The sequence below is a fragment of the Anser cygnoides genome, chromosome 1 (genome assembly GCF_040182565.1).
Source record: "Anser cygnoides isolate HZ-2024a breed goose chromosome 1, Taihu_goose_T2T_genome, whole genome shotgun sequence".
Classification (NCBI taxonomy): domain Eukaryota; kingdom Metazoa; phylum Chordata; class Aves; order Anseriformes; family Anatidae; genus Anser; species Anser cygnoides.
Genome location: NC_089873.1, coordinates 82,759,192 through 83,757,500, shown reverse-complemented (window position 1 = coordinate 83,757,500; position 998,309 = coordinate 82,759,192). Strand labels below are relative to the sequence as shown.

Below are 998,309 nucleotides of genomic sequence, written 5' to 3'. Positions count from 1 at the left end.
GTGAAATTGATACAGACCAAGCAACTGGGAAGGATCCTTTCTCAGTTAGAGTCTGGCTCTGCTTTTCAGCAGAGACAAAGCAAGAAAAACATATGCAAAGGAGCTCTGAAACATATGATCTAGACATAGAACAGTAGCTGGAGAGAAGGAGACTGCTTGCTATGGATTACAGAAGAAGCACTCGAAGACATCTCTTTTAATCTCAAAATGCAGGACCAATTTAAGAAAGTGAAGGTCTGGACAAACAAACAAACAAAGAAAAACCACAAACAACAACAATAACAACAATAAAACGTGAAGGCTGATTTCATTTGTAAAGATTTGAAACCTCAGTTTTGAAGAGATTGCAGGTTAAGGTTTGACATCCTCCTTCTGAAAACAACTTATTCGTTCTTTTCAGCCTTCTTTCTTTTCAGCCTTCTTGATGGCCAAGATAGATTTCTTTAACCAAAATAAATAAATAAACAAATAAAATAATAATAAAAAGAAGACTGCCATGGTTTATCTTTTGACAGTTCAGCTGGGATTTTCTCTATTAGGTGATGAAAGTAGGTCCGTAACATTCTAGCCTAAGTTTTAAATCTATTGGATAACCTGCATAAGAAAAAAAAAAGGTTAATAGTAAATTTCCCTGGCTTCAGTACTTGGGCAAGTGTTTTTCTCTCTATCCATAGAGATTCATTTTTGTTTGTTTTATTTATTTACTAAGTTCTTGTCCTAAAATAATTATCAAGGCAACAAAGGGTGAAAGGAGAAATCTTTAAAAATTTTTTTTTAATCTGAGTAATGCGATAGAATTAAATCCTTTGTTTCTGTTGGCACAAGCCCCAGTGGTAAAAATAACACTATGTAGTGAAGTGTCCTTTCTCCATTTTACAGAAATGTTGTGAAAGGGGAAGGAATGGAACCACACTTCTTAACAGGGAATAGCACAGTGTAAAAAAACCCACCACCACCAACAACAAATAAATAAACAAAAACAAACAAACAAAATAGATCTCCAGAGCAGCAACTTCCTCTTGCTATTTGTTAAAAAGCCTGAGCAGCTACATGAGGTCAAAATAGTGTGGTACAAAGTGATTTACTTTTTCTACACATAGAATTGGATATTTAAGTTCAAGGTCTAGATTTTTTTTCATATATATCTGCAGTACCTCCAGCAAAGAAAACAACCTGTTCTTTTTCACAGTTTATATGACCATGAACATACTGTTACATTTCAGTAAACTAGTGTTTACAAGCAGACAGTAAAATATTGAGAAAACCATGTTAATAACTGTCCAGATATTAGATTCAGTATTAAATCTTCAGTTATTACAGCTTGCTGTGGAAACACAGCAGTTTAAGTGCTAAGTATTAAACAGTTTGTGGTGTGTTATAAATTTCAGATGCATTTATGTTATATAGTACTGTGCAAATCATAATCTTAAAGTCAGTTTCATTTGTGCAATGTGTGCTTTAATAGAAAAACAGTTCAAGCATGTGTGCTTTCCATTTTTACAAGGATTTTAAAGGATTATTTAAGTTGAAGGAAAAGCAGCTTCTAATGAAAGTTGAGCTATAGCATGAAGAAAAGATCACAAGCAATACTTGAATGGGCTAAGCTCTTAGTAAAACTCTAACTTTCTCTGTTTTATGACCAATTTAAATATATTTGTTAACATTCCATTGTGGGGCAAGGGGGCAAAGTCAAAAGTACCTTATGAGATGCTTTGAGCAGTCTTATCATGCAAATCACTTAACCTGTATCTGTGTTAAGGGATTTGATTCCAGCCAGCTCTCAATGCCTGATTATTTCAATACACAACTACTTTAACAAGCGATGTAGCCTCATTTCCTTGGGCCACAAGGAAGGACTGTCTTCCTTGGTTTCATCCACAAATGAAAACCAGTGGGTAATCTGGGATGAGAAGAGAAAGAACAAAGGGAAGAAAACATTTGCTTAATTGCTTGCTCTTTGCTTCTCTAGAAATCCTGCAGTCAATAAAAATGAGAGTGGATCCAGCAAAAAACTATCACCCGCAGGAAGCACACAGAGAAAAAAATACTGTGCAGGTGTGGTTGAATGTTAAGGGAGCTCCGAAAAGCACTTTAGGAATTGCTCAGCCTCGTGCAGAGGCAGACTACAAAGTGAGGAAGGAAGGAAGGAAGGAAGGAAGGAAGGAAGGAAGGAAGGAAGGAAGGAAGGAAGGAAGGAAGGAAGGAAGGAAGGAAGGAAGGAAGGAAGGAAGGAAGGAAGGAAGGAAGGAAGGAAGGAAGGAAGGAAGGAAGGAAGGAAGGAAGGAAGGAAGTACTGGGGAAAAAGAACAGGAAACAGAGGAAAGAAGAAAAAAAAACAGGAAGAAAAAAAAAAAAAACAACCAAAAAAAAAGAAATGGGAAAAAAGGGGGAAAGGGGGAAACAGGGGGAAAAGGAGGAAAAAGGAAACAAACAAGAAACAACAACATACAGAAGAATCAGGAAAAAAAAAAAAAAAAACAAGAAAAAAAAAAAAGGAAAGAAAATACCATGTGTGATATTTTTTCTCCTTAGGGCATCAAGACACTACAAACCAGTGGTAGACGAAATAGAAATTGGCAGCTCTGCACAATTTTTTTTTTTTTTTTTTTTGTGGCATAACAGTAACTAAGTAAATTGATCAGTTTAAGTCCTTATGCAATAACCAAACTGTTGACTTAGTTTAAACATATTTATTAATCTCTTGAATTAATATTTAACAAGCTATAGGGTAAACAGGATAACAGTGCAGATCAGTGACAGTTCTGGAGTAAACTCCCCAGAGATAGCAAACTACTGGTCTGTGCAGAATGAATGTAAAATGCTCCCAGTCACAGAGATGTGAAGGAACACTTAGGTAGCTTTCAGAATAAGTGGTCAGGGAGTTGGACTTTATGATCTTTCCACATCCCTTTCAACTGGACTATTCTATTCTATTCTATTCAAATAGAACATTCTAATAATTCTAATTCTTCCTTGCGAGGGGGAGTGGAGAGGCAGGTGACCTATTCTCCGTTATCACCAGTGACAGGACCCACGGGAACGGTGTTAAACTGAGGCAGGGGAAGTTTAGGCTGGACATCAGGAAGAGGTTCTTCACCGAAAGGGTGGTTGCACTCTGGAACAGGCTCCCCAGTGAAGTAGTCACTGCACCAAGCCTGTCCGAATTTAAGAGATTGGACTGTGCACTTAGTCACATGGTCTAAACTTCTGGGCAGACCTGTGTGGTGCCAGGAGTTGGACTTGATGATCCTTATGGGTCCCTTCCAGCTGGGGATATTCTATGATTCTATGATTCTGTAATAATCCTATCCTATCCTATCCTATCCTATCCTATCCTATCCTATCCTATCCTATCCTATCCTATCCTATCCTATCCTATCCTATCCTATCCTATCCTATCCTATCCTATCCTATATCGTATTCAAGGTGGGACCAGCCAGAGATGAATAGTGTTGGAGACTGCACCAACTGAGAACTGATTTCACCCACCCTTCTCTTCTTCTCCTCTAGACCACCCTAGCACACCAGCTGGGATGCAGGGGGTGGCCAACACAAGGTTGTGCAAACCTAAGCAAGCTGGAAAAACTTAGCAGTTTGGGAGCACCTGTCAAAGTTTATGTTACTGTGTTGCTAAAGTTTACCAGAGCTATATGCTGGCAAACATATTCACTGTAACTCGATGTGACATGACTGTGCTTGAGCAATTGCAGCTGTATCTTGCAACGCTTATGCCCTTAAAGGATCACTGCCACATGTACATTTACCTAAACACAGTCTCTTTCTTCCCTGGATAATACCATTCTTGTGTGCATTTTTTGCCAAAAGCCATTTGTATCAGAAGTTCTTCAGATAGTAATTTTAAGGCAAAAGAAACTGGTTTACATGTCTCATCTTCACTATTTTGTAAAAGGACCTACTTTCACACAGATCCCAAAGGTTGCCTCAGTTAGACGATCTGGCCAAAAGAATAGGATCTTAAATAAAATATAGACTGGCAAACTTTAGAGGGAAGCTGGTTTATTTATTTTTAAGTAGTTTGCAGGCTCTTAATGAAAAGAATAACACAGCACTCATAGTAGAGACCAGCCTGACTGTTAGATCTGAAACAGAACACAGAAATATTTCTTTTATCCTGTACAAGACTTCTGATCTTTTGGGATTAACAGATAAATTCTAGCAAACCATGAAGTAGAAATTAACCCCATGTTCTTTGCCAGAGCTTATCATTATCACAAGGGACTCAGAAGAAACTATCAGTGACAGAGAATTCAAACTGAGACGATATATGTTTCCTCCTGCTAACATTGCTGAGAGACAGTATGCTCTTGGGGCAGAATGCAAATCTGGGTTTAAAAACCTAAACTACTACAGCAGAAGTTGCCAGGGGTTGTAAATAGCAGTAAGTGAACACATTGGTTCAAGTGTCATTCTGTAATAGTGCATAAGTATTAAATATATTGTTTGTTAATCCAAATATACTGCATTAATTTAATGGAGGGTTAGTTCCCATGAGACTGCAAAAAGAATGCAATGCCTTCAGATAACTACCCATCTAGCAACACTTGAGAGGCAATACAAGGGCTGACCCCTTGTTGAACTCACCAGACCAGGTTGTCAAAGAGGAAAGTCACAGAGAAAATGAGAAAGCAAGGGATTTCAAGCTGGTTAAAAAAGTAGACTTTTCTTTAGGGAATAAAAGCAGCTACTCTTCAGAAATCGCACTCAGATAAAGACCACTCCTACAGTTTATAAAGAAGTCCAGATTCCTAGGTTCCAAGAAAAGGGGGAAAGACACAAGTAAAATAATCATGAATGTGGATATTTCAGCTGTTACAAACTACCCTTTGTTAGTGTTTTGTATAGTATTTTATATAACAATAACCAAAACCAGTAAGTACCGACATTACTGGAACCCTAGCAACCTTTTCACTTTTGTTCTGGAATTCTTTTTCATTTTAGTTTATGTCTGTAAATTACACAAACCACATTCCGGTTTTAAAAAGCAGCAAGCCTCATAACCATTACGAAAAGACACAGTTAAATACTTTGAGAAGTCACCAGTCTAGTCACCATTCTTGTTGCTGGTCATGAAGCAGCTGCAGGAGTTTGAACTGATCCAGGGATTTCACATACCGAATTGCCTTAAGAATTACAAGTAGAATTGCATTCCACTTAGGGATCAGTGATAGCTCAGAGCTGATCCCTAGTGGGGTGTGATCAAAAAAACAAAAGAAAAAATAACCCTGTAGTCAAAATGACAATGCAGTAAATATTGTTTTGATAGTACTTTTCTTCCTGAAGGACCATCCTTGTTAACAATATTGTAGTTCTTATTATTAAATTAGCCCTGTTTATTTAAGGATTGCTTTTTTACCTTGTATACTTTCAGCTAGAAAATATTACTTGTCAGAATAGCCTGCGCTAGTCATGGCAAAATTATTCATCAACACCACTGACCCTCTTTGTTACCCTAATAAGACATTCTTAAGCAAGTGTGCTCTAGCCTGAAGATTAGGGCTGGTGATGGTCTTCATACTGGAGTTATAATTGCTCTGTGTACTTTGGGGGATACACAGAGTATCACATCTTTCCATTATGTACTTAGTACATTACTCGCTGAAAAGCATCTTAAAAGTGTAAAATGATTCCTGTCTTCCCAAGCAAATTTATCACTTCAGCAATGGTAGATAACAAGGGTCTCAGGGAGTCCAATTTTAGTTGGATTCAATCTTCTAATTATTTTTGTATTATTTTCTTGACAGAGAACCACTCAAAGTAGTCAAGATCCTCAAAATCTTTGCAAAGATCTTAGGTTAAAGGTCTTGTGTAGTTGTCACTAGCACAGAAAAAAAAAAAAAAGTCAAACTAAGGTATTTGATACAATACTATATTTCACCAAATCCCAAGCATATTTGTCACTACTGACCAATAAGAAATTCTACTCTAATCTCATTCAGTCTTAATTTAGTAGTCATCTTTTATTTTAGATTGTTTTTATATGGATAACAAACATTTGAAAGTAGCCACTACTTTGATTCAGACTAAGACATAGTATCTTTTGTCTGCAATAAAAGGTTATGCGATATAGTATGCCAAGGGAGGGATATCTACATTGAACATTGGATACAATAGATTTTCATATCATATAGTTAGAAATACACTGTCTCTGTTCTTAGAGAAATTCTCCTTCTGGATGCCTGTGTTTTAGAATCTTTCTGATAGCTAATACACTGTGACAGGCCAGGAAAATAAGGCCAAAGTTAAAGAAATATCATCCAAATGTTTGGTGTTTAAAATGGCTAGGCCAGACAGCAAAAAGGCTCCTTACCAGACTACAGAGGTAGCAGACAAAGCAGACTGTTAGAATTTTTTTCTTTTTCCTCTCGTCCAATGGCAATCGAATTCCCAGAACTCAGTGTACCCAGCAGAGAATCTCAAAAGCTGTTCTTTAGGGGAAGGCCTGGTCAAAAGCCCATGAAAGTTAGTGAAGATATTCCCACTGCCTCTCCTATGCATGGCTTGTTCAATAATTTAATATCAGCTAGGGTTCTTTGTTGTTGTAGTTGTTGTTGTATATTGTTATATCTATAAATATTTACATGCCTAAATATATCTGGAAACATATACACATTCTCATCACTGCCATATTAACAGGAAATGTTATGATATAGCTTACACCTTACATGCAAAGACTTGATTGCTACCAGACGTTAATGAGGGAAGATGTCTGGAAGCTGCGTCCCCTTGCAGGAGGAGGCAGAACTGTTCTGAAAGACCTGGTGGTCTCCTGAGATTACAGAACCAAGCTCACAGGAGAAGAAAACATGGCATTAAATGAGGAAGAAACCTCTCTTAGCTCTATTTCAACCATAGCTTGTCCAGCAGGAAAAATAGCCTCACCCATGAAAGTTATAAGAACTTTTCCAGTCAACACATAGAGGCTTGACTGCAGTCATGATCAGCATTATTTCTGTTTATCCACTGAGAGTTTAATGCAAAAAGCAGCATAACACAACAGGAATAGAGATATCCACCTTTCTATTTGAATTTTCCTCCTTCTAGGAGAGCACATGAAGTCCCACCCTCGGCCTAGAACTTGAGGGATCTCCTGAAAAGGGAGGAAGGGAGGAAGGGAGAGAACGTGAATGACAGCACTGAATCTGTCTTTCAGTTGCACCAGGGGAGGTTTAGGTTGGAAATGAGGAGAAATTTCTTCTCAGAGAGAGTAGTCAGGCATTGAAATGGGTTGCCCAGGGAGGTGGTGGAGTCACTGTTCCTAGGGGTGTTCAAGGAGAGGTTGGACATGGTGCTTAGGGACATGGTTTAGTGGGTGATATTGGTGGTAGGGGGATTGTTGGAACAGATGATCTTAGAGGTCTTTTCCAACCTTAATGATTGTATGAAAATACAGATGACTACAGTAAGATTATTTTATGACTTTCCTTTGTGAAGAACCCGGACATAGAGGCGTACATTTATTATTCTCTGAGCACATCTCTTGGATTGGGTCTGTTGATAGCCTTAGACAGTGATAAGCTTGCTTTCTGGATCCCAAGTACCAAGATCTCTGAAAAGTACCAAGTTCTCTGAAAAGAACCAGTATTATTGTGGAAACTTTTCAATGAAACTGAGATTTTTGATGACTTGATGAAACAGAAAGGGTTGTTCCAGCTGGCTGTAGGATACAAAAAATCCTATTGCACTTATGCTATTCATTGTAACAGTGTTGATCCAGCCTTGAACTTATAATTAAAACTAAGTCAATTTTAATTAACAGCAGTTCTTTAAAAATATTGACTCTCACCACTATATTGGTGGTTATACAGGTATTATTAAATGAACAAACACTGAAATATTAGCAAGAAATATTATTTCCCACCAGAATCTCTAGTCTAGAGATTCTCTAGGCTTACATTTGGACCTCAGCCATGTTACTAAAGACCTGTTTAGAGCAGAACAGATTTTGAGTATTTTTCCAGACAACTAAAAAGATAAACAGAGTTTCAGTCATAAATCAAACCTCATTCTTAGTAACAGAACTATAGGATAATTTTAGTGTTCAAGTTCTTAAAACTTAATGAACTCTTAAGCAAACTCCCATCTGTAAAAATACAATCAGTTTTTAACTGATTTCTAAATAATCTCCTGTCTTCAGTACCTGGTTCATATTTGTGTTTTCACTTGGGACTGAAAACACTGATGAAACAGTATAGAGCTCTAAATGAAAACAGCCACATGCCTGGGCAACAGGACTGAGTCTGCAGCTCACTGTTGGCAAAACTCAAGTGCTGTAATGCTGAATGTATGCATCCCTGACTCATCCCCTTTAAAAATAATACTCAGGGTTCTAGCAGATCTTTCATAGCAGCTTCCAGTGGTTACTACAATATAAAGGTGAGCAACTGCCTAACACAGAACCCAATTGCTGACAGCTGATAGGAATAATTGTTCGACCAAATCTTTGAATAGTGAGTCTTAGAATATAAACTGACGTGCCTGATTTCATTGACTGACAGTTTTTAGTATTTGAGTAGGTAAAGAGCTGTGAAAATTCTTCGCTTCATAAGCATTTTGAAAGTGATTTCTGACATATAAACTTTTGGCAGCAATTTTCAGGGGGGTCATCTAAAATGACTGATATAGTAGTTAGTGTGATGCGGGCGTAGCACATTTAACAGTCACTGAGCTTCGAATATGACACGGTATGATCCTAATTGTAGCACTGCAAGCAAGGCATAAAAGAGTTGCTCATGGTGCTTGACATATATTTTATGACTATGAAAAAAGAAAGACTTCAACTGGTAAAATCAGGACATGGAGCAATACCTCTGCTGCATTATACAGATAAGAAAGTGGCATTTAGTGGCAAGGCCACGACCATTAAAAAAAAAAAAAAAGGAAAATAAGATAAATCCCACTTGTGTTACTTTTTTAGATCCTAAGTTATATACATTCTATTCACAAATGTCACAAAATGATTACAGCATATTGCAGTTTAGGTTTTCCTACCTGTTAAGAAAATATGGAAGCTGAAGCAGCAAGATTTGGATTCTGGGACCAACTCCAATGCCAAAATTCAGTGGTGTGAAGAATTGTTTCTGTTACGTGTTGTTTTATTATAGCAATGCACAAGATTTATACCAGAAGAGCCCTTGGCTCTATGGTTTTAATTCAGTTCCACTGATGGTTTTTCACTTGAACTGCTCAATGCACATGAACCCAGTGAGCTATTTTTGTGAATAGTTTTGCAGCTACAGAAAGACTAATTGGATAGCACTGTAAAATTCTTCCTGGAAATATTCTTTCTGAAGGGAATCTGGTGAATCTTCTTATCATGTTTTGTATAGGTATGCAAAGTCTGAGATCCAGAAAAACTACCTTTGGCATAAAATCAATAGAAAATATTTCAGATCTGACCTTCTCTTCCCTGACAAACATATTCCAATCAGGTTTCCACACCATTTCTATATTTTTGAAAATTGATAGTGTATTTTCTGATGTGTAATTAAAATTATTAGAAGTCAAATATTTGTCCAGAACAGATTTTCATTTAGATTTTTTTTATCTCTCCCCTTCCTGTCGAATTTACTATTTAAAACTCTGGCTTCTATTGTCATTTTCTATTCTTCATCTTTTAGAGAAATCAGCACTTCACACCCTAGATTCATGAATACTTTTGAGGTCTAAAGTTGTTTTAAAGTCAGGCGTAGACCTGAAGAAATTCATGGTGATCAGCAAAGCACAGGGCTTGTATCTTTCTGTTTTACCTTAATTCTTCATGCTTATGTTTTCATTTGTTCGAGTCTCAGTGAAGCTGTAAGTAATACTCTCCTTTTCTCTGTCATCTATATTTTTATAAACTGCTTTTTTGTGCTAAACTTCCTCTCTGTTACTGGGTTGGCCCAATCATTTCATATATAGAGAGGATGTGATTACTTTAAAGCAGAAGTACTGATGTGGAAAACAGCCCCAATCTTCATTCTTTTGTATGAATATTTCTGTTTGCTTTGCCAGTAATCTCGAGGGTGCTGCCTAGTGCTTGCTATTCTGCATGAACCGCATGTAGGCAGAACGTGTATGTCCATGTAGTACATCTCCATGGGCTGGCCTAAGGGTCAGGGAGCAAGACTCTATTCACGTTGATAAAGTAGCAACAGATCACAGCAGCATTTGAGTGTTGATATGGCTTCAGTTTGCTAGTAGGGGATTAAAGTCTTGCCCAGTGAGCAACCAAATGCAGCAACAGAGCAAGGTCAAGTATGAACTGCATCATGAAGAGGCAACAGAAGAGTTTTCCAGCCTAATGAAAACCAGTAGCTCAACTGAGAAATATCTGGTACTGGTGTTGATTTCTAAATAATGTCTGAAGTCTTTGGAAAGATTCATTCATTCTAAGCCTGAAACAAATATTTACCAGTGTTCCAGTCCTACAATGTTGACACTTTTCCCAAGAATTACAGTGTATTATCTCTGACATGGTGAAGAAAAGAACCATCTTGCCTCTGTCTTACCAGCCCAGTCCTCTTCGGATCAAGTCTCCCTTCCATATAATTTGACCTGCAATAACTGCTTAATTCACATGTTTGGAGACCCATATCTGCTGCATCCTGGTGCCCTGTCAGGGCAAGAACCATTTTAGAACAAGTCACTCCATGTACACCTCAATTCCTACAAAAATAAAATAAAGAGATAAGCCAATAAAATAGACAGAGGCTGAACAAGAGATTCTAGAGAATCAGGAATCAGGACACTAAAGCATGCCCCAACAAGCTGTGGCATGAGACCAGGCTCGGGCTGTGCCCTCTATTGTCAGGAACATTTCCCACCACACCACTTCAGCAGGAGCAGTCTGTCCTGCAGTGGGTAGTGAAAGCAGAGGCTAAGGAACAGTCCCTCTTTCCCGCAGATACTAGGAAATTGTACATTGCCTTTGTTCTGGAAAGGTGACATCTACATCCTTGCTAGATGACAAGCGAACTCATCAGCCATGTAAGCAACCTCACTGCGTGTCTTAATGAAGAGCTTCCAAAAAAGTATGTGAGGTGCCAGGGGCTCTGGACTTTGCTTGGCTCTGAGGTGCCTCCTGCCTGTGGATGGGCTTCAGCAACTGAAATCTAGGCTCAGATGAATCAAAAGATGGTTTCACCTGTCAGACAATGTAAATATACTTACATGTGTTTTATCACAGTATGTGCTTCAAATTTTATTTAATTCTTTTATACATTTAGTGACCAAGGTATTAACAGATGAAAACCTGATCAGACTGGGAAACTTCGTAATAAGTATTTTTCTATTGATGATTTCAATTTCAAACCAAGCCTATTTGTGCAACAATAGCAACAAGGAGTCCCAACCAACTGTCTGGCCACTGTGCAGACCAGTGTGCAAACAAAACACAAAAAGATGGCCCTTCCCCCAAATTAAATCCCAAACGAAATTGCAGAGAGAGAAGTCAAAACTGAGTTTTAGGGAATAACATGTCAAACACAGCATACATACAGTTTTGACTTATATAGAAATGTATATAATATAGAAGTTGTTAAAGAAAAATCTTTGTCCATTTTTAAATTTCAAAAGGAAAATTTATATATTTTTTTTACACTCTAGGGTGATCCATGAGGTTAAGCTGTATTTTAATGATCTGATTTACCCAGAGTATCTGAAACATCATGAGGACATGCCGTGCATTCTATTAAGCCTGGGATCCAACATGAGCATGCAGAAGCACATGGATAAGCAAATCAAATGAAAGCCGTGCCAGTTACACAGGAGCTGCACGAATGAGATCTGTGTATCTGAAAAGCTCATGGGAAGGATAAATTATTTCAAGGTTGATTTAATGCAAAGAAACAAGCTGAACGATTTTTCTGATTTCCAGTTCTCTAAAATGAGGAACAATGCTTACCCATGATTTTTCCTGAAGTGACAGACACAGGGAGAAAAGTGAAAAAATTAACTAAGATGAATTTAAAACAAACAAACAAACAAACAAAAAAACCACTATTATGTCTACAGAGGAATTGTAGATGGATATTTTAATTTTCAGAATTTGCACTTAACTTTTGTTACTACTGGCAAGAGTAACAGCTTAGTCATAATTTAAACTTAAATAATAAAAGTGGTTTAGTTATTTGACTTTATTTTCATTTTGAAAATTATATAGATATATATATGAATTTTATGGAAGATAAGTGCAAGAAAATTAAATACATAAATTGTAACTGTTCTGGTGCCAAAAATAGTAAAAAGCGATACCATGGGACATATCACACAAATATTTCTATCGGTATGTTTATCTCACTGATCTACATGAGATTTGCAGTGTAGAGAGTCTGTAGGATTTATCAGAAGATGGCCTGAGAAGTTATCATTGACATAAGAGAAAGATGACAATTAGGCTGCAACAAACAGAATTGAATTTTGATTTTATTTGAAAACAAAGCATGAGCCTACATGAATGATAGCGTATCTGTTTCAACCTTCACAAATCTCTCAGAAAAGCCTGAAGTCTCATTTTATAACACAATTCAATAATAAAACTTTTAAAATTTTCAAATGTATTCTGATATACTATTTGGTTCATAATTTACGGATGAAAAAAGTGAGAAAGTCAGCCTTTTGCAGATTCTGGGAGAACAGAACCTGATGGGAAGGAGAACAGAATTTAATGCAGATGCAAATAAAAAGAAAAATCTTTCCAGTTCAGATTGACTTAATCAAGGTCAATCCTGTTTTCAGGTACTCATTACCACACAGATCTGCCTTCTATTTTTTTTTTCTCCTTTCATTTTTTTAATACTTGAGATCAAAAAAAAAAAAAAAAGAGAGCATCAACATCTACTTTGAATACTTTGGAAACAATCCATAAATCTCCATATAAGCACTTAATGCATATTTTTTATGCTCTTAGAATACGATTGGTGGTTCTTTCTTCATGAGAGTTCCTACTTACTCTTCTGCCCCCTCTCCCCCATTTCTTTTTTAATTTTTTTGAAACATACAACAAAAATTTTCTTTTGTGGAGATACTTCTTTCTTTCTGGATTTTTGATTGTTTCCACTGATAGACACAGAATTTTACTTAACCCAGAAGTATGCATTTATCCTACTGAAGGTAAGTTATCCATAAAAATGTAGTGTTAATTTTCAGATTGTAGTGATGTTACAGTAAATATTTTAAAACAAAAATTTGCATTTTTACACATTTTTTTCTTAATATTTAGTTAAACTAAATATAGTTTGTTGATTTTTTGTACCTACCAAAGAAAGCAATTTCAATTTAAAAACTTTAATATATACCAATTTGAAGAAATAGAACTGCTTAAACTCTTTCTCTTTAAAATAAACCCATTGTTTCAGGAGCTGTAAGAATTGCCATTATTGCAAACTGTTTTTGTATACCAACATCAACAAATCCAAGCCATCAAACCAAGCCAAAACCTCAAGACAAACACTCCTCAAGCTGGTGGCAGAATGTAGGGCTTGTGACTTCCATCTTGGAGCAAGCTGAATTCTGCTGGCTGGTTTTCTTTCCAGAACACAGCCCTGTGGGTGCAGAACCCAGGCACCAGTGGCATTGTGCCCCAAGCCACCACGCAGGGTCACTTGCTCCCTATGGGTACCATAGGGTGCCAGCAGCCAGCCACACCACCTGCCTTCTCATCAGCCCTGCTGGGGTTGTGGTGTGGGTTTACAAGTCACAGGAATGCCTAGCACACAAAGCATCAGGCCCGGTTCTACCCCACTCACTACAGAAAGGAACTGATGGCAGGTGTGGTCTTTGTAGTGAGGGCTCACATAAAGGCTCTCATCTAGAACTGCAGCCTGACAGCAGTAGGTATTTGTGCACCACTCTGTTCCAAAATTATTTAAACACTAAATGAAAAGTAGCCCTTCTCTCTTTCTCTCTCCCTCTCTTTTTTTTTTTTTTTTTTTTTTTCCTCCGGTGCCTTTAAGGTTAATGGGCTTGATTCTCCTGTCCAAAAGAAATACCTGATTAACAGTCATTAAGCTTCATTGACCAGCTAAGTTTCATTCAGAAAAACCATTGAGAAAACAAATGGAAATGGCAACTATATACAAAAGTTTCCTGGTTATTTATGGAGCTTCTTTTCAACTATGTATATTAACCAAATCATTTATTTCAAGTATTGAACATAAAAAAAAAAAAAAAGCTTGTCTTTCAATAGGCAATCTGTCAGTAAAACAAAATCTATTTTCTTGATACCTTCATTATTTTCAATTAAAATATGGCTTTAGGCTCACCTTAATTGATATGTATTGAGAATGAGAGACTTGTCATATAATCATCCTTTCTGGACCCAGTCAACCAGATATTTATTTGATTCTTTTCCTCATTTAACTGGAAAAAGATCAGTCTGAGGAGTTACGGGACTAACTTTCTGCATTACCGACTAACCTGCCAAAAAGGAAATGATGTCATATCACATCAGTACATCAGTAACAATTTCTTTAGAGAAAACCAGATTTCCAATCCCACAAAATTACCTCAGGAGAGTTCACTTACCAGATGGCACTTTTTTTCCAAGAGTTTCCACAAATGTCATAGCACAGTCCATTTTTATCTAAAGTATTTCAGCAATTTCAAAATTCCTATTGATTTAATGGATTTCTCCTTTCATAATAATGAAAGTTGTCATTAAAACAGATTTATAACACTTAGGTTGCTAGCTTATATGCTATATTAGTATTTGCATCTTTGCTGACTAAAGCAGTTGGTTTTTTTTTTCTGTTTTTGCAAAATTCCTTTCATGCACTGTGGAGGCAAGCCAATAGATAAAAGCACAGACACACAATAATTATCCAGCATTTCATCCTACTATTGATCTGTCCTCCAAACTCCCATTGATATGCAGGATCAAGCACATCTTTGCCAGATGGGATTTTTCCAGACTAACCCCTTAAAATTTCACAATGCTATATAATGGCACCATTTATCACCTTAAATGTAAAAGTAACAGTGCAATTTAACTGTACACTCAGATTTGTTGATCAAATCTTCAACAGGATTTCACAGAATCACAGAATCACAAAATCGTCTAGGTTGGAAGAGACCTCCAAGATCACCTAGTCCAACCTCTGACCTAACACTAACAAGTCCTCCACTAAACCATATCACTAAGTTCAACATCTAAACATCTCTTGAAGACCTCCAGGGATGGTGACTCAACCACTTCCCTGGGCAGCCCATGCCAATGCCTAACAACCCTTTCAGTAAAGAAGTTCTTCCTAACATCCAACCTAAACCTCCCCTGGCGCAACTTTAGCCCATTCCCCCTCGTCCTGTCACCAGGCACCAGTGGGAGAATAGACCAACCCCTACCTTGCTACAGCCTCCTTTAAGGTACCTATAGAGAGTGATAAAGTCGCCCCTGAGCCTCCTCTTCTCCAGGCTAAACAACCCCAGCTCCCTCAGCCGCTCCTTGTAAGACTTGTTCTCCAGACCCCTCACCAGCCTCGTTGCCCTTTTCTGGACTTGCTCAAGCACCTCCATGTCCTTCTTGTAGCAAGGGGCCCAAAACTGAACACAGTACTCGAGGTGCGGCCTCACCAGAGCCAAGTACAGGGGTACACTTCCCTAGACCTGCTGGCCACGCTGCTTCTTATACAAGCCAGGATGTTGTTGGCCTTCTTGGCCACCTGAGCACACTGCTGGCTCATATTCAGCTGCCTATCAACCAGTATTCCCAGGTCCTTCTCTGCCAGGCAGCTTTCCAGCCACTCATCTCCCAGCCTGTAGCTCTGCTTGGGGTTGTTGCGCCCCAGGTGCAGGACCTGGCACTTGGCCTTGTTGAACTTCATACAGTTGGCCTCAGCCCATCGGTCCAGCCTATCCAGATCCTCCTGCAGAGCCTTCCTACCCCAGATCGACACATGCACCTAACTTGGTGTCATCTGCAAACTTACTGAGGGTGCACTCAATTCCCTCATCCAGATCATCGATAAAGATGTTAAAGAGGATTGGCCCCAGCACTGAGCCTTGGGGGACTCCACTAGTGACCGGCCTCCAACTGGATTTGACTCCATTCACCACAACTCTTTGGGCCCGGCTATCCAGCCAGTTTTTAACCCAGCGAAGCGTACGTCAGTCCAAGCCACGAGCAGCCAGTTTCTTGAGGAGAATGTTGTGGGAAACGGTATCAACAGCCTTACTGAAGTCAAGGTAGACCACATCCACAGCCTTTCCCTCATCCACTAAGCGTGTCACTTTGTCATAGAAGATCAGGTTCGTCAAGCAGGACCTACCTTTCATAAACCCATGCTGACTGGGCCTGATCGCCTGGTTGCCCTGTAAGTGCCGCATGGTGACACTCAAGATAATCTGCTCCATGAGCTTCCCTGGCACTGAGGTCAAACTAACAGACCTATAGTTCCCCGGGTCTACCCTCCAACCCTTCTTGTAGATGGGCGTCACGTTTGCTAGCCGCCAGTCGACTGGGACCTCCCCCGATAGCCAGGACTGCCGATAAATGATGGAAAGCGGCTTGGCCAGCTCCTCCGCCAGTTCGCTCAGTGTCCTCGGGTGGATCCCATCCAGCCCCATCGACTTGCGTATATCCAAGTTCTGTAGCAGGTCTCCAACCATTTCCTCATGGATAGCGAGGGCCACATCCTGCTCCCATCCCCTTTCACCAGCTCAGGGTACCAGGTATCCAGAGAACAACCAGTCTTGCCGCTAAAGGCGGAAGCAAAGAAGGCATTGAGCACCTCAGCCTTTTCCTCATCTTTTGTAACTAAGTTTCCCCCCACATCCAGTAAAGGACAGAGATTCTCCTTAGTCCTCCTTTTTGTGTTGATGTATTTGTAAAGACATTTTTTGTTATCTTTAAAAGCAGTAGCCAGATTGAGCTCCAGATGAGCTTTGGCCTTTCTAATTTTGTCCCTGCACAGCCTCGCAACATCCTTATAGTCCTCCTGAGTGGCCCGCCCTCTTCTCCAAAGATTATAAACCCTCTTTTTTCTCCTAAGCTCGAACCACAACTCTCTGTTCAGTCAGGCTGGTCTTCTTCCGCGCCGGCTCGCCTTTGGGCAAGTGGGGACAGTCCGCTCCTGAGCCATTAAGATTTCCTTCTTGAAGAGTGCCCAGCCTTCCTGGACTCCTCTACACTTCAGAACCACCTCCCAAGGGACTCTGCCAACCAGTGTCCTGAACAGCTCAAAGTCAGCCCTCCGGAAGTCCAAGACAGCGGTTTTACTGGTCCCCTTCCTGACTTTGCCAAGAATAGAGAACTCTACCATTTCATGGTCACTCTGCCCAAGACAGCTCACGACCACAACATCTCCCACCAGTCCTTCTCTGTTTGTGAAGAGAAGGTCTAGCAGGGCACCTCCCCTGGCAGGCTCACTAATCAGCTGCGTCAGGAAGCTATCTTCCAAGGTCTCCAGAAACCTCCAACACTGCTTTCTCTGGGCTGTGTTGTGCTTCCAGGATATGTCTGAGAAGTTGAAGTCCCCCACGAGAACAAGCGCTGACGATTTCGCAACTTCTGCCAGCTGCCTGTAGAACTCCTCATCCGTCTCCTCATCCTGGTTTGGCGGTCTATAACAGACCCCCACCAGGATGCTTGCCTTGTTGACCTTCCCTCTGATCCTAACCCATATGGACTCAACCTTAACATTCCCAGCCTCAAGTTCCACAACATCAAGACACCCTCTAATGTAGAGAGCCACACCACCACCCGTTCTGTGCTGCCTGTCCCTTCTGAAGAGCCTATAGCCAGACATTGCAGCACTCCAGTCACGAGAGTGGTCCCACCATGTTTCTGTGATGGCAACCAAGTCATAGCCTGCCTGCTGCACGATGCTGCACGATGCAAGATTCTAGTGCATGATTATATACGCTTCTTAACTGTTTTTATTTTTTTATTTTTTAACTGCATGAGTAAGGCTAACAATAATATTTTGTGTAAAGTACAACCTTCATAGTTGGTGTAAAGTACTGACTTGTCCCAGGAAACAAAACAAACAAACAAACAAACAAAAAAATGCTCTGAAAGACATAATATAGGGATAATAAACAAACATTGAGTGTTTTTTTGTTTGTTTGTTTGTTTGTTTTTCCTGAGCCAAAGACCCTGGAAAAGCCTCTTTTTCATCAATTCTCTAAACAACAATTTTACCACCTTCCAATATTGCTCTACCTAGTTTCTAGTTTTCTGTTCCACAAAATCAGAATTGTTTTCCTGTTTTTTATGTTTTCCCTTCAAAACTGAGATTCTGTCTTGAAGAAGGCCCTAGGATCTTTCTGAGTCTGAATTGTCTTCCATATTTAAAAATGTGTTCATTCTAAAGCCAAGATTAAGGACTTAGGCAGGGAAGGATTCAGAGGATTCAGTGGCTGCATATCATTCTGGGTTGGTTTTGTACTACAGACAAAATTTTATTTGCCATGAAGGCAGCAGATTTTTGTAGGCAGAACACACAGCCAGAAAAGACAAGAGAGTAAATTGAACTTCTTAAATGGTTTTGCTAGGATAAAAAGAAAATTGACTTGGTTACGCCCATACAATATTGTGCAAAATGTATTTATAATTTAAATACATCTTTCATTAATATAGTAATAATTAAATAAAGGTTAATTTTTACAAATCTTAATCATCTTCAGGAAGTTTTCTTTCCAGAAATATCCCTGTATATAATCTGTAAGTCAAAATCATACTCATGGATACTAGTGACATATTATTTCACCCTAGTATGAAAGTTATTACCTCTCATCCATAAGAAGACCTTTTTAACCAACACGAATCATGTCTGCTCTCAGCAGTGACATGGAAACAAGAGGCTAAAAGCACTGGAGTAAGAAACAGCCTGTTTTAGCAAATAGCTGTGAAACTCATATGAGTGGAGAGTGCTCCCAAATGCAAACTACCACATCAAAACTGCATGCTACACTATTAACAGCCCTGGCCAGTGTTCACTGTGGCTCTGCTCTAAGGTGTAAACCTCAGGTGGCAAGGCAAACAGTGCCCTGAAGACTTCATAACACAAAGAGGTCAACTGGTCAGCACAGCATTAAAGGATAATGTAAGTTAGGATAATAAGGATAAAGGATAATGTAAAGTAAGTTACAAATACAGAGCAGTATTTGCGAAACACAATTGTGTGTTGTTTCCTCAATCCTGTATTTTACGAGAGGCACTTTAAAGTAATGTAAAGGCAATTGAAAGCCAAAATAATCAAGAGATCGCCCTGATAATCTTGAGGTAAGATCACTGTTTCCAATTACTTTCCTCCAGATAAATATGGGGGCAAAGGAGGGCGGAGAGGTGGGGGGGGGGGGCGTGTTGCACAGGCTTTCTTTACCAAACCTGCTGTTTAATGCAGTCCTGGTAGGGGGAGTTACTGCTTGCAAAGCCTAATACAGCCACCCAGCTAAGTATTCTTATGCCGGAAGATCAGCACATACAAAACCAAAGGCTGAAGAAGGGCCAAGTTGCCTTTTCTGATGAGCTGTTCTGTATAATCCTCAGCTGCAAACTGAAATTACAGCCCTGTAGTCTAAATTCCAGTATGTACCAATGTTATCTTTGCTTTACACCAACAGTTAATTTTCTCTCTTTTCCCTTGTCCGTGTGTTTTGACTTCACTTTCAGGTTACATTCAGCACATTGCTGAGTTTCTGGGTGTCTGAGAGGCACAAGTCTGTGTGATGCCAAATGCTGGAGAAGTTTAGAGCAGCCACGGGAGAGCTGAACCAGTGATCAGGACCAGACTGCAGCCTCTGTCTACATGATCCCCAAGGCCACTGCTCCGTCATTGCTGAACCTCAGAAGATCCATGTGATTGCCATTCCAACAGGGTTTTTTATTCCTTTTCATAGAAGAGAGTTGACTGTAACTCCATCTAAAATTTAGCTGCTTCAGGAAGAAGTACCAAAAGCAAACAAACGGCACAGGGCAGGACTTTGCACTAGAAGCAGAGGCAGACTGTAGAATGGCTTCTCAGAAAGCAGATATTGAAGGTGATGCACTATGGTTATCATGGTTATCAGTACACTTAAGGATAAGCATAGAAACACAGAAATGGCAGAAATCATTTGAAATCAAAAATTTTCTTTAAAAAGTGAAAGAAGGAACAATGAAGCAGTTTTATATCTTGCTATCACCCTATTAAATTCTGCTGAAAAAAAAAAAAAAGAAACATTAAGATGCATTTCTACTTGGAATGTATGCATATAGTTGGGTGAAATATAAGCCACACTAAAATTAATAAGAAACACTAAGATCGGTATGACCAGTATTTCAGACTGTGTGTGGTGAACAGATTACATACCCAGAGACCAAATATGTTTGTGAATTCATGATGACTTCTTCCATATTAACTTTAAGTTTTTCTTTTTTTCTTTTTTTTTCAGAAGATCACGTTGTTTCTCATTACCAGCACTTTCTGTAGTTTTATGGATTTGATTGAAACCTGATTAAAAGAAATAAATAGGATGCAGCAGGTAGCATGTGAGGGAAGCTGAAGGGTTATAGAAACCAGGCTACAAGTAAAACTGGGTTTCATTATTTCTCCTGCTTTGTATGCTGATATGGTGATTGACTGATCCAGTGCTGAAATACTATAATTGGTTGACAAAGAGAGGCAATAATTAAGGAGTATCTACCTTCCATTTACTCAGGAAGGGACAAAGAGTATGTTCTTCTGTCATATGCAACATGTCAGTGTTATATCTTTCAAATAATATTGGTTGTATCTTTTTTTTTTTGGTCAATATTTGTACCTTTCTTATCGCATTGACTTCACTAGACACCTATATTCTATTATTAACTTATTGCGGTTTCTAAAGATTTACAAACTCTCATATGCTCAGGTCCTTCAACATTATTGTGTTTCTGTTGCCACATTCCTTCTATCCAGTACACACAGGTTCAGTGTTGTTTACCTACATGTGCCATTGCAGCACCTGCAAAACAAACAAAACAAAAAGAAAGAAGCTTTGAAAAAATCTGGTAAAAATTACAGAGAAACTGCTTTATACCAAATATATTTTTGCTAGTGGGTGATTACAGTGTATGAGATATTATTTGCTGCATAAGAAAATATTTATCTTACTATTTCATATGTGTATTCACATCTTATTCTAATTTTCAAATGACAAGGCAAAAGACTTCTGTGGCTGACATTAATTATTTAGCTGTTAGTAACTGAAACACTACGATTGCTCATTCATTAGGTTACATAGGTGCAACATCTGTGTCCAGTTTGTCCACATAAATGAATTATATCTTTTAATATTATTTCACATTTTGCTTTCACTCCCACAGCTGATTGAAAGCCGGGAAAGGGCCCCAATATCTCCTTACCCTGGAGCATACAAACAGATTGAGAAGGGTATCATCTGCACGTGTTACTGCAGCAGCCTTCCCTTTGTTGTCAAACTCATCTCGGATTCATTCCAAAATATCCAAGTCCAAACCTAATTTCTGGCAGGACCTGCAGGATCAAATATGTCTCTTTGGCATTCACTTGCTGTGAGAAAGCCTCAAAAGGACAATGCATGACAGCCAAACTGATTATCAGTTTCAGTGAGTGAAGGTCAGCAAGTGTAACATCTGCCTTGCTGGTGCTTGCCTACATATTCATGCGCAACTTCCTGCTTATCCAGAGGTCACAAAAACTCACAGAATGAACAAGATCCCACAGGAACCCTCTGCTTCCATAGACATGGAGACCGACTCTTTTCTTATTCATTTGGTAACATATATATATTTTTTTGTAAATATGGAATATGACTGACTGAAGTAGCCATGGGGTCGCAACCACTCATTAGATTTTTTTTTTTTATTTGATTATACAAAGATCAGGAGGGGGGAGATGACCAACAAGACTTAGATAAGACATAGGAATATTTCTTCTGTCTTTTATAACACATGCTGATTCACTGAGCTAAGAAAAATTATTATCATTTCCATAGTGCCATTCACTTGAAAAAAAAAATAAGGGGTGGGGGGGGGGGAGGAAAAGAAAAGAAGCTGCCTCATCATGTCATATAAATTAATATAGCTCTGTCTGATTAATGTTGAGTACCCGTCCCCTTCTGCTTATAAAAAACACATCTTCAGAATGTCATCCATACAATAGAGTAATTTCCATAACAAATCTGAAATGCTGTTGAAAGAGCACTCTGCCATGATCTAGAGGAATGACCTAAACACACCATGAACAACTTTAAGAAATGCATTTGGAATGCAATTTTTAAAGTTTTATCACATATTACACTATTTGTATGAGTCCACGGCTAAATTTTACAACCTGAAAAGATAATTTTGAGTTCAGAGAGAACACCCTCTGTTACAGAGGTCAAACTCTTTGCTCTGGAAATTTGGAAACTTGGAAGCCAGTAGGCAAGAAATCATTAAGGAAAAAAAAAAAAAACAAAAAAAAAAAACAAACAGGTATTTCTGCAGCTGTCACCCATTAGATTTATGTTTTGATCATTTTAGTTTCAAAAACTAATTTTGTTTAGTCTGGGACAATATTTCTGAAGTTTACTAAATAATATTCCCTTTAATAAACCGTATGTCCAAGTAGCCTCGAGTAAATTACTTCTCAAGATTCAACAGACCAGACATGAATTTCCACACAGCAGCAGTGGAGTTGAAGTGGCTGAGAGGTACTGCTCACCAACAGGTACATTTTCCATCACACAGCTGGAAAGCCATTGGGTATTTCCACAGTCCCACCCCAACAGTGAGAAGCAGTCCTTTAACACTATGAAAGGCGGTCATTGTTAAAAACAGGAAAGACTACAGATATCTCACTATATGTAGTTTTTCTAATAGCCTTCCTCTTTCTTGAGTTATTATCACGTTCTCCTTTTTTTTTTTTTTTCTCCATGCTTCTCCAGTATTAATACTGAACAGCAAACCTACAGAAAATTTTGCTCATCAACACAGGAGATAAAATGTTTTAAGCTCTGGATGAGGATTTTAAAAGGGATGAGACAAAGTCATGTTTGTTAGCTAAAATCGAGTGTTTAGGAGCTAGAAAATTTTTGTATTTCAATTTGATGTTTTAGTGAGAATGGGGGTATGTATAAGTGCAATTGCAGTATTATAAAAACAAACTGTGAAAGGTATAAACAAAAGAAGGCATTAGTTGCTGTGTAAAGTGACTCTAGTAGGTAGGTTGGGAAAATCAGTTTCATAGAGATGAATGTAACTTAATTCAAGATGTGCCTAAGGCAACAACAAAAAAGGTTAAACTCCCATCCTCAATCAAATTTTATATTCTTGCAAGATGATAATATTTCATATTCTTGTATTATATTAGTTAAACACAATAGAACCAGGAGGCATCAAGATGAGGCACTGGGATAAGGTCACATTTCTACTTGCCGTACACAGACAGAGCACAAAACACATAGCAAGAGATGTTTGTTCCATGAAGTTAGAGTATGCAAAACAGAAAACAATACTTTTTCTTTCTTACCTAGTGTAATTTCATGTATACACCATACAGCTTGTATGTGTTCTGACTGAATTAAACTATGAACGTCATTCATTAAACACAGGTGTAGCTTTCCACTCATTAGGTTTTTATGCTCTGTGAAGTTTTATGAAAACTTTCATTGCAAGGGAAGATATTTTTGATCTTCATTTACAGGAAATTACATGAGTGGTGTGTTCCTTTAATCTTTATCCTTTGAATAAATTAGTGAGCAGTTTTTTATTAATTAATAAATACTAAGTGTTTGTTATTAATGATCATTCTCTTGTCATTGTCCTGGATTATAAAAAGTGTTTATTAGATTAAAAAAAAAAAAAAGTCATGATTAATAGTTGTGTTTATTAGGGTAAATTCTAATTAGTCTATAGATAGTGTGCTCCACTATTGTAACTGCATATATAAACACAGCAAAAGAGAAAGACACGTAACATAAATAAACTGAGGAATGCAATTGCAGGAGCTGTCATGGCTCCACAATATTTCAGGAAAGCACTATTTAACAAGGATTAGCCAGCTGGAAAAACAGCAAAAGAAAAGAGGATGACTATATCAGAGGAAAAGAGAAGAAGAAGGGGAGCAAAATTTTGTAAAGTACAGCTGAAGAAAAGTCTGGTAAGACAGGTAGGAGAGACAGCTGCAAGACACAGAAATATTTTACACAGCAGAAGAAAATGTCCAAAACTGTTGAGTACTTTGTCTTCCAGTTAACACCCACACGTCTATAGCTGGCCTGCTACACTTCGGTCTGATGACTTCTACTTTTTCCAATCCCAAATATGGTAGACTTTGGGAGCTGGAAACAAGTTGTCATAGAAAGACCACATGAGATTTACGGGTGCAGAGGAAAGATCTCACATGTGACCCATGTCGTTAGTCATTTTTAAGATAGGAAAACTATAACTTTGGCTTAATTCTACTGTACCACTTTCCTGTGTACAAAAGCACGTGCTAGCTTAGGGTGACAGCTAACCTGCTACAGAGCCAAGACAGTCTCAAACTCTAATATACATGAAAAGATATTGCACGCAAAAAATATTTCAGCACAGCTTAATCATAGGCATAGGTAACCCAGCTGGTAAGAAAGCTGGTCAGTCTTTTGCTGAAAAATTGTTTAAACCGAAAATGGCTTCTCCACAAATTCCCACAGAGAAAAAATATGCTTTCAACAAGCCTCTTAAAATGTAATCTTTTTTATATCAGTGATAGTTCACTGGGGGGGGGGGGGGGGGGGGAGACATTATACCTATTTTAATATAAATCTTCATTTTTCAATATTGTTGAAAGCATGTAACTTCTGAACAACATGAGTCAGAGCATGCAAAATGTGCTCTTGAGCAATGGTCCATTGATAAATGAAAAATTAGATGAGATCACTACTCTGTTAAATAAGGAAACACTCTCTCTCACTGCCTGAGAGAAATTGAACAGTCATAGTCATTTGGCAACTTTCAAAAAACAGCCCACTTCCATTATGTGAAATTGGATTATTAAGTATTTCTTTCCAGAATCATAACTTCAGAGACCAATCTCTTTATACATAGGATTTAAGATTTTATGTAGCACCTACTTTTCCTTTAAAGCAAGAAAACTAAAAATATGTATTTGGTCACACTTTTCTAGGATGGGAAATTTTATCTTAAAAACTTAATTTATAGCCTTTTTTTGTAGGAAGGTCTTGTGTTCTTAACTTTTTGAAGTAGGTATGCTTGCCTGCAATATGCTTGCCAAGCAAAATACCAAGTCTCATCTGAGCACAATTTTTGTTCTGATCCAGCAAGATCCTCATTCACATGCTTACTTTTAAACATTTCAGAGGACCCAGAGAGGTTACTGGAAGTATATGCTTATATGTTAACTCATGACAAATGTAGGAGATGGCGAGGGAACATTTTCATCTATCACATCAATATATGCTTCTGTGCTCTTCAGAATTGGGTTTAGTTTTCAGATTCATTTCACTGAATAACATTTTGAGAAATATAGTCTAATTTTGATCTTGAGATAATGTGGAAAGAAACACACTTTTACTTTCAACTAAATAATATATAAGGAAAAATGACTCTAAGCTAAGCTTCCTATTAAATCTACAAGTCTTTAGTTGAGTCATTTACATGCAGTTCATGAGGTCAAACAATTTACTTTTTTTTTATGGTTAATTACAACTTTTGAAGGAAACTAAAAGGCTTTCATATTGTGTGTCTGCTAATAATTACCAGTAATGTGATTAAATTCATGTTTAATGCTGATTTAAATTAGCTCATTAGCTTATATGGATGTTTGAAAACCTCCAAAGATTGAAAAATATTCAGCTTTCATTATATTCCTGATACAGATCTCTCAGACTGTGGCTACCACATTCATTACCTTCTGTATACATAGTACTGTATGGAATATCACTTGTTTCAAAACAATTATTATGCAAATCCCAAGATCTGCTTGCTTGACACTCCCCAGTGTCAATGAAATCTTGTTTAGCTTAAATAATCATTTGGGAGCCATTTACGCTGTGAATGAATATTACGGATTTTGTATAGTAGGGAACAATATTTTCTTGCATCAAAGAGTAACAGGAAAAAGAAAACATCAACAGAAAAATAATTTCAGTTCCCTGTAAGTAAATTCTGGTGACTAGATTTTTTTTCTTTTCCTGAAGTTTACATTACTGATGAAAAACAAACAAAAAGACAACAACAACAAAAAAAAATGTTTTGTCTTGTTTATGCTACCTATTTTTCTTGTACTGGGAAGCTTATCATGGACTGATTTCAATGACGTTCATCAGAGAGGTAAGCACTTCTGATAAGTACATAGCTTTGTTGTCATCATTCCTCCTCTATAGAGAGTAGAAGAAAACAGTAAATCTTTCGAAATGATAGGTGTATATATATATATATATATATATAAAAAGATAAAACAACATGTCCTATAGAAAAATAGCAAATGCTTAATTACACATTTATATTATAAAACTTTTTACAAAGATGTGCAATTATATACTTACATGACATTAAAATAATAAAGAGATAGACAAAAAATTATCTCAATGGAGCATGTTCTTTTATTAAGCAAAACTCCAAAGAAAATCTGAATTTTATAGTCAACTTTTTGGGACCAAAGTTTCATCTGCATATGAAATCTAGTTGTAATCTTGATTTCTTCAGTTAAGATTTGGCTTTATGATCATACAGTTTTTGTAACTCCATTTCTTGGAGTACTGAGTGCTGTATTTAAAAACAAACAAACAACAACAACAACCAAAAACAACAACAACAAAAAAAAACAAACCTTCATGGTATTCATTGAAGCCAAAATTTAAGATACAATTAAGTTGATTCCTTCTAACAAAGCATCACAACAAGTTAAGAGAAGAAAGCTTTTTGCTCTTACTTCTCCATACCGAAAACAGTTACTCTATTAGTAGTGCAAGATTACGATATATAGCTGTAAAAATTTTCACAATTCAGAACTGCTGGCACATGAGTTTGTTATTAGATAAGCCCCCAAACTTTTAGCTACATATTGTATTTGCTCTTTGTTTTCACTAGTTATTTCTAAGAAACATGAATTTGTTATTAGATAAGCCCCCAAACTTTTAGCTACATATTGTATTTGCTCTTTGTTTTCACTATTTATTTCTAATAAATACTTTATAAACAAATTTAGCAACTAGTAGTCACATTCTTAAGGTGAAAAGAATAGCTAAATTGCTTCCTGTCATCATTAGTTCCCAGATTTCATTATCTTTTTCTTCAGAATAGATACCATGGGTTACATTTTATTTATCATTTCAGTGCCACAAATAACCCACAAAACAATAAAAAACACAAATATAGTTAAGCAAAACATATTCTGTTGTCTAGTAACCATTACCCTTCCAGACATTATAATTCAAACATGATCTATACATTGATGAAAACAAAACAAAACAAACATCCCCCCCCAAAAAAACAAAAACAACAACAACAAAAAAAAACCTGCCAACATATTAATCATCCAACTGATGTAGGCAATTTATCTTCCATATCTGCAAATTTCAAAGCCAGGATCACTCCCTATTTATGATAAAACTCTTTCCCAAGTGGTCATCAAAAACAAGGGCTTTCTATATTTGCTGTGCAGGTCACCAGCACTTGACGTAATTGAGAATGCCTCACCTCTGGCAGTCAAGAGTAGTCTCTTCTGCTGCTTTGAAATGCTTCAATTTAGATGCAGTAGTTATTTCAAGAATTAGTAGACCTCACACCAATATCTTCTTGTTCCATCCCTTCATTTCACAAAATTCTATATTGGAATGACTGGAATCTTCTGGCACTTCCCTGAAAAGGATAATTTCTGTTATCAGAAAAATGTTCTCAAACATTACACCATTCATAGGACCCAAATCTTTCCCTGAGGATAAAGTCCATCTGTATTTTATTTCCAGGTTCAATTTTCATTGTAAGCAGCTAGTCTACAATTTTTACCTGCCCTCTTTTTGCTGTCTGTACAATGTTATCATTTATAAATTAGAAATACTGCCTATACGTTATCCCTCAAATAAATTATTCCAAGCCATTCCATTTGTATGGTTATGTAGCCAAGAAAATACATAAATAAAAATAATGTATTCTATACAGGATGTAAAGTATATTGTTCTGACTCAAGCTTACATTTATATTTGGATGCAGACAGAAAAAGATCTATGTTTCACTCATGCATCAGTAAAGTTTCATAACAGCAAGAAAAAAGCATGAAAACCCCCACACCCCAAGATGCAGGTGGGAGCCTTCCTTTGCCCTTGCCTCCAACCATTAGGGATTCTTTCCATTGTGGGCCCCCCTGCTTCAGTGGTACTGCAGTTATGTAGGTGCTACTATGTTCTCTGGCTCAGCAAGCTGCAGACTAGAGCTTCCTGCTATCTCACTCCTCCCTCCCATCTTTGGGAGAAGCAGCCTGGCAGATGCCATGTCTCGCCCAGGCCCCACTTGTGCCCACACATCTAAACTCACCACATTGGTGGGGGTCAGTGAGGATTCAGATTACTAGTTTATTATTGCAGAACAGCTGAGGTCTCTGGAAATCAGACACTCATCTCCCTCCTAGCCCTGGAGTTGTGCCTTTCACCCCAGGCACACTTCTCAACCCAAATCTTTCCATCAGCTTCTTTGGCCAGGAAATCAGGTACTGAAGTAAACATATCACACAGCTTTTCTACTAGAAAAGACTAACAAAGTATTCTGTAGGTTGGAGAAAAATTTCAGCTATAAACATTAATCTAGTTTTTCACTAATCTACCATAGCACTTTTTAAAAATTATTTTTTGGCTTCTCCTTGGCTGAAGTACATGTATCATTGAGACTGGGAGACTTTTCCTTGGTTTATGTGAGGGGAGGAAATTTACCATTATATATATGACGAAATATACTTGGATTGAGCATGGCATAGAGACAATGACATGCACAAGAGTTGCTTTTTGTATGTTGTGAAATGCCACAGAAATACATGGAGACACAGCTTAAAATTACACTGGAGAAAAATTAAATCTATTAAATCTTTTAATTCATTTTGATAAATCGGTAGACACAAAATAAATTGTGCTTATTTTAAATGCTCTTTTTTTTTTTTTTGAATTATATAAATAACCTCTACAAATCAACCTCCGCAAATACCTGAGGGAACAACGTAAAGAGGATGGGGCCCAATTCTTCTCAGTGGTGGCCAGTGATAGGACAAGCGGTAATGGGTATAAATTGAACCCCAGGATTTGTTGCCATATGAAGAAGAAGTTTACAGTTCAGGTGACAGAGCACTGAACAGGCTGCCCAGAGAGGTTGTGTAGTCTCCTTCTTTGGAGATATTCAACATCCACCTGGATGCGATCTTGTGTAGCATGCTCTAGGTGACCCTGCTTGAGCAGGGCGGTTGGACTAGATGATCTCTGGAGATCCGTTCCAACCTCAACCATTCTGTGATTCTGTAATACAGTTATAAGAGATCTTCAGATGTTGTGAGAAAAGTGAATCTTTAATTCTTGTCCTAACTGAAAACAAAATACTTTATGAAAAAATAGCATTTCTAGACCGATTATAATTTCACTATTCAAAAACATCCAACATTTTTAGATCTTAATAATGTTTAATGAAAAATTGTTCATTTTCTACGATAGTAATATAAAATTGGCTGGTTCGACTTATTAGGTCCTTTATAAAATACTATACCTCAATAGCCAAAACAAGTTGTAATGAGGCATGGATTTGAGGCTGACTCCTCTAGTTAGTTTTCAATTCTAATAATGTTCACGTAAGGATCATTTGTACTGAACTGCCAGAGAACAAATCAAAGAACATGTTCTGTTGTTACCAGCAAGAATATCTATCTTACCATAGTACTGGAGCCTAGAGTTCACCTACAGAATGGAAGATTTTGTTTTCACTTTTAAAGCTTAATCATTTACTCTGCACTTTTACTGCAAAGCCAGACCTGAACTCATCTTTAACTAATGAATACACAACAATTTATAGAAATCATTTTTTCTAACCATGTGTTACTAAGCACATATTTTTTAATAGCATAGAAAGGTTTAAATTATTTTTCAATGTAACTTAAAGTAACAAATCTAGGAATTATTATTATTATTATTACTATTATTATTGTCAGAAAATCAATATATTAAACATTAAAAGGTTAGTTATTTTATTCCAGGAAATAGATATATATTATGTATTTTTATCTAAAACACAGGTAAGTACTCAGAAAGGAGTTGAATCACTTACAAAAAGATTCATAAGAACAGGTTAACTTTAGGTTAGTAAACAGGTGTAAAATATCATTTAAAAAAAAAGGGAAAAAAAACAACACTGCTATTTTAATAGATTCTACATCTACAGATATGATTCTAGAAGAAAACAAGAGCATTCAGAAATGTCACACTATTTCTATGTAGCTAGTGGTTATTTGGCTCTGATTTTGCATGCATTAACAGATCCGAAAGATGTGCAGCTATTCATTTGCAATTCAAAATGGCTGTATAACAGTATCTCTCTCTGAGAAATACAATCTATTATAATAAACTATCATTCAATAATGACTTTGATAGTTTAGGAGTGTTGATTAATGAAACCTTCTGCTTGAAGAAAAAAACATCAAATTGTGATAATTAATCATTTACAGAAACTGTAGAAGATTGTATGCAGGCATACACAATGCTGCGAGTACAACTTCTAGTCCTTCTTTAGCAGTAACAGGAATCCATGATTTTACTTCCCCATTGTCAGGGGTAGGACTTCTATTAGCAGTTCCAATACCTTAGTATCATTCATTCATATATGTATATCAATGCCATCCGGCACAACAAGTATAATGGTCCTTTCAGTAATAGATGTGCCAAACAAAAGAGAAGCCAGTCTGCAATGATAACTTCAGGATTAATTGTTCAGTCTGCTTTTACTCTTTGGATCTCATTCCTTTGCTATTACGGGAATAGATTTTCTTTTTGATTTTCAGATTAAATAGTGGGATCTTTAACTGAGAAAGAGCACCCACTTTATTGTGTCTGTACACTCCAGAATATTCAAAACGCGTATGTGTATAGAGGACTACAAGAAAACTCCATTTAGCTGTTTATCTGAAATACACACACATGTATTTTCTTTTCCATTTGTAGGAGAGAATGTGCCATAGTCTTAGAGTGCACTTTATACGTTTTCCTGCCACAAAGAGACAACCTGCTGGGATTAATTGGAAATTCATGGGAAAGCTGCCTCAGCCTACTAGCACTGCTGAGCCTGTCTTTCTAACACTAGCAAATTTGGAGCTGCTACCATCAATCCTCCACAGTTCATGGAAAGAAAAAGAGATACAGTTAGGTTATTCACATACCAAGATATGAAACAGAATTAGAAATGAGCAATATACTTACGCAAGTTGCCAAACGTACAAGACAGTTACTTGTGAATGTGTACAGTTACACAACTAGAACATGACAAAAGGAATAAAAGGACACAACATGATATTTGCCGGGGGTTTTCGTACATCGTCTACATCTCCAAGACATTTTAGAAATTAATATCCTAATGTAAGATAGACTAACAGTCTCATTACCAAAAGTTGAATTTGATAAACATTTAGCAAAATGTTCTGCAGTCTTTGGTTGAAAACAGGGAAAAATGGTTGTTCATATTCTGGAGTAAATAAACATTAAAAAAAAGAGGGATTTGGATGGGAACTATCAGAAGAAAAAAATAAAACACATATGAGAGCTGCTGTGAAGAAATTGGAGGTAATTTTTAAAAAGAATAATCCGTGGATATGATGAATACAGGAAATGGGGAAAAAGGTAGCACCTAGTAAGCATAAGATTAGGAAGGACGGTCAAACAATACTTGAACAAAGAATGATGACAGAATGGTTTTTGTAAGACAAGGAGACTAGGTGTAAAATTTTTGAATAAAAGACTGAGATGATGAACCTTAGAAAGAAGAGTACCAGCTGAAGACCACAAAAAAGTGCTTTTTGATTTTCTGCTTGTGAATGTGGGATCACAGAAAAATTAATAGCAGAAAAAGACTTGATTGTGCTGTGAAGGCAACAGGAAAGTGGTAGAAACAGAAGGTGACTGGAATAGGCAGGGAGGTAATGGCTCTCATTTAATGAGAGCAATGAAAATAGGTGATCACAACATCACAGTCCATTTGAGAACTTGGAATGAAATCACATTTTAACTGTTTCTAATCAGAATCTGAACATTCTTACCTTTCCTTCTTATTGCAAGTCAGGGTCCACCAAGAAACAGAAACAAGTGTCTGCACTTCTTTGTGATCTCAGCTAGTATAAGCACAATATTTCAAAGGTTAAAAAATAAAAATAAAAAATAAAAGAAAAAGTTTAAGGTGTTTACAACACAAAATGCATACATGTACAGCACTCTGAATGACACCAAGTGTTTCAGTTGTGAAGTTAGGTTCCCCAACACAAGACTGGAGTCAAAGCCAGCTCAGTATGTGAGATGAATCACAAATGCCACGAAACATTATTGATGTGAATCAATACATTCAGATTTTGATACTCTCCAGATTTTACAGGTCATAGGAAATTTGGTGCTTTGGCTTACATGGCATAACTGATACACTTCTGTTTCAGAGCACTGGGACAGAAGTCTACTATTATACTTTTCCACCTAACTCTGAACATAACACTCAATCACTCATATCAAAATACTCCTTTAAAGCTATTACATCTTAAAGTATTTTCCATGGGTTTCCGTCCAACCAACTTCATGCATAAATATTTTTTTTTACTTTAAAAAAACATTTTAAATGAGTTCATTTTCTGTTCTGTTTGTTTCTATACCAAGTATCAATAAAAATTTCCAAAAGTTACATGGCTCCAGACACTGTAAATACACTAACAATATTCAGAAGAATATGAAACATCACATCAAGTGTATGTCTATAAGAAAGTTGCTTGACCAGAATAAAGAAAAACTGATTCTAAAAGACGTTTTTAATATATACCTGGAAAAAAATGCAATCAAAACTAGCCTTATTTCTTACCATTGTACTGTTTCTGATGCTGACTTTACTGCTGAATGCAGAATATTCACGGTGGTTTAGAGAGGATTTTTTTCTGAATAATCTTGTTTAAGCTCTTTCTTCTTACACAAGTTCTATCTAGCATGTTAACTACAAGACTGAATTTCATCCTTGATGTTCAGGGGTACCCAAGACAATGACTCAATGGCTTAACTTTATTTAGCATTCACCTGGAAAGAAGGAAATTTGTGCAGGAATAGTATTGGTACAAAAACAGATAGAAGAGAGATGGTGGTGGTGATCATATCTGGTAAAGAGTACCGTGTTGGAGAGAAGAATAAGTATATGAAAAATTCAAAAATTGTGATAACAACTTACACAGAAATGCAGATGTATTCTCATCAGAATATATTATTGGTCATGAAGAGAATATGATAGTTGCTGGATGTTCTTTGTTTGTTTTTGATCATTTGAATGACGGATACAAGTGTGTTTGAAGGCAGATGCTTTCTTACAAAAGTGTCCTGTAATAGCCATACTCGTATTAGTGGTCATAAATGTTGATCGGTACACATATAAAGAGAAAAGCCTGTCAGTAGCCAGGAGATATTTGCTTCACATGTGTTTATAACAGTATCTTAGCTTTACCATGAGCAAATTGTACATACACAAAGATATCCAGCAAAACAAGACAGTACAACTCAGATGTTGTCACAAAAGCAATCATGCTCATATTATGACTGAAATACCTTATTAACTTTAAAATAATATTTTTATGAATATGTGTAGAGTCATTTAAAAGCAGTTAGCCAAACATTTCATTTTCAAAATGCCTCTCAGCAGCAAAGGTTTCATTCTCTGACTATTATAATTCTCAGTCTACTTTATTATCCCAAGACAGAGAGACCATATAATTAAATTAACTGTGACTTTGCAACTAATTTTCAGATTTAAAAAAACATATGGTACCTTTCATGGGACATTTATTCTGTTCATTTATTAAAAACCTTGACCCTCCAAGAATTTTCCTCAGTTCAATTAAAATTCTAGTCTATTAGTCCATGCATCAGTGTCATGTATTTCTCGCATCTCAACAATAACTCTCTCTCTATATATATATATAAAGCATGAGAGACGGGCAAGACTTCGCTTAAGTTTCAATAGTATATAGTCTTTGTATTGAACACACTATCCTCTTTTTATTTTTTTTATTTTTAATTATTTTTTTTTTGCAAGCAGATTTCATATATTTATTGTTATTTTCTAAGCATGTACCTACCTGCTCCATGTCCTCATGAGGGGGCACTCAGGCTTCAAGCTTCACAAACATGTAAGAAAATACAGGTCAAGTGTTTGGAGCTAGACAATGTGATAGACTACAGAGGGAACAGGGATGAATGCTCCCATATGTTTTAACATTGCCAGTTAGATTTGGTCCCCATTTTGTTTTAATCCGCTTTCATACTACCAAGAGGCAGACTATACCAAGCTTGATACTCTACCCCTTTGTGCCTATCATCCATCTCATCACTCCATGCTCCTGTGCATGAATGTCACATATTCAGTGCCATTTTATAATAAGGTAACTGTAGATTTGTGAGCAGACCTCTTGTTGTTCAAGATGTATGTCAGTATCAACAACAAGATTACTGAAGGCCTCTGACCTGGGGAACGAAGAGATCCCCATCATTGGCCATGGCTAAAACAGAATTTCTCTTGGATCAGTTTTCAAGGAGGTCTTATATGTAAATGTTATAGTAGCATAATATAGCATAACCACGTCATCTTGAAAAGATTAAATCAGCCTATCTGGACACTAGAGATGTTAGCCTGATAAGTGGTGTAATTGGGAAGCATAGGTGTATACTATGCCTCACAGTACCAGACCTTTACAGATATGTATCAAGGAAGGATGTTTGCATGAAAAAGGGATGGAAAGGAGATCCAGCTGAAGCATCCAGTCTAGCACATCTACAGCTCTGATGGAGACTGTTCTTTCCTATGTCCTTGCAAGGGATAGAAAAGAGGTCAATGTTTATAGAGCACACACTGTGGGAGAGCAAGAAGTTTTGACCATCCCTGGCTCAGCTGCCAGACAATGCAGTGAGAGCTGAGCTTGTCAGTACATGTTCGTGGGTCACAATATAGGGGTCTTCATCTGAGTGAGTACAGACAAAGCTCAAATTGGTCAAGTTACTGAGCAAGGATTTGCCCTACTTCTTTCTTAAGAGGCCTAACCTTGAACCATATAGGTGAGATCTCACTCCTTATTTGCAGCCCACATGCATTCCAAACATACTCCTTGGCAAAAGCTGTCAGATGTTTAAAGACAGGTAAAATTAATTCACAAAATATGGAAATATCCACATTTTTTTGTCTGATTTCTTATTTGTAACTCAGGTTTCCTTTAATGAAGAAATTCTCCCAGGCTTTTCTTTCTTTCCTGCTTCACCGTCATATTTTAAATTATTTCCTCCCTCTTGTTGTATGTCATTAGCAGTCTTCACTGATCATCTGTGATTAGTTTTGTAATAGCCTTTCTTCCTCCTCTTTCTCCTCACTTGTCATTATTGCGGAGAACAAACTTGTAAGATCATTATCAACCTGTTTCTCCTCAAAAGAAATCACATTGTGCTGTTGCAAAAATATAAATTTCAGATTCTTTTTTTTTTTTTTGACTCTTATTTTTTCTTCATGGAAAAAGGGTGCTAACAGCCTTTTAGTTCCTTTGTTTGTGCCTGCAATGTCTCAAAATTTATCCAGAGAACTACTGAAATGTGTTTGTATTTTGACAAGCTCTAAAACTTGAAGCTTTAATATCTTACACTTAATCACATGCAAGCAAAACCACTTTTTTTTCTTTTAGATTTCTAAGATGTATTATAAAGCTATTATCCAGACTTACATTTAGATAGTGAAAGTTATTACAAGTAAATCATACCATGCCTGACAGCTTTAATAATTTGGTTAATATTTGAAATAAGTAATGAATTAAAACACATGGAAAGGGATTTTAATACTTTATGCACTTAGAAGAAAACTGTTCACTGTTTCAAAAATAACAAACAGTGGTCATCTGTGGTGATTTCCAGACCTATTATTGCAATGATTTTGTGATTATTTCTAAAGAAATTAATAAGGAATTAAAATCATTTTTAAAGTTGCTCTGCTGCTAGTTTGCATGAAAGTTTGCATGTAGTTCTTTGTTGCCATGTTCCTTTAGGTTTTCTGTATTAAATTTCAGTGCATTAATCTGATACAAGTCTCTCCTCTGGAACCACTCTAACAGGTTCACATCCTTCTTGTGCTGGGGGCCCCAGACTTGAATGCAGCACTCCAAGTGAAGCCTCACAAGGGCAGAGTAGAGGGGCACAATCGCCTTCCTCCACTTGCTGATCACTACTATGTTGATGCAGCCCAGGATGCAGTTGGCCTTGTGGGCTGCAAGCATATGCTACTGGCTCACATTGAACTTCTCATCCAGCAGAACCTCCAAGTCTCTCTCCACTCGGCTGCTCTCAGTGAGTTCTTCTCCCAGTCTGTACTCATGTCTGGGATTGCCCGGACCCAGGTGCAGCACTTTACACTTGGAATTGATGAACTTCGTTAGGTTCACATGGGCCCTTTCTCAAGCTTGTCCATGTCCCTTTGGATGGCATCCCTTCCTTCTGTTATATCAACTGCACCACTCAGCTTGGTGTCATCTGCAAACTTGTTGAGAGTGCACTTTATCTATGTCATTGATAAAGATGTAAAACAGCCCCGGTACTAAGATGGACTCCTGAGGGACACCTCTTGTCAGTGGCCTCCACCTGGACATAGAGCTGCTGATAGCAACAATCTGGCTGCAGCCATCCAGCCAATTCCTTATCCACCAAATAGTCCAGACCTCAAATCAACCTCTCTCCAAATTAGAGATAAGGATGTTGTGTGGGACCTTGTGAAAGGCCTTACAGAAGTACAGATAGTATAGATCAGTCAGTCTTCCCTTGTCAACTGATGCAGTCACTACATCACAGAAGGCCGCCAGATTGGTCAGACATGATTTTCCCTTGGTGAAGCCATGCTGTCTGTCTCAGATCACCTCCTTGTCTTGCATGTGCCTTGACACTGCTTCCAGGAGGATCTGTTCCATGATCTTCCCAGGCACAGAGGTGAGACTCACTGATCTGAAGTTCCCTCAGTCTTCCTTTCTATCCTTTTAAAAAAATGGGAATGATGTTTCCCTTTTTTCCAGTCACCTGTGAGTTTGCCTGACTGTCATGACTTGTACCTGTTCATTTTCATCAGGTGATCTCAGACCTGCTCTTTGCTTAGAGTGGGAGGAACTTTGCTCCCACAGCCACTGATTTTTAGTGTTGATATTATTACAGAGTGCTTCCATTTTTATTTATTTATTTATTTATTTATTTATTTATTTATTTATTTATTTTTAAGTACCATAGTGCAAGAAACCAAAGGGAAAATATAAGTTAAATATTAACTTCACTATGTTTTTCTTTGAGAATTCCTTGAAGGTCAGTAGAAATACAGGGATTTCAAAATTGAATTCATCATTATCAGAAAACTAATCAGAAATTCCTGACAATTCAACGTAAGTGAACTATAAAGTGGATACCTACTTGCATTGCCCATGATGCAGTGCAGCTGCATAATTTTTTGAAAAGGTACTATAGAAAAAAAAAAAGGGATTTTTAATAAAAACAGTTTTGTATTTTTTCGCTTTATGATCTTTGGTTTTTTTTTTGTTTTTTTTTTCCAGCCAGACTCTTCTAAGAGCCCATAAGAAAGGTAGAGCCATGCCAAGTAAAAATCTTATAGGGAGACTACCTGTTAGAATCCAGAACTCTAAATAAAGCAAATGGATGGCAACAGTTTTGTGGAAATGCTCTTTTTTTCGCTGTTGTACATTTAAGAAGTGACTACTATGATAGTCTGGCATTGGCCTAAGAAGACAAATTTTAACAAATTAAATTGATAAAAATCGCATAATATGAATTGATGTCTGACTTATGCAACAAAGTTATACAAATTTTCTTGTTAGCTCACTGAAAAAAAACAACACTCAAACCCATAAATTACCAAAATAACTTGCATAACCTACTTTAAAATAAATAAATAAATAAATAAATAAAATCTGTTTTTAATTGTCCATTGAACTCTTTCATGCTTTTTGTCCTCACTAATGCTAATAGGAATGTGTCCAGTATCCTGAAAGATAAAATAAATTTTGTTTAAATTACATATATAATATATCCTAAAGCATTGGTAATAGATAAATAACATATTCCAAATAATTGTAAGATAAACAGGATATTATTTAGAGGAATAGCTAACACATGTTTCAATGGAAGCTTCTTCATGAAAAGTGCACCAGAACAGAATATATAGGAAGTGCAACATGAAGTGTCAAATTTTGATCTCAGCAGTTCCTTCTCATTGTGGAATACTTATTTGGCCTCAACAATGTCTTAAAGAAAAGTGAAGTGACCTTACAGCTGCTTTACAAAGGACCAGTCAATGAAGACAGTCTTTGAAAGAGTAAATCAAATGCAGACGTAGAGGAAATTCTCTGATATGAGATGCCTTACCATGGAATGGATCACTGGTAGATGCTGGGGGAGGAAAGCGCCAAAGGAAAAGATAATTTGAGGCTAAAAGGAAAATTATTCTGAAATATTAGAAACAAAGGAAATATGAAAATAGATAGAGCACAATTGGAAAATGGGGAGAACAAAACCACATTTAGTTCTAGCAAGTATGTGCAGCCAGCTAGGAGACATTGCCAACTGGATATAGGCTGCAGTTGAAATATGTTCTAACAAATGCTCTGGATGGTTTCAGAGTTAAACAGTTTCTTCCCTTCTCTAAAAAGATGCTTATTTTAGGAAGAACCATATGTATGCATCCACAAAACTCTATCCATTTTAGGGTAACTTACATTTTAGAAAGCTTGGATTAAATGAAGAAAGCATCATGCATACTATGTGTTTACAACAAAGTTATCAGGTTTCACTTAGAGTGTTTCCAGAGAGTTTCCAAAGTTTCCTATAACATTTTACCAGAATAATATTCAACATCAATTCTAAATCTAAGCAAAGAGGAATGATTCTATATATGGTAAGATCAAGGACAATACTGTTTCCAGCATGGTTTTCAGTCAAGAGTGTGTTCAAGGAAAGTACCACTTTCAAATATGGTACATTCTTGGAAACAACAAGGAAATAAGAATATTTGTAAGTACTGAAGAATACTCAGTAAAAAGAAGGGTATTTATAAATAATCAAAAAATCACTGTTGTTTCTGAATGCAGGTAAGTTTTGTTGTTGTTGTTGTTGTTGTTGTTGTTGTTTTCATGGGCTTTACCTTAAAATTGCATGTAGTACACTGAAGGCAATTTTTTAATTTTAAAGTGCTTAAAAAAAAGCACTTTTTAAAAGTGCTTTATATATCTGTAAGTGGTAACATTCAAGTATGCATTCAGGAACAAATTTTCAAAAACATAGAAATACCTACAAACGTGCCATTTTCTGGAGTCCACTGAGATGTCTTATTCAAATCCTTTAGCGATTTTGAATATTTGTCCTTCACTGCAAGATTCAGATATCATCAGAAGTGTCTGACTGGTTGATAAAACCTCTTTGAGAAATCAGTATTCAAATCTATTCACCAGTGCATATTCATTTTTATAATTACAAGCAAAATGGATAACCAGCTAAAATATATATAACCAAAACTGAAGATTTTCAGGGCAATCATATAATTATTTCTACTTCTCAAATATCTTCAGATCTATTTATGAGCAGACAAAGGACTTAAATACCTTCCCAAGCAGACCTAAGATTTCCAGAAACATTTGTATTATTGTTCACTGCTTTCTTCAAGATATACACCAGAAATGTCCATGCTGAAGACCATGAAGACCACCACACTCCACTTGTTTGTAAGGTATGAAGTCATTGTGTTGCTAGCACACATAAGCTAAATTCCTTCCTTTATTTCCGAAAGTGTTTGGACTTATTTTTCAAGAGGGCTCAACTTCTGGTTTGGTCTTCAGAAAAAGCAGAAAGTTATAAATGAACCTGGCAGATTTCACACTGGGCATTTACAAAATTCTGGCCAATTTGGAAACACTGAATGCTTGCAAACCTGAATGTGCAGATTAAAATGAAAATCTTATTTCCCAGTGTAAGTGAGCCCACAGTTGCCATTAAGGAAAACAGCTTTTGTGTGATCATGAACTGATAATGTGTTCCCTGGGTCACGCTTTCAAACAGTAGCATCTGAAAAGGTTCTATTCCTGTCTCCCGCTCAAATCTCCCTGCTTGTCATGTAATTTCAGAAGCACCTTTGATATAAGCCAAGAGACAACCTTAAGCAATCATTGTTTCTTCTCCACAGCACCTGCTCAGGACCACCCCTGCAGGGAAAGCATAAGAAACAGGCAAATATTACTTCATTCCTTGTTTCCTTGTCTCGTTATAGGATTCCATGAAGAGCAGAGTAAGAGTTCAGTGAACTTTCCCTGTGCATACAGAACTGCTCAAGGTCTCCTACAGAACTGAGATTCTTCAATCAAATAAAATAAAAATACAGTAAGGGAAAAAAAAAGGGGGAAAGTTGCAATCAAATGACTCACTTATAATTTTCTGATCATTTGTCCCAGCCCAATGGTAATGTGTTCTATTTTGCAACCATCCCTAGAAAGCACAAAAGAGGGATGGAAATAATATCAACATATTATCCTTCCATATTTCAATAAAAGCCTGTTCCAGAAGTTACAGAAATCAAAGGTTTTGCGGTTCAACAGCTGTACGTATGTATGGCTCTCCCTATTGCAACAGGCTGCAACATTCTTTGTTCACTTTGTAACACCCAGTTTTCAGAAAAAGGGTGGAACAGAATTCAGTGAAGACAGATAATAAACTTTGATCTACTGTAAAATGATACAAAAGGGCTTTTGATACTTGCAATATAGCATGTTCCTCTCACAGTGACAGACAAGAAGTTTGGAGGTTGAGTTTCGATCATAGCACAGATTTCAAAGCTTTGGAAAGTAATAGGAAGTTCTGTATTTCCTTTTGAATTTATACTTCTAATGTGGGTATACATGCTTGCAAAGTCTACAAGACACACTCCATTGCTAAAAATGCGTCTGCGGGACAACTGCTTTCTGCATGACCTGCAGTTCTGACACACCTCTGCACTGAGACAGTCTTTCTCATTTTTTTTTTTATTTCCCTCACTGTCTGCTGACTCAGGAAAACATCATTACTGCAATTAAGTGCTGGATAATATTTTCAAGCTTCATCCCCTTTCATCCACAGTGTTAAGAATTAGAATAAAACTATTAAAAATCGAAGTTAAGTTTATGATTTTACTGTAAGTCCGGGATGTTGGCCCTGGATATATTTATGTTATAAGTCTTAGCCTGGATGTACCCTTCCATTTCTCCCAATATAAGTATTTGCTTTTTTATTTTATTTTTTATTTTTACTTTATTTTATTTTTATATTTTTTTAATACCTTGCTTGTGAGCAGGAAAGAAAATATCAGTTCTGTTAATGTGATATTATCCAAGCCATTCAAGACTTTTTTTTTTTTTTTTTTTTTTTTGGTGCATTCATCCAACTGATCTCCACTTCCCAGACAGTCCAGGTTGCTATCAACATCCTTCGTAACTCTCCTGTCTCAAAAACAAAACAAAAATGTCTTTTTCTTCCAGTTTGTCTTCTTTTTCTACTTCTTTCTTGGACGATTTCCCAGGCTCATGTATTCTCTCTATATTGCTTCAGTTAATTGCTTATATTTGATGGCCACCTCTGTGAACCTTATTACTTATTGCCACTTGTGAACCACTATAATGTAAGGTCTTTGTCACTTACACCAAGGTCATAGCTAACCCTGTTATCATTTGGTTGCATTCCCCATCTAGTATTATTGATGATAGTATCGTATGAAGCATTTGCAGCTCACACTGACCCAATATGAACAAGCAACGTGTACTCACCTTACATCTGCTGAGTAAGCCTTTAGTTCTTAGCAGCACAATGCCGCAAATGTTAACTGTAAGTCATCATGTTGAGCTGGGAAGCAACATAAAAATTCAGTTGCTGTAGCTTTTGTGGCTTGAAGGGTGACATTGGTCGTTTTTTACTAAAGCTTTTGCTGCTCACTGCTAATCTTTTTTATCCTCTGGCCCTTGCAAGTGGGAGTAAAAGTAATGCATCTCATTCTATAATGAGAAGTATGACACAAAATCCCCTTCCTTTAATTTAGAAGGACATTGCTGACTTTTACATTCTGATGATTTATCTCTTTGTATTTTTAGGAACCTGATTACCAGTATTTTACTTTATTAATAATATTAACAGCTATATTAACAGTTTATAGCTAACAGTTCTGGAGATTTTTCTCCTGATAAACTTTCATACTCACACTTGATTTCATCCTATCCTGCTGCTATGCTTTAGAAAGCTCTTATTAACCCTTCACATGTCTTTTTGCTACATCCATCAGAATTGTATACTGTCCCTAATTCCCAAGGTTGGCATTCTCCAGTTACCTGCAAGCCTTATTACTTTTACCACAAAGAGCCTCTTTCTTAAGAAGGGTTGTAAGTGCACAAGGTTACATATTTTTATTGTTCTTTAGTATCAGCAAGATGCTAAACTGGATAAGATAATTAAGAATTTGTCTGTGTGACTGAACAAAAGAAAGAAAGAAAAAAAAAAAAAAAGCAGTCAACATTCAAGCTGCAAATTTCATTTGCAGCCAAGCACATACCTTGCCTGGCTTTCAAGTATATCAGCTCTTTCAGCGCTGCTATACCAGTGGCCGGTGGCAGTATGCCAGTGACTAGATTTCCTTATACCTCAGTTTTCCTATCTGTAAAACGGAAGGATAATGACCCTGAATTCCTGTTTTGTATTCTTTCAGTTACCACCTAGAAAATAAATAAATAAAACCACAACTTCCATATTAATTTTTATCACATGATATCTGTCCTTAGATTTCTCCCTTTATCTTTGAACTGTGAAATCTTGTAACTAGATATCCATTTGCCTTGTTTAGAGAACTGCTAGTTATATCAATGCAGATATTCAAATAATATACACATATAAACACACCGTCTTGGGAAAAAAAAAAAAAAAGGATATGCAAGTAGAGAAATTATCCTCCAGCTTTAAGTGCCATTACAGGAAAAATATTGAAAACAAAGATAGATATGAAGTCAGGAGTTTCTGAATTGCAATCTTATGCACAGGCAAATATGACTTGTATACGTATGGCTTATATGGTTTTTATGTAAAAAATCGTGACTGATGTTACCCATATTCCAGCAGAGACTGAGGCACAAAAAGTTACAAAGTAAACTTAGTCAGGGATGCACAGTTCATTTAAGAAGCAAAATTGAAAAGTGGTCTGGTCTAAACCACCGTAGGCACATGAGTAAGAAGAAATGACATGTAAGGTTATTCAGAAAATCCTAGCATGTCTGAAGAATATTTGATGGTCTACAGAAAGTGCTACTAGTAATTAATAATCCACTATTAATAGCCAGTTAAAAATTTATCTAGTACAATGCTTTCCCCAAAATTCAATCATTGTTTAATTTGATTCACCACTTAATTTGATTAAAATCTCAAGAGCAAATTTATCTGTATTAAAAATAACATTTGCTCATTATCCAATAATATCTGGCTTTAGTGATCAAAATAATTTCCTCTGTAGTTGTAGAATGTGTCCATTTAATTAAGAAAGAAGGACTGGGAAAAAAAAAAAAAAAAAGGTTAGAAAACAGATATATTATTGAGCAAAGTAGGTTGGGAAGGAATACATAACCCTATCACTCAGACTAGGGTGGTACAAGTAGAGAGGATTTGGGCTCCTCTTAGAGGGACAAACTGTGGCTAGTATATACCCCTGTATCTATTCAGATGAAAAAACTTAGCCACTTCAGCTAAAATATGTCAGCTTCTTGTTTCATCAGCAAACAGAGTCCTTTGTGACAGACAGAGAATATAGGTGCATCTGTGCTGCAAGAAAAAACATCTTCCAAGCCATAGCCATTTTATTAGGTCAAGTTTCACACTATGAAATAGGATTTCATAGGATGAAATCCTATGAATAGGATGGCTTAGGAAATGTATAATGTATACTAGTCTCTTCTATTTTATTCTTGCATATATATCCAAGTAGACAAAAAGGCAAATTTTAGAACAATACAGAGCAGAGAATAATTAGAAGAGATCTCTCAATCCAGACACAACTCCAACTGTGGTTGCATGGTGACTAGAATACAGAAAGAATGATACTGTACCTAAAACAGAATGTCATGCTGGCAAATTTCATAAGAGGGAAAAAGTATAATTTACACCAACAAGGGAGAATATTAATCCTCAAATAGTTAGATGCAACTCTAAAATTTAATCACTTTGCCTTTTCCAATAAGTTTCTCTAGTTATAACTTTTGTTAAAGTAACAATGTACTAAAATATTTTCAGATATTATGCAGAAAGCAGAAATAGAGTGATGGAACTCAATCTAAAAATTAGGCAGAAGGATATATAACTCTATTTTTCTACAAAGTATAGAAAAAAAAAAAGTATTAATTATCCTTTTGTCTCATTCTAGATAGCAGTTCAGTAAAGTCCAAGAACATGCTTAATTTTAAGCCTCTAACTAATTCTACTCTTATTCACAAAAGCATTTAAACTTAGCATCTTAAATGCTTAATGTTTGTGCCTCTCCAATAAATGTTACTTTCTTATCAGCTGTGGTTAAAGAAGATACATTCTAGTCAATTGTTCCTTTTATCAGTTATTAAACAATTTAACAGTATGGAAATATTTAGAGACATGTGGAACCACATCAAGCAAACACAGAAGTATCTGTACATAATTTGGTGCTAATGTGGTTATTTCACAACCTTTCTGTTAATACACTGAGTTTTATATTGACTTAGTTATCTTAGTGTACTCGTAGTTTCCTCAAATTGTATTTATTTCCAACATAAAAATGAAGACATTCCCACAGAACTCCCAATGGTGAGTTTGAATGAAGTCTAATACATTCTTGAGGTTATACTGAATCTGCCCTTTTGTAATTTGTTTTTCAATCTTGTCAATTATGCATGCATTCTAACCTCAGTGACAGCCAAGCTTGCTTACTTATATAGTATTATTTAATGAACATTTTTAAAATGTACTTGATGGTGTATTTAACGAGACATGAGGTTATGAATTTACTCCTTGTTATTTTCCTCTTGAAAGAGGACATAACCAGAATATAATTGACCAAATCCTTTACCAATCTAAATGAGCTCCATTGAATCAAAACCAGTTTTGCACTGTTTGGTTTCATCCTACTCCTGATGAAGAACGAATGCCCACCAGCTAATGTGATATGTAGACTACTTCCCAAAGGCATGCATGAGTCATCGTCTGGAACATGTTCCTCTAAAGAAAATCATCAACACTTGCAGAGAAAGCCATCTCTGTCAGTATTTCCTTCCTGAAATTAAAGATAGCCAGTTTGGCAAATGCTGAGACTTGGCTCTCAAAAGGTTTGAGCGACAGAGTTATGAACAGACTGCCAAAACAAAAATGGCTTGGAAGATTACAGCAATTCCACTAACAGGACTGGGACCAGGCCAGTCATATTCTAGAGATACATTGTATAAATTAAAACTTCATTTAAAACAGGCAATTAACAGGTACAACCAAAAACAGTATAAATCAGGAATTTCAGAGAAAAATCTTACATCTTAGTTTTCAATTTGATCATCAAAGTCTCACCCAAGAAGGTTCTGTAGAAACTACTTCTAATTCCCTGGATTCTGTCACTTGACAAAGGTGGAAGACCAATGAATGATCAGCTTTTAACATTGATTCCACTGCTTATTTTGTTGTTGTTGTTGTTTTTTGTAATTAGTGCACTTGTTCCGAGTGGGAACGATGGGTTTCAAGGCAAATAAAACATCATATGAGAAAAGAGATCATTGTAAATAGCCTAAACTTCCTGAAAAATAAGATCGTTCTGTCTCTTGGTAAGCACCAGTGCGTAACTACTGGTTCTGCACTTTAATTGCTTTCTGACCACATGAAAGCATGCTGTTGTCAAACTCTTCTATTCCCACTTGCTTAGAAGCTATGGTAAATCTGTTCCCTTTATTTTATTTTATTTTTTTTTGATCCTATCATTTCTTCCACTACCAGTAACAGAGACACGCTATTTCTGTTGTAAATTGCTATCATCAGTAATATGTGTAACTACCTCCAGGAAAGTAAGTTGTTAATTTAGCTTATGAATAAATAAATAAATAAATAAATCTTAGAACACAGAGCTTTGTTGCCCTTATGCTCTTCCTCTCTATCTCCTGGACTACTGCTTTATAGTGACCATGACCTACTGGCAATGTAATGTACCTTACTGTTGAGAAGAGACCCCATAACCCCTTACCTCCATGATTAGGATATTTTTCTTGTTCGGAGAGGAAGACCTTCATTGTAACCTTGAATTTTTGCCATCTTCTTTTGAATGGGGTTGGCCTGAAACCTGTGCCAAAAAAAAAAAACCAAAAAACAAGTAGAAGATTGATGATGACCAGTCTGTACCTGGAATCTCTTTCAATCACTCCAATATCTAATCTAGGATAATGATCCACATTAAAAATAAATTCCCACCCAAGCAAGGACAGGATTTATGGAAGATGATAACACCCTTCTGCAGGGGGAGATGGAGTGGAGGAGAAAAAAAAAAAAAAAAAAAAAAGATACTTTTAGGTACACTAGCCTTTCTGATTTGAAACAGAAAAATTACAAAGCTGCATACAAGCTGCAAACAATAAAGTTTAACTGCATATATTAGACAATCTATGAGAAATAGATTTTCTGACTATGGAACAGAAAGTGTTTTAGAGGAGGAAAAGGTGGTTATTTTTCAGAGAGAAAATCCATACTGTCCATAACCATCAAATAGTAATTAAACTAGCAGACAAAAGGAAGAAGATAGTAATTCTGAAAGAGAAGGGCTACATCAATGGGGATGACAAGGAACTCTGAGATCACCCACTTCAACAAATTTTAAAAAGAAGCTATATATATTTTCCTCTTACATGGCAGTAGTAGTCTATATGCAAACTGTTATTCTAAAGACATAAAAAAAAGCAATTTAGGCTGAGGAGCCCTGAGCCTCCTAAGTTGTCTTCTCTAAATGGCAAACTTTAGTAGAAAAATATTAAGATTTTGCCCAGACTAATTTCTACCTCCAAAAACCCATCAAGCTTTCCAACCACATTAAAAATCAACCAATCAATCAGTGTCTGATGAACTAAGAGTTGTTATTGATATTATGATGGAAGTAGCAGTAGTAGTTGTACTAATTAATCATTATCAATTCATTTTTTGCATAAAGCAAAATAAATAATATGATACATCCCTCTAAATACCACCATATTTTCTCTGAGGTGAAGTGTCATAATATCACTGAAATACCTAAAGAAGATTTTTACCTGGATAGAGTAGTCTTCTAGGAAAATACCTCCCATGGACCACCCTCACCTCTTTTAAAATAAAAGAAACCCTTAACACCTTACAACCTGTGTTAGAAGAAATTTTGGTTTAACAATAAATAAATAAATAAATAAATAAATGAAATGCCTGAAACCTCAGCTTTTCAAACAACTGCTACTTATTAAGAAACTCCCCAATACACAATATGCACTGAATGTAACCAGCCCACATCTAGGGAAAAAAGCACAAATCTCTACAACTGACATGTGTAGCCACCCAAGCAAATGTCTCCCACAGCAGAGTAAACACTCCATATCCAATCCATGCACTTTCCAAAACGTATTGTACACATCCAGATAGTGTTCCCCAAATTGTCTGGGTGAAATTCAACAGCCTTACTGTGACCTTGCAGAGACAATTGATGAAGGGCACAGGCAACAGGGGAAGTGCATTTGTCACAGAAGACACAAGTCAACCTTGATCCCCTTCTCATCGTCTTCCAGGGAGACTCACAAAAGCCTTTGAAAGATGAAGTAATTCTCATGTGAACTGGAATTCATAACAATTATGTGCTCAGCAGAGGCATCTATTTTATAGAACATTGTGATTTCTCTCAGTTAACCAACAACATCCCGCAGACGGTAAATACACCCTTTCCCTTTCTTGAAAGTTACAAACAAAGATAAAGATATGGTTAACACCTCCACACAGACACAGATACCAATTATCTATTATCCCATGGTCTAAGTAACACAGCTAATTAAGTTAGAATAATTGTTTTAAACTTGTATTTAGTTTTAAAGAATGCTGTTTCTCTTTCAGACAGGAAGAGATTATAGCCCTCCAAGCTGCATGTTTTCTTCCAAACAGTATTAGATACTCTAATGTAAGTGTTTTGCTTACACTTGTAGACCATAACAGCTACAACAGTACTGTTACTGTAGCAAGGTACTACATAAATTTAGGAGACCAAATTGACCTGAAGACATTAAACTTGAAAACACACAAATCAGTAAGTGAAATATCTGTGAAAGCAATTTTAGACTAAAAAGGGAATGAAAGTAAATACAAACTCTGAGACTTACAGCTACTGTGCTTGTCTGCTTACAGTGAAAATGAACTATATGGAAAGGGATGAGAAGGAAAAAGAGAGAGTAATAGAATTTCTTAAAGTTGAAAATATATATCAGAAAAAAATATTCAAGCTAAGAGCTCTTATTGTGAGAAGGGAGGAAAAAAGTAAGTGATAGGAAGAAATAGCTGTGGATTAAAAAATACAATTAAAGGTCACTAACTAAAACAACACATACAAAAAATATTTCACCATATATCTACATTATGTTTCATATAGAAAATTTAAATAATCTCCAGAAGGGGGTATAAAGATTTCATTTATAAGATTTGTCTTTAGGATCACAAATATTTAAAGACCTGTTTTATTAAAGAAGAAAATTCTAGTTGTTTCCTGAAAATATGCAGGCCCCTTCAGAACATCCACCAACAATGTTTATTTTTTCTTCAGATTACTTTTTCTGTTGCTGTCATTTTCTTTTCCAAACTACCATGTACACTGCTAATGTTGTTAGTGTCATTTCTGTAGTAGTAAAAAAAAATAATGATTCTCCATACAGTAAATTTCTAAGCAGGACAGATTTAGACTAAATGAAAACAGTTACACTCCCCTCACTCAGATCACTACTCCCATTAATATCTCATTAGTCAGCCAATTGCCCCATCCTACTTAAGATATTAAAGAAATGAGTGGGTCATAAAACTCTCATAACCATTCATTTGTATCAATGTATCTTTGCAATAGCATACTTCATGCCCTCTGATGAATAACAGCTCAGACTTCTCTGAGCACATCGCTGAAAACTCCATTTAAAACAAGGTCATTTTGGTTTGAATTTGTAATTTTGGTGGCCATCAAATTGGATTATATAATATTTCAGGTTTCTTTTGGGTAGCTATCTGTATCCAAGGAAACAGAGGTGTTTAAGAGAAGGACAGGAGCAAAATGTTTCTTTAAATCCCAGCAACCTATTGCAGCCCTTTACTTAGGCATAAAGCAGGCTCATAGCTACTGATCACAAGTAGTCTTAAAGAATTAACCTAAGCCTCCAAAACCTCATAACTCATAAATAAATCTAAACATATCCTTTTTGTTTCTCCTTTGCCTCTTTCCTCATTTCTTCTCTCTTTCAGGAAAATCCTAGGTTTTAAAACCAGAAATTTCCACCTTGAGAAAAGGTCATGCTTTATCTTGCATCTCTAGTGTTGTTTTTGTTTGTTTTTCTCCTTTTCTTTTTCCTTTCCTTTCCTTTTCTTTTTCCTTTCCTTTCCTTTCCTTTCCTTTCCTTTCCTTTCCTTTCCTTTCCTTTCCTTTCCTTTCCTTTCCTTTCCTTTCCTTTCCTTTCCTTTCCTTTCCTTTCCTTTCCTTTCCTTTCCTTTCCTTTCCTTTCCTTTCCTTTCCTTTCCTTTCCTTTCCTTTCCTTTCCTTTCCTTTCCTTTCCTTTCCTTTCCTTTCCTTTCCTTTCCTTTCCTTTCCTTTCCTTTCCTTTCCTTTCCTTTCCTTTCCTTTCCTTTCCTTTCCTTTCCTTTCCTTTCCTTTCCTTTCCTTTCCTTTCCTTTTCCTTTCCTTTCCTTTCCTTTCCTTTCCTTTCCTTTCCTTTCCTTTCCTTTCCTTTCCTTTCCTTTCCTTTCCTTTCCTTTCCTTTCCTTTCCTTTCCTTTCCTTTCCTTTCCTTTCCTTTCCTTTCCTTCTTTAAACAAGGGTGTGTATATCTAATAAACTACATTGTTGCACTGCCATACAACAATGACATATTTAAAGGGACAATTTTTATCTATTTCAGATAGAATCACTGATGAACGCTAGTTCTTTGCTTGTAATTTAGGCAGAGAACAAATTCACCCACCCCAACAGTCTGACCCTAGCATTAATGTACTCCAGATGCTTCAGAGGAAGGAACAAGGGAGCCATAACACGCATGCACAATGTAAAAGGTGAAGTAGAGGTAGGATGAAAGAATGAACATTAAGGTGAGCCATGGTGTGAAAAGTTGAAAAGTAAAAAAAAATGGAGAAGTAACAAGCTTTAAAGTGAAGGTGAACCCACTCTTTTCGAACAAAAAGTAAAAGATCTTTTGGGAGCTTTTTCATACCTTTATGCAAGTACTTCAGAAAGACAACACAAACATATGCTACAATCAAAACAGTATTTTAAGGTTACTTTTTATACACATTAGAAACAAAACAACATTATTGCTGAAATTTTAAAAATACTGAAATACAATCCTACCTAAATAAACCAAGTACACTAAAATAAGAAAAGTGTAGCTGCCACATGGAAAACATTCTAGACATCAGAAGACAGGGTATTATTATTATTATTATTATTAGTTTTTCTAATAGAAAAGAATGCTAAGCAAATGTTAGACCTTTAGGGTCACTTTTAATAGAGACGACTTTTTTTGTTTATTTGTTACTCTGGACTTGCATATGGCAAGGTCATCACAATAAGCCTCCAAGAGAAAAATATTTTAAACACTACTATTTTACTTTGTGAAATTGTCACTAATATGTCATGGCTTAGCAAAGGGCATTAACACCTTTCAAAGATGTTAGCACTTGCTTCCAGAGCATTCTGATCTTCTGCTGTCCAGCAGAGCAAGAGTCTCCAAAACAGAAGTGAACCCAGCGATCCCACAGAACAAGGTAGAAGCATTCACCTTCCAGGATGATCTTGCATATCACAAATATCTCGTTTTAACCCTTAAAAAATAAAAAAATAAAAAAAATAAATTAACTGCATATCCTTAACTTTAGAAATATTTATTTCAAAATGTAAGTCCTTAGCTCACTCTTCTATTAGTTTAACTTTTAATAAAGTGGGATTTAAAGTTATCCTTTAATAATAGTTATTACAAAAGGCGAGAGATTTGCAGAGTTAACAAAGCCTGAAGGCTTTCAGCAGACATAGATTTTTCTGTTTAGATTTTTATATATCTAAATTGTTTGCACAGCCTCAGCAAATAAGTTTGAATTTATCCTTTTTTTTTTTCTTGAACTGAACTTTTTTTTTTTTTCTGATCAATAGCTATTTAAATGTCATCTTTCCAAGAATAAAAGTGTCAAGTCTGGTTGTCTACTTGTTTCATAATATAACTGCTTCTCAGTTTTAACCTGGAAAGCAATCACATTTGTTCTTTTAGATTTAAGAATCACTCAAAGATGAGAGCCGAAGTGTATGAGATAGACCAAGAAATAGAAAAGCCACAAATTTAAAGTGTATCAACTCAAGCAGAGCAAGACAAATCTGAAAGTCTGATGTTGATGTGTTTAGAAATGATTTATCATTTAAATCCATTAAGAAATTAAGTCTACAGGAAAGATGTTACCCATGGATAGATAATGCTCAGTGTGTTAAGCATTCCCTAAGACAATTGTTTTAACCAGTGGTAGAACTATTAAGAGGAGCAAAGTACTTGTAGGACACACAAGCTAGACAATACCATAAGATCCTAATAATGTCCTTTACATATTGCACCTGTAAAAGGGAGAGTTCGTAGTAAAGTATGAATTAACATTGTAATGAGAACTGAAACTCTATGACAGAATTTTATCATAATTCATATAGTGCTGTGAGCTACTGAATAGGGTCAGGGTCTCATAAATGTAAGGCTTCTCCCTGGCTCTGTCTTTGATGAATTCAGAAAAATCATTTAATCACCCTTCAATTTGGTTTCCCAGAGGAAGAAAGTGAAAATCTTTCTATACCTTTTTTATTTTTTTAAAGATTGCTTTTAAGATCTAGTTGTTATTAATTACTACAACACACAGAAAGTAAAGTAGCTGTATTAGATTGAGAAATTCATTAGTTTTTACTAGCTCTTTCAGACTGTTTCCAGTCCAACATATGGGATTACTTTTATTTCTGAGCTCCTCAAAGTAGGCCACAACTGGAACAGTATATAGGCAGACCTAGGAATTTCAGAAATGCTCAAGAACATTGATGACCCCAGAGCAAAGAGAGGACATAAAAGTTTCTTCAAAAGCATGGGCTCAATGTGCCATGTCCTGGGTTCCCAGGTCTGATGGTCCACTTAATGCTGGCACCAGCCTCAATTTCCCCAGAATTTGTAGTGTTAAACTTGCCTTGAATATGCACAGCATACAAAGAAAAGTCAGTCATCACAGATACCTCATGGCCATGAATTTCTCTAGCTCTCTTCCTTGGAACACCAAGGAGAAGAGGTCTGGACCTCACTTCTCTCTTCCTCCCACCCTTACCTTCTCTTCTCACTTCTTTGCAGTGTCTTATTCAAAAAGACAGAGAAACTGAACACCAGCCACAACACCCTTGTGCGGGCACATGCTGCCTAACATATACTACAAAAACAATGCTTGGCAGATTGGCTCTACATGTATATTTATGTGTTTGAGTGGAAGATGCAAAGTGACATGCAAAGCTAGAGAACAGTTATCGCAGGGATGGGTGGACTACAGGAATAACACAGATTCATGTTGACAATTAAGTTAACATGACAGGCAGGTGGATTGCTTTCTTAAAAGCATAATTCCTTCTATTTTACAAACAGGGAAGCAGAGCCACTAGGAGATAATTGTCCTTACCCAAATATCTCAGGGTAAAAAATAAAAATTGTTTAGATCAAATCTGATGTTTTTGAGGTTGTGTTATGGACAGTTTATCACACAGTGCTGTATATTGCTCTATTTCAAATGATGGGCTACATTAAAGTAGCCTGAAAAATTTGAATGGCTTTCACAAAGAAAAGGATGCTTTACAAACTTGCAGAGATGTCTAGATAGCAAAAATTAGTGTTCTCAATTCAACTAGTTCCAAACATTTATGCAACAACAACAAAAAGTCTTTGATAAGAGCTGATTAAACATTGTTCTCCAGGAAAAAAAAAAATAAATAAATAAAAAGTCCTGTGACAGTGTTCATATTTAAATATCACCTTTAAAGAAAAGTTTCTATTAAACTACAAAGTTCTGCAGTGATTTACTGATCACTTTTAGATTAAAATTTTATTTTTAAAAGCAGAGGAAGCTAAACACTGCAAACATTTACACACAGGTTGCATTTATGCATAGCTTATGCAAAGGCTCCTGCCTGACCATTTTCTTAAAAAACAATCTAATGTTTCAATGTACTTTTATAACCACTGCCTGATATGCCATCCATATTCATGATCCTTGTTTGAATGATTTCTCGAGGGAGGCTATGAAGGCAACGTGATTCAAACGTTATCCAGAACGCAAGCTGGCAGCATGTCCACAATAGATTGCCTAATGCTTTAAAGCCACATAGGCTAAAAGCTCCATTCTGTGTGCCTAATTTGTCTGCCCCAAAGAAGTTTATCTAAAAGAAAAGTGCTTAGCTGAGGTGTATTATATCATGTTTGCATTTTATTCATTTGCAAGTCCATGATGTCCATCAATGAAACCATTCCTTGGTTTCATTGTCCGCTTCTCCTACGTACTCCATGCTTGACAGTGACACTGGTAATCCAGATCAAGGAAGGTGCATGGCTGAAAATAACATAATTCTAAAAGCAGAGAGAGAAATAACCTTTATTCTTAGTTTATGTCTGGTGACAGCTGGATAGGTAGAGCTAAAATAAAAAAAAAAAAAAAAAAAAAAAAGCTCTACTGAGGAAGAAAGTTAGCTTGATCCCCTGATTTAAACACAAGGAATTGCAGCTGTATGTAATTTCTCCACTAATGTAAGAGACAAAACATAAGTAAAATTAATTACAATTAATCAATTGCAAAACATATGCAAAATTAATTACAATTAAAACTCAATTTTAAAACTATGTTCTTTAGAAACTACAACTTTCTTTAGAGTTGGTCGGAAGGTTACCAGAAAAGGAAGGCATACTACTTATTTTGGACCTACAAAATCTCTACTTCTGCTTTTGAGATTTTTATTATTGTTATTACTACTATTTAAATAAAAAGTAATAGCCAGGGCAATACTAGCCCAAATCCTGAGCATATTGTTGACTTATTGTATAATCTTAAGTGTTCACTTTTCCTGGCAGTATCATTTTAAAGGTAAAATTTAACCTGGTGGAGGTGGAAGGGATCATTGCAATTCAATGGATAGCATGTTCAAACTCTTAACTATTAGAGTCCATTTTAGCAACTGTAGAGTTTCTGCTTTCTTCAGTAACAACACATATTCATGAAGCAATTCACTAGCAAATATTGATATTCCAGAGTAAATGGAAACAAAACACAGATTTTCTTTAAAAGATAGAGAACCTATTAATGACCACCACCACCTTCTGCACACATTCTACCTTTATTTACTTCCTCAGCAGTAATATTCTTGCACTATTTGTTGTCTCATTCTTTTTCCTCTCTCCAGTGAAAGCAATTGATATTCCCAGTGAAAGCACTGAAGTTGCAGATATGTAGACACTTGACAGAAAAAAATCAGGAATCCTTGTTAAGCATTAAACATATCCAAAATTTTGGAACATGGGTAGTGATATACTAAAAAGTAAAGTTAGTATGAAAGATGTATGATTTGTTACAGCTCACCAAGCCCAGGATTACCGATTCACCAGAAGGAATGTTTGTATGAGCTCATTGATAGTAAAACATCTGCTGTCACAACACCTGAAATTTGTAATACTTTACAATCAGAGAATGGATATAACATCAATAACATGGCAACTTTCAAAACAATGAATTGTGCATTTGACTAAAGTTACTAGTTATTTTTAACCATGTGATTAGCAAATAGTGAAAGTATACCTCTGTAAAAAAAAAAAAAGTTTCTATAATTGTAATGATATACTGTTCTCCAACAAGCTGTTGCAAATTATGTTCCTGCTTTGATTAAATTTGCTGAAAAAGTCACCTGTTATTTTCTGTGAATAGCTTCTTCCAATCTTCACACCCTCCAAGTTTTCATAGCCACATTACAATCAGTGAAAAAAATATTTCCTAATGAAAGAATGTATGTACCCTTGTCTTGTTCTTATATTTGTTATTTCATTGTAACAGAGGTTTTCCTTCATAATTCAACTAAGACTGAAATAACCCCCTCACCCCTTCACACCCCCCCCCAATAAATGTGGTGGGGTTTTGAGGTATTATTTTAATATTTCTTTTCTCAAAGTGGACAGCAAACTATTCCTTCCTTTAAATAAGCTTATGTTGGCAATGAAAAAAAAATCAAGAAAGAGAAACCTAAATATAATGCCTGAGGGAATATTGAGTTCAGTTGTGAAAAAATAAAATTTCTTTCCTTTGAAAATCTGAGAGTAAAAGCTTGTGGCTTTTGTACAATAGCCATGAGTAATGCATACAAGTGACATTTTTTATTGCATGGGATTCTCCTCATCCACATCTCTTATTTCTTTGAGACAATTCAGGCAATCAGCAATGCACAGACAACAGATCACATTGTTCTTAGTGCTAAACAGATAATCAATAGTCCAAGGCAATAAAATTAAATGTTTTTAGCTTTATTAAACTTTGGAGACTGCTGGAGAGTAACTAGAAAATAAAAGCAACATTAAAAGTCAATTAGCACAACCATTATAGCAAAATATTTGCTTTCCATTCCACTACAAAACTGAATTATGAAACAAAGTAAGTGAGCCTGGAAGCTCATTGTTATAGCCATGTGAGGATTATATATCCATTTAGCACCAATAGGAATAAAAATTTATAATGCAAATGCAGACTGAGGCAATCTACATGACAATCCAATAGACGTTTGGTCATATCAATGAACAGAAGAAAACAAAGACCAACTCTTTATGTTGTTTTCTTTCAGTTCTTCTGATGTTGCAGAGATTCCTTGGGGATTAGAGGTTAGTACGTGCTATGCACTCATGACCCACGTAAGTTATTAAGGTATGCAAGTAGTCCATTAACATCTACTAATTGAAACTACTCAGTGTTCTCAAGTAAACTATGCAATTAAGCATTTTAATGGATTTAGCAAAAATGTTTAACACAGTTGGTGGAGCCTCAGAGCCTCCAGATCTCAGATAACTCCAGAAACATCAGTTATATTTCAGATAACATCTTTCAATAAACAACTATAAGAAGAAAGTTTAAATCATTGAAGTGATTGAGACGTTACATTTTAGATTGAAATTCAGCTTTAATTGAATCAGCACGTGTAAGTTTTTACAAAGAGCTGCAGTCAAAAGAAGCTTCCAATGTATATACTTAAAGTATACACAACTACATATTAAAGCTTTCACAAGTCACATCCTTGGCAAGTTTATTTCTGGTGTCTGTAAACTCAACAACTGAAGCTTGTGAGTGACAGAGATTAATCTGTTTTAAGCAAGATTAAACAAAGTCATTGTAACAAATATATTTCTGTCTCTTATTTGTGAATCTAGCTTTTCAAAATGTCTGGGTCTTCAAAATATTGTTTTATCCAGATACTGTGCGATGCTACGTAAGTGACAATACCAATGATCCCCAACAGAAATAGTTGTGGAGCTCTGCGGGGGGCTCTCAAGAAATGGTGGGTATAGAGGTGGGTATACCTTAGCTATCACTCAACTCTTCACAGCAGTTCTGTTATAGCTTGTGCAGCTTAAAGCCATTGGTTTCTCATTCTAGAGCACATCATTTCTGAAAAGCGGTGAGCAATATTAGCCTCTTCAGTAAAAATTAAAGCTGATTTTTTTTTCCTATATCCATTAAATGTCTCTTTTTACAGACTAAAAGGGAAGATTCCAGATTACAATTATCAAGAAAATTCACCTTACAATAATCAGAAAATTGACTGAAAGACAGACAAATAGGCTATAGTGGAGCTCAACTAGGCATTAGCAGTATAAGCATAGGTAACAGTAGTTTCAGATCATGCATCAAAATGGGCACACATTCTTTTAAAATTCAGTTAAACTCCGAACACTTGACTTTCCATAAGGGTTTGTCCTTTTCTGCCAAAATTTCTATTCAAATAGAGACTTCTAATCCTTTGAGATATTTTCAGCACATACCAAGACTCAAAGTTTTATTTTGGGCTTTGTTTAAAATTTAATTCAGGTATTTCCCAGTTGCTTTGTTCATCAGTCCTTTCATCACCTCCAGCAACATAAAACAGATTAGGTAAGGTCAATTTGAAGCTCGTAAGATAGGCAGATACGGTTTTCATGAAAGCATATTTACCTCACTGCCAAAAGCGTTGTTGCAATTCAAATTAGAAATTCTTTGAAAAAAAAAAAATACAATGTTAACATTTGCAGTATTTATACTACTCTTTTGTACTAATGGTTATGTGAATCATTTAAGGATTTTTTTTTGGTATTTGTTTTTTAAGTATATTAGTTTAGCTGCCAGTATTTACAGATTTAACTTCAAGTGTAAGTGCTGCTATCTGAAGAGCAATATTAGTTATTCGTACTTTATTTTAGACTACCTGGCTGTGTGCCAAAAAGGTAGGGAAATGAGCTTAAAAGCAGCTTTTCCCAGAGTACTCAATAAGAAAATAATAAGATATTCTTTTGACGTATCCATATGAACAGGAACTTAAAAAAAAAAAATCAGTGAGCGTGTAGGAACCATATTTGAATTACTTAAAAAAAAAAAGTCAAATGCTTTGATCAATGCGGTTTATTGGTTTTCAATTTTGGGGGAGGAGGGTTGGATTTTATTATTGCTGTAGTAGTAGTAGTTGACTGTACTAATTCAAGTCTTCAGTCACGGTCCTTTCATACTATTAAACAGTTCCTGGAAATTACCCACATATCAGGAACTGCAGTGTCATGCTTATTCCCCATTTACAAACTTGAAGTTCTGCCACAAGACACAGAAAATTGTTACTTTCCTCCCCTTCACCCTCTCTCCTGTCCCCGGGGAGAAAAAATAACAAAACAAACAAACCAAAAAAAAATGTATGTATATATAATTATTCACTGCAGAAGACATCATTAGGATCAATATTTCCATAATTTGTTGTGCCTGTGGTTTTAAAAGGAATCTTATTTTTGTTTTAGACAATACCATGGGCTTCACGTCACGCTCTAGCTTCTTCTTCGGTCTAGACATTATAATTTCTTACTGTCTCCATGCCCTTTCAACTTTACAGCATTCCTCATTGTTAGGTTTCCTGCTGAGGCCCAGAGAGATCATGTTTGACTCTCGTTTGCTAGTCATCATTCATCTGTTTCTCAACTTCAGTGTGACTTCTGAGATCAGTCAGTCCAATGGACTCCCTGCCACATCTCTCTCGCTTTTAAAGCCTGATGTTTGCCTTTCCCACCATGCCTATTACTCACTGTCTGGGACACCTCCATTTCTGTCATAAATAAATAAATATCATGTGCTGCTTTTAGTCACATTCAAAGACACCCTTAACATCTCCTCAAGTTTCAGTTCTTGACATCCAAAGAGCTTCCTTCATCTTCCCAAGTTGTCAAGTATCTTTCCTAACATAGAGTAGCTGTTGTCAGTATTAGTTGTCAGTGTATGGCAAAGCATACATCAGTTTTCTGTAGTCTCAAGGCATAGATAAATAATTGTCTTGTTTCTCTTCACTGCAATAAAGAAACTGCACCTATTTATCCAGCTCGTGAACAGATGGACCAGACTGCCTCCTTACTACTGAAAGGTTTACATGAGTGATATGCACTTTATAGAAACAGAGGACGGAAGATATTTTCACAGCTACAAAATATGCCTGCTTCTCAGTTTTAGACAGGTTTATCTCACAGATTTCCAGAAGCATTTTAGGCTGTTTGCCCTTTTAACTTTGCGTCTCCTTACTACACTAGGTGACTGTTTTTAAATTTCCACAAGACTAGGAGTGGCAGTAGAAAATTAATCTCTGCCTATTCACTTAGATCCAATCATATCTCATTCTCGTGTTGTCTTCTATCCCCACTAGAAGAAAAAAAATAATAACCAGGCTCAAACGGAGCAAAATGAAATCCAAAGCAGAAAATTATATTCATTTTCCAGAGTCTACCACAAGATGAAGGAAGAAGACGTCAGAATAAATTATTGTCTAGTGATATTTTCGAAAGATTCATCTCCCTCCACCCCCGTCTCTCCCCCCCTCCCTTTTTATATATACATATATATATATATATATATGAACACTTAGGATCGTGTTTTGCCCATCCTCAAAGACACATACACATAAAAAAACAGTTATGAAGAATTATTATCAAACATAATTCTACAAAAACAAACATAAAACCACCACACTGGTATTAATAGCTTCAAATTTTACAAAGCTGATAAAATTAAAATAAACTGCAGTACTCTAATGAGATAATAATCTTATCATAACTGGAAAATACGGAGGTTTACCAAACTCTAGGTAATCAGAGAAAGAAGGAAAAACAGCAGTAGGACAATTTACAGAAAAACGTGGAATAATCAAACACTTCTTTCCTGAAAGTCAGTTCTAACAATTTCAAAAATCATTTACCTCATTAAGAAATACAAAAGGAAAAATTGTTGGGCTGCTCCCTTCCTCTCACGTTATTCCCCAGAGCTCATGAAAAAAGAAACTCTCCTACTTTGGTGAATCCGTCCTCACCAAACTGCTACTGAGCCATCAGGAGAGCTGAACTACCTTTCATCCCACTCCAGGCTGTTCCTGTTTTTTTACTCCTCCTCGCTTCACTTCCCACTACAACTAGATGCTCTTTTTCCACTTCTTGATTTGGTTAATGACTGCAGCTCTGCCAAGAACCTGTATTCCCTGTCAAGAGCTCAAAACTTCCAGCTTCAAATACATCTCCAGCAGTCCTTTTAGTGCTCTTTCTCAGTCTGTGTGTAGCACAAGTCTGCATGCCACTGTTTAGATTTTATTTTATTTTTTTTTACAACTAACTGTACTAGTTAGGTATAGATAGTTGGCATGATTATGCTGACATTAATTGCTTTGTATGAAGACCTTTTCATATTATAGAACATATATGAAAAGGCATGAAATCCATATTAAACTTTTCAGCTCTATCACTTCTATCTCTTTCTTTCCAGTTGTCAAAAGGATGCCTTTTTCCTCTGTGGTTTTCTTCTTGCAAATACCTATAAGAAAATAAAGATTGAGTAAACAACAAATACAGATTTATTTGAAGCAATCTTACAGGACAATTATATGTTTTTTTTTTCTCATTTTGGTTTGGTTTTGTTTGTTTTCCTATTGGTATGAGAAGATGCAAAAGAAATCTTTCTTCTCCTCTTAGGCATCTGCCTAAAATTAGAGGATTTATTGAGAACAGTCTAGAGCCACCATATGGAGAAGCATGTACTTCACCATGTAAACCAAGTGAGGTCTGGGCTGTCTTTCTGGAAGTATTAATAATTATCCAATATACCCAATACAACACCCATTAATAATATTTCATACTTCAGCTACACTCATATGCACCAAGTATAGTCTCAACATTCATTCATCTGTAATTATCAGCATCAAAAGAGGAAGGAAATGGATGTGGAAAGGAGGGCAACACTTCTAATGCAATCAGATATAAAGTCTGTTTACTGATTTCAGGTTCCAATAACGTTAACTGAAACATATATATGATCTTGAGACTCCTTTAATACAAATCTTATTTGAGCTCTCCTTTCTGATGAGATTTTAAAATCATTTGGCCAATAAAGTACAAAGCTGAAGTTTGAAGGAACATCATGTGTTTGTGATACTCCTTGGAGGACTTTGTAACCACAGCAGAGCAAAGATGTGTTTGCTTTTTGGCAGCATTCGGCAGAAGAATTTCAGTGGTTCACTGGTACATTTTTTGGATAAAGTTTAAGGCTATGGTTTAGGAATGCCTTGGCTAATGTCCAAACTATGACAATTTGCTTTAAAGGTATTTCAGTAAGACATTTTGAGAGAGCTTTTTTCGCTCATTATAGCATCTTGAGAAGAACTCCATGTCATAACTTTTTAAAAAGTAAAGCAATGTGATTTTTGGCTTTGAAGGTTTCTCTTAAGTTTATTGTAAAGCGGATTTAATGTTTTCTAGAAAACATAGATTACTCCAAGGTACTTCATGGATATAAGTGCAGGAAGAATTACAAAAACAAACTGGGAGCCCTCCACCAATGTCTTCACAAAATAAATAAATAAATAAACAAACAAATAAATAAATAAATACAAAAGTAACTTAAAATCTCAACAAGCTGAATATGAGATATCAAATTGTTGCCAGATAACACGAAACTGAAGTCTCTTTAATTTCAGTGCATCTCACTTGAAGCCAACAGAGACCAATGCAATTCTATGCAAGGAAATTGAAAGTCTTTCTCATCTGTCTGCAAGTGATTAAAAAATAATAATAATAATTAAAAAATATTAATAAGCTAAATTAAGAACCGTACTGGAAAAAAAAAATCTTCTAGTAACAAAACTTGGTATGTTGATTCTGTGGTCCAACCTTTTCCTTTGGCTGCATCTGAACACCACAGGACAGTTATTTTTCATAAGTATGCATACAAGTGAGGCCTCTTTGCCTTAAAATTAGCTCCTCTCAAAAATCTCCTTTCCATGCTTGCCTTCTCTACAGGTCATGATAATTACCAACTACCTACCTGTAAAGCACAGGGGAGTATGTAGTTCTTTAAAAAAACTTTCTCCTTTCTAATGTGTGCCAACCCTGAATGCAATCTAAAATTACTTTCTATTCAAAAAATAATTTTAGTACATAAGAAATATACAAGCCACAATGAAACACAGCTGAGATCAAGACCAAAACCAAGACCAAAATGATGCAAAAGTATTGCAGCTGTATGAGGGATATACAGAGGCAGTATTTTTGGATATAAACATTCAGCTAAAAAGGTTTTGTTTTCTTAGACATCAGCTGTTCAGTAGGAAGTTAGAATTTCCCTCAAAAGATCTATCTTTTTTGTTAGTGAAATACCCTATTCGCCCCAAAATACTGCCTTAGGGAAACATTATTGGCCAACAGCTAAATACAGACATTGATGGAAAAAGAATTGACTTTCAACTTTATCAACGTCTTGATGATAAACTTCCTGTTATTTTTCTACTTCTGAGCTACAAATATGCCAGGCAAGATAGAACTTTATTTTATACCCAGCAGTAAACTTGCTGACCTAATTACTGTGTATTATAGCCCCTCAGTGAGTCCATACAATACTCGCTTCAACAACATTTTGAAGCATGTTATTGAGTTCCTGAAAAAATCTCATCTACCAAACACACTTAGAGACCTTTCAGATATGATCAAGTGTAGCTGAAATGAGTCATCCTTCACAAATCGTTGATTAATGTGGTGTATGAGTGCAAACAACACAGACTGCTTACTCTCTCAGCTAAGTTTGTCTGAAGACTGACCTACTCAACTATATCTTATCAAGTATTAAAAAATAACAGAGAGTAACTAGAGTTGCTGTCCTTTTTGTATCCCCTACCTCCCTAATAAGAGCACAGGCTGAGTTGAAGGATCATGCTTGCTTGTGCAAATCTCCAGCAGCAGGAGATTTGTACACTTCTGTAGAGGATCCAGCACTTAGAAGGGGAATGTCAGCTGTTCCGCATCTGGTCATGGTCCACACTCCCTGCCCTCATGGGAAACCTTGTCCTGAGGTTCAAAGACCTGCAGCAGTTTAGATCCTATGTACACCTGAAACGCTGTATCATTATATGAATATTGTATGTTTTCTACACTGTTATTTCCACTTACATTTAAACCTTCATTATCTACGTACCATAAGAAGATAATTCCACCATTCTCACTTCATGTTTCAACTTGACTTAGTATAATTTAAATTGGAGAATTGTCAGGGTTTTGTGTAATATTGGGAGGACTTAATGACCCAGGAAGCACCTTTCCAAGATCATGTTTCAAATGAAAATGGTGGTGCAACTGTTGTGGTCTAAGGATGGAAGTGAGATGAAAAACCTTCAAGAGCTCATATGGTCAACTGGCTCAGCTTCCCACACCCCAGCTGTATCAGTCAGTCTAGTTAAAGATATTATGTCTTTATATGTTGTCTCTTTTCAGACCAAAGGTGATGTAATCTAGAACTGATATCCTCCACAGATTCAATTTTTCAAGCATACTTTTTTACTTGTTGGTAGAAGCTCCAACAAAAAGGTTTTCACAATGACATTTAAGATTTCTTTAAGAGAAGGAACAAGAATACGGAGAATTAAGGACTTCACTGTCTGAAATTATTTTATTCAATCCACATTTTCCTCTTCATTTGCAAATAGGAAAGTTTCTATGTGTCACTTGTGTCACTTCACTTTTCTCTGATAAATTCTTCTGAAGTTCTTATTCTCTCCTGAACTCTTTGTATAGCACTAATGCATTTAGCTTTTTCTTGACATTGTCTTTTCTGTGCAGCCTTCTCTATGTGGATATATAGTCTATTTTTCACAACTTGTTCAAACTTATTTAAACCTTTATGCTTTCTGCCTTTCTGCCTGCACTACTACAACACATGGAGCAGTCTTGGTTCATATTTATTTATTTATTATTAATATTATTAATCGGGGGGGGGGGTGGGGGGGAGAGTAGACACTATCTAGGATGACTATGCAATACTCAAGTCTCCAATTCCACAGTACATTTAAAAATACACCACGTAGAGAACTACAGCAGAAAACCTTGAAACAGTGAATTTTTCCTTCACATTCAAATATTAGAAACAGTGACGCCTCACCATCACTCTTCTAAAATGTAGAAATCCCATTTTCCATTTTCCTGTGCTTCAAATCTGTGTGACTTCATATATGACAGAATGAGAATGCAGTCTTTGGACTTGCTGTGATTTGTTAATCCAGAAGCACAATGAGAAATACCTATCTTGAAATTGTGGACTTTGCTCTAGGGCCATATCAAAACATAAACTCACAGGCTCCACTGATGGATCTATCAGACCCATGGTGCACGCAGAATGATTTGTAGAATCAGACTGGTGTACATATACCAAGTGACTTTATATTGCCTGTGCAATGAGACTAGGCACACATACTACATGGGGGTGCAAATCCCCTTCAGATGCTAACATTTTGGTTACAAAAGATTTTTAAAGAGCTGAAGTTTCCTCCACTCATTTCTTTTTGCTCAATGTCCTCACGACTGAGTTTCAGCCCAAATGTTTTTGTTGCTGTTGCTGTTGTTGTTTTTCCTCCTTCATTTGCTTCCCAGACATTCTTAGACATGAACGTGACTGTACAGTATGGATGGACAAAGCAATGTTATCAGCTCACTGAGAGTATCATGTCTCTTAACTGTTTACTAACTGCAAGCTCAATAGCATCATCAGAGATTAATAGGGAAGGGAAGGGAAGGGAAGGGAAGGGAAGGGAAGGGAAGGGAAGGGAAGGGAAGGGAAGGGAAGGGAAGGGAAGGGAAGGGAAGGGAAGGGAAGGGAAGGGAAGGGGAGGGGAGGGGAGGGGAGGGGAGGGGAGGGGGGAGGGGAGGGGAGGGGAGGGGAGGGGAGGGGAGGGGAGGGGAGGGGAGGGGAGCCAGTGGAATTGCGAAGTGCAGCCATTCCTATCTGCTTACAACAGCTGTCAATCAGACTGGAAGTGTCTTAGGCTTTGAACAAAATGATTGCTTGGAGGTCTAGGCACACTAGTGCACAAGGAAATGCATGCAGGATTGCTTTCCTCTTCAATTGTATTCCTTCATACTTGGAAACAAAGATCGCTGCCAGCTTGAGTTGTATGAAATCATTATTTAATTGTATCTTTGTCTTATACTTCTATTGTAAGAAAAGCTGTTATTCTTAACTATTGTCTACTCTTACGTATGGAGCATTCTGATCAATACAGTGTAATTTCTGTATATATGTTATTTTGTACTGTTCCTATTCAGTCCTTTTTGAAGTCTCATTTTAATCCTTCTTACTTTTCCTTTCTCCATTCCCAATATTTCCTTTCTACATTTTCTGACAACTCATTACTAGATGTACTGGCAGTTGTGTAACACAGGATACTTGAGAAAAGCCCAGGACATTATTCTATTCTAACTTCAAAATCCAGTTTCACACTCAGATGTTGTTCTTCAGAGACCATTCAACTGTTTTCATTGCAGAACTGCCTGACATTCAACTTCTATCCTCATCAGTATGCTTTTTTTTTTTTTTTTCCTGATATTCAGGAGGCACCTTCTGCTTTCATAAATGGGAAAGGCAGAAAGGGAGGAATCCACATTCTTTAAAACTAATTTGATCCAGAGGCAATGAAGTGGCAGTAGTCCCTCAGACTTTTCTTCAAATAGACTACCAACCTAAGGTTGGTAGAATAAAAGGATAAAAATTATCTCCAAGTAGAAAAGTGAATCTGGGGAATTAACAGGACAGGAAAGACTTGGTTATGCTTCAAACTACTTTTGCAAATTCTGTTTCCTCCACAACAGAATGAGAAATCTGTGTTCCGTTAGTACACTGCAGCAACACTTACATATTTACAACATACAAATCGCTCATTTTAAATATGTGAAAACTTGTATGTTTTCTAATTATTCTTGCCCTGGGAAAGGCAAAACAAGTTTGTCATGTTTTGTGATCTTTCTGCATAAAACAAAGCATTATAATGTTAAAAAGAAATCCTCAACATACTTCTGTGCAATGGGGTGTAGGTGCTATTTGTCATTTATTTATGTATTTATACTTGAGAAGTTCACTGAAGCTCACCACGAGCCTATGTTTTTTTCTCAAAACTTATTGAATTTTTTAACAGACTCTGTGTTGCTGTTAGGTAACATAAATACACGTATTTTTTTCACACTGAATAGTCATTAAAAGTAGTTGTCCACTCCACATTCAAACTATACTGTGTAAATATTTCTGTAGATAAAAAAAGTGTTATATTTGAGCAGGACTTTGGATCAAAGGGACAAGTCAGCTCACTCCCATTGACTTCAGATCAGGTTATCACAGGGTGCTTGTACTACAGATAAGCAAGTTATTTGCCTTTATACACTATATTTTGTTCCATACAAACACATGCTATCACTTACCTTCCTACATAGGAAGGCATGCTTTGCTGAGTACTGGAGATCAAAAAATGTAATGATGATACATGACAGTCACTGTCAACTTTACTACCTCCCTAGAATGCCCCATGTTCACAAGTACCATGGTACATGACCATCGTTCTCCAAGGACAAGTTGGTAGCAGACATGTCATCGCATTCATTGACTTTGGAAACTATTCCAAGAAGAAGCTATTCCAAAACAGCTTTGGCTGTTAAACATGTAAAACAAGGAGACTTGTAGACATCTAGAAAACATAGAAATGTATTATATTGGTAATCTGAGCCTGTGTTAGCTATTTAACCACTGCATGCATCATCATAACCATGTGTCATTGATAGTTTTCTTGTACACTACAAATAAATAACTAAATACTCTATATACAGCCTTGCTTATATTATGCAGGATACAGATATTAGGCGCACACACACGCACACATACAAGGAACACATAGGCATAAAGATATCATTGTTATACTTTAAAGAACTTTGGTTAGTGTAATGTTTTATTTATTTGCTCATCCTCCATCAAGCTATTAGCTAGAGTGATAATTGATCAAGCAATTGCATTTTAATTGTGGTAATAGGGCAGCTTTCTGATTTATTCCTCTTTGTTTTGTTTCACTACAAAGTAATCATCCTAGCTCAGATGTTTAACCACCCACCCAATTTATCTATTAAAACAGTTTCACAGCTATATTTCATTAATCTCTGTAGGCACTACAATGGCTATGGCAATTTCTCTCATTCACACAGTAATTTTTTAATTGTGATGCTGTTGGTTATCACTTCCTTAATTTGAATTTATACTGATCTAATATTTTTGTTAAATTTGCAGGTGATAGAAATTACCAATAATTTTATTATTATTATTATTTAAATACGATAAGCCTGACCCTGTCCTTCTTAAAATTGATGTTAAGCAGCCATCTCTTTAAGGTTATTATAGAAGGTGTAAGATCCATGGAAGTGTAACAGGATACAAGAGATAAGAAGCGTATGCTGAGCTCTCAGATAAACAGAATCTGCCATAAGTAGATTGAAAGTAATAAAATAAAATAATCATAAAATTGGCCTGAAATTGTAAACAGCTACAATATCATCTGTTTTCAAAGTAACACAATTGATATTTAAATTAAAAAAAAAATGAAAAAGAAAAGTATTATTCTATGTGTATCTATAATATTATTTGAAGGGTGCATTGCTAGAAGCTTGTTAGTTGGTATATCTCCTCCGAAAACAGAAATACTACTGCTTTGGGCCATACGTGTCACATAAGAGGTAAAATACCCAAACCAAAGTAGCAACAGAACTTGGAGAACAAAGAGTTAGAACCTTCTTCCAACAAGATGCGAGATCTTAATGATGCAAGCTGTAAGGTAGGTCTGAAATTCAGTACTAGAGGCCTGGCTTTGAGCTAATACTACAATGCCTCTTTCATCAGAGGTTACTGATACATAAAAATCCTGATTGCTTTCTCCCACCTCTGCTGATCTCTCTAGACATGCTGAGTACTCCATTCAAAGAACATTTCAACTACCACTGTTGATTCTCAGACTGCAAGAGTTGTTTAAACACTATATTTTCCTCCATGCTTTGTTTTAAATTTGTCTCTTTCTGCCTACATGCCTGACAAAATCATGGGCTCATCGCAAATAACCTTATGCTGCATGTTTGACTTTTCAATAATATTTGTAAAAATGTCTTTGTAATGACATCTGTATTTATGTTGGTAGCTCCCAACTAGACTGTAAGGACGTTGACATATTAACAATACCCTATACATGGGACCCTTTGGGTAATGTCTCCTTGACTTCTATTCTTTTGTGTAGGGCAAGAGGATAATGTTTAGATCTTTAACTGTCTTATGCATTGCAATGTATTGCAGGATTTATTTCCAGATAATCTCTGTACATTATTTAAAAGACCTCATTAAAACTTGTAACGTAAAACCTACAAACGTGCATTATTTTGATATATGCTGTTTATATAATGGATATTATCTGCAAGACAGTCGTATAAGTTTAGGTCCATGTGACAATCCTGCATATGCAAGTGCTTACATTGCTTTCAGTTCTCAGTTTTGCTGACCTTTGCCATTATTGTCTCACGCTTACCCTCTGTTTAACAGTCCATACATAAATGCTGTGTCTGTTTGTTGTTCTTTTTACTGCCTGAATTTTCAAATGGGAAATCTTTCATTTGGTCCAGTGATTTTTTTTTTATTATCCAAAAAGCAACATAATTTAAATATTGTAAATTAACAGTCTCTATATTTTTAATAGAGAAAGCTTACCATGATAATTATTTTTTTTCCACGTTCTCCCTTTTAATAAGGAATAAATTGCTTAATTTTTAAGATATTTTTTATTCCACATGGGAGCCGATAGATGTTCCTTGGCAAGCCATAACCTGAGAAAGAAAGAAAGAAAGAAGCACAGGTAAGTGAAATTCAATGAATAAATGACCATGGAAGTAACTACATAATTATTAGGGAACGTGACAGATCATTTCGACAGTGCAGGAGGGAAATTAAAAAAAAAAAAAAAAGCTGTCGACAAATAACACCCTCCCCCCCCTTTATTTATTTATTTATTTTGAGTCTCTCACAGCAGCCCTCACAATAGCACCGCAAGGACAGCTAAGAAAGGGGAGATCTCACGCCAGCCGTTCAGGAGGTGGCTCTCTCTCGGTTAAACACCAGAGGAAACGAACCCACGAAACGGGGCGCGGGGCTCGGCCCCCCTCGCCTCCCCCCAGCCCGTGGCCGCTCGCAGCCGCTGCGCTTTGTAGTTTCCCGGCGCCGGAGCAGTAGGACCCAGGGGCCCTCGGCAGCCACCAATAGAGGCTGCTACCGGGATCTATTTGTATGCGATGCCTCCTGCCCCGCGAATTAATAGCAATACAGATAACGGCTCTGAAAGAATGCTCTTCTGGAGAAGGATTTGATTTTCCGGGGTCCTGATACTGGGGAGAAATCCGGTTCCATCCCCCTTTTTGATTTAAAACTCTCCTGAACAGCTTGTCGTCTTCAGCGCTCCCTCTTTCTCTCTCTCCGTATAAATACACCTCCCCGCAGCCCCGCTCTGCGCAAGGAAAGTTGGAAAAGGGCAGCCTGGGCGATGGGGCTGCCGCTGCCCTGAGAGCCTGTGGAGCCCGGCGGTGAGTCCCGCGGTGATGGGGTGGGGTGGGGTGGGCAGAGCATGGGATGGGATGGAAGGGGATGGGATGGGATGGGGGCTTCTCCCCGGGGGCTGCGGGAGGGGTCGGGGCGGGAGATGGCGGTGCGGGAGCCCCCAGAGCGCGGGGGGAGCGCTCCGACAAGTTTACCCGCAGGTACCGGCGGCGGGTTGCTTGCCCGCAAAGTTGCCTCTGCTCCGGTGCGACAAAGAAGTTTGGCCGCGGAGAACTCGGAGGGGGGACCGGGGGGGCTCCCAACTTGTGCGGGGCGAGGAGGAGAGCCGGCTTTGTTGTCGCCGCGCCGCCGGGAGCCTTTCCCCTTCCCGGGTGGCGAACGGGGGTGGGGATGTGGATGTGAGTGTAGTATGTGATGCGCGTATTTACCCACCTATGTGTAGGTGCATCGCGAAAATCGGAAAGCGGGAGGGGGCTGCGACACCGCACCCGGCGGGGGGGGGAAAAGAGAGGGGGGCACCACTGGGCGCGCAGCCCGCGGGTGTGCGGTCGCCTCCGCGCACAATGGAGGGCCCCCAGCGTGGGGGGGGAGGAGGAGGAGGAGGAGGAGGAGGAGGGGGGAGGTCTCCGCTGCAGCTGCTACTGCTGCAGTGCCGCAGCCCCCCGCCCCGAGGGGCAGCGCCCCCGGGCAGGGAGCTCGGGGGGTCGCAGGTGCCGCCCCTGGCCCGGGCACAATGCAGGGGGAGGACGGGGGGGGCCGCAGAGCGCGGCCGGAGGGGGGAATTGGGGTGCCAGAGGGGAGAACTGGGGTGCCAGACGGTTCATCTCGAACGTGATCAGCGCTCTGACTTAGTCCATGTGTTTGTAGGTGATTTTTTTATTTTCTCTATCCGTGTTCACTGGGGTGCGTTAAGGTTAATTAATGAGCGATGACGCAAAAATGAATTTAAATGAGGTGAAGTTGTTCTTAATTTTAATTTCACTTGCTGGTGTTTCGCATCTCAGTTACAAAAAGTAAACCTTTAAAGCTGCTGGCTATTGTGAGTACACTGAAGAACTTTGTGTTGGGCACTGGGGGGATGTTTTATGACATGCCTGTTTCACAGGCGTGTGAGCAGAAGGAATACTTTTCTAATCTTTGACCATTGTCCCATAGGTGCATGTACAGGCTCAAGTGAGAGGCATTTGAGCAGGCTTTTAAGAAGGTTTCTTATTAAACTGTTCATACGCTTCGCTAATACAAGGCGAAGCCTTTGCTGGATGCAGTTTGTAGGCAAAACGGGAATGTCCTGTTATATTATGAAGTAATCAGGGTAATCTCAAAACGTAATGTCTGACTCTTTTTTTTCTGTGTGCTTTTTTTCCTATATTTATTTTATATTTGTCCATCTTCTTGTTTTCTACTTGCATCTTAAACTGATATAAATTCCAGTGACATCACACTGGTGTAAACTGGCTATAAAAGTTGGAAGACCTCGTATGTGGTGATTAGAGACAAGGAAGGAAGGCAGAAAGCTAATAAAATTATTGTAGTGCTTCTCAGACTCACTTTCACTGCTTCATTCATCTTCAGAAACAACCCTCCAGCAAATGCTGCTGGACTTCCACAAATTGTTTGGCAGTTGTGTCCAGGCCCCTACAATAGTGGACTCTTACCATGACTGACACTTGACCAGAAACTGCGCTGATTTCCATAAGAATTCTCATTTAACAAAACAAAGGATGCTATTGTGACAGTGTGAAACAGAGGAAATCTCAATCCTTACCTCTTGCTTCTATCAGTAACACTGAATCCTCACCAGTTGAATATTGGGCAAATGAGGAAGAATCAACCAGCTCTGTACCTCTGTACCTCTGTAATGAGGTACCTGCAGGTATCTTCACTATGGCATAAGCAAGCAGTTCATTAGACATAGTCTCCTTTTAAAGGGAGCTAAATTCTTAACAGAAGGGAAGGCTATTTGAGTTCTGTAGCTTTTTTGTTGGTATTTCTTTTATTTCTGTGCTTTATTTTGGTTTCGCGGACTTCTCTTGTGTTGCCACAGGAAAAAAAAATCGAATTTGCTACAAATTTTGATTTTGTGCAGATGAACAAATGCTGTATACTTTCCTTATCTAGTAAGTGTTAAATGGAACTGAGAGTAGAGAAGTCTGATTTTACATCTGAGTTCTGTGACTTGATTGTTGTGGCGTATGGCTAGGTATACATTTAGCAGACTTGCGGTGTTCAAAACGTAAGTGTGAAAAAGGAGGGTCAGGGTGAGGAGTGGGTGGGAAAAGTAAGGGATTTAGGTTTTCTTGACCTTACATGTGAGAGGAATTCCAGGGGCTGTGATCCTTCTGGGGTGGATTCAGCTGTCAAGACAAAAGTGAAATGACAGGGTAATGGATTTTGTTTGTCCAAATTACAAACTTGCTCTCATAATTGTGTTCTCTGTCCTAAGAGACATCTAATAATCTCATGTTGCTTAGAATCAGATCTATACTTCCAGGTAGCAGGTAACAGAAGTTACGTGTAATGCATTAATCCTACAAACCTGTTATTGTAAAGGCAGGAGATGAAGAATTAAATGATGTGGGCTTACATTTTATTTTCTCCACCTGTGTGTCTACTCCAGATAGCCTCTTCTGTGTCTTCAGATGTAGAAAGAAATACAAGTTATCCCACTTTTTTTTTTTTTTTTAAACATAGCATATGTCCTTGTTAATTTCCTACCTACATGCTTGTTAAGGTACAAGACCAGGAATTTTTTCACATTTAGCTCTTGAGGAAAATACTAGAATCACAGTAGATCAAGACTAAAGTTTCTTGTAACAACATTTGTGAACACTTTACATTATTTTTACAAGTATTAGTCAAGACTTAGGAAATTACAGGTTCAGTGCTTGGTTCTATGTTCAAGGAGGAGTTTGTGGCCTAATGTTTTTTGCACATTTTTCTGTGTTCCCTAATGTCTAATTCAACCAGTTTGAGTGGATTTGCACAGGTTTACTTGCATCATAGGGAAAATGGCCTCCTCAAGAAAAATTTAGCCAATTTCAAGGGTCATCAAGGTGATAAATTACACAGTAGAAATATGAAGAGAAACATTGTGTTTTCCTCTGCAATTCTAATATGCATTAAAATAAATAAAAGGAATGAAACTGAATAGGCCTTTAAAGAACTGTAAGGCAAGCATAAATACCTTGAGCACATAAGTTAAACATACAGCAATACTGAGCACTCGTATAATTCTAATCCAGCACAGTGAGGGACATAATGAAATAATAATAAAAAGGGATAATATTTTATGTAATCTGCAAGAGATTTAACAATTATCTTGTGTTTCACCTGTAATATTCTACCCGTCTAAACTGCTCAGTCCATAAATCTTTCATTCCCTATCCATCTTCTAATCATCAGCCCCATGAGTTCTCTCTCAGCACCATCAGTTTATAGCCTGCCAAACACATCAATCCTTTCCCTCAATTAATTCTCTTTTCCAGACTTCTCCAATCATTAATCTGTCCTTGTCCATTTTAAGGTCCACATGTGAGCCTTCTTCCTGTCTATCCTGGTTAGCTCAGTGTAATTTTCCATACGGGAAACGTTGTTTGTTTCCAGTCCTGTATCACCTATCTTAACAATTTCTTGGTCTGTACTCCAGGCCTGCCAATTCATGAGAACTTTACATATTTTCATATTTTATTTCCCCGGGTATCCTTTAGCTTTCTCCTCTGTCAGTAGTGAGCCCATTGAGTAGATTTGTGCTTCTTTCCGTATTCAACTCACCTCTTGCTCTTCAGGGTCCCTGTAAATTCATCATTGCACCAACAGTGTGGCAGTTGTCAGGGAACATCAATAGGACTTGGTAGCTTCCTGGTTGCCTCCAACCTCAAGGAGACGTTGCTAATCCTGTTCCAACTTCTCTGTATTACAGCTGGCTTCAGACTAATACGTGATTCTAATATTCAAAATCAGCCTAAGGAGTAGCATCCAGGGCCCAGAAGATCTTCAGCTGAGTGTTTGAGTTCCTGGGCCACAGGCTTTCCTTAGATGCTCTTTTGGCTCCAAGTGTTTCCCAGTTCTCCTTGCAGCCTGGCATAGCAGGGATAGAAGATGCCATTTGCCCATTTTCTTTGAAGCTTCCTTGAACCTTTACATAGGATAGTTGAAGTTAGTGCTGATGAGGTCTCTCTACTGGGAAGACAAGAGCCATGAGATTTGAACATCTGGCAAAATTGTATCTGGAATTTAGGTCTCTTACTTATTGCATGAAGCAGTTCCTGAGCAATTCTTTATCCTCAGTGTTTTGAAGTATACTAGGTGCCATGATTTGTTTTACAGTTCATGCTGCCTGGATCTTCACCTTATTCACCACACAGGATTTCCTTCCTTCCAAGGGGAAGCAATGAGTTTTAAAGCCCTTTCATCTTGTTTCTATGTTGCAGTGGTGTAGATCTCAGTTTACTTGTTGAGGAAATTCTGCTCTGTCCCCATCTTTCATGGAGGCTGAACAAAGCAACTCCTCAAATTGGAATTGGAATGTTGATCTTTCTGTCTTGCTTTCTTGAATTTAGGATAAATGAGTCTGGATAATTTTCCTTGTATGGTACAAATTTCCATCACAGAGCCCTGGCTTGGGGGAAAGAACTGTTGGGAGAAGGGAGGGCCTGAAGAGTGAACTTGAAGTGTGTATCTTTGTTACTGACCATAAGTCTGTTCCACTCCTAAAAATAGCACAAAGAATAATTTAACTGATCTGTTAAACTAAGATTCAGTTGCCAGCAACAGTGATTCTTCACAGTACTAAGTTTGCTACGGTGATAAATACATAGTCAAAAAGTCATATTTTGGTGTGTCATCTAATATATCACACTTCAGATACTTCTAGTATTTTAACGGAGCTATCTGACCTTGGGCATGATAGTCAATTAAATATTTTGTTGTTGTTGTTGTTGATGATGTTGTCCTAGTTCTTTTCTTTAAGAGGGAAATTTGGAAAGGTAATGGAAAAAACATTGTTAATGACCATACCTGCACTGTGCTGCCGTAATCACACCTTTTATTTTCCTGCAAGTAATTCCTATAAAATCCAAGACTAAAGTAACTTCATTTAGATTTCCACACTAAAAAGTGTTAGAAAGCTCCAGAAAAACTGTGTATGGAATTTAGAGATCCTCCAAGACAACATACATCCCGGAAAAGATCATCCAACTATAGAACATTACTGCTTGTGATGTTCACTGCTGCCCATGAAAACTATGGAAATGTAAACAAATGGCAGTTTGTAACTTGCTATTACTCCAAGAACACTAAGACTTTAAAGCAGGATTTTACTATAAACAGATGGACAATGCAGTTGTAGACACACTTTGATTTCCTTATAAACCTCTCAAAATTTACTCAACAGACTTCTTTTTAACTGCCAGTCTTGCCCACACAACTTAATGTCTGAAAGTCAAATGCTTTTATTTCACTCTCATTTATCATCAGTAGTAGCTGTGACTTGGATAAATTCTTCTGCAAGTTTATTCCTCAAATCCAGCCCAACTGTGTCAAGAATTTTATTAGTGATAAATGCACTTAAGGATATGACTTGACTTTTTGAACCCACAATTGAGTTTTCATAGCTGATGAGTAGAAAAAAAAATAATTTCTGCTTTAAAAATATAACAGGAAAACTAAACAAATTGTCTGCAGACAGAGCTGCAGAGACTTCTAACTGAAATACTTGAATAAAATAAAGCCAAATTCAGTCCCCAGATAAGTCTCTCATGTAGCTAAGTACTTCTGGATAATAGTACTTAATATTTTAAAAATGAATAAAAAGGTTGCTATTGGAAACATTGCACACACAAGGTCTAAAGAAAAGTCACTCTTTCTTATATCATGGTGTTGAAACCAAGCTTGACCACCTGCAGCATTGAAACGAAGCCCTGAAAAAAAACTGTTTCCAATAATTTCTTTTAGATTGCATGTGCTTTATATGGAAGAAAGCAAGGCACACTTTTGAACATTCTACAGTACGTGTGAAGAGATAGGAGTGCTTCCTCTGAGTGTAATAGTAGACAAATGAGAGAATGGAAAGTATGGCAGAAGGAATCACAGGGCCCAAGTATGTTTCATCTTACGTGGAGACTTGCAACTGCAAGCTAACTTTATCGTTGCTGAAAATATTTTGGAGTAACTCACAGCTTACTGCCTGTGTACATCAGCAAATGTCATTACAGAAAACGGTCATGGTAAAGGGACAATCAATATATATTTAAATAATGATAATGAATAGATGACAAGAAAAACCAAGAAGTTTTACTTGGGGATGTTCTCTACTAAGGAGATTTTTTTTTTTTTTTTTCCTGAGTTTAAGAGTCATGGGCTGTCAAGACAGAACAAAGACTGTTACATCACTCAAGTTGTCTTCAAAATAGTACAAACCAGGATTTTCATTTCCTCTCTCCTGAGCAATATGTGGAACAAGTGGTATTTCTGTATCTTGAAGTATTATCTCAGTTGAAAAAGTTTTTAAAAAACAAAAACACTTCAGTCAAATTCACAGGGTTCTGCCTTTAACATTTTAACATAAAAGAAACTTTTTTTTTTTATTTTGAAATGTGCACGTAAGATATAGGGAACAAAGTATAGCTGTGGGACATGTTTTCAGATAATTGTATTTTTTAATCTTAAAATTTCTGGTAATAAATACCAAAACAAAATAAGTGAAACAGTTAAGAGAAGGATGGACATCTTCATATCGTGACATACTTAAGCACCATTTACTTTGTCTTACTTGTTGGGGGAATGGGAAGGGGAGAGTATTCCATCACTAACTTATATAATTAAAATATTTTCGATGGTGTTTGCATGTAAATTGACAATGTGTGATTTCATGCTTATTTTAATTTCTCACATTGTGCTCATAATATGAGCATCTATCCTGACTGTGAACTCTCTCCAATGAGTAAAAATCCTCCCAAAATCTTCAGCAGGAGTAGTTTGAAGCAGGTGGTCTGAATGATTTTCTCTGGGGCCGGTAGCTCTTCTATCTACTACTATTCCTTAACATCATGTGTGAGAGATCCAATGTGCAGCTGCACAATAATCCATTCACATTAACCGTGTAGTTCATTTTGGTATTTCTGTAGAGCTTTTAATTTAAACATTTCTAATTTACTGCAACCTTATTTTCAGGAATGATTATCCTAAATCTGCTAGAGTAGATTTCTACTGCCATTACAGTAAATCTCTTATTTATTACCTGAAGTCACATATATGTATTTGTATTTAAAAAGTGTCTCCTAGAGTCTCGTTTGACTGTAGAATCTAAGCAGCTCCTAATGTTTTCCCTGGTGAAGTATCTTAGCAGTCTTTCCAGCATTACTTTAGGACAGGTCATAATGGTATTTATTGGGTATGTGTTTCACTCAATAAATAAGTTTAAGTAAAAAGACGATGATTGTTTTGTACCTATTCCCATGGATGCCATGGCAATGAAATTAATTCACTTTATGAAACTGGTAGCAATAAGCAGCACTTTAAAAGATGAAACCATATGAAGCTGATCTTGATCTTACTATGTCAAGGTATGCTGAATGTTGCAAAACAAAATACCTCAATTTTAGTGTATTACTTTTCAGAAAGTTAGTTTCTAATCTGCTCTTGCTCAAGTACCTTGCATGACGCGCATCACCCAGCTCTGCCTTAATGAGAACTCAAGTTCTGTGCTAATCAACAGAGATCAAAAGAGGCAGTGGATTTAACCTTTCATTGATCCAGAAGGAGCCCACCCACAGGTGAGATGATATTACTCAGAATATTTTCTCCAGCAACAAGAACCAAGTTTGAATCCTACAGCATTTATGCTTGTTTGCTTATCATCACAGATCAAAAGTTCTAAAAAGGGAATTGGTGTACTGTAGCAATAATGAAATAATCCAGATTTCTTTTCACTGACCTCTGTGTGACTGTACAGCACATTTCTAATCACAAGCTACATGCGACTTCTTATCCTGATGTTAGGATTAACCTACAGTAAAGCTGACCACTAAATATTTCTTATAGTTTAGTACAGAAATTACTGCCCTGTTATGCGAAGATGATTGTGGATGACTAAAATCTCGTCTGGTCTTATTCTGACTATAGCATAATGTAGGAGAGTGGTTCAAACCTTCACACATCTCTGGCAAGGCAGGAAGATTTCATCTGACTTCAGTTATACAGATTTTCATTGATTCTTGGCTGAGTTACAGTAGTGAGATGTGTGAAAGTGTTCAGAAAATGCTGGCCAGTGTAAAAATCATGCAGTACATTTCCTCCTGGGGCTACCATAAGAATATTGACTCTGCTCTTTGCATCCCTTTGAATTCAAGACTTGTGCCTTAATATCCAAGGAGCTTAATTGCCTTTGGCCCAGGTAACCTAAAGTTTTTCAAGCTCTGCTCCATCAGGCAGAGATATTTTACACGTGCTAGAATGAAAGTAAAGTAGAGTCTCTGTAAGAGAGAATTTTCTAAGGGTATATGTCAAAGCATTACAAAATTGATTGCCTAAAGAATTAGGAACCAACATTTAACTCATCTTCCTTTCTGAACATGGTACTTCCCTGTTGTGGTCTTGTGTAGGTTGATTGCATAGAATACAGTATTTGTGTGTTTATTTTAAACACCATATCTCAGTCATCACAGAGAAGATTCACACTTATGATAGCTGTTAGTCCAACCCAGCTAGAAGGTAGTGCTACTGTGCTTAGCAGAGTATAAAAGTCACTTGCGTGGATGGTGGCAGAGCCCCCTGAAGGGGGAATTGATGTGGAGACCAATGTACAGTCTGTCTGCTGTTTTAGAGGTGCCGAGGAGAGGAATGCATGTGGGGTTCCAGCTCTCTCATAAACATCCTCATTTTCTGGTACAGATATTCTCTGGCAGGTGAGATGGATAGTTTGGACTGAAGCCAAGTACCCTGCATCCTTGCTTGTCTTCATGAGATACAGCTTTTCCAGAGAGTCTGTTTCCTCTACACTAACTAATCATGGGACTTGTCCCAACCACAGTTGCAAAAATAGTTTTGTTAATGAAAGATCTCTTCATTACAATGAATTGCCATACAGTTACACGTAGGTGCATGTATAGAAACTCTGACATAAGAGCTTCGTAGGTCATGAGTTTTCTTGGGAAAAATGGACCCTCTGCAATCTCAAGGTCTGTTCTGTTTCAAATATGTTTTGGGAAAAAATACTGGAATTAGAAATGTTAATATCCTTGTAATTTATAAGGTATTCATAATCTATAAGCTCTTAAATATATATGTGTTTTTTTTTCAGAAGAAGATAGTATCTTGTCATCAAACCTTACCAATAAGAGAGAACAAATAAAAAATGATCTGTGTGAAGCTCTTTATGAGAGAGGAAATAAGCTACAAATTGCTGCTTTGTTCCGGATAGATTTCTCAATCATGCTGTCCTTTGACATAGGGATAAAACTAAATATTACATGAAAGACACAATTTATAATTAAAGATACAACTCAGTTCTGGTTTAAAAAAAAAAATGGTCATAAAATTCCTCTTTCCTAATAATGTATGCAGAAATAAAATGGCCCTTGGGTGAGATCTTTTTTTTTTTTTTCTCTTTTTCTTTTTTTTTTTTTTTTCTCTTTTTCTCTTTTTTTTTTTTCTCTCTTTTTCTTTTTCTTTTTCTCTTTTTCTTTTTCTCTTTTTCTTTTTCTCTTTTTCTTTTTCTCTTTTTCTTTTTCTCTTTTTCTTTTTCTCTTTTTCTTTTTCTCTTTTTCTTTTTCTCTTTTTCTTTTTCTCTTTTTCTTTTTCTCTTTTTCTTTTTCTCTTTTTCTTTTTCTCTTTTTCTTTTTTCTCTTTTTCTCTTTTTCTTTTTCTCTTTTTCTTTTCTTTCTGTTACAAGTCAGAAATCTTTGTCGTTTCTGTTATAAAACATTTCTGCATAAATGGATCTTCATGCTCCAGTTGTGCTCTTTGTGTCAAAAGGCCATACTTCACCCAGCAATTAGGCTGTTGTTGTAGGTGGCACTAGAACATTTGCTGGAAATTCAGTTACTGAGCCTGCTCCTCCCTCTAGTGGAATTGATACTGTTCTTGTGAGTAATTCTAGAGAAAAATAATGGAAACACAAACTTGGAAATGTATGTTTCCTCTTATCCATAATTCTTAAAATGGCTCAGAAAACTGAATAGATAAGGACTACCTCTATAGGCAGGTAAACCAATTTAAATACCGCTCCATCTTCATCACCCACTGGGTAGACCTGTTGTTGGAGTGCAGGACTAAGGTTTTGCTGTGCTTTGCTTTTGAGAGTCCTCAGTGCTCAGGGAATATTCTCGGGGCATGACAGCAAATTCTATATCTGTAGCAGAGATGTGGTATCCAAGCCCAGCTTCAAATAACTTTTTTTTTTTTTAATTGTTTTGTACTAATCACCAAAGGTAAAATGATTGTAGTTCAGAAGTGAACAGCATACAAATACTATTCATTATGCTCTGTTGCAGATTGTATTTGCTTGTCTTTAGTAGTAGTATAATAAAGCAAAAACAAACTAACAAAACTTCACGCTATTGAAATGGACTTAGTGATGACTCTTAAGGAGAAAATGCTGTGTTATACAAAAATATATAAAAACAACTCAGGATAAGAATCAAAAATGACATTAATTGAAAAATTCTACATGTAATTAAAGTGTAGTATTTGTTTCCTTAGCAATAGGCCATTGATGAAGAATAAAAGAGGTTTACTATGAGAATGGATATTACACATCTGTCATGGGTTCATGTATAACATGTGATATGTATGTTTAAAAAAAGAAAGCTAGGTATATACTTTCATTATTATCCATTGGCAATTTTCAATGGTTTCCATGAAAAATGTTTGAAGAATACATAAACAATTTAGAAAGGTAATCTGAAAGCCTATTATTTGCCTGGTTCAGTAATGGCTGGAAAACACTCGTTTGTGACATTGAAGTCTTTTCCTTCCACCTCCATTACTAGTAACAATCCATTCTTAACAGCCTTCCTTAAGAAAATTAAGATACCGAAGGTTATCACAGTATTAAAAGCTTCAAAGCATCTATGTATGCCAATACAGTTCACTGATACAGCATATTTTACTAGTAGTTCATGCTTTTAAAAGCTTTTTATTATTATTATTTTTTCCCAGCTAGTTATGTATCAAGTCAAAATTTTATATTACCTTACATGGCAGTAACGTGGTAAGTAAACACCATTATCATGGCTTAAACCTGTAACTAAAGAACCTATTTGTTTATTTATTTTGGCTAAATAGGAATATATTCACCAGAAAGATATCACACAGAACACAAAGGATCTAGATCAACAGAAATAATACAAATAGGATCAAAAAGTTGGAATTTTCCAGAACTTTGCTCCTGTCTTTAAAGTCTATTGTGAGCTTTTGAACTGCAAAATGCTAAGGAATTAATGCAGTAAGAAAATAAGGATAATAAATAAGAAAGATACTGTACAGTACTTTGTGAATGTATGTTTTTCTTTAAGTGGTATATGACTTATGGAGTATGCCTCTGTGAATTGTACCTCCCACCAGTAGCTTTTCCACATAGAGAAAGAACAGCTTATTGCGGCTCTCAGCTAATGAAATGGCTCCTGCAGTTCAAGTAGTTGCAGCTTTGGGCTGAAAACTGTGGTTCTGATGTTTTTTGGCAGTGTATAGCAGTGTCCTGTGGCTAGAGGGTTGTAGGCTTTTTTGTCATGATATACAACTACTGCAGTAAGCAAGGACCACGAAGACTGGAATATCAGAAATCATTTTATACTTTAATCTGCTGTTATTTTTTTTTTGCTGAGAAGCAGAAAGTCTGCCAAATTTTGTGCAACACATGATCTTAGAGGTCAATGTAGTTTCAGCATGTATGATTAGTTTCTTTAAATGTCAGGCTTAAAAAAACTGAGAGCTGAGATTGTATTTACAGAGGGTAATCACAAATCCATGTTGGAGCCACTCTACACTGACTGGGCATAGGAAGAAATATCTTCTGTGTCATATTGGTACTTTTATTTGTGAGGTCTTTGGGTCAAGGATTATGGCATCTTGAATGTATGCTGCACGTAGGTTTCTTGAAAATTAGTAAATCCTACAAATGAATGGATAAAGTAGCTGGAAATACCCTGATTCATCACTGCAATATTTATGGCCATGCATGTAACTTGAAAAGAGATGATTGCAATGCTAGCACACCTGGTTTCTCTGAGTGTAAATGCACCTACAGACCTTTTATTACAGTCTAACTGGAGGGTTGGTGACTAATCTCAGCATGGTTGAGCAGCAAATGTTGGAGGATAATTGAATCTGCAGGCTAAGATAGTATGAACGTAGAATGTCTGGTAGAGAAGATTGATAGGCGGTTATTTTACATTGTGCTTGAAATCTGCTTTTTGTTTTTAATTTTATGTGGAAGATAGCTTACTTTAAAAGTTAAGAATTGTATGTTTTCATTCAAATGAAAGATTGAGGTTAATATTCCTTAAATAATGTCTTTGTAGTCATAAACTGGTAAGCAGAACATTCTGAAAAGTTCATTCAATAAAGCTTATCAACCTTTAATAAAATGTGAACCAAATACAGAACGGTTTAAAAGTGAATCCTTGAATGTGAACTTCACACGTTAGGTTGAGGATATTCACATATCATATGTCCTACAGAAAAAGCATACTTCTTTGTTGTTTTCTTTTTTTCTTCCCAAGTGAGAATTCAATACACTACTGTATATTAAAAGACAAACAAAAAATACCATCAAAAGTACTCTGGATCCATTCTGCCTTTCTTCATATCTTTATAATGCTGATAGTGGAGTTTTTTAGCAAGGGTGGCTTGAACAAGTGCTGCTGCAGTAAGTCTTTAATAATATTATCTCTTAGTCCTCTGCCTGTCCATTCTGTCTCTTTTTGATAAGAAATCTGTTCTTTCATTGTTTTCTTAGGACACTTAACTGCTCAGAGTAGGATGCAGTTTGCTTGCTTCTTTGCAAAGATATCTTAATGAAAACAAATTCAATAAAACCATAGTAGTTAAGATAAAACGTGTCTGAGAGAAGGGCAACACAATCCCTGTGACTGTCAGTCACATCATTGCATCCTTATGACTGTCAGGCACACAGTTATTCCTGTTAGGTTTCACAGTGGGGTTGTCCAATGTACAAGGGGTCTAATAGCTTGTGATTGGAATGATTTGACATTGTCCTCTTCTCAAAGAGAGGGGAAAAAAAAAGCCTGCCTGATTATAATTATAGTCATTCTCTGTTTATATCTGATCTTGGAATCTGCTGTCCAACTATACAGTTAAATTTGCTAAGAGTTTGAGGTCTCAAAGATATCTTACATTCCTACGAGTAGCAGATGAAAAGAGACTCAAATTAATGAGCATGTAAATAAAATAGCTATCTGTTCTTTTTGGCTTGCTGAATAACTGATCAGGATGCACTTGTTGGTTGGCTAATGAGTAGTGAGCTGCTCCAGATGAGTCCTAGCTTCTTGCCTAATTTGTCCCTCTAAGTGACTTTGGTATGTGCTGGCGGAAGATCTGGAGATGTGGGGTTCACCAAATGATGTGCACAATTTTCCACTGTGACTGGAAGGAAGGAGAGTGAATTATGATTGGGATTATTTTGGTAGAACTGGAGAAGGAGTTTAGGTTTTGAATCTGTAGGAAGGGAGGCTTTGCAGAACAAGTGATTCACTGTAGTCATCCCAGGTTTGCCCTCTTACATTTTGCATAAGAAGCTTAACTGCACAATTTTCAAAGGAGGAAGAAAAGAAGTAGCGTAGTAGTTCCTGAAAATGCCAGAACATTCCCTAGATTTACTGTGAAACCAATCCATAAATCAGCCTTTGCTCTGTATTTTGGAAATGCAGCTATTAAATCCCTCTATTCCAATCAAAGAAGATATATGAAACAATTCTACTTCAGAAGTTGATCAAATATGTGGGACTGAATAAAATGTGAAGTATTTAGCCTTTGTCACTGCAAGGAAGGAGAACTGGAATATCTTTAGCTGTTATCATTCATTGTTAATGTCTTAAATGAGTAGTGCAAAATGCTTAAAGGTGATTTTTCATTTTAATAGACATATGTAATAGCTGGCTATGAATCCTGCTATGTAACTGCAAATAAATGGTGGAAACTTTGAGCAGTCTGATGCAGAATATCATATTTCTTTTGCTAGCCATCAAACCTTTTCTTTTACGAGTGTTCTAAGAAAAATAATAATGGATAATTAAAATTTGGGGTGGAAGTATAGACTTGCACTTCTAAAATTAAGATCCACAAATTTCAATTCTATCTTGTGACTGAAAATTTTAATATTGCTCCTTCCTGTCTTCAAACTGAAATGCTCCAACTACTTCAAAGTAATGGAATTCTTTAATTCTTGTTCACAACTAACAATGACAGAGAGAAAACAAGCTTCAGCCTAATTCTTTGGCCTAACCACTGTTGCAGATATCTGGGATTTAGTCCTTTTATTCAGTCTCCCATATTACATAGTATTTGGCACCTCCAACTTTCTCCTTTCCAGGAATTGAAATAACCTTTGGATGGAGAATTTCTATTGAGAAGAAAAACAAACAAACAAACACACATAATCCATAGTTCCAAACTGCTATACAGCATGGCCATGGAAGTGGACCTAAGCAAGTTTGATAGCATTGCTCAGTGATTCACAAATCCTCTCTGCCACATTAGAAATGAAGAGATAATTCAAGAGGCCTCTATTAAATTTACTAGATTACACAGAAAATTGGCTTTCTGGTCAGATGTAAATCGCTGTTTTGCTTTCAAGCTTGTCAAGCAACAGCACCACCATTAGCACATCCCTGCTATATGTACTTCTAGTAGTCACCTGTACTACCAAGCTTTAGTAAAAATAACATCTGCATGCTTCAGACTAACTGAAAGATAGTAGATGGTTTTAAGTATCTTTTTCTAAGACTAAAAAGTAATTAAGACTGCATTAAAAAAAAATCACGTTTAACTGATGTTTTAGAACTAAATAAAGCAAGCATCTGGAGAAAAATACATGTACCTAGAAATTATAAGTGGATGGTTCAGTTCACTTGTAAGCAGAATATATCAGTGTGGGAAAATCTGCCAAATATGGGCAATTTCATAATAAGCATCCCGACCAGTAATTAGTATCTGCAAGTTTGTCTATTTTTTTTTTTTTTTTTTGAATAGCATCTTTCATGTCCCACCCATGCTGCCAAAAAATGGGGAAAACAGTATTACGAAGTCAGGTTGCTGCTAATCACACCTGACAGAAACCTATAGAACTAGGTGGTTTTAATGAACCTATACCAAAGGACAGCGTTTGCAGATCCAGCTCTTTTTCTGGAGTTTTAATTTAGCACTCCTATATGAAGTTTAACAGAGAAGGAAAATTAAAACATACCAGTGTGAGCAATTATGCCTTTGAGCATGATCAGAAGAAAAGTATGCTTCTGCAAATGTAATAGGAAGTGTTTGACAGAAGGTAAACTTTTAGATTTCATTCATTTTGGGATGAATTTTGAAAAAACTCAATGTCACCAAAAACATAACGATAGTGTATTGAATCATGTTTACTGTGATTTAAATGACCATCGATTGTACAAAGCAGACATGAATAAGTGTTCTGTTTTCCACTGGTATCTCTGGGAATAGAATATGGGTAAGGATTACCAGTTTTCATGAAAGGAAGGTGATGATTCTAATTGTATTTCTCCATGTCTGAAGAAATGGCTCTATTGTTTTTAGGAGCTGTGGTCTTGAGAACTGATTGGTGGAACTCACAGAAATAATTATAGTAAATAAGATAGTAGGTAATGAAGATGCAGAAGCTTTCTGGTAGATGTAGAAAAAAAAAAAAGTTAAAAATTAAAGTGGTGCCAGTCAGCACTGGTTATATGGAATGAATATAGTGAGTAATTTTAATGCTAAAAATCCAGAAGAACAGTATCAACTCTTTATATGCTTCTTAGTGACTGAAATTTTTACCTTTGGGAATATTTCTAATGCTAGCATACTGTAAATGGAAAAAAAAATTGACTGCAAATCTTTAATTATTAAAATACACCATTGATTTCAGTATGGAAAAATGACTAACATTGTGGCAGGAAAAAAAAAAAAGTATTTTATAATTTATCAGTTGAAAGAAGTCACTCCCGTTATATGCAAGTTAACAGCTGCTAATCAGAATACTGGGGTTTACGTAGGAGGTGTTGAAAGACATGATAGTTATTAAAATTAGTTCTGAAAGAACAAAATAAATAATTTTATTGTCTGTATTGACAGAAATGAAAAATCCTAGACTAAATTATTCTTGTTTTCCAAGTTTAAAATGAGTAAGCGTGGCAGTCGATTACTTCTTTTGCATTCCGCCTGTTGTACCACCAGCTTTATTGATTGGTTTCAATTAATGTATGCCAACAAGTAAATTAACGTAGCACCTGAGGCAGAATTCTCTGGTGGTTTGTGTACACTGACTTCTTACCATTCTTGGTGTTTTAACTCCTACTGAGCATATTGCTGGAAGCTACAATATTTTTCAGTCTGGACACGGACATTACCCGTGGCTCTAATGACAGGTCATTTACAGCGAACCCATGTTTCACTGCAGAGATGTCTCTTTAAGTGACATCTTATCAATGGCAATTCAATTAGTCAACCTTAAGACTTTGAGATATATCTCACACTGTGTCACACAACAGTCTCTGATTTGCATTTTAAATGTTAGCTTTTATCATTGCTATGCTTCTTTGGTATACATTACAAATGCATTTTCATTCCAATTCTTCATTCAAAACTCCATGGAAAATATTTTCTGCATTAAAATCAACTGCCTTCGTTTCCACCAATGCTCTCAGCTGAAAAGACCTGTGGACTTGTACTATAGACAAGAGTTTTCTTCAGTGCTGGTGCTTACCCTATCACCATATCCCACATGTAATTACCATATCAGCATCAGATGATTCTGAGCACAAATGCCTAAAATATTCAGCTACTGCAATCTAAATGGATACGTATATAAATACTATTGTGATGGACACAATCTGCATAGACAGACAGAAAAAAAAATAGCTTTTATTTTATTTTACATAGCAGAGTTGCAGAGAATTATAAGCCATGATTTTTCTGGGATACTTACACAATGAGGACATCCTAACAAGACATGGTCTCACTCTACGTTGGCCAACTGAACTCCTTAGGGATAAACCATGTTGCTTTTCTAAAAAAAATGGTTACGTACTGTAGACTTAGGGTATAAGGCATTTCATGGAGTGCGTATGGCAGCACTGTGCAACTACATCATTCATCAATGCACGGTACTATATGTACTGAACATGCACCATTCACTATGCATCGATATCAAGTAGAGAAGATGGTGACCAAATGTAAGGATATGCTCACCAGTTGTGCTGTGTAAAACCCTGAGCAACAATGCATGCTTATGAATATAATACCTATTAGTAAGTGCTATAGATGCATAAAGGAATCTGTACTTTGGGGAATAAAAAGTAAACCTGCGTTTAAAAAATAAAAATGAAAAAAAAAAGCTTGAATTTTCTATTGGAGCAGAGGATCTTCTAAACTCTTGTAGAAAACTTGAATACTGAGAATTTCATCTCCCTTCATCCTGCCACACTCCACTTTAGTAAGTGTGAATGGGTAAATAGACTAGCTCTGATTTTTTTTTTTTTTTAATCCTTATATCTGAAAAAAATATATTACTCAGTCTTTTCAGTCACATTAAAATGTTTTGTGGGTAATTCCTTGTTTTAAAAACAGTATTTTCAAACGTTCATCTTTGAGATTGTCCTTGTGGCATCAAAGAATCATGATTTAAAGCAAATTTTGCTATTGCTGATGAGAAATAGAGCACATGTTATTTACATGGCAAGAGTATTGCCAAGGCAAATCAGCTGGTGTATTTGGCAAGCTTATAAACTAAATGTACACAGACAGTTTCTCTGATAACCTATGGGTGGTATTACAGAATATGAACTTGCTTAATGTGAAACTTTTTTTTTACTACAATGTGCAACAGCTGATTCAGAATTCCATGCTAATGGACAATTTCAACTAGTTTCAAATTATTGGATTAGTATTCTGAGATCAAATTTTAATGAAGGAAAAAAAATGTATGCTAAAGCTCATTAAAAGATTTAAAAAATTAATTAGACTGAAGTTAAAAAAAAAAAGTGGGCAAATTAATCCTGATAGAGCTATATTGGCTTGTAAACAAAGAAAATGAACTCATGAAGAAGACAGATAAATGACATTCAGCATTTTGTGCTAGAACTGCTTTTTTTTTGTTAGTAATACATGTGTATTTATGTGCATATGTGAGTGGGCTGAGATATATGTAAGTATTTTCAAGGTGCATCTTTGTTAGCATGTTAGTTTGAATCAAGAGTACACTTTTGAAGTGCATATTTTCCCTTCTTATTGTGCATTAGTTCACTTCACGTGGAGCTTTTGCAGTGCCTCAACTTGATTCTGTTCAGCTGAAACTAAGATTTAGATTTGGAAGATTTAGCACACTCCAGCAGTGTAACTAATGTACTCCAGCTGCAAATGGGCTGAAGGACCAGAGTAGAGCTAATCTGAAATAAAAAGGCTTGAAAGGTGTATGTTATGGACATGAGTTGTCAGCATGAACTGTTTCCCTCTACAGGGTTGCTTCTATCCATCCATAACCCATCTGCTAACCTAGACACAGTCTCTGAATTCTTGTATGTTACTAATTTTTATTTAATGAATCTGTAAAGCATAAGACACTATTCTTACATGACTGTAGCAGGCACTTCCTATAGTACAGCACAAGATATGTATATACATGTGTTCAGTGAGATAGCCATTTATAACATCTTCATTACTGTATAATATTAATAGGTTGTAAAACCTTCAGGCATTGCATCCCTAAGCAGGAGCTTGTATCTGTGACTCGAGCCATCTCTTGCACATCACTGACTGTTAAAACCTTATCCTGAAGCTCATGTAGGTTATTATTCAAGTCACCATACAATTCTACAGTTCTTCTCGTGGAAGAATGTTGGATTTTGTATGAGCTAACAGCTCTGAAATTCATCCTGACTGATCTCAGTCCCATTCTCCAAAGTATGAATTCCGACATGAAGAATATCTCCTATACTTAACTCTGGGCAACCAGAAACAATTAAGATTTAAAGTAGCTTGTGAGTGTGAATTGCAGTTTGCAGTAACTGTTTTACAGGAATAAACTGAATTGTGGCAAGGCTTTTATATTTGTGTATGCACAAGTTTTAAAACCCATATGTATTTCATGCATACCTCTCAAAAGCAATTATTTTAGTTGCTGTGCTGCTCAACAGTGCTTCGCTTTTTTGCATTTGATTAAAACTGAATCTCAGGAGAATATTAACCCGCATGACAAAATCATCACATAATTTGGCAGAAGCATAGCACAGTTGACAGAATCTGCTTGGGGAGAGCCCCAGGACAGAGCTCGCATCGGGAATAAATTCACCTTTGACCACAAGCAAAAGCTATGTCTTTTGGACTCAGAATGAAAGCCTTGCCGTAAAACATTCCATCTGCTCTTAGACCAAGCACTCAAATACTTGCCACAAAAGCACTGAAATCTGAGCTTTTCAGAAATGTATAATAAATTATACTATCGGTTATATCCTTAAAATGAACTTATTCAGCTACTCCCATGTTCAGAAAAAGCTGATTGCACGCTTTACTTGATCTATGTAAAGGGTAACTTGGAAGTCCTCAGCAGTAGGAAAAACGATTTCTCACGACTTCATCTCATGCTCTAATTTAAGCTATAGGAGCTTCTCTAGTGTTGGATGTCCAGTTCAGGATAAGGCAACCATTTAAAATGAAAATATCACTATGTTTTCAAAGAATAAGAATTTCCAAAAGACTCTGCTTCCTATGCAGCTCTGTTTTCCTAAGGATGATGAATATATTTAACTTCAGTGATTTCTGTTTGCCATGTTGTTACATGTTGTAACCAGTATTTTGAGGTTTTAATGTAATGATTTTCTATAGTTTTTTTTTTTTTTAAATTATTATTATTTTCTGAGTCAGTTTATAGATATGCTTGCTTAGGGTGTTTGGTGCTTTATATGTTTGCTTAGGTGTGTTTGGTGTTTTTTGCTTCTCCTGTTCCAGTGAATAGGGAAAGCGAGGACCAGATAAAGGAAGGCTAAACTGCTCTTAAAAGGAAAATGGGATTCCACTTTCCTTCACTGCAGCTCTCTAGTATATATTCTGCTCACAAACTTCATTTTTGACTTTGAATTGTGTTAGCAGAGACATGATAATTTCTCTTAGCCTTTTACAAGACCACATAAAAACAAACAAACAAAAACCTTTGGCTGCAAAGCATGCCAGAATCAAAAAGCTGAATATCTGGGGGCGTTCTACTGAATGAACGAATCTAAAAATAATCCCCAGTTAATCTCTATCTATTCACAACCTAAATGGATACATCCCAGGAGAAAGCTGGTTTATGTAACAGAGCCTGAGAACTGTCCCTAGAGTATGTATATTAAGGACACGTGTGTTGTATTTCATGTTTAATTTAATCAGAATGCTAAATAGTGCAATTTAAGGTAAAAATACACCAGTTTTTTTTTTTTTTTTTTTTTTTCAGAGAAATTTTTGGAATGCCATTAATACCTCTCAATAACTCATAAATAAATTAGTTTTTCAATGTTTATTTAAAAAAATGTAATAAAATAGCAAATGAAATTTGATCATGATTTCTGAAATTCTTTTACATCCATCAATAAAATTTTGGATGATTAGTTTACTGAAACTATGGGACCATGACAAGACTAAAAGTAAGCAAAAAAAAAAAAAGTGAGGTAGCAAGATTAACTTGGCTAAATGGTTGTTCTGCAAAGTCCACTTGATGACCACATGTATTACAGTAATTATTTCCTTGTATATTATTATTCCTAACGCTTTAGCATTTCGATCTTACATCCATAACTGAAGTGTATTTGTTTCTTTTTGTGACCTTTATGGGAATTGCAAAAACTGTACTTTTCTGAAATTAATCTAAAGAAATAAGTAGCTGAGTAGCTTTAGGAAGTACTCACTGCAGTAAGAGCAATATGCATTCTCACTGAATTTTTGAAACAAGGCAGGATTTTTTTTTGGTTATAAGCAAGAACTTTTAGCAGAAAATCAGCTAGATGTTTGTTAACACTCACTTTGGAAAATAAAAATCACAAACTAATGCAAAAAATTAGTTTGAACTAGGATGTAAAAATGCAGACTACGATTTGTATTCCTGAAGAAGAGAATTTTCATATAAATGGGGAAACTTACTACTAAGTAAGCATCTAAGGTAATGTTGGGGAAAAAAATCCTTCACCACTGACTATTTTTTTTTTTTTCAAACAAATAAACAAAACCAAAGAGAATAACTGCCTTGTCTCTTAACTGCCAAGAAGTTTTAGCTTATTGTTTTTGTTTGGAAAAAATAAATAAATAGCATATATACTTTTTAATGTAAATGTTTTTACTATTTTTTACCTTGTATTTTTTTATGCAGCTAAATTGCTGACTAGTAGAAGATAAAGTTTGGTATTCAGTTTCTTCTGCTAACCTGTACTTTGTAAGTCATTCTTCCTGGGGTATACTTTGATGGACCCCAGTGTTTGAACAAAAAGAAAAACTTACATAATGAAAATTGTATCCCACATATCCCCTATGGACTCCATAGTCCAATCAAGAAGAGAACAGAGGCGTTAGTCACAGATGTTACAAAATTATCCTTATAAATAGGATTCAGGTTAAGATCTGGAGAAAAAAAAAAAAGAATAAAAAGAAAAAAAGGCTTCAGGAGGACTTGCATTTATAGCACTTTATCCCCAGTTCTGGCAAAGAGGACGAATTGTGATCATTTTCTATAGCACCACATTGTAGCCTGGATAACCCACAGCTGTATGACATCAAATAGTGCAGATGCTGTATCTAGCTGGGATAAGACAAAATTAATGTCTAAGTTAATCAATTCTTTCTTAATTTGGGTTCCAATTGACTGAAAAAACATAAACATTGTCAAAGACAATTTCATAGAAACACACTCACAATTTCATAAACCTGTTAATGAGGGAATAAGGGAAATAGAGGAAGTAATAAGGGAATGAAAGAAATGGAGAAAATTCATATTTTTCTAATTAACATTTTATATGTAAGTCTTAATTTTGAGACTAGACAAACATAAACTGTTGTTGACTAAGACAATAAATGTTAAGAAACTAAAAATATGTATATAATTTGTTCATTAAAGTTATTTCTCTACAGTCAGCATGTAATTGATCTATCTAGAGAGCAGTAATAATATTGATCGTCATGGTCATGAATTAACTGTAAACGCAGTAAAAGTGATAATTTTATAACTACATTAGGTGTTATATGCTGTTTGAAAACACAACGCAGCATCTGACAGTGACTTCTGATCCTGATCTTAATGTTTGGTAGATAGACCTAATTTCTCTTTAGTTATGAAACTGAAAAATATTTCGGGTTAAATGAGAAGACAAGAGGGTCCTAAAGATATTGATGCTTATTAGAGATTTGTTAAAATATTATAATCCTACTATTTTTAATCATAAATCTGTACAGTGTCTACATTTTTATGAAAAGATTAAAAAAAACTTTTAAAACTTTTTTTTTTTAATTTTAATATTTGTGTTTTGAAGCTGTTCTGTTCTGCATTAGCAACATGAAGTTTCATCTGCCTTGTTTCATGGAGGTTTTAAGTCCTTGTGGTGTTTGTAAGTCACACTTGTTGATGTCATCTTTTGCTCTTCATACCAGATCATATTTCCAATTCAACAACTAAAATCATATGATTCTCGTGACAGAGCATAACTTTGACATGTATCACGGGAATCATAGTTTCTCTATAATCTCAAACCACAAGAAAGAGTTCAATGCCGAGAGTTCCCTTGGGATCAGATCCCTTATAATAAGAATAGCATTCCAGCAATGTTTCAGGTTTTTGCTAAATGTAGGTGAAGATTTCGTTTATTAACATATTTCAAACATTGTTAGAGGCTATGGTCATAAAAGACACTTGAAATACGCAGTTTCATCTTCTGTGTAAAATCTGGGTTGCTTTTATCATGGTTCAGGTGCTGTCATGTCAGATAACAATGGTTTTGAAACCTGCAGTCTCTTAAGGTTGGAAAGGTTTTGCAAAGACTTCAGTACCAATAAAAAAAAAGAGCCCAAACAACCCTCCCTTCTCTTCCCAACCAAAATCTGATACTAATATGGACAATAGTATTCCGTAAATCAGTTGGCCACATCTCTAAATCCCCACTGAATTCAGTCAAAAGGCTTTGTCATCACAGTGGACCCTTTGTAGTTTGGTGACCCCCACTAAGATGAAAGCTAACCATCATTATGTGGCTCTGATTAAGGAATACATCTGCTCTGACTTAGTTCAACTGGTCAAAAATCCACTACAGGATATTTGTGTAAAGATATTTTTGCTTTGTCCCCGCTGTCATTCATAAAAAATATATTTATTTAATGTGGAATTAATGTGGAATAAAAGGACCTGGGGGTGCTTGTTGTCAGCCAGCTGAATTTGAGCCAGCAGTGTGCCCAGGTGGCCAAGAAGACCAATGGCATCTTGGGCCGCATCTAAAGTAGTGTGACCAGCAGCATTAGGGAAGTCATTGCCCCTCTGTACATGGCACTGGTGAGACCACACCTAGAATATTGAGATCAGTTTTGGGCCCCTCACTACAAGGATACTGAGTTGCTCATGTGTGTGCAAAGAAGAGCAATGGAGCTGGTGAAAGGACAAGAACACAAGACTTATGGGAAGTGGCTGAGGGAACTGGGGCGGTTCAGTCTGGAGAAGAGGAGGCTGAGGGGAGACCTCATCGCTCTCTATGTAACTATCTGAGAGGAGGTTGCAGTGAGGAGCGTGTCAGTCTCTTTGTGAGACTGTGACAAAGTGAGAGGATGCAAGGATGCAAGGAAAGATCCTCAAGTTGTGTCAGGGGAGTTCTAGATTGGATGTTAGGAAGAATTTCTTCATGGAAAGAGTTGTTAAACATTGCAGTTTGCTGCCCAGGTGGAGTTCCCACCTGCAGTGATGGAGTCCCCATTCCTGCAGGTATTAAGAGATGTGGACGTGGCATGAAGGGGCATAGTTTAGCAATGGAACTCGGTAGGTCAGGCTGATAGTTGGATTTGGTGATCTTGAAAGTCTTTTCCAACCTAGATGATTCTATAGTTAGTAGTAGAGATGTTCTTTTCAAGTATGAAACTGTGGAACAGTTTTCTGGGAAAAGTCCTGAAATTTTATCTCCAGTACAGAATATTTACAATGCTAATAGAAATGTCTGAAGCACAATTAAAGTCAGGAGTAGTTCCTCCTGGGTGTACAAACCCTAAAAAACAGATTTTTTTTTTTTTTAATATGCTAAATATTTGAACACTCTATAGTTGTATTTTTTTCTTTCTCAGCTATATTGCACTGAGAAATAGGAAAATGTAAAGACACAGTGAAACCAGTTCTAGTGGTAGTTTACCATCTTTAGTTATCCAAACATAATAATGCTGAAATTTCTTTCCCCTAGAGAGTTTACTTATATTAAGCATAGTGCGTTACTGTAATTTTAAAACAAAATTTTTCAAGGTCATACAACTTGTACTTTGCAGATATTGCTGACAGGTTGGTCTCTTGGCTTCCTGTAGTGCTGTGGCTGATGGAATGTCTCCACTTTTAGGCATGCTGGAAGAAAACAGTCTTTCAGTGGGTGGCTTAAATATGAATTGAGGGGTGAACATTAAAAATGTGTGTCTATTTATATTTCTAATTTAGCTTTGCTGCTGGAAGAATTCAACATATATATTCAAAGTCAATGTAGTGACTGAATTCTGGATGGGAAGGGTGGTTGTTTTTCACAATTGTATAAAAATACCTAGATTTTTTTTATTATTATTTTGTTATAGCTATATTTGAAGCATAATACTAGCATAATTGCTCTCAATTGTTTCAAGTTTTTGAAATGGTCTTTTTTTTTCTCTGATGGTACTAATGAAATGTTCCTTCTGTAAGGCTGACCTGAACTTTTTGTTTTGTTCTGTCTTTTATTTTGGGAAGGAGTATTCAAAAGTTTGCACTGTAATATATTCTATATGTTTGACAGACCATAAACTTCATTGCTTTCTAGAGATCTGCTTGCTCTTTCAAACTAGTTTAGTTATAGTATATGTTGTGCCTTTCTTTCCATCCAAACACGTGAACTGTGGAACATAGTAAACTCCTACAGCGCCACAGCTAGAAATTTCAGGTGAAGCATGGGTGTGAGGCTTGGAGAGAAAATGATGAAGGTATGCTGAGAAGGGACTGTCCATAATTCCAGTTCTTAGCTTTATCTGACACTTTGTATGACAAAAGGGTCTCCAAGTTGCTTTGAGACGAAACCCACTGTAGCAATAGATAGGGTGTCAGCTTGTGGATGCTAACAGCACTTCAGACTTGAGTGTCCTTTCTGCTTTGTTCCTGAATTTCCCTTACCAATTCCACTGATATGAATGTTCCCATTGTAAATAATCTATTTTTTTTCTCCATAATAAATTAAGGTTCTTGGCCCATGATAGTATTAAAAAATAAATAAATAAAATAAAAAATAAAATCACTTGGAATTTAAAATAAATCCCTGACCTCATTGTGGATTTAGGCCTTGACCCAGAAGTAGTTAACAAGTAGAAAATTCAAAGCATGCACTGATTTCAGTGAGGTCATCAAAGCTATGTATATGTTGAGTCCTGGCCTTACCATGAAGATGGAGATCATTATTAACATAGGCTTTCTGATGTTTACCTTAGGAATTTTCTCACAAGATTGCTCATTAATTTCAGTGAAATCAAATATTAATTTTATGAGTATAGGGCTCACAGTCTTGCCAGAGTGATTTAGAAATGCACATCTACTGATCTCTGTACATCAGACATCATGGGTCTGAAGTATGATATTTCTTTTCCTTGACTTCATACATAATTTAGATTAACAAATTCCAGATGGTTTAGAGATTTCAGTAGCTACAAGTTCAATAAATTATTTCTCTCTTGAAAGAAAGACTCCATGCTTTTTCAGTTCTTCTTGCATTTTACTCAGTTTACTCAGTTTAACTTCTTTTGTTCATTTAATTCCTTAAAAGACGCTTTCCCTCACATCAATGAGAGCACACCTTGAAGTAGTGAGAATGGACTTAATGAATGTCTGATGCAATTTTCAGTCCTTGCAGGAAATTCTGTGCAATATTTCCTGAAATAGCTTAATATTCTGATCATCAGTTTAAGAATCTGGAGGTTATTTAAAGGTTACACGTTATTCTTTGAAAAACAAAAGTTAATGTTTGAGCCACTGATAATATGACATTTTTATATACTGACCTCTGTAAGGCACACAGCAAATATTCTAGCTTTGCCCCCAAAATCAATCAGGCAGTTATTTTCCTTTTTTTTTTTTTCCTGAAAAATAATCTTCGATAATAAGTTAAATTCTCCAGTTCATTTTTGCAATAATGTGTATGCAGAAAGTGTCAGATTTCCTTGGGCGTTACTTTTCTCTGTTTAGCTGTGTTGCATAATCAGGAAGGAAGCAGTGGATGCATTTTTATAACAAGCTATGTCAAGGAGTGATCTGTCATTTGCACAAGCCACAGTGTTCTTAGTCTTGTTAGTAAAAATTTTGGCTTTACCATGGATGAGTATTATGTTTTGTTCATATATCATTGAATGAAGTTTATTTTAAGGTTGCTTCAATGCTAATATTATTTGATTGTAAAAATAGCATATGCTTAAAGCTCAAATACTTCAACAGATAAGGTGTACTAGGTTATCATGAGTTTGCTGCAAGTGCCAGGAAAAAGCTGAGTTAGGTTAGTGAATTTAATTGTAACATTGTAACATCTGGGTTTAAAATCCAATTATATAGATCTTTTTGTTACTTCCTTCTAATCGACTAAATAAATGTTTCCATAATATAACTTAAAAACTCATTTATGGAGCTATTAAAATCTTCTTTAAATAAATAACAGAAGCATTTTGGTAGAAAATCAGTCAGGAATATAGGTTTAGATGTCTCTAGACTGCCATAGACTGTATTTTCTCCCTGTGGTTTGCTTGCTTAGGTCTCACATTAGGCAGGAGTCTCAGGATGGAGCAACACTGCTTGCCACAGTGATTGATGAATGATTGCATAGCTCTAATGGGACAAATAGAAAGAAGAAATGAAAGGGTGGAAAGTCATCCCATCATGCCTAGTTAGAACAGTACCCTGTACACTAATGTTACACTTTATGGTTATTTATCCCCTGGCACTGTTTAACACCACCAATTTTGAAGATAAATGTAGTAAAAGCATTTTTATCCTGCTGCTATGAAAATGTGCTTTTAATAGATTTAGGTTTTCTCGGGTCATAAGAAAGAAACAAAGATTTTGCAGCTTTCTAAAGGACCGTATTACATACAGAGTTTAAAATGTCATAAAGCAGCTTGAAAGACTATGGGGAGTCTGTGCAGTAATTGGAAAAATGTTTCCTACTAATGTTTGGATTGCATTAGTGTGAGCCGTTGGCATACATTTCATGACAATAAACATGTCTGCTTAATTGTAATTATAGCTTACAAAAAGGCTTAAAGAAAAAGGAAGTGAGAAAGGTACTTTGGTGAATATGGGTAATGACATTTTAATGCACTTAAGGCACAAGACAGCACTTCTAAATACCAACTCTACCTTCCATGCACTGCTAATAGACCAGCTCTACAGTTTTATTTAATAAAATTTATCAAGGCTGGGGAATTTGTTAGGATCCCTCTGTACAACTCACTGTCAGCACAGATTAACAACTGGCATGGTTGTCATCCTGTGTCTTTTAGATTAAATTCCTGTTAACAATGAAAGCAGATTCTGATCACTATTCAGAGCTGAGCCGTACCAGATTCTTGCTTGTGTTGTTGTCTATGTGCGCCCACTCCTGTAGTAAATTTGAATTCTCACAGCAAGAGACAGAAGAATCAGAATCCCCCATCTTTTGAAATTTCACTTGACAAGAAAAATACAAGTTTAGATCTAGGAACTGTAACTCATACCTCCACTGTAGCTCACTGTGAATGCAAAGCTGAGCTTCTCTGCACAGCTTTGGACATTGTGAAAATACCTGACCTCTTCATGTATTTAGAATTCCAGTTTTAGGCAACTTTAGATCAACTGAAATTACAAAGATTAAATTCTGAATCATAAGTATTCAGGAAATCTTCTAAATATTTAGGTATTTATGATCCTGTTGTCACATGCTTACTGAAGGATTAACAAACAAATTTAGAACTGGAATTGTTTCTTGTTAGGATCAGAATAGTTTATGGCTGATTAATATTCAATCAAATGCATATATAGTTCCATATATATCAGGAGCTCTTTAATTACAGTAGTATACCAACAAAATACCTAACTTATTTCAAGTCCCATTTATTTTAAGTCCTATTGATATAGTTTTGAGATGTAGATGACTCTCTAGGGTCCTAAATGTCCTTTTGCATTGCTTTGGATACTACTGAATCCAAGCTCCAGTCTGGAGTTCGGTTGGATACCTGTTCTTTGACAGATCTCTGGAGGTGGTAATACAGTGGAATCTTTGCCAATGACTAAAGGACTTTTCAAGGAAGAGCAGCAAAACTGGACAAAGGAATTGTTTACATCTCCATCAACAGTCTTTCAGATGTTTCTTTGGTGTTTATAACACTGTACTTTCCTTTACTGTATTATGTTAAGACTTTTGCTGAAAGAGGAACTTTTTCATGATATGAAGCCCTTCTGGTCACAGCTTTCAGTGATATACCACATATCATGTTCAACCATTTGGAGAGCTATGTTCTTCAGAGTGTATCCTGTGGGGGGACCAGTAAGTTGCAGGGAGTGGTTGAATGCAACATGAATCCTTTTCTGCATCAGAAAGACACTAAGAGAACAGATCAATAAAGATATGGCTACAGATGGGACATATATCTAGCAGAGGACACCTATGGATGCCAGAAGGCAATCGCTGACTCCCCTTCAGCAGCTGGTCAACACCATGCTGTCTATCCCCTCTGAAAGAACCCCTCCAAGAGGCAAGGGACTTTGCCCTTGACCTTGGTAACCGGTGCCGTTCCTCAAAAGTGGAAATAACGCCTTAGAGACCTGATACTCCTGTACACATCTGAAGCTTAGTATTAGTGATTATATGCTGTTCAAGACACTAGGAAATAAAGGTGATAGTGGACACAGTTAAGTGGTGTGTTGTGAAACACATCAGGAACCACTACACTGTCTCTTCTATTGAATACTTGCATGTATAAATATACACGTCAGTGGCTCAAAGATTTTCACCAAAAGGAATATCAGTGTAGTACTAGCTTCAGAATAAGCATTTAATCCAAGTAGAATTTTACTCCACAAGTATCACCTTTGAATTACCAATGGCATCTTCAACGCAATTTGTGCAGGAAAGTTGTTTATGGTTTGACAGAATCATTTATTTCCCATTTAATCTTCACTTTTATCTCACTGAACATGTTAGTACTGCTCAAGACGAGTATGTTTTACTTTTTCTGGTTTTAATATTTTTGTAGATAACATTAATGGATAGAGACTGAAGTTTCTGGAAATAAGTCAGATAATTCCACTTTGTATTTGTTCTTCCTCCAACTTCTTTCTTGAACCTATTGTCAAAATCTTGGAAAAAAAGCTGAATTCCATTTATTTATCCTCTACAGGCCAAGCTCTACAGCAAATAATCACTGTCTGGCTGACTTTAGTGAGCATCCATGTCAATTCGTCCAATGCTTTTCATGTACTATAAAGTCTTTTTAAGGCATCTGGGACCTAAGTATGGGTGTACTAATACCAGTATCTGAGACAAACTACTAAGAAATCATATGAGAAAAAAACCCACTTGATATATTCCATATAAAAACCGCTTGAATCATTGAGACATGAGTTCCCAAAAGGGAGGAGAAAATCAGGAAGGGAGTTCCCACAGCAAGTCTAGGAAATAATCCCTCCCCACCCAAGAAAATCCCTTGCAATAGTCATATTTGTTTGGAAGCATTCACCAACATCATAAAACCCAGTAAACCCAACCTCCATATTTCAAGTAAATGGAAATATTTTACATCCTACATAACCACTTCAGGAAGTTTCTAGAAAACACTGTATGCATGAGTTATTAATCTACAGGATTCATAGCTTGGTTCTTTTTCCTAATATTCATTGGAAATCAGACACCATGGGGGTAGACAGGTAATACTTGAATGTAAAGAGAGGTTGCTATCCTTGTATAACTCAGGACTTCAGTTTGGTGTCATCTCTTCATGTATCATATTTCAGTTGCAGGGTAAAATGGTTAAAATGTCTTTATTGTTGGCATCAAAGGATGAATGAAACTCTTCCACAGAAACGTGCAGTAAGAACTCTGTATGCTGACATTAGCCTTCAATCAGTGCCTCCAAAACACTATCTCTATGTATGGGTTTCAGTTAAATATTCATCTTACCCCTGTTTATGTGAAGCTGAACAGACTGCACTTGAATATTTAGGCCACGCTTTTTCTGAGAACTTCATTCATAATGATTACATGTTCTTCTTGACTGGCAGTTTGTGGTAGGGCAATTCATTAAGGTTAATTGAATTCTGAAGGGAGCAAAAAATAAATAAAATAAATAAATAATTCCTTGGACATGAATGTGAATTACTGAGAACTACTGTAATGTACAGGCTTGTAATCTTCAGAGTATACAATAATATACTATTTTTTAAAACAAGAAAGGTAATTTCAAGTTTGAAATAACAAAGTTAAAAATCACTGCAGAATCAAAAATAGCACCTTTTTCTTCCTCATTAGCAGTCATGATTGTTTAATCGATAGTGGGCATGAGAAGTGACACAAAAACCTGCATCGCTACAGAAGCAGACAGGATATTGACATTTAAACAAATGCTTTAAATACTGTGTTTACTCTTCTAGTTTTAATATTAAAACCATGTAGAAGAGCTTGTCTTTATTAGTCATATTAATCCTGTATTAACAACAAACTTAGAGTGGTTATTTTTTGTTATTTTCTATATGAAAGATAATCAGTGAAACCTGTGAAATCCTCATTTTCTTTCAAAAGATTGATTGAAATCTCTGTAACATTTGGGACTCTGGGAGATGTTTCTATTGATCTCAGTTGCCATGAGCATGGATAATGGCCAAAGTAACCCAAAGATAGTCACCTGCCATGATCTCTTCATCCTAATGATTCACGTCTGAAACTTTTCAGTAGCAGTTTTGAATTTTTCAGGAAGGAGTTACATTGCATGGAAACTTGAAAGTGTAGCCTGTTGAGTTATGCCATTTAGCTTTCAGTTGTGTAGTTTGGGCTCTGTTACAGCAGCAGCTCTGGCAGAGTGAATGTCACCATGGCCTAGCTGAAAGGCAGTATACATGGCTTCCCTGATGGGTTTCTGCTGGAGCAGACCACCATAGCACCACCCAATGGAAACTGCTCCATTTTGATGAGGATGCTTTTGCAGATGATGAGCCACAGGAACAATAGTTAATCAAGTTTCTCTGTAGTTCAGGTACTTAATAATAAGGCAGCTGTGGGACACAGCTGTTAGTCATAGAGGTGATTCACAGTGTTCTCCCTATTCTGGAAGGAGTGCTGGGCTACTGTGATACAGGAGCCTGTCTTGTCTCTGTCCTTCCCTTTCTGCTTTTTCTTTCTGCTATTCCTGAGGAAGCGTACATTGGAGTACTTTCAGCTGATGAGACTGAGTGTTCTTGTTGCAAACCAGGCTCGTGAAAGATGGGATAATTCCTTCGAACAGAGAAAATGGAACATTTGTCAACGGCTATATCTATTCCCAAGGCATTGTTGGAGGCAAACCCAAGAGCAACAGTGTCCCTGCATCTGTGAGAACCTCGACGGTAGTCAGTGGCTACTCTTGTTTGTATGTGGACCCCCAACCTACAAACTTGCTTTCAAGTGAGCTCCTTGGGGCAAGCACTTTGTGCAACTGGTGTACTGGAACATCTCCTTGGTGATTCCTCACCTACTGCAGGTGGGTAAGGTGCCAAGTTTCAGTGCTGCTGAGCATTCTCAAACACCAATATTTAGGTATATGAAGGAATTTAATGTGAAATATAAGTGTTAATGGACAAGAGAGGTCAATAATTAGTTGTGCTGGTGTTTCAAGTATCTGTCTTTTTTTGATGAAGGACCTAAAGTCCCTTCATAGATTAATCATTATCAGTTTTCTCACAGGCTTTTCTTTGTTTGGCCCTAACTTTCTATTTTCCTCTTCCTTCTAATTTTTGTTTAATTTTGATTAAAACTGTGCAAGACCCTGGATTTGGAAGCACAGGAGTCATCCTGTTGATATCAGTACAGCTGATACAGACCTGAAAACTATTTAATGTGTAGCTAATAATATAATATTTTTGCAGTATAATTAGCCTTCAATGGGATTGGGCAACTACCAGTGTTGCATTTTGTGATTCTCTGTGACTTACTGAAATACTAAGGTTGCATAAGCATGTTTGTGGTGACATCAACGTGTTTTTGTCCTTTCTTTTCTGTCTCATAAAAAATATGGATTTTTGACTTATCTTTATGCTACGTTAATATCCTTGAAAGTGTGTATGGCCTTAGAGAAGGACATACTGACAAAAATTATGTTCTGCCTATGCAATCTGAGCTAAAGGTATTTTAATAGGTATGATTTATTATGAGGAGCTTTTTGGCATTGGTGGTTTGGAAGTGTGTGATTCACTGAGCATTTTATCTATTTTATGAAGATGTTGGGGGAGTATTTTTTCTTCTCTAACATCAATTGCACTGAACGTGGCTTTACCCAACTTGAGACACCTAGATTTGCAAGAGTACATGTTAATTTATGTGAATAAACAGAATGGAAGTAATTTTAAATCTCTATTTGTAAAATTGCCATGTTCAACAGAACGCATATTTTAGCTGAACACTGGAAAAATAATTAAACAGAAGGGAAAGAAAAGAAAATACTTCTAGAATCACTTCGGTCTCTCTCTTTTTTTTTTTTTCTTTAGCCATTTTCAAGTTTTTCTACATGTGACTTTTATCACTCTAAACTCTTGAGCTGCTGTAAGGCCAAGTTTTGCACTAAAGAGCTCCCTCGGTGACAAAGTAAGGGCGTGGGGGGAGGGGCGGTGAGTTGACTGGGTTGTTTCATGCGAACATGTACAGTTACTCTTTTTAGTTCTTGTTATGTTCTTGGTGTAAAGCTTGCAGAAAAGTATCAGTCCTTAAGTTATAATTAGTCTATTGGGTATGAATAGGGCCAACAATAACAACCTGAAGGCTAAAAAGGGAGTATCTTCTGTGACAGTGACCTCTCCTTCAGTGTTTAATTAGGTACTCCACCTAACATGGCGATGTGGGCAAAACAGTCTCAGTCCTGTGACATTCTGCTTACTTTACTGCTCCTTAAAGCAAACTTTTAATGATCTATCTGGGTGTTAATAGAAAAAACAAACAAACAAAAAAACAAAACAAAACCATAAACCCTTCAGCAACAAGGCAAACACCTCTCTTCCCCCTCCTGCCAGGCCCTGCCATGGGCCCCGTGGCCTGCCCAGGCCCCAGCCCTGTCAGGTGATGGGGAGCTGACTGTGGAGGTTTCCTTCCGTTGGTCCTGCTGGCTGGTAAGTGCCAGCAGCTTTCCTTTTCTTCCTTTCCATTGCTGAGCTAACTCTGATAGCGTCTTCACAAAACCTGAGTGATCATTTTGTGGTTGGGGAGAAGCATTCCTGGCAGTTGTTATTTTTGTGGGGAACGTGATAGAAAACTGAGAAGTGTACCAAACAAAGCAGGAGCAGCTTTGGAGCCCCTTTGAGATACGGTAGTGAGAGGCTGAAGGCAACAAGGCCACCACATCCACAAAGGTTTTACCAAGGCATGCAGAAGGAAAGTAGTCACAATGCACATTTAGCCATGGAAATCTCAGTGGTTGCCAGCTAATAAATATTTATAGGCAAGTGTTTCTGCCATGATTATTTTTATTTTAAAACAAAGATAGCTGTGTGAAATTGAAATTTAATGTTTCACCTGACTTGCTTGCAGTGCAGGGAAAAATGCAATTCTGACCTATTTAGATGATGAATTGCATCTACTTAAAGGATGATTATAATTAGTTGAATAAACATCTAGAAAGTAATGAGCTGTAAAGATACTACTATCCAACTTTCATGTATAGTGATGAAAGTAATGGAAATCATTGGTGTGCTGATTTACCAACTAAAATAATGGCTGTATGTGTTTGTAATGGCTGTATATCACATTAAAATGTGATAAAATACCTGTGTTTTGAAGATGCTTGTGTGTAAATTTGTGACAAGTTAGTCCAACCAATTATAAATTACAAATTGATTATTTTTTTTAAGTTCTTTGTAAACAGTGTCTTTCTTTCACTCTGAGTTTTTGAATATGCATTTCTGACTGCATCAAACATTAACTTAATCAACTTGAATTTTTCTCATCATAGTCTAATTGAGAAGCAGTGCTTACCTTCAAAAGAAATCATTTCAGTCTGTCTATAAAAGTGCTGCTCTAGGATCTGAAGGTAGCTCTGAGAGATGAAGATTAAGCCTTGTTTTCTGTAGGCCTCTGGGGTTTGGTCTTTTGAGCTGTTGATGTACTTACTGCACCTCTCTGTGGATGTGTCCTTACACCAAGATGATGATTACACTGTATTAAATGTAAGTGTAAATACTGTTTACTTGTTATTATGTGTGAAGAGGTATATTTCTTATAAAACCTCGTTATTAGGTTCATGCTGTTGTATATTCTAATTTTTATCTCATGCAAGGCTTTCTCTTACGTCTTTGATAAATGGCTTGTTCAGCACATAATTATTTAGACATTAGAAATGAAGCTGTTCAGAATTTACTGTACTTATGTCTCAGAAGAGTTTACAGATTCATGCATGTCATATACGTCCATATTTCTTAGGGAGGAATATTTAAAATATATAAAAATAGTATTGTGTAAGAAATGAAGAGACAAAAAGGGAATCATGACTTGACAAACGTGTTTCAAGAGAAGGTTTGGTTCTTGTATGAATCTAGCAATTGTTTTTGTTTCAAGTCAGGAGTTGGGCTTGTATAAAAACATTCACCAAGTGACATAAAACTGGTCTAAATAACAATTTTGTTGAATGACTAAAATGTCAGGTTTTAAACAGTTATAAGTCGTGACTGTCCATGTGCCAATACAAGCTAAATCAATACGACCTTCATCTGCATTAAATGAGAGGTACCACCTAGTGGCTCATGTTGGTCTAACAATGTGCTAGCTGATGTAACTTTTGTAAACAAGACCCATACTCTTTTGGGTCTAACATGACAAGCAATATGTGGTAAGGAAAAAAGTACAGCCATTAATTTGGAGTTTACTTTTAGCCTTCAAAATAAGGTGCTTATACTTGATTATAGTAGTGTAAATATGGTATCAGGAGTGACTACCTATGCTGTGGTGGGATGAGAGAGAAATTTTGGAGGCAATACAAGCTGAGCTCCCATCTACCTGCCGTTTCTGCGTCCTGCCAGCATAACTCTTTCTTGGGTTGCTGTGTTCCAGACTAAGAAGATATTTAAGACTTTCAAAAGTAGTGTCTTTCTAAAGTTGTTTTGAAAAATGGGAAATCCTTCATCTTCATAGCTGTCTCTAGCTTTAGAGACAATCAGTCTCAGTGAGTAATCTCAGCTTTGGTTGTTCTTAAAACCTAATGTCTTTTTATGCTCTGCCTGTCTGTGTGTCCTGTGGGCCAAGAGGCCATCCTGCTCTGGGATCAATTAAGTCTTCCCTGAATTACTTGTATTTTTTCCAAAATAGCACAGGAAGGTCCACCTGCTGTATTCCAAAGGGGCAGTTTTCTAGCCCTTGGTTAGTCTACTTCCCCTTCAACATGAGCGGATCCTGCCATTACAGTGGAGCTTCCTTTTGAACCATCTATTTAAATTTTAACTGCTTTCTAGGGTGTTCCCCTGGGTGTTGTAGAGAAAACTTTAATCTCATGGCTGTGCTGAGAGGCATGAAGGAGGCCTCATGGTAGTTCCTTTTGACAGGGAAATAGATGCTGTCTCACAAAAGAAGTTTGAATTTTACTCCCAGAGTCTCCAATCAGTTCCTTCTTAGCCTGGCTAACAGATATGAGCAATGCGTTAAAAAATGATTTAAAAATAAAAACAAGAACCTAGTAGGAACTAGATTTGAGCTGGTACCATAGATCTTTTCAAAATCTATATTTTAAATCTGCCTGATAACTTTAGACACTAAATTTTTATTTCCATCTTGAAAATGCATTCACAAACTTATTTAAAGACTTCTCACTGAAAACTTACTGGGATGTCCCGGTTGTCCTTGCTTTCAATCCATAACCACTCCTTTAATGACACGGTAGCCTGCTGACAAGAAACACACAGTGGAAATGTGTTTCTCTAAATCAGTCAAAGGGAATAAGCCCAGAAAAAGAATGGAAGCCAAGTTCCCCAGATCAATAACTACTGTTGTATATCTGTCACCTCTGCTGGACAGCAGGAAATGTGGTTAAAACAGGTGGAGTTAGGGATACTTTTCCAAGTTTCACACTTTTAGTTACTTGAAAATACTTAATGGAATTTCTTGGAGCACCTGGCTAGTGATCTTGACTTTATTTATGTACTTTGAAAGTTACAGTAGACTTTGGCATTTTATTTTTTTTCCCTGTGTACATCTGTGGATTGATTTCTTCCAAAGGAACTGAAGTGACCTGCGTAAGAGGGGACAGGAAAATCGCTGCTGCTGTAGCTTCTGGAACAGCAAGCAAGTGCCCTGAGCACCAGGTTTCTGTCCTGCAGAAGGATGCGCTCCTGGAGAGCGCTGTACTCCTGAAGCAGCTGAGCACCGGTGGTGTGGTGCTGGCTCTGAATGTATGGCCAGGGAAGGCAGCAGGGAGAGGATGAAAGACTTTCATTACTGTACTTGGTGTGGCTTACCTAACTGGGCTGGACTTTTTAATTTTAAACATGCCTGTGATTTGTGCCACTCTTCGAGGTCACAGTACTCTAACAGTTGGTGAGTAGTAGGATACTTAAACCAATTAAAAGCAATTTGGGGAAGGGGGACAGGGGACAACAAAAAGTAAAATTGAAAGGTATTCACTCTTTCACAGTTACGTTGCTTAATGCAAACTGAGAATGTGCCTCTGGCGTTCTGTACCTCTCTTCACTCAACAGGAATAATTGTTTGGGAGAGGAAGCTCACTAGCAAAGGTGGGAGGACAGCAGTAGAGCATATTGGTTACTTAAAGATGACCTGCAAATCAATTTGACATTTCTTGACAATACATGCTTAGTGGTTCCAGTAATAGCCATGCTTTCAGCACATTATTATCCAGCCCTGCCTGGATCACTGCTTCTGCTCATAGACTGACGTCACGTCAGCTCTGCTGGACCATGAAGCAGGCTAATAGGTAAGTGTCTTTCACTGAATGACAGAGTTTGACAATGCATTTACTTTTAACTGAGTGAAATATTTCTAAAAAGCTTTTTGAGCATAAAGGTACTTCATGGAAAACTCAGAGGTTTTATTTTTTGGCTATCTTGTGAAGGCTTAAATACCTGCCTCTCATGTCTGTGGCCTGCCTAACAAGGAGCAGATTAGCAGGAACTTAATTAAAGTCATATAACTTACAGCTAGAAAAGAAGATATCTTTGGAACTTGCCTGCTATTGGGATGCCTTAGAAGGGAAAGGGGAGTGAGCTTTGTGTGAAGAGGATAAGACTTTTCAGTACAGTAGGATCAATTTAAACTATTCAGAATGAGTCTGAGAATCTTCTCAGCCAGCTACATATGAAAACGTTTCCAAGAAAGATGAATTATGTAGAAGAAAACAGTAAGATGATCTCAGAAACAGGATTTTGAAGTAGAGTGAGATAGCTAGACTGTTTAATCCTGAGATGAGATATGCCAGGTGCCAGCTGTCTTTGAATATGCAGACAGACCTAAATAAACTTTTCTCTGTGACACCATGGAAGACTTCTTTAAACATCTGGAGAATCTTTCCAGTGATAGAGGTGACAAAGCAGGAGTCGGCGTAGCCTTTTTATTAATATCTTCTATCTGCTTATAGTTCACTTTCTCTATCAACACCTATTGGAATGTGCTGTGCCATGAGCAAAAACTGCTTCCACTTTCTTTGAAAGTGACTTGTCTGTCTTTTTAAACCTTTGAAATAGGACAAACTGTGCATCTGGATTATTAGCAAATACACTGTCACAAATGAAGTCTGTATTTGAAAAAGTAATATTTTAAATCCTAATGCTGGTAAGAACTATCATTTTAGACTCACACTGGGGGTTTTACATCTGCACACACAAATCCACATTCCTAGAAGAAATAATAGTCTCACTTAAAGTCACTAGTCAAGTAAACAGCGGTGAGATTGGTATAAGCCATAGGACCAGCTCTTTATGGAGAGAAATACATTATTTGGTAGAGAAGAATGTTAATATTAATTTGGATTTTTCTATTTGTCTGTAAAGCTATATTCAAACCCTGTGTATGGGTATTGAAGTTGAGAAATGCCTATTATGTGTCCTTACATAACAATTTGTTACATGTACATAGAATGATGCTTTTGTACACATACTGAGTTCCATACATAAAATATGAAACTATTACAAAAATATAGTGGCCAGCTTTACAGAGCTGAATTGCCTTATAATTCTGAAATTCAACAAAATGACCTAGGGCATGCTATAAAAAACTTAATTTAGGAAAATGTGTGTGTGAAAGTGATTTGATAGAAAATGGTAATTATTTTCTCCCATACTGCTATAACCAAATCAGTAGGAGATGGATTTAGTTTTTATTTTCAGTACAAAGTGTTTAAAAAAAATAAATCTGTTGTCAGCTGCAACCTTGTCTGCAGAGTCCCAGCCTAAAGCAAGATTTTTACAGTCAAGTTTTAAATCCCTTGATGTATCTGTGTTTGTAATGGAAATGCTAACATAACCTTAGCTGTTACAGGGCAAACAATATTGCAATAATAAATAATGAATAAAGTGGTTTAATAATTTGAAGCAAATCATGTCATAGGCTTGGCAAGATTTTATGACTAAATTATATGGACAGGAACCCATCAATGGACATGCTGCATAAATGCCATAAATAGATATAGTAAGGATGTGTGTTCATGAAGGCGAAACTACGGTTTTCATGATCTAGGGGATAAGATGCCGTATGAGACTGTACAAAACAGAAGCCTTAGGTGAATCAAAAGCCAGAACAAATGATCAATGGGGCAATTTTTAATCAATGGCTATTATCTCTAGTACTAATGATCTATACTATACAGTGGCTCGCTAAATCTGCTGGGCTTCTGAATATGGATGTTTTGGTTAATGATCCGTTGTGTGGCTTACTGGTAACACTTCTTGCATTTTAATTGCAAAATGTAATATAAATATATATAATATTTTCTTTTTAGTGCCACACATAGCCTAATTGAATGTTTTTCTCTTTATAGCCTAAAGAGCCATGGCGATTTCCCTGGCACAGCATGGGTCTGGTTCAGTTAGGCTCGTATCTTTTTCTGACAGTGCCTACTGTATGCTTCTAAAAGGATGTGACGAATCACCAAATAGGAAAGGGCCAATTAATTTATTCCATCCTGATCTCAGATACCAAGAGCTGCTCTCTGGAGTTACAGCTTTCATCAAAACTTGAAGGGCATCTGTTTCCCATCAAGTGGTCTATCCTCAGTTACTGTTATTCTTTTTTTTTTTTTTTTTTTGCTTAGGTCAAGAACAGCACAGGATGAGGGTGATGACCACAGGCGTGGGCTTTTTCTTGTGTTTTAAAGCTATGAAGGAGCGTGCTTATGACTGTCTTGAAGTTGAAGAACTGGCAAGATGCAGGAGGTGGCCCTAGCTTGGCTTACTGCAGGTGCAGCTGCTCCTGCACAAAGCAGGGGATAGGAGCAAAAGACCTGTGAACCTGTGGCACCAGCCCCATCTTTGTCAGGAAGGGTGTCTGCTTAGGAGGTTTTCTCAAAGAGGTAGAAAATAATCTAGGTGACAATTCAGTATTAGGGAGAGTTTAGATAAATGAAAGTCCTTTCTTTGTGCAACAGTGGCTGTGTGATGTAGGCAACAGCAGGTAGTGATAAGGCTAAGATTTTGGAAAGATTTTGCTGCTTCTAGGTTCTTCTGAGCAAATGCAATACTTTAGAAGGAGGAGGTTTAAAAGGTCAAAAACTTTTTTTTATTTCTGCCCATGGGGCTCAGTTTTAAGGGCTTGTGTTGTATTGGGCATTCAGAAATGCCCTGGTAGTGTTCAGCAGCTCTTCTCAAATTCCTAGCATGATTTTCTTGTGATATACATGCACAAGCAATTCATTATGCTAGTGTTAACACATTGATCTTGCAGCTATCTGACACTTCTGCTGACTGTATTGATGGCTGTAGGGTTGTCAGGCTGCTGTGCACTCAGAAATGAAGCCAGCAAGAGAACGATCAGGCAGATCTCTCTGTAAAGCTAGGGTAAGACTGCCTGAGGTCAATTTGTGAAACAGCCTTCATCTAGAAGTCTTTAAGTCCAGACCAAATTAGCTCTTCTTTTAGAGATCCTAGTTTAATCATCTGTGAGAAAAAGAGGCTGCATTGCCTTAGTATGTAAAAGGAAACAAACTTTATTGTTACTATTTTCCTATACCTATCTCAGTGCTTTTGTTGTTCTTTGAGAGATCACGCTTTGCCTGTTTTCAAGGCAGCCAAATTAGGGCACTCTAATGTGGTACCATTTAGTATTCCCCTCTTAACTCATCTACTTGCAGAAAGGCACGGCAGATGTTCTGTAAACTCTAGGGAAGGCTCTGTGAGCCTTTACCAGGAAATTTGTACTCACAGCCTGTCACACGGTAGGGAAGGAGCTCTCCTAAAGACAGCACACACAATATGAAAGGTTCTTGATATAAGAAGGTGGACTTTGCCTCAGTTTCATGTCTTGAGTTCACTGGGGGGAGAAAGGGGAGAAAAAAGCATCATCTTGCACCTTGAGAATGCTAAAATTTATGTATGCTTCAAGCTTGTGTTTAGGCAAGGTGAAGGCAGAAACATCCTCTAGTAATATACTGTACTCTGCACTGTAAATTAATTCTGGATTCAACTAAAATTTTGTCATCCTAGTTTAACTAGCTTTAATGATTTAGGATCCTATTAAACCAGCAAACAGTTTGTCTCCTGTCTTAGATCATAGCAGTTTAAATCCATTAAGTATCCATTAAGTCACGTTTGTTGTATATTGCAAGGAATGCAAGGATAGCCCCACTAGTAAGATAACTCTAATAATGGGCCATCAGTCTTACAATTCAGTGCCAAATTTGAAGACATACGCTGTTTAAACCACAATGAAGAGCTGCATTGTGTTTTTTACCAGCTCTCGGTTATTAACTGATTGTTGTTATTGGTACCCATCACTGGTTTGTAATCCAGTATTTGACAATTTAGTGTTTCTCTTTCGTGAAACCCTTGCATTGTCTAGAGCAAGATCAATTTTCTTCTGTGTTTATATTTACTTGCAATATTAGCTTTGTTTCTGTATATTTGTTGAGAGATCATTCTGTGCGTGTCAATGATTAATTCAGCTGCAGTCACTTTACCAAGGTCTTTTGCAGGAATTGGCAGTCAGATTGCAAATCCTCCACCCCTAAACCTTTCAGAAACTCCTCTCTCCCAAACTATTTTCAGTAAATGAGATTGTATTATACAGTATAGAGAGCGTGTTACAGTTAACATTTTTCAGAGTAGGAAAGTTGATAAGGTTGTTCTAAGAGAGAAAGAAAATGGAAAACAAATGCAGAGTTATTAAATTATCCCATTTTTCTTCCAGATATGAAATTTACGCTTCAAGGCTTCTCCAAGAGAAGAATTGAATAGAAAAAGCACCCCAATCTAGGCTTGCATCTACAGATACTAGCTATTACAAGCATCTGATGCCAGGTGTTATGGAAAATCCTTCTTGTCTTTCTAATGCAGGGCAGATGCTTACCCACCCTTGTAGAATTCAGCTCCTTGTACCACACACACCAGCTATGTCTCCGTGTTTTATCAAATATGCTATAAAGATACTATATACATTACTTTAATTTTAGTTATTTTATTTTGTCTCTGAATTATAACAACTCTTCTCCCATCTCCTTAAAAAAACAAAACAAAAAAAACAACAACAGAAAAACTGTTGTGGCAGAAATCTGTGATAGCTGAATTTGACACTTTGAAGCACTGTAATTGTGACAGAACAAAGACAGGCATTGGAAACAAGGTGTTATTTCCCTGTTCAGACTCAGCTTCAAGTAAAGCTTAGGAAGGGAAGATTGTTTGCGTGAGGTATACCTCACAGAAACAAGTGGTAAGAAATGTATTAATACCATGATGTTCAACTCTCGTACTGTTAACAGAGTGCCTGTGTAACACATTTCCAGTTAAAGTGCCAGGATGTGCTACATAAAACACGGTAATCTCTTTAAGAAACTTTCAGAACAGCTTATCTGTGCAGTTGGCAGCACTTGTAAATATTTGAGGCTGACAGATGTGGATCGGGAGTGCAGTGTTTTCATTGTGGAGAGGGGAAAAAGCCTGACAGCGAAGAAGAGCCAGTTGTGTTTGGAGAGGCCACTCCATCTCTCCCTGTCTCTGAGAGCCCTGCGATGTGCCCACATCCCCAGGAGGGAGAGCCCCTGCTGAGTGCTCCCTCGGTTTGGCTCCCAGCTCCCCGAGGCAGCAGAGCTGCGCTCAGAGCTCAGCAGAAGCCTGGCGCTGCAAAGCATGGCAGTCCACGTGAGGTAGTGCCAGCAGTGAGGCTCTGCCCCGTCTCAAGCCTGGGATTCATCAGCCATCCGTGGTCTCCTCTCCCCCTGGCACGTGCGCAATAGCTGCCAGTAATAAAGTTGCGAACGTCCCATGTGGATTTGATGATCAAAGCATTAACCTGGATGCCACGGGAAGGCTTCTGCTCCATGTGGGGATTCTGGGGCCGCCTGCAGGAGATCCAGCTTTGTGCCATTAGACCTGTCAGGAGAGCCTAGGGTCATTAGGCTGGAAGTTGTTACGCTCAGTGAGTTCGTACGGTGGTGGTGTTAGCATCTTTCTGCTTCCTCTTCCTTTGCTGTGACTGGTGCATGGGGGAGAAGGTGGGTGAAGCCTGTGCAGATAGGCAAGGAGTGGCAGGGGAGCAGTTTGTCCCTTCTTCCTGGTTTGCTCTGGTTTGGATATGTCCACTCCATGGTTAACTCTGTTCTCCTTTCCACCATGCTTGGCAGTTTTCAATAGGATTTAACTTGGAGTTCCCACCCGTGAGGTCTGACCTGTTTAATATCAGCTGCTTCTCTGCTTCTGCCTATCTTTCCCCTGCAGTTCCTTTCCTTCTCACCTCATGCAGTTCACAGAAATCATTTGGTTTTGTTGTAATATTTCTATCTTGTTTTATCCTGGGAAATGTGTTCTGTAGAAGGGAAAAGTGTCCTGAAAGGCTGGAATAACAAAGCTGGAAGGTAGGTGGGGGAAGGGAACAAAGGAGAAGGAAATTTAAGAGCTCTTTTACAGCAGTAAACAATAATGCCTTAACCAGCTTTTTTTTTGTATTCCTTGAACACTGTTCTCTGAAGAATATATGCTAATTTATTTTTTTTTTTAATGACAATAATGCATTTATTTCAGAAACAATTTGGGAGGTAGCTGGAATGAATATTATTTAATTGAAAACTGTTTGCCATTGAGGGGAAGGAAGACAGTTATTACTACCCAAACCTCCTCTTTTTTTTTAAGGGTAGGCACTGCAGTCTTTCTTTTTTACCTTGTCAATCAAACATAATTAGTACTTTCTGTGCACGGAGAGTTTTCACTGTCATGCAGATTGATTGGAAAAAAGCATGTTCTCTAAGCACGCAGTTCTTCTCCTGATGAATTAAATAGTCTTGCTATTCAAGTTGGTAAGAGCTGGGTTTGATACACATTATGTTATGTATACTTCCTGCAGTATTTGGAAGGCAACTTTGATTTTCATCAGATTTAGATCTGACTCATGCCTGCTATCATAAACATAAGTGATCCCTCACTGTAAAACATTTGGCAGTATTTGCCATCAGAAATGCCTCTTTGTGGAATATCTGTTATTTTCTGCCTTCTGCAGGCTATCACTCTAAATTTGTATTTAATTGGCACCTATGCCCTATTGAAACTGGCGTTCCACCTAGTGTGTGGGCTGAATGCCACTCTGACAGATGGACATCAGTGCTGGTATGCTGAAGAGCCAATATTTGCATCACGTGCAGGTACGAGTCACTAGATTTTTACTTTACAAATAATGAATTTGAAAATCTTGCAGGGCTTTCATGTTTGAGGTGAGAAGGATGCACCAGTGCTTTTCAATCTGCAGTTGAAGCAGAAGTTGTGGTGGTATGAAGCAGCTGCTTAGCTCTGGTAAACCAGGGCTGCTGTTCAGAGGGAGGATTATAATCGTCTCCACCCTTGATTAGCTCTCCACAGGGCACACTCTGACTTTTTAGTAATATTATTTCTGCGGCTAAGCCAAGTTTCTCATGGAATACCTTTGCTGAATACAGAAATCTGATCTGTCTTGCATCCCTTGTAGAAGGCTGCCTATTACTTCTGCTCAATAGAAGCTTTATAAAGACAGCTTTGGCGAAAGAGCATCACTCAAATGGCTATTTAACTCCCCAGTGAAGAAGCTAAAATGTTAAGAAAAAGAAAAGAAATCGGTAAATACGCTGCCTTATTATTCTGCAGCATTTAATATACATTTCACTACTTCCTGTTCAGTATTTCTTTTCCTTTCTTCAAGCAATTAGCTGCTCAGATATAAACATAATAAAAGCTAGACTATACAAGAGAGGGGTGTTCATCCTCATGCTAGTGCAAGTACAGACTCAATCTCGACCTGAATACTCTTTGCAGATTGACAAGGGGTGCATTATTCTAAGTCACTCTGTATTATGTGTGAAGAGTGCCCCAGCTGTGTCATTGCTGAGGTTAAAAGGTGTTAGCGGTTGCATCTTTTAAATGAGCATAGTAAATGAAAGTGAACAATTAAGTAAGAAATTTGGCTTGCTGTGTCTGCATGCTGTGTTTTATTGTGGTGTTGCCAGCTTCTCTGAATGAAAATACAAGAGCAAATTAAACAGCTTTATGAACTCGCAGGAGGAGCAGTTGTTCTAGTGGCTTTCATACAAATGTCTAATTAATTCTTGAAGTAACCCAAATTGTTCTTTTGTGGTCTGTGAATGGGAATTTGTGAGGAACCTGTGCAGATGAAACTTGGTGAAAGGAGAACTGGGATTTAATGATTAGCTGGCTGTTTGCAGTTGCTGGGTCCAGACATTTTAGTTATTTTTCTCATTAATATTACATTAGTAAGTTTAATGAAACACTTGGATGAATATGTTATAAGTAATAAGGCATTAATGTTATTTTTTTGAGTAGTCAGTTATGCTAATGGACATCTGTCATTTTTTCAACAGTGTTTATTTGAATTATTTGGGGAAATCCTAAAATAAAGGTATGTAGCAGCTAAAAAACAGACTTTGAATACAGTCTACATTGGCTAGTAGCTGTGGGCTTGAAACAAAAGAAAATGTTGTTGTACGAGAAAAGCTCACAACTTTGTAACTTTTGCTTCATTCCTCTAAGTGGACCTTTCTTTTAAAGATCCTCAGGTTAAAATTCTGAAAAGATGGTCATTTTGTTTGTTCCTAAGCCCACACAAAATAAATTCATTTAAAAATAGGTATAAAGTATTCATAGTGAAATACATACCAACTTCAAAATTTGCTGGAATTATTGAATTTAACAGATTCTCTTTTTAATGGAAATGGTATTCTTCTTTATTACACCAGTACTACCACCTTACTCCCCTGGAGAAATCCAATTTAGTATCATGTCAAACCAACAACACCTTCACAGTTAGTATGAATCCAAATTCCTTTTTTTTTTTTTTGAAATACCCTTGTTATGTTTTGAGCACGTGTACCCCAGAAATGTCCTGTTCTGTTACGTGCTGAAGCAAAGGTAACTCATTCTGGTAACAGTTGACAAGGTTGTGCTCTAAATTGTTTGAAACAAAACACTCCATAAGCTGTATGCGTACAGTTTCATTAACAGGTCTTTTTATAAAGGAAGATGGAGCTGAGCAATAAACAAAATGTAAATGTAACAGGAAGGTTTGGGCAAAGTGCATCCAAGTGTCCTCTGATGTGTGGGCAGCTTTAGGTGTGAAATGATGCCTCCACCTCTCATGTAGGGACACCAAAAGGAGCTGTGCATCTTCTTGGCGAATGGAAGAGCTTTCTTGCTTCATCCTATGTTAAATATGTATGCCTTTTGATTTCATCTCTATTGTATTTTTATTTAACTTTGGTAGCCACTAAGAATTCCTCCACTGTCTTCATATGGACCAGGCTTTACTGATTTTCAGCAAGAGAATAACATACGCCTGAGCTTGTCTGCTTAGCAGTACCTTTCCCTTTAAAACTCCCACATATGCCGGTTCTTACAATACCTTAATTGAATATCAAATTAAGCTCACCATAGCTTTAAATCAGTCTGATTTAACCTATTGTTTTCATAGTGGAGATGTAATTTAGCTCCATGTAGCCCAGTCTGCTCCACAGCTATCTAAATCACACTACATTTCCATAGATCTGCAAAGCTTTATCCAGCTGGCCTATAAAATGGAAACAATTTCTTGTAAAAGCAAATCTCACCACTTTACTGAGATTTAAAATAAGCCCCTCAACCCCTTGATTCTAGTCAGAAGCTGTAACAAATGAGGAATTAGTTTGCATTTCCAAATGTTCACTGTGGGATAATGATGTAAAATAATATCCAGCCATAATGACAATAAACAAGGAGGGTTTTTTAAAGAAAAGTTTTGGGGAGATAGAAACTCCTGCTTCCATTGTGTGTGTACAATGGAAAATGTCCTGATCCAGGAGGACTACCTAAATATTACCAGAATACGTTAGCCTAATAAATAGAGGTAACCTGCAGTACAGCTGTAATTGTAGTTCAAAAATTGCTTATTCTTTGACCCTAAGCTATTTATACTCAGTAATTCATAGAATATCATATGAATGTAAAGATTCCATGTATGTGTATTGATGTATATGATGTGTGTTAACTTGCATCCTGGCAGAGCATTTTGCTTAGTAAATCTGTAAACTTACATGGAAGGAATATGAAATCTTAACTGGAAAGAGTTATGTTAAGTCTGTAAATTATACTTTAATGCAAGACCAGACTTTGCTTTTCTTCTAAGCAGCACCTGATGGGATTGTATTGCCACCTGCCTATTGACATAGTTGTGAAAAACCTGTAGGAGAAAGAATGGAGTCTGTGTTTTCCTGGCTCATGTAAATCTGCTGTTTAAAAATATGTATGAAAAAGCGTATTTCATAATGAGTGATTCTGAGAACCCAGGATGCTGACAGCATCGGGGACACTTCAGGGGTTATAATGATACCTAATTTATTGCATCTGGCTGCATGGAAACATCTCTAAGTTTTTGAAGTGCATGTCGCAAATATAAAATAATGAATAGCACTGCTTAGCCTGCTTGTATATGCTTATAAGGCATAAGCTGTACTATTGAGGTATGCATTCATAACTCACAGGGCAGTAAATATGATTGACAGGTGCAAGTCTGAGAGCTTGGCTCAACTTCTACATAGATAAATAAAGCCAAAAGTTCATATTTATAGTGTGTGTGTATACATATACACACACACACACAAATTATTTTAATAGAGGTAATAGTTCCTTGTCAGGTTGTCACTCTAGAAATACCTTGAAGTTTCAGGAATGCCAGAGCAGAGGTAGGCTTTAACATAGCCAATGCTAGTTAGCCTTCCTTTGCCAAATAGAAGCCTACGTGGGGTGTAGCTAGTTCTATGTAGCCCCTTCAGTTTTCTGTCACATATACTGCTAACGCACTCCATTATTTTCCTGGACCCACGATTGCCTCTGCTCTCCCCTAGGCTGTAAGTGGCAGTTGGGTAAGGACATGTCACACCTTCCATGGCTGCGTGGCTCTGCACCTTTGTTGGGCAGTGCCAGTGGAGCTCTGTGGCAATGCAGTGTGGAGGCTGCCATCAGCAGGCCTTTGGGCAGCTGTGGGAGGCTGCAGAAAATCTTCAGGAAAGATGCATGGTGCAGGGCACAAGAAGGAAGGGGGGTGGAAGTGCAACTGCTGTCTATGTATGAGCACTGTAGTCATTGCGAAGCCCTCAAAAAATGCTCAGGTGTTCACCTTTTCACAAAATATTCCTTTGTATCGATTGAAGGCTAGGACAAATGTCAATTTATAATTTAATTAAAGGTATAGGCCAGAGTAGCTATCATGAATGCCAACGCTCAGATAAGAGGGAAAGATGTCTTTATGCAAAACTAAAGAATGGCATTGTGCATGCAAAGAGCTTTTGCAACGAGCCTGGACCACCTGTTCATGAAAATTCCTGCAGTAGGAGTGGAGTTCTACCATCTTCTGTTGTCTGTCAAATTTGCACCGTGTCCCAACCAAATGCAATATTTCCTAAACGAATGAAAGGTAAAATTGAGTGCAAACTTAAACTGAACGTCTGATTATCCTGAAATTGCAGCATGTAGCAGTGTGCAGTTTAAAGACAGTGCTGGGAATCAAGCCTTCAGGCATGGTTTAGCACATTGTTCACTACTGTTGTGCACAAAGCTGATGCTCCAAATTCTCATTCACAAATTTGTGCTTACCATTTCTGAAAATTTTGCAATTGGAACTTAGGTGTAATAGTAATTCAGACTTCTCAGTGTGAGTTATTCAATAATGTATTAGCACTGAGAATAGCTTTTAGGCTTTTTTTTTTTATGTTTCCAACTTTGGATGTGTCCTGATTACGTATACGTAAACTTTGCACAGAAAAACATTTGGCATTTTATCATTATGAAGCTCCCTAAACTATTGGCTTGTGCTATCTGTGTGATTTTTTTCCTAGTTCTTGTTTTGAATTAGCAAGGCTTGATGATTGATTTTTTTGTTTGTTTAAGAAAAAAAAGTGAAAACTGCCTTAAAGGTATTAGGAAATGGTACATCGTACAGCAGCCTCTAGCCAGCTTTTTGGTGATTATTGTATTCTGCATCTGCAGATTTGAAATAGGCTTCTTAACTTCAAATTTGCATTTGTGATTTCAGTTACTTTCCTTTTTTGTGCCTTTTTTTTGTTGTTGTTTCTTGATGTTAACCTTATGCTGTTTAATGTAAGGAATATTTTTTTCTTTAATTTCATGGTCATTTTGAGTTGTCCCTTTCATTGTGGGTAAACTGCAACTTGCAAAGTATTGAGATGGAATGGAGGTCGAAGACAATTACTTTTTTAATTTCCAGGATATTTCGTCTTATCTGAAGGGCTATAGCTTGTGTTAACAAATGCAAGACACGTTATTTGGAAGAAGTTGTTTTCCATGGAAACCAACAACATAATGTGATCAATATCGATGTTTTCTTCCTTCCTAGTCTGCAGCTGTGGAGACAGAGTGGTGCAGGGACACCTGCTTTAGTATTTCCATTTACAGATCTGAGGCAACATCAATAGTAAAGTACTTCAACCTTCCCTTTACATGGAAAGCAACAGGAGGGTGATTAACAAAAACTGACCATACTGTCTCTTAGATCCACCTGTTAAGGGAATAGGCTTTAGATTTGTGTTAGAAGTGCATGAACAAAGCGTTTGAAGAGATCCAAAGTGTATGCATTTCATGCTGCCCACGTGAAGCTTTGCAAAATGCCAGGAACTGCTTTGTAATGTCACTGGTCACCTCAAGCAGCATGCCCAACTACCCATGTTAGTGTACTAGCTCCTCCCTGCAACACCTGAATCAGCATTTGGGCATCAGGAATCAGTCACTAAAGATTTTTCTGCGTGTGAAGACTGCCAAAATGACTTTGTGTCAGAGTACACAAAGCAAAACCTTTTCTAAGTACTGCACTTAAGAAATGCAAAAGAATTGCTTTTTGCAGTACACAAACCGCGTTGACAAAGGATGCTGTAATGGCCAAAATGGATTAAATCATTGGTTAAATTCAGGGAAGGAAAAGTCTATCCTGAAAATAGAGAGTAAAGATGTAAGTTTGACCTCAGACTGGGGAATCTGTCCCAGCCTTTAGGAGCTCCTTGTTGAGGAATCATCCTAGAGAAGCAGCTCAGTGTACTTAATGTTGATCTTGTCCCTTTGTTGGCTGCTCAGAGAGAGTACTAAGCTAGAGAAACCACAGGGTTATGGCTGTATATGTAAAACTACCTCTAGCTCTTTCTCCCCACCTATTTTGCAATTGTATAGCTGTTGACTGTGTGGTGCAACACCATTTACAGTATTAATCTTTGATTTTATAAACTATCCCACTGGGGATGGTTTCAGTATCTGGTGGCTTTCTCCATTGTTTACTACGGTAATGAAGCAAGTCTGAATCTAGAGGATTTAAAGTTTTAATCTGAGGCAAGGAAGTTTGCTGAGTAGAAATGGCTGTATAGCACAAAATAAAATATTTTGCTGAACTGGTATCCCACTGTATATGCACACACAATTTTTTTAAGGCTATTAGAGAATAACTAACATTTTTAAAAACATAATCTAATTTCAGAATTCCAGAGCAACAGTAAATTGAGTATAATACTCCCTGTTCATGCAAAAGGCCCTGAACAATGGTTTATCCTTACTTATTGCATATACTCTGAGTGTTTTCCATTGACTTTGTGTTGTCAAGGAAAAGTTTACAGGATCAAGTCCTTATATCAGGATTTGGCCTGAAATGTTTAGTGACCTCTGCACCAGTAGTTTTGTATTGCAAGGGCTGAAATTAATTTTACTTACCTTGACATGTACAGATTAAGGTGTTCTTTGCTTCATCACCCATGAGAAGTAGCATCCTGAGCAAAGGATATTGACTCAGCAATTTTAAGAACTTTAAAGGGCTTAGTATCAAGATATATTTTGCTACCATTTTGTTGGGTAATTTAGGATGCCAGCGTCAGGGAGGGAGTAACATGAAACAGAGAGAGAACCCTTGTGGAATCATGTACTTTTGCCAAATTGCATCTGTGTCTTTCTAGATTTGGCTAACATAAAGAATACCTTATATCTATTATACCTTTCTATAGGAATATATAACATTTAAAGAGAAAAGATTCTTCATCAGATTTGATAAAAGCTTTAAAACAATATGACATCCTGATGTTTGAGAACCAAGAGCTTTGAAAGAAGCAGAATTTTTATGTAATGCTTCTTTATATACTCATACCTGTAGAGTGGTTATGGTTTCTGTGTGTGCTTTTCAATTGATTTTTTGTGCTGCTATTAAATCAGAAATCTTTTGCCTAAGCTGCCATGTAACAGTTTTTTTTAAATTATGTATAATTTGATATGACCTTATTAGTCAGCATACGGCAGTACAGATGGAGAATGAAGTCGCATATGAGTGACAATGAGGAAAAGACTGGGAATGAGCAAAGGAGCAAAGCCTTAGATAGGCAGAGGAGGGAGGAGAAAATAATCTGGTTTAACATTTGACGGACTCCCTTGCAGGTGGCATATCATATATGGCTTTGTATTCTAATTTCTTTCTATGTATAGATTGAATTTGACAAATTTATAATATCACAGCAATATGAAAAGCAGTAGCTGGAGCTCACAGATCAAGGCTGGGATTTTGAGGATGGATGAACTTGTGTTATTTTCTTGTATACCAAGGTATAATTTATTTATTTATTTTAACTGAGATTGAAGGCAATAGGATAAACTTCATCAAAAAGTTGGCATGATTTGTTTTGAATAAGTTTTGGAAGTCCAAGAGCTATAGCAAAATGAAATGTTTTTCATATTCTCTTTAGCTTTGCTTATTAGCCAAGCCTCCTCTTTTATATAAGAATACATTCTCAACTATTAGTCAGCTACTTTGTGCTACTTTTTAGAGCCTCCCAAGTACTAAATCCAAATGGCTTCTTTTACAGCTACCAAAATTTCCTGCTCTTCCCCAGCATATTCTGTGATATTTTCAAAATGCGATATTCTGCAGGTTCTTCACATCTGAAATGTAGATACACTGTAAAATTAACTTCATGTATTAATACCCTATGCAAGGACTACCTACGTGTGTTTTCTATTTAGTAAAAATATTTTCAATTTGAAACAAAGCTGAGACATCAGCTTGAGAATTCCCAGTGTGAGACACTTCTGCTGCAAAACCCATGTGCTGCCAAATCACAGCAATTTGAACTTTTTGTAGAATAAACAGGTGGTAGTTGTACCCACTGCTGAAGATGGACGTTTCTCTTGTATGTTAGTTCTATTCTTCATCAACAGTTCCTGTTAATTTTCTTATTTAGTGTTCTTCTCCTTGTTACTTTCTTCCTTCCATACTGCTGTATTCCACATAAGTTCTCTGCATGTGAGATAGTTACTGCATTTTATTTGAGGTAAGTAATGAAATATCCTCTGTGCTCCCGGAAAATAAAAGTGAAAGCTAAATGCAGTTCACTTTCTGCTAGCATCTCCCTTTTCCTAGGTATTCTAGACTCTATATCAGCCTGACCACATCAGTAGGAATGCTGCGGGAAGGAGCTGGGTATCCCACCATTCTCCAGCCACCTATGCAAGAGATGGACCCACAGTGAGAAGTGGTCGTGCAGTGGATTTCACTGCCTCCTCTTTGATGTGTTGACTAGCTCAAGCTTGATGGTACAATATATTGAAGCAAACTATTACAAGTAGTTTCACTGTAATACAAATGAAGATCTTTATCAATTTATCCTTAATCTCTGATTTTCTTTCTGGACTCTCTACTTTAATTTGCAGATGGCTTTATTTACTGAAAAAGGTAAGGCCTGAATGGCGCCAGGAAGAAGAATTAGCATGTTCTGATAGAGAGTCACAAATTGCACAGAAAGGAAGAAAAAAGGGAAGAAAGAGCAGAACTTATTTTAATGTCATCCTGCTGGCTATTCAGTACAACAGCTAATAGATCTAGTTCACATTGGTTCATACAGTATATAGAAAACTGGCAATGAATGTGAAATAAATAAAAGATTGATGGGAAATGTCATCTTAAATTCAATAGGTCAGATTCTCAGCTGGTATAAAATGAAGCATTGTAGATCTCCATTCGTTTAAGGTCAGCTCTAATATATTTGCAAAGAGCTATCCTATATTTCCATTTTATACAGACATACAACTTTCCAGTCTGCTTTTTATTCCATTCCAAATTCTTCCTCAATTGATGCACATCAAAAATCTATTAAAAATCAAATGTGAAACAACATAAAAGCTTAGCTAAAGCCACACTATGGCTTTAAATGAATTCTTCATATCATCTTTTTAAAAAAGAAGAATGTCAAAAAGATAACCTATTCAGACCTGTGATTCTACCTGAACTTCAGTCATTCAGGAAAAGTTTGCACAGAAGCTGTGTTGTCTTCCTAACTGAAAGGCCACTGATGTTTCTTTTGTTGTCTCCTCCTATGTTCATCTTAACCAAAATTATAAGCCAACCTGTTAATACTGTAGAAATCAAAATTCTGTTTTTTCCCTTTGTGACATATAAGAATTGGAAATTGTTATACAGAAAGCAATTAATCAGCCACACTTCATTAAATAATAATAAAAAAGGCATATGAGATGAAGGGCTGAATCTGTCTGCAAGCGATAACATATACAAATAAGACTGCTGTAATTTTGCTGAATAAACTGAGGGCTATTGTTTAAATGATCTTCAATGCCCTTCTAAATCTCTACTTTAGTAGCCTTCTGCTATGAATAATGGCTCTGACCTCCCTGACTTTTCTCATGGTATTAGGCACTGGCCAATATGCACAGACCCAGCAGGAGTCAGTGCTTAAAGGAGCCCCAGTGAGAAGCTTTATTTCCCACCCACACCCCTTGTTTTCTTGTTGCATTTTCAAGTGGTAACAGGCTCTTTTCTGAAGCACTGTTCCTCATGGCAGCATAGGATATTCCCCAGTGGGAATGCTGGAAATCCTATCGTGGCAGAATACCCCAAAGTTTGAAACTGAATTTGTCTGCAATATGCATTGCACTTCCATTAAAAATAATTATTTAAAACTATTTTGGTGGTCTTGTGACACACAGGTTACTGTTAGTTTTCAGAAATGAGTTGTGAGAGCTGTCTTGTAATATAGAACTTAATACTCAACTCAATTTTAGGGTGCATTTCATTGTTGTTAAAGCTTTATGTCCTCTGAAGCTAAAAGCCTTTCTCATATTTCATTGCTTTTAAAATAGAACAATAAAATTTTAGTGTAAATTTCACATAAAAAAAAAACTCAGTCATTGTTCAAGAACTTGAGGATTGCACAGGAGGTGTCTTTGCAGGCACCCTTTCAGAGAAACAGTCCTAAGAAAGCGTTTATTGGGGTGCTAAATTGTTTTTTTTCCTTTTTTTTTAAAGGTGAAGCTATTTGCGTTGCCATTATTGAATTCGTTGTGTTGCACTGATCAGCCTCAGAGTTTCAAAAGCCAACAGCAGATTTTCCTTTGTGTAGTCTGTCTGCAGCAGGGCAGCTAAAGGCATATCCTAGGCTAAGAGGTTGTTCAATAATGTCAAATGAATCCCTGGAGCCCTGCTCTCTGTCATATTATTTTCTGCAAATGCTGACACAAATGAAGTGAAGCATTTATTTATATTCACATACTTATTATTATGGTAATAGGATTGCTATTGTAGTATCAATAGGAGAATTTAAATATATGGGGTATAACTTTATGGTCCTTTTTTATGATTGCTTCACAGTTTTTTTCGTTTTTTTGTTTTTTTTTTTCCCCAAATTGCAGTTCAGATGGAGTTAAGAAATAGTGCGACTTGGTTTGTGCACGAATAAGGAAAGTAACTGTTCGAGAGATTAAACAGTTATAACATAGGTGAGGGGTTATACTTTACTGCCTTCTACATGTATATAAATGAAATATTCCCAGTAAAATATGACAAGTATGTGACTACAAAGGATACCTTAGACCTGCCAACGTGTTGTGAGGCAGAAGGAGAATACAAGTTTTCTTCATTCCCCCAGAGAAAAGTGAGTACCCATTGTGAACTCCATTTATTGAAGTGCATTATTGCACTCATAAAATGCTTTTTGGTTGTGGTTCAGAGGAGAGACTAATTTAACCCTTAGTTTACAGAAACAGCCAAGCACTTATAATTCCAATTTGAATTAAACATTGAAACATGTTATAAGGTAGCACTTTCACTTGTAAGGGAAAACAGATTTAATTTCAATTGCATAGTTGACTGAAAGGCAGGAATGATCTATGTCTCTTAATCGTAATGCTTATGCTGAGGGGTGTGTGTGAGTATGTATATATAAATACAGTTCTATATACAGCTATATATATAGTTTTTGTTGTTATGTGGTTTTGAACTTCTTTTAATCTTTAAAAAAAAATAATCTGATTATAAAAATGAAAGGCTACTGACTGGTTCTTCCTTTCAGTTGTTTCATTTATCAAAGACTAATGAAAGGTGCTGCATGCTTTAGAGGCTTTAACTTATTATTATGCTACTATTCTTACTGTTGGCTACTATTTAGTCTTCCATATCCGAGGAATTAGTTATACAAAGCCTTCTGAATATATATAACTTCGATGAATTTTCTTTCCCTTTCCACTTCCCTACCTGTCTATTATGTTAAGAAGGAGGACATGGAAAAATTATTCTGATTTGGGGTTGCTAAGTGCTTGATATGTTTTTCTATCCTTTCTTAATGAGAGTTTGTTTATATTTGTTTCTTGCTCCTGGATGTTGGCTGTCATCCGTTCTTCACTGATTCAAGGATTAAGGGGTTGCTACCTATTCATCTTCTGTGTTTTCTAGTTTTCTGCAACTCTCATGTATAAATATATAGTCATTTCCAATTTGCTATCTCTTGATGTGTTTTTTTCATTCTCTAGTATAACATTCTGTGATTTTTATTCTTCTACAACATCTAATGCCTCCGGCTAAGTTCAGTAAAATCCTGCAGGAGTTTCAGTCTTTAAGATGCATCAGTTTGTTAATAATGTTATAGGAGTTGGGAAGTAAGAAAAAAATACGCTGATTTTTAGTAGGAGGAGTTTACTTACTGGTGTTTTAGCAGATTTATTGACACTTGGTTTTCTTGAAATTTGTGTACTTCTATCAGGGTGACCTCTATGCTTTTTGTTGTTCAACCTTAACACTAGCAAGCTGTATGTGCAAGTGTGCGCATACACACATGCATATAAAAATGCAGCGTTATGATTGACATTCTTGTTTTCACTTTGAATTTTAGTCCTGAAATTATTACAATCTGTATCTCAGCTATGTGATAAAATGTATGTAGTCTTTATTGCCTTTTGCATTTTCCATGTTGTAATCAAGTGCCTAGGTAGCTAGCTATTGTTCTATCCTTGGTCGTGGGTGTCTAAAACAGATGCACCAGTCAGAGCTGTCTTACTGTATAATCAAGAAAACACATGCTTTTGACTTTCAAAAAACCTCCCACAAAACAGTAGATGTATTCACTGGGAAGTGAAAGGCTCAGGGGTCTTGTCAATGAGAGAATGAAAGATCATGAGAGAGAGAATATTTCACTCCTAGGTCACCAGTTCAAATGCAGACTAGCTTAATAGTTAGTGTAAGTTGTTACCAACTGACAGCTGCTCCATAATCCATGAGAGATGGAAAAGTCACAGTCTAGTTTCTCTGGCATCTAGATCTCTAAACATTAACATCCTACAGACAATCATAAGTTGTAGAGAATTTTAATTGTTTCACCCTTGCAGAAACTGAAGTGGAATATTATGAAACTGAATGTAAAGAACACATGAACTTCCCCGTTATTAAATATTGTTCATGTGGAGCAAAGCTGAAGGATATTTGAAAGCCACTGTGAAAAAGGAAGAGGCACCACCTCCTCCCTGCCTTTTGCAGTGCTGAATTCTTTGCATGATTGGTTGAGGATAATGAAGATGCTCAGCATCAGACACAGACACTTTATTTATGTAAGATTTACTGGAATTTTGTTGAGTAAGTGCAGAGTAATAATTCCAAAAATGGTTTTGAAAAGCATACAAATTATTACTGTTATCAGTATTTTTCCTTCAAATTTGAAACCCAGACGTGGTGGTATCTATTTCAGATAGTGGCTTATAAAATTCTTAGATTATACTGCTGTGTGTACTAATGAAAGTTAAGAAAAACTTATTTAAATTTAATATTTATATAAATGCAGTGGTCATAGTAACAAATTAATGATTTTTTACTTTGCAATGCTTGAAATAATAAACACATGCCTATACTATCTGTACATTGAACATAAATTCTGATGCTATTATTCTTCTATTGGCTATGATTTTAATTGACAGAAACTTTCAGTACGAATTTGAAAGCATCAAAGTTCTTAGGATGTGATTCTGCAAGATAGAAAAAAATTGAAGAGAAATCTGGGTCATAAAGCACTGGTATGCACATTTCCACCCCACCACCACCCAACAATGTATTGCATAAATATTTAGGTCAAATATTACTGCAAACAGAACTAATTACATCAGTAATGTTAAGTTTTATTGTTTGTTTTATTTTTTTTCTGATCTATGATTTCAAGATAAAATATCTTAATATTTGTGGGCAGGATTCCTTTTAAAATACAAAATGAAAAATAGTCATCTGTTCTTGTCATCTTCCTCATCTGTCTGTTTGAGGGATTTGGGAACATCAGTGTTTCAGATCTGTTCCTCAAACCACAGGAATGATCGATATTAAATGGGTTAGGATTTATTGTATGACTTAACATTTGTTTCAAGTTAGTGTACTTTATCAGTTTCTTAATGACCCAAGTCCACAAGCTTCATTATCAGCACTGCACAACGTCTGTATACCATTTTGACTTCAACAGCCATTACAAGTGTTCGGTGCTTTGTTAGAATAAGACTTGCACTCCAAGGAACTTCATTTTCATCAGCATAGATTCACTTTGCTCTTCGGTGCATCTTGTAAAGGCTCATAAGTTTTATGCAAACCCAACCTAGCTGCTAGGAACAGAGAAACATAATTTTGAAGAGGTTTTGGCTGTTACAAAACATAAATATTGCATAATGCTGATATATTTGTAAGGGAAAAGAGCATATCTCTCAAATGGTAGAGCACATCTGAGCAGCTGCTCTTTATATATAATTACAAGCCAGATGTGGTAGAAAACTGGTCATTTAACAGTAGTTAACAACAGACATTAAAAACTTCATTAAAATAAAAATTACGGCCAATACATTAACAGATAATGGAGATTAGTAATGACAAACCAGATTTGATTTTGCTGCACTGCTTTTCATTAACCACACTTCTGAATTAGCAATTACATGTATATACATGTAAACAGTTACAATCCATTTTGTGTACTACTATCATAAAACGTTCATTTCAAAGTAATATGTTTTTCTGAGTATAATGAGAATTTTGGCCTGTCTCTGCTCCTTAAATACCTTTTTCTGGATTTAACACTTCTGTCACTCAGTTAGCTTTTGGTAGGGACCCATACTGGGAAGGTTCTTTCTGTTACTGTCTCTGGATCAAAGAAACAGATAACTGCAGTCATTTTTAAGAAAAGTATTCAAGCTGAATATGTGTGTCAGATATTCCATGTAGGTACATATAAATGGGTTTCTTACAATTTGTTAGTGCCCCAAGGCTTCCGTTGCAATCAGGACTCTAAATGAAAATAGCTCATGATCAGCAAGTAGAAGACAGCTTCAATTGCACAGGCATTTCTGTGTGAAAACGAGACAAAAACCAACAAATAAAGACTAACTTTGCAACTGCTTATATGAAGTGGCTTCTTGTTTTTACTGTTTCTTAAACCTTCAAGGTGCAAGCTTTGTTCTTTCCAGTGTGGTTATAGTCTGTGATATACAGTCCAATGATGGAATTACTGAATTAGTGTTTCCTGTAACTTCAAAACAGCCCAACACACTATATCCACATTGAACTATGTAATTTTTAATATATATTTGTTTTTCCCATTTATATTGCCAGTGAAGTTTTTTCTCTTAAGCTTGAACTTGTAGAAGAAAGAAAATAGTAAAATAACTTATTTCAGCCCCTTACTTGCAAAGTGAAGCGGTTCACAGGGATGTCTGTTTATTTTCAATAGCTACCAGTTTGAGGAAGGTTGTTTCAGTTGTGCTGCTTTCCAGTTTGTTTAACTGAAGCTCCCTTTTGAGCAAAACTTTTGGCATGAATCTAATGGTTCAAGGTTTCAGAACTCAGAGACAATATACTTAATTTAAGGGGCTCTTATTGTCATATCACTTATCTTTATTTAGTAACAGTCTAACACAATTAAGTTAGATGTTAAGAATGAACTATTAAAAATATTAATGAAGAATTTATACTGTTCAACATCTGATATATACAGCCTTGTATATATTTATGTATATGCCTATATAGAGAGTAAATTTGTGGAAGAGAGTAATTACACATACTGCAGATACCAACTATCTAACATTAACATAATGTAGAATACAGCCTCTGAAGTCAAAGCAGGTGATGACTTTAAAATACTTGTGTGGTGGATACTGAGTAAACCTGATATTAAACACATTTTAAATAACTTTCACTAGAATTGTTCACTCCCTTGTAAATTATTTCCTGAACCAAAATCTTTTCCTGACACTAAAAATAACTAGAAATTAAGGGTAAGTCTCATAATTATTCTTTCTGAAAACCATACAACTATAAATCAAATGTAACTTTTGTAGGAAGATGTAGAGGCCTATATTTTTGAGTAAGCAAGGTTTAAGATGTAACTTAGGTTTGTTTCCTTGCATCATTTTTTTTAATATAGTCATTCAGAAAAATGAACAGTGCCATTGGGAAGAGTATAAAATACTAATGCAGGCTTAATGGAAATATATTTTTTTTTCCAGTTACATCTAGTTTACATTCACCTATCAATGTATGTTTTACTGTCATTTTTTGTGCTAGTTTACTGTTTGGTTTAAAAATTACATATGGATGCATCCGCTTCCGTGGGAGTTGGAGGCACTTCTGGTTACACGAGGGAAGGTAGGAGAGATACCAAGAAGTTGGTCTGCATGTATGTGAATGGAAAGCCAGCTACAAGTCCAGGATATAGGATTATTTTATTTCTGGGATCCTCTCTTCTTATTTTGCATATGAAAGTATCAAAACGCAGATAAAATAAGGCAAGTTTGAGAGGAATGTGTTATCTAGTACTTTGAAATCAAATTGGAATAAGCAAAGTGGGCACAGCACGGTGGACTGGAAATTCAGTATTGGGCTACACCCTCTATATAAACTTGTAAGTGAGGTGGACTCTGTACTTCTTAAAACATGCTCTTTAAGAAAAAACATACTCTTTAAGAAGTTGCGTAGGACCAAGCAGGTGCCTGTGGTGCAGCATGGTGCACACTGTTGAACGTATGTGTACTAAATGTGTTGCATTGTAGTAGCGTGCTCACTGGCTCAGTCTTTTCTAGCTTAGAATGGGGGCCTGCAAAGGCAGTGCTTTGCAAAATAGCAATGCAGTTTATGGTTTATGAATGCTTAGGCAGCAAGAACAATGTGAACAGAGGAGAAAAACTAACAACTTTTCATGCAAATGGGTATTTTTTCTGGTTGTCAGTGCCATTTGGATTGCCATAGCACTTCTTAGCAGTACAGAAAAGCCCATGTTCTGTGGAGCTCATTCAAATAACATGGCATGCACAGTATTTAAAAAAAAAAAAAGGTGAAAACTGCATAATGAAGGCATATTTGAGAAGAATGTGCGTCTATTAAGTTGCATTCAAAACTGAATGGACAAAGGCAGAGATTGCAGTATGCAGTTAAAACTACTATCTAGGATATACTGGAAATTGAAGAGAATTTTGTACCTTGAATAGTGGAAGGAATGGTCTGTAAAGGAGCAGAAATTGCAGGCTGAAAAGAAAAGCTGAAAGCAGGAAAAAAAAATTACCTTGCTCACCTACCTGAACTAAAGCATACAATGAATATTGCATTTCCTGATTAAAATTCGAGGTATTCTTTTTAATAGTTTGAGGCTTAATGTAATGGAAGCATTGGATAGTGTAGATAGGATAGTGCTTCTCTCAATCTCTTTTCCTGCATTCAACTTTCCTTCTGTAATTTATGTACATACGGATAAAACAAAGATGGGAGTTTATAGCTTGCTATTGATTAAACTCTTTTTCCAGTTGATTTAATTAGGTTCTTTGCTCATTGAAAATCCGATCTGAAGCTTAGATACAGATACATTGCTTCAGGCATTCAGGCTGAGGTGATGGAAGGAAGCAATGGGTCCATCGTGAATGGCTTGGGACTGGGGGGAACCAGAGAATGATCAATCGGGATTGCTTGCCTTTAATAGAAAACTCTAGCACTGACGTGTTGAGGGTACTATTGGGAACGGAGATGTGCAAATGAAAGCACAGATATCAGTAAAAATGCAGACTGATAAAGAGGGAGATTGAGCAAATTCTGTACACATTTGTATGTTTTAGACCTGATTAAAAAGAGAAATAATAGCAGGCTAGAAGATGGTGTTTGGGCTTTATACAGTGGCATGATGAATGAGCTTTATGTATAGTTATTCTGAATGGATGCAAGGATGTTACTAGATGCATGTGACCTATTGACCACATAGCAATAGAGTAGCACTATAAAGCAGGAGACACTGATAATGCAGTAATATTAATTAATTTATATTTGACAGTAGTTACTTTTAGAGAAATGACAAGTGATGAGACTACAGTTAATCTGACAAGTGTTTTCTAGCATCTCAGACCTTCTGTAGAGTCTGTTTTTTCCTCTACTTCAGACATTCACTTTTCAACTCACTTATATTCTTCCAGGAGCAAATATCAAACAATTTTTATATTCCCTTGGTATTTTAACATCAGTTAAGTAACAGTTCTACATATATACGGAATTTAATCCTAGCTCTAGAGTACCAAGTTATTAATGTGTATTAAAGTGAAGTCAAAATAAGAAAGCCCAAGATACATTACTGTATTTCCTAAAATCATTTCAGGAAGCTTTAGTTCTATAGTCCAGTGTACTGTCAACTTCAAATTCTAACTATCCCTATTAAAATGTTGAAGTTCATATAACAACGTATAAATCTAATTTTACTTAAGAACAGCATGTACCAAATCTGTAGGCAGGCGCAAATAAAGCAAAGTGAAGTGATCTACATGGCTTCAACAGAATTGTTTTCTAATGTTATAGCGTCTAATGCCTAGCAAGGAAAATTATCTTCCTGTCTTGAAATGTGTAGTATATAGGCATTGTCTTTTATTTCTTAGATATTACAACTTGAAATGTGAAAGATAGCAAACTTCTTTTTGGTCAGGATTAATGAACTGATATGGAGGGGGAAAAAGAGATTGTTTTCCCGTGTATTTGTAGTTGCAATATGAGTGTGTAAGATTAAGTATGTTCAAACGTTACTCTTTGGCAGCTAATTCAAGCTCCTGCTGAAAGCAAGGAGAGCCTCAAAGTTTACATTCTTGATATTCTGTTCTACTTCATGGATATTAAAATAAAGATGTTAACTTAATCCTGAGGCAAATTTTTGGAATTCAGTGGGCAAAAGAGAGATGTTTGCTTATATCTGCTACCCAGTACTATACTAGCAATGCTAGTGTAATATAAAGAAGGGGAGGGAATAGAAAGGGGGGGAGAGATGTACCATTTGTCCCAAACTTCTCCAAGCAAAACAAGAGGGATGTCTCCAACAGTTAACAGATGGAGCAAGGCTTCCTGGGGACAGTGAGGTCCAGACCTTTAGACCTTTACAACTCAGTTTCTTTGAGTCTTCTTTCCTTCCTGCACTAAGACCAGCAGGAAGGAGCTGGTAGTGCTCCCTGGAAAAGAAAACCACCACCCCTGGGCTGGAGCCCTTGGGTAGAGGCATGATGTCCAGCCCAAAGTATGGCACGGTTGTGATGGCATGTGTGAGCTTTTGTCCTCTGTCCGTCTCAGCTCTTAGCTGCCTGGCAATCTTCCCTACACACAGGAAAATCTGGGCAAATACATCAGAGGGAGAGGGGACTCTGCACAGGCATGGAACAACAGTGGTGGTGATTTTTTTTTTTCCCCCTTTTATGCCTGATTGTAAATACAAGGACCAGTGGTGTGATGCAAAGTGTGCCTTGGAAAATTTCCCTGCATGTGTCCAGTAGGTGACATTGCAAAAGATTAAATATGTAGTAATTTTGAGCTTTTAATGGTATGGTAGTATATATTTTTTTCTTTTTCACTGATTTTTGTAGAGTTGATATAAATATACAAGCAAGAGAAACTCTTACCAATAGTAGCTTTTAAGTTGTGCCTTCAAACTGGTGCTTTGCTTACTCTGTGAGTAGGCCTTAGATCTTATAAAATATTTTGAAACATTTCTGTGATTTGTTTTTCTTTTTATAGCCTTACCACCAGTTATTCAGTCTCAGTAAGGATTAACTGTTTCACTCACCTTGCAGGAGCAGGGAGGTGAGTACATAAACTTGGTGAGGGGAAAAAGAATGAATGATTCCTGCTAGGTGGCTAGGCTATCTGCAAATAGTTTAGTATTGTCAACTCCAACCATGATTGGAAAATAGGCTTTTTCTAGGGAGCTTCTAAAACTCTTTTATTTTTTTTTCCTTGAGTCAGTTGTTGTAGCCTATTACTGTTTCAAAAAATAAAATTAAAAAAAAAAAAAACAAACCAAAAGGCATTCCTTGTAGGGGCTGGATTTTGTCTCCCACTTCTGCTCTCAACACTTCAGGAATCACACCAGTTTCTGTCACTAATATTTCAGAATACCAAACTGCTTTCTGCTGATGCGGATGGGGTGGGGGAGGTTATCCTTGTGACTTGAATTTTGCCATAGGTCACAGGGAAAGCATTGCAATTCTCAGAAGATAACAGTTGTGCATCCCTCCCAGACCCCATGTGATGTGGAAGAAAACCTGATGGTGGTGATGTAGTGAGAGCAGTGCCGTGTGCACATGTACTGGAGATGCCCATGGCTGAGTATCTGGCATGGGTAGCAGGCCACAGGTTACTATGTGTGGTGTGAATGTGACTGGGCAACTCAGAGCAGAGCTTGCAAAGAGCAGCATAGATATGAGCTGCTCTGAGCCGGCTGGTGTGGGACAGCCGGGTTGATCCGAAGTGGCTCAGAAAGTCAGTGTGCATGCACATGGCACTTGAAGAACTTGCAAAGGCTGCTACTGATGTCAGTCTTCCTGCAACACCAAACTAAATGTCACAGAAACTTGATGTTTCTTCCAATGGCTTTTCCATAGAAAGATGCTTTTTAGAAGCAGGATTTTGTAATGCGGCTGTGGGCTGTTCTCTCTCCGCTTCTAATGTGACTGGCTGTTTCCCAGCCCTTGTTCCCAGGCAACCATATTCTTTTAAATGTAGAAATTCTGCTTATGTCTCTGGGGGGTTGAAGTTTAATTGTTTCCTCCATCTTCTTCCAGACTTTTAAATATGTAAGCAACTAATTGGCTGTTTTGCTCTACTCGGGAGTTTCTTGCATTATCATAAATTTGTTAGCACGGGATCTCTTTTCAGGCAAGAGGATAAATGCATTTAATTATGTTGTTTTGACTTGTCTAGAGATGTAGCCTAAAACATTCCTTTTCTCTGGTTTTAACCCCTCCTGTATCTTCAGTAACGTGTTTAGAATATGGAGGCGTACTTGGGTGTCTCCATTTTAGTTCTGACAGAGGATAATTAAATTTAGCAGAAACGCACATTCAAGGAATGCACAGAAAAGCCTATACAATTACTCCCACAGAATTCCAGCCAAAGTTTGGGAGCCAGTGGAAATAAGTTAGTGTTGTTACTGGCAGCACTTATGGTGCTGTTCATTGTGATATGCTACAAAGTATGTGAGCAATATCCAGGACAGGGTATCCAGCAGGATTTGTGAGCACCACATTCACTGGAACATAAAGGGAGAACATAAAGGAAGTCCTCTCCAATCTTCCGGAGAGGTGTAAGAAAGTATGAAGTCTAGCATGTGGAGCCATCTTTATGAATTGGTTGGCTGGGGAGACAGTGTGCCCCCGGCCATGTGGGAGAGTGCATCATGCTCGTGGTTACTGCTTCCACTATGAGACGTAAGGAAATATGTGTATTCTGTTGGTCAAAAACACTTTCATGGGAAGTGAGAAAATGCATCTTAAAATGTGAGTCATTTCAATGTCCTTTACTGTCTGTTTCTCTTGATTACATCTTCTAGCAGAAGTGGAATCTTAAGAGTAGCAGCCAAGATCTACTCAGTAGAAGACCTGGCAAAGCAGTGCTGGTTGTATATTGTCATGAGCTTAATCCTCAGGTCTCCGCTCAGCTCAAATGCTATTTCAGCTAGCAACAGTTAAAAGGAGAGGAGTACATATTGTTATATAAAAGATAATATCAGATGATTAATACATGTGCTGGCCATTTTATTCCCTCATTAAAAATGTGCTGAATTATCACTTCTGCCAGAAATTTCATAGTGCTTCATCCCTGAACATATCTCATGTGAATCATTTTTGGCTACAGTACTAGGTTTTTTATGCAGGATGCTTAATAATACATATTGAAAAGGGCAATTCATATTTCTTTGATAACTAGAGGCCTGGATTCAGTGGTTTGTTTTTCTTTAACTGCAGGCTGTAGGTAATGCATGATTTAATAAAATTACTTGAGCATTCCCTTCTGAGCACTGATCACGATAGAATAATACAAATGATTGATGTTCACTTCCTTTATGGTAAGCCAAAAAACCTGATCATGGTATCGTAAAAAAAGAAATAGCATTTTATAGCAGCAATCAAAGTTGAATGAAAGCTAATGAATTAAAGGGGGAAGTTTTAGTACCTCTTTTAAGGAAAATTCCAAGTATTTTATGGGATGCATATAAAGGTTCTAACATAGAGTTTTTTATAGAATAGATGATAGCTTTTGCTGTCACACTTAGACTTTAACAAAACCATTCTAACAGCAAAGAAGCTGTAACTGGTTTACTAATAACAGGCTCCAGTGCTTTGATTAGATTAATTAAATATTGCTTTAGTTTTTAGCTGTGGAATGGAATAAGTGGGAAAACACGCCTCTTCCATTGTGGATAGAACTTACTGAAAGACGTGCAGTTTTTCTTAGGTGACTTCACTAAGTATAAAGCCCTACTTATGCAGAGTGTTGAATATCTTCACCTTTAGGTTTTGTTTTGTTGTGCTCTTCTTTTTCGCATGTGGTCCAGCCAGAACACCCTTAACAGTCCATCCAGAAGGTAGAGGTTTACTATGGCAAATCTCTGATAAGGTAGTTGTGGTTTGGTAATGGTTTCAAGTCATGTTCATGTAGTCCCTGTATTTTGGCAAAAGTGTGAGCTGCTGCCAGCAGAGGCATTTCCTTGCTTCCTATTCTGTAGTTGTGGCTGCCTGCTTTTGCTGTGGCTGCCGTGCTCCCTGCACCATTTATGAAGCTAAGCCATAGGGTGGGTGAAAAACTGACCCAATAAAAAGAAAATGGCTAGCTTGCTGGGTGCCTCATGAATAATAATGTTGCCAGAACTGAAGAGAACTCTAGGCGGATTGTCTCTCTCTCTTTTTTTAGATTAAACAAGGATAGAAAGTTTGATGCTTACAACATTACAGTATTTCATCTTGATAGGGTCATAGGGAACAGAGAAGTGGGAATAGGGCAGCCCAGTCCATTGAACAGAGGAGGAGTTGCAGTCGTCGTTTTGATGTCATGGGTGATACAGGGCTAACTTGGAGTCCAAAGAAAAAATGTGCTGTTTATCAAAGCCTCTGAGGCGTGCCTTTCCTGGGGAGACATTCTTCTCACCCATCCCAGTGCCCCAGCCTGGAAGCAGAGCCCCATTGCCAAGGCTCATGGCTGGCTGACCACTTTTCCCATTGCTCCTTGCCATTTTAGAGCAGTGCAGGGCCAAGAGCTGTTCCCAGCCCATAAAGGTCAGCTTTCTTTTGGCATGAAGTTCTGGCTTGGTGTAGAACTGGCTGGCTGTGGGTCAACCAGTACTTCATCCTGCTCTTGGGAAAGGTTGGGGATCACTGCTGTTAATTTATGTCTGACTCCAGTTGTACCAGATGCTTCATGTGCATCACCTCTGGCTACCAACATAAAAACATTTTTCTGTAGTGCTTCCTTTGTGTTTATGTACTCTTGGAAAGCTTAAGTTTCTAACAGTTAATCCAGCAAAGTTTTACTGAGATGGGTGAGGGAGGAAAATCCTACATAGAGATGGTCAGGAGAGAATGAAACATTGCACATTTATGTTTATGTATGGCTGGATTCTAAATCTTGGTGTTTTCTGTCAGGTTTCTTATTTTCTACATAGTCTTTGTAGTTACGAGATTCATATATATATATATATATATATATTACGTGTGTATATATATATATAAAAGAAGATTTATCATTCCTGGTGAAGACACTATCTCGTAAGACACAAGTGACATAGATTTGAATGTAACATCATTGTTAAAAGAGTGACAATGTGCAGCCAGCTATGTTATTTATCTATGTGTACAGGTACATGTTTTCTATGAACAGTTACTTGCTTTGTTACTACTATAGCATTGACCATCTTAAAACTTAGCTGGCACTGATGAGCTGCTTCTCAGAATTCGGTGTACTGTTAAAGAAGGAAGTTCTCTAAGGGTGTTTTATGCCAAAGGCACGAAGTGAAATGAAATTGTAGACATTTATGGGAGAAAGTGACAAAGCTGTGTATAAAATAGATGTTAGCAGAGGAAAAGTAGTATTTAAAATGCAGAGAGTAGACAAAGAAGGACAAAGTTAAGAAATGGTCTGAAGAAATTGGTGCATGAAACAAGAGAAGGTGGTGGAAGGATTACAAGTATGGATGAATGTGTAAAATTGTCCAATTTCCAAGACACTTAAGAGACAAAGTACCATTGTCAGAGAAGCTTTTGTAGATGTTCATGTCTGTAATAATAATCTGCATCTTTAGCTGCGTGAGTGCTTACAAAAATGACCCATATCCATTTAGAATCCTAAACGGATTCAAGGATATTTGGTTTATAGGCTGTTTTATGCTTTTGGAATTTTTACCCATTGTGATCAAACCTAAATGGAGATAAAACTAAAAATTGCATTTAGAATGGGTTGAAAGGGAATGGCTGATACGATGTAATGGAGCTTGAGAATAAATGAATCAAAATGAGAACCAAGAGCTTAAGTGAGCATTTAGCTGTGCAGGCAAAAAGGAATAAAATTATATTTAATGTGTAGAAGAGGCAGCAGAAAGATTTATATGGGATCTGGATTAGGAAGGCTATGGAAAGGCGCAACAAAAATGACACTTTTATTACAGGCTTTAATGACAGGGAGGATGCTGGCGATGCAGTGCTTGGGTGGGACGACAGAGGTCAATTTTGGCCCCTGGCATGACCGCTAGGTGGGATGTCAGTGAGACAGCTGAGGGAGGAGATTAGGTAGAAGAAGAAAGGTCAGGAGTAGAGAAGTTAATGTGGGATTTGTCAGTAAAGTTGCTTACATATGTTCTGTTTAGCAAATAGTTTCATTAAGTGTATGTTAGAATCAAAAAATGAAACGGTGACTAAATATTTTTAATAAAGTGTGCGTTTTATTGCAGGTTTCATGACTTGCAGATAGATCTGGTATCAGAAGTTTCTTATCTTCTACAGTAATAACACAGAGTGTTTGATTTATGTTTGAATGGAGACAGTGATCCATTAAAATAAATTGCCTGAATGTTTGCCCAGCAGGTCAGACTGACTTTCATATGTGAAATTTAGTGTTTTAGACTGACAGGTTGCACTATATGGAAGGGCAGTAAAATTATATTGTCATTCCTGCACAGGGAAGTTTGTTACTTCCCTTCTTCTTAGATTGCGCTCTGAATCTGTGGTGTCACACTTAGCGTACAACTGGGGTTGTTCCAAATGTTCAGAGAAGACTTGTATTTTCCAGTGTAAGGCTTGCATATGACATGTAATATCATACAGTATCCTGTATTATGGAAAACTAAAGCAGATGCTTTGCTAAGTATGGAGTAAATAAACTGCTTAAAGAATATGAATATGTAGTTGGCTTAATTTATATGTAAATGGGGGCAATGCTATTTTAGATTAGTGGAGCAAATTGCCAAAAGTGGAGTCTCATAAATATCAGCTTTTGAAGACTGGAGCCTGAATATTTAAACAGGAAAAGTGTTTGTTTGTGTTTTTTCAACAAAATTTTTCAGGAAAATATTGGTTTTCTGAGTGGCAAATTTTCCAATCTGAAATAGTTTCTTTATCTTGGTTTTCAAACTGCTTTTCAGGAGTTTGGGATTTTGTGTTTCATTGTAATTAAACCTACTGTCATTTTTATTCAGGTGATACGTTTCTATTTGTCTTGGTCTTCCTTGCCAGCAGCTGTAGGGCAGCATCTATTGCCTTGAAGTATGTTAACAGCTTGTTAGTCTTGCATTATTGTGTATTTGGTTGTATTTTATCTGCGAGAATATTTTTAAGCAGATTTTACTGGGGAAGGGTAGCAGAGAGCTGTTTTTTGTAGTCATTCCTAAGTGTAGTCTTTTTCTTGGTGTCCTGATGAAGTTACTGTCTTCCAAAATACCCATTAGTGGCCCCAGAGCAAAGCAGCATATTTAGCATTTCCTCCCCATTCAGAGAAGAACTTTAAATGCTGGGAGGGGCAGTGTTCATTTTATGAAAATGAGATGTTGATTTTTCATCTGCCAGTGCTTCAGCTCATGGCTTAAGCTGTTTGCATGCTCTGCATGAGCAGTATCTTTGTGGCAGCAGGAGATACCTCAGGGGAACTGTGGAAGAGTTTCGCATGGCAGCATCACCTCAGCCTAAGAGGGAAAACCGCTTTCAGCTGTTACACATTTGCTGTGGAGGGAACAATTTATTAACAAATGGTATATGCCATTGGACAAAGACAGTAAGATAATTGAAGATTTTGTGCTTCTGAACAGATCATCCCATGGTAATGACTTGAAGTCAATTTGCTGAATCTTTACTAGTGTTAGGATAGTGGTATTGGTGAAAGAGATGTTACTAAAAGTATACATTGGGGGATATAAAGGAAATAAGAGCACAAGGGAAGAAATTAAAATATTTTGTTTCAGAGACAGAAATTCTTGAATTGCTGTGTGGTTATGTAGAAGAAGCTTTATTTTTATTAAGCATCAATTTATAAATTATGTTCATATGTAACTAGAGGCTTCAAAGTTAGTGCTCACTGTGCAAGATGGTCATACAGTATAAGCACATACAAATGTGCTAGCGCATACTCATTTCCTTGGGAAAATAAGTAGCTGTTACTTTCCTGCAGTTTAATAGTTTAGGGATGTTTTGGGCTCTGTAGAGCGTTCTCTGAGTGATATTCAGCAAAGTTACTTTTGTCTGCCGGTATGTACTAGAGATCTAGTAGACCAAAGCAAATTAAGTATACATTTTTCAGGAAATGATTGGAAAGCGGCTTGTGATGTGGGTTGGCACAGATAAGAGCAAGGACTTGAAATAAATTTATTTCCCTCTTACTAACAGGAAAAGAACTGGAGGACAGTAGCTCTGAATTAGTTGAATGTGTGCAAGGAACATGACTTTGCATGTTATGAACCTCTTAAATAATACTAATTAATTCATCTGATTTTATGATAAATTATGCTCAAGATGTGAATAAATTTACATTCTCTCCATATGAACCTACCATTTTCTTCTTACTGGTTGTAGCGTTAGATGGCTGCAAAGAACCCATTTGTGTGGATCCAGATCTTCAGAGTAATTAGGGCAGGGGAAGGTGAGGTATTGCTTTTGTTTTATAATTAAAAAGTGAGCTACAGTAAATGGCATAAAATTGTCTTGCCCCCCCCCCCCCCCCCCCCCTTTAGTGTCTTTCACTAAGTTCAGTCAATGTTGCCTTTTCTGTAGTCCTCAAGAAATATTGCCTTCCAAAAGTGGCAGTCCAACATAGTAGCCCAAGCCAGCACAAATTTTCTCGAAGTCCAATTAACAGCCTTTGCTTCTGATGCCAGTTCAGAAAGGAAGTGTGTGATATTGTCTTGCTGCACTGCTCTCTTATTTCTGGTAATGTAGAACTAGATTCTCTAGTAAGTTCTAGAGAAGGAACACCACTTTATTTCAGGTGTTTCCAAAGACATGGCTGCTTCAATGGGGGGAAACAGAAACTGTCTTTAAAGTCAGACAAATGTTTCTCATGAACCACTCTTAGCCATTTTAAAATGATACTGGCACAATGCCTGCATGGTAGTCACTCCTCTAGCAGTCCCAGACTGAGAGAAGCATGGAAATGAAATATGATAAAATACAGATTATTAAGTCATGAATACATGATTCCTGTGGATTCAGCCTTTTTTTTTTTTTTTATTTCTCTGTCCTTTGCAAAGTATTCACCAATGATGAATTTGTTTGATCATCGTGGTTTACTACCAGGAAATGGGTTGTCCATCTCTATTCCAATTGACAACTTTAGTCCAGCTCAAGAATATTTAAGCTCTAGTCTTTGAAGATTTAGGAGCTAGCAGTTTAGTTATTTAGTCCACATCTTCAAATTCCTGCTGATGTGACTAGATTCAGTGATTCAAGATGCTTTATTTTCTTGCCTACCTGAGAGTGATTATACAGGAGTTCCTGTTAGGAAAGATCACACCAGTTGTGGCAGGAACATCCATAACTTTTAAAATATGTTTATTGCTAGTGTCCCTTAAAGTTACAGGGAGCCTGGTACATGCGTGAGCATCTGATTATGCATCTAACAGATATAAAATGTGTGAGGATCCATGCTAAGAACTGGGGACCTCTTAAAATCATAGCCAGCTAATCTGAACTTTTGCTGTGTTAGATATTCTGACAGAAAGAAATCCTTTTGGTTTGAGCTGAATGTTTTCTATCAGGAGTGTTCCTTGCATGAATGAGAACTATTGCAGTGCTTTGGTTTACTGTGCAACCTGAAACTCCAGAATTCATTATTGTGAGATGTGTGGTTTTGGTTATTTACTCTTGCATGTAAACGTTATTTCAAGTTCTCCATCAGAATTTTTGGTTTGGCAGTCCTTACTGAGGCATAAAACCTTCATTCTGTTTTCCATATCCATTGTACATTCCAGGTCAGAACATTTTTAGGAGCTTTATCCCTTCTTTTTCTACAGTCATACTTGGAAACAAAACTTAAAACACACTCTAATTTACCGTGCTTCATATACTAATGTACTCTGTCAGCTTCTCTCTCAGAGATTGGAATAGTGGTCTGGGAGCCTTCTCACAGGCAAAACCTTCCAGGCTGAAAATATTTGGTCTATCACTTTAAGTTCTCTGCTATTACCAGCTCTTTAACAAATACCTTCAAAACTTAATTTGTATTCTTGAACTGATGAGATGATTAAAATTTTTATTATTATTATTTTTAATTTAACTTAAAAGGAAAAACTAAGGCTGGGGGTGGGGGGAAGGGGGATGATTTTTTAAGGAGTTATCCGTATTTTCAAATTAATGTTTAGATGATGAAGGAAACTTTTTTACATATCCTGCTCTTGCTCAAACTTAGTGCAGTTTTAAAAAACATTTCACTTGAAACTTCAAATCGATAAAAATATTGGAAGTGGGATTTTGGGTATTGCCTCAGATTTTCTCTTCCCTCCTACCTGTAGGAACAGGGAGCCTATCATACTCTGGAAGCATCTTGTTAGTGATATAGTAACTTTTTGTAGGTGGTTGACACCACATGGAGTAAATAAATCCCTTCCATAAAGCCTAATCAAGAGATATTACCAGGGTTTACAAAATAGTGCTTTCTTACATATAGTCTTTATAGTCTTTATGTACATATAGCCCTGCCTCCACTGGCCATTCTCCTTTTAGAAGGCTGAAGCAGAAATGGCAGGGCCAGAAAGACTTAGGCTGTGAAACGTACATGTCCTGTATCCACTGAAATAATCCCAGATCTCGTCTTTGACTCTCTCCCATACAATTTAAGGCCAGGCCCACCTTTGCACTACCCAGCATCTCCCTCCTGTTTAGCTGGTATGCAGCTCAGCATGGAGCCGTTAGCCAAATGGAAAGGGCAGTGGTTGTGTCCTCCCTGCATTTGTCTTGGGGAAGGGGATGGCAACTCTATCATATTTTCCTTTGACCCAAAGGCTTACAATCTTGGGAACTGTAGAAATGCAGTGCTTGTAAATCTTTGTTTCTTTTCACTTCATGCTCAACTCCTGGTTTAAACAAGGAACAAGCTTGTGGGAGCAAGTCAACTGTGAGATGAAGCCTGCTTTAGGTATGAAACATAGTCAAAAGCTACTAGCCATGGTCCCAGAAAGGCTAGGATGCAGTAGTACTTCTCTCACTTCCTGGGAGAAGTCCTCCTGCTCACTGGGGTATGGACAGGACGTGGCTACCCAGAGGCATGGACAGTCCCCAGCACCCCTGTGATGACAGCTCGGCTCCTTGCTGCCCTGTGCTGCAGCTGAAAGCTGTGGTCCCATTCAGGGAGGCAGAGGAGGGATTGCTGTTAACAGCCATCCTGACTTCATCAGAACAGTCTCCGTTTCAGAAGGGTTCTGCCACTCTTCCAGTATCTTTGTGGAAGCTGGAATCTTCTTCCTTTTCCCCAAGGAGTTAGCATTTCACACAAGTCTGTTTAACCAAGAAACAGACAAGGTTGGAAGTCCCTATATTGTTTTAGCTTCACCTTTACTGATGACCCCAGAAGGATGAATATGTTTCTGGGGTAGAGCTGAATATTCTTTGAATTCTGATGTAAATTCCTGTGTCTGAGAATGCGTGTTAGTGGGGCTGGATCCACAAATCCTTTCTAATTGCTCCCGTTCTTACTAAGGGCAAAAGCCAAGCTATTTTTCTTTTCCTTAAAGTTAAATCCTCAGAGGAAAAGAATTTTGGCAAGGCTTTTTGCTGCCTGAGACTGCACTCCACAGTCCCCAGATGCTTATTGTTTCATAACTTTGCAGTGGAGAGCATCCCCCTCTTTTGCTTTGTGCACTGAAACTTTGTCTAGTATTCCTTTTTTTATTATTTCACGGGTTTAAAATTATGAGGGGGCATTTACTGCCTCTTTGCCATGACAGATAGATGTGTAAGAAGCATGGCAGCTAGATGAGCACAAAGTTTTCCCCATGCACTGAAGTGCAGTTTGGGTTTTTCTTTGCATTGAGTGACTGTTGCTCAAAAGTCTTTTTGCCAAATTGTAGCCAGGGAGATACTTTATCTGAGAAAAATTATTTCCATGTTTAAATACACTTTCATAACACTGGTTATGCCAAAGCTATGATCTGAGTTTAAATCTTAATTTCCAGACCCACAAAGCCCTAGGGCTTGTCTGCCCCACTGTCTATGCTACCCTGCCCGCTGGAACCTAAATGCTAGCAGTGTGACAGCTCTTCTAGGCAAGCTTGGGTTTCTTTCTGTATGCAAGACAAATAAAGATGCATGTTGAAATGCTGTCACTTAATAGGTGAGAATCTGAGAGGAACAGGTTTTAAAATGGTCCCTCTGCTCTTGGAGGTATCACCACTACTGTTCCACTTGATGGTGAAATCAGCCAGCTTAGTTTAAATCTTTGTCCCCACATTGTGAATTCAACAGCATTGACTCACCTCTCTGCTACGTATAAGTAAAGCTTTTGTGTCTTTATTTTTTAAATTATGTGGCTGGGATTTACGGAAGTGCATAGATCCATCCTATTTCATTGCATTTGCAAAATTCCAATCAATTTGCTCCAGTCTGGGAGCAGAGTCAGGTCAGAAACGTGTACTTCAGAGATTACCATCCCAGATCTGTTGCATTTTTCACAAAGCAAACACATATTTCATAAAGCCTGAAGAATATATAACGTGATCAATTTAATATTGTTGAAGCATTATCAGTAATCTCCTTCCCATCTGTGATTCTGAACTCTGCAACATTATGTTGATATTTCATGCTCTCCACTCCGTTAACATTTAGGTTGTGTGGTAGGGGCCAACACTTCTCCAAGCACAAGGAACTCAGAATGATTACAGGATTGGCTTTTGAAAGTTCACACTGTAGAAGATTCACTGAAATCTGAGATGCTGTATATACTTGTGTGTTGTGTTTTGTTTTAAAGGATGAAAGTAATTCAAAAGTGAAGTGATTCTGGATTTTAAAAATAGGCTTGCTTCACAAATTGTCGATTCATTTTTTCAACAAATAGGAGAGTCATAATATTAGAATTATGATTAAATTTTATAAGCTCTTTCCAGTTCGCTGGTTAAGGCTGCTTCCATGGAAGTTTTTAAATTTATAATAATAATTCATAATTGTGTAAGAACAGAATGCTTTTTAAATTTGCAACAACATTGCAGTACAAATTACAGGTAACTTATTTTTACAGTATTATATATCAACAATAGGTCAGGTTAGACCAAGTAGTGTATGAAAGCTTTTTGGTAAAATGAGCATTGAGTACTTGAGTATTAAGCATAATGAATTTTGGAATGTAATCGTCTTGTAGTACTGAGTCCCATTTTATTTGAAAATTAATATTTTACTTCTCAGGTTAAATATTGATGCTGTTTACCATTTCAACATTTTATGAACATTTTGTTTTCTCTGGGGACTTTCTATGCATTTTACCAACCTAAGAAATGAAGTAATTCACAAACCAACTGCTTCTTGCTCTTGATGGCTTTAGGGAACCTTGTCATTCCCTGTAGCCTTCTCTCAGGCCCATCTGTGTGGCTCTGAAATCACTTGGCTGGTAATTAGGTATTTATCAGATTGTTTCTGAAAAGGGATGAGACAGTTATCTGGCACAATTATCTTTGAAAATTGAATCCCTCTTTTCTGGTCCTGCTGAGGACATTCAAAGGTACTGTGAATGTTTAAAGCTAAATGCCTTTGAAAAACCTTTGCTTTTTTAAATCAGGTATAACAGAGGAGTCCAAATGCAGTCAAATGTGTGTGCGTTTTTTTTGTTTGTTTGTTTTTTAACCTTTCAGGCACTGGATTTTCTTTCTATCAAACATTGCTTCTTTTCCATGTGAGACTGTTTGGAAGTACTTTTGACAACTACCACTTTACTGCTTCAAATGTCCCCTACTTAATATTTGAAAATTGACACCATTTCTTATTCATATTTTTTAATTGGAGATTCACAGCTTTCCCTTTGTAGATGATAGTCTTTCAATTAATAAATTGATTAGAATATGTAAATGCTTTCATCTGTCTTTTAATTCTGCATTTAAAGAAAAGATATATCTACTGATATATCAGAAGTACATCAAGGCATTACTAATCCTATTTTTGCCTGAGTTTTTATACCTGTAACCTGAGAAGCTTTAAAGAGGTTTCATGATGAAAAAGTGATGAGTATTTAGTCTAGAAAAGCAGTTTGAAAAATATGGTATTTCACACTGGGAACTTCATAACAGGACATAGCTTTTTCTAAACACTCCTTTGAAAGTCGTGATGGTCAAGATGGGGATTGCTGATTTAATATGCCAGAAGGGAGAAGGAGATAATGCATCCGTAATATAAGATATGAGTTCTTGTCTTATTTAGATCCTTGCTTGGTTGTATTTTCAAAAGGCAAAAAAAAATAATCTTGATATTTAGCCAGATCTTAAGATTTGTCTATTGAAAAATACAGGGCTGAGTCCACTGTTACTGAATTTATGATAAATTCAGATTAGAGCAGAACCATATTCTTACTATTTTTGAAGAGATACTATTGCTTTTAACAAGTTCATACCTCTTAGAATGAACCTATTTAAGTTTGAACAGAAGATTCTTAATTTTTGTATAGTTTTACTTTTCTGTAAAAAGAGTTTATACAAATGAAAGATGGAGGAACCTGATATAGTAGGAGTTGAATACCTCTCTCTTTCTGTCTTTTTTTTTTGCCTTTTTCTGCCTGTCATTCACAAGTAGTATCCTAATGGGAATTTTACTTTTGATATGCTGTTTTTCCAGACTGGGGGGGGGGGGGGGGGGGGGGGGGGGGGGGGGGGGGGGAGGTCTGTGTGTGTTACAAAACCCAAGAAAAATGCCAACCAATGGTTTTATAGCATGCAGGTTGCTTTTTTTCTGTTGTTTTCTGTTTAGTACATGTAGACTAGTACCTGATGGCTTGGCAGTCTTATGATTTGGGTTCAGAATTAAGTCAAAGAAATGCAGTTTTGTTTCACTCCTGTTGAATTGCAGTCAGGAAAGGAAAACTTCATTAAAACAGGTCAAAACACTTAAAAGACAGCAACCTTGTGGGTAGTCTATGAGTTACGTTTCAAAAGAATTGTATTTTAGAGTTGTGTGAATTAAGTCAGTTGAAGCTTCTGGAGACTGTAATTCTGCTCCTTTTTGCCTGAGTTTTTGTATCTGTAACCTCAGAAGCTTTAAAGATGTTTCATGTTCAAAATGTGATGCATCTTTAGGCATCAAAGGCATCTTTAATTATAAAGAAATAGTGATCCGCAAGTAAGAGTTATGTCAGGCAGCCTGGCAAGTATGGAGAAGAGACAAAAACATTTTCTTCTGCATTTGAAACGGGTAAATTTTAGTGGATTAGAGGTGTCTCTAAAGCTACATTGCCTCTGTCTCTCACAAAAGTGCCTGTGCACGCATTCACACAGTATCCTGCACTGTAAAAAATTTAGCTAAGACCCTTCCTTCTCACTTTCTTGTTTGGGTTCTTGACTGTGATGATTGACTGTGATGTGTCTTGACTGTGTCTTCACGTCTACACTCACTTTCCACAGCTTTTTGCTATGTAAGCAGTTTCAACAAAAAAGGCTTGTGAAAAGAATGAAATCACCTCTTGGATTTAAGGAAAATTTTATCCAGTGGATTCACTGGTGACTGTTACCAATTACTTGATTGCTCCCCTGTGAGTGACTGGATATAAAATAGAGAACATAACCTACAATACTGTAGGTCTGTGCAAGAAAATAGCTTGCAAGTTAGGATTGATTGTTGCGTTTCAGGGAAATAATCAGCCTGAATACGAGAAACACTTAGATGACAGGACACTGCATAGCATATTTTAGCATTATTTTATATGTACTTTCTGCTTGCCCATGGAATCATGAGGTTATTCCAAACAACTCTCAGCACAAACCTCCTCAACTTTCAGTTTTTGACCATGCATTGAGAACTGCCCACAGGACAAATGATTTTTCCTAGTTTTTTTTTTAACTCCAGTCAACCTCTGCCAATAACTTTTCCAGTCACTCTATACTACAGTTTCTGAGGATATTGTGACTAATTTTCTGTGAGTCTTTTCTCATTTTATATTAGAGACTTTTTTTTTTTAAATTCCTGAGACAGTCTATGGGCTGCATATTTTGGTGCTGTGGTTTCCAGACAGCGAAGCAGGAGGAAAGACACCTCTAAGGGATTGCTTAGTCCAACCCTGTTTAGATCAAGGTCAGCTAGAGCAGGTTGCCATGGTCTGTGTCCTCTCAGATTTTGTATAACTTCAAGGATGGAGACTATCTCTCAGCACAACCTGTTCTGCTCACCCTCATGGTAGAAAAGTGTTTTCTTATTTTTAAGTGTAGTTTCCTATGTTTCAGTTTGTTCCTCTTGTCTTTCTTGTCACTGAGCACCACTGAGAGGAGTTTGGTTCCCTCTTTTTTATTTCCTCCCATTAGGTATTTATATACATGGATCAGATCCCCCTAAGTCCTTTCTGCTCCAGGCTGAGCAGTCCCAGGTCTCTCAGCTTCCCTGTATATGAGATGCTCCAGTCCCTTAATTATCTTTGTTGGATTTTCTCCGCTAAGCTTGCCTCAGTTTTATACTGAGGAGCCAGTGCTGGATCCAGAGCTCCAGATGTATCCACACTTGCGCAGACCAGACAGGAACGATCACCTCCCTTGACCTGCTGATTACACTCTTTGCAGAGCAACCCAGAATGCCTTTGGTCTTCTGTGCAGCAAAGGCAGGTTGCTGACTAAACTTGTTGTCCAAGAGGACCTTCAGGGCTCCAGAATAGCTCGATTCATCACCTTCTCAGGGGTTGAGGTGGGGCTGACTGGCCTACTCTTACTTGGATTTTCCATCTTGAAGACAGGAGTGACATTTGCTTTCTTCCAGTTCTCAGGAACATCCTTCAATTGTCATGACCTCTCAGAGCTCAAGAGTGGCCTTGCACTGAGACTGCTCAGCTTCCTTGGTTCTCATGCTTTCATCGTGTCAGGTCCCAGGGACTGGTGTGTGTCCAGGTTAAGTGGTCTCCAACCTGATTCTCCTTCACAGAGAGCAAGTCGTCTTCTCCCTCTAGTCTCAGGACTGGGATCCTCAGGCCCCTGAGATTAGAGGGAAAAACTGAGGTGATAGAAGGCATTGAATACCTCAGCATTTTCTGTATCCTTTGTTGACAGGTCCTCTACCACTTTTAGCAGCAGGCTCTCTTTTTTCGTCATCATCCTCTTGGTACTCAACTATTTGTAGAAGCCCCTCTTACCCTTCACATACCTCACCAGATTGACCTCTAGGTGGATGTTGCTTTTCTGAATCCTGCACACTTGGACAGTGTCTCTGTATTCCTTCTGTCACAGCAGGCAGAAAAGACAGAACAGTGAGCACTCTAATCTAATTTCTCTCCTCGAGAGAGACCAGCAGTCTGGGGAGCAGGCAGGGACAAAATTTTGAGCCCAGGAGCATGCAGAACACAGTATCACAGTATCACAGATTTCTAGGTTGGAAGAGACCTCAAGATCATCGAGTCCAACCTCCGACCTAACACTAAGTACTCCACTAAACCATATCGCTAAGCTCTACATCTAAACGTCTTTTAAAGACCTCCAGGGATGGTGACTCCACCACCTCCCTGGGCAGCCCGTTCCAATGCTTAATAACCCTTTCGGTAAAGAAGTACTTCCTAACATCCAACCTAAAACTCCCCTGGCACAACTTTCGCCCATTCCCCCTCGTCCTGTCACCAGTCACGTGGGAGAACAGACCAACCCCCACCTCTCTACAGCCTCCTTTAAGGTAACTGTAGAGAGCGATAAGGTCGCCCCTGAGCCTCCTCTTCTCCAGGCTGAACAAGCCCAGCTCCCTCAGCCGCTCCTCATAAGACTTGTTCTCCAGACCCCTCACCAGCTTGGTCGCCCTTCTCTGGACTCGCTCGAGCACGTCCATGTCCTTCTTGTAGCGAGGGGCCCAAAACTGAACACAGTACTCAAGGTGTGGCCTCACCAGAGCCGAGTACAGGGGCACAATCACTTCCCTAGACCTGCTGGCCACACTGCTTCTTATACAAGCCAGGATGCTGTTGGCCTTCTTGGCCACCTGAGCACACTGCTGGCTCATATTCAGCCGACTATCAACCAATACTCCCAGGTCCCTCTCGGCCAGGCAGCTTTCCAGCCACTCATCTCCCAGCCTGTAGCTCTGCATGGGGTTGTTGCGCCCCAGGTGCAGGACCCGGCACTTGGCCTTGTTGAACTTCATACAGTTGACCTCAGCCCATCGCTCCAGCCTATCCAGATCCTCCTGCAGAGCCTTCCTGCCCTCGAGCAGATCGACACACGCACTTAGCTTGGTGTCATCTGCAAACTTACTGAGGGTGCACTGGACGCCCTCATCCAGATCATCGATAAAGATATTAAAGAGGACCGGCCCCAGTACCGAGCCCTGGGGGACACCACTAGTGACCGGCCTCCAACCAGATTTGACTCCATTCACCACAACTCTCTGGGCCCGGCTATCCAGCCAGTTTCTAACCCAGCGAAGCGTACGCCAGTCCAAGCCCCGAGCAGCCAGTTTCTTGAGGAGAATGTTGTGGGGAACGGTGTCAAAAGCCTTACTGAGGTCAAGGTAAACCACATCCACAGCCTTTCCCTCATCCACCAAGCGCGTCACTTGGTCATAGAAGGAGATCAGGTTCGTCAAGCAGGACCTGCCTTTCATAAACCCATGCTGACTGGGCCTGATCGCCTGCTTGCCCTGCAAGTGCCGCGTGATGACCCTCAAGATAATCTGCTCCATGAGCTTTCCTGGCACTGAGGTCAAACTGACAGGCCTATAGTTCCCCGGGTCTGCCCTCCGGCCCTTCTTATAGATGGGCGTCACATTGGCTAGCCACCAGTCAACTGGGACCTCCCCCGATAGCCAGGACTGCCAATAAATGATGGAAAGCGGCTTGGCCAGCTCCTCCGCCAGTTCTTTCAATACCCTCGGGTGGATCCCATCCGGCCCCATCGACTTGCACACATCCAAGCTCCGTAGCAGGTCGCCAACCATTTCCTCATGGATAGCGAGGGCCACGTCCTGCTCCCCATCCCCTTCCACCAGCTCAAGGCACTGGGTATCCAGAGAACAACCGGTACTGCCACTAAAGACTGAGGCAAAGGCGGCATTAAGCACCTCAGCCTTTTCCTCATCCTCAGTAACTAGGTTCCCCCTCGCATCCAGTAAAGGATGGAGATTCTCCTTAGTCCTCCGTTTCACGCTGGTATATTTGTAAAAGGATTTTTTGTTGTCTTTAACGGCAGTAGCCAGGTTGAGCTCCAGATGAGCTTTGGCCTTTCTAATTTTCTCCCTGCACAGCCTCGCTACATCCTTGTAGTCCTCCTCAGTGGCCCGCCCTTTTTTCCAAAGATTATAAACCCTCTTTTTTCTGCTAAGCACAAGCCGCAACTCTCTGTTGAGCCAGGCCGGTCTTCTTCCACGCCGGCTCGTCTTTGGGCACGTCGGGACGGACCGTTCCTGTGCCATCACGATTTCCTTCTTGAGGAGCGCCCAGCCTTCCTGGACTCCTCTGCCCTTCAGAACCGCCTCCCAAGGGACTCGGCCAACCAGCATCCTGAGCAGCTCAAAGTCAGCCCTCCGGAAGTCCAATACAGCAGTTTTACTGGTCCCCTTCCTGGTCTCACCAAGAATAGAGAACTCTACCATTTCGTGGTCACTCTGCCCAAGACAGCTTCCGACCACCACATCTCCCACCAGTCCTTCTCTGTTTGTGAAGAGAAGGTCTAGCGGGGCACCACCCCTGGTAGGTTCACTGACCAGCTGCGTCAGGAAGCTATCTCCCACGCTCAACACTGTCAGTTTTCTTGGGCGGCTCCAATGCACAAAACTATTGGAAATCACTGTTTTACACTTAATGATTTTTTTTGGTTGGTTTTTGGTGGTTATTTTTTTGCTCTTTATTTACACTCCTTCATATTCCAGGTCATGCTTTTTACTCTGCATTGCACATTTACTGAACTACGAATATATTGATTTCTTATGTAAAAATCATGTTCTGTTGCTTGCTGTCTCATTTATGGACTCCTCTGAGGAAAATGTCTTTGTTAAAGTTGCTCCTTCTACAAAGTTAATCTCAGTTTATTTAATCAGAGAAGTTAAGGAAACATTAGAGATTAGCAGACCTTATGGTAGAGAGATTGTTTATGAGGCTAGTAGGGAAAAAAAGATGTTTCTCTTTTGTCATAACTTTAGTTCCTCACACCAAGTTTTCATGTGTAGGCAGTTCAGTAGAGTGAATTTAGGATTTAGGCTACATTTTATGTCATGTACCACAGTTTGTCAGGCTGATACTGATGTTTGGGTTTCTGCTTGAGTCTCTCAGTAAGAGTGGGCAAAACATGACACAACTTTTTTTTTTCTTTTTTTTTCCCTGTTTGAATTATTCTAGGTGAACTGCTGCTGTGGTACTATTTAGGCAGTAAATATACCATACAGAGAATCAAGTAACTTAAACTCTTGGAAAAAACTATCTACGTAAGTGTGTGTCACCTGCCAGCCTAGAAATGTAAACTGAGGACATCCAATTCATTTTTTTTACCCTTGTTTTTCTCACTGGATTAAACAAAACAAAAAGCAAAACTGACCAAACAGACAAACAAAAGAAAATGCGTCTTAAAATAAGTACAAGTCTTTTATCATCAACTATAAAAACCTTCCTATAACTTATTTCTTAAAAAAATAAAAAAAAATGTTTTGGTATAGTAAAACATTAAATAAGGTAAGCTTCATGAATAAGTACCACATACCAGTTTGTATGGAGCTGTTTGCTGAAGCTGTTACGGAAAGGATCACAGTCCAGATCTGTAGTTGCTCTATACTAATGGCTATTCTGGTTTAAATAGATTTATGTTTTTGCAGTTGCTTTCATCTTAGAAGAGTTCATTTACTTTATAACAAAAAAAGGAGCTGGGCAATTTTTTTTCCCCTAGCTCATCAACTGGTTGTCATTCTTGCTCCTAAGTGGAAACAGTTGAGACAATGTATGGCCATACTTCCTTCTCATCCTCTTAGAACTCCAAATAAATTTAGTTTAACAGACAGGATGTTTAAAACAGTAGAATGAAGTTCTTCGTTTCAGTGATATGTAACTTTACTGATGATAATGCACAGGAGGAGTAAGCTCGAAAGTAGCGTCAGTCTAAACAGATGAGGAGATAACTGGATTCTAACTAATAAACACTAGGACTGTTCAACATAAGGACTGAAAATCAGGGAAGCTCCATCCACTGTCATCAGGCCTAATAGTGCATGAAAAGCTTTAAAAATAGCTTGCATTCAAAAGGAGTTAATATTGCTTCAGAAAGACCACTGTCTGGTTCTTATCCTTTTAGTAAAATTGTCATTCCACTCCAACATGGCCTTTGAGTACACGGCAAGTCAAAATTCAGTTTCATCAGTTAAACAGTCTTCTCTAGCATAGTATTTACCAAAGATTGTAGATTTTATAAAAATAGGTGTTTTTTTTTTTGAGTTAGAATCTTAATTGTTTGACCTTAGTGTCGTTTTCTTCTTTTCAAAATCCTGTGAAAATCTAGTCTTACTGATTTAGTTACCATTTCTGAGAAAAAGAATAGTATTTTAAAAAAAAAATTGTTTTTTGTCATGACTCGATGTCTTTACTTCTGCTGCTGAATGCTGCGCTGACTATAGTGATAAATAGTACTGTGTTTGGAGAGTGGAAGAAAATAATTGATTAGACTCTTTCCCTTCATTTACCATAGTGCTGCTTTCCCCTCTGGGTTTGTGCAGTTTAATTTGCCATTGATTCTTCAATGATTATAATGTCATAGAGGAACCAGTGTTTATCTTCATTGTGCACCATAGACACTGGACCTGAATCTTTTCTTTCACGTTCTGGTACAGATCTGCAGTCATCTAATATGGTATTAAGCAAGGTCTCAGGCCAGCTGAAGTATATATGGCTAGTTCATCCTTCTTCTGTCACTGGCAACATCTAATTAGTGCCAGTCCTCATTCCACAATATTAGTTTTGTAGTTCAGACCCTGAAAAACTAACTGAAGAGTAAGACCAGACACAGGAACATTTAGCTTGGTTACTATAGTCAAAAAGTTAAGTGTTATGACTTATATATGAGTAGTTCTACATAAACATAGCAGATACTTCACATTTTTTTAGTATGTAATATAAGGTAATTAGTGTTTTAAATTGCCTGCTCATTTCTTTTGGTTCTGATATGTTTCTGTGGGTTTCTTCCACTGCTGTAATGTAGTACTTGAATTGCAGGACTGTGGCAGTAGAATATGATAAGAAAGATCTTGTCTCCATCCGTCTCTTCTGCTGAACTCAGCTTATATCTGAAAACCACTTTCTATTTCAATGACATCTTTTCCTACTTTATCTTTCCTGTTATCAGGGCTGGTATTTCAGAAGAAAGCACTGTACTCTGAGTATAGAGAATCAGCCTCCCCTTCAGGATTATTTTCAAGGAATATCTACAGGAATTGATTGTGTGCGCGTGCACACCAAAAAAAAACCTGTTTTCATATCAAAATTATTTGGCTTCATGAAAACCATCTTCACTGAAAAATTCCGTAAGAATAGCAGATGTTTTTAATAACACTGAAATATTTCAATTTTCAAGATTCAATACTAATTTGATAATCAAGCATGAGACACAAGCAGAATTAGATGAGAAAAGGCTTTAACAAACAAGCCATGCAGTCAAGGCCTGAGCTTCTTGTGCAGCTGTGGCACATGGAAAGGGATTAAAGTCACAGTCCACCAATTCAGAAAATGGGAGAGAGGGGTATGGAAAAGACAAAACTTGGACTTGTGCATGGGATTCATTTACATGTAGGGCACTCCTCCATCCCCAACTCCTCTACCTCCCACCTACACCCGGAGTGATGCAAAGGGATGGAGGCTGTGGTCAGTCTGTAGCAGATCCTCTTTGCTGCTCCTTCCTCTGCATACTCTTCCCCTGCTCCAGTGGGGTCTTTTCTAGGGGCTGCAGTCATTCGGGACAAATCTGCTCCAGTGTGGGGTCTCCATGGGCTGCAGTCCTTTCAGGATAAACCTGCTCCACCGTGGTTGTCTCAGCAAGCTGCTGGTGAGTATCTCCTCTGGCATGTGGAGCACCTCCTCCTTTTCTGCCCCTGATGTTCACAGGGCAGTGTCTCATGCTTTTTTCCCCTACCCTTTATGCAACATCGTGTCCTTTCTCACAGGGTGGCTGCAGGCCTGGCCGTGCCCTGCAGTGGGGCCGTTAGAGCTGGCGGGGGCTGGCATGAGGCAACCCTGGCATCACCTCAGGCAGAGGCCCCACAGCACCCCACTGCCAGCACCTGAGCCTGGTACAAAGGTCCACAAATGAAATTATCCCCACAGAGTGTGTGCTCCGAACTCCTGTTGATGTTGATAGAGCTTCTGTGTTGTCACTGGATGGAAAGCCATATTCTTCCTGAATCTCTGAGTCCTTGAATGAATTTGCAACATGTATTAATGAAATGTTTCTTTCATGTATATTGTATGAGCACCTCACATTATAATGGCAAAGTACATCCTAATCTGAAAGTGTTATTTTTTTGTTTGGTGAACTGAGTTTGATGGGCTGCCTCATCAGCTTTGCGTCAGAAGCAGCATTGAGTTTTACATACGCAACTTGAAAATACAGATGCAAAAACTATGGGAATCTGAATCCCATATGGTAAACAGCTTCATAAAGCAAGCCTGTACTACCACATAGAGAAAGAGATCGATATTCTGAAGGCCCGAATTTGCAATTCCTCATTTCAGTCTTGGAGTCATAGTACAAACGGCATTTAGAGCAGCTTGCAACAGCAGCTTGGCCATTGATTGCAGGGAAGAGAAGGAACTGGGTTTTGGTGTCCAGTGCAGGAAAAGTGAGAAAAAAGGAAGAAAAAAATATTTTGTAGGGTTTAAGTAATAGTAGTAGTAGGAAATGGAGTATTATTAGTTCTGGTTGCTAAGATAATAGAAGTCCAGGTGTAACACAATAATCAAATGTAAAATGCAACATCAGCAAGTGATTGAATCTATTCTAATTTAACTCATTTATGCATTTTTGAACATCCCAAACTATCAGGTGGCACCAAATATTCACAGTAATGATATAACTCTTCTATCTGCAGTCATTAAATATAAAGTCTACTGCTGCAAATTCTGTCCCAGCAGACTGAACAAGTGACTGATAGCACTGCAATTTTGTCACTGCTCCAGCTTCAACATGTCTCCGTGGCTTTTAAATATCTCCAAGGAGGGAGACTCCACGGCATCTTTGGGCAGTCCTTGCTAGTGCTCCATCACCTGCATAGTGAAGTGCTTCCTGATGTTCAGACAGAACCTGTTGTGTTCCAGTTTGTGCCTCTTGCCCTGGCACTGGGCACCTATGAAAAAAGCCTGGGTCCATCTTCTTAACACCCTCTCACAACCTTGTTATGATTGTCTGCTGATCCTGATCCAAACCTCTCAACTGCAGATGGAACAAGTACAAGGAGAGAGAAATGAAAAGTGCAGGTGTGATGTTATCAAGGTCCAATGTTGTCATTTATTATTGGAATAGAACTGCATGAGACAGCCTACCTATTGATCACAATTGTGTTCAGCAGTCTCTAATTGTTGGTTAGGGTCAGGCAGTTGTGAGTGATATGTAACTTGACAAACACTTGAAATATCATCTCTTTTATCACCAGAACTTGGTGTGAACCCCAGATATTACACAATGTATAGGACATTACAAAATGAAATGCATGACTGCATTGAGGCCCTTGTCAAAATCAAAGAAACAAAACAATGCAGTGAAACTGTTGTATTTGTTTAAAGATTGCATATATTTAAAGAAGTCTTTTTAAAAACATAAGATGTTTTTCAGAAGCCTATGATTGTTTAAAGAACACTAAGTTTTTCAGAAACCCATAAAGGAAAGGCATTGTGAACAGATATGTGTACTGTAAACAAGACCTAAGCACCAATATAGCTGAAGTGCAAGAAAATGAATAGGAGGAGCAGTAATTATTTTTAAGCAGTGATAGATTTGTGAATGTTTCTCAATCTACAGTTGTAGTGGTCAGAAAAATTAGTGTGAAAATTACATTATGATTCAAAAGATTTTCTTTCTTCATAAGATTCAATTTTACTGGTAGTCAAATGAAAAAACCTGCCCTCAATAACACAAACTCACTCAAAAGATACCTTAACACGTGAAGTCATTACTGGGTGAAATTATCCCTCATCCTCATTCAGCCAAAACATCATGCCATAAGATGAGGACTGGTCCGAAGTTTTAACCCTGCTTTTTTACAAAGCTGAATGCTATTGTAGGATGTTTTTAAGTTTAGGCAAGTGTTTACATATAACTACACTGAATTATCCCATCTCTTTAATAACTCGGTTTGCATCATAACCAAAGAACATGCAGCACTTCAAAATATATGTTGGATCTCCTTGTGTCTGCTTTAAAGCATCCTTTTAGGGGTTGTCTGCTCTGCAAGGATAGTTAATATATTTCTGGTTGTAGCTTATAGCTTCCTAACTGTTAGAAAATCTGGCTTTTGTGGTTGACTGTACTGAAACCAGCATACCTGACAAAATCATACTGGGCAAAAATATTTGGAAGTAACTTAAATTTATCATTAATTCATCTGTTCATATTTCCATTGCTTATTGCAGGTAACATTTACGTTAGTACTGCTGAGCTGGTGTAATGCAAGGAAGGACACATCATGAAATGGAAACATTATCCTTTTTTGGTCATAGTAGCTGCATGCAGCCTTTCCAGATGTCATCACTTACTGGGTCAGCTTATTCCAGGTAGGTACCTTTTTATTTAAACATGAATGTTCGTATTTTTACAAAACATTTTTATGATGTCACTGTGAATGTGTGCATGTATATACATAAAAGATTTCTTTCTGTGTGTGTGGGGGGGATAAGTTCAGAAATTTATGTACATAACGGTATATTGCAAACATAATTTAATAAGTGCTGTAGTGTCTGTGCTGCAGTGAATTTTTTTGTTTCGATTATAAAGGACAATATAGAAAAGGAGTGGCCTGAAAATCAAAATATGAGAAGATTAAGGTGGCTATTAAAACATTCCTTTGATTAGCACTGTTGGCAGGGGGAGGAAGTACAGAGTGCAGAACAGACTTGAAGATCAAAGAGAATAGGAAATCTATAGAGATCTTTGCTGAAGGAGGAAAATAGCAGGCCACTATAAATGTGAAATAGCTGAAATACAGTGTTTTTGGTGGAATTCAAGACATTGGTAACTGTGCTTCTGTCCACATGTGGCAAGTCTTCTTCGTGCAGAGAAGTGTAGTAAGTGTGTACAAAATCAGCAAAATGCTGTCCAGCCTGTCCAGCTTGAAAGGGGAGGTGGTGAAATAGATAGCTAACCAGTATCACTCTGCTGCAGTGAGCAGTGTTTTTTTTTTTTAATTGAAGCAATGGAGGAAATGGAGGAAACAATTTTATTTTTTTCCCTCTTTAGAATAAACGGGTAAAAACAGCTTTTGAGTCATCATGAATCATTTTCAATATTTATTACGGAAAAACTCAAGTTATGTTCAGTGCTGCTAATAATGGGTATTTACTCATTAAAATGTAGGAAGACCCAGTAGACATATTAAAAGAAAAAAACGTGACACAATGATTTTTTGGTGTTTTTTTTCCCCTGTTTTGGATTTGAATAATGTAGACAACTTTATTGGCTGGATTTCTGACTTGAATACACTGTGCATACAGATTTTTTTGTATATACAGTTCTCTGTATATCCGTAGGCAGCTAGTTCAAATATAGACTACTCAATAGAAAGAGAAAGGAACAGGTTTTTCCTTCAAGGGTTTGTTGACCTATAATGAATGGTGGCTCATGGAAGGTAAATTAAGGAAATGAAATGGTACCTTTTTTCTTTCTGATTTTGTTGGTTTCAAATGCGTTATATAGGAGAAGCAAAAAGACTCCAGAATAAGGGAAGATGTAAGTTAAAATTATCATTTTAAAAGTTTGACCTCAGACTTCAAAAATCATTTCAAAGCAATTTACTTGTCAGAAAGACATCTACTGCTCTTTTTAAAAAGAATGCCTGCAGATCCAAATGTATTTGCATGATAGCTACCTCTATCTGCTTTCATTGGTTTCAATTTAGTCATAGTTTTGTAGACACTACTAAAAAGGCTGTTGGCATTGTATTACTTTTTCCGTCAAATTAGTTTCAGAATAAAATCACAGGTGGCATTTTGATTTTGTCCCTGCTTTGTAATTTTCATCACAGACCCTAGACTTGAACCAAGAGATTACTCTGCTTGGCCAGACATCAGTGTGCTTAGACTAGCTGGCAGGGTGCCAGAAGTGCGATTATCACAAAAGATCAAATAAAGCAGGATTTTTTTTTCCTTCAAGCAGTTCATCCCATTCATTTTGTTCTTTTCATGACTTTCTTACAAAGGCAAGTCTCTCCTATTTTTTTTTTAATGCGCAGAAAGAGAACTGTGCAAAATCTGAAAGTTTCCCCTATATTTAATGGGGAGAAAATAAAAATAATAATGTTTCTTCAGATTTTTTCTGTATTCATGGAATCACTGTAGAATGGTTTGGGTTGGAAGGGACCTTAAAGATGATCTAGTTCCAACCCCCCTGCAATGGGGGTGGGGTGGATTCTTAGATATCACGTCTTCGATATTCAATATTTGATATTCATATTCTTAGATATCAAGATATTATATCTCAATAACAATATATTGGATATTATTGTATCTCAATATAACAGTACATAACAGCTTTTTCTGAGGATTACTAAAAGCACTAAACAGCTAAAATGTGTCTGATCTTAGTACTACTAATTTAAGTATTTTTTGTTTCAGTAAGAAAACTTGCTTTCAAAGCATCAGATTCAATGAAATAATTTTTAGGTTACTTTTCCCGTTATAGAACTCCTTAAAAATTTTATTGTTTCAAACCTTCCAAATCTAAACATCAAAAATGGTTCCAGCTTATTGATGACATAGCTGTAATTTCATGTGACAAACCATCAGAAAAGTGTTAAAGTTTACCCTCAGAACTGGAATTCTTGACTTCAGTAAAATGTGATGAATTTTAATGGTGGTCTTACAACTTTGAAACATTTATTGCATTTTTTTACTGAATCTTTTCATGTATTCTCGTTGAGTCGCACTCTTTTGCATATGGGGTCCACAGGGAAGTACTGTCTCCCCCCTTTATTAAAATCACGGCTGAGTCTTTCATCTCATGTCATTACATCTTACCTCTAATTCACATATAAAATACACTCTCAGTTCCACTATGGCCGTCTCCTGAGGCATAAAGTATCTCTGCCTTGGCATATCTTTATTTAATCAGGGGTTGAACATTGTCTGGGAAAGATGTGATTTGTTTTCTTTTGAGTTGCCTTGCATATTTAAAAGCTGGATAACTTCATAGCTGATTTTGATGATTTTAAAGTGCACTGATCTAAGAAAACTTGACATTAACTAATGCTATATTTTGTCTAAATGCATGCATCGAGCTTTATGTTTTCAGTTAAATCATTGAATTGTTTTAAAGTTTGCAGTTACTACATTGTCAAAAATATTTAAGAACAACAGAAGAACTACAAAACCCACATGCAGAAAAAGACTAATAATTTAAATTGGGATGCTTGTGGTTTTTTTTGTTTTTCCAGTTTTCTTTTGTAAAGGTGGGAACAAGCTTTCAGATTCGTGGTCTGATAACAAAAACAGTAGGAACATTCCTCATGGACCTGGCTGGGCTTGGGATCCTTACTTCAAGCAGGGAGTACTGTGGAAGTGCCATCCATCTGAACTGGAACAGAGGCTAGATATGTGGTATCGAGTTAGTCCTTGAGCTTTACAGAGATGCCTGGACAACAAAAGACTTGTAAAACCACGTAATGACAAATTTTGAATGCTCTTGGTAGATTTAATGGTAGATTTTTATAACAGAATTCTTGTAGATCTTAGAGAGAGGAGGATGAGGAGAGAACTTCTTTTGAACCCAGGTTTTTGAGATTTTGGTAGAAGCTTGTGTACCTCCATGGTCTACACATACTGTCTCCCAGTACTTGAGCAATACTAATGTACTAGAAATCTGGCATTTTCATCATTTTCAAGTAAAAGAAGTGTGTTTTTTTTTATTATTTTTTTCGGACACCTGTTTTGATTTTTAAATGTGAAGTGTATTTCTTTTCTTCAGGAAATAGTTCTCCTTTAGGAGATACATATAAGCAACAAAGTGTAATATATATAAAATATACACAACAGAATGTAAATTTGAGAAATGTTTCACTACTGAAACTTTGAAACAAATGAAAAAAAACAAAAAACATTCTCTGATAATCATAGAAGCCTACCAAAGTCCTGAAGAGAACCAACTCAGGATTTGACCTCTCCTGAAGTAAACAAGAATATTTTAAATTTTCTATTCCTGAGCATTTCTTGGCTTGCTAATGCAACATTGGAGAAAATATGTTCACTATCCTAGCTTGTTTACCTCTTTCAACAGGAGACAGTTATTAAACATAATGAAACTTTCAGAAATGCAAATGTTCTTTTTTCATTACCTCTAAATTTTAACCAGAGTAGGCACTTTTTGCCTACCTTTAAAGCCATGCTGAGGTGTAAGCTGTCATTTTTGGAATCTAAAGCTTTTATCTAAGAGCTTTCATCAAGTTAATCATAACCCAGTAATGTAAGTCACTCTTCAGGTCTGCCTTTTCTACGAAGTTATTTGGTGTGGTTTTTTTTTTTTTTTTTTCAAAATCACTTAACTTTTCAATCCTCAAGAATCTGTGATCTGGCTAGTGAAAACAGCTTACAGATTTGCAGGTTCCCTTTGTTACCTGCTTGTCAAACTACTAAATTTTATCTGAATATGGTACTCCAGGTTTCTAAGTGTTTTATACATTCTGACAAGAAATTCGATTTTCTTGTGTCCCTTCAACCTCTGAAGTTGCCCTGAAAAAAATGGTTCCTAGCACTGAAAGATCTTCATTTGTTGCTTAATAAAGATCATGACCATCTTTTATAATGTAGTGTACACACACAAATTCTCCTGTGCTTTTAACATGCCTGAATTAATTTTCAATCAAATATCCAAAATAAATCTGTGATCTGAGTAAGGCATTGAATAGTTCACTTGAAGAATGTATCTAACTTTATGATTTTGCAGATATTTCTGAGGGTAATGTTAAAATATGAAAAGTTTGAACCAACCTAGTCCACAGTTTACTTACTGCCTGTCTTTTGACATAGCCTCAGAGGCAAAAAGAATTGGATTCAGATTCCATGCAAGCCCCTGTTTGTGAAGTTGCAAAGGAACAGTGAAGACTCATTGAGCTAAGGAAATTAAGAGTGACCTTAAAAGTACTCCCTTGATACTTTCTCAAAGAGTAGGACATGTGGATTTAAATTCCTTCAGCTGGGAAATACCTGAGCATAAATTTCACCCATTCTGAGCAAGTTATCCAGCAGCTGAGCTGATATTTACAAAGATGGCAGTTTTGTTGGTTATATTTTTCTATTGGTTTAAAGTAATGATTGTTCATACTTTTGTGATGAGCCAATAAACGTTTCAGAGTACCTGAACAGGAAAGCCTCGTTTGTAGGTCAATGGGGAAATAAGGCAGAGGATAGATGCCAAAAAACTCACAACATATGTAAATCTGAGCCTTCTCAGGAGCACGGCTTAAATTCCTTGGAGAATATTAATTCTAAATATGGAAGGACATGATTTTACAGGGTTAAATTTTTAAATATAGGTCCCCAAATTCCATATAAATTTCACTTATTCTGGAGTTGAATCTGAGCCAAAATGAAGTTAACTTTTAGCTACTTTTGATTAAAGCCATATGTACAAAAATGAAAGTGTATAGTTCTGATATGTAGGCACTCATGCAAAAATTTAGGTTACAAGGCACATCTGGAGGTCATTTAGTCTGATTTTTTTTTTTCCCCCTCAAAACAATGTTGTCTTCAGAGTTAAATCAGGTTGCACAAGGCCTTGTCTAGCTGAGTGCTGAACATCTCCAGGGATGGAAATATCATAACCTTTTTTGGACACTTCCCCCCCCCGCCCTTAGAGCCAGCTGGAACTTCTCGTATTTTGTGATCTTGCCTCTTGTCCTTTCACTGCTCACGTCTGAAGGAGAGTCTGGCGTTCGCTTTTGGGAAACTTTCTGTAAGGTAGCTGAAGTCTAATTACAGACTCCTCCCTTGGACTTCTATGTGCTAAACGAACCCATTTTCTTAGCCTCTCCCAGGTTTTCGTATGTCTCAGCCCTCTGATCATTCTAGAGGCTCTCCTCTGGACTCTGTCCCACTTTTCTGTTCCACTCTTGGCATGGCTGTTCTGTTGACAAAATGTAGCAGCAAGAAATGCCCTATATTGGTGCACGTTCTGCAGTAATTTTGTGTTCACAAGCCTTATGATACATCAGTCTTGGCTATAAATTACATTTTTGTGATCCTAATTTAATATAACTTTAATGCATCTGGAAGTGATGCATAGCAAGGGATGATGATTTAATGTATCATTTTCATTAGTAAGTGCCTCAAAATTTGTGGACAGTGGTATTCAAGGTCAAATTCAGAGAGAGTAGTCAGGCAGTTTAGGCCTTGCAGAGGTCAAGAAACATGTGGAAAGATGTGTTTCTGTCATCTGCGCCCAATCAACGTGAAGCAGACAAAATATTCTTCAAACCAGGTTTGAAACAAATACCTCACCACCTTCCAACCAACACAGACATTAAAAAAAAAAAAGATAAAAGATAAAACCCTCAAAACAAGAAAAGCCTGCAAACCTGCACACCTTTTGGTTATCCCTTTGAAAGATAAACCTTACAGTAAAAGTATTTAATAAAATAGACAAAATAAAAAACAAAACATAGAGGAAAAAAAATGGTATCTGTGCTCTTGTAAACTCCAGGTTTGTTTTGTACATTCCTAGCACAGACTGTACTGCAACCTTTTGTGGAGAGGAAGCAGTACCAGCTGAAGTCATCTAATTTGACCATGTATGTTTATGCATGTGTATACACATTTGTAAGCGTGCATAACTACATACAGGTATCAGCTGATAACTCCTTACTCAAGGGACATTTTGCATCATGGAGTATTCATTTTTCTGTGAGGTGCAGGTTAATACGTCATCCTTGCAAAATATTTGAAAAATGTATTTATATCCCAACACTGATAAATTAATGCTAGATCACATTGTTATGCTATAATGTATATGTTATCAAGGAAACATGGTGTTTCCATGAAATGATATCAGGAACGATATCACTGTGTATAATTTCTGTTATTATGGTACAAAATGGATTACTTAAAAACACAAGAGATAATCATTTCTTGTTATAAAATGGCAGCTGTATATACTGTTGTATGGCAATCATTACACTGTTTTCAGTTAATCTACCTCCGTAATGATGTGTAATTTACCTAGTCATCCATCTCTGCTGATAGAAGCAAGAAAACTAAAAACACATAGCAGTTTTTTCTTAATTTTAAATATTGTGACTAAAATTCTTCTGAGTCTATCTGACATACGCCAGCTGATTTTTACAATTTTGTCAGTTACCAATCTGTTTGACTGTGACTGACATAAGCACATGTTCGAAGTTCTCAAATTATTTCTCATTCCTTGGCTTTATGGTTTCACCTGAAGTTTTTTATGCTTTTTTTTTTGTTTGTTTGTTTGCCTCCTCTCCTTTCTTGGCAGTATGACAAAGGTTTGGAATTCCTATCACTAGAAATGCTGTGCCTTGAAAGAGGACAAATGTTGAAGGGGAGAAAAAAAAAATCCCAGCACATGCCTTGCCTCCCAGAGATTGTCACTGTGTACACTGAGGTCTTAATAAATAAAAAGATTGCCAGCTGTACTTCAACTCGTGGCTCCTTTATTAGCCTTTAGAAAGAAAGAAATAAAGCATGATGCTTTATTTAATCGTCTGAATATACGGAGACAAACGAAGAGGCACAGTAATCAGTAGTCTGCAAGGCACTTAATGAAGAAATCTGTATTTTTAATCTAGGTGTAGAACACGTACCTATTCTGCTTTTATGATGTGGCCTTTGTGTTGAGCCTGTCTAGAAGAGCACATGTGCTGCACCGTCTTCCTAATTAAGTCATCAAAATGCACTGGAGCAAACTGAGTGACTTGCGTAGACCAATATAAGTAATTTTAGTTCCTCTATTGCTTTGTTAATAGAAAGTGGCACTGTTCTAGATTATGACTGATAGAGGTTAGACGATACAGCCTGCTCTTATTGTGCCTGGAGGTAGACCCTTCTCTAAGTAGCTTCTGTGTATATGTAAGAAGGGGGCACTTTGCTTTGTTTCCCTTTTTCTCTTACTTCTTGAGGATGTAATCACAGATGCATTTCCTCCTTCCCACCCCATCCCCCAAATTCCTGTCTGTGATTATCCTCAAAGCACAGAGATAGTCTACTTGTTCTGAATATAGTGAAGGAATATTTTCCAAAACTGATCTCAAAACCAAAGTTTTGGGAAGGGTATCCACTAAAATTAGGAGATAAGTAATAAGAAAATATGTCCACAATGACAGTCAAGCTCTTGACAACAAAAGTTTTGATATATATAATGAGTAGGGAATCTTTTCTTTTTGATATGGATTTGATTGGCCACTGCTTGAGATTTTGTTTAAAAAAAAAAATAACAACAACGAAATTGTAGACTGGATTCTGATGCTTTTATTGGCAAAACTGCTGGTAAATACTCATTGTTTGCTTCACAAATAGTCTTACTTGAAGCTCTACGTTTTAGAGATAAAATATATTAATTATAAGACTGACAGTCAGGCCTTGAATATCTCTTATAGGCATTACAAACTCACGGTTTCTTAGTCTTGTGACGCTCCAAAATTGGTAGCAAGGTTACTGTACAGATGTTTGCATATAATAATCTGAGAACGCATTTGCTTGAATTCTACTGTAAAGACTGTGTTTCGTGCAGTTAATGAAGAATCTGGCACAAACACTATATATATATTTATAGATAATGGAAACATAATTTTGACCAGAACTTGTTCTACCTAAATTAGAACTAACAAGGATACAATATTTTTACATGATTTATCAATTGTCCTGAGATTAATCGTTGGTTACAAATGTACAACACAAAATGACATAGAGTCTCTATTGAATTTAATTTTTATTTAGATGATGAATCTGTTAGACCTTCAAAGCAACTTAATGTCTTTAACATCAATTATAAAACTAATTTCAGTCATATCAGTGAAAGAATGTAACAATTTACAAGGGTGTTTTTACACTTATCATTATTCAAGGGGTTACCGCAGGCACATCTATACTTGCTAATTTATTTTCAGCACTGTGTAATAGGGTGTCTATGGATGCTTTATTAAATATTTTAATAAGTGTCAAATGTATTTGCACAATTTCTGCCTTGACAAAGGGTGGTTTATATACACCTGTATCTGCATATTGAAAAAAAAAATATATATATCCTTTTGTCAGAGACTGCCACTTTATCCACCTTATTTTTGCTCTAGATTCACAGGAAATTACTACCTTCTGCTTAATCTGAATTTTAAATCATAGTGCAACCGGTGAAAGCAAGCAAGTCATATTTTAAGATATTTCTCACCCTTAACTGTTAGATTGACACTAACATCTTTAAGTATTTATACTATATACATCATCACGTTATCAGTACGGCAATATGTATATGATTAGTTGCTGTGTTCTTTATTCCAGCTATTTTAAAAAGTGTATTATTGTTAATAACAGCATAAATATTTTTCATACATTAATTATTGTACATTAGTTGTCAAAATAGCATGTCAAATGTTCTTTGTATGTTACTACTAGATCAGGCAACCTACCTTCCTCTGTTGTATGAAAACAAAGAGCCACCTATCCTTTAAAAATGATTTTTGCTTAGGGCATTCTTACAGACTACCATGAAGATAAAAGACCCTTTAACAGTGCTGTGAAGCACATCTGGTTAGTCATTTACTGTTAAGTTCCTGTGTTTAGACATTTCTTTAATTACATTTTGGGTGGCTTTTTTCTTTTTTTTTTTTTTAAATCCTCACATACATTTCCCTAAGGATAAAATTTAATGATATTGTTTAGAACTTGCTTTTTAAACCAGATCATAAATGACTGAGGTTTATGCCTATTTCATTTTGACATGCAGCTGATGTGACCTCCAAGGTCACGCTTTTAATATATGAAAATAAAAAGGCAGCTAATGGTACCCAACAAAAGGATGTGCTGCTTTTTGTCATCTTCCTCTCTCTCTCTATTTGCAGTTATGCCCTTCAAGATTTTATTTACATACAGCACTCCCTACTAAGTAAGATTAAGCAATTTCCTGTTCACTGTATGTCCGTCTGGCACTTAAGAGTTAAATGTTTAGGTGTAAAATTAAAGATTTTGTTCATGTACAGTACTATTTCAGAAAACATACTAATTTAGTATCCTTCATCTAAAAACATGGCACCACATGCATAAAGTTGATGACTTGTGTGTTTTGAAATTAATGTTTAATCATGTCTTCTTTAATCATATGTTACAGTAAAATTTCTGAGAGTTAATACTTGAAATCTGCTGTATACTTAAGCTTCTTTGCTGATTTGGCCTGTAACACATAAACATCACAGTTTTGAAAAGCGTGGCACCCATGGCCAATTTGATCAGTTGGTTTCCATCATCTCCTTTTGCCACATGTCTAAGTGCATGTTTGTTTGCAGATGGTAGCTGATAAGCTGCATTTTGTCTGGCTACAGATCAGGACTATGCATTCTGTTAATTCAGAATTGGTGCAAACAGAGGTTAAAGCCTGCAGATGTTCATGATACTATTTTCCACTGAGGACCTGGGACATTTTGGGTTCATCAAGAGTGTATAGGTGGTTAAATAAGAACTAAGTCATTGCTTGATTATGTTCAGTTGCCTCTTTAATCTGTTCTCTGATAAACAAATGGGAACTAGAAAATAATGAATCTTTATACAAGTTTTCCTATATTTTACTATTTCTTTTGTGTTTATCACCAGTTTATAACATCTCATACTTTCGTCTTTCACTTTTTCATTTGTTTATAATCCCAAATACTTGTGATTGGCTCTATGGTAAGCTTTAGGTTAACTTCAGTCAACGTTGCACAGAGAAGATAGTATCTATCCTTAAATGTCAGCGTGGTGGCCTGCTTCTGACGTATCACTCATGGGGGCTTCTGATTCTATGTTTAGGCTGGAGCTGTTGCAGGGAATACAGATTCTTTACCTTTGTTTTAACATATGCCATGAACAAGCTAATTTGGATTAGTCTCAGATACACAGATCAAAAGTGGTGCTTGAATCCCATGGTGTTCTGTCCTAAACTTTCAAAAAATGCAGACTATCCTGACTTAGCGCTCAAAATACAGAAAACTTAGGTGTATGAAGAAGACAGTGATTACTGTCTACCTTCCTTGTTTCTTTTCCATTCCTTTAAAACACATCTTTTTCAAAATTTCACTGTCTGTGAAAGGGCTTACTATATAGAGAGGCCAAAATGTTAACTTTGTTTGTCTCCTCCCACATTCACACAGCTTACCTGAACTGAGCTCTCTGCTGTCATGGCTAGATTACTTGTGGGACCTGAGCTAGCTTATTTAAAGCCTGGGACCTTGACTTTACACTGACAGTTCTTTCACTGTCTGCGGTCTTTATTTCCTACTGCTTTTCTTGTGGGACTTGATAGTGTTTTATCCTATTGTAGACACATTTAAAATTATAATATGGCTTGTGAATGAAATAGGCCTCTAATTTATGTTTTTTTTCAGAAATATTCCATCCTTTTTTTTTTGGTCTACTGTGGTTTTTGAAAGACTATACAAAGGAGGGCTTTTTAACAGAAACATTAGAAGAAATAGTTGTGCATGTTGTAGCAGGAAAGTCTGAATCATCTAGTATTTCAAAGGAATTAAGTGCAATGAGAAAAAGGATGGTTTGAGGTCAGTCATACCTTATGAAAGTATTCAGTCAGTGTCAAGTTGGCTTTGAGCTCTCATTGGAAATATTTAACCTTTCTATTACTGCAGAAATTCCAATCAATCTACATTATAGTCACCTTGCAAGAACTGAGAGAAAACCCTTGGTCAGCATTTGCAGAACAGTCTGTTTTGCTCCTTCAGAAAAACTGACAGAATCTTGATTATTAAAAATAAACTAGTATATCCTCTTTTCAGAAAACACCAAAAGCAGATATATTAGACATGGAAACATCAGTAATATGTTTAAAATTGATGAAAGCGCATTTTCCACATTTTTGGAAGCTAAAGGAAGTTCTAGAGTAAAACTGTTGCAGTTTCATTCTAGGCTGATTGCATGAAATCCATATTGTAATAGATGGTGACATAGGCATTCATGTACATAGCAAAGGATAAACAAAATTTTAATGCTACAGAGCCAAATTAACAAATTCCACTTAACGGCCATGGGACACTTGCAGACACCGTTAAAACTTGCTTATGAATTGACTTGTGTCAAATTAAAGAGTTAAGTGATTCTGGTGAAAACTTCATTTTACTTCCTATTTTAATCTTTAGTATGTGTCTTTATTCAGTCTCATAGAGGTACATCAGCAGATATTCTGTTGTACTTGGTTCATCGTTTTTCATTTTCTGGTTGTGAAATAATACCATTTCTCTGCAGAATTGCTCCTACCTCATGGATATTTGTGTGGTTTTTTTTTTATTTTTATTTTGACTACGGAGAGATTTTAGCCTGTTTATGTAAAGAAGTTGAATATGTAGGAGTAGCGTGAAGCTTTTATACTTCTGGAATTATTTTTTTATTTCCTGTTCAGTTACAAATATACAGCAAAGTTCTCAGTCATTTGGAAAGTTTATTTCGGGTTTTAGTAATGATAAAGCAATGAACATGGCTATATGATTTATAGGTCCTAATAATGGGAACTTTCTTCTGACTAGCTTAATTATTTTGGACTGAAATTTTCTCTGCTTCCAAGGAATACAAATTCCTGTGTTTGTTTAATGTAAGGGAAATGGTTCTGATATATAGATAGATAGGTAAAGGAAAGATCAGATAAAACAACTTCTTTTTTTTTTCCACTTGTTAGTACATAGTTAACATCTTGGTGCAGGAATTTGAAATTCAGCAGTGAGACTTGCTTGACATCTTACTGACAGCTCTTTGAAAACTTAACTCAAATTTATAAGTTGTATAAGGCCCTGAAATTTCAGATCAGCAGCTGATACTGGTTTTGACACATTGGAATTTGTGAGAAATTCTTTCAAAGTTCTTAAACTGGAAATGATGAGCAAGAATTTCTCTGTGATCATTGCTTATGAAGAATAGGAACTGGACTTTGGAGAGAGATCAGGAAGATTACCCAATCCTTCATTCTCTTAAGGTGATACAAAATAAATTCCCAAGAGAGAGCTGCTGAACGGAAGAGCCAGTTCAACAAAAAAGGTGTGGGAAAAGTATCAGAAGGTGTTTTATTAATGAATTAGGAAAACAGAGATTTTGCTGTGGAATTTGACATGATGGGAAAAAAGAGTGGGACAAGGAAAGGAAGACGAACATAACAGAGGGATTGGTGCAGAATGGCTGCTACTGTAGGACCAGCAGCAGTAAGAGCCTGGAAATAAATGTGGGAAGTCCAGGTCTCGTCCTTCAGTGCCTTCAGAGACTGATATCCTATTTGTGCTTTTCTGTGTTGAATTGTTTAAATAGATCCATATCTCTGCCCCCTTCAGACTAAAAAGTAAAGTGCAGGGAAGGAGTTGCTGTGTTGACTTTCATATTGAGATTACTCTTGGTACCAACTGGATGCTCTTCAATAGTTTCCTCAGCCCCAGGAGTTAGGAATCACTCCTGGACTGCCTACTTCTATTCTGAGGCTGCGTAGTTCCTAATGATGAAGAACAGGAAGAGGGCTGGCCAAGGAAATGCCACAGAATGGATTATAATGAAAGAAAATTAGTCACAAAATTAAATGTTTAGGTTGTGAAGAATTCATCACCAGTATTTCAGTTAAGTGAATGAATATTTTTTGTTGCAGTTGATAATGCTCGCACTCAGACTATTTATCTTAGATTACCCTGTTTTGTATGATATCATTTCATGCTGTCCACATTGTTAAAATTCCTTTTGCAGATACCCTATCGTGTACAATAATGTTCTGTAAGTATGCTAGAAATCTTTCTGCACATATAGTGTTGTCATCTTTTTAACTTGGTTTAGCTTATCTCATAGTATGGTATGTCTGAGCATTAATAAATTCGGCCACTCTTGTTTTTTTTAATTACTCTCCTTCCTCCAGTAGTCTTGGAATCCATTAACAATTTTTTTTTTGTGATGGAACAGAGAAAGAGAATCCAGGGAGATATAAAATACATATGGGAATTAGCAGCTGCATAGAGAGAGAGAGACCCAGATTAGTACCCCTAGCCATCAGCACATGGTGTAGCTCAGGATGTGTACATGTTGGGGTTTGAGTAGATGTAACTAGAGGGCTTGTAGTATAGAGGAGGAAGGAAGAAAGGAAAAGACATGCAGAAGGGCATGGGGGACTGGAGGAGAAAGGAAATCACTGGTGAAAGGATTTCAGAGGGGGTTTCACAAATACGTAGAAGGATCAAATGGGAGAATGTAAGAGAATAGGGGCTCGTGCTGTTTTAGACTTATTGTTTGTGGAACAATTTCATTTTCTATAATATCTGTGTCTGAATGCATAGTGCTTCCAGGCTGCAGCCAGGGTACTCTAATTAAGAACTACTGTTTTTATGTTGCCTGTCATGTTTCCTATGCACGTACAGAGAACCGGAATCCATCCATACAGCTGCCACAGGTTTCCTAAGTGCTGCTGCACAAGAAGCTTCAAACTGCTGGCAGGTAGCCATTAGTAGTTCACACCTCGTTTCATCACAGAATATTATTAAGGTGTGAAATATTCTTTAAAAAATGAAACCTGCTGTGTCTGATCTTATATGAACCAAATTTGTGGAAACTCTAGGTGTTTTGAATGGTAGGACCACACTCCTTACCACTATTATAGTGTTAGAAATAATACCTTACGTTCTGTATCACATTTTTTTTTCCTAACATATCTACTGATTCATAGGCCTAAACTTTCTGTTTACAGGATTTGGAGGGAGAAATCAATAGGTGTACCCACAATTAAGTTTCAGTATTACTGTATGCAGAACTCTGAATGTAATTGTTCAGAAATGGCAGCCTAACAGCACTGTAACTTTCATTTAAAACAAAACAAAACAAAAAAAAAACAAAACTGAAGTACATAAATATTTGCAAACAGAAGAAAAAATATTTACAAATAACTTCTCAAAACAGGAAATCATGGTTTTCTTTATATGCACTTCCTATTGCTGTATTCTCTCCCTCAGTGAAAGTCTCCAGCCTACTGTCCAGCCCCATCAAACTCCTGTCAAACGGGCAGAATTTTTTCATCTCTGTTTTGGTGCTGTGTTCTTCATCCATCCAACTAGTTTCACCAATGCAGAATCTGACTCAAAATGCTTGCAGCTGAGTGGATCACCGGGGTTCTAACAACCCCATAAGGAGGGGCAGTTCAGAGTGTAGCAGATGTGTGCTAGATGCATTTTGGGGTTGCCCTCTGTAGTTGTATGTTGTCTCCCTTCACTAAAGAAAGAGTTTGGATTTACCTTTGAACAGGTAAAATCCCATCCTTAGCATCTGCTACTTCTCTTTTGACAACTGGGCTGCCTCTAGACTAAATAGTGGATACGCTGTTGTTTATCTTGCACGTGTTCGTCATGTAATTATCCAAATCAAGGATCAAGGCAAAGAGTACTGTGGCTCTCTTGTAGCCCACGCATTCCTGTTTTCTTTCCAGGAGAACTAAAGGCTGGGATAAAGGTCCTTGGTACTTGCCTGAAGTAAAGATCAGACTGAGGAAATATTGCTAGGTCCACTAATTTAGATGTGGCATGGAAGTCTTCATCAGAGTTTAAATATGAGGCCTTTCCCATTGTCAAGCTGATGAGCGGCCTAATGATCATATGTTACAGGAAAGGTATTTTTCCCAACCTATTGTGGCAGCAAGTCCAAATTATGCAGAAGGCTTGTAAGCTGTAATGCAGAATGGGGGGAAGTATTTGGGATTCATTAGTAATTGAGGCTGTGGAAATGTGATATATTTCATTACATTGTTTGGACATTGTGCTGTCAGAAATGAGGAATTTTGAAACCATTTGCAAAGTCTTCAGCATGCTCTTGGAAAGGACTGTGGAAGGAGCCTGCTGGAAGTCTTGAAGCATGAGTCACAAGCGTCAGCAGCTGGGCCAAAGCATCTCTGGTCTCAGAAGGGGAAAAAGATTTATGCTAAGAGTTTTAACTGCAGGCACATTGCCTGTAAGCTAATCAATCTCAGGAAGCATAAAAGCTCAACCAAGTAAAGCCTGAGGAAATAAATTAGGGAGTAGTTACAAAGGTCTGAGTGCATTCCAGCTTGAATGTTAAATGGAGACACCTGAGGTGGGCCCCTCTGCAGCCAAGGTTAAAGTGGGCTGAATTATTCCTTGACTACATGTGTCTCTGCATTGACTGAAGAAGGAACCAGTATAGATACCTGGTGAGTGTCTGATATGAGATCAAGTATATCAAGTCCTTTTATCTCATCTAGAGAAGATCTGAAGAGCCTTCTTGGCAAATAATCCAGCTACACTCTCCAAGCTAATAACCACATTCTCACTTTCTGTTGAGACAGGAACATGTATGCTATGTACAAAGTAGTACCAATGTTGTAAAGCAGCCTTTGCATCACTTGCTCTAGTATGCATAAAGCAATTTCTTTTTTTATACTCCTCAGATGCCTCAGCTTCTTCAGCTGTCAGGCCTCGAGGACAATTCTATTTTTGTCACAGAGTGTGTATGTAGAGAGAGGTGATTAAATTTCAGGGTACTACTCTTTGTGACTACTTTTCTCCACTTCTTGGAATTAAAAAAATAAAAATAAGAAATGCTTAAGGATGTAGTTTAAGGGGGAACAAAATAGGAATTACTACAGGAAATTAGTTACAGCAATGTTTTTTAATACATTATGAAGCATTGTTTCACAGTCTTAAAGATGACAACAAAATGAAATATTGCAGATAGATATTGTGACCAGTGTTTGTTCAGCCTATGCACTGAAAGAGGTGTTCTACCATGTTAACAAACTTTACACTATTACATATACAAAAGAAAAGAATGGGAAAAAAATGAGCTTTTTACATAGAACTGTTAGCCTATCTTTTCCCAAATGTTGAGTTTCATGTTCTAGTTTCTTCTTTAAATGAAAAATAAGTAGTGTATAATATCCTAGTTTTGTATAACACTAGCAAATACATTTTAATTTAGATAGGAAGTTGAAATCCACATCTGTTTTAAGTTGCTCGGCACTTTTATAGAATCCTGTGATAATAAAATGCTAAGTGATAACAAATGTATAAGAAAACTCAATCTTTTTCGGGTTAAGTTTACATATTTTGAGTGCTTGTACCAAAACAATGCATCTCTTCTTGAGGATATGGTTCCGTGCATGGTTTTCAAAACAGCATTGGTTTTTTACCTTATCTGTTTGTTTCTATATGAACTTCAGTTATGCCAGCATAATGATTTGTGGTGTTACAGTAACAGGATTATTTTACAAGGCAGCCCCACAACCAGTTGTACCTTTCTTACTAAAAATGTGCAGAGGGGGTTTGGAAAAACAGATTGAATGGTAAAGTATGACAGCTTTTCTCAAAAGCTGGTGTAAGGAACTTAATTTGAACATGGTGTGTGTGAGATACAGAGCTTTTTCCAAGCTTTTTTAGAGCTTTGGTGGAGGATTAGAGCACTGCAGGGGTAAGAATCTACCTTTGCTCTTGTATTTGCAAATTCATCAAGTTTAATAACTTTCTGGGAATTTTCTTTATGGAAGTTAGAAAAGAATCCAAATTTTTCAATTTCAAATGACACTTTAAATTTTGCTTTGTGCTCTATTTTGTTTAATCACATTGGTGGTTTAAAGTTGTAAAAAATAAATAGAAATTAAACAAAAAAACAACTATATAGATAGAAATAGGCATTGAGTACACCTGTTGCTCCATAGAAGAGTTTTAAAAAAGGTATGGAAAAAAATGGGTTTTGTAATAATTAGAAGCAACATGACTAATGTAAAACCGTTTAATTAAACTAAATTTAAATTTAAGTTCCAGTACTACTTTTGTATTCTTTCTCAGCTTGAATGCTGCTTGAAAATCAAATGTCAGTCTAAGAATTTCATAGGCATGAAAGTAAACCTTCATATTCCAACTTTACAAGCATACCCCAATTCTCTGTGGAACATACAAATAGTATTTGCATAATTATACATACAGGTATTTTACTCCAAAATATTGTTTCATTTCTTAATACCTTGTTTTTTTTTTTAATTTTCCTCTTACATTTTCAACCAGACATGAAAACGTTTAAATCTTCTCAAAATTACTTGTGTTTTCTCGCATGGATTATCAAAGGCCTGCAATATTTTGCAAAACCAAGTATAGCTCACTGAAACGAACTGGAATTTAGAAATCAAATTTCTGTTCTTGTTTAAAAAATATATATTTGGTGCCCTTTGGAGTGTAAAAATATGCAGGGATATATCCCTGGAATGACTGTGGGATCAATGGAGGTTACAATCCTTTACAATTAATTGCTACTCATAAATCGATCTTCTGATTAATGACTCAACGTGTTGATGTTAGTGTTTTATTGCTCCTGCATTTTTACATACTTTGTGAATCATAGATGTCACTCAACATTGCAGGCACAGTAAAAATATACATATTATTATTGTTCTGCCTTTGATACTGTTTATTACACAAACTTCAGCATGAATGATTTTCTTTCTCTTTTAATAAAAACCCCTTTAATTTGCACATATGGGAGTTAGTGCCCCAGCATGGTGCTAATATAATCTCTATGTTAGGGCTGTAATTCAGTGAAGTTGTTTGCTGTAGCAGTGCATATCTGTACCTAAGGATATGAAATGCTGTATTGGTTACTAATTTCTGAAAATTATATAGCAGAATTGAGTCATCAAATTTCAAACTCTCATTTGAATCAGTTAACATCCCGGTTAATATGCTGATAATGAAAAGAAGGAGATGGGTGGTTTTCAGTACAGACAACCTTTCATCTTTCATCGTCACTCAATTTCTGTTTTTCTACAAAGACTTTTTTTTTTTTTGAGGTTTGCTTTTGGGTACTGAATGTTGCTTCTGCTGATGTGTTATTAATGGAACTGCACAAGACTGAAAGTTAGCTGCAGAAAGCCCATCAAGTAATATTTTTTTTTTTGTGACCAGTTGAGTAGATTTTGAAGAGCAGAGCTTGTTTGTGTGTCCTGTTCTGTAAAAGAGCTGTGTCTAAGTCTTCCATTTAGCCTCCATTGAAAGGAACAGCAAACTACTTGTACTGTGGATCCCTTCTCTCTGAACTTCGTAGGAACAAAGAGAGTACAAAATAAATGTATTATGGGGATGGATAGTAAGGGGAAAGGAGAAACAGCTACATAAGTAGCTGAGAGGTGTTTACTAAATATATTTGTGAAATTAACTAAAGAAATGCAACAAAGTAGAGGAGACAATAATTAATGCAAGTCTTAGAGCTTGTATCCTTATAGCAGTATTTATGGCACGTGCTCAGTAGCTGTCAAAGAGAAAATGTAGAGGCCAGTGAACAGTTCCAATATGAGAACTGGAGCTGTAGCCCAAAGGCAATAGAAAAGGAAAAAGAGAGATGGAGCCCTAGGAATAATGTGTTTACTTTATAAGAGAAAAAAAGAAGTAAAAAGAACATTAACTAAAGGATTCAGCTCTGAGTGGTGACATGTCTGGTGATGTGAATTAACCTCCAGCGTGCCACTCAGGGAGACTTTTTAGCTCATGCAGTACAATTCAAACGTCAACCATTGAATTTTTCTCACAAGTTTCTAAAGTCACCATCTTTTTAATGTTTCCACATCAAGACACTTCAGTAACTCAGGCAACTACTGTACATTCAGACAAGTGTGCCAGAAAACCTAGATGGTCACATATAAACTACTTTTAAATGGATTCCTCAGGAAACAATTTTATTACTAAGTTTACCTGAATTTATTTGAATTCAGAATAAGTGATCTGTTGTGTATGTTATTGCAGATTGCAGTGATTAGGACTATAAACGTTTGTGGGGTTTCCTTTTTTTTTTTTTAAAATCTGATAAATAATTAAGGGTTAGTGTTTTCTTTTGAACCCACACAGCTGTGCCATAAGGCAAGCTCAAGGGGAAGCAATGGATATTACTATACATCTATGCCCTGTGAAAGAAGACCCATGAATTTTGCACCAGGGTTTGGCATAGAGAAGCGCATCCCAAAATCAAAGGATTGTTACTTAGGGCAAATAGGAAAATTGATTGATAGTAAGAAAGTCAGTTCACAATACTTCAGTTTTATTTTATTTTTCAAATGGCATTGTGGTGACTGTATAGTACAACTTCAAAAAAAAAAAGTTCTGTATGAAGATGGACAACAGTCTGGTAGTTACCTGCCTTGCAGGAAAATACATGTTAAGATACTTCTAATGTGAATGCTATCTACGTTATATGCTGTCTACATTATTGTCTATCTACAAGATAAGGATCGTTTCCTTTTTCTTGAAAATTATGAATTTTAGGGGATTTATTCTAACTTGAAACCGATTTTTATAATACCGATCTACGGTTACTTTTCTTCACACATTTCGCAAGCCATTTATCAAGAATCATTGGCAACCTGGGAGAAAAAGTGGTCTCTGCACACAAACATAGTACCACGAAAATACCTAGTATGTCTGTTACCTCACATTTATAGTGGTAATGAAACAATATATGCAGACAGTTTTCTGTTTAGAGAATAGATGTTGATTGGAAGATAGTTCCAAGTTATGTGAAATGCCATATCCATCATTGTTTAAAGTGCTACCTTTTTGTATTATCTGTTCAAAAGAACAATTTCAGTGCTTTGTTTTATTTATTTTTAATTTATGGATTATGTGCAGTAATGCTACTTTTGTATTGTTTTTGGTGGTTATACATTTTCTATTCTTTGAGCAGCTTTTTACTTGGATTAGGTTGTAGTTCAAAAAATTGAATGTAAGGCATAGTTGTAAAATAGAACTCATTAACTATATTAAACATTCCTGGTTTGAACCATATAAAAATCAATTCTGACAGAGAGCTCAGGGAAAAGAGTACATCATTTCTTAATACAGGTCTCCTGAGGTCTGAAATAATATGAAATGAGTTGATCCAGTACACTAGTCCGAGATGCACAAGATTGTTACTCTGAATAGTGAGTGATTGTCTCTCTTCAGATCACCAAAAGGTTCACTACTATAAAATACCATAGATGTTTTCTAGAATTTTGAGGATGGATTATATTGGAACTAAAACAATTTTATGCTAGGTTAGTATTCTGAAAGGCAGCAATAGTAAGGAAGTGCTGCAAATTCATAAACATGCAAACCTTTTCATCTTTCCAAAATAATAAATAAATAACCCTTTGAGGGTTTGGAGAATATTTCTGAAGGAACAGAAATAAGGAAGACTTATGGGTCAGAAAATGAGTAAAATATGAATCCAGCACAAGTGCCTGTCTTTGTATATAATATGCATGTGAAGTCCACTGCTGGAGCAGTGGTGTCTGCAATGAAGAGCCTGACTGAATGTGAGATTCCATTTCCACTGGCAACCATTATGCTACAGGTGGGAGCCTGATAGACTAGCTTGTAGACAGTGCAGACTTTGGCAGGATTGCAAAACAGCTCAGGTTGGAACGGCTTTGGGTGTTCACTTCTGCTCAAACCAGGGTCAGCTACTAGGTCATGTCTGTGTCCAGTCAGTTCTTGGAAACTTCCAAGGGCTGAGTTTGCTCAAATTCTTTGGGTAAACTTCACGGGGAAAATGTTTTCCTTTGTACCTATTCCAAAACTCTTGTTTCAGTTTCTTTTACCCCATTTTACCACCATGCATGATGCTAAAGGGCCTGCCTCCTTCCTTCCTAATGGATTGTGACTAATTTGTTTACCAACAAGATAATGTAGGTCCATCTGTACTGTCAGAAATTCTGTAGTATTTACAGTAGTAAAAAGAATTGATTGAGTAACTTTACTGATTTTTTTTAATGTTTAGACATAAACATGGCTATCAAAATATGATCAGTCTTTCCAAAGTGGGGGTATAATTTACAAAAAAAATAACAATACCTTGCTGGTGATTAATCCTATTTTTTTTAATGAAAGAAGACGTACAATATGTTTTGATGCCACTCATATTGTAAAGTACCAAGTTATCTCAATCCATGTTATTTTTTCATTAATTAAATCAAGAAAATGCAGACTTGCTACTCCATTCCCATGTCTCCTTTTCCTATATTCACGCTGTGAAATTAATTGGGAGAAAAACTACTTATTTCAGTTTACCTACTGTGGCCACTCTAACATGCAGGGTGGAGAAAGGCAGATGGATAAGGTCTTTCATCTTTTTCTTTTAATTCCAGGATTTAAAAGGAGATTTCAAGTGGAAGATGAATATATGTACTCATAAGATCCAAGCTGTGTCTGTGAATGTGTGAAAGGAAGTTTATGGCTTTTCTGCCATTTGTCAGATGCTTGTACATTGTGTTAGGAATTTTATTGTAGTCATTTTAATGTCTTTTTTAGAGTTAATTTTCAAATAATTATTTCAGATTATAAATAGCTATGTTTAATGTATACTGATGTTGCTACTAGTTTCATTCCGTGTGATAGTTTATGAACAGAGAAGAAAGCTGGGTCTTCATATGAGTGTTTGCACACCATATCTGCATTGGGTGTGCTCTTACTGTTGTGGTTTAACCCGGCAGGCAGCTAAGCACCATGCAGCCCTTCGCTCATCCTCCTCCCACACACAGTGGGTATTGGAGAAAATCAAAAAAAACAAAACATCAAAAGGGTAAAAACTCATGGATTGAGATAAAGACAGCTTAATAGGACAGAGAAGGGAGAATAATAATGATACTAATGAAAGAATATACAGAGCAAGTGATGCACAATGCAATTGTTCACTGCCCACTGCCCGCTGCTCAGCCAGACCACAAGCAGCAGCATCTCCCCCCGGCAAACTCCTCCATAGTTACTGTTCAGCATGACACCCTATGGTGTGGGATATCCCTTTGGGCAGCCTGGGCCTGCTGTCCTGGCTGCGTCCCCCTCCAGCTCCTGGTGCACCCCCAGCTTCCTCACCGGAAGGGCAACACCAGGAGCTGGAACATCCTTGGCTCTGCATGAGCACTTCTCTGCCCCAACTGAAACACTGGCGGGTTTATCAGCATTGCTCTCACCCTAAATCCAAAACACAGCACCTTACAAGCTACTAGGAGGAAAATTAACTCTATCCCAGCTGAAACCAGGACATCTTACTTCAGGTTATGTAGAGATTCAGACTGCAGCTACATTGCCTGTATAGTTAGGGAGCAATGAAATATTCCTAGCAAAATCTCTTTAGAAAAGTAGCAACAAAGCAAACAAGAAGCTACAATGTTTTTTACATACTATTTGGGGGAAGTAATCACATGTTTAGAATTACTAGTATAGAAAATTCTTAAAATTTCAAGGATGCATATTTCCTCTTTCTTCAAATGTGAAATGTGTACAAGATATTATATTAGATTATTTGAAGTGAATTGTCAAATGACAGCTTAGCACTTTCTGTTTTTAATGACTTTTTAATACTAAGCAGAGTATAAAAACAGGATAAGGAAAATATTGTGAAAAGTACTTTGGAAATGGCATCAAATCCTCTTCATATAAGTGCAGAAATACATATGATAACTAAAGCTTTCAGGTGCTCAGAGGTTGAAGAAAGCAATGGATTTAAGGCATTTTGAGAATACATGACATTTACTAAAGATAAAAAGTAGTGCAGATACAAGTCAAATGTAAGTATTCTCACAGTCCAAGTGATGTGTTTTTTTCCTTTACTGAACAGGGTAGATGCATTTCATCCTGGTCCAAGTCTTATTTTTTATATCAAAGGACTAGTATACACGTGGTACAATTAGAATTAACACATGGAGACCGTAGGGTGGATTGTACAGGTTCAGAGCTTTGTAAATCTCAGTGTGAAAGAAAAGAACAGTGCAACTAAAATATACCCTTTCTTCTAATTCTTCTTGCTAGAGTTGAGGAGGAAGGGAAAAGGAGAAAAAGAAAGGAACAAAAATGCAGTAGCAGTTGAGAGCTTTACAGCTTCCCATGAAGCAGTTTAGCTCAGATGTAGTGCAGGAATTGATTGAATTGACTACCTTGCAAGGAAGCGAACTCCCTTGCTTACCACCTATGTACTTGCTTTCAGACAACAGTTGCTGGCTGAGAAGCCTAAGGTACCTTCATTCTATTGTTAGAGTTGGTATCTGAGCAGGAGAATTGGAAAAATATCCTCTTTTTTTTTTAATCTTGTATCACTTACCATAAAAGATATCGATAGCAAGTCTCATGGATGTCTAAATTAAAAACAAAGGGAGGGAATCAATTTCATACTAGGTTAATATTGTCAACATATGATGAAAGGGTCAATCATTCCACATATATGTATTTACATACACATGATTTCTTCTGTGAAATTATTCAAACCTGTTTTAATAAGCATACATTGAAGTTGGAGTTAGTCACTTTAGAAAGGTGTACAGATGGAATACGATTGGCATCAAATGTAACTCTTTTAAAGGAGTTGGCAAAGAATTAAGGAAGGGAAAATAAGGGTGATGGGAACTGACACAACACGTGGTTCTTGCCAGAATAAGTATCCCAAACCTTTAACATAATGATGGGTTGCAGCTTATACCAGTCATTTTTAGGATCGTTACTTCTGATGAGGAGATTTCCTTTGTAACCATTGGACATAAAGTGTTTTGGTTTCTTTTTTTCTTTTCTTTTATTTCCATAACACTTTTGAGAAAATATACATTGAAATTGTCTTATTTGCATTTGAATTAGGTTTGTTATATACCCTTGTGTGAGTATCAACACTCCTTCATCTGTCCAGAAATTACTTATTACAGCTCTAGAATGCTTCTTAACGCCAGTGTTAGAATATTGTATGATGATATCGAAGATCTTTGCAAAAGAATGAAAGAAGGGGAAGTGGGAAAAAGATGAAAAATACAGAATTTTAGCCTACAAGCAGAGACAAGTCAGTCAGGAAACAGAAGGTATAAATGGTCAATCTTGAGAGAGGAGGGAGGTCATCAGCAGAGTCACAGGTGTCTGGGTTGCTCAGCATTTTCATTAACATTGAAATGAGTAGACAGAATTTACTGATGACACAGTTTTTCAAGGTAATAAAAAACAAAAGGGCTATCTATGATGAATTCAAGGAAAATATTACCATATTAAGTGACTGCAGTAAAATAGCAGACAAAATGCAATCTAGATAAATTTGGAGTGATACACATGGGAAATAAGCACGTCTAACTTTACATATGTAATGATGGATTCCTAGCTGACTATTATCACATTAAATTTTGGAATTATGATTGATAGTTATATGAAAATGTCAGTTTACTGCTCAATAGCAGTCAGAAAAAGAAAAAGCAAATCAAATGTTAGGAATTATTAGGAAAGACATATAGAAAAAGGGAAATAACATTAGTATGCATATATAAAAATCTCTAATGTAGTAATATTTTGAGTACTGTCTGAAGTTCTTGTCTTGCCATCTCAAAAGCATGTAGCAGAACTGGAAATACTCTGGAGAAAACCAGTAGGTGTGATTGCACAGAAAGACTAACCGAAGGGTGTCTAGACTGGGTGGGACTTTTCAGCCCTTAAGGCAGATAAGCGAAGATGGAAAGGTAGATGAATAGGATGGAAATTTGTACACCATGATTGTGGTGGAGAAACTGAATTTGGAATGATTGCCCATGAGCTCTTCAGATTCATGAACTGGAAACATTTAGTAATCTTAGCAGGAAATGGGTGTACAGTGGGAAAAAAAAAAGAGGCTCATCATCTTCTTTTATGTAACAGACTGAGGGACTTCTTACAAGATGTAATTTCAAAAATTGACAGGAAAAATTACTCAAAGAAAAAGTGCTATTACATGCCAAACAGTACTTTTAACTCTGACAGTCCATTATCTGATAATTGCTGGATATAGGGAAAGCATATTAAGGAAGTAGCACTATGCCCTTGCCCCACTAGTGCACTCTCTGACTGGCATTGACTATTGGCTGCTGTTGTAGGCAGGAGACAGACAGACCATGGCAAAACTATACACGTATAAGCTATGATTTTGAGCAAAACCTATATCAAACCACCTCCCTGTTTATTTACAGTGCAGCTTTTTTTCTTTCACCAACTCCTCAGCTAAATGCAGTCTTAGACTTAAATAAGTTAGTTTTATGATAATATAGATTTTTATTTTTCTAACACTGGGGAGTAATAATATAAAATTTGTTAGGGACTATGTATTTACAGTGATATCTAAAACACCAGTTCCCAAAATTGCTAGGTCTACCTTTGCTGATGATACATGGCTAGCAGATTACCTGAATTTTCCCCTTGGTTCTCTGCCAAACTAAATGCTTAGAAAAACAAAATTCTTTACAATACTTATTAGAAGCTACATGCTTAAATGTGAGCTCTTATCATAATCAAGACACTGAAATTATTTCCCTGCTTTTCAGAAGCACAGCCTCCCTCAGTAGTTCAGAGAGCTCAGACTTCCTCATGAGGTTATAAGTTTAACCTTTCCAGAGCTCACTGTACAGATTGCTTTGAGTTCTCCCTTCATTGTGTTCATGTCACATTCCCATACTAATTCTGTTTTGCATTTATATTAGCACATGCACTTTGCATTCAAGTCTGTTCAACTGAAGTCAATAGAAATTTCACTTTTGACTTCAGTCGCAGTAGAAACAAGTCACAAGCAAAGAACATGACAACACCTTTTCAACACAGGAATTACTATTTCCTGTATCTGCTACAGGGGTTGTAATTGCTAATGTGGGACCTGCAGGTCTGTACTTTACAACTTTGTAGTTTAAAAAGTTTCTGAGCTAATACAAACTGCTGAGAATAGAATTATAAAGCCAGTGTATCTATTTCACATTTATTTCTCTCCCTGCTCTCTAGTTTAACTTCTCTTCTACTTCTACCATCATCATTTTTAATTGTGCTTAATTTGATTTAATCCAAACTATTTTTTTTTTTAAGTAATATGCTTTTTTCGGTATTCCAGGTATGTGCCTTAGCAATTTTGCAGTGTATGTAACCAATCAACAAATAAAGACATACATTAAGTGTAGTGCAGTGTGATCTTTACAAGGAAAAAAAAATAGTGAGGTTAGAGAAGATAAACTAAAAAGTTGTTCGTGAGATCACTTAGGATAAAAGAAATAATTTTTGTTTTCTTCACATTGCATATACTAAGCTAAACTGGAATATGTCTGCATACCCAGCAGCTTGCTATAGTTGGTTGGGATGTACTGGACGAGTCATTCAAAGAATGCAGATCTTCCCACAACGTTATATAATGCAGTGCCTATTCTCTTATAGCTCTGTTTTCTTGTCCTAATGAAGATATGAACATTCAGGATTTAATATTACTCTATGCTTGTTCTTGGAAGATATTTGTGCATTGCATCCTCACTAGATTGGCTGAAGCCACGATGGTCATTCTTCAGGTAGTTCATGCCCAGATGAGATGCTCCTACCAGTGGCTGCAGTGCTTGTAGAGAGGTTGGGCAGACAGGCTTGCACCAGTTTTTAGGTACTGGTCTCTGTCTAGCAATTATTCTTCTGTGAAAAAAACTATCTTTTTGGTTCTGAACGAGGAGTCTCTGAGATTTGGATTGAACTGCACAGGTTTCCCAATCAGAGGCAGTTCAAGGCATTTTTGGAAGTGTGATTCCAGACACCAAGGGAACTTCAAATACATAAATACATAACTTTTTTTTTTTCTGCTCTCGGAAGAAAAGGTGAAATTTCAGACATTTAAATTCTACTTGTATTAAGATAAGTCCTTACTTTTTTATTTGGCAGATGCCTTTGCCTGACTTCCACATCTGAAAAGTAGGGCTGTGCTGTACTTCCTGACAGGAATGTTATAAAGATAAATATGCAAAGCAGTAACGAGATAGCTTAGGTACTGTGGTTATTCTGGGCTACAGCAGCACTAGGTATCCTGAGACAAGTTCTTCAGGAAAGATGCAGGTAGCAGCATCTTCAATGCAGTGAAGAAAGATAAGTAACTACTCTCAAGAAGTAAAATTTTGTACCCCATCGTTTGCTTTACAATATTGGTAATGCTGTGATTCCACCCTAAAATATGTTTTAAAATAAGATCCACAGACAATCTCTCTTTTTGCCTGTATTTTCCCGTGTCTATTTCAGCTCTACTTCTGCAATCAGAGTCCAGTTTTACATGTAATTCATGGTATATATGTAACAATTATGCCTTGCATAAGTGTAAACACTTGCCTGCAAGATCCAGCTATAATACTAGGCACCGGACTATGAGTTTCTGGTGACTGTGGGGTGGGCTTTCAAAGCATTCCAGGGCACTGGCTAAAAATAAATAAATAAATAAAAAGAACAACTGAAAGTCAACGGCCATTTGAGACAATGCATAAGTAAGGTTACACAGGTACGATGGCTTTATACATCTGTAAGAGAATTAGTTTTAAAATGAAGTGGAATTCTGTAAATCCATTTGCAAAACTACTATTTGCTCACTTCCTCACTAAGACAGTTTGAATGTATTTTTGTGTATTTTCAGTAAGTAGTTCCCTGATACACTTCCATATATTGCATTTTACTTAAAAACAAACAAACAAAAACGTAGAACTCAAGTTAAAATTATTCTCTGTCCACAAAAAAATGAATTAGCAAAACACCCTTAGAGAAACAAGAAGACTAGATGGCAGGATAAAACTGATAGCTGTATTTTAAAGATGTATTTACATTCTAATCATTAAATATCAAGGCACCCCAGGTAGGTTTTTCACTTTTCTGTCGTAAATCAATGAGAAAGGAACACAAATCAATTTAAGTCTCAGAAAATAAGTTGTAAGGACTTCCGGAATTAGTTTATCATTACCTACAGTGTATTTTAGAAAGAATGCTGCAGCCCACATTTTTACGTTTTGCATCTTTTTAAAAAGTGATATAGTGGCATTCAGTCATATATATAATGTATATAATTCAAGAACAAGTTCTCAACTGGTCTTTCATAAGAGGCAATTTTACAGTATCTGTGAATACTAGGATTGTGTGTGGCTTGTGTTTGAATTAGTTATCTTTTACTTTTTTTTTTAGGCTTTCTACTATAGGAAAATATTTCCAAAATATCTTTATAAATAATTTTTAGTTACTATGCTACCAGATGTCAATATAATCTAATTATTGCCTGGGTGGGGTTTGTAACCTAAAGTCTTCTGAAGTTATTGCAAACCATTGAGTGCTTGGAGCTTTTGAAAAGTTGAAATCTCTTTAAGGTAGGAATTTAAGAGCCTTGTTGCATTTTAAAGTAAAATTGAAGATGCTCACCTCAATTCTTAGCATTTCAATAGCATGTAGTAGCTTCATAATAGATTCAGTAATGGTATTCAGGAAAGATTAGAGAATGCTGCCCTGAGAAATCATTTATTACATGACATTCGAATGGGAAAAGGCCAAAGTTTCTGAAAGTTGAAGTACAGTTTAGAATTTTACCAACTGGGTAGCATGAAACAGAAGTACAAAATACTTGTCATGTCTGAAAATTTTGGCTTAGTGGTAGCACTGTAAATTACACGTGAGGTTATGCTTATCTCACTAAATTATAGATTCCCAAGAGAGCCTTCCTGGCTAGTGAAACGTGGCAGTTTGTGCAGATAAATTCCTGGAGCAGTCTCTTGATGGGTGCAGCTGGGCTGCCAGCACTGCAGGTAGTACTCAGGCATGACTGAGCAGTCCCAGCAGCTTCAACACAGCCTCCATCTTTTGGAGAATAAAAAAAGTTTTGTTTTTTTTTTTTTTTTCTTAAAGGCACAGACAGGGTTTGAAGCATGTCAAAGGACCTCAGTGGCATCCTTAATTTCCTGTAATAGCCACAGAAAAATCATGAATCTTGGAAAGATTCTGTAACGTTAATGACTCTTTTAAGAGCTTTAAAATTACTTAATGTTTATCAAGAAACTAAACAGTACTATCTAGAGAACATTGTTAGCTATGTAGTCTATTAAAGCTGACACCAGGCACAAGAACCAGCTCTGTGCTCATGGGATTAGATGCGCCATAGATATCTGACAGTTTTCTGATCAAATTCATTACTGCAGCAATTGGTGAACATCAGTAAATCAGGCACTCTTTGGGCACTTTGGTGAATCACTTACAAATTCACTCATCTCCAAATGTGCAAAATGCTAATCTTGTAACATCTTAGATTTCTTAATAAACATAGTATTTAGTGGTTCTGTGTGACTGTCGTCATCTGCCATTTAAACATTGAGACAAACAGGGAAGGCCAACATGACACCAGAGTAAGTTCCAGAGTATTGAGCAAGTTAGCTCTGTAATACGTAGAGGCAGTAACTCCACCAATCAATGTTTAATTTTGTGGATTTGGTATTTATATCTGAAACATTTTCTTGAAGTGGTGTTGCTGAAGGAGGGCAGGAAAGGGAACAGAATAGTTGGGTGGATCCTCTACCCTTTGTGGCCAGAACTGCATTTCTGCAAAATATTTGTACAGCCCTACATTCAGGAGAAATAGATTGTCTTGGAATAAATAAAACAGGGCTAAGGAATCAGATCTTTACTTTTCAATGAACTGGAACCAGAAAATAGGGGGAAATCTTGTCTAAGCTTTTATATTATTAAGTCTTGGTGTGTGTGGGGGTGAAAATGATTAAAAATGATAGAAATATTTATTTAGAAACAAATTTAAAAACTGTGTTGTACTTATGTAATATTTCTACCGTTACTGGCAAGCATTACTGAACACTTTTGACGTATAGATGTTTCACAGAGGAAGTATCAGTAAAGATCGTGGGTAAAGTATTCGGTAATGAGATGAGCATTCTTCCCTTGTTTTTTGTGCAGACTTCTTGTGCAGCTTAATTTAGTTCATTTAATACTGCTGTGCTATTTTCATTTAGTCCATAAAGTTAGATAGTAATGCTTCCTGAATCATAGATATATATGAGAATAAAATATATATAACTCAAAAGGTCAGATTTTAAAGTGATTATGTATTTCTGCATACCTAGAAAAGTTCTTCTCAATGTCATACATTTAAAACATACATTTAAAAACAATAATTTGCTATATTAAGATCAGCAAAACGCTCAGTGGAAGTCCAGTTTATACAAATGCAGTGACCGAGTGACTCTTTATTGATGTTCCTCCTTATACTCTTCATAGTAACATTTAAACTTAACTTTCTTAAGGAAAAGAAATGGATCAGTGAATTAGACAGACTCAGATTGATGACTTTGACATACAGTGCTTTACAGAGAGTACAAAGATCAAAAGTTAGCCCTATGCTGTAACTTCTAAGGCTATTACTAGTATTTATCTTTGGCCTGCAAAGAGTATAAAGAAATTGATTTCACACTTATCAATTCACTTCTTATTTTTCAGCTCAACAGAAAGCTATTTTAATGAGTGAAAAGGAATCAATTGATAGTGGTTGCCTCTCTGGTCCATTCAGAGATTATCTAATCATGGAATCTAATCCAAGAAAATATATTTGGTCTTTAAGAATTACGGTGGCTTGACTTCATGAATTAGTCTGATACCAATAACTGACGTAATCTGACATTTCATAATGGATACATATGTTAAAAGAGTAAATTAAGCTTGTTAAAAGTTCAGGCTCAAAACCTGCAAAAAATATACAATTAAAGTAAACCAACAAAGCTATAGACTTTAATAGTGCTGTATCAAGATACAAGAAAAAAATTGTGACTTTGAGCACCTGACCAAGCTCTGAAAGAAAGAATAGTTGTATTCACCTTTAATGGTTAGTGTTAGGAATTGCACAAAGAAGTCTGTGGTGGCTTCTTGGATCTTCTGGATATGTATGTCTGTTTGGAAAAGTATTGTAATTTTTCTTTGCACACATTTTTACATCTATGTAATGGAGATAAAACTTTCCCATTTGTATGAATTGCTCATAGACCTGCAATTATATGTATTCTTTACATTTCATTCATCACATCTATATATGCATGTATTTGCATTTTATGAATGCTTTATATATGCATATACAATGTGCATATATGTATCTAAATTGGGGTATATTTTATAAACAGACACAGGTATGTAAATTTTAAAATTTCTTTGCTATTTAAGAGGTTGAAGTGCATAATTGAATGAAGTGTTAGGAATATGATAAAGGAAAGGAAAAGATGCTGTTTTAATCTGATGAGAAGTAATATCAATTGTTGAAGCAACATACATGCAGCTTGTGTAGTATCTGTGTCAGAATTATTGAGCTTGAAATCTGATCAAAGATAGGAATTATTGAAATATAGTGTTTTAGAAGTGGAAATTCTTCTTTGACAAGGCAAGACAAGACTGCAATAACCTTGACTAAGACGTGGAATCAGAATGATTAGAGTCTGTGCAAATTTCAAACCCACTCCTTGACAACAAATAAATGGAGGTGTCGAGTCTCATTTCGATCACCTTCAGTAATGACCTTGAATGCATGCAAATGTGAAATTTGCTCAGTGGGGACTCTGTGGTAACTCTGTGATTCAACTGTGAAATTAGAGTAGCTTGTACTTAAACTGGAATTTCACACCTGCTGAACTAGCAGTCTGTTTTTGAGTTACAACAGGAAGGAAAGAAACACTTTACAAAGCTAGGTTTCCATCTGTTTATATGAAATAATTTTTTTCTTCATTTATGACTAAATAAGCAAAAATTAATTTTAAAACTCAGTGAGTGGAACCTGAGACAAAATAACTATGGTGGATTTTATTTGAAAGTTACATTCACTCTATTTTTAAAGCATGTTTCACCATTGAAGTAAGTGTTACAATCTTTGCAGATGCTGTATGAATAAGAACTTACTGAAACACCATAAGTGTTCTGGTTCTTAAAAAGGAAAAAAAATTCAACACAGTGTATCTGATGCATGAAGCAGATTTAAAAAAAAATAATATTAAATTCAAGAATAATAGATACGTACTTGATTCAATAGCTGAGTCCACCTATTTATTTCTTGGCCTTGCTATAGACAGAATGTGTTTTACAGTGGAATGGAATATGCATTATTTTAAGAGTGGTATAGTGCCAGTCATGACCTATCCCAAGCACTTTCTAAGGCCAATTGTATATTGGCTCTGTAGACAAACAGTGCTTTCACAGAAGTGAATCTCAAATGGAATTGCATATTATGAAGTATTTTTTTGTGAGGCAGGAACTGGCAGTTTCTGATGATATACATCCTCTGGAATTGTGTCATGCCAATGTCATTTCCTATCTTGGCCACCAGCTGAAAAAAGAGAGCTGTTGTATCCAAGTTCTACATCCAGTCCCCTAACCACGTATGTTACTGTGAGAAAAATTAAAACCTTAATAGACTCTCACTGACAGCGTTACTAGAGGGACTGATGTAACTTATTTCAGACATGCAGCCAATTTAGTCTGAAAGTGCAATTTTTCAGAGTTTTAAGTCACTATCATCTCATGCTATCCTGCTCGCTGCAGGAAGGACTCCTTCCTCATCTTTTCCAGAGACATGCTAACTGCACATGAGATGAACACCTGAACTGATCTTTCCATGGTCTCTCTCCCCCATGGCAAGTACGTGCAAAGAACACATTGCCTACTCATCAAGGATTTTTACAAGTAAAATAAATTAATATGCACACAGAATACTGAGTTAACAAATGTTACTGAAAAATTGAATCATTTTGCTTGGATGCATATTCTTTTAAAAGATTTAACAGTTGGCTACTTAAACTGTGTCCAACAAATAAGCAGTCCAAGTCATGTATACAACTTCTTCCCATACAGATTATACTGTTGTTTCCAGTAATGTTTTTTTAATGTTCATTTTCATTGAACACTTTTGGTTGTTCATACACTTTTAATGAAATGAAAAATGTAATGGGATAACAAATATTTCAATATATTTTTAAATTATGGCTGTGTGAAAACTATATGATGCTATGCAAAGCAGAAGAATCTCCTTACATTCCAGAGTGTCTCCCTGTGTGCAATGTACAGTGGAAATGTCTATACTGGAATTCGGGCAACAATACCTTTATTTTAAAAGGCACTTTTGTGTTCTGAAGAAAAGGCTGTGTCTTCCCCACTTCTTTCTTTCATGTAGCTGTCCTCACATCTCATAAATTCTCAGGTGTATAAGCAGCTTAATCAGGCACTGGAAAAAAAAAATGAGGAAGTGTGCTTGTCTACTTTGGTGGTTAGGACATCTTTCCAATCTTTGAACTTCATTCCTGCTATTTTAAGAGGGTTGAATTGAGAACATGTCCAATGCATATCTCTTCCTACCACAATTAATGCTTCAAACATTTGTCACTTCCCTGAGATAAAATCTCATGGCTTGAAACTTCTCAAACAGAGAAGGAAAAAAAAAAAAAAAGCATTTGTAGGGGCTTTCCTGCTCTAGGTATTGGACTGTTATAAAAATAAAGACCTCCACAATCACAGCCTTCTCCTTAATGTATCAAATGCCAAGTCCATTCACAACAGCCAAGTCACTGTGATTTCAGCCTTCAAATGTTTGCTTTTATTACAATTGGCAAAGGACAAAATTTACTTCAATTGAAACTTGGGGTAATATTACATCCCATTGTGAAATACTGTTAAAAAACAAAAAAATATATATATTTAATGCATTCACCATTTCTTGCATTTTCTCAGTTTTTATTCCCCCCCCCCCCCAAATTAATTATGTGAACATAAACCTGTTAGCATTCAGCTAGTCCTGTCTGGAACCATTCTCTGATAGGGTTTCCTTTTAACTGGAAAACATTTTGTCTGTCATCTTTGACTTCAACAGTCCAGAGCAATAGCACAGTTTGGCCTTCTGGTTTTTCTGTTGCACTTTTTTCAGTAATGAGTCCACTAATCCTAATCATGACAATTGATGCTTCTTTACAGGTGCATTTTATATTAGGTACCTTCAATTCATGTCACCGTAGGGATGTGGTTTAGTCATGGGACTTGGTAGGTCAGGTTGCTTGTTAGACATAATGATCTTGAAATTGATCTTAGGTTGTTTCCAACCTAGATGATTCTATCTGCTCTCACAACCAGATATGCCTGCTCCTGAAGACAATATTTGTTCTCTAAGCTATCTCTTGAATGTAAAACATAATTATCAATATTAATTACTCCCTAATTTTCATCAGAGGTCTCAACTGATATCCAGTGCCAATGTTAGTGGTCTTACCTCTAACCCAAAAGACTTTTTTGACTTTTATTTATATATTTATTTATTAGGAAATCTCTTCTAAAAAGTTGAACGAAAAGCTAAATGCTGACATAGTTGCTATGTTTAAATTTTAGTTAACCATCATGGAAAGATTTTTTTTGAATAACCATATACGATCCTAATAGGCATAAATTATGAAAAAAGGTTATAAAATATATCCTCTTGTTCTGTGATTAGAGATCAGATCTCTTACTTAGCTTACTAGATTTTTTTCCAGCTCACATCGCATGTAACAGTGATAGAAATGTAAGCATTTGCATTTCACTAAAGATTTGTAGAGTACATTCTGTTTTGACAGATAGTATTTTAATTAATAGTTAAATGCATAATTATTGCAAGGCAAATGTATTTCCATGTAGTTGTGCAGAATCCATAGGCCCTGCTCTGGAAAATGCCTTAGGCAGATGCTTATCTTTAGACTGATGAGGTCTGTTAACTTTGATAAAACTAAACTTGTGCTCTAAGTGGTTTGCTGGATTGGGGCCATAGACTCTGTAATTGAGTTGGATTTTTATCTTTAATCCTTCATCCATTTGTTAAAATTTTTGATGAATTTTGTTCTTTTACACAGAATTATATTTGTTTAATGCTACTGGTTTCCTAATGTAATTATCTTCCGGGCTTCATTAATCATGTTTAAAGAAATTATGCATGAATATCTGAAAGTACTATGTGTTAATTTAACCTGGTTATTTTAATTCATTCAATCTCCTTAAGTATCATAGGATAGGCACATGTATGGGTGTCCTGGGTAACAGACTTATCTGATTCTCAAAATTTAAGTGTGTATATATATATATATATATGTATATATACACCTTATATGTATAAGGCTTAGTTATAATGAAGAATGGTAATGTTTCACATTGTAACTGCAGTGCATACACTTCCCTCATAAGTCTGAAACCTGTTCTTCTAAAAGTTTTCCAAGTAACCGCAGATAGAGGTTGTTCACTTTTTACTGTGAACATTTGTTTGCATTGGAATCTATTTCAACAGTTATATTAGTGAGAAGCAAGTGGAAAGTAGATCCAATAGAAGTTGGCATTTGAAAAGTTAGGGTAAAGAATATATTATTTTATACATATGATCCCCTTTTGTAATCACAAGGGTTTGTTACTGAGCTCTTCAACTTTTTTTATTTGTATTTTTTCTCTTTTTCTGTTTTATAATCATTAGTTGTTCCTTCTAGTTAGAATATCAAAGCTTTCAGGCATGAAGCATATACAGTTTGTGTATGCTTGTACAGTATCTATCATAATGATTCTAATTAATGCCTACAACTCCTGCCTTTAAACAAATAATTATAATCGTATAAGGAAATGGATACACTTTACTAGTCTTAGGAGACAAGAACATCCTGAGTATTACTGCTGCTTCCCATACATCAAAGTAGGCCCTGATCCTTCTCTATTAAGCTAATTAATTATAGCATGTTTTCATTATTAATTATTAAACTTCATTAATTATTACACATTTCTAGCACCCATGGAGCTGGTAATAACTTAAAATTTATTAACAAGTTTTGAGACAATGTACCTTGAAAGACATTTTCATTATTTCGTACTTTCTGTTGAAAAATTTCAGAATTTACATTAAGAATATTTAAGCAACTTGTCAGATTTTGCTTCTGTTGTTTTTTATCATATACAAAATCTATCGTACAATTTTCTTGTTTACTAACATATTCTTTCTTAATTTTAATTAGTCCTTTTTTTTCCTCTACCAGTATACTTGGCCATAGTCCATATCCTTGCTGGTTCACACTATTAGAGATTAATGTGATAACAGTAGTTAATGATGAGTGATTAAAAACATCTTCCTAGAAGTTGCAAATATACTTCCAAATTGTCCTTTTGATGCCCTTTGAATATTCATTCATTAACTCCTGTATATTTCATGTGCTTCAGTTAGAGAGAGGTGGGCAAATTCCCTTCTTAAGGTACATATTCCTTCATACCCCAAAATATGCCAGGAGGGAGACTGTTGATTGCCCAGTGCTCCATCAGTAAAGAAACCTAAGGGCATTGTGAAGTGAAGCAAAAAGCTCTGTGGACGTGGTTCTGGTAGTTTTGAATATTCCCCGTTTCAGCAATAATATTCACAAAGGCTCCTTATTTGAAATTTTTTTTTTCCTAACATAAGTTAATGGGGAAACTCTGCAGATTATGGTAGATGACTACTTCTACTCTGATGAGAGTATATTCATTTAATAATTGTGTTGGTATTCTATTTTTAAGTGTTTTAATTCTAAATACAAAGAGTAGGATCTGATCCGTATTGTTTGTCCTTTTGCATATAAAATACCAAAGTAGAAAAGATGTTTTGTTCTTGCTTATAGTTCTCCTGAGTTATGACGATGTCTGGGTGAATGGTTCATCCCATCAAATCTGAACCTAGCTAATAAAAACAAAATCAGTTCTGTTCAGCAAATGCTAATGCCTTGGTATGTATTAGGCTTACACTGCTGAACTGTTCACCTCCTCTTAATCAATTTAGTGACAGCTTAAACGTAGTAGCAACTTTTTTATGACACTTGTATCATGCCTTTAAGAGCAGTGATCAAATGTTTCAGTGTGATGCTTTCTGGAAGAGATGCTATTCTGCATCTTCTGTCTTCCTTTCGTTTTATACATCTAAGGGTATACGGTCAACTCTGAGTAATAGGATGTTTAACTGTCAGTCCTCATAAGTCAACACTAAAGACACTATATATCTCAGTTTACTGCCAGATAGTTTGCTGATGGAAGAAAGCTGTTATTGTTCGCTACGTGGCCAGAAACTACCAGCATATGGGCAATAAAACCTAGGTTCGTGTCAATTTCTACTGGTTTATGATGTTAATGTAATTCTGTGATCAACTTTTCAGTTAAAGATCAGCACTGCTTTTATTAATTTCTGGGAGACGATATTAATTGTATAAACTTAGACTTGGGTGCAGTTGGTTGAAAATATATAACCTTGCAGAGTTAAAATATGAGGTTCCTTTTAAAAAGAAATAGTCCTTTTGTTTGCTGTTAGACGTTTTCCACTTTCATGAGTGTATGCCTGTGTGTGTGAGTGAGGTGATGAGCACTGTCTTTAACTGTGAGAACGTTTTCTAAGAGCAATAGAAATACCAAGCCAAAAGGGAAACATGCATAAGCAGGAGCAATAGCTGCAGCCATGGCTTTGTTAAGTTTGTATTAAGCTTAATATTGCTTTTGGATATATAAGATGTAAACAAAAGAAACAGAAATAGGTGGAAAAAAAATGTTACAGGGAAAGGAATAGTTCCTCATTATTTCTAATAAACACTGTGTGAATTGGATGATGCTTTGAAAGTTAAAAATGTAGACCTCAGTTTCCAACAGGAGCACCTGCAGTGCTCACAGTAGCTCTAGATGGGAAATGGTGCAGCCTGGAAGGTCTGCACATAAAGTATTAATTTTATTTTTAAATAAGATCATTATCTCCTTTGTATTTTAAATACAGGGGAAAAACTGCAAGAGATCATTTAAATCTTTTTGTTCCACCCCAAGTAGACTTAGGTGAATATTGTATATATATCTTAGCATTAAGTTATATTACATATAGCAAGATGGATTTAGTAGTTAAAATTAAAAATGAATAAAACCTCTCATGTACTTCTCAAATAGATTTATTGGTCTGTGTTCATTATATATAAAATGCATAACACTGTAACAGAAACACTTCGGTGTAATTTGTTCAGACTCACCTGTATAATTCATTTTTGACTTAGCAGCCCATGAGTAAGTGAGAATCCCAAATGCACGCTCATAAAATCTGTGTGCCAAACCATGTAATCAGCTGCTCTTTTTGAAATACACAGATGAAACCTATTATAAAGGGTAGGAACGTGACAAATTGAAGGATGATTAAAACAATCAGTAGTTCTCATATGACGTTCTTGGTTGTATGGATATAGGCCAAATTTACTGCTTAGCTTCAAAGACAGCTATTAATTTTCTAATGGTCTTTTCCTTGTTTGCTCATTCAAAAAGTATGAGTGATTTAGAAATCCTATCGAACTTACATTCACACAGTTCTAGCAAGGTAAAAGGATATTATCCTGATTTATAAATGAGGATCTGAAATGCAGAGAATCAGCTATTTCATATGTTCCACTGGAGACACCTTGGACGTGGATTTTACAGCTTTTGAAGCATTCAGAGCCCAGACTCATTGTCTCCCATTGCAGCTGTGAGCACTTGGCAGTTTTGGAAATCAGGTGTGACGCAGATGTGTGTAGGCTAAGCCCGGCTGACGGACAGAGGTCACTAGTGAGGTCTCTGCTTGAAACTTCTCAGCAGTCACCACACAAGAAAGAGCTCCAGCCCATTTCTTCTTACAAGCTTAACCACACAGCTGCTCCTTCTGCTTGTGCCTCGGGACCTTAGTCATGCTTTCCAACCCCCTGTACCTGACAACAACAACAACAACAAAACTATTTATTTTATTTCATAATGGTTCAGATTCTCCTGCAAAGCAGACTCAGTGTTTGCAGAAGATGATTCAAGCTGTGAACAGCTTTCTGCCTTGTAAGTAATGTCTGTTGTGGCAAAGCTGTGTACAGTTCATGTCCTTCAATACAGGTACAAACTGTAAATTCTGGCATTTTGCTAGTTCTGAGGCTTAGGTGTGCAGTTCTAAGTATTTCTTTGTAGCTTTCAAACTTCAAAAACAAATTTCCATCAGACTTTTAAATGGGGAAATTTTGAATTTAAATCTGAATCCTTAATTATGTAGAACTCAATCAAGAAATTGACTGTTGAGAAAGTAGAAAATGGTATCTTCAGATGCTTCTTTATAGTCCCACAAGATTTTAAGGAAGCACTATTGTATTTTCACTTACAGAAAAGTTTAATGAGAATACCCACCTAGCTTGATATGCTTTCATTTTAGACTTGATGAGACCTGACCTTTGCAAGCGCAAAATGGAATCAGTTGAATAGAACTTTTAAAAACACTAATTTTTCTTTAAAGTAAACATACACATTTAAAATATACCATTGCCTTTTATGATAAAAAGGCTCGTTCTTCTTAGTGTATTCTTTAGGGTTATCTATACCAATGCAAAAGGAGTTTTAAATGTTACATTTTATATTCTTTTCATCAGGAAGGCAACAAAAAAGCCCCTTTGTAATCTTCATACCTTTAGGATGTGCTCATTACCAAGTCGCAGACCTGACATGATGCTTATCATGTGGATGCTATTAAAGAAAGAGCAACACTGTCTTTTCAGGAAATGAGAAGATTTTTTGTGCATTCTTGGCGCTTCTCATGGGTGGGAGCATGCTGTACATGCTCATAACCATTATCATGCATGTGCATGATCCCTAGATTTCCCACTTAAAAGTTTTTTCTTCATAAAGTTGACAGATACACTTGCATTGCCAGTAACCGATGAAATAACAATAAAACAAGCTAGGCCAGTTAGCACCTACCTAGCTTCATGTCAACCTTAGCTAATATGCAGGTGCTATACTAAGCTCTTGTCATACTTGCACTCTTCATCTCATTGTAAGGTACTTTATATGTATATCCATATATATATATACACACATATGTATGCACACATGTATTTCTATGTACCAATACAGATAGGTAGTGCCATTGGCCCCATTCATTACTAAAAGGTGTTGTCAGAGCAGCAGAGATGCTGTATTGTGAAGGTTAGAAATGATTTTATCAATGATACTGGCAGATCTATAAAATATGAAAGTACAAATGTGAAGAAATGATATTAACATTTGTTAAAATAAAATGTACTAGGTAAATTATGTAAACGTTATAAAATTAATAATATTTCTTTCTTTAATAAAGGGTAAAAAGATATTTATTCACTAAAGGAAACTGTATCTGGTGCTGCCAATAACCTAAAATCACTGAACATCTGAGCTCAATTCTGAGAGAACAGGTTCTCTTTCTTCTGTAGTGTATATTGTTTTCACACTTTGTCTAGACAATGGTCACTCATATGGTGGCATCATCATTAGCATTTACTTCATAGGATTTTGCTTAGAAAAAGGTGTAATATTACTTTTGCTTCTCTTTTAGTTCATGCTCACAACAGAAAAAGAGGCAAAAAGGTAGGCATTGCACAGGGTGCTGCTGAGGCAAGAAGTACTCCGGCCCCCAGGTTGGAGCTCTATTTTTTATAACCTTGACTAGTAAGATGGATGTATTTCCAACTGATCGAACCATAGAAAGAATAATGTGTCTCAGATACACTGGCAAATATCCATACTCATTTAGTCACGTGTGAAGCAGTACTTCAATTGAGTGTTTAGATCTTCACGTGGGAAGGTTCTTTTGTTTCAGCATAGGAAAACAATTTTGGAACAAACACTGGGAGATAGGGAACTGTGATATATGGCCAGATATTCTGCCCCAGAGCTTTTTTTATTGTAATGAATGTTTGCTGTTAGTGCTTTGTAGTGAAGAATATTCTACCATATAACACCAGAATATGTTGTTGGAATGGACAAAACGTTCTTTGTCCGTGCTTGTATATGTTTTTGTTTGTTTTGTAGAACAAAACAATCTCTCTATTCCATCCATGACATTTTCTAGTAGCCACATAGATATTTGCTCAGAAATTTAAAGTTGAATCTCATCAACATTGTGCTCATGTACTAATACTAGCTTTTCTGTTTCTAGGAGCGTATACTTTCCTTATACTAATTAGACAGGATGGAATTTAATTTAAAATAATTTAAATTTTCTGGTAAAAAAATATCTAATGAGAACCACTTTGGATATTGTTTGTAAAACTTTGTACAATCCTTTCAATTTTTAAAATATTCTTTGTCTCAGAACTTGAAAACTTTCTACCAGGCAGTTCCTAAAAAATCTCTTAAGTATATGTTATTCAATATACACAAGTTCATTCTGGTAAGCTGAATGACACTGCTCTGCAAAAAACAACCAAAGTGTCAAAATTAGTTTTATGTCTTCAAATACAGTTCATGTTCAAATGCATCTCTGAATGCTTGACATTTTTAGCTATTTTGTAAATTCTATTGTAATTGTTAATTATCAGAGGGGTGGCAAAACAGTCACAGACAAGGATTTTTCCTTAACTGTCTTGGTTAGAAAACACCTGAATTGCTCATGTGTTTTGTTGCATTGTGGTGTTTCTTTCCTCTGGATTGCCAGACACTGGCCTCAACAGGGCTTGTTTTGCATTGCACCGTAACATTTTAGGTAAGGCATTCCTTCTGCATAGCATGCAGAAGAAAATAGGAATCAGAAAATTTAGTATGTACACTGTGCTTATGTCCAGAAAGTATCCAGATGCCCCAAATGGGAACTTTATCTAAGATATTCTTGTTTCCTTGATCACCTCTACTCCCTTTCCCTGTGTCTAATTGTCCAGATTAGGATCTTCCAGGGTTGTACTCTATGTATCATTCAAGGATTTCTATAAAAGCAGGCTAATTTGTTAGATCCATGAGCCTCACCTCCATGTGAGGCTTGGCTGGGCCTGGCATGGGCCAGGCATTGACTGTGGGCATACCAGTTTGGTATCTTGAGGGGTGTTGTCTTGTGCCTGTCGGCTCTGCCGCTTGATGCTGTAAGCTGATGTGACGCTGCTTTGCTATCACAGGAGTGCAGCTGGCCATATATTGTCTATTTCTAGAAAAGTCAGTGTCACTCCATTGTCCTATCCTAATGAGCAATGAGGCGATACAGGAATGCTGCAGAAAGAGGATAACTCCCTACCTCTACACCCTTGGAAACTGAGGAGACAACGGGAGTAACGATCCTACCTTAATGATGTTCCTTCCTGCCTCTGCTTTTTTTCCTAGGTAGCAGAGAGGATTTGGATGCTTTGACCCAAGTCAGAGCTGATTGTAATAGTCTAGGATATGCTCCTACTTTTCTTGAGAAGAAATTATTTGAAGAAACAGTTTTCTCTAATGATTTGTTTACCCATCTTCATCCTACATATTAAAACTATGTTTGCCTCACTACTCTACTCATCTCATAGTATTAAAAAGCAGAACACATTTTCAGCTTTCTTCATATTCATCTCAAGACAACCTGCCATGAAAAGGAGGAAACTTGTTTTTTGCTTTCCCAAATAATAATAATCCTGTTCATATATGCTGTATGTATATTTACACAAATATCATATGTGTAATATAAACTTGTTATATATATTATTCAGTAATGCTTTTTTAATAGGTCTTTCACTAGCAATAAAAAATCAAGAAACACTCCCCACCTATATATATATATGTATATATACACATAATAAAAATAAAACAAGCACAGGTGGCAGAAAAGCTTATTTCCACACCGGAGTAATTGATAATTTGTGGGATTTTTTTTTTCTCTGAAGCCTGCAAGACAAGCAATTCCTTAGCGTATTGCAGTAGCATGCAGTACAGATGTAAGGGAAAACTAGATGTCACTCATTAAGGAATCCTGTTGGTATGACTGACACATAAAACAATTTTTTTGCCATTCTGATGTGTGCTTTCTTGCGGAGGGGTATCTCAGAGACAAACCATTGGAGTAAACCCTTTCTATTCTCATTTGGTGAGGAGATTTTTATTTTAATGAAAGCGATCTGTCTTGTGTGCAAATATTAGCCTTTGCTGTTTTATATGCACAGAAATTCAATCAGATGCTTAATTACATCTTAACATGAGTTCCAAACAGCTGGCTAATTCCCTTGTTTCTGATTAAAGAGATTACAAAAATAAAATTTAACATTGCATTTACATACAGCTCTAAAAGAAAACATTTGCCCATAAGTTTTAGTCATTTAGGAAATTTGTGTCTGTTCAACACTAGGGATCAAAGCTTTTATCATGATGAATTGCAGACTGACAACAGATTAAAAAAAAAAAAAAAAGAAGAAGAAATAGCAACTGGAATTTGTCAAATGTTCTGCTTGTTGATTATGGCAGGCTTTAACTCGAAGGTGTAAGTCCATAAAAATATGCAGGAAGTATTTTGTTTCATACTCCTTTTTGTGAAAGCATACAGGTTTGTTAGCTAAACCTTCACTTCCCATGAACTCAAAAGATTATTTTTCAAATGGGATTGTTCTGAGCATATGCAGTACTTTCTTTAAAGTTGATTTATTAACTGTCACAAAATAAGGTAAACTTTTATTTGGTTTCTGTCTAGCTTAATCTTCGAGTGGTATATTTTTCAATTATTATAAATTCATTTTTTTGTCAAAACTACAGTTATTCTGACGTTAGTATGACATTCACATGTTCTCAGCAATGATAGTATAAACATTTTCTGACACAAAAACATAAACTCCTTTTAGCTGTAATTCTTGTAATTATCCATAAACTACTTTAGCCATAATTCTTATAATTCTTGGTGAAACCAATCTGAATAATTGCTGAAAGGTGATAGGATATAGGTTCCTGATGTTATAGGCTTAATGGAGATTCATTTGAACACATTAAAACAGTTATTGTTATACATAGAGAATTCACATGACAAACTTTTTTTTTACTATTTAAGTAAGAGATATTTCATTTATATAAAAATAGGAAATCAAGGGAGCTACAGATAGTGATAAGCAGCTAAGTGACCGGTATGCATGACTTGCTGATGCTGAATGTTGTGAAGAAATATACCTCCCTCTTTCAGTGATAAAGACTGCACATTTGGAGAGGTTCTGGGGCTATTCACACTTATAAAAAAAATCAAATAGGACATATGCAAGTCTGCTGAAAGAAGTGGAGTATAAAATGAATGAGAGGCTATAAAGAATGTCCAGGTTTTTGTTATACTGAGGACTGGAGAGTGACAGATATCACATCCATATTTTGCAGATGTCTGTGAGCCAAGGGGGACTACTGACCTCCAAACCATGTACCTACTATTACAGTGGAAGGGAAGACCTGGGAGACCGTGACCAGCCAAGTCTAAGGAGAAAAGTTTGCTTAAAAAAGGAAAACTCTCCCTTCTTGATCTGTTGACATTTTACAAACACGTTTATGAACGAGCATATTAAGAAGCTCATAACTGACATTTTGTTTAGACTTTGCTGAGACTTTGAAGAGATGTCCTACAGAAGTTACCAAATACACTGAATGGTCATGGGAAGTAAGCTTTAAAAGTTGCATTGTGTCAAAAACTGTCTTACGTACAGGAGATGAAAACTGAGACTAAGAGAACAGGTTTCACTGTCAACCCCTCCTTCTGCCTCCAAGAAGCAAACAAACAAAGCAGCCAGAGTGAGGTACTTACTTGAGAGCTTCTGCATTATCCCGTGCAAGAGCAATGGCACTGGGTTAGGCTAAAGGCTCAGCTAGTCTTTTGCTGGTTGGTTGCTTGGGGAAGAGCAACTATTATAACGTGGCATTTCCCCTCACATGCAGGTTAGGCAATCTCAGATGAAAAATTGTAGTGAATAATGGTGTTTAATAGTCCTTAAAGGATTTTTACTTCCATTAACTGATAAAACCTCTTTGGACTGCGTTAGTGTCAAGAGTCCAATTCTTGCTGGCCAGGTTCTTTCTGATATTCCACACGTGAAGAGTTTGATGTTTAATACCAGATTTTCTTATTTGATGTTATCTGACCTTACACAGGATTTTGATTTAGCATTCTGTTGCAGCAGTGCATTTAAATCAAAATACAAGTACACTTAGAGTGTAGCAGTTGCAATGCACAGCTGAATCACAATACAGTGCCAGGGCCTCCCTGGCTGCTGGGAGGGAGTACATGAGTTCAGACCATCTCTTCAAAGTATTTTTTGTCACTTGTTCGTGTTTCTCTAGTCTGTGCTGGGCTGAGCCGCATGTTAAACTGCACCTCACCAGTCTGGCTAGCTCAGGAGGACATTTGAAGTCTTGTGATTAAGTCTGGGATGAACAGGTACAGAGCTGATCCACACAGCTGATGTAGACATTCATCTAGCCTAAAGGGTGAACCTCCGTGCCCCTCTGCTTTGCAGTGAGTTGAGCTTTTTTTGCTCAGCAGCAGACAGTCACTCCCAACATCCCTTCTTGAGTACAAGCCGTGCCTGCCTCTTCAGCCTTTTCCGTCATTGTAGATGTTCAATGATCAGTCTCAGCTTATGCTTTTTATCTTCACAAGATCTGGTGGCAATGAGGGCATAAGTTAAGCATGCATTGTACGAAAAAGAATATATTGTTTGTTGGTAATAAAATGCTGATTTTGTGTGAAATCAAGAATGGCATGGGAAGGTTATTTCAAAAGGAATAGAATCAAATAAAATGATAAACTCTCAGATTCAAAAGCATCTGAAGAGTCTGAGGCTACCTTCTTTCTGCTCATGCAAACTATGCTACCTGTCTCCAATTGATTTTGTTACTCTTTCTTGTCTTTCTATTTCTGCTGTATACTGCCTTTGGTTGTGTAGAGTACCCAAGATATGGGCTCATTTTGTTTTTCTACTGTGACATAGCAATGCTAAGCACTGGACCCAGTTGGAGCCACAGCCACCCACTGCAATCTGTTCCATTACCAGTAGGAACTGAGGGAGAAAAATCAAGAGAGGGCCTCAGCAAACTGTTCTGTGGAAAATCCCTGCTGATTCGTGCAATGCTGTAAAAACAGTAAAAATGTATCACGCATCTTGTGATAGCTTGTTCAGCTTTCCGATGCTTATGCATGTCCCCTTATAGCTTAACCAAGACCATAGACTGTATTTCCATATCACTGTAACAAAAAATATTTTCCCTTGCAGCTCAGACCACTTAGTACTCTAAAAAGTTCATTCATTAAAAATACTGAAGAGAAGGGGAAAGTGGGAATCTTTATTAGTACCAGTTAAAAAATAAAATAAAATAGTGGTACAAAAGCTAACAAAAAGCTTGTCTGCCTTGTAATGAGAAAAACTTGTTCCAGGTAATCATGGAATGAATTTATATGTTTATTGTATCATCAATGAAACAGCTCTTTTCTAAACTAAACAGATCATGGCTAGTTAATATTTTTCTGGACCAAACTTGTTAACTATTTTCTAAGTGATCAAGGGAATGAGTGTGTAAGCTATTTAAAGGTTTATGCAACAGAGCAGAGGCTTAAAATTACCAGTGAGAAACCAGGGTGAATGTGAGCTCTCAGAGAAGAGTTCTGGCTCTAAGCCATGAAGTGCTCCTTGAATCCTTGATAGTGTGAGTGGCAGGGAGATAGAAAATGGGCTCTGGAGACTGATGCAGGGTATGCAGGTCATGTGGTGTCTGAAAATGCTGAGAAGGTTAACAGATGTGTTCGACTCTATTAATCATTTCCGTTAGCTCCTTTACGGATTTCATAAGGACATAGTATTTCTTTCTGTCATATTAGATACACATCTGCATGCATGCAGCAGGCATCCAGTGATATGTGGCTGAACTCCAGATTTGCTCTGGCTAATTCCACTTGCTCCCCTCTTGCAGCTTTCCTAGATCTTGTCTCATCATTTTAACCTCTTTACTCTCCCCACTTTTCCTCCACACACATGCTACCATAGTTTGAAGCAGCAACTTGTGCGAGGCCAGAAAAGAAGCCTTCTCTACAAAGTATTTGGGTGGTTCAGTATCACTCTCAAGCTTTGGTTCACTTGGGAATTTCTGTTGCAGTAGAGTAAGAAGTATTACCTTTTATAAAGTAAGTGCAGCATTTTAGGCTAACTGAAAAGTCAGCAAAAAACATATTAACTTAATGGAAGTGCAATGTTTCAGTAAGGTCAATGTGTTTTAATCTCAGATTGGTCTATGGCATCATAAAATGTTCATAATCAGACTGAGAAAGTTGGTATCAGAGCCGAGGTTAATATTTAGTGGGATTCAAGAACTACTTGGACACTTAAGTAGGCCCAAGAATATTAGTTCAAAGTTTGAAAACAAAGGCTTGTTCTATATTTATGTATTTTGGCTACTACAGTGAATATTTACTAGGATGGAACAATAGTTCTGGTTACAGATTTCTGGTACATTTCCTTTCTGTCTTCATTAAAAATGATACTCAACTGGTGTTGATTTGTAGTAAGTGTTTTAACTGTAGTAGGATTCCAGGGTCATCACAGAGAATGTCTTCTTCTAGTTTGTTTGGTTGTTTTTCTGCTGGAATATTTTTTCTTGAGTGAAGGTTTAATAATTAGAAACACAGTGCTCCAGTAATAACATCCACTATGGAAGAAGGATTTCTGAATGTCTCTAATGTTGCATTTCTTATTTCTGTAGATGCTATGTTAATTTATCTCTTTCACTGCTGACTTAGAAAGTGGAGCCTTGCTGATTTGTAATGGAATATAACCATATAACTAGGAATTTCATTACTGGAAATGTTACTAGTATACAACAGCAAACAGTAACTATGTAATTGTTATTTCTGTTGAAAACGATTTTGGGAAAAATAAATTCACTAATTATAGAGAGCCCTGAAAGCTTAACTAATATGGTCTTCAACTACATTCCTTATGATAAAGTCTTTCTCTGCATATTGCTTATTCTAAAACCAGACCTAAATATGTCATCCAAAGTACCAAATAAAAATCCTTTGCGCTGTTGGGTGAGGAAGAACATATGAGCAAGTTATGCTGTGGCTAATGCTGTAGTGCAATTATGGTTGCAAAAGCATTTATTTCCATTGTGAGTCAATTCTTTGCACAATTCTTAGACTTAAAGTCAATGTTTTCTTAATTATCCTATGGGAAGTAAAGCGGCACTGTGGATATATAGCACTTAGTTATTTTTTCAAATTCCAATAAAATTATATATTTATAGGTATATATGTTATATATGAAGACACATATGCCTCAGTATCAGATGGATGAAAGAGCAGGATAATTTCTTTGTTGTACTGTCAACTAAGTTAACTGCTCGTATGTCTGCTCAGCTAGAATTATCTTGTACTGAAACTCTTAGTTTTTGATGTTGGAGGCATTGTTTCTGCAAATGAAACCACTTTCCAATTCTGAAGATTTCAGTGGTGTTGTCTGCATGGTATGAAAGAATTCTCTGTTTTAAGAAAGAAGGATCTGATAAATGGTAAACTGACCTCCAGAACTGAGCAAATGCCCCCAAAATACACCCCGAAATAAAGTCCAAACAAAGGAATTAAATTTATTTAATTGTATTTAGATGTTGCATATGAAATACTATTCCCCTCACAGCCAGGGCTGGAGCCTCTTCTGAATTTGAAGGAGCCATAGAGTTACCGCGAACTTCAGTTCAAACTGGTTCTGGGTGTGAACCCTCCCCAAGGAAAAACAAAGATGAGACTTTGAGCTCGGGGTGCACTTCTGTTCACCATTGCATAGCAGTGCGATCATTCAAGCTCTGCCCCTGAGTTTGCAAATGCAGATGTGAAATCATTCTCAATCAACGTAGATAGATATGTTTCTGTGCTTGTGACATGTTAAGATTACTGGTAATAGTGTTGCAATTACTATCACCTATGGCAGGAGTGAGCATTTTGCTATACTCACAGTCTTCACTTAAATGGATCAATGGTTTTATATAAAATAAAATCAACAAACTAATCAACACAAAAAATCTTTTTTTTTTTCAATTCTACTTATTTTTATAAAATGAAATTCTTTCAGAAGCAAGCTTGCATGAGCATGCAGTCATATATTGGGCAAAAAAAGAAAGAATACAGACCATGAATTTTAAAATTATCATTGTAAGTACATGAGAAGTGGTTTTATCTTTTTTTTTTTTTTGGGGGGGGGGATGGGGGAGAAGGAGTACTGATTTTAGGGAGCACTGTACTTGTTTCATTTGTGACCATTAATGTTTTAGAGATTTGAAGTGAGATCTGTACGTAGTAAAAAGGTAGTACAGGTAAACAGACTTTCCGAACTCTTCCACATTTATATATAGTAAATATCCTGGAATTCAGATAACTTAGTTTAGAATAATCATCTTGATTCTATTTTCACTTTAAAATTAGTGAAGTATACCACAGGTGCTGTATGGAAGTGACATGTTCCATTATTATAGAGACCAACATTGTCAAGACTACATAAAATCAAGAGGATGAAAACATGTGGCAGATAATTATACTAAATTGTTGAATTTAGCTTGAAATATGAACTGCCACCTTCACAGCCTGTCTCCTCCAATAGACATTGTTTAGGTCCTAGTCAAATATAGATTATGTATAGAAGATACTGAGACAATTTTCATAGAGTATATCATCATATCTGAAGGTGGACAAGTGTCCAAGAAGGCTGGAATAATAGACTGTGCTATATTTTATTTCTGTATCATTTGAACTGCTAAGTATGATACGTGGTACTATCTTCTAGTCTCATTTCCTATATTTAAAAGAATGCGAGGAATGGGGAGTGGGGGGGTGTGGGAATAACAGTGTTGCTGCTGCAGAGGATGTATTTTATTATTACTGTAGACCAGAAATTTTAAAATGTATTACCTTGCAAAGGACTCATGCCTCCTCCAACTCCTCCCAAAACACACATAGCAAGCTTACCAAAAGGTTTGCTGAGAACCGTAAAGTTTTAAGTCTGAGTGAAGTCCTCACTCTCCAGTTTTAGCAACATTTGCTCTAGTTTTCTCCAGGGTCTGAGATGCACTCCCAGATTATCTTTGTCCTACTTCTCCCTTATTAGGTTTGTCTCTTTTGTTTCTAGCTTTTCCTTCAGTTAGCAGGTTGACTTACAGAATCTTTGGCATTGACCTTGCCAGTATTAAAATTTTTATGCTTGAATAGGAATATATATTTTCCTACAATCATTTCCACAATAAAGAACTATGTACGTGCTACTAACTTCACAATATATGCCTCATGTGATAGTAGAGACGGGCATGAAATTGGGGTGAATGAGTTTGTTTACCCAGCACAACCTAAACTACCATCTAGTGATGGCCCTTCTGTCCAGGAGGTTATGTAAACTCTCTTTGGCAACACACACACCAATCCTTTATGTGTATGTGAATTTCAGTGACATTTTACACTAAGGCTAGAATAAATACCAACAGGACATTTTGCAAAGGGCTTAGTCAGCAGTCTTCACACCTGCTGAAAATTAAATTAGAAGGAACAAGTAAAATGTCTTGGTGTGCAAGAAGGAAAAACATGGAAGATCCAGAAATGTTGAGAAAAATTCATAGTGTCACTTGGTCTACAGGTCTTCCAAAAGTATAAATCAGGACTGAAAAAGACAACTTTGTATGAAACATCAATTTTTTTTTATTATTTTTTTTGCCCAGAAGAGATGGAAGGATAACAAGCATATGTAATCATGTAAGAGAAATACATTGTGTGTATGAATATAAAACCAAGAAAATGTTTGCAAATAATGCAAATGATAAAAGATATATATCAAACTAATAATTTCATTTAGAGATAATATCCAAAACTTTGAAATCCTTTTTATGGAGATTAAATACATATATATATATATATATATATATATATATATATACACACATATATATAGTATTCTGGAAAGTAGAAAACATCTTAGAAATTAAACCACTGTATTCACTTTATCTATCTCCTGAAATGAGACATATATTGAAAAGTATAATATAATGGTTTCATGTAGAAGAAGAAAAAAAAAAAGGAAAGTAACATTACCAGATTTGACATAGATTGCATTTGACTAATGAGTCACTTCCCTGGATTGGGTTTCTAGTCTGGAAGGTAAAGAAAATAAACACATCTGAATCTGCTTTATTAGCTGAAATTTGTGAAGTAGCTGATGAATGTGGGGTGTAAATGGTAAGTCTTACTACCACAATAAGTAATATTCTTGTTGTGATATTTGAATTGCAGGAGAATCTAAGCCTTCTGGCTTTTCTTCTTAATGAAATCTCAGTGAAGAATAGTACACTTTTATTACTGAAGTAATTAGGATGTGTTTAGGACCTAAGGGTCAGAAAGAGTATGGATTCGTTGACCCTCTAGACAGAGATGATATATTTTCCACCTACACTTCTCGCTTAAGACACAGTCAAGAAATTCACTGTCACAAAACATAATATACGATGCAAAAGTTACAGTCCATTTGCATATCTTAAGCATTAATCTAGGCCCAAATCCAATCTCGTAAACTTTGTTCCCTTAGAATTTAGGTTTATATTGTCATCTTTATTACTATAAATGCATGCACACAGCTGATACATTTATAAAAGCATTCTACAAAGACATAAGAAGTTTTCAAAAACTGTAACCAGCACTTTGCATGGTGCAAAATAACAAAGTGGCAGGCCCTCTATGCTTTTTGTCTTGTATTTTTGCTTGGTAGTTGTGGGCAAGAAGGCTGTAAGAAGCGCACAGAAAGGTTTATCTGCTTTAATAATGAAAAAAAAAATCTTACATGAAGCTTTTCCATCAAGTTCAGAATTCTCTCTAGTTTTACTTTCCTGCAGGGGCATTCAGTGTCACAAGTAGTTTACACAGTCATCAGAGAGAAATGGCCTCTTTTTCTTTTCTTTTTTTTTTTTATTTTTTTCTCCTCCCTTGGAGTCCACTCTAAATATTCCAAAAGTCTGACTTGAATAGTTATTTCTGAATTATTAAAAACATGGTTATACTGCTTCCTAGTGGTGGACAAAAGAGTATCTTGTCATCTTGTTATATCTTGTTTTGAAACTTTGTGATAATGCATGTATAGATTTTTATTCTTCAAATTTGATGTAATACCAGAGTATTTACAACTTTCTCTTTTCTAGTGTATAGTTTTGTATCAATGTGGATTGACTTCAGTGAATTTTTGGTAGCTGACACCAGAATGTGTAAGAGAATATGATCATAAAAGCAAAATGCTTTGCTGTTTTACAAGGGGTCTTAACTCTCAAGCCTATGAGATGCTGTTTACAATTCAAGAAAATGATTAGTCAAGGCTAGCAGCTGTAATTTCTCCTGGAGATGGGCAAGCAAACTTATCTATGTTGGATGGCAGCATGCAATTCTATAAGAAGATTCTTTTCTAGGAAGGGAGAGAAAATCCAAGTAACCCAGAATACATAAAGATCCATTACAAACTGTTTGTCAGAAAGAAGTGTGTGTAGATGGGAGAGATGATTGCTTTTTGAAGTTTTCATTGGGAAAGAAGTAATAGTGTGCACTGACATCTCCAGGGGAACAACGATGTGAGTACCTTCATCATGTTAGTGATATTACCCTGATAGTTAAGGCGTTAGACTGAAACTCAGCAGATTTGCACACAGCTCTTACTTCTTCCATCAATTTCTTTCAAAAAACAGGGGGTGTACCACTCAGTACTGAAGTTCAGCACTTGCAAAATGGCACTATTAATTTTCTGTCTCCCTCTTTTTGTCTGTTTAGGGTCAGTATTGGTACAATTATTTATGTTCAATTAGCACTTGAGTTCATACCAATTGTACTGAGATTATTGAACTGATAAGATGCTACTGAGAGAGAGAATAGTGGGTCTGCAGAGCAGAACACCTGGAGATGGAGGTCCCAGTGCCTGCTGGATGGTGTGCCCAGCCCTGGGACCCCAACTCTGACTTCAGCAGAAGTAGTAATTGTTTCTGTTCTTGCACATATTCTTCACACTTTGTTTCTCTCTTCAAACATTTTTTTTTTCATGTAGATTCCCAAATCCACCCAAAATCAAAGAAGTAATACATTTTAGCAGAATCCACACTTCTGTGTGTTTTTTAAAGTCTAAAAAAGTTTAAAGTCTTTTATTGTCTAAAATTGCTTTCTGGTGTAGGATAGTTTTCTTTCAATATTCCATGGCTCATCAACCTACCCATGAACTGACCTAATTGCTAATGTAATGTCTCAACATAGGTGTTAAGAAAGAGAACTGGTAGCACCTCAGAATACCTGTGACCCCTTATTATAATTATGTAGGAAGGGTGGAATTTGTGTTTATATGTTAATAGCAATTCTATCTTTGTGTTGGACATGCTTGTTTGTCGATTCATTTTACTATGAAAACTGATAAAATACAATAATTGTCAAATAAAACATTAGAATCTCTTCTTAGTATGCAGAATATTTTCCCCATAACACCCACCACTGTTAATAGTAGTTACTTATATGACTCTGCCGTAACTCCACTGTGTTTAGTCTGAGATATACCCCAAAGTAATGTTAAATGATATTTAGAATTTCATTATTGAAAATAAATTTAGCCTAGAGTGTGTCAGATTTCAGACGTTTGGTTTTTAGTGTTCAAAATAACTGACTGCATATGCATTCATAAGAATTTTATATGTTTTCCATAGCCTACAGAAGTCCTGAAACTGAGTGATCTTAGGTGATGGCCCATGAATTTTCCTGTCTGAAATTAAACTTTACTTATTTCAACAACTTTTACCAAGGTTATATAGATACAAAAATGTTGTACTGTTTACTTGCATGATAAAACCATTCACAGCAATTTCTAATTCACATGAAAACTGTCAAAGTGTGTGTTATGGTTTCAGCAGACTTTTGCTGGCCAGCCTTGCTGGAGTGGCTAAGGCATGACTTAAAACCCCAAAGGTCTCAACTATGTTCATTAGATCTCTGTAAGAAGTTATGTCCCCAGAGAAGGGAGTGCAAAGAGGAGCACATCCCTCTGCTCCAGGCGTGTCGGCCTGGTGGGTCAGCGTAAGCTGCTGGTGCTCACGTGCCCGGCTGAGCAAGCCACAGTGGCTGGTATTGAGAGCAGAGCTTTTGCTTTTGCCACTCCTTGCATTTGGCCGCTCTGTGGCCGTGCTGGCCCCAGCATTGCTCAAGAATTTAAGCCATTGTTTATCACGAGCAGCGCCGGAGGATCTGAGTGTCTGAATTCCCCTGTCAGAGAGTAATATACAAGGTTTTCCAGGGGATTTGGATTTTTATTGCGTTTATTTATAGAGACTGCTCTGGAAGTTTAATTGGGCCTGAATTTTTTTTACAAAGCTGGTGGATGTAGGCAGTTTCTGTAACTACCAGTGACAAGGTGTTTCCATTCAAAATAAACCAGAAAAGCTCCTGTAAGTAACTAGCAAAGTCATTACTTTAAGTCAGAAACTGCTATCAGCTTCCAGTAGTAAATTACAGCTGAAGTTATTCTTTCTGGGTTCAGAAAGGCGAAATAAAAATAACATGAACTAACTCATACACTGACAAACTCTGCTTTGCTTAATCAGTTTAAATAATATTTTACTGTCCAAGAAGTCTTATTTAGTTTAATAAAACTAAAAGCTGTTTCAGTTTATACTCATTATTAGTGAGGATGACATGTTTTTATCCATGGTTAGAGTATTAACTGAGCTCATCAATTTAGTTAGGAACTATCCCTAATCTGAATTGAAATACAAAAAAAAAAAAAAAAAAAAAAAAGGAATGAAAGCTGGGGAAAGCTAGTGATTTTCCTAGACTAACTAACCCATGATAGCGTTGTACCCAGTACTTATTAAATATTTTTTTTTTTAAATAAATGAGTGTGAAGTTGTGTCTCTAACTAAATAATATAGCAATCCTTGAAATAATTGATCTAGGTTAACATGTGAGTCATCAAAGTACCCTGAAGCTTAATGAGAGTATACAAAAGACTATCACAGAATCAATCAATGGTCTGTCTATCATGGTACATCAAATCCAAAAATGGCCAATAGTGAATGCATAGGCAATAGAAAAACAAGGAAAGCCTACCTCCCCGTGACACTCCAAGGGATTTCTAGAGCCCAAAGGAGTATCTCACTTCAATAGCCATATGGATGGGGTATTCATTAGTTTGTCTAAACTTTTATTTTATTTTATTTTATTTTATTTTATTTTATTTTAAATCATGTAAGCTTTTAACATATTCTCTATCTTGTAGCAGTAAGTACAAGGTTTTCCTTGGCTTTTGAGAAAAATAATGTATTTCAGGGGATAAAAATTTTCCACTTGCTGCCACCTACTATAGCTGCTCCATAGCTCCTGTGTTAAAATTGACAGAGAATAGTTTTTGCTATTCTTGAGTATAGTTGTATAGTTTTTGCTATTGCTTGAATAGTTTTTGTTATTCATCTTATGTATTATTGTTATTAACCCAGTCAACATGTTAGTCAACTAGTATTTCAAAATATGAGAGAGAATGTTGTGCTGGGTGCAATGTGAAGGTTCTTGAACTTGGCAGATAAAAGTGGAAACTGTGGGCATCAAAGTGTTCCCAACATTTTTCACCCTGGTGCTCTACAGCATACAGGTCATATGTTGGTCCATCTATGAAGTACTCAAACCCAAACAGATGATCTACTTGGAACCTTATGCCAACTGACTACAGTAGCAACTAATTTGATCATTTTTTTCCTTTGGAAGAGAAAACTGGGATGAAATAATTCACTGTAGAAAAATCACGTTAGCAGAATGACCTTTGTAATTAAAAGTGTATATAAATGTCATTGTGTTTAATTTCTATTGTTTATAGTACATATTACTTGTGTGATAGTATCTCTGTGCCAGACAGTGCACAAACATTATAAAAGGTCACAACATCATGTATCTGCTGGAAAGAGACTGGAATATAAGGTGAAAAAACAGTAGGTTTATTCTCATCAGGTAAAAAAAAAAAAAAGTAATGTTTCTGAAACAGCTAGGAGCAACATGAGAAGCCGTGAAATTACCTTCATTGCAGTGTTAGTGCAGTGCTCTATTAGTACAGAAAGGGTTGAAAGAAAGTGGTCTGGTATGTAAGATGAGCCATAAGAAAGGAGAGTGATATAAAAATTAAAAATTGAACTATCTACAGCCTCCTTGATTATGAGGATTTCGGGTATCTCTTTCCCCCTTGTACTACTTCTGCAGTAGTTTGATTTCAGTTGCTATACAGCTAATTAATCCCAGAGAAAGAAAGATGATGTTAATCACTATTATGGTTGTAATTATGAGATTTTGATATTAATCATATCCCCTTGGTCTGTTTTTGAAGCATGTGAGGGGTCAACTTGCACTGTATAGTTAACCCAGGCAATGTCAAAACATAGAAATAAAGACTTGCATAGCTCAGCTATGAACAATTATGAAAGGATGTATTTATTTATTTATTCTGAATTTACTTTTGTGCAATGTCTGCAAGCATCTGTGAGGAAAAAGAATACAACCACAGTTCTTTTTGGGTATAGTAACCTGATTTTCTCTGTGACCATTTCTTAATCACCTTGGAAGGTTTTGGAGTTCCATCCCATTTCTTGCTGTTTGGCTAGCACCGGGGGAATTGTAAAAAGAGGAACTTCAAAGCTGACAAAACCATTGCGGTTTTGATCACATCTCAGCTGCAGGATGGTGGGGTTAGCAGCCCAGGAGAAAGTGGAGCTGGAAGTCCAATCATATTCTTACTATTTCTACCCATTTCATCTGAAAATTACTTCTTCATTCCAGTTAATTGTACCGTTTAAATAGTGAGTAATGAATGAGGTGAAACAGGAACAACAGAACAGACAGCCAGGGGCATATATAGAGTGGGGTTCCTTCCTTCCTCTCCTCTCATCTTCCCTTTTCTCCCCTTTTCTCCCCTCCTCCTGTCCCTGCCTCCCTCCCTTTCTGCCTCCCATTTATTGGCAGTTTGCATGCTTGTATGTTGATTCCTAGGAGAATACAATTTCATACTTCAAAAGCAACAATCTCCAGCCTGTGATTCAGCATTAAGCCTGAAATATTATATATACAATATTACAAGCCTGAAATTATGTAACGTGAGTTACTTGCAAAAGATAGCATGTTTGATTGTAAATGGTAACTGTGCCATCTGATTTTGAAAGGCGTTTGGGTGAGCAGCTGGAGCAGCTGCTTGCCTTCCGCCTAGCAGAAGCTCAGCAGCCCTCCGCTGACCAGTTGTTTCCTTAGTTTGCGACATATCTGCCTTCTGTTTCTATGTACTGTATGCTTAGAGGCCTCCTAAGGAGATAATGTCTGTACACATTGCTTTTTTGTGATACTACATGACGTGTCCAGGCTGGAATTGGTGCGTTGCTGTTCTCATGCAAATCCTTTGGCCACCACAGATGCAAGAATTAAAGGTAGAGTTGAAGTGCAGCCTCACGTAGAGGAGGGAGTGGAAGAGGTCTTTGTAATCCCTCTGCTTATTTCTGTATTTCAGCGCTTAGTGTTCGAGAAATGTTTCTGTGTCCTACTGTTAGATTTCTTAACAACTTTGAAAGACAAATCCCTTTCTTTGATCCGTGCTTCAGGCTGAATCCTAAATTCTGTGTTCAGTTGGTAGTCATTTTCTGCTTGAACCCTTGCAGTCTTGATTTGGTTTCAGGGTTGCCATTATAGCTCCAGGTGCCCCTCGGCCTGGGCAGGTCGCGTCCTGGCCCGAGTGACAGACACAGGGCAAAGGCAGAGAGGAACCTACCTCTGTGACACTCGTAGGTTTTCTTTTCTGGCGGAGAATATAGGTTTTTGTGTACCTAATGACAACTTTCATAGAAAAATCGGGTAAAACGTTTCAGCTGGTAACTTTGAAGTGCTCCATGCCGGCTGACTTAAGGTGCCGCCTTGTCCAGCTGCTTAACTGTGGCCTTACCCTGCCATCTAGTGTTGAAAGCATCAAATTTCGACTTCATCGAAGTGATTAGGGCACTGTTTTCTTTTTAGGATAAAACATATAAAAATATGAATGAAATGAAGAAAAAGCATGTGCTAGCATGAAACAATTGTAAAAAAAAAGTGACAAAATACTCAATACAAGTAGTGGGTTTTGTTTTCTTGAGTAGAGCTGCTCTTGTCTGTAGATTCACTCGGAGCTATAAATTTTTTATTGCAGTCACATGATTTTAAACTCTCCTTTGTTTATTTAATAGAAAATGTATTTCAGGAGTGAGTCCAGATGTTCTTTAGACAGTATCTGTTGGCTTAAACAGGCACTGAGCACTTTAGATAATTAGCTGTCAGATTTTTATCTGTTTTTCAGACTGTTTACTTTGGAGAATTTCATACTCGTATCTGTGTCATGTTTGATTTCTGAATAATTAGTTGTTTATATGGGCTTTTAAAACTAAAAAAAAAAAAAATCATTGCAGATTTTCCAAATCCAACAAGATGGGGCCTTCTGTAACAGACAGATTACTTTTGCCTGTGCGAAGTGTGAAAAGTATTGAACCAGAAGCCATGGTAGAGCACAGCCTTCTGTCTCAGTGTTCCCCCTGAAAAACTCTGGAACAAAAACCATATAAGTTAAATATGATTTTTTCTTGTATTTGGTATTGGCTTACAATACCAAATATATGGTATGGCACACATATCCAAAGGATATGACAGGAAGGAAAGACATTGACTATGTTAGGGATCACAGTGCATTTTATCCAGGAAATTAGGCTGTCCCCTGCTATTCTAGTTCCTGGATGGAAGACTACTTGCAGATTGCAAGTAAATCAGTGGTGGAATTGCTAATGAGCACTGTACCACTAGAGTGGAAGCAGTGAAAGTATTTCTATTACCCCTGCTATGCTAGGAGGCAGAGAAAACAATGGAAGAATAAAGGCAATTAAAAGCAATTCAGAGGAAATTTGAGGGCAAAGAAATTAAAGAAACACATTTTATGCTTAATAAAGTTCAGATCCATAAACAGCAAAATCCATCCCATAACGTTTCACTTGGTGGAGTTGACTAGTTTGCAATTATTGAAAGACCTTTTCTTTAGACTAAAGTAAGCTCATTTCCTATTCTGAAGTCTGAAATGTTTTCTTCTTATGTTTCAATCTTATCAAAATTTATGAATGAATCATAGAAGAATTCCATAAAATGCCAGAAAACTTTAGTGTTTGATATGCACAATGGATTCTCCATGGTGCCACTAATCTTACTTACCAAATGTTAGTACTACCTTTGGTCCATCCCTGAACATTGTTCTCTGAAAGCACCATCTCAATAAATAAATAAATAAATAAATAAATAAAAGGTGATAAAGAGAACATATCATTATTATAGATATATGGATAGCTCTGAAAAATTATGGTATGTTTTTCCATTTCTTCTATCTAGTACAGTCCATACTTTCATAGCTTATCCAGTTAGGCCAACTTTATTTTTACTTCCTTTTTTAAAGTATTTAGCAAAATGTTGATACTGTGTTCTCAATCATTGCTGTATTCCTCTGGAATGTGAGACTGCTTAGGGTCCTTTTGGATAAACTATGTCAATACAACTGTTTTTTTACAGTGATACTATTCAGCTGTGGGTCTGTATTCATAAAGTCATTATGGTGTTTAACCAATGTTGTAATAAACTGTCAATTTAATTGAATAGAAATTATTCAATGAGCATCTCATGATAAGAAGACAGTGATGTTGCTTCTTATTTACATATGCAAAGTAGTAAAAAGAGATAAGCATTCAAAAATAATACAAATCAGCTATTTTTCCAAATTTTGATAACATTCACTGAACTGCACGAAGGCACAGTAAGATTTTATTTATTATTTTTATTCAATTAATAAAAGTTTACATCTCATGCATGTGAAGGCCATGATATACTCTTGTTTTGAAGCTACATTGTAGGATATATAGATAACATAGGCTTCAAATCCGTCATACTTGAGCCCAGAAGTTTTCTGGTTATTTTCCATGAGAAAAGCTGAAAGGATGAAAATAAACTGGATTACAATATCCTGTTGGCATGTTAAGTAGCACAGTATAGCGCATATCTCCAGAAGGATGGATCAGGAAAGTGTACATTGCATCTACTAGGTGATGACACACTTCCACATTTCCATTGGATTTGGATCGGTTTTGGTCTCTGGTGGTAACTAGAAGAATTAGGGACAATTGAAAAAAAGTCTGTATTCCCTTTTCAAATGGCAATGATAAGACCTCATGGAAAAAACAGGGCGATCATGAAGTTTTTCCTAACATTTCTCAGCATATTTTAAAATGCCAATGACATCACCTATTTTTTCTTTCCTATTTTGAAGAGAGGCAAGCAAATCTTATTTGTCTGCATTTCTTTTTAGTTTTAACATTTTGAAGTACATTGACTGGTAATTTCATCTTTCACACGCTTGCTTTGTTCTAGCGTACCACAAGTTTTCATCTTTCTTCTTCTCCAGTGAAGGATTGGCCCATCCTCAAAGAGCTGCTTCAGCTGCAGCCCAAAAAGCATTACAGCATTCTGCAGCTCTGCAGTAGCTCACCTTTCAGCTGTAGTCCACAGATATCCAGTGTTTTTTCTACTCTCTGGAAAATATGATCTTGTCTGCTGCTATTTATAGATTTTGTATACTTAGGAAGTAAAAAACAAAAAAAAAAAACCTGCTTTGTTTTGTTTTCTGTCAGATGGGCCTCATAATTTTAAAATCTAACTATAGAGTAGGGTCTTTGCTTGTTTTCGCTCTGTCAAACGTGTTATTTATATTTTAAAACATTCAATCTTTAACCTTTTTATGTTTTATTTTCTGGTATGAAGTAGCTTATGAACTACATCAAAAATATATAGTACATAAAAATCAAGGACAGAATGTTCATTGTTGCATTTACAAGTTATCTAAGAAAATTGACTACTGCTAGTGCAGAGTCCTTATTCAGTAAGTCAAATATGTGCAAATGTATTCTTGAAGCCATTCAGTTCAATTGATTTGAACTGGTTTGGGTTCAGTTATCCAAAAATACCTCATATAGTCTGCATTTTAAAACAGCACCCAGCCTTGTCTTCATTCCTTTCATAATAACTTCTCAACATCCAATTGTGTCTGTATTTTTCACAGATAAACAGGATTATTTGTTTTTAAGTCGAAGTCAACATACTTATTCAGAATTGTCAAGCATGTATACGTTATTTACACAGTAGTAAAAACTGATGGATAAATATGTTCAAATGTGTATTGAAATGGCACAAAATAGCTGTTATTTTTCTAGTCAACTGCAGAAAATTTTTATGCTTCATGTGAAAATTTGCATCTCAAATAGAAGAGATGCTATGTTTGCTATCCAGTAATCTCAAATCCTTTGTGGTTCCGTATTTGCATACCCAATTGCTTTGTCATTTTGAATCAAAATTTTTAAGCATTTAACTGGATAATTCTCCACATGCATAAAAAAAAAAAAAAAAAGATTGCATAATGAGCACCAACAGAGAGGAGAAAAAAGGCACAAAAAAAGTTTCACTTTTTGTCTTAAAATAAGCTTAAAGATGCTTTGATATCCACTTTAATAATGCTAAAATAATAAGCTTTCATGCTATTGTCCAGAGAATGAGAACGTTTCCAGTGTGAGAGGGACCAAATGCCTCCAAATGCCTCTCGGGAAGAGCACAGCTCCAGCCTTTCTTCATCGCTGTGGTCTGCAGCAAAACACTCAGTATGTTTAAACAAGCATACAGTGTGTATTTTGCAGGAAACTTCAAACAAACATTATGTAACTCTGAAGGAGAACAAGACAAAAGAACGGAGGGAGTATTTTGCCCTTAGTTCAGAACAACAGACTGATTTATTGTGGAGCAGCAGACAGAATAGGAGCCATGCCAATAAGTAAAGCTGTCTGGCTCTGATTCCTTTCTCCCTCCTCATCCAACATGTGTCTTCCCGTGGCTGCAGAAGAAACATGTAAAGATTGTTTATTATTATTATTATTTATTATTTTTAAAAATTTTATTTTCTGTCTTCATTGTCCCTCCAGTAACTCCTGGCACAGCTGCCATTTGCAGGCATCCATACATTTTCAGTGCCCCACCAGCCTTTCTCCCCCCGGTATGTTTGAAGAACAATATGGAAAGGGCTCTCTCAACTTATTTACTGCTATAAACTACTGGAGTTACCCCTTAACTCTTGTAACACACATGTGTATTATTTCTTAACATTCTACACCTCAAATTCTGCTGATCATCCTGTCAGGAGGGAAGATCAACAGTATGAACTGTAGGTTGTTCATGCTCACTCAGCAAGTTAGTGAACATGGGAGGAGGGCTGGGAGAACAAGCTGAGCAGAAATGGGAAAACACACTGCTCAAGGGGCTGGTGAGGAGGGAAAATGGGAACGAAGAAAAGGAAGAGATATATATATTTATTTATTTATTTTAATTCTTGGGTAGAAATGTCTCTTTAAGAAGGTCAAAGATAGGGCACCAGAGAAGACTGGTAAGCAGTGTAAGTCAGTACCTTGCCTGACTACAGACTATTCCAGTCTGTAGTAATTAAAGAGCCTTATTTCCCCCCTGACACATTAGTAGTAAAAGACTATAAATTCAAAGTGTAAATCATTGTGTTTTTTTTTTCAATATTTGCAGTCATTTCATCATCATATTCCAGATGTAATCAAGGTGTACAGTTTTGTCTTGCATGCTATGTGTACACATACACATGTGTACTACAAAGAGTTGGGCTGCAGCAAGGAAGGAATTTGTGCAGACAGCTTCACAGGGTGAAGCGTCTCTTTGTCTGATTCAAGCTGCTTAAATATTTTCTTAATTTCAAGTTACAGTTACAAAACTATATACTGTAAATAAACATAGCTCTTACTGCTGTGTTTGGCTATTGGTAAAAACATGTTTTTAAAATCCATTTATCATTATTGGATTCTATTTTGCATTTTTCCATGAGGACAATAAAAATCAATGAGACTATTTAATTTTCAGAATGAAACTAATACTTTTATGTGACTGACTCTCCAAGGTGTCAGCAATGCATCTACTCAGTATTCAATCTCTGCTACTCCAAACAGCTGAAGTTTTATAACTTATAACATCATCATTACTGGCATATTTTTCAATTTTCAGAAAATTTTCAATATTAAGTAAGAAAAAAAATGGAAAACATACATAGCTTATAGACATACCACTTTAAAGAAATGTTATTTCTTTGCAAACATGAAATTAGCTTAATAAAAAACTTTTTGCAACTTGTTTTCCTGTAAATACTGTTGCCTTCTTTAATAAGTCCATGAGGAGAAGTGCTACTCTATTTGTAAATAACAGTCTTCTCCTATTGTTAATAGCATTTTCTGAAATACTAGATCTGTAGATGCATGGATCAATCTGTAAAATAAAAGATGTATCTTGTGCTTCATTAAATATCTTAGTTTATTTAACTAATATTTCTTTTGGTGTTATTCATTTTCTTCTTCAAATCTCTATTGTAGTCTTGGAGAATTTCACAGATCAGTAACCAGAAATGAAATTTTGATGTCCAACCCTAATTCTGCTGCTAGACATTACATGTTCTATGTGAAGGTCAGGTTACCATTGACTTGTAGTATGTACTTAGATGTACAGCGTACAGACTATTTCTATGTCTTCCACTTAGAAGAAGCTCCCCATCCCTCTTCCTCTCAACTGGCTGTTGTTGCCTAAAGAAGTAGTTTTCTTATTAGTGTATTGAGACAATGTATTTTAAGATGCTTCTCTTTAAATACTTGTGCTCTAGTCAAACTCTAGATCATGCAGAATAAAACCAAGAAGGTCCCATAGACTTGTCTTTGTTCATAGCGTTTTTGTGGGTGGGCCCTTGCATACAGTCTTGGTTCCCATTTCCTCGTCTGTTGTGACTGGAAGCCAGCCCCAAGCAGTTCCCTGAAGAGCTGTTCCCTTGCCCAGACAGTGAGCAGGCAACTCCCATCTCTGCTACCTGAAAGTAATCTTTTTCCCTTTTTTTTTTTTAATGATTTATTTGCAATTTCTATTCATGAACAGAAAGTGTTTCTGTTTCTTCATTAAAGGTTCTAGATATATTTTTAGGAAGAAAAGAGAGGGTAAATCAAGATCTGCTATGTTTCTGCTATGAGAGGTAATCTGCTAGTAGCAGACAGAAATTTGAAGTTTCACAAGAGACAATTTTGGAATGTGATATATTTCTTTGGAATCTATGTTCCATTAGCTTTTGGTGCAGCTTTGATTCAGATGTTTTGACTACATCTTGACTGCGGCTGCACCTAGCCCAGGCCAAGCTGGCACCAGCCAAGCACAGATGTAGAATTTCTCCATTCCAAAGGCAAGTAGAGGTGGGTTGTGAATTGTAGCCATCTCCTGCAGTCCTGGTGCCACTCATAAACAAGTAGCATACTTAGAAATTAATTACAACAAGACGTAAAGGGGGATCAGTGTCTAGGACAGTTTCTCTTTTTTGCTTGTTGCTGTGGCAGAAACACTCGTGGAGATCATGGAGAATTTATTTGTAAAGTTTATGGAAGGGAAATATACAGAGATAAAAATGAAATCAAAAAAAAAAGAAAAAAAACCTCCATGCAAACTGAAGAAGGAATTTGTATCTTTATTATTTATTTATTTTTCCTAAAATACAGTGCTGGAACAAACTTGCTTTATATGTTTCTTTAAGGTGTAACTTTATTCAAGGATGGAAAATTTCTTTGTAAATTAAGCCCATGATATTCCTTAGTAGGTCTGGTGGTATTTTTTCCCTTGTTCTTGATATGGTTTTATGTACCAGAAGGTGGGTTAGGTGTCTGACCTTTTCCTTCCTTCCCCTCCCATTGGAGCTCTTATGCAGGCAACACTAATGCAAAGCTCTATTCTCTTGTCCATGCTGTTGATTATCATCAGCCATGAAGGGCTGGAGCCCTGTAGTAGATGGAGATAATGGTGATTTGCGGGCAGCTGGAAAGAGGGATATGACTTGATTTCTTCTCTTATTTCAGAGTTCATTGCTGTGCTCTGCTGGGTGTTTTTAGCTGATTGTGCACATTCCGACATCTCTAGATGCTCACAGCACTTCTCAGCTGATGGTGGTATTTTTTAAAAGTCATTCCTTCAATGAGTTGTTGCTTTGGTCCTAGAAATGGCATACGTGTCTCATGAAAGTGATTAAAGCAACTCTTAAGGAACACTATTGATTTAAACCACTTTGGGATTTGGCTCATACGTTAAAAGCCAGCAATCTGAAAACAAAGGATAGAGGTCTAGAAATGGAGGCATGATGTTAGATATATTTATTTTGAAAACGATGCCAGAGAATGTGGAACAAGAATTGGGGAAGTTGCCAAATCCAATTAGGAAGAACACTGCCAGGTAAAAGGAAGAACATAAAAGGGAGGGAGGGAAGGAGGCAAAGTATGAGGTGTAGATTTTTCATCATGAGGGATCATTCAAGCAGAGCTGACTCAGGGCTTCTCAACAATGTAGGAAAACATAAATTTTGCTCTCCCAGCTGCTGTGGAGTAGTGCTTTGACAGAGTGCTGGCTGAATAGCAAGAAGTGTTTAGCGTTAGGCTTGCCATGCCTATAGCCATGAGGTGGGGAACAGTGGATACGAGATGCCAGCAATGCCTGCTGCTTCTCCCTTCAACTTGCACCCAGACTCATTTTCCAGGACTGTGGCACAGGCTGGCAAGTCAGTGCAGCCAAGGCTGGTCTTGCCAGGGAGAGGGAAGGATAGTCTGGGCAAACTGTATCTGTTCCTTTCTACGTTTTCTTGATATGAGTGAATAAAATGAATCATACTTTATGTAAGCAATTTTGTTAGTTTAGAATTTACATTCCTAAGCCTATGTAAATATCAGTTGAAAGAGGTTGAACCCCTTGGTATTTTGGTCAGAATCTCTTCTTTATCATATTGTTCATTTACCTCATAAGTGGTCTTTTATGGGATACCACAAACTGTGATGATAGCTTCTGTCACCCATCATGTTCAGTGGATATATAAGACTTAGTGTGATAACAGTGAAGAGCAGAAGATGTAGAAGCTGCAGATAGCCAGAAGTGACAGAGAAGCTATAAATCTTTTGATTAAAGAAGTGTAATCTCCTTTTGTTACTGGGTTTAACATGAGGCCCATTTTAATTCTTGCTGAAGACTAATACACTAATTTAGAACCGAATAAAGAGTTCTGGAGACTTTTGAGACAAATTCCTTGTCCCTAATGCATTCAGGAACCAGGTTTTCAAGCAAATCATTCTGTTTATTCATTTTTAGAACAGAAATGGGATAAAATGCTTTAGTATGTTAAGTAATGCCTTCCTCATAGACACCTTGTTAGAATAATTGAACTAGCAGTCAGCACAGCAAAACATTAGGTATTGCTCTACCAAGATGTAACTGCAGATCTTTGCTTTAACAGACTAACAAACAAAATGAGAACAGAGAGTTTTACATTGATTTCAGTTGTAAACTTGCTAAAAATGAGCATTCACTATGAAGCAAAGTCGGCAGAAGACTGAAATATCACATAAATCTTTTGTTAGCTGGAAAGCACAAAGAATGTCAGTGGGGCTAATGTTTTGTCTTCTTACTCCTTTGTACCCCCATGAGGCATATTAAGTAAAAAATATTTTGAGTTCTGTATACCAAAAATAAAAATGGATACATGAGAGAAAACTATGTTTTGAACATGAATAGGACCCCAACGCAATGTTGGGTTTTATTATCTTTGGATATAATAACATTGGATAAGGGGGAGATAAATTAGAAAGTATTTGGAGGAACATTCCTGCATCTAATACATTTTTTTAAGTGCAGTAACTCTTGAAGGTAAAATGTTTTAAAGCATATTGATTTCTCGAAGGGAAGAAAAAAAGAAAAAAAAAAAAACTAAGCTATTTTAGAGGCTTTTTGAGACATCCAGCCTTTGGAAGGTCTATTGAACAAGGAGCTTTTTCCACCCACCTTTGGAAAGGAGTACATTTGCTAATCTAAATTTATCAGGATATGAGACATTGATCATGACCCATGAAATGTTTTGTCCAGCTGAAAGTACTTTGTGTACACAGAATGGCTTTTATTTGTCCTCAAAGGGACTTTTTGCAGACTTTAATAGTCCTTGGGCTGATCGTTGTGTTAGCAAAAGGGACTTGCAAGTAACAGCTTGTATTACTGTGTTACTCAGTGACATTTAGAAACCAGAAACCACTTCTGTTTGTTGTGTTTGAAAACCTGTTTTTCTGAACATGTAAGGAGCTAAAGAATTGTTACAAGAGCAAATGAGGAAATGTTTTCTGTGTTTCACATAGTCATCACTTTACTTAATCGATTACAAATTTAGTCATCACTGAAAATCAACGGACAGTTTCACAGACCACACTAGTCATTTATGTGCTGAGCAGCAGTGGGGAAATTCTGATGTCGTATGACTTTTTCTTAATTCCTGCTTACAATAGGCTTAACCTTTCCTGACCATTTGCTTTCTAAGCATGAACTTAGAATCCCACCTTTTTTTCCTTTCTTTTGCATTCAAGTTCAGACAAACTTTCTGAGATTTATCCTATTCTTCTAATACAAATTCTCATGAATTCATGAAGCTGCTGTGGTGACAGTCTTTAGTATTTTTCCCCAAAAGCTGTCAGGAAATGAAGGAGATTGGCAGGCATGCTGGAGGTTAGGACCCTCTCCCCACACTGGCTGCTGAATTGAATACTGCCTATATTTTCCTTGGATCAGACACCAGACTTCTTCACCTCTCATTTTCTGCAGGTATAACACTCTTTAACTCTCCTCTGCAGAAGTAATCCAAGGATAGGGCTACCCCTCTAGGAAATTCTAATAGCATTATAGTAAAAAAAAAAAAAAAACAAAAACAAACAAAAAAAAACGCTGAGCAAGCTATCAGGCTGGTGAACACCCAAAATGCTAACACTGATTTGCCTCTTTCTGGCTTGCAGATAACCCAAAAATTATTTTAAACAACTACAGAGATTTCACTTATATTTATTTTTGTTCTGATCTTGTGATATCTGTTAATGTACTGTGTATGCAGGACTAGTTTTCATTTAATTTAATTAATTAATTTATTTATTTTTAATGGAAAAAGTGCACTTAGGATTTTCTGCTTTGCATTAATGACTTGTCAGAGTCACTAGAAATACCAAGTACCTTGGCTGGTCTTTCGTGACTCTGGGTTGTAAATGGTACTTTCCAAGATGATTTACCAGGTAGATAAGATAAAGGTTTAAATGGTTAAGTGAGAAATCAGAAATATGTTTTGCCATTTGAGGTGAGAACAATTGCCACCAGGATATTACTAGAGTTACCAGTGCTGTATTTATGTCTGCTTTTGAGCAACACTATAAAAGCAGTCACCGTAATATATGTTTTCGTTTATCCTCGGTTGGAATGTTATGATAATTGCTCCTGAAGTTTCATGATCCATACCTTTCTGGTGTGGAGATCAGTTCTGCTACACAATGGTTCTTCACAAGTAAAGTTTAAGAAGCTAGTCGAAAGGGCAGGGGCTATTGTATTGTAGTACTGTTGTTCTTTGTGAACATGAGAGCCTAATGCTTTCTGATATATGTAGGTGGTTTTAGGCTTAAAGTCTGGGCATTATTGACCTCAAACCACTAAAGCCTCAATTCACACAGGTCATCTAACTGTGGTATTGCTTCACATCTCGATGAAGTCGAAGTAAATTGACAACTTTGACAAAAGAGATGGTTGTGTTCTTCTCCCTAGTGCCTCTGCCAGGCATCCCTTCTGCTTCCTTTGAGCCAGCACTAATATTTGTGAAGCTACGTGGTCAGTCAGCTCAAAGAATTGATCAGACTAGCACTGATAAACAATTCCTACCAAAAACAAAAACAAAAACAAAAACTCTTCAGCCTGACCACCTTGTCAGCTTGTGTTATATTGGCGTAAACATCACTTTTTTTTTCCTATTTTAACAACACTACAATTATGTTTTGTTATATGTTTGTTGATGTAAAAGCCATAAAAATTTAAAATTTGCAGATACTATTTGTGTTAATAGACTTCTGTGAAGCAGGGATAACTCAAATCCATTAAGCATGTACGAGTATATGTTAGAATACATATACACATGTATATGAACACACACAAACATAAGCACACACATTCTAGTACTATAAAAACACAGAACTAAATTTAAGGTATGTTTTAAGTAAAATGCTGAAGTAGGGAAGAGGTCAGGAAATACCAGATTTTTCTTAGAAAACTGTGCTAGAAAAGGTTGATCTGAGGATGATAGCAAGGGGTTTAGGTCCTTATCAGTCAACATAACCTCAGCTTATAGGATGATCATTAATCATTGTTTTCCTAGTGCAGACAGAAGCTGTAGCCAGAAACTGCAGATGGGAGAAAAGACGGAGCTGCTAGAAACAAAATAAAGCTTGAAGACTTGTATTCATCCAAATATTTATCAATGTCATTGTGCCCCCAAATCATTCAGTCTCCATAAACTATCTCATATATTTGAAAGAATTCAGATGTCCTTAAATTTACTTTTTTCCGAGACAATCCAGGGATACCAACCTGTTAAACACTGAAGCCCCTGCCCCTTGGATTGATTTCATCCAGGCAAATCAAGATACAATGTTTAGTTTGTGCCAGCACTAGGAAAAGGGTCATGGGACAGGGTGAGCTGAAATGTGTTAGCTAATCACAACCTCCCTTCAGCCGCTTTTTCTAAACTAAATAAAACCTCAGTGGGTGAAGAATAAAGCAGTCACACTAAATCCATCAGATTCTGCAGACCTATCAGTGACACCTAGCTGTCAGCAGTATCAGCAGCCATCGATAACATTAACATGGACACCTGACCTTTGTTCACAGGCGATGGAAATCTTTGATCAAGGGTACAAGTGTTGTAGTAAACTGACTCATGTCTGAAATCAAATTGAAATGGTTAAAAAAAAAAAAAAGGACAAATAAAAAAACCCCACCCCTTACACCCCTTGGAGGTATCTGAAGTTGTCCTAAATGCTTCACAAATGTATTAAATATAACTTACCTTCTGTTAGAAGAAATTCTAAAGGAATTGAAATATTCATATTCTTAGATAATGAAATTTTCCTTGGGAAAAATAAGGTACAGTTCAATTCTAAAATATCCCAATAGTATGTTAAGCAACATTTGAAGACGATGAGTCTTCCCTTTAGCTTCATTAAAATCTATTTTCCAGTTCTCTAATGTGTGATGAAATGTTTAATTCAGGATTCCCAATTTTGTTCTTAAGGAAAATATTTCTCTTAAATATATATGGAAAAAAGACATTTACATTTATTATTCTTTGAAATATAATATTTTAATTACTCTGAATTTAAAGAACATGAGTGATAGTGAAATATGAGGGATTCTATTTATGTCATGTCTTACACAGTACTGGTCATAGGTAAGGTATTCTAAGCTTTTTTACAACTTGCAGTGCTTGGGCCTGATTTACTATGGTTAATTACATAGGCTTATTTGTCAAATGTAAAAATTTACAGAATATAGTGCTTTGCATGATAAACTACTCACTTCGTGAATTTAATAAATCATTACATTGCAGGCATTAAAATATCAATACATTTTATTTATTATGATTTTGAAACTTGCGCTTTTTCCCGGATTCCACAAGAGGGCAACATGTACCAGGCATTTAACTACAAAAGTGTTAAAATCCTTTCATTGTTCAACAGACTTGGATGAAATTCATTGATTTTGCATTTAGCATTCTTCTGTATTAATTTGTACTGTTATCTAAACTTTTCATATTGATAGGTGTTAATAGAAACCAATCCTGTTTTATATGGTACTGAACATGAGTGTTGTTACATGTACTTATAATTAATTACGATTAAGGTTTAATAGGCATTTCGTTTATCACTTGGACTGTCTTAACACCAGCACTCTTTTATTGGAAATGCTGTCATGGCTAACAAAAACTTTTAGTGTCTCTTAGAAGGTCACACATTGGCAAAGCATATGTTAATATTCATGATGGAGATAGGTTAACAGCAATGTTCTGAGGTTTCCTGAAGGAACAAAAATTCAATAATTTTGCACAACAGAAGGATATGGTCTTTGCAGTGTATGTAAAAAAGAAACTAAACTTGTAAAAGTGTAATTTTCATCTGAATAGTCCTCCTGCAATAGTTCACTAGGGCAGGAGTCTGCATCTCTTACACACTGGATAAGACTTTTCTCTGCAAGTAATCACAGTGAAATCAATTACACTCTTAATAGAATAAGGGTGGTCCAACCTGGTCCAAACAATTAAATCAGTCCTTCAAGACAGTGGCAGCTGACATTGGCATAAAACTCTCCATCTCATCAGATTCTTGACACTCACAAAGCTCCAATCTAAGAGCTGATTGTTTTCATTTCTCTCATTCCAAAGAATGCAGAAGTTAAACTTCTCAATTTTGTGTGTACGTTGTACAGAACATATAAAAACATTTTTATGTAGCCTTACTTTGAAGTAGTTTTATCTTAGAGAAACTGATACATCAATATTTTTGTGTCAAAGTGAATAGTATCATTATACAGTACGGTCATATAAACTGACCAATGCAGTAGGATGCTCAAACTCTCAAAAATTTATATGTGGTATGATTCATTTTTCACATATTTGTCTCTTCAGCCTGACTGTAGGATGAACAATTTGCTGTAACCTAGAGAATGTCTGACACTTTAAATCAATACTTAAGAATAGAGAGAGACAATCATTGTCCTCACAGAGCACTTAGACTGCTTTCTTCCTGGCTGAGAGTAGTCTCACTGAAAGGGGCACAACTTTGCTGGAAAAATTAAAGCTCCCCATCCAAAGACTCCAGAAAGTAAAGAATATTGTTTTTTTTGTTTTGTTTTGTATGGCTTTGAACAATGCTCATTGGAACAAAAATTATAAACTATATGCCATTCAGGAAGCTAGGAACTCACCGCTTTAAGTTAACCATGCCATAAAACAGCAAATCTATGTGGAGAGTGACTTCTCTCTCAGCAAACAGGAGAGGCAATGCATACCCGAGTAAGCCTGTATATATTTAAACTACAGTCACAGAAGTTATTTATATACGAATTAGCCTGTGGTGAGCTTTATGCTGTCACAACTGATTGACTACTGAAATCCAAGCCAGATGAAGATTGGCTGGTTTATCTCTCTGCTACATAGCACTGACTGCAATATAGACATGGTTAACTCTAGCATATCTATTTTGTTGTATTTATCTTTGTCTGGGAGTCTTGTTGTATATTCTTTCTTTCTTTTCTAATTAAGTCTCATTTTTCCTTCGCTTTCTTCTTCTGTGGTGTGTATCAGCAGTATTGGGGGTCATCTCAAATAGCTAGTACCAGCTTTTTCAATCTGCTGACCCAGTCAGCAAACTGTATTTCCAGAAAAGGTGGGAGTTCTTCCTTCCTTAGGTCTTCCAGATGCAACTCAGTTGAAAACTCCACTGCTTGCATATCCTTTCAGCTGCCAATAAGTTCTTGATGCCATTGCTTGTCTCATCACTGCACATCCATAGATCCTTTAACAGAAAACTGGCAAATGTATAGTTTGTCTTCATAATATTGCTAAGAATCAGAATATGGTGACTGTAGGTCTAAATAGTCCTCTGGATCCAGCTCCCCTTTTTTTTTTTTTGTGTCATAAGCATTTTTGCATTTTTGGCTTTTGTTTGTGTGATAATTATCCTTTGAGCTTCTTTTTTTTTTTCTTACTAAGAAGTTCTTCCAGATTCAGTGGTTGTCCTGTACTTTTAAAGAAACCAGCATAGCTTTGTTTGCAAACTGTTACCACTAATATCCTTTATCAGCGCTATAAAATTTCTAACATATTTGAAGCTGAATTATATGGAAAAGCTTAATTAGTTTTTTTTTTTATTCTTACTTAGTAAGTTTTTGAAACCCATGCTAGTAAAATTTAAACTGCTGCTGGCTAAAATGTTTCTTGTAGTCCATGCAAGACAAAGTTTAGTCTCATTTGTTTCACATACTTATACGTATGTTGCAACTGTCATGCTGAGGAAGCATGTACTGAAATGAAAATCCCCTTTTTTTTTAACCTTGCAAAAGCTGTGTGTCTGTGATGCTTCTGGCATTCCCAGGAAAAATGTGTGAGGGGAAAATGTCTGCTGGTATCACTGATACCATTGATCCCCTACTTTTTTATTTCTTATTGACAGGCAGTCACAGTATGTAGGTCAGGGGAAAATATCTTGTAATAAGTGCCTGGATGTATTCCATATCATGCTATAAAGTCTTGATTTCATACTGAGGATAGATGGGAAGGCATTGCCCCTGTGCACTGCAGTGTGTATTCAGCTCTCAGTGCATTGCTCTAACCCTTTGAAGGTTATGGATAGCCTGCAATATATACTGCTCCACAAGGAAACGATATGATCCTTTTATTTTTCTTATCTGGGAAACCTTTCCCGATGGTAGGTCAAGGGTGTCCCAGGAGTAATACAATCTCCTCTGGAAATTTCAAAGAACTCGATGATTATCTGCAATTGACTGAGGACATCTGTGCTGGCATACTGACACCCTGCCTAATTGATTATCCTAGATTCACACAGCTACATTCAAAACCAGGGCCCCAGCTGAACAGATGTCATGGCTAACACCCCCTTGCATTTCATCAAAAAGTTCTACAAGTGGTTTGTTATCTGTCAGAGTGGTGAACATTTACATATACTGATTGTATTGTATTAGATTTTCTTTCTGTAGTTGGGAAGAACCATATACAACATCAGCCAGTATCCCAGAGGCATAAATAACTGGTTGTTAATGTACCTGTGGCAAAACCAAAGCCATCTTTACCCCTGGTTATGAGGTAGGAGTAGTAAAATACTAGTTCTTCCTGCAGATGGGAACAAGCAGAGAGCTCTGAGTGCTTTGTCTGGAAAGCTTGTCTGGCTCTGCTCTTGGGGAGCTTTTTTCTTCAGTTTTCTAAAAGAGCTGAAACATGGGGTAAAACCCAATAGCACGTGATTGTATCTGTGTTTTTGTGATATGATCACTTTGACCTTGACCACCATAAGAGTAGTACTCCCTTCTAGTCTCTGCAGTTGCTCACATGGTCTGATTTTATGTAAAGATAAAGAATTTAAGAAAATTCTGATAGCTTCTAGTTAGTCTAGTTGCTCTTTATTGCTGACAGGTGTTCATCATCACTTCTGCCTGTAGAAAAACGCCATCGGTCCTTAATATAACACACAGGATACTTCTCAACACATTTTCTGCAGCAATCTATCAAGAAGATAAAAATTAAGTGTGAGCAAATATTACAGTATATTTTTTACAGTACATAAGTATGAAGTCCATCATTTTCTATCTTTAATTTCAGTAGCAGGTCACGCTTTTATGGAAAGGAAAAACACTTAGTTGTAAGTTTATGATTCTTGCAGTTATGGATTGTGTAGTTGCAAACATTTACAGAAAATGTCTGTTAAATGCAAATGAAAAAATGAGACCATTCTTCCTCAGCTTAACTAACTTACCTTTAATGTTGGTGACTAAACAAAGGATTGATACTTTTGGCTTGACTAGATACTAGTTCTTGATGCAAAGTTTGGCTGTAATACCTTCCAACGTACTTTCCATGAAAATGGTTGGGTAGACATCCATTGGGTAGACATAGCAGGAGTTCTTATTTCACACTTCACTGCAGGTTAAATTGAGTTTTACAGCTGATCTTTGCTTAATGTATTCTGACTTTTTGTCCTGATTATCAGAACTAGGATATCTTTCAGGTGATACCAAGCCTACCACCTGGGTGGAGTCTCTAGATAAAATGAGGTATTGTGGATTACTTCTGTATTAGCGTATGGGTCACTCCATTGCAGATATGTTCATCATTAATCATAGCTGCTGAGCTCTCTGTACCTATTTCCACCTGTAGATTAGCTATGCCACTACCTGATAAAATCCATCCTGCTTTCTCCATTTTAGTAATGCATTAGAAATAAAATGAAGTTTTAGTTTCTTTGTTTCCCTCAACATAAAATGTGCTGTAAGAAGAATCACAGAATGGTTAGTGTTGGCAGGGACCTCTGGAGGCCATCTGGTCCAACCCCCCTGCTCGAGCAGGCCGCTCAGGCCCATGCCCAGGTGGCTTTTGAAAATCTCCGAGGAGGAGACCCCCACAGCCCTCCGAGCAGCCTGTGTCAGTGCTCAGTCACCCGCTCAGCACAGAAGGGCTGCCTGGTGCTCAGGGGAGCCCCCTGCATGCCAGGTTGTGCCCAGTGCTGCTGGGCACCTCTGCGAAGAGCCCAGCTCTGTCCTCTTGGCACCCTGCCCTCAGCTGTTTATGCACCTTGATGAGATCCACCCTGAGCCTGAAGAAAGCAAAATAATGTATAGATCAAGAAGTAAACTGTGATTACCAGCATCATTGCAAGTAAATTCCATATTCAATCTCAGTTTACGTGAATGCTGAAGGTAATTGGAGGAAATGATTTCTGTCACTTTTTTACCACACGCATCACAGTAGTTCTAAAGCTTTCTGTCCCAAAAAATTTCTCAATGGCTTGAAAGTTGTAATTATTGTCTGCGTCTAAATATATACCCTTCAGGTATTTATACACATCTACAAGATCTCCCTTGAGCATCCTCTTCTCCAGGCTGAAGAGGAGAAGAGGAGGTCTGCCCACTTTGGCTATTTGATGGACAGTTATCTTATATTGACCTAATTTAAAATTACTAATTAGTATATTAAGATTTCCAAACAGCAAGAGCAACAGAAGCATCTAACATCTAGTTTAACATTTTAATATAAAGGAAAATCTATTTTATCCATTTTTTTTTCCAGGGCAGATTAAATAACAATTTTGCAGAAATGATCTTGCATTTTCTCCTTACTGCTATCTGAAGTCAATCTGTCTGGCAGCATATTTTCTAGACCATTTCCTAGTCTGAGCTATACTCAGTTAATGGTTTAGTTCCACTCATTTAGGTCATTTTAGGGCCTTCTCTTTGATTAAGAAATTTTATGTGTTCAGCAATTATATTTGACATGGGTATGTGCTGATATAAAGGAGCTCTGAGGAACAAGAATAGAAGTTGCTTTCAAAAGATGGCCACCTGGGAATTTGTGACCTCCTTCAGTTGCACTTCAAGAGAATGGGAAGGAAACTCCCAGTTGTAAAAGAGAAAATAACAAGTTAGAGTATGACTTTGCCCAAAGTTATTTGCAGTAACTTTTTACTTTAAATGCAGTAAATACTGGCCTGAGCATTTTGTTTTACTTCTTCTGCTGCACAATGTTGTCAATTCATTTGCTTACATCACTTTTTTTTTTCTCAAAGAAAAAAAAAGAAAAAAATGAATTTTCTATGCTTATAGAATTATCTAGCTGAAGCATTTCAGCTTACAATAACTTCTGTTCAGCTTTCAATTTTTGAAACTAGCCCTTTTCTACTTGAAATCTCTACTTGGTGCCTTTAATTCTGTGCAAATAGGAGTTTAGCAGCTAAATGTTCCTATTCCAAAAGCAGGCTGGTATTAACTCACAGGTATTCTTGTGATCTGTTTTTGGAAAGGCAAACAGATACAACAGATAATTTTATCTCATTTTCAGTTCTTAATGCATTGAAGTGTTTACAGGATTGGCTAAGGTAAGGTAATTCCCTGTCAGCTGTGGGGTTTCCTCCATTTAGAGACTAAGTCTAGATCAATGCAAGGAGAATAAAAATACTTCCCTTGTCACAGGTGTGGTGTAAGTACATTGAAAAGGTGATGTGTAGCTTACATACTGTGGCGAGGGGAGACATGAAAGTAGAGAAAATGGTTAAGCAGGATTTGAAGACGAGATAAAGGAATAATCCCAGAAATATTCTCCAGCTGCTTTGTTGTGCTGTCACGCAGCAAAGTAGCAGTAGATGTAGTTTACCAGACCACGATGTTCAGTTCAGTCCAGGATGGAGTGGGATGCTAGAGAGTTCTCACAGGTAGGCATTGTCCCCCAAAATAAGGGAAAAAACTGTAAGCACACACACATGCAAAATACACTGTATATAGTGATGAAAAAAATTGAAGATGAAAAAGACTGCTTCATTTGATCAAGATATGTAGATGACTGAAAACAGACAAAAGATGCAGGATATTTAATTAATTTAATTTAGCTGCCTAGTGCAGGGTTTTTGAGTAAGTGATCGTTATTCATCCTCCCAGAGGAATTCAGCTCAGTATGAGTAACAAAGGATATATACAATAAGGAAAGGCTTTCCCTTGTCTGTATTAATATCACAGCAAAAGAGAACAAACACAACAGTCATATTAACTATAGAAGTATGAACTGTTACCTACCTCTGTTGTCAGTTCTGAGAAAGGTGGGGGAGAAAAAAAAATAAAAAGTTAACCATGTCTCTGTCAGTTTTGGTCTAATGTTAAGCTGTCATGATTCCTTTAATAGGGTCAATCAATAAAACCTGAAGAATGATACAAATGTTGACCTTAAATTGCAGTATGGAGGAAAGACATTTTATTTGCTATTAAAATAGTGAGTCAACCTCTGCATCTTAGGGAAAGCTGCCTTCCCTCACCTACTGGGCAGGGATAATGAAGAGAGATCAGATAGATATGTTTCGTAAGGGTTAAGTATGCTTACTTACGTTATCATATTCATTCACGTTATGAAAAAGTTCTTTATCAGATGACAAAGTTGGAGGTTATTTCTGTTGATACCAAGTTATCAAATATTGATATTTTCCTTGAAATTACCAAAAATGGTGCTTGCATGCATGTACATAACTATACATATATGCACGACAGTTTCATTTGTTTAAGGTACTGTTTTTTAACTAAATGGATAGTCTGGACAAAATTATATATTTTAAGAAATGTAAGAAATTAGTATTCAAATAAGGAAATATTTAAAATCATTTGTTCAGCTATATGTATTGAAAATGGGTTTCAAAGTAAACAATTTTAATTAATGATTGCAAACTGTTAAAGCCCAAATCTTTTCTCAAAACTGCTGGTCAGTGAAAAAGCCACTTCAGCAATATTGAACAAAGGATTATCCCAGGGTGTACTGTAAATTGCATTAAGATATCAGAAAGAGTTCACCCAAGCAGCAAAGTTTACTGCGTCTTTGACTCTAATCTGTATAAAGGAAGTAGAAGCTAAGATTATATTTGAATTTAGCCACTCTGTGGCAGGAAAAGTCCTGTTAGTCATGCATTGATTTGGAATATTCAAGTGCAGCCTGTGTTGGTTTGGTTGAGAAGTAATCCTGATTTAAACGTTAAGCTTCTGAGGGCTAGCTTAATTTAAAGTAGATAAACCTTGGGATTGTATAAAGTATTTACCACAAAGAGTATGCTCTGTAGTTGAGATACTATGTAGTAGCTTAAAGAGCCAGAGCAATTTGAAACTCTGAGCGCCATAGAAATGTTGAAGTTTGGTAACACTTTTTTTCTTTTTTTTACGTATTCCATTTGTATATATGTAAAATTAAGATGCCCAGGACCATATCCAGATGGCCTTTGAGTATCGCCAAGCAGGGAGACTCCACAAACTCTCTGGGCAGCCTGTGCCAGAGCAGTCACCTGCACAGTAAAAAATCAGATTCTGGATGTTCAGGTGGCATCTTCGGTGTTCCAGTTTGTGTCTGTTGCCTCTTGTCAATGAGCACCACTGGAAAAAGCCTGGTTCCATCTTCTTTGCACTTTTCATTCAGATATTTATGGATACTGATGAGATCCCTCCTGAGCCTCCTCGTCTCCAGGCTTAACAGTCCTAGCTCTCTCAGCCTTTCCTCATGGGAGATATGCTCCAGTCCCTTCATCATCTTTGTGGCCCTTCATTGGACTCTCTCTGGTATGTCTATGTCTTTCTTGTAGTGGAAAGCCCAAAACTGGACCCAGCACATATTCCATTTGTAAAGGAAAAAAATAGTAAAAATTAAGCTTTGCAAAATCCTTTCTTTTGATTAAAAGTAAGTTTTACACTTCAAAGTGTTTTCACATTTTTGAAACCAAATAAGTTGATTTTGCTTCTGTAAAAAGAATTTCACAATTGAATTCCATTCTGTTTAAATAAAACCATATAAAAATATATTAAAAGAAAAAAGCTGTAATATAAGAAGAATCTAATTGTTTTGGGTCACATTAAAAAATTCATTCCATCTGATATTTTTCTTTCGTCATTAACAGCAACATGGAAAAAAGTATCCATACTGTTATATTTAGAAGAACATTAAGACCATAAGATTAAAGAGAAAAATTAAAAGAATATTCAGGAAGTTGACTGTTTTCAAAGGACTGTTAAATGTACTAAATTCTGTAGCCAAAACAGAAATTCTATTTACTCCTATCTAGAATTTTCTGTACTGTAGTAGTACTAGTATGTTTCTATAGTGTATGAGCAAATTTTTGTGTATAGTGATTCTGACCTTTGTATTCCTATTGAATTATAAAATACATACTACATTTTCAAATAAAAAAAAAAGATCAAAATTGTTAGACTTATGATCCTTCAGAATGAAATGTGCAAAGCAGCGTTGTACTTTAGCTGGGGTGGTTTAAATTCCATACCCTAGGCTTTCCTTGCAATTTCTGGATGGACACAGATGAATATTCTTGGAAATCACCTTTTGTGGTAGAAAAGTTGTCCTTGTCCTGCATACTCAATACATGTGGAGGTTGTATATAAAGTCTTACTACTGAGGTGGCAATATTGTCCTGTCTTTTTGAATGGAAATAAATTGACAGAAAGAAGCTAAACTAAGCATTTTTTTCATACATGCCATTATATTTTCATAGTGTATTCAAGTAGACTTAATGAAATTCAGAATGCCAACCATATATAACAGAGAAAACATACTGGGACATTAAAATGAACAATAGCGAGCACAAACACAAAGTCTCCTCCAGATTCTGATTACAATACACCCATCACTCACCATATTTTTCTGTTCCAAAGGAACACGTGGAAAATACTATTCAGTAATGTAAGATAAGCATTTATAGCAAGCTTTCTAATTCTAGCACACACTGAGAATACCTTTCTACAAGATAGTTCACTTCATTCTACCTTGGCCTGTGCCAGCTAGATTGTCCACAAAAGGAATTAGCGGGGAAAAATATAGTATACAGTAAATTCACAATTTCATTTCATTCAGGAAGTTTTTTGCACAGACTCAATATTTTCTGATGGTAGCAACCTGAGCAGGAAAAGAAAACATGTATTATTAATAAAGGGAATATACAGACCATTCTAATCCAATCAAGATAGCAGTATGTATTTCTTTTGAGAGTAGTGGAAATCCCATCCATTAAGACTCCTCACATTGTTTTCTTTGTTCGTATCCTTTCCTTTCTTCAGCCATTGTTTGTTAGTTCCTTTCTTTAAATGATCAATCATCCTCTTCTGTCACCTTTCTCTACCTTTTCACATTATTTTGGGGTCTGTGGCTCGGTATGTAGATTACATGATGAATTTTGGAGAGAGCTTTCTGTTAAGCATATTATCATCTCCCGGTTGGAAATCATGGTAGTTGTTTTGCATAAAAGCCAAAAGACCTTTACCTGAGATTTTCTGTTTGCTCACCACCCCCAGAGGGGCAGCTGTGGCAGCTGGTAGCATCCATCAGTATCACGCTGGGAGAATATGACCTGCAGGGAAGACCCTTTAGATTTCATACCAACTCATCCATTTGAGATTCTTCCTCAAGTAGCCTAAGACCATTGACCTTCTTGTATTGTTAAAAATCACATTCTCTGGATTCAGTATTCACAGAGGCAGGCAAACCTGAGATACGTATGGTTGTGTGTGTGCCTATGCAGAAGAAGAGGTTGCTTTCCTTTTTTTCCTCCAAAATTCAAGGGCTGGTAAAATCTTCACTTTGTGATATTTCCTTCCTGTTTTTCCTTCACTTTTGGAAAGCTATGGAAATAAACAAGTATACAGAGTTACAAGGCTCACTACTGTTGATAATTTTCCTGGAGTCTGTGAATGAAACTGGGTTGTCGTTTTCAAGAGGACAATTGAACTCTTGGATGTGTTATATGTATTAAATAGTCTAGGAAAACTTCTTGACTGCCATTTTGAAAAACAAACAAAAAAGGTCCATTGTAAATATGAGAGAACAATGAAGGAAGGGAGAACCAATACTTACAGAAACATGTGCTTGACATATTTATGAAGAAAATAAAACATGAGTAAGATGGAAATGGTATTCAAATACAAAGTCTTCAAGGTAAGCCTTAGGTCACATCAATATTAACTACATATTGATCTTTGAGTAAAGGGTTTTAAGACAGATCTGACTACATAAGGGAGAGAACTGTACTTTACTACAGAGACCCTGCTAAGTTGGTACTTTTTGGGGGAAGTAACCAAAATATACTTTCAGGTGAAAAGTGAGAAATCTGTACTGAGCTATACTATCTTGTGCCTTTCATTAACTTTGCAATTAATTTGTGGAATTTCAGCTTTTCTTGTGAGATACTAATTATTTACTTATTTTTAACCTTTTTTACCTCATCTTTCTAAGATTGAAGACAATGTCTGCATTGTCTGAGATGACTGGGTTTGATCTATTTGAACTCTTGCTTCCTATAAAGGCAAAGCTCAGGTGTCTGCCAGTCCCTACCCTGTATCTGAATTTTCTTGCCAACACAGCCAGAATGTGAACTAACATGTGAAGAGTGAAGATAATCTGGGTGTTTGGGCTTCAGTACAGACTCGTCTCCCAAGGTAACATGACGTTACAGATACAGTTCTGCCTTGCTTCACTCCATAAATGGAAAGAATGGAATTGGACTCTCACACCAGGGAAATACATAACACGATAAAGGCAAAGGTTCATTCTGGACGCCTAACATGAAGAATCAATTCTAATCCATAGCTGTTTTTCACAAGTAGCTCTTTCATGCATGAATAATAATATTGAACTACATGAATACTCAGGTGATTGGTTTCTGCAAGATAGCTAAGTTCTATTTTATTTCTTCCTTGTGATTCCTGGCCAAGATAGCAGACCATGTTGCTAAAGAACGTAACTGAAATATTCTAAAAACAGTAGATGATAGGGGACCATCCCTCTGAATATAAAAGAAATAATTGCTTGTGTATTTACAAAGTACTGTGGCTCTTGAGCATCTGCCTGTGTCCTGATATTGCACCACACTTTCACGCCTATTCCAGCATTAAAAGAGTTAACTGCCGTGACTAGTAAATGTGTTCCTTCATATTTGTAAGCCTCTTTGGCAATTCCAGTACGTATTAGGGAAGACTGATTTTATCTGTAGCTTGGATTGCTTGCTTAAAAAGCACATTCTCTTCCTAAGCCAAAAATAATACGATTGCATAGTGAAGCGTCTGCTGTCCCATCTTTCTCTAGGACCTAAGTCAGAGCATGACACAAGTATGACTGCCATAGCTACTGGTACAGCAGTTATGAAAGTACATTCTTCAGAAATGTACCCTGGCATGCAATGGGTATTGTCATACTTTTCTTCATTAATATCGATTTTAAGTTACCGTCATTTCTTTTATTGCAATTTTCACAGGGAAATCATGTATGAGATGTTAATATAGTGTCTCCAAGATGCTTGGGTAGCTGAACCCAATGTTAGTATTGCATTGACCTTCTAAATTTTTAACTTGTGTTTATTTGTGCCTTGTAATGGATTTTTTATTTATTTATTTTTAATATTTAAGCTGTAAATCCTGTTCGATATATTAGAGGACAAATAACCTCTAATGAAACTGATGGTGCTGTCCCTTTCGATTACAAAGACAAAGGAATCAATGGGATTAATTTCACACATTAAATGAGGTTGGTATTATTTAATACTACAATGAGGGACAATAATTGATGATAAATTAAAGCCGTAGACCTATTGGATTATACATTACTTTACTCATAGTGGTGTGAAGGATTAATTAAATTGTGTAGGAAGCTGCAATATATGAATTTTTCTCAACCCTGCCTCAGCTATCGAACCATAAGATGAACACGTTAAGCATGTTTTCATTTCTACTTGTATGAGGGGAGAAAAATCAAATAATGCATTTTACATTTTTCTATACCTTTATTTAGATGAGTTGTTACAGTTCTTGGATCATTTCTGCAATATAAAGAAAAAAATTAGGAGAGAGGTCATAAGAAATCTCATATCCTGAATGTCAAAACTACCATTTAAGGCAAGGAAAATACAGTTGAACTATGTATTTCAGTTTGTAGTGGACATAAAAGAAAGATATTTACAGCAACACTTTCTGTAATGCTTTCACCCACCAGATACAAATGGATGCACCCCAGCAGTAAATGTTTTTTTATTCATCTATTTATTTTAATTTATGTATTTAATTGGGTGAAGATATGAGGCTTGATATTCATTTCTTAAGGATCCATTTAATACTTACCAGCTTTAGTCTGAACTTTAGTCCTCTTACACAGTCAGTAGTTCCTCCTGGTACCCTTTGCCCTACCAGAAGACCTCAGTTCCTTCAACCAGCTGGTTACAAACAAGTAACAAAACCTCTGTAGCCCCTCTGGGTCTCTGGGAAGTGTTCATTTATAGCTCTGTCAACTAGGGCTGTTGTCCCAACACAAGTCTGAAGTGAAGCTCAAGTTGGTGTTGATTGGTCTTTAGCCAGGTAACTAAACTGTTTTGCCCCAATGTCCTGCTCAGTTCTTGTGTAATGTGTACCTCTTTCCATCTCAGTGCTGGTGGCTGCCCTATTTCACTAGACATTTTCTTTGATATTGAAATGTCAGAGCCTGTAAAGGAGTCAGCCTCATTGCTGAGTGCCTGAAGGTGCAAGGAGCTCCCTTGCTCACCGTGGTATGCAGCTTTTACAACTATTTTGTGACTTCATGGCTCTTTTACAGGGAGGTAACACTGAGAATAGGATAATATATCCCAGATAACATCTTTCCTGCAATACAGCACATTGTTTGCTGTTGAATATAAGGTGGGCTAACGAATACAGAGCAAATAATCTGACCAGTGTAGGCTGATTTAAGAATTCATTTGGAGAAAATACTAGATACCCTTTTGTGCTATGAAATGTAATATCAGTGGGATTACTCAAAGTTTAAAAACAAAAACCCACATCTTTTCATGTGAATAAGGTTTTGCAAGGAGGTCTTATGTTATCCTGGAAGGTATTCCATTGTTTATTTCCTCTTTCCTCTAGGACAAAAGATAGAATGTTAAATACGTAACTGGAAGATGCCTCCCAAGTGAAATACCTTTCACTGACCTTGTGAAATGTTTATAATGTTGGGAAATAATCTTAAAGATTTTATGCAGCCTTTGCAGTCTGTAGTCTCATTTTTTCTTTTAGTGTTTCTCATGTTGTGATGACAACACAGCAAACTGTCAGTCATGACTAGCTCATGGACGTCCTACTGTCAGTATGTGTGTGGAGCACTGTGGAGATCTAATGGAGCAAGGGAACAAAAATCAGAAGGCAAGGTCATCCCTGTGTGACTGAAAAGTCACTTAACCTTTTTAAGCAGTAGCTGTCACAACTGGACTCAGCTATGCTCATTCGCCTTTATTATGGGCAGAAAAAGATCCGTGAATATTAAGCAACACTTCCACTTCTTGCACTTCTGTTTCTTGTAATTGAAATTCCCATCAGCTCCTAGCTCATACCAACACCAGAATTTTAAAACATTTTTCCCTTTTTTGTTTAAAAGAAGAGTTTTCAACTTTCTTGTAGAGAGTAACTTTGCAGAGGAAAGCTTAAAATCTTCAAGAAAATGCATTTCAAAATCATAATCAGGAAAATATTTAAGTTATTTAAAATAAAATACATTATCTGAACTGTAGTTTAAAATCTTGTGTTTTTTAACGGTATGTTATTATACTTTACAGACTAATTATGATGAGATTTATGATTCTTTTGAAAGACAAACATTTAATACAAAAATTGCACATTTTTTCATGAGAAATGTAGGAAGTGTTTAGCTTCTACATATTGTAAAATAATTTTGAAAGTCCAAAACTTCTTGAAAAGAAATATCAAATTCTATTATTCCACTTAAATGAGAATTAGCTTAAGAAAGGTTAATTGCACTGTTCTGAATCCAGGCTGCCTATCATCATGTTGACAGAACGTTTTCTTCAGTGGTGGAACAATGACAGAACATAGCAATGATGGTATGAATTGAATAGTCACTTTTTCATGTAGATGTATGCACTTGCAAAAATAAATCATGGGGATTCCCAGGTTGTGAAAATGTGAGGAAGTTATGATTAGAAAAAAAAGTGAGAAAGGGTTTTAAATTTTTAAGTCTATTTCATTGACATGAAATACAGAACAAATTGTAGTTAATAACCTCCTTTTAAAATTATTTCTAATTAGTAAGACATTTTGGCAGGTCTGCTTTCCCTTTCAGCTTTAAAATTTTACTTTTTTTTTTTTTTTTGACAGACTACTAGCATAATGATTACAAAAGAAAGGCAAAGCATCTAGGTCATCTAATCTACAATTAACTCCATTAACTTTCTGGAAGAATAAAAAAGATCAATGTGAAATGTTACCTGGTTCATCAGAATTACTGTTAAACTTAAGACTAGAAATTCAAAACATGTTTATTCTGTTAAAGGTGCATCACTGTAAGGCACAACACTTCCTTCTGTAAAATAAAATAAAAAATATAAGCTTTTTCTGATCATATGTTAGTTCATACAGTAAAGTGAAGAGTTAAATCCAATTCAGTGACATGCCCTCAGCCTCAGAGAATTTGGTACAGGTGAGAGATTTCTCCTGTAATTATACATATATGTGACCCCAAAAAAGAAAAAAAAAATCTACAGGCAAATATTCTTAATTGCTGAAAAAATCTTTTATGATGTGCATTAACTTTTGTTGTTCTGTGTTAATAGAATCATTTCAAATTTGCAGTGGTGGAAATAATGTTTATCCCAAATTCTGTATCACCAATGTAACTTGGAGACCACAATTACAAGTGGAAAACAAGTAACAGAAAAACAAAACAAAACAAAACAAAAAACACACCATATTTGCATTAATTATAGTAAAACCTCTTCATTAATCCTTCTGACTGTCAGCTGCCCCTTGTCCCATATCCTTGGGAAGTAAATTATACAGACATGATCAAGGGACCATGCCATACAAGTTTTGTTTCTGATGTTCACTTCTAGTCAGTGAATGAAGACCAAGAGACTCCTTCTGTTTATGATAACATAGGTGCAGATATCTGTCACGTAGAGGAAAGCAGTTTGTCACTTAAGAATATGTTTACATCATTTAGAGCTTTTTCAATTAAAAGCAACACATTGAATCTCCATGGCACCATGTAGATCTGCCCAGTGCACTGATGTAGCATCCTTGAGGTGTGAAATTCCATGTAATTGCAGCACGCTGAAGGGGTTGTACCTTAATTTTGGAAACCTTCAGGGTAATGCCTTGCCTAAAATGTGGTTACTGGCAATCACATGCCCAGGTACTAAAGCCATGAGTACTTGCATGTCAGGTTTTATACTGCAGAAAAGTTTTGCAGTTTCTGCCAGAGAAGGTGATTAGTAGAGCTGTATTCAAAAGCAAACCATGATACAACACTATTTTCTGTGGTAGGCAGCATTAAAAACTCCTGATATTTTTGGCAAGATAGCTAAATTCACATTGAGTGCCTCTGAAAATCCTACTTTTTAGACGCTTTAACCAGACTTGCCAAAACTTACCACGTGTTTAAACTCACTGTCACCAGCAGCTAGTGGTCCTAAGGACATTTGCAAGATCATGAATAACACACACTGTGCCTTAATTTTATGGGTGTGTGTTATTTGTGTGTGTGATGCTGTATATTTTTGTCTTTCTAATCTTCCTGCTTTCTGTCAGAGGAATGAAAAGACTCCAGTCATTGTTGATTCTTTCTGAGAGTAGCATTGCAGTGTAACACTAAGGGCTTTGTCAGCCTTCAGGATCCCTTTAAAGTCATCATCCAGTGGATTTGGGATCTTCTAATAGGAACTGCCAAGGCAGGCTGTAAAACTTGCCATTTCCAATTATTTTCTTCACTCACCACAAACATTTTTGTCTCCACCGGTGTTAAAACCCAAATGCCACTTCTGTTTTTCCTGAAGTATTACTTTCCTCAACTCATTTACTTTACACCATTCATCAGTCCATCATTCCCAGCATTATCTAGCAAGTCCAGTAAGAGTCAAGCTCAACCAGAAGAAATGACTGGTGTCTGTTGCAAAATAAAACTGAACCAAACCAAAGCAAACCAAAGCAAAACAAACAAACAAATTAAAAAAACACAACTATGCCATAAAGTTTTCAACTTCCAATATGGGAAAATGCCTGTAGGAAACACTATCTTTGGGCAGATATTTGGATTAGAAACTAGGGAATAAAAGTAAATTACATAAAAGGACACTCGATTTTTAAGTGTCTGTTTCTAAATGGCAAGTGTGTAGCTACAGATAAGTAACAATTTTGTTTTCAGTGAGCTGAATTCTTACATCTCTAGAGCTCTTCTAGACATTTCCTTTTTTTCTCCCCAGAAATTGTTTCAAAAAATGAAAACCTAATTTATGCTTGTGCAAACACATATTGCTTTGAAGATCTCTGCCAGAAAGTGTGTGGCACTCTTGATTTTTTTTAAGTTTCCTTTTTGCTATTTATATATTCATCCAAGGCATAGAAGCAATACCAAGCAAAAATAGTAAATATTTGAAGACATACCTGAAATTTGGCCACTGAATACTAAAAAATGTTTTGTGAATGCGTGCAATTCATAAAGCAAAGAAAAAGAGCATTTGCAAAATAACTTACATAAACACTACTGGTTTACACAGAATTAACTGAACTTTAAATAGGAAAAATCATTAGGCAAAACCTTTTGTACCCATGCACACATACGCAGACATAGAGGAGAAGAGATGCAAATACTAAATGGAAGTGCATCTCTGCTGGTCTCTCAAACAATCACAACAATAGTAACAAAATCCTAGCTGAAGGTCAAGTAATAAATATTAACTGCTGCTTGCCTTTTTTTTCCTTACCTTTTTTTTTTTTTTTTTTTCATTTACTAGGCATTGCTGAATAGGGATTATGGATTCTGACCAGAAATTTCAACACACGTTTCTATTTTTCCTCCACCTCTGTGTGACACATTTTTTTATCAGCACTGGAACATATTCCAGTGAGCTTGAAGCAGCCTGACAGCTAACAGGCAGGTTGAATAAATACATTCTGTGTGCCTCGGGGTCTATGTTTCCCTGACTCCTTCTCTTTTTTCTTTTCTCCCCATCCCTATTCCTCTCCCTCTCTTCTCATTTCCCTGTTCTGTCAGCTGCTGTAGAATTCTATTTTTAATGTACTGTGTGAAATGTGTGCAGGACTGTGTGTGTGGGCAGGCTGTTTGTAATCATACTGCATGTTTCTTGTAGTGCACATCACAGTAACAACAATAATACTTCAATATTTGTAGCAAGGTTATTTTACATGCACAAAATTTGTAGGTATTGTGCTGCCTGATACTGTATTCCTTTAGTATCAAATTCACTTTAATGTATGTGACATTAGTAAACTAGGCAGTTGGGCCTTGGCTTTGTTCAGGATTGGCCCTTTGATCACATTATGCTTTAAGGAGCCTATTTGCCAGCAAATAGGGGTTGCCCCTCTGACCTTAAAGAAGAATATTGTCCCTTCCCACTGCAGTAATGACTTATTTTTCCCACATGCCCAGAAGAATGGAGTTTAGGAACTGTGTTCTTAGTAGATTATACTGACACTCAGTAGCTCTCTGGTGCATATGCTACAGTTTTGCTGCTTGCAGTTGCATTTTTTTCTCTTTGGGGGAGTTAAAATTGACTTGACTTTTCTGTTTGTTGTGGTATATATTCATAGCTTACAAAGCTGTGGATGTGACCACCAGAAGAATTTTCAATTAGTATCTATTTAGTTCCCTGCGCACATCAGGACCTTTCACAATTCATGTAGTGTCTTGTAGCTCAAACTGAATAACTCACTGGCAGAGACCTGTATTCTTAATTACAAGAAGTTTCTACCCTTTCCATCAGGATGAATGGAGGGAAGCTGGACAACATCCACAGCATAGAAATACATTAAACGTCAAGGTCATTTTGTACAGCATGGCTAAGTACAGACTCAGAAACAAGGCATACATAAACTTTCAGTCTGTTTTGTCACTTGTTTGCTTTGGCCAAAGCCTGCACAAGCAATTTAAGAAGGATTAAGTGTGGGATATTTGGTGCTGATCCCTTCTCAGGCTTGAGGTCCCTAGCCTGGGGCAATCAGACTACCCTCCAAGCTGTTATATGTCATTGCTCCTACAGAGGTTCCTGATGCCCAAGTGTGCACATGAGCATGAGGATGGTAGGACAACCTGAGCTCAGAGCCAAATTTGGCTGATGGCAGTGACAGGCTGAAGTTGACTAACTAAAGTGACCTGTAGAATTTCCCCCTTGCTGATTTACAAACAAAATACGTTACAGTCATGTGGCACAATAGTTGTTACCCTCATCTGTCTGTCCTCATGAAGCTGAACAAGCCATATGTTAAGCAGCTACTGAACTGCTCACCGTACACTTTTATATTGAAACACTTGTCTATAGATTGTGACATCTATGATCTGATTCATTTTCTATTTGGGCATCAGGCAGAAAAGATGGATGAAGACCACAGCAAATAAACTGGTAAACTTCCTTGTGGTAGCCCATCTTCACTCATAAATACAGTTCCTTGGCTTTTTCTTGTACAGGGTTGACTAATGACTCAAAAAAGGCACTTGTGCTTTCCATGGACAGATATTAACTAGTCCAGTATATCCCTGAGCTATATGTTGTAATGTAATTTCTGTAGAGCACAAAGATTAATTTCAGTGCTAGTTACATTTCATAATGAACTCTTAGAAAGTGCAGTTTTGACATGTCTGACTTTTGTGATGTATCAGTTCAAAACCTCATTTGTCTTGACCATATGGTATGTGATAGATTGAGAGAGATCTTGTCCCTCTTAACAATTATGCTTTTATCACAATATCTCTATAGGATATTTCCAATACTTTTATTTCATTTTTGGGGCATTGCATAAGGTATTTTGTAGCATCTATGATTTTTTCAGGACCGATTGTATCATTCCACCTGAAGTCTCTGTTCATAATCCACTGAGGACTATCTGTTGGCAGATATATGTGTTTATTCTCACTTTTGTTTCTGGAGAAATATTCTTAATTATTTGCTCTAGAACAGACATTGAATAATATTAGTAAGGGACGTTTTTATTTATGTATGCTAGATTTGCTGTGAGAATTAGTCCTCTTAAGTCTCACATCTTAATCATGTATAAGGGTTAAATTTTGTTTATAGTAGAATTCTTAATGAAAAAAAAAAAAAAAACTTTGAAGATGATATTTAATATAGGAATAGGAATGTTTTTCTGTAGTATGCTCTTCATTGTAAACCTCACTAAATTAGAATTAGCATTTGTTTTAGGAACAATGAGACTACAACACATTCTCCTGTATTAAATTAGTTGGAGGAGGAGGATATCAGTAACAAGAATCATGTATGAGGTTTCTGCTGGAAAAATAGTTTAGAAAAAATAGTAAATCAGATTGAAATTTAAGTGAATAATGCTGATTTTAAAAATTTCTTGGTAAACAAAACTAAAGTCATGAGATTCATTATTGTAAATTACTTCAGTATTAACTTGCCCTTAATTAGAGGTCGAACATACAGGAAATTTCAAGACGATGATCTAGTGTAATATGTCTAAAAAATTTGTTTTAAAAATTACATCTTATTTCCTTAGCATTAATGATTAAAAAAAAAAGAAAAAAAAGATTGTGGTACTGTGTTAAAATAAGAGAAAACTATTTTGGTAATCTAGAAAACTAATTCTAGTAATCTACTATACTACTATACTATAATCATTTCTACAATCTTGCATCTGTCTGATTCTTTAAGGAATGCAGAGAATTAATTAATATAGAACCATTAAGTTGTTAGACATTGTGTTATAGATTTCATCATACAAGTTTTAAGTGCTTGGGATTCTTTATTGGATCTTTCTAAAATGAGTAGGGACTACATTCTGATTCTTATACATTGTTTATGAAGGCAAGTTTATGTTTTCTCCTTGGAGGCAGGAATATTGTACTTTAGGTTTTTGATAGTATTATGTAATATTTTGATATTAAAACTTCAACAGTAGCTAAAACTTTCATCACAATCTTATTTTTCTAGAATTTATAATTTCTGAGCAGAGCTGGCATTCACTTCTTTCCTCAGTCATCTGATTTGAGAAAGATATTTATTTTTTTCTCATCATCTTTTTCTAAATTCTATGAAAACCAATGAAAAAATTTCAATTGACCTCAATATGGCTAAATCACGTTTAAAGGTGATTACCCTTATTCTATAAGGGTATTTTTGTGTCTGTGAGCTACAAAATTAGTTCATATACTCCAAAGCTTTGCATCATCTTGATAGTACATCTTCTGCTTTCAAAATATGTCTAATATTTTTTAAACAAGAGAAGGATGGTTAAAGCTAAACAAGATTTCATTCAACAGAAAAATAACTCAAATCTGGTTCCAAGGTGTTGGAAGTTTGACATGTCTTAGTTTGTATCATTCTCTTTGAAAAACAGATTTTATTTTGACTCTCTGATTTCCTTATTTTAGAGAAAGCGTAAGAGAGAGTGAGAATAAACAACTTCAAATAGTATTTAATTTTTTAGCTAGTTGAATAGTGTTTGACATTTTACGAGGTAGAAACAACTTAAAATACTGCATGTGAGCATTTTGTGATATTTAAATCCTACTACCTCATCTAAAAATTTCATTAGAGTTTTATTATGTGCCTGAGAGCCATAAGATATCCTCAAATCTCCTCTACAGATCTCTGACATCTGGTTTTATTTTTGTGTTTATGGGGCTAGGAGCAGCCCCCAAGGCTAGCTGAAGACTTGATGCTGTGGTCCCATTCTTCAGAAGAAGGTGGATAACCCAACCTCCACTGTGTGTCTGGAGCAAAAATGAATAGAATTAGTCCAAAATAATATTATTCAGCATATATGATATTCTAGTAAAATCAACAGTGGAGATATTTGTTGTAAGACCTACTTTGGAATTAGTGTTAGCTGCAGTAACATACCTTGTCTGATGCATACTGAATATAAGTACCTAATACCTTTACACTTAAAATAAAAATAAATAAATAAATAAAATGTTCAAGCTTTGCAAATGTTATCTATGCTAACTGGTAATTATCTTGTATCTTAGTTAAACTGAATCTCCAAAATCTGTAATAAAATAAATTAAGTGTAACACATTCAATTTTTTTTAAAGAACAAAGAAGCCAGCAAATGATATACATGTTTTTCAGAACAAAATGTACAGTGGGGACATAGGTTTAGTGATGAAAAACTTTACTAATGTTGAAACTTTGGGACTGTCATTTTGTACAACATACAACAGAGATTTTGTAAAGGCTGTAGTAAATTTAACGTAATCTTGCTCCTGTCTAGTGACTGAAGTATATTGTATATGCGTATACATATATGCATTTTGGCGTATTTGTCAAGACCCATGACAAACCTGTTATGTTGGAGTTTTGAATAAATAATACTGCTTTTAAAAGTTCCTTGTAAACAGAGCTACATGCATTAGATACATCATTGTAAATTACTTCAGTTTTGTATTGTCTTTAATTATAGACTATTACAATTATAGCCGTATAGACTATTTCAGAAACATATTCTGATATACTATGTCTAACAGAACTTTATTTAAAAGAATTCCTATGAGAAGAATGCTAATCCGTAAGTTTTACATTACAGATTTCAGGCAAACCAAATGCCCCCAGATAAACAGTTTTCGAGCAGATGAGTCTTCAGGCATTTTCCTACAAAGAAAAAAAGAAAAAAAGTAAAAAAAAAAACCTTCTCTGATTTCGGCTTTTTGTGATTTTTTAACCTTTTTGCAAATTAAAAAGAGGTGTTCTGAAAACAGTGGCAAGCACACTGCAACTGATCTCACTGGAGTGCAGATTACTTTTTTACGTGAGGAACTTGGCTAGAAAGTCATTGTGATACTATACATAACATTTTAAGTTTCTTGGCTTTCAGACCTCACGTTTCCGATCCTGTTCTTGCCAAAGACTATTTGGAATAGTTTATCAGCTTCACAGCTACCAGCAATGTGCCTGCAAGAATTTGAAGGGTGAAAAAAAATATGTATTTTCAAAAGTATTTTCTACTGTTTTTTTTTCTTTCCTTTTTGATTTATATTTTTATTTTTAGCAGTACAACTTTTCTTCATTCTTCATTAATCCTTCTTACAGTTTCATTTTTAATATTCTACCTTATGGTTCTCTGCCATTATCTGTGCTTCAAGGACTACCGTGCTCTTGATATTCTTGTGTTTTATTTATTTATTTATTTTCCTGCATGAGGATTTGGGGAAATTCTTAAGGAAGAATACAAGAGAATCTTAATGTTCTCCTGCCAGAAGCCGAAATCTTGTGTGGAGTACTGTTTCAAGAGTGAAAACTGGGAGTGTGGTTTTAAAGAAACCATCTGCTGGGGCAGACACATAGAATAAAAGATTTGTCTACCAAAGCTATTCATATGCACTCTAGAAAATTTAAAGAAAAACATCACCTGTCCCTTTCAAGAATGATGAAAATATTGTTTTGTAAAAATTAGTGGAAAAGGTTGATTATTACCAAAAGCATATGTTCCAATTTGACAAATCATATCATTTGGCTATGCCTAATTTAGTCTTTTATTCATGCAATGAAATGAGTTGTGGATTGCCAATAAAAATGAAATTTGTGATATAATTATAAAATTCTGATGCAGAACTTCACAAATTAATTCAAGAACAAATATTTATTCATGAACTTATGGTGGTTCATGTTAAAAAATGTGTATGCTTCTATTCTGGAACAAATTTTATCCCAGAGGCCTAAATCAGTACTTTTGCAAATAATAATCAGTTATTCAGTGTTGCACAAGACAAAAATGTTCTCATGTATCAGAAGAATATTTACAGATCTGGGGAACCCTGACCTTTGGAATTTGAATCAATAGCGCCAATTCTGCAGTGGATTTAGAAAATATACCTTAAAACTTTCATTTTCCAGCATGTTGGTACGTTGAAATACATATAATTGAAGTACGAATAGTGATTTCATAACATCTACAGTCACTTGCTGCAGACTTCATTTCAGCTGGCTACATATTTGGTTCCAAATGTTTTTAGATTTGTTTTCTTATTTAAATCCAATACCAATGAAAATTGTCTTTTGTTCATGTTAAAATTGTTTAAAATCCATCTGGATATATTGGTGCAATTATTAGTATTTTCTTTTACAACAGTTGATACAGTGACATGTATGGTCTTATTTTTTTAAAACAAAACATAAAAAGGTGTTTTTAAAAAAACAGCCTTCAAAAGTGATTGCTTTCCAGACTTTCTTTGGGGTTAACTTTAAAAAGGCAATATGATGATCCTTAGTTGGTCATGAAATAAAGTTCAGACATTTCCCTGTACCTGCAAATTTAATAGACTATTTCATTAGTCTGTTAAGCACTGAGTAAGTTGTCCTTTGGTTAAAACTCATGTTGATTTGGAGAAAAAATAAGTTCCTTCTTTACTTCACCTTTCAGGTGTCGTGTCCCCCCCCCCCCCCCCCCCCTCCCCATTTTCTATTGTTTTCTATTCTTATAGTCTGATCTACATAGCATTACATAACAAGCACAGTAGGCATGGTAATATATGAAGAAATTGGCATGTTACGTCTCAGAATCATGAATTCAAAATATATTGCATTCTAAACAAATCAAACAGGAATGTGGGCTACAAATATAAAGTTGCTCTAGGGACTTCTATGTATACACTGCACAATTTTGCTATATGCTAACACTTTAGATTCAGTAAATGGACCTCACAGAGTGAAACTGCCAACATATGTTGTAAGCACAGAATTATGTCATGTAGTGTTAAGGCTAATAGGGTAAATTATGGGTAAATGGTAATGGATCCACAGGTGGCCTTACATTGCACATTACGAAGTGTAGCAGCTAGTTAGAGGAAAAGCTATCATCTTACAAAACAAGATGTTAGGTATTTTCTTCATTTTAGTCTCCATCTATTTGCTTACTCTAAACAAATAGTAAATACATATTGTAGTAAATATTATGGATACGTATATATGTGAGCATATATACATATATATATATATATCCATGAAAAAGACTTGAATTGCTCCAAAGAGAGAATTGTGTGGCATCAATCACATTAAGAGAGGAAAAGAAGGATTTTTAAAGAACCTCTAGAAAGTTAGAGTGAAGGGAAGGTATTTATTAATTCAATTGACAACAAATCTTTTTATAGAAAAATTGTTGAAATGTATAGTCTGATAAACCCATCAACTTTATGTTAAATGAGTGAATTTTAAGTTAACTGCATTGGCACAACTGATGTTATGTGGAGAAGGAGAGGTGAAGGAGAAAATGAGAAGGAAGATGAAGAAAGATGAGGGAGTGTAAGCAAGGGCTAGCAAAGGGAAGAGCTTGGTGCTGTTTTGACAGGGTGCTCTCCCTTCCTTCCTGATTTCCAGATGTCATAGGGATTTGCGTGGGATCAAAATCTGCCCTGAGGTTTGCGATCCAAGTGCTTTTGATTTCTGTGGACATTTTTTTACATCAGAGTTGACTGTGACTTCTCTTTGACTGATTTTTTTTTTTTAAATTGAATTAATTCATAAAGCCCTACCGTGTAGCAAAACTAATGGTAGGTCTTGGAAGGTGATGGGAGAAAAAACACTTTCAGTAAGAGATTGAGTCCAAAACCACCATGAATGTTGAAAGTGTAAAGTGTTCCTGCACAGCAAGGTTGAGATTCATTTATACAATGTACATTGAGCATATCTAAAATCTGAAAACTTCCTTTGATTCAGCCCTCTGGGTTTGTATTAAATATTTGGAGCCAAATTACAGCACTCAGCAATCGAAAGAAGGAAACGCAGAGTGGGAGTCACCAAGAAACTTGATCAGCTGCATCCAGAGCTCACAAAAAAGTGGGTTCAGGCTTTTTGCACTAGGAGCTTCCATCGTACCTCTGCTGACACCGTGTGAGCCTGCAGCCTGTGAGGGCGCACGCCAGGCCCAAGGGCTGCCACTCACACTTTACACTTGCTCACCTCCTTCGTTGCACTCTTGGTCTTTATTTTTGCTAACATAAAATCTTCAGTTTGAGAAAATTGTGGTACCTTATTTGCAAGGCAGAGACAGGCTCTCACACTGCATACTTGTACAGGCTTCATTTTTAGAGACTATGGTTTCCTTATTAACTCTTCAGTGCAGAGCAGAACGAATAAGTTTAGAGGATGAATTTGACTTCTTCTTTCTAAACCTTCTATATCGTACTATAAGTTGATCTGATGCTAGTCCTTAGTAGTAATATAATTATTATAATTAAAAATCTAGTCTTTCATCTGTTAAATCACATTTCAGTGAGTGCTAATAGTTTTAAGATTCTGATTAAAATACAAAGAGAAGAAAGTTTTTGCTTTTTTATTTTTATTTTTTTTTATTATTATTTGCCTCATGACTTTGAAACTATTGCCTTAACTGGCCTGTCTGAAAAAGTCATGTTAAGAGTTTTCATCTTTAAAATAGCTCTGAGTGCACCTAGCATAGTTTTCAACAGAGCAGAAATCTGTGAAATGTATCAGACAACAAGACCACATGTAAGTGAGAAGCAAATGTGTTAACTTAGCTACCATGGAAAACCAGATGATCAAAAAAAGATTATGCCTAATAACAAGAGAAAAAACAGGTTTTCTCTGGCAACAAATGCAGGCACTGAAACCATTTTGCAGCATTCAGGATGCATTCATTTTCATATAAAGGGATTTATGCTGATAACTCCAAAAGATGATAGTCATCATTCCCATCTTATGATTGGAATCAGTCTCTCATCTCTTCTTACAGTTACTTTCCATTTTATTTTGATGATTATTAGTTATTTTTCCATTAGACATAATAAATCTATCTTATCTGTAAAAAAAAAAAAAAAAAGAAAGAAAGAAAGAAAACTCCCTGCTGACAAGTTATGTTGCTACAGAGCTTTGCCTCTTAAAGATTTATCTTTTTCATGACATAATTTAGCCATGTTTCATCATTAGGAAGGAGAATTTGGTTATTAAATCTGTAACTGTTTTTGTTAAAACCACATCTTTCACTTAAATGTATAGCTTTTTTTTCCCATAACAAACTCTTAGCCCGTAAATAAAAACTGTATTTGCATTTTACAGTTCTTTTTTTCAAAAAAAAAAAAAAAAAAAAAGTGGTCAGGATTAAATGTCTCCAAGATGTGATTTGATAATCTTTAAAATAGAAACTTGGATTTTTCCTGGTTATTTTCACATGGATGTTTTTAATGATTTCACAGAATAATGCTTGTCTTTGTGATAGATAAAAATGATAACAAACCCACATCTTAAGGAATCCTTGTGCTTACATAAAAGTTTCTTCTAATGGATGACAGAAACCTCTGTACATTACTTCAATCAGAGCTTATATTGGAAGCAGTACACCAAATAATATGAGAAAAGTATTGATTTTATTACTGAAGTTATTAAGTTATTAATTACAATTTGCTCACATACTTAGGCATGTTAATTATCCCAAGTCTTAGTTACTATGATATCATTCTAAACACCTATATATATTATACTGGTGATTTCCTAGATTAAAAATTGTGGAACTCATTAAAAATACATACTTCTGTCATTGAGTGATTTCCATTAACACATCTGTGTATGGTAATACTATATGAAATATGAAATGCTACACGCTGCCCTGAATCTGCTAAGAAAGTATCTTTAAGTTTGATATATAAATAAAAGCCAGGCACAGTGGCTTATGTTCTGAGTATCTATATACCACAACTTATAGAAAACAAAAAACTTGCATTATATTTCACTTGAATGTAGAGTTAGCATGAGATTTTAGATGGTAGTTTTAGCCCCATGCTCTTTAATGACATATCATATAGTGGAGGACATTTTTATTTCCATACAGCTATTAAGGATACAACATTTTTAATTCCATCAGCTCAGGGCTTAAATTAGAATTTAAGGTAAATGTTTTCATTTAGTTTATTGATTCTGTTCCAATTTAGGAGATTACCCCATGGCTCTAATTCACCCAAAGAATCTCACTGGGGAGATTTTCAAAGGAACAAATAGAAATCAGACCACTAACTTTCATTGACTGCTGAAAATTGTATTACTGCCTTCTCTCTGGATATACAGCAAACCAGTTCCCATTGTTCTCTTAATAGGAATGAGCATCCATCTTTCTCAAGGAAGCTTTGAAAATGATGATCAAAGCAGAGGAGGCCAGATGCTCACAGTTTACTGTAGCTCTACTACGGTCAGTGAATTATTTGCACCATTTGGGACACAAGCCATATCATTGCTAAAATGATTATAAGTTACTTAGTCTCCTAATAGCAAAAATCAGCATTAACAAATTAAGTTTTCTCAGCTAAAATGGAAAAAGTAGGGACTTTTTTTTTTTTTAATCCATTCATTAACACCAATGCCATTGTCTGTTGAAGTCATCCTTCAGATAGGACTTCTTTTTATTAGGCTGTGAGGCGTTGACCTTCGTTCATGTTTTGATCAGTATGGAAGCACTACAGTGAAAATGCCCTCACCCACTTGGATAAAGATAGTGTAATGCCCTAACTACATTGCAATTTAGGTTGGAGTAATGTTGGCAGATGAAGAAAAAAATGCATCCAGGCTTTTCTACTTGGTTTTATAAATTTTGTCATAGTTCCTCTTCTCTGCCCATCTGCCAAAACAATTCTGCATGCTTCTGGTGCCACTCAACCCAGGAAAAATTAGCTGGTTTTGTTTTCCAGAGTCATGCCCCACTCAGCATGAATGTGTAGAAAGTAATTTATTTTCTTAAATTAGCAGAATGAATAGAAGGAATATCTCCATCTTCTGGAAGAAATACGTATGCATTTTTAGTATACTTTGTAGACTGTCTATAGTTTCTAGCTTTTTGAGCTGAAAAGTACAGCAGGGTCAGCATACAAGGTATGTCACATTTTTTATCTCATGTGATCTACTCTGCAAGTTGCTGAGATAACACCACCCTCACATTGATCTCTCATCATTGTTGCTCACTAATGTTGGCACGGTTCTCAGCCCAACTTCTCCTTTGCACCGCTTCCTTGCAGGGTCTCAGCACTGAATAGTAACCTATTGGTTAATTATAGGTACAAAAGGAGGTGAGGAACAATAAGTGGAGGCTATACTGGAAAAAAGATGGTAGGACGCAGATATAGAGAATGAAGAAGCCAGAGCTAGATGGAAAGGCAAATAAGATTTCAGTAAAGAGCAATTAGCAAAAAGGGAAGAAAAAAATTGAAAGTATAAATAATAAAGAAAAATGAAATGAACTTTATCTCTCATCTTGCAATCATAAATTGTCCAGATCTTCTCTGAATACTTTCTTGAAACCTACTAACATTATCTTTTAAGTGTGTGAGAAAAAGTAAATATAGAAATGCAAATTCGTCCTGACAGATTAGCCTAACAATCATTTTTTGAAAAACAGGACAACCGCAGTTTAGCAGTTTATTTTGAGAACCAGGAAGGATGGCATATTTTTACATTAAACAGTATTAATTTTAGTCCTCTTGTATTTATTTTTGTCTGAACATATCCTTAAAATTTTCCAACACTCAGTAAACACTCCTACATTTGGCTGAATTAATAGGATAAGGATTACCAGTTTGTTAGAACAGATAATGATAAATTGCTTGCATACATTAAATGTGTTTGGGACATGTTTAATCCATAAGTTTGATGTTAAAAGCACCAATGTTATATTATAAAATTTTACTATCAACACGGACCAGGAAGCATTCTTGCAAAAGTCTCATGCAGCTTTTCATCTAAGCTAGCAGAAAACACTGGGTATGCTGAAATAATAATTCATATATAACTGTGTAGATCTGTTAGTTGTGCAGTCACACATAAAGATCCTAAATAATCATTATAAGAAGACAGGCTATGACTGCTGGTTTGGGGTCAAAACAATAAGAGACAGAATGCCTTTAAAAGGCTGCAGTGCTGTATTGTAATACAAGGTCCTGAGAGCTCTTGAGGTGTACTTTTTTTTTTTTTTCCTGAAATGATGATTTAGTGCCAGAGCTAAAATAAGATATTGAGATGTGATGCTTTTATGAAAGTCGTGCTTCCTTTGCTTCCTTTACAAATGGTGTGTTGGGATTCAGAGTCTGATGGTACTTTTTGCTTTGAAGTCATTTATTTTTTGATGTCGATTTTTGTTACATATTGCCTAGAAGCTATTTGTGGCTGTAGAAGGAGGAGGCACAGGAAGGAACTTGACTTGGTAACCTATGGGAGCATCAGCATCACTCAGATACCCGGGCTCAGCTCAGCTATCATGGGAGTGCCCTGCTCTTCTGGTCCTTAACCATTCAGCAGTTTCTTTTGGGTTTTGATTGCTTGTTTGCTGTTGTGCTTTTTTGTATGTTTATTCATTTTGGTAGTGGTTTGTTGTTGTTGTTGTTGTTTTAATAGTATCTGTAAATGTATAAGCTGTCCAAGGATGCCATGGTATGAAAGTGAGGTTAGCCACCTCCAGCTCAAATAGAAGCCCTTAAGAAAAAGTTCCTCCTGTAGACTTCAGACAGTTACAATGGCTCAGATGTCTAGGCTGTTTAGGAAGGCTGATTTTTTTTCCTGAATGCAAATTTAGAGATCTCTCATAGGAACTTATTTTGCATTCTTAACAACAACAACAAAAACACTTATCTATTGCATGTTTATGAATTAGTTTTTCTTTCATTTACTTCCTGAGGGATTTAAAGTGTCTGTTACAAACAAAGAGAGAATAAATTATGTATAATGAGATAAGAAAAAAAATGCAGTCATAATTCTTGCTTTTCTCATACTAGTTAGGCTAATAATGTGGAATTTGTTGTAAAATACACAGTAGTTGCTGATCTAGCCTTTCAGACATTGTCTCATGCCTATTCTTCTGCAGCCAGATGGAAAAAATAAGTCAGGTGCTATTCTTTGATCTCTATATGTGTTTTGAAGTCTCTTTTATAGTTGACGGCCTCAGACCCCTGTACTTTAAAAAATATCTGTGTTACCTTGAGGGCATGAGGATAGATCGCAAACCGATAAGGCACATAAATAAGAAAAATTATGATTTTTTCCTCAAAACCCATACCATATTATTTAAAGTTTTCATTAAGAGGAACTTTATTTCATGTTAATTTCATAAAATAAATGAGTATAGATGCAAGGCTGGCTGATCTAAAGCAAGATTAGTTTATTCAAATGTGACTTTAATCAACATGAAATAGTATGTTGCGAAACTCACTTTTTAATAGTGCAACTCTCTGCTTACGTGTTTGTGAATTTATTAGCAAGATCATGTATACATACATGCAAGTATATGCAGTTGAAGATTTATATACATATATCTGTTTATGCAGAATGCATTTGCTTTCTTGTACAACCAAAAACTTAAAGGGTAGTAGCAAAATGTATAACGTTATGGTTGAAAATTTACATGCTCAAAAGTGAGGATATTAAGAAACAAATGTGCCCTCATAGAAGAGATGGCATGGTTGTGCTAGATCATAAACTCCTTAGGGGAGAGGAAATGCCAATATATATGTTTATAAAGTGCTGAGAGCACTGTTGGAGTTCAATAAGTAAACAGAAAAGGTAAAGGGTATGTTAGTAAGATGGTAAATTTTGCATATTTATTTAATTTTATGGATTTGGATCTTGATTTTAATGTTCTGTTAAGGTAGTTATTTTGCCTTGACCATTAAGATTAAGTGATTAAATTGACAATAAAAAGAAAAAAAAAATGTAAGGTGTGTTTTGCACTCTCCATGCATCTCCATCCTCAAAGTCTTTTGTTTGGTTGTTGTTTTTAATAGTTCTTCATCACAAGCAATGGAATAACCCTACTGAGCTGACCTGGCAGCTCTGCCACTTCCCCAGACTTGCAGGGGTGGAGTGGTGTGTGGATCTGGTCCCCCCACACACTGCTGAGTTATGGGAAGGCACCATTCACTTTGCAGAATTGTGCTGTTTTCATGGCAAACACTGCTGTGTCTGAGTTGATCTCCCCGGAGTTATTAGAGTCATGGGGGCTGCAAAATAAAACCCGAGTGATTTTAGCTTTGCTGTGTTCAGTAACTGTTATCCCGTCATGCCTTAAGTCTCTGCAACTGCCTCACAGAGACTCTCTAATAGTCACCAGATTTTGTGTTTCTTTTAAAATGGGAGACTTTCAGAAATGCATCAAAGGCAATGTAAGAACTGTATGTGGCAGTAGTTTAAGTACTCTTCCACTGCAGAAACAGAGACCTGCTTTCTTTTGCAAACCTGGTAAGGACACCTTAAAAGGACCCTAAAGGGAACAGCTCATTACCCTTTGTGGTAAGACAGGAGAGAGCAATAGATGGCTTTCCTTGTCTGTTGACATAGTCCTAGCCTGACTTGCAGGAGAGCAGGACTCGTGAGCCTGTGATACAGAGGCCAGGCTCTCCCTTGTTAGTCTGTCATCTCTGTACCAATACAGCATGTGACCTTCTGGAAAAAAAAGGTTTCCCAGACCATCAGTTTCCAAAAACTGTCAGTTTTGGGTTCTTCATAAGAGGTGACAGAGAACTCCCTGTGTGAGGAAGTGGCTTTGGCTTTGAGGAGAGTTGAAGGACTTCTGTGCACGTGGGGACTGACTTCACTGTCTCCTGGACTTCCAGTGTGAGAATCTGTGGCTTTCATCATGTCTCATGAGCACAATGAAGTATCCCTGTACAGAAGAGAAAAAAGTTGTTTTGAACACTTCCTGGAAGGCTAGGCCAAGATGCTGCAGAGAGCTCTGCTTCCCTTTAGAAGAAGGTAAAAGTGAATTCTCTAATGAAGGAAGAGACGGTTTTAGAAAAAGTTCTGCTCTTTGTGGATAAAAAACCATGAGAGATATCTGATCCAAGGACAGAACTGTGCAATAATTTGATAGTGACTTTTATCTATCACACAGTAAAACAAAAATCAAAAGGCTAGAGCATAATGAAAGCCGAGGATAAAAGAAATAGAACGTCTAAAGATTTTAGAGAATGACATATATTAAAGCTAGACAGAACTAGTGTAACATAGACCATAAATTCATTTCCTAATTTTATTTTTTAGTCCTTAACTTCTGACTGAGCTGCAATGCATGAATGAGATAAACATCCAGTCTTGGTGTAATACCTTCAGGTGGTCCACTGAATCTCTGAAAGTGTTGTCCACATGGCTGATTCCAGAATTAATTAAATTGCTTTTGAGAAAGCTTTCAAATTGCTAAAGAACTCACATGGGCAGAAATTACACTACAGAAACTGAAACTAGTTAAATGAGCTATAAAACACTGAATCACATAGGAGCAGGACACCTTTTACTGGGCTTCACACCTCTGAATGCTTAATTAGTTCAGTTTTACTTGATGTTATTCCAGGGAAGGAAGTGGATTGGAATTGCTCCTATGGCAGTTATTGCCCGCTATTTTGCTAAACAGCAACATCATGCATGAGGCACTCTGTTATACAAGGTGATACAAAAGTTTTGTTGGTGATATGTTTTCTCTGTCAGACTGCATTTTTGGTGTGACTGAAAAGGAAAATGGTCACTTACGAGGTGCTGCTTTGGGCATCCCTTGACATACGTCAAGATATGGGGTAGCTTTTCTGCAGGCAACTTCTCCTTCTCCTGTGATAGGATAAATGGATGCAACCTGTGCAGAAATGTCCATACGTGTTTTGTATCCTGAAAAGCACCCTTCCATTATTTTTGTAAGAGTAAGCTATCTGGCCAACACTTCTGAAACTTTCAATTAACTCTGTGCAGGATTGAGTACTAGACACAACAACAACAACAAAAAGTGGCTTGAGAGATCAGCAGACATCTGCTGAAACACCAACTGGATATACCATTTTGCTTTTTCATAGTGCAAGGCTCAATGAGCATTGGATCTGGGACCAAATAAAGGAAAACAACCCCAAACAACCCTAGCTGCAACTTAGGGAGTTCTTCTTTGAGGCAGCTCAAGCTTTTGGCTTGGATTTGTTTCGGCTCATCCTGGAATTCCACACTTTGCCTTTTTTTTTTTTTTCTTGAAAATCTCTACTTTCTGTCCTTCCAGCAGTGCACTGCAAATTGCAAAAGCACAAAGTCTTTTGCTTTTGATGCTCAGAACTGCAGCTGGCATTTGAAAGGACAGTTTTTCATGCATTCACAGTAAACTGTGCCCTTCTGCATTACTGCTAATGTACTCCTAAAGGAACAGCTTGTATTCACTGAGCTTTTTTCCTGTGCCATGTTTTGACGCAATAAAAAATTTGGTACAGTCAGCTATCTTATATAAGCAGCAGTGTGAGTCATCTTCAAAAATTGAATATTCACATGCTTCTCTGGCATGAGTTAAGAGAGGATATAAGTTATAATGTGCTAAAAAAGGAAATCTGAAATTCCCAGCAATTTCTTTTAACACTCTATGTTACTGTAGGAGTTATTTTTGCTATGAGTTTGAGACGTGATCCTTCATTGTTCTTCAGCCCATAAATGTGACTCCTGTAGAGTTAAATGATGGCAAAGAAACCAAGCCTCTTCATCAGGGGATTCATCTAGTACAAGGACTGGGTGACCTTCACTGACCAGACGCAGTGCTGGGTCTGTATGCAGAGAGCACCACCACCTTCTGGTCATCTGCATTTGGGGACAGCCACATGGAGACTGCTGGGGTCAGAGCAAAACCAACAACTACTTGTAATGTGTAACTTGATTGAGGTTTGTCAGATAGCCTGGTTCTTTATGCCCTGTGCTGTATATGCTTCACTGTACTGAATGTAGTTAGCCCAAATTGCAGTAAGAGCATATCTCCTCTCCTGATTTCTCCAACTGGTCAGAATGAAGAAACAGAGCATTCCTTTTCCAATTCCATGTGCCACATTTGTCTCCTCCTTTTTAAAGGACTTGCAGATAAGTTTTTTTAATAGTAATGGAAGACATTCTGTTATGATACCTTTGCTATCTGCCAGCTCTAGGTGAAAAAATGCACCTGGCCTCTTTCGGAAAGTTATCATCACTGACATGAGAACATCTAGAGATGAATGGCTTCAGCTGGTCACACTTTAACTGGTCACTGTGGAATATCTCAGTAGCACTGATCATTTTGAGTTGAAATTTCGTAAAAAGCAGTGGCCATGAACACTGTCAATGAATAGAGAGACGTTATTATGACTAAAATAGCTTACTTTGTCTCTCCTTTCACTCTAAATTGAAATTGTATCTAGAAATGTATTCCTGTACTTTACTTGAAGACCACCTTAATTCTGCAGCTCTGTTACAGGCATAGCATCTACCCGGCAGCTAATAAGTAATGTGTGATGCAGAAGATCAGCTTGTAGAATACTAATTCATTGCTGTTCTATTAAGAAAATGTTTTACCATTGTAATTATTCCTAAGGCTGATGCTTCTGACGCTAAACTATCTGTTTTGCGGTTTCTTTTACTGCATATAAATGTAGACATATCTATCTGAATCCCTCTGCCACCATGAGCGAACAGCACCCTGGTCTTTTTGTGGTGATTTCTGTCTAACAGGACCACACTGTACTAGACCTCCACAGGTCACCCGGAATGATTTCATAACTGTGGTGGTCAGTGGACAGCAACTGTGGCATCGTTGACAGGTAGATCACCAGAGGAGTTTGTGATCTCGCTGCCTGGCACGGGCAGACGCTGTGTTCAGTAGCTTTCCCCAGCCAACAGGTGAATTTGGCCAGCACCGGGGCTCACCTGCACATGGCATGGCTGCCCAGGGGCTGCTGGGCTGCACAGTGCAGGTGGGCTGCATGGTGTGGAGTACATACAGACGAGGACAGCATCAATCCTTAGCTCTCTCCTCACTGCACGTATTCTCTGTCAGCGAACTGCCTCCTTCATTCTGGCAGAAACCAGGATCAGAGGGAGCATGGTTTGGGTCATCTTCCCTAGAAATAGAAGACATTTGTGCTAAATAAGAGACAGAGTTACTGAACGTTGAAAAAAAAAAAAAGTTTCTTTTTTAATCCTTTCTCCTCCTTTCTCCTCCCCCTCCCCTGCCACCCTTGTCTGTGAGCAGGAGAGGCAGCTCCTCAAACTGTCCTTTTGCTCCCGTTGACAAATGCAGTGAGCTTGGGGCGTCAACATTAAACGCTCCATGTCACCAGCTTGGTGAAATTTCAGTGAAGTATGCAAGTAAAGGAGGAAAAAAAACAAAAGAAAACAAACAAAAAAAAAAACCTCCGATTTCAGCCTGGCTGTGTCCCGTGTTACGGTGCAGTGGGGAATGTTGATAAACACTGGGAAGAACTGAGAGGTGGCAGAGGCAGGTTAGGGACTGGTGGCTTCTGATAGACCGCAGAAAGCTGTCCCTTCATCTCTTCCAGCGTCTGAATGCCAGATTCTCCTGCTTAGAGGAAGCCTTTACAACTGTTCTGTTTTTACATGCCTTGGATAAAAGGAAGAAGCGAAGCAATGGAAATACAATTTTTAGTAAGCATTTCTAGTAGAAATAATATTTTACATCTCCCCCTGCCTCTGCTGAGTAAGTGCTGTTAGCTCCCATCATTCATTCCTAAGGAAAGTCTTCTAATTCATCTTTATCAGTGCTGCCAGGTAGAGGTTATTCATTTTTTGTTTACCTGGCATGGCCGTGCTGTCAGTGCTGCTGCTGCTTTGGCTAGTAGAAGTAACCGCTGCTGTGGACATCTCGCCCAGAATAAGAGCGGGGTCGAGGTGGAGAGGTGAAAAGAACCGTGAGTAACCTGGGCTTTTCCTTCTCTTCTTCTCTGCTCTGTGTTCGAAGAAATGTGTTAGGCCTCATTTAGCAGTGTAAGTCTTCCTCTCCAGGAGACTGTTCTTTAATAATAACCTTCAGGGTATATAATTAAAGATAGTTAAATATGCATACAGAAAGCACGGGCCACACCTTCTGTACGCTCCCCACATCTGCAGTATAGTCCTGTGCTTCCCTGCAAGCTTCCCAAACAGCCTGTGCTGATTAACTCCTGTATTTCCAGAGAGTTGCAAGACTTCCAGGCTACAATCAGCTGTGCTTTTTCTATTCATAGTCTTACCATTTTGCATGCTAGTTCGAATATTGGCATTGATAAAGGTAGCAAATTTTACAGCTGTACTGGTTATGTGAAGGATGCTGGTAACCACAGTGATTATGCTAGGTAACTTTATTGGTATAAATGGGAAAACTGCAGTTTCGAATCTACAGATTTAGAAGAGGGGATTTAACCCAGCATTGCAGCTTGTGCAAAGTTTATTAATGTTGCTCTTGAAAAGAAAAAAGAACATTACTGTTGGAAAAGGAAAGTAGATGAGTCATGATAATATTTGGGAGTGAGATCTGCAGGACCTGATACAGCATACACAGTTTACAGTTTGTTTCACTGAAATATCCAGATGATTATTTGCATTTAAAGGGCAACTCAGTTCTTGCTGACATTATTCTTTATTCTTGTCCAGCTATATAAACAAGCATTCCTGTTATTGGCAACATACTGTGATCATTATTCGTGTGAATTTTTGCCTTTTTTTTTTTTTTTTTTTTTTTTTTTAGAAATACCTAGATTACTAAAAGGGGAAGAAATATTGAAAATGGAATGAAGGCTTTCAGTTTAATTCAGCTGAATGTGATGAGACTGACTGGAAAATGTATGTGATGAAAATCTCTGAAATAACCAGAGCTTGGAGGGGTGGCTGTTGGTATCCTTGGGCTGGATGTTATCTTGACAGTCCTGTTACCTGAAAGCTGATCTGTAGCTTGAGTGATAATTGTGTTTCCTAAAGCATGGACATACATGTCAGTAAATTTACTGCTTCCACTTGGGCCCCCAAATCATTAGCCTTATGGAAAGAGATGCTGGATGGAGTGGAGCTGAGAACTGAACTCCATTCATGAGTAATTTACATCCAAAAAAATATACTACCCAGACTAGCAGGTTCTTAATATGTGCATTAAGTGCTGCGTATAAATAACATCCGGTGTGTTATAAATATTCAAGCACATTAAGTAATTATGCTTAGAAGAGCCCTTTAATTTAATGGATATGGAAACTGAGGCACAAATCTCAGAAATATGTTGATTGAAACTTTTCCAAAGCATGTTTCTTGGTCATTGAAAAGGTCCTCTAAAAATTCATCTGTGTTTATTTTCAAGTACTACCTTTTATGAAAAAAGCCAGGTCTTAGAGTAAAAATACTATATTTTCAGTTTTGACTTACTGTTTTTCATGTTTAAAAGTTTGTGATGCTGAGTGTTTAGACTGAATTTAGACCAAAGAACGGAAATAGATGGGGATATAAATATTAATGTCTCACAAAAGCATTGCTGAATAAAAGTTAATCAGTTTGGGATGGCATTTAGCCATGATGAGTAAATTATACAAAGATTCAAGAGCTTAAGAGCGCCACATCTTTTGGCATTGGTTTTGCAACTATAGTAGGTCATTTAATGTCATTGGTGGTTAACAATTAGACCTTATAGATGCAAATTGTTTTCTTTCTACTCTTGAGGACAGGGGCTCTAAGTCCAATACATTAGCAAATTACTGGTATGTGGTTAAAGGAAAAACAAGGATGTAAATTAGTTTTTATTATCATACTGATGATAATACAACACAATTGCTTAGGGATCTCAGTTGTCGTATGTGTTAAGAGTTACAGATCTGAATTACATCTCCTTGAAATTAAGAGATCCTTGGATAAGACCCAAATATTCCTTTTATTTTAATATTAGCAATATCCTAACTAAGAACAACTGTTGGGCAAGAGAAATTTTAGAAGACCGCTATTTGAATTGTATACCATTTGGCTTTTGCTGTCTGTGATGCCAGCATTTCTGAAGTAGCAGAATGCAGATATCACATGGAGCTGGATGTTGTGAGAAGATATCTCCCTCTTTCTGGGAAAGGAGAAAACCAAAATGTTACATAATCATAGCTTATTGATTCTTTGTCTGTGGCTATTAATATTGTATGTGTGCCTTTCCAAATTGATGTGGTTCTTAACAATGCTTTCTTACTGGTTTATTTTTGCACATCACTGTAAAAATACTAATAAAAGTATTAATAAAAATAATAATATAAAAAGGTTGTGTGATTAAGTAGGGTAGTTCGTTTAATTGGGTTACACTTAAATTGCGTAGCCCAAGCCAAAAAACATGACTTTAAATACAAGGGAACATGTCTGGTTTCTAAAGCTCTTAAACAGCAATTTTCACTAGAGCATTCAGGTGTAGCAGTTTTTTCAGTGCTTTAAAAGTCTTCTGTTTACAACATAGAGAGATATCAAAATACTTTTATTTCAAGTAATCTTTTAAAAGATAGATTACTTTGGGGGGTTTTGTTTGTTTGTTTTGATTCTCTGTAATGCTTCTCCAAAGAAGAGATCAATATATATTAAGAGGAATAGTGAGTTGTCTGGAAAAGTCATAGTGATTCAAGTTCTGTCCATGCTTCTCAGGGACGGGACCAAGGTGGTCCAGCAAGGACCACAATAAAACTCACATTAAGCTTTACCTGACCTTACACCTCCTTGGAAGAAGCTTTGTTCTTCACTTAACTATTATAATGTTCTTGGAGCTGGGAATTTTGTGACCATGTTTCTGATCCACCATTCTCAAATGAGTAAATGCATCTGACAAATACACCAACTGGAACAACTGGAAAAAAAAAAAGTAGTATGGAAGCACACTAGTGGATTAAATCCCACATGTGCCTGTACTTTATCTTATAAAAGCACATGGGGCAGAGGCACAGATCACAGAGGTAATAATAAATATTTAAAACATGTTTAAATATATAAAAATAACATTACTAGAACCTTATGCTGTGGTTGTTGTCTTCTGGCACATTATTACTTTTTCAATTCATTTTGTTTTTAAGAAAGTCAATGATTATTGTTTGAATGCCTATATTTTACATTGTATATGATCATGGGAAATTGCTATTTTGGTACTGAAGTGGCAATGTATTATGACATGACAGTCTCTCAGAAGAACTGAATTACAGAGTAATACCATTGTTCCGTTGTTATTAATTCCTATACTGCATCTAATGCCTCCATTGAAAACCGTACAAGCATTTTTTCAGGCATTTATAACTTTTTAAATCTGTTGCTGTACTCTATGCAATTTTCTTTGTTAGGAAATTTTAATCAAAATGCTTTGCTTACCCTGAAAAAAGTATATTTGCTCATTTTATGGAGAATAAAATTGTAATTTTCTGTGCAGGTTTTGGACATCATGTGTAAAGGTCAGAAATTAAAGTTGTCACAGTGAATTGCTGGAGCAAAAATGTGTTTTTCATATTTTTCTTAGAAATATTTTTTGTTGGAAAAACTTTGTGAAGCTTTAGGATTTTACAAGGCATTAAAACTATTCTTTCACTGCTAAATTCATGTTCAATTCATTTTGCATTTTAGGAAAATTTGTTTCTGATGTTCATAAGAATTCTTATTTTTTAAAAAAGTGAATGTGTAGATACATATAAACACACACATATGTATATACACAATATATATGTAATGGAAAAAATATCCATAAATGATGGATAAATGACTGCTGTTGGGAGCAGGCCACCCACAGGAGGTTAGTTTATCTGCCCAGGTGAACTCCTCTGGTTTAGTGTAAAAAAGTGCTGATTGAGTACACCTGCTTTAGATTACTAAAAACAATTGTTCTTTTAAAGAAACCATCACGTTTCTTATCTTACAGGAAAAAATAAAAAATAAAAAAAGGAAAAAGCACATTCTCCTTGAACTCTTACAGGGTAGTCTTTGATGTTAAAAGTTTGATCTTTAGATACATTATTTACCCTGTCATGTATCAAATAATTTTAATGTGCAGGGTTGTCTATTAACATTATCATCTTGCACTATATGCTTCACTGGAAGCTTTAAAATGAGTCCCAAATCATTTAGTGATCTAGGTGTCAGAATGTAAAAAGAAAGGTTTGTTATAGCCTTTCCTAACCTTGAGGCCAGATTCAAGGTACTTTCTTTTTTTTTTCTGCTTTCAGGCAGTTGTATTTCTTACAAGAAATCATGTTTCACACCAAAAAATGTCTTAGAAGCCAGCATTTTATCACAAAACCTTTAAAGTCTAGTAACTAAGTATCTAAAAAGAATGATGAATAGAAAAGATGGTTGCCTTTAAATGCCAGAGACTTTTTCTCCTTGAGTAGATGTGTCTGATAAGACATTTAAAAGAACAATGGAAAGAGAGATTAAGAAAAGAAGAGAGAGAAAAAAGGGGAGAAAAAGAAGAAGGAGTTGGAAGAAAAAAAGAAAGATAAAGAGAAAGGAAAAGAAAATAAGGAAATGAGAGAATGTAGAAGGACAAAAATCAAACTGCCACTGTTATTAACTAATTTGTAATTTCTCATGTAAGCTACTTACTTTATAGAACTAACTGTAGTGTTCCACTTTCATCACACTATCTGTAGGATCTGGGAAATGACCTCTTATGTCAGAAATAAATTTACTTGGAACTTTAATTTGTCCAATTTATGAGGATGAAATGAGCTGTTGTATTTTAAAATTGCCTCAGTAAGATTTTACAGTAAAAATTCAAGTGAGTTGACATTGATTCACAAAAGTATAAGATTTTCAGAGTAATTAAAATTTGGAACATTTTCTGCCCCAGAACTTTTGAGTTTTTATAAATTTGAATGAAATTGAACTGAATTTTGATGTACGAGGTACCATATGATACAGCATATGTAAGCTGCTGTAGGATTACATTTCTGTAAGACACTCTACTATTTCAATAGAGCCCTTAAATGATTTCTTAGTCCTTATATAAAACAAAGAAAAGCACAGCTTTTGTGCACCTAATTGTTCTATTTTGAGTAAAATTATTTAATACTAGATTTTTAGAAACCTTTTCTTTTAATTCTTCACAAGAAAAAAAATGTTCGTTTTGTAACGTAGTTATATTAAGAGATGAAAGCACATTTCTTTTCAAAGGTCTTCCTGTACCATCTGCTAAAGCAGGGATCTGTATATTTTTAAATATATTTGATGATAATTTCTCTTTAATCACTCTGTAATTAAGTCTTAAAGCATTGTATGTATTTCCTAACACCTGCAAGAGCATTTTTTGTATTATTATTTGTAGATATGTCTTTTAGCTGTTGTCTGAGGACAATGGAAGAGTTAACATCGTTCTGTACATGAACTCCACTGAAGTCCTCTGTGACTGCTTTCTCTTCTTTTTCTTATCTTCAGTAGTCAGGCTCCCTAATTATTCATCTCCCTCTGCCTATTTGCTTGGTGATATATGGACTCGTTAGGCAGGAGTACCCGAACAGGAACGTTAAGACCACCCAGTACCTAGATAAGTCCTTTATGGTGCTCCAAGTCTGCTTTCCTGCCAAAAGCAGTTTTATTACCTCCAAGGTTTAAAATCACAAGGTTTAGAAAAGTACAGAAACTTCTCATTCATCTTAGTGATCTTACAGCCTTGCACTTGCATGTTCAGCTCCTCCATTTCATGCTGTTTACCAACAGAAGGAAGATTCAAAAAGTCATTGCTTATCTCCAGGGCCTGGAGCTTTAGATGAGACACTGTCCTGTGTCTCACTGCTAATCATACTGAATGACATGGCCAGCTACATGAGACACAGATGCATTACTGCCTAATAGGAGAAAACCATCTCTGAATCAAAATACCTTATGGATTTCCTTTCTTTTTTTTTTTTCTTCCCTTAAGAGAATCTTTTCTTTTGATGTTCTTTCTCCTCTTCTTGTGAATCTGAAATCACACTGTCAACTTGTCAACTTCCTTTTCCTCAGCCGCCAAGGGAAAGGACACAAGGAGTCTCAATTCTTCCCCGCCCCCCCCCCCCCCCCCCCCCCCCCCCCCCCCCCTCCCCTTCCAGGGAATAGGGATTGGAAATACAGAAGTATTAATGTTCTTTGGACAAACACACACAGGTGTGCCTAGGCACGTACTTGGGGGTATCTTTATCCCTTCATCTCAGGTGTGCCTTTCTCTTCCTCCTTATGCTTGTATCTTCTTCTGTATCCCATACTTCTCTGGTGGTCCAGTTGTGATTCTTCAGCTGCATGTCTACTGCAGCTCTTCCACTGCCTCATGTAAGGGCTGCTAGCCCATGCGGCAGTGAGGCTGGGGGAGCGACAGAAATGAGCCAGCTGTGATCAATATTCTAGGTTATCCATGGGATTTTATTGTATACCTCATGGAGAACTAGGGACTGGGCTGGTATTTCCACCATCACAGTTGCTTCATGTGGCCTTCTGAAGTACTTTTAGAATTTCAGCAGTATGAATATTTTGGGCTGCAAGTTGAAGGATCAGAAAATCTGGCTATCACTGCATAATTTCAAATTAGAACACGGCAGCATTTCAGGACTACTTGTATTGGCTGAGAGATGTTTTAGCCAAAATAAGAAGCTTTCCTCTTAATTTTAGTTGTTTACGAAAGTCCCAATTTCTGTATCATGGGTTGCGTATGTGTGGTTTGACAGTGAGCTGTTTTGTTTACACAAATACTGTAGGTGTATCTGTGATGGTTATGCATAATTGTCTCAAAGTTTCAAAAGAGAGACAAACCAAAGAATCCAGTAGCACCCCCATGACTTTTGTAAGTCAAAATCCTTTGCCTATAAAGAAGGCTTTATGGATTTTTTTCTATATAACATAGTTTTCCAGAAAACAAGTATAAATCTAGTTGTCAGTTCATTTTATTTTTATCTATTATAACAGAGGTCATAAATATTTTTCTGATGTACCATTTTTGGTTTGTTATTTTTACATTCATCAAAATGAATTGTTGCGTGATTCATCACTGTCCTGCTTCAGGTCTGGCCTCCAATGAAATTATTGCTTTATAATGGTACATTACTGGACTACTGATATGATAGATCTAATCCCCTTGTCACAGATGAAAAAATCCTTATGGCAATGAATGCTCACAGAAATACTAATTTCTGTGTGAGGGATTAATGAATGAGGTTACCACTCAAGATATGTGCATGCATATTTAGAATTGCAATTCAGTGTCAGCTGGGAGGTAAATGGTGAAACAAAATTAAAACAAAACAAAACATGAAATGTCCTCCATATAGAGCACCTCCAGGGTAATACATACTTTATGTCTCTTCAGCTTTCTTTGGATTTTTTGTATCGGTCTGTAAAAACACCAATCAGAGGAGACTGTTCATGAAGCAAAAGTAGTCAGTAGTACTACATTTCCTTCTTTCGCCTTTCTGAAAATACAAGGGAACAATGTCAAGACGGTGGTTGTTACAAATGCTCAGGAAGAGTTTGTGAGCATGAGTTTACTTTCTAAATGGCTGTGTGGTTTTTTTGGGTGGCCCCATCCATTTTGTGTTTTACTTCCTTTTTGCAAACATTCATTTAAACTGTTTGTTTGTTTTTCACAAATAATTAGGGAATACCTGCTTTTTTTGTGTAATTACTCATAATTGCTTTCTTGCAAGTAATAATGACAAGTACTTCAAATATTCTCATTATCTTTAAATGTTTGTAGTCTAATCAGGCATCAAAACCAACAGCATGCTAGTCTCATACTACCTAAGGAAACTTTCTACAAATACAATGAGCATAGATTGTCATAGATTTAAGTTTAAAAATACATAGGCATCGTTTTTTTTTCAGAAGAGTATTGCCTAAACTTATGAAGAATACATTTGTCAAAATCAGGATTACTTTCTATCCAATGAAAGAATGCAAGAATGATTTATTTGCCATGACTGATTTTACTTGGTAGTTATACAAGACGTTTTTGCTGTGATACAAAATGACTAAGGCAAAATATCATGAAACATGATTTGTGCCCCACAAAGTGCTTGGAATATCAGTGTCATTTTACTCAAGGTTGAATGCGATGTAAAACAAAAATGTAGGAAATTCCCAAAGAGCAGAAATAGTGAAGTCTATAGATGTGTGTCTCACGTGGAATGTTTTTAGTATCTTTGAAGGTATGTGCCTATTTTTAATTTCATCCTCGCCCCTTCTGTCTCTGTAGCACAAAACTCTGTCCTTGACATCAAGTTTTCTTGAAGAAATGATGCTTATAGGGTGTCTCTCTCTGGCTGAACTTCCTGTTTTCATGCTATGTGTAAGGTCTAAGTGTCTTTGAGAATATCCATGCTGCAGGGCTAGATAGGAATTCTGGCAAGGTAGAATGAAGACATTTTTTCAACTATGAACTATATCCTGTAGTGGAGTAAGCCATTCATAACATGCTAAAAGACTATATTAGAGGAATTGATGTGAGAACTTTGTAAATTGTACAAAAATCTACAAAAAAAAAAAAATTAAACTTGCCTATCCTGTATAGTAATTGTGTGTGGAAAAACATATGCCTCTGATGACTTGAACTGAAATATGTAGTCACTACAGAAAAACATGCTTATTTACTGTTCTTTTACATATGTTCAGAATCAATCAAATCTCAACTCTCAATTACGCTGCCTTTCAGCAAGGTTTTTATATGGTTCAGCCTACCCAGTGGGCTGAATGGTCAGGCTGGGAAATTACCTCTGTGGAATGTTCCCACTGATATATTACAGTCCTGAAAATGGGTTTTCTTTAGTTCCCTACATTTTTATTCGCATTCTCTCTTCCACGGGCTTTGCTGAGAGGAGATACCATCAGGAGGTCTCATTCTCTTTGGTCTCTTTGTCCTTGGTCTCCCAAAACAGTTCTTGGCTATCAAGCAGTGCATCGAGAAAGCTCATCATGTTTTGGGGCAACCTTGAATATCTCTTGGGAGAGCAGGATGAGGAGACACGGGCACTCCAGGCAAAATGTGTCAGTGAAGGAGAAGTATCTCCCAGTTACTGACTCTGCTCATTAGATGTGCCGAACCAGGGTTAGAGAATTTACAGTAATCCTTACTTTTGGAGCCCATTTTTCTTAGAGAGGTTTAGACGTTTCTGTGACAGAAACACAATGAGCTACAGAAAAAAATAAGGTATTTAATGAGAAACAGATGAGGCCTGTGTATTGTTAATGGAGAAAGACTACTGTTTTGTGTAAAGAGAAGCCAACGTGTAACATCAGGAATAAAACAGAGTAGCTTACAGGACATAGTAACAAGAAAATTGTTTTATTCTTGATGTTTAAGATACTGCTTCAACTAATGTCTTTAAAACTTACTGTGTCCAATGTACAGCCTGTGTGTATGTCTTCATTAAAAAAAAAGAAAAAAAGGTAATAAATATCTGTTCCATTTTGTTGTTGTTGTTTTAGTGCTTTCAGTATCATTTTACAGATGGTCACTTTCTTTCTTAATACCAGTTGTCCCTTTACAACAATATCCAAAGATAATATTTTTCTCACAATCAATTTCTACTTGCTACAACATCTGTTGATGTGATTTATTAATGTTCAGGTACCAATAAAGATACTTCGTGTGTTTGTGTTCATGTTCAGCAACATAAAAAGAATCTAACTTCAGCTTTCCTTAAAAACAAAGTCTCACTGGCTTAGCTTTTCTTTTTTCTTTTTTTTTTTTTTCTTAAAGACCATTGGGGATATTATAGTTTTACATGTCAGCTACTAACGGCTTTATGTCCGATATTTGATTTAAAAATCACATGGCCCTGAATAGTAGTGTTTGTATTTTTTTTAGCAAAGCCTGCTTAGTTTCGTATAACACTGTGACATTAATGTCTTCTTTTTACTGACTGTAAACATTTTAGTTTGCATTTTATATGCAGCACCTTTAAGCTTTAATTGGACATCTGATAGTTTGTGTACATAAGCACCTACCAGCTAATGTGGAAATTGTAGACTAAGAAGTAATGATACTATTGTGCTGGCGGATGCAGACTTCAGCCTGTTTTGTCAGATTGTCTCCCAGGAGCGTCTGCTATATTTCAGAAACCCTTTTGGTATGAACCGTTAGAGAAATATGAAAATGATGAGGCAGGTGCCAAAGCAAGCCTCTGACAGGCATTGTATCCCACCCAGATTATAAGGTTCACACCTGATTTTTTATCTTAAATATTAGTATCATAGACTATGATTCTGTTAAGGTTATATCTCTCACTTTTGATATATGTTGCTTCTATTATCATATTTTATAAGTACTAGCTATTCATACTGTTGTTTCAGTCTATAACGTATCTTACGTTTTGGGGATTCATGTTGTAGCTAGAGAACAACAAACACTATTGATTTGTTTCTGACACGCTTTGAGGAATTCTTTTCCTTCTGCATCTCTGTGAAAATGCGTATGATTAGAGTGAAACAATTCTCCCTTTCTGGTGCACTGTCACTCCTTAATTTACTACAGGAATCATCCATGGTTACTTAACAGTGCTGCATCAAAATGCAGTCTGAAGAGTTAGTTCGTCCTGGGTTCAAACTTTTGGGATGATATTTTACCAACATTTTATTTCCAAAGCAGCCTTAGGCAAAGAAATATAATCTAACAACCTTGCAGCAACTGTAGCATCTGAAGACATTAATTGGTCCTTTTTCTTCAGGTCACTACCAGGTCCTATTAGTAGGGTGTTTGCTATCCTCACTTTATGGGTAAGATCATGATAGACAAAAGATGATAGACAAAGTATGTATGAGAATTTGCAAAAGCCACACAGAAAATCAGTAGTTTTACAGATTCTTGTCTGGTACTGGTACTTCTAAGCTCATGAGAGAATGGGCATGGTGTTGGGGGAAAAAAAAAAAAAAGGAGACATATCAGTGTTTAATGAAAAGTCTATATATAAGTGTTCTCTTGTACATGTTTTTGGCTCTCTATGTATATTATATATTATGATAGTTACTGACAGTGTTACCATATGTTACAAGCAGCAAGTGAAATAGGGTAAATCCAGAAATATCTGGGTATATGTGGACATTTTGGGAACGTTGCAGCAGAGGTAGAAAACAAATGTAATTCTGGATTAGTTTAAGCATGTCTGTGTTGATAGAAGCATTTCTGCGTTCATAGAACTGTTTTGGAGCAGATTCTGATAAAACTTCTGCATAATCTAGGGCACACATATAGCAGTACTCTCTCCTGCAGGACAAGACAAACAACAGAATAAAAATTGAAGTTACAATTTCAGAACTTAAGCAGCCCCGCAAAATCTACAGCAGCTTTTTCATGATACGGCTGAAAAGAGGGAGAACGTGTTTTCTCTGGCCTCTAGCAGAAACAAACGTTTGAACATTTTGTTTGGAGACCAAGAGACCAGATGTATAAGTTAATTAAGGAAATAAGGGTGGTATTTCTATGAAGGCTGAGTTTAGCCTAGCTATCCCAATGCTTCTCAGTGTAGATTCATTTGAAGGAGCCAGTAAGGCCAGTCTGGGGAAATTAACCTCATTAGGCTAAAGCTTGCCTTTGGACCACTCAAAGTGCAACATAATTTTTGGACAACAAGTCTCAGCTGTGGACTTGGGGTCCTTGATAAAACAGAAAATGTCTTAGAAGCCAAGAATATGTCTAGGGATATACAACTCTAAAGCAGCCAGGAAAGGGAGTCTCAGCAACAGACAAATCATTCAGTAAAGCATGTTTCTCAGTGAAATAAATGGTTACAATCAGATCAATCTCATTGATGTGTGAAGGGTGACATGAAGATTTCAATTACATGATAGTGTACTAAGACCACCTTAGATAATATGAGTCCCCGTGCTTTTTAAAAAAGCTGTTTTGCATTTATAGAATCATAGAATATCCCAAGTTGGAAGGGACCCATAAGGATCATCAAGTCCAACTCCTGGCACCGCACAGGTCTGCCCAAAAGTTTAGACCATGTGACTAAGTGCACAGTCCAATCGCTTCTTAAATTCAGACAGGCTTCGTGCAGTGACTACTTCACTGGGGAGTCTGTTCCAGTGTGCAACCACCCTCTCGGTGAAGAACCTCTTCCTGATGTCCAGCCTAAACTTCCCCTGCCTCAGCTTAACACCATTCCCACAGGTCCTATCACTGGTGATAACGGAGAATAGGTCACCTGCCTCTCCACTCCCCCTCGCGAGGAAGTTGTAGACTGCGATGAGGTCCCCCCCTCAGCCTCCTCTTCTCCAGGCTGAACAGGCCCAGTGACCTCAGCCGCTCCTCTTACGTCTTCCCCTCTAGGCCCTTCACCATCTTTGTCGCCCTCCTCTGGACACTCTCCAACAGTTCAATGTCCTTTTTGTACTGTGTAATATGTCATTTTATCATATCATTTGTGTACTATATCAAATTATATATATATAATTTTGTACTGTGTAATATATCATTTAAATGAAATATTACTTAAAAAGCAAGAATAAGGTGTTACCAAAGTGAGTCAGACTTGAAACTACACATAGCACTCTCCATTACTTACATGAGAAGGAAGTATTAAAGAAAGTACAATCTGATGTTGAGTAATCTGCCAAGTACAACCTGCTCAATGGCTGGGTAATTACGAAGAGGTATGTATTCTGCTGTGCCAGAGGTTGATAACAAACTTAAAGGACTTGTGAAGCATGCATAGCAGCGTATGTGTCCCTCACATATACCATAAGTGTTTAGTTGGCACTTGGATAACTGTTATTTTCTCTAGATAAAAGAAGTCATGAGCTGTCAAGTAGGTTCCTTTAATATGACGAAACGAGGCTTTGGAATAAAAAGAAGCAGGAAGAAACTTCTCACTAGTTAACTACAGAAGATCTAAATACAGATATTTCAAAACATGCCATGTCAAATATTAGGATTAAACCTCTTCAGTTTAACAAGAAGTAAATACCAAAGTAAATAAATAAAGTAATAATGCAGCTGCATGTGCTTTTGAGATGTGACATTAGCCTGTACTACTGTCCATGCTTTTCTCGGCTGCATCCACAGTATACTTGATTATTTTTTTTATTATTTTTAACTATGAGGGAGAACTATTTGAATATCAGCTGATTCCTCCTGCAAGCAAGAAACAGGCATAACAGTTCAGTTTTCACCATTATATCAGCGCAATAGAAATGGTTTTGTTCAGAGTCAGCAAGGTCAATGTCACTGTTACCAATGAAGCCCAGATTCCAGGTTCTTCTGTGACATGTTTTATGTCACTCAGAGGATTAGTTGGCCTCAGTGGAAGGCTAAAGCAGGCAAGATAGAAATATCTGATTCAGCAGAGAAGCGCTACAGCTGCTGTAAGCAATACATTGCCGCAATACCATTGGTTCTATTTAGCAAAAACTCCTCCTTAACCTCCCCAGTTTAGCCAATCTCACCCCAGGTGTAACTTATTTGAGACTTAATTTCTGCTGTCTTCTTGAAGTTGGACTGTTAGCAGTACTCACCTGAGAATTTTCATTTTCTATAAATAAAGGAAATGGAGCCCAAAGGCCAAAGTCTCCCTCAGGTATACAGAGAACATAAATGCCAGCAATACTCAGCCTGATAGTGTGTTGCTGATTATTTGTAAATTGTAGAGCTCTTGGATGATTTGGAATAAAATATCACTGCCTTGCAGCTGAGTTATACCTATTTCAGAAGACTAGCATTTGGAAAAGAATTAGAAATTAATAAATAATACACTCAAGCTACCAACTACACTGAATGTGTTTTCATGCTTAGACTCAAAATGCTACCAATGTAATCATTGATGAGCACTCTAAGGAAATTCCAGAATTCAGACTAAAAAATCCAGTGTTTTGTTTGCATTTGCATTAGCGAACTGCCTTTGATCAGACAATATTTTTTATGCTTTGTTCATATTCATAAAGGTGTGTTCATGCTCTTTGCTCGCCATTGTGTTGTTACTACAGTACTTTAATGCAGCATTTTCAGATTCAGGCTGGTGCTTACATGAGGGACCTTAAGGAAGAGATGCTGGAGGAGTCCTTACGCATTCATAGAATAAATACTCATTAGATTATTATTCTTTTTAAATGTTCTCCTTCTTCGATCTCTTGTGGCAGTCTCAATCTTTGCGTGGCTCATTTTATACCATTTTTCTGATTATTAAACCCTTTTGCAGTTCTTTAGCCTCTTCATATACTATGCTCCAGCATCCACAGTAGGTCTGTGGTAAACCAATTATTTTTACCTGCTAAAAAGAAAAAAAAAGCAAATACCTAACCTGATGTTTCACTGTGCAGTCTGCTTATCTCTGAATACTCACACGGCATATTCTTAGGATATAATTTCCAAGTTCAGGGCAAGAAACATATTTTGTGTATTCAATGCATAATTTCGATATAGTCATACAGTAACAGAACTAGTACCTTCCAGAGCCAGGTGAGCACAACTACCTGCTGAGAGATGTGGCTGTGGTTTATTTTATATTCCAGACCATACTTGCTCCAGTTACTCAAAGAAAACATACCTGTGTGCTTACTAACACAGAAAAAATAGTTCTTTTACTCATAACTAATAGGGACATTTTTGCTTAATTAAAAAAAATCACTTTAATGTGGGATGGCAGTATGGAAAACTATCAGGATCTCAGTGATGAAAGTTCCAAAAAGATACTAGCTATGGGAAAAAAAGGCAATAAAAGGAAACCATTGTTCAGTTTTGCCTCTAGTCTTCTACTTTTGTTCTTTTCAATAGTATTCATGCACTTCTGACAACAAACAAGTTATTCCTTTAAGAGTTGGAAAGTACAAAGATGAGACTGAAAGGAGTATTATTGTGAAGTATTTAAAGGCTATTTGTTAAGAACTTTAAGATTCTTGGAATAATATACTGTGGAATTGCACATTTATTTGTTTAAATAAGATACTTTCATTGCTGTGAGAAAGTTGTTTTTTTTTTTTTTTTCTTCTCCAACTTACTGGTTTGATTTTATAGTAAAATGCTAAAGTAAAAGAAAGTTCTTAATTCTGAAATTTTAGTTGAGAAAACATTTTGACATGGATCTGAGCCATTCAAGGTACACAACTGTCAAATACAATTGTTATTCTGGTGATTTGAAATCAACTCCTCATGCTTCACAAGTGACAAGAAATTTTGCTTAATTTGCAAACTGTGCATGCATGGGATATGAGTTTGAATTTCAGAGGGTTGATCAAAATAATGTAGGAAAGCTCCATTCATGCATTAATTCTTTTAATGTAGTTATTCATGTGTAGTATAAAGTTACAGTGTAAATTTAATTTTATACGGAATATTTATTTAGACAGCTCAGTTTAAACATCTGAAACAAAAACAATTCCAGAATCCTACTGCAAAAAACAACTCAGTTTATTCTCATGTCATGGGAAATGCAACCATTACATTCAGTGAGATGAATGCTGGTAGGTACTGGCCATAGAACAGCACTTGTACTTTTCAGATGGGTGTTTTATGCAACAGGATACATATGAGCATCAATCCCAAAGTGAGGTGATGGGGCAAGGAATGGTTTGGGAATTCTCACACTTTGGGGTAGTCAGCTGTCTGCAACAGCTCTGGGGTTTGAATGAGTAGTGATCTTATGCACACCTGTTAACATAAGGGAGTGAAAGACTGCTATTAAACTGGCTGAGTCACTATGGGTCACCACTATGAGTATTCTGAGTCCATCTATTGAGAGAAATCGCTAGAAGAATACCCTTAGACTGAAGTAATAAACCCACACTTGCAATACTCAAAATTTGCATCTGATTTCCGGAACTATTTAACACATTGATATTTAAATTGTTTTCATTGCCAAGAGTTCAACAGGCAAGGTTACAAAATAAAGTGCCATTTAAAATTAAGAGGGTAGCTATCTGTCAGAAACATAACCATTTTGGGGCTATTTCTGAGGCATATGAGATGACAAATGATAGAGTAAATGGAGTACACTCCAAGCAGCAGTGTAAAAAGAGGCCCCTACCTCAGCTGGCAAATATAAATTTAGTGATGAGATTGATTCATACCAGCTGTGGATCAGGCCCACTGTCAGAGAAGAGTGGGATCAAAACCACGAGCCCATTAGCAGGATAGTTTTGCTGAAATCAAGTCTTTAGAATTGTATGGGAGCTGGAGGTATGTGTTACAGAATTTTGTAAAGCATGAGGATATCTTATTTATGTTACGGAAATACTAATGTATTGCTTTTTGGCTTGGTGGATTTCACTCTCAAATTTCCAGTTTGAGCTTAGTTTGGTCTTGTAAATTTTTTTTTTCTTTTTTTTTTTTGTTAGATCTTGTAACCCTAGCAGTGATGTTTGGATGCTGAATACCTCAGTCTAGTCAGGAAAGACTGTTGCTGAATTTCACTGGAAAAGTGATGAAATAGCCTGAGAAGGTATAAGCCTTCATAGAACCACTCAGTGATTCATATGTGTCCCCTTGCAGAGGCAGGGAGGAGGAAATAATGAGGTGAGAACTAGGTTATCCCAGCAGTTTTTTCCTGAGGAGTTAATAGGGTGGTGGGCTTTGGCCTTGAGTTGGTAACTGAAATTGTTTGGCATGGTAAGATGAAGTGAAGGTAACGCTTTTTTTTTTTTTCCTTCACTGAGGTTCTTTAACCATTTTCTCTAAGTTGCTTAGATTTATGAGGTCAGAGCTTACCTCTCAGACTGGTAATGTCTTTTTTTTTTTTTTTACCCATCCCACCTGTGTTGTTGTGGTTTTTTTTTGTTTTGTTTTGTAATTGTTAGTTTTTTCCCCTCTTTTTCCTGCTCTCTCGTGTTCATTGCAGAGTCCCAGGTATGGTGAGTCTGGTAGTTTAACACAGTGTGTAGAGTGTGTTTGATCTTGGTAAGCAAATGTTCTTGTTAGTAAGCTCAGAACATCAACATTGTAAACTCACCTCCCTCCCTGTGTTTTCCCTAGTGAGCTTTAGGAAAGAGGTCTCTAAGAGAGTTTGAATCTTGTTGGTCTCACTGAAGTGAGTAAGGCTGGTGAAAAGCAGATGAATCCTTTTGATTACAAGTGATTGAAGTGTACTTGAGGATTTTACTCTCTGAAAGATAAAATTACAGGCCTGTCACCTGAATAAGCTACATACAGCTCAGTGAAGAGCTGAAGAGCTATTGAAGTAGTATCTTGCTATTGACTGTAAGGTAAGTAAATTGTAACTTTATTTATATTCACTGAAACAGTCTAATGACACATATTCCTGATTTTGGTAACATGCTGTATAAATGCAATTAATAATTATGGTAAAAGTTCTTTAACGTCAGTGTGTGGTGTATTAGGTTGCCAGTACTTTGAAGCTACGGCAATAGCAATTCTTACTGTACAGCTATGGCCTCCCTTGTGAAAGATTCTTAAAAGAAGTTCAAGGAAGTAGTATCACAAAACTTCTGTTTCTTCAGGTTTGTAGTTTCTCATCTGAAAGAGGCATGTTGGCAGGTAACCAGTTTGTGTGTCAAGTTTTTATGTAAAGAAGACTAGCATCTTGTTAGTAATTACCTTTCCTAACAACAACTGGTGATGACTTGTTGTATTTAATGTGTTGTTTTGTTGTTCTTGTGGTGTGTTTTTTTTTTTAAAGTATCAACAGCTGCTGTCTCAAAGTGTTCTAGCATATCTCTAAATGATCATCAGTCTTGTGAAGTATGAGACTGTGCTTCTGAAGGGCACCTGCTCAGTCACCTGATTCTAATCCTTAGGAAACACACTTTTGCTTGTAATCATACTGAGTTCATTCCAGTTTTATGCTTAGCATCACTGTTGGTCTGTGATGTGTGCAGCACAGTTACTCCTCGTCTCCCTAATTTTTTGTGTGCTGTAGTGGGATGTTTTGCAGTGAATGTGCTTAGCCAAGGGTTTGGACTTTGAAGTTCAAAATTATGGTTCTGAAGACATGCTTCTTTCTAACTTCTAAAGCAAATCATGGTATGCCTACAGGGTATGGTGTCCTTTAATTCTGGCATATCTTTGATGGTGTGGGCACCTTATTCCTGTCTATCTGTATGCCTTTGATAGCTTCAATGAATCAATATTCTCTGTGAAGTATTACATGTGTGAGAAGCCTCTATGGGATTAGCTCACCTGTGGGGAACCTAGATTCCTTGGTTTAAAATGCTCTTCTCCATCATGGTAGATAGAGGTCACTTTCAAATGTTACTTAATTTCAGATCCTCTTAGCAAGGTAACTAACTCTCTTGAAGCCCCAGAAACTTCATTTGGAAAGAGTGGGGCATCACCTTCTTTTGAGTACTGTCAACAGCATTTACCTTATTTTACATTTTAGAGGATGTGTATAACAGTCCGTGGAAAAACTGCCATACGTGTTATGTGTTTAAAGCTCAGGCAAAACTTTGCTCTTGCAAACAACCTCTAGGAAGCCGTAAATCAAACATCAAGGCCCACATCTCTGCCATAAGATGAATATTACCAAGTTTCTGTTAGTTTTGTGAAATCTTAAACTAGAGACCATATCTTTCTGAATCAGATAGTATCACTGAGTTAATTCAAAGGGAAAACTGAGAGCTGTAAAGATATGGTTATTGTGGAAGTAGACAAGAATAAAAAGAGTTTAAGGGCATAGGTGAGACTTGGCTTGAGCAGGGAAAAGCAATGATAAAAGTGTCTAGGTGATCATAGCTTCTAATGCACTGCCAGGGGAAATAGGATAGGTTGTCATGAGATGCTACATGTGCTATGGCTAGTGGGAAATGGTACTGGAGAACCTTGAAAATATTTAAAGCAAAGCAATGGAGTTCAACTGTCCTAACACTAATTTTAATTGTCACGTTAGAATTTGTGAACCTTGTTCCTAATTTTATTTGATACAGAAGCAATTAAGAGAATATAGGCAGCACTTTTCGAGATAATGTGATCATCTGTCACTGCAGTCTTTTTTTCATAAATCTCAATTTTGTTTCCTTTCTTTGCTGACTCCTAAGTGAATTCTTTAGGTATTGAAGATTCTTTCTGATGAGCTGCGATGAAGGGCCAGATCCCTGGTAGTCTGTGTTCTACTTGCAAGGGTTGAGAGGGGAAATCAAGGATTATGATAGGAACATAGGCACAGGGATTGCTCTTCATCTAGTGCTGTTGCTTGATCTGAATAATATATTAATATATACAAGACATAGGTCTGGTGCACACAAGGGAGGAGCTGCTACTTGCTGGGAACTCCTTTGAATGGCCTGAGCAAGGAGCTGAATGTAAGCTAGTGCATCCTGTGAGCATAAGCAGTGTGTTCTGCAGCCAGAACAGAAGTCATTTTCAGTTAAATTTGAACAGCAATGCATGCAGTAGTGTTTGAAGAATTAAGTTCTAACTGTGATAAAGACAAATTACTTGTTTCCTTATGACTGGATGCTAACAATAGGATTGTAATAGTGAACACAGAGCAGCTTCTGCTAAGCTATAGGTCTTCTTCCTTCTTTGTGGTGACATGTTCTGCAAGTACTTCCTTTCTTATTAAATACTCTGGTGGGGTTATTTTTTTTTCTCTTCTAACCTTCCTTCTAACACATCTTTGTTTTCTGGTGTTCAGCTTCTATTTCCTCTGTGGTTAAACTTGACTTTAAGTGAAATTACAATACTGGCAAACACTGGAGAACTGTGGAAGTTCTGTGGAAGAACTGCTCTTTAGTGTTGTTGCAGAAAGTCAACCACTGGAACTTGAGATCACCACGCAACAAATTTTTCAGTTTTGCTTTTGTCTTTTCCAGACAGCTGAGTAATTGCCCAGTCTCTTAGGTACAGAGCCTAGTGGATGATTGTCTTGTTGCTTTCCTGACAGATGCTAAACCTGCTACAAATTAAGTTGTCTACTTGTTTTTCCAGGCAAGTGGGACTGTGTTAGTCAATACTTAAGCTAATGGAGAAATAGGAGGAGGAACGTGGAATGTTTGCTGGAACATGAACTGAAACTTTGGTCATGGGAACCTTCAGGGGTTGGGTCGGGTTTGGTTTTCCTCTGAATTTTGTGTGGAATTTGATGCAGCTCAAGCAGTAAAGTCATCCTAGATTTCCCTCTATCCCTGCTTACTAGATGGGAAGCCAAAGAAACTGCCTGAAGGAATTCCCTCTTCACAGGTTCCAGCACTGCCCTTCCCTCATACAGGGCAGGTTATAGTGCAGCATTGTTGGTTAAGCTTGGGGAGAGTCAGTCAATACACTGTTCTTTGTATATACACTGTACTTTGTATGTACAAGAGCACACCTCTGGCAGGTGTGCTCTTGCATGCATGAGCCTGTCTCCTTGGCTCTGGTAAGATCATTGAACAGCAAGGGTAGCTCCTGATCTGGACAGAGGCTGGATGCATCTGCATTGGTCTTAACTTTTTTTTGTAATCAAGCTAAAGAACTAAAAATATTATCTAAATTCTGTAAAACTTTTCTACGTGAATATTAGCGAATTGGGGACCTAATACTCGCCATTTAATCATGACTATAATGTCCTGCTTGTCTACAGAACGGTTCCATTCTGCAGAAGGCATTGATTAAACTTCATCGCGATACTATTTCTGTACGTTTTCTGTTTCCTCAGCTATGTTTTTTACCAAGCGTGTCATTATCCCTTCCACAACTGAACCTTCTGGAAAGGAGCAAAAGCTTCAGGGGGGAAGAGAGGGGGGCAGCTTTTGTCATTTTAAATTTCTCACAGATTGCTCAGGGTAGCAAAACAATGAATGTTTCATTATTACCACAATAGATTAAAACATCTGCAATAAATAATGCTGATGGCTATTTGTGATGGCACAAAGTATTGTTTTTGTTCTCTTGTATAAAATTACAGCTCATTAACTGTCATAAAGCAAAGATACCATAAATAAAACAACTAGTAGTGTTTCATTTCCCAGAAATGTGAAAGCCTGCTGGTTGGGAACTTTGAAAAGTTTGTTTTCACAGCTGGAGCAGTCAAGTATCTGAGTATGTTAGGGTCTGTCACTTCTGTGGCCAGAGAAATTACGAGGATTCAAACAATTTTGTTGGTCCTCCTCACAAAGCTAATATTGCTCTTATCTTCCTTCTCATCATGAAGCACTTTCTACATATATTACAATACACCTGTACTGAGCAATAAGAATATTTATAAGTGCAGCAGTAATTATAGAAGGTTTATTAATTGAAAAGAGTAATTAGGTAAGTTGGTCTGGCTTCCAGAATAATAGAAGCCATGGAGTAGTTGCCCAGGTATGTCCCCACGTTGAACCAAATTTGTATTTAGACCTTTTTTGAAATGGCACTATAAGCTTAATGGCAAGTTGTTTATAATAATCCAATTGGTCCTTCATCAAAGATCACCTCATCTCACCTGAGATCACTGCAGTTTTATGTGTGCTCAGTTTTCAAGCCATGAGAACAAACTTGAAGTGGATCGCTTACCTCACAGATGTCCAATGATGTAACTTCAGATTTGTTTCCAATTTATTTTCCATAGACAGACTTTTACACAAAAAGTTCATTCAAAAAGTAAAATAATTTGAACCATACCTCGTGTCTCAAGTTCTGAACAGTGGTTCAAGTTTCCAGTTCCAGATTTTCTCCCGTGAGTTTTGGTATTTGTGACAGTTATAATCGTGTGGTAGTTACGGGATCGCTAGGAATTTTTTCCCTGGCCAGGACACAAGTCGGGTTCGTGCTGGAGCTGTGGGCTGCACACATACTGTGTCTCGTGGTGGGACACTTGAGCCCACAGCTGTAGACTGCACAATAGGAAATCCTCCTCTGAATTTAACATTTCTCAACATTAAGGCTAAATTTGTATTTTGGCTGTAGCTGTGTGTACTTTGAAACAACAGAGTGACGTACAGCACTCTTTGTTCCTTAGGCAGTTTAGGATTAGATTAAAAGAACTTGTGTGGCAGCCTGAATCTAAGTATTTGGATGTCTGCACAATGTAATCCTCTAGTTCAAGGTTCAGCAGACATCAGGTGACAGGGTTTTTGTTGCTGTTGTTTGGTTGAGTTTTTATTGGGGTTGAGGTGTGTGTTTTTTGTAACTTGATTATCATTATTTAATATATGAAAGATTATGTTTCTGATACTGTAACTATCAGAAATGTACTTGCACTATAGGATTCTCTACCAAAGGAGAGTGTGGAAGCTGTAAACTTGTAGGAACCCTGAGAATAGCATTTTAGGATTTAGGTTGCAATATTTAGGATTGCATGGAATGGAGGAAAAAAAAAATAACCCCACCAGAGTATTTAATAAGAAAGGAAGTACTTGCAGAACATGTCACCACAAATGGGATACTGATACATCAAGGGAAGTATCAGTTCTGTGTTTAAGTGCAAATGCTTTCTTGGGGATCTGCTACTGGACACCTGTCTGAAAGAGGATACTTGGCTCCATGGTCTGATTTACCATCTACTGGTTGATCCTCCTGTTTTTGAAACTGCCAGTGTAGAAGGATATAATTTTGTTAGTTAACTTTGAGTTAAGTCAGCCTTACAGCAAGGATGCTCACATAGGATTGGGGAGTTATAGGTGTATTTTGGACAAACAATTGCACAGAATCACAGAATAAGCCCAAGCCTCTTCACAGGGTGAGGAGGCCTTCAGCATAGAGGCAGGCTGTCTGCGCTTGCTTCTGCTAATGACACTGATAATCCTTTGCAGAGTTTCCATTTGCTTGCGGGTTGTGCTGCAAGAATACTTGACCCTGTTTTTCCTCCTCTTAGGCAATGTGCTGATTTTTTGGAAATATGGAAAACATTCTCTTGTGCTGTTTTGAAAATTAGATGAAGCTCCAGTTTTGCTGCCATCTGAGGCAGAGTTGAGCACTTCAGTTGATTTCACTGATGTTAAATTTGGTAGAGTTCTTGTTTTGACTTTTGGATAAATTAGTATGATATATCCTTTTCTAAGTCACGTTTTTAAGAATGTGTTTCTGGATGAAGAGTTTTCAGAAAGAAAAGATTATAATGTGCATTGGAGTAAGTGTCTTCACTAGTTATTTCTTCTTTAAAATCTGGAGAAGAAAGGACAGGATAATTGAGGTGGGGGTCCATTTTTCTGAGCAGCGTACGGCTTTTTTTAAACAAACACTCTTAATTATATGAAAAGGAATGATGTAATTGTGTTCTTGTTTTATTATCTACATGGGGATAGTAAGGGATGGTGTGATATATTTTGAGTGTTACCCTTCTCCTCAGCTTCTTGCTCCTTTGTGATAGTTGACATCTTTCAGATTTGGGCATAAATTCTGGCTGGGCTGAGCAATTACACTAGCTGTGCTTTTACTGTCTCTTTGTGCAAGTTTGCAATGTACAAAACAGCTGCATCTTGAAAACATCAGCTGCTCCAAGTGAATGTGCATACGTCAATGCTGTGCAAGACAGCTTTGTGAGGGAGCAGTGTCCAGAGCCCTGGAAGCAGTGTAGTCCCACTGTAACTGGTCTAAGCAGGGCCTTCGTGGCTGCTTTGAGGTCTCAAGCTATTTGCTTGGGATGCTTGAGATATTTCTGAGCACAGATCAATAATATATGGTGCAGTGCAGATGTTCGTTGGTGTATGATACTTGGCACTACTGTGTGGAATAACTTCAGTGGTCTGAAGCTTTTTTGAACAAGAGCATCCCTGTCCTTAAGTAATATCAGAGGATGGCTAAGAATCATTGATTTCAGATAGAACGTATAGAGTGAAACCTATCCCCATGCACTTCAGTGTAGAAAGTAATCACTACAGATGCTTAATATCACTGATGAGCAACTGTATATTGCATGAACCTATTCACTGACTTGTAAACCTAAAGGTGGTCCTGCGTTCAGTTCCAGAAAAAAATGAAATGGTTCTGAAGTATAGCAGGAAAGTGTCTCCAAGCAATTTATCCGTAATAAAAAGCTTGTCACCACAATGCAGAACACGTGGACCTGTGGAGAATTTGTGCATGTCTGTGCTGGTGTGACAACAATCTCAATGGACCATAACTTAATCTACACCCTGGAATGTGCTAGACAGCTTGCCTGAATCTGGGAGATCCTGGCACTGAGCCTGCTATCTGTACCTTGTCAGCTATTCCTGAGTTATTTCATCTTCTGCTTCCTTCCTATTATGATAGCAATCTCTAAAGAAACACTTGTTCCTACTGAGCAGCCTAAATGACATCTGTGAGCATGACATGCAGATGCAACAGTTCCTGTGTGCTGCAGAATCTAACTGCTCTCAGCTAATTGCAGCTGAGGTTGACTGAGGACATTCAAATCAGAAAGTATTTTACAACCTAAGGTTATCAGGTTGGTTCTCTTTATGTGACGTCCCTGAAAACCGCTGCCTGCGTGACACTTGGAAGAAACATGCAGAGAAATCTTGTGATCTGGAAGAATGTGTGTACATGTGTATTTTTTGTATAAATACACACATACTAACTATAGTTTCAATATAGTGTTACAGAGATAAGAGGTCTGAAAGCATAGGGCTAAGATTGCCCGGCTGTAAATGTCCATTTGTGAGGCTGCAATGTGCACCTTAATAATCAAGGAATGCCCTTAGAGCTAAGGGTAACAGACCAGCTATGTGCTGTGGGTTGTGAGGTTTCTTGGGGGTGTTGGGGAGAGTGCTAAGTATCTAGTGATATATAGTATCTAGTGATCCCGTGTCTGGATTGATTTGCAAGTCAGCTGCATATAAAGTACGTGGGATACTACTGATAGTAATACTTATAATTACTGTCTACTTAAAAGTGCATAGTAATGAACAAAGCACTCAAAGAATTTTCTCAGTGACCTACAGATGGCAGACCAATATAACAGATAAGCAATGTGCTTGAAGCATATTTCTCTGAATATTAGAAACATAGTACACCCTATTTATGAAGGTTCTCATGGAGAAAGATGTTTTAACTAGGTCACTATAAAATTTAAGCACTTCTGCAGTTTCTTGCTTAGCCTCAGAATATGTTCAAGATATTTTGCTTTGTGCTATAAATTAGATTCAAAACTAAATCCAAAAGTTCTAAGCTAGAAATGTTTTAACTATTGGTGGACTTGCTGAAGATGTTGATAATCAAAGCTAAGCGTGTACAGTAGCCAGCATAGATGGGCTTGTATGTAGTTTATGCTTCAAATGAATTTCTTTGGTATGAATGCTTCACTTGTTACTTATACCCTACTTATGTAGTGTGTGGATCCAGGGGTTTTTGTTGGTTTGCTCCATGTCCCCTCATGAAAGACACTAAGTTTGTGAAGCTTATGGTTTTCTTTTTCAGTCATTAAATAAAAAGCAAAAATAGTTTAAAAAACATTTGGTCTGGAAGGAAGAATCATAGATACAACAAAGCTTTATTTTCTCTTCATCTTGGGTACTGAATTTTAGTGGATGATTTGATACCCTTCTGCATCTTTAGCTCATAAAAACTGAAAATTCTAGAAGCCCTAAAATAAATGAGTCTTTTGCCTCATTTAGAGAAAAAGAACTGGGGGGGGAAGGGGGAAGGGGGGGGGGGGCAGCGAGAATTTTATGATAATGTGGGCTTACCCAACCTTGTTGTTCATTGAATGGTTAACAGAAAAAATATCTTAAACTCCATACTCTCTCAAGTGTTTGTGCTTATTGTATAATGCATTATTTTTAAATAGTTGGAAGAGAAAAAGCTGTTGTATGTGGTATACCTTCAATAATGGTTACATGGCTAGAAAGACAAACTCACTTTATTGAAGTGTTTTAGTGATTTTTAATGATTGTAGGTTAAAATAGGTATATTTAAAATACTGCAGAGGATGGAAGTGATTACAACCTGCCACATAAGGCACTACTCAGGAAATTGAAGTACAGAGGCTTAAAAGCAGACCCCAAACAATGGGCTTACCAGACTCTCTCACAAAATGCTTCAGCAACTTTTTTTTAAACTAAAAAATGCTCAGTTTCAGCCAAATGACTGGAAAATATTTTGACATATTTTTGAACTGTTTTATATCATGGAAATCAAACAGACTGTCATGACAGATTACCATTTAGGCAAGAAGAAACAACGCTGGTTTAAGCACTGTGCAGGTCTGTGCTCTACCATGCTGTCATGGCTAAGGCTGTCCTAACTACTAATCAGAAAGTGTTGTTATGGCTGTTAAAAATCTGGTGAACCAAGAGCTGCTACATCTAATTCTTTTGGATGAGGGCATATTGACTCCACAAAGTGTCAGGGGAGTTATATGCAGTCCCTCTGAGCTGCTCCTGTGCTGAGAAACCATGACAGTCATGGTCTGCTCTAGCTCATCTGCGTTATCTACCATGCGTATGCCGGAGTGGGAAAAAAACTGAATTTGCCAGTACATTAACTTCAAATGTGAAGGGGAAATGTCTGGGTGTATATCTGCTACAAAGATGAAATGTCAACAGAGGCTGCTGAGGTGTGGCCCTTTAGGTTCAGTATATATTAATAAAAGAGCCTTGCTGTGTCTTTAAGGTAGATGAGGAAAGTGGTCTTGAAGGTCTGCCTCTATCAGAAGCCCCAAGTGAGAATGATGGGTAAGGGAGGGTGGTGGTGATCAAGATAATTAATGCACCCTGATGCTAAGGGTGGAACTTCAGCCAGACAGGAAACTGGCTAAGGGTTATGTTGTTTCTTTGTGCATGTCTGTGTGTTTTCCTCTAAATTGGGAATTATATTCAATCATAGTGAAAAGGGGAGGAAATGATCTCAATTTGAAAATGGCTGTGGTCGTGACACCAGTCTTCCCTATCTTCAAACACCAAGAAGCAAATAAGAATGAGTAATGAAATGGAAAAATTGGTCAAATAAGTTCTACAAGTCTTTTGCTGACTCATGTAAAGAGGCTTCTGAATCAATGTTAAGTTGATCTGGCTTCATACAAAATGAACAGCAAACTTTAAAGTTATCATTATATGTGTCTACAGTCTGACTTAGCCTCAGAACTGGGAATTCAAATGCTAAAAATGTGAATTGTTTAGTGCTGTGAAGTGCTGTTTATCATAATTGTAGAAGAGACTGGTTCTGACCCATTTTCCTTCTGCAGGCTTAGAAACTCAGCTTTCTCCCTCATATGCCAGCATATATTATCCTTGTAGCAACAACTGCATGGCCCAAGTTGCTTTGAAAGGTAATACTTACAATGTGCTTTCAATGTGACCTAGCAGTTTCAAGACAGGAGGTTAGTGAAGATTATAGAAGCAGCTGTCTGCCTTATGCCACTCCCAAGCATTCCATGTGCTAGACTTTGAGGATCTGACAGAGCAAGGCATGTTACAGCCAATATCTGTTCTTTTTAAGTATCCATATGAGTATAAAGAAGTCAAAATAGTTTGAGGAAACCTCCTACTTTATGGTTTGCTAGATTGCCATGACTCTGACATCCCCAGTTTGCAAGTAAAAATATGTGCTGCTGCTTTTCCCAAGCTACTCTGGGGAGACCATTCCCCAGGCATCTACACAGGGTGGAGGAAAAAGTGAACTGGGATCAATTTTATTTTTTTCTATCCAAAATTTTCATTTACTTAGAGAATGCAGGGAAAGCATAAAACTGTTCTTGTTCTCTTTGTCTCTTTGATTTTCACGTAACAGTATGCATATGCATAAGCTTCAAGCCTGCAGTTTTACTATGTGCATATGGATGGCCGCACCTGTGCGGAACCATGCTGACTTAAGTGAGGCACCATATAGGCACAGCAATCTGCCCACCCATAAGTTGTAAATCTCAGGATCAGGAACATAGCTTGTTTATTGGATGTTCTTGAAGGAGTAAGGCATTGGAAAGTGCCTGTAGGGTGACAGCATATGCTCTGTATGTTTTCCCACACAATCACACCAAGGCACAATGTTACTGACCAGGAAATACCCCTGCTTTCTGTACATGTGATGTTCAAGCTGATGACTGTGGTGCTTGCCTTGAAGTAAGGGCAAAGCAAATCTTGCTGTGGTAGCTCTTTTTAACTGGTATCATACTGCTAAAAGGAAAATGAATAGAATGCAACTTTTAGACTTTATTCTTTTTTTAAATGAAAATGCATCTTTGTTGTTGTTGTTGCCGCCTTGTTTTGTTATTGCTATTTCAATTTTTGTCTGGAGGTGAGTTTCTGGGGACAATTTTTTTTTTTTACAGCAAGATAACAAATAAGAGGTAATGATCCTTTATTGTTTTTGAGCCCTTGAGGGAAAGAGGCACAGCTAATGCACCTTGCAAGAAACTGCATCCACCTGTTCTAACCTGGCTGTGGAACCTCACATGTGTTTTATCCATCTTATCTCAGATTTACAAGTCTGGTTTGCTTGGGTATTGCCATCAAAGGAGACTGTTGTACCCAAACAGCAGCTGCATCTGGCCCTGGGCCAGGCCTCACAAGAGCAGACGAGCAGCCATGCCTTCTGCCACACCTTCCTTCCTCTCTCTAAGCATCAGATGTACATCAAATACACTTGGGATATTTTTTTATGGCATGCAGCTTACACACATTTTGCCTTTAGCAATTATCATTCTGTCTTGACTGATGTAATTAGTTCTATTTCATATTAATATATTTTTATGTAGTGGTGATAAAACAAAGACATGCAATGTAGCATAGGGATGAACTTGCTGCTGAAAAGTTTCATGTTGCACTTCAGCTTTCATGTGAGTCCCACTATGGTCTCTAGCTTATCGAAGGCTTGTCTTAAGTTTGTTTCATTATGTAATGAAGACTAAAAATTGTTCTCTGTTAATAATTGAGGGTATCAAAGAGGACTGTATCATGTTTCTATGTTTTGAGAAGGCTGCAAGTAATTATCAGGAGGTGGGTAATTAAATACATGTAGTCTTACCTGTCTCTTTCAACTGAAATTTCAAAAGGAGAGTCAACTTATCTGAAGATATAAAGAAGATAAAAGTAGCAGTAGCATATGTTAAGTATAGTTTTTTCAATGCAGAGGCACTCTTATAAAAGAGGTAACATCTGTGGTGAAGCCTGTGGTGGGTTCTTTAGGCCCAATGGCGGCCAGAATGCTTTCAAACCCTAAAAGGTCATGTTTTATTAGAACATAAGCTAACTGTTTAAATACCCAGGAGATTTGAGTCTTGCGTTAAGATGGAACAAAACCCCCAACGAGTTAAGACATGACTGTCCCTTCCTGCTGCGTCCTCGCAGTATGGGTCTGTGAGGTCTTGCCCTCAGCCTGGCAGTAAGCCAGCCCTGTTCTCCAGTCTGTTGCAGCGCGAGGCTGGGTGCGCTGCCTCCTGCTTCACCCTCTGTTTGGACTTGACTGTATCCTGCTGCCTTTGGACTTCCTTTTCGTAGACCTTGCTTGGTTGGTCCTGAGGAACTGTCTTTGACTCCTCCAAGGGGCAACGGGAGCTGGGTTGCTTCTTGTTTTAAAAAAAAGTAACAGGGCTGGGAAGAGGCTAGTAATTAATGTCCAAAATACAGTGTGACAGTAGACAGAAGTAAAATAGTACCAGTATCATCTAGATTTACTGTCTCTTTCTGCTAGAGTTTCTGCACAAAAGAAGGTTAGGAAGGTTAGGAAGGAAGGATTGAGGAGGGAGGGGGGCAGCTTTTTTGGGGGAGGAAGGTTAGAGACTGTCATTAGTCACTTTGTGTTTTTAGGCACTACATTCTGCTGCATTATCCTTAGAGAAACTAAGAGCAACTCTGATATGCCTTTGGTACTATAATTTCAAAGAACAGGATGTGCGTGACTATAGTTGATCAACTTCTTTGATGTTTCACAGTTATCCTGTAATATGCTTGTGATTTAATTTCCATTAAATGTCACTAGCAGATTAATCTCTCTTAAAATGCCAAAGAGGCAAACAAATTAATGACTTATTATCAAATAATTTTAGCACTGGATGAGCAGAACATAAGAAAAGTTGATCTTGCTCTAAATCAAGGATACAACCTGGTAGGCAGGTTTATGTAGAAGGGATTGAAAACTTAAATATTTCTTTTCTCTAACTATACATTGATCCTCCTCTGAATAAACAATTGTCCCAGTATCTGATGGGAGAATAGATCATATATTACATGAAGGATTATTGTGGTATGCGGTAAGCATTCATTTCTTAAAGGACTTTTTAAAAAAGTATCTTGATTTTAATATATATTTTTTCTGGGGCATGTTTTGAATGAGCTGAATTACACCTAACTTGGATAGCTGCAGTTGTACCATGTGATGTTTGAATGTCTAAATTGGTTTATTCATGATATGCTGGAAGCTTCTTTTGTTTCCCACAACTGTTTTTTGTCACAACCTTTTTTTGTTCTGGTACACTGAAGACATTGGTAGAACAGTGGACTCTAGGGGAGCATAATGATAAACTGTCTTGCCATGTATTTTTGATGTATAAAAGCAATATATTTTTAACTCCTTCAGTCTTGTTTGCAACAATGTCATGGGCTTGCTTAATTAGGTCTAGCTTCATGTGATGCAGTAGGGGCACTCCAGCAAGAGCAGGGACAAGAATATCCTGGCATCTGACACTTAATGAAAAGAAGGAATAAAAAAATGTCCTCAAGATACTTGCAAGTATTTCCTAGGCTTTTCTTTTTAATTTTAGGTGAAAAAAAATGGAATAAGAAAAGGAATAAAAATAGGACAATTGGAATGATTTTGCTGCTGACCTTCTTTAAAAAGCTATAGTTCTGACCTGGCAATTGGCAGAGGAACTGATTTGGGTGCCTTGTGTGCTCGCCTTTGATTCCAATTTTCCATCCCACCCCCCAAAAAATAATTTTAAGAACAGATGTTGTGACTGTAAAACATATTTTCAGTGGTACTTTGAGCTGTCAAATGCCATAAGCATGAGAACAGCCCCTGATGAGGAAGTTGAAGGGTTATTGTGCTACCAAAATAGGCAAACTTTCTCCTGTCAGGGTAATCCAAACTCCATTAAAACCAATGGTGACAGCTTGAAGTAGCATTCCTGCTGTATAGGAACTGTCGCAAAGGGGTGTGTTTCATGAAAATCTGTACATGGAAAACAGATAATGTACGATTCAAATTTTGTTCTATCTCTTGCTGGTTTATATTGCTAGTGCTCTTATGTCTAATTCAGTCTTTTTATTCGACTTAAATTTTTTTTGAAGGTAACTGAAACTCATGATCTTTGCCTAAGTAGAATTCCTTCCTTTTTTTTTTTTTTTTGGACTGTAACATTCAGTTAATGCTGCTTAAGTTCTTTCATTAGTTGTTTAACACAATAGTACAGACAAAAATATAGCCTAAGTTCAGGTAGCATTTGCTTGGGCATGTCTCTTTTCTCTGGAAAGAGGTGGAAACAGCTGCAAAGACAGAGTATCTTTCTTTTTCTGCTTTATAGTTTGCCCAGAGTAGTGACAGCTCTGGCAAGCTTTAAAGACAGAATTCAGTTGCATAAATGTGCATGCATGTTGTGACTTTGTTACCTTATAGTATCTTTCTTAGTTTCCAACTTCTTTTGTCACTGATGTCCCATAGATTCCTGTCTTGTGCACCAGTTACATGTAGGATGTCTGGGATATGCTAAAGTGAACAAAAGGGCTGGAGACTAGGAAGAATATCATAAGCCATCCAGATGTTATTAGGCACTTCTGTTTAGGCAATTGCATGCAATAAAACTAGGCAAATCTTTGCATTATAGATGAAGGGCATTATTGGGTTGGTAATATTAAACTCATTCCATGATGTTCTTTCTGAAGGTAATGATGCTCTTATCAAAGGGATGTTACTAGAATGGTAAGCATAATATCAGATGTAATGCTTCCTTTGATTTAAAATCAATGCTCTAGAAGAGTTAGAAACTCTGATCTGAAAAAAAAAATGCTGAACACCATACCCCAAAAGAAATCAAGGCCTCTTTCATCGTGTTAGATCAAGTTTTGCAGTGACATACTCTTTGATACTTAGACCGTTGAAGTCTTGTTCATAGTTACCTTGCGACACTGCAGTTAATAATGTTTATACTCTAATTTCTATAGCAGATGGAGGTAGTCTATACATACATTGGAAAAGACAGATGTTAAATGGCAATCAGTGCTGCTATCATCTCTCTCAGCAATAATTCTAACAGCAAACTGAGCTAGGCTGGGATTTGAGAACTTGCCTTGGAGATTTCAGAAATCTATGGTGGCTGGTGATGTACAACATGAAAAAAGGATTTGGAGGAATGTCTCTAGTCTTCATCGTGTGGAGTTGCTAATGGAGATTTTGTATGTTCTGTCAGGATGCTAAATCATTTCATGTGTGATTATGCATTAATGACACTACTTTTCCATTCAAATATTGTGGTAAAGCGATAATATTATATCACAAAATAGGCTTTAATGTGCTTGAATTCCTTGTTCCTGGCATAGAAGGTGGTGTGAAAGACTATTATACTGTATATCACTCATCGCTGCATTTTATATGCAAACCTTTGTAACTTCTAACAGAGACTTGAGGAGTCTCAACTTCCCCTTCTACATAGCCCTTGGCTTTAATCGCTAACTCCAGACTTACCTTTCTATTTAGAGTACAGCTAGGTATTTGGTATGTTCTTTATGACCCACAGTTGTGTAGTCCCACAGCTCACGATGGGAGACCAAGTGGTTCAGGAGGTCATTCCACTCAAGGAAGTAAGCTCTCTTGCTTAATGGGCACTGAAGGCAGGATTTGTCTCTTTCAAGGCAGTTCGAGAGAAGCACTCTGGGAGAAAATTAGGATTGTTTCTTTCCTTTGATTATGGAGGAAACCTAGGAGCACCGTTGTTATAAGCTTTTGCAAGCAACTTGGATTCATGTCCACACAAAACATAAAGTCTCTTCAGCTTAAGTCTCAATAAATTGCACTTTTTTCCTTATGTTAGATTTCAAAATCTAACATAATGAGTGGAATGCAATTTTTCATGTACTTTGTTAAAATTCTTTGGAACTTCTTGCTTTATCTGGTTGTATCATGCACTTACAGTTGAGAGGTGTGTAGTGTAAGCCTCCAGGTTTAGTGACATTTACTTAACAACTGTGTGCCTTGTGCCTGTAGCTTGCTTTCAGCTTCATAGGTAATATTGTTTATGTCCATTATGACAGTGTCTTTGTATTTTTCCCCCCTCTCTGTAAAATAAAGGGACTGTAACAACTGCAAAAAGCAGTGCGTTCTGCACTTTTTATTAATGATTGCTTACTACAACTAAGTCCAGATGAGGGAAGAGCTTAAAACTGATTTGTGCTTTCTATTAGAAACACATCCATGATATTTTAAGTAACTTGGCTGTGCATATTAACTTTAAACAATACAGCTGAATCCTACCCGTATCTATTTTATGTTCAATTAGTTGTTTTTTTTGTGTGTAATCCATTAGCTCCTACTAGGGTGAAGTTATTTGAAAGCAGTACTTATGTAAGGGCTGCCTCTGTGAGGCTGTACATGAAAGGAAATATCTGTATTATTAATGTAAGTTTAATTTGCTCATCGATATCATTGTTTCTTCATGATTAATTTGTTTTCACAGGAATCTCTTAAACTAGGCAGAATGTTAAAGCTGTGTTGGACCATACTTACTGAAGCCAATTTTTCAAGCATTAAAAAGAAGGCTTATAGCCAACAAGAGGCAGCTTAAGACTCTTTCTTGTGTTCCTCTTTGGAGATAATGAGATATTGGGTCATTGGAAAGTTTTCTTTTGCAGGAAAGGATCAGGAAAATTCCTTAGTTTTAGGGGGATGCCAGATGACATGGAATGAGTCTGCAGAAAGTGGGCTGTAACTTAGTTTAATAAAGTACAGATAGCACCAAGCCCGGCTCATGACTTGATGAAAAATCTACTGTAGACAAGACAGTATGAAAAAAAAATAATAAATATTAACCTTTTGTTTAAGTTGGTCTAAAGAGAAATCTTATCCTCTTGTGAGGAAATGATCTCAATTTCACTAAAGCAGGATCATGAGGAGGGGAATGCTTTTTGGAGGTAAGATGAAGGCCAAAGCTTGGCAAAGATCCTTGTAGCACGCCAAGAATTAATCTTAATTAAGAAACAAAATATGACATTGTTTTAGGCATTTTGCTGTTTTGAGCACACTAATTGGTTAATATGTTAGTTGGCTATACATCTTTAATAAGAAAGGTAACGTAAGACTTAAGTCTCATTTTATGTATTTAGGCTATTCTCTTTTGCTTCAGGGAAGATCATGGTCTCTCAAATTCCCCCAGTGGTGGAGGAACCTTTCAGGTATAGGAGTTTTGCTACAACCAGACACTGAGCTTCAGTTTTCTGCAGAGCTTTTTCTCAGAGCATTTATTTCACTTGCACAGATCCCAGTATGTAGTTGTCTACGTAGTTTAAGTGTGCGGAAAAGTAACAGAAATAAGTGATGTTAAACAAAACAGCACAGATGTTTATTTTCTTATGCTGCTTCTGTGCTGCCTTTCAAGTTCCCCAGATTTTGTGCAGAGTAGTAATGGAAAGACTAGTGGATAAATATTCTTCCTGCTTGCTGAATGTAAATACACTCCATCCTTGTCTCTACTCATATTCTTCTGGTAATTTTATGATGTAAAGCCTTTTAAACTTAAGGAAATGGGAGTGTTTAGAAACATTGGCATAGTTTTATTTTTTTTCTGTACAGGAAATTGAAACATGAAAACATACATAAAATAACTCTGTAGGAAAATGTTACTCCAGGATAAAGGTGGTGTTAAAACTTAATCAATATGTATGTCCACCTGTGTGCCTGTGAAAAAAGAAATGGGGGTAAAAATCATAAAATGCCAAATTGCTACCTGACCTTAACAGATATGACTTTTGAAGGCAAAACCATGACTTGATTGAAAAATCTTAACTGAAAACTTTGCTTGGAATTTTTTGGAGGAGAATCATTTAAAAAAAAATGCTAAGGTGTCTTAATATGTAATAAAGATACCATCAAGACTAAAGCAACATTAGAAATTTTGCAGTAAAAGGGTCAAAAATAATATAGTTGGAAAGAATATGTGATGTTGCAGGAACTTTGTTATAAAGAAAAAAGTTCTTATGAGTAAAACATCTAGAAGATGCACTGAGGAAAATAATTTTTAAATAATATAACTCTTGGGGTTAAAAGACAGCCCTAAATAATTGTATAACCTAAATGACAGTGCATAATCACTGATGTTAGAACTACTACCTACGCTACACACTTTTAGTTTTGTTTTCCTGTGAAACAGATGTGAGATGCTTGTGAGAAAAATCAATCAAAATTATCTCATTCCTGATTTAAAAAAAAAAAATGGTTGAAGGCTTACTATAGTTAGTTAAGGACTTAGTTAACACTAAATCAGCTTCAGTATTGGGTCAGGACATAAGGAAAATTAAGATTTGCATCTTAATATGGATTTTTGATTTGCTTTGGAAATACTTAAGCATGAAGAGTTAGAATCCCTTGAATTCATTACTGCAAGAAAAGTTGTGAATTGACTACAATTTTCTTTCTTAGTTCATTTGTCTATTGGGAAGTAACCTCTGAATCAGATCAGAAAATACTTCTGATCATAAAGTAATTCCATGTATGCAAGCAGATGCAGGACTTCTGTTTCGGGTTAAAGCATAGGCACGCTATGTACCTCCTTCAAAGTTTGTTAGTGATTGAGGGTTATTTCCTTCTTGAAGGAAAATTTATTCATACAAACATTTTTAACCTTTCAGAAATGAAAGGCCAAATGTTTTTTCCAATGCTAGCAAGGAGGATTTAGTCTGGAGGAAATGGTACTTGTTTCACAAGGCAGTGGTTTGAAGGAGACACCAAGAATCCAGTAATACTAAGAGTGCTGATTAAAAGAGTTTGAAACATTATTTGTGGATGCTTTAAATATATCTTAGGGTCCATGAGCTTGCAGTTATTTCTCTAGGCTTCTACCCCCAGACAAAACATACTAAGGCTTTCACATTCTCAACGTACCTCAAACTTCTCACGGTTCTCCAGGAATTAAGTTAGGAGAGCAAAACTTTGTAACTAACATGTGAAGAACTGTCCGTAGGATGTTAACATCCTGTATTGATAACTAAGAAACTTCGTTGAAGAAACCTTTAAGAAAAACTGCTTTTAATAAAGCCATATTAAATAAAGCTTTTAGTGCTAAAGAAAAACAAACTATATGAAGTTTGAAATTTGAATGAAGCAATATGAGCAGTATGGTTGTTGTAAGGCTTGCTGTATTACCAAGGCCAACCCTAGGATCCAGTATAACTTGTTTTTTCTTTATGCCAAGAAAGAGGAGTGCTGGAGTGTTAGTCCCAACAGCATGTGTGGTACATGGATTTGAAATGCAAAGCTATATGTTTATTTCTGCTGTATGCTGGCATTTCCCTTCTCTGTGTGTCAAAGAGGTAAATAACTCCCTGCCCAGTCAATTCTGTGACAAAAGACCAATGTGTTTGCTGGATCTCTGCCCAAATGGAGCTCAGCCTGCACCAAGGTACTGGCCAAAGCATACCTCTGCTGCCCCAGACCTGCTGTGGGGCCAGAAGGCACAGACTTCCAGGTAATGCCACAGCCTTGGAAAAAGTGGGGGGTTGTTATTAATGCAGTTGACTTTTTCTCTGAGAGGACAAAGTCTAAGTCAAGTTTCCATGACACTTTAATGTGTTTGTGAGGAGTAAACTGGCTGGAACCCAAGAAGAATTTGTACCTGCAGAAGCTGAATGTGTGTAAAGAGGGCTAGAAAAAAGGTCAAATGACACTTTGTGAAAAAGACTACACACTGTAACTCAAAATCCAAGCACACAAATGGCTTGTCTTTCTATGCTTGCTCGTTCTCCAAGCTTGCTTTAGTTGAGTGAGTGCTTGATCTCAAGCTACATACCAGACCAACTGCTTGCTTCTGAAATGGTGCACCCCTACTGCTTCTGTCAGGGTACTAGGCAGCCAAGCTCGGCTGCCTTCCTTAGGCACAAATCCCAGGGACCTCATCTCTTCCTTTTTTTTTTCTCCTGTAACTCCTTTTCATACAGCAGCTCTGGCCATGGTTTTTCATACAATTTGGATTGATGTTAGTCCTATCTGGCAAGGATCTGATTATCATTTTTAGTAATGATGAAAACCTTAGTTTCATTTCACTTTGAAATTATTGTCTTGTGCTGTGTTGGCACTTTTTCCCTGAAGAGGGGGGAGGAAAAAAGTTTTAACTTTGATGTTATTGATAATGAAGCTATGAAAAACCTCCATTCTAAAAATACGATTACAATAAACTTGCAAGAACTGCTTATTGTTATGGTGTAAAATATAACTCCAGTGACTTTTAAATTTATATTATTGATGACATTGCCATATGTGAGAGGAATGTATAAGTGCATATTTTCAGTGCTCCTTCATTCTTTAAGAAATTACTTAATCAGTGCTAGAAGCTTCCAACTCATGTTCAGTGTTTGCAATTGTACTCTGAGCAGTTAATCTGAAGATACCGAAGTGAAATGAATTAAGAGAAATCAAACTCAGCTTTTCCATGTGCAACGTTCTTAATTTTGAAATGTCAGCCCAAGTAAGTTCAGTGCAACCAAATATTGATGAAAGCACAATGTTGGTCAATTTTAAAATATTTTAACTGTCTTATTATGCCAATAAAAAAAAAATTGGTCACATGTGAAATGTTAGTGTATACATAAGTAGTAGTTACTCTTAATGCAATAAGAAAATACATAATGAAATGATAGCAGGTGTGTATTGTTTAGAAACTGACCTTCTGAAATAATGTATTTTTTTTGTAAAATCTCTTGAGATACAGTGATGAAACATAACTCGTTGAATAAGAATGATTTTGGGATTACTGCTATTTCTATGCTGCAGGCTCTTTCTGAAGCATGCAAATAGGACGATGACAGGTAAATTATCTTCATTAGGAGTTTGGAAAGTGAGGTGGTGAGGATGCCAATATGTGAATGTGAGATTTGAATATCTAAGTTTCCTACGATTATTGTGAAGTCAGGAGGAACCATGGTAAAAATCTTGCTTTCAACAGCTTTGTTTCGCTTTGATTTGTACTCATATAGCTGAGTGTTGTGTTCTTGTTTTCCCTTTCTTAAGGGGGCCAAGAAGGAAATATTTATCTGTATATTGCGTTCAGGGCAGATTTACCTACTTGGCAAATTTCTCTGCTAGTGGTAAACAGCATTTGGTGTTAGGACACCTTCAGACTTGATTTTGTTGTTTGTTTTTTTCCTTGTAGAAATCAATGAGGTGCATTAAAGAGCAAGCATTTGTTTTTAGGAGTGCCCATCTAAACATGCAAGCTCCAACATGATGCCTGCACAGTAATGACAGAGCATTGATACATGAGAGGCCAGGAGTGAGGTGTGTCAGGTTGAGTGCAGGCCTGCCAGTGTATGTGCTGTGGTGAAAATACCATCCTTCATACTTGAAGCAGGCTGGGACCATGGGAATGCTCAGGTACTAGTGTTCAGCTTACAAACAAGATGTCATCGAGCTATGACAGCTTTTTCTTGTGATCATCTATTTGTACTTGAAGTATAGTAGTTGCTGCTGATGCATGTAACAAAATTCTAATCCACGTTCTTGCATGCTTCTCAGGTTGTCCAGCATCTGTCTTCAAGCTTTTAACAAATCTCATCTTGCTCTGTTCAAACGTGGCCTGTGGATTGTAGTAAAGATTTGAACACCCTCTTACAATATAAGTAACAATAAAAGAGGAATGGTTGAGGCTGTAGCTTGGAGGAAAATTTGTCTGTGTCCTCATATATAGATCTAGTTCATATACATACCCTTAACCTCTCAGTATTTCTATTTTATTCCTCTGTAGTCAGATGATTGACTAAAAATGAATTTGTAAAGCACCACGGGTTGTAGGGTGTCTTTTTCTTCAGATTATGACTGAAAAAGTGCTGGTTAGTCACAAGTATTTTCCAAGAGTAGCATCAAAATAAGCATGGAGGTCTGTAAAGGAGGAAACTATTGGCAACCCTGAAATTATATTACTTCTGCTTTTCCTACATTAGTTTTCTTGTGTGCACTCCCTGCCTATGTGCATATAATGCTTTGCTACATCTTAAACTAATCCATCCTCTCTAGTTCCATTATAAAAATGGCAGAGTTTTATTAAATATCCAGTATCACCTACCAGACTGTTTCAGTAACCATATTTTTTATTTATTCCTCAAGACGAGAACCCAGGAAGGGTATCCATACCTCATAAAAGTTCAAATCTTCATTTATCTTTGCTACAGATCTTTTCAATCTACATATTTTTTCATTGCTAGAATTTTACTAGCATATTCCTCCATTGAGTAAACACAAGAGCTACTAATGATCCAAGAGAAAAAACTGCTTTTATAGACTGCAAATGAATTTAGAGACATTTCTTAATTATATATGGGGACAAATCCTAGAACTCCCAAAGGCTGCCACTGGCAGCAGTGCCGGGCTTGAGCGCTTAGCCCTTGTGCATTTGGCAGTTCTGGATACATTGCTCTCTGTTAAGAATTAATCAGCTGTCAGAGCTGCCAGCAGTGGGTCCTGTGAGCTCCTGCCCCAGTGGAAGTCTGCGACATGGAGACTAATGAAAGACAGGACTTAGAGCAAAAACTATTAGCTCTTATAGAGCACAGAGGAGGGACTTGGGAGCTATTTGTCTGCCCCTGAAGATGGCCTGTCTCCCTCTAGGATATAACTAGTCTTGCAGGCACATTACTTCAGTATCCAATGCTCTGGGGCTTGTTTTTTTTTCCAGTGTGCATAATGATATTGTGTAAGACAGGCATGTTCCTCTCCTATATATGTATGTATATTAAAAAAAAAAAAAAGGAATAGGTTGTTGCTCTTCAGGGTTCTTTTTATTATTCAGTGGAGGGTGGATATCTGCCACAGATATGAGCTGGAAGGGATCCATGAGGATCTTTGAGTCTAACTCATGATTCCACATATAGTACTAACTCTTAGGATGCCCTATGTCTAAGTGTGTCCAAAGGGTTCTTGAACATGGACAGGCTTCGGGCCATGGTCACTTCTCTGGGGAGCTTGTTGTAGTGCTTGACCACCCTCTCTGGAAGAATTTTTTTCTGATGTCCAATCTGAATTTTTCTCAAGGCAGCTTTAAGCCATTCCCTTGCATCCTGTCACTGGAGAGCAGAGATCAATACTGCCTTTTCTAATATAATGCAAATTCGTAGAAGAAATCTTGGTAACTTCTCACATATCCTCCAATTGATATGCAGATGCTGTCCACCCAGGCATTTTGTCCAGGAACACAATAGTATAACAAATAATAAAATTGAGACATTCTCTCTGAGAGACAAAGATTCATCCCAATGGCCTAAGTTTCTGCAAATGCTATTAGATTGAATGTAACATCCAGATGTTGTCTCGTGAGTTTAGCTCATATGCAAAACATTCCATTAGTAATGTAATGCCACAAGAAACCATAAAACAAAAATAAAACTAAACTCATCAAGAGATGGTGAAAACTTATTTTAGTTGCTGTGATAGGCCCCTTCTCCCCCACTCCCATTGTCAATTCAAAATTCTTTCCTTTTGTAGTTTACACCAGAATCTGTTCTTGCTGTAGAAACCCAGCTAGTATTGTAATCCTCTAACTGAATGATGTTGAATAATGGAGAATTGATTTGGAAGACAGCTTAACATTGGATAGTGCCTTTGTCAAACTGGAAGACATTTTTACCTTCAGTTGTACGATAGGTTGTCCTTTGGACGTGCCTATTTTAAAATATTAAATGCAGAACATACTTTATGAAGTGCTGTGAGATAATTATTGCAAATTCATGGTCTGATCAACAGCTACCTGTATGTTGTAACCAGCAAAGTCTCCATCCTTGATTTCTTGGAAATGGTTTAATATTGGTTGGGTTTGGAGGTTTTGCATGGGTGATGCAGAAAAGTACTGTATCGAACTATACTGGACTACATATAATGCATAAGGGATTAACTAAGGTCAATATACAACAAATATTGTTTTCAGTTCAGAATTGCGGGGTTTCAGTTCAGAGTTGTGGAGTCAAATAGACTAAATTCTTGTGCGCTCTGCTGTGTTAGGACTGTTAGACTTTTTGTGGAAAAAAGAAGACTTTGAAGTAATGTTTATTTTCCAAAGTGAATGTCTTTGTGAGCAGGGTTAAAAGGCTTCCTATTTACTACTTGTGCACCATGTTTAAGACCAAACCCAGAATAAAAATGTAGGGCACGGTCTTGGTAAGTATCACCTAAAACTTTCCCTAAATTTAATGATTATATTTTTTGTAGGCTTCCTTCTCTGACCCCAAACATCCATTCCTTTCTCCAGCCTCTCAAAGGAATACAAAATGAGGATATCCACTTCTCCTTTTGAGGAGTCAACTGAGTTCTGGTGATGTTACAACCATTTGAGATTAGGATTGTGATACCTGACATTATTAAAGAAAATGCCTGTCTTAATGCCTGCTGCCTGTCCTTGAGTGATGCGTGAAGCAAAATTTCCCATGCCCGTTGGCTGTTTTTCACACAGCAGAAAAAAAACTTTTCCTCTTTGTATGACTTTGCATTATAAATAGTTAACTAGGCACAATATATTTTCATTATTTAATGAGCTGTAAAAATACTTTAGTAAATGATGAGAAGAAAATTCAGAACTAGGAGAAGAGAATATTAAGCCTTAACGCAATTCCTGGAAGGATTTACATAGCCTTAAACTACCTTTTTCCATTAAGTCACTTGTGTGTAAACTCCTTAAAGAAGTTATGCTGTTTCAAAAGCACATTGCCATTCAGTATGGAACAGTTATGGGCCTGTAGGGATGGGATATGTTTGTCCACATCAGGAAGGCTTGATTAAGAATTTTCTCCTTTGTCCAGTTGATTTCTACTTCCTGAACAGTAGATGCTATTAGTAATAGGTGTTGGAAATGCAATTGGTAGTTGGTTAAAGAGTAAGCCACAGCTTGAGTATTAAGCTAAGCAGCAAACAGTAGTGTTATTGTCTTCCTTTTTTTCTTGAAACAAAACACACAAAAAGACAAAATCATTATTACTCCTTTGGTTCCAGATGATGGCCAGATTTATTTAAAATGTGTAGCTCCAGTATAATGTAATACAATCATGTTGATGTAAAGTATAATTAAACAAAACTTCTTGGTGTTGAATAGAAATAAACCTTTATATAAGGATTAAATAGTGCAGAACTGCTGGGCATAACTGTATATAACATGGTCAGTCAATCTTTTAGATACATTTCCTTTCCTAAACATTCTGGAAGAGTGAAACAAATGATATTGTATGCAAGACAAAATTGTTGATATAATGTTAATTTCCCCTTGTATTTAATCTCCCATTAAATTTGGATTTACATTTTTATTGGTTTGGAGGTCGTTATTTGTGTAAGCTGTGGCATTGGTTTTTTTAAATTGCAACTTTGTGCTTTCAAGCATAGCCATTTTCATTTGAAAGGGGATATACTGAAAATGTGTTAAAGAGCCAACTGTTATACAATGCTTTCCAAAGCTGTTTCCCTAGGACTTAATGGCTAGCCCTCTTATTTGAGCTGGTGAAAACCTGAGTGAAACAAGTCTCTTTCTGAAGTATGGGTCTTCCAACAGGAAATTTTACAGAGAAAAATAAGTGTTTTGGTTTTGTTCCTAAATTCATTCTGATTTAACTTGTACTAAAAATCACTTAAACTGTTTGGGTTTACTAGGAAGGGATTGTTGCATGTTTTAAGTGAGCATCTGGTACACATGCAACTGTACTATATGCAATCCCAGTGTCTTTAGAAGGTGAAAGGCCAGTGTAGTGGTAATTTTGCCCTCTTTGCGCCAGATGTTAAAGCTCTGTAATGTCCCTGAGTGACCATTAGATCACAGGCAGCTGGGATTGGTGGTTTATGTTTAATTTATTATCACACTATTAATCTATCTGACTGGCAGAACTGTCTTCCTCATCATTTCCAGAAGTCTGTATATTTTAGGGACAATTTAATTTCTCTTATGATGGCTCACTCTTATCTTGGGTATATATTTAAGTAGATGATGCTTGGCATCCATTTTTGAATGGTACTTAGAGTGGCAGTATATAAATCTATCAATCCATTATGACTTAAAAGTATGGCTGAATTTATTTCAGGTAGTGTGCTATGGATTAAAACACTTCCTCCAATAAACTTTGTTTGTTCTGTGTTTTTTAAAAAAAACACATCCACTGTAGGTATTTTTCCATTAACAAATATATTTAGATTTAGCTGGTATGTTTCTTGGAGATTTGGGTGGAGATGGCTTTAGTTTTGCTTTTTTATTTTTCTGCAGTCTGGGAAGAAAGGAGGAGTAGAGACTGGTTGGGCTAATGGAGGAGGTAATGATAGTAAGAGAGAGGCTTGGAGTTTGCTATAGATTATGCTTGAAATATTTTAAAGTAACAGTGGGCAGAAATTGACAGAACTGTTTTAATTTATTTTACTATCAAGATGTTTCCTTGCTTCAGTAGTTCATAGGCAAATTTAATAGCTTATTGACTTGAATGTTCTGGTCTTGACTTGCCTTTAATTGAACAAAAGGAAAAAAAAATCAAATATTTGATTCCTACATTTCTCCCTACTTCTCACCCTTGCTACAACTCAGGCCAAATATTTGCAGTGTTGACTGGGGAAAAACCCTTTTTAGAGTTAATATTTTTCTCCATCATGTGAAGTTTTTATCCAAGCGGGATGTTAACTATACTACTAAAAGTGATGGTGGAATCCACAGGACTGTTATTTTTTGTCACTGTCCCAGCTTCTGAACCCCATCCATGCTATATCTGTAGCTGCCATTGGAATAGGTGATGAGCATCTGGACTCCATCACTGAATGTTGCATAGTGCTGTAAATGGATTGTATCCTCAGCAAGTCTCACCCACTCATTTAGCCATAAGAAATTCATAATCCCAAATTTCCTTTTTGCATTGGATTTGGTGTATGTGTGGGCCCAGGATGCTGACTTCAAAGATGGTTTTGAAAATTTTTGTTGAAAAAAGACCTATCTAGTTATAAATACCACTACCAAAACAGACAAAAAAACAACAAACAAACAAATATATAAAATCGGAGATATATTCTTCCATTCAACTCCAGTATAACCAACACTGATCCCTTGTGGCAGGGAACTGCCTGTGTGTAGTAAGAGAAGAGCAATGCTCCTTGAAAGCAAATCAACATTTTAGTATGTCAGATAAAATAAGTCTTTTTATCCACTGTCATTTGGAAAAAAAAAAAAGTAAAAACTCCATATTATTTCCTTTCTCTATCTAAGCATTTTATTAGGCTCTAATAAATTCTGTCTATACAAGTTGCTAAGTGGTATCCTTAATGAGTTGCATGTAATTAGTTAACAGGTCATATGCAGAATACCAGTATTTGCTCCAAAATTAGGCAAGTTTGGGAACTCCTCAGTAATTAGAATTTCAATCTTCTATGTAGTAATGAACAGGTGATCCTTATAAGTCAGCACATGTGGATAATGTATAGCAATCTTTAGTCTGTTGATGTGTGTGTATATATGTATCTTCTGTGCATTGACAGTATGTTTTTAATATGCTAATGGAAAACTAGCTATATGCTAACTTCTGTGAGTTGATGTTCTTTAATTGCTATTAGAGCATGAAGTGTTTGAGTGTTGCAGTATCAGCTGATGCAATGAAATCAGGATTGAATCTAAAACAGTACACCATTCAAATTTCAACAGGACCCAAAGGAATGTAAATATATCAACTAACAAAATACAGTATGATTTCTGCTTTTTATTACATGAATATAAACTTGCACTGTATTTTGTTGATATAAATTCAATAAAATCATTCCCAGTGATTTGCAACACTCGTTTTTATTTACATTATTTATTATACAAAGCACATTAATCTTCATGCAAATCTTTTTTAATGATTAATGGCAATAAGCATTGCATGAAAACTTGGAAAAGTTTTTTTCCTTTTTTTTCCTTCAGGTAGTGAGGCCACAGTATCTTAAAATAGTGGGTTACTTAACTTTTAATATTTACAACAATGTTTTGTAAAATTGGTGATCTCATTATTCAAAATGTGTGAATTTATAGTAAGTTTTGTATGCATGGGATTTTGATAAATTTTCTGCTCCTGCAAATATTATGACCCTCTTAATGGAGAACAGCCATCAGGCAAAAAAAACCTCCACAGATGTACAATGATTCACATTTATTCACTGGGATGAAGCTGCAAATCTCACGAGCGCATACTATGTACTTAATACCTAATAAATATTATGGTTGTAAAATTACTTGTGAAATATTTTGTAAATAGTTTAATGATGATCACATTGACACAGAGGGAATTAAATTTTGCCCAGAATTAACACTTACAGCTCACTTCAGTCAGTGGTCAAGTTGGAATTGTTTTTTAATGTGCCTACAGTCCCTTTAGTTTTTATGTTCTTTGTGGACATACCAGAAAACAAGGTCTCTGCCCAGTAAGTCTCAGCAGTTGTGTTTTTCTTACAACTGTAGAGGTTCTGCTGAAGTTAATGGAAATGCTTGTATCATAATTAGTGGAAGATAAATTTGGCTTACTTAAACAGTAGTGGTAGTTGTAGTTTTGAAACTAAGTCCTGCTGGAGTAAGCACTACTTGTGGAGAAAATGTTAAGCCAAAATGTCTTCATCCATTGTTAAAATTTTCATGCAAGTGTTATATTGCTAGTCTTTTTGACAGTTGTCAATTACAGCATATGAAAAAGGAAAAAGTTAAGCTGTGAGATGTGATGGCCGTAAGTCTATTACAAAAGGAACCTGTTCTCTCATTTTTGGAGCGTGGAGAGAGACAGTGATTTATGTGGCTGGGGGGTCAGAAACTCATCTCAGGTGTCTGCTGGTGAGGCCACAGCACCTGATGCCCCATATGGGCTGGAGCAGCTGCATAGGCATGGCCATGGTCTGGGACTAGCAGGCCTCTGTGACTGGCCAGCCTGGCCTGGCTTTCTGGGATAGCGTTGTAGCGGGTGTCATGGCCCACCTCCAGAGGTGCCTCCTGCCGGTGGGGCTGTCCCCACCAGGTTAGGACTCTGCAGGGGGAGTTTGACAGACTGCACGGTACTAGGGAAGGGGACAGAGGGAGTGAGAGGGTCTCCACAAGGGACCCTGCAGCAAGGTGCTTGCACACCATCTGCAGGGAAAGGGGGTAGATGGAGGCTGCCTGGTTGAGATGCAGTCATAGTGAAGGCTGCAGGCTAGTAGCTTCCAGCAGCAGGACAGTGGCTCTGTCTGCCCCTGCAGATCTGCACCTATTCTGCAGAAAAGGTTTGGTGCTCTGGAGGCTCTGTTGAGGCTCTGCCAGCTCTCAGATAGTTACCCCTGCTGTTCTTCCCTGTGGGCACCAGCAATATAGCCAGGGGAGGGTTGGAGTGTGTCAAGAACAAAAACATCTCACCTGCCAGCTTCCAGAAAATACCAAAAAGGCAGTCTGGGGAACTGCAGACCTCACTTCAATCTCTAGGGAAGTCACTGGATGAGTCCCCATAGAGTTTTAGAGCACTTGAAGGCTGTGATTGGGAGTGTACAGTTACCAAGTGTAAGTCATGCCTGACCAACTTGATTGTCTTCTGTCATAAAGTATCTGGATTTGCAGATGAGGAAAGATCAGTACACATCACTTACCTCAGCTTTAGCAAAGCTTTCCCCAGTGTCTCCACAATGTTCCTGTGTCCAGGCTAGGTCACTGCAGTCTGAGTGGATGGACAACTGCATGAGTAAAATACTGGATGGGTTTAGGCTGAAGGAATGGACCAGGAGAGACTTTACAAAATTCAGCAAGAACAAATGCAAAGTCTTAGTGTATATTTTGGATGAAACAAACCCTGGCAATGTGACAGGCTAGGGAGCAGCTCTGCAGAAAAGAACCAGGGGTCCAAGCTGAACATGAGCCAGCAGACCGCCTCAGAAGTAGAAGCAGTCAACAGCATCTTTAGATGTATTTAAAGAAGCACAGCTGATAGGTTGAAGCAATAGAAATGATAGAGTGAAAGGATATCCTGCCTCTATTCTACAGTCTTCTAGATACTGCATTCTATTTTTCCCCCTCCCCGGTACAAAACAAACATTTTTAAACTAAAGCAAGTTCAGCAGGGGGTTACTGGGGTGTTTGGAGCTGGAGCGTGGGAGCCTGATGGACCCCTTTAGAGCACACACAAGTGGTAAGAGTGCTTACGTTTGGGTCATTCTTTTTTTGTTGTTGTTCTTTGGAGAGTTGTCCAAAACTTTCCCACTGTAGTTGCTTAGTTAATTCTAGCACACTTTTTAACTAGGTTTTTGGAACTGCTGTGAATGGGATAGTAAGTCAAAGGCCTAGTCATCATGTAAAAAAGGACTGGAATGAGAGTTTTACCCAATCTTGGTGAGCATATGAAAGACAGGTTAGAAAATAACTATTTTAAAGCTGAACAAGAATCCTAAAATCAGAACTTTTTTCAATGGGCAGGACAGTGTTTACACAAAAGTTTTAAGATAAAATTTCAGAAGATCAATATGCAGTAAGAGGATTCTTTATTATTAATAGATAAAAGACAATTATTTTCACATACTTCACTGTACCTGGGGTACTCTCTGCTGTGATACTGGAAACTGCTAAAGATGTAGTATATTATAAATATTTTGCTTTTAATTTTCTGTTCTTAAATGAAACTTCATAATGCATTTTTTAGGGCTTTCTATATAATGTGATTTTTGAGGTAACCTCTAGTAAAACTTGACAAACAGGAAGAAGCAATAATAGATTTGAAGTTAAGTAAGGTTAATGCTTTTTTTTATTTACATTCTTTGCTATGCAGGTCTATGAAAACAGTTGCATATAGCCATTCTTTATGTTCTCCTTAGAATTTTCTTACTCCAGAATTAATAGGCTTCAAGAACTTATTGCAATTGAAACTTCACTGAAGCAAGTACAAGAGAAACTTTGGATTTCCTTTTTTCAGTTTTCTTCATAAAACTAAACTTTAAAATTCAGGCAGAAATTTTCTACTTTTGTTTTTGTTTAAGTGGTACACATAGTTATAAAATTTAACTATGCAAATGGAGTAATAACGATCTCTTAGGGAATGGCTGTTACAGTCATTAAGAGGAAAAATAATTTTGGTCTTTTTATATCCCCCAATGTGTGATACAGAAGAAAAATCAATTATAAGTTAGAAGAGGGGAAAAGGTATTAAAAATGAATGTGATTCCTTAGTAAATATCAGTTGTATGTTACAAAACCCCAAGGTTAAATTAAAGCATTGCAGGTAAAAGGTTTTGATATGTCATAAGATCATTAAAAATGCTCAAAACGTTGTGTAGAATTGCCTGCAGAACTATAATGCTGATCATTTTTACTCCCTTTGATGTAGAAAAAAATATTGTTGTTTACACATTTAAAAAAAAAGATTTTGCATCGTCATGTCTTCATTTTTCATCAATCTGTGAGTTTAACCTATAACATTTTTCCCAGAGTGTAACTTGCTGCTACAAACTTCAAGACTTATTAAACCATAACTGACCAATCTGATACAGTATGAAACTGTTCTTTTACCTCCTACCTTTACTTTCTGTAATCTGCCTTGTTCTGAGGACTAAGCAAAAATACCGCATTATGATTCCCAATGTCTCAGAGTCAGGAGGAGCAAAGCACACCCATTCAGGATGATGAAAAAGCTTCAGTGATACCACAGCTGCCGAACAGATGAGCAGTTTTTAATGGAGCTAAGATTCACAATGAAGTCTGGGCCCAGAACTAATCAGATCTAATTAAGACAGACATGTTATGGTCCAGTACTGTTGACAGGGTCAGGGTTCTTGTAGCTCTAAATGAGGCATGTTACAATTATGATCTAACTGAAAAGCTGGGAGTGATATAGAACCTGTGCACTACAGGGTCTGAAAGAAAAGTTGCTCTTTGGGTCCTATTCTATTCCTTATTAGGTTGTTAATGCTCAATTAGACGACCATGCATTGGTGGGGGGGAAAAAGTGGATGTGACAGTAGCACACGGTTCAAAGAAAGCCTATATGAATTTACAATATCTCTAGATCTGATTCATGAAGACTTACTAAACATATACAGAAACAAGGTCTTATTTTTTTTTTCTCTGCATAGGTTCCTTGATATACGGCAAGGCAAAGGGTTCTTAGATTCCTGTCATGATTCAAAAATACAGTGGAGGCTTTTCAAAGTGCAATATGTGCATGCATCAATCTACAGTATGATGTATGAAAGCTAGAGGCTCTATTTTCCAGCTCTAATCTGTCACTACAAAGCTATCAAAGGGCTGTGGAGTGGCTTTTTCATTCTAGAGACTGTGGTCCCAGAATTTCTGTTGTATGACTGACATATGGTCTCATATAAATTATCATACCTTACCACAGACGGCGTCATACGTAGTTTCAATTTTCCCTTCTCCTGTTATGGATTTATGGTTTCAAATTCATGCATTTCTTTTTATAAGACCGTGTTTGCAACAAAAAGCTGTATTAGAAAGCAGGGCGTCTCATTCCACCTTGAAAAGTCATTCACATGCTCTGAGTGCACATAAAACTGCTGCCACAGAAGTGTAGAATTTTGCTTTCATCTAGTGTATTCTTGCATCAAGCATGCACAGGTACATATGAATAAGGAAGACACCCAGCCTAATGTGTACACATTAAAAAAAAAAATTAAGTGTTCTTCTAGGAGTAGGTAACCAAATGTGGAGTTGTGTAAACTTTGCATCAGTTGGTGGCTGAATTATGACACCATCTCTGGCTGGATGTTTTTCCTCAGGTTGATGGTAAGGATTTTACAGGTTCCTTTGCATGTGCCATGCATCTGCCTCCCTCAAATAATCAGCGTAGTCAGCTAAGTGGCTAGCCAAGTGGGGAAGGAAAAAAAATATGTATTCACTACCTTAATAAAAGCTCAGGCTGCTTCTGCCTTCTACATCTTTCAGGACAACTGGATAGCGCTCTGATCCGCTGCCAGAAGGCGCTCTCTCCCCTGTCTCTTTGGGCTGTAGAAGCAGGTTTTCCCCTTGCTTTTGGGGGATTAGCAAGCTTAGGAAATGGCAGATAATGATGACGAACCACTCCTGTGCTGATTGAGTAATGGCTGTGGCTGCCTGAAAAAAAATGCATTGATTACAACTACCTTTCTGGAGGCTTTGGTCTCGATTTCACTATCTTGGGTGTCTGAGATTTGAGTGTGTGGCCAGGGAATGGGAATGTGGGTAGCTTATAGCTTTGGCAACCCATCGCTGTATGGGAGGAGGGAGATGCGTTAGAAAGGGCAGCTGGTAGGACTTAGTGCATAAACCCTCTGCTGACCTACCTGCCGTGTTGCCTGGTCCATGCAGGCAGTATCTGTCAGTTCCACAGCAGCGGCCACTCGGGCAGGACCAAGTCCGGAAAGTGACTGCCTCTCATTTTCATGTTCTCCTTCTGAGCAGGAGCTGCATCCAGATCTGCAGGGCACGTTCTTGCTTCCATCTGCTTCACTAGGTCTTTGTGCCAGTCCTACATCCTTTTGTTTGTTTTCATTTCCTACTTCTTCAAATAGCAGTAGGAAAGGGACCACGAGATGAGTCCTCCTGAGTAAAGTTTAACTTTTCCTACCATGTATGAGAAGTCATTGACGTTCAGTTATAACTGCTATGTGGTCATGGCTTAAGGCAAGCTGCAGATAAGTGTACTTGGAATGAAATTTCTTGGTCGTTCCTAAACAATGTTCAATTTTTTTTTCTTATAAGAGATTTCCAAGAATTTATTCCTGCACTCTCCCATTCCAAAACTGTAAATACTGTACCATACAGTGATCATACATATGTCAGTGATTGAACAGTTTTTCAAGAGTATGTGCAGATGGGAACAGAGAACAATGGATTTCAGCAGTGAAATCAATGGGAAATAGTGACTTTTGATTGGGAACTCTTATTTCCAAGAAAAATTAGGATCTTCCATAGGGAGCTACTTTTAGGGCCAACGTTTCTTTTAAAAGCACACTGAAAAATACACAGGCAGATGTTTCCATGTTCTATTTAAGCAAACTATTATGCAAATCTTTAAGATATTAGTAGCTCATTTCACTTATTATCATAAAGAACATTTTAATTTTTCTGTAAAATATATTTGTTCAGACAACATTCATTTTTAGAATTACAGAAATAAAGCTTCCCTGATTTACTTCTCTACAATTTCCAAAATATTAATTTTGTGCACAAGAATTAAAAATTGTACATTTAACATGATTAGAAAACCTTAACTCTTAGTTTCTACTGAATGTAATGTTCTAAAATTATTAGGTAGTCTGTGAGTTGCTACTATTTCCTACCCTCTTCCATAAAGACAGTAGCGTTAGGAAAGAGATTAGGTAAAGATAGAGGTTAAAAATATTCATTGGTTCCTCAACTGAAGAGACTTTTAACAGAATTTGCCAGTTGCATGCCATCTTAAAATTCTCATTAATTCTGAACTGTAGCCTTGATCTCTGTGCAAAGGCATTTGCTGTCTTATAGGTACCCTAAATGAATCAAGTCTCACTGTGCACCAAGAGAAAAATACTGGAGCTTCTTTTAAGTGTTTGTGTTCTTGTTTTGTGTTTTTGTTTATTTTGTCTGTATTTAAATCATGAATTCATATTAATGACATATTTCCTTGTGACTATGCCTATGCACATTCAGGCTGCTAAGAAACAAACTGACCCTTCCCACTGATGCAGAAGTCTAGTCTACCACCTATAGTAATTCCTAATTATTCGGAGTGTGTCAAGTGCTGATAAACTTCAAACGTTAATTTCTTTTCTGCATGAGTTATCATCAGTGTTTCTTGCGGGCTGTCAGGATGTAACATTTGCTGTTCTGTTTTCCTTCCACTGCACTTTGTTTTGCCTCTGCAAGTTACGGTGGAAAAAAATACTTGATGTGTGAAGAGGACTTCAACAGATACGGCAGACTTCTGAATGTTGTTTCTTCTGTGGTGTTTTATTTAAACAAAAAAGCAAACAAACAACAACAACAAAAACTAGGATTCTAAGTATGGACTCAATCTTGGTTTATCCTGAACATCTCCTCTATATCAAAGACCTCCATGCCAAAAAGAATCATTTCAAGAGCAAGACTGTGCAAAATATTTTCTATTAGCTCAGAGGGCATAGTGGCTACAAGGTTAGTATTGGTTAGTATTGGAAAGGATTTGAGGGATGGCTGAATAGCACTGAAGACAAAAAAACACAGCAAAGGTCAAGGAGATATTGTATTTAATTCCCTTATAGGCCAGCACCTGCAACACTGTTAGATGTACAAGGAGTTACGTTGTTTGGTGTTCCCATTCCATGGGAGAAGCGTGTTGGTTTTGGTCGAAACTTGAAGCCCCAAGAAGCTCGCACAATAATGGATGGATCTAACACCTTGTTGTTTCTTGTTCTCTGGATACCTGGTACCCTGAGCTGGTGGAAGGGGATGGGGAGCAGGATGTGGCCCTCACTATCCATGAGGAAATGGTTGGCGACCTGCTACAACACTTGGATGTACGCAAGTCGATGGGGCCGGATGGGATCCACCCGAGGGTACTGAGCGAACTGGCGGAGGAGCTGGCCAAGCCGCTTTCCATTATTTATCAGCAGTCCTGGCTATCAGGGGAGGTCCCAGTCGATTGGCGGCTAGCAAACGTGACGCCCATCTACAAGAAGGGCCGGAGGGCAGACCTGGGGAACTATAGGCCTGTCAGTTTGACCTCAGTGCCAGGAAAGCTCATGGAGCAGATTATCTTGAGGGTCATCACGCGGCACTTGCAGGGCAAGCAGGCGATCAGGCCCAGTCAGCATGGGTTTATGAAAGGCAGGTCCTGCTTGACGAACCTGATCTCCTTCTATGACCAAGTGACGCGCTTGGTGGATGAGGGAAAGGCTGTGGATGTGGTTTACCTTGACCTCAGTAAGGCTTTTGACACCGTTCCCCACAACATTCTCCTCAAGAAACTGGCTGCTCGGGGCTTGGACTGGCGTACGCTTCGCTGGGTTAGAAACTGGCTGGGTAGCCGGGCCCAAAGAGTTGTGGTGAATGGAGCCAAATCCAGTTGGAGGCCGGTCACTAGTGGAGTCCCCCAGGGCTCAGTGCTGGGGCCGGTCCTCTTTAATATCTTTATCGATGACCTGGATGAGGGGATTGAGTGCACCCTCAGTAAGTTTGCAGACGACACCAAGTTAGGTGCATGTGTCGATCTGCTCGAGGGCAGGAAGGCTCTGCAGGAGGATCTGGATAGGCTGGACCGATGGGCTGAGGACAACTGCATGAAGTTCAACAAGGCCAAGTGCCGGGTCCTGCACCTGGGGCGCAACAACCCCAAGCAGCGCTACAGGCTGGGAGATGAGTGGCTGGAAAGCTGCCTGGCAGAGAAGGACCTGGGAGTGCTGGTTGATAGGCAGCTGAATATGAGCCAGCAGTGTGCCCAGGTGGCCAAGAAGGCCAACAGCATCCTGGCTTGCATAAGAAGCAGTGTGGCCAGCAGGTCTAAGGAGGTGATTGTGCCCCTGTACTTGGCTCTGGTGAGGCCGCACCTCGAGTACTGCGTTCAGTTTTGGGCCCCTCGCTACAAGAAGGACATGGAGGTGCCCAAGGGAGTCCAGAGAAGGGCAACGAAGCTGGTGAGGGGTCTGGAGAACAAGTCTTACGAGGAGCGGCTGAGGGAGCTGGGGTTTTTTAGCCTGGAGAAGAGGAGGCTCAGGGGAGACCTCATCGTTCTCTATAGGTACCTTAAAGGAGGCTGTAAAGAGGTGGGGGTTGGTCTGTTCTCCTACGTGCCTGGTGACAGGACGAGGAGGAATGGGCTAATGTTACACCAGGGGAGGTTTAGGTTGGATGTTAGGAAGAACTTCTTTACTGAAAGGGTTGTTAGGCATTGGAATGGACTGCCCAGGGAGGTGGTGGAGTCACCATCCCTGGAGGTCTTTAAAAGACGTTTAGATGTAGCCCTCAGTGATATGGTTTAGTGTAGGACTTGTTAGTGTCAGGACAGGGGTTGGACTCGGTGATCTTGGAGGTCTCTTCCAACCTAGATGATTCTGTGATTCTTTCAGCAGCACTTGGTTTCTGCAGAAGTTACTCTATTGGTCTTGCAGGGGGTCATCCTTCCATCTCCCCCAACCTTCCAGGATCCTTTCAGTTGGATCCACGTGGCCTGCTTATGGGGGTACAGCAGAAATGAGAAATGGATCTGCTTGCATGGGAGCACCTGGATGACAACCAAATCATAATATCATGAGTTGCTGTAGCTGTACTAGGATGATAGGTCAGGACAAAGTAGAAATATTAATGGGCTAGGTATACATGCATCTTGGTTTACTTTTGCTCCAAGAACACTTCTAAAGATGTGTGAAATACAGGAAAAGTTGTCGTTGATCATATTTCCTTGGAAGTCCTCTCAACTGTCAGGTGAAAATGAGCATAGACTTGCAAAACAAGAAAAAGAAAAGAAAGGAAGAGGGAATCCTTCTTGAATGAAAAGTGGAACACTGAACTTTGGCTGCACTATTAGATGCTAGTGTGACTCCCAGGGTCCTGGGGAATAAGCATGTTGGGGAAGCAACTATTCTCCAAGCAGAGAGGAGGTAAAGGAGGATAGGGTGTCATGCAGGCACGGGCTGCACCACCATGACTGTCTATCTCAACAAACGAAATATCCATCTTACAAAAGCGACTTGTGTAACAGCTATTATGTCACATGTTTAAGCAAAGCAGTGAACTTAAGGCTTAAAGGGTCTTATTTAAACCAAAGAAATTAGACAAATCATTTGAAGATACAATGAAAAAGGTTACCTTCTCAGTGCTAATCTTAACTACTTAAAAATATAATAGTCCTGAAAGCTGGGTGGGAATCAGTTGCTGACATTCATTATCACTGATGGAAAACTATTCACTGTTTAAAGCAGAAAATGTGCAATGTTCAACTGCTTTAAGTAATAATCTCTCAAATCGAGCACAACAGAAGCATGCATAGCTGCCAATTTGTAATTAAAATTGCTTGAATAGTCTAATCTAATTAACCTAATCTAATACTTGTATAAATATTTTAAATAGCTTTATGAGTGTTTTGATTTTAGAGCTTGGCCTCAATGCTTAATAGAGTGTATGTTTGCTTTTTTAATTCACTTTTCAGAAGCATTATAAAATATATCTGGCAGAGTACAAATAGGAGGAACAGAGAGAGAGAGGAGCACTTCATGCTGTTGCTTGAGTAGTCTTAACCAGATAAGGGCATCACAACACTTGTTGTACAAGAAATAACCTGAAATATTCTTTCTTTAATTGACGTGAATAGTTTTGTGGTTTTTTTGATTCCGTAGTTGATTCAGTCTTCAAAACAACTCAGCTGGTTGTTGTAAAGGTGCATTTGACTCTAATAGCTTACAAGCCAGAAATCTCTAAACAGTTTCTGAGCATAAATGGACTTATCTGCTACGCACAAGGCTTGATTTCTCTTGTTCTTTTTATTTTGCTAATCCTTTCTCCTGTTTAGACACACTCTAGTACTTCAAGTTAGAAAAACTACATGCTGATGGTCTGCTTGACTTTGCCCTAATGCAGCCAGCAACAGGATTTGTCTGCGTGAATATACTTGCATGGATCCCTTGGCCATGAAATAGGTGGAGTTTCATATTCTCATTCCTTATCTGTTTGAAGTGAATGTTCTCAAATTATAGATTTAGAATTTAATGCCTCTTTGTCCTCTGCTCAAAAATAACTTATCCATCATTTTCGGCAAAACCAGAATAAGTACTAACCAACAGAATTTATCAATGTGATTGTTTATGTTGTGCATAATGCAAAGTTGATCAGGTTTGGTATATCTTGCATAACACTTGCTTTTTGAGTATTGCCCTGATGGAGAAAACAAAGCATAAGAACACAAAAAAATCAAATCCAGTCTTTACTCTCTGGATTTGTAGCTAACGTATTGGTGATAAGCTCATTTGAACTTCCGATTCCTTAATACAGAGCTCTAGTTTAAGCCATAATTGTACTTCTGGACTAGTTGCTGAAAGAAGAAAAGCTACTTACTTTTTTTGGTAAGCAGTACAATTCATTGTTAGCTTAGCAGCTAATATATGTCAGAAGCATCTGTCTTCCTTTGCTACTGATTGGAATGCTTTCTCGATGAGAGGATGCCACATAGTCATAGAATCATAGCATGGTTTGGGTTGGAAGGGACCTTAAGGACCATCCAGTTCCAACCCTCCTGCCATGGGCAGGGAAACCTCCCACTAGACCAGGTTGCTCAAAGCCCCATCCAGCCTGGTCTTGAAAACCTCTAGGGACATCCACAGCTTCTCTGGGCAGCCTGTTCCACTGCCTCACCAATCTCTGAGTAAAGAATTTCTTCCTTATATCTAACCTAAACCCTCTGTTAGTTTAAAGCTATTACTCCTTATCCTATCACTACACTCCCTGACAAAGAGTCCCTCCCCAGCTTTTTTGTAGTCTCCTTTTAGGTACTGGAAGGCTGCAATGAGGTCTCCCCTGAGCCTGCTCTTCTCCAGACTGAACTTCCCCAACTCCCTCAGCCTGTCTTCATAGGAGGTGCTCCAGCCCTTTGATCATCATCACATGTGACAGCCAAGTGCAAAACACATTCCTTTACAACTAGTGAGAAGACAAAAACTCACAATGAAGCTTCCTTACAGTTTTATCTCATAGAGTTCCTGAGGAATTCCTCCACGGATAAAAGTAAGGGAGGCTTCTCTGCCTGGGAAGAGCATCATGACAGCTGTGAGGTGCTTTTGACATTTATGTAGTCTTTGGAAAGATGGAGAAGTCTTTGGAAAAATTATCTTCTTTAATTGATGCAGCCAGGAAAAAAAAGAATGAGAGGAACTGAAGTCCATTGCTTAAGTAACTTTTTTCAAGAGTTTTCAAAATGTTGAAGACAAAACCCTTTCATACCCATTTTAGAGACCAGGAAGCTAACTTCATGATATTTGGAAGATGATTTCAGGGAAACTAGAAAAAGTAGAGCCTGGCTAGTGAAACAGGTGATTTTGTTTGTTTGTGTGTGTTTTGTTCTTTCATTTTCTGGAAATTCTGAAGAAAAGCATGTAAATATTTAAAAAAAAAAAAAAAAGGCATGTAAATATTAAAGTGAGGCTACAGGTTACTATTACACATTTCAAAATTCAAACTAATGTTGTGTCATACCCCATCTGAATTCCCAAACTTTTCATCCTATGGTAACTAAGTAGGAGTGGCAAGACCCAATACAACTGTTTTTGAGAGAAGTTGGTACACTAAGGTTTTAAGTGACTATCGACGGCTCCTCCTTTTAGTGTAGCTTTGTTTTCAGCATGTACTTTCTGATCCCTATGCTCATCCTTCTTACTCTGCAGTCATTTAAAAAAAAAAAAGTTTCCAAATTTCAGTTTGTATGAATAGCTTCTATAGATGAAAATTATCTACTTATTTTATATTTTGCTCTAGTCCCTGTAAATCACATTTCACGTTAATTTACCTCTAAATCCTGAAGACTGTACTGAAGTTTTTAATCTTTAGCACGTTGAGGAGGGAAACAATCTGGTTGGCAATCGTTAATGAAACATCTGTATAAAGTGCAGTATTGTTCTCTCCTGCCCTTTATACAGTCCTTTGTTTTTAGTTTTTCTAAAAAAAATCTTTTGCTTTGGCCTTCTTCCTTTGCTTTTTGGAGCTATTTGCACAAATACCACTGCAGATTAATCAACTGTTCTCAAATTATATTATTAAAGAACATATCAAAATTTAAATTCAGGTCAGGTTATGCATGAAATGAAGTCTCCTATGAAGAGCTGCAGAACATGGAGGAATTTGAACAGTCAGTCTTAAACATATATTTTGTTGTGAGGCTCTTTAATGAATTTTTCAGCATGTTGTATGAAGATACCAGTGTTGATGCTTGCTTTTCAACTTCAGTGGATATTTCCAATTTCCATATTGGCATTTACACACTGTAGTAATATTCTTGTCCATTACTTTTGAATTTTAGAGGTAAAAGTTAAGACCTTTGTGCAAAGCACCTTCAGTACACTGTTCTGTAAGGTATTACTACAAGTTTCACCTGTTCATCTTATGCTTATTCAAACATGAAGGGGGGAGGTTGTTGTTTTTCATATATATATATATATATTTTAAACTCAGGTTGAGTTTAGCATGTAAAATTCATAAGGAAATAACAAGTAATAGTATGTTAGTGGTATGTCCTCTGAAACATCCTTAGTTGTTGATTCTCCATAGTTGCAAACATATTGACCATGTCTCTGTCCTCTCCTGAACCCCTATTACTGTGCCTTTCCAAGTTAACCTAGCAAAAGACTTAATGTTGTGAAGAGATGTTCCTTCAAAATGTAACTTTTTGCTAAGGAACTCTGCCTGTGCTCTGTTACCTGATGTTAACAAAAGCAGCAGAATCACCAGAGTTCTACACTAAATATTGTGAAGGACTATTCTTCCTGTCCATTGGAAGAACTATGAAATCCTCGAGGAGTTCTTTCCAGTGTTCTTGGCTTTGGTCTCGTGAATACCAACCTTGATCAATGGGGAGACTATATTCTATGAGAGTCCACTACACTAACAAAGCAGGTTTCAAATATTTGACCTGTTAGGCTGAGTTCTCGGAACTAGATAAACTGTAATGGCTTCTAAATTTGGGGCAATATGAACTCCTTGACAATCGGATCATTTGGATGTATTTCTTGTACCGTGTCTTTGTCTACATAAGCTTAATTTTGACTCACTTCCCATGTGCCCAACCACATCATAATATTTCTTCAACTAAAACAAATCTAATAACTGTACTGAACTAATTCTTCAAATAATGGCAAAATAGGGAAGGATAACCTCTTTCTTTAAATAGATGGAGAGTCAAGGCTGCCTTTTCTTCAGTGCCATTGCACTATATATGTTTGAATGTAACAAGGTGGTAAATAGATCAGTGTATTCTGATTATTATTTTTATTTAATGCTGAGAGAACGGGTACATTATTTACAAGTGGTATTCATTTTTCATGTCATTTTTCCCATGAGAATTAACATAAATCAGAAGAGCTCAAATGTTCTAATTTCAGTGTGGGACCAGCAGCTGTTTCCCAGAAGTTCAGACATGCAGGACTCAGTAAGTCACAAGTCAGACAGACAAAGTCAGCTATATCCAGTTTCATGTTATGATATAGTAACGCTACATATGCCCACTAGAGATTATGATAACAAAAGGATTGTGTTGGGCTTCCGAGAAATTATGAGTTTAAGTAAACACTTATGTAATTGTCCCCCTTCACACTCTGTAAATCATAGTGGCATAAAACTGCAATCTCTTAGTGACGAGTTCTGTGGAGGTGTGCAGTAGTGAACTGGCATAAACACAAGTCATTAAGTAGCAAGACCTAAAACCAATTCTTTGTGGAGAGTTAAGTATGCATATAGAAGCATATAAAGGAATGTAATGTATGTTTTTCAGTCCATAGAATACCTTAAAGAAAGAGACAAAAAAAAAGGGGGGGGGGGGCGGCGGGGGAATAAATAGCTTCTACATTATTCTTCCAACCTGTGGTTGAACTGTTCTAACGTAATCTATAGAAAAGAAAAAAGCCTTGCCACAGAGGCATCTCATGAAGAATCTGTAGATTCTTTGTCCCTTTTAAGTGGTGTATTTTCCTGGTCTGCCTTTTCTCAAAAAGAGTTCTGATTTACTGGCCAATATGTGGGAAGAAAGCAAAGACAAATGAAGTAACCTTTATTACATATTTTACTGATCAAGGTTTTGAGTTGATAATTCATTGTTTGTCACATGGAAGTGTGTTGGGCAAGATCACGGAAAACAGTAAGTTTAGAAATATGTCTTGAGTTGAACCTGTGAATTTAAGACCTGCTGCCCAGACCTGAGAATCAAGTCTCCATGCTTAAGGAATTCCTTCAGGACTTAAGGAATTATGAAGTCTTTGATACAAGTAAATCTAGGACTTCTCTCCGCATTTGCATTATGTGTATGGGAATGGAGAAGGAATAGATGAGAGTGAGTGCTAAACACCTTTGTCTTCCTATTGCACCATCATTTCAGTACAGCTGGGATCAGGTTCTAGATTCACAAGTGGTAGTGTCCTCATGACAGCAGTTGTCAAAAATCTACAGCAATTAACAGCTGTAACATAAGTATTGTTTGGTCTAGAATTCTGATATCTTAAAATATCCATAAGTACCGTTTTTTAGGGAAAATTCAGTATTTAATGCAAGCATTTGTTTTACATGACACATTTTTGTAAAAATCACTTAAATATCTCAAGATCATTTTTGATTTATTCGTATATAGTTTCACAGCAAAGTAGTCCAATGTGGCTGATTTTATTTATTTATTTATTTTATTTTTTCTCTGAAGGCTTCCTTTTAGAACAGTAAAATTTCTGCTCTCAGATAATGTTTTACATCACTCTGTCAGCAAAAGGGACCATCAGTTTCCAGCCATCAAATGGCACCACTCTAGTGAGAGGCAACATTAGGGTTCTGTTTAAGAGATATATGTTTTTCTTAAAAACATGTATCTTGAAAACTGTATCAATTAATTACATAGCTAAATTAATCATTTATACGTGCTACCTAATGACCTGATCCTTGATGCTATCCAAGTTATTAGCATTTTTTTCTTCAAGCATACGCATTACTTATAGGGAGAAAATCATTTCCAGACTTATTACTTCAATGCTAATTGGAACTTACTGGAGATTTACAATGTTAGGCCTGAAGGTTCCATTTGGCTATTTCATTAATATGACTGATCTTTCTTTAACAGAAAGAAAGCATTATCTTACCTTTTATTATTGAATGTTTTTCAACAGTCTAGCTGCAGTGGATCTATGTCCTTGAAGTGTATGTTTGTGTAATCATCTCTTTAAAAAAAAATAAATTCTCATATCTTTTATTTCCTTTTCCGAAAACAAAATGAAGCAGAATGAGATTGATGAATGTAGAAATAAGGAGGTTAGGTAGACTGCACTTCTGCTGACTTTTGACTTTGGCCTAATAGAGATATATTGGGGTATTTTAAAATGGCAGATTGGGTCTAAAGATTAATTTTCTTATACTATTGCTTAAACCTATTCACTGTCCTGCTCACAGAGCTCTAGTATAAAGCACTTGGTAAACAGATTTGAATTATGCATTAATTGAAAGTGGAAATTTAATTCATTTTTATATGGAAAAAAAATATGCTTTGAAACATATAGAAGGATACATAGAGATCGTTGTTGTAAACAAAATTTAAGTATGCTAAGAACAGCAAAAAAAATATATAGTTCATAAATAGATGGTTAGCAAACAGTTTAAAGTAAACAAAAACATAAGGAAATGTATGCAAGAATAGTAAGATTTATACGTCTTTCTCTTTAGTACATTTAAATAGTTACTAATGATACTTAACATGTACTAAGTAGTTCTACCTTTGTGAAAGAGTAAAAATGACCATGGGGGGGGGTGGGGTGGGGAAGAGCACTGGTAGTGCTGTGAGTTTCTACAGCTTTGTCAGATAGAACAGACTTAAATTACCATGGAAAAATCTCTTATTTGAAACAAGATCAGGATCTGGTCAGGTAGACTTTGAAATGAGCCTAGGCTATTTGGGAGTACTAATTAGAAGATTCATTGATCTGTCCCAAATTCTATACCTGTGTCAAAGTAGAGGCTAGTCAAGGAGGATAGAAAAAATGCTATTACTTCTTAAGCATTTGTTTTCCTTTGGGGAGGGGGAGAAAGGATACACAGAACAGACCTCTGGCTTATTTTTCTATCATTCTTTATTTATTTATTTATTTTAAAGAAGAATAACCTTAATCCTCAAATTAAGAAAAGGACCAGTGTCTAAAGGTTTATTTTATTTTGAATGGCATCTGACCCTTGAAAATGGGCTTCTTGTAAGAACATTACAGGCTGTTCTCCCTACACTTAGTCTGATCAATGGTGTAAAATGTACCAAATACTTTACATCGGGGCCCCTTTTTTTTTGTGATATATGCATTAGTGGTAAAACAATAATTTGCTGAATAGTTATAAAGTATCTCACAGCCTGGTATGTTCAACAGATATGTTCTCACCTGGAAGAGAAAATAGTAATTTAAAATAGAAAATAAGAACCAGTAGCTGCTGATACACACTAACAGGTATCACGTTAGTACAACTTGCAATGCCATGTCAGGCAGAAGGGTGAAGGTCGGGCTCCGGGGGCAGCTGTGAAGTTCTGAAGAAGCCGATTCAATAAAGAAAACTACAGCGCTGCACGCAGGGGAGATTTATTGCCAGACCGGTGGATCCGCATCTGCTCTCTTTGGTTTCATATGGATCCAAAATCTGGGTTTTGGATTGCTTATCAGCACATGACTTAGGCTATTGAGAAACAATTCCCATCTGAGCTTGATTCATTCTATCTTGTGTAGGTAGACCATTTATCTTGTTACAAGGCACAGACACAAAAAGCGCTGTGGGACTGTGATTTCATCAGTCTGGATAAGGTTTGTTTGCACACAGAAATGTTGATTTCTGTACCAAGTTGCTGAGAACATACTGGGGAACAACACATGACGTAGCTAAAGCTGGTTTGAAGGAAACAAGCTGATGCCACCAAGAAGCTTCCTGCATGTGTCATCCATCTGCCCCAGCAGCTACTGAGGGAAAAAGAAAGGCCTGCCTGCTTCTCTTCTTGTTCTAGCAATGGCCTGTAAACAGTTTGAAAACTTTAGCACACTTAAATAATTTTGGGGCTCCTGGAGTAGTTAAGAGACTGCTTATTATTATTATAAATGTAAGTATCTTTTAATTAAAACTTCCTTAGGAATAATAAATACATATACTTTCTAAAAAGAACACCAGGTAAAAAGTAAAATATCTTGTGAGGCCTAGTAGTAGAAATTAGTTTTGTTTAAAAAGTAACTTTACACAATGAGAACCACATTCACATTGTAATAAAAATAATCAGAATTTGTCAATACTTGCATACAAATTTATGTAAGATCTGATCTGAAACTTTAAAAAAGACCAACTTATTTCTCTTACAACCATTTTAAAATAAATAAAATATTTTTTCCTTTTTTTTTTTTTACAAAGTGCATTTCAATGGCACTACTCAACTGTAACTTGATTTGATGGAAGTGAAAGTTACTATAGTGAGTGCATCTGATACTTGAAAATATGCTTTGAATTAACTTGGTTTGTTTGTTGCTGGGGTTTTTGCTTCCTTTTCTTTTTCAAAGGCACAGTGCTTCTTGAAGATCTCTGAAATTCCTGGGGAATGTGTTCTAAGGATTTTTTTTTTTTGGGGGGGGGGGGGGGGGGGGGGGGGGGGGGGGGGGGGGTGGTAAGCATTCCCAGAAGATTGTTTTAAAGATATTTCCCTTCAGGGTTGGCAGGTGTGAGGATGAAATATCCAAGCCTTTCTGCAATATCAGGTTTAGAATTTCTTAAGGGAATGAGACTGCAACCAAGATGGTTAATAGTTCAGTAAACCCTTTAAAGCTGGGACGTTAACAGGGAAAACTGAGGAGTATCAGTGCGAGACGAAGCCCGTTGTGACTTCAGCTTTTCTATTGCAGTTGTAAAGTTTGGAAAAACCAAGATCATAGTATGTAAGGCAGACTCAGTGTTTGGGAAAGGCTGTGCAATGAAGTATTCCAGTGTTTGCTCTTCAGCCTCTGATGTTCAGAGAGAGATGTTCCTCTAAAGCTGGCTGAGGTCTGCCATGTTTGTCCTGAAACCATTGCAGTGTCCTCTGATGGCTTGGTTGCAAGGACAGCAGTGTGCAGTGGGGTCCCAGCAGCACCCAGAGGCCAACTTTCTGCCTGGCCTGGTGTTGCAGCAGGCAGCAGAAAATGTGTTGATTTGCGTTCATAGTGTAAATGAAGCTTTAAAAAAAACAAAAAAAAAAAACTGTTTGACCTAACGGTACCTTGTAAATAAAACTGTCATATTTTGACTCTTCTCACTTATTACTAGACATATGAATACAACATTCAGGAAGGATGCAATGACCAAACTGAGATATGTAGGAGTGATGTGATCTGTGTACTACACTGAATTCTTACAGTGATAAGATTACCTGACATAAACACAGCGATGTTATGGAAAACTCACTAAATTAAAAGAAAACTATGCCATTGTTGCTTTGGCTTTTTGACCAAACATTTCAAGCAATTAATAGATTTTTCCCACACAAACACAACATCCAGCTTATGATTTTAGAAAGACTGTATCTCTGAAATACCTCAAAATACAACACTCTAAATTCTGCCTGGTTTTCAAACCAAATGGAGAGCTATTTCTGTTTGTATTAATCATCCTGGCAAATAAAATTCCTCTCTGTATGTAAAAGCCACAGCTTTTCTTTGAAACTTATTTTCCTTTTCCTGACGAGCTTCTATCTCGTGGGGGGGGGCTTTTTTTTTTCCTCCCTGCGTCTGGTATCTCAGAGATGATAGTGTTGCCAGCTGCCACTACATGGGGGGATAGTTTCTGTGATTTAGACACCTGTCAGCAAGAAACTGAAAACCACACAGCACAAACAGCTGCCATGCGTAATGATTAAATATTATCATGCAATAAGCAGCTAGGACATGTTTCTCTTTTTGTATTGCACTACGAAATAAATGATGTAAGCGAATCATTTTGTGATACCCTCCAGCATTTGACATGCACTGTCAAGTATTTCATAAATAAAAGGAAGGCTACTTTACTGACTCCTTGTTTTATTAGATTTAAAAATGCTTTTGTTATCTAGAGTGCTACAGAAGGTGCTTTCTTCCTATAGACCTGCATGCTCAAAACCAACTGTGTATTTCCTAGGACATGCTACAGTGTGTCTCCATGTGTGTCAGACTGGAACTGAGCTGGCATCTTATCCATCAGCATTAAGAGCATGACAGGGAGCTGTTCTGTGTGTGTATCTACAGACCAGAACGTTATTGCACTGTATTCGAGATCTACTTGTATTTATACAATTCTGTTGCAAATGCTCCCAGTGTAATTAAAGTCAGCATTTCTAATCTGAAAGTCAAGCCATACTAACCCTCCTTGCCTGCATACATTTCATATACAACTTTCATGCATTTTCTAAGTTTCAGGCTGTGTTCTACAAGAAGCTGTTATCACCTGCTTTGTTTACTGTTTTATAAGTTGTTATATATAGGGTTTTCATATGTCATTGGAAGATAGAAGTTGAAAATATTGAATGATGCTCAGAAATGCAACGTAACATGATAATCATTAAAATAATTTTCAACAACATAAGCAGCAATACAGTTATCACTAAGTTTATTCTGGGGTAGTAGAGCACTTCATATGCCATGTTTCTTATATTTTCTATATAGAGAGCACTGCTTTGCAAAATTAGTGGAAAGAAATTGTATGACTTCCTTGTTCTCAGTGACACCGTGCCTCTGTCTCCATCTGCTTGTCTAGCAAATCTTTGTCCATATCCTGGAGGGTTAAGTCAAGGGTGGAGCATGGCAAGCTAATTCACATCTTGTTTTAAAGCTATCTTCAACAGTTTGACTTTGGGAATGTTCTAAAGTACATCCATTTGTACAGGTTGCCACAGATGATTTAGTGGATAGGGAGGGCCATGTTTCATTTGATTTCTGTTTCATTTGATTTCTGTTTTTATAATTTGTAATGAAGAAAACTAAGAGGTCTAGTTTACAGATGTTTTTTCTTCTATGCCAATATTGACCAAAATGATTATAACGATAGATTTATTGTTTAGACTTGACAGAATAAGCTGTGTATTTCTAATCCCTTCACTAAGGGAAGGTTTAATACTGAAGTGAGGGGGTGGGAGATATGAAAGCAACAGTGTTGTGTGAACTTGAAAGTAGACCAGCTGTAACCTCACATGAATGTGAAGTCTAGTGAAGTTGACGGTATCCTTTCACTGATTCTGTGCAATTTTCTGAAAAATCAGTGCATAATGTTTGTTCTACTAGTCCGCAGACTTTTTGTCCTATTTGTTTGGGCAGTGTGAGATGGTCCCATAAAATACAGCCTTCTACAGGCTTCAGTGCTGCACTTTGTCAAGCACACCATCTAAAAAACCAGTTGTTTATGGATTGTTTGTCCTTCCTTCTCCTTTGGCTCTCTAGCTGGAAATAAATGATGGGAATTATGAATGAATTTATTTATTTGTAGTAAACTGCATCAATTGAAAAAGTCTTGTTGAAAAATGAGCTTTTATTGCCCCTTGAGATTTTGATTTTGTTACTGCTGGGAGTGGTTTAAAAACAAGAGCACGGCTGTACAGTTTGCTACAAATATGTGGATAATTTAAGTGATAGTGTTGATCTATGCAGGCTCATTCAAAAAGTAAGTCTTTATTTATCTGGTTTTAGGATTTTTGCTTGTATTCCCAGGCATAGCTCCTTAGGGAAGAGAAAGTGTTGATTCCTCAGTGATGCCATTCTTCACATTGAAGGGTTACACGTTTTGAGGAGGATAATGAATGTGCCCTAAGTGACAGAGCTGACATCTAGAAATCTGGAAGTGTTTTTGAATAAGCTATTCACAGTGTACAGCTAGGTTTTCATTTGAATCTATAATACATTAGACTGATTCAGTTCGAATTCATTTCTATACAGATTATACCTTCCTAAGCTTAATTACTATTCTTTTCCCAATATGTCCCTGAAGAGCTGCTATTTTACTGCAATTACTGCAAATGAAAAGGAGAATAAAATTCAGTGACAGTAAACTAGGATCCTCAACTGTACATATTCATTTTGTTTTTGTTTTGTTTTTTTTTTTTTTTTTTTTTGCCATTTTTCTTTTTCCTTTGCTGAATGAAAGACAGCTCCTGGTTCATTATGAATTTAACAATCAATCTCTTAAGAGCCATAGAACCAAATCCTTTCCTGGTAATATTCTATTGACATAATTAGGGACAGATATTGTTGAATTAAATTCATTTATTTTTTGTTACAGTGGGCTTAGGATACTTTTCAAATACTAAACATTAAACAGTGTTTTTGATGTAGATTCAATCATTGGTTTTATCTCCTGAGGTTTTTTTGGGGAACAGTCTAGAATAGAATTATTAGATAAAAATTTTAACGGTGCATTCATTAACACAATTATTTTAAATATCTTCAATTAGTGGTAAGTATCTGTGTGGAATGTACATCTGGGATGTAATTAGTAAATGAAATTGGGGCTTTACAGAATGACTACAGATTTAATCCAGGTATATATGTGATACAGTCTAAACTCTGAAGCAAAATCAAAGTGCTAAGATTTGAAATCCTGATCACAGCTAATAAGAAAGCGGATGAACTTACAGCAAAGATAGTCTAAACCACAAACTTCGCAAGTGTGGGTTGGTCAGACTTGAGATATCAGAAGAACATAGGTGGTCCTATGTGTTACAAAAGAAAAATAGAAAACACTTTTTTTTAATATGTATGTATGTATTTCAAAGAGCTGTAGTAAGGAACCAGTTCTCTAGACAGGCTCTAGCCTTGCTCTTTTTCCCACCTGTGATTGACAGTAAGTAGGGTTTCAGAGTGAGCTAGGCTCTACTATGAAGAGAAAAAAAAATATGAACAAGAAACCTCATGACTATGCAAAATGTCCTCTTTCTTTTCACTTCTGGAACTTTTTTTCAACTGACACCAAACATGGCAATAGGTGTTTTAAAATTTATTTCTTAATACCAAATAATTGTTTTGTATAATACCTACTTATGTAAGTGGAAAGCCATATAAATGGAAAGGAGTCTTAACCGTTTCAATTTTTGGCTAGCAAGATTTCTGGTCAGTAAAGATTTTTTCCCTCTGTTTTCATTCACTTGATATACTGTCCTCAAAGGTAGCAGTTAAGAAATTTGACAGAATGCCAAGTTGTTAAGGTTACATTTGTAATAGGAAAATTCTCAGGCAGAAGAAATTACTTGATACAATTTATTGTCAAAAGCAGATTTATTAAGAAATATATTGATTTCATTCAAAAACCTTCTCTTCTGGAGTATAAGATGCCCAAGATTAATTTTCTGCAAAATTATTAACTGGATTTAATTAGTCTAGGTGACTTTGTCATTTTTTAAAATATAGAAATAGCTGATGAAATACATCTAGTCAGGCAACTCAGCATTTTTTTTAAAGGCTGTACTTTTTCCTTGTGAGATTTCATTATTAGGGTAGAAACAATGGATAATTTATTTAGAGTAAAATTAGGAGTCTCATGCTATGAAGCTTAGGTGCTATGGTAGGCATTTTGGGACCACAGCTATTTTAGTGATTAGTTATGTCTCAAATAGTTGAGTCTTGATGGAAACTGAAAGGTCAGACCACGATGAACCTGATTAGGGGCACAGCATTCACTTCTGTTGTTCAGAGGCAAGGTTCATCTTCTGGCATCTGGAGGAGTGGGACCTAAGCCTGGCTTTTTAAGGGATGTGGCAATATTTGTGTACGTGCGTTGGATGAAAGGAAGAGGGAAGACCTGCTTACCCAGACTAGTAAGGCACTGTCCTATCCTTGGGATATCAGTTTGGTGTGGGTTCAGGTGGGAGAGAGAAGACAGTCACAGATGTTCAAAAACATACTTTGTGTTAACACCAAGTCAGATTTGGTTTGAGACACAGAAGGTAACTTTATAATCACTTATGTATATTACCATGTAGCAGACAGTAAAACAATGCATTTTGTTTAGGCTTGAGATACTATTTTTTGCATTCATCAATGTTTATATAGGTTCCCATCTTCAATTTGTAAAAGACACACAGGTTGCTTATGCTGAGGGTCTGAAGTTGAAAGCTGTGAATAATTGCAATTGTGTTGCAATTGAGAAGCACTGGCTGATTTCAGAATTAGGGGGCAGGAGTAATCCAAAGCATGCTGGATAAGAATTGGTCATTCACTGATATCTTCTCCTCATTGCTGTCTCCTCATGTGCTACCTTATAGGCCAATTCACTTCAGAAAACCATTCTCCTTACCTTACTGCACTCAAAGAATACTCACAAGGTAGAATTAGTATCAGAACAATATGTTTTTTCTGATTTATAAAGACAATCCTGTAGCATTATATATGTAAGGTGTTTACGAGCTTACAGTCCAACGATTTGATGTGATGTAAATGCAAAAGTTATGTGTGTGTTCTCAAAAACGTTGCTGTAGATTATGTTCACCACAATGTAGGAGTGATGTTAATGGCAGAATTCGGGTCATGGTGGTGTGGTGTCTGGACTTAAGCTTTGCATTTTCTTAAGTTCTCTCACTGTGATTGTAGTACAGCTGTTGGGGTGTAGAAGGACACCTCGGGTAGGTTGTTGCTTCTCAGATTTTAGGATAGTTAAGAGCTACATTTGTATACAATTCATACTGTGCAAAGAGAGGATTGCCCAGACCATAAAGGAGCATTTTTGTCAGGCAATCATGTAAGTAATTGAGGGAAACCTTGTGAGAAATTACTCTTTTAGCCGAATAAATCGGCTATATTTGTGGATCCAGTTCCTGTCAAGCTCAATGTTTAAAAAATACTTGATATTTATATGTGGCTAACTTCACCATTGTATTTTTAAGTATCTCAATGAAATTCTTAAGCAGCAAAAAAGAACATGGTTTGAAACTATTCAAATCTGTATACAGACCCTTATTTGTTTAACTAAAGTTGTTGTTCCTCATAACCTGAATGCTGTTTGAAACCAATGTTTTCATATATTAGGAGGTGAATATAATTTATTGAATTAGACTGCCTCCAGCTATGACAGATGGTTTCATGTGACATAAATACCTTAAAAAGGAAAATAAAAAAGAGGAAAGCAATTGTATAGTTAATAGGAGTGGAGATCAATATATAATAAAGGAAGACGTATGTTGTATAATAAGTACAACATCAGCACAAATCAGGAAAGATGCTGAAGCCCTATGGATAGTGTTAGTATGTGGCCTCAGCTATTCTCTGTTGGATAAGTAGCTCAGACCATGGTTGTACGACTCTTACAAAGTATTAAACATTTGCGAAGGACTACGTAAAAGTATAGCATTAATAAGTGCTAATGTTAGACAAGCTCTGAATGTGTAGGCATAAATTCCTCCTTATTACATCAGGAAATTTAAGCTGAGTTTTCCTTTCAGGAAAACTGACATTAGGCTGTTGTTATTTCTGATGGTAGATGAATCTTCTGACTTGCATGTGCTGATGAGACCTAGCTGGATGACAGAAACATTTTTAGCTTCATTTCCACAGAGACTGGGCAGGCTTGAGCTACAAGTATTGCAATGTGAGTCTGACCTGCAGTCAAACCAGCGGAGCCCACAGGTTTCCCTCTCCAGCCAAGGGCCTGCTCCAAGCACATGTGTGCTCTGTGGCAAGGCGTAGGAGGTGCATGGAGGGCTGCCCCTGGCTCCCTCAGTTGACAGAGTTATCAGCCTGCTAGCAATGAAACCACTCCAAGTGCACAGGGCACCATGCTTAAAGGCTGAGAAAGAAAATAGAAGAATTACTCCTTTGGTCAAACCTCCTAGCTGAATTGCAACTTTGAGAAAGTTTCCTTCAAGTAAACGCTTGCTTTTTTTAGGCACTTGGATTATGGCTGCTGTGTGAACAGATCATTTCGGTGTGTAGGCTGTGGATCTGGTACTTGGCTTGATGTTTTTGCTGGGATGGAGGAGAGGAGCTAGAGGTAAGGCTGAAAATGAGTTAGCTTAACTGGGAGGCTCCTCCCTCACCCATATATATGTGTGCTTAATAACAGACTAAGGGACTAAGCTGACTATCAGTGACACACAAAGGCAGGACAGAAAATTCTGAACAGCAGTGAGCACTTGCTAGGTTGTCTCTATCTCCTCAATGCTTGATGACTCCTTGGTCATTTTCAGCTGTATAGGTTAGGTTTGGTTTTTCCTCTGCCATTTCTAGGTCTTTCAACCTAACTAACCTGTCAAATAAACCCCAGACGAATCATCCATTGCAGCTTTCCCTGACAAAATAGCCATTACACCTAAATCATACTGATTTAGAAAAGCATACTTAACAAAGAATAAATACTAAATTAAAGAAAAAAGAATCTTGAAAAAACTGTCCTTGATTGTGAATATTTGAGATGGTAGTAGTGTGTAGATCATTTTTGAGCAACAGCACCCTCAAAATAATTGGTTTAGGCTTTTATGAGAGGGAAAAAAAATATATATATTTCTACTAAAGGAAGGACATAGTACAAGAACCTTCCAAAAGTAAAGCCATCTTCTGTTTAAGGGACTAAGTATCCTTAGACTGACAATAATATTTTTGTCTGCTGATCAATCACCATATAAGTTCTGAGAAATTTCTCATGAGGTTTATTTTCATTGCCAAAGATGAAAAAAAGACTTTCTACTGCTTTATGCGGTCTCTTGACTGTGTCATAGAAGTCTCAACTTGATTGCTATTGAGTATGGTTCTATTATGATTAATAAAAGTCTGTGAAGAAGTAACCCCTATTCAAAAGTATAGGGAAAACATTTGCAATAAAGTTTTTTTTCTGTCTAACTACAGAAATAAAAGCTTCTTTTAGAAAGTCTAATCTGATCAACTATTAAATTTGAATTAAAAATGACAGTCTTTGAAAACAAAGAAAAAAAAATAATTACTTCATTGCAAATGTTTCTGGAGGGGAAAAAAGGCTAATTAACAAGGCCTGTCTGCAATTAATGAATTGAACTTGGGAAAAAATCCACTGTTTTGGTATAATCTATTTGCAGATTTCATTTTATGCTTTCCTTTTCTTATGACTTATCTCCTGTTGCATCTCTAGACCTAAAACATGCACTTTAAATTAAACCGGAGGAATAGTAGTTGTCAAACATACCTGTATTTCATCTGAAGTTTACATTAAGACCTCTTATGTGCTGTTACAAGTAGAATGGAAGTAGGAATTGACAGATAAAGTGATATTTGGGAACTTATTCAGTTTGGAACTTAAATCATAAATTAATTTCAGCAGCATTGCTGTATTCATGTTTTCCATCTCAGCTTTGGGACACATGACTTCTACTTGCACCTTGAGTTATGACAGGGAGGCAGTATCTTAAAGATTTCTAGAAACTGTCACTCCAATGCAGCTTTGAATTTGGGATTATAACCTTGTTCTGCACTGTTCTGGAGAAGTAGGTATGTCCTTTGATTGCTGACTTTACTGGACATTTCATTTTAACACCAAAAAAAAAAAACCCACAAGATTTTCTTTGTGCATTGATCTTTGCATTTCAGAAACAGTACAGGGAAAGCGGAGCTACCACTGATTTTAAGAAGCTGTAAGCGCTGTATTTCCCAAGGCTTTTGGGATACAGTCAGTCCCAGTAACTGTGCTTATCAGATGTGTGTGCAGCTGAGAGTGAACCATGAGTATAGCAGGGGTGCGAAGGCAGCTGTAAAGTCCGAGCCCTGTTCCAGTCCAGCCCTTGACCAATCCCTGAAAAACTGAAAAGAAAGCCACAGCTCTTGGTCAGAGTTCTTAATGTTGCTTACAGCAAGGAAAACCAGCAGCTATATAGCTGTAGAAGGAGTGGTATGTGAACTCCAGAGTTAGAAGTAATCTATTACTTCTATACTCTATAAAATAATTTCTGTATTCTGCTTGGGACTGGATGATTTGCACTTCTCTTTCCTTTTGAAGCACCTGTTGTTACTTCAAAGCAAATTGTGCAAGTTCAATTTGCGCCTGTACAGACAAAAGGCTGGAAGGGAAGGCACGTTAGATGTTTGTATCAGGGTATGTTTTTTAATGTCAGTACCAAGCAGTTAGTAGTGAAGTATTTTAGCAGTTATGAAGCACAGCAGTTCTAGGAATGAGCACAGTGACATCCTTCAAAAAGAAGGAGCCCTGGTAAGTTGGAAAGTGAGGTTATAAAGTCAATTGTGAATAGAAGCCCTTTAAAAAACTTCTAAGTAGTTATATATATATATATATATGAAAATATTGCACTTATATCATATTTCATTTTGGTATGTATGTCTTTAGTATCCAACTCAAGATATTCTGTGATTCTAATATAATTTATCTTTTTTTTAAGAAGAAAAAAAAATGAGAGGGGGATTACTTTGTGATTTTATTTTTATTTTTTACAGGGATGAAAGAACATCTTCCTTTACAGTTTGTGCATGTTTTAATTAAGATATTTACAAACCTAGTAATGTTTTAGTATATTAAGAAGAAAACACATTAAGACACATCTGAAGTTATGCTAGCCTTTTTCTATGGGCTAACACTGTGAATGTTTTTTCTTATTGCGGGAAAAGCTTTGCAACTGTTATAAAAATTTTTGATCAAAAGCATTTAAATAGAAACTTCACCAGCATAATAGTATTATCTTTTACATGATTACTGAGCTATAAAAGAAGCCTGATATTGCAGTAATTGAAAAATAATACGCAAGCAGTAGAACTTGTTCTAACACCAGATGATAAGAGTGTGTTCTGTCCTGGAATTCTGAATATCATTAAGAAATGCTGAGAATGGAATTTCCAAAGTGCATTTGAAGTAATACAATATTTATGATGATAAAGAATGTACCATTGGCTTCTCACATAATCCCTTGAGGCTCGTTGGCTGCATAATTAACATAGGTATCACAGTATCACAGATTTCTAGGTTGGAAGAGACCTCAAGATCATCGAGTCCAACCTCCGACCTAACACTAAGTACTCCACTAAACCATATTGCTAAGCTCTACATCTAAACGTCTTTTAAAGACCTCCAGGGATGGTGACTCCACCACCTCCCTGGGCAGCCCGTTCCAATGCTTAATAACCCTTTCGGTAAAGAAGTACTTCCTAACATCCAACCTAAAACTCCCCTGGCACAACTTTCGCCCATTCCCCCTCGTCCTGTCACCAGGCACGTAGGAGAACAGACCAACCCCCACCTCTCTACAGCCTCCTTTCAGGTAACTGTAGAGAGCGATAAGGTCGCCCCTGAGCCTCCTCTTCTCCAGGCTGAACAAGCCCAGCTCCCTCAGCCGCTCCTCGTAAGACTTGTTCTCCAGACCCCTCACCAGCTTGGTCGCCCTTCTCTGGACTCGCTCGAGCACGTCCATGTCCTTCCTGTAGCGAGGGGCCCAAAACTGAACACAGTACTCAAGGTGCGGCCTCACCAGAGCCGAGCACAATCACTTCCCTAGACCTGCTGGCCACACTGCTTCTTATACAGGCCAGGATGCTGTTGGCCTTCTTGGCCACCTGGGCACACTGCTGGCTCATATTCAGCCGACTATCAACCAATACTCCCAGGTCCCTCTCGGCCAGGCAGCTTTCCAGCCACTCATCTCCCAGCCTGTAGCTCTGCTTGGGGTTGTTGCGCCCCAGGTGCAGGACCCGGCACTTGGCCTTGTTGAACTTCATGGAGTTGTCCTCAGCCCATTGCTCCAGCCTATCCAGATCCTCCTGCAGAGCCTTCCTGCCCTCGAGCAGATCGACACACGCACTTAGCTTGGTGTCATCTGCAAACTTACTGAGGGTGCACTGGACGCCCTCATCCAGATCATCGATAAAGATATTAAAGAGGACCGGCCCCAGTACCGAGCCCTGGGGGACACCACTAGTGACCGGCCTCCAACCAGATTTGACTCCATTCACCACAACTCTCTGGGCCCAGCTATCCAGCCAGTTTCTAACCCAGCGAAGCGTACGCCAGTCCAAGCCCCGAGCAGCCAGTTTCTTGAGGAGAATGTTGTGGGGAACGGTGTCAAAAGCCTTACTGAGGTCAAGGTAAACCACATCCACAGCCTTTCCCTCATCCACCAAGCGCGTCACTTGGTCATAGAAGGAGATCAGGTTCGTCAAGCAGGACCTGCCTTTCATAAACCCATGCTGACTGGGCCTGATCGCCTGCTTGCCCTGCAAGTGCCGCGTGATGACCCTCAAGATAATCTGCTCCATGAGCTTTCCTGGCACTGAGGTCAAACTGACAGGCCTATAGTTCCCCAGGTCTGCCCTGCGGCCCTTCTTATAGATGGGCGTCACATTGGCTAGCCGCCAGTCAACTGGGACCTCCCCCGATAGCCAGGACTGCCGATAAATGATCATGTCCTTCCTGTAGCGAGGGGCCCAAAGGGCCCCTCATCCTAACCCACAGGGATTCAACGTTATCATTCCCAGCCTGGAGTTCCACAACATCAAAAGATCCTCTAATGTAGAGAGCCATGCCACCACCCCCTCTGTGCTGCCTGTCCCTCCTGAAGAGCCGATAGCCAGGCATTGCAGCACTCCAGTCGTGGGAGCGGTCCCACCACATCTCCGTGATGGCAACCAAGTCGTAGCCTGCCTGCTGCACGATGGCTTCCAGCTCCTCCTGTTTGTTACCCATGCTGCGTGCGTTAGTGTAGATGCACTTCAGCTGGGCCATCGCCTTCTTCCCCAGCCTAGCCATTGTTTCCCCCAGCACAGCTCCAACAAGCCTTGTTTGAGCCCTGTCCCCCTTCTTACCTAGTTTAAAGCTCTCTCTATGAGCCCCGCCAGCTCCTGGCCTAGGATCCGTTTTCCCCTTGGAGATAGGGACCCGTCTGGGGCCATCAGGCCGGGTGCCGAGTAAAGCTCCCCATGGTGAAAAAAAACAAAATTTCTGTGCTGGCACCAGCCTCTGAGCCACCTATTAACCACGTGAGCTTTCCGTGTCCTCTCCGTGCCTCTCCCTTCCCCCGCAGGGATAGACGAAAACACCACCTGCACTCCCGCTCCCTCCACCAATCGTCCCAGCCCCCTATAGTCCTGTTTGATAGCCTTGAGGCTTCTCTTTTCAACATCGTCACTGCCAGCCTGGACTATCAAAAGCGGGTAATAGTCAGAGGGGCGAACCAGGTTTGGAAGCTTCCTGGTAATGTCTCTGACCCTGGCCCCAGGGAGGCAGCACACTTCCCTATGTGTGGGGTCAGGCCGACAAATAGGGCCCTCCGTTCCCCTGAGGAGGGAGTCGCCCACAACAATCACCCTTCTTTCTTTCTTGGTGGAGGCAGTCCTGAGGCGTGGAGTCAACTTCCTCACCTCAGGCATCCTCCCGGGTAGGCTTCCTACCTCATCCTCACCCACCGGTCTCTCAAGCTCCAGGGCCTCAAACCTATTGTTCAAGGGCACCTGGGAAGGCGGCACCAGAAGGGGAGGGCATCTCCTGCGAGGTCGAGCAGGGACCTGTCTCCATTCCTCCTCAACTCGCAGGTCCCCTCCCTCTGCCCGATGGCGACAGGGCAGGGGGTCCACCCCCCTTTGGGGCGTCTCACCCTGGTCCCTCTCTCTCCGGTCCTGCAGGGAGTCGCTCCACCAGTCTATCTCCCGCTCGCACTCCCTGATATCCCTCAACCTCTGCACCTCCTCCTTGAGCTCCGCCACCACGCGGACCAGGTCGTCCACCTGCTCGCACCTCACGCAAGCAGTCTCCCTGCCTCCCGCCGATGGCAGCAAGAGGCTCAGACACTCCCCGCATCCGGAGACCTGAACTGCCGCATGTTTGGGCGGGCAGTCGGTCTGGGTGTGTACTGACTTCCTAGAGAAAGCACCGTGCCTGGTGGAGACCATTGCTGCCCAGCTGACGGGAGAGTGCCGTTGGAGGAGTTGTCCCTACGGGCGGGTGTGAGCGCTCCGCCCTTCCTGCCCGCCCTGCCCGCGCTCACTGCCTCGCTAACTGCCGCGTCACTCCCTGGTCGCCGCGCTCCCTAAGGGCTGCCTTTGAACGGCCGGGGGGAGGAGCTGTCGCTGACGCTGCTGGCTCCGCCTACGCCTCGTCAGCCTCCCTCACGAGGGCTGCCGGTGGCTGGCGGCTCCCTCACGTAGGCCCGATGCCCGAAAAATAGCCCTGCCTGTCCCGATCCCGCGCTCCGCTGCAGCACGCGTCTGCCCCGGAGCCGGTCGCCTCGGCAAGGTTATTTATTTATTTATATCATTATTTATGATGATAAAGAATGTACCATTGGCTTCTCACATAATCCCTTGAGGCTCGTTGGCTGCATAATTAACAGAGGTATAAATCAGATTTCAGTAAAATCAGATGATGATTTCATTTTTTAGCAAAAAGACAAAGGCTCTATCAAAAGACAGGCATCAGAAAGCTTGGTAACCTATGACTGGCCTCTTTAACTATCTATAAAGGACGCGTTATCTTATGTCAGGCAATAATGGTGGTGGGCTAAAACAGCTATATCTGACAGCTAAAAACAGGAGATTGCTGACTCTGTGATAAAGAGTGATTGCTGCAGTCATTGATGAAGAGGTTTGAAAATTGCACTGATTGATTGTTTTCCCTGGTGAGCATGTGGTGTCCCATTAGAATGCTTAATCGTCAAAGTCAAAAGTCACTAATTTTCTATGGAATCTAACTTAAAAAGTGGACTTCTCAGCTAAAATTAATTGTGCAGTAATATTTGTGCATAGCCTACATCTGGGCTTAGAAATTCCTTCTAGGTCTGGAATTAGTGAAACCAAACCTTCAAAATGCTAATCCCTTATATATTGGCTTCTCATCGGTGTAACCTGTTATCATGAAGCCACCAACCCGTTAAAAGCATACACTTAATTCACTGGTGCTGGCCAGAAGTTTCAGAAGTGGAGTAGGTACAGTTTTTCAGAAGCAAAACTAGGATATTTTGAAATTAACTATTGACTCTAGACTTCTGTCTAACCCAAGGTTACTGACAGTCATATTCATTTCCTTAGGGAGAGACCGTGTTCTGGTTGAAATCAATGAGAATTTTGACACTTCAGTATAGTCAGGAATTCCCTTTGGATGCCTGAGTTAAAGTAATGGAATGAAATACCAAAGAAACATTTAGTCCAAAAATTAAGAATGCTGTTCATCTGTGAAGTCTGAGTCTACAAAATAGTTCCTCAATGAGAAACTGCTTGGTATATGTCTCTATCAAATGTCCATGAGGAATAATCTCTGTGCAACATAACATGTAATAAATGAGGTGGTACTTTGTGGCTCATTGAGAAAAAACTCAAATGTTCTGTGGTGTTCAAATCAACCATAGCTGCCTAGAAAGTTTTAGGCTGTTTTTAGCTGGTGGAGTCTGAGACAGATGCATGTGTAAACTTTAATATTGTCTGATAATTGCCTTTTGTGAGACTTAATACGACCTTGATTTATTTATTTATTTATTTTTATTTTTCACTATAAAAAACAATTATTGACTCTCCTGTCCTTGGCATAGTGTAAAGATTTATTAGCATTCGAAATTAATATTGATCAAAACTCAGGTGGTGGGTCGATTATTATTAAATTAAGGAATTTTTATATTCCTAAGGTTTAACTAAGATTTTGCTCTGTGACTTTTGTCATCAAGATTTTGCTTTTTCTAGTTTCAAATATGGTGAAAATGTAATTGCAGATGGAGGATTCTACTAATTCTAAATGTGCTTTGACAAGCGACAGTATGTTCCAGCCAGTTTTAAGACAGATGGAAATGATTATCAAAATCATGTAGGCTGAGTGTTTTTTTTTGTTTTTAAACAAAAAGATTGAAGTCTTACTGTACATAAAAGGTTTGCCTACACGGCTATATTAGCTCTTAGACCTGACTGACATGCTGGCAGATGCGCTGATGGTGGATTATCTACTCATCGTATGTGTATACAGATTGCTTTTGTGTACAGTCGCTCTACAGACCTTATTGATCCTGTATCACCCTTAGGAGACAGGGAAGCCTTTCAGAGAATAGGGAAGCTGGAAGTTGCCACTGCCTCTACAAGTCACAGTTTCTCCTATTTGTTTCTTGTTAAGGCTGCCTCTGCCCATCTTTTTTTTTTTTTTTTTTTTTTTTTTTTTTAATTCTCCGGTTCCAGTCTGTTTCCTCAAAAATAGTCTTTAATGTAGATGGGCAAAATACCCTTACGAACTAAATATTTTTCTTTATTTTTTTGAAAGAAATGGTTTGTTGTTTTTACTGGTATAAAATACCTACACACCAGGATCTTGTTTGGCTTGAAATTTTGGTATATTAGTTCTGCACTTTGGCAAATCTTTTCAAGACTTACCTTATATGATCTTTTGTGTACAGCTTCTCCTTCATTACTAAATTTTATCAGTAAATTTTATCAGTGAAGTATGGATTTTTGTTAAAAATTAAACAAAATTCAGCTGCTTAAAAGGGTGACCTTGAATGAAAATTAAACTTAGTGCTTAAGCCTAAGAATGTCTTTAAAGCATCTCTGCAGAGTTATTATGTGAACTATATCAACTTCTGTTTTCTAAAAATAAGCTCTTTCAGACTTATTATTAACTACAGGGCTAGACAATCAGAGATCCATAGCCAGCCCACAGACCAAGACAGCAATTTAAGTATTTCCGGTTTGACCTGTGTTGAGGGCAAAATAAAATTGTAAGGTTGACAAATATGAGTCCAAAAAGATGAAGGAAAATAAATACTGTGTTTATGATTATGACACAAGATTTGTCTCCTGCTGTTGCCAAGGCAGGGGTGGGGGAAGGTGTTTTTATCTTTCTGTGTCTGTTTCCTTTGTATTTCTTTGTCTTAACTGCCAGATTTAGAGACGGAATCATCTCTTGAAGACTCCTCAGTATTGAGAAATGTAAAATATTACACACACACAAAAAAAGAAAATTGTCTATATTCAGATGAGTATGTATTTATTAGAGCAGATAGTTTCAGACTGGGACCTGAGAGCCAAGTTAAATGATCTCCAAAGGCTGATGGAAGTAGGCTTACGTGTCCCTTTGCAGTGGGTGCCAAATACACATAAAGGCCGCAGACCAGAAGTCATTGTGAATATTTCATGATGGGAATGGGAAATGAAGGATTAGGAGTGGGCATAGAGCATTACAGAGTAATTTATAATGTCAGTAACACCGGTCCCATTTTAGTTTCTTTGTGTCTGTTGTAGATCAGGTGAGATCTGTCTTGGGGAACAGCAGGATGAGCGGAGAGGAGGGTTAAGTTGGAGCCTGTCCTTCTGCCCCACCTTCTGCACTGCTCCTTCGGCCCTTTTCCAGCCCTTCAGCACCTGATGGCACCAAAGAAACAGCAGCAGCAGATGTGCAGTGATCTGGAAGTTTCTCCCATCTCCTTCTGGTTACATTACACCTTTTTATCCACAGCCATCTTTTGATCTATGCCCAGGCCGTCTCCCTTCAGAAAGTAGAAGAGTAACAAATTCCACAGAGGGTGGGTTTTTTTTTTTTTTTTTTTGTGTCCCCTTCCATAGTGTCCACTGCAGATAGTAGAGGGAGTAGACTTTCCATGGCTGGCACTTCTTGTTTAGTTTTGTTGGTGCTCAGGAAACTAGCGAATACAAGAGGGGCCAATAAGTAATGCATTATTGCTGCTCCATTGCAGGCTAAAGCTGTCTGAACTTGTGTTACTACAAAGCAAAACACACTGAAATAAATTATTGTATTAAATAGCTCTTGGTAATACCTTGCCCTGTGAACCAAGCAGAAAACAGGAAGGAGTACTGAGACTGAGCCACCTTCCTGTTCTTGGGCTGATTTTTGAAGCAGAGCAATTACATGCTGTCCTACGTACTGAGTTAATTTAAAACATAAATTTGCCCTTGTAACATGATGACTTAAGTGATTCTCTTAATTCTCTTAGAATTCTCTATTTCAATGTCATGTCTGAAGACTGAAGTACCAAAATTGAGTGCAAACACATGGGTTTGAGATGACAGATTTGCCTTTAACGCTCAACTTTGTTCTGTCAAAAAAGTCCCTGATTTGTATTCATTTCCTGCTTCCTTTCTTCATTCTGCATTTGGGTAAAAGCTTGAAAAGTCCCTTATTCTCACTGACTTTATCTTAATGTCTCTTTGATGCTTTTTTTTAAGCTTCTTTTCTATTTTAACCTTTTTGTAGCTGTACATGTTGTCTAAAGCTGTTATTCTCTCAAAATCTCTTCCCTTTCCTCACGATAATTTCTGTCCTTGAATAAAATTTTAAGAGTAGCTCAAGTCTCATATTCAGAAGATATATAATTACTTGGAACCCTTTTCTCTTTGAGTATCTTTACTTCTCTCCTTTCCCATATTTCTCTTTACTCTATATTTTCTGGCCTTTGTTTTTGACTGTTTTTGTTTTGTTTTGTTTTTGTATCCATATCCGTTTTGTTTTTACTCGCTGGATTTTATTTATTTACTTATTTTTCAGTCCCATCAAATTTCCTATATCACTTTTTACTTAACTTTCATCTGCTTTTTTCTTCCATGTCCATTGCAAGAGCAATGGTTGTATCTTACCAAAGCAAGGAAAAAAAACAACTCTGTGTATCAGCCAAATCTAGTCTTTTATTTAGCACCTTACATTCTATTGATAAGGTACCCTCTTCATATCCATCTTTTGGCTCATTTTCTGAAATGGATGCAATACAAATGTCTCTTAAGGGAGAATTTGTGAACCTCAGCAAGGTAAGCTGACAGCCTCAGAAGAGAAAAATTTAATACTTTCATTAAGCATAGCTACAAGGCAAAGATACTCTTCAATCTCTAGTGAATTCCCCAAGCGCTTTCTTTCCTAAGTTATTCTTTCTACAAAATGGTATGAAGTTATGAGTCGATTTTTGTGCATTCAGGGTAGCCAACTACACTATAAATTACAATGAGAGATTTTTAACCTCTCGGTTCCTTCTACAGAATCTTTCTTTAACAACTTTTATAATTGAAAAACTTAGTAAGAATTATGCAGTGAAATCTGACGGTCTCCAAAATTGCATTGAGGCTATCAGTGGATAGGATTATATCCTACAGAAAGCAAATACTGTATCTTTCTAAAACAAAATATTTCAGGGTATTATGACAATATTAAAAATGCAAGTTTCTCTAAGAGATGATTCCCCCTAAATTAACTAATTCATTTAAGTCCAAAAAGAAATGAAATGGAGTCCTGTACATATTTTTGTTCATGACTATATAGCATGTTATACTAATTTATGTTAGTATGAGATATTGATTTCTCCTTAAAAAGAGGTTAGACCAATGTCACAACAGATGGCAAACTATTTTTATAGCTTGTGTGTAATCATTTGCAGGTTTGTTGGTTCCAATTTGCCATTACCAATGGGCATCCATGTTTCTTAAATTAGGCCAAGACAGATAGGTAGTAGTCCTGTCAGCAAAGTGTTAAAATTGACCTGATGAAGCTATGAATTGTGAAGGATTTGTGGGTGAAAGGTCTGAGAAGCTTCTGGGGAAGAATTTGAACATAAAAGATTACATGTATCCCAATAAGAGATCCTCCTGTGGAAGATGTCCTTCAGATGAAGGTTTGGCTTAGATCTGGATGCCAGCTGTGAGCCTTTGCTTGCTGAACCCAGCACGCAGTTTGTTAGATGAAGTGAGAAAGAAGCTTCTTGAAAATGAGCTGAAGTATAGCCAGTTATAAGGAACATTTTCGTATCTGTGTGTGCCATTCTGTAGACTTGTCAATTCTTGATGTTTTAATTATAATAAGTAAATTACTTCATTACTTCTATGTTAAGATGTCTTGGATGTCCAAGCTGTTTTCAGGATAACTGACAAGCTAGAGGAGTGATATGGTAAGTCTTAAAATCAGGGACCTGGACAAGCCTTGTGTTCTGGAACTCACAGTGCAAGGTACAAGCCCATCTTAGGAGCAGGGCTGCTCTCAGTTGGTTTTCAGAGAGTTTTAGGCTGGTGATGCAAACTGCTGGTGTGGCAGAGGCCTTGTCTAGCTCACCAGTTAGCTCTGTGGCACATGGATGCAGCAGCAGCAGCAGGGACACGCTCCGGATACATGTTCAACGATGCAGCGCCTGTCATAAACTAGGTGTGGGTGTAATCCCTCTATTCACATTCAAGAGTAGATTTGGCCCTTCCTCTGATACGTTCAATTTAAAGTAAAATCCATATAAAGAATAAATTAATGATAGAAGGCAAAAGCTTGTTTTATGTAAACTTTTCTAGGGAGTTAATAAATTGGCATGCATTACTGCTGAGTTATTTACTTATTGATGAGGTACTAACTGATAAATTGCTAAACTGATGAGATGAATCGCTGTATATCAAAGCATTTTTTTTTTTTTTCCTTCTAAGGCAGTGCAGTCAGATGGGATCTTGGTAAGCCTCTTAGTATACAGCTTCATATTCCCAAACTTAAAAATTTACTTAGTAACACTCAGTGCACTTACAGCTGTTAGGAATCCTAAATTTGTCAGTATTTTGAATGTCTCTTAATTTCCCCTCAGAATTAGAGGAAATGGTTATATTTTTCATTAAAAGGAAATGATACAACAGGCAGATTCTAAGAATAAAAAGGTACTGAAAACATATTTTATTTTTTTTGAAATACCATTTTACTTTATATATGTGAGGTTTTTATTTCTTTATGTATTATTACATGACAGTAGTAGTAATAGTACACTTTTGTGTTACTCTGACAATAGTAATAAAATGTTCTCTATTTTTATTTTAGTACATTTTTGAAATCACTATGGACAGCTGCTGCTAAGTAAAATATCTCATCTTTTTTTTTTTTCTTTTCTCCAGAATATCTCTTGGTCATAAAACAGCTTGACAGAACTTTTATGTAGATACATCTATTTCAACTGCAACCATACACTGCATGATCAAAAATGTAAGATAAATTTTTCACTGTAAAAGAGGTAAAATGCAGTACAAAATTGGGAAATCCTTAATTTCTTAAAGCAAAACTTTAAACTTGAGACATATTTTCCCATGGGAATTTTCTTCAAACACAAAGTGTTTTCCTACAAGTCTTATTTTAAACAAAACAAATCCATCCCTCTTCCTTCCTTCCTCTATCTTTCCCCCTTCACCTCCCACAAAAGTGAAAAAATGCTAGTAGGTCAGCACATAAAAATATCTCTAAATCAAAGATCCCAGACAGTGATTAGAAACCCATCACATAATGAAAAAAAAAAAAGTACATTGTAGAACCACATCAGAATGTTGTTAGTGTTATGCATTAGGATATCATGGGTATTGTGGCTGTTGTGACTTAAAATAGTTAAATGTAGTTTATCTGTGATACAGCTTTATTTCACGTTCTGTGTGGATATTTCAAGTTCTGCACAGAATTCAGAACTACTTCTCAGGTGTTAACATCACAGCAACTGCTCTTTGGACTATTGCATTTCTGTATGTTACAGCCATGGTCCCAGGTTCTCGGAGTGCTGCAGCTGTTCAGTAAATACAAAGCACTACAATTACAGTCAGTTTCTCCTGTATTCAGTTTCTAGGGGGAAAAAAAAATCTTCATGCACTGCCCTCCCTAGCTTCCTTATTGAACATATGTGCTTTTCAAGCAGTAGTTCTAACAACAACATAATTTTCTCATGCCTTCTGTGTTTTGATGTTGCTGTTTATGGTATTGACCATTTACCCTTTCTCTGCCTTCTAGACTCTTTAGACTAATTCTAGATTATATTCTAGAATCCTTATTCATATGAACAGTACATTATTCGTTTCCTTTCTATTTGCAAAACATCTATTTTGAAATAGAAGTTACGAATAAAAGTTTCTAGAGGTATTCAGTATACAGCTTTTAACTTTTCTGAAAAATAAGTTGACAGAAGCTTCTTTTATATTCTAGTTCTTTCACAGAGCGTAAAATGCTATCAGTAATCAGTGTTACATATAAACATGAAATATTTGAAGGAAAAGTTTTTTTTTTTTTTTTTTTTTTTCTGGCTTTTAAGGAAAAACTGAATCCAGAAATCTCAAATTCCAGGATGTAGAATTACAGTGATGCTCTTTGAGGTTATTATGAACCTGCAAAGCTTTCATTCTGCAATAATATTCAGCATGGAAATCTTTGCCTGGATAATGCAATTGCAAGCTGGACCTTAGGAAAAGAATCAGCTACACAGTCACACAACATTAGGAGTGGACATGGTCATCTTCCCCAACTATTATGAAAAAAAAAAATTTATTTGAGTCTCCTAAATGCAGTCTTCCATGTGCCTTTTGGCAGTGATTTCCATGGTCTGTCTGCGTGGTAAGTTCTCTTTCAACTGTTCTCAGCTTGCTTTATTTTAAAAACTTTGTTCTCTCTTGTTTCTGTGTTGGGAGGTATTGTAAATTGAAAAGCTAAGGATTTTTTTTTTATCTTTAATTTTTGCTGTTATGATGTATGACTCCTTTTATTCATCTTTTTCAAAGACAAGCACGCTCTTCTTCTTTGCCTCTATTTCTTACTCTTATTTAAAAGCTGTCCAGCAAAGGGATTAAAGATTTTACCAACATTTTCTACATACCTGTCTGACATCTTGCCAGTGAAACCAGGTTCACATTACTTAAAAGATGAAACTACTCTTGTTAAACAAACTGTGTTGCAGCAGGATATGTCTTCTAGTACGAAGCTGTTGTTCCAGGTCACAGAACCAGATGCTGCTGAGGCTGTTACTCAGTTATGACACTAAGAGAGCAAACCCATGTATACCACACTGGTGTAACTCAGTTGAGTACTGCAACTTATTCTGCCATTCAAAGCCAGGACTCTGTTCTGTGAAGCCTTCAGCAGCTGAATAAAGTGATTTTTGTGTGGCATTCGTTTCTTTTTTTTTTTTTTTTTGGATGGTATTACGATTTCATGTAATTTCCTAGGAAGAATTGTTTTTGAAGCCACATCAGCTTAATAAAGCACTTTACAAAATGCAGTTTTGTTCAAAAGTGGCACTTAGAAATCACCAGAAAAGGAGAATCTTAGTAAAATTTCAGATTTTCAAACTCTTGTAGAATGAAATGCCACTGAAAGGGAAAGTTTTCTTTTGTTTCTTTCCTTTTCTTTTTTTTTTTTCTTTATTATTCCAAAGAGTATATGCATTATTTGTGTCTGGGTCTACTAGCAGCTTAAGAACAAAATAGCAGCTTAAGATCAAAATAGCATCATAAATGTTTACTATTGGAACAAAATCCAGGGTTTCATTTCATAAGTCCCACTGGTGTAAAAGGGTCTGATCATTTAAAGATTTCCAGCAGGGAAAATTCAACACGTACTAAGTCTATGTATGTGTTGTTAAGAGAAGATTATTTATTCAGTGAACATAGCTTTCTAGTTAAAATACAGTCTTTATGCCCCATTACTGTTTTTACTTGCATCTGGTGCACAAATTGGTTTTTGTTTACCATTTTTGTGCTTTCACCTTTTACTTGAGGAATACAAGGCTTACAGAAGATCCAGGGTGCCTTGTGAGCATTGTACTACAAAGGACTGAAAGCTTTTTCTTTCTTTCCTTATGGAATTCAGTGTTGAAACTGAGGCATTTAAGTACAGTTGTTGAAAAGCTTCTGTTGTGAACAGAGCTTGAAAAGAAAACAATACCATAGCGAGTCACTTGTTCTTTTATTGCTTCTCCCTGTGCAACCTGCTTTTAGCTGTTTATTTTATGCTGATTAAACAGACTCCTTTCATTAAGTGCACTTCCTTAGATATTGTTTCTTCTACAAACATGGTAAGTGCCAAAAATAGTCATCTTTTGAGCTTGGTTCAGCCTGAACTTTCGCTAAGCCATTCCTGTGTACTCTGTAAATAATAAATGTAATTCCATTAACTTAATCATCCTAGCACAGAAGGAGGATATTTGACCAAGTCAAAACCACACTTGATAATACATCCTGGAGATGACTAAGCAGCTGGTTGGTGAAAGAAAGAAAAAGATAGGTGTAAATGTTTCAGACCACCTCTTTCTCTTCATCCTTCAGATTTTTCTAAACTTCGAGAAAAGTTGGAGGGTGTATGCTTTGTTTTTTTGGAGAGAATTTACTATCATTCAAGTTGGTATCATTTTTTTTTGTTTCTTCCGTTACGCAGGAAAATAGAATACCATAGTATATACTCTGTAGTGCTGGGCAAATGCCCACTCATCCCCAAAGAGTTATTTCACATCTGACAGGGAAAGTTAATTAGCTAGACATGAGCTCTGTCTTGCAGAGCCACTTGGGTGCTTTTGCACAACACTCCTGGTTGTGTCAGGTTATTCACCATGGCAGGATGCCTCCCTGGCTCTGCCCTGTTGCAGGGCTGGACTGTAGTGCCAAGCTTTTGCCTTTACCTCCCTGCTGAGTTTGGCCAAGCTAGGTTCTGCCTGACAAGGTATGAGATGGCTCCTGAATTGGTTCAGTGTTGGCTGTTGCACACAGCTGTACTTGGGCTTAATAAGGATGACAGGGGACAAGCACGGGTGTCTTTGAATCCAGAGCAGTCTAAGAACTGTGTAAATCACCATTAGGTAGTTAAGAATTGACTGCTGCTCTAGCAAGTGGTAAATGGCTAAGCTGTTATGTATTTGTTCTTGTCGATTACCCTTCCTTGTGTACTCCCATCGTTGTGGCTGTAGGTTTCAGGAGGACTTCCTGAAGACTGTAAGTTAAGAAAGAAAATAGTGTGTTCTTTAGTATCTGAATTCCTTTCACTCTTGGAAAACACTGAGCACCTTGATCCTTGACCTTGATCCAGCTAATTGTGTAAATACATGCTGCTCCGGTGGTTCTCCTTGCCTGTTGATTAGAGAGATTTCAAAGCTCAGAATTGAAGAAAACAATTCCGTCAGTTATTTACTTGTTGCCTGTCTCACCCCAACCATTTATTTTAATTTTTATCACTGGCAGGAAAAAAAAAAAAAAAAAAAAAAGAGCTCTCCAAGCCCTTTTACTCTGTATTTTCTCACTACCGAACACCTGGCTTCTCAAGGTCTTCATCACAGCTTTTTGTAATGAATCAAAACATGTAAAGTTTTGTTCCACCCTGACTCCTGGGTGTTTATGCAAGAATAACAATAAGGTTTTGATAACTTCTTTATTAGATTGGATGGGTCTTAGTTCATACTTTTTTTTTTTTCAATTCATACTGGGATTTTTACAACAAAAGTAGAATTTTATGTAAGGATGCATCTAGAGATTGAGTTGGCATTCCTTATTCTTCAAAAATAAGTAACTGTAAAACTATTAAGTATGCCTGAGGAAGCCAGGTAGTATATGGTATAGAAAAACAGTTAAGGACAGGTCACCAACCTTAAACATTTTAAGCAAGCTTTTCACGACTTATTCTCCTCTTTTATATATTTATTAAATAGAAAATTTTAAATTGCACCTGGATACACAATTAGCGTGTGCTTCCTGCCATGTTTCTGTTGTCACTATGGTAATTTAATGTAACACCCTGTTGCTAACTGTGCCTATTGTAGATAACCCTATATATTCTAGTATTTACATAGTTATTCAAATCTAGCAATAGTAATGTACCTTTACTTCCCTACTGATACAAAAAGTGTTTTCTGCCTAGTTCCATGGGTAACAGGGCTCTTACTGTGATGTCTATAGTTGAATTGATTTATTTCAAAATGAATGAGGCTTTTTTAGGCTTCTCAGATCAACATTCTCCTGACATTCCTGTTCCTGTTTCTTCAGCACTTAAAACAAACAAACAAATAAACCCTAAGTCAACAAATGATTAAATCAAATCAAAAGTTTTCCTTATAATAATTTCTTGAAAAAAAAAAGGGGGGGGGGGTGGCTGTTCATTGAGCAAACCCAAAACTAGTGTCTATTGGTTGATGTATTCTTGAAGTCATACTGAAATATATCCAACAGAAACTCAAACACATCTAAGAAGCATTGAGCCATTGTTTTATTTATTTTCCTGGCTGCATACTACAGTAAACAAGAGCTACTCAACTGTTTTGTATTTCAAGTAGATTTTAGAGCAAGGAGTACTGCAGCCTCAAAAATATGTGCAAGAAACTTTGCATGTAACAGGTCAGTCAGATAAGCCAGCTGAAATCAATAGATAGACTGTATAGCTTTACATTTAGCTGTTCATTCAAACATAGAGACATCATGGAGAAAGACAAAAGGCAATATTTTTGAAAAATAAATAAAACGAGTTGTGTTTTTTTCTTAATTCTCCTGTCAAGACCAGTAGTAGTTTTACTTTAGCTTTCACAGAAGCAATGTTTAGAGTAAACTGGAATTATTTAAAACTAGCACGACATTATTATCAAGCTAGCTTGGGTAGAATAAATATTAGTATAAATTAATTAATGATGATGAATAAGACATCTGATAAAACAACTGTTTTTATGCTGCCACTTTCTTCTTATATTATTCAAAAATTCTCTTAGTAGCATTTAGTCTCAGTCTCCCTACTGTAGAAGAAATGTCTTAATAAGCAAAATGAAATTGAGACCTATGTTAATACTTCTAGAGCAAGATTAGCACTCTTTGCTGATGTTTTCAACAGACCTGGTTGGGAGATGCAATTTGTTTTAAATTTAGATGGTTTAACAAAACCTTACAGGATGCTGAAAAACTAAAGGAAATCTTTTATTCTGTGATTTTGGTGTTGGATATTTTTCCTGTAAATGCTGGAGATCCCTTTTTAATCTGTTCTTAGTGTACAGTGAAATGTAGTCTTTCCATTTCATCTACCATATTTTTCTAGCACTATACAAAAGTATATAAACAGGCTTGCTCTTATTCTAAAAAGCTCTGAACAGACTGTTCAAGGTTCCCCTCCAATTTTCTTGCCTGATTTATAGCTAGAGTTGGCAGCAATGACTATAGCTAAAGTTTCTTAACACTTTCTGTTACTAGGTCTGTTTTCAATTGCTTATAATTTTGCCAGCTTCAACTGCTTTCTAGTGTTTTTAGACCTTTTGGCTTGGGCAGTGTTTTTGAGCTTTTATGATACTGGTGAGTTACTTCAGAAGTTTTATGGACCTCATCCTGAGCTGATCTAGACTTGTGTAACAAACTCTAGGCTTAGCTACACTTCGCTAGATATAATGCTACAGAAAGAAGCCCAGCTGGTTTTATTTATTTTTTAGAGGGCTGTGATGTGAATGCGAATGAGACAGACAGTAAGAAGATGGAAGGAAGTTGGGCTGGAAACTCTACAGTCATGACATTTAGTAACTTCTATTTTTCTGCCTTTTCATGTTGTATAAGCATGTGGATTCCATTTGACTGTAGCCAGCTCTGCCCTTCATCAGGCTCAAATTTCTTGCTATTGCAAAAGCAAGCTTGAGGAGGTTATCCTCAGAAAGGAAAATTTCAGTAAGTAACTTCGTGTGCATTTTTCTCTAAGTTCCTCTTCAGAAGAGGTAGAAGGAGCTGCCTCCTTCATTTGAGCAGTCCTGCATTAATGACCCCCCAGGGCTGAGCTCCCCTGCCTGCTGTGGGAGTGGTTCTTCTGGGTTACCCGTGTTTCTGCCACTGATGTGCAATAACACGATGTCTGTAGCAGGAGGTTCCCCTTCAGTGTGAGTGCCAGAGAACGGCAGAACTCTTGCAGCAAGAGATGCTACAGTCAGAACAAGACTGACTGATCTAGCAAAGTGGGTTTTACCACTTCTAGTGACAGCAGTAAAGCTGCACACACAAAGACAGTTCCTGTTTACTGCCTTAAAGGCTATTGCAGGATTTTTCTTAGTTTTATGAACAGAAATGATACGAATGATAATTTTATCAGGAAAATTTGAGTCCTGCAACAATGTTTTAGCTTACAGTGTAATTAATCAATTTGTTCATGCTAATTCTGCTCAGATACAATGCTTTATTTCTGCTGAGCTGACCCTCGTTTTGGGTACCTGACTCAACTTATAGCTAAACTAGCCATGGTAAAAATAAGGTTCTGTGTCTTGCACAAAGAGAAAGTAATGTATCTTATTTAAGAGCATGAAACTCTTCTGACCCAACATCTTCCTTTTAACACTGTTCTGCATATTGTCTGTGCCTTTATTAGACTTGTACATCAAGAAATCAAAAGGTCTGAAAAAAATCAAGGGTTTTCACTAAAAATCATATTCTTGCCTTCAACATGCCTGTTTGTTTTTTTCTGCTGGATAGTTTAATTCTTTTTTCAGGAATAAACCCTCTAAGTATCTGATAGAAAGGAGGTGAATGGTGTCAGGGAAAACAAAAACATTTTAACCAAATCATTGTTTTCCAGTGAAAAATGGAGGAATACCTCACTTTATATTTGCAAACTGATTTATCTTTACTTGCTAAAGTTCTCAGTGCCAAGGGCACATTTTAGTTTCTGTAACTCAGTTTCACAATCTTCAGATTTGCTTGGTAATTAATCATGTACCTTAATGCATGTCTTTACCATTGAGTTCCTTTTCTTTATCTTGTAATGTAAATATTGATATTTGCATTGAACGTTGCACTAAACTGTATTTAGTACAGTATTCAAATGTTGTGCATTTTTAAACCACTTTAATGTCTATTTTCATTCATTTTTCTATGTGATTTCAGCTTTTGGGCTTTATCCTATTTTCTCAACAGCTTTTTGTCTTTTAGTTATCTAGAAACAGTACTCTGTTATACTGCATCTGTGCTTACTTTGTTTCAGACATTTATGGGTTACAGCAAAGAAAGTCTCCGTGTAGTACACTGTATTTATTTAATTTCCAGTACTTCACTGAAGGTGTCAGTATTTTCAAGGAGACTCCACTGTTGCTGAAAATGTCAGTCTTATGTAGTCAGTGCTATGACTAAAATACACATGCAACAATTTAAAGAGGATACTTAATTAAATCCTTAATTAACGTTCAGTTTTTATTTACCTGAGCTTTTAGTAGGACACATATAGTTAGTAATGCAGTAATGACACACGATTGTTGCTTTTTTCTTTACAAAAATGGATGGGGGTAGGGGCTGGGAGAAGGACAGTAGGAACAACCTCTTATTCACGTCAAAATCTGTTTTAGTTCAACCATATTAGAGACAGTATGTTCTGTTGCATTAGGTAACTTATTAAGAAAATTGATCCAAAGAAAGAAAAAAAAAAAAAGACACGTACAATGCCCCCAGCCAGATTATATTTAACCCGAGCCCATTCTCGAGTACAGTTCTCTGCATGCTGCCAGGCATGGCTCTCCTGGACTCACTGAGGATGAGTGGTGCTGCCTCGGTCAGCACCGCTGCTTGGCAAGATGAGGTTTGAGCACTCCACAAAAGCAGTTTCCAGACACTGGGTTTGTTTAGACCAACAGATCAATACTTTGATATTATCTGTGCATCCAGCTGTTCCCACTCTGTTCTCCAGGAGAGCCACTACTACAGTAATCCTCACAAGTTGTGTGACTTTCCAGAGGAAAATGTTCAAATTACTCAGAAGAGTAGTAGAACTACTTCTCAGGAGACTCTTCTTTCTCAATTTATAACAAATATGATGCCTAGATCTAAGACTTTGGCAACACGTTCAGGTTTTTACCTAACTGGATTTTTGAAGAAGGCCACAGTTTCAGTTTGTTTTTTTTCAAAGACTGTTGTAACTTTTCCAAACACTTGCCCTACTTCACCATTCTTCACCACTGGGGATTCTTTTATTTTCCCTTCCTCTGCCCACGATGAACTCCTGGTACTGGTTAGTGAACATGCCTTTTACTTAAATAATCAGTGCTTCCTACTCTGCGTGGATGCGCAAGTCACGTTTCTGGGTTCAGGCAGGCCGTGATAGCAGGATGCAAGAGGGGGTGGCACTATCACCCCTTGATTGCTACGAGTCAAGGCATACTTTCAGTCTCAATTTCAAAGTTTGAATGCTATCCTAAACTGCTTTTTCTGAGAGTGCATAAAAAGTAACTTCAGAGTACAACAGTGCTCTGACTGCACCCAGCAATGTGCACCTGGTAGCTGAGCTCTTGCTACGGGCATATTCTATTTGCTGGTTCTCAGCTATTGAAAATAGTTGAAATTACAGTGCAGCTGGACAGCAAGGGTGTAGCTGATCACACAGTTCATTGTCACTGAAAGGCATAGTCCCATTTTCCCCTCCCTCTGTTCCTTATGCTGCCTGATTGGAGCTCAGGTGACCCCTGGGTAAACCAAAGAAGCACGAAAGGGGACAGAAAAGTAATAAAGGGGGGAGGACAAGGAGAGTAGATTTTTGCTACTGTGGTGAGCCCAATCAGCTCTCTGTGAAGTCAGATTAGTACCTCAGTCAGTGTCAGAGAGGTGCAAGAGCATATCTCTGGGAGTGACAGAGAAGCGGGAAACAGCAAAGCAGCGGACTGCCCCTTTCAGTAGCTTTTTAGGTCAGCTGGGCTGTCTTGCCTGCCATCACTTTGAATTTTATAGTCTTTTCATACCGACACAGACATGCAAAGTGGATAGAGTGTGACCCACAATCTGGCCCTTCGTATTCTTGAGAAAAGTCTCCCAGGAGGCATGGTATTTGAAGGAGAACGCAAGACGACTCTTCTAATAGACCATGAAGTGCTGACAGGCTGCTTTTAGAATAAACAAAAGCCCAAACCATCAAAAATCCCCCCTTGTTTTCATATGTTTTTGGATTTCAACTCCTCCAATGTGTGTAGATGTCATACATAATATTACACTTTGAGAATATTTTAGGTCATCAGTCTGTTACTTAGAAGATTAAAAAATTGTGTTAAAAGATATTATGATCTGTCTGGAAGGCCGGTGAAAATGTATCCTTCTCATAGTTGTTAATCTCCACATCTGCCTCCATAGAATGCTTTCATGTGATCTGCCCATGTTGTTTTTTAGGCTTATGTGACTGATGTTAGATAGAGATTATATAGATCAAATGGGCAAGAAGTATGATTATTTTACATACAATATAAAATTCAAAAAGCATGCTTTTCTTCAAACAACAAGAAAGGGGGGTGGGAGTGGGGGATATGTCAGACCTTACTCAGGGGATAATTATCTTCTCCTGCACAGTGAGTTACATAAGAAAGGTTGAACTCATCAATATGAGAATATTGCCCCAAGTCATAAAGTGAAAAAAGTAGAGGGTTGAAACTAAGAACAAAGGCTTGTCAGACTAAAACGGATACAGCTGTGCCTACAATTTTAATACTCTTCTTAAGGAATTATGCTAAGACTTCTAGAAAAAGAATCACGTGGTCTCCAAAGTGGATATTTCTGGCATTTAGAAATACAGCAATAGTGGAGGTTTTTAAAGTGAATTTGATTGTATCATTCTTGCTTAGGTATGTTTTACTACTTCTTATATCTTGAACACTGGTACTCGGTTGGCCATGGCTTGCTGTTAGCCTGATGTCTGTCTGAGCTGCAGTAGCTGTTGGGGTGTTAGAACATGTATCAGTCACTGTGAGCACCCCTACACTAAAACCTCAGAGTAGAGTGGTAGCTATTATTTGATGCAAAGAAGGTTTTAAAAGAAAAATGTCTTTATCTCCTCCTGTTTTTCCTATGGTTTGATACTATTAAGTGATTTCCTAAGCTACTTCCATAGTAAGAGTAGTTGGTCATTCAACGCATGCAAAGCGTAGGAGGGATTCTGCTTGAGAAAATCACACAGTAATTTTGCATGCAATTAACATGGTATTGGCCTTTTTTAGTACTAGTCGATATGATTGATGGCTTTCTTTCAGGCAGTCAATTTGATTTATTGAAGACTTCTAAACAGTGACTGATAGCTCTGTAAGTAATAAATAAAAAGTAGTTTAAAAGACTGCCTGAAGAAAAAAAAAAGTATTTACTATAAAATATTTTGAAATTAGAAATAACACTAGAAAGCTTCATGAAAATGGTAAATCATTGCACCTTTCCGAGAAAATGTGTATAAGTAGGAATTTTTAAAATCTTTGTGACAATACGTTGGGATTTTTTTTGTCTGATATCTGTTAGGATATAAGTAGATTTATCTTTTTTAATCCTTATTCTGTCAGTTACTGTGCTGTGCCAGCATTCAAAATAAAGTCAAAATGTTACTGCTTAAAATAGTGATACACTTATCTGTGAGAAAGCAAAGCAAATCATTCTGGAGAATATTTTATAAGCATATACCTTATGTGGGGCAGACATAAATGATAGGAAAAAACCTCTTGTTGTTGTGGGATGTAGATATCCAGCCACTATACAATACTCTCAAGGTCTGTCTGTGGCATGAATTTCACTGACACGCACTAGTCAAGGCAGGAAGGCACCTTTAGAGATTGCCTGGTCCAACCACCTGCTCAGAGCAGGGCCAGCTACAACACATTAATCAGGGCCATGTCCACTTGGGTTTTGATAATCTCCAGGGATGGGGACTTCTTCAGGACTTCCTTTTACTTACTTAAAATGCCCTCTGTTCATACTACTGGTTATTGTAAATATTCTTGTGGGGACCTTACCTCTCCCTAGGTATGTTGGATTGAATTCAGGTGACAAACTTAAAAATGAACGGTTCAGCCTGGGAACTACACAGATTCATATGTTTTATAACAGAATCACAGAATGGTTGAGGTTGGAAGGGAGCACTGGAGATCATCTAGTTCAACCCCCCTGCCAAGTAGGGTCACCTAGCACACATTGCACAGGATCACATCCAGGCAGGTTTTGAATATCCCCAGAGAAGGAGACTCCGCACCTTCTCTGGGCAGCCTGTTCCAGTTCTCTGTCATGCTCACTATCAAGAAATGTTTTGACATATTCAGCCAGAATGTGTTTCACTTTGTGCCTGTTGCCTCTTGTCCTGTCACTGGGCACCACTGAAAAGAGCCTGGCCCCATCATCTTGAAACCCAGCCTTCAGATATTTGTACACTTTGATAAGATTCCCTTGCTGTCTTCACTTCTTCAAAGCTAAACAGGCCCAGCTCTCTCAGCCTTTCCTCATAAGAGAGATGCTCCATTTCTGTAGTCATAGACCTCTACTGGACTCTCTTCTGGAGCTCCATGTCTGTCTTGTATTGGAGAGCCTAGAACTGGACACAGTGCTCCAGGTGAGGCCTCACCAGAGCGGGAGGATCACCTCCCTCGACCTGCTGGCAACACTTCCTAATGCAACCCAGGATACCGTTGCCCACCTTGGCTACAAGGGCACATCGCTGGCTCGTGGTTAGCCTCCTGTCCACCCTGACTCCCAGGTCCTTCTCTGCAGGGCTGCTTCCCAGCAGGTGAGCCCCCGGCTTGTACTGGTGCATGGGGTTAGTCCTCCCTAGGTGCAGGACCCTGCCTTTGCCTTTGTTGAACTTCATGATGTTCATCACCACCCAATGCCCTACCCTATAAAGGTCCCTCTGAATGGCAGCGCAGCCCTCTCGTGTATCAGCCACTCCTCCCAGTTTTGTTCCTTTGTACCTTTTCTAAATTGTACCTGGCTTCTTTCTGTGGGTGTGCAGTTTCACAGGCAGTTGAGATCTTATTAAAGGCTACCATAAGTGGCCTTCACAGGAGTGAACCACTAGAGAACTCTTGTTTCTCTCCACTTTGGTTGGCAAACTGGATTCTTACCAATATCCAGAAAGAAGCTCAGTACTGTGTGGGTAGATCTTCAGCCACGTAAGGGATGATCTGATACAGCTAAAAACAATATTATGCCTTTCTTTTTTGTTTTGAAAAGAACGAGATTAGTTTTCAGATGGATCCGCTTAAAGATCGAAGAGAAGCAGAAGAAGTAGGCTGAGGCTTCCCAAGAAAATTTAACCTGAAAATAGAGGCTTCTAGGCTTTTCATTCCTAACTCCTGGGTTTTGTTGTTGTTTTCTTTTGTTTTTAATGATATTATTTTGTTCTTTTTACTTGCCAGACTTGGTGTTCTTACTTAGTAATCTTCTCCCCTGAGAGTTAAGTATTTAGGTAGATGGACATATTTGTTTACACTTTAGATCCCTTTGGTTTTCGTTTCATTTTGTTTTAATACTAGTTTTAGTGTTTGCAAAGAACTACTGCTAGGAGCACTGGAAACTGAGATACATATTTTTCACAGATAAATTCTGCTTTAAAAGAGACAACGGCTGGGAGACCAGTTCAATGACAGAAATCCATAGTAGGTTGGTTGGTCTTTGCAAAATCCTCTGCTATAATCCTCTGATTCAGGTATTTCTATGGGAAATATACTTCATGGTCTGCATGGAATGAAAGCATTTTTTTTAGTATTACTGTTCAAGTTATGGGTTTATTTAGGTGACATTATTAAGGACTTGATAGTGTTTGTAAATTAACTTTAATATCTTCACTGAAATTTAATTTATCAACATTGGTAACATGCTGTTATCATGAAGTAATAACATTAGCTGTTATAAAGATGTCAACAACTGTTGCTTCTTCCCTCAGGAGGTTAAACAACATTATGACTGTAGTTTGCGTAATAGTGGTATTAAAAATTATAAATGTGAGGCATTGTATCATTTCAGTTTGACTTCTTGTAGCCCAAGATACATTGGTTCAAGTTTTAATGCAGTAGAAATGCTCTGTGATGATAGGGGAGTCAAGCAATCTTGTTATTAATTCTCTGTAATAAGCATTTAAATGCATACATAAATTAGGGATGACAAGATGGTTCTTATCTCACAGGATATTAATTTTGTACTAAATATGATGTTGAAATTCTGTAGCATTGAAGGTTGTCCAAGATTTTGTGTCTGGACAAATATGCTGTTCATGAAGTTATCCAGAGGAAAGTTGTGGTGAGTTAATATTGTCTACGGGCTACAGGCCCACTCAGCTGCTCACGCACTCTCCCTTTCCCAGGCTGCCCCTGAGGCAAGGCGCCGCCATCCTGGCTGCGGGGCCTGGCCATGCCCTGCAGTGGGGCCGTTGGAGCCGGCTGGGGCCGGCATGGTGCAGCCCCGGCATTGCCTCGCTCAGCGGCATTTTTCAGGGATGAAATTATGGAGGTTTCTTACTATTTCTATGAAGATTTACTGAACATAGTATAGCAGACAGGTATGTTTGTGCTATTTAGAAAATTTCCCTACCTTACATAGCTAAGTGTACTAATCATTTCTGTTTCTGAAAGTAATGTTAGGATGGTATCTTTATATCAAAAGACAGCTAATGTGCATGATGCAGATTAAAATATTTTCCTTCATTTTCTGGCTTTCATATGAAACAAATACTTTTCTACATTGAGACACATGGCATGCTTCCCTGTGGCTTTTCTTGGCCCATGTTTCCACAACGCTTGGGATGGGAACTGCAGTGAACCTTGTGCAAATTTTGCAGCTGCCTTAGGGAAGGTAAAAAGCCTATAGGAATAGTCATATGGTATTTCATATTCATATAGGTTTTCCAAATTGTAAATGTAATTTATCATCGTATTTGTACATATATGAAATAATGTACAAACATGATAGTGAACAGAATATCTATCAATTATGTTGGTATTTGTACCTGCTAGCAACAATTTCAAAGATGGGGAAAGAAGCTACTTGGATAGGTAGGCATTAGGAGAGGTTGTTATTCCCTGTTCTGCAATTTTACAGAACATATGGCTCATTTGTCAGCATTCCCACTTGTCGTACTCTGTGTGACATCGCATTGCTAAAAGAGTTGATCAGTGACCTGTACAAATCAATGGACCATCTTTCTGATCTTTGACAGATGGGTATGGATGAGTTGCATGCGGTTAGTCAGTTTGCCTGTATTGCTAATGAATATTCTTGACCACAAGAGGCCAAAGATCAGAGACTAGGAGGGCTGCTTTTCTGACTTGAACTGTCTTTGTGGCTGTTTCAGCTCCATTAGACTTGCATGCTGATGCTGAAGGGAAGAGGAGTAGCAATCTGGTCATTTCTAATCTCCTCTGACATCAGTAGGTCTGGTGGTTAAGTATACATGATCAAAGAGAGGTGGAGGAAAAAAAAAAACAAACGTGGACTTACTGAGCACATGGAGAACGCTTTGTGTTTGGAGGTACTGCTCCTACTATATCCTTCAAACATACTTACAGAGAAATCTGCTTTACCACCTATACAGGAACCATCCAGCTCTTTGTTGCCCTGTATTGTTTACATGTTCCTGGTGTACTTCTCTGGGGTCATGATGTGTCTGTGTTTCCATGACAATTTAACTGTGGAAAAGTTGCTCTTCTGGGTAATTAAACCACTGCTTCCAAAGCTTCAGTGTATGTTAAGGGCTCTTCTTTCAGATGTAATGTATGGTTATAAATCCGCTTGAATTGGGTGAGAGTTTTGGCTCAGGGGACAAGGCTTGTTGGGGATTCTTACACTACTTCATTAGACTGGGTTACACAGTTGGAAAATACAGATTCCTTGGCTCTCAGGCACCAAGGTCAAACAGCAAACTTCAGGCTAATCACAGAACAGAAGAGTTGCTTCAAGCTTAACTTAATTATATGAGGGAATTAAAGAGAAAACTCTTGTTGGTACTTTTTAGAGCATAGGTGAATGTGAGCAAGTGAAGACTTGATAAGGTTATAGAAAATCTTTAATGCTTTGTAAATGAGAAGTATTGAGATGAGTAAAATGCTTTTAATAGCAAATCTCTGGCTGTCAGGAAGAATAGCTCTGACACCAAAAGAGGTACAAAAGCTGGCTTCCTCCATCTCTGAAGACTTAAACACTCCCATTCATCCCTGTAGCTTAACTCCCTGCCCAATTTCTACTATATTTCTGTTTAAATTCACTGTTACCTGCCCTATCCTCATATATTACTTAGTAAATTCTTAAGGCATTCTGAAAATGTGTTATAATTCTAGCAACTGTTAAAAGCAACAGGATTTGCAACACCTTGATGCTGTTTGATCAAAGAGAAATCATTTAGACTAAGAAGTTGGTTAGAAGAAATTATTATTACTACATCCTTCGTGTGAGTGTTTTGTTATTTATACAGTTCTGTAAATACATGTTTTTATAAAGAAAAGGAAAAACTATTTCATCAGTTACCATCTAAATTATGTGAAGATGTGCTTATTTTAGGGGGAAAAAAGAGGAGAAAAAAACAAGATGTAGCCTGTTCTCAATGACTAAATCAAACAAAATGCAGTTGGGTCTCTGGTTTCTCTCTTGGAAGAATTAGGGAAGGCAACATCAAGCTGCCGTAGTTTTTTGTTTACTTAGCTTGGTCATGTAAAGACATTAGTTTTCCTATTTGTTTAAATACTGGTTCAGTTATGTTACACTTATAATGGGCTTCATATGGCTGGTATGAACTAATAATTTTATATGTTTATGGATTGGGTTTGGGGAGAAAGAAGAGCAGTACAATGATACAGTGCAAGAAGAATTAAAAGCTGAAGTTGGAAAAGCACCTATTGGTGAGTCTGTGGTCTTTATTAAATGAATTTAATACATTTGATTAAAAATGTATAAAACTAGATAAAATCTGAGAAATAGTTACTATGTATTGGCAGTGATCAGTGGTGATCGGTGGCGCAGAGTCCGGCTGGAGACCTGTGACTAGCGGTGCTCCCCAGGGGTCGGTGCTGGGTCCGGTCTTGTTCAGCATCTTCAGTGATGACCTTAATGAGGGAAGTGTCCACCCTCAGCAAGCACACAGATGATACAAAGCTGGGAGGAGTGGCCGACACATCAGAAGGCTGTGCTGCCATTCAGCGAGACCTGGACGGGCTAGAGGGATGGACAGGAAGAAACCAAATGAGGTTTTACAAGAGTTGCACCTGGGAAGGAGCAACCACATGTATCAGTACAGGCTGGGGGATGACCTGCTGGAGAGGAGCTCTGCGGAGAAGGACCTGAGGGTCCCGGTGGACAACAGGTTGGCCATGAGCTAGCAGTGTGCCCTGGTGGCCAATAAGGCCAATGGCTTGCATAAAAAGGAGCGTGGCCAGCAGGTCAAGGGAGATGATCCTCCCCCTCTACTCTGCCCTGGTCAGGCCTCACCTGGAGTACTGTGTACAGTTCTGGGCTCCCCGGTACAAAAAAGACAGGTGTCTACTGGAAAGAGTCCAGTGGAGGGCAACAAAGATCATACAGGGCCTGGAGGATCTTCCCTATGAGGAAAGACTGAGAGACCTGGGTCTGTTCAGCCTTGAGAAGAGAAGACTGAGAGGGGATATTATCAATGTCTACAAATATCTTAACTGTGGGAGACAGTGGGAGCTGGCCAACCTCTTTTCACTGGTTTGTGGGGATAGGACAAGGGGCAATGGCCAAACAATGGATCACAGGAAGTTCCGCACCAGCATGCGAAAGAACTTCTTCATGATGAGGGTGCCGGAGCACTGAAACAGGCTGCCCAGGGAGGTTGTGGAGTCTCCTTTTCTGGAGAAGAGGCCCATCTGGATGCCTACCTGGGCAACCTGCTCTAGGGAACCTGCTTTGGCAGGGGGGTTGGACACGATGATCTCTTGAGATCCCTTTCAACCCCTACAATTCTGTGATTCTGTATAATACAGGGATACCTAGAACTTCTGACAGAACCATAGATACCCTATAGCAAAAATTTGTTTATTAAAAACTTTAGCTTTTTAATAGCACAGAGCCCTAGATCTTCTTAGCTATGTGAGACCACCAGATTTTCAGGATGAATGCTACAGGCCTGAGGAGGACTGGCTGGAAAGCTGCCCAGCGGAAAGGGACCTGTGGGTATTGGTCGATAGCCAGCTGAACACGAGCCAGCCACTGGCTGAACAGAGCTCAGGTGGCCAAGAAGGCCAGCAGCATCCTGGCTTGTATCAGAAATAGTGTGGCCAGCAGGACCAGGGAGGTGATTGTCCTTCTGTACTTGGCTCTGGTGAGGCCAGAATACAGTGTTCAGTTTGGGGCTCCTCACCACAAGAAGAACATCAAGGTGCTGGGGTGCATCCCGAAAAGGGCTACAAAGCTGGTGAAAGGGTCTAGAGAACAAGTCTTAAGAGGAGCAGCTGAGAGAACTGGGGTTGGGGTTGTTTAGCTTGGAGAAAAAGAGGTTCAGGGGAGACCTTATTATACTTTACAATTACCTTAAAGGAGGCTGTAGCAAGGTGGGGATCATGTTCTTCTCCCAAGCACCAAGAGATAAGATGAGGGGAAACAGCCTCGAGTTGCAGCAGGAGAGGTTTAGTTTGGATATTACGAGAAATTTCTTTACTGAAAAGATTGTGCGGCAGTGGAATAGGCTGCTCAGGGAAGTGGTTGTGTCACCATCCCTGGAGGTCTTCAAGAAATGTATAGATGTAGAACTTAGCATGGTTTAGTGGTGAACTTCAGTACTAGGTTAAAGGTTGGACCAGATAATCTTAGAGGTCTTTTCTAACTTGAATGATTCTATGAGTCTCCTCAAGGCCTCTGAGAATTCCTCAACACACTGATAAAACATACACCAGCTTGATTGCCAAACTGAAAAATTTTAAGAGCTCAGTAAACCAGTTCTTATGCTTGTGAACACATTGCATGAGGGAACAGTTACAGAGCAGAAACTGTCATTTTCCATAAGAATTTGATGCATCAAGACAAGGAAAAAACATTTTTTTTCTTTTGTTACAAGGACATTATTTTTTAAAGCTAGTATTTACAGTTCTTACAGCATATGTACTTCCTTATATATGCTGTACATTATTGAATAGATATTCAAATGTATTTTCTGTCCTCTAATCTGAAGAAAACATGCTTTACTTCAGAGAATTATTAGGTACTTGTGTGTTCATTTGTGGGGAAAAAAAAATGAAAGGGAAAAAATCCATATATTGATTCACATGGGAAGAAGGAGAATTGGTTCCTGTTCTAACTTGCAGGCTCTAGACTACACAGATGTTAGTACAGAGTACATTTGATGTCATCCAAATGTAACAGACGCTATTTGTATTACGTTATTATTGGATATTTCACATCTTGCTCTATAAAGAATTTTTAAATCTCTTTATTTTTAAGTTTATTTTTCTACCCATGTTATCAAGGAGGAAAAAACATGCAGAACCTCTATAAGAAGCAGAACTAATCTAATAGTATTAGTTGTGTCATCTTTGCAGAAATATTAAGTTTTCTATACATATATGTATATGCAGGCATATACATATCACATCAGCAGAGCTGATGGGAGAGATTGATGGCATCATGAAACTCAGTCCTGATTCATCATTGGGCAATTTAATGTATAATTTCTTTGATCATCTCCATAAAAACTGGTGGCAGTATATTATCACAGACTTATGAGAAAAATGAGTGGCATGGCCCCCAAAAAGCTGGGCAATTAATTAAATGATATGCTTGTTCATCTTGCAGGTCAAGCAGTTAATTGTGCCAAGAATTGCTTTGAAATCATGCATGTCTCAACTTAGACCTTTTGCCTCCCGAGAGAATTCCTCAGGTCTTACCGAGTATCACACTTCCTGGGGATGCCAGTCTAATGCTAGCTAATCCTGTTAGCAAGTATACTAGATACAGTGATATCTGGAAATCTGAATCTATATTCAGAAGTACTACACACCGGCGTAGGAGAAAATTGAAGTCTCTGTGGCTTCCTGAATGTGAGAGCAAAATACAATTCATGGTTAAAATTAGTGCCATGTGCTCCAATAATTCATACTTCATAGGGCAGAGAAAAGCTAGGATTAAAGATTCTTCAACGACTTTGTACCTTGTAGATAGATGTACAGTGAAATTTGTATTTGAATGAGTTCCATGCTTTTCAGCTCCCTATGCTCTTATATGTATAGGAGTCTACTTTTCCAGTGCAGTTTCCTTTTTAGATTTGATGTTTTTGTATAAATCCCTATTAGAAAGGGGTAGTTGGTATGGATTGGTTTGAATTTTTTTATTCTTTTTAAAAGGTGGGGAAAAAAATCCTTCCGTTTCTGAATGCTGAATCAATCTTCAGGCAATATTCGGACAATGGAAAGGAGCCTACAGTCAATGGTAGCTGAAAGTTTGTAGGCTTCGGTCTTTCCTTGCCATAAAAACAGTCTAACCATGACCCCACTCAGCCATCAGCAGTGGTGGTAGAGTAATGCAAAGATCAGATCCAGTTGAGTTGTACAGTTCATTTTAGAGAAGTTCATAGCTGTAGAGATTATTCAGAAAGATTCAAACAGAATTGTAAGTGCTCTGTTGCAAACCTATTAATATTGCTTATTGCTTATTACTTTTAGTCCAGCATTTGGCACTTCAAACATACATTTTATTAAAAACGATATTTTTTTTGTGAAGAACTTGTGAAGTTGGTTGACATGCGTCTTTTCAAGTTACTAATATTACTACTGAACAGAAGCAAGGCTGTCTTTCAAAATACACTTTTAGAGAAGTACTCTTAACAGAAGATTGAGCTAACTAAGAAAAAAAAATAAATCCTGAGGATTGATCAAAATCAATATTTACAGTTTTGTAAATACCTGTAAGTAATGTAAAAGTTTCCTCATCTCTGACTAAGCCAATTGGTAAGTATGTGAACCATTAAGAGTCCTAAAAACAATGGCAAATGGACTTGTGCCTGTCACAACAAAATGACTATGTATTAGATGAAGAATGTACAAGGCAGAGTACATTCCTGGCTACATCCCAGCTGTTACAATACGTTTCTCTCTCTTCAAAGCAAGAAAAATATGTTTTTCCATATACTGTTAGCATTCCATCTAGAAACTAAGATTTTTCCTGCTTTACAGGATTCACGTCTTTTCAGAAGATGATATATACAAAGATCCAGTAGGATCAGGAGGTTTGCTACAATGATTTCAAATGATACAATGATACATATTAATATAATATGCACACATAATTTATAGGAGAATAGAAGGTTTTCTTCCCTTTAAGCCTGCTATTAGAGAAAGGTTTCCATACTTTTAAAGAAAATTAATCTCATTTAAATGGAATCAGCTTTGTTAATGTGGGAGGATGAATATGTAGTGTTGCTAACGCAATGGTCTTTAGTGTGAAGACTTCCAAATAATAAATATAGATACTTGTGGGATAGACATTTCTGCAAGTGTTGCATAGGGTTTATTTGACCATCTCTGTAAAAGCAAAAAGGATTTTCTGTCTTTGTAACTCTTTTCAACCTCCACATTCAATGGATAGTGAAAGCAGATTGGTTTTCCAAGGATCTTTTGAAGGAAGTCATTTTTTCCTGACATCATGACTCACAAAATATTGCTTGAATACCACAAACATCTCCAAGCCTTTAAAGACCGTAGAGTATGGGCTGTACATGTAGTAACCAGTTCTGTACAAAGCCTTCACATTGTAAATGCAGAAAAATAAATGGAAGGAATGGAAAAGAAAGCAACTTACGAGGCCAAAAAAATCCACTGGTATATCAGTGGCATTTGCTGACAAAGTTATTTGTTGAAAGTCTTCCATGGTAATATTTTGATGATAAAGTTTATTTATTTCAAAGGTAGCCTTGTTTAATATACAGTAAGAGCTTCCAGTATTCTCTCATATCTTCAAGAAAAAAAAATGCAAAATTTATGGCTTCAGTTTTTCATGAGATCCTTTTGTGTAAGACAACACTGCCCTAGTAATTATCCGCATCTCATATAAGAAGCTAATGAAGATCAGTTAGGTATTTACTTCAGATAAGTGTCAGGAAAGATCCCGTTCCTAATTCATGTTAGACTTGATATTTACTGACACACCAATGTCATAGCTTCTGCGAATGGACAGTAATTCAGTCAAAAAATCACTGTATTTCTGTTTCTGGTCTCTTGCAGTTCTGTTCTCAACTTTTTGTTCTGTCTGTCTCGGTTGTTTTGGAGAGTATTAGTAGGTATGTTCAAAAACATTAATATTGATGAGATCACCTGATATTTTTGTTATGAGTGCTGCATAAGTATTCCTCAGGAAATACTGATCTACCTATCCATGATGGAACAGTGTCATTGCAACAATATTGTTTATTCTTTGTGTTCAGTATTTTCAGTGGGGTTGATTGCTGGAAAGATAGAAAGATGGACTGTTCATTAAAAAAAACGATCTGCTCATTCAGATCTCCAGGTATTGCAGGCTACATTTCTGCAGCATTTCCTGGGAATATGAAGTTCACCTTTTGCCTCACTCATTTATTGTTGATTCAGTGAGTTCAAGTTGCTTGTTTGCAAGATACATCCGTAAGGCCTTCATGCTTCTAGCCATTTGCCGACAACAATTGAAGTCTGCAGTGGTGATGAACATTGCAGTGGGCTACTTTGCTCTCTAATATAGTCTATCCTACCTGTAATTAAGGAATTAAGGACTTGTTTGTTTAAGAGGAGGGAAGAAAAAGGAATCATAGGCTCCCGGTCCAGAAAACTTTTTGAAGTGTTTTTTTTTTTTTTTTTTTAAATATATTATTGAATTCACTGCTACTTAGAGTGAAAATAAGTATGTGCTTAGAGAGTTAGCTTTATAGGGGTGCTTTCCTGGATTGGGATCTCTATTTAATCACTGTCCTATTTAGTCTACATCTTGCAATTCTTGCTCATTTCTCTTGTGAATACCTTGCTGTCTTAGTTGTTATGAATAGAGCTCTTTGTTTTCTATATCTGGAATTTAGTCTAAATAATGACCTCCAATGAAGTACTTCTGTAAGGTCACAAATGCCTCTCAGAGCCCAGCTAAAGTAAACATCCTAAATAATGATATTTTATTTTTTATGGACTTAATATATCACTGACATACAGTGAATGTTCCCCAGTAAGGGAACGGCAGCTCACCGCCTTGGTTTCATTGATCTGCAGGCTGCTTTTTCTTCTGAAGAGTTTAATTGCAAAAGACTGAACTCTGAGTACTCACATACAGCACATATGCCTAATTTGAAGCCAGCAAGTCTGGTTCGGAAGAAGATGGTTAAAGTAGGCTGATTGCGAAAGTCCCTCAGCAAGGCATTGTAGATACTTCCTATTCTGAAGCACTTGCTTCTGTTCCTGAGTGCCACGGTCTGTATGGAGTCTCACCTGAGATGTCTAAGCAGGAGACCTGCTTTTTCTGTTAAGGAAAAATGATAAACTGACATCCCAAATAGTGTGTTATCTGATACCATTATTAGGGAAGCCTGCAGCTGTTTGTATTTTCTCTCCAGAGCACGTGTCACTGTGGCAAATGGAAAATATTTTCATCCTCTAGGATTACAGAGCTGCTGAAAAGCCATAAACAAAACGTAACTAGAATTGTGTATATAAGTGACAGTTAATGTGATCTCTCAGAAGAAGGCAAGGTAGAAAAGGAAAAAATACAAGACAGAATCCATACTTTTCATTTACAACAATACAGTTCAGAGAGAATTTCAGAGGAAATTATTACACGAATCAGTGGAAATGTTTTGCTTCCTTCATTCTCAAACTAAACACAAATACACAAACCTGTGAAGAATGCTTTATAAAGAGCTGTATGTGTGTGCATATCTGTTTAGAAGGAAAGTGCCAGTGGGTAAAGTGGGGATCCATTTAAAGTCATCCGTATCGGAAAACAGTTGCACCTATGTTAGTGTTCTTTAATGGTTTCACTACCTGTGGTATTTGACAAACATCCATGCCATATTGATAATGAAGGAGAAAGTGGCAAAGTGCTTTTTCAAGGTGAAACAGAAGGGCTGTGTCTTAATTCTTGATTTCATCAGGCTAAGTCCCTAGTCCTGGTGGTCTTACTGTTTTCTGGTGAGAGAAGGTGGCCTTAGAGCATTTCTCAGTATTGCTGATCGTGTCCACAGTCTATCCCAAATTGATCTCAGCAGCAGAGGTGTGCTCAGTGAAAAATAGTTGTTAACAAAATAATTTGGATACTTTTATTTTGTGTTGTTACTGGTTTTATTATATTGAAACAGGACTCTTCCTGGAGAAGAGTAGAGTGGGGCTCTTTATTCAGACTTTGAGGAGACAGCACATCCTCTGCTTTTCATACTGAAGAGATTACTGAATTTTATCCAATCTCTGATGTGTCTTCCTCCCTTCCCCATAGTCACGGCTTTTGTTGGAGTGACATGGCAAAGCAGAAGCACGTAGCTGCTATTTTCCAAACCTCACCATCCTGTCCTGCTTTCTGTCGAGCAGCTGCTGAGCAGGGCTGCTGAGGGGTCCCAGCAGTACAGGCTTCCTTTGATGGGGCATCATTTTGACACTCCTACAGAAAAATGACACAGGTATTCCTGAGTGAGCTGCAGTGTACATCACTTGAGCATCTTCTGTTCCTGATGGAAAAAGAAGCACTTAATAACTTAAGCAGAAAGGAGGTAGTCACAGCAGGATCAGTTCACTGGGGTGATGTCCTAAATGTAAAAAAGATCTGGCAGTGTCAGGAACTGCACATGCAGCTAATTAGAGGTGATCTGATAATCTTTTATTTTTTTATTTCTGGAATATTTGAACAACAACAACAAAAAAAAGGTAAAAAACGAGGAATTAAAAAATAATAAAAATAAAAGGCCATGAGAAGGGCTTGAGAAGCCTGCTTTTAGTCTTTGAATCTGCAGCCGCTGGCATCCAGCAGAAAGCAACGTGTGCCCATGGACTGGCTGGACAGGGCTCAGCTGAGGGCCGGCTCTTCCCAAGGCAGGAGGAGTTGTACCCACATCTGGTGGTCCTGGGAGACTCTGTGTGATGTCTATCACAAGTGCAAATGAGCTGAACCCCCAAATGGCACAACCCCGTGTCTTTTTGCAGTAGTGGTGAGGCTGCTGACTGTGGGTCAGCTCAAAGCAGCAAGATCTTTATTGGAGGCATTACTTGGTGGCTAAATACGATCTGCTAATTCACTTCCATTGCTTTTTCAAGTATTAAAACCAGTGTCTAGAAATAAACTCAGCCATATAGGCACAGAAACAAGAACAGTATATTAGGGTTTAAAAAGTTAATACTGAAGGTATAAAATATCTATTGTTTAATCAAAATGTGACATTATTACTACTAAAAAAATAATCTGATTAACGTGATTTGGAAGCCCAGGTGGGACAAAATGTTCACCTCCTTACTGAGAGCACACAATAAAAATAACAAAATCTGAAAAAAGATTTAAAATGCTCTTTTCCTGATAAGGTGACGGGAAGGCCACAGTAGCAGGGTTGAAAATGGGTATTTCACATCATGGACAACACATATGACATCTGACATCAAATCTATCCATTGCATCAAATCACATTTGATGTTGAATTCATAGGTTTGATTTGCTAACAGTTTTGGTGAATAAAAGCTATGAATTTGGCTTCTCCTTTCTATCTTTTTTAATTCTGTCACTTAGAAAGCAGTGACATATGAGCGCAAAATATGTGATAATTCTTCACAAAGAGATTTTTACTCTCTTGCTTTCCCTTTTGTTTGCAGTTAGCTTCTTGGAACATACTGCTAGGGTGAAAAGTGAGTTTAACAGACAACGTTAATAGTAGGGTGTTGGAGGACTATATATGAGCAGAAACTGTACAAAAAGGGACATTCGCGTATTTGAGACTGCATAAAGTGAGGGAAACAGTTTTAAATTTACAACTGGGACATAGTTAAGATTCTGTTTTATTGGGCTTGGCTATCATGCAATTTTGAATTTTGCTTTCATTTGGCTTGTGGCACAAAGTCATGATCTCTCTTCACACTCTGGCGCTGAAGTGCTGTTGGCACATCCACAGTGCAGTGATTGAGTGCCAGCAGTTGGCACTCAGACCCTGCAATGTTTCCAGCTCCTGTGGTGCATATGGGACTGGTAGGAAGTACTGGATTTCACTTTTGGTCTGCAGTCCCAGAAGGATCCTTCAGCAGACAAGGATTACCCTTGTAGATGTAAACTACACCTTTTCCTGCAAGTTTGCTCATCATACCTTCCACTAACATAACGTATACCACATGCTATCCATTTGTAGTATGCAGTCAGAATATTCCCACTTAAAATTCCCAGCTTATTTTCATTTCTTCTTACCAGACTTACCAATTACATATCCAGAAGGAAACAAAATTCAAGGTATAATTTATGCGATTAACCTAATTCAAGTAAGTTTTTCTTATCTGCTTTGGAAAATGACCTTTTGAAACATGGCTCTATGAGAGGAGCCATGGCAATGAGGTTCAGCATGGAGACGGCTGCAGTCTGGATACACAGTGACATCACAACATCTGATGGAAGCAACTGGTTGTGTCTCAAAGTGGTATGATGCTGTCATTCCCTAGGGAAAACACTGCCAAGCTTTTGCTTTGGAGATGTTGATCAGTCTGGTAAAGATAGCATGCAAGTATGAAACTTCCTGACTGTTGTGGCTGCTGGCTGTTTTCATGGCTTCAAAGTCCATGAGATGACCGTATATGTTATGGGCTGCTAATTCAATGTGTAGTTCAAAAAAAAAAAAAAAAAAAGTGAAGAATTTACTGTCTTTATAATAGCACTGTCTTGCATACTTCTGCCTTGCAGTTTGAGTATTTTAATTGTACCATCTGAGAGGGATGGCATCTGAATGACATGCTATCACTTATTGTTTTGAAGTATAGAAACACACATAAGTTACACAATGGGATGGCTGCATGAATGGTTGGCTAGCATAATGAATTTCTCATTTAGAAGTTTATATGGAGCTAACATCCATTTTACAAATGGAACAAACGGCTTATAGGAGCAGGTGGCTGTTCACAGGAATTACTCCAGCAGGTCTGAGTTTATAAGGGAAGAATATCTTGTGCTTCGTTTTAGTTATGCCTATACAATTTCACTACAGATGGTAGTAGCAGTTTCCCCAGCAAGGCCTTCTAAAGACTTCAGCGATTAATGGTAAAGCAATTGTTCTATGTCTTCCCTAAGGCACAAAAATCAGAACTGTGCCCTAGGAATTCTGAAATTGCTTTATAGTCACAAGAACACTGGGGCTGTGCTGGGAGGTGTCTAAAACACTGCTTTCCTGTAACTCAAGCTTAATTGGAAATGATCATCTCTCGGGGTGTGTAGTATCAGTGTTTTGGTGCCGACTCTACTAAAATATAGTGTTATTTCAGTTGTATTGTTTATGATTTATTATGACAATTATGTGGCTCATTTTGGAAAGCTACTGCACTCCTTGTACAAGAATTTAAAAACCTTTATTCTGTTATTATACTTGGAAGGAAAGAATAAAAGGATGGGCATCTGAGAAGGGTGCTGCCAGTTCAAATGTAGAATCCATAATAAGTTTTTGAAACATGTTTGTAGCTTGATATTGTTAATATTCAAGCAACTTATTAGATATTTAACGTTTCTTTAAAAGTTAAAATTTTGTCAACTAGTTTTCAAACCAATGCCAATATGCTTCCCTAAATCACAAATCCTTTAGTATAGTTTTGTGCCGTGGACAAAGCAAGGAGAAACTGAGCAAGGAAGTGATCTTAAAATCCCTCTAAAATGAGAAATAAAAGACAGTTGAGATTTTTGTATATATGTGCGTATGATGCTTTGTGGAATCTCATCACCTTATGAAGTTTTTCTGTTTCATCTCAGACTGCCTATTGAGGTGCCTGTTGTTGGGATAATTTGTATAGGGGGTGTGTGACTTTTTCATGGAAATTTATATATATATATATAATTCTTCAGATAATTAATCACATCTATTCTGTGTCACATTTGGCACACTTACAAAACCATGACAGGTCTGGCCAGAATTTGGCTCTCCCTTTGGGAAAATGTACTACTGCACGTCAAATCTTGCCAAATTACTGTATTTAAAATCCCTACTTTTGCTACAGTGGTAATAAGTCACATTCAAATACTTTTTTTTTGCTACCATTTTATTATAAATATTTACTTAATAAACTAGTTACTTTGCCGTTGTAAATTGGACATTATCTGCAATTACTAAAGGAATTATGCTAATTTATATGGGATGATACTCTACATCTGTATTTCTAATGAATAAAAGCTATTTAGAGGGAATAAGAGAATAGCATGTAGTTATCTGAATCCAAGTGTTTTGGTTTGCACAAACATTGTGGACAAGTAATTACCTGTGGCTGTATAGGTCCTGAGTGATGACAGGATGTCAATTCATTTCTTTTTGTCTGTGGAGTCGCAAGTCACCACCAAGATCTGAATGTGGAGTCAGTGAAAGAAAAAAAAAAAAAGTTATACTGTTTCTTTTCTTTAAAACTCAGTTCTATCTTATTCATATGACATGCAAAGAAAAATAAAATAAATAATAAAAAAAATCTTTGTAGTTCAGTGACATCTGTGTTCTTTGCAAACTACAGCCCATCCTCCATCATTGCTCCAGCTTTGGAAGACGAATACTATACGTGGGAAGGGTTCCGTTGCTTTGCATCCCTGTGATGCTTTCCAGAACTGAAAACTGTAGCCAACATTAAAGGCATTCTGTGGTGATTTTCTTGTAAATTTGACACCAGTGATGAAAAACAGCCCCGCAGCACCCCCAGTTAACTGCTAAATTTGAGGCGCCAGTGGCATGATGCCGTTCTGTGTCCATGAAATTACCCGTGGCACGTATTTCCCCTTCTGAAAGTACTTGTGTTCAGGGTACCTGCAGGAAAGCAGCCCCATGTCAGTGTCTCAGAAAGATGAAATGAGTTTGAAGGTGAGTGTAATGGTTAAGAACAAAATGTCAGATAAGAATAGTGTAGCATCCAGAAAATTGATATCCTTACAGCAAAATGAAAAAAAAAGAAGCCAAGATAACAATCATGTGAGAAGAGACCTAATGGATTTAAACTGAAGCATGTGGGGGACTTTTTATTCAGAGTCCTTCTTGGAATCGTTGTTCTGAAATAACATATGCAGGCAGTATGTCATTTCCCTCTATATCCACCACCTCATTAATACAGGCTGGCAGTTCAGGAAGAAAAAAAAAAAAGTGTATATGAGCACAGTTTGCTACATATAGTAAAAGGGGTTTTTGTTTGTTTGTTTTGTTTGTTGGGTGGTTGGGTGTTGTTTTTTATTTTTTCATACTGTAAAAATAGGTTTCAAGTGGGTGTCTGTGCTGTGCTATCTTTCCTGACCCACTACTGGGTAAAAAAAAAAAGTTTTCCTTAATGGGTGTCCCAGTCTAATGGCAGATCTCTGGGCTGCCGCAAAACCTACCAGCAAACATACAGAAGCCAGGGATTTCATGTACATACCAATTCTAACTTTAAAACACTAATAAAGTTAAAGGTTTTGTCTCTAGTTTAGATAAAAGTACATACTATATATGCAAACCCTTGCATTTCACACCCAAGTGTAGAATTTGGGTGGAGGGTATAACAATAGGTGATTGTTGGGGGGAAGATTTAAAAATACTGTGCTCACACCTAATATTTCTGCACTAACAGCTGTGGAGCGAAGTTATGCAGATCGAGGCTTCCTCCCCGCGAGAAGTGCGGAGATCCCTCTGAGGACTGGGAGGTGCTAGACGTGGACTGCAGGGAGTGCATTTGCATGGGCTCTGCAACCTGTAGCTGGGGACCTGGGAGTTTCAGTGTGTCAGGACATCTGCAGCAGGTTTACTTTTCATCTGCAAAGTAGCTGGCCTGGCTCACAGCCAGGGTCAGGAGTCTCCTGGGGGCTGCAAGGCTCACAAGGCCACAGAGGTTGTGAAGATTTGTCTTTTGCTTTGGCATTGGCGTTGGCTTGCAGCTGTCAAGCTCACACATGGTTATTTTTCTGCTTCTCTCACCTGTACCTCTGTGGGTGAAACACAGTTCTCCTGAATTCGGAGCAGGACTGAGCTTAGTGTCCATCTGCTTCGTTGGTATCAGTCCTGTCTTTCGTCCAGTATAAGTCAAAATCAGAGTGGTCAGAAGGCAGTAAACTGGCACGTTTCATGCTAAGTGGTGGGAAGATGACTCAAGAAGGTTACAGGAATATTACAGAGTGTCATATAGGAAAGGGAGTGCCTCTCTTACACCTTCTCATTAATTATTTTAATGCTGCAGCCATAACTGGCCTCCCCACTTGATTTGTAACGTGTATGTCAATGGAATGTGGCTTTTTGGGTTTTAATTAGTCTCTTTTTGCAGCTTCATACTCATTCTGTTTATGTATGGAAAAATTCATAATACTCCTTATTTGACCAAAGGCTTTGAAATTGTCTTGCATCATCCATTTGTATAAAGTATACTCTCTGTATTTTCAGTACGTTAGAGTGACTGCAACTTCTGGTGAGTTTAATTTCAGGAGTTTAGAGAGAAGGAAAAGTGTTACAGATTCTATTTCTTTCAGGTCTTTTATGACCTAAACTGTTTTTCATCATGGAATCTATTGCTAAAACAGTGTTCTAAAAAGAAAATACTGTTTACAAAGTAAACATTTTTTCTGGCTGCAAGGTTGTTTGCTGTCCAGGAAGCAAACACATTCTACTTCATTACATATATTTTGGGTGTACGAAAGGAAAATAAGCTCATACATTTTAAACATGCAGCTCACAGACTTTCCGGCTGGAACCCACTTGGGAGTCATAACACATTTCCAGGACCTCCCCTAGCGAGACTCCTCAGATATCAGAGTCCTAGTGACTCATCGACCGCAGGAGAGGCAATTGAATTAAAACTTAAATATTTATGTGTCTGACTCACTCAAATTGCAAAACAAATACAGCTTGATTTCTGGGTGAGATATCTGTGTTTCTTAAGAAAAGTTGGAGCTGGTATTTCAAGAGCTGCAGTGGCCTGAATTTGGATGTTGGCCCTTGTTTTCAGACTTCTTTTTTTTAAGTGGTTTTCACAGCTTTAGAAGTCTAGGGTGAGTATAGCTTAGTTATTAAATATGTCTGGAGTACTTGATAGCAGTGACAGAGATGAAATTTCCAGCAGGTAGTTCAGTGTGTTTCTCTGCACTCTGAACTATTGTTTTTGGATGAACTGAGGGTCCGAGTTAAAGGTGACCGTGTACGTCACCGTATTAGAATGGTATCACCTTACTGTCACTTGCCTGATATGTGAACGACTGTCCTACATGAAGTGCAGTGAAAGACTAAGAAACAGCAGAGATGCTGTGGCTAGTTCTGGCAAGCTATGTTTTGCCAAGTCCGGAGATTGACAGTAACAGCCACGAAGCCAAATGTCTTGCTCCCCCAGCACAACATCAAGATCTTTGCAGAAAATTGAGCTTGATCCTCCGAATTTGTTTCTGAAGCTGGTCTTGCAAACCAAACACAGCACAGATGTTGCTACCCACTCACCTCCCCTTCCCTCAGCAGTCAGGTGCTGGGGCAGAGGCTGTTTCATTTGTCCTGGTCAGTCTGTTTGGAGAAGGCTATAATACATATGTAACTAGCTCACAGCTAGGAAAAGCCTTAGCAGATCCTACATGTTGAAAACTGAGCATGTGCTTGCTACAGTCATAATTTGAACTCTCACTATTTTAGTGCACATTTTCTGGTTCAAAATCCTGATTTCCAGCCTGCCTTTGAACAAGAAGCACAGGCACTCATCTATCATCAACAAGATATGAGGTATTTCATGAGACCACAAATAAAGCTGTTGTTCTGCAATCGCAAGTACAGCAAGTGCTTGCTTTTCTTAAGACAGCTTTCTAAACAACACAAAAGTGTGATCTGAAAATATAACCAAATGTTCTATTCAACATTCTTTATTTAAAGAATGTCTTATGTGCTACTGCCACTAATTATCAGCTCTTCATAATCCATGGAAAAAAATATACAATTTGTTCCATGTATCCCTTTTTAATGTTCTTATTTAGCCTCACATCAGAGATATCTTCCGCCACTCCTATTTCCAGGTTTTAAGGAGATTTACAAATATGGCTAGAGAGAGCATCAAATGTGTTCAAGTTTAAATTCCGTGCATATAGATGGATTATCCAGATGTGCGTCATAATACTATTTCATTACACTTTTTTTCTGATGTTGTTATGCAACGTGTGTTGTTTACCCTTTTTCTTCTGGTTGCAGTAGGGATGATTCCACAAATTAGAGAAAATCAAATTAAGCTGGATTTGTAGCTAATTGTATATTCTTTGATCAATTTCAGCTTCACAAATGTTTTGTATTTAATTTGGATGATCGGTCCCATCACTAGTTGTAGTGGTAACTGCAGCTTGGTATGGCACAACTGTCTGGCATAGAGTAAATTTCAAATTTCAGTAAGATTCTGTGATTACAGGTGTGTGTTTTTACAATCTGAAATAAATTTTAGGATAGTGTGATATTAGGCTTTTTCACATGGAACTATTCGGTTAACCTTGAGTGCTCCTTTCTAATTACATTGGTTACGTTGTTTTCTTAAATTCTGTTGTGCTTTTTGCTGGGGGTCCAAGTCTTTGGCAATAATAAAAGCTGGGAAGTGTTCATCCAGTGCAAAAGAAAACAAATATAGCTTGCTGCTGCCATCTCTGAAGGTCACAAAAATATTACGGATTTGAAGGAGCTTGATCAGTTTACATAAGAGATTACAAAATGTGGTTGTCTGTAATACCCAGAGACTGTATTTGATGACCTAAGAATTTTCTTCCAGTTTTTCATTACTAAAATCCAGTCAAAGGAGAGGAAACAAAGCCACGATAACACTGATGGTATGATATTAGATGTTTGGTGTGTAGTCTGCTCTTAGCCAATAACTACTAGGTTGCTGAAGTTCACCAGCTGAACTGAATGAATGACACAGCTGAGCATCGGATGCTGCTCAAGCTGAGAATCATACAGACCGTTTCATGTATTTCCACTAGCATATTTACACGTTGTAAACAGTACATAACAGGTTACACTGGGAGGACCTAAACTCTAATCCACGTAAGAAGGTGAATAAATGCCAAATTTTCCTTTGGGGCCTCTGTCACCAGTAACCTGAAAAAGAGAGTTCTGTCTGGTCTGCTAAATGAACAGGCAAATCAACAGCATTTTTTGGTCATAGTATCAGAAGCTGCTTATAATGCTAATAAAAAAATCACTTGAGGGCAGCCTTCCCTGGGCTTCCCTGGGCCATTACGTTGATGGGGTTTCAGTTCCATTTCCACATCATTTCAGACTGTAAAGAATAAGTAGCAAATATTATGGAATCCAATTTTTCCTGGAGTTGGCTCATTACAACTTCCTTAATAACTCTTTACAGTCTGGCAGCTATTTCACTATTTAGGTTATAAGTGTGGACAAATTTTACTGTTTTCAGTTTAAAAAAAATAAAAATAAAAACAAAAATACCCAAGGTTTGTTGCAATTGTCCTCTTAAAGGAAGGTATTAACCAGCACTGCCAAGTGCCTGATATTTTTATGTCAGCTTTATTATTTCTATCAGCTCCACATATATCTAATGAAAGCTACATTTGTTGAAAAGAAAATAGCAGAAATTGCTTTTTTTTACAGGCTTTCTTTAAAAGCTAAAAAAAATAAAGTAATATATTTTTAGTATGCTTTTCAGGAATGTACTCATGGCTTGAGTGCTTTCAAAGAGCTTTAGTGAAGCTTCTGAAGATGGCCTAAAAGGTTTAATTATGTTATTTTATAGTCATTTTAATCACATCATTATTATTCTTTAGGAGAACTGAAAACCTAAGGTATGTGCTGTGAATTACTGTATTCAGAGTTAATCCGCAGACGTTTCTGAATAAAGAATACATCTAATGCAGTACATTTTAAAAGCAGGACAATTTATACATGGTTAGTGAAGAGGAAGGTAAACTATAAGCCTTGTATTTTCTAGGATGTCTTGCGACTGTGATAACTTTTATCCTTTTGGTTTACTTGGTACTTTGAAAAAGTAAGAACTCATTACTTGCTGAATCTTGGCAGACATATTGAGTCAAATCTTTTTACATGCCCGACTGATTTTTGTCAGTGAAAAAGCAAAAATCCTGGCTCTGCCTCTGTAGAGCTCTAGGGCAGTGACTTCATTTCTAGACTTCTGAATGTGGTGGAATTTTTGTGTTCTCTAAAGCTGATTCAAGAAGTTATAATAGAACATAAAATGTCATGAGCTACTACTGTTATACATACAAATATCTGTTATCCATAATCCAGTCTTGGCAAAGCTTACACTTGTGGAGTCCTACTTAACATGATCATTAAGTTCATCTTATTTTTTTGAGTCGTGTTTAACATATCTGGTGTGAAACCTCTACTAAGATTTCAAGCCATGCAAGTGTTTTCACAGAGGATATTTCTTGTTTGAGGAATCTGGGTATGATGAACAATAGTTACTTTACTTGCTTTTGTTCACAAGGTGTTATTACCTTAAGGAAAAAGAAGTTATAGAAATGCTAATGACTGGCAGGAAGAGTTTTCCTCTGTTTCCAGAGAGTGACAGCAAAGATACATCTGAGAGCTCGTGTTAAAAAGGGGAAAAAAAAAAAAAAAAAAAGATTACAGCCAATTGTGGAAATGGAAGGAACCTCCCAGGCAGAATAGCTTTAATCAAAAAGTCAGTAAATGAAACAAAAGTCTAAGGCAAATATGCAAAGGCAAAGAGGGAAGTGGGAAGTGTCAGACAATTTTTAAATTACTTTTCTGTCTTTTCTGTACATGAAGTTTTTTTCTGTTTTAGAAGTACTGAAGGTTTTATTTGAATAAAACCTGTTTTTTGATCCTCTGGTCTACTTTGGGTACACAGTGTAAGAGGAGGGTCTAAGTCCCTGGCCCATTCATTGTCCCATCTCACCACAAGAGTAGTGGAAAAAAGGCCAAGTAATTGGACACCACAACTTCAAGTTTATTGTTTTTTTATCATTCCACAAAATGCAGTTGTTTGAGTTTCTCTTAACACATCCTGGCATGTCTACTCAGCAGAGATATTAAAACAGTTGTCCAGTATTGTTTCACATACAGAAGTCAATTATTTATTTAAGTTGCAATTCAGTTCAGGTTGTTAGGGATTGCACTGAATTTGTAAGACTGTTCTGTTACCTTAGCATGTCACAGTTGACAAATACAGACAGCACCGAGTAATATTTTGGAGAAGTATTTTTAGCTTTGTCTGCTACTTTTTCAGTTGGTCGATGCAGATGTTAGTATTGTTTCACGAGAGAAGAAGGTGCCAGAGAGCAGCTGTGAGCAGTGGAAGCCTCTTCCCTAACAAAGGGGTTCTGTATTTGACACTGGATTCCAGTTACATCAGCTCCCAAGCTCCTGTAGCATGCTATGGGAAAGGAGCTAATGGTTAGGTGCCCAGGTGGAATTACTGAAGAGTTTCTGAACAGGAAGGAGCTCATTTGGAGTGCAAAGATCCAGCAGATCATCAGCATTCCTCCAGGCACAGCAGGGCCAGATCCACAGCCAGTTCTTCCAGGCACCGAACGTCTCCTAAACCAGCCAGCTGCCAGGAGACTGTCTGCAACACAGATCGTCAGTCACTGCTGCTCTATATGTATTTCAGTTCATATTTTAATAAAAGCATGATCCAAGATGAATGCTGGGTTCCAAAAACACGCAGGAACCAGGTGGGTTCCAGGCTGGCTGGTTTTTGGAACCAGCATCTGATCTCTGAAGAAGCACAGTTGAAAATCACTGGCAAAGCTTTCCATCAGAGAGGTAATAAGCCACATTATTGAGAATACCAATCAGCAGCAGCAAGGGACACAATGAAGCAGTTCCAAGGACCATTGGTGTTAACCTGCACAGGATGATGCATTTGTGTGAATACTAGACTATGATATAATCACGCATCCCTTCTTAAACATGCTTCACAGACATCTCACTCCAAATGTGAGACAGAGAAGTTCCCTGCAGAGGAGAAAGTGTTCTAGGTATATCCTTCTCATCCACAATTTATTACAATATTTACTCTTAGGTGCAAGTCTTGCTTTTAAGATTTATTTATTCTGACATTATGGAGAATTGCAGATACCTTGGTAACGAGGAACGAGCAAACTGTGGTTGGCACTGACTGTGCTGAAGTCCCTTCCCTGCTTCTCAGGGCAGCTTGCTATGCTAAACTAAACCCTCCAGAAGGTGAAAGCTAGGCACGTGGTACTTGAGCATGTGTAAATGTTTTCGTTACAAATAATGCATCCTGGGCATTTAGTGGTCCCTCTAGAAATATGAACCTCCACTATTGTGATCCTAATCATCATGTAACTCACACCTATGAACAGACTATTGTGTCTGACATCTGTGAAAGTCTGCTTCCTACTCAGTCATCCTGCCCGCCTGGTGAAGTGTACTAAATCTTCTCAGCAGGGAAAGTAACCCTAACTGATAGAGATAACATAGCCTTGAGTCCATAGAGATTTATGATTATCAGTGCAACTAAACGTCGAAGTCCTTGTATCACGAATTAGCTCAAGCATGCATGTATGTTGTTCTTGCTTACTCTGGGAGCAAGATCCTATAGAAGTTCAAAGTAGGAAGTGCATACATATAAGCATGCAGAGAATTAAACTGCATATGGAAATGAAAGTTAACATGACGGCTGTATTCTGAACACTGAGAGCAATATAAGAATATGTGGTTGTGAACATACTTAGATTCACTCCACTTGCAGAATAGCACAGTCTCCAGCAATTCCTTCTGCTTAGAGAGGAGGTGCTGAGAAGGTATGAAAATCAATAAACCAGAATTGCTGATCTGTGGGTCAGGGACTGGAGCAGCTTTCCTTGATGGTTTCCCATGGACATCCTCTAGAACCAACTCTTTCAAAGCTGGAGATACAAATCTGTCGCTGCCTTACCCATATACTCCAGGCAAACAGTTTGTTTCTTCCTCTGCCACAGAATTCATTGCTTTTTGCCTTAGCCTGCCTGAATTCAAAACTAAGGATTTTTATATAGTCAATGAAGGTGCTCAATTTGTCTTGCATCCCTCCCCCGCTTTTTTGTTTGTTTTTAATTTAGATAATCTTCCATTAGTGACCCCCCATTCCATTTTGCAGAAGCACAGAGATGGAAAGAGCTGAGAATCAGTTAAGGACATACGTAAATAGATTTTACTCTGTGCTGGGGAATTATTTCAGTTGGAAAGTGTCGTGTAAATGTTTTATCTTGGAAATCAATATTTTATATACTTGCTTCTCACTGTCAAGATTCACTTGGGTAATGACATACAAACCTACTCTCATAAATGAAATGTTCATCTAAATATTACAGGAAATGTGCTTGTAAAGGACTTTAAACTGTCTCCCAGGGTGCTGTAATATTTTCCCCTATGAACTGCTCCAATGCATGCTACCTAATCTTGCTATCAAAGCATTCCTGTAACAGAAAGAGTAACCCAAGCATAATTACCTCCTGATTAATCAGCTCATTTGCATGTTTGCCACTCCGGTGCCCGTGGCGATATTATGCTAAGCACAGATGGGTCCTCTGATTTTCCTCACATTTAGGTTTTGGTGCAGCTGCACGTGAAACCAGTGGTGGGAATAGCAATGCAGATGGAGCTACAGTCAGTCCGGAGAAACCTGAGCAGAGCAGTTTCACCTTTATTGTGTGGAGCTGGAATTCTTTGGGGGTTATCTCCTTCCCTGCACATAGTTGGAATTTTTGTACTAATCTTGCCCTTCTGCATCACATCCTAAATACATTTAACATGTGGCAGTGATTTCCACCCCAAGTGCATTGTTTGGGATCCCTGTAGTTGTGGCAGCTAGCAGCAGTTATTGAAACATTTGGTACGTCTCTCTGACAAGGAGTCTATCTTGTTTCTGTGTAACTTGTTTTGCTTTTACTCTTTTCTCCTTAAGAAATAAGCTAACTCATTCTCCTAATGATAAATGGATTATAAATAGTCTTTCTTCATCTCTAACCCTGTCTAGTAGGTTAGGTACATATTAGTTTTCTGAACATCCAGCACGGACAGAAATCTGGGCTTGATAGAACCAGTTATCAGATTTACTATGGCTGGTCCTGTATTTCATCAGTTTCTAGCCACATTATAAAAAGATGCCAGGAAATAACGTTGTGCTCCATGATTTATCACTTGCCTACACATGAGCAGACGTTTGTATCCTTTTTAACTCTTTCCATCTTTTCTATTCCTCCCTAGATTAACTTGGTTTGTAATTTGGTGGCTTAGTTCCACCACTTGTCTGTCAAAAGCTGCCATATTCATCCAGTAGGCTGTAAAAGCACGTGCTTAATATTATCATCCAATATTGGAAAAGTAGCTTGCCTTGGTACAGATGTCCAATATTTCAGATGGTTTGAAAAGATGTTTTGCTAAGAATGTGCGCTTTGAATTGACAGGGTATTACAAATTTAGGTTGCTCTTTTCCACAAATAAAAATAAAAATACTGGGGGAGTGGGTGGGAGTGTTTTTTTTTGTTTGTTTGTTTGTTTGTTTTCTCCCTAGGGTTTTCTTATATTTTTTGAGTATCTTTCATTTAAATTCCTTGCAAATATTCCTCAGTTCCCTGAAGGCATTTTTGCTACAGTAACAGGATGGAATACCATAAAGGGAGGCTAAGTAGCTTATAGAAAGTTGTATGGGTAAAACTGCAGCTCAGCCACAGTGGAATCAGTTATGTGGGATCAAAAAGTAAAGCCATGATTTATTTCTAGATTTGTCTTCAAACTAGTAGAAAATAGAGATTTCTGAATAGCTAGGTGCTTTATTTAGAAGTAGCGAGACCTGTTGAAAATCATTTGAAGAACTACAAGTAAAAATCCAAGGATTTTCACTGGGTAGATATATAAGCTTCCTTTAAAAATGCACAGAAGGGAAGTTGTTGCCTTACATAAAGTTAAGGGAAAGTTGTGTTACATTAGCCATGATATGACTGAGGTCCTGAAATAGATGGCATTTTACAAAAATCTGAAAGCAATTAAAAGGGAAAATAAGGAAAGAAGAGGACAATGATACATGCAGTATGAATAAAAACATTTATCACTATTACTTTCTGGATTGTTTTTTATTCTGTAACGTATTAATTTTAGTTGTATTTAATTTGGGAACTACTTATATCTATTCCAAAACCATGTCATTTAAATTCTGATGGCTTAAATAATTTAACTTTTTCACTGTGCTGCCAGATGGTGTTAGCAGAATCCTTCGCATTATGTACAGTGTAGGTGGTAAAGAGTTGTTTTTTCTCTGTTTTCTGAAAAACTCTGGCCAGTGTAGGAAATTAAATTTAGAAAGCAGCATGATTTACTGCAGCAGCGAATTTGCTTCCTGGACATTTTCCCCACAGCTCTGGCAACACCAGCACCTTAAATTTGAGGAGTGGAGTTCCTGGGAGCTAAACTAACTTGTAGCTTATCACTCATTGAAGAGTACTGGAAATGAACTTCTAGAATGAAAAATATATATATATAAAATTGAAGAATTGCTACTAATTGATAAACAACTCTTTACCAAAAAAAAACCCACAACAGTGTCCTTTAGCATATACCTGCCTCTTCTTCATTCCTTTTTCCAAACTTCTTTCAAAAAAAACCTAAAAAAGTAGCCTCTTAAAATTTTAAAGTGTTTAAAAACCATAGTAATACCATTTAATAATAATAATAATAATAATAAAACCTTCTAACAAAGCCATCTTTGTCTTGGTAAAGTAATATTACAATACTCAATCATCTAACACCAATATTTATTTATTTATTTTTTAAATGATCATTTTATTTCATTGCTTTTTAAGAATGAGCTTTGGAGAATACCATTTATTAAAGTGCAGATTTCTGTGAAGTGAATGCATTTCCCTGGGCAGCAAAAGTGATCTCTGCGAAGTTCCTGTGGAGTTGTGGAATGTGGTGCGTGGTGACATTGACTTGGTGTACATGTTCGTGTCACATTAACAACATTCAAAAGCAAAAAGACCTTTTGAATCTACTGTGCCAATGATGCATATCCCCTGCTTTCAAATTCATACTTTTCTAGTAGGAATCTTTATTAGAGAGAAGTTTGTTCTTCAGGTTTGGCTTTTTCTGCTACAGCCACGAGCTGTTCCTCGCCAGGAGTGGTATCACACCAGGTTCTGCTCTTGGACTACTTACCTGATTCACATGTAGTTCATGAAAAGTCATTGGCTTGTATTGACTTTCTGTCACTATTCATCTCACAGAATTTGAACCAGTAACCTACAGGTGATAGGCAATATATTCCTTAATTCTCTGAGAATTTGTATCCTGCCACTATTTTGTCCATATTTCAAGATTTAGAATGAATGAAATTTCATCATATTTATACTCCATAGTTCAACATAAAAAAATATTATCTTCCAAACTACGGGTCAGCTTGGGGGTATTTCCCAAATTTCTCCCTCTGAAAATCATTACAGATTTCTTTTAGATCATGCCTACACATTTCTAGACTAAAAGCTCAAGGTGACTTGTCTGAATTTGATACATTTATTTTTTTCTATTCTGTACCTGGAAACACTTTAAAAATAAGATTTTTTTTAAAAAAAATTTCTGGGTCCGTGCTCTACTGCGTTGACAGATTAACATCCAAGCATGCAGTTCTATCATGTGGTTCTCAAGAAGACTAAGACTGGTGGAGCCTCATTAGCATCAGCAGATAAGATTACACTGCTCCTTACAGGCCAGCACAACAACGAGAATTTTTATCAAAGGCATCTTTTGGGTTCTTTTAGCCTTCTTGAGTGTTCTTTAGCTTCTGTATTCCTAAAACCAAAGCAAGACTTGAACATTTTAGCCCCCCTGTCACAGAACAGGAATATGTGTAAAGAAAATTTAAGAAAATTCTAATTGATTTTAAAATAACAGATATATTATAAACTGTAGTAAATTTTCTAGAGTAATAATATACCAGTTGCTAAAGCTCCTTAATATTTTGTTAAGCGTGTGAAACATCACTGTTTTAGGATTCCAGATGTTGTTTTTTTACTTTGTACTTTCTAAAAAAACACTTCCGTGTAGCTTAATTTTCTTTCTAGCAATGCCAAACATAGAGCAATTATTGGATGAAACTGTTTTAATAATGTGGTCTTAATAATACACAACTCTTGTACTTACTGATTTCAAGTATTTCTAAGATTCTTGTTTCCTGCATGTAATAAATTATGGGGCTGTAACTTTTTGTACCTCTGCCTCTTCTCCAAGATTTTAGATGGGACTGAAGTATTTTAAGTGGTTTTGTTAATTTGTTTGAACAGGAAACCAAAAGCAAACTATCTATGTTTAATCTTGAATCATTAACTGAACATTCATGGAGAGGAGACCACAGAGTGAAAAAAATAAATCAAAACTCAAATATTTAGAGTTCATTGTTTCCTTTGTTATCTGAGGGATAAATAACAGGGAGTACCAGCAGCAGGACATCTTCCATGGCATAGGCACCTTAAACAATTTGGCTTGACCTGTGCTTAATGTCCTGATTATGGGTGTTCTTGATGGAAAGATTGTGAACATCAAGTAGTAAGTGTTTCAAGAGCTCATTTACAAAACTGAATAAAAAAGATTTTTCCTTGCCCTTAAAGTCAGTTGAAATTTTCTGAAAAAGCACAGAAGTTGTTTCATTGAATTGTATGTTGTCTGTATGACGTTTATTCTAGCCACAATTACTCAATGAAGGGTCCATCAAATAACAGATGAGGTGAAGTAAGGACATCCCAAGTGCTGGTATTTTTCTCTCAAGGTGTTGAACTGTGAATGGCAATTTTGAGTTCAGTCAGACAGTGTCTTACTGTAGGAATAATGAAACGGTATGTTTTTGTTTGTCTTTAGATGCCACTTACCTCTTTATCCCACTGTAGATAAGACTGTCATGGCAGCTGAACATTTAATAGCAGTACTTTGATGTTTCAGTGGTTTGCACAAACTGCCCAGAGCTTTCCATTGGGACTTCTGAGGAAAAAAAGAAAAAAAAAAAAAAAAGAAAGAAAAAAAAAGGAAAAAAAAAAAGGAAAAAGAAAAGAAAAAAAAAGAAAAAAAGGAAAATGGAGTCTCTGATAACAGTTCAACAGTTGATGACATAATTGCATTAGGACAGTTTGCAGTGCAGCTTATTCTGTTGTTATTTCATTGAGTAATAGCTGCAGGTGTTTCCAGAATAGCTTCACAAAAGTATGAGAAAAGATGCATAAAAAGGAAGTATAATCTTCCTGATTCTATTTATTAATAATGAATGTTGAGTTTGCTTTTTTTAATGATGAGCATAAGAAAGAGTGAAAATGTTGCAAGTCCAGGACTGACCTCTTCCTTCACTACCCACATCTCTGCTATGTATGATGGACTTATTTGAATTTATACAAGGAGACTGATATATTTCCATATACGAGATTAGTAACAGATGAAATTGGTCAAAAGCATACATCTTCAACATAACTACTTACATATCACAGTCCTATAAATTCAGCATGACTACAGGGGCTCCACATGTATTTCTTTCTTCTGTCTCCACATAGAGTAACATAAACTTAATTTTGAGTATGTGAAATTAATCCCTTCTGATTATTCAGAATGCAGAGTATTTTATTATTTTTTTTTCCTGCCAGGATAGTTTGCATAGTGTGGAATTTCAGCTGATGGCTATCTCTGAGTTGGTTGCATTAGCAGTCATGTCAGAGAGGGTAAAGCATGGCATGCATAGATGAAAGATTTCTGTAAAAGTATCCATGGTCTGGTCTTTTCATATCATTTCTGTAGATTCCTTAAGGAGCAAATGCAGTGGTACTTTCTGTGTCTTAGTTACTAGATGAGATTAGCATTGCATAGAGGCAGATATGTATGATCTGTATAAATAAGTTGAGTAATAGCAAATCAAAAATTTGAATCATTCTTGCTGGATGCAAATACTGGATTAGAAATAGCTGGTGTTCTTATCTTACATGCTCACATGTGGATATGTTCTTCTATAATGTTAGTGAATTTTTGATAAGCGTATGCTCCAGAAAATTCATGTACTTCCTAAATGCAGCTATGCTGATTTCTCTTTGCAGAGGTCAGTTTAGGTGTCCCCATGATCACTCTAATGTTACAGCTGAATGAAATATTGTTTGAACATGAAGATCTTTGTGTTTCTGTCTATTTTTTCTTAAATATGCTCAGTCTGTTAATTCACATTTATTTTTACAAGTGTTTACAACATGCCCATAACGGCAGACCTACTATAATTAGCCTGACTTCTACAGTGAAGGAAACACAGGTGATTTTAATTTGCGTTGTGGTTTTGTTTGTTTGTTTTATTATTTGCTTTTGAGCTTTATTTTATGGAAGTGAATCTGTACATATATATTTTTTTTAAAGGACCATTTTGTTCAAGGCATACTGTAAAGAGACCTGAAAATGTGTAGATATCGTCTTCATCCTGGGAGCAAAAGTTAGATAAATGCAAACAAAATTGATGTAACTGATGGGCAAAAAGTCAGTCACATTTCCCATGGGAGTCTTAATACTTCCCCACTATCCTGTAATTCTTCTTTTCGTGATGTCTGTGTATGTGTGTATGGTCTCATACATTTGTGACTTAAAACCCAAGGTGAGCTTAAGGAAGACCTTCATATTATATTTTCTTCCTAGATGGGGAGAGGAAAGGAAATACTATTAGTGAGAGATTTTTCCATATCCCATAACAATTTTTTCAAAGCTTTTATAGTTAATAGAGTAAGCAATCCCTAAAGACAAGATGCAAATTTAAGTGAGATTAATAGAAGGCTTTGGATCCAGCTCGAAGTCATAGAATAGTATGTTACCTTTCTCTTAAAATGTGGTGGCTGTTATCGTGCAAGAAAACTTCCTGGCTTTGGCATGAGAGAGGCAAGCAGCAGGAGAGTCCAATGGGTCAACTACTGAGCAGTGCTGTCCCCAGGAAACTGATGAAGCATAGTTACAGGAATTGCATGTGGCTTCAGGTCATAAAATACATGTGGATTTGCATAACCTTGTAATTCAGACTTTATATTTGAAAAATATAACATTTTTTTCACTGCACTAGTTTTTGGAGGAGTATTTACTGCAAATTCCAAAATCAGATCCTTAAATTATTCATTTTTTCTGATTTTCAAGCAAAAGTATTTCTATGCTGTCACTTTGATTATTTTTTCACTACTGGTTTTGAAACACCACTTAGGGGCAAAAAAAAAGGGGGGGGGGGAATACATCTGATGTACATTGCCTTCTTTGTTGAAGTTCCACTGAGTCATTCTGAGATAAATGGAATTTTCTTCTTCAATCCAAGGCTTAATTATGGTAATTAGCCTGTGCAATTTGTAAAGTTTGGCAGTCAATTCAGCTCCTAATATGCATAAGCCTCTTTCTGTTACAAATTGAGTAGGTTTAATCAGTTTTAAAAAGACAGTGTCTCACTATGTCTGCATGGCACACTCTTAGATTTTCAGATTGGATGTTATTCCAAACCCTGCTACATCATTAGCAGTTTTGATATTTTTAATATTCATGAAGCTTTCATTTTAGCATTAATCCCCGGCATCTGTGATTATGATGGGTACTTTTGGGATCTTCCATTGTGTGTCTACTGAGAATGAAAAGCCCAGCAGTTCCTGGCAGTAAATTAACCCTCACAATGCCAGTTGGTGCTACACTCCTTTTGAAATGTTGCCTTCTGCTATGTTCCTTTCTATTCAGATTTCACACTAGCATCTGATTCCCTCAGCAGACACAAGCTTCATTTCATCCTGACAGCCATCTGTGACACTAAGAATTTTTCCTTTTTTCATTCAAAGAATGTATCTTTCACCATGTGCTTTTCTCCCCCAGATTCAGTATGGTAATCAAATGGGAGAAAAATAGAGTTCAGAATGCAAATGTATATCTTAAGTGGGAAGGTGAAGGCATAAAAGAATTTTATTTTTTCAGGATTCAAGGAAGGGAAAGAGATTTTTTTTTCTTTGCAATATTCATGGTAAGATTTTCTTTTTTGCTTAACTTCTAAATGTGGTTATACAAAGGCCTTTGACTGCAAATGGGGTCTGGTGAATGCAGAATAGACCTTGACATTGTGGTTACTGTTTCCCTCTCTGCTAACTTGTGTCATATAGCAAACTAAAGCCTCTGTTTTCCTTCTTTTCTTATTTAGAACCGTGTTTGGGGGCAGACCCACTTTTACATTATTTACACTGCAGTATAAGATCACCAATTTTAGGTATGCAATTTCAGCTGCTTATCTCTAGCTGACACGTCCTTAACAAATGAGGACTGACTCTTCCAGCCCATAGCTGTAGTTCAGATGCCTGAAATCACTGCGGAGGAGCTTCTCACTGTAGAAGGTTCTTCAGCAGTAGATGGCATCCAAATTAGGATGGCAAGAACAGACAGTGTAAAATAAGCAGGCTCTTCCTTCTGTGCAAAGCACGAAGATGTCAGCATCATCAGGGTGCAAAAATGCAATGTAAAATATAATGGTATGTAAATAATTTTTTGGCCACTGGCAATGACTGCAGTAAGAAATCTTTGCAAGTTGTCATGCTTTGCACCAAACGTGGTGCTCACTTCGTATCCTGAAGTTCTGAGCAGCTGGGGCAGCTTTGGATTCCTCTGTAGGCTCTGTCAGAGTCCCTCTAACAGATTGCCTGAAGATGCAAGGCACTCTTGACAAGCATCCCCTGCACCTAATTGCCTCATCAGGCACACCTCCTGGGCTCTGCTACCTGGTCACAAGTGCTGGTTGTCATGGTTTGCTACTGCATCTGTTGTTCCAAACCTTCTTTGTTTCCCACAGCTTAAAGACTCTGTCTGCCTACTTGGATCAAAATGAAATTTCTGTCTTAAAAATGTATATAAACAGGTGGCTTTCAGCACGCTGTAAATAAAGGTGAAGGGTTCTTTTGTATGTATTCATCAAGCCATTTCCCCAAGATTGCTTTGCTATTTACTCAAGCTCTGTGGGTTTAATTACATAGTTTTGGAGAAATACAATTGTGGGCGAGCTGCTGCCCTCAGAGCTAATCGGCCTGTCACTATGAGCCGCGTGCTGCCCTGGCTGCTCATGGGGCTGCAGGGATGCGTTGGGGGCGGTGAGAGCGTGCTTACGGCAGTGTGGGCAGCACAGAAGGAGCCACACCAGCTGTTGGGGGCCCTGAGAAGGCTGGGCACAGACTGTAGAAATATGTAATATCACAGGGCAGAAATGAGCTGCGGGGAAAGAGGGGATTGTGAAGTCTTGATGTTTACAAGCTTTTCCGGCAGCCTATTGTGATGATCCCAAACGCTGTTTGTGATGCTGGGAGTGTTCGTGGAGCCTGAGGCTGGGCACGCTGGGTTGGGAGGCATGACTCAAAGCTAGTCTAGACAACCCCCTGGCTTAAAAAAAAAATACCTTGTCACCAACGTTTCTGTGTGAACTCTTTGAGTGTTTCTAGCAGTTTTGACAGCAGTTAACGTGCTGGCATTTGAGTGGAAAAGTGCGCATCAGCGAGCGTGCGGTAGGTGATGTGTCTGTAGCCACGTTCTTGTGTCACAGGTTAAAATGGAAGACGGGTTGTAGGTAGATGCAAGTGCAAGTAAGCCCAGAACCTTGTCTCTTCTCTTCGGCTGACTGGCCGCATTGTGTCACGTGTATACTGTTTCTCTGACACTTTCTGGCAAAGACTGGATATTTTCCTCAAGTTTACGGGCGTGCCAGGCTCCATAGTGTCTGAGAATACACGACAGGTGTGCAAAATCTTCATTGTCAGCCTGGACGACGGGTTGAAAGAAAAAGCAACCATGCTGGGTAAGCTGCAGAAGTATTTCTTGAGCCCTCTTTACCCACGGCAGTGCCTTAATGAGAAGGCGTTCTGCACGTTGGCCTTATCAGTCATGACGGTGAGAGCTGAAGTGGCCTCTTCTGCATCGTGCCAGACTCCCAGCCAGTGCCCACCCTTCTGCCCCGCTGGCACCCACTCTGCACAGCCGCTGCTCTGGTCTGCAAGGGGCACGGCTTGTAGCTGAGGGGTACTGTGCCACCCCCTGCCTCTGCACAAATTACGTGGCACCTTTTCATTCCTTTGGTAGGATATCTGTTATGGACTGTGTTCTCCCAGTTTAGACTCAGATTTTGTAGTTATCTGATCCTAAGCACAATAATCATGAGTAACTTCAAGTACTAAGGATGGAATTTAGCAGAGGTTCAGTTTTTATTACGAAAGGAACAAGAGCTTTGCAGTCTAATAAATGAAAGAAAGGTGACAGGGCTGGAATTTGATTTAAGGAAGCAGGGCTCTAAAACATAATTCCTTCTGTGTAATTTAATAGCCATTGAGGAAGTACTGGAATCTACAGTATGTGGTCTGTTAATCTAATTAATCTACCCTAAAGGTTAAGTCACACAACCGACAAGTTTAAGTGGATTTTGACCAAGTTTTACTGGGCCTATAAAATATAGAATATATGAGGATGTCCAGATTTACTTGTGTTTGTGCTGGAAATAGCTCAGCTTTGTAAAGACGCACACTGATACACACACAGAGGGGCATTTTTATTTTTCTTTCTGTTTCCAAACATAACATGCAGCTTTTATGATGCTGAATATCATTGAAAAAGTGTAGCAATAAAGGAATGAGAAAACTGCTGTTCTTTGCCAGTAAGGGTGGGGTTTAAAATGAGCATTAAATCCTAAAACCTGTTGGTTTTGAGGGGGGACTGCTTCTGGGATCTGAAAGAGGCCCTCATATAGTTCTGTGCCACTCAGATTGGTGTCCTGGATTTGAGAGCACCCTGTCATCCTGGAAAGCACTGAAAGCAGAAGACAAATCTCTCTGCTCTTAGTTTCTCTTCATCTGCAACCAGACTCCTATGACATTGACTCTTTGTGGGAAAGATTGTGCAAAATTAGCTGTTCCCCTAGAATTCACAAGAGACTAGCTCACATATCTTGCTCTCATCTCAACCCTAATCTAAGTGAAAACTAGTCAGGATCTTAACACCAGCTCCAGCTATTAAAGTGAACCTGTACCTATGCAAATCTATAGAGAAGTTTGTTTGACAGAGACTCTCCCATCTGCTTACTTCCAATCCGTATTCCCAGTACTATCAAAACACACAATTGGCTTCTCTTTCCATGGCTTTCTATAAGTCTGCTGCCTTCCTGCAAACAGCTCTATGCAATGTAAATATATGCATCAATATACTTCTCATTGAAGGTTCTCACTCATTGGCAGTATGTCTCCTGCAGTTCTTATGGTGACAACCCTCAAAGAAACCTAAGCATAAAAGTGAAGTTCAGAAGGAACAGGGGCAGAGTGCTGCATGCTTTTGGGGCACTCCCAAGAGTTTTTATTGCCTTCCCCTTCCCCGGGGGTTTTTGTTCTTTCTCCATTTTTAATCCTGGAAGGCTTTTCCAAGTGCATCCAAACTCTGTGGGGTCAGAACATCTTGTGATGGGTGCATGAGGCCAGCCCTGTGGCCACAGCTGGCTGCAGCAGGAGGGAGCTGGAGGAGCTGGTGGCAAGGACAGCACTGAGTGCTGTTACGGGGGTCGGCTGTGAGTGGGGGCTCTGGCAGACGCTCTGCCGGAACCTCTCATATGTGTCATCATAGTTGTGTTCATTTCAAAATGCAAATTAATTGCTTACCATAGGAGAAAATTAAGTAATGATGCTCTAGAGGACATAAATATTTAAGCATGTTTTTAAATACTTTCAAGTATGTGTGCATGTAAAGGGGAGGGGTTAGTGGACATAATGTATTCAAATAAACGTTCAATATTCTATTGTATAACGTATCAACCCTGAAAATTCATACTAATTAGTATTTTGAGCGCTCATGGTGCTACTAAATCTTTGGCACCAGATGAATAAAATGTTTAGAAAACTTTTTTATGATTTTATTGGTGCATTCACCCATATCAATGACAGAAATTTATCTTGCTTTAGCAAATCAGCAAATTTCTTTCTTCTGCTAAATGTTTCTGGCAACACAGATGGAGAACACAGCAGTCGGGGCCCTGCTCAAAGGCGCCAGATAACTGAATGGGTTACTTCCTACATTAAAACCAGCTTGTTGACTTGGCAAAGAGCCCTGGTCAAGTAATACAACCAGTGCTGCTGCCATTTGTTAATTCTGCATAATTAAACACCAATTATGCATAGTATTGTTTTGTAGCAGGCTTCTCAGCTGGCTTTTCTTTATTATGATTCTGTGCCAGTTTTCTTCCTTATTACTAAAAAGGACTTTTTATTTGTTATTGTAATTAGGAGGTTTCAAAGATACCAATTTTTTGTAAAGAGAGAATAGCAAACAATTATGAAAGTTGGCATATCATTTTACAGGGAAGACATTGCATATAATATGTATTTTGATTTTTTTTAATAACATGAGGAATCTGCTCTGTAATATTATAGGACTCCGCAGCACAAGTCTACTAGTGAACATGCAATAATAAATGAATGTATTTACAAACCATTTTCAAAGTCTGTCTTAAAAGACATAGCAAAATTAAAATGTAGAACCAATAATAATTTCATACTGTTTTTATCCTTGTTCTGCAAGGCATACAGCTGCTGTTAACCATGTGCTTAAATCTCATTGAAATGAATGTATAGTTTAAACATACTTAAATGGGGGTACATGCTTAACTGCTGTTTAAGGGATAAGGCTAACTACGTGTTCAATGTTCTGCTGAACTAGTGATGTTTTATGTGTCATATTCTACTGCTGCATATTTGGAGACCATGTAATGAAGGAGTGCATTCATTGTCTTTGTGCTTTAAATTGTGGTGATGGTGGTGGTGTAAATGATACAATTGTATCAATAATGATGATGGAAAAAATTACAGAGATGATTTGTCTCTGTTGCTGTCTTAAAGTAGAAACTGTGGAATGAGACGAGCAGAAGGTTGAAGGCAAGTTTTATGCTTGTTTAGGGTTTATGTCTTTTCCTCAGTTCTAATGGACGTATTTGTTATACAAACTAAATATTTATTTGTTAGCTGGAAAAATAGTCTGGAAAGTGTTTTTTTTTTTTTTTTTCCTCTTTCTTCATGGTTGGTTATGTAGTAATATCACCAAAGGGTACCATACAGCCAAAATAGGGTACAGGAACTATCTAGAGTCTTTAAATGCATGTTATACAACCCATAAACTTTATTGAAGGAAAAAAGAGAAACTTTCAGGCTTGATAGCCATTAGAATTTAAAAGCTCAGGAGGGCTGTTAATTGTGTCTGTGGCTCTTAATCCATGAACTATTGAGCAGTCACAGATGCATACTGAATCTGTACGCTGAATATCCTCGTGCACTTTATTGATAAATGCTTCAATGAGTCAGCAGCTAGAACTTATTTCTCCATAAATGTTTTTTCTGCCCTCTTCCATCCTCGTGACTCTACTCTTATTCTCCATCCTTCCCTTCCTTTCAGTCCAGATAATTGACCCCTGAACAAAAATGCTTAGTTTCAGTCTTGACAGTTCTTCTTTCTTCATTTGCTACACCACAAGTCAACTAAAATGTTAAGAGAAGGCATGGTTGCCTGCTTAACCTTCTAAGCCATGAGGTCACTGAGACTTCTCACAGCACATAATAGAAAGCACAAAAGTCTTCGCAAGATGGGGCGTTCGGTTCATGTTACAGTTAGGTCAGTGGAACCATTTTAAGTTGCAGTTGTCAGTAGGGGAATCCATTTCTTCACTCTTTGTAAGAAAAGGTCAGCTGTTCTGAATCATGTTGCATTACATGTGAATGATATATATTTAAAATTCTGTAAATGCAGTTAAACATTGCTGCTTTGTCTTACCTGCATTAAGGAACATTATTTTGTCATTTTCTTTGGACCTTCTATTATCGTATCCCCTATTCTTCCTGTCTCAGGCATACACTTCCATTACAGTTATGATTTAAATGGAAAAATGATTGACTGATTTGTTTACAAATACCGTAGCTAGATATGACATTACTATACCAGGTGTGCCATGGTTTTACAACTACAACAAACAGCAGAACTTAACAGGTGATACATTTTAACTACAGAAAGCTTCCTTTTGGCCTTTTTTATTTTTTAGAGAGAAATTTTTAGAGAGAAAGACAATTAGAAATGCAACAGAGAAAATTGATGAGAAGGGAGAAGTGCAAACTGTGGAAATTACAGTGACAGAGAGAGAGGAAATATTATTGTTCCTTACTGGCAGTTCTTCTAAACACCTCTATGCTCTGGAATATTATTTATTATTGATATTACAATAATGCCCCAAACATGGCAGGTGTTGAAGTGTTTACACTTGCTACAGTCAAACCTGCCCCAAGTTCTGAAGTTCAGTATGTAATCTAAAGAGTTGGGAATTTTGTCAAATTGGTCACATGTCATTGATTTCCATAGCACTGTTTAAAGAACCTTCCCCAGCCACAACACTAAGATCTTGCTTGAAGCAAAGTACCTGCATAACTCTTTTATTTTAGATCAAGTAGGGAATAAACACATAAAAGCAGGTCACAGCAGTATTATGAATGCAGTGTGGCTTATCTCTACTTAATGCCGATTTTTATTCCATGCATATATAAATACATTCACTTTGCACATATGTGTATATGTACACATTCTAAGTGTATATGATATCCCAGTGATTAATTGCAGAATGATGTGATAAATTGCATTTATAATACACCTGTGAATGCACCCCTACAGCCATGTTGTTGAGGCAAATCTCCTGGAGTCACTGCTAATAGTCTTTCCAGGATCAAAGGTCGAAGGTCACCTGGCTAACAAACCATGAAGGTTAGAAACAGCAGCTTCAAACTATGAGAAAGGTTGGATCCTCAGCTTCACCTGGGGAGAGCATTTGCCTCAAGCCATGGAAAGTCCCACAACACGACGCCTTAATAATGTGCCCTCTTATGCCTGTAAAAGCCATTTCAGACCGTAGCTGGAGTTTTTTTAAGCTAATTATTTTTCTCTGCTTCTGGATTCAAAAATAATTTAACTTTCCTCCTCCTAGATTTAGAAGAAAAATAACAGGCAAAAAAAAAAAAAAAAGTCAATATAAATATATTGGGGAAAAAAAAGTGAGATAATTTAATCATACAACAATGACACATGGAAACTCCATGTGGGATTTATAGATGCCAAGGTTTTTATTGGAAAATATTCTTTGTCTTCAGAGTAACATGGGATTACTGCAGCTAGCCCAGACTCAATGAAGTAAAATATTTAGACCGCATCATCACTTATTCTTTCCAAATTAGACTTTTCAATATATTTAAAAGGTCATTAATTTCTTAAACTATTACATAGCAAGTGGTTGTGGTTTCTTCACCCAGACATGATCCCAGAGCTGTTTGATTACAAGGTGCTCCTATGTAATGGAAAATTCAAAAAAACAAACAAACAAAAAAAACAGCAAAGAAAGAGAGGAAAAAACAAACAAACAAAACAAAAACAACAACAACAAAACTCATTTTGCCGTTCATTTCTTAGTACAAATTAGCTGGACCTGAATCAACTGTCTTAGGAGCTGCTAATTAGAGTTTTGCAAATGTGGGGTTTGCGTTCAGTGGGAGTGTGTAAAGAAGGAAAGTATTTCCAGCTTGTATTGTTCCAGCATTGCACTGCGTGGTATTGCAAAATGTCGTGTGTGAGTGCTGCAGGGGGTTTCTGTAGTACACACCACAGCAGAAATACCAGAAACGGTTTTGTGACTAGTTTATAGTAAAGATAGAAATTGATCTGTTAAGATGTGATGTTCATGTCCGATAAGCGTAGTTAGATTTTGTAGTTTAGAAGTCTCAAACCAAGCAGTTGAGTTTGTAAGACCACATTGTCACTTGGCCATTTAAGAAGCCTGCAGTAAGAACATTTTTAATACATAATGTATTGATATTTCTCTTTATGTAGAAGCAAATCACTGTCATTGCCTCCAAACCACAAATGGTGTTACGTGCAATAATCTATTATTTTACAGAACACTGAATACTTACACACATTCACCAAAGTGCCTGCTTTCAGGAGCAGTGGTGAATTAGGCTTAACAAAAGTGTTTCTTTCACAGGGTGCAGCAGCTGATGTTTCTCAAGATGTAATTACAATGCAAATACAATGTTCTCTTCAAAGTACAGGATTAGTATAACAAGAGTTGTACTTACATAATTGTTAAACTTTCAGTGTTTAAGAAGTTTAAGTGAATTAAGAAATATCTTAGATAAATTTGTGCCCCTCATAATTTGTTAAGAAGCCCTCAGAGGTTATCACAGAAATATTTTTGATACTGTAGTTTATAGTAATAACAGAGACATTAGAGCATGTTTCAATTTGTTATGGGCATGTATATTTTATAACTTAGGAGTCTTTTATTCTGGTTTTATAAACTGGATAAATAGTCGAGAAAGATCCACAGAGGTGTCTGCATCTTAATACCTGTATGGGATTTGAATGGGATAAGTGACAGATTAAGATATTTAAATTTGAAACTTAGTAGCTGAGATGGCTTCCAGGTTAGCAATCTTCCTTTCAAAATGTCTTTGTCTTTCCTGAAGGTTTCTTTTTCTATAAGCTGTCGAAATTCAGAGTCAAAATGTTCTCTAGAGTAACATTTCCTCTGTTTTCTTCCCAAGCAATCAGTCCAATCAGTCATAAACTGTTTCCTTAATATAATATCAACCTGCGTCAGCATAGTTTTGTTTTCTGCAGCACATGCAGAAATTTGCCTCAGCAATTGATTTTTATTTTATTTTATTTTATTTTATTTTATTTTATTTTATTTTATTTTATTTTATTTTATTTTATTTTATTTTATTTTATTTTATTTTATTTTATTTTATTTATTTATTTTATTTTAATTTTAATTTAATTTAATTTAATTTTTTTCAGATGCATACATACAAATGGCAATAGAACTTACTTTTTTGATTTGTTGAGAGAGGAACTGGGAAGAAAATAGAAGACATCAAAGTCTGTATAGCCATACAAACCTAAACCCAGGTTTTTTAAGTTCACATATAGCATTATTTAAATGTATTTTTGCAAAAGTAGATGTTAAATTTGAGTCTTACTCAGAATATTGTAGATTAACTATTAAATCATTTAAACACATCCAGGGGCAATGACATATGTATTCCATACTTAGCAGATCTTTCCTAGCAATTGGAAATGCTCCTTTGTAAATTAATCAACTAATTATTTATTGGTCTAGTAATGTTCGTGCAGGTAGGAGGTGCCCCCACTTGAGGCAGAGTCATTCGCCTGACTCCTTGGGCCAGTTAGGCAGGAACCTTGAAGCAAGTCCACCTGATGCTGTCAGACAGCAGGTGAAAAGCTCCAAAATGCAGAGATTGTCAGTCTGTGGGAACATTGCTGGTGTCCCCTTCTCCCTGTACTGGCTCCAGCTTTACAGGCTTTTATTGTGGAGCTGGAAGCCTTGATGGTGAAAGTCTGAAGAGAGTAAACTTTTCTAAGGAACTTGACTCGAACCCCAGCACTTCAGACCTCAGTGTTTGAAGCGGAGATGACAACAGAGCCACCTCAGATCACACAGCTGTGGAAAAAAGTGTATTAGTTCATGTTTGCAGAACTTCCAACTGCAGTGTCTGCAAGTTTGTTGGTTTGGAAGAAGTCGAATTCCGAGGCAGGGTTTGGGCTACACTGGCTATAAGGCCAGGTCACTTAGCAAAATGAAGCTATCTTTATTTAGAGCAGTGCTTGGAATATGTATTCACAACAAGGAGAAAACAAATACTTCATGGTTTCTTATTGATCGAGCATCACCTGTTCTGTGCGCTGGAAGAATACTTTGGCATTGTCACGAAATTAATGACTAAAATGTGGCTGGGGAAGCTGTGGGCAGAACAGTTAGTTGTGCAGCTTCACTTCTACAGTTTCTTGAGTTTCAAGTTTGTGGCTTCGTGACTGTACAAGAGTCTTTTTACTTGCAAGGATTTTTGTTCTGGGGTGAGGGCGTTGTCATGTAACTGCCTATTATTTGGTGCCATTGGCTAAAATAACTGGTCACAATGTTGAAGGAATGTGTATCTGGTTGCGCTCACTTCACTGAGATCCAGGCAGCAGCTTGCACTGTTTTAAATGTTTGGTCGTTATCATTTTATTTCCACTCTCTGTGGATGCCTGCAAAGCATAAAGACAGGCCAATCCGACTTTCAAGTGATGCCTTTCTTCTCCCCAGAGCGATTTCTGAGAATATTGGAGGGATGAAAGCGAAACTGTTGTGTTTCCATCCCTCCAGACATTCTGGATTTCCCCCTCCCCGCCTCCTCCCTCACAGCAGCAGCAGCAGCAGCTGCAGCTCAGCTCCATGGGCCCCAGCCAGGCTCTCCCCAGAGGCGCTGCCTCAGCCCCCTGACCTCCACAGGGCTCACGGCCCCAGCTGCAGCCATCGGGGGCTCATGGCGAGCCCGGGTTTTCCCGGTGGTTGAGCACTGCAGGAGACAACGGCCGGATTTTACTCGGTGTCCTTGCAACAGGAGATCTGGTTCTGTTTTCCTCAGATATCTGTTTCCAGTTTTTCAAGTCATAAAAATACAAAAGAAATCAATTTTTTCCTTAAAAGGAGCCACAGACTAAACCAAATGTGCTTGCTCTCTTGCCCCTTCTCTCTCTGTCTCTCTTTTTCTTTTCTCCACAGAGCTTAAAGAAATCGTAAGATAAATTTACCTATCACCTCACAGCTTCCTTACTATGGGGACCTTCCAGCATCTAATGGAAGCCTGTGTGAACGCAGTTTTCAGAAAGATGGGACTTCAGCTTTGTTTTGTTTTCTGCTCACAAATCATCAACCAGTTTGAAACATTGGAAAAAATGCCAGGGAAATTTAGGCTTGATTGGGAAAAAAATGCTATATGGAAAGAGATTTATAAATGAGGAAAAGACTGTAAAGATCTGTATAAAGATTACACTTTCAAAGCATGAATAATGAAATAACTGACTGACTCAATCTGCAAATCAAGGTCTGATCATTAGTTGTGATGTTTAAAAGCCAATTAAACAAGGAGGGTAGAGTAGTTCCATGTTGGGAGAGGGAAATAAATGAATAAAACTGGCATTGCTTACAGGATTTTTAAAAAGACATATTTGGTTTGTAGTGTAGTATTAGATATGTTGTGCTGTGTTTTAATTACATACTGGTCCAGACTGCTTTGTACCTCTAGTCACAGATTGAAGCCAATTGCACAAAGTGTGGAGCATTCATTCTCCCTCTGAAAGACGGATCATTTCCATTTGTCTCACTGCTCGACTTTTCTTCAAACAGGCAAATGTTAAGGTGGAAGTCATGTGCTCTGTTCTTTACAATTCAGTGAAAGCACAAAAACAAACTCCATATGATGCCTGTCAAATCAGATGTGCATAGAAATGGCATGTATTTTCCCTCTTCTCAACTTCAGATACTGGTAGGCTGGGGTAACCATGATCTCAGATTTCATCATTATTCTCCAAGTAATCAAAGGTTCCCAAGCAACCCAGTACTCCTTAGTTTATCGTAAAAGTGGCACTTCACGTGTATCAGATCCTCAGCTGATATACTGCTGTTGAAGTCTGTTTTAGTTATTAGTAATACACTACTTCCAGGGATCATCTAGTGCATATTATGCAGTATTTCCCACTACAATTCAACGGATATGCCCTATAACTTCAGTACATTAAATCTACTGTATAATATTCATTCTTAACTGCACCTTCAAATATTTATTGTCAAAATATTTTCCTCTGAAATTAATATCTTATGGTTACATTCATCTTGGTTGGATGGTGTATGTAAAAATGAATACAAAAGAGAATCAATACAGTCATTAACTGACTCGCCCACTGGATATGATAAATGAGGGGTCAGCTTAAATTCAACTAAATTTTGATTCTATTCTGATAGAAAAATCATCATATGATTTTTTTTTCTTCTTCTGATCTTTTTTTCAATTGTAATAATATTTATGATTGTTTAGATTGTGGAATTGGAGCCATGTCAGTCATTCAGATTTATGAAAAGTGTAGTTCATGTTCAGAGTAATAATTCAAATTATGTAATGTAGGAAAAATCCAGCTGATTTGGGATAGGGAAGGGCTTGAAAGTCTTTTATTTTAGTCTATTTTACTACAGAACAAGGTTTCTGTTATTGCACAGTCTGCATCTGCTGGGTATCCTTCTCCAGACTCTTCTGAATTCACTTGCTAATCTTAACCACAATCACGAATAAAGGTGGCAGAAGTCTCAAAGCGATGTCTGTACCAGCGGATCTGAGGTGCAGTTACATTTTGTCTCCATATTAGGTTGAGATCTCACCACACACCAACTTCTCTCTGACCTCTTGGTTTCCTTGAGAAAGATACCTGTGGCTGGAGGCAGCAGGGAAACCAGTGAAAGTTTTGTCTAGGACTCTGGTTTGGCTGACTGGGGGGCCAGGACCCTGAGACACGCTCAGCCTGAATCTAGTCAAATGTAATTATGTTCAAGTTTCAAGCTGATGAGAAAAGCTTAGGCAGGAGCTTACCTAGGGAGCCTTCTTAGGCATGAGTGCCAATCAGTGTAATGCCAGTTAATGTTCAGTCAATGCTTATGGAAATATTTTTGTTTGTGCCTTTGTCTAGAGTTAATTTTTTCGCCCAGTTTACCTTGTATCACCAAACATGACTTCCTTTATGTTGTGTATGTCAATGCCTTCTTATCTGAGACTATACACATTTTCAGAAATAGCTATGAAATAGCAATGAAATAGCCATTTGCCATATAGCAGTTGAGCAAAATAAAATCTATAGGGAAAACAACCTAGATTATTTTTATTTTCATTACATTATTTCCAGTGACAAATGTTTGTTTTCATTGCTCAGTATTTTATAGCTAAGAAAAAATTCTAAAATGTTTAACAATTTTAGAAGCTTTTGTTGTAGTACGCTTGAAACAGCCTTTATCTCGGACGTGAACTTTATTTCACTGACTTGCTTAACACTCCAGTTGTATTCAGCTTTGAGCATTTAGATACACTTGCAGCATATTTAAGTCCAGTATTTTGCATCCAAGATCGTATGACTCCTTGGTCACTCTGCGTCAGAGAAAAACCACACAAGGTTCAGTAGAGTTAGATAAACTGTAAGGCTTGAGTCATGGGAATTATTTGGTAAACTCAGTATGGTTTCTTTTGTTTTAAAGATTAAATTTTCTCACCATCTTTTGAGGCAAGTTTTTTCTTGTTGAGATGTTAAATTGGTATAATAAAACAATACCAATCTACTTTGTGTTGTTTTACTTTCTAACCAGTGTTCAATATCAGATCAGTTTTTAGCTGGATTTGTTATTTGATCCAATGTGTTAGTCTCATTTTTTCATATCTAGCACCTTCTGAAATTACAGAGTTTCTCTGGGAATTTTCTATAGTCTGGCCTCCTAAAATGAAAGTGAAAGATGATTAATTGCCTTTAATATGCTAAATATACTTTTCTTTCTCTATGTTCTTGTGCTTTTGTTTTGTTCTCTTAGGTTTACTTTTTCCATAATCTTTCATACCTGTATTCCCAGATAAGTCACTGAAATAAATTTTAACTCTGTAAAAATCTTAAATGTTTTTCCATTTCAGTCTATTATATAGTGGAAGCTTAGTACACTACTTAAAGTCATCTTGCATATAACTTGAACTATTTAATATCGTCATATGATGAAGTTCTGAACTAGCCAGACTGTTACCTTAACTTTAACAGTAATAATAATATTTGAATGAATTGTGAGCCATCACTTGTTTGCAATGGATAGGCTACATGCACAGATCTGGTTCTACAGCTCCGTATTTATTAGGGACTTGATCTTCTGGTATGCTCTTCTATATGGTACATTTATATTGTGTTCCACGTCTTTCATTTGAAGGGCAAATATTAAAAGGGTCGTTGCAATGACCTAAAGTTTTCAACTTAAAACCTAGACTGATTATAGGTTCCCTCAATGGCTAGGTAGGAAAGGTGTTGCCCACATGTGGGCCCCAGCATGGGCTGGTGGCTGCTAACCCCACTGCCACTGAGCTGGGGCAGCCCTGGGTTGAGGTTCCAACTGTGCAAATTTGGAGGGGGACCCTGAGAGCACCAGGGCATGCAGGAGTTTGGAGGGTGGCTGGTGGCCACCTCAGGGCTCAGCTTGCTCTCACCAGGAGCCCATGGGAGGAACCCCTGGGGGAGCACCTGGGGTCAGGCTGGAGCCAGAGCATCACCTTCCCTCTTAGAGTTGCTGTGCCGGATCCCTAGTCCATAAGAATACTTTTGACTTTTATCCAGGTTGACACATTAAAATTTGCTGGCGAATTCTGCTAGAGGCACTCGAGGGCCCCAACAATATGGAACCAATCATGCTCAAAACATATGATATGTGTAATATTGCTTCAGAAGTATTTTTTGTTTCCTGCTCAAAGCAGCTGCACCAACACATTTAATGAAGATAGGACAAACAAACAATTGGGGGTTGCTAAAGCAATTTTTCTTTCTTCGAGCTCTCACCCTTACTTCCTATACATTGTTATACTTCAGTCCGGAGATATTAAAGCTGTGACCTAGCCAGCAATGATATACTTCAGAAACTTTCTATAAGTAAATCAGACCCAGTGTATTCTTAGTAATCTGTACTTCCCTTTTCAGTTATTGCTGTGATGATAAATGAGTCCCTTACTAAGAGAAGTCTAATTTCCTGATCTCCAATGTTTTCTGGCTTTGCTTTTTAAAGGTGGCATAAGTGTTTCCTTCCATTTGCTGTTTTGATGTTGTTCTGCATAAACCAACACAAATTTTCTGATAGCAACACAAAGTTTCTTATAAGGTAATGTCTTATTGGGCAGTTTATCTGAAACGTCCAGTTACTTTTGAGCATGAATATGTGATTTGGTCTGTCTTTGCCATCTTGATACTCTTATTCATCTCAATTTTGACGTGGATGCTTTTGTTATTTACACTGGCATCGTTCTCATCATATTTGTGTAGTTTAAAGCATATCATTTTTCAGCGTTCATTCTTTATTGCTTTGGGCTCTCCGCTTTCAGTTACAGCTCTAATTATTTCAGGAGTTCCCATGGATCTATTGAAGGTCTTATTTTGTTTCAAAATTACTGCCTCTAGCTAGTAATTCTGGGGTTCAACGTACACAATATTACAAATTGACAATATCTGGAGATATCTGAAGATCCTTGTAAACCCAAATACCCCTTGCTGTGTTGTGTGATTTCTTATCTGGTATTAATTTTGCAGAGCTGAATTCTGACAAGATAGAAGAGTTATTGATTGTTATCCTCCTTGGCTATTTCATTTCATTATAGTTCTATTTTGTCTGGAGTTTGAGTTCATAAACTTGAAGTAATTTTTGACCCGGTACATTCTTTTGAGGCTGACATTAATCACCCTGAGAAATGGGATTGCCAGCTGGAAGATGCTAAAGTACTACTGTGAAATATTAAATCAACATACTGCCATTCTATGAAACTTTCCTGGTTCAGACGCTGAATTTTTAAGTTGATTGGGACATATGTGTATGTTTTGTTATGACCGAGATAATAATTGCTAATTCTTTATTTGTGGCTCTTTCTCCCGTTTCCCTGAAGTATTCACAGCTGTGCTAACAGAGCCCTGAATACAGTCAATGGGAGCATTTTGCTGCTTTAACAAGAAAGGACTTCAGCGTAATATCAAATTTTCCAGGCAAATGCTTACATGCTCAGTCATTTGTTTTCTTAAGGATATGATTTTTACTAGCGAGTAGTCAGCTCAGGTAAACAAAGAAAGAAAGAACACCTGTTGTATGGCTTCTCTTCTCTCCAAGGACCAAACTTTAAAAACCTCCTTTGTAGAATGCATTTCATTGTGTGGCATAAAAGCAGTAGCTCTTAGGAAGAGCTTTTCAGAGAGAACCCCCGTGATCTAATAACAAAAGACAAAACCTTCCTCGAAGTACTTACCTCCATTAGTATGGATAAAAGAAAACGTTCTTTGGATTAAGAAAAAAACTTACATTGCAAGTGAGAATCATTTGATATCTCCAGCTAATTCACTGTCTTGGAAGATTAATAGGAAAGAGAATTCTGAACAGACTCGATTTACTACTGCTTTGTGTGCCTATGTATGTGTGATTTGATGACATTTGGAGCTTGCTGAAAATTTATTCTTATAGAGCTGTACTGATTGACGTGGTGTGTTTTTCAGCTCCATCTCTTGTTTACATTGCATTTTGCCTTTTCGTTTGCAGTGTTCACTTCAAAATCATCACTGTACATGCTAAAACCAAACTACTTTCCTCTTAGTCTGCAAGGATTTTAATAGTAAACCGTGACAGGATTAAAACCTCCTCCTTTTTTTAATCATCAAATCACCCCATAGGATATGGCGTTACCAGGTTCTGCTTTGTGCAGAAGACAGGCTAAAATGGAACACAAGTGTCTTTAAATGTGAAAGGGAGAGGGCCATCAGAGCCTGCCATACCTGCAGGCTTCTGTGTCATAGCCAAAGGTTTGGGGCTGTGGAATTCTAAAAGGAAGGGAACGCCCAGAGAAACAACAGCAGGATTTGTTTCCGTGAGACTTCTGTATGCTAAAGGGATCAGGAAGTACTGTGTGGCTGAAGTCACCACTGCAAGGTAGAGAACGTATTGGCAAAGGTGATAGGAAAATGGTTCAAAATGCTATCCTTGCAAAAGGAGGAATAAAAAAATAAAGAACAATGTCGCTAGGAGTGTTTCCTGAATAATGGGACTGGGATTCTTGTAGTATTAAGGTGACTTTCTATCTGCTATACCAGATTCAATGGGCTTGCTTAGTGTGCCAGTGTATTCCCTAGCAAGGCAGTGAATTACTGTAAATACATCCATTCTTTCTTAAAAAAAGCATTGATATACATTGATTTAGTATTATTCTTCATGCTGAGCTCTGCAGATAGGCTTATAAAACGTAAATGACATAGCTGCATTTCATATATATATATTTGACAACTCAAAAGATGACTGTGTACAGAAAAGCAAGAGAATGAGGAAAAGCTTTCTCAGCTCTTGAGCTGTGTAAATCCAATGTTAATTTTTACAGTAGTTTTATTTTAAATCATGTGGCTGCATGGCTGTTGGGGTTGCTGTGTTGAATTAGTTCCTCAAGTTTCATTGTCCGTGACAGAGTCATTAGCAAGGAAAAATCATCAGCTTCCTTAAGTTCGTCACTCAACTGAAGAAAATAAGGAGTAATTAAGCATTGTTGGTTTTTGCAGCTTTAATTCCTGTTTGTGGGGTAATCCCATGCTCCAGTTCGATAGTAAAGAGAAAATGAATCTGATTCTTAGCGACTATATTAGGTGCAGCTATTTGAAAAGCTGCTGCATAATTCAGGCTCAAAGCAACCTCACACAACTAGAGTAACAGAAGCAGCAGATGCATGGGTTAAAGCCCGGAGGACTGGGTGTGGTCTCCTTGAGGTGATTACCATGGGGTTAGTTGATTATTGCAAGGAGAAGTCCAGTGGGTTTGGAGGATAGCACAGGAAGCTTGTGAAACCTGTTCTTCAGCTGTACCTGGTTGCAGTTATTTAAATCTGTTGATAGTGGTTCCCACAATCATCAGAACTCACCTGAGAAACATCTTAGTTCTCATAAGGAAGAAAACTTAATAAGAGAGCCAACAGGGGAGAGGACATTCCCTAAAGCAAGGTCAAGTTCAGCACTTCCAGTGAAAGGAAAATGCAAATATTGATATGAAAAGAAGTTAAGGAGTTGGACTTGATGATCCTTGTGGGCCCCTTCCAGCTGGGGATGTTCTGTTGTGTCCTCTTAAGAAACACACACCCACTCTTGCACATCTGTTGTATTGAACACAGTCAAGATGATTGGCAAGCACTTCAAAATAAATCATTCAGTCTGCATTTTCTGGAGAAAGCTTGCTTGTTGCCTTAAAGAATAAAATCCTGTTATAAATCCATTTGTGCTTCCCTAGAACATGACTGCTTGTCCTAATTAACCGTAGTGCCTCATATAGGCTGGTGATGTGTCCCTACATACCCCTGCAACTAAAGCAGCTGAGCTGCCACCTGTTAATGTGCTGCCAGCACCACTTCATTAAGCCAAGGGGCTGTTGTCTTCAGGTTGGTCTGGAAAGAATGGGAAAGAAATAGCAGCAGATGCAGAGCAGGAGAGGGCTACAAGCGATGGCCCAAGAAGTACAGGAAAGAGCTAAGAGAAAGCAGGATGGGGAAGTTCAGAGAGGACAATTAAATAGAAAAGATAGGAAGTGTCAAAGCCTTCGTATAGCGCATGCTTATGTGCTCACTGATAAATGTCAGGTTTTGAGAACTGTTCAGCCAGAATTGTTGCCATGGTTGTGTGGCTTCCTGTATGACGGATCCCACATAGAACTTCAACTTCAGAATTGGAAAGTAAGTAATGCTTTATTAATTAAAAAAAAAAACAAACAAACAAAAAACATAATTATGGTACTACATGGAATGCATTTGCTGGGCTTGCACTGAAGCTGCTGCTCAGGGAGAAGCCCGGTAGAGAGAAAAGCAGCACACTGCCCCTCATGCACTGCCCCACTCCAATGGGACAGAGGAAGAGGAGAGAAAGAGTAAAGGGAAGAAAAACTTTTGGGCCAAGATGAAAAAAGTTAATAAGTGAAAAAAAAAACAGAAAACAAAACAAGTGATGCAAAGGCATCCACCTCCCAGGGGTGGATGGATGCCCAGCCAGTTCCCAAGCAAAACAAAGGCTTGCTCCTAAACCCACCATCCTCTTCCCTTCCTATCTACTGAGCGTGTCAATACATGGTGTGGGTGGTTCAGCTCATCCCTGCAGGGCAGAACTAGAGGCAGATGTGGCCCTGACACCATGTGAGCACTGCTGAGCCACAGCTAAGCCACTGGTGCAGTGCCAGCGGTGCTCTTGGTCACAGGTCCAAAACAGCGCACCACACCAGCTGCTCTGAAGAAAAACAACTCCAGCTCAGCCAGACCCAACGTGCTTGTGGGCTCCTCCGTTTACTGTCTGTTTCAAAAAGAAATATGTGAGAGGCAAAGAGATTACTTACTGGCCACAAGCTTTTGCATAGCTGGAAGTCCTTGCTTAATTTTTAGTGATTTAATGGCTGTTATCAAATGTAGCATGGAAATGAAAGGAAGGAAAGGTGTTTAAATAGCATTTATTACCGGGTTTCTGTCAGGTTTTTAGTCAATATGCATTGTTCTTTAAAGACAATTGAAAAAAGGTGCTCAAATGGTTGAATAGAAGCTGTATTTGTAGCTGTTTCAGATGAATCTGACCCAAAGGGTTTTTTTTTTTTACACCATGAAGTATATATGTTCTCAACAGAAAATTCTCATGTGCCTAGTCGATAATGTCTCTGTACCTGTGCGTAAGTGTACGTTTTTGTTAGAAAGGGTACTGAGTTGCTAGACTGTACTTGTGTAAGCCATTAATAAAAAGCATCCTTACATTTTTATTTCCAATATACTTGAGCCAAATCTTCAGATTAAAACCGTTATGTGAGAACAAATTCTTGTCTTTTTCCCTTAGCTTAAACCTTTCTTAACTTTTAAGATGAGGCAGCTGAGCGGTGTAAATTTTAATGAAGAACTCCTTAATTACTTGCAGATATCCTCAGCTAGTAAAAAGGGTCATAACTGCCTTAAGTAACCTGATTTAAAGTAGTTAGAGTGAATGTGAGTGTACCTCTAGAAAGTTGTGCTGTTAAGTCTTATTAAAAATAATAGAATATTTCCCTTCACCTAATATGAGATATTGATAGGGATATTCTCCAGATTAGTCAGCCATACACAACATAGGCTTCTGATATAGAACTGTGTTTGGAAAGCTGTGATGGTCTGAGGGTGGCATGGTTATTCCCAATTCTCCCCGTAGCTTGAAGTTTTTCCTTTTCATTTCAGATCTGAAGAATAGGTCTAGATGCTGGAAAGTTTGTCTGTATTTTTTCTGAATTAATGTATAATTTTATGTATTATTTCCCTTCATAGAAGTGAATTATCACTAATTAATTTAGTTTAAACTATAGCTCTCACTTAAGTACTATCCTTACTTAACTTTGCTTTGATAACATAAGATGTTTTGTCATTATAGATAACCAAATAATGAAATAGAATTAAGAAATAGAATTAAGTATCCCTTAAGACATGTTGTATTATTTTTCTAATGTAACTCCAGTGAAAGCCTAGAATAAATCACAGTACTGAAAAAACAGGCTACTAATTTATTTCCTCATCTTAGTCTGTGGTTTGTGGCCAGAGCTGTTTTTTTCTGACGTCTCTTCCTGAATTCCTCTAGATCACTAGGAAGGAATCAATGGGAATCGATCCAATTTGTAGAACACAATTCTAATATTGATAGTAGTTTATATTCATTTGCTTCACCCTAATCTTTTATTAATGTTCATTTGCAAAATGCTGTTCATGCTGTTTCCTCCAAATGTTGTACCCCCCGGCAGATGATGATAGTGAGAGTCAGAGAAACTTAACAAAAAATAATGAAGTTTATGTTTTGCTATTAAATAAAGCAACAGTTTTGTAGTCAGACATTTTTCAGTAAGTGGCTTTAACTTCAGATAAAGTGTGATCGCTGTAGTATTTCAGACACGTGATTCCTATAGTGGAAAGAAGTTGTGCCTGTAAAGGTCTTTTCAGCATTTATTTGTGTCAAGGAGGAAGATGTGCTGGGGCATCAATACTGAATCATCTGGGGACTTTTAAGGATGCATCTTCAGTAAGACACGGCATATAGACATCGCTCGCTGGTACGAAGGAAGCAGTAACTGGTGGCATTACTTTCTGTTACTGGTGGAAAAAAACATCAGTGGTGACCTTGTTGTGGCTTAACCCCAGTGTGCAGCTCAGCATCACACAGCTGCTAGCTTGTTCTCCCCATGTGGCATGGGGGAAGAATCAGAAAGGTAAAAGTGTGAGAACTTGGGTTGAGATAAAAACTGTTCACAAGGTAAAGCAAAAGCTGCACACCCAAGCAAGGCAGAAGAAGGAATTCCTTCACTGTTTCCCTCTGGCAGGCAGGTGTCAGCCACTTCCTGGAAAGCAGGGCTCAGCATGTAGGACGGTTCCTCGGGAAGACAAACGCCATCACTCCAAATGTCCACCCTTCCTCCTCCTTTACCCCATATTTATTGTTCAGCACAACTCCACGTGGCGTGGGACAGCCTGGGCAGCTGGTCCAGCTGTCCTGTCTGTGTCCCTTCCCAGCTCCTGGTGCAACCCCAGCCTCCTCGCTGGCAAGGCAGCACCAGGAGCTGGGACGTTCTTGGCTCTATGTGAGCACTGCTCTGCCCCAACTGGAACATCGGCGGGTTATCACCGCTGTTTTCATCAAAAATCCAAAACACACCGTTGTGTGAGCCTCTGTCAAGAAAATTAACTCTGTCTGAGCTAAAACCATGACAGACCTTCATATAAATAGTTGAGCCATGTCTAAAAGAATGTTTAATACAATATTTGAGGCTAGGGTTGCACCAAGCATGTGAAAGTAAGTAGCTGTGAAAGTAAATGTGAATGATAGGTTTAAGGTGTTAGTAGGCAAGGCAATGAAAAGCAAGTATTTAGGATTTGGATTTTCTGATAATTTTAAACATAATTAAAGATGGGTAAATGAAATCATAAATGGTGTTTAGCAGCTACTGTGGCAGTCCAATAAAATACAATAAGTTACAGATTTTTAAGTGGAAATTTCATTGGAAAAGTTTCCATACATTGACATAAATCTTTGGTGCAATCCATCTTCAGTTGGACAACTTAAACCTGTTCAGAACTTTTGTGATTAAGCCAAATCCTCCTGCTGCTTCACAGGTGGTGTCTGTGCTTGGGTTGCACTGACTAAACCTGAAACCCTTCCCCTAAGAATCTAGACCACTCACTCTTGGGAAACCTAGCACTCTTTTATCAAGTATATATATATGTATATATACATACATATTTTTTAATGCCATAAGGTACTTGCCTAACTGAATGAATGGTGGCTCTAGAGATGGCCATGAAAAGAGTAAAGGAGACTTTTTTCATCATGGTGAGGGGCTCCCTCTCTCAAATAAGGCATAGCTCAAATGCTTCTCCTGTGAAAGAAAAGTGTTATAGCAACTAATAAAAAAAAATGGGGTTTTCCTTTTTCCCTTTTTCTTTGGTGGTCAAGGGTTCACTTTTCATCTTCCTCTTCAAAAAAAAAAAAAAGTAAAAATATAAAATAAAACTCCTTTTATTTAAAGTTTTACATACTTAAAAGTAAAAATTGTTTTCTGTGTAACAAAATGCTGTGTCTTTTTGTTTCTTTTTTATATTTTAATGAGTCAACCAATTACTGATTAGCCATCTTTTAAATTGTAAGTTTTATTTCTGACTTTTCTGAGCAGTTGGTATGTCAGAGACCTTGGTTTAAATTCCTCTGTCTGATAGAGATATTCAACCAAGACATACAAATTTACTGGAGGGTTGTTTTGAGGGACATCTCTGTCAGTTCTGTGAAACCTCTACCCCTTTTTATTATTCTGAACTTGGCGAGAGCCCAGCTGTAGAGTGATTATGGCATTTCTCTGAGGGATGGGACTCTGAGTTCAGCCCCTGCTTTGAGTCAGACTGAGCTCTAAATTTTTCATACATCAGGTGAATTGTTCCAGGCTATCACATTCATTTCCTCCACTTATTGGTTTGTTTGTTGTTATTTTTGTTGTGTTTTGTTTTCGTTTTTCATGGTAATTAGTTCAAAAATTATAGTCATCTAAAATTATTCATAATATTTAGCAAAGCCAAGTGGAAAATCAGCTGATCCTACAGCAAGGAATTAATGAGAAAATAGATCACATCTTAACATCCAGGTCCTTTGCCTCACAGTCAACAGAATGCCTTTGTGGCAGTCTAATGGTGAAATGTGCCATTTCAGTCAATGGTACTTATTTCTTTTAACAGGGACTCAGAAGCAAAGGAATAGCATTCAGCTCAGTGCAGGGGGCCAAAGTCTTAAATACAAGACTTGAGTGCAGAGTTATCTTTCAGTGAAATGGGGAGAATTCACCCATAGCAAGTACTGAACTTCAGTGATATTCCTTAGCAAGAGCAGTTTCCACACGTAATTTAGCATTAGCTGAGTATTGTGTTCTTTATGACCAGGCTGAAAAGTAGCATTTCTCAAAGAACGTGAGAGGGAATAATGTCTCGTGTGCTTTTGAATCATAAATAGTAAGGGTATTGTCGTTAGCAAATATCATATATATATATGAGTAGTGTTAAAAAAGAGACTAATCTTCTCATTTCCATCACCGGCAGGGACTGAAGGCAAGATTTTCATGCCTAAACGGCTGCAAGTAGTTGTAGCCTAGGTTTAGAGCTTCTGCTCTCATGTCCTGTTGGCTGGAGTAAATGCAGAGTTCCTGAAATGGAGACTGCTCATGTTTAAAGCCCACAGTGAGCCTCGCTAAAGGTCATTAGCAGTGGCTGTTTTGTGAGAGGTCTGCTACGCAGAGGGTTGGCCCACTGTTGGGAATGCCATGTCCTAGGGAGCATCTTGGACAAAACAGGCCAATTCATTTAGTAATCATATTTTGCACATGACGGCATGCCTTAGGCTCTCATGTAGAACACACCAGGAGATTTCGGTGCATCTCCTTTCTTAATCATTTTGTGTAGTGTGCAGTTAAATCTCCTAGAAAGCAATTAATCTTTCAGAATGACGATCGGCAGGTTCATTGCTTGAAATCCCAGTCTGAGCTTTCTATAGTTGGCTATAAACAGTTGCCCAAAAGAAAGTATGCACAGGCTCTGCCTCTTCATTTAATAAAAAATGTCCCATCCTTCTGTCCTTTACTGCTGTAAATTTAAAACTCTGACCCAGTCAACCCTTGAATGCAAATAAGAGAACAATCTGGAGAAGCGGAGTGTCGGACCCATCACTCTACAGCAATTTTCAGAGCAGGCTTTAAAGACGTATGTGACATTGGCCATTAGTGAGCCAGCAAAGATAAATGGACCAATAAATGAACATATTTCACTTTTTTCATCTGCCAAGATGAAACACCATCTTGGCGGCGTTTTTTTGTTTTTTGTTTTTTTAATTTGCACAACAGTAATCTAAAAGGCGTGCTGTCAATTCTTTTAATTGACTATTTTTTAAATAAATATTTTTTCCAGTGTGTCCCTTCAACTGGATTGATCCTGAGGATTTTGGTTTTCTTTGTGCTTTCCTTTAAGAATTCCTTTAAAAAGCTATGGATTTGTAAGGATGCTGTCTCTGTAAGAGTACTTAGCAGACAAATGGAGAATATAAATGTTCAGCATCCCATTTTAAAAATTAGATTGACTGAGTAAAATTCTGTGTCCAAAAAAAAAACTGCTTTTGTTTTTTGTAGTTTAATTTCATACATAGTTGCTTTAGGAATTTTGTGAAGCCAAGATGATTTTTAACAGCAAATGTGTTTTATTGAAAAGGAACATTTACTTTCAGTCATTATGAAAGTCCAGAATACATGTCTATGTGTGTGTGTGAGTAAAACAGATCTTTCCTATTCAGGGTCTTTAAAATCATTAATAAATTGTCTGACACCTGTCAACAAGAAGAAGAAACGCAGCCTATTGTGTGAGTGATATCTTGAGAACAGATTTGCTTCTTGCAGCTTTTTTAAACAAAATACGAATGTTGCTTTTTAGATGTTATATACTGAACATCGCATAACATCAAAAGTAAATTAAAAAATATAATTAAAGTTTAATTTGCAGTTTCACAGCTAAAGACAAGTCCAAAGATCTAGTGATATTGACAACAAATTCCTTTGGGTTGTGCTGTTTTGTTTTCAGGGCCACTGGGGTTTTTATTTTATTTTTTGCTTTGAATTATTTAGTTCATTATTATGAGTTACCTTCACAGTGCTTTGTGGTGTTTTGATCAGCAATTTATCTTGGAGACTTAAAACACGTGTCCATTTGTGTTTAGCTGACCAGCTGTCTTTCTTTTCTTTTTTTAATGTGACATTAAAATTGAGTGTTTCTCTGCAAGCATCTTTCAGCTCAGAAAATGCATCCCACTTCCTATGCTGTGTAACTGTTGCCCTTTCACAGAGGAGCCCTACCCCTTTCTCCTGCCCCATCCTCCAGGAGAGGTAGAGCAGCCCCCCTTGCTTGCCAAGGCACAGTCGTCCCCCCTCCCCGTCATCCCCTCTCGGCAAAGAGGTGAAGTCCCCTGGGTCCGTAATTGCCAGGAGATGAAGCGATGATGGCGAGTGATCACAGTCAATAGCTTTGATTAACAATAAGGTGGAAAATTAGCAATGCTAGCATTCAGCTCCCCTGCCTCCCTGTCCCCATATGCTCACCACAGCCTGCGCAGGCTGGTGGGCTGGGTGGCCACCGCACGGCTCCAGCAGCAAAGTGGGAGCTGAGGTGCAGGAGGAGAGCTGGAGAAGGCAGAGGGGGACAGCGGGCAGCATTTGGGGACCCAGGGCCATGCTCTTGGCTGCCTCTTGCTGGACAGCACCACGCAGGCGGGGGAAGGATGAAGTGTGCCGCGTGCTGGCACTGTGGCTCTTGCTGTCATGTGTGGATTTAATTGTGTCTGGACGTGTTTTGATCGAAATGGCAATTCCTGTTACTCCTATGACCCCATCAGCAGCTCTGGTGTTGTTTCCGACAGACTCCGACGACCTAGAGAGGGGAAACGACAGTGGGACACCACTCCCCACCTCTGATAATGCTGACAATTCGCTGGGCTACACAGGTAGAGTGCAAATTTCCAAAATATTCCTGACTGTCTACTTCTTACACTTTCCACCTGCATCTGCTATTACCACCTGTACATAATTTTTTAACCGTCATTGCTAGCTGGCTTTCTTTCACCATCACCCTAGAAGTTCAATGTTGTTAGAACTGTCGGGAATTATTGTGCTTTTTAACTAATCAAGATGACTGTCTTTTATTGTGTGTTATGGTACATTTCAGTTATTTAAGTGTTTAAAGTCTTTTTCTATTGTTGAAACAATGCACTCATTATTTTCCTTCAGACTGTGTATATTAGTGCACAAGGCAATCTGTCATCTCAGAACAATTTTTCCAAAGACCAAAAGCAGGGATTTCTCCATAAGGTTTTCTTAACACGCACACACACACCGCCTGCACTGCTTAATTTCTGTTGTAAACTGAAGTGAAATATATTGCAGTGGGGAAAAGAAGTACAAATGAAATTAAAATGTGTTTGGAGAAGAATCTGTTTCATTGACTTCTGTTTTACATAAACTAGAGAAATATGTCTCTAGGCCAAATAAGAGCCACAGATAAGCAGCCTCCTGCGGTGTGGTGCAGCAGGGATCTTTCAGGGACCCAATTCTGCAGCTCCTCTTTGCACAGTGAAGTGACACCCAGCTCCAGGAGCTGTGCTGCTGACCAAAACCTGGGCTCAGCTACAGAACTGCTGAGCACAGAATTTTCTTGAAAGACGCGTGCTCCAGAGTAGTGGCAGGCTCTAGACCTAAATAACTCTTAGATTATGAAGGTAAGTATTAAGTCTTCTACTAGGAGCAACTTTTGGTAAGGGAAAGAAGGGAATGAAGAAGGAAGGAATCTGTTGGATATTTAACTGAAAAACATTCTGTAAATACTTTATCAGTGAATTATTAGTGCAACGACTCCTCTCACACTGTATAAAATTGTGTATAGCCAAGTGATTAACAAAAGTGTTTGAGTCAAATATGCATAAATAAGAGTCTTACATGATACAAGAAGAGAATAGGCAAATGTAGGAGAGAGGGAGTAATTTCTTATCCATTCATAAAACTATGTCTGTTATACACCACTTACATGATTATAGCTTTCATGATCTACCCCTCGCAATCATCCCTGCGTGTGGTCTAAAACCTTGACACATAATTGTATTCCAGTTTCAAATACCTTTCTAGTAAAAGGGCGAGAAAGCAGAGCAATACAAATCCTCTCTCAGTCAAAAAAACTAATGCCTTCTTAGAAAAACATAGCAGGAACCATGATGCATGTGAATTACTTGGACTTTTCTACCTTCTGAATATTCCAATTTTTTTCTACATGTACCCCCTTTCTCTGAGTTTGGAACATCAACCCTTCCTGACGTACAGTGACTCATCCTACTCAGAAAGTGAAAATTAATATAGGTTAAAGAGATCTTTTAACTCACTCTTAGATTTTTATTTTCTTTTTCCTTCGGAAAACAAGGCTGGGAACTGTAATCCTTGGGTCCTGTGTTTAAACAGCCATGTTTGGGACCACAAGCCTGTCTGTAGTGTTAATCATCTCCCCTAGTTTTACATGGGGGTCCCTCTGGCCTGGGAACGGCTGCAGCCCTACAGCACCCTCCACACAGGACAGTCATGAACAACTGCCCTGGCCCCACAGCCCATGGACCTGAGAGAGTGAGGTCTGCCGTGAGTGCCATGTTGACAGGAGTAGCAGGGATGGGATTTAACACCCCACTGGTGCCTTTCTGAGAGGGGCTGCAGGCTTCCCCGCTTCCTCAGCGCAGGACCTGCCACTGCAAGCATGCCCGGGTGGGTGATGGACGTCAGGTGGTTGTGCAAATGCTGCCTGGTCCCACCACACAGAAGGAATGTATATAAGATGTATAAGGCAGTGGCGATGTGAGAGTGTTTCCTGAGCAGAGAGCCTTCCCTTCTCCAGGAGGAGCCTTCTCCCATACCCACACACACCTGGGTACGACATCCAAGGTCAGCCTTTGCAGGGGATTGCCACCACCAAACCTGCCTCCAAGAGACTAATGGGGGTCGCAAGGGAGGACTTTAAAACTCAAACCCCAGTCTGGTTGTTCCCTGGAGGCTCTCAGGATCTTAACTCAGAGGCTGTGTTTTAATACGTGTTTTCCAAGAAAACATAAAAGTCAGGATCGAGTTAGAAGCAAACACAAGCTGAACAAAAAGGAAAACTGAGAGGACAGCTCTATTTATTTCATTGGAGTTTTTGTGCCTTTATTTGAATGAAGACTGAATGAAGGAAAGACCAAGTTTTTCATGTTTAAAGATTTAATGATCCATTGTTTTTCCTCCCCTATGTAATAATAATCGGTAGCACTATGTGTGTATGCCCCGGCTTATGTGGAAAAGCCCTGGGGTATTTATTAAAACTAATCCAACAGGTTTCTATAGCAATCAGTAAGTATTTATAAAAATAACATTGACTGTAACACAGTCTTACAGGTGAAATTGCTTTTTTTTTTTTTCCCTCTAATTTGTGGATGTGTCCAGTTTATGTAGCAATATGAAATTCCTGGATTTTACAGAAATATTTTTGATATTTTTTTTGTTCTCTGTTGCTTATTAGAATTGCATTCTCTGAACGGAAAACCATTCCAGAAGTTGTTTGTACTGAAAATTCTCTGACTTATTCCTAAAATCATTCAGATTAAGTGCAGGATGTCTAGACCCATTAGCAGAAAAAGTGCATCCGTTTATTTTTAATTCCATATTTATCTTCAGACAGTGTCTAAATGCACACAAAACAAATATAAACTGATAAATGGTGTCATACAGTAGGAACATACTTTTTTAATGCATGTTAAGAACAATGATACAACTATAGGGTGTTTCTCCCTTCCAGTTCCACATAAGTTTAGCTGTGAGGCAAAGAAGGAAAACACTTGCTCATGTGGCAAGTTTCAGCGTTCATTTTTTCTACGTATTTTTCTTTCCATACATGCTTTTCAGGATGAATATATGCAGCTGTTTCGTACTGTTCTTAAGTGGATATACATGACTCCTACAAAGTGTTTCAGTATGTTCTCCTGAAGCCACTTTAAATCAGGAGAAATATTTTGTCTATCCCACTGGGTTCTAGTGTCTCCACTCTGGATCTGAATATTTGCTTTGAGAAGTAACCACACAACAAGTAGGAAGCACATCACTTTAAGGGAGGAGAGAGGAATGACTAACCTAAGCTATTTCAAATAAAGATTGAAATTGTTGATAAATTTCAAGGCAGTTATTGTGGGAAAGTGATGAGTTTCTATTTGATTTTCCATGATTCTTAGTATGTTACAGGACTCAATTCTATTTTTTTTTCTGCTAATCAGTATTGTGGTATCCAATATATTGTTACACTTTTTATATATCATCAGGTTTTTATTATAATGATAATTATAATTAGACCCAAATGGAGAGGCTATATAGACATATATATTAAAGATGATCAGTGTTGGAAAGTATTTACAATGTAAGTAAAAAGGGGGTGAAAAAAATTAGAAAGGAAGAGGTGTAACTGCACCCACTCAGTCATTGAGGCTTATTCCATATGCAAGGCACTAGTATTAGACTTAAGGAGTTTATATGAAAATTTTCTATTGCATATTTGATATGAGAGAAATGTTAAGAATAAAAAACATTTAAAAGCTGGTGTGACCATCGATATAGCATACTGAAGATGGTAGATATACCTGGATTGATTCAGCAAAGGTTTTATGGTTAGAAACAACAACGACAGCAACAACAACAAAACACAAAAAATTGTAAGTATGTGAGTTGAAAGAATTGAGTCAGGAAGACTACCTTGTCTGCATCTTCACAACAGATCAGTTCTACTCTGTCAAGGTCAGCATGGAAAATAATTGCATAGTTAAGATAATAATAAAAATCTGAATGACTATTTTAACTATGTGCTTAAAGAACAGGCCAGATCAGAGCATGAAAGCATATGTTTTAAATACATTCTCTTGTATTTAATTTACGGTAAGGAAGGACACCTGAAGCAGTTTTCTGAAATGCTTTATAATTATACCTGCTGCTCTGTAAAGACATTAAGGGAACCTTAGGTGACTAGCAACAATGTAGATATTTAAAGATGATGGTAATTAATCCTACTCGTTCTATGAGTTTGGATCTAGATGCTGAAAGGAGAACCAGGTGGTAGGACTGAGCATCAGAGTATATAATGACATCTTTATTAATGAACAGGGAAGGTAGAGGGATGGAAGTAAGGGTTCAGTTCTTTGTCAAGCTTAGGTTGCAGAGATGTCAGACAAAGCCTATTGTTTGGACAGTTGTTGTATTTAGATTAGAAAGAAATCCCCAAGTTACCCATCGTTATTTTTGTCATTAGAATCCTGGAGATATGTACAGAGACAAACAGGAAAAAGAAGGGAATCAAGGAAAAAGATGTAGGAGACTTACCACTGAATATCAGAGGGGATACATAGAAAATCATCCAACTAAGATAGCAGAGAAACTCTGTATGGGAAGGAAATGGAGAATTTGGAAGGAGGTTCATAGAAGGAAGGGTGTGAAATAACATCAGGATTTCCAAGAGAAGAGCTTGTGGTTAGTCATCAAAAAGAACAGATGACGTGCTGAATGATGTCCCTGTATGCCTGAGAAGCTTTGAGAGCCACAACCCTGCAGCAGGGAGTAAGGAAACCTGAATAAGAACATAGGATAAAGCAGCCTTGACTAAAACTATCAAATGTATTTTTCTATTTAATAGTTGATTGCTTCTGTAAGAGCAGATTTTCAAGAAAATAGTAAAGTAATCAATATTTCCACATCAGAGTTCACATATGTTTTGCCAGCCTGAACAGTTAAGTAACTGTTCACTTTTGGGGCTTCTTTTTTCATCCACAAAATAGCACCAGGGCATTTAACATCCAGTATGAGCCTTGATAGTTTTCCACATAATCAATGGCTGAAAAGCAATCTCTAAGATTGCATTGTGCTCTGTTATTGAAGTGTGCGTATGCATTATATTCCAGGAAGTACCACATTTCCTGTTAAATCAGCTGTGACATAAATATTGGGGATCATTAAACAGATCACAGAGTATTGCTTGTGTTACAGAGACCAGAATGATGACTTGTTAAATTAACACTGTATAGTCAAACATTCACAGACAAGGATCACCACTCCTCATTAAGTAGATGCATGGCTTTTTAAAGGAATCTTTCCAAATAATAAACTTTTTTATTCAGTTTTCTCAAAAGACTCTTCCAGTATTCTAAGAAATCCTGTAGTTCCTACACGTAACCCAAAGTTAGCCTTTACTTTTTTTTTTTGTTCCCCTGATTTTAGTCACAAAATCGTTGTATCTCTGTTCCTTTGTATGAGAAGGGATCCCACCCTTTTTCCCACATCACCTTTTTTCTTTACTGCTATGTTGTTACGTGATCAAGAGAGTTGTTCATAGTGTATTACCGCTTGTACCGTGTTAAATGGAAAGATGACATTGGGTGAACATTTCAAGAAGCAAAGTGGATATCTCTCTTAATTGCATAGCCATTTTTGAGGTATTTCTTATTTTATTATTTAATTTTTACTTAATTTTTATTTAATTTTACACAGATTATCATTTTATTTATTTAAGTGTTCTTGTTTAGAAAAGTGGTAGTTTTAAAAACACATTCAATAGAATACTTCTAAAGCTTCTTCGATATCAGAAGTGGAAATATAGAGTAATACTTATCCTGTTAGAAATGAAATGTATTTTTGCCATTTCGTTTCTATCAGATTAATAGAGGTAGTAAATCTGTGTCTGAGAGGAAGAGAAGAGAAGGGAAAAAGCTATGGACTGCAACAGGAAAGCAAATATGAATGCTATAATGAAATAGTTGCTAATTGATAACAGTTGCTATAAAGAAATAGTTGCTAAGTTTTGATAATGGGATGCAAAGAGGTGGTGAATAGGTTGCAGAAGGTTGGATTGAAGGAAAGAGTGCAGAAAAACGTATTTCAGAACTGGAGCAGGTAGGTAACAACGTATAGAGACAAGATCTTTGTTTTGTTCAAACAAGTATTCCAAGTACACTATTAGCATGTCTCAAATTGCACTGAGTTCATGAGGTCCAGCAACTTGAAGAGGAAAAACAAACACTTGTTAGCACTGTAGAAACAATGTACGCATGACAGAGCTGAATGAATCAGTAGAATAGAAAACAACATTTCTTATTTAATTGCAGTTACAGAGTCCTTATTGCTAGAGGTAATACACAGAAGAATTCTGCTTGACTTTTACATCTTGGGATACATTTGCAAAGCTAGCATCTGGGACATTTTTCATAGTCTTCCCCTTTTCTAAAACTCCATCTGATCAAGTGTGCTCCCCGGTCACTGAGAGAATGAACACAGAGCCCCATGGTACCAATTTTAAAAAGTTACTTCTTAGAGTACATCTGCAGTCTAAATCCAGGAACAGATGGTTACTGTTATTCTTATTAAAAAAAAAGAGAGAGAGAGAGAGAGAGAAAGGAGAAAAAAATCCCCTGCTCTTGTCTATCAGCAATCTCTCTGTTCACCATGTCAATCTAAACTGTGAACAAGGTCTTTTCAGTTTTACACTTCTCTGCATGCATTCTTCTGACACAGATATTTAGTTTAGTGTTTAGTTTCTTAATATGTATTAAAATCCTGATGTAAATATAACACCAATCAATAGAATTGCCTCACAATGATAGCAATGTTCAGGTAATAATAGTCAATTAAAACATGTAGTAGCAATATTGGAGCACAGATACTTCCACTTACATAAATCTTGCCAGTTTTCATTGAGTTTATAGAAAATCTCCTCCTCTGGTTATTGTGTTATACTTCAAGGAAGACCTTTGATTATAAGAGGAAGCAATGGCAAAGTGCAGTGGTTCTCAACCAGTTTTCCAGTAGCTATCAGACCAATTTAAAATAACAAAACAAGGGGAAAAAAATCAAACAAAAAAGACAGCAATACATTGTGTGGAGAATTTGTCTGTTAATGATGTTAGAAGCAGTATTGGCCCTTGTATAACTGAGATACCTCAGGAAGATGAATTTGAACTAGAGAAGAGACAGGAAAGGGCTATTAAAATAATTAGGAAATAGGAAGCTCATTTTTAGAGAGACCTTAATGAAAGAGGAATTCAGTAAGGATTGGCATTTGTTGCTAGCCTTATGTTCTTAGGGAAAACATAGAAACAATATTTTAACTACAGAGCATGTTGACAGTACAACTTGAAGAACTCTGGTTGTTGGTAAGTAGCCCATCTTCAAAGTGTGCTCAAAATGTGTGCTCATATCATGGCTGATTCTAAGCTTTTACTCATATGTTACTACTTACCTGACAAAAGAATAATCAGGCATAAAATGAGACACAGTTAATTTAAGGCACAAATTTAGAGTGTTCTACAGGTGTAGAGTGTAGATTCTAAAACAGTTTTCAAACAGGAATTTGAAATCCCTTTTGCAAAGATTGAAATTTGTGATAGGCTATGCTAGGGTATGTACACTAGAGTTATTTCCTAGGATGAGCGTTTTAGTCTCATATTTGTGTGTTCCTAGTTAATTATGAGACAAAATAAAAACAAAAGACATTCTCAGCATATTATACTTTTTCTTTTCCATTTGGACTATCACAGACAGAAACCCCTGGAGCTGATGAGAGGCTTTCTGCTGAGGGTCTCCTAGCAAGGGTAAAGACAGAGCAAACTGCCCTCAGACGTTGCTTTCAGTTCAGTGAACTGAATATGTAAAGCAATTTGTGAAGATGGTCAGAAGTGTAGATTTCTGCCAGTAGGTCAAAAGAGCATGAATTACCACAAGATGAGAAGGGTAAAAGGAGAAATCTCCCTGTTCTCATCAGGGTGTGTTATACAAGTTAGTCTTTCGTTTTACACAAGCAATTTGTATTATTTAAAGAAATAGGAAGTTGGTAGTTCACATGGTCTCATTAAATGCATAGCATGAAATTCAGTGTAGAGATGACAGCATTTTGATAACTTTTTTTTTTTTTGTATCTATAATAATGCTAAACTATCTTGAGTGTTAGAGGAATAGAAAAATGATGAAAAGCATTGTTGGTCATTTTTCACAGTAATTACTATATAGTATCATAGACTTACAGGGTAATTCAAGTTGGAAGCAACTGTTGCAGGTCTCTAGTCCAACCTCCTGCTCAAGCAGTGTCAGCTGTAAGGTCAGACCAGCCTGCTCAGTGCTTTATCCAGTTGGTGCTGAAGACTTCCAAGGATGGAGCCTTCACAGCTTCTCTGAGCAACCCACACCACTGCCTGCTTGTCTTTATGGGGAAATTGTTTCTCCTTATATCCAGCCCGAGTCTCTCTTGTTTTGACTTTTGCCTGCTGTCTCTCACCATGCTATGTACCGCAGAGCCTTTCTCCATCTCCATCCCTGTCAGTACTGGCGGGTAGCTGTTAGGTTCCCCCCACAGCTGTCTTCTGCAGGCTGAACAAGCTCTGGTCCCTCAGCCTCTCCTCACAGGGCAAGTCTTCCAGCCCTGATCATCCTGGTGACCCTCTGCTGAACTCACCCCAGTTTGTCAATGTCTTTGCTCTACTGGGGAGCCCCAGACTGGATGCAATACTCCAGATGAGTGCTGAGGGATAATTCCTTCCCTTGATCTACCACCTGTGTATTTGCACAGCTGAGGACACTGCTGCCTGTCTCTGTTGCCAGGGCAGGCTGTAGGGTCAGCTCAGCTTGCAGCAGCCCCAGAGCCCCAGGCCTTTCTGGCAGAGCTGCACTGCAGCCTGGCAGCCCTCAGCCTGTGCCTAGGCAGGGGGTTCTTCCATCCTAACCAGGGCAGAACTTTGCATTTGGCCTTGTGGAATTTCATAAGGTTCCTGTTGGGCCAGTCTGCCTCTTTGCAGGTGGTAGCCCTGCTGTTGGGCAGAGGGACTGGTTCCCCTAGTTTGGTTTAACTTGCAAACATAATGAGCATGCCCTTCTTCACCTCTTCCAGATCATTAATAAAGACCTGAAGCAGGGCAGGTCCTGGGACAGACCTGTCAGTCCTCTACTTGTTACTGTCCTCCAGAGAGGCTGCAGTCCATTAACCATTAACTTCTGAACTGATGAATCATCAGGTTTTTACCCATCTAGACCATAATGTCCCAGCTCGGAGACAGGAATATTACTGGAGACAGTGTTGAACCCCATACATGGAAGTCTAAAAGCAAGAGAATATATCAAGTTAGGATTTCCCATCAGAACTGATCTGTCCTTTTAGCAGTATCTGTAATTGGAACTCTTGTCCCAGAATTGCAGCTTTATACATCAACAGAGAATAAGAAAGTAAAAGCCAACATCTGTCAGAAGATCCAGAGTTTAATTCCATCAGATCCTTCTGGAAGTACTACCAGACATTTATTTATTTCATCACTTTTTGTGTGTACATGATTCTTGTACATCACTTATCCATAGGCCGTAACAAGTTGAACCATCACCTACAGGTGTTAAAACATTGTAGAGAGCTTTTCAGAAGGAACCGTATTGATTTTCAGTGACCCTTGTATAAGAAAGGAGATGTTTTTCTGTGGTACAATTTACTGGACAATACATTATTTACAGGGTTTCTGTCTTATACTTCCTAAAAGGCAGTGAAGAATTACTCCTAAAACTCACTACTGCTTTCTTTATTGCAGTCAAATCCTGAAGTATTTTGCACTCATAATTGTAGGCAGAATCCCAATCTTAGTCTTTTTTTTTTTTTTTTCACAGTATGCATCTTATGAAGTAAACTCTCCCATATCTACACTATCTTTTTGTCTAGGTTCTCTGCCTGTTCTCAGACTCTTCCTATTATTCCTATCAGATGGTTCTTGTAAGGTAATAAACTCCAGCTGCTTCAGCCTCCTGCTTGCTCCCTGCCCCCCCCCCCTTTTTTTTTTTCCTAATTTCACAATGTGTTTTTAAATACTCAAGAGGAAAGGAAGGTCGCAGTTCAGCTAAACTTGGAATGGAGTAAACAACCCACTCAAGCATTCATAATTTACCTACCCAAAGCCCACTGAAAAACTATTTTCTTTAATTATTTCTCTCTAATCTTTAACAGAATAAGTTTGTCTGTCTTGTTTCTGGATCACTACAAAGCTAAATGAAAGACTTGGTGTTTTCTGTTAGGAGTAAGTATTCCTATTTGTTCAAGGGAAACCCAATTGCTTTTCAGTAGATTTAAACATTTAGATAGCAAAGTATAATTTATTTTCAGGAATATTTTTTTACTTGTACTCTGATCTGTAATGAGGTCTTTCATTATTTCATATGTAAATTATTATTTTTTTTTTGCTTAAAAACAAATGGATAATCTTGCACTCTTCACATCAATGGAAATGATAAAATTTGACAGGAAGCACAAGGAAAAGGATGGTGAAGGTATCATGAATTTACTGATGAAGTGGTTACAAAGTTAGTGTTTCAGATTTTTTTATAAAACTGCAAATTGCAAATTTTGCATAAAAGTTTGGTGGGGGAAGAAGATGCCTGTTCCTCTGAAAAAAAAAGTGGGGGGGAGGGAACCAAAAAATTACTGTGTAGTGTTTAGATATGTAGAGTTTAAGGACCAATTTTTAATGTACCATGAACAGCAAGCTCACACTAGGAGGCTGAAAATCGTTTGGGTGTTTTTTTTTTCTCCAAAATCATAGTCATTTAAGTATAGAAATATCTTCTGGATGATTATGAAATGGATGAAATAGGAGGAAAAATTATTCAGAGGACATTTTGTAGGAACTTATGGGAATAATGTTAGCATTGCACACAATATGCACACAAGTTGTTAACATGATTTTCAGTTGTTGTCAACACAATATCACCCATGGGATAACTGAATTTTTGTACGTAAATGCAAACACTTATACTATTTTAATGATTTCTCAGGGTTTATTAAAAATTACTTAATAAAATTATAGGCAAAACATAATTAAAACTATCAGTGTGCAAGGAGAAATAAAAGACACCCTCTCTGAAAAAAAAAAAAATCGTTTTAAAATAGAGCTAATATAACATAGACCTGATGTCACACTTAGTATTTGAATGTGGAGGGGTTTGTTTGTTGATTAGTTGGTTGGCTGTTTTTCACATTTTGAAGGCTTTGCAAAAATGTATTGAAGATTTGGAGGAAAAAATTGAAATACTCCATAATCAAATCATTTTGATTCCAGACAGACCCTGATGGAAATTCTTCAAAATTCAGGATCTTGTTAAGAGTACATAAGACAGTATAATCAGCTGAAAGGGAAAGTTTTATCTTGAGGGGAAGAACTTTCAGAGGAAATGTTTGTTTATGTAAAGGAGTTGTGCATTTTTCTTTGCAAACAAGATTACTTGTAACACGTTACTAACACCAGGGCAGTCATAATCTAAGCTTCACTCAGTACATCATCACAGAGCCATTTTTTAGCTTATTAAGAATAGACAATATTGAGCTAAAAGTATACATTAGTTTGTAATAGCACAGAGTATCTTATCAATGTATATAAATATATTTGAGGGGAAGTGCAAGGAGGGTGGAGCCAGGATCTTTTCACTGGTGCACAGTTGCCAAGAGGCAATGGGCAAAAACTGGAACATAGGAGGTTCCCTCTGACTGTCAGGAAGCACTTTCCTGTGGGGGTGATGGAGCACTGGCACAAGCTGCCCAGAGAGGTTGTGGAGTCTCCCTCCCTGGAGATCTTTAAAAGTTGTCTGGACATGGTCCTACTGGAGCAGGGGAGGCTGGACCAGATGACCTCCAGAGGTCCTCTCATACCCCAACCATTCTGTAATGTAAGAACTTAAAAATAAATTAAAAAAAAAAAAATCACAAAGCTTTGCTGATTTTAACCTACCTGAAGGTAAATGTTTTTTGGCCAAAAATGTACCTTGAAAAACTAGTAAAATGTAAGGAATATTGAGCTTATTGAGATGCCCTTAATCTCCAGAATGCATCTTTTCAGATGAAACCAAAAAACATCAAAGATTTGGAGTTGTCAGCTCTCCCTTCCAGGAGCACAACCTAGAGTTGTAGAACCCTGTTGACAGGAATGTGCTTTTGCCTTACAAATGCGTTAGCTTTTTAACTATATAAATTTGTAAACTATATTAATTTATATAGAAATTTAATATAAACTAATTACACGCTTATATGCAGAGATACACACAAGTGTGTCAGGCCAGGTTGTTTCTGTGGCTTTGTGCTTGCCCACGTGCTGGATATTGATCCAAACTAGGACATCTGCAAATATAAAGAGAGTAGGGACTCAGAGGGAAACAGAATACAAAGGCTAAATGATTTTTTAAACCTGTGTGACTGTAAATATAATGCCTAGGAAGAACTTGTAGTGAGATCTCATCATTAATATGTCTATAAAAATTCTCTGAAGAATGGATGCAGCCATAGTTTTAAAATATGAATCATTAATTCTTTTGTAATACCCAGATGTAGTGTCATCTTTATGTGATTTTTACTTTTGTTGGAAAATGTCCTTGTGTTATGGTGAAGGTCTTTCAGTAGCTTCAGATGCTCTTAAAATCTAGTGTTCAGAAGCTGAACTGAGATAAAGAAAAAGCATCACGACACATTTATTTTGGCAGCCTTATCAAAGAGGTATGGCTGCATTTAGGCAGACAAGCGTATCAAAGTGGTGCATTTTGAAATGGCTGAGTTAGCTTTCCTAAAACTGTGTCCCTGTGATAGGCTCTACAGTGGTGCTGGCAGGGTAGCGTAGTGTTAGAAAATGTTGTACCTCCCTCAAGACACAGCTTGAACTGAATGTAGTGAGAAATTATGATTCACTACAATTTTTTGCTGCCTATATTAATTTCCCTGTAGCCATAACACATCTGTTCATAGTAAGGCTGATCCAATGCCCATCCAACTATAGTCCATTTACTTCAGCATGCAATGGATCCAATAAGTACTATTTAGGGGAAGATTTAAAAAAAAATGACTAAAATCTAAGCTAAGGGCATGAGTCCAATTAGAACAACGTAGAATCCTAAGATATCTGCATGTTTTCAAAAGCACTTCCCTTCTTTTTTTTTTCTGCAATGATAAGGGAGAATCCAGTCCTGCAAAGTATGGAGTATTTCTTAATTATATTTGTTTGTTTGCTTGTTTGTGTTTTCCAGTAGGGTAATGAACACACTTTCAACACTATCTTATGCTCAAATAATTCAAAAAGAAGACTTTAAATTTGTCATTTATCAGCATGGTTAAAGTTAAGTTTGAAGTCATTTATATTTCAAGAAAGTATTTTTAAATAAATAGATAAAATCTTCCTCAAAATTTGCTTTTCAGTATCCGAGAATTGGTGGGTTTTGTTTATTCCTTTAGAAAATTAGGTATTTTTTTTTTATTTTTATTTTTTCTGAAACCACCCAATTTCAACATATGAACACAGAATACATATATATCTGGGACTTGGAATATAATGAGTCTGCCTTGCAAAAGAACTTATATTTTGTACTAAGATGGAATATTTCCAATAAGTGGTGTATTTTTAGGTAAGTGTCACATGGAAGATAGTGGGTGAAGCAAAACAAATACCCACTGACCACTTTTCTCTTCTACTGAAATGGGGCAGCAGTGGAGTTAGGAGTGCCTCAGTGATTAGCCTGCCTTTTTCTCACAAAATGGTTTCTTATAAATGGTTTAGTCAGTATTTCCTGCTGACCCAGTGAGGCTGGCTTCTTAGTGCCACTACAAACATGCAGGAAAGAAAATAATATGGATGGAAGGAAAATTAGAGTCTAGGAATGAAAAATAGATAGACTGGAACAGTTTGAATGTTTCCTGTATTTTGGAATTCAGGTGCAAATCCAATTGGAGAGTTGGTTTTAAGCTGCTGAGAGTCATGACATAATACATATTGTATGCAGTCTTATGATTTACGGGTACTGATATGTATTCCTTAAAACAATACTGCAGATTTCTCGGTTAAAGCATTTCTTAACTAATAGGATAGATTACTGCCTTTCCTCAACTTTAATCCTGAGGAATGAAGGGACATAATCAGTTTTCATATCCTTACCACGTATATTGCTCTACTTTCATAGAAAAGGTCTTCTCCACATGCACCCATGTATATAGAGCAAAAGAGGTGGGAAGGACTGATGAACTGATAAACCACCAACATTGTTTCCTTCTCATCCTTAAGCACCCACTAATACGCTTGTGTCACCAGACCACCGACTCTAAGCTTAGATAAAACATACAGCTTATTTTGGGGTAGAGCCCCAAAGACACTGCAGATAAGTACCTAAGTCCTAGCCCTGCATTCTTGGTCTCAGTCATGGACCTTTCTCCAATGTAAGTGAATGAAGGAGGGTTGGTAGGCCCTGGTTACCCTCCTGCTTCTCCTGCCATTAGACTGTATGGTACCTGCTGCTTCTGGCCTCGCCCCAAAGTCCCCACCAGCCCTCATCCCTCTCCTTTCCATTCCACAGTTTGTTAAGCTGTACTCATGAAACCCAGATTCAGAAGCAGCTCTATTGGAAGCAGAATCAGTACCCAGTGCCACTGAGTCACCACTACCTCTTTTCTGGGATCTTAGGCCACTAATAACAGCATGCTACCCTATGTATTAGACTGATGGACAGGAACAGTTTGACCTACATGATTTGTAAGATTCAGTGCACACACCTCAAAACAAAGCCCAGACAAACTTTCTTTGTGTTAGTTAGAAATGACTACTGTACATGGAAAACCTAAAACTCAAATATTTTTAACAGTATACAAGTATCTTCTATCCCCAACAGAGTTAAACAGTAATTACATTTGAAAAAGCACTGACAATTACAACTTTTTGTGTCTTTCCCTTGCATCATTATTAATAACATCCAGTTCTGCTCCCATTCTTGTCTTCACGATTTCTCTTACCAATAAACTTCGATATTTTATAGGCAAACCTACAAGACGATTATATCAAAAGCAGTCTTATAAGGTATATTGAAGGCTCCGAGGGTTGCACTTATAATTGTTTATTCCATCTGAGAAAGTCACACCAAATGTGTGAGTTTTCATATTAATGGTTTATTGCATTTTCAATCTCTAAATAGCTTAAGGCTCACCAATTATACTGGTTCTGGGACTCTCTTAACAACAGTATGCATCAGAACATATTGTAGATGGTCAGCACAGAAGAACTAGGCCACAGACCCCTGGGGATTTAATCAAAAGGTTAGCAAACCTAGCACACCATGAGCACCAACACTAATGCTAATGAGTCCTCATTTAAATAGTTTCCCAGAGAAGAAGAAAAGATTACCTTCTTTGGGGAAATTAAATTTATTCTGGTGTTTTCATAATGCATATAGTAGTACGCCATTTCCTCTATTTTATTTTCTTTACAGATTTTCTTCTTTAATCTGGCAAGGCAACAGTAAACAGTGCAATAATGAAAAAAAATTATCCACAGCTGATGCTTTTTCTTTAGAATAGCCTAATCCTCTATCATATTAATATTAGCTAATAAATGAAAACAGTAGAAACATAGAATAGCTTGGGTTGGAAGGGACTTTAAAGATCATCCAGTTCCAATGCCCCTGCCATGGGCGGGGACACCTCCCACCAGACGAGGTTGCCCAAAGCCCCATCCAACCTGGCCTTGAACGCTTCCAGGGAAGGGGCATCCACAGCTTCTCTGGGCAACCTGTTACCATGCCTCACCACCCTCAGAGTAAAAAGTATCTTCCTTGTATCTAGTCTAAATCTCCCCTCTTTTAGTTTAAAACCGTTACCCTTTGTCCTAGGTAAGACTCCCTGATAACAGAGTCTCTCCCCATCTTTCCTGTAGGCCCCCTTTAAGTACTTGAAAGCTGCTATAAGGTCTTCCTGGAGTCTTCTCCTCTCTAGGCTGAACAACCCCAACTCTCTCAGCCTGTTTTCATAGGGAAGGTACTCATCTTTGTGGCCCTCCTCTAGGCTCACTCTAACAGGTCCATGTTTTTCTTATGCTGGGGGCCCCAGAGCTGAACGCAGTACGGGGCTAGGATCTCACAAGAGCAGAGTAGAAGGGGAGAATGACCTCCTTTGAGCTGCTAGCTACAATTCTTTTGATGCAGAGCAGGATGCAGTTGGCTTTCTGGGCAGCAAGCACACATTGCTGGCTTATGTTGAGTTTTTCATCAACCAACACCCCCAAGTCGTTCCCTTCAGGGCTGCTCTTAATCCATTCTCCACCCAGACTGTATTTGGGTTTGGGATCGCCCTGACCTAGATGCAGGACCTTGCACTTGGCCCTGTTGAATTTCATGAGGTTTGCACAGGCCCACCTCTCAAGACTGTCTGGGTCCCTTTGGATGTCATCCCTTCCCTCCAGCATGTCAACCACACCACACAGCTTGGTGTCATCAGCAAACTTGCTGAGGGTGTTCTCAATCCCACTCTTTTCTAAAACAATGAATTCTTTGATGAAGAACATTCAGAGAATAAAATGAGTAAAGACTGAAGTATATTATCTATGATGATAACATTTTATAATATCAAGGTTTTTAAGTGAAAGGACTGAATTCTATTTATTATTTTTTTAAAAAACATACATGGAACAACATTAAACATGTATTCAATTAATATCATTTGGTGCATAAAATATTAACGTATTAAGTCTTTATTGGTCTTTGTTTTAAAGACCACAAATAGATCTACCACATAAATGGTCTTTAAAATAAGCCCACTGAAGCTGATCCTTCAGTGCTTTAAGTGTAGATAGGTCTTTCAGCAAAACCTAGTGCTGCAAAAAAATATTAGGCCAGGGTGTCTTTAATACCTACATAATCTGAGAATGATTTCCTATATGTGTTCTTTCTAATTTAAAGTACCTCTGTCCAATAGTCCAATAGAAATATCAACTTTCAATGTCATCAAATTCAACCTTACGTGGCTTAAGAAAGAAACAGCAGAGAAACTAGACACAATATTTAAACAGAAATAAAAAAAAAAAAAAAAAGAAAAAATAGCACAGAAAACAAGCAGTAAGCAGTAGCTTCCTACGCAGACTTTGTGTCATTCTGAGATTCTTTTTATTTTCAATGTATCCTTCTATGTATAGCATAAATCAGAAGGGATTTGAAACAATTAAATTTCCCTTAAAGAATGATCATCTAATGAAAGCCTGGGAATATACTACTAAAATAGTAGAAATTAACTGTACCACTATACTCTAACCACATTTCACAGCTTTATGTTCCCCAAAGGTACCTGATATATGCGTTGTATTCAGTCACTTTCTGATTTATAGATAGAAATTCCTCATGCCTACTAAATCAAGCATAATACCTTTTTGTTCTACATTGTATGGCTGTCTGTGATATGATGGAAAATTCGAATTCACTGAAGACTTTTTACTGTAACACCTGATATATATCAAAAAGCTCTTTCAAATATAACCCATTCAGGATATTTTGAATTTTATGTGGTAGCTCTGTATCATTCATTTTCTTAAATGACCCCCCTAGAGATTTTCATTGTATTCAGGTGAGTGGAGTATTGAAGGGATTGTATTATTAGCTACAACTTAAAAGTAAGTATGCAAAAATTTCTCAAGAAAATTCTTGAGGATTTCTTTTATTTTTCAGTTGAAAAACTAGAGCATTAAATACTGGGATATAATTTTAAACATCTTTGGGAAATGTTTATTTGTTTGAAATGCCAATAGATGAAGCATTATTTTGGCAAAGGTAATTACACATGATTCAAACCTTATTAAAGACCCCCCTTTGGCACTGGTAAATTTATTCGGATTGGGTCTGTTGATTTTTGCCAAGTGCTGTCTTGAATTATTCCGTACTGAAATGTTGCATACACGTTACTAAAAGCTATGGTCCCATTTATGTTGATTATATTAACCTATAGAGTTACAAATCAATTCATAATTGTTTATGAAGATGTGGCTCAGTTCACAGTGGCCAGCAATTCAGAGGGTATTGCTTTTGATTATGAGTCCTTTATTCAGTACTGCTTAAAGCAAGGATTAAGCCTTGTAGTGATTTATATGGATCCATGCCTGGAATTTCATCTACTTGTGGATCTGACCTCTGCCTAACTCCACCCACCTTCTTCAAATATATTCTATAGGGAAAATAGTGGAAATAGGCCTATTTGGATTTAAATCGGTAGAAATTCCACTGAGATAGATGTGTAAATATGACTAACTAGTTGTTTGATTAAAGCAGCAAACATCTCATTACTCTGTGTCTACCAGTTATGTACAACCTCTAAGAGCAGAGAGGATTGATTCAGCAATCTGTTTAAATTATATAGTAAACTCTGTAACATTTTTGCATGAGATTAAATAAGGTTTCTCACTCCTAAAATAAATATTTTTTGTTTGGAAAAAGAATAAAATATAGAAGGAAAAATATAAATGACTTGATAAATAATCGCTATATAAGCCAAATAAGGCTTTAAAGTAGTTCATTTTCACACATCCTCTTTGTTACAAGATAGGTACATACAGTATTGGTCCAAAACACTAAACAAATGGAGTTGTGGATTAAAGCATGTTGAATTTTGCAGATGACTGCATTACAGAAATACTTTTCCATTGATGAACTGTAAAAATAAACAGAAATCAATGATGAAACAAGTATTGTTTCTTCATGTGTCAGATTTAATGGATTTACATTTAAGTACTGAAGCTGTTACTGTAGATGGAAAAAAATCTGTCTATATTAAAAATATGAGGCATGCTTTTCCTAGATAATCACATGAAGTGATAAGACAGACCTATTAAATTTCCCAAATAAACATTGTTTGAAATGCAGAGAATAGAAAATTTCACAATATTGCTACCATACATCAGAATGAATCGATACAAACCAAGAATAAGTTTCTCAAGTGAAACAAATATCAGGAAATATCCTAGGTCCTTATTGACTTCAGCAGCCTATCAGCAATCTAATGATGCTATACATTCTATACAATATCAAGTCCCATATCAAGGTATACAGTAAGAAACTGTTCATTCTGTCTCTAGAATACAGCATCTTGGGTTCTAATTAAATAAGACTGAGCTCTACATGGAATGAACTATAAGGGTTCATAAGAAGGTTGTGTTTCACAATTTAATTCAATCATAGTTGTTTCCATTTTTTCTTGAATTAATGATACATGTAATTCCAACTGAATAGGAAAGAGCCTTTCATATTCATAGTCGTAAAGGAAACTATTTTAAATGACTGTTACAAATATTGCATCTTGGAGAGTAAATATAATCAAAATGAAAGGATAATATTTATTAAAGGTACTTTACATTTTAATAAATTACAGAAAGTTCTTACATAAAGCATGGTTAAGTAATGAAAACAGAATAAATGCTCCAGCAGCATGATGTACTGAAAATCATGAGGCTTCCCTAACATTGTTATGCACTTCAGCCCTTACTAGTAAATCTCTGTTGAAAAGTGAGGGAAGAGGGACAGAAGGGTCTTCTGTACAGAACATAAACCATAATAATCAGACATTTTGGAGTCAATAAAACGCTAACATGATATGTTAAGTAGCAAAGGAAAAAAGAAGTGAATGCAGTACTTGCTTCAGAGGTAGGATAATGCATCAAAACTGTATGAATATTTTATAATGAAGGGCAAAAGCAGTCTTTATTTGTTTGCATTTCTAAATGAACAAAAAATCTGTGATTGCAGCTCTCCTGTGAACATTTGAATACCAACTAAATTTGACAGAGAGGAGAAAGATCTTATCTGTTGTCCAAAAGACAGGTCTTATTCTGCTTTGACTGCTTGACAAATCAACAGACGCGTAGCTGCAGACTGCCTATAGCATGGGCTGACTCCTGGCCAGCCAACACTTCCAAAACGGTAAATAGAAGACATGAGACAGAGCTGGAATATTATGATGGGCAAGGAAGACTATGGGAGAACTGACGACAGTGCATTAAGATCAGGTAAGCATAGAGATCAGGAGCAGCACCAAATTGTGGCAATGTGGCTGGGAGAGGAGGCAAGAAACAACTCCTTGGGAAAACAGGCTTCATTGATCTGGATGTTCAGGAAACCATTTGTTTTCATGCTGGGTGCTATACTAGTCATGTATTATTTGTTGCCAATGACACTGTGTAATTACTGCATAATTTGAAAGAAAACTAAAATTGCCATCATTCTGAGGGAAATAACTTTTCCCATTGTCAATTTTAGGAACTTAAATATATATATTATTTCCAGAAGCATTATGTTACTCTGTGAAATTCATGCTGCAAAACAGGTAAACAGACAAAATGTCAGGAATTGATCTCATAATAATAATTGACAGTTTGCTGTCATTTGAGAAACACTCTGTAAAGTAGTGTTTCTTACTGTGAAGTAAGTACATCTAGCTGAAATACCTTCAGTAAATAAAACCATTTTACCACAGCACAGCAGTAGTTATGTAGAAAGCACTCTCACTTGAAAGCACTAGAGATTCAGTGGTCCACACATATGCTTTTTATTTAAGCACAGGGACTATTGTAGAGTTTCCTCACCTTGTTGACATATTTACAAACTTTGGCAGGCCTACCAAAAAAATTTTGGCTCATTCCACAAGATTCTTCTAGCTGAAAGATGAAAGGTGTTGATGTGATTGTCATTACTGTTACCCTTCTTACTGGTCAAGCTCTCTGCTAAATCCAGAAACGCTGAAAATCTTTGTATGAACAGGTTTTTAAAATACATTGACTTCAGAACTGAGTCAGTAATGGCAGTGTGGAAAGTCAAGGTAAGCAAACACATCACTTGTCCTAAATGGGCATCACTACCCTAACATATTGTAGCCAACACACATGCTCTACCCACAACAGAAACCATCTGTCAGGATGGCTTAGTGCCTGCACACTGCCAATAAGATCTTTGTCCCTACAGTATGGGTGCCAACAACAATAGACTTACTTAGGGAACCAGTGCAACCCTGTGAATAACCTCTCATGTAGGAAGTCCTTCCCTCTGTTAGCCTTGAAGTATTGGTACCACATGTATCTTTTCAGTTGTTAACAGCTGCTAATTAGCAGTAGTTATATTCCTAATCTCATTTTTCAGATTGCATCTTGTCTAACCACTCAGCATGGTCAGAAATAGAACTGCTAGGAATAATATAAAATTGTAATATCTCTGGAGCAGAAATTGCCCTTTTAAAAGCATCATATTGCAGTTGGTTCAAACTAAGTTTTTGGGTGTTACTGTAAAATGAACTAATCACATGATTTTCTTATGAAAAGGACTCCTTGAATAAGAACTTCAAAAAACTATGAAAAATATATTAATAATGAAAAATTGTCAGTTTTGATTTTTATATTACCTTAGTCTGAGAAGGAGCAAGAACCAATAAAGGAAATAAAACCTGACAACAGGAACCTAGACTTCAAAGCTTCAATTCCAGATAAAAATCTGATGCAAAAACAAAGTCAGTTGCACAGTGAAGAAGCTGCATCCTTTATTTGAAGACAGAAAATCCTACAACCTACTTGATTGCCTTGACTGCATGTCTGTCTTGATGCTGAATTTCTGTGGTAGATTTGCTTTTAGAGCCTTTTTGAAGGTCCCAACATCAAATGCACGTATATGATCCTCATTTATAGTCCTATTTACATTTCAGCACCTTGTTTCTCACTTTATACATCAGAGATGAAGACTAGATGAGCAAGGTCAAAGAAGAGGCAGACAGTCTGCAACTTGACTTAGGTAAAAGTGCTTCTTTTACAGAAAGTACATGAAGGAAATTCTTCATGCCTTCTCTTAGTATAAGTACAGAGTTCAGTCATGTTCCCTGTTCTTTGGTGTTTTGTTTGTCAGTTTGTTTTTTCAATTTCTTTATTAATGGTCATACTTGGGTCCTACTTTCTCTCTATTGGAGTAAAGCTTATATTCTGAGGATCTGTAATTCTTAAAATTCTTCCCAAACTCTGATGTGTAGGTATGTAGTTACATGTATTTCTCTTTTTGTGGTAGTCATTAGTATAGTATCAATGGCTTCTAAAATGTGTCCTGTGGCATTTTAAAATAATATATTTTTCATCACTAAAATGCTGCAGTTAAACATAATTTGCTTGCTTACTGTTTTTTGTTTAGATTAAAAAGAAAAATCCGTACTTGTCGTGCAATTAGTCCACATAATTGGAAAATGCATTTGAACAATGAAGGAGGTTCTAGGCAATGTATATAGCTCTTCCTAGGTTATATGATAGTAGGCCAACAGTAAAATAAGATTGTATTTATTTAATCAACCATGTTCCCAAGTGCAGCAGCAAGGGGAAATTATCATGTCTTAAAAGTTACACATATTCTTCACAGAAACTTATATGATAAATTTAAGATGTTCCCAGACAATGTCCCTCTCCCTGTCTATCTGATTTTTCCACTTCACACAAGAAATCAAAGGAAATAGAGTGAAAAGTAACCAGAGAGACAGTGAGCAAGATTATGCTGGGCTGAAGATCTTGAACCAGTCCTTTCTTATGCTGCCATATGGCATCTCTGCTCCTAGCTGAGATAACAGCAGGCTCTGGGGTCAGGAGAATTTTTGAGTTTATAATAAAACAGATAATCATGTGGAAAAGTATGTTATTCTGTGATAGCTTTATAGCAGTCTGGAGCTTCATTAGATGATGATATAGCTGATCAAGTCTGACTCCCATAGGATAAAGGGATGGGAAATCTGGCTCTAACACAAAATGCATTAAATGACATTATCTGTAATAAGAGGGAAAAACAGAGCTTAAATAGGTGTTTAGTAAACTCAGGAAGGTGTATATCAACATCTGTTTTTCCATACACATGAATCAATTTTAGCAAATTGGCTAATCGTCCTTTGTCAACTTGATTCTCCTTCTATTCAATTTTGCAGATAATATGAAGTCAAACAGAAACTTACTAGTTTTACATACCTTGTTCTGGTATATGGAGAGACTTTCATTCTTACAATTAAATCAGCTGTATATTCATCAAACCCAATTACTGCAAAATTGATACAGATTCGAAGAGTGGAACTAGAGTCCTAGTGTATCTGAGAAGCCTAGGCTTTTAGATGTGCAGTATATGGATTAGAATTCAAGTGAAACACTCCACTCGTGAAATACAAAATGTCTAGAAGGTAAGAGCTGCATAACAAATAAGTTTAGAGCCATTTGAAAAGGCGGAATGAAATCAGATTCCTATTTAACAGTAGACTCTCCCAAGAGCTTTGAGCAGTACTCCAGTACTCATTTACAAAAGCAATGAAAACATTAATTGACCTCTTGATTAGTATTTAAATAATAAATACCACAGTGGATTAATGTACTGGCCTTTTACCTCAAAGACATAGTTTAAAACTGACTTGACAAAAAAATCAATTTAATTACATGATACTAAAATTACAAGTGCCAATAGGTGAGAGTTTCCATGCACACAAGGCCACACATCACATAATCATGCCAAATTGGAATTTATTCAGTGCTTTCTCTTTTTTTTTTAATGAATGCATGTGTGGTGTGTGTTGAAAAAAAACAGGCTGCCACCTGCCACAGAAATATCCCACACAGCAGCTCCCATCCTTGTGAACTAAAATATTTGGTTTAAATGCAAGAAACCTGAAAACTGACACAGTTCCATTATCACATTCAGCTAATGAAAACAGATGCATTCTGGAAAGAAACATGAAATGTTTTCTATGAAGTGTTTATTTCTTAGAATCGTTGCACACATAGATTTGTGGAAAATAAACTCAGATTTTATTTTTTTGGAAGATCTTTAAATGTAAACTTGACGTTGACCAACTCAACAGTGTCTGGATGTAGATGTTTATATTATATTAAATTAGTGCACGGGTTTCATTATGACTTTGACAGCTGGGAAATATCATAAACAGCTCTTAGCAGACTTCTACCCTAAGGAGGGGAAATCTCATGAGGTCATCTATTCCTCTGAGTTTTTTTTTATCTTAGTTTGAAGCTCTGTGAAAACAGCTGACCGAAATAGAACAGAAGTGTCTGCGTCCACATTTGGATAGGTCCCAGAATAAAAATCCTTAGAGGCAGCTCTGACATTTAACTTTTCTGATGAAAGCATTTAGATGCACACTATGCTTTAGGAAAATCAGATCTGAACCCCCATACTGTGATTATCATCCTTTTTTTTTTGGCTTGTAACAGGTAATTGAAAGTAGTTTCCCCCAATACATTCACTAATGTGTGTGAGAGAGAGTTCTGGTTCTGGTTGTACTGATCTGAGGATTTCATTGCAAGCATTGTAGAATATATTCAGACTATATTTCTGAAACGTATTTATTAAACTTTGCTTAGATTTATCCAAAACCAAATTGCTTGCTGAAAGGACAAACTCTGCTTTCATTTATACGTACCTATTTTTGATGAGTATGATTATGACTTTACTCTAGCTGACATTTTCTTGCAACATTGTTTTTAACAAGATTGTGTTTTGTGCTATTTTTGATAGAAACTGTCTCCAGAAGAAATCTTTGACTTCTCATTGAAAACATGAAAACTTTAGTCCAAAAATTTATTTTGACTGTGTTTAATCGAATTTGCAATCAGAATCTTCCATATATAGCTTTTTTTTTTTTTTTTTTAATGTTGGAAAGTTAGGAGCAAATCAGGTCTAAGTGTGCAATTTAACTATGCACACAAATGGATTTATTTATTTTCTTCTTAAACATGATTTTTATAATTAAACAAGTATAACAGAGGGGAAAAAAGAGCCTACTAAATAATCTGTGTATCCAATACAAATACTGAATAAAATTATAATTTGCTGAAGTTTTTCCTTAATTGTAGTGAGCACAGTATTTCACCACCCAAATTTTTTATTTTAATTCAGTGTTCTGTTGTAAATCGATAACGCTAAGTGAAGAATGATACTGAGAACTGTAGCTATTGACCAAAAAAAATTCTTAAAGAGGAATAATTTAACAAATCATTTGGTGTGATTAAAGCTGTTTGCATAAGTGATTGATAGCAACTAAGATTTTCTATGGAAGAACTGTAGACTAATCAAAGTAATCAAAAGAACTTGAGGATGAATTTGTAACATACTTCTTAGTGATGGCTATCATCCATCATTGCTTTTCATTTCTGGGTATCCTCAGGATTGGGGATTCTGAGACATCAGCTGAAACTGAAGTGTAATGGCAGGTTGCAGGAAGACTAAAGGCATATGTTGCTTTCTTTTTATGTTTTGTTTTATTTTCTCCATTTTTCAACAACTGGAGGTTCAATTCTTTTTACTAAAGGTCACTCCTATTGATGAAGTCTATGTAGAAGAACAAACCTTTTTTGAAAAAGAAATTCTCGTGATAAACTCATTTCTATTTTGTAACAACTGTGCAGATTTTCCTAATCTGCATTTGCAGGAATTTCTCTAGCACACTGATATTGTTATTTTTTCTTTTTTTTTTATTTTTGGTCTCTGCATATGTTCTAAACTTTTTGATTCATATAAAAATAGTAGTGAGGTTCTGTTAAAATTCAAGAGCCAACTAATTGTTGTAGAAAAAAAAATGAGATTACTTCAGTTTGATCAATCTCTGCTATGTTGGTTCACTCTACCATCTTTGTGTCGTGAACATACAAATTTTGGCTGTTATTAAAAATCTTGTTAAAAAATACAAGAATTACAGATTTTCCACAATCAACAATCTGGTTCCGGCAACTGGAAATATCTCGTGGCAAAGAGACCATACAGTAATTCCCTTTGTAATCTTCATTTTTGCTTTCCCACTGCTGTTCAAACTTGTCTCAAAGATTAGAAATTCTGTAGGAAAAAATCATAACTTTGTTCGTTGCATAAAACACTTATGAAAGCCTTCTATGGCACCATTTATAATTTCCTCTTCAGGCTTCAAAAGTCTTGCTAAGTGTCTTGGACAGCTTTGGACTCCTGAGAAACTGCAGTTTTTCTGTGCTGTTTCATTCTACAAAAAGCGCATTCAGAAAAAGCTTTTGTACGTCCATGGAAGTGATGCATTCTTGTAAGTTATTTTTTTAATTAAAGGTAAACAAAAAGAGGTCTGTTTTGAAAAGATGGATCTCACAGTTTTGGAATATTATTGCTTCTTTTGCATAAGCTGCTCTTAGATGGAAAAACTCAGTTAATTGTTTATTAAATGTTGTCACTAACCTACTTTATGCTTTATCACAAATTATTTCTGCTGTTCTGTATGTCATAGCTGTTCGTTCGCTGTTGCGTACTTCAGTTTAACCCAAAATACATAATCTAGCCACAAAAGCTACACCTGCTCTATAATAAAAGTGAATAATCACTTAACTCTACTCATGAAAATGACATACAGCTACAATGTATAAATTAGTGTTGGAATGCTGTATTTTAATTTTATTCAATTGATACTTCTTACCATTAGTCAAGAGGCAGATGCCCTGTAATTTGGAAGGATAACGGACACATTCTACCCTAAGAAGCCCAAGAAATCATAGGTATACTGTAATTTCAGTTTGTGTAAGTGCATGAGTGTGTGAACAGTCATAATTTATGTATAACTGGATTTTATGTTCTGTTTTATGTTTTTGAAGTTCTGAACATTTGACTAGTCAGAAAAATTGACAACTGAAGCCCCAGTTCACTGAAACACTAATTCCTATGTACAACTTCAATTGTGCAAATAAAAGGAGACCGTTTACACGAAGAAGTATCTTGCACATTTGGAAAGAGATTTCTGGGCTTTACTGAAAATACACTGATAAATTATCTGTTGATTCCAGACATGTTACTCTCAGACCCAGAGTCATTTGGAAAAACAAAAAAATTACATGACAAATTCCTGACTAGATGCTGTTTAGGTTGCGCTTACTAGGTCTCATATTAACAGTAACTACCACTTAAATAACACTAGTCATGTTTTTCCAGACTTTCATGTATTTCAGAACGCATGAGAGATAATTATAACAATGCAAGTGTTAATTTTTGACGGGGGCTGTGAAGCTCGTCATCTATAGAAAAGCAGCGTTCTTTAGAAGTGGTTGGTAATCAGCATGACATATTTTAAAAACAATATAATGTGCTTTAGCAGAACATAAATGAATAGCAATAAAAAACAGTGCTGTTGTATTTGATCTCCTGCCAGATGATTCAGTGTTGTGGCTTAAAATTCATACAGGTGTTCATTTTTGGTAGTCTGGTGTTGGGACACACATCATATTATTAGTGGGCTAGAATTTTCACAGCTTTATTTGAAATGTTAAGTATAGCTAGGAGATTAAAATAGGACTACACCTTTATTAAAGAAAAATAAATTATTTGGGTCAATTGGCCTACTGTTAAAAATTGACTTTCTGGGAAAATAATGTTGTATTTCTAGAGCGTGGTTCAGAATCAAATGGCAACAACTTAATTATAAACAATTTCTATGTCTCAGCTACTTCAGTTTGGAAATCAGTGCATATTATCAAAACACTTTTTATGGGATAATAATAGCAACATCAGTCTCCATATAGAAGTGCTAAGAAGAGAAATGCTATGCTGAATTAATTTTGTCATAAACATAAAAGCAGAGGTCATAACAGGATAGACTATACAATATTCCTAGTGCTGCAGACTGTCAAGCACCTCTGGGACAACTGTATTAGTAATTTTTTATTAGTAATGCCTATCATTTCAAATTGTGTATTAAAGTTCTTCAAGCAAAATTATAGGGTTTTGTATGTACATGGTGATTTTCAGTCATCAGCATTCAGTATTTTTTGACAGATCTGTGTATATTCTTACATTCTTATATGGCACAATAGGAACAAAAAAAATAATCTGAAAAACTGGATTATTTTGCTGTTAACCTTTCTTTGGGAAATTAGAAATGTTAAGTACTCAGCCTACTGAAGTCAACGGGTTTTTTCCAATGATTTTGATGAGTGTAGGGTCCCAGTCTTTCTTCTAAATCTCCATGTTCAAGCTATGGAACAATCCACTCCATATACCTGATTATAATTTTATATTAGAAAATATAGATATTTGCCCATAAAACACTTATCATTATAGTTTATACCAGTCTCCGAGTCATAGCTTTAATAGATAGATGGGTGAAAAAAATGTCTGCAGTTTAAAAGCTTATTTCAGAATTTGAAACAGATAAAAAGCCTGATAAACTATCCTTATTTGTAGCCATTCACTCTGCCTGTGATATGTTTTCTGTAGAACAGCATTCTGTATGCAAGCTTACAGTTTGGAGTGAGTCCTATATTTTGCTTTTTTAAATGCTTGTTTTATTAGGAGGTACTGAAAAAATGGATGCAGGAAAGTGCTAAACAGGCTGTTCTGTGTCCCTCACTGAAAAACTAATCATAAGGTTAGTTTGTTTAACTTAATTATTAGAAACAAGATAAAGGAGAAATTTTGTCAAAATGTGTTACCATCCTTACTCAATGGCTCCTGATCTAGAAGAAGGCATATGGAGAAACAGTGAATGTCAGTTAAAACCAGGCATTTGACTGAGGAAAAAGCAACACATTTGGATATAACGGCCAAGGAAGAAGTGAATTCTTCATCTTTCATTGTCTTCAAATGCTTGAAACATGAGGCCATGGCAGTGTGGTTCATGCATTTATTAAGCAGATATTGTAGAAAAGGCCTAAAATTATACAGTGTTTCTTATACTTCAAGTAAATTAGATGATTTCACAGTCCTCAGGCTTAAAATCCAATTAGCATTCCGGTGCTCCAGGTAAGTTTAAGCAATTTAGGCTTGCATCAGGAAGTTTGACTGTGGTCCCTGACCATGCACAAAGCAACCAGACACTGGCAAGTGATCATGGCACAGACTCTGAACTCATGTTCCCCTTGGATCACATGTGCTTAGCTTTGCCACAGCTAGTCTACACCTGGCTTGTACATTCCTGCAAAATCCATACAGACACACTGCTGAAGAGGCAGGAGTATTCGCTGAGGCAGCTATTTCTCAACACTTACATTAGTCTCATAATTTGCTGGTGGTGACAACTGAACCTACCTGAATTGGTCACACTTGTTCATACATCTTCAGCTTGCAGTTGTGTTAGCTGAAGAAGTTGGCACCTTCAGTCTCACTTCTCTTTTCTTTGGTTTGCTTTGCTGGAGGTATGGAGGGTATGGTCCCCAGCAAGCTGATGGCTCAGCTGCTCCTGCAAATGATCCCAAATCAATCAGAGTGAGAGAAACACACAAGTCGCTGCTTAAACTCACATCATTCATCACATCATTCATTTTCACTGAAACAGGTTAGAGGGGGACCTGTAGAGATACCTGACTTCCAGCAGGGAGGCATTAGGTAGTGACAAGTGGATAAATCTTCAGTTGGCACAGCTCCAGCTGGAAGAAGATTTGTGAATAAGCAAGCACTTAGTGCAAGCTAGATGAAAATCACTATGTAAATTAAACTAGCTGCCCCTCCTAAAGCAAATTACTGAAACTTTTTACTCTATCCTACTTTATCTTGTTGTGGCCTATTGTAGAGGTTTTGTGCACTCTAGTATATGTAAGCTACAGTATAGAACCATATACGATAATCCAAGACAATTAGATACCTATATGAGTGTAGGGTAATTTCAGTACACCATATTTATGAGTAAATGTGTTCAGGAATCAGCTGAGTGGGAAATGTTCACTTCATGCTTCTAAAGACAGCAGTTCACAAGAGACAGCAAAATAGTCTGTGCATGATCATAGCCATACAGTACAAGAAAGACACCTTTTTCCAGCTGTACTTATTTTCATCCCAACTTTCCCAACATACTCGTCAGAATGAAAATGCTTGAAGAGTCATCTATCTGAACGTGCCTGTGAACATAAATAGATGTAGAAATGAATCTGCACTGTATACATGCACACTAATTTTCCCAGGCTAAAGCTGTCACCCTTTAGATGGAGTAGTGATTTGATTCCTCTCCTTGGCATTCTTTTTAAAGCTTGTGTATGATAGAAATTCTTTGGAATCTGGAATTTTATGTAATATAGCAAATTGTATTTAGGAATTGTTTCTGGTTTACAATCAGCTGACACTATCATTAATCAGCTGCCAAAGCTGGTTTACAACCAGCTTTGTATTTCTGAATTTTAAGGAAAATTCTAAGAAGCTTCTAATTCTGAAGTGATAAAATTTGAAATAGAATTTAAAAAAAAAAAAAAGTTTCAAAATAGGTATTTTTAAATAAGAGCTAATAAGAAACAAGAACTTTTACTTTTAGAAATCAAAATATAGAATACCACTAGAGTATCAGATTTCTCAGTTCTAAGGAGCAGACACATTAACAAATCTACTGCTAGCCTAATTTATGTTATTGTTTGATTGAGACAAGAAAAGACAACTAGACAGAGGTGTAAAGTTTTGAAAAATATATTCATATGCCAGGATGAACCCAGTTTACAATACATGGCTTTGTTTCACAAAACTTTAGCCATTTGTTTTCCAGAATACATCGTCCCAGTGATAAAACTCTAATTTTCTAGTCATACCCTTAAATATAAATGATGAATTTTCTCTAGTTAACTCAGTTGCTGTACTCTTTTGAAGAATGCATGGTAAAATGCATTGCCCTGAACACAGCTGTAGCTGCTCTGAGGCAAAGGAGGACAGGTGTATACCCTAAGGAGGCATCATTAGTGGCACTGGTGTCTGACTTCTAGGGCAGGCTGGAGGCCTTGTCTTGTGTAGGAGCCAGTCAGACCCTGGGATCTCTGAGAGGAAAGGACAACCACTGAATTCCAAAGTCATCTTGAGGGGGAAGTTGATCTTGCTACAGAAACATGGTGCTATTCATCACCTGATTGACAGTATGTTGAGGTAGTGTGTCTGCCAAGTTTGAAATTTTGCATCCTTACATAACGTGCCCCGCCCCCCCCCCTTTTTTTTCACAGTACTTTGTTACTTAATAGAACAGTAATGGTGCCTCTAACTAAGCATCTTGGAAGAAGGACAAAAAAGATTTAGAGATGTTGGTGAGGTGTAGTCCACAGTGTGGGAAAGCATGGACCTAATCTCTAGTGGCACTTGTAGAAGTCTGACGAACAAAACATGGGATGTCAAGTAAAGACACATAGAACTGCCAGATTGCTGTGCTACTTCTGTTTGTTTCATAATATACCTATTTTAAATCAAATGTATTGTGTGGTACATAGACTCTGATCTTGCTCATTTTGTCTATGTTGGTTAAATATCCCAGTTCTGTATTGTTAGTATTTCATTCTCAGTTTGCAGTTTCTAGGCATAGAATAACCAGAGTTATGATAAAGCAGTTAACTAACAAGAGTCATCATAATGAGGCCAGTACCACTGCTTTTAGGAGTAAAGGGTATTCTTGTATGGACATCATAAAAACTTGTAAATACACAGACTCCAGGGACTCCACAGACTCCAGTTCTACTCTTGAAAAGCAGCGTACCAACAACATGGTTGTAACTGAGTGGTAACAAAGAGTGAAAGTTGTAAATTGCAGGACATGCCATTATACAGCATTCTCTGTTTTTGTGCACTATGTCTGCATTGTTCAGATTTTTTTATGTCAGAGGTAAATTACTAAGTAAGACATAATTTCAAAATCTTATTGTTGTTTTAATGTTCTCAATGCTAAAATAATTAAGCTACTCTCGTCTACTTCTTTTCATGAGGAAGATAATCTGAAATCCTTAAATGCAAAGTATTTTGCATACTTAAGCACTTTCTTAGATATCAAATTACAGTATATGTAATGAAATGTAGAGAAGTTGGGGGGGGGGACATCAGTGTGATAGTGTAGCTGTATTCTTGAGTATTATGTATATTTTTAAATTGTAAGAGACAAAACCTAAACGCAACCTAAAAACCTAAACATGAGTTGGTTGGATCACCAACTCCAATTTAGAAATGTTGCATTTCATACAGAAGACAATTTTGAAATAACTGAAATACATACATTCTTGCATAAATATGCAAACAGCTTGAAAAGTAGGTGTAGGTGGATTGTGTTTATTTTAAAATGCCTAAATAGTAACATACCTAAAAGCACCTGTTTAAGGAAAAACAGGATCATGCTGCTATCATCTTTTTTGGATACAGAATGGTTTTCCTGCTTTCTACTGATCTCCCTCTAGTGGAGACCCGTAAGTCTGCATGCGATGAAGCTCGCTTTTCTCCCCACAATTTTTCATGCAACTCAGACATGTAACACATGATGCATATGCTACAAACATCTGTTTTCAGTAATCAGGACGAATTCTGTCAGTTCCTGTAGGGAAAAGTAGTTTATGCAGTGTACACGGGGACCAGAATTGCAAAGCCTTGAAACTCAAGGTCCCATTAGAGAATGGCTAGGAATATAATTTGTTTGCTAAACCCATTCCTTATGGCTTGCAATTTTACTTTTTAAAAGAAATTGGATTAATGTATGGCTAGATTCTTCCCAGATAGGGTAATAGTGCAGAAGGAAAAAGGCAAAATAGAGAAACAGGTGTTTACAGAGACTTCTTTATCTCTCGTCCTTCTGGGGTGAGCAGGCTCTCCAGGGGATAGGAAATAAAGTATGGCCTCATCTTCCCTAATCTCCACACCAGCCTGCACTCTGGGTTTGGTATGCAGGAGGAGTACATTGCACCCCATAAATCAATGTCATGCCAAATATGCTCTTTGCATCACACCCGTGTTTTGTGCCTCCAGACAAGTGGTGATCTCTAACACAGAATGTTGTCCAGGTCCTGCTGCAGAGTGTTGTTATTCAGCTGCCTCAGTCTTTCTTTCCTTGGGTGGCAGTGAGTGGCATGACAAGCTACTCTAAAAGAGTGCACTGGTGGCTAACATACGTAAATAACAAGATTACTTGTGCATGTATGATATATGGCATCCTTATGCATAGACAGGCAAATCTGTATTATGGATGCTGTGGATAAATACATGAAAGCCAGGAGTAAATACACATGTGCACTCAGTCACTCATGTATACCCCCAAATGCAAGTTGGCATTCATTTTAAAGAAGACAATGTAGTTGCAAGATAACAGAAGGTTGTTCTTCTGGTATCAGTAGCATTACTCATATATTTCACTGTGAATACACCATTAAAACATAACTTTGATTAATGGTAATGTCAGTATATTTAATCAAGTGCAAGCAACACAGCACCGGTTCTTTGTGATTATTTCTCCCCTTGACCTCATCTCGTTGACGAGCAATGTGAGTGAAATCAGTGAGTCCTACTGAGGTGAGCCCAGAATGCAAGGAGGCTTCAGTGCCCATCTTTGCCCAGATGACTTCTAAGAACTCAAGAGGAAGAAAAAGGGGAACAACTCTGAATATTTGAACCCACATCAAAAATTGCAGTGATTAATTATAGGTAATGAAATTGTATCTCTGGATCTCAACTATGAGTAGTTTCTTCCTGTCTTAAACCCTGCATTTGCACGTACTGAGGAAGTGTTCTAAAGGGTTTCCAGGTTTTGCAGGCAAAGGTTAGGAAATGTTTACAGGTGGAAAAAAAATGTTATTGATAGAGCTGGACGTAAACCTCTGATATCCTAGACTAATCCTGTACTAGATCTGCGTGGTCAGACTGTAGCTATAACTTTGGCAGGGTTTTGAGCTCCCTTTCACAATTCCTTTTTTGTCATTACAATGGAGCCTCACAGCTCTCTGAGGGTGTGTTTCTACTAGCTGCATGTAACCCCTAGTGAACTGACACTAGCAGCGGAACAAAAACAAATGGGATGGTTTGCAAGTGAAAAAGACGAAACTCCAGCTAGCAAATCTCACAGGGGCAGAGGAAAAGGGGGGATCAGAAAGAACGATCAGAAAGAAGGAAAGGAGATGAAGACAGACAAGTAAACTGCAGTGCTTATTGCTGTATGTAAAGGAGATGGAGATGAAAATCATGTACAGATCTATCTGAAAGCAGGGGGAGAAGTCTTTACTTGGAGAGCTTGTAAACCATTGCAGCAGTCCCCAAACCATCTTTCCTTCCACTGTGTTCTGCTTAGTCTTGCTGCTCTATTGGCTTTTGTGTGCTTTCAGTAATTACTTTTTGGCAATCACAAGGGGAAGTGTTCTAGAGAGCTGTGGGCATGGCGTTATGTCAGCTAGCAGGAAGTAGCTGGAAGAATGTCACCTGCCTGTGGCAAAGATAACTAAAGTGCCTCCTAGGGCACTGTGCCAGCAACCTTCAAAAGCACCCCTTCGACTGCACCTTTAAACTGGGCAGCTTGTGCTGTTCACTGTGCCAAATACAAATTCTTCTGGTTTCTTTTTAGACAGCTTTTGAATCGTGGTAAAGCCAAAAAAAAAAAAAAAAAGACTCTAGTAAGTGCAATTTTTTCCACTCACCACTAACACAAAAATGCTGAACAGATTGAAGGCAGGGGGATGGGAAGGGAAGAGGGATGAGTGAGGAGTTCCATTGTGCTGAGACCAATTATAGAGGTCTCAGCCCAAAAAAAGACTCTTCCAGAAAGTCACAAACAAGTGAAAACAGAAGACTGTGATAAATCGTGGCACAGCTTTAACAGCCATGAATCTCTTGTCCTCCCCAAAGCTATAATAATAAGCAAATTGTAATGGGTCATATCCCTCTGAGGACTGTAAATTCAAGCAATATATGAGTACTTTGCATCTTCACTGTGTTGGATTGTTTTACTATTAATGAATTATAAGGTTTTCAATTTAAAAAAATAGCAAAAATATGCCACTTATTTAAATGTACTCATCTTTCTGATACCCTCGTATAGTACCGACAAAACATCCTTATGGCTTGGTGTTGGAAACAAAACAAAGCATCAGTTGGAAATAGGGCTTGTTGTGTTGATTATGAATTCATACAACTCCTTTAATTTTGAACCCATGCAGATTCACACCTCATCCAGGTTTTCCCTTGTATTTGTCTGCATATTCATGCATCTTTATGCTCCCTGAGCCTTACGTTTCTTTCGCCACCTTGAACGTGTTTGTTCAATGTGTCCTTCACATGGCATATCCTTCCTGAGTGTCTTCAAAAACCAACACATGCAAAATGCTGTAGAACCTCCACTTTTTTTTGAAGCACAAGAGAGAAACTAACCAGCTGATAATCATTAGGATGCAGGAGCTGAAGGCATATGACATACATTTGTAAGCACAGCTTTCATTAAAAGTATTTAAATGTCTAGTTGGAGTGGATAAATCTGTCTTGAAGTTATTTGGTGATACCTATCATAGGCGATCACAACATACAAGTTACAGTCTGGTGTTTTCTTGTCCATATCTCAAGGCAATTTGGAAGACAGATTATGTCACCACTCCATTTCTGGTTGCCATTATTCATGCTTCTATTGAATTCCATCTATTTCTGTTCTCATCATTGTTCAAAAAATACTGGATTGTGCCACCACAGTTGGGAATCAGTAAGGAGGAGTGTGCCAGTTCTAAAAAAGGAAAGCTTTTTGCTTTCACAAAAAGGCTTTGTTAATTAGTGCTGCACAAGAAGGGAAATGACAAAACTCCATACTTTTTCATTTAAATGTTTGTAAAAGTGATTTTGTTTAAACTTCACTGAGTGTAGCAGGAAATGTTAAAGCTGAAAGCAACCAGACAGAACATAATAATATCCTTTGGGGTGGGAGTGAGAGAGGGAAAGGGCTTGAGGGTTATATTTTCATTATTTATACTCTTTCCATTAGAATACTATGTTTTTGTTTTTACAATCTTTAAAAGTATTGATTTGACAACCCTAAAGAGAGAATTCTTCTTTATATAGAGAGCTAATATAACATCAGCAGTCACAGTACCAAAATTTCTGTTCCCTGCCAATATGGGGACAAAGGGAACAATTAAGGAGCTAGACCAACATATATGGAAGATGCATCCTTGCATACATTTAGCAGACTATTTCAGAGGACGCTTACACCAACATACATCTCACCTAATTTTTTGTATTTAATTTGATGTACCCTATTGAGTTATCCTGTGCAGGTGATAGCTGAGAGATCTTTCTAGAGCATATGTGAAATCTAAAATGGATTCTTCACTGGCAGTAGAAAAACAGTAGGATGCTTACACTCCCAGCTTAGATTCTTCAGTTATATGCCCAAAATTAGGTGGATGAACCTAGATCTTAGCACTTCCATACATGGAATTAGTGCTGAGTAGCAAATACACTTTTAATTCACATGCTAGTTCACAGTGCATTCATTTCCTCATATAGACAATATATAACTCACAAATGGGACTGTTGTTTATTAGGACGGATTAGGAAGATTCTGGTGCAGCTATAAAAGATAATTTCTGGAAACTGTATTACTCTACTATCAAATAACTCATGCTCTGTACACAAAAATAACATGCCTAAGTACAAGACTGTAGCTTTTTCTTCTATAGAAGCAGGGCTGCCTATGTCAATAACATTAAGTTTGTATTTGACTAGTCCTAAGAATATTATTTGTTTATTAGTGGAAATGATAATACTTATTTTGGCAACCAATATTGACCAAATAAAACACAGATGTGTGAATGGAGCTATATTTGCATTTGTGCGGGGATCTACAATTTATAGTCACCTAGGGACTCCCTGTATCCACAGTGATCCACAGACGTTGGCTCCACACTCAGCAAAGCCACAGAAGATTTTCTGTACGGACTTCAGCGTCAGAGAGGGAAAATGTGGATGTAGCTTTCATATGATTAATTTCCCTTTCTCTGCCTCTTCACTTTTTCTCTTGATTCATGAGAATCCAAAACCAATCCCTTGTGGCCAACTAACTTTCCTTTTTGGGTCAGAAATTGTACTGCTAAAATAAAGATTATTTTTTCTCTTTTGAAGCCAGAAAAATAGATTTTTCCCTTAGCCTTTCCTATCCAAAGTGGTTTCTCTTCCATGAGGTAATCAAACATTTTGTCCTACATCAAACCACCAACTTTATGACTGATGGTCTGTTTGGCATGAAATCTGTCCATAGCCTTTCTTAGTGAAGCTGTCTATATTCCATCACAACCTAGAGGACTTCCAGGATAACTCTAATTTATGTCCAGTTGCTATGTCTCAAGGGAAGCATTCTGGCAGCCAAGGAACATGACCTTGCTTCAGCCACGTTCATTCTCCTTTCATCAAATATTTACTTCTGCTACACTACAGCAGGGCCTGCAACTACACATGACATAAACTCACCTTTAGGAATGTCAAGCCATAGGTGATTTCTACACCTATCACATCATTTGGTGTTTGTTTGCTCCAGATAAAATCCAACTTGGTGCCACAAGAGCACTTCAGAGCAAACTCAACTGGGTTTGTAGTTCAAGACTTTTTATCCCATATAAGGGCTAGAGAATAAATATTTTCCACCTGTTCTGCAAGTTCATCCTCAGCATTTGCATGTGGATAACATACAAATTGCCTGCAAAATTCTAGGACAAATCTCATTATCCATTAGTAGTTTATTGCATTTCATTGTTTCCTCTTTTCTTCAAAATTTCTGTTTTGTTCTGTTTTGTTTGAGGTTGTGATAAATTAAATGCTGGCATCACTAAGACCATTTCTACCTTAGCTATGTATTTTGGAATCATCCTTGAAAGTCAGTTGCATTCCATGAAAACAGGCTTGGTTCAAAATGCCCTGGGGAAAAAATCAAATGAGATGAGTTGGCTTGGGCTTGAATAGATTCCATAAATTCTAGGGAAAGTCTAGTCCAATAGCCTGACTGCATTAGAAATCTGTGAATATTGACTCATAACACTGAAGAATTTGGTTTAATTCCCTAGAAATTATTGAGCAAAATTGTATATTTGATTTTCTAGAGCAGGACTGAGTTAATGTTTTCCTGTGAACTTTTGGTTCTCACCAAATGTTTGTTGCCAAGCAAAACCCAATTGCCTGTAAAATGCCATGCATAGTTTATCCTTTTCCAACTACGTAAATCTGTATCCCGTGATTCTAGTATAGCTTAGAATGAAATACATTATGGCTGTATATTCCTGGTTTGTTTGTTTGGTTGGTTTCTCCTTAAACCATATTATTTAATTGACTTAACTGACCATCTTGTGCTAAGTGAACAACAATTTACAAAGATGGGTCATGAATTTGGCTCATGACAGATAGGTGTAAACCTAGTGTCACAGCATGAGTTCTAACCTGGCTAGCTAACCTCAGGAGGCATCAGTATGTTAAAGCACGTTTGCTTCACAGCAGAGCTTTTCATATGAAATGTTAGTGGTACGTAAATGAATAAATAATTTTAAGTACACAAAGCCCCAAAGCACTAAAAGTAGGGTTAATTTAATGTTTCCAGATTAACCATCATGTGTATTTCACATGGACGCAATCTGATCAGCCTGTTTTGATTGAGTTATATGAGTAAATATCTGTGATTTCTCATGAGACCATAAAGTACATTCATTCACAAAGAGACAACAGCATACTACTGTGTTTCAAAACATTCAGCTGCATTTTGGGCTTGCATATGCAAGAGTCTGTTACTTCTGGTTCATTTATTATTTGATACGAAGTACTAATATACATACAAAGAACAACTGTGCTGCTTTGTCCTATGCTACTGTAGCAAAAAGTGACTAACTGTAGCTTTTGTACATGTCCTTTCCCCTGAGTGTCTCATTAACACTTCAGCTTTAGTTGCACTGTATTTTTTTAATTTTTAATGTGAAAATCCAGAGCGAAGTGGAAAGGAAAAGGAAAGTGAAGGGGGATAAAAAGAAAAGAAAAAAAAAAAAAAAAAAAAACGATGTTCAGATGTTCAGATGCCAGTGTGGATATAAGCACATGCAGATTTTATGTGGTATCTAGATACCTAGAGGGAAGGAGATAAAAGTTGAATACTGTTACATGAATACTGTTCATATAGCCTGGCATAAGTGCATTGACATGTTCAGTTGTTAGATTAACGTACAGACAAAAATTCAAAAAACCTAACTTAAAATTATTTACTTTATGACCATACGTAGGTGTAGCTAATGTGGGGTGTAGCTAATACATAAAATGTTTTTGGTTGGATAACAGAAAGCTCTTCAGTTCATATGTTATCCATAGGACTTCTGTACTTTTACTTCTGTCATTTGCTCCTTTAAAAGGTATCTCTGATACTGTTCTGTTGTTTTAGGGTCTACATCTTTGTATTTGTACTGTGCATACCTTTTAATATATAGCATCATTTTTTCAATTTTGTATTTCTCAGTTATTGTGGGAGAAGAATTCGCAGGGAGCTTTGTGCTGTTTTGTGGGAAAGGAATTTGCAGGTGGCTTCACACTGTTTCACACGTCCCTGAGTTAGAGATAATGAGGAAAACAGCGGTAGAACCAAAAACTTGAGCAAGGATGAGATAAAGTGAATTGGCTACAGTGTTAAAGATGAGTTTTGGGCAGTAGCCAATTGCTGGCTGGCTCAAGGCACGTGTCTGAGGGTCTCTAACCAATTGTAAGACAGATTTGGGCGTATGGACAGCATGTGGGGCTATGGGGAAAGTATATGTAGTAGTGAAAAATAGCAATAAAGGTCCTGCTGTTGAAGAGCCATCAGGAGTCCGTGTCATGTGTGCCTTCAAGTTATACCACAGTTTCATTTACAGTTTCACTCTAAAACATTAACATTTTCTAAAAACACGGAAACTAGAATATTCTCAAAGTAAAGACTATCAGTTTATCCTACTGTCCCTTCAGGAATTCTATTGACTTCAAGAGTTTATCCCTAAACATTAAAATTTGTCAGCAATTTTAATATGCTTTTGCTACTGACGCTTAGATAAATCAATAATAATTTATATATATGTTTTTGTACCAGTCAATACATATGCATTGTGTATCTACTCTGTATAGTAAAAAGAGAGGAAAAAGACCTGAAAGCCCCACAGTTCATTAAAGATGCATCAGGCTTTATTATTATTCAAAAAAAAAAAAAAGGAAGAAGAAAGAAAAGAAAGAAAGAAAGAAAGAAAAATGGGTGAAGAGGCCATCCTCTGCAGTGTGATAGAAGCTAGGCTCATATAAAACAAGCCAAAGAATTAGTTCCTTCATGAAGGAATGCCATGAAACCCTGGCCACGGTAGCTGTAAAAACAGTTAAAGGTCTTCTTTGTGCTCATTAGCACCACTGTGCTGGTATTCTATTTTGGCAGCTTTTGGTTCTGCTGAGGCAGCCCTAAAGAAAGTTGTTACCAGCCTATATTCTACAGTTCACAGGCTCTCAAAAAGGACGCATTAAAACAGAATCCCCAGGGCAAATGGGGAGATTAAGTAGCCTTCTCCCTCAACAGTAGCCCCAGCAGACAAAGCTTGGCATTGTGTATTCAGTACACTATCTCTTTCCAGCACTGAACTTTACTATTGTCTTCCCGGATTCTAGTTTACAAAGTGTTTGGGGGACTTTGCGTAATGGTTCACTGGCACCACCATTGACAGCCATATGAGTGTGGGAACTTTTTTAAAGGACTTGATGCCCCCCAAATGATTGGCCTATTATATCAGTCCTTAAGCAGACGCCAGTGGCAGGGTTGTGAGGGTTTTTTGTTTTTGTTGTTTTTTGGTGGGGGGTACTTTGGAATTTTCCTGGGGTCTCATCTTGCACAAGAATACAAATTCAGACAGCAAGCAAACACCGCTATTTTGTTGCCCAAAGGGTCAGGCTTTTTCAGAATTTTTAACTGTTGCACCGTGCTACAGAAACCAGCATCACAAAGAACACAGGATGCCTTGGAATACTTCTGGAGTTTTTATGAGCTATTCAGAACAAGTTATTGGGGAAAAAAAAAAAAAATAATCAGTGCAGCATTAAAGTGCTGCTGTTCCAGTTATAGCAGATATGAAAAAGATTCATTATCTGTTTATTTCCATTTGCTTCTGGAAAATGCACATCTTGTGCTGAAATGTTTCAAAATGATTTTTAATTAATTTAATTAAACAATAGTAAAAGGATATAATCTGATCCCAAGACCCATTCCTTTTGGTATGCTTTTGATATGCTACTTTTGGCTGAGTCTTAAGGGGACACTAGTATGAAAGAAGCAGCCTTCCAGGAAATACCGAATTTGGAAGACATACTTTAGCTGAATTTAATAGTTTATTTTTAGCTTGTTTTATAATCTAAATAGGCTACCCAGATATTTTTTTCCAGACTCTACAGATGTTAGTATTGATGCCTGGAAAATAGAAGAGGCTCAATCCAGGCAAAAGCATGTTTAGGCACAAAGTAAGTTCTGCCAAGAAGCACAAGCTCCCCACTTCCCACAGCTGCTCTACTGCTTGTGCCTCAGCCAGCCTGACGAGCTTCACCTGTAGCTAAGGTTACATAAAGAGGAGCCAAGGTAGAGCAATGCAAAAAGTTTGGAGCATGGTATTGGTAAAATAGAACTGCTGATGGAGCAGGAAGAAATAAACATAGACTTGGTAGAAAACATAGTAGGAAGGAGATGGTAGAAGACCAGAGACAGAGTAGAAGGGTTTGATAGGAATCTGGAGGTCTGGGTTAAAAACCCAAGGTGTGAGATGGCTTGCTCTTACCCACACCTGTCTGACACTTTCATGACTGTGCACTGTTGGCATTAGGACTAAACTCAAGAGAAACTGTGTCTTTGCATGGGTTTTGTTTGGTGGTTGGTTGATGGAAAAGACTGTGCTGACAGGCACATTGATTTTTTTCTCTGAAAAACACTGTGATCACAGTAGCGTAAAATGAGATTCTTATTTATGACTGTGAAAGGGAGGGGAAAAAAAAGAAAATGGAATAAGATTTTCTGTAGTTGATGACTGAAGACAATTGATGAGATCTACTATTTTTATTTGATAACTTATTCCTTGAGATGAGGGAAGAGCAGGTATTCAATATAGCTGGACTTGTGTAATTATTTTTTCTATTCTATGTAATCAAAATATTAAAGTACATTGGAGAAGACTGAAACTAGTATAAAACCAGTAAATCAAGTAAGCAGCTCAAGGGGTGATGCTAAAGAGGGAACTATAGAGATATAGAAGTTGAAGAGAGGTTACAGTGCAAAGCTATATTGACTATAAGGACTAGCAAGACAGAAGTGGGATTGAGTGCAGTATGTGAAGAACAAAGTCATAAACTTGGGGACTTAGATTATCTACCACAAATTTGAGAATTCATGATTGTGAAATGATAAAGGGAAAGCACCTGAGTGTACACATCGATCACAGCATGACAACTGGTAAACAGTGATGCCGAAAGAGAGTTGTGGGAGAAGGTTTGCTCCCAAAAACGCTCATCAGGAAATATTCATCGGGGAAAGAATAGTGATCAAACAAAGATGATGTTGGAACAAAGCTAAAAAGGTGTAAAATGGTGATAAATAAATTTATAAATGAGAAAAAAAAAATCTGTGCATCAGAGAAGTAAAATTCTGGCACAGCCTTCTAATACGAATAGCTGGAGCAAAACCAAACTTAAAATGTACTTCCTTTGAAGGAAAGTTAATGTGTGAAATGGGAGTTAATGTTCAGCAAAGCAATTTTCCTCTGAAATGGTTATTTATCAAAATCAAAACTTTTCAGATGAATGAAAAAAAGTCAGTTAAAAAGAGAAAATAAAAAAGTGTTATAATAAGATAAGGAGTTGAGACATTTAGATTTTCCTGTTTTAACACTTCTCGTGGAACTTACTACATACTTCAGTAGTAAAGTCAAAATCACAGCATGTGCTTTTCAGCAACCAAATACTTCAGGTTTTGTACGTTCTTTTTATTCTGTTCCTGAACAGAAAAAAAAAAAAAAAAAAAAAAGGCAAAGTTCCTTATGAAGCCATGAGTTCATTCTCCATGCACCTCTAGTAATTTCTGCTACAAGCAGCAGGTTTGCGGATGGTGATCCTGCCAGAAGCAGTCAGAGCAGGGGGACTACTCTCTGGCCTCGGTCCAGCTTGCCACAGATTCCCCAATGAATAGATGCTGTGGTATTTGGGAAAAAATAGTACATTGCTATTAAGAGCATGCAACGCACTGGAGAGCACTAGCCGACTCTGCTTTGGGGGAGAGCTGCTTCAAAGCAGCCATTTTAAGGCAGGTGGTGTTATTGTGGACACAAGGAAAACCACCAAATGAATGCTTGCTGTAGTAGATTCTGAATCAAAGGGTCTGTTATAAGACTCCCCAGGCATCTAGCCTTTATGTCCATGGTCTTAGCAAATTTTTAGTCTGTAAATCCTATGTAAACTATGACTACAAGACAATATTAGGAATTCTGTAATTTATAAATAAACTGTTCCTCAGAGGGATATTGTTTATTATTATTAGTGGTGTGCAGAATTAACCTAGTCATCTGCTGTAGATACTCTATCTTCTTTTGTACATTTTCCTGTGAGGGAATATTTATTTATAGGCTCATAAATAAAAGCTTAAACTGGTATTAAGTTAGAAAATATGCCACCTCTGATCTTGAGACTAATTGGTTTGTATGGACTGTGTTTAATTTGCATAATTTCCTCAGCATGATGTCTTTAGTCTTCTTTCATTTTATAGGGGAAAAAAAAAATCTTTATTTCAACAGTGAATTGAGAGTTTAAAAAAATGAGACTTACAGTGATTGTAGGTTAGGTGTAACATTTCATCTTGTAGTAAACGAATATATTTCTGTCACTTACTTTTAGACCTGGAATTCAGTCACAGGCTGAAAATATTATTCATAGACACGGATCCTTGTTAAATAAGCGTTACCTTTGCTCTACCCCTTCCACACTGGGGATGTACAGCACAATGTACATTCTCGTGAGTCCCCACTTTCCATGGCAATTACTGGAGAAAACCTGATTGAGAAGTAGAGTCCATTTCTCCCCATGCTAACTCATTGCCTGGGGTCTCCCCTGCACCAGATGAGATGTAATCTCAACTCCCTCTTTATAGTTGCCTAATTCCTTTGTATGCAGCATCTAAGAAAACAACTCTAGCCAAACTGAAACAAAATAAGTCATTTGTTGTCTGTGCACTATTTTTCAGTAGCTTGCAGTTGGTACCATAATAATTTATTTAAGTACCAGACAATTTCTGACCTCCCATTTCTGGTTAGCAGTAGGACTTAGCTGTACTGCTTAGCAGAGGCACTTTTCATTTAAAGTAGTTTTAGAAGAACTAATGCACTAAAACTTAACGTTTAAGGAGCAAAATGTCCATAGCTGTAATGCTCCAAATTCTCTGCTGCTTTTTACTGCTTCACTTAAAAGGGTATTGACATTTTCTAGCACTAATTAAAGGGAGTGTATTTTCTTTCCAGAACAAGCACAAAATGGTGGTACAAATAGAGTGAGTACAATTCTGTTTCACATGGAAGTGAAGAGTTGTGTAATTATACACCCATTTCTTTTACTAAATAGTAGAGTGACACTGCTTATTAGCTAACTGAAAAAAAAGTCCTTTGATTTTAGATCTCTTCTTATTTCTTCATGTTAATTCTGTGATGATCACACTGTGTGTACACAAGAAATAAGAGTCCAAGAGTTGTTGAACAGCTCTCCTGTGTCTTGTTAGCTCAAATGTAAAAAATTGCTCTCATTTTTGTTGGAATATAAGCTATATGACCTGTTGTCATGTAAACCTAATGCGAACGTTCCTTGGTTTACTTGAAGGAATAAAATATGTATTAAGCATGTAGTGGACTGTTAGGCTTGTATGCAAATTGAAATTCAACTTAATATACATAGATGATGTTGTAAAATTTGATTGGCATTTAAAATGGTGAACTGTGATCTCTTTGGTCTAATCCCAGCCCTGAAACTATCCTTTTTTTTGTTGTCTGACACAAGGTATTAAGCCACTTCGCAGAAACCTTTCTATTTATACTACCTATCTGCTTCACTCACAGTGTTAGAAAAGCAGATTAGGAAACTGCTGAAAAGTCTTATGTAAATGAGAAGTATTGCTACTATAATTTCAGAATATGAATAGAAAGTATAAAAGACTCATACCAGAAGAGAGAATAATGACTGATTTATCACCTCTTGTTAAGTGTGTGTGTGGGGGGGGGGAAATGCAAACTTATTCCATATGTGGAGCAAAGAAAGTGCTCACCCACATGCCTCTGCTTCAAGGGAAAATCCTTAAAAGGCTTAGTTTAAAAAGGGCCAATATGTGACGAGTTGACACGAACTGAGATTAGCACACTTAAAGTGAAAAGATTATACAGGAGTATAGCAAAATAAAAATTGAATGGACTTATATAAACTTACACATACTTAAATGTCTGGTGTCTACTCACAGGTGAATAGTAGTGCTCAGAATGTGGGAATGTATGGCAACTCCTGACTTTTAAGACAGTTTTTAGATATCTGTTTCACAATTTCGTATAAAGACAGTTCAGTTTGCCAAGTTTCATGTAATCTGACCAGCATGTTGAATTAAAACAGCAGCATATCTCAGCGTAAAGCAATAAGAGTGAACAAATAAAATGCTCGTTCTACTCATTCATCTCCTCATGTTACAGTCTGATTGATTTATCTAGAAGTGAGTTGTGGCACTAATTTCTGGGCTTTTGTCCTAGAAAGGTGACAGTGAAATACAAAGATCTTGATTTTTGTTTTGCCATTGCAAAACACAACTCATGTGACATATATTAATCCTGAAGTAGTATTGCATATTCTAACATACAATAGCTGAACAGTAGCTCTGTGACATTTGTGACTGTGGTAGAATACATGTATAATACTGTGAAAAAGACTCTACAAAGCCCTTGTTAAGGCAGCCCTTACCCCTAAGGAATTTACAGCCTGGGAGACAGAGAGAGATAAGATAAGATGCACCTGGTAACCAAGAAGTGATGCTATTTACATTTTTCTTTTGTTTGCTTTCTTTTCCTTATGTTTCACCCCCTGTTTTATAATGAAGTGCTGGATTGGTTGATGTGACACTTGTGAGTCTCTAGGAAGAATTTGACTGAAGAAGAGTGGTGTCTGGCACTGGGCTTGGGAAATCATATTTTACGAGGTAGGCAGCTGAGAGGAAAATAGCAGTTGATTGGAGACGATTCTTAAGGCCCAGTCCCTGTCAAACACTGAACATTTTGACTCCTGTCAAAGAAAATAAGGAGGGAGTAGTCTTCAGAAATGGATAGGAACTTCATGTGTACTCAGAGGATGAGTTTTTTTTTTTTTTTTTCAGATATTTAATGCATAACCCAGTCCTCATCTCAACAGTGCAGCCTTTTGATGAGCAGCAAGTAACTGTCATAACACTGGAATGAGACCTCAAGTGGTGCTGTTGCTAAAGATTTTCATTTACCTCAATAGCATCCAGACTAGAGGCCTTGTTTAAGTTCCCAGATGTCATTAGGTTTCTCAAGACTGTTGCTATGCTGCTAAGACTTGCTGTAGCTATTCTAATCCTTTCCACTTCACATTAGAGCATTGCTGTTAGTTTTTCTCCATTTCTGCATTGGCCTGTTCCCTGGTTTCCTTCAATATATACCATCTGATCTGTCTTCTGTATTCCTCCTCCGTTTCCCTTCCCTCACTTTTCTCCTTATCTTCTGGTAGCATAATTTCATTATGTAAAATTCATGGCCAAACTCTCTGATTCCCCTTGCCCTACTCCTCTCTCTCAGTGAGCACTTTGTATGGATAAACCTTGCAACATCAGCCAAGTCACATCCTATATTTTCCTTTTTTTTTTTTTTTTGCCAATTGCAAAGGTTTTTAATTGTCAACTTGATTATCTTTCTATTGTGTAATTAATTTTGGTGCATGGCACTGCAAAATAACAGGCTTACAATTCACTGGAAATGTACCTCTCCTGAACCTCTGTGTTTTGAATGGAAAAATGTTTGGTTTTGAAAGAATTTGGTTTCTCTTGTCCTACCCCAGTTTAAAACCATCTTTTTGAATAAGAAATGAAAATAATATCTTTGGTTCTTCTGCCTGTCCTGCTGCCAGCCAAGCCCCATAAGAAAGTGGGATAAGTTTGAATATGGAGCATAGACTACAGTCTTGCAATAAATTCTTAATAAATGTAATATGCAGATATATAGTGATTCTCAACATGTGAGGCTGAGATAGTTACTTCAGAAATACTTATTTTTGCAAGGTTACTGTAGCACAGTACATGACAATGATTATGAATAAGCTTGAATGTTATACAGATACACTATGGCTGTAAGAATATGATATTTATTATAGTTTTAAAATGGTATAGTATCTATAATCAGTCTAAAAACTCTTAAACATGCCCTCAAACACTATTAGGAGTAATTTGTCTGAATAGAACATGAACAGATAAGCACCTCAATCGACAGTTATAGCAAAAAAAGAATTTGATTAATATAAAGCACCTGTACTCTTTAAATCATTTTTAAATGGCATCTGTTTTCATTTGAGATTAAATCTATGTCATATCAGTATTTTACCTCTAGCTTGTGTGTGTAGCAATCTCAAAAGTACTTTAAATGAACTGTACAAAGCAGTGGATTTAAAAGAAGAAGCAGAAAACAGAAAACATTTTCATAACATTTTTTTTCCATTTACCTAAAGAACTTTGGAAGCACATATCCATGACTTTGAAAACAAGCACTAAGGGTTAAACACTTGCTTGGGTGTTAAACCCCAAAAGAGATGTGAAAACAAAGTAAGATGAGAAAACTTTTAGTTATTAATCATCCTTATTATCACAGTTCATAAGCACTGTATGGAACATGGCAGAACACGAGGAACTCTTCTAGTTTGCATTGAAAATGATCAGATTTATTATTTTTCTCTTTGTCTGCTTAGTGTCTATGTGTAGCATGTTTGGAAAATAAGACTTTAATTCGATGTTGATATTTTCCAAAGATAATTCACTATAATTTCTCTGTCATCTTACAAATTTCAAAGGAAAATGCGTATTCTAAAATTGGGCACAAGAAGAAGCAACATTGCGCCTGACAAAGGATACCCTGCAATGAACCCATTCCAAAGTCATGGAAATAAAAAGTTACCCTGGCAATTTTTACTGGAAAGGTTAATAGTATCATTATGTGCTCTGTTTGCTTTATTATACTATTGATGCAACTTTGATGCAACTTTTGCACATTGACAATATAATTTCTATAATCCAAGAAGTAATGCAGCTTCATAGAAAAACATGAGGAGTAATTTTGGTGATAGACTATTTTGATGTTTAACATCAAGGAGACAGTCACCTTAAAACAAGTTTAACTAAGCATTTTGTTCAAAGATAACTTACAGAGGAATTGAGATCTCTACTGTGGACTTTAGGACAAGATCTTAATTGCACAGAGAGTTCATTATGGTTTCTTTTTGAAAGACAAAAATGGGTAAAAGGTGACAAAGAGAGAAGCACGCAGACTGTTCAGTCCATAGCAAAGGACTTCCAGTGTGTCATACATGTACACAATCTCCTCTTGTACTGCAAAACTGCTCACCAGGGAAATGCAGTTGTGTTTGTCGACTTGTCCTTGGATAGCAGTAGGAGAAATGCAAAGCTGTAACAAGAAAATGCAGAGTAATTTGTCTATCTTTTTCTTATATCCACTTTTTTTTTTTTTTTTTTTGTTAATGAATTTATATATGCAAACAGCTGATTTAGAATTTTCTGTGAAAATAACCAAGGAAACTCTGCTTGATTCAGATGTTTCAGTCAGATGACCAATGATTCAGCCAAGCCGTTCAGATTCAGAGCCTGTAGTTACAGCTCTCACTGCTTCTTCACAGACTTTGTCTACAGCTGAGATTCCTGACACAAAGACTTGTTTTAAATGTATCTAAAGTTAGGTATTGAAGTGTAAAGATCTTTTCCGAGTTGGACAAGATCCTTCACACAAGTGTACCTCTAGGATTACATATAAAGGTTGGATTTATCTTGCCTAAATTCAGGTGTATAAAAGGTTGATAGACCAAGTCTAAACCAGTCGTGCATGTCTCTCTGCAGTAAGTGGACAGAAATAGACAATTCTAGAAGATGCTTTGTTAGTCCTAAGATAGGTGATACAGATCTCCCAGATCTGTACAGTATCTATACAGTGGAGTTTCCTCCACTACTAGACAGTACTATCTGCAGAGGCCTTAATAAAGCATTTCCACTTGCCTGGTTCCAATGCATGGAACTGGAAAAAGAGAGGGGGGAATCACCTCACTGAAAACAGCTGTTGTTCTGTAAACATTCTGCTAATTCTTGTGAACAGCACTGGTACTTGAAGAATCATGGCAACTTCTCTATTGTGTTTCTATTTTAAGAAGTAAAACCATGTTTTAATTTTGAGAATACAATCCATGTAAAGGAAGTTTTTCCTTGATTTTAGTAGAAGCACTAACACCACTGAAAACCTAACACCACTGAAATCACTGTTAATGTTAAATTCAGGTGATATGTTGTAGTTTTGTTTCAGGCAAACATTTTCCTAATCAATGTGCTGATTCCACAAGAACGTATTCTGTCCTGGTTTTACTCTTTCCCCGTGCCACCAAGTTCCACATCAAAACATTCCAACTTTACTGCAAATTAGCAATTTGAAATAAATGGAATCCATCATTCTAAAATGGGAGAAGATGAGAAACATTCTCTGGAATGCCTCTTTCTGTGATTTAGCTTACAAATCCATAGCCTACTGACAAATGCTTCTTTGTCCGATGGCTCCAAGTTTTTTAGTAAGTTGGACAGTATATACAATTTAACATATGAAGCTTGTTATTGACAGTAGTTGACAACATAAAACTGGGATAATGATGTAGAAATATAAACCTCTGAAGGCTGTATCTTCCAAAAAAGGGATTCTTTGTTTCCCAGTCTTAAAAATGCTGCAGCAAAAAGATCATAGAATCTGAACATCATCAAACATTAGCTGACGTCACTTTATACTTCAAATAGTTCAGCTTGACACCCTGTTTGGTTTACCCTTTGCTAAGATGGAGGTTTTACCCTGAAATGACCTCTTTGGCTTTGCAGTGAATTGTTTTAGTAAACAGATGGATCATTTGACTCAAAGAAAAAAATATATATATTCATTTAGGTCTGCAAATCATTTCTCTGAATGAGAACAGTGAATTTGAAGTGCCTGAGGCTTCAAACCTTTCAGGAGTTGGAATTCTGCGTGAAATTGGGTTGTTAGTGTCTTGCCTTTATTTTATGTGATTTATTCTTTGTACTCCATGAAGCTGCGTACTAGAAAACCTTTAATTACTTATTTCATGGAAACATTTCAGGAGTTGTATTTGTTTCAATTTATTGGCAGCCTTGCTAAGCAATGTGTGACTGTGTTTAGTTCAACTGTGGTACATATTTCATTAGAGGATTTGTTTTCCAATCTTACTTGTAATCAACTGAAGACATAACTGTTGAAAGATAAGAAAATTCCCTTAACTTTTGTAATTAGGAACATGAGTGTAATCAACTTTTGTTGTAGTCTATAAACCACAATGGAAGAGGTGTGAAAGCAAGAACTGTTTCCCATTTTGTGGGTATAGACTATCATGTTTTGGATCTATGTTCATTTTTGTCAATAGAATTAAGAGAATCGTTTGCAAGCTGTGGCATGGTTACAGATGCAAACACAAAGAAAATCTTTTAAATTATTATAATATATAATTAAAAAAAACCACCTTATGCTCATCTCCTAGATAATGTATTGTTTAGTATCAGCTGCATGATTTGTAGCATGTAAGATAAAAAAGACCACTTGATCAACAAGTATAAACTTATAAAAGCCATTTAAATTTCACCCATTAACCCCTGTGTTGGGCTACATAAAGCACACTTGTGTTTGTTTAAGGCTTCAAGAAAAGCATCTTAACTTGATTTGCATGGATCAAGAAATGAAGATATCACTTCTTCCCTTGATTATTCAGTACCATGTTATTTTCAAAATTCAAATTTTATTGGTAAATAATTTGGACCTGATATGGCCTGTTGCCATATAAGTTGTTTGTAATAATAATAATAATTTGTTTGTAAATATCAGCTCCAGAAACTGGTATCTGATTTTAAAAGTAGAGATTTATTTCATGTGATTTACTCAATTTGCCAAGAGTTTGGCAGAAATGCACCCAAAAAGCTATTTATCTGTTGCTATTTTTTTCCGTGGGTATAAATAAAATGTGCCTTAGTTTTTCCAGGATGTGAAAGAAATAATATCTTCACATTACTCCAGAAGTTGTGACCTCAAACCTCATGAGGTAGAATTATTGTGCTCTGATTTGGATGTGGCAGTGTTTCAGATGGCAAATGTTTGAAGAATGAGTTGGCTGAATATAAGTACTTTACTGCTACTTGGTATATGGACTTGGAACAGCCCTTATGGTTATGTAATAAACATAGTCATAGTCACTAGTCATAGTCGCTGCACCAAGCCTGTCTGAATTTAAGAAGCGATTGGACTGTGCACTTAGTCACATGGTCTAAAATTTTGGGTAGACCTGTGCGGTGCCAGGAGTTGGACTTGATGATCCTTATGGGTCCCTTCCAACTCGGGATATTCTATGATCCTATGATTCTATGATTCTATGAACCTCAGTCAGACTTAAATGATTGCTACCTGTGCAGTAGCAGAGCACTGAAGACACAAGTCCCTTCAGCTTTTCTTTCTGTCTGTTGCTGTTAATATGTGCTTAACTGTGAGAAAAAGAGAAGATTGCTATGCCATGGAAATGGCTGCCATTTTACTATTTACCATGTGAACTTTTTCAGAACTGAGATATATACTTGTGTAAAGTGTCATATCAAGAATGGAAGCATTTGGGCAAGGATATTACATGATTGCTATACTTTAATTACATTGTTAGAAAGCCACAGCAATCTGTGTACATTCATGTACCAAGATGCTAGAAATAAATCCTTTCCTCTCTGTAGGATGGATTTTGCACTGTGTGCTTACTTAAGTCTCTCCGCTGTCCAAGTGATAAATCAGTGTCAAATCAATGCTATCCTGAATTCAACAGATAATAGAATATGATGTTTGTTGAAGATGTGTTTTAGCCAGTAGATACAACACTAACCTCTTTAGTGATGAATCATTATATATAATTGCCTATAACACGTTGCTTATTAGAGAAGAGTAGCATTAAGAGACAATTCAAGAATGTTACTTTGATAGGCCGTATTGGGTAACGTCTTCCAGAAGAGCAATAATGCAAATTTCACAAAGGCTAAGCACTGCATTATTTCACTGATAGGACCTTTGATCACTAACCAAACTGTTTCATGTAATGAATACGTTAAATTTAAAAACTAAACCCAAACAAAATAAAAACAACTGCGATTCTCATCAGAGCAAAGTAGAATTCAAAGAGAACTACATTATGGTATTTAATTTTTTTTCTCCAGCAGTGTCTTCACTGTGGCTTAGATTACATGGATAATCAGAGATAGGACAAATAATTAAAATGATTGAGAAGAAAACAGATGGACTTCAGCTTTTCATACATCTCTGAAAAGTGAGAGTCATGCATCCCACACCTGCTCTCAAGCTACCGCCAGCTTAGGACAGAGCAGATCCATGAACCTAGAATCCTCTAAGGATTAGCCTAAATCTACGCAATAGTGTAAAATCCTAATGTTTGCCTTTAACATGTTTGTTACCATATCAACATGTATTCATCGTTTGGATCCATTTTGTCAAATATTTTTGACAAATTGTGTTGTGTTTAAACAATAAGACGCTATCGATTGTATAACAATTTTTCTCATGAAAATATTTTAGATTACTCAAACCCATACTTCCATTGCATTAAAACCGTCCATTTTTCATTGTGAAAAATACTCTATGTTGCTCTACTCTATAGGCTGGTTTTGAACAAAAGCAGCTCTCCAGAGAAATGTATATCCATACTGTAATCAAGAAAATCCTTCATGTCTCCTGTTAATTGGTTATTCTCCCTGCATATCTGATGGAAAGATTTATGGCTTTGAGCAAAAATCTCTTTCAAGGGATTCTTGATAAAGCTTTAAGGGTGGTATTTTCAGGAATACGAATGGGAGTTTTTTCAATAGCAGTTGAACATCTCCCTCACCCCCCACTGCAAAGCACTTTTGAAACTCTCATTCCCATTTCCAAGAAGCCAAATTTGGGCCATGTTTATAATCTTCACTCTGCACTCAGAGAGAATTGAAAGACAAAAACAATAAGAATTTTCAGTACCTTATTTTTATCAGTACTCTACCTAATTACAGCAATTTTAACAAAGAAGTTATGAAAGATACGTCAAATAAAATAGCACTGGCACTTTTAAAACTGTTACTTGATTAACCTTGCAGTATAGAAGATTTTGGTGGGTTTGATATTTATTCATGAAAAGTATTAATTAACTCCTTGGGAATGGGTAACATCTCACTAAGCTTAAAGTAAAACTGCAGCAAGTTGATTTTCAATATTTCCTTCTTTTCATGTATTCATGCAATAAAAGTATTGAAGCAGGATTCTTCAGTATATTGCAATTAGTATATTACACTATCTGAATTATCATTCCCATTTTCTTGAAACCTTCTAAAAATATTGGCCAAGAATATCACTTAAGTCCTAGTGTATAGATTCAATTCCTTGCTTTAATGGTGGCTTCAGTCTATGTTTATTGTTTTGTACGGTCTTGTTTTGCTAGTGCAGAATTAACTTCTTAAAGTTAAATGGACATCAGTTGGTACTCAATAGTTTCTTCCTTTAGCCCTGGAATTTTTTCATAGAATGTGAGACTTTAGCAAATGTTCTTGCTTGAGAAATCTTGAAAGATCTAGATTTTTTTGTTGTTGTTGTTTGGGATTATTTAAAATCAATTTGGTTGTTCTTACTTAAAAGTTCCTTACAGATTCTTACCAACCTAGTGTACTGGCAGAAGTTCACAGGGTTTGAAGCTTCAGTCTTTAAACGGTTTTTACACCTCTTTAAACAACCTAAGGAAATCTAAAGCTGGCTTTTGCCAACCTAATACCAGCAGAGGGCATTACAGCATAGTTTACTACAAACTAAAAACAACACTTTTTGGAAACAATCCAGAAAACAACAAAGCACACCAGAGTTTTGAATTGTATTTTACTGAAAGACATGTAGATTCTAAAATGATCTTATTGAACTGTCTGGGAGGATTTTACCACTGCAATCATAAAATTCTGGTTTTTAAAATCTCATTTGCCTCTTGAAATCAAAATGCAAATGTTGCAACACAAGTAATATTGGATACCAAAAAGTGATGCAAGGAATAAGCGTGACTTATTTTCTTCAAAGCTGGGAATCAAGTTTAAAATTTTACAATAAAAAGTAAAGCTGTTAGTAAAAAGATAACCAACTGAATGTGTTTGAATGTAACCTCTCAAACTTCTACTCATGTTTCAGCGTTGTAGCCCCTTGCAGTGCCAGTGCTTGGCTGTTGCTCTTCTACCAACCCACCTAAGAAATACAGCTACAGGGATCGTAAGTGTAAAGGGTAGATCCCAAGCAATACCTTTCCCTGCTATGGTTTGTAAGAATTTCGCCTGAGACTTTCTTTGCCCTGAGTATCTGTCTATTCAGTCTGATATTACTGTCTGAACTACCATTCTGGTGTTGTCCCCTTCCAGCATTAAGATTTAAAGACTGATTTTTCTGTTCTTGCTGCATTCTTTGAGATTAGCTATGAGTCTGTGCAGCTCCGGCTGTGCCCTTGAGCTAAAAGTAGGATGTTTACCCAACAGTATAGTTGAGGGTAAATGCAGATAAATTCTGTCTACTCAGTAACAATTTGGAAAATACAAAACATGTCCATTTGTATAAAAGAGAAGGGGGAGTTTTTCACTTTTTATCTGAAAGCAGATGGCTGCATTTTTTTATTCCTCCTCCAGTGCTCATTGTAATTTACTCTTGCATCTTCTCTGTTAGGAGGTGAGAGGAGAGGAAACTGGAGGTTGTATATGTGATCCTCACTTAAGATCATGCTTTATGCTTTGGTGAACTCCATCATGGCATAGCAGGAACGAACCTCTGAGCTGCCAGAGGCAGCCAGCCCTCCACAACCTCTCACAAACGTGCTATCTTTTAAATGTTTTTTTTTTTTTTTTTTTTTTTTTTTTTTTTTAAATGCCGGAAGAGCTTTTTGAGAGAAGCAGCTGCTGGCTTTAAATTAAATGACAAAACCTCTGGGAAGAAGAGGAGGAACACACTGACGGCATGTCTACACAGTCAGGAGCAGATACTTAAGCGCCCTGTTCCTCACACACCGCGAGCCAGGCACACAGAGCCAGCTGCAGCACAGCAGCCATCTAGCCATGTTATTACAGTAATGAGCCTCAGTTAATAAGGCCTGTTGAGACACAACCTGTGTTAGCTCAGGCTTGGCACTATGATAGCATATTTTCTCAGCTTCTGGATTGGAGCTGGCTCGTGTCAGGCCGTCTCAGAGAGTGGGAGGAATAGTTGTGTTACTGGATGCTCCTAACTATGTAGACATACCCTGACAGATTTGTCCTTTGGGAGGTTTTAAGGAGAACACATGCAAGACCAGTTTGCTTTTTAATGAAATATTTAGCTGGGGCCCAAGGCCTTCCCGCTAGGTTGTTTTTGGTTGGTTTTGTTTTATTATTATTTTTTTTAAATCTGAAGACAGCCTGACCTTCTGTGAGGAGATGTATGCAGTACGTGAGCATGGTACTGCTGTATCCTGCACAAAGCTGGAAGGAACTCTTTTAAAAGACAATAGCCTGCTGTATGAATGGGTACATAAGACTGACTGATAGCATCCTCTCTCTCAGCCGCAATCCTTACTCGCCCTGCAGATTTTGTTCTTTAGCAGTGTCCACAACTGAACCATATAATACATTTGACCTGGGCATTTCTTATCAGAATTCATTAGGACTTAGACCAACTGTTTGGAGAAAATAAATAAATAAATGAATAAATAGTAAAAAAAAAAATAAAAAATAAAATGAAAACCTGAAAATAACTCCAAATCCCAAAGAGGAGGGAAATGCTGCTAAGGGCCAGAAAACATAAAAATATAAAATATATAAAATATAAAAAATATCTAGTAGAATCATACCTCTGCTTCCTCTTTTGGGGGGTGAGGGGTTACACATTTTTGTTCCTTTTTTTTCCTGTACCACCTACCTCACGAAGCAGGGGTAGTTTGGTTTTACCCAAACACATTAAATGCATTTATACACATTTTTGGTTCGGTAATTAAACTAAATAATACAAATTTTCACAGTTCTCTCAAGGTGTGGTTTTGAGAGCTTGTAATATGGATATGGTTTACTGAAACCTTTTCTCTGATATTTCACCAACATTTTTCTGCAATGTGCAGAAAAGGCTAAGACTGGGCTAGCCATTATATGTAAAGGAAGGCAGTTCCACTTGTTCATTTAAATAGACATCACTTCAAGCAGGGTACTAAGAGCAAGGCCAGCAAAAGATACTGCTAACATTAGATTTTTGCTGTTCCTTTCACTAGTGTACTGTGTCTGCTGACAGGTGGTATGTACTTCTGCCACCAACAAGCAAGGACACCATCATGGGGCAAAGATGTTTCTCCTCTTCCCATGCTGGTCACACTGAAAAAGATCAGGAGGTGTAGTAACCTATATGCTCTAGGCACTAATACAGGATGTCTCTATCATTTGTAGTGCCATCCTTACTTTTTCCCTTCCTCCACTCAAGGGCAGAATATAATATTAAAACTATAGTAAGCATTTTTTTAATTAAAAGAGGTTAAATATATGCGATCAGATAGGCTTTCATCATACAATTATAAATTGTATGCTGGTTATTTTAAATTTCAACATGCAATTGAAACTTGTACTGGGTGTGCTGGCTTGGGTATCTGCTTTGCATTTGACTGAGCTAATTCACTGCAGGTATTCAGCTCTTAAGTGGCGTCTGCTTTAAATATGTGCAGTAATTCAATCAAAGAAATAAGATGGATAGTTTATGTAATCCTTTTCATCTCCAGATTGCTAAGGTTAACCTTAACTATTCATGAATTATAAATGCATGCAGCCATCTCAAACTAATACACGTAAAAAACCTTTTTTGATGGCCTGTTGAAAACCATGCAATAGTTCATTCTTTTAAAATATAATTGATGGAACCTACAGGCACTGTATATCATTTCTTCCACTTATTTGTAATCTCAAACAAAAGTTTTGTGCAACTCATTTAAAATGGTCGTCTGTGGTAATATTAAACCCCTCCTCTGAGCCAGGAACATAGGTAATTTTCTCTTCAGAATTTTGGATGCATCATTCTTACTGGCCTTGTCAGTGCCAGCAGATTCTATGACATGAATGGGAACCAAAAGGCAGATATTATGGAACAATAACGTTTTGTTGAAGCCTTCAAAATTCCTGGAGTAATTAAATAAAGAAAAAAAAAAAAAAAAGAAGAATCTCTTTCATTTTGTTAGTTCATTCAATGCCATTTGGATGGTTTTGCTTATTAGCTCTCTTATAGACAGTCTGAACAATCCACTAGGTGACACCCTCAAACTCTTCCTATACTCTGCATAGAAACAAGGGGATAGTGAGTATTGAATGGCTCATCTGTTAAACATCTAATCCAAATACTGAGATTTCAGGGACAGGTCTCTCTTTGTTTAGTAGTATCGGAGATAACACTGGTTTTGTAATAAATACTGTGTTGTTTGTATATAAGTTACATATTAAATAGATTAGCATTTTGTCATTACCAAGAACAAAACCGCAGAGCAGAAGTTGTACACATTATTTCCTATAATTATAATAATTTTTGAAAGGCATTTGAGCTAGTGTGCTGAGTAGACTGAATAGAAAATATGCCCTTAGCAGTTTCTGCTGGAGGAACAGAAAGAATATAGCTTCAGTGATATTTTTTTTTGATTTTTTTTTTCCATGGGGATGTGTTATAGCATCTCTGAAACAGAAATGAAAAGCCACATACACCCCTAATATAAAAGAGTATTAAAGGATAAACATCAATGAAATTTTCCATGTTTATGCCAGTGGTGAATTTTTCTTGTATTCCTTTCCACTGATAATGATGCTTTATAAATCCTTCAAAGAAAGGATCTTTTGTCATGTTGTTTTTATACACCTGGAATGATGAGACCTGAGCTTATTTAGGGTCTCTATCTATAAATTCAACATAACAAATAAAAACTCAGATTTTATTGCTAGCGTTCCTTACTCTGCAATGACCATGAGTACTATTTCAAATGTTGTGCTGCCCCAGTGTACTTCAGATACTGGAAGTCTAAATTCACTAGTGGTGTAATTAAATATAACATCAAAGAAATGAGTTGCATCCCAAAATTAATGTAAATAAAAGCCAAAACATCTTAAGGCCCTAACAATCAAATGCAAGAAAATAATCTCTTTGAATAGCAGGTTTAAACAGTAGCCATTCAGATCAAGAAGGAGACACAACTTGACTTATATGGACATGGAAGTCATGACATTTTTGTTTGCCCATATTAATTATCCCAATTAATTATACAACAACTGTAGGCTTTAAAGCTTTTGCTATCCATGCACTTTTTATATTCAGTTACACTTTGCAGTGCTTCAGCATCTAAAAACATAATTGACTGTTTAGTTCTAATGTATTTTTGTATTACTGAAAACTTTAAAAAGTACTGAAAATTTATGTTGTTCTGTTGTCTTATATGTTTACTGACTTCAGTTAGTATTCCTAACATGGGTTGGGACCATAATACACTTAGAGTCAAATGTATAAAGGGAGAGATGTAATTCCTTGCATTTTTCCATTTCATTTCAGATTATCAATGCTTACATATAAGAAAAAAAATGTTAGTTTTTTAAGGCAGTTAACTACATAATCCAAGTCATGATGTTGGTGGTGTCCTAAACAGTCTGGGAAGAAGCAGTTCTGGAAACTTGCTGTATCTCATAGAACAATGGAATGAATATGGGGGACATTGTAGGCGGGTGCCTTTTTTAAATGAATATTACATTCTGAAGGTAATATAATGGTAATACAGTAATTTAAATATGTAGATTATAGTAGGCTACCGGTCACTACCATTAAAATGATTAAGTTTAATGCTTCTTAAGTGGGGAAAAAAAAAAAAAGAAGACAAGACATGGAATTGCGTGAGTTAGTATGGGTGAATGTGAGTTTCTATATGGAAAATTAGTGTTGGCTGATTTTAGTCTATACAGTTCTTTAATCTATATGGTTAATCACATGAAAGCAGACCCAGACCTGGGAAAGATACCATGAAGATCTTGACAAAAAACTACGAAAATAGTTCTAGCTTAAATAATTTGTACAGACCATCTTCGTAATAGTCTAATAGGTAACAGTAACAATGTACTCTTATCTGAACTAGTTCTCTCTGATGTCAAGGGAGGCTTAATTGTAGCGTATAAAATAACATTACTGATTAGTCATACTTGTTGCCAGCCTCAGTATGGTTAGAATGATAAATTCTGTGTACATATGTGTACACATTGTATAATATACACATGCACTCACATAAGTATTCCTGGCAGCCAGCTCATGTGGAGATAACTGGAAGGCAACATAGTAGTTTTAAGACCAGGAAGGTAAGAGCCACTTGAAGTTCAAAGAGGTTTGTATGGAGAGAGTGCAGTCGCCCCATAACACATCCAAGACACGATGTACATATCTCTGCCTTTAGAGAGAAGTACCCTTGGATCTTTAGTAGTTACAAAAATTCAGGTTCTTCTGAGTACCCTGAAATAAATCATCTCCAAAAGCACATTCTCTCTTGTATCAGAGGCAGCCCTGATTTCAGTCACTTTGAGGGAAGAGTGCCATCTGCTGAATCACAACTATCATTTCTGGAGAACCTTTTCTTTTTCTTGGAGATTTCCTATCAAAGTCCTGTGTCTCAAACACAGGCAGCACGTGTTAATTTGTGCATGAGTAGTCCTGTTCTCTCAAATATTACATATTTGTATAAGTCTGAAAAATGGGTGATGATTTATAAGAATATAAATAGCAAACTAAAAATTCAGCCCTTCAAACCATATTCAGTACTGTATGAAACTTAAATAGAAAGGTAAATGCTGAGAATTAGAGCTAATATTTCACTGCAATGAATGCAGTAGATGGATATTATTCTACAATCAAATGCATACATTAGGGTATTTTCTAAAGTCTCAGAACTGACCTATGCTCACTTAAAAACATGACTTTATGTCAGTGGAAATGGGATAGATCTCTCTATGCTTTTTTTGTAGTCGAAATTATCCATTGATGTAATTTTAAATGGAATGTAGTTTTATGACATTTTTGCCTTCTCCTTTTCAGATGCCACCAAATTTATCGTATCAAGTTATTTTTCATGCACTCATATTTCACGTACTCTAGAATTAACACAAGTATATCTGCATTTAAATACACATAGAAAAAGTGTTCCCCAAATTTGAAGAGATTAAAGCTGTATGTCTTTTTCTTAAAGCATTTTCTGATATATATGTATACATGTCTCTCCTATATATATATGTATGTATGTATGTCTCAATATCAAGGACAATAAAGATGTTTGAATAGCCCACATTTTGTAAGAACATCTGCAGAATTAAAGATGTCAATTATAACATATTCTGATGAACTTTTGTAGGCTTACAATCTGAAGAGATTCACTCAGCTGTGCAGCTGTTATGTATTATTACAATCTAAATGAATTAAAAAAGATAATTAGACCAGTATATATCCACTCCTAGTAATTTTTCTGAAGTAAGAAAACACTGACAGCTAACCATTATGTTATGAAGTATTTGAGACAGTACAAGTAGAACAAGTCTTTGAAGTGCTAGTATACTTTCACTGTAGGTGCCTGATGTGGAATTGATTCACATTTCTCACAGAATAAATATTTCTTTACAGCGACAGAAACAGTCTTATGTCTCTGTTAAAGACGGAGTAACAGAGGCACAAAACATTTAAACTGTTTTACTTATGCTCACCTCATAAGGTCGTTCAAACTTCAGACTTTTAATCCATTCCTGTATTTAGAATCTCTCTGCATTGAAAATGTGAAATAAAAAAAATAATATCCATCATATCTAAGGTTTCAACATAGCATGAAATTTTTTTTTCCCCTTTTCTTCTTGAATGACCAAAGCAAAAGAGTGCATGAATCTAGTAGCTTATTATTTTACTAATGTACAGGAAACCATTTTTTTTTTTTTGAGTGGACAAATCACTCTGGAAAATGGTAAACGTTTTATTTACCATCTCCCCACAGTACATATACTTACTGCCAGTTACAAAGTAAATGGATTAGTTTATGTTCATAGATAACACACACATCATAGAAATGCATTAATTTATTTATTTTACAATTAAAGATTACACAGTGTTGACAATGATAGCTTCATATAAAAACTGGATACCTAAAAATGACATTTTACAAGTAAATAAATATATGTATATATAAAATATATGTATGCATGTACATTCACAGAATATGTGAATCCACTTACACCCTGTAGAGTGATCTGCTTGTAAATTTTCAGTTCTGCTTTTTTAACAGAAGCAGTAGATTAAAATATGTAATCCAGCACAACATAAGTGAGTCCATCAAGTATTGATAGTAGTATCACTACGGAAGGAATAAAAAATAAGCCTTCAAAATTTTATCTGTACTGGTGGTGAGTTTTCTTTTCCTCCTGGAACCTATATAGTCTAGGCATTAAAAAAATCTGACTGTACAGTAACTGGAACAGATTACTTAAAGAGGATATGAAATTCCAGTTATCAGACATTTTAGAAATGGGATTAAAATACACTATGTGGGAGTCTACATCTATTTGACTGTCTCTGAATAGGGAGGTGAATTAAATGAACTCTCGAGGCTCTTTTCAGCCCTGCATATGACTCATGTTTATTTTATTAAAAAATAAAACAAAAACCTAATTTACTGAAATTTACTGAAATCTCAAACTTCTGTGTAGGGGTCAGGGATGGTCTAGGACCTCTTTGCTGGTTTTGCTGTGTGTTTTAACTCTGGGGGTGCTATTTCAGAAAGTGCAGAATGATAGCATGAGGTCAGTATTTGAACAGCAAGATGTATTGTTGGCTAGGTATGGTTTTAAGAAGTCTGGTCATATGTGGATGTATTCACTGTGGAAATGCCTGTTATTGATTCCATAATTATGATTGTTTTCTAAATGTGTTTGAAGTAGGACTCTGATGTATTTTTCTCTCTGAAAATTAATGTCTGTTGTTAAAGCACCAGATTGTTTTTCCAAGTTTTGATTGTTTTAATGCTTGATCTATTCGAACTGGTGTTAGTGGACAATCTTGCAAGTTTGGCTGCTACTGATAGGTACACTTGCAGACCAGGCACTTCTTTTTCCAATGTAAAACAGTTTTGCTGTACATTATTGAAAATCGTCTTTACAGATCCCGCATGAAAGTAGCCTAAAATAGAATCAGTGTAACCCACAGGAGCTTTCTTTGTTGGAATTTCAGTCAAAGTTTGTCCTGTGCCACAACGAGGGAGGGAAAATGGGGCAAACATAGTGGTATGCCAGCATGAGTGTGATTTGATTGATGGAGGCTGTGCACATCAGAACCTGTTTGGCTGATAGCAATGGAGGGTGAGTATAAGTCCTGCAACAGGAAATAAAGTAAGTTTCTTTCTCTGGAGCTTTATTATCCCACTGCAAGAAAAGGCTCATTTGCAATGGGGTTAACGTATTCAACATGGAATTTCTTGGAAATTAAGTTTCTTTTTTACATCTTATTCAATCCTTACAACCTAATGACAAGGCCTAGGAACACATGGAGCACCATGTTGTGAGGTGGCAGTACCGCTACGTGCTGTACTTGTCTGAGGACAGCCTTTCTTTCAGGCCCACCCAGCCTTTCCAGCTGTGGAGTGGTCTTCGTGCCCCACCACCACCTTTCATGCCGTGAGATAAGGCAAGTGGGGCTACACAGAGGTGCCCTCATGGTGCTTGGCCATGCACCCCACTGCAGAAGCAGGGACATGACAAAGCTTATTGGGAGGCTTGGTCTTCGTCACCTGGGATGATCTGACAAACTGCACTTGCATTGCTCCAGTGGGAGAACTAGACTATGCTCTCCCTGCCCACAAAGCCCTTTATTTATTACGCCGTCTTCCAGTGCAATTGGTAATTATGGCAGAGGACAGGAAAGGGAAACAAGCAAGGAAACCGTCACGAGGAAGCAGGCTAGGGCATTCTCTGCCATGGGGTCACCGCGTGGGGTGGGAAGAGGGCGCTGAGCCCCTCAGGATTTCCCAGTAACCAGTAATTTCCCCGGCGCCCCATGACCACAAAGGAGGCCTCGAGGAGCCGGGCGCCCGTTTCATGGCGGGCTTCTGGAGGCCCAAGGGGCTCCGCAGGTGCGCTGCGGGGTGGGGACCGGCAGTTCCTCAGGGGATGCTGCCCGCAACACCCCCGGCTCCGACCACGGGACAGGGCTGGGAATAGGGATACGGACAGGGACAGGGCTGGGGCGCCCCCACACCGTCCGGCGCCTCGGAGGGGGCCGTGGCTGCCCCGCCTGTTACCTTCGGCGGGGCAGAACCGGGGCTGGGGCCAGGGCGGGGTCTGCCGAGCCGTGCCGGGGCCGTGTAGGTGCGGCCCCATTACAGTGTCCCGAGGCAGCAGCCAGGAGGAGAAGAGGAAGGGAAGGGGGAGCCGGCGGCGGCCCAGCGTGACAGCAGAAAGTGAGGGCTCGGCCCCGCCTGAGTCGTGCACCCCTGCCCCGGCCCAGGGGGCAGGCGAGGAGCTGCTCCTGCTCCTCCTCCTACCGCACCGAGGGAAAGAGGGTGGGGGCGTTGGCCCAGGGAAGTTTTGCTCCTGCTGCCTCTTCCTTCCTTCCTCCTTTCTCCCTTCGCCCCTCTCCTGTGCCCTCCTCCTCCGGCGGCGGGGAGGGGGCTCCGTGGCGCAGGGGGTGGTAGCGGCGATGCTGGGCAGGGCGAGGAGCTGCCGCCGGGGCTCCCCTGCGTGACCGCGGCCCGCGCCGCGCCTGCCGCCTTCTCCCGTGATGGCAGCGGGGGCTGCCGCCGCCTCGCCGCCGCGCTCCGACCGCCCCTCGCCCGCTCCGGACGCCCAGTGACCCTCCGTGGCGGGGAGCGCCCCTCTGCCAGGCACCCCACACCCCCAACAACCGAGAAGGCTCCGACCAGAGGAGCGAGCAACTCGCGAGCGGTGAAGCCGGGCTCTTTTGTCTTCCTCCGTCGCCGTGGATAGTCCCAGGAAGTGTCAAGGCGCCTCCGAGGAACGCCCGGGCCGAGAGAGGGGAGAGCGGGGCCAGGGTGCTGTCGCAGCCCCCCGCCTCTGGCAGCGCCCCCCGAGCCGGCGCCGGGGGGTGGCGGAGCCCGATCGGCGCTGAGCTGCCGTGGGATTACAACTGGGGGCTCCCCGCTGCTCCTACCCCCGTTCTTCTGGCATGAGATTGTCTGCGGGCGCCACCTGAGGACAATGATCGCGGAGTTTGTTCACTTTTACCTCTTCGGATTACTCTGCCTCGCCTCAGGTAACTGCGGGGGGTGGCCCCTCCCGGCCCCTCGCCTCCCAGCCCAAACTTAAGGCCGGCCCCAGGACTCGGTGGAGGGCTTGGGGGGGTTTCGGGGTGGGTGCCGGGGGCTGTTTGGTGTGTAGGGGGCGGCCACGGAGCGAGGTGTCAGCGGGATAAGCGGACCGGGGGGAGATGGCCGAGGAGATAGGGGGGGATTAGCGGTCATTAGTCACCGCTGTGCGTGCTGGGGCACCTTATCGCGCCTGTGGATTGAAGATAAGCTAATGGAGCATTGTCGGCAGCAGGTTTTGTCCGGGTTCCCCACCCGAGCACCCACCCCGTCGGACCCCAAAATGGATGCACGACCCCCCTGCCGGAGCGGAGCGCAGCGCTGCGGTGGTGCTCGGTGCGCAGCTGGGCTTCTGGCTCGGCATGAGCTCCCTGAAATTTGGAAGGCCGGGCTGTCGGCCCTCGGGACGCCCCCCCACTCCCAGCAGCTCCTTTTGTCACGAGTTAAAGGGAGCAGTGAGTAAACGCAGTCAAATCTCGCCGAGTAGCCGCGGCTGGCGTGGGCAAGCGGCTTCCACCCTAATTGGTTTTTATAAGTTCGCCGAGGACCCCGCCGAGTAATTAAAGTGGTGGTAGTATGAAGCACCTGGTCAGTAAATGAATGAATGAAGTTTTTGAAAGACTTAAGTGTACTGCCTGAAGCTTTAAGTCTTAATTATGTCACCGAGTGCAATAACTTATGTCTGTTTCTAGATCATATCATAAATTTAACCATTACATTTTTGCTGTTAGGTATTAGGTTTACTCCTGTGGCTTTGAATGTGGAAAGCATTTCATTTCTCTCTCAGGAGAGCAACTCGAACCTTGTTCACTGTGAACTGTGTCAGTCATGCTACCTTTTGCTTGTTTGCCTCTGTCATGCCTTCCTTATCTAGCTGAAGAAACAGCTGGACTGGGGGGCCTTCCACCAGTTTGTTCTCTATAAGTCTTCCACACTGTAGAAAAGTTGACTTCATGCACTGTCTAACTCCTTTCTAGACTGGGATATCCTTTATTCCAAGTCAAGCAGCAGTTTTTCAGAATTGTTTTTTATTCTCTCTTGTATTTCTCACATAAATGGTGAATACAGTAGAGAAGAATGTAAGGGTGTTTGTTTTTCACCCACTTGGGATAGGGACATTTTCCCTAAGAATGTTGATTCCAGATGAGTTGTTGGGGACAAACAAAGAAAAGAAAGACATGAATGCTTATGGAGGTTTTTAATTTTGCATGGTAAGTAAAGCCAGTAACATAGATAGAGACAAATGCCAGAGAATAATTTCCTTGTAGCTCCCCCACCAGAAGGGTTTCTTTTTCCCTCAGTTATAATGTGGTCAAACAGTCAATCTTGTGTCTGGAACAATGGAGATGCCAGAAACCTGAGGCGCGATGAAGTTTGAGGGCAGATGGCTTTAATGCTGAAGGAAGGACAGGAGTCACCTACAGCAGTTTCCTCACTGAAATCCTTTCAGTTCCGCTGACAGCTGATCTGCTTGCAAGTTGATTGATCCTTTCCTCCCTTTCCCACTAAAGGTTTTCACTTCCCTCACACCTAATCTGAATCAATGGTTTGTGTGGTCACACTCTAAATGGGATGGTGGAAACTTTTACTGAGAGGTGGGAAATAATTGGGGGATGGGGAGGAGGGAAATCTTTATAATAATAACAAGGTATGTAGGTTAGTGTTTGTTAAAACAGTAATTGGTAAACCACTTAGTATTTAAACCCCTTAATTTTTACCCTGGTGTTGCCTCTGTGAAGTACCTTCTTTCATCTAAGCCTGTGGTTAATAAATGCTGAATAAATTTAAATTTTGAAACATTTTAAACATTGGCATATAGCTGCTTCCCTCCCTTATCCTTTCAGTGTCAGTGTAATTTCAACACTTCTTTGCATAAAGAGAATAAAAATTGCTTTAAGGGGTACTTCTTCTCAGGTAGACTTGTTTTCTTGAGTATTTATATGCATTTCTGCCCTTTTTCCTCCATTTTGAGTCTTTCTTTTATTCCCTTGTAATCCATAGTCGTGCCCCCCCCCCCCCCCCCAAAAAAAAAAAAGGCAATAAAACCTACGCTCAAAAAAGTCAGCATCAGATTAATATGTTTGAGGAATAAAAGCTTTCAGTAATCCGGGGAGTAATGCAGAACACTTTTGCTGGGAATAGGAGTGTCAAAGTTCTGTTTTTTCCATGCGTGTGTGTTCGCTGCTCCAGCAATCTGCAAGACTAAATGTGTCACTAGTTGGCTGTCCAATCCTTTCACAGGAATCTTTATATTTGTACAAGGTGTTTCATTGCATAGCTGATTCCCACCTGCTCAACATGTTTTCCGGCACTTTCTGTCTGTGATATCCCATACCAATTATTGTACTTCAAATGGGATTGGTAAATCTGATAGAGGGATTTTTATGCTGTGTGAAATGCTCTGATGGAACCTAGGCAGGCATGGTTTCCCTTGATAGTTCTAGCCAGTGGAGGGCAAAATTGTCTCTCATATTCCTTTATGGGAGAGTCATCTTCCAACTGTTAATAGTTAAGGGGTGTCTGAAGTGTCCCTAAAGTCCTTTCCAGTTGGCTAACCTGTCTATTGGATTAAATAAATCAGCAATTTCTTTGACACTTTTGTTTCATAAGTTTGTACTTAAAGAGGGAAGTTTCCCTTGTGCAATAAGAGAGCAATTTGTAGGTTTTGTGAAGTGGTATTAGAGAATTTCATGAAATGTTTCTGTTCTTTTCCCATAATCTCAGTCTGATAATAATAAAATAAATAAATTAAAGACTTTAAAATATTACAGAGTAATTCAAAGGATTATGAACGTCTAAGTGCATCATCTGTAATTAAGCAATCCATGAAAACATTAAACAAACCCATATTTTTTCATCCACCCCTAATGCACCATGCGTTGTTCTAAGTAATTTTACTGTAAAAATGTTTAAGAAGGATAGCTCCTTACACTTGAAGCTGGCCAAACTTTCATTGTGTTTAAGGATTTCAGACTATAAAAGAAATTGCCACATGCTGTTCAACTGGTAATTCCTTACTTGTGATGAAATATCCTGCAAATATCCAAGTGTTTGACTGATTACCACTTATCCATCCACTACTGATAGTATCTGTTGATACTGAACAAACCCTTTCTTAAAATCCGCATTAGTATGCAAATTCTTTCAACTAGAAAGAGTCACTCTTTTTATACAGCTTAGGAATTAATATGGACACCTATTTAAAACAGAAAGACATTCAAACTGACTTTTTTGACTCACTGCAGTCAGTATCAATTGTCAAATGTTGCCATGTTTCGGTGCCACGTAGTCCCTTGCTGTCGTCCTGAAGTAACATAGCACTTCCATTAGAAGTACCTTTGCAAAGGGATCATCTGTAATGTTCAGGGCTTTGAACTTCAGAGGATTGATGCATACAGCCCACAGGATTTTGTGAGAAAACATGAATTCATGTGAAGGGTACTCCTGAACCTACTGCTAAAAGTCTGTAGGCTAAAAGTTCTGATTTGGTCTACAAAGATAGACGGATGATTACAAATATTACCAGAAACTAACAACACCTAGTTAACAGTATTGTTTAAGGCCAAATGTTGACATGTGGTATCCATACCAAATGATGTTTTAATATAAAATGCTTAGGAAGTGGTTGCCAAAGAGGTTCTGTGGGGGATCAAAAACAATCTTCTTTTCATAAGAGGTACAGGGAAAAAACGATCTGTTTAGACACCTACAGCTGAGAAATATACTGCTGTACTTAAGAAGAACCTATTCTCCTGTTCTCCCTCTCACACATAATACTGGTTTTGGTTTGGCCCTTAACTTTCCCAAATAACTGAAAGAGTTTTGTTTCACAATCCTAAACAAGCATAATTGTGTCTCATTAGGGGATGATTTTTGTCCAATTAATTTTAAAGTAGGCTGGGGCAGCTAGCAACTCCATTTACTTGTGCAGCTTCTACGCCTTACTTATTAAATGCATTATGTGAGTAATGGTCATCTGGCTCAGTATCATGGTAGCTATTTTAATTCTTTTTCAAAGTATATCTCTTTAATAGTGAAGATAGGCCTTGTCAGTGTATTGAGAACTTGTTTTTGTTATTTATTTTTTTAATTGAATGGCTGGAATTGAGGCTTTTCTCTGTTAATAGTTAATATTTTGAGGTTATTTTGCAGTCAGGAAGTTAGTAGGAACCTTGCACTTTTCAAGCAAACTCAAGAATACCTTATGTGGAGGTCATAAGTTTTATTTGTATATTCTGCTCTATAACCTCGTTTGGTGGTGATAACCTTCCTTAACTTCTGGGCTGAGTGCCTCTTCATAAAATCGTAGAGTAAACAGTGAAATAACTAAAGTAGTGAGTGAGGTGTATTATGAGTACAATAAATTGTGTAAACGAGAAATAAGAGTGTTTTCCCTGTTAGAAACCAGAAGCTTGAGCAAGAGGTGAGCACAGAGTCGCAAAGAGATGCTCTTAGTATCTTGAAAGGAAAAGAGGTGCTTTAGTTTACGCCTTTCCTTCACACCCTCTATAGTACCAGGACCTACGTAGGCAATCCAGGTGTTTGAATATAACAGCGTGTTTCACACATAGGTGAATGCCTCTTGGCTCACTATTGTATCAGCATTAAATGAGCATTTAATTGGTATGGGTAGAAGGGCATTGAAGAAAGAAAATACCTTATGAGAACAAATACTTCAGTCTTCAGGCTTGGGCCATAGATGGCAACCAGCTATGTTGAGCTATCAAAATTGAGACCTGGAAAATAAGGATGGGTAGACTTGAGGAGAAACTGGGAGGCTGATACGGAATTATAGTTTTCAGTCACATGTACAGGCTTCTGTTACTCTGTTGTTGTATTCTGTTTTCTTTTTCTAAGTTAATAATCGGGATAGTGAAAGACTTGGGACAAGTACAGTAAGTCACCTTATCCAGGAAAAGGATTAGCTTCCTTGAAATAACGAGGTGTTGAATTTAACTCTGGATGCCAGAATTTTTGTTAGTTGACACGGTGCTTTGTGAATCATCAAAAAAATCATGTATTTATCTATGAAAGTTGTAACAGTTGCTTCCAGGGAGTTTTAAGAGGTGAGTGGATATGCCTCTTAGACCAGGAATGCATATGATTTAAGTGGTGTAAAAAGAGTAACATAAAATTAGTTGGAGGAAGGGGTAGGTAGCTATTTACTCTCACTTAGGAACCTGAAATATCCACTTCAAGTATTAGTAGGAGGAGAAATGTCCTACACGTTGACAGAATGATGGATAGAGGGTAGAGAAAGTATATTCTATTTGTTTCCACGTCTTCTGAAAATAGAATGAGAAAGCCAACCTCACTGGGTGGGTGGAGGAGTATGTGAGCAACTAATGAAGGTAAACGCTACTGAGGACTATAAACAGTACTGAGGACTATTTTAGTGTTCTTTGTTATGATTTGTAGAGATTTTTCTTGCTTCTCTTGCTCAGAGACTTTCCTGAGCTTCAGAACCGTGAAAATGCACAAGACTAATGTATGTATGCATCTTTGCATGGCTGCCGATTAAAACAAAATAGGTAAATTGAAAAAAAATTGTATTTGCAAGTGGTGGTGGGGTCAGTCTTTTTTAATTTAGAGCAGTTTCAGGTAAGGGAAAGATATGGGATGTTCTGTGTCTTAACACCCATGGACAGAGAAGTCATTCCTCCTTTAAAGAGGTTTTTAAAGAGAGAGGACAGAATGGTTAACCGAGTGGTGTATCTTTCAGCTTTTCTTACCTGAAAAGAGAAATATGTTTTTCTCTGGGAGGAACAGAAACTTGGAAACTTAGAAAGGAGAATCTACATCTAGTCAGTAGACAATGAACTTGTAGATCTAAGCAAAGGATACGCTTGTTTAAAAAGCAGCTTTACAGCTTTATGCTTTTAAGGCCCTCAAACTTACTCACAGTTGCTATTGCCACCGCTATCCACAGAGCTACACAGAACTCCTGTACTTTCCTATCTGGCTTGTGGTGAAGCCGTGTCAGCCAGTTGCTGCAGGAGTGTAGAACCTGAGGATATATCTTGGGCGTGCGCTTCACCTTCTGACACAGAGAAAAATGCTAGAGTTGTTATAAAAGTCAATGTATTGAACATCTATCTTATTCAACCTTATTTTTAACACGTTTGGTTTTGATCTTAGTGTTTTTTTATATAGACTCTGTAGTGTGTCAAAACATCAGTTTTTAATAAAGATGTCTTAAGTATTCATTTTCACAGTCAGAATTCTGATGTTCTTTATAGAATATTTGTATCAGCGTGCATACTTTCTCAAAATAGTAACTATGTCGGTGGAGATTTTTCTCACTTGGCTTTCAAAGTAGTTCCATAATAAACAATTGGATTCTATATCTAAATAAGGAGGGAGTCCCTATATGGTTTAGCTGACTGACTGCTGAGGTAAATTCCAAACTGTGCATTCACCTCATGTTTTCTGCTGCCAGACTTCACACCTTCAGAGGGGCAAGGGACTCCCTGTGCTATGTTAAATATTAATTTACATGGAAATAAATACTAAATTAAATAGACCATTCATATTTAACTATAACTTAGTATAAATTCAGAGTAGATGAACAGAAATGTGTAATATTATTGAATTGATATAAATAACTTTTTGATCTGAAGAAGTGCTTGTTTCCTGGACTGCTACAGTCCTGAAATACATATATATTATTTGAAGAAATGCATAGTCAGATATGCAAAATTATTCAATGTGCCCTATTCTGTTAGCAGGTATTTGCTCAGTATGGTGTTGCATTACCTGAAGTTTAATGCTAATATAGTGAATGATTAAAATAATGGGAAAACCCATTACTGTAGATTTAAGATTTGTAAAAGTGACAAATCTGTGCTGAGATCTGTATTTAAAATCTTCAAATTAATATATTGTTTTTTACATCTTGCCTGGTGAGTTAGCTGTTGAATAAGCTGAGTTCTGGAACAATGTGTCTTTGCAGACATGGGGTGCAGGACATACCACGGGTAGGTTTCCAATAAAATACGAACAGTCATCCTTAACAGCAGTGTGAGAGAACTGAATAGTCTATGCTTTTTTGAAGTAACACAGTTTTGTAGTCTGTCTTCAACTCCTGTAATGGACTTCTATATAAATCAGAACTGTAATTTATTTAGTATTGTTGAACTGCTTCATGAGTGAGCACACTAGTATTGCATTAAAACTTGCTTGGCTAGCATTTTTGTGCAGTCTGAAATTTGCATATCCTCAGGCAAGATATTTATTTTGCATTCTGTGTTAGTTATGTTGTCTCTTATCTAATTACTGAACTGTTTTTACATTGAAGATGAGATATATAGAACAGTACACTCTTTAAAATTCATATGCAGAAGGTTCCCCCTTTTTTTTTTAATTTGCTTCTACAGTAACATAATAGATATAAATAGCTTCTCACCTTAGAAATTAGGATATCAAGGATACAGACCCTAAAAATGTGTACGATTTGAAGTTTCTGTTCTTTTGGAAGTAGGTAGAGAGGGAGAGAAGTTGTTTTTGATAGTGACCAAATATATGTTCTTTAAAGAGGGACTGAACTTTCAGGAAACACTACAACTCTTTTATTTTTGTGATCCAGGACACTGAGTTGTTGAAGTTGGAAACCTGCAGCCTAAACTTGGAGCCACTTAAAATCAGTAGTACCTCTTGAAACTCTTGATTCTAGTGTTCAAATTAAATTGCGTAAAGTGTTTGACATTATCTTTAGCTGTGAATGTTTATGGATCATTGTATGTACTCGGCCCATCTGAAAATGAGATTGTGGTGAATATTTCCTTAAGAGGCAATTAACTGAGAAAGCTGTATACCCTGGATGCATTTGCATGGGCATCTATAGCTCTGTGTAGAGTGAGAGGTCAGTCAAAGACGTGCTTGAGTATGTGTTCTGTCATTACTTTTTGGCTTGTCACTTTTGTAGTGCGTTTTACAATCCTTGGTCAAAAGCAGTATTTTTCATGCTCCCGTTGACCAAATAAGCCCAAACACCTAAACCCAAAAGAAGGCCCCAAATCCAAATTAAGTTGTGCCTGTGAATGCATAATACAGGGTTGTAAAATGGAGATTTGGGATTTAAAAAAAAAAAATCTGTTGCATGCTAGGCAGGTTTGGAAATGGAAATTTCAAATTCTGGATGCTCCTCCCTCACCTTCTACACTACTGAACAGCTCATTTAGTGCAACTTTCTCTCTTGGAAGAGAGCTGATGGTGTAGCTACAGCAGTTGGCAAATACTTCTCAAGGAAAGTGTTGCATGGTAGGTGGTGATAAAGTTTTTTTAGAGTGTCTGTGAGCAGAAAAAGGAGAAAAGAAAGCTAGGCTAGGATAGTAAGACCAAATTATTTTCCTTTTTGCTGCCCAAAATGGGAGTTGCCACTACAGAGAGTAGGGTTTGTGCCTACAGTATTGTAGCAGCAGAACGCAGCAGGTGTGTAGCAAAGAGGTGTAACTAAAGGCGATCATTTCAGTCTGGTGCTTGGGCAGAAAAGTGAGTGGCAAGGAGGCCCCGCACAAGGAATGAAGTCCTGTCTCTGCTAACATGGAAAATTATGGTTTTAACTTCAAAAGCTGTTAAAACTTGGAAGGAATTAGTGTATCGCTAGCACTGATGGGCACCTGGAACTGAATGGCTGAGTTAAATCATTCAATAATGATTAATGAGACTCATTGCTTAGGTTAAACAACCTTTACAAATTAAAAGGAATAATTTAAAATCAGATGCAAAGCAGAAAGAGGGATCCATTGCCACTATTTCCTCTTGAATGCAAAAGGTGGTGGAAAGTCTATTGAGACAAGGAGAATCCGTTAAGTGCTGCTGTTAAATTAACTTCCTAGTTTCTGAACTTCTGAGCAATTGATCTGAAGATTATTCTGTGACTTTTAAACTGTGAATGTAGTGACCAGAACCTTCAAATGGGAAGGAGTATATGGGAAGGAATTTTGCTACTGGTGAGTGCTTTTTAGAGAACTTAGGAAAAAAATACTTCTGCTCTCTTATTTGCGAGTGTTAATAAATGTATTACCTGTAGGTAGTGCAAAATACTGAAAAATATAAAGTGAAACAAGAATAGAGACATAAAGAGTACTTATTTTAAGTTTTCTTGAGCATGATTCTGGCAGTTACTGAGCTGAATGGTAACGTAGCTTGGTTTCCTATCGGGAACAATGGTTGAAATGTCCAAAGGCTGTCATTCTACTGGAGGCTTCATAGTACCAATGTGAATATACTTCTGTTTTTTTCCAGGTTCTTAGTGGAGGTAGTAGAGAAACCAGTGAAATGTGTTGATTAATTTTTTTAGAACTGTAAAAAGAATACAGTGGCATCATTTATGATACTACTGTTTAAAATGTGTGGCTTTGTGCAGGAAATTCATAGGGGTAGAAAATAAGTGAGGTAGGCCTGTCTGCAATAAGATGTCATTCCTCTGGGGCTTATCATGGCCAATACTATAACAGCATTTAGCTTTAATCTCTAGGGGCTGAGATTCCCTAAATTGCATTGCTGAAAAAAAATCTCTGCTCACAACATTTCTTGACTTCTGTATTGCCGGTTTTCCCACTTACTCAATGTCTGACTTGGTTGTCTTTAAAATTTTGATTGATTTTTTTTTTTCCTCAGCAGAAAGCAAGCAAGCAAGAATTTTTTAAAGCTAAAGTATCACTTCATGCCTATTTAGCCTAATGTGGAATGAAAACATGTAATTCCCTGCTGCTCACCCCCACCCAATATTCTGTACCAGATGGGGTAATTTCCCTGCCTTTGTTGGGACAACCAGCCTAGAAAGTCTGGCAGATTTAGGTTGACCCAGTGCCTTAGTGACCAGGAAAAATGAATGCTATTTATACATACAGTTTTGTTGGTGCGTGTGTTTATGTTCCTTTTTCCTGACTATAAAGATTATTGGTGTTGTAGACATTTAATTTTGACTGATAACTATGGATTTTGGGGAGAAATCACTACTAAATAGTGAATGAATTAAAATGTTATTATTCCAAAAAGATTGGTACAGATCATTGTGTCTTCAGGATTGATACTTCTCTCTGACAGCAATTTACATTTTATTTTACATAAATTTACAGAAAGACATTTACTTTTTATTTACCTCTTACCTTATTGCAGGAAGGAAAACAACAACCTCACACTAAAAATTCATGGTGAACAACAGTCCACCAGTAATTAGAATTAAACTGCGTCATTTTGCTTGGTTATTTCATCACAATTCCTGTAGGCTTGCAGCTGATCATTTTGAATCTTGTAAACCTAAATTTTATTTTATTCACCTTATGCAGGTCAAGTAAAAAGCCACGTCAATTTAATGAATCCTTTTCTTTGCAATGAGCTGAACGTGGCATTTGTTTTTGTTCTAGCAGTCATGAAATAACAGGGTGTTGGTGACAAGTCCATTATTGGTTCTGTGTTTGAGGGCTTTTACTCCACCCAACATATTATGTGTGCAGACTGTAATGTACTTGTTAAAACCTGTTTTAAAATAAGGATGCCTTTTTTAAAAAAGCAGTAATAAAGAGAAAATAAAAATAGCTCCCTGTTCTGTATTAGCATAAAGAAAGAGAAGCAGCAACTCATTCCTTTCGTGGCTCAAGGAAGAAAAACAAAACCTGGATGAATTCTCAGCCCCTTTAAGTCAAAGGAGGTTTCACTGCTGATTTTAAGTTTTACCTCCAGCTGTATGTCACTATGCCACTGAATGATATTACAGAGAAGATGTTTAGGGCAGGATGTTTAATTGCATCACTTGTAAACGTAAAATGTGGAAAGTTTCAAGGATATCAGACTGCAATTTTGGATGCATTTTTATCAGTCACTGCAATGTTGGTTTTATTGCGTGTGGTTTTGGTGTATTTCCTGTGGATTTCATTCACCTGTTCGCTAAAGGACCCAACTTGTTCTATCTGCTTTGTTTATTTGTTTTTGTTTGGTTGATTAATGGCTTTTTCAAAACATTTCTGGCTTTGAATTTTGCTGTACTTTTTTCCCCTGACATTTAGCCGGGATTGTGAGCGAATTGTAATAAATGTAATATTTTGTTTATATAGGTACTGACTTTTTTAAAAATAATTTAAATGTTTTTGCTATTTGCTCAGGTTTGAAAATGAATGTAGTCTGGTTCCTACTATATAATACTTGGAGGGAACCATAAGATATTATGAAAGAAGTGTTAGGCAGAGATCACCTCTTTAAAGAAAGAATGGTGCCAATATAAAACTATAACATGCTCATCAACTTATAGAACATGCTAGTTACAAATGTCTACTTCATTTATTTTTTAACCAAAGTTTTAAGAAAAAATTAAGCCAGACTTTGCTATGTGACTATTCCTTTTGTTAAAAGTACCAGGTGTCTGATCAACAGCATGTGCTGGGAAGCATGAATTTCAACTCTGTGGAGACTTTAAATGCACTTACTTTAACTTTCATGAGCTACAAGTTGTGTGTCTTGTTTTGTTTTCCTTCTAAACACGGCAATGCTAGGTAGAGTTTTGTTATTTCACTACAGATTTAAGACAGATTTGCACATATTTTTCTTCAGGCTTTTAAGGGCTCAAGTTTAAGTGGTAGATCATTATTCTACGCATCAAAAGTGAAGGGTGATTAAATCCGTCTGGGTGAATGCAGTGTAATTTTAGAGGCTACAAATGTTGTCACAAGTCAGGTTAAGGTTTAAAGGTGAAAGTTTGGCTGAATGAGTTTTACAGCTTTAAGTTAATGTACGCAAACAAAGAAACTCTTGTTTTCTACTCATTTACGTCTAGTGAGCAAGTAGCTAATGTGGTACAGAAAAGAAAATGCGAAGATTTTGCAGCTTGCCATAAAGCTCAAGCTACATACTTCTTATTTCAATTTAGAAGTCCCATTAAATAAACTCAATCTAATACAACTTTGATTTAGGCTGTTCATCTTCTAAATGTGAAGTGAAATGATAATGGCTTTAGACTAAGTGGTATCTGTTATAGCTTAACTTTTAGGCATGAATGTATTTTAGATTTGCTCATATGCCATTAAATAATTTGAAGAACCTATTGAGATAAAAACCCAGTAAAACTGCCCTAATGGGTTTAAGTTTTGCTTCTAGATAATTCTTCAGTTGTGTTGGTAAGTTGAATTTCACTCAATTCTCTGACTTAATGTTGAACTTAAATATATGAGAATAAGCCAAGTGGGAAGAGAATGGGTGTTTTTTGAATGACATGGAAGTTTTAAAAGAAATTATAGCCTTTCTCTATAAATACCAACCTGATTTACTATGTTAAAATTAGAAGTAATGAGACAGGTAGGATCTGTCCATCCCAGTGCTCCCTATCCAATTAAAGATTTCTTAGTGCCAAACAACTTGGAAGCTTTTTTGAATTTCAATGATCTATTCCATTTACAACAGATACAAGCTACGTGGTGTGCATTCTTATTGGGATGTATGCTAGTGGTAGAAATTGTTCAGCTGTGTCTGAAGAAGAGACCCAGTTTGATAACAGTTCTGTTTGCAAATGCCACTGCATATAAATGGAATAAAACAAAATGGAAGTGATTAATGGGAACAAAAATAAACAGGTTTTGGTCTTGGTGAATGATACCTTTAAAGCACAGCAGCCTTGTCGAACATAATTAAAGTTGTAAGAACTGGGGTAGGGTGAGTGGGCTCTATTCTCTGAGGTCATGATGGAAATACAGAGGTCAGGGTTTTGCACTTAGCCTTATGTAAACACTGTCATGCCCTAGTAAATATAAGAATTGGTTTAACAAGGTTAAGCTAATTAAAAAAAAAAAAAAAGTGCACTTATTTGGTATCAAAATTCGAGTATAGCAGCTATATCCTCATTTAACCAGCTAATGGGGAAAAGTAAACAGAGAAAGTAAGAACAATGAGAAGTACAAGCTTTTATTTATGCTTGCTTGTGGATACCTTTTGATACTGAGTAATTCCACAGTGTCAGATTCTGTACAATAACATTCCTGTAGTTCTCCCAAAGCCTGCTCCATGAAATCTGCAGGTAGGCATTTGTTCATTTTTAAATCAGTTCAAAATGAGACTTGTTTTTTAGAGCAGTCTTTTTCCTATTTAGGTCTATTAAGTATTGTTTTATTTTGCCGCAGAGCTTGGGTCCTTATCCTTCTTGAACACTTGAATAGTGCTATATATCTTCTGAGTACATTAAATTATTATTTAGTTCCAGAGGTTTTTTTGCTTTCATTAGTGGTTTGGATTATGTATTCAGACTTATATTTATGCATGGTAGAACAGAAATTCAAGGGTGGGGAGTTATCCTAACAGTTTTCCCTTCTGAATTACTCAAATTTTCTTTCTTTCTCTGTGCCTCATTTTGTGTCGGGCCTCCTTTCATTATGGCCCATTGCCAGTCAGAAGGAACCACAAGCTCCGGACAGAACACGCCTCTGACCGTTAAAAGGAGGGTGGCTGGCAAAATGCATAATAATTCAATTGAAAACAGTTCTGTAACCTAAAGTTTGGCAAGCACAGACAGCACTCCCTCTGAGAAGTTCCAAGGGCAATTGTTCAGGCTTTCACATGCTTTGTCTAGTCATCCAAAGCTGTGAACAGTATGGGGCTGACCAGTTGGATCTGCAGTTATGAGGTTCTGCTTGTATCTACAGCCACCTTTTTATCGCCGCAGAGTAAGGAGAATGCAGGCCCTCAGAGAAAGGGAGGCTTGGTGTTCAGTGTAATCAAGTATGCGAAGAAACATGCTGCAGTTACTGTCTGCAACCCTCTCTAGGTAGGTTTTGCTTACCGTGAAATGCTGCTTCAATATAGGTCAGCTTTAACTGCTGTAAATGGGCGCACTTCTGGTGAAGTCAATGAGCCAGTGTTAATTACTTCACTTGAGAATCTGCCCAAGTAGATGAGCAACTGGCAAATTCAAAGGCAAACACTTGCCCGCAAGAAAAGTTCAAGTCAGTTTGGTGTTTTGCATTTGTTTTCTCCTCAACTCTTCAGAGGAAGATGTCAACACTCCTACATCCTGATTGTGTTTATTGCAAGTAGAGTTTTATTCACAAACGTAAAGTTTGTAAACTGTTGCTGTTTTGAAAATAAAGGGATAATAGGTACTTCAGCTTCTCCTTCCAGATCATCTCTTTACTAATAAAAGAAGCGAGTGATGTGAGCTCAGCTGAACAACGGTTGAGATCACAAAACCACCAGCGCCATTCAGCATGACTGGCATAATTAGCAGCTTCTAGTCAGAGGAAGCTGGAGGTTCCTTTTAACAGAGGCTGCTGGTGCTTGCCCGATCTCGTTCACAGAATAGAGGCATCGTGTGTCCCAGGGTTTTTGATGTGTCTAGTGAAAGTGAAGTAAACACCTTGTTTTTCTCCCCAGAGAGCTCATTTAGCTGCATTACAGTTGGTGTTTACCTGGCACTGTTAAATAGTACTGAGAAAAGGATGTAGACTAGTTATGCCTCTCGTGAGGCACATGAGGATGCACGTTCTGTCCATTCAGAATTACTTCATCAAAGGCAGGCTTTGATCAGGCAGGTCCCTGTAGATGCAAATATATGTTCCAAAGGTTTGTAAGAGTGGCAATGGTTTAAAACATTGTTAGTCAAAAAGTAGTAGCCTTACGGGTCAACAGAAAACTGTGCCACTTTTTTGCAAGCTAGATGAGACAAATCTGGCAACTCAAACTATGGCAGTGTAACTAAGCCATTAACATTTCATAATCAAGTAACGCTGTCTGTAAGCCTCAGGGAGAAGTCAGATCCTTTAATATTGGCCTGCACACTACTTAGAATACTTATTTCTATTGCATATTACTTATGTGTCTATTGGCAGATTGTGCAGTAAATCAGGAAAAAAAAAAAAAAAGCCAGCTGATTTGTATGCCACCACCAACCCCTTCTTTTTTTACCTTAACAATTCAGTGCTACCTAGAGACTCTTTCAGACTCGGCCCTTCCAACTGATGGGATGACTGGGTTACCTGGATGCAATGTTGTTCCAAGTGGTTTTGCTCGCTTCAGGTTTGAGTTGCTACTTTTTACTGCCCAGTGCATTGGTTCCTCCAGTAAACAGATGTATTGAAGCTTTTTGCATAAAGTCCTCTGCATACTAATTGCTCTGCATTTACGCTAGTTACAGCCAGGTAAAATCCTTACTGTTTTATATGCACTTTCTGTTTTTGAGGTCAAATAGGTCCAGGAATAATGCAATATTTTATTTCTTAACCATGCATAAAAATAATCAGGGAAGAGCAAGTGCTGTAAGCCAAACAATTCCTGTATGCAGAATGCCACCCCTTGTATCAGACCAAGAGATTGTGGTCCTTTCCCCAGTCCACAGTAACTTCAAATGTTTAGCCTGGAACGTATCCTGGAAGCTTCCAAACGTATCAAGTATTATCACATTGTGTGTGTGTGGTTGTTTTTTAATTTTTTTTTTTCTGGGTGGTTCATAGTCCCTAGGCTGAAAATGTGGTTGCATTCAGGTTGATGGAGTAAGAGTAGCTGATGTTTCTAGGTGGGAATCATCAGATGTTTCACCTTCCAAGCGTATGATTTCAGGGGATGTAAAGAAAGGCATGGCCAAATACAAAAAGCTTCCTCAATATTTGTTTTTTACCAGATCTATAATGTGCTTTGTATATATAAGAAAACTGATGATCACATGTGGTTTCACGCATGGTTTCCCTTCTTACTTTCTCAAGGGTTGCAGAGATGGGTCAGGTCTTTACCATGCTTGTCTTTGAGCCAGGAACCTGTTTCATTGGGATTGCCTTCACAGAATGGGAATGCTCACCTGTTTGCACCTTGGTAGAGCAGCAGCAGGTGGTCTGAAGCCCAAGAAGAGCTGTGGGCTTACTGATCAGAAAGTCATCTTCTAGGTCCAGGCCCTCCGTGTCTGTAAGGAGTAGCAGGCACTTGTATGTCAGTAGTTTGAGATGCACTCTTCAGTGTAGCAGGCATGACTGTAAGGGTGGTGGAGATGGGTGGCTAGAGACCTGTGGGTTCTCAGCTACGCATGCTAATTATTCAGAAAATAACCTGTATACAGGACTTCCCCAGCAATTCCTTCCTAATGTGGAGCTCCTTAGCACTGATATTAGGTAGGGCATAACAGAAATACAGCAGAGAACTTCATGATTTGACTTGGTTGCTTGTCTGGTTCCCCTATTATTTAATACTTCATTTATGTATTTAACATCTATCCAGACATCTTGCCCTGCCCTGCTTATAGGGATTTACTTTTCTTTTAATTACAACTTGAGTTAGCTTTTCTTTGAACATGTCAAGTTATGTCTCTAAAATACATATGTAGTTTGGGGGTTCAGGTATTATATAATGTACCTGGTATGTTTTGGAACATGCACAGTTCCCTGGCAACTGTTAAGCAAAATTATGCCTTTATGTTTATTGTAGTGTAGGAAATTATTATTTTACTCTTAAGTTACATACCAAGTTAACTTTTTAAAATATGAAGTAATGCCCTAGGGGATAAAGTGGGATCAAAAGCCATTTCTATTTAAGAAGTTAGCTTATATACAGTCAGTGTTAATGTTTGCTAATATTCTTGCCCAGTGAAATGACTTGGCAGTCTTGAGGGCTAAGAACAATTTCTGGGGCAGGTGTCAGACAGGGCTATTTCATCCTAAACTGTTTTCTATGTCATCACAGACTGAGTCACAATAGTGGGGATCTATTTGTATCTGGGGTTGAATTCAACTAAAGGAAATAGTATTTCGAGAATTCGCTTGTGAAAAGTGTGAGAAAGTGAACAAAAGTGCTGACATATACACAAAAGATTACATATAAAGTTTCTCAGTTTTCATGGATATGGCTCACTTCCTGAAATTAATAACCCTAGCTTGCAGGCATATGGACTTCTCTTTTTTAAAGTTAAATACGTGAGCAAAAATTGTGGGGAAATATATGAAAAGTGAATTGAAGCTTTTCTCAATTGGAACTTGACTAGGAGATCACAGTTGAATGATTGTCACGTTAGGGATAAATATTTTACATACCTTTAGCAATGAAGCCCTACTTTTGTTTATTGAGTGTGTGCATATATTTGAATCTGACTCCACAGTGAAAGTTAAAAAATAAATACAAAAGTCTGTTGATAGAATTATTTATATATACTCACAGTGGTTAACTCCTGTCATGGATTATTTGCTCATGGGTGCTCCATCCCTGAAGGTGTGCAAGGCCAGGCTGGATGGGGCTTTGAGCAACCTGGTCTGGTGGGAGGTGTCCCTGCCCATGGTGGGGGGGGTGGTGGTGGAACAAGGTGGTCTTCAAGGTCCCTTCCAACCCAAACCATTCTGTGATTCCATGATTATGGAGAAATACTGGAAGTATTAATTTCACTTAAATGCATATTATATGGTACTCTGATGGCATTTGGTTGTTAAATGTTACAAGTTCCTATGATAAGGTTCAGTTACTTCAATGTATATTTGGGAGTAAGAGTTGGATTTGTTTGTTCATGATAAGCATACTACCATGATGTTAGGTTTACAATAGGCTGAATTGTTACCAACAAGAAAAATCTTTGCTTTTTTTTTTATGCATCAGTTCATATTAGTACTTTATTATTTTGGATGTCACACCTGTTGAGATGTGTTAGTATTAACCATAACTTTTTAATACAATGTATGCTTTTTGACATTTTGAATATCACATATTTTTCTCAACAATAAAAGAATGCATTATTTATTTAAAATCAACTTTAGGAGCAATGGGAATAATTCTCTAGATTATATTTAGTGACATTTTTACTCTGACTGATTGAAGATATTCTCACCACAGTGATCAAATCTTAACTATTTTGATTTTTTCATCTTTTTCACTTTGAACTGTGTCAAGGAGTAAGCCTAAACAGAGATTTTATCGGTTTCCAGAGATATGCTCTTTCTCTCTTTCCTTGCTTTCTAGGAAATGAAAATCATTTGTCATGGGAATAGACTTCAAAGTTAAGTCTGTAAAGCTGGTAAATAAAATCATGAAAAAATAATTAAGTACTTGTTAGAACAATCAAGTCAGAGACTCCATATGGCAATGGTTTTGGTGTGTTCATGTTTCAGTAAGTGTCAGAATTAAGAGAACAGGATTTGGGACCAGGTAACATGACTAATCTAGGATAATAAGAGTTTTCAGTTCCAGTGAAGTTCATGGTAAATAACTGAATTTGTGTAGTATTTTTGAGCAGGTACATAAATAAACGGTTATTGTCTGGTTGACTAGGATAGAATAAATACTTCAGTTGGAAGGGACCTTCAGACATCATCAAATCCAACCGCCTGACCACTTCAGGGCTAACCAAAATACAAAGCACATCACTAAGGTTGGTGTCGAAATGCCTCTTGAACACTGCCAGGCATGGGGTATCAACCACCTCACTAGGAAGCCTGCTCCAGTGTTCAGCCACCCTCACAGGAAATGAATTGTTCCCAGTGCCCAGTCTGAACCTCCCCAGGCCCAGCTTTGTGCCGTTCACCTGTGTCCTGTCATTCGTTCCCAGGGAGCAGAGACCGGCACCTCCCTCTCTGCCTCCCCTCCTTGAGAAGCTGTGGAGAGCAGTGAGGTCGTCTCTCGGCCTCCGCTTCTCCTGACCAGACAACGCCGGTGTTCTCAGCCTCTCCTCACAGCACATGCCCTCCAGCTTTGCTGCCCTGTTGTTTTTAAGTCAATCATAAGTTTTAACCTTCTTTCTGTTGTATTGCTTTTTTTTTTTTTTTATACTTGAAGACTTATTGTTTTGGGTAGCTTTCCTCACTTATGTGGTCCTTTTCTCTGAAGGCTTTTTTCAAAGGAAGTTAGTGCTACTGAAATATAAACAGCAATAATACATTTAAGTAGCAGAGTTTACTAGGTTGTAAGAAATGTTTCTTAAAGAAAACACGCTTATGTTGCTTACTACTTTGTAATTCTGTCCTAGCTATGGAGCACTGATTCATTATATACTTATGTGATATTATTTTAATTAATATATATATATAAAATCATTAAATCCCAAATTTGAAAGTAGTTCATATTCTTAAGACGAAAAGTGTCCATTTCTTCCTTCCAAAAAATTTTACTCTGATTTCCTTCTCCGGTATACGTGAAAGGAATAATTTGTCCAGATTAAAACTGCCATATTTTATCTTCAAGATTCCTGGTTATTGAATTTGAAATGGATTCATCCTTGCATAATGTACGAATGTTAGTCTGTTGTGATTATTCCCCTCCTCCTCCAGTATAGTCATCCTTCTTTAACAATTTTAGGCCTTTAATCCTCTATTACTGCTTGTCTCCATAATTTCAAATACAGGTTTAGGCATGCTAGAGGAAGAAAGGATGGAGGAATCTTTTCTCTGATACAATATTCATTCTTAAACAAAAAAATGAAGTGCCATAGAATGTTATTAAAATAAGGAAGCTTATATATAATTATAAATATATATATTTATAATTCTTCAAATGTATATTTAAACAGCTTGCTATTATAACTAAGAAACTTCTGAGTTTAAAAAGTTGTTTATAAAATACATTTTTTCCCTGTTAAAATAGAAAATGCCATTTTAAAAATACGGCGATTAATTCCATCTCCCATCTATATTTCTAAGATTTTTTGATTCCTTCTACGTCTGTTGTTTGAGAAACTAGTTGGAACATCACTATAGTAATGCTACAATTTCTGCAAGGAAATAACACTTTCTCCTACCTCCCCACCCTCTTCTCCTATCTCCTACTTTGCTTGATTCTGTTGTATGAGCACAAAGCCTCACTGCCCTTATTCCTTGCCTTTCTGTAAGGGAAATGCTGGTCCACAGACTTTGAGTGAATTTAAATTTTACATAATGTACTATGTATGGAGCAGTATTGCTCTTACCTTTTATATAAACAGGATGAAGTGCCAGGAGCTGCTTGCCTTTTTTTTTTTTGTTTTTCATTCTCTGACAGGTTGTGGTACTACAGTAGAAAGCATTTTATCTTTCGAGTGAAAGGTAGTTGGCTCCAAAAAAGGTCTGAAATTAAGTGTTATGAGATGAATGATGAAAGTCGCAGTGTACTGTTTTACAAATTGTTTACGGCAGTAGTCTTAAATACAGTATGAAAAGTGGTTTCTACTTTTGGGGATTAATATACTATGTAAATTCTAAAAAAATTTTATATATTACGATATATCATCTACCTGGACTTGAGCAAAGCCTTTGATATGGTCCCTCACCATGTTCTTCTCTCTAAATTGGAGAGGTATGGATTTGAAGGATGGACTGTTAGGTGGATAAAGAACTGGTTGGCTGGTCGCAGCCAAAGGGTTGTGGTCAACGATTCTATGTCTGGGTGGAGGCCGGTCACAAGTGGTGTCCCTCAGGGGTCAGTCTTGGGTCTGGTGCTCTTCTTTATCAATGACATAATCGGGTGCACCCTCAGCAAGTTTGAAGATGACACCAAGCTAAGTGGTGCAGTCGATACAATAGAAGGAAGGGATGCCATCCAGAGGGACCTGAACAGGCTGGAGAAGTGGGCCCATGAGAACCTAACGAGGTTCAACAAGGCCAAGTGTAAGGTGTTGCACTTGGGCTGAGGCAATCCCAGGTATTTATATAGACTGGGAGAAGAAGAACTTGAGAGCAGCCCTGCGGGGAAGGACTTGGAGGTCCTGATGGACGAGAAGCTGGACATGAGCTGGCAGGGCACGCTTGCAGCATGGAAGGCCAACTGTGTCCTGGGCTGCATTGAAAAAGGGGTGGCCAGGAGGGAGAGGGAGGTGATTGTCCCCCTCTACTCTGCTCTTGTGAGACCCCACCTGGAATACTGCATGCAGGCCTGGGGCGCCCAGCACAAGAAGGGTTTGGAGCTCTTGGAACGGGTCCAGAGGAGGGCCACTAAGATGATCAGAGGGCTGGAGCACCTCTCCTATGAAGAAAGGTTGAGGGAACTGGACTTGTTTAGCTTGGAGAAAAGAAGGCTCCAAGGAGACCTCATTACGACCTTCTAGTACTTGAAGGGAGTGTATAAACAGGAGGGGGAACGCCTGCTTACTTGTGTTGATAGTGATAGGACAAGGGGCAATGGTTTTAAACTAAGACAGGGGAGACTTAGGTTAGATATTAGGAGGAAGTTTTCCACTCAGAGGGTGGTGAGGCACTGGAAGAGGTTGCCCAGAGAGGTTGTAGATGTCCCATCCCTGGAGGCATTCAAGGCCAGGCTGGATGCGGCTCTGGGCAGCCTGCTCCAGTGGTTGGCAACCCTGCCCAGAACAGGGGGGTTGAAACTAGATGACCTTTAAGGTCCTTTTCAACCTAGGCCATTCTACAATTCTGTATAGTAATCAAATGAAATTTAATGAAAAATACTGTAAAGGTGATAGTGGTTCCATGTGATCCATATGGTTCTGTTGTATTAAACCATGAACATCTTAGAATGGTCTCATAAGGTGTTAGCAATTTCCAGCTTACGGTTGGGGATCCATCTTCAAGACAGGACCAAACATGGGCTTCTTCTCTCATGACAGGCAGTTGTGGAAAGAACTTTGGGAGCTTAAACATTGTATCGTCAACATTTTACAGTTTGCATCTTCTCTATATGTATTGTTCGATCAGACTTGGGCCTTATAAGAAGGGCAAGATCTCACTGAATTCCTTAATCTGAACATGACATACTTGCATCCAGGAGCCATTGGCTGTCTTCAAATGTGTGTTACAGATTCTTTCAGAAAGGCTTTCACTTCTTGCACAGTAACAAAGAAAGGGAAAAAGCTCTTGAAGATGTATTTGCCATGCCAGCAGAAGCATAGTTTGTAACCAATGAATCTTTTATAATTAAAACACTATGGCTTGGATTTTTTGCTAGGCAGGTGGAATGCTTTGTTGTGGGTAATTAAATTACACTTCTTCTACCCTTAGATCTTGACCACTTTCCAAGGAGTTCTCCCACCGTATACATTACTTGTGATAAGACCAATCTTGTCTTTGTTTGGCTTATGCATTCCTTTTCACGTGAATAATGACCAGGATTATTGGAACTGCATATCCTTCCTCTCTGAGATAGATGTTCTATGTTAAGCATCTACTTCCAGCTTAAAATAACAGGATTCAACTATTGTTCCTTCCTTGTTGAAGGAATAAAGTAGGAGAGTTGGAAAGACTCCCAACTTTGTCAATATACTAGCAATTTCTGTGACTTAAAAGTGAGTCTTTGAGCTCCTTGCCACCAGAAGTCCTGCTTAACATTGTTACTACTGCTTAGTTTTGTAGGTGAATAAATGGTGAGGGAGATTAGTCCTAGTCCCATATGTTTTTAAATGTATTTGAGTAGAGTGGTATTTACAAATACTTGTTGAATTTAGCCAAATGCGTGTTATTTAATAACTAATAATTCTGCATAAATATAAAGTCGATTTGGTTCATAATGCACTTAGTTGTTCTATCAGATTCCGTATATCTTTAAACTCTCAGGTTCTATTATGATACACTATTGCAATGGTAGTACTTGAATTTTAAAGTCTGTGTTTTTTTTGTTATTGTTAATTTTCTGCAAGACTTTTCTCAGTAGAGGCTGACTAGGTTAGTTTCAGGGCTTGCAAAGGATTTTAAAATCCATGTGTTTTCATTTAAGAATGCCTTAATTATATCTTGTTTGCATCAAATATTCTTGGAATGTAAATTCAGAGATTTAAATCAGATACAATGAAAATTAAAGCATCTAAGAATTAAAGTTGATTTAAAATCTTAGATCAAATCATTAATAGGAAGTAGAGACCTTGCATTCCCTACTTCCTGGGGTGGGGAGGAGCAAGATCAATCATGACTCCCTTGTTAAATGGTATATTGATGAGAAAATAGCACTATGTTGCCACTTAGTACAAGAAAACAAAAGCAAATAAGCAGGAAGACTTTGATAGGAAAGCTTTAGGTCTGTTTTTTTCACCTGTTAAGGCCAGCTGTCCCATGTGTGATTTTACTTTTGTGTGTGGTGTTTAGTTTTTTTTATTACTCCCATAGTCAGTAAAGCTGTAGCAGAAACTGCGAACTCTTGACATTAACAGTTTATAGTTTTACAAGATACACAGGGAAGAAGTGTCATGTGTTCAAAAGTTAAATTAACTTCTTAATATACTTCTCTTGTGTTTATATTGAGTTTTTAAGTGACATTTTACAAACCCCATTACCGTACTTCTGCTGCCAAACTGACTAATAGACTGATCTATTGACACCATCTGTCTAAGGAATCCACAGCCGCTGTTTCAGTGTCTGGTTCAGTTTTCAATAGGAGTGCATTCTTTATAGAAGGAATTTTTTCTTCTCTTTTCTTCCTCTTCTGCTCCTTTTCCCCTCCCAAGGATCCTCGGTGGTGATTCATACTGGAATTTCCCACAACTTCCCCCCCCCCCCCCCCCCCCCCCCCCCCCACGCACACACACGCTTCCTTTTGCATATCCAGTAAATTTCTCTGTTGATTCTCCAGTATTATATGATATGTTGGCATGTTTTATCACGGTATGAAAGCTGTAGGGCATCTGGACAGAAATGAAACAAGTAGATCATTTTACAGATAGTTCTCTTAAATTGTTTTGTTCTTTTGGAAACTCTTTGATGTATATAGGTACTGTTTTTAGAAATGAACTGATGGTGCATTAACCAGATTTAACAGTGTGTCTTCTGTTTGGTAATTTAACCAATTTGGTAATTTAACAGTGCATCTGCTTCTGTTTGGTAATAAATATCTATTTCTGCAAGGTGGAAGAGTCAAATTGTACTTGATGTTTCTTTAAAAATGATTCTAGTTGAACAATACAAGGGTGTTTGTGAGGGGTACAGCATACATAAATTGATATGTGTCGTTCCAGTAGTAACTCATGCTGCCCAGTCTTACTGTTCGTGGTTGGCAAAAGCAGCATGATGCTGCAGGCAAATTACTTTGCTAATGAAGATTATTTGGAGGGACAATTACATACATTTATATTAAAATGTAAACTGTGAAGCGTTCTGAAGCATGGTGGAGTTTTAGCTTGTGGCTCAGTGAACCATTTGCCAATATCCATGAAATGAAAGCATTAAGTTCAATCTCCAGATCAAAAGAGACTGTGTTTGCTGAAAGACCTAAGTCAAGGCAAAATTTGTAGTTTACAAATGTGGACCTAGTCAAGAGAGGATAATAGCTTTATCACTGATTTTCATTTAAAACAAATAAATAAAAAAAACTAGGCAAAGGTCCAAGCTGGGCCAACTGTGAACAGTGTCAGTGAGTTGATGCTGCCATTGCAGGTTCTAGAGATTCTGGGAAAGGGTTCTAATTTTTTACCTTAGATAATGTCCTAAGGTTAGTTTAAAATGAACAAACTTACCTGTTCAGCTAATTAATGTTTAACTTGGATTAATATTAGTCCATCTGAATACTTAAGTTATAAAGATGATGCTGATGTTGTAGCTACTCTTTTGATTGTATTGAGCCACCTGAGTCGTTTAAGCTATGGTATCTAGAAATCTAAGGTCATCTGCTTACACATTCTGTAAGACTATGTTTTATCTTAACAGAAGATCCAAGTATAACAAGAATTTACTCATCCTGTGTTTAACTCTACTCGACCAGCATGTTCTAACTGTATGAATGCCATTTGCAGTAAACTGTGTAAATTTTGAAAATACAGCTTTTTTTCATTGATTTTATTTATTTATTTATTTATTGGAGATCACCGAGAAAGAACATAGTTCTCCAAGAGCCGCTGGGGCTTTCTGCACTGGTCTTCCTTATGATGGCACTCAACTTTCCCTAGATTCTTGTTCTGTCCCAGGGAATTGGAAGACCCAATTTCTGTAGGGATTCAGGGTTTTTCTTCTTCCTGCTAGATTTGAAGGGGGGGGATGTTAACTGTATTCTGTTAAATTTACTCATTGTGGCATTAAAGTTACCTATTGGTCATGGTGATGGGAGCATAAAGGCATAGTAGATATCTTCATAATTTATTTTTTTTCCACTTGTTTGTGTAAACAGTGGAAATGCATTTCATTTTAGACATCTCATATAAAAGATCTGTGATTCACACCTCTCAGTCACTCCTTTCAGTTCTACAAACCTGGGCAGACATTCCAAAAACAGTTGGCAGCATTTTTGGAGAGAAGAGAATATTTTATTATTATTTTTAGAAACAATGATTCAGTATAATTAATAAATACTTGTTTCTCAGGTAAATTGCAGGTCTCTAGCATAGAGGACCAGGTGTTGTGGAGAAAAAAAAGTCTCATTTTCATTTATAGAATGGTGTTTTTATTTTATTTAGAAGTAGTTTAAGAATATTTCTCATTTTTAAAAACGACTTTGCAGTATTCAATCATCACTTTCATGGAGACCTGATCACAAGCAGAAGTGATCCACAAACAGCTGCATCAAAGATGCCTAAAAATAGCCTACAGCCCTAAACCAGGAAGGTAAAGGAACTTATGACGATTCAATAAACTTAAGTATAGTAAGTAACAACTTTATACTATATTACTTCGGATGAAATACAGCTTTGAACTTAATGGTCCCCTAAGTTGAAAATATAAAAAAGACTTCTGTCACTATTACATAGATTTTATTAAGTACAGTTATTTGTCATGATCAACCATATTTTCCTTTCATGGTTTTTGTCTTCATCTGTATCTCCTTCATGAAATGATATCTTCAACGTATCTTCATCCACGAGACAAAGTAATCTGTGTGCAGCAATTTCAGGGCTTTAAGAATAGAAAAGGAAGAGGTACAAACAACATATTAGTTTTTTTAAAAGGTTCCCTGATGTGAATATTATTTATTCTTCTTTTATTTCATTTGTGATAAATTTTCTTGAGGATAATACCTATCTTGTTAAACTGTAATGTCATCCTACCATATTATGGACAGCTTAATTTAAAAATGTGTTTACTTGAAGGAAATGGGCAATCCAGTTTTTACTGTTTTAACTAACTTATTTTGTTGTTGTTGTTTTTATTTAAGAATGTTTATCTTATAATTCTTAAGGCATATGGGTTAATATTTGACTCAGAATATAGTATCTGGTGAACATGTATGGTCACATTGGGGTATTTTTTAAGGAAGTTTCTACACAAATCCTTCAGTTCAGAAGGGATATAAGTTACTTCAAATGTTTTAATGATTCCTATTTTCAGTTGCTGGAATTTACTTTATTTTTTTCTTCACATCGGTGAAATAATTCTTAGGAGTAGATTCCTTTCTCCAGCCTGGAAATGTCAGTTCCTTTAGGTTTTCTCTGATAGCGTCGTGTCTTAACTGTATTGGAAGAATTACAGTATTTACCACTACAATATTGTCTACCTCTGAAGACTTTTTTTCACCAGTGATTAAGCCAGCATACTGTAGAATGAGATATTCATAAGGATGGGATTCTTTCACTGGGGGGCAGGGGATATCATACATTAATGAAGGAGAATAGGTAGAGACCCCAATGAGCAGTACTAATAAGCATGAAGGCTTTAGGCACTTGCATTCACAGCAGTGTTTCGTGGAGATGGCCCCTTTAACGTTATTTGTCTTTATACTTCCCTTCCCCTGATAATTCATTGTTGTCACGGTGAGAGCTTTCAACATAAAAGTAACGATTTTTAGTAATTCATTCAGGCCTTAATGACAGCATTAACAGGAAAATGGGGATTTTTCCTGTTGAAATGTACCAAGAAATGCTTTTTTCAAGGTCACAACATTCTTTACTATGGCTTGATTGTGCAAGTTTACATGACTAAACTGATCTCCTATGACAAGATGATGTGCTTAGTGGATGAGGGAAAAGGTATGGATGTTCTCTACATAGACTTTATAGTAAAGCTCCAGACACCATTTCCAACAGCATTCTTCTGGAGAAACTGCTCAAGAATTGGACAGACATATGCTTTGCTGGGTAAAAGCTGGCTGGGTGGCCAGGCCCAAAGGGTTGTGGTGTATGGAGTTAAATCCAGTTGGAGGCTAGTCACAAGTGGTGTCCCCTAGTGCTTAGTACTGGGGTCAGTTCTTTTTATATCAGTGATCTGGTCAAGGGGATCGAGTGCACCCTCAGGAAATTTTCAGACAACACCAAGTTGGTTGGGAGTGTTGTTCTGCTTGAGGGTAGGAAGGTACCAACCTGAATACCATCCAGAATACCAGGTACCATCCCTGAAGGTATTCAAAAGATGTATAGATATGGTGCTTAGGTGTATGTTTTAGTGGTAGCCTTGGCAGTGCTAGGTGAATGGTTGGACTTGATGATCTTAGAGGTCTTTTCCAACCTAGATGACTCTGCAATTTTTCTCTCTTTGACTATTCCGTTTGCACTTAATTGTTAAGGACATTTACTTTAAATTAGGATGAAATGCATTTTGGGGATCTGTTGTACTTCAGAACAATGGTTCAGTTTGTCTTCCTTAGAACTGTATTTTTGGGGATGTGAGAGAGATTCGTGATATGTTTGTTCATCAAACTTCAGTGACTTCTCCTGGAAGAAAGTAATCTAGTTAAGGAGCATAATTAAATCAAGCTAAGGAACTGCAATTCTAAGTGTTTTTTGTTTGTTTGTTTTTTGAAGGTGAAATTGCAAATAGTTATAAGCTGATACGTGATCAAGGTCAAGGGAAAAAGAGATCTTGGTAAATGAAGAACAGAAAGCTATACTTCATATCTCAGTTTCTGGTTGCTGATCTTGCTTAAATATTGTCAGTATTAGGCAATTGGAAGTAGGGGATCATTAAAAGAAAAAAAAACTTTTAAATAAATGTTGTGTGGCTTTTTTTTCCTAGTTTCACAGTGCTCTGGTCTTGCATGTGAGTCTTTTAGATTTTTTTTTTTTTTTGCTCAGTTGAAACCTGCTCTTGTCTCTGTTCTCCTGATCACTTTGACGTTATATTCTGTGCTATTGATTTATCTCTAAGCAATAAATTCTTCACCACTCAGATGCTTTTAGTAGCTAAGCATTTGTAAAAATGTTGGTCTCTATTGAGGTAAATAATACAAGGTCAAAGCTTCCGTAGCTAAGCTTTAACCTAGTCCCCAATGCCTTTCTTCATCAGTTAACAGATGACTTTCTAGAGAATTGCATGTACAAACACTGAAGTTTTTTTTGCCTTGTTAATACTATATGGTCAATTAAAAACTAATACAGCAACTAAATGAAAAGCAGTCCTCTTTTAAACAGGAGAAAGGCAAAGAACTTTAATTCTTAAAGTTATGTATGCTAACTTAAATATAATAAGTTTTCAGCTTTGGCTTAGACTCTTCGGTCTTTTATGTGGAAGTCTGTATTGAGTAGACTTCCATAAAATTGTTGCTAATTCATTAGCTATTTTAATCAAAAACCACCATATTTTTGTTTTTAAGAATGGTATAGTATCTTGGTGTTTTGGGAAAGCTTGTTACATATGCTATATTTCTGAACGGGAAATAAAGCTATCTAATGAAGCATTTTTTGAAATCATAATGTTGGCTCGCAAGAATAGCTTGATTGCACAGATTAAAACTAGTTGTTTGATTTTTACTGGTAATTAAATACCAATATTAAAGGAAAAAACAAACCACATTTACTGTTAAGAAGTTTTGTGAATATGTTGTCATCTGTTTCTGCTGGGACTTGCAGTTTCTGGATACTCTGAAAAGCCTTCTCTATATCTTTTTAGTGTCATTACAGTGACTACATGGCTCGAAAGCCACCATGTAACCTCCATTTAAGATAAAGGGAAAAATATTTTGATCATTTTGACTAAATTCAGCACCTGCCTTATGCTTTCAGGTTTCTGGTTTAATTCTCCATTATTTATCACTATTTAAAAAGTGATACACAGATGTTAGTAGACCAGACTATTAAGAGTTTCTTTGAAAGGGTGGATAAGTATCTGCCACAAGGAAGCCTAAATGTTGCCAGCTCCCATTCTGTCATTGTTTATGCCTAATACCCTTCGTGTGTTCTTCAGGGTATTCTGTCTGATCGCATGTTACAGAGCTGACCATCTCAGACCTACCCTGTTGGGTTTCACAGACGTGTCACAGTCACTTTCTTCTAAAATCTGTGTTCCAACTGTTTTGCATTAAATTGATAAATAGCCCTTGAAGCAGAGGCTTAATCCCAGGTTTTCTGTCATATGTGACTTCCCTAATTGCTGATATGAACGGGCCCCCATAACACCTTCCTCAGATTCTTACCAGAAAAAAATATTCTTGTGAGCTTTTGACAGAAAGAATGTAAAGCAACCTGAAGACACCTGACTTGAGCACAGATCTGTGGACTGCTCGTTGCCTACTGGTGTGGATGGAGATGCCACTTTAGGAATAGTTAATTAGTCAAGGTATGAAGAAATAAGGGATTGGCTTTGGTTTGGTTAGGCAGTTCCACACCAAGCAGGCTAATTCCAGGTCACTTTGTGTTTTTAACATCCTATATTGAATCGTTTTGTTTTTCTGCTGCAGCGTACGGGTTATGTGTACCTAACAGAAAATCTCGATTTTACTGTGAAGGCCAAGCAGTTGGTGTTTACCTATGGTGGTTTCACTTAGGTGTAAGTCAAGAGAGGAGCTGGAGTGGCCAGTTCTCACCACATCGCCCAAAGAACTGGGCAACTCAAAAGTTGAGTGGCATGGCCTTTGCTGAGAACTTTGAGCTTTCTGTGAGGCCAATGATAAACTATAGGATTTGGAGTGAAATATTCTGGATATTTTTGTTCTGCCTCAAAATCTTATATGCCATTTTTTATTTTCCATTAGATTATCATTTTCAAATTTGATGAATTAAGTCATTTGCTCTTTTGATAGGTAATGTTTTCTAATGATGATGTGCTATGTTAATATTGAAGCAGTTGACGCAAATAAAGACTTTCTAGTTTTTCCCCAGTGTTTCTTTCCTAAACAGACTTGAAAGTTGACTGTTTACTACTGCTCTTATGGAAAATAAAAATAATCAAGTAACACAGGACAGATCCAATGCTATTTATAACTAACTTCTCTATATAACGTAGCTATTACAGCGTGGTGTTTATTATTTAAAAAATGCCATTATTTATAAATACGACAAATTGCTCACAATTACAGAACAAATTAAAAGAAAAACTTCAAAATAAAGCACAGAGGACTGACAATTGCTGTACAATCTCTCAAGAAAATACTAATTCTTTTGTAATATATCTTTTAGCACTACATAGCTTTTGCTTTTAATCAAAACACTGAGGGAGAATTTCCTGTTTATTTAAAGAAGTAATTTAAAATAAGGACAGATTAATTGTCAGAAAAGTGACTTTTAAACTGATACCTGTGCCATAATGCCTACTAATTAGTCATATAATGTCATATTAAAGAATAAAAAGAAGGAGATTAGTGCTCACCCTGTGGAGAAGGGACAACTGATACCCGTTAATCAATTTAACCCCCTAACCATGCATTTAATTCTCAGCCTTTGCACAGGGTACTAGTGAGCAGCTGTGAGCCTCAAGGCCTAGTGGTTCTGACTAATTAGTCCCACTGAAGGCTTTCAGGCTATTCAGGAGGGCTTAATTTAGGTTCAGGGGTTTTGTTTCAAATAGCTGTTTACATAAAGTGGAAAAGTCCATATACTGGTTGCCTTTTAGAGTTTAGAAAATATGCTGTACTTGTCTTTTTGATACAGAAAGGGAGCTTAGCCTTGAAAACCCTATTGCAAGAAAAGCTTGCCTAAAACGTGGGATAGTCCTTTGCAAGGATGAAAATGTATATAACCGATAGTTCTTTGAATCCACCACTCAAGTCATGGCTGATAGCCTACCTTTGCTGTAACATGTTATGCAGTGTTAGCAACAGTGTAAGTTTCTAGTGAGGTTCGAGTTTTGGGGTGGCAGTAAAGGCCCTGGCCTACTTTTGCCTCTCAGGAGGAATTGAACAAGTTCTGCATGGTGTAGTCATGGGAGGAGGGAAGGAGATGGGATGAAGGTGGTAATTAAACCTAGTCCCTGTGTAATAAATCTGAGAGGAACATGCATTCTTAGTGAACAGGCAGATTCAGTGCATGATTGGATGCATTACCATAGCCCTGAGCAATAGAAGGTGACATATTTGTACTTGATGAAATTTGTTTTGTTACGAATATAGGTAGCTTTTTTCCCCTCAGCATTTCTACGTACTTGTCAAATGCAGTTTAATTTTTTTGGAAGGAAAACTCTAATAATATCATATTCAATCAATCTTAGTCTTAAATATTCAAAATAGATTTCCTTTACTAAAGGAACCTACTTGGTGTAGCAGCAGGTTATTTGAACCTAGCTGCCCTGTTTTTATAGGTTGCTGTTTTTTTCCACTTGCCTATCATTAAATTGTGAAAGAAGCATTGTGCAGAGAAGTAATGTGTTGTTGTTGTTGTTGTTGTTGTTTTTTTAGATCAATTGATAAAGTTGGATGATATTCTTGGTCATGTTGTTCTACTGTTTATTAGTTCCTGACATAACCTATTTTTTTTTTTTTTTACTGCTTGAACCCCACTGTCATATAGTGGCTGCTGATAGAAGTAATAACAACAATTCCTTTCCTTTATTTTCAAATAGTTATTCTCCTTAATCATTTTGAGGCTTCTTCATAATTGACATTTATATACCACATGAGCCTCTTCCTGCTGGCCTGTAGTTGTGTTGTATAATGCATTGTAATCTTGAATCATACAGCTCTGTTCCTCTCATCATTTTTGCTGGCTGTTGTCTTTTATGTTCAAGGTTCTTGTGCCTTTGTTGCACAGCTCTGCAGAGTTCTGAGGTTTTTGTTTTCCCTCATTTACTTCTTGCATTCATCTCTGTTGCTTTCCACTCAAAGCACCATGGTTATGTAACACTGGCTTTCTCTTACCTCTTCCCCCTCATTCCTTTTGCCGTTTCCCGTATCTAAATGTTGATGCGTCTCCATCAGCACTCTAATCCCTTCATCAAAACCCTATTAATAGTAATTCACAGGCTAGTTATTAAACTAGGTTTTAAAAATATGCAGAATAAAATCCTACTCCTGTCTTCTTTCTTTTGATCAAATAATTATATTTTTCTAACTTTTTCTCATACTATTAAAATGTTCTTCACTCCTTAAATCTCATCCTCAACAACCATGAGCTACTGCTCTTCTTTAATCTTTTTTTTTTTCATTCCACTGTAAGCTTCAGTAGGCTCAGTCAACAACATTTTTATTTATCTGTAAAATTCTAACATTTTAGCATTCCATGGAAGCTATAAACATTATCTTCATTCATGTTCTGATTATGTCAGAATTTGCTTTTAAGGTTGAAAACTGATTGAGGTGGGCTGCATTCCTCTAGGGATTTGTTACTAATCCTTTAAAAGGCCATTTCAAATATTTTGTTTTCTGGAAGTATTACTCCAGACAATTATGCTTAAAACTGTGATTCAGTACATTTTCTTGAAGAAGTTAATAACTCACCTAAGACTGGTGCTATTTAAATATCTGCCTTGAGTGTGCCTATCATATAAGATATCTCAAAAGCTTTGTTTTAGATGTTTAAATACATGTCAAGCTGCTGAACGCTTAGGCTATTAGCTACAGATTTTCTGAAGAAGCCACTGTTCGGGAAAACAGTCTAATATTTTCACCATTTCTTTTATCCATAACCTGTAAGAGTATGTATTTCATATTTTTTCTCCTGTTAATTTTGTATAGACAGATATTAAATACAGTTTTCATGCTTGAAAACAAAAGTTAGTGTCTACAGTGAGTGCTTTGAAACTTACATTTGTTTTGAAACTATTTCCTTTGAGTTTTCTGTTCATTCACAGATACTGTTGTGTTTTAACATAGAAATGTGCACACGCAAAAATAGGAAACATTGCTAACTGAAAGTTTATGTAAGAGTAAGTATGCAAGCCTGAGGAATGGAATTTTTCCAGGCCCTGTTTTTAGGAATCTCTGCAGTGGCTGTTGAATGATACCAAAGTTTTCAGCATGGTTGTTTACAAGTTGCCAATGCCATTTTCACTACAACCAGAATTAAAATCCAATTGGGAAGGTATAGGAGTGGCAGAGATAATGGAAATTTCTCATAATTTTTCACTGTGTGTTCAGCAGCCATGCTCTGAAATGGGACCTCAGAATACAGACGGTAATGGTAGCGTTAGTTCTTCATCTCAGGGAAGAAAAAGTCTGAGCGATAGTTTTCGGGACCGATACCACTGTACATTTAAGGATGTCCTGGGACATTGTTTTCTGTGTAATGCAGTTCATCTACAGTAGGATGTAATGTTAGAATTGTTAAGGTATGCTTTATGCAAAGAAGTCAGAACAATTATAGAAGAAGAGTGTGCTGCTCTTCAGTTTAAGGTTTCTTTGGCTTCAAATTTAAAGCCAATGGTGTTTCTTATCTGAGGAATGTAAAATTTTGTCACCTTCCTGTCAAAGGGAATACATTACTCCATCACTCAGAAAAAGAGTTTTAATGGTAACAAAAGGTGGAAGTTTATTTCTGGGGAAAGGTAATGCTTGGTGTTTTGACATAGCTTTATATTAGTGAAAAGCAACAGAAAGAGATTTTTAGGTCATCAAACAGTGATGTCATGTTGATTGCTGTGCCAAGTAACTCATGGCTTTCTGATAAAGAAATAGTTGGAGATATGTTTTGTAAAGTATGTGACTGATTCACATTTATATGGGAAGTTAAAAAATATATCCCAGGTGTTTTTGAAAATACTGGATTAGTTCCAGTTGATTGTTCCAACCAGAATCATCGCTCACTGAGGCTTCGTTGTCCAGCCGCACGTTCTGGTTCCCTGGGCAGCGTTCCTTCCAGCTCAGCACATGCTTCATTCGAAGTCTGCGGGATCACCGGTCCTTTTTCTTCTCTTTGCAGGAGGAGATATTTACTGCTTTCCACTGCAAGCATGCTACCTTTCACACTTAATACTAATTTATTTAGCTTTCCATTTGAATAAAGTGTGTTTTGGAAAGAGGAAATGGATAGACAGTTTTTAAGTATGAGTTTATTAAATTGGATTTGTATAATTATTTTTCCATTTATGCTTAAAATAAAATAATTTATATTGATCTGTACATTTAATGTACTTCTAAACAACTCATTGTAAGTAGTTGTTTCATTTGGATTTAAATTTCCACTCTTTCTTCCTTATGCAAGTAAAACATAACAGTAATGTATTATTGTAACAACTTGGACATTGGAAATGTCTAGCCTTTCTGTAATTTTCCAAACTCAACATTGTACAAAAAGTTGGATTGTTTTAGATGGAGTGAAATAGATTTGTTTCAATCCAAATGTTTAACACATTAAAATACCAACAACAGAAGTAATGTAACTTAGCTACTTTATAATGACTCTTTATTCTATTGTTAATCTTCTCTAAATTATTAGCATTAACTAAATAATTAGAGTATTAAATTCAAACTTATTCCTGAGCTGATGTCACCCTCCAAAAAATACCTAACATTTAGATTCCTGAGGGCAGTTGTGATATTTCATTCACCCTTGCCGATAAACACATTTAGAATCATCTTAAAGTAGGAATTTGGTGAGGTGTTTCACATCGTTGTATTTCTCCTTTCCACTTATTCTTGTTTTCAAAATATATTTAATGTTATTTCTGTGAGATGTAGCAAAACTAGCACAAGCAAAAGCCTAGGAATGCTGTTGGCTGTCACAGTACTGTGCTTCTGTTGCCTCAGAGTTGAGTGCTGCTTGAGAAGAGAAAACCCTAGGCTCTATTTGCTGTTTCTTTGGCTTCCCTACAGTCACGAGGAAATGCAGATCCTTTTTCTCTTCCCTCAACATCTTTCAAATGTTTGAACATGCAGTTGATCAAGATCAGATTGAGTCTCACACTGAATCTGGAGTTGGAAATGAAGTAGAAGTCAGTATTCTTAAGCATGGTAAGAAGTGGGTTTAAGTCCAAAATAGTGTGTAGGCAATCCCTCTGAAATACATGCATAGAATGTGTAACATTGGTTTTCATGACTAAATGTTTTTTTAAAAAGAACAACCCAAAGGAAAGGAGGTATGCTTAGGTGTATCTATTCATGAATGAGGAGTATGATGATCCAGGAGGATAGTCTGTATTTGGTTTGACACCCTTGACTGCTGTTCCTTGGCCATTGCTCTAGCAATGTCAGTCTTCTCTGAGTTCCCTCTGCACCTGCCCAACCTCATTGCTTTATGCATCCTTCAGTTTACTGTGATCATCTCCAAGCAGCTTGTGGCTTCAAGATCGTCACATCCCAGCTTCCAAAGATGAGCTTGCCTTCAGATCTGTTTGTGGGTCTGTCTTGCTGTTGAGCTCTTGTTCTCTGTATTATCCCAGTGCAGGAAATATCTCCCAACATTACTGCAACCATTTCAAAGAAAAAATAATTAATGGAGTAGGCTTCATTACCTCAGTATTTGTTTTTGAAACGTAGTGTGATTACTCACTGTGTCATAGTTAATTTGCAATATTAATAAAAGATACTCCTGTAATTTCATTAATCTTTCAGGGAAAATACTGTTCTGAACTTACCAGTTTGATGGGGGATACTGTAATTTTTATTGAATGAGGTTTGGTTTCAGAAGCCAGCACTCTAGATAATGCCATCTCACACTACTTCAGTATCCACTAAAATCAAATGAGATACATATCTTGCTGGAGAGCAGAGCTGAGGGAAAGAAAAATAAAACCAAACACTTTTTATCCTCGGGCAGTAGGTGATGTTCCTAGTGTTTTATGCAAATGTCAACCTCTTACATAGCTCAATATAAATGTTATTATTTTAAATTTATATTCTAGCTACACTTAATGAATAACCAGGTTAGGACTTATACATGCTAACTGCTGGACAAACCAGTAACATGTATTTGTGTAATGAGGGTTCACTGTAAAGCTATGTCTGTTGAAAATAAATAGTCTGTCCAAAACCAACTTTAAAGAGTTGCATTTAATTTTGGATTAAGAAACTAAAGAATGACTCTTACAGTTGCCTGTAACAGATCACTTTAAAAGTGATCACTTCAGAGAGCCAGTCTGTCATAGTATTTCCTGAGAAATGTAATTTTATGGACTAAAACAAAGCTGTTGTTAGTATCTATGCAATGCAGTACCTGCCAGTATTTTTTTAATTCATACCAGATAGAATATTTAAATATCTATGAGATGCCATCATCTTTGTAGAAGTCTTTTTGCCTAAAAACTTACAGTTTTTTTGACCTAGTCATTTATGTCTGGATATGTTGTAGAATAAGGAACAGAAGCAAACAATTTAAGCCAATGTAATATATTCTTGTTTTTCTCCCTTATTTAGTTTATTGCTATAATACTTCAGTTAGCTTCTACTCAGTTGACTAATACAAAAGTATTGTGTAAATTGAATGTGGCTATACGTGGGTTACATCTCGTAGTACAAGAGCCACGTACCAGATCAGTCTGGATGTGATGTGTTTTTTAATCTCTTTTTTTGGGGGAAGAGGCAGACATAGCTTAAAACTCGAGGCTGTCTGTGGTTAGTCTAGATTTTTTTGACTGTACACATACAGTAAATTACTAGCTTCTGACATCTCCTGATAGTGTTGTAACCAGGACAGAAATGTGATGTAATTCATGATGTCTTAGCAACATGAGATACTTCAAGGTTATCTTTCTAAGTGGAAAAAAGTTTCATGGGTGCCTGCAGCTAAGTTTAAACGGCATGACCCACAATTTCTTTTAAGATTTTATAAACACTTTGTATTTAAAGTGCAACTTGGTTTATCCAGAAATATACCTCAGTACCAGAAATAATGAAAGATTAATTGATCATTTTGTCTGTTATTAGGAACAGAAACTCCAATGCCACTTAAAGGAGAGACAAAAGTATTTCTTGACATAATGGTGTAAACTGGAGAAAGAAGCAGTAAAATAATAAAAACAACAAAACAACCCTCTTTTTAGGGAACATCACAATAGTTTCATAGGTGGGGTGATAGCGTCTAGTGCTTTTCTTGTGCCCTCCTGTTTTCCAGCGTGTGTTTAGAAGAAAACATAGATGCTTGTCTTCATGGGGAACATGTAGGGGAATTTCAGGTTCTACTGATCCAAACTGAGTGCCTTGCTTATCTCTTTTTATGATATCTGAATTATTGGAAAGAACTGGACCTATTCCCAGCTTAATATTTGGAAGCATTGAACACGTCTTAAAATGTATTTCCATAAACCTGTAGTCCTGGGTGGGCGTTAATCATGTTCCAGCTATTCATTTTTCTCCTTAGGGTACAGATATCAGCTCACTTACGGGAATGTAACACCTCTGCTGTCTGCAATTTTTGGTTATAAAGGTGGCATCCTTTTAAAGAATTTATGAAGGTGTGCACAGTTATGACTGTGCAAAGTTATGGCAGGATTTAAGTAAAAAGAATATATTTTTTTATCCTGAACCAGAAGTTGAGTACTCAGTTGTTAGAAATCAACAGCTGTTGTAAATAAAACTCTTCATAACTGTACAAAGAACTACTTTGCAAGTCCAAAGTGATGCAACTCTATTCTCAAATTCTAGTGTTTCAGAAATACCAATTTAGTGTAGTCTTGGCTCTAGTGCTTTCTTCCAAAGCAGAATTCAAAAGTAAAATTTCTCTTCTTAGTTGACAGTTCGGGGGAAATCTGAAGAAACAGGCACAGCATTACTTCATTCCATGCCTTTGGTTATGGCTGCAACATCTGTAAAGGAAATTTCAAAATACTTGCTTTTTAAAATGCACTACTCTTGCAGGCTGCAAAGCTCAGGAAATTGGATGTTCTATTAGGGCTGGACTAGGATACAAAGAGAAAAAATACTCTAAAAATAAGATACAAATGGAGTTCTTTATTAGCAGAAGCTAAAGCATCTTTTTCACTCTCTGAGAATCTGATTTGTCCCATTTTTTTTTTCCTTGAAAATTATCTGCCGTCTATGAGAACAAGTAAACCCAATGGGTTAGGTTAGTTAAATGGCTCTGTGCAGAAAAGCTACTTCATAGACAATTCTTTGAATCATTTAGATATTTATCCTGTGTAACATGATGTCTCACTGTGTCATTGTGTGCTCTTGCAATAGTATTTTAAGTCTGCTTCTTACCCGTGTTAGGTTTGAGTTTTCTGTGTTCAGAAAGGATGAACTCAAACTGGAACTTAAGACAGGGAAATGGTGAGCAAATCTTACGAGAAGAAAATCAGAGGAGATTAGTTTGTTGATTTCTAACAGCTACAAGAACACAAAATCCAGGAGGGTGGTTAAAAAAGGAAAAACTTGCAATCTTACACTTGCAATCTGTAAGTGTGTCAGTGAATCTGAATTCAAGGGCAACTCAAGTGCAGGAAGAGTTAGGTATGTACTACTCATGGCTGTGTTTAACTTGAGAATTAGAGAAAGATTTCTAACTGTTAGAGCAACAGAGATACCGAGTGTCTTTCTAATCAGTATAAACAAAACCACAGAAAAATTCCATCACTTTCTGAAAAATTAAGTTAAAAGTAGTCGAAATACTACTGGTAAAAATGGATCGCTCATGTTCTTTTGAAGAATAATTATTTGCAGGAACCACCTAACACTGATTTTTTTAAAGCTGTAGTTTTGTTTGTTAGCATTTTATTAATATCTTGTATACCAATCAGGACAGTAACTTAGTTCTTATGTTAAAATATTAAGCTCTTCAATAAAAGAATGGACTAGAGATCTAGTGTTCTAAAAACACGCGTTAAATGCTGTATTTGTGAAATTGAAAATGAACGGGACCTCTTTCTTCCTCTCTCCCCAGGAGGTCAGCAGTATTTGTACCCATTATAGCAGCTTTCCTATTTAAATGCATATTCCATTCTATTTTCAATACTTCGTATATTATACCAACAGGAAGTTTTAAGGCAAGAAGAAACACAATTCTTGCCACTGCAAATTTAGCATTCATCTAATGCTATCTTTCTTTGAACTTTCATGTCTGTTTATTTCAGTGCTTGAATTCTTGTAAAAATAATTGTGGCACAGTCCAAGAAACTGGAAACATGATTTCATATTAACTGTTCTTTTAAGTAGCATCATGAAATAATTAGTATGGCGTACTTTAATTGGTCGCATCCTGTTGAGTTTTTATGGAAGATTTGAGTTAGAACAAAAGCACGGAACACAAGTTGGTTAGTTCCTATAACACAGTGCTGTCATCTTTTGGGGGTTGGGAGGAGAAGCAGCTCTGTATATCTAATGGCAGATCCAGTGTATAATAGGTGTTCTGCTTCTATTTTTTTTTTTTAACCAAACATCCCTTCAGGATGGATTTTTGACAGGAAAATTACATGATTGGTGCCCACTGTAAGATTGGCATTGATAATCGAAGCTGCTTATTCTCAATAAAGCATAAATGCAGCTTAAATAACTAGGCTAAAATGAAAGAGACTTTAAAATAAAAATAAAAATGTATAGATATGTGGGAAGATTATAACTTAGTTGTCAAGGCCATTATATCCCTCAGGTGGTTGTCACTAAATCTGTGGTTAATGCTCACTATGTGCCAGTCAACTAATCATAACTTTGTCCCTTTCCGCTTCAAGCAATTTTATGAATTTTTCTAGAGACAGGCTGCTTTATAAAACACCAGATTAAATATATATATAAAATAATTGACATTTCCATCATTTTAATTCCTCTGATGTTACCAATCAATGAAGTCTCAAAAGTATATGAGCGTTCCTGGAGTTATCTGAGAACTTGACCTTACATAAGAACTTTGCCCCCTCAAGAATCTTGAGTCTGTTTTCAAGAAAATTTAGAGGTCAGTCTTCGAACTTTTATTCTGTATGGTACTTTCAGTTAGTGTAAAGTGACTTGAACGTCAGTATGGAAGGTATACATACAATATATCTGAAAATGGTATTTCATTTATTTGTGGTGTGGGCCTGGCTGATGGAAACAACAGAAAGGCTTAAAACTGTATTGCGTACTAGCTGGCTGGTAGAATCTGTGAAAATACAAACCTTAGACATGTAGTATCACATACACAAACTTGGGTTTTTGAAAGAATTCTTAACTATCTTTATATACGTTTTACTTTGAACTTGGGATTTTTACATTTCCAGAGTGATGTACAGTTGGTTTGGGCTTTCTAGCCTTTTGTTTCATAGAATCATAGAATGGTGTGGGTTGGAAGGAACCTTAAAGATCATATAAATCCAACCTGCCTGCCATAGGCAGGGATGCCTCCCACTAGATCAGGTTGGCCAAGGCCTCATCCAGCCTGGCCTTGAACACCTCCAGGGATGGGGCATCCACAACTTCTCTGGGCAACCTGTTCCAGTGCCTCACTCCCCTCTCAGTGAAGAATTTCCTCCTAATGTCTAGTTTAAATCTATCCTCTTTTATTTTAAGACCATTCCCCCTTGTCCTGTCATTATCTACCCAATTAAAGAATCCCTCTCCATCCTTTTTATAAGCCCCCTTTAAGTACTGAAAGGCTTCAATGAAGTCTCCCGGGAGCCTTCTCTTCTGCAGGCTGCACATCCCCAGCTCACTGAGCCTTTCTTCATAGGAGAGGTGCTCCAGCCCTCTGATCATCTTTGTGGCACTTCTCTGGACTTGCTTTAACAGATCCGCATCTTTCTTGTGCTGCCGGCTCCAGACTTGGATGCAGTATTCCAGGTGGGGCCTCATGAGGGCAGAGCAGAGGGGCACAATCACCTCCCTCTCCCTGCTGGCCACCCCTCTGTTGATGCAGCCCAGGATGCAGCTGGACTTCTGGGCTGCAAACATGCGCTGCTGGCTCATGAGCCTTTTTGTCCACCAGAACCTCCAAGTCCTTCTCTGCATAGCTGCCCTCAATGAGTTCTTCTCCCAGTCTGTGTTCGTGTCTGGGGTTGCCCTGACCCAGGTGCAGGACCTTGTACTTGGACTTCTTGAACCTCGTTAGGTTCACATGGGCCCACTTCTCCAGCCTGTCCAGGTCCCTTTGAATGGCATCTCCTTCTTTGTTATCAATTGCACCACACAGCTTGGTGTCATCTGCAAACTTGCTGAAAGTGTACTCAATTCCATCGATTGTGGGATTGTTTCCGTGTCTTTCCTTGTGAGGTATGCTCGTTTGAGGGCAGTGGAGTTGTATGAGGGAGTGGCTCATCACAAAAGTTGTGAGACTAATTTTATACATGGCAAAGTTAAATATAAAGAAAGAAATAAGGAAAATAGTAATTTAAAATTGGGTCAATTGAGATTTAATTGAGTCAATTGAGATTTAAACCTACAAAAGTTTAGGTCGCACCCTATCTCTAATTCAGAGTTCTTGGGCACCCAGTTTGTTGTCATATTATCCTCTATTGTGTATCTGTCCAGATTATCATAGTATTTCCAGGCTGCTCTGAGCTCACAGTTTGAATTAGGCTGAACTTGAGTGTCTTTCTAAAAGAGCATCTTGTTTGCTTGTAACTTCTTTCATCCCCAGTGCTTTTGTCTTATGTTGGCTCAGAATTTCAGATTGGGTAATGCGTAGTCAAGGTGGATAAAAATATTTAATATAAAAAGTAGCTCTGGTTTTCCTGATACAAGAACTGTAAGAAGCACTTGGGCATTCTGTGTATTTCTACACCCGTGGTACTGTTTAACAAGTCACTAAAAAGAGCTGATAGTACAAGCAGAATAAAGCAACTTTGTGGGTACTGGAGAAGTTAGGCTTACTCCATAGGCTTTGCGTGAGTTGTTGAACTTCCCAAAAGGTTGAATGAAGTTGATCATGACTTTGTGTTATAAATTAGAGCAGTAACGGTTTTGCCAGAGATGGCCTGATGACTGCAGAGTATCTGTAGAACTGGTTTTCATAATTACATGTATACATATTTATGTATATATAAATTTGCATCCATTTTTATATTGATATATTCATGTGTATGATTTAGGAAAATGGCAGTTTATTTCACTATTATAGGTTGCATTTTGAAAAGTGCTTTTGAATTTATTCACTTGGGAGAGCCTTCCACACAATGAAATACAGTAAGGGGCTTTTTTTTTTTCCAATTAGAAATGTGGTAATAGCTATTCTTATTAAAATCCTGCACTATAGGGTAATGGTTTAGTAGTTGTATTGCAAAACTCTATAATTACCTGGCAGGGATCTAATAAGAAAACTTCGCATTTTTATGTTGTAGGTTCCCGTCTTCGTCAAGAAGATTTTCCACCTCGAATTGTTGAACACCCTTCTGATTTAATTGTTTCAAAAGGAGAACCAGCAACTTTAAACTGTAAAGCTGAAGGAAGACCAACCCCAACCATTGAGTGGTATAAAGGTGGGGAAAGAGTGGAAACTGACAAGGATGACCCTCGTTCCCATCGGATGCTGCTGCCCAGCGGATCTTTATTTTTCTTACGCATAGTTCATGGGCGCAAGAGTAGGCCGGATGAAGGGGTCTATGTCTGCGTGGCAAGGAATTACCTTGGGGAAGCTGTAAGTCATAATGCATCGCTGGAAGTGGCAAGTAAGTGCTTTTTTTTTTCTTTTTTCCTTTTTCCCCACTCTTCAGTAGCAGCCCCTTACTTTGATGTTATTCAAAGATTTAAAAAAAAAAAAAAATGGGCTGCCTATGAATCATTAGCACAAAAACAATGAATGAACTATATGGTTAGTCTTATTATATGCATTTTAGTAGAGTTAAGAAAATAGAAAGATGGAAGAGGTATCCTATCACTTTATAAATTAAGATATTTCTGTATGCTTGCACACATCTTCATGCTTCCATGGAATTATGATTATTAGATGTGTTTGTTAGATTTTGTATAATTAATTTCAACTTACAGATGTTTTTTCCTCTCCAAATACCCATGCAAAACACCACATGTAAGAGGAGGCAAGGCAGCCAGGATTTTAACTACCAGGGTACATTTGGAATTGTTGCTCAAATAAACACTCAAAAAAAAAAAAAAAGGCTTATTTAGAGACACAAAATAATATTGTTTTGCTCTAAAAGAAGTGGTCTACAAATGATCTCTTTAGTTATAAGTATTTGGTCAAAGGAAAGAACAGTCAAGTGTGTTCATGTCACTTTGTATTCCTTATCTCTTCCTGTATGCTCTTTAAAGTCTCCTCATTTCAGAGGAAGAGAGTGTACATGAAAGGGTTTTGAACATGCCATACGAAAGGCCATGTGTAGGTCAAAAAATGTCAGTTTTGGGATAGTTAAGTATGAGAGGAAACCTTCCAATCCAGAAGTTAGTTATCTATCTTAAGTTGCTTTTCTAGGCTTCCTGTGTAATCTATAGCGATTCATCTGTTCTGTTGAAGAGCCAGTTCAGAACTTGGTCAATCACTCTCTGAAAATAGTGATCTCTCTGACTAAACAATTCATATTGGGAGTCAGAGCTGTCGGTCAACCTTTAGGCAAGCTAAGTAGATGCCACTGTTGGTGTATGACTTATGAAAATCCAGCCCTTCTGATAAACCTTAACTCCCACAGGAGGTGAAGGAAATGGGCTATAAAGTTGTTCGTTTGTTTGAGCCCTTTGCCTAGCCTTGCCCACATTCAGAGAGTACTTCATAATGCTTCTACCAGAAGGATCTCCAGCATCACATATAACACACTAAATGGATGTGATTAAGACCTATGACCATGCTGTTTCCTTGTTACTGCTTTAGCGATAAAAATAATTGGTGCTTGGCTAACTGGAAGTATGTTTATCCAGCAAACGTATAACCTTTTTAAACTATCTGTTGATCAGTTAAAAATGCTATATACAGTATGTTGTAGGTGTACATGTGTTTTACTGGGCCTCCATGTTTAAGAGATTCTGATTTTATCTGGATGCTGTTATTTACTTTGTACCAGTGCTTGTTGATTCTTAAATGAGTTTTAACATTTTGTCCGTGCAGCAAAGCAGTGGCCATGCTTATTTCATACTCTGTGGTTTATGATGCGCCTAGAAGTAATGTCTGAAATACACGTAGTGTTTCTGCATTGTCCGTGAGGTAGACTTCAGTAGTTGATACACGATTGCACATATGAATTCCACTGTTACTAGATGGGTATGTAAGCTCTGCCTTAAGTCATCTTCATGTGATTACAGTAAGAGTCTTACTGACAAGGTCTGCATACAGAATACTGATATGACCAGTAGTTTTTTTTTTTTTCTTTAAGAGGCTCTGCCTCTTAAAAGGCAAAAATAAAATGAGTATCTTCAAATAGACAAGGCAAAAATAAAATGAGTATCTTTTCAAATGTGTGCCACCTAACAGTAGTATAATGTTAAATTGCTAGTCCAGTTCAAAAGTGCTCTCATTTTGAGGTCTAGTGTCAGAAAATACACACCAACACCATTGCAAGGGAAAGTAATTGCTCTCTTCAGTTGGAAATAAGATTTGTAGGTTGGTAACAGTATAACAGTACATGATTTTAGTTGTTTACCAGCGGATTATAGACAAAGAATTTTAACAGAAAAGGTTATGATTTTAATGGAAAAGGTGATGTGGCACTGCAAAAGCACCGAAATATTTTAGATAGCACAGAAGAGGTGAGGAGCAAGAAGAGTTGCAGGTTGGTGGGATAAATTTATGTTAAATTCAAAATCTGTGGTTTATAGCTTCTATGCTGTCATCGTTATAAGATGTAGTTATATTCATAGTGGATTGTTACAAATCAGTAAGCTGTTTTGATTAACTTCTCAGTACACCTGTTTTGAACATAACAGCATTTACAATTCTGTGCATGTAGTCACATACAATTGCAGTTTTAGAAATCTTATGTTGTAGTTTACTCTGTAAACATTCAAAAATATGTTAGATTTATTTCCATTTACAAAATATAGAATATCATTTAGAGTAATCATTTGGTTGTGCTTTGCTGCAAGTTTAACCAAAAAACATAGGAAACAAATGTTTTGTGAAAGCTTAGCAGTTAAAGCACTAGAGGAAGCAACTCCTGTCTTTACCACTTTATATTTTATAACGTGATAGGGAATTTAGCATGACTTTTTTTTTCCTGTCACCTATTAGAGTAACCATTTCAATTAGGTTGATGGACATGTGAATTTGACTTCTGATTTAGGTAAATACTAAAAATTTTCATGTCCTTTACTCCTTTGTGAAGCTCATTTTCTAAGCAGTTCCATCACTCATCATTGAGATAGGCAATACATTCTCTATGTGGACTGTGTAACAAGGTGAATGTGTTCTTTAAGTAGGATGTGCGTTGATTCTGCAGTTATAAAGCAAGAAAAGTAGAGAGATCTCATACCAAAAATTAAGCAAATACAGAATATTAAAATCTGCTTTATCTCCTATAGTGAAGCTATGTGTGTTTAAGGAACTCTTAAAAATAAATAAAATAAAAGCTTTAAATGTGATAGCCACAATGGAAAAGACACTAAAATCCCCAGTAAATTGTAGCAGTTGAGAAAAAAAATCCCTCTGCTTTGTCCTTTTTCTATTCAGCAGAAATAGAAAAGTCACTTTCTTTGTCGACTTGACTGAGGTGTTCATGTCATTTAATCCAAAGCATGCTGCATTTTCTTACACTGATGTGTATCTCAGTCATGACACTATAGTCCTTAATAGTATTGAACAAGACTTAAATGCCATCTATAATAATCAGAAAATCAAGTTAAGTAAGAGTTTTTTTAAAGAGTTTTCTTATTCTGTTTCTGCCTCTTGCGGCCTTTGCAAAATGTTTGAAGATCCCATGTATCTACTTATGGCATCATGGATTTGTTATATACTCAATAATGTTTTTTTTTTTTTTTTTTTTCAAGTTGCATTTCCTTCAGTTTCTGTGGTTATTTCCTTGAAGCTGTCTCTGTACCAACTCCCAAAAATGCTTTAAAAGCAAGATGATCCTGTATGATACAGTGGTATCTTTCTTAAATCTACCCAACCAGTACTTGAACCCACGTGAACTGTATTCTATTTGATTATATTACAGGGACTGTAGTTTTCCCTGATAGCCACCCAATATTTCAAGAATTAAAATTTCTCACGCACTTTAGAGACATGTAAAACTATTCTAAGCTACACAGCATGTGAAAAATCACTTTTTAATTTGATACTAAATGACATTTTCTGTGTAATTTAAATGTATAAGATCTTCATAAATGGAAGGATCTAAATTTGCATAAATATGAACTCGGCAAAAAGCTAAATTACAAGTCAAGTAAAGAGATGTAAGTCGTGTTTAGGTTGGGGATTTTTTTTATAGTTGACTGGTTTCATCTTTATTTGAAATGTTACTCCCACATAATTTATGACATGGAGGCTCACTGTGTATGTTCAAACTTAATTTGCAGTAGAATGAATCTTCAATATGGTAGCACAAAAAGGGTGTGTGATGGGATAATCAGATAACAGCCTGTCATTCTTTACAGACTTAGCCTGCTACAAGTCCATTTGCCTCCCTCTTCTTGACTTCCTGAACTCGGCTCTTTGATCTCTGGAGACCTACTTAAATTAGCTGCCTGTTTTGTTTTTGAGGAATGTAACTGGTTTCAGATTACTACCTACAAGTGACACATTCTACAGTTATGAAAGGTCCTAACAAACCTCATAAAGGGCATGTCCCTGTCAAAATTAAACTAGGTAATTCTCCCTATAAATGTCACCTTTTACAGGTGGGAGCACAAAATGGAACTGTTCTTGAGACAATTTTGGCTATCACATAAACAAGAGGGAGTCAAGTCATTTTTCACAGCAGAGAAGCCAAAGATGTTTTGAAAACTGTGAAGTTGTACATCAGCAAAATGGAAGGTGACTGCAGGGACTTCATATTCTTGAATCTTTCAAGATTGTCTGATGAATGCATGTATATGATCAAGATCAAATTCAGTTATTGGCATGTGATAGCTTTCCTTTTATACTTTTCTCCCATTACTCCTTTTTAAGGAAAATGATATCTGTGAATCACATGGATGTGTGTTTTGTAGCATTATGTAGAAGTTTAGCTATGTCAAGAGAGGCAACAATATTTGCAGGGATATATTCATCATTCTTTTTCCACTCCAAAGTTTTTGAGGATCTTTTGAAAAATCAAGTGCAAATGAAGTTTGTTTTGTTTGCTGCTCAGTGGCTTCTTCAACTCTTATTTTAAATCATGTTTCTCTGAGAGAAATTTCTTCCACTTTTGCCGTGAAAGTTCTACAGTAAGTTTTATTGCAACACTTGAATTTTTTCCATTGACATATGGACTTGTTTCTCAAAAGTAATGCTTTGCAAAAGTATTTGTAAAGTAAGTACACATGTACGTAACCTCTAACCTAAGTAGCGGCGTATTTTACGCTACATAAGCTGTTATTATCAATTTACACTGGATAATAGTCCAAATGCTTTGTCTGTTAGATCCCAGCAGAGTCCCAGTTTGTATATTTACTGTGCTGTGACTTAAAGAAAATAATAATTACAAAAAAAGAGTCACGAAATGTGACTCAACAGCTGTCTGCTCAATGATTCTAAAACAGTAGTATCCTTCTTTCCTTCTTGCAGTGAGAAGTCAAATCTGATTTTTTTTTTCTTTTTTCCAAAAAGTCATATGGTCTTGTATGTATGGTGTTAGGTAAAGTTACTGAACGCGCCATCCATCACTGCTATGGTACAGCACTGTTTTAAGCCCAGCTGAAATTAATGAACAAATCTGCAGACTTTGTTTCATGAGCTATTACCTCTTGCTGGTAAACAAGTGACTTTTATATGCACATAGGCATTCAAATTAATGAAGAAGGATTTCAACTTTAGGAGAATCTCATTAAGCTCTTTTTCTTTTATTTTTTTTTCTTTACAGTGCTTCTTCACTGTAACATGCTACCTAAAATATGCTTCTGTGGGACAGTGATTCATCAAATCGATCCTTCAGAAATATTTAACTGTTCATTCTAAATTAAAAAGCAAATAGTAATAAACTGTCATAACTAACTGTTCAAAGAATGTTTCTGAAATTGTCTCATGCTCCTTTCAATTGAAAGGTATTTAAATAGAAAGTTCTATTTCCTTCCTTTGTTTTTTGCTTCAGCCAAAGAAGCTTCAGACAAAGGGAGGATCTCAAAAAATTTGGTGAAGCTATGCTGTTGCTTACCACAAGTCATGGCATTAACAAAAGTTGCTTGAGGCATAGAAGGTTTCATAGCAGTAGTATTGCTAATGCTTATTAAAAGATTTATCAGTGGTAGATTTACCTTACTCTTACTATGCAGCTGTAGCAAGAATTGAAAGCCTGGATTACTATAAACTGTATCTGAATCATATTTTAACAAAAGATGTAATGTCATTTAGAAGAAATATCTGCACAACTAAGTCAAAATTGCATGTCAGTGTGCTACTCTTTGTAATGTAGTTACCTCTACTCGAGGAAAGCAAGAACAATTTTTTTTGCCTACTCATAAAAGTTTGGGTATATCTATTTCCTCTGGCATTACAGTCAGTTGAAGAACATTAAGAGATTGAATATTAATGTAGTTTAAGTCCCCCACCTAGTTTTTAAAGGCATGTGAACTCTTATTTTTACTCTTTGTTTATTCTGTTTCTTTCATTGAGCCCCTGGTAATTGAAGGCATTTATTAGTGCTACTAGGAAATCCCACTAAATGTTATTTCTAGGAAGACTGTTTTTCCTAATGAGACCTGAGCATGAAGAAGACATGGAAAAACTAAACTTATTTGAAACATCTTGTCAGACTTCTAGATCCTAGCGTGCATTTGTATGCTATTTCTGTGTTTCTGTTTCTCTGTCTGTTAAGCATAGTAGTATTACATCCATGAATGTTTGAGAAGTGAACCTTACACTTTTTTTTTTTGCTAAAATGGTGTTGTCACATACTGAGTTAGACCTAATGAGGATAGCAGATGCTTTACAAAACTCCCATATTTTAAAGACTTTCCTGATTGTGTTTTCTCACACCTGTAAGACACAGATTGAAAGATAAGGAAATCTTGTCCTGTTCAACCTACCTAAGGAATTAGAGAGGTTTTATATTCATATTTTGTATACATATTTCTACTCTGTACATCTACTTGAGATTTGTGATATGAAACAAAAAAGGGCATGGAAGTGTGGCTACACAGAATTCCAACAGAACAGCAAAGGGATTCTTAAATATTATAGTGGCTGTTCTTAGATTTAATTGTATTATAATTACTATTATAATCATCGTTCAGTTAGAGAAATTGGTCTTCCATGAGCCTTCCACAGCTGTCCTGACATTCCCATCTGTCCTATTACATGGTTTAAAGGTAAAATAGTGACATATTTAAATATATATATATATATTCAATTGTGATTCAAATTGGAAACAGAAAAAATATTTCAGGAGATTATGAATTAAAATGAATTAAGTTGGTCTCCTTTACTGGGTGCAATTAGGACATAATTTTGTATTGTCTTCAAGTTGGACCATCCCAACGTGAAGCCAATATGTTGTGTCTCTGTGTTCATTCTCTTTGTGAACAGAATTAATCTTCACGCAAGCAATCCACATAAGGCCCACATCAAGTTTCAGAGAAGGGGGCTGAATCAATCTAAAATGGTTTTACTTGAGGAAACCAAGATATGAAATCCATTGCTTCCCACTGAATTAGACCATTTCTTCTTCTTTCACAGTGAGAGTTTAGAGAAGAGTTAGAGTTAAGACCAGGGAATTTGGCATGATTCTTTCACATACAGCTTTGTCATCTTTGTAACATAATCTTCAGCATATAGTAAGTAACTGTTAGAGTTCTAATAATGCATTGGTGTACTTTTAAAGTGATTCAGGAGTAAGAATGGCATACAGTCAGTGCAGGTGTCTTACTGTTAAAACCACTTTAAGTTCCTTTGAATTCCCATAAACAGAGATAACCATCCTGTGAAGAGGATGGTTGCATCAGCATTATCATTAATCAACGTTGATAAAATGGAGTATTCCCTGTTGTTCTGAAATTCCTTTGGCGGAAAAAAAAAGGTTGCTACAGAATCCAAAGATCAGCAATGACTTATCTGTGCTTCATTTTGCTGTGTTATACAGAATATGAGCTGTTCAATTAGCTGGAGATTTTTCTCATTTCCCATTAATTTTAGGCAAGATCGGGTCTCCCTGGTTTAATGCTAGCATTATTAGTTGAAAGTAATGCCATAGTGTCAAAATTCAAACCACTTAATTTTTATAAATGTTCTGTGTTTTAAACAATCCCAAATGTGCTGACACTGCTGTTTTAAAAGAATCAAGCAAACAATGGGTTACTTGCTTTTCAATTGCAAGACAATGAACAAAATATTTTGGAAGCATATCAGAACTTCCATAATTTGAGACACCCATGGCCTGAGAGAAAAAATATGCCCTTTTTTAACCAAACCATCATTTTTTTTCATTTCTGTTTATTTGCATGATTAACAGATCTACTATACAAAAGGCTGTATTGGATAATGGTGGTATATTTTCTATGCTTCCAACAGCTGCTTCATTTACTATATTTTCATGTATCTTACCAAAAATTTAAGAATTTTGTTCTTAAAAGCTATGCTAAAATGATTTTAATTACTTGATATATTTGTATGCTGTTTTACAATTTGTACCTCACAAAAGAAATGAAAAAATACCCCCAGCTCAGCTTTTGTTGGCTACATTTCAGCGTTTCTTATGGTATTTACTGCTAGTTTTAGAATGGTCTTTCTTGCTCTATCCTGGGGAGGGGAGGGTCCCTAACTTGTCATAGGATTTTTGCTATTAAAGCTGTAGTCCTTACCATCAGTTCATTAAATAACAGATTAACACAGCTGTGGATCATGACCATTTTGTTTGCTTCACATTATCTGTGCAGTGGGCCAATAGGCACATGCAGTGGGGCAGGCTATGGCTTCCATTTAGTGCTTGATAAAGAAACCATACATAGTTATCAATACTTTGACTATATACAGCAATTCAAACCACAGTTCTAGAAATATTAATATATTTAAAATTGTTTCCATTCCAGCGATAATAGAAATAGTTTGTGTGTGCAAGCTGTGTATAAATTAATACTCCTATGGCTTTATAGGTTGCTTCCATGCCGATTGTTTGAGATCGAATCTGTTACGTGGGATCCAAAACAAACACTTGTAGAGTGAAGATAGCTCAGATCTAGTTAGTAGTCTGGGACTCCCATGGTGATACATCTATTCATGCCATGACAAAAGCAGACCAGTCTTTGTTTTTCCTTCCAGTGTGTGGACTCTGGGGGTTCCTCCTGACTTGCAGCAACATTGAGTGTGCTGCAGGCAAAGGACAGTGTAACCCTGGGAGGAGAGCCTACCATCAGGTTGTAGGCTACCGAACCTATGGGTTGGTTTGAGAGCAGGCTGGTACAGAAGGCCCTGCTAGAAAGAGCTGATTTCCTGCACTCACATGCTACATGGAGTACTTTGCAAGACGTATTGAAAGCTATGTATGTCAATGGTGCTGTTTATGTTGTTTATGATTTTATTTGGCAAAGTTTTGTCTAAGTTGTGGATGATTTTGTTTTTAGTGTGTAATTAGTTTTGAGATACCATGGAAGTTCTGTGTTTTGGGAGGATTTTTTCTGAGGTTTTCATTTATGGTTTTGTTCAGGACTAGGTTTCTTCAGGCCATAGTCCACCCTTGGGTCATGGGGGAGAGAAAAAAAAAGAACTGTTACATTTTTTTTGATATTACTTGGTGAATTTTTGATGATTCCATCCTGCCAATACTCATGAAATAAAAGAATAAAATAAGGGATGTTCCTTACCAGAGTAATTGGATGTTCATTCTGTACAGGGGGAGCAAGTTCAATTTATGTATTGAGGAATAAAACAGGATACAGATTTTTTTTTTTAAAAAAAAAAGCTTGACTGAAGATGCAATGACTTAAAATATGTATCCAAACTGACACAGTCGGCATGGTATAACTACATTCTGAAGTTATGTATAAGTCTTTAATTTAAGGAAAATTGTACGTGTGTTACCTAAAGACAACTTTTATCTGGGAACATATAAATAAACTTTAAAGATCTGAAGGTTGTATAATGTGCATACATAAGATCATTGTCTTATGATTTTGGTTGTTCTGTGCAGATATTTGGAAGCCCATACTGTTCATATCTTTCCCACTAGATGTGAAATGCTAAGCTTCAATGTATTTTGGAAACAGACTAAGAGGACTTATGTTGACACGTGTCCTCAGTAAACTTGAATTATAACTAATGGCATTGTCAAGACAGTTCACATATCAATGGTATTGTTATTGGGTATAATGATATGGATACAAGGAATGGAAGTTTTTTCTAGATACTCATACGTATGAGTCTTAGAACTACTGTGAAAACAGAGCAGTAAGACACCTGTTCAGTGCATCTATCTACTCCTGCCAAGGTCAGGGCAAAAAAGTAATGGGCCAAGTGAGCCCTTTGTCTGACCGAGGAAGGCTGTTCTTAGTGTTTTAGAAGCTACGTGGAAGAGAGGAGTTTAGGTTACTTTTATCTGACAAAGCTCTTGATAAGTTATAATACTGTGACTGTACAGATTATTTTTAAGCAGATGAGTAATTTAGGATAATATGGTGACCATGATGGGATGGATGATCAAATAAATTGTTTTGTAGTCTTGCCAGAAATTGCAGTGCATTGCAGCAAATCCATAGATCAAAGAATGTAGTGACAGTCTTTCCGTGGGATGGGTAGAAGGTTATCTGAAACCTCAAAGCAAAACTGGAGAAGTCGGTTCTTACAAGTGGAAGATATGCCTTGCAGTAGACTCATCAGTCTGAGTGAACAAAAAAAATGTATAAATGGTGGAGTTTAAAGGGCTCTAACTTCTCAAGCATGAACCTGAGATAGATGTATAAGTCACTTTCCTGAATCCAATCAACATAGTTGACTAAAGCTGTTCTTAGATCTGTTGCTGTTCAGAAGCATGTGGAAAACAATTCAGATTAACATCGACTAGAAGCATCAATAAAGGGAGTCATCCGAGTTACATAAAGAAGGAAACAGAGGTCTTAGTCCCACGGCCTGTTTTCAGTCTCTGCTGCAGACTCCTCCTCTCCCAAAGCGCTTGGTGAGGTGCCCCTCGGCAGGTCTCAAACTCCTACGCTCCGTGGGCCGTGAAAGACAGCACCTGAAGCAGAGTTTGGTGGAGCTCTGTGGTGGAGATTATCAAATGGGTTGGGATCGCTGTCTGTCTTCTCAGTTTTTGTCTGGTTGGTGGGCTTCTGCTATTCCAAGGGGATTTTGATATGCCCTTTTAAACCAATAGATCTCTAATTCCTTTTCTTTGCCAGTTTCTGCTTTAAACTCTGACTTTTTTTTTCCCCCCAAAGTCACCTTGGTATAACTAAATGAAGTGAAGATGATCATTTCTCTTTTTATTCGTGTTTACATTTCCTAGATGATAATACAGTCAAAGTATAAAGTCAGGCAAACACAGTGCTGTCTGGTAATTCTCATGCATTGCTTGTTTGGATGCTTTTTTTTTTTTTTTTTTTTCCTAATCCTGCATGTTTTCCTGAAGTACTGAAACACCTGCTCCTGAGCTAAATTTGGAGAAAAATTTGCATTGTGTCAATACCCTTTAGTGTATGCATATAGAACCTTTGCCAAATACTTCATATGGATGAGATTTCATTGTTGTTATTATTTTGAATCCTCCTCCTCCAGGAAACAAAGGTATCAGCTGTATTTAAAATTTTGAAGAAATTATTAATATTATTATTTTACTGCCAGCACACTGAAACCTTTCTTAAAAATCAGGCTGCTGACAAAGATGGATTTGCATCTTTGTGTCTGTGAGCTGTTTTGATGAGAACTGTCTGAGTTGGATCCTGTATGTAAATTGATTTCAGATGATTGCTTTGAATTTGAAAGAAATTTAATTTGAAGACTGCCCTGTTCTACTCCCTGTGGAAGTGGATGGCTCTCTACGTCATCTGTTAAGCTGTGCATAGTCAGCATATGGCTGTTCCTCTTCTATTTAAACTGTTTTCTCCTGAGAAGGAGAAATTCCCTTCAGACCAGACAGACATCTGCTGACTCTCTCTTACTAGCAAAGCAACTGAAAAGATATCTTTCCTGTGATTAAAAGAAATACGGCTGGAGGCACTTACTTTTTGTTCAATTAATCAAAGATTAAACACATGTGGACTCTAAACTGAGCTTCTTTGTGCTTCTATGCTATCAAAATTGATTGGAGGGGAGCAGTTCACTAGATCTGTCTTGACTGAAATTTAATATTTTACCTACTTGGGTGCTATGATTCAGTTCTAAATCTTCATAACAAAGTGGAAAAAACACTGCGTTAAATTCATTTTCCAACCCATGCTCTTAAAAAAAAAAAAAAGTCTTAAGGATGTATGTGATTGTACTGTTTTGTACACACTTACCATTTTGGTTTCTGTAACCATTTCCAGATGTAAGGGCATTTTTGGTTACTTCTGTTCCTCAGCTCTTCCAAGTAAAGAGTTTAGTGGCTGAAACTGTTCTAAGTCTGGTATTCAGCTCAGTACCTTATCCTTACTTAGCAATTATACCACAGATAGAGTGTATAGAAACTTAAAAGCTTTCAGGTTTTCATCTGTCGTCAAAAACGACTCTCTTTTTCATTCTAAAGTATATAGAATATGCAGACTAAAAATGCCACAAGAGCAAGATGGCAATAATTAAGTGGATTCCTTGAATACCTTGCTGCCCTTAAATTTTTCATTGGATACTAGTGAGTCTGCCTCATAGACATCTTTATCTGAAGATAATTTGTTTGGCTCCTGTTTTATTAGTGGAATTAGTTCTTCAGTGCAGTCTGTAGTAAGGTTCTAAAACAGGAAGGGCTCCACTGATAATGTAACTTTTCTAAGATATTTTATAAAAATGTCTTCTTCTGGACTGTTCTGTATAACTACTACGTTTTTGGTTAATTAGCTGAATTTGCTTCAAAACATCTATGTACCACTTTCTGAGTAAACATAAATTGTAATACAATGGAAAGGACTGTCCTTTGATAAATAGGCACCCAGCAGCTTTTTTGAAAAGCTATGTCATATGATGGCAAAGTCTCTTAACAAAGTAAGATACACAGTAAGTATATTAATAATAATTAAAGAAGCAGATAATGAAATAAACAAAACTGTCATCACGGAATTTGTACTAAAATAAAAATAATCAAAATCTCTATGGTATGTACCTTTATTCATTAATAATGGGCTGAACCAGTCCAGTGATGTTAATAAAAGGTGGAAGGATAGGCTCTTCAAGTTGTTTCAGCATTTTAAAATTGAACTTTTTTTTCAACTTGAAAAATTTTGCAACTATTTTGGGTTTAAAGTAAAATCATAGTCTTATTTTAGTAAATTACCCTGTACAGAAAAAAAAGAGTATCAATGCATATACTTTGAAATGGGTATCTTTCTATTGCTTTGTGACCTTTTTTTTATGACTTTTTAAAGCATTTTATAAGTGTTTAGATATGCTTGTACTTGGGTAGTAATGAGGTCATACTATTGCTGTTCTACAGATAAAAAATCTGAGACAGGAAGAAATCAAATACCGGTCTTGGAAGGTCACAAAGATGTCTGTCAATTGTGGGGAGATGTGGGGACTTGCTGTTGCATTTCCTGCTCACAAGACCACTCTTTATCACTAGGCTTTCAAGACTATTTGAAATGTTTCATAGCTATTTTTAGCACTAATTGCAAATAACTTTCAAAGTCCTTTGAAATGTTCCACAATTATCCCTTTTGGGTGGTGCTGGGATATAAATTTAGTTCTCTAACTTGTAATTTTCAGTTTTCCTTCTATGGATTTATTTCTCTAGACCCTAGATTGCTGGTTCCTTATGGTTATGGGCCACTTTTTTTTTTCTTTTCCTGCCAGCTGCTCATGGATCAGATGAATATATCAAGATGATTGTATATTTAACCCTCCATTGTCTACAGTGGGAAGGCTGCAAAAGGGAGAGCTGAATAATACTTAGCTGCTACAAAATGCACTAGAGAGTTTGGTACAGAAATGCTTGTTTTCATAACTTCATTTTAGTGTGTTTCTGCTGAACTTGGGACTGCTCTTGCAGAAACAAATTGGTGTGGATTTTAATTTCACATGTGTGCAAGAAGAACTTTTAAGGGTCAAATGTAGACCCTTTGCTTTAATACACAGTGGATGGGAAGAAGGGGACTTAGTGTCCAGGCCAGGAACATCCAGCCCAGCTCACTGCTCCAGGATAACGACCTCTGTTAGGAGAGATTTTAGGTCCTGTACAGGAATGATGCTGTCTTCCTCTCATCTTGCTTGGAGGGGTGGTTGGAGTACTGGTTCACTCTTGGTCTGCCCTAAGCAGACCTAGTAAAGCTACTTCTGAAAAGCCTGTTATAAAAGGTGGGTTGACTTTGGAGCCTAGTGTAGTTGTGGAAGTCACCGTGGCGGGAGTCTATCCCTCTGGTTTAGCCCAGTCTGGGGCAAATCCTGTGAATGACCCAGCCTGCACTTGGCTTGACTTGGCTTAGTTTTGTGCTGGCTGCTCTCTGGATAAGCAACTGGACAAGGTGGGAAAGTGCTGAAGCTGTTCCACTTCCTTTTTCAGCCGGTCAGCCATCAAACCACTCTATTACCCTTCCCCACCCTTTACTTGTCCTTACTCCATTTTCTTTCTTTCCTGCTCTCCTGTGGGCTAAGCAAATTGTTAGCACAGTACAGGATGTGCAGTCTTGCTCCAGGCCATTGTGGGAGTCAAGTACACTGTCTTGCGGGGCTGGATTCAGCCTTCGGGCTGTCAATTAGTTTTCCCCCTTCTAGAGGGAGACTCACAACTCATGCATATTTCTGCTGTATGTCATGGAATAGATGCAGAGCTTCAAAGTTAAGAGGATAGAAAATGGGAGCAGTAATTAGCAGCCACAGTCCCTGGGTTTGTTTTTTCAGTATGCTGTCATCATTTAAATATTTTGTTACTGGAAAGAAGAAAGCAAGTTTAATCTCTTCCTGACTTCAATTATGGCAAAGAAGAAACTTGATTTAAACCAGTGTTTATGGGAGATTAGATGAGCATGAGGGGAGGTTGTCCATCAGAAAGCAGTATAAACTGATGGTGGAAAAACAGATTTAATTTTCTTTGAATTATCTGACTATAGCTTATAGAAGGAAACAAGAACTGAGCATTTTCCTCTTTGCATGCACACACAAAAAAGCAGAAATAATAAATACACTTAGAGTTACTAAAGTAGATGTACATAGATTGGATTTACCCAGTAATCATTAGTCACAGCTTGCAAGATTTGCAGGTATGGCTAAAGTTGGCAGATAAATAGTAGTAAGGTAGAATCCACCTTCCATATTTGAACTGAATGGCTTGGCAAGTATATTTTATTGTATTCAAATGCCACATTACATGGCACCAAAACATACATTGTTTTCATAACTGTATCGTAAGTTTATGGGACAGTATTCTGGAACAGAATGATGTTGAGAAAGATCTGTATTCATGCTAGGCAGTCAAGATTTTTCAAAGTTATACTGGAAAATATGAGCAGGGAGGTGAAATAAAGGTGAATCAGTGTGACTGTTACTACAATACTGCATCTACACACACACAAGTCATGGAAAATTTGGAGTGGGTTCAGAGAAACTGCACAGATAATTCCAAATTTGAAAAGCTTGATACACGTGAGACTTCTGCTCAACCTAGTATAGTTTTATCAAAGCAAATATAAAGATGCAACTTAATTAGAGGTTAAAGATACTTGTACTATGAAGGTGTTATATGAAAGTAGATAGAGAGGTTCTGTCTCAGAAGTTACATATGTGCATTATTACCCTGACTACAGTTAAAACACTGAAGAAAATCTGAGCAGTTTTGTGCCTGTGAAGTAAATCAGTAAGTAAAACATACTGCAAATTCTGATGCACGTGAACTTTCATGTTGCTCTGGGAGCCTCAAGCAACACTGAAGTTTATTTCATTACTGTCACGTATTCTTCAGTTAAGAACACAGTAAAGAATGTTACAGGAGGAGAAAGTAAGTATGCAGTTTGCTGTTCAGACTGTTTCTGCTTCCTAAGTAACATTTGTGTTCTGAGGAGATGCATGTTTATTCAAATAGTACACAAATTAGTGAATCCAAGAGAAGAAGAAAGGGCAGATGAGAACTGCAGTTGAAACTTCAGAAGCACAATTTGTCAGAAAACCATAGTAGTTCTTAATTTGCTTTTTTCTCTCTAGGAAAAATGAAATCAGGAGATACGTGTTTTTAGTTGATTTTTTCCCCATGTTTTCTTGAAGCATTCCTATATCAGAAGCGAGCTGATGATAAGGAAGATGGGACAGGGCCCTATGCAGTATCTTCATTCTCACCGTTAAAGAGGATAATAGAAAGTTCGAATTCATGTGGTGTACATTGGAAAACATTAACTGTTCACCAGACTTTAATTACTGTCTCTGCTTGTAATTCATTTCGATGGCATCTTGTAAATCTGCAGACCACCAGAAGAGCAGGAAACGGACAGAAGTAGCTGGTTACACAGTACAGCCTTGCTTAGCAGATTTCATGCAAAAGCACGTGTGTTTTGATGTGTGCACAGCACAGGAAAAATAAATCTCTCATTCCTCATCCACCTCTGCCTATGGGCACTCAACTAGGTCCAGTCTGCTAGCTGGACCTTTGTAGGAAAATGAAGCTCGCTCTGCCCAGAGAGTCCCTCAGGGCTACCTGCCTCCTCCCTCACCTTGCCTCCCCCTCATGCCCCATCCCTGCATGTTGTTTTCTCAGACTCCTTCAAAGTGTAGCTGTCTTCTGGCCTGATGATCTTATTTCTTCTATCTGCAGTCTTTTATTCTGCATCTTAGGCCTTTAATAGTCTTCAGAATGTACAAATTGGACTTGGGCAGCCTTGCAGCTGCAGCGTTGGAGCTCGTGTGGCCTCTTGAGAGGCGGTCGCACAGCAAACCAAGAAAGCTGTTGTCAGCATATCTAAGCTAGGTCAAATTTTGTCCATCTACTACTTCTAAAGATTTGCTTTGTAAACTGTGTTGAAGACCTCTGTAATTCAGTAACTCAGTAAGATTTTTCCTACTGTTATATGTTGTTGATCGTGAATTGTGTTGTGTATAGGATTTAAAGAAGGTAAATTCAGAGTGATGATCTCTTTATTGCTGACCTTAATCATGTGATTTTTTTGTCTACTTCAAATGATTTGGAGAAAAAAAAAATTCTCTTGAAATGTATTACTTCGGTTAAGATGACTTGTTGCAACATATGGCTCACTGTGTCTAATGCCTGATTATTTTTATCTGACTGTTCCTACTACAGATGTATTGGAGACTCTTCTGGTTGATGAGTAGAAAGCATATCTGAAATATGTATGTATAATAGGAATAAATAATCACAGGCTCTCCAGGTAGTTTATTATATAAGCATAGCAGTGTGTCAAAATTTGGAACAAATTACATTGCTTTTTTTTTAATTGCAAGTGGAAACAAATTAAGTGAATGGCACATTAAGGCATGGCAGTGCTCAAATAGATACAATTTTGTAAGTAATGCATATTTTTACTTCAGGTAACATGCCCTCGTTTACTTCTACTGATGCTGTAAATAAAATGTATACTAGCATCTTGATTAAAAATAAATTGTTCATTGAAGCCTAAGTATGTGTATTACATGAATTTCATATATATCACTTGAAATAAAAATTCTGGACAAATATATTCAGACATCTTGATCAAAGCTGTTTTAATACACAGAAAAAACTCTGCCTTAAAAATGCAAAATGTATTTTCAATTATTTCATGCAATAAAGATCCTTTATGAGCATGTGAATTTATTTTTATCCTAATTTACTATATCATCCATAAAGAAAGTAACATGGCTGCTATAAAAAGTTATGGAAGGCTTTGCAACTATTTTTTTTTAAGACGCTGATTGGAAAATGTTAGGTTTTACCTTCTTGAGGAAGTCCAATATGTGCTTGGAAAGGAGAATGGTTTTACAAGAAGAATCAAGGAGGACTAGTGCTATACTGGGGCTAATTACAAGTTAAGAAGTACTCTTTAGGTTTACTTGAAAAAGAATTTTATCCAAAATACCTTGGAAAATGCTGTCTGAAAGCCCTCACCCTTTTATGGAGGGAAATAAAGTTAATGCTGGCAGATGTGGTTTTTATGGTGGGGGGAAGTAAGCTTTACCATGATGGTAAGATAATTGTTTCTTCATGATAGAAACAAACTATCAAAGGTTGAATGACTTTTTTTTTGGTAAAAGCAATAACTTTTTTTCTAAACCTTGTTAAGCATGTGATTTCAGTGATAATTAAAATGGCCAAAATACATGAATGTTTTCTAAGCGTGCTTTGTTAATTTGTTTAGAAAAACATTAGTCAATAAAACTTCAAAATAATTTGTAGTGAAAGGTTTCCATTAGAGCATTATTGTTTCCCTTGCAGCTTTGTTCAATGGTAAAAATTACAGGTGAAGTGAAATAAGACTTGTTAATAAATACAATTGTCTCTCATGCAGCTTATAAATAGAACTAGTGATATAGAACTAGTAAGGGTGTCATGGAAATTGAAAGGGGCTTCTTATTCCAGTGAAGGTTAAATTGACATTGTTTACAGGGATATTTTTTTTTTATTTGAATTTTCTTCATAATTTTTTTGCTGTCTTGGAACTGGGACATCTCTTTCAGGCTTCTGTTCTCTTACAGTATTTGTGGATTAATATCTATCCATGATACATTTCATAATCTCTCTAGCTATTTATTTACCAGTGACAGTGTCTGTCCTGGGGAAAGTTGTTCAGCAGTGAAGCAGAGGTCAGTTTCCTTCAGCTCTACATGGAAGTAGTAATGCACAGGAAGATTATGGAAGGAGTGTAATATGAATAGTTTTCTTTGGCTATCATTTAACCATTGCAGTTTATGAAAATGTTAAGGAAGCAGGGAATTTTGCTCTTTCATCTATCTGAATTCTAGTTCAAGACTAAGTACAAAAGGACCATAGTTGTGGACAAAATTGATTTGCGTGCAGTCTTTTGGTGACATAGACGTGTTCCTCTGCTAGTGAGCAGAGAGAGGTTCTTTTTAATAGGGAAATCCAATAGCTTTTCAGTTGTTTGCTTATTTCCCTGGTAGGCAGGACCAGAAATACAGTGAATTTTTCATCTTTATTTAAGGATGAGAAACGCTAATGTGAAAGATTTTTATTTATTTTAACGATGGGGAGAATACTTACCTTTTATCCATGGCTTTCTGTAGAGAGCTTTTACTTTAGCCTTGGTCATGCTTCCAGTAAAAGAGCTCTTAAATACTTAATATTTTTCATTTGTCCTTGGAAGGCCTGGGTATGTCACGAAACTTGTCCATCTTTAAAATCATTTTCATTTTCTATTTTTCTTTGATTACAGATGCTTCTTTCCTAAACTGGGGTTTATCTCCACATAAAGTGACCTATATTGAAGTTGATCTGTATAAATAGACTGGTACAAAGGCTGCAGACTAGGTGTTAGTTTAATCAGGAATATTTGTGAAAGAAATCAAGACAAATGAACTAGGGATGAATGCTGTGTCTACAACAAAGGTTAACCAAACTGCTCCATGTTTGGCCATAGAATACACTGACAAGATCACAGTAATTACTAAAGTTGAGTTGTATCAGGCCTGTGGGTTGTTGGTTGCTCTGGGTAGGCTGCAGCCATAACTATTATGTGGCATGTTGACAGACAGTTTCATTAAGGGGCAGATATACCTACTGGAAGTGAACTCATAGGTTATTACGTACTATATCATATCTTCAGGCTTTATAACAGACAGTACTGCAAGGGTCTTACAAAACAAAGACAGGTAAAGGAATTGTGTGAGTGTGTGGAGACCGGGAAACCACCCTGTACTCTGGACTTGGATTAGTTTGCTTTGTGGCCATGAACTAGTATGGCTTTTCTAGTAGGGTCTCAGTAGAATACGTATCTAAAGAGACTTTATGGCCATATAGGAATATTTTTGTATAGGACCTCTATACAAAGGCAGTGCTTTATCAAGTACTTCGAGGAAAAAGTGCCAATTAGGTGTTTGTTTACAAGTGTTTGAGACAAGTTGATCATACTAATACAGCAGGTTGGCTTAGATTTGCAGATTAACATTATAATGTTGCTAAATTTAGGTTTTAAGCAAAATTTCAGTAAAACATTTTCAGTGAATGTTTGGGTTTCATTCCAAACAAAATCTTTTCAAAATTTGGTAGAAACAAGAAGGAAGTTTCAGAATTAAAGAATAGTAAGTCTATGTGAATCATATGTATAGGCCACGTTTTGTAAGTATTCTACACTGAAATTGGTAACAACTGAGGAAGGTAGGAAAACATTTTTGTTTCCAGAGTGAAGTGATTCAAGTTTTGGATGAACTCCACTTGAAATCCTAGTTACTGGAAAAGTTCAGAAAAGACTTGGTTCTTCTTGTTGCAGGTACAGTTAAGGTTTGCCTTTTTAGTGCTTCCTTCTAGTGCATTACTGCTTAATGTTACCTGGTTAGATCAAAACTGGTAGTTCCGGTAACTGTCAAGTAGTAATGCAGAAATTAGTCTGAAGTAGGAAATGGACTTAATTTGGGGAGATTGTAAATAAATAAGTAAAAAATAATACAAACAATTGGTGTTTTATCTGCAAAAGTACAGTAAGTCTGGTCAACCTGCAAAACCACAGCAGTCAGTTAAAAACAAACTAGTGTTTTGTTTTGTTTTGTTTTCCCCGTGGATAACTTTCTTCATGCTTCTTTCTGATATTTTTAAAAGAAAAATTCAAATGTTATTTGATTGCATAGATTACTTAGGTAAATGAATAAATATATATTTATATCCCTGTTTGCAAATATTGTAATTGTCCTTAAAATTAAAGCTCTGGAAATTTTGGTCAGAATTATAGCACAGTGTGACACAGTAGTATATTGATGTAGCAAACTTCTAGAAATGGTGCTTTTTATATATATATATATATATAATATTACTTTCTTGTAATCTCAATGTTTAGAGTATGTAAAGTAAAGGAAAAAGACTCTGGTTTAACAAAGACAATCATTGTTTTGTCTGCCTGTATTTCCTCAACGTAAAAAGAAAAGCATATTGAAATGTATATTATTTCTAGTAAGAGAAATTATTCTAAAAAGAGATGTTAAAGTCCTGAAATTGAAAGATTCAGTAGAGTTTCACATTAATTTCTTGAATATGCTGAGATTAGTGCTTTTGAGAATGAGCAGGAATTTCAAGTTAAGAAATGTAAAACATGTTGCTGACTTTTTGAAGTAATATTTATCTTTTCATTTGCAACCATTAACTTCCCAGTTCATTTTAGGCAGTGATCAAATTTAAGAAAATAAATGAGGGAAAAAAAAAATCAGAAACAGACCTAACTTTTGCAGGATTTTTGAGATGCTGGATATTCTCAGGAGGAAAATTGGTTCTCTAGTGAGAGGTGATCTTCCTTGATTATTATTTTTCAGAATTCGAGAGTTCAGATACTTTTTTGAAGTATGTCAATTTTTGTATACAGCCAGCAACATGTTAGGACCTTAAAAAAAAATAAAATAAAGATGAATCATAAATTGTATTTTAAGAGGAGCTTGTATTTTAAATTTGTTTGTACTTAAAATAAGCAAATGGTCTCACTGAGGCTTTTACAGAGGCTTGCTCTACAACTTGCTAGAGGACATGATTTGTTACAGTCTCTGTAAAGTGGCCTTGTATGTTTATTGCCTTTGCGAATATTGTTGGATATTTTGTCCTCTAGTCTGCATGAAAGTCTTGTGTTGCAAGTTTTATTAAATAGGAGTAGAAATTGAATTAGAAAATAAACCAAGAAATGCTTTTACTAGTAGGAGTATTTAAAGATGTAAATGTAGCAGACTTTTTTTCTAAAATAGAATCAGAATCATTGTGGTTGGAAGGGACCTCTGGAGAACATCTAGTCCATCCCCCCTCCTCTCAAAGCCTGTCAAGCTTTTAATCATGTACAGAGAGTTCAAAGTAATGTCAATGCCAAGCTAACTGTGTCTGAATTTAGAGGGGAAAGTAATAGATTTCAGGTTGTCATAAACCTGCTGCAATAAAGCATTTCTTTTAGGTGTTGGTCATAGCTTACTTCAATAGTTTCTTACCTTGAAGGGAATGCAAAATATGTGCCGAGGAAAGTCAATATTGATCTAAAGTAGGTCATTTTTTTAAGTTGTATTCTCTCAGATTTTTGTTAGTGGATTTTTTTCGCGTGCATAGTTATGTAAAAGAAAATATAAAACTTCAGTAAATGCAATGTGAGCCTACTTTACTTTTTCTATTGATTTAGAATGAGTGTAAAGACTTTTATTTAATTAAGGTCTTATAATGAATATTAAAAAAAAAAAAAAAAAAGGAAAGTATAAACCAAGTATAAACCACTTATGAGTATATTATGCCTGCCTATGTTATTCCAGGCAACAGAGGAAAAGGAACCCAGATTAAAACATTTTTTTAATTAAAGGTCATTACATCAATTTCCTATATAGTATTATAAACCCTGAAATTATAATCTTTCCTGGAGTTGCACGAAGCACATATTACAAGGAGAAAGTCTACTTTATCCTGTTCATAACATCTTTAATTGGCTTATTTTTATTTACTTTATTGTTTTTATATAATGATTTGACTAACTGAATTGCTTCTATTCTTACCACTGAGGTGATTATTTAGTGAGAAAATGAAAATCATGTGGCTAGCTTTTTTCTAATGTATTAAAATATGTTTTTTCCTAAAATAGTATTTTTATACTTTTTCATAGACTTTTTTGTACTGACCACAGAATTCCATCCAGTGTTCAGAGGATCAGAAGAATTTACAACCTAGCCTAAGAGTAAGCATACAGAAAGAGGGCAGGAAGAGCTGAACGGGCTGGGAGGGACAGGTGTGTTGTGCTGTTGAATTCCTGTTGTGGACACTTGGGCAGGCCGAGGCAGCAAGTACCAGCAGCGGGGTCTCTCTGCGCTGGTCTCCATGGGATAGTTACCTTTGACATGGCACTTGAAGTGCTTCCCACTGGTTTGCAGTAGTGGTGCTTTACACCAAAGCCAACAGTCTGAGCAGAGTCAAGGTTGGGGTCCAAAGCTGTTTACTGCTTGGTTTGAGAGTCTCTCTTTGGTTTTTCAGTTCAGATGCAGACTAAACCACTCTATTGTTGTAGATTTTGTGATGCTGTGCCACAGCTCATTTTGTGCGCAGACAAGAAAGCAGTTTGTGTAGTTTCACAGGGGAAATGGACCGTGGGGCCACACAATTTACAGTTTCACTAAGAACATCTGGCAGACATTGTCATCAATGAGAAGATGACAGTATAGATGTTAATGTGAATGAGTCTCTCTTAATCTAAAATGAATAACATGGGTGTAGTTTGAAAGGGCATGTGATGTATTAGTTTTGTGAGATAGCTCAACCTGGATGTGTGCTCACCGAGTTAAGATTGCAGAGGAAACCTGCCAGTAGCAGAGGAGGGGTTCTAGCCTCCCACGGGTCTGGGTTGCTACATCTCTGTCACAACACTGTAGGAACTCAAAAGCAGTGTAATCCATATTATAGTTGCATAATATAATGGGTAATTAAATACCTGAAAGATTATATACGCTCAAAAAAAGAAAAAAAGTCTTAGAAAAAGACTTCCTATTCAGATGCTTACTCTTTGGAAGTCTCCTGGAAAGAGATTTTTTATGTTAGGAAACTTCCTGTACTGTGGAATTTACTTCTCCAGACCCCAGCTTCTGAAGTACTAGACTCCCATAGGCAGGTAATTCATCTCTTTGCTGTGTTGCTCAGAAGGTAGGAACCAGGAGATAACCTAATCTCTTTCCTCCATACACGTGACCCCACAGAAGTTGGGAGCTGGCTGAGAGGGAAGCTAACTGTTTTTCTGTCAAATTAGGTCAGATGTGCTCTTGGCTACAGTTAATCCAAATTAAGAGGTTTCAGTCCCAGCTGTTTTGTTTCTGTCCTTCCTACAGTTATTACAGCCCCACTCTGATGTGCAGCATAACCTCATGTTTAGCTGCTGTCTAACCCAGTTCTGTCTAAGACGATCTGTTTCGAGAAAACCTCAAATAAACTTATGCTATTTAAACTATATGGAATTAGTTGGACAAAACGCAGTTAAGGAAAGACTATAATCTAGCTTTTACTTGGCCTATATTTAGGCTAACATATTTAAACAGATCTTTACCAGAGCTGAAAGCCGTTGTTAAAGGAGAGGGAATACACAGCTGAAGATGTCAATCTCATCTCCCTGGCAGGACAGCATGCATGGCTAGGTCAGGCTGCTGTCAGCGTACAACTATCTATTTGGTATATGTAGCAAAAGTCACAGGATTCCTACAGATTTTGTTATTTTAGTGACTTCCATGTTCCTCTACAATATTTGTGCCTTTCATGTATGTTTGTAATTTCGACTTTAACACAGTGATCGATTAAACTTTTAAAATCTCACCTGCTGATGTTCCCTATTTTCACCTGATATATTAGCCTAAGTAAATGACATCTGGTAGGAACCTGTTCCTCACCTGGATTAAACTATGCTCAGCTACTTGAAACAAATGCCTAACCAAACTTGAGCAACAAAATTCTGACTGCATGGAAGATCTGTTCTTTCTAAATGCCTGAACTAAAAAGTTAATTTGTTTATAAGGAAATCTTCCAAAAAGAGTTTGTTTGAACTGACTTTAAGAAAACTTCTGCATTTAATGTAGTAGCTCACCCAATACATTCTTGCTTACTGTATTTACAGTCTAGTACAATATAGTCTCATCTTGCTGCAGGTCTTTTGGCAAAGTATTAGCCTATTCTTTAGGGAATAAACTGTTATGATATATGAAATCTATCAAATGACATAATATTTCTAACAATCAACTTAATTTTTCTTCTCTTGAAATTCATGTGCGTAAAAGCTTGAAGCATTCCTTAATTTGTTTAAAAACAAACAAACAAAAAAATAAAAATGTCCTGTTTATTTATCTGTGTGAGTACCATTAAATATGTAATTGTTGTTTAATGGGCCGTTTTGGTTCAACTTAGCTGGAGTTGGAAAAGATGACATTTTGAAGTGGAAGCAGAGCTCTATCTTTGACAGCCAAGTATTAGCTCTGAAACAGGTGGCTGGGGGCATAGACACCCCGAGAAAGGGGGGTGACACGCTCCATGAAAGTGCAGGACTTACGTGAAATGAACCAAAGATAGAGAATGGTTTGGACCCGGAATAATTTCACTTTCACTACTCTCACGTTTTTTAATTTTATTAATTTATCCAAAGAGGTTTAGATCAGAGGAACTAGGAAATGTAAAGTATAATGAATAAATTCATTAGTTTAGAGGCTTAAAAAATGAACAGCTACTTAGGAAAAATTTCAGTGTTGATTCACAATGTTTTTAATGCCTGATATTGTCCCTAAGGTCTTAGCTTACTCTCACATGAGAGTAGAGATGCTGGGAGGTAAGGAATTGCATAGAGCAAAGCTGGGGGAAGAGGATCCTCTGTTACTTTCATAAAAATCCCAAAACATGCTGTAGTATGAAATCTTACTAGTCTTCTCCTGAGGGAAACAAAACCAAATGTTAACTGTAGATAGTTAAAATGAGGGAAAGGAGGAAACATTTTAAAAACACATAATGGAATTGATGAAACTCATTTACTGCAAATGGATGTCAAAATGAACAATGTATTTTTTTTTTTTCAGAAACAGTTAAATGTGAGCATGTTAAATACCTGAATTTGCATATTACTATTACAGAACTGGTTGGTGGTTTTGACAGACGTCCAGAACCAATCTTGGCCTGAACTATTCTTATGTACTGTTATTTCCTCTGATAGATGGTATGCCTGTGATTGCCCCCATAATTACTGATTTTAGTTTGCAAATATGCGTGCAATAAACATTGATCTCATAATTTGTTTATATAGTGTCTGTTGCTCTATGTTAAATTTTGAAGGGTATAGAGAATGTTTTATTTTTCTGGTTATTGTTAATAATAATTAAATATCAAGCTGTTCCTCTTTGAAATCCCAAACTTAGAGAAAACTGCTGAAAACTCCACTTTTTTTCCCCCTCTTTAATAGTGATGCAATGGTGCAGGGGTATAAAGGTGTTCCATTTCAAATGTATTCTCCCCCAGAGTTGAAGTTGTTGACCTGGATCTGGTTGCACTATGGGTGGCTGAGGAGTTAGCTTAGCTGCTGGTTGGACTTAGAATGGGGATAGCTGTATGACTGACTTGTATATGAGCCTTTACATTTGCGTCTGAATAAGCTCAGAGCAAATATGTAATAATTAAACTATGTAATTCTCCACATACATGAAGGTGGAATACGAGTGAATAAAGCATCTGAAGTTCAGATGTGAAAAGTTAATATTTTAGTGGAGTTACAGGTTTTATTTTAAAATTTTATTTTTAAAATTGCTCCTTGCTGAGAGTACTATAAATATTAGCAGCCTCAGTGAAGTGGAAGTTAATTAAATAACTAGATAATTTTTAGGTGAACTGTCAATAAATTTTGTATCTTTTGCATGTTGAACTATACTAGAACATGCTTTAAAATTAAAATTTCCCTTAGTTTACCTTTATGATAATTGTGTTTTCTAGCTGTTTAGGTTTGGGGGATTTCTAAGAAGCCAGATGGCAAACATGGAAAATGGAAAAACATTGCTTTGTGGACTTGGATTTTGTGTATACACACACACACACACACACACACACACACTGTTCTGTTAACTCAGCAACTTAATACCAAGTAAGTGCAGATGAGGAAGGAATTACTCTATGTAATGAGTAAACATGTGGTGAGACTTTGAAAAATTGAGAATACTGAAATCCTGAAAAGGGCGGATGGTGGATTTGTGAGTCGTCATTACTGAAGTATAAACTTAGGGATGGAAACTGTGTTAACTTTCTGCTCAGCTATCACAAATTTCACACCTGATTTAAAAGAATGAGTTGTGTGAGTGAGTGACCAGAGCATTCACAGCAAATGTACAATCCTTCCTTTCAGTGCGAATCTTCCAAGGCTCTGGTTCTTTATCTTTTTCTATAACTGAAAGCGGCATATGTGAATACTTGATTCTAGGTCAAAACCACAGCGTGTTGTCTCAGAGCCCTGCAATAACAAGCAGTTTTGACCATAATGTAACAGCTTCACGCAAAATACTTACTCCAACACTGTTAAAAAACATTTGTTCAAACAAACATCTGAACAGCTGTGATGGCAAAATATTTTCAGGGTTTGAGTAAGGCTAGACAGGACCCCAAGTCTCTGACTTTTCAGAAACACTTAAAATTTGGTATCCTTCATCCCACTTCTCGTTCAAGTATTCCTGTCTTCTATTCAGATATCCTTGATATTTCTTGCAAATGATGCAGCTTTCAGCTACTAACATCTGGCTGACAGAAAGCAGTCAGCTGTGTTCCAGGCAAGTGATTCTCAAAACTTTTTTTTTTCTTTTCCTTTCACACATAGAATGGTAGGGAAAAAAAAAAAGACAAAATATTCTAATAAAGCTTGCAGCTTATCTGGGCTGTGAAGATTCAGTTCAAGTCTGATTTTTGGCTGAAGTTATGGTTGTAAAGGTGTCAGAATTAAATTGTAGGTGGTTCTCTTATTTCTTTATACAATTCAGTCTGTGTTGTAGAGCTAGTTATTCAAAGCCACATTTCAAATATAAAAAGACTCAGTTAACTTGTAAGAATCACTGTGTCCAAACCAAGAGAAGGTTGTTTCTGAATTTCTAGTTCCTTGCCCCTTAAGGAGAGGGAAAAAGAGAAGTGTCAATCATGTATTTGTATCATAAGTGGCATGTTCTGCTAATGTTGTAAAGCTTACTGTACCAGTTGTGTATATTTTTTTGTGTTGTTTTTCTTGCTAAGTAGGATGCAGGAGGGTTGTTTTTTTGTTTGTTTTTGGTTGTTTTTGAAGCTACAAGAGTATTTATGATCTTGTAATGCCAAGATCATTTGGTGTATTGCTAAAATGTAAGCAGGACTTTAGTAGATGATATAAAACAAAGCTCCTAAGTGCTCTTCTGCCAGTCTGACTTAAAACAATGCTTCCCTAGAATCGAATGCTTTTCCTCCCTCTTCCTGTGTGTGCATGCGCCTCTGTGTGTTTGTCTGTGTGTTTGATTGTTTGCTGAAAGTCCTAAAGCAGTGATAACACAACATGCTGTAGATTTAGGCTTCAGGGAGCTAAGTAAGCGTGAAGTTTAGCCTCTAGCTAAACATCACCACGGGCCTAATCTACAATTTACAAGGATCCATCACAAATATTTACAAGTAGGCAGAGTGCAGCACAAAATTAAACAGCATATGGGTACAGTTATCCCTGTGAAAATGACCAATGTGCCTTGTATTGTGTATGGAAGATAGCTGGACAGGTGGTAATCTGTCTTCTCTGAGCGGAGACAGCTGGTATTTTCCTTGGGCTTCAGGGGTGCTTCTCTGTATAGTCTCACCTGCCAGCTGATATCTTGCTTGTTAGGCCGATACAAAGTATGTATTAACCCTTTTATCTGTTGTTGTGTGATGCCCAACAGGGGAAGTATAAGACCTCCTGTCTATAAGCGTGGTGATTTAACATTTCTAGTAATAGAAGATGCATGCAGTTTGTCTTATTGACCTCATTACATTAATTACCATGTTCATATTTATCAGTAGATAGCATATAAAACCTTACACTTTTAAAACTTAAATAGATTTTTCTAAAATATCGCATGAAATCTCTAACTGAAGCAATGTTTGAGAATCAACCCCCCCCCCCCCCTTTCATTCAATTTAGGAGGATCTGAATGGTCATTTAAAAAAAAAAAGTTTTGTAATTTTACTTGCAATTTACTTTATTTCCAGTTATGTTCCTTGATATTTAGGTATGCACAACTTTTACTTTTTGAACATCAATTTGGCAGCATCCCATCCCAGGAGAAATTAGGAACAGCTATTGTATTAGAGTTGATTTTTTCTTAAATATTTATTAATTGTCTAAATTGTTTGGGAGTCACGTTTGCTTCCTAAGGAAGGAAGGATGCAGTGCTTCTGAGGGGTTCAGCATTCAGCTTCTGTGCCCTGACAAATGGGAGACAAACTTGCCCATCTCTGCATGTGGCTATGTTCAATTAATTGATAAAATCAATCAGCAGTTGGATTATTCCATCACACCTGGTGTTGTGGTAAGAGCCACAGACAAGACCTAGCAGGCCTGTCAAATCAGCTAAGAGAGTGCTGTAATTGCATCAACTCGATTAGGTCAGGCTAAAGAGAGGTTTGAGCTTTGAACATGCTCAAATTAGTGTTCCTGCCTAAATACAGTTTGATATATATATATATATATATTTTTTTTTTTGATAGTATTACTATTTTTCAAATGACCAGTAGTTTGAAACCTAAATAGATGTGAGGGCCAAGGAAATATTTTTGGCTTGACTAGTAAATACACTTTAGTGATACACTGTATTGAGCATTGCATTAAAGCTTTTGGAAATGATGTTATGCAATGCTTTGTCCAGTGCAACAGTGCAGAAGTTACTTCTTATTTCTGCTTGCACTGTACTGTATTGTCCCAGCCTTGTTTGGCAGCACCCATCCATCCGGGGAGGTGCAGGCAGAACTTTGAGCATCTTCTGGTCTAATGGATTTCACTTTGCTTTAATTGGTTCCAGCTCATTAATCATATGTGTCCTTGGAGAACTGTTCTTTTCTTTTTTCTCTGATTACTGCTTACAGATCCATATTTAACAACTATTTCTTAATCATAAAAATGTCTGTACTGTTCTGCCCATATTTATTTATTTATTTATTTATTTATTTAACCATATATAATCAGCTACAATCATTGGAAATTCTTATCCTTGTATTTCTAAAAGTTACTTTAGTAACACCTCTCTTTCTGTCTAGGCTGCCAGGGTAAACTCTGGCTGATTTTAATGTCCAATATTTTATGAGTCAATGCACTTCAGTGCTGCTTCAAAGCTGGATTTTGGCCTTAAAAGGGAGAATGCAGTGAAAGTAGTGTTTGATAAATTTAGTCCTTTCTGCTTTGTTAATTGTGAAAAATCAAGCTTGGAATTTATCTAATGAATCACAGCAAACTAGTAACAAAAAGGTTACTAAAATGTTAGGGTCTCCAGACTTACCATCTGTAGCATGAGGAATAAGACATTAGAAATAGAAAATGTCAGTAGTCTTGGTGTAGTGCTTTTTCTATTCTTTGATTAAAAATGCGTCCAACTTTAATGATGTTTTGCCTTCATTTGTCCTTTAAACTAGCAGTTTTCCCCCAAAGCCTCAGCCTTGGATCAGTACAGCTTTATTTACATTATATATAATTTGTTGTACCTCAGAATTCAAAAGGAATGAAAGGTTATAACCAGAAGAAAATATTGAACTATATAGTCCAACATGACAGGTTTAAAATCATTATGGCTTTTTCCCAACAGATTTTTTTTTTTCTTTTCTTATTATGGGATGGGTTGGCATTCATTGCTTGAAATGCAAGTTTGAGGACTAATTTTTTATATTAATAAAAAGATTAAGAAAATTTTTGCTTTGCAGAACATTATGGATATCATAGTTTAATTTAAAGGTATCAGGGGACCTTCTTTTTTGTAATAACAAGCAAAGTCAAAGCTATTTTCATTTTAATTCATACTCTTCAGTTGATCAGTATGCACCAATACGTATCTACCTAAAGATCAGTCAGTGAAAAATGTGTTTTGCTGTTAATCAAAAAGGATCATGGCTGTAACTAGAATGATAGTCATGTTAATTCAAGGAGTCACTAATATCTGTCGATAGTTCTGTAACCATAAAATATAAACCATTTTATCCTAGAAATGATTTGGGAAGGTGGAAGAGAACTCAAAGACTGAAGAAGCAAGTTCAGTGAAAGGGAGCAAAGTACACTTGAGTTTTAATTTGAGCTGGCCACCAGTTAAGAGTTAAGTGATCTATTTTATAAATGCACACACTTATCACTTCCAAACAGTCCAGGTGACTAGGGAGATGGTCCCTGAGAATGTGATGATACATGGGCAAGAACTCTACCTTCTTTACATTTAGTAATTCAGCCATCACATTTCCAAATGTTGCTTTATTTGGAAAGACCCTCACCCTCTTTCTTTGCCCCCCTAAGATCTGGAGGGTTATGTTTTATGAATTCAGTGATGAAACATGCGTACGTCTTTGAAAGGTTATTTCATGTGCTCCCTGTTCAACATTTACTGGTTTCAGCAAAGTTCTTCTGCCCTGAAAGTTTTAGTGAATAAGTCATCCAGATTCACAAAAGGGCATCGATGTTTACAGGAAGTTTTAAGCGAGATATATATATAATATATAATTATATATAACATAATAAATATATATATATAATATATACATATTATTAAGCAGAATATATATATTCTGTAAGTATATATAAAGTCCAACAGTGGAGTTTTAAAAACTTTTTTTTGTCACCTATTCTGAACTCTTCTATGGTGAAATGGAAACTAAGGTACAGGACAATAAAGTCCAGTTTGTAATTCAGCTACTAGAAAAATAAGTCCTTTTGTGAATCAGATCTTTAATTTTGTATTGGTTCAATATTGAATGAAATAACTGTGCTTCTAAATCATTTAGCCTTTCTTCTTTCTGGCCATGCTGACCAAAAAGATTTTTATTTCCAAGTAAATATAATTTGTGATCTGCCTGAGGAAGAACAAAGCTATAGACTATTCCAAATAAGTTTTATACATGGACTCATCATCTATGATACCTGACAAATCATTAAGGCTTTCATGAAGTGTCTGTGTCAGGGAAATGAAGCCACAGTCAGTGACAAGCCTTATGCTTCTCCTATCCATAACGAGTTACTTAATATATTCCATTTTAATTGTTATCTTGGAGTCAATCGTGATCTCACGCTATAGCTACTGACAGGAATCATCAGTTATATGCATGGTGTTTTGCAAAATTGCAAATTCACAATACATCTCTGTTCAATGGCAGCAATGTTTAGCAGCTCATTAACTTTTGGTCTGTGCCTCCTGGTCAGTTAATACTGGCACAGACAGACAGCCTAGCTGATTTGCAGATGTAAAATAGTCAAGATGCATACTGCTGTATAACTGAAAGGAAGCAAAATAGAATAAAATATCATTTAGAGTAGACTTCCATTAGGTGACTGGTAAGTTAAAAAGGCAATTAAATTGGATTAAAAAGGAAGTAGTGTTGGTGTTTTTTTTATTTTATTTTATTTTATTTTGCTTAGTAATATCTCTCACAAAATATTCCTTACTGTGAAATTTGTTTTTATATAAATCTAAAGAAATGAACCATTCCCTAAATTTATATATGAGCAAAAGTAAACATACAGGTAGAAACTATGGCATGCTTTCATTTAAACTGGAGTTCTTGAAGTAAAATGTAATATCAAAAATAGGTCCCATGTGTGATATGCTGGAGATACCATGTAATATGTTGTCCATGGTTACAGTTCTAGAGGCTTTGTTCAGATCTGATGACTTTGTATTACTTTGGTGAAGCAGGTGGAGTGGAGTAGAATCGTATAGTGCTGGATAGCCTTTGCAGAAATTTTTCAATATTTAACAGCTGAACGAGCGAGGAGAGGCTTCAGTAATTCAGACAAATGATAGGATTGGTAGGAATTACTGCAGTGGGACTATGGGATAATATAATTGGAAACCACAGATCCATTTGGAATGGTCTAAAATGTGGGAAAGCTATGTTAGTTCAGAAGAGACTAGGACTGGAGGTATTTCTTACCAAGTGTATGTTGGTAATAGAGGATGGAATGTGAAAGAAGCTCTTGTCAGAGAACCTCTATTTTTTTGTCTTTTAACTTCTCCTTTTCCTTTACCGCCCCATTTGTGCTAACTCACTGAATGTGGAAGGGCTGTTCTGAATTGGGCATAAAGTCCAACTAGCATCTATTGAGTGTTGAGGGGAAAAAGGTTTAATAAACATCAAGTATGCATGGAGCACTTTTACAGGTTCTGACAGTGAAGAGAAGCTTGTAGCTAGACTTTATCTTTTGAATGCATTTACATTTTGGCCTCTCATATTGCTCTGAGTCAACACAACTGAGGGGCAGTGGAACTGGGCAAAAGGAAGCTTCATGAGGTTCAACAACGGGAAGTGTGAAATCCTGCACCGGGGAAGAGCAACCATGTGTACCACTTGCAACCACTTACGGGCTGGGCAGCAATTTTCTGCAGAGAAGGAGCTGGGGACAGCAACCTGCCCACGAGCCAGCCACCTTTACAGCTCTGTAGTGGCAGGACAAGACGCAGTGGGCACAATTTAAAACACATTAAATTCTATCTGAACATTAAAAAAAAAAAAAAAAAGTCTTTAGCAATGAAAATGTTCTCAGTGTCTTTGACCTGGCTGTGCCATTATTATTCCTTGTCCAGTATTTTAGTGTTTAGTGTAGATGGAGAGCACAAACATCTTTTTTTTTTTTTTTTGAGGGAACTTTTGTCTACTGAAAGACCACTATTTGTTCCTTTGCCTAAGAAATCCCAAACCTCTCTGTGGTCCTTCCTCTGTAAGGTAGTTTTGTTTTTGTTTTTGTTTTTGTTTTTGTTTTTTTTTAACCTTTTAGTCCATGATACACTCTCGTGGACTATTTCAGATGTCTGACTCTATTTTTATTTTCTTGAAGAATGATGCTCAAAATTGGACACAGTTTTATAGCAGAAGCCATACTGATGTCATGTACAATAGTCTCACAAGAGCACTGTTACTGACTGTTGCTCTTATCACCTACAGGCCCAGGCTCTACCAAGATTCTAGAGTACACAAAGAGTCAGGGCACGGAGGGGGGGGGGAAAACAGTGGATCTCCGAAACCTGTAGTTGTACAGGAAAGATCTACTTTAGTCTGTGAGTTCATAGCTTGCTTATTGCTGCATCAGTAAAGAAGGACTGTACAAAAAGACTGTACTGGCAGAATCTGAACGAGTCCATGTTCAGTCTGGCCATTCAATGTTTTCCAGTGAAAAATCTGACTTTACTTATACTGTACAATCATTAATATAGGAATAGTGCTTTGTGACCTGGGCCTTACTTTTCCTATACATACACTGCAGATGGCCTGGCATAAGTCTGTACATCACTGCTGTGGTTGCTAGTTAAGGACTAGGTTTGGAATTCATATTTTTTATATAATTTTGTATAAGTTTTATATGGACCTAATTTTATATGGACTTGAGCATCCATATAACTAATGTTAAATGATTCCATATTAACATTTTTTTCCTGAAACCTGATTCTTTTTCAAGTTCGTATTGGGAAGCAGGGTATAAAAGTGTTAACCTAGTTATTGAAAACACGGATCTACAAATGTCACCTCACCTAATCCATTACTTTCACTGAAGCAGCATGCGAAGTTCTGATCAAAGGAACTACAGGGAAAAATGTAAGACAAATAAATCATCAATCAACTTTTTGCATGTAATGTTTGGGTTTGTATATAGTAAAAATGTTTTTTAAGGCATTTGCCTATTTACTGATTTAGTTGAGAAAAATAAGTGCCCGCTTTCCCTCCATCTCCTTTTGTGGCTTTCTGTAATGTTGCATCTTTTTTTTTTTTTTTTTTTTTGACCAGGTGTTCATTGTATATTTCCAATAGACAATAATAAAGCTTTAAAAGCTGTGTCTATTTATAGGCAAGTTAGATATTCTTTTGTTCTTTTCAATTTGTCCATTTTAGGTAAGAAGTTGTATTCTAGCCATTAGGCCTGATTTATTGCTCAGTGGTCTATGTGAAATGAGTAAGTGAACATTCTCTAATTTCTGGTGCCCAGGTGTTGAAGTCGTACATTAAGTGCTTTAGTAATTTGCATTAATTGGCAAGCTGTTGTCAGAGAAATGCCAAATATTTAAGCAATAATTCTGCAAAGTATTGAGACTCATTTGTATGTCACTGTGATATTAGAAAGCTAAGTATTTGAAACTTACTGCTAAGAATGTATCCAAGTATCTTGCTTAATGATATCAAATTGCTAAATTAAAGCATGAAAACTAGCACTGAACCATTTTGCTGAGAAATCCCTGCTTTTACAATTACGCTTAAGACGAATTTCATTTTCAATTCCACAGCAAAAAAAATCTTGTCCTTTACTGGCATTGTTCTGCCACTGTAATGGATAAATAGAGCATAAGATACACAAATTTTTATACTATGTCTCATCTTTTCATATTTATTTTAAAACAATTTTCAGGGATCTTCTTCACTTAATATAGCCAGTTATAGTCATCAGCAACTCTGACACGCTTTTAAAAATAGGTTGTGGTTATTGATAGTATCTATGACACAGTCTGAAATGTAGTAAAATCTTGAAACAAATGCTACTATTGAAATCATGTCAGTGTCTTTCACAGCATATCAAAAAAGTAAAGCAGAATCTTCATGTAAAAATAGGTAAAGTATGTTTTTTGGGTAGAATGGCATTTGTTCAGAAGGTTTACATCTAGCTAACCAATACTAACAATAAATGTTTTGGTTTGTTTTTAAGGAACAATGAAACAATATTTGCAATATAAAAAATGGTAGCTAGATATAGCAACGTGATATTAAGAACTAAACTAAAACACTGTAATGAAACCAAGTATCAGTCTACAGATTGAGATATAATTAAGGCTGTTGTTTAACCATTTTATTTCTTGCTGCCTACGCTGTACTTTGTCAAATAAGTTCTTAACATTAGTGTTTATAAACTAGAAATTTCTTCCCGTCTTTTGCCTTCTGAATATTTGTAATGATTATTTCTGACAGATAAATAGAGCTGATTTTGTGAAAAATCATATTTTCTTAATGTGAATTTTAGGACAGTACAAGATAATTCAAGAAAAAAGACCTACTTGTAATATACATTTTTGATTCAGTACAGAGCTAATTGTAATTATGCAGATCTCTTGGAATAACAGTAATGTAAAATCTTAGTAAAATATTTTACTCCAGACTGGGTAGAGTTTTAAGGTTATCCAGTGTGTACTGGAGCCAGCAGAGGATAAGGAAAAGGAAACCAATTATTTGTACTGGTTTTATAAATCTCCCTTTATTGCCTAACCTTTTCAAACAAGAAATGGATTTATCCTCTGTAGAGACAGTAGTATAAACAATGTCATTCTCTGGCTAGAAATGGCTCTAAAGTCCTTCTTTGATCTCAAATAGGGTTGCTTGATTCTAAATACATCTTGTAGCACGTGCACGCTAACTATTTTAAAAAAATCCAGTTTTAAAAAAAATCTTGTCAATAAATGTTTTCTTTAGACTAATTTAATAGTTATAATGTGGTACAATCATGGTGTATTTAATTTCTCATTATTTTAATAGTTTGGGCTTTTTCACAATGCTAGGCTTATTTTTCTTCTTGAAGTTGGTAAAAATATTAGAGACGATCTTTAACTGAAAGACTAATTAATAGGAAAAGTGTTTAGTCTGTCAAGACTAGGCTATAGTAACTGTAGAAAAGACTTTTTGGTGTGTTCCACTTCAAATTGTGGATAAAAAAATTAAACAGCATATTCACCTTCCCTTGAAGATGACCATCAGCCATTGCATTTTGTAGTTGTTTTGTTTTATTAAAGCAGTACTCGGGTGGGGGTGAGATGGAGATGCAGACAAAATGAGAGAAAGAAAACAAGCATGAAAATGGCCATCACCGAGGGAAGATTGGGCTATCATAGAAGTTATTAGATTAGACACTTGATGGGGTCTAATTTACCAAAGGTAAAAGTATGAAGAAATGATAGCTAATGTGTCTTCTACGTTTCAGAAGACAGGAGCCAATTCATGTCTGTCAGCCTAACATTTTACAGATCTAAATTATTTCTGTGTAAGGAGATTGTTCTCCCCTACCTTAACAAGAATATTTGTTCACTGTCAATTTCACGATTTTTCTTCTGTCATCACACTTTAATTAAAAAAAAAAAGGTGTGTGTGTGTGGGGGGGGGAGCTGATTAGAACTGGCAGGTTTTTTGGTAATAAATGTTACTTAAAAATCACAAGAATTGTTACCTTGCTGGATGTTGATAAGTTCATATAGTCTGCCATTTCTTAGTTTTGAAAAAGTCTTCGAATTTCAGTGCTTCAACAGAAGTATCTTAGTCTTTACTGTGATCTTTTCAATTTTTTTGTGTGTTGCAAAATATTGCGTCCATGAGTCAGGACTTCTCTAATGTTCAGCTAATGTATGCTGCTGTGAAGTGAGACTTTAATGAAATTGAAATGGTCAATTAACTCTCCATGGCTCACAGAGATGACTGTCACTTCTCTTGGCTGTCATGTCACCAGGAGCCTCTGAGTACAAGCGCTGTTAAGAGAGAACTTTTGGTATTTCCTTGCTTACTCCTACACAGGTGAAGGCTTCTGGGTCCTGGAGGTCTTGCTCCACATATATGTTGTGGGTTTTTTTAGCTGAAACGATCTTAAGGTATACCTGTGAAATTTCAATTTATTAAATATTGATTCAATACATTAAGCAATTTCCACTTCAGTTATCTAACAATAACAGGAGGGAAGATATTGCTGGACAAAGAGAAGCATAAGACAGTTAAGCAGATATTTATGAAGGTCCCTACTTTTTTCATTTCTTTTTTGTTAAATTATGTACAGAATTATTTGTTCTGATTTTTCAGAAAACAGAATTTTTGTTCATATATTAATCTAATAATATAATTCACTTTCCATAGACTTGCATAATTTGAAAATACTGTTTGCAAATGTGAAACCAGAATGGTAGTTAACTAATCTTTCTCTTTATTACATCATTATGCAAAAAGAATTCTCCTTTGGTCAGTCAATCCCAGATTTCTGATTAGTATTGAGAGTCGTATCAAACTCAGAAACCATCTCTCAAACTTGTTATTATTAATTTATTTTAAAAATAATAAAAATTACAAAGCCTGGTGATAAGAGGAAGAAGCATTGCCCATGTTCCCAGTCCAAAAAATGAGGAGGGTAATATTCAGTAAAGCAGAACAGCGTTCAGGATATGTAGGAGCCTAAAGTTAATATCACTTTCTGTAATTGTATTTCTTGTATTTTAAGCATGTTGCTTTATCAAAGCTTTGCCAAAGGCATGTAAGAGCAACTTATTAGGTTTTAGTTCCTGTAGTGACTTGAAGGTGTTCCAGCTATATTTGAAACTCAATTCATTAGCCTCATTTATTTTTGTAGTCTTCCAACAGCAAATCAGAGGGAGAAGGACTCCACACATCTAAGTTTTGTATTTCTGCTTAAGTTAATCTGAAAATCACTAAACAAACAAAAACAACAATAAAAACTCTGTCTCATCTCTTTCGTACGAGCTGCACTCTACCTGGACTTGGGGCATATTCACCACTTGCGCTCACAGAGTGTCAGACTGTCATGCCTATGAGCTTGATGCAGTTTTGAAAGTTGGTTTTGAAGATGACTTAACTGAGTAAGTTTGGTGACCCAGCGAAGTATTTGTACTGGTTTCAAACTGCTTATGTCAGCTTGGCTTATTTCTGTGTATTTAGTGATGCATGTTAAAATATACAAGTCAGTGGTAGATCCATTAAAGTGTGTCAACATGTGAAGTTGAACTGATTTATTAACTCAGTCTGTCTTGGTATGTGGACCAGACTGCAGTTTCTGTAAATATATTCTTTGGGCAGTTCCTCCTGTGCTCCCCAAATCTATGTTGGTAGTACCAGAACTGAGAATGAAATCAGGGATTCAATTTTGTACCTGTCAAATTATCTTTGTCCGAAAGTTCGGAGGGGGAGCCATCAGTTCAATAGCCAGCAAATGTGTTTTTTTTTCAGGATGCATATCGGAATTAATTTTGTGCGTGTTGGAGGACAAGTTACTGTGTCAAAAGGACCTTGCTTGGAATACATTTAAATATTGATTTAACTGTTGTATGAAGGCTTATGCGGTAATTCCGATATAATCTCAAGAGCCGCAGTTATGTATAAAGGCACTTTCGGAGTTCTTGTGGTTAAAATTTAAATTGCCGTGTCTTCTGGTTTCTGCCTTTTCCTGGAGCTCTTGATTGCATTTCTGTCTATGGAAGCCTAGAAATAATAGCCTTACACTTCGCAAATTCCCACAGGCCTCCCTGCTTGCTTTCAGCATTGGCTGTTTTTCTTGCAAGCAGGAGTTCTGTGCACCGGCAGGATATGAGGAAAGGGCAGTAGCTACTTTTGTTGTGTTTTTGAAAGATTATTTTTTATTACTGAATTTATTTCTGTGTTTCTTACACCCAGAAATGTTATGGTAGCCTTGATTTACAGGCAGGGCTAGCAGTCTCCCTGTAACTCTTACTCCTTCGAGTAGTGTCTGTACAGGCATCGGAGCTCATGTCCTGGTGGCGCTCCTCCAGCAGCTGTGGTGATAAAGAGCATGTCATGGCTTTTACCTAATGCTGACACCAACTTGAGAGCTGATAGTGGCTCTGAAATTGAAAGGCCACATCGCTGTTCTTTAAAGTCTGAGCATGGTAAACAGATTCCCATTAAAAAAAAAAAAAAAAAAAAAAGGGAGGGGGGGAGGGGGAAGGACTAAGCTTTTGTTGTCCCATCTGAGAGGGAGGGCCATGACTGTATGTAATTCTGCAGTGTTACTAGCTGGGCTGCTGGCAGCAGTCATGGGACAAACAGTTGTGGCAGGTGAAAGAAGTTGTTCTCGCCTGTTTGAACACCTCTCTTGCTCTTTGCTTGCTACACCGCCTCATCAGGTCTTTCTTCAATAACCTGTAATCCTAAACAAATTCAAGGAACTGACAGATCACTGTTTTCTCCCTTCAAAAAATGTATTTCTTCCACAAAATTACATCAGTCCAGATATGAAATAGGGAAGCCCGAACAGACAAGACCAGTACCTGGTTTAAGGCATTGTTTGGTTTTGAGTAAAGTTTTGACCAGCTACTTGAGAGTAAGGGTCAATAGCACGGGTGAGCCTGACACGAACATTGGAGGTGGCCAGGAGGAAGGCCCAGACCTGTCTGCAGGGTTCCCCAGGGCCCCTGACAGCCCCGGACCCTTGGGATCAGTAAATCAAACGTCAGGACTGATGGCTGATAATGGAACTATCAGAATTGCAGAAGGACCAGTGGGTACACTTACTATTTAAGTTTTTAATTAAGAGTGTTGTTAAACACGGTGCGGCCCGGCTGTGGAACTGCAGCCAGGCGGGCTGCCCCTTTTGGGGACACACCGTGCTACTTCACGTGCATTTTTCTGTCATGGCGATGCTCTGCCTGACCTCAAACAGAGCCAGAGCAGGCTGTAAGTGACTCCCTTCAAACTGGAGAGAAAAAATACACCTCTGTAAAATAATTAGCTGAAAACAGCTCACTGCAAGGCATAGCAACATAAACAAAAGAGCCTCGTGTTTAAATATAAAGACTTTATGGCATGCACATGAGATCACACCTCAAGTAAGAGCATACAAAAAATGTCCTGTTTATCAACACTTTCATACTATAGTCCTGAGTCCTCCAGTGCTTGGCCTTGCTCAATAAACCTTTAAAAATGTGAGTACTTGGACTGAAGCTAATGTGTAAGTGCTTTATGGAGGTTTCTTCCTTTGTCCCCAGAAGTTAATTGTATTTGTTCTTATTTGTGTGAATTTATTCTTGTCGGTTCACATTAGGTTGAAGAGTTGTTCTGCGTATGAGTTTTTGTAGCTTAAATAAAATTTAGATGATTTAGAGATGGCCACTGATTTGATTTTATCACAGGATTGTGATTCAGACAAATTCCTTCAATGAAAATATGTTGTAAGAACAGTAGTTGACCTATGCAACATCATTTCAGGTATGGTCTACGTGAATGGCTGGTTCAACTTCACTTTTAAGGATCAGTTTGGAGATTTATAAGGCTGGGGAAAAGACCTTTTGTATCATTTGGTAACAATAGATCACATCTTCAAAGATTCCGCTAGGGTATCAAGTCTGCTAACCAGATAATTCTACAAATAAATAGGATTTTTATAGTATAAAGAGATAGGATTAAATTAAACGAGTTTAAATTGAAATACATACTTAATCCCATTTAGGAATTATTATAACTAATGTTTATTATGAGTTTTCTTTGAAACTGACTTCCGTTATGAACATATTCTTTGTCTTAAACATTAAGTTAGAAAGTTCACTTTCAGGGTGGTTTTTTTTTTTTTTTTTGCATTTCGGGAAAGTTGTTCAAGAAATACTCTTGGGAGAGATTATTGTTTAATACTTTGGGGATGAAAACAATTGTTTCATAGCATATTGACATTTTAATTTTTAAATATAAACTGCAGTTCTCCAATGAAGGGTATTTCAGAGCATTAGTCACACTGTTCTGTCACCTTCCAAATACTTTAAAACATCGATGTGCATCAAGCTTTCAATGAGGAAAACAAAACAGGAGCCATGGCAATATTTCACCTCACCAGATGACAAATTCTATTTTAACTAGTTTTTCCAGGGGAAAAAAACACAACACCCTGAGTCTACTTTGTCTGCTACTTTTTTTTTCTTCTTTTTTTTCCTTTTCATGCTGACATGATATAGCTCTTCGAGTGGAAATATAAGTCATGACAATCATAAATTGTACCTCTCAGATTGAGAGTTCTTTTCAGAGGCAATGCATACCAAAATCAAAATTGTTCCATCAGTGTGAAATACAGCTAGGAGCTTGGGCCTTTAACCCCTGGGTTACCATTCTGAATTGGAGTCACAGCAATAGTGCTCAAACTTACTCGTTTTACAGAAATCCTGTTGCTTGAGTAACGGGAGTTCTTTGATTTAGGGCACTTCTTCATCTGCATTACAAAAACCTGTCATTATAATGGGCTTGTCTCAATAGACTCAGAAGAGGCCAAAGATCACCTAGGACTGTACAACCCTTGCAATTAATTGTGGGCCCAAAAGTTTAGGATTTATTTCAATGAACAAATATTGGGCATAGGTGCAAAATGTTTACTTCTGGCATTCTACATTGTGGCCCAAAAGTTAAAAAAATGTAGTTTACCAGAATTTATTCATCGCTGTCAGAAAAAAATGGTGTAATTGTGAGAAAAACACTGTCCCTCTGTAGGGTTAGTAGGAACTGCACATTGTCTGGCTGTGGCCATTTAAGTGTTATCTAGACTCCTAAACTGGTAAGCAACATGGGCTTCCTAAAGCTTTGCCCTTGAGCTGCCTGCCCTGCTCCCTTAATTTCAGCGGGTAGCCATACAACCAGTTAAGGCTAGTGGGATAACTTCAGTAGTTATGTGAGGAAATGTATCTTTTTATTTGAAGAGCTTGAATCAAATCAGCTTGATTTCTTGTGGCTGGAGCTTTTCTTTCTAAGTGTGATGAGAAATGTGATAAATGTTATCCTCTGTTGTCCTGTTTCATCCTGTAATCTGTTTTTGAAAAGGACACTTGTTTGTAAATTGTTTCATGGCTAACTAAATATTAGAGTCTTGTCTCTTTATAATCTCCTTCATTCTAGACTTTTTTTCTTATCCCCTGAGATTGCTGTCAGTCAGAAACAGTGTAAGAAACAAATTCTTTATGGCTGATTTCAAAGTTTATGTACTTTATATATGGTAGGCATCACACTTATTCTATTTTTCTTCATTTTTTCTTTGTATTGCCATCAATAAGAAAAATAGAGTATTTAAATAAATTTCATAGTAACTCTACCCAGATTTGCATCAACTGAAAATTGACTTGAATAATAGTATCTGTATTTTGTCTCGCTGTAATTCTAATTTGTATAGTAAATTGTATTAGGTAATCTTATATTCGTGTCCTTTTCAGTTTCTCTTTGAACCCAGTAAGTAATATTGTACTTAATGAATCCTCATATATAGTACTTTAAAATTTTACTAATGGCTGCCTGAAGCCTGTAATCCTCCTGGAATCACCAATCTTCATTTTTTTTCATGTGAGTTTTTTTCTTGTGAACATGTTGAACACTTTCCAGGCTTGTTCCATTTTTATTTTTTTCCTTTCAGTTCATAGTTAAAATGAATAAATTTCCTCAATACAGAATAAATTCCACCCACGTGGCCAATTTTGTTCAGGAGTGGGTTTTTTTTTTTTTTAAATGCGATTCCTGTCTCTGCTTCTATTCTTCAGTGCTTTTACTCTCCTTGACTCCACATCATTTGCAAATATGATTACAGACCGGTTTTCTTCCAATGCTTTATAAGACCTAAATTTGCTGTTCCTCACGAAGGTAAATTTTTGTAGTTTCTGTAAGTCATGTTTATTATTATTTTTTAATTGCTATATTTTGTTTTATGCTTCCTCTGTCGTGGTATGTAAAAATGTGTATGTATGTGTGTGTATAGATTTACTACTAAATGTGTAATGTAACTATTCATAGCCAAATTCTATGAGTACTTTTTCACTTAGGTCATTTTAGAGAATGCCATAAACTTTGAATTACTTTTGACTTTGTGATTCTGTTTTCCTTGCTTTGGGGAACATTTTAAACCTTCATGTCAATTGAAGCACAGTATTATGCTAACCAGCCTTTGCACTGAAACCTAATGCTCAGAATGCTGTAACTTTAGCAGTCTCATTTAACAGACTTATAATGAAATAAAAAAAAAAAAAAAGAAAAAATAAAGCTGTATTGTTTTATCTATTATACTTGTTTACTTTTTTTTTCAAGTGAAACTTAGAAATAAAAAGCATAGAGAATAGTTCTTTTTATAAAATATTTTTAATTTTGGAGGGAATCTTTAGATGTGAATGTGTGGATTAGAATCTCTTTAGGTTCTGAAATGTAAAGCTATTTCTTTAGGAAAAGTTTTCAGATTTTCTAGGACGTATTTGTTTAGGATATGCAATAAAGTGCTTCCATAAAACTTCATGAAAATAAAAGTATTTTGAGGACCAGACCTTGAAAATCAGGGAGCTTTACTTGGATGAAAATGTTGGCTCAGATAATGTGGAATTTGGGAAGAAGAGTGTGTGGTGTAGTTTTTTTTTTATTTATTTATTTTATTTTAAGGGTACCAATAGACTGAAGCAAATACAGTTAGTGTACTATTAATGGGTTTAATGCTGTACAGTCAAAATCTACATCTGGTTTTGTACTGTTCTTTCCACTGCCAACCAAGGCACTGAAGAGTGTGTGTATGCATGTGTGCATGCATGTGTGTTAGTGTTAAAGAAGAATTATCAGAAAGGTTGTATCCTTCAATGCAAAATAGATGATTATTCAAGAAATCATGAGGTTTTCTCCTTTCACTCCTTGAATGTGGAACACAATCCTAAATTTCCTAGAAATAGCAGACAAAGTGTAATTGTCCATAAACTCTGGTTATATTTCCTTTGGGTTTTCAGACAGATCACAAACAACATTTGCATTTACATACAGTGCACAGATGGCACTTTGACACCAGCCCGAAGTACGTATCTTTCAGAGCTTATTGGGTACACTCTTAAACTTGTGACCTCTGGCTATTATAGTGCTCTTTGTATTTTGTATTGCAGTGATTTCCTTTTTCTTACTGAAACAATTTCATTGTTTCTTCTTTATGTAATACAAGCTTGTTAAGAATTCTAGCATGTAATTTCTATTTTTTCCATTCAGATTACAGTAATTTGTATCTTATGTAAAAGAGTTAGATGTGAGGCTATCTACAGTAGTATTTTTGATTAAAAAAATAATAATCTGTACATAGTAAGATAAAATTAAAACGTTAATTGTCCTGTAATAAAATAAAGTGTGATCACTCTAACATTCTTCATGAGAGAAAATAAGAGTTTAATTTATTTATGGTCAGAGCTTTTTCTCCTTCCTCTTTTACTGAATAATGTTTACGAGGACTGAACTTCTTGAGAAGATAGTAAAACTTACTGTGGGACATAAGCATATAACCAGAGAAGAGGTAATTTCAGAGGTAATTTTGGATAAAATTTTAAATGGAAATTCCTTTTTCATCAAAACAAGTGATGTTTTTGAAACTTCCATCTCTGGTTTAAGTTAAAGGGACTTTTTCAAGAATTCTGAGACTATGAGAACACTGAAAACTTGGTTTTATTTTTCTGTGTAAGGACACACAGCTTGAAAATTTTCACAGCCTTCTGAGGGAGGTGTAGATATCTTAATTTATAACCTCAGTTCCAGGCACTTCTAAATGACATTTAGGGCATTATGTATGTATAATGGAAGTATTCATGACTGTGTGAGCTTTAATTTTGTGGAGTTGCAGCAATTACAGAATTCTGCTAATCAAAATGAGGCACTGAGTCCCTTGGGAGACTTTGTGGTTATTTGTCGAGGTGATTGCCAACACTGCATTTCCCGTTGGTGGCAGCGCCGTGGAGCAGATTTGACTGCGCCTTCGTGCAGCCCCTGTCACATCCCCACTCTCCTGTCTGTTGGTGGCAGCTTCCAAAGCTCCAACTTGTTCCGCACTGACTGCGTGTTGGCCCCGTCATAAATCACCGCTGAATAGGCGGCTCTGTGTTCCTGTGTTTAAAGCAGCCCTGAACATTGATTAATGTGACTCTTCGCTCGCAGAACAATTGCCAACGCACATACGCACATGAAAAGCTCTTCCAGTGCAAGAGATGGCTTTGTCCTGCGCCCTTCGTTTCCCCCCTCCCATCCTCTTTAAGTTATTCCCTTCCAGGGCTAACTTGGCCCTCAGCTAATTGATTATGGGGATGCAGGCCGGGTGGTTTTGACCGACACCCCTGGGGGCACTGAGAGCCTTTGGCAGGCCTCGCTCCTGGCTGAGGAGATTTGTGCAGGCTGCTGGGCTTGGGACCCTGGCTGCTTTCCGTGTGTCATCTGAAGACTCCTTTCTTCATTTTATTTTTATCTTTTTTGTCACAATGGATCATGTGCTTCGGTTGGTAGATCACTAAATGGTTAAGACTGGGAAATGGGCTTTTCCCAGATTTTGTTTCAGACTTGGAGAAGAGTGTGTAGATGTAATGCTTGAGGGTATATGAATTCAGTACTTCTCTCACCATTGCACAAATTAGCGTTCCTCACTCATTGTTGTTCGTACGCTTCTACTTCTATAAAACAAACCGCTGTGACAACCCTTTGAGAGTATGGTCTTTTATTGCCTTTGGAGCACACTTTAGTTCCTTAGCCTCAGTTAATGTTCTGAGCAATCTTCTACAACTCATCCCATTGACAGGGCAAAGCCAATGCAAAACAGGATAGCATTGGTACTCCTTTAAAAGTTTTTCTGTGATCTCTACTTTAGTAAACCTCATTTTTAGTTGTCTTTACATATATATATGTGTGTGTGTGTGTATATATAAATATATATATTATATAATTATATATATTATATAATAGATATATATATTATAATTATATAATATATATATATAAAGGTAAATCGGTTTAAAATGGTAGCTCCTTACTGAAAGTAAAATGGTTGCTATGAACTAGTGGCTACCTAGTGAAGTCAATTGCCTTCTAAGTCTTTAGGTGACAGTGTAGTTAGAATATAGAAAACTGCTTCAGAATGCTGAGAAGTTGATATCTTCCTCACTTTACCAGTTAGCAGCTTAACTCCTTCCTTTTGGTAGTCTGTTGTAAAGTAATTGTGAGAATAAAGAAATATCTTTAAAAAAAAATGTTAATTAGAAATGATTGCAGTCTGAAAATGTATTTTTTCTGTGATCAGTAAAGTGCAGGCATGTTTTTACCATGTGTACTTACAAAGTACTTTATGCTGTATTTGTATATAACTCAAATTCTGTTTTTCTTCATTATGATCAAAATTATAGGCAAAAATATTACTGCTGGAATTTGTGTCTATAGTTATAGCTGTTTCCTTCTTAGCAACTGATACATCATATATTATTGTCTTGAGAATGTATATGAAAGTTTACTTCTACCTGCAGAAGAATTAGCAAACATCACTGTCTTTTTTCCACTAGAACCTGAGCATATGGGATATAGTAAAAACTTTCATAGCTTCAGGGATGTGCTCTTTAATTTTTTCTTCTTCCAAGTTCTTCTAACATTGATTTGAGTATATATATGTGTAAAAAGAGGAAACAGAACAAAAACAGCTGCTTCTCTGTTCATTTTGTCTCCCAGTCCAGCAGTCTAAAGTGATCTCTTGTTTTGAATATTCAGTAAATAAATGTGTGTGTATATATATATAAATCTTTGCATTTGTTTGCAAAAGTTTCTCAGGATGATTTTTAATCAAAAACAATGCACAACAAAAAAAGGGGGAGGGGATGTTATAGCTTGTAACTCTAAAATTGTTTCCTTTCACCTTTTCTAGTCTGTTGGTTTTCTGTTGGTGACTTTTTTTTTTTTCCTGTTGGAAACCTGCATGCTTAAAGGGCTGCATGACTTTCCCATTTTAATTTTCGCTTGTGATACATTGACTGTATCTTTGAATCTTTTTCAAAGTAGAAAAAAGTTCAGACATACCACTATTAGATTGATGTGCCCATTATAAAAATTCATCTTTTGTATTTATCTATCAAAACGTTAATGTCCTGATTATGTTTTAATGTGAATTTGACATGATGGTATGCTATAATTATGAAGTCCTGAAATATCCTCTGGCTTTGCCTGAACTTGTATCCAGTTTCAAACTGTATGCCCTGTTTTGTACTTGTAAGTACACTTTGATGAAAGAGGCAGCAACATGCAAAATAGATTTTGCTTCTGAAGGTTGCTGTTGAAGCTCAAGTGTCCTGAAATTCAGTATTTTGCATTCCGTATTGCTTGGAGTTAATAATCCAAAGAATGTGAATGCTCTTCCAAAGAATTGTTTTGAGAAGGAGAATAATGAGGAAAAGGTTAACTTAATGAAACTGCCATTTTTTGAATGTGGTAAACCCACAGCACTTGTGAAGAAGTGCTTTGGATTGAAATGGAAGTCCGTGTCAGAAGAGGTGATGGTAGTTTTCAGACCCGCTACAGTATTTCTTTATTTTTTCTTAGGAAGAGAAGGAGGTATGGCTGACTTGGGATATCCCAAGCCTTGTACTGTTGTTTATCATCTGAACTACTGCTACTCCATCCTCCCACATGTTCTCTTGCTCTTAGCTATTGTTTCCTTGGTTGAAAATTTTACAGGATGTGAGATTCAACTTCCTTTAGTTAGACTGTGCCAACATACTCCACAGGACATGCTGCAAAAACTGTGATTATATAGGTGTTAAGAAATTTGCAGTGGAATAGGATTTGGAATCAAGAGCAGAAGGCTTTCTGGTAAAGTCCTAACATCAGCTCTTTATGGGTTTCCGGGCTTTTTAAACTAGCTCACATTCAGATGCTTGACCTGAATGATGTTAGGTCCTCTACAGGAGACTGTCTTAGCTTCATCTGAAAGGAGTCACAGAATCACAGAATGTTAGGGATTGGAAGGGACTTGAAGGATCATCTAGCCCAACCCCCCTGCCGGAGGAGGAACAGCTAGATCAGGTCACACAGGAACATGTCTAGGCGGGTTTTGAATGTCTCCAGAGAAGGAGACTCCGCAAAGCCCCTGGGCAGCCTGTTCCAGAGTCCACCTCCAGCACTGCATTGCTGCTGTGTGATGCACACTGAAGTGCACAAAGTGGTGATGTTTGGGACTCCTTTCAAAAGCAGACTGGTCTAAACTGGAACGCATATGTACATGTGTTTTGAGGCATAGCAGGCAGGGATAACAAGTAATGCTGTGTAGCTGAGAGTCCTTTATCTGTGGAAGCTGGCCTAGACAAGCAAATCCCTCTTTAGTTAGCAAAACAAAGATCACGGGAGTCTTGAATTTCATCAGTTCCTGGATTACTTGTTTGTTTGTTTAATGTGTCCTCTTCCCTAATAAATCCCCGATCTAATGTCATGTAGGGAATGAAATATATAAACATATTATGAGGGAGATTGGTAGAAATATGTTCCTATCTACTTCTGCTTTATCTTATTCCTTCATTTCTGCCATGATCTTGTTACAGTAAGAAAAACAGGCGGGGCCTTGAGGAAATCCACTTATCCAACATTTTATTCTTTTCTTCTGTGCAGAGTGTAATCATGCCAGAGTCTTGCAAAACATTTGGGGAGATTCCCTCTCATGTGGATATTCTTGTAAGCTGTTGCTGTGTTGCAACACAAGCTTGTTTTGGTATTCTGTGAATAAGATAAATGGTCTCACTGCTCAAAAAGGGACTGTTGATAAAGGAATCCCAAGGCTGTGAAGGCTGTGTCCAAAACAGGATTTTCTTTAAATTAGTATACTGTACTACCTCCCTGAGCTCTGCATAATTAGCTCTCTGTTTTCGTGGGTTCATCGACTTGCATTCATTGAAGGATTTAGAAAATTGGATAAGATACAAAGTTAAAGCTTAAGCTGATAGTTAACAGTGAAAGCATTTCAAAAACAACAACAAGAAAAAAACGTGCAGATACAGTGGCAATTACTGGCTGAAGCCAAAAAAGAAAAGGGGGGAATTTTGCTCCATTGCTGATTTCTGCACCCAACCATAAGCTTCATGCCTCTCCTAATTAACTTCATGCTGGTGAGCAGATTGAGAATGGCTCTAGTCAGCGCTAAAAATGCCTGGAAACATGCTGTTTTACAGCCGTATGCAAAGTTGCTGATTTTTTTTTTTAATCGCTGCCAAAAGCCACAAGACATAGATGTATGTGTTTCATGCTAATCACAAAATAATAAGGTAATTGATATTCAACAATTTAAAACAACAAACAGAGCCCACGCTATAAATCTGGCTGGCTAGCTTTAATTAATAATAGTGCCCACTGTTTGAGTGGAACCGCAATGGAAGTAGTAGGAACTTGGTTCTGAAAGGGAGGCTTTTCCCCAAATGTTGATAAGGCATTTAAATGACTCTTCTTGTCTCCAAGAATGCAACTGAAGAACTGGTGTTCTTTTTCTATTGTCTGCAATAAATTTAAGAAGCAAAGCAAGATTGTAGGAAGGTTAAAAGTCTGTAAAGGTCTGGAGAAGTTGGTGTTTCTTTATTTGTTTCAGATTAGTTATTGCTCCTTAAGGACCTTCAGAATTTTCCTGGATTGTTGAAATGATGTTTTAAAATTAATTTTGCCCATTCTAAGGGAATATCTGCATGGCACTTTCCAGATGTGTTTGAGGCTATTCTTCTATATTGCAAATAAACCAATGGCAGAAACAGTCGTATTGTTAATAGAAAAGAAATAAGAAAATAAGTATGATTTGCTAGAAAAGGTCCTGGCTTGGGCAGGGATAGGCATAATTACTATTCAGAATCTGTTCTTGAGCTGAGGGGATTTTATGGAGGGGTTTTCATTGCAGTAATTCTGTCAGCTCCAGTAGACGAAATTCTAGGCTAGCATGAGATACCAGAGGGTTTTTGGTAGCAGTCACCTCTTCTAGTCATACTGGCAGTTAAGCCTATAAATAACAGTATACTATTCGGGTGACACACCTTCAATTAAAACTCCTTTTTTTTGAAACAAATTATTCAGTTTTAACTTCTATGTGTTCGACAGTAACTTGGAAGAAAAAAAAAAAAGATTCCTTTCTCTCTTCTGAAAGACCTCTGGGAACATCTTGAATGATTCTACTGTGTAAAGCATTATAGCATTGCATTGTTAGCCCAGCTAGTTTCATCAGGTTGTTTGTCTGTGTTGCTTCTGTGGGTGTTTTTCCTGTTTCTTTGTATATTTGTTTTTAAAGAAAGTGGGAGAGGATAGCCATACAATTATGATGAAGAACCTTTCTCTTGTCTCCATTGTCTACCCATCTTCCCCTGTAGTAGTGGTTACGTCATAAAATTTCTGGTATAAGAAATGGTTGTTGCAAAGGCCTGTGATAAATGCTTTATTAACTGACTACTTCCACGTAAATCAAGAAAATTCTTTTTCCTTGGAATAACAATCATGATAACATTTTTTAAAAGCTGTGTTCGAGGAGGAGCTTAGGTAATTTTCCTTCTGGAAATGCTTAGGAAGGGAAGACTTTGCTCATTTGGCCAGATTAAACCGTTATTATCAGAAAGAAAAGGCTTAAGGGCATGGGCATGGAAAGTATGTCTTTTAAGCTCTTATGTTTTGACAACCTGCATGTGACAATCCAGCAAAATCCATTGCTCCTTTTTCGTTATCGTTTCTAATTAGAGTGTATTTTTTAAAGATTACATGGTTTCTAAGACAACTGTCAGAAAATTATTTTTGTGTCTGTTTTGTTTGTCCCATTAAACTGAGAGCGGTGCATTATTTTGCTTAATTGTTCTGGAAAAAAAAAAAAGAAAATTATCAACTTTCCGAATTTCAGCCTGTTCTTACAGCCTGATAAAATGGCTTCCCTGGTTCAATATAGTAATAAAAAAATTCCAAAAGGAAGTACTGATGAGGGACAGATATGTTGATGGCTACTAAATATCTAAGTCCAGATCCAAACCCTTTCAAATTCACAGTTTCTGGCTGCTGGAGCTGAGCTCTGTGATTAGGAAAATAATAAGTCCCTTAAAGGTGTTACTGGGGTCTAACACTGAGCAACATGGACCTTTACCCTAGTTCTGCAAGGAAGTTTTTTTGTGTTCTCATGATTTGCAGGTAAGAGATGTTTGCGCTGTAGAGGTTAGTGGAGAAACAACAAAAGGAATTATAACATGTGGCATTTTCTAAATATTCAAGAGAGTTCAAAAAGGCACGTGAAGAACACAGCCTGGAGTCAAACTGAAATGGCTTTACACCATCCTTGAGTCTTTCAGACCCTCTGTTGCCTTGGGCTCTCATTACTCAGATAGCCTGCTGGGTCCGTTGCATGGACCAGTTTTCCCAACAATGCAGAAGCCTCAAGAACCTCGGTATAGAATTGTCTGCCAGTGAAGTAAACATAGTGTTTTGTTTTGTTTTTTTTTTTTTTAAGGCAGTTTAAATGTGGTATTTTAAGAACTATTAAAAGGAAATGTGGTACATCATTAATGTTAAAGAACTGATGACTTACTAGAAGTGAGCTTCAGGGAGATGTGCTGAAATTCTCCCACGCTTCTGTTGTTGCTCATGGATTTTATTCCCTCTGACTTTTTCTAGTAAACGTTTTATCAATTTAGCCTAACTCCATCCCTTATAAATTTACCGTTGGGAGAGGGGAAAAAAGTCAGCAGTGTTTTGCTTCTGTGTCCTTTACTTGGATCCGTGGTTCTGGTAAACAACTCAGTTCTGGTGCTTGCCATTCTGCAGCCATCTTCTCGTGACTGTATTTTCTGGGGATTCTTCTGTCAGTAACAGAATAAAGCAAACTTAGCTCACTTTTCCTGCTCCTACTGCGAGGCTTGAGTACCACCACTTGACATTGCTGCTAGGCCCTGCTAAGGCCTGCAATGGCAAAGACATGAATGTGGGACTCGTAATAGCAGTTGTGGAGGAAATAAAATGTAGTAGATTTGTTCCAGTTGCAAATAGTTCATTTATCTATCCGGAGAGATTTTTTTAATGCTGTATTTCTGAGAAAATAGTAATATGAAATAGTAAAAATCAGGGAGCCCAGCCTGGCAGAGTCTGTAACGAGCAGTTCAATTAGGATGAGTGTAAAACCAGAAGTGAAAAGTATGTTTGGCACAGTCAGGGAAGAAAAAAACAGTTAGTTTCCAGCTCACTTCTGGGGTATTTTTTTTCTGTAGAAACTTTGAGTTAAAAATAACAACTTTCAACAGGTTTCTAAATATTCTGCTGGTTTGAGTTAGTGGTTATTTCAAGGCCAGTTGAGATTTTTATTTATATATATATATGTATATATATTCCAAAAGCTTCTGGCTTTGACTAATAATACTGTATTTATCAGTAAACATGACAATATTTTTTTATCTGCACCGACAATTAAAATTCGCCTTTACATTATGTTACAGACAACTTTTATTTTCATTTCCGCCCACATGTAAGCTCTTACGGTGTCTTGCAGAGACTTTTGCTCAGTAATTCTAATTTATTTTTTTATAAGTGTCCGTGGAAAGCTAAAATTCAAGTCTAGAATGGAATTAAAAAAAAAAAGGAAAAAAAAAGAGAGAGAACTGCTGAGAAGGCTGAAAAAATCCAGCCAGAAACAGAAAATATTGTACAAGTTCAATATTATACTGTTAAATAGCTCACGAATACAGACTTTGTGTAGGATTTGTGTTACTTAGGTGTAGAAAATTCATGTATATATGCAGGCAAAATTTTTCTCTGTTGCTTGGCTTACAGTTTAGCACTTGAACACTGCCACTGGCAGTAAAGATTTGATGATCACAGTAGGAAATAACGTTGCTGGTAAGAAGTGCCTTATCACATGCATTACCACTGATTTGAAGGATCATTTTGGAGTTTCCTTGATATGTGCATTATTTTTGAGCTTTTTCAATTAGATGTGTAGCGTTTCTAGTGAGTGCTTGATATTTCTCTCCTGTGTTTCTGACTTTTGCTATCCAGCTAAAAACATGTTTCAAATAATCATGCTAAGTTTAAAAGCAAACATCTTCCTGTGATGGCTTTTTTCATGCAGCTGGTAGAATTTTGTTGTGATATAGATAAACTAGCTATTTTAATATATGTATTACGGTAGGCAAAAGATAGAGAGGGAAACAATGTAGGAAATGCCCAGTTCAAAGCAGTTCTTTGGCTCATAAGCAAGCAGAGAAAAATTACAATTTAGTGCCACCTTGGCTCTGTAGCAGTGAGTTGGCTCTCAGGAGAGGGAGGGAAGCTTCACTGTTCCAATGCAGAACAAGACATGTTTTCTAGGTGAGACACTGAAAATGGAAGCAAAGTTGCTCTACCTTTGTTATTTTATATTTTATTTTATGGATGTAAAATAAATAAATAATTAAATAAAATAACCTTGCAGAAGATGAATGTCTAAGAATAGCAGTCATCTTGAAAGACTTTTTGTTGAAAATCATTTTCTTCTGTTTTTATGTTTTTTTTTCGAAAAAGGTTCTTTAGGTTGTATGTTGTTTGATCTTATTGCCCCCCCTGTCTAGCTTTGTGCCATTGACTTTAAATGTATATATACAATGTTAGTAACAATTTTCTCTGTGTAAACACAGGAAGAGCAAACATCAGTATGTTGCAAAGGGTAAGTGGAGTTTGAGGTGAATACCCTGTAGGTAAAGTGGACTTGAAAGAGCATTCCAACAGAGCTCTGGCTTTTCTGTGGCTATCTCTGGTGCTCAGTTGTCCTTTGCCTTGCTCAGAATTATGCCATCAATATGTTCTTCAAACTACTGGAGAAGCAAATAAACCTTGCCTCTGCTGGGATTAATTTACTGCAGCCTGAAGCAGCAAATCTCTTCTGGCAACCATTCATAAACTGAGTAAGCTGCACCCTCACATCTGCTGGCAGCACGAGTTCATCGCAGAAGACAGTGTCTAAGAAGACACCAGAGTGGCCAGGATGGGAGAGCGAATATGAGTCTTTAACAAGTGAGAGCTATGGCTTTGAACATGTTGAGCCTGCTCCTCACATTGTGTAGAGTCTTCTCTTTCTCCAGTATTTGTATAGTTCAGCTGGAAGACCAAAGATCATTATGCTGTGAGAAGGTCAATCATTCTGGCTTGGCCAGTTACTTAAGGGTGACTTGATTAAATTTATAGTTTTAGTGAATTTACTGAAACTTTAATCAAAGCAGATCTTTTCAGTAAAGTTAGTAGAGCCCTGATTTTTCAGAGAGACTATTAATTACTGAAGCCACATTAATAATTTATGTGTATGGATTGCTTTTTTTCTGGATGGCCAGCTATACCTTACCAAATCGCTTTAAAACTTTATTCTGTTTAATCAGACTTTGATCCTCCTCAGCAGTACTTGACTAAGCATGGGATAACATTGAAAATCAAAATAACACTCAAGGCCATAATCACTTTGCATGCCTTAACATTTACTGACTTCAGACTTTTCCTTCTCCAGCTTAATTGCAGTACAAAAGCGACCATCTTTATTCCTAAATAGCGCTTTTAAAAGGAGCTTGCAGTCTATCTGAACAATAAAATGATCTTGCCATGGGAATGTAACTGTGGGGTTCTGGAGACCTGAAGTTCCCTTTTTGCTCATTTACCTTGGACAACTTTGGTGTATCACTTTGACTTTTTGTATGGCATTCTCCTGGCTATACCATTGAGATATGACTTTAGGCATTACATTTAATATTTCTGTAGTCTGGAAATACATGCTACTCCTATAAAGGCATTCTAACTTGGCTCCGAACTGGAAAATGTTTTCAGAAAACAAGTATTGAAGTCCATGACAGATAAGATGTACATGTGTGTTCAGTAAAGAAACAGACTAGTTTTATAACTGTGATTCCTGACAAGTCTTACGTTGTTGTTTTTTTTTTTTGTCAGTGAACTATCAGCAGCAGCTACAGAAATGGTAAAAACTAAAATGAAAAAATAAATGCATGAAATAAGTTAAATAAATACAACCCATCTGTTCGTAAGTATTCGGTGAGCCAAAAAGAATGAAATGTATTGCATGCGTTGTTCTGAATGACTTCGTTGCTTAGCTCTACAAATTGCTGCCAAATTGTTGAATACGATATAAACTGTTGAAACTTGTCAGAATTAGTGTTCAGAATACAAAGATCTGATGTTCCTTTAAGGTTTTTGGTTGTGTGTTGTTACTAACATTCATAAATTATCCTGCGATTAAGAAAAACGATGTCGCAAACAGAAACGGTTTTAAATTGATGGTGAAGCCTGTGAGTTAGTGACTCTGTTTTAATAGAAGATTGCTTCGTATGTTTTGCTTCTATTTCTAAAATTAGTTGGTTCCAAATAGATCTTGGGTTTTATGTGTAGTCAGACTCTTTTTATATATTCAGTACAGCCTTTACTTATGTTTATACCTCATTTATTTTGTTTAAGAACTACTTATGTGCTTTTATCATTTAGTTTTCTATTGTTGATGCCAAATCCTGAAAAATTGGTCCCTGTAGTGTGCTGCAGCCATTAAATACCAGTCTGTTGCAGAATATCATTTGAACTTATTAAAATGTGATTCATCTGGTGCCAAGTTTATTCACAAGCCTTGTGCTGGGCCAGGCATTATACATCAAGGAAAAAAAAAAAAAAAAGGAAACTCCCGTGGGTAGAGTTGGACAACTAAATTCTGTAAGGTTTGTTAACTCATGTCTGCAATGAATCCAATAGGGTGCTGCTGTCCTTTTTCTGTTCTTCATTTATGTTTTTTCTTGAGTGGCCGAGGAAGCAGGCGCTTGAACATGTGAGCTAACAGAACTTCTGTGGTCCTAATCCCCTAATTAGACTATCTTGCACAGATGGTATTTAGATTCTTTTTTGTGTGTGAAGAAAGCATGTGGTAACAATATTCATGAATTTTTATAAGATCAAACATGCTTCTTAGGTTTTGCTTGCATATTTCTTAACCTTGTATTTGGGCCAGACCACTAGGTGGAAACAAATGTGAAATTGAACCTAAATACACAATGAAATTCTTACCAAATCACTTTACAGCATGCAATAAATAAGTAAAGGCATTGCACCATACCAGTGGTATTTGTGATGGGGCAACAATTTTTTCACTATCTTGGTCGTTGACCCCAAAAGTAATATTCAGTAAGGTGTGTTTTATAGCACTCATTCTGATGTTATATCCAATAGTATATTATAAAGGAGCTATGCTTTAATTTTGTTTTGAGTAATAAACACTGACAAAGACACTCTGAATTGTCAAGTTTAAAATACAAAGGAGGTTAATTTTCTACAGAATGACAAGCATTTTGGACAAAGTGATTATATAATGGTGGTGTCAGATGCATTATCGAAAAGCACTTGCACTGGAAAGTCATTGGAAGCCTTTTTTTTTTTTAATCTATCACATAAATATCCCTAGTATTACATACGAGAAAAAATACATACTTGAAAAAATGTCTCTGATAACAGTGTTCTGCATTTTCTTTTGTATCACCCATGGAACCAACAAATACATAAATGAAGCATCATAAAAGTTGAGATTTGCTGTGTTTGAGTCTCATATTGAACTTGCCAATTACAGTGACAGCTTCACATTCTATCTGGCATATACAGTGGTGTAATTGGAATCAAATTGCAGCTTTTAAATTGTCCAGAGTGGACTTTTCCATAAATGAAACTGGATTTTTCCATGTTGTTCTGATAAAAAAAAAAAAAAGATTCACCATGTTTTGTTACCATTATTGAATGTGTTTGAAGTGTGGAAGAGATTCTCATAAGGCCTTAGGAGGAAGACAGACAGGCAGACATGCAAGTAACATCCATAGTGCGAAAACAGAAGATGATGAGAGGTGAAGAAAAGTTAAGAAATAGTGGTTATAACCAAATGTTGCGAATCTGATACTAATGAAATTCAAGAGAATTGTGTAAATACTAGCATTTTTTAAACAAATTATATTTGAAGACATGAGTAGTAATGGAGGTGAATGAGAAGAGTAACAGAAACAGCTTTATTGTTATAAGTAAGAAAGATGAGAATTATCTCACATAACAGAAAGAGTAATCTAAGAGTAAGGGATGTGGACACCAACGTATCAATTCCTCTATCTCTGAAGTTTAGATAATGACTTGGAAGGGACCCCATGAGAATGTGAAATTGAATGATATTGTCAACGTCTTAAATTCCAAGTGGAAAGTTAGCAATGAGTAAAAGTTAGCTATGTCATCTCAATGACTGAGAAATAATGGATAAATTAGGATTTTAGCCACTGGAGCAATTAAGTATATGAAAAGTAAATGAATTGGTATTAAAATGACCAGATTCACAGATACAGGTTTTGTGGGTGCCATTAAATTCTTTATAGCTATAGCAATTTTTTTTTTTTAATTTTTTTTTTGGGGGGGGGGGGGGAGCGGGGAGTTGCTAAGAAATATATATATTTGATATTTTTTATGCACAGATGGGGATTTCTTCCTTGCCCTCTAGTGGAGACAAGCAGCCCATGTGGTACTAGAAAAAGGGAAAAAGGGAGCTGATGTTTTCCATCTGAAAGATGATCAGTTATGTGTAGTGAAGTTCAAATGCCAAGTCTTGGTACATGTGCTGTCCCACGCTTCAGAATATTGGATTTTGTTTCCAAGTTCCTTGCTCTTCAGGAAAAGAAAAAGGCTAAAAGTTTTGTGTTGAGAACTATACCTTCTTTTCGTTAATGACCCAACTTGTCCTTCCTAATAATTCTATCTCATCTCCCCAGCATATGAGAATGGAGAGGGTTTGAAAGCTCCATGTTCATTGTGAGTGTAAATATCAGTGCCATATTTTTCAGCTAGCTGAATGGTCAACCTAGGACAAAGTGCAAACAGGAAACATTAACCGCAACTGATCAGGAAGAATCATAAAGCACATCTCTTGAATCGTATCAGTCCTGGTAAATATGTCTAATTGTTTTTTAAAGACCTGCAATGTTGGAGATTGCACTGTTTCCTCTTGCATTATTCTGTTCCGTAATGTCTACCGTGAATTCTCCTTGCAGCAGTTTAAATCCATTGCTCCCTGTTCAGTCCACTAGGGATACAGAGAATTGCTTTTCCTCTTTGCAGCAACCTTTGCCTATTTGATGGCTTTTACCATTCCCCAATATCAGTTTTCTCCTAGGTAAAGATGTCGATTAATGTCATTTCATGTAAGTCTTATTTTTTATAAGTTCTGCACAGTGATTACAATAGCAAAAGTAAGAACATGTTTTCATGTAGCTAAAATAGATAAGCGCTTGGAAAAAAAAAAAAGACTTGTAATTGTGATCATCTGCCAGGATGTGAGAAACAGAATGAAATTTTGGTGGGGGTAAAACCAATCTTACAGCTCCATTGTCTGCTTGAAGCAGGGCCATTGTAATTTCTTCTTCCCAGCTTTCTAACTCTGTTCTTTCTCCACAGTGAGAGCACAGAGTGATTGTCTCATGACACCCTTTCGCAGGGCATGTTGCGTACAAAACATGCCCACAGAGGTAGAGCTACTGTATTCATGACACAGAAAAGCCATGCTGCAGTGGGAGAGGGGACACATTCCTGTCTGTTCATTTCAGCTGCCAAGAAGGCAGACAAAAGGATGAAAAGATGAGTCAGATGGCAGATGGAGTTGCAAAGAGAGATTTGGGGCACTAGATATGAAAACACAGGTGCATGTGTTCTCCTTACCTTGATATTAAATGGCAGTGCGTGCCAATACTGAATACCACTGAAACAGGTAACATCAGACTCTATCACTTTGGACCTTTCAATATCCTTTCAGAATTTTCTTCTTGCTAATATACCAGTACTAAAAATATTCCAGAGAAAAGCGCTTTTGTTAAAAAGTGAATTTTGTTATAGTGAGTTAATGCATAGAACTCCTGCAGTTCTCTTAGCACACTTCCAGGAGACAGACAAGTGTTTCCCAATAGCATAGATGACAAAGTAGCAAAGTCTCTGCAGCAGGAAAAATCATGGGACTATGGCACAGTCATACAGTCACTCGCTGAGAGGACGAATGCTTGTTCTGTATGCCAGGTGCATTGCACAATGATAAATTAATTCGTTAGGATTTAATCACAGTGGGCAAGAGGAAGATCTCTTCGCTGTATTTGGAGATCAGATTTTGCTGATTCAGAAGTTTGGCAAGGCTTCTGCTATTGAGGTATCTGATTTTTAATCTCAAGAAGGAGCTATCAGGACTGGATAGAAGCATGAAAGGAACATTGAAACTGATGAACTTTTCAAGCAATTGTTGAGTGATCCCAGCGGTATTGAAAAGTTTATGTAGTAGCCTGGGAAAAAAGGGAGGTCTGGTCCAGGCATCCTACTGCAGACAGAGTTTCAGTCGATGGATAAAAGAATGTGGACAACCCAGAAAAAGATCTAACAGTTTAGCTAGCCCATCTATTTCTCTTTTGGAGGAAAAGAGACAGTAAAATCTGATACCTCCACGGGGAGATAATAGTCCAAACGAAACAATAAATCCTTCTGAAAGTCACACAGTTACCTTAGTTCTCTTGAAAAGGCGAATAAAATAAATCAGACGTGTAAGAATAACATTTCTTTATCAGGCAGTTTTTCCTTTTGTAAAGGAAGGAGAGTGTTCAGACTGAAGAAAATGAGAAGGGAAGAGATTTTTTTACTCGACTCTGATAGTTTAATGTAATGGTTATAGAAGTAATCTAATGTTTAAAGAGCTTTTGAAAATAGATACTTTTTCCTTAGATCTGTATACTTTTTCCTCCAGTACTGAAATATTTTATGGGAAAGTTGAAATTTCAAAGTAAAATTGGATGGATAAATTAGAAAGTCATCTACACAAAAAAGAAACCATGTTGGCTGTTGCTCAGTACCATGTAAAATAGCAAGAAGAGAGAAGTATTTTTAGCCCATTGCGATAGCAAGGAAAGCTACAAAGAAGCTGGTATTAAAAAGCAGTGTTTGAAGTATATAGCGTTAGCAGAAATATCTTTTTCTGGTGGGAAAACTGTAAAACTGTCTTCAAACACGAGAAGAAATAGTTATCTCACACGTTTTTATTTTTATTTTTATTTTTTGTAATTCTTTCAGTATGTTTGATATTTAAAATGTTTGACTTGTGGCAGCAGAAGTTGGGACAATTCAAGAAGTGGATAGGCCAAGTTTTATGAAACCACTAACTAGGGCAGACTTTAATGGAAAGGACCACATGTCTTGGGATTGTGTCTTGTAAAGAGGTGGTGTTACATACAAATCTTCCTCTCCTCTACAGCAGTGACAGCTTTAAAAGTGTGAGGTTTTATGTTCTAGAGAGTGAAGCAAACCCCAAAAGACCAGTCTGTCTTTAAATTAGTCTGTGGTTTATGGTAATGATCCATTATTACGAATTTGTGTCTTTGTAAGCTGCTGGCTAGGATCGTCCTTACAAAGGGAGAAACTAAAGGTGCTTGCTTTAGTGGTGGGGTTTAAGATTGTTTTCCTCAGCATTTCTGTTACCTAATGACAGGGAACTTTCTGCTGAACGTGCTGACTTAAAACTTTTTATTCAGCAAGGTGGCTTTTCTGCATCCTACTCTGAATATGTTACTCCTCTATCAGCAGTCTGATGAGAACTACTGCATTTTGGTGTTAGGAAAAAGAGATCAAACCAGCATTGCAAAGGCCTGATATCCCATAATCCTCACCATCAGGATTTTGTTTTGGTAATGAATATGACAGTGGGACTATCAAGTAGTGTAGAAGAGAAGTGAGAGGAAAGGGGTCTGTGTAAGATCATTTATTCTCTATTTGGAAATTGGTTTATTTGTATATTGAGTTTCATTTAACAGGTGAATGTTTCATCATATTTCCCTCCCTCACCCTTTTAATGATAGCATATTTTAAGGGAAAGACATAACAATTTGTCATTAAATTATATATTTTTTTGTAATTTTAATTTTAAAATATTGTCTTCCATTTCTCCATGGATATCATGAGTCTCCAAATACTTGTATTAGGACTTCACCTTGTAAAAAGGATGAAATTATTTTAAGCTCAGTATCAGCCGAAGCTAGTAATCTAGCACTGGAATGATGAACAGAAAAAAGTGAATTCACCTGCATTTAAGGTGAATGGTAGAAATGTCAAATACAATCAATGATCTTACAAATTAAAAATGACTGAAGATGAGAAGGTTTATGAAGGTATCAGAAGATAACTGATACCTGGTGAGACTCAACTTAAAAATGTGTGGTCACTGTTAAGTAGTTAAGGAAACATTTGTGCTGTTGGTGAAAGTGTAGGTGAGATCTCATCTGCAATTCCGTATACAACTTTTATTGCAGATGTTCCAGGGACGTGAAATGAGACTAGAAGTGATGCGAGGGAGAGCTGCAAGAATGGCTGGGAGAATGATGAACCGTGGTTGTAAGAAGAAACTGTAAGAACATAACTTAGTGAAACTGAGAACTAAAAAATAAAATAAAATGTGAATGGTGTAGAAGAGGAACCTCTCTGTTGAAGACTAGTTTTTACCCAAGAAGAAATGAATACAAAATGATCTTAAATAAAACCTGACTAGAATTTTTAAAAGGGTTTATAATTTTATATGAAATGTGAGGCTTTGAAGCAGCTTTTTGGTTGGAGTACTAGTGGTAAAAGTATAAATTTAAGACATATCTCAGTAAATTTATTAGGAAGTTTATATGCTTCGTATTGGAACTAAGGACTAGCTTTGATAATCCAGAACATCTGTACTGATCATCTGTTGTTATGAAGTATGTGATTATAAGAATACATCTTTGAATGAAATGTATCAAGAAACGTATTTCAAGAAGGGTAGGGGTTTCTAAAACGTATCCAGTTTAACTTGTATGTAATTAAAGCTTCTACAATGTAAAGCAAAACTGACATCCTGTGAGTGGGATGGTTGTTGTTTTTCATTGCAAGTGAATGTCGTGCTGGAAAGTGTACTACACTGTTGCCTTATAACATGCGGTTAACTGTTGTTCCTAGTGTATCTTTTGTTCCCAGCTTGGTCTGAACATGCATAATTACAGGTAATGGAAGACAGCTGTGATGTACCAAACATACTTTTTTCCTTTTATCTTGTGTGAATGGATAATGTCTCTGACTGGCCTGTCCCTGACTGTGAAAGCTATAGTTAATGTTGCAACTCAAATTCTACTTTAAATCTCTATTTTTATTCATGTATGAATATTGTTAGGAACTTAATCCTGATATTTTTTTCTTTTTATTCTTTTGACAAGATTGATATTTTTTTCTTTGTCTTATAATAATATACGTGGAGGAGCGTGCATCAAGAACCCCTAATACATAAGTTATTTTACAAATTTTTTACAATAGAGATATTTCACCATTTAAAAAGAGTAATTGCTGTGGCACTGTAATAGTTTTTACAGGCCTATTTTGTTGAGTAACTCTCAAATGTTTATGATGTGTGTTGTCAACTAAAGACATCTAGCAATTCTTTTTTGTATATACTTCAGATAACAGTTGAAACATTTGTTTCTGCTGTGTGCTGATCTACAGTATATGTCTGATCAATCTGTGGTGCCCATCATTCTTAAAAAAAAAAAAAAAAAAAAAGATTTCAGAGGCCAGACATTTCTTTTGTTTCATGCTAATGGAAGTCTGGATAACTGTTTGAGTAACCTGGTCACCTCAGTCAGAAAGTTTAGTCACCTCTGTCAAATAAAGTGCAAGATAAATTCTTTGTGCATTCATGGAATTTGTACTAGAATGATTTCTATGTGCAGAGCCATCCTGCAGATTCCAGGTGTTCTTAATTTTCAGTGTATTTGTAAAAAGAAAATGATTCATTAATCAAAATGGTTATTCATGCTTTCTTACCAAACTTTAATTTTAGCATGGATGTTTCAGAGATATACCCTACTATATTGCGGATGCACCTGAGGCTTAGCTAATAGCTTAACTAAGTTCGTAGGTAAAGTTAATAGGTTCTCTGGGAGAGGATTTACTGAACTGGATACAACCCAAAACATACCTATTCTAGACATTAAACTTCAAAGAAAATTGTTATATACAAGTAAAATTTGAGTTGTCTGTTCCAATCCAGCTCTGGATATTAAGACTAGCTGATTTACTGTGATATGGTTGCCTAGTTTCTTTTTAATTGCCATTTTATATAGTTTAATTTGAAAGGCTCCTTCTCTGAGTCCCGTTCTCTTTTTTGAGAGGCATTTTAATGGTTTTGTTTGTAACTGTATATATATGCCCCTTGCTTAATCTTCTGTATTTTGAAATCCATCTGCAGTGAGTTCTATGATGATTGCTTTCTTCAAGGCTGCATTTTCTGTTTGAGAGTGTGTCACTCTTAAAGTGGTTATTCTGAGGCTTCTGAAGCTTTCATCCAGTATGCAACAAGCAAAATGGTAAAAAAATGTATTCCATATGCAAGTATTCCTGGCCTGTTTCCTCTGAAATGAAGAAGTCTACTGCTAAATTCACATTTGAACTCAGCTGTTCCTATTATAAAAGCTGGTTCATTTGCAACAATTAATCTTATTGTCATTAGAAGGAGAAGGTAGCTGTTCTTGCAATGAAGAGAAGACAGCAAGTTTTAGACAGGAATAGGTTTTGTTTAGTTGTTTTCATTGGAACAGCTTGCCTGCTCAGAATGATCTGCATCACCTTTTTTTTTTTTTAATGCTTTTTTTCCCACAACTTTGGCTAAAGTTTTGGTTTAAATATAGGGAAGCTATTACTTTATCTGACTCCATCCGACTACTGTGAAATGTTGCTAAGGATAAATAGCTTTACGTCGTGCTGAGACTGTCCAGCTCACAGAAAAGAAATACAGCCTTGTTTTCCCTTCGCATTTGTATTGACGCATTTCATTTCAGAAGTGTCATTGACTCAAACATTTTGTTCACGGTGGTTCTGCTTGGTTCAGCTGACAAGACTGAAACTTCAAAAGCAGAGATTCTGGCTGGGAATGCATCTCGTGCATCTATGTAAACTTTCTTCACATATCTTGATTATCAATCTGAATATGTAATTCTATTGAGTATTTTCCAAAGTATAATTGAGAATTTTTAGTCCAACTGTTTAATTCAAATTAAGCTATTACATCTTTCTCATTTCTAATTCAACTCCTTTGGCTTGTCCTGTAGATTGATTTGGTGCTCTGAGATGACCTCAGTTTCTCCTGCCTGCATCCTAATGCTTTGGTTTTCGGTTAAAGACCAACTTGTATGAAAGCAGCCAGCCGGTATAGTAACTTTTCATTTCTGAAGAGGAACAATTTCTGTTGCTGGTCATTTACTGAGGTGTTCAGAGGGCTTGGTAGTGTGCCTGGTTTATGCAGCTACCAGGGTGTCTTTGACCTGTAGAGATGAAGTCTTAAAGAGACAAATCTTATAGGGAGACTTACAGAAAACAATGGACTTGGGTGGAATTTCTTAGATGAAGTAACTTTTCAAATATTTGCTGTTCTCCTATTCAGGGAGGGTGGAGTGTATGTCTAGGAATTAGCAAATGCCACGTACGAGGTGTTCATTTAGTAAGGCGCTAAATGATCAAGACAGTTGGCATGATGGCACTGAACCCCTTCTGGGCCTCATTTCTTGAGAGGAACACAGAAAGAAGCACACAGAGGTGGAGAGGACAGCTGATGGATGAAGCCAATGGAAACTGAACTGTTAATGAAGTAATGGGAAGGAAAATAAGAAATCATCATCTCTGAGCTGATGCCTTTTGTAGTAGCAAAGTGACTTCGGTTCTGTCCTGAACACATGAAGAAAGCAAAACCAGAGCTGAAGCCAGTGCTGTAGAATAGGTTTGTCAGCTGTTTTACAAAACAGTGTGAGTGGAAGGGTTTAAGGACCGGAAAAATGAAGTGCTGTATTTTGATCATGATAGCTGGAGTTTTTGGAAAGTCTTCTGAAAAGAGAAAAACCTAGTACACGAATTAGAGAGGAAAGTTATCTGCAAGATATTTCCCATCGGATTCATAAATAATGTTTCGACTTGCACATAAACAAATCCATTTTTGAGTCAGCAGTTTGATATAATCCCAAAGTTTACCAGGGTCATTCTTAGAATAGCCTCATTGTCTGGCTACACAGCATGGACTCATATGAGATGACAGGAAAATCTCGATTCCGTGTACCACAGCAAGAGCAAGTCAGATGTTTCCATTCCTGTCTGCTGGAACCAATTTTTTGCAGCCTTGGCTTTTAGCGCTTTAGTAGCAAGTTCCAGAGGAACGGTATCTAATGTGGTGGCTGGGAGGGTGGTCTGGTTTCAGATCTGCCTGATGCAATATCTGACTTCCTGACTGGTATCTTTTTAAAGGGGGAGCGAATTGTCCTGCTGAATAGCTCCTTGCTGGGAGGATTATGCTGTGAGAATTAACAAAAGGAGAGAAATCTTCATGTGATCCTGTCATGCAATGAATAAAAAAAAAAAAAAAAAAAAAAAAAGTGGGAAACATTTGTGAGTGATAATTGGTGATAATTATAATGGAAAACACCTGGGAATATTAAATATGCACCTAGGCATCTGGGTGTACTATTGCTGATGCATAAAACATCAAATATGTAGAGTTGCATATACTTATTTTCTTCACAGCTCAATCATTCATTAAAAAAAAAAAAAGCCAAAACTTGCTTTCTCCTTTCCCTTCAGGTGAAAAAACTACTGATTCTGGAATTTTTACCTTGCTGCTGCTTGCTTCCTCCTACCTTCCCCTTCCATTTTTTTCCTTTTTTTTTTTTTTTTTCTTAAAGGATGGGAATAAAACAGATAATTACTCAGCCAAAAGGAGATGAAAGTCATTAAGATAGAAAGCATATAAGGAAGTAGCTTTCAAAAATCTCTTTTAGTATTTGTAACTAGAAAAAAATCGTATTTTCACTACTAAATTACAGGCTTTTTGTACAAAATAAAATGGGGAGGGGGTATTAAAAGTTTTTCTATGTTGTGTTGAGAATATGTGATTGTTTATTAACAGGAGTAAGAACTTGCACAATAAGGTAATTAAAAATACAGATAGAACTTTTGTTATAGTCTGCTAATTACTTCCACAATTTAATACGTACAGATTACATTTACAGATTATACTCTTATCTTCCAAGTAATTAATAACTAATTTCATCATTTTAATATGCATAGTATATTTTAATATGTACAGCATTTCCATAGATAACCATTGATCTGTCTACTAAATAGACCTATTAATGTTTTGAAGTCTTCTTCCATTTTCATCTTAAACTTCTTGTCCTCAACTTTAATCTTTAATTTTATTTTTCTCGCTAACACAAGTGAGATGTACATGAGAGAATTCAGTGAGCATCCGGTGAGAGTTAGTTTAGCCAAAATCTAAGGTTAACAAATAGTTCAAAAAAACCCACTTTGGAAGCATCTGTTTTATCATAGAGTTTTTTCATGCTCTCAAGACCTCAGAGACAGGTTTGTCTTAATGTCTGGCATTAATTAAGGTGTTGGGAATTTTTCATGTTAATGATACTATTGTTATTGTATTGCTTCTTCCATCTCTCAGACGTTTTCTGAGATTGTTCCCATATTTAAATTGGAACTAAGGAATGAATACTTCTTCAAGTATTGTCATGTAGGTATTGAGTTGTCTCTTAAAGTGCAATCACATTTTGAAAGCTGGTGCACAGAAATTCCATTTGAAGTATGTGTGTTTACTCAGATTCATACTTGCCAACATTTTTATTGCCTTTTAACTCTGTAACCTTTCTGGATCCAGCAAGGCTAACATGAATTTTAGTTAATTAAATCTGCTGATACCGAAGTTGTTATTCCCACCATCGCAAGGGCAAACTTCTGTGGAAAATTGACACTGAGGGGAAAAAATGATTTGTAAAGCTTTCATTGGTGTAGGCAAGGTGGAGAACCTAGAGTCCAGTTTGATTTTATAGCTCAAGTAGTAAGTGGTATATTGTTTGTTCTTGTCCCCCGTAGATGGAGCGTTTTTGTTAACTACCTTTCCGGAAGAGTAATAATGGAATCTCACAAACACTTTTACAAATAGAGGTAAACTGTAAGGTCCAAGGTTGGGATATTTAATGACACTTAGGAGTCTTCTGCTATACATGGATGGATGTCTTGTGTGACTTCAGAAATACCTTAGCAGGCATTTAAGTGAGTGGGTAATTAAGTTGGACAAACATACTTTTGAAAGTGTGTTGCCAACTAATCAGCTTTCCCGCACTCATGACTATACGAGTATTTAAGTGCTTGTAGCTCTGCTCATAGGGCTCTGAGTAACTAACTGACACTCATCTTGGACCAAGTAGATAGCCTGTTTCTCATTATTTGGCTGTAAAAACTTGCCTAACAAGATATTTGATAAAGTTTGGAAGACACTGTGGTATGAAATAATCTCAGGAGAATTTGATGCCTCCTTTTCCTGGCTAATGCTTTGTATTTAAATGATGGAGCAAAGTTTATGAGAGCAAATGTATGTGTTTGTCCATCTCTCTGTCTCCCATGTTTCCCTTAACTTAATGACCATTTTTGTCAAAAAACATAAATAAGCACCGTCAAAACCCCAGATCCAATATTTATGTAAAATGATGCAGGGAAGATACAGCTGAATGTGCTCATTTTCCATCATGTTCAGTAATTTTGTCTGCTTACTGAGCATGAGATAGAATTTTCAACTAGCAATTCCAGATATATTTTCAGCTTGCAGAAACTAATTTTTTTTTGGCAATTCAGAGTGTGTGCAGTATTTGGTTGGGCAGCTAGAGACATTGTATGTTGATGTGATGGCTTGCCACTCTTAGCGAGGTGCCCTGTTTAAAGCTGGAAAGTAAAACATGAGTTTAAAAAAGCAAAGATCTTTTTGCATGTGCGTGTGCACATGCACCTGTGCATCTACTCTTAAAAGGAGAATAAGCATTCTTCATCTTTGCTAAATGTAAGCGTTTCAAGCTTCCTTGCCGGTTTTCCATTTGGCTCGGCTTGTTCGTTCTGGATTTGTTAGATGTTTCTCTCTTGGATGAGGCTTTGTCTTTTGAAGAATAAGTTACCTCAAGATTTTATTATGGTTTTAATGCTTAGGGTTGTTATAAAAGTACAGTGTTTACCACAAAGTATTACTGTTTAGGTTGAGAAGCATTCATGTCTGAAGAACCTCAATGATGTGTTTTGAATTTTGATAATGGTATTATAATAATAGAAAATTGATGGTATGATGTAAACGCTGCAGGCCCTGAAGTACAATAAAACTGAGCTTGGTTGCAATTCCAGCATGTGTACAACTTACTGCAATTGCTTTCTGTCTGACTTGTCTTCACCTACTGAAATGAGGAGGAAAATCTCTACAGCACTGATTCATATCTGAAGGGTTTCATTTATGCTGAATGTCAGATGAAGGCATTTCATGTTTGTTTTACAGTGAGGGAGAAAACTATGGTATGATTTTTTTAAATATAAAAGTGATGTGGGAGATAGAACATCTAATAGTTTGAATCTCTTTTCCAGAATCAGTTAATTAACCTGAAGCACACGTGGTTTTTATTCTTGTCTAGCATAATAGAGAATAATTCTACTGCATTTGTTGCAAAATTGGGATAAGTAAGAGGATAATGAAGCTGTCCATATCTGTAACATGGGCCTTTTGTAAAAGATCTCTCTAAAATATTAAATTAGATATTTGTAATTTCATTCAGTACAGCTTTAAAAAAAATCCATTATTGAACAATATTCAACTTCAGTAAACATAGCAGATTGTTTTCTTATTATTTTCTGTTTTCTACTCTATTTGTTTTGAAAGCCTATTTCAAAAGTGCTTTGATTTGAACGCCAATGCAAGTAATATTTGCCTTCTATCTTTCTTAACTCATTTCAGAGTCATAGTTCATGTAAAGTTGGTTATCAGTGAGTTAACACCATATATTACAGGTAAAGATCTAAATTTGTTAACTAAAGGTTACACATTTGTATCAATACTATCTTGGAAGAAACTAATAGCATAAGCAATGAGCATGCATGCTGCTATTTCCACATTACAGTGGAAAAAATAAGATTACTATGCAATTACCACTGAAGATATTTTATACTTTTGTACAAAAGGTGTTGTTTCACATAGTATCAATAATCCTTTTGTGTTGCATCTTACTTTAATATCATTCTGGACGTTAAGGTAGTCGAGTCAAAATTCTTTAAGTAGGGGCAGTATAAAAAGTATGTATTCTTTGCTTTGTCTGCTTTTAAATGGGATATAAAAGCAATTTGGATACTGGCTACTTAATATGTAGAAAAAGCTGAAAGTTTTTGTATTGTGCTCAGGAATTGTGTAGTACCACTTTCTGGGACTCGCTATAAGATGCTTGGTATCAGGCACTTAAGATCACCGATTCAACCACTTGATTATGATGCTAACACTCAGCAGACTGTCTTTTACACCTTAGAAATACTTTAGAAGACATCTGCTTGTTGGGCAGAAAAGCCAAGTATTTCAGTTTCTCTATAATCCTATTCTAAACTTTACCCCTTTCATCTAGAGGAAAAGCCATTTTTTGCAGGATTTAAAAGTATATTTTTTCAAATCCAGACAATTTTTTTCCACAATTATAATGAAATACTTGAAGGTATATAAGTTTTCTCTCCTGCCAGCTACCCATCTTGAATAAGCCAAAATAAAAATCAAAATTAAAAAAAAAAAGAACTTTTAATCATAACATTACAAGTTTGTCTCATTTTTTAACTGGACAATGTCATTCTTCTGTTGTAAACGGTCTTGCTTCAGTCTGCATGTGAGCATTACTAAGTGTAATCACTGCTTGATATGTCAAGAGAGAATTTTCACACAAAATGTATTTTAGTTTTTATCTTGCATGACACCCCTCCATTTGTCCTTGGTTTGCTGAAATTATCTTGGTTTCTCCTCCCTTCATATGCCTTTTCTTTCCTCGTTTATTTCTTGACAAACTACACCTCCTGAGAAGGCAATCCATAAAAGGGAGTTTTTTACTGCCTCCCAAACACTAAATCTCTAAACAGATTCAATACCTGTAATAACTAAAATAATACCCTACGTGATGAATTGGTGGTTTCAAATCTTACTGTTCTTCCTTTGTGCATAGCTAAGAACACTTGATAAAACAGTGATTTCCAATGAGGGGTCACATCCAGGTCCCCCAAGTGGGCTGTGCACCCCTGTGGGAACACAATTTATGAGTGGTGCCTGCAATTAGTACCCATTATAATTTTTGTATGACAAATCTACTTCAGCAATTTTCCTTTTGGTTAGTATGAGGATCATTGCATTTGCAGTATTAGGAAATATGTAACTTCCCTTCTTCACAGCAGTGAACAACTATGTTCAGAATTATTTCCCATGTTTATTTGTGTTGGGGCTTTACTGGAGCAATATTTTTAAATGCACAAGTGGAGGTCACACTTACCTGCCTGCTGGTTTCAATTAAAGTTCCCCTTCGGACTTAGCCAAATGCATGGGAAGATTTTCTATGCTTAGTTGGATAAACTTATTTTTAATTGTTACTGTTTAGTTAAAACAAAGTCTATATTTTGAACAGAAAATGTGAAGTGTTGGGTGGATAGCTGTGGAAATCACTGTCATCTTTAAGGGCTACTTTTCACGTAGCTGGTTTTCTTGCTGTAAGTGAATTATATATTCACACTTATACAGTTATATATAACTGTTGTTCAGATGTAGCTCTTGAAGGACTTGCTTATTTGTGTTTCCTGTTTATTTGTTTTGTTTTTCCTTCCGTAGAGGGTGAAATAGCCCAGAAATAAAGAAAACTGCCTTCATAGAAAGTAGAGAGCACTACATCCTCTAATATAAGTTTGGACAAGTTATTGGCTTGAAAATAGTTATGAGTCCATGTTTCAGAAAGAGGATTCTTCAGAGAAAAAAATACCATAACGCAAGTGCCCCTTCTGACTTCCAAGTACTGCTTATTCTGTATGCTAGAAAGAGAGGGTATGGCTACACCTATCTGTTTCTTTTCTTCTGGGACCCTACTTCTGCAGTGAGGATGAAGGAGGGTCAGTGAAGCCTGCAAGCATATTCAGAGCAAGTCACAATGTGAGGTATATAATGGCAAATCATGTGTTGAAGACTTTCTTCTTTAACAGTTTTCCTTTTAGACAACTATTGTGAGTGACTGTGGGCATTTAGTTTGATTTCAGCAAGATGACACAATAAGGATAAGGCAGGTTGTAAAGTTTTCACAGTCCTCCCAATGGGCAAAAGTGGAGCAAATCCTGAAGTTCAAGCTTATTTTTCTGTTTTAAGTAATAGTGATAAAATTTGCTTTGACAAAGAACTCATTTCCTTTTGAACACTGTTTTATTAAATATGTTTTCTGTGGTAAAAATGAGAGAGCAGTAAAGCATTTTTTTTAAATGGATTGATTTTTTTTTCATTAAGTCAGAATAGTTATGCTGTGTAACTATTTTGTTCAAATACGTACTTGCTTGTTCTTCAGTTGTGCACTTCTTAAGATACTAGAGTTTGTTTTCCCACTGGCAAACTGCTAAAGTGCAAACAATTTTTGGCCTGAAAGCAGATGAAATAATCATCAAATTGGAGTTCATGAGAAGGTAAGCTACTTATTGGCACATGTTGCAAATCATGTTTGCCTACTCAATCCCTATTTTGAATACTGTGGATTTATTAACTATGCATGTTTAGAAGGATTTTACTTAGCATACTATTTTTGCATTCAAGCAGTAGATTAACTGGAAAACGAGTCATTAAACATTATTAACATTTATTTTCTGCCAGGTAGAGACAAGCTTGAAATAACATTTTACTTCCTGTGACAGTAAAAGTGAAGCAAAGGAAGCATGATTAGAACAGGTTACTCCAGTGAATGGCAGTTTCTCTTTGGAACAGATTTTAGTGGCTTCTAATGCACCTCTATCTTCATCTTTTCCTTATTCATCTATACAAAGCCCTTATAAACCCTTAGTCATCGTATAAAGCAAACCCACAAAACTGAATTTGAATAAGTATTTTACAAAATCTAAAATGGCTGTTGTCCTTGGTTACACTGATCTTATTACTTCTGCTTTGATAATTGAAGACAGCCATCTAAGGAAATCATCTGTTTTTACATAAATTATTGTTTTGTATTGGATCAGCTTTACCATTCATTTCCCCTCTGGTTTCATTTGATTGCACCATTAAATCTTATTTTCATTTTAATACAGTAGAGTAGGTCAATCTATAATTAAACATGTTCATTTTTGTTAAATAGTGCCACATCTGGAGCTATGTTAAGAATAGTTATTTCCTTGCCAGTGTTATAAGAATATGGACAGAGATGCAGTGAAAGTAAGTTCAACATTTTCACTTCATATTTCCTGTTGGTGTAAACTTCTGAATGTGATACATCAAATGCACCTTTCAGGAGTAAAGGAAGATTGCTTAGGGAATAAGTGTATGTAATGCTATAGATAAAATATTTCTATATATTATTCATATAGATTATAGATTTAATACTCATGTATTATTACCATGTCTGGTATTATTTTCTCCAATCATTTGATGCTTCCCAATGCTAAGAATTTAGGAAACAAAATTATAATAATTGTGTGCAGAGAATATATTGTATGTAATCCATAGGAATTGATACTTTCTGACTCTCTGAGTATTTGGCTGAATTTTGTGGAGTATTCATTGCTGAATAACTTAAGAGTTAGCATTTGATTAGAAGAACTCTTAAATGTGGAAAATATATTAAAAGCTGTTGAGTGTTTGATCTGTTAGCACTTCATAGGTCAAAGATGCTTAGGGGTCACTGCACTTCCACAGATAAAGACATCAGAGTAACCATGGGGGTTGTATAGATTATTATTTCTACTGTAGTCCTTCCAGAGGATTAATAGGCTAGCTTTACAGTTTTTGTTTAACAGCTTTTAGGACAGTCAGATGACTGAACTTGGAACTTCTTCCACCGTTTATTTAGGTTTTTTTTTTTTTTTTCTTTCCCCTCTAATATAAATGTTCTCTGAGTTACAGTGAGTGAAAGGGATGTTTTGTTCTGTAAATCCTATTATGAACCTTGCCCTTTTTATTTTCTCTATCTGGAAACATTTTGTGACTTTTAATGAGCTTGAGCACTGGATGGAAGAAGATTTAGACTTCTTGTATGCATACTGCTGGGCTTGCAGCTGTAACACAGATAAAAAATGAAAGTGTGGCTTAAAGAAGTGGAATGTCTGCCACAGGTCTCAGCCTGGACTTTCCTAACAGCCTATGGACTGTGTAAGTGGTAATGCTTCCTGCCTGGAAGTAGTGGCAGAAAGTCAAACATCAGTTTTATCCTAGTTGCACTTGATTACTCAGTTACCTACGTGAAGTTACTCTGCAGTAGCTGAATTCTGCATGTATTCAGTTTAGGTTGTGTGAGGATTTTGTTATTTGTTTGTTTGCTTGCATATTAAAGCAATTTGGGTGGTTTTTTTTTTTTTTTTTTTTTTTCCTGTTTTTGTATTGCATCTTTTTTGTGTGTGTTTCTTTGTCTGTCCTTTCCTAAAGCTAATGCTCTATGTTCAAAACAGTAGAAATGGCCCTTTTGCTATTCGTGTGAAATGCCAACTTAAGAAAAAAAAAAAAAAAAAAAGAGAGAGAGAGAAGCTATTAGGAGGCTGGAACTGTTTACTGATATTTATGGGTTCTCGGATGCCATTTGTTATACATGAGCCATCACAGCTGAAAGATACGTGCAGGATGTACAGTGTGTAGCATGATGTTATGCCAGTTCAGCTTCTGCACATCTGGCAGAAAAACAGCGTGATGTGTTGCCAAAATGCTAACAAGGGCCTATGTGTATTTTTTCCACTGAAATATTTTCTGAGTCACCAGTGATCCATGTGGCAGTCGCTGATTTCAGAATGCTTTGTTCATGCAAAATCCACTAAATCACAGTCTAAATACCAAAGTCGTACACTCCATCATCCCTCACTGCTCTTTCATCATCTCCAAAATACAAATATTGTAGCAGTCCTTCTAGCCACTTCCTGAATGTAGGAGGAGCCTTTCAGGTAGTGATGGTGTTAGGCTTCAGGTTTCTGTGCACATCAGTGATGACACATGAATTGACCTTCGAGGATATTTTCTGTAAAATCACTGGTCTGTAAAAGAGTTGAACCTTTTAGGAGAGGGATAAATGGGCTACTCCCCTCTTAACCTCAGGAGACTTTAGGCCCTGCCTTGCATGGAGATGCAGGCCCCGTTTATGCTGGTAGGCCACTTTGCTTTTGTAGCGGTTCCAATTATACTTTTAAGCAATGTAAAGGTGCCTCGAGGTTTGTATATTTACATCATTATAAAAGATTCTTGAATAACCATATAATTATATATATATATATTTTTACAGAAAATCATCACCAATAATTCCATGGTACAATCTAATACTTAGCAGTGACGCAGAGTGTTTTGCATGCAAAATAACTACCTATTGTGTCAAAGTCCACAATGCTGTGTCCTTCAGTGGAATGTCACAGAAGACTGCCTGAAGGAACAGTTTTTTGACCACTTTTCAGTTGCTACTTCTTATTAGCCCCAAAAGAATAGCATCTCAAAAGGTGAAACTTTTGCCTCGTTAAGTCCTTGGCTTCACAAGGTAGTTGTCTCACTGAGACTGCCTTACAGGAGAAACTATCATGTTAAGCAAAATATATGCACTCCCCTTCGTTCTCCTGCTCTCTCTCACATATGCACATAAAAGAAATATACGATGTGGAAAGGTGAAGAGATCTATCTATCTTGCTAGAGCACCAGGCACGGCTAGTTTACAAGTCAATCAAAACTTCATAGCATATGATGTTATAAAGCAGATATTAAAATACATAATTAAGAGATGATAGCAAGTGACCCAAAATGTTTTGCTTGTTCTCTCAGGTCGCAGTGAACGCACATGAAAAAATGTATCATTCATGGTTTTAGAAGATTCAAGCCTCTAAAGGTGGTCTTGGGAGACTAGTTGTGATGATCTCTGTATTACCCAAACACCGACCACTGCAAATCAGTATTCCATAAATGACTTAGTTATTCAAGATCCTCTATGTTTCCTGTCTTCTGTCTCTTTTCAATTAATTAAACATTTTTAGAAAACTAAACTCTTTTTTTTGTGACTGTTGACTTCTCTCTCAGGCAGAGATAACATGTCGCGGTCCTAGCCAGGGGAGCACTTTTTATAGTTGTTGCATCATCAACAGCGTACATTAAAATAAGAACAAAAATATTTAAAGTCAGCAAGCTTTTTGAATAAAACAATGATATTAGTCCAAGAGAGTAATAATGTCAGAATACCAGCTTATTCAACAATTTCCTGCTTTCTTCATCATTTCGTTTCTTTGGGTTGTATTCGGCATAATTGTTACAGTTGCTTTATTTCATCTAATGCATAAGAAAAAAAAAAAGCACTTTTATTCTTTTTTTGTATGTAGTAGGTCAACTAAGACATTAGTGGCTGTAAATTACCTTCTAGAGATATTGCGTTTTTAAAAACAAACCATTTGTCTAGTTTTATTAATGTTTTTTTTTGCTTTCATTTGTTTGCTGAAGTATTACTTGCCCAGTTTATTTTTTTCAAGTATGCTTGCTTTGTGCTGCTTTATGCTCATTAACTATAAGAGGATGAAATGCAGGCCAGTTCTTGGCAGTTACTGTTCTGAAGGATAATATATTTTCTACTTGCAGTATCCTTTGATGCTTCAGAAGTCATGTCCTTTCTAGATAGAAAGAATCAAATGTTACATTTTAATTAGGTATAAGCGCAATGCTTAAGTCCTTCTGGACAGTAGCCATGACACTCTAATGAAAGTCATGTACCTTCCACTTAGCACTCTTATCAGATCAGTACAAGCACACTCTCCTACATGCAATAAATGCATGCCATATAGCTTGATAGCTATTACTCCATGGAGCAAATTGTTGAAAAAATAAATGTTATTACTCTGATATATATTCTGTGTTGCCTTCTCTTTCCACTGAAGTGTTCACAGTATCATAAGGATGTTGGTGGTCTCCTGAATGTGATTTCTGCTATAGGATTATTTATGAATGGTCTATAATTGTAAATTACATAGTTTTTGCATCTGCATGTTACATAAGCATAATCTTTAAGATATAAAAATCCCTTCAATACCTTAGGCTAATGCTATGTACACTTCTGTGAAATTAAAGCATATGGCTGGGTTATTTTACAAGTCTAAAGCAAGGAATATAATAACCTCTGCTAAACAATGCAGGTTTTATCTTTTTATCTGATTGAGTTGTAAGGATTAGTAAGAGAGATGGTCAGACTTGTTTTACTGAAATATTCAGGTAATTTTTCTTTTGCCTTTGTGTGTACGCTTTAAGTGGTTATTCCAGTACGGTGCAATTCACTTGTCTGCACCATAGTGTTTCACAGGGCTGAATTTGAACAGGTTAACAGGGGTATAGAATAGTTAGAAGAAACATCATGTCCAAATTAGCGAGTCAGGAAGTCAAGAGCAGAAACAAAACTAATGTTACCTTTTTTCTTTTTTTTTTCTTCTTTCTTTTTACCCTACTAGGTAGGGTAAAAATAGGAAAACAGTAATTCTGTGCTTGGGAGGAGCATGTTCAGACTTGAGCTGTCATCTTGTCAAATATGTATATAGTTCTATCTGAATAATAAAATGTGTGTTAGTTTAAAAGGAATGTGTATGTTTATAACACAAAGTCACTGTTGTTTTAGGAGTGATTAGATAAACCATTGAGGCTTATATGCAATGTATGCTGTGCATAATAAATTACTGTGTTTGCCTTTTTAAAGGCAGTGTAGTCACTTCACTTTTGGCTCCATGAGATCTGGAATCCTTGGCTATCACTAGACAATGTCTAGATGAAAAAGCCGTATATAGGAAGAAGAGACTGCCTTCAAATAATCAAGGGGTAATCTTTGGTTTTCAAGATCTGGCTGTGAGTTGATTTCCTCCAAAGGTGGGAATAGTTAGCTTCTGTAGTTTTGTGGGCTAGCTGCTAACATTGTTGTGATATATCATCCTATCAGTGCCTGTTTTTTTCAGGTTGAGAAATGGCAGTGCATATCTGATTTTCTTAACTGTTTTTCTTGTTTGAACCTACAAGATGTGTGACAATCCTATCCATATCTAGATCATCATTTCTACACGTAGACTTAAGCGCCTGTGGTCTCCATGGTCTTCTTACTATCTGTGTGATAAAGCTACTAAATATTTTAAACTAAAAAACAAAATCCAAAAACATAGTTGACAAACTTTAACTTACTAAAAAAAAAAAAAAAGGAAAAAAAAGGGGCGATACATTCCATTATTATCTGTTTCTATTTCAGAATTTTAAGTACGTTTTCCAACCTTAAAATAAAATTGCGGCTTCTTTCCGAGGGAACTAGAAAGCAACACTGGAAAATGTTTTTAGTGCATAAAGCTTTACAAGACTGGGGTCTAAAAATGTATACAAATTATGACAGTGATAAGTGCTTTTGAAGTGTAGGCAAGCTGTGAAATGGAGGTCTACATGGTAAAAATCATTGTTGATTGAAATTAATGATAGTTTTATTATCTCTACTGAAAGCATGTGTTTTATTTTATTTAGATGATAAACTTTTGGTTGTGAATGAGTGAACAGAAAATGCTCATTTGTTAGTCTTTTGTTTAATAGCTGCAATCACTGTCAGAGGATTGCTGAAAGGAAGACAAATAAAATGAAATATAAGACTTAGAATATTAACATTTTTCAGGGTTGAAGTAAAATCAGGGACCTGACCCATATCATTACCACTCATTCTGGTGACTTTTTGATCACTTAGATCTATTTTTCTCTAGAACTCATTTCCTTTAAAAATGTAAGAGGTTTATTAATTTAAAGATTTTTTTCTGTTAATGTACTGAAAAATATTCATGGTATTGTTTACAGCCTCAATGATAAATTAATGTATTCTTTGTAAAACAAAAAATAACAATTTTTAAAAATGGGAACATTCAGAATGCTAGTGAATGTGATTTAATTGAAATTATTGAGTCATCCAAATAAATTCTGAGAGGAAAGTGTTTTCATAAATGATCTTTTTGACTTTACCTAAAATGTACTAAAACGCTCATCTTAAATGTAAGTGTGATGTAGACCTATACAAGATCCTTAAATGGCTTCAGGGCTGGCTCTAGGTTGGTAAAGCATTAAGAAGTTTGACTTTGTACCAGAAGTGGTTTTTCATTTGCCAGCTTCTTGCACGGAGTTAAAATACTTTGTGGATTTGCAGTAAGGCCTTTGGAACCATAGGAACAGGCTTTAGACTCATGTTATGTTTAATGCATAACATTTGTGAGTTATTCGCAGTATTTATAAGAAATGGTTAGCTATGAAATATATATGCTTGTTAATGGTTTTAATTTTTAGTATAGAACTTGAAAAAGGTAGTTACAGATACCAGATCTTATCCAGTAAGGTTATCTTAGTTCTTTATGTACTTTTCTTTTAGAACTTTTAAATGTCTGAAATTTCGGTTAGATTCTGTGTGGCTCACAAACTTTGTAGTTAAGAAGTTACTCTATATGTCATGTCCAGAAGTTTGTAGTGTTATTTTCAGGAATCAGGGCCTAGAAATTGAGTTGGGACTCCACATAGTTAACACATCTCAGCTTTCATAACTTTTGACGTTTTTCTGGTGGTGGTGAGCATGATGGGATTTCTTTTTAATAATAAATAAATGAATAAAAGAAAAGAAAAAAGTTAAGGGGTACTTAAGCAAAAAGTCTGTTTGATGTATAATTACTGCAATGCTAGTTTTATCCTAACATCTCATGTGATCTCATTTGTAATCTGTTAGTAGTTTCTGTATGAACATAAAAATACAAGAAAGTCAACACCTTTGGTATTGAATTTAATTCAAGTACTTCTCCATTAGTTCATTAAACTTTAGTCTACATCAGTTTATTACAAAGATGGTTATTTTCATGAATGCCCTTAGAAAAGAAACATTGAGATCACCCACGTGGAAAACAGCCTGCTTTGTCTGAATAAAATAGGTAGACAAAAGTTTGGAGGCTGCTAGCTCATGCAGAGGTTGTGGTACCAATTGTTAGGTTTGGCATCTAGTGTTGATCAGATCCTTTTTCAGTAGTTCATAGACTTGGTTTTAGCCAGTATTTCTCTTTTGACACTTGAAAGTGAGATGAGAAGGGGCTTTCAACTGCTTTCCCATGGCAAAGCCTCTTGAGAAAGAGAGAAGGAAGATGAAGTTTTCTTGCTGCTGTTCACCACCATCTCCCAGTCCGTGACTTTTTTTCCCCCCAGTTTCACGTTCTTGGTTATAGTTGCCCACAATAACACTAGAACTTAGTTCATATTTCCCCACAAATAATAGTATTTCCTGACTTTCTTAATGCTTGGATTTATTTTCAGGCATTTGACTCAGCAGTAGTGTGGTGTTGGCGTAACTATTTAGAGTTTTACTGCTGCCCACAAGAATCTGTAAAAGCAACAGTGGAGCTTGAAGATTTTCTTAACTTCAGAGCAATACTGCTTACAAATTATGTGTTGTAGCTGATGATGGTCTTGCAGTTTTGATTAATATCCTGTTTATTTTTACCAAAAGGAAAGAAATATATGTATTTTAAAATAGTGACTTATATTCTGCAGATAGTCTAGCACTTCATGAAGAAGTAGTCAAATCACAAAGGACTTATCTAGTAAAATGAGAAGTAGATGATTTTTTTTATTTTTATTTTTTACTGTCAAACTATAAAGTCATTCCAAAAATGCACTCAGTGTTTCCCCTTACAAACTCTTAAACAGAGCTGGGCTTTTGTTCTTGAAGTAAACCTTATGAGCTCTTGTCTGCCGTTTTGCGGATTGCACCTTATGGATGTGTAATTCTGATCTAAAATGTCAAGGAATGTGTAACTAATAGAATAGTTTTCTTAAAATTGGCTGATATAATTTCTGGGTTCCAACTAATAATTTAATAAATTAGATAGCTTCGTTTTAGACTAATCTTTCAATTTTTTCATCTAAAGTTTCACAGATGGTTTTACCAACGTCTCTGAAGTTGTAATTTTTCTAGCACATTTGACACTCAAAAATGTGAATTTCACTGTCATACAATCTAACCTCATTGTTTTCACTTGTTTTAAACTTAGGAAGATCAGGTGCTTTATTTTGGAAACTTATTCTTGAGTTGAAAATAAATTATCTAAGTTGTTGTAGTTAGATGGTAGTGGACCTGATCTAAGAAAAGACTAAGAAAGTAGAAGATAATTGCTTACTATTGTATGTTGCTTCCATTGAGGTCATGGAGATTTTGTTTTGTTTTTCAACACTAAGTATTCTTTCTAGAGTTGTAGCAGTCATCTGCTGGATGTGTCCCAAAAGTCAGTTCTGAAGGAGGAGGCAATGTCATTGTCTTAAAGCATTCCTAAATGAAAACATTGCATGCAATGTTCAGCAGCCAAATGCAATTGCCTGATGCTACTCTTGGCTTGCAGGAGCAACATGTAACCCAAGTAACAGTTATTTCTGGTAAAGTGGGATGATCTCAGTGGTAATTTTGTGAAACATGCTTTTCAACCCTTTCATTGAAAGCGCAGCGTGTTAACACCAAATGTTCACAGGAATTACTGAGATCATGACATATTTAAGTATTCTAGCCCTCTGAGTTAACAGACTTGGTTTTGATATTGATTTCTCATCCAAAATTTGTGGCTGTGTCTGGATGTACAACAGAATATACAAGATTGAAAAGTGATCGTTCTTTTTAAATTTCCGTCCATAATAGTGACATGGACTGGGATGCCTGCTTGCCCAGCAACGTGAGTGGGGAGATCCAGATGTGGCAACTGCTGAAAGTTTGGGTTTTAGATAAGTACAAAACTAGAGTAAAATACCAGTCTTCAGCAAGAAGACTAAAGAGTGTCTGTGTGACCTGCTCTGCGATTATTTTGCACTTTGAGAATCTTCTGCCAGGTTATTTTGCGCTTTGTGAGAGAGTCTTTTGCCATGTTTTCCTGAGGTCTAGTCTAACCATGGGGGCAACATGCCCCATTTCAAAGCCAGCTTCCCTTGACTGCCCCAGCTTTCTCCCTGCCGCTGCCCAGGCTTCTTCAAGTCTATTCTCCATGGCTGTAGGACCTGATGTGCTCTGGCTCCTGGGACACTGGCTTTTACAGTGTTTTAGCCATCTGGTGTTGGCTAATGCTTTGTGATCCCTCGGTAGGTTAGGTAGTTGTGCCGCTTGCAATTTATAACTAAAATAAACGGTGCTGCTACTTCACAGGCTGCTGGGTGTGATGAATCCACTTCTGCGGAGATTTACTGGTATGTCTTTTTCACTGAAGTACCAGTGGGGCTGCTTGTTTTGGTACAGGGAGCTTCTGAAGTATTAAGTGAGAGAGTCCAAAACGTGGGGGCCAGTAGCTAGCTTAGAAAGAAACATACTTTCAGTGGCTAGAAAGAAATTCTGGGCCGATGATTGCCAATTGTTGACTTAACTAGGTCCAGAATCCTATCTTAAACAAATTAATCTTTACCTCTTATGTCTGCATTTCTCCGGAAGCTTGTGCTGTTTTTCCTGACTACCTCTTTAAACCTAGAATCGGAACATGTGTCTGAAAGCTCTGAGAACTCTGCCTCAAATCCATTCTCCAAATATAGACTAATTAAAAACAGCAACATAAAAATGAATCACTTCCCACACTGCAGAAACAAAAGCTTCAAACATTTGCACCTGCCATTTGAAAGTATAGAATAATTATATACCACTGACTTCTCTGTGAAGTTCATTTCTCAAGCAGCTGCAAGAAAACATGTACAAAATCCTTTTGTAAATGCGAAGATTCCACTATTTAAAAAAAAAAAAAAGAAAAATGTACATAAGTTAGTAACAGTGAATAAAAAAAAAGGTAATTTTGTTGTAATATTTTAAGGTCTGCTTCATGGGGAGAAAATTTTAGCAGGTTCATTTCAGATGACATTTCTTAAGGATGGTCGATCAAAACATACTGTAAGACTCACGTATGGTACATAATTAAGCATTCAAAGTTTTGTGGTATAACTGTAGTTTTTATGCCGTATCTGTTGCTTGGTGGTTCTTATATGAGGTTTACTGTGGAGAGGGATTTTTCATTTGTTTGCTGTTTTAATTATAATGAACCACAAATTTTTTTTTTAAAACTCTACTATCTGTCCTGTGACATTAAACAAGACTGATCTTATTTATTTTTAAAAACAAATTATCAGTAAATAATGTTGCATCTGTGACTATCTAAATGCGTGTTTTCATGCATTCTGACTTGCAGGGTTTTGTTCATATTGACTTAGAGCTGCCCGTGGGGTTTAGCTAACTTAATAGAACCACGATTGTTCTGAAAACAAATAACTGCTTGTATCAAATTTTTCACTATTAGGAAAAAAGAGGAAGAAGACTTGAAGGATACCTTTTACCATAGCCAGCGATGAGTTGGTTTTTTTTTTAAAGGACTAATTAGGGGTACTTTAAGATACAGGAATATTTTGTTAGTTCTGTGGCTGATGAAGCTCATCAACTTTATATGCTGTATTTTAGATGACTAAAGAAGGAAAAAATAGTTTTCAAACAGCTTGTTAACCCTCATGCTGTGTTTTGTGCTACTGAACCGATCTGATGCAATATCATTATATCATCTTTCAAGTGCAGCTGTTGAGTTTCAGTCCTAAAGTTTTTCTATGATTTTGGTTAAATACTTCTTTCATTTTCTTACAGAAGTTTCCACTGCCAAAACAATTGCCAATCTCCTTTAAAAGAAGACTTTTTTTCCTATTAAAAATAAAAAGGCATATTTGAAATACATTATTATCACAAAATTATCTACATCACAGTTCAACATACCAGTGACTGCAGGTGCTTTTTGAAGAAGTCATTGGTGTGTTTTGAAGGTGTTTCTTGACAAACTCTTGGTTGCTGACCAAGAACACAACACTGCAGAAGTGAAATTCCCAAAAGCGCTCCGATCACATTTAGACACCTTGAACTAGTGTCATCAGTATTATTTTATGTTCAGCGGCTCTCATTGTTATCAGCTGTGAACGGAAACATTTGGAGAACTCAGCCTGGAAATTCGTGTGAGTTTCTGGTTTGGTGCTTTCCCCTGCGCTTTACAAAGTTATGTTCTGTTCCAGCATCTGATAACTTCGGTTAACCAACTTGAAATTCGTATTATTTTAAGCACACTTGAATAGTTTAACAACTGTAACTATGCTACCATTTTGTTCTAAAACCAGTACTTGTTTGTAGGTAAGTTCTGAAGTTAGCAATGACATTATAATTGTACCTATGGGATAAAGTGCTTATTTTTTCCAAAATTTATTTTTGTGGTCCTCCCATTTCTCCACCCCCAGTAACTTTCTTGTGAAGTTCCTGGAGGGGCATGTGCAGTATCACACGGTCATTTGGGAGCTGAGGGCTCAGTAACCGTTGAGCTGTTGATCTTAAAGATCTGCAGACCTTTCCACTTTGGTTATTATTGCAATATTTTCTTAGAAAATATGTTTCAAATAACACTTGTCCATTATATCTGCCATTGTCTGTATTTAATGGTGTTATGTTTCTTTTCTAGTGTCCTACAAAAACCTTCTCTATTTCATATATATGCTACTTACATTAATTAAAAACATAATCTAAATATTGGTGGGGTTAACGTAACCAAATGCCTGTTGTTTAAAAACCAAAGTACTGACTCACACCAATGGCAGTTTCAGGCAGAGATACTAGTTCAGGATGGAACAGAACCCAGTTTCGCTAAAATCAACCCACTTCAGTTTCCAGAGCTAAAAGTCTAGTGTTTGATTCATTGTTTTGATTTTTTTGTTTGTTTTATTTAAGGACTTTTTTATTAATGCATTCTTCAAACTGAGACATAAAACATTATCGCTTTCTCGATCACTGTAGTAAGTGTTGAGATCTGAGAGGACCAGCTGGAGCAGCTGTTTTCCCCTCGAATCTGGAAGCTAAAAAAACTTTCATCTCCGTTGCTGTCTCAGCTGCCGGTCTCGGGCTATGGCCTTCCCATAACTCAAACCAATTTCAAAGCAATGCAAGTAACCTCTTTGGAATGCTTTTGGAAAACCACAGGAAGATAGGTTTTTTTTGCACTTTTTTTTTTTTTTTTAAATCCTGTCCATTTTAAATTAATGTTTCCATTTTAAGGTAATCTATGCATGATGTCTGATGTGAGCTGGCAGGCCATCCTATAGCCAGGTTAAGAATTTCATTGCTGTTTTGTAAACAAGGGGGAAAATACAGTGATTTCAGCAGGCCACGTAGCACATTGAAAGACTGAGTTTAAGAAGCTTGTTTGAATCTTTTTGGTAGTTGCTTATAAAAGTAGGACCTTTGAATCAAGCTGCACACCAAATTCTACTTCAGATGCAACTTTGTTATAAAAAGGAGATAAAATTCATGAAAGCTACAAATTGCTTATGAGTTATATTGACACGGTGGGCAGAAAGGCCCTGAACAATAGCAGAGCAGTGAGAGGAGAAATTTTGAGAATGAGGTAAAACCATGCACTTAGATCAGTTAGTCATTTCTTGATGTTTCTTACCTCAGAGAGAACCTCATACTTTTTAAGATTTCTTGACTGACTCCAGGGAAGCATAAAATAAAAATAGTCCAGGACTTTCCAGTAAGGGGCAAATTCCTGCTGCTGACTTTCATCAAAACCACAAGAAAAATGTTTGTCTTTTCTTCAGAATCCTTGGACTGTGATCACCACGGTGCCGAAATAGGGGAAAAAGCCTCTTGCTCTCCTGCAGAGCAGTGACAAAGTGGCTTACAGTCTTGCTAATAGGGATCCATCAATAGGCAAGAAGCTGAAGGCAAATCAGAATGCAAAGTCAGGAGCAGAAAATTGTGGAAACCCGTAGAACCTTAATGGGTCAATAGAAATGATCAGACAAGGTGCTGCCTTTCCGAATGCATTCACAAAGTAAATGCTGGGAGCAGCCCTGGTTACAGAATTTGCATGGACAGAACAAGTGATGACTCTGAAAGTTGTGTAATTAAATGTTTCATGGTTTAATTTCATCTAATTATTAGTTTGCGGCAACTTATCTCAAGATGAGATGCGTCTGTTCCAAAAGCAGATTTGCATGAATTAGCTCTCTCCTTTCATTGTGGACAATGAACATGCTTCTGACTCTCAAAGGATAGTCAGAGCTACTCTGGATCATCAAGACCCTTCTATTTTTGGTATAAATTCTGTCTTCTAGCCTTTCTCTGAATTTTCTCTTGTTTGACCTGGGTCAGAGTGCTGCTTTCTGATGGGATGAACAGTGAGGCAGTGCTATAGGAAACATCAGAGAGGTTCAGGTGGGTTTGCAGGGTGAGGAACCTACCATCTTGTATACAGACAGATCCAGTCAGTATTGTTCTAGTCCTTGCTTCTCCTTGGGTAATTGCAGCTGCATCCCATTGCTAACAGCTCTTTTCAGATGCATACAATTCTTCTAAGCAGATAGCGAAAGCATGTTTGAGTGACAGACTGTCATTGTCTACTTTCCCTTTCTGGCTATTGACCCAATTAGTAGTCTCATGGTGAATTCCAAATTAAGTGATATTTTAGCACTAGCACAGCACCAGTAACCACTCTCTTAGGCCAGCAGGGAAAGGCATCACCCTCTTAATTTCTGGTGTCAGGGGAACTTTTAGAGTGTATGGATGATGATTTGTCACTCCCATTTATGATTAGTAATTGAATGATTTATAGTTTATCATTTCATGTTTCTATTCAGTAAAGAACTAACACAAGAGAAATAATGTTGGGTTATAGGGGGTTGTAGGAAAAGAGAGGAATTTAAGCACAAGGTTTCATTACTATTCTTTGAACCTTCTAAATGATTTGACCTTTATCTATAAAGTGATCACTGTGGTCAACAAAGGCTAGTATTGATTTACAGCACAGCTAGCCTGTCAATTCTAAGCTCAGCCTTTGACCTTTTGTTTTGTTGCTGGAAAAATTATGGTACATGCCTGAGTCATACAGTTTAATGGGTTTTTTATATTCAAAAGGCCAAAAGGCTCATTTTAAATAAATCAGCCAGCTTAATCATGTAGGTAGGAGGAGAAAGCAAATTGTCCATAATTAAGAAGTTGAGAAAACGTGCATATGCCAAAAAATATTTCTTAGAACTAAACAATGATTTTGTTTAGGAGGCAGATGGTAAATGTGCATGTATCACAACAGATATCTTTCTTGTATTATCCCCTGTATTTTGCTTCTTTCTTACTAGGCTGTTCACTTGCATCCATACTGACCAAAAAAAAAAAGTATGATGGACAAGACCATGATTGTTTCATTTTCCATGTTTTAAGCTTCTTTGTTGTTAATCTTGCTCATTTTGTCAGAGACCAAAGTGACCACTGAGACTGTTTTCCTCCATTTTCTTCTTCATGGATCAAGTATGTTTGCCCTCTTCTCTACAGCAAGGTATATCACTTCACAGCAGCTTTAATGTCACACCCATGAAAGATGCAGATAATTTATTTTTTTTTCCCAGAATGTCAGCTCAGGGAGCTAATGTTTACATTGTTCAGTGATACAGCTTATGTACGTTAAATGTGCTGACTGACCATTTACTTGTACAGATGGCTTCTTTTCTTTGGTTTGTCTTTATTTGGTTTGTCTGAAATTGTTTGTAAAAAGCAAAAAGCAGTTAATGGAGTCAATGTGAATGAATTATGGTCATCCCCCCCCTTCTTCCTGCCACACCCCCCAATGGTTTTATACAGTGAGTACCAGCTGTTTATTTCTGCAAAGTAGGTTACAGTATTAGTATTGAGGGGGTGTGGATGTATAGCATTATGCATATCATTGCAGTCTGAAAGCTTATTATCTTTTATAATTTTAGTCTAACGTTCCATGTGTAGCAATGAAAAGTGCTTCCATTAAAATGTGAATAAAATTTACAGGGAATCCAGAATGTTGCAAAATATCCTTTCAAGCAAAATTCAACTTTTACGTTTTCAAAGTAAGAATGTGATTGGGTTTTGAGAGAAGACAAAAGCCACAGTTAGCATTCTGAACAAGGTTGTAGCTTTCTTTCTGGGAAAAAAAAAAAAAAAATCGGAAATCGGAACTGTCCCATGTCCCGCACACCACTATAATTTACATACGCTTCAAGAAAGTGAAAAGGTTGACTATTCATGAGCAAAAGGTGAGCAAGTTTATTCTTTAACCCCTCAGTGTTTTTACGTATTTGCATGAAATAAAATGTTCTTGTTTATTTTAAGCTGGCTGGCAAACTCTTGTTACATGTCACAGGTAACTGTACATTCATGTCTCTGAAGCAAAGAATATTATTTTATTTACTAAATTATGACTTTGTCACTAATCCAGCACTCAGGATATCCTAGCACCCCCACCGCAGAGTGCCCGTAGGTACAGATACTCCTGCAGCTTCATTTTCATCTAGGATTCAGTCTAGGCCTGTATGATAGGGGGATTAGATGCACTTGCAGGAACACACAGCTGTATCAAATAGTTTGTCAATACTAACCCTCCTTTTAATGATCATTCATTTTGAATTCAAAATTAAAATTGATGCTTGGATCCTGTTTCCATGACTACAATTTCAGTTCTCTGAGATCAGTAATATTTGGTGCCTATTTGTCTGCAATCCATGTACTAGAAATATGTAGGTAGGTGTAAATTAATATCTTTTTAGATTCCCCTTTATGCACAGACTGGAACAGAATATCATGACAAACTAATATATAACCAGCAGGCATGATGGTAGAAGACAATGTGATAGTAGAAGACAATGTAGTTATGTGCAAAATTAATATACTGAAAGGAGTCATATCTAGACTTAGCTGATTTGGTTAGGCAGGCAAACTCCCTAGTTCCACTTACCCCAGGGAAAACAGATGCCAATGCAGAGGAAGAGCTTTAATAATAGCAGTAGATTTGCCATCTGTCACCTTGCTGGACAAATAATCAAGGATTAAAGATTTAACGCCTGAGAGGGATTTTTTTTTTTAATTTCTGTCCTTGATTTTGTACATAAATCCCTATGAACACTATAGGGGAGTTTATTTTACTTGCATTTTCCTGTGGAGAGCAACCTTCAATAACCTTCTCTTGAAATCCCACGTTTTGTAAGCAGCTTTGGTAGAACACATGTATTTATCAAGGGGTGCATCAAGGAGGAAATTTGATGCCTTTGCAACTAGATTTGTCCCTCCTCTTGTTTCCCTGGAAGAAGAAAGAAACTGAATGATTGTTACTCTGTCTTACTGCACCACCTCAGATCTGACAGCACTTTTTCAAGGTATCTGGTGCTCTCTGGAATTAAGTGCAAAGGTGCACTTACACACAAAAAAATGTCCACCTCTTGCTGCTCCAGTTTTGTATAGCCTTTTTGTGTCATAACTTTCAGAAGTTAACTTACTGAAAGGTTAGATGATAAATATTGAATTTGGATGTTAAAGATGGTTCTTGCTTTGTGGGGCAAAGCAGGGGGTTGTCCTTCACTCTTTAACACTGCAATAAATAGTTGCTGTTGTTCAGTTGTTTCAGATTCTAAATAGAGAAGGAAAACAGGAGGTGAAACTGTACACATTGCATGCTGTATATGATACCATGCACAGTGAAGGTCTATGATGTGATATGATAGATGAGTAGAGAAGAAAAAAAAAAAAAAACAAAAAACAAAAAACAGCCAAAGGGAACATAAGCTAGTGATGAAAGAAGTAGATGGTAAGTGACGATGACAGCCCATCAGCAGTCTAGCAATTTCTGAGTTGCGTGTAAGTGTTGCAACAGTACAACTTTCAAAGTCGCAAAGCAGTTCTACCAGACTTTTGTCAGAAGCATTACTGTTATAGGGATGCTATTTAGATATTACAGAATTAGCACTCTCTGGGGAAAATGGAATAAAGGAAATGTTGATTAAACAGAAGACAATAAGGTGGAGAGGTAAGAGGTTAAGGGGCCTTGAAAGTGAAAATTATCATAGAAAATACCATTTAAACTATCACTGTCAGAAAGCTGTAAAAACGCTCTACATGTGCACCCTTCAAGTGTGTAACTAAACTCACAAGGGAATAAAGAGGACAGAGTCTTTCTAAATATCTGATTCCAGTTGTGAAACAGGTTGTGAGACAGGTTCCAGTCTCAGGGAATAATAAGAATGAAATTATTTCATATTCTTTTTCTCAGTTAAGAAGTCATTTGTTTTTCTGTGCTGGAGACATGATGATATGCCACTGACTGTTTTTGATGATGTTCAACTCAATGTGTGTAAGAACTTCAGAAACAATTTTCAGAAACAAATATCATGTTCTCTGTTTTTATAATGTGGAAATCTCAGTCACATGCATACCTTTTTCACTTCACTTGGAGACATTTGGCATGGAAAAAATGCCACTGTAAGATAGGTGTTCAGAACAGGAACAGTGTTCTTCTAACTGCAAGAAAACATATTGGTTTGGAATGCTCACGGTTTTGATATTATGCTGTTCCCGAGAGAGACAGCACTGGGAGTCCCTCGCAATTCCTTGCTGGGCCCTAGGGAGAAGAGTCGCTTGTGTTGCCTTCAGCCTTCTCATAACCCTTATCATTAAGAAAATGCCTGTTCTGTCTGGTCAACTCCATAGACAGCCTGGAAGGTACACTATATTCCCTGATACACAGCTGATTAAATGTATTTTTGCTTCCTTCTTTGTTTTCCTCTCTGACTCTCTAATATCAGAGTATCTTCACAGACAGGCATTGAGCACTAAATGAGATGGTACAAGATATATACTGCCTACAAATTTAGTTGGGCTCTAGCCTGGTACCTTTTCTGAAAATGATTATTACCTACAGAATCAGGGTTTGCAAATCGGGAGGGAAGGAACTTTATGGAAGAGATTGGTCTTCCAAACAGTGCAAAATAAAAACTATCCCACAGAATCCTCTGGTTGTGTTATCTTATCTTTGATGTTTCAGCGGTTCATCAGTTCGGTCTGTCTGGTTCTTTGTCTGTGGTACAAAACCATTTCTAACAAATGGGAGTGCTTTGGCAAAGCTGAAGCTGGACTCAATATTGCACTCTATAAGTGAAAATTAACAATACACGTGCAATGTTCAATTGTTCTTCTACACTGGGAAATTTATGCCCCTAAAAGTTTGTACCCTTGCAAAGGATATTATCCCTCTTCCTTTTATGGCAAAAGTCCCTTACTTTAATGCATCATTTACAAAGGAATTTTCAACTTCTTAAGACTGACAAATTAACTGACCCAGTGCTTTCAGTTGTACAGTTGCATCTTGAGATGAATGCAATTATAGTCTTAATTTGACTCAGATGAAGATAATATTAAAAACATAACTCTTGTACATGCTGCTAGTCTCTGATGTTATCAAATAGCTTTGAGAGTATTTAGTTCACAAGTGGGTAGCTGGTTGGGAATTAGTAAGCGTATTACTACTGCCCTTTGAGTGAGAGACAGAATTCCTTTTAATAATAATATGCACAGGTTTGTCTTTGAAAACTTATATTAGAGGCCTCAGATGGATGGTCATTGACAGGAAAAGTAGAATCCTCCAGAGCTGGTAGCCTCATTTTTGCCTAGAATTTTTTTTTCCTTTTTAATTACTGGGCTTTAAATTTACTGTGTGCAGAAGAATTAAGGAGTGGGATTTTCAAAATGCTCGTCAGTCACCTAATCTGTACTCAGTGAAGTTACTGATAAAACACTCAAAGCTGGATTTGATAGGATTAAGCCGATTTACACCATATGTGAATCTGGCCCCCATTAACTTCAGTGGTAGCAGACTGAACCAACATTGACTGTTTTTAAAAACCCTATCCTAATTTGGTAGCAAATACTCTGACTATAGAAACAATAGATGTCAAAGAGCTGATAAAATAAATACATCAGGTATTTCTAAAGCACCAGTATGAGTTTCCCATTGCCCTGTCTAGTTGTATTTTCTCTGTGGTACAGTTCTAATAATATTGTGTGCATGATGATGAGTAGATTTTTTTTTTTTTTTACTCTTGCTGTCTTGTGTACAGTCACAGGCAATCTGAACACGCAGGTTTACAAACAGATAGTATCCGTGGAGCCAAATACACAATGAATAGGTGTTTGGTTTTTGTCCTGTATACTTGTACAGTTCTTTTTGAAGACAGAGGGAAAAAACAGCACAATTTTTCTCTAACAAAACAAGTAAAATGTTAGGTTACTTTGTTTTGGCAGTAAGTTGTGTCACAAAACCACATAAAACTGCCATGCTTTCTGTGTATGTCTGTATGTGTACACATTTCTTTGTGTGTGCATGTGTATATGGTTTTATATACATTTAACTGTTAGACGGAGCTCAGTGAGCTTTATGCATTTATCTTTGTCTATCTTTAGTGGTCTACAAAGTCTAAATATGCATGGAAAACTATTATTATACAATGTATTTTATAGCAAAATGTAAAGGATAGGTGATGTATTTGTTTTTGTGTGAAATTGTGTGAAAGTCATTTTGCTTTTTGGAATTATCCTGTTTTCATCTAAGGACTAAGAAAACAAAATACCTAAATTCATTGTACTCTTGTAGAAATGTGCTGAAGTGATAAGTAGTTGAGCACTGCGGTTATTGCGCGTTTCTCCACTTGTACTCAAATATTTTGTTTAGGGTCATGTGAAGTACATATTAGGAGTTTAGAATTTATCCGTAATGTCTGGGATATTGATATATTTAGCATTGACTGGAGCAGTTAAAAAGCCAAAAACAGCAGGTTTATCACAGGTATTATGGTCATTGTTCTGTTATTAACTGGACTCAAGTTACTTGCTCCATAGAGAAAAACAAAAAAATCTCGCTGAAGAGAGCCTTCAAGAGACACATGGCATAAATGAAACTTCTATCAAAACTTAAATTCTCAAAGTGGTAACTGAGATTTTAGCAACAAGACTCTGCTTGACTATAACCAGACTAAATGTCTAAATAGTAAAAATGACTGAAACCACCTTCATCTCCTTGAACACTTACTCATTAAGGGACTTGCAAAATGAGTGCTGTGTTTACTTAAGTGAAGAAAATCTTGAGCACATTCACTTTTTTTTGGCTACATCTTGTATTCTGTTTTTCTCTTGATTTCTTTAGCAAAAGTCTACCATAATGGTAAAAGTGGAAGTTTTTTGAAAGTTTGTTTTTTGTTGTTGTTTTTTCAGTTCTATAGGACTAAGCGTTAAAGGAATTTTCCTGCTTTAATTCAAGTTCACAGTGTTTTTAAATAATATATGTTTCCAAGTTAGAGGGAGTTTTGAGCAACCTGGTCTAGCTGGAAGGTGTCCCTGCATGGGGGGTCGGAACTGGATGATCTTTAAGGTTCCCTCCAACTCAAACCATCCTATGGTTTGGTTCTGCCAAAGTAGAGATTCTGCACATTTTAAAAATAGGTGTAAAAGCTCAATAAGATACAGTGTGAGGGCCTGATATATATATATATATATATTTTTTGCATGTAGCTTTTTTTAATGAATTTTTAATGAATTAAAAAAAAAATGTTCCTACACAGGTATTTTAAACTGATAGTTTTCAAGAGGTGTAAAAGTAGTGATATAGCCCAGCAGTTCTATTAAACTGCCTCTGTAATCTTACTAAACTTGATTGGAATAATTTTCTCTTGCTTTCAGAGCCAAACTCCACAGTGTGTTAAGCTGAGGACATGGCAGGACCATTTGGTCAGGGCTAGTTTCTGAGTACCTCATACATATTTTGGGGGAAGGACAGAGCCTAACATGCAGAAAATGCAATTAATGATTTTATTGAAATCTGATATTCCATTATTATTTAGTCTTTTCATGACAAAATGTAACCATCTCTATTCTGTGATTATTTACTTTTTTATTTTATTTTATTTTATTTTTTAGTCCTGTTGCTATATGTTGTGAATGTAAGTGAGGTTTCAGTCTGAAGGATTTTGCTAATAGGCTTTGGAATGGGTCTGAAATTAAACGCTGTAGCAGAAGATGCCCTTCTGAGGTCCAATAGTTAATTGATGCTGAAGACATCAAATTGATAAGTCAAAACATTCTTTTTCAGAATAATAATAATAAAAAACAACAACAACAAATTGTCCTGATTTATTGCTTTTAGTTAGGAGAAATGGAAAACTGGGCTAGGTAGATATGGACTGTTGTATGTGCAATTGTGTTGAAAGGGACACTAATTTTCCTTGTGGTCCGGTCCTTTTCTCATTTCATTTGCTTATTGAAACCTCCTATCATTTACTGCACATGAATAAAACAAAATGGTTAGATCAATAAAATCAAAATGTTTTTAATGCTGTATTGGTTTGATGATGTTTTTAAAATGTCAGGAGTATCTTATATTTACATAATGATACCTTCAATTTGCAATGGACTCAAATCACTGTGCATGGAGCTGGACTTCTTATCACAAGAGATAGAGGGAGGTGGGTCAGGGATGTTTTCTGCCTCTCTGTGGCAGCTGTAGTGCAGCCTCATGGAAAGCTTTTAAAACACAAGGGTTGTTCACTGGAGCTCTTGTCGTGGTGTCTGGAGTTCTGCTAAAACCACAAATCTACAGGCAGTCAAAGGGAAAAGCAAGCTGATGGTTGTTTCCCAGTTCTTTCTCAATGTATCGATAGGTATGTGTGTAACCCTGCATAATTCCTATATTATCTGTGATGCTCAGGTAAACCATGGGGGTGGGGGTGTTGTGGCTAATCTGTTTACACAGATTTGTGAGCCAATTACTGCCTTAAAACTTTGATGGCATTTTTCTTGCTAGAAACAACTGATTTAGACTATTTTGGCTCTAACTGCTCGCTTCCACAGAACTCACAGGAGAGTAATGATCTCAGAGACTGTAGCCTGATATTAGACTTGTTTGAAAGTGACTGCATTCCACAAGGCTATTAGAGTGAGAGAGGTAAGCAGGCAGATAAGCAGCATGTCCATATAAACTTTGCTTCTGTATGAAATCCATCTAAAAATGCTACTTCTATTTAAAAGCATTAGTCACATAACGCTGAATCTTTCAAATCTCACTATGTCCTGCAGGTATAATAGGTAGGAACTGTGTAGGAACTTGTTCTTACAGACAGCATCCTGTAGGGTAGAAATATCCCCTGCAGCAATGGCAATGTATTAAGACTCCATTATTGAACCGTTCTGGCTTGTGTTTTTGTAGTGCCTTTACCATTGGAGCGTTGTTGAGTTGTGCATTAGGCAAAATGGCAAATACTGTTTCCCTCTTAGGGAAATAATTTTGTACCCAATATTCATATTTGATTTGGTTACAATACAGAAGAATGTATGTACACAATGAAAATAAAACATAGATGTTTGGATGCAGAATGGCTACACTTGCAACAGCCCTCAAAATCTGAGTAGGGAGTTACATCTATCAAGAGCTTGCTTTTTCAGGTAATTTTGACTCTACAATTCACATAAATATTGTTCATGTAGACATACTTGTCTAGTCTGCTTTTTTCCATCCTACTGTTGATGTTTCGGGGCTTTGTAATTACACACATCTGAAACTGAAAGATTTATTCACCTGTGATACTAACTAGAAATATGGAGAAGGTCTTTGGAATTCTCATCCTTGCAGCCAAGTGTATTATATGTCTCTCTACATAAAACATTTTAAACATTTTGATATAGCGATTTTGAAAACTATTGTGAAACATTTTGAAATTAGCTTTAGACATCTGTTCACTTGCTGACATATCTCCACATTCATCCAGAATAAATTAAAATAACTGAGTGAAAAAAAAAAAAAGTCTCCTGTCTACAGATACTATCGTTTAAGGCAAAACCAAGTTTGTTTTGGTGTTGCTGCAAAGAGATCTAGGGTGCAGTTCAATGAAACTGAGACTGCCTTTATCAATGGGTTACTTGTTTAAAACAAAATACATAATTTTAGATTTTTTTTCAGTTTATTATTCAAAGTAGAGATAAGGCCACTTCAAAGAAAATAGCATAGAAGCCACAGTTTCTGCATTATGCAATACTAAAGCTTAATTGATTGCATGGCAGCATTTTTGGAATCAGATTTGTTAGGTCATTCTTATAGTCTATATCCACAGAAAGAACGCACCTCAAGGGATCATCCTGTTGTCTTCCTGACAAAGTTTGAACTTGAAGAATTAAAATAAAACCAATCAGAAGCAAAGGTTTGGATACTTGAAGGTCTAAAGCTATATAATTTCAGCTCTATGATAATCTTGCTCTTTATAATTTGCATGAGTCAGAGGAGATGCAGGAGCAGAAAAAGAATCTTTCCTCAACCGTTCATATCAAGTCTCCCACTCCCAATCTTGCAACAGCTGACTGTGTCCAAGTAAAATTTTTTAGCATTGTTTAAGAAACTGAAATGTGTCTGATAATATTACTAAATTACAGAAAACTAATATTTTTACATAGACAAGGACTGCTATCATGTCTCCCTTTGTCTTACCCGCTCTTTAGATAACTGTTGTTCCTTTTTCCTCTGAGGACACATCTAGACATCCTGGTTATCCTCTCCCAGTCTCCTTTTAGCTCTGCAGTTAGTTAACATCTTTTCTGAAGTGTGATGGCAAAGCTCAACCTCCAGAGCTCTCTGAAATCCTGCCAAAGTCACTGATTAAAATATTTAAGGACTTTCAGGAGAGAACCAGGGGTTTTAAATGTATGACAAGGAAGATAGATTAAATGTGGATATATTTAATGAATTCTTTAGTTAAGGGACAGCATTATAGGCAGGGATTTGGGGGAAGAGAGGGGGACTATCATTTTTGTAAAGCTGGTGGAAATTTCCTATTTATGCTGGCCTTCCTTCTGGTATTCTTTAATGAAATATTACTTTTTGTTGTTGTTGTTGATTGGTAGCTTCATAAATACATGTGAGAATTTCTGAAGAATATAATAACTAGAAACATCAGCAGCTGAAATCAGAATTTGTGGAGAATTTGTGATTAGTGGGCCATTTACAGTTGGGTGCATAAATATGTATGTAGAAAAATACCTTTAGAAATACAGATTCAAAAATTTTTTCTCATTATCTCTTTATTTCCTCCATCATCTACTTCTAGTGTTGCTCTCTGTGTGACAGATTCTGCAGTGCTGACCTATAAGTCTTCTCCATCTGACATTGTTAGAAAAGGACCCCTGCCAATATCCAAGTCCATTTTACACAGCGGGTCAATAAAGAGGAGTTTTGTTCCTAAACATACAGAAATGTAGTGAAATGACTTCTTGTTATGCCCAGGTGGGTGCTCTAAGACTAAAAGCCTGGAGAAAGTGAGGCAGAATTTCCAGCGAGTTGGGTTTGCTCAGGGGGATGTGTCATTTAAATAAGGTAGCAAGCGATGAGTGAGTTCATCCCACTGCCTTCTCTTTCTTTCTTTAATGGAATTTAAAAAGTAGTAAAACCAGCATATTCTTTGTCTTTAAATTAATCAATCCTTTCTATTTCACCTGAATTCCCAATGAATGTTTAAGTCTTCATAGCAGAGACTGTAGCACAGAGCTAAGATATATCACTACTCTCTTGCAAAATGTTTAATTTAACTGTCTTGGTAAGATGAAATACTGAAGATTAATACAGCATTAAAAATGCATTGAAATGCGCATTTCCCAGTCAGTTAAATACAGGCAACTTGGAATTCTTAAGTGTGTGTAATTAATCTGTTAGACATATTTCCTCTGTAATTCTCAGGTTATATAATTTACTGGTAGGAATTTTATGTAAAAAAGTATTGCTTTAAAATTTAACACTAAGTGCTCCCCGTAGAAAAATGATAATGCAGTCTTGTAATGTAAACAATGTAGATTATGGTTTTGGAGGCTCTGATGAGTTATCTGTTTCTTCAGCCATATTTATAAAATTGATTGTGTAGCATCTGACACTGATTCACTTTCTTTAAAGTCTGTGGACAAAACTTTCCAAACGGGTGTAATGTTGTCTCAGGGAACTCTTTATTTCTGTTCACTAGAACCTGTCCACACAAAGTCATTGTTGTGACTACCTTTCTGTTGATTTAGTGAGTGGTTTTCTATGATTTCTTCAGAAAGGCAAAATGCTAAAAATGTTTTTGAAATGACTGAATTAAACTACATTGTTTTTAATAAACTACATTGTTTTTAAAAAAGTAAGAGAGACATATTTCTATTATCTGTGTTTAAAAAATAAAGGGTAAAGTGGCCCTTCATAAAGAAATGAAACTTAATACAACCTATCTAGATGTTTTGTATCTGACTACTGCAAAAACTGTAACCCAAACTGTTGACATTCTTGTTACTGATTTTATTCTATTCTTTTGCATTCCCATTAAGCTGTTCATATAGACAATTTGGTAAAATGTCTACATAGATGTACTGTAAATAGAACTGCAAAGCAGATGAATGACCTGTTTTTTAATCCTCATTATAGTTTAATTTGTTTTATTGGAGAAGGTTTCTGACCCTGTTTTTTTTTTTTTTTTCCCCCTACATATTTAAAACCTTCTGGGATGGGAAACATAATTTCAAAATATATTTGGCTTTATTAATTTATCTTAATGTCAGGAAAAAATAACGTGTGTACCTTGAGCTGTTGGGTCAGTATAAAGCTATGTTCCTGGAAATGAAATACTGTAATTAGAATTCCTTGGAGGCAGTGTTTTCTTTTTAACTTGACATTACAAGAGAGGGACTTCAAAGAGTTCTGCTACTTCAGCTGATAGCAGAGCAACTCCCTGAGGCGGGCTCAGTTAGACAGCTCAGGGATGGTCATTCAGTGGTAGCTAAGGGAGTCTCTGAAGTTAACGAATAATGCTGCCAGTTAAAAAAAATGCTTTCCATTTTTATTCATTGATGAAAATTACAGCTTTGACATCTTAGTTAAAAGTTGAGTAGAAATAGGGAAATAGTGCTGGTACTGTAAGAACAATCAGAGATGATAATGTCATAGCACTGGCATGTAAGTTGGTTAAAATTAAGTGCTTTTCCCTCCAAGTGCTCACAGAAGAAAGAAACTTGGTAGGTCATCCCATCACAATGAACGTTTTCTTCCCAAAGGAGAGTAATTAAGTTCACATTTAAATTCCTTAAGCAGTGGTGAGTCTTTCACCTCACTGGAGCAGCTTTCCACAAGCTAATTGCACACAGTACTTGGTAGTTTCGCTCCTTCCACCCCCTACGCTTCTTTTTTATTCTCTGTGGTTTATTTCACTCTCTTGCTTTTACGTAAATCAGTCTATTTGGAAAATGCCCATATTCCAACATAGCACTTCTGAGCTGCCAGAAAGTAACCGTGTCGGCAAGAACAAGATGGCTGTCCTGCATGCTCAGCCTGTAGGCCAATGGGCTGCTGGCACTCACTGGGTTTGGCACCAGCATTTGGGGCTCGGCCCACTGGAGATATCCAGTGTAGCAGGCTTTTTGGGGTGGCACATCCTGGGAGAAGAGATTATCTCGAGGTGCTTGTCTCCGGAGCGCTTGTGTTTACATGGGCAAAGTCTCATCAGAAGCACCTCACCTTTCCCTGCAAGGCTGTTTTTGCTTCTCCTGGCTCGGCGTCCTCCTGCCAGCTGGATGGGGGTGAGCCTCCTGCAGCTGCCAGCCGGGTGCCAGTCCACGAATAACGAGAGTGGAGCAAGAAGGAAGGCTTCTGTAATCCCATGTTTTTGGGGGCACCTCTTAATGCCTCAGGTAGCCAAGCCTGCGGTAGCTGGCCTTGGTGCACCTGGGGGCCCAGGATCCACAGCCTGTATTTCAGTCAGCGCAAGCTCTGAGCTTCAGTTTGTAGTTCAAAGCTCAGTTAGCTCTCAGTGTAGATGATGCCATTAGACTTGTACAGGCCAGGAAGGCTGCCTTTTTTTACCCTGGTACCCACAAGACAGTCTTCATGATATTTCTAGTTTGTCTCAGTGGAGTGAAAATTCAGTGTGTTGGCATACTTCTGCATAAACCATTACTCAAAGTGTTTCAGTAACTTTTTTATTGCTCTTCTTAAATTCTCATCGTTTGTTGAGGATCTTTTGAGTTGCATGTGAGGTTCTCTGTGTAACACACCCAGCACTGCATATAAAGAGCTTATTAAATCTTTGTCATGTCACAGAAACTGTTTACATGCATTTATCAGAGATCTGGTTTAATTCTATTTTGTATGAACAAGAAGGAAAAAGCACACCTGCTAGTAGGTATTTAAAGTGATAAAAAAACCTTGATCTTTAGTGGTTGTGTAATTACTCTGACGTAGAACAGTAAGCAGAGATGGTATCTGAATGACACGATGATAAATCAGTCAAGTAAAATACAATTATTTACAGTATTTTTTTTTAAATAAGAGTGTTTTTTTTAATGCACTGGCATATTTTCTAGAGCATGGATTTTCTGTTACTATGATTAGAATAGTGCTGTCATATGAGAGAGGTAAATTCCTTTCCTCATTTAGAAGAAAGAATGCAGTCTAGGTGACTCCTTTCTTTCCTTATTTCTGACCCCCAAGAAAATGCATTGACTTCAAAATTCACAGAAATCAAATTATGTGCTACTTACTTTTGAAGTGTCTTTCATCTCAGTATAAATGTAGAGGTTTTAAGACCAGGAATGGACCTCCTGCATAACCCAGTCCTTAGAATTTCACTCTGTAATTTTGACATCCAACCTTCAAATTATGGTTGAGCTAGAACATATCTTTAAGACATCTAGTCTTGATTAAAAGATTTAAAATGAGGGAGAATCTACCGCATTCTTTGACTGTTGAGTGTTTTCTATTTTTTTTCTGGATTTAATTTGTCCAATTACAACTTTCAGCAATTTAATTTTGTGTTTGTTTGCCAATGTAAAGTATGCTCCCCCCCCCCCCCCCCCCCCCAGAAATGTTCATCGTTTCGGATACCTAACGAACCAGTACTGTTTTAGATTTGACAAGCTGTAGATGTAATCAGGTTGACGTTAAAAAAAAAAAAGAAGCCCAATACATAACAGTATTTTTTTTACTCTTAATAGTTTGTGTTGCAACATCAGTATATTTCCTTATGTTCTCCATGCATTATAAATAAATGAAAAAGAATCCCAATTTATGGATTCTGATATAGATGTGTTTACCAGAAATGCTGCAAGCATACAGTGTAAACTCATTTTCAGAGTTTTAAACAAATAGATTCATCTTAAAATACAATAAGACATACCAAAGAAACCCTCATGTTTAAAGGCTGTGATGTATGCCATTTCTTAACCTTATTTCTTCCTGAACTGTCATATGGTCTTGCAAATCTATTGTGACAATATCTTCCTACTGAGTTTCAGGTAAAGGGCAGGCAATAAAAATATAGAAAACACAGTCTAGTTCAACTGAGAGAATTTGATTCAATATATAATAACCCTGATGTATAGCATGACAGGAATCATGGAAGATACAATGCCCACGCAAAATTTCCTTAACAAATCACTGTAGTATCTAAAAATTATTATTTATTGAATAGTATGTTCATTCCACGTATCTTATGATTATTGATCCAATTTTTAAACTAATCTAGTTTGTCTTACTTTTTAAAATTTGGTCAAGGATTGCAAGACTTCTCAAGTCCATAGCAGGTATTTTAGAAAGGAAAAACATTTATTATTTCAATTAAGGTAAACTCACAATGAAATCTCATTAATGGCATTGCTCTGACAAATACGCCCACAGTATGACTTGGCAGCATGCAAGGGAGAAATACATCTCCCAGCACAAATTTCTTAAAATAATATTTTATTTTATTTTTAAAGAAAGCAGCAGTTTTTTCCAGCTTTGCTTCCTATTGTCATAGGAAAGAGGGTTATATTTTAAAGTATGAAATTAAAAAACGCTCAAAATTGTTTCAAAATCTCTATTTCTCCATTATCATTACTCTGGCTGTAGCATGATCTCTAAGAATTGCCATTTTAATGCTAATTCCAGAAGCAAATGGAGCCAGCTGACATGCAGTATCAAGAGAAGAAGGTCAGCCTAGCAGCTAGAAACACAGGAAACAGCAGGAGACTGCATTATTACTTATTACGTATATTACACTAGACCTTAGGGATTCCCATTAGGACCAGGACATTGTTGTGCTTGATACTGTACAAATGCAGTAAGAGCAGTCCATGGCCTGAAAGTCATCAAAACTAGTGCAAGCAAAATGTCAATGTAAATTTTCTTTTTTCTTTTTTTTCTTTTTTTCTTTTTTTCTTTTTGGCATATATTCAGAAAAATGCAAGAAGTCTTTTGCTGTCCCCTGTGCCTCTGGCAGTGATTCAGATCTTTTGCCTTGATGAGTGTCATTAGAGAAAGCATGGGGCAATCAATGGGTTATGCATTCCACCTAATGGTACACACATCTGTATACACTCATGTAAGCATATGTGCAGTAAAGAACTTCTCAAACTCTTACGTGATGCAGTCAGATGCACGCTCCATCAAATTAAATGAGTTCAAGTGAAAATTATTTTATATTGCACTGATTTTTTTATTCTACTCTTTACCCCCCTAATTATCATTAGCCACAATTGCTTTCATCTGGGGGTTCATCGTAATTTGGACCTGTCTGGCTTTCATAATGTTTAGGACCTAGAAGGATCAATAAACCATTGAGTCTCATTGGGACCATGCATGTCACATCTGTTAAATTTCACCCAGTTATCTGCATGCTAAGACCGGCAACTTTGTATAAACAGCATTATTTTTTAGAACAGCTGAAGACAGTGGAGACTAGAACGTTACCAATTTCTGAGGTCTGTGCAAAATGATGAATTTGCTAAGATGATCTCAGCAGGTGTGTCATAATGTATGCTGAAAATGTGTATGATTTGTTTCCTCCCTACTTTCCTGTCAGTAAGACCTACAGCGTGCATCCCATTTGATTACACTTGGGGTGATCAACGTGATTCTTTGTGGGCAAGCAATACACGTGTGCTGGTATCTAAGAAAAATAATTCTTCAGTGGGCTGTGACCAATGTGTAAAATTGGGAAGTAATGAGGAATTTACCTTTTATTCTTGCTTTTCCTCTCCCAGAAATGAAAAAAAAAAAGAATAACAAAAGGTGAAAACTGAAAGCAGTCAGACTAGAATTCATAGTATCACTTTTATGTAGTGAGCTACTCCTCCTGTGAATCAAGTACATAACAGGATTCCTCCAAGTACAGTACAGATTCCTTCTGGAAACTATGCTAAGGCACATAGAAAATAAGGAGGTGGTTGATGACAGCCACTATGGCTTCACTGTGCCATGAGACGGTGCCGGACACATCTGGTGGCCATCTGTGGCTGGGTTGCACTGTTGGTGGATAAAGAAAGACCAATAGATGTGGCATATCTGGACTTGTACAAAGCACTTGATGCCGTCACACACAATATTCTTGTCTCTCTTGGAGAGACATGGATGTGATGGATGGACTGCTTGGTGGGTGAGGAATTGACTAGGTGGTTGCACTCAAGGAATTGAGGTCAATGGCTCAGTGCCCAAGAGGAGATCACTGACGAGTGGTGTTCCTCAGGGGGGTCAGTATTGGGACCTGCCCTGTTTAACATCTTCGTTGGTGTCATGGACGATGGGATCGAGTGCACCCTCAGCAAGCAGGTGACATCTTAGCTTGTTTCAACTAGGGATCTTTTTCCTTATGGTCCTACATCTGTCTTGAACTTTGGGATCCCAAACTGATAGGTTGCATTCTACCACTGATGTAGCCAGTTCTCCACTTGCGCATGATGCTTCTCGTTGTATATAAACAGTGATTATTGTATGGCCTTTTTTCCCTTTTCTTTCTTTTTTTGCCACAGTATTACACTAGAAACACATTAAGGCAATATCTGCAAGTATCACTATGCAGCACGTTTTTTTGTTTGTTTGTTTGTTTGTTTGTTTGTTTGTTTTGAGGTTGTTCTGGAAGCAGCGTTGCTATTTACTGGCTTAGAAGTTGGTTAAAGCCTGTGCTTCTGCTGAGGGGAATGGGCTGTTGTTACCTGGGCCACAGCCACATGTTCCCATTCCTTCCCCTATATTGGCACTTGATTCACCATGCTGTAGCTTGGGTACAAGTTTGCTCATCGGACTAAATCCAGCATGGGGAAAAAAAAAAAAAAGTCTCAATTTGAATCAGCGAGCTGGTCCAAGTCCGCATGGAGAGCCCTACAGCTGCGTTCTGGCCAGAAGCAGAGGAATTTGCAGCCCTTTTTCAGTGGTAGCATACTGTCGGATTAGTTTCACTTGCTTGTGACCGCATTGTCTCTCAGTGCAGTGCTGTGCCAAGGTTAGTCTGGCTCTGGCGAGGTGCCACAGTGCTGCAGCTCTACTTCTGCCTGTTCTGATAGTAGCTCCTCTGGGGGCTGGCTACCTGAATCGTTGTAGCTGAGCTGTATGATGACCTTCCAAACTTCTTATTTTATTCTTTTATTACCGTAAACTGTATTTTAATCTCCAAAGGTGTTAATTTGGGTTTGTCAGTTCAATATATATTTTGTTGATTTCCAGTTGTTTAATGTAGTAGCTGATTCTGTAGCAGTAGCCAAGCTGTTCGGATTATTTACATACTTACTAATCTTTCTGTCATCTGCATGCTTGCAAGGGACTTTATGTTTAGATCATTATTTCAAACCCCCTCCTCCCCTCTTCAAAAAACAAAACCCACAAAAAAGCTGGAAATAGCAGTGGTCTCAGAAGAGATCCCTGGGGACTTTCAAGCAGTTCTGCTCATTCTTTGTGAGCTAAAAAGTCATATAAGAGAAAACATATAATGTAGGTATTTAATAGAAATACGTTCTGCTGTTAGATTGGAAATAAAATCGAGACTATCAACACAACACAGACTACTAAAACCATCACAAAAATCCAACAGGATTGTTTGCTAGTTCTAATGGCTGACATTACTGATATTTGTAGATCCTAACTGTTTGTTGTTAGAACAATGAATTTACTTGTTTATAGTTTCCAAGGTTTGAGTATTTGAGGTTTTATTGTGTAGTAGTATTTCCTTGGCTTGCTTGGCCCCCCCCTCCCTTTTTTAATTTATTTTTTTTACTCCTCTCATAATATGCATTTTTTTTAGATAAAAGGGTAGATAGAAGATTAGAGATTATGCTAGAAAATGTAAAAAAAAATAAAAATAAAAATAAATCTCTGTGCACTAGCAAATGTCTAGAAAGAGAAAAATCACTACATTGTGTCTCAGTGGTTCCATCTTTTTTCTTGAGTCTCATTCTTCAGAAAATTGAGTCTTCTATTAAATATATTGTCTTCCACATTTTTTCCTAATTACAATTGTATATCATAATTAAAACTCAGCATCTGTAAATATGAGTCAGTTATTAAAAAAAAAAGTCATTTCCACTGTTGGTGTAAACAGAGTAGTTTTGACAAGTATACTAGCACATGCTGCTTATCAAGGATAATTTTAAATTGAGTGCAATTTTACTCTCAGCCACAGAAGAATATGAGTGTGATCTTGAGCTGTACAGCATCGAGCAAAGCTGAAGTTGTTTCATATGTCAATATTTTGGACATAAAAGCTGAAAGAAACAGGTCTTCAAAAAAAATTATAATTGAGAAGTTCTGTTGCTTCTATGTCAGGTGATGTAGTTAACAGAAAATTTAATTTAGCTCCAGCAAATTATTTAATATATTCCAGCTGACTTACTTTATCAGTGTAAATAGAAAATATGTTCCAGTTTTGTCTGTTTCCTGCAAAATAATCTTACCGGTTTAAAGCCAAGTCAAAACACATGAGATGACCTTTTTGACATGCACTATTTTTTATAGAATAGCTCTGGGGTTTCTAGTACCAGAAACGTGAGTAAAAGATACTGAGAGAAAGTTTTTGTTTGCTTGCAAAATCTAAGTAAAAGAGAGGAAATAAAATGAGATATTTTATGTAGAGAAAGTCTAGTATTTTAGAAAGAAATTAATGGTCAGCATATCTAGGAAATATGATTTTGCACACTCGAAAATGAAGTACTTAGATGCTTATTGTATTACATATTTTGGGCTATATTCTTAGCCCAAGCAAATAGAGGCAGCTGCATTGATTTCAGTTAAGCTTTGCATATGTTTACAGGGTGACATTTTAGCTTTTTTCATCAAGCCAGATAGAAAATCATTGACTGTGCATACCTGGTAGGCTAGACCATGTACATTTTAAAGTCACCTAATGATACACAGATTACAGTGCCACAAAAGTGACACTGTATTATATGTACTGTATTATATGTACATTTGATGCCAGGTAAGAAGAAGAGACAGAATGGGATCTGTTAAACCAATCTGCCTTGAATCTGGTAACAGCTGAATATGCTAAAAACTCTGGATGTAATCGTTGTCACTTTTGTAGTATTAACAGAACATGGAATCCCCCCCCCCCCCCCCCCAATCTGTTCAATCTTAATTTAAATACATTGGTTAATTCTGTCCTTAGCAGACTAGCAGATCATTTTTATAATCATCAGTTTTACATCTACTTTATTTCCAGATTAGGACAGTAGGAAGTACCACTTTACAGTAAAATTAATTAAAGCAGCACAGTGATTACTGTCCAGGATTGATTCACTATGAAGCGCTGAAGTCCTCTTCCATGGTCCCCAAAGCAGAAGAAGAGTTAGAAGGCTCGTATGATTCTTGGTTGTCCTGATTTCTGTACTTGTTGACAACTTGTATGACTATGGACTTGTCTTCTCATCTGTGCTTCAGTACTCTGTAGAAAGCATTCAAAATAATTGTCCTAGTATTATTTTGAATCCCTCAAGTACATAACGGGCAAGATCATAACAATACAGTTGCTTCATTGCACATCATGAGTTATGCATCCCCTAGATATAAATTGTGAAAATTTCATTTAGCTGTAATTCTGTGCTCAGGCATCAGTCTTCTGGGAAACCTTTTCTCTAAGGACTGAGTAACTCCCCTGTAACGGTATTTCTCTTCCTTTTGTTCACCTTGAGGTGAATTCAGTTGCATACCATTATTAAGAGCTTTATTGGAGCTATTACTGGAGCTTTAATTTCTACTAGGGAGTTGGAAACACAAGAACATCCGAACAGAAGGTGTTTGGTCTTTCCAAAATTTACCTTCTCCTTTAACAGAAAACAGAGAATCATGATATATTGCACTACAACCTCCTTTTGAGTTTTGTACAAGTTCTGTACCTGTTAATAACTGTCTTCAAGGTTAAAGATGTTAGCTTTTCAAAAGTTTCTTTTTTCTTCCTTCTTATGATCAGACCTTGGGACAATAGTCTAGCTGTGGTATCTCACTTTAATTGCCCTAATTCTTTGCCTTGTTAGAGTCATCTTTCTTATGTGGAGCTGACCTCAGGAGTACTTTTCAATCTGAGGCAGCATCTACGCAGTATCACATTTATATTGTTTTTCTTTTTAAACCTGTGAAATGTGAGTGAAAATGTTTTAGAAAATGTTTTAGAAAACTTTTCTTCAATGCCAGTCTTTCTTGATATGAAGTTCAACACTCAGAAATTGTTCAGTTTTTATTTGGGGGCTCCATTCTGTTATTAAATTAACATGCAGTGTTCTAACAACTATCTTATAACATTAACCTCTTGTTACTGCCAGCTCAGAGAGGAAAGTGAAACCAAAAATTGTTGCTGTCCTAAAACTGCAAGTATACAACAGGCAAGTAAATATCATTGCTTATGTGTTAGGAGCAAATACCTGATTTCAAAACTCGATGCTAAAGCAACTGATTACCATCATCAGGGAGGAAATTTCAGCCACTGAAAATCCAGTGTATATTAATCCAGTGATTAAGAGGTGTAAGTTGTGTATGCCATTAGGAATCTTGGTACGCAGTTCTCCATGATGAGTTATCTTAAAATGTTTTCAGCTGTGTTGTATTTTGCTTAACTTCTGCTTGGGATAGGATGAACGTGTCTGAATATTTTTGTTATCTAATCTGCTGCAATTTAAAAACCTCTTTTTAGCATTTCCTTACTTCTATCCCTTGAAAGAATCCTTTGATTTGAACAGATTTCCAGGTCACTTTGTTGGATAAAACCCAAAAGAGTTTAGGTAGTTTCTGATCAGTGTGCAGTCCAACCCATTTAAGAGACGAGCAGTGGTTTTATTTGCTAGTGCCTTTGTGAGGTACTTTTTTTTTCAAAGCTGAAGAGCCATATTTTTCATTATTTTCCCAATCTGTCACTGACTTACATCTTCCATTGGTATTGACACTGTTGAAGCAAATCTGTGTCCGCTATCTCCATCCTTAAGAGAAGTGGTATTGCAGAAGAGAGGATGTGTGAGCTAAGCCCCCATATGTAAGGAAATAGCTGTATTACCCCTAGGTAAACCTTCCTTTCCATATCATTTCTGCCGTTGCTGTTACTGTAAATTGTCCTTGTTTTGGAAAAGTTTGCCTTTTAGGGATTAATCAAAGCATAATACTTGGGACCAGTTTACATACAGATAGTCATACACAAATACACGTAACATTTTAAATGCCTGTATATCTTTCAGCATAACCTCTATGTTTATAAACACATCTGAATCAGAACTGCTGTTCATTTCAGTAACCAATTTTGAGCTTAATGTATATATTTTAAAACCAAACATCTGGTTCTTTTGGAACAGAGTCCTGAAATGTACTACACAATTTGATGGAAGAGACAATCTTTTTTTTTTTTTTTTGTTATCCCAAGATCCATTTCTTATGCTATTTTCAATTTGTAGCATAGGCTGTCTACAGAATATATGTTCCTTCGTAATATATTTCCCACCTGCTGTGGGAGGTAAATCTAATAAACCTATAATTTATGTTATTGATTGAACAGAACCCGCAGCTGGCAGCAGGTCTCCGTAGATGTAAATGTGAAGTCCACACAAGTGGGCTTCAGGTGTCCACACATGTTTTTATTTATTCAGATCTCAGTAGGAAGGAGGGCCAAAGTCTGTTATGTGAGCACAGAATTCAGAATGCTTAACCCCGGTTTCTCATGATCTCTCAGCTTATGTGGCACAGTAGGGTTATTATATGTACTGTTGCTCAATAACAAAAGAACGATGATCAAGGCTTTTCAGAAGATTATTCTCCTTAACACCAGCTGGACCACAGATCCAGAGGCCTGGGTACAAAGGGAGGAGGTCTGTGATTGTCTTGTGGATTTTATTTTTCTTAGGTCTCTGAGACACTGCTTACTACTAAGTTCAGTTTACATGTGTAGTTAGTTATTGGTGGTATATGGAACTCCTTTTGAGTATTGCATTCCTTTTGGACAAAGAAACACAGCTAATCAATGATGGTTGTTCATCAGAATTTAGGACATTCTTAGATAAGTTAAGCAGACAATGTATAAGACTTCCCATTTAGTCTATATCAAGCTATATCAAAGACTACGGATTTGCTTTTGTGCAGAATGTGAAGAGTGTTTCTTCTAATAATATTCCATACTTTACTTTTATAAGGATTCATGTATCTGTGAATCATTTTGCCACATTGATGTTTTAGCTTGCATTGTGTTGTCCACAGGACAAACCTTTCAAAAACTACAGCTACTGAAGAAAGAAGATCCACTTAGTAATGACAGCTTTCTCCTCAATGCATCAGTCAATTCTATCCCCTAATTCACACAGTCTGCCACATCTTGTGTTTTTGAGGTCTCCAGGATGGAAAGTATTAGGATCGTGTCACTTTCATCATACTAATTTGAACCCTGCTGCTGTGAATCTTCATCTCTTCAATTGTCAGAAGTCTGAAGTGGACTTGTGGTCATAGATGGTTTGAACCAACTAAACAGTGGTTGTTTAATTTGGAAAGGAAAAAGACAGTTATTCACATCAGTTGTTTAAAAATCACCTATGTCCCCTCTTTGCAAGTACTATGGATTACCTTTGCACTAACTGTAATTCTAATGGCTCATGTACATTAGTACAAAGTACTAATAATGCTAAGTACTATAGTACAAAGTATGTACTAGTACTTTAGTACTTTGTACTGTACATAGTACAAAGGCACCAGAGTCTTTTAGAAGTTCCCAAGTATTTGATTATTACAGCTTATAAAAATGTTCTTCCTTAGTATCCATTACTTTTTTTTTTTTCTTTTTCCTTATGTGTGTGTGTTCTGTGTTTTTCAGTCAGCTTGTCAAGCCTTGCTGTTTCTTGTGAGAATAGGTACTTAATGTGAAATCATAGGTATAACATGACCTGGAAAAGAAATAGTTCTAACAAAGGGTTGAATCTTCAGTATTAAAGACACTGAAGTCCAAAGTAGCCTGATTAAAGACAGAAGTATTGAGTTTTTGCCATTAGACTAGAAAGGCTGGATTGTTACTAAAAGCCATGGAGTGGGGGACTCTGGAATTTGTGGTGAAAGGAAACTGAAAAGAAACAGAACATTTGGATTCATGTTTCATGAAATAATGTGTGTGACAGAATAGGAAGGCAGTCTGAGGGAAAATTGACATAATTTTTTCCTACAACTGGAAAGGCCAGATAAATATGTCAGTGTTAACAAGTGAACTATTGTGTACTTAGAGAAAAAGATTCAGAACAATTTGTAAATACTAATTTGTACAGGAACATTTTATAATGCACATATACACACTTTTTTTTTTAGAATCTTTGAGACCATAATAATTAGAAATCTTTCTTTGCCATTCTTTAGTTTTATACAAGCAGTTCTTTATTCAACTTCATTTACCCTAATTATGAAGCTATAAAATTAAAGATTTCCCACTGTATTTTTTTACAGCCACAGGAGAGAAAAATAGTATGGTATTAAGTTTTACAGATAGAACAATGCATTTAAGAAAGAAAAAAGAGATAAGATTCTGAAAGTGATAACTAAACGGACAAAAACCCAAACCCAAAAAAAGACAAAATTATAAAGTAACTTTTTTTTCCCCCAACAAAAGAACAAACCACATTCTTTAATGATGATGTTTGCAGAGTTACAAGAGCCTGTAAGTTAGAAAAGTAAGCAAGAACAAAATCATGCTTTACTAATTGGAATAAGCTCCCAGGTAAATCAGGTCACTGCAATATAACGTTATTGTGGAAAAAAATGGGCATAAGATAGCCCAAATTATTAAAAACAGCATTCAAAAGAGGTAATTCAGCTTTAGGAGAAAGACAAAAAATTGGGACGTGGTAACCCAACAGGTGGCCTGATCCTGCAAGTTATTTATGGATAGTGGCTAGATCCCGGAACCCAAGTATCAGCAGTAGGAGCATCAGGATCTTGAACTCTATATTTTAGCAATAAAATTGCAAATTAGTCTTTTTTTCAGCCATTTACTGTCTCAAAATGAGAGAAAAGTAAACACTTTTTTTGAAATACTTCAGTTTGTGGCCTTTATTAACTGTGTATCAGACAACTCAAGCGTGGTGCTGACTTTAGGCACATTAACATCAGTGGGATTTCTCACATGCTGAAGTTGCATGCTTTTTAGATGCCTAGAAATTGGATTTGATTAAGAAGAGGAAAAATTGAAAAGAGAATATGTTTGTATGTTTGACTTGTGTAGTTATTCTGTAATGTAATCCTTTCACCCAGATGATGCTTAAGTCTTTTGACATTTCTGTAGACCATAGGATGTTATTTTCTTCTTTTTAGCTGTTATTTTGATTTCTGGTTAAAGCAAATGTCTGTATTCAGGTAAAAGGTGAACTATAGAGTTGAGTAATTGCTTAAAAATAAAGATGTGCATGTTGGTAGGCATGTGTCAGAGCAAGGCTTCTTGTTTGCTTGTTTACCCTGATAGGCAATAGTGACTGCTAGGACAGAAGAGAGCCTGGTTATCTTCCCTGAAGTTAGATCTTGCAAAGCTTCTTATTCAAAAACTCTGTCTTCTCGGGCTTACGCTTCTGTTTGCTCCAAGAAATCCTATGGATAAGCACTGTAAATATTTAGTCCATTGGCCATGCAGGTGGTGTGGTCCATCAATACAGCTTGCACGATGTAATGTTATTTATATAATTGGTTTTATATTGTTAGCCTTGGTGGCTGTATAGCACAAGTGGCTGCTTGCCCATATGCTCACTTTGTTTTCAGATCTGAAGTTCAGTGCTGTATGACTTTCTTATTACTTATTACAGTAGAGTTGAGATCTTAGAGCAGTGAAGTGTTGAGACCTGAATGTTGCTGCAAAGAAAGAGTGACAAGAGAAACAAGAAAGAAGCACAAAAAGCTGGAGTAGCAGAAGGGGTATATTGCAGAAGTTTCTGAATTGTATCATTTGTCAAGTAAATTCCATTGGTCAAATAATTTGCAACCTCAGTCTGAGTGTGTGACAGAGGCAGCGCTTTTTTTTTTGTGCTCTTGATGAGCTGTTACTGAATTTTTGTATACAAAAATCCCTGTCCTGCACGTCCTTGTCCTTTTGTACAGAGGGTAGTATGCCTTTTCTCAAGAATGGAGCAGCAAGGTATATATAATTTTTAATGAACTTTAAGAGCCCTTTGTAGTATATTAACAGATGTTTAATGGCTGCTGTGTTCTTATAAACAGGATTTTTTTCTTGTTGTTCTTGTGCTTTAGTCCATAAACTGTTGATATTTCCAGCCTTGCAGCTGAATTAACGCTCAAGAGGACATGTGTTTGCAGTATCTAAAGAGAGACGTACCACCAAATTACATCCATGACCTTCCTTTTAAAAGTATGTTAAAGTTACCAGTAATGTTTCCTCAACAACCTGGAAGAAGTTTATGTTAGGCACTGGGTTAACATATGCTAAATCACATTAATATGATTACTTCTACCTGTGTTTCCAAAACAACTGAAAATACATAATTGACAATGTGATCACTAACAACATACAGGCTTGTTTTTTCCTCAGGTGATGATTGAAGATTTCATCACAGAAAGGAATCAAAATTATAAGTCACTTGAATTATAGATGAATCGTGTACATGGTGAATGGCTGTTCAAGAGCTAGAAAAGTTAGCATTAAAAATGTCCAAAAACCTTGAGGAATTTTGTCTGTTCCTTTCTTTTCTTCTTTCTTATTCTAAGGCTTAAGAGAACAAAATACAAACTTCTTTCAGACAAGAAGGTCAAGAGAAAATGGTTCTTGGGTTGTCGTTAACCGTAGTGCTCCCATTGATTCTGCTCGCTAGACTGCATGACTCATGGAATCATCTTGGGGCTGTCTTTTCAGCTGAAATAGTCTCAGAGTTCAGGATTCAAACTGAGAAACTTTTTTTTTTTTTTTTAATCAAGTGTTTTCCTCAGAGAAGTGTCGTTAAACTGAAGGGTACGCTCAGTGTAATTGGGTATTGTTGTTTGAAAAGCACTCTCTCACCAAATCAAGGATTTACATGGTGGTATGTCATGGCAAGAATATAGATAAAAGGAAAGCCTCACTGCTTTTCAAAGCATTCATATCCTTGTGTTCACTGAAGTTTCAGATAAATGTTCTTTCATTAAATGCAACCTACCTAAATCACACGTTTCTAGATTAAATCCAAGATACTCCAATTACATTAAGTTAAACTATAGATTAAAATGAACCTCTAACCTATCTGTGTAGCTTCAATCTTTATGTTGAGTTTATAATTTTTTTTTGAAAATTAGTCATTGAATTTCATGAGCAGATTCTGGCTCCATGTAATATGAGTTGTTGGTGGTGTGTTGGTTGGTTTTTTTTTGTTTTGGTTTGTTTTTTTTTATAATTAAATATATTTGCAAGGTGCACAATGCTTTTCTCAAAGACAAATACAGTGGGGAGTTTTTCTTTACTCTCTTGGGAGCTGAAAGAACAGTGGTGGAAAAGGTTTTGTTGTAATATACTGACCTATAAATAAATTGTTTTCTAGAGAGCACCATGTCAAGTTTTAATAAGCTATTTTTTTGTCCGTGAGTTCCTTTCAGTTTTCCATCTCAATTTGACACATGTTCTTTTGGGGATAAGAAGTGCAGTAAGAGGAGAGAACTACTCTTGCCCTCAGTGATGAATTTTTATTTTAATTCAACATTTAATATTTCCTATATAGCTCTCCTGATATATTTTAATTTTATACTTTTGAAGGAGTTGTGTATTAAGTCAGCATGTGCAATATTTTCACTTCTGTGTGCTTGTGGGTTGGTTTGTTGTTTTTTTTTTTCCCTTCCCCATGTCTTGGTTATAAAAGGAATGTTGCTTTGAAAGCCCAACTGTTGAACAGATTTAATGTCAGGAAAATCTGTATGAAAGACATAAAAGTTGTATAATCTTTGCCCCCAACTATGTAACAGTCAAAGAATGCAATCACAAGAAAACAAAAAACAAAAATAAATGCAGATCTATAGAGCATTTTCCTTCACTCCATACTTGAACTGTAATATCCATATTTTTGCTGAAAATACAAATGAAGATTTGTTCTGGAGCATTCAGATGCTGCTTTCTAATGGTTGCATGCCACCCCAAAATCTATTAGCATTTCAACTGAAATCTTGTCCTATAGTTACCTACTCTGTTTCATTCACAAATGGCAATGATCCAGATCTTCTGTTTGTCACAAGAACTAAAAAATAAAAATAAAAATAAAAAATTGTATATATCCATTGAAAATAATTTTTGACCTTAAGCTCTTAATGCCTATCTCCTGTAAAACTAGTTGTTGGTACTTCAGAAAATTTCACTTAGCTAAACTGATTTGTTTATTATTTGTATTTTTATTTCATTCTGGTGTGAATTTATTTACCCTGTCCTAAATTACAGATTACACTCTGAATATTATTTTACTTTTGTTGTTGTTGTTGCTCTGCTAATGTCTTCAGTATCTTTTACATTTTTTTCATTCTTCTTTGAATTTTAAAGTGTTTCTTCCCATCTCCTCTGCTAACCCTCACGTTGGTCCCCAACAGTTAGCTTTGCATAGTCTAATTATCCTTAAATTCTTGGGATTTCTGTTCTGTTCTGGATGAAGATTATAAGGACCTTAAAAGAGGATAACATAGAGTCAAGATTTTTGTTGCAGGTTTGAGTGTTCCCTATACATACAGGTCAGAAAATGCAGAAGACACTTGTTGAAGATGAGAAGCCCTTTATAATAGGAGTTCTTCATAATACACACTTTATAGCCAGTGCAGCATCACACCACTCTCCACACTGATAGTTATTCTATTTTCCACATGCAGAAGAATGGTTTTCTTGCAAAATTCACAGGTATTCAGTGTGTTCACAGGTAGCTGAGACCCTAGGGTAGTTAACAGCTGAAATTCTTAGATGAATTTGTGTAAAGATAAGATAGCATTTATTCTGAGGACATTAAAATTGCACTGTGTCAGTAGATATGCTTACAACTTCTGTTAGTGAAGGTTTTCTATGCATAATGCTCTGGGTTACTGTAGTCAAGGCCAAGGAATCAAACTAGGAAGAAGTTGCTCATGTTTTATAGAAGTTCAAAGTTGAATTCTTTTGCTATGGGGAGTGTTAGAACAGACAGCTACATTGTTGTGCAGTAGCTTGATAGCATATTTCATTACCTCATTCAAAAATGATGTTCTGTATCAACCCGTGAATTCAGGAGTAAAAGGAAAATTCAGACATAAATTATAGGGGGAAAAAAGGAGAACTGAAGGAAAAGAAAAGCACTGGGTATTGCTGTATGTACAGCTGATTCTTTGTGGGAAGAGATTTTGTGAGGGAAGTCTTTTGGCTGCTCAGAGAGAATACAGTGTTGATTAGAAAGAAGTAGATGGCAGTTGATTGGAAGTGGACAGATTGAAAAAAATGTCCTCTGCAAGCTAATAGCCTCAGCCACATCTGTTGCTGCTCTTTTTTTTTTTTATTGGAAATTTTTACATGAAAACCTTGTTTGCAAGCTGGAGTTTGGAATAACTTTTCTTTACATTGGACCCTGACTTCCCTGCAAAAAAGCAATTAAAACCATATGTATTACTTTCTTGGATGCAAACTTCCCTTTGTCCCACACAGACCTGGGAGCATTAAGGGTAACATAAGAGCTGAATTATGAAAGTAGCTACAGAATAAAGTTACTTTTCCAACGCATTTTACAGAATATTTTTTTTCACCAAATGCATTTGCTTGCATGGTTTTTGCCTTATATATTTTTTTCTTTGAACAAAACAACAAAAAAGAAAAATGTGGAAATCCTGGCACCATATTTCACTGTTGGTGTTCCTGGGAGCAGTTACTGACCTTAAATGGTTTTAATGCTTTTTAAATGGCAATCCTAAACAACACGTTCTGTTATTTAACACCTACTGAGCGATTAGGCAAATGTGTACTGATTTGTGCGGCTATGAAAACCACATGACTGGAAGCCAATCATATTGATCACCTCAGCCAATTACAGTCGTACACCACATGGTGATCCCATTTTATTCACTAATATGCAGTAAAGAAGGCTGGCAGCTAATCACTGTTAAATGATGGAGGCCTCATTAGTTGCTGGTGTGATATCACTGCTGTGAGTGACAAGGCTTGTAACAGATTGAGCAATCTTCTCCAGAATACAGCTCCAAGTTACTGAGACAAGAAACAAATGTTGGCCCAATTAGTGTTTGCTTGAGAAGTAGCACTTCTCATCCAAATAACACGTTTTAGATTAAAGTTTGGACTCAGCAATATATTTTTTAAAGGAAAACTGTTGACAAGGCTACAAATATTTTGAAGGGCTATGCTGTGAGAGAATTGATCTTGAGTGGAAGTTGTTTCTCCCTGATTTTTTTTTTTCGTTTGGTAACTAACATGCCTTAATACTTAAGAAGCTAAAACTAGAATATACTACAGTCTTCAGCCAAATGAAATTATCAAATTATCTAGACTTACCTAAAAATTCATGGGTTTCATTTTGTTTTAGGAGAGACACAAAACTCGATCTTCTCTAAACAGGCTTGCAAAGGAATTAAATTAGTATGCATGTGCAAACAAATTTAGTTTGGGACATGGCTAAAAGTGAAACACTGCCTGCAGCCATGGGGATTCTTTGGTCCATTGTCATTTTTGCTCTGTCTTTTCTTCTGCTGTAAGAGTCTCCATTTTATAAATCATTCTGTAGTGCTAAAATCTCTTCTTCAGCTCCTTTGGGTTAACAGTATTAGGAAAGAGCACCCTCCTCCAAAAGACCAAGCTTGTTTTCTCTCATTGAAAAGGTGTTTGTTTGTTTGTTTTACTTGTAATTCGATCCCTCTTTTCCACAATGACAACTAGCTTTGCTTCTCTCTGAGTTGACCAGCAAGAGTACTGTTAAAATTCGTGTGGCTTAACCTCTTCTCTGTGAAAATGGCCAGCGAAGTAAATATCCCAAGGCCCTTTCTGAGCCTGTATGCTCTATGCTGGTTAAAATAATGTGTTTTAGTAATGCTTGCCATAGCATGGGTGGGACAGGTGGAGGGAATCACATGATCTTAATTTAGAAATAGCATCTCTGGAAAAGCTGACATTGAAAGAGTTGTTTAAAATAGTTAAATCAGTACTTTATGCGGGGCTGCCAATACCCAAAAAAAAAACAAAACAGTTTAAGGTTCTCTTTTTAACGTATTTTCTTAATGCCTTGTGTATATGGAACATATTAGGTCTACATTATCCATCATTTCTCCATTATGAAATCTCAGTTCATTAAGTCTTATCTGCAGCCTTTGAATAGAACAGTCTTCCCTTTTTTTAGTAGAAGGGCAGGTTGTTCTTTATCAGCTGTTAGACCTTGCAGATATTTCCCTTGTAGTCATGTATAAAATGGCTGATACAGTATGAATCTCAATATGGCAACCTTCAGGTGCTGGAATCCTATTTTAGATTTTACTTTAACTCCTTATCTCGTACATATCTTTCTGTGATATGATAAGTCATGGTTACAGAAATGATTGATTAATTAAAAATTATTTTACTCAGGAATAGTTACAGCATTTTAACAAGAAATGCATGAAAGGTTTGATGGGATTATGCACCATGGTGTGGTAATATACAAAAAAAAAATGAAGCTGTGTAAGGAACTGTAAAGAAACACTTGTTTAAATCTTCTTGGTGGCATTAACGTCTTCAGTGTTGAAAAGCATAACATAGCAAGTTGAACTGATGTGCCAATGCAACCTGTGCTCCAAGTTAAGAAGAACAGACTCCTTATGTTCTTGAAGTCAGGTGCGTGCTGGAGTTCCGCATTATCTCAGGGCTTCAGCAGTGATGATGTGACTGCCGTCAAATCACCAATGCTGGCAAATGTTTGGTGGCACAGGAAAATGTTAGTATGAATGTTTTTTTTTTAATTCTAAAGTGATATGGAAGAATTGCTTTCAGGAATTTGGTTCTGCATCAAGGGTCTTTCTGTAACACCAGCATGCAAAATTATTATATGTTAATACTGCTGAATTGGTAAGTCTAGATCGGTTGTCTTTCCAGCAAATAAATTTCCTTTTCTGACTCCCTTAAAGATTCTTTTTACTCTAGGTTATGTATCCTCACTAACAGCATGGGTTTAATACAGGGGTTCCTACCTTCCTTACATGTCATTGTGGTTGAGTAGATGCAAAGCAGAGGAATGAGACAAGGATTAGACTGTCTTGTTGTGCTCATTAGGATCCAGTTCAGTGTAAATAGCTGCACTGACTTTGGATTTAAAAAAAAAAAAAAAAAAAAAGGAGAGAAAGAGAGTGCAAGTTAGTGATTTTTTTGTTTGTTTCATTTCAGTAGATCCAAGAAAAGTTCCCATTCTTCAAGCAGTTGATGCCATATTTTCTTACCAAGCTGCAGCCATTTTCTCAGTGGGTGGGATTGCCTGAGCCATGTAAGCAGGCACCTCCATCTGAAAACTTGCTGGAGAAGTGGTTGGAAGCTGCCCACACTTGGAACTCTGTCAGAGAGGAGGAACTGGCCTCCAAGGAATCCTGATTTCCTGACACCAGGGAGCAAAGCTGCTGCTGACCTCTAGAAATAATTTTAAACCTTTGACTTATGTAAGATGCTAAGCAGAGTACTGCTAGCTAAAATAAGAGGAAGATGAAGGCAGCTGCTGTGCTGAGACTTGCACCACAGACTGACTCATTCCTGGAAAGGAACTATGAAAAGACTGATGCCAGCATCAGCTCAGAAACCAGAATAGCATGCAAAAGACAGGAGTTGTGAGAATGCTTATGAGCGTAAGGTTTTTGGAACTTGATCCAAAAAGCACAGCAAAGAAATCTAGAGGACTGCAGAAGGCAAGCTAGCCCAGAGATGTCTGAGCTGTCCTTAGAAAAAAGGATCAGGAACCACAACCATTGGGAAGGCTTCCAGGAGGGAAAAGAATTGTGCCAAAAGCCTGAAAGATTTTTTTCCAGTGAACTAACCAGCCAGGCACTGGCAAGCTGATCCAGGATGTGCCAGATCCTGAGGCAGATGCAAAATGAAAATCAGTTATATGTACTTTATTTTAAGGATTCATTGAGGAAACAGAACTTTTTTTTTTTTTCATTTTAGGTTTTAGTTTGTTTTTGCTTTTTTTAAACTGGAAAGAAGTAGAGTCGTTACTTCTTATTTAGAAAGGGTCTGAGTTAACATTTTGATTCGTAAGAACATTCATGTGTAAGTTTTGCTGCAGAGAAACGTGTAGTATGAAAATTTCTAATGTTTTCTATATGTATGAACATGCAATAATGAAAACAACAAAAAATTGGAAGCAATTTTGTTCTTCTTTAGAATAAATTATAGAAAGTGTTTCAAAAGTTTTCAAAGGGATAGATAACTGTCTTGCCAAACTAATTGGGTACTCTTGGCATTACGATCTAGCTTTGTGTTTTCTGTTATGTGCATTTGTAGATCAGTTTGTATACTGCAGTATGGAGACTGCTTTTTGTTGATCTGACACCAGTCTCAAACTAGAGGTCACACCCTGATTCTGAACAGTCCAAAATCCATCTGGGATGCCAAATGCCACCAGATAATATTTACATATTTTTGTAATGTTTAAAAAAAAAAAACACTTAGAAATGTTTGGTGACTGTCAGGCTACGTTAACCTTATTTTTATTTTAAGACAAAATTATAGACGCAATCCACATTTATTCTAGCACATTAAAAGTATAGGTGTGTGATTCCAAAATTAGAATTGAAATTAGAAAAGAAAAATGAATACTTAACAAGACATACTAAGGACATAATTCTAATCCTAAAAACTAAATGAGATGGGGTACTAGTTAAATTTCTCAACAGGGAGCACTGATAGCATCATTTGAGCGCACATGCTGGGGACCAGCTTCTTAGAACAACCTCTTTCCTTGATTTCTGGCTTCTGGTTATGTTCCTGATACATCAGATAAACACTGAGAGCAAATTAGCCTTCAAAATTAATCTGCACTCTACTTCTGTCTCTGCAAATTTGGTGACATGATTAAATATGTTCTGTATGTTATTGAAGATGCAACTGAAGTGTTATCTGAGTTGTCCTGAAATTAGTTGATTTTGATAATTACATTTCCCATCTTCATTTTCTGGTTTCAGTTGAATTTGCCTTTCTTTCCTCTTCCTAAGTAAAGTGAAGATAGAGCGCTTAACTAGGGTGTGGTCTTCCTTTTACCAGGCAAAGCACTTTGGTTGTCATCTCAGTTGAAGTGCTATAAACCTCATATATTACTGGAAACATTTTATTCTGCAAACTCATGATAAGCCTTCACTCTTCATTGTGCCCCCAGCATTTGGGGAAGATCTAGCTTGACAGAATAGGAAAAACTGGTAAGAATGAGAACAGTGGTTCAAACATACATGAACATAGACGTGATGCAGTTGCACTTAGTTCAGGAGGCCCTTTTTCAACAGCTGCTTCAGCAGTTCATACAAATGAGAAAAAATACCTTATGTTCTACCAAATACAAATTGTACCAGCAAAAACACATGGCCCATTTTTCTCTTGAAAAGAGCTGAGCAGGGCTACAAAACTTAAGAGCAGTAAGCAGAAAATGTTTCAGTTTAGATTTAGTAATCTAGGTTATAACATCTATGCTGGTAATCACCAGGTTTGTACTACACTTATGATGTTTGTTTTTTGAATGCTTTGCAGTTGTAATATTCTAATATATTTTTGCTTAACTGTAAATTTTGAGATTTTTTATTTTCAGTTTATTGTCTGAGGATGCCAGTGCCCTCAATATCGGATGCATGTAGCTCTTCATCTCTTAATTTTTACCCAGATCTCCTTGGGAGGGGTGATTAAGTGTTTTTTAATTAATTCTTACTCCATTCAAAAAAAAAGAGCCTAACTGCTAGATTGGGGAAAACAGCTTGTAAGCGAGGTAGTTGTTAAAATGTTGATTGTTTCATTTTTATTTTTTTTTAATTGTTACTATTTCTATATCCAGTATTCCTGCTGAGGGTTTTGATTTTAAGCGTTTTTCATGAATGTCTAAGAATTTGGTCAGCATGCTGCAAAATGAAGCCCTTGTTAAGAGTATTTCAAAATGTACCAGCATTTTTAAATGTTTTACTGCATTTGCCATAGAAGCTGTTAAGATAACCCTTTCTTACCTCTGGAATTAGTATAAAACTGGTAAGTAATGCCCTTTAGCTGAAATGTTCAAATTATGCTAGTTCCATACTTTTCTTGAGGAATACTGAGGAGGAAATGTAGCTCCTGTGACCCACTGGAGACAAATTATGTTGAGCCATGTATAAACTAATATTTGAAATAGATTCTTCAATACAAAATGTCTTTTTTGGGGGGGGGGGGGGGGGGGGGGGGGGGGCTGGTGTGTGTGTGTGTGTGTTAATTATGGCCCTAGCTTTAAGGTCTTGAACTTTCTGCAGGAAATGAGAGAAGAAACGTAGGGTAGGAAAAGTAGGTATGCTACAACCTTCTCCGGACTAAACATCGCCTGCAGAGTGGAGAAGAAGATGGGCCTGGATTCTGTTGTCCCTCAGGATCCCTCACAGTACTATGCTTTTATTTTACTAGGATGACACATGCCCATTATAATTTCCAGATGGCTTTTGAAGTTGGATGTAACAAAGTGTTAGCTAAATGGCTCTCATATTGGTCTAAGAGACACCAAACTTGTACATGTTGTCAGAGGCAGCAAAGCTCATCTCTCTAGTTTAGAGTATAGGGCTATTTTTTGGTGATACTTGTTTCCAAATGTCTCTGGGTTCTAATTCATTTTGTTGCATTGGCTGTCCTACATATTATGTCAGTGATAGATTTTGAAATTGCCTGAATATATTCATATATAGCATGAAAACAGAAGAACACAGTATTTATACAAGTAGAACTAGAGAAAGGAGAGGTATGAGCTCACCCAGAGAAATTATATCAGTGTACTCAGAGAAAGAAATCTTGACTGTACTGAAGTCAGAGATAAAGCTAACATTGACTTCAATGGGTAAGAATTTGACCCAGAGAAAATAAGAAACATACCTTATATAAACTGAAGTCAAGATGCATGTCCTCTGCCCCACAGAAAGAGGATATTTAAAATATTTATGTAAATATTTCAAAGGCTTGCCAGTTCAGCTTTGTAAAAGGAACCTGTATGTGTGTTGACCTTATGTTTGTTTGTTTCACAGAAAACTCATGCAGCTGTTTTTCATAACTGTGTTCACATCTGCTGTTGCTATGTCATTTTTAGCCTGGTTTCCGAAGGAAATGAGGTTTATGTGATTACAGTATGTGTGCCTGGGTGTGCATGCACACGTGCATCTACAACCATGTCAGTGTTTCCTACAACTACTTTTTAACTCACTGGCCGATTTCAGGCAAATCTGATGGGGTGAAGAAGGGCCCAGTTTCTCGGATACTGTTCTAAAAATTTCCTGACATATAGGCAGCTACATAACAAAGCCAGAGAATGAGAGACCATGGATGAAGTATTACGAGACACCAGAGAACAGAGCTGTTGTAAATGACCTAACTAGTGAAAAAGACTGAATTTAAGTTGCTACCTTCTTTGGTACTAGAGTAACTGGTTATGAGATGCAAATCCACAAGAAATCAGGGTTCATTAATTCTGCTGTTCATAAAATTATGTTTATGTTCTGTGAATTGAGTTTTTGTTTGAAAAAGAGCTTGTCATTTTTCAGTAGCAGTAACTATAGACTATTTTATATGAGAGGAAATTTTAGCTTTGGGAGAGGAACAAAGCATGAAGGGGTGGTAGTAGTTTTTATTGGCATGAGCTTTTGATGGTATTGTGTGTGGAAGCCATAAGTTACTTCTGCAGTTCATCCAAAGGAAAGAGAAATTAAAACTTCATGTTATTCCAAAACACCATGAATTCTTTATGTACCACATAACTTGCATGGAAGAAAAATCTAGCTTCATAGAACTCCCTTGAATTACTTCTCAGTGGCATTGATATTATTCCTCATCTCTTTTTTTTTTTTTTCTTTGACTGAGTTCCCCTCATATAACAAATCCACCTGTGTGGAACTAGAAAAGAAAGGAGATTTTTTTAAGCAAAAAAAATGTAGAAACCTTTACAAATTGCCTAATGTTGCTTTTCCATAATTTTTCTGTTGAAAAAATTTGATGGCTGTATTATAGAGATACGTGTTCGTCTGAGTGTATCCCATATATATATGCAGAGAGAGAGAGAAACAGAGTAGAACCAGGTTCTCTCTTATTGGAAAGGGAATTAGTAGCTCACTAATTGCTAGAAAGCCTCTGTTTCCAGCCCTAATGGGCTGTGAAATATTATGCTTTAAACCTGTCACTGTTCCAGGACTGAATATTGCTTGTCCTGTGCCTTAGGGAAGTGTAATTTGGAGTGTGTGTATGGGGGTATTTGAGGGATAAAGAGGTAAATGGAAATTCCACAATGGAGATGAAGAAAGGAAATATTTCCTGGTGAAGGGCAGGGAGGAGAATTTTAATTTTAATTTTTATTTTTATTTTTTAGAATTGATTGAAGATGTTCAAATGTTTGAACGTTAGAACAGCCTTAGGGAAAATGGATTAGTGGGCACAGAAGTATAGAACAGGTGAGTGGTGAACAGTGCATGAGGAATTAAACTTACTGAACAGTTACAGGCTATGTTACATGGTTCTTTGAATATTAAATGAATTTGCAATATATTTGTCTTTAAAACAATAAAAATAAATACAGACCCTTTGGAGCAGAGGTGATGCCTTAGCTTATTTTTATTTTAGGCATACTTTGTCTAGGACATTATTAATTTTACTAAGCAAAATGTCTTTTTTTTTTGATTGAAGTTATGAATGTAGCCCCACCCCAACAAGAATGTTTTTCTCTTGGTAACAGCTATAATATATAGAGAGAGACTGTTTCTGTGTGTACACACAAAAGTTTCTGAAGGGGGTTTCACGCATGTACTATGATGTAGAAATATCCTTTTGAAAACTGAGGAAAAAAGTCATTTTAAGATATGCCGTTGTTTAGCTGGAATGCCTTATGATGCATGATCAAAATAACTGCAATCTATCTTTCAAATGTAGTTCAACTAATAGGAAAGAGAATATTAGCAGACCTGCATCTCTCATTTATCTGAACATCAGCAACTGGACACTTCATTTGATATCCTGACATTTCTTTGTTTTTATATATTTGGCTTGTATATATCCAGAAAGACACAATGCAGTTTCTTTGAACTCTGTTGCTGAACATCTGTAAAAGTTTACTTAGCACATGGTAGCAATTTTGAGCTGTGTGTATGGCAAAGACGTGTGTATGTCTCTGTACAGAAGTTAAACCGGTGAATCTACCACGTTTGTCTGAAACATTTTATTTATCCAGCCTTTTTTTAAATAGTATATCAAATTAAAAGTCTTACATTGAAAAGGGTTTTTATGTGTAAGCATACTTTTGAATGTAATGCCCAATAAAGCTAGAGCTACTGTAGCTATAGAGTTAACTTAGCTCTAGTATTTTGGATGAAGGTTTACATATGCATATGTATATTGTTCACCATTGATTCACCGAGAATGTAATTACTTTCGTAAATGTGAACTCCAAACACACAGTTTCCAGCATAAATGAGAATGTTTGGATTGCTAGCACTGGAGAATCTAAATTTTCCTCCAAAATGATATTTTGTAGTTTTTTTGTTTTAATATGGACCGGTCATTATCCTTATTCCTCTAAGGATCTAATGACAGACACTTTTAATGAAAACATGCAGATACTCTCTTAAAATCTGTTTCTGTTGCTGGAATAATAAAAGTGCCTTTTGCTAGTGACAAATGTACACTTTGGAATTCAGTTCCTGTTTTGGGGAACTTCACATAAAAATCCTTAGGCTCTGAGCAGATACAAGGAACTTTTTATATGGTGGTCTGTAGATTCAAGACCATTTTTCCTTCACATTCACTTCTATTTATTTTAAAATATAGGAAATAAAATAATTTGTGTGGTACTCTGGTATGTAGTGTAGAAGACTGTCAGCTGTGCTGCAGCTGAGTTCCTTGTTGGACCACATGTTAGCAGCCTACAGTTGCTGCTTGGGGACTGCTTCCATTTACAGACCAGTAGGAGCTGCTGGAAATAACTTGGATGTGGAGAAGGAGGCCTGCAAAAGCAGCTTGTAAAAGCAGACACTGAGGTGGCCAAGGGCAAGGTCAGAGGGTAGAGCACTGGCAGAGAACAGGGATGAAAATCCTCTGATCAGAGGCTGGATTTCATGTTTGGTGGTATATAGTCATTTGGTCCAGGCTGAAGCTTCAGCTTTGAATGTTGTGCCTTTTGAATTGTTGATTAAAGCATTAGCAAATCAATCTACCCTCTTCAAAGCTAGTATTTATTGCCACTCATCTGGCATTTATATAGAAGTGAAGTTTTGGACTTTGACATGCCTTACAAATTCATAACCCATTTTGATTGTAACTGGTGCTAATTCCTAACTGCATAGCTAATGGTGAAACAGCGCTAAAATGTTTGGTGCTTACAGAAAGTTGCTTACATTTTAATGGCAGGTCCATGAATGAATGTGGAGTGTGCTGTTACATATCTATTAATGTTTACAGAAATAGCTGTATTTTGCAATAATCCATTATTTCACATTCCATGTTAGAAAATCTGCAAGGACTTTACTGAAAGAGATTTGCCTTTTTATTTTCATCAAAAAATACTGTGCTTAAACTGAGTGTAAAATGCAACACTTCTTGTACTTCTTCCCTGTGGGGGAAAATACAGTGCAGATCCTTGATATTGATGTTCTGAGAGTCCAGTATTTGCATTAGGAAATACTTCATATCTCCTAATGGGAATAATTAAACTGGATTCCTGTGGTGTGAATAGATGCCATAGCTTTTATTGCACTCCATTTTTTCATGTGTAATTGAACAGCTTTGTAGTAAGAGAACAAAGGTTTGATGTGTGCAAGTTTATCTGCATACTAGGTTTCAATTAGAGCAAACACCAATTCCTTCTGCTTTTTCCAGGGTGTCTGAAGCCTGTTTACAAGGAAAGTGCTAATTTACTTCCCCAGCGCTACACTGATATTGAGTTCTTTTTCATTTTTAAGCAGCTTCAGATACTAGATGTCTTAGAAACACCCAGGTAACAAAAGCTGCAGTTAAAAAGAACTTTGGGAGTATCTCACAATGTACTTAGGAAAAAAAAAAAAATCAGAGCAGGTAGCGTTTGCTTTTTGATGACCATTCAAGTTAATATACAGCACAGCTGAAAATCTCCAGGGAGCAAATGAGCAAAGTGTCATCCTTTGGACAAAGCAGTTTAGCAGATGTGCTGTTACTTATAAAGAGATATTATTATTATATTAGTCTGCAAATTTTTTTGATGTCTCTGAAATAACCTTTGAAGATCTCCAGCTCACCGTGCAGTGATATGGTCTGTAGCACTATCTGTTCCAAGCAGTCTTGTGTTCCCAGTCATCTGCTGCTGAGGCTTCTTATTACCAAAAAAAGGTGGGATTTTTATTTTGTTTTGTGTTGAGGAAACCTTATGTCATTGGAGGGTGCAATTTCTGTCAGTGAACCTTTGGAATATTGTTTTTTGAAGAGTTTATCTGCCTTCATTCTGATTTTACTCTTTAAAAGTTTTACACCTTTAGGCATAATTTATCTCAGCATTGTGACACTGTGTGTAACGCAGTATGTGGCTTTTTTTTTTTCTTTGAAGACAACCAAGCCATGGAGAAAATTATCGGAGGCCAATGGCTGTAAATTTTTTCACCAAAAACAAGTTAAAGGCAGCACAGATGTAAGCATCCATGAAAAAATCACGTCATGGCTAGTTACAGTAACTGGACTTGAGCAGTGCAGCTCTGCATTTAGGTGTGCAGAAAGGTCCTGTAGATGTCTTCCAGGTCTTGTTGGCACAGATAAGTACCAGCACCCTTCCTTACACAGGCAGCATCCCTCAGCACATCTCTGTGTCAAGGTGTAGGGCAGGTGGCCTCCTGGGTTGGTAGGCATGGATGGGACGGGCCTCACGACCCAGGGCCCATCCCACCACCCCAGGGAAGGAGCAGAGTGGGCTAGGGGGCAGCCAGCAGCAGCCCCAGACATCAGGCACCTCCTGTGGGCCAGGGTGTGTGAGCTCAGCTCAGCAGGCCCCTGGCCAGGCAGGGCTGCAATATGGCAGGACTGTAGCTCAGGCAGGGGCCGAGCAGGGAGCCTGAGAGGAGGGGCAGGGGTAGGCCCTGGCCTCTGTGCTGCCAGGGGCCTTTCCCCACGGCTGCCCTTGGCTGAACCGACTCAGAGCCGGCCCTGAGGCCCTCAGAGCTGGCCCTGAGGCCCCACTGGCAAACTCTGATGGGGGCACGCACACTGGGTCCCCAGAGCATCCTCTGAGCACGTTTAGCTGTGCTTACCATGTTCTGAATCAAGCAGGGATAGTAACTAGAAAAAAGTTGTCCAGGGAGCAATAAATTAGAACTTTAGCCAAGTTACATTAGTGATGAAAGGTACATCCAAAAAGACTGGCTTTTTCCTTCTTACAGCTGTAATCAGGTCAAGGGATCAGCACAAGGGCACAGGACATATTACATTTTGTTCATTATCTGAGTCATAAGTGGGTTTCCATGAAAATAGAGAAATAGAAAAAGTCTCACTATATAAAAGCAGGAAAACTTTTAAAAGCATGGTATATCATGTTTATGTTCTTGTTACATTAGGCTTACTTGCCCTATTTTGATTTTATGAGACTGATAGCACTGGTGGCATTACAGCATTTCTGCTGGTTGAAGCAATTAGATGTGCAAAATACCCTGACTGTTTGAGTGATTTTTGTGCAGTTTTCATAAAGAATAGAGACAGAGTTTTTATTCAAGCATTCCAGGCATAGGTTTTGAAGGCTTTTGAGAGAGCTCACTGTTTCTATTTTGCTTGGAAACTGAGGCACAGAGGGGTGGCATGGTCTGTCAGGGTGTCAAAAAAGATGAGTCAAAACAGCCAGATATTCTGACTCCCAGTCCAGTGCCTGTTTGAGTGGACCCCATTGCCACCCCAGAACTGCTACACAGGAAACTGGAGATGAAATCCTTTGTTTGATGTGGAGCATTTCAAGCCCTGGGGGATTTGAACACTAATCCTTTGTGTGACAACACTCAAATATCAAGCTTACAGATACTAGGGTGATGAGTATAAGTGTTTGGGTAGATAAAAAATAAAATAAACTGTTAAAATGGCTCCATTTTTAACTTTCAAACAAAAATCTCAACAAGACATTACCAGTGCTAAGAACAGCTCTGAAAGAATGTCAAGATAATGTTACTATCAACATGAATGTCTGTGGTGATTCTTAAAAAAAAATAATAGGCTGAGAAACAATTTTTATTCGTTCAAGCCCCTGGGGACACACTGACTAGTGATGACTTGTCTAGCTCAGCTCTGTGTGTGGTCTAATTCATTTTATTTGCCAAGATCAGTCAACACTCAATAGAAGTAAACTTCAGCACTTAGTTCGGATTCAGTAAATAGGTTTATTAGTTTAGGTGAAATAGTCTTAAGTCCTTAGCCTCACCCAGATGACACAGTTATCTGGGTGTAACAAGGAGAGAGACTATTCATAAATCCTTTTATTCTATTTAGTGTCACTGAAATGGATTTCAGTTTTATAAATAACCTGCTTGGCTCTCCTGGCATGGAGATTCTGCTATTACAGATACAAGCTTCACTCATTTTATATAGGTGTAAGTTTATTTTTAGTTCTGAAAGTTATCCAATCACATGACTACCACTCTTAGTATAAAGCTAAAAGTAGACTGGAGTCTGAGGTTATTATTATTTATTTCCCACTTAAATTAATAAAAACAAGTTAATTTGTAGAATAGAGATGATCTATTAGTGATGGCAAAGTACTTCAACATGATGCTCTATTGATTATGTAAAGACACGTTACACCTATTGTACATGTGAATGCATTTGTACTTGAGCTACCAGTCTATGTCAGGAAGCAGCTTTTAACCACTTCAAAATCATAATAGGCTAACACTAAAGAAAGCAAAAAGGAGAGCAATTGTCTTTTTTTTTTTTTTTGTGGAAGTGGTTTCATATAATGTTACAACATTGATACTAGCCACCATATATAAAATCATAAATAGTCATTCAGTGCATTAAATGAGGAATGAATTTTCATCTAAAATTTTGAATTTGCTTTATTGACATAAATTTGGTGATAGGCATTATTTTTCCATTTGTTCTTCTCTTCCCCATTCTTTTTTCAGACAAGCATTAAACAGTGTCTTGTGATCAATGAACTCCTAACAGTCTTACACAATTGCAGTCACATCCATAGAAGGAGTCATGGTGGTTAGCTGAAAAATGTTTGCAGGTAAATTAAATAAGAGGTGTACATGAGTCTTTCTAAGTTATTGCGGAAAAAACAACAGGAACAACAACAACAGCAAAAATCTCAGTATGCTTGGGAGCAGGTTCGTGTGTTAGTGCCATTAGAGCTTTTATGACCCTAAGGCCTTCTCTGAAATAGGAAGAACAAAACACTACTGTTGGGATCTAGGGAGGTATCAGGGCTTTCAGTGGATTGACTGCTATTTCGGAACTGCTGCTGAAGAGAGGTGTCCTGAAGGGAAGTTTGGGGGATGAGTGATTACTGGGACAATTTCCTATATTCTTGTGCCGAGTGCCCATCATCTGAGCACAGCAAAACTGTTGGACAATCCCTGCAGTTCAGCGGAGAGTCTCATGACATGCAGCCTTTTATTTATTTATTTATTTATTTTAAGATCTAGATCTTTTTTATAAAGCAGTTGCATGAGAATTTCTGTAAACATTCTGGATTTCTTTGGCACTGGGTTTGTAATTCAGTAGCCCCTGTGGATAACAAGAGAGGTTAGAAGACAAGGAGACAGTGCAGGTACCTCAGACAACAGGAGTGCAAACAACAGGGAGCATGTGCATACATATTTTCATGTGTATGTATAAATATGTGCTGTGAGTGTAAGCATGTGGAACTGTTGTTTCTTAGTCTGGGGATTTTGTATGTAGAAAAGGGATGTAAGGCAGTAAGAAAGATTTCTTCGATTCATCTTCTGAATTGAATCACATTGATCAAGGTGCAGGTTCTGAGCAGGTTATGAGTTACGGTGTCATTGAAAGTGATCATTATTTTGGCTTTATGAAAACATGGAAACCTATGAAAGAATGCAATGTTTGTGTGTAATTCTGTTCCATAAATATATGGAACTGCTGTCCTCCTTTCTTCCTGTGATCTCTTGCAGCTGTTCCTGAACTTTAGCTACCTGACTTAAATTTGAGTTAACATAATTACTTATAATTTTAAAGTAGAACAGTAATTAGAGTTCACTTAATATCAACAGAGCTGCAAGGAGCTTTTAAGGAATGTGAATTTAATTCAAGCATACATAAAATGGTATCCTAGACTCAGATATGATGACAGCCTCATTATCCAATAACAATCAGTGACGTAAAGTCCTAATATATTTTGCCCCAGAAATCTGACAGCCATTTACTCTGCAGGATTTGATGGTATGAGAGCAAATGAAAAGATGAGATTCCAATTACGGTACTTTCCACTTAAATCAGCATCTTTTATTAACCTTATGCTCCCATTAGAACAGGTGAATGGAAATTATCAGATCCATATCACATAAATAATTACAGTGCCTTTTGTGTTAAAAACAGACAATAGAAAACCTCTCTTGTACAGTTTCAGTGTGATTTAAATCTATTTAATGACTGGTTTATAGGCTTTCATTTCAGAATTAAATGTGAGTATAACAAACACAGCGAGGCATCTTGTTAATACCTTTTCAGGTCAGCACATTGCTTCTATGGCCAAGGAAAATGTGCCTGTCTTTGTGGCAAGAATATGACTTTAGGTACAGAAAGCTATGAATAAGTTGAATTTCTTTACATATGTATGTGGACTTTGGAAATATGAAGAGGATGGAAGGATTTTCATTAATGTAGAGCTATTTTAGTTTCTGAAGGGCTCAGTGATCTAAATTCACTCAGTATTTCTCTCCGTTTAGATTTAGGTCATGGTTTACATCTGTTTGAGGTTTTCCCGTAGCCTTCATATTTCTAACGTTTTATGACCTTTAGCTGTGTAGTAAACCATGCATTTCTGCAGCCTAGAAATTGGGACTAGAGAATGGCAAGGCACGTTTACACTGCAGAGGCAACCACCATGCTTCTGTTCCCAAATCCCCACACTCTGATGTGCAGGTTTGTTAACTCAGTCGCAGTTTGAAACTTGGGTTTTCGTGGCTGTGCCGATTTCAGACCTGCATGAGATCCTCTCATCAACTGTGCTGCGCCGTGTGGATGTGGTAACTTGATTGTAGCTTTGCAGTCTGCAGGAGGCAGATACATGGAGTGGTCCAAGCACTCTATTCTTGTAGAGCAATTATTTGGAAGTGTAGGGGATGACAGAGGCTTTCTAGTCATCAACTAAGGCTGCAGGTGTTAGGCTGTTACACAGGAATGGAATGGTGGTTCTGGCTCATTGTCACTTGTTGATACGAGAGAAGGTCAGTGTCTTGGGAACCTGCCTTGTATGAGTGATCCTTGACAGGCTGGTTTTGAGAGAAATGTAGCCCAACGTATGTCATGTTTCCATCTCAGTTGCGTGTAAAGCTGAACCAAACCTAGCCTGTAGTTACAGGTATGTGCTCTGCAAAGGAAACGAGGGAACGGAGTCCTCCAGATAGGTAACACTATGAAATGCTGAAAAAAGGGATTTACTCTTAGCATCTACAGCCATGTATTTTTTTATTGTTAAGTATTAGACATTTTTGATTCCTGTATTCTAAATAAGGATAAATAAAACACATACTTGAAGTTGGTAGGAAGTACTGTTTCAACCCTGTTCATGGTTAGAGGTTATACAGGAATATCCACGGATAACTGCTTATGTTACTTAAAATAATTGCATATTCTGTTGTCTAGCAATAATCAGAAAAAGCAAGCACATCACCTGAGCTATAATACCTAGTCCCCAGTTTCAGACTAGCTTTGAGTAATTCTTCCTTCTCTACTAGCAGTTTTAGATGTAATGGAGCCCTAGAGATAGGGGTGTTATCCATGACAGATGGATATGTAGGTAGTGTCCGTGTGCAACATGAGTGCCTTTCATAACCACACCGAATGAGTATTATTTGTATCCAAGTGACTCTAACTTGGACAAAAGCCTGCTTTAAGGTGGACAGTAGTAAAGCACTGTTGCTCACGCTGCTTAGGTGCACAGTGCTTGTCTCTGGCCAGTGCCTGCCTCACGTGAAAGTGGCATGCAGCTGTTCTTCAGATGCAGATTCTTTCACCCCTCACAAGACTTTATGCATGTAAGACACATGTTAACCTTTGTCCTTCTCAAATACAAATGCCACTCCTGCCTCACAGGGGGCTGAAAGATAGGAAACACGGCACAGGGAACATCTTCTCTCATGGTTTTTCCTGGCTCCTCTGTGTGCTGGTGGAGGATTTTCAGCCCACGTGTTTCTCAGTGGAGGTAAGGGAAGGCAATTTAGTTTTTCACTGCTCATAGCATGTTCTCTCAGGTCAACGTAAGTTCTGCTTCAAGCCCTCCTTTTCCAATATAATTAAGCTACTCGTTTTGATAGCAACCACTGCTGTCCCTTATACAAAGGGATTCTGTAGTGTTCTAGCTTCAAATAGCTTCTCTTCTAAGCTCTCCCTCCCATTTTCCTGGTTCTATGTCCTCTTTCCTTGTTGTCTCTCCCTGTAAGACAGAACAGTCGTGGTCATTCTGTAGTGAGCTCAGTGTCCTAAGTGATGACCGGTGTCAATACACATCAATGAAAACTAATTACTAGTGCTTGTTTTGCTTTGTGTTTGAGAATAAGCAGCACCCTTTCGGCTGTAAGCTAGAAGGTAACCTAGGTTCTTAGGTTAAGAACCTCAGCTAACAGCAATAATGCTCAGTGGTACTTTTTGGGTACAATGTAAAATGATTAATTGTAAGAACAAAAAATCTCACACCTCAATAAATCTCTCTGAACTTACAATGGAGAACAGCTCCCAAAAGAATACAGAACAGGGCTTATCAGTGGGGTGAGAAGAACAAGGCAAAGGAAGGGTAGGGGGTTGTGAGATTTGGAAAACAGATGTTGTCAGATGCCCCTTCTGTGGACATGGTTCTGAGACAGTCTTTGGTGGATACACAGGACATGACTCCTGATGACCTACCTTCATCCCCTGTAAGTGCAATTTGTGGTCACGCTGACCACATCGACTGCATTATAGCAGTATTGATGACTGAAGGCAGAACTTTTTTATCCTGTCAGCACTGAGATTGCTTGTCTTTCATCTTTGCATACAGATAAAAAAAAGGTTTTCTCCAGTGTATCCATCCTGCTTTGAAAACCTCTTCAACAACTTTAGCTTAGTAAATATCATAGTGTATATTCGTACAGTTTGCAAACATTGAACATTTGTTTTTCAAATGTTGATGTTTTATTAATACTTTTTCTGCCTTAAAACTTAACCTTTTCCTGTATATCAACAGAAGAATGTAATCTTCCGTTAGAAAAAATCTGTTGAAAATTCCCATTATATTTGTTTGTGTGTATGTGGATGTGTATAAAACACTGCATTTTAAATAGAAGTCATTATGAAACAGGAATTCTTTGTTTTCTTTCGTTATGTTTGGTCAACTGGAAAAGAACATCTGTACCGTCATCCTCACTGCAATTTTCCACCCTAGCAATTACCCACATGAGCAAAGATCATGTGCTATTTTAGAGAGCAGGATATAATTGTGCAAGGTTTCTGTTGATCTGGGTAATTTAGTGGAAAAACTCTGATTAGACTAAGCTTGCCAAAGGGTAGTAAGGGACACATTAGATGGCCTACCTGTAGTTTAGCTTTCTTTTAGGCTAGGTACAAATTGATGTTTTTGTGTACATAAAAAGACATTAGAAAAAAAATGTATTATTCATGGATACCTTTTCTTAATGGAAGCTAAAACTTTTTTAATGATTAATGCATTCTTGCAAGTGGCAAATATGTCCAGTATTTCATATATGTCAAATATATTTTAATATTTAAAAAAAAAAATTGCTTCATTTGGCAACATTCTTAAAAAAAAAAAAAAAAAAGTAGATTCAGCATTGTGAGTTGTTTTGAAAATGTATTACCCAGTTAGGAGTTGAATAAAATATATATCTGATACGCTGGCATAAAGATGCAATATCTTTGTAGTGTAATTCTTTTTACAGAGGTTATAAAGTGAGGTCAAACTCAAATTTCCATTCATTCATAGCCACAAAACAAGGTTACTGGAAGGTTGCCTCTTCTGAATGAATAGAGCAGCAGTTATGGTAGAGAACAATGAAAGCTGCTCTGTTGAATCTTTATTTTAAGTGTTTATTCTTTGTGTAACTGCCGAGAATTATAGCAACTGTTGAATCATATTATTTTGTGCATTGCAAGCTATGGTAAATAATCTAATCCAGGCATCATGACAGTTATTGTGAGGACTAGTACTTGGTCCTGTAGGACTAGTACAGGTAGGGTCTGATCCTTTCTGTTAGGTGCTCTGCCTTTCATTTTCCAAGGCCTTCAAGGTAAGTATTTCTGACATATCAGTTGCGAAACTTACTATTTGTGAAGCAAGAGATTCTCCCACCATCTGATCACCCACAGCTGATCTCACCAGCTGTGAATCCACTTTGAGAAAATCTTTTTGTTTGCTGTGATGCATGTGACCTTCAGCCCTTATGAACTGGTTGTGGGAATGGGCATGTCCAGGCTTCAGTTAAACTTTTAAGTGCAAGGGTCTAAAGCCCCTAAAGGGGCTGGGAAAATGAGCCAATAGAAGAGATCAAGCACAGGTACAATCAGGAATAGTTACTGGGAGCAAAAGCACAAAATAAGATCACACCACACAAACCTTTCCTTCTTCTTGCTTGGCACTCTCTGCAGGGGATTAAGGCCCATTTTACTAATTTGGACGCTTTCATCTATCCATGTGGAATTTGCTCTTCCACAGAACTCTTCTTTTCAGCTGATTCAAGCAAAAACAGTTCTCCTAAAAAGGAAGACAGAAAGGACCTGAAGTGGGCACCATCACTTGTTTGCTCACCATCGGTGTCCATCATGTAATGTTTTCAGCAGTGCCAAGTTACTGAATCCATCTGTCTTGCCATCCCTCAGCCTCCCTCTGTGCTGAATGCCGTCTGTTCTCAGACATTTACTCAGAAGGTTTTTGGTTCTAGTTTTCTTGGTAATGACATTTTGAAAGACAAATTTTCTTATCTAGGACCGTGTGCTTTTCCCAGTAAATTTTATAGCCAGCTTGGTTGTACTATAGAATGTTTGAGTTCCTCAGCATTTTAATATTTCACTCTTCCTGCTCCAGTCACTCTGTGCTGTAATAAAAGGCCACCAGTTGCAAGGCAGAAGAGAGTAGTGTGCCATGCTTAGTTCAATTTAGATCTGAAAATTCTGCTGACATTACTAAATACATAATTCAGTTTAGGAAGCGCGTATTGTGTACCCTGACTTCTGGCCTTTTATTTCCTTTCCTCAGTATCATTGTCTGTTGTTGTTAAATGTTAGGGACCTAATTTTCAATGATGCTCCTCAGCCAGAGCTTCAATAGTTCAGTGATGAATAGGTCTAGAAATCAGGTTCTTTATGTGCATTCTGTTACACATTGGCCTTCTGTAAGAGGCAATTATTTTTTCCATATCCAGTCTTGCAGAAGTGCCTAAGAAACAGATTCTGCTGAATTAGTGATCTGCTCAAAATCCAACATGTTTTCTATAATCTGAAGATACACAGTGATGTGTGTATTTCTTGCTGGGCCACTTTATTTCCACTGTTGTAGAAAACAGTGATAAAACCTTTTGTTTTCCCACTTCAAGGAAAGGTTTCATTTTATAGTTACTGAATGTTGCACCAGTGTTTCCATTGCACTCTTCCTAATGACATTTTTTTTTCCTGCCTACCACCATTTAATTTATTGCTAGCATGTATACATGCATGACTAGCTCAGATTTCATTTCCTAGGTAGTCGTTTGCACTTGAGGCATTTAATTTCATTTGCTGTTGTGCTGTATGTTTTATGGCTTCTGATTGGCTTTTTCCTCAACCAAATGCTGCCAGCATGAAATAATTGGTATGGGAAAAGGCTGTGCACATGGATTATGTATAAAGGGACTTAATTGATTAGCTTTGCAAAAGATCCAAGCTTTGCTTGGTGTAGGTTGGCCCCAGATCAGTCAACGATACCAGATTTTTATGGATGGCCCAGCACATCACAAAAATGCTTTCTCTTTTTCCATGAGAATGGATCCTCAGTCTTCCTGGGTACAGGCCTGTTAGACTTCACATTGTAATTCTTGAAATATATGGCAAACTCTTATAGCCTTTTTTTTGTATTATTTTATTGTTTGGAAGATTTTTAGTTTTTTATATTTACCAAAGGTACTTTATTTTTTTTCTGTTCATCTCTATGCATTTTTATTACAAAACAGTTGAATGTCAAACTGAATTAGAACTGCTACAGGGTTGAATAACAATACCAGTTTAATTTTTCAATATAACCTTTTCTACATATTCTATTATTTGATACTCAACATTCACTTTGCATTGTATAAAAAATGCCGACCTAATTTCAAAATACTGGTAACTCATCGCTCACAGAGTAAAAGAAAGTAAAAAGTGGCCTTTGTGGTTAATAAGAACTCTGAAGGCACTTCCGAAGTAATTGTTTCATAAAACTACCCAAAGGGAAAGTTATGCATAAGATTTCTGCAGTAATTTTTTAAATCACAGAAAAACATTTTTCACTTCAGGCTTGCCAAATGATTTGCACGGTTATGCTTTTTTTCCTATGTGCTTCAGACCAGTACTTGAGAAGAGAATTATGAATGTAAATAAATACAAATCGATAGGAGTGCTGTTTTATTATTTCTCTGGGAATTTCTGTACAATTTGAGAGCAACTTGCTACGAGTTCAGCAGACGATTAAGTTTAACCTTGATCTTAAGCCAGCTAGATTGGCTTACATTCTATCAGCAAGGGATTTAAACTTACTTGGACACATTTTAATTGGCATTTATGCAACATGTACTCACAGATGCTGAATTCATTGAGAAATCCTGAGTGCCATCTGTTTAACTCTGTTTCCCTTCTATTAAAGTATAATAAAATAAGGCCAGATTCTTCTGGCTTGCTAATATATTTATCTTCCAGAATACAATATTGTAATTACCACATTATTAATGTGTTATGTTGTGCTAGATAGAAATTTCTGTGTTTAATTAAAAGTGATCTTATTTTGTTTGCTCTTTTTCTTAGCTATTCATTTTAACAATTTGCAACCTCTTTATATCATAAACTTAAAAAAAAATATAAAAAATCCTTGAATGTATTTCAAGTGGACAAAGCAGTTTTGAACCCATGGTGTGTCAAGTGGAACTAGATCTTAGTGCATAAGCCTTTATGACTTGAAGTTAAATTGTTGCTTTCTGAATAAGATTATACATGGTGTATAATCACCAGTAGTATAAAGCATTGCTATATGTACCTTATGTAATTGTACCTATCCATATACACTGTTACATAAGAAATTAATACGAGAATGCAGTTCTCATTCTGTAAAAGTTATGTTTGTTAGTGTTATTCAGGCTGCTTTTGTGTTTCTTTTTTAGTTGAACATCGTATTTGTACTTCAGTAAGATTGAAGACCTTTCCCTGCTTTCGACATCGATAGGGAAGACTGTCAGGTCTCATGCTGATTCCAGAAAGCTTTTAAGCGTATCTTAAACTCACTGTTGCTCTGAGATTATTGGGATATGCTTAACTACTTCTAACTTCTTCTAACTAACTTCTAGCTTGGGTTCCAGTATTTATCTTTTACTTCTGCATTGACAGAAACCATGAAACTGATGTAAGATATGAATTGTCATGGTGAGGAGTAAAAGGTTCCTCACTTTCATTTGAAAGCTTCTGGTTGTCCCCAAATCTGTCACCTTTTATTTTTGTTCTTACAATGCAAGCTGTTCAACGTAGTAAGGGTTTTCCAAATTGCTGTTTAGATCATCATTCTCTTTGTGCACATGCCACTCTATTCATAAATCTTTTGGCACTGTTTCTTGCAGGACAGGAGGTAAAGCTGCAGAATGTAAACTGCACTTGTTTTAGAAGAGGTAACTCTAGCAGCAGTGTTAGTGTTTCTAAGTATATATGAAAATATTTCTGCTGAAAAGGCTGCATACATTACTGCAGTAGATTCTTGTATTATATAAAATAATTTCCTAGAGTTCAGAGATTTTGAAAAACTGAAGTAATCTGACAGGAAAGACTTACTTCTTGGTTTTTCAATGTTTGACTTCCAAAAATGTTATTAGTACATTTTCAAAACATAAAACATGAATTTCTAACTAGATAGACAGCATCAAATATGAATATTTAATGCCTAATAATCAAGTGGCTGCCCACTTTTTACCATGGAATTATAAAGGATGTTTAAAATATGTGGCATGGATTTCTAGGTAGGTAGAGTCTTATATATGTGTTTAATTAAAAAGATAATGTTGCTACCTTTTTTTTACAATGAAAGTTGCTTATTAGTTTCTCCGCTTTATTTATTTATTTATTTATTTATTTCTATTTTATCTTAAATCAACTTGTAAAGTAATTTGGACACATACTATAGGAAGATGTAGAATGTAAAGGGCAAGGAAGTTGGAATGTAAAGTAAATAGCAAATACAGTAGGTTAATATGATAAAAGATACATAGTGACAGCCAACCATGGAACCAGATATAGTCTTCATATTCACATTTATTTATTATTTCTCCCAAGGCTTTCTTCTCAGGATAAGGCAGCTGATATTTTAATGTAATTGCTAAGGTTATAAAGATAATTTGTGAAATTCTCAGGTTTTACCTGCGTAAGATTTTCACCTTTGATAGTGTGTTTGCAGTCCTATCTGTATGTAAAGCCTGTTACAACAGTGCCTCGGCTTTCATCATTTCTCTATGGTGGGTTATATTGAAATAATAGTAATTCCCTTGCATACTATGCAATTAGCCTTGCTAGATGATACTGGATATAGAGATTCAGTTTCAAAGGAAAGGTTAAGACACCATGAATATCTTTTTCCTTTGAAGTACACTGTTGAGACTTTATCTGGGTAAGGAAGGGTATGGGCTTCTAGGGCAGTGGGGGCTAAAAGAAGAATGCCCATCTCAAATACTGGCAAATCAGATTATTTCCATCTCCGTGCAAACAGTGCGCAATAAAACACTGAAGTTTCAAAGAGCTGAGGAGTTAATCAGATAGATGTTGATGGATCTAGCAGATTCAGTGTCCAATCACACCAGAGGGGAAAAAAAAATCCTTCTGAAAAAAAAAAGTATAAAATATACATGCACGTAATAGGATTGCCTTGATATTTATTTCTTGACTTGTTACTAGCACTACCAAGCTAAGTGTATTCCCTCTTGGAAAGTATCATTTTAATTATCCATATGTTTTTCCCTTACCTTTTATTATTCTGTCTGAGTTGGTAGTTGTGTGTGCTTCAAATGGTATGTAGATTAATTTCACTTCTGGAAGTCTTAAATTATTTATATTGTTTGGGAATAATAATGTGCACATCCATTGTTTACAGCTCTGGTGTTTCTGATTATGCAGCATCAGTCTTGTTTTGCTGAAAGTGTCCTCTGCTGATTAACTCTCTAGATAGTTTGTTAATGGCCTATATCCAAATGATGTATATACAAATCCCAGTTGTTTCCGTGAACCTTGACAGAATTTAGTAAGGTACTAGTTACTATTTTTTTAAATGAATATGTGTAGAGTTACCACTTTGCTCTTAAAAAAAAAAAAAAATCCTCTGAGAGAACATCAGATAGTTTTGTCTGTTGTACAGTTTTATATGTTAAAATAATAAAGTCTGCCTAGGCATTATTCACACAGAGTTACAATGAGAACAAAAGTTTGACACAATAATGGGAATAAATGCTATAGCACTGCTTACTTCTGTTTACTAGTAGTAAAAACACTAATTTTTTTCCCTACTTAGGGTTCCCATTTTAGACCAGGTGGACTGATTCAACACATATGTGGATACATAATACTATGATTTATATGGTTTTGTTGAGGATACAAAAGATACATCCCTACCCCCAAAAAGAATTCCAAAATATGCAAAACTACCTGAACATCTAGCTGTAGTATGCACGTATATCATTTTCTTTACCATGTAATCCACTCTGTGCGTTTCAGTTCTGAGACACGTATCTCAGTGCTGTAACGGGAACAAGAAACACAGCAAGAAAACCAAGTGCTTAGGTGCACCTTATAGTTTGTATTAACATTACGGCTGTCTACTTAAAAGCATTTTCTACAAGAAGCAACTGTTTGCCTCTGCCTGAAAGTTCAAGAAAGGCTCTGAGTAATCGCCAGTTGTTGTGAGGTACTGACTGGAAGATACCAGTCAACTTCTTTCAAGCACACAAAAAGGCACTTTATTTAGAAAAGAGAATTTCTCTTTTTGTTGCAGATTCTCATATGGAAATCAACATTGTGACTTCAAAGATTTTTATTTGGTGTTTGGTATTTTCTTGTTTCCTGACGAGAGAAGGCCTGTATCATCTTTGTTAGCCCTTTTGCTCCCTGTTACTTTTGCATTCCAGCCAAAATCATACACTAAACATACAAACAAAACATACACTAAAAGAAACACTACAATATGAACTTAAAGCTTATTTATCCTTTTTTGGCCTCCTGGTTGGGCAAATAATGTGTAAATATTGGTAAAAGGCACGTGACTCCTCTTACCCCGTAGAAATGGAATGGACATGCAGGAGGAAAGGCATGGTGCTGCTGACGGAAGTGTTGGATGGGCCATGGTGTGGTGGCTGAAGGAAGTGGAAGGAGGAAGGACTGAGACTGTTAAAATGGATATGAATGAGGAGGTGTAGAAGTGATATCTTCATGATATTTTTCTTAGTTTCTGCTATATGTACGTTATGTCTACAGTTGGTTGAAAGTAATGCAACCCGATAGAAGTGTATTTACAGAGGGAAGCAGTTGGCCTGAGAACTGGTGTCTACTATGGGGGATTGGGGCAGGGTGTGTCACTTTGTGCTCCGTTTTGGTCTGTGGCCTGAGCATCCATTGGAACCTGGTATTCACTTTCTGGTCTCATTCCATCTGCACCCACCCCCAGATAAATAAATAAGTAAAGTCAAGCTTAAAAAAAACAGTTTTTGCACACCAAACCTAGTTCAAGAGAGGTCTCAAAGCAAGGTTAGTGGAGATTTGGAGATCGCCTTCACACTTTCCAAACTGAAGTACTGATTCAAACACATCCATAGAGGAACTTCTGTTTTGCTTTTGAATTTGATTTGTGCTTTGTTTAGAAGCAAACTGAAGAATGCAAGAGAATCTGGAGTTAAGTTTCCATTGCTTTTGTTATACCTTATATATATTTCATAGAGGCCCACATAGATATGCAGACTGGAAACCTAGCAAATTAACTGCAGTTCTGAGGTGCCTGATACAGCTCCTGTGCACTAACTAACTAGATGGGATAGGAGTTCTTATTGATTGGAGACTGCTGAGGGCGATGTTGCTGTTCACTAATGTCACTGATAGTAGTGAGCAGCAGTAAATAACGTCCACGGTGCCATTCACCAGTAAGTTCTGAAGTGTCTAACAATGCAAGGAAGCAGCACCAAACCAGCTGGAGGCTTTTTTTTTTTTTTTTTTTTTTAACTAGATCATCCTGTAATGTAATGTAATGTATTCTTTCAGTATAACAGAAAAACAAGTATAAAGATTTTGGCAATCTAAATAGTGTGATTTTTTTTTGATGCATTTAGTTTTTTTTTTTTTTTTTCCCTCAGTTGTTTCTGAGTGAATTGCTAGAAGATACTAATAGCTTTTATCTTGAAAGCTTTTTCTCTTCACTGGTTTCAGCATCCTGTTTACCAAAATTAGTCCTAGTCCCAATGTATTTGCTTTTTAAAAAGGTCCTTAAAAATGTATGAATTCTATTTTTATGCATCTATTGATAATACAGAATATCAATGCTTCTCAAGCTTAGCATGCATATTGTACTTTTTGTGCTTACACATACAAAAAAGAAACAGTCCACTCTACTGACTTGAAAATTTAATTGCGTTGAGAGTTCACCAGTCACACCATATCACATTTGCATTTCCTCTTTTTTTTTTTTTTTTTTTGTAAGGGAAGCTTAAATGGAGTCTTGTGGTTTACCAGGAAATTATCCCATAGAGACTGCTTTGGACTGGTAGGAAATGAGTTAACAAAGTTGATAGGTCTTTGTAGAGTGTATCATGGCACCCCACGGTTCAGGTTTGTAATGGCAGGGGCAATCAAGTGTAAGCACTTCTGCCAATTGTACCTCACCTCATCTGTGATCAAGAATTTTGAATTTTGTCAAGTTTCATCTTAGGAGTTAGAAATGGAAAAAACAGGGAAAAAAATAATGATTAGTAACAAAAAAATACATTAGTGTTTCTTTACCACGATTTGTTTCCTGAGACATTTTTTAAGGAGTTGCAATGTATTGCATTTTCTCACTGCATTTAAAACAAAGGTGAGATTAAGGTTTCCACCTAGTGCACTCACTGCCTTGGTTGTTCTAGGCCATTTCCATTCATTATGTTTTGTCTTGAATGCATTTATATGTTCCTATTTCGAACAGACTAAGCAAGTGTCACGATCATCCACTTTACTTCTACATGTCGGCAAGTGCAGACGCATTGTGTCACAGGCTGTGAAGTCCACACCAGCCCATTGTGCCTTGCAGCATTACGAAGCTGGATAGCAATGCATGCCAGTTTCCCTTTAGTAGCTGTTATTAAAGATGTTATCTTCAGCCACAACACTGAAGTTAAGCAACTTAATGTTCTATGTCTATTAAAATATTAATGAAAACACAGAGATGAAAACAAGGAACGTGACCCAATATAAAAGGAAGTGTTTAATCAAAATTAAAATCTTCAGTAATGAAATCTGGCTGTCTTTATATGCATTTGTGTTCATGCTGAGCATCACCCTCTATTTCCTTTTGTTAATTCAAAATCAGACTTCTGGCTGTTTTACCACATGGGGTGATCCAAAACTTCATGCACTCATTCCTGCCAGCAATAAGGCATACTCTGCGTACAGGCAATATTTCTCTGATTTTTGCTCAGTAGCATTTATTGCACATTAAATGCTAACATATTGATCAATTGGCATGTTGCCTTTGACTGTCTCATAGGGACTGAAGCCAGAATAAGAGTCCAAATGCAGAAGTACTTTTCTGCATAATTTTATTGTCTTTTGCCATTTACTATAGTATATAAATCTCCAAGAGCTTCAGTTCAGAGTTCCAGCTTAGGAGATTTGGTAATATCCATCTGTTTACAAAACCATTTTCCATTGTTGTAAACTTGGCTATTTGTTGTAAAGCTCTAGGTAGAATTTTACAGTATTTGGAGCCTTCAGATCTTTGCCTAAATGAAGAACTATTGTTTTAAGTCATCTAGAGATTTTTCAGATTTTGAACAATAAAAATTTTGAGTGTATGCTATTAAGCCATGTTTCTTTATAATGAGAAAGCAGTATTATTCATAACTTAGAATATGTCTGAAATAGAATAAACATTTTTCTGTCTATCTCAAAGCAGTTAATTGAATTAGATGAAGACCATATTTCTCTGTGACTTCTGTGTAAGGCTGTCTGCCATTTTTCCCTGAGGTGTTTTCCTGGAATATTTTCTAAAACCAGTAAAATTAAGAAAACAGAAATTTGAAAAATATATGATATTGGGTGTAAATGTCACTCTGAAAAAGTTTACCAGCTCTTACCGTGGCTATCTGTTGTCAGTTTAAATGTTTTAGAAGGTATATCAACATAACATTGCCGTAAGAATGACATTCATGCATTTGGACATACAGAGTGATGTATAATGAATGAAAAATTTACTCTCTAACTAAGGGTATATTCTGTCGTGCATCAGTCCAGAGAGGTGAGAAGAGGTGGGAGCTGTTTAATGGTTCCGTTCAACAGAATAAAATTGTACACTAACAGTGTAACAGTTCAGCAATCTTTTGAGGTTTTGCGGTAATTTGGTGACAACAAATCCTGCATACTGTTCTTACCTCCATTGTTGTTCAGAATTAGCCACTCAACCATACGAAGGTTTGAATACTAAAATTTGAATGCTAGGCAGGACATGGCTAAAATTGTTGCCTTGTGGCAGGACCTTAGCATGACAGTATGTATCATTGTGCATATGCAGATTTAGGGCTGTGCATGCTGCATAAACATGGTTATCCTGGCTTGTGAATCTTTATTTCTTATAAAAACATCTGCTCTGATAAGTTTTTGGCTTCTTCAGAGTGTAAGGATGATTATATGCAATCGTATAAGCATATGACATGTAGGTCATTCCTGTGATACAGAAACAGTGCTGCTGTCGTTCCATTGGCAAGTCTGCAGAATAGTTTTATCTCCCCTTTCAACGGTGCAACTGAAGACAAATAGGTTCCTTCAGGTTTTGCTTGGTGAGGGATTTTCCAGCTTAGAAACCACGGGAAGAGTCAATTTTTCACATCTCAAACCAACATAGCTGTGACAGCAACAGCTTTTCAATGAATTGCAATCCGACTCAATTGGCCAGTGCCTTATATCAGAACTTTAAGCTCTCATTGAAAACTGGCTGTTTGCTTCCGTCCTTGCTACCACTATTTCCTAGTTTATTTTTCTCCCTGGTATCCTAAGTGACAGGACACTGGCACTTCTGGGTTGATTCATACCATCTTTCTTGCAATGGAAAATCATTCTAGTTTTGGAATAAGGTTTGACAAATAGTAAAGAAGGAAGCTGGCCTTTTGGTGACGTGTCTTCTCACCTTTTCTCTCTTATCTTTTGGTCCTTATGTTTCTTGTTATTTCAGTTATGTCTCTATGCTTGAATTTGCAGGACCAAAGCAAGGTCTCACTACAGCCTTTTAATCTGATTCTTCTTTTCCATTGTAATCTGTTTTGGGGGAAAGCTGGCACAGCTATAACAGTTCATTTCAAACTGGACGTTCGGACCTTGAGCTGGAATGTGCAGAAAGAAAGCTTTATTTACAGAACACGACCAAATCCTTGGATTTAAAAATGTAATTCTTTCTTTGCCTAGGGAAATCTAATCTGTGATCTCCCAAAGACAAAGTTCTTATGTGAACTGTCTGGAATACATTGGTTTTATGTCCATGAGTTTGGAAATCTGCTGTGTTAGTCATGGTAAAAATACTGTCTGCAATGAATGTGATTCAAATAACTGAAAAACTTTACAATGGAATGTACAATAAAATAATAATAATAAAATAACTGTAATTATTTAGGACAAAAGAAGGGGAATTATCTCTACAATCTGTGCAAATGAATCTGGTCTTCCAAAATGTAAATTCTGAATTAAAGATAGTAAATGCCTTCTCCTAGATCGTAAGATGCAGAAGATCTTGAGAGGGACCATATTTTATATGCAGTCAATTAAGTTAATAATTAGGTCCATTTTCCTTATCTATTTTCAATTTTCAGTCAGCCTGACGGGTATTCTCAAAGCCACATGCCTGAGGCACACAGATACTTCAGGGTTTAATTAGGATTCCCAAGTGTTACAGTGTGTTCTCCTGTGCTGTCAGTTACCCTTCTCACAGGAGTTAAAGGTACTGTTTATATGACTTCTCAGATTTGGCCATTTAATTGATTCCCAATTCATCATCTAGTTCATTTACTCTTTCACATACAGAAATAGTGGTACAGGATGACAGCTATCTTGCCCAATAAGATTCCTGGCAGTACTTAAAGTCCAAGTCTTCAACTAGTGAAATAAACAGACTGATTGAGGGATTTCTATAATTATTTTTTTTTAATAACCATTTGTAACTTTCAGCCAGTGGGTGTTCCAGAAGTCTTCTTTGGAACATGCCTCTTTAAGCATGTATTTCTTTCATAGAATCATAGAATATCCCGAGTTGGAAGGGACCCTTAAGGATCATCAAGTCCAACTCCTGGCACCGCACAGGTCTGCCCAAAAGTTTAGACCATGTGACTAAGCGCACAGTCCAATGTCTTCTTAAGTTCAGACAGGCTTGGTGCAGTGACTGCTTCACTGGGGAGCCTGTTCCAGTGTGCGACCACCCTCTCGGTGAAGAACCTCTTCCTGATGTCCAGCCTAAACTTCCCCTGCCTCAGCTTGATGCCGTTCCCGTGAGTCCTGTCACTGGTGTGATAATGGAGAATAGGTCACCTGCCTCTCCACTCCCCCTCGCGAGGAAGTTGTAGACTGCGATGAGGTCCCCCTCAGCCTCCTCTTCTCCAGGCTGAACAGGCCAAGTGACCTCAGCCGCTCCTCTTACGTCTTCCCCTCTAGGCCCTTTACCATCTTCGTCTATTAACAATGGTAAGTTTCTTAATGACTGAGTGGAGAAAAAAAAAAAAAAGACAAATTTATTTGGTTTAACATCTCTATCTGCATTTGGTATGTTTATTACCAAATGCCTCAACATTTAATTATTTTTGCAGTGTAGCATATTGCTTCATTCACTGCTGTATTTGTCATCAGCAACTTTTAAAAGATGTGATCTGGTAGATACAGCACTCTGTGATTTCTTTCTGCATTAATGGATTAGAAGCATGCAGGTGTTTTATCTGCTAACGTATCTTGCTGAATGTAGTAGGGAATGACATTTTTTCTGGAGAAGGTAACTGTTAACCTTCAGTAGATATTAAGATACCAATTTGGAGGTTCTGTAAAAAAAATAAATAAATAAGCTACCCTTTGGAGAGCATGCATTTTAAAACACCTTATAAAGGTTGCTGTAATTGAGACAGTACATTTTGTTAACATTTTAAAAGTGCGATCTAATTTCAAGTCAGGAGAGGCAGTTGTTCTTTCATACATCTAAGGCCAATATTTAACTCTGTTTCAGCTTGCTTTGGAATCGGTCTTGGTTCTGTTAATTAGTGCTAAAACAATGCTGTGTTTCTTGGTTGTGTTGGCCACCTGTGCTCTTATACTGGTGTCATCAGCTGGGCAGTACTAATAAAGGTAATACTAAAGTCACTAACTTTTTTTAAAGTGTTCTTTCAGGAACTTAATACCACTCCCTGATGCTTTTAATCTGTTAATATTGTTATAGCAGAATGTGGTAGCAGATTCAATAAAATAGATATTTGGTTTGCATGTTCAATGAAAAATAAGCAGTTTCACATTGCCTGAAACTCTGTTTTACTATAGTGGGCAGTAGGAATGAAAGTTTCCTCAACTTTTCTTCTCAATTATTGAAAGCATTTCATATGTACCATTCACTCTTTAATTTATTCATTAATTTATTTTCTTTTACTCATATTAATAATACTGTTCTTTAGTACTCATATTTCTTCCAAATAAAATTTGAATTACTGGTAGTTCTCATTATGAGATTTAGATTGTACAAAATGATCTAACTCATAGGTACAAGACTGTGTTTCCTGTTTTACTGAGAGCTGAAATAAAACTTTTTTGGTATTTTAAAAGAAAACAGCTCAGTTTTAAACATAAACACAAAATATTTAAATGATATTGATTTTGGATATCTCCATTTCGAATTGCTTCTGAATCTCTTTAAACGATTTTTTTTTTAATTTTGACTTTTTTTTTTTTTAACGAAGCAGCCATTCTTTTGAAACTTGTTTGTATTTAATGTGTTTTAAATTTGAGGTTAAAAAAATTAGCAATTACTTTAAAAATCTGGCTTAAATTTGCAAATCCTGTAATTCTGCTGTATACCAGAGGCTCACTGCAGTTTGATTGTGATCAAAACAGAAGGGCTTCTGTGTTTGGTACAATTGATCTCAGGTTTGGGGAGAGCAGCCAATTTTGATTATTTTGATTTAATAAAGTATTAACAAACTTTTATTAGTGCAAGTACTTTAGTACCTTAGTTCACGTGTTAATACTATTTGATATATCAGCTGTTTTGTACAATAACTCTTTGTAGCTGTGTTTCCAAAGTGAGCAGCAGTACAAGACCTAGTACCATTCTCTTCCCTGCCACCTGAACACAAAAATAGTGAATAAATAAACTTTAATCATACAATATATGAAAAATACGCCATTCAGTATTCAAAATCTACTGATATTCAAGAAAATAACAGGCATACAGAAAGACAGATGTCTACTGAAGTCTTAAAAATGTTGTAATTTAAAGCTTAAAAATAGGGCGTTTGAAAATATGAAAAAAAAAGAAGAGAATGCACGTAATAATAAATGGCAGATCTAGAATTTGTTCAACATTGCTAGAAGGTCTTTTAAAATATGTACTTGCATTCATTAACCCTACAACTCCTTCCATGTTGACATCATGGAGGAAGTGTTTATGAACCAGCTGTTGGACCTATTTAAATTTGATCTCAATGGTAGTAGAGTAGAAAAAAAAATAGTAGGTTTTTGCTTTGTTTGTGGGTGCGTGTGTGGTTATTTCCTTTAACTTTGCTGCTTAGAGCTTGAAAAAGAGATCTTGAAATACAAGTAGATGCTGTGTTATCTCCATGAGAAAGATTTAGGACAAGGGTATCAACACTGATGGGTACAAATACATTTGAATACTGAGAAAAAAAAAAAAAGAAAAAAAACCACTGGATTTTAAAGTTATTTTGTTTGTTCAGGCTTTGAGGGAGCAAGGTTTGCTAAAGGACAGAGCAGAGCAGGACAACCCTGTATGAATAGAGTACTTTGAATCTGTTGTCATAGATGTATGGCTGAAGATTCAAAATCGATAAGTGCTGTCATAATGTTAAGTGACGATCATCACTTACGATCAGTCTCTTTAGTGTGAGCAGTCTCTTGTATCTGGAAACCTATTCAGTGCGAATTCTTCAGCTGTCACCAGGGAAGTCCTGTGTCGTGGGAAGGGCTGGCTGCCTGGGAGAGTGAGACTGTCAGGTGCCCTACCTCTGTAGTTTGGAAGTTCAGAGGAGGCTTAAGGAAGATGAGAGTTCTAGATACTGACCTGATTGTTATCTGCTTGCCGTCAGAAGGCTCTTTAGGCCAAGTGACAAAGGTGTAACAAGATCCAATGGCTGAGGTCAAAATGGTTCAAGGTAGGAATCAGATGGGAACGGAAAATGATGAAAGCAACCAGCCAGGTTGCTAAAGGAAATGACTCTAACCTGTCAGAGGCTCTTTAAAAGCATAGACGCCTTTTGAAACATTCAATACCATATTGCTGGACTCAGCCACTGCATAAAATTATTGTCTGTTTATGTGAGTGATCTTGTTAGATGATCATAATAGTCATTTCTGACTATTTATAGCCAGGCTCCTTCTGTTCTGTTTTAATGACTGTGCAACAATCTCTTTCTTTTTTTTTTTTTCCCTTCCCCCAGGGAACCAGTTTTTGCTATGACTTTACATAACTGCATGGAAACTTCTAGGGCATCATCTCCAAAAAAGAATATTTCCAACTTTTAAATGATCAAGTTTTTTGTCAGACCAGATAACATTCTTAAAGAGTTTAATAGGGTATAAAATACATTTTGGTAGCACATATGTTGTCTTAAATCTGAGCACGTGCGGTTTTTATTCTTTTTGAACTTAATTAGGTGCCATAACTCTTTAATATATGCGTGCCACTAATAATACAAATGATATTCTGTCATTGGTATAAATTTCATGCCAGCAAAGTCTTTTAAAAAGGTACTATAGTTCAGGCTAATGCCGTTAGGCACCTGCTTTGAAGCACTGTTCCAACTGACAAAAGTGTCTTACAATATATTTGAATGCCAAAAATGCTGTCTGCTGTGTCTCAGCAAGTTAGAATTCCATAGGTAGCAGGGAAAAGGGATCATTGCTGCTCTGAAATTACAGGAACTGTTCTGGTTTTGAACAATAGCTCAATCCTGACTAAAAAAAAATAACTAGCTTCTCTTTGATTACTGGTTCATGGGATTAAAACAAATATTTAACTTCGTGAATCCAATACATTTTCCTAACCTTACAGCATTTTACAGAAAGTGTTCATTTATGTTGTTCACCTCATTTTATTAGTCAGATTAATTATTAAACAGAAACTTTCTTTGCAATATGTTGTTTTGTCGGGGCAAGAAGGGACACATCGAAATACTTGTTATAGACTTGCAGGAATTAAAATAATAGAATTGTACGTATTTAAAAAATAAATAGATAAATAAGATCTATTACATGCTTGCTTGTTGGTTTGTTTGTTTTTTAAGTGAAATTAGCTGGAAGGCAGAGCAGTGGGCCATTGGGGTTGCATTGCTCGGTGTTAGCATGTAGTTTGTTGTTAGCACATTTTTGTTTGTTGTGAGGAAACTTGCTCATTAGTTGAGGTCTGGTTGTTTTCTAAAACAATGCAAGGAATGATCACCTCTCTTTATTTCACTTTCATTTTCTTTTTTTCCCCATTTTTGAGACACATGCTACAATACAAGGAAACGTTTAAATGATCTTCAGGCTGAGAAAGGGGTAATTGCTGGGGTCTCTTCTATTCTATTGGTGAGATGCATTGGCTCACCCATCCCTGCTCACTTGTCCAGCAACCAGCCTTGCATGGTTTGGCAGTGACAATGCAGGAGAGTTAGCAGGAAACATATCTGGGCAATCTCTTGTAGAAGAATTAGAATAGATTGAGATTCCCTTAATCTGATCATGAAGCTGTGCCCCAAACACCTTCATTTCCCTCTCTTCCTCTCTTTATCAGGCAATCGTGGCTATAATGACCTGGTTGATTAGGAATGCTTAATACATTTGGATGCATTGCTTTGAATAGATCTGGTATATGAAGTGTCTAGCCAGTCTGACTAGAATAGACCTATAATAAAAATTTTCAAATTTTCTTATCTCAGGTTCTTAAATGATACCCCCCTTAAGGCACGATATCTGTAATATACAATGGGAATGAGTACATTCCTTACAAATGCATTATTTCCATTTATTAACTAAAGCATTCTGGTTGGTTTATTTTTATTGTGTTTTGTTGTGTTTTTCTTTGTTGTCTTTGAACTAGATCACAGTTATTTAATGATAAAAAATTAACAGTAGTCTTTCTTAAACACCTGCAGTGTGTACATTGAAAAAAATTGCCTACCTGGCAATTACCTTCAGACATGTCATATTGCTCTGAGCAGATCAAGGCACGGTTATGTACTAGATACAGGGGCATGCTTCTGACTGGCCCATTGCAAGACAAAAGAGTGCACATTCCCATGGTGTTTAGGGAAACCAACCAATACACACCCTTTCTTCTTGTGTTGCCCATGGGTGCCCAATGACCAACATATCAAGTAACTTGCACTAGGTGTATAACGACCATTTGGGGGTCGACAGCATGGTTTGGGACTGTTGTGTTGCTGGTTGCGTAGGTATTAGCTGGTAGTAGTGTAAATGTCATGTGGCTGTATGTAAGTTTTAAAAAAATAAAAAAATCTATGCTCCTGTTTCATTGCCTGGACACTGTTTCCATTCCTAATTATGAAACCTTTGAACGATTTTTTATATCATTGAAGCTTGAAATAGAGTTGTCATTTCACCCAGTAGTGACTGGTTACTCTTTTTCACAGTAGCCAGCATAAAAATATTAGGAAAAAAACACTGGGTGCTGCATTTTGACAAGCACTGTTTATGGTTTACACAAAAAACAGCGTCTCTACTTATGTTGAATGTCAATAAAAACTTATCCTCAAGTGATTGCTATTTCCTTTCTGCTCTGGGAAGGATTCTCTGGGGTGAGTGTAATTGCTTTATTGATTGAACAATGCAAGGTTTTAAATAGCTGTAGGAGTCGTCGACTTTTAGGTGGAGTTACCAAAGTTTCTCTTCAGCCCGATTAATTCAGCAAGCACAGCAAAAAAGTGCTTTCTGCCCAAGCGTGGGAATTGAGAGTTCACACAGCAACATCACCAAGTTGTTTAGCTGTGCAAGGCGCATTGTATTGTCTTAGCCGTGCAACAGCAATAACTATGATCATGATTTTCTGTATTTTGGAGAAAATTGAGTAAAATATTAGAAAACCTTAACCACAGTGTGTCAGAAATGGAGATTTTTATATATGATGATTACATATTAAATATGAAGAAAAAAAACCTCTCAATTTATCTGTTTTCATTCCAACTGCATATACTTAGATAGAAAAAAAATAATAAAAAAAAAAGAGTGGTGAAATTTGACCCTTTGGTGACTGAAAGCACATACTGTACTGGATTATCAAGCACAGTTCAAATATATCTTCAAGAGGAAATGTAATCTCAATTTACAGTGAGCTTGACTACGAAGAACATAAGATAAACATTTTTTCTTTTCCCAAAACTGTCAGGGCCTGAGACAAAACCAAAACCAAACCAAAAAAAAAAAAAAAGTAAATATCTACTTTACAGCTGCACAAGCAATTAAATAGCAACTATCTGTGGAGTAATCTCTAATAGATTACATTTTCTTAGCATTTCTTTATGTAAATTTAGAGCCCAAAATATCATAGTTAAGTAGAAAAAAACATAATTCAATGGATCTATGGCATAAACCTTAGATATCCTCCTAAGGCGTTCTATTATGCATTGGTTAATTTCTGAAAGGTCTTGTTTTACAAACAAGGTACTACGCTTGTAAAGCTGATCTAAGACTAGCAAGTGTAGAAATTACTGAAGCAATTTATTTTTGTTATGCAAGTATTGGACTTCTTTGTTGCTTGAAAGGTGCTAAAAGCCATCTGAGGTGCTAGCTATCTGACAGGCTTTCGTCTTAGATTTCAGGTTTTTCAGACTTGAAAAGCTCTATGGCGTGTTAAGATCATTTCCCTTCACTTTTTTTTTTTTTTTTTTTTGTAATTTAAAGGCACTTATATATCTGTTAGATTTATCCAAGTGTTAAGATCTTCAGCAATAATAAGAGGCTTCTTACTCTTCGTCAAACCACCTCTTTTGTTGCTTTGTAATAGAACTGGGGTATAGCAAATAATCTCTCCTGCACTTCCATGTGTTGTTGGCACTGGGAACTGGATATATACTTTTTTAAAGTAACTTGGTTCAACTTCAGTTTCTATTACTTTATGTTCTTTAGTTTGTGAATGTGAAAAAAAAAAAAGGAAGTAATAATATGACCAGTGGATCCAAGCCAGAAAAAGTCTCCATTAAAGTAAACTTAAAAAAATCTTCAGTAGTGTCAGCCCAGTCTACTTTTGCTACACAATTTACTGTATCTGGGTAGCTTGAGGGCTAGCTGCCTAGAAACACAGCAAGTTGCATCTGGTTATTAATGCCATATTCAGTATAAGCTGAATATATATGTAAAAGATTTTCAGTGTGCATGAGTAGAATTTTAGTGCTTCCAGAACCAAAATAATTTGATGTTTCCAAATCTGTTGCATTAATATTTACGGGAATGTAGTAAGAAAACTCTAAGAGGAATGCAGATTAAACTTAATACAGTTCTGTTGAAAGCAGAAGGGAAGCTAAAGGACAGATCTTTTGACATACTTTTCTGAAAAACTAAAAATGACATAGTCCTCATTTCTGAAAACTTATTTCATCTAGGTGTAACCTGGATTATTTTGTTGTTTTTGTTGTTGAAAATGTCATCAGTTTTCCCTAGTCCATAGAAGGAAAATATCCGTGTTATTTGCTTTTTATAGAGAGAGATGTTTTGCTATGGAACATGCTTTTTCATTTTTTTGCACACCAAACATTATAGGTTTATTTGTTGTTTTGTTTTGGGTGTTTAGTTTTTCTGTTTGTTTGAAATTAAGTTTCTAGACTAGATCTGTTTGAGACAAGGTAACATTCGTTCAACAGTGTGGAGGTCCCTTCCAACCTGAATAATTCAATAATTTCTTCATTAAATCCTAGCACTCTCTTGTACTAATTTACATTGTTAAATTGTTAGAGCTGTTTTATCCCTAACTTGCCCTTTTGCAGCGCATCAATGTCTCCCAATTCCAAGGCATTCAGAAAGTTTAATTTAATATTTTAATTGAAGCATTTGAAACATGAGTGCTTCAGTATGGAAGGGGATTAGTAACTTCAGATGATGTCTGGTAGCATTTGCAACATACTTCAGTCCTCATGGTATACAAACATTCTTTGGTGCTTCCAGAAATTATATCCTGTATGTAGTAAAGAGGTATAATAGTCTGTATTTACCACTTTTGGTTCCCATCTACACTTGATTGATATAGATAAATCTTGAAATTTTCCCATTGTAGGGTTTGTAGTGATGAATCAAGGTATACCTTTGATGAATCAAGCTAAGCCTGTCATTGTAGCCACTGAATTGTAGGGTGTCAGAATGTAAGGTAAACTTATTTGGGGAAAAAAAATAGAAAACAGTCATACTCATTATTGACAGCATTATTTGCCAATAATCCCCCCAAACAGTCAAAGAACTATAAGTCCTTTTTGCTCCCCCACTTCATTTTAGATTATATAGCATTGCAGAAGGAAGGTATGAGAAAGGTATTTCCCCTGTCCTGTGTTAAATGATCCATTTACCCTCAGGACATTCTAAAAGGTCTGAACAGCATGAGAGACCTATCAAGAGAGGAACAGTTTGGTGACAGTGCCAATCTGTAGCACACCAACATTTCTTAACATCTAACAAGTCATACTTAGCTTTCAAACAGCATTAACAACCAAACCACTCTTTAGTAATGTGTGCCAGTATGTCTGCGGTCCGTGGCTCAAGGAACGTATTTTTTTTGCGATGGATTCTTGGCACTATTCAGTGTCAAAACAAGATTGTTACGAGCAGCAAGAGTGACTGATAGCTTTGTCAAAATCCTAAGGGTCCTTTGGTTGTAGTGTACTTCTCTGGTACAATATCCTTTGCTCAATGTGGATGGAGTAACCACAGTGGAGAGATCTATAATGTTATATTTATTATCATTAGAGTTATTTATTTTTAGATTAAACCCAATGCCACTTGCTTGGCAAGACTTAGGAATGCCATTATTCTGTTAAACTGAGTCCTGATGTAGTGGTCTGCTGAGCACAGTATGATGTCTCCCCTCCTCTAAAAAGAAAAATATTCACACAGATATTGATAAAATTCATAGCAGATTAGCAGATGGAGATGGAGTTTCCTAGGCCTAGGCTTGGCCAAATGATGGTAAAGAAAAAATTCTGGTAATGAAGACCAAAAAAAAAAAAAAGTTTCCTTCTGTGAAAAGTTATTAAATAAAATTGACTTCTTCCAAATGAAGGATGTGGTCCTGTATCAGAATAAGTGATAACTCCCAGGGATCAGGAAAAAAAAAATTCCCCTGAAAACAACACAGGCCAAATTGCAAAGACTAGCTTGGCTAAGGCTGCACAAATGTTTGTCCACTTAGTGTCATCTAGAACTTGTAAGTAACTACAAAGTTCACTTATTTTGTTAATCTTTGCCATAAACTCAAGGTGCAATTCATATGGGACAAATGAGGCAGCTGTTTCTTGCAGATAGTCCTATATCTGTGTCAGCCTTTCATGTCCACAGTGTTAGTTACATGTGGGTTTTCTGTGTTACAGTGTGGAAGTACTAGAAACCATCCTAGAAAGGATGTACATCCTAGTGGAAGTACTAGAAACCATCCTCAGATGCCAAATGAAATTCATGAGCTATGCTGTTCATTAATATAAATAAAAATGACAGCAGGAACCATTAGAAGTCAAAATAAAACACTTTGCTGTCCTGTTGGTGTATTGCTGGGTAGTTTTTGACTTCATCTTCTTCATTCTTTCAGTTCTGCGTGATGACTTCAGGCAAAATCCATCAGATGTAATGGTAGCCGTGGGCGAACCTGCTGTGATGGAGTGTCAGCCTCCAAGAGGTCACCCAGAACCCACTATATCATGGAAAAAAGATGGGACCCCTCTGGATGACAAAGATGAGAGAATTACAGTAAGTATAAAAGAGTGTTGTTTGAAAAACTTGTAAAACTTAAATTATTAGTCTCTTGAGCATGTGGACATCCAGTCATGCTGCACTTTCTGGGTTCTGTCCTTTCCTTGCCTCAAAGGCAAGGTTAGTTTGCACTTAGCTTGGAATGCATTCTCTAGTCGCATACTGCTTCACTGCAAGGTATGCATTTGTTTGTTAAAGGGGACCATGCAAAACTTGTGTTCTTCTCTTCCTTAGGGGAATTACAAACTTGTGAAAATGAAATTCATTGTCATTCTCCTATAATTTTCTTGCCTTTTATCCACTTACAAATTCCTGCAACTGTACCTGCCTTCTTTAGTTGGAAGGAGGAACTGCTGGTAGTCTAGGTGAGACTTTCTTTTGTAATTCTTTGGAAAGCAATCTGTGCAGAAAAGTTGTGCATTGTGGTATAAAGGATAAGAAAACATTTGGAATATTTCTTTAGAGAGGTAATGACTTACCCTATAATCTCAAATTAAGCTGTTTTCCTATTAGAGGTGTTATGTTCATTTGTAGCTGTAGCTTGCTGAATACAGTGCACAGTTATTCAGTAGTATGTAAAAAGCATCTTCTCTAATCACAAAACTATCACTCTTTTAATTTTTGATATGTAAAACAATAAGTTATTGAGCCTAATGGCTTGAAGAAAGGGTAAGGAAAAGTGGAGTTTAGAAATCAGTTGTATGCTGGCAGCATGGTGAACCAGAACATCTTTCCATATGGTAACAATATGTATCATCTGAAAGTACATACCATGTATTATCCTGTTGGTATTTTGAGGATTATTAATGTAAAACAAGGTCATATACATATTTATATACCTCAATCAGATGATGAAATGAGGGAGATTTTTAATGGAAGAACACTTAAATGCCAGCAACCTAAGTTAAAAATTACCTCTGATGCTGGAGATTTAAATTGCCTGTTGTTTCATATGCTTTTTACAAACAAGGCAAAGCTCTGGCATTGTGTACTTCTGGCATATGCATACATTTAAATTTTTAAGTGCCCTGTAGAACCTATACTGATTGCTGGCTATTAACACAATTCCTCCAATCATACTTAAAAAGAACTTGCAATTTCCGTTTAAAATTTCCTTCCTACTGTGACAAGTCAATTGACCTGAGATAAGGGGAAGATTCCAATGCTATTTTTTCTTCAGGAAGTGCTTTCTAAACTTGAATTTTATATTGCTGTAGTTTCTTGAAAGAATTTCAGGTATAACTTATTCAGTACATTTCCTTTGTTATACATTAAAACTGCTCTTCTCCCAGCTGCCAGAACAAACACATACCCAGAACAAAAGCAACAGTCATTGATTGGCAACAACCACTTGTATTTATTAAAACTGTGCTTATGATGAAATAAAGATCCTCATTTTGGTTTTCTTTTCTGTTTATCACATAAAATACTCACCTACCTAGTATTCTTTCACCATGATATTGGGTAAAGTTAGGTTGTATTATCAGTTTCTGCTTCCAAAAACAAACAACTGAAAATGAGTTTTGATGTAGGTGTAGATGTATGCGTTTCACGTGCTGATATGAGTGTGTGTGTTCCGAGGTGCGAATTAACAGTGCTGAGATAGCTAAATCAACTGCATCATTTTACGTCATATTTGCCTCGCATAGTCTTAAACAGCACCATGAATGTCATGACTGCTTTCTCACACAGGCAAGAGACTGAAGCTACATAGTAATGCAAATTTGCATTGACTTACAGCTGTAGCAGGATCTTGCCAAGTGGATAAATATGCATTCAGATGTACATCTCAAACAACTTTGCAGTAACCTTCTGTATTATCTTGCTAGTGGCTGGGAGACACGAAGAGACTGAGACCTGGGATAGAGAATGTGCCAAAGGACAGATGGGCAAAAAATACTGATTTTGAAACCTGACTTAGAATTGTTCTATTTTTGTTTACAGATCTTCTTTGGATTATTTCCATTTGTATTTAAAAACAGAAACATAAAGAATTAAAGCAGTACAATAGCTGAAATAAGAATGAAATTGTTGGCTTTTATGTGATAGACTTAATTTTTGTATGAAATCAGCCTTTTTTTAAATATTTTTTTCATTGAATTACATATACTTAAAGTTAATGCCAACATTTATTAAAATTGATGCTAAAATTCTTACTGATAGCAGTGAGACTGACTTTCAGGTAATATGGCTTGCAGGCATTACCTTCCTCTTTTTAAGCTGTGAAATTATCAGATCAGGAAATGCCAAAATGTATGTGTTGGTGTTCAATATATAGGTAATACCAGTGGACATATAACCAATGAGAATACTTGTCGTGGTTCCACTTTTAAAGCATTTCCAGTTGATTTCATTCCTAAAAAATTCCTAAAGCATTCAATATTAATGGTTTTGTTTTGTTTTGTTTTTTGTTTTTTGTTTTTTTTCCTGAAAAGAGTTTTAAAATAAGCATTAAGATTATACTTTTTTAGGTATAGAGGATGATGTTTGACACCTCTTTTCTGAATTGTATCTATACTTTCTTTAAAAATACATGTTACGTCCATGAGGCAACCTTATTTTTAATATATGGAAACTGTCTTTCTTGTCTGCAATGGCAATATTGATCTTTGAGTCAGCGGAACTGTTTTTTACAAGATTGAGTATTAAGGGTGCTGGAGAAGCAGAGGTGGTAGCTTCGTTCCCGACAGAGATTTTGAAGCAGAGATTTAGATAAATAGCAGTTGAGTAAGATCCAAGTTCAGGCACTACTTCCTTTGGAATGCAATAAAAAGAAAATATTATTTTGTCCTGGTAGGGTTAAGGAAATTGATATGTTTATGTAGGTGAGATAATAAAAATCAAAGTGCTCTTTGCATATTTTGGTCCATTTGTAGGGCAGATAAATATGCTTTGAAAAGAAATAAATTTGTCTTTCAGGTTATAAGCAGTAGTGAGTGGAACAAATATGAAATGAAAGTAAGGGTCTGGGCACAGCTGTCTGTGGTGGTTTATAGAAACAGACATTCTCTCTGAGCACAGCTCTCCCAGTACTGCTCAATTTTACCTCAAGTCAGGCTCAGTACAGGCTGTTCATTGTACACGTGTCCACTGGTTGAATCTGATGAAGAGTCATCACTAAAACATGTTTTTCTCTTTGCTCTTGAATATGCTGTATATAAACAGTTTTCTCCATGCATTGTAGCTAAACTTGATTGTTTTTGTGTGTATCCTTTACAGCACGGTACGAAAGAAAATGCTTGATGTGGCTAATCCCTCTCTATATATTGTGAATGAAACAAGAATGACAGTCTTGCATGGGAAGCAAATGCTTATCTTTAACTTAATTTGTTGAATTGAAAAACAATTATCATGAGGCCAGAGCAGAACTAGTGAGATTCTGTGCTCATCAAGCTAATTTCTCTCTGGGGATCACTGTGGAATCAAGAATCCCTGCTATAATATATAGCCGTAAAAGAGTGCTTCAGTGCAGTCTAGTGAATGCCTCTCGTTTCTCTCTGTGAACAGTTTAAAAACAAAATGTGTTTTTCCAATGTTAAGGTATTCCATCTGTGCTAGGAGAGGCTGTGCAGCTCTCATCTTGGAGCTGAGACGCTGTGGAGAGAGAAAATGCAAGGTCAGGACTACAAATAATGGAGAAGAGAACTCACCGGGGTGGGGAACTTCCTCAATCTGTTTCCAGCCCTTACTGTTGTTCATGCATATGGAGTTGTCTTGCTAGGTCAAATTCATACTGAATTCCTTAGAGCAAGGATTTAGACCAGGGCTCCTGGCTTCTAGGTATCCTCACCAGGAACAGGCACACTCACAGCCCCAGCAGTCTAGCCATCTTCTTTGCATGGCAGCCCAGTTTCGTTAGTACATAGCCAAGTGTTTCAGGCGCTTACCTTGGAGCTGAAAGCTCTGAGTTTGCATTGCCTCAGGTTAAGGAGGAAGTGGAATCAGTCTTGTAGTTTCTGCTGACTGTTCTAATCACAGGGTTTGGTCTTTCCCACTGTGTTTTGTCTAAATAGAGTTGGCAGGAGCATCAGTGGCTGTGAGCAATGACTAGCTTGGGCACTCACAGATACGGCAGTGAATAATGGTTGCTTGTAAGCCTGTGAGTACCCCTACTGTGCCTCCATTCCCTTTTCAGCCTTCTTCCTGTAGTACTCCAAAACCTCCCACTGCCTTTCAAATGGTGTTCCCACTGCCTTCCTACCACACGCCACTGAAATGAATTTTTTTCCTCATTCCCCATCTATTTCCTCACAACCTGCCCTTGTATTTACCCAACCTTTTACTCCCACCTGTCTAGCCCCACTTTGGCATCTGATTAATGCTAACTGCTTGTGTCGAGGTAATAATTTGGATGCCAGATAAGCAAAACCTCCTGCTCTACACTGTAATGTAAAGGCACTCTCCCTTTGACTTTGCTGCTAATGTAAATGGGTGGTGTGCTATGATTTGTCATGAATGTGGTGTTGCCTGCCTGCATCTGATTTGCTCAGAGCCTCCCTTAAGGAACTTTGCTGCTGATCCGTCATCTTTGTGAATCTGAAGGCAACTGCCTGCATATAAGATGCTGACATCAATAATCTAACCGAGATGGTGGGGCCTTTGAGCATATCTTTAGGCAAAAACTGGCAATAACTACAGACTCTGCGGAGTGCAAAGCATTCAAAGAGGAGTTTGTGTATCTCCTATTAGACTGGGGAACCTCCATGCACTTTTGGATCTCTGTCTCAATTTGTCTCATATGTTATAGGCAATGTCTGCTTGATGAACTAAACCTCAAAAAATGCAGAGAGTGCCTGTAATTATCAATACTTTCCCAGTGTAAGAATATATACATCTTACATAAGCTCTAGAGCAAGTTGATGTTTGAGCCAGGATTAGAGGTCAGAGCTTCACAGCTTCTTCTGTACCTGCCCCATGACCAGCAGTAGCCCATACTTCAGAAAGCTTACTAATTGCCCACATCTCGAAGGATGGTGAAAGAAAGGAGCTACGCATACTGGAAATTAAATGTTAATAGCTAAAATCTTTTACATATACATGAAAAAGGATGCTGGTACCTCAAAAAGAAATCCTTTGCAACTGAATACAAAAAGCAAAGCTTTTGCATTGAAACTTTGATGCAGCTCTGTGATTGCAATTTCCCCCTCTTTCGCATTAACTCTTATCTATCATTTATCCTGAACCATTTTAATCTGATCTTTAAAAGAAAAACCTTGAGAAGCTATTTATCTTTCCTTGTTCAAGATTCTTAGCTTTTAAGATCAAAGTTACGGAATGAATAATGCATACAGGTTTTCATTCCTTTTGTGTGTGGCTGTCTTGTGACAGCAACAGTTTTGAATGACTATGTTCTTATTTTAGGTAAGTTGTAACTTGAATTCTTGATTACTGTTTTTTATCCTGTCCCTTAAATAGTACATCTTAAATACCAAGTATTTATTCTCTTGCACAATGCTATTTTTACACAAGTGAGTCTAGAAAATGCTTTCTACAAAAGGTAAAAACGAGGTCTCTGATCTGATGTGACAAGAAACCTCCATAACGATACCATCCACAGGAAGATAGTTTATGTATTTGCCCCATTATTATTATTATTATTATTATTATTATTATTATTATTATTATTATTATTGTAAATGAATTATTGAAAAAAGCTTGGTTCATCTTTGTTGGTTGAGACCATTCACAGCCTCATTGTGCTTTGACAAGTTTAAAACAAGATAGGTGATACCAATATGATCTCAGTCATAAAAAGGAGGAAGAAAGAAATGGAAGAAATTATTATGCATATCATTTAAAAAGCAAAAGAGAAAGTATTGTTTGTATTGGAGGGAACAGTGGAAAAAGTAGAAATTAATCCTCCATTTATCCAAAGGGGTCTTTCCTTCCAAAGATAAATTGCAGTGGGAAAAATTGCAGAGGGGAAGTGAATCAAGAAAAAGGAAACAAAACCTGATTGAATTTGTTGCTGTGTGCTGTGCAGGAAACTTAACCCTTTAAAACAGCTTTGTTCCTGACACAAATCATACAGTTATGGTGCCACTCTGAATTAATTCAAGATGTTTATCCTAATTTCTTTTTTTCTCCTTTTCTCATTTTTTTTTTCTGGCCTGGCTCTCTTTCTTTCATTAATTTCTTAATCTTGAATGTTTTAACATCTTAGCCTCCCCAAATTACTTATCTTAAATACATATCAAAGGAATGCATATTTCTGGAGAAGATGTAATGCTTACTTGTAGGTTAACATAGTCTATCCTGTGGAGAACAGTATGAGAGATCATGGCCAGGGTACACAGCACACAGAACAGTATGTGTATGAGGGGGGTGGCAGCAAGTAACTACAGTTAAGTGTTTTATTTCATTTTAATTGTTTTTCTTTTGGGGGGCAGATTAAAGGGCATGCAGCAATTTCCTATATGTCCCAGGAGGATTCAAAAGAGAAGTGTATTTTTCTGCCAATTCCGCTATGTATTTGTTGCCTCCCAGAAATTTCCTTTCTTTCCAGTCCTTTCTCTTCGTTCTATTTCTTTTTCTTACTTCAAGAGAGGGTTGGCTTCCACTCTCCTTCTCTTTTTCCTTCTTCTGCTGATCCCTACAATGGTGGTTTCCTCAAGGATCAAGAGTAGTTTTTGTTAATGATTTATATTTCTTCTGCTATTAATATTGCTTCCACTGGTAACACAGTTGGAACTGCTGTGACTTAACTTGGCACCCAAAGGGGAAAAAAGACGAAAGATTGTGAAAAAGAATTTGGAACCCCATAGCTATCCCAGAGGATGCTGAGAATGTTTCTAAATCCTGCTGTTTCTTGTTCTTAATTTTTCCAGAATGTGACAATTGTTTTTCTGTATTCATGCTTAAAGCTCTGTTTGTTAAAGCTCTTGTCTTACTTCCTAAGTCTTTTTTTTTTTTTTTTTTTTTAAGGTATGTGTTATCACAGAGATATCTGGGTCTTTTCAGTGGTACAATAATAAAATAAAATCTTTGTGACTAGCATTTGTCACATTATTTTGTGTATTGTGTGTTTTCCTGGTAGAATCCTAAAAACATTGCCTTCTACAGATGACCTAACTCTTCTTGGAAGACTGTAAAAACCTGACTAATTCTAGCAGCCTGAGTACCATTCAAGGATGAATGACTTTCTAACAAAGAAAGAAAATAAAACACTGAAAAAGTATATGTTTTTGTATTCATTGCCCTCTTCCTCCATGCTGCCTAGAGGCTTATGGTATTCCATCTTATTTCAGACTTAGCCCTTGAAACTCTTCATCTCTAATATGTTCACAACTAGTTTCCAACCCTGACCTGCTAATAACCCAGCTGTTAATAGTGACAGCTTGTATTTCTGCAGTAAATTGTAAAAAGTGTATTACTGAAGTAAACAGGGATTGAAAATTCTAGTCTATTGCAAGATTCTCTCCTCACGGCTTTTTGCAGGTTTGCCATTTGAAAAAGCATAGCTGTGCAGACTTTGTCAGGCAGATGTGAGCTCATTCAGCTCACTCTTTGAATCGACCAGAACCATATGGCAGCGGTTAATGTGGCGCCAAGCCTGAGCTAATAAGCCCTGCTGAGAGACAGGCTAGATCACTCAGGCACGGTATTGTACTAATACGGCCACACAGCTTCTGTTGTGCTGAGGATAAGGGCAAAAAGAGCTTGCATTGGCTGGAGGTCCCCACATGCCAAGCCAGAGCAAATGGCCTGAAAACACCCGTGTGGACGTTCCCTTCCTTTCCCAATAGCTCTTACAGTCAACTGTCCCAAATACTTCTCTGGGGGACAAGCTGCTTTCTCCATTAGTGCGAAGAGTTTGCTGCAAGAAAATGGCAAGAAAAAGATGGTTAGCCAGTTAGTCTAAAGTGCCTGAGTCATATTTCATGCCAGAAATTGTTCTAATTGGTTTAAACAAGTAATTATTAACCCTGAACCTTGTATGTCATGATGTTGAATAACGCGTAGGACAAGGCAAATAATGCATTGTTTCACACTGAGTGGAACATGCTTTAGAAGAATCCACACTGAAGAATCTAGAGATGAGGGCTAATAAACCAGTCACTGGGAAACTGGGCATTAGTAGAGAATAATCAAAGCATTGTGCCTTTTCAGTGGACATCTCAAAAAGGATAATGATGGCCTGTGGAATTAGTGGAAAGGGAAGGAGCATCATGATGCAGGGCTAAAGGGTGGCCCAGTAACAAACATCTGTGGATGGGCAACAGGTTCTGTTGGCTTGTGCTGGGTGTCACAGAGACGACATTTTGTGTTTAGGACAAAATTGACCTCTTCTATCCCAAAGGCATTCCCTATCATAGTGCAACCTACCATGCGAGGTAATGAGATTTAGAGACTGCATTCAAACAATCTGAAACTACTGGAGTTAAAACTCATTTTAATTCACTGTTAGATTAAAAGGCTAGTTATGATCATGTAGTGGCTGGCATTTTAAACCACGTTGTTGCTGATCATATTGTCAGAAAAAAATTCCCCATAGCTAAGGGTATCCATCCTGTCTGCTTTTCTCACAACTTTGAGAAGTGTTCCTTTGCATCAGTGATGCACATTGTTTCAGCTATTTTATTTTTATTCTCACTGCTTAAAATGTTAGGCATCAAACATGTAACTATGGTTTCTCTTTGATGTTTCACTCTTGTTGTATAATAAAAAGTATACCTTTAATGTGAACCAAGTATGCATTTTTCTATACTGAACTTTATTTTACAATTATTTCTACTTTAAATATAAAAATAAAGTGAAGAAAAATGTTCTTTTGCAGATATTGTGAGTGCTTAAAGGAGTTTGAAAACTCTTCACAGAGTCAAAATTCTCCATGGATTTCTTTTGTCCCTAGTCATGAACTGATGATGACCTAGTGTTTAAAAAAAAAAAAAAAGTGCCTGCAGCAAATATGGTGTGTGTTAGTGTTAGATATCTGAGTTTTGAGATTTCCACAGAACTAGACATTAGACATCAGGATTTTCTTGTAAAATGGTTTATTGAGAGTTTTGAACCTCTGGGATCATCTGAAATGATAGAAATGGAGTCTGGGAAGCTTCTACTCCTTAAAAAATAATATCAAAACAGGTGGCTGTTATCTCAGACTAGGTTACTTGAGCTATCCAGAGCATGCAGGCCTTTATGATTTGAATGATTAGGAGCAAAGGTGATTTATGCTGAGAAAGTCAATCCTTTGTTTGATTTGGCTGATATTCTAGTTGTTTTCTTTGGGATGGGTAAGGGAGTTGAAGAAAGGATGTGGGAGGGAAATTATTTCTTCATTCATTTGATTCTCTTAATGAAAAAGAAACATTTTTGTTTGGCTAGTTTTTTTAAGCAGTCAGGAAAGGAGACTTATATTGTGCTTATATTAAGTACAATAAGGATGAAGACTGGGTTTAGAAAGTTGATTCTTCTCCCTCCCTACTCTCATCAGCTGTATGGAAATCCTAAATGTACAGTGTGGACATCCTCCTCTAAATCAGAAGTCCATTTCTGGAGAAACTATTCCTCCCAACTCCTTAAGGACTGTTTACCTTCTCTGATTCCTAATCAAGAGCAAAACCAGTGAGAAACAGAGTGATATGTGAAGTATCAAACTTTTAGAGCCTTGTATGAACGTAACACGCCAGACGCATCAGGTCTCTCACTGGGAAGCGTGTGCACTGTGAACAGGCACAAAATGTATTCAGAGGAAAGTTCAGTCCATCGGACATGAGACTAACCGTCCCTACCTATCAAATGTGCAAAAGAAACTTAAGCACTAGAAACTGTCTGTGTTCCCAGGTACTTTCATGCTGATTCCTGGACCTGTGAGCCTTTCGCTTTATTTGTTACTGTATTTATATTTACCTTATACTTACATACGGAGGTATTTCCATTTGAATATCGTGAAAGACTTGTGGCAAGTGTGTAGCAGTGAAGTGAATCAACCCAAATTCTCACTGTGTTCAGTGTTTTCCAAACACTGAAACCCACTCCATTTGGGGAGGGGGAGGAGTACATTTTTGTTCTTTAAAGTCTCTAGTAGACCTTATAAATTTGATTGTTCTTGGCATTTTTGATATTCCTAGTTGCTTGCACACCGCAGCAGCCACATGCTGTCACTTAAAATCTAAATATCGGATAACTGCTAACTGAGACTTTATTGTATATCATGCTTTTTAAAAAAAATTAGTTTTGTAAAGTAAGAATGACACTAACTCTAAAAGCATGTTTAATAAAACCTCAACAATCTATGTGCTGAGTTTGCACATATTATGTTCTCATAATCAAATGAAAAATGTAGAATAAAAACAGTAGAGAAGAACAGTGCCCATTTCTGGAGCTTCGAACAGATGTAAGTGATTAGAGCTTCTTGTTTGGTTTGCTTTGATTTTTTTGGTCTACTTTTTGAAAGTTCTGTCAACTTCATTTTTGCTTATTTCACTTTGTTTGGATAGTTCTGCCTTACTGAATCTCCTGTGATGCTTCTGGTTATATGAAAAGTCTAGTCCAAATCTCAGCACTTCAAAAATAATAATTTTTCAGTTCTTGGGTTTCCTCAACCCAACAGAGTACTTCTCTCTCTACGGGTAATAATATACTCACAATTACTGCCAAGTTCAGATATTCACCATGTGCAGTAGTGTGGGACTAACATACACATTGCAGGGTGTTATTCCAGACTCCTGTGGAATATTAAGGACCAAGCCTCACTTCTTAAGTTGTCCCTGATTAAAAAAAAAACAAAAACAAAACAAAACTTATTTAGCTAGATGGCAATTGTTGCTAATGCTCCTGGTTCGTTTAGATCAATGGTACAATTGATCTTACTTTTCTTCCTCAAAAAATCATTATCTTGCAAGAACCTGTTTGGCAAATGGCCACATAAAGATTGTTCTTTTTTTAATATGGCAGTGTGGGTGGTTAGTTTTACTTGCATCTAATTATGCTCACTTTCTTCTAACTCAACAGCTTTGCTGTTCCTTCTGTCTTTGCTGCTATTAATGGTTGTGTGCTTGCCTCTGCTGGGTCTCCTTGTTCTGGCTGCATGAGGGAGAATAAATTATACAGATATGGGGAGGGAGGGAGGAAGATTGTCCCCCTACAAGCTTAAGAGAGGGAAAATAATCCATGGGAAATAATGCTGTTCAGGAAGAAAAACTTGAGAAAGTGAAATGCTTTCCTAATGTATATCTTCCAATATTTCTATCGCATGTAGTATATTTATTTGATCTTGAAAGTAGCCATAGAGATATATACTTAAGTAATTTTGCCTTCCCTTACAACATTTGAAGTTTGGTTCCTTGAACAAAATGATGTTGAGTCAAGATCTTTAAACTGTAAGTTTTTATATTTTGCATCATTCCTTTTCCAAATAGTTATGCCATTCAGAATGCCAAGGTTTTCAAAGATTAATGTGTTGATGTGATAGCTTGGTCCTCCCTCCTTCACCACCCCCATTGCAGATTTTGCTATTCCAGTTCTTTTAGAGTCATTTGGCTCTTATGGCTACTCTGACGTCTGGTGTTCAATTTGAACCTTTCTATTGGAGGAAAACCTGACACAAATCAAATAGGAAGAAGTTTGCTTGTTCATTGTGTAATGTAACCACGGAAGCTGCAAGTACCTGATTGAAGCTATTTTACAGTTCATGATAGGAATTCCAAATTCCAGGAATGAAGGGTTCTCACTGGCAGGCCTGTACCTTGAATAGAATTAAACATAAGCTATTTTTACCATGAGACAATACATTCATTGCAACACTATTTTTAAAAGTGAGCCACAAATATTTTCCTATGGAGAAAATTATTGTACAGTAAGGGAAGGATTGCCTTGAGGTGGAAAGTCTGCAAGCTAAGCAAAGCAGATTGCTGTGCTGCTGCAATCTGCCTATGAGATTTTGGGCAAGCCATGAAATTATTCAGTACTTCTTGTTCAGCATTTCACGAGTTGTGAAACTGAATTCATTCATACATGTAAAGCAGCCTGACAGTATTACAACAAAGTTGTGTTATGCCACTTGGCCAAAGCGCAAAGCATTATTGCATCTTAAATCATGAATAGACTCTTTTTTGTAGGCAAAGTAGTAGAGAAATATTCTCACTCACATACTCAGGCCATGGTCCTCTAGGTGTTTGTGACTGCATAATACTTGCAGGATCTAGCCTATATGCAAATATTTTGAGATTTCCTTGTATTTTAAAGAAAACAGTTATTTACCACTCAAGTTGTATGCTGAAGCATCAAAGTGGCTTTAAAATGATTGTCCCTTGTGTTCAGGGATCTCTAGTTTATTAATAAACTAGGAATGTCTTTATAGTAGGTACTTTGCATGATTATAACTCCTGGGAAATTTGCATTCACAAAGACTATGATTAGTATGTTCCATGAAAATACACTTTGCACATATCCTGTACTCTCAGTGTACATTTCGATGTGTTACTGAAATCAATGTATTACCATTTTCTTTGCTGAGATTGGTATCTCACCCTTCCAAGAAAACATACAATATAATTTACAGCAAGAGAGAAACCTTTTTGAAGTTCTGAAACAGTTGAGATTACAGAATCTCAGAATGGTCGAGGTTGGAAGGGACCTCTGGAGATCATCTAGTCCAACAACCTGCCGAGCAGGGCAACCTAGAACATGTTGGACCGGATCACATCCAGGCAGGTTTTGAATATCTCCAGAGAAGGAGATTCCATGGCCTCTCTGGGCAACCTGTTCCAGTGCTCAGTCACGCTCACTATAAAGAAATGTTTTCTAGTATTCAGCTGGAACTCCCTGTGTTTCACTTTGTGCCCATTGCTTCTCGTCCTGTTGCTGGGCACCACTGAAGAGCCTGGCCCCATCCTCTTGACACCCTACCTTCAGATAAGTATATACATTGATAAGATCCTCTCTCAGCCTCCTCTTCTTCAAGCTAAACAGGCTCAGCTCTCTCAGCCTCTCCCTGTATGACAGATGCTCCAGTCCCCTAATCATCTTCATAGGCCTGCACTGGAGTCTCTCCAGGAGCTCCATGTCTCTCTTGTACCAGGGAGCCCAGAACTGGAAACAGTACTCCGGGTGAGGCCTCACCAAGGCTGAGTAGAGAGGGAGAATCACCTCCCTTGACCTGCTGGCAATGCTTTTCCTAATGCCCCCCAGGACACCATTGGCCACCTTGGCCACAAGGGCACATTGCTGGCTTATGGTTAACCTCTTGTCCACAAGGACTCCCAGCTGGGTCTTTCCCTGCAGAGCTGCTTTCTAGCAGGTCAACCTCTGACCTGTACTGGTGCATGGGGTTATTCTTCCCTAGGTGCATGACCCTACACTTGCTCTTGTTGAGCTTCATGAAGTTCCTCTCCACCCAACTCTGCAGTCTGTCCAGGTCTCTCTGAATGGCAGCACAGCCCTCTGGTGCATCAGCCGCTCCTCCCAATTTTGTGTCATCAGCAAATGTGCTGAGTGTGCACTAATCCAGGTCATTGGTGAATAAGTTGAATAATACTGGACCCAGTACTGACCCCTGGGGAGTCAGACAACATCCACTGCTCTCCCCTCATCTACCCAGATTGTTTAAGCATGATTTTTGCTTGGTGAATCCATGATGACTACTCCTAATCACCTTCTTATCCTCCTTGTGCTTGGAGATAACTTCCTGATAGCTGTTCTGTCTCCTTTCCAGGGATAGAGGTGAGGTTGACTGGCCTGTAGCTTCCTGGGTCCTCCTTCTTGCTCTTTTTGAAGAGTAGAGTGTCACTGACTTTATTCTAGTCCTCAGGAATCTCTCCTGTTTTCCACAAACTTTCAAAGGTGATGGAGAGTGATCTAAAAATAGCATCCGCCAGCTCCCTCATCACTTGAGGGTGCCCATGTTTGGTGGGTATCATGTTTGCCTAAATCATCTCTAACCAATCCTCCTCAACCAAAGGAAGGGCTTCCTTTCTCCAGACTTCCTCTTGTCTCAGACCCTCTAGGATCTGAGATTCATGAAGGCTGGCCTTAGCAGTGAAGACTGAAGCAGTCTTACAAAGGCAGCATTCGGTAACTCTGCCTTCTCGGTATCCTTTGGCACCTACCCTGTTCAGCATCGGCCTCACATTGTCCCTAGTCTTCCTTTTGCTACTGATTTATTTGAAGAAGCCCTTCTTGTTGTCCTTGACATTCGTTGTCAGATCTAATTCTAAATGGGCCTTGGTCTTCCTCATCACATCCCTGCATCCTCTGAAAACATTTATATATTCCTACTAAGCATGTCCCTTTTTTCCACATGCTATATACTTGCTCCTTCTGTTTGAGTTTTGCTAGGAGCTACTGGCTCATCCATGTAGGTCTCCTGCCCCTTTTGCTTGACTTCTTACACACAGAGATACATTGGTCTTGAGCTTGGAGAGAGTGATGCTTGAATACTGATTGAGTACTGACCAGATTCTTTATCTTTTTGTTGTTGTTTGCCATTAAGATACTTTCCTTTTACCACCTGGAGCATTATGGACATACTACATTTTCACTGCAGACTTTCTGCTAAGAAAATTGCTTTCATACATGTTTAGCTGATATCTCTTGCATTTGTCATTCTTAAATGTTAAGAAATACCTGAACAAAGAGAGAGCTGTAACTCCTCTCTTCCAAAATGAAAGGCTTTGGTGGAATAAGGGGTCATTTATATATCTATTTTTCTTGAAGCTAACAAATGTAGGTAGTTGTAACAGGGTTTTCAGTGGCTGGAGAAATCTTAATTTTAGTGATCTGGACATTTTAAGTAGGACATGGGGAAATAACTTTTAACATCTGCAAAATTAAGAGTAGCTGGAGTAATGACAACAAATAAACCTGAAAGGCTGCTTTGCTAACTATTTCTGATTTGAAAATAGAAAGTAGCCTTTGAAAATGTTCATCTGGATTTCAGCAGGTAGAGATCTATGTTCTCCATATGCTAACCATCTCAACAAAGGCCATTTCTTCTACCGTTATGAATATAAAGTTCAAGAAAGAAGGCAGTTTTTCATCTTCATTACGGATGCGTATCTCAGGCTGCAGTGTCAGTTTTACTATGCTGCCCTGTCAATGAGTCTCAAATTCACCTTGAAAGATCACCCCTAGGGGTGCCAGCTGAACCTTTGACCCTTCTGTTTCGACTGTCACCAAGGTTAACACATTGTTACAGCTTGTGATGTTTTGGATACCTGTTTATTTGGAGCCTTTTTTAGCCTACACTGTTTCAGACAACTTAAACAGAAGCAGCCTCTCACTGCTGTTCCATAGAAATACGTTTTGATGATTTTTAAGAATGAATTATATTTCTTCCTAGTTTTGTGTAAAAATAGATGTGAAATTTTAAAACAGCTTTATCACTGTGTTTCCTAAGTTATTAAAAGAACATCTATACAATTACAAGCAAAAATAACACAATGAGAAAGAATTTTCTTTCTAAATGGGCAGAATCATGCCTGAACTGCTGCTTACAATACTGCACAGCTGCACAGTGCAAAACAGTGTGTGGTGACAGGCCAAAGGACATCAGTAAGTATTGGCTTTGTGGGATAAATTCTAGCTATTGACAGGTTAAGAACAGTTTATCTGGAATTGTCCTACCAAGGTACTGTGTTGGATAATTAGCCTGGTATAATTAACATGGGTTTTGATTTACTAACCCAGAAAATTGTTTGCAAATACTGTTCTTGTCTATGGGATTGATAGCTAGCCAAGAGAACTCTTTTACTGTGCTGATAGAGGTTTTCCAAACATGTATTAAAATTTGTTATTTTAATACATTGTACCCTATAAATGTGCTCCTTGGGAAGTCCCTATTTTTGTCGAGGTTGTCCTCTGATAAAACAAATATACCATTAGTTTGGCGAGATTGACTCCTGGGTGCTGTTATGTTTATCGGTTTTGTATTCATGAAATAATAAAAGGAATCAATATCAAAATCAGTTTTATTCTTCTTGTATTGTTTCAAATTACTTCCACGTATTCTAATTGGGGAGTTAACAGTAGCTAATGTTGAAAAGGTGATCTATTTATTGAGATACAGAGGAAAATGTCAATGCAATTTTTGTTTCTGCTAATGGATATTATTATTTTTTTTTAATTCCAACAGCACAAGTCTACTAGATCATGACTTTGTATCCTTTCTCCCTTACTTTCTGCAAAATCAATTATTTAGCAGCGTTTTACAGGCATTATACCTACATATATCATTCAGACTGCATATGAAGTTATTCTACACCCTCTGTATACTCAGTTGAAAGGGTTGAGATATTAAAAGGTAGTGCTGTATCCTCTTCTGTCATCTCTTTCTGAACATGATATTTTAGGTAACAAACCTTAAATCAATTATTCCTTTCAGTTAGAATTGTGTCATTTTCCTTCTCTGAGACTTCTCTGGAAACTTGTAATCATCAGCGTAACAGCTACATTCAGTCCAGTTCCTTGTGATGCCACAGTTTTACCCTTTGGAAGATTTTGAACTGTAGTTTGAAAATGCCGTAATAGAGCTTTCTGAAAAGGAAGGATATTGTTTGTTTATCCACATGATCATACAGCTAAGGAAATAACATTTCAAACCAGTCTAATAGCTACATGCCTGTCTAACTAATTTAACATCTAAAATTTCTTTCTGATGGAATTCCATTTGTATCCCTTCTTCCTCATTCCCATTTAATAAACTCCTGCTCTTCCAATCCTCAAGGAAGTGTGCATCTCATTAAATCCCTCTTCCTGCTCTGGTTTTCACCTGCTCATATGTCTCAGGGACAGGGTTTCTCCTTTGGGCTACAAATATGTCAGGCTCAGCAGAGGTGCAGTTCTCAGTTTCAAGGTGAACTCCTAAGCATCTGTTGAAGAGTTACAATTAGGATCATAAGCTCATACCTTTATGGTATGTTTCAAGGCAGTCATGCTATGAAATTAGCTTGCTGTGTGAGCAGTATGAGTCTAGACAAAAATCTAATGCATTATTAAAGGCAGCTCTAAATACAGCAGATACTATGTACATAGTACATACATAAATACTATATACAACACACACATCAGATTGTTCCTTGCATGGATGTTTGAAACTGTCAGTGTTAATATCTGTAGTACAGTTTATGCCTCAGTTCTTACAGGTCATGAACAAATGCTTGAATCTAACAGGATTTTCCAGAATTTCATTGTTTAGAATTCAGTATTCTGAAATTTAAGGACTATTCAAACATTTTTCTGAAATATAGTGGAAATATGCAGATTATATTCCACCAAACATTTCTTGCCAACCTCTAGGTCTGGGGCAAACATGTAGCATTTCATTGCAATCCAGTGACACCAGCAAAGCAAAACTGAACCTGAAAATGGATGTTTTTTGTTTGTTTGTTTGTTTGTTCTTGTTGTTTTTTGAATCTTACTAAAGGATGAAACTTTTTAAGATTTTCTGACATTTTTATCAAACTTGTAGTAACACATGGGACTGTTTGATAGGTAAAGAGAATCATAACCCTTTTATTTTTTCGATCTATATCAAACTTTCTCTAAAGCTTTGGCTTTTTTTTTTTCCTCGTGGCTGTCTTCTATTTTCAGTAGAGTTTGGTTTTATTCTTTCTTCAAAAAAGGATGTCTTAAAAAAAGTTTGTGTGAAGTATCTGAAGTATTATGCAAATAGTATAATGCAAAGTATAACACAACTGATAATGCATTTGACTTTTATTTTTGTTTGCGTAGTTTTTTTTTTTTTCCAACTTTTTCACTTGGTTTCTGAATATTTTGTCTATGTAGACTTTGAAAATCCCATACCGTTTTAAAATTTAAAATGAATCCACAAATGAATAACTTTTCTGGACATAACTAAGAAAAAACAATGGATTTGTGTTGGAACAAATGTGTTCTCTAATATAAAAAAGGGTGTACTTTAACCACTGTTAACAAAATTTTCTGTAAGGTTACACCTTGGTGCAGATAGCAGAGTAAAGTAACCTACTGAAATTTGTTTATGTAATGCAGCAGTGGTTGATCCTGTTCGTGTTTTTGTGTGTTGGAAAAGGAGACCAGAAGACTAATGAATTTTATTGATAAGGTCTTCTTTTTTCATAGATGCTAACAAGGCAGTCCTTTAATTACTGCCTTCCATGTCTGTTCACATTCATTGTTTAGTGTGTTTTTAGTGTGTTTTTGCATCATTTTTCTTACCTTTCCTTGTAGTGCATAACCATGGGAAGTCAGCCAGCAAAGGAAAAAAAAGTGCAGTAACAGGAATAACACAGAGAACTTCCAGTCATAAATATTTTTCCTAAAAATATTTTCATGTATTTGGTGTGCTAAGTGGAGTCTTAGAGTATATCAGGAGGTCAGACCTTGGTGGTGCTCCAGTTGAGGACAGCTTTAACTTACTTGCCCCATTTCTATATAGTCAGAATAGCACTTGATGTAGTGCATGCCATGCAGCATCTTTTGGGTGACGTGCATTCAGGACCAGATTTTTGAAATTGGAATTGCTCACTCAGCTTCCTGAACATGTCAGTATGTCTGTCCAGTGGTCATATGTGTTGAGTACCCCTTATGTTACCCAGTGGACAAGCACTCCTAGCTTTTGTCATCTGCTTTTGAAAAATTTGGTCAGCGTGTTAGGTAGATGACTCCTTTACATGGAAGAGTAGATCTTCTATTCCGTTTGTCATGCTAAATAATTGGCCAAGTAAAAGTACTGTCTTTAAAAGTAAAGTGTTTATTTCAGACTGGACACTTGTGGTTTTGTATCTGTTTTGGAAGCTTAGTAAGGCTGTTTGTGTTTCTAGGGGGAAAAGTTTACTATGGGAATGCAGTTGTAGTTTTTAACTTCCTGTCACTGTCATTTAATAAATAAATAAATAAATAAATAGGTAATTCATACCAAAGGACTGAAATCTGGTCAGGTGAAAATTTTAGTTAATTTTGTCTAAATATCACTTCCTCTTTATTATGCATCTCTATACCTCTCACACAGAAAGCATCACAGTTTCTTACGTATTTTAGGGTAGTACTAATTATAAAAAAAGGCAGGCAAAGCAGCCACAAGAGAAACTGGGGTAATGAAAGTACTGAGTCATTTTACAAGCCCATTCTACCAACAGCAATCTGCCACAAACAGGAAACACTAATTTCCATACAGAACTTGGCCAGTTAGATCTTAGATTACTTTGCTTTGTAAATACAAATGGAAAAAGTTGAGCAGCTGACATTTCCAGTGTCCCAAACAGCTTCTCCCCCCTTCCAACCACTTATACCCTCCCCACCTTTTCCATTGATGTAGTTTACAGTAGTATTTTAACAGCAAACCTTGTGCTGGGAGTTTAAGCACACCATGGCATCTGAGAGGAATAGCAAGAAACTGCTGCAGAGGAAGCAGTTATCCCAGCAGGGCTGCAGAGCCCCCTCAATAGGTTGGGCAGCCACCAGCTGCGAGCAGACGAGAGAGAACTGCAGGCAAGGCAAGGGGAGAGGCACCATTTCCCATGCTTTGGTCTCTCCAGACTCCTTGGCTGTTCACACTATGACCACTGCCATTCTCAACGCTGAACATTAAGCAGGTTGCAGCTCCAAAGGTAAGGGCTGAGGAGGAAGGAGCCGTGTTCTTCCCTGGTTAGCCTACCAGTAGCCCATCAATGAAGAGTCTTGGAGGTAACGGGCTTAAGGGATGGAGATGTGTGAGCACTTGGGAGTGCTATCCCACATGGAGAATTAGAACACTGCACACTTCATTTGGCCTGATTGCAACCTGCACTGGGTTGTTTTAAGAGTAACAGAAACTCCAAGTAGCTCCTGGCTTTGCTAAAGGTCAACGTTTTTTGTGCAGTCCCTTGTGGCCACAGAGGACTGAATGCTCTGTGAACTGCCTGAGATCTACAGGTCACTCACTGCCTCTTGAGGCTGTCTGGAGGATCAAATGTTGAGCACGAAGAGAAAATAAAAATAATGACCCTAGGCTGCTGTGTGAGCTGGGGGAACTGGGGGAGTGGATATTCACCTCTCTGTGCATAATTCTCCTTATTCTTTGTAAGTTTAAATTTTAGGAGCTTCCAAGCAGGGGCCTTATACATATCCTTAATGTCTAGTGGCTTTATAGTGTTCTTTTAATAAAAATGAAAGCTACCATCAGATTTGCTTTGGCTGCCTGTAACAACTTTTTTTTTTTTTTTTTACCTCAGTCCTGTAGCACAAAGCATGTGTGCAGACCACAGAAAATACATGGAAATCTATGATTTATGACTTGCATGTGCTGAGGCTGACAGGAACTGCAGTGATCACTGATGGAAGAGCGAAATGTGGCAGACTATGACTTTTAAGTCTTTCTGAAAAATGAAAGTGTGTGTGTGTTCCTTTTTTTTTTTTTTTGAGAGTGTTTCACAAATGATGTGAAATGATGTGAAAGGTTTAATTTTTTCACAACTCTGTATGTGCCACGTTGTCTTAGTATGAAAGTTAGAGCTGAGCTTAGGCTCAGTCAGAGATACACGCAATAGAAACGTAGCCCAGGTTTTTGTGCTTTCTTGAAGCATGATGTAATTTACATGATACATCACCCCGATCTAAAGTTGGAGAATCAGCAAGTTTTTAGTATTTATATTGCAGAACATTGTCTATTTTTTCAAGGTTACATTTTACGAAGTATTTGTGTGTCTGTAGTACTAGACTGGTAAGGCCAACACTTCTTTGGAAGTAAACTTGATTGTAAAGTTTTGAAAGGCAATGTGTTGAATGAGACATCAAATCTGTCTCAAAATTCGAAACTGTCAAAATATCAATTTGGAAGTGTATAAAAGGACTCGTTGCATTTTTGCATCCATGACAGCTTTTTCTTTGATTAGTTTGGTTCTCCGTTTGTATTCTGTACCATAAAGGGCTCAGGTTTTACCCCCCACAAGGAAGGAAGAAATTCCTTCTTCCCTTGGGAAGCTACTGAGCTGGCTTCAGGGAAGAAAGCTTTCACAGACAATCGAGTGTAGGAAGTGAAACAGTCACAGGAAGGATCAAGGAACCTGTAACTCATATCCCCTTCAGTCAGGAGCCAGCGGTGGGCAGTCTCAGAGGGGATGTAAAGAGGGAATCTGTGCCAAATCTACTGCAACTCAGAAGGTCACTGAATGACTGAAGCCAAAGCTGGAAATAATGACCCGCTGCACAGGCCCATGCCAATAGGAAAAATAAATGAATAATTTCTTTTTATTTCTGTCCTCTCTCCTCAAACTGAGGTGGTTTTGTTGATGCTCTTTCAGAATTGTACTTCTAAGTCTAGTAAAATGTTCCCTTTCCTTTTTAAAACCTTTCAGTTTCTTGTAGGAGCTCATTGTAGAAGGCCTATAAAATTCTACTTCAAAGCTCTTGATATCTTGAGTCCTGTCACAACAGTTCCCTTTAGAAGACCCTACATAAGGACCTTGGTAAATCATTTATTGTGACACTGTGGCAGTGAGAGATCTGCGCTCTGAGAAATGTCTTTTGTCAGATTACAAGTCTCAGTGAAGTTATGCCTAGCAATACTTCTAAGCCGTGAAGTTGAAAATGAGAATTCTGCTGTTGGAGACTTGTATCCTGCACAAGTCCTCTTTTCTGAGGGGACAGCAGGAAATTTCTTATCAAGTAAATACACATGATACTGAGTTGTCTTAGATCCATGTAATTGTCCTGCCCATGTAACTTCAAATTTAGAAAAGTAAGAAGACACTGGTCCATTAGGAAACTGACAATTAGGAAACTAAACCCCCTTGAAATCAGCAGCAGTCCATATTCTTCTGAATTTGTATTGCACTCCTCCTCCCCAGTAATGCCTGCACAGCTGAGGTGTATTCTGCAGCAGGCTAAGTCACTGGATCTGGTCACCTAAATGGTCCCTCGTACTCTCTGGAGAGATTATCTGAATCTGCACTTGCTTTCATTCTTGTGAACTTTTTGATACATCCCTAAAGAGTGGCCTTGCATCTGTCTTTTGCAATGTAGACATGCTTAGTGGAAAATGGGCTGCAAAATACCTCTGCAGATTTGGGCTATATTGTTTCTTTTGTGGTTACCAGATAGAAATTCTTTGTATGTCTTCAAATTTGTGGTTTGTTTGGATTATTTTCCCATATTACATTTGTGATGACTTAGGTAACATAATTAAACACTGAGAGATTTTGTGTGGCAAGTTAGACCCAGTTAGCCTGAGATTTTATCCTCGGAGGTGTGCAAATAACACACTGGTGGCAATGCTTAAAAAATTCTTGTGTAACAGACATTTCAAATTGTTTGGCTGAAGGGGAGAGAAATGAAGACACACCAGACAGTGAAATCAATTCAAGTTTACTTTTGTTTCTGATTCCTAACACTGACTGCCATGAAAGCTACCATATACATGAACCAGTTCATCTAGGGAGATTCACATACCAGGATAAATATGGTTTTGCAGAAATGTCTTAGTTGTCCATACAGACACATGGTTCCTATCTGGGTCAATAATATTTGGGCTCAGTCGGGCTTTCTGTGTTGCAGAAAGATTGGTTCATTCCATAGCGTTTTTACTGGCCTGTAGGATTTCCTTATGTGTTGTTCATTATTTTAGTATATTGTCTGTACTCGGTAAAGAGTATTGTGAAAAACAGTTTCTGAGGCAAGGATTTGATATTTTTTTTTTATTTTTTTTCCCCCCAGATCTCAGATGAGTGGATTTAAGGCCATGAGGGTAGCTGTAACATGCCTTTGTTGTGGGAGGATTTTAATATTGGTTTATAATAACAGAGGAAGTATAGCATAATAAATGTTTTGTACTGTAACTGTGAAAACATTTCAGGAAAGTGTTTTATTGGTTCAAATATTTTCGTATAAACATAGCTGTCTGTTCAGAAATTAGGTCTGATTAATGTGAGCCAATATGGCCTATTTTGAATAAAATCTTTGAATAAATTTTTGTAGAAAGTGAGATTGAGATGGCTGCAGTTTTAAAGGTCTGAAAATTGTATATGCTGAGATAAGGATTTTTCTCTCCTGAAGTTGACTTATGATATTCTGCATATACCTTGGCTGCTTTCACTGTGTTGTTAATTGTGGGAAGTATCAAACACATTATGGTAATTCTGATATTTGGTGTCTTGTGATAATACCAAGTACTGAACAACCTTCAGTTCCCTCTGAAGTCACCAAACAATTCGGGACACAGATAAACCTTAACTCTTTGTAGATACTGATCTTATGGATACAGTCATTAGTAACGAGACCATAAAAGAAACGAAGGCTGTCTCATGAGCAGAACTGAAACCGATTCTGACTCTCCAGATATGCTAGCCAAATTTTTAGGGGTGCCAGAAGGAGCAGCTTTAATCTGTTGTCATTTTATCTACCTTAAACATTCTTTGTTTTTAAGTAAATCTTTCTTCGCATGTATTTTGCACCATTCATTATAAATGCTGCTTTCAGACCTGTCACCACTGCGAGACTACTTTGTTGGTCTTTATGGTAGTGCGAAACAATTGACTTGCATTTTGCCATGGCAGATTTATGGCACAGAAGGGCCAGATGAAAGTATTTTTTAAACTTCTTTCAAGTAGTATTTTGTATGTGTTTGATGTGGAGAAGGCAGCACATATCTTCCTGGGGTCTGAGAGAATGGAACAGAAGTAGGAAAGACTTGTTTGAACTTTGAAGTTGACTAAGAGCATTGTCAAACATGTTTTAATGTCAAGTGTCCTGCAATGATACTGAAGCATATTATAATAGGTAGGGAAGGATATATGGGATTCACAAGGCTTGTAACAAGATACACATTTTTAAACAAAAATATAAGGTAGGTATTCATTTATCCTTTTTTTATTCAACTGCTCATTTACAATTTCAAAACTATCTTCTATTGCTTCTATTCCATGCCTCACAGTCTATGATGCAATGACAAGTAATAAAATGGATATACTAATCTATTTGGGAATGCTAGACCACATAGACAAGACAGTGCAAACTCTATGTTTTGTAAATAAGAAATAAAAGCTCCATTTTACTTTTATATATCATTGGTGACACTGTTAATTACAACTGCTTATACTCACCTTGTTCTTCAGTCATCGTATTGTCATTTATAATTAGATGGTACACTGTTAAAGTATAGACCATGTCTGACAGGTTAATATCACATGCCCATCACATTTCATTCTAAATAAAATGTGATGTTCAGCTTTACTACAGAAGACTGAAATATATGAAATTTGTGACATTACATATGCAGAAACCCTGGTTATACAAACAGGTCAGTGTTTCACTCTGTAGTCTAAATTTCATTTTCTTAAGGATTTAGGTTTGCTTTAGAGTTATTTTGCAACAGAGCACATTTCATTTATTAAATGGAATGAAAACAGGAGCTAAAGGAAAGTAAAAGAAAATATGCCAGTCATCTTCATATTTGGACTTGCCAAGCATTTCTCATATGGCTTCTTTCTTTCTCATATTACATAGCACATTGCTGTGAAAAGTAAATGAATCACCCACATGAAAAAAAAATATTTCTTAATACAGGCAGATGGGTATGCATCTATACATACAGAAATTTACATACGCATACACAAACACAGGTATATAAAATATGGTCTTAGGATAAGAATATATGTGTATAGCTATTCTGAATATGGTGGTATGTTGTAGAACTCTTGTGTAAGTTTTGTGTGGATTTGATTTATTGGCTGACCAAGCTGATTAATTATTTGTATGTGATTTTTTTTGCTCCTGGGTGGTCATAATTTACAATTCTGGACCTAGTTAACTGTGTAGGTGCCTAGGGTTTTCTGTATCAACATCTCTAACTATTGTTTAAAGAAATAAATGAAGTGGACTTGCTGGAATGAACAATTTACTCATGAGGAGCAAAATATGGTCAGGCACACAGGTCATAGAAAATAGCTTTCAATATGTCTTTTTAAATCACGATACTATCATATATTGTGTTACAGACAACCAAAGATCATCTGTAAACTGCTGATCACAATTTTTTTTCCCCATCAGTATTCAGTACTATTTTCATATCCCCTACTTGCATAACCCTGATAAATTTGTTGGTAGGCAGAGAACAGAACAAAATCCTGAGGAGACATTAAAAGTCAGAAAGTGCCATGACATCATTTCTGTATAAATGAAACATGATACTTGCTTCCATCTTTTTCAAAACTGAACTTAAAGCTTTGGCAGTTAGCAAAGCAATTCTTTTCCCATGATGTGCAATACCTACTAGAATAGTGTAATAAAATTGTTTGGTATATCTTGTTCACTATGAAAAAAAAAAAAACCTTCTCTTTGTGTTTAGTATGATAACAACTCTTCTGGGGCTTGGGATGAAACGTTACACTGCCTGTCATTTTTTTCAAACCAGTATATCGTGACTACTTTGAAGCTGGTGTATTCTGAGGCAGGGGTACAAATGTGAGAAGAAGAGCTGAAGCACTCGAAGTAAAACCCCTGGTTAACTGTTACGTGTCCACTGACTAGGACCAGCTCTAATGTGGCATGATTTCAGATAATACCCTCAAATGTGATTTGGCTCTTTACTGCTCTAAACTCCAGATATGAACTTACAGCTTAGTAAGACAAAGAAATGTAGCAGTGATTCTTTATGTGGTCATACCAAAATGCACGTGCATGTATCCCATTCTGTACTTTGTTAGTTAAAGCCACTGGTTCATAGTCCATAGGTATTTGCAGGATTTTGTAGAATCAAAGAATCATAGAATATCCCGAGTTGGAAGGGACCCATAAGGATCAAGTCCAGCTCCTGGCACTGCACAGGTCTGCCCAAAAGTTTAGACCACGTGACTAAGTGCACAGTCCAATGTCTTCTTAAGTTCAGACAGGCTTGGTGCAGTGACTACTTCACTGGGGAGCCTGTTCCAGTGTGCGACCACCCTCTCGGTGAAGAACCTCTTCCTGATGTCTAGCCTAAACTTCCCCAGCCTCAGCTTGATGCCGTTCCTGTGGGTCCTGTCACTGGTGTGATAATGGAGAATAGGTCACCTACCTCTCCACTCCCCCTTGTGAGGAAGTTGTAGACTGCGATGAGGTCCCCCCTCAGCCTCCTCTTCTCCAGGCTGAACAGGCCAAGTGACCTCAGCCGCTCCTCATATGTCTTCCCCTCTAGGCCCTTCACCGTCTTCGTTGCCCTCCTCTGGACACTCTCCAACAGTTCAATGTCCTTTTTGTACTGTGGTGCCCAGAACTGCACACAGTACTCGAGGTGAGGCCGCACCAGCACAGAGTAGAGCGGGACAATCACTTCCCTCGACCGACTAGCAATGTCGTGCTTGATGCATCCCAGGATACGGTTGGCCCTCCTGGCTGCCAGGGCACACTGCTGGCTCATATTCAACTTGCTGTCAACCACAGCCCCCAGATCCCTCTCTGCGGGGCTGCTCTCCAGCATCTCGTTGCCCAGTCTGTACATATAGCCAGGGTTGCCCCGTCCCAGGTGCAGGACCCGGCACTTGCTTTTGTTAAACTTCATGTGGTTGGTGATCGCCCAGCTCTCCAATCTGTCCAGGTCTCTCTGCAAGGCCTTTCCATCCTCATCCGAGTCCACAACTCCTCCAAGTTTGGTGTCATCGGCAAATTTGCTCAAAACACCTTCTAGTCCTACATCCAAATCATTTATAAAAACATTAAAGAGGACTGGCCCTAAAATGGAGCCTTGAGGGACCCCACTAGTGACCATCCGCCAGCCAGATGTGGCCCCATTTGCCACAACCCTTTGAGCCCTGCCCATCAGCCAATTGCTCACCCATCGCATGATGTTTTTGTTTAGCTGTATGCTGGACATTTTGTCCAGTAGGATCCTATGGGAAACCGTGTCAAAAGCTTTGCTGAAGTCCAAAAAGATCACATCAACTGTTTTCCCTTGATCGACTAGATGGGTGATCTTATCATAAAAAGAAATCAAATTTGTTAGGCAGGACCTACCCCTCATGAACCCATGTTGGCTGGGACCAGTGACTGCACTGTCCCCCAGGTGCGCTTCAATAACTTCAAGGATCATCCTCTCCATAATTTTACCAGGCACTGACGTGAGACTGACAGGCCTGTAATTGCTAGGGTCTTCTTCCTTACCCTTCTTGAAAATTGGCACATTTGTCAGCTTCCAGTCCAATGGGACCTTTCCAGATTCCCAGGATCATTGAAAAATAGTTGAGAGAGGTCCCACGATGATGTCAGCCAGCTCTTTAAGCACCCTGGGATGAATCCCATCCGGACCCATGGACTTGTATGGATCCAGGTGGAGCAGCAAATCCCGCACACGTTCAGGGTCGGTTGGGAGTTTGTCATTCCCACCGTCATGGTCCTCCAGCTCAGGGTACCCTGGGTGCCGAAGCCCATCATCAGTGTTGAAGACAGAGCCAAAGAAGGCGTTAAACGTCTCTGCTTTGCCTATGTCATTATCTGTGAGGAGACCTTCCCCATCTAGTAGCGGACCTCTGTTTTCTTTGGTTCTCCTTTTTCTGTTCACATATCTAAAAAGAACTTTTTTATTGTCTCCCACAGACATAGCCAGCTTCAACTCTAGTTGGGCTTTGGCCACACGAATTTTCTCCCTACAAACACAAACAGCATCCCTGTATTCCTTCCTCATTGCCTGACCCTCCTTCCAGCAGCCGTACACTTTCTTTTTTCGCCTAAGCTCCAGTAGAAGATCCCTGGTCAGCCAGGCCGGCCTTCTGTCCCGCTTGCCTGACTTCCGATATTTTGGAATCGCCTGATCTTGTGCTTTTAGGAGGCAGTGCTTAAAGACTGACCAGCACTGGTGGACGCCAATGCTTTCAAAAGCAGTTTCCCAGGGGACCTCGTTGAAGAGTTCCCTGAGCAGCCTAAAGTCTGCTTTCCCCATATCCAGGGCTGAAGTTTTGGTGGCAGTTTTCCTTCTGTCACCATAAATTCTAAACTCAACCACTTCATGGTCACTATGACCGAGACAGCCGCCAATTGCCACGTCTCCCACAAGACCCTCTCTGTTCTCCAGCAACAGATCTAGGAGGGCACCTTTCCTAGTTGGCTCTCTTAGCACCTGCACCAAGAAGTTATCATCTAGGTGCTTTATGAACCTCCTGGACTTGCTCGTGTCAGCCGTGTGGCGATCCCAGTTGACGTCTGGCAAGTTGAAATCCCCCATAAGGACAAGGGGAGTTGATCTGGAGGCATCTCTTAGTTCTGCAAAGAATAATTCATTGGCGTTGTCATCCTGGCCAGGTGGTCTGTAATAGACTCCCACAACGACATCCCCTTTATTTGTTCGTCCCTTAATCCTTACCCAGAGGCTCTCAACTTTGCCATCACCAACTTGAAGTTCCACACAGTCCAGCCCATGCTTCACATACGTTGCCACCCCGCCACCTCGCCTACCCTGCCTGTCCCTCTTGAAGAGCCTGTAACCATCCATTGCAACACACCAGCCACAGGACCCATCCCACCAGGTTTCGCTTATGCCGATGATGTTGTAGCTGCGGGACTGGGCCAAGACTTCTAGCTTATCCATTTTATTCCTCATACTGCATGCGTTTGTGTAGAAGCACTTCAAATGCACCTCCCTACAGGCAGCACCTTGTGGAGCTGACCGAAGGACCTCACTAGGACACAGTCCCTCTGATTCTAGCACACCATCCCTTAGCTCATCACCAGCATGCCTGGTTTTATCCCCTTCCCCCTTCGACTCTAGTTTAAAGCCCTATCTATCAGCCCTGCCAACTCCTGAGCAAAAATCCTCACCTCTCTCTGAGAGAGGTGCATCCCATCTGGTGCCAGCAGGCCCGGTGTTGTGTAGAACTTCCCGTGATTGAAAAACCTGAAATTCTGGCGGTTGCACCAGTCCCGAAGCCAAGTGTTAATGTGATGAGTCTGCTTGTTAGCATCGATCCCCCCTATTGGAAGGACAGAGTCAGACACAACCTGTGCCCCTGATCCTTTAAGTAGTCGCCCTAAAGTCCCTTTTGATCACTCTCGGACTTCTCGTTGCTACCTCGTCATTACCAGCCTGAAAGACCAGTAGCGGGTAGTAGTTGGTGGTCCGTACCAGGCGCTTGACTTTCCTAGCGAAGTCTCTCACCCGAGCCCCAGGGAGGCAACAGACTTCCCTGTGGGTTGGGTCTGGTCGGCATATTGGGCCCTCTGTCCCTTTCAAAAGGGAGTCCCCCATGACAATAACCCTTCTTTCTTTTTTGACAGTTGATGTAGCAATGCGGGGAATAGGTTGCCTTGCCTTAGGCATCCTCTCCAACTGGGACGGGCTTTCGTCTACTTCATTGTTCTGATTGTCATGTTCTAGACCCTCATACCTGTTATATAAGGGTAGATGTGAAGGTGAGGTGGTCAGGGACAGGGCTCGCCTACTACCCCGAACAGGAACCTGCCTCCATTCCACCCCCTTGGCCTAGGTCTCCTCCTACTGCCTGGTGGGATGAGGGAGCTTTTGTCTTCTGCGTAGCAGGAGACATTTGTGCTATGGCAGGCTTGTGAGTCTGTCTCAGAGAGGGTAGAGTACACCTCCACCAGTCAGTTTCCCTCTCTGACTCCCTGATGCTCCTGAGCCTGCTCACCTCCTCCCAAAGCTCCGCTACCTGTTTGAGCAGCTCTTCAATCTGGGCACACCTCCCACAGGCATACCCCTCACTGCTGCTGTCGGATACCGACAGAAGATTTGGGCACACCCTGCAGCCCAAGACCTGGATGGCTGCGTGTTTCCCCTAGAATGCTTCTGCCCAACTGCTTATCCAATTCTCTAAGCTTGTCTTCATACAAGAGGTGCTCCAGGAGTCTGATCATCCGCGTGGCCCTCCTCTGGACACGCTCTGCCAAGTCCATGTCCTCTTTATGTTGGAGGCCCCAGAGCTAAATGCAGTACTGAAGGTGCTCTTTCCTATTTAGAGAAACAGTGGCAAACATTGCATGTACAAAACACAGGTTTATCATAGCTACGGATTTGGTTTGCAATGTCTTGTTAATAAATAGAAGGTCTTGATCAATCTTATTCAGATGGTGGGTACCTAATTGTTAAAACTCAATGTAAAACTTGGGTACTGAACCAGCAGAGGAAGTATATTATTCTAGCCATCTGTGAATACTTAGTTGCAGACATAATTAATTCCACATGCCCAATATTTTATCATAATTGTGTAAGTTATCCTATTTTTATGTTTTATATACCCACATAGCCTTCACTGTGGCTAAAGTTCTGAACATTTATTCTACTTTAAGAAAAAAATCAACAAAGGAAAAAAAATAGACAAAAAAAATCTAAACGCATTCAGAATTTCCATCTTGGAACCATAGCTACTTTCCATAGGCATGCCATGTGTTTGAAAGTCTGCCTCAAAGTCCATGATACTAGAGAGAGTGAGTTCATAGGTTTATGCAAGACACGAGGGAATGTTTCCTCTGCATCTCCTTTCTTACGTAAATCTCAACTTGGAAGATTAGCAGCTTTCAGTGATTGTTAACTGTTCAAATCTTTCTGCTTTAATGCTTTTCTCTGTCTGTGGTTTGAAGAGAGGCCGTTCGTGATTCCTAGAAGGAATTCCTAGAATAGCTCTTGCTAGAGGTTACAGTTTTCACAAAACATGCAGTTGTGCCATATTGTAAAGACTTTGGAAGGGATTTTCATAAATGCCAAAGTCACAGAGGAGCATAAGTACTACTGAATGTCAGTGGGACTTCAGTTCCTGAGACATGTATGAAAATCACAGCTTTCAGTTTACATAGGTTTGAAATCATTAGGAGCTTCAGTAGATTCTTGTGGTGTGTAAATACATTTCTTTAAATCCAGTGCATTCAATACTGATGTACATGAAAATAATGTATTTCTGCATAGATATCTGAATATATAAGTACTTCAAAATGAATATGGAAATCTTTCTGAATCACTTTTTAAAACCCTTGCTATAGATTAGTTGGAAACTAACAGCATTCTGTGATTTAGGGAAATGTATAATAGGAATAAATATAGAGAGATTTTTAGCTATATGTTACAGTCTCTTCTTCTGCTTACTGTTTCAGGTGGTCAACAATCTAAAAGTGCACTCAGACTCTTGAAAAAATGTATAGTTGCAGGTCACCTTATTTTTTTCATTCTTCATGCTTGAAATCCCCATTGAAATTTCAGCATTACTAGATTGCTGGATGATAAAGGCCGTATCTTTTCTGTTCTCAAACAATGAGTGCCAAAGGCAAAAGAATGAAATTTGTATGCTACACTGTCTACGTTACATGTGCATGTTCATTTATCTCAATAACTGACTGTCATCGTTGTGTGTGTACATCTTACAATGATAATAAGAGACCAATACTACTCAAGATGTCAAATTTTCAGGGATAGATTTCTAGCTGCAGGCAACTTGAGCAAAATACCTCAGATTGAGAACACTCTCCTTCTTGTCACTGACCACATTAGACCCTTTTATGTAGTTTCATCTTTGGTTTTTATTTGTTGTTTTCTTCCATCCGTGCCTTGAACTTCAGTGTTTTTCATATGTGATGTGAGTCATAAGTGTGTGTTCAACAAAAAATGTAATTAAATAATGTATTAATATATTAAAGTAAACAAGGTATGTATTCAGTTGCCTACACAAATTTTGTTGCATTTTGGTGAACAATTAAACTTCTTTAGCTGTTTTGCAAATCAAATAGGAGTAGTATTTTTAAAGGGATATCAGATATTTCTGTGTACTTCTAATGTATATTTTAAAATATATAAATTTTGAATCACAAAGGGGATATATGTTTTCTTGATTTGGGTGCTACTGAAATTCTGTTACCTTCCAACAACTGAATACAAAATTAAGAGCAGATTATTCATTTCCCAATAAGGGTTTAAATTGCTTCTGCCCAACTGCTTATCAGCCTTAAAAATTACTTAATCAAAGGTAAATAACTTTATAAAGATTAAGATCTCTCTTTGTTTCCTTTAGAAATAAAAATAAAATAATAATAATAATAATCATGTATAGTAACAAGCATCCTACCAACAGTAGGATAATATAGAATCATAGTATGGTTTGGGCTGGAAGAGACCTTAAAGATAACCTTGTTCCAACCCCCCTGCCATGGGAAGGGACACCTCCCAGTAGAACAGGTTGCCCAGGGCCTCATCCAACCTGGCTTTGAATACTTCAGGGATGGGGCATCAACAGCTTCCCTGGGCAGCCTGTTCCACTGCCTCACCACTATCGTAGTAAAGAATTTCTTCTTAATGTCTAATCTAAATCTACCCTCTTTTAGTTTAAAAATATTACTTCTTGTCCTATTGCTATATTTCTTGGTAAAGAGTATATTGGGCCCCAGCTTTCCTGTAGGCCCCGTTTAAGTACTGAAAAGCAGCTACAAGGTCTGTCGGAGCCTTCTCTTCTCTAGGCTTAACAACCCCAACTCCCTCAGCCTGTCTTCATAGCTCCAGCTTTCTGATCATCTTCGTGGCCATCCTCTAGACCTCCTGTAACGGGTCAATGTGTTATGTTGGGGGGTGGGTTTCATGAGAGTAGAGTGGAGGCAGAAAATCACCGCCCTCGACCTGCTGGCCACAATTCTTTTGATGCAGACCAGGATACAGTTGGCATATTGGGCTGCAAGCATCCATTGCTGGCTCATGTTGAGTTCCTCTTTAACCAACACCCCAAGTCTTTCTTGGCAGGTCTGCTGTCAATCCACTTATTGTCCAGCCTGTGTTTGTGTTTGGAATTGCTCCAGCCCAGGTGCAAGACCTTGGCCTTATTGAACTTCATGAGGTTTTCTGGCAAGAAAAAGTAATTGTTACACTTGACACTTGATGTGAAAATGGGATTTATGTCTAATGCTAATTTTTGCTCTTCACCTATGTCAAACTATAATAGTGCATAGAAAGGAACTGTAGCATTTTCTGCCAATGAGTATTAAACAGACCATTAAATAACTAGTATTGCATTACACAGAATGAATAAAAGAGCAATAGAGGTCCAAATTTGAGAGATTTCAAACTACAGTTGTAAAACTAAGAGGCAAGCCTTTTTTTTTGTAAGAAGAGGAAACTAAGCTAGTAGTTAGTTTTACTTTTTCAATGTTTTGTATGATTTGGAAAATCACTGCTAGCTTTTTTTTTAATCAGCAACAAAACACTTTTCAAGTTAATAAATATTATTAAGTCATTAGTTTCTGTTAAAGTATTTTTTGTTATCCTTGATTTGTCCTAGATCAGAGGAGGAAAGCTTATGATCACATACACAAGAAAGAATGATGCTGGCAAGTATGTTTGTGTTGGAACAAATATGGTTGGAGAACGTGAAAGCGAAGTTGCAGAGCTCACTGTTCTAGGTAAGAACTCTCCTTTAAGACTGTGTTAATGAAAATGTCCATGAATATGAAAACGTCCAACTTTGTTATTCCTAGGAAGCCTTTAATTAAAGGTCATTGTCAGGTATTTGCTTTTCGGTGTTTATTTTGAAAATGTTTTTTGTCACATTAGCATTCTAGCAAATGGGTGGCAATTAGAATTAGAGAATAAATTAGATTGCAAAAGACCTTTAAGATCACCAAGTCAAACCGTGAGTTAATGGCTTTGCAATCTAGCTTTGTTGTTACTATAGAAGACACTTTCATACTTCGTTTTCAAACTGAAAATAGTTCCAATGTCCACTGACTGGGTCAGTACGATGAAACAATACCAAAACAAAAAGTGACATCGCTAAGAAGAAGCTATATTTTTCTTTTAGAAGCAAATCACAATTATTCTATACTTCTATTACAAATAATTATTGTTTTGTTTATTATGCATGCTGAGTGTTGTAAAGATGCAACAGGTCTACTTGTTCAAACGATCATATGGTAGTTCCTTCAAGCATTAAAAAATATTTTCATTTAAGATAACTGATCTTAGGTGAAAATTGGATTTTTTTGTTGCTATGGCAGAAAAGAAACTGTAACTCCAGTGTAATCTCGGACTATCTTCAGCATGTGAGAGTTAGTTGCCTTATCCCTGTAGATGCAGCTTTGGTAGTTTTCATTCAAAATGTGTTATATGTTACTTGGAAGTAGGGAAAGCTTGAGATATCTATTGCTTCTGAAGGAGAAATTAAGCTGTTTTATCATGACTGCATGAGAATATCCAAGCCATGAGTTCAGAACTGTGTTGTTTCCATCACAGTGCTGCTGCAGTAATCCTGGTTCTTGCCTTTTTTTTTTTTTTTTATAACCAAAATCATTAGATTGGAAAAGGCCTTTAAGATCAAGTTTAACCATCTACTTAACATTACAAGTTCCATGTTCCTAAATGCCACATCCATACGTCTCTTAAATATCTCTAGGGATGGCAACTTCATCCCTGGTCAGCTTGTTCCAGTGCCTAACCACCCTTTCCATAAAAAACATTCTTCTTGATATCCAGTCTAAACTTCCCGTAGTGCAATTTGAGGCTATTTCCTCATGTCCTATCACTTGCTTCTGAGAAAAGAGACTGACACCCTCCTTGCTGCAACTTCCTCTCAGGTAGTTATAGAGAGAGTGATGAGATCTCCCCTCAGCCTCCTCTTCTCCAGACTAAACAACCCCAGTTTCCTTAGCCACTCCCTGTAAGTCTTGTTTTCTAGTTGCTTCCCCAGCTTTGTTGCTCTTCTCTGCACACATTCAAGCCACTCGATATCTTTCTAGTAGTGAGGGGCCCAAAACTGACAGGACATTTGAGGTGCAAGCTCACCAGTGCCGTGTGCAAGGGGACAATGACTTCTGTAGTCCTGCTGGCCACACTGCTTCTGCTGCAGCCCAGGATGCTGTTGGCCTTCTTGGACACCCAGGTACACTGCTGGCACATGTTGATTTGGCTATTGACCAGCACCCCCAGGTCCTCTTCTGCCAGGCAACTTTCCAGCCCCTCTACCCAAAAACTATACTGCTGTGTAAGGTTGTTATGACCCAAGCACAGCACCTACATTTATCCTTGTTGATTGTCATGCAATTGGAAACATCCCATCAATCTAGCCTATCCAGATCTGCAGAGCTCTGGAGAGCCTTCCTACCCTCAAGCACATCAACATTCCCACCCAATTTGGTGTCGTCTGCAAACTTACTGAGGGTGCACTAAAGCTCCTCATCCATATTATTGATAAAGGTCATAAATAAAGCTGGCCACAATACTGAGCCCTGGGGAGCACCACTTGTGACTGGCCACCAAGCAGATTTAACTCTATTCACAACAACCCTTTGGGCCTGGCCATCCAGTCAGTTTTTACCCAGTGAGCAATACAGCTGTCTGTGCCCTGAGCAGCCATTGTCTCCAGGAGAAGGCTGTGGGAAACAGCATCAAATGCCTTATTAAAGTCACAGTAAACAACAGCTACAGCCTTTTCCTTGTCCACTAAGCAGGTCTTCTTGTCATGAAGGAGATCAGGTTAGTCAAGGAGCACCTGCCTTTCATAAATCTATGCTGACTGGGTCTGATTACCTGGTTGTCCTGTATATACTGTGTGGTGGCACCCAAGATGATCTGCTCCATAACTTTCCCTAGCACCGAGGTCAGAATGACAGGTTTGTAATTCTCCAGATCCTCCTTCCTGCCCTTCTTGTAGATGGGCATCACATCTGCCAACCTGCAGTCAACTGGGACCTTCCCAATTAGTCAGGACTGCTGGTAAATTATTGAAAGTGGCTTGGCAAGCACTTCAGCCAGCTCCTTTAGCACTCTTGGGTGGATCCTATTAGCCCCATAGATTTGTGGGTGTTCAAGCAGCGTAATAAGCTGCTAACCATTTTACCTTGGATTATAAGGACTTCATTCTTCTGAGCAGACTTAAGTACCCTGAGAAGAATTAGTCTTACTAGTAAAGACTGAGGCAAAGAAGGCATGAAATACCTCAGCCTTTTCCTCATCTCTTGTCATTGTTTCCCCCCACATCTAATAAAGGGTGGAGATTCTCCTTAGTCCTACTTTTCTTATTTATGTACTTTAAAAAAATGTATGTATATTATTGTCTTTTACTGTAGTGGCCAAGTTAAGCTCTATTTGGACTTCAGCCCCTCTAATTTCTTCCCTGCATGACCTCACAACATCTTTGTAGTCCTTCTGAGTTGTCTGTCTCTCTCTCGGTTTTTTTTTTTTTTTTCGGTTTTTTTTTTTGTTTTTTTGGTTTTTTTTTCTGAGTTCCTGAAGAAGCTCTCTGTGCAGACATGCTAGTCTTCTTCTCCACCAGCTCATCTTTCAGCACATAGGGATGGCCTGCTCCTGTGCCTTCAAGATTTATTCTGTTCTAGAAAAATGTCCAGCCTTCCTGGACTCCTTTGCCTTTTAGAACTGCTTCCCAATAGACCCTGTCGAATAGGTCCCTAAAATCAACCCTGTGAAAATCCAAACTAGCAGTTCTACTGACTGCAGAACTTCTTATTCAGGTTTAAGATGTGTTTTGTCAGTCTTTGGCACTTTCATGTCTCTTCACTACTTTTTAAAAATATGATGCTGGCGACTTAAGGTTCTGCTCAGAGTTTTTTATGAAGCAATGTTTTCCTTAATGAAGTGAAATTATCTGCCATTTTGAAGTTGTTGAGATTGAATATCCAGCAAGATGGTCTGGTAACTTTCTGTAAGCTAAGGAAGGATCTCTGTGATCCACCATCCTGGTTCCCTTTTTTTTTTTTTTTCATTTGAAAACCTTTGAAGCACTTCATATGGAAATTTATTGTCAAATAGACTTTTAGAACTTCAGAGCAAAATCTAGAATTGAAAGAAGGCTATAGTTACATGAGTGAAGTCCTGACACTGGGCTCCTTGTCAACTGTACTGTTTAATTATTCTTCTAACCAGAGAATCACAATATAGACTGTTATATATAATTCATGCTGGAAATAGTACTCTTGCTAGAAACCTGTAAGATGGACTCATTAGAGAAAGAGGTCTTTCTTTGCCTTTTACTCCATCTGGTTTTCCCTTCAAATGAATTTCTGATTTTCAGTTTGGGGAAACTAGTAAGCTTTTATTTTCAAACTGGACAGTAAAGCTTTGTCTGTCTTATCAATCTATGTCTAGAAAACTTTAATACACTTCATTTTTTCAAGTTGGGTCTTAGATATGAGTCAAAAGGCATGAGAAACATGCTGACTTCATATATTAATATCTTTCAGCATAAATCTTGTGTTTATGGTTTTTGGTTATTTGGAAGTTGAACTTTTGCTTTTAGGTCTGCTTCAGATCAGAGGGAGGATTATAAGCCAGAGACTGTAATATTAGAAGATTTCAAAGTGTTCCTTACTAGGCTTTCCTTGCATTTACCAAATAATTGCGTGACAAAGATACTTAACTAGTATCAGTGTGATTTCCTTTATCCATTTATGCACTTGAATAAGAGAATTAAGGATGGGCAGACAAAAGCTCTTGGACTATTACTCTTCTGATAGGAAACTGACCTAGAGAATGGTATGGCTCAGGGCTCAATTCTAGCCCTGGCCCAGGACTCAAATTTGTTCAACATTTTTATCAATGATCTGGATGCAGGAGCGGAGCGCATCCTCAGCAAGCTTGCTGATGATAAACTAGGAGGTGCTGTTGACTTCCTGAAGGGATAAGGGGTATTGCAGAGGGATCTAGATAGATTGGAGAACTGGGCAATTAGCAACAGCATGAAGTTCAACAAAGGAAAATGCTGGATTCTGTACCTGGGACCGAGTAACGCTGGACACAGGTACAGAGGGGGAGACAAGTGACTTGAGAGCAGCTCAGCTGTAAGGGATCTGGGGATGCTGGTCGATAGCAGTCTTAGCATGAGCCAGCAGTGGGCAGCCAAGAGGACAAAACACATTTTGGGGTGCATTAAACAGCATAGCCAGCTGGTCAAAAGAAGTGATTACTCGGTATGTTTAGCAGCAGTACTGCTTTGCCTTGAATATTACATGCATTTCTGGGCTTCACAATATAAAAAGGATCTTAATATCTTTTAAAGCTTTGAAAGAAGAGGGCAGCAAAGCTGGTAAAAAGGCTGGTTGGAAGGCATGTGCTGTGTGGAAAGGCTGAGGACACCTGGGTTGTCTGGTCTGGAGAAGAGGAGGCCGAGAGGCGAACTCACTGCTCTTTGAAGCTTCCTGAGGAGAAGCAGAGAGGGAGGTGTCAGTCTCTGTTCCCTGATCACTGATGAAAGGACACAAGAGAATGGCACAAAGCAGTGCCAGGGTAGGTTCAGACTGGACATTGGGAAAAGTTTCTTCACCATAAGGGTGGTCAAATGCTGAAACAGGCTTCCTAGTGAGGTGGTTCATGCCCCATGCCTGTCAGTGTTCAAGAGGCATTTGGGTAATGCCCTCATTCATATACTTTGACTTTTGGTTAGCCCTGAAGTGGTCATGCAGTTGGACTTGATGATCTTTGTAGGTCCCTTCCAACTGAGCTATTCTATTTTGTTCTGTTCTCTTCAGTGGCATCCCTCAAAAAATGAATATTAAACATTGGATATATTAAAAAGGAAATAAAGATTAAAATGCAGAAAAACAAAACAGTGTTGTAGAGATCTTCCATGTTTCATAAGTGAGATATAAAAAATATGCTGAAACTGAATATTGCAGTTGTGCTTGAATCCCAGTTCTTCAGAGGTGGGGCTGATGGCACTCTGAAGTGGAGGAAACTTTGCCTTCAGGTAAATATTTTATAAGTACATAGAATACAAATGGATCAGGCACACAAAAGAGTCTACAGAAGTATGGAAAAAAAAACACAACTCATTTGTAACAATAATTGTTTGGCCAAGCATGCTGACAGTTCCTACCTTCTTCGTTTTACAGTGCAACCAGAATTATGTAAAACACAGCATTAAGACTCATTGTGCAGTCATATCTTTACATCAGATTTAAGGAGTCCTAAAAAGATAAAATCTGGCAATGGAAACAGTGACAAAAACATTCACTGCAAGTGTTCCTGGATGTTACTGTAATTTAAGTGCTTTTGATATTATTGCTGTATATCTGAACATTCACAATAGTGTGATTTAAGTGTGTCCAAATGAATATATGTATTTGGGGATTTACTTTGCTGAACTTTTACAATGCTGTCTTGGTGTGGATAATATCACTTTATCTTATTTTCATTATTGAAAGTTGTAGACTGATAAGAAGTATACAGAGTTGTCAGAAAAGTAGGCCTCTTGTTGTTTTTTTTTGCTGTTGCACAGCAATCATGTCCTCACCAGATCAGTCCTTTATATTTTGCAGGATTAAACTGAATATCCTTCCTCAAAGTATTCTTACTGTGATGCTTAATCTGGAACATTTTCTTTTATTCAGGATTGTGGTTTTACTGCATCTACAAGAAAATGGGGGTGGAGGGGGGTGGGGGGGTGGTGTTGTAAATGTATTTTTTATTTAATTAATTTAAAAAACAACTAATTAGAAATTTAATTTCTAAGTCGTGATTTAGATTCATATCTGTAGGTCCTTGTTTTATTTCTCACTTATTGAATACAAAACCAGGCTTGAACTGACAGCATAATCAGCCTGGTTGTAAAGCAAAGCAAAGCAAAGTTTTCTACGAGACTGGTGTCCTGTTTGTCTGGACATTCTCCAGACTAAAGGAAATTTTGCTATAGAGTTTTGCTTAGTTGTCACTTCTACTTCAGTCCTTTTTGAACCATTCACCATGGTTTTATAATACTGAATTTGTAAACACTTATCTGCATAGTCAAAGTGATATTTGTTAAGTGTGATATTAGTCAAACGTAACACAAATGTCAGATGCTAAGAATATAAACCTGTCTCTTTATCCTTCTGTCAGGTTCTTTTGTACTCCTATAAGAGATCTGTGGCATATTTTTGGGTATTCACAGTTCCTGATGGTGCCAGTGACTTCAGACTCTTCCAGTTCCAGGGAGATGATATGTATATCTTTAATACATACAAGTCAAAACATGCAACTGTCTTCTCATTTCTCTCAGAGCTTTCACAGCTTTATAGGCAAAAAGGTCATCTGCCTTAGGCAAAGGAACCTGCAAAGCACTCTCATGTTCTTTTTTGGACATCTTTTTTGTCATTTGATGCTGCCTCTCTGGATGAGTAATTCTTCTTGGAGTATCCCAGTAATTCTTCAAATACTTTTCTTCCTCGTGCATGTGCAAACCTCACTGCACCACTCTGGTATAAAACTCTATGGACAGTACAGCACCATAAACTTTGGACCCTGTTGCAGGTAGCAAAGTGTATGGATTCCTTTCTTGAAATTTCTAGCTTCTAGCTGGGTTGCCACAATAGCACAGCCTGTGCTGAGATGCCGTTTCAGAAAGACTGAGAGAATTTTGCAAAATGTGTATTTCTGACTCTGGTGAACCAGGGCTGGGGTCATCCATGTCCTACGATGTGAGTCGGGGATAACAGCAGTGTTTATTAGCAAGAATTAGAGAGAAGACATTGTAGGTATTTTTGGCTTACTTTATTTTGTGTGTGCTCATGAAAGAAAATTTTCTCTTTCTAATGTAGTACTTGAAATGACCATCATGTGCTAGCTGCTGCTGACATGCAAGCAACCTCATAGAGCTAGTGTGCTGGGCATTAGAATTTATATGCACCATTGAGTCAAAACCTCTAGTAAGATAGTATTTAGTTTTTGCCTTCTGTCTTTTTGAAGCAGTGCAGCAGGTGAGTAGTCATTTGTCTGAGGCCTTGCAGCAGGTCTGCTTCTTTTTAAGGGTCAATGTGTATTCAATTTGCGTATTCAATAAGATGTGATTTTCTTTAGGTATATTTGTTGTACCTAAGCCTGAAGAAGAGAAGGCTTCTGGGTAACCTTACTGCACCTTTTCAGTAGTTAAAGGAGGCTTATTAAAAAAGATGGAAAGCAGCTTTTTGCTCGGGCACACAATGACAGGACAAGGGGGAATGGTTTTAAACTAAAAGAGAAGAGATTTAGATTAGAGGTTAGGAAGAAATTCTTCACTCAAAGGGTGGTGAGGCAGGTTGCCCAGAGAAGCTGTGGATGCTCCAACCCTGGAGGTGTTCAAGGCCAGGTTGGATGGCGCTTTGAGCAACCTGGTCTGGTGGGAGGTGTCCCTGCCTATGGCAGGGGGGTGGGAACTAGATGGTCTTTAAGGTCCCTTCCAATCCAAACCATTCTATGGTTCTATGATGTGATGATATCTAAGAAATAAGCTTGGATCCTGAATTACCACTGAGACTACTGTACTGAGACGAATAATTTACACAGCTACAAATCTTCTGCTTGTTGTCTGAGCTTCTGTCCTGGGGCAAGGAGCTAGAGGAGCAGTGGCAAAATCAGCTCCATTGGATTCATCCCACTGTTCCTGTTTCTCTAACAGCTGGAACTGAGGGAAAATCACAATTCAGTCACAAAACTGCTGAACTAATCCTTTAATCCTTTTTTTTTTTTTTTTTTTCCTTTAGAAAGACCATCTTTTGTGAAGAGACCAAGTAATCTGGCTGTAACTGTGGATGATAGTGCTGAGTTTAAATGTGAGGCAAGAGGTGACCCCGTCCCTACAGTAAGATGGAGGAAAGATGACGGGGAATTACCAAAAGCAAGGTACAGTATATGTAGTTAACTTTCTGATGACATTTAGTTTGGTATATGATGTTGCCATTCAACATTTGACTGCTAACATTTCTTTTTCTTGAATAGAAAAAGCCTCATAAGACATTAAGCTCGATTTGAAGTTATCAATTATATTAAAACTTAAGAATTGCTTGTTCTAAGCCTTTTGTTGTGTTAACACGTTTAAAAAAAAAAAACTCAGTTCAGTCAGTAATATCTGAAATAGACTCAGACTTCACCTGAAAAACCTTCTGTAATTATTAAAACTTTGAGGGAATGTATAACAGTTAATAAATCAGGTTACAACATCAAGAAGTGTATACTGGAATTGCAATTGATGTAAAATGTAGTCTGTTAATGTACCAAACTGTCTTGGTTATATATGGTTTTCTTATTAAATCTCTAATTTAGTTTCTTTCTGTCCTTGCTCTAATTCAGGCCAATAAGTAAAACACCTTATTAAAAGGAAATATAATTCTGTGATAGATTATATATTTATTTACTTGAAACACCCATACATACATCAGTTGAAAACCTGTTGAGGATAGCAGGAGGGATTTGAAAGAAGACACAGTAACAGTTGGCTCCTGTCATCCAAATTCATTTTTCTGTTAATCTAGTCTATAACTTTAATAAAAAGTATTGCAATTTTAAGAGGAAAGTATGCTTCCATGAAGAGAAACACATTGAAAGCATTATACAAAGAAGAGAAAAAAACAGGTTATGAAAGAACAGGAAATTGTGAAAGGCCACACATCATACTTTAGAAAAATTATTGAATGAGTTGTGATTTACACTGAAATTTAAGCAATTCTGATTTTTATGAGGACAATATTTTCTTTTCAACCATACTAAAAAAAAAAAAAATAAAATCCTTCATTCAGATGGAAAAAGTATGGCGAGAATGATTACTATTATTAAATTTACCTGTTAAGAGAGTTCTAATAATTAAAAAGTTCTGTGGTAGAACCTTATAATTGTATTACCCTAGTGAAATTCTGCTGATGCCAGTGAAACTGACTTGTGTTGCAAATGAAATCAGAGTCAGGTTTTCAAATTTATAAATATATATTTTGCTTCAAAACCTTTGTTTTTACATTATTGATTTACAATCATTTTTAAATATTTTTATTTATATGGGAAATGTATACATAAAAATATTTCAGAGGTAAAACACTGTATTTCTTCCTACCCTTTACAAAAGTTGTACAAAGTTCTACCTTTGTTCTTGTTCATTATATATTACTATGTATATTTAAAGATACGAAATCCGTGATGATCATACCTTGAAAATACGGAAAGTTATGGCAGGAGACATGGGCTCATATACTTGCATTGCAGAAAATATGGTTGGAAAAGCTGAAGCATCAGCAACTCTAACAGTGCAAGGTAAGAATGATTCTTTATATATTATTCTAACCTAGAATTAAGAGAAATGGATTTTTTACATGGCAAATTTAGGGAGTTGTTATACACAGATTAGTTGTGTCTATAAACAACTCGTAGAGTTGCTACTTACACCGTATATCTATGCTGTGTTGTAAAAAAAAATGCAAAAATATAATTTTAGTTTAAATTGTATTCTTTAGGAACAGAAGCATTTCAGATGTAACATTTTTCTCAAGCAGTCTTTACCTTACCAGGGTGGAGAATTGAATACATTTTGAATTTCAATGTGTTCAGAATTATATTATTTACAAGCTTTTTATCTGAAACACTAACAGAAAGAATAGAACCAGTTTTATCAAACTACATTACTTTAATTTTATTTTCAATTATCTGCTGATTTTTTTCAATTAAATGTCGTAAATAAGCATTGAATGATAAATCTGTATGTATATCTTATAATGCATTAACCCAGACCACTGGAATTTCAGTTGCTTTTTCATTATAAAAGCATGTCATAGCACTACTGTTTCTCTGTAAGATAAAATTCAGTGGAACTCAGTGTATTAATATGTATAGAGTCTTCATTGCCTTTATATACAAAATCCAGATGTTCACTATTCAGATAATCCCTTTCTTCCTTTCCGGCCTAGCAGACAGGCAATGATGTCATACTGACGCTTTTTTTTCTACACGCTGATGGTCCTCCTGTCCTTCTTTTCTGTTCAGTGGGAATTAGTCATTATGAAGTTCTGGGGAAGTATAGGCTTAAAAGTATTTTATTTGGTAACAGCACTCTATTTTGACACATTTACTGTAGCAGGAAAGGTCTTGTCCTTAACCTGATCTCCTTTTTCCACTAGAAACATTTGGTATCCTTAACATCTGTAGCCGTTAGGAAAATACAGGAAAGAATATCTTTGTTGGAGGTCTCATAAAACAAAAAATTTTGAGATGTTCTCTTTTGTTAAGTCATCATGATGTTTATACATCGAAACTGATATCTTATGTTTGCAAAATAATCATCTCTTATGCTCAGTGTTTTAGAATAAAAGATTAACAGGTGAGTAGTAAGCACAGTTTATTCCGAAGAAAAAGCTTGAATTATTATTTTTTTTAAATGGCTATTTGTTCTGAAGATCATGTCTTATGTCAACTGTTAATCTTTTAGAATATCAGTATTAAGAACTTTTCCTCTATGACTGGTTGAGCAGATACCTTTCTGGAAATAAGCTATCAGTATCCCTAGTCCTCCTCAGTCTTATTCAAATAATCTGCAGACACATTCTGGTAATGCCATATAGGTTGATGGTACTACTCAAATACAAAATTACCTAAGTTTATAGTTGATAGAGATCTAGAGTTAGATCTTTTGAATTTTGATAATAAAACAGTATGTCTAAGGAACAGTATCAGAGCATAAGTCTTGATTCAGTAAGATTTTGTAAGCATTTATATTACACAGTGGATGTTTACACTGTAAGAGCTTTGCTCTGCAGATATTGTTATACAATAATTGGTTTCCCAGCATGAATGGATTATCTCCTGCGCTATTTTTCTGTGCTAATGTGTCTGTAGAATGGATTGATATTAGAAGTTGTGATGTGTGGGTCCAATTTTTACTTTATAATGCAGTAAATTACGATCAAAATCCATTTATTAAAGTATCTAGGAAACATAGACTTATGGAAGAAAAGAAAGAAAAAAAGAAAAAAAAAAAATAAGACTCCTCTAGAGAGCATGCATTTTCCATTCAGGTATTTTTTCACATTTTTCCTTCTTTTCCTCCTGTTTCTTCTCTCCTACTGCTCTTCTTTTTTGGTCCCTGCTTTCCCTCCTCTGCCTTCTTGTTTAAACCACATCTTCTGAAGGGTCAGCTTATTGGCTACACTACATCTAGAGAGGTAGATGTGATCTTCTTGTTCCAGTGTTAAGATGATAATGATCTGACAGCATTCATGGACATATGAGCATGTTTCCACAGCTCATTGAGGAAAATATTTTTTCATTTATATGAGTTAGTATTTTTTCAGGCTGGTTTAAGAAATGGAAATGACAAGTCTCTTCTGCGTTTTTGGTAATTTTCATACGTTCTGTTGATGAAGGAATAATACATAAGTGTGTGTGTGGGGGGGTGGTATGCTGGATAGAGTTATTTCTGATGCATATTCGGGCTATGTTACAAACCATGGCCTCAGAATTTGAATCTGAAACTGTGTATCTGTCCTTTTTAAATTCAACAAATGACAAAAAAAAGGTTGTTTTTTTTGTTCCCTCGGTAGCTCTGGGATAGGCAGTGGTGTTTTCATGCTAGACTGCCCTCCAAAGAAACAATATGGGAGTTGTTAATGGTAACAACTCCAGAAGACATGTCTGTTTAGGACGGGGTGGTCATAGTCTGACAAGTGTCTATGCTGTTAAAGTGCTACCCTGCGTGAAATGTGACATAGAGCAGAAAGTGCTGTAAGCAATGCTCTTCAGGACGCTTCTCAGTCTTCTGGCTTTGTGGCACTGCTATGATGATAGATCCTATTCCTGTGCTCATCATTTTCCAGGCCTGATTGAATTGTGCAAGTTCTGCAGCCTGCAGGGTTATCTAGGGTATTAAGAGGTGGAGATTGTAGCACGGTGGCTAATGGAGATACTTAGGTGGCAGGGATGTGATGACGGGAGGTGGTGAATAGCTAACCTGGTGTCTCAACAGAGAGCTAGCTGGGATCTAGCTGTACTGCTAGCCTTCAGCTCAGCACTGGCACTTCTTGGTCTAGCAGACATCTAGCAGTTGGTAAGACATGCCCTGCAGTGCTCCATAAAACTCTGTGTGGCATCCTCTAAGCTAGTAATGCTTCTGGGAACAAGCTGTCTCTGTATCCGTGGACTAGTAACTATCATCTCAGATAATTCAACTACATATAATGGGATGCTGATGGTAGAAAATACAAAAGAGGGGAGGAGATACCAGTTCCATTTCAGTGTTGTACTTGCCCAAGGCACCAGCATCACAGGTTCTGATTACTGGGATCAGTATTTCCCTGCATACAGACTCCAAACTTTGGGGATTTTAAGTGTTTCCTGTCTATATATGAGATACAGATGTTGTATTTTTATTCAGTTTCACTAAAACTACTAAACCAAATTTGGAGTTCCCTATTTACGTAGAACTTCGAACCCCTTACTTAGGCTTTTATTATTGCAGCTTAAAAGTATTTCCGTCTTTCAAGTTGTTTGTCAGGTTATCTTATTTTCTTCCTGGAAAACTAAATACTTAAGAAAACTTAATTCTACTATTTATTTATTTATTAATTCTCCTAAAATTAGAGAACCTCAGTCCATTGTTTTCATTTTGTATCAATGTATGTAAGGCATCCATAGACATTGCTGAATACACATGGTAGAGTTTAATTCAGGAGATGATTAATTATTAAATAAATACTTCAATCAATACAAGCTGCCAGGAAGCAGCCTGGAGTACAGTACATTTTACCAGACTCTAATAAGTAGCTGATGTGCTCCAGCAAAGGGAAATGATGGCCAAAAATGTATCTCCGGACCCACTGGATTTCTCTCTTAGTTTCCAGCACTAAGTAAATTGGATATACTTATCGTGCACAATTTTAGTATATATGCAAGATGCTTTTCATGTTTTCATGGAGATGTCTATTATGTGTTTTTCTTAGTTTTATGCCTTTAAGCAGAACAGTAGAAATGGTAATATTATATACAATTTAACTGAATCCCATATTCCTGAGAAATATAAAATTGCCATGAATATGTGCCTCAGAACCTCAGTTCTAAAACAGAATTGGTTTTACCATTAATGGAAATAGCAGTAGGCTTTCTTCAGAAACCAGCAAATTTCACATTTAATCATGAAAATGCTTTTAAGTAAATCTAGCAACAAAAGGTTTCACTTATTTTCCCCTAGTTCCATTTGCTTTGCTCCCATTTGCAGTACTTAATCAGGTTTTTTTAAACATCCATTTTAATAAGATTTCTATCATTTATGTTGAAATGAGATTTACTCTCTAAAACAACTGAAAATTATGATTCCAGTGGAAGTCTTCCTAGGCTGTAGGCCAAGAACAGTTATAGCAATGACAGTATCGTTGCTGCTCAGCAGGAGTTGAAGGAGGAAGAGGCTAAGTATGTCAGATGACCAGGTCTCCACAAAATACCCCTGTTGTTGACTATGGGTTGGTCACCAGCAGGTTGGTAGTAAATGGAAATCCTCAAACTTTGTGTTCTTTTTAGGTCCTTTTCATCAAAAAGTGACTGTGAAAGAGCTTGCAATATTTGTTGTAGTGCCCCCTCTAATACACACCCAAGCATTCAGCAGCAGTAACTGAACAGTGCATTGTAAATGTTGGCATTCAAAGGCACTAAGCATATTCAGTGTTACTGGTTTGGCAGGAAGAAGGAAGAATTCCTGCGGAAATAGCTCTGGCAAATTCATATTTTGCAGTGGTGCTCTTTGATGTCAAGGTTGTTCTGGTTTATGATGTCATTACTGTTGGGAATAACAGAAATTGCCTGTGGGGTATCCAGCCTACAGTGACAAGAACTTTCCATAACTGAGTTCTCGCTGGGATTTTGCTGGACTAGTCAACTGACAAGGAATTTTAATCTGAAAAGGTGGCACATGCATCAGGTCTGGAATTTCCTCTGCTTTCCACCTCCCTCTTTGTGCAAAGTAACTTTAAGGCACGCCATAGAAGACATCTATTTGATTAGGTTTCTGGGTAGGGCTAGGAAAACCACCCTGAATGAAAAGGAATGGGATTTACTCTTTTGTCTGTCAAGTACCATGTAAATGTTTCCACTGTGTCAGGTTGCTGTTACACATTATAAGTTGGCTGTAAATGTAATTGCTTTATAGGTATCTGAGATACAGACATTAAAATAACAAAGACGCAATTTGAATTTTTATGGGATTTAAAAAAATGCCATTGGGGTATATGTTGGCTATTATGTGTTGCAGTGAAGGCCTCGCTGGATCATTAAATGCTTTAATTTTAAAACAGGGATTTGGATTTAAATCTTTAAATTTAAACTTGTCTACGTGGTCAGTATTTCTCCCTTTTGGAAGAATTGATTTTAAGCAATATTATGTCTTACATTTCCATGAAGGAGAAAGGAATAATAGTGATTGTTTGATGAAATTCAGTATTTTTTTTAATTAATAAACTTTTGGCAGGATAAGTGAGGGGAGCTATCTCTTGTGATTTGTATAGCTTAAAGGCACATCCCTTTCCCCATTAATGACTGCTGTAAACTATGACAGTACTTCAGATTTCTATCAATGATCTGAGAAGTTTGACTGCCACCTATTTCTGGTTAGAGAATATAAATCTTAGAAGTTAATCAGAGGGAAATGAGGAAACTATCTGAAGAAGAGGTTAGTGCCCTGAAGGTGCTTGTTCTACTGATGCGAGTGATGAACACTAAGACTCCTGAAGCATTTCTGAAATGCAGGGAAAGAAGGAAACAGTAAGTATTTCAAAAAATTAAAAAAAAAAAAAAAAAGATTTATAGTTACTTTAAATCCATGTAACGTATTTTAACAAACAACTGCTTCTATGTTTTTTTAAGTTTTTAACTGGAGGTTTTGTTTGTTTGTTTGTTTGTTTGTTTGTTTTTTTACATAGCATCTCATAACAATGACTACAATTGCTTATGTGGAAAAAATGCTTAAAAACTTTAGAGAACTGTTACTGCAATTTAGCACTTTAAAACAAGAAGTTGAGGCAGATGTTTCTTAGCAAGTAGAGCATAAGGAGTACAAATAATTTGAAGAAACGTTACTGTAGAGATATGTTGAAGCTAGAGGCTTTCTCCTGCAGAAAGAGATTAATTCACTGTAAAATTCTTTAAAATTACACCTTTTAATCACTCAGTGCAGAGAATTTAAGAAAGTAGATTTGTGTAGAATAAATCAGCACTCAATTAAAAAGTAGCAAAGATTCTTTTCTACTGCCTGCAATTTCCTAAACCCAATGGCTACGGAAAAATCAATTGTTTCTGTATCAGGCTTCACTGTTGCAGGCTTTTTTGTGTGTGTGTGTATGACTGCTGTTGTAAAGATAACATTTCAACAGTTGTGCCATTAAAATAGACAAAGCAGAATTTTACTGCAAAATGTTGTGTTTGGGGATTTGGGGATTTATATGTAAAATTAAATAGAGTGCAAGGAATAATAACTTATATTGGCTACTCATTAAACAGTATTTCTCCTGTATGCTCATTCTGAAATAAATGTAGGCCTTATTAAATTACGCTAAACATCTGTAAAAAATAACACCCGTTTTCTGGCCTTGTTTCTAACCTGTGAGTAATTTTCATAAGGACTATACAGTGATTATAGTACACTCCCTTACTTATGTTACGTTACATGCATCATTAAAATCAGTCATCTCTGCGAATTAGTTCTTGACAAAAAATGCTGACTTATAACAGCAGTGTGTTCAAACATTATTTCGCTAAGCTGTTTTAGGCACTGTTTGTGACTATGAATTATGTTTTGTTTGAACACTAAAATAGGTTATTGTTAGGTGCTGAATAACACTCCAGAATATATTTGGGTAATAAAGTATCTTGCAGTCTTTACAAGCAAACTGTGTCACATAGTAGGCTCAGTATCATGAGCTTCCAGTGCAAGAAAAAAACAGCTTAAACTGATAAACATTAAGTATGCTCCTATTATTCTCAGTGGGAGGAATTTGCATGTTCTTCTTGTCCTGATGACCGCACATTAATTCCTGAAGTTCGGAGTGAATTTTATTTTCATTTGATTATGGAATAGGATGAGAGGGTTGAGAAACAAACAAACTGTCTGGATGGACATCAGGTTGGACACCAGTAATTTTGATAGTATTACAGTCTTTTGGTAAAGGTGAACCACTGCCTCACTGTATGAAAAACAGGCTGAGTGTTTTTTTGTTTTTTGTTTTTAAATAATATATGTATATATTTTGTTTCTGAAGATTGTGTTTATTTCTTTAGGCAGCTTGTTCCCATTTCCACCCGCGTCACACTAAAAATTCCTGGTACCTGATGGCTATTTTGGTCTGATGTAGAGTTCTTAAATGTTGCGATTTTTGCTATCTGTGATTAACATTTGTTAATGTGTCCTAGTTACCTTGATAGTGATAACACTATCAAAAAAGTAAGATCAGGTATTTCTGTGCTATTTGTAGACTTGGGTTGTCTATATGTGAGGAAGTATCGCCCTTATAACAAGAAAGAGAAGTCTAGATTCCTTTTGAAATAGTATCTGTTTCAGTTGGCAGTATTCCTTACTGAGTATTGCATGTAAAAAAAAAAAAAATAATAATAATAATAATTTATAGTGATCAAAAGTTACTTCGCTGTGGAGGTTTATTGTCCTTTCATTTTTAGTTTGTGTTTGGTATCCATTGATCATGGGGCTTTGGCCATTTCTCACAAATAGCTTTAACTTATTAGAAAAAAGTTGCTATGGATTTTAAATTCCTCTTTTAAAGAAGAAAACTCTGCTATCATAAACAGCTGGGGAAAAAATTACATTCCATTTCCTTTTCAGCTCTACTATCTTTTATTGTAAGTTAAAAAAATGCAGTAGGGAGCTCCTAAGAATTCTTCAAATAGTATCCAGCTGTCATAATCTTTTTGTACTTCTGCACAGCTTACTTAAAAATTATCTATCTTTTTTCACTCTTTTAAAAGGCTATAGTATAAATATTTGTATCCACGACTGCTTAGATTGCAGCAGCGCCTGAAATTACCTCAGTTCTTTTTAAACAGAGGGGAAGACAAGCATTCTCCAAAAAAGAAAAGCCTGGGAAACAGAACTCCACAGTTCACTGCATTGCTCTGGTTTTTAAATAGATGGAATTAAGCCTCTCCTAAGTGTGCTCACTAAATTGTATTTAGTTTATAAGATGGTTTAGCAGGACCAAGAGCAAGGATGGAACAGAGGAGAGCAGGAGAGGAACTTCTGGAAGGACTTAAATCTCTCCCTCTCTGTCTTCCACCCCCCATATTTTAGATTTCTACTGTCACCCCAAGGCATTGACTACAGGATTTGTAAACATTATAAACTGAGAGTACTACATGTATTAACCTGAGAAGTGCTGCCTTTTAAAACCACACTGCAAAGTCTCTTTCCACATTTTTGATTTTATCATAAAAATCTTCATTAACTCCTGAAATAGGTGAGATTGCAAGCTTTCTGATTTTGTAGCTTGTATCAGCAAAATCAGTTGCAAATCAAAAAATCTGGTGTGAGTACATTGTGCAGACTGTTCTGTTCCCAGAGATTTTTGCAGTAGGTTTTCCCCAACACACATGTATACCCACTCGCTTGTGTAGCCCTCTTCGTCTTAACTCTAAATGTTTTTTAGGGAAGATTTGCTATGAAGCAAACATTAATATAATTTCACTACCGAGACACAGCTGAGAGAGCACCAGTTTTCACTACCCAACCCTATAAATTAGAATTTAGAAGGAAAAAAAAAATCACCTCTCAGCCCAAATTAAATCTCAAAATGACCAGAATTCTATATGGACATCCTCATGTCTGTCTCTCCCCAGTACGTGTGCTAACCCTAAATGTAATTAAATTTTCAAGGCTGCATTTGTACTGTCAGCAGGAAGGAACAGTACTTGCACTTTTCTTTGTGAGACCACTTTCCCTTGACATACATTAGCGCTCCTGAGTCCACAGTCACCTGCCCTTTTACTCTGGGTACCAAGCCAGCAGGTAGAAGCCCACGTCCTCTGCTGAATCTGAGAATATATTCTGTTTGCCTGGTCAGAGTAAGCATCATAATGTTGTGGCTGCCCAGTTTCCAGACTGCACCTGTCTCACGACCACTGGCTCAGAGTGCAGCAGATAAGTGTGGTGAGAAGTGCAGCTGGCAGTCCACCAGCACCCTGATGGTGGCACATTCATGACAAGCACAGATTGTACTCAGCGTGTTTTCAAGTTGCTGCCCAGCACGTGGCAAGTCTTTGCTTTTCTGACTCCTAACAGAGGAGAGAATGTGGGTTAACTGTAAACAAACAAAAAGAAAGAAACAAAAGTATGTTGTGAAATATCTTGAGGAACACAGCAGCTAATTAATACTGCGATTTTTCCATTATTAACTGTTCAGTACATGAAACTGAAACATTGTTTTGGGTTTCTAGATTTCCACTACTTCTTACGGTGATCCCAACTATCAGAACTGTTTATCCTAATGTTCAATCAACAGTTTTCTATTTTAATTTCATTCTCTTTCTTATAGCACTGTTATAGAATATAATCCATCTGCTCCTCCTCTCCAGTCATTTTAGATTTCCATCTTCTCATCTTTGCTCATTTGAAGTTACAGTAGTCACTTGCTCTTATAAACTTAAGAAGTGTTTATCTGATATATCATCAACAACCCAAAACAGAATTTTTCCAGTCATCATAAATGTAATTAACTATGATCACTCCCTTGCCAGGGTTTGGAATTACAAGCCCTTGCTTTTGATTTGAAACATCAAAAACTCACATGTAAACATTTTCCCTGAACTATATATGGTTGTGGCATGCTTGGAGCCAGACTGTTAGACCTTTCCTCCAAAGTTTGTACTGCACTATATCACACTTCATGCCCTGGAGCTATATACTGTGTAAGCATTCATGGTGAGTAAAGGTGTCCCAGTCTGGTCTTTTAAGAATGTGAATTTTAGCACAAAATATGGGAAAATGTAAACTATTTGTATATAGAGAGAGACCTCAAGAAATGACAGTTGAAAATGCAAAGACCAATGAGGATGAAAAAGGATATACACTGTTTCTTTTGTAATGTATCTGGTATTATTTTCCCATGTTTTTCACAGGTTGTAGTCAGGAGACAGCTGAATGGCAGCATTTTTTTATTTTTTTTTCAGAACAGGGGATTTTGGCCTTTGCTTATTACTGTGTAGAAAGTAATACTTCTCACAGATGACTGCAGAGAAATGTTGCTTGTGAAGGATATTGGGTGCTTCAGATTGATTTGATAAGAACAAATAGCGAACAAATCTCTGGAAGGGAAATGAAACATTGTCTTAAACTAATTCCCTTAATAATAGCTTTTGTAGAACAGCAACATCACTTTCTGGTAGGTGTGTCGCAGGAAGGCATTAAATAGTCCTTGTTCAGATATTAATGCCTCCAGAATTTAAATCCTTTTTTGGAAAGTAAAAAGTTGTCAATTAGATTTCAGAGTTTAACAGTGAAACATATTCATGAGCAGAAGAGGTAGGAAGCTTTTGTGCTGAGGAATTGTTTGAAACAAGGAAAAGAATTGGAAAAGATCATCAGACCTTCTTAATTTTTTAAATTTTTTTTTTTAATTTTTTTTTTAAGGAGTGACCACTCAGAGTTTGACCAGTTTGTTAAACCTATTCAAACTAACACTTCCTCTGCATGTAAATCCAGTACCCAAATTTTCTGTACTTAGCCATTTCTTTCATGTAGAGATTATAAACATTTGAGAGTTCAAAAAAGTTTCAGCCATTCTGGAAAATGGCAATGTTTTATTACAAATAATATAGCTATCTCTGTACTATCTGTTGCTAGCTCTGGAGTTTCTCCTGTCATACTCTTTAGTCTCTACTTGGCCAACTGCATCATTAATGCCAGCTCCCCAGGCTGTCTCTTCCAGCACGTAGGCTCATAATCACATCCCATCTCCTATCAGTTTGTTTCTACGGGCATATTCAACCTCTGATATATATATATTTTTTTGCTTGAACTAGGGTTAATGTATCACAAAATTAATTGAAAGCAATCTAAATTTCATTGTGACTGCCATTTCATAGATTAATCATATACTTAAAAATTTATACAGAAACTAAAGACTGCCTATTACCTTGATCTTGTATGTAATTATTGACCTGAATATTGGGATTGTTTGATTTCTCTGGTGTAGAATTATACAGTCTCACTACCTTTATATTAATTTCTACATGCTATAAGGGTGTCAAGCAGTCCTTAAAGACTTAAAATTTTTTATTCTAATAATAAAAAATGAAATACACTGGGCTTAAATTGAAGGTATTTAGCTTGTGTCAGCTGAACTACAAGATGTATTCTAAGAATCTGGAAGGTATTCATAAATAGTAATAGTCATAACATACTTTATGAGTTTTTAATATGCAGAACAAGTGCTGTTTATTAATTAAGTACCACCTTGAATCCCTAGATCCCAAAAGTACTTTATTAGTATAAATGAATGACAATTTCTGTCTCTTTACTCTTTTTGAGATAGATATTACTACTACTGCTTTTAGGAATGAGATACTTGAATATTGTACCTTGTCCAATGTCAGACTAGGAAACAGAGGCAACTCTGTAATATTTGCTTCTTAATACTAGAGTACTGATAAATTATAGAGAAACACTAGATTAGCATTTGCATTCACTTCTGTGAGAAAAATTAATAAATGTGTTATTTAAAGATATAGGCAATATGTACAGTATGTTTTGGTCTCATGTGTACATATATCCTTCGAGGAAAGGCTGAGAGAACAGCTCTTGCTTAGCTTGGAGGAGAGGTGGCTTCAGTGTTGGACGTAACAGCAGCCCCCAGTACCTACAGGGAGGTTGTCAGTAAGACGGAGCCAGGCTGTGTTGGGAGGAAAAGAGGCAAGGGATGTAAGTTGAAACAAGGGAGATTGATACTGGATACAAGAAGAAATTTCTTCACTGGGTGGACAGTCAGGAGAGGAGAAGGTTGCCCAGATTGTTTATTCATTCTCAGTCCTTAGAAATTTTCAAAACCTGAGTGGATCAAGCCCTGTGCAGCCTGGTCTCACCCCATAGCTGACCCTGCTTGAGCAGGAGTTCGAACTGGAGACCTCTTGATACTGCTTCCAACCTGAATTATCCTATTATCCTCCAATACGACATCTATCAAATAAATTTTTTGCTCCACTAACATGTGGTAACTATACTTGTCTGTAGTTTGAGTCCTAAATCTGCAAATTCCTACTCCTGAGGGTGGATTTAACGATACCAATAGTCCCAGTGAGGATGATAAGATTGCTGGCAAGAATAAGACATTAGAATATAAAGTTGCTAGTCTGGAAACCACTTTTCTTTTGTTTTTTGTTTGGTGACTGGACACATGTCTTCTATGATAAACCTCACATGTCAGGGAAATTATTTGAAAGGCAAAAATATTATTCCTTTGGTATTTGTGGTTTCACATGCTACCTTCCTGTCTTTACAAAGAGGTTATTCCCCCTAGTTACCATGTGAAAACCCGTGATAAACACATGGAAAATTAATTTACTTAATAATTGAGTGTAAGTGCTGTCAAATAAAATGTGCCCTAATAGAGTAAAAACTATTTATTTCTCAGTTTTAGGAACCTTAGATATTAATAGTATGTAGATAAAAGTAAGAAAGTGGTCTTTGTTGTAGCTATTGCTTTTATTGTTGTTCTTTTAAACCACATGATTTCCCCATGACAGAACTGTTTAAATTTTTGTATGAAACTTCACCCTTTGCCCTTAACACAAGTTTGCAACCAACGTGATGCCCTGTTTCTACAGGGATTTATTTTCATGTATCAGTATCCCCTCTGTTTTTACAGGTGGGCAAAAAAATATATTTGCTCAACAGGGTTATTTTTGACATACAATAATGAAACCATCTGGTTAAAAGAAAAGTGGAAATTCAGCACTTGCAAGTTAATTTAATTTGTAGAAATGTAACTGAGCAACAAAGACAGATTTCTATCTTGAAAATTTCAAGTGAACTTTCAGTAGAAGGCTCAGGCAGCTTTACATTGCTACCAGGAAGGCTTATCTTTTCTCTTTTTGGCATTTATTAAGTAGTGGAAAATTGGTAATTTAGAGTGCAATCCTCTGTGCAAGAATTGCATTACATTGTGTCTCTTATCAGACTCCTTCATGTAGAATATGAGTTGTGTTTTATGGAAAAGCATTTTTAATTTTAAAGCAGGTCAAACTGTAATTGGAAGTTTAGCAGAGAGCTTTTCAGTTTTAAAGGAGTGGCTATTGTGTAATATAAACATACATGATCAAGAGTCACTAGGAGCTCAGTCTTGGGGACAAGCATTTTTCTCTCAGGAATTCTTTTGTGTAATTTCTTGGCTACTCCTCTTAAAAGTTACAGATTTGCCAGGATAACCTGAGCAGAATAATACACACTATTTTTCTCTTGGAGAAATTCTGAACCTACACACTTAAAGAAGGCTAACATACATTCAGAATACTTCCCTAAAATTGAAAATCAAAACTTTGAAAACTGTGCACTTTGATTTCCTCTGTTCGGGATTGTTTCCTTAAAAAATGTCTCTAATAACATAAAAATAGAGTTCTCTATATGACCAGGTTTTTACACTTTCAGTTGCAGCTTCTTGGCACAATCCAAATTCAAGTATTATATCTGATTCTACTTCTGCTTCATTTTCTTATTACACCTGGAGTCCTCTGTTTATGTGAACTGTAAGCCAGTATTCCTCATGCCTAATGAATTTTGGCAGACTGGATATTATTAGTTTCCTCCATGTGTTCTATCAGAGGATGGTATATAGCAAGTGCTTACATGCTCAATATAAAAGCATACCCTGCTGAACAACAGTTGTTTTATTCTCAGCTTAAAGCTTGAAGGGCTTGGTATTTGTAAAAAGTATTAAGAAAAGTGTATATATTTGGACTTATACTGTAATTATTTTATACCAACTACCCTTTTTAAATTTTTTTTCCAGAATCTATATATAATTAAGCAATGCAAAATTTTTACGTTTTTATTTTGAATCAGTTCTTTCAATTAGTGATGTATTGTTGGAATGCTTTCTGACATGCCTGTCTTTTATAAGTGAAATTAGCCTGCCAGGATTCATCAGGTCATTTCCAAACTTACAGTAATGTTCACCTATGTTTGAAGGACAATGTTCTACTAGATAATTTACCACTGGAATATTTCTGTTGAGAAATAGAATGTTTTGCAGTAGATCTCTGCTTTCGTGTATTTTACTGAAATTGAGATTTTTGGGGGGAAGAAAAGGATTAAGAATCTTTTTAAATATAATTGTAATTGTGGATTAGTTTGCATTTACAATTTAATACTGATCATTATGACCTCAATACAGCAATTCTATACTGAAAAAAAAAATGGTGTGGGGGCTAAATTCCTCAGCATATTACTAAAGGTTGAGTAAACTGCCTTTGTAATAGCTATTAGCCTCAAAGAAGTATTTTCTGTTAGTAGATGTTTGTATGCTTTAGAAAGGGTGTAAATGTCACTGTTCTATTTCAGTAGTGTTGCAAATTGATATTTACTGGCGATTTCAAGTTCATTTTACTATGGAAAGCTCTTCATGCAGAGAAACAATAATATGGGGAAAAAAAATAAAAAGTTTTTACCTAAGGTTCCACAACAACAGTTGGCTTGGAATAGAACCCAAGTTGCCCAACCATTATTTTAGTCTGTTACCCATTTTAGTCTATATAGCCTACTTCCAGCATGATAGAGTTCTGCTTAAAAATACAAAATATGTGGTTCAACATTTTTAAGCTGTGTTTCATATATCAGAATATATATGTGCTTTCTAAGATCGTTAAAAATGATCCTTTTTTTTTTTTAATTTTGCTTTACTCTTTACTTTGTTTCATGTCTATTCAATTTTATTTATTCCATGTTTTCTTTTTGTTTTGTTTTTGTTTTTAGTTGTGTCTGGTAAGTTGAAATTTTATTGGCCATCTTCTAATCATCGTATTACTGTGACGAGAACATCTCCCCTTTCCATCCATCCCCTTCCATGTCCTTCAACCAGTCAGCTCCCATCTTTTACTTGTTATTGACAAGACACATCGCACAGAATAAATTCTGCATGAAGTATGGGTAACTTAATGACAAAGAGAAAGGTAATGGGTTGCTAACTTCGTTTTTATGTGATGTAATGAGTCAAATCCTGATGTTTTCTATCTTCAATGACTGCATTAGTTGAAATTGTGTTCTATAAAAGAAAATAATTTTTGTTTTAAAGGTCTCAAGGATAGAAATTTTTTCCTTAAGTGGGTTATTAGTTCCACTTCTTTTATGGTATAGTCAACACATAAGACTTGTTTGAACGATGCAAGGTGTGAAAGCAAACTGAAGTTTATAGGAAATAATGGTGAAAATGCTTCCAGTGCAGTAAAAACACGGAAGACAATTTAATAACAAAGTTTCTCTTAACCCTATTTTAGTTCTTCTGACACTGAAGCTATTGGTATTTTCATTATTTACTTTAATGGGAGTAGATTCAGAATAATACAAATATGCATGATATACACATGTATTTTGACTAATATACATGTGAAATGCATATTTAGAATAATACATAGAAGCATATACCTATCTGTATTTTATAAATGGTTACCTGGGAGACAACATTTCCTGTCATTTTTTTTTGCATTCAGTAGACCCTGAAAATCATGTTCGGGTATTAGAATCACAAGCATTCAGCTATTTCTCCAGTGGTCACAACTGTTTTATGCTGATATAACAGTATCCATTCTCAAGTTCAATGAAATCTTAAACCTAATAAATCATAGTCAGTAGCACAGAATTGAGAAACCCTTGGTTCCATTCTGTGTGGTATTATGTCACAAACCAGTACAGAACTAGTCAAACCTTAAATTCAACTGTATGCTAAATTTATTCTTGTTATTAGAATTCCAACAGCATAATGAAGGTGCTTCACTCTCATCTCCATTTTCCCAATCATACCTTACAACCCAGTGGTAAATCCCCAGCAGCATCACCTTCCATTCTAAATTAAACATGTTATCATGTCAAAATCTTCGCACATCCTCTTCCAAGGTGTTGATTGAATGTTTCAGAACTAACTGTTTTTAAGTCTGCTAATTGCTGTAGGTGAACTGCACCCTAACTTCGTGTAGTTCCTTATCTAAGAAAATTCTAGGAAAGGTAACATTTGCATCCAAATGTAAATAATGATATGTTGTGCTTTAAAAATTGCCCCAAAGCAGGAGGGTGATAGGAAGAGTATATTCTACCATGAGCTCAGTAGGGAGCTGAGACAGGCAAAGAGAAGCAGAAAACTGAAAGTATTGGCCCACATGAAAACTGAAAGTAAATTTTTTAGAAAGGACTTTTACTGTTTCTTAATTCATTTTATATAAAGTCACAGTTACATGATTTCTACTAAGCACATTGAGCATTATCTTTAAATGACATGATTAAAACCCTTTTTAAAGAAAAGCTTTTAAATACAGAAATGTTTTAATGGAAAAAAAAAAAGATACAAGTTATTAAGGTCAAATTCAAAACATCCTCTCTATTCTCAACCCAAACAAGAGGGAGAGAATAATTAGTTTTGGACAGATGATCAGAAGGAATTGGAAATGAATAAACACTAAGTAAACGGACTTTCATTTAATGCACATTTTTCAAGGAGTGAGAGTGAACAGGCTCAAACAAGCTAGATTTGTTGTTCTGTGCTATCCCCAACAACGTATCTAATGCTGTCAACTATCCTGATTTCTTTTTTAATGTGACTGACATCATTTTTTGACATTCTATTTACTACTGGATGAAGTGGTTGCTGAAGTCTGTATAAATCAAATGGTTTGGACAATGCTGGCAGTATTTATAATGTTAGGCTGAGCAGATGTTTCAAATTTGCCCTCATTTCCATATATATTTTGTTTGAACATGCCCTTGTCTATGTAAATGAGGAAGACATTCAGCTCTGCTGTTGCTTTACATTCATTCCTTTTCAGTAATTGGATTGAAGATTTTAAATCGTTCAGTGGTATTTGTGGGGGTTTTGAGTTAAACTGTAAAAATCGAGAGACCCCAACTACATCAAAAGTCTCTTTTATAAGCAATGTGAGGCTTTTTCTCTCATAAATAATAAAATATATATATATTACTTCTGTGTAAGTAAACCGGAATTCATAGTTACTCAACAGGATTTATTACAGCCTTTGACAAAGTGTGGCCTGTGGGCCACTTGTCACTCAAAGATTTCTCCATGGTGACTTGGTACCTTTTTCCATGCTTAAAAATCAATCTTAGAAAAAATAAATAAATAAAAAAATAAAAATCTAACAGATTTTTTCACATTGGTGTCTGTTGCTCTGCAACTTGTCCTGTTTAGTGGGACTTACTTTCTTGTACAACTGGTGACTAGTAAAATTAATGGATGCACAGTAAGGATTTTACCTGAGAAGTCCAGCAACAGAACAGGTGATCAGAGTGCTGATGAAGCTGTGATTTGTTAGCTGATGAGTCTTTGTGCTGCCTCTCCTTATTAAAGACACCTAACTGCTCTGTTTTACACCATTTAAAGTCAGGACTTATATCATGCCTTTCAAATAGGCTAGCTTTGGTCTTCTGACAGCAGTGTAATTTTTTTATTTTTTTATTTTTTTTACGGTATTTTCCTCTTTCAGAGCCTCCACAGTTTGTTGTAAAGCCGCGTGATCAGGTAGCTGCACTGGGAAGAACAGTGACTTTCCAGTGTGAAGCAACTGGAAACCCTCAGCCAGCCATCTTTTGGCGGAGAGAGGGAAGTCAGGTAAAACAGTCTTTCTCTCCATTCTTCTTAGCAGTTTCTTGAGGAGATGTTGTCACATGAAAGAAAAATACCTTAATTCTTGTATTTAGGATGTGAAAAATAGCTCTAGTGCTAGGAGATGCTGGATAGTTCTTCTCTAAGTCACACGCATTCAAGGAGATGTCAACCTTACTAGAAAGTATATCTATGTTTTGCTTAGTCTCGAGTTTTCTCCATGAAAGTAAAAATAAATTTATGAAACAGGTGGAAACATTCCATGAAATGGAAATCTTTTTCTCCTATCAGAGAGAAACGTTTAAGAGATGAAAAAGTGACTGATGCTGAAGTTTTCTTTAATTCCCAAATACCCCAAAAATTTTCAGAAAGTTTGAGTCTGTTTTTGTGGTGCAGATATTAGTTTGCCAGGTGTGTGTGTCGTTTCTGGAGAACTAAATGATTTGCTATGTTGATCTTCATCACTGTCTGGATAGGACACTAGCTTGGGACTAATATCTACTTTTCCAGTCAGTCAGTCAGCCCCAGGTCATACCTGAATAGGGCACTTTTTCTCCTAGCTTCCTTATTTGAATGGGAGGGAAAATTATTTTCAGCTTCTTTGTAAAGAACCTTGAAAGCTAGTGGATGAAACGCAAAATAGCACAGCAAGAGAATCACAGTTTTCTTTCAGGATCATCTTTTGAAGAAGAGATGTGACACGAAGTGTTCTTTGTTGAATATGTCTGTCTAAATGTTTAAGTGCAACTAGAGTAGTGGCCAAATTCAGATGATAATATCTTATTGTAAAAGTATATAGATAGATTATATTTACATTTTTGTATGACCTGGATTTTTTTTTGCTAACAGTTGTTTAGTACATATTTTTTCTTGCTTATTTTTTACTACACTTTTAATGAATGAAGGTCAGTGAGTATGGTTTGCTAATACTAAAGCAGCGGAACTTGTGTCTCATTCCCTCAGATGCATTTTGGAAATTCAAAATAAAATTAGGTAAGATAGCAGGATGAAAAATAGCTTCTGTAAACTTTGGGTATTCTCATTTATAAATTGTTCAGCCAAAGGTAGAAATTTGAAACCACTATGTGGTGTAACAGACTGTACTATTATGTCTGCCGTTTGACTTTGGACTATTGCTGGTAAAATACCATGTACTTTGTACCAAAACTGTCTAAGCAAAAACTGGTGTGGGACTGAATTATGTATTATAAGGCTCATTGCAGAACATAAATGCTATGACTACAGAGACCTAAACAACATCTCTTTTTTAGAAAACTGTTCCATTCTTGGGAATTTGAAAGTTAAAATACAAACAAGTAAATGAACATTTGTATTTGAAATGGAATAAATAGAATGCCCTGAATGAAGGTCTAAAAAAAAGATGTTGAAGCGAATTAGTCAGGCTCACCACAGTTGCGTGCACCATTGGGATATCTATACACATCAGACCTTTACTACTGCTTGTTACAGTTTGTATAAAGCCCAGCATTGACTACTGAGGGTATTAGAGCAACCCCAAAAGACTTACACAATTTTATGTGTGTATCTGCACCTATTTTATCACCAAATAATAATAATAATAATAATAATAATAATAATAATAATAATAATAAATAATATAAAACTACTCACATTGTGGTATAGACATGCTTAAGATATGAGGGTCAGAACGTTTCATATATAATGTGGAAAGATGAATTTGTTTAGATATATTTAAGTTATTAATATTGATATTAGAATGTTTTTAACACTTCTTTTTCTCTCTCTTTCCTACACATTCTTTCTTTCCTAGAACCTTCTTTTCTCATACCAGCCCCCTCAGTCATCCAGCCGATTTTCAGTTTCCCAGACAGGTGACCTCACCATCACCAATGTCCAGAGGTCGGATGTTGGCTACTATATCTGCCAGACATTAAATGTTGCAGGAAGTATTATAACAAAAGCCTACTTGGAAGTTACTGATGGTAATGATGCCTTTATTTTATTGTTCCCAAGTTTTTATTTTTATTTGCATACATCAGGAGGAGGATATGACACTATTTGGATCTGCTTTACATAAAGTCATATTGCATGCATTGTTTCTTTGAACGTAAAAATCCTGTTTGGGTCTTCTGTGCCAGGGGGTTAAATTTCGGATATCACTTAACATTTTGTTGTGAATCAACATCTGGTATTTGATAAGTTTACTTCTGTTTATGGATTTTTGTCAGTTCTGTTAATTTATCTGTTTTTTTTTTTTTTTGCTTTCACCCTTTACATTTAACTTACTTTCAGATTGCTTGTTGCCTAAGTATTTATCCCTATTACTGTGTGCCTGTTTGCTAAGCATCTGCATTTATCTGCTTTTTTCCCTGTTTTTTTTTTTTCCTGTTGTTTTTTTTTTTCCCTGTTTTTTAGTATTGCCGTATAGCAAAGAAAAAACCTTTATCTGTATGGAAGTCAGTAGAATAATATGCAAATGCATATTATCATACATTTCCTTTTAGGAGCACTTGTGACAAAATTTAAGATGAAAAAGCTACAGGGAACATACTGCAAGCAGTAATATATATTGGTGTTATGTCAGTTTGCAGATTGTCAGAAATTCTTAATATTTTTTATAGGAAAGACAGGAAGGAAAAAAATATTTTTGTAGGTAAAATAATAATCTTAGCCCTTACAGAAAAAGGATGAATGCAGTCTGTGGAGAGGTTTTGAGGTGAAGGAAGCTGTTGCCAGAGAATAGATTCCATAAGCAAGGCCTCTGCACTATAGAAAGCATAGAAATAGTTCAGTACTAGAAACATGCAGTGAAACTGGAGAATAAAATTGTCTCTTTACACACACTGGATTGAAATTGTTTGGAGGAATAGGACAGCGTTATTTCTGATTTCTCAAAAGTGGCAGGCCATGTTTCTTAAGCCACTTTCCCTTTCCACTGTGGAGAAGATCATGGCAAGGTGAAAAAGAAATTTTAATAATAGAATTAAGCTAAAGACCTTAAGAGTTTTTTTCTTAATGACCTAAGCCATCTGAACTTGGAAAAAATCAAGTTCATTTAAACATATTTGTTTTACTATGACCATATGTTATGGATTGATCTAGTGGATAATTATTTTGTATGATGTCTTGGAACATTTTTTTTTTCACTTCTATTAAAGTAAAGACAGGATATCTAGAATGATACCCTCATATTCCTAAAGGTAATAGAAGTTCTGCCACCAGCTTCAATGGCACTTATGTTTACCATGGATTTCAGTGGAATTAGACTTAAGCTGTAGAGCACAGATCAGTCAGCGAGGTGATTACTGGGAGCATTAGGTGGGGCAAAGATACTGTGGAATTTATGCAGTTCAATACTGAATAGCAACATATCCATACTATTTCTGGTGCGCATTATTTTTATACATTTTTGACTTCTGGCATATCAACATGTTACTGTAACTGATTATTAGTAAACAATTTGTAAATTGCTTAGCATTAAATAGTATTAAGTAATGGTAAAGCAAAGCATAACTATCAAGTCCAAACAGAAGATGTTGCTCAGAAAATTATTTGGAAAATTATGTCCAAACTTTATTGTAGAGCCTCATACCATTGACAGTTGCAAGCTTCTTTAGAAGCTTGTTAAAGTTAAATACAAACTATATGTGATCTTAGTTTGGCTGGCTCTCGTGAGAAAGATACTAATGGCCTAACAGTGCCATGCAGTGCATTACAACAGGTTGGGACAGGAAGCACAGGAGATTGAAAACATCGAGTGTCATTTGAACATGCAAATGAAATTACAGGAGCTGGAATTTAGCCAAAAAAAGCAATGATAACACCCTGTCTATTGTTACAAAAAGCAATCCAAAACTATGTGGTGATCCCAAACTACCAGAACTTCAGGTTTATATTTCAGCTACCAGACCAGATTTTAACTGCTAAACAGAGTTACGTCATTTAAAGTTGTGGCTATTTTCAGATTACTAGTCCATGTCATGTTAGATAATAGAGGTAGGAGGGGGTCACAAAAAACAAAACTAGATAGTTTTTATCTGTTTTCTTGATTATCCATTGGATAATGGTAAAAATGTGTAGAAAAACATTCTTTTTTCTGTGAATACTGAGATTACTTTATACATTTCTGTGCATAGTTAGTAAATAACTCATCAATACCATTTCATTTTCATTGTGTGCAACATGCGTTAGAACTGATGCAAACACACTGTGGGATTCTCCTTGTGACTTCGAACTAGTATTGACAGATTAATTTGTCAGAAACTACTGGAAAATAGTTTGTAGCTGAAAAGTTCTGAAATGGTGCTATTCATTAGCATTATGTTTAGCCTACTCATAAGCATCTCCCAATTAGGAAACAGCACAAAGATAAATCGATGATTTACAGCATTTTGAAAAAAAAAGAAAAAAAAAAGAAAAAAATGGAAAAAAAAAACCCTACATATTTACCAGGTTATTCCATGCCTGCCTACTTCCTTCTTCTCTGTCTTTGAATAGAGGAAGTATGTTTTACAGGCCTTCTACATGGTAAAAGATGAACAAGGTGAAAACTGTGCCTTTGCAAATAATTTGCAAAGTCATTTATCATTTTGTTATCACTTTGTAAAGACATTGGAATTAGAGGATGTCTACCAGATACCGATATGTAATATATAATGCTTATTTCCTTTCTGAAATTAATGTATTGTATATCGTTTTAAAATTCTGTAGTTGTGCATCATTATGATGCACCCTGCCCTGAATAATGCATGCCTCTGACTTTAATTACTTGTTTAATTATCTTTAGTTTGTTTCAAAGCCTCAAGCAACTGCTGTTGCTTAGATGATTAGAAAATTGCTTCCAGCCGCAGAAATCTATTTCCTGTTGTTTCTTCTGGCAGTGATTGCAGACCGGCCTCCCCCTGTCATTCGACAGGGTCCTGTGAATCAGACTGTAGCTGTAGATGGTACTTTAGTACTGAACTGTGTGGCTACAGGCACTTTAACGCCCACTATCCTCTGGAAAAAGGATGGGATCCTGATCTCTACCCAGGACTCTCGCATCAAGCAGTTGGAAACTGGAGCATTGCAGATCAGATATGCTAAGGTAGTTTGAACTAGCAAACTGGTTTTTGTGCTGGGTCTTTCCTGTTGTTTGTTTCACTTTTTCTCCTCAGAGCTCTTTTGATGTAAATGTCCTACGTTTAGAATGAATGAAATGATAAATAATGGTATTAAATTATTTGATATGTCATGCTTTCAGATAGTTCATTCTTTAAGCTTTACACCTTGGCTTGTATATCACAGAGCACATTATTTCAGATGCAAAAATGTTATTAAGAAGTATTAATGAGGGGGATTATTTGGTATTTATAACATGAAGGGGGAAGGAAAACTCGTATTTCAGTGAAATGAATTTAAAATATTTGGACTTCATCACTAATAGATAAAAATGATCTAATTATTTCAAATGCTTATAAAGAAAATCCTTGTTCAGCATGCTGCAGTAATGAGAGTCATGTACACAGCTTTTTCAAAATAGCTGTTAAATATATTTACTTGACAGTATAAGCATACCTTCAAATAGTTAAACACCTGAGAAGTACATGGCTTCCTTAGGGAATTGTAAAAAGTTCCTGGTCGATATTGCCAGACACACCTTGCAAAATGTACAGTGTTTTAAAATGTTGTTAAGTTCCAGCACACTGATGATTCTCTATTTTCTGTGGTTTGAACTTTAGTAATTCTTAAAATTAGGCCAAATATATTACTTCAGTGTTTTCCCTAGACTTCCTGTGTTACCGATTATAAGTTTCACTGGCTGAGACTTTCAACCTCTGATTTCTGAGTGCTTCCATTCATCTCATCTGCTGAGGCTGGGACCTCAGTAGGTGTGCTGGTTTTACCCTGATGTGCAGCTGAACTCCACCACAACCGCTCTCTCACTTCCCCCTCCCCAAGACAATGGAAGGGGCTCAAGGGCTGAGTTAAGGACAGGGAGATTGCTCACCAATTACTGTCATGGGCAAAACAGACTCAGTGTAGGGAGGTTAATAAAATTCATTGCTTATCAGTAGCATAATGGAACAGTAAGAAACTCAAAACAAACTAAAAACACCTGCTCCCCCATCCACCCTCTTCTATCTCTTCCACCCAAGTGGTGCAGGGGAGCGGGGAATGGGGGCTGTGGTCAGTCCCTGATGCTTCATTTCCACCACTCCTTCACGGTCACTCTCTGCCCCTGTCCATGTGTGGTCCCTCCCACGGGATGTTGTCCTTCCTGAACTGATCCTGCGGGGGCTTCCCGCAGGCAGCAGCACTCCAAGAACTGCTCCCACATGGCTCCATACCACAGTGACCATCCGTCAGGAGCAAACTGCTCCAGCACGGATCCCCCACGGGCGGCAGCTCCTCCCAGGCCCCATGCTCCTGCGGGGTCTCTCCATGGGCCACAGCCTCCTCCAGGCCACATCCACCTGCTCCACTGGGGGCTCCTCCACAGGCTACAGCGTGGAGATCTGCTCCGTGTGGGACCCATGGGCTGCAGGGGGACAACCTGCTCCACTGGGAGCCTCTGCACAGGAATTTTCTCACTTCTCTCTCACAGCTAGTCTCTCAGCAGTTTTTCCTTTTTTAAACATGATCTCAGAGGCCCAACCAATGTCACTCCCTGGCTCAGCTCTGGCCAGTGGCGGGTCCCTTTTGGAGCCAGCTGGAGCTGGCTCTGATCTCACATGGGGCTGCTGTTGGGATCTGCTCACTGAGGCCACCCCTGCAGTCTCCCCACTAGGACAGCCTTGCCACATAAACCCAATATGGTAGGGTACAATGTATTTGCAAAACAAACAAACAAACAAAAAAACTCCTTTGAAATGTGATTAAGTCACATATGGACAAGTAAGTCAGCATTCAGAACTAGATGAGAATAACATATGGAGATCCTTTTTTTGGATCTGCCTTAGAGTGAAACATTTACTAGTATAGAGAACCCAAGATGTATAAGGCCCTGTGAAATATTTAATTGTTTGAAGGTTGACATTCTCTCTAATGCTGCAGTCCAGACAAATCCTAGGCATCATTTAGGCAGAAAGTTGCATGGGAGTCCTGTTACCTGAATTCCTTATCAATTTATTTAAGAACTCTGCAGAGTAAGGAATAAATGCTACAGAACGGGTAACATGAAGTTAGAATATGCAGCTTTTTCCCTTCTTTGAAGAAAGCTCAGAAACATAGCCATTAACTTCATGCCTTCTAATGTAAGAAGTTTCTGGTTCAAAGTTTTTTGCAGTCTAATACATTTATCCATATTCATGGAGAAACATGCAGAGATGTAATTACTTTTCTAGCCCACTGAGTGCCTGATTGTTTCAAATATTTATTCTTCTCTTTTCCCACTCAGCTAGGCGACACCGGTCGGTACACCTGCATTGCTTCAACACCAAGTGGCGAAGCTACATGGAGTGCTTACATAGAGGTCCAAGGTAAATCAATTAGGTTTTCTCTGCATGGAGGAAAATACATAAAAGAAAGTCAGAAATTGAATTGTAGTAGTTATGCGACTCTGTCATAAATTGCCAGGTGAGATGTGAACAGCATTTAGCTTACAGCTTCTTCCTGTCTATACTCAGCATTTTTCTCTCCTTTGTTAGAATTTGGAGTCCCAGTGCAGCCACCAAGACCCACTGACCCAAACTTGATTCCTAGTGCTCCATCAAAACCTGAGGTTACAGATGTCAGCAGAAATACAGTAACATTGTCATGGCAACCAAATTTGAATTCAGGTGCAACTCCAACCTCTTACATAATTGAGGCCTTCAGGTATACGAGTCTCATGCGATCATGCTGTACTTATGTTTATATATAATATATTGTTAAAGAGGCACGTGCTAACCTGCTGTTGTGTGTGTTTTATCCTTAGCCATGCATCTGGTAGCACCTGGCAAACTGTAGCTGAAAATGTGAAAACAGAGAGTTTTGCAGTTAAAGGGCTAAAACCTAATGCAATTTATCTATTCCTCGTGAGGGCAGCAAATGCGTATGGACTAAGTGACCCAAGCCAAATATCTGATCCAGTGAAAACTCAAGGTAAGCTTTAGATATTGAACATTTTAGGTGTCCAAAGTGACTGTCACAAGTTAACTGAGAAATGTTACATGGAAAAATTTTACTAGCTTTCAACTGTCTATCTATACTGGCTATAATATATGCTACGTAGTAAAATGCATTGTTTAAACTTGTATTTCCCTATAACACAGACTCTAAAAGCTGCGTAGACAGCATATCATGCTCCCCAAGAGAACCCTAGTATCTGTTATCCAAAGATAGTTACGTCCTGCAGAATAGCTCTTGTTAACAACAGAAGTACTCTCTGATTTTTGAAGTTATCACACAAAACCTAAAATTCCATGGAAATGTTATTATGTCCAGTGAATCAAATGAGGCTTAGGAATGAGACAGGGAGAGAAATAGCACGCAATGTGATTTGTCTTCTGCTGCATTAAGAAAGATAGAAATTTTAAATTTGAAGGAATTAGGAGTTGTGGGCCAGTAAAGAAGAACTTCAGGCAGTGTATTAGAAGTATTGCAGTAGTGCTACTGTTGAAAGTGAAACAATAGGAAAAAGAGACATTTACAGACAGCCAAGTGTAAGACAGGGCTGTATTATAGCAAATTAAAGAGTCATCTGCTGACTCCAGCCATGGACTTAATCCACATATGTAAAATTTAAAATAACCGTGTGTTCACTATAAAAAATAAATGACACTTACAATAACTTACAGGAAATAATACTTTGCAACATAGCAGCCTGCATTTTTCCTTGATTATGAGCAAATAGAAAGAAAATGAATATATTCTTTTCCAAAGAAAAAGTGATAAAGATCATCTTCCTTTTTTTTTTTTCCTCCTGTTTTACTGGAGAATTTGACCCATGGGCTTATTAAGAGCACCTGTGTTGTATGTTTGTTCCTTTGTTTGCAAAAGTAAGTATATACTTGTTTTTGGAAGGAAGTTCCTTAAAGAAAACATAGCATTTTCTGTTAGCAAATTTTCATTTGTTCTGAAGGCAAGTTTTTCTCATCTCCCATGAGGAGTGAGCAGTTTCATATTGCTATCCTTTGTTATTATGCATTTCTCCTGATGGGTAGCAATTTCCTTGGATATATAGACAGCAGAGTTATGACCACATAGAAAATAGGAATTACACGGGTTCCTAGGTCTTCCCCAAAGGGCAAAGTGTTTTTATGCAGGTAAGCAGCAACATTCTATATGAGTCCATTTTTCATGCAGTGTAGTTTCATCTGAAGAGACGAGATGTGTATCAGGGTTGAATGTCCCAAATGAACTGATCACTGACTTGACTGATAAACAGCAAATGAGGCAGAATATTTGTTCACTCACAGAAATGAGTTGTTTATAATGGTACAAAAAAAGTTTACCTGTCCTCTGAGATCTAGTAGAGCTGAAGAACTGAGACCATGCAAAACCTAAGAGCAAAGTTAATGGCCAACAGATAAAATTTTCATAAATAGTAAGAAGCATAATAAAGTGTCATGTTCTTTAATGCTGTTCCACTCTTCTTCCATAAACATTTCCGTGTTCTGTAAGGTTAGCTTTATACAAGCTTTTAGTCTGAGCTAGTAAGTTCAAAAATTTCCCAGTTAACTTTTGTTCCTAAGTATTTATTGTCTTGTCCAAAATTCATACGCAGATCAGGAAACTCACCTACCTTAACCTTTAGACTTGACTAACATTGACAAAATAACAACATGCTTTAGTATACTCACTCACAGTCCCTGTCTTGGAAGCTTCAAAGCCTAATCAAGAAAACAGGATAGATGATATACACCATTCAATACCACAGATGTGCAAAAGACTGAGGCTATTAATAGTTTTAGTCATATTGTTGATAACTCATCTTTTATGACTAGTAGCAAGAATATTACTAATTACTCAACTGACTTTCCTGTAATATTCTAAGCAGGACGAGATTTAGGCAACTCTCCAAACAGAAATGTCTATCTTTAATGCTCTCAAAGCATTAAAGGGAGGGAAATGCTCTGATAAATGGACTGTATAAATAGATACAGTGGTGAATCAGTGGTGTTTCTTTGGTTTGTGTGTGTTTGTGCTTATCAGTATTCCTTGCTAAGAATCTGAATTTGTCACCTATTGACTGTATGCTACCCTCAATTTGCTTTATTAACATTAGAGAAATCTCATCATCTTGCAAATGTTTGAGGCAACTGTATGACAAGACTGCAAAGTAGCAAAGGCTTTGTATTCCCAAATGGGAGAACTACATTTTTGGAAAGAAAGGTGTAAAAAGTTGGTAAACTGAGAATATGTCCACCATGCAAAAAGTATGCTTTACATACATACATGCTTTACAAACAGCACTATCCAAACCTCAGCTTTCAAGATAGTCTACGCACCTGCAATGACATATTTGAGTAGTTGTAGATGGATATATATATATATATATATATATATATATATATATATGGTTTCTTTCTACTGTCTCTTTGGCCCTTTTTGTGAGCAGACAGGTGTGGAAGTTACTAAGGTCTTCCGAGAACAGAACCCTTGAAGATTTTCTGATCTTACCCAATTGCAAGAGGAGTTCAGACAGAGAAAGTAGTAGGCTAGAGCAAAAGTTACGTAATACATTACCCTGTATCTGGAATTCTGTTAAAAAAAAAAAAAAATCACTCTAAGTACTTTCCGTGAATTTCCGAGTCTGTGACTTTAATTGTTGTCAGCATGGTATTTGCTAAAATGAAGTGATCAAAGGAAGACATGTGAAAGCAACATAGAAACTATGTTCCTCCGCTGTCCATAGTAAATGTATATTTTAGACACCCTATTAGTGACTGCTGTATAGACTTTATATATGTCTAGGACAGTCATTCCATTTCAGCTGAATAAGCTTTTCAAGAGCTCTGCATGTAGCAAACGTGTTTCCATTGTACTATTGCATATTTTGAGAGGCATTTATTGCTTCATGTGTATGAACAATCCTTTTAGCTTTAAATAGACCAAATGTCAGAAGAGCAAGACAACACTCATGTAGATTTTTCTTACATTATTGGGAAGTACTTAGGATATGCTTCACTGATGAAAGCATCATATGTTTTCTGATACACTTGTTTGTATTTACATATGCTTATTTTAACAATTATATATTGTGAGAATGGAATCTTAAATTATTACAGATGTTCCACCAACAAGTCAGGGTGTGGATCACAAGCAGGTCCAGAGAGAACTAGGTGATGTGGTACTACATCTGCACAACCCTACTATCCTTTCTTCTTCCTCAATTGAAGTTCATTGGACTGTAAGTAAAAATCTGTGTCATGGTGGTGGTTATATACATTGATGAATTGTACTCTCTAAGTGCTGTGGAGTCACACTTTAAGAGGTGTGTAGTTTGTACACCTGAAATTGTTTTTCTTTGGATTGAGTGCTGCTTGGGCTTTGTATTCCTACTTCATTAAATTTTGTCCCATTTTCACCATTGCTCCCCTCTGTAGGGAGTGCTGCTTATCACATGGTGAGTGTTTCCAAGTTCTCCTCTGGAAACTAACAGACTGATCAAAACTTTCATAAGTCAAATCATTTGAAGATTTTGCACTGGTTTCAGTAGGAAGTGTATGAGTCCCCTAATGAGATAGCCTGGGAACTTCCCCATCTGTCAGACCCCACTGGAGGGAAATACTACATAATTCTCTTTGAAACTGTTGCCTCTGTCCTACATACATACTGGGAAACACATACAAACTAATAGAGCCTCATCTGAACGTATTCTTCTTTCCATGGTGCTATGAATGCACACAGTACAGGGAGAAGATGCAAAAATAACAATTTTGAGATGTTCTGTTGATGTTGATCTGACAGAAGGAAGCAGGAAGTTGGTCATGTGGAGAATATAGTAGAGAAAATGGAAGAGTGAGAAAGCAACATTGTAGAAGCCCTGAAGCAAGGGAAATGAGAACATACATGAAAACGGTTCAAGTAGGCTTAGAAAAGACTGGGGCCTCAGTGAAGGAAAGGTTAGAAATGTCTTGCTGTGGGAAACATTTGGCAACCAAAAGGTAGAAATGAGGAGAGAGAACAATATGGGAAACTAGAAGTTACAAATAATGAGAAACGGAAATCTAATTCAAAGAAGACCAGCTTTAAAACAGAATGCAGAGAGAAGAAAAAAATGGGGGAAACTTATACTAGTGCAGGAATAAATCGAATGAGAGTAAGATTATAGGTCTGTTGATGTCCTCCATCTGTACAAGTCAATATATTGGCAGGAAGAGCACAGGGTGTAATCCCCGTCATGCTGTGACAGAACATTTTGAGCAAGAACAAAGGCATTTTGACTTTGTAGAAGAGTCCTAGCCCAACTGAGTCCTGGTCCATGACCAGGGCTCCTCAGTGCTGCAAGGTAATATCAGCTGTGTAGTTATGCTGTCACGTGCAGTAAGGCCACCTGCAGTAGGCAATCTCCTGTTTTAACTAATAACATTAAAACAACCTTGAGGTTCCTAGCACAATTTTGTTTGACCTTTACTTACAGAACAACCTTTTCCAGACAGCCAATTTTTGTCAGTTTCTTGGGTGGCCTGTGGCTTCTTTGCAATTTCAAAAGTAAGCATTACCTCAGTTTTAACTAACACACACATTCTTTACGTGATTATTAAAAATGAAAGATGTTGGTTTTTTGGAGTAAAATAGCAAGCAAACAGTTTTATTATACCATTGTATAAGATTTTTGAAAAAAGGGAAAATCTGGTGCACCTTTTTAAAGTTTCTTATTGTTGTTTTTGGAGTTCCTTATTCATCAGAAATTGAAAGCGGTAGTTAATGCTCCACAAGAGATCACTTCTACAAAGTAACTTTCTGTTGCAGTTATAGCCAAACACATTGAATCCTGTCCTTATTTACATTAAGGTCTATTTCTTCATACATGCAATATAAAATGGCCTCAGTCTCAAATTATTTGGGACTGCCGAATATCATTTTGATCTGCTTTACCAAGTCTCATCCTTATTACCATATTGATTTTTGTGAGCCTCTTCAGAACACTCTGAAAACATCTCCTCTCCTCCAGCAGAGGAGCCTCCTGCTGAGTCAGTGATCGTGGAGCAAGTGCTTGGACAAATCTGTCCTTTGACAGCCTCCAGTCTCATCAGAACAATGTAGATAGTGCCAATTGGCTGCCCTTTTAAATCGGTGACTCCAGAAGGAAGCAGGCAGGAAGCAGTGCTCATTTCATGAATTTTGGGATGCTTCCACACCTCAGGAGAGCTGGCAGACTTGCTGTTTGATCTGTGTTCATCAGCATGCACTGCAGAGCCATCGCTCCCCTGGCCTCGCCCACCTGCCTTGCCCCATTCTGCAGAGCAGATTGGGGTGGGCAGTGTGTGTGCTGGGTTCCTTCAATTCTGGCAAGACTCTCCGTGGATGTAAAGGTGGTTCATTTCACAGAGCTAGGGTATATTATACAACTCTGCTATCCCCCTTTAATGCTTTCATAAATCTACCGAAACTTGTGCAGTTCTACCAGCATCAAACAGATTAATGCACTTGTGAATCAGACCTGTAATTTGCTGTAATTCAAGGAGCCTGTGTCTCATTCAGCTTTGTTCTTTTGAATAAAATAAATGGATAGTTCAAGGACTAAAGTCACAGACAACATCCACAGTTCCTGTTTATTAAACAAAGCGTTGTGTGTTCTAAATGGGTGTCTTTCTGTTGTTTTGCCAGGTGGACCAACAATCCCAGTATATTCAAGGATATAAAATCTTGTACCGGCCTACACCAGCATCCTATGGAGAGTCAGAGTGGTTAATTTTTGAAGTGAGGACTCCAACCAAAAACAGTGTTATCATTCCAGAGCTGAAGAAAGGTGTAAACTATGAAATTAAGGCCCGCCCCTTTTTTAATGAGTTTCAAGGAGCAGATAGTGAAGTGAAATTTGCAAAAACCCTAGAAGAAGGCAAGTAGGAGCCAGACTGTCTTCATCTTTCCTTTTTGAAGTAGTATCCTGGCCTGCTTTTCTCTGATATGTTCGTTATTTGATTTTGTTTGAAGTGCGTGCTGTTTGAGAAGAGCAATCAGCAGCAGAGGAGACTGTGTTGGACTGATCATTAAGTGAATTGTTTGGTGACATCGAAGTAAATATTCAGAACCATGTGTGAGAGACAGAGAGAGAGGGATGTGCAAACCCCCCCTTCAACAGACAATGGGAAATGTGCTTTTTATCTTCACTGCAGTGTGCACTCCTCCCTGCTGAGTTCATGGTCTGGTCACAAGTGACTTCTGTCAGATTCAAGCACTTACTAATCACTATCTTGAGTAGATAGCAGACACCACAGAAATCATCAAAGTGCTATAGCTGAGGGAATGGAAACCACATTCTTAGAAAGCTTTTATATCTGGATCAATCAGTAATACAAAATGAAAAGATGAATGAGGGCAACAGATATAGTGAGCTAAATTATGTATTTCCATCTCAAACACATGCTAAAACGGGAAGGTTCATATAGCTGTTCCCTTTGTTGTAGCTTGTCTGGTATCTCAGGCATAATGAGTATGCAAGGTGGCCGGTGTATCAGAACAGGGATTTCAGTGCCTCTGGCAGGATGTGATACCTTTTGCCTTCTTTCTTCCTACCTGGTATAAATACGGTGTAGCTCTGGTTTATTTCTGTGGGTAGTTAACTATGTTCATCCTAAGCATCAACTAAGCATCCAGTTTTTAGAAAGACTATTTAAAATGCAAAATGTAAACCTGTCAATGGAAACAAATTCAGTCTTGATTTTAACAAGTTTTGTATTACTCATTAATTTTTACACACTAGAGAACTAAGGTTTAACATTCTATTTAGGGTCAATTTACAGACTTTATTTTTCAAAACTGTTGATTCTGGATGAGATGATTTGAGACCAATAAGGAATTCAGTGCTCAGGACTGTGTCATGTAATGGGTATCTGAGTTTGGAGAGTCTGGTGGCCTGCGTGTCTTTTTCTATCTTACAGAGAGACTGCAACAGAAATTAGGAGCCTGGCTGTAGGTTCACATCACTTACCTTGTAATTTTCATTGATTATTGTAATAATAATTTTAGCTTGTGGGCAGAATTGCCCTTAAGGAAGGTTGGAGAGTAAATGAATGTATTTGTGTAGCCCAGAAACCAGTTTTCCTTTAAAAAAAAAAAAAAATACCCCTCACTGTTGCATTTGACGTATTCAATCCTTTTCTCCAAACGAACAGCGCCCAGTGCTCCACCTCAGAGTGTTTCGGTAACTAAAAATGATGGGAACGGGACTGCAATTGTGGTCACCTGGCAGCCACCCCCCGAGGATAACCAGAACGGAATGGTTCAAGAATATAAGGTAATACTTACATGCCTGTGTCCCCTGGCAGTGTTGGCTGGGTTCTGACGGGTAAGTTGTTTGTGGATTCTTGGCTCCATCTACTGGTTAAAGTCAGAGCACATCGAATGCAAAATGACTTTGGATCAAACTCCATATTTAGTAATTCTGTCTAAATGGTAGAAAGCAATTAATACAGCCTCTATTAAATCAAAGCAAAGGGTCAACACTCATAATTAAAACTACCTTCTTGTCTTTATTATAAATTGAGAAATGCGTACACAAGCTGAGAAGGAACTATACCTGTTTGAGAACCATTTTGTGACTCAAAAGACATTGGCTAAGGTAATAAATATGAACAGGTTTACTAAGATGAAAAGCTCAGGGATAATAATTAACAGTATTAATATCTGAGTAATTTACTTGTATCTGGGTACTTAAATGGAAAACTTTCAAGTAAAGAATGAGTGCATAATACTAAATGTATTAAGCGTATAGAATTTTTCTTGTCTGTTACACAAACACAGCTCTCATTATGCTATATAATTTTTAACAAATTGTAAGTACATTATAAAATATTTATTTGACGTTCATGTAGCAGTAGACACTGTATTTTCAGTTCAAATTGTTTTGAGCTAATTTATGTAACAAATTAAATTAAGCTTGTTTTTCCTAAGAAAGCTACAGACATTTTAAATATCTAGTTGTGTATATCAAGTAAGCTTTACAGCCAATAAGTGGCAGGTTCATCTGTTTCAGTCCCTGCATATGGGCATTATTGAGAGAAATTTTTAAATGAAATTTTCTGGGCTATTTTTTCAGGTAAAACACTGTGCTATAGACATATATTCCTAGCCTTTAAAATTCATTCTGCTATTTTGTTTTTTCTCAGTAGAAATGGAAAAGGGAAGAGATCACTAAGCGTCATGGTCAATTTAGAATAATAAAACACCTTTCAGAAACTGGTCAAATGGTAAAAAGAAAAAATCTGTTTGTGGCTTAGTTTCAGATATATAATGTAATTGGAAAAAAAGTACTTGCAAAGTTATTTTATTTAAAGACAGACCTTGACCTGAAGAGGTGGATTTATTTCCATCGAGAAACTGCATTAGAGGAATTTTAAGGTTGTAAGGAGAAAACAATAAAGGTCAGGAAATTCATATTTCCAAGTAGATGTAATACCTAATATACCTCCTAACATTCAGAGGTAATAAGCTACCATGTATCAGAGAAAGCCGTCTTGTAGTGCTTGTGTAGCAGTAGGTGGCACACTGGCACATTTCTCTTATGTTTATTGTGTGCGTTGCATAAATTTCCTTTGTGTTTTTCACCATAGACAGAAAACAGACACAATGAAAAATATATATATAGTTGCTATTTGAGCAGTATATATTTAAGATTTTTCTCTAAAAATGCAAAAACAATGATCTACAATTAACTTATTTTTTTTAAAAAAAGGAAGCCTTGTAAAAGGAAGTCTTGTAAATTTATTTTTCTTGATGTTTATCTATCTCACATTTTTCCCCCAGAAAAAAAGTATGCGTGTTGGGGGTTGGAGTTTCTAAGGCAAGAATATACCTATGTAATTAAAGGATAAGACAAATAGGAAGGAGGATACCATCTTAATTGGAGAAGTGCCAGTAGCACACACAAAAAGCCAGGAATTCAAACCATAGCAGAGGTCATTCCTAGATGAAGTTAGAAATTCCCTTGTTATACTAATTTTTCTTCACTGATGTGTCTGTTAGAGTATGAATCCCTCCTTCATAACATTCTAAAATTTAGTTTTAACTTACCTGTTCAGGTATGCATTCAAATATAGTACTGGCAAGCACTGAACAACCTGATATTTAACTTACCATTCTCGATTTGTGGATCTCTGCATTTAATTGAGCTCCTAAGAACAAAGCATTTTTACAGATAAGTAGTGCATAGTTGCAAATATATAATAAATTGTTTTTATTGTTCACATATGCACTATTGTACAAGGTGGCAGTAACAATTCCTGTGAAAATGACTTGTCAAAATGCAGATATTTAAATCTTTTGTTCCTCACTTTGTCAAGTTCTTATTTAAATAATAGCATTTTCATAGACCTTCAGAATTTAAGAGCAGTGTTACTAATAATTATACCTACTTCTGCCTGAAACAGTCTGTATTTAATATCAGAATATAAAAAGGAGAACCTCTTCTGTTCTTTTTGTGTGCTCTGACCCGCTTTACAGAAGCAGTTCTATATGTGCTGCATTGGGATTCTATTTCAAAGGAGCTTAAAATATATTTCAGATCCTCACAGTGTCCTGCTAGCCTTGTTTCAGTCCTTGGCATCCGGAGAATGACAAAGGGTCTTAGAGTGTCCTGAAGATGAAATAAAGTTTACGGTATCCAGGAAAAAGGAGTCTATGGAAAGTGCCCTAGCAATTGTTCTGTAATGGAAACTCTAGCTCCCTCACATGGCAATCTCTACAGCAGCAGAACTGCACAAGGGATTAAGAACGGCTATCTGGGTAGTAAATCTTTCAGGAGCTCCGTATGTCAGAAGCACAGTCTTCCCTCCAGTGCACGATCAGCACAGGTTCAAAAGTGCTGACATTCCCAGGAAAGTTTGCTTCTTTACAAATAAGGCACCGAATTTAACTAATTTAAATTTCTGGATAAATATTCATTGTAGAGCAGTACATCTGTGGAAAATTAACAAAAAAGAAAACAACACAGCTTCATTTTTTTTTAACAGATCTAGATAATCTGCTACTTCACTTTTAGTAGTAGTTCAGTGCTCAGCCATACTCTTAAAAAACATTTGACACACAAATAGAGCAGGCCCAAGGAGATTAAAATATCACATTGTTTCTCCCAGTCATTTAATGTGACTAGATATAATGCATTTGTAAAATGGTGAATTGAAGACCTGTGTCCTAATTACAACCAAAAATGAAATCTGACATCATACTGTTGTCTCTCAATAGAAAATGGCATATATGACTCAACCCTTGCCTCTCACTACCATTTTCAAAAAAAAAAAAAAAGGTAACGTTTTGATTCCAGCATGATATCAGTTCTCTTGTGATGTCGTGTTGAAAGACTTGCCCTTGCACTTCAGTAAAGAAAGCCTTGCTTGATGAAGGATTCCTGAACAAGAGAATTGCAAGTTCGTTTAACTGAATGCTGTTACTTTGTGGTTTATATGAATGATTTTCTTTGTTAAGGGACCTCTCTTACTTGTTCCATGTTACTAACACTTAGTTTTATTAGCACTGTTGTCATAGGTTTAATGAATTAGGATAAACCCATCAAATAATATTAGTAGTTGGATCTGCTCTTTGGAACAAGAAATATCTTTCCAGTATTCAGAGTGCCAAGGATGGTGATCCATGACTACAGATTTTAGAATATTGATAAATTCTAAATTTTTATCCAGCAGAAGGAAATGGGTCAACCTGCCTTCTAATTATCCTCCACCGTTGAATTTTAAACATTTATACATACAATACACTTACTTCCCTGCAGGTTTGGTGTCTTGGCAATGAAAGTCGATACCATATAAACAAAACGGTAGATGGTTCCACCTTTTCTGTAGTCATCCCCTCCCTCGTTCCTGGTATTCGATACAGCGTGGAAGTGGCAGCAAGTACTGGGGCAGGACCTGGAGTGAAAAGTGATCCGCAGTTTATCCAATTAGGTAAGTCTGCTGGTAATTCTGTCTATTGGTTTTGATGAATGTTGTTTGCTTGCTTTTGTCTTTTATGGCACCAGAAATACTTTCAGGACAGGTGAAATAGATAGTGTTACCTGATCTCTGGAACAGCAGGATTTGGCATTTCTGGCTTTAAACTTGTCCTAGAATTGCATCCTGAAGATAGGATTATAACAATGTAAATGTTTCGGTCTCCTAATTTAGCAGCGTTTCTTGGTTGTTGATTTTTTCAGTGAAATTTCACACTTTGGAATAGTGTAATAAAACATTTAGAGGAGTATGAATCACTAGTGTTGGCTCACTTTTGGTTAGAGAGTTGGTTTGTCTTGATCAGATTTTATCTTTCTTTATTGCTGAGAAAAACCAAGAGCATGCTACCATTAGGCACAATAAATGTCAGCTATGTGTGAAAGCTAGTAAATAACCCCGGAAGAGGAACAAGAGGTACACAGATGACTTAAAATTATTTTGACCTCCTAACTTCATTTACACCAAACATTCCTCTGTCGTAAATGCAGATCTTCATCATTTTTCTGGATGTATCTGGGAGAAATGCATCTTTGCTTTCATTAGCTGAAGAATATTTATAGTAGCCTTAGGTACAGTCATACAATGCTTTACCAATATGCCTGTCTCAGACTACTTTATCATTACAGTATGTAATTTATGTATAACAAACAGGCAAACTCATCGTGTTGGTTTGGAATTTGTATCCCTTTCTATCTTTGTATCATTAGTAGATATTCCTTATTATTTGACTTTTTGTATTTAAAATACTATAATTATTGTGTGTGAAAACAAGAGTGAACAAGTAACGTATTCTCCAGAAAATTACATGTACGTTTCCTTGACTATTAAAAGGAAGGTTATCTTTAACTTATTTCACTTACGCAGGTATATAATTCCCAAGTACATGGAGATTTTAAGACTAAATTGCATATGGTCTATGTGATATTCAATTAATATTTGAAAAAAAGTCATAATTATTTGCTGGATTGTGCTTTCCTACAACCAGCTCCCTATTGCAGCTCCCTATAGCTTTCCACTCAAATTTTTTGAATGGCTTGGATTTTGAAAAATTTAAATTAAGCCGTGTAAAATAACAGGGTAGCATAGAGGTTGAAAGGCAAAGACTTCATAATCACATTTTTTTTCCCTTTCCTCAGATGATATGTAAATGCTAAATGAAGGTGTAATTTATAACATAACTTAATCACTTTGGGGTTTTGGCAAGTGGAAAAAGAAACAAATCAGACTCTTGTCAGGATAAGATTTTTGCCTGCTTCCAACTTGCTGGCCTTACTGGTACTGTGTTAGAAGGCAAGAAGCAATCACACACTTTGGAGGGTGGTCAAATGTAGAAGTGTGCCGTTAGCCTGGTAAGAGTCATATATGTGGTTGGGGTTTGATTTCATATTTTTTATTGCTTGCTTTTAATTAAGTGGTGTGGCCAAATCTACAGGTACTACAGTAAAAATCCCATGGTTTGGTTGTTACAATTGGATAACAAAAACCTGGAGGGGATAACAGAAACTTGAGGGGATCCATGCCGCTAAATGCAGCACAAAGGACTACCTAGACGGTGCTGCCATCCAGCAGGCAACTGCAGGAGGCTGCTGAAAATTACTCTTAAAACTTAAGAGGAGTACTCTTCATGAGCGCAGATCAAGCTAAAATCCTTGAGGCATATGAATGACTCCAGTTTACCTAGCTCTACCTTGTGGAAAGGGAATAGAAGTTCTCTTACAGCCTCCGCAAAGACTCATATTCTTAGCTGTTGAATGTGCTCCCAGCAGTGGGGCAGAGCAGACACTGCAGCTTTCTGGTAGCTCTTCTGAAGAAAGAAAATTAAGTTGTTGATGTCATCAGCTGGCACCTTTCATCAGCAATAAATAACATGGTTACAGTGAGAGAGAAGGGAGGCCAGGCAGGGGGAGGAAAAGGGACTAAGGATGCTACTTTTAGAAGGATTGAAAGAGTCCTGACTCCCTGTACCTATACGCTCAAGGAACTGTGTGTTTGCCTCTGACAACTCCCTAGTTTCTATCTTTCTTTTGTTGATCCCAACTATTCCTTCGGGAATATTATTCTTGATATCTGAAGTAGTATAATAGCTACTTTTTTTTTTTTTTTTCTGGAACTATGTCAGAGGTGACATACTTTGCGATTTAGATGTTGACTTACTTTTTTTGAAGAATTTTTCCATCAAAATCAATGTTTTTTTTTTCTTACAAAAACATGAGACTAGATTGTAGCTGGCTCTAGAATGTCCGAAGAAGAGATTTAACACTTTTTTTTTTTCCTCCAGTATAGTGTACTCTCTTGCGCAGCGAACTCATTTTTGAGACTGTGTGCAGTGCAGGATGCTCCCAGGTTCTTGACTGTGAGCAATATATCTGGGCAGGGTTTCAGCCGAGTGTGTGACAGGAGGAAGCTTCACCTTTCAAGGGCTGCCTTCCAGAACAAGAGGGGAGGACAGGAGAAATTGGATTCTCAGAGAGCTGAGGCGTGCAATCATAGTACCATGCATCAGCTGAGCTGTGATAACTGACCTTGTGCATGCACTTAACCTGTTACAAAGACAGGTACAAAAGCTCTTTCAAAGCTCTTTCGTTTTCCATCTCTCAGCTGACATGAAGCAGCTCACTGAGCTGTGGTACCCTAGACTTCAGTGCCACTTGGGACAAGCCAACAATATACTTGCTTGTTATTCAGAATTACCTTTCAGTGCTTAAAATCATGAGATCAGCTGAAAAATCATGCATCTTCTTGTTTTATTTTTTTTTTTGATAGGTGTAAAGCTTGTAAAGCTTTCTGTAGGTTTCCAAGGTCTAGAAAACCATTTTTTTGTTTGTTTGAGAAGTTGGTATTTTACGTAACAAAAGACTACAAGAGCTTTGCTGCTAAGGAAAAAATACATACTTCATAAGAACTCTCTACAGCTCACTATAAATCCTTGTATGTATAATACTGTGCTGTGGAGAAAAAAAAATCATAGTGAGAAATATGATAAAACATTTTTATTGTCACAACATGTGACTTCAGGACATAGATTATAAAAATGCACTGTACAGAAAGGTGAGAATTATCAGATGAAAATGGTTTTTGCCAGTCTCTTGGCTAAGATTTGTGTAGTGACGTGATGCTACCTATGATAGCTCTGCTGTATAACATATCCTTGTTGGCAGATAAGTCATGAAATTGGAACATACTGCAACATATTTTGTTCAGGGTACCAGCTCTGAAAGGCCCCACAACACCAGTTAATGTGACTCATAAATGCATAATTTGTATGAATACATGCTATGCATTTTTTTATTGAGATGACTGTACAATTATAATTGTTGAGTGCATTTTTCAACTAGGGGATGTCTTAAGTGTACAAAATAGACAAACGTCTCATTGAATCATTTTTCTAATTGTTTTGTTTAGGAGATGTGCTTTGTGAAGTAGCTAAGATGCCTTTAGGGATATTATTCTGTTAGCCTTTCAAGTGCTTCCAGTGTGATAGTTGTATGGTGGGCTTTTTGTTGATATTTTTGTCTTGTGGCCTGCAAAGGACTTGATAAAAAGGGACATTTTTTTTTTCCTCAAGCAAGCACTTCCAAACTAGCTTGGTGCTATCTCCTCACAAACTTTATGCTGTAAAATTAAATTGCAAAAATGTATTTTTTTTTCCAGTTTTGGAAATGTGCATAACTACAAAGCAGCGTATTCTTAACCTGGTAGTATTTTACCATATTTTCATATTGCAACATGCACATGTATTTGAGGAAACATCAGACATTGTGTTACAGATTCCAGGTGTTTTGCTTGTTTTGAGTTGCCAAAATTAACAATGTCCACAAAATATATATATATATCTTCCTATTTCCTGTTTGTACATTTTGTATACTAAATGAGACAGATGTATTGGAAAGTACCATACTATAGGCTGTATACATACAGGACAAAGATCAAGTTGATTGCACACCTGTGAACCTGGAATTTCCTGCCTTTCTAAATCTTTGGCGTTCAAATCTTGATTCTATATTAATCATTTGTGTAACATTTAACACTTTAAACATTGATTTTTACATTATTTACATGAAAGTGTTCCATAGAGAGTTAGAGGTCCCAGTTCTTCTCCACATGAATTGTAACAAGATTTTATTGAAGTTTAAAACGTGGAGCTTCAGCACAGTCAGATCAGGTTCTTATCTCAGGGTAGAAGACAAGGGGATGAGTCAGTGTGATAATATGCTGGTTTCAGGGAGTTGTGGGATCAGCCTGCTCCAACAACTCCGAGGCATTTTCAAGTACGTTATAAGCTGTGGCTGCTGCTCTGGCAGTAAGATGCACTTTGCCTTACAATGTTTATGTTCACTTATTATTTTGGCATGTTTCCCTGAGGAGTGCAAGCAGGAACAGGAATGTTGATTAAGAACCATTTATATCTCAGGCAAAGCTTCCAGAAGGTTCCTGGGATGAAGAAACGGTACTTTTTTCGTTCAAGAGCTTTTTTCCTGACTGATCTCATGGAACTGTTACAAACAGTGAAGATGCGCTTCTCAAAGAAAGGCTTCCTACACATTGTATATGGAATTTTTCAGTAATGAGGGGTTAACTAGATTTGCTCCCCTTGCTATATATCTAGCTTGCTTTCTATCTTTAGAACATAAGAAGAGAAGGACATGGGTCAAATGTGACCTTTTGGAAGCCCTTCCAAGTTCTTTTTTGTCGTTCTGTTTATATGAATATACATGTACACATACTCATTTTTCTTGTCACCATATATGTAAATATATACCAGTTAATATAACGACTCCACCTATGTAATGTAACAATCTACCTATATACAGTGTAGCATAAGCCTCTTAAAAGCAAATAACATTATTATGCAGTTATTATGCTTGTACTAGCTAACAAAATAATACCAGGAGTTGAATCTTAATTACAAATTAGAACAATAGGTGTACAAAGAGATCCTTTGGTATTTTGTGTATATAAAAGTACTGTCCTTCTTTATGGTTGTATTACTGACATGTTTTAAAAACATTCTCATTTGGCTTTTAAATTTGCATTTTTTTAATTATTTTTTTAAAATATATATTTTTTAAAGGATTAGAGAAAAGCATTTATCAGTCTTCTAGATCTATTCAGGACCATGGATTGTCTGGAAATCTTTTTTCTATTCCATTAAGAAATGTCAGGTAGTATATCTGTTTAAAAATATAGAAACAGCAGAGTTACTCATTTTGAAAACAGACTGATGATGCAAGATTTCATATCTTAATATGGCTTCAGCTGCAAAGAGACAAAAGATGAGAAACAAAGTGACAGTTTTAATTCATTAGTCACAGTATACTTTATACGTTTAAGCCCATGTGGCCACTTGTGTGGAACTTCACTTGGCTGTCTCCATAAAATCTGAAGCAACCCATCTTAACCTTGCACAAATAGGCATGAAATCTATAAACCCAGCAGACACAAAGAGTGTATTAGTAAGAAAAGAATGAGTCTGCCTGCTGAACTTTCAGGCTAGGCAGTGCACTTAGGATCACAGAAGATACAGGGACCTGAAATATGAAATAAATTTTCCAATAAGGTAATGGTCAAAGGCAGCAGTGATTCCTTGGCCAAGTAGGTATGTCAGAAAAACTGAAATCTCAAATTCTTCACTGAAAAAAAAAAGTTATTAATTTAACCATTTCCCATTCATCCTTTTCCAGAGGAGGTTTGGTTTTTGTATGGTTTATTGTTATTTTGTACCCTTTTTGTATTGCTCTTTTATTTTTTTTAAGGTTTATTTCAGCAAGATACAAGATGTATCTCATTAAAATAAACTATTCACTGGTTAGTCCTTTGGGAAAAGGTGTTGTTTTTTAAGTGAATGGGTGTTAATTTCATTCATAGTTTATATTAATAGTATTAATAACAGCACCTTTCACCTTAAAACACTAATCTCTTTCAGAATATGATGTCACTACCCATAGTATTTAAAAATACAAAACAAAAAAAAATGGGATTTACACAAGGATAAAAATGGGTATTTCAAAGACTAAGCTGTGGAATGTGTAAAGGAATATCCGCTCTGAGTAAAGGTTTCAAATTCTTGCCCTCACTCTGTGCAGTAATGAAATTTCCAGTAACCACTCACTGTAGTGGTAAAAAATCAGGAAGACAGTATTTTGTCTTTGAGTTGCTTCATTTCAGTTAGAAAGCATTGTTCATTAACTGAATATTTTTATTACCTTTCCTAGAAGGTTTTTGCAAAAGTACAGTACAGAAGGAGAACAAAAGACTGATTATTGTTGGTGCTTTCTCTATAGGAGCAAAAAAAAGTTTAAAATGTGTAGAAAAATACCCAGTCTTCATTTTAATTTAATATTTTTAAGGATAAACAGCATTTGAAGAGAGCTGCTTGTCCAATAATAATGAGACTGTTTGACTATTTTTTACCAATTTAGAGCTCCTTTTTAGTCATTCTTGAGCTTAGTCATCCATGTCAAGTGGGCAGAATTGGTTATTTTGTACTTTTACTTCTTTACGTACTCTTAAATATTTAGTCTTTTATTAACTGAGATCAAAATGGGAGACTGCAAAGAGTATGTGCGACTGTAATACGATATTTAAGTCATCTGTCAGGAACTGCTAAATTAAAATGTATCACTCAACATCAACCTCACATGAATGAACTTTGAATTTGTAATTGTTCTATGATTTTCAGTTATGAGAATGTACATATGTGTATCTGAGTTCTGCACGTTCACAGAGCCCTAAGAACACATGAAGCATGTTTCATACATGTGGTTTTGTCTACTTTCTGTTTTTTGCTGACTTTCTGAATGATTATCCCAAACTGATGTTGCTTTGTTAAAATTAAAAAAAAAAATAAAAAAATCTAGTGGTCTGATTTTGGCAGTCACTACAAACGAAACCCAGTAGATTTGGAGATACCTGTCTTGTAAGAAAATTGAACTATTTGTACCTAGACCTATAAAAAGAGATTTTCAAAAGCAATCTTAAGCATATTGCCTTGAAGAACAGCACTACAGTTCTGTTGGTTCTTTTCATGCTGCCTTTTACAGTTGCTCATCCAGATTAACTGGAGATTTGGGATGTCTTTTTTTTTTTTTTTTCCTCCAGATTCTCATGGAAACCCTGTGTCTTCAGAAGATCAAGTCAGTTTAGCCCAGCAGATTTCTGATGTAGTAAAACAGCCTGCCTTTATTGCTGGAATTGGTGCAGCCTGTTGGATTATTCTCATGGTCTTCAGCATCTGGTTATATCGCCACAGGAAGAAGCGAAATGGACTCACTAGTACTTACGCTGGTATCAGAAAAGGTGCCATATTCTGTTTCAGTCACCTAACTGTTGAATACCTCTTTACTGGCTATTTACTGTATCATCAGTTTCTTGCTCTTTTAAGATTTGATGCAGGAATTATCAAATTGTTTCAATACTTTCAGAAAGTTTGGATCAGCAGCTGATGTTGAAAGCGCTGTTATTTACATAGTGTGTTAACCTGGCCTTAAAGTATGAGTGTTTAGCAAAATACCTAGATTGGCTTTTCATAAAAATACTCATACAATTGAGGAATGTACAAGATGGATTTAAGTCTGGGAGCTTCCAATATGCTCTTACTGCCTGACACGTATACCATCTGGAAAGGAAGCAACTGGATGGTTGTTCGTTGTCCCTCTCATTCAGTCTTTTGCTTACTGCTAAGAATACTAACAGTGGTGTCAATTACAGTGATGCTTTGGGTGCGTGTTCTTGAATTTTGTTATATTCGTGGGGAATGTGGTGAAGGAGCTGTTTGTAAAAGCACAACCGTCAATAATACTTCCCAAAACCCTTTCATAAATGCTGTTGTGAGGCCCTTCTCTGGGACTGAATTCTGGGGCTATCAAATCTTGCATCTGCATTCAGTTACAATGACAGCAGTGGGACTAGTTTTAAAGCATTCTTTATTTTTGTGTTATCGATACCTTTTATATCAGATTGTCAGTGGACAAGCAGTGCTTTACACTATACTCTGTGACAAACAAAACTAGAATCTCTGCTTGGAAGATCTTCTAGAATAAAAATGTGATTTCTCCTGATACATAATCTTTTGATTAAGTCCTGAAGTTAAAGCTGAATTCAATAAGCTGCACTTCATTACATCTCAAAGCAATACCTTGTAGGCACTCATGGAGTGAAAACCATAAATTCTGGAATGAATCAGAAAATGGAAGATCCTGCTTTTAAAGAGAGATTTTGTTTTGATATTTGACAATCAAGAGATAGACCTAAGCTTAAAAGGTGCACCTTATGCTGAAAGGTGTCATGATGAAACTGCATTCTTTAGTCACTTCAAGACTGAATGTGCGATGGGTGAGACAGATATATTTGTGGCAAATATACCACAAAGGTTTTTAAACAGTAGTAGTGTGTTGGTGTGAAAAAGAAGCAGTGTCAAAAATAGTAACTGAGTGAATGGAAACCTGGAAATTGTTTTGGAGTACTGCAGGGTTCAGTTGTCTTACGTGCTATTAAAGTATCAAAGCTCTAGGTAGACTCTAGCTCTATAGCTCTAGACTCTTAGTGGAGCTATAACCACAGAGATCAAGGACAAATATCACATTCAATTTCGTTCTTCTAGGATTTCTTAGATAAGACAAACCTTGACATACTGCTGTATCGGACTGCTCTGTTTTGTTTTACTAATAGCATGCTGCCATACTGCCTTTCTACAGTTCTATCAAACTAACATCGCTATGCTTTCAAGCAGTACATATGATTAAGCAAAAGGCATACAATTTGTCCTTAAAAATAGTTACTTCAATGACATCGGCCATTGTTCAAAACAGCTGTGTTTTTCAATATCTGTACAAAATATCTTTTGTGTAATTTGGTGTGGATTTTTATAAAAATATACAGAAAAGTAGGGTATGCATCTCCATTATCAAGTATTCCTCAAGGGGGGGGAAAAAAAGCTATTCTTAATGAAATACAAATTGCAAAGTAGCTTGCCACTCTGCAGTGCATCAAGTCGTCATTTCAAGTGCAAACTTTCTTCAGTCTTGCATTTATTGACTTATTTTTATGTTTAGCTTCAGGCCTCGCATCTGTTAAAATACTTCACTGCTCCCACACACACATTGTAATAGTACTCTTACACACTCAGAAGAGCTTATTAATAGAAGCTCTGAGAATTAAGTTGTTCCTTTGTGTGATAGCTGTAAAGATTTCATTTAGGTGAACCTCTGTTCTTTTGTTCCTCAGTTCTTTAAAAACTAAACTAGTATTAGTACTTAGCTCACTGGCGAGTAATTAGTCAGTATTTTAAGATTTTTTTTCATGTCCTCGTGATTGCAAATTAATTTTGAGATGCTTGATTCTCTTTTGAATAGCTCTGGTTTAAGTGCACTTTCTATTTTAATGAAAGCTTGTTACTAGGGTTCTGTATTTTTGAATGTAGCTAAATTAAATTTGACTGTGTGAAAAGGCCTAGCTCAAAGAAAATACAATGGAATTCCAACAATAAAGAGCTGTACTATAAATGAAGCTTGAAATGGGCAAAATGATCAGAGCATTTTTGCTTTTTGTCATATTCCTGGAAATAAACTAGCTTGGAAAGAGTAGGGGGGAAACTACAGCATTTTCTAAATTGTAACAACAAGGCACTCTAGAGCCCCCACCCCAAAACCTTGGAATTATTGCAAAAATTGTAGTAATGGTTGTTTTCTTAGCCAGAACATTTTCTTTCTGTGACAGGTTTGCCAGTCCATCTGAGGGTTTCTTTTAGTGAATATTTTATTTATTCTCTTAGGTTTTTTTTGCTTTCATTAGAGGAAAAAGGGCAATATTAACCTTTTTCTGCCCAACAGTGGTAGAAAAACTATACTGTCTTCTCGACAGGAGGGGGGAGCATGTGCTAATAGGAAGAGCAGATGCTAGCACTCTGTATTAGGATTACGGGCCCTATTGATCCAAAGAGGATTTATAGTGGCTACAAGAATGAAGATTGTCGAGCAATGTCGTTGTTCCTTTGTTAACCTTTCCTTCTTAAAGCCATGGATTGAAAGGTAGAAAGGTGTTACATCTAGTGATATCTTTTACCTCTTTTTTTTTATAATTATTTAAGGAAGATCATATCTGTTTAGAAGTCTCGTCTCTGAAAACAAAAATGAGTTGCTGCAGTAGGTTTTAGTGCCTTTTTTTACAGTGAGAGTTGGTACCCTTCTTAAATCAGATACAGTAAAATAGCAGTTGTCTTTGTTACTTTATATGATTATTATTTTCTTACTGAATACTTAGTGTGCCTGTTAATTCAGCATAATGAGCACTTACTGAGTGAGCTGAAGATAAGATTCAATAGGACCTTGATAAGGCATTGTTAAGGAATTTGTCATTCTGCGTTCTAAAATGATTAACAGTGTAGGGTTTTTGTTTGTACTAGGATTTTCAGAAAACCTTAAGATATCAAATTGAGGAATACTGAAAGGTTAAACTAGTTGTTCCCCTCAGGAGCATAGTCAAGTATCAAACTTTTTTTCAGAGTGGTGTCTGTGGAGACGAGCTTCTTTCTGAATCACAAATTTATTTCTATATTAATGTGACTGAACTACTGGGTTAGTTATTTGCATTTGTTTTATGTTCAGCTGTCTGCTAGATTTATACTAATGTGGTATGTTTCCCTTTCTCTCTTCAGCTTAATAACCAGTTTGTATTTTGTTTTGATTTTTCAGTCCCGTCTTTTACCTTCACACCAACAGGTATATATTTGCACTTTTCCCCCCTTCTTTGTTACTTTAGCATGCGTTCATGGTACTGTTTCTCTTTTTCTGACATAACCAGCCCATCTGTTTGGAAGTGTTTAAAACAATTTCGTTAATGACGGGTATCATTATTTTTTTCTCTAAGTAGAGTATACTTGCTTTGTAGCTGAGACTTTTTTTCCATTTGTGTGTACCATTTTGTCATGTGATGCAAGCATACCATTTTGTAGCACGCTCCTATCAGTTCAACCTGGGCTCTCTTCTTGCATTACACTCAATCTTGCATTACACTCAATCTTGCATTACACTGCATCTAGTGATTCAAAGGCACTTCTGATGAAGGAGGAATGACTTAGCAGAGCCCAGATGCTGACTTGTAAGGGATCCGATGGGAATACAGTTGGTGAAACATTTGCTTGTTGTCTTCCCTCTGAAACTGCATTAAACCAGTGTCCTAAGAGTTGCCTGCTTTGGCAGATACAGGAAATCAAAGTGTGCTATCAGATTTCTTTGCTTGCTGCCTTAAACTGTATTTGTGCTATGAAACTCTTAAGCAGTCAACTTGTTCTACATAAAGCTGCATTTCAAATTCAGGGTGGGTTTAAAATCAACTTCTTTTTCTTTTTGCTTGGAAATGTACGAAATATTTCCATGACACATGCCAAGCCATAGCCCACCAAAACTTTCAGTGAGAGCCTTTCTGTTCTGTAGACTGGACCTTCAGTCGGTCCCACAGTCTGAGAGTTTAGCAGCTTTTCCTCAACAGTGAATACTATCCAACACATTCACTATCCACCATTGTACTGCATATATATATATAAGACAGGTCATATCTTCCTCCTCTGTTCTAAATCCCTTATTGTCATTGGAGGTCTATGAGACTTTCAGGTCATGTAATACCCAGGCAGGGTAAAAGCCACCTAACTCTTCCTCTGCACAAAATCAGCTCAAAATACTTAGCTCAAAATAATAGCTCAAAATCACCATACTAATTTGGCCTGTGGACAGCAGCTGTATTACATCCTTCCAGGTGTGACTGCAGCTGAAACAATCTCATGTGTATCTGCATTGATCCATGCAGACCTAGTGGTAATGGGTTAGATTCTTATCCACATGCTTTTAATCACACTGAATTGTATCTTGTTTCAAAAGTCATCGTATTATGTTCAGTGGAGTTGCTTACTGTTCAGCATGTGTCAGAGTGGCCCTTAATGTTTCTGAAGTCCTTTGAGATCCACAGTAGAGACTAATGCAAATTATTATTTTGCTGTTACTTTAATTGGCTTAACAGAGAGCTTCTACTGCAATCACAATTGTAGCATGCTACTGAAATTCTGCAGAGGTTGGTAGGTTAGCTAATATACATTTTCTCAGTTGGATTCTTAACATTAAAGGAAAATATCACAGCTCCATAAGATATGTCAGAGCTGCAAAATAAATAGCACTGAGATTTTTAAAGAAGAAATTGGAAAAACATGAAGTATGTGAAATGTTTAAAGGAAAAAAAAATCCTTTTTCAATCCACAATCCCAGTTGTGAGTTCCACTGACTTTAAATGGTACCAGACCCTCTTCTTTAGCATTACCTACAGTAAAAGACTTTTACCTGTAGCAAGGAATTCTACATTTTAATCCTGTTATTGTAATCACTGCCAGCATTTATCTCTCTCTTGCAGACTCCCAGTTTGGAGTTCTTCTAAAGAGCAGAATTTGACTGCTTCACCCCCCCCCAAGATATTTCTAGATGAAAAGTGTAGAAGCCATAAGCATTTGCAGGGAGGCAGTCTCCTTAACCCTTTGCCTAGCCCAATGCAAACCCAAAAAATATATAGCACTGTTTCTTGTTGGATGTATGCATCCTGTAACATAACTTTTTTTATCCATGATACCTCGTTGTGAAGGATACACAATCCATGCCAACAAATAAAGCATGTGGTCATGCACTTAGTTAATGTGTGATGCTTATGAAATGCTAGCAAAACTGCTCCTACTAATTTAGGAAGTATTCTTTCTGCAAGTCACTTTTTACCAAGATTTATACTTCTAAGGTTTTAGATTTAAAAAACAAGTATCACTATTAAATGCAATTGTAAAGTGTTATAAAATACAAAGCTTCTGTGGATTTTTAGAGTATGCTTGTTCCATGAGTAAAGTGCAGTAATGTTCAGAAAAAAGCATATGTTTTTGTAGAAGATTCAGCTGTAATGAGCCATTGTTTACATTGGAAGTAAAGTCTGTTTTAAAATTGTGCTACCTCTTTAATCTTACCAAAATAATAAGGTAGAGCAAAGCTCTAACATCTAGTCATTCATGAAAGAAATATATGACCTAAATTCTTCCACAGAGTAACTCCACTGAAGTCAGCAGAGTTATGTTAAGGATAAGTTCACCCTGATGTATGGCTTCCTGCTTTCTTAAGCGATACATGTATTTGTTTGTGTTTTTCTGAACAGAACTGGAATATGAAACTTTGATGAAGCTAAAAGTAGCAGTTATCCAGCATCACTAGTATTACGTATAAACTTACATTTGAAGGAATAACTTTCAGAATGAGACTCATGATTAATGTATAAACACTGCACACTTATTGTCTTTGCTGAAATGAAACAAAGGCAGATTTAATATTGTTATTTAAGGAGTCTTTATGCTTTTTAATTTTTTTTTATTTAAATCTTTCAGTAACCTATCAGAGGGGAGGAGATGCCGTAAGCAGTGGAGGCAGGTAATTATGTGCTTTATTTTTAAAGCTGTAAATTATGTGCAACTACATTTAAAGATATTGGGAGTATAATTGTCCTTATAAGTGATGGCAGAACAACAACTTGCAAATATACATTTTAATTTATAATATTAATGCATACACTTTTTCCATATATTTTACTATTTAGAAGGATGTGGTTTGCATTTTTAGGATGACTTCCAAAGAATGGGTCATGGTATTCTTGAGTTGCTTTGTTAATCTGTAAAAACTGCACCTCAAAAAATAAGCAGCAGAGGGAGCACTTTAACTTCAAAATAAGTATCTGATTTAGCAGCTGATTAAGGGAGTAAAAGTAATTAAGTCGTGGCACTTATGAAGGTTAAGAAATACAGCTGGTTCACAAATGCTACAAAGAAAAAAAACGTTTATGGGAAGAATGTGCTGAAGACACAAAGAGCTTATAAACTGACTTTTTAAGAAAAACTCTTGCTATGAATACAAAACAGTTAAAGCATTACTTGAAGAGATGGTACACTGAAGGAGAGGGAGACAAGTAGACTTTTAATTTAAAGCCCCTTACTTTGAGAACCAAGTCCATTCAAGACTGAAGGTTTAACTGAAATATGTTTACTGGGTTTACGTTATTAGTGAATGGCAATGGACAAAACAGTAGTTTAAATTTCCCATATAGAGATGGAGATTTCTTCAGGAGGCAAAATAGCAGTTTTAGCAAAAAGGCAGGTAGGAGCATTGTCACTCTATTAGCACACCTCTTTTTCTGTGTGCATGCTCTTTTGTAAGCATTTGAGCTAAAGATTTGGCATGATGTTGGAATAAGCATTACAATCTCAGAGAGCAGCTGTGTTCAAATTCCTATATCAGTTCCTGTCTCACAAGTGGTATCTTGTCGATTCCTAATAAGCAAAACCTTACGAAAATTTGGTAATGGTGAGGATTAGGCATAAAATTAAACATTCCCAGTATGCTTGAATGCTATGTGGAGTTAATCCAGTGCTGCTACTGTACCTGGCACATTATGAGCAATTGCACATCTCTCTGTCCAGTGCTGTATGCTGCTGTGTTGTCATAGCCATAAAACCATGGAGGAAAACCTCTGGAACAGTTACCATGTGATGTTTGAATGGACAAATCTGTAAATCACTGGGTTGCTGCCTTCACCCCAGGATAGTGAGAAAATGAGAGAGAGCAGAGACAAACCATCTCTTTTCCTGACAAGGTTGTTCAAAAAGATACGCAGTTAACATCCTTTGTGTTCTTTGTGCCACTGTGCTTTCTTGCTTATCCCATAGCACAAGGTAGACAAAGCACAGCCAACATAGACTCAGAGGACAGAAATGAACCCAGGAGTGTCTACATCGTATACAGTCATTTTGGTACTGCTAAAGAAGCAGCGTCTTTTTTTACTGCCCTACTTTTAAGGATCAGTGCCATAATCTAGCAGTGTAATTGATTTAAGGTGCTAACATCTATGCTTCTTTTGTTCATCTGAGTATATGGTATTTACAGAGCATCTGATGCTGTACGGCGTTTAGTAGAATATGAAACATATTTTTGCAATATTAAAAAAATCTTATCTTTACATATGAAAATCTTTACTCTGAATTTCGAACTTAAAGCTTTCACTTCCTTACATTATATTTGCAACGTTTTGGAAAGGTTTAGCTTTTTTTTTTTTTTTTGCCAAGTGCAGATATGCGAGCATGTTAAAGCATTATTCAAAATGTCACAGTGATCTGTTTCAAAATAATCCCCACTTCCGTGATGCTGAAAAAATGCCCACTTCTGTGGCAATCCCCTTTTCAGCCAGAACTCAAGTAATGGTAATTAGGGTGGATTGACTCCAGCCAGTAGCCGGGCACCCACACAGCTGCTTGCTTGCCCCACCCCACCTCACCAGACTCCACCCCAACCCAGGCCCAGTGCAGCAATTCAAGGGCTCATAGAATTCACCGCGAAGGCTGAAGATCTTTGGAAAAGATCATCTCCTATATTGCAGCAGGGTATGGAGCTGTAATGCAAACATTTTGTGCTAACGCTTCCACCTAAATGGCCCCAGTATTGTTTACCTCTACTTATATACATCACAACATGTTTCTTACATGATAACTTGTTTGAATGGAAAGTAAATTTTAGAAACAAAGTGCCTTTAACTTTCTATGCAAAAATCCAGAACACAGGCCTTGAAAGTGCCCACATTCTGGAAACTTTGTCTCCTTCAAATGCCTTAAGGTATATTCTCATTGTAAGAGCAGAGCAATAGGAAAAGGAAAGCAAAGTATTTCAAGTCAGCTCTTCACATGATGACGTGACTGTACATTTATTTCAGATTCTAAAAAAAAAAACTTTTCTAATGAATGTGTATTGGCTGGTGTGATAGCCTGGCAGTAAGTCATGCCTCATCACCTCCTATGTTAAATTGTCAGGTGACATATGCAGTGCAGAAATGTATATGCACGTGTATGTATAGACCTTTAAATGTCATTCTAAGACTATGTCTTAGGCCTGCAGCATTGATTGACTATAACCCCCTTAACAAACTGCATGCATTTTGTATTCTCAACTTGCAGATTCAGAGGATTAGTATATTTTATTTTTGAAGAACATCATCTAATATTAGAGACTAGTTTTTGTACTGTTTCCAATGGAAATTTGCTTGTTAAGTCATGTGATGAAAGAGTCTGCATTACTTTTTTTTAATATGACAGTGAATGAAATTTTCTATTTTTTAAAAAGCATCTTTGTTATCAAAAGTTGGTAGAAGATGTCACTTGTGTGGGACTTCATAACATGCTGTTATGCATCATTATTGTAAAAACTAAAGAGGCACCAAAGATTCTACTAATCATTCATCAAAGTGTCTTTCATGCTCCCTAGAAAAATTCAGCATCTTGGAAACCAAGCAATGATGTCTTTTTCTGCTGATGGTGGGAATACGTTATTCCAAATGTAGCCGATATGCAGTATTGATATCTGGATATTTGTAAAGTCATCGAGTATTCCCAGCTACTTTAAAGTTGCTTAGGAGTTGCTGCCGTTCCACCTATATAAAGATTAAGCAAGTGTTGTATTCATTAACAAAGATATATCACATACTCAATGTGCTTAGTGGGACCCAAACACTCCCAAGTAACAGAGGTTTCTCTAATCTGCTGTTCCCTTTGATCCACAAGAGTAGTATCTGATGGTGATTAGTACCTGTCTTCATAAATCACCAAGAATTTGTAACTATTCACATGCAAACTTGGGTGTTATTTCTGCGTATCCATCTTCCATGTTTGAACTTTGTGTTTGACTTGCCAATGCCCCCTTTTTTACCTTGTTTTCTTTAAGGAAGACAGAGAAAGAACAAGAAGATAAAATTACCACTCCCTTACCCCCCCCCCCCCCCCCCCAAAAAAAAAAAAAGATAACAATAATAATAATTATCAACAAAGTTCTCCAGATAGGTAAAGGTTGCACACAAATATATTATGTGCAGTTCATCAACCTGAACCAGTGCTGTCCTTGGCTGTTCACTTCAGAGTGTCTTATCAAGGAACAGGTTATTTTAGTCTGTTACATAAGAGACTGGAAACCATTCTACAGTTGAATCAAGTTGTATTTTCCAGTGTCCAAGCCCTTTAATATCTAACCTTCTGAGAAGAATATGATTGCAATGTGAAAACGCTTTTGTTTAATTTTTGAAGTGACCAAGTTTTGTTTTTAAAGGCCAGGTCTCCTAAACATCAGTGAACCAGCCACGCAGCCATGGCTAGCAGATACTTGGCCTAACACAGGGAACAACCACAATGACTGCTCCATCAACTGCTGCACCTCTGGCAATGGAAACAGTGATAGCAACCTTACAACATACAGTCGACCAGGTTAGATATGTTTCTGCCTTGCTTAGGAATCTTCTTTACACAGTATATGCTTATAATATCTGAGAACAGGTTTGTTTTTCTTTTTAATTTCCAATATATGTTCAGATTTAATGTAGTTTCATTCCACTATGTCATGATTATGCTTTCTTTCCCTTTTTGGTCCCTTTTGGTCCCCAGCCAGTTGCAACAAGCTGTGTTGAAAGCTGAAGGAGCCCCTGCAGTGTCCCATGTTACCAAAAGTCGCACTGAACTTGTATGTTATAACATCTGACAAACAGCAGATAACTTTGTTTTTAGGTTGTTTTGCACATCTTTGTTGCTTGGGTGGAGAAGGAAAAGTATTAAAAATGATACCAGTGAGATTTTCTTTCTGTTTTGGGCACAAGGGAAAGCAAGAAATAATACATCACTGAAGTACTTGCAAGATACTCAACCTTGGGATTCCATTCTATACAAAATTGGATAGCTGGTTTTCCATTTAGGGTGTGTGGATAATAAAGTTAACTTCACTATCTGAAAGAAATTGTGAAATGTTAGGTTAAGCAGGAGTTCCCAGGAGCTTGAACAGGATTCAGGGTACTCTTGAAGAAAACCTTGTGTGTGCCATGAGAAGACAATAGGGGAAATCTATCTGGAAGTGCTATTTGTTACACATTTTGTTTTAAATGGGCCTGATGCACCTTTTATTTTAACCCAGCTAATGCTACCAGTGAGGAAAGAAAATGTCTTTTCCACATTCCCTACACACTACCAGCTTTTCTAGCTGACTTTTGCTGTTAGCATTTCCCAGCATTTCAGAGAGGGAGCATGATTACCTATAGTGAAATTGCATAAGTGCAAAACAGCATTACCTCCAGTGTAATTAATGTGAAACCAGCCATAACGTGATAGTGGTGATTCATCTCCTGCAGTATCCTGTCTGACAGTGACCAGCACCAGGTGCTTTGGGGTAAGGTGAGAGATTTTAACATTAGAGACATGTGTCTTACTCTGCCTGAGGATATCATATTCACAAATACCTATGTAAAAATATTTCCGATGGAGAGATGACTCAGTGGTGTGCCCTGGCAACCAAGAGGACAAACCACATTTTGAGGTGCTTTAAACACACACAGCCAGCTGGCCAAAAGCTGACTCTCCTGCTGTATTTAGTGTTGGTACAGCCTCACCTTGAATATTGTGCGCAGTTCTGGGCTCAACAAAATAGAAAGGATGTTAAGGTGTTTGAAAGCATCCAGAGGAGGGAAACAAATCTGGTAAAAGGGCTGGAAGATATGTCCTGTGAGGAGAGGCTGAGGACACCTGGTTTGTCTGGTCTGGAGAAGAGGAGGCCAAGAGGTGACCTCACTGCTCCCTGCAGCTTCCCAAGGAGGGGAGGCAGAGAGGGAGGTGCTGGTCTCCGCTTCCTGAGAACCGATGACAGGATGCAAGGGAACGGCACAAAGCTGGGCCTGGGGAGGTTCAGACTGGACACTGCAAAAAAATTCTTTACTCTCACAGTAAACAGGGGTCAAGCACTGGAACAGACATCCTAGCAAGGTGGTTGATGCCCCATGCCTGTCAGTGTTCAGGAGGCATTTGGACAGTGCTGTCAATAATATGCTTTAATTTTTGGTTAGCCCAGAAGTGGTCAGGAGGTTGGACTAGATGTTCTTTGAAGGTCCCTTCCCACTGAACCCTCTCCTCTCCCTCTCCTCTCCCTCTCCTCTCCTCTCAGGTTTAAGTAATGGAAACTTAACAAATCCAGAAGAGGAAGCCTGCACATTTTTGAGGGTTGCAAACTAATACAACGTCTTCTCATGAGGTGCAGCAGACTCTCTCTTGATTTAGCTTTTGTGTTAACCCTTGTTGTGTTGCAAAGGGATTCTTTTCATTGAAGTGCAGCCTGTAAGCTTGAGGTCAGATAAGATGGTCATAGTGCTACAGTAATATATTCCAACTTTACAGAATGGGAACACATTGTTCTAAAGGTAGATACAATAAAAATATCTAGCAGAATAAATCTGTTATAGAGGTGAACCACTTTTCTTTAAGTACTTTGTGTGAGGAGTTGTAATGTGTTTATGTAAAAAATATATTTACTGTGTATATTGTATCTATTATATTGCCCTACACAAAAATTGGATGTAGCTGAAAATGGAAGGAAGTAAAAATATTTATTACAAGTGACTGTGCAAGGATATTATAGCAAAGCATGAAGTATTAGGAATGAAGAATATACTGGATATTTAATTGCCCAATATAATGAATAAAATGCCCTTGGAGAGGAGGAAAGACTAGCGTGGTCTCAGCAGGTGAGAGAAAAATCAGAAATGAAGACATTTAAGAAGTAGAAATCAAGACGATGAAGACTGTGAAGCAATAAATAAATAACACCTCACATAAGAAAGAAAAATATATCAAACAGTAAAATCTTCAAAAATAAAAGCTGAGGGCGTGAAATGTGCATTGAATACGTTGGATGTGACATGTTCTGATATTGTTCCTTAAATCACTTGGTCAGTGATTTTCTTTCTCGAGTAGTATTTTATTCCTCTTTTTTTCAGAAAATATTTCTCCACAAAGATGTATGTATTAGGGAATATTTTTTGAAATTGAATGTCCTCTGTATTTAGAAGTTATTTCACTTAGTATAATGGTCAAATTCTGAATTCTGTACTTACTTTTATGATCTAGTAAATGAATCGTGGCCTCCATAGGTAACGTACTTGAAGTTTTTAATCAAACTCATTAACATAAATGGTACATCTTTTTGAAGAAGAAAAATATATTCCTGGTGATTGTTATGTAATTATCAATGCATTAATCAGGTGGCAAATGAATTCTTGTTTAATGATCATGGTATGCTGGTTTCACTTAACCTTCTAAATCCACAGACTGCATTACTCCATTCAGTGTTCTTCCAGTGGATTAGATAGGGAGAGAAAAAAATTGTAATGGAACTACTGTCACATAGGAGATAGGGAAGCCGGAAAGACAGGCCCATGGGTTCACACAGTAGTGGCCTGAACATCAGTATGCATCTAATTAATGTATGACTGTAACAAGTACTGATCTAATGATACAATATCTATTAGAAAAATGAATTCATGCTATCTATGCTGTCAATATTTTGCACACAGGACAATGGTATTACTATGATATTACCTTGCCATATCCAAAGCGACTAATAATTAGCAAAAATTCCAAATTGTTTTCCTGTCTTTTGTTTCAATCTGAAATACAAAATTGTACAAAGAAACAATGATCAAATAAAGTTTTTTCTGCTGGGTAATGAGTTACCTTTTGCATTGTACTGTTTCTTTTTAATTAATTCTGTTAACGTTTAATCATTCCTCAATCTGTTTTATAAAAATCTGTTGTATTGTGTTTCTTACGCCAATTACAAAAATCTAAATGATGTTCATTCTATATTGACGTGAAATGACTGTCTTGTTTAGTTATTGCCACTATAGGGTTTTGGTTGATTTTTTCTTTAAATGAAATTATCTTAATCACAGTTACTGGGTACTTATACTGCTTAGAGAACAATATCTAAAAATGTAAATGTTTATATGGCAAACGTAGAAAAAGAAAAAAAGAAAAAAAAAAGGTAAGTCATAGTAGATACAATTCAGTAGATCTGAATTTACAGTGAAGCAAAACAGAGAACACTACTTTTGATCTGGAGACTTAAGACTATAGACAGTAACTTATAAGGTAAAAGATATTCCATAAACTAGTTAATTACAATATCTCAGTTTCATGGATGTGAGACATGTAGTTATGCACTAAAAAAAATGTTAAGGGAATTTCATTGAAAGTATAGCGTAAGCGAACAGAATGACCTTTTCTTTTTTCTTTCCTCTGTGGTTAGCCGATTGTATAGCAAATTACAACAATCAGCTGGACAACAAGCAAACAAACCTGATGTTGCCTGAGTCAACTGTATATGGTGATGTGGACCTAAGCAACAAAATCAATGAGATGAAAACCTTCAATAGTCCAAATCTAAAGGATGGAAGATTTGTCAGCCAACCTGGGCAGCCCACTCCATATGCCACCACTCAACTCATCCAGTCAAATATCAGCAATAATGTTAACAATGGCAGCGGGGATATGAATGAGAAACACTGGAAACCCTCTGTTCAGCAAAAGCAAGAGGTTGCACCCATACAGTACAACATTATGGAGCAAAACAAATTAAACAAAGGTGAAGAGCTTTTAGCTTGTTTCTCCTCTTTAGGCATCAGAGGAGTTTTGACCTTCTGGTGCTGGGAGTGTAAAGTTATCAGGTTCAGCAATTATAGACTTCTGTGGTGCTTTTAGACTTCTTCCTCTTTAGGTTTAGCAATTCAATGCTAACAGTGTCAAAAAGTTAATTAGCACCACAATAACCTTCAGATACTGAATTTATTATAACAAATAACAACTTGTGTCTTTAGAAAAAATATATATAAAATATACTTCCTATTGATTTGAGATTAATTTATATTTAATACTAGTTAAGGGATTGCTTAAGACAGAGGCTAGATATTTTATTCATAAACCAGATGCATGGTAGTTACATTATACTCTACCTTAAATTTTAAATAGGTCAACCCACTCTTCACAGTCGTGGATGGAGACTAATTAAATCTACATGTTCATGTAAACGAATGAAATTTTGCATATCAAACTCTGTAAAATTGTGTTGTGTTGTACACTGGGGACAGAAATGGAGCTATTCAATTCATTTTAGACTTGTTCCTAGCAAGCCTTCAATTCACATATTCAGAGGCAATGCTACTGCACACAATTTTGGAAACTAAATTCCTTTGTTACCCTGACTGAAGTCTGTGGATCCAGAAGCTATAAATAAATTGATTTCAGTGTTAACGTGAAACATCAGAATCTACTTTTGTGGCCTTGAGGGCATGTTTCTTTAATATAATGTGTGGGAGTTTGAAGAAATAGGTATGTGATTTCTTGCTAGTCCTGCAGGCTACCATGCAACCTCTTTTAATAACCTGATTTGCAAAACAGTATCCCTAGGAACTGGACCCATTCTAACTTTGAACTTTTTGCATGGATTGTTGTAACTCCAGCGGTTGTATAGTGATAAGTGATCCAGTAAAAAGATACATTTTATTACAGGAATGTTGATTTCACTGCTGGACCTATCTACTTACAGAGGAGTTCAAAGGGCAATATAAAATGTGATACCTTCACTTGCCATAAACATGTCAAAAGAAAACTCAGTTTTTGTGGCTCCTTACTAGAGGGTGAAAGCTGTGGTTTTTGTAATTAAGTTTTCTTTCATGAACTGTGTATTACATATCTGTTTTGGAATTAAAACATGTTTTGTTTTTATGCCCTGGAAGATACTGCATCTTTCAAACTGTGTATATTACAGCTGCATATTTTCTAGCATATTATAGTGTGGAAAGGCCCCCTTAAAGCATTGTCTGCTGACAGTCATATATACATATTTCAGAGTGTTGATTTACTGTTTATCCTCTGTGTAAACATATGCGGTATGTAGGCTTCAGCGTGGTCTGTGGAATTCAACTAGGCTGAGAAACTATTACAGAATACGCTCTGGTGTGGAATTTATCATTTTGCTCTTTTTCCCATGCTTACATTATCACAGACATTTCTGCAGCAGATGGGGACTGGATTCTTAGGGTTTTTTTTGTTTTTTTTTTTTGTCGTTTTATGAGTCAATATTCTGATCTTGGTTTTCTCATTTCCTAAGTCAAAATCATCTTGCTGACAATTATACCTATAGCTTTTGTGATGGGAAATAACCATTTTGATGAGTTAAATGCAGTGCTTCGTTGTCACTACTTTATGTCCAATGGTTCTGTTTATGACACAGTTCTATTTGCTATATGAAGAGTAACTCGTCTCCTTTCTGTTCTCTGGAAATTATAAAACTTTTTGGCATGAACGTACTGTTTTGTCAGATGAGCATTTTACTTCTGAAAAAGTTTTACAGATCTGGTTGCCAAATATAGATTTGAAAGTAACACATGCATCAAGTGCTTTGGAAGTGGAGAAAGAAATTACTGTAACAGCCATTAGCAAAAAGGGCCCTGTGTCTTGCTAGGACCTGCATGACCCAATGTAAACAGAAATCTTGTTGGAGACAGTAGATATTGAATGAAGACCTCCTCTGCTGTAATCTGAAATCAAGGGAGCTGCATTGTTGCTCCAGCAGGTCATTCAGCCCATGTAATTCAGGGCTGACTCCTCTATGGGTTTGTCACCTTTGAAACACAAAAAGTAGCTACCACAGTCCACTGGCTGTCCTGCTTGCGTAAATTAAACAGAGACCATAGAAAATCAATCAAGATTACAGTCTATTCATATGCAAAATGCCCACATAGATCATATATATCTGCTGAGACTGAATCGTTGCGGAGGCATTGCAACAACCCTGTGCATAGGATTTTATTTTACTTCATTTTTGCTGTGGAGCCACTCCCGTGATTTTCCTTAAACTTGCAGAGACGAGATAAAAATAAAATGTGATTATAGGATGATTTTCCTTTTAAAAAAATCAATTTGTTTTTTTCCTCACTGTTTTCAGGAGGTCTGCTTTGTGTTATAAAGCAGATACATAAAAGTAGATCTTTTTCTAAAGGGTGGCATTAACTATACTATTAAACTTACAGATTACCGGGTAAATGACAACATTGCTCCAACAATTCCATACAACCAGTCATATGACCAGAATACAGGTGGATCCTACAACAGCTCGGATAGAGGCAGTAGTACATCTGGTGAGTATCTAAAATGTTTACCAAACCTTATGTTTTTCTGGTGCTTTGACACTCTAGCCATAGTTAGCACTAGTTACTGAACTTACAGAAGGGATGAAGGGGAGGGAACCGCTGAAAATAATGTAGCACGAAGATGCAAAACTGTAAAAACTGACTCAATAGATGCCTGTATTTCTTTTACATCCTCATGATTACTTAGTGCCATCTAAATGTCAATTAATGATTATGGTCTCCAGATAGACAAGTCATGGAAACATGTAAATTCCTTTTCAGCTGTCACCAAAGGGGAGGAGAGGGGGGAACGAGGATTTTGTGCGTTAACTTCCTTGTATTTTACTGACTCCTTTTCCATTTGTTATGTCTATGCACCCAACAGAACCTTATGCATTGGGAGGGTCAAGATACCAGAAGATTTGAGTTATACCCAATAGAATGGTTTAATAATTTTTTTCATTTTTTTAAACTAATCCCATGCATTTTATTGGGTAAACGAGCATTTACATACCCATTCTATTTTTACAGGTTTCAATTGCTGTATGTCAAAACTACTCTTGTTCATCATTCAAATGTAGGCTAGATAATTCAAGTTAAGTTTGGTTTGTCATAGGCATCTCCTATGCAAAATATCTAAAAGACCTTTCTAACAATCTTGAAATGAGACTTAACTTTTTGTGCTAGAAATCGCTGACCAGGGCACTGAAATTATACTCTGTGCTTTGGAACCATAGAATATGGTTTAATTGCTTCTTGTATTAGCATAAGCTGTTAACTTCCAGCTTTGATTTTTGGTAGAAGTGTGAGAGATGTTCAGAGATAAATCAAACCATGGATAGGCTTGGTCTGGGGCTTTACTTTAAGTCTTATTCTTAGCCGATGCTTATCTACATTGACCTTCTAAAGACTAGGGCTTTTCTTTTCATTTTCTGTTCTGCTGTCCCCTTTGGTACCCTAGCTGCCTTAATCCTAACCTGCATTACGTCTTAACCTATTATGACTGAGGCACAGCAGAGGTGTTAATGTGTAAATGAGTCTGCTGTGCCTGTGGGTGACCTGAATTCTCACTGGCTGGGGTGAGATAAACACGGCTTCTGATTCTCCCAGCTGTTCAGGGTGTTCTTGTGGGAGCCAGCCTTTTGCCTGTTCCCAGGTCTACAACATGAGACTGTGGTGCTGAGCCTTTGCTCAGTGGCATTAATATCTGAAATTCAGCATGAAACATCTCAGGGGTATGAGATTTTGCCTATGCAAATTAAAAATGAGAAGGTGGTATTCACCATGCTGACACCTATTATGGCTATTCATAACACTAACAATTTGTAGTCCTATCCCAAGGACTCCAGCAGGAATGAAGCACGGTGACCAGAGTAATAAATTAATTGTGCTGAACTTAGCGTATATCATGGTGCATAGGGAAGAGAATGCAGATGATGGTCGCCTTGGGATAGTTAGGGTCTTGTGTGACATACTGAGATACCAGAAAAATGATTGTGCATAACTAAAACACGTTGATATCTGTCAGCTAATGTGGGACAATAATAAGCAGAACTACTATATATAAGAAAGGAAAATCCGAGGCAGCAGAAATGAGAAAAACAAGCTTCCTAAATTTCACTGCAACGTATTTAATCATGTGTCTAGGCTTAACTATGATAGTATAAAACCCTGTCTCAGTTGAAGTGAGAAATACAAAATATTCTAAAATATGCTTAAAAATATGGGTACTTTATCTGCAGTTAGTGAAGTAACAGTTACAAAGGATAAAAACATATACAAAGGAACAATGGTAGAGTCAGTTTATGTCCAAAGTTAAAAATCAAGACCACCTGAATAATTGTCCCTATTCAAAGTTTAAATTTTTAAAGCTGCAATGTTCTATTATAAGCTATAATTTCTCCGTAATAGTAGCTGAAAACATTTGAGCTGTACTTCATTGATCTTTTCTTCTCCTTTTTTTTTTTTTGGTTATTTTAGTTCTGCCAGCAATTATTTTCAACTGCACCTGCCATTTAAACTAAAACTAGTAATTTCATTGTGCCTAAAACGTTTCAGTGGACAAGTACAAATTACATATATTCAGTGACAGTGGAACTTTAATAGATCATATCTGTATCATATTATATATTAGGTTCCAGCAATTAAATAATATAAAGGCACTTTGGAAAATATGTCTACAGCTCATTTGTTTTAGATGATAATCTATAATGTAATTAATAGAAGTAGGAAGCTCACTCTTAATGACACTGATTGTAAAATTCATTTAAGTTTTTATTACATTTTGACTATTTGCAATTCAAGTTTTGTGTTCTGTATAGTTTTTACATTCTATGTAAATTTTCCAGTAAAATTCAACTACTTATAAAAGGGGAGTAATTCTACAAAGAAGCTACAATTATAAAGTGGTGTAAAAGGGAAGAATGCCAGCTTATTCCAACAAATCACAACTGTAAATTCCTACAGAATTCAAGAGAATATGGAAGGCACTATGGCTATTTTGTTTTTCAAAGCATAATGGTGAGGAGATATTTAAAAGAATTACAAATATGTACTGTTTATAATTCACAGGGAGTCAAGGGCACAAGAAGGGTGCTCGGACTCCAAAGGCTCCCAAGCAAGCTGGCATGAACTGGGCAGATCTTCTTCCACCTCCTCCAGCACATCCACCTCCCCACAGCAATAGTGAAGATTACAGTCTTTCAGTGGATGAAAGGTAAGAAAGATAAAAACATTATCAATTTCTTACTTTAATTGCTTGTTAATTGAACAGTAATCTGCCCTACAAGCTGGCATTGAGACTTTAGTACAGTTCTAGTGCTCAACAACTAGCAGTAGAGTAGCTATTTAAAGAGAATACTTAATGACAGTGATGTACATCTAGTTATTACATCCTTACTAAGCTGTTTTCAAGAGCACATATAACAATGATATTTTTTTTTTTCTGGGCTATTTATGTATGTATCAGATATGCAATTACACAGTGAAAAAATAAGTCCTTACTTTCTTTAAAAAAAATAATTTTAGCTATGACCAAGAAATTCCTTGTCCAGTCCCACCTGCGAGGATGTATCTGCAGCAGGATGAGCTAGAGGAAGAGGAAGATGAGCGAGGTCCTACTCCACCTGTTCGAGGAGCTGCTTCCTCTCCAGCCGCTGTCTCCTATAGCCATCAGTCAACTGCCACTCTCACTCCCTCTCCCCAGGAAGAACTCCAGCCCATGTTACAGGACTGTCAGGAGGATCTGGGACACATACAACACCAGCCTGACCGGAGGTGTGTCAATGCAAATGTAGTGAGAGAGATGTGACAAAAGTCATCCTGTCCCCACTGAAAATTCCTCTTGAATTCAGTGAGGTCAAGGTTTTCCCTGTGATATTTATTCTGTTAATATTTAACTTCCAATCCAGAACATTAGAGGTATTTGTAACCTTAGAAATATATAATTAAGTTGTTTTATTATTATACCATGGAAAGAAATGCAGTATATCACTTTATGGTACATACAATGCTGACACAAGTTAAATTCACAGTCATCAGGATATTAAAGTGGTATCGTTAACACAGCTTACCATATAATTACAGTTCCATTGTTTTCAATAGATTTACTGCATTATTACCATAAAATAGCATGCATTATTTCACAGTAACTGTGCAATTAACTTGTCACCCATATGTATGAATATATATAAATATATAATTTATATAACCTATAGATTTTCCTCCTCTCATAAATTCTAATACAGTAAATTACTGCTTGAAAAAAATTCTTAACATTTCCACCTACTCTAATTTAAAGGAATGACCAACATTAATAAAGATAGATATTTGTTACAGGGAAATTTTTTTCTTCTCAGAGTTGCTTTTAATACAAACTATTTTGCATATATACTCTCACAGCTTCTGTTCCACTGAATTACGAATAAGGCTTTTTATGTGTATGCTTACTTGCCTTGCTTTTTGGTAATAAAATACAGCTTTTGCATCCAAAATTATATTCCCTTTTATTTTTTTTTATTTTATCCGGTGGTTTGCACACATTGTTTATTATCATAACTACACCAACTTACCTGTAATATTCCAGTCATATTTTCTGTTTTTAGAAAACTGCAGGCTTATTGTGATGAAATAAATTTGATCTTCCTGAGCAGAAGAACTTTTTCTGTAACTTTGGATTTTACTAGCTTACGGGACATTTGCAGATGTATTTTCCAGAATGTTTTTTCAAAAAGTTGGTTCATTTTTGTTTGTCTTTTTTAAGTAAGTAGTAGTTATTAACCTTTCTTATAAAGGGTTTATAACTGCTTTTACTTTTATTGCTTACTTCTACTTGGTCTGCTTTGTCATGTTATGTTTTGTTGTGCTTTGCTTTAGTCCTTATGGTAGCACTTCTTGTACTGTGTCTCTATTTCTTCCTCCATCCTCCTGAGTCTTTGCAATCACTCTTTTTATTAGTGGATAGTAATATTTTTCTGTAATTTTCACTGACCCTATTATGTAAGTGCACACAAGTGTCCATTTTAAGAACATCTGTTTTCAGGGTTATTTAGAAGTTAAACTAGCTGTCTACTAATGGGAAAGTGAAATGCTAAGTGAGTGACCTTCCAGAACTTCAGATACCATGTTCTGGAAAGCAAGACATAATGACCTACAGAACGCAGTAGACATTGAAGCATATGTATGCAAACATGCATAACCAGCTAACAATTGCCTAGAAAGCTGGAAGTTCTCTCACCACAGTGGCTGAAGTCTAGTCACAATAAATATTGTCAAAAGTAGTGGAAGAAGGTCAAGTTTTATCGGGGAGGATGTTGCAGTTTAAGCTCCTAGGGCATGTAACTTATCATTGAGTAGATGGAAATAAATAAAATTTGTCTTTATTTTGTTTTTACCTACAATGGTTGTCTTTTTTTTTTTTTCTGAAAGTCTTAGAATTGTTAGTGAGTAAATTTGGCTTTCTTATCTTTCTTACTTTTCCAACTGTTCTTTCTTTTCTCTTTGCTATATACAATCCACCTCATCAGTTTAAAAAAAAAAAAAATGCACATAATTCTATCTACTTAATTGGCAAGTCTTGGGTGACTATCCTTTCCATTTAATCGTGTTGATATGACCCATGGCATTGCTACATAGGAGTTGGATGTACTGTTCTCAACAGCTGTCGCCCATTCTGGAAGGAGGTTTCTGTTTTGAATATGGTGTGACAATGCTTTCCAGTTAAGAATGCACTGAGTGTTACCTCTATGTATTGTACTGTATTTATTTATTTATTTATTGATAAACGGTGATTTTGTAGTCAAAATAATGCTTAAAATACCATTTTCCATACTTTTTATTAGCTTTACTTTGTGTTCCTGCTGAATATTATCTCAATTTCTTATAAGAACCAGGCTTCTGGAATATGATTCGGATGGTGATGGTGATTGTGTACTGTAATATTTCTCTGTCTGCTTGGCTTGCAAAATATATAGCAAACTGAAATTCATGCTTTGGAAAAATGGTCAAGTAGAAGAAAACCTAAAGACTTAGTGAGATAGCAGAAGATGTCAATGTCAGAGTAGGGATAGGACATGATGTCACTATTAAAGCAAGAACCACTGCATCAGATAAAGTGAACCAAGTATTGTTAATTCTATATGCTCATGAACAGCTGCTCTGTATTAATCTATTCTTAAAGGTTGGCACAAGCTATATTTTCAAGAATCCTGTCATGTTTTGTAATCAGTTGCCTGTCTCATAATACCAAAATCTAGAGAACAGGAAGACTGACAAATAGTTACAAGGACAGTTGTTACAAGAGCATTAAACTAAGGCAGTAAAACTTTATTGGGCAAGGTCTCTAGTCAAAGGCAGTTAGAGCTTCACATGTAGCAATGGCTTTCTGTCCTTTTTTTATTTTGTGAAATGATTATTGGTATATATTGCTAACTGACCTTGTCTTCATTCCATTTAGTGCTTCATATAGCAAATGCAAAACAGTGGCTAGATGATTCAGTCCAGGGAGGTTCCAGCTTGCTCATGCAACAAAGTATTAGGTTTTACCTTGCTAAATTTTCATTTTAAAATTAGTAATTATTCCATTTATTAAAAGAAAAAAAGTCACCCTGCCAAAAAGAAAAGGTTTAAAGTCGGCATCCTGTCAATGAGATAATAAGGGAGAATTTTGAGAAAGGAAAATTACTTCGGAAATTCTGCAAAGCAGACTGAAATAGAATTTCCTGGTAAACAAGACCAACATTCCATCTATTGGTGCAGAAAGTATTTCTTCCTTCGAGACAAAGGGCAATTAAAGATCATGCCTGTGGCCCTGTAAAGATAAATTATTGACAGTGTTAATACCTGGGACTTCAGAGAGAAGTTTTAAATAAACTGAATGTTGATGTAATGATATCTAATACATTGCCTCTTTAAGTTGGATACATCATTACTGATGATTTCAGCTCAAAATAAATTAAACAATACATCTACATGCAATTTGGTATCCTTAAAACCTAACATTGCAGTAGATAATTCTTTTTTTATATTACCACCTATACCAATTTAAAAATCTTCTTGAATCATTGGGATGGGTGCAAGGAATATGATGTTTATTGAGCAATCTGTCTGGATAGAGGTATCTGTTGAGATTGATAGTTTCAAGCTTCTAGATCTTCTACAGACAAATCTTTTCCTCAGACTCTCAAGTGTGCACAATTTTTTTTTAAAATAGTCATGTAACCACCTCTTCCCCTAGCTGTACATGAGCTGCATTAGGAAACAGGAGGAACTTTATGCAACATAAGCTGATTTCCATTAAAATCAGTGCTGCATATTTTCATCAATTCATTCTATTTTTCCTTTATGTTACATTCCGCTTATGTTGTATTACTTTAATTCTTTCTTACCCTTGTATTTTTATGCAGACGTCAGCCTGTGAGTCCTCCACCCCCTCCAAGGCCCATCTCTCCACCACATACCTATGGATATATCTCAGGGCCCTTGGTCTCTGATATGGATACTGATGCACCAGAAGAGGAAGAGGATGAGGCAGATATAGAGGTTGCCAAGATGCAGAACAGGAGACTCCTTTTGCGTGGCCTTGAGCAGACACCTGCCTCAAGTGTTGGGGATCTGGAGAGCTCTGTAACAGGGTCCATGATCAATGGCTGGGGTTCAGCTTCTGAAGAAGATAACATCTCAAGTGGGCGGTCTAGCGTTAGCTCTTCAGATGGATCATTTTTTACTGATGCAGATTTTGCACAGGCTGTTGCAGCAGCTGCAGAATACGCTGGCCTGAAAGTAGCCAGACGTCAAATGCAGGATGCTGCAGGAGGTGAGTCGTTCCTGTATTTGATATGAGAAGGAAAAAAAAAGGTCCATTATCACATGTATTTATCCACAACCACTTCCTGAATTCCTTTTGTTCTTGCCACTTTTAGAAATTTGGGGGGTGTCAATTCCACAGTAGTGGAAGAGGCAGAATAGGACTTCTGTTGAAACAGTTCAAATAAATTGCTGCTCTGTATTGTTCTACATAAGTAGTTCCTAATTTTTTTGGTTTCATTGATTGTTGCCAAACCTCAACACTGCTTGTGGATTTCCAGCCAGAATTGAATGAGCCTAGTACAGTCTTGCCTAGCTGTGCATGACTTACAAAGCTGTGGAGCAAAGTTTGGAAACCATTGTTTTATATAAAACTACTTAGTTGGAGATAGTGATAAGGATAAATATGAGAAATTTTGTTATGATATTTTTTTCTCCAAGCTCACTGCCTTCATGACTGTTTTTTTTTTTTTTTTAAATTACTGCCACATTTTAGATTCAAATATTTCCTGTGACAATGAATTGTGGAAAAAAAGAATACTGATAGTTTCAAAAATTTGACACTTTCATTTTAACTATGTGTTCCCTTACTCCTTTAGAAAAGTTTCCAGTCAGTTCTTTTCTAACAAGGATTGTTTTTGTTAAGGAAAAAAAAAATTACAAAATTCTGTCCTTTTCTCAGTGTAAGGCTCCCAGACTCGCTTCATGAGAGATTTAATCCCTGTGTATTGAAATGTCCATATAAATATTAAACTTGCAGAGTCTTATTTCCTCTGCATTTGAAAAAAAAAAAAAAGTATTTGTTTTCCATTTCATATTTCATTATTATCTTTTGGAGAATGCTATTCAAGCTCTTATTGCTGTATTATTGAGATGAACTGAGTTTGCGATGATTTCTTAATTTGACAGCTGTTATTAGTTACAGTTTAGATAATAGATTATGAATATGTAGCAAGGCCATATGCATGTTTCTTCTTTTTTTATCCCGAATCACCATTGGAGGTATGAAATACAATATCTGAAATATTTATGCTTTACAACATACTGATTACTGGTAATACTGGCTGTATACTGGTAATCAGTAGCTTGACTAGGCCTGATAGTTATTGTTATACTTTGTCTAAGAAACAAGAATACCACAGTATATAATGCTTGTTTCAAACAGATCTGTGAATATTTTGCCAAACCTATTAAACTGCCAAACGTAGAGGAGAGGGATGCTGTCACAACTGTGTCCGCACTGACTCCACGGATTTGCAACATTCCTCTCTCATTTCTCATATCCTCTCTGAGTTAACAGTCCTTTGTTTCATTTCCACACAGCTGTTCATCATGAGGAGTGAGAGGGGAGGTAATTTAGTAATTCTGGATGAAATCCTGGCCAACTGAAGTAGGTGGCAAAACTCCCATTCATACCCATGGGGCCAGGATTTCATCCGTTTTCTACATATACATTCGTATAAATATATGTGTGTGTGTGTACATTTATATATTTAGAAAAGGTCTTTTAACAGTCAAGTTCATGCTATACAGTGACTTTTATGCATTGATATTATCTGTACCTGACTGCACATCCTGCAAATGTGACACTTCTTAACTGCAAATAAACTGTGGTAAAATGATAGTCATATATCCCTGATGCATTCTTAGTAACTCACTCAAAGCAGTGCTGGGGGCATCCGTAGATAAGGCCTGCTAGAGACTCAATAACTTGCAGTTTCCAAGCCAGGGGAGGTGAAACCCATTTTGAGAGTGAAACATTTTGTTGCTTATAGAAGCCTGCTGGGCTGGAAGCCTGTCTGTGTATGGATCTCAGACTCCTGGAGCAAGAGCTACCACTACAAACCAGTTGGATAATTTCTGTGAAACTAAGCCAGCCTGTCTGTTAACAGGGTAGCAAATGTTTCTGTTTAGTTATGTCTCACTCAAAAACTGATTACAGTAAGGATGACAGTACTAACAGTATTCTACAATTTCAAGTGCCATATAGCTATATAGTTCTTGTGAAAAAAGAGCAAACATGAAATATCTTATTTTGCATGAGAAAAATAATAGCTGTTGTTCTGTAACAATTTTCAGGCCGTAGACATTTTCATGCATCACACTGTCCTAGACCAACCAGCCCTGTGTCTACTGACAGCAATATGAGTGCTGTTGTAATACAGAAGGTCCGACCTGCCAAAAAGCAAAAGCACCAGCCAGGACATCTGCGCAGAGAAGTCTACACAGATGGTGAGTCCACCGAAACGGGTGAAAACATCAGTGAACCTTTCTAAATATGCATTCTGTGCGTGTATGAAATTTTTCCACAGATATAACGTTATGTTTCTGAATTCAGTGATTTGTGTTTCCTGTTGCTAAACACACTGAACGGATTAATCATTTTAAATGCCATAGTTCCTTAATACTGTACATTGATGCTTCCACTCCACAGCCTTGCACCTGTTTTCTGTAGTGTCCTAATCGGCTAATTACTGTCATTATTTAAGAACCCAGATAGCATAAATAGTACAGTCATTGAGAATAATGCGTGGTTAGGATTAAAATCATCATTCCCATGACTAAATATTAAGACCTTCAGAACTTATTTTTTCCTCTAAGAAACAATTTACCATGCAAATGGTAGACAACACAGATCGATGAATTTTAATCCTGACCACAGCATTCTTGCAAGCAGTTACTTTGTGAGTAGAAGCAAAATCTAATCATCTTCTCTCATGTCTTCACACACAATATCAACTCTTGCTGAAAAGGTAGTGCTTGTATTCTCTTGGGACCACAGAAGGATAATGCAAACATTATGATGTTGTCTAGAGAGAGCCTTTAATGAAAATGCCTCAGGTGATGCAGCTTTTATTAAACCACTACCTTCCAGTTTTATAAAACAACCCAAGGGCTTTGTTGGAAATTCATGTAAGATAAATTCTCAAAGACTTAACCCATCTTGTCAAGTTTGCTAAATTTGCTAATGGGGGGAGGGGAAAGAAAGGCATCATTCCCCACCTCCTGGTTCTCAGCAACAACAATCTGATTAGGACTTTCATTACCAGGCTGAAATTTTTCAAAGAGGAGCATCATTTGCCATTATCATATGAAAGCCTAATATTATAGATCCTTATCCAGGGTTACTAGAAGGGAGTTTCGAACCACTTCTCTGTATGATTCCTGCCACTTGACGAAAAAATTTAATACAAAGCTCACAGCACGATGAGCAGAAGTAATTTAGCAATGAGTGGTTGTCCGTGCTATTATCTGCACTTTATTCTGAGTATTTTCTCTCACTAGCATCTATCTGATATTAGACTGCATTAAATACTGGCATGACACAGTGCACCTGGGCCTCTTGGCTTACACCCAGGCCCCTTCTGTCAGTGAGACTGAGCTGTTGGAATATTATCTGATTTCAAGAGGTTATTACAGTGGTTGTGTGCATGTTTGCTCCTGTGAAAGGACAACACAAGGTGTAAATCCCAAAACTGTCCCAGAAATGTTACATTTATGATACCCTTGTAATGGCATTTTTGCAAGATTTTATGGACATTTTATCCACTTTCACTATCTAGAAGAGAATGCTCTTAACTGAATAATTGGCTGAGCTTCAAACCTTTATATCAACACAACACATCAGAAATAAAATCTGAACAGGAGCTTTATGTGGGCATTTTCTTCTAACACAGGAATAAATAAGAGGAGGAGCTATATTTGATGACAGGTTTTTGTGAAAGTAATTATACAAAGTTAAATCATAGAACATTGTGGTTAGGTATTGCAACAGATTTGACAATTGTGATCAATATTTGTTTTGTGTTGCATAGCGAGTGCTTACTTCAGCATATTTTCTAATTAGATGAGAATTTCCGCTAACCGGTTTATGTGCAATAGTGTGGTCATTCAGAGAATGGCAAATTATGGCTTTAATTTCTGCAGAACTAATAAAGCCCAGTTCAAAGGTTGAAGACCTTGTTTGGTTTTATTTTTATTTATTTATTTATTTATTGCCTCAATCAATTTACATAAGCATATTTGGAACCTTACTAAAGATTATAACCATTCACTTTAATAACCACAGCTAGCATACTGCCCTTTTAGAGTTAGCTGTAAAATAACATCTACTAATTGTTTTCCTTAAGTGGAGAAAAGTGATATGATGATGTGAGTGAAACATTTGGGCACAGTTGACCTTTCCCAGATCTACTTAGGTTTTCTCTATTGGCTTGATGTCACAATGTTACTTATCTTTTTTACAAAGGAGTGCCTGATAGAAAAAAGATTTTCTTTTTTTTCCTCAGTGGGTGAGCATACATGTTTGTAGTGGAGGAAAGCTGATATTCTGCATTTGAGCATTTATTGGTGGCTAGAGTCATTAAATAGTAAAAAGAGAAGAATGCATTAAATTATTACTTACTTGGCCTTTAAAATGTAATTTACTTTCACATACAAATAATTTTCTACTATTTCCAGACTGCCTAAATTAGTATTTGCTATCAGTTTCAACCTGTTAGAAAGAATTTGTAGTTAGTTGACAAAAAGGATGTATAAATAAATCAAGTCTTTGCATGAACAGTTGAAATGCTAAGAATATTGTCAGCAGCAATGTATGTACATCCTATAAAATTCTGTATTTCTTGTCTTGATACAGCAAGATTTAGGAAAGGGACAGGCATTTCTGAAAGTATGTTTATTACTAATGTAGCAGTACAAGGTCTACTTCTAACCCCTTTTTAAAAATAAAAATAAAGGAGTGCTCTTTGATCTATCCTGTACTTTATTAGCAATTTTGTATTCTCTGGTAGCATTAGTTCAAATTAGTTTCTACTCTATGTGGGATGGGATTTTAACTCGGTTGTTTTGTTCTTTGACAGTCATCCAGGAAGTAAAATGTTCTCTATATTTGTTGCTAAAAATCTTTGCTCAGTAGGTGGTAAGGATTAAAATGTATGAATTTTTAATTGCTCTTCATCTAGCCTTTTAGAGAATTAACTACTAAGGGTATATTACGAGAACCAGCAGGTGTACGCACCTTGTCAACCTCATCTCACCTACTTACATGTTAGATTTAATACTAATTTTAAAAGAATATTTTTTGTCTTTTTTAAAAATAATGTATTTGATAATCTCTTATGAACTGTCTTGAATTTATTCATCAGTAATTACAATCCTCAGAATTGTAGATAAATGCAAATTAAAAAAATAAAAGGATAAAAGTCCTTTGTTGTTGCTTAGATTCAGTAGATCTTTCAATAGACATTACACCATTGACACTGTTCACATGAGATTTTAAGTCCTGATTCTCTTTTAAGTCTCTCGGTGTCAAAGGAAAAATACTAAAGTTTTCACAATTAACTGTTCAAGTCTGCAACTGAGGTATTTGTGCTATCAATGACATGACATTAGGGCAGCTGAATTTCTTAAAAAAGGCAATTTAATGTTTGCCAGATGTTTACCTGAATTTCCACTTTGAAATGTAAGCCACTATGCATGCCAACATCATATGTACCAATGCCTTCCTCTGCCTGTGCAGTACAAAAAAATCTACTCCACACAAATTTCAGCAGGGTAAAAAATAAGTAGGAAGGCATTTCTTATCTCTATGAAGAACAAGCTTCTTATGGAATAGTAATTTTTTTTTTGTATATCTGGTCTCTTAGTAGTCCTTCTGATTCAGATGTTTGCAGATGTTGATTATGTTACTGAGGGAGGTTTTGTGGACTGAAAATTGGTTTGATAAAAACGTCATGTAAATATACATACAGGCAATAAAAATAATAATAATAATATCAGCCTACTACTTTTGTACGTCATATTGGGTTTTGCTGTGTCTATTTATTCACCCAGTTATTGAGTATAGTTTGGGCCATGTTTCTTGAAAGAGGGAGCATGAAAATAACTTCAGTAAATGAATAATATTAGCTGAAGTTATTACATATCTAAGAATCTTAAATTACCTGAGAGCTTCACTAAGTCAAGAAAAATCTTGAGTTTTGCATGCCTGCATAATTATGCAGTACTCTATCTTCTCAAGTATTACATCAAATCTATATAACACTGCTGTTTTCTTCAGAATATGACTGTAGGAATCTACAGTTTGATGGCACTTAAAAAAAAAAAAAAAAAAGTCTAATAAGGCCTGCTTCCTTCATTTGTCATTACTTACAATTCATCTTTTTGTGCTTATTTGTAGTTTCTCCACTTCAGTGCAAAACTAGCTTAGTAGGTTATTTTTTCCCAGTGATGTTTTGCTTCTCCCATGATTTCTGTGTCTGTTCTCATTTAGAATCTTCTTGAAAATAGTCATCAGTCATTTCAAAAGACATATATGGAGGGTTTCCCCTGTAGAGCATGCATGCTATAAAATGGCATCCATTAATTTTTGGTTTGGTTTTATTTGTGGGTTGTTTTTTTTTTTGTTTGTTTGTTTTTTGTTTTCCAGGTGGGAAGCAATACAACAATAATAAAGAGACATGAATGAAACATGTGAGCATGGCTGACCTTTACCAAATACTTCTGAGTTCTTTATATTGGTTTGACGTTGCTCTGTGATTTATTTTTTATTCCTTACAATGGAAGCTTCCATTTTTCTTTCAATAAGAAATGTGCCAGTTTGTACTAGAGGAGGCAGATTGAATCTGGATTTTCTCTGTGATCTGAGCTGTTAAAATAAATTCCACAGAGGTGTAATAGTGTTGACCTCAGATTTTTTTTTTTCCTCAGAATCCTTCTCAGTAAGGAGTACTCTGTTATAATGAAGATTTTTATAGTTTCCCTGCAGGTTGCAAAAATGTTCTCAAAAGAGAATATCACTTTTCTGTAGTTATTACTGTACCATAGAGCTACTGCTATTTTATGAAACTTTTTATATCAATGCATCTTTCCTTTCTACAGTCAAGACTTAATACCACTTTGTTCACTGTCCTGTGTAGCTGGATAAGATTCTTGAATACAGTATTTCCAGGTTATATTTTATAGGCTACAGGAAAGATGCTGGTTCCTTGCCTTTGGTACTCAGCCAGTGCATTGACATGCCAGAGCTGTTGGAGACTAGCTCCAAAAGTGACTGAAAAAGCTGATGTTAAGTACCTAAACTCCCTTTGTATCAGTAAGCTCAACAGAAAGGCAATTCAGTGCTCCAATAACTAATAAAGACAGCCGATGGGGAATGTAAGATACAAGATGTTGCATGAACTTCTGTCATTCCAGAACCCTACAGTTCTGAGTTACAGATTCAGAATTTGAATATCTTCCTCCACCTGTGTGGAGTGTGTCCTTTTCTGAGAGAAGACATGTTATAAGGAGGATGTTTTGCTGAGAAAGGAAAACATAGTTTGAACCTCCTCGGGCTAAGTCAGCGTTTGTCATTACTCTTTTTTAAGAAATCTTGAGCAAGTTCTATAATTGCTAAAAGATGGTCATCACCATCTCCAGCTTTGTTTTTGAAGAACAATTACTGTGCTTGATATGCTTTGTGTTGGACCTGATACGGTCTGGCGCACAGGGCTCTCATGGAATGTATCACGCCCTATACTGAGGTCCTGGACAGGGTTCCCACAATCCTAGATGTTGAATTGTATCGGTATGTATAGTTCTTAAGACCAACATTTTTTGGAGTATGTATTGATGCTTAAGCTCACGTGGCTATGGAGGCTTTTGATCCAAATGTCCGAACTTGGAGGCACATAGTGAATATCAGCATCTGCTGGGCTGGGCAGTGCAGTGAGGATGTTTTGGTTTGCTCTTCTGTAGCTAGAGCTCACAAGGCACTTTTAGATGCATAATGGAGGAGGTCTGAGTGCTACCCTGATGTCTGGAGTTACAGAGTTTCATTGCTAAAGTTGTGTATTAGACTGAGGTCATCACCATAGACAACATTTAAAGACTTGTGGATGACAAAGGAATGCATCTTAACTGATTCTATACCTTTTTTTTTGCCAAAATCTGTTGTTCATGTTTTACTGAATGAGAAGTTGCCTCTCCATTTTATATTTACAGTTTCCTCAGATGAATAAATCCAATCCATTGCCCACAGATCTGCCTTTGTTCTTACTTTGTAGTCTTAATAATTTCCGCTACTTAAATAAAATTATTTTGATTCATCCACTTAGTATATGCAGGCTCCCAACTAATTTATGTTATGTCTTTTCAAGTTTTGGAAATGACAGTGCTTTTTCTTTATACCCTCTGCAAATGTTGAGTGTTAAGTAGATTCTTCAAAGTATGTGTCAGTATTCAAACATTTACCTTTAGCTGTTCTTTAAAACTGATGTTCCGCAAACAGCCTACGTTTGATAAACAAGCTACCCTGTGGAATTTGCAAAGAATATATAGGTAGTTGTCCAACTTTTACATAGGTAAAAGGAACAGAAGGAAAGGAGATGGCCAGTGAAGGCTAACAGCTTGTATCAGGAATAGTGTAGCCAGCAGGGCCAGGGAGGTGATCGTCCCCCTGTACTCTGCTCTGGTGACACCACACCTCGAGTACTGTGTTCAGCTTTGGGCCTCTCTGTACAAGAAGGACATCAAGGCCCTGGAGCATGTCCAGAGAAGGGATACAAACCTGGTGAAGGGCCTGGAACACAAGTCCTGTGAGGAGCAGCTGAGGGAACTGGGGTTGTTTAGTCTGGAGTCTCATTGCGCTCTACAACTACCTGAAAGGAAGGTGTGAGGAGCTCGGTTCAGCCTCTTCTTGCAGATAACTAGTGATAGGACTAGAGGGAATGGCCTCAAGTTGCGCCAGGGGAGGTTTAGGTTGGAAATTAGGAGACATTTATTCTCAGAAAGAGTAGTCAGGCATTGGAATGGGTTGCCCAGGAGGTGGTGGTGTCACCGTCCCTGGGGGTGTTCAAGGAAAGGTTGGACCTGGCACTTAGGGACATGGTTTAGTAGGTGATATTGGTGGTAGGGTGATGGTTGGACCAGATGATCTTGGAGGTCTTTTCCAACCTTTATGATTCTATGATTCTAAGATTCTTGTAAAATGGATTTGGCCCCTTATTCAAGTCAAATATTAAAACAAGCAGAGGTTTTTTTTTTGTTCGGTGGTTTGGTTTTACCAAGACAGTGGAGTTAATGCAACAAGAATGATATTACAGATCTCATTTACCAGAAGTATGCTCAAACTTAGGGAATGTACTCCATGACATCTTTCTTCCTCACCATCCCAGTCCAGTTGACAGCTGATAAAATTACCAGTCTTACTTAAAACAGGTCAAGGGCAATTCCAATTAATATCACCAGTTTAATGTGAGGATGGTGCCTACTAATGTTGCATACAGTATTGAGTTCTGCATTGCTACATCTTTCAGCGTGGCTAGATCAAGTCATTTGTGCTGTGTCCCTGGAAAACCTCTTGGAAATTTCTGCCGTCTGCCATATCCCAGTTTATACAAATATGTTAGATTCCTTTTTATTTTATTTTTTTTTCTTATGCAGGAGTACTGCAATTATTCTTGGGCCAATTTAGTTAGTTTTCAGTTGAGATGCTCTCTTGAATAGACTGTGAATTAGCTTATATGTAGTGATGCTGTTTAAAAACCACAGCTGCTCCAAGGTTTTTGTGGAAGTGGAAAGAATGAATGCTTGCTATTACAAAATGCTGAAGTAATAATTTTTAATTAACAGAGTTGTTCATTTTTCTTAGCAGCCTCATTTGAGAGTATTAACCTCAGAAACATCTTTCCCATCTCCCTATTTTTAACCTTTTTTTCTCTTAAATGCATGTAATTTGTTCCTATAGCTTTGTTGTGAACGGCTTTTATATTGTTGCTTCCCTGTTTGACTTTTACATCTTTTTTCTTCACATTTTGTATTCCACAGAGCACTATTATATCCAGATGAACAGTTTACACATTCTAGTTTTAAGTCTTACTACAGGAATAGAAAAATGTAACTAAGTGAAATGTGTACTGTACTAATTTAAGGGGCAAATTGAAGAGTTCTTGTATCCTTACTTTCTTCTATTCTTGCTGAGAACTTGTTACTTCTTTGATTGAATGTTTTTTTAATCTCATGACGTACACTCAGATATCACAAACATATATTTTAATCTATCATCTTGAAAATAGACAAAAGCAATAGATGAATGCAATAATTAATACAGTTTATCCCTACGTATATCAGCAGCATGTCTGTACACTCTTAATCCCCAGACAACTTGTTTTAACCCTCAGTACATTGAAGATCTTGAATAACTGTAGTGAAAACTGGTGTGTTGTTGGTTGGATTTAGCAAAATGGTAAATACCAGCAAAGATAATAACTGACGTGCTGATACTTAAGTGCCTAAAGATTATTACAGCTTTTTTTGTAATGATTTTTAAGCAAATACTGTAATTCAAAAAGGCATTGAGAGGTCTTTATTTTGCATTATTAAAGCTTGGGGTCTGGAAAAATACCTGTCAGCAGTTGTAACAGTAACATAATATTTCTTGGGGTGGAGAGAGAAGGGCAGAGGGAGGGCTAAAAATAAATAGAGCATCTGTTTCTTCAGCAGAAGTTAAATATTATTTCTAATTTTACTAATGTGTGATGTCACTTTAATTATTATTCTTTTTCTAACTTTGTAGACTTGCCACCCCCTCCTGTGCCACCTCCAGCTATAAAATCACCAACTGCTCAGTCCAAATCACAGCTGGAGGTGCGGCCTGTCATGTTGCCAAAACTGGCTTCTGTAGAACCGAGGACAGACAGATCTGCAGAAAGGAAAGGAGCAAGCTACAAGGGGAGGGACGGGGTGGATGGGAGACAGCATTCAGATGTGCGGACAAATTCAGGAGAGCGGAGAGAATCACAGGAACAGCAAAGTGATGGGAAACTGCGAGGAAATAAAACACCAAAACGAGAAGGCACACCAGCAAAAACTCATCTTCTTCAAGGTTATTTTGCATGTTTTGGATTTAATGAAGTACTGTGTGTTGATCATAGGGAAGAGGCTAATTCTTCCTAGGTCTCACACACTACCAATGTGAATAAAATTAGATCTGCAGAATTGTAAACATTTATCTCTCGATATACAGTACTAATACAGATCACATAAAATGCAACCATATGAAAAACATAATTTTCTACCTTACACTCCATATACATCCATTGTATATTGAAGATAACACCAAAGAAGCCCAAAAAGAAATATTCCTTATGAGTCATAAGGAACAATGTCCTCACCCTGAATTCTGAATCCTAGCATGGATTAAGAATCTAGTTATATCTAACTACAGTCTAATTTAAAAGGGAACTGGGTGAAGTCAGATAGCTGATGTGCAAGGCAAATATTTCTACCAAAGAATTGGCACCTGGCCTGTTTTCATCTAATATCTGTAAAGGAGAAAAGTTCCAGAATTATACCTCATCATGTTTAAAAATAAGAATGCCACAGTAGTGACACATTAGATATAAACAGTAACTGACGTGGCATTATATTTATCAGACCTGATCAATGTAATCTTTTTTTTATGGAAGTTGTTAAGATTACTAGGGAATGGAACATGATTATTGGAATTTGCCAAGTGATCACTAAGACTTTCAGCAGAAATTCATACAAACACCTGGTCCTTTCTTCCAGAAAGTGTGCAGGGTCAGTATTGGTTTGACTGGGTAGTAAATTCATTAAAAGGGTACACTAGTGAGAGATTGTTATTGATTACAGTGAATTACTGTAGAGAAAAGGTATTAGAAGGTTGCATTTGAGGATGGCACTGAGATCCATCCTGCTAATTTTGTTTCAAATCCAGCTTGAGAAATATAGGCTGTAATATTCAGATGCAGTGAAGTCCTTGTTCTAGTGAATGTCATGTATGTATTGTCATTTCTCTTACTCGGTCATGTTGAAAAGATAATGCAAGTTTTTTTTTCTTCTTCATTTTCTTATAGAGCACAGACCAGGTATCATAAATTGAAATGGAGTGGGCATTAATCTTGAATTGGTTTTTCTGTGGTGAATGTTACCATGTGAATATTATAAATTTCCTCAAGAAAGCTTCTATAATGCTATTATGGAAACAGTGTATTTCATATTCCTGTCAGGCATCACTTTAAACCTACTGAGGATCATAAAAAGTAAAATAAATCAACTGTATGCTGAAATCTTAGGATCACAGTATCTCTGAGTTTGTAAACATATATTTTATTATACAGAGGACATCCTGCCATATTCTAGACCAACATTTCCAACATCAAATAATCCTAGAGATCCTAGCTCCTCCAGCTCTATGTCTTCAAGAGGATCAGGAGGTAGACAGAGGGCAGATCAAGCAAATATAGCCCGAAGGAATGTTGCAGAAATGCAAGTACTGGGAGCATATGAACAAGGAGAAGAAGACGACGACGAGATGGAGGTAAATGCAATTGTACTATTGACCATAAATAAAATAAGACTATTTTCTGTTCTTAGATGCCAAGAATGCATTTTACATTATACAGATCCTTCCAATAGTGAAAATAAAACATCTGTGAATGCCTTGACATTGCCTTTCACATTTTTTGAAAGTTTCTAGTTCTAGGTTTTATAAGATACTAATTTTTTTTCTGCTTCATGATATTCATTCAATTTAAATCCTGATTGTAGAAGGGGTGTGCAACACGCAGTCATAATGATGCACATAATTAGGAATAGTAATTATCGTTTAAAGGTAAATCTCTAATAAACATGTGAAAAAAACTTTAAATAATAGAATCTAACCTATAGTCATTGGTTTCTTTTTTCCTTTTTTTTTTTTAATACAGGAAACAGAAAGCTGAAGACAACAATATGTACTGTAACAGGCTTTTAAAATCTAATCAGAAAAAAAAAATTCACTTAAGATGCCTCAAGTCTGATGATGTTTGATGCCAGAAATAATGTTCAGTGCAATCAGTGTGTACAATTTTTCATTTTTCTTCATGCCATCAGAATGCTAGTTTTTATTTTACTCTTTCTTTGTAAACCCTCCTTATTAGGAATGGCTGTTGCCTATTCCCTAATGCTAAGTGCATCACCTCTGCTGCCTAAGAAGGCAGGTAAGCTGCTCTTCATGGTACTTAGGCCAGCTGCTTCTTCGGGATTTGAGCAGAAGCCTGGGATCCCTGGATCTCTCCCCTGAGAGTCAGTGCTTAGTACACTGCTGGTACACCAGTGAGCCAATCAATAGTATTACAAGTAATACAGCATTGGTTAAAAAGTTCCACAAAGATACCATCATGCAGAGCATTCTTTTATTCTAGGGATTTTACTGTAGTCTGCAGTTAGCGCAAATGGCATCCTGCAATTTCAATAAAGATTATGTATCTTGTTTTTTGCCAGTCTACTGCTAACTTTTTGCAGCAGATACAGTTTTACAAATACAAGTGAAATCAATTTGGGATGAGGTGGCTCTTATTGTAAATACGTACTCATTTTAAAGCCCCTGTGGTACTTTAATTTGTCTTTCCATTTTCATTATTAAGTACATTCTTATTAAAAATGTCCATTGAAATGGGCAGGAGGTAAGCCAATGTGAATGCTGTTTGTCTAATTATGGCATGAGCAAGTTTATCTGAAACTTTTTCTAATTCTCAGCCTCAACAATACTTATGAAAATAAGCAAGAAAATCAGTGGACATTTTTAATAAAGATTGGATAATGTCATTAACTGTTACTGGCCCAAATCTCAGACCTCTACTTGTGTCAATTCATCTTAAAGAAGAAGTGCCACTTAAACAAGTTCTGTTTGATCTTGGCGATTATGTTTTTTTTTTTGTTCGGTTGTTTGTTTGTTTGTTTGTAATGCACTGCTTATCTTTTTTTTTTTTTGGTTTTAAAAGCACAATCACTAAACTTTGTTTGTAAACCATTGTAACTATTAACCTTTTTTTTTTGTCTTATTGAAAATGTTAAGCAATTGTTTGGGATATTTTTCATCTTTTTGTTAATGCTCTATGTTTGTATTGGGAATATTTGAATGACGACAGACGGTAAAGTAACAAACCTAAATGTGGGCCATAATCAGAACACTTCTCACTTTTCCTGGACTTACAGAAAAATTCTCAATTTTGTTGTGGCCTCTCAACATTGGATTATCATTAAAGCTGAAATAGAGGCATTAGTTGCATTGAATTTGCCAAATGATGTCCTCTGTCTGTAGATTTTATGATCTTTTTTGTAATTATAAAATTTCTTTGTCATTGGTGCTAATGGAAAAATGTGTGTTTGTTTATTGACAGCTATCAGGACTAGCCCCAATGGAAAAAAAAAAAAAGTGTTTTGGTGTTTACCAAGGACTGAAATTTTTCATTTAGCTAATTTTTAAAGAAAGGTTACATAGAAAGGATGTGCAGTACTAAAGGAACAATCCACGTGATTAATGTTTTCATTATGTTCATGTAAGAAACCTCATATTTTAGCCATAATTTTGCATACTGAGGATCCAATAATCAGAAAAGTAATTTTTGTCACATTATTTATTAAAAATGTTCTCAAATACAATATCTTTCTTGCGTAGTTTCTTGTGTTCCCTGAAACTTAATTTTAAGGCCACTTCTGACCTTTTTTTCTATTAACATGAATCAGAATCTATTCCACTGAAATCATTGAGAAGTAGTAGCATAAGCAAAATGAGAGAGCTGGATACAGCGTAAGATTTTGCATAATTATGATTGATTACCTTCAAAATCTGATTCCTGGGTGCTTTATGAACTGTGATAACTAAAACATCTCTTAGCCTGCCAATTTCCAGGAGCTGATGAAGAAAATCTGTACCAACAAAAGCATTCACCTCAGGGGTGAGATACATTTGTTACAAATGAAATAAGATCCAAGTATGTAAAGAGAACAAATATTATGAATCATATGTTTGTTGGGGTCAGTACAAATACAAATTTTCTTGAGCGCCTGCTGTCCTCCTCTGCTGTGGCCATTTGCTCCTTCTCTTTTTGACTGCCATATTTCTTCTTTCGCAAGAGCTTAAAACAGTCTGGAGCCAGATCTACAGATGCTACTGGGTACTACAGCACCAAGTATCTTGCCACAGAAGGTTGCTAGAGCCTTAACAGTTTAATCTGGCCTAAGTTTAAATATCATTTCTTTGCTAATTGTTGCTTCAATGCAGGTATTAAGGTAGTAGAATAAGTTAAATATTACCTTTCAGTTTTGCTTAAGGGTTGTGTATTTTTGGAGGTGTCTTCAGTTTTCATGCCTGAGTTCAGATCACCATGCATTACAACTACCAGTGTAATCCAGACAAGAGCCTGTAGACAGACAGGAGACAGCCAACTGGCCTGCACCTTTCCTATAAAGGAGGCAGGAGAGGTTGATTTGATGACCACAGGCCGCTTCAGCAGCTGATTGTCTCTCCTACACTGGGAACAGCCTGATGGTGTGGGCTCAAGCCATTGACATAGTAAGGTGTAGGGACCAATGTAACAGTTAAGGAAGGTCTAAAGATGTCAGCGACTTGGCACAAAAGCCGCTTCCTAGGGCACAGCGGTGCATCACAAAACTGGGACCTAGTTGCAGCTGTAGTGTGTGAACGTATACCTCTAAGGTATATCTTTTCAGAAACAGTGCTGTTGCATGCCTGACTAACTGGAAATCCCTTTGTTCTTTACTGACATGGTGAAATGCTGGAAACCACACATCAGATCCTTAGCCAATGTCAATCAGTCTGTGTACCTTCACTGGAAGTCGGGCTCCAGGTAAAGTTCTGATCTCAAATAATGGTTAGTGGGAAATCTTACCCAATTATTTATTTTTTCAGAGAGAGTTAGTATAAATCAGTTTTATGGTGTTCCATAAGAAATTATTTGGATTGTTTGGTGTTTTCACTCAGCTGGTGTTAGCCGTATCTTGAGACAGAGTGTCATAGATTTGTCACAAAGTTGTGTTACCTACGTTGGGTCCTAAGTACGATATGGTCTTACCCTAAACGTTGTAATGAAGATAAAATATGCAACCGCTTGGTCTTAAAATTGTAGCTCTTGTTAGTATACTCTTGACTGGGTCTTCAGTGTTCAGGTGTAGTAAAACTATGTCATCTTCACTTTGCTATTTTACGTAAAAAATTATTCAGTGATTGGCAATCCAACAGAACAGAAGAAAGTAGTTTTCAGAGTTTTGAATTATGCTCTGTCTCCAGACTAATGCCTAGAGAAAGCAAATAGAAAAGTCCATAGTATTTGTGCTGAATTAATATAATGGATGTAGAAGTGTGATTTCTCTTATAGTGTGTTCTGTGAAATCCTATAAGTAATATAAAATTTGATTTTACTCAAAATTCTATTTCTGCTAAGATACTCTGAAAGATGTCTAAAAATCAGAATTATCAGAATTATAAAATTTTAGAAAGTGCCTTGCACATTCTTTGCCATTACATTTCAGTTTGTTTTCCAAATAGTACTTATTTTTAAGTATAAATGACAAAGGTTTTTTTTTGTTTTTGTTTTTATTTATTATTATACTAGGGTAATGCAAATATACAATGTTGGAATCTGTATTTGCAAAAATTGCATAGGAGTAGGTTAGTTGTAACTGAACATGAAACCTAAACAATGTAATTCACTTGAAAATACATTTGAACTGTCTACCACCTTACTTCCTAAGTTCCAGAAGCAATAATTTGTTAAAATACCAACTTAGTTAATTTATTGCTTAAGTTAATGTAGACGTATTACACAAAATGTTACATTTGCCATCTTCTACTTTAGTATTCTATATTCAATTAACTTTCTTGAATAAACAAAGAAAGGTCTTCAATGGGGAAAATGTACGATCTGCCTAAAATAACATCTGTTCTGCAATGTTTTTCTCAAAATCCCATCTCCACCTCTGTATGCACAGCTCCTAACAGATTGTCTTACTGTCAGCAACAGAGCCACCTATTAAAAATTAAAATTGCTATATTGCTTAAGTGAAACTTTCAAATTAATCAAAATAGATTGTTATAAGTGGATAAAGTGTTTTTATACATTACTTTTGCTTATATTAAAGAGTTAGAGTTGGAAATTCTCTGCAAATGAAAATCCTACTGCTTACGTATAAGAGAAGCATAATTTGTTTAATATGTGCACATGAAGATACTGCTATCTGCAAATGCAGATTTACGTGTGTATACAGTTTCGTATTTTCTGAGGCTAAGGTCAGGAACTAAGAGGGTTCCAAACATTGAAACGGCAAACATGTTTATAGATGTTTGAAGTTTACAGATAAAACCTACAAGAGTAACTCTGGTGTTGCCATGGATGTCATCCTTGCTGAACAAATCCTTCAATGTCATTTTGTAATGAACTGACTGAAAATTTCAGAAAATGCAGGTTTAATTTTCCTTTCTTTTTTTTTTTCTTGTATCTGATGTTTTTTCCATTACCTGTAAGTATATTCCTCACAAAAGCCAGTGCACTATTAGCTGTCTGTGACAGTAAAACATTTGAAGATTAGGAACACCATTTCTTAAGCTATATGTTTCTAACCTTCTTAATACGCTAAATCATGGATCTCAGAAACAAAGATTTGATACACCGTACCAGTAAGGATGCCTTTACATTTTATGTCCATACTGAAAGTGGGAAAAATACTCCATTCTATTCAGAAAGAGGAAAAAGAATTGGTGAAACTGGAATCCAGTCTCTGTGAAAACCATAAAGCGGGAAGGCAGACTGGAGAGGGAGAATCAAGGGACAAAGAGAAGGGTACTCAGGGAGCTGAGGAATCCAAGCATACTTGAAGTTAATGACAAAAATCCTGTTGAATCGGAGCGACTTGGAAGTGAATTGCCTCCTTATACGCTGGTAAACAATAGGCATCGCAGTGCAATGAACACTGGAAAAAGAGTGAAATCCTTGCTGCATGCTTGTTGTTTTTTTTGTCTCCTTGCTAAATATACACTAAATGGGCTCATTTTCAGCTGCCAGAGGGAGGAAAGTGGAGTTTTAATTCACCGCGGCATTCAGCATTTTGTCACATGAGATGATGAAGATGGGACCTACTCGTTTCTAGGGTCTGTATCTGGCATAAAGTGGAGCCAATTGCTTTTCAGATTTATTTTTTTTTTTTAAGCATGACAATCAAAGCCATGATGATAAAAAATGTGTTTATTGAGTGTTTTTTTTCAGGCTTAAGATATTATTAGCAAGAGCAAGATCAAGAAATACAGAATAAAACTACTTAGTATTGACTTTTATTCTGTGGCTTCCCACCAGTATTAAAGCACAGGTGTGGTTCAAAGTCAGCAGCAAGAGATAACAGCAAAGAAGCCCTTACAGGCTCTGATGAATAGAAGGACAAAAGCAAAACAAAAAAATCTTTCAACAAATTGTAACTAACAGGGTATTCCTAAAGCAATTGTATAGCATGAAAATAATGGCCAAGATCCTTTATATCTGATATGTTAATTGTCACGGAATTGAAGATTTCATTATATTCCTGAACCAGATGTTTGCAAAAGAAATTAGTCTACTGAGCTGAGTACAGAGCAAAGCAGAGATTCTCATACCTACTAAATGCCTGAAAAATGTGGAGCTCAGAACTAGGTCATGTCACAGTCATCTCAAAAGCAAGCCAGGCCTGTAGCCCACTGATCATTCACCTTCCTAATACAAATGAAAATTAAAACAAAGTATTATTTTCCGTAGCTCTTATTGACAGATATTAAAAAGGTGGCAGTATTTTATGGTCTAGACAACTTAAAATTCAAAAGCCATCATGAGGCTGAAGTCTTTAACCATCTCTTGGGTATTGGTCAGAACCTGAAAGAATTGTACAGATAATGCAACAATGAAAGGTGATAATGGAGTCCAGTCATGTAGGAAACAATCAATATAAGCAGACACAAACAATATGAATGCCAAATGGCTCCATATATGTGTAATGTCTCTTCTGTTCCTTGAACTAACTTCTAGCATGGAATCCATCTGAGATAGACATAAATATTATTACATCTCAGCTTGTGTAAGTTGAATGCCTCAGGACTTCTATCAGAACTATCACAAGTGTTATGTGTACCATATCTAAAAAAAAAAAAAAAAATATGGGGGCGGGCGAGGGTGGGCACACATAAATTTGCCCACCAGCCTAAGATTTTCTTCCCTTCTGTGTTTGCATTATGACATTCTTTTCACTTGCATCTTACCCTTTTTCCTACAAAAAGAAAAAGAACATACAGGATGAAGATTGACTGTCTAGGTTGCCAAAACTCTTTCTGTTTGGTGAGAATCTCCATGCCTTGCTCGATGAATATTTTGCAAATGTTTCTCTTCAGACAGAATTTTTAATTTGTCCATTAAAGCCATGCACTGTATTATAATAGCAAAACTAAAGCTTCATTGGGAACCTAATCCTTGAGATCTCGCTTTGGCTGGTTATAGTAGAGGAAGGCAGTAAATCCTGAACCCATGCTACTAGTGCTCTATCCTGCTTATGTGTTTAGGCAGGGAAGTAACATGATGCTGGATGTAAGGTGGGGTGGCTGAAGAAGTTGTTGGTTGCAGAATATTAGTCTTAGACCACAAAAGAAATCAGGGTGTCAAACCACCAAACATTTGGTCCACCAGGTCCTCTGATCTGTGATGAGCTGTGACTGAGTGCACAACTGCTTGGAAAGGAGTTGGTCAGAAATGCTGCATGTCCTGGAACAAAAGTGCAAAGTTGAAAAGGTGGGGGAGGGAGTGTTGAAAATGTGGTTTAAATTTTCTTTTTTTCCCTGAAAGAACAAGTAAACACTGTTGTGTTCCTACTTTACTGCATATGAAAGTGTTAGGAAAACAAATTAAAGGTAATATTTCTTGTGGAAATTGTAATTTTTGAATATCGCGATAATCATCATAAAACTTTCAAATGAGAAATTTCAATGACATCCATTTTTACTTGACTGAGAACTTAATAACACTGTGCAACAAGATACAAACCAGGATGATTGAGTCTCATTTTAACCTGTAGCAAAACAGCTGTGAAAGAATCTTCTCACTAAAATAATAAACCAGAGCGTAACTGTATTTCCTGCAGTAGAAAGGTGCTACAGACACTTAACTTTTGCAGCAGATATGCCTCAGAGCAGTCCGAAACCCTGTGACAATTAGAATTAAGATACAGTGGGATTAATTTAATGTCTGTCAAGCACTCTGAATTTGAACGTTTCTGTATAAGCCATAAGTAGTTGAACACTTCTGTCAGCTTTGCTTTATGTTCATAGTCAAGATGGTTTCTCAATAGCTTTTGCAGAGCTTTTATTTAGTTAGTTAACCAGATCACTGATGTGTAATAAATCTATACTACAAGAAAAGGAAAAAAAAAATAGATTTTATGTGGTCTCATTTTTTTGATGTTCTTCGCCTACTGCTTGTAGGCTTGCTTTCTTGGATGCATGCACACTGTCACTACATTTTGACAACATGCCCACAGTATGGAAATGCAGATTCCAAATGCCAGGAAACCACATATATACCGATTCCAATTCCCTTATGCTTCTCATTGAGGGCAAACTGTGGACGATGTTAGTCTAGGTAAGAATGGGAATATTTTATTACTATCAGTGATATATTGACAAAGTTCATAGCAAAGTAAATGATTTAATAAATTCATCAAGTTTTAAAGAAATTAATTCAAATATTGCCATTGATTTATAGAAAGGATCAAAGGAAAACTGACATGGTGGAAACAAAGATATATTTTCCTTTATTTAAAAGGAAGGTCTGAAGGGTTATTTTGAGTTCAGTTACAGGATAAATAAAACAGAAAATAATGCCTGGGTCATCTGAGAATCCAGGACTTTGAGGCCAAAAAAAATATCTGCAGCAGTAGCAACAAAACTAGCAATGAAGTGTTGACTACCGTCAGTCCCCCACGCATTGGCGTGAAGCAGAGCTATGTTCACATGCCCAGCTTTAGGCGTCTGTGCTGCTTGGTTACCTGGCTTGGCACAGTGGCAAGCTGGGGCACCAGAGCTTGGCCCTTCTCAGCTACCCTTGGGAAAAGCCTCTCTTTTCGCACTAGCTGTAGAGAAAGTCCAGTGGTCTTAGCTTGGCCCCTGCACTTCAGAGCAGTGTGCACAGCTCCCCTACTTGTGTACTGCAGTGCAGTGCATGGCCAAGTGAAGAGTGTCAAAGGTATAGCTGGTTTCCTCTGGTAGGTAGTGTAGATCTCTTTGTGTTGTATTCACTTAAGAATTTTTGCTATATTATATGAAATCAATCTTTGATATATAAGCAATCTACCTGTTCTTTCAGGAATTATGACTGTAGAAATAACTTTGAAAAGGGTTTATGTGCCCTGTTTATATTGATAAAGAGAGTAATGCTTAAGAGAAGATGGCTTTGCAACAAAAACATCACACTGGGACCCAGCAGATCTGTGTAGGATTCCTTGGATGATGTTACAATGTTTGCTTGACACTAGCTTTGAATGCTACTTCTAGCCTGTCTCCATTCATCTTGCCAGTTCAGGTTGTTGGCACCTCTGGACAAGGGCTGTCTTTTGCTGTGTATATATGTGCATAGTGCTACATTAGGGGTGAATCTAGTTTTGCTGCTACAATGTAAATAATACAATATAATTAGCGTTAAAATGTAAAGCCTAATGATATTCTGAGACTATCAGTGGAGCCCCGGAGGATAAATTTTGGGACAATTTTATTTAATATTTTCATTAAAGTACTTGGCACAGAGGCAGGAGTCCAATAATGAAATGCACTGATCGCAAAACTTGTGAGCTATTGTCAGTATGCAGGAGGAGTGGGTCACCTTGAGGGCTGGAGCAAAAGAAATAGGATGAAATTAAGTAGTTCGGTGTGCAAGGTCATGCATTTAGGAATTAATAAGAATGCCTATTATATGCTGGAAATTCATCAGCTGAAAACAACTGTGAGGAAGAAAAAGGCCTGAATGTATTTGCTGACCCCAGGAAGTTTCATAAGCTCCCAGTGAGATGTTGTCAGTAAAAACAAAGCCAAACAAATGCAGACCTGAGTAATCTCATCAAAGATATTTCCAGTAGAAAGAGAAATATTGATGTCATTGTCTCAGCACTTGTGAAAACATAAATGGAACACTGTGTCTAATTCTAGTTGTTTGTGGAGCTGATGCTGTGATGAAATTTTTAAAAAGTTAGAAACATCTACTCTCTCTAATCAGATATGCTCCTTGTAAAGTGGAGGACTTTGATAAAGATTTGCATTCATGTCATAATGCAACTTTTTAATAGGAACTATTATAGACGTGTGGAAATAAAGCTTGTTTGTTGTGTTTATACGTGACAAATCATTTTTATTTGGTCTTGGTGTAATTGGCATAAAATTCCAGTGAAATCCCACTCCTTTTGACAGCTGGACTCATCAAGAAACTCGTGAAAGCACAAGATGCATCTTTTCCGCTGACAGTGGCTTCTGAAACAGGCTGGAATGATTGAGTATTTCATTCACTTTCAGAGCAAGGTGTTGAGGTTAATACTTAAGTCAGGCTTTTCCATCCAAACCTCAATCTAAAGATAGAAAAAGAAAACTGAACAGTTATCTTAGTGGTTTTGGAGAAATGGCAAGTGAAGCAGAGTACCAATAGTTTTAGATAACCTACTGTGGTGAACTTGGTTTCAGTATTCAGACGATTAAATGGATAGAGAGAAAATAATGAACTTCATTCCTATAATAACTTATCTTCTGGAGATGGATCCAAAGTTGAGTGTTTCACATTCACTTGTATCTGAACTAGAGGCGTCTTAATCTGTTGGGAAAGATAACAGCTAAAACCATCTGAATGTCTAAGATAACTCAGAGAAAAAGTAATTGGAAGTGAGCATATGTGGAGAAAGGAAAAGATGACGCCTCCAAAAATAAAGCTGAAAAAAACACATGGTGACATGGTCCAAAAGACAAAAAGAGGACACCTCTGTAAGATTACTGAAGTTACCAGGAAGCTAGGGACAATAAAATACCCTGTAACCAGAAGGTAAATTATATGAGGTGCAATGGAGTGAGAGTGCCTTAGGAGTGGTATCAGCATGGGATCAGGGAAGAGATTTGAGTTACCAGAGGATCACAGTAACTGGGGTGCTCTTGAGGGCACATAGGTTGATGCTGTGCACCAAGAAAGTCTCTGTTGAGCCTGGTGATAATTCTCTGATGCCGCATTAATAGTGAGCAGGTCTCTCCCTCTGTCACCGGCATGAACTCAGGCCATACACGAACCTGAGAGCAGAAAACAGGTTCCCTCACGTGTTAGTTTAATGCAGTTTATCAAGGCAATTCAGCTCCTCTTGCAATGTTTTTAGTCCGGTACTTTACTGCATTCAAGTATTTTCTGCCTCTTCGCATGATAGTTGTGCAGTTTTTTAACATCTCAGTGTAATTAGATAACTTCCTACACAAATATTTCATTGTAACAATGCTGCTACCTGCATAGTTGAATCCTACACAGAAAGGAGATTTACAACAGTATATAACACTTTTATTGATGTTAAAGTATCTTACAGTGACATGATACTTAAATGCTAGTACAACTGTAATGACTGTAGAGTTTATAGAGCAGTAAATCATCCACTTTATACTGAATATCCATGCTGAGGCAAAAAGTAAGTGTAGTTTACATTTAAGTGTTTTGAAATTTGTATCCACAATCAAAGTATCTTTATATACTTTCTTGACTGTCATGATCTTTCCTATTGCTTTTGCCAGTGATGTTATACACCAGACGATGAAAGCTGTATAGTGATTTTTAAGATAGAGTCTACCTATGAATAAGTTCAGACACTCCTCCCAGTAAACATTACTCCTTTGCACCTGCCTCCTGAAATTGCCTTTCATATCCAGCTTGGATCATTGAAAGAGAATTACACCCCAAAGGCTCTGGAGCAGATCTTTGGAAAAAGCACTTCTCCTAGCAAGTCTTGAAGTAATCGCCTCTCAGCACCCTGAGCACATTGCCTGGTTTGGCAGTCTGGCCTTCAGCTCTAACCTCTAGGTTTTTACTATCATTATTGTCATAGCTGCTCCTCTGTCATTAAGAGGCTTTCCAGTTTCACTTTATTCAGCTGGGAGCTTTAAACCCTCTGGCCCATAATTTCCTTTTCTTTTTTTGGCATTTTTTTTTCTCAGTCCTTTCATGAAACTTGTCTGCTGAGTGACATGCCCTCTGTAAAACATAAACCATAATTACTCTAGGATTGCTCATACTTGACATAAATACTGTACTTGCAAGTATGTAGCTTATAGCAACACATGTCACATGTAATTAAATTGCAAAGCTACATCTTATGGTGTCCTTCAGGAGAAAGAAAGAAGTGAGTGGGAGGGCAAACTTGTCTAAAAGAATTTTTCATCCAGCTGCAGTGTTTAGGCAACAACCTTGCATAAACTGGGCATACAGAAGCAGGGAAGACATATACTTTTCTCTTTTTTAACAGGATGACCGGATCAGATAAAGGTGTCTGCACTGCTGATGCATAAACTTAGGTTAGATTACTTCTAACTCTGTCATCTTTACTTAAAAAACGATTACAGTGTTAAGACACAAACTCTATCAACAAGATAACCTTTCACATTACACTGCAAAACAGTGAGCATCTCAAGTAGTTCCATTAAACACCTGATTTTTTATATATATATATATTTTTTTTTTTTTTGAGGGGGGACTTCTCATATTACTATCATTCTTAGAATAATGGGAATTACTATTCTGAAAAAAAAAAAAAAAAGACAGCAGAAGCTTTAGTTTACTCAAGGGTGAAGTTTTTTTGGATCTATGTTATTTTTAAGGTGATTTGCTCTGAAAATGACAAAATGGGTCATTTTGAATTTTTCATTTTTATCAATTCTGTTTTGTCACTACATGTTAACATAGCAAAATTGAAATATTGATTTGAAAGGCTTCAACATTCTCTTCAGTATCAGCATTATTTTTTTTAATCCCATTTGTGGAAATATTTTGAAACACTAACCTTTGGTTCTGATAGGGGATAAAAACCGACTCAAAAATAATTCTGTTTTCTGTCTAGCTATGGATATATTTAGACACTGCAACTTAAAAATGTTGGCTTAGGAAAGTCTACAGTTTCAACCGAACCCTTCTGGCTTTATACTAATGCAAATATGATGAAAATCTTGATCTTGGTTGGAGGCCTTGCAGCAGAGTTTTGATTCAAAATCCAGGTCTGCTTTGTATCCAGACTCTAATGATGGGAAGGCTACTCAGTTGAGTATCACCATCTTTCAGGCTACTCTTCAAAAAACTGAACTGAACCATAATCTAGAGTAATGCACAAAGTACAACAGAGAGACGGTTTTAACAGCAAATCTGTATAAGTTTGATAGCTATATTTCTGATGAAAACTACGACAGATAGCTCTTGCGGTCTATTTAGCTAGACATCAAATTTTAATGTAATTTAATTTCTAGAATTTCCTAGAATTTCTTAGGTAAGTTTTTGTTAACAGTTAATATGTACTTGGCAATTAGAAGATATACTTCTATCAATAATACACAGTGCTTTGTGATGTAGACCATAGTTATTTAAATTTCTTTTTAATGCTTAGAGTGTATTATCATTAGGAGCTGGAAAATGACATGCTAATGTTATGAAATTTGAATCTCATTCGTAGGTAATTTGACCAAGTTCTTACTGCCTTATCAAGCGAATTGTGTGGGAGTAGTTTGGGAACAGGTCATCAAAGGTATGCATAAAATAAAGCAGACTACTTACTCCTAGGGTAGTGTAAACACTATGGTATTTTAAGCACAAATGTATCCTTATTCTTCACTGAATATGACCAAGCCATTCATAGTATTTCACACTTCCATTCTAAAAGTCATTGCCTAAAATTCTATAAATCCTATAAATACATACAAATCTGGTATTTCTATAAATGTTACCCATATCAGTTTTGCCCTTGCTATTTTTTAAGCAATCCCAACAGGAGTTATAACTCAGGCTTTTCAAGTGTTTTCTGCTTGGTGCTGTTTTCCTGTCTGAATCCTGTAATTCACATCTCAATGATTCCTTATCATAACTGACAGTTGAAGGATTAGTGGGTGCTTTTTTCCTATAGTTTTAACATAGCTAATTTAAAGAGGCATTTGACACAGAGTATGGAAAGAACTATTCCATTGTTCAGCAGAACACATTTTCATTACAGCTAAATCTGGCTATGTTAGTTGACCTTTACTTGAATGTAAAAATTAATGCTTCGTCTAAACCAAAATATTTCCCTGTAAATTTCCTTGCAAAGTAGAGATCTTTGATGAGTAGTCACAGCACGTTTACACAAACTGGGTTTGAACATTGTGAAAATAGAAAAGCAAAATATTTGTTAATATATTTGAATGGTACATGGACATTTCATTTTAATTCTTGTTGGCTGCAGTGCATGAAATCTCTAAAAAATAGAAAATCAATAGTATGTACAAAGTTACCGGCATTCACTAAGCACTTTAGCAGTTTGTTTATTTTTTTAATGTCTCCTGTCATGAACATATCTACAAAACACATTGACATAACATCTGTATCTAGACATTGCACTAGCAAAAAAGTGCTGACTTTAAAAACCAAACCAACCAAACAAACAAACAAAAAACTTCTCTGAATCTTTCCTGATAGTTTCAATAACAGTGAGTGTTCAGCACTAAATGTATTTTCTTTGCTACCTAGATACTTATTATTTCTGTACTTCACAAATATTCTGCTTTTCATTTTTTTCATTATTTTGACTTTTTTTTTTCTGGGTTATTTTATTATTGATATAGTTATTACTTATCACTGTGATTTTCTATTATTTTTGTATCATTTAAACGGTACAGAGCATTATAAGTTTCTAGAGTGCGGTAAATAATTGCTTTGGTGTTTTCTGCTCTAGGTAGAAACCTCACATTTTTTCTCTCTTCTATTCTACCCCATTATCATTGTATCATTGGTTCAGTAACTGGATACCAGTAGCCTAGTTACATACATCTTACCTCAATAGTTTCCTATATTCAGGACATGAAAACTAATGGAAAATATGGGATGATGTTTACTGGTAGAGTAACTCTGACAGAGCAGATCTCATTCTAGATCCAGGTAACATGCAGAAGACCTCCTTTTCTCCCCTCAAGCCTTCCTGATAGTGCCTCAAATGACAACTACAGCAAGGATCTACAAAGATGATTTCTGCTCAACAGGAACAAGTCACAGAGCTGGCAATAGGAGACTCTAGGTATACTCTCTAGTTCCCAATTCCAGTCACAGCAGGACAAACACTCAGCCTGTACAAACCAAATAATATTGATATCTGTACTAAAATAACCTTTTTAGTAGGATATATTACTAAATGACAAGTAATCTCTTGCTGCTAAGCTTACTTAGAGTCACTCAGAATTATACTTTGTGATGGATAAATATTGCATATTCATCTCAAGTTATACAAGTAGAGCAAGCTTGTAGCTTTTCTACCGTTCTTTGATCCATGATTTTTTGGTCTTGCCTAGGTCGATCTTTGTCTAGAAATCTCTTGGGGTCATGGACTCTGCTGATGAAACATCTGAATGCTTAAGTATGTCACCTTGAGGCTCAAGTTACTGAAGCTAATAGCATTAGTTTAGGAAAAATATTCCTCTCTGAAATTATTCTGAACAATTATACTTGTTATCCTGTAGACTTTCTCATTTGTAAGAGTCACATAGCATAGATACCAAAGTAGACAGTCCTCTACTTAGTTTCAGCAGAACTTAAGCTTCTGCGGATTACTGTTGATCACTGGTGGTGGTGATTAGTGCTATATCTTGACGTTTTGGTACTTTTTTTTTTTTTTAAATTAAGGAACAAAATTGTGTCATTTTTAATGAATACTCGAAGAATGACTATGTTGTTTTTGCTTTCTAGGACTATGACTTTCCTGTGTTAACACAGACAAATTCCTATAGTCTGTTCAGTCTTATGAAGCTAAAATAGGATCTAATAACTGTAATAGTCTGTTTAAAAAGAAATGGATTTGGATGTTTAAAAATATAGGCTTATGTATAGCTGTTCTGTGAAAGTGTGATGCTCTCAATAAATCACAAAAAATAACACAAAGTATAATCTAACAGTAGACTAAATCTTTTCAAGTCTGTGGAATTTGAACCAATTTCATCCGTGGTAGTACTCAATAGGAGATTCTAGGTGGAAATGTTGGTGGGCATTTAGCTACATAAAATTAAAAAAAAAAAAAGAAAAAAAAAGAGGACATTATTATTTACTTATTTTTAATGAACATTCCTTTTACTGCTCTGTTAAATAATTATAAAATGGGTATGAGCTACTTTGTAATCTGAGTGTCTAAAAGCTTTGTAAACCATGAGTAATGAAAACCGTTCATGACGCTGAACTGGCTTGCAAAGAATAGGGCTGATTACAGTTACAATGCAGAACATCATTGCATAGTTAACTATGTCAATGTTTTTAACTAACATTTTCTAATAATAATAGGGTGCAGTAGTACAGGACTTGTGTGTTGTTAACCTACACCTAGTTGTGTTGATGATACATGGCTTCTATTCTGAACTTAATCAGGTAGGCAAGAATTGATACAACAGAGCTCACATCCCATTGCTTAATTATTGTGTCAGAAATATAGGGGTAGCTGTATGGGGGCATTTAGCTGTGTGGGGTCCCATTGATGTCACTGGGCATCATATGGCTGAATCTCCTTTAGAGCATGTCCAATATTTACCCTATAGTGAGCAATGAAGTCTGATGATATGGTTGTACAGACTTCTCTTTACTCACTCTTCTTTCTGCATGTTACTCATGAAGTAATCTTTTTGTGCACCCTGCAGAGATTTCTTCTCTGGTGAAAGGGAGTAATGTGAATGTTGACTGAGCTAAAGAAAAGAATAAGGAAGAAAGGGGGAGAGAGGAAAAAAAGAGAAAATGAGAGAAGGAGAAGGGGGAAAGACAGCAAAAGAGTAATGCTGAGAAGAAAAGAAAGCAAGAAACATTTCTATCCCTAAAGTTTGAACATACAACTGCAGTGTAAGTGAGGAGGCCAAGTCTGTTCAGTTTGCAGAAGCACTGTTACTGCAGGATTCTTCATTTAGGATGCGGTTACAGAAAAGCTCCCAAGTGGACAACCCACATTAGGCTTTGCTGTCCTACAGCTCTGCTGTCCCATCCCCCCTGTCCTGCTGCAAAAAAAGTGTGAAGTTAAACCAATACTGTGGCAGCAAACTGTAGGGGCAGGCTGGGATGCTGCCTCCTCATCTCCTGAGCTAAGAGAAATGCCACGCTTGCTACTTCAAACGAAAAGCAAGGATTTTTCTGCCGCTTTTGTTGTAGGGCAGAGTTTTCTTTAGCTGCTTCTCTGCAGATGAGAGAAGGGTGGGCTGTCAGGAAGGAACCTTCCTGTGCTGCAGGCTGTGCCTGTGTTACAGGGCAGTTCACAAGGAGAAAGTAATGCAGGATGTAGCTAATTAGTTGTCACTGTGAGCTGAGTGAGACAGGTATGTGTTAAGCTCAGGAAAGAGGAGATAGGGCTGAAGACCTACTTATACCTGTCTTTAAGTTAGAGACCCAATCCTTTCTCCTAGTAATTTTGTTTTTAAAACTATGTATATTATGGAGCCAGTGAGGTCCTGACAGACTGCAAGCTGTGAAACAAGGCTTTTGGAAGGGCTCAGGTTTTTTACTTTAAAGCATCAGTATGTATTGTTGAAACTTTGAAGGCAGACCAGCTTTCCTGTGTTTGTAGAAGTCACACATTACACAGCCCACTCTAAGTATGCATATGAGCATATTTTTCTCGCAGCTTAAAATTTATTTACACTTATTTGTCAAAATTTTTCACTGCCTTAGTGTCGTTTCTAGTAGCATATTAACACTAACTGCCTCATAGCAGAATTTTTCAGCTTCCATGCTGAGCAGAATCAGTTCTGCTTTCAGGCAAAGCTTTTCTGCAGTGATTGACAGGAATGGATGGCAAAGGAAGTTCCAATTCAGTCCTGTAGGAGACATCAAAAATGGTCATGCAGATTATTACTTTGGATTAATAATAATGCTAAGGTTTGTGTTTCATTGCTGCACTGATGGGTGGGCTTTGGAGAGCTACTATTACCACACTGAGATCCCTTAGCAGTACCACCCTGTATCTAGAGCTGAAAGATGTTTCCTTCCTCTGAGGGACAGATGAGATAAGGAAGTCGAAAATATTTGTGACTCATTATCCCAAAGAGAAGTTAATGTTTTGCAATAGCTGGAAAAGTCTGCATAATAATTGGAAGCTGAGTACAAATTTGTATATACAGCAGGGGAAATTTTAAAGGCATTTTGCCTGTTTATTTTTCAAGTTGGAATAGATAGATGCTTTAAAGCCCAAACATGGAGTTCTAGCTTTTTTGATCCATAGTTACAGTAAGTAAAGAAGTCTAAAGTATCATGAAGGTACAAACCACAGGAAATCAGAAAGGTACTTTTGAAATCTACAGCACGGGTCTGAAGTGTTGCAGTCAGTAAAAGATCTCTCTCCCTCTTTTGTCAAGTGCTTTGCATCAAAATGTAAATCCTTCAAATCGTGCATTTGGATGTGTAGTAATTAAAGGTGAGATCGTGATGGACAAGACTCTACCGTGTTTAGACATATAGTTAAAAAATAAAAATAAAGGTGGGGGAGGAGAAAGAAAACTGTTTTTCCTCCACTAGATTGTTATCTCTAGAGGTTCTTCAGTCAAGGAAAAGCCATGAACATTTGGTATCACTCTAGGAACAGCTTTGTTGGCAGAGGTCACACTTGAACAGGAGATATGGTCAATAATGTGCTGTTAGCCTGCAGGAAGAGGCCCAGCTCTGTTGTCCATTTCTTCCTTTCTTTCTCAGATTAATCCAGGAAAAGCATGTGTAAAGAAAATAGGAGCTCTGCTTTAGCTGTCAATGATTCAGGAATATTCTACTTTTTTTTTTTTTTTTTTTCCATAGAAAACAAAGAAAAGAAAGATCTGGCAAATATGAAATCTAACCTTCCTCTGACCACACACATTCTTAAAAATTACTGTCAAATGTTATTGCCCCCGTCAGACAGAGAACAGAGATACTGTGGAGTTAATGACCCATAACCATATACTTATTTCACAGATATGCAGTTTCTAGCACTCTTTTTGGCTGGAGAGATCTCATCTGAATAATGACTGCATTTCTGCCAAACTGCAGTTCTCCTGCCTCTCCCCTTGCACTGGTTGTTCTGCATAAGTGTGCCAGTGCGCTCCCACTGGTGCTGGCTCCTGGCTGATGTGCCCACCCCACCGTCACTCCTTCGTGCTCTGTCACATCCATCATCATGCCTCCCTGCTTCTTTCCCAGATATTTAATTATGGAAGAGTAGTGGTATGCTATGGCTGTGTAATGAAACAGGAGGGCACTTAACCTGTCCACACAAAAAAAGGGTAAAGTAATGTATTGAATAAGCAGTCACAGAGAAACTGTCAGAGTAGAAAAAATCCTGAAACAGATGTTTATGGCCAGGATATGGCAGGGGAGTTTTGATGGTGGTAGAAATTCAGAGGTTTATTAATATTCAATAAGCAATGCAGAGATGAAAGAAAAATAATGTTTTCAGCAGCTACTTGTAAGTTTGGCTCATAGCAAGTTTTTAGTCTACAATGCAGCAGTCCTTGATAAGCCGAGGAGGATGCTGAACAGTTGCTCAGAGGTAATTTGGGAAACATTAAAAATGAGGAGTGTTGGACTTACTTTGCCACCCCTTTTACCTACCCTACAACCCCAGGAGTGTTCTCCCCATAGTGTCTTTGGTGCGCACATGTTTATCACCTAAAGAAACAGACCTTCCATGTTCTGACAACTCTGCTCATGCACAGCTTACAAAGTTGTCCATGTTATGAAACTGAAAAGTTATTTTACATTCTGTCTGGGAAAAGCTGGCTTACCCAAGCTCTGACATTGTGACAGCTAGCTGTCTTGGCACCGGTATTTTAACTTTATTTCTTCCATTAATCGAGCAACAGCTACGCATAGACTCATTTCACCTTTGGGTTACACTTCTTTATAAGCTATTTATTTCACTGACTTTTTGTCCTCCCCCTGGTTACTCTCCCCTTTGCACTGCAATTTGCTTCTGCTGGCTTCTGGGTTAGAGAAAATATGTTTGTCAAAAAAGTGGTGGTCTCGGCTATTACTCTGAGTCCCACATAAGGTGATGATGTAGTATTTCTTGGTCCATGAACTGAAAAGAACCTAGTGTAGAGGAGATATGTCACCAGAAGAAAAATAAAGATACAAAGATACACACATAACTGAGCAGAGTAACAAAGACAGATGAAATACTAGCCGTAAGGTTGGAAGCCTAGTCAGTCTCCAGAAAATGTTGAATTTTCAGTCATCAATATGTTGTTATCACCAACATTTAGTGGGGGGTTCTAAAAGAAAGTTTTGGGGGATGCTGCATTAATATGTTTTAACTGGCGTAAGAAATCTCTGCTATAAGAAGTTTTGAAAAGAAGCTGACTGTGTTCTTTTCCCTCTGCTCTCCTCATTCTTTTTTATTTCACTTTTGCCATTTTCTTTTCCATTATGCTGTGCTCTTCCTCCTTGCTTTTCTTGCCAGTCCTCATTATAGTCCACCGTTTTGTCTTTATTATGAGCCTGGTAAATCCTTTTTACGCATAAAATCATACTCAATACAAATTATTCTGAATCAGAGAAGCAGCTTCTGAGCTTTTATAAATCGTTTAGATCCCAGCCCTGCCAGGTGCCAACCACCCTTTTTTCTGTTATCTCAGTGGAGATGAGGGTGATTAACAGCTCATGGGTTTAATAATAGCAGAGATTATAGCCCAAAGAGCAGCCGAGGAGGAATTTTCACTCAAGAGCTAAATGTTTTTCTTGTCTTTATCTGCATTGTTGACATATCAAGCTATGTAAGTGTGTACTGTGCACGTATATATGCAAGTATAAAGAAACAGAAATAAAGCAGCACATACAAGAAGGTAAGCCTCCAGAGCAGAACTGTGTCCCTTGTACAGTAGATCAGGAATATTTTCCTGCCTGTGAGTGAAAGGAAAGATTTGTTACTTGGACACCATCCCGGTGGACTGAAACATGCATGGCAAATTCGAGCTTGTCGTTTGGGGCATTTGTAAAATCATGGACTTGCCTGCTGCGCTGAGCCACTGCCCTTGCATGACAAATCATGAAACTCAAACTGTGAAAATTATGGGCTCAGTTGGACTGTCAGTCCAGTCCTGAAAAGTAACTGATGGTAGAAGTAACCTTGACACAAATTTGTTCTAAATTTGGGCATGTTTGTACCCTGTAATAGACTGATTTTGGTGGAAAGCCTCTTGTAGTGACACAATATGCTACGTCTATCAGTCTTTGGAAACACACATACGCAGCAGACACGATGTGTGATGTGATGCTTGTGTTTCTTGACAATTCTTGACTTTTGAGTTCAATAAGACCTTCAGTGTATCACAGAACAAACTGTAATTGTGCTGAACTGAATGTACCATTTTCACGATTGAAGCTCTATAAGAGTCCATGTTCTGTTTGAAATTTACCTTCAATTATCATATCATAGTTAATTTTCATGTTCTGTGAAGTTCTTATTTTTTTTCCCTTTCATACAGCTAAAATTATTTTGAAATATATTCCAGATTTACCAACACTTCCATTTTAATAAATTTAATAAATAAATTCCATTTAATAAATAAATTTCTTTTTTAATACTTATACTTTAATACTTCTATTTTAATACATTTCTATATAGAAATGTATGCATATGCTTTTCTACTAATAGGAATATAGATGATGTGCCACCTTTAAACAGAGAGAAAGAAATGGAATAGTGATAACATAACAATGTATAACCTAAAGAAATTCCATTTTGGAGCTTCTAATGCCAAGAGTTTCCTTTTAATGTATCAGCGAAAAATATCAGGCTCAAGATTTTACATTCACTGCATATAGCTAGATTTTTAACCATTTTTAACCAAAAATAACTTTTATTTTTCAAGAAAATTTAACAAAGCTTGTAATTATTTTTATTTTTTTCTTTTTTTTTTCATTTGGTGGATTTTGGTTAAGGTTAAAAAAAAAAAAAAGTACAATGTAGTATGTATTCAGGGTCCACACCTGGATGACAATAAAAAGAATAAGGTTTGTCGTAGATGGAGTATGTGTGGGAAAGGGCTACTGTCATATGCTATTATCATAGCATTATATGGAAGTAATATGAAAACTATTCAAACTTGTGGAGAGCACAGTAGGTAGGCAGCCTTACTGCTAAGCCATTCTTAAGATTTTTGTGTTTGTTCACTACAGTTTTACTGATAAAGGCATGTCAAAATATTATGGCTGTGAAAAAACTTTTTAGCACTTTTGAAACCATATTTGTATAGAACCCTCCTCCCCCGGCATTTTATCAGGCCCCTCATAGGTGGAATGGGACAACCAAGACAATGCCTAGTACATGTTTAATCTGTAATCATTATCTCTAATTTTTAGTCCGTCTGGCAGGTTTTATTTGTTATACAGTAGATGGTGGTTTGAGTTATGAATGTGTGTGCAGAAAAAGGCCAAAGGCTGACAAAATAATTGTGACTAAACTGTTTTTTCTACTGAAGATAATGATTTTTTTTTTTTCTTGAAATCTTCTTACTATTTAAAATGTTATGACTATGGAAACATCTTCCAGTATGGCAATATTTTAATTTTCCAATAGTTTTTATAACATTTTCTTTCTCAAAATGCTACTGCCTAGAATACAGTGAAAACAGGTAATAGTGAACAAGGAATGAAACTGCCACAGCATTTGTCATCAGAGAGCATTTTTCATTAACACTTGAGACTGTGAGGAAGAAGAGAACACAAAGCTGACAACAAGCAAAGAAAGTCTTAATGTTCTCTTAGTTATTATTCTGCACAGAGCTTGTTCATTTTGTTATTAATGTTGACCATCACTTATTAGGTCATGATTTTAAAGCAATATGTTAACACACAATGAAAAGACACAGTCCCTAAGTTGTGACAAAAACTTTTCTTATGTGAGGTTTCACCCAATAATAATTGGAGTCTGGCATTTTTGTGGATGTTGGTGAGAGTGTGATGTCTGATTCATGCTCAGGCTTGATGCTATGAGTTTTTCTGTAATAATGCAGCAATGGCAGTTGCAGAGGCAAATGTTTTAAGCAAGCTTGAGTCCCTGGCATCTTCAATTCTTCTCTCACAACTATACAAAGCATTTTCTGGCCTTGCAAGTTATATCAACTCATTGGTCTCTGACAAGGAAACAGTGGAGACCATGCCCTTCAGATATGCCTGTTGTTGTAAAACAGCAGGAGACACCATTTGAATACACACATAAGCCCAGCTTTGGGGCTTATGTTGTACTCAACTCTGGGACTGGTTTCAAGCTCTATCATAAAGCCAACCATCTCTTCTTGTAATTTCCCCAGCAATGGGCCTGTGCTGGTGGCAGCAGGCAGTGAGCAGTAGTACTGAATAACACAGATGGTGTTACATCTGACAGTGTAGATTATTCTACAATAAAAAAATTATTGTTATTTTTATGCTTGCTATTATGAGGCCACCTGTATTCAGCCTGTTCCTGGGCAATGGGAAGTAACAGGAAAGATAAATATATCATGCTGAGTATTACATATCTGTGCACTATCACTCTGTGTATGTAGGCACGTGTACCTGTGTGCGTGAACATAGACGTGTACAGAAGCTTATGATGAAAAACTATACATTTTTTGTTTATTGACAGTTGAAAATCTTGAATTCTGTAATTTGTAGAACCATTTGGGCTTAAGAGAGCATCATGTTTTTTCACATCCAGTTTTATTTCTGGAGAAAAATATTCCCTGCTCTGGCAAGTGTTGGGGTATTTGTTTAATAATGTTATTTTTATTTTTATTTTTATTTTTATTTTTATTTTTATTTTTATTTTTATTTTTATTTTTATTTTTATTTTATTTTATTTTTAAAGAAGAGCTTGGTGTCCACAGGATAAGATGCAAAGCAGTAGGTGCTTGCAGCCATCAGTATTTTTGAAACCAGTTTCTAGGTAAAGTTATTCTGGTAGCCAAAACTCACTTAGGAGGCAATGGTGCAATGCTCAGTATCATCAATCCTGTCACTTACACTGGTCTACCCCTTCACCTTGGTCTCTCTTTTGTGGAGAGCACCACAAAGGAGACTCTGGAACAGCATGCTGCTTTCTCAGATAGATCCTGTCAGGGAGAATTTTGCCCCTTTGTATTTAGAGATTTTCTCATCACATTCCTCTGTCAAAAAGGGCTGGGGGTCTGATGATGAGTGTGATGTTATGCAGTAAGAAAAGTTATGATTCCAAAGAAAAGGTTCTTTTTTTGTCATAAACTAATATTAAGTGGATAGTATTTAGTTAATGAAAAGGAAAACACAAAAAAGATCAATGAACCACAATTCGGAAAAAAATAAATTTCAAACAACAGACACTTGGGGTTGGATACTCAGCTGCTGCTGTGGCTGGACTCCAAGTAAAAGGCAGAGGTAAGGTGGGTTTGCCAACCCATCTTTCTTCAAGAAAAACAAATAATGGGAAATTTGACTGTCAAAACAAAATCTTTTCGGTTGACAACCTAGAATATCTGCATTTTTCAGGAGTGTGTTAGATAGGACTGGGCTCCTGCCAAATGCATCCTTGCAAAAGGGGTCACCCATGCTCTCAGTTAGGACACTTCCTTTAGATTTATTAAGCACAGAAAACTTGTTAACATCTGGATCTCTTGGGGTTAGTTTCATTTCTCTTTTGAAGGTCTGGATGTAGACCTGCTGTCACCTTTTCTGGCATGTTTCTGTCTCTGTTCTACAGTGGGCTCCACACAGGTGATGTTCCTCCATTCCCCTCCCTACTGGCCCACTTTGAAGCAACTGAAATCCTTACAGCTGTGCAGGCACTGTGCTCACTACCTGAGGAAGGAGCCATCCAGGAGCTAGAGGACCATAAACCACAGCCTGCCTTTCAGCCAAACACAAGGTATCCTCCCAGGGAGCTACCAGCTGCCACTGAAGTTGATGCTCCTCCTGCTGTAACGTACAAGAGTGATAACCCTGGTATGAACGTTTTGGTCTCATTTAGGTTTGGAGATATTGATTACTGCTTTTTATACTGGTGAATACTTTTCATGCCATAAGCAGGGTAATAAGGCTGTGGAGCTTTGTTTTTCAAACCTTTTTCTGAGCAGAAAACAGCTTTTCTGACCAAAGCAGCAAAAATAAAACCTGAAGATAACAAATTCCCATTTTCAGTTACTCTGTGCTAGAGAAAATAAAATGAGGGTCAAAATAGCTTTAGTTTACAACAATTTCTTAAAATTACGAGGATTTCACTGTGTCATGGCTTGGTCTGTAACTATTTATCTGACTGAGTATAAAATGACAGCTACAGGCTTCTCTAATTCATGTGTTTCTGAAAATTCAATAGCAGGAAATCAATAGAGAGAAAGAAGTACACAAATTAAGATTCAGCACACAAGCCTTTACTTGTGTATTGAACTTCAGAAGGATGATAGTCACCTGTAGGAATTAATAGATCTGAAGGACACCATAACTGCTTCTTTCACCTTGCATTTCACAGGAACGGTGTATTGTCTTCTTCACCCCAGTCCCTAGAATTCCCCCAAAAGGGAGATAATATATTTCAAACCTTAAAAGAAATCTACTCTTAATATTTTAGTAGAAAAAAAATAATAGAAAAGACATTGACATCTACAACAATTGGAGGAAGAGCTGGTTTTTTCTAAGGAAGTCAAAAGTAAGTAAAAGTAAATTTAAGGTATTTCTTAGTGTAGTCTAAAGTAACAGTAATATCCTGGAATAGGACCATGTCTAGGATGTTCTTAAGGTAAGGGGTAAAGTAGTCGGGGGGGAAGAAAACCCCAAGCTCCCATACCTTGGAAATTTCAATGAGCTTCAAGAGAAAAGTGACGTGTATGGTTGTGTGATGAACTAACTGTGGCTGGTGGCTTACTATTAGGTTAAACAGAACTTACTGAAGGTGACTTCATAGCAGGCCTCAAATCTACATCTTCTGTATGTGTATGACCATATAGTCTTTTATTCTTTTGAGATCCCATGAGAGGTCCTTTCATATGAATACGAAAAGGGAGCTATTATATTCAGTGAGGTAAGTTATATCTCTGAAAGCATGGTGTGGTGTTAAATCCCTATAAATCAACGAGGTCACAAGATAGAACAATTCAAATGGAATAGGTTTCATGCTACTTGAGTTCACACGGTACAGGAATCCGTTCCAGATCATTTTAAAATGTTATGTGAAAAACTCAGGGACACTCAGATGTACCTGCAGAGATTAATTGCATACTCAGTAAAGAGTAGGTCAGGAAGCAAGACAGAGGTTCAACAGAGTGTTCCATTTTATCTATTGCAACTAGGAGTTTACTGATTTCAGTTCTGAAATGCAAAACCATTCGTATATGGAAAGATTGGATCTCTTGCTTCAAATAATTATTTGAAGGTATACTTAGTTGTCCTTGGTCTTTCTCTGTTTCTTCTTCCTCAGCTTAGACTTTTAACCAATATTTTACAGAAAAAAAAGAAAAAAAAAGTTACCTTCATAAAAGACAAAAAAATGCTGCCAGTTATTTTGCCCACATAATGTTAGCCATTCTAGTTTTGCAACTGTTAGTTTGGTATTTTTTCCTATTTTTTGTTTCTGAGCAAGAGACCAGTCATTTTGTATTAATTGCTAACCTGTTTGAACAGCCATAGCAATGGAATTCTCTAAGTGTGTATACAAAACAGCAGGAAGGATAAGCCTTCCACTATGAGCAATGTACAGCTTTTTGGTCAGGGATTGTGGACAAGTTATTAGTATGTCTAACCACAGACTGGCTGAGCACTCTGATTATTCTATTCATTACCGGTTTTATAAAATTCATTTTACTAGCTTAGGCCATCAGCACCTCATCTACATGAGGTCTTCATTTGAACATCTTGTTAAATGAATCAAAAGTGATAGAGCATTTGCAGTATTTTTTCAACAGATATTCTAGTCTAGAAGAAGGGATCTGAGTAGGTATTAGTAAAAGGTTTGAAAACTCCCATAAAATTGGACTCAGTCACTATTGAAAGCATTAAGAGTTCTTGTTTTATCCTTGCAAGGGGAAGACTTGGCTTTAAACTATTGGGCCGTGTTAAGATTAGATGCATTTGAAGTCTGCTATAGTATGTTTGGGCATGAACAAACCTCAACAGAAAGCAAGTACTACTTTGATGTAGAGTTTAGATGACTAGACAGAATGAAAGCCCTTTAATAACGTTAGTTAATCAGTACAATTCTTACACAATATTTAAGAGTCATTTGTAATTGTATTTCATATTTATTTGCCTGTGGACCCAGAATTGTAGAATAGTATACTTTCAAAACAAGAGATTTTTGTGTCTTGCTTGGCTCATTTCTCTGAAGTACTGTTTGCTTTCATTCAGATGATTTATCTTATATTCATACTGTTATGCATCAAGACTACAATGGGGTATAGCCTTATGTGTACAATCTGCATTGTGGTCAACAATGTGATTCCAGTTTACATGGATATCAAATTATATCAAGCCTTTAAAAGGGGCTAAATAGTTCAAGCAGCAGTATGTTAGTTGTAATAGAGCAAAGAGCTGTATGGACAATGCTTTCTTTAGTTTATCTGAATAAACTACTTTTTTCTTTTTTAAGCCACGCTTTTCTCTACCAACACCCATAACCAAGCTGGTTAGCTTCAGATTAACATGCAGACTTCTGAAGAAATTCTTACTGCATCCTTAATTGCAAAATAGTACTTCTCTTGTTAAATATAAAAACACTAAAAGTAGTTTATTCAAACAAGGATCAAGTGACTATTGTATCTTCGGATATAGGCCAGAGTCTCTTTACTTACACCAAATAGATTCAAAAGTGGCTAATCCAGTCAAAATTGAATGAGATGCATCATTTTGGAAGTTATGGATACCACAGAGCTGTTTGAAAATACATGGCTGGGTGTAGAAAAGAAATTCTGTAATATCCTTGATTAAAACAAATAATATAACATGAGCTACAATATTAGACACTAGAAAATCCACAAAGAGATGTTCATTTAAGAAGAAGCACTTGCATTGGAACTTACATCATCCTAGGTATGAAAATCAATAAAACTTAATCCAAGGAAACCAAGCTTCATTAGTGTTTTTTTTTTTCCCTCCTCCTTCTTTTATTTGTTTGTTTGTTTGTTTGTTTGTTTGTTTATTTTCTGGAACAGCAATCTTTGGTCAGGATTTCTGACTACATCATTCTGTGAGAATAGTGGTTAATAATATATGAGATGGCGAAATAATAAGTGAAGTAGCATTAGTATTGCAGTTACAATAAATTAATAATGGCATGTTTTTTGCTGTAAATATTTTTTAGAATATGTCTGATATAACCCTGTGTTTTAAGGTCATATCTAGCTTATGTTTAAATTTAAAGCTTTAATCCAGTCTGTGTTTAGCTTTAAAACATTATGGACTAAATCTTCAAATCTTCTTATCTTCAAAATTATGTCAGCAGCTATGACAAAATGACATCTGTTCTGAAGCTGTAACAAGAATACTGCATCACTTGACACTTGGTTCGTTCTCATTACAGTACAAAGTCTGCCTCCCACATAACAGATGTAGTGATTCCTCTGCTGAAGGCATATGATTCAGCCATAAGCATACTTAGTAACTGGCTTGTAATTAGTATTTGCTGTTTCTGTTCCAGGGAAGAAAGTCAGTATTTTGCAGACTTGAATTGGTCAGAGGAATGTAAAATCTTTTCCAAAAGTAGGGTAGAGCATTACTTTGTTTTTCTTTTTTCTCAATTTCCAGAACTGGAAGATGGGAGAACAGCACAGCAAAACTGCTTGCTATCTCTCCTCACCATTCACTGTGTGCATTTAGTCTGTCAGAAACGCTCTGCTGCTGCAGTTAATGGTGAGCAGAGATTGATTGTGGGCTGTTGTTCGACCAGACATGGCTGAGGCAAATTAATAGCTCGTTGCTACTGAAAGCGGCTGGGGGCCTCACTCTCACCTTTCCAGTTCCCCTGGTAATCCTGGCAGGGACTCCTGCTCCTTAGCTTTGCTGGGGAATCAGCCCCGTAGTTTCCTTGGACCCTCAGTACATCTTTCTTAGGGAGTGGCAGCAAACCCCACAAAAGAAACGAGCTTTGTCTCTGGTGAAGGAAAGGAGCAAGAGGAGGATGGGCTGTTCCCCTCATGGGAGCATCTAGCTTTTGATGAGCTAAGCTGTCCGTGGGGCTGCCCCCATTCACTGATGGTACATCTGGCCAATAGTCAGAGGGGTTTTTTGTGCCATGCAGAGTCAGGCTGCTCACTGCTCCTCTCTTCTACAATGCCTTTCCAAATGTAGTTTTCCACCACTGTCTTCTGCAGCCCAACACTGTGATATTGACTAGTAAGATCACAAAGGATGGTGAGATTTCACAGACACATTCTCTCCTATAAATCAAGAATGTTCCTGTAACCTCCAAAGTGTCATGTATTGCTTCACAGATATGCATATTTCTCCATGGACTCCAGCAGCACTATATTTCCAGTCTCTCCAAGACCTGGGGCTGAGCAGCCTCAGTCTGCTCATGCCTGACAAGATGGCAGGAGTATTGGTCTTCCTCACTATCTGCCATTATGGGAAGTGATGTTTGCTTTTACATGTGTGCCTGTGGGACTGGGACAGCATTCTGTGGGCATCTGGCACTGATTTCCAGGTGCAAGAACTTAGTTCTATTTAGTGTCTTTTTCAGGAGTTAGTGGAGGTTTCCTCACCTCCAAATCACAGCAAGAGTTTTGTTTAACACTGTCTGCCTTGTTGTACATCTGTCTTTCACATAAGTGCAAACTTTCTTATTTTCCCATTTCTGTCAAACCAGATGTTATCAGTTTGTAACCTATATTTCACTGGTTCCAAACTGTAATCTGGCACTGCTAAATATGGACAAGGGTCTGGTTTTAGAGTGTTCTTCCATGTTTTCTATTTAGATTTTCAGTAGATTATGTCAAAACATGTAATTTGCTGAAAATTGCACAGTCATACCCACCATTTCAGGGATAGTGGGTAGCAAAAATAACTGTTGAACTAAAGTATTATCTAGTCAGTCTATCTGAAAGAAGCAAGTCTAAGTAGTCTAGGACAAGGACATAGTTTCTTACAACCAATGTAAAAATATCAAAGACTATCAAAGACTATCTGCTAATTTTTGCTGACAAAAGAGCTCTGTTATGTGCTTCAGATTCTGCTGTAAAATATCTTTTGTTTATTTGAGATGAATATAGAATCCACTCGTCTTCTCTCTCTCTCTTCTCTCTCTCTTCTCTCTCTCTTCTCTCTCTCTTCTCTCTCTCTTCTCTCTCTCTTCTCTCTCTCTTCTCTCTCTCTTCTCTCTCTCTTCTCTCTCTCTTCTCTCTCTCTTCTCTCTCTCTTCTCTGTCCTTAACGGATCTCTGATTTTCTTTTAGACTTCTTTACATCCAATGCCTTACAATCACCCAACCTAGTCTTTTCAGGAGAAACCGTTACATTCTGCATAGTCTCATCTTTTGCAGTAGCTTGGGCATTCCTGACACTTGAGTGTTGGAAGAAAAATTGGCTATTTATAACTGTATATAGTGAGCAAGTTGCATTCATTCATTTTTGTAGGGACCATGTAGAATACTGAGTCTTTTGATCATTTTCTTTGCTTTCTTTTTCTTGGAGCTTCAAGAATGAGAACTTGCCGGTTGACTTTAGCACTTTGCAGTTCTTCACATCCTTTTTATTGTGAAGATGTTTTCTATACCTTTTTGATGACATCTCCAGTGGCTTTTGTCCCGTCTTGCAAATTCTAGTGGACCAAGGACTGTCACATTCTTAACCTACAGGAGTATGTTTTCTCCTTTGAGATTGTTCTGAGTTTTATTTTTACTCATTTTTAATCAAAAAGGTCTGCCTTAATAGTCAGGAACCCTGTCCTAGGTATACTTAAATTCTTGCTCTGTTGAAAAAATTATGCAGGTCTTTCTCCTCACTAAGGGTGGGGAATTGCCTTGGCAAGTTGCATGTGCAGCATAATGTGCTGTTTTTTGCATACTCCAGCTTTCCACAGCTTAAGAGATTTCTTTATCAGGTGTCTCTTTTTGTAACATGTTGAGTAATCACTCATTTGGTTTCTGAGCATTTTCTATCACCTATTCATTGTTGATTCAGTCTGAATGACTTCCTTCTTTATGAAGTTGGGCCTTCCCCTGTTTTTGAGTACTTAGGACAAAACTCCAGTTTTCTTCCCTGATTTGGTTTGGTTTCTTATTGTCCTTTATTATTTTTTTTCACAATTTCTAAATGGCTTTTCAGGTATTCACACATTCATATACTTTTAAACAGAGAACAAAATGGTGGGTAAATAAATAAATCTCATTTTGCTTTGTATTGAATAAGTCTCTCTTTAAATTGATTTTTCTATTTAGTTTCTTTTGCCTGCATTGACTAGAAGACTTTAAGGAAATTCAAGCACTTCAGAAAAGTCATAACTGTTACCAGAAATAATACCACTCATACCTGAGGTAAGAGCCAGTGCAATTTTAACAAAATCCCGTCAACAGACTTTTATATGTTGAAAAGTTTTTCAGGAAGATAAAGAGTAAGACACTAGGGGGATAAAATAGAACAAACCATTAGAAAAGGTATTTTTGTAGCACTTGTTCAGGAGTCTTTGGAGTAGGCAATGTCAATCACTATATAATTGAGAGGAGTTGATAGGATTTTCTCATAATACTGCACAAAATTTTTTCAAGGAAGTGGCACCACAGAGAGTGACTATTTGCAACCCTGCAGTCACCTAATCTTGATGCTATCATTTTACAGACTTTATTACTCTGTATTAAAAGACAAAGGAGGAAAATAAAAAAAAAAAAAAGCATTATAATGACTTCTATATGTAAATGTGTTCTAATATTACTGTTTACAGCTACCAAACTGCTTTCTTCATCTATAATTTAAACTCGCTGCTGCTAAAAGTGACTTCCAAAATAAATCCGTTACTAACTTCCAAATGTTGTGATAATCTAGATACTGTCACATAACTAATCAAATTGCATCATGCAGTTGTAACAGCTCAGATTTTGTGTCCTGTAACTGCAGTGATATTTCTTATTCATATTGTATATCAGTATCTATCTACAATAGTACCTTGTTTCCACCTGGATGTGGACTGTAGCGCATAAATACATGCAAAACAGCAGCTCAGGAGGAAACTCTCTGCCTAAATTAATGGTATAAAGGGAAGATGTCATACAAATACTTGTTTTTGTTGAGGGTATTCTTTTTCTTTGAATGGTCTATTAATTCTGAAGGCCATTTTAGGTTAGAATTCTTAATTTGAATTATGTTGTTGTTCATGGACTCATTTTGTGTCTTCTCATCATTTTCTTTGTCTGACAGCTATTTTATACAGGGCTTTTCAGAACAGTATGGATGGCAATAAAATGATATGTTTATTTTATCCAATATTATGGCCCAATTCCACTATAGTTAGCCACACTGAGACATACATTAGATTTCAAGTGTCCTATTCATCACAGTGAAACTAATTGCAGAGCTAAATAGACGACATATGAACAAAGATTCAAAGAATCTAGTCTGCAATAATTATTGAAGCAAATAAAAACATTTTGTTTGGGGGAATTGCCCTTCAGCGCATAACGGCTAGATGCAAATCCTATGGGGCACTATGTACCTCAGTAAGAAGAGTAACTGCAGAATACCAGAAAAAATGTTATTGGGGGGGGGGGGGGGGGAGGGGGGAAGCTGAGTTGGTCAGAGAGAATGAGATCTTATGCTATTGGAGTTGTGATTTGTTCATGTGGTAAATATAGCCTGAAGTATTGTCTTAGCTCAGCAACTGGAAATACTTACATAGTGGTAAGTGGAAATATTTGAAACAGTGTTTGCTTTGCTTCTCATGAAGGTATATATAGAAAATGCTCATAGTTTTGAAGTTTCCTTCTAGAATTTCTTCATGTGCTTACTTTTCTGTCCAATAAATTTTTAGGCAAAGACATCTTTTACTAAAACTTTTAGTACAGTTAACAGAGAAAATAGCCATTTTTGCACACCTGTCAGGTTTGAAATAGAAATGACAAACTTCAAAGCTACATAAGAGTTGAGTTCAATTAGCTGAAATTCAAACCATGAGACAAAAAGCATTAGGTCCATTGGATGTTACTGGGGGGGATGTTACTACTGAGATGATAAAGAAGATGATACTGAAGAGATGATAAATTGAAAGAAAAGAGAATGATAATTCATAGCCTCAAGAACTTGAAGGGATTAATATGAGTGCAGGTAAGCATGAGGCTGAGGAAGTTTTAAAACTATTAGCTATGGGCAGTGAAATTATTAGGTTTTTTGTATTTTGTTTGTTTGTTGTATTTTTAGGTTTATAAACTTTAGTTCCCAGACTTGTGTCTGGAAATATTTTACACATTTCTCTTCAGATGAGGGCTGAGAGAATACCGGTAGTGGGGCTGTTTTGTGAACACTCTCGTGTGAGTCACTGGGGCTTTGTCTTGGTGACAATTGCACATGAGCGACAATTGCACAGTGGCTGTCAGACCTCAGGATCCTCGTGTCTCTGTTTTGGTGATCTTTATTATGACAACTCTAAAGGTGTGTCAACAAGTTCGCCATAATTTATGGTCTGGACTTATTCAGCTCATGTCACATGGTGACATCCTCCTCCTGTACACAAACATACTCAGACCCATGAAGATCCTGCAGTCTAAATAGCTGAAGCAGTTAAAAGACTACACCAGTATTACTCAGTTTTCTTCTTTCCTTTTGCGTAAAACATAGCCTGTACATGGTAGGACCAGACACAGATATAAAAGCTGGCTCTGAACAAGGTGACAGGTCAGTTGGCATGCTGTCTGTTCTACAGACACAGAACAGCCAGTTGGTAATGTAGTAATTACTCAGGGGTGGCACTGCATGATACTGCTATGCTTTTGCATCCAGAACTTTGACTAAAGTGCCTTTAGTCACAGGGTGTCCCTGAAAGGTACTCTCTGCTCTTAAATTAGAGCTGTGGCACTTGCTCTGCACCTCCTGCAAGGGAACTCTTTGTCTTGATAGAACCAATAGCCACTTTTCAATTAAATTCTTGACCAAAGCACTCTTCTAATGGGAAGTAATCAGCCCAAGAGAAAGTTACTTCCACATCTGATGTAAAATGGATTATCTCCATCTGGTTTGGACTCTCCCCTGGTACTTTGCGTCTGATTTCTATTATCTGCCTCTGATTTAGAGGATAAACACCCTAGGGCAGTGTTTGCGCAGTACCACACTCAGTGACAACAGTCAATAAATTATAGGAAAAAGTGATCATACAGGATTGTTCCCAGCTTCACATCCCTCATCCTTCATTCAGATACCCCAAGTGGTGCAGGGAAGCTGTGTTTTCTGAGAAAGACATTGCTCTACACTTGCATGTTTCCTTTTGAACTAGTATTTTGCTGCTAAGGGGCTTTAAAGCATTTCTATTCATAATTTAATGATGTTTTCTAGTTGTTCACTCCCTTAATTATTCAAATCCATTGCAGATGTTAAGACACCTAGTTATAGACAGTTACCAAAAAACAACAACAAAAAAAAAACCCTGAGCAATTTCCTCCTCAAGCCCAAGTGACGTAAAAATGACTTTTTCTCTCCTCCTTGCTCTCTTTTTCCCCTTATCTCACCTGTGCTCCACTCCTTTTCCTGTGTTCCTGTCCCTAAAACCTGAACTTCTCATGGAGTTTTTATTCTTCCTGGGAAACATAGAAGCATATCCACAAATATGCCTAATCATATCCTTCAATATTTGAAAATGTTTGGGAATGACTTTAAAATGAAATAAAACTTTGAGTAAGATATACTCTTAAATTTAGATTATTTAAGCTATCTCACAGAAGTGTGATTTTTTACACTTCTGTGTTTTTCTTGTTCCTTCACATACACCAAACAAATACAAAGTATTGTTGTTTTGAAAGGCAATGTTTAAATCTGAAACACAGAATGCACAAATCAGTGAAGATTCTGTCCCATATAGGTATTTTAACCTTTATCCCTACTCTCCAGCCCCACCCCCCACCCCACCTTGGGTTTTCTAGTATCCTGTGTTGTTTTCTTCCATTTTCCTTACTAGATTAAAAGAAATACAGTCAGAAAAGCTGATTTTCCTTACCAGCTTTCCCACCCTAAACAGCAAATAACAAAAATAAATCTGTGTGAATATGTTAAAAGATTGAAAATATTAGACATGATGTTTAATAAGCTATGCTTCTTAACTGAAATATATAGATTCCCCTGAATCACAACTTAAAATCTCAGCATTACTGAGCTATGTGTACTCCAGATTTCAGAGACAGTCAAACTGAATGTCTTTCTACTTACTCTGCAGTTTCCATTAATGTTAGTAGACATATTTCTTTTTGCTTCTGTTAGAGCTGGCTTGATACGCATGCAGGATCCTTTGATAACCTCTTTAAAAAACACCTTTCTGCTTTGCATGCACATTAAAGCTTTAATGATCTCAAGGTGTGTCTTTGTATATCCATGGCCAAAATGTTGCCTAATACTTCTTGTAAATAATACAGGATAGCTTTTTACTCTCTAAGTGACCTGTGCTATGTGGTAATAGTCTATTTGAATATATCTTGCCCATGGGGTGTTTTGCTAGGGTCAGCAGAAAGCATTAGAAAGCAAAGCAGAACAGCCATTTCCTCACTTTTCCATAGCCCAGAAACAACTGTATCTTTTTAGCTACCAGACAAGGCAAAAACTGAGAGAGGGGAAGGTGAAGGGAGGAGGAACTACTACAGTTATCTCTGCTTTTCAGTTTATTGGTCCAAAGACAAGAAGGAGCAAGTCATTTCTCCTGGTGAGTCTCTGAGCAACCCCTATTGTGATGGAGATTTTTATTTTTTTTATTTTTTAATATATGCTTCAAAGCCACTGTAAACATACCAAGATGAATTGTCTGTGTGTGTGCTTCTACCTCTATGTATAGATACTATATATAGATTCATATTTAAATAAAATCTGTAAGTTCTTAGCTCACATCCATGCTAACAAGTTTCTTTGGATAATTTTCCAACACAAAGCATGAAATTGGAGCCCTGGATTCTTTTCTGTAGCTGCATTTTAGGTCAGTATGAAGCCTCGCATGGCTGTTGCAATACAGCCTTATGTGCTGGGCCATCTGCTCTAAGGGCATGCAAAAGAGTGGTCTGCAGAGCCTTAAAGTTGCAGCGCGCCTGTGCACATCACACACTGCAGCATGGCTTTTCCCTTGAATGCCAGGACTTCTGCAATTTGTAAATCACTTGGGCAGGATGGTGTCATCAGTGGAGCACAGGCTGGGCTCCCATGGTGCTTGGCAGGCAGCTCTGCGCCCTTCTCTTCAGTTCTCAGGTTGCAGGTCCTTACCCCAGAGCCCTGGGGTAAGGAAAAGCAGCCTCCCTTCTGCTGAAGGTCATGTTCCTGTTGTGGGGTCCTTCTGGGGGAGGCAGCTTGTCCTCTCTCTTCCCTCTTGTGTTTCTTCCTGCTCCCACCCCATTCTTATGGGTGGAAAAGCTGCTGTGTCTTTGGGATCTGCTGAATCGATATGGGATGCCCCGCTCTGTAAAATGGAGCAGGTGGCCATTTCACCACTAAAGAGATTGCTTTTGCAAATTAAATAAACCAAGAGGATAATGAACATGATTCACATGCAGGGTCTACCAGAGGAGGCTAGAAAGTGTAACACCTGTTTCACACAAGCATCATGCAAGAGGTACTCAGCATGTGTGTGTGGCTTACAGTTCCTGCAGTTCCTAAACTTTGTTTGATGTCTGTAGAAGGTATGAAAATCTGAACTGATCACCAACATGTGTAACATCAAAAAGCAGAAGAATGAGTTTTCTGTCATTTTTCCAAATACAGATTCCATTCTGTTCCTTCTTATTACAGCTGGCCAGAGAATTTACATCTTTTTTTTTTTTTTTTCTGCTAGTTTCTTCAAAAGAACTGAACCACACTATTACTCAAATCTCCCTCTCCTTTTCTAAACTGTACAAAGCTAGAGTGTGCATTATTGCAGTTAGGAAAAATAATGTGGTCAAAAATGTGTTTAAGGAAAAATAAGATTATTAAAAATGTGTTTACTATTGCTGATACTTATATGAATTCCAGTAGCAATCATGTTTTAATAGGTGGCAAATTTTGGTAGTGGTTTGGTTTTCTTTTGTTCTTTTTTTTTCTTTTTTTTTTTTTTTCCGATCTTGATAGATACTAGTATGCTTAGGCACTATGTTACAATGAATATTCATTTTGGTTGCATTGCACTTCCCCATCAATGACAAAGAGAGATTAACTAAAACAATATTTTATTTCCTACTTTAATGGTGAGTACATAACATTAATTATATTATTAATCCAACTAAAAACTCTTGTACAAAGCTATTTCAAACCACTAGTTGCCCCGTTGTAATTGATGGATTACTGCATTACCATTTAATTTAGTACTGTTTTCAAGGCATTACATTCAGTTTCATTCAAGTTAATTGTGTAGCCAAAGAAGGGAAGAACTTGCTTCGTGAGCCTGAGTGATGCAAGAGTGGATTCCTCCTGATTTCAGAAGTATAATGGGATGTGATCTATGTAGCAATTCTGTACAAGGCCTTCCAGTTAACATTACCTTGCAATTTATGGCAACAAGAAATGAGGGAATGGACCAGAAGAGTGCATGGCATTTGGATTCAGCATTGTGATAGTCTTGTCTGCAAATGGAAGTTAACATCGATTATTCAAATCTAGTTATGCTTTCAACCCTCTTAATTGCAAAGTGTTTTCCATTCAGTGATCAAGCCCAATTCCCTAAACATAATAGCAATTATAGCTGTGCATCCAGAGGAAAATATACTCTCTTTGGTCCAATTTTCAGCTCTGACTTGACCTCTTTATGCTGCTTTTTACACAAAGGGGTTGTTAAGCTGGAGCAAACTTTTTTTTTTTTTAAATTATTATTTTTTAATGTAGAACATGTCTCAGGGTAGTAGAGAAACATGGATTACAATCTTCTTAGCTGCCCCAACATAGAAGATGGGATAGGGAAAACATAATGGGTGGGATTCAGCTGCCTAGACCCACATAAGTAGACCATTTTAGACAGATGTCCTCAGGAATCTGAGGCACCTTCACAATATGAATACATGCAGTGTAGGACTTGGGGAAGAACTGTAGAACAGCAGCTGGAAGAAAGGTTGGAGGCAATACTCCAGGGCATCTAAACTACTACAGTGGTTAGGTGCCTGAATTACTCTGGTTACACATGACAATGGGGACAGCTTTTCTGGGTTATGCAAGGGTAAGTGTAAGTTATATTATTCTTTAAGCTAAAAATTATGTCATGTACTGGATTGCATAAGGGTATGATCTTTTTCCCCTGAAAGCAATTCCTATTTTTGACTGAGAGCAACTTCAGGCAACTCCTGTCCATCTTGTATCTTTGCTGAGGCAAACTGAAGAATCTGTTGCACATTTTGAGTGTTTAGCCTGTAAGGGTTTCAGGGTTTGAAAATACTGCACCCTTTACTGCAGACAATGATTGAGTATGGTGGGTGAAGAACTGGCTGTCTGGCAGGGCTCATAGTCATAGTGAATGGAGTTCAATCCATTTGGTGGCTGCTACCAGCAGCATTTCCCAAGGCTCAGTTACTGGGGCCGGTTTTGATTAATGTTTTTATTAATGATCTGCATGAGGGGATTGAGAGCACCCTCAGTAAGTTTATAGACAATACCAGGTAAGGCAGGACTGTTGATCTGCTTGAGGGTGGGAAGGTTTTGCAGAGGGATCTGGATAGCCTAGATAGATGGGCCAAGTTCAGTCACATGACATTCAGTGAGGGTAAGTGCCAGGTGCTGCACTTGGGCCATATAACAACCCCATGAATTGTTGTAGGGCTGGGGAAGAGTGGCTGGAAATTTGGCTGGCAGAAAAGGACCTGGGGATGCTTTTCAACAGCCAGGGGAACAAGGGCCAGCAACGTGCCCAGGTGGCCAAGAAGGCCAATGCATCCTGGCTGCAGCAGAAACAGTGTGGCCAGCAGGACTAGGGAAGTCATTGTCCCCTTCCACATGGCACTGCTGAGACCACACCTTGAGTAATATGTTCAGTTTTGGGCCCCTCCTACGGGAAGGATGTTGAGTTGCTCAAATGTGTGTAAAGAGCAACAAAGCTGGTGAAGGGACTAGAACACAAGACATATGAGGAGTGCCTGAGGGAAGTGGGGCTGCTTTGTCTTCAGAAGAGGAAACTGAGGGGAAACCTTATTGCCCTCTATAACTACCTGAAAGGAAGTTCCAGCAAGGAGGGTGTTGGTCTCTTTTCTCAGGTGAAAAGTGATAGGACATAAGGAAGGCACAAGTTACACTAGGGAATGTTTAGCTTGGGTATCAGGGAGATTTTTTTTCATGGAAAGGGTAGTTAGGTATTGGAAAAGGCTGACCAGGGAGGTGGTGGATTTGCCATCCCTGGAGGTATTTAAGAGGTGTGGCACTAAGGGATATGGTTTAGTGTTGGGACTGGGTAGGTAAGGATAATGGTTGGGTTTGGTGATCTTGAAAGTGTTTTCCAATCCAGATGATTCTATGAAATAAACAATAAAGCATCATTTATTTCTCTGTAACTACAATCACAACTTTACTGAGTGGGCAGTAAATATCAGGGATTGATATGAAGTCCCAGACTATATATTAGTTACAAAAAGAAATATCAAAATGTGCTGTGGCTTCTTCCCAGCCACCTTCTCTGATTACTTTTCTACAGCAGAGAGTAAAAAGACCAGGGAGCAGCTGATGATATGTCCACCATAGAGATAATCTCTTGTCTGATACTCAGGGACAATTCCTGGTCTGTCATTCCTTTGCCTGTAACAAACAGGCACAGGAGACATCAAAAATCAATGACATTACTAACAGAGAGGAAAGTATTAACTTTTTTGAACCAAGTGATTACCCCAAATTGGTGTCCTGTGGATTATATCTATTAGAGATGGAAACAGTTGATGAAAACATGCATTTCCTCATTGTGTTTCCTCATTTCCCTTCTAAAAAAGAAGATGCAAAGTCTCAGTTTTCTGAACACTTTAAGAATCAAATCTAGGATTCATTGTCCTTGGTTACAGTTCACTACTTCCTTCTAATGTCTAACATGGAGCTCTCCTTCCCCAGGTTTTACCATATGCACTTTTGAGAAACACTGTTTTCTTACTGCCTTCTCAATTTCCTGATGTGATGGTTTTGATTCATCTTGAAAATAAAAATAAAAATCTAATTCAGCCAAAACTCTTTGGTTAGATTTCAGCCAGCACTAGCTGACCTGCATTTGAGTAGTGATTCCTCAGAACGATGAGTTTCATCTCTTTCTAGCAAAGAGTGTTTTTTATATAGTAGAATAAAGGTAGGTTGGTTTTTTCGACCATCTTCAACTAAATTGTAATTTCCCAGTAAAACAGTGCAAATGTAAAACAGTCCATGATAGGTATGGGCTTTCAGCTGAAATGGTGTGATTTTGGAAACTCCTGAGTTGGTTATATTTGGGTCATGTTTTTTTTGCTACAGAAGCTTACCCTTCTAAAACGGAAAGGCTGCTTGCTAAATGCATCTGAGGATGGAACAAGGATTTGATCACTCTTATCTCCAACAACAATCTGTGGAAACTAGGGAAGTTACCATGGTTGATGCCACTTTTTTCTTGTTTTCAAAGGTACTCCTTCACTTACACAGGATTAGCCCAAGATCTGTGCAACATCTCCTGCAATGTAAACTTCATTTTGATGGATTAGGTAGGATTTCACTTGTGCCCAGAGGATTTCTGTTTTGTTTCTCTACAGAGGCATTATTTTGAAGCTTTGAAAGAACTGAAAATGCTGGTTGACAAATCAAAGCTAGCATCCCATGCTAACACTTATGCAAAGTCCATTCCCTTTATGAAAGGCTGCTGTTAATGTTCACTGAAAACTTTGGTTTGTATTACTCTACTGATACATATGGTAGGTTTTTCTGTTTATTATGGCTGGAGTCTAGATGTAATGATAGATATAGTGAGATTACAGTTTCTCTTCTTATAGCTTATCACAGATTGTATATAGGTTTGTATGTATTTCTGACAGAGTATATTACTGGTATCTGGAAGCTGATCCACAAGAAATGAGATGCATTAACTGCAATAATCAGACTGTTGTCCTGCAGCCCAATTAGTACAGTACAATCTGCTTATTCTAATAGGTGCTTTTTAATTACATGTTACTTTAGAATGAATCTCTCATTCAAGGAAAAAAAGGGTGGGAAAAAAGGAAAAAAAATGCAACACAGAAAAATTACTGTAGAAGTGGTAGCACATGGAAATATTTGCTGTGGGCCTTGGTTGGAGTAGTTGTCATATATTTATGTCATGATATAATAGCATACTGTAGGCTATTCTTGTATGCATTTTCATTCCAAGCTCGTTTGTCACTTGTCTGTGTAAATTCAACATCTTCCTCATCTGGGGAAGTTTATATATCTCCTTGCAGTTGACTGTAAACAAATAGCAAGTGCTGCTTGGCAGGTGACAGATAGATGCAGTTGGTTAGGTAAGACTATGGCAGTCTCAGTGCAATATGAAAAATTTACACATTTGAGAAATTCTAGGCTGCTGCTTTCTAGTGTAGAATTTTGGGATATGACAGCAGATGTCAGATTTTAAAAGGAGAAGAATGAGAATCTGTGGGGGATTGAACTATTTCATTCTTTTCTTAGGAAAAAAAGTCCAGACACTTAGCTGACCTGCTGCTGTAATTGGTTGCTTCATGCATGCTGTGTCAAATGAGTCCATATGTGAGGACTGTGTTTCTACACTCCACTAAGGAAGAGTTTGATTTCTGATTTTCAGCATACTACAGGCTCCAAGCCTTAGGTAGCAGTCAAGCAAAGGCCTCCATAATGTATGACGGGATCAACGTATTCAGATTCTCCCCGGCTTCAGGGTAGCTGCATGCACACACAGCTGTGGAGCTCATTGTAGCACTGGGGCCTCAGAACGTTTCTGCCTTGCATAAAGGAAAACTTTAATAAACCCACAAAAAATTAATTTGGACCTTTTCTGACACAAGTCTTTGAAGTCAGTGGGAAGCACTGGGGATTTGGGGCATGCCAGCTTTTTATTTATTTCCGTGTGTTCAGCTACTCTACCTATTGATTTCAGTCAGTGTGTCACTGTTGTTCCTATAGGCACTTCAGGTTCTTTTAATATGTAAGCAATATGTATGGGTTCTTGGTGAGCAGTCTCAGTTGTGAAGAAAGGTGCCCTGCAAAAAGAATAGAAGTGGTAGTGTAGCTCTTTGTGCCTTACTAAGATAAGACGTTAGCCATTTGGCTCTAGCGCTGGCTGCTGAGAATGAAGCTGGGAGATGGGTTCGCCTGTGTTTTTTTTTTTCACTGTGCATTTTTTTTAAATTTTTTTTTTCCTTTGCTTACTTACAGCTGAGCCTTTGTGGTTGTGTCTGTAATTGAGCTAGCCTTTCCTCAGGAAAAATCCCACTAGTCCATGAGAACATAGGAAAGACTCTTGAGGTCTTCAGGGGCAGCTGCACTCTGCCTTGTGTTATGTGATGGTATTCACATATTTTTGAATCCCCCTTCTAGTTAGGATCATTTGCCCATTATTTCTCCTTCATTGCTCTGGAAATCTCATTTTATGTGTAAGCCTATTCCAGGCTGTGTTTTATTCCTCTTTGTTCTTGTGCCAAAGACTACACTGTCTTTTAGTGTAAATAGTTTTTCTTTTGAATGTTTATCCTTCTCTTCCCGTAACACACACACACGAACATTTGAAAAGTATACATATCTACTTACATGCACAGCAGTATTTTCTCTGAACTGAACAAAGAGAAGCCCATTTAGTCATGATATTATCCTAGAAACCCATCTTTCTTTCTGTTCCTATTTGAAGCTCTCTTCCTTGGCCATCCATGATTAGAACTAAACAAAGTATCCCTATAATATTGTACATAAATTGTCATCAGGATTTTATACAATAGAGTTAATACTACGTCTCCCTATGGAAATATTTGGTTTTCATTGTTGTACTATCATATTAGCTTTTTTAAAAATAAAAAAATGCACCAATGGCTTATGTTTACCTTGATGACACATTTCATCAATTCACTTATTTGTACAGATAATATCCCTATATTTTATTCTGAGACATTTTCAAAAGCTTATCATGCATAGTAAATTATAAAAGTGTGGATAGAAAATAGAAAAATACGTAATCCTGCCTGTAGCAACATATAGAATTTGAGACTGTAGAACCTACCCCCAGATATTTGTTTCCCTAAAGACAAAATCTGCAAAAAGGGTCATTTCCAGGTGTTTTTTTGTTGTTGTTGGTTTTTTTTTTTTTTTTTTCGAAAATGCAAATTGTTACTTATGGTAACATGTTAATCATTTTGTATATTGTTGTACAGTTGGCGTGAACCAACCCAATTCTTACTTCATTAGTTGAAAAAAGAGTTTAATAACTGCATTGTATATAACATCGAACTGCAAGCATTTTTATCATGCATCAGGATTTCGCTGCAATATTCAGGAATGTTTGTAGGATGAAATATTTACTTCTTATAAATGATGTTATTGTAACAGAATCCATCCATTCAGTCCAATAATGTGTGCAATTGTCATTTTTATAAGAATAATTTACATCTTGAATTCATTTTCTATTTCAACCTTACCCAAATGTTCTCCACAAGCTTAAACTATTCAATGTGTAGAACACATCAGTAAAATAGTCATACCAATTTGTATTAATTTTATCCCCCTTGCTTACATTAAATCCTTTAAAATAGTTTTTCATTATGGTTAAAAATTACAGTAAATATGGGAGGAACTAAAATATACAATAGGTTTAATGCAGTGATTTGAAGAGATCCCATTATAACATTCTGTGTTTGCATATTATTCTAGCAATATATTCTTACAATGAAATATATGCATATCCCTCTAAAGTTCCTTTTTTACATTCTCTGCCTGTAAGTTTGAAACCTCTGCAGATCAGCGTAGTTTAATGTGCTGGCCATTTCTTTCGGTGAAAAAGTACATAGCTGCATGTGTATAACTAGTGCTACCCAAAGGACTGACCGTGGATACAATATTTATTATGAGTTACTGATGATCTTATAGCTCATGAGTGACAGAGCAAAACAGAACGATGAGGTGGTATGAAAACTCATCAATAACTAGATGTAATAAATAATGTATTTGCCATCTGCCAATTGAATATATTCTTTATGCATTAGTTGTTTTTTTTTCCTCAAATGTTTAATAAGTATTTTGGAATGATATAGGGAATTGTATCGTCTAGATTCAAGGAAATGTTTTTAAAAATCTCATTTTATTCTGGGGCACACCTTTGTTTTTGTTTAAATTATACAGAGAGATATTAGAGATGAGCAAATATTCTCAATGAATAATTTATTTGAATTTAACCTCCTTTTCTACTATTGGAATATTCAAATGATAGGCTACAACTTATTCTGATTCATATGTTATTAAAATTTCATTTGACAGATGTCTTTTTGAGTTTTTATTTTATGTCTTGACAGCAATTATTAGAAAATGGAACTATGTACTCTAATACTGGTGAAATAAATGTGATGATTTTTTAATCTGATCCTTGATTAGCTGCAATTGGCCTTGTGAGTCCCATGGTACTCTGGCCTTGACTGCATGAAAATACAAGCAATTCTTATGTGAGTACTTTATGAGAAGAAGTAAAGGTCAGTTTCTGCCAGTTTTCATGCATATAATATTGAAGTTGCTTTCAATGAAAATATTGTTTAACTGTGAAAAGCTGCTACGAATACAGAATGAAAAACTTCCTCTACAATTTTAAACATTTTCCTTTGCAGGTTTTTGATTAAGCTCACCCCATTGAGGTGTCATGTTTTGTACCTTTTTTTTTTTTTTTTTTTTTTTTTTTGACTCTGTAGCACGTGATCTGCCCTTTCCTGATGTTCACCTACCCAGTCCTGAGACCATGACCTTCCAGGAGCTGCTTCTCTCACTATATAGTGAAGGTGAAAATGGTCACAGAACAATTTAGTTGCTGCAGTACTCCAACTACTCTTATTCCTCTTGTGTTTTCTGTAAAGAAAGACCATTAAACAAATATATTAAAGTGAAAGTTAGTCCACATAACCCTGTTGGACAGAAATTTATAGGTCCAGATGCCTTCTTTCTAATTCTGAGCGAATAACTGAGGATTTTCCATGAGGCAAATGAGGTGAGTCTCACATTGTTTATTTCATGATAGCAGTTACTTTGGGTTCCTTTTTCAATTAGTACAGAGAGAGACAGGAATAATACAAGGACTGTTCACATAACAAGTGCTGTGTATTGCTCTCTGGATAATCTTGCTCGCTCTCGTCACTGATTGTAGTTGGAGACCAGGAGGGCAAAGACAGGATTTATCTAACTGAAATGTAGAAGAGAACAATGAAATAGGTATTTCTAGACAATGATCTCCGCCCCCCCCCCCCCCCCCCCCCCCATATACTTACCTCCCCCTTATATGCTAAGGTGTCTAGCTCAAGGGGATATTTCTGTATTGCAGGTATCTGATTTTAGGTTAAATGAATCTTGGCTTATGTTAGGTACCTAAACACGGGGAGGTAATCTATATCACAGACTTTTTAATGTCATGGTGCACATATGTATAGCAACAATAAGGACTTGATTCTGCCTGGAGAAGTAAAACTCCAATTGCATCACTGGGAGCAGCTCTACTTCTCACTTTGGTTCTGCTTATTAAGGTTTTTGTTATGTGTTGCAGGTTAGATTTATTCCCAGACTGAAGTCCAGGTCAAACTTCTGATCTAATCTTTTTACTCCAAATCACAGAACATGGCTTTGAAGGAAAGTAAAATGGCCCCATGCTGACTCTTTGGTCAGTGTTGTATCCTTATGATACATGGTTCCCTGGCTTTCTTGATAAGCTCCTGTTGTGCTAGGGCATTTGTTCACAACTAATGTGAAGCAATGCAAATGATCTAACAAAAATGATATTAGGTATGTGCTCTTTTTTCACAGATTCTCTCAAATGGCTTGAGAATATATATTTTGGGGAATGTTGGTGACAGGTGGCCTAATAATGTCATTTTATTTTCTCACAAAACAGCTATGGTGGAATCTCACAGACTCCCAGATAGCATAATTTGCCATATCTCCCTTAGATTGCCACTGGATTATGGCAGCTCAAGAATTTGGCCCATGATTCTTCTTCTACTCTGACTTTTGTGATTCCTGTGTGCCCCATATATCCCCTCTTTATTAACCAAACTGAGCAGAAGGGGTGGGTTCCCTTTGCACCACTCCAGAAATACAAAACAACTTAATTTGCCAGAGCAGGCAGGTTTACAGCTGCTTTATGTTGACAAAAATGCACAAAGGAGCCAGAAGGTGCTATTGAAACTAGGACTGTGCCTGGTAGTGGCAAGACGAATAAAGGAGTGTATGAATCGTAAATACATATAGATTTGGCATGTCTTTTCATGGCCCATTCCTAAAGCAGGATTCTATTCCAATGCTCTTATTCACTAGAAAAAAAAGAATTGGGGGGGAAAAGTTCTGTTCCGAATTCACATTAGGACTTTGCTCTCTAGCATGTGATGAAGACTGGTCCTCTCAAGCTGGGAATTAAGAGTCTATAGTAATAGCCTGGTCGGTCTGTTGGAGGGAGTAACAAGATGGTCAGCCCTGACAGTAGCCTGATGTTGCTGAATTGTGCTTCTTTGAAGAGTCTAAAGCACTTGCTGACACTAAGAGCTCCTACCAGAAGCCCTGCTGTCTTTAAGGACCTTTTCCTTAGAGGAAGCCCTTTTAATTAGGCTTTACTCCAGTTCTCAGAATTTCGCTGAAAATAAGTGTTCTGAGATTCAGAAATGCATATGCCACTTTGATATTTTCTTTATTCATAACACTGCCAAAACTCAAATAATAAAAATGATAACAGCTAATAGAACTAGTTGCAGATGGTAAGATCTTTCTGATCAGTCATAATTTATTTTTCATGACACTATTTATCTGATACTCCCTCTCCCCACATCCTTTACCTAATGCTCAGAAGAAAAAGGGTGAAGGAAGGAGGATAAGAGGGAGTTCACAAGCAAACAAACCTCTGCGTCTTAAAAAGACTGCAGTTACTGGGGTTACAAATCACATCAGTCTCCAGACAACAAGGAGAATACATCTGCCATCAGCAGCAGTGGGGTTAATAAAAATATGTTCTGCCGTATCTTTTTTTTTTTTTTTTTTTTTCCAGATCTTTGTGCTTTTTCAGAATTTCTGTAATGAGCATGTTGTGCCTGTCAGGGGTTGGTTTCTTCAGTGAAACCTTCACAGTCACTTTCATCCCCAATGTCTCAAACTTCTTGTCAAAACCTATAATTACCTCCCAGAGTCAAATCTGCCATTAATCATTGCAGAAACAGTTTTGCAAAGCCTCATCACTCAGAGTGCTGAAAATGAGTAGGGACCTCCTGTATCTGTACCACTTCACTGGGCTGAGTTGTCCTGTTCTGGACAAAATTGAGAATTAACTAAAATAAGCTTTGCCGAAATAACAAGGATTTCAGATGACAATGCTGTGCAATGTGAAGGTAATTGGGATGTCTTTCTTCCTCTTTCACTCCTTTCTTTTCCTTCATCAAAGACAGACATGCACCTTCCATCCTTTGCTGCAATACAGCAATAACAATTAGAGGGGTATAATGTGTGAAATACTTTTCCCAGTGTCTATATTTTGCAGGAAAGACCCAGTCAAAAGGCTAAAAAGAGGATTTTTTTTTCCCTTTAGATTATAAAAAAATCAAGGTAAAAGCCCTACTCAATTTAAAGTGTTCCAAGGTGGGGGAAAAAATTTATTTAGAAAAATCAAATGCATCCTTAATCAGAGGTGATTCTTCTTTTCATTTCCTTTTCTTTTTCCTCTCACCTTCTCCATTTTTCACTTTTATTACTTGGGAAAAAAAAAATCCATGGGAGAAAAAAAAGGGAAAAATACCGATTGTTTAAATTAAAGTTCATAAAGCCTCTAGAAAATTACAAGAAATTTTTTTTTTTTTTTTTTTTAGGAGAAAGATCTTGTACTTAAATCTTTAATACATATTTGCTCCAAAATGCAATGCAGTCTGAATATTAACATAAAATAAGTATACAACTATTTCAATGAATATACAAACAGAGAAAGAAGTCCTTTCCCCTATAATTAACCCCAATGTCCATGTTGAATTAAAGTCACTAAGAAAATGAGAATCTCAAGAATCACATTTTGTTACTATAAGTGTTCATCTACTTAATGTGGATCATTTTGCCAACATTGGTAAAAGATCAATGTGGACAATTAATGCCATTTTCAGGGCATCTGCAGACAGAGCTCCATGGTCATATCCACTCCATATGAACTCCATAATCATGTGAACAAAGGCCACTGTTAAAGGGAAGGAGTCCTGATGGCTTTCTTTCACCATGTAGTATTTCTCTCACCACTTGTCAGATTTGATCTGAGTAGGGTAGCAAATTTCATCTGCTTCCTTCCTCTCCTCCTTCTTCCTCTCCTGTTTCTTCTCCTTCTTCCTGGAAGAATTCAACTAAGCTCCATGGAAGATGCTTATCTCTGAGATATTTATCAGTCTTTCTTTTCAGTATATTTGAGAATACTATCAGTATTCTGATTTTAAAAACTGAAAATGAAGTGAAAAGGCATGGTGGTGCAGCAATGGTAGAGCATGGATGATCAAGCTCTGGAATAGGAAAAAAAGGCTGCCTACCCAGCTAGCCTCTGATGCTTCTCTCTAGGTACAGCTGTGCACTTGCATGACATTGAGAGAAGAGCTCAGATCAATGATGAGAAACCAGACTTATTTGGTTGTGTCACTGCAAAAAAAAGTTTGTGTTCAAATTAGCAAGCAGACGTTCATAGGCTTGCTGTTTGTACAAGTGCTGTTCTGGCATCCATCTATTTGAGGGCAGCTATAAGCCTCAGTTGTGCACTGCAACTGGACATGGGGCTCAGGAGAATATGATTTGGGCAAGAGCTGGTTCCTCAAGGGATGCAATGTCAAATTTCTCCCTAGATTTCCTGTACCTCAATTTAAGTCATTATAGATGGCTCCCAATGATGAATTTCCCTGAGTGTTCTCTTCCTGATCTGTTCTCTTCCTGTAGAATGCACAGGAATTTTAAAAATTTAAAAGTTAAGGGGGTGCCATCAGTTTGGGACATCTGGATCCTAATGGGAATGATCTTCTAGTTCTCAGAAATTCAGAACTCATCTGAAACTTTGCTTCCAAATTCATCACTTTCACTGGATTCTAAGACTCTTGTTACAGAAATGGTAAAAACTTAGCTGTCCAAGCATCTAAAGGTTCTGTTGACATTTGTAGGTAACTCAGAAGAAGGGGATGCACACAACAAAGGAAGAAAAGGAAACTTCTGCTAGAAAAGGAGAACTGATTTGCTTTTGGATAACTGTTTAAGTTAGAGGTGTAAGGGAAACTGGAAAATGATTATTCAGCACAGGCCAAATCTTCATGAAGATAATGAAAAGGTTGATCAGTGAGTCAAGAGAAATTATGATGAACCTGCTGCAGTTTGTTTTGATTCCTGAAATGAATATCATATGGGAAATATGCAATTGGAAATATTTTAGAAATTCATATGTATAATTGTATTCACAAAAATAAAAGGGAGTATAAAATAATTTTCTCTTATTTCTGATGGTAGATAAAGGAAAGGAAAGGAAAAAGATCTAATTTAGGGAAAAATCCTAGATATGTCTAGAGATCACAGGGTACATAATTCCAACCATTTCTATCAACCTCTGTCTCATTTTTTGTCTCATTCTGTGTTGAATCCTATACATAGACCATTGATTTTGTGCAGACTTTTCATCCTACGAGTTCAGGTAAATTCCCTGTGATTCCAGTTCCCTTTACAATCTTTCACTGCCTGAGACAGCTTTCAGCTACTGCCTTACTTCAGCGAATGGGATATTTTTCTTATCACTGATATCCTTTACTCTGTACCCCAATTCCCTCACTGGTGCATTGCTACTCCCCTGAGAACTGCACCCTCATTTTTCAGTGATTCTGGGATCAAAAATCTAATCAACCTGTTTTCTGATCTCTGTCTGTCTGATCTATCAAGACCTATTTTCCACTTGAAAGGGTAAACGGATATCCATTTCTACCAACAGTATTTGTACTGACAGCAAGGGCAAATCATAAGCCTGTGACTACAAAACCCTGTAACTCAGCTAAGGAAGTTAAGCAGAATTTAGCATGACAATTAGATCAGATTCTGAAGCAGTTGTTTTGAATTCTCTTCCATTATGTGTGTGCATCTTTCCAGTATTTTTCTGTGCATATATACTTTTTTTTTTGTATTTTGTATAATTTTTAATATATACATAAAATTTTATTTAAAAGACATTTTTAATAATTTAACAGAGAAATATCACATAATATGAAGAATACATAATCTGCCAAAGGGTTAATTAAATTAAAGCAGCAGGTAAGAGAACTGCTTAGGCAGAACTTTGAAATATTATGGCTGACATAGAAATCTGTATAGAAATTAGATCCATAAAATGGTAAGTTGATTCTACGATGCTACAGAGAGAGTTTACATCTCAAGGGTAGTTAAAATAAAATAACACAGAATCAGCAAATGTTTTTATACATTGGAGAATCCTGTAACAAGGCAGGATATTAGATCCTGGCAGAGTTTTAATTACTCAGATGTTGATTTGGATACCACTCAATACAAAAATGAAGAGGAGGAACACATTTTGAGAGGTATTTCAGGATTGCTTTCTTCCATGTCTTATTGAAGCATTCAGATGGTTAGAGGCTATTTTGGACCAAGTCCTAGAAAATATACGAAGTATGATTAATAGGACTGAAGCAAAGAAACACCCAGGACATTACAATATCATTAGTTCAAAATATTCTTAGGGGCTGGTGGAAACTAAGTGAACATTCTGGACTGCAGGAAAGCTGATATTGAGAAAATATGAAATGCTCTAACAGATTTTAGTATTTTATTGGTCAAGATTTTATTATGCAGAGGGAATCTAGTGGAGACTCTAGGAAGTGTTTTGGAAACAGTTGGTGATGCAATTAAAATCCATCTCAGTTCAGTCTAGAGGGAAAAAAGGCAACAGATGCAAGTTTGTTTAAGTGGCAATGTAAAAATAATTATAAACAGAAGGCTTCTTTAAAAATATATACAAAGTGTAGTGAGGGGTGGATTGGGAAATCTCTAAAAATAACCATAAGGAAGTCAAGAACATAATTAGCATTGTTGAATGTCGAATTGTAAAGGGTATTTCAACTAACAAAGGATTCTGGTTCTGTGCTTACAGTAAATGAAAAATATAATTGGAAATAGATATGCTTAAAAAGGAGCTTAGGGAACCAAAAAAATGTCTAACAAAATAACAGATTTCAAGAAGAGATAGGAGATGGCAAGCTGCTTGGGGCAAGGATTACATTTCCGAATTAAACCTATTATCAACACTTAATGTTGTATTAATCATTTCCAGAGCTCTGTCCTACTTGGTAACAGATGTAGGGGATTAATCATAGCTCCATTTTACAGACAGGTAAGCAGGAGCAGAGATGTGCTAAGGCCAGGGCAGAGCACGTTGGTAGCACAGAAGAAACTAAAGGACTTTTTGACTGACAGTAACCTACCTCTCCCTTTCCATTATTATTTGACTGCCAAATTGCAATTGTAGGCAGGGATGACAACAAAACAGTAAAAGTAATAGAACAGAAAGGAAATAAATTCTTCAGTCGTACAAACCTTTCCACGTGGCAGGCTCCTTTCACAGGCCTTTGAAGCAGTGATGCAGGTTTCTGCCTAACTGAAACTGTTTGAAGAGAGGGGCTAGAGTCTCTGTAGGAACCAGGAATATGCAGAATAAATTGGGATATCTGAGGAAGCGAGGGCCTGGCCACATGATGGGGAGAAACCACTTGTAAGTCTGTGCCATGCCAATCCAACTTGTATAAATAGGTTGCAAGCAGGCTTTCTTCCTTCCTTTGGCATTCCTACGCCAGCTCTTTAATATAGCCAAAGGGAAAAGAGTTGGACCCTGGCTTACAAAACACATATATATGACTTAAAATTACAAATGTTTGTACTAGCTTCAGAAAGAATACTCACCTGTTTGAAGTTGAGAACAAGTCAGTTTATATTCTTAAATAATTCAAGGTCATGGTCTTTGTGATATAGACTAGATCATAAGGGAAAATTTATAGTATCTTAAGGAAAGAAAATACTAGAATGAAGATAATTCATAGCCATGTGAGTTCATGAAAATGAAGATAGAAACAGATGAAGTCTTCAGAAAATTATTTTCCAAGTTCCTTGAAGAGAGCACTAGAAACTTGCAAACATAATGTCATTAGTCTGAGATAGGTCTGTGACATCAATTATGGAAAAATATTAGCAAAAAATGTGTCGAGTCATTGATGGAGCATGCTGTGGTACTTAATTTCTTTAGAGACAAGTAGCATAAATTTATGAGAGTCTGGTATTGCTTAATTCAATTGCATTTTTTTTTTTCAGTTTTTGTTATGTGGTATTTTCTGCATTCAGTATAGGAAGAATTTACTTCATTCTATTTTGTAATATATACTATATTCACCATTTGCAGTGATCCATTTCATGAAGGAGATATCTTGGTGAAGGAGACAAAAACATTCTCATCCCTTTCCTCTGAAGACTGAATGTGTTCCCACCATTTCATGAAGTGATGTTTCTGGATGTACAATTTGCTTTTGCCCTTTCTGCTGTTCTGGCTGTGGCAGAGAATTGAAGTAAGCTTCCCCTCTCTTAGTGATATGCATGACCACAGGTGCTCCTTGTACCAGGTTCTTCTGACACATTGCTTCTAGCTTTGACATTGTATTCACTTTTGAGAGTGGGACTGAAACAGGTCAATTAGTTTTCATCAAAGGTAATGCTACTTTTTGTTTGATGTTTTCACTGTTTTCAAATTGCTTAGGTAAATCCTTGAAAATATCAGGCAAAAGGTTACTTGGGAAGGAGCACAATTCTAGATTGAGATTAGCCAAACAGGAATGTTGAAACAGATATCTTAAAATAATTCAAGTTTTGAGGTAGTATTTGCTTGTAACCAGATTTATGATGTATTTCTCTCCTTTAATTATTTTGTTTCCTTTTCTTTACTAAATTTCCTAAAAGCCTTGTGATATTGTTTATTGTGGACTTGGGGTAGCATGGGGCTTTTTTTCAAACAGCAGGATGGTACTGAGTTTTCAGAAGACTTTTGCCTTCACCAGCACTCTCACAAGGTTGCAAAGTAGTGAACATGCAACTAACTGTTCAACAGGCATTGAGCCTTCTTTGTCAGGGACTTCTATCAATACAATAGTAGTCTTGGAGCTAAGTAACAATTACAGGATTACTGTTTCAGTTAGAAGGCAGACTGATCTAGAAGTACTCACTACCCTATCTGGAAAGTGAGACTGTTACCAAGTTATTTATTATTCATATAGATAACTTACTCTATTAATTCTACCTGATATTGTATTTCTTTTCTCTTAAATTGTCTGTTTTGCATGCAGCATTGAGGTCTGTGATTGAGGAAACCATATGTCTCAGGAACACAGACAAAATATTGAGGTAATTTTGGAAATGCAGGATAATGAGTCAGTCCATGATTTCACTTGCATGAATTATCCTTTAACAGTAGAGCTTGTCTTTGCTGCTGAGGGCTACACTGAGCAGTAGCTTACATGTGGAGTTCATCACTCCACTTGCTTTATCAGTTCCATATCCTGGACACTGTTTTTGCCTTCTCCAGCTACTTATACACAATGACTTCCTTTTTATGGTAAATGGCTGAGGATAAAAAAAAAAATACCTTAATTATTATAAATAGCTACCTTACAAAGTCTTCGTGACCCAGTTACACACTGCAGCTTACCCTGTTAGCTTACATCTGGTGTCAGTAAAGTCTCTTTTTAAAATCCCTAAGTAGTTGTGTTTGATTCATACTCAGTTATGAGTATGAATTATTGACTGAAACCCACTGAACAAAAAAGATTTTTGAACATAATGAAAAAGCAAGTACAGAATATCTCTGAGATGTGAAAATGCTTACCATATTCAACCAGCTGTATTTCCATGTAGCATCCATAGATTGGTAGCATCTTCAGTTTTGTTATTATTGGCTACCTCTTCCTCCATATGACTGAAGAACTTTGTGCAGTCATAATATGGGTCATTCTTTCACAGTTTACCACTGGTAGTACATCTGTAAACAAAGTAAATTTTAATAAATGGTTTGCAGTGGGATCAGAAGCTGTCATGCTGCTTGTCCAGATGGTCCAAGTATGTAGGCCAAATACCATCTGACATATTTAGATCACCAAAATTACTATTTGTTATTAGCATGCAATGTTGCAACATAGGTATCTTTAGAAAACTTCAAAATAGTGAATATGGCCTTGATATCCCTTCAGTTTCTGGGGCTGTAACAAGTAGGCTAAAGTTTATGCTTGTATATGTAAGACAAAATGGATGACAAACAAATAATAAAAGCTGTAGGAAACTGTAAACACGAGTGACAAAAAAAAAAAAAAAGATTTTTATTGTTTAACGGTCCTTGAAATTGTGACTGCATGTAATAGTACTGGAAAAGACAAGCAGGCTATAGAGTCATCTCCATAGGGAAACTGAAATTGAAATGCTATTGTTTGCTATACAAGCTACTGGCCAGACTACAGCTAGTTCACCGTATTTGGTTTCAGTGACCTTTTCAAAGAGTAGTGCTCTGCTGAAGGTATAGAGCACGACGCCAAGGATAATTCAAAGTGATGGGAAGATGTTCTTTATGGTATATAATAAATAACAGGACTATCCCTGGGTGCCTATACTGTGGCTAGTTATATTTATGTTAGTCCCTGACAAGTATGTTTGTGGGGTGCTTTTCAGGAGGAAGCAATTTTCTAAGTAATGGAAAATACTCTTACTGGAAAAGACTGAAAGAAAAATGAAGCAACCTTTTTATTCTCCATTAGATAAAGCATCTCATAACTGAACATTGTTAAGCTGTTTTTTCAAAAAACAAAACAAAACAAACAAACAAAAAAACCAGCTTCATATGTTTTAAGCTCCTGACCCAGGAGCATCATTAAACACATTGTTTAACTTGAAGTACATGAGTAGCATTTTGAATTCAGTAGGTTTACCTGAAGTTGTATATTTGCTTAAGTGCATGGCTGGACTGGGACCAAAGCTCTCTGTGGAAAGATTTGTAACTTTCTGTTGTTGATATTACTGCAGTGCAAGTAGTAAGCAAGAGAAATTATTGTGTTATTTCACAATCATTATTAAAATAAAACTTTATGTAGCATGTTGGCTCCTTTGTTTAAAGAGCATCTTCTTGCTAAGTTTAATTATATAGATTTACCTTGTTCCTTTAATGTTCTGCAACAATGTTGAAATATTTTATTGTAGTTTCTTTTCCTCTGGTTTTAAGGAGAATCTTGTATGTAGCAATTACTTAGTGGGACAACTAAAGAAGGAGGAGACACCTAGTAATAAAAATTAGCAATGGAATAAGATATGGAAAAAAAAAAAAAAAAAGCTCCTACTTCAAATGTTAAGGTTTAAAAGGTATGGTTTTATTCTCTGTAAATGGCATTACCTTACACAACATAACTTGTGTATTCAGAACTATGAGTTGTCATGATACATCCAATTAAAACTTACACATACCTGAAATTCAAAATTCAAAGTAAAAATGAAAAGTTTTTATTGGGTAAAAGGCTCTCTGATTTCTGCCTCAGATTTCCAACACAGAAGGTGTTCATGTAACATATAACACGTTCACAGTGTTTCACACATCAAGGACTCCTTAGCCACATGGTGCCTGCTTTATACGATTGCTCTGGCTTACACAGACTAACCTACAAGGAGTACACTCCAGGACCCCATATCACAGTTATGACTCATGTGCATGCATTTGGTATCAATTCTGAACTGCACTCACAATGGGACATCTGAATCTCAGAGCCATTTTGCATATGTATGATGACCACTTGCCTAGGATTTTGTGCTAGCTAGCCTCTTTCAGTGAAATGGATTGATGAGTGACTAGCCAGAGGGGTGTATTTAATGGCAAAATCTACAAGTTAACTCATAATATTTTCACAGTGAACCCATTGAAACTATGTATATCCTGCAGTTACTTACCAGCAGTTCAGTGCTTATTTTGTTTCCCTGGGGAATGGCTTAAAATAAAAAGCAGCAATATATTTGACAATAATTTATTATTTTCAATTAATAAAATAATTGCCAATTAATTCAAACACAGTAATAATTTTTCAGGGCTGATCCTTCATATGTGAGTATCGTGCAAAAAAGCATTCCATCTTACATGCACCCATGGTTGAAACAGTCAATTACAGCAGCAGACATTTTTTGGATAGGGAAATTTTATTTGATTGGATGAAATATGCTGATTTAAATATAACACAAACGTAGGCTCTCCAAGTAGATTGCAAATGGAAGGGAGGCAAATTTTTGTCATGACTGTGTACTGGAAAAAATATTGAGGTAAGAAACATGAGATAAAATTGTGAGCTGCTGTCAACCTTAAAAATTGCCCTAATTGAGAACAAGACTGTGCAGCACATCTAACTATTGCTAGGACATTGAAAGGGCTGGCACTCAATCTTCTAATTCTGTCTTATGGAGCAAACCTGCAGTGTTTGTGACCTTGCAAAAACTGTTTGAGCCCAGCTGAGTTTTAAAGCTTTAAATCAAGATCCACCAGAATGAGATGATCCTTGTAAGAATGATAACCTACAGATAGGGCAAAATGAAATCTAGTTGGCTCTTGAAATGACTTGGACAAACTCTGGCAATGGAAACGTCAATCACATGGCCTGCTGCCAAAGTTAAATCTTAACTTCCCCATGAGTCAAGAGTCTGGACAACTTGGCAATTGTTTCCAGCACAAATACCATTGAAAAACAAGGAATTTCTTTTAACAGCTCTGGTGTGAGGTGACTTGACATAGGCTTTTTAACTTCACCTGGGAAATAAGAATTAGAAAAAGAGGAAAAAGTTTTAGCCAGTAACTGTTTTCCAGACATGGATCTAAACCACCTCTGTTTGCTCATATATTTGAAATGTAGAGGCAAGTTAAATGGCTGTATCTCCCAGCTAAAACTGAGGTATTGACAAATGCTTTAAGGTGAACCTGTGCATTCATTGTCCCAGGTAAATTGTCTTTTGTTGAATCCTTACCGTAAATTCTGAACATCACTTTCTCTCCACTGATGTTTTGTTCCATATTTCTTCATTGCTCTTAAATTAGGCATGTCAATTGTAAACATATGGAAGCATGAGAACTTCACCTGGTGTACAGGAAGAGTATATTAATAGCCTACCATTGCTGTTCTTCCCATGTTTTTACAGTATACTAGTATCTCCAGAACAATGACATCTGTCACTTTTTTCTAAGTGTGAGGCAATGACATGATTTCTTCCTGTCTCTGGCCATAGCCAGAATGTTACAACTAAAAGCACCTTTCTCTTAAAGGAAAGGAAATTACACTGCAGAAGATGCTTCTGGCTGTATTCCAAACTTAATTTCATTGAAGCATGGCATTGTCTTTCATTACAAGGAAACTTGAAAGGAATCTAGGACACATTATGATGTTATGGCACCCAGTTTGAAATCATTTCTTTGTGAGATAAGAGTAGGTAATAGAAGTAAGCAATATGTTTGTTAGGAACTTTTAAATTCCTATTACAGGGATGGATTTAATATTATATAAGTTTTCATACTTAGTGGGAGATCAAGTTTGCACGACAAGGAAACTTGTCAACACAGGTGTCCCAGTTTTATTTTATCTTCCCTTGCAGCTCTCTACAGAACTGATTATTCATGCTGTAATATCTGGTAATTCCTAAGCTCAGAAAGTTTCATTAGCTCCTAATGATGGCTTTTGCTTTCACTGGCCAGGCTTCTCTAGGCACTGCAAATCCAGGTTTCCCATAGTACCCACAGTATTCTGTCTTTTCCCTGTCTTCTGTCACTTCTCTACCATACAGCTTTTAATCTTTACTATACAAATTGACTGCTTAAATTATTTCAGCCTTTCCTGGGTGTAAAACGGCCAGTGTGGATCTTTGTTGTTCCCTCCCATACATCAGCCAGGCATGTCACAGTTGCACCACCTTCCTAGAGATATGCTTCTCTCCCATTGCCTTCCTCCCCTGTAATTTCATGCTGATGCCCTGTATAGTATATTTCCCAGGGAATGCTTTTAAGCCTTTTGCTGCTCTGCTTCCACTTCTTTGCTAAATCTGTTCTAAGCAGATCAAATCTGATAGCTAACTAATGCTATAGAAGGAACTCTGCTGGAGTTTTCTGAGAGGCAGAATGCAGTGCAGATCTGTACAAGAATAGAAAATCTGCAAGGCAGTTTTGCTGGGTTTGGAATCATTTTGTCTGTAAAGTCTTTTTAAGTATATGTACAAAGAATTCAGTTGGGATGTTTGATCTGGGATGAGAAGTAACAAAGATGGTATGGATCAGTGAATTTGTTCTTTTCAGGAATGTTTGATTGAGAACTCTCTCAGAAACACTCTTTATGTTTTGTTTCGTTTTCCAGGTACATATGCAGTATCATATTTGATGTTTCCCTGTCATTCACAATACAAATTGAGTTTGTCATTTGTTTTTCAGGATTTGGAACGTGTGCTCTTCCTTCGGGAATAAATAGCAACTACTAAATGTTATTGATGTGCCTAAAAAAATGAGTATTTCAGTTTTAAGAATACTTTCACCACTGTTACAGAATCAGATTGAAAGTCTACTTTACTTCTTCTGTTTTGTAGCATTTGTGCAAACCATTGCTCCAGCTGGGATATATTTAAACAAACCACCAAACACATAAAAATGAAGAAAAAATGTCAAATTCAAAAGTACATCACAGATAGGAAAAAACACCTGATTCTTGGGGGGGGGGGGGGGGGGGGGAATGTTAGCTAAGTTTTATGAAAATATACTACTGTGTGCAACCACCTTCTCATCCTCAGAGCTGTATGCATACCTGTAAGCAACTGTACGTATATCTGTACTAAAAAACTGAATGTGAACAGGAAGACTTCAGGGTGTGAATGCCAATTTTCAGAGGATAATCTGAGTCGTTGTTTGCAAAATGTCTTAGCCCTCATAGCACAGTTGGCTGCGTGTAAACCACTAATGGCTCTGGAAGGACCTAGTTCCTCATCTCTGCCTGGGAACTGTTTGGGAGAGAATTCAGGGAGCACCAGCAAAAGGTGAGCTGGTTCTTCTAACAAAATAATGGTATTAAACATCATATTCCAATCCCGAAAATTGCTCTGTTTTTTAATATATATGTTTCCTCAGGTTCCAGATGGCAAGGAAAACCATAAATTTTCTTCAGTTGACTTTAAAACACCAGAACTTGGTCTCTTTACAGGGGAGCCCATTCTCCTCACTAAAACAGAACATTTAGCCTTTGACAAAAGTAATTTATCAGAGGCAAATTTAAAGATAAATAAAATGATCATAAAATGAGGATGGATTCTGCTTTAAAGTCTCTCTAGAATTCCTCATGGAAATTATAAAAGGTTGGAATGAATATCCCATGGGTTTTATGGAGAAAAATGAAGTTTCGAAGCAGTATTTTTGATGTTTGCTTCCTTATCTCTTACAAGATATTTCGTGTATTATATGTGCTAATTTATACTGGTTATTTTATTTCCTGCTTTAGATGTTGGCCTTGAGTTAGATCAGGATGGCCAACTTGTAAATCTTGAGTTGCATGCACATTATGAACAGTTCAAGTGAAACTTCTTCAGTCACTCTTCTTCAATTAACCTCTCTCAGAGATTACCTCTTTGGTCTCTGATGTGGGCTGTGTCAGGTGGCCCTCAATCATATGACATTTTCAGTAAGAAGTTCACAGGGCTAGAAAGGTTGTCTGTCTCAGGACAGGTCATAAGATATTTTGGGTAAAAAAAAAAAAAAAAGCTACAGAAGATATTTTGTCTTTCCTTTGCACAGCAATCGGGGACACTAGCATTATGGCTGGTACTGCACATCATTCCTGCCTTTCCCTTCAGGGATTAAAATACGGAGAAGAACTTGACAGGAGATGCAAAGAGCAGGCAAGATTTCTGAAACATTACTTGAATTTGTTCTAAATAGAGGTGCTATACATTTTCATGTAGCCTGGGTTTTCTGGTTGAAAAAAATACACTTTTTAAAACATAGAATTAAATTCTTAATATTATACTCTGACTGAATATTTTGTGCCCTTTCTGGATGAATTCTGAACTCATTATTGAAAATACAATTCTAGCAGTTATTGAAATGTATCATTTTTCAAACAGGTTATTTCAGTAAATTAAAAATATTGATCATATGTCAGTTCCCAAAAAAAGGAGAACAAAATAGAAATGAACGTTGGTTCAGTTTCAAACATTTTGAACTAAAAATAGAAAATATATTTATTCTCTAGGAATAGTTCTAAATACTCAGAGCAATGAAACACAGCTCCTCTGGGAATATTCTCTATAGCTTGATCAATCTTATTCTCAAGGATTTTCCTGAAATTCAGTGCAAATTATTCTTTTTTTTTTTAATATCATTCTGTAACTCCTACACATCCTCAATCTGCTTTTAAAGTATTTGTCATGAAACTGCAGGTATATCCATTACTAAGACACTTTTTCAATGACAAAAACATGTTCCATGTCAATCAAATCCTCCATTAGAGTCTAGGTAATGTTGACTCCATTGGCATTGGATTAGGCCATAAACAACAAACTGTTTAGAGTATACTGAGTGAGTAAATTAAGAAGAGGAGTGAAATTCTGTACAAAAATATAGTTCCTCATTTTTTTGCTCCTGAAAAATTGGAGAGAAATTATTTGTAATCTCCTGGGCTGTGTTCTCAATTAAAACACTAGACTATGATCAAGTACATGGATGACATTAAAATACCTTGAACATCTATCAATTACATTGAAGTTGTTTTATTAAAAGGCAAGTAAATCTGTGTTTTGATGGGGTATTAAGCCTGAGCAGTTTAAATTTTCATGCTACAAGATTCTATTATCTTCAAAGAATGCCACCTATACATACTGGATTCCAGTCTCAAAATATTTTGTATCCAGCATGGAAGAAATACAATATTAGAAGTCAGCCTGAAAAAGAAAAGTCAATCTGTATGGAGTGAGTGATCTGAATTAGCTTAATAGACAGTAGCAGTTTCTCAGTCCAGTTCGCCTTAGGCTCACAGGTAGTTATGCCACAACTGCTGAGGGCACAAAAAGGATGGATGACGGAGAAGCAGATATAATGTAGCAGAGAAGGGTGGGGGAAAAGCTGCTTTTATCTTAAGGTCTCAAGAATGTTAAAAATAAATAAATAAATAAAAAGTCTTCTGGAGTTCTGAATTCAGGTATCTGAATCAAAGGGGTTATCCATTGAAAAAGAGTTCCCAGTAGAAACTGAGACAAAAAGACCAATGGCAATGTTTAAAGCAGAAACCTGAAAAACTGATGAGAAGTAAGGAGTTTCTACCACCAAGAATAAACATTTTGAATAACCAAATTTAGAGTCCATTCCTGAAGAAAATAATTAAATACTGAAAAAGGTATAAAGGAATAAATAAAATGGGTGAAGAAAATTGTTTCTTTTGAGAGATTCCATATGATCTATTTAGTTTATTCAACATGCAGTTAAACTTGTCTCCGTTTTTTAGTGAGGAAACAAAATTTTGTAAAGGACTCTTCAGCTTAACTGGAAAGAGCAGAACAAAAACACACGACTGGAAGTTAAACAAAAACATTTGGAGATTCAATTTGAATATGGATAAAAATTCGTCATGCATAGTATTGTTTTGCATTTCCTAACATTTCCTATCTTCAAATCAAAAATTTAAGGGACGTAACTTTGTTCACATTGGCTATTCAGCTGAAAGTAGAAATCAATACAGTCCACTGTATTGATTTACAGATAGATGTAATCAGAGTTTCTTTAATTAGAAAGCTTTAAACATCTAATTCTAAGAACACCTTATGTGGTTGTCGTATTTTAAAATAATAGTAAAACAGAAAATGGAATGGAAAAAGGAATCTCAATGTGCTTACCTATCCAGCTTTTTTAATGTGACATTTATCCTGGTAGGGGAATTTTTTACCTTTCAGTGTTTCATAGGAATGGGTTGTGGTATTTTTTAAATTTTATTTCTGTCTCTCTTTTTTTTTTTTCTTTTAAACCACAAAAATGATTAACTACTTATTTGTGCTCAGCAGTCTCAGCAGAAAAATGTGCCTTTAGCATTTTGCAGAAAGATTGCAACAAATGTGTTCAAGAGAGTGTGAGTAAATGATGACAGTCCACAGACTCAAATAATGTGTTTAAGCTTCAAACACTGGAGCATATCGCTGATAACTGAGATGTATAACTATATTGATATATAGAGAGATATATACTGTGATGCACTTATGGTTTGTTTTCAAATGTACTTCAGCTACTTCAGGAAATCAAAATGTAGTTGTTGCTCAAAAGAAGAGTGAAAAGTCTCCATATAATTCATATTGCATATTAAGCAAATGCTATTATGAAAACTTCATTAATATGTAAATTGCAACATTTTGATTAGCACTTGCAGACCCCTTTTGTTAAGTAAAGAGACGGAAGGAGCTAACCAGATTGCAATAATTTACATAATAACTCAGTGGTGGCAATGCCACCAAGAAGAGAACCTAAGGAAGGCTATAATGTCTCTTAATAGCTTAATGCAGTATTAAAACACATAGTACAAAAAGAAGGAAAATGTTTTTCTTTAAACTGACAGTCTTTTTTTTTTTTCTTTTTTTGGACTGGTAGTAGGATAAATTAAAGGTGTTCTGAAGCTTATTTTAAAATAATAGGATATACATTTACTTGACAAAGGAATACAAATATTTTGGTTCATTATACAGTGGTCTGAATCCAAATGAAGAGTACCTTTTACAGATTGGTTTTATTATGTTTTTCTCTATAGTGATTTTGCAGTGGGCCAGATCCTATTATTTTGGGAAACAATGGTGAGTTGCCCAATGACTTTAATAACCTCAGGATTTATTCCTGTCCAATGGCTTCAATAACCTCAAGATTTATTTTTGTGCTTTTGATTTTCAAACTGGAGTATGGCATTATGACATGCAAGTCTCTCACTCAGATCATCAGATCGCAGCATCATAACTGTACAAGATGGCATTTGGATTTATAAGTTCTGATGTGTGCGTCATGATATGCTCTTTTCAGACAAGATCTACCAGTGGGCTTTATTAGGTATTCTAGATTTTGAGTTGCTTGAGCAATATAGAAAAACTAGGATGTTATGGTTTTACTTATTACTACTACTTAAAATATTTAGAGCAATAAGTTAATGAAACCTCTCTTTAAGTATCAGCATTTTACTTCTGTTACTGGTCATTTGACATATGTTTTGATATTTGGACACCCTAAAGAGTGGGTGCTTTCCTATATTTGGAGCCCAGTAGCAGTCAGGTTTGCTTGGCTCTTGGAGTAATTACTGTCAAGAGACAGTGAAACATCTACGGATGGCTTACAAAAGCATGACTTTTTTAGTGGCAACCCAGAAGACGGCAAGTAGCAGAAAAAAATAGAAAGAAAATAATGGGGATTCTTCATATACTTTCATATACTCACCAAAGTTCACAGACCTCAAGGCAAAACAGGAAAAAAAAAAAAAAAAAGAAAAGAAATTATATTTGAAAAGCAAAGTTCAACAGCTCTGCTTGAAAGTGTATTGCAAGCATCATACTAGATTTATCAGAAGAAATAACTGTGATCTTTTAAAATTAGCGTGCTTGGTGGCACATTCTTTTTGTTACAGTTCCATAGGATATTTTTTTCCAGTTGATTTCTGTAGAAAAGACTTCATTATGATGTAACTAAAGCAAATATTGGTCTAAAAGTTAAGAATGACAATACAGCTTTTTGCCATTAAAAGGATATTGTTACTTTTTTTTTTTTTTGGGGGGGGGGGGGCTTTGTTTAACCTTTAAAACATTTACAGAGATTTTTAATGTTTTAGAGTTCATTATAAAAACCCTGAAACTTTTGGCAAACTTTTTAAAGGTATTCTTAATACAGTTAAAAAATACTCAAAATAAGTGGACATGCTTATGAGAAAGACTGGGCTTTCAGCTGGTGACAATCAGCCTTGCTTCACTGAGTTCAATAACCTTATGCTGACCGTCTGGTGTTGCAGGCATTTACAGGATGGAGTCTATCACAAAAGCATAAACTTAGCACTAGTTAATGAAATATTTGTTGAGTTGATGGGATGACTGATTTGCAATAGGTAAAGATCTGGCACAGAGGATGCATGTGAGTCATGCATGTGAGAAATTACCTAAACAATTCGTAAATGGAATTACTAGGTATTATCTGTCTTTTATGACCAGTAAATATTGACTAGCCAGTGTATCATTAGTGTTTGTGTGATGAGCTCCTAACCAGATTAGTAAATTCTTTTCAATGGATAATTCTATCACTTCTATTTATTTATTTATTTATTTTAAGTATGTTAACAAGCACATAGCATTTCAAGCCACTTTAGCAGTCATGAGATGTTACATGATAAGCAAGTCTTAATAATTGGCATTTGACCAATGTGTTTAAAGGAAAAAACAACAACAACAACAACAACAACAACAAAAACACAGCACCGTGTGCCCACTGTACCTCCCTGAAAGGAACACTTATAAAAAGATGAATGGCTGAGGCCGAGCAGTAGTCCGTGACATTAGCTGGTACTGTCTCCTCTGAGGTTGGAGGTGACCAGACCCTTTAGCTTTCTGCCCCAGAGTCTCTGGGTTGCCTGAACTGTGTTTTGTGCAGGCTCAGAAGGGAAAATGTGACATTTCAGTTATCTTTCTGGTCCTTCTTTCAGGACTTGCCAGGTGCCAGTTAAGTCTTTGCCGTGAAACTTTTATCTTCAAACTTGTCTGTTTTGTGACCAACAACCCATAGTTGCTGAGGCCATTCCAGAATCAAGAGACTAGGAACTCCAACGTACAGGAGGCCAATATCTTCTTTTCAGCTGCATTCATGTTAGCAAAGTGGATATTTTAGGCACTATTGTGCTCCTGTAAAAGCAAAGGGATAAGACTTTAATGAGGGACTGTGATGAATCAGACTTGCAAATCAGGTCTGCTGTCCATGTTGCCAGAGCTGCTGCTTCATGATAGCATAAACAGTGCTGATAGCCATTATGTGTGCAACAGAAGCGTCTGGGAATGTGTTAGTATTTCTTTTTAATGGGGCTAGAACTGTTTTGAAGTCAATTGCAGATCATCCTCCCATCCCAGGTTTCATTCCAGTTTCAGAGGGTTAGCCTGGTTTGTGCAAACTTGACTCCCTTCAAGGGAGCTGAAAGCTCTCCTCCCAGGATGCACTAAATGTGCTCCAACCCTCGCTGAGGACACAGGAGTGTAAAACAGTGTTGCACAGTTCACAATAGCACAAGGGTCTCCTGGGCTTGCCAAGCATGCATATGCCATTTGAAGATTTACAAACCAGCTCATGCAATGTTCAGGAGAGCTCTTTTATGGCATTTTAAGATCCATAAGACTTACACACCTTTATATTTGCAGTCAGTCATGCAGCCATCTCTTCACTGAAGATCCTCTCTCTTCTTTAACTGTTTTATCTTCAGTTGTCTTCTACCCTTGTTGCTTTTGTGTTCTATCACTTTTAAAGAATTATATCTCCTTTCTTCCTGCTCTCTGTAGAAATGGCAACATACTTCCCTTTATTCTCACAGAAGTTCCAGAAAAGTGCTCCACTGACATCAACCTGTGCCCTGAAGGGCCAAAACCTTTTCTGATGTCTGGATAGCATTTCATTATCAGCAACTGAAGCAATCCATTAAGCTCATGACTGTAATCACATACACAATGACCAGCAAAGAATTCCATGTTAAAATCAAAAAGATGAAGTCCCTTTTATTGAAGACATGGAAAAATAATGTCCCTTTGCCCCTGTTCAGCTGCAGCCTGGTAGAGCCCACTGTCATGGGGTCTTACGGAGCCATGGCCACTGTTTTGAATGTGAGTTTGGGCTTTCAGGAGTTTGTGCAGTGACAGAGAATTAGCAATGCCAGATCACAGCTAAGGGCTTCTGTTTTGTCCCTCTACAGATAAAAGTGCCACATTTGTCATGGTTGTCTCAGATCTAGAGAAAACTGCAGTCCCACCACTCTGGTTCCCTGGCACAGACCAAAGCTTTGGCTTAGCCTGTGACAAAGCAGTTGCTGTGATTAGCTGTAATTTAACGTGTCTTATTCCTCCCTCCTTTTGCAGGAGGCACCCTGTCTGCTCACTCACAGTATTGTCCCAGAGTAGTGGAAGCAGGATTTCATCTACCCCTACAAAGCCTTTGTTTGGACAATGAGCAAATTCAGAATAAGAACAGTGTGTGTGAAGAAGACACCAGAAATTAGCAGGCTTGCTCATTTCAGTCAGGCTTGTTGCTGTGTGTGAGGGTTTATACATGCAGTCATGGCGGCAGCAGTGACATGCTGCTGTTTTCTGCATGACACAAGCAAAAAGACTGCACTGGGTCTTTTATATATATAGACTAGACTTGTCTGTATGGAGACCTGCATCCAAGAAAGCCAAGAGTCTCAAAGCTTTTGAGATTGCTTTACTGTGAGCCTCATGCCTGTGTCTATGTTTGGCTCATTGGAACAGGCTAAATCAGACCTGAAGTATACCCAAAAATATATATGCTATAAAGGTAACGGTGTCATCACGTACTCATCTGTTATTTTGCCCCTATTGCAAAAACTGCTTGCACTTGAAATTAGGTGATTTGTTTTCCCAACATTTACCTTTTGGGGATCTTTCAGGGAGATCTGGCTAGTTCCAGAGGACGGCGCATAGAATGATCTGACTCCTACCTTTCACACAGCTTTTTGTATCTCACCTGTAGGCTGCCCTGGCCTGTTGAATACTTGGTGCACAAAGTTTGTCTGTTCCCTAACATTCACATATACATACTAATTTTCATGATGGACTTTCAGGTGGGATACTTTATTTTTTTTCAGTTTTGAGTGGCACCACTGTAAAATTCTTGTAGCAAGCTGAGCTGGTACATCTTTCTGTAAGTGGCTATGAAGTCTTTTGCAGTAATGAACGCCTCTTCCTTCCCATTCCAGTTCTGGAGCAGTTTGAGGCATGAGCCTCCTGGCCCTGCCCAGTGTTCAATGATCCTGAGATATTTTAGCTATTTTGAGGTATTTTAATAATTGATATTTCTTTGTAATATGCCAGAGATGAGAACCTTTTGCATTCATATTCCAAAAACCTGACATCTAAGATTGTGCCTGCAGCAGGGCATGCCATTAGTATGTGCAAGGATACAAGACCTTCAGTATCATAGGACAGAGCTTGACAGCAGGAGAAAAAACTGGTGCAGACATATCTATATCACCCATCTGAGCAGTACCAGGGCAGATCTAACTATGGCGCCATGCCTGCGTTTTAGCTGGTGAGAGGAACCTATCCGTTTTTCTCCAGAAGGAGTCCTTTAGGCATACAGTAAGGATGGTCACAGGAACAAGGCACTGAAATGAAACAGAGTAATCTGAATTGACAGCATAAATTCAAACACTGTGTTTACTAGCTGTGACCCAGGGGGATTTATTTGAGACATGCAGATGGTGCAAATGCAGTGAGAATAAGTTAAATGTGCTTCGCCTGTTCTTAATTTCTAATTTCATGTACCTCCATATAATTATTTTTGCTAAGAAATATCGTAATCTCAGCAATGAATATCCTGAATTTCAGCCAACTGTATTTTTTGATATTGAAACCTCCCATTAATTCCCTTTCCCCTCCTCACTCCACATTACTGACATGTTTACAGCAAGTCAGGTATAATGAGAGGGTCTTAATTGTTTCTCTTTCAGCATAGGAAATTAGCCTCTGTCCTCTATTTTTATTGTGAAACTTGAAAAAGCCTATCTATATTAATTGTAGGGTTGTGCCATATATAAATATAATGCTGATTTTACTATTGAAATATTATTTTCAACATCTAAAACAACCATTGTACCATTCAGTCTTTTCAGAAGAGGAGCAGTGCTCATGTGAAAGCAAATTGTAGTGAACAACGTTCAAACAACGCTAATGTGTGTGAAGCAACTTAAAGCAATAACTATGGCCTTGGACACACAGACAATCATTCACTCGGACTACAAAGCAATCATTTTGTCCAAGAGGACAGAAAAATAGGTTGGAGCAACAATTTGTTCCTAAAAAAAATTGGAATCAGTTAATCAATTTGCAGTAACTGTCTGATTTATTTGTGTAATAACATGACTGACAATTTACAGCCTTTGCCAATAAATCTCAAACTCATGATTTGCTGCAGCCATAAGCCATTTATTTTATAAAGATGACCTTTAATCTGTCTTATGATTGATTAATCAGTATATCATAAATAGAGTCATGAGAGGTGAAGAAATATTTGCTTGATGATGACCAATTTTCTGTTTCTAAAGAGCTCTGCAGGTGTGTCCAGAACACAGAAAGCTTCATTGAAAGACAGTGGAGGAGCAAAGGAGGTGCATGGTACTGCACTGACAGATGAAAACAATAAAATTACTTAATATTTATTCATTTAAAAAAATACCTCAGTGGACAAAAATAATCATCCAGTCATAAAAGGCTAAGCTGTTGCCTTTAGTGCCTAAATACAACGGAGTGTGGATGCTTAACCCCTGGATAGAAAACAGAATGAACTGTGGCTGTGATTTCAATGTCCTCTTAACCTCTCCCACTCTGGGGTGGTTATTAGGTACTTTAGCTCTTCTGGTAAACACTGTTTTCAGCTGTTCTACCTAATGACTAGAGAGATAGAGAGATTTCCAGTGCTTTTCTCACTTGTGTTTTCTTCCACTAGCCATGCACTTGGAAGAGCAAATAGCAGGTAAACATCACCTACTGTCCTGACTCATCAGCTAAGTCTGTGGGAGCATCCTCTACTCTCTGGAGATGTGTTTTCATAACTTGGCTTCAGCTGATGTAATTTCTTGCTGTCTGAAAGAGTTCCCTCCCATCCTGCTCTCCCTTGTCAGGGGCATGCTCTTGCTTTCTCTTGAGCATGGTGTGGCACTTAGGTGAGTAAACAGTAACCCCTCATAAAAAGGAGGGAGGGAGGGAGAAGTGATTGAATACAAAAAAGTGATTTTTTTGTATTATTTGGTTAGTGACAACTCACATACCTAGTCATTGGCTGAATATCAGGGCTAGTATAAGGAAGACTGTGGATAAGAGGAGGTGAGCATCCAGATGGCTTAGGTGCAGGCCAGAAGCTACACCCAGAGGGCTCCTGAAATGCAGGTACTGCTTTTCCTTCACTCCTGGATGTGTAGCCCCCTTGCCTCCCTTGTGCCTGTGGACACACAGTCTGCTCTGTGGACATGATGTCTTGGTGCCTGTAAGCCAACATTCAACCTAATGCAGAGGAGAGGACAGGAAGGAGCAAAAGGACAGGACCGGAAAAGGGTGTGGTAGTTTGATGGATTTACACTTGAATACAAGAAACATGTGGTTCGTCCAAAGTCATTTGCCTTTCTTAATTTTGTGTGTGTGAAAAGTCGGTTGCTGACTTCCAAACTTTATATTACAGAGTAGTTCATAAAGCACTACCCAAATGAAATAAAGATACCTGACACCTGGATTTTACTTGATGTGTAGAGCTGTAAATGAATGTACCAGAACTGATAAAGTGAGGAACCAGGAGCATAGTATATTAAAATGCTACATGTGGCTGATAGCTGAGGAAGCATGATGATAGCTGGGGAGAAGGTCTGTGATGTTATTCTAGGCCACTCACCCCTTCCTGGATTGCAATCTCTTTAACTTTATGAATTACATAAGTGGTAGATTTGATAGTTCTTCTACTCCTTAGGCACTGTTTGCTCATGGATAGACTGGAAATAGTATGTTTGTGACTTACTGACATGGAAAAAGCTGTTGTGCGCAAACACCAAGTGAATTTAGGAGCTTCAGGTTTCATATACTGGTAAAGTACTATTGTTAAGACTGTTTCTTTAACTTGTTTATCAGTATCAAAATGATAAAATGAAAGTCCGTTTCCATGCTTTTATCAGCACAATGCTCTGTCCTTCTTATCTAGGCAACTGGATACAGAGACTCAGATTTATTTCCTTCATTTCTGGGGGGAAAACTACTGATGCAGTGTATTCATACCCTGGGGAGAGAAATTAACTACTCTTATTCTAGAATAAGGTGTCTCTTTTGATGGTATAGACTGACAATGTTAGGCAGAGACTGGGCACTGTGATGCTTAATGTGAGAGAAACAACAGACTTCCCAAAACAGCTGCTTTTTAGACTTAGAAAACTGCACAATCAACACACGCTTCTTTCCTTGCCCAAACTTTTATAAGTAATAAAAATCTGTTCCAAAATAATTTTAAAATAGTAAGATCTTTACACTTATTTAAATAGGCTGCGGGACAGGCCCTGTAATTATCAACTGCTGAAGATGTTCAGCTTGCTGGGCACTTGAAGATTACAGTAATATAGCTACTACAGTCAGATGCAGCAAATATTCTGGATGCACAGAGTACTCTAACGCTGTTGTACTCATGTTATAAGCATTGCACATATCTTTCTGAGTTTCTCAGTTGTTACCTAGTGTTACTAATGAGGGGACCAAACACAGTCACTAGACTAGACTAGAGAGCAGTGGTCCAACTCCCATGGTTAAGCTGTGCAGCCCAGTGACTCTACCCCATGAAGAGCACATACACAGGTTGAGTCTGGTTCAGTGACACAAAGGACTTGCAACAATGTTCAGTGCCTGTAAGACATGCGTTTACTCTCAAATGAAAATACGACAAATTTGCTTGTTCTTACACAGGTGTTATAGGGCAAAAGACTTCACTATACCAGCCATAGATACATACTTAAATGCAGTCCACTGAAAATCTGAAAAATTTTCTTCCAGAGGTAGACATAGAGCACTTGAAAATGCCTTTGGGTTTAAGGTTACAAACTGAAGCCAGACCTGCTGAGATAAGACAATAAGCTGCGGAGTCACGGAGTTCAGGTCCCTAGGAAGGAGGCAGAAAGAGTGCAAGCTGCTGAGTTGGACAAGGTGATGGTCAAATTAAGGGTGCATGCCCTGTGGGAAAGCAGGGCATGGAGGGCAGTAAAACCTGAACTGTAACCTGCCCCATGTTTTCCTGTCTTTCTAAATTCCTTTTAGACCTCTGAAATAGCAGCAGCCAGCCTGTGAGGTTGCTGATCATTTTCCTTCCCAAGCTTGCTGTATTTCTGCTACTCATCTTTCAAACAGGACAGATTGATTTTTGATGGTGCAATCTTCCCAGATTCTGCAGGCTTTTTAGAGACTTATCCAATAGCATTTGAATCTCTGGTGAACAGCTCTCTGCAGCATTATTCATGCATGTCCTAGCAAGTAGTTCTGTTCAGTGATTTGCTGGATTGTTAGCTCTGTTAGAGGCTGGATGAAGTGACAGCATCCTTTTTCTATTCATGATTTCAACAGGCATTTCAAATCTGGTTAATTTGCTAATATATATATTACGCAGGAGAATCATAAATACCTCTAACAGGGTTTTGGATTAAAAAGGAATGCAGCACTTCTGTTCAGAGGTTAAAACTCACAGAAGATTTGATTGTTTCGAATGTCAACATTATATTTATTTTCTAAAAGTGTCCTCTACAAGTGCTGTGTATTGTTTTGTGATTTACATTTGATAGAAGACTGAATTTAGTTTGAGAAAGCTTGAGTCTCAAACTCTGCATTGATAAAGTCCAATATTTTAAATCTATGAGTGCAAGCAGGGTTGGCCTGAAATACAGTGATTTTTGCAACTCCACCTCCTCTCCAGCAGAGCATGTTTCCACCATATAATTAACTCTCTATTTCTCCTCATTTAGCCTGTATTTTTAGTGAAAAGAAATAATATTATTGTCAGTCCCATCAAACAGACGCTGCCATAGGCTCAACAATGCAATGGAGCAAAGCATTAAGAGAAGACAAAATTGCTTTATTTTGAGGCTTAGGAGGAGGGAATCATCAAGTCACTGGATTTTCTAATGCATATATTAAATTGGCTGGCGGAACATTTCAACAGGGACGCCAAGCCAGCCAAAAGACTTAGCCCATAACCTCTAATCTTTTGGAGCTGAACTCTGTTATTTGCCATTAAAATTAGATGTTACTGAGTTGTAACAGATGTCTTCAACAGACACATTTTTATTATTGAGGAAGTTTGGGTAAATGGAAACTGAACCCCAAATTTTATTTTGTAGATTACGGGACTGCTGTGCTTTGTGGTTGAAGTTGGCACTTTAAACATGAATTATAAAAGCTTTTAGAAACCACACATTAATTGATGCCTCAGCAGTTCTGCTGAATCACAATAAGAACAAGGGCTGCCATGAAAAGAAGTGTTGCAATAACCCGTTAGCCAACGCGCTGGCTCTTTTTTATACAATGACTGACACTATTTAGTGGGTCCATGTTGTGTATCTCCATGGAACTGTGTTAATTAACTATTCTTAAGAAGCAAGCAAGGGAATAAGAGAAAAACCTTCCCAAATATCTTTAATAAAACAAGCTGGAAGATGCATGAAGGAGTATGAAAGATCATTATGAATATGCACCAGCACAGGTGTTTGAATAAAAACAAGAGAGATTAAGATGATCTCTGTATTTATGACAATTAAACAAAAAAAAGGTCAGAAACCAGAGGTGAACTTGTTTTGACAAAGCCATTTAAGCTAGGATATTGCTTTACTGTGAAACTGCCCTCTTCAACTTGAATAGTCTAATATAAAATTGAATATATTATTATTATGCAGAATGTGGGTATGGTTCCATGTGCCTCTAGCACTGGATTAGAGACCCTGGCTTCAAGAGTGCAGAGATATTCTTTTTCCAATTTAACAATACTATTCAAAGGCAATAGACAGTAAAATGAACTTAATCATTTCAATAATATTCCCCTCTCCCTGAAGGTACAAGGGGAATAGACACTTAGATATAAGGATCATGTTTGCTTTATGAACTTTTCAGGAAAGAGTTTGCTGTTTCTTCCTATTTTTGCCTTAAGGCATGCTATTTCAGTGATAGTAAAGGTATAATCAAAAACAAAACAAAACAAAAAAAAAACAGAGGGTCTTTTTGATGTTCTGCTTTCTGAGTGTGCTTCAGTGTGATAGCAACGGTAGTGAGAAATCTGGACTTCATGAGCACTGAATAATATTGTGAATGTTTTTGAAAATAAACTCATTCTTTTAGAATTATTTCTGTTAACCTCATAACAAATTTTAAATTACAGGACAGATTTTAAATTATGATGTTATATATGGCACATTTTTCAGGTAGTATTTAAAAATTGGTCTTCTAAAAACCTGCTACCATGGAAGTCAGTAAAATAAGTTTGTGAGGGTATTTGTGAAGTAAATCAACATGAATGAGGTGGGGAACATTGCCCTAGGGAAGGATTTCTATCTTTTCTCTAGTAGTACCCTGGACCAATCAAGGATGCAGTCACTGCATGTGAACCTCTTATGTTATTCTGGCAGTGTAATTAAAATCACTGTTTTGCACCTTGACACAGTTGTTTTTAATTGCCATGATAGAAAGAACAGAAAAATAATGTATTTTCCATCCTCAATTATCTTTACTATGCAAGCGCTTTATGCAGAAGGATATGCCACTTCTGTACTGCCTTAAAAATAGCATTTACTGTTTTTAAACTGAAAACCAGTTCTGACTTGGAAGAGGCTGTAAAGGATGCATTTGTCAGGAAGCATATTTCAGTGTGCTTAAAATGGCTTTAGGAAACATTTATTTTCTGAATGGTTTATGAGCGATGGCTTTGTAAATACATATTAGATGTAATATGCCTTATTTCTCTGTATCTTGTACATGGTACTACACACTCCAGCTGCTGGTGTTTTTATATAGACTCAACCCATAAATCCATGACCTGAAGATATCATGGCTTGAAGAATATATTTCCAAGAGCTTCTATGTTTTTCATCCAGCTCTACTAGTTAACTTCATAAAAGATTTTCTCTCTCCTTATGAAATGATCCATTCGTTAAAGTCTGAGATTTAATTTATGGTGGCATAGTCTTATTTTCTCCAATATCAAGAAAAAACTTTGCAAAACTAAGTGTTTTACAGAGTACGTGCATTTCACAGCAGGGTAGGATGAGGCAAGCACAGTGCCGTAACTTTTAGAATCAAGGGGAGATACAGACTGTGATCTTTTTTTCCTTGTCTTTGAGACATCTAGAGTAGGAAGAGAGAAGGGAACTAGGGGCATTGCTGCTCTTGTGGAGGACATCAGTATTTGAAAATTTGTCTTCTCTGAGGTCTGATCTCTTTAAACTGGTAGGTGTATATTGAAGAGGATCTTGCATAAAGCAAGGGAATTTGGCTCACAGTAAGTGAAGGAGACATCTGTCAAACCATTTTGCTATAAGAAATTGTTAATTTAGACTTCTGAAAAATTAGTAGTTGGAGGGGCAAGAGGCAGCTTCAGGATGCCCCCTGTTGGGGCAAAAAAAGGTGGTTGCCACCAAAGCTCTTGCCTTGGCATTTTTGAGCTGGCTCCCAGTGTCCAGGAGAAAGGGAGCAGAGACTTGGTTGCAGATGATGATCAGAGGGAGCAGCCCCCTTCCTCTGCTGTTGCATTCTCCGCTGTCTCATCCAAAAGGGAGTGAAGGAGAAAGAGATGTAGAGGTGCTGTTGACTACTGGAGTAGTAGTTTGGAGTTTGCAGTAGAAGTAGTAGTAGCGGTAATAGCATTTGGGGGTCCTTAGAGCTGAATTTTGATCAGAGCAGGGGAACTGAGGCAGTGAAAGAGGTCAGGTAGGCAACTAAGGGAGGGAGCTTGAGGATGGCAGAGTCTCACTGGGGCTGTGGGGGACAATACAGGTTACATTTTCCACTCGCTAAAATTCAAGAGGAGATATCCAGCTCCTTTTTCCCATGCTTTTTCCCCATCCCTTTCTTAAAAAAAAAAAAAAAAAAAAAAAAAAGATTTCTGCTTTCGCTTATGGTGCAGGAATAAATGTGTTGCTAGAGTAGTTTTTTGAATTTGGAGATCTTGTGGAATGAGAAGGGTGTATGAGTTTAGGTGACGCTGTCTTTGCTTCAGGTCTTCACTGTCTTTGCTTGTGACTTGTGTGGGCCCAAGAAGTACTCACATGGCTTGGCTGAAAAGACCACTGCCTTCATCTCTGTGCAGGCTGAGCTGCTGTCATGCTTTTGCTTTCTCGGTGACCTGGGTGTTGAGATACTCCTTTCCTCTTCAGATTAATTTTACATCTGATCATGATTTACTTTAACTGGATTTGGGTTAAGGCCTTCTTAATGCATAAGTCCAGATTCATTCAACAGTCAGAATTTACATTATATTAATTGAGGAAAAAATTGGCCATTAAGGAAGACATTAGATAACTTTCTGCAAATTAAAAAGGGGAAAAATAAGCGCCATGGGCTATTATCATTGTATAGAAGGTTTTATCTGCACATAAATATCCTAATGCCTTAAGAACGTTTGTAAACATTTTTTGCACTTTTAATTGTTCTAATTTCACCTTTAAAAAGAGTAGTTTTAATTGTCATATTAATCATTAATAACTCAAAAACACCAATGTATCACAGTATCACAGTATCACAGATTTCTAGGTTGGAAGAGACCTCAAGATCATCGAGTCCAACCTCCGACCTAACACTAAGTACTCCACTAAACCATATCGCTAAGCTCTACATCTAAACGTCTTTTAAAGACCTCCAGGGATGGTGACTCCACCACCTCCCTGGGCAGCCCGTTTCAATGCTTAATAACCCTTTCGGTAAAGTACTTCCTAACATCCAACCTAAAACTCCCCTGTCGCAACTTTAGCCCATTCCCCCTCATCCTGTCACCAGGCACGTGGGAGAACAGACCAACCCCCACCTCTCTACAGCCTCCTTTAAGGTAACTGTAGAGAGCGATAAGGTCGCCCCTGAGCCTGCTCTTCTCCAGGCTGAACAAGCCCAGCTCCCTCAGCCGCTCCTCATAAGACTTGTTCTCCAGACCCCTCACCAGCTTGGTCACCCTTCTCTGGACTCGCTCGAGCACGTCCATGTCCTTCCTGTAGCGAGGGGCCCAAAACTGAACACAGTACTCAAGGTACGGCCTCACCAGAGCCGAGTACAGGGGCACAATCACTTCCCTAGACCTGCTGGCCACACTGCTTCTTATACAGGCCAGGATGCTGTTGGCCTTCTTGGCCACCTGGGCACACTGCTGGCTCATATTCAGCTGACTATCAACCAATACTCCCAGGTCCTTCTCGGCCAGGCAGCTTTCCAGCCACTCATCTCCCAGCCTGTAGCTCTGCTTGGGGTTGTTGCGCCCCAGGTGCAGGACCCGGCACTTGGCCTTGTTGAACTTCATACAGCTGACCTCAGCCCATCGCTCCAGCCTATCCAGATCCTCCTGCAGAGCCTTCCTTCCCTCGAGCAGATCGACACACGCACTTAGCTTGGTGTCATCTGCAAACTTACTGAGGGTGCACTGGACGCCCTCATCCAGATCATCGATAAAGATATTAAAGAGGACCGGCCCCAGTACCGAGCCCTGGGGGACACCACTAGTGACCAGCCTCCAACCAGATTTGACTCCATTCACCACAACTCTTTGGGCCCGGCTACCCAGCCAGTTTCTAACCCAGCGAAGCGTACGCCAGTCCAAGCCCCAAGCAGCCAGTTTCTTGAGGAGAATGTTGTGGGGAACGGTGTCAAAAGCCTTACTGAGGTCAAGGTAAACCACATCCACAGCCTTTCCCTCATCCACCAAGCGCGTCACTTTGTCATAGAAGGAGATCAGGTTCGTCAAGCAGGACCTGCCTTTCGTAAACCCATGCTGACTGGGCCTGATCGCCTGCTTACCCTGCAAGTGCCGCGTGATGACCCTCAAGATAATCTGCTCCATGAGCTTTCCTGGCACTGAGGTCAAACTGACAGGCCTATAGTTCCCCGGGTCTGCCCTCCGGCCCTTCTTATAGATGGGCGTCACATTGGCTAGCCACCAGTCAACTGGGACCTCCCCCGATAGCCAGGACTGCTGATAAATGATGGAAAGCGGCTCGGCCAGCTCCTCCGCCAGTTCTTTCAGTACCCTCGGGTGCATCCCATCCGGCCCCATCGACTTGCGCACATCCAAGCTCCGTAGCAGGTCGCCAACCATTTCCTCATGGATAGCGAAGGCCACATCCTGCTCCCCATCCCCTTCCACCAGCTCAGGGCACCGGGTATCCAGAGAACAACCGGTATTGCCGCTAAAGACTGAGGCAAAGGCGGCATTAAGCACCTCAGCCTTTTCCTCATCCTTAGTAACTAGGTTTCCCCTCGCATCCAGTAAAGGATGGAGATTCTCCTTAGTCCTCCGTTTCGCGTTGATATATTTGTAAAAGGATTTTTTGTTGTCTTTAACGGCAGTAGCCAGGTTGAGCTCCAGATGAGCTTTGGCCTTTCTAATTTTCTCCCTGCACAGCCTCGCTACATCCTTGTAGTCCTCCTCAGTGGCCCGCCCTTTTTTCCAAAGATTATAAACCCTCTTTTTTCTGCTAAGCACAAGCCGCAACTCTCTGTTGAGCCAGGCTGGTCTTCTTCCACGCCGGCTCGTCTTTGGGCACGTCGGGACGGACCGCTCCTGTGCCATCACGATTTCCTTCTTGAGGAGCGCCCAGCCTTCCTGGACTCCTCTGCCCTTCAGAACCGCCTCCCAAGGGACTCGGCCAACCAGCGTCCTGAGCAGCTCAAAGTCAGCCCTCCGGAAGTCCAATACAGCAGTTTTACTGGTCCCCTTCCTGGCCTCGCCAAGAATAGAGAACTCTACCATTTCGTGGTCACTCTGCCCAAGACAGCTTCCGACCACCACATCTCCCACCAGTCCTTCTCTGTTTGTGAAGAGAAGGTCTAGCGGGGCACCACCCCTGGTAGGTTCACTGACCAGCTGCGTCAGGAAGCTATCTCCCACGCTCTCCAGAAACCTCCTAGACTGCTTTCTCTGTGCCGTGTTGTGTTTCCAGGATATGTCCGGGAAGTTGAAGTCCCCCACGAGGACAAGCGCCGACAATTTTGCAACTTCTGTCAGTTGCCTATAAAACTCCTCATCCGTCTCCTCATCCTGGTTCGGCGGTCTATAACAGACCCCGACCAGGATGCTAGCCTTGCCGGCCTTCCCGCGGATCCTAACCCACAGGGATTCAACCTTATCATTCCCAGACTGGAGTTCCACAACATCAAAAGATTCTCTAATGTAGAGAGCCACGCCACCACCCCCTCTGTGCTGCCTGTCCCTCCTGAAGAGCCAATAGCCAGGCATTGCAGCACTCCAGTCGTGGGAGCGGTCCCACCACATCTCCGCGATGGCAACCAAGTCATAGCCTGCCTGCTGCACGATGGCTTCCAGCTCCTCCTGTTTGTTACCCATGCTGCGTGCATTAGTGTAGATGCACTTCAGCTGGGCCATCACCTTCTTCCCTGGCCTAGCCATTGTTTCCCCCAGCACAGCTCCAACAAGCCTTGTTTGAGCCCTGTCCCCCTTCTTACCTAGTTTAAAGCGCTCTCTATGAGCCCCGCCAGCTCCTGGTCTAGGATCCATTTTCCCCTTGGAGATAGGGACCCATCTGGGGCCATCAGGCCGGGTGCAGGCACTGTATTCACTGAGATATTTTAAACACTTGTGTTTTGCTTAATAGCTTAAAAATAAGTAACAGCATGTCTTTTTGCCATCAGCTAAAGTATGGTCCTTATAGACAATTATTTCTGCAGTCACGTAATTAGCAGTTCAACAGTGCACATATGTAATTTTCTGACTTTTCAGTGCTTGACTGTGTAACCTGAATGCTCATCTTTTAAGGTAAGTTTCGTAGGGAATATGCTTAGGTTTTCTGTTTCATGACCTAGTTCCTTTGTTCAGAAGCTTCAGCACTGAGGTAAACTGTCAGAGCCCTGACAGCTGGCACCACAACAGAAATACTGGCATTTCTTTAAGCTTATCTCATAGGTTAACTCCTCAAAGTGCTTGCACACTTGAATGGCAGACCCTTCCAGGTTCTTCTTTATCACAGTCAATGCTTTTACTTTCGCCTTCTCTGAACAGAGATTGCTCAGAATTCATTTATTCTCTGCCAGGTTTTTCAATATATAAAGCTGATTTTCTATCCAATTCTTTCTGGAAATGTGTTTTTCCTGGCTAGAGATTTTACTAATTGTAGCTCGTGTGACACCCTGGGTGGGAACTATAGCTGGGCAGCTAAAGATTTCAGTAGCTCTGAAGCCTACCTGTGTAGGTTTAACGCAAATTGCTCTAAGATAATTGATAAATTGTTTTTCCAGGTCAGGGCTAAAGTGGAAGAAGCAAAGTCTTATCTGTGCAATATTTGTATAGTCTATGAAGTCAAAAGACCAATGGCAATTTTCACTAGTTAAGCATCTACCCTACGGTCCAAAGTCATTAGTTAAGTGCTTTATTTAATATCAAAATATGGCTAGTAAAGGAAAGCTTATGTTGCCTGCACACCACACCAGTTCTACAAACGATATTGTATTTGCTCAAGTGTTACTCTCCTTTCAGGAAGTAACAAAATGGTAACCTTCCTACCTGCCTCTAAAACTGAGAAATCTGGGTGTGATTAGATGCAAAAAGAAGAATGTGAACAATGTACTCCTAAAAACAGAACAATGGGAGTCCCTGCCTAAGCAAAAGCTGGGTACCATCATAAACGTGCTTTTAAGCTTCTTTGTTTGTGATTTCTTTGTTTGAACTGTATAAGTTACTTCATTACTGAACTAGAGAAATAGCTCTTAAATCGTTTTACTTTTTATTTGCTTTTGTCCACTGGCTTTTCTCTCACCCTTTCAGCACAGCTAATGTTCTAACCAGGAATGAATACATTACTCTGCTGAAACTTGAACAGAAGGCTAATTCCTAATCAAAATTGGCACTAATTTCTTTCACTGCAAATTATCATCATTCATTGCAAATTTGCTCTCCTTGAGCTACGCCAACATGTGGTAGGATTTTCAGCACTTGGAGCCAGCTCTTTATATATATTGGGTTAAATAATACACTATTGACTTTTTATTATTTCTGTTGCATATTTTCATGAAAAACATAGCCTCAAAGTCTTACTAAATAAATATTGCTACTGCTATGGTAAAAAGAAATGTTTAAACTTTTCTAGGGTTCTTATACCAATAACAGTTTCTTCCATAAATGAGGAAGAATTCATCTGAAAATGCAGAGAAACTAAAAAACATGACACATTGTTTATCTCTTTCTTGCTGAAACAGATCATCCATAGGGAATACACAGCTTTCAGGAAAAAAAAATACTGCTGAGGTACCAGTGGAAATCTTTATTCCTGCACCCAATGGGTATTATTTTACAAGCATTGCAAAGATGGCATTTGATATTCTGAAAATGATGTACCTATCAGCCATCCTGGGAAACCAGGCTTCCCATTTGGTGCGTTTATCTATTTTACATAGCTTTCGTGGTCTTCTAGGTGTCATCACATGCATGCCTACACACGTTATGTCTTCAAACACTTCTTCCCAGCTAAAATTGTGTTTTATAGCACCATCTGTTCAAAGGATGGATTTCATAGATTTATAATAATGCCATCAGGCAAATAGCTTAGCAAATAGCAAATATGGTTAACATATACACAAAAGATACAAACATTAAACACAGCCATTATGGTTTGTTTCTTTTTTTTTTCAGTCTTGAAATGTATGTGTCTGGATACAATTAGTTTTTGCTGTTGCTGAGGTGTAGTGCATGTCTGTATGTAAACAAGATTTGGAACATTTTGTTAATCATAGTTTTTATCCTTTTGTTTGGTAGTCTCTCTTGCAAGAAGATGGAAATCTCTAGTCCAATATTGTGTTCTTTACTTGTGGGAAAAATATTTACTATAATATAAATGAAATCATTGAAAACATTAAAAGGAAAAAAAAAAGTGTGAAAATAAATTACCTGCAGCCAAATTGTCTGCTCCAAATAGTTTAGCTTTGGGGTTGTTTTAATCTTGCAGGATGTACTTTAAAGAGGAAGAAAATGCAAAGAGGGGAAAACAACTTGGAGTAAGACACCTAAAACCGATCTGCCCTCATTCATTTGAAGCATGTTAAAATGATAAAATATTTTCCACTAGGATGCTTGGATAATGCCTCTGAACTGTTTGCTATTCATTTCTGGTTTTGGAAAGCTCCCTTCGTATCTGCACCAGGTATATAACACATATCCAGTTATCTGGAAATCTGGGAAATGATCTAGGTTATAATAGGAGAGGGTTGTGTGATATTTTATAAATATAGTGGGATCATGGATGCCAAATCACAAAAAGCAAGTCTGTATTCCACTTGACAATAAGATGATCTTAAATGCTATAATTAAAAACAAGAGTTACTTTCATTAAATACTGAATCCCTATTGCACTGATTATCCTCATAATGCTTGTGAATCTATAATGTTTAAAGATTCAAAATGAAGCATACTGTAAAGACAGTGAGGGACAAAAAATATTCCAACCCTTAAAAAATTTTTTTCTCTTCTATTGTGTTCTCTGGCTTCCATCGACTGAAGTTGAATGCTTAAGATTGCAAGTGAATATGAATGCAACCCTATCATCAACTGTGATCAGCAGTAAAACTTTGAAGTCAAACAAGTGAACTCAGTAAGTTGCTATATGTATGGGCTAAAATAAGCTATTAAATCTAACATTGCCACGCACTGAGAAAATGACGTAGTATCAACATGCAATAGTTTTTGATGTAGGCATCACTCACAGTAGGTAGTTGCAACACAGTCTTGGTGTCTGGAGTTGGCTGTATTTATTCAGGCTCCACACAGCAATTGTCTCCTGCTATTTCTTCTGAATGAGAACTACCTTGTTGCAGATGATGTACAAGGGCAGAATAAAAATTCCCTTCCATAGGCCTTACCAGTTCAAACAAGTGATAAAAAGTATGCCAGAAAATCTCATTGACCTATTCTGTTGTGTCAGAAGAGCAGCAGCCAAGGAGTTCAAGGTGCACAGACAAGGTGTTCACTGGCAACAAGAAAATGATGGCAAGTTTTTTTTGTTTTTTTTTTGGCGGGGGGGGGGGGTGTGGGAGGACACATCTAAAAAACTATGCAAGGGAATTGTGGTGTTTTACAAGAAGCTCCTCTGCTTCTTGTATCAAGAATCCACATGGCAGAAAGCATAAACGTGTTCCGTGAACTAAAAGCTACTGTCATAATCTGAGTAATTTTTCAAGTAGTATTAAATAAATGCTAGACAAAGTAGGAATGGACTGGAGCAAAAAAAAGTTCTTGGTATAATATAGTGGTGTAATGGTATAATCAGTGGTGTAATGGATAGGCATGTTTATGAGCTTTCTAAATAACCGATAGTAAACTCCTGGCTACCTGTTCTTCTATAATAGAAGAGAAAATTTACTGTCTGAGGAGGATAAAAGCTTTTCACAAAGCAATTTTCCCATGCCATGGACATAGAGAAATCTTATAGGAAAGAGAAAGCAGGTATCTATTGTATTTTTCTGGCTTGGTAATGTATAATGTGTGGGTTTTTTTTGTTGTTTGTTTGTTTGTTTGTTTTCTTTATCTGACTATATTTAAGGCTTTGTTCTGCATATTTGTGTGGGGAAAAAATAAGGTGGTTTTTTGTTCTTTTTTAAAAGCTGAATTAAAGTACTGTGTTATATTCACATCTATGTTGCTGTGACATATCCAGCAGATCGTGCTTTGTTTGTAGAGGAATTCCATAATTCAGAATCTCATCATAACGGTTTAAACTCTTTCTTACTGTAAAATGAAATAATACGACCAGGAATAACGACTTAAACTCAGGACACAAAGCATACACCTGGTCCCTGAATGATGGGAAAATCCCTTCAGAATATTTGTGCCTTGACTAAGAGAAGTCTTTGGATGTGGAGTGAATTTGCAGTGAGTTTGAGTTTAAGCCTCCCTGCTTTGTGTTGTCAGTAGTGCTTGTGACTGTTATGTATCAACACTAGGATGTCACCAACAACTTCTCTGCTTATCTTCGAGCTTGTGCCTGCAAAGCTGCTATAAGAGACCTGAAGTATCATGTTTGCAATGAGTGATTAGGAAGATACCGGGAGACAGAAAGCTTTTTAGGAAAGAATGACATTTTCACCAGTGTAACAATGCTTAAAGGAACATAAAGACTGTCTCATTCAGTCTTTCATGCTATGTCTTTACACAGCCACAAACAGCTAATGGGAGGCTGTGACTATAGCTAGAACTTGTTCAGAAAACTGTAACCAGAAGAGGGTTGTCTTAGGATGACACAAGAGGAACAATATTGTGAAAATGAGCAAAACCAGTATTTGGGTGATAAAGACATTTCCAGTGGTGAGAGGGAAGAGACTGCTGTAACAAATGCTGTGGTAACATGGGCTGTTGCATCACCCGCGGTGCTACAGATCTTGTTCCAATCACAAGTGAGAGCAGGAATGGAGCCCCTGAGGTGGGAGAAGGAAAGCTGTAACCTGGCTCACAGCTGTTGTGTCTGTGGCCAAGGCTGCCAACATGCTGTCAGCTCGTGTGTTAGATCGATGAGCTCCCTTCCCTTGGCTCAATCTCTAGTTTCTGCTGCTAGTAGGCTGATGGCCAGCTTGTACTCCAGTAACTTTCAGGGTAAATCTTGCTGTCAGCCCTACCGTTGCTCTGTACTCTCCAGTCGTTTCTTACATTCAAGCCTATGTGGTTTTGGCTAGTATGCACTGCCTGAGGACTTTTGATTACAGTAAAAAAGAAGACAAAGCCTGAACCCAGAAGATGCCAAAATACATCATTTTCCCCTGTAGGTGGTATAAGCTGTGTGCGCTGATCGCCTCCACAGTTGATCAGCACACTTCTAGGATGGGGCCCTGAATATATATTCATCCAAAGCTCACGGGGCAAAGGGCTGCATTTCATTTTTACTGATGATGTTTAATACTTTATTTGAACATGAGATTTCTCCAGGAACGTTGGGTTTTGGGCTCATAAGAAATGCACTTCTGTTGTGGTTTAACCCCAGCGGGCAGCTCAGTACCACACGGCCACTCACTCGTCCTCCCCGGGAGGGATGGGGGAGAGAATTAGAAAGGTAAAAGTGCAAGAACTCATGGGTTGAGACAAATAGTTTAGTAGGTAAAGCAAAAACTGCGCTTGCAAGCAAAGCAAAACAAGGAATTCATTTGCTACCTCCCATCAGCAGCCAGGCACTCAGCCACTTGCAGGAAAGTGGAACGGTTTCTTGGGAAGACAAACGCCATCACTCTTAATGTCCCCTGCTTCCTCTTTCTTTACCCCACCTTTTATTGCACAGCATGATGTCGTACAATATGGAATATATCTTTGGTAAGTCTGGATAACTTGTCCTGGTTGTGTCCCCTCCTAACTTCTTGCCCACCCCAGACTCCTTGCCAGCAGGGCAACACGAGAAGCAAAGTCTGTGTAAGCGCTGCTCTACAATATCTAAAAGCATTGGTGTTTTATCATACTATTTGCATCATAAATCCAAAATGCAACATGTTACAAGCCTCTACGGAAAAAAAATAAATAATAATAATTCTATCCCAGCCAAAACCATGACAACTTCAATTAAGCTCACTACATTGACCAATTCAGATGAAGTCCACAGAATTGCAGGCAGTCTAATGCAGCCTCTTTGAATGAATCCAATATAACTTAAGCAAATGGTTGTAGAGCCCCTTTTCTTTAAAATTACTCTGATTATTATTCTTTTTTACAACATCTTCCATGCATTCTCTCTGTCAGTTTTGTCTTCTTTTTACTAGACCACATCAGCAAAGTTAATACAGAGTTATCAATAGTTCCTCGGATACCAAAGTTTAATTCAATTTGAAGGAAAATTATATAATTTTGTAGTTTGCATCCAATAGCATACAGGTTGGTACATGTTGACAGTGGCTACACAGCTATGAAAACAGAGTTTGTGTATATATACATCTGTAAATGTGTTCATTAAGTCCTTAACTACTAGTATGATTACATCATGTACAGAATATTTTACATGAGTGAGTGTGTTTAGACAAATGTCTGTGTGTATTTCTCATTGTGGTATGAAATTAGTAGCTTTACAGTAGCAGCACTGCAACTGCCTGGTACTAGATAGTAGCAATGTGTTGGATTGTCTGTGTTGTGAGTACACAAATGCACTGTTGCAGCATGCCAAAATATCTTTAACCTTCTAACACTTTTATGAGTATCTAAATAAATTATGAAATGTATAAAATACAATTCATGGAGTACATAAGAGAAGTGCCTACAAAGCGTGGCAGATCTCAAGGAAATGTTGATGTTTTTAGTACTGTCATCCATCACTATAATGAGTGCCAAAACTCCTTTGAAAATTAGCTGTCTGTGATTAGGCAGGTTTCAGAGTGCAGGTTGTTTCTGTATCTGATTCTGAAATATATTAATATGAATGTTATGCTAATTTGTCTACCTTTGACCTAGAGCTTATCTCAAAGATTCAAGAGGATATTGCCTCATTAACTAACTCACTCACAAAGTAAAACTACCTTCACCTTCTCACTTCATTAGATGGAATTGTTACTTTTCTTTTGGGGAACAGAGAATAAACAGGAGTCCTTCAAGATATGTTACTTCTTTCAACCTCAAGTATAGTTGTCTTGTGCATACATAATAGAGGTATAAAAATTAGTATTCAGCTCTAATTCTCTGCAGTCTAACTGATAGCGTTTTGATGAGTTTTGGAGTTTCTGTTCTGTCTGGGAATTTTTGTGATGAGGTAAGGCAGACAGAAAGCAGCTTGATTTTCATAAGCTGAGTTGACCTTGCAGGACAGAGAAGCATAAAACTGTTTATTGTGAAACTGAGTGTTCCTATCACACAAAGGGTATGCATAAGAAAGAGAAAAATGCAGACACCGTTTAAATCCCAGACTGACCAGGACTACTTATTACATTTCTGCAAGACAAAATCATCTCTCTCAAATGTATGTATGTATGTATGTTAAGCCACATCTATTTTTATATTATAATTTTGATTTCTGCATTTTACTGCTGCTGCAGAGACATTTCCTCCCTGCAATCAATGGGAGAACTTTGCTAGATTGTATTAAAGTCCTCCCTACCATCTACCCCCACAGGTAGCTGCAGACATGTTTACTGGAGAGGGTTGAAAAGTGGAATTTATAGCCATGCTTTAAAATAAATTTGCCTAAAGTTGGGATGTGTTGAATCCAGTGATTCTAGTTCGAACATTTCAATTATTTAATTAAAACCCTAGAATAAATACTAGAGAAATATAAAATATTTTACCTATCTTCATTGCATCTTTTTAACTCTTCTCTGAGTCTTATGTTAGGATGCAAATTTAATCTGAAAGATTACAGAAGGCTTTTCTTAGTGTCACCACCTTTAAAAATAAGGTGTGAGAGCAACGTCTCTAAGACTTCCTTATCTTTTTGGCCCCATTGTAGGGCCAAATTATTATACAAATAGACTGTTTCCTTACTTTGACTTCTGGTCTAAATATCTAATATCCTTAGTGTGATCCCTTAGTCTATTTCAAGGCAATTCTCTCTAGCACTTGGTATGCACCCTCATTTTGGCAACAGACAAAGAAATCGAGGGACTAGTATCTTAAATGTCACCGTTTCTTCTTCTCTAAGTGCAGACCTGGTCCCTAAATTTGAGAGTGATTGCTTATATCATTTGAGTTAGCTGAAGGAAGATTAAAATGGTTCTTTCTGCCTAGTTGAGATACACTGCTTGGCTGAAATATGTGTCTGACCTCTTCAGCTGATCTGTAACATGGAAGCTAATAGCCGTAATAACTGTTATCCTACCTAGTGTAACTGCAAAGGCTGTACTTTGTATGTTTTGAGTGGTGTAGTGTACTCTTTGTCTTTCTTTTTCTTTTTTTTTTCCTCCTTTTAATCTGGATAAAACACCTTAATACAATCTTCTGAGGGTAATTCTCATCTCACTACTCACTCCAATCCCAGCAAACGTAGCTTTATTAACTTCTTGCAGAAGTATAGCTTACAAGACTGGCTTTTGTGGAAATGCCCCAGAGACACCTGTGCTTGCCTTGAGCCTTGGGATGCTCTCAAGTGATAGAAATCAAGTGATAGAAATGTCTTATTGTTACTGCAGGAGAGGCAGCACCCTCCTGCTGGGCAGCTCATCCCTCTGTGGAAAGGTAGAGGGACAGCAAACCTTTGTGGAAGAGTTTAAAGGCATTTGGTCTATGTATTTTTTTGCACTAATGGATCAAATGATTACTATTTACAGCTCTGTAGTACTTAAACATCCTGGAGATGTTCTGGATCAGAAATGTGCCTCATCCCCAGTAGTAACACAAATTTTCAGCTAATATTTTCAAGATTATATTTTGTCCCCAATTCACTCATGAATAATTCAGTCACTGGGAGATCTAAGTTGGTGTACCTGGGAGAAAATGTGTTCTCATGCTTTACCCTGAAGACAAACATAGACCTATGTAATGCTGCTGTTTGGAAAGACTAATATTTTCTAATTCTGTAAAACCTGGCCTTTATTCTGTAAAGGGGTCTTGGTAGTGTAGCAAAGTAAATGGTTGAAGGTCATTGTATGAATGATAAATATCATGCAATACAGATAGCAGCAGAACCCCCTGATGGAACTGGAGCAGTGTTAATCTACATATGTTATATTGTTATTTATATTTGGGATAAAAACTAAATTATTTGTATCCCTTCCTCCATACGCTCACATATTTCTCATGGTTTTTATGGCACAGAACAACAATGCTAAGAGATAAGAATATATAAATCTTATTTGGACCACTGGAGAGAGAGAATATTTGCATACTTTTTTTTGTTATTACTATGTGTTAAGATAACATAAAGCAGAAATGCAAACAATTTCACAAATTAATCTTTTCTTAAAAACAAACAAACAACAACGAAAAAACAGGCAACAAAATAAAGCACACAGTAAGTAGGCAATATAAAAACAAAGGCTCAGTCCTGGCTTGGCAGCAGTCAGTTAGTGTTTCAGTCTCACATATTATGGTGAAATCTGCCAGAGCAACCAGGGGTAATATTTGCTAAGAAGTCAGTCAGATGTCAGCTTCAGCTTCTTAAAGTTGCTGTATATGCTACTAAGAAAGATGGCACAAATCTGATTCTTTCATTATTTACAGTTCACAAAAATTTGTGCTACTTTTATTATCTGTTCTTTATATAATATTTTTATTGCTGTATTCTGGAATCCAAACTTTTCAATGATACAACAATTAATTAGATGCTATTTTCAGGAGGTGTGGAGGGGAGCTGATGATTGATGGAGGAAGTCAGTAGTGTTTCTCTTAGGAAAGTAACAGTGCCTGGTACTTGTTATCCTTTTATTTCTTCTTGGTGCTTTGCAATATGTTCTAAGGAGCAGACGTTATTTACTATAGAAACTTGAATGTCTTTATTGACAAATAGCAGGAGACAGACCCTCAGGAAGAGTGGCTTCATTAGCATGCAGCTTATACTATTTTTCAAGAATATGTTTGAGTCTTTACACTTTTTTTGGAACACTGAAATGTTGATAGTAAATGACAGTAGGAATAAGTGCAGCTGGCAGGATAAAACCTATGGTTTAAAAAGCCTCAATCTGTTTTCCTGATCTGTTATCACCATGTGTGATATAGTCTTAAAAGCTATACATTTTAAAAGATGGATGAAGTATTTATAGCAGTGATTTTTACATTTTCTTTTGCAAAGGAATTTGCCAAGGCAGAGAATTTTATACTGCACAGTTTACAAGCAAGGTATCACAAAGTCCTTTTCCAAAGAACTGCTACTGGATGAAGACAGAAGCTGTGTGAATGTGACTGCGGTGATAACTGCTACATTTTAAGTCCCCGGCTTCATTTTTAGAGACCCATTTTGTTTAGACTTTTTATAGGTGCAAAATGCCAGCAAGAAAGGAGGATAGGAAGAGTGCCTGGAGGGATTTTATTCTGCTTGTGTGGACAATTACAGCCCATGTGCTCATCAAGGAGCAGGAGTTGCTTCTAAACCTTTCCCTGGAGTTCCGCCTGATGTGGATAGCTGTGGCACTCCAAGGGTGTACCTCTTGCTTGGAGACGCACTCCAAGCAGTACCTCTGTGGTAAGCCCTACTCTCCTCAGGCAGAATTTATCCCTTTCACAACAATGTTGGCAAGGCAATAAAGGATGGGGTAGACCAAAAGCCATGAATAAACCTGTAACAATGAATTCAAGCCAGACAAAGCAACCCCCTCCACATCCTCCCCCCTCCTCTCTCTGTATCATTGAGGGCTCTCTCATCTGTATCGTTCCCTCTCAGGGAGAGCTGATGAAGAAGAAAATATACTTTTACGGCCCTTTCTGTCTGTGCAAAATCACACTATGAAGGGATAAAATCTATTTTGCTCTAGGACATGATAATCCCCATCAATGGGATCTGTGGTCTACTACCTAAGAGCAGCTGCCTGTGTCTTCCAGGCCAGTTCCTCTCTCTGACAGCCATGTGAAAGCAAAGTCCTCCCTGAAGTCTCTTCTGATGGATTTGTATTAAATGGGAGAAGATCACAGAAACCACATCCATCACCAGAGCTGATAGAAACCTCATCTTGCCTCTCCTCATTGGCTCCCAACCTAGTTTACTTCTTTCTGGGTGCTGCATAGTACCTTCTCACTCTTCCTTTTCCTCATTCCCTCAAAGCTGCTTGTCTTTCTCTCTTTACCTGCTGAAGCAGTCATTTTATTACAACTCTCTGAATCTATATATCCTTAATATTTATTTATTATTTATTATTTCTGGGAGAAGTCAATGAGCACGTCACCTAAAATAGAGGTTTACAGTTACAAGAGTAGGAACAGTCACAGTATAGTGTGCATAGTATTCTCACTGATATTTTATCAGTCTTATATATTGAAATTTGGACACAGTCACAGTGATATTCTAATGGTAATATATATCAGTTATATTAATACATTTATCTTAAGACACATTTACTTTTATTGATGTTATGTCTGTATAACATAATGACAGAAAAAGGAATTGTCTTAATTTTGTATTGTCCAGGAAACAGTGATTGTGTTCGATGCAGGCTTCCTGAACTTTGAAGTATTTTTATCATTTTGTATGGAATTTTACATTTTGACCATTTGTGAGAGATACGAATTTGTGCTGAAATGTCGCACTTCTTGTGTGAATAAAAATAAGTTCCTCCGCTTTAGATCATGTTTTTGGTACACAGTTTGAGCACATCCATGTAAAAACACTTGCCCTTTCTTTGATAAAGACAAAAATTTTGTTAGCTAAAGCTGTGTTTCCGCACAACAACAACAAATGTTTTGAAAAAAGATTATTGAACTTTATGACTGGTTTCAAGCCAATCTTTTTCTCATGCATCTGGTAATGGTGAAGTATGTTCTTGTGCTTCCTGTTCTGTTTTAATTCAATCTAGTAATTGTCCAACAATTCAGACTTCCTGGACTCTTGGTTGGTAGTCTGTGATTTAAGAAACCAAAAAAAAACAAGTTATCAATCCCAACTCTTTGGAGTTTCACTTTCTGCATGTGTAGACATTTGTGTCAGGTAGGCATAAATACTATTTGTTAAATTCCTAGGTTCTCACAAGGCAACTAGTTAAATGGTATTTTGCTTGATGGAACAATACTAACAGAAAGTTGAAATGTGTTTATTTAGATGTTAACATCCCCTTCATTTCCTGATTTCTGATGTTCTATTTGTTAATAATGTATTTATTTACAACAAGGTTTTGAGTTCATCTTTAACCTATTAGTGGGTTTTGAGAATTTTTGACGTGTAGGTAGTTAATCAGGATGTCCCTCAGTAAATGGAACACTCAAGCATCTGTGTAGCCTAAAATTTCCAGACATTTCATTTCTTTCTCAAATACTGAAGTGGAAAAGAAATTTTTCTTTGTGGCCAGTCATAATAACGTCTTTGACATCAACTACTTGCAGAGTACACAAGGACAAATTGCTATGGATAATGGTGAATATTGAGTGTTTTACAAGGGTTGGCACCCTGCATCTTCAAAACATCTTTCAAGAACAAATATTAAAATAGTCTATAGACAGCAGAAATCTCAGGCTTTCTGCAAGCAAATCTTACCATGCTGAGATGAATGGACTCAAATGAACAGAGCATTACATACACGAGAACTGTTCTTCTGGTTGTAAGTTACATCTTAGGTGCTCATGAGGAAAGACATTTTGTGTATCTGGTCACATTGGTGCAAAGGGGAGAAGGCCCATTTTGTATGGATACAAGTTATAACACAATTGTGTACCCTATCCGTTGGGTACAAATTCAAAACCTTTTCTTTCACTTTCTTTACTGAAATGAATTCCAACCCCCTTCTACACACATTCATCAGTGAAGTTCAAATGACTCCACTATCTCAAAGTCCATATTTTCAAAATGGAAATCTATAGTTTATTAATCTTATTTCAAATTTAATTCACTTATGATCACTTGAATGCAAGGTATTTTTCTTCAATCAGCTTTTCTTTTTTTCTTTGCCACTTACCAAAGCCTCATTTAAAACAGCATAAAACCATCTCTTGTTGACTCAGTAGGTATTTGGTAAATAAACCTGCTTACTATTATAACCTGAAATAGCAGCAATTGTACTTAATGTTAATTATTCAGTGTGTATCTGTCATCTTATTTATTTTACTTTCATATTTTACTTTCTAGTGTATATACCCTTTGATGTTTGTGTTATAATTAAGCTTCTTCAATTTTTCTTTTGCATTTGCTTGAAAATTAAGTGTTATAACTAATGTTTTATTGCTGATGTTTATTGGTGATTATAATTTTGGGACAGTTTCATCCCTTCTTCCCTTCAACAACTTTGGAGAGCAAAACTTCCTCTCCAGGAGTCTACAGTCATTGTCGTATTGTCCAGAAATTATAATCAGGAAAAAGGTATCTTAAGAGTTCAGAGGCTGAGAAGCACAGCAAAAAAATTATTACTGACCTTAACCAATTAAAACTAAATCCTGCCAAGCCTTATTATAGTTCTGTTCCTGTAGTATCTGCTCTTCCATCTTGTGTCAGTATTTCATTTTGCTGCCTGGACATCTTAGTTTACAAACAACTCAGATGTTTCTCACTGTCCGTATTAATTTCTGTCTTCCAGCTCATTGATACTTTACTCTTTGCTGAATCCCTATTTACCTGTTATTTTTCTTTTATATACTAAATCCAGATGGAGGGAATTTTGCCTGATTTTTTTTTTTTTTTGTAACCTTCTTACACTACTGCATTGTTTCTTTTTTTTTGTCATTTAAACCTCATTAAATGCTACTTAGTTGGATCATTTATTTTTGATTTGCTACTTGGCATTTGTGCAAACGTGCATTTGTTGGCATTTCAGATGGAGACCTGGACTCTTGGGACATACATTTTTTTAATGAGCAGCCTGTATGAATATATGGTAAGTATATGCTCAAAATAAATCACTTTGAATGCACTTAGAACTCAGTCTTGTTATGAATGTTTTTTTTTTCATTTTTTTCTCCTGGCACCTTCCTATTTTTATTTTTTCTTCTTTTCCTCCAGACAGACTAGCATTACAATCACTCTGTCACTCAGAGTGCCTAATGCAAAGTTAATGCATTTTCTTCCTAAACAGTTAAGGTCAGAGCTCCATACAGTGCTTGGAATTGATGGCTTTTGGAATTAAGAATATTTTCATGAAGATTTTTCCATTATATTAAATCCTGGCCAACACAGATGCAAACTAAATGCCATAAACCTCCTGCAATGTAAGGCCTCAGAGACGAACGTACAGCTAATTCATACAAAGAAAAATAAATTTAAGTTCAAACAGTCATACTTTAATGTACCAGTTCTCCTCCCCTCCCCTGTTCTCTCCTCTTTGAAATTCAATTTCTGATATTGTAGAGTTCAGAAAATGGACTGCATAGGTATATGGAAAATAACCCAAAACACTGTAGTGAAGATGAGGAGCATAAGCTAGAATTCCTAAGAGAAGATAGTCCCCATGATTCTGTTTTCTGATATTTACCTTTTCCATCAGGTTAGGCAGTTTTCTAGACTGAGCACTGCTATAGTAGCAGTAGCCCAAGGCAGTTGGTTCAATGTGAGACATCATGAAATCTGGAAGATATAAAGAGAAATATGACTAAGGAATTTAAATCACAAAGTCTTGTTGGTAGTTGTAGCTGAACTTGTTCAAAGTAATGTAGTCAGATGTCATATGTGAACAGTGTGTCCAGACAGGACATTCAAACAACAAGGCTGAATATTTACTTTATGCTTTGTGTTGTGGACAAATGAATTCTCTGCTGTCAGCTTGACTTGTGTTGTTGTGAAATCAAATCAGTGCCCAGTATTCCCAACATACCTAAACACAAAAGAATTTTCAAACACGTTTTATTCTTATTGAACTTTTCTGTTTCTATTTATTAGTTTATTAATAAGGAACAGGAGGTAATGTAAAAGAGAAATAAACCAGCATCATGGCATGAAGTTCCCAAATATTCTAATACAAAAGAGATTTATGCCTGCACAGAAATATTCTACTCTTCATGTTAAATATAAAATGTATTGATCCATTTGCCCAACAACAGAAACACACACCTTAAGCTCTGTGAACTCATTATACAGTCATTTGTATAAGTATACAATATCTATAGGTCATTAATATGGATTAATACATAAGTTATTTATATCAGTGCTCACATTTGCACATATAAATCCATAATCTATGTATATTCATTTCATGGATAATAATCCATAACATTGTTTTGCAGTGTTATAAGGCTATTCAAAAGTCCTCCATTAATGCAGTGCTACAGCATAAAACCCACAGAAATTAGAAACTAGAAATTATGGAAAAGTAATGGGACATATAACCTAAGAAAAATGGCCTTCATCTATAAACATCCCATTGTCCTGGAACTTCAAGTTTGGTGTTGTGTATGTGTATATATTTTTGCTACAGTAAGCAGGGCTCATGTGGCTTCATTCTGTGATGTTTATATGTCCACAAAAAAAATATATATATACATACACATAAATATGTATAACTATATGGAAAATTTTGAAGTAAAATTGTTCTTATTCCTTAAGTATAACAATAATAATATACTTCATTTTGATATATAAATGTAGTTAAAAATATAGATAAAACAAATATAATGTTAATTACAATATTTAGCTAAATATTGCATAATCTTCAGAAAGTTTCAGCTATAAAATTATAATATAAAGGATGTATTTCAGATACAGAACTTAATTATTTGTTCACTGATATGTATCCAACTTTAGTGTAGCTTTTCATTCTGAGATATTATACCATGCCTCTTACTCTGGTGAAGTGGACACATTTTCCAACAGTTAGCAGGGATGGAAACAACCAAAAAAAATGTAGATGTAGATTGATTTTCAGAATCATTACTTCATAAGCCTGTTGGCTTAAGTCCTGGACCATCCAAAACTGTTTTGTGATGCTATATGTTCTCATAAACTCTCATGCCAGCTCAACTGTAATATCAGACACCAGAAAATCTGCACTGAAAGTATGTCTGTCCCACTCAAAAGAAAAACTTAATAGAATGGGAAAAGTCAGAAATAAAACATAAAGATACAGGAAGCTGAGTTTTTAAGTTTCATGACTTACTTACAGCGTTTATTTATCTTGCTTGCAGATTTAAAGACATATGACTGAATGTCAGGGCAATGCAGAGAAGACATAATGAACCGTGAACTGTACCGTCCAATTTACTTAAGTATTTGAGCTCTCCAGAGATTCCAAGCAACCAAAACCTCCAAACAAAACAAGCTGATTTTATTCTTTTGTTTTTGGCTTAAGTAAAATAATGCAACTTCATTTTCAGTTGTATTCAGAGTAAAATAAGGGACAGTACACCTTTCTACTTTAAAGCATCAAAATATGCTTGTTACATGAGACTTTTTTACAGTATTATTACTGCATTTAAGGCCATATACTGGATACAGAACTACGTCTTCTATCCTTGTTGAAACAGGATGTTTTGGTCCTGTTTCTTAAAATGTAACCAGTGGGTGTGGGTGTGTGTAGAAAAAGAGGAAAATGTATGACTTGCCTGTATTACATTAGCCATATGTAAATTGTTTCATTTCTATATTCCCAGCTAGAAAAAAGAACAATGCCACTTCCAAACCCTTGAATAATCCTTTACAAAACTGTTCCAGTGGTTTTCTTATTTTGAAAATTAGGTTTAATTTTGAATGTCTATACGTGAGCTTTATCTTTAAGTTTATTTATTGTCCCACTTCCTTAAAATTGCAGGAAGGTGCATGTGTAGTTTTCCTAAGTTTCAGTAGTCAGGCTATATGTTACTGACAAGTCACTCTTGTTTGATGGACCGTAGGCAGCAGAACACCACTTGAAATTACCCAAGGAAATTTTGCACAGTGGTAACTGTTGATAAGTAAAAGTCAGAAGTCTGTTAACAGCAACATATTTTAATATGTTTGCATTTCCTTTGGTGTGATGCGTACACATGGAAAGCCTCCAGTTTCATTAAATGACACTTTCTCACACTATTTTCCCATTTTGTGTTTAAGAGACTTCCAAACCCAGATTTATTTTTTCTATATTTAATAGCCCACAGTAGAGAACTCTTCTGTTAATTTACTCAAGTTGTCACTTGAGTTCAAGAAGTAAACTTTAAGCACTCATCTTTCAATACAATGCAACATGTTGTATGACCAACATCCTCCTTTTCACAGTTTTGAATCTGCTGCCTCTCAAGTTCATTTGTTGATGTCCCCCCTCCCATTCTTGTTCTCTACAAGCAACAGTAAGCAATCAGTCATTATTAATCTAGTCCATGGAACCACTGTGGCAATGCTCTTACTTGTTACTACTGATTTTTTCCAAGAAAATGTCCTTCTGTTTTGTAATACTGATGCAACACTGTTAATGCTTTTAACAGCACAGTGGCTAACGATGGAATGCAAATATATTGTATTTTTTCTCACTCAACCTCCACATTATTTAGTCCTCCTCTGAGCAAGATTATATTATACTAAAAAAGTGGGTTGGTTTGTAATCCCCCCCCCCCCCCCCCCCCCCCCCCCCCCCATTCTCATCAGTAACTCACTCTGTGTTAAAGTAAACCAGCATGTTACTGTGCACTGGTATAAGCGTATGTACATACATATATATATATGTGTGTGTGTGTACCAACATACATGTTTCTGTAGAGGATCTTTCCACAAAAGGCTAAACATGCTGTGTCTAAATTATTTTATTTTGGTTTGGAACAACAGTGGTTTTGGAGCAAAACCTGACTGTCTCCTTTTACTACATGTTGATACAGTTTTCAGAAAGGTTTTGTTTATCATTTTATGAGTGTTTATTGAAGTTGCTTGGTAATTATATCGTTTTTTAAAATATCAATTTTTCACTGTTCATTTGAAATTATAATGTATTCCTACACACCATCTCATATAGCTAATGACACAGTAAGCTTATAGTAAGAGTTTTCTTTTGTCTGTTTTGTTTCAAATGTTAATTCTCTCAGTTGTAGAACCTTGTACATTTATTGCTTTGATAAACAGCAGTAGGTATACGTGTAAAAAATTTTCTTATGACTACAGAAAGAAATTACTGGAATACAGTGTTATCAGTGAAAAATATCAAAATCTAATTGGAATACACTGAAATCTTTTGGCGATAAATCATACGCTTTTTATTGTTACCTTTTACTGTCTTTTTAAATTAGTTTTGGAAGCGTAAGTGGCTTACTCACATCAAGTAAAGTCCAAATTAGAAATGGCTGCACTGAAGGGAAGGATATGCATCTCAGTCCTTAGTTACAAAAGCAAAGTTGTCCATCCAAATGGTCATTTTGCCATACTCTCTTAAAAAATTATTTTGCCAATGGATGGTGTCATAGGTCACTGATTTATTTCTCCTAGTGATCTTTACCATGATAATGCGTGAGTGTCTAACCTATTTATCGCTGAGACTATAGATCTGAGATGTTCCAATGCTCTCATGGAAATGTCTGTAGGAGGCAGTTTGTCATTAGCGAGCACTTCAAAGTGGCTATGTTCATGCCAGCTGAACTTTGTATGACTTTTGGTTAGAATGCTTGTTTGTTAGGGAAAATAATTTTATCTGCCCCTTTGGAAGCTGTTTAAGTGTTTTCTCCTGGTTTGTGGATCATCCTTATTTGTAAGCACGCTGAAGATACATTGTAGGTTCAAGGACAGTTCATTCATTAACCTTTGTTTATAGAGATTTGGGAGTGAAATTCTTGTGGATTCTTCTAGAACTGATTGCAGATTTCTGCTGATATTTGGTATACAATAATCCTAAGGCTAACCCTATTGTTTACCTAGGCTAACCTATATGTTTACCATATTGCAATGTGAAGCTGAAAAAAATTTTTGATTATTTTTTGTAACAAAAGTTTAATTTCTTACAGGTTTTCAGGGTAGGAATTCAGCTTCTCCGTACGTTCTGTTAACATATAATACACAGTTCATACACCGTGGTTTGCCTTTTGCAATTTTAAGGGGCATGTTTCAGTTACTAACATCACTAGTATTTTACAAGCACTTTTTTTTTTTTTTTTGTGTTTAGCTGTTAGGCCAAAATTGAAGCAGAAAAATGCTACTGCCCTGTCTTTTAAAACCTTTTCTTTTCAGTAGTGTTTTGCAATGTTGACACTTGCACAATATGTATATAAATATGTATATGTCAGTGGTTAACATATAATACCTCTAATGTGTTCAAGTATTGCTGATTTTATATAAATACAACATAAATCTACTGTAAAACAGTGTTTATAAAGAGAATAAATAATAGTACTTTACCTTTCATAAAAGGCAAGAACAACACAAAGCAACAGTGGATGAAGATGTATATTCTTTCAACACATACTTCTTTGTGACTTTATTAAATGCAGCCAAGCATTAAAAGGAAAATAACATGAAACTTTAATCAGGAATTTTAGCAAAATCCTCAGAACATGTGAAACAGCAAATGGTAAAGTTTAAATCTAGTAAGTGAGAATCTGACTAATGAATTAACTATTGTAAAATGAAAGGCTGGAAACCTTAAACAAGACTACACTAGTCAAGAATGTAAAATGCTGGTAGCAGGCTTAGACACCTAAGAGTTTAAGTTATGAACCATAAATCTTTGGGTCTTTATGTCTACATTACGTGCTGTACAAACAGCAGGAGCCTGTTCCCATTCTTGGTACGTAGTTGTGGAATGGGGTTACTGGCATTTCTGATAAAAATCACAGCAGTTTATTAAGTACCTTTATTAAGTACCTGGGGGAGCACCCCACCATGGACCTTCCCAGGCTTCCATGTCTGCCTTACCCTTACCACTTCTGGGTAAGCACCTTGCTTGTCTGTACAGACTGGTGGAATGTGTCAGGAAACAGTAAAAGCCAAAGCTCTGCTTTCTGCGACTTTAAGGTGTATGTTTCAACTGCCGTCATTATTAATATTTTGCTGGCATTTTTTTTTTTTGTGATCAGCTGTTAGACCTTTCAAAATTGAACCTTAAGTATTTCTATAAAAGTGATTTTAATTCACTTTCTGAGACCAAGAAGAGGGACATGGAACAAGTGAGCAAGTGTGTTAGACAGTTGTTTGTATAGGAGAGGGAGTATATTCCTCTCATGTTCCACAAACAGTGGTGGCTCAAAACCTTGATGTAGTTTACCGGTGTTTTTTTAATAATAGTAATGTAAGTGGCAAACCAGTCAGACAGAATAGAGGATGCCTGAATTTGAAGGAGGTGCTGTCTGGCAGTGCAATGAAGGATGGCACATATTCGCAGGGTGGCCTGGCAGAGCAATAGCAGATCTGTAACCCTGAATTTCAGAGAATTTTCACTGCTAAATGACAGAAAATTAACAGGATGCTGTTTTGGGGAGCACTGTGCTGCACCTATTGAGGACATACCAAGTATTTGTGAGGCCACCATGCAAAGGGGTCATCATGTGTACGTGTTGCACCTTTCCCCAGTATATAGAATGGCAAACAGCCTTCCCACGTCTCATCAACAAGTCCACCCACTGCCTTGGGTAAGTTCTGGCTGCTGGGACAGCTCGACCCGTTGTCAAAGCTTTGCATGACAGAGAGCACAACTTTGTTTGTATGACAGAGAAAACAACATGAGTTGTCCTCATGTCCCCATGAAGACGACAGTAGGGGAGGTGAGAGGGAGGTGGCCATGGCTCTATCGAGATGGTGGTGATGGGGCAAGAGGTAAATCCAGCTCATTCCAGTGCTGGTGAGGTCTGGCCACAAACTGGTGATGGGGGCACAAGGGAGCACCAAGTTTGGAAAAGGCAGATCTTTAGGACAAGTCCCATGACATTGAGCATGGCTGCTGCTTGTCATGGCTGCAGGCCACCCCATGGTGCCTGACTCAGGAGCTAAAGGCTGCTTACCTGAGGCCTGCCAAGAAGTAAGCAGGTGTAGCCTAATGTGTGTAACACAAGTGCTCTGACTCTGCCCTGGGGTAGGAGTGGAGAACTAGACTTAATGGTTAGGATCCGTTAAGGTATTTTAAAGCAAGTGAATGTGTGAGACCAAATTTACTGTCTATCAATCCTTTTTACCAAAATAAATTTCTGCAGTTTGTTTTCTTGCATCTGAAAAGGAAAGCCCTGAGGGTAAAAATTTAGAATTCAGAAATATGCCAGTTTTAATAGTTGCAATAATAGTACTTTTTCTTGAAGGATCTGAAATAAATTAATGCATTCAACTTGCCAGAAAATAATTGTGGATTTCAATTATGTAATAAATGCCCTTTTTATTTAGCTCATGCAGTGTTTTTCCTTGATTTTTAAAACATAAACGGCTACACACAGCAAAAGATTTGTAGGAAATGCAGTTTGGTTCTGAAAACTTGAAGAACAAATGACTTATTATAGGAGCAAATTCCCTTGTGCTGAGAAATAAAAACCTCAACAAAAATTTTTATTTGCAGAAGAAATATCAGCTTTTTTCAGAATGTTTAACAACTTCTTAGAAAAGCAGACTTTGGTTGTATTTAATATTTTGGGTTTCTTGAAAAAGGTGGGATATTTCATTAGAAGTTTGCTGCCTCTTGCCTTTTGGTTTGCAGTAATTTTTCACTAATGAGAGACAATGTTTTCCATGCAGCTTTGCTAACGAGACTTTCCTGGAATTCTTGGATGTGAAGTCATATAGTGGCTGAAGCTAAGTCCTTCAGAAACGTATAAAGTGTTATTTAAATCAAGATTATCTGCAAAGCAAATGAAAATAAGTGTGTGTTTTGTTTCAAATCTGGCAATGTTGCAATATTTGATTACAGCATATGGTAAAATTGAGATTGAGTAAAACTGCCTGAATATCTGATGTCAATACTAAAACAAAAATGTGGGTTCATGAATTAAAGATACTGCTCAGAAGCCACCAAAGTTTCTGTAACATTGTAGACCAGCTTGCATTAAAATGGAAAAGAATAGCTGGGATTACATTCCTTGTTCTCTCGATCTGGACCAGCTTAATTTTCTAATACTCTTATTCTGAGTGCAAGAGGATCATCTATTCCTAATTTTTAAAAGGTAGTATCACCTTTTCTTTTTCTTTCACCAAAAATCATTGGGCTTAATTGCAGGATAGGCAATTGAAACAAAGAGAAGATTGGTTATTTTTGTTTTCCTCTATGGCCCTGTAGCTGTAGATGCACCAAATGAGTCAAAAACTCTGTGAATAAACCACAGTCTTTTAATGAAGTGAGATTTAATTCATTATCTGTTTAAAAATGTCTTGTTACTCATCTGGACGGTGCACTATGTGCTGTAGTTCTTAAAAAGGAAGATTAAGCAGATTGTTTCCTGTGTTGAATATGTTCTTAACTGGTTGCTATGACAATCCTCTTCTATTTTTTTCCTCTCTTATAGGCTTATATCCTTTTGATTCTATAGAAGTTTCTCTTCTAATTCTTCTTCTTTTCTATTTCAAGTGTTTTATATTTTGAAAAAAAATGCTGCAGACATAGCCTCAGATTTCCGGTGAGTCAGTTCTTACTCTTCCTTTTAAGATTTACAATTGAAATATGTAGGATTTTAATCTTTACAGAAGACACAAGTGATAATTTTTCACTAAAGAAAAACTAAATGTTCTTGTTGTCATGAATCAAATCTCTAATGACTACGAAGATTATTTCTTTAATAGCTTACAGTGGATAATACCACAGATACAGAGCCCATACTAGCTGTGCTAGGAAGTTTAAGCAACTATTTTACACTGCTCCCAAGCAGAAGTTTCACTACTGTGTTTATGCGGAAAATCTCACAGAAATATATATTTTTTTAAAGTGTTTAATGAAAAGAATTAAGTATCTGGAATGAAGCCCGGCTTTACTCTTTATTAAGCCAGATTTACATGTTTGTTGTTTGCAAATGTTGAGCATTCTACTCTAAAAGTTGAAGTGAAGTTTAAATTTGTTTTCTCTGAAAGGTCTTGAAACAATTTACTTAAACTACTTCATTAGCAAAATGACTTTTAACAGGTTTAGGTATCATACTCTTAAGTGTTGGAAGGATGTGGTTTTGGGGATAGATTGCTTGAGGCTTTTAAGAGAAGTGCCTGTATACAATTTTAAATTGTAGGTATATTATTGCTTTATACAGCAGTGTAACAGTTTTGCTCTTTTTTTTTTTTTTTCTTCACACCCAACCAAGCATTCAGCTTAGAACTGCTGCCCTTCCAACATTTCATTCCCAAGTGGGGATAGTCATTTTAGAGTTCATCATTTCATATATCAAGCAAGGATTATTTCTTGTGCAGCATGTTACATATACCTACATTGAATTTCAACCGCCATTATCATTAGCCTTTTTATCCTTTGATAGGTTTAGGAAAGTGGTTCACTCAGTCGTCATCTTTACCACTGCTCTAAAAAAACTTGGTTTTATTAGTAGATTTTGCCATGCTCTTTTCCAGATCACTTATGAATACACTGAAAAGCAAACTCATAAGTCCCTGTGGACATTTCCTTTGCTATGAAGCTTTCCCCTTTACTAATACCTTCTTTTCCCTTTATTTTAACGAATCATTTATTTGTGGAAGTTTCTTTTCTCTTACTACCCAATTGTGTGTTTTTCTTAAGAGCCTATTGTGAAAGGATTGAAAGTTTTTCCTATATTCATGGAGATAAGAATCAGCAAGGCCTCTTCTATCCATATGCCTTTAAAAAATCTGACAATCTGTGAGTCCAGATGTACCCTTCAATGTGTAGGCTGATTTTTCCATTCCTGTTTCTGCAGCAGTCCAGCAGTTCCTTGCTAATGCTTTTAGTCATTTTCCTGGTACATTTATCAATCTGTAGTTCCATGGATGTCAGATCCGCAAAACCTCTGCATAATTTTTAAATCTTTGACTACCTCCCAGCCATCACATGTGAAAGCAGAGAAGTTATACACCACAAGTACTAGCAAGTTATTTTATTTTTGAATCATGGTAAAATGCTGGATGAATGTCATATGAACGTGACAATTTTTTGACATTCATTTAATCTACTCAGTCCACAACCTCTTCAATCTGCACTTGGATTTGTTTCAGATGCTCTGGTGAGGAACACTAGGGAGAGATCTGAATTCCAGAATAATAACAAAAAAAAAAAAAAAATTGATTTTTTTCCTCCTCACCTTATATTATGCCAGCTCTGGCCTCCAGCTGTTATTCATAAATTTCTTCCTGAGATATATTTCAAAAAAAAGATCTTTATTTGTTACAATATGGAGGAAACAATGATCTAGTTGCTTTTAATGCAGCATATGTTTAATATCTCTATCTAATTCTTTCTTATAAGGAACCTTTTATTAAAAGCTATGTTTGTGTGAGAGAAAAATTAAGATGTTTGGCAGATATTAGGGAGATGATGCAAATCAATACAAAGCCAGAAAGAAATGTTTCCGCGTTTTCCTACAGCACTACTTGTTAATCTATAGTGTGATTATATTATAGTCTACAAATACTGTACTATTAGTATATCTATAGTGAATTTGGAGTGTGAACAATGCTGCAGGTCTTTCTCAGACCTGTTTGTGAAAATTGTGTTGCAGATATTTCATTTTGTGTTCAAATTGTTCTTCACGCTGAGTTTTTCAGACTGGACTTTTGATGCTGGACATTTGGTAAATCCAAAGGAAAATTCGATTTCTTCTTCTCAACTTGGACAAGAATTTTTTTGGAACACCTTTCGAATTACAAATCCTTCAAGTACCAAAATGTGTGTTACCCACTCTCCTACCTGCAGGGCCTCTCTGGCTGGTGCAATTTGCTCTTCTGTTAAATGGCTACTCACTAACCTTCCCAGGCTGCATGAGACCTGTGACGTAGTTACTGAAAGGCACTGAAGGTAACATCAATGAACCAGTGAGCTGTACTTGTTTCTGTGAGCACAGGCCATTTTGCTATGCTGGAGACCATGTCACAGATCTCTTGACAAGTTCAGACACAGGAACAGTAGATTTATTTTATTTTATTTATTGACATTGTGCTATACAGATAAGCAAAACACACTATATTTTATGAATGCAGGCACTTTCTTCCAGTTTCTTGCCTGTATCACACGCTGCCTTATTTTTCTCTTCTTCAAAGAACAGCTAATTTTTCTCACAGCTGTTTTCTCTAATGGAAAGGTTCAGATTTTAGAGAATTGTTTTATTTTTCATTTGCTGTAGTTAAATTACTTAAATTGACACCTTTCAAAATCTATTTCTCCTATTTAAGAGTCCTCTGCAGTAGTTCTTTGTTTCTTGTGTGAACATTATGCCAGATTTACTGTAGACATCGTAACAAAGAGTAGGCAGCTGGAACTATGCTTTTCTAATGTCAAACAATCTCGGTCAGCATGCCTGTTCTTCCTGTATAGATTATTTTTGTTTGTGTTTGTTTTTCTGCTTATAGTAAAGCCACAAGGGATGTAACACTAGCCAACCTGCAATGTCTAAGCCCTTATGTAGCTGAATTTCTCAGTGTGCCTGTAGAAAACCAAAACATGCAAATCCCATATTGGATGGCTAGCACAAATCAGGTTCGTTTCCATAGTGCAGCTTTGAACAATTCTAAGTATTCCTGTCATGCTGCACTTTACATAACGTTTCCATTATACGTGGAATACATTTAGACATCTGAGAGGTGAACATAATGGTTGTCATGATGAGGAACTAGAAATTGTTAGGAATGCTTGCTGACCTTAGCAAGCTCAGAAATACAAAGAATCAATTAATCCGTCTATCATGCAGATCTTGGTAAAAAATAAAAAATAAAATGCATTTTTGGTATTAAAATAATGCATTTTTGTCAAAGTAGCAATCATCTCTTCTCCAGGATGACCTGATAAAAATATTGTTTACATGTTTCTACTTAAATGAACTGTATTGCTTGCATGCTTGCTTTCTCATTTTGCTCCTAAATGAATTTTTTAAATGTTTTTTCTTAATCAGACATTTTTGGAGTCTTCACCTTGCTCCTGGTGAGTTGGTGAGTTTATGCCTTTGGTCAGACTCAGGTTTCTTGTGAGATCTGAGGACAAGTGGTATGAAGGGGCGGGACGCCTGCTTTTCTAAAGTTTGCTTTGCTAAATTTGGAGTTTTCATGGCGTGTGAATCACAGCTCTTTAAATAGATGGAAATTATGCTTGCAGAAGGGGTGGAAGCTCCTCCTACTGCTGTGGTTGCAGGCAAATGGGAGCACAGAGCTGGGAGCTAACTTCCTACAGAGCCAAGTCAGCAGCCAGAAGGCAATAGGAGCTTGTTCTTCCACAATAAAAGGAATCCTTACTCCCTACAGGAGGCAGTGTATGTAGCTGAGTGCTGTGTTCAACAGGTGCTGAGAAAGAGAAGGAACCACTTTTTACAGATGAGAGCCTGCTATTCAGCAGGGTGGTGTTAGCTGACTTCCAAGAAAGGGAGAGGCTCTTCCAAAGCACCAATATGACTACAACTACCTCAGCATCTCCAAAATGAGTAGTGGCACTGTGATGCCAAAGCCAAACAAACAAACAAACAAAAAAGTCCAAACCCTAGAAAAGGTATTGTATTCCCACTCATTACTAAGCTTACACACATAATGACTTCCCAGACACATTTTGTACTCTATATCCCATTTCACATGTTCTTTTTTTTGCCTGAAAAAAATGACAAATTAATAATGAGCTAAACAACTAAAAGATTTGAGAGATTTACTTTCCTAAAGTAAATTGTTATTTATTTATTTATTTTGTATACATAGAAACCTCCTCAAAGCATTTAAGACTTCCAAAGAAGTCAGGTTAGAGTGTGCATATACAAGTAATTATGCACTATCCTCCTTCTCTTGCTATGGCTATGCAGGAATGTTTCAACAGCTGAAAAGCATTTGGAAGTCACATCCAGAAACATCCTGACACCTGTGTTACTACCTGTCTCCACTCTGACTTAGGTAGAGAGTCCCTCCAAGTAGCTGTTTCTCAACAGGGCAAGATCAGGTTGGTAAGTCTCTCCACAGTGTCAAAAGTTGTGAGCACTAAAGGCTAAACTGTGAGGTGAAGACTCTTCACATGAAGGATATTTTATATTTTTATATAATGTGGTACATATAACTGAAAGGAACCTGAAATGATAACGTTGTGAATCGTGCCAAGATGCTGGTTCTTCTAGCTACTGACAGGCATTTCACTGTGATCGCCAGGTGGCTGAGAAGCACTATACCTGTGTTTCCTGTTGATGCAGGAATTCTGTCCAGTGACTTTCACATCACAGGTGAGTAAAACTCATGTAGTAGTATATCCTTTTGGAATTAAGCAGGAAGGCAAACTCAGTTTTAAGCTGGGAAAAAACAACCAAACAAAAAAAAACTTTACAGTGTATAGTCTTTTTTTTTTTCTTTTTTGGGGGGAGGGGGAGGGGAAGTAAGTCAGTATTCTTTGTAAATAATGGCCCAGTTGCCTCTAATAGAACCTTCCATAGCAAATTTTAGGTACTTTATCAACTTTTCTATGTTGTATATAAATTCTCATCATTTTCGGTTAAGAGAACTCATAAACACTCATGGTAATCTATTGGATTTTATTTTTTTAAACACCCACTTGCAAAGGAAAACATTTATTTTAATCTTGTTTGCTGACTTTCAAATCAACACCCTGGCAGTGTTTGAAGATTACTTGCAAAGCATTATATAGTATTAGATGTGGATTGTGTATGTGCTTTTGGCAGTTACTTTTGTGGATATATATAAAAGCATCAATAGCTTTTCTTCAGCCTTTTACTGAAAACTTTTCTCCTGCTCTTTACTGTAGGTAAGAAAGATTGACCTAAATAATTCCTTCATAGGAGACTGTAGAATGTGGGACATGAAGAGCCCATTGCAACGTTTCTTGGATATTCCTAATTGACTTGAACATGCCATTTATTCCCCAAATGGCAAAATAGTTGGAGATGCTGTCAGCCCGAATAATTAAAGCGAAAATCAACTCTAATTACATGATCAAATGTGTTGCCAAAAGCATCATAATAGCAAATATTTTTGCTCTGAATGATGTCTTACTGTAAAATATTTTCACTTGTAATATTTCAGTGATGTGTCACCTAGATTCCACCTTAAAGCTTTCATCTTTCTCTATGTAGGTTATACAGCGAACAGCATTTGGATCAGAAGTCTCATTGTGCATACTAATCTGAGGGGGATTTTTTCACTGTTCATATGCAGGTTTTGAGACAATGATTTAAAAAGGCTGATGGGATTTTTGGTATGTTCTCTATGAATAGTTACTATAATTTCTGTGAATTTGGCCAGGTGTAGTTAAATAATGTTTCAGGCAAGGAAGTAAGAGGAAAGCTTTTTACACAATAATTTCCTGGGTAAGGTTCAACAAAATGAAAACTCATCAGAAACCCTGTTGGGATTCCATCAGCAAGCATTTATTTGCAGTTGCTGGTACACCTGCTTACACAGTAATAATACACCAGTGAGTTAAGTCACTATGCCAATGCAAATTAGCTTTATTTTGAATCAAATGCTAGATTTTAAAACATATGAGGGGCAAAAAACTATAATGCTGCTAAATGTAAGCAGGAAACTGATGGAACTGAAAAAAAAAAGAAAATGTACGTTTATTCTGGCCTTTTCTATTGCTGTTCTTCTGTATGCTGATACATCCCATAAGAGTACCTAGTCTATTTATAGTACATATCTGAAACATATGCTTTTCTCCTCTGCTATAACTGGATTTTCTTTAGCCGGAGCCTTGCCATCTGCAATATTATCTTTTATTTATTTATTTATTTATTTTTTTCCCAAAGATGATCCTGTATTTCAGCCTGGGGAGAAATTTCTTAAAGTGGACTTTTCTGTCTGTTTGTTTAATATGATCTCCCCTTATGACCAGTGGGATTCTGGCTTTCGTAAAACCAGTTTGGTCCTGTATGTGCTTGTCTTTGGTGATGCAATCACTAGTCTTAGAAAAGAATCTAACATTATGCAATGAGTTTCTCAGTCTCAGTGGACTGACTTCCAGTGTTTGAATCTTAACTTTTTTTTTTTCCTTAAATAATTTTCAGACAAAAATCTTACTTTGTGTGCTGGGATTATCAAGGTATCATGGGAGAATCAGGTGCTCAAATCCCACTGAAATATAAACTTCCTTATAGTCTCTTGGAAATTTCAACCCTAGGCTACTGCACTCAATGATCAAAATGATAAAGTGTGGGATTTTGAACCTAAACAGAATTGTAAGAATTCAGATGTTGAGCCAGGTAACAACATCCGAACAATAGAGGTCTGAATGTTATCCTGTCTTTTATATTACAAACTTATTCAAGCATTCTCTTCCCTTAAGTGCTTTTCCTTTGTTTCCAGAAACTAAGCACAGATTTACCCTGGATTCTGCTAGCACAGCTATTTTAGTCAATAGTGTGAATGCAAAGCCAAAGTGACAGAAGAGCAAGCAAGATACTTGTTCTGGCACCGAAGCTCCTGGCATCTTGTGCAAGCACATAGAGAGGGTAACAAATGCTCAGGAGGCAGAAAGCTCACACATAGATCAGTAGGCCTTACAGAAACACTTCTTGCAAAGAGAGATGATTGCTGGTGCATTAGCAGGAACCCTTTCTTTGGATGCACAGGTAAAATGGTAAAATACCATAGCTTCCAGAATCACTCCTTGTTCTGGAGCCCAGTTGTCCACTCTACAGACACTAGTTCACTACAGGACTTTTCCTGAAGGAAACTTGAAGGTTCTCTCTTAGACAAATTTCAGGGTGGTTCTGGTGGTGGGTTACATCCCTCTCTGTGACTGGTTCTTTACTAGATAATATGGATGAGACTACATCAGGTTTGGCCCCGTCTTTTCTTCAGAGTTTTCCAGTAATATCCTAGCACAATTACACTCAAATATGTAATGTTTTCTCATGAAAATACACTGCATTTCTTATCTTAAAAAAAAAAAAAAATGTTAATTATGCACAGGACCCAGCAAATACCCCAAACTGATTGCTGTGTTACATGAATGAGACCTGTCTGTTTTACAAGAGCACAAGAAGTAACACAAATATAATAGCTCTACATTACTTGTCCTGGGAGTCAAGATTGACTTGTTGGAGTAAATGTGTTTAGTAGTATGCCTACTTGTGTGGCTTTACTGTTTTATTTTTCTTGCCTGGAAAGAAAAGATTTCATTCTGCTGGCTTAAACAATGCCATTGCTAGTAGAGGTGTACCTAGGCAAGGAGTCTGCCTATTCTGGCACTTTTAAAACAGACCTCACCTTTGTAAGGCAATCTTGCAGCTTTGCAGTGCTGTGGAGAAACACCAGCTTGCAGAACTAACCACATTAGCTGGAATGGCCATATGCTTACTTATCCTGGTATTGACTTGAAAACTGCTGTCTTGCCTATACTGAAACTCAGGAAAATTTCCTTCCTGAAAAGTAGGGAAAATCAAGCAAAGAGACAGGAGGTCTGAATGGATGATCAAGTTGCTTCTAATTAAATACAGACATAGAAAGGAAGTATATAAGAGATGGAAGCAGGAGGATTGCAGAGTAGCTCTGCAACATTGCAAGGATAAGATTAGAAGATCCAAGGCTAAACAGGAGTTAAATCTGGTAAGGGCAACAAGAAAGGGATTCTATGAGTACAAAACAGCAAATGAAAGACTGGGGAAAATGTGAGTCTCCTGCTGAGTAGGGCAGGGGTCTCAGCAACAAGTGACATGGAAAAGGCCAAGGTACTCGATGCCTTCTTTGCCTAAGTCTTTGCTGGTAAAACCAGCCTTCAGGAGTTCCAAGGCTACTTAGACCAGAAGGATAGTCTGGAGCAAGGAAGACTTAGCCTCAGTGGAGCACTGAATCAAACTGGGTATAACATAAGTACATAGGGTCTAATGGGTTGTACACTTGAGGGCTGAGGGACGTAGCTGATGTCACTGTGAGGCACCTCTCAATTATTTTTGAAAAGTCATTACATGTGAGAGAGGTCCCTGGAGACTGAAAGAAGGCAAATGCCTATCTTCAAGAAGGGCAAGAAGGAAGCTCTGGGGAGCTACAGGTCAATCAGCCTCACCCCAGTCCATTGCGAATATAGTGAAGAAAATCCTCCTGGAAAGCATTTCCAGTCACAAAGGACAAGAATTTGATGAGGAATGTGCAGCATGGGTTTATGAAGTGAAAATCATGCTTAACCAGCGTGACAACCTTATAAAATGAGGTTACCATTTTGGTGGACGAGGGGAGAGCAACTGATGTTGTTTATGTTTAGTAAGTCTTATGACACGGTCTCACATAACATTGTCATGAACAAGCTGGAAAAGTATGGGTTAGATAAGTGGATAGTAAGTGGATTGAGAATGATATGAATGGCCAGGCTCAGAGGGCTGTGACCAGCATCAAACAGTACAGTTTGAGGAAAGTCACTAGTCTGGAAAGTAACACCGGAATGGGTTAGACAGAGTCTAAGATGGAGTCTCCATCTTTGGAGACATTCAAAACCCAGCAGGACGTGGTCCTGGACAACCTGGTCTATCTGACCTTGCTTGGGCAGAAGGGTGAAATAGGTGATCTTAAGATGTCCCTTCCAATGTAAAAAATTATTTAATTCTGTTGTATGCTCTCTCTATCTACATACAAAGGTGTGTGCGTTAGGACACTAACACAAAACTGCCATCTATCCACTCTGGAACATTATTGCCATGAATGGTAGGACTAGTGCAGGGTTAGGCACAGGATGGGTTCAAAGACAACATAAGCATTGGATACAGAGTGACAACAGCTCTATTTGACTTCAGGAGATGTGTGGAGATGTTCATCTTCCTTTTTCCTTTGTGATACCTCTCAAACTTGTCACTATTTATTTTTACTATTTAAAGGTAAAGCTTTCAGATGCCTAGGATGTTGGTTCCGTTCTGTACTGCTCATTCAGTCCTACTAGGTAAAATGATGTTGGGCTCAGTGCTGGTTATTCACATCAGATGAATGTCAGGTCTCACTTTTAAACTATATTCAAAATTTACCAACATATATATAATTTGCCTGTAGCTAAATAACTATAAGGGTTTGAGTGTATGTACAGGCAGAATTCAATGTGCCACAGGGTTGTCTGGAGTTGTCTGTTTCATCAAGCAACCAAGTGAACCACAGGACAAATTGTATCTTGAACCAGTTTCATTTTATGCTGCTCTAGGAGAGTTCTTGATTCTAAGAGAAAGTCAGTATCATTGCCTTGTGATGAGTATGTGTGGAAAAAAAATTTTCTTGCAAAACTGGAGCTGTAGCTTTCCCTTATTTGGCAGACTACTGTAACACTTTCTGTTGTACACCAAGCTACTGAATACCAAGCAACTGACCCACTGTACTTTCACTCAGAGTCAGCTAGCTTAGAAGGTACATGATCATAAATATTTTGACGATAAGAAGCAAACATTATTCAAAAATGTCTTTGACTGTACTGGTGGCCCCCAAATTAATTTTTCCAAGCTACTTTCTTAATCATGGAAGCATACATTTACCATAGAATATGTATCCATAAAAGGTGTGCTTTTGAAGGATTTTCTGATTGTGGCTCTTTCATACCTGTTCAGTAAAGCCACTGTATTATTTCTTTCTCATTCTTGTACGTTATTGTACATATTTTCAGTATTCACTAATAATGTTTTGTCATAACTGATAAACAGAAATTCTCTTTTGAGTAAAATACATATATTCTAGGCATTATGAGAGATTAGTTTGACAAAGTTGTTAATTAATACACATTCATTGTATTTGAGAATGTGAGCTATAGAAATTTATCAGTAATTACATGCTGCCTTTCAACTGATGAATACCCCTAAGGAAAAATACGGTGAGATTGGCAGATGGAGCTGAACTTTTCAGAGATTGCCCCTAGCTGTTATAAAGTAGTCAGCTTGGTAAAAAGGAATATATATATATGTGTGTGTGTGTATATATGTGTGTGTATATATTTCCATGTTTGTTCATCAAATATCAGTGAGTAGAGCAGTTTGTCTCAGTATTGTTTCCAAAGAGTAGCAGTGACAGGAAAATTATCACAGCTGAAAAGGCAAAGACAGAATGGGAAAAGGCTGAGTGACTACCTCCCAAGAAAGAAATAGGGGAAAAAAGACAAATCTGTATGGAAATCTTGGATTTCTACTGACTAGTGGAAAACATAGATGATAGCTCACCTGATTCTGTTTTAGCTATACAAACCTGTTAATAAGTAACATGGAAATTCACAGGTGTGCTTAGCTTAAGGTTGGTTACAGCTCCAGTAGCTCCGTTTACTATCAAACAACTGTGAAGTAAAATAATTGACTAGAACCAAGGTTTGCAATAAACAGATGGAATTTTTGTTGAGTATCTTCATCAAAATATGATCTTGTGTTTTTGTTGGTGGTAGTGGTGGTTGGTTGGTTTTGTGTATGTATTTTTTCTTTTCTTCCAGGCCATACATGGAGTACTGTGTCCAGTTCTGGACTGCCCAGTACTAGAGAGACATGGAGCTACTGGAGTGAGTCTGCGGAGGACTGGAGCATCTTTTATGGTGAAAGGCTGAGAGAGCTGGGCCTGTTTAGCCTGGAGGACGGAAGGCTGAGAGGGGATCTTATCAATGTGTATAAATATCTTTTGGGTATCAAGACGATGGGTCCAGAAGACTTTCAGTGGTGCCCAGTGATAGGATGAGAAACAATGGCTACAAGCTCAAACACAGAAAGTTTTATCTGAATATGAGGAGGAACTTCTTTGCAGTGAGGGTGACAAAACACTGGAACAGGTTGCCCAGTAAGATTGTGGACTTTCTTTTTCTGGAGATATTCAAAACCCATCTGGATGTGATCCTGTGCAACATGCTGTAGGTGGCCCTGCCTGAGCAGCAGGATTGGATTAGATGATCTCCAGAGGTCCCTTTCAACCTCAATCATTCTGTGATTCTGTGAACCCCTATTGATTGTCCCAGGAATGCCAATTCATCAGTTCCGAAAAAAATGAGTTTCATGAAGGATCAGAGCAGTAGAATTATAAGCTGAAGGGCTCTTCTTCACAAGCAGCAGTAGAGCTGCAACCAGTATAAACTCAAATGTCTTATCACTTCAGGAAGATTGGAAGGGAACTTAGTTTGATCAAAAATCAGCACCATTATTAGGTATATTAGAGGTGCAGGGTTATATTAAGCAGCCAGATATAAATTAACTTGAATCCAGGAGACTTATTTTCCTGCTACAAAGCCAGATCCTGGCAATAAGAACTCAGGACTCATAGAATGTTGGGTTGGAAGAGACCTTAAAGACCATCTCATTCCAACCCCCCTGCCATAGGCACAGACACCTCCCATCTGACCAGGTTGCTCAAGGCCCCATCCAACCTGGCCTTGAACAATTCCAGGAATGAAGCATCCAGAGCTGCTCTGGGCAAGCTGTGCCAGTACCTCACCACCCTCATAGTAAAGAATTTCTTACCAATATCTAATCTAAATCTGTGCTTTATTTAGATCTAGTTAGATCAGCCATTCTCCCTTGTCTTATCATTACGCTCCCTGAAAGAGACTCTCTCCAGCTTTCCTGCAGGCTCCCTTTAGGTACTGGTAAGTCTCTATAAGGTCTCTCCAGAGCCTTCTCTTCTGCAGGCTGAGCAACCCCAATTCTCTCAGCCTGTCTTCATAGGATAAGTGCTCCAGCCCTTTGATCATCCTTGTGGACCTTCTCTGGACTTGCTCTAGCAGGTTCGTATTTCTAGATTTGAACTAAAAAACCCTGTATATTTGAAATACTAGGTGTTTTCCTTATGGTTTCTCTGTTTAATGTTCTGTCAAAAAAAAAAAAAAATTAGCTAGACAGCAAATTACTTGTTTGAAGGAGAATTCAAGGTGTACATCCTAATGTGATGATAAACATATTTTGTAAAAGTTATGATCGCACAATTTTACTGTATACATTCAGTTGATAAATTCCCTTTGCATATGCTACCCTAAAGGATTTAATAAGAATATAGTTCCTGATACATTTTACCCTTCTGAAAAAGGGTCGTCTTTCCTCCACAAAAGATTATTTAGCTTGCCTTAATTCAAAAACCATTGCTTAGTTTTTGGTTTTGTTGTTGTTGTTTTTGTTTTCAGCAATTACATTGATGAAATTCCTTTGTACAGATGTGTAAGTGCAACAGTGAAAGTAGGAAAAAATCAGCAGGATGATAGAAAACAGCCATCATTCAGACTTTTTCTGCTTTTCTCTGAAATGTTGCAGGTCTATTCAAAGCAGGAATATTGAAAACATATTTTTAGAGTGACTAAATTTAACAACACAATCCAGAGAAAAACAACCCCTAGGTGATCTGCTTTTTATAAAATACATAAATATTTTTTTGAGAATTACTTGTAGAAACAAGTCTTATTCCTCTGTTTCCCTTATGTAATAACATTGTGGTCCTGAGGGATGACAAAAAAAAAAAAAAGTTTCATTTACTAGGGCTTGAAATTTAGTAGTTTTAAATCTATAATTTTGTGACAGAATGGCATAGCATTATTTTTTATTTGCAATTTATGTCCAAGACAACAGGAAAACGTCTAGAGCATTGTTGATACTATAGATCTTTCTTTTCTCCTTTTTTCTTTTCTTGTTGTTGTTCTTTGTTTTGTTTTGTTTTTCCTGGGGGGGGAGGGAGGGAGGGAGGTGCTGTTCATTCTTGATACTCTGAATCTATAAATAATCGAAATAATTGAAATATGTAGTAATGTTTTCCTAGGGAAGTGACCAATTTTCTGATCTGGAATAAAAATCTCTGGACCAATATTCTGATAGCGGCTGCAGGTACACGTTTCATCACTCCATACAAACACCACAAAATAATTTTATAAATATCTTAAAATATCTTAAAATACATGAACTTCCTGTAAGAAACCTTGTAATTTAATTTTTCAAAAATGCAAGCCTAGATTTTATAAAGTAATAATTTATATATATCAATAGCATTTCTACATATACCTACTGTACATACAAGTGCAATGTTTAGGTATTTAATGTATTATTGTAATTACTTTTCCTTCATAAGTAGAAAACTAGTTAACCTGGTAGAAAGGGAAATGTGGTAAAAAGCTATTTATTCATTGCACCATGCTTAATGGAAGTTATATTGTCCTTACCAGGTAAGCTGTGGCTACAGTTACAAGCAGTGCCATGCTTGGGAGCTTTGGACAGGGAGTGTGAGAAGGTGCTGTGGCTTGTAAGGACAGATGGGAACCTCCTCAGCCACCCCTGCTGATGGAGAAACTTTGGTCTGTTTCTTCCTGGCAGGGCTGCGTGTTCTGCTGTCTGCATCCCCTGCTCCTGGACTCACATGCTCACCTCCAACGGTTTTGCCCCTTGCTTGTGCTGCTGGTGAGTGATCTGCTACTCGGGCTGCATTTTAACTGTTGAAGACCAGACAATCGAAGAACAATGAAAACAGGGGAGTGGGATCTTTGTAAAGTGAGAATAAAAATTTTAATGAACTGTTCTGCGCAACTTAACTTGCAATTATTGAATTTAGTGTTTGGGAATCCTGTTGTGCTGCACAATACTCAAGCACTGAAAAATAGGCAGGCATTGCTTTAATGAATTATAATATGTAGTTCATATTGCATTACTTCTCCTTTTCCTTCCTTTTTTCTATGTAAAATATCTAGATACTATTTTTTTTTACTGTTTCAGTGAGCATTCAACGTTTTCCTGTAAACAGGATATTGCATTGTTTATAGCTGTAATACTATTAGATTTTAGTGAAATATTAGCTACTAGTAAGGGGTGGAGGGAACCTCATTTGATATATATATCCCAGGAATCAGTTTTTATGGTTTTATATATAAAGAATCCAAGGGAACCTCAGCATAACCTCCACAAAGAAAACTCTTATTGTTATGTTTCATCATTGAGAAATGTTTATGGGTCCCATAAGATTTCACTCAGATGTTTAAATAATTTGTGTAACCTTTTGGTCATGTAATTTATTTGATTTATCTGAAATGATTGTAGACAAGAAATTTCATCAGCTCTGCTTTGTTTGAGAGTTCTCTCATAAAGTAATGGAAAGAACATAGTTCTCAAGTTATGTTAGACTTAAAATAATTGTAAGCAGCTACCACGAATACTATATAAATTGTGGGTTTTCTTCTAATTTCATCGATACTGTATGCTTGCCTTAGACGCCTGGTAAAATTTGTTTAGAAAAGACAGACTAAAGATTTACCTGCAAAAATGCATGTCTTCTTTTAAAGTGGAGCAAGTTTGACACAGCATCTTCATGGATGCACAAGGAAATCACACAAAGATTCCTTTGGGAGCCCCCACGACATGGACAGGTACAGATGCATCCCTGTGATCTTTTGAGTACAGGGACTGCTCTCTGTATCTCTACATGGCTTTTTTACATATAAATTTCACTGGTAAGCCTTTTTACTTTATGTTAAAATTAACTGCATCAGTACTAATATCCAGCTGTGTTAAGATTTAAGTAGTATCAATAGTACCCCATATGCTACCTATTAATCAAGCATGACTTTGATTAATGTGTTTTTGTATCCAGGTGTGAACAAAAACACATTTTGGAAAGTTTCCTGTCTCTATCCTTACACTTGAATTGTTTAGGATGCAGCATTGGCTGCTGTACCTCTTCTGTGTTGGTACATACATGGTTAGCATTAAGCAGTGAAACTATGGAGGCTGGCAATACCTAATATTTCTGTCCTCAACCAGGCCCTCTGGTGAGGAATGTATTGACTTCTATAGAAGAATAGAAGATGCTGATAAAAGGATTGCTTAGCCCTAATGAAAAGGCTTAAAAGAGTTAGAAGAACATCCTGAAAATAGCAGACCTAAGCTTCAGCCCTTCTCATCAAGCTGTCAAGGGAGTTTGCACACCACACGGCTTAGGATTTTATTTCAAAGGAGCACGCATAAAACTGGGGTAGTCCCATTTATAGTTGCTTCAGAATTTCAAAAAATGTCCAAGAAAAATGAGGACATTGTTGAAATAAAAGAATTTTGATATGATTATTTTCAAAACCTGGTACAAGGAGGACCAGTCTCAGTGAACTCACAGGAGCTATTTTGATATTGAACAAGTGACAAGGAGACTGAAGGCAGAACTGTCAGATTAGTTCTCTTTATTCTCCTAATGATAAAAGCTCGTGACTGCTCATTACGCTAGGAAGAAAGACATTCCTAGCAAATTTATTAGTGAAAAGCAAGTTCTTTAATTCATGATCTTTCCTATGCAAACATTTTTCGCTAAAATTCCTGGAGGACTCACCATGGAAAGTATTAATTTCAGTAATGACATACTAATATAATGATCATTCTGGACTGTTAAGAGGTTATGAAGATTAACAGGACAAATTCTTCAAACAGAGTTTAGTTATAGTAAATCAAAGTCTTTTGTCTCCTTTAAGATGAATCATTACAGAAGAAATGAGAATATTAGATGGCGGTACTAAACTTGGATGTTGTTTCTAGTTTTGTTTCATCTCATTTCATAAACATGTTTTTGGGGGTTGGACTAGATGATCTTTAAAGGTCCCTTCCAGCCCAAACCATTCTATGATTTTATGATACTTTTGTCTTGGAAACCTATCAAACTGCGTATTTTTGTTCTGCTTCTTTTCCATTTCCTCCCCATCCTGATGAAAGATTGTATTTTAGCACAGTGTTCCTTTGGAGGATCCACATATAGTAGAGTTCCTATTCTATGTAGGACACAGAAACAGTTAAAACTATCCTACAGGCAGAGCACTTCTGTTCTGCAGTCATACCATACGACAGAAAAACTCCTGGGGCCAAAACAGCTATTATAAATAGAGTGAATTTTGAGATCCTCTCCTTTTGATTGGCCAGAGCAAAATACTGTATAGCTTCAGAATTTAGGAGAGTGAAGTAAACTAATTACTTCACCCAAGCTGTTCTTACAACAGGACAGCAGGCTGCTGTTCCTTGACCAGCTCAGCTGTATCGTGTTGTTTGGAATGCCTGTGCAGTTCTGTTGAAACTGAAACCTGGTAGCTCAAGTATGCATTCAAACTTGATTCATCTTTGGTGCATCTGTTTTGTGGTAAGTGTTTTGATATATGGGAATGGGAAATGTTAACACCTTGTAAGATGATTTGATATGTGAGAAAACTACATTTCACAGCAAGATAAATAGCAACTCATCAAACTTTGCAGACACCAAAGAAGTCTCCCAGTAGCCTGGGGAATGAACAAGGTGGGTCATTCTTGCACTGTAGTCTCCTTAAAAGTAGTGCAGAACTGGCAATTTGTCACAATGCCTATGGATTACTGAAAGTTTCAGTTATGGCTAAAAAGCCTTTGAGACTGAAGCTGTTGTGGTTATCTCTTAGAAGCACCTGTCAAAGTCATTGAGGTCTATTTATTCCTTACTAAATTTTAGCAACATTTTGAATTGTCATATTTCACCTGTTCTCACAACCACAATGCTTTTCACTAATCAAAAACTATCAGATTTGTAGCCTCAAGGCACAATCAAGGTGTCAAACAAAATTTGATTTTTACCTCTTTATGTTCCTCTGAAGTGCAGGTGACTCTGACTTGGCAGCAGTATTCTATACAGAAGCAAAGTCTCAGGGCTTCCAGGTATAATAAATGATCCTCAGTGGAGAGTTTGTGCAATACATCTGGATGTAACTTTAATGAAGTAAGCCAGAAAAATTACACTTTACAATCACAATGTGGGCTTCATTTGAGAAGGAAGAGAGCTACAGAATGTATTTAATTTAACAAAGAACAGCCACATTGGAACAGAATAACATTTTATGGATGTTATTGAATTTGATAATTAAATATATCCTTTAAAGTAGTTCAAGCTCTTCGTCAGCCAGCTGTAAATTTTATTTTGAAAAGTCAGTGAAGCCTCAGCCTCACTGAAGTCAATAAGCCACTCGACTAAACTAAGATTTTTCATCAGTTCAGACTGTGGATTTTTTTGGCAGTCTGTAGAAAGTACCCAGGCTATGAACCAGCCATAGTCTTTAACTTCTAGCAGTCCAGAATAAGTCAAAGCCAAGGTACCTCTATAGTCGTTGACTATAATTATTTCAGTGTAACTAGATGTGCACAAAATTTTCTGCATTTAAGTTTTTTGACTACATACTTTATCAAAGACAATTCGGATGAAAACAAATGTTGTTGAATCTTTCACGTTTTCTAGATACTTAATAGCTTTCACCAAAATTGCATTTTGAAATCTTGAAAATCCCCTGCAGTCTCCTTTCCATCACTGGCATTATTTTTTTTTTTTTTTAAGTTTCTGATAATCTATATACTTTACAGTTGATCTTACTTCTGCATATATTCCAATTCACTAATTACACCCTTTCATTGGTAGCTAATTTCTGAAGGCTAAAATGTCAGACAAGGCTTTATTATCAGCATGTTGCTTTTGCTCTCTTTGATGTTTATTGGTGCCATTTTCTGCCTCCTTTAGTTGAAATACCAAAGATATCTTGCTTCAGTTACTTGTTCATTTCTGAGCCACTTTAAAGTTAATTCTTTAAAGAAGAAAAATAATATTTCTTCAAGTAACCTAAATGATAGTATAAATGCAGCTGAATGACCATTGTTCCTGTACCTAGCATTTTGTCTAAACGTGTTTTTGGCTACGTGAGGCAACTGAATTTCTACTTGCCTAAGAGTTTTTCAGTATGAAGTGTCTAGATGTTAATGACAGAGCACTACAGGAATCTTTCTTCCAGAAAGCATATCTGTCAAACAGCTTTGAATCATACATTTTAATCTTTCTGGGTTCAGGTGGTCAGCAGGGTATCTATTTCAGTCCCTACGTTTCATTATCTGAACATTACAGTAGTGCTGGAAAAAGATAGACCCCCAATGAATCTTATGAAAATATTGTGGTGTTCAAATGCATTATATTATTGATATTAATAAGATGAAAAATTAGACGGTACAAAGCATACTATGACATTTTTCAATTCAGAGAAAGAAGCTTTCCTCAGAAGATATCTAAAGGAAAATATGACAGCAGGGAAATAGATCTGAAGAGATTTTTTATTATTATTATTATTTTTTTAAGTTTACAAACCAGAGAATGATGGCCAAAGAATGTAGAATGTGGGTTAAAATGCATTAGTGAAGTAGCTACGCATTTTACATAAACAGAAGAACAGTCTGCATCAGGGTTGACAAATAATGTGTTTTCATATGGAGATAGTCTGATAAAAGAAAGTCCAGCATGTTACAGAAATGCAAAGAACAGTGAAGTGTTTCTATTTATGAAAGCAACTAGCATCTCACTCTCTTTTAAAAAGGTTGAAACCCTCTTTACCACAGGGAAGATATGACAACAAAGAAGAAAATTGACAGAGAACTCAAGTCAGAAAATGGGACTTCAGACTGTAAAAGGAAATCAGTTCAGTTCAGTACACTGCCTGTGATACACGGCTGAGGAAAACATGTACGGTACTTAAAACATTTAATATGGTTAAAGTTGAGCTTCTGGATATTTGTATTAGCCATCCTGTTGCAGCTGAGACATCAGCAGTACTGGATGTCAGCAATATTGGGAAAGACAGCACAGAATTTCTTCCAGCCAGTGAAGGTATAGTGACACTGTTCCCCAGCCTTGGCAATATTGAGGCCATGAGACATTTCCCATCTTAGCTACACAAGTGTGGCAAGGGGAGCAAGGCCAGCTCTTTGCTGTGTGATTTACCTTTGTAGACAATCATTAAATCCTGTTGTTTAGGCAGCTGCCAGAACAAGAAGGAAAAATCTTGGCATATTAACAAAGCAGGTACTGTTCATAGGCAATAAGCAATAGCATCAAGCCCTGGCTCACCAGCATTCTTGTATTCTTCTTACGTAGTCACCTGCACAACAAAGGATGATGATGTTTTGTTGTGGATTGCTCTATGCTGGAAATTTTTTCTTGTTTGGCTAGTTACAGACATGATTCTTTCCAGTGCCTCTCTGTCAGTGAAAGCCTTCTCATTGAAGCTGTTGTGATATACTTTGAGGAACATGTAAATAATACTAATAGAAGTTCATTATTCTCAACAGCAGTTGTGACTACAACATGAAGTTTTGTTGGTATATCTATAACAGTAAATCATACCTAATTTAGACTAAACATCAAACAATGAGGAGACCAGCTGATCAGCATTCATTCTGATACCCAATATCATTTGAGATAGTTTTTTCAAAATCCTTGAGGGATTAAGAAGGCAAAAATATACCTTTTACAGTTTGAAAGTAGTTTAGTCTTATTAGTAAATGACGTCTTTCTGGCTATGAGACTTGTTATTAAAAATTCTGCTACTCTTATCTGAAAAGCTATCAACACTGTAGAATAGCCAGTAGTTCTCTAGTTACATGTAGGAAGAATAGTTTACTTCAATCCATTCTCAATTCCAATCTCTTGTGTATATCTTCTGTCACTGCTGCACGTGGGGGGGGGGGGGGGGGGGGGGGGGGAAGGCAAGCATAACTAAAACAGAATTTACTATAAAGGAATCTTACACAAAGATCAGCCCTTTAATTTCACTCTTCATATCTAGGTGTTCCTTCATTGAATTGTACAATGAAGAAAGTAGGGCAAAAGGGGCTTATGTATTACTAATGCACTTGATAAAGTAGGAGAATGTTTTATGATAATAGTAATAGAATCATAGAAGGTTTGATTTAGCGAATTATTACTACCAAACAGCACATTTGCTCATTTTAATATCCTGGATGGAGAGTTTTGCCAAAGTAACTTAGTACTGAGTCCATCTAGTTACTACAAGGTTAGATTAGGACAATGGAGATGACAATTTGGTGCTGTACAGATGAACTATAGCAAGTCCTTTGCTCTTCACAATATACTAGCAAGTACACACACTCATTCATTCCAACAGTTGATTGGGAGAGAGATTGGACAAAAGGAATAACTATTGACATTAGAAATTGGAAATCTTCTTTTCTGTCTACTTGCTGTCGACTGGTTATGTGACAATCTAGCTATTCACGTATAAGTACTTATTGAACCAATACAAACACCACTGCTTTGATGAACTGGGAATAAAATAAGAAAGGCTTTGATCAAGTAATATTTTGCCATATACATTATTCTTCATACAAATATAATCTTTATCCAGCTTGTAGCCTTCACTGGTAACAAATGTAAATGTAGACGACCTGTTGGGCTTTAACTCATCAGGCAGCTAAGCACCACATAGCTATTTGCTAACTGCCCCTCAGTGGGATGGGAGAGAATCAGAAAAAAAAAGGTAAAACTTGTGTGTTGAGACAAAAATGGTTTAATAGGACAGAAAAGGAAGGGAATAATAATAATAATTATAAAAGAATATACAAAACAAATGATGCACAATGGGATTGCTCACCACCCACTGACTGATGCCCAGCCAGCTCCTGAGCAGCAGTAGCCCCCTCCCTCAACCAAAAAAAATCCAAAACACAGCATTGCATGAGCCTCTACAATGAAAATTAATTATATCCCAGCCAAAACCAGGACACATTCACACTAAGCATCCTTTATAGGGACACAAATGTACTTTATTTTAAGCAAAGCTGTATCAATACCCTGTGTATCAGTAACTACTACCATAAAAGCCCCTGTCCAAGAACTTGAGTCATAATAAAAGGCCACATCAAAGCTAGAGGAGACAGCATATGCTAGGTAGACAGTATATTCCAGGCCTTGCTGGAGTGGTGGAAGGCTGTATTGCCCTTTTGCTGGAGGATGACATTCTATGCTAGGCAGCCAACAGACAGCAACTTGTGAGCACTCATTCGTTCGTAAGATCATAAAGGTAAGGAAATGAGTGTCAATGGCTGTGCTAGGGCAAAATGTTCAGATCTGCACACCAGAAGATATATTCCTGCATTCTGTATCACCCTCATTTGTCATGCTCTGTCTTCAAAGAGAGAAGGTGTCAGTGACTAACAGACCAAATCATGTTTTAGAAATAGAGTCAGAAGGCACTCCATACGTCTGCTTTGCATCTGGCATGGAGAAAATCTCTTGTACGTGAGGTTTGTTATGTTGCCATTGGTGAAACAAACCCATGTCTCCAACAGAGATACTAGAGAAACAAACTTGGTAATGGTGAGGAAGGAAGCTATTTTCGTTCTTAATTTCTGCTTTGAGGAAAATAAATCTTCATGTGATTTAAAAGGAAAAAAAAAAACCACAGACTGTAGTCCAGAAATAATGAACAGTTATTACATAATTCTTTTCAGCAGTTAAGCTATAGAAAGACTGTACTTAATTGGTTGAGTTACAGGACAGAAGTATGAGTAGGATGGGACATCATTTCCCTTCTGGTACAGCATGCAACACATGCCTATAAACACAAAGGAAGTCAATTGAAAGTTAAAACACATTGGACTTTGTTACCCCTTCTCAAAACGTTGTAACAGAAGGAAGAGATGAAATAGTTTAAACACTCATATTACAGAAAATAAATGCTCCATATGTCAAGCGTAAAGTTGTGACAAAAATGCTTAGGTTTAGGTGACTTGGTAAAAAAAATCTCTATATTGATTTATTCACAGACACTTCCCAATCCCTCTGTGAACAATGAACCTATAGTATTAATAGGACACTACCCAATGCCCTAAAGTTTTCGGGGAAAAAAAATGAACTTTTAAGTGTTTTATCTGGCTCTGCACCAAAACAAATGGAGCACAGGGAGAGTGGTTACTGTAGGGTGCTGAGACTAACTGTCAGACTTAGTGTACTGAATAGTCTTTGTTCACCTCTAAAAAGAAATGGAGGAGAGAGATATATGGGATATGTGTATGTATATATATTGTCAGTTGTTTCAGGAGGACATTAAAAACAGAAAAATACAGAAAGTAATATTATATTTTTTTTCCACTATACGTTTTCTAAGTTTAGCTTTTTTTTTTAATTTTTTATTTTGAGTTGCTGCGATACAAATTGGTGGTGGTCATATGTTTCTGAAGTCCCCACGTGTTCCAATTATTTCTGTATGGAGTTGATTGTGAAGCTGCTGTGTATACAAACACAAAGTAACATCTGTGACTTCTGCAATGGAAGAAATGAAATTTCTGCCCAGAGCCTTCTTAAAGCTGTTCTCATGTTTACTGTATTGCTGAAGTTAAAATGTCCATATTAGCACTGTAAAAGACTCTGAGTTAGAAACTGGGTAGGGGGTGTTAAATGAAGATGAATGGGATGTTATTCATTACAGTTTTATGCCTCTTCTAGCTTTTCATGATTTTTCTAGTTAAATGTAGAGATCCCACATTGAGATCTGCTGTCATTCTTCTGAAGTGGATTTTAGTCGTACACCCTGATTCTTTATAGTTTTTGTAATTTACCTTGGTGTTGTTCAGGAAGGGGGTAATATATTGCATTCAGTATATTGTAATTGTGCTTCTGTAGCAACATGCATATAATGCATTGCTGCTTCTGCTCCTTAAAATGTATGTGCTTTGTCCTCTTAAAAGGCTTGTCCATTAAGATGGTCTTAACGTTCTTCATGGGTCTGATCTGAGATAGTTTTAAAAATCTAAATACTAGAAAGTATATTCTCTCCTTGATCTGCTTTAAAGGAAGTTGTGCCTGGGATGAGAGGACAATAGATCCCGTGTCTGAATGAGTCACTTCTTTGGAGTTTCAGAAAGGTAATTTGTCTTAAAAATGATGTTGTTTAAAACTGCTTTGTTTGTTTCTTAAATGCAGTAAACCAGAGCTGCCAGCTGCATAGAAACAACCATTGTGTTAGAAAAATACTCAGGTATGCTGGAAATTATTTCTGAGAATCTTCAGACATGGGATTTACAAGTTTATGGTATGTGCATAAAGGAGACCTCAGCTGTAAAGTAAGCCAGAAACACACATCTTTTGTCTGTCTTCAAGTGTTTATTTCCTGTGTCCTTCTAACATCTGGTAATGAAATAAGTTGTTAAGATTGAAATGCAGTACCAGGGCTTAACTTTTCAGAGTGAATGTAGTTTAAATGACTTGCTGTATATGCATTGCAATGAACAGCAAGAAACATAAAAATTAAGTAACTCATTACTAGGATGGATCTGCTCCCATGATCTCTCTGCAATAAAGGATCAAACTTAGAAGCCATCTTTTAGTAGGACAGCTTATCTCTCCCTGGGAGAAATTAACGGTGTGGGTTATCTTGAATGTGTTAGAGGTATCCAGAGCCCTGCCTTTTTGTTATTTACTGTTTTTTTTTTTCCTTATACTTAACAACATTCATTTTTCACAGGATTGCCTGCTTGAATCCTTGAATTTGGAATTTTATATCCCAGCAAGAGTACAGCTTCTGATGGGACTAATTGGAAAATAGAGATGTTGCAAAGGACATCTTAGCATTTCTAAACTATTAAAAATACTGATTCTTGAACTATCAGTTTTTACTGCCTGCTGATTTGATAAGGAAGCAACATTTTTTTTTTTTTTCAATTAGCTACAGTGCTCAGGAACATGGATGGGGTGTACTCCAGTAACCCTGGACTGAGTAAGGTATAGTACAGAGGCACCAAAGAGTAAGAAGACCAAATTTTACCTGTTAAATAAACAAAATATATCCCGTGGTGAAAGAATTAGTTCTGTGTCAGTAAAACATTGGCATATGTCAACTTTTGTGGCCTTCATTATAACATACTCTGGCAGTAAATGAGCGTTTCTTCATCGAGCATGTTCCAAGTCAATCTACAACCCAAAATATACTTCACTAGTCACCTGTTTAAAAGAAATGTATTCTGCACAGCTGTTTAGTATAGTTCCCTCTGCAGACAGCAGTGCAAGATCATCGTACATGTTTTTTCTAATTACAGTGTTAAGTTCCACCAGCAATTTAAACTGGCCTCTTCAATTTTCAATACTTATTTTTTATATTATCATTGTTCCATAACCTGTAGGGTGCAGTTAGTTTTTATTCTCTGGGTACCTTATCTCTAATCATTCCCCAGCCTGACCACTCTGCACAAACCTTTTTCAGATAACTTCCTTTGAAATGTAAAAATATAATTTATAGTAACAGCTGGGAGGCAACATAAGGTCTGTTGTTGTACAAATCACTTCAGTCATGACATGGGAAATATTTTCAAAAGAAAGATATATTAATAACTGAATGTATTTTGAAAAAAAAATTAACAAAAGTTTTAATGAGAAGTCTTTAAAGACTTACATCTGAAGTAAAGGGAGCAGTGCTTCTGGGATCTGACTTACCAGCTCATATTGAATAGAACTTATTTCATTTGCATGAAGTCTATTGTACGTTCACCATATAGTCGCCTTGTATAGATGGGAAAATCAAGAGGTAGATTCCAACCTCACTGAAAGATGAAGCACAAGGTTTCTTGTCTCCATAAACCTTGCCACTTCTTATGCATGTACATCTTTTGTAACAATGAAACAGACATCAGATGGAAGCTGCCATTTTCCTTTTACAGAAGTCTGTGCAATTGCTAAGGCCCATGGTACAGTACTTCCAAAACAGGTGGTACAAGCATGCCAGTAGGAGCATATCCCAAAGGCATTTCTGCAGCATGGAATTACTCAGTCAACCTGCTGAATGTTTCTAAATGAAACACTGAGATATGCTTTTTTGGACAGCTGTTGCCATGGATTCCTATTGCATTTTGGTTTTGTTATGTTTTTGTTTTTGTTTTTCCCATTTTGTTTCAACCATTTATCAATACAGTCTGTATCATTTGCATAGCTGACAGATTTGGAGGAGGGGGGAAACTAAATTCTTCTAATCATCTTAACATCACTTTTCTACCAAAAAAAATACCAGAGAATGACTAATTGTCACTCTGCCTTTTCTTACTTTTTCTCTCTATTAATTTCGTAGCCTCCTTTGAGAACAGTGATTTCTGTATCACTGAGTTCTAGGTTTAAATATACAGTTTCAGAATGATTCTAACTCTCATTTTTCTCAAGCTACAGTTATTTCCAGGTCTGTAGGAAGCTCTGTTTACTAAATGCAATACAATCCAGTGCAACTTACATTACTTTGTACTAAAATAAACTTTTCTCGTCAGAAGCCTCTTTATTAAACACACTTTACTTTGAGTTGCATTTACAGATAAGTGTTGCAGCCATTTCCTGTGTAGTAATAAAAATGTACTACCACTTTTTTCATTTGATAATATTTTATCATCTACGGCAGAAGAACTACAAATCTAACCCGTTAAATTCTAAGCCATATTTTTTTCCATCTTTATACTGATATCCTTTCACCTGGAGGACACGTAATAGATTTAATTTCTTCCATTGTTTACTGAGAAAACAGAAGCATGATGCTTAAAAAACATCTTTGCCTTACAGTTAAAGGACAAAGTTCAGGGAGTTGAAGGAGTCTCTGCCTGCAGGTGTGAAACTTCAGGGTAGCTATTGGTCTATTTTTACAGCTGTTGACCTTTCGCACCTCTCTAACAGACCATGCTGTGCAGGAATTAGTACATAGAAAATAACTGAACACAGTGATCAGGTAACACTAACCCCATAATTCTTCTCCAGTATTTCAAGATAATGTTTACTTTACATTTTCTTTCTACTTCTGGTAAATTAGACACAAAAGAAAAGAAATTGGTCTGATTATTCCATTTGAAAATGAGTCTTGATACCTGCTTTGTATAAAAATTTTTCTTTTCCTTGTAAATTTGCTTATTATTCTGGTTGTGTAATTTCTATTTCTAAGGAGATAAAATTTCGGCAATGATCTGAGAGTACTTCACTCGAATCTTGACGAGAACACTTGAAAATTTCAGAAAAGACACCTCTCTGAAATAATTAATTCCCAATCTTTACATGGCCCTGATGAATACTGTGAGAATGCTAGGAATGAGAAATTAGTGGTTCAGTAGCCTTCTTAGTAGAGATTTTTCTCATTAAAACAGTTCATTAAATCATTTAACAGTGGAGTTAAGGCCAAATATAGAGTCTTCAAGACACCAGAGGATATTTTCAGTTGAAATAATGATATTTGATAAGTTAAAAGGGACTAGAAAGAAAATGAAGTGTGGAGCTATATCTTTTTTATACATGACATTGCATAGAAAGAATTGAAATTTGGGAGCAGTGTTTCAAACCAGACTGCAAATGTATCTGAAGGAAAGGAGGACAGTCCAAAAGTAGTTGTGAATGTTACAGCTTCTGTCGTGAATGCTCACTTGGAGAAGTGGATCTAGAGACAGTTCAGACCCCGAGAGGGAACTTAACAAGAAAATGGATGCACTCTAATATTAGACCCTCATCCTGCCAGATCTGATCTCTCCTTCCACTTTTGGGATGTTATTAGCCCAATTCATAGATGTAATTTTCACAGAGGGAAATAGTACAAAAATGTACGTTATCATTGTGACCTATCTAGAAAAGTTAAGCACACAGATTCCATTAAAAAGAAAGTTTTCAGTGAATCACAAGGAAAATGTTCCCTCAATCTGTCTTTCTCTTATAAAATTGAATTAAATGAATAATTTATATAGTTCAATTTTTATGTTATTCCTGCTCCATTTTATTTTAAAGTAAGAATTATTTTTTCTTAGAATATCCTTAAGAAAAGAATTTAGCTTAGAAAGGATGGAAGTTATTTACCATTTATAAAAGAGAAAGGACTGGTTTCAGTGCTTGTACTGTTATTCATGCCATAATAATTTATGTGACTTTCTAAGCTATGCAGTCTTGCAATATGGAAGCATGTCTAACCCAGGGGTGGTGGGCTGGTAGCTGAGGTTGAAACAAAATTTAAATCCTTTTCTCTTTCCATAATGCAAACTATCCATGCTTCATAAAACTTTGCTGTTTGACACTTCTCCTGATAGACGCAGCCTCCTGACGATGTGTCATGCTTCATTATGTTAGCAAGTTCTGTTCCTGAGAGCTAATCAAATGGCCAGTGGCATTTTCTCACATCTTTTTCATGTGTGCCTCGTGTAAGTTTCTCTGCTGAAGGAAGGCATTTTAATATCCCTCTAAATTCTATAAATGATGAAGAGCATACCAAGGTCCAAAGTGTGGGATGCACCAAGAAAGGGACCTCCAATTGCTTGCACAGGTGTCCTGCTAGTGCACTTCTATTGCCTAAGGGGAACTTTTATCTACTCTGGTACCAGGCTGATTTTCAGTTATGTCACCAAACAGGAACTCCCCAACTGATCTCCACAACAGTGGCCTACAAAGAAGGAAATACAGACCAGGAGTAGTAACACAGTAGGGAAGAAAAAAAAAAATAATTAGCAGAATTATGCTAGTAAGTGAGTAATAATTCATAGCTTCTCTAGGGTTATAGCCCTATTCTAAAACTAACATACATGCTACTTTGGTGCTTTGAAGGACCACAAATTCCCAATGGCAAAGTAGGGGTTATGTGTGTCCATGATATTTGTGTGTGTACTTTCCTTATTCCACTCTGTATTTACAAAACATATTTTTCCCTGTATTAATGCAGGAACCAAAACCCGTATTTAATCAGACCTAAAATATCTACAAATGCCTTCAGGTGCTAATGGTCAGCCTCCGTTCTTCTGAGGATTAAGAGGTTCTTCATTCAATATGAATCAAGTCTAACCCATCCCAGAAGTCCCATCAGACTTCTGCTCTTCCTTCAGTTTTTACTAAAGGGTAAATGTGACATATTTTCAGGAGTAATGAGGTTACCATGTATTCTGGTATCACTCTTCCCACCTTCCTCTTCCTGCAGGAACTGCCAGCAGAAGTATCACTGCAGGAGGTGCTATCTGAGGGGAACCAGGCCTCTATTTAATATCTGTGGATGTTGTGTAGGACAGGAAACACTTCATTTGCACCAAAGCATACAAGAATACCAGCACATCTCAAGCTCATTGAATTTTCCTGTAAACTCGGTGAGTATGAATTTCCTTTCATCAACAAATTAATATATTCTGTTAAATCTCATCTCTTTCAGGTTTTGTTTGTTTGTGTGCTTATTTTTATTTCTAAATAGGAAGCCTTTTGTATTTATGTTCTCTGAGTATGCAAGTTAATTCCTCAGTCCAACTGGGCTAATAAGCACAACTGAGGCTTGATCAACTACTTGCTTAAACTGAGACTGAAAATCTTAAGATCATCAAGCTCAGGCCAAAACTCATGACCATAAATTCACTTGTACTTGCAGGAAGTATGACGAAGTATCTGTACTGTTGCAAACCACTCAGTTGCACATCCTTGTCCCAAGTACTGTCCAGATGGTGATTATTGCAAGGTGCCTTGAAGTTCCGTTATACATATTTTTTCTATCAGTCCCAAAAAGAGACATATAGTGTTTTCTTTATAAGGGGAACAAAATGTACCTTGCTTTGTTGTTGTTGTTCAGTTGTTTAACAACAACAACAGCTGCATGCAAAAGCACACTGAAAGACAAAGCTTTTTGTTTCTGCTTCATCACCACTGAGTTATGCGGAACAGCAGATCTCTGGCTCTAGTATATGTAAGCTACCTGCTGCTTCAGAACCAGCAGAGGGAGCACAAAACATCATTTGTTTGTTTTTGTTTAATTTCTGTGATGGTGTGATTGATTTAAAAATGATAAACACGTGTCTCAGAGGTTGCTAGAATCCACAAAATGCTATCAAGTTATATATTTTCCTAGCTGTCTATTTAGAACTATTACTGATAGTATCTCTCCTCTCAAAAATTCACACACAGCTTTCAGATACAGCTTGTTTTCTTCAGAGAATCTAAGCTATATGTGACGTGTTTGACTTCAAATTAATTGTTCAGCTGAACGTTAGATGCCGCATCTTCTGCCCACCATCCAAGGGTCCAAATAAGTAATAAAATAATCAGGAATATGTAGACTTTTCTAGTTCAAAATAGACTGCATCAGCTGATGTACTTCCAGTGCAAGTTAGCATCACAATCTTGCCAATTCATTTTTTATATCTTCTCTGTGTAATACAGCTGTGTGTGTGTTCTGCAGTTCTTGAAATATCTTCTTCCAGTTCCACTGCCTGAGGTCACAAGTGTGTAGCAGAGCTCTCTCTCCTGAAGAATGTCAAACATAATGAAAAATGAACTTGCAAAAGAGCTGATTTTTGTATGCTTTCCTGCTTGATTCTAATGCCTGCTCTTTTTGCTTTCCCCCATTCTCACAGGTTTTATTTTCTGCTTTTGGAACTGTATCCAAAGCTTCCTCAGAATGAGTCGCTTTTAAAAATCTTCCTCATAATGAGGTCTGTCACGGAAATGAATGGAGCATTGCTAACTCCAACAATGTGGTACAGGCTGACTCCACCTTTTGATGCCTGCTCTCAGAATTAGCATTCTTGTCTAACAATGTTTTTTGCCCCTTCTCTTTCTGCTGCTGAAGCTCGTGACCTACTATATTCAAGAAATCACACTCACAAAAATAAATGAAAAGTATAAGGATTAAAGTGAAGGTTAACCTCACAAAACAGGAGAACTTTAGAGTTGGGTTGTCTTCCTTATCTCTTGGACCTCAGTATTGTAGTAGAAGCAGAAGAGTGAGTGATCTTGCATTCAGTGCCAAAGGTGAAGGCAGCTTTCTTCACAAGGGGCAATGCCTGCATGCTTTAAGAGTAACTTCAGTGAAACTACTCTTGTGGCTGAGGAAAACAGGATTGGGCCACAGCTGCATACTTTTCCACTTTACCAAGGAGGAGAGAAGAGTTCAACATTTCTTGAACACTTTGTGCTCCTTTAAAAACCTCTGAACAATCTAACAAGGAAAGAGAAAAGATGTGAGATACCTGTTTTGAACTGGTGAATGATGGAAGAGTGTAAGCTAGAAAGCGTCCCTTACAATTTGGTGAAGAGAGCATCAGTAAATAGAAGAAAAATGAGGCAGCCCTGCTGCCTGGAGTCCTAAGAACAGAACCGTTTTCCCTGGAGATTACACCTGAATTACCAATGCTAAGCAGCTCCGGAGTTGTGTCTGCCTCATACTACAGCTAATCATCTTCAAAGTTCTGGAACATTTTGCAGGACAGACTTCTTTCCAAAGGGGATACAGAGTGTAGAAGAAACAGGAGTGAACATTTCTATGATATCCTGTCTGCATTTCACATGCAATTGTAATATTGTGAAGGAAGGAAAGAGACACAAAGAAGACAGAAGAGAAAAGAGCAAGAACACCAAGACTGCAGCTCAACATACACTGCTGAAACTTTCTATAAAATGGAAACTCAAATGACTTTTTTTTTTACTTTTAAATGACGACAACAATATTTTATTTAAACCTTTAGACACAATGTGTATAAGAATCCATGTGACAAGCTTGCTTTTAGGTTTTCAGCCAGTTTCCCATGAGTGCTAGAAAATCCTATACGTCACACCTCAACAGAGTGTCTCTTATGTGTTATACAGTATGCATGGAATCCTCTACAATCAGAATATAAATATCTGATGACTACAGAGGTTCTTTTCATTTCTTATCTTCTTCTGCTTGATACTTTTGCAAAAGCAAAAAGTCTGGAAGCATTGTGTATGGTGGATATCATCATAATTCTTCCATATGACGTTTTAATCCTGTTTTGCACTCGTGACCTTGCACTACCTTGAAAACCTCCATTACTTCACTGATTAAGCTGATGGACTGACAGTTTTCTGATTTCTATGCAAAAGATGCATAACACATTGCTTGATCACAGACACAATTGCACAGAATTATTAGCATTATGTGGTAGAAATGACGAAAGTGCAATTTATGATCACCTGGCTCCCAGCCTGTTGTACTCCCAGCAAGAGAATATTCTGGGGAAGAAAAATAGAAAGTAGAAGAAGGGAAGCTGGCGATTCCTCTTCAGTTCTACAGAAAGCAAGCATGCAAAATTTAGCCCAGAATGATTAACATTCCTTAGGTTGTAAACCATACTGAAAACTGAAAGCTATAAAGGAAATTATTAGGCAGCCTTAATTAAAAACATCACTACCAGCTCTCCACGTAATAAACACACTTGTTCTGAGTAAAAGAAAATGAAGCAATGACGAATAAAAGGAGGATTTTACAACTTACTATTGAGAAGGCCCTGCAGCCAGGGCTCAGCCCCCCAGCAAGTGGTCCCCACAAGTCCCATTTCAGCCAGTTATGGGGGATAATGATGAAGCTGCTTCATTTGGGGAGGATATTTGTAGCCACCCTAATGAACAGAGAGAGGTTGACAGCAGAGCACCTACTATCCTTACGACAGTACTTGACAAGGAAGGAGGACAAGTGGCAGAGGGGCTGGAATTGCTGCTGACCAGAGAAGAGACACGAGGCCAAGCAGGAAGGAGAGCTGAGCTGATGGCCCCTTTTGGGTGAGAGCCACATCTGACTGCAGAGGGGAGCAGGACCCCAACAAGGACCACCCGACAGGAACTGCCTTAGACAGGTTTGCGCTAGCTAAGGCAGATGTCAGGGCGAGCACTTCTGATGGTTTTTGAGGAAATGATGATGACAGCTGACAGGAGCACCGCAGTAGAGGTAATGTCCTTGGACTTCAAGAGGTCTTTTGCTGTGGTATGGCTTCAAAGGTGGGTTTTAAAGCTGGTGTTGCTGGCAGGGTTTTAGCAGTTAAAACAGCAACAGAGTGAAAGAGGCAGGTTAAAAGCTCATTTGGATTTGGTGTTGATCAACTTGGCACTGACCCTTTAAAATAAGCTTTTTAAAAATAGCCTTGCTTGCAACTGCAAGTACTGCCTGCACTTACCCAAGCAAAGAAGGCTGACTTCAGTCAGACAGATGAGCTTGAAAGCTTTTATTAATTCTTAATAAAGGAAAAATAGAGTGGATGAAAGAAGCCAGCTCAAGAACTTAGAGCAAGTAAGCCAAGAATTTCATACTTACCATCTCATATATACAAGCATCAGAATAAATTTATTTCCAATTATTTCCATGTATGAAAATCAATGGTCTTTGTCATTGTAATTAAATCTGTGCTTAAAAGTGTAATTATTTTCATTAGGAGATGCTTTGTCTGTTTGCTTCAGTAAGAGTGGCAGACAAGGAAAGTCTCAGGTTGCATGTAAGTTATAAAGGCACAATTGCATTTTTCCTCTCCTCTCCTCTATGAAAACCTGGAAAGATGCACATTAGGCAGCCTCTCTAGGTAAGCTGCTGCACTACCTGCTAAGCTTTGATCACAGAATCACAGAATCGTCTAGGTTGGAAGAGACCTCCAAGATCACCGAGTCCAACCTCTGATGTAACACTAACAAGTCCTCCACTAAACCATATCACTAAGTTCAACATCTAAACGTCTCTTAAAGAGCTCCAGGGACGGTGACTCAACCACTTCCCTGGGCAGCCCATTCCAATGCCTAACAACCCTTTCAGTAAAGAAGTTGCTGATGATGTTGCCTTTTTTTTTTTTTTTTTTTTTTTAATTCTAAACGGGAGAAAGCTGTTTAAACAAAAAAATCCTCTTTTATTGTTTCCTAGTTCAGGAGATAGTTTAGGCTAGATTATCAGCACTAAGTACAATTTGCTGACATTTTTTCATTTAATGTTGTTTAAACTTTTTTTTGTACTTTATTATTATGGTGCTTTGCCTTGGGGCTATTTGAGCTGAAAAACAAGACTTTAGTGATAAAATACAGAAACAAAGACAGGCTACTCTTGTCAGTGTCAGAAAATAAATAACATTAATCTGTCTTCATTACTGCCATGTGTGGTGTAATACAAGAGTCCACCAGGTAGGAAGAGGTATAATATTTATAACCACTCTACAAGTGCTAAGAATTATGCTGAAACTTAAACTGCAAAATTCTCTTTGATCAGCAAAGTGACAGTCATTTTGTCTTCAGAAGCTTTTTGACATTTTTACGTTAAGATTCTGAGAGAGTGCAGAATTGTGTGACCTGACCTGTCATCACCAGTTCCCAATGGAAGGTGCCTCATCGCCATTTGTGTCTTGAAAACTCTGCCTTGATTGTATACTGCAGTTGGATGTTCATTCCAGCTGGAGTTGAATATCTTTTCTGCTTTATTATTTAAAACTATGAAGTTTTCATTAGTACGTAGTTACATTTTAGAGTGCTTTAGAATATGTCATATCCTTAAAGGCTTTCAGCAAATGGATGGATGTTGTTTTTTTTTCTCTGAAAATGAGTTATCCATGAAATCTGTGCTAAATGTTTTTGAGAGTAAAGGTTGAGCACACACAGCTAGATTACATGGCAGTGTAAATCAGAAATGTGCAATTCACTTCCGTGATTTACATTATCTGAAGATCTGGACTATTAATTATTGGAAGTCTACCTTTTTAAAAGCAATTTTTTAGTCACTTTGACATCTAACCATCTGGCTTCAGTTTCCCTTGGTATGTACTTTCAGGCATGAATACTATGAAGCTTTGTTTAAATATGCAGATTACCTAGGCAGTGTGTAGGAGATGGTGAAAGATGCGGCTTTGATTGCACGGTTTATTTCTTTGCAAAGTTGTCTGGGTTAGACTTCACATATCACTCAGTAATGGAATTGGAGAGCTAAGTACCCATTTTTCTTAGGTTTCTATGACTTTTTATCTGAGCCTGTACGGGGGGTCACTTCTCATTCCCTGAGTGTGCTCACAGACAGTGGCTCTGGCTCTGCTGGGGCTGTCCTTCCCAGCCTGAAGGGTTAGCCCTTTGGCTGCCACTGCTCCACCTGACAAGCAGGCTGAATCAGTATCCTCACCTTGCAGAGGTGATCATCCAGAGCTTTACCACCAAGGCAAATAGGCAGAAGCTGTAGACTGGGCTGTGAACCCACAGAGATTTAGGCAACATCTAACATGTTGCTGGCCCGGAAGACCAGAGTTTCCCTGTTCTAGATTTATAACACGCTCTTTTGCATGGCTCCTACACAGGGACCATAATTTTCTTTACCATCAGAGAACAGTCTCACCTATAAGGTAAGATCAAGTATTTGAACATGAAGTTCTGTTCCCCCGAGGGAACTGATTTTACCCAACACAATATATTGTGAGGCAGCAGAGTTATTGACTGCAGTCCTGTGGCTGCAGAGGCACAGTGGAAGTCTCTGTAAAATCAACTTTAATTGTCTTCCTGTTTCATCATTATTCAGTGCTCAAGCGTGGCTTTAGAAGGTGGTGTAGGATACAGAGGAACCAAGAAAATCTTTGGACCAGTCCACTTCTTTCTCCTGTAGTCCTTCTGTTGAGCTTTCCCCATTCGCTGTATGTCCAGACAACTTATGGTCCTGGATAGCAGTATGAGCACCTTTACAGTCCCAAGCCATTGCCTCCCTCTGCCTCCTCTCACCCCTAAAGAAAGAGCGTGCTCCTGTCATCTGATGTCCTTGGTAGGAGAAAATTCCTTAGTTTCTCTCTGCTACCCCAGCTGCAAGGCTACCACACATTTGCTGATAAAGCCTGAAGGTAACTCAAGGAGGTGAGGGCTGTTTTGTATACACTGCCAGTAAAAATAAATAAATAAATAAATAAAAATCACCTGAAAAGTTTTTTTTGATGAACTCCAGTTAGATTTGTGGCATCTCAGTTAGATCTAACTATTTCATTAAAGGTAATGGTATGAAAATGGTTAATTTTAAGCTCTTTAAGACTTCTCTTGGAAAACATATTTCCTATTGTCACTGTGATTTTTCACTTTTTCACTCAGTTAAAGCACCTTCTGACTTTAAGCATCTTAGACTCTTATATGTGCTATTAATTTAGCAAAAGAGATGTATGTTTGTATGAAGAACAATAGCTTAGATCCTGTAAAGATCCTCTTCACCCCAAAACTTCTGGTAGTGTTGAGAATTCTCCAGTCGACATGTGTGGCTGAATTTCACAGCTCAGTATATGCATCTAACAAAACCCATCATCAGCCAATTGGAAGTCTGATTTTCAAGGACCATTGAACACTGAGCGTTCCCAGTGAGCTGCAATTACAGAAACAATTGTGCTAAATAACTTTGGACTGATGGTTTGTGAACATCAGCCCTCCCAACTTCCCTTCTCTTATTTCATCTAGAGTCTGACAGTGTACAGGGTTACAGCAGGAATTTTTCAGGGAGCACCACGAGATTCAGAAATTCTGACATTTCTTCAGCTGCCTGTAAATTATGCCTGTGTTTTATGACTCCTTAAGGTGAATGGCTGTGTATTTGCAGTTATATTTGGTGTTAGGAAGAAAAACGGCAGGGTATGTTCTACTGAAGATGAAATATCTACAACTTCCTAATATAATTCCAGTTCCACTTTCAATCTTAGTAGTGTAAATCAGAGGAAAGCTATATGTCTTGTTCTTCTCTTTCCACAATGCCGAACATATTGTCAAACATATGAGGCAGTTTACTTAAATAATAGATTATATCAGAAAATCCACCTTTGTTTCTTAACCTTGTAAACTGATCATTTTTGTGTTTTTATTTAGCACGTTGGAATGAGTTAATACGTATTATGGTGAGACTGAAGGTTTCAAAGCTCCTTAAGATTCCTAAAAAGTACAAAAACAAAGTAAGGTTTTTGGCCTGAGATTTGTAAATTGATACTTGATTCCAATGTGCATGGGTTGTGAATTCATGTGTCATGCTGACCAGCAAAGTCAAATGAAATACTGGAGGTAATGGCTTAGCATTATCAGGAGTCAACAGTCTGCCTCTATGCGTTTTACAACTTCTTGCTTCTGCCTCTGCTAGCTCTCCAGACTGACTGCCACACACTGATCATGACATAAATTTTTCGTATACAATGATACTTTTCAAATGCATGCAAAAATGTTTATTGGTCTCACTTAAATTCATGAATGAGCCTATACATGGTACAGCATGTCTGTCCTTGCTTGGCTGTATGTAAGTGAGAATGAAAGTCTGTGCAGTTAAGCTAGACACTCAGTCATCTTGCCACTCTTCTTACTGCAAACTAATCTCAGGTTGACCGCCAAAGCAAAAATGCAATGCAAACATTGCACAACTTCTGTAGAGATACAAATGATCTGTGTCAGATCTGCAAACTCACCTGCAGTGAGCACAGATTATACTTAAAATGTTTTATCTGCAATATGAATATTAAATGTAATAATTAAAAGCAACCTTGAACCAGTACTTTTCCGATCCTATTAAAACACGGGTGGAAATGCAGAATATGTTGTATAAACCACACCTCCAAAAGGCAATACCTAAATGGTGATGCATTGTGACAAGATAGTTAACGAAGTGGAAGGATGAACATCTGTCTCCTGCATATGGGTTGGCAGGTACAGTGAAGATTTGAAGTACATGAAGCTTTACAGAGAAACCTGCAGCATACTGTCTCTCCCCAGTCTTACTTCTAAATCTGGACTTCTTCCATTGTTATTCTAAAAGGATGAACTGCCAGAATTAGAAGCTTGACTGACTGAGAAGTAAAAGGTAGTTTCTTACATGCCTGTCTGGCAGAATAAGGTATTTATATTCTGATCACAGAATGGAAATGAGTATAATTTAAAGTTAAGATGTCTAGAAGTAAGGATGGGAAGGCCCATTGGGAAAAGAGTGAAGGAATGTGGAAACGGAAGCTGTCATTCTAATAAGAAACAGTTAATATTACATTTGGATGTATTGTACATTCAATTATTAGAAGACCTAAAATCAGTATGTGATACTATGAGGTGTCATATGTTATTAGTTTTGTTTTATTATTCTGCTTCTGATATTACAGAAGTAAATGTTTATTAAAAAACAATAATTACATAGAGAGAGAGAGGTTCTAAGAAATTGCTTTCAAATTTGCCTGGAGTGAAAGCCAAAGACTTCACTAGAAAACCAAAAAGAACATCTTTCTGCCTTTCTGAATTTTTAACATTAATTGTGATGTTAATTCTGCTTTCATATATGTGGATATGGTAGAAGCAGGCACCAGGGGAGTCAACGTCTACATTTAAAATAACGTGTAAGACTCATGAGCCCTCTGAGAGAAGAGATGGTAAACTTAATAAAATTTTAATTTACTTTGGGCTGAATTTTTGTACTCATGGTTGAAAGTTATTGCACCTGTAGAAAAACTCACATGAGAAAGATTTTTAATTAGGGACATTCTAAATTCAGAACAAGTAACTTCAGTAGTGTCCACAAGGTAGTAAGGGTTTTGACAATAGCTAATAACTTTGTGCCACTTCAAAGGCACAGTGACACTTCTGCTGTCCCTTTATCTAAAATTTCTCAGAGGTAACATGAGGCAGGTGAGGAGAATTTCTTAGCAACGTGAACACAAGAAAATTCTTTCTGGCAATAATGTATTCAGCACTTTTGCTTTAGTTCTTCCTTACTTCCTCACTTGAGGCTACAACCTGAAGATGAGGCTGGGGAAAAACTTTCAAATTATGTTCACTATACATATGTTTTAAAAGTTTATTGCCCTTAAAGTAAAGGGATGAGAGAAGTTGAGTGATTGGGATAAAGGACCTGAGACTTTTCCAAATATAAGTAGCTTAGGCTAGGAAATGTGACAACCATTCAAAGCCTCACTTTTCTCTCCCCACACATAGAATTTTTGTTGCATATGGACAAACACAGCCACACATGACTGAGCACAGGATTTCCACTGCAATGTTACAAGTCAAGTCAGGGAGGATGCAACTTATTTGGTGAAACCACTGGAATATTTCCAGAGTAGGATTATCCCAGCAATCTGATTCTGAGCAATAATAGATGCCAGTGAAGAACAATGGCAGTTTAAGCAGTACAAACCTATTTGTTTTCAAGTGGGTGATAGACAGTTTTTTGTTGTTGCTTTTTTGACAGTAGAAGAGCACAGGAATATGGACCACGTAGCTGCTGGTTGCTGTGGTAACCATCAAATCACATTCTCCAAACCCTTTCTATTTAATTATATACATCACTGACGATCAAGTGGAGTAAATTTCAGTTTTTCTTTAAAACTCCAGAGTGCAAAGGGAAAAGAGGCAAGTTCATTTCAATTTTAATATTTCTCTTTGTCACTGATGTTCTTGGGAAGATTATTTTGTCCTTTTTTACAGACATTTTTGCTGATTTTCCATCTGGTTTTATTGATATAGTGAATTATTGTATTGGGCTGTAGTGCCACACAGTTAAGGGGTTAGACGTTTATCATTGTTTCCGCTGTATGTTGTTTCCTTTATAACCTAATTCTCCATACTTCTTGATATACATTATTTGTTCCCAACCTGTGAGCTATTGGGATTGCATTTCACCTTTGGAAACACCTGCATCATGCTGAAATTCTTGTCTGCTTGAAGACTGCCTGAAAAACATGAACAGTATACAGAGACCATTGTATATTGCCATTGAAAAAAAAGACAAGATACCAAAATCAAAACTCAGTTTGTACATTGAATCAAATATACTTTTATGAACTGCTGGCATATGCCAGGGTTATTTAGGTGTATAATGATGTGACTGTGCATCAATAGATCTCATATCAATCTGTACCTAGATCATTCAGATAACTTTTTTGTTCCTAAGATTTATTTATAAATTAATATGTATTATTTATAATACATAATATATAATAATTTACAATATATTATAATATATAACAGTACGATATATTTATGTAAATATTTATAACTTATATATAAAATTGCATTAATTATAGTTAACTTTGCTATCCAGGAAAAAAAATATATATATATAATTATCATAATATAGATTATAAACAAAAGATGCAGAGTAGTGAGAAGTAATCTCTATGCAGGTATTATACATTCATGTTCAATTGATATCATTCTTTCTTCGTTATTCTAATACTATATTGCCAAACCTTACCAAAATGAGCCTTTTCATATATATAAAAAAAAAAAAAAATCCAGGTCACATACAGGTTTGTTATATGCAGTTAAACTGCATATGTTGTTGGAATTATTCCAGGCAAGAGGTCACATGCTACTAATTATGTTTATTAGCTAAAGGAGTATTATTATTATTGCAATCAAAATTGCACATTGCAAATCATTATTACTATTCTGGAAATTAAGTAATAGAATTGAGAGATGTATTAAGACAGATTAAAGGCAATCTCTCTGAAATTGATATACAGCAGACACCTTTGGTCAGGTAATAAATAAACACTGTTTGAGTTTAACAGTTACCTGAAATGGAATAATATTTTTTAAGTCTAATTCATAGTATTCCTTGTATTGGATGAAGTAATTTGATATCAATATGATTAAAAATATATTTCAGATCAGGAGTTTTAAAACTGGAAAGTAGGTGATATAACAAGAAAAATTAATCAAAAGTAGTGCCAATGAGTTTATTGTGGCCAGAAATTAGGCTAATACTTTGACTGACTGTAAAAAATTATATAGAGAAATAGTTAGTGCTTTGAAGTGCATGCTTATGCTATTTGATAACCATTTTTAATGTTAGGAGTACTGAAAAATTAAAATGACTATCATTATTTTGGGTGTTAGGCACCAACCTTTTTCATGTTAATATAAAAACCATGGAAAAACAAACAAACAAAGAAACAAAACACAGAAAAACCCTACTATCTGCTTGAGGAAAGAGCCTAGTTGTCCTAAAGAAAAATAAAGTCCTAGTATGTTGCCTAGAACAGTGTATCCAAAACTGTGGTTGGGGTTTATGAATTTATGACAGACAGGCAGTTCTAAGCAGGTCTTCAGTCCAGCATCATGCTTTGAGTTGCTGATGCCAATGATAGCAATTTTTACACCCATTATGAAATTGAGACAATCCTCAACTTTCATTTTCTTTATCGTCCCACTTCCAGGCAAGGGGATACTTGGCTAATTTTGGAAGATGTTTTTTCTGTATAAACTTTAATTATAATTATATTATAAATATATATAATTTATATATTAATATTTTATTACTGTTTACTACATTCAGTCCTGAGGCCCCCAGCACAAGAAGGACACGGAAGTATTAAAACAAGTCCAGAGGAGAGTCACGAGGAAGATCAGAGTGCTGGAGCACTTCTCCTATGAAGACATGCTGAGGGAGTTGGGGTTGTTTAGTCTGGAGAAGAGAAGGCTCCGGGAAGACCTCATTACAGCCTTTCAATACCTAAAAGGGACCTGCAGGAAAGCTGAGAAGAGGCTCCTTGTCAGAGACGAAGAGAATGGCTTTAAACTAAAAGAAGGTAGGTTTAGGTTAGATATTAGGAAGAAATTCTTCACTCAAAGGGCGGTGAGGCACTGGAACAGGTTGCTCAGAGAAGTTGTTGATGCCCCATCCCTGGAAGTGTTCAAGGCCAGGTTGGATGGGGCTTTGAGCAACCTGGTCTAGTGGGAAATGTCCCTGCCCATGGCAGGGGGGTTGGAACTGGATGATCTTTAAGGTCCCTTCCAACCCAAACTATTCTACGATTCTATGATCTCAAATGGCTCAACTACTGGGTGGAGATGTATTCTCATACCTCTTTGAAACCCCAAAGAAATGCACTGGAGTATGGTGCACCATTGCAAGTGCTACCAATTTGTTGGGTCTGGCTTACAGAATAAATTGCTCCCATGTATTTGCTAAACTCAGAATCTTGTTACAGGGAAAATAAGCACATCTTCTACACAAACAAGGAATTGTTATTCTAATATGTCTTAAAAGATTAATCAAAGTATAATTATTAGTCCAGTTACAATAATATTAACACTTATGATTCAAATCATGTACAATTAAGGATTAAGGTTAGTATACACAAACAGTGTAGTATCTCCTTGTTACTGTAATCCTGTGTTTCTGGGTCCTAAAACTTGTGGCTTTGGTTCAGGGAGAGGGAAGGATTACAGCCAGTCATCATCATGATAGGGAGGACTGTGGTGTTCATGATTCCTTCTTCCTTTTTTTAAGTCTGCCCAAAGTAATTTTAAACATTTTTATAATATGCTCTATGCCTTTGTTTTTCTTTATTGGCTCACATTTCCACAATACATCTGAATTTACTGTGCATTTACTTATTTTACTCATGTTAGGTATTTGTTCACTGTTCTTGTTGTTGTTGTCTTCCTTAAAAGTATCTTTACCCTGCTCCTAAATTACATTCCTTTTAATGACCATTAACAGACCACTGTTAAGTCGTTTATAGCCCCAGGGCCTCTGATATCATCCTGTGCCCACAGCTGAAACATCCCTGCTATCACCCTGTTCCAGTTCTCCTTTGTTTGCATTTTATTCTAGGGCCATAAATAGCTCATTCTGTGTTGAATAGCTGCTTGCTATTACTCCATACATTTATTCACAGGCTAAAATTGGGCAGGTAATAGTCACCTGGTAATTTGATAACTGTTGTCAGTTAAACAAGCCTGAATATAGCTCCAGCTAGGCCAAAACAAGTCAAGACAGAGCCTGATAGGTTGATGGGTTCTGAGTCGTGGGCCATTACAAGCAACACCGTATTTACTGGGCAACAAATGTATAATCCCAAAGTTTTTACTTTAAGGACCCAGGCAAGAACAAAGGAGGTACATAAAAGTTCGCTAGCACTGAAACATCTACAATACAGGACACAGAACGAAATAGTCCATGTACTTATAGTTTTGCAATGGTGGAATAGAGTTATAAAGAGATAGAATAACAAAATATATTGCCATGACCACACTTAAAAGAAATGTCTTAAATACTCTAGTCTTTCAGGTTGGCTCTGAGGCTGTTGGGTTAGTTTCTGTGAGCTATCCCCAGGCTGGCATCCTTGAGAGAACTCCTGGAGCTGAATGATTTCTACTTGAACTGTTCATGTCGGTTAGAGAAGCTGTTTGGAACAGTTTCTTCTTTGGCCCGTAATCAAAGCCCTGCTATTTTCTCTCTTACTTGTTTACCTACTCATCGTTTTCCTTTGTGAGAACACCAAGACATAATATGGTGTCAAGAGGATTATGCAATCTCTTTTCCCCGTCCTCCTTAAATTTACTTGATTAACATTTTTATTGCATATCTTAATTAGTGTATTCCTAGCTTTAGGCATCAGGCTGCTTTCTCCTGCTTACAGCCTTGTTAGAATTCATTGATTTTATTTTACAGATTCTACAGCATGGGAAATGTCAATGGTACAAAATCCTTTCAGTATTTAAATATTTGGTTTGTTGCAACTTTGTATATAAGGGCCATAAAAACACATAAAAATTATTTGAGAATTAGCATCTGAGAAGGAACTTCATTTACACTACATTAGATTTCAGGAAGCTCGTTTATATTGGCAAAAAAAAAAAAAAAAAGAAAAAAAGTTGTATGTCCTTAAAGGCAAATATAAAGGAATACAGTTGGCAGCATTGTTCCTTTACTAGCTCAAGTGTTGGAAATGTAGGTATTTCTTTGCCTAGGACCAGAAAGCCATGTCAAAACATTTCCAGATCTGCAGAAAACACAAATGGAGAGGATGTAGTCTCTTCTTTTTATCTGATAGTTGAGTGGTTATAGAACTCATTGTAAAATTGTATTGCAGGTACTTGAGAACATTTTCCAAACCTGATGGAGTTTGCTAATCACCATATTACAGCATATTCTGATTCAGGGCTCTTGTGGTCTGTCTTGCTGAATCCTTTGTGCTTTTTATAAAATGCTTAAATATTTTTGATGGAGCAGAGACTTGAATTCTACCCTGAAAACTGTGTTATTATTATGTTAGCTGTCATTCTTGCATGGTCTGTTTCTTCTCCCCCCAGATATTTCATGATTCGGAACACAGAGGAACAGTTTCAACAGGATGCTTCAGGATTTTGAAGAGGTTGGATTGAGTTGGTCCCTGGTACATGCATGGTAACTTCTGGACACTCCATCCTCAGAGAGATTCCTTGTGGTGGGGAGAGACCCTTCATGCCTAATGTGTGGTTGCGAATTCCATCAAGTAGCAGGTTAATTACAAGCTGTCCGGTGCAATGAAATTCTTGTGGATTGAGCCTAATGCTAACAGCAGTTTAAGGTAATGAAATGAACAGCTCTATTTCCTACATTTCCTTTCTTTTTCTAGACATAAGCTATGAAGTATCCTATGCTTGTTATGGAGGCATGCAGCAAAATTATCTGTAGGTTTAAGTGAGAGGAACTCCGTCTCTTCTTTCTTTATGCACTGCAAATCAGTGATAACTACAATTTATCTCCAAATCACATTAAAAGTAAATTCTCATATCATTATGCCTTTAAAGGAAGTCTGCACTTGGCACATATCTGGGGCTCTACATACCTCTTGTTACTAGGAACAATTTCTTCTTTGCTAAACTTTCTGACTTGTTTTATATGAAAATGATTCCATAGGATGGAATGAGGCCAAGTGTTGCATTTGCCAAAATACGGGGTGATGAATATAATTGGGTTTTTATTTATTATGTGACTTGGCATTATGATATCTGAATTATCTACACAGATCTACACAAGCCATCTAAGAAAATGAGCCTGCTAGCTGGATTCTGTGCCTGGAATTAATCAATCATCCATATGTTGCTCCTCTCCTCATCACTTTAAGTAGTCAGGTATGCACAGATGCTTTTGGCTGTCTGGAGGGTGAAATGCAGTGGGATGAGAGCCTTATCCTGCCTGTCCTTGCACTCTTTTCAAGGAAGCTTTTAACACTATTCTACCTTTCCAGATCCCAACTAATTCTTTTTTTTTTTTTTTTTTTTAAATCCAGCCAAATTACACTAATATCTTTCCCTAAAAAACATCTTCATTTTGAAGGCAAGGAATGGACTTACAATTCACTGTGGTTTTCATTTTATTTGAATTTGTACATCTATTTTAGCTAAGTGTTAGGAATCTTATTTTCCCAGTTTGGGATATGCTAGCGGTGAGCCCAGTTACCATCTGGATGAGTTGATTTGTGTTGTTTTTCTCACATACCAGAATTGGAATTTTTGTTCCACAAATAATGCCATTCTCATTTCTTTGAATTTGTCCCTGTTAGTCTGTCTAGATATCTCCAGTATATAGCATGGGAAGCACCTTTCCATGCAAAACTAGAGGGGAAAATATACTGATTCATAATCAGTATAAAAGAAATGTTTCCACAAGTTATAATTTACTTTGTCAGCCAATTCCACAGATCATGGTAATTCCAGGAGAGGAAATATGTTAAGTCTCTTGTCACAGAAGGCTAGGAATCAAACACATCACATTTAATAATAATTTTTGATCACGAAAAGTGCAAAATTTCTTTGTGTGTGTATTTTCTCTCATGAAGTCAGAAACATGCAATCAACAAATTCTGCAAAAGTATTGTGTTGGGAAATAATATATTCATGGGATTAAAAACATGAGAGATGTGTTCTATATAAAAATTCTGATATTTAACTAATCAATTAAATTTCTTTTATTTGCATGTAGTTTGTGAGAACATTGTGACTTTCAAAAAACGTTTGGCTATTCAAAGTAAATCTGGCTGTTCAGACTGCTTAAATATTCAGTATGCACAGTGTATCTACTACTCTTCCTGAAAAACACATCAACCTGCTTTGTAAATAATGGCATTGTACACGTTATAACCAATATGATTATACTGGTAAAAACAATGATGTTGCTACAGTCCTATGAAAATGACTAATACTAACAGCATAATTCCTGTATCCTCAGAAGAACGGTATTCCTGATAAAATCGAGTATCTACCCTGTTATAGGTATAGAATACTTCTGTCTGCAGAACAATTAGAAGTCTTACAATTAGAATTCCAATGTGAATATTCAGATATATACAATAGTTTCTATTTCAAGAAATATAATTGTTCAATACAGTATGTAGCTGTTCTGAATTGGAAAATGAGAAAACAGTTTGAATGAGTATCCTCACTCATGGTTTCCCAACACATTATTCCCAAAAAATAAAGTATAAATGAATATGACATGAGTGCAACCAAAATAATTCAGTTTAAAATGTCTTTCTCTACCCCAATGATTTTATTGCTTTTAGACATGCCTTCTCAGCTCCATGGGAAATACATGGTATTACTTGGAAATATGCATCTTTCCTTTCCTTTTGTTTTGCTAACAATTTGTTCACTGATTTAGCATAATTTACAGAATTGTGCAATGAGTAACCAGTGACTTTACAGCATTATCCTAATAAATAACAAAAATAACCATCAAACAAGGAAAGAAAATTAAACTATAAATGATGTTGTGAAGGCTGTGGAAAAGCCACTGACTATGCAATAGATCAGTACTTTCCTTGAAACTTCTTGTATGTCTGAAGGAAATATTCTTACATTAGCAGAGAAAATAAGATTATTTGTATTTATTAAAATATCTGCTATTAAAGTGTTTTATATGTTAGTCATCACTGTGTAATTGCTTTCCACTTAACAATGGCATTGCCTTGATTTTTTTGGCCTCATATATATTTTGGCCTCACATTCAACAATTTTGGAAGTGGAAAAAAAGAAATACGGAATTTGACAATCAAAATAACGAGAACACATATGTATGCACATACATCTATAAATAAATATATATTTATAGCTTCTTTTGCATGTGGCTTATGAAGCTCTATTAAATGACAATTGGCATTATGATATTTCAGTGGTTTAAATATAAGATGACAGCCACTGACATTATTCACACTGAGAAACTTTTCTTATGGATTCCTCAGGTTTCATTATCATTATTCACAATATAAAGTCTTACTCAATGAGAGCCAGTGTGAATCTGCTCAGAATTAAATAAAAATAGAGGTCCAGTTTTTCAGTACATCTCCACATTGACTTCATTGGTGAAATTTATTAAAAATATATATATATATGTATGGCTGGCCTTATGTTATTTATCATATACAGCACAACTTGCAAAACCTATAGAGTTCTGGTTGTTTGCAAATATCCAGACATCTGAAATGATTAAAGTCCAGAGTGGAAATGTGTACTTTATTAATAATTTGAGCTAGCTTTTTCTATTAACTCATTAACTGCATATTAAAATGTAATGGATCTCTAAGTTTATCAAATTAGAAAGGAAGCCATTGGGAATCTAGCCCATAATAACTTAAACACAGTATATACTGCAGCCTCTACAGACACCCACAGCACTTTAGGCTGAATTAAGTTTTCTAATACACTGCACAATTTTAGTCCCAGCAGATAGGCTAAAAATAAAACTGTTGAAATATCTACCTACATCCCACAAAATGCTGCAGAAATTCAGTAGTAGGGTTCAAGGTAAAGACAATTTGGCTTGATCCCTAACCTAGTGATGTCAATGAGTTTTTATATACTGCTTTCATTATGCTTTATGCTTGAAGGTATGTGGGGAATACCAATACAGCTCGTCTGCATTTTTACTGGAAAAGGACAAAGAAGACAAAAAGGTAAAGTAGGCAGGAAAGAGAAGTACAACTGTCGACTTTGAAAAATAAAGAATTCTGTAACTTCTATAAAAATCATTATTGTAAAACCTACTAAAATTATGCTCTTTTAAAAGCAGAGAACAATCTCCTCTTGTTTCAGAAAAATAAATAAATGCAATAAATAAATAAATAAAGCAAATGAGTCCATTTAATGTGAAATTGAACCAACTTACTGTTTCATATATTTATTCATTTATTATGATTAAAAATATATGGAAATATCCAACAGTCAACAGTATCATGAACTCCAAGTAATCTGGATAAAGAATTTTTGAGAACAAATCAGAGAGAAGTGAGAGAAGCTGGGAATTCAGTTATCCTGTCACAATGTATAACACAGTTATTCAGTGAAAGAACTCAGTTTGTTCTGAACTATGGCAGGAAAAAAAAAAAAAGAGAAGAAAAAAATTAATTTTACAGGTCTTCTGAATTTTAAGATAAATACTTAGTGCAGAAATTCATAAAGTGTATTGAGATTGAGGTCTGATCAGCTTATTGTTATTTGTTGAGAATTAGATCCAAGAAAGAGAATATGTACTTAAAAGTTAGTTTATTCAGGAAGAGAGGAATAACACTTCCTCGTCTTTATTTTAAATTTGTTCTCACATAAGTGAAAAATTCTTTGATTAAGAGAAAGTAAAGAAGAGAACTCTAGGTTTACCATAGCAACCAAGGAGGCAAGAGGAACTTTGTTTAACTTAATGGCATTCATCAGGAAGAAGGAGGATATCCTTTCTATTTGTCCTTAAGTCCAGCAGGCTCTTCTGTCATCTGTTTTTGATCCCATATAGCACCACAGAGCTATTTAAGAATTTTTAGTGAACACATTTTGGCAGGTCTGGAAAAATAAATAATTAAGAGGACTACACATGCTGATAATTCAAGGCATTTTGAGTCCATTGAAAAGCAATTTATCTTAATAAATATTTGATAATATCGCAGAATCACAGAATGCTAGGGATTGGAAGGAACCTTGAAAGATCATCTAGTCCAATCCTCATATTAGCAAGTTATTAGATGGTATTACACCTGATCAAGAGCATCACAATATGTCTCCAGTCTTCAGTGAGATATTGCAGAAAAATAGTCATGGTTTGAGAAATTAGGATATTTCTGTCACTGCAAACATAATTTTCCTTAGGGTAGACTGCCCAACTTCTCTCAGTTTATTAAATTTAGCAGTTTAAAAAATAATAACAGTAGGCTGAATGTCAGAATCCCACTTTTTAAACTACTTATTTTTTTCAAGAATTTTGCTCAGTTAATCCATCACTTTATCCACTTTAAAACTTTAAAAAAAGAGAAAGCTCTCCACATAAATTACATCATCTGAAAGTTGTCTTCTAATATTCAGCCTTTGCTGCAATATTTTCCTGAAAAGGGTTGTCACCTACACTCTAAAGCCTTTTTACTTCAAATAAATCACTAAGTTCACTGAATGCACATAACTCCAATTAACTGCAGCCTGCTGGCTCAAAAGCAATTTGGTCTTTCATTAATTACTCAGGTAAACACGGGGAAAAGCTCTTTTAGTTTGCCTGAATTCACAGAACAAACATTCCTCTTTCTTTGATGATCCAAGACAATCTTGTCTTTTGATGCTTATCACTTAGTTGTTCAATAAAATGTAATTAAAAATGAAGACAACAACATCCCCTTATCACCAACCCTGAGTTACAGTTAATTGTCAGGCTTTCAAACTTACTCTTACAGTGCAAAGCTTTATTGCACTTTAGGTCATAAGACTATTTGTTTAATCTCTTTCCTTGTGGATTGACTCTCCTGAGTCTCACAATGGGATTTCTAGACACGAAATTTAGTTACAGCTGCTTGGATGTTTTTCTCAATTGGTTTTGTATAGAATATAAGCAAAATCCAAAAAGGTTTTGCCTTTTTTTTTTTTTTCCCAAGGTATAAATCAGTTCTGCTAGAAATCCAGAACGATTAATGATGCTTAGCAAGCCATTTGATCAGTTTATTCTGCCTTTCAAGTTGGAAAACAAAACAAAACAAAGACTAGCAGTGATAGTTGGTTAAGGTTACTTCAAATTTCACATAAAATTTAAAAGGGGTGAAGGCCATTAGAAAATGTATAAATAAAAAAATCCAAGTAAATCCAATCTAGTAAATGCAAAACCAGTAGAAGGTACTGAATTGTTTAGTATGCCGAATCATGCCAAAAGTTACCAAGGCCTTCAGAAACTACATTGAGCAGTGATAAAGGTATGCAATAAGTAATTATAAAATTAATGGACTGTTATTCATCTACTTTTTTCATGTTAATGAACAAATTAGTCTTGCATGTGAGTGCACCACATCTGTTTGTGCCGACATACACAGAGAAACTCATCCACATGTCACCCAAGCTGGCTTGATTGCACTTTGCAGGACATATTTGTATACGTTTTATCACCGTTTCTGTAAACAGAAGTTTCTTTCAGTATGTTCCATGCTCTCTGCCTAGATCTTAATGGAAGTGTTAATTAGAAGCGCAGTAGGAAAACAATTTATGCTTCTAAACGTCTTGTGTATGGAGTTTGAGTAATGAGAAAAAACAGGCCAGAACATTTATATGAACAGATTCTAATTACTGTTTCTGAGTCTAACATGCTCACTCTTATTGCCAAGAGTACAGCACAGAATGATGAAAGAGACAGTTTATGAGAGACTTTAAATAATCAATAAAAACACCCATAGTCCCCAATATCCATAAAAAATAAATTTACATGTTTAGTTGAAGGTTTGCTTTCCTAAAACCTTATTCTTCAGTTTGCTTCATGTATCTCCTGAAGTCTCTGCACGCTTACCTAGATGAAATTCTTGATAAACCTGTGAAGCAGTAGCAGGATTTTGCCTGATTGTATCTATTTGGTTCAAACGTAGTTTGTATATACCCGTGATACCTTCTGTAGTCAAAAATCAGGTTCTTGGATGCTCGGGAAAAAACAATGCCCCATCCTTTATTCCTGAAATTAACTGAGAATTTATCAGGAAAGGGTAAAAAGGGGTAGAGTAGAGTGGGGTGGGGTGTGAGGGGTGGTAACAGGATAGACTTTAGTATGATTAGGTAGACAGCTTACATGGACATGTTTGTGGTGATGGATGATTAACTTTCTAAACCAAAGAATGTTTAACCCTGAAAATAAATTTATAGAATAGCAATAAAAGAATCCAGAAGGGGAGGAAAATGAACAATAAGAAAAATGTTAAATAGATAATACATAATAATAGATAATACAAATAGCAAAAGATAAAGGACAATAGGAAATAAAAGATGCTATCACTGCATGGAGCTTCTAATTGATTACAAAGTAGTAGAGTGAACACCAAGTCTTATGAAGAATATAGTTTGATTATTTACCACCTGATTTCTTCTTTTTTTTTTTTTTTTTCAGGAATTCATTGTACTTCATATATCACACACAGTTGGAGTGGAACAGTAAGTACATAATTTTCCACGACTTTAATACACTATTTGTTGTAAATTGAAAACTTTCAGCTTGCTTTAACTTCCATACAGCCAGACAAAATGATCAGCAGTATAGTCATCCAGAACTATGGTGGGTTCCTTCAGAATTATACTTCCTGTTTACTTGTCTGGTGCCTGTAAGCTGCTATTATTGAGTGAGGTGATACAGACATTGCTCTCTTCTCTCTTTCCCCAGAGATGTAGTGAAATCTGTGATTTTCACAGGCAGGAGTATTACAGATTGCCCCCCACACACACACGTTGTTTTTTTCCCTGTGACTATAACTATAATTTTGTAGATATAGCAGGCATCATCAGCATATTCTAGATAAAAAGGAAATGAAATTTCAGAGATGGATACAGTGTTCATATATATATATATATACATATATATTTATGTATATATACTGATGGATACATATGAAAGTATTGTTAATAATTCTACACACAACTCTTTACTGCTTAGGTGTAGGGATAATCTTCAAATTTGTTCATTGTCCTGTCAACATGAAAGTCAATAGTGAAGCCATTGGTCATATTTCAGCCAACTGAAAGATCTAAGGCCCCACTAAGGTAACCGCTAAGGATGTTGTTATCTCACTTACTATGAGATTATATGAATGTAGAATTTGGAATATCACGTATCATATCAAATTCTTGATGGGGAGTGGGGGGAGAAAAAAAATGATGTTAAGGCTTCTGAGAATACTCTATTCCATTACAAAACTTCAAAGGGAACTCTATGGCCAGATGATGGACTGAAAAAGTGGAGGGTAGTGAAGGTGTCATTTCATTAAAGTCTGAAAAAACAGCACTCCTTGCATAAAGCCACATCTAATGTCATTTCCTGATGACACTGGTGCAGTTTGCCAGTTTGGATGAATTCATATGTCCTACAATGCATAAGTGTTCATGGTTTTTAAAGTGTCCTCTTTCATTCTCCAATGTTGATGAAAGATAGTGTCCTGGTTTCAGTTAGGACAGAGTTAATTTTCCTCCTAGTAGCTGGTAGGATGCTATGTTTTGGATTAGGATGAGAAAAGTACTGATAACATGCTGATGTTTTAATTGTTGCAGAGCAGTGCTTACACCAAGCCAAGGACTTTTCAGCTTCTTACTCTGTCCTGCCAGCGAGCAGGCTAGGGGTGCAGCAGGAGCTGGGAGGGGACAGACCCAGGACAGCTGACCCAAACTGGCCAAAGGGGTATTCCATACCATCTGACGTCATGCTAAACAATATATAGGGGTGGCTGGCCGGGGTGGGGGGGCTGGCTGCTCGGGGATAGGCTGGGCATCGGTCAACAGGTAGTGAGCAATTGCATTGTGCATCACTTGTTTCGTACACAATATTATTATTAATACTATTATCATTATTATTATTATTGTTGATGTTATTATTATTTTCCTGTCTTAATAAACTGTCTTTATCTCAACTCACTGGCTTCACTTTCCCGTTTCTCTCCCCCATCCCAGAGAGGGAGGGGGGAGGGTGAGCGAACGGCTGTGTGGTGTTTAGCTGCCAGCCGGGTTAAACCACAACAGATAGCAAACAGATGACAGAAGCAGGTGGACACTGTCAACAGTAGCTTCTGAAAAATGGCTATCAAATTGTGTGGCTTGAAGAAAAAAGAGGGAAGAATAAAAAAAGATGAGAGGGTTAAACAAATGAAAAGTTGAAAAAGAAAGTTAATCAGAGGAAAATAAGTAGGACATTAAATGTTGAAGATACGAAGAGTCATCAACAACAATTTATGTCCTCTAATTTGGCCAGTCTTTCCAGCTTTTGGCCCCATGTTGTGGGTCTTTAACATCAAAAATTTGTTTCCGAATTATTAAAATGCAGGTACTCATCTTACCCCACTGTCAGCACTGATAAGGCAGAATGCTACGTCAGCACTAGTCACCCATGTTTTTCTTGTCGTCACAGTGAAGAAAAATGGGCATTTTAAAGACATGATTCATCTGACCTATTTTAGGTATTGACATTAGAATGAGACAAATAGTGCCATGAAAGTGCTTGTTTTTCTCCATTGCATGGCCCTTTCTCACATTATTACTTCATGTACAAGCAACTACAATAGATCAGATTACATAGCTGTTTTGAACCTTTGCATTTAAACAATCTGGTGGCTTGTAATAGTTGACTGTGAGGAGATGAGGGTTTTGGCTGACTGTCAGAACACGTATTTCTTAAATTTGGTAGAGTCCCAAAGTCCCAAGTTATTTTTTATTCTTCCATTTTATGAGCAAAATGAAGCACTAAAAATAAAGAGGAGTTTCAGGTACACCAAAATGTTTTGCATAGTCTAAAGCAAATCTTTTAGTTTTATCTTTTATAGACATTTTAAAATATTTATGGCATGTGTAAAATTTGTAAAAATTCCAGTTTTATTTTAAAGTTGAAAAGACATTCTGTTGCCTTTTGAAATGCTATCTTTCTTCTTTGAAAATGTTTGGAAAACTTTATTTAATTTTGGCTTGGCTTAAAAAGCACTTTTGGCTAGTAAAATATTTGGGAAAAAAAAAGTTTGCTCAGCTCTAATGGTTAGATTAATTGCGCTTTTTTTCTGAGTATGACTGTGAAATGATTGCTTGTTCTTGCTATGAGTCATGCCCAAGTACTGTGCGCTAATTTGACTATACAGTAGCTGGCAACCAAGCAGTTGGCTGCAGAATATATTTTACTTATTTATGAAGCCCAGAGGCCTGATAGGCACGTTGCTACTTATTGTCCATTAGCAGCTGTGATACAGGACATGAGAACTGTGAAGAGGACAGGAATATTCAGTGTTTGGAAGAAGCTACAAGATCCAAGTAGTAATGATCTTTCCACACAACTTCTGTACATTGAAGTGGGGTTTGGATTCTTGCTGGGGTATTTAGCACCTGTAGCCTATACCGAGAGAGGCAGCCTATAAATCTTTCCCTTCAATGAGAGAAAATGACATGTTAGCAGCAGCACAAGAAGTGGGACTATGACAGTGTGCTGGGGAACAGGCAGAAGCCGTGGGACTTCACTGGAAATCCCCTTAGCACGGAGGAAGATTGTTCAATGCTTAAACAAAGCATAGAAAGGCACTAGTGAAGAGCTACATGACAGTTAGAAAAGATAAATACATATAAGCTAGTTGCTCCACTAGCAGCTGCCTACCACGAAAAGCGAAGTATCTTTTATTTCCCACATCAGTCTGCCAACACGGGAATTTTCCTCTTATTTTTCCAATCCTTACATGCTCCGAGGAATTACCTACTTGTAGTAGTATTTCTGCAAACAGAACTAGGAAGTCGTGTTTTTTAATGTAACTGTATCTGCCAGGTAAATACCATAATGACTCATTCTTTGTGTTAAGATTTGACTTTCCCAGTGTTGCTGGCACTCAAGTGTTATTAGCATAATGTATTTTTAGTGAACTCTGTCAGCGAAGCACTGTATGGCTAATCAAGCACTCATTGGGGATAAATGGTAGACTTAATATTCTTATCAGGCTACTGGAGCTTAGAAGTTACCGACCCTCGTTCCACTTTTATCAAAGCCACTTACAATGCTACTAGCTTGTAGCAAATTCATTTTCTGTTCATGTCTGATTGCCTATGATGGTGCCTAGAAACAGAAAACAGAAAATGGGAAATGGGAAGGAACGAAGGCCCCTGTTGCCTGAGCTCTTAATGCTATTGCAAGATATTGATCACATTGGATACTTCAACCTAATCCTCACAGTTTCACAGGCTTTGCAAAATATGTTTCTTATAAGTACATTTTCAATTGTGTTCAAACCTTAGTGACTCAGTGACACTACCCTCTAAGAGGATCTATTTAATATCACTGGAAGCTGCCAATTAAACTGGGGATTTTGTTAATTTTCTCTAGTATTTAATCTTGTCTGCTGTCCCTGTGAAGTCTGGACAGTGTAGGTCAAGGTGATGCAATGGATCAAAACCAGGCATTTCTTCCCTCTAGTGCCCTACCTTTTCCCTAAGAAAGAGCAGAACTGATTGCAGCATCACCTCACACGTATTGATGTATGTATTGGGCAGTAGATATGGCACGAGTTTCAGTTTTCCAGTGAGAAGAGGAACCATAGCCAAATGGGAAGCAAATAAATTTTGAGGGGTGCCTGTGTCACAGGAAAGGAACTGTGCAGTCTGATGTGTACACTGAGATCCTTAAAAAAATCCCTTGGAGCAGACATTAGAAATAACACAGGAACAGGAATAACAAGTGTCAAACTTATCCTGTAGTTTTGTTTTTGTATTCCTTGGGATAAAAAGAACTATAGCTTTTTGCTGTTCTGAGATTTTGGGCCAATTAGATCTTATTCTTCATTCTTCTGTGGCAGGTCCAAAAAGCCTGCTGCCTTCCTGGGCTGGATCTGTATGTATGCACATGCGCAAGTAAGTCTATGTACATGTTTGGTCTTGCAAGCATGTGTATGTCCATCTGTATCTGTGTGCATGTGTGCATCTGCATGTGTACGCACACGTGTTTTCCAAAACTTGAGTTCTGTCCTGCAGGTATTGGTGCTGGATGACAGCAATTCACATTAAAGTATTGATAACCTCTGCTAAAATCTTGTTGCCCACCCTCCACAACATGATTTAGCTGTGTTTCAGAATAATTTTTTAAGGTTTCAGGGAGATTCAAACCTACATATGTTGCAGAGAAAAAAAAAAAAAAAAAAAAAAAAAAAAAGCTCTAGCAGCAAATATACCAAATGTACCATAAAGTGGATTTCTTCACGAGACTTTTCTATCTTCAGTTAATTGGTCACCAGCTGACTTAAAGTAGTTAACACGCTTCTTAAAGGCTACAGGATACCACATAATTTTCTGCTGTAGGCTTTGGATGTTTCTGCTTTGCCCTAAGCCAAGATAATATTAAAAGACTGCCAAATTTTCAAATATTGATTGTGTTGTTGATAAATGTAAGTTTGATTTTTCTAGAGTAAAGTTATTCCTTTGAAAGCTGGAAGATACATAAGGGTCACTGTCCTGCTAGCTTTTATCCAACATTAAAGGCTGCCAGTAGTTATTCAGTAATCAGATAAATATACGAGTGCAGTGTAGGTTAACCTACTTTAGCAGAAGCCTTAATGGTTTCTAAGATTAAATAACAATTAAAAGGTAAACCTTAGAGACAAAATGACCTAGCTGTAAAGTGTTGTGTCTCAGAACTTCTACTTATCTGATGTTTGTCTCACTTTATGCAAATGAAACAATCATCTAAATGGTGTTAAAACTGATCTCATCTTGGAAGTGAACTACTAAATGAAGATCAGTTTAAGTTTAAATGAACATTTTAAGTTTTCAATGAATACTTCAAGTTTAATGTGATTTAACAGCTCCCCCAAAAATGTATTTTGGTTCTTTAGATCAAACTTTCAGAATCACAGAATCACAGAACTGTAGGGGTTGGAAACAACCTCAAGAGATCATTGGGTCCAACCCCCCTGCCAAAGCAGGTTCCCTACAGCAGGTTGCCCAGGTAGGCATCCAGACAGGTCTTGAATATCTCCAGAGAAGGAAACTCCACAACGTCCCTGGGCAGCCTGTTCCAGTGCTCCATCACCCTCACTGTGAAGTTCTTTCACATGTTGGTGTGGAACTTCCTGTGATCCATTGTTTGGCCATTGCCCCTTGACCTATCCCCACAAACCACTGAAAAGAGCTTGGCCAATTCCCACTGTCTCCCACACTTAAGATATTTGTAGACATTGATAATATCCCCTCTCAGTCTTCTCTTCTCAAGGCTGAACAGACCCAGGTCTCTCAGTCTTTCCTCATAGGGAAGATGCTCCAGGCCCCATATCATCTTTGTGGCCCTCTGCTGGACTCTTTCCAGGAGATCCCTGTCTTTTTTGTACCGGGGAGCCCAGAACTGGACACGGAACTCTAGGTGAGGCCTGACCAAGGCAGAGTAGAGGGGGAGGATCACCTCTCTTGACCTGCTGGCCACACTCCTTTTTATGCACACTAGGATCCCATTGGCCTTATTGGCCACCAGGGCACACTGCTGGCTCATGGCCAACCTGTTGTCCACCGGGACCCCCAGGTCCTTCTCCATAGAGCTCCTCTCCAGCAGGTCATCCCCCAGCCTTTACTGATACATGTGGTTGTTCCTTCCCAGGTGCAGGACTCTACACTTGCTCTTGTCAAACCTCATTTAGTTTCTTCCCGCCCAGCTCTCCAGCCGGTCCAGGTCTCGCTGAATGGCAGCACAGCCTTCTGGTGTGTCAGCCACTCCTCCCAGCTTTGTATCAGCGTACTTGCTGAGGGTGGACACTATTGCCTCATCAAGGTCGTCGATGAAGATGTTGAACAAGACCGAACCCAGCACTGACCCCTGAGGAGCACCGCTAGTCACAGGTCTCCAGCCAGACTCTGCGCCACCGATCACCACCCTCTGAGCTTGGCCAGTCAGCCAGTTCTCAACTCACCTTACTGCCCACTTGTCTATCCCACACTTTCTCAGCTTTGCTAGCAGGATGTCGTGGCAGACAGTATCAAAAGTCTTGCTAAAATCAAGTTAGATGACATCCAGTGCTCTCCCCCCGTCTACCCAGCTGGTGATGCCATCATAGAAGGTTACGAGGTTGGTTGAGCGTGGTTTTCTCTTGGTGAATCCATGCTGACTACTCCTCGTAACCTTCTTCTCTTCCAATTGCTTGGAGATGGCATCCAGAACAAGCTGTTCCAACACCTTTCCAGGGACAGAGGTGAGACTGACTGGCTTGTAGTTTCCCAGATCCTCCTTCTTGCCCTTCTTGAAGACCGGAGTGACATTTCGCTATCCTCCAGTCTTCAGGCACCTATCCTGTTCTCCAAGACCTTTCAAAGATGATAGAGAGCAGTTCGGCGATCACCTCCGATAACTCCTTCAGCACATGTGGATGCATCCCATAGGGGCCCATGGATTTGTGTGCGCTGACCCCACTCAGACGCTCCCGAACGACTCCCTCATCAACCGGGGGGAGATCTCCAGTTCCCAGACTCTTTCTCCTCCCTCCAAGGTCCAGGATTCCCGGGGTGGGGGGGGGTGGGGTGTTAGTATTTGAAGCAAAGACTGAAGCAAAGAAGGCATTCAGTATCTCTGCCTTCTCAGCATCCCCTGTTACCAGGACGCCCCCCTCGTTCAGCAGGGGACCCACATTATCTCTAGTCTTTCTTTTACTGTTCACATACGTAAAAAAAAACTTCTTATTATCCTTTATCTCTTTTGCAAGCCTCGCCTCCAGGTGGGCTTTAGGCTTCCTCGCGTCCCTGCAGGCTCTGACAACACTCCTATACTCCTCCCAAGGGGACAGACCTTTTTTCCACCTTTCATAGACCTTTCTCTTCCTTTTGATCTTGTTGATGAGCTTCTTGCTCATCCACGCAGGTCTCCTGCCCCCCTTCCCCGATTTCCTACTCTTAGAAGATTAGTTCCAAAATACATTGCATCATTACAGGTGGTGCTACATGAACAAGTCACCACAAGATAAGTAAATTACAGATTCAGTTACTTTGAAATAGTTGTGTGCTACTATCCAAAGCAAATAAGATAACTTCTAACATTTGCTGTAGGATAAATATTTGCAAGTTGAAAATTTGATAATTTTCAGTGGAGTTGCTAATGTCACAAATCTCTACTGTAGCTTATTACACAGTAACTAATACCTGTAGCATTTTACTAAGTGACACCTTAAGCACTACTCAAAAGTTGATGAAGACGTACCTCTCTCTCACTTTTCAGGAAATTTCATTTTTAGTTGAAGACAAGTTGGTTTCCCAAGTACTGAAGTCTGTGTAAAATGGTATGTTTTGATACACAGAATCAACCCCTTTCCCTTCCCTTCCCTTCCCTTCCCTTCCCTTCCCTTCCCTTCCCTTCCCTTCCCTTCCCTTCCCTTCCCTTCCCTTCCCTTCCCTTCCCTTCCCTTCCCTTCCCTTCCCTTCCCTTCCCTTCCCTTCCCTTCCCTTCCCTTCCCTTCCCTTCCCTTCCCTTCCCTTCCCTTCCCTTCCCTTCCCTTCCCTTCCCTTCCCTCATACAAAAAATATATTTATAGTATAGGTTCAAAAATCATTGTCTCAGGAAGTTAAAAAATATTTAGAGTAGGAAGGGTGTTGTTTAGCTGCTCTCTTTCATCAGCATTTATCTTTTAGGAGCAGTAATAGTTCTCACAGAAACAATTTTTCCTCTCATTGATTTTGTGACATTTGGACAACAAAGATAATTTCTTACAATTGCATCATGCCTTTCATCCAATGACTTTTAGCTTTTCATAAGTTATATACTGCACAGTGGGACAAACATCTACAAAAAACAAATGACTAAGGTAAGGAACAGAAATCAACTCGGAGATTTATTGCTTCTTTTCAAAGAACTAAAATTTTGTACATTCTGGCTAAGTATCAGTGGTTCTTGTTGACTGAAATGGCAACAGCTGACATTCAACACCCTGAGAAAGGAGTAGAGTTTTACATATATGTACAAACACTGATCTCCACTCCTGATTGAAAACCTGTGGCTCCTTAAAAGAGTCACACAAGTCATAAGTATATATATTAAAAAAAAACAACAACAACAACAACAAAAAAAAAAACCACTACTGCTCTCCCTGGTGGATTTTGTAGCATGTTTGCATGGACATGTGTGTTAACTGTCAGTTGCTCTTGCAGGCTGTGCCTGTGGAGGGGAATTCCTTCTCAGAGCCTGGTACCAGCAGGAACAGCCTTCACCCTGACTTCAGCCTTTGGCAGGAGACATTATTCCCCATCCACCTCCTGGACTGCACATACCCCCCAGAGATCAACTCTACCTGCAGGTATGTTGGGATTTCTTATCTTCAAAGCTCTGGAACATCCTAAATTTATTTCCAGATCCAAACCACTTAGTCACATCTTCCCAATTATATTTGCCAGAGGTTTCTGTGGTGGTTTTACTCAGGTGGGCAGCCGAATTCCACCATGGCCGCTCTCTCACTCCTCCTTCCTCTTTGAGGAGGGGGAGAAAATACGACACAAAGGGCTCAAGGGTTGAGATACGGATAGGGAGATCGCTCAACAATTATCGTGACGGGCAAAACAGACTCAGAGTGGGGAGATAGTAAGAAAGATTTATTGCCTATTACTGACAGGCTAGAGAAGTGAGAAACAAAGGAAAGAAACCAAAAACGCCTTCCCCCCATCTGTCCTCTTCCACCTCCTCCTCCCGAGCGGCGCAGGGGAACGGGGCAATGGGGGTTATGGTCAGTCTATAGTGCTTCATCTCCACTGCTCCTTCACTGGTCACTCTCTTCCCCTGCACTGTGGGGTCCCCCCCATGGGATGTCGTCCTTCCCAAACTGATCCTGAATGGGCTTCCCACAAGCAGCAGCTCTTCAAGAACTGCTCCCACATGGTTCCGTACCATGGGGTCCATCCATCAGGAGCAAACTGCTCCAGCACGGGTCCACCACAGGCAGCAGCTCCTGCCAGGTCACCTGCTCCTGCGTGGTCTCCTCTCCATGGGCTACAGGTCTGGCCCAGAATCTGCTCCAGCTGGGGTCCTCCACAGGCTGCAGCCTCCGTCAGTGCAGGTCCACCTGCTCCACCATGTTTTCCTCCACGGGCTACAGTGTGGAACCCTGCTCCAATGTGGTTGCACGGGGACAGCTTGCTTCACCATGGTCCTCACCACAGGCCACAGGGGACTTCTGCTCCGGCGCCCAGAGCACCTCTCCTCCTCCTTCTTCACTGACCTTGGTGTCTGCAAGGCTGTTTCTCACTCCTCTCACTCTCCCAGCTGCTGTGTAGCAGCAAGTTTTTTTTTCTTTCTTAAATACACTCTCACAGAGGTGCAAACAACATTGCTTATTGGCTCAGCTCTAGTCAGCAGGGGGGGCCGTACCTAACATGGGGCAGCTTCTAGATTCTTCTCACAGAAGCCACCCCTATGGCCCCCTGCTACCAAAACCTTACCACATAAACCCACTACAGTTTCTATTTTCCTTTTATAACAGCTGAAGTATTCAAAACTTATCTGGAAGTAATTGTCTTTCATTATCAAAGCATTCGTTATAAGTTCTTTTTAAGATCTTTAACTTCCTTGCTATGACAGCATTGGACTACATTTTTTACTCACTCTTCCTTTCCTAGATGGCATTAAAAAAAAAAAAAAAAGTATTAAAATATTTATTTACGTTTACTGTATTTCAAATGGTATACAATGTATACTATATAAAATGTGAAGCAGCTGGCTTTAGTTTATGATTTTGGATGTATCACAGCCTTTTTATAAACACTACATATGATAGTTGAGTAATAAATTTGTTAGATTTAGTATCTACCTGTTTGGATGAAAGAGATCTTCATTTTCAAGGACTGCCATTTTTTCTCATTAGCACATATCACTGCTGTAAAAATATTTAGGAGAAGATAGCCTGCAATTCCCATGCAAGGAGAAATTTGTTATTTCATCATAAGTATGTGAAAACAGGACATTTAAGCCACTTTAAGACTCAAAGTTTTTCAGTGTTATTTTCTAACAAATAGTCTTCTCTTCAGGACAATGATATTATTCTATAGGCTGTATACAAAGCAAGGACTAATTTATTCGTGGAAAATGTGGTTAGGCATTGAAACAGACTGATCAGGGTCTTGGTGGAGTCGCCATCCCTGGAAGTATTTGAGATGTGTGGATGATGCTCTAAGGAACATCATTTTGTGATTCATTTACTAGTATTAGGCTGATGGTTGGACTTGATGACCTTAAGGGTCTTTTCCAACTCAATAATTCTATGATTCTATGAAATACCTTTCAAAATGATTTTCATTTTCCACTGTCAATAATACAACTGAAGTTGTTGGCTTGCTTTCAGAAATCTCTTTTAAAAGGACATCCATTTCTTCAGATGTTCTTTGTGATTCTCATTCTCTTGGAGAAGATGTAATGAAGGAGCTTCTGCTGACTGATAAACTGGTAGCTATTAAATATGACTCCAAAAATGTTAATTTTAATAATGGTCACACTTCAGGAAGGTAGACGAATTTCAGTAGAAATAGTTCCAAGTGAGTTAATATGGTCACTGAAAGTGGAGGGAAGATGTTATTTGGGTGTATGCATAGTCATGCATGCACTTTTGTGCGTGGTGGAACAAGCACAAATCGGAGGAGTTAAAAGGTGTATAACGAGAATAAAGGTCAGAATTTGGCGAGTTTACATTTGTTCATGCTCTTTCTGGGAAAAGGGTATTTTATTTTTGTTTCTTTTACAAGGACCCGTTTTAGAAATTTGGCATTTCATATCAGACATTTTTGCAAAGCTAAACGTTATGAATAACACTAACAGAAGCACTGCCAACTTGATAGGTATTTTGAACTGCAAATTTTGAACTACGTCTTTGGTATAGTGTATGTGACAATTTTTGTTTAAAGACTGGCTTTTAATGAACACATTTACCTGTAAATTCTCAGAAAATTAATTCTTCAATCATAATGAGTGGAAATTTGGTAGGAGAAAGGCTGTATGTCTCTTGTATGGTAAAGGGATTTAATTCCAGCTTTAACTTACATATAAAGCTTCAACTGGCACTTTCACAATGCATGCCCTGAATTCTGTTTGATGTGTATATCAATGTCCTTCAGATACCACAAGCTAAGAAAAATACTGTTAACTGCCAGTTTTTGAATTTGTGTAATACGGGCTGACTGATTAAAGCAAGCTTGTCTATATGCTGCTATCATTCATGCTGTTTAAAACTCAGCCTCTTTTTCATTCCCTGTTTTCAATGCTATTATCCACCCACCCTGTTTGACTGGGAAAGGATCAACATGAGAAATTCCTTTCATGGCAGATGCCTTTTTTATTTTATTTATTTATTTTTAAATATTGTTATGAATATCGAGAAGATCTAGCAGTAGCAGATTTTATTCATGGTATTAAGGATGATGGATATGGCTCATTTTATATATTCAGTATGTGGTAATTCTTGCTGTTGCTTGTCCGACTATATACTCTAAATAGAGAATTTAAATAGCAACAAAGTGTCTAAGCAGAAAACAAGGAATTATAAAGAACAGAACTATAATCAAGAGGAATAGTAGGCAGAATCTAAGACCACCACAAATGCAAATGGATTCTGCAAAAAAATATCAGCAGATTTCTACTGAACACCAGTGGACCTGCATCTGTGTCTCATCAAAAAGACCGCCTCTGCCAGCATAATGCATGCCCCCAACACCACATTGATGCATTTTTCCAGGACTGAGTTAATGAAAAAAGTACACCTCTTGAATTTCCATGGTAGGGCAGGTCTTCTAAACTGCAAAGATTTGGGAATATTTGGCAAGAGATGAAAAATGTTATCTTACACATGGAAAAAAAAAAGTGTAAATACGCATTCAAACATGTTTATAAGAAAAAAAAAAAAAGAAAAAAAAAAATAAAAAGGATGATATTGCATAGCGACCTTTCCATTTAATAGGAATCTAAAGATTTTGGCACTTTTCAAAACATGAGAGGTCAAAATATGCATTTGTAGCAAATTTCTACCCCCTTTTCAAACATCAAGGAGCAGCTGAGGGAGCTGGGGTTGTTCAGCCTAGAGAAGAGGAGGCTCAGGGGTGACCTTATTGCACGCTACAGGTACCTTAAAGGAGTCTGTAGCAAGGTGGGGATTGGTCTGTTCTCCCACGTGCCTGGTGATAGGACAAGGAGGAATGGGCTAAAGTTGCGCCAGGGAAGGTTTAGGTTGGATATTAGGAAGAACTTCTTTACTGAAAGGGTTGTTAGGCATTGGAATAGGCTGCCCAGAAAGTGGTTGAGTCACCATTCCTGGAGGTCTTTAAAAGACATTTAGATTTAGAGCTTAGTGATATGGTTTGTTGGAGGACTTGTTAGTTTTAGGTCAGAGATTGGACTCGGTGATCTTGGAGGTCTCTTCCAACCTAGATGATTCTGTGATTCTGTCATTCTGTAATCAGATTAGCCTTTAACTGCTACCATTCCTTATACCTCTCAGGAGCCATCCATTTGAGTACAACCTTGCTAACCAGGTAAAACACGACCAAAAGGCAGCCTGGCTTAGCACATTTGAAATATTATCACAGTGTGCATGAAACATTGCAGTACTTAGAGTATCATGAAAACTAACTGGCAAAAGCTCAGTGGAAGTCTGTCAATATGGTCTTTAAAGGTGAACATCTGTGGACAGAGGGAGTTGTTCATCTTAGGTTTTTGTTCTTGTTAATTAAATACTCCTTCTTCAAGTAACTAAAGAGAAAATATTCTTACATAAATCAACTGTTAGAGAACAGATATCCGAGCCAATTCTTTAACTACTGTTTCATAATGCTGAAATCATATTCTGGAATATTTTGGGGAGCTTAAGTAACTGAATTCTTTAAGTTTCAGGATTCACATCTGGATTTATACTGATTAGAGGTGAAAGAATTTTGCTCAGCAAGTATTTACAACTCCATTGTCTTGTAACATTCACCATGAACAGGTTGTACAGACTTTCTTTGGGAACAGTTTTTGTTTGTTTTTTTTTGTTTCCTGAAGTCACCACCAATAGCATATCGGCCATTAAATAGATACACTCCAGATATTGGTCTTTTAGAATAAGAGAGCAATGGCTTTTCTATCTTACTGACACAAAGAGTACTTGGAGAAGGTTTCAGATCAAAACAAATTGTGAAGACCATTATGAAATAATAGTAGACCTCTAAAGACTTATTATTATATGAAATTAATTACAACTACCGCAGCCACTCTCTGAAAGAAGTTAATTTTAATTTTAACTTCTATGAACTTTTCATGTACTCAAACAGATGAACTTCTAAAGGAAAAGGCGTGAGATGAAGTTAAGAGAGGGAATGAAAGTGGTCCATGAATAGGTCTGTATGTTAGAAGGTTAGTGTCAATATAGAAAATGTTAAAAAGCTGTCTGAAGTCCAAAGAAATGTTTCTTTTGCTCTGTGCAACTGACGAAAACCACTCTAAAGAAGCAAACTTGATATGCAGCAACAGTAGAATGCATCTTTAAACGTATGAAAGGCACTGCACTGGATCTGGACAAAGCCTTTCAGAAGTCTCAACTTTCAGTTTATTCTCAAGGGGATTGCTGTTTCAAACACTGAAAGATACTTTTCCATATTAAAAAGGCCTTTTTAAACTAGTGCCTTAGTTTATTGTTGATTCATTCAAGTGGCACCCAATAGAGCAACTGAATTTTATTTGGAAACCCACTTAGGGCTTAACAGTTTTGGCAGTATAACTTTATTTTGGCTTTGGGAGATTTTTCTCCATTTTTTTTTACCATGTAAATGTGCTCACTGAGTGATTCAGTTAGGAATTTCCATGAGAATACACTCTGACAGCAAGAGCCATAGCTATGCCCCAGCATACATTTTCACACAGGGTTGGCTGAAAAGCTCTCTGGGAATCAATAGTCATGCAAACTGATTGCTTAAAACTTTTCCTTTCTGCATTCAATTTTCAAGGAGAGCGTATGTTTCTAAGTGTACCTAACTGTTTTAGCCACTAATGGTTTGAAGCCATTTTCCCACTGACACTACTACCTTGATTGATACACACTTAGAGTTTTTCCCACATCAAGCTTTAATGACTTTTTCTCTGCTGCTCATGCTTATCATACTTTGTTCTTAAACAGTAGGAAGTCTGTAGTTTTATTTCCTCCAAGATACCAGCCCCTCTATCATTTCTGTTTAAATCTGAAAAGTTTCTTTTATGCTCTCTGGTATATCAGTTGAGACCTGTTTCTTTTAGTTGATTAATCTTACCTTGTATTAAAGATTCTAAATGCTACTTAGATCCTGAGTAGTCTGACACTGTGTATGTTTTTAAAGGTGGATGCAGTTCTGCTTGCTTCTTGATATCTGGTGTCCTTATTTTATTTTCCTGCAAATCTTCACAGTGTGATCAAGGACTACTTATATGAGTAAAGTTTACATAGATGAGAATTTTGGAGACTGACTTATTTGGGAAATGGTAGTTGTGGATATAATTTTGTGAGGAGGGATGGGGAGCTGGAAGAACTGACACTGAATTGGCCAAGTACTGCTGAATACAGGAGACAAAAACTGAACATGTTAATTGGATTCTGAATGGATTGTCTGGAAAATTGTCTGTGAAGTTTTCTTCACTCAGAGGGTGGTGAAGCACTGGAACAGGTTGCCCAGAGAAGCTGTGGATGCCCCATCCCTGGAGTTGTTCAAGACCAGGCTGTACAAAGCCCTGGAAAACCTGATCTAGTGGGTGGCATCCCTGCCTGTGGCAGGGCGATTGAAACTAGGTGATCATTGAAGTCCCTTCCAACCAGAGCCATTCTATGATCCTGTGAAAGGGATAGAGTCATTTGGTTTAAAACCAGGTGTTTGAAAAAGAGAAGTTGTCTTGTTAAGGGTCATTTTATTTAGTAAAATTTTGGGGTTGGGCTACTAGAAGTGCTTATGGGGGAGAATGCCAACTTTATTTAACATTTTGTAATTAGGAGGAAATTAGTAACATTGAATGAGCAGAAATTAATTGGCTATGATATATAAACTTATTGAAAAACAAACTTTTTTTTTTTTTTTCAGGAGGAAGATATGCTGACTGAAAAATATCAGTGTAAACATGAGAGCCTGGTATTTCATTTAGTCTTTATGCAAATTTAAATAAGGCAAGCAAATATGTAGAATCATAGAATCGTTCAGGTCGGAAAAGACCTCTAAGATCATCTAGTCCAACCTTTAACCTAGTACTAAAGTCGATGGACTTTAGACTAAACCATGTTATTAAGTCCCAAATCTACACATTTCTTGAAGATCTCTAGGGAGGGTGTCTAAACCACTTCCCTGGGCAGTCTATTCCAATGCCACACTATCCTTTCAGTAAAGACATTCCTCCGAATATCCAACCTAAGCCTCCCCTGGCGCAACTTGAGGCCATTTCCTCTTGTCTTATCACTTGGTGCTGGGAGAAGAGCCCAATGCCCACCTTGCTGTAGCTTTCTTTAAGGTAATTGTAGAGCATGATAAGGTCTCTTGAGCCTCCTTTTTCCCTAAGCTAAACTACCTCAGTTCCCTTAGACACTCCTCATAAGACTTGTTTTCTAGGCCATTCACCATCTTTGTTGCCCTTCTTTGGACACGTTCCAGCACCTCGATATATATATTGCTGTCTGCAGATTAGTTTATTTTGTTATTTGTTCTCCTTGAAAGCTGCACCTTCTAATTTCTGATGTTTTACCTAGCGTTTTACTTTCTGTCTGCATTACTATGTCCATCTCCATCAAGGTGTGGCTTGTATTGTATGTAACTCAGCTACTTATGTAATTCTAAGCATATACCATATAACCTTAAAAGTACATCAGAAGTTGCTGCCTAACTTTCTTGAGGCTGAAAGGTTAACAATAGCATTTTATAATGTATATAATTATACAAAGAATTGAAAAGAATGCTCTAAAATATGAGAAGGAGGGGACTTGCTACAGTATATTCCTTTTACTGTCATGTAGGCATAACCCAAAGGTGTCCGGCTATTCTCAAATCAGCACATAGATGTGTTTGGAGTGTTTCATTTTCATCCCTTTTCATGCATCATTCATGTGGATCTTAAAATTCTTTTTTTCATGAGTCAGTTCTCTTTGTTGCTGTTGCTGAAATCACTGCAGTGACATTCAACTAGGTAATACTTTCCTGAAAGTAACTTAAATTATTTGGATTTAACCTCATTGGACTGACACCCACAGTTTTAATCCCATGTGAACAAATTTCAAATTTTAACTTCAAGGTATTGGTTATTCAGTCTGAATGCTTCTTCAGTCCTTTAGAAAAGTGAAATTAGGGTTTGGATCCAAGTAGAGAAAGTGAACTCCATCTGCAGTTCAGAAATGCATTGATTTTTTAATATTTTTTTTTTCATTTTTTATTAAAGCCCACCTCTTACCATACCAACTTCCAATTTCCATTTGCTACCTAACTTGCCTTATTAATAAATTGTTTCCACAGAAATGGAAGATTAGTAGATGCGTGACACATATACACTAATCAATGTATATGTTGAAATATGTTCTCATGGTGACAGTAAGGTCAGAGGAATTTGTGAGACAAGATTAGATATTTTATAGAGTTTTTGTGTGTGGCCATGGATGCATCCCATTGTATATTTGCTTTGCCTTTTTATTGTTATTGTTATTACTATTTACGAAGGAATAGAAAAGTGTGATTCCAGGCATAAATCACAGAACATAGATTGGAAGAAGGTTTGTCTATGGCAAGTGATTCTGTTGCAGAGCTCATAGCTTCAGGAACTGCCTAATGTTAGAGATGGGTTCCCTGGGAACCAGTCAAAGAGGCACCAGTGGTATGTCAGTTAAATTGTTATTTTGACTATCACTTGTACAGCTAAGGAGAACCATCCTCATTTATGTTTTCTTCCCATGCTAAAAAATAAGAAAATAAATGATAGTTTCATCTGGATAACTATTTTACAATACTTACTGCCAAAAAACAACTAATAAATAAACAAAGGAAAGAAAATGTTCTGCTAATGAAAAGTTATTCTAAAAAATGTCATCAAAATGATACTTTAGCAGTGATGAAATTTGTAGTAATATGTTCAAAGCCATAAATTCTGCTTTCAACATTTACACAGTATTAGGAAATTCTTATTTCTGTTGTGGGCTTAGTATTCTGACTGCTGTCACTTTCATTTGATTGTCTTTAATATATGCTTTAGTACTGTCTAGGTCATTAACAAGATTATCAGCTATCAGCATTGTTATGATGGGATAGCTTCCAGAGGAACTGAGAAACCTTAAAGGGAAAATAAATTTTCCATTGGATTTTAAAATTTGATGCCCCTACCTTTCACAGAGTTTTCAATCATTCTTTTTGCAACATTTTTGTGTAATACTCTGTATAGGAGGTTGATCAGTTCTGCTACTTGCTCTTTACTTTTTCTTCCAGTGAACATCTGGTTTCAGACTGAGGCTTATCTCTGGTAATAAACACTCCAGTTCTATGTAATTGTCATAGGGTACCCTGTATTTTATCTTCTTTCTCTTCTGTCCAAAATACCCTGAAGAAAAAAAAAAAAAAAAAAGTCCCTCCTCTCACTCAGGCCTGCAGCAGCACATTCCTGCCCTTATGATCTTCAGTCCAAGGTAATCAGCCTGTTTGAGGCTTTTCTTCAGAGTACCAAACTGTTTTGTGGTAATTTTGATATTTCTGGCTTTCTTGATTTTCTGTTGCTCCAAGCATAGGTATTTTGCATAATCAAATTTTACTTTAGGGAAACCTTATTTTAGAAGTAGAAATTCAAAATGTGTCTTTCCTAATTTATAGGGGGCAGTAGTTTTTTAATATCACATGTAAGTTTTAAAAGGAATAATGTTGTACCATTGTAAAAGGCAATTTTGAGCAGTGTTTCCTGAGTGGAACTTCCATGGGACACTCACTTCACATAAGAGTAGAAGAGGAAGATGGTATGGTTAATTTGATATGCACATGAAATCAGCTGGTTGCAGCTAGGGATAATATTTATGAAAAAGCTCAAAGAGCAGTTTACAATGAGGAAGAGGGCAAAGAGGAAGTTTGGAATAGAACAAAGTTATATTCAGATCCTTCAGACCACATCCCTCTTTAGGGAAGTATCAGGAAGTCCTGCTTTCCATAAGTCCTTCATGTAATTTCTACTTCAGTGGAGACCTTCAGATTAAATTGTAGCATTCTACAAGCAACATATGAGCTGCTGAACAGCTTTTCTTTACCAGTTCTGACCCTGCAAAGCAGTGTGTTTGCCCAGACTGCTGGGAGACACAAATCCTAATGATTTTAGTGGATCTGCTAGCCTAGTGAAACTGGTCTCATGCATTGTTCAGGGGATCTAAAAAGAGGAAACACATGGGGATTAAGAACAGCATAAGGAAGGTAAAACAGCTTGCCTACTTTTGCAGACTATGCCTTCATTATAATTTTAAATTAACAGTTTAGGTAAATGCAAAACTAACAGCAACTTAAAGAGAATCATAGAATATCCTGAGTTGGAAGGGACCCATAAGGATCATCAAGTCCAACTCCTGGCTCCACACAGGTCTACACAAAAATTCAGACCATATGACTAAGTGCACTGTCCAAACGCTTCTTAAACTCTGACAGGCTTGGTGCAGTGACTACATCCCTGGGGAGCCTGTTCCAGTGACATAGCTGAACGTAGCTTCAAGCTATACATAGACATAGCTGAACTAGTTCAAACTAGCTAGTTTGCATAATGATAGCATTGCCTCTGTTTCTTTCATATTCCTGTAAACTAAGAACAAACCAACTCTTTTCAGCTTTATTTGTTTACTTTATAGGAAGCCTAGTACAATCTGATGACTATTATATAATACAGATAATATTTATTTGTTTGGGACAATTATAAAATATCATCATATCTTAGAGCATAATTTTGCCTGACCTCAAGCAGCTTTCAGCAAAACCAGACAGTTGATTGTAAAGGTAGATTCCACACCAAAAAGAAAATAAGACAGTAAACAAACAGAACAGTACCCATACACTCTGGTTCATACACCCAGGTCATCTTATCGTATTTCCACCAAAACTAAAAGAGATAAAAAGCAGAAAAAAGCCAAGGAAAGGCAAGTCTTATGAAAAATAAGTGAAGTAATAAAAAAGCAGGCTGATAAAATGAAGCATTCTTTACAGCAAACTAGAACACATATACAGAGGACAGAAAAGATGTGACACACAGGCTTTTAAGAAACAGGCAAGAAATTACAAATGTGTAGTGTTTTGCCCTGAGCAAATTCATTTGTCAAAGGCTTGAAAAGTTCTAGTGTTTTTGTTGTTGTTGTTTTCATAAAAAAGGGTTGTTTTTGTAGAATACACTAGGTAAGTGTGCATAACAAGTCATCTAAATCAGTATTGTACATTGTATTTAGGCAATTATTTTCTTCACTGTATGTCAAAGGTAAGAACTAGATTTCAAGCAGTTTTGAACTGTTATTTTGTTGTAATTATCCTTTCCTTTTATAAAGATACCGTGATTTATGATGCAAAATGAGTGCTTCATGGTTACACTCTGGCATTCATTATGTCAAAGAGAGAAACAATTAAAACCCAGGTACATAAGAGACTGGTGGTTGCAAGAGTGTGTAGTGCAGTCTGAAATTAATTTGAACACATAAGATTTATAAATACACTGTGAGTACCTGATGGTAACATTAGATCTATTGACTGCCATCTGGGTTCATTGTATGCCTATATTAAAACTTAATTTTAATCTTTGTCTACACTGTAAGAGCATTCTTGGAACAGTGTGTGTGTGTGTGTGTCTGTACATGTACATGTGTTTTGCTCTGTGCTCCACCACGAAGCAAGTTATCAAATTCATAGGAAGGTTAATGGTGCACTGTAAAGTATGGCTGAGGGGGAATGACATTAATATCATTGTCCAGAAAAGCAGAAAAAAAAATGCACAACAATAAGAGGTAGCTTAAAAGTTGTAATTGGATCTGTTCTGAGGGTTATATTTTGTGAGTTTCTCTGTTTGGAGAGAATTAGCTATGTGGTTTTCATTAGTATCCCTCAAGAATTTTTACAGCTTCTGGATTACAGCTACCGTAAATCCCCCTGGAAATGCTGTAATGAGACCAGTCATCAACATCCTAGCCTATAATATCCATAGCTATTTGCTTTTCCTTCTTGACCCACTTCCCTGTCATTCTTAGTACATGACACCACTGTACAGATGCAGTCTTATAAAAATAAAGAAGGTCATTGACTTCCTTTCATTACCTTTTCTTGAATGTTAGAATATTCACTAACTTTGAGCTTAGATGCATGAAATTATGACACTAATCTTTAATTAAAAAAAAAAATAAATCTTTAAACAGAGAAAACCAAAACATTTGTACAGAAGTAAGAACAATGAATATTTTGGTAAGCTGCTTTTTTTTTCTTTTTTTTTTTTCTCTGTAGTACTTGAAAGACTATGAATGTATAGGCACATTAACTAAAATTAGTTTTAGTTGTAGAGAGGTTATTTATAAATTTTATAAATTACCTATAAACAACCTCTCTAATTTATAAATGATCTTCCAGAGATGGGTCAGGATAAATAAAAGGAAACTCCATTTTCAGTCAAAGGAAGATCCTCTCTCTCTTGCACTCTTTTTTGTCTTGCCATTAAATACAGAGCTATCTTAGAAAGCTCCTTTCCAGGGCAGTAATTAATCAGTTGTTGAAGATAACTTTGCTTTACGTACTGGAATAGAACCAGATGACATTTGAATCTGAACCTTCCAACTTATTAATTAATTATTTTATTATTCTATGTAATATTCTATGATATTCTTCATGATCAATAATACGCTAAGGTCAGAAAATTAAGCTTTGATGGCATCATCTAAGATTGCAAGTTCTCTTGGCATTTCGAGATATCTCTTGGTAGAATTTGAATCTAGCTTTCACTTACAGTATAGATTGTTATGTTCTAATTGATAATACACTCCTACCTCTTAAGAAATATATTTTTGTGTTAGCCTCATATACATGTGCAATTTAGGAAAGAAAATTATCGATATTCACTTTCTTTATTGCACCACTTCAGACTTGTGCATATCTCTCTGCAACTTGTCCAACACTTCAGAAATCCTATATTTTTCTGACTGAAGATAGGTTTTGCTCTGCCTGAAGCAGTCAGAGAGAGCTTATGCCAGAGCCATTTTAAGCATTTAAATATAAGAGGGATTCAGAGAATGAATAAAATATCTTCTAATATTCAGATACAACTTGATTATTGCAAGTTATATTATAGAATCTTCTTTTTGAGATGCAGCTGTGTTATACTGAAGATTCTGCATTTACAAGCTATATAGCAGTCATCTGTGAATGGAATGCATTGGAGGGAAGTGTTTGTGTGTGTGTAATTTTATCTATTGCCTTCATATTTGGGCCTGCTTTCATATTTTCTATCCTGGTGTCACTGTAAACAGAACTAAATTCTTAAGGTGGATAAAGACAAAATCCTAAAAGAAAACACAGGCATCCCATCAAAAATATTGAAGGGAAGTCTAACTGAATATATATGCTATAAAACCTCTGCAGCTGCCCCATGAGAAACAGGGACCACATATATACATCATTCTATCCCAGATATATTCTTTGAAAGACAAAAATAATCATTCTGGGAAGTGTCTGGGGAATTGAGGGTAAACTTGATGCAACTTGTGAAAGGATTTCTTCTAGCTTCACAGGGCAAAGTTTTAACCTACACGTACTTCTGCTTTACTTGCTGAATAGATCCTGTAAAGATCCTGTTGACCTTCATCACCACAGACTCTTTGCTTGACCAAAGTTTTGCAAGCATTTTGCCTTACTATGATAATTAAAACAAGTAACTTGGAAATTTTGACAAACCATGGAGCTGTCTTTTTGCCTGTCACTGGCACACAGCTAGGCTTTTAAATTGCTCTTCCAGGCATGGAGCTGAACAGAGAAAATCTGCTTTATGTTACGTATTTATTGTTGTGAGGTAATCACATAGCTGATGCTCCAGGGATTGTATCTGTGGTACATAATATAGATCTGCAACAAGAATCATCTGCAGTGTCCTCACCACTTATCAAAACTGTATCTAAGCTGCATTCTGCCTTGTCATTTTTTTGGTAAAAAGTCTTTGGGCTATCGTTTTCAGGATGTCTAGGATTTACCTGTGCATTGTTTTTGTCTTTTGACTTATGTCTGGAATTTTTCAGTCTAATATAATGGTACAGTCTTAGAGGTATGTCTTTATTTGCAATACATGGCTCTTTTTAATCTCAATATTATATGGTAATAGCACACACTATTTTTTGCCTTCCTTACCAAAGCAATTGAGCCAAACATGTTTTATGCATACTATCCACTCAGCAGCTGTAACATGACATAGGATCACTTTCTCTTCTGAAGGTGTACCTAGCTTGAAGGTGTACCATTGCCCATTTCTGTTAGAATTGGTTTCAGGCTTTGTCCTTCATGTGAATTCTTGCATTGTGTCATGGATCATAGATATCCACCTTGATATGGACACTAGCTCATGATTTAGAAGAGCTTCCTAGGGATTACAGTCTCAATAGTTAATGTATGGTTCAAGAAAACAAACAGTAAAGAATTCTAACAAGTACTCTTAATTCCATTTTCTTTCTTTGGTGTGAAATGCATCTCTTTTTTTCATGCACGTAATTGAACTCTAGACTATACCATCTTACACTACTAAAAATTTTCAGAGGAAGATAGTCCCTGGAGTCTCCTCCTAATAAAAAAATTTCTTTCAACTAAAGACTTATTAATCAAAGCTCAGAGAGTATGAAACTGTGGAGGCCCCTAGCACTGAAAGACAGAGGTTGGTTTTAATTATTTGGATATAATTTTTTTGTGGGTGGAAATATAGATGATAATTCAAGTAGAAAATGAAAGCTGAAATACAGCTGTGTTTATGCAATGATGAGAACTGTGCTTGGGTGCTATTTTCCGTTCAAAGAATTCACACACATATAAATCTGTCTACAAAAATGAGATTTTACCTCCCAGTTTGTGTGTGTATGAGTCCTATATGCACATTTTTCCCTCACTTTTCTTAGCAAATAGGCAGTTATAGTCCAGACTGCTAATGTTTTATTGCATATCACAAATGGGAGAAAAAAAAAAAATCAAAGTGCCATTCACTGAAATAATATTTAGTCAGTCTGAATAACATCTGCACTTGCTGCTTCAATCTTTCTACCAGCATTTGACCTCCATTTTCTCTCCTATCTCTACTGATTATGAGTTATTATTTAAGCTCTAAGCACAAAATTCTATTATGGTTTTTGACCTTGGTCATTCATGTATCTTCCATATCAAGGTCTTGCACTTACCTATCCTCTCATAAATTAAACTGGAGTTCATATTTATCAGGTAGTCAGAACTATAGCAGCAGCACAACTGGTTCTTGACTTGTGGCAGACATTAAATAATCCATAATGAAAAAGGCAAACTATTTATACAACCACAAAATACACAAAGAAAAGTATAAAATATTTTTGAGTGATTGAATGTCTCTGTTTTTCACCTTTAACATTTGGATACCTTCCTACAAATGTGATGAAATTTCTCTTGTACCAAGAAAATGTGACACTCTCCAGAAGCAGCACTCTATATATTCCATATTTTGAGGTAATCCTCAAAATTCAGGATCAGGTCTACGCTATTGGAAATAAGTTTTGCTGCTGGTATTATATCTGGACTTGGAAGTATCTCTTCAAAAACAAACAAACAAACAAACAAAAAAAACCAGACATCGTCTTTGGATTATATCGAGAACTAGCTATTGTACCAACTGGATTTAGATTATAACTGGATTACCACAGAGATGTATGCCAGAAGGGCAAATTGAAAGAGAGAATAAGTCAGGGAAGTTTTCTAACAATCTCTTTGAGGAATAAATATATGGATATTCCTATTTCTTGAGAAAGACTGAGGGAGAAGGCTGCTGCTGTGGAAGAGGCAGGAGAAAAAAACAGGTCTACAGAGGAAACTTGGGGTGTATAAACCTAGACATTTTCAAGCAGGTGTGTACTAAGTGTGTCTGCACTCCCCTCTCCAGGTATCCAGTGGTTTGGGAGTTGGAGTACCATGATCACTGCTTTGAGCTCACCTCAAAGTCCTTTGCTATTGAGTCAGATTGTGTGAGAGGCCCTGTGAAAAAAAGTCCTTCACCTCCCACTTCTCCTTGCCCAGCAGTGCCTGAAGTGGGAGAGAAACATCTAATTGATATTATGTAATGAGATCCAGAAATTGGCTTTAATCTCAAATATATGTATATATATATTTGTACTAGATTTGTATAAGTAGTTTCAGTCCTTAGTATATGAAGTTTGTATAGTTTGTGGTTTCTCAGGATAGCAGGTAGATTGCTCTACTTGCACTGCACAGGTAATCTACTCATAAATGTTTATTTCTGAAAATCACCCATTCTCTTTTTGAAGTTCCTTAGAACGGGTTTGTAAAGTTCTTGTGAATTATTGAAAGCCATCTTTTGAACATGCTAATGTGATTTCATACATTAAATTGTCTTTATAACAGTAAAATTGTGTTTTCTGTCATCCAGTGTTTGGATGTTATTACTTTAATAATTAGAACAGCAGGCCATTTTCTAAATAATTGCAAACATTGGCAATTCACATTTAAGTTTATTAATAAGGATATTATGGGTACTATATATTTTTTTGCTTTAAAATCAAAAATTAGTCTAATACATATGTTTTATGCACTATTATTAATTGTACCAGAATACTAGATACTAATAATTTTTGTCTAAAGAGTTTCACTGCACACTGATTCTCATTTATTTGCATATGATTTCATTTTCTGAGCAGTGTAAGAATGTAACTATTTCTCAGTGGCATTAAACTGACCTAAATCAGACATGGAGAGATTAATTCTGGAAGGTGACAAAGCAGAGGTATGAGGTACTGACAGTACCTAGGAGACTAAGGTATACTTGTGCAAGGTGCAACTGATTTTGTAGCTAATACAAAACCTGCTGAAAAATAAGGTCTTCCATGCATAATTTTGCAAATCTAAGATTACAGAATACTTTTAATCTTAATCTTTAAATGCTGATGTTTCTTCCAGGTGTAAAAAAAAGGTTGTGGTGTCGTTTACAAGGTACTCAGATGCTATAGTAATGATCAACTCAGAAAAAATTTATAAGGCAATTAATGTTTCTGAGAAAGAATGGACAGAGTGCAATGAATAAATCCTAGACACGTGTATTACAAAAGACATATTGAATAGTTGCTCATTATGTGAACAGTACAGTAAATAAATAAATAAATAAATAAATAATAATAATAAATTAATACTATAGGGGAAATAAGTGTGATCATGCAGTTAAGACTGTGTCATGTATTTTATGCCAAAATACCTGAAATTTTCACCCTAAGTCTTAATATTGTTTTCTAACTTTCAATTATTTCATCCTACAACCTTAGTAAAGGTTTTAAACTTTATTTATCACAATTTTTCCCTGGTTTGGAAAAAAAAAAAAAACCTTACTGAAAACATTTTTCAGATGTCTAGTTTTAGGTTAGTTGGACTAGGCTGCCTTCTGTGGTCAGCAGAGAGATAGAAGGAACAAATGAGAAAGTACTCCAGAAGAAAATTCAGAGCATTTATAGTATACTAGGGTATTTCACCAGCTAAGATCTCATATGTGAGAAATGAAAACTGAGGGTTTCCAACCTGTACATTTAGAAGGATTATTCATTTTAGCAGATTTTCTCTTCACTGGAAACAGTTCAGCTATATCTGCCGTGTTCTAAAATATCTATTTATACACAGAATCTCCACATAAGATAGTAAGAATAATTTAATAACTTATTATATAGTAATAAAACAATGTCTAGGTTATTATCTGAATTATTTGAGATAATAAAGAGCAATAGAAATTAATACATTTTCCAAACAGGAAAGTCCTGCTAGCTTACTAATAACTTACTAGCTTACTAATAGCTCATGATACAAATACTGCCTTTAATAAATATAAGAGACACAAGTGATCAAGTTGTCATTTGAATACCAATACCTATTAAGTTTGATCTATCTCTTTGCAGAGAAATTATTAAAACTAAAATCTTCTTGTGAGAAGCCTTTGTAATGATGTGCCTTGAGTATCACAGATGAACAAGCCCTAAGACAGTGGGTATGAAGTCCACTTCCAAAACCCTGGTGTACAGACTTTAAATAAAAGAGTATTCATCTATCTGAATGAAGTGGATATATGTTCTAAACCTCCAAGTCTGGACCACATTTTCAAAGGTGAATTTTTTCTGTGATCCTAAAGACAGTTTTCAGAATAACTGAATGAATTAAAAGCACAGGTCCTATTGGGTTTTTATTTGTTTACTTTAACTAAAAACCTCCCTTCCAATTGCTGAATATATTATATGTTTAGTTTAAAAGTACAGTTTTGACAAAACTCTTAGGTATATTTTCCTGTGTTTTTTGTGGTCTGTCACAAAGAACCAGGCTGGTGGACCTGAAGGAATGGCATGAAGCTGTGACAGGGGAGGCTCAGGCTGGATGTCAGGAAAAGGTTCTTCACTAAGAAGGTTGGGCCCTGGACCAGGCTCCCCAGGACAGTGGTCATGGCACCGAGCCTGCCGGAGTTCAAGAAGCATTTGGACAATGCTCTCAAATGTATGGTCTGATTTTTCTGTTGCGTGGAGCCATGAGTTGGACTCAATGATCCTTGTGGGTCTCTTCCAACTCAGGATCTATGATCCTACGTGTTCTTACGATCGCTGTTGCAAAGGGGACTACATGCTTACCTGAGCAACTATATTCTCAGCTGCTTCAGGCTGCAGGTTTGCCCCTGTAGTAATCTTCCATCTCCCTACTTAACTGCTGTGAGTTATCAAGGCATCTCATTTAACTATTCTGTGCTTTGAGTCATACTGACAAACGTCTTGAAGGAAGTCCCAATTTTCATTTGCTTTTCTTCTTTCTCTTTCATCCCTATTCTTATATATAAAGCTCTTAAAATTCAAATGATTCAGTTGTCAAATTTGACAGCCTAGAAATAAGACCTTTGTGCATAATTTTCAATGTTTTCAGGCTATTACTGAGCAGGGTTAGGCAACTGCTGAATTCCAGTTTAAGAATCAATCCACCTTTGTCTGTCGTTATGATAGTCAATCTTAATTCAGTAGCATTATGTAAGGAAACTATCTTAGAATATCTGATATAAAAATTCTTGCTTACCCCATTGCAGTTGCATTTGTAACATCATTTGATTCTGTTCAGGCTAGACAGCTGCTCATCCTGAGTAGCTTATCCTCTGTGTTAGTTTAATTTTGATTTGTACCAAACAGGCACTGGATTATACCTTCACTTTGTTAGGTTTTACACTGACTTATATATATGTTTGTGACTCTCCAGTTCTGAACAAGACAACAATGTGTAATAGCAAATGCCATTCGCTCTGCTTTGCCTTTCCTAAAAACATTGTGGACAGTGATTCTTTAAGGCGTATCTCTCTCTCTCTCTCTCTCTCTCTCTCTCTCTCTCTCTCTCTCTCTCTCTCTCTGTCTCTCTCTGTCTCTCTCTCCTTTTTTTTTTTTTTTTTTTTTTTCCTCCGTACACTCCAATCATGCACTCCTTCTCACTGGCTTTCATCAAAGCAAGTTAGACGTCTCTGTGAACTCTTTAGAATTCTCTGTGAAGGGAATTTCTAGTTCTTCAAGCTTATTATCTAGATCTTTAGCACCAATGAATAAACAAGTAATTTTCTTGTTCTTTTCCATTTCTATTCAAATCATGTATAACACCTTGAGTTTGGCACTTATTCGTCTTTCCCCTCACCCCTGAATTGTTATTAGGTGTTGTTAAGAAAAACAAGTTCTGTAAGAGAGAAACCATCTACAACTATCACTTATAAAGCATAAATTATGACAAGCACAGACCTTGTGATTATTGTAATACTATCAGTGAGTGCTACATAGTTAGTGACACTGTAACCACTACAAATTCACTACATAGAACCTCTCAAGCAGTAAAATCTTGCCCAAGCTTCAGAAACCATTAACCTTATTTTTTCTTGCTGGAGGAATGTTACAGGCAGGATTTTACACACTTTGTTTAGACTTAAATTGTTTCCCTGTACCCAAAAGTAGTCAGGACTACAGCAAAGGAGTGGGCAAGAAGGCAACACCCCTTCGAGTGTCAGGTAAGAAAGCGATTATAGATGCAGGGAGGAAAAAAAATTAAAAAAAAATAATTATCATTTTACAATTTGGAAAAGCTTCATTTAACATTCTGCTTATAAGGCGAACATTACTTTATTACAGAAATACATGCTTGAAAGGTGAGCAGGAAAACATTGTCTCCAATTCACATTTAGGGCAGATAAAGGTGAAGATAGCTGTCAGAGATCACATAGTGTGTGTGACAAAAGAGGGAGTCTTGCTTTCCTTTGATAGACTATCCCAAGATGTTAAGAAAAGTGAATCCCAGGATTTCACTCATCTGATGGAAAAGTAGACCAGAAATTCTTACTTTGAACTAGATAAAACAGCTCAAATGTCATACATTGAAGAGTTGTAGTGAAGTGCTCTGAAATGAGATGCAGATCAGAATTGTTAATAGGAATATTCAGCAAGTGTATTTATGAGAGTCATAAATAACTCACAAACAGAGAGGAGGGAGTGAAATTAACCAAATCAGCAATGCATTATGAATTATTTGCTCACTGTTAGAGATAATGAAGAGCAGGATCTCCTCCTGTCTCAACACTAAGGTGAAGTGCAGTCAATCAGCATGGACAGCCTTGGAGGTGGGAGCAGTAACAAGAGCAGACCCTGGCTGGAGAGTGATTCCAGCTTGGCTTCTTTGCATGGGATATACAGGAATACCCTCCCAAAAAATAGGATTTGGAAGGAAGAAAAAAGGGAAAGGTCAAAACAAGGAAATAAAAAAATAAATCACACTCAGACTAAAACTTCTGGAATTATTTTCAAAGATTAAGGAGATTTCTATTGAGATTTTTTTCCTGACATTTTAGTAATGTGCTCTTTTATTTCACAAACTCCAGAAGGGAATGCTCAGTCTGAATAGGGTCTAAATACCAGAAAGGCTCTAACCTTTTAGACAGCTGGGGCCAAATTCCTTAAAAATAAATTTTGAGAAAGGAGATAACAATTGCTGTATGCCTTTTAGCAAGTCATAAAAATGTGATGGCAAACTGTTTCTAATATCCACTCTATGCCCATTATCTTTGTCTAATAGTTCTCTGCCTATCTGTACAAATCATTTGCTTTACCCACCTTTTCCTGCAGAGCTAAGTTTATGTCTCTAGCCAGCTCCTTTGGATGATATCACTATAGCCTCTGCATTGTCCTACTCACTGGAGACTTGTGCTCTTGAGTCAAGCAAGCGAGCAAATAATGCAGTGGTCTGTTGCCTGTGCCATGCTGCTTTTTCAAAAAACATATAAAGGGGGACCTATATATGGGGGAGGAGGTGGCACATCTCTTTAGACATACATAAGCCTGGATATAATTTTTTCTTATTTTCCCCTTACATTAAAAAGAAATGTAAATGTTAAAAATATTTTCCTCAGTTACAGCTAACTTTGGAAGGGGACTGCACTCTTGATCTGAAGTCAGCAAGATGTGCATGTTCCACCACTTTTCCTGCTAAATTTCATTTTTTTAATTTTCCAGGTAAAAATATATACTGTATTTTTAATTTTCTGTTTCAGATTTTAGTCATTGATTATTTCTTTACTTCTTTTTTTCCCCAGTAGATTAAAGAATCCTTTGTTCCCTGGTGTTTTCCCTTATGCATGTGGTTATAAACCATTATCAAATCACCTTTCAATCTTTCTTTTTATAAGCTTAACAAAATGAGTGCTTTAAATTTCTCACTGTAAGTCATTAAGTCTCCAGCCATTAAATCATTTTTATGGCTCTTTTTAGCACCCCCACCAACATTCTTTAAAAATATGGAGACCAGAACAACACAGAGTATTGCAATAACAATCACACACAGGTAAACTTACCTCCCTCTACTCCCGTGTTTATATATCCATGGATGACATTAACCCTTTTCCCACAGCACCACATAAAGGCTTTTGTAGAGTCATATATCTACTCTGACCCCTAAATTCCTTTCAGAGTCACCGCCTTCCAAGATGAACTGCTCCATTCTCTAGACTTAACTTTTATTCTATATTTCTCAGTCTGTTATCAGGCACTTGGTGACGCAGAATGAAACATTTTGATTGAAGGGCGCCCATTTGCCAAGTAAAGTGGGTAGCTTCTGCAACCATTTTTTGCTATGCCATCAGTCCCCATCTCTTATGCAAGTTTATCAGAAGTGATTTGGTATTTACTTCCATGTAGTTGATGGAATTTTTTCAAAGTTTGCTGCTAAAACCTTTCTCAGATCCCATGCAATAAAGACAGGGAGAAGTTGCCAACATGGAATGGGAATGAGTTTTGTTTCAGACATATGTTGGGTATCTTCTTATGAATGCCTTCAAACACACACACCAAATATATTTCAGCAGAATTAAGAAAAACAGAACAAAACAGCAGAAAGAAAAGAGATGTAGCAAGTCAGTGGGCTTGATCACAGTCATGCTTAAATTTAGGGAATGGGATTCCTATTTCTATGTCTTACTATTTGTACTCCTTGCCTAACTTCTGTAACAACAGCCATAGCCTGCCTAGAATTTTTTCCTCTTTCTCTATATATTTTCTTTTTTCCTCAATAAATAAAAATAAAAATGTTCGCTTTTGCACATTAAGCTTTTGTGCTCCTGGCTATCTTTCTACCTGAGTCAGAACTTATGGCCAGTACGAGTTCTATGCTCAGATTCTGGAAGCTACTTTAAGAAAACTTTCTAACTAAGCATCTCTAGTGGCTCCTTCTACCTCTAAAAAACTGCTTTTTTTTCTGTTGCCTTTAAGAAGAATTTGGCTGTATTTGATAGTGATCACTTTCTGATAGATTGTTTTTTGTTGGTGGTGGTTTTGTTTTTTGTTTTTTGTTTGTTTTGCACGTGTGTGTGCATGTGCCATTGATTTCTTTGATCAACAGCAAAATTGGTTTGAATAAAAGGCTGTCAATAGGCAGGTAGATACTGAAGTGTTGCCAGTGCCAGTGTTAGTGGTGACTTCACAGATAAACAGAATGAGTGTAAAGGCTATGAGACAAAAGAAACATCTGACTTAGAGTCAGGTCTACTGGGAGATTTATGGACAAAAATGAGAAAAAATCCTGGGGAGGATGAATCACTCAAGGCCAGGAAAGAGAGAGTCTGACATCTGAGGGAAGGTCTTGGGGGAAGAAAGGCAGAATTGTCCGAATGATCGGACAGATATCCCAATGGGATTAAAGTGCGAGGCTCAGAAACAAAGAGGCTAAGATTAGAGTTGGTGCTTATGACTTTCCCCTCCAGTCTAGACTTCATTAAAATGGCAGGAACTGATTCAGTGCATGGCAGTAGCATGACCTTGAGGTCACACAATAAGCTTGTTTCATAAGTCAAATGTAGTTTCCATCTCTGTTTCCTCATTCAGTTTCTTTCTTGCTCTCCCTTTCCACACACACATTGTAGCCTCCAGTCCTAGACTTTTTCTCTAAGACCTTTACCATGTCTCACTGTTTTCATCACTCAGACTTCCACCACTATCACTAAGCTCATGGGCCCATGCTCTTCTCCTGCTATAGCCTAACTACTAAAGCCCTTTCCAACCAAGGCTGCCATTCCAGTGTGTGTCTCCCTCTGCTTTACCCTGGAATACTCCCTCTCCTGTGACTGATAGACTTTATCTTCACTTTATTTGAATTTGGCAGGCTTCTTACTACATCGCCCTTGACTTCTTCCTAGGATGTCACTGAGAACACTGGAGCAACAAACTCACAGTTCTCAGTGCAGCTGATGGACCAGGAATGGCCTGCCACATCTTAGAAGACAATTGCAGGGAAAGTCATTCTCAGTCCTGACTGGAGTGTTGCCAGTGCAGATGGTATCCTTTGGGAATATACAGCTGGTAAAAAAAATTAACAAATCAGTACTGAGAATGTGCAAGCTGTGATTTGCCAAAGGTAATAACAAGTTGGAGTAGATTTTTACAGGCTCTGCGAAAGGCAGATCTTAGACAAAGGCCACTCAGTTTATCTAATTTTAGATTCCAATTCCAAATCATGAGAGTGTTAAGGTTTTCCAATTGAAAATATATATATATATATTAATATGGCTTTTAAAAAATCATTGCTTTGTTTTATGCATAGAATCATAGAATCGTAGAAAGGGACCTTAAAGATCATCCAGTTCCAACCCCCCTGCCATGGGCAGGGACACCTCTCAGTAGACCAAGTTGCTCAAAGCCCCATCCGGCCTGGCCTTGAACACCTCCAGGGTTGGGGCATCCACAGCTTCTCTGGGCAACCTGTTCCAGTGTCTCAACACCCTTTGAGTGAAGAACTTCTTCCTTATATCTAATCTAAATCTTTTTTTTACTTTAAAACTGTTACTCCTTGTCCTGTCACTATACTCCCTGATAAAGAGTCCCTTTCCTGCTTTCTTGTAGGCGCCCTTCAGGTACTGCAAGGCCACTAGAAGGTCTACCTGGAGCCTTCTCTTCTCTAGGCTAAACAACCCCAACTCTCTCAGCCTGTTCTTATGGGAGAAAAAACACTGAAAAGTAAGAAAAATTTTCTTAACAGACTGAGAAAATCAGATTACATGACTTGATCTGACTTTGCAGCAATAATTTTGAAACAAGTCAGAATGGAAGCTATCATTTCAGTATAGAATGAGCCACATCATCTAGACTATACTGTCTAACTATAGGCTAGACATATGGACTACAATAGACTATTTGGAATTATCCATGGAACCAAAATTAACACATTTGTTTGCTGAGAAAAGAAATAGCAGGACACATATCAAAGATATTTTCAGAAACCTCATTGAATGATAACAAATCACAGCGCCATGGCATCCTCTCTAACCCTGTGATATTTTTCCAGTACTAACTCAGAGGGTCAGTGATTCAAACAACTTTCTGAAGCAACTAGGCTTCTCTTAGAGCGCTTCCCCTCAAGTATTGACGAATCTAAGGCCTGTTTACTGTTTGACACAAAATTTTAACTTTCAAATATTTATCTATACGATGTCCACTTTAACACAGACCTTTTTTGAATTGTTTTTCTGTATTTATCATTTTTCTATAACTATGTTTTAATTGCTTTTCTAATCTTTTAAATCTTATCTGCTGCAAACACAATTTATATTGATCTAGAACTCGTTTTTCTTAGTTTGGTTTCTGATAGTACTATGTGGAAACCTTTACACATGCAATTTAGTATGCATTACTTTAAGGGTAAGCTATCAAATATGATATTTCTTTTGTTGAATACATAAATGATAATTTTTTACTCTTAAATTATTTTAACAATAAACCCATTCTGTATTAAAAATTAGTATTAAAAATTAGTTGTGGATACCATTCTTTTGGCAAATATGCAGTTGTTTCCCTCTCGATCTATTCATTTAGAGTATTTGCTGATAGCTTCCTTTATAAATATTGAGATGAGTTTATACACCTCTTTTGATTTTTCCTCTGAATCTTTATGAATAGATGCCTAAACTTCATTGTATAACAAGTGATATAACAAACAAGCTCTAAGAAATCCCCAGCCTAGATCTTTGTATCAGGCTAGCCATGGAAGAAACAGTAAATCCAGAATATATATTGATTTCAAAAGATGTATTTTGAGCTGGCAGACTTACATAAGAAAACAGCATTTGGCCTACTGATTTCTATTTGTGTTTACTTATGTAAACTTACACCATGTCTGTATCTTGAAACAAAGTTTCTCAAGTCTACAGCATTATATAGAGCATTATGATTTAGGAAGTCCCCCAGGTACTAAACATACATTAAAATCACCATTTAAGAAATGATAGACAGGGAAACTGGAGAAATCAGATGCATTTTCTAATTTAAGTTTTACTTAAATAAGCAAACAACCTGAGAGCAAATAGAAAAAAAATGTAAATGTGCAATTTTCATGGGAAAACTATAGTAGATCACTATTCTGAATTTTTTTAAAGTAGGTTATGGCCATGGATATGGAGAAACAGATTTCTGGGGTAAAGAATATTCCTCAAATCATCACCTTGGAGAGGACAGTTTCTAAGCTGACCCACTTACTGTATTTTTTTGCCCAAGAGAAAATCTAAGTTGCGTATAACATTAACCATAGCAAAATGTACAGGTCTTCCCTACACCTGGCAAGTAGTGAAACTGGTATGTTTTCTGTAACTAAATATTAATTCTACACAGACAGTTGAATATATGCAGACTACATAAATATCTTTTTTCACACATTCTGTGGCAAAGTTGTTCTGAGGGTCCAAATTATTCTTGATAAATAATATGTTGTTTTAAAGAAGAAAAAATATGTTCCACACCATTTCCAACCTTACCAAAGTTGTCTGTTAGTCATTTCTCAGCTATGGAAGGAGAGGGGTCAGGGATCACAGGATTTTGCAGTCTGTGCCTTCTCACAAGGGTAAAGACTGAACAGATCTGTGCCTATAAATGCTCAGAACAAGAAGGAAATGCTTGTTGAGCTATGCACTGGCAAAGTGGCTCCTTGTGAAAGCTTTAGATAGCAGCAAGGAGTATATTCTTGACATGGATTTGTCATGGATAATGGCTGCATCCTCAAAACAAACAACCAATTCTTACACAGCCCTGAATCCCACTAATATAACTCCATGGTTTATCCTATCTGCGCCTGATAGGTACTTTCCCAAAGACTTCCAATCTCTGGGATTGTCGCTAGGGAATAGTCACTAGGCTATTCTTCACTATGTACTTCATACCTTCACTATGTACATTATATCTTAGATGGAAACAACAACAGCAACAACAAAACCTTTTCAAGTTACTTGGTCAGCTTTGATATTCTTATAATTGAAAGTTAATAGTTCAGATTTGATATTGGTCCTTGCTTAGTGTAAGGAAAAACAGAGAAATAAAGTTGCCTCCAAATGCTAAAAAAGATTATAAAATAATTCAGTTAAGAAATGTTATTAGCTTAAATCCAGCATTGTATTCATTATTATCAATTCTTTGACACATCTCAGTATTCAATTACAATTTTGGCTTTTTTTGAATTGCACCATAAGTGAAATATATCATGCCTCCTTCTATTTATATGGACAAAAACCTAGTGCCAATTTCTATTACCAGATACACCTTTTGTAAATCAAACTTGGGGAAAAAAAAAAAAAAGTCACTAAAAAAGAAATAATAATGGCTATATCTGCTAATCAAACTTCCATGCATCAGATTTGCAGATTACACCAGTAAACCTGGAGCTTGCAACAAAACTTTCAAAAGTTTGTTTCTCCTGAGATTTAACTCCATCAGCTTTGGCTAGAGAAATTCAGTCTCTGAGTGTCTGAAGGACCGTTGATTTTTCTTCACTATTGCAATTCCTAGTAATTGAGGCTATGAAAGGTTTTAATTTGACGCTTCCCATACCATTTCCTGCCATGTTCTAAGGGTGTTTGTGTTTTTGTCATTACAACAAGACAGTGCCTTGGACACACCATTTTCCTGGGACTTTTTTTTTTTTTTTTTTAAACATACTGAGAGCCAAGAGTCTCACCATCTCTATGTCAATTTACGATCCTCTGATCCTCTATAGACAAAACTAACTCCCAGATTTCCTGTCAAGTTTGACTTTTGACTCTCTAGCAACTCTGTGCAGCTGGGCTGTTGAGAATTGCCAGATTGCAGGAAATAATTATGGTAAAATTTTGCTAAAATGCAAATATGCAAACCAAGGCTAATTAAAATAGAAATAGAAAAAATATCATGGTAATTAACCCTAATAGAATTCATACAGTTAAGGGATTCAGATAGGAAAATAAGGATAACCACATGAAGGTGATGAAACTATGAACAACTCTATGGCAATCCCCCATTTTTCTGCACGTCTTTGTAGTTCTGCTCACAGGCCAGAATTTGTGCTTCAGGAGTCCTTACACAGAATTAAAGACCAAAAGAACCTACTTTTAAACATCTATTTTTGTTTGTTTGTTTGCTTGTTTTCTTGTTTTCACATTGAATTATTTTTTTTTGAGCAGATCAAGAAGAAAAAGAGCATTTCCTTTCTTTTGCAAACAATTATGAAAAATCCCAAGTCAATCTAAGAGCTTTCTTCAACTTCAGTTTCCCCCGTTCCTTATCAAATAATCCCATTAAAATAAATAAATAAATAAATAAATAAAAATCCGTGCTTTTGGCCAGGTTGTTCTGCTTTTTTCTTTTTGACATCCTGAGAGCTTGCTGGAGTTTTGCACAACAGCTTCATCTCAGCAATACATCAGAAAACTATTCACATGCTGGTCCAGTTGTTTTGTGAGTTAAGGTGGCTCACACAGAGGTCCATAAGTGGTAAAAGCTAACTGTCAGGACTCCATAGTCCCAGGGGAGAGATGGAAAAGGACCTTTACTTTTTGGAGGCAGCAAACCACGAGATCAGATCAGCTCAACTCTGTAAGTTTGCCCCAAAAATGAAGAGACTTTTTGACAAACTGACTGGAGCAACAGCTCCACAGCCAGCAGTTCTGTTTTTCAGCTAGACGTTGTGTAGTCTTTTCAGTAAGGACTGTAAAGCAATGCTCCAAAAACTAGTTGGGCCTAGCAAATAAATTAACTATCAATTTTGGGGTCTCCGGAGGTCCCTATATTTGTCGTTAAATTTAATGGAATCAGTTAAGAATTTAAAAGCTCTAACATCACTAGAAGTGATCCTGCTTATACTTTAGTGAGAGGGCAGTACAATTAGTTAATAGCAAAATGTAAATTAGAGGATGCAATTCTTAAATGTGAGATGAATGTTTCCTCGTTTCTCTACCTCTTAACACATGAAGGTATCAAAAGAACTTCAATGAAAAAGTGAACGGTTTTAATATATAGTAATGGCATGAGCTAAAATGTTGTCCTGAAAGAGGAATGTTTTAAATAACAGGATAATGAGTGATAAAATCACAGTATTACGTTACAGACTTCAGCAAGCAGTGGTCTTGAGCAGGGACTAATAAATAAATAAATAAATAAATAAATAAATAAATAAATAAATAAATAAATAGATAAAACACAACAACAACAACAAAAGAGAAATGCTTTGACTTGACTGAAAATAATGTATAGAATTAACTTTTTTATTAGTTTATCTGTCTTCTCAAGCGGTATTTAGTAGCAAAATGAATGGTGAAAGAGCCACAGTCTGCAAGGAAAGAGAAAACAATGAGGGGGGACAAAAGCTGCTAAACCTCCACTTATCTGATTAGAGATATAGATTTGTTTGCAGCAGCAAAATCTGCCCTGAGCAAAGTTTCCATAATACAGCCATAGAGTACAGTAAAACCTTAAATGAGCTAACAGGTGGAGAAGCAATATACCTTTCATCATTATATTAGAGTGTGGGAAATAGGTACATATATTTAAATGTTAACAGTGCATAGCTGAGTGCTTGTCTGAAATTTTGGATTTACATGTATTGTAGAGGTCTTGTGGAGTCACACAGTTCAGGAATCTTAAGGAACTTTTCTAGAGTCCTGGATGGATTTTTATTTAAAGTCATAATCACAGAAGTTCCTTCTGAGACATCTGTTTACATGCAATCTACAGTGTCCCGGCCATTGTATAAAAGAAAAAAACATTATGTAATAGAAGTAATCTGTTTTTTCTCCCTTGCTTAGAAAATTAGACTAATAGAAGTGTTCTCTTATTTAAATCAACAAACAATACTCCTGAACACAGAGGTGGATTTTACACTTGACTTTTGTGAACTATTATTTTTTCTGAATAGTCAGTAAGGCATCACAATAAGTTTCTGTAGTCTGATTTGTGACAAGCAAATGTTGGGAATTCATGTTTATTTAATTGCAGAGAGAAGAATGTTTTGGCATTTTTCTCTAGGAAACAACACAGAAATGTGACAGGCTTGTAATTTGATAAGAGGTCTCACACTGCCTTTTTTTTTTTATTTATTCTCATAGGACTGTTTGAGCTTTCCCAGATCTACCTTGAACCACAGAATTGCCTGATGTTCTTCATCAGCTTTTAAAAACTGAATTGTTACAAATGAGAGTTTATAGTGGCAGCCCTGGTTTATTTTATGCAATGCCATCACATCATAATTGTATTACAAAGGTTTGGCAGCATATCACAGCTGCACTAAGTCATGCTAATGGGTGGTATCCAGTTGCTAATGTTGAAAACCTGCTTCTCCACAGAAGCTTATTGAATAGACTTGCTCACTAGCAAAGACTCATTTATTTCTTTCAATTATTTAGAGAGGCCTCACAATATCCCATTTGTCTCTCTGATGAAAAGTTTCACTAAAGGATAGATAAAGTAGTATGGAGGGAAATTTGAGCACCCAACTTCCCCTCCCCCCCCCCAAAAAAAATTTTCCATATTCATCTATTTTTTCTAACGAAGAGACCACTAAGAAGAGCCTTGTCAGGTTACAGATTTAAAGCAGTTTCAGGTTTATCCAATACCTCTGAACTTCTACTATATTTTCCTAATCTTACAAGCCTGCTTCCTGTGCGACTATGTAAAGCTCAGCTGAGGTCAGAGTGTCCACATGGTGAGATTTAATGAAGAGTACAGACACTTTAGGAAGGGTAGATTATGCAATAATAATAATAATACAATAATAATACAGTAACCAATAGGTTGCAGTATAAATCCAGAGTGATCTACCTTGCTTCTGTTGCTTAAAATATGTGCAGAAGTCTCTCTTCCTGCTGACTCCAGAGCAGCCCCTGCCCCACCTCCCTTGAAATGCTTCTTCTTCCCTCTTCCAAAAGGATGCCCCATCCTTCACCCCTGCACAGAAACCCACACTTCCCTGTCCAAGCAGTGCAAACAGCCATTCCTCTTGGCCACCTACACATTTTCAAACAGCTCTACAAGCTGGTTATCCACCTCCCTGTACAGTGATAGCAACCTGCTTCACTCTTCCTACTCATCAGTGGTTATCTGTTTTGCTTAGCTTTGTGCCAGCAGATGCCTGCACTTCCCAGCTGCACCCTGTATCCAGAGCTTATCTCTGTGTGCAGGATCAGGTATAGGGGAACCTCTAAGGCTGTTTCGTCTTATCTCAGGGGAGGCAGTGGACCAGGTAGAGCATCCTGTGGACCACTTTTGACTTGTGGGTGTCCTTCCTTAGCTTTCACTAACAAGTAGGTGGGTGACACCACCACCACTTCAAACCCTAACTGCATCTGAAAAGCAAGTGCAGTCACTGTTACTGTCAGGCACCTAGCATGCTGAGCAGATATGAACTTAGCAATGAATCATCAGGCAATACAAATTGCAAAGAAAAACAATAGACCTGAGCAAATTTGAAATATTTTAAAATAATAAAAGTGCCACATCCAAGTCTGCTAATCTGTGATATACCTGATGGTGTAGATGCTTGCTTTCTGCATTTCTTTTTCTCCAAGCTCTCCCTTCCTGAACTCAAGGAACGGGGAAGACTGTTCATTTCCAGCTCTGGGGAGTCGACTGAATCCACATTGCCCATACTTTTCAGAACATCCTTCACTGTAGGCTATAGGCAATTCTGAGAGGTACTAACTTGTCATGCAGAAACCTTGCCACCTTTCATGGCTTTGTGTCAAATACAGCATACTTAATGTGGGACAGGCAGGGGAAGAACAGTGAGCATAATACTGCTTTTTGAAAGAACTTCCTAAAGAGCTTCTTATTGCTACTTAAAGAGTGAGTCTTCATACAAGGGGTCAAGGCTCTGAATGATGAAACTTGGTGTACAGTCTTTGTCTCAAGCAGTGATTATGATTTTTACTGGATAAAATTATTCTTTGGAATAGGAATGGAAATCTACATCTTGTCAATTTCCACAAGAATATTTAAACCTTCACAATGGATGAGAATTAAAACTCATCTCTGGTCTCTCTGGCTGGTTCCTGGTGTATTCTGGTTTAGCACACTGAATTTTGTAGTTCCTATTTTGAGATAGAAAGGCATTTGCCTTAAATTTATCTTTGAAATAATCAGCTTTAGGTTGCCATAGACTTTGGAAAACTACATGTAGCATTAACAATCCTGTGCAAGACCCCATCCCATGCATCAATCAACCTCAGAACTTTTTATTTACAGTGTAGGAAGGAGACACAAGAATAATTTTAAAAAGCATTTGTTGATTTGGTAAAACAAAATACCCAAGTATAATGAGTATTACATGAAGCAGACAACAGACAACACCTTATTGCTACATGGTAAAATGAAAGAGAAAAGTATGTGATCAAAGAGAAATTATCATTCACTTGTAATTGTAAAGTTGAAAGAGTAGAAAGCAATTTTGGGGCTATGGCCTACATATCAGCACCGTGCTGACAAAGTAAAGTTAATATGGCTAAGACTTTTAGATAAGAAGTAATAAAAATAGGAAAATACACAAAAATGGGAACATTTAACAGAACAGAATATTCTCAAGGTTGAATTAAAACGTAGTTCACCTTTCAGCATTGTACAAAAGACACTGTATAAAGTAAATGGTGCTAATTTAGTATGAGCATAAAATGGCCTGATTGACAGATGTGGGAAATTTTATTCAGAAAACACTGCTAGAAAGGCAAATTTCCCTACGTTGTCATCACCAATTTGCCTTACCTAGAAAGAGCTATCATAGGGGTAATTACTGTGTCAAATGTACTTTCTTTTTTTTTTTCTTTCTTTTTTTTTTTTTAAATCTCATCTTTTTGTCACGTGGCTTCTGTCTCACTAGGGTTTAGACTGATACTGTTGAACTCATTTACTTATTTGTCTGTCCAGCAAACAGACATCATAGTGGTCACAATATTCTGAGACATGTGAAAGACACTGGTCTAAATATTCAGCCCACTGGCACTCCAATGTGTTTGGTGTTCTGCAAGTGTGATAATCTGCACTCGTGAGAAGTGCAGCACCATAGAGGGCAAACCAGTTGGTGCTGGACAGCATGCCCATGCTCCTGCCTGAGCTCAGACCAGTTCAGTTGTTGTACTTCCGACCAGTACTTCTCAGATGCGGCATTTGAGGTAACCCCATACTGCAGGTGCCCTGGGGGCCTCCCTTCTGGGTAAGGCAAATCCACAAGGAAGCTAGTCTGCACACTCTGAGCAAATGGATGTTCCCAAAGGTGCTGCTGCCATGAAGAGACACCACAGCAGAGGAAGTATCTGAGAAGGAGGAAGCAATGGAGAGAAACTGCCATGTGCTGACTGTAATACCCCAGGCCCTTGCACCACTCAGTTGGCAGAGAAGAGTATGGAGGGCATAAAGGAGAGAAGGCGACACTGAGAAAAGGAGGAGGAAAGGTGCTGTTTTAATGTCTGTGGCTTTGTTTCCCATTAGCCAAATCACTCAGTACATATTTATTTTAATTGACAACAAATTAAGTTAATCTTCCTCAAATTGAGTCTGTTTTGGTTTCAATTGAAATTGAGAGTTTTTTTATTTTTTTTATTTTTTCTGGAAAAGACTTCTAAATATATAGTTTTCTTTTTTGTTGTTGTTTGTTTTTTTTTTTTGGTTGGTTGGTTGGTTGGTTGGTTGGTTTTTTGTGGGTGTGTATTGGTGCTTTTGCTTTGCAACTTTTGCAAAAATTCAAAGAATTTCAGTTGCAAGAAGACTATAAGTTGAGGAAACTCTGAATTTGAATAAAAGCATTCCAAAAAAATGGACTTGAAGGATGAAAGAGAAGGTTCTTCAATTATAACAAGCCAAATTAAGTTACTGAGATTGTTTTGATAAACTTTGGACAAGCCCTTTGGGGAGATTTTGAAGCAGAGCTAGTGATCCCTACATGTTCTCTACAGGTTAAAAGAAAATTTAGAATCTATGTTAATACTCTTTGAATCTAAAATCAATACAAACTAGGAACAACACAGCAGTGAAAAAGTGATTTTAATTCAAAACAGAAAGCAGAACACATCCCTGGTCATTTTAGATTTAGAAAAATTAATTAACTTTGACACGACTACAAGTGAGCTGGCTCATTGCATGTCTTTTGAAGTCCAAGACAATAATCTTAACAATCATGCTTAGTATAATTGGACTAAATGGAGAAATACATTTGAAAACGTCAAAATCACAATCAATATAATTGACCAGGAGCCATGGAACAGCTTTGTTACTCCCTCATGCAGCCAATAAATGTTCTATTTTCATGAGACCATCCCAGAGAGATTTAAATTTAAAATTATAAAGAATATGTTCAGTAACCTACAGGAAATGAGACAGAATTCCATTCAAGTCCTAGAGTTCTCACTGCAGATAGAAGTTTTGATGATAGACTTTGAAAAAAATATGGTTCTTGTCCCAGTGAGACATCAACTGATCTCAATTACTTTAAAGCTAATCAGTGTTAAGGATGCTGAAACTTAATAGTTTCTGATGGAGTACCATGGCTTACCTATGTTTCTCTGCTACTTGAAAAAAAATGCTTTTGCAAATTCTTTATACTGAAGATTAATCTTGTAAAAATCCTTGCTGTGCTGAGGAATGGAAATGCAGAATGAAGACACACAATGAACTTTGACAGTCATGTAGTGAGTTTGAGTCTAGATTAAAGGAAAATTTTCAAAATAAATATATATATATATTTGTCAGCATATCACCAAGCCTGTTTTCAGATCTTATTTGTGTATTTCTATATAACCCAGACTTCCATCTATCAACTTTTCATTTTTTGTTTTTGTTTTGAATTGCTCACATTAACCATTCCTGTTTTGGAGAGACATTTTTTGTGTTCAAAGTATAATTAATGATGTCAACTCTTGAGCTGGACTCCTTTTATTTATTTTATTTTATTTTATTTATTTTATTTTATTTTATTCATTTTATTTTTTATCATCAAGTGTATTGGTTTCTTTGACAAAAAGTATTATGTTACTTTTTGACTCCTAGGGAGTCAAAAACTGGTATCAGAATTGGAGAGTGGCACGGAAACAAAAAAATCTGTAACATGGATATCTTTGGTTCTTTTCATATGAGCTGTCCATCAAAGTTTGGTGGTTTTCCACTCATTTCTGTTTCTGTTAAAAAGCAACTTTAATTACAACAATCACATTTCTTTGAAATTCGTCTCATTTTATTAAAATGTACTCTAAAGCCCAGCCTTTCTTGAACACATCAGAAATTTCACAACAGCTGAATTTCTGCTATCAGCACAATACCCAGAAAGATCTCATTTCTTGTGTTTATTCAGCAAGTGATCCTCTGACTGTTTGTAGTTGTCTGCATC

At 37.1% G+C, this 998,309-nt stretch overlaps 1 protein-coding gene and 3 long non-coding RNA genes across 6 annotated transcripts; 2 read left to right on the top strand and 2 right to left on the bottom strand.

Annotated features, from left to right (window-relative positions):
• Positions 1 to 10,878: 10,878 nt before the first annotated feature.
• Positions 10,879 to 14,664, bottom strand: LOC136789740 (uncharacterized). The gene is made up of 3 exons (XR_010828667.1): positions 14,527 to 14,664; positions 12,591 to 12,642; positions 10,879 to 11,146 (listed from the first exon to the last, which is right to left on the bottom strand). It is a non-coding gene; the product is annotated as an uncharacterized lncRNA (long non-coding RNA).
• An 86,687-nt stretch (positions 14,665 to 101,351) lies between these two features.
• On the top strand, positions 101,352 to 805,445 carry ROBO1 (roundabout guidance receptor 1). 3 transcript variants are annotated; one of them, XM_048080848.2, is made up of 32 exons: positions 101,352 to 101,750; positions 157,694 to 157,834; positions 418,575 to 418,658; positions 524,994 to 525,320; positions 680,093 to 680,250; positions 713,379 to 713,499; positions 721,543 to 721,681; positions 722,952 to 723,079; positions 737,769 to 737,777; positions 740,504 to 740,628; positions 742,415 to 742,586; positions 745,485 to 745,690; positions 747,983 to 748,064; positions 748,233 to 748,401; positions 748,502 to 748,668; positions 751,797 to 751,918; positions 754,342 to 754,573; positions 755,850 to 755,971; positions 759,458 to 759,629; positions 766,773 to 766,970; positions 770,363 to 770,389; positions 773,071 to 773,113; positions 776,822 to 776,976; positions 780,833 to 781,168; positions 783,615 to 783,722; positions 786,285 to 786,429; positions 786,741 to 786,989; positions 790,616 to 791,025; positions 793,095 to 793,247; positions 801,574 to 801,882; positions 803,141 to 803,340; positions 803,729 to 805,445. In XM_048080848.2, exons 2-32 carry the CDS (start codon positions 157,747 to 157,749, stop codon positions 803,741 to 803,743), a joined length of 4,971 nt encoding a protein of 1,656 aa, XP_047936805.1. In that variant the 5' UTR covers positions 101,352 to 101,750; positions 157,694 to 157,746; the 3' UTR covers positions 803,744 to 805,445. The 3 variants fall into 3 exon arrangements, with proteins under 3 accessions (XP_047936805.1, XP_047936810.1, XP_047936806.1); XM_048080853.2 differs by lacking the exon at positions 737,769 to 737,777; XM_048080849.2 differs by lacking the exons at positions 101,352 to 101,750; positions 157,694 to 157,834; positions 418,575 to 418,658 and adding an exon at positions 482,018 to 482,903.
• LOC106040297 (uncharacterized) lies at positions 260,769 to 264,952 on the bottom strand. Its single transcript, XR_001209812.3, has 3 exons — positions 264,813 to 264,952; positions 263,926 to 264,119; positions 260,769 to 260,902 (listed from the first exon to the last, which is right to left on the bottom strand). It is a non-coding gene; the product is annotated as an uncharacterized lncRNA (long non-coding RNA).
• Positions 805,446 to 908,990: 103,545 nt separating the features above from the next.
• Positions 908,991 to 916,669, top strand: LOC136789739 (uncharacterized). The gene is made up of 3 exons (XR_010828666.1): positions 908,991 to 909,064; positions 915,238 to 915,303; positions 916,417 to 916,669. It is a non-coding gene; the product is annotated as an uncharacterized lncRNA (long non-coding RNA).
• The last annotated feature ends 81,640 nt before the right edge of the window (positions 916,670 to 998,309 follow it).

Bases quoted from the DNA above. Each gene is read 5' to 3' on its own strand.
- ROBO1 (XM_048080848.2), top strand. From the start codon at position 157,747: ATGAAATGGAAACATTATCCTTTTTTGGTCATAGTAGCTGCATGCAGC. The intron at 713,500-721,542 runs GTAAGAACTCTC...TTTTTCCTTTAG, and splicing joins TGCAGAGCTCACTGTTCTAG to AAAGACCATCTTTTGTGAAG. The intron at 751,919-754,341 runs GTAAGTAAAAAT...TTGTTTTGCCAG, and splicing joins CAATTGAAGTTCATTGGACT to GTGGACCAACAATCCCAGTA.